Raw genomic sequence first — 1,038,694 nt, 5'->3', positions numbered from 1 at the left:
CAGGTATAAAGTCCATAAAAATGTGAGAGAGGTACATTGTGAAGCTTAGAGTCCTCTTCACGAGGCGTACTCATATAGCTCAGACGTTATAGCATTTCAGACCAAAGGTGAAGATAGTTCAGATGTCAATAAGACTCCCTGCCCCCAAGCACCCACATAATGATTGGTATCAAAGATCACTTGAAAACTAAAACAGCCGCTGGCTTGACTGAGTGGCACCACAACGCTAGGCCAGAGAATTCTATGCAGAGGACGTTCTTTGTAGTGAGAAATGAACTTACTGCAGACAAGGGCGCTGATACTCGTCCAGTTGGACATATTGCTACAGAAATTTCACCAATTTCATACTCGGTTGGATACGGAACTGAACAGTATAGATACAGTAATTACTTTTGGTAATGGTGAGAGGGAACGCAAAACATATCATTGGTATCTCAATACAGATGACTTTTGTCGTTTCTTTCTGTAATTCGTTATCAGTACAGACTTCTTTTTATGGAATTCTTCGGAATTTGTCTAAAACGGATAGCCGGGAAGCCGTCGCACACGATGTACCAACCCGACAAAGTTATTGCTGTAAGATCGGGAGACCAACCTATGACCATTTTGTAACAATATGAATGATGGCAGCCAGAGTAATATTATAAAGACAACGAATGTGTAAAAGTTCAGCCAAGTAAATCGACGTTTTCAACCTAAAACAAAGGTAAAGGTATGTTCTGACGTAGGAATCGCCTTTGAACCATGGTTTAAATGAAGAACAACAATTTAAAAAACCTTACCGGATTTTATATCCAAGTGTATATTCGTCTAGTTATACCAAGCGTTTCCGTAGAATTGCAGATAGTTAAATATAAGTGTGCTAGGCTTTGAGACTAGCTATTGGTGAAGCCTTCAGAAATATTTTTGCGTTGGATGTGCTGACCCCAAACATTGTTGGTCAGAACGAAACTTTTTCCATCAGTGATAGCTTCTGGGAACATCTATACACTTACAGCAACGTCTCTTTCAACTCAAAATGTTCTGCAGAAGGTATGCAGCGAAGAGCCAAAGAAACTGGTACAACTGCTTAATATCGTGTAGGGCTCCCACGAGCAAGCGGAAGTGCCTAAACACGACGTGGCACGGACTCGACTAATGTCTGAAGTAGTGCTGGAGGAAATTGACACCATGAATTCTACAGGGCTGTCTATAAATCCCCATGAGTAAGAGGGGGTGGAGATCTCTTCTGAACACCACGTTGCAAGGCATCCCAAATATGCTCAATAATGTTCATGTCTGGGGAGTTTGGTGGACAGCGGAAGTGTTTAAACTAAGGAAAGTGTTCCTGGAGCCACTCTGTAGTAATTGTGGACGTGTGGGGTGTCGCATTGTCCTACTGGAATTGCCCAAGTCCGTCAAAATACACAATGGAGGTGAATGGGTGCAGGTGATCAGACAGGATACTTACGTACCTATCGCTTGTCAGGGTCGTATCTAGACGTATCAGAGGCCCCATATCACTCCAACTGCACACGCCCCACACCATTACAGAGCCTCCACCAGCTTGAACAGTCCCCTGCTGACAGGCAGAGTCCATGAATTCATGAGGTTGTCTGCTTACCCATACATCCGCTCGATACAATTTGAAACGTGACTCGTCCGTCTAGGCAACACGTTTCCAGTAATCAACAGTCCAATGTCGGTGCTGAAGGGCAGGCGAGGTTTAAAGCTTTGTGTCGTGCAGTCATTAAGGGTAGACGAGTTGGCTTTCGGCTCCGAAAGGCCATATCGATGATGTTTCGTTGAATGGTTCGCACGCTGACACTTGTTGATGGCCCAGTATTGAAATTTGCAGCAATTTGCGGAAGGGTTCCAATAGTGTCACGTTGAACGATTCTCTTCAGTCGTCGTTGGTCCCGTTCTTGCAGGATCTTCTACCCACTGGAGCGATGACGGAGATTTTGTGTGTTACCGGATTCCTGATATTCACGGTACACAAGTGAAATGGTCGTACGGGAAAATCGCAACTTCATCGCTACCTCGGAGATGCTGTGACCCATCGCTCTTGCGCCGACTGTAACACTACGCTCAAACTAACGTAAATCCTGGTAACCTGCCATTGTAGCAGCAGTAACCGATATAACAAGTAAGCCAGACACTTGTTGTCTTATATAGGTGTTGCCGACCGCAGTGAAGTATTTTGCTTGTTTACATATCTCTGTATTTAAATACGCATGCTTATACCAGTTTCTTTGGCGCTTCAGTGTAATTCAGTGGTGAATGCCAAAATATGAATGCCAAAAAGTGAAAGTTATAAGAATGTTCTCTTGTCATCAACTATTTACTCAGAGAGCGCATGAGTCGTGAAATCGTGGTCCACAACACTCATTACACCTTAAAACTCATACCCAGACTTAGCTTTGTTCTCTCCAGTTTTGGTTACTTTATGGTCCTATCCACTAATAACTTTGATAATACCCCTTATTTACACTGCCAGTTGTACGGTCGATCTGTATCACTACAGTTAAATGGGAATAAGTTATTCTAAGAGACCAAAAAAGAAAAAAAAATACTAGAAGTGCGAGAAGCAAAATCACCGGCAATATATAGAAAAATTCCATTGAAATATTGTTAACCACAAAAACGTCAATACATGATAAAATGAACACAAGTCGGAAAACAAATCGTGTTTCATATATTAATGAAGTTAGTTGAACAATGTAACAACAAACATGCTCAACAATAAAGATCACAAATGATTTACGCTATAATTCATTCAAATGGCTAGAAAAAATGACACATGCAAAACGAAATACCTTTGGGGAAAATATAAAAGTACATCTAATCCGACGAGTCATAAAACACAAATAACTTAAGACATGTAGAACGTCGTATTCGACAATGTCACGTATTACGTAGATGATGGGTTACAGAGAAAAAAGTGCCAGTTTGTAGCAATCTGTCATTCAGAACGCTGGGAAAATACACATCGCAAAATGTAAATAAATTATCTGCATTAGTCATCAAACATAAAGGACACCAGTTGCGGCACAGTCGCAGCAAAATTCATATTGGTCCTTGAAAGGTTCTTTCTTATGTACTTATTATAGTTATGGATTACAATATTTTACACTAGGTAATTAATTTCGGTCTATGTGGTCAGTTTCCAGACATGAGGACAAAAAATTATCAATTACGTCGATCCGACATCTGAAAATATGGTACAGTCAGAGTGAAGGGTTATTACAGTCGAGTGTGCAGATAGGGTCCAATACATGAAGATCAGTATGGGGGAAGATTGGTGGAAATTTACTAAGACGATGAAGGATCTACGTGGAGGAGGGTAAGGAAAGACAGAGTTCGTGGTGTTGAAGGTTTTGGAGGGAGTGATATAACTTTATGGTAGAACGTGTAATGCAATCAAGCCAATGATACATTAGGAATCCTACGATACCAGCGGGTATCGAGATCTTTGTTTACATAAACTTCATATAAAAAAACTGTGTGCATAAAAATTAATTACTTCGCGCCTAAATATTTGCATTCCATGTATTTAAATTAATGTTGAAGTTTCGACATAAAATTTTGTAAATTCAATTCTATGGTTCAAATGGCTCTGAGCACTAATGGACTTAACTTCTGAGGTCATCAGTCCCCTAGAACTTAGAACTACTTAAACCAACTAACCTAAGGACATCACACACATCCATGCCCGAGGCAGGATTGGAACCTGCTACCGTAGCGGTCGCGCGGTTCCAGACTGTAGCGCCTAGAACCGCTCGGCCATCAAGGCCGGCAGTTAGATTAGGAAATAGACGTATATGCAGTATGGCAAGTATCTACACAGACTTTCATTTCATTTATTGCATATTTAAAGACCTGCTGCCTGGTATATTAAAAAGTAGGTAGTACATTACACAATTTTACATGTAATAGCACATTGTTCCACATTACCAGCAAACTTTGTTTTGAGCAATAAAAAAAAGGTAATGATAATGAGTCACAAAGAAAATTAAATTAGCTGTAGGAAATGTAATGTAAAAATAACAAATGTTAGTAATTAGGAGGGTTATAGTAAGAAGACAGGAAAGAGACGATCTGCAAATTTCTTTTACTGTGCCGCGCGGAGTGGCGTCTTGTCACGGGCTGCGCGGCCACTCCCGCCGGAGGTTATAGTCCTCCCTCGGGCATGTGTGTGTGTGTGTGTGTGTGTGTGTGTGTGTGTGTGTGTGTGTGTGTGTGTGTGTGTGTGTGATGTTAGCATAAGTTAGTTTAACTTAGTTTAAGTAGTGTGTAAGTCTAGGGACCGATGACCTATGCAGTTTGGTCCCTTACGCATTATGGTTCGTGTTGTTGCTGTTCAAGGTGGTAGGGAGGGCCTCGGTAGAATCATCGAGTCTCTACCACCTGAAGAAGCATACAGAATTATGTCTTCTTATGTTACTGAATGAAATACATCATGAGTGACTGTGTGCATTTGTTCTACTGTTTAAGAACTAGTAGTACTTATTACATCTTGTAAGTGCGGGCAGTGTGACGACGTCTAGAGCTCCGAGAACTGTCAGCACGATGATCATTGTTGCGGCTGCTCTTGACACGAAAATGGAGAGAGCCAAATCGATGTTGGTTCGTCCAGCGACAACACCGGAAGTCGCACTACATCTTTTCACAGGAGCCCCGATGCTGCATTTAGCATCACGATGCAAGTATCAGTGTATCGAGGTTCCGAGGAAAACTAGCATTGTCAAACTGGATACATCATCGTTCTACGAGCCTATTACTTGGCGTATGGTATGGGGTGCCATTGGGTACACAATCTGATCACCTCTGGTTCTCATGGCTGGCGGTTTGGAGAGCAGCCGTAACATTTATGACGTGCGAAAGCCGGTTACTTTTTCACATCCTCGAGGTCCCCGTGACGTTCTCTTTCAACAGTATCATGGAATATCGCATGTTATCCGTGCCGTCCATAACCACCTCAATAAAGAAGGTGTACGTCTCTTTCCGTTGCTTGGCACATTCTCCAGACCTCTTCCATTGAGAACATGCGGTCATGGGTTGACGAGAGACAGGCACGCCGCCACTCGTAGGCCACCTCAAGTGATTGACTCTAGCACACAGTTTAAGCGGAGAAAATTGCGCACCTGCACGTGTCATTCAAGCTCAGTTGCGCTCGACGCGCAGCTGGGTTAGAACCGTTGTTGCTGCCAGAGATGGCATTTATATGTACTGGTTTTCGCTCCATGTATAGTCCCCAAATCATGTACAAAATTAGTTTTGCATCCTTCCTTCTATACTTTACACACCAATCAATTAATATTTTGTTAATCTCTGTTACTGATGGTGTTGTAATTTTAATGACCATCAGTGTAGCTTTAGTCTGTTATGCTTTCTGTTGGATAATTAGCGTATGTGTATTCCATATTAGTCGCTTCTCCAGTGTTAGTTCCAGTTATTTTAGTGTGTTGCTCAATAGGTAGAGATCATGAGAAAGGAACCTGCGGGTGGTTCTTTCTGTAATTGTTGCCTGGGCTTTTGAAGAGTTTATCTTCAGGAGTCACTGGTTAAGAAAGGAGATAAACTCGTTTAGGTTGAGTTGGAGGGATCGCTGGGACTTCTAGACTGTTGGATAGAGGGCTTGTAAATTAGTGTTATCAACGGAATGACGGACGTGAACAAGCGGATTATTTGGCCATTTCGGAAGCATAGAGTCTATAAAGGTGAGGAGAAAGGAGAACACCGTGGAGCACTCGTGTAATAGGGTGGAAGTTTTGTGAAAGTGACATCATTAGAGGAGAAGCTGGGAAGGAAACCACGCTGATTAACAGGAAGGAGCTGGCGATCGTTTGGGTGTCGGTGGGTACGTCGCGAGAGGTGGTTTCAAAAGCCCTTGTTAAAGCGAGGTCAGGCTAATGGGTCAGTAAGTGGAAGTATGATTAGGAGGTTTGCTGGGTTCTGGCCTTTTGTTTTATTCATCCATACATTTCGACAGCGAAGCGCAGTACCTTCACCTCACTGTTGATTATTGCGTGCACCATTTGTTCCTTTGCGGCTGTTCAACATGAACTGCCACGACCAAAATGTTAAGTTAAAATTCACTTCTACATGTTGCATCTGAAGCTCTCTTTGTCTTCACTCACTTTGATTGCCTGAAAAATTCATCTTTGCCTCGTTTCCAATGAGTGTTTTATGCACATGGATGGGGAAATAGCTCGCCATTCTGCATCACGCATCAGCACGTAAAAAATTCTGCCCGAGGATCCTGAAAGTAAAAGCATTCGTCACCTTAGAGTGCCACGCATCAGCTAGATGCTATTCCTAGAATAATCTTATATCTTACGCGGTTTTCGTGCAAGTTTCATGAAGTTATGCCGCGAATTTATCATTTGCACCAACACTGAGACCTACAGCAGTTCCTCGAGGAGCTTGTGGCATTCTGCAACTTACACAGAACGAAAATATTGCTCTAGGTATCGAAAAACGCCTTCAGATTTTCATTTAGTTCCCCCTGTATTCTGACATTGTAATTTATATGTCTGTAGCGTATTATGAGTACCTGCACGCTGGAGCGTTGAGGGTGCACTTCCGACCTCACGCTGTATTTCACTGCTGCTACTTCCTTTTCAAATGGGATAACGCAGTTATCTTCCTGATCCTGTACGGCACTCACTTCTGTTAATTTCTGATCGTCTTGAATGTCGTGTTGCTATTATTTGCGCGTGCCGTATGTTCTGGTGTGTAGAATTCTCATCAGTTACACTGAGCTCTTATCATTCTTTAGAAACTTGTTAGTTGGTCCATTCTATCTACTCTGAAAGTGCTCATAGTTTTCTTGGGGGTATTTTTGGTCTGTCGTTGCAGCTACAAAAATGCGTGATTTTTCTCACCAGACGCGTTTTGCTTTATTGAGGTAAAGCATCATCAGTGGTCTGTAATTAAGTTATTTACATTTTGATTTGCTTTTTGGATCGAAAAACAGTTCGTTATGAATAGGTTGATTTGTACTTACGGTGATTTGTCGGCTGATTTCTCGTTTACATAGGGAAATGCAGTCTGCTAGCACATCGATGTTTTTCTGTTTTTGACACTGATAATTTTCGTCTAGTTTTTAGATCTTTTGCAGCACTATGCATTTCGCACACCACACTTCTATGCACACCACTGTATTCTGTTTCTTTTCTTTTATAAAAAGCCAATCAGAATGTAAATAACTTAATTACAGACCACGGAGCCTGCTGAAGTGGCCGTGCGGTTAAAGGCGCTGCAGTCTGGAACCGCAAGACCGCTGCGGTCGCAGGTTCGAATCCTGCCTCGGGCATGGATGTTTGTGATGTCCTTAGGTTAGTTAGGTTTAACTAGTTCTAAGTTCTAGGGGACTAATGACCTCAGCAGTTGAGTCCCATAGTGCTCAGAGCCATTTGAACAGACCACGGATGATGCTTTACCTCAATAAAGCAAAACGCGTCAGGTGAAAAAATAACTCATTTTTGTAGTTGCAACGACAGACCAAAAATACCCTCAAGAATTATAAAGCAACTACGGACACTATGGCCACACAAATGAAGAAATGAAGCTAAAAGTTTTGTTGTAAGTTATCTAGCGTAGCTGTATACCTTGCCGGAATACCTGCTTCTGGGAAAGCATAAGACGAGCCTGAGTTTCCTTGATATTCAGCATTTCCATCTGTAGCTGTTGCACTTTCCATTACATTCGCAGTTGAGTTCTCGGAATTTATTATGATCCCTTTACGTTACTTTAACATTACGTCAGGCAACTATGGTAATAGTTTCCGTCAGGCGGCTCAATGCAATTAGTAGCGAAAGGGAGATCACATCGCATAACATAACGTCAATCTGCAGAAAATGACCAGTAGTACCAATCTCATGTTTGTCTCGGCTTTGATACCTTGGTTTCCTCTCTCCACACTTTTGTCGAAGAGTTCATTATTGTTCTTGTGTTATTAGTTTGTAGTAATCTCTGTTTGCACCAGTTATAGAAGTTGTTACCAATATACTCTAATTCGTCCCCTGCATCGTTTTTCTCTGCAGTTGTCTTTCATAATATCAGTCAAAGAAGAGCCTTGCGGGCTTTCAAATAACTACGAACCCTCCGACTCAACGTTGCAATATTAAAAGTTTCTGCTGGTTTCGTTGTCTAGGGGGTGGGATACGTAGTTTCCGCTTTACAGGCCAAATACTGCTGAGTCTACAGTATACGATAAGAATACACACATGAATCGAATGGTTGAAGGTTTCTATCACTCGGCAATTGCGAATTATGAATGTAACATATAAATACATAGATGAAAAATTGCAATTAAATAAATCTGCAGGCATGCATTTACGCCGGAATCGATTGATTGTCCAGATACTACAAACGTCTATTCTTGCAATGAGCTCGTGAATATTGTTGATGATGCGCTGGTTCGGAAAATGTAGTGTTTGCGGACGAGTACTGCTTCGAGCTGTCCAACAGTAATGTCTGCATACGCATGGGGTGCTATCGTGATAGTCACACTCTGGAAACCTTAATTTTTCAAATGTGTAGCACAAAAACACGAAGTGTGCTGGTTTAGGTTCTAGACTTCCACTTATTTGAGGGCTATCTCAACATTAACCATTGCTTACGGAAGTTTGAGAGCCTGAGGCACACTATCCCCCGTTCGAGCAACTAAGCAGGCCTCATTTCAACAGGACAGAGATCTGTTATATGTGATGAGAAATGTAACCAGCCTGTTTCGAAGCAGCACGCGTGTCACTGCTTTCATGGCCTCCACTTCAGCTTGACATGTCGCCCACCAGATGCCTTAGGGATATTTTAGTGAGTCAGTTGTTCGTCACGGTCCTCCAGCAATCAGTACAGATTCGTATACAAACTAAGTGGGGAGGCAGCGCTAAAAACACGTCCACGCCCTCAGTTTTTCCATGCCAAAACGTCTGGAGGTTGTGATCACACAGCGTGTTCACGATTATTTCAGTATCAAATTTTGTTAACATTGATTTGCACTGCTTTGAACTTCGATTGCAATTGTTGCCGACTTACAGGTATTTACTTCCAACACTTTTTCATATATCTGATCTAGACAGTATTTAGTTATCATAATAGTCAATTATTAAGGCAGATGTTTCACTTTTACCAGTTTCTTATGAAATTTATTATTAATTTCCAATTATAATGTATAACCCCATAATGAACATGGCTTTCTGTGCGAATGGTGGGTGGAAAACGTTCTTGTGACACGCAACAGAATGTGGTATGTATTGTGGGTTCCTCCTAAGTGCAGTCAGGTGCCACTGCCAATGTTTTGGTGAAGATGTTTCTTTTTTTGTAGCTGAAGTTGGCTCATACAAAGTCGGCTCATTGCGTATTCCATCCGACGCCTAGAGTTAACGGCAGCTTTAATGATTCTTATTTTGGAACTGTTGTTCCTGTAAAGGATCTGATGCAGTATGCCGTGAAGAGATGCCGATCCAGTGATTTTATATTTACTGAATATGTATTTAACTTTTGTCATCTGTATCACAACTATTCCTAGTCAGTTACACCTAATGGTTAAGATTGATTGGTTTGTGGGATTAAAGGGACCAGTTTATTAAGAAATTGGGGGAATGTACAGAAACTAATATTTTATTTTCTCTGCAGATAAATTTCTACGTGCAAATTTAACCTCTCTAACAGTGCACTGAATGATCCTGAATTTCGACTGAATGATGCCGTTTTTACTATTTACAAATTACTTACATAATAGCGTATTGGTCCGCCTTTGGGATGCAACGCGGCAACATCGGTTCCACAAGTCCTTGGTACGATATTGCAGTGCTTGTATTATTTCGAATTATGATGTTATGTTCCATCATACATGCATGCACATCCGAAGGAACATAGCATCGTACTTATTAATAACTCCGGCACTGCAATATCGTATTTTTCGCTGACAGCGGGCAGGCGACTTTCAAGTAAAATGTCTCCCCTGTGCAGAAATATACATAATGGATGTACGAGTGCAGGTTTTAGACACATGGCTGACGACATATGAAAGTTTAGGTCTGTTCGTAAGTCGTGCTCGAATAGCTTAATGGTAAAGCGACCGCTTGCGACAAGCAGGAAATCCGGCTTCGAATCCTGGTCCGGCACAAATTTTCATTGTCGTCACCCCTTCATACAGCTGATGGTTGTCCATATTCGCAACTGCGAATACATTTCATGTAGTCCTTGGTACGTTTCCGGAAGGAAACATGTTCATTGATCCATGGTCCTGTTCCGATGATCTAACGTCGGGCCATAACACTCTGCGCTTTGTCAGAGTCGCGTATGTCGGTGGAGTTCACAACCTGCAGTCCGCTTGGTCGCTAGAATGATTTCCTGTTCGTCCCTACTCCGCTTATCTGCTTTCATTACCGGGGTACGTGACCGCAGCGCCACCAAGAAGCAATCAATCTGGAGGTAATGGTTTGGCTCATGAGTGTATATCTACCTGTACTTGTTTGGACACATTTTTAAGCACCGTATAATAATATTAATGTCGTATGTCTCTACGGCCTGGTGCAAGTTTTTCAGTTGGACTTCACTTCGGCGTCTGCAGCTCGTGGTCTAGTGTCAGCATTGCTGCTGCTGGATCACGAGGTCCCGGGTTTGATTCCCGGCAGGGTGGGGTTTTTCTCCGCTTATGGACTGCGTGCTTGTGTTGTCCCCAGCATTTCATCATCATTCCGGAAAACGGCAAGACTGAACAGTGAAAAGACGGGGAATTCGTACGGGCGCTGATAACCAAGCCTTTGAGCACCCCACTAACCAAAAAGTCATCCACTTCGGCGACGTAGACGTCTGTGAGCCAACGGTACCTTCTGTACCTTTGCGGCGACCCATCTATGTACGACTGTGATCCAACGTTGTTTAACTTTGGTGGTCGGGTGAGAACTGTGCAACACAGCATGGCTGTTGGCTCCGGCATTCTATACAAAAGTAAGCAAAAGGTTTCGTCACGTCCATGAATGCGATATTTCTAAGGATAACAGATTGATCTGAAAATAATGAAATAACTGCCACCAAATTTGTTTGAATATTAAGTTACGAGATCACGTACAGCCGTAAGTAAATAGATATTTTTATATGTTAGTCACTCTAGCCGCCAGTTTATTTGCTTAACAGGATGGTTAACTATGAGGCATTATGTTCGCTCCCCATTCGCTCAACATACAGTGCGCACATTATGGCACAAGATGTTCGCCACTACACCTGTTAGTGACACGCATGTATTCCTTCCATTTTTGAAATAATTATTCTTATTTTCCTCTGTGTCAATTAACATTAGTACTGTTTCTTTGCACGAATCCTTCATTCTGTTTTAAAGTTTTTCATATTTCTACATTATTGCTCATTGCTTGAAGTATTTGAGATGAAATAATAAACAGTTTCGTAACCCGTGTTTCTATTTTGCAGGTAAGTCTGCGGAAATGGTTTCGGCTGTATGACACTGCGTAAGTATTGAGCTTGTATTGCAAATAGAGGCGGGTAGTTCAAAAGTTGCGTCTCTTGCTGCGTCGCAGAACCACCTTTGTTCGATTCTGCTGTACTGAAATAAGGTAGATTTTTTTCTGCAGGATATGTTTCACATTTAGTTCAAATTGCGACAGAATGGTTATTGTATATTCTGTCTTTTATTAGAAATCAGTAGTATTGTGGATCATGTTTAAGAAAAGTCGTGCAGAATGTTTATGCGTAAGGATTTACTAGCAATTCAACAGCTGCACGCCAAGGTGATGTTTCTTCCTCTTTGCATTTTGTTTACTTTTTCTCTATTTAGTACACCATCCAACTATCTTCCATCTAAATCGAAACGCACATCACAGTATTTACAGCTATCCCCGGCAAGCAAAACTTCAGTAAGTTATTCCAATTACACTTGTAGCATGAGAAATTCTTTGTCTATTTTATTTCTGCGTATCTAAAAGTTTTGTACGCAAAAAGTGTGATTCTAGTTTTATTACAATGACTTAAGCCGTGTCGGAGTGTGAGGGGCAAGACTCACAACATAGGTGTATGGTGTGAATGTATTATTTACGTGCAGCAGGCGGAGTAAAATGGAGGGAGGGTCGGCCAGGCAAAAATCAATATTGCAACCACCTGCCAGTGCCGGCTCTTCGTTGCGCTGCGGGTTAAGCTCTCTAAGGAAAGCAGCCAACGTTTTCATAATGTGAACTAATTTACTGTCACTGGTAACATTCCTACTCACGTAAGGATACTTGCTACTTTTAGGTCACACAGAAAACTTTCAAATGGGATCTTTATCACCGGAGATACGGTAGCTTACTATACTGATCATGTGACTTGGCGAGGTGGCGATACTGGACTAGTATACAGGAAGCAGAAGAAGGGACTATTATTCAACCAGAAGTCCTCTTTTTTTACGTTCCGTTATTTCCGTAAATTATTTCATTGTTCCCTAATAGGACTACGGAACCTACTTTCTCCCATCCTCATCTGTGTCTGTTAGTGATTCTTCTCTAATGAACATGGTGTTGACAGGCTGTTAAACCCTAACCGTCATCTCACAGACATACCTACTGACGGTTCTGGGACTAAATACCTTTCTTCACATTAATCATTCTCAATAATAACCACATACTGCACTTCCGTCGCGGTTTACTTAGCTGCTCATTCTGATGACAAAGATGCAAATATCTTTTCAAACGTGGCATTGGCTCGAAGAATGTTTGACTGATGGAACCCAGTATATTGTCTCTCGACATTCTCGGAGGGATCGTTCTCATATTCCATAAATATTTGAAAGTAACTTTTCTAAAAGTTATACAGAAACTCTATTACAAATAAGCAGTTCGTGAATAGCTAAAGGCATTAAAATATCACGTAAGAGGAAAAGGAAAGTTTATATAAAGACCAATATAAGTCAAGATTCGGTTTACCTGCATCCCAAAAAAATGATGTAGTATTTAAAAGAAAGTCATTAAAATATTCAGTAATATGCATATTATGACAAAGTAATAATGCAGTCAATAGGATTAAAATTGTGGGATATTGTGAAATGAGAGAAAAGACAGCCAGTCAGCGCACAAAATTCTTACTGTCACAATTAAACTGAACGACAAGGTTGTGACGATAATTCGTAAATTGCGAGTATTTTTAACGAACGCTTCATAGATGTAACAGCAAAATAGTGTTAAATGCTTCGTGGAAGAAGAAAGGGAATATACACTCCTGGAAATTGAAATAAGAACACCGTGAATTCATTGTCCCAGGAAGGGGAAACTTTATTGACACATTCCTGGGGTCAGATACATCACATGATCACACTGACAGAACCACAGGCACATAGACACAGGCAACAGAGCATGCACAATGTCGGCACTAGTACAGTGTATATCCACCTTTCGCAGCAATGCAGGCTGCTATTCTCCCATGGAGACGATCGTAGAGATGCTGGATGTAGTCCTGTGGAACGGCTTGCCATGCCATTTCCACTTGGCGCCTCAGTTGGACCAGCGTTCGTGCTGGACGTGCAGACCGCGTGAGACGACGCTTCATCCAGTCCCAAACATGCTCAATGGGGGACAGATCCGGAGATCTTGCTGGCCAGGGTAGTTGACTTACACCTTCTAGAGCACGTTGGGTGGCACGGGATACATGCGGACGTGCATTGTCCTGTTGGAACAGCAAGTTCCCTTGCCGGTCTAGGAATGGTAGAACGATGGGTTCGATGACGGTTTGGATGTACCGTGCACTATTCAGTGTCCCCTCGACGATCACCAGTGGTGTACGGTCAGTGTAGGAGATCGCTCCCCACACCATGATGCCGGGTGTTGGCCCTGTGTGCCTCGGTCGTATGCAGTCCTGATTGTGGCGCTCACCTGCACGGCGCCAAACACGCATACGACCATCATTGGCACCAAGGCAGAAGCGACTCTCATCGCTGAAGACGACACGTCTCCATTCGTCCCTCCATTCACGCCTGTCGCGACACCACTGGAGGCGGGCTGCACGATGTTGGGGCGTGAGCGGAAGACGGCCTAACGGTGTGCGGGACCGTAGCCCAGCTTCATGGAGACGTTTGCGAATGGTCCTCGCCGATACCCCAGGAGCAACAGTGTCCCTAATTTGCTGGGAAGTGGCGGTGCGGTCCCCTACGGCACTGCGTAGGATCCTACAGTCTTGGCGTGCATCCGTGCGTCGCTGCGGTCCGGTCCCAGGTCGACGGGCACGTGCACCTTCCGCCGACCACTGGCGACAACATCGATGTACTGTGGAGACCTCACGCCCCACGTGTTGAGCAATTCGGCGGTACGTCCACCCGGCCTCCCGCATGCCCACTATACGCCCTCGCTCAAAGTCCGTCAACTGCACATACGGTTCACGTCCACGGTGTCGCGGCATGCTACCAGTGTTAAAGACTGCGATGGAGCTCCGTATGCCACGGCAAACTGGCTGACACTGACGGCGGCGGTGCACAAATGCTGCGCAGCTAGCGCCATTCGACGGCCAACACCGCGGTTCCTGGTGTGTCCGCTGTGCCGTGCGTGTGATCATTGCTTGTACAGCCCTCTCGCAGTGTCCGGAGCAAGTATGGTGGGTCTGACACACCGGTGTCAATGTGTTCTTTTTTCCATTTCCAGGAGTGTATTAAAATGTCATACAAAATAACTTTAAGCAAGTGGAAGTTGCACCAACACTTTTCCCTGAAATTAATAGAATTGCCGATGTTTTCAAAAACAAAATCTCGTATTACGTCTGAGGAGTTTGAAACGCAATTCTGAAAAGAGATGTTTTGACTTCAAAATGATTGTACTTAAGAACACATGCTATGCATCATTGGCACAAGCAGCTTTGCATATCGATTAAAATATTCCATTATTAAAACCTGTTTATAAGAAAAGTGACAAGAAAAACTTAAAGTAATTATCGCCCGATTTCCTTACTGACATCCTTTACGAAAATATTCGAAAAACTAATATAGAGTAGTCACACATTTAAGTAGAAACAATTTACTTAGCACAACAGTTTGCATTCCGGAATGGCTGCTCAGCTGGGAATGCTTGGCCCATATCAATCGTGACATCGAACATCTGGTGCAAGGTTGCGGCGCCTGTGCACAGAACCACGCTGCACCACTGTACCAGTTCTCTACTTGGTCGGTCCGCTAGCACCATGCGACAGGGTGCCTGTCGATTTCGCTGGGCCGGCCGCGGTGGACGAGCGGTTCTAGGAGTGAAGTCCGGAACCGCGGGACTGCTACGGTCGCAGGTTCGAATCCTGCCTCGGGCATGGATGTGTGTGATGTCCTTAGGTTGGTTAGTGGTTCTAAGTTCTAGGGGACTGATGACCTCAGATGTTAAGTCCCATAGTGCTCAGCCATTTGCACCATTTGATTTCGCTGGTCCATTTTTTGTCAGTATGTGGTTGTTGGTGGTCAAGTGTTGTCCAGTTTCTCATACATGGCCAACTCTTCTCCACATCGTCGACTGACACTGTTCGTGTGTTGTCGGTTATTTTTGCCATTGGGGTATCGCATAGGACCCTCGGTCCATATCTGTAGGAAATTTGTGTCGCGGTAGTTTGAAGACTTTTGCGTCTGCAATGGTATCAAAAAATGGTTCAAATGGCTCTGAGCACTATGGGACTCAACTGCTGAGGTCATTAGTCCCCTAGAACTTAGAACTAGTTAAACCTAACTAACCTAAGGACATCACAAACATCCATGCCCGAGGCAGGATTCGAACCCGCGACCGTAGCGGTCTTGCGGTTCCAGACTGCAGCGCCTTTAACCGCACGGCCACTTCGGCCGGCTGCAATGGTATCCAGCAACAGACTACCGCCCGTTTCAGCGAGCTGCTAGCTCAAAGGTAGAGTGCTTCTTGCGTACATGCAGGACCCAAATGAAGAAGTTCGTGTCTGCCTCTTCCCGCGACGATGCGTTGTCGAGCTTTCTGGCTACAAACTGGGCCGGTCAACAAGTGCAGGCCGGTGGGACGTGTGCATATACGACCCCTTCTGTAGGGTCTTGTGGATCAGTTGCGCCCTGAGTTGCATTCCACGGACCACCGGAGCTGCGTTTTACTCCAGCCGCTGTCGTTTGGGCCCGGTCCTTCAGCCAGTGGCGGGGGCGGGTGCCGGGTATCCTGGTGGGCCAAAAGGTCGGGACTTGTTTGTAAGGGACACTGGCCATTCATGGACATCAGTTGCACCAGCACCCTGTTGGGGCAATGTCTCTACGGCCATCCGGTTTTCTGTGCAGCAGGGTTGATCTCAACGTTGTTCCAGAGGCGAGCTCCGACTTGCAGCGGTGCGCCTACCCATTGCCGCTCCCTCCACGCCCTACGTGTCCTCCTGTCGCGTGCAGCCTCGGGGCCCAGAGAGGCTCGAGTCTCCGCCTGCCGAGATGGAGCCCACGGATTTCTACCCACCTCCCTCCCCTTCCGCCTCCTGCTACCCATCGTCGATGGAAGTGACCCAGTACCCACTCGTGCCGGTGCACCTGCTGTTGCTACAGTCTCCATGTCCTTCCACGTTGCCTTCTTTGGTGGTCGGTCTGCTGCCGGGTTCTCTGGCGCCCTCTCCGGTTCTGCGACGGAGGCCCCAGCCCCAGCCCCAGCCCCAGCCCAAGCCTGGCCATTTTCGGTCCTACGTGGCATTTTCAAGGGGTAGGAGGGGGGAGGGGAGAGATAGAGAATCCTCACCAGCAGACATCGCGATGGAGGCAGATGAGCTGGAGTGGGTAGAGCAGCAGAGTGGTTCGGAAACTTGCTACGGAGGGCACATGTGTTGTCTAGTATGGCCAGTGCCGCATTTGGGGGTGGCAGTAAGAGGAGCGGAGCAGTGCTCACTCTTGACATCAACCATCGCAAACGCTTCGTGCTGAGTGGTTTTCTCGTGCACTTAGTCGTTAGCCACCAAAGGCAGCCGCATGCTGAGTTTATTGACGTGCGTGTCTCTACGTGGCTTCGGACGCTCTGCTTCGCGTAGATTGACTCGTACGGCGAGCTTGTTCCCTCTCATGGGGTTCTGTTCCCTGGTTGCTATCGAGCTACTGTCCGCCCATGAAGTACGCTCACCGACAGTGTAGAAGAGCGGCGTTGTCACTCCTGTGTAGATACTAAAATAATCTACATCTTTGAACCTATTTCTTCTGTGACCATGTAATGCAAGTGAACTCTAACGTATTTCTAGGTTAACGCCTGGTGTCATTGTATCAATGTATACGTCGCATCTCAGACGACTTTAATTGCTGGCGTCCCTCGTAGATCCATCTTTGATATGTAGATCCCTGTGCAGCCGTAGCGTTCTCTTCCGTCTTCAAATTTAGTGCCACGGATGTCACTTGTGTGCATGCCAATGAGGAAATAATTACAGTTGATAAATGTTGACTCTCAAGTTACACAAAGAATCGTATTCGCAATTGTGTATTGGTTCAAATGGCTCTGAGCACTATGGGACTCAACTGCTGAGGTCATTAGTCCCCTAGAACTTAGAACTAGTTAAACCTAACTAACCTAAGGACATCACAAACATCCATGCCCGAGGCAGGATTCGAACCTGCGACCGTAGTGGTCTCGCGGTTCCAGACTGCAGCGCCTATAACCGCACGGCCACTTCGGCCGGCCAATTGTGTATTCTGTCACGTTAGGACTTCTCTGAACAACCGACATCTAGCCGGTACATCGCAGACTTTTACCGAACCGGAATGCCTGTATGATCTAGCGTAACCAAGAGTATCAACCACCCACAAGGTTCCGATAGCTCACGCCAGCCTAACGAGCACATTTTCCTATGGTCGTCGCAACGTTTCCCTGTGACAATCGATGCAAAACTGGGGTGCTGCAACACTGACTGCGGAGCTGGTGACATCTGTGAATACAACGCTGTTATACTTGCTTATTGCATTCAACGGTAAGGTAGTATAATAGTTACGTAAACATACTCGCAGAACCAGTCCAAAAACAATTCAGAGCACACATCGACATACAAAACACAAACACTACAATACATTCTACACACTGTAATCACAGTGATCAGTACACGAAATAGTGGCACTGAAGACAAATGATACGAAAGTTATACAAATAACGTAAACTACACTCATGACTATGCGGTAAGCGATATCAGAGTGCATGAAAGATTATGAGGAACGGCGGTTATGAGTCCAGTAGAAGATGCCCTGTGAACATTTTAATATGTGACGTATTGATAACTATACAGAGTATGTCATATATTGTATCTCTCCAATGGTGACATTTAGAACGTCACCACGCAGTGTGATGCCCCCATATGGCAAGAAATGATGCACAACGATGGCAAGAAATGATGCACAACGGTCTTCCATATCATGAATCTATCCTTCGACATCTCTTGCGGTAATAACTCCCATTGCTTGGCAAGCATCTTCTATGGGTCACCAACGGTTCATGGTGACCGTATTACGGCTACACTTCTATGGCGTAACGCATCCTGCGCAGGCGCAACAAGATTTGGGTCTACGGAATGAGCAGCGACTTTAGACATGTGGTTTACTCCCGCTGGAGTTGTTCAAGCCAGTACTGTATGGTCTGGCATTATTATTCATCAGATGAATCTTAGGTCCATGTACACCACGAAGAAAGGCACGCATACAGTACATTTTCATTTCCACTGCCGTCACAGTTTTGATAGGTGTTGGTAATGTGACTGTTAACTGGAGCCACTGTATTGATACTTTTTGAGAATACTCGCACTCTTTTAACGTCTACAGATGAACAGGACCCGAAAATCAATCTCCAGACTGAACGGTGATTCATCCGTGAACGGGACACTCTCCACTTGTTTCCGAGATCACTCACGATGTGCAAGACGGTACTTTCACCAGCCACAAGTTGCAATTGCGTGCGACCGCTACGGTCGCAGGTTCGAATCCTGCCTCGGGCATTGATGTGTGTGATGTCCTTAAGTTGATTAGGTTTAATTAGTTCTAAGCTGTAGGCGACTGATGACCTCAGAAGTTAAGTCAAATAGTGCTCAGAGCCTTTTTTTTTTTTTTTTTTTTTTTTTTTTTTTTTTTTTTTTTTTTTTTGCAATTGCGTACGGGAAATGCATCTGTCTGGTCTCCGTGCGTACAGGGCAACCTCTCTAATTCGACCACGTACATGCGTCGCGAAAGAGTATACCACAACCAGCCATTTCGAAACTTACACTATGTGTTCGAAAGTATCCGGACACCTGGCTGAAAATGTCTTACAAGTTCGTGGCGCCCTCGATCGGTAATGCTGGAATTCAACATGGTGTTGACCCACCCTTAGCCTTGACGACAGCTTCCACTCTCGCAGGCATACGTTCAACCAGGTGCTGGAAGGTTTCTTGGGGAATGGCAGGCCATTCTTCACGTGGTACTGCATTGAGGAGAGGTATCGGTGTTGGTCGGTGAGGCCTGACACGAAGTCGGCGTTCCAAAACATCTCATAGGTTTTCTATAGGATTCAGGTAAGGACTCTGTGCAGGGCAGTCCCTAACAGGGATGTTATTGTCGTATAACAGCTCCGCAACAGGCCGTGCATTATGAACAGATGCTCGATCGTGTTGAAAGATGCAATCGCCATCCTAGAATTGCTCTTCAACAGTGGGAAGCAAGAAGGTGCTTAAAACATCAATTAGGCCTGCGCTGTAATAGTGCCACGTAAAACAACAAGGGGTGCAAGTCTCCTCCATGAAAAACACGACCACACCATAACACCACCGCCTTCGAATTTTACTGTTGGTAAATGACTGACAGATGACGTTCACCGGGCATTCGCCATGCCCACACTCTTGCCATCGGATCGCCACATTGTGTACCGTGATCCGTCAATCCGCACAATGTCTTTCCACTGTCCAATCGTCCAATGTTTACGCTCCTTACACCAGGCGAGGCATCGTTTGGCATTTACCGGCGTGATGTGTGGCTTATGAGTAACCGTTTGACCAAGAAGTCAAAGTTTTCTCACCTCCCTCCTAACTTTCATAGTACTTGCAGTGGATCGTGATTCAGTTTGGAATTCCTGTATGATGGTCTGAATAGATGTCTGCATATTACACATTACGAACCTCTTCAACTGTCGGCGGTCTCTATCAGTCAACAGACGAGGTCGACCTGTACGCTTTTGTGCTGTACGTGTCACTTCAGGTTTCCACTTAACTATCACATCGGTAACAGTGGATCTAGGGATTCTGAGGAGTGTGGAAATCTCACGTACAGACGTATGACAAGTAACACCGTCATCTGACCACGTTCGAAGTCCGTGAGTTCCGCGGAGCGCCCCATTCTGGTCTCTCGCGATGTCTAATGACTACTGAGATCGCCGATGTAGAGTACCTGGCAGTAGGTGGCAGCACAATGCACCTAATATGAAAAACGTATGTTTTTGGGGTTGTCCTGATACTTTTGATCACATAGCTTATTTTGATTTACATTACTGGTAGTCAACCTTGGAACGACTTAGAGTGCAGTATTTTAGTTGCCGATATAATTAGGAAGTTACTAAAACGATAATAAGGTAGTTATTATTGATTTTTCCATCATAAGTACACTGAAATTTAATTAAGGAGAATTTTTACACCAGACGCGGTTCGCTTTTATTTATAAAGCATCTTCTGTAGTCACTTGTGTTTCTGTCTCTTGTCCACATATTCTCCAAACCACTGCTTCCTCCCTCTTTCCCTCTTTCCCTCTTTATTAACAGGGGATGGTGTCGAAACACTTCGTTTCACATATACACTTCGCAGTTTTTGCCTTTCTGCACTTTTTCTTAAACTGCACTTGTGTTATTTGCACTTCACTCTGCGCAATATTAGTGTTCATGATAAACGTTGTAATACTGTGCTGAGTGAGAACACACACAACTTCAGTTCGAATTCCGAAAGTGCGCTGAAGTGTAAATATCGCAAATGCAGAGCAAGAAAAAGTGTGGAAAGGCAAAGAGAGCCACGTGTATATTTAAAACTAAGTCTTTCGACACTAAGCTCTGCTAACAAAGACGGAAAAAGCAGTGTTTTCGAGAATATGTAAACAAGAGACAGGGAACACCAGTGACCACAGAAGATGCTTTATAAAAAAAGCGAAACGCATCTGGTGTAAAAATTCTCTTTAACTAAATTGCAGTAAGCTTAAGATGGAGAAACAAGTAACAACTGATTATAACAGCTGCTGCGGAGGAAGTCTAAGCGAACAAACATATTAGTAGTAAAGTATGTTATTTTTCTCGTGGTTCATAGGCATATAACGGTTTCATGGACAGTACTAAATTCTCGCGATCCCCGATTTCGCATTCTCTTTGACACTGTCTCGTTAGCTTACCAACCCAAATGATGACTCCGCTGACTGAAAACAGTTGAAAGGTTAAGAAATATCCTTAGACATAAATAACTTACATTTTATCTGTCGCATTCTGTTCAACTTGATAAGTTGACGTTATAAATACGAGATTTACAACACGTCGACAGTTATTCCCTGTCAGTAAGTTAACCTGTACACGTCAGATATTAATTTGTGGAACTAGTCGGTATATGGGGTGGGAAACTGTACGAGGAATGCAGACTAGTGTTTGGAGTATCTAAGTAGAATGCACACATCAGTGCCTGTCTCAGTTGCTGTGTATAAGAAGAGTTGAAATATCGGTGATACAGACTGACAAGAAACGTGGTGATAAGCCCTGGGCGTACGACATCCCATCTAGTTCAGTGTCGATATTCGCAGACTTTTACCATATGCACTGTGCAAAGAAGTATCACATTATCGAAACCCAATAGTTGTCTCCAATTGCGACGTATATGTTTGAAATTTGGCTCAAAGGTACCGAAACCTTCCTCTGTAATGGTGCAAGAGCGTGGCCCTCAGCGACTCACCCTCGGGTTCGGCGAACCTTCAGACACCAAGGTATCGATACATGCGAAAAAACGACCACAGCTCAGAAGTTCATGTGACGTGAAAGGTAGGTTAATTGTGTCACACTGGCCTCAAATTTCGCCTCAAGTCTGTGGATGTGTCACACGATGAGAACTTCGTTACACCCCCTCTTATCCACATTCCATCCCTTCTTTTGACGCTTCAGCGGTGTAGGTCAGAAGAGCCACACCTAGGTTGAATTCACGCGGTTTTCTTGTCCGTGGCCGACTAAAACATTTCAGACACACCGCCGCTCAGAATCGACACGAAAAGCTCCGAGGAGGTGGCGTAAAGGGTGTCAATGAAGCCACCCCTTCTCTCGGGGCGTTGATTCCCACACATTTCCTAGTCGGAAACGGCAGTTCGCAGCAACTACGATGAGCAAAAGGACGATGTTCCTGACAACCTTTCACACTGCTAACACCCCCAGCAGATTCAACCATTATCTGAGGACAGCGTATGCAAGCAACGCCCCTGAATGTCACCGCACCCCTTTGGAGTGTAGTGCGATTACAGTTTTTGCTCTAGTACACGTGGTGGAACCGCTTGGGACTGTTCAAAACCCTTCGACGAATTATGAATGTGATCCTCCTATGTCGTGATCACGGAGGATTGCAGCACTGATACGTGCGTGAATAAAACGGCATAGTGTCGCTGTAAGGACGTTTATTTCGGCAACATCCTCGGTGCCACCCACGAACCTTTGTTGAGCATGTTAAAAATGTATCTGCCAGAGACTTCGACACCCATTCAGCTGAGTGGTGCCTGGCGGCTGCTGTAGCGCCAGAGGGCAGGCGACCTCACGCAAGAATTATGGAAGGGGTTGTCTTCCTTTCTGTATTATGTTCTTCATCTTTGACATTCCTTACTGACGTTAGTGAGTAACCTATAATCTCGTGAGTGCAGGTTGATCTAACATGTTTCTCACTCCAAAATCTGTTCAGCTTTGGTTAGTTTCCGAATGATATCGGTGATTCGATCTGTTGTTGGCATTATTTTCTTCTTCACTTTTGACAGAACAATCTAGCCAACATGGCATGAAGCTCCTGCGACTCATTCTCTTATCTCAAACGACATGTTAAGAATTTGTATATGAATTAGAATTTGATTGACATATTGCCTGTTGGCGTCTTTCTCGGGTTCTTCGGACGTAGTTTGTTTGACGATTTTTGTGGGGTTTCGCCAGCACACGGGATATCTTTGTCAAAGTTTCATTCTCCATTACTGGTGCGAACTGAAAAATCACCATTCAAACGTCGACCGAAGATCTAGAGATGGAACACAACAGAGAATACGTCAATAACTAGCCATGAAAGCTAAACGAGTTGGTAGAATTTCATTCCTATTGCCACTGGTGGTTACAGCGTAACGGATGATTTCAGTTCTGAAGGTTTTGATGAGATGTGTTTATCCAGTACCTAAAAGACACGTCCAGCTCGTTACATACGTACAACCGGGGCAGAGAAGACGCTTGCTATGACTCCAGGTGGGGCAGGGAGAACTTCATACTAAGAATGTCTGACTGGCAGAATGACAGGCGTCAAATGTGACAGCAAAGATTCCAATTGTGAGTTATTTATTATTTCTTTAACCTTATCTGATTAGGGCCATCAGGCCTTCTCCTACATTGGACTAGGGTTTCACACCTGCAGTGTCTTTTTTACATCATAGTTAACCAAGAAATTACAATTTTAATATGACAAATAATACTGACCATGAACTATTAAAGTTAATACTAGCAGCACGTCTACTGTTGCTGCTACTGTCACTAATAATAATAATAATGATGATGATGATGATGATGATGATGATAATGACGATAGTAGCAGGGTGAACATAATGGATGTTTTCAGATACAGCGATTTCTGTGGAAAAGAAATTTGAGGAGACGATACCAGCTAAGAACACAGGGAAATGAGGAAGATCTGGTCGGGAAGAAGAATGTACAGGGATAACGAGTGCGTACAAGGTCAGTGGTAGTCAGGGCTGTTGCTTCAGTAGACATGTCATTAACTGTCTTCTGAAGCTGAAGATATTCAGTTCTCCAACAGAATGTTTCTACTACTGAGAAGAACTTCGAGAAAGTGACTGAAAGATGGAGTGGGACAGAAAGATTTTGCTTTGATGGGAACGGTTGTTTCTGCCATGTTGTTCAGACAAGAGCGCTTACGTCAAACCCACTACAACGTTTTACGTCTATTGATGTGTAAAATGGAGCATTTATCTGCTTTTAGAGCATATTCTAGTAGTAACATGTTCTACTGCTTGATCAACTACATGCCTAGAATTCGTCCATAACTTATGGAATGTTTCTAGCCAGAATTGAATGTCCCTAGATCCGTTTCAAGACATATCAGGACCACCATCTTATTACCTATATTACCATTAGTGTTGCGAACATTAATCTAATCCTCAATTGAACTCAGCGTTTCGCCATAAATCAGAATTATCGATTTGAACAGTCGGCTTACGTTTCCAAACTATGACTTCTAGTAATATTTTAGAAATAATTCAAACGAAACAATGGACGTAGTAACACCACATTAAACGGTAACAGGAAACTGATATTTGAAAGCAAATAAGAAGGCACAGATTGTAGATATAGAAAAAAAACTGTTACTTGAAGATCCCGCAGAGTTAAACGACCTTGAAAAGGAAAACAGCATAGCAACAAAAGAAAAAAGTATCATAACGTTGTAATATAATTGTAAACTGGCAAACCATGAGGATGTAAGTCTGGAACCGCGCGACCGCTACGGTCTCAGGTTCGAATCCTGCCTCGGACATGGATGTGTGTGATGTCCTTAGGTTAGTTAGGTTTAAGTAGTTCTAAGTTCTAGGGGACTGATGACCTCAGAAGTTAAGTCCCATAGTGCTCAGAGCCATTTCAACCATAAGGATGTAATGAAGTGACTGGTGAAATGATATATAGATGGAATGATGAAACAGATTTTTTAAACTAATGATAGAAATTCATGAAATGGGGGAAATTATGGAAGACATTAGAAATGTGTGTCCTCGGAGTCTTTCATGGAGCCATATCTCAACAAAACCTTCTTGGTTTTCGAGCTGCGTCCATTCGAATGCAGTTCTCGAACTCTCAATGGCTACCTCCACCATCGTCGTCAGGAGTAAAACTACTGACTGCTGGGGCTGGGTTTTTCCTTATTTATTATTATCTCATCCCCCCGCGCTCCATACGGATGGGGGTGGGGGAGGAGGGGGGGGTGGGCTGTCAGCAGTACAATACTACGCTCTTCAGACATGAGTGTTCATAAAAAGATAACAAAAGTGACAAAAAATAACATTATATGGACTGATTACATTTTAAGCTAAAAAGATTAATTTCGGACAGCTAAAAGGACAAATAATATATACAGTTGCGATGAGGTGAAGTTCTTCATTGAAAGTAGACTTGAGTACTGCACTTTCTCCTAACATCTGAAGGACCTGCACAGGGTGAAAAAGTTTTCTGGGCAGAGAGAATATGGACCATATAGGTTAAGGGGTACAGGTGGGTTTACAGAGAAAAGGAGAGAGGAGCCCTGATGTGGCGAGGGATAAGTGGGGAAGGGTTAAAGTTTGTAGAAGGGATAAATATCAAGGCATATATTGTCTGGGAGAGGAAGTTGGTTGAAGGTGCACTGGGATAGGATATGGGGAAGGTGGGGAAGGTAGACGAATGCAGAAAGCAAGACAGAGTGCACGGCATTTGAGGATTTGGAGGTATTTACAGAACTTTGGTGGGGCAGAGATCCATGCAACATTTGCATAACAAAGGATGGGTTGGATCAGGGTTTTGTAGTGTGGAGAATAGTGGAGGGGTGTAATGCCCAAGTCTGTCCTATTAGTAGTTTTAGTCTGTTGTATGCTTTCTGCTGGATGGTTAGTAGGTGGGGGTTCGCCATTAGTTGCCGGTTGAAGCTTAATCAAAGATATTTTAGGTTGTTGGTTAGCTGGGTAGGACAGTTGTAAATGGTAAGGTAGCAGTCATACAGGTGAAAGTTACAGGTGGTTCGTCCTATAATTATTGCCTGGGTTTTGGAGGGGTGGATTTCGAGGAGCCATTAGTTACACCAGGAGGTAAACTGATTGAGATGAATTTGGAGGGATCGCTGGGATTTTTGGAGTGTTGGGTAGAGGGTGAGGAAAAACCGATGGACCATAGAGGTGGCGGTAGTTCAGGCATATCAGCGGTGTAGGGGAGACAAAGGAGAGGAGAGAGTATAAAACCATGGGGCACTCCTGCAGTGGGGTGGAAGGTACAGGAATTGGTATTGTTAACCATGACAAACTGGGGACAATTAAACAGGAAGAATGGAATAAGGCGGACATAGTTAACTGGAAGTGTGTATGTCTGGGGTTTGAAAAGGAGACAGGAATGCCATGCATGGTCGTAGGCTTTTTCTATGTCAAGGGATACAAAAATAGCGGATTTATGGGAGTTGAGTTGCTGGAAGAGGAGATGGGTGAGATACAGGAGCTGGTCATCAGAGGAGAACTTGGGACAGAAGCCACAGTGATTAATGGGAAGAAAGTGGTGTTGGTGCAAGTGTTGATGGATGCACTGGGAGAGGATTAATTCGAAGACCTTGCTAAACACTGAAGTGGCGGTAGGAGGCGGCATGAGTTGGAGATTTTGGGATTTGAGTAAAAGTAGGATTTTGTATGTTTTTCATTGCTGAAGAGAGTAACCTGTGGACAGGATAATGGTGTAAACGGTTGGAAGAGTGATAAGAAAGGAAAAGGGGCATTCTTTGAGGTGTCGATAAGTAATGCAGTCATGACTGAGAAAATTGTTACATTTTTTGTGGAGTACCTGTTTTATGTCACGTGTTGTAATTGATGCATTTAATTCTGTGTGTGGTATGTTGTCCAAGTACTGGAAGCTAGGAGGCAGGGGTGGGACAGCGGTATTTGTACGATCATGGAAGGTAGAGAAAAGAGTATTCAAAATGTGGGTCATCAGACAAATATGATCCAAAGTGGTTAGCTTTGTTCAGGTTGTCAGGTAAGGGATGGTTATCATGGAGAGGTGGGTATTAGGGTACAATGGTGTAGCCAGTGAGTCAATGGAATCCCTTCCAGTACTTGGTAGAGTTAATGGGGAGTGTAGTGTTGAGTTTGGTGCATGTCTGGCGCTTGTCTGAGCGTTCTTTCTTTTTTTGCACTTAATAAATTCCTGATATACCTCTGCATTTTCTAATATGTGAGTGTATCACGGTCATTGGTCTGCAAAAAGGAACAGTACACACCACGAGATTCTCAGAGTAGTAGTAGGCCTTATGTGGGGTGGGGGAGGGGCGGTGGGGATCTATGGCCATGGTAGGAATGTGGGTGGATATAGCATTTGACAAGGTCTGCTGCAGCAAGGGCATGACACAGGGGATAACATCAAGTTTTTGGAAGGACAGGGGGTGGCTTCCAGTCTGGGTTTCTATGGATTCCCAATAGGCATTCCAGGTGGTATGATAGTGGTCTTGGATAACTCTTGGATAGAGATTCAGATGGAGTGCATAAGGATCAGGTTGTGTGGAGGAGATGGTTAGGAAAGTAGGTTGTCACTTCCATTTCAATTGAGGACCTCTGCTGCGAGGCGACCAAAGAGATTGGAAGATGCTAGGATGACATCGGGGGTGGTGTTGCGAGATGGGTGTGGTGTGGGATGGGAACAATGTCACCATGCAGGGTGCCAGTAAACTGATGGCACTGCTCGAGCTATGTGGGGATCTACTATGGATGATGAGGTCTGTGGCATTAATGTAGGTGGACATTTACGATCTATATGGGTAAGTCATACATAGTTGACATAGTGATAGACATCCCTGGGGTTGTGAAGCAGCTGAATGGGTTGAAAATAAATAAATCGCCAGGTCCTGATGGGATTCCAATTCGGTTTTACAGAGAGTACTCTACTGCATTGGCTCCTTACTTAGCTTGCATTTATCGCGAATCTCTTGCCCAACGTAAAGTCCCGAGCGACTGGAAAAAAGCGCAGGTGACGCCTGTGTATAAGAAGGGTAGAAGGGCGGATCATCAAAATTACAGACCAATATCCGTAACATCGGTTTGTTGCAGGATTCTAGAACATATTCTCAGTACGAATATAATGAACTTCCTTGAGACAGAGAAGTTGCTGTCCATACATCAGCATGGCTTTAGAAAGCATCGCTCCTGCGAAACGCAACTCGCCCTTTTTTCACATGATATCTTGCGAACCATGGATGAAGGGTATCTGACGGATGCCATATTTCTTGACTTCCGGAAAGCGTTTGACTCGGTGCCCCACTGCAGACTCCTTACTAAGGTACGAGCATATGGGATTGGTTCCCAGGTATGTGAGTGGCTCGAAGACGTCTTAAATAATAGAACACAGTACGTCGTCCTCGATGGTGAGTGTTCATCGGACGTGAGGGTATCATCTGGAGTGCCCCAGGGAAGTGTCGTAGGTCCGCTGTTGTTTTCTAGCTACATAAATGCTCTTTTGGATAGGGTGGATAGCAATGTGCGGCTGTTTGCTGATAATGCTGTGGTGTACGGGAAGGTGTCGTCGTTGAGTGACTGTAGGAGGATACAAGATGACTTGGACAGGATTTGTGATTGGTATAAAGAATGGCAGCTAACTCTAAATATAGATAAATGTAAATTAATGCCGATGAATAGGAAAAAGATTCCCGTAACGTTTGAATACTCCATTAGTAGTGTAGCGCTTGATACAGTCACGTCGATTAAATATTTGGTCGTAACATCACAGAGCGATATGAAGTGGGACAAGCATGTAATGGCAGTTGTAGGGAAGGCGGATAGTCGTCTTCGGTTCATTGGTAGAATTTTGGGAAGATGTGGTTCATCTGTAAAGGAGACCGCTTATAAAACACTAATACGACCTATTCTTCAGTACTGCTCGAGCGTTTGGGATCCCTATCAGGTCGGATTGAGGGAGGACATAGAAGCAATTCAGAGGCGGGCTGCTAGATTTATTACTGGTAGGTTTGATCATCACGCGAGTGTTACGGAAATGCTTCAGGAACTCGGGTGGGAGTCTCTAGAGGAAAGGAGGCGTTCCTTTCGTGAATCGCTACTGAGGAAATTTAGAGAACCAGCATTTGAGGCTGACTGCAATACAATTTTACTGCCGCCAACTTATATTTCGCGGAAAGACCACAGAGATTAGATAAGAGAGATTAGGGCTCATACAGAGGCATATTGGCAGTCATTTTCCCCTCGTTCTGTTTGGGAGTGGAACAGGGAGAGAAGATGCTAGTTGTGGTACGAGGTACCCTCCGCCACGCACCGTATGGTGGATTGCGGAGTATGTTTGTAGATGTAGATACGGGATGTGGTGATTAGGTTAGATGTAGATAGTGCCACAGGTTATGATTATGCTGTGGAAAAAGAGGGTAAGAATAAAGTGCCCAGTGGGAGTATTGTGTAAAGGTTTTGGCTGAACAGGGATGTTAGTGTGGCCAATTGCAACTCCACCCCTGGCCAGGGAAATTGGATTAACTGTGAGATGGAGGATATAGGGAGAGGTGCAGATGGTATGGTGGGATTGGACGAACGTTTCGTTAAGGATAAATATATGGACGTTGTGTTGGGATAGGGTATGTACTAAAAGGTATTTTTTGGTGGGGAGGGAGCGAATGTTGTGGTAGAGGATTTTGTAGTGCTGTCCGCCATTATAAGAAATAAGAGTCGTTTGTGTGGATGAGCTCTGAGATGATTTAGACAAATGTGTCAAGGTGGGTAAAAATGAAGTGGACCTTGTTGTGAGAGTGGGTAGCTTGGGTGTTGAGATGGAAGATGGAGTGGGCAGAAAGGGAGATTTGTTGGAGGGTATGTGTATGTTGGAATGGATGGATGTTTTGGAGGACGTTTATAATTTAATTTGATAATATCTTCATCTGTGGCAGTTTGGTGGGGGGAATTGTGGGTATGAGGGGGGGCTATCAATGGGACGGATTTGGACAATGAGCTCAGGTTTCGGAGGTCGTGGCTTAGCTTTGCATTTTGCTGAGTAAGTGGGGTGGGAGTCATTGGAGGTGTTGCAGGTAGGAGGGCATGCTGGGTTATGACATTAAGAAAATGGGGGATTGGCAATGTGGACAGTTAGGTGGGTTTTTACTATCTGCATTAATGTGGTCATTGTAACAGAGGCATTTTTGGCAATGGTAGGACTGATTTTGAAAGTTTGACCTTGCAGTCGTGGTGGATCAGGGTTGCCTCTTTAAGGAGGTCTATGCTGGAAGCAGATGAGGTGAATGGGACCCAGGTCATCATTGATCTGTAAGGCTTTTCACGCTTTAAATCATGGTGCTTGTTCAGATTAGATGCTACTTCCTTATCCATGATCTCAAGGTCGAATTTCGTGATCACTGGGGTGAGGGTGGGAGTACGATGGGGAGGTTGAGGTTGTCTGGCCCTAGGTGTGGTGATGAGAGGTGTTAACGAGGCTTTGGGACCAAAGTTAACATGAGGAGTTTTGGAGAGGGAAAGAGTATGGAAGCTCGGATCTAGGGAATTTAGTAAGATGGAATCTTTTCTTGGGATGGTTTGCTGTGTGTGGAGACTGGGTAGGTATTTTTTGATTTCAAGGTTGAGTTATTTGGGTTTAAGGAATTTTGGATCATGGATGAAGATGATGGTGTGGATGGTAGAGAAAAATGTTGGAGGAGGAGTTGTACCCATATGCTGGATGCCTTCTGGTTCAGTTTGTGGTATTGTAGGTGTGGGAGATGGAGAGATGTCAGTGGTTTGAGGTTTTTGCAGGTTTCTTAATGGCTGTAGGAGGGAATGATGGTTGTTGGATGGGGGATAGCGGGATATGACGTTGTTGATAGTTACCTGGGAGTTGTGCAGGTCCTTCATCATGTCTTGCATGTGTTGGTGGAATGAGGTTCGATGAGGTGATGTTTGGGAAGTCATCTGTTGCAACTGTTACACAGCAGGCTGTGAAACATGTGGCAACGGTGGAGGTGACTGATGAATTGTGGCGGAAAGAGAAAAAGTGCAGGGAGCTGTAGACAGAGACAGATGCACATGTAACTGCTGCAGTAGGCCAGGATACGGTAGGTAAGGGGGGATAGATCTAGGAGAGGAGGGTGGGTTAGAGTACATGTTCCATGTGGCGCCAGTGGGTGAAGGAGATGGAAGGGTATCGATGATTGATGTAGTAAGGTGGTCCATGATGGCAGAGAGGATGAATAGTGTTGACTGTGGTGAGCAACCGCCAATGTGGCACTGGGACAATGGTGACAAGCTTTGAATTTGGTGACTGGGCTATCCTCAGTACATATTCGCCAGTAGGAAGTTCTCAGTGGCCCTGCTCTGCACCATCCCACTACCTGCTGCTGCTGCCACTTTGGGGTCTGCTACTGCCTGTCCACTGCTGCTGCCATCCATCACTGCTGTCATGTTGGTGTCTCCATGCTGTTTCTCCAACTTTGTCTTCGTCTGCTGTGTCATCTCTGTGGTGTCACCGCCAGACACCACACTTGCTAGGTGGTAGCCTTTAAATCGGCCGCAGTCCATTAGTATACGCCGGACCCGCGTGTCGCCACTGTCAGTAATTGCAGACCGAGCGCCACCACACGGCAGGTCTAGAGAGACGTCCTGGCACTCGCCCCACTTGTACAGCCGACGTTCATAGCAATGGTTCACTGACAACTACGCTCTCATTTGCCGAGACGATAGTTAGCATAGCCTTCAGCTACATTTGCTACAACCTAGCAAGGCGCCGTATTCTATTGATAATTAATATTATGAAGCATGTACCGTAGTGAGAGATGTTCTACAATTGTGGATTAAAGTTAAGTATTACATCATCTACGTACTTTATTTACAATTCTCAAGATATTGTCCTGTTCCAGACCTCACACCAGTCAGAGTGTAATTGAACACGTGCATCTCAGCCTCCTCTAGCAACCCAGTGTTGGCGCTTCTGCCAACACTACAATCTCCCGACTCATTGTTTTCGTTTCCTACCTCAGTGACACCCGATGGTGGTAGGCTCATATCCCTTTAAACATGGACACCCCAGCCACCATCATTATCTACACGTCACCTTCGCCTGCCTCCACCATCACTTCATGGAGTTCCTCCTCTGGCACAGCCTCCACTCATTCCTTTTTCCATCTCCTCTCCCATATTATATCTCCACATATACCAGTCCACCTCCACTCCTGCCCCCACACCCCTTTTCAAGAGTTTCCCCTTCTCTACAGTCGCCCTAAAACCCCAGCTCCGTCTTCACCCACCCAGGTCATAGCTGCCAGGCCACAGTAGCCACCCCAGAAGATTCGCTGACATCACCTCATGTTGGCACTTCTGCACCCTAAGAGGGACCTGCCTCCTTCACCTTCCACTCCAGTCCATCCCTCACCCATGTTCCCAAGCTACCCTCACCAAAAGCACCCCTAATGATCTCGTGTTCATCCCACTCCTGCCCCTCCACCAACAAACCACCACCCACCCCATCCCTTCTGACCTCCCCCCAATTGATACCACCCCTATTCACGCACCCCGATCCCCCACTGTGCACATCTTCCTTCTGTACTGTCCTGACCCCAAGTTTCTTTACATCTGCACCCTCGCCATAGAAATCCATAAATACTTCCGCAATGCCCCCATTTCCCAACTCATTCCCTGCAAGGACTCCGTTCTCATCTGATCCTCCAAGTCCTCTCTCCACACCGATCTCCTCAAAAAGACCTCCCATATCACCTTTGGTCCCCATGCCACCCTTACACCCTTCCTTACCCCCTCATCTCCCTACCAGCCCGAGCCCCCTCGCTATCCTCCAACCCTCACCATGGTGATCATGAAGCTCAGCCCTGTGGTCACAGAGGTGGAGGGGTTGGCAGAACTGAATACCATCCCTGTCCTCAAAATCTGCTCTGCCCTCCACATTTTCAGTGACTCCGAACCCACTTTCCTGTTGTGTGTCTTCACTGAATCCCCCTCTTCCACCCACAACCTATGCACGGAGGGAGCCCTTATCTAAAACTGCTGCGACCCTGTTGACCCTCCCCACTCCCCCCTCCCCAGTCCCACCATTGCCAAAAGTGCCTGGTATACAATGCCTGTAAAAATCCTCCCACCTGCCCCCCTGCTGCAAAATCTCTCATTTCCTCCTCAAACAGTGTTCCAACCTAGCTCTCCTCTTTCATGTAATACACATAATGAAGCCCACCCCACCTATTCCTATAAATGTAAGGCAAAACCCCCACCCAACAAAACAGAGGTCAGCATCCCCATTTGTCCCAGTGATCAACCTCTCCACCTCAAAAATTTCCTCTGCTCTAACCCTCAGAGCCAAATACATCATCTCGTTCCTTACAACTGTCCATCAGAACATTCACTCCTTCCAATGCCCACAGACCCTCCAGCAGAACTCCGCTGTCTCCTGAACACTTATGCTACCTACTCCCACAATGAAGCCCACTTCATCCTTACTCACTTCGACACTCTTGGCCAACTCTCTCTCGCCCCCCTCCCTCCTTTCCTTTCCTCCCTCTCCATCATTGTATGAAGACAGTATCAACTATTACAACAAAACATCCGCTCCTTCCCTGCCAACAAGCTTCTATTTATGTATACCTGTCACAGCACCAGTTTGACACCTTCATCCTCAACGAAACCTTCCTCCAAACTCACTCTCCCTGTGTCATTCACCATACTGATAATCACTGCTCCTTAGTGCGAGGTGGCGTCGCTATTGGCCACCTTCAGCTTACTCTGTCTGGCTAAAACCCATGCTCAGTGACCCTACTGAACACCTTATCCTTATCATCTCCCCCCCCCACCCTAATAGTCACCTGTGCCACCATATACATTCTTCCTGCTGCTCCCATCGCCTATGACATCCCCTCTCTTACTAACCATACCTTCTCCAACCATGTGATTGCTGTGGACCTTAATATCCATAGTCATGACCCTGCCACCCTCTGGTGGTGGCCTTAGTTCCTTTCCACTCTCTGAGGGGACCTTTTCCCCCTCCCTCAGCATACCCATCCCAAAAGTAGCACCATCCCTAATGTCATCCTCCTTTCCCTCAACCTCCTTGGGCATATCACTGCAGAAGTCCTAGATCCCTTTGGCAGTGATCACCTCCCAGTCCTTCTTACCATCTCCTTTGCCCCGTCGCCCTTGTCTGGCTCCCCTCCCAAGGTTGTTCACAACTGCTACCATGGTGACTGGAATACCTACTGGGAATCCATCGACACCCAGGTTAGAAGCCACCCCCTCCGCATCCAACATTCCGATGACATTGCTCACGCCTTGTCCTTCCTCTAGAGGACCATCTCTGAGACTGTGGTGGCCCATGTTCCAACCAAACCTATCCACCCCCTCTGGTCTACCATTTGTCTCCCAGCCATACTTCTTCTTCATGAATCCCACCAACGCTACTGTTCCTTCTTCTGCACTCGTGACTGGGACAAAATGGTTCAAATGGCTCTAAGCACTATGGGACTTAACATCTGAGCTCATCAGTCCCCTAGACTTAGAAATTACTTAAACCTAACTAACCTAAGGATATCACACACATGTATGCCTGAGGCAGGATTCGAACCTGCGACTGTAGCAGCAGCGCGGTTCCGGACTGAAGCGCCTAGAACCGCTCGGCCACCGCGGCCGGCGTGACTGGGACACACTCCTCTGCCACCATCAATGACAAAGACGCGTTCGAAATCTTCTGACAGCAAAGAAACGCCAGGAATGGCGCAATACATGCACATTAATCAACACCACCCTCCCTCGCAACAACTCCTCCAAGAACTGGTCCACCTTCCACCACCTTACTAGTAGCCATCTCAACCTGCATTACCCACTGACAGCTGTCCGTTCCCTGACAACCTCAGTAAGGCTAACTATTTGACTTCACACCTCCCCGAAGTCTTCTCCATATCTAATGACCCTCATTTTGATTACACCCTCTTCCCTGATGCCCTTCATTGCACTGATGCCCTTCATTGCACTGATGCCCTTCATTGCACTGATGCCCTTCATTGCACTGATGCCCTTCATTGCACTGATGCCCTTCATTGCACTGATGCCCTTCATTGCACTGATGCCCTTCATTGCACTGATGCCCTTCATTGCACTGATGCCCTTCATTGCACTGATGCCCTTCATTGCACTGATGCCCTTCATTGCACTGATGCCCTTCATTGCACTGATGCCCTTCATTGCACTGATGCCCTTCATTGCACTGATGCCCTTCATTGCACTGATGCCCTTCATTGCACTGATGCCCTTCATTGCACTGATGCCCTTCATTGCACTGATGCCCTTCATTGCACTGATGCCCTTCATTGCACTGATGCCCTTCATTGCACTGATGCCCTTCATTGCACTGATGCCCTTCATTGCACTGATGCCCTTCATTGCACTGATGCCCTTCATTGCACTGATGCCCTTCATTGCACTGATGCCCTTCATTGCACTGATGCCCTTCATTGCACTGATGCCCTTCATTGCACTGATGCCCTTCATTGCACTGATGCCCTTCATTGCACTGATGCCCTTCATTGCACTGATGCCCTTCATTGCACTGATGCCCTTCATTGCACTGATGCCCTTCATTGCACTGATGCCCTTCATTGCACTGATGCCCTTCATTGCACTGATGCCCTTCATTGCACTGATGCCCTTCATTGCACTGATGCCCTTCATTGCACTGATGCCCTTCATTGCACTGATGCCCTTCATTGCACTGATGCCCTTCATTGCACTGATGCCCTTCATTGCACTGATGCCCTTCATTGCACTGATGCCCTTCATTGCACTGATGCCCTTCATTGCACTGATGCCCTTCATTGCACTGATGCCCTTCATTGCACTGATGCCCTTCATTGCACTGATGCCCTTCATTGCACTGATGCCCTTCATTGCACTGATGCCCTTCATTGCACTGATGCCCTTCATTGCACTGATGCCCTTCATTGCACTGATGCCCTTCATTGCACTGATGCCCTTCATTGCACTGATGCCCTTCATTGCACTGATGCCCTTCATTGCACTGATGCCCTTCATTGCACTGATGCCCTTCATTGCACTGATACCACTGCCTTGGCAATTGCTCCTAGCTTCTGATACTTGTACCAGTAACTGCCTTCAGAATTGAACACTCCTATTACAGCACACGGCATTGAACTCATTCTGTGCCCCAAACACAATACCACCCCTGGTTATAATTTCATCACCTACTGCCACCTCAAGGAATGTCCTCTCTCCTTCCAAGCCGCTCTTGCCACACTGTATGACACCACCCTCCCCACTGGCTTTTACCCTGTCTTGTGGAAGACCTCCTGCAATCTGTTGTTCCTTAAACCAAACAAACCCACTTGTGACACTTCCTCCTATCATCCCATGTGCCTCACCTCCATGTTCAGTAAGATCTTAGAGTCCATCCTCTCCCACTGTATCCATCACCACCTAACTCAACACCATTTCCTGTCCTTACACAGTGTGGTTTCCAGCCTTCCTTCTCTGCTGATGACCAGCTCTTCAACTTTTCTCGTCTCTTCTCCCTCCAACATAAATCCTGTCTCTCTGCTATTTTTGTTTCTGTCAACCTCCAGAACACCTATGACCATTTATGTCAATCTGGGCTCATTTTCAGGCTCCAGACCTACGCCCTTCCCTTCAGCTTCATTCATCTCATTGCGTCCTTTCTCTCCCACCATCCCTCCTGAAACTCCTGTCCAGCTGGATGTGGGGGTTGCATTTTTCAACCATCCTTCATACCTCCAAATCCTTGATCCCCCCCCCCCCCCAATACTTGGTACAGCAGTGTCGCCTGGATTCTGCCCCTGCCTCGCTTTCCTATCTGTCTCATATCCCCCATGAAAATCCCATATGACCTCATCCCTTTCCCACATCTCCTCCTTTTCCTTGAACACATCCGTATCCTCTACACCAGCTGCCACCTCGATCCCCCTCACTACCAGGTGTCACCTTTCCTCTCCACTCCCTGCCTGCTGTCCTTCAACCAGTGTGTTACACCCTCTCTGCATCTCCACACCCTGCACCTCCTCTACCAGAGAAACTTTCAGTGTCTCCCGATATTTATCCTTCCTTCCAATTCTGATACCCCTCTTCGTTTCCCCTCCTCCTTAGGGCTCCCTTTCCATCTCCCCCTGCTGTTTCCTCCTTCCTACTCCCCTGTCCTTCTCACGTCTCCTTTTCCAGTCCTTGTGCTCCTTCCTGGATTGTTCCCATCTCCCATCCCCACCCTCCCCATTTCCTGCCACTTCGTGTGCTACTGGCTCCCGCCCTTCCGCCCCTTTCTGCCCCCTCTGGTCTATCGACCCTCCCCTTCTCTCGATCCTCTTTACCTCCTGTCTAATCTCCCCTCCCTTGGCAGGTACTTCCAGTTTTAGTCCAGCTAATCTCTGTCATGTTTTGGTGCTCACCATATGTGTTCCATAAGTGCAGTGTGTGTTATATGTTGTCGTCCCATGTGGTTTTCATACTGTGAATGCCGTTTTTAATTGTTCTCTTCGTGTCGTCAGTGTTTCTGTACTACATGTTCGGCGAGTGTCATTTTAATTGTATATGGATTTTATGCAGGCGTGCCTCGCTACATACTTCTTTTTTGTGTATGTTAACCCCAACTGTTTCCCCTTCTCATGTGTCAACATCATCTTTTATCCCCATATTCTTTGTAGTTTTTCCTGCATTAGTTTCTACAGTCTCTTGGCTGAAGAGCGGTGTAGTGTACCGCTGCCAGCCCACCCCTGCTCACATGGCAGAGGTATGAAATAACAATAAAGAAAAAATAAACCAGCCTCGGCAGTCAGTAGTCTTACTCCTGACGATATTGCGGAGATAGCCATCGAAAGCTCGAAAATTTTGTTCGAATTGAAACGACTTGAAAAACGAAAAGATTTTATTCACGTCAGAAATAGTCTCATAATCCCAATACTAAATAAACCAGGAACTCACACTATGAATCTGTTGCTGCACATTTAGAATATGTTGACAAGAATAACATAAGCTTTCGACAAGATGAACTCGAATGTGTAAATGAAGCTTATGTCTAGTTTCGGTATAGATTTCATAGAAGACGAACAGTATGTGAATTTCCGAAAAATCAAAGAGACAAGAAATACACAAATGGTGGACTGCGCTACGGAGGCGGACACTACAGACGGAAACAAGCACACATCCACACACTCGTGATCTTTAGGCCATTTTCTGTTCCGCAACTTCCCATTTGCGATCCTGAAAAACTGAGCATACCTCCATAATGATTGAGATGTTGAGTTCAGAAAGAGGAAAAGGTGTTAGTATTGTGCTATACATAGCTTGGGGGTAACCTTTGCTAGAAAGGAAAAAATTGGGGAAAAAAATAGTGCGAAGATGTTATGTGGAATGTTGAATGTTTTGTAATCATTATTATTATTTATTTGTATAATATTTTTTATCGAACCCCTACTGAGTTTTATCTAAGTAATCCTTCAAAGTATAAAATGTATTGCATAACAGGTACTTAATAGTAGCCTTTTTAAATAAGTTTATTTTTGTAATTTCTTTAATCTCGTTTGGTAATTCATTGTACAGCTTTATTCCGTCGTAGAAAATGCTGTTTTGAGTTTTATGTTTATTTTTTCTTGGTAAATGTAAGTTGAGTCTAGCTCTTGTTCCATGGTAATGAACTGAGCTGTTTGTGCAGTATTTACCAGTGGTATGAAACTGACTAGTAAATATATTCACATGGAGCAGTTAAAATCTCCAGAGTTTTAAACAGATCTTTACAATGAGCTCGACTACTATTTTTGGTTATTATTCTTATCACCTTTTTCTGAATTTTGAAAACTGTGTTCATATTTTGCGCATTTGTTCCCCAGAAAACAATACCATAGCTAATAACTGAGTGTAAATATGAATAGTATGTAACTAAAAGACATGGCATGTTACATGCTGATCATAGGATTCTAAGAGCATAACAGATAACATTGTGTTTGCAAGTACCTTTTTGTGTTCATACCACTTCATCAGAAATTCAATAGTCATTCCTACAAATTTTGCATTTGTTACGCAGTCTCTATAGGTGCCATCTACATTTAATTTAACGTAGTCATTTTACCTCTTCAAACTGGAATTCATGGCATTAGTTTTCTTTATGTTCAATGTCACTTTATTGCTTATTGACCAATCATAAACGTCCTTGAGAGATTCATTTGCTTTCTTTGCAAGGAGTTCTCTTGTTTTCTCAGCGACTATAATATTGCCTCATCAGCGAAAAGACTTTTTTCACAATGTGTAACGCTACTGGGAATGTCATTGATGTATATCAGGAATAGTGTTGGTCCTAATATGCTACCTTGCGGAACCCCTATATTAATGTATTTTGGTTCTGATAAGTGTTTTACTGAATATTTTTATCTATTTGAAGCACGTGTTGCCTCTACTCTTTGTACGCTGTCTGCTAGGTATGATCGAAACCATTCATTAGCTACCTCTCTTATTCCTAATGCTTCCAATTTATTTAATAGACTCTTGTGGTCGACTCTATCAAAGGCCTTAGAAAGATCCAAAAATATGCCTGTAACACACTCATCTTTATCAAGAGCATCAATTACAACTTCTGTGAATTCTACTATGGCTGACTCCATATTTTTGCCAATTTGGAAACCAAACTGTGATTCGACTAAAATATTGTTTTCATTTAGGTAATTCATTAATCTGTCTTTCTTAATTGCTTCTATTGTGTTTTAGAACGGTGACAGTAGGAAATGGAACCGGCAATTTTCTATGTCCTCTGCATTACCTTTCTTAAGCAGAGGTACAACTCTTTCCTGTTTTAACTACTCTGGAAATGTCCCTGATGTGAAGGATTCATTTATTGTGCACTCATCAAAAAAAGTTTTGTATCACCTCGGTTCCGAGAGTTCCGGAACCTGTACAGAAAATTGAAATATAGATCAACATGAACATCATTTCCGCCCATTTTATTGCTTATGAATATCACACATTGCATGTTGTACCACCATACAGCGAGATCTTCAGAGGTGGTGGTCCACATTGCTGCACACACTGGCACCTCTAATACTCATAGCATGTCTTCTTGCATTGATGCACACCTGTATTCGTCGTGGCATACTATCCACACGTTCATCAAGGCACTGTTGGTCCAAATTGTCCCACTCCTCAACGGCGATTCGGTGTAGATCACTCAGAGTGGTTGATGGGTCACGTCGTCCATAAACAGCCCTTTTCAATTTACCCCAGGCATGTTCGATAGGGTTCATGTCTGGAGAACATGCCGGCCACTCCAGTCGAGCGATGTCGTTATCCTGAAGGAAGTCATTCACATGATGTGCACGATGGTGGCGCGAATTTTCGTCCATTAAGACGAATGCCTCGGCAATATGCTGCCGATACGGTTGCACTATCGGTCAGAAGATGGCATTCGCGTGTAGTACAGCCGTCACGGCGCCTTCCATGACCACCACCAGCGGCGTACGTCGGCCCCACATAATGCCACTCCAAAACAGCACGGAACCACCACCTTGCATCACTCGATGGACAGTGCATCTAAGGCATTCAGCCTGACCGGGTTGCCTCCAAACACGTCCCCGATTATTGTCTGGTTGAAGGCATATGCGACACTCATCGGTGAAGAAAAAGTGATGCCAATCCTGAACTGACCATTGGGCATGCTGTTGGGCCCATCTGTACCGCGCTGCATGGTGTCGTGATTGCAAAGATGACCTCGCCATGGACGTCGGGAGTGAAGCTGCGCATCATGCAGCCTATTGTGCATAGTTTGGGTCGTAACACGACGTCTTGTGGCTGCACGAAAAGCATTATTCAACGTGGTGGCATTGCTGTCAGGGATCCTCAGAGGCCGGCCCGGGTGGCCGAGCGGTTCTAGGCGCTGCAGTCTGGAACCGCGCGACCACTACGGTCGCAGGTTCGAATCCTGCCTCGGGCATGGGTGTGTGTGGTGTCCTTAGGTTAGTTAGGTTTAAGTAGTTCTACGTTCTAGGGGACTGATGACCTCAGAAGTTAAGTCCCATAGTGCTCAGAGCCATTTGAACCATTTTTGATCCTCCGAGCCATAAACGTAGGTAGCTGTAAGCCACTGCAGTAGTAGCCCTTAGGCGGCCTGAGCGAGGCATGGCATCGACAGTTCCTGTCTCTCTGTATCTCCTTCATGCCGAACAATATCGCTTTGATTCACTCCAAGACACCTGGACACTTCATTTGTTGAAAGGCCTTCTTGGTACAAAGTTACAATGCAGAAGCCGTTTAACCGCGGTATTAACTGTCTAAGCATGGTTGAACTACAGACGACACGAGCCGTATAACTCCTTCCTGGTGGAATAACTGGAAGTCATCGGCTGCCGGACCACCTCCTTCCAATAGGCGCTGCTCATGCACGGTTGTTTACATCTTTGGCCGGGTTTAGTGACATCTCTGAGCAGTCAAAGGGACTGTGTCTGTGATACAATATCCACAGTCAACGTCTATGTTCAGGAGTTCTGGGAACTGGGGTGATGTAAAACTTTTTTTGATGTGTGTATTTGTTAAGAGGCCTTGTATAATCGCTACGCATTGTTTCAGTACACGCATTGGTACTTCATCTAAGCCAACTGACTTTCAATTTTTTTAGATTTTGAACAGTTTTATTGACTTCATTCTCTGTGGTTGGAAGTAACGTCATCGTATTTAGTGCAACATTATTTGCAGTTGTTATATTTGTTTTGGGGAATTTCTGCTGTAAATTTTCTGCAATACTTGAAAAATGCTCGTTTACATAGTTTTCTAAGTGTTGTGGATCATTGATTGCCTCATCCCCCTCCCTTAGCAGTACGTTATTCTGCGTTCGTTGGCCTCTCCCTGTTTCCTTTTTTTATAACATCCCAGGTTGCTTTGCTTTTATTCTCTGCATTATATATTATTTTTACCGTTAAATGCCTTTTTACAGCAATCAGCACCTTCCTATAGATCTTTTTGAATGTATAATAGAAATTTAAGAATTTTGGATCATTGTGAATCTTTTTCATGGACTGGAGGTATTTAGGTGTTTGGGAGGACTTCTTAACACCTGCTGTTACCCATCTGTTTTTGTGAAATGTTAATATGGACATGCATACTTTTGGAAATGCCTTTTCAGAGTTCAGTTTAAATAACGTGGAGAATTTAGAGAATTTCATATTCGCATTGGTTCCCTTATCACTTAATCCCAGCTTTGTTTTGCTAGTTCTTTTGAAAAACCTTTTATTTTTATTTCTGATAGATGTCGTTTGCAGGCTTGAAGTTCAGGGAATGATTCGATGTTGTTAGTTGACAGAAATGGTCTGATAGAAATATTTTACAGCTACATATCATTTTCCCCTGTCGATATTTATGGCCACATAGTCAATTACTGATGCAGTAATTGTATTAACCCTTGTTCACTATTGACCAGTAGGGACATGCCAAAACTTTGAAGGAAATTTATGCGGGTGCTGCTGGATTCATTTATGGTATTACTGTTGATGTTAATGTTCCCACACAGAATTATGTTGACCTTTGTACTTGAGACATTCTGTATAACTTCTGATAATTTATTGAAAAAACTGTCGATACTACCACTGGGAGATCTATACACGCACAAAAAGTTTAATTTCTTGGTGATATCAAGCCCTGTTAATTCAATAGCTGACATTTCAAAGTGTTTGTATTCACTTACTATGCTGAGGTCATGTCTTGATTTGAACTGTGTTCCTTTTTTGATATAAATGCATGATCCTTCACCCCTTAAAGCAGTTCTGCAGTAAGAGTTTGCCCTTTCATACTATGATAATAATATATGTTGGATTTCTGTGTCTCGACACCAGTGCTCACCTGTCTTGTGAGAGATTGTTTCAGTATTTTTTTCAACTGCTGGGGACGCTCTTTAGGCAGGGTAACATGTTGTGTAGATTTATCCTAAAACAAACTTACTTTTCCTACCCATGACATCAGGCATTTGACCATGTGTGACCCTAGATCCACCCCCTATACTTTCATGAATCAGCTGTACCAATCTTCCCTTCCCAGTCTTGTTTAGGTGTGGGCCATGCCTAGTGAAACCCCTATCTGTTGAATTTAATGAAACTAAACTTCTAATTGTTGTTGCTTATAGGTCCCCTAACTCTGACGTCAGAGCATTTGTGCTAAAGCTAGAGAGGGTTCTTGATTCACTTTGTAGAAAGTACCAGAAATTAGTTATATGTGGTGATTTTAATATAAATTTTGTACATGATGGTGCAAGAAAAAGGATGTTGGTAGATCTCCTAAATTCACATCATCTGATGCAGACTGTGTTTCTTCCAGCTAGGGTTTTTTCCAACTATTTTTTTCCAATTAAAACCATATGGTCAGTTGTGAAGGAAGAGTCTGGTCAGCAGCACACAGTCGACTATATATAATCTGTTCGTATTAAAAATATTTCTGTTACTGATAAATCAAATGTATGTAAAATATTTAAGTCATTTTCTGAGCATTGCTGGTGAATTAAATAAAAATTTAGTTTCTACAAGGAATCGTATAACTTTCTTGGCAGATGCCTTTCCGAGATTTATGTCTGAAATACTCCTCTGTGATAAAGACAAGGGGGAGGTTTAGTCAATAATTAAATCACTGAAGACTAAGGACTCTCATGGATATGATGGAGTGCCTAGCAGCATATTAAAGTTATTTATTTCAAGTTTCTGTTACCAGTCACCAGTCACAGGATATTAAAGTACTTTGCTGCATATGTTAGCCCATTATAGAGCCATATTTGTAATTTTTCCTTTAGGAATGGTCAGTTTACTGAGCGATTAAAATACTCAGTAGTAAAGCTGCTTTATAAAAAGGAGAAAAGGATAATGTAGACAATTTTAGACCTATATCTATGCCATCAGTGTTTGCTAAAGTTATTGAAAAGGCTGTGTATGTAGGGATAATTGATCATTTTATATCACACGATTTGCTATCAAATGTACATTTCGGCTTTAGAAGTCGTTTAACAACTGAAAATGCTATATTCTATTTTCTCTGTGAGGTACTGGATGGATTAAACAAAAGGTTTCGAACGCAGGAAACCCCGTAAACAGATTTCCACCGACTACTATGACTTCACTTCATGTAAGTATTGACGTTTTCTCCGTCACAAATAGTCCCCGTATAGGGCACTTATAACGCGAGTTCTAAATTTGGAGAAACACTATATTCACTGATATATTCTATTTTTTCTGTGTCTTGTATTTTTCGAATATTCGTTTCCTGAAACCCCTGTACAGGACGGCACGGGTAGGATGTGGGCGGCATGAAAGAAGTGGATTCTCAGTGTCGAATGAAATATGTAGACTGAAACAGTATGTATGCTGATTCCAACTCGGATATGCCACTGGAATGGACGACATGGGCCGGAGGGCAGGTTCAAATGGCTCTGAGCACTATGGGACTCAACTGCTGTGGTCATCAGTCCCCTAGAACTTAGAACTACTTAAACCTAACTAACCTAAGGACATCACACACACATCCATGCCCGAGGCAAGATTCGAACCTGCGACCGTAGCAGTCGCACGGTTCCGGACCGCGCGCCTAGAACCGCGAGACCACCGCGGCCGGCTCGGAGGGCAGGAGTTTAGACAATTATTTGAAACAGGAATTAATGAAATTTAGCTGCTAGTAGGCATTGATATACGTCAATGCGGAAAGTTGAAAATTCGATCTGGACTGGGATTCGAACATGGGTCTACTGCTCACTAGGCAGATGCTCCGACCACTAAGCCATCCGGACACAGTGGTCATCACACTGCACGTATTACCGTAGCACGCCTCCCGTCGCACCGAAGTTCTCAACTTATGCTCATACTACTGATCTAGTGCCCCTGCCTATTATCCTCATTACTCGCGGCGTTTCGCTGGATCCCGTAAGAGTTCGAGCATGCTGTGCATTGCACTGAAGAGGTCATTGGTCAGCCTCTACTTAGTTATGTATGGAGTGTCTGTTCTTTTGGAGATGGCACATATGAATGCCATATAAACAGGCACCACATATATAATTAACGAGAGGCTGGCCAATAATCCCTTAAGTGCAGATGTACACCATGCCCGAACTCTTGCGGGAATTGGCGAAAAGTCGCGGGTAATGAGGATATTGGGCAGGTGCACTACATCAGTAGTGTGTGGATAAGTTGAGAATTTGGGTGCGGCGGGAGGCGTGCTGAGGTAGTCTAGGCAGTTGCGACAACCACTGTGTCCGGATGGCTGAGTGGTCAGAGCATCTGCATAGTGAACGAGAGGGCCGGGTTCGAATCTCAGTCCGGCACAAAATTTCTTCTTCCCCAATGATTTAAATCAATGGCTACTAGCATCTAAATATCATTAATTCCTTTGTGTCTTGATTCGTAATGGCTGCAGAATCAAAATGTAGTCTGTCCTTTCTGACATCTAGACAGATCAACCGCTCCGTATTGTCACATCGAATTATTGCACACCTGCAGACAGGCAACGCAGTGAACATATTTCCAAAGCGGGCTGCTTTCTCGCTTTGTACGAAAGAACAGACATCACATACATAATTTTGAAAGGAACAGTGATATTGCAGTGGCGAAAACTGAATAATATAGCGGAGGGCAGACCCACGTTAAAAAGAGACAGAGGTAGGGGCAGATGACATAATGCCGTTTGCCGTGTAGGACGCCACAGGTACAAGAGAGCGAGGTTCAAAAGTGTCTCTCTGCAGGCAGACTCGGGAGACGTTTCGTGGCTTGGCTCCCAAGCATCCCGATTTGTTATTCAAAGAACGCTGGACTAGGCAGCGTCTTAGTAACGGCTCTGTACTGCCCTTAGACTTTTGATCTACACTCCTGGAAATGGAAAAAAGAACACATTGACACCGGTGTGTCAGACCCACCATACTTGCTCCGGACACTGCGAGAGGGCTGTACAAGCAATGATCACACGCACGGCACAGCGGACACACCAGGAACCGCGGTGTTGGCCGTCGAATGGCGCTAGCTGCGCAGCGTTTGTGCACCGCCGCCGTCAGTGTCAGCCAGTTTGCCGTGGCATACGGAGCTCCATCGCAGTCTTTAACACTGGTAGCATGCCGCGACACCGTGGACGTGAACCGTATGTGCAGTTGACGGACTTTGAGCGAGGGCGTATAGTGGGCATGCGGGAGGCCGGGTGGACGTACCGCCGAATTGCTCAACACGTGGGGCGTGAGGTCTCCACAGTACATCGATGTTGTCGCCAGTGGTCGGCGGAAGGTGCACGTGCCCGTCGACCTGGGACCGGACCGCAGCGACGCACGGATGCACGCCAAGACCGTAGGATCCTACGCAGTGCCGTAGGGGACCGCACCGCCACTTCCCAGCAAATTAGGGACACTGTTGCTCCTGGGGTATCGGCGAGGACCATTCGCAACCGTCTCCATGAAGCTGGGCTACGGTCCCGCACACCGTTAGGCCGTCTTCCGCTCACGCCCCAACATCGTGCAGCCCGCCTCCAGTGGTGTCGCGACAGGCGTGAATGGAGGGACGAATGGAGACGTGTCGTCTTCAGCGATGAGAGTCGCTTCTGCCTTGGTGCCAATGATGGTCGTATGCGTGTTTGGCGCCGTGCAGGTGAGCGCCACAATCAGGACTGCATACGACCGAGGCACACAGGGCCAACACCCGGCATCATGGTGTGGGGAGCGATCTCCTACACTGGCCGTACACCACTGGTGATCGTCGAGGGGACACTGAATAGTGCACGGTACATCCAAACCGTCATCGAACCCATCGTTCTACCATTCCTAGACCGGCAAGGGAACTTGCTGTTCCAACAGGACAATGTACGTCCGCATGTATCCCGTGCCACCCAACGTGCTCTAGAAGGTGTAAGTCAACTACCCTGGCCAGCAAGATCTCCGGATCTGTCCCCCATTGAGCATGTTTGGGACTGGATGAAGCGTCGTCTCACGCGGTCTGCACGTCCAGCACGAACGCTGGTCCAACTGAGGCGCCAGGTGGAAATGGCATGGCAAGCCGTTCCACAGGACTACATCCAGCATCTCTACGATCGTCTCCATGGGAGAATAGCAGCCTGCATTGCTGCGAAAGGTGGATATACACTGTACTAGTGCCGACATTGTGCATGCTCTGTTGCCTGTGTCTATGTGCCTGTGGTTCTGTCAGTGTGATCATGTGATGTATCTGACCCCAGGAATGTGTCAATAAAGTTTCCTCTTCCTGGGACAATGAATTCACGGTGTTCTTATTTCAATTTCCAGGAGTGTATCTATTCAGCACGCATATAGCGGCATGTGTAGTTGGGTGAAACGACTGGGTGCTGAATGTGAAATTTTAGACAGATAGGAAGACAGTAAAAATTATTAGTTTCTTGGGGTCCATGATGCGACTGACAATGTACGATGCGACTGAGAATTGGGGTTGTACATTCAATTATTGTGGTTGTACACCATAGAGGTACTTATGAATAACCCTGTTTATACCAGAAGCTAATTTAATCTATTGGTTAAGATGCGGATTTTTTTTCTGTTGCAATTTGTTGTTCGTGAGTAAAAGGTGTGTGTCCGTGGAAAGGGGTGGGGGGGGGGGGCAGGAGAGGGGTATAAGGAGGAAGGTAAATAAATTCCCAAAACGTAACATGCTTTACAAATGATTGTGTGACAGGTGAAAGTAATTTTTTAAAACAGTTACAAACTTTCAGCATCGGCTATGGTGGATAAAATTAAGGAGAAAATAATTTGGAGAATTTTAGAAACTGGGCAAGATCTGCATTATACTTCTAATCACCGATCTCGCGAGGAATGCAACAAAATTTCTACAATGTTGTATTATATAACGAGGAATTTTTAGTAGTTTGTAAACAACGGGCTTGGTATGAGACTGCTGTTGAAGTGTAGACATATGCACCAGCACTGACAGGCAGAAGTCTTATTTCGCTGGGGTTGACAACAACAGCCGTCACAGCTGGATCCTGCAAATCGGAGGTGCGCGTTGGGGATAAACATGCGACCGTGGGCCTGTGTACTAAAAAACATCGCAGATTCGATACTGGAGTAGCAGTGGTAGCCCGTCAAGATATTTTTGTTATTCTCATTTTATCAAGATGACCAGCGGCTTTTGTGATAAAATCTAGCCCTAATTATGTACTAGATGTTTAGATGTGAATTGCTGCAACAAACTCTTAATGGGAACTGAAAAATGAGGTGGGTTTCATATAGTCATGCTTTTTCGCTGTTTCATAGATCTAAAAAAGGTGCTCCAGTGTTATCCGAACCCTATGAAATACAATCGTCTCCGGAACACAGCACGAAGAATATGAAGATTTAAATGAGCCGTCGTGTTAACGGCGTGACTGGAAACTGTGATCCTTTGGTTACAAGTAGTTTTCTTCGGTTGGTAACCGGCCAGCACGATCCGTTAATAAACAGCAAAATACAGGGCTATTACAAATGATTGAAGCGATTTCATAAATTCACTGTAGCTCCATTCATTGACATATGGTCACGACACACTACAGATTACGTAGAAAAACTCATAAAGTTTTGTTCGGCTGAAGCCACACTTCAGGTTTCTGCCGCCAGAGCGCTCGAGAGCGCAGTGAGACAAAATGGCGACAGGAGCCGAGAAAGCGTATGTCGTGCTTGAAATGCACTCACATCAGTCAGTCATAACAGTGCAACGACACTTCAGGACGAAGTTCAACAAAGATCCACCAACTGCTAACTCCATTCGGCGATGGTATGCGCAGTTTAAAGCTTCTGGATGCCTCTGTAAGAGGAAATCAACGGGTCGGCCTGCAGTGAGCGAAGAAACGGTTGAACGCGTGCGAGCAAGTTTCACGCGTAACCCTCGGAATTCGACGAATAAAGCAAGCAGGGAGCTAAACGTACCACAGCCGACGGTTTGGAAAATCTTACGGAAAAGGCTAAAGCAGAAGCATTTCTTAAACAGGAGACTGGAAAACCGATGGATCGGTCGTGGTGGAGATCATGATCAGCAATTCATGTCATGGCCTCCACGCTCTCCCGACTTAATCCCATGCGATTTCTTTCTGTGGGGTATGTGAAAGATTCAGTGCTTAAACCTCCTCTACCAAGAAACGTGCCAGAACTGCGAGCTCGCATCAACGATGCTTTCGAACTCATTGGTGGGGACATGCTGCGCCGAGTGTGGGAGGAACTTGATTATCGGCTTGATGTCTGCCGAATCACTAAGGGGGCACGTATCGAACATTTGTCAATGCCTAAAAAAACTTTTTGAGTTTTCGTATGTGTGTGCAAAGCATTGTGAACATATCTCAAATAATAAAGTTATTGTAGAGCTGTGAAATCGCTTCAATCATTTGTAATAACCCTGTATTGTAATGATACTACCTCGTTTTTGTTTGAAGGTTACCATAACGTCGCATACGTGTGTCCTCTTTATTACGTAATGAGATGCTCGTACGGCTCTCATTTAGAATGAGCGAACTTCAGTTTGGATATTCCGTGGTCTCTATAAATATACTCATAAAATGCCCAGATTCTGCCTTAAACCCGATTTTGGCCGGTGCCTTCTCTACAGTATTAATAAGCAACCAGTTTCGATAAATAAATAATTTAGAATATCGTGTGAAGGAAAACGGACACTGTGCCGTAATATGTAGGACCGTAAGAGAGCAGTTGCAGAATTTCACTACAGAGAATTCTACAAAGTGCTCAAGAATCTTAGTAGGTGGCTTAAAACGATGCGCTATGCAATGTAATCCAGAGACAGAAGAAAATAAAATTTTATCGTTCGCTGTGAAAGAATAAGCGGAAACGAAGATGGGTGCATAGTATGGTACGTCTCTTCTGTGAGAGGATGAATCTGTTGATCAAATAAGTGCAAGATGTTTGATGACAACACTCAGTCCACCGTTGGTAAGATAAGGTAAATTTTTATTGATATCGGCAACTATTCAGAACTTTTAGTACCTTACTGAGCTTGTTTGAGTTTGAAACAAGGTGCTTTATGTTTTTAAATATTTTAGCGACGACAAACGTTTATAATGTGCTGAGTTTCATCCACTTGACATATTGTGCTTGAGGTTCAGCGTAAAAGGAACATGTTTTGCTACAAAAAGATGTTCAAGACTTGAAGGTGACAGCAAAGACTGTTGAAACCAGTTGTCTTGAATAAAAAATATTTTGTGCGATCTCGGCTTTTGAATGGTATTTTTACATTGTGAAACAGTAAGTATTTAAAGTCCCGTCGACGACGAACTCTTACAGGCAAAGCACAGGCTCGGATTTGGGGAAGGCTGGTGAAACAAATCAGCTCTCTCCCCATTTCAAAGGAACCATCGCAACATTTGCGGTAAGTTATTAACGGAAACCACCGAAAACCGGCATCTGTATGGCCGCACTGGAATTCGAAAGCCGGTCGTGGTGGTGGAGCGGTTCTAGGCGCTCAGTCCGGAACCGCGCAGCTGCTACGGTCGCAGGTTCGAATCCTGCCTCGGGCATGGATGTGTGTGATGTCCCTAGGTTAGTTAGGTTTAAGTAGTTCTAAGGCTTGGGGACTGATGACCTCAGATGTTTAGTCCCATAGTGCTCAGACCCATTTGAACTTTTTTTTTGGGGGGGGGGGGGGGGGAGGGGGGAGGGGGGGGGGGTTCTAATCATCGTCCTGCAGAATGCGAGTCTAGTGTTCAGCCACTGCTCTCCCGTGTCCGGTGACATATGTATAGTAGTACAGGCCAAGGCAACATTCCTCGCCTAAGGAGACAAACACAGGAAATTCTTAAAATGTACGGCTGGAACACAGCATTGCACGGAAGTGAATGGCGGCTTGTGTGGAAACCGGAAGGGAGCAGAAGTGTTGAAACGCGATTTTATTGGAACATCTTGTCAGTTAAGTGAACTGATCAGAAATGTGGAGGTGCTCCCCAAAATAAACCGGGAATGGAATGTGTGCAAAACATTATCTATAAGGAGAAAGTAGATAATGTGTTAAGGGATCAGGGAACCGTACAAGCAAACACAGATATCTGAATATATACAAAAAGCACTGAAGATGTGTGTTACTCTTAGATTATCACAGTAGAGGAAATCGTGGCGGACCACATTAAACGAGGCAGAAGACTGACTCAAAAACGATTTGAGAGTATCAGCAGAAATGCTGTTTACGATTCGGTGTGTAGGGCTAAATGATAAGTGTGTCTTTTCTCATTTTACGAAATAAATAAATTGTGTGGACGAAGCTGTACACATGGATAAGTTGGGGCGTTATGGCATTAAGAGAAAAGCTCATCAATTGTTGAAGTTGCTGGTAGATTAAAGCTGTGTGCCGGACCGAGACACGAACTGGAGACCGTTGCCTTTCGCGGGCAAGTGCTCTACAATCTGAGCTACCCAAGCACGACTCACGCCCCGTCCTCATGGCTTTACTTCTGTCAGTACTTCGTCTCCTACCGTCCAAACTTGTTATTTTGCACCCTTAAAATAACTACGGGAAACGTCCTCAGATTTTCAACAAACATGTAACAGATATGTATCTGACTGAAGTGCTGTAAAGGAAGCGAGTGACTGACTGAGAGAAACAGAGCGTGTGTTTATGAAGTGAAAGGGGTTGTCATAGGCTTCCTTTGTAGGTCTGCGACTATTACAGCAATGATCTGTCGCTATAAATGGCCGATAGTTAATTTTTTTTTCCATTTGAAGATGACAAACGTTTGTGAAAGATAAGGAACCTACCGTAAATGATTTGATAAACAGATTAGTTTTTAAAATCTCTCACGGCTTACCAAAAGCAAATTGTCTGTTGATTGCACTAAAACACCTTGTGTCCATTTTATGTCGGAGACTTTTCGTTAAAGTGCTATTTTATTATTATAGCATACTTAGCTAATCAATGAACCCAAATATTTGAAAATTTATAAAAACTAAAGATAAAAGGTTATTCAGCATCTAGTTCTGAAAATGAATACAGCTGTCTTCACTGTATGAATTTTCACTGCCTCTGCAAGTGAAACGACTTTTTTTTTTGTTTTCTTATTGTGTACATTATATCGAGTGGTATAATATTCTGCACGACTGCACGTGCACAAAGAATATTCTTAGCTCGGAAGTGTTTGTCCGTTGATCAAGAGTTGCGGAAGCCTAAAAATGCCACCCCTATACATACATTTACTCATGTGAGTCGTTGTTGGTAGTATGAACTCATTGAAAAGGAACAACAGCGTTCACTCAGCCGAAAAAGCTGTTTGCGTTTGGGTGAAACCTCCTTTATCATTGTATAGAAATTAGTGCACTGTTCTGTTGAATTCAGTTTCACTAGGAATCCAGTAACACTGAAACATTTCAGTAATCAATCGCACACTTTCTGTGACTGAATGACCTGCTCTGGGAAAAGGTAGAGCTATGAAGGGAAGGTTGCACGTTGCGTAGAGTCGAAGAATATGGGTAGAAACAAGGGGGCCAGAGGAGTAGCCATCAAGTTTTAACTATCACCTACAAAAAATCGATTTCCCAGTTAATATTCTGTTAGTTTGTAGCTACATGTCTGCGGTCCTGACACTAACTGAAATCAACGAACCACAGTATCGTAATATACCACCAGAGAGCCAAGACATAACGGCACAACTGGAGGATAGTGCTGTAATTCGTTTTCTGAAGGGGGAAAAAAACTGCAGAGTTTGTGGAAGTGTACGGTAAGACTGCACGGTCGTATGGAGATGGTTTCTCCATTTTGTTGTATCTCCTCTAGCGGGGGGCTGCTACAGATCTCAGTATGTACCAGGGCTTCACACACGCTTATGCAAACAAACATGGAAATGCATTTCATAACTTAGTTGCTTCGAGATGATAAGAAAACATTTGACTACCTTTCGTAATGTAAGGATAGGAGAGGATGGGATGGGGGATGAGAGGTTTGGAACTGGAGTAAGGAATTGCTATATGGGTTTGGCGACAGTCAGGAGAGGAAAGGAATAGGGAAATATGGAGTGGTTGGGGAGGGAGCTGATGTGGGGAAGGACATGGAAGGAAGAGTTAAAGCTAATAGGCAGGATAAATATAAGGGGGGATTTCATTGTGTGGGATAGAAAGTCGGTTGAACTTCTGTTGGGAGAGCGTACGGAGTGTGTGTTGGTAGGATATCTCGGCATTGGAGTGGCAGCGTAGTAGGGCAGTTATGACGGCACCAATGGAGTTTTGGAGTTGGAGTTGAATTTGGAGATAGTGTACGGCGTACAGAGGTGTTAAATGTGGGCGAGGAGACGTGGGAATTTGGTTAGATGATAAAGGATTCCTGTTGGGGAAGTTACATGGATGTTGAAGTCGAGGCAGGGAGCTTGGCATTCAAGGATTTGAGAGGAAGTAATAGGAATTTGGTGTTGTGCATATCTAGGCAACATTGATGTAGGAGAGGATAGATTGGATCATCGTTTTGTAGATGTGGAGGAGTAAGATCCACGTGTTAGGCTGGTTAGCAGTTTCAGTAGTTTTAATCTGTTGTGTGCATTCAGCTGGATAATAAGTTTTGAATTCATGTTGGAACATCAGCGATCTTCGTAAGCAGTGTAAGGAAAATAGTCTATATAATAACTAATATTTATTGATTTTGATAACCGGTTTCATTCAAACACGACAATCTTTAGAACATTAACTCCTTGGTGATGTGTGGAGCCAGTACACGGAGCTGCTGTACGTACCAGTTAACAGCTGTTGATGACCGGTACCTTCTGGTAGGTACAGCAGCTCCGTGTAGCGGCTCAACACGTCTCCAAGGAGTTGGTGATCTGAAGATGTTATGGTTGACTGAAACCAGTTACCAAAATCAATAAATATTAGTTGCCGTCTAGACTGGCTGTTTTTTGTTATTTCAGTTGGATAGTTAGTAAGCCCGCTTCTTTTTCTTTTACCTGGCCTTTATTACACATATTCGAGGTATCGGCATGTTAATTATTGGATTTGAAAATTTTGTTGCAAGAGGGTGGCCGAATTCCCTTCCTGACTCCAAGTTTTAATTTAAAGTGTTTTAATGCATTAGTTAGTGGATAGGACGATCGTCAGTGACTAGATGAAAGTAATGGACACCGAAACTCGTCCTCTAATTATTGACTCTATTTTGAGGGGATGATCTTGAGAAGACAATGGCTGAATAGAGAGATCAGGTAGTTAAAATATAGATGGTGGGACCACTGGGGTTTCTAGAGTGTAGTGCAGAGGACTAGGAAAGCGGTGTCATCTGCGTAGTACAAGAGGAGGACAGGAGTTGATGGCTCAGAAATAGCAGGACTGTAAAGGAAGTATAGGAGTGGAGAGAGGACCGCGCCTTGGGCACACCTGCATTGAGATTGAAGATAAAGGAATTTTTATTGATAGTGACAAGGGATTATAAGGACGCAAAAAGGCCACATAATTGACTGAAAGTTGTTAATATGGCTTTGTTTGTCTCTCCCTGTTTTCTCTGTTGTGGCATCCTAGACTGCTTTGCTTTTATTATCTGCAGTGTGTATTATTTTTTCATTAAACGACCTTCTTGCAGCAATCAAAACCCTCCTAAAAATCTTTTTGAATCTGTGATAGAAATGCAAGAACTCTGTCTTATTATGTCTCGTTTACATGGAATTAAGGTACTTAACGATTTTGGAGTTCTTCTTAATAACTGACGTCATCCATTTGCTTTTGTAAAATGGCGATACTGATGTGGATACTTTTGAAATGTCTTTTCAAAGTTCAATTTAAATGATGTTGATCATTTACAGAACTTCACATTCACAGTGGTTTCTCCATACACTTCATCCCAGCTTTGGTTTGCTTGTTCATTTGAAACATCTCGTATTGTGATTTCTGATAAACGTCTTTGTAAGCTTTCAGTTTAGGGAGTTTTTCCACTTCCGATTTTACTGTTACTATTTCGCATGAATAGTCAGATAGTCCAAAATCTATTACAGCTACATCACACTGTTTCCTGTCCATATTTGTGGCCACATAGTGAATTACCGATGCAGTCGCTGTAGTAACCTTTGTTGCACTATTGACCAACAGGGACATGACAGAACTCTGAAGGATATTTATGAACGTGCTACTAGTTTCATTTACGTATGTGTTTTTATGTTCAAGGTGTAATAGTAGCTAATAGTAACAATTTTTAACGCATCTGGTAAAAAGCTACTTTCAGTGTGGCAGCTAGAAAGTAAATCCCTTTTTCATTCTGATGGCACTAAAAACATTCGCAGATTGTTTTAGCGTTATGTTATTAACTACCAGAACTCGAACCGTACAACAAATTATACTGTGACTCAAATCAAGTCTTCTTTCAGATTTGTAGAAATAATAAGCATTGTTCAGTTAAAGGAATTTGCAGTGTGCCATTAAAAATATTTTCCATAATTGTGGAGTTTGTGGTAGCCTGTGCTTAGTTCTTTCATGTGAAAACTATACATAGATTGTACATCTGGTTTCGCAAATATTCGTGTTGGAAGCTTTAGGGGTCACTGGTACAACGTGACAGAATGAATCACAGTCGGTCTTGGCGGAGCACTATTGCACCTACTGCTTATGACTCATGGACATACCCTTACAGCTTTGTCGCTATTATCTGCCGCTGTTCTTCAATGATTTGAGACAATCCGCCAAATGTAAATTTGCAGACCTGGTTTATACTTACCATAAACACTCACATATTAGTAAAGAAATTCTCCAGTTCGATTATTTGTTGTAGCTATAAATAAAAATATACTATCCGCTTAGTACTTTGCTTACATTCAAAGACCTCGTCAGATAATTTGTTTTCATTCCTAGTAAACACGTGACGTGTAGCAAATAAAGAGCACGACGTTTCGCTATAGAGATGAAATGTACGGCTAATTAATAGCACATGAGTATAGAAGCAGTGGACTATTCCCTTCTCTGCGTTACCCCAGAGAGCACGTTACTGTCTCCGTTTGTACTGGAGTAGCAGTACGTGTAAGGGGCGTAGGTACAAAAATCCTAAAAATTCCACCAACCTGGCGTCTTCCCAGTGCAGAAGTACTGGTAATGGGATTTTATATGGAACTGCAGTGAAACAGGCTAAAGTTTTATCTCGTCTAAAGCGTATTGGTAGCGTATAGGGATACCAGCTATTTTTGTTACAAATGTATTCCATTTTTGTTACAATTGTATCCCTTCAGCGAAAATAGCAAACATTCTTTAGTCAAAATTTAGCCCTTGGCCTCTTTTAGACTGAACAATGCATATGATTAACATATCACAAGACAAATTAGACATTACTGAATTCTTAATATCTTCTCTGCACGCAGATGACCAAGCTTAGTTGAATACATTCTAACGCCAGAGCATCACACCTAGAACTCCCTGATTGGCGCGAACCACTTCCTTGGTCATTCTGTTATTGGTCGATGACACACGAAGTGATTCGTGTCTCGTTAACTCTGATCATTCAAAATTAACTTTAAAATTACTTTTTAAGTACGTCATAATAGTACAGTATTGGGAGGATCTCTCATCTTATGCTATTGTGGTGTGTATCCGCAGATAAATTCAATTACTATTATTAAATGAAAATAAGCGAGCTGGAGGGTAGAGAAGAGGATAATAGCAACTAGAATTCACTGAAGCAGCCAATGAGAGTGCAAGTAGTTTCTGTTGGCGCAGTTTCTCAGAAGTTTCGCATCTGTTGTGGCTGCCTTATTCCACTTTGAGGCGTGATATGTCTGTCACCATTGCCTAACTAAACTCAAATGTAATCCACGCGAACAAATTAATGGGTCCAAGAGTCAGAAATGCTTCAAAGTGCTTGTAATGCCAGAAGGAAAAGAATATGAACAATTGTACTTAAAGTGGAAACGTTACAGTTAAAAGTTATAATGCTCAGGTTGGAAAGGATGCATCGCAAAAGTGGGTTGCCTCTATGCTCTGAAATATAAGCACCATCGATTATGAACCAAGGGGTGTGTGTGGGTGTGTGTGTGTGTGTGTGTGTGTGTGTGTGTGTGTGTGTGTGTGTGGGTGGGTGGCTCGTCCTACAAGGCGCTTCTGAGGTATAGCAACAAAAATGCTTTTACACTGTACAAACAACACTGTAAAAGCGCACAGTTAACATTTTGTTGGAATGGAAAGTGTCTCATAAACCCATATCGTGACTCTTCGTTGAATTAAAATAAGCCATATGTTTTATTATATTGTTTTATTTATTTTTAAGCTTGACAAACATTGTTGCAACAGATTATCAACTTAGCCGTTTCAGAAGATCATCGAGTTACAGTAGAGCACATAACCGCGCAGGTACTACGCACTTACTTGGGGACGTATAAGAGCGGCCAGAGGTGTGATTTCGATAAGTTGGTTCTCCACCATACTGTGCGCGTCCGCTGACCGAAGAGTCGGATGAACGTGTGTACTCCCACTATTGGATCACGCGATTGCCTCATGGAACTCCAATTTTTTTTTTCCTTCTGTTGGACCATCAGTAAAGTCTTAGGTCTTAGAAATGCAATTTCTGTAAAAATAGTGTGCTTGATAACACCTGTATGTTCTCTTAAGTCACCACATTCCCGTTTTGATTGATGCGAACACTCGTGAGGCATTTGTCCCCTCTATCCGTTTTCGATAAAACACTGAAGACAGAAAATCCATTTGTACAGCTCGCTACATGCGGATTGTTATCCCAGTCGATGTCAGAAAGACATAAGATTGCGTCTACCCATATTATTGTATCAGGACGTTAGTACCCACTACATCTATGAAGTACCGTGAAACGTTCTCAAATTGTAAGTGTGACCTGGGAATGCCTGTAAGAGTGACATGGTATGAGTTCTCGTGTCACATTCTTTCTCGTCGTGATATTATTTACTTTCGGTTAAGACGTGCAATGAGCGTGACTGAGCATTTAAACGGTCAGACATACAAGTGTTATGTCTTCCCTGAGCGAGAATCTAAAACCCATTTCCAGGAACAGATGACCCCTGTGCGTTTCTTTACACAACATGCATCCGTAAAAGGAAATAAACTATATCCAAGAATAGGTTTACAACTAGCGCTTGAGGAAATTGAGGCCTGATTCTTAAGTGTCCTTAGAGAAAGCCACATAAAGGCTGTGGCCTCATTCGAACGCAATCAAATGTTCACGGTTAGAGGTACTTTGAGAAGACCCACACTGGGAATCGATGAACCAGAGATAAAGGTACTTCCTACGATACAACACACAAAATACTTTCCGCTTACACATATTTAAAAATCTACGTTGTTTTTCGGCTCGTCTAGGGCCAGAACGTTGAACTTTATTGTTCGAAGAATAATTTTGCAATTTTTACTGTTTCTGCTGTAAGGAATGTGACTATCTCCGATTATCAGAAAGGGTATTTACGTACGGAAAGAAAATAGTGTATCAAAAGAATCATCCGATTTGGCACATCCATATTTCTGAAACTAATAAACACATACAGTGAATTTTGGTTTTTGATGAACGGAAAATTCAAAAAGGTTTTTTTTCATACCTTTTCACTGGTGTTCAACATGGCTCCCTTGAGACGCACGGCATATGTCAATGCGATATTCAAATTGATCCCACACTGCAGAGAGCATGTCTTGAGTTACAGCTTCCACAGCTGCTGTTATGCGATGTCTCAGTTTATTCATCGTTGTTGGTAACAGAGGCACATAGTCTTTTATAAACCCCACAAGACATAATCACGCACAATCACGTCCGGTAATCTTGGAGGCCAGTAATGTAAGGCTGAGTCATTTGGTCCAGTGCGACTGATCCATCGTTCAGTAATCCTTTGGTTTAAAGATTCCCACACTTCACGATGCCACTGTGGCGGTGCCCCATCCTGTTAGTAAAGAAGTCATTCGAATCAGTCTCCAACTGTGAGAAAAGAAAGTTCTCAGACATATCGAGATGGCTCTAAGCACTGGGGGACTTAACATCTGAGGTCATCGAGGTCATCAGTCCCCTAGACTTCGAACTGCTTAAACCTAACTAACCTAAGGACATCACACACATCCATGCCCGAGGCAGGATTCGAACCTGTGACCGTAGCAGCAGCGCGGTTCCGGACTGAAGCCATATCGAGATACATGCTTCCTGTAACAGTGTCCTCGGCAAAGAAAAATGGACCATACACCTTTATTCCGCGAAACTGGTTCTTCCGTATCCCACATTCTCATGTTTTGACGATTCACCTTTCCATTTAAATGGAATGTTGCCTCGTCACTAAACACTAAGCGTGGGAGAAAACTGTCATCCTCCATCTTGCCAAGAATGAAAACACGTTGTTGTTTGTCACCTTAAAAAAATGTTCAAATGTGTGTGTATTCCTAAGGAACGAAACTACTGAGGTCATCGGTCCCTAGACTTACACAGTACTTAAACTAACTTACGCTAATAACAAACACACACACACACACACACACACACACACACCCATCCATGCCCGAGGGAGGACTCGAACCTCCGACGGGAGTGGCCGCGCAGTCCGTGACATGGTGCCTCAAACTGCACGCCCACACCGCGCGGCTTGTCACCTTCACGAAGGGTTTGCAGTAGCTGAATTTTTTATGGTTTCGTGTGTAAACGTCGACGCAACATACGCCAGACGGACATTCGGGGCATGTTGAGTGTCGAGCTGCACGGCGAACGGATTTCTGCGGACTCCTTGTCGAACTATGGCGGATGCATTCGATGTCTGTGCCAGACAGTTGGGGACGCCCCGGCGATTTGCCATTACATAAACAACCTATTTCTCTAAATTGTTCATACCATCGTCTAATGCTCTGTGCTGGAGGAGGATCCACACCATACATAGTACAAAGTCACGCCAAACAGTATTTCTGACCCGCACTGCGCAGAATGTGGAACACAAAACGCTTTCTGTTATCCCGATACCATTTTTACTATATCTGAAGTGGACACACACTGCTGCTACCTAGCGGGAACCATGTAAAACTCGACAGTTTGCTCTTTCCAACAGTACGTTGTTCACGCACGTATGTCAGATAACGCAATAGTTATAATTTTTTTTGAATCGGATGATTCTTTTTGATACACGCAGTAAACATCTGTGCGGATCGAAACATGAACTAGTGTAAAAAGCTATGATATGGAAATGCTGCACTTAAAAGCAGTCATCCGTCGCGAGAAAAATGATCTCAAAACACAAACGAAGACGTTGCAGCAGCGGCCAGCGCGTATGCCACAGTCGCGTTGTTTGGGGCAGCGATACCAGGCACTGCATCACACAGGCGTCTAACGAAGAGCAAAGGAAGATTTCGCCGTACACTTGGTGATCCGGTGAAAGTTAAGGAGAACTAGCGCAATGAGGGATGTTACCCACAACACGATAAAACATCGTAGGAGCAGCGAATACTGTAATACAGCGTACTGACGTAGTGGTTTATAGACGTGTTCATTTTAGTTTAGAAGTTTTTTGAGTAAGTCGAAAAACGGCACGTAATGCGGAAATACCAATATTGTTGTTCATGTCAGTTCATCGTTCTTCCCAAACTTCACTATTCTTTATGTTTCATTTCATATTGTGAAACACTCACGTGAATAAGGCTGAATGGTTGTCAGCCGAAGTACCGTGGCAAGATGTCGATGTCATGTGTCTGCAATCCTGTAGCCTGATGGAAAATTCTAGGTAGTTATGAATTTACGCAACTCTTCTCCACTGCTGTAATGGGCAAAAGTGGACCAAGAATGGACGCTGACTTTCATGTTAATACATTGCCCTAGCGCTTGTTGTTAGTATATTTAGCTCTCCTCTCAATTTTCGTCAAATAACCTTCTGCATAGCTTTAAGTATTAGGCATATATAATTTTGAAGTTACTGGAAACAAGTCTTTCTCACAATACGAACCAATTTCGTAGAATCCTCATTTTCCTTACCCGACAACTTTCACATCGAAGTTGTGTTATCAAAAGTAAGCAGAATACCGTATGTGTCGCTCGAACCTCAGTGGCATTTTCCACTTCAGGACGCAGAATATTTTTTTCCTCGATAGGAATTATAACCGCGTAAACACACTTCTTGGAAACGTCCTCCAACAACTACTTCGAGGCAAACTTTTAAAAAAATGGATAAAGCTACTCGTTGCGTCTGTTTGAAGGCAACTGCTTTGTATTCCTGATTTTTCTTCAGGAACGATACTCTCCATCCCACTGAAAAATTAAAAAAATAATTTCTTAGATATTGTTAGGATTCTATGTTTTTATTTTCAAAGCCATCCACGCACAAATAACAGCTTAGATATAAGAATGACTTCTTCGGAGATATAAACAGTTTTGAGGAAATAATAACGTTCGTAAGCTAATATACACTGATATCTTTCAAGGATACCACAGCACATAATTACCTGGTGGCCTGTTGAGGACAGATGCGTATAACGCGTGGGTGTGGGAGCAAAACATGTCCCCGTCAGATACAAAATTTCTGAGACAAAAATTGCAGCTTTTAGAATGTTGTGTTGCCTTCAAAAATATCAAGGAGACACTGTGTTGTAAATACATTTAATAACAAGGCAATTCTGTGATCTTGCCAGCTGTTCGGAAAAATCTACTCACAAGAGATAGGCGGCCAGTACACAAATCAGGCACAGGCATTCGCTTAGACCGTTTGGTAGTGTGTGAAAGCTGTGATATGGAGCAAAATATATTTTTACTATATAGGAATGTGTGTTAGCCAAGTGGCAACATCTTCTTGTTTCTACTAGGTTCTAACTCGTCATCGTATTCTGAAGTAAGAACGGTAGCTTCAAGACGATGCGACGCTGCCACTGGGTTGATACCCCAAACAGATTTCAATAGTATTTTTTTATCATCCGGGCTAAGTCACACCGACTACCACCAAGTTACAAAAGGAGATGAGCACTGCATATTTAACACAGCAACTTCTTTGCGGTTTTCATATCTTGTAGTACAATTGCGTCGTAATATACCATTTCCAAATTCTGATAAAGCCTTGGTACAATCTTTAATATATCTAGCTGTAGATAAATTTATGTGATGAGGAATACCGAGTCGAAAGAGGGAAATGTTTGGTACGCAGTAATTCACTGTATAAATGGAAAAGTAAGTATAAAGCTAGAAACAACAGAAACTGCAACAATGTCGGCCATCGCGGTAGAGAGTAGTTTAATTTTTTGTTTCCATATCTATGTTTTAAAGGACGCTGCACGCGTGTGAAAAGCTATCTTTGAATTTAAAATTGAACTTTGGGAAGAATGGCAGTGGGAGTGGATCAATGCGGGGCAGCGCGTCGGGGCAGCGTCGGCGGTGCGCGCGCCGCCGCCAGAGGCGCTAGCGTCGAGCCGGGTGCCGGCTGTACCCGCTCAGTGTGCTGTGAGCGCGCGCGCGGCAATGGAATCAGCGCACCCATGTGCCGCTTTGTTCTGCTGCTTGTTGCATGAGAGGAGCGCCATCCACTCGTGCTGCCTCTTGGCGACGTAGCGTTTCGTTAACACCTCCGACTAATAAAAACCACCTTTCTCGTATAAAGGTGTTTGGTGCCATGTATGAACGCTGAAATCTTGTCCGTTGTTTGCGGAGAATATTCTACGATAAATGTGTATCGTCGTTAAAAGAGCTAACATTTTTCGAAGTGATCGACATCTGTGGTATTCCAGTACAGTTATACAACCAATCTGGTGTTTGTTTGTACGGAAATCTGTTTAGACCGTACAATTTAACACGACTGTTTAGAAAGATGTAATATTAGATTATTTTGCTGTACAACGAACACTCAGAGATACAGAGTGAATAACTAGTAATATTTGACATTAATTATTCGAATGTCGTATCAGATTGCCGGTAAAATATCTGATGAGTTTGTCTTTTCTTGCACAGAGTGATCATATGTTCAATTTCCTCTAATGGCTAATACTTCCAGAGACCAATTCCAGTCTTTCACAGAAACAGCGAAGTGCATGTACCTTTATTTTTAATAATTTCTCCAGTGAGTGTTATCCGAAATGCATGTGTGTCTATTTACAAGTAAGTCCGATGTATTCGAGCGCTCATGTGATACTATAAAAGCAAATTTTGATAAGAGACAGATTTTAAATATAGAAACAGAACTGTTTTCTGTTTCGTAATATTTATTAACTTGTTTTGTTTCTGATAAAGGAGCATTCATAGGAGTACTATGAAATGCTTGATGTTACGCTCAGAGTTCTCGAAAATCCAATTACTACTTGAACAGCACGCTATGTGGTACGTTAGTAATTAAGGTGTCAAGCCAATTTTTGTTCCTGAGCACAAACGACCAACATCTGGAAATTTCTAATTACCAGTGATTATGGTTCCTCAGTAAGTTGAAGACATAACATTAAAGTAGAATAGCTTACGAAGAAATTAGGTGGTTGATCATGATTTTATTGGACAAAGTCTTGTACGTCGAAAAGTATCAGTGTGGCATGGTTATCATTTACATGTCTACACGACCTACAGCTCATGAAGTGCGCAGAAATAGCTACTGAATTAATTCTTCTAGTCTTCATATACAGAAAACTGTGAATCACATTTTCTGTGTTTACAGCTTCGAAGAGACTTTGGCTATAAACTTTATACAGTGGCAATGTCAGAGATGTCAATGCATTATGGATAAGATGTTTTATTCAGTGGATATTGGCAAGGGCCCGGAATCTTAGTCACGTGGCGTCTTACAAATTTTTGGCAGAAGTTGGCTGACAGAGCTACAAGCAGTGTCGTAGCTTACTTCTTTTAAGTGTACACGCTCGTGGTGGAGTGTACCAGCTCGCTGATCAGATGTCTCGTGTATTGAGAAAGTAACTTTTCATGATTCTTCATGCTGTAATTTTTAGAAATAAAGTATAATTGCTAATTTAGTGCTATATTTGACTGCATAAATGTTTTCGACAGGCAGATTAAGGAGCAGCTAAGCTGTCGATATGTGTCATCGTGGCAGAAGGGGGGATGTTGACAAAGTCGTATACACAACACACCAATCCTCGTCGTACTTTCGAGAAGACTGAAGGAACAACTGAAACTCTAAAAGAATGCAGTGAACACGCACAATAAAGATTGTTCGCAAATGTAAAACATTATAAAGTTGTGCAAAAGCATAGTTGTTGACTACACAGTTAACTAAACGCTCAGTTGATTCGCGGCCGAATAGTGTGATAAATTTACTGGAGAAATCGGTGAAACTGAAGCCTGATAACTCTTTTTAAAAGTATGTGTTCCCGTCTTCGAATATTAACTTAATAGCACGATTTCACAATCGTGAAACTCGTTAATATTAGGTAAATGAGTAGAGGCTTTTGTTGGTTGGCGTTCGTAATTATCATAGTTTCGCACAGACACGTTGACGCTGAAACGCACAAATCCTTCACGTACAAGGATATATATAGTACATTGGGTAGTGTAGCTGTAAATGAGGAAGTGAGTGCTTTATGTGGGGTAGCGAGCATCAGCCGGCATGGATAAACAGCTGCTGGGCGCCTCCGGAGCTGCAGACGACTCTCAGCACAGCCGTAAGGGCGGCAGCCTTAAATACGACCTGTACGGCAAGAGAACGTCCAGATCGTCCATCGCCCGCGACTGCAAATGGTCCAGCGTGCGGCTGTCCGGCCGCAGGGGCGGCGGGGGCGGCGGCGGCGGCGGGGGCGGCGGGGGCGGCGTGGCCGAGGTGCGCGACGCCATAGTCCGCATCGAGGCCGCCGCCAACGGGGGCCCCCTGCCCTCTGGACAGCAGCCCATCAAGGCCATCGGCAAAGAGGTACACAGCACTGCATGCAGTTCTGCACTTCGGAGTAGCTCTTTGCTTATCATGACAACAAAGGGAGTTCCGAGAGGGCACGGGACAGGAGACGGATGTCTGACTCATCTGTAGCTTAATGGTGATCTCTCTCGTTTCCGAATATTGTAACCTCTTCTATAACATAATACAATTTCCCTACCAGACCATCAGTAGTTGAAGAGCGGCGAGAATGAGCACAGTTGGGGCACCTGAATCGCTGCCGCCTGAAGGGTGAACACGTGAAATTCTCTCTGAAGATGCGTTCCCCATTATTGACACCGTGTATAATGAACGATTGAGGTATCTCCATTACTTTCACGAACATGCGATTACTCGTTCTTAGTTGAAAAGGAAAGTTACGTTCCAGAAAAACTCAGCTCTTCGCCGAAGAAGTTCAGAAAGTCTTCGGGTAACGATGTAAAATATCCAATTACTGGCAGACGATTCAGCTGCGATTCCGATATTTTAGTGATTTACGAAATTTTACAGAGACATGGCTTGGATATCACTTGAAAGCCAGTCCTCTAACTGAAAAGATACATCCCTGCTGTTGTACTCGCAGAAGTACTTCTCTAATTCCTTAGTACGCTCTTAGCGAACGTATTCACATTTAGCCCACTTTCCTGCTCATTTTAGAGGGTTCATAACGAATACTATTAAAGGAAAACTGGTTTCAACTTGTTACCTACTACCGAGTTGGGATTCCAATGTTCCTGGATTCCATAAAAGTCACTGTACCTGCAGATTAATTGCGCAATTTGAAATTTAACTTTCACCCAAAGTCCTTACGGAACTCGAAGACACTGCCTTTGGTTCACGTGTATCCAATGGTACTGTTGCGGTTTTTACTGTCCTCTTTAGCGTATTTTAGTGTGCTTCGAAGCTGTGACACAACAAATTTATTCGTTTTTCCTAACCTGCGTGTAGTCATTGGCAGTGAAAACCTTAGTTCCGAGGCTCCAAGTAGCAGCTACATCTTCCACAATAATCCGGAACAGCCACTTTATAAGAGTAAGAGCACTGTCATTTAGTAAAGTCTTTCAGACTGATATTTGATTATAAATATTCTTGAGTAGTCTTTTTCTGTATTTTCTGTGGTTAGTATCATTTTCGTTTTTAGCTTCCCATTAAAGAAAATCAGCGACGTCTTTCTGAAAAATTATGAAGCAGTGCTACATTAACTGAAGCTGTATTGCTAATCACATATGTGTTTTTAATCAAAGGCACAAATCATTTAGAATGCCTGCTAAAACTAAAAAGAAATGAAATTATGCCTGAATTACCTCATGTCAATAATACATCTACACTGTCCAGTAACATTAATATGATCACCCATAAAAATCCTGAAAAACCACCTTCTTCAGCGCGATACATGCAGGAAGAGAGCCAGTGAGGAGTGAGGTTCTGAAAGTTACCGACAGGGATGTAGAGCCATGGTGACTCCAGTGCCGTGGCCAGCTGCGCTAGGTTTCTCGATAGCGCGAACAACCCGATCGAGGTTATCCCACAGATTCTCGGCTGGGTTTAAATCCGGAGAGTCTGATGGCCAAGGAAGTACGGTAAACTCATCCTGGAGCTCTTCGAACCACGCAAGTACACTGCGAGCTGTGTAACACGTAGCATTTTCCTGCTGATAGATTCCATCGTCATGAGGAAAAGCAAATTACATATTGAGGTGGACATGTTCCCCGAGGATAGATACATGCTTCTGTTGATCCACTGTGCCTTCTGGACTGACGCCAGCACCCAAGGAATGTCACTAAAACATTCCCTATACCGTAAAGCTCCCCCCTCCGGCCTGGAGCCTTCTGACGATTGTTGCAGGGTCGTACACGCCAACGGTCATCTGTCCGAGGGAGCATAAAACGCGATTCATCTGAAAAGGCCATCTGTCGCCACTCAGAGGACGCCCAGTTGCGGTACTGGTTTGCAGATTCCAGCCTTCGTCCCCGATGAACAGCAGTCAGCATGGGTGCACGAATCAGGCCCCTGCTGCGGAGGCACACACGCAGCAACGTGGCATCACTGAACAATTGGTAGCCCCCTCGTTCATCTCGGCGGAAAGTTGTTCAATAGTTGCATGCCTGTTCGCCTGTACACATCTCCACATCCGTTGTTCACCCCTCTCGTCTATGGCCCGTTGTGTGTCACAGTTGCCTCGGCGCTGGTGTTGGTTAGAGCCAGTTTACCATGCACGTCATACTCAAACCATGGCGGCAAACGAACAATTTACGGACTTACCATTTTCGGAAATTCGTCCACCCTTGCCTCCGAAGCCAATGCTCGTGCCCTTGTGGACGTCACATAAATCGCTCCGTTTCCGCATTACAACGACTTCTCTATTTTCCGAATCTCCCCGATATGCTTTACACTGAGGTGACAAAAATCGTGGGATAACTCGTAATATTGTGTTGGACATCCTTTTGCCCGGCTTAGTGCAGCAACTCGACATGTCATGGACTCAACAAGACGTTGGAAGTTCCCTGCAGAAATATTGAGCCACGCAGCCTCTTCAGCCATCCATAATTGCGAAAGTATTGACGGTGCAGGATTTTGTGCACGAACTGACCTCTCGGTTATGTCGATATGAGTGACCAAATAATTCCCTCGCACTGTCCAGAATGTTCTTCAAACCAATCGCGAACAATTGTGGATGAGTGAATCGGCGCATTGTCATCCATCAATATTCCATCGCTGTTTGGGAACATGAAGTCCATGAATTGCTGCAAATGGTCTCCAGGTAGCTGAATATAACCATTTTCAATCAACTGTGGCTTCAGTTGGGCCAGAGGACCCATTCAATTCCATGTAAACACAGCCCACACCATGAGCTTGCACAGTGCCTTGTTGACAACTTGTGTCCATGGCTTTTTGGGGTCTGCGCCACACACGAACCCTACCATAAGCTGTTAGCAACTGAAATTGGGAGCATCTAGGTCACGGATTTCCAGTCGTCTAGGGTCTAACCGATATGGTCACGAGCCCAGGAGAGACTGTGCAGACTGTCGTGCTGTTAGCAAAGGCACTCGCGTCGATCATCTGCTGCCATAGCCCATTAACGCCAAATTTCGCTGCACCTTCGTAACGGATACGTTCGTTGTACGTCACATAATAATTTCTGAGGTTACTTCATGCAATGTTGCTTGTCTGTGAGCACTGACAACTCTACGCAAACACCGCTGGTCTCGGTCGTTAAGTGTAGGCCGTCGATTACTGCTTTGTCCGTGGTGAGAGGTAATGCCTGAATTGTGGTATTCTCGACACGCTCTTGACACTGTGGATCTGGGTATATTGAATGCCCTAATTATTCCTGAAATGTAATGTCCCATGCATCTAGTTCCAACTGGCATTTCGCTTTCAAAGTCTTATAATTCCCGTTGTAGGGCCACAGTCATGTTGGAAACCTTTTCTCATGAATCACCTGAACACACCTGACAGGTCCACCAATGCACTGCCCTTTTACACCTAGTTTACGCGATACTAGCGCCGTCTGTAGATGCACATGTCGCTACCCCATGACTTTTGTCATCTCAGTGTATATATCCCTCACTGCTAATGCTGTGAGTAGTTACTGCAAGTTGACGTCGAACATGGGTGGTTGTCACATTAATTTGAATGGATCGTTATGCTCCTGCACTATGAGACGAAAAGAACACTTTCAAACCAGAAAGTGATATCTGTCGTACCTAGAAATATTTCTTTTCAAGACCTGTTGTATATTTATTTCTTTCGGTAGGTGTGTTAATTACTAGCTACCACCCTCGTTTCTAATTCTGGAACTTATACAAAAAAAAACTCAGAATTTTTTGCACCTGTATTATGACTTCTATCATTTATATACTTTATATGGAAAATTTCTTTCCCAAGACTACTTTGGCCCCAGAAAATCCACAAACACAGCGGCCTATGTAACCGAAGTAACAGCACGTTGAATCTGCCACTCGTGCTCTCCGCCCAACTACTACAGCACAACCTGTGGAGATAGATGAAATCACGAGGGAGGAGGTAGGCACTGCGTTTATTCCATATACAGGCGCACTCTCGGGGAAAATCGCCCGCATTTTGTAGAAACATCGGGTCGGAACTGTGTTTTGTCCTCCGAATAAAACTTGTGCACTGGTGGGGAGCGCCAAAGATGACCTCGGTTTGAGGAAGGCCGGCGTGTACCAGATTCCGTGTCAATGTGGCAAGTCGTGTATTGGTCAGACGATGCGTACCGTCGAGGATCGATGCTGTGAACACCAGAGGCACACACGACTGATGTATCCGAGCAGGTCGGCGGTCGCTGAACATTGTTTGTCGGAAAATCACGCTATGGAGTATGAACGCAAGAGGATTCTGGTACAGACGTCGAGATACTGGGACAGCGTTGTTAGAAAGGCCATCGAAATTCGCGCCAATGACGACCTCATAAACCGTGACTGTGGCTATTATCTTAGCAAGGCTTGGGAACCAGCGATTGGGTTAATAAAGAGTAAATCGAGCAAACGTATAGTTGTGACGACCTCGGCGGACAGGGCCATCACTCCGACGTCATCTCAGACGCCGTCGCAATCTGTTCCACCGCGCGACCGTAGCGCGGGGCGCGGACAGCGGAGGGAGCGCGCCGCTGGCGGAGGGTATTTAAATCGGCCGCCGTCGTGCCCGAACCCAGTTCCCTCTGAGCAGCCATAGCGTACGGATCTCCGTGCCGGCACGTTCACAGGAGCTCAGTCCGTCGGTTCACCTGATGATGGCGACATGTATGACCGCCGAAATATTGTGCCCGTTGGACACTGTAGACCGGCAGTACACCGGTGGATATTTTGATTATCAAATACGCGGGGAGAAACTCAAGAATCACATGTCCATAATGTTTCGTTGAATGGTTGGCACGCTGACACTTGTTGATATCCCAGCACTGAAATCTGGAGGAATTTGCGGAAGTGTTGCATTTCTGTCACGTTGAACGATTTTCTTCAGACTCGTTGGGCCTGTTCTTGCAGGATCTTTTTCTGGCTGTAACGATGTCGGAGATTTGATGTTTTACCGGATTCCTGATATTCACGGTACACTCCTGAAATGGTCATACGGAAAACCCCCACTTCATCGCTACCTGGCAGATATTGTCTCCCATCGCCCGTGCGCCGACTATAACACATTCAAACTCACTTAAATCCTGATAACCTGCTATTGTAGCAGCAGTAACCGATGTAACAAGTAAGCCAGACACATGTCTTATATAGGCGTTGCCGACCGCAGCGCCGTATTCTGCCTGTTGACTTATGTCTGTATTTGAATACACATGCCTATACCAGTTTCTTTGGCGCTTCAGTGTGATATTCCTCCCGCGGTTGAGGTAGCTCCGTCGAAACCACCCAAGAGTGGGGAAGTCGCTGAGCCTTCTGATTTTCCAGTGATTCAACAGCAGTAAATTGAGGCCCCCCTAGGGTTACCTGTTCCTTGATGTCACCCATTCAGGTGACGTCGGAACGACCAACTGTTGTTACTCCACTGGAGGAGATTGGTGGCCAGGAAATGGTAACTGTCGATCCAGATGTTGTGATGCCTGACACCTCTCTTGTGCGTCAATCTGCATTGCAGGGAGCTCATCCTGCGGGATGGATCTCCGCGGCTTCTTGTTTGTCACCTACTTTGTTTAATTTTCAAGAACTGCAGGCGTCGCCTGCCGATGCTGTATTGCGTCGTAATCGTTGTAAACAACGCGTCCAAACTGAGCACGCAGTGGCTCGTAAAAAAGAGAAATGTGAAGATTCCAGTGGCGGGGGTACAAGCCCCCACCTTACGTATCATCAGTGGACTCAGCAATGGGTCGTGATACATACTGATTACGTAGTTCATTTGGTCAGCAGATGGAATTTCGTTTCTTCTTGTTAACGTATGCAGGTTTATGTGTTTCTCTCTTTGCATGTTAATCGGGTGGAATCGGACCGCCGGCCGTTGTGGCCGAGCGCTTCTAGGCGCTTCAGTCTGGAACCGCGCGACCGCTACGGTCGCAGGTTCAAATCCTGCCTCGGGCATGGATGTGTGTGCTGTGTTTAGGTTAATTAGCTTTAAGTAGTTCTAAGTTCTGGGAGACTGATGACCTCAGATGTTGTCCCATAGTGCTCAGAGCCATTTGAACCATTTTTGAATCGGACCTGCTGCTCGCTTCGTTGTTTCGGTTTATCTATGATTCCTGTACGGATATCGTATTTTTACAAGAAGTTCAATCCACTCGCTTTTCTCTACCTCGTTTGTATGTTGTGTTTAATGTGGCTCCCGAATGTTCCTCGGAGATTACCTTGTTTTTTATGGAGAGCATTCCCATTGAAGGGATTGAAGTTCTTGATAATGGTAGAGACATTGACTCTCCTTTATGCACAGTCCGATGCCGGATGCGCTTTGGCCTGTTCCCGATTATATGAGGAAGAGTTAGTTTCTTTGTTAAGGAAAAGTCCGCAGTGTATTTCCTACCCTTGATGGTTGAAAACGCATGGGAAACATAAGATTCCCGAAGAGTGGAAAATAGTATTGATTTATGCACTACATGAAAATGAAAAAAGTCAACAATTGCAGAGAAATGTCTATTATCGAACATTATTAAAAATTACCTCGAACAGAGTTAAAGAAATTTTAGGCAAACAACAGGGAGAACCTCAGGCAGATTTTCGAAAGAAAGCTTCTGCACAAAACAGGTTTTTAACTTAAAATTAATAATTCATTGAGGAATGTTGACTTGCAGACCTGTAGTAGCATCAAAAATTATTTTCCAGAAAGCATTTGACTCGGTCGACAGAGAAACAGTAGATAAAATCATAAAAGAATTTGGTATTAAAACTAAATTAGCGAACATAAGTCGTGAAACTCTGACAAATATGATATCTAAAGTTAATGGTATTACAGCTTCACTGTCTAACTGCGTTTTAGGAAGAAATTGTAAGGTTCTGGAATTGGAAGGTTGTGTTGTTGTGGTCTTCAGTCCTGAGACTGGTTTGATGCAGCTCTCCATGCTACTCTATCCTGTGCAAGCTTTTTCATCTCCCAGTACCTACTGCAACCTACATCCTTCTGAATCTGCTTAGCGTATTCATCTCGTGGTCTCCCTCTACGATTTTTACCCTCCACGCTGCCCTCCAGTACTAAATTGGTGATCCCTTGATGCCTCAGAACATGTCCTACCAACCGATCCCTTCTTCTGGTCAAGTTGTGCCACAAACTTCTCTTCTCCCCAATCCTATTCAATACTTCCTCATTAGTTATGTGATCTACCCATCTAATCTTCAGCATTCTTCTGTAGCACCACATTTCGAAAGCTTCTATTCTCTTCTTGTCCAAACTATTTATCGTCCATGTTTCACTTCCATACATGGCTACACTCCATACGAATACTTTCAGAAATGACTTCCTGACACTTAAATCAATACTGGATGTTAACAAATTTCTCTTCTTCAGAAACGCTTTCCTTGCCATTGCCAGCCTACATTTTATATCCTCTCTACTTCGACCATCATCAGTTATTTTGCTCCCCAAATAGCAAAACTCCTTTACTACTTTAAGTGCCTCATTTCCTAATCTAATTCCCTCAGCATCACCCGACTTAATTAGACTACATTCCATTATCCTTGTTTTGCTTTTGTTGATGTTCATCTTATATCCTCCTTTCAAGACACTGTCCATTCCATTCAACTGCTCTTGCAAGTCCTTTGCTGTCTCTGACAGAATTACAATGTCATCGGCGAACCTCAAAGTTTTTATTTCTTCTCCATGAATTTTAATACCTACTCCGAATTTTTCTTTTGTTTCCTTTACTGCTTGCTCAATATACAGATTGCACAACATCGGGGAGAGGCTACAACCCTGTCTTACTCCCTTCCCAACCACTGCTTCCCTTTCATGTCCCTCGATTCTTATAACTGCCATCTGGTTTCTGTACAAATTGTAAATAGCCTTTCGCTCCCTGTATTTTACCCCTGCCACCTTTAGAATTTGAAAGAGATTATTCCAGTCAACACTGTCAAAAGCTTTCTCTAAGTCTACAAATGCTAGAAACGTAGGTTTGCCTTTCCTTAATCTTTCTTCTAAGATAAGTCGTAAGGTCAGGATTACCTCACGTGTTCCAGTGTTTCTACGGAATCCAAACTGATCTTCCCCGAGGTTGGCTTCTACTAGTTTTTCCATTCGTCTGTAAAGAATTCGTGTTAGTATTTTGCAGCTGTGACTTATTAAGCTGATAGTTCGGTAATTTTCACATCTGTCAACACCTGCTTTCTTTGGGATTGGAATTATTATATTCTTCTTGAAGTCTGAGGGTATTTCGCCTGTTTCATACATCTTGCTCACCAGATGGTAGAGTTTTGTCAGGACTGGCTCTCCCACGGCCGTCAGTAGTTCCAATGGAATATTGTCTACTCCGGGGGCCTTGTTTCGACTCAGGTCTTTCAGTGCTCTGTCAAACTCTTCACGCAGTATCGTATCTCCCATTTCATCTTCATCTACATCCTCTTCCATTTCCATAATATTGTCCTCAAGTACATCGCCCTTGTATAGACCCTCTATATACTCCTTCCACCTTTCTGCTTTCCCTTCTTTGCTTAGAACTGGGTTTCCATCTGAGCTCTTAATATTCATACAAGTCGTTCTCTTATCTCCAAAGGTCTCTTTAATTTTCCTGTAGGCGGTATCTATCTTACCCCTAGTGAGATAGGCCTCTACATCCTTACATTTGTCCTCTAGCCATCCCTGCTTAGCCATTTTGCACTTCCTGTCGATCTCATTTTTGAGACGTTTGTATTCCTTTTTGCCTGTTTCACTTACTGCATTTTATATTTTCTCCTTTCATCAATTAAATTCAATATTTCTTCTTTTACCCAAGGATTTCTACTAGCCCTCGTCTTTTTACCTACTTGATCCTCTGCTGCCTTCACTACTTCATCCCTCAAAGCTACCCATTCTTCTTCTACTGTATTTCTTTCCCCCATTCCTGTCAATTGCTCTCTTATGCTCTCCCTGAATCTCTGTACTACCTCTGGTTCTTTTAGTTTATCCAGGTCCCATCTCCTTAAATTCCCACCTTTTTGCAGTTTCTTCAGTTTTAATCTACAGGTCATAACCAATAGATTGTGGTCAGAGTCCACATCTGCCCCTGGAAATGTCTTACAGTAAGGTAAAAAATCAAAAAAATTGAACCAATAATTCTGAGATGAAAAACTAACAGCATTAAGTTAAACTTCTTGGCTTTCGCGATGATTTTCCAATACCTTCAGAAAATCTAACACAGGCGGTTGTTCAAATAAATCTTCTAGAAAAAATAGCGAAGAAAACTGGTCTCAAAATTTCGTCTGAAAGAAAGACAAATATAAAAAAGCATCAAAATAAATAGAAACACAAACAGGTAAAATAACGAATCAGTAAATTTAAATATTTTGTAGAAACTATAGCTCAGAATGGACTAGAGCATTTTTAATTCATGTGAGTTACGAAAATGGAAAGAGCATATGCTTTGTCAAAAAAAAAATCTATAACAAGAAGTGCATATGTAGAAGAAGGAAGTTAAAACACTATACTCCAATGCCAAGACAAGGATGTTTGTATGCATGTAAATGCTTAACGATGAATGAAAACTGGAGAGAATAGAGGTACTAGGAAGACGAATTATTAGAAAAATAACGGGTGTAACACAAACTACAGATGGTTGGAAAATGTGTAACGAGATGATCTAAGAAAAAATAGTGAAAGTATCAGAAGTAATGGCAAAGCTAAGGTTGATCTTGTTTGGACACTACCGAATAAATAGCAATTGAGAAATGTTTGGATTACAGGAATAAACTAACTAGAAAGGAACAACATCGAAGAATCGGAAGTAACGAAAGAAAGCTTCTTAGACACTAAATTTACTACGCGTTCGAGGCAGAAGAAGAAAGGAATCGGGAACAAAATGTACAGAAGAAAGCAAAAGATAACATGAGTAAAAGATGCAGTAAGGAAACAACAAATAAAGAAGAGGAATTAAAGTTGTTACTTGATCCTAGTTGGTCAGAATGAAAATTAAAAAAAATTAAAAAATGGACAAATACGAGTCGGACTCGTGCTCCGAGGGTCCCCCCGTACAAACTTATTTGTATACAGGATGTTTATAAGTAAAGCTAAACTTTCAAACCGCTGTAGAAATAACACCACTGGTCAGAATGACGTCAAATTGCAACGGAATATTGACGGAGAAGGGGGAAAACGTATGGCAGAACAAAAATAAATAGTTACAAAATGTAGCAATAGATGGTGCTGTAAGGATTATAATTTAATAGTGGTCGACTACAAATGACAAATGAGTCGTACAACAATGGCTAAGGTGTCCGTTTGACGTTAAACAGACTGTGCATGGGTGTGGAGGTGTGATATTGTTAGTTACAGAAGCCCATCCACCACGGCAAGGTCATACCACATCGGATGGGAAAAATCGGTTTGTAATTGTCCTGAGGCCAAAAATCGCATAGAAAATATCAGTCACATCGGTTTTTAATTGTTGTGAGGCCAAAAACCGCATAAAAAGCATCAGTCAGAATCCAGTCTGATTATTAATATGCATGTGACTGGCGCGAAACATGTTCAACATGCTTTCCACCGTTTCCTGCAACAAGTTGAAATCGCCCCCCAGGGGGTTCACAACTCTTTTGTGGACACGTGCGTAGCGAGCAAGGGACCCCGAGCTAATGTGGCCTTCCTTCCTTTCCGGGCTGCATACCTTCCCTTTCCGTATCCTTCCCCATCCCCCATCTTCGCCCCCCCCCCTCACCTCTGGCTCTTTCCTTCCCTTTCTCCCCCTCTGGGAGTATGGTTTGTGCCAACGTCCGGAGACGGACGCTTGTAAATGTACCGCACTCTTCGCCTTCCTTGCTTGTATGTCTTCATCTTTCTTCGTCCTTCTCTTTTCCTTACCACTTCTCTTTACCTCTTCTCTTTACCCTTTTCTCCGCTGCGGCGTTTGAGACCTCTCTTCTTTCCTTTCCCTGTCTGTTTCTTCCTCCCTGTGCGTGTCTGAAGGCCGACCCACGCACTTCCATGCGTAGCCGGTGACGGGGTAACGCGTAATTCCCCGCCCCGGGTAGACAGGTAGGACACGTACGTACCCCCTGGTAACGGCCAGGCCCAGGGAGGGGTGATTACCCGAGCTGATACCTTCCGAAAGTGCCGATTGGTCCCTCCGTCCGTTTGTCGGGAGGTGTGACCTGAGGTGTGAACAATCACCTAAGGCGGGTGTGCCCTCGGTGAGGGCCCCCACAAGGGAGGAGCGCGCCATCGGAGACGCCGGTAATCATGGGGGATTCTTCCGCAATGGTTTCCTCACCTTCGACTATGTCTGCTCACAAACGTAAGTTCACTGAGTCTCAGCCACAGACGGTTCTTCCATCGTTGCCACAGTTCCTTGTTGTTTCTCGGTCTGACGAAGGTCACGACTTTTCCACGGTCAACCCTTTCATTATTCAGAAAGGTGTCGACGCAATTGCGGGTCCTGTAAAGTCTTGTTCCAGATTACGGAATGGCACCCTGTTGTTGGAAACACACAGTGCTCTCCAGGCTCAAAAATTTCTGTGTACTTCTCTGCTCCACACCTTCCCTGTCCGGGTGGAACCGCACCGTACCTTAAATTCCTCGCGTGGAGTCGTTTATACACGCTCCCTCGATGGATTGTCTGACGAAGAAATTCAGCACTACCTGTCTGACCAGGGCGTCACAGCTGTTCATCGGGTTATGAACAGGGTTGACTCGAACATCATTCCAACCCGCCCTGTCTTCTTGACATTTGACAAAGTTCAACTCCCATCAAAAATCAAAGCAGGCTATGAGATAATTTCCGTTCGCCCTTATGTCCCAAACCCTACGCGTTGCTATCGATGTCAGCGGTTCAATCACACCAGCCAGTCCTGTTCCAATCCGGCCAAATGTGTTACGTGTGGCAAGGATGCCCATGAGGGTGCTTGTCCACCTCCATCTCCTCGCTGCATCAACTGTATGGGTGACCACGCTGCTTCCTCTCGAGATTGCCCCGTTTTTAAGGACGAAAAACTTATCCAAGAAATAAGAGTGAAGGAAACGGTGTCGACCTTTGCTGCTCGAAAGTTACTTACCAGTCGACAGCCCACTGTGCCTCAGAAAGGAAAATACAGCACTGTCCTTGCTTCTCCTCGGCCAACAAAGGAGGCGGCCACGCAGACTTGCGACCTCACCTTTAGTACCACGGTCGTCAGATCGGCCAGCGCAAAGATCGCCCGTTCAACCTCACCACTTTCGCCTGCCCACTCTATGGCTCACCCTTCGTCGGGTTCTGCTAAATCTCGAGCCCAAAAGTCAGACGCCAAGTCTTCGAAAAAAGAGCATTCTCGTGAAGAGTTTTTACGTACCGCAACTTCACAACCATCGGGTCCTCCTTCATCTAAACATCATACTTCCAAGAAGGCTACGAAGAAACACAGTTCCTCTCCTTCTCCGCCAAGGCGTGTCCCATCTACAGCACCACCTGGCGGAAATCGCCCTCGGCCGTCTTCTGTGTCGCCGAGGCGCACTGCTGGTGGCCGGTCAACTGGCCGATCGTTGGTGGCTGGAGCTGCTCCTGACCAACCTATGGATCAGGATCTTCTGCCTTCGACTGAATGCCATTCCATGCTGTCGGTCGCAAGCTCTGAGCAGTCGTTGAGTTGACAGCACCCTTGGTCACGTTCCTCTATTTTCTGTTCACCCTATGTCCATTCTCCACTGGAATATCCGCGGCATTCGAGCCAATCGGGATGAATTGTCGATCCTCTTACGATCCTACTCGCCGGTCATCTTCTGTCTTCAGGAAACAAAGCTGCGTCCCCATGACCGCTTTGTTCTCCCTCATTTTCAGTCCGTCCGATATGACTTCCCCTCTGTTGAAGGCACTCCAGCCCATGGACTCATGATTCTGCTCCACGATACTCTCCATTATCACCAAATCCACTTAAACACTTCCTTCCAAGCTGTCGCCGTCCGTCTTTCCCTTTCTGGATACACGTTCTCTCTTTGTACGGTATACATTCCATCGTCCACACCAATGGCACGAGCTGATCTCCTTCATCTTCTTGATCAGCTTCCACCCTCCACCCCCTATTTGCTGGTTGGGGACTTCAATGCCCACCACCCGCTTTGGGGATCTCCACATCCTTGTCCACGTGGCTCACTATTGCTAGACGTCTTCCACCAAGCGGATCTAGTCTGCCTCAACACTGGGGTCACCACATTTTTGTCTGCCTCCACGACAAATTTATCTCATTTGGACCTTGCGGTCGGTACTGTTACGCTAGCTCGGCGCTTCGAATGGTTCGCCCTTGATGATACACACTCGAGTGACCACTTTCCATGTGTCCTCAGACTGCAGCCGCAACTGCCATATATGCGCTCGCGACGCTGGAAGTTTACCCATGCCGATTGGACACTTTTTTCGTCTCTAGCGACATTCGATGACCGTCGCTTTCCCAGCGTCGACGATGAGGTCACACATATTACCGACGTTATTCTCACAGCTGCGGAACGTTCAATACCACGCACCTCCGAATTGCCCCGGCGCCCCCCAGTTCCTTGGTGGAACGAGGCATGCCGTGACGCAATACGTGAGCGGCGACGTGCTCTTCGCATTTTCCGTCACCATCCAACTTTGGCAAACTGTATCCGATATAAGCAGCTCCGTGCGCGATGCCGTCGCGTCATCCGCGATAGCAAGAAGGCAAGCTGGAAATTCTTTATTAGCTCATTTAACACCTTCACTCCCTCGTAGGAAGTTTGGAGTCGGCTTCGACGGTTCTCAGGCGCGCCTAGTTTCTCCCCGGTCTCTGGGCTCACTATCGCGCATGATACCTTAGTGGACCCCGTCGCAATTTCTAACTCATTGGGTCAGCACTTTGCTGAGATTTCGAGCTCTTCAAATTACCCGCCAGCGTTTCTCCCGAAGAAACGTGCAGCGGAAGTGCGACATTTTGCTTTCTCCTCTCAAAATCACGAAAGCTACAATACTGTTTTCTCCATGCGGGAACTCCAACATGCCCTCTCTTCTTCTCGTTCCTCCGCCCCAGGACCGGATGGTATCCATGTCCAAATGTTGCTGCATTTATCAACCCATAGCCTGCGTTACCTCCTTCGCCTTTACAATCGAATTTGGACCGACAGTACCTTTCCCAGGCGATGGCGGGAAGCTATTGTCGTTCCCGTTCCGAAACCTGGAAAGGACAAACATCTCCCCTCTAGCTATCGCCCCATTTCTCTCACGAGTAGTGTCTGTAAGGTTTTGGAGTGTATGGTGAATTACCGTTTAGCTTGGTGGCTGGAATCCCGCAGTCTTTTAACACCAGCCCAATGCGGATTCCGAAAGCATCGTTCTGCCGTTGACCATCTTGTTGCTCTCTCCACTTATATCATGAACAATTTTCTCCGGAAACGCCAAACGGTAGCAATATTTTTTGATCTGGAGAGAGCATACGATACCTGTTGGAGGACAGGCATCCTCCGCACACTGTTCTCTTGGGGCTTTCGAGGCCGGCTGCCCCTTTTTCTTCGCGAATTTATGGCAGAGCGCACGTTTAGGGTGCGGGTGAACACTACTCTCTCCCGTACTTTCTCCCAAGAAAACGGGGTACCCCAGGGCTCCGTGCTGAGTGTTGTACTGTTTGCCATCGCCATTAATCCAATTATGGATTGTCTCCTTCCTGATGTCTCGGGCTCCCTCTTTGTGGACGATTTTGCGATCTACTACAGCTCTCAACGGACCAGCCTTCTTGAAAGACGACTTCAAGGATGTCTCGATCGCCTCCACTCGTGGAGCATCGAAACCGGCTTCCGGTTCTCACCCAGTAAGACCGTTTGTGTTAATTTTTGGCGACGTAAGGAGTTTCTTCCGCCCTCCTTACATCTAGGTCCTGTCAACCTTCCGTTTTCCGACGTCGCTAAATTCTTGGGTCTTATGTTTGACAGAAAACTGTGCTGGTCCTCCCACATTTCCTATCTTTCGGCTCGCTGTCTGCGTTCCCTTAACACCCTCCGTGTCCTGAATGGTACCTCCTGGGGAGCGGACCGAGTGGTCCTTCTCCGCCTCTATCGCGCCTTAGTGCGCTCGAAATTGGATTATGGAAGCATAGTCTACTCCTCTGCTCGGCCGTCTATTCTTCGGCGTCTCGACTCTATCCACCACCGTGGATTACGTTTAGTGTCTGGAGCTTTTTACACCAGCCCTGTGGAAAGCCTTTATGCTGAGACTGCTGAACCTCCGCTGTCCAATCGGCGGGCAGTCCTTCTGAGTCGTTATGCTAGCCATCTGTCTTCCATGCCTGCTAATCCAGCCCATGACCTTTTTTTCGACACCTCCTTTGATGTCGGGTATGCAGGCCGCTCCTCCACCCTACTACCACCGGGAGTCCGCTTCCGTCAACTGCTCCATTCTCTCTCCTTCCGCTTTCCTAAAACCTTCTTGACAACTTGGGGTACAGCACCGCCTTGGCTCCGTCCCCGGATCGACTTGCTCAGAGACCTATGTCAATTTCCCAAGGATGGTACCCCTACACTTGTCTACCGTTGGGCATTTGCTGCCCTATGTGCACAAATGACGGAAGCCACATTTATTTACACCGATGGCTCGAAAACATCGTTAGGTGTAGGGAGTGCCTATATTGTTGGCGACACCCCAAATCACTTTCGGCTTCCCGACCAGTGTTCGGTTTATACTGCGGAGCTTTACGCTGTTCTCCAGGCTGTCCACTACATCCGCCGCCATCAGCGGATACAGTACGTAATCTGCTCAGATTCTCTCAGCTCTCTCCTAAGTCTCCAAGCTCTTTACCCTGTGCACCTTCTGGTCCACCGGATTCAGGACTGTCTGCGCTTGCTACACCTGGGGGGCGTCTCAGTGGCGTTCCTCTGGCTCCCGGGACACGCTGGTATCTGTGGGAATGAGGCGGCCGATATAGCGGCCAAGGCTGCAGTCTCTCTTCCTCGGCCAGCTATTCAGTCTCTTCCGTTTACCGATCTACGGAGCGGTTTATGTCGCCAAGTTGCTCATTTATGGCATGCGCATTGGTCAACACTCCCCCATAATAAATTGCGGGAAGTGAAAGCCCTTCCTTGCGCTTGGACCTCTTCCTCCCGAACGCGTCGTCGGGAGGAGGTAATTTTAGCTAGACTCCGGATAGGGCACTGTCTTTTTAGCCATCGACATCTTTTAAGCGGTGATCCTCCCCCACTCTGTCCCCACTGCTCTCAGCTGTGGACGGTCAGACACCTTTTAATTGAATGCCCCTATTTTATTCCGTTACGCTCCCGTCTACAGCTATCGCCTGATAAATCGTTAATTTTAGCAGATGACACGCGCTCAGCTGACCGCGTTCTAGAGTTTATTAGTGACAGTGAAATGACGTCAGTCATTTGATTTTTTTTTTTTTTTTTTTTTTTTTTTTTTTTTTTTTTTTTTTTTTTTTTTTTTTTTTTGGGGGACAACCAACCCCTTTCTATTGTGGATTTTTAAGCATTCCTTCTGCGTTTAGTTTCTCAAATTTTATGACTTTGTTCCCCTTGCTGCTGATTTTAAATTTCGTTTTTTTTCCTGTTTCCTACGTCACGGGCTGGGCGCTAATGACCATAGAAGTTTTGCGCCCTAAAACCACAAAAAAAAAGTTGAAATCGAGAAACAGCATGCTTCACAACTGATCGAAGTATTTCCGGAGTCACGTTCAGAATGTGTTGCGCAATGCGTGCCTTCAATGCAGCTAAGTTTGCAATCGGAACACTGAACAAATGTTTCAGATAGCTCCACAGCCAGAAGTCACACAGATTAAGATCAGGTGACCGGGGCGGCCAGGCTGTAGGGAAATGGCGGCTGATAATTCTAGCATTTCCGAAATGGCGCTTCAGCAGCTGCTTAACTGGATTTGCAATGTGCGGAGGTGCGCCATCTTGCATAAAAATGATCCCATCCACACTGTTGGAGAGCTGGAATGACGTGTTTGCGCAAAAGACACTCGTAGCGCTTACCAGTGACGGTACAGGTAACAGGACCGGAGGCACCTGTCTCTTCGGAAAAATACGGTCCTATGATAAATGATGCAGCACACAGTAGCCGCCGGCCGGAGTGGCCGAGCGGTTCTAGGCGCTTCAGTCTGGAACCGCGCGACCGCTACGGTCGCAGGTTCGAATCCTGCCTCGGGCATGGATCTGTGTGATGTGCGTAGGTTAGTTAGGTTTAAGTAGTTCTAAGTTCTAGGGGACTGATGACCTCCGATGTTAAGTCTCATAGTGCTCAGAGCCATTTGAACCATTTTTGAACACAGTAACCTTTTCAGGATGAAGTGGTACTGGTTGATTTGCGTGTGGATATTCTGTTGCCCATATCCGACAATTCTGTGTATTGACATACCATGTCAGATGGAAGTGGGCTTCGTCTGTCCACAAAATCTTCCACGGCCAATCATTGCCCATTTCCTCGTTAGCAAGAAATTTTAAAGGAAAGGTCTCTATTGCTGGCAGGCCATCAGGAAGCAACTCGTACACATGGGTAATTTTGAATGGTTCAAAGGATGATGTTTCCTAGGATTTTAGGCACCGTGCTCCCGGGTACGTGCAATGTTCGGGCAATTCTCTGTGCACTACACATTTGCACGGCACCACTCGTCTCCTCCTGCTTTGCTGTGGCCATGCGTCCACTGACGTCGAATCAGTTCGTTTCCTCTCTCTACCAGGGTGCACACCAAAAGAACCCGTCTTTTCGAATTTCCGAATCATTTTCTCCAGACCCACGGCAGTCATCGGACCAACGCCTTTTTTCAAACCCTTTAGTGTCCGGAACTTCTGCAGAGCGATATGTGCACAGTCATCATTCTTGTAGTATAGCTTTACAAGCAGCGTGCCATCCTCCATTGAGACAGCCATGGCAAACGTTACTGACACGACAGGAGGAAAACCATGTACCCGGCATGTTTATACCATCTTCAATGGGTTGTGCGCGTGACAGGTGTTTTCATTTATGAATTCTGACACATACAGCGCCATCTATTGATCAGTTTTCATACTATTTTTTTTTCTTCTGCCATATGTTTTCCCCATTCTACGATAATATTCCGTTGCAATTTGACGTCATTCTGACCAGTGGTGTTACTTCTACCGCGTTTTGAAAGTTTAATTATAATGACCCTGTATATATAGATAGTTCGTCCATCCCGATAATCGACAATCTTGACGACGTTTCCATGGTATCGATACCAATCCTGGCAGCATATCCGCCTGAGGTATTCCAACACTTTCGATAATGTATTAATATTGACTTTGAAGTAGAAATTTGTTGTGTGATTTCGTATTTGCTATTGTAATTTTTCATTTGTTTCATTTATTTTGGAATTATATGAACATGCTTTGCTAATTGGCAGTGTATGATGCTTTGACTTTGTCTGCTCTCGTCGCTTTTGCGATTACTGGTAAGATTTGCGGAAGTCTCCAGAGAAGGAAACGGTACAACCGACCATAGGGTACTGTTGTTTCGCAAATGTCGAACTGTTCCATGGATATTTTATCGAATGTTTAAACCTCGTCCAAAACAATCCTGCACCAGTTACGAGTATTACTTTGGTTCGAAACGTAACAGATGCTGTACGCGTCGCAAGCATAGACTGTCGGGGAATGTTTGTAAGGAGAACGAGCTGGCCTGGCGCCTTGCGCCTTTCATCGCTAGACGACAAAAGCATCGTTTTCACAACGGCAGCGGACTTCGCTTCGTCGTGGCTCATCCAATTAGCAAGAAATATTTGTAAATTCTACACTAAGCTTCCTCGTGAAAAGCTCTACTCATTACTGAAAACCAGATCAAAATAACTACGTTAGTTTCTGAGATTTTTGACAGATTACGAATGCAATGTAAGTTTGTAATCGCAAAAAATATGTGATATAATTACAAATTAACAATTTTCTGATTTTTTTTTTTTTCGTTTACTTGTACTGTGAAACCGTGCTTCTTGTCAAATTTCATCATTCTAGGTCAGCGGAAGGTACCCTATAAGTTTTGGTGAGAGAGTTAGCGAATATCGATAGTGGCTGTATCTTTTTATTGAATTGACGTAGAAGCTTAATTTTTTTACACCGCTGAGGGACCGTAGATATTTGACATAAATTTCAACTTGATACCCTTGATACCCTTTCCGAAGAAAAAGTGATCTTAACAATCGGACAGAAAGGCGGACAACGAAGTGATCCTATAATGGTTCCGTTTTTACCGACTGAGGTACGGAACCCAAAAACAGGAATATGAATCAACCTAGCTATCCTATTTCTGAGGAAGCGTTGAACAGAGGTCGGAAACAGTCGTTGGTAACTGCTGACAGCCTGCTATTCTTTGCCCCAATGCATCCCAGAACTGACAAGGGAACCTCCCCATCGCACCCCCCTCAGATTTAGTTATAAGTTGGCACAGTGAATAGGCCTTGAAAAACTGAACACAGATCAATCGAGAAAACAGGAAGAAGTTGTGTGGAACTATGAAAAAAATAAGCAAAATATACAAACTGAGTAGTCCATGCGCAAGATAGCCAACATCAAGGAGAGTGTGAACTCAGGAGCGCCGTGGTCCCGTGGTTAGCGTGATCAGCTGCGGAACGAGTGGTCCTTGGTTCAAGTCTTCCCTCGAGTGAAAAGTTTACTTTCTTCATTTTCGCAAAGTTATGATCGGTCCGTTCGTTCATTGACGTCTCTGTCCACTGTAATAAATTTAGTGTCTGTGTTTTGCGACCACACCGCAAAACCGTGTGATTAGTAGACGAAAGGACATGCGTCTCCAATGGGAACCGAAAACATATTGCACTGAATACGTCTCACGTATTTAATGCACTCTCGTACAAAGTGGCGAACAGTCAACTGCCAGCCAGGGAGCCTCGTTAGCAGGAATAATCTCTCTTTCGTGCGCTGTAGTCGACTGACGTAGTGTGTTTCGATGTTTGTTTAGGTGTAGCGTCCCCATACTACGGCGCAGCTATCTCGCATCGGACGGACGGACAGATAATAATTGTCTGAAAATAAAAAATTAAACTCATTCACTCGAGGGAAGACTTGAACCAAGGACGTCTCGTCCCGCAGCTGCTCACGCTAACCACGGGACCACGGCGCTCCTGCGCTCACAGTATCCTTGGTGTTGCCTATCTTGTGCATGGACTACTCAGTTTATATATTTTGCTTATTTATTTTAAAGTTCCACACAACTTCTTCCTGTTTTCTCGATTGATCTGTGTTCAGTTTTTCAAGGCCTATCCACTGTGGCAACTTATAACTAAATCTGAGGGGGGTGCGATGGGAAGGTTCCCTTGTGAGTAACCTCAATCAAGTCCAAATCCGAAAGCAGGTCCATCAGTGAAATACAACATCTATCATTGAAAGCGTGTGTATTATGCACACCAACTGAAGTGAACTGAACTTAACTGAACTGAATGGGAGAGGACTGAACTGAATTCCTATATGGAGAGTGCTGCTATTTATGCAAACATCGAATATTCCAAAATATAAAAACATTGCCAGATTAAAATATTTCGGGAACCTTCCAGGAATGATAAATACGAAATTATAGGTGGTGGTCAGGTTTGAATCGGTGATCCACATCTCGCCAGCCAACGACGCTAACCGTTGCGCCACATACCTTGAAGCACATCTCACTGCAGTATCACGGATATGGATGTGTACATGCGTAAGATATCTTCTCCTGCGGGATATAAATCTTCCAGACCGGTTCAGTGAACGGGCTTTATTGCCCATGAAGAAAAAGCTCTGTACCTCTGAACATTAACAATAATTCTTCGTCCACAAGTTAAGATGTGAAGCTCCGTACGTCCATCTAACATGGAACTTCCCCGCAGGAGGATTATGTCGAATGTCACGATATTACAGTAGTATTACCGAGTACCAGGTTCTCTACAGACGATAGTGCGCCGATAACATCACTGCAAAGTGAAACGGGAGTGATATGTGACCTGCACGTGCCTCCATTCATTCATTGTCCAATACTGGTGTTCCTGGTTACCAATAAGCGAGTTTGTTGTTGCACCACCGCTGGTAGGGCGCAGAGTGCCAAGCGTTTTTGCTGTTCTGATTTACTGATTTGAGCCTCCGACCCAAATTTGTCAGGAAACTGCAACTATTGACGAGACTGCGAGCTCTGTGTATAACTATCTGTCACACGTCTTTGGATTTCGTCGTATAGATTATAACAACAGTCTTTCCGTTTTGAAGTCATTGTTGTTGACAGACCTTGTACTGGCAGATCACAACCGTTTCCCTCATCTCAAACCCATGACGAAAACATAAACAAATATTTTTTTGGTGCATTTAACACTATTGAGAATTTAATCTTCTATGACTTACTTTAAGGAATACTAAGGTTACTCTCTGCAAAACAACATTCTGAAGATGTCTTTTGGGGCATTAAGTTGTACACTTCACAAAGCGATGTAAGTGCTAAGACTTACACGGCCGGAGTCAGTTAACGTAAAAGCTTTCCTATTGTAAAGCAGCATGGTGTTATCAAATAACTGTTATCTAGCCCAGAAGAAAGCCACCGTGGTAGAAATTCCATTTTTATTTATTTAGCGACAGTTATTTTACAACACGATGGGGCTCTGTACCCAGAGAACTTTTATTACATCGGAAACAGTAGGACTAAGCTGTCCTCACAAATATAGTGCTAACATGACTGTGACGTTTTTGGTCTAATGCAGCGGTTTTATTTCCTAGCGTGTTCGAAATAGCGGATACTAATTTCGGTTTAAGATTGCATGTTTTTTTCGGTTTGTGAGTAAATCTCGATAGTCAATTGAATCATTATTCATCTTTTCTCTTTCGATTTTGTTCATTTCCCAGGTATACTTAACTTTCGCACGCTGGTGTAGATACCTTGCAGCAAATACGTGCGATATTCCTTTCAGTTGGCTGCGGCGTTGCTGGCTTGACTACAAATGGGCTAGTTTTCCGTTACTAATGATCTCGATGGCGATGGGTCGTGGCATATTAACGTTACCTCCTTCATGCTCACGAGGTCGCTGTGCCAAAGGTTCCAGATGTGTTAACCACACTTCATCTCGTAAAACTTGATTTTCTCCCGGCGTATAAAAACTTCAAACAACTTACGGGAATGCAGTTGGTTGGCGCCTTCGCGCCTTCGACAACCGCTGTTACTTTGGGAGGTGGACACCGTGTCATTTCAAGGAACAAATGCAATGAGCACGCTGTGCAAGGAAATTTAAGACCTCGATATTCACACACACACACACACACACACACACACACACACACACACACACACACACACACACATTGTAAACTCTAGCGCCACCACACAGTCAAAGATGACCAACTTCAGAAATTATCAATAGTGAATTTTACTTACCAATGGATGAGGTAGTATTAACTCTGTCTCTCTGTTGTTTGAGCAGGGAGAGAATAGGATTCCCAGTAAAATTTAAGCAAAAACTCTCATCTCTATTTATGAGTCACTCGCTAATTTAATCTCAACTGTTTTTCAATAACGCAGTGCTAATAGCTGTAAGCGCGTGCCAGAATCTTGCGCTACATTCCATAGTGTGATCGTTGCCAAGGCATTGTTTTACAACACCAGATGTGCTCGGCTGTTGTAAACGTCTGTGACGCTTATGTTCAGTGGTCCGGTCGTCGACAGTCCCGTTGGTGTGACAAATACATAAGGTGCCTCAACTGCAAGCAATGCGATAGACACCCGCCTTACGCAAACAACATCATCCTTTATACATCCCAAAAGGGCTCCACGTTTCACATCGTGTTTCCATAGAATATGACCAGTCCTTTTGGAAATGCTACCTGTGTAAGGCAAAAAGGCCGTAGACTTTGGCGCCAACACTCAACACTCACCCGGTCCACAGTTGATCAAATGGTTCAAATGGCTCTGATCACTACGGAACTTAACATCTGAGGTCATCAGTCCCCTAGAACTTACAACTACTTGAACCTAACTAACCTAAGGACATCACACACATCCATGCCCGAGGCAAGACTCGAGCCTGCGACCGTAGCAGTCGTGCAGTTCCGGACTGAAGCGCCTAGAACCGCTCGTCCACCGCGGCCGGCCACGGTTGATCGATAGTGCATCACGCATCTTATCTATCTTTCACTTTAAACATTCTGGTGAAAAGGGATTTCCAGTTGGTTTAAGTCAGCTGACAACCTTTCAGGATCCGAGGTGACTTGGCCCTATGAACCATTGTACGAAATACCCTTACAAGCTGACCCGCATGATGACAACAATCAACCTGAAGATACAAATCAGTGTGTGGTGGCTTCCTAGAAGCGGCTCTGACGTACCATCAACCTTCCTTCTGACCATCACATCACGGAAAGGAAGACAGCCATCCTTTTCCACCTATATTTTAGTGTTTGTGATCCATTTACCACGCCTGCTACACGAAATTTAAACTTAAATGTTTATAATATTATTTCATCAGCTTTCTAACGTGTATGGTTTATGAAACCGCAGATAAATTTACAACTCCACATGCAACAGCTCTTATACAGCATGGCACAGCTTCATATTATTGAGTGGTTTGCAACATCCCGCCTTGCTTGAATTTGACTCCATGTCGAAATATCAGTCGCAATAAATGTTGTTTCAACAGCCAAAAGCAGAGTTTCCATTTGAGGACGTTTCTGCAGTGGATGTGCAACCGAGCGCGTGTGTGTAAGCACCGACATGTAGGTAGGGTGTGTGGCCTTCAGACGGTAAGCTGTCTTATGATTTCCGCAATTTCTTCGATTTGTGGTGGCGTATTAAAAACACCTTTTTGAATGGTGGAAAAGTCAGCTCTGTTGAAGGAGAGAAATACAGGTTTTTATGTTATTTGCCACTTAGAATGAAAACGAGGCAGAGAAACTAATATAAAATGTCGTTATTTGGAATAAAAGACCCTGCATACAGTTATATCGAGTATTGATGAGGAATTAGTTAGAATTACGGGGGTAAGTCAATTATTATCCGCAAAGTAGATATAAAATTTGATTTTAATCAAATAGGAAACTTACAAGAACATCATTTTTCGACACAGTCTCCTTGCGTTTCAACGCACTTGTTCCATCGTTGTACAAGATTCTTGATGTCCTCATAAAAGAAGGTTCTCGGTTGAGCTGCGAGCCAGGAATGCACCGCTTCTTTCACTACTTCGTCAGAGGCAAATCGACGGCCCCTTAAAGCCTGTTTGAGTGGACCAAACAAGTGATAGTCAGAAGGGGCAAGATCGGGACTATATGGAGGATGATCCAGTACTTCAAATTAGAGTTTCTGGAGCATTTCAGCAGTTTGGGCAGCACTATGCAGACGGGCACTGTCGTGCAACAACATAACATCTTTTTACAGCAATCCTTGGCGTTTGCTTTGAATTGCAGGCTTTAGCCTGGGAGTAATCATCTCACTGTAACGTACACTGTCTATTGTTGTGCTCCTTTCCCCATAACGTTCCAGTACTGGACCTTGTACGTCCCAAAAACCGTAAGCATCAGTTTTCCTGCGGACGGTTGGGTCTTGAACTTTCTTGCACGGCGAATTTGGATGTTACCATTCCATACTCTGCCCTTTCCTCTCCGGCTCGTAATGATGGATCCATGTTTCGTCGCCAGTAATGATCCTGTCTGAGAAGTTGTCCCCCTCGTTACCACAACGATCCAAATGTTGTTTTTTTGTAGATGTCCAAGCACGTTTGTTTATCCAACTGTGTGAGTTGTTTTAGGACCCATTTTGCACAAACTTTATGAAACCCAAGTCTGTTGTGGATGATTTCATAGGCAGAACAGTGACAAATTTGCAGACGATGTTCCACTTCGTCAATAGTTAATCGTTTGTCTAAGAGAATCATTTCACGGGAACACTTAATTTGTTTCATTTGTGGCGGTAAACGGTCGTCCGGCTCCTTCATCGTGCGTAACACTTGTGCGACCATTTCGGAATTTTTCAGTCCATTCGTAGACACTCCGTTGTAGCAAAACACTCTTCCCGTACCGTACCGAAAGTCTTCGATGAATTTCGGTCCCTGATACGCCTTCCGACCACAAAAAAACGGATCACAGAACGTTGATCTTCTTTGGTGCAAATAGACAGCGGAGTAGCCATGATTAACTGCACGGCAGCGATAACGAAACTAACCTAGCAGCTTGAAAATTGCAAAGATATAACAACAAATAAACAAAGCGTATGACTTCAACGTAAAACGACAGTACTACCAAAATAAACAAAAATATAACTAAATTGCGGATAATAATTGACTTACCCTCGTATGTAGCGAACAACACAGAGTCCTCCTTTTTCTAAATCGGGGATGTGTTATTCCTTCTCGAAACTGACCATCATAACAGTGCAGAATGAGAAAGGGATGGTATTCAGGTTAAAGCAATCTTCTTGACACTTTCCATAAAATGTAGAGAATCTTCTGATTCATGAAAGGAGTCAAACCAAGAATGAGCTATAGATTTCTCATTGTCTACTGTACTTTTTCTTAGCAACTGCATGAAGAAGACACAGAAATGCGCTATCGACTAGCCATGGACCTGAGTTCTAGGCACCTGGGAACGATTTATATCATGGTTAACGTACTAAGCGGTCTCGTAATGGCATGCCGAGTAGGTCATATTATGTTTCCGTATTGCATCGCCTCCGTTTAGCTTGCTCAGCGTCGCAAAAGGTTCTTGTTTTCTTCTTGGTTCCTTTACTTACGGAGATGGGTAGCAACACAGTGTCATTCAGATTGTTTTGAAAATTATTATGACTAATCCGTGAAGTGAAGGAATTTCACACTGTTATCAACTGAGAATTTGCACATGATACTGCCATTTAGCGTCTAGCAAATTCGTTAGAAGATGAAAACGAATCGAAAAATGATTTAGACAAGACACAAGTATGGTGGGAGAGGTGGCAGTTGACTCTAAACAATGAAAAGTGTGAGGTCATTAACATAAGTACTAATAGGAATCCATTAAATTTCGTTTACGTGACAAATTAAACAAATCTAAAGGCTGTCAGTTCAACTAAATAGCTTGGAATTACAATCATGAACAACTTAAATTGGAATAATCGCATAGGTAATGATGTGGGGAAAACCAACCAAAGTCTGCTTTTTATTGGCAAAACAGTTTTAAGATGCAACAAGTCTACTGAAGAGACTGCCTACACTACACTTGTCCGTAATTGGAAATTTGTGGTAAGGTCTTATGGGACCAAACTACTGAGGTCATTGGTCCCTAAGCTTACACACTACTTAATCTAACTTAAACTAACTTACGCTAAGGACCACACACACACACACACACACACACACACACACACACACACACACACACACACACATATGCCCGAGGGAGGACCCGAACCTCCGAGGGGGGGAGCCCCGCGGACCGTGACTAGACGCGTAAGACAGCGCGGCTACCCCGCGCGATATATTTGTCCGTCCCCTGCTGGAGTATTACTGCGCTCTATTGGATCCGTATCGGGTATCATTGACGGACAACATCGAAAAAGTTCAAAGAAAGGCAGTTCGTTTTGTATTATCGCGAAGTAAGGTAGAGTGTCTCACGGACATGATACTCGAGTTGGGGTAGTAGCAGTCATCATAACAAAGACTTTTTCGTAGCGGTGAGATCTTTTCACGAAATTTCATTCAGCAACTTGCTCCTCTGAATAAGAAAATTGTTTGTTGAAACTCACCTACATAAGGAGAAATCATCACTGTATTAAATTAATAGAAATTAGAGCTTGCACGGAAAGACTTAAATGTTCGTTTTCCCAGCGCATTGCTCGAGAGTAGAACGGCAGAGAAATAGTCCGAAGATGGTTCGTTTAACCCTCTGCCAGGTACTTAATTGTACACTGTAGAGCAGTCGTGTAGACGTAGATGTACTTCTTTCATCTGCAAGAAACCCCTGTAGCTTTGTGATACATCTGGAAATGTATTAACCATTCACTGTTGTAAACATAAGGCTGTTCACTTGATAAAGTATGTGATAACCTTCTTACGTATCTTATTACTGCACGAATATCTCTCTACACTGATCGTTGTTGACCAAAAATAAACGTGGCTCGTGAATCCGCAGAGAGAGAGAGAGAGAGAGAGAGAGAGAGAGAGAGAGAAATATATAATTATCGTTATCTGCCTGTTTCCATCTCCTAGGCGTCTTCCCGGACGTATTCGTATGAAGGCCTTATTGTTTTCAATTCTCAGAGGCACTGCCTACGTTTACTCTCCTTCACAGATCGACAGAATGCTGTTTTAGGCGTGAATTAACTCCTTTGCTAGGACATGGATTCTCGGCAGCTCACTGACGATTCTCTGTCAATGTAATGTAAACCGTGAACCAAACAGTGATGTGAAAAATGAAAATCTGAGCCATCTCCTGCAAGCTCATACTGAATATGTACATGATTTTCTGAGGAAGATATTCTTTGACCATTCTCAGGAGTTTATTTACGATATCAATGGCTTTACCTTTTTTATGAATGTCTACCCCTCTTCGTCCAGTGTGATCCTTTGAGTAAAACTCTTTGTGATCTCAAATCCCTTCCAAGCATCGCAGTCTCATTGCGCTAACTGCAAAACAACGTGATCTTCTGAGGCTAGGGAGTAGTGTACCTGAGCACGAATCCCAGCTATCAACACAGATTTTCAAATGTGAGGTTAACAATTGATGACTTTTTTGAATGAATGAATAAATAGAAAGCAGTGATATTACCAAATGAGCAACTGATGCAGTGTAAATTTTGAAGTAGTAAGTTGTACGACGTCGACATCATATCTCAATTTCAGTAGGATATTCCTCTTAACCTCTTCACAGTGAATCTTTTCTTGATTTCTCTCTCTTTCCTGTGGCCGACTTTGCTCCTTGCATCTTCTCACATCATTTCGTGAGTCTGTTCTACACGAACGTCTCTCTGGCAGTTGATGACTCCTTTCGTTAAGACTTCTGTGTGGTGGTACTGCGGATTGCAGGGGTGGAAGTAGGGGTGTGTCTCTTATTATGGTGAACTGGTTTCGGAGGTCACAGACTTCTGATGCCGTTGGTTGAGGTCACTAAAAAACTAACTTGGTATTCAAAATTTACTTGAATTTAATTACAGGTTCATTTCCGGACATGACGGTCTCTTGCAGCAGAGATAATTTTATCAGGCGGAAAAGGCTTCTCTGCTCATTTACTGAATAGATTTCAGGAAACGAGACTTGCGTCTTGTGCTTGGTCAACGTCCTCTTTCCCGTACTGACCAGTACACGCAGAAGCTGGAAGGGATTCTTTTATGAAGGTAGTTCATACGTATGATGGGCTCCCTCGGGGACAGTGTAATATGGGGAATGGGAGTGAGAGGCAGAAAAGCGCTTGTTGTAGAGAAGTAATTGCTAGAACAATTGAGAATTTGGGTTGTAGTTGTTGTTCATTTTTGCATCTACGACGTCTGTCATCTCCAGTCTGAACAATCCTCTGTTCCTTTCGCAGACTAGGAAAAAAATGAAGCCTCAGCTCAGCTGTTTATCTGCAGTATCGTATCCAGGGGGTAAGCATTCTTCGCTATGGGGTAAATGCGACTAATACACCAGCTCTCTCTGTTACGTCACAATGTCGTTTGCTGTTTTCTCGACCTGCGATATTGAAAGAAGACTGCACTAAACTTGTTACATCAGCTTACACTAATTACAGAAATGAGTCAGTAAGAAAGTCTTTGGTGAAGGTCATCTTCATGTTTTTCGGCCTCTTTTTCCATAGTCGTAGTTACGCAAGTTGTATAGGTTAGCACCGCTTTTCGTCTAGAATAAAAGTGTTACTTAAACCATACACGTCTTGCTTTATTTTAAAGCATCTTCAGTGGTCACTGTAACAAGTTTAGAGGACTGATGATCTTAGATGTTAAGTCCCATAGTGAAAACACACACACACACACACACACACACACACACACACACACACACACACACACACTCACCAACAACAACAGCACCACTACACAACAGGGACACAACACCGAAACTCAACAGACAATCTAGTACACACTAATATATAGAAATAAACTCACACACAGAATTGGTTCAAAAATGGTTGAAATGGCTCTGAGCACTATGGGACTTAACTTATGAGGTCATCAGTCCCCGAGAACTTAGAACTACTTAAACCTAACTAACCGAAGGACATCACACACATCCATGCCCGAGGCAGGATTCGAACCTGCGACCGTAGCGGTCGCGCATTTCCAGACTGTAGCGCCTAGAACCGCTCGGCCATCCTCAACAAACAAGGAATAAAACTGGCTTACCAAAACAATAACTCAATACAGATATGTTTAAAGGAGGAAGATGACACTGACATGTAAAAAATCTAGCATTTACCAATTTCGTTGTAAGAGTTCTGATGCTCTATCCCAGGCGTTGGCAACAATTGTTGACTCGCCTGCCTGATTCACATACTTAGTTGAGTTCGCGGGCCGCTTAGTCACGTGACACGACAGCAACAACCTAGCGCATAAAATCAAAATTTCAGCGTCCGTGATTAATGTTTATAGGGTAACGTACCGATATGAATGGGACACGTTTCCCTACACCCCACGCTAGCAAATTACGCCTCATAACACTCGTTTTTGAGAGGATGTTTACATTTATGTGAGCGTTGTGAACATTGTATCTTTACTGATGATGTTCACAACAAGTGTCTTTTACTTCCGTTGTAAAATTCTGCCACGCCGTTAGTAAAGAGACAATGTTTAAGACAAGTAAATAAATGTAAACATCTGAAGATGGGATGCCAGCAATCTTCAAATGTCGTCGTGGAAAAACACATGTAAAGAAACTGGTTGCAGCTAATTCATTATAAATAACCTTCAATTTCAATAGTTGCAGTGTTCTAATAGTCAGTAACTGACAAGTATTATTTCTAATGTTAATACGATGAAGAACAGAAGAACAATATACGACAATCCTAGTCGTCAAACATAGGAATAACTTGGCGAAATTCAGCCCGCGGGCCACCAGTTACCCGCCTGTGCTCTATATGAAGGGCCACTTAAAATAATGTACAGAAACATAAAAAGCTTGGAATCTAGCAACAGCCATTCAAAATTTTCAGAACATCTAAGACAAGAAAATCGCCACCCAACCACAACAGAAACAGACATGAAAGTAGTCATATTCAGTAATAAAACACTTCTCCTAACACTGCAAGAAAACTTTCAAATGTAAAAGGCAATTATAGAAATGGCTGACCTAACAAAGACTTTCATCCAAACGTTATTTAAACTAAGAAAACATAGAGTAGATAAATGACATCACCTCTGTATGCCACAAAAGTAGTAACAAAAAATCTAGGCAATGTACCCACCCGATATCACTCACCACTGTGCCATACTGGAGTTATGATAATGAAGTTGAAACATGAGAACTTTTCATGGTCCTAGAAAACAGAATTCTAAGAAAAACCATACTGTTACAGTGACCACTGAAGATGATTTAGAATTAAAAAAACGCACAAGGTCTAAACTTATTACAGTCTCAACAGATGGTATTAACGTATATCCTTCTTGAATGTAGCTGTATTTTATTTTTTTCAGGCGAAGGTGTCTACATGAATGCTCATCAGCCCATAAACAAGCTACGAAATCGTGTTGAAAGAACTGCAAACTCGCATGTTAAGATTCTTGTAGTTAACTGTCAACGATCGCTCAGTAAAGTCCCAAAATTCACATCTCGTCAAGGACAAAAGGCACCCTCAAATAAGTATTTTGCGGCACGAATAAAGGAACGCAAGAGAAAAAGTTAAAAAGTCTGTAAAGAGATATGAAAAATGCGTCTGTTTAATTTCCTAGGAGAAGTCAGGCCTAGAGGGGATGAAAGTTGGAAAAAGTTTGTGAACTTAACTGCTTTGATGTCGGTTATTTGAGTACAGATAAGTAACCTGGTAGTTTTATGGAGCACAGATTCAACTTCAACAGCGTAAAGTATACAGCAATACAATAACCGATCGCGCGGTAAAAGCCGAACTTGACCTAAACTTCACGAATATTAACTCGTACAACAACAGCATATATTCTTTACCTCAGTAAAGCCTTGTGAAATAGTACTGCAAGACTTATTCTGTAACCATACCGAATAAGTAGTACGACAAGGTCACACATGTCGAAAGTATATTAAACGTTGCTGGTACCGCTATTAAAGAGATGAGTTTTATAGGCCTCTGTCCGCTTATAGCGACGTTATCCGCTATAGGTTGCAGATCTGTTAATAAAGCTGGGAGGAAAGAACTCAAACCAACTGGCTGAAGAATATGCAAAGTGATATAAAGATGCCAAATCTTAGTAAGATGGCACCTACCAACGGAATAGATGGAGCCACATGATTAGGAAAGCCGATTCTGAGTAACGGGAAAATGCGAGAACACAGTGAATGCAGGTTAGTCTCAACCAGTTCCCAGAGAACACTGCGAAGGTAACGGTATGCAGTGGACATTTGAAGTCGGGTATCTAACAAAAGCCATTGCTCATAGCGGCGCATAAAGCTCACGATCGTAATGGCCCAGGTAACACACAAACCTGACGCTAGATGATTGGATGGGTGTAGGGTGGTCCGACGAGAGCCGATTTTGAATGTTGTTCTAGTGATGCGTTTAACCCGTCGTGTGTGGAAGTTGACGTTCAGGGCAGAGGTGATTCTTTGATGTTTTGGGAGTGTTTTCGTACCATGACTTAGGCCACCTCATCTGTACAGATTTATGAAGATTTTCCTGTGGCCAGCTGTGGACACTCGCGTCTTACAAAACGACAACAGCCATGTTGACAGCGCGGAACGCTTAAGTTCCTGGTCTGACAAACAGTCAGGCACGCTATCGCACCTCGACTGGCCCGCTAAGTCGCCTCGCCCCATCTTAATTCCATAGAAATCTGCACTCCCGCAATCTGGTAGCTCTACGGAATCCAGTCACCAATGAGTGGCTTCAACTGGAGATGACATACTTGAAGAAGCTGGGCTCTCTTCCTCGCCGAAATGAAGCGATTGTCAAGCTAGAGGCTCTGTCACACGATATTAGCGCGATGTCGCCTAAAAGTGACGAATGTTTTGTCTCTTGCGCTTACGCGATTTACATCTACATGCAAAACGCATGAGCAAGTGAATTAGAGTTAGTTGCTATAATTGATGCAGAGCGTTCCTGTCATCCGGCGAATCGAATAGCTCGGCGTGTTGCGTTGGTGGGACCTTGCACTGGTTGTTGGCGAGACAACTAGTGCAGGACGGAACGTGCACAACACTTTTATCTGCACATAAGATCGCGGTCAAATAGTGGCTGCCGGACGCCTTTCTTCAGCAAAATAATATACCATCTTATCGCCCCGTATTGTGTCAGAGTGGTTTAAAGAACTTTGCACCTACTTTTGTGCTCCTGCCCTTAAATGTGCTATTGAGCGAAATGTGCACACCTTGGACCAACTTAGAGTAGTACCTACGAATTGTAGGCGACTCAACGGTCTAGGGTAAGGACGAATCCTTAGAGCCCTCGGTGTATCGTGGAGTCAGTGCCAAGACGCACAGCCGCCACCATCAGGGCGAAAGCAAGTGCTCCATGCTACTAAGTAGTGCCTCTAATTAAACTCATGAATATTCTCCACCGACTCTAGTACAGCGAATTCCCTTCAAAGTTGTCAGGTAACTTGCAGTCGAAGCGAGGGAAAATAACTATATGCCATCCTACAAGTACTATTCTGTCTATCGCAAGTAAATGACGGAGCTAGGTAGATTGCTTAGTAATTTGACAAATTCTCTAAGCTCAATAATGGCGATTTTTCAGAATACGTTTTTATCCCATAGGTCCCCATGTTAGTTTTCTGTTGATCTCTGTAACATTCTCCTAACATCCTTAGTTGTCTTAACTGATCACCAATGAATTTTAACGTACACACTCATCCAGCAAAATTATTTTGGCGCAGTCGGTCATTGCGTACCATCTACTACGTATTTAACATCGCCTGTGAATCTCAGTCAAGTTAACACCATCTTCACATACATTTGTTTGGTCATGGAATTAAAAACTGCAGTTTTCATTGTACGATACCACGATCTGGCTGTGACAGGAGCGTGGAAGTCCATTTATCAAATCCAGTTTTAAAAGCTCATACTTCTCTTTTGATTCACTTATTTCGCACTCACTGTTATAGTACGCAGAGATGATAATAGCCCACAGGTCTAATAAACCAAAAATGCTTTCGTAGTTCTCAGTCTTTATGCACACAGCAATGTTATCACTATTAGGCTCCAGACATTATAATTTCTTAGAAATGTCAAATGCACCCAACATACAAGACATATAATGTCCTTTCAACTGTTGTATCTTCTTCGGCAATGACACGATCTCCTTAAGTTCCGAGTTGTCCTGTCCAGATTCATACTATCAATCGTTGACAAGAGCGATGTGAAACACCACTACCATCTCCTTCAATGTCTACATATACACCTCAATGACTACTTTGCAATGCACACGTAAGTTGTTGGCAGAGGGTTGATAGAACCATATTCAGACTATTTCTCGACCTTCTGTTTCTCGAACATCACGTGGTGAAAACTAGCACCTAAATATTGCATTGCGATCTCAGCTTTTATATTATTTTATTGTGTTGATCATTTTTCTCTATGTAGGTGGTAGTCAGCAAATTACTTTAGAGTTCGGAACAGAAAGTTGGTGACTGAAATTTCGTGAAAAGATCTCGCCGCAACGTACAATGCCTTTGTTTTCATGATTGCCACCCCAACTCGCTTACCATACCCGTGATACTCTCGTCCCTGTTTGAATTTCTTTGATATCCTTCGTCAATCCTGTTTGGTAAGGATCCCATACCGCGCAGAAATATTCTAGATGATGACCGAAAAGCGTCGTTTAGGCAGTTTAGTTTCTCTAGTATAGTTTGCATCTTCTAGTTGCTCTGTCAACAAAATACAGCCTTTGGTTCGCGTTTCCCAAACCTTTTCTTCATGTGATGTTTCCATTTCAAGTTGCTCGTAATTGTAGTTCGTAGGTGTTCAGCTGATTCGACAACTTTAAAGTTTTGTAATTTATCGTCTAACCGAAATTTAACAGAGCACTTCACACTCTTTTATTATTTAGCGTCAATTGTTCCTTTTTGCACGATACAGATATCTTGTCTAAGTCATTTTGCAATCCGTTTTGAACTTGTGATGACTTTCCTAGACGGTAAACGACAGCATTATCAACAAAAAATCTAAGATGGCTGATCAGTTTGTCTCCTACAGGTAAATCGTTTATTTGTATTAGGAACAGCAGAGGGTCTATATCACTTCCCTAGGGAATCCCAGATATCACTTTTGTTTTACTCGATGACTTGCCATCAGTTACTACAAACTGCGATCCTTTGACAGGAAATAACGAACCCAGTCACACCGTGGAGGCGATACTCCTTGGGAATGCGATTAGATTGGAAGCCACTTTGTGAGGAAATGTGTTAAAAGTCTCCTAGAAATATGGAATGAACTCGAGATGCCATCCTGACAGCATGCATTACTTCGTGTGAGTTAAGAAGCAGTTGTGTTTCGCAAGAGAAATAGTTTCTGAATCTTTTCTGGTTACTTGTCAATAGGTCGCTTTACTCGAGAAATTTCATAACGTTCGAGCACAGTATGTGTTCCAAAAACCTACTGCACATCTATGTCTGTGGTATGGGTCCATAATTCAGCGAATTACTTCTATCTTCTTTTGTTATTTACTGGTGCGACATGTACAATTTTCCACTCTGTCGTTGAGCGAGAGGTTGTGTCCGACTGCTAAAAATTTGGCTACTTCATCAGCGTACTCCGAAAGGAACCTAATTGGTATACAATTTAGATCGGAAGACATGTCTTTATTAAGTGGCTTTAGTAGTTTCGCTACACCGAAAGTATCTGTTTATAAATTTCTTGTGGTGGCAGCTTTTATTGATTCTAATTCTGGAATATTTACTACAACTTCTTTCCTGAAGGAGTTTCAGAAAACTGTGTTTTGTTACTCCGCTTTAGTGGCGCTGTCATCGGTGAGATTACCACTGCTAGCGCGCCTTGGAGGTATTGTGTCGCGCCGGTGGTGCACTTTACGTAAGACATAAACTTCTATCGTTCGCTTATCTGTCGGTGATGTAACTAACTTCCAAATCTCGCAGTCACTAAACAGCATTTGTAAGGAGGTATGATAGGAGAGCAAGCACTATTTGATAGCGAGACACCTCCTGTTAAACGGGATGTAAAAGATCAGATATTGTATCGTTATTGACGATTTTCATTGATATTTATTTGTAAGTCCATTGTATTTGCCTTTGTAAACATGTTTTATCAGTATTCTTGCGTTAAAGCTGTGGCGATTTCATAATTTAGAATTTTTTTTGTCTCTCATAAATCATTTCAAATTTTCTCCTTTCGGTTTTTGTTTCATATTTAATTATTGGCGTAGCCTTCCAATTGCCTAAAATTGTACTTCTGCGAAATAAACCAATATATTTCGCTAATTTCAGAAAAAAGCTTTTATTGCAGACACGATTACACCGAGGCGACAAAAGTCATAGGATGCCTTGTCGGACCTCCTTTTGTCCGGCGTAGTGCAGTAACTCGACGTGGCATGTAGTCGACAAGCCGTCGGAAGTCCCCTGAATAAATGTTGAGCCATGCTGCTCCTATAGCCGTCCATAGTTGCGAAAGTGTTACCGGTGCAGGATTTTGAGTACGAACTGGCCTCTCGATCGTGTCCCATAAATGTTCGATGAGATTCATGTCGGGCGATCTGGATGGCCAGATCATTCGCTCGAACTGTCCAGAATGTTCTTCAAACGAATCGCAAACATAGCGCGTTGTCATCCATAAAAATTCCATTCTTGTTTGATAACATGATGTAAATGGCCTCCAAGTAGCCGAACATAAGCATTTCCAATATATGATCGGTTCATTTAGACCAGAGGACCCAGACTAGTGAATGTAAACACAGCCCACACCTTTATGGAGCCACCCACAGCTTGCACAGTATCTTCATAACAACTTGAGCTCACGGCTTCACTCGAATCCTACCATCAGCTCTTACCAACAGAAATCGGGGATCATATCACCACGCCACGGTTTTCCAGTGGTCTCTGGTCCAACCGATATGGCTACAAGCCCAGGATAGGTACTGCAGGTGATGTCGTGCTGTTAGCAAAGGCACTCGCGTCGGCCGTGTGCTGCTATTATAGCCCTTTAAAGCCAGATTTCGACGCACTGTCCTAACGAATACCTTCCCCCCTGCGGGTCCGGGGTAAGAATAGGCCCGAGGTATTCCTGCCTGTCGTAAGAGGCGACTAAAAGAAGTTTCAACCGTTTCGGCCTTCTATGTGATGGTCCCCCTTGGGGTTTGACCTCCATTTTTCAAAATTCCACAGAAGTACGAGCCTTTTGGGGAAGGACACCTTACATGGTGTACCACTGGTCCTAAGTGCACTAAGACCTTGGCACTCAGCATTGCACTGGCGTTGTAACCATACCCACTATTCCTCAAATTGGGCCTCAACGCGCGATGGGTTGTCCAAGTTACGCCCATAGTGCATCTCCATCTGCACCAGCGATCATGATGGACTTTCCATGGCACCAGAATTCCAGCACGGTAGCCAGCCCGTTGTGGTGGGGTCGTCATGTACCCTCTAGGTTGTAGCCCCCCTGACAACACAGGGATCGTACTGCCGATACCTGAGCTGCACCCTCCCCACGTCGGCCAAGGAGTAGATGCCCGTCTCCTTGGGGCATCAGGACTCCCGGCAATGGTCATCCTGCCAGGTGGCCCTTGCTGCGGCTGGGTGGCGCCCGTGGGGAGAGCCCCTGATCAGAGTGGGTGGTATCGGGGCGGACGTTTCGCAGATGAAACGTCAACATGTATCAGGTCGCTCTGCGGCCGAGTCTTTCAAAAGAAAAGGTACCGTTTCTAGTTATGGTTCTCCTGCCCTTTCCCCCTTGGCCACTCCATGGGAGGAGGGACAGGCCCGCCGGCTTGGGGCGAAGTACTTCCCCCGCTATTTGGTCTGTTCTCGAACCGATGGGGGGACGTTCGCCACCTCCAAGCCCATGTTCTTTGTTCAGCACATTGAGGACGTCTTCGGGGAAATCGAGGCTCTCAGCAAGATGCGTTCAGGGTCCGTTCTTCTCAAGACCACCTCCGCCACACAGTCGGTGGCGCTCCAGGCGTGCGACCGCCTAGGGGACATCCCAGTATCCATTGTCCCACATCTGGCACTAAATAGGATGCAGGGGGTTATTTTTCATCGTGACCTCCTGCTACAATCTGATGAGGAGCTCAGGGCCAACCTGGAGCGCCGAGGCGTGCATTTCGTCCGGCGAGTCCAGCGCGGCCCCAAAGACCATCGCATCGACACCGGGGCCTTTATCCTCGCCTTCGAGGGGGACGTTCTCCCGGAGAAGGTAAAGGTGATGTGCTACCGGTGTGACGTGCGACCTTACGTCCCGCCTCCTATGCGCTGTTTTAGGTGTTTGCGCTTTGGGCACATGTCATCACGGTGTGAGGCTGAGCCCCTTTGTGGCGATTGTGGACGTCCTCTTCGTGAGGAACATACATGCACCCCACCACCTCGGTGCGTTAATTGTCCTGGCGTCCACTCGCCTAGATCCTCAGACTGCCCCGCATATCAGAAGGAGAAGAAGATACAAGAAATCAAAACTTTGGATCGGCTCTCTTATTCTGAGGCCCGGAAGAAGTACAACCGCCTCCATCCCGTGTCATTGACCACTTCGTTCGCCTCAGTTGTGTCCACTCCTTCCGCGGTATCCTCACCCCTATCCTGTCCCCCCTCCGCCTCCTCCGCCCATCAGGGGGCTCTGCCTCCGCCTCCCAAATCCCTCCCTTCCAAATCCTCTTCCCCCGTGGCCCCCACCCCCTCTGCCCCAGGGGCCACCCTTCCTCCTCCTCCTCCTCCTCCTCCTCCTCCTCCTCCTCCTCCTCCCCCACGCCACCTGAGAAGCGATCCTCTTCTCAGGCGTCCATCGGGGCAACGTTCCGGACCCCAGCTTCCGAGGTCCGGCGTTCCAAAACGGACCCCGCGCGTGAGGACCTTCTTCGGGTCCAGCCCACCATCCCTGTGCCTCCTCGGCCTTCCAAGAAGGCCTCCAAGAAGAAGTCTCTATCCCCCTCTCCACCCCGGCGCGTTTCGTCTGACGCTCCATCCGTGAGTCGCTGCTCCCGGCCGTCCTCAGTTTCGCCGGGACGCTCTGCTGCCAGGCGCTCCGCCGGCCTTTCGTCGGCAAATGATGCGGCCCCTCCTACACAACCAGGGACAGCGGCCGCGGCTGGCGACGAGTCGATGGAACCGGATCCGCCTCCCGTCGGTTGTAGCGTTGTTCCCTCGCAACCTAGCCCTCCGCGGCCGTCGAGGTGACCAGCTCTTCCCCCGTCTCGTTCCCCCAACCTTTTGACTAGCGATGGCGTTGTTTCATTGGAACATAAGAGGTATTCGATCTAATCGGGAGGAATTACAACTGCTCCTCCGCCTGCACTGTCAGCTCGTCCTTGGTCTCCAGGAAACCAAGTTGCGCCGGACTGACCGTATTGCCTTTACCCACTATAACTCGGAGCGGTATGACCTCACCCCTGTGGACGGTATCCCAGCTCATGGTGGGGTCATGTTGCTCGTTCGGGACGATGTTTATTACCATCCCATCCCATTGACCACCCCACTCCAAGCAATAGCTGTCCGCATTACTTTTGGCGATATAAAGCGTCCCTTCCGCCATCCCTACATCTCGGTCCCGTTGTTCTCCCATTCGTGGACACAACTAAGTTTCTAGGGCTCGCGTTGGACAGGAAACTTTGTTGGTCTCCACATGTCTCTTATTTGGCGGCCCGTTGTACACGTTCCCTTAATGTCCTCAGAGTCCTTAGCGGTTCATCTTGGGGAGCGGATCGCACTGTCCTGCTTCGCTTGTATCGGTCCATAGTCCGATCGAAGCTGGATTATGGGAGCTTCGTCTACTCGTCCGCTCGGCCATCCCTCTTACGCCGGCTCAACTCCATCCACCGTCGGGGGATACGTCTTGCGACCGGAGCCTTCTACACTAGTCCTGTCGAGAGTCTTTATGCTGAAGCTGCCGAGTTACCATTGACCTACCGGCGCGACGTACTGCTGTGTCGGTATGCCTGCCGGCTGTTGTCTATGCCCGACCACCCCTCTTACCAGTCCTTCGTCGCCGATTCTCTCGACCGTCAGTACGGGTTGTATGTGTCTGCCGTGCTGCCCCCCGGAGTCCGCTTCCATCGCCTGCTTCGACAATTGGGTTTTGCCCTCCCTACCACCTTCAGAGAGGGTGAGAGCCCGACACCACCTTGGCTCCAGGCTCCGGTTCATATTTATCTCGACCTCAGCTCACTCCCGAAGGAGGGTACTCCGGCTGCAGTGTATTGCTCACGGTTTGTCGAACTTCGTGCTCGCCTTGCCGGTCACACCTTTATTTACACCGATGGCTCCAAAACTGACGATGGTGTCGGCTGTGCCTTTGTCGTCGGGGCCGCCACCTTTAAATACCGGCTCCTCGACCAATGTTCGAGCTTTACGGCCGAGCTTTTTGCTCTCCATCAGGCCGTTCAGTATGCCCGCCGCCACCGCTATTCATCGTACGTACTCTGCTCTGACTCACTCAGTGCTCTTCAGAGCCTTGGAGCTCCCTATCCGGTCCATCCCTTGATTCAACGGATACAGCAGTCCCTCCATTCTTTCGCTGATAATGGTGGTTCTGTCAGCTTAATGTGGGTTCCCGGACATGTAGGAGTGTCTGGGAATGAGGCTGCGGATGCTGCAGCCAAGGCTGCAGTCCTCCTGCCTCGGCCAGCCTCCCATTGTGTCCCGTCATCTGACGTTCGTGGGGATGTATGTAAGAGGCTTGTGTCGTTGTGGTGGGATGCTTGGTCATCCCTCCAAGGAAACAAGCTCCGGGCAGTAAAACCGCTTCCAGCTGTATGGACAAATTCCTCCCGACCATCTCGGCGCGAGGAGATCCTTCTGACCAGGTTGCGGATTGGGCATTGCCGGTTTAGCCACCGCTACCTGCTCTCCTGTGACCCAGCCCCGCAGTGCCTTTGTGGTCAGGCATTAACAGTGCGCCATGTTTTATTGTCGTGTCCCCGTTTTAGTCAATTTCGTGTTGTCCTGTCCCTGCCATCTACTTTACCGGATGTTTTAGCTGATGACACTCGAGCAGCTGCTCGTATTCTGCGTTTTATAACTTTAACTGGCTTGTCCAAAGACATTTAACCTTTTTACTTATTTTATCTGCATCTTTGTCAGGTCCTTCTGGTGTCCCCCCATCCCCTTGAGTTGTAACAGGTTCCATGTGCTCTAACAACAGTGACTGGGCGCTAATGACCTCAGCAGTTGAGCGCCCTTAAACCCACATTGATTTCTGTGGTTATTTCACGCTGTGTAGTTTGTCTGTTAGCACTGACAGTTTACGCAAATTGTGCTGCTCTCGGTCGTTAAGTGAATGCCGTCGGCCATTCCGCTGTCCGTGGTCATAATTAATGCCCGACTTTCGTTGTTATCGGTACACTCTTGACAGTGTGTATCCTAACGATTTCCGAATGGAATGCCCCATGTGTCTAGCTCCAGCTACAATTCCGCGTGCAAATTCTGTTAATTCCCGTCGTGCGGCCATAATCACGTCGGAAACTTTTTCATATGAATCACCCGAGTACATATGACAGCTCCGCCAATGCACAGCGCCTTTATACCTAGTGTACGCGATACTACCGCCATCTGTATATGTGCATATCGCTATCCCATGACTTTTGTAACCGCAGTGTACACGTATTTATAACAAGAATTTTGAAGACTTTAAAGATATTTACGCAAAATTAGATCAGCTTACTGTCTTATTCATAAATTTCGGACGCTCATCAGTAATCTGCGAAAGCAATCAGAAACAAACCCTGTGTTTAGTTTCTATAGATAAAGCTATTTGCGAAGCTTACTGTTATAGCAAGTCGTTCTTACATTTTTTATGAAGAAAGTAGTAGTCAGATTCAGTGGCTGATAATATAATCGTTCTTTTGTATTGATTACAGTTTTTTATGAAGACAGTAGTGGCCGCCCGGTGTGGCCGAGCGGTTCTAGGCGGTACAGTCTGGAACCGCGCGACTGCTACGGTCGCAGGTTCCAATCCTGCCACGGGCATGGATGTGTGTGATGTCCTTAGGTCAGTTAGGTTTAAGTAGTTCTAAGTTCTAGGGGACTGATGAGCTCAGAAGTTAAGTCTCATAGTGCTCAGAGCCATTGAACTATTTGAAGACAGTAGTAGTCGGCTTAAGTGGCTCATTAAATAAAACTGTTGTGTTCAGATTCTATGTTAGTTAATGGGTGTACCAGCACATTTTGTTACCTAGTCGTGGGCAGCTACTGTAATACTGGAAAAATGCGGCCTTTAAAAAGCATCAGCAAGGAGCAGGCGCATGTAGGCTTGGGAGGCCTAGACTGGATGTGGCATTTTCTCGTGCTGCATCAACTACGTCGACCTCGTATGTTTCTCATCACCGCTCGCAACCCAAGTCTTCAGCCGTGCCTCAAGCAAATATATTCAACCACATACCTCCATCGGAAATGCCTTGGTAGAAGTTTGATGAAAGCCAAATACAAAAGCGTCTCTGTGTTCGCTTACAACTCCAGTAAATTTCGCAATCACATGTTCACATGTGTGTAAATTCCTAACGGATCAAACTGCTTAGGTCATCGGTCCCTAGACTTACACACTACTTAAACTATCCTATACTAAGAACAACACACACACCCATGCCCGAGGGAGGACTCGAACCTCCGGCGGGAGGGGCCATGCAGTCCGTACATGACGCCTCAAACCGCGCGCCCAACCCGCGCGTCATTTTGCAATCGGTGTATGTTTCATTTAACTGGCGACCGTGTGTTTATAAGTCCCGACAATCGAATGGTTTATTAAAAAAATGCGTCACGGAAGGTTCCTCCCACTTAAAGCTCATTGAAAAAAACAGTATCCTGTAAAACCAATGTGAGTGACATTTCATTGCACTAGTGTCTCTTAAGGCATGAGAGCAATTTCGCTTGATCTGTGTGTTGCGTGTTCAGAGGGTATATGACTCCTGATTTTCATTATGTCCGCAAGTTCGGTGTGACAGTTGTTCTTTGTTTCCTGGTTCCACTAGCAACAACACTTGCCCAGTTCTCTCCATCTGATACACTTGGAGCTTTCAAGAAGTACGGGCTACTGGTGCGTAGCAAAAAAAGACGTGCTCGTGGTCTGGATCTCCCAGTATAAAGATAAACTCTTAATACTCTCTAAGGGTTGATCAATCGCTAGTTAGGAAGACATTCTTTCGCGAAGTGAGAATGTTGTGCCTTAAATATGTCCATACAATGCTGATGATCGTAACGAGAGGGTGTGGTGTTGTGGTGTTTACTGTCACGTTTACGTTGCTGATGACGATGAGAAAGAAAAGGAAGAGTACGAAATCTAATCCCTGCTCCTAGCCAACCCTTTTCGAATAATATCAATGAGGAAGCTGAGCTTAATGGCCTCGTGTGATGGTCGGCTTGGTATTAAGTGTGTCAGATGCTCTTGTCACATACTCTCACCCCATGAGAGACTGCGGAGGGACCTGGGATTTAACCTACGAAGAACGTTTCTCGTTTGTCAGGAATTGGGCACCGCCTCCTCTCCCTTGCCGGCCAAATATTGACGATAAAAATTTCTTCCACCATCAGGGACCGAACCGGTTACCTTTGAGTCGGGTGTACAAGTATGTCTTAGCGTCCTGGGCTTCAAAGTATTATCCTAATCTAAGTTATCGTAGAACAGAGAAGTGATAGCGCAATACGTGGTACACACGACGAAGTTCCACATATACCTGTTACATTTTACGATCAACATACGTAGCTATGGACGTGTGAATTGTATTTTTTGACAGTAAATGAAAGCTCCACGCTTTCCAGTGGTAACCTGTTTCGCTACACGAAACGGGGAACACTTAATGGAATCTTGTATTCAGTGGACTCGTATCAGGGATTTGGACTGACCTCAAGGGTGTACTTAATGACGGTCTAGTCAGAGAGTGGGCTGTGTAGCGCCTCCCGCACTTCGAGGCGGCGACATTGTTTTGAGGTGTGGGCGGGCGCCCCGTGTCCGGGCCGCATGCCAGCTGCGGCGCTATTGATTGTGTTGCCGTGGCAACGCGTGGCCGGCTGACCTGGCGCAGCGGGCCCGGGCACCGCCTTCGCCGACCTGTACCGTGTCACCGACGCTACCGATCCGCCCTTCTGCTTTCATCTCACCGTCCACTAAAAGTCTGGACAATCTGCCTTGTATACTCAAATCCTGCCCAGCCTTTGCAAGTTTTTCTCTCCAGCATTCGTTGGAAAACAGTTTTCAACGACTACTCCTGACGTAATATTGTGTAGGTCATCCAACCAGCCTAGGGATATCTCGAATTTTTATCATCATTTCCAAATTTTTCCTCACTTAAGTTTCTATCTATGATGATCAACTCGTTTGGGCCTATGTGTGATGTAGGATCACATCTTCAGCAGAAGTTTGTTTTTTCCTGTAAAACGCGCTGACCGACAAATTCCTACACGCCCCTTTTAATAGCCAGTAAGGAGCGCGAGGGAGAAATCACATGTTGCCTAAAGACCGTTGCTTTAGCGTCAACTCAAGAATGGACACTCTCTCTGGCTTCGGCCTTTAGCTAGTAATGACGTGAACCTTCTTTTCTCTTTCCCGATCGTTTGAACTTCGTTTCGAAGACTAAACCACACCTTGCCATGACCACCTCGATTGGCTAATGGTCTGGCATTCCGAGTAGGATGCGCCCAATTGTATTCCGTACACTAGAATACAGCCACCTGTTTTCAAATGAACACTTTTATTTTTAAAAAATGTGGACTTCAGATGGCCACATTCTCGTCTAATCTGGCCCGAATCTACTGCACCTTTACAGTATATTCATAATCATTCTATTTCTTCGATGCTTAAAATTGTTTCTAGCAATATTAGATGTGACTTAAGAATACCCAGTCGCTTTTCCATTTGCCCAGCACGAATTGGAAAATGACGATGAACGTAAGTGACGGTATTAGTGGCAACTGGCGCTGCAGAAAATAATGGTACTAGGGAACTACAGCACCAGGTGCTGAGAAATAGTTCAAATGGCTCTGAGCACTATGGGACTTAACTTCTAAGGTCATCAGTCCCCTAGAACTTAGAACTACTTAAACCTAACTAACCTAAGGACATTACACACATCCATGCCCGAGGCAGGATTCGAACCTGCGACCGTAGCGGTCGCGCGGTTCCAGACTGTAGCGCCTACAACCGCTCGGCCACCCCGGCCGGCGGTGCTGAGAACAGTGCTTTCTACTGTACTGTAGTGACATCACATTCCCCTAAGAACTGTCATCTTACAGGTCTGCAGTACGAAAAAAAACGAGCTGTCTAATATGCATTGGCTAACCAAAACGTTAAGCATCCGATTTAGGCGCAGTTTGGTAGAAGTAAATAAGACTAGCGGGCACGTAAATGATTACAGTTACAGTGATCTGTTACTGGTTGAACAGCCGTTAGAGTGCGTTAGTGTTTACACTATATGACGATGTTATCAGGCCTGATAGTGTATACAGGGTGTACACAGGCCTGCTAAGACAGGCCCGCCAAGTATACATGGTGAACCAGAACTCCACCGACGAAATTACAGATGTGATATTATAGAGTAAATCAAGAAGAAATTCTAGTAAAAATGGGCTCTAAAATGCGTACCTGAAGAGCTTTGAGGACTTGTTCATTTTAGGTACTGTTACAGACAACTCTTGTACTGAAAGCTCTTTGTTGCTTTTCATGTTTTCAGAGGTGGTAGTATGAAGCAAACTTAAAAGAAAAGTCCAGTAGAAATGGGCTGAAACATGTATTTTCTGCTGAACAACTGCTCATAGCTCTTAAGGTACAGTATGCATTTAGAGCCTATGTTAACTGGAAATTGTTTGTTGTTTTGATCCATAGTACCACCTCTGAAAGTTTTTTGGTGGAGTTCTGGTTCACTCATATAGAGGAAACGTAAGGTTCCGAGTTCTGATCCTGAAGGTCCAGACGGGCCTGACCAATTACCGTGTCACTATCTGTCAATGGCGGTACGGAAAGGCATGTGGCCAGCACACCGCTCTCGTTGTTGAGTTTCTTCACATTTGAACCGCTGCTGATCGGTCGAGTAGCTCCTCAGTTGGCCTCACGTGGCTGAGATCATAGCTAACCAGTCCTCCGACCAAGGAAATGTCTCTGGCAGTACTGGGCAGCGACCTGGGTTCCCCGCATGACAATCACCCTCGCCGACCACTGAGCTACGGAGGCGGGTCTCACCCTGTATACAGAACAAGTCAATATATCGAGATACGATTTAAAGCAGGCAATGTGGCATATTTTTCGACGTGCACGTATAAATTTTGACATTGATAAAGCGAAAAGACGACAGCAACTTAATCTGGGTAATGGAACTATATACTTTTTATGTAGCATAAATTAACATGTCCGAAAACTGCTCAAATTGTAGCTAAATAACAACGCTGAAAAATCCAGTGTCCCGCCGTCAGGAAAAAAGGTTCTAAAAGTGTCTCTCCTACTGTCCAGACACGTAACTCAGGTACTGCTTGTCAAGCCAAGTGGTAGCCCGGCTGTAGCAGGAGCTAACATCACCGCCTAACTTGTCTCACACACGTCACAAATCAAAGTAGCACACGTTCTTACCTCGCATTGCTTTTTATCAAAAGCCTTGCATACAAAAAAGACAAAAGAGAAAAAGCATACTAAATATATATAATTAATATATGCAAAGAAATATAGATACAGTGTGAGGCAATTAAAGACTATAATAATAGTTATATATAAAGCGATTACAAACACTAAATATAATGAGACCAAAAATTAGCAGCCTCGGCAGCATTATCCCTGGCCCGCAATAGGCCCTCCAGCTTGCAGGAAACAGGGCACTAAGGACAGTTATACAAGTGCTCGGTGGTTTGTGCCAGAGTGAAAAGCGATCATGAAATGCGACCGCGGGAAGCCACGACATCTTACCGTTAACGTAGTTAATTTTACTGACATTGAGAACAAGAAAGGCGTAATAGTGCCGACATAGAAGGCGACACAGGGTGCAACCACATGTTAACAGGCAAAAGTTGAGTAAGTTAATTACGGAATAAGGGGCACGATGCTGAATTGAGCAGACTTGGAGTATCTGCCCAAAAGCAGAACAAGTAAAATGCATACAATAAATATTCCAGTGATAATATAGGTAACTGTATTGTTAAACAGGATTTTCTGTGATATTATGAAGAATACAAAGAGAACCGACTCTACAAAAACTTAACAACTTTTGTTACACGAAACTGGACTTCCAGGTTAGCAAAGGAATTCTTAGAAAAAAAAGCTGTTCTACCTATGGGATTTGATTTCAAAAGGCGCCTTAATAAACGAGTCATTACATATTTTTCATAAACGCTAAACTGTGAATAAAGTTGGAAAGTGACAGTGTCCGACGAGCATTGTCAAACAAGTGTTAAGCAACGTTTCATTGTTGTCACTTCAGAGTCTCGTTTCGTGGTCATTTCTACCTCATGACTAACGACATGAAAGCTTCGACTATAATGTAGAAAGTAAAAGTGATTAGAGACAAGGAAAGCCGAACTGTTTGCATTAATTAAGGAACAACAACATTCTGCTGTTTATTATAGTAACAAAATTTTGCAAGAAAATGGTACCCTGTTTACTACCGCTATACCATCTAGACCTAAGTGCTATAGGACTGGTGTTGGATCTTGCAACTAATAAGATACATGGTCGTAATACGTCAAACATCTCGCTCTCTAACCCGAATAAATAACGGCTGCTGCTTTTGCTGCTAATAAAGTAACGTCGTGTATCATCTTGCCTGGTTGAAGCCTTTCGGTGTAACGCTATTTCGGTGACTTGCGCGTCAATTTCGTTGCTTCTGTATTCAAGTAGCTTTCCCGCTGACCTCACGAGGCTGAGTGGACCTCCTTCTAGACGTTACCAGCAGAAAAAAATTAATGTGGTAGCCCAGAATTGTTTCGTATTTGCTGAACGACTGATCCTACAATGTACAGATGTTGTTTATGCAGTTAGGGGGCGGAGGACATCCGTCATGTTGGAACCACAAGGGCTGCTTTATGTCCAGTGGAATGTCTTCCAGTAACTCTCTCAATATGTATATTAAGCAATATTTGACATATGTCCTTGGAGAACAAATACGTAACAATTAGTTTTCACCCCTCAGCGGCTGAGCATTCGTTTGCTGGGTACGGGCTTAGCGATCCTGGGGTTCCTGAACTGGGGACTGGTAAGCGCCGCCAGTCCTCTGTGACCGTAAGCTCTGGGAATGCTTCAGCGACCACTGTGCGGTGCGGCGATGGAATGCTGTGTGTCTCAGGGAACGGGGATCTTGGCTTGACCGACCGGATCACGAGGATAGAATAAACCTCTGTAGAAACAACCCTCAATGTCAAGGTGTGCTACGCGCTGATGAGATGCATGGCTGTTGAGGTAGGCAACCTCTGGGGAACCTCAGTTGTATAAGGCTTACCTACGATTGCAGGGCTCTGCCTAGGTGGACTTCTATTTCCCTAGCTGCTCGTGGGACCGAGATGAATCGTTCGAATTTCCCTCTTCCACTTCCCAGCAGAATGGGTGGGCCGCTGGTAGGTACTAACACCCAATCAAATAAGAGGGCTCGTGTAGTCAAACCTCCAGACTCAGGAATTACAAGAATTTGTCCATGCATAGTAACAGAATGCATGCTACCAGTCAGAATGCGTTTTTAATTGTGAAACTGAAAAAGGGCAGTTTCGACAAAGTTTCGCCTTTTTATACTCAAAAAGGTTTGGAGTGCATCGTAGGTTCACTGGAAAACGACTGCATAAGGGTACGCTGTTGGTTGAACTACTAATTCCCAACAAGCTAAATGCCTCGGAGAATATGCCATAGAAACGAAGCTCCACAACACCATGAACTGTAGCAAAGCTGTTGTGACCTGTCGAGGTCTTGTCGACATTCCCAATAAGGAATTGAAGGATGAGTGGGCTCAGGAGGGGATCGTTGACATGCAGAATATATTGAAAAGGGCGGACAGGGATCTGGTAAAATCTGACTCCTTCATTCTTACCTTCAATAGCACGAAACTCCCAGAGCACATCAAGACAGGTTTTCTTCGTTCCAGTGTACGACCGTATGTCCCTAACCCAATGTACTGCTTTAAGTGCCAGCACCTTAGGCACACCACCTTAGGATGTAAGGGTGAAGCCACTTGTGGAAATTGTGGCAATGCTACCCATGATGGCATTGGCTGCTCCTCCCCTACAAAGTGTGTAAATTGCTCTGGGGATCACCCTGTCTGGAGTAGGGCTTGCAGTGGCTTCCTTGAGGAGCGAAAGATACAGGAGACTTCGAAACGTATCCCATATGGGAAGACCAAGAAGATCTATAAGGCCATGCAGCATCCCACATTCTCTGTCTCTTTTGCTTCCGCCCTTAAAAAGCCTATTTCGACAGCCAACGCTTTTACACAGACGGAGGTTGCTAGTGTTGGCAGTAGTGCCTGCATTCGTCAGTGTACTTGTCAAGCTTCAATTGTTTCTGAGCTCATAGTCCCTCCGAAAACATTATAGAAGGTCACAGTTACCACCATTGTGGAGCTCATAGAACCTCCATAGGCAGAGTCTTGTAAAAGGTCCAGCGCTGCCTCTGCCGCTGTTGCGGTAGTTTCCACACAGCCCTCCCAGGCGATGAAAGCAAATGGGAAACTTCCGCCACAGGCGAAAACAGACGATAGACCATCAGACCATGACGATGTCATTCGACTTGATGGCCCTGTTGCTTCTGCTTTAGAGCCAATGAACAGTGAAGTCTTCCTGGGACAACCATCTTGCCCCAAAGCTGAAACTCCAGCCGTTGTGGAAAGACAGGGTGGAAGTCCAAACACCATGATAAACGGATCCCATACTAAAGTGGTACGAGAATGGGTTCAGGACTCATGTGACGAAACTGAAATTCCTGGCACAGACCCAACCGCTGTGCTTGTATTTACAGGGAACTCACTTCAAAGCTACTAACGCCCCTGCGCTCTTCAGCCAGCTAGCTGTGTTTGAACACTGCGACAGCGTCCAAGAATAGGTGGCCCACATCATGCATGTGATCCATCATGCCATTGACGTATCCGTACCACAGCCTTTCGGTCCTCTTAGGAGGCAACCTGTACCTTGGTGGACAGAACAGTGCTGTTCAGCCATCCGGGACAGGTGTGAGGCTCTTTGGCGGTTTAAATGGCGCCCGACAGCGGACAACCTCACAGCCTTTCAAATCGCGAGAGCCAAGGCCACATGCATCATTAAGGGGAGCAAGAAACTGCCATGACAAGTGTTCCTGGACTCCATGAACGGTTCCACTTGTTCTGCACAAGTGTGGTAAGCCATCCACAGGATTTCTGGTAAACACAGTTGTTTACCGATAGCAGCGGTACTGAAGCAGGGATGTCTGCAAACGACGCCAATAGACATCGCTCAGACGCTAGCCGAACATTTTGCAAAAACAACAGCCGTTGCAAGCCACGATCCGGTATTTCCTCATTACCGTGCAACTGTAGAGAGGGGCAATTTGCAAAATGGACTTCGGATCGGACTGTTCTGAGACCTACAATTCTCCTTTCTCCATGTGGGAGCTCGTATTGCCACTGTCTGAGACTCGTGATACTGCACCCGGTCACGACCAAATCCGGTACTGCATGCTTCGACATTTGCCAGCGGCGTCAAAGGAAATCATCCTCAAATGTTTAGTCTTATGTGGCATACAGGCACCTTCCCCAACTCGTGGAGGGAGGCGGTTCTGATGCCTCTCGTGAAACAGGGAAAGGGCTGCACATCTCCCAGTAGTTACAGGACTATCGCCTTAACGAACTGCATAGAGAAGAACCTGGAGAGAATTGTTAACCGTCGTCTGGTATGGTTATTAGAGACTAGACAACTCCTTAGCCGTTCTCAGTGTGGATTCCGCAGACTTCGGTTCACTATCGACAACCTAACCCTGCTAGGGGCGGCCTGTTCAGCAGTCTTTCCTAAGCAACCATCACTGTATCGGTATATTCTTAGACATCAGTAAGGCGTATGATACTACTTGGAGACCTGTTCTCTTGCACAACTGCATCAATGGGGCTTTCGTGGCCACTTCCACATCTTTATACGGTCTTTACTATCTCAACGGACCCGAGTTGGTGCCTCGCTGTCAGATAGTTTTGAGCAGGAGAATAGTGTCCCTCAGGGCAGTGTTTTAAGTGTTACCATATTTGCCATAGCCGTAAACAATATCATGTCTACGGTAAGGAGCCCTGTATAGTGCTCCTTATTTGTGGACAATTTTGCTGTTTCCTGTTCCTCCTCCAGTGTTGCAACAGCAAGCTATCAGTTGGAACTTACTGTGCAGAGGCTAGAGGAGTGGGCTGCAAAGATGAGCTTCCAGTTTTCTGTGGATAAGTGAGTGTGTGTGTGTGTGTGTGTGTGTGTGTGTGTGTGTGTGTGTGTGTGTGTGTGTGTGTGTGTGTGTGTGTGTGCGTGCGTGCTCATTTATTCGTTCTCGTCGTACTTATAATTTGCCTTTCTTGCATATGGGGGCACCATCCAACATTTTGGAGACTGTGCTGCTTCTGGGCCTTATTTTTTACTCCAAATTGTCGTGGTTGCCACACCTGAGAGACCTGAAAGCCAGAAACCTGAAGGCACTGAATCTGTTAAAGTGCCTTACCACAGGTCTTGGGAAGCTGACAGGGCGCGTCTCCTCCAGTTTTATAGGGCTTTCGTGCGTTCACGGCTGACTAAGGGTGCACGGTGTATGGATCGGCGAGGCCTCATTATTTGAAAATCATTGACACTGTCCACCATGAGTTGCTTATAGGACCAATCCCATACTCAGCATCTGTGCTGAGGCCGGAGAACCGCCACTTACCATCCGGCGGCAGCTTCTCATCGTGTATCAGACGTGTAAGATCCTCGCAGTTCCGACTTCACCCCACACTCCATACTGTTACTCTTCTGCCTCTGGAACACCTCCTCTTCAACCGCCTACGGGCCACAATGCCGTTTGGGATCCGCGTGCAGAGTGAGATTTACTCACTCGGTGTGGAGCAAGTACGACCCCCAATCCATGGTTTTAACTGTCTGCGCCCTGATTACTGAAGAGGCCCAGCGCCATTTAGATTTAGTGCAGTACAGGGGAGAATGCACTCCATTTTATATGAGCACCACCATTATGTAGCTGTCTTTACGGATTCTAGGCTTTACTATCTTCGACGCAGAATTATATGCGATCTTGAGGGCACTGGAACAAATGAGACGTTCACCCAGTGCTAAATTTCTTGTCTTTTCAGAGCCTCCGAGCGCCCTTTATTCTCTCCAACGTTTGTATGGTTCAAATGGCTCTGAGCACTATGGGACTACATCTCTGGTCATCAGTCCCCTAGAACTTAGAACTACTTAAACCTAACTAACCTAAGGACATCACACACATCCAGCCCGAGGCAGGATTCGAACCTCCGACCGTAGCGGTCAGACGGTTCCAGACTGAAGCGCCTAGAACCGCACGGCCACACCGGCTGGCCAACGTTTGTACCCAGCAGGTGAAGTCGTCTAGAATATCCAGGATGCTCGCCTCCAACTACAACGACTGAGGAAGGAGGTGTCTTTCTGTTGGGTATCTGGGCACATAAGAATTGCGGGGAATGAAAGGGCGGATCGAGGAGCCAACGAGACGTGTCGTGATCTTCGGGTATTTCAGTGTGCCGTCCCCCTACATGCTATCACCTCGCTTTTGCGGTACAAAGTCATGCGTCGATGGAAAGACAAGTGAGTGGATGTGACCGACAACAAGCTCCGTGTCGTAAAGCCCACAACTCGGCCGCGGCGTACTTCAAAACAATGTGTGTGAATTCCTAAGGGACGAAACTGTTGAGGTCATCGGTCCCTAGACTTACACACTACGTGAACTATCTTAAACTAACTTACGCTAAGGACAACACAAAGACCCGTGCCCGCGGGAGGACTCGAACCTCCATCGGTAGGGGCTCACGATTCGTGACATGGCGCCTCTAACCGAGCGGTTGCGGCGTACTTCCTTCCAGCTATGTCGACGGGACGAGGTCCTTCTCACTCACCTTCTCTTAGGCCACAGCCCCGTGACGCATGGATTCTTTCTCCGGCGAGAGGGCCCTTCAATGTGTGGTGTTTGTGGGGCGCAGATCACTGTGCGCCACATTTTATTGGACTGCGTTTTTTTTTTTTTTTTCGCCGACCAGCGGACTGCGGCGGATTTGCCAACAGATCTGCCGTCCGTTTCAAGCAATGTTCAAACGAATGTGCTTCAAATTTTAAAGTTTTGTGATTGTCCAACATTTTTAACAAGATGTTTTTAATATGTCAACAGGGTGACTGGCTCACCCAAGTTTTTTGAACGTGGTCAACCAGTCACATTTCTCTGTGCTTTTCTTTTAGCTCTTTTGTGTTTTGTTTTCTGTGTTTTAATTTCATGTATAGGTACCTTAACTCCTATTTGGTTTTAGTGCGTGTGGGATAGTGAGTGTGCGGTCATTTCGAGTGTATGAGTGTACAACAATTTAATTTATCTCCACATTCGTTTATTTTGATAAGTGCATGGCCGCTGATAACCTCGCCGTTGGGCGCCCATAAGATACACACACACACACACACACACACACACACACACACACACACTAGTTTTCAAATAAATATTTTATCCGCCTTGACTGCATTAATCTTTTTGTATTAATACAGTCACGATGTATAACAAAACCCCTTGGATGTCTATTAGCAACTGTACATCACCACGAATAAAACAGAGACCAGTTACGCGATTGTTGAAGAACCGGCGCATAGGTGGGCTAAGGCTGTTTATACACTTTTCTCAGTCAACGTGGATTTTCAGCTGACCAGGAATGCATGTTGCGCATTCGGAGACCTGTAACCGATTCTGATTGTCATAGCGGTAATACTGATGGAGCGAAATGTGGAAAGGGTTAAATAAGTTGGTCTGCAGTGTTTGCAGAATACCCTCCTTGGCTGGTCTCGTTCGTATATTGGAGCTGCCACGTAATGGTCTGGTAATTGATTGTTAGCGCTGCTAAACTATTAGTTCCATTTTTCTCACCATTTATTGTTACTTTTCGTTGGCGTATTTTATTATTTATATTTTCTGTTTCTTGATGTTTTATAATCATTGCAACGAAAGATCGTGAGAGCTTGGTACCAGCAAGGTACCTTTCCGCCAGGCCGGTGAGCATTATGCAGCCCAGTGCCCCCAGACAGCGGCTAGCAGGCCAGCCCGCCGAGCTGTGCGTTCTGCTCACGGTACTCTCCTCTGCTCTAACGCACCTTATTAGTGTCTGAAACGCCCTTAAACTCGTGAGCAGAAAATATTAATCTTTGACGTTTTGTACAAAAGCGATTCCTACAGTGCCAGTGGATTCATACAGAGGACAATTTGCCAATGTGTTGGAGAGACATGTCGATGTCAGCCCTAGCGTCTTCGTGTAGATGGTATCCGGCTTGACTTAAGGTTGCCTCCGGAAGTCATACAGGGACCTCTAACGTAACAGAAGTGCGTCACAAACATCCTGCATCCTCATGTGTTAGCTCTTTGGGACAGTATCCCGATCAAGCTTTCTTTGATAAAATCCAGGTAAGGTACAGTGATTAAGGTATTAGAACCCAGGACAGGTGAAATGGAATACACATCCTGGAATCACTTAAGTTTTCCATCGTTTCCCTAAATCACTTAAAGTTAATTCCACAATGGTTGCTTTCAGTACACTAGGAGCGATTTCCATTCCAGTTTTTCTACTGCCGAGATAGAGCTCTAATGATCTCAACGTTGAGAGATTTTTAAACTCTAACTTTCTTCTCCCTACGAAAAGTAAGTCTTAAAGACGTAGTGCACTTACATCTCGGACAGCATGTACGTAGATGTACTCCATCTGTCTCCTTACCACGCCCCAATAGCAGAAGAAATAGGAAAAGATGAAAACAGGAAAATTGTAGTTTTTATTGTCTTTTTGAAAGACACGACAAGGTTATATAGAAACACAGTCAACTGCAACCACTAACAATTAGTGTGGCTTGGCGGTACAAACAATAAAAATCTAGAACTGGTCTTCATGGTTGGTTATAGGAACGTACTACTATGTTCTATATACACGGTCCAGCCACATTAATGTGACCCTCTGTCAAAAATCAAAATAAGTCTTTTTCAGCGCGGACGTGCAGGAAGAGAGTCAGTGACGTTCTGGAAACTACCGACAGGATTGTGGAGCCACGCCGACTCCAGTGCCGTAGACATCTGGGCTAGGTTCCTCGGCTGATGTACCATGGCACAAACATCCCGATCCCCCCTGCGGGTCCGGGGATTAGAATAGGCCCGAGGTATTCCTGCCTGTCGTAAGAGGCGACTAAAAGGAGTCCATCCCCCTCACGGGGGTAGTTAGCGCCTGCGTCCGGAGACGGACGGTTTCACGACCTATAATCGTGGTCTTTTTGGTTTTTCACTTCTCGTTTCTTCCTTCCTTTTGTTGGTTCCTTTCTTTGCTCTTCTCCACTTCACTGTCTTCCTTACTCTTTCCCTTGACTTCTCCTTGCCTTCTCATTGCCTTTTTCTCCTTGCCTTTTCATTGCCTCCTTCTCCTTGCTTTCTCATTGCCTTCTTCTCCTTGCCTTCTCTGGTCTCCGCCTCGGCGTTTGAGACAGTCTGTCCTCTTTCTCCCTCTCTCTTCTTTTTCCTCTACTTCCTTCCTCCCTGTGCGTGTCTGAAGGCCGACCCACGCGTTCGCACGCGTAGCCGGTGACGAGGTAACGCGTAAGTCCCCGCCCTGGGTAGACATGTAAGGCACGCGCGTACCCCCTGGTAAAGGCCAGGCCCGGGGAGGGGTGATTGCCTGAGCTGATACCTTCTGACCATGCCGATTGGTCCCTCCGTCTGTTTCTCGGGAGGTGTGACCTGAGGTGTAAACATTCACCTAAGGCGGGAGTGCCCTCTGAGAGGGTCCCCACAAGGAAGGAGCGCGCCATCGGAGACGCTGGCAATCATGGGGGATTCCTCCGCAATGGATTCTACTCCATCTCTTTCGACTTCGACCCAAAAACGGAAACGTGACCAGCCTACAGTGACAAAAGTACTACCGCCTGCCCCACAGTTCCTCGTAGTTTCTCGATCTGAGGACGGAAAGGATTTTTCCTCTGTCAACCCTTTCGTTATTCAGAAGGGCGTAGATGCCATAGCCGGATCTGTCAAATCTTGTACCAGGTTGCGTAACGGCACCTTATTACTAGAAACTGAGAGTGCCTTTCAGGCACAAAAACTGCTTCGGGCCACCCTCCTGTACACGTTCCCTGTCCGGGTGGAGGCCCACCGAACTTTGAATTCGTCTCGAGGTGTAGTCTATAGTAGCTCTCTCGACGGATTGACTGACGAGGAGCTTCAATCTTTCCTCGCTGAGCAGGGCGTGACGGCTGTCCATCGGGTCATGAAAAAGGTCAACAATGACCTTATACCGACCCGGACACTTTTCTTAACCTTCGATAGTGTTAAGCTGCCATCGCGCATCAAGGCGGGCTACGAGGTTATTTCTGTTCGCCCCTATGTCCCGACACCTACGCGCTGCTACCAGTGTCAGCGTTTCAATCACACTCGACAGTCTTGCTCCAATGCGGCTAAATGTGTCACTTGTGGCAGGGATGCCCATGAGGGTGACTGTCCACCTCCGTCTCCTCGTTGTGTGAACTGTCAGGGTGACCATGCCGCATCCTCCCGCGACTGTCCTGTCTATAAGGAAGAACGCTGTATTCAGGAAATTCGAGTCAAAGAGAAAGTGTCCACCTCGGCTGCTCGCAAGCTATTGGCTAGTAGGAAGCCCACGCTGCTCCCAGCGGGGAAATACAGCACTGTCCTCGCCTCTCCTCGGACTACCCGGGAGGTAGCAACCCAGACATGCGATCTGACCTTCAGCACCACGGTCGTCCGTTAGGCCAGTGCTAAGATCGCGCGGTCGACGTCTCCTCTTCCTCCCATCACCCCACAGACACCAGCCACTTCCTCAGCTTCTGCTCAGTCGAAGACCCCGAAGTCAGATGCACGGGCCTTCAAGAAGGAACCATCCCGTGCAGACTTCCTCCGTCCCTCGACCTCCCAGCCTTCGACCGGTACTTCCACCAAACGTCCTTCTAAAAAGGCGCATAGGAAGCACAGTTCTCCTTCTCCGCCGCGGCGCCTTTCTTCTCCTGCGCCACCCAGCGGTTGCCGCCCCAGGCCGTCATCCGTTTCGCCTGGCCGCACCGCTGGTAGCCGAACATCTGGCCGTTCACCGGCGGAGGCAGCTCCCCCTCCCGGCCATCCTCCCGAGATGGCCGATGACCCTATAGACCCCATGGACGATGACTGTCCGCCTCCTGCTAGCGGCGGCAGTGCTCGCTCGAAGCCAGGCCCTAAGCGGCCTTCGAGGTGACCCCTTCTCTCATCTTCCTTTTCTTACGATGGCACTTATTAACTGGAATATTCGCAGCATTCGCTCCAACCGAGAGGACTTGAAGTTGCTGCTCCGCTTGCATCGTCCGCTCGTCGTAGCCCTCCAGGAAACGAAGCTACGCCCATGCGATCAAATTGCCTTGGCACACTACACCTCTGTGCGTTTTGACCTACCCCCTGTGGTAGGTATCCCAGCTCATGGAGGGGTTATGTTGCTGGTCCGGGATGATATTTACTACGATCCCATCACGTTGCACACCGGCCTGCAGGCAGTTGCCATCCGCATTACTCTCCCCACTTTTACGTTTTCCTTTTGTACCGTTTACGCTCCATCGTCATCTGCCGTTACCAGGGCAGACATGACGCAACTTATTGCTCAGCTACCTGCACCATTTTTGTTAACAGGAGACTTCAATGCCCACCATCCTCTTTGGGGCTCTCCCGCATCCTGCCCGAGGGGCTCCTTGTTAGCAGACCTTTTCAACCAGCTCAATCTTGTCTGCCTCAATACTGGCGCCCCTACTTTTCTTTCGGACACATCTCATACCTATTCCCATTTAGACCTCTCTATATGTACTCCCCAACTTGCACGCCGGTTTGAGTGGTATGCACTTGCTGATACATATTCGAGCGACCACTTCCCATGTGTTATCCATCTCCTGCAGCATACTCCCTCTCCGTGCTCCTCTCGTTGGACCATCTCCAAGGCAGACTGGGGGCTCTTCTCTTCCAGGGCGACCTTTCTGGATCAAACCTTCACAAGCTGCGATCGTCAGGTCGCACACCTCACGGAAGTCATTCTCGCTGCTGCTGAATATTCCATCCCTCACCCTACTTCTTCTCCTCGTCGCGTACCGGTCCCCTGGTGGACCGCAGCATGTAGAGACGCTTTACGTGCTCGTCGACGTGCTTTACGCACCTTTAAACGCCACCCTACAGTGGCGAATTGTATTAATTATAAACGATTACGTGCTCAGTGTCGTCGTATTATTAAAGAAAGCAAGAAAGCCAGCTGGGCTGCTTTCACAAGCACCTTCAACAGTTCTACTCCTTCTGTTGTCTGGGGTAGCCTGCGCCGGCTATCTGGCACTAAGGTCCACTCCCCAGTTTCTGGCTTGAAGGTCGCGAATGAAGTCCTTGTGGCCCCTGAGGCTGTCTCCAATGCCTTCGGCCGCTTTTTCGCCGAGGTTTCGAGCTCCGCTCATTACCACCCTGCCTTCCTCCCCCGCAAACAGGCAGAGGAGGCTAGGCCACCTGACTTCCGCTCCTCGAATCGTGAAAGTTATAATGCCCCATTCACCATGCGGGAACTCGAAACCGCACTTGGCCGATCACGGTCCTCCGCTCCAGGGCCTGATTCTATTCATATTCAGATGCTGAAGAACCTTTCTCCTGCGGGTAAAGGTTTTCTTCTTCGTACATACAATCGCATCTGGATTGAGGGACATGTTCCCGCATGCTGGCGCGAGTCTATTGTTGTCCCGATTCCTAAGCCGGGGAAGGACAAGCACTTGCCTTCCAGTTATCGACCTATCTCGCTTACCAGCTGTGTCTGTAAAGTGATGGAGCGAATGGTTAACTCTCGATTGGTTTGGCTGCTCGAGTCTCGACGCCTACTTACCAATGTACAATGTGGATTTCGCAGGCGCCGCTCTGCTGTTGACCATCTGGTTACCTTGTCGACCTTCATTATGAATAACTTCTTGCGGAAGCGCCCGACCGCGGCTGTGTTCTTTGATTTGGAGAAAGCTTACGACACCTGTTGGAGGGCGGGCATTCTCCGCACCATGCATACATGGGGCTTTCGCGGTCGCCTCCCTCTTTTTATTTTCCTTTTTAATGGATCGACAGTTTCGGGTACGTGTGGGTTCTGTCCTGTCCGACACCTTTCGCCAGGAGAATGGGGTGCCACAGGGCTCAGTTTTGAGCGTCGCTCTCTTCGCCATCGCGATCAATCCAATAATGGATTGCCTCCCAGCTGATGTATCAGGCTCCCCTTTCGTGGACGATTTTACCATCTATTGCAGCGCGCAGTGTACACGTGTCCTGGAGCGCTGTCTTCAGCGTTCTCTTGACCGTCTTTACTCCTGGAGTGTCGCCAATGGCTTCCGTTTTTCTGCCGAGAAGACGGTCTGTATTAACTTCTGGCGCTACAAAGAGTTTCTCCCACCGTCCTTACGACTCGGTCCCGTTGCTCTCCCACTCGTGGAGACAATCAAATTTTTAGGCCTTACCTTTGACAGGAAACTTAGCTGGTCTCCACATGTGTCATATTTGGCCGCCCGTTGTACCCGTTCTTTAAATGTCCTCCGTGTTCTCAGTGGTATGTCGTGGGGAGCGGATCGAACCGTCCTACTTCGTCTATATCGGTCGATCGTCCGCTCCAAGCTGGATTATGGGAGCTTCGTATACTCCTCTGCACGGCCATCCATCTTACGCCGCCTCAACTCCATACAACATCGGAGTTTACGACTTGCGATCGGAGCATTTTATACCAGTCCCGTAGAGAGTCTTCATGCTGACGCTGGCGAATTGCCACTCACCTACAGGCGCGATATACTGCTTTGTCGGTATGCCTGTCGGCTACTGTCAATGCCCGACCATCCGTCTTATCGTTCCTTTTTTGACGACTCTCTTGACCTTCAATACGGGTTGTACGTCTCTGCCTTGCTACCCCCTGGAGTTCGCTTTCGTCGCCTCCTTCAACACCTTCATTTTTCACTCCCTGCAACCTTTCGAGTGGGCGAGAGCCGCACGCCACCTTGGCTCCAGGCTCAGGTCCGCGTTCACCTCGACCTCAGCTCGCTCCCAAAAGAGGTCACCCCCGGTTCGGTCTACCACTCCCGTTTTTTGGAACTTCGTTCGAAGTTCAACAACATGACTTTCATTTATACAGATGGCTCTAAGACCAATGACGGGGTCGGGTGTTCCTTTATTGTTGGGGCACAAAGTTTCCAATACCGGCTCCATGGCCATTGTTCGGTCTTCACAGCTGAGCTCTTTGCCCTCTACCAGGCTGTTCTTTACATCTGCCGCCACCGACATTCTGCTTATGTCATCTGCTCAGATTCCCTGAGCGCCATCCAGAGCCTCAGTGATCCGTACCCGGTTCACCCTTTCGTACACCGGATCCAACGCTCTCTTCAGCAGCTGGTGGACGTCGGTACGCCGGTTAGCTTTATGTGGGTTCCTGGCCATGTCGGTATCCCTGGGAACGAAGCTGCAGATGCCGCGGCCAAGGCTGCGGTCCTCCAGCCTCGGACAGCTTCTTGTTGTGTCCCTTCGTCCGATTTTAGCAGGGTCATTTGTCGGCGCGTTGTGTCGCTGTGGCATGCCGATTGGGCTGCACTTACCGACAACAAGCTTCGGGCCTTAAAACCTCTTCCCGTGGCTTGGACGTCCTCCTCACGCCCTTCTCGGCGGGAGGAGGTCGTTTTAGCAAGGTTAAGAATTGGACACTGCCGGTTCAGCCATCGCCATCTGCTGACGGCGGCGCCGGCGCCGTTCTGCCCATGTGGGCACTTGCTGACGGTTAGACACATTTTAATGTCCTGTCCAGATCTTAACACACTGCGCCTCGATCTTAACCTGCCTAATACTTTAGATGCCATTTTAGCGGATGACCCACGAGCAGCTGCTCGTGTTCTTTGTTTTATCAATTTGACAAACCTTGCTAAGGACATTTGATGATGTTTTTTAATCCTATGCCTGTCAGTCTGTCTTTTATTGTGTTTTCCCTTTTAGTTGTTGTTGTCAACTTGTGCCTCGCGGTGCATTCTTAGAGTAGTCAGGGCGCTAATGACCATTGAAGTTGTGCGCCCGAAAACCACAAAAAAAAAAAAAAAAAAAAAAACATCCCGATCTAGATGGTCCCAGAGATTCTCTATTGGGCTTAAATATGGAGAGTTTGTTGGCCAGGGGAGTACAGTAAGCACATCCTGGTGCTCCTCGAACCACGCACGGACACTGCGAGCTGTGTGGCATGTTTCATTGTTCTGCTGGTAGATGCCATCGTGCCGAGGAAAAACAAACTGCATATAGGGTTGGACATGCTCCCCGAGGATAGATGTATACTTGTGTTGATCCATTGTGCCTTTCATAATGACGAGATCACCCGGAGAACGCCACGATAACATTCACCATACCATAACGCTGCGTCCTCCCGCCTTGATGCTTCCGACCATTTGCTGCAGGGCCGTACACGCCAACGGCCATCCGTCCGGAGGAGCATAAAACTCGATTCATCTGAAAAGGCCATCTGTTGCCACTCAGTGGACGTCCAGTTGTGGTACTGGCGTGAAAATTCCAGCCTTCGTCGCCGGTGAATTGCAGTCAGGATGGGTATATGAACCGCGTGCCTGCTGCGGAGGCCCATACGCAGCAACGTTCAGTAAACGGTCGTCGAGGAGACACTGTTGCTAGCCCCTTGGTTCATCTGGGCAGTCAGATGCTCAACAGTTGCATGTCTTTTCGCTCGTACACATCTCCACAGGCTACGTTCACCCCTGTCATCTATGGCCCGTGGTACACAACAGTTGCCTCGGCACCGGTTTAAGAAGGCGCCATTTTGCCATGCACGGTATAATTTAACCATAGTGGCACACGAACAGTTCACAAACTTAGCCGTTTGGGAAATACTTCCACCCTTGTTCAAACAGCACAATCACTGATTTTCGGGCTGATAGATAAATCCCCCTTTGGCGTTACGAATGTTCAAATTTGTGTGAATTCCTAAGGGACCAAACTGCTGAGCCGCACGGGGTAGCCTGCGGTCTTTGACGTCTTGTCATAATTCGCGCGGCACCCTCCCTCCCCCCCCCCCCCCTCCCCGCGTCGAAGGTTCGAGGCCTCCCTTGGGCATGGGTGTGTGTGTTGTCCTTAGTGTAAGTTAGATTACGTAGTGCGTAAGCCTAGGGAGCGATGACTTCAGCAGTTTGGTCCCATAGTCGTTACCACAAAATTTTTCAAACTGCTGAGGTCATCGGTCCCTAGACTTACATACCACTCAAACTGAGTTAAACTAACTTATGCTAAGAACAACACACACACCCGTGCCCGAGGGAGGGCTCTAGCCTCCGGCGGGAGGGGCCGTTAGCGTTACGACAACTAACTGCATTGTTTTCCATGTCTCACGACACGCTTTATATACATCCACTGCTAGTGTTCCACCTACCATCTGTGAATGGTTATTGCACGTTGACGTCGAACATAGGTAGGCGGGTGGTCGCATTAATGTGACTGGCCCGTGTATGTATCATGCAGGGACCACAACTATAAAACTAGAAATAAGCTAGGATGCGAAGTGATCATCACAATCGACTTGCGTTCAGAGGTGTGGGGTTCAATACCCGCCCAGTCATCCACATTTAGGTTTCCTGTTATATTCTGAACCATAGAAGACAATCACCGAGATCGTTTTGTGAAAAATCAGTGGCCGGTATTACACCTGCGAAAGTGCAACAAACACTCGTTATTACACAATTACACAGCAAGGTTGGAGGCACAATTACCTCTTGGCTGTCCGCAAAACCAGACCACGCTGGGTCGTTGTAAAGTAGTAGATACACACCAAAGAAGAATCCATAGAGTCCGTGGTCACGAAACAGCTTAGTTTTGAGTCTTTCATTCATTTTTCCCATTGTCTCTCCATATCTGATTATTTATGTGTCGTTGGGACAGTAAATTCTCTAATTTTTTTTTATACTGACTTCTTTTTGTCGAGGTATGATGCAGCTTCAGTTACGATCTTGTTCGAGGCCGTTGTTTGTTCTCTCCGGTAGCCTTCTGTAACCTTGTCATTTGCACTTGTATCTCACTGTCGCCACAGTTACTTAAAAATTATTCAAGCGTACAATGTCACCAGTCAAACATCTGCTAAAGCCTGATGTTCAAAAGTTTGGGAAGCTGGGCTGCGCGGGGTAGCCGCGTGGTCTTGGGCGCCTTGCCACGGTTCGTGCGGCTCCCCCTGTCGGCGGTTCGAGTCCTCTCTGGGGCACATGTGTGTGTGTGTGTGTGTGTGTGTGTGTGTGTGTGTGTGTGTGTGTGTGTGTGTGTGTGTGTGTGTCTAACGTAAGTTAGTTTAAGTTACATTACGCAGAGTGTAAGCCTAGGAACCGATGACCTCAGCAGCTCGATCCCATAGGAACTTACCATAAATTTCCAATTTTTTTGGGGGGGAGCTGGAAAGTAGCTAAAAATTCCTCATTTCGAGTGTGCTCGGATTTTCAAGAAATATGTCTTTCGTCTTAGTCATATTGAAAGGTTTAGAACGAATTTTCAGTGCACTACAACCCCGTTATTAATATAAATGGTGATCTTTCTCGTATAAGGCTTCCTGTCTTTTTACTATGAGAAAGATATTAACTTACTTCATTGTTTTTATTATTACTGAAATAATATATTTCACAAAGCTTGCTGTTGTGGGAAATAGTTTATATCAGTCTGCTGTATAAATCATATTGCAGACCTTATTTTGGTAATAAAATAATTAATTTTCAACAAAACCTGATTTTCTGTATTTTGCCTCCTACCTGCGTCTGTTACGCAGACCTGTTAACTCCACTTTCTCAGGAAGCAACTCTCCTGGACCCAGAGAATTTGTCTGGCATTAACGTGTGGGGTATTTTTGGTACTTGAAACACAATATAAGTTAATAGATATAAGAAAAATAAAAATTCAGATTAAATCGTTAAGTAAATTAAAGAAAATAAAAAATATAGTAACACTGCCACTAATAAACAACTGCCACCCTCCCCATGTTTCATCGTTAAAAGAAAAACGAGAAGTCATTTCGAGTAGCTTTTTTCGCACATCCGCCCTACCGTGTAGTTCGTGTTCACCTCTGGCACACGGAAAGTGGAATTCACAAGACAGACGACCATGCGCAGATGGGCCGATGTCTGGTGTGAACTTCTCTTTCTTCACGTTCTGCACGTAGCGCTCCAGGACACAACCACGACCGTAATTGCCGTGGCCACTCGGGTGCCCTGAAACTGTGGCTCCATTAAGTTTCATGAGAGCTCCTCTTTCAGCAGTCAGAAACACCGTGTACACGGAAGTCATCACGCAGCCTCCTCATCTTGATAGTGTTCCTCTAATGTTTTTCTCAGTTCCTTTGTTGTTAATTTTCCCATGTTCATATTCGTGTGACCTGCTTCTGCGCAACGGATGCCTGTGTTTTGCTGCTGCTGCTGCTGATCTGAGGAAACCTTATTTTTTATTTAATTAACTTCGTGCCATAGCCTTTCTTCTCTCAGTATTATACGGACTGTTTTAGTCTGGACGAAATTACTATCAGTATCCGCCTTTATAGATTGCCTGTTACACTTCTGTACCACATCATCCAACGTTCCTTCACAGCCCACGCTTATATGAATTGCTAGAGCTTCAGTTTATTATTTTAAAATCAGGCAGATCTGACCGTGTCCAGTCAAGCAGAGGACCATTCCCTTTGAGAGCCGACGGATTAGAAGCCAAGGGTCTGCGACACTGAGAGGTAGAGTCGTGTGACGCCCTACACAATTATACGACGAATTACCACTTCAAAGAAAAATACTAAACCCTTGGAAGACGGCGGAGCTGATCGTATTGAAAAAGGGAAAGGATGCTACAGGATGCAACCAACTGCAGGTGGTGGCTCATGTCGGTATCAATGACGTGTGTCGCTTTGGACTGGAAGAGATTCTCTCTGGTTTCGGGTGGCTAGCGGAAATGGTAAAGACTGCCAGTCTTGCTTGCGAGATTAAGGCGGAACTCACCATCTGTAGCATCGTCGATAGAACCGACAGTGGTCCTCTGGTGTAGAGTCGAGTGGAGGGTCGGAATCAGAGGCGCAGGCGGTTCTGTCACCGAGTAGGCTGCAGATTCCTTGACTTGCGCCATTGGGTGGTGGGTTTCCAGGTACCGCTTAATTCTTAATAGGTCAGGAATCCACTACAAAAAGGAAGCGGTCCACAGGTAGAGGGGGCTGTGTGGAAGGGACTGAGTGGTTTTTTAGGTTAGAGGGTCTCAGGGAACCACAGAAAGTGCTTCCGCCTAAAAGGGGACAGGTAAAACACAGTAAGTTACTTGTAGAAACGATCGGTATAGTAGTTGTAAATTGTCGTAGCTGCGTTGGGAAAGAACCAGAGCTCCAAGCCCTAATAGAAAGCACTGAAGCTCAAGTAGTTATAGGTACAGAAAGCTGGATAAAGCCGGAAATAAGTACAGCCGAATTTTTTTCAAACGATCTAACAGTGTTCGGAAAGGATAGATCAAATGCAGTTGGTGGTGGAGTATTTATTGCTGTCAGAAGTAGTTTGACTTGTTGTGAAATTGACGTAGATAGTTCCTGCGAAATAGTATGGGTAGAGCTTATACTTGAAAATCGGACTAAACTATTAACTGGATCGTTTTATCAATCCCCCGACTCAGAAGATATAGTTGCTGAACAGTTCAAAGAAAACCTGAGTCTCATTTCAAATAGGTGCCCTACTCATACAGTTATAGTCGGTGGTGACTTCAGCCACCCTCGATATGCTGGAAAAATTATACGTTCAAAGCCGGTGGCAGGCGTAAAACGTCATCCGAAATTGTACTGAATGCTTTCTCAGAAAATTATTTTGAACAATTAGTTCATGACCCTAATCGAAGCGTAAATGGTTGCGAAAGCATACTTGATGTCTTAGCAACAAATAATCCTGGAAAAACAGTGATTATCGTGACGAATACAGGGATTAGCGACCACAAGGCGGTTGCTGCTCGGCTGAATGCCGTAACACCTACAACCATCAAAAAGAAACGCGAAGTATATCTATTTAAAAAAGCTGATAAAAATGCTCTTAACGCAGTTTTAAGAGACACTCTTCTCTCCTTTCGGTCTGGTCATGTAAGCGTAGGAAAGTTGTAGAATGATTTCAAAGAGATAGTATCGACAGCAATTGAGAGATATATACCACATAAATAAGTGATGGTACTGATCCACCATGGTACACAAAACGGGTCAGATCGCTGTTGCAGAAGCAGCTAAAAACCCATGCCAAATTTAAAAAAACGCAAAATCCCCAAAACTCGCAAAGTTTTACAAAAGTTCGAAATACAGCGCATACTTCAATTAGAGATGCTTTTAATAATTTCCATAACGAAACTCTGTCTTGAAATCTGGCAGAAAACCCAGAGAGTCTGGTCATACATAAAGCACACCAGTGGCAAGACGCAATCAATACCTTCACTACGCGATAAACAATGGTGAAGTCACTGATGACAGTGCTACTAAAGCAGAGTTATTAAACACCATTTTCCGAAACTCCTTCACCAAAGAAGACGAAGTAAGTATTCCTGAATTCCAATCAATAACAACTGCCAAGATGAGAAACATAGAAGTAGATATCCTAGGTGTCGCAAAGCAGCTTAAATCACTTAATAAAGGTAAGGCTTAGCACGGATTCAGAAAATATCGTGAAACACAACTAGCTCTTTATACCCATGAAGTAATGAGTGCTATCGACAGGGGATGTCAAATTGATTCCATATTTTTAAATTTCCAGAAGTCTTTCTACACAGTTCCTCACAAGCGTCTTCTAACCAAACTGCGTGCCTATGGAATATCGCCTCAGTTGTGCGACTGAGTTCGTGATTTCCTGTCAGAATGGCCACAGTTCGTTGTAATAGACGGAAAGTCATCGGGTGAAACAGAAGTAATATCCGACGTTCCCCAAGGAAGTGTTATAGGCCGTCTATTGTTCCTGATCTACACATCTAACTCAGAGACGCCTGGACACTTCCCTTGTTGAGAGACCTTCCTGGCACAAAGTAACAATGCGGACTCGATCGAACCGCGGTATTGACCGTCCAGGTACGGCTGGGCTACAGACAACACGTGCCGTGTACCTCCTTCCTGGTGGAATGACTGGAACTGATAGGCAGTCGGTCCCCCTCCGTCTAATGGGCACTGCTCATGCATGGTTGTTTACATCTTTGAGTGAGTTTAGTGACATCTTCGAACAGTCAAAGGAACTGTGTTTGTGATACAATATCCACAGTCAACGTTTATCTTCAGGACTTCTGGGAACTGGGGTGGTGCAAAACTTTTTTTGATGTGTGTATTTGTTTCTTCTCCAGGAACTGTAATTCCTGTTCCAATTTCTCCTTGGTTTCCTTTGCTACTTGTTTAATGCACAGATTGAATAACATAGCAGACAGGCTACAACCCTGTCTCACTCCCTTCTCAACCACTGCGTCCTTTTCATGTCCTTCGACTCCTCTAACTACTGCCTGGTTTCTGTAGAAGTTATTTATAACCTCTCACTCCCTTACATTATCAAATGTTCAAATGTGTGTGAAATCGTATAGGACTTAACTGCTAAGGTCATCAGTCCCTAAGCGTACACACTACTTAACCTAAACTATCTTGAGGACAAACACAAATACCCATGCCCGAGGGAGGACTCGAACCTCCGCCAGGCTTACTTTATCCCTGTTAGCAGACAGAGCGAGGTGGCGCAATGGTTAGCACACTACTCACATTCGGGAGGACGACGGTACAATCCCGCGTCCGGCCATCCTGATTTAGGTTTTCCGTGATTTCCCTAAATCGCTCCAGGCAAATGCCTGGATGGTTCCTTTGAAAGGGCACGGCCGACTTCCTTCACCGTCCTTCCCTAATCCGATGAGACCGATGACCTCGCTGTTTGGTCTCTTCCCCCAAACAACCCCCACCCCCCCCTGTTAGCATTCGAATTTCAAGGAATGTATTTCATTTTACATTGTCAAAAGTTTTCACTAAATCTACAAATACCATCAACGTAGGTTACCAGTTCTTGTTCTTTAATCCATCTTCTCCACTATTCAACTTCCCCTTCTTTTTAGTACAGATTCTGATATTCATACGGCCCCTTTTTTTTATTCAAAAATTTCTTTTTTTATTTTCCTATAGGGGGACTCTTTATCTTTCCAGTCATCCATTTATCCTCTAACCATTCCTGCTTCCCATTTCATCTTCTGTTGTATTCCTTGTATTACTTTCCCCTGTTTTACTAAATCTTTGCATAGCGCTGCCTTTGCAGTTATCGACAACCCGTAGTTTTTTCAGTTTATCCAGATCCCATATCCCTAATTCTCTATCTTTTTCCAGTTTCATTAGTTCCAATCGCAAGTCATCTTAAATTATGATCACCGCCTATGTAGGCCGCTGATAATAAGATCTTGTTTAGAAATTTCTGTCTTACCATTATATAATCTGCCTAAAATTTTCCTGTGTCCCCATGTCTCTTAAACGTGCAGTACCTTCTTTCATGTGTTAGCAGTGATAAAATTATTGTTTCATGCAATGTTCTACAAGGCTTCCCATTTCTTTCTTCTCCCCCCCTCCCCCTCCCCCTCCTCCCAGTCCAGGTTATACTAGTATTTTTCTTGTACATCCTTTTCCTATTATTGAATACCAGTCCTTCATCATAACTAAATTTTCCTCTCCATTAATCTGAATAGCCGGCCGGAGTGGCCGAGCGGTTCCAGGCGCTTCAGTCTGGAACCGCGCGACCGCTACGGTCGTAGTTTCGAATCCTGCTTCGGGCATGGATGTGTGTGCTGTCCTTAGGTTAGTTAGGTTTAGGTAGTTCTATGTCTAGGGGACTGATGACCTTAGAAGTTAAGTCCCATAGTGCTCAGAGCCATTTGAACCATTTTTAATCTGAATAACTTTTATATCTCATTATCCATTGTCCCCCCTGCGGGTCCGGGGATTCGAATAGGCCCGAGGTATTCCTGCCTGTCGTAAGAGGCGACTAAAAGGAGTCCATCCCCCTCACGGGGGTAGTTAGCGCCTGCGTCCGGAGACGGACGGTTTCACGACCTATAATCGTGGTCTTTTTGGTTTTTCACTTCTCGTTTCTTCCTTCCTTTTGTTGGTTCCTTTCTTTGCTCTTCTCCACTTCACTGTCTTCCTTACTCGTTCCCTTGACTTCTCCTTGCCTTCTCATTGCCTTCTTCTCCTTGCCTTCTCATTGCCTTCTTCTCCTTGCCTTCTCATTGCCTCCTTCTCCTTGCTTTCTCATTGCCTTCTTCTCCTTGCCTTCTCTGGTCTCCGCCTCGGCGTTTGAGACAGTCTGTCCTCTTTCTCCCTCTCTCTTCTTTTTCCTCTTCTTCCTTCCTCCCTGTGCGTGTCTGAAGGCCGACCCACGCGTTCGCACGCGTAGCCGGTGACGGGGTAACGCGTAAGTCCCCGCCCTGGGTAGACATGTAAGGCACGCGCGTACCCCCTGGTAAAGGCCAGGCCCGGGGAGGGGTGATTGCCTGAGCTGATACCTTCTGACCATGCCGATTGGTCCCTCCGTCTGTTTCTCGGGAGGTGTGACCTGAGGTGTAAACATTCACCTAAGGCGGGAGTGCCCTCTGAGAGGGTCCCCACAAGGAAGGAGCGCGCCATCGGAGACGCTGGCAATCATGGGGGATTCCTCCGCAATGGATTCTACTCCATCGCTTTCGACTTCGACCCAGAAACGGAAACGGGACCAGCCAACAGTGACAAAAGTACTACCGCCTGCCCCACAGTTCCTCGTAGTTTCTCGATCTGAGGACGGAAAGGATTTTTCCTCTGTCAACCCTTTCGTTATTCAGAAGGGCGTAGATGCCATAGCTGGATCTGTCAAATCTTGTACCAGGTTGCGTACCGGTACCTTATTACTAGAAACTGAGAGTGCCTTTCAGGCACAAAAACTGCTTCGGGCCACACTCTTGTACATGTTCCCTACCGAGCGAGGTGGCGCAGTGGTTAGACACTGGACTCGCATTCGGGAGGACGACGGTTCAATCCCGCGTCCGGCCATCCTGATTTAGGTTTTCCGTGATTTCCCTAAATCACTCCAGGCAAATGCCGGGATGGTTCCTTTGAAAGGGCACGGCCGACTTCCTTCCCCATCCTTCCCTAATTCGATGAGACCGATGACCACACTGTCTGGTCTCCTTCCCCAAAAACAACCAACAACCAACACGTTCCCTGTCCGGGTGGAGGCCCACCGCACTTTGAATTCGTCTCGTGGTGTAGTCTATAGTAGCTCTCTCGACGGATTGACTGACGAGGAGCTTCAATCTTTCCTCGCTGAGCAGGGCGTGACGGCTGTCCATCGGGTCATGAAAAAGGTCAATAATGACCTCGTACCGACCCGGACACTTTTCTTAACCTTCGATAGTGTTAAGCTGCCATCGCGCATCAAGGCGGGCTACGAGGTTATTTCTGTTCGCCCCTATGTCCCGACACCTACGCGCTGCTACCAGTGTCAGCGTTTCAATCACACTCGACAGTCTTGCTCCAATGCGGCTAAATGTGTCACTTGTGGCAGGGATGCCCATGAGGGTGACTGTCCACCTCCGTCTCCTCGTTGTGTGAACTGTCAGGGTGACCATGCCGCATCCTCCCGCGACTGTCTTGTCTATAAGGAAGAACGCTGTATCCAGGAAATTCGAGTCAAAGAGAAAGTGTCCACCTCGGCTGCTCGCAAGCTATTGGCTAGTAGGAAGCCCACGCTGCTCCCAGCGGGGAAATACAGCACTGTCCTCGCCTCTCCTCGGACTACCCGGGAGGTAGCAACCCAGACATGCGATCTGACCTTCAGCACCACGGTCGTCCGTTCGGCCAGTGCTAAGATCGCACGGTCGACGTCTCCTCTTCCTCCCATCACCCCACAGACACCAGCCACTTCCTCAGCTTCTGCTCAGTCGAAGACCCCGAAGTCAGATGCACGGGCCTTCAAGAAGGAACCATCCCGTGCAGACTTCCTCCGTCCCTCGACCTCCCAGCCTTCGACCGGTACTTCCACCAAACGTCCTTCTAAAAAGGCGCATAGGAAGCACAGTTCTCCTTCTCCGCCGCGGCGCCTTTCTTCTCCTGCGCCACCCAGCGGTTGCCGCCCCAGGCCGTCATCCGTTTCGCCTGGCCGCACCGCTGGTAGCCGAACATCTGGCCGTTCACCGGCGGAGGAAGCTCCCCCTCCCGGCCATCCTCCCGAGATGGCCGATGACCCTATAGACCCCATGGACGATGACTGTCCGCCTCCTGCTAGCGGCGGCAGTGCTCGCTCGAAGCCAGGCCCTAAGCGGCCTTCGAGGTGACCCCTTCTCTCATCTTCCTTTTCTTACGATGGCACTTATTAACTGGAATATTCGCAGCATTCGCTCCAACCGAGAGGACTTGAAGTTGCTGCTCCGCTTGCATCGTCCGCTCGTCGTAGCCCTCCAGGAAACGAAGCTACGCCCATGCGATCAAATTGCCTTGGCACACTACACCTCTGTGCGTTTTGACCTACCCCCTGTGGTAGGTATCCCCGCTCATGGAGGGGTTATGTTGCTGGTCCGGGATGATATTTACTACGATCCCATCACGTTGCACACCGGCCTGCAGGCAGTTGCCATCCGCATTACTCTCCCCACTTTTACGTTTTCCTTTTGTACCGTTTACGCTCCATCGTCATCTGCCGTTACCAGGGCAGACATGACGCAACTTATTGCTCAGCTACCTGCACCATTTTTGTTAACTGGAGACTTCAATGCCCACCATCCTCTTTGGGGCTCTCCAGCATCCTGCCCGAGGGGCTCCTTGTTAGCAGACCTTTTCAACCAGCTCAATCTTGTCTGCCTCAATACTGGCGCCCCTACTTTTCTTTCGGACACATCTCATACCTATTCCCATTTAGACCTCTCTATATGTACTCCCCAACTTGCACGCCGGTTTGAGTGGTATGCACTTGCTGATACATATTCGAGCGACCACTTCCCGTGTGTTATCCATCTCCTGCAGCATACTCCCTCTCCGTGCTCCTCTCGTTGGACCATCTCCAAGGCAGACTGGGGGCTCTTCTCTTCCAGGGCGACCTTTCAGGATCAAACCTTCACAAGCTGCGATCGTCAGGTCGCACACCTCACGGAAGTCATTCTCGCTGCTGCTGAATATTCCATCCCTCACCCTACTTCTTCTCCACGTCGCGTACCGGTCCCCTGGTGGACCGCAGCATGTAGAGACGCTTTACGTGCTCGTCGACGTGCTTTACGCACCTTTAAACGCCACCCGACAGTGGCGAATTGTATTAATTATAAACGATTACGTGCTCAGTGTTGTCGTATTATTAAAGAAAGCAAGAAAGCCAGCTGGGCTGCTTTCACAAGCACCTTCAACAGTTGTACTCCTTCTTCTGTTGTCTGGGGTAGCCTGCGCCGGCTATCTGGCACTAAGGTCCACTCCCCAGTTTCTGGCTTGAAGATCGCGAATGAAGTCCTTGTGGCCCCTGAGGCTGTCTCCAATGCCTTCGGCCGCTTTTTCGCCGAGGTTTCGAGCTCCGCTCATTACCACCCTGCCTTCCTCCCCCGCAAACAGGCAGAGGAGGCTAGGCCACCTGACTTCCGCTCCTCGAATTGTGAAAGTTATAATGCCCCATTCACCATGCGGGAACTCGAAACCGCACTTGGCCGATCACGGTCCTCCGCTCCAGGGCCTGATTCTAATCATATTCAGATGCTGAAGAACCTTTCTCCTGCGGGTAAAGGTTTTCTTCTTCGTACATACAATCGCATCTGGATTGAGGGACATGTTCCCGCATGCTGGCGCGAGTCTATTGTTGTCCCGATTCCTAAGCCGGGGAAGGACAAGCACTTGCCTTCCAGTTATCGACCTATCTCGCTTACCAGCTGTGTCTGTAAAGTGATGGAGCGAATGGTTAACTCTCGATTGGTTTGGCTGCTCGAGTCTCGACGCCTACTTACCAATGTACAATGTGGATTTCGAAGGCGCCGCTCTGCTGTTGACCATCTGGTTACCTTGTCGACCTTCATTATGAATAACTTCTTGCGGAAGCGCCCGACCGCGGCTGTGTTCTTTGATTTGGAGAAGGCTTACGACACCTGTTGGAGGGCGGGCATTCTCCGCACCATGCATACATAGGGCTTTCGCGGTCGCCTCCCTCTTTTTATTCGTTCCTTTCTAATGGATCGACAGTTTCGGGTACGTGTGGGTTCTGTCCTGTCCGACACCTTTCGCCAGGAGAATGGGGTGCCACAGGGCTCAGTTTTGAGCGTCGCTCTCTTCGCCATCGCGATCAAATCAATAATGGATTGCCTCCCAGCTGATGTATCAGGCTCCCTTTTCGTGGACGATTTTACCATCTATTGCAGCGCGCATTGTGCACGTGTCCTGGAGCGCTGTCTTCAGCGTTCTCTTGACCGTCTTTACTCCTGGAGTGTCTCCAATGGCTTCCGTTTTTCTGCCGAGAAGACGGTCTGTATTAACTTCTGGCGCTACAAAGAGTTTCTCCCACCGTCCTTACGACTCGGTCCCGTTGCTCTCCCACTCGTGGAGACAATCAAATTTTTAGGCCTTACCTTTGACAGGAAACTTAGCTGGTCTCCACATGTGTCATATTTGGCCGCCCGTTGTACCCGTTCTTTAAATGTCCTCCGTGTTCTCAGTGGTATGTCGTGGGGAGCGGATCGAACCGTCCTACTTCGTCTATATCGGTCGATCGTCCGCTCCAAGCTGGATTATGGGAGCTTCGTATACTCCTCTGCACGGCCATCCATCTTACGCCGCCTCAACTCCATACAACATCGGGGTTTACGACTTGCGATCGGAGCATTTTATACCAGACCCGTAGAGAGTCTTCATGCTGACGCTGGCGAATTGCCACTCACCTACCGGCGCGATATACTGCTTTGTCGGTATGCCTGTCGGCTACTGTCAATGCCCGACCATCCGTCTTATCGTTCCTTTTTTGACGACTCTCTTGACCTTCAGTACGGGTTGTATGTCTCTGCCTTGCTACCCCCTGGAGTTCGCTTTCGTCGCCTCCTTCAACACCTTCATTTTTCACTCCCTGCAACCTTTCGAGTGGGCGAGAGCCGCACGCCACCTTGGCTCCAGGCTCAGGTCCGCGTTCACCTCGACCTCAGCTCGCTCCCAAAAGAGGTCACCCCCTGTTCGGTCTACCACTCCCGTTTTTTGGAACTTCGTTCGAAGTTCAACAACATGACTTTCATTTATACAGATGGCTCTAAGACCAATGACGGGGTCGGGTGTTCCTTTATTGTCGGGGCACAAAGTTTCCAATACCGGCTCCATGGCCATTGTTCGGTCTTCACAGCTGAGCTCTTTGCCCTCTACCAGGCTGTTCTTTACATCTGCCGCCACCGACATGCTGCTTATGTCATCTGCTCAGATTCCCTGAGCGCCATCCAGAGCCTCAGTGATCCGTACCCGGTTCACCCTTTCGTACACCGGATCCAACGCTCTCTTCAGCAGCTGGTGGACGTCGGTACACCGGTTAGCTTTATGTGGGTTCCTGGCCATGTCGGTATCCCTGGGAACGAAGCTGCAGATGCCGCGGCCAAGGCTGCGGTCCTCCAGCCTCGGACAGCTTCTTGTTGTGTCCCTTCGTCCGATTTTAGCAGGGTCATTTGTCGGCGCGTTGAGTCGCTGTGGCATGCCGATTGGGCTGCAGTTACCGACAACAAGCTTCGGGCCTTAAAACCTCTTCCCGTGGCTTGGACGTCCTCCTCACGCCCTTCTCGGCGGGAGGAGGTCGTTTTAGCAAGGTTAAGAATTGGACACTGCCGGTTCAGCCATCGCCATCTGCTGACGGCTGCGCCGGCGCCGTTCTGCCCATGTGGGCACTTGCTGACGGTTAGACACATTTTAATGTCCTGTCCAGATCTTAACACACTGCGCCTCGATCTTAACCTGCCTAATACTTTAGATGCCATTTTAGCGGATGACCCACGAGCAGCTGCTCGTGTTCTTTGTTTTATCAATTTGACAAACCTCGCTAAGGACATTTGATGATGTTTTTTAATCCTATGCCTGTCAGTCTGTCTTTTATTGTGTTTTCCCTTTTAGTTGTTGTTGTCAACTTGTGCCTCGCGGTGCATTCTTAGAGTAGTCAGGGCGCTAATGACCATTGAAGTTGTGCGCCCGAAAACCACAAAAAAAAAAAAAAATTATCCATTGTTTCAACCTCCTCACCTGCGGAGCTAGTAGACATATAAACTCATATTACAGTAGAGCGTGTTGGCTTCGCCCCTATCTTAATTAGGATAATACTTTCGTTATGCTTTCCATAATAACTTCCCCGAATTCACATTTTCTTATTGTCATACCTAGTCCTGCATTACCGATTTTTTATTTTGTGTTTGCAATCCTATACTCATCTAATCAAGTGTCCTTTTCTTCTACATCTATCTACATCTACATGGTTACTCCGCAATTCACACTTAAGTGCCTGGCAGAGGGTTCATCGAGCCATTTTCGTACTAGTTCTCTTCCATTCCACTCTCGAATGGCGCGTGGGAAAAAGGAACACCTAAATCTTTCCGTTCGAGCTCTAATTTCTCTTATTTTATTATGATTATCATTTCTCCCTACGTAGGTGGGTGTGAACAAAATATTTTCGCATTCGGAAGAGGAAGTTGGTGATTGAAATTTTGTAAATAGATCTCACCGCAAAGAAAACCGCCTTTATTTCAGTGATTGCCACCCCAACCCGCGTATCATTTCAGTGACACTCTCACCCCTATTGCAAGATAAAACGAAACGAGCTGTCCTTCTTTGCACTTTTTCGATGTACTCTGTCAATCATACCTGGTAAGGATCCTACACCGCGCAGCAATATTCCAGCAGAGAACGGACAAATGTAATGTAGGCTGCCTCTTTAGTGGGTTTGTCGCATCTTCTAAGTGTTCTGCCAACATAGCGCAGTCTTTGTTTCGCCTTCTCCACAATATTATCTATGTGGTCTTTCAATTTAAGTTGCTCGTAATTGTAATTGCTATGTATTTAGCCTAATTGACAGCCCTTAGATTTGTGGGATTTATCGTATACCCAAAATTTATCGGATTTTTTTTAGCACCCATGTGGATGACCTGGCACTTTTCTTTATTTAATGCCAATTGCCACTTTTCGCACCATACAGAAATTTTCTCTAGATCATTTTGTAATTGCAACTGATCGTCTGATGATTTTACTCGACGGTAAATTACAGCGTCATCTGCAAACAATCTAAGGGGGCTGCTCAGATTATCACCTAGATCATTTATGTAAATCAGGAGCAGCAGAGGGCCTATGACACTACCTTGCGGAACGCCAGATATCACTTCTGTTCTACTCGATGATTTATCGTCCATCACTGCGAACTGTGACCTCTCTGAGAGGAAATCACGAATCCAGTCACACAACTGAGACGATACTCCATATGCACGCAATGTGATTAATAGTCGCTTGTGAGGAACGGTATCAAAAGCCTTCTGGAAATCTAGGAATATGGAATCAATCTAAGATCCCCTTGTCGACAGCACTCATTACTTCATGGGAATGAAGAGCTAGCTGTGTTGCACAAGAACGGTATTTTTTGAATGTGTGTTGGTTATGTATCAATAAGTCATTTTCTTCAAGGTGATTCATAATGTTCAAGCGCAGTATATGCTCCAAAATCCTACTGCAAATTGAGGTTAGTGATATGGGTCTTTAATTGAATGAGTTATTCCTATTTCCTTTCTTCAGTATTGGTGTGACCTGTGCTACTTTCCAGTCTTTAGGAACAGACCTTTCGTCAAGTGAGCGGTTGGTATATGATTGCTAAGAAAGGTGCTTTTGTGTCTGCATGCTCTGAAAGGAACCTGATTGTTATACCATCTGGACCGGAAGACTTGCTTTCTTAAGTGATTTGAGTTGTTTCGCAACGCCTAAGATATCTACTTTTATGTCACTCATGTTAACAGCTGTTCTGATTTCGAATTCTGGAATATTTACTTCATCTTCTTTCGTGAAGGAATTACGGAAAACTGTATTTCGTAAGTCCGCTTTAGTGGCACCATCATCGGTAGGATTTCCATCACTATCGCGCAGTGACGATATTGACTGTTTTTTGGCACTGGTGTACTTTACATACGACCAGAATCTCTTTGGGTTTTCTACCGTATTTTGAGACAGTGTTTCATTGTGGAAACTATGAACAGCATCTCGCATTGACGTCCGCCCTAAATTTCGAGCTTCCGTGAAACTTAGCCAAGTTTGGGGATTTTGCGTTCTTCTGAATTTGGCGTGCTACCTGCCCTTCACTAAGTCTATTGTATATAACTTTAACCCATCCCTTTCTCTTTTAAAATTCTGTAACCTGCCTCATCGATTTCCACGCTGTGACCCATAGATTTGTTTTTCATGACGTCAGCTCCCTTGTGACAAGGGAAACTCCCCATCGCACCCCACTCACATTTATTGGTAAGATGACCCAGTGCATTGCCCCTCGAAAACTGAATACAGATCAAGTATGAAAACAGGAAGAAGGTGTATGAACTGTGAAAAAAGAAGCATAGTAGAAACAGTGAACGATCCAAGCTCAAGTTGTGTAACATGGAGCGTATCTGAACGCCCACGACGTCGTGGTTGTGTGGACGTCGTGTTGGAGTCCGAAGGGGGAACCGTGTTCAAGTCTCCCTCGTGCCCCATTTTTTTTCACAAAATTATGAACTGTCCGTCCGGTCATTGTCGTGTCTGTTCGCTGTATTCAAATTTGTGTCTGTGTTGTGGTGTAATGTCCGTTTGCAACAGCGAGTTGTACGGAAGGGACCTGCAGGCCAACGTATCTCCTGTTCTACGCAAGTGCCGCACGTTATGACTATTGCATTCTATTTTGGAAGCTTTAACTCTTGAATTTTTTGTTGTAACGTAGCTCACACGCGTTTGTTTGTTGTTTTTATTTCTGTGAGAGGTCGAAGCGGGATCTCACCTGCTCTCACTATTCATCACATTTACATACGACGGTAATGCAGGGTTTATCAAAAAGAACCATCCGATTTAAAAAAAAATCATAACTTTTACGTTATTTGACATATGTACTTAAACAACGTACTGTTGGAAAGAGCAAACTCTCGAGTCTTGCATGGTTTCCACTAGGTAGCAGCAGTGCGCGGCCACTTCAGTTCTAATAAAAGTGGTGTCGGAACAACAGAAAGAGTTTTGTGTTTGACGTTTCACGCAGTGCGGGTCAGTAGTAACTGTTCAGCATGATTTTCCTACTAGTTTTGGTGTGGATTCTTCTACAACACAGAGCATTAGACAATATCATGAACAATTCCGAGAAACAGGTTGTCTGTGTAAAGGCAAACCGTGTCTGACACAGACATCGAACGCATCCGCCATAGTTCCACAAGGAGTCCGCAGAAATCCGTTCACCGTGCAGCTTGACACTGAACATGCCCCCAATGTCCGTCTGTCGTGTGTTGTGTCGACGTTTACACAGGAAACCATACAAGATTCAGCTACTGCAAGCTCTTCGTGAAGTTGACAATCAACAACGCGTGGAGTTCTGTAATTTCGTTCTTGGCAAGATGGAGGAAGACAATTTTCTTCCATGCATAGTGTATAGTAACTAGGCAACATTCCATGTAAATGGAAAGGTGAACCGTCATAATGTGAGAATATCGGATATGAAACAACCTCATAAAATTGTACAACATGGGAGGGACTCTCCAAAATTTAATGTGTTTTGTGCAGTTTCACGGGGAAAGGTGTATGGTCCACTTTTCTTTGCAGTGAGCACTGTTAGAGAAAGCACATATCTCGATAGGTTTGAGAACTTCCTTTTCCCACAGTTGGTGACTGATTCGCACGATTTCATCTAGTAACTGGATGGGACACCGCCACACTGTCACCGGGAAGTGCGGGAATTTTTAAACCAAAAGATTGCTGAACGATGGATCGGTCGCACTGGATCAAATGATTCAACCTTACATTACTGTATGTGATTATTTCTTGTGGGGTTTATAAAAGCCTCTGTTTATATGCCTCCGTTAACAACAACAATGAATGAACTGAGACATCGCATAACAGCAGCCGTGGGAGCCGTAACTCAAGACGTGCTCGCTGCAGTGTGGGAACAGTTTGAATACCGCATTGACATTTGCCGTGCTGTGCATATCGAACACCTATGAAAAGGTGTGAAAAAACTTTGAGTTTCTCGTTCATCAAAAGACAAAGTTCATTGTATATGTTTATTAGTTTCAGAAATATAGACGTGCTACAGCGGATGATTCTTTTCTTACCACATGACTCATTCTGTAACCAGGGTATTGTGTGACAGTTGCCAAGAATACAGGAGGAGAGCAGACACGTCAATGGATGGCGGAAAGTTCATAATTCTGTGCAATAAAGAGAAAAGTTGGGCACGTGGGAGATGAGAACACGGATCTCCCGTTTTGCAGTCTGACAACATGACCACACAACCACGACTGTGAGGTTCTTGCAACTCGCTCGATGTTGCGTATCTTGAACTTGGAACGTTCATTGTTTCTATTTTGCTTCTTTCCTCACAGTTCAGTACACCTTCTTGCTGCTTTCATGCTTGATCTATTTTCAGTTTTTGACGAGCTATCCACTAGGCCACGTTACCACAAAATCTGAGAGGCGTGCGGAAGGGAGTTCCCTTGTGAGTAGCTCCTGACAAGAGATCCGAAAGAAGAACTATTTTACTCTCGGAATATTTCACCCAAGAGGACACCATTATCGTTAAGCCATACAACAGAGCTGCATGCCCTCCGTAAAAATTGCGTCTATAGTTTCCCCTTGCTTTCAGTCTTCCGCTGTACCAACATAGCTGGTCAATATTGGCGAATGTTACGAGGCCAAATCAGTTATTCATCTAGACTGTTGCCCCTGCAGTTACTGAAGAAAGAGTGCTGCTCCTCTTGAGGGATCACAGGTATCGAAGAAGTTATAAAATGAACATAAGGAATTCAGCCAACACTGAGAACAGTTTCCACGGCATAAACAAAAGATGAGACACAGTTATAGACAAAGTATTTATATTTAAGCGTAGGATATGCTACAAATTCACAAACTCGGTGACAGTAGTACACTGGAAGGAATGAATGGTTCGAATGGCTCTGAGCACTATGGGACTTAACATCTATGGTCATCAGTCCCCTAGAACTACTTAAACCTAACTAACCTAAGGACATCACACACTGGAAGTATCTTTAACACGGAATGCAACTGCTACGAAGCGCAAAACGACACGTACAAAGCTATGTGACGCCATGAATGATGGCTGGTATACACTCCGTAATTAGTGAATGCCATGCTTGTTACAGAGCAATGCTGAGCGTGGCAGTTCGTGTACAGTGAGCGGCCATGTGCCTCCCGAGCAAATTGCTTCACGTGATCCGTACTTGTGATCAGTTGGGGTTCAATTCCTGACTGCTCACGGGTTGCGTTTATATGGATTGTCTAACCCACTGAAGGTTATGGTCATTACAAAGTGCCGACGGCCTATTTCAGACCACCTATCTGAGATGTGCAACGGTGTTCGACGTGGTACTAAAGCATAATCTTCATTATTTCTTTGCTGGAAGTATTCCAGACATGTTATATTAAATTCATGTCAGGGACATGATTACTGTATGCTCTGAAAAGCTCTCTATTGAAATTATTCGTCGCCAACGAGGTCGGATTATTCGAGCGTTGTCGTCGTAAGCATCAAGTACGTCAGGTAGAAATATCTGTTAGCATTGCCTGCCGTGGGCGCTGTTGCCGATGTTGGAAGATTTTGACTAGGAATTACATAGTCACACGAGAGTGCTAGTTCCGATAAGCGTGTGGTACTATTAATAAACATTTCTTTAGTGGTATGTAAATGGATGCGGCGATTATCCCACTCGAGCTAGAAGGGATGAAGTTATTCTAGTGTCCCACACATTGAAAAGCCTGAAATTTGAGTTCATTTATTTAACATCAACTTTTTGGCAGATTCGTAAGAGTAATCACGCCATCTTAGGGAATATAATTTGGAGCCAGTCATATTGGGCTTATATCGAAAGCAGCTGGGCTTAGCACTTGTACCAACCCATCTCGTCCAGCTTTTTTTTTTTTTTTTTTTTTTTTTTTTTTTTTTTTTAATATATCACTGCCTCAGTCGAGCCGGGTATGTGGATACTATTTTCAATAGGCTTGAAGCGTTCTTAACTGAGGCAGTGCTTCTCGATTAAGGCTGTCCATGTTGATGAAACACGAACCTTCCGTTCACGACCCATTCTCATTGGAGTTTAATTCCATGTAACACAAATTCGTTCTCTCTGCTGGACATTTCCAAAATTCTTTCCCTGATTCGTAACCACTTGAAGCATTACCTATAGCAGTGTGTAATAGTACTTGGCAATCTTCAAACGATATTGGATCTTTTCATCTATATATGTGCATAACATTACATATCTGTATGTTCAAAGTCAGGTGCGAATCTCTGTACTAGCAGCTGATGACTTGCTAATCTCGCTGCATTTGGTAACAAGTTTCTAACGAAGTCACCTCTCTGTACACAACTGCAAATAGCCTGACAAAGCAACAGGCGTTATCAACCATGTTATTTAAATACATCAGCAGCCCTACCTCACTACCTCGAGTTACGATCCTGAGAACGCCTCTCCATTAAGAACGGCATACTAATTTATACTGGCTATGAAGTTTTCAATCTAATTGCATGTATCTTCGGGTATTCAATGTGTACGTATTTTGTTACGTGACCTTCGCTATCTACTGCCTCCTAGATTTCACGAGCGAATTGGTGCTTGCGAAAACCAAGTTCACTCCTACAGAGGAGAGGTTTAATCCCTAGAAAAGTCGTCATAAACGTGCACAGTCCTTGTTCCCTAATCCTACAGGAAATTTACGTCTGTGATCTCTGCGGTTCTGCGTATTACTTTTGCGGTCTTTCTTGTAAATAGGAACGACCTACATATTTTTCGACTCACGTGCCACGCTCCTTTATTCCAGTGACATACGATAAACAGCTGATAGAAGATAGTCCAGCTTTTCTTCATATTCAACATGGAATCAATGGGCGCACCATCAGGCTCTTGCTATTTCCTCTATCGAGCTCCTTGAGCTATTCGTAAATTGCACATTTACTTGTATCTGTAATTACTTACGTGCTATTTTGGTATCCGTGCGAAGGCCGAACCTAAGAACTGATTTGTGATCTTCTTCGGTGAACTAGTTCCGGAAGACATAACGTAGAATTTCAGCCTTCGTTTTATCATCTGTCTTTTGGTGCTATCATAATCAACGAACATCTTTGCAGGAAACATTGATTGCCTTATTTCAGGTGGGACCAAAACGCTGTAAGGTTTTTGGCGACCTAACGGGTAAGGTCTTAGTTTCAGATACATTGAACACTTTTCGCACAACTCTCTTTACGGTTGTTTTGTTACGCTTGTTTTGTCTCTGCTCAGATTTTGTTTTTCAGAAAGGCTCGACTTAGTGTGAATCTGATATGTAATACTTCCTGTTTTCGTAATAGCTAAGTAGTGACTAATACTGTTATTAGACCACGGTGGGTTCTTGCCATTCTTTCTGTCTTCCGTAACACTAACTTATGTAGCACATGGGCTACAATACATTTGAATTTATGCCAGAGATTCTACATATTTTCCTCTCCAAAACTGAATGTTGCTCCTGATTGCTCAGATAATTTCGTATCAGTTTATTATTTTCTTGTCACGTTTGTTAAGCAGAAAAATGTGTATCTTCCTTAACTTTTCGTTAGACACCATTTATGAATGATGCTATAAGAGAATTGTGGTCGATGATTCAGATTCCTTCGTTCACAGAATCGAGGCTCTTAGTTGCCAGTTGATCTAATACGTTTCTGTCACGGATTTCCTGTCTTACCAGTTGCTGTAAATTATTTTCCGAAATTAAATTTAGTACAGCATCACAAGATTCTTCTTCCTGTTCTAAACGCGTGCGTCTTCCAATCTGTAGATGGAAGATTGTAATTAATCCATATCACTACGGGACGATCGAGAAAATTCTCATAATTGATGTAGTTCGGCGACAGTAAGCTGTGATTACAATTTTAGGCGCGCTTTTGACGTTTATCTTCACTCAGATAACTTCCTTATGAGTTTGCATTTATCTCATTGACATTACGAAGATCACGCCACTACCGTTAGTGTCCAGTCTGAGTTAAATATTTTACTGCTATTTATTTCTGATTTTAATAACCTTTCTGCTATAACAGTTATGTGCGCGTTGTTTTCTGTTAGTGGGAGAAAGTAGCTGTGAGACTGGGTTAAAATTTTCTATTCCTGACCTACGGTGACGATTGTTCTTCACAATCACTACAGGTGACCTGCACATGACTCTTTGTTGTACTACATCTAAATGCTCTGAGGGGTTTGTCTGACGTAAAAAGCCGTTACGCACCTTCGCCACGTAATCTACTGAGTAGCTGCTTCTGAAGTGTCGCTACAGAACAGTCAAGAAATCTACATCACAAATAGTCCCAGAACCGGTGGTGTTTCTAATTTCTGGGAACTTTGCTACAAATCATGAACTGTGCGTGCACCCCGTAAGCGAGGCTAGGCTTCATCTCGTAAGTCAGCCGCCGAAATGACCCCAGTGTGGCCTCTGGATCCAGCCGGCAGACATCAGTTGTGCCAACACTAGCCGCGACTTTCAGCCATCTACATCCAGTGCGTTCAGTAGCTCCTAGCATATAGCCTTCTCGAAGTCTCTGACGAAACTCACTGGCAAGCATATCGATTACACCACGCGTGGGGGAACGGCACGATGTGGGCCGGATCCAGCCCGCGGAAGAAACTGGTGGGAGAGAGCGCGAGGCGCTCCAATTGTACTCCGCGCAGGACACGTTTTCAAATATTTCCGCCAATTCTCGGCTGTCTTCGGGTTCGCAGCACACTACGCAATCACTGAAAGTTTTGCTTATTCCGCGCATGCGCAGTGGTATTTCGCCGCCGCTGCATTTGAACAACGAAGAGAAAGTGTGTGAGCGCATAGTTATGGCCCATGTATTCTTGTTCTTGCTGAGTGGGGGAGCCAATACTCGGAAGGGGTGCAGGGAGAAGTATTTTCGCTTTTAGATCAGTGCCGACAGCAACACACACTCGTTATTTACTGCTTACGTCTGTGCTACAAATTGATATACCGCAAACGCTGTAGTAGGCGACAATGGCACGAAGATTACCGACTACTACCGAAATAAAGTTCAGTTGTAGCTGTTTGTTAATTCCTTGCAAGTGTGCGTCTTTACCGAGCTTTGGTAAAATGTCTGTCATTAAGAAGAGAGAAGTAGGTGTTGAATGTCGTCAATTCCAGAAGAAATGGACAGGGGGTTACTTCTTTACCATGTACAAAGAAAAATCTGTCTGCTTGTTCTAAAGTGAATCACTATCTGTTGTGAAGGAATATAATATGTAACGGCACTATTCTACGAAACACATTGCTCATGGACAGCTTACAGGACTACTGCGGAATGACATAATAAAAATATTTTAGAAATTAGACAAACAACAGCAAACGTTTGTCAGGCAGAGGACAGAGTGCGACAATTCGGTTAAAGTGTAGTGAGTAGAAAAACTGACAAATCGTTTAAGCCTTTTGAGGAAGGCGAATTCGTAAAGGAAGGCCTTCTGAACATTGAGGATGTACTATGTCGCGAAAAAAAAAAGTTCAAACGAATATGATTATCAAGACGAACAGTTGTTTTTAGAATTGGTACACTGTGTGATCAGAAATATCCGGACACCTGGCTGAAATGATTTATAGTCTTGATGACAGCTTCCACTCTTTCCTTGGGGAATGGCAGCCCATTCTTCACGTAGTGCTGCGCGGAGGAGAGGTATCTATGTCCGTCGGTTAGGCCTGACACGAAGTCGGCGTTCCTAAACATCCCAAAGGTGGTCTGCAGGATTCAGATCAGGACTCTGTGCAGGCCAGTCCATTAGAGATGTTACTGTCGTGTAACCACTCCGCCACAGCCCGTGCATTATGAACAGGTGCTCGATCGTGTTGAAAGGTGCAACCGTCCTCCCCGATTTGCTCTTCAATAGCGGGAAGCAAGAAGGCTCTTAAAACATCTGTGTAGGGCAGTGCTGTAATAGTGCTACGCAACACAACAAAGGGTGCAAGCCCCTTCCATGGAAAACACGACCGCACCATAACACCACCGCGTCCAAATTTTAGTGTTGGCAGATTGACGTCCACCGGGCATTCGCCATACCCACACCCTGCTATCGGATCGTAACATTGTGTACCGTGATTCGTCACTCCACACAACGTTACCCATGTTCCATCGTCCAATGTTTACGCTCCTTAGACCATGCGAGCGTCGTTTGGCATTTAGCGGCGTGATGTGTGGAAATTTTGGAAATTTGTGGTAAGACCTTATGGGACCAAACTGCTGGACGCGTCAGACCGCGCGGCTACCCCGCATGGCCTGTGTGGCTTATGAGCAGCCGCTCGACCATGAAACCCAAGTTTTCTCACCTCCCGCCTAGCTGTCATAGTACTTGCAGTGGATCCCGATGCAGTTTGGAATCCCTGTGTGATGGTCTGAATAGATGTCTGCCTACTACACATTACGACCCTCTTCAACTGTCGGCGGTGTCTGTCAGTCAACAGACGAGGTCGGCGTGTACGCTTTTGTGCTATACCTGTCCCTTCACGTTTCGACTACACTACCACATAGGAAACAGTGGACCTAGGGGTGTTTAGGAGTGTCGAAATCTCGCGTACAGACGTATGACACAAGTGACATCCAATCACCTGACCACGTTCGAAGTCCGTGAGTTCCGCGGTACGCCCCATTCTCGTCTCTCACTATGTCTTATGACTACTGAGGTCGCTGATATGGAGTACCTGGCAGTAGGTGGCAGTACAATACACCTAATACGAGAAACGTATGCTTTTGGGAGTGTCCGGATAATTTTGATCACATAGTGTATGAGAGCTGATGACATTGAAAAAAGTTTGTGTGATCGTGCTACCAAATTCTAAGCATCTGCAGTCACTTCGGACGAGAGCACTGATTTGTGAGACACAGCTCACAAAGAGATCACGTGATAATCAAATTTTTGAAATCTGTTATTTTTATGATACGTGATGTTCAGAACTCAAATATCAAGTCTGAAAAGCATTTCGATGAAATTCTAAAAAATTATCGAGGAAAACGACTTTGAAGTTTTCTGACCATCTTTAAAATACTTAAGTATGGTCGCGTTTGCGGCACGTAACATGACCTCGTGGTAGAGTGTTCGTGTGCATTGTAGGGGGCGTGGGCTCGATTCCAGGTGCCAAGGAGTTCGTTCTACGAACGTGAAGCGCAATATACATAAAGATAAAAAGAATCGGTAGCGCTCGAGACGTAATCACTGGATTGACTCTCGTTTCGTTGTCTTGTGACAGCCAGAGCGAGAGCACCAGCAGCAGCGAGTACTGTTTGTATAAAGCGTTTATTTTGCATTTTGTTTACGACCTTCCACTAAGGAAGGGATTCTATTTGTGTTTATCTGCTCTGCATAGTAACTAACAGTTATTGATAAAACTTTACGTAGTTTTCGTGTTAGATTTCTTAGTGTTTTCTTGATCGTTTAGAACTGAAAGCGCCCTAAAACCGTCTTTTGTTTGTTTCGCGGCCGTTAGTCACTAGTCACTTGAATCAGCAGTTGTCTTGTGACAGCCAGAGCGAGAGCACCAGCAGCAGCGAGTACTGTTTGTATAAAGCGTTTTTGTACTTATTTGCTGCGCTTAGCTTTTAAATAGTTTTTCTGGGAAAACCTAGCGTAGTTTTCGCGTCTCGTATTTCAGTGAGTGTTTCTTGATTATCAGAGTAGCTCATCAGAAGATTATCTTGGGAATTTGTCACCGTATAGAGTAGGGTAAACATAGTCATGTGTAGGGACTGTGGTTGTTGTGAGCGGACGCAAGGAGAATTGGCCACTCTTCGGGGGCAGGTGGAGGCCTTGTCTGTTAGGCTCATCGAGCTCGAGGTGCAGGCGTCGGCTCGTAGTGGCGTTGGGGCAACTGTGGTGAGACCTATGCCTACTTCGGTGGCCTTGGAATCACATGGAACCCCTGATGTCGCTGCGTCTTCCGGCAGTGAGCATCTTACCGGTCAACCATCACTCCAGGGTGAATGGCGGACAGTGGTGGGCTCGCGCGTGCCTGGCCGAAAGGCGAAGGTGGGATCTGGCCGCGTGGCAGCTGCCTTACCCCTTTCCAACAGGTACGGGGTGCTTCCTAGTGGTGATGACATCGTTTCCGAGCCACCACAGGATGCCTCGCCTGTTGGGCCAGTGGCCGATTCTCCGGCAAGGTCCCGACAGTCACAGAGGGCGGGCCTATTAGTTATAGGGAGCTCCAACGTTAGGCGGGTTATGGAGCCCCTCAGGAAAATAGCGGGTAGGTCGGGGAAGAATGCCAGTGTGCACTCGGTGTGCTTGCCGGGGGGTCTCGTCCGTAATGTGGAGGAGGCCCTTCCGGCAGCTATTGAACGCACTGGGTGTGACCGGCTGCAGATAGTAGCACATGTCGGAACGAATGACGCCTGCCGCTTGGGTTCTGAGGCCATCCTTGGTTCCTTCCGGCGGCTGGCTGATTTGGTGAAGACAACCAGCATCGCACGCGGAGTGCAAGCTGAGCTTAATATCTGCAGCATAGTGCCCAGAGTCGATCGCGGTCCTCTGGTTTGGAGCCGTGTGGAGGGTCTAAACCAGAGGCTCAGACGACTCTGCGACTATAATGGTTGCAAATTCATCGACCTCCGTTATTGGGTGGAGAACTGTAGGGCCCCCCTAGACAGGTCAGGCGTGCACTACACACCGGAAGCAGCTACTAGGGTAGCAGAGTACGTGTGGCGTGCACACGGGGGTTTTTTAGGTTAGAGGGACCCCCCCCCCCCTTGGGCGAAACGATAAAATACCTGACGGCTTACCAGAGAGGACATTATCATCGTTGATAAAGAACGTCCGTCCTCAGAGACCAAAAACAGGAAAAGTTAACGTAATATTGGTAAACTGCAGGAGTATCCAGGGCAAGGTTCCTGAATTAGTATCTCTTATTGAAGGAAATAGTGCGCATATAGTATTAGGAACGGGAAGTTGGTTAAAACCGGAAGTGAACAGTAACGAAATCCTAGACACAGAATGGAATATATACCGCAAGGATAGGATAAACGCCAATGGTGGAGGAGTATTTATAGCAGTAAAGAATTCAATAATATCCAGTGAAGTTATTAGCGAATGCGAATGTGAAATAATCTGGGTTAAGTTAAGTATCAAAGGTGGGTCAGATATGATAGTCGGATGCTTCTATAGACCACCTGCATCAGCAACCGTAGTAGTTGAGCGCCTCAGAGAGAACCTGCAGAGCGTCGTGAAGAAGTTTCGTGATCATACTATTGTAATAGGGGGAGACTTCAATCTACCAGGTATAGAATGGGATAGTCACACAATCAGAACTGGAGCCAGGGACAGAGACTCTTGTGACATCATCCTGACTGCCTTGTCCGAGAATTACTTCGAGCAGATAGTTAGAGAACCAACTCGTGAAGCTAACGTTTTAGACCTCATAGCAACAAATAGACCGGAACTTTTCGACTCCGTGAAGGAGAAGAGGGTATCAGTGATCATAAGTCAGTGGTTGCATCAATGACTACAAGTGTAATAAGAAATGCCAAGAAAGGAAGGAAAATATATTTGCTTAACAAGAGTGATAGGGCACAAATCGCAGAATATCTGAGTGACCACCATCAAACGTTCATTTCTGAGGAAGAGGATGTGGAACAAAAATGGAAAAAATTCAGAAACATCGTCCAGTACGCCTTAGATAAGTTCGTGCCGACTAAGGTCCAAAGCGAGGGGAAAGATCCACCGTGGTATAACAATCATGTACGAAAGGTACTACGGAAACAAAGAAAGCTTCATCATAGGTTTAAGAGTAGTCGAATCATAGCTGATAAGGAAAAGCTGAACGAAGCGAAAAAGAGCGTAAAGAGAGCAATGAGAGAAGCATTCAACGAATTCGAACATAAAACATTGGCAAACAATCTAAACAAGAACCCTAAAAAGTTTTGATCATATGTAAAATCGGTAAGCGGATCTAAATCCCCTATTCAGTCACTCGTTGACCACGATGGCACCGAAACAGAGGACGACCGAAGAAAGGCAGAAATACTGAATTCAGTGTTCCGAAACTGTTTCACTGCGGAAAATCGTAACACGGTCCCTGACTTCAGCCGTCGCACGGACGCCAAAATGGAAAATATTGAAATAAACGATATCGGAATTGAAAAACAACTGCTATCACTTAGTAGCGGAAAAGCATCCGGACCAGACGAGATACCCTTAAGATTCTACAGTGATTATGCTAAAGAACTTGCTCCCTTTCTATCAGCAATTTATCGTAGATCGCTGGAAGAACGTAAAGTACCTAGCGACTGGAAGAAAGCGCAGGTCGTTCCCATTTTCAAGAAGGGTCATAAATCAGATGCGAATAATTATAGGCCTATTTCGCTTACGTCAATCTGTTGTAGAATAATGGAACATGTTTTGTGTTCTCGTATTATGACGTTCTTAGATAATACAAATCTCTTTCATCATAACCAACATGGATTCCGCAAACAGAGATCATGTGAAACTCAGCTCGCCCTATTTGCCCAAGAAATTCACAGTGCCGTAGACACTGGCGAGCAGATTGATGCCGTGTTCCTGGACTTCAGGAAGGCATTTGATACGGTTCCGCACTTACGTTTAGTGAAAAAAAATGCGAGCTTACGGAATATCGGACCAGGTTTGTGATTGGATTCAGGATTTCCTAGAAGAAAGAACACAACATGTCATTCTTAACGGTTCAAAATCTGCAGATGTAGAGGTAATTTCGGGAGTACCGCAGGGAAGCGTGATAGGACCTTTATTGTTTACAATATACATAAATGACTTAGTTGACAACATCGGTAGCTCCGTGAGGCTATTTGCAGATGACACGGTTGTCTACAAGAAAGTAGCAACATCAGAAGACTCGTACGTACTCCAGGAGGACCTGCAGAGGATTAATGCATGGTGCGACAGCTGGCAGCTTTCCCTAAACGTAGATAAATGTAATATAATGCGCATACATAGGGGCAGAAATCCATTCCAGTACGATTATGCCATAGGTGGTAAATCATTGGAAGCGGTAACGACCGTAAAATACTTAGGAGTTACTATCCGGAGCGATGTGAAGTGGAATGTTCACATAAAACAAATAGTGGGAAAAGCAGGCGCCAGGTTGAGATTCATAGGAAGAATTCTAAGAAAATGTGACTCATCGACGAAAGAAGTAGCTTACAAAACGCTTGTTCGTCCGATTCTCGAGTATTGCTCATCAGTATGGGACCCTTACCAGGTTGGATTAATAGAAGAGATAGACATGATCCAGCGAAAAGCAGCGCGATTCGTCATGGGGACATTTAGTCAGCGCGAGAGCGTTACGGAGATGCTGAACAAGCTCCAGTGGCGGACACTTCAAGAAAGGCGTTACGCAATACGGAGAGGTTTATTATCGAAATTACGAGAGAGCACATTCCGGGAAGAGATGGGCAACATATTACTACCGCCCACATATATCTCGCGTAATGATCACAACGAAAAGATCCGAGAAATTAGAGCAAATACGGAGACTTACAAGCAGTCGTTCTTCCCACGCACAATTCGTGAATGGAACAGGGAAGGGGGGATCAGATAGTGGTACAATAAGTACCCTCCGCCACACACCGTAAGGTGGCTCGCGGAGTATAGATGTAGATGTAGATCATTACTCCTTTCTTTTTCCATTCAATTAGAATACCTGCATCATTTAAATATAAAATTCGTCAAATATCTGCTAACTAACGCAAATTTGTCATTTTTATGAAAAATGCACGACTTCTTATTTCTAATTACATATTGCCCACAAGATTCCAGCTGTCATTGCAAACAAATATAAAGTCCTAATTATTAAAGAGAGACATTACAAATTATTTTGTTCACATCTTTATGCATTTTACGCTTCACACAGATGTCTGTAGAACATGCACCTTTGTTTAAAAATTAGAATCCGCCGTGTCTCGAACCCAAGCCCTCCACAGGGCAGGTGAGCACTGCCACAGAATCACACCGCTTTTCAATAAAACGAACTTACGTTAGCTTATTAAACATGGTCGGAAAACTGAAGTCGATTTCTCGATAATTTTTGAGAGTTGCATCGAAAGGTTTTGGCTGGCTGATAAGTTCTGAACTTCAGGTATCACAAATATTTAAAAAGAAAAAATTTAAGATTTCCATATGGTCTTCTTTGAGCTAGCAATTTTTTTATCGCTGTGTGGATGTGGAGGTCAACTAAGAGGAGAAATATTAGCATTATAGCCATTAAAAGGAAATGCTACAGGTGAAGACATTTTCGAAGAAGTAAAAAAATCATATAAACGCTCCATCTGCAGTGGAATCAACTCGCTGGAGTGTGTTCTGATTGAGGAACTCTGATGGTTGGTCCACGAAAAGATTTTATTGGCTTATTAAATGAAAAATCTGCTGAATTAAATACTGACAAAACCAATTTAGTAATTTTCACTGAATTATTTACCAACGAAGTTTGTGTGCAAAATCAACTAAAATTAAAAACTTCATAGGTGTGGCTAACACGAGCGTCAGTTTTATAAAGAACCATTCGATAAATAATCACCGTTTCAAACAGTATTTGGACGACGTATGCTACAATCACGAGGATTTAACATACCATTGCGAAGTGAGATGGCTGAGTACGCCAAAACGTTTTTCTGAAATTGGGCAAGAAATTGCAGATTTTATGGCAGTTAAAAGAGAAAACATTGGCTGATGTAAATAAGTCCCAATATATTTGTGAATTAGCGGTTCTGGTTTACATTACATGTCATTTAAATGGGATGAATTACAAACTCCAGAAATAACGCCAGTTAGTTCACGAATTATACAGCCCTCTGAAGCTATTCAGACTAAGATGCACTTTTGAGAAATGCGGATGAGAGCTGGAACCTGTTGCTCTTTTCCTACAGCGTTAGCTCAAGAAAATGTTGGTTATGTTATTTATGGTGATGAAATGAAATCATTATTAGTGCAATTTGCCACAAGATTCTGTGGTTTCAGGAATCCAACAGTGCTGTTGCTATATTTTCTAACCCAATAAAATGTGATGAAAACCTTTATATGGAACTTATCGATTTTCAGGAAGATTTTTCTTTAAAATCTAATTTGGAGAAATAAACCTGGTCGAATTTTATAAGAGTTATTTGACTGAAGAAAAATATCCACAACTGAGATCATGTGCAAGACAGGAAATTTGTCTTTTCGGAAGCACATATAAATGTGAACAATTTTTTTCTCTCGTGTTATAAGAGTACCGGTTGACAACCTAGGAAATATATCATGACTCTGTGTCAGTGATATAAATCTAGATAAGAACAATATTGTGCTAAAAATTCAAGCCCAGAGCTCACATTAACCTGCTGTTGATTTTTTAAAATGAATAAACCATTTCAAAGGCATTAACTTGTCAAATTACTTTTCATTAGGAATGTGGAATACACTCAACGACTGGGATATGATTTTCAAAATGACAGAGAACAGCAATCAGTCGTCCTTTCCTATAGGGTTTATTAAAGCAAATATACACTCCTGGAAATTGAAATAAGAACACCGTGAATTCATTGTCCCAGGAAGGGGAAACTTTATTGACACATTCCTGGGGTCAGATACATCACATGATCACACTGACAGAACCACAGGCACATAGACACAGGCAACAGAGCATGCACAATGTCGGCACTAGTACAGTGTATATCCACCTTTCGCAGCAATGCAGGCTGCTATTCTCCCATGGAGACGATCGTAGAGATGCTGGATGTGGTCCTGTGGAACGGCTTGCCATGCCATTTCCACCTGGCGCCTCAGTTGGACCAGCGTTCGTGCTGGACGTGCAGACCGCGTGAGACGACGCTTCATCCAGCCCCAAACATGCTCAACGGGGGACAGATCCGGAGACCTTGCTGTCCAGGGTAGTTGACTTACACCTTCTAGAGCACGTTGGGTGTCACGGGATACATGCGGACGTGCATTGTCTTGTTGGAACAGCAAGTTCCCTTGCCGGTCTAGGAATGGTAGAACGATGGGTTCGATGACGGTTTGGATGTACCGTGCACTATTCAGTGTCCCCTCGACGATCACCAGTGGTGTACGGCCAGTGTAGGAGATCGCTCCCCACACCATGATGCCGGGTGTTGGCCCTGTGTGCCTCGGTCGTATGCAGTCCTGATTGTGGCGCTCACCTGCACGGCGCCAAACACGCATACGACCATCATTGGCACCAAGGCAGAAGCGACTCTCATCGCTGAAGACGACACGTCTCCATTCGTCCCTCCATTCACGCCTGTCGCGACACCACTGGAGGCGGGCTGCATGATGTTGGGGCGTGAGCGGAAGACGGCCTAACGGTGTGCGGGACCGTAGCCCAGCTTCATGGAGACGGTTGCGAATGGTCCTCGCCGATACCCCAGGAGCAACAGTGTCCCTAATTTGCTGGGAAGTGGCGGTGCGGTCCCCTACGGCACTACGTAGGATCCTACGGTCTTGGCGTGCATCCGTGCGTCGCTGCGGTCCGGTCCCAGGTCGATGGACACGTGCACCTTCCGCCGACCACTGGCGACAACATCGATGTACTGTGGAGACCTCACGCCCCACGTGTTGAGCAATTCGGCGGTACGTCCACCCGGCCTCCCGCATGCCCACTATACGCCCTCGCTCAAAGTCCGTCAACTGCACATACGGTTCACGTCCACGCTGTCGCGGCATGCTACCAGTGTTAAAGACTGCGATGGAGCTCCGTATGCCACGGCAAACTGGCTGACACTGACGGCGGCGGTGCACAAATGCTGCGCAGCTAGCGCCATTCGACGGCCAACACCGCGGTTCCTGGTGTGTCCGCTGTGCCGTGCGTGTGATCATTGCTTGTACAGCCCTCTCGCAGTGTCCGGAGCAAGTATGGTGGGTCTGACACACCGGTGTCAATGTGTTCTTTTTTCCATTTCCAGGAGTGTAGATTGCGGCTAGTAACTAGCCATTATCAATGCTAAAAATACAAGTACATAGTCAAGCGATATCGCAAAATTTGTGTGTTCAGTGTACTGGATTGAGACAAGCTCACCATGTTTCACAAATGAGATTATGTGTAACATAATATTCACGTTTTTTTTGAGAAGGTGTATTTTGTGGTATAGGTTATTGCGAAGATTTGTCAGGAAGCAAGGAACCGAGGTAAAAATGTATTATGCAACCACAAACATTCAAGAACGATATAGTTTGACATTATGCTCCAGGGGCTTTGCTGTCAAGTCACGTGTGTTTCTTTTCTTTTTGGGTGTGGCTGTCATATTTCATTTCGACAAAGCCGTCGTCTTTTCACACATTTTGCTATCCTGTATTCTTGTGTGTAACATTGAGAGTTTCTGTGTATGACAGTATTCATGTTCCCTAGGAAACGCGTATCTTGAGGTAGAATCTGTTGTGATGGCATATTGAAAACTGAAGCGCATAGTTAAAATGCGGGTATATTGGCAAGAAATATTAATGTGACGGATGCTATACCTTCGAACATTTGAAAAAGGAAAGGTTCGAAATACGAAATTTGTTTGCTGTTATTAACAACCTATATCTGATTCCTTTAAATTCAAAAGATTACTCAATTTTTTGTAGAGTTTGAGAGCCCCTATCCTTCTTTCTGAACCGAAATAAAGTTTACTGACAAGGTTGTTCAACATTCATCATATGAGACCCTTTCTTGGTTATTTAGATATATTATTGGGATAATCCTGTTTATTAACATTATCGTATGTTGGGGAGAAGACGGGAGTATTGATTAAAATTGATATATTTTAGTACTTTTTCTGCGTTCTTTGATTCGTGTAATTACATAACTGCCGGTATAAAAATTTCTGTTCTGGTATATTTTTGGACCTTTTGGCCACACACCTCGGAGTACTTACCGCGATTTAAAGCTGAATCCCATATTTTCGTGTAAGAAAAGTTGCACGATAACTCTGGTAAATGTCATTCGGGTGATCTCTTACTCAAGAAGTAAAAAATGATGAAATTTAAATGTATACGAAATTTTTTTTGCGTCACAATGGAAAAAAAATTATCTTTTATTCGACAAGTGAATTTTTCTTCAACTTCACATTGTGTCTGAGTCCTTCAACCATGTATAGACTTTGTAGGGAGTCGTGGCTACGTACCGTAGGGCAGACCGCTTTTAATGTGAATGTTAGTGTGTCATACTTGAGTTTATGACAGATGAATTAGTTACAAAGCCCATATTCATTGTGCTAGTTTCAAACTGAGGTTTGTTTTTGACGAAGAAATTGACTGATTCAGAAGCGAGTGAATGATAAAAATCGCGACAACATTATCACCAAGTCAAGAAAGTAAATACCGAGCATCCAAACCGAACATAACATAAACCACGGTAAAAAATTTTCACTACACTCATATCTTGCAAACTTGTGTGTCTTTCTGATCCGAAAGCTCTATCGTCCCTAAGAAGTCACTGCGTATAGCTAACTGAGCTAACTGTGTAAGGAAGAGCTGCATTATTAGTACAGTTCAGCAGAGCGTGCTGTGTACTTTTAACAGCACGAGATTCGAACACACTGGGCGTGCTAAATCCAGCTTATGCTTTTCCAAAGAACAAAGCATGGATGTATTCAAGTGAACTGGGTGCATCTAGGCATTCAAAAATATTTCTATTCGGAAGATCACGGAAGGAAGAAAGGTAAAAGACTTAGAGTGTAAAGTTCCGTCGACTAAAAGGTCATTAGAGACGCAGCACAAGCTCGATTAGGGGAAGGATGCGAAAAGAAATCAGCCGCGCACTTTCAGCGGAACCACCCGGAATTTGCCTTAAGCGATTTAAGGATATTACGGATAACCTAAATCCTGTTGTCCAGACGGAGATTTGAACCACCGTTCTCCGTAAGACGAGTCTAATATCTTGCCACCTCGCTCCTACAACACCGAGGTCCTATAGAAAAATTCTTTCGTGTGGGATATTTGTCAAATTTGCGACCAGATCGAGAACTTTTGCTAAGAAGAGCGCAATTCTTATGTTAATAGCGCAGGGGGACTGTATCGGTTGCAACTTCATATTTTTGACAGTTGTTTTTTTATCTATGAGGAGGAAATGGAATCTCAAAAAATTACAGGAACTTCCAGTCGGAGATAGACAAATTTTCAGTATGGTGCAAGCATGGTCACTAGCTCTATGTAGTTCTCGTTGACTAAACGGTTACTTAGACACAGCTGGAGTCTGTCATGTCATAATTTTTTTCTGAGACAGACAGTGAATGGGCATACAAAGTGGAACTATCGCGTAGATTCGTTCACATGGAAAGAAAATGTCAGGCTCCGATGCGTTTGTGAGCTTCGAAGCAAATTGTTTATAAATCATTTGTACGGTCCATTCTAGGTGTTTTCTGAATCGTGTAGGGCCAGTATTAGGTCGAGCTGACAGGGAAAATTAGAAGTATACATTTAGAGGCATTGCGAGTCAGCACACTGATTATAACAGAAATGCTGAAAACCTTCAGCTAGCAGACACCGGAAGAAACATGTTTAATATATCACAATTACCTACTTTGGATGTGCCACGAACCGTTTTTAAGTGCGATATGAGCCGCGCGTGGTGGCCGCGCCGTTAGAGGCTCCATGTCACGGATGCGCGGCCCCTCCCGCCGGAGGTTCGAGTCTCTCTCGGGCATGTGTGTGTGTGTTGTTCTTAGCATAGGTTAGTTTAAGCAGTGTGTAAGTCTAGGGACCGATGACCTCAGCACTTTGGTCCCTTAGGAATTCACATACATTTGAACATAAGTGCGATACGAATCTAAATTCTTGAGCCTCGTACATTTTACTTCCGCAGAGTCCGTGAAAGGCATTCACAAGGGCACGTAAGCAATCGTGCATCCCAAGTTCTTTTGACGAATGAAATAGTTTTGTTAGTTAGTTTCTTGTTCCATAGATCATTTGCTTGATTTTTTTATTGGAATGATGCGGAATTGACAGGTATACATGACGTGATTACCGTTAATGTTAAGGAAGACATTTTTTAGTCCTACTCATGCCATTAAACTTAAAAACTAGTTGCTTTTTAATTTTTTTGTTATTGTTTATAAGCTACCAATTTTTAAATAGATATTCGTGCATGAGATAGAAGTTGCTGTCCAGGAGAAATGATTTTAGGTTAGATTTAAGACTTGCTTTGTTACGTTTCACACTGTTAATGGTAGTGAGCAGATGACCAAAAGGTTTTGTTGCTCCGTATTGAAGTCTTTCCTGAGCCACTGGCACCTTTAATAATGGGTAATAAAGGTCATTATTTCCTTTAGTTTTTGTGGGTACAACTGTCACTACTGTTCTCAAATTGTGATGGTCTATTTATGAAAAATTTCACTAGCGAATATATGTATTGCCGTGGTTCAGTTAAAATTCCCAACTCCTTTAAGAGATAACTACATGACGACCATAGGTGACCACCACATATTTTCTTACTGCTCACTTTTGTGCAATCAGTGATTTCTGAGTGGTGAGTTATCCCAGAATATTATTCTGTAAGACTTTACTGAGTGGAAATTTACAAAATATGTAAGGAAGTTCATTCGTTTCTTTCCAAGACTAGCAATAATACGAAGAGCAAAAGTAACTGAACTTAACTGTTGAGAAGCTCAGTAATATAATTCTTCCAGTTTAAGTTTTCATCAGCGTGTACTCCAAAAAATTTGGAGCATTCTACTCTATTTATTGACTCCTGTTCATGTGCTACATCAGTTGCTGGTATGACTACTTGTAGAGAACTGAAAATTGTGTGTTTTCTCAAAACTTTGGCATAGTCCATTATCAGAGAACCCTTAATAATTCTTTCTAAAACATCATTCACAATCACTTCCGTTGTAGAATTAGCTGCCTTTATAACATTGCCTGAGTTATTCAGCATAACCTTTTGCATTCTGTTTGTTACGTATGGTTAAAATCAGTTGTGGAAAGCCATCAGTTCCATAAATGTTACGTTTTTCTAAGAGTGTAACACAAGCTACACAGTGAAATGTCTTGGAAACATGAAAAAATTATAACTATTGAAACGTTATTATTTAAGGCTTGTAATACGAGGTCTATTCAAAAAATTTCGGAACATTCGTAATTTCACACCAAAGGTGGGTTGGGGCGAAATGCGGTTGCCATCCCTGCACACGCCTGTGTTTAATGTGTAACTGCAGAAAGTTTCATTCTTGCAAGTCTGTTAGTTATCGTTCCGTGCCGTATTGAGTAGAACGTTGTGTCGCATAGTTAGTGAATTTCTAGGTAGCAGAGTTAGAGGAGCAACGCGTCTGCAATAAATTTTGTGAGAAACTCAAAACTTTTACAGAGACACGCCAGATGATGCAGGAAGCCTACGGTGATCAGTGCTTAAGCCGTACTGTTTTAAGAATGGTTCACACGGTTTAAAAATGGCCGGACGGAAGTTAAAGTTGACCCTCGCTCAGGACGCCTTTCGACGTCAACCGACGACGCTCATGTCAGGAACGACAACGAAACTGTGTGTGCCAGTCGAAGACTGACTGTCCGAGAGATTGCAGAAGAATGTAACATTTCAGTTGGATCACATCATTATACCCTGACACAGCATCTTGGAATGCATCGTGTTGCCGCCAAGTTCGTCCCACGGCTCGTGAGTCAAGATCAGGAAGTCCTTCGCTCCCTAAGAGCTTTTAGGTAGCGCAAATGAGAACGAGATGTTCCTTAAGAGAATTGTAACTGGTGATGAGACCTGGGTCTACGATTATGTTGTTGAGACCAAGGTTCAATCTTCACAAAGGGTCGGTAAAGTTTCTCCAAGACCAAAAAAGCTCGTCAGGTCAGGTCAAATGTCAAAGCCATGCTGATAGTTTTCTTTGATTTTGAAGGATTAGTTCATCATGAATTCGTGCCACAAGATCAAACTGTTAATCGATTGTACTATCGGGACATGGTGCACCACCTGCGAGAAAATGTGAGAAGTAAACAGCCTGAAATGCTCTTGCATCACGATAACGTATACACACATTCCTGTTGATACGTGACTATTACACAGAAAACGAAATCGATGTGCTACCTCATCCTCTGTACTCTGCAGATCTGACCCCTGCAGACTTTTTTTATTTCCAAAGTTGAAAACCTCGTTGTAAGGACGAAGATTTGCAACGATAGACAAGACACCAGAAAATTCTCAGACGGCGCTTCGCACGATCCAGCAAGAGGCGCTCCAAGACTGCTTCCGGGAGTGAAAAAGGCGTTTGGAGCGGTGTATCAAATGTGGAGGAGAATATTTCGAAGGAGACTATGCACAATAAGTAATAGGTAAGCGCAGAAAAATTTTGTGGATAAAGTTCTGGAATTTTTTTGAACAGACATCGTATTTTGTATGTGAATGTGTAAATAACATTCTCAGTTGATCAACGTATCTGGAATCCAAATTGTAATATGCTCAGTAAGTCGCCTGTACTTAAATGTGAAACTACTCTTGGGTGCATCACCTTTTCGAATATTTTGGAAAATATGTCAGCAAGGAAACTGGACGATAACTTTTTAAGTCTTCCTCGTCATGTTTCTTATAACGAGCCTTAACGGTTGCATATTTTAACCTGTATTGAAAAATTCTCTGTGCCAGTGATCCATTACATACGTTATTGAGGACATTATTTATTAAACTGGAACAACTGTTCAGAATTCTGTTTGAAATTCCATCAACACCATATGAGCCTTTGCTTTTTAAAAAATTGTGATTCTGTTAATTTCGTTGACTAATGTTGGTGCTACTTCTTGTTGCTTGAAGTTTTGTGGAATGATATTTTTAGTATATTCCAGTGCTACTTCAACTGAAACATTTAATCCAATTTTTGCTGCTACATTTAGAAGATGTTGTTAAAAGTACTTCGAACTTGTGAATCATCAGTCACAACATTGCCATTTAGTACAATTGTTAAGGTATCTTGTTCACTGGCTGGCTGTCCTGTATCCTGTTTGACAATACCCTATATAGTTTTAATCTTAATACCTGCGTTATTAATTTGTCAGGACATGCATAGTTCTGGACATTTTAATGACTTCTTAAAATATAACAGTATTTTTTCTAGTGTGTGAGTAATGTCGGATCTTGACTTAATCTGGCCTCTACATAAATTTCCCTCTTCCTCTTATTTGAGACTTTAATTTCCCTTACTTGTCCTTTTAATGGGTTTCTGGATAACTTTTAGGAATGCTGGTTTCAAAAATTGACACAATTTGACGTTAGCATCTCTTTCTGTATATACCTCATCCCATACCGCCTCTTTTAACTTTTAAAACACTGTGTCCTGTTCTCATTAATAAGCCTCACTAATTTGTATGGTTTAAAATGTATTGTTTATTTCCATTACTTGTGCAGCGTGAGGCGATAGTTCCGTAACTACAGGGTACACATTAACTGTTTGAACCTGAGCACAGTCTATAAAAAAGTTGTTTGTCAGGGACCTACTATGTTGCTGCATATGAGCTAGAATCTAAAACTTTAATACGTGATGCAATAAACAGTGTCCATTGTCACAGAGCTTATAGTGATTTGCAGGCAACGACGTTGATGTAAGTGTAAACGTCGAATTACTGTATTGTCATTAATGTAAAAACTCGTATGTAACAGAAGCAGCAACAGTCGACTTTATGTCAAGAATTATTATTATCTGCTTTACACACTTCCAGATGGAGACCAATAAATGACTATGTTGCGGATTTTTTTAAATAATGTAAAATTTTCTTACACCTGCTACCGTTTTTGTGGTACAGTGTCATTTCAGAGGATTCAGGAGGCAGAAATGACGATTGAGATTTTAACATACAGTCGACGTCAAGAACATAAGAGAAGCAGCAAATCTCGAGTTAGGAGACACTATCCTGGCATTTTCCGTAAAAGTGTTAGGGAAACCACAAAAACGTAAATCTGGTTAGCCAGATGGCGATATGAATGGCCCCTCATCTTGACTGTCATTCCATTAGCTTAACCATTGGGCCACCCCGCTCGTTTAGTTGAGTCACTAGTTGGTATAGTGGCGTAGTGCTGCTCACAATCCAGAGACGGTTAAAATTAACGTCCAGTGTGGCGCCCATCAGTCATCAAAACAACTACTAGAAGGGATAAAAAATATTGGCTAGAAATTAACTTCTGATTCCTGACATATGTTGGGGAATAACTTCATTCACCATGAAGCGCTAACTTCCATTGCGTTGAAAGGCATCGTGGTAGGAATAACTCCGCTTACAGCGTAATAAACAACAATTTTGCCAGCTGTGAGCGGAGTTCTTCCTAACAAAGAAATAAAGCGTGCAGTTCTTTTAAAGCGTAGCATGACTCAATAATTAAAGCAGCAGTGAACCTCCTCCCTACTGTAAACACTGAACGATGTAATTTTTTTCATCACTCGGTTTTCGTTTTACGTCTCCAGGTAGAATACGTTTTCCCTGTCATTATGTGAAATGACAGCATACTTATCTGCAAGTCTATCGACCTTCAGTTCACATTATTTTCGTGTTGTGGAACAATCTAGTTACTAAACCCCAAAATGCTCGCAAAATAGTTTATCATCAGTTGCTATGCGTGTCATATTTTGTAAGAATACTTCTTTTGAGTTATTGTAAGCGAAGCTGAATGGTCAGCGTGACAGACTGTTAACCCTAAGGGCCCGGGTTCGATTCCCGGCTGGGTCGGAAATTTTCTCCGCTCAGGGACTGGGTGTTGTGTTGTCCTAATCATCATCATTTCATCACCATCGACACGCAGGTCGCCGAAGTGGCGTCAAATCAAAAGACCTGCACCAGGCGAACGGTCTACCCGATGGGAGGCCCTAGCCACACGACATTTCCATTTTTTATTGTAAGCGATTAGCACACAGGCCCATCCGAAATGCCATGAAATTCTACGTCTGATGTCGGAAGCTGCTACTTGTGATTAGAACCGTGAGTCACATCTCGTGGAAACTATTAAGTCAATAAATTTCTTCACTAATCGAAAAATTCAATCTGTATAATTGTATGAATTTTTTACGGAAACCCCATGGTGTCACTGGAAAAACTTATCAAATTCTTGCTTTTTTTCTGTTATATTTGAGTGCCTGGTACTGTGCGAACGTCATGTTTGCAGCAGTTTACATTTGAGAGTGTCAGTACATTATTTTAAAAGAAAAACATTCAAGTGTAGTGAAACAGTATGGGACAAGACGAAATACATGGTGAGTCAAAAAGGACTTTACAGCTTCGAAATAATACAGAAATTGATTGAGATAACTTACGGAATCTGTAGATGTCATCTTGTAGGAAAAATTCCGGCACCAGGAGCATCAGCGTAGTGCACAATTAAAATGGGTGCTTTAAATGGTGCGGAACGTGCTCGCTGTGTGTTCTGGTTTCATGAAACTATCTCTACAACAACTTGTCGGCGTAAATTTGGCGCTGAATACGCAGGCCTGCGATTTTCTCTTGGCACAAGTACTTTGCTGAGACGGGCTGTTCACTGCGACATGATAAATCACTAGGTTGCCCGCATGTTGATGGTTATGTCGAACATATGAAGGAGAGCTTTGACCGTGGTCCACAAAAAATCACCGCGACGTGCCTCTCCCGAGACTCGCATTCCACAAAAGACTGTTAGGCGAGTACTGCATAGACGTTTACACTTGAAACCAAACAGATTAACACTGCGACACCACATTAGTGACGCAGATAAAGTTGCTCGTGGGGAATTCTGTGCGGAAATGCTGCATCGGATAGAGGACGACGAGACATTCGTGAACACAGTAATCGTCAGCGATGAGTCACATTTCATATCAGTATCATGGCGAATACCCACAGCTCTAATATGGGGCAGCGATAATCCACATGCAACCCTGGAACTCGTTTGTGACAGCCCCAAAGTTAATTTGTTTTGTGCCCTTAGCAAATTGAAAATGTACAGCCCTTTCTTCTTCATGGAGAAAAGGCTTGCTTGAAAACTTTTTTAATTCCACAGATCGATGAAGATGACAGAGATGGGATGGTCACTACCAGCAAGACGGTGCACCATCTAGTTTCTTCACGGAAGTTCGAGGTTTCCTCGATAATCGCTTCCCAGGTCGGTAGATTGTCCGTGAAGGGCCAGTCACATAGCCATCTCGCTCCTCAGACTTGTCACCACTGGATTATTTTCTCTATGGTTTCATTAAAGACCGTTTGTATATCCCTCCTCTACCAAACAATTTAGCCAATTAGAAAAACCGAATCTATGCTGCCATTGCAGAAGTTACTCCCGATTTGCTGCAACGAGTGTGGGAAGAAATTGATTACCGATGGGATGTTTGCCGCATCACAAATGGTAGTCACATCGAACTAAAATGACACTTGACACACTTACGTGTAACTTGAGGTTGTTTGCTACAAAATGACACACCTACCGATTCTGTAAGTTATCTTAATAAATTTCTATATCATTCCAAAGTTGCAAAGTCTTTTTCGACTCACTCTGTACAATAAGGTGGACTTTTTGGGCTTTTATTTCTATTACCGTACACTAAGAATGGCGCAAACGTCAAAATAAAGACTGCCTAGGCGCTACAGTCTGGAGCCGAGCGACCGCTACGGTCGCAGGTTCGAATCCTGCCTCGGGCATGGATGTGTGTGATGTCCTTAGGTTAGTTGGGTTTAAGTAGTTCTAAGTTCTAGGGGACTGATGACCACAGCAGTTGAGTCCCATAGTGCTCAGAGCCATTTGAACCATTTGAAGTTCTAAGTTCTAGGCGACTGATGACCTCAGAAGTTAAGTCGTATAGAGCTCAGAGCCATTTGAACCCAAAGACTGCCGAGGTGACAACGCTGTATGAAATAGTAAACACTGTGCATGCGGGGAGCGTTTGCGAGTTTAGATAATAATAACTCCGTGTGGCTCAACGGCCTGGGGCAATTCTTTTAACTAGACGCCACTTCAGTGACTTGCGTGTCCTTAACCTACCCCATTTCTACTACAGGGGGAAGGGGACATACACATGTCATTCGCGCCGAATTTTCACGTTGTTGATAGGTGAAGGCTAGGTTGGGTAGTTGATTTTGGGGACGGGACCAAACAGGGAGATCATCGGACCCATCGCATTAGGGGAGGATGGGGAAGGACGTCGGCTGTGCCCTTTCAAAGGAACCATCCTGGTTTCGTCTGAAGCGATTTACGGGCTTCACGGTTAACCTAAATGAGGATGGCCGGACGCGAGTTTGAATCGTCGTCCTCGCGAATATGAGTCCAGTGTAACCACGCGCGACCTAGCTCGGTGAAAGCTAGGTTAAAGTCAGACTGAAATGTTCCTTGATTCATCGGAATTCGATCCCTCTACCTTTCGGTTTCCAGGCGCGCTTTATTACTAGACCACTAGGTCCGGCTGCAAGTTCATATGAAATGTTCTGGTAGGAGCATAGATACCGTTACAACTAGCTACAATGGAGAACAGCTGAAATGGACTCTTTGTATAACATTGGACCTATTTAGTGGAATTTCTTCCTACTCACTGTTGCTACTATGGTGTTGTGGTTAGTATATTTCACTACCATACCGAAGATCCCGTGTGTGACCCCCACTGCTTGTTAAAGTACCCAGTACAACGTATGGTGCCCAATCGTTTGCGTTACGAAAAATTAACATGTATTCCGGTAACGGTAGTGTCGAAAGGCGACTGAATAGCAGATAGAAGTCTGGAGAACTCATTTGCCCTTAGAATGGGAAACCTGACATACTGACGGCATGGACGTGTCGAAGGAAACGAACACTGGCAATTAAAAATGGTGCAGTATCCCCAAAGGTCATTTGGTCTGCTAAAATAAGGTCATTGTCAGCATTTCTTTTATGAAATATTCGTGAAATAAATAAGAGCCACACAGCCACCTTCCCAAGCCTAAAAAAAGGAAAATCATAAAAACAGATACCTGGTCGAGGTGTTATACCATAATCCTACACATGATGTGACAGATATTAGTTTTGTTACGAACAGTTTGGTGTGCAAGAGAATGTGCTACTATGAGCGACGCCTCAATGCAATTAATCCTCAAAACACTGAAGTGAAAGTAACGCTAGCTACCATTACACATTTGAAGTGCCACTAGTTGATGTTTAATCCGAGGAAATACTCTGATTTCCGTAAATTAGGGGTAAATCACAATGCCAACAATAATCCGGGTAAACATGAAGTAGTGGTTATGTTCTCATGAATATTGCTGCAGAAAATCAGCACATGGATACTTGCCACGGCGCAGTCGGCTTGTAGTATTTGTACACAGCAGGCAACTGCATGTTTGCGGTTAGGACGGCATACCGTCATTTGAGAGTGAGAGGACACAGTTGGAATAGCCAACATTGATAAATTATGTCGAGGATTATTTGATGGAAGAATTGCGATTTAGGCGCATTGACCAACTGGAGACGGATCAAACTAAAGACAGAAGTGGTTAGATGATTATATGTACGGCCTTCTGCTGCCCATCGATTGTGTCAACTACTTCCCACATAGCCGGCCACGGTGGCCGAGCGGTTCTAGGCGCTCAGTCCGGAACCGCGCGACTGCTGCGGTCGCAGGTTCGAATCCTGCCTCGGGCATGGATGTGTGTGATGTCCTTAGTTTAGTTAGGTTTAAGTAGTTCTAAGTTCTAGGGGACTGATGACCACAGATGTTAAGTCCCATAGTGCTCAGAGCCAGTTGAACATCCCAAATGGCTCTGAGCACTATGGGACTTAACATCTGAGGTCATCAGTCCCTTGAACTTAGAACTACCTAAACCGTACTAACCTAAGGACATCACACACATCCATGCCCGAGGCAGGATTCGAACCCGCGACTGTAGCGGTCGCGCGGTTCTAGATTGAAGCGCCTAGAACCGCTCGGCCATCACGGCCGGCCAAATACTTCTCACCAAAGGTTTGGCATCGAGAAGTAAAAGTGCTCTGAGTGAGCTAATGACCCCATCCCATTTAAGCGCAGAACTTGTTTCAGCCATCATAATGGCGTCATGAAAGGCTTCATGACGTAGACGTAGATGTACATATAAGGCGACAAGCTACATAGGAATCACTCACTGCTCGTCAGTGGAGGGAGCCTTTATAGTGGACTTACTAAGATATCCTAATTGCAGTCCAAGGAGAGACGTTGGAAAATGACAGCAGATGTGACATCGAAACACGCTATCATACGTGAAACATCCGTGAAACTGATAACTTCGAACTAGTTAATCTATGTGTGTTAAGCGAAAATTTGCTTTAATGTTCCATCGAGGCAGGGACCATTAGAGATGGAACACAATTTCGGAATGTAAAGGATAGATAAACATTTAAGGAACGAGGACAGGAAAAAGGAGTCTACAGTCATTGTCAACTTTACGAATAAATCCGTCTAGATCGCTTACTGATTTTTTAAAAATTTATAACGTTGTTTCACGGTACATATTTCAGCTACTACCAAGCTTATATCTTTCAAAATGGACTGCTCCTTCGCTTATTTCTTTGGCACACTGTTTATCATTAATTTTAGTTACGCTTATAATAGCAGTCGAAACATTTTACATGAAGTAGTATAATAAACAAAACAACCATTAAGCGATATAAACGGCATTATTAATAAACTTGAGAAATATTTTGACAGTGTCCTTTTCAAAACACCCATCCTGACATTAACCTTACGCAATTAAGAGAAACCGCGGATTACGTAAACCTTCATAGTCGTACCGGGGTTTGAACTCTGCTTCTGGCAAATGGGAATCCGGTGTCTTCAACGTGGCACCATCTCATGCGATATCTGTATGTGATGTGGCATACTAGTCCATGCTAAATATTTTATTACAGTGAAAGACTGTATTCTTTTATTTAAAGATACACTTATTACATGTTGTCCTTGCTTAGATGAACTAACTTCGTCGAATATTTTTCCGTTGTCTAGATTCCATTTCGGAAATGTGACTCTAAATTATTTGCAAAATACCAATCTGTGGCTTCCATAACCTGATAGTTGGACGCAGAGTATTCGAACCACATGTCCCTCTTTATCTGAGAGTAGGTGAAAGTCAGTGGGTTCCAAATTTATTGAATAATTTCGAATCGTGAAACTCTTACATACTTAATCTCCTTTGTCGATCGGTGCGTAATGCTGAGGAAAAGGGATTTTTTTCCAGTTCCATCGAGCGAGTTGGTATAGTGGATAACACACTGGTTTGCATTCTGTAGGAGCTGGTTCAAATCCGTCTGGCTCTATATGCTCGCTTGAGGCAAAAACGTGGATGGTTTCATTAGGTTTCCTCCCGCTTCCTTGCCGAATACAAACATACGTTTCAGCTCTAATGATGTCAAAGGGGCGTTAACCATAATCCTCCTGTTATTCGTTTGCAGACCAGTCGTTCCTCGCGTATATTTCAACCAAATTAGTAGAAAATGCTTGCCCAGCGTATGACGATTATTGTTTTACCCTCTCCACGGGAATCATTGGACAGCATCCTTTGTATTCCATAAAGCGCTAGCAATAACTTTTTCAACAGAGGACATAGATTCCGATTTTAATTGCTGATGTCATCCACTTCTTGCTCCAGTTGTTGTTTCCTTTCTGTAGTGAATAGTTGACCCATTTTTCATGCATATTAACATATCAATGAAAAAAGCGTTGAATTTTCTGTGGAAAATTCCAAGTATTGCTGAGGAACATGTTTGAGCTCTTTCTTTTTCTCAGCATTCATTAAATGCGATGCCCATAATAAACAAGAGTTCCTCATTGTTAATTCTTCAAGCAAGATGTACTGTACTCTTTTCTTTTGTTATGTCAGTTACTTCATGCACCTTTTATCGTCCATCATCCAGTACATTATTTTGCACTTCTCGCTCTTTTCATTTGCGAATGTAGTTTTGGAACGTTTTTCGTGCGGATCATCTTCAAGACATGTACAGGAACGTTTTAATTCACTTGCTCGTACACAAAAACTTCGTGACTATGATTTGGAGAAGGAGTCTGCAATGAGGACACACAATTTTCTTCTTTCTTCACACTTACCTGTTTCAGTGACGTTTTACAAGCACCAGTTGCTTCTCTTTATTTTGCAGGTATGCCCGGAATGTCGCTGAGAGATTCATCTTGAGGATCAAGTTCAGTTTCGTGTCCGTGTTTGCTCCTCTGTTGTGTGAGTCAAAATAAAAGAAAAAAATTAAGTTTGTTCAAGGCATAATCCTTTCCCAAGACAATATGAATATAACATAACCAATAAAAATGGTTCAAATGGCTCTGAGCACTATGGGACTTAACATCTGTGGTCATCAGTCCCCTAGAACTTAGAACTACTTAAACCTAACTAACCTAAAGACATCACACACATCCATGCCCGAGGCAGGATTCGAACCTGCGACCGCAGCAGCCGCGCGGTTCCGGACTGAGCGCCTAGAACCGCTAGACCATCGCGGCCGGCTAAGTTCTAGGGGACTGATGACCTCAGAAGTTAAGTCCCATAGTGCTCAGAGCCATTTGAACCATTTTTTTGATTGGACAAATATATTGAGACACCGCGAGAAATGCAAACTTTGAACATAAATACAGATGCTAGTCAAGCCTGTAGAGGGACGCTGTTGTATTTGACCATGAATGGCACCTTCCAGTGCCCTCAATAGCTTGCAAGTGTCAGTCGTGGTCAGAATAGTGTCCTGTGTACTTGTGAGAGCATTATGTCGGAGCTAACTGGATTCGAACGCGGAAAAATTGTATGCTGGATGTTTCTGTGACCAAGGCAGACGAACTGTTTCGTGTTTCAAGAGACACCATATCGAAAATTTATACCGCATACAGGGAAAGCGGAAAACATCATCCACAATGCGGACGAAAGTGTGTTGTGTGATCGTGATAGGAGTTTATTGAAGAGGATTGTGACGAAAAATAAGATGGCGGTAGCCGCAAAAGTCACTGAAGAACTGAATGTCGCACTCGCGAACCATGTGAGTACCAAAACAATAAGAAGGAAACCCCATAATCAGGAAACTGTAGGGCGAGCTGGTATTCCAAAAACCACACATCAGAGATACAGATGCCTGTAACAGGAAAACATTCAGTTACCATAAAATCTGGGCTATGGAGCAACGAAAGGAAGTCATTTGGTCGTATGAGTCTTGTTTCACACTATTTCAGACTTCTGGCCCAGCTTACGTTTGGTATACATCGTCTCAAGTTTACGATGCAGACTGCTTGCTAGCAAGAGTGAAACATGACGGCGGTTCGACGATGATTTGGGCAGCCATATCGCGGCATTGCATGGGCACCATGGTTACCCTGCAAGGTCGCAATACTTCCAACGATTTTGTGACCATTTTGGCTGATAAGTTCAGTGGTACAATGTTTGTTCTTCAGTGGGGATGCTGTGCTCCAAGACGATAGGGCCCCTGTTCACATAGCTCACATCCTCCAGGGCTGGTTTTCTTGACACCAGGACGCATTGTCCCATCTCCCCTGGCTACTACAGTTACCAGATCTCATTCATCGACCATCGGCCGCCGTGTCAATCTCTGCTAATGGCGTCATCCCGATGAGGTGAGGAAGAAGTGGGATCATCACAATGCTCTCCCAGCTCTCAGGTTCCCAAATCTTGGAGCCACTACTTCTCACTCAAGTAGCTGCTCGATTGGTATCAGACAGAGTGCATTCCGTTCCAGTCCTCTCGCCAAGGAAAAATCCCCTACAGCACCGGGAATTGAACCCAGGACCTCACCATGGTAATCACACATCCTAACCTATTCAGTTACGAAGGTGAACACGCGAATCAAGACATCAAGAAAATTTAATAACATCAACTCCATCTTCTTCTCAGGCCGAGGAGTTTTCACCTTGACTTCCTGTCTTTAGGTAGACGCACGAACCTCCGTCTCTTCAAGTGTACGGTACGTGTCACAACTAAAAACGAAAACTGACGCGGAAGGAAGACTACAATAATAGAAGTAAAAACGTTCCGATACACGTGACTCCGCAAACAAGCCGTTCATAAGATACTTGTGAATGTGTTGTGTCATGTCTGGGGGCCATCTCAGAAGTGACTTGAACAGCACTCTCGTTGACATGGATTAAGAACTGGAGTAGCGACTTGTACTTCCATGCAAATATTTACAAAATGATCCGGTGACATTTGAACGAATTCGTAACTCATTACAGACTCGAGTGCAGTATTGATTCAAAATGCGAAAACGACACACGCAACACTTCCTTTAGCAGGTACAAGTGGACAGTAGATTGTAACATGTATCCTATTGTAGCAGTACTGTAATTCTCGTTGAGGAAGACCACGGGTAAAATTTGAGCCCATTTAGATAAGGTCTGAATCTAAATGTTTACATTTTAGACGGAATGCCGGTTCGTACCCCATATTCGCTGTTACCTTGAAAACGATTTGTTTGTGGACATTTACTGGGACGTCTTTACTTCTATTATCCTACGTTTTTACCCGTGTCAGTTTTTGATATTAATAATTAGCTCTTATAAAAGTGCGGCTGCGCAGGTCTATCGACAAGACATTGGTTGATTTTGGGGAGGGGACCAAACAGCGATGTCATCGGTCCCATCGGATTAGGGAAGGATGGGGAAGAAAACCGGCAGTGTCTTTTTAAACGAACCATCCAGGCACTTGCCTGAATCGATTTAGGGAAGTCACGGAAAACCTAAATCAGGATGGGCGGACGCAGGTTTGAACCTTCGTCCTCCCGAATGCGACTCCAGTGTGCCAACCACTGCGCCACCTCGCTCGGTGAGAGGACATTCTAGATTCTTATGGACGTTATTATGACGTACAGTAGCCGCATATTTCTACCCCAAAGACGAGATCGTTTTATCAGAGAATGTATTCGTCACTGAAGTATTCAGCGCGTGGGGTTGCCCACTAGGTCTGACCTATGTTCTACAGAACCATTAATGACGTTTGCTGTTCTTCTCACCAACTACTTGCCGTGCTGAGGTCAGTTCTGCAAGAAGAACGTATTCACTGTCTGTAGAGCTCATTGATAGCGCAATCAACAGCATAAGGCATTCTGTAGGTAATTAACTGAATCACGTTCAAAACTGGAAACTAAATTTTAGGCACGGAACTATCTTTTCGTGATTTACTTATGGCGCATCACCTGTACTACACTCTGGCTGAGTTTCGCCACATTTCACCTATCTTCTTGAGTAATTGTCATATATTCGTTGCTTTATTGGTAGCAATGTATGATAAGTACGACGGAAATCATATATTACTGGAAAACTGGTACGCTATGCGTTGGGGGAATGGAATGAAAGGTCAAAACTATTGCGAAGTTTCATGGTTAGGTTTCAACGGCCTCCTGAGAATTACAACATGAGAAGCGAGTTTACTTCTAAAAGACTGGAAAATACGAAGGGTGTAAGTGAAATACATTACGCGCTTCACAACGAAACTAGCTATGGGAAAAAGTTCAGATCATAAACTGGGGTTGGTGAACGGTAGATACGGTATATTAACTAAACTGGAATCCATTGGATACTGGTGGTGCATGGCGACTGTTGAATATTCAAATGTGAAGAACAGCTCCAGAATCCATTGTTTATTGCAGATCTAGATTTCGACTATAACATAATCATGGGCTAAAATACAAAAACAGAAAAAATCAATAACAGGTACAAGATATGTATATCACGCAGCTATACGAATTCACATGCGTACGTGGGAACAGCGATAACATACCATTACCAGAAGAGCCATATACGCGCAACCATGTTAGTGTATAAACATGTAAACTTGACGCTAGCATTTACGTCGCAGAAACAAAGCTTAAGCCATTGCTTACAACCAACGAAGAAAACGAGAACCTGTAGTGCCCTCCATTGGAGTATACATCCGAGAAGCTGTAGCTCATAGTACCACAACAGGCATGAGGCGCCCTTTCTGAGATTACATTTGAGGGAGGCGATAAGCTAAAAACACTTCATCTTAAATAACCTAATGTTTGGATTTATTTCCATTTCCACACTTCCATATTTATATCTGTTACATAGCTGTAAAAGTAGGCCTAGTAGGTATATCAGATCACTCATTCGTAATGTAAGCAATTCACTAACCCGTACATTTTAAATTGCTTACAGTATGAATTAGGCATCTTGATATATAGCTATTAGCCATACCTTTATAGCTATGCAACAAACTATAATTCGGAAGTAGGTAAATGTAAATTCATCTAAACATTAGGTTCATTAAGGTGAATCGTTTTTAGCTACTACCTCCCTCAAATGTACTCACAGAAAGGGCGCCTCATGTCTCTTGTGGTACTATTTTATGTTATATTACTGCAGATCTTCAGGTCTCATTCACAGTGTCTGTTTATGCCTTTTGACATACATTCTGTAAATGTATTTCTGCTGCATTAATATTATTATAATATTCGACAGGGTTTGTCGCAATGTAATCGCGTTAGAAACGCCTCCCGTCTGTTATGACTTTATTTGCATTTAAATCCTATTGGTCGCTTTTTATGTGTTTATATATATTGACTATGTAATTTTCATATTCCAGATATATCTTATTTTAAGATTAATGAAGAAAGATGAGGGGTGTCTCTCTGAGATCTATGCTTTCTTCTTCTCAGTCACATCATGCACCCACAAATAGTCCCCGCCGGATAACACATTACATGCTGGAGAGACAACCACATTCCCTTGGTTTTATTCTAATCTAAGAGATTCTGCGGTATCCAACGAGGACACGTCTTCCAGTAGATCAATTTGTTCTGCACGATATCTACTACTCTGCCAATAGAGATTTTGAGTTCGTGTGAAATTTTCTCCACATGAATGCGACAATCGACTATGAATCAACCATTCTACACGGAAACACATTGTTATCTGAGGTGAACGTGTTTGACCTTTCTGTACTTTCCTGTTTAGCATATATGATCTCCATGTATCAAACTCCTGCAACCAAAACCATACTTGTTCTGGTGACACTACACACGCTCCATTAGCTTCCACGAGTTGGCGGCGAATGGTAGCTGGGGGCGTTTTCTTTAATTATATAAACTACACTCCTGGAAATGGAAAAAAGAACACATTGACACCGGTGTGTCAGACCCACCATACTTGCTCCGGACACTGCGAGAGGGCTGTACAAGCAATGATCACACGCACGGCACAGCGGACACACCAGGAACCGCGGTGTTGGCCGTCGAATGGCGCTAGCTGCGCAGCATTTGTGCACCGCCGCCGTCAGTGTCAGCCAGTTTGCCGTGGCATACGGAGCTCCATCACAGTCTTTAACACTGGTAGCATGCCGCGACAGCGTGGACGTGAACCGTATGTGCAGTTGACGGACTTTGAGCGAGGGCGTATAGTGGGCATGCGGGAGGCCGGGTGGACGTACCGCCGAATTGCTCAACACGTGGGGTGTGAGGTCTCCACAGTACATCGATGTTGTCGCCAGTGGTCGGCGGAAGGTGCACGTGCCCGTCGACCTGGGACCGGACCGCAGCGACGCACGGATGCACACCAAGACCGTAGGATCCTACGCAGTGCCGTAGGGGACCGCACCGCCACTTCCCAGCAAATTAGGGACACTGTTGCTCCTGGGGTATCGGCGAGGACCATTCGCAACCGTCTCCATGAAGCTGGGCTACGGTCCCGCACACCGTTAGGCCGTCTTCCGCTCACGCCCCAACATCGTGCAGCCCGCCTCCAGTGGTGTCGCGACAGGCGTGAATGGAGGGACGAATGGAGACGTGTCGTCTTCAGCGATGAGAGTCGCTTCTGCCTTGGTGCCAATGATGGTCGTATGCGTGTTTGGCGCCGTGCAGGTGAGCGCCACAATCAGGACTGCATACGACCGAGGCACACAGGGCCAACACCCGGCATCATGGTGTGGGGAGCGATCTCCTACACCGGCCGTACACCACTGGTGATCGTCGAGGGGACACTGAATAGTGCACGGTACATCCAAACCGTCATCGAAACCATCGTTCTACCATTCCTAGACCGGCAAGGGAACTTGCTGTTCCAACAGGACAATGCACGTCCGCATGTATCCCGTGACACCCAACGTGCTCTAGAAGGTGTAAGTCAACTACCCTGGCCAGCAAGATCTCCGGATCTGTCCCCCATTGAGCATGTTTGGGACTGGATGAAGCGTCGTCTCACGCGGTCTGCACGTCCAGCACGAACGCTGGCCCAACTGAGGCGCCAGGTGGAAATGGCATGGCAAGCCGTTCCACAGGACTACATCCAGCATCTCTACGATCGTCTCCATGGGAGAATAGCAGCCTGCATTGCTGCGAAAGGTGGATATACACTGTACTAGTGCCGACATTGTGCATGCTCTGTTGCCTGTGTCTGTGTGCCTGTGGTTCTGTCAGTGTGATCATGTGATGTATCTGACCCCAGGAATGTGTCAATAAAGTTTCCCCTTCCTGGGACAATGAATTCACGGTGTTCTTATTTCAATTTCCAGGAGTGTATATTCCTCGTCGCGCTTCAATCCAGCTCCATTTATCCGTCGATATCTCCATTTTGAAATTGTTTCCATATGCTGCGGCACATCTACTTCCATCTGCAGCGGCGTTTCGCAGTTTTTATCGCCTCTCCTGTCTAGATAAAGAATTTAATATTCACGGGGTTAGTACACTGCCTGGTAAAAAAAGTGAAGAATCCAGAAGAAGAGACGTGAGATGTAACTTCACGCTTGGCGAGGAATTGTGATGATATTTCGGTGGTTACAAAATCGAATAAATTTATAAAGAACTTGGCAGTAGTAGCTTACTTACTAGTACGACTTTGAGATCCTCTGATCTAGCTGCATGAACTGATTCGGTTAGAAAGGATGGCATAAAGCCGTTGTATCCTCCCTGAGGCAATCTAACCCACGACTGGCCTTAATATTGTGGATACTTGTACTAGGACACAGTTGACGTCAGAGATGGTCCTACAGATCTTGGCATCTTAATGGCCACAGGGGTATCTCAACATCACACAGACAGTTCATAGAAACACATGCCATGTGTGAAAGAGTATTTCCTGTTGAAATTAGCATGAGGACGCAGGATGTCCATGTCATACAGTTGTGTCGCCAGAGGTCCCTCAGTCACTACCAGTTGTGACCTAAAGTCACGTCCGATGGCTCTCCACATCATAACGCCAGAAGTAATAACGCTGTATGTCTCCAAACCATTGGAAGAATGGGACTTCTAATCAGGTCGCTGCCGAAGTTCTCAACGATGCTCATCTGGATATTGAAAACAGTGTTTCATCTCTGAACACAATGCGACGTCATCCATTAGCAGTCCATGCTTCGGTCACGACCCACTCCAAACGCAGACGTTTGTGTTGTGGTGTTAACGGCAGCCTATGATTGGGACGGTAATTCATTACGATATTGCAGTGCCTGTGTATTGTGATTATGATGCGGAGTTCCTTTGGAAGTGCATGCAGTATCGTATTTATCTGCCGATACCGGGCAAGCGACTTTAAAGTACAGCGTCTGACCTGTACGGGAATATACATCATGGATGTAAGAGTCCATGTCGTGGAAGCGTTGTTGACGACATATGGAAGTTCGGGTCTGGCCGTGAGTCGTGCACGGATAGCCAAATGCTTAGGCGACCTCTCGCGATAAGCGGGAAATCCGTGTTCGAGTTCCGGTCCGACACCAATTTTCATTGTCTTCATTTCATTCTACAGCTGATGGTTGTCATTATTCGCAATTGCGAATACATTTAAGGCAGTTCACTAGGCCGGCTGCTCCTACTTTCAGACCAGTGGTGTGGGATGGCACAGAATATTGCAGGAGTCAATTACTTGTTGATGCTGATGTGAAGGGGATACGATATGCTTGGTGCACATTACAGCGACCCTCCTGTGTACTGGTCTGAGGCAGTCGACCGGAACCTTGGCCACAAGTATGCGTGACCTCACGTTGCCATACAGTCCAACATTGGGCTATAGTCGCATCCGAATGCCCCACAAACCTGCCTAATATATGTTTTGACCAGCCTGTCAAACAGAGACCCATAATGAGGCCCCTTTGAAACTGTGATAGTTGCCGATAACGCTGTCTCACACGAGCACGTGGTATCTCCGAGTACTTTAGAGTGAACATTCGACAACTGGCCGTGTTCACGTTCCTTATATACCTCACCGGGCCTAGTAACAGCACTAAACGCGAAGAACACTAATGCGCTCTGATGGCCGTTCTATCTGTCACTAACAATTGCTACTGTAATCTTTTACATACCCGCTGACAATGTATACGTGTACACAGTTACATTGATATATGAGTATATCATCTGGGAGTTTTACATTTCATAACGAGGTGGAGTGTGTAGCACTGCCTAATGATTAGCTTGCTTGTGACAAAAGTTGATGTGTAGGTGAATTATTTGTAGGAAGGAAGGTGGTATTGGTATCAGAAGCATGTATTGGGTGATGTGTGTGAAGGAGCAATGTTTAAAGAAGTTGTTAGTGCGTGTCGTTGATATTAGATTTTATTAAGTTAGGAATGTGAGTATGAATAACAAAGCCTTGGTTTATGTTCAGAGCAGGAAAGGAAGGGACTGTTCGTGGTACGGGGTAACAAATGTATGGTTTATTTTATATTTCTGGATCAGGGAGCCGAACCTTGGTGAAAGTTACTTTGAGACAGGATGTGGAAAGTTTGGAGTAAAAGGTGTAGTGCGTTGGTTATGGAGGATTATCTGCCCACATTCATGCTAGGATTACGCTAGTAACTTTACAGAATGAACAACATTTTTCGGGAGAGTTTTGTTAATTTGAGAAAAAGTGGAAACGTAACTACCTGGTAAAGGATGCTCGTGGGAACGGATAGGCAGCTGTAAGGGTAACAGAGTACACAATTTCCACGTAATATATATCTGCGTGAATGCACGTTTTCGGGGATAATAATATGTATTCAGATTTTCAGATAGAGAAATGTACTCTGTTGTGTAGTTAAATAGTATCTTATCCCAGCATTGTAGTTCTAATCGCCATCAAGCGGTAATTACGAAATATTCCCACAGATGCCGATACCTACTATTCATACTACCTGAATGGACGCTGTCTGCAAGAGCAAGGACGTAAAGTGCCGCTTAGCGCCTTCGTAAATACCTTGGTGAACTATCCACCGTTTGAAACTGTATATGCCAGCGCCAACTGACGAAAGCGCTGCGAACTTCCTGGCTCTAAAAATCCATACGTAGCACCGTGCAGCAGCCGCTCTCGACGCTTGAAGCTTCTCACACAAACTTATAACGTCTTGCACAGCTTGCTTATTGAAAACGCGTACATAGTTGGCGCAGACTACATTATTTCGTTTTCAGTGAGCAACTAGGCTGGAATAGTACACAATATAACTCCTGCTTAGCGCTTCAGAATTTTGGAAGGTGAACTGTTAATTTTCTTCTGTATAAGCTGCTGTGATGGAACGTGTATTTTTAACATAAAATATTTTTGTGGGTAGAGTCGACCCTGGTTTTACAATATATATTGTATAGAGTCGAAGCGTTATTACTTGTAGTTTGGTATTAGTATGTAAATAAAAGCACCAGCTGCTGTGGAGAAATATTTAAAGATGCATTTTACATGTATGGCGAATCATTCCCACAGTTACCTGTTAACCTGAACAGTTAAGGAAAACTGATCAACCTCTTTCATAAGACGAGACAATCTAGAGATGAGTTTCCTTTAATGTACGTCTATGGTCACAAACTTTTATTAACAGATTACCGGTTTCGGTCTTTAATGACCATCATCAGATCTACAGCAAAAATGGGAAAAACTTACTAGAGTCATGCGTAAAACGTATGAAAACGAAGTAAATATGCATTCAGTACTAGGTAAACTTTTCAACACACTATATATAACAGAGGCGTGCAGTGGTTAGAGTTAAACATTGTCAAATAAAGCAAAGTAGGCATTGGGCACAAAGTCATTTTGTCAGTTAAGCAGTTTAGTTGGTTCTCTATTTTAAACTTTATAAATTTCAAGCTCCTCTAACAAATTAAGAGCACGGCCTTTTTCCACTCTGTGAAGAATACGCATACAACTCTCAATGCTCCCCAAGGAATGACCAGTATCAGATAAATGCTGTCCCAAAGCCGTTTTGTTTCGTGGCTGTGAGTGTTCTTTAAACCTTAATTTAAAAGAGCGGCCTGTTTGACCGATATAATATTTGTCACAGTTACTGCAGTCAATCCTGTATACTCTAGAGCTATCAAATTTATCGTAGTTCCCGTTCAGTTTGTTTTATTCGTTGTTTTAGGGTGTTATTAACCTGAAAGCCACATCTGACATCATACTTGTTAAAACATTTTTCTATTGGCACGGACATTTTGCCGTTAAATTTCATGGAAATGGTTTTCATTCTATCTTTGCCGGTTCTCTTTTGTGTGTGTGTGTGTGTGTGTGTGTGTGTGTGCGTGTGTGTGTGTGCGTGTGTGTGTGTGTGTGTGTGTGTGCGTGTGTGTGTGTGTGTGTGTGTGTGTGTGTGTGTGTGTGTGTGACTGCTGTTGGCTAAACGTTGCTTTAGCCTACTATAGGGGCGCGTGACGTCATTTATAGAAAAGCCGTTAGCTATCGCGATCTGCTTTAAAATACTAAGTTCTTTACGAATTTCGTTTTCGTCCAAAGACAGCTGGCACACTAAACTAAACTAAAATGTTGTTACCCCATCGGGCTCAAAAGCTATAGTCATATCTGAAGTCGGTAAGCGATTGGAAATCATGAACTACTTAAACCTAACTAACCTAAGGACATCACACAACACCCAGTCATCACGAGGCAGAGAAAATCTAGTGTGTGCTGCGTGACCCTATTGCCACTGTAAGGGAAAATGACAGCGGGAAGGTTGGAATATTAAATTCGGTCTTCCGGAGCTGGTTGAACACGGAAGATCGTAATACGGTTTCTCCTTTCAGTCATCACACTATCGCCGAAGTGGCAGATATTGAGATAAGTGATCACGTAATAGAAAGCAACTACAATTGCTTAATAGTGGAAAGGCATATGAACCGGATTAGGTACCTATTAGATGCTACAAGTATTACCCGAAAGAGCTTGCTCCTCTTCTCGCAGTAGTATATCGTAGGTTACTGGAGAAACGAAGGGTACCTAGCAACTGCAAAGAAGCACAGGTCTTTCAAGAAGGGTCGTCGGAGAAACGCAAATAACAAAAGGCTAGTATCACTGACATATTTGTTGGGAATCATGGAACATGTTTTATGCTAATGAATTACACGTTTTTGGAGAACGAAAATCTCATCTGTAAAAATCAACGTGGATTCCGCAAACAGTGAGCTTGAGAAACTCAATTCGCTCTGTTCGTCCATAAAGTCCAGAGCGCCGTAGATATCAGCGCCAAGGTTGATGCTGTAATTTTTGATTTCAGGAAGTCATTCAGTATAGCTCCACACTGTCGTTTAAGGAACAAAATGAGACCTTACCGACCAAATTTGTGACTGGATTCAGGACTTCCGTGCATACAGAACTTCACACGTTGCACTTCACGGAACAGAATTGTCACATGTACAGGTGATTTCAGGAATACGCCTAGGAAATGTGATAGGAACGTTACTGTTTACAGTATATATAAACGATCTAGTGGATAACTTGGGAAGCTCCATCCCCGCAGATGACGCAGTTGTTTGTAAGGAGGTAACAACGTCAGGGGGCGGTTGGGACTTGAGGAAAGACCTACAGAAGACTGATGAATGGTGCAGGGACTGGATATTGACCTTGAACATAAATAAATGAAACATATTGCTCATATATAGGCGAAGAAAGCCTTTAGTGTAAGAATACACTACTGGTGACGAATCACTGGAAACATTGTAAAACTAATGCAAAACTAATGTAAAACACGTAGGAGTAACCATCGGGAGCGACCTAAAATGGAATGGTCACATAAAATAGATCGTTGGTAAATCAGATGCCAGGCTGAGTCGTTAGGAGAATTTTAAGGACATGTAAGTAACCCACGAAACAAGTAGCTGACAAAACAATTGTTCGATCGATTTTTGAGTATTGCTCATCAGCCTGGGACCGAAGAGGTAGAGAAGATCCGAAGAAGAGCGACACAGTTCGTCATGGGATCGTTCAGTCGGCAAGACAGCATGTAGGAGATGCTCCACAAACTCCTGTAACGAACGTTAGAAGAGAGGCGTTGTGCATCACGGAGCTGTTTGCTATTGAAATCTCAAGATAGTACATTCCTGGAAGAGTTGATAAACATTTTATTTCCTCTCACATACGTCTCGCGAAATGGCCACAACGAGAAAATCCGATAAGCTAGAGCTATGCGGAATTTCACCATCACTCTTCCCACGCGACGTTCGTGATTGGTACAAACAGAAAGAGAGGGGGAAGAGGGGGAAAGATAGTGGTACTGGAAATACTCTCCTACACACATCGTAAGGCGGCTTGCGGAACATTGATGTGTAGATGTTAACTGCAATTAAAAATTAACTTGTAGAGGCAACAGCAATATTAACAGGGAGTTTGTCACTGGAAAGTGGCACCGAGCAAGATAGCGTAGTGATCAGCACACTGGACTCGCCATTCGAGAGGACGACGGTTCAAAACTGCCATCCAGATTTAGGTTTTCCGTGATTTTCCTAAATCGCTCGAGGCAAATGCCTGGATAGTTCCTTTGAAAGGACACGGCCGATTTCCTTTCCCATGCTTGACATAATCCGAGCTTGTGCTGCGTCTCTAATGACCTCAATGTAGACGGGACGTTAAGTCCAATCTTCCTTCCTTCCTTAGAAAGTGGCCAAGAAAAGTATGCAGTTATCAACCTTCACCTAGCTCCAAAGTCCCTCACCCGGTGTTTATCAGCGTCTGTGTACTGTCAGAGGAGGAAGTTGGTTGTCAGGAGAGAGACATTTGCGACGGGGTGAATGCAGAAGCAGCAGCGGGTGGTGCACGCAATCAATACTGAGCGCAGCAACAGCTGCTGCCGAGAGTGCACGCGCCTATGTCTCTGCGTCTGCCTCTGCTGCACTCTAACCTTTACGTCGCATTTACTGCTGCTGCCGAGCATCTCGCCTCAGTCAACAACCTAGTAATGCAAACGGAAGCAATTAATGAAATTAAAAGATTATCTCAGTTCGGATGCCTGCGCTGCTCAGCCTGTTTAAATTTAGTTCAGGCTTCACGGTGAGTGTGATTAACACAGCCGATACAAGTAGATCACACTTCGTTGCTGTATAGGCCATATGTAAATTATTGCTGCCTGTGTAATCCTTCACGGGCTAGGTTGTGCACACTGCAAGTGGCCCAGCGTGGTGACAGCAGTTAACTAGTTGGATTCGTGTTCGATAAGATCGCAGCTCAAATCCTCGCCCGGTCATCCAGATTTAGGTTTTCCATTGTTTCCCTAAATCAGTTGAGGCAGAAGCCAGGATGAGTCCTTCGAAATCCTCCCTCAACATTCACCAATCCAAGCCTGTCCTCCGTCTGTAATGACGTGGTCGGTGGGCCATTAGATGTAATCATCCTTCCTTCCTTCACATTGCAAGGTTATTTCGCCGGATATAAACGCCACTCGAGTAACTAAAATAAACCCTTTGTAATATCTAAATTGTTAGACATCTTTATGAAAGGATTCGGTTGATATAATCAGTGACAGGCACTATTTCAGGACATGTCACCTAAACAAGTACAGAACCGGCGAACTGTACGATGAGAAATGTGGAGCGAAATACTTTGTAAAACTCTGTAAAACTCTGTAAAAGTGTACAAAAACAGTTACAAATGAGTGCGTTCTCCCCCCTCGCAATGTTTTCTTCGGAACCCTGAGAAGTGTTCTACGCTAACCAAAGAGGCTCCTCACTTGCAAGGCTAGCGTGTCTGTGAGAAATATTATGGTGTCTAAAGCAGTGAGATCAGTCTTTGTACAATTAATCACCCGCCTTTCGTCTCAGCTGCTAGACTCCTCCATTATTAACCAGAATTCAAATGGCACCCCGAAAGACGTCCTCATTTATCAATGCATACAATTTGGAGGGCACTCTTAAGAAGCTTCAATTCATATACTTCCGTTGTTTTACACTCCACTTTTCCCAACCACTGACAGTATCTCACTTCCTTAATCGAAGATCGTTATTGGGCGTCAGTGAATTCTTGTGTAAGGTAGGGTTTTCTGTTGCTGCTTAGGTTCACTTTTTCAGCTTAATTCTTCATAATTCAGCATAATTTCTTCACTGTTTTCAAAATATCTCTTTCAAATGTGCTATACAGTAGGTTAAAATGTGGACAGTTTTTTTTCTCTTTTTTCCCTGTTTTCAGCTTTAATATGGGGTCGGTCTAATAGGCCTACCAGATGTGTCTGTAGGTTTCTCCCGATTCCATTCCATCTAGTCATTGTTACCATAGACTGAAAATATTTCTATGGAACAAGAAAATGTATGCAAAATTTTCTGGTCGGAACAATGAGTGTATCCTAAGCATATACACTGTGTAAAACATAAAAATATTTGAGACTTGTGCTGGAAATCATGGCGGTGAACTAGATGACGTGAATGTCGCAGCGGCAGAGGCTCGACGATATGTTTAGAGCATGTGAAGCATGTTGAATTTCACACCGTGAGGTAGTAGCCGTGAACAAGGGTATGAACTGAGTTCAGATACGTAGAAAAAGTAAGATTCTTTACTGGCAAAGGAATCATGTAATTTCAGAAAAGAAGGTATCTCGCTCGGTCTAGCCACTGTCAACATGAAGAGATGACGCTAGGTAATGTTTTAAACAGGCGAGTTAGTGAAGCTGCTCCTGCAGTCATCAAAAGCTAAATCCCTCTAATATGACGTCAGTTATGAAACTACAAGCCAGGAGCACGGAAAGGACGAAGCACCACGCACGTCCAGGTGTCGAATCAATACTGTGCCTCCGCGCGGTCTCTCATCTTTAATGCGATGTATTACGAGGAAGAGCCACTGCCGATCCTGCAGCTTAGCAGCTTTCATCATCAAATTTGTTACCAAATGCCATCCCTCCTTCAAACAAAAGACACTTTGCTGCGATAACGTAGACCTATATGGTAGAGTCTCTCCGTAGTTGTGCTCGATAAGCACGTCGTGCTAGGTGCATCTTCTTTGTGAATGAAAGCTCCTTTGGGGGTATGGTCACCATTGCCGTCCGTCCATGACAACTCTGATGAATATAAGCACCTACTAAGACCGTCTGACCTATTCCGTGTGTACAACGACCAAATACAGCAACCATCTTTGAATTATAATGGGCATTACTTTTTGATATCGTTTTGTGGATGCGTCGAAATTGTTTATGCTGTTGGCTACCCGATTATTAGTTCACTGCGTGGTCGTGCGGTTCTAGGCGCTGCAGTCCGGAACCGCGGGACTGCTACGGTCGCAGGTTCGAATCCTGCCTCGGGCATGGATGTGTGTGATGTCCTTACGTTAGTTAGGTTTAAGTAGTTCTAAGTTCTAGGGGACTGATGACCTCAGATGTTTGGTCCCATAGTGCTCAGAGCCATTTGAACCATTAGATGACTGCAGTGATTACCCTGCATTCAACATTAATTGGGCACCGTGCGTTAACCATGAGCACCTGAGCGAGTTGGAAGGAAGGAGCGACAGGTATAGTTTAGCGTCGACAGCGATGACATTAGAGACGTAATTTAATGGACATGGGTCAGGGAAAGAATAGTCAAAAATGGTTCAAATGGCTCTGAGCACTATGCGACTTAACTTCTGAGGTCATCAGTCGCATAGAACTTAGAACTAGTTAAACCTAACTAACCTAAGGACATCACACACATCCACGCCCGAGGCAGGATTCGAACCTGCGACTGTAGCGGTCGCCCGGTTCCAGACTGTAGCGCCTAGAACCGCGCGGCCACTCCGGCCGGCGAAAGAATAGTCCGCGCTGCTATTGTAGGAACTATCTTAGCACTCTCCTGAGGGGATCTAAGGAAATTACAAAAAACTAAAATTACGAGGGTTGAATGAAAAGTAATGCCTCCACCTTCGTTAATTGGGTTTGGATGGGAATATTTTAAAAACTCACACGCAGAAATTATCCTTAGAATGTGATCTTTAATTACCAATGTTCACTTTTCCACATAATCACCAGCCAGTTGGATACATTTCTGCCACCGATGAACAAGTTTTCTGAAGCCGTCGCAGAAGAAGTCGACACACTATTTCCGCAACCACGTCTTCATCAGAAGCATAATGATGTCCCAGCAGATCGGGAAAAGATGGAAGTCAGACCGTTCTAAATCTGGACTGTATGGAGGATGCCATACGGTGGTGAGATTCGGTCTCTGAAGTTCTGCTGTTGTGAAGTGTGTGGTTTGGCATTGTCATGTGTGCATATCCGAAAAAAAACAGGCGCTGCACCGACTACATCTGTCAAGAAATATAGGAAATGTATTCACATTTGCGAGTATGAACCACTTTGGGCTGTATAGTGGAATGGCGACAATGAAAATTTGTGCTGGACTGGGACTCGATCCCGGATAAGCCGATTTACGTGACCAGTCGCCTTAACCACTTTGGCCATTCGGGCACGAATCACAGCCAGACCCTAACTTCCATATCTGTCACAATCTGAACTCGTACGTTACATATATTCCCGTCCAGGAAGGACATATTTATTGAGAGTCGAGGAGCCGGCGAATAAATACGAAAGAGGAGTGCTTGTCTTATTATGAAGTACGATACAATGTCCTTCAGACATGCAAGCAACATTGACACATGCATGAATCAAACGGCAGAGGGTACGTCTAAGAGCCCTCAGTTCCACAATACCTTTGGTGGCACTTGCCGCTACGGTTGCAGGTTCGAATCCTGCCTTAGGTTAGTTAGGTTTAAGTAGTTGTAAGTTCTAGGGGGACTGATGCTCTTAGCAGTTAAGTCCCATAGTGCTCAGAGCCATTTGGCACCTGCCCACCTTTATTGAGGACTTTGAAAATGTACCTGTACAGAGACATCCTCTGAAGTAGTCCTGGGCGCTGCAGGCAGGCAGCCCCTTGACAACCTCCAATTGCAGATGCTTGCCTACAGCCGCCTAGAACTACTTCGCATGTTGTCTCTGTAAGGGCATATTTTTAAAATTCTCCATAAAGGTGGGTGGGTGCTACTGAGGGTGTTGCTGAACTGGAGGGTGGTGGGGGGGGGGAGTGTTACAGGGTCCATTTGCCGATTTATTGACGTATGTGTCCAGTGCTGTACCTCCCTCCCTCTCCCGCGAAAATGAAGGGCTGAAAAGGTATAAGCAACCTTTGTTGCTTTGGATCACGTTAAAATTTCTTCGAATGGTTTTGAACGGTCCCTGGTGGTTCCTAACTGTACATAACAGAAAATTTGCGGTCGTGCTGCACTTGAAAGGGGTGCGATCAGCTTCAGTGGGGATGACGCCCATAGTGGACGTTTCAAACAGTTTTCGACCGAGAAATGTGTTGGATGAGTTGGAATCAACGCCCCAGGGAAATGGTTGGTGCCACTGACGCCCTTTACGCCACCCACTGAGGCATTTTCGTATAGATTCAGTGCGGCGGTGTGTCTGAAATGTTTTCCGCGGCCACCCATAAGAAAACGGTGTGATTTCAACGCTGGAAGTCGCGGTCCTGACCTCTATCGCAGAGTCGTCAAAATAAGGGGTGAAATGTGGGTAAGGCATGTTGTGAAGAGCTTCTCGTCGCGCGGTAGATCTACGGTGACATTCGCCAGAATTATAGTGAAATTTGACGCCAGTGTGACATCATTAACTCGCCTTACACGTCGCAGTAACTGCTGAGTCCTAGCCTTTTTCTTGCATGTGTCAATACCTTGCTGTTTGCGGCGTCATCGAGCTCGAGGTAGCGTCGCAGAGCGCCACGCTTTGAACTATTACAGAGGAAGGTTTTAGGCACCTTTGAACCATTTTTAAACTTCTGCGACGCAATGTAGGAAAATTACGGGATTTCGAAAAAGTGATCTAATTGTGTTGTGTACGTACATTGCTGACACATACAGAATTTTTCTGTTTTGTGTTGAGCAAATGGATGCAACACTTCTTCTTAAACAAGTGTACGTTTTTAAATTGAAATTTCATGAGAGATTATAAAACCTGCCAACTCAGTCTAAAACTCCCGAACTTCTTCATTCAGTTTTTGTGAGATAGCACCATGTACGGCACATACGGGACGCTGTTGTGCTCGGAATATGCTTCGTGTCACAGTGGGCCACTTATTACGAGTACATGTGTTAGCACAGGAAATATTCTGATCGAAGAAACATCTACTTTTTATTTATGCAGGAAATCATGAATATGTCCTATCCATGAGAGCTCTCCCTTCTCACCTCGTGCTCTAAAATAAGACTTTATCCACTTCATTATGTATTTCTCTATTCTATTCTAAGCAAGTGGAACGTCAATCTTGACAGAATAATATTTGAGAAATCAAATTATTGAGTTGTTCTATGCTGCCCCTGTCAAATACAAATCAACATTTTATTACGTGGCTGTGTAGAGCACCTTTTTACTGTGTATGCTATAGAATAAAGTATATCGACTTGCCTTGACTCCATCGATCTTCATTTTATTTCGGAGTATGATGTTTGTTACAGGAACAAAAAATTTACTAGCTGAGACAGATACTCAAGAAATAATTCCTTGACAAAATGGTTCGAATGGCTCTGAGCACTATGGGACTTAACATCTGTGGTCATCAGTCCCCTAGAACTTAGAACTACTTAAACCTAACTAACCTAAGGACATCACACACATCCATGCCCGAGGCAGGATTCGAACCTGCGACCGTAGCAGAATTCCTTGACAGAACAATTTGTTGTTTAATACAAGAAGTAGTAATTTACCTTGTCGATTGATAACTCATTTCTAAAGACATACAACGAGTACGTTAATAACTTGTTGTTACTGATATACAGGGTATTTATAAATGAATATCGGAGTTTTAACGTTTTATAATATTTATTATATTAAACTTACAGTTATAAATGATATGTCAAATGAAAGAGAAACTCAAACAGTTTTACCAAGAACCTTATAAATGTTCAATGTGAGCACCTTTGTCACACAGCACATATCAAATCTATAGCCAAGTTCTTCCCAAACATTGATAAGTGTGTCTTCAGTGATTGTAGCAACAGCTGCTTCAATCCAGTTTCTGGTGGTAGCGGAGGCACACACACACGATCCTTGATGAAGGCCCAAAGGAAAAAGTCGCATGGCGTTACGTCGGGTGAACGTGGAGGCCATGTATAGCAAGCCCTGTCATTGGGCCCCTTGCGGTCTATCAAGCACTTGGGTACAGTGAAGTTCAACCAATTGTGTACTTCATTAGGCCAGTGAGGTGGCGCACCATCTTGCTGGAAAATGAAGTTCTCTGGCTCATCATCTTCCAACTGAGGGAAGAGACATTGCTCCAGTGTATCAAGGTAAGAAGTGCTAGTTACAGTAGGTTTATCAAAAAGAAAGGTCCATAAACTTTCTTCAGGGATACAGCACAAAAAACAGTCACTTTAGGGGAATCTCATGGCATTTGTACGACCTCGTGAGGATTTGCTGAGCCCTAGATGCACGCATTGTGAGTGTTAACATGTCCACTAAGGTAAAAGGTCCATTCATCACTGAAGACAATATGATCCAGAGAATCTCCATAGTCATAAAACAACATTTCGTGTGCGAAGTTGGCTCGTAATCCATGGTCTGCCGGCTAAGCCTGTAATAACTGTAAACGGTAAGGACGTAATTGTACACATTTTCTTAAAGCGTTCCAAACAGTCGATACGGGAACTTGTAATTCACGACGAGCCTTCCGGACTGATTTCTTTGGGCTACGAGTGAACGACTCTCTCACTCGCTCAACAGTCTCTTCAATAACTCTTAGTCGTCCTGTGCTCTTCTCTTTACAAAGGCAGCCGGTATCTTCAAATTGATGATAGCATCTACGAATGTTATTACCACTTCGAGGATCACAACCGAACTTCACCCGTAACGCACGTTGCACAGTAACTACAGATTCGGTCTTTGCAAACTGCAAAACACAAAACTCTTTCTGTTCACTAGCCGCCATCTTCGCTACTACCGTTGTCTAGCGGATTGCGGCGGAAACACTCCGTGCTGCACATGCGCACTGGTGCCAAACACAACTGTTTGAGTTGCTTTTTCATTTGACATAGCATTTGTAACTGTAAGTTTAATGTAATAAATATTATAAACCGTTAAAACCCTGATATTCATTTAGAAACAGCCTGTATACTGTACCACTAATGCCCTCAGAGACTTTCGCAGCAGTATCCACCTGTAAACCTTTCTCGATGTTAAAATCGCATCATATTTCCGTTAAAAGTCGAGCTCTCGATGACATTCACCATCTTAATGGTCAGAAGCTGACTGTGTGTCGGGACCAATATTTGTTTCCGACGCAACTAAAACAACTCTCCCAAAATACAGGGTGATTATAATTAAAGTTCAGCTTTCAAACCGCTGTAAAAATATCACCACTAGTCAGAATGACGTCAAATTGCAACGGAATATTATCGGAGAAGGGGAAAAGTGTATGGCAGAAGAAAAATAAATTGTTACAAAATGTAGCAATAGATGGCACTGTAAGCATCATAATTTAATAGTGGTCGTCTACAAATGACAAATGAATCATACAACGAAGCCTGAAGTGTACATCTGATGTTAAACAAACTGTACTACTCAGTGTGCATGGATGTATAGGTGTGATACTGTTAGTTTACGTAAGCCCATCCACTACGACAAGGTCATAACACATCGAATGGGAAAAATCGGTTTGTAATTGTCCTGAGGCCAAAACCCTCATAAAAAGCAACAATCACATCAGTTTTTAATTGTCCTGAGGCCAAAAACCGCATAAAAAGCATCAATCAAAATCAAATCGAATTATTAATTTCCATGTGACTGGCGCAAAACATGTTCAATATGCTGTCCACTGTTTTCTGAAACAAGTTGCAATCGAGAAGCAACATGTTCCACAACTTATTGAAGTGTTTCCGTGATCAGTTTCAGAATGTGTTGCGCAATGCGTGCCTTCAATGCTGCTAAGTTTGCAGACGGAACACTGAACACATCATCTTTCAGATAGCCCCACAGCCAGAAGTCACACAGATTAAGATCAGGTGACCGGGGCGGCCAGGCTGTAGGGAAATGGCGGCTGATAATTCTAGCATTTCCGAAATGGCGCTTCATCAGCTGCTTAACAGGATTTCCAATGTGGAGATGTGCGCCATCTTGCATAAAAATGATCCGATCCACACATCCACAATGTTGGAGAGCTGGAATGACGTGGTTGCGCAAAAGACACTCGTAGCGCTTACCAGTGCCGGTACAGGTAACAGGACCGGAGGCACCTGTCTCTTCGAAAAAATGTAGTCCTATGATAAATGATGAACCACACAGTAGCCCTTTCAGGATGAAGTGGTACTGGTTGATTTGCGTGTGGATTTTCCGTTGCCCATATTCGACAATTCTGTGTATTGACACACCCTGTCATATGGAAGTGGGCTTCGTCTGTCCACAAAATCTTCCACGGCCAATCATTATCCACTTCCATGCGAGCAAGAAATTTTAAAGTAAAGGTCTCTCTTGCTGGCAGGTCAGCAGGAAGCAAATCGTACAGATGGATAATTTCGAATGGATTGCAAGGAAGGATGTTTCGTAGGATTTTGCGCACCGTGCTCACGGGTATGTCCTGTGTTCGGGCAATTCTCCGTGCACTACACATTTGCACACCACCACTCGTCTCCTCCTGCATTGCTGTGTCCACTGCTTCCACTGATGTCGAATCAATTCGTTTCCTCCCTCTACCAGTTTGCACACCAAAAGAACTTGTCTTATTGAATTTCCGAATCATTTTCTCCAGACCCACGGCAGTCATCGGACCAAAACCTTTTTTTCAAATCCTTCAGTGTCCGGAACTTCTGCAGAGCGACGTGTGCACAGTCATCATTCTTGTAACACAGCTTTACAAGCAGAGCGCGATCTTGTGCATTGAGACAGTCATGGCGAACGTCGCAGACGCGAAGGGAGGAAAAGCCATGTAGCCGGTATGTTTATACCAACTTCAATGGGTTGTGTGTATGACAGGTGTTTTCATTTATGTATTCCGACACATACAGCGCGATCTATTGATCAACTTTCACATTAATTTTTTCTGCCGTACGTTTTCCCCCTACTCCGATAATATTCCGTTGCAATTTGACGTCATTCTGACCAGTGGTGTTATTTCTACAGCAGTTTGAAAGTTGAACTTTAATTACAATCACCCTGTATATCAAAAACAGAGGTGCAATATTCCCAAAGTTATTTCGAAAAATGTGGTTAATTTTTCGACGTATCGAAGTAGTTTTTAACGCTATTTTCTTTTAATTCTGGTTCTACTCATACATACATAAATCCGTATGGTCCATGGTGAAGGGTACCCTGCACCACTGCTAGTCATTCGCTTTTCTGTTCTGCTCGCAAATGGAGCGAGGAAAAAAGACTATCTGTACATCTCTATAAGAGCCCTAATTTCTCTTATCGTATCTTCGCGGTCCTTACGCGACATGTACGATGGAATCCTTCTGCAGCTAGCCACAAGTACCGGTTTTCTAAATTTTCTCATTAGTGTTCCGTGAAAAGAACGTCGTCTTCCCTCCAGGGATTCCTATTTCAGTTAACGAAGCGTCCTCGTAATAATCGCATGTTGATCGAATCTACCGGTAACATACCTAGCAGTACGCCTCTGATCTACGTGTAAGTCATCCTTTAATCGTACTTGGTGGGGATCCCAAACACTCGAGCAGTACTCAAGAATGTGTAGCAGTAATGTTGTACACGCGATCCCCTTTACAGATGAACCACACTTTCCCAAATATTCTCACACTAAACCGAAGTCGACCATCTGCCTTCCCTTCTGCCGATCGTATGTGATCGTTCCATTTCATATTGCTTTGCAGCGTTCCGCCTAGATACACTGCATGACGAAAAAGGGAAATAGCGAGAAGGGTAGGAAGGATCGAAATGAAATTTCACGGGTTGAGAGGGTGCATAATTTTATTTCACTGGTTAAAATTTCGAGCCAAGTTTGCAAAGAACTTGGAAGTATGAGCCAACTTCTCAGTATAACGTTGCACCCCACCTGGCATGGGGGCATGCACTGATTCGGTTGGGAAATATATCATAAAGCCGTTGCATCTTCCCTTGTGGCAAGCTGGACCACAACTTTTGTAACTGGTCGTTGATATCGTGGATACTTGCACTGGAACGGAACTGACAGTCGATCTGGTGCCACAAATGTTCTGTATGGGACAGATCAGGGAACCTTGCTGGCCACGTGAGTACCTACATCACATAAGCCATGTGTGAATGAGCATTGTCCTGTTGAAAAATAGCACCAAATTACTCTTACTTGAGAGGTAACACATGAGGATATACGACTGCCATGATGTACCGCTGTGCCGTCAGTGTTCCCTCAGCCACTACCAACCGCGACCTCAAGTCATATTCGATTGCTCCCTACACAGTGACGCCTGGAGTAATATCACCGTGTCTGTGTAAAACATAAGAATCGTATCCCGACCCAGGTCACCGCCATACCTGCTAAATATGGTCATTGTGGTCTTCAGTCCGAAGAATGGTTTAATGCATCTCTTCATGCTACTCTATCCTGTGCAAGCTTCTTCATCTCCGAATAACTACTGAATCTGTTTATTGTCTTCATCTCTTGGTCTCCCTCTATAATCTTTATTCCCCCCTGCCTCTTTCCCACCAGTAGCGTATTGGTGATCCCTTGATGTTTCTGAATGCGTCATATCAACCGGACCTTTGTTTCAGTCAAGTTATGCCACAAATTTCTTTTCTTCTCAGTTCTTTTCAGTACCTCCTTTTTAGTTACAAAGTCTACCCATCTAATGTTAAGCATTCTTCTGTAGCACCACGCTCCAAAAGCTTCTATTCTCCTTCTTGCGTGAACTGTGTATGTCGAATGTTGCTCTTTCATACAAGGGTAGACTCAAGACAAGAAACCTTCAGAAACAATTTCCCAAAACTTAAATTTATATTCTGTATTAACAAATTTCTCTTCTTCAGAATCTCTTTTCTTGCCGTTGCCAGTTTGCATTTTGTATCCTCTCTAATTCGGCCATCATTTATTTTACTGCCCGAATAGCAAAGCTCTTCTACTACATCTGGTCTGTCGTTTCCTAATCTAATTAACTCAAAATCGCCAGATTTAATTCGATTACATTCCATTACCCCTGTTTTGCTTTTGATAATACTCATCTTATATCTTACTTTCAAGATATTTGCATGTAATTTTGCGGGTCCGTTCTTTTACCCTTCATATATTCTGGGGTCAACTCCCCTTTTGTCAAGTCGTTCGGGACTTTGCGCTGAGCGAGATTGCTCTCTGTAAAACCGAACTGATATTCCATTCGTACCTGCCGATTTGTTGAAAACAAATTCTTTCTGTCGCTTCTCGAGCCAGGCATACCTATTTCTATGTCCTCCACATAAGAGTCTGTGGTATGGCAGCCGATGGTATGTATGTCCGATCCTCTTGGGTTAATGATTTGTTAAACGCGATATTTAAAGTTTCAGCTTTCCGTTTGCTGTCTTATATTGCCAAACCAGACTGGTGTATGAGTGACTGAACAGAAGTCTTCGAGCCGGTTAGGGTTTTTACGTAGGGCCAGATGGTGTTCTTGGAAGATCTTTCGCTATAGTGTGGCGATACAGGTTGCATACTTTCTGCATTCATCTTTTTACACTATATTTTACCAGCCAAAATTTGCACATTCGTTTTGAACCGAGAAATCAACGATCTCTGTTTCGTCAGCATTCTCCGAATTTTGTTATTAACGCTTTCACTACCGTTAGGTCGCTGTCAGAGATGCAGTGGCAAATTATTGTAAGTTGTTTGTATATATCAATGTCCCACTGGTAGAGGGACAAAATGCAAAATTCTTATAATTACAGAGTGCACATGTAGGCCGTGCTGCCTTATTAACCTTGTGCTCCATATTGTTGCATCGCATTAGTTCGAGACTGCGAGTGGACAAACCAGTAAACTGATTTGCAAAGCGGGTTACTGTCGCCCCTTCCACAACAATTCGTGTTAATGAATTACATGTACCTATTGACGTTTTCGACGTCGCAAACAGTGCCCATATTGAGTACCTGTGAGATGGGTTACAAACTGGGAGAGATACTATATCCACTGAAATGTCTTTTTTTCTATGTCTTGTAGTTTTTGCGAGGTCTTCTACTGAAACCCCAGAGTTACTATGAATAACCCTGCATGTCTGACCCCTTCCTGCGTAGGAAAAGGAAACGGCGGTAAATACACTAAAGAGCCAAAGAAACTGGCCCCCTCGAACACGCAGACGTGCCGAAACACGACGTGGCATGGACTCGAGTAATGCCTGAAGTAGTGCTAGAAGGAACTGACACCATGAATCCTGCAGGGCTGTCCATAAATCCGTAAGGGTACGAGGGGGGTGTAGATCTCTTCTGAACAGCATGTTGCAAGGTATCCCAGATATGCTCAATAATGTTCGTGTCTGAGGGGTTTGGCGGCCAACGGAAGTGTTTAAGCTCAGAAGAGCGTTTCTGGAGCCACCCTGTAGCAGTTGTGGACGTGTGGTGTGTCGCATTGTCCTGCTGGAATCGCCAAAATCCGTCGGAATGCACAATGGACACGAATGAATGCAGGTGATCAGACAGGATGCTTACATACGTGTCACCTGTCAGAGTCGTATCTAGACGTATCAGGGGTCCCATTTCATTCCAGCTGCACACGCCCCACACCATTACAGAGCCTCCATCAACTTGAAAAGTCCCCTGCTGACATGCAGTGTCCATGGATTCATGAGGTTGTCTCCATACCGTACACGTCCATTCGTTCGATACAATTTGAAACGAGACTCGTCCGACCAGGCAACATGTTTCCAGTCATCAACAGTCCAATGTCTGTGTTGACGAGCCCAGGCGAGGCGTAAAGCTTTGTGTCGTGCAGGCATCATGGATATACGAGAGGGCCTTCGGCTCAGAAAGCCCATATCGATTATGTTTCGTTGAATGGTTCGCACGCGGACACTTGTGGATGGCCCAGCATTGAAATCTGCAGCAATTTGCGAAACGGTTGCACTTCTGTCACGTTGAACGATTCTCTTCAGTCGTCTTTGGTCTCGTTCTTGCAGGATCTTTTTCCATCAGAAGCGATGTCGGAGATTTGATGTTTTAGCGGATTCCTGATATTCACGGTACTCTCGTGAAATGGTCGTACCGGAAAATCCCAAGTTCATCCCTACCTCGGACATGCTGTGTCCCATCGCTCGTGTGCCGACTATATCACCACGATCAAAGTCACTTAAATCTTGATAACCTGCCATTGTAGCAGCAGTAACAGATCTAACAACTGCGCCAGGCACTTGTCTTAGGCGTTGCCGACCGCAGCGCCGTATTCTGCCTCTTTATATATCTCTGTATTTGAATAGGCTTGTCTATGCCAGTTTCTTTGGCGCTTCAGTGTATTTTCTTTCATATTGTTACTTCTGATGTCAAAATGAATTAAAATACCTATTAATGTCTATAACTCCAAAAAATATTGGCAGTGAGCGGAATGAACCAGGATGGGTCTTTTCCGTCCTTAATCCGTTTACACGGCACATACTTCTCAAGAACGCATTTCGCAAACAGTTTAAACTTTACCTGTAATTACGTTTTTCGGCAACATTATAAAGAGCCTCGAAGAGGGTTGCTGCGACGTAACAAGCGGCACATGATCAAATAGTAACAAGATAACGTCGCCGAAAACCGCTGACCCGCCATCAGGAGAAGAGGTCCTACAACCACTATCCTGCTAGATATAAGCAAATACCTAACTCAGCTACGGTTTGTGTGTTCACCTGTGCACTTGAAGCTCTTTAGTCTCTGCTTTGCTGCTGTGATCATACAACCTACTCCCGAAGTTGTTTATACTTTTACAATGTGTACATCAGTCGAACAAATGAATGTGGTTTTCGGTTACGTTGTATGTCGCAAAACTGTTACAGCAGCGGTGCAGTTGCATGTTGACAGGTATCATGATAATGCCAAGCCCTCACGATGACCCTTTGTAGATATTATAAAAAGTTTTTTAGAAACTGAAAGTGTGAAGGCTAAAATACACCAAAGAAAATTAACAAAACTGATGATAGAAATGTAGCTAAGATTTTAACAGCGGTAACACAAAATCCACATGTCACAAAAGGCACATTGAATGTGCGAGTATTATTTTCCAAATGTTGCCTACGAAAACTGAAGAGTCACCCGGCGTTTCTGTGCAACATTATGTTTACGGACGAAGCATCGTTTACAAACCATTGAAAAATCACTCTTTACAATATTGTACTAAAGGTCAGTTGAAATTGCACGCTGACTGAGAGAAGTGGATGGACAACGACTTTGGTCTGTCCATATTTGGTGAGAGCTTCTCAAGAATCTCAGTATTATCCTTGTTTTATTGATGGCATTCTAAATAGTCGCAAGTATCTACAGCTATATTGGGAAGGTATTCCACTGGACATAAGGCAATCCATTTCGTACCAACATGACATACAGATTATTTTTTGTTCCTATGTTAGGGTTCGTGTGTATTTATTGACTTTGTCTCCAAATTTCAAATATTTTCATATCCTATATTGAAATTGTAATATTCGACATACTAGATGCACTGAAAGCATTCAGCGTTGTCTATTGGCAGTCGTAGATGGATGTTGTCTGTCTAATAGATGTACGTCAGGGAAACAGAAGTTCTACAAAGCGACCTATTCAGTGCAGTCATGCATAATGTTAGCAATACAGAAAAACAGCTAAAACACACGATTCTCCTCGTCAACATAAGTGAACAGATCTGTAAACACATGTTCAAAATTTTCAGGAAGCCTACAGCAATGTTATCTACTCTCTGCATGGAACATAGATAATAGAAAGGACAGTTGCTGAAGACGGCAATAACGTGCAGATACAGTACAGACCGAATACTAAAATTAAAGCCCAACTACAAAATAAAAACAACATGAACACAAAGGCGACCCTGTTATAATAACAACGACAAACAACGTACCAAACACACAGATTCTAATGATAGCATACAAAGTCTCAAAAAATGGTACTCAATAGTACTCAATGACTTATGCTCACAACTTGCACACAGGGTGGAAACCACATTCAATAATATCTCCACCTGACAAACAACACATTGCAGAAACAGAAAGCCATAATTAAAACAGACAAAATGGGGAATGTTAGAGCTGCGAAAGCAAAGAAGTAGACAAAAATGTGGAAACACGAAAATCACAACACATCAGCATGCCTAATACGGCGTAGAAAAACCGTTGGCATTCAAAACAGCGTCCAGTCGTCTCGAAAGACAGGTCCTGTACAGTTTTCAAGGGAATGTTATAATATTCTTCGTGCAAAATAATAGTTCAGTTAAAGGAGATAGAGGTGAAACAATAACGTGCCCTTCTTTCCAAATTAGACCACAAAGTCTCAGTAATATTGAGATCTGGTGACTTTGGAGGCCAGTGGAGGTGCGCCTATGCAGAGTAATCTCAGGGCCTATGGAATACCACGGTATGGCTGCCCGAAATTTAGCAGTGTTCCACTCGTGGCAGCAAGCAGTATGCACCGTAAACTTGGGAAACCGTACGTCAGATGTAAAATCGGCCAGAAATTGGAAGCAGTTGAAAGAAGAGTCGCCTGACGAAATTATTTTCTTCTATAGCTTCATAGTCCAGGTTATGCGGCATCGGCACAACGTTTTCCTGTTACGGACATTTGCGTTACTGATATATTGATTTGGAATTCCATATCTCTCTTTAATTTCCCGTTTACGGAGCTGGCTTCGTGTTGTTTTGTTCGTGAATGCGACATTCAGTTCTGCAGAGACTTTTGCAACTGTCGTCCTCTTATTTTTCGTCACAATCCTCTCAATTGATCGTCTGTCACCAAAATTAATAATATCAAGGATGTACGCCCGAAAGATCATGGAATATTCAGTCAGCCAGGAAAACTTCGAGAAACGCATGACACAAGTTACTCAAAATTTGCAGAAAATCTTATAAAATAAAATCACAACTGCCAACAACACACAACTAGACACAAATGTCGAAAGGAACAAATTCAACATGAACACATTGATACTGCAAGAAAACATAAGAAAAGAAAAATAAGCAAAGTAACTTCATAAATTTTTATAGTAAAAAGTGGTTAAAACGGGTTGTAAAAATATAAGTAGTTAGAAACCTGACACACTTATTCCGATACCATCCCATACCTCTTTCTTGCTGCTCCTCTCCTTCCCACAACCACCTTCCTACCATTGTATTTTGGTTCAAGTATGTGGGACTTGTATGCTCCTGTTTCCATTTCTCATTAGGTGCTGTAAATATGCTGTTAATTTCTTACGTGGATCACTATCATTATAAAATTTGAAACCACGTCCTCATATTAACGAAAAGAATTTCTGAGAGAAATGCACGTGATCGATAGTGGTTACCAAACAGTTCGGCGCGCACCTTGGCACCGGCTTTAAATCATAATCCTGTTTGCGACTTTGTACTTTTGAGGAGCTGAGCCACCAACGTCACGACGACTGCTCCAATAAGTTAACACTGGACAAGCGTGCTTCTCACAATCAGTGCTCGAAGCTGAACGCTGCTGATGCTTTAGATGCAGCTAATCTCGAAAGAAGTTCACTTACGAAATAGGCAAGCTTCCTGACTTGGCTTCTTACATTACTATTAATTTTCGAGTGTTAGTCCCCTGCCTTATAGGAGTCAGTTTAGGATACATAAAATCGACTCTAAAGGTTTGGACATCCTGCGTGACCACAGCGGCCGCGTTTGTCAAAGGTTGTGTAGCACTGTGTTCGATCCAAGCTACGAAATGTCTTACTGAAAAACGATGGTGTCAGGTTTAAAGTGTCTCAAAGCATTTTATTTTTTTAATTTACTAAACAAAGGGAAAGTAATCAGTGTTTGTGACATCCGAGTAACAGTGCCAAATAATTTTTACTTGTGTTGGTAGATGGTTGCTTTTCTAGGGAACAGCATCTATACCATACGTTGTATGGGGTCATAAAGATGTGGTCATGAAACTTGGTCGTAATTTGTTCTTGGACAGTGCAAATACTATATGACTAACGCAATACCAGGACATTGCGAGTCTCATCACTTTCACATAGCAAGTCTACAAAGCATCTCCAAACTTCTGATACCAGTAGAGCATTGACTAGAAAATATGTTCAGATCCTAGCCTAATCCGATGAATGTGAGTCTCATGTGAGATTACTGGTATGACTGTAGGGAACTAAGCCTGTATATGAATGTTTGAGCCAAGCGACAGTTTCTGCCCTGACCGGAAGGTTGAGCGCTAAAGAGTATAATACTGCATCCTAACATTGTAGACCGCCCAGGAATAATTTGATTTATGTAGGTGCAGATCCAAACTGCAGCCGCAGTTTATGTCTCTAGGCCATATACCCTGTCGACATGTGCTGATCCTATATTAGTCCCAATGTTGCCCTAACAAATAGATTTTGAATATAAGTGCATTGCAACACATATCACATATTGGCAACGGGTAACAACGTATTAAAAAGAAAAGACATGCGTTTTTCGTAAGATGAAATCCTGTAGTGATTCTGGAGATCTCCTTATCATTGGATCGTTACACCTTTACAAACAACACCGCTGTCATATTTGTGCAGTAACGCAGCCTCACTATGGATGAGTATTATTTTAACTAAAATTTAAGATATAGAAACTAACGTACTATAAGCAGTCAGTTGTATGAAGCTACAGCTAGGCAGCATCTGAAAGATGTAGCAAAGATAGGAATGGACACACACGACATATAGTAAAAACTTACGGAATAATAATTTTGGAAGATGTAGTTTCTAGATGACAAGAAAATACACTCACAGTGATCGTAAGAGAAACATTTAAAACCATACTGCTTCAGGGAGAATCTTAGAAGCTGCATCGAGCTAGGTGGCGCCGTGGTCCAGACGGTGGAGTCGCGCGAGGAGTATGAATAGCCGTCCGGCCATTCAGTATTCGGTTTTCCTCGCTTTGAGTGCCTAAGCTACTGGTCGATTGTCTTCCCCATTCTTCCCCATTCTTCTCCATTTCGAGCTTCTGCTTCTTTGTTAATGATATTGTCATCGATGAGGTGTTAGAACCATGTTCTACGTTCATAGAAGCAAGACACTGACATGAAAGAAACAAGAATCTAACACTGAACGTAAAAGAGGAGAGGAACATTAAATGTGTAGTGGTGAAATGGCAGTTATGTCACTATGTGATGTTTGTGACGGTTAGTAAGTATTAGCTGTATTGGGATATTTGTTGAGGAGATTCAGCTGCCCGTCAGATTTTTAGGATCGTTAATTCTGTTTGCCGCTAGATTGGTGGAAAATGCCTTTAAGAGAGTGAGTAGTACAAACAGAGAAAGGGAAGTGGAGGCCTACATACTTGTATATATGTTAACATAATGCCTGTAATCAAAACATCTGTTACATATAATATTGTTACTTGTTATTTCAAACATTACAGTAGATGATGTAACAAAATGCCGGTGTGTCATGTTGAGTATCTAATAGCAGCGTAATATTTTAATAAACGTGAAATGGTATTCGAGAATGAGCTCTGTTTTAAATCAGTCACCCTTGCCTTCTCTTACAAGTGATAAAGAATTAGTACGTGTTAGAAAGTTTGTATCGATCCCAAGTTATCTTGCAGTCAGTCGCAACAGTGTTCTCTTCATATCAATGACACATATATAGCGTTACGTATGGTCGTGAGCGTAGGTGTTCAGCTCGTAAGCTTAGAAGCCTACCTTGGCTGGCACGTCGAGGTTAGGCGGTCCTGCAGCAATGATGTTCGTGGCAGGCTCGGTGTCTTTGTGTCTGAAGTAGTTTACACGTCACTCGATGTGGGCAACAGGCGGCGAGGAAACCATACCACGTCGCCAGTCGCCTGCGGACTCTCGTAGCGCCCACTTGGCCACCGCAGCGGCTGCCCATAGGTACTTCTTAACACACTCCATTCGCTTGCTTCGCGTAGTGTCGCCAATCCCGATATACGACGTCTCCGTCAAAGTACTCATTGTTTCAAACAATATTTAGTTCTTAAGCAATAGAGTGTCACTAGATATGGTCTCTTTCCCTGGGGCTAGTGGCGCCAATTGTAAAAATTAAGAAACTTGAGCAGTATTATTTGTTGCTATGTCTTGGATATTTGAAACATTCTACAAGCAGTCCAAACAGGAAGCCAGGTTAGTTAGCGTTGCATAACGCGCATTTAATATTAGCTCTTGTCCTGTGTGTTGAGCGTAATTAGAGATGTAATCCCACTAACATTTATTACGGTAGAAACATTTGCTCCTTTCGCTGCTTCGCGACCCGGCTGCGTGTTTCACGACTTTAAGTCAGCAATATTTGTGAGACTGCATACTGCTGACCTGTTCCAATACATTCCATTACACAAAAGCCAGATCTTGGCACATAACATGGCAACTGTAGAATTTGGTGAGTAAGTTGTATAAATTTTTTACTACATTCACATTTTTGCAGCATGATTTTCTTGCCTGAGTTTGCTTGGGAATTCGTGTCTGTCCGAAATATTTGTTATTCTTTAACACTATCAGAGTGATTTATGATGGCTGTTGCTATAAGTTATCGCATTTACATACGAATATTACCACTATTTGATATTCCATATAGGGGGTTGTGGACTATGTTTAGTACTTGTTTTCGCTTGAGTTTGTTGGTACGTAAAAATGGTTGTTACCTGTCCGGTTATTCTGTGTAATTGCAATTCAGTGGTCATTTTGGACCGAAACGCGAATTCTTGTTGCGCCATTCACTCATAATGGTGCCTCTACGTAGTTTAAAATGAATCTTAGATACTATGCTAATGTCGGTCATAAGCTGATTCAGCCGGAAATTTGTTAATTAGCTAGTGCATAGTCGTATACTTAGTACTAACAGTTTACATGATGAGGTATTTTTAATCCTTCGTTGGTGATACTTTCGCGATTAAGAGAGAGAAAATAAGTTATTGGGAAGGTTTCCAGTCAATATTCTTAAATAAGGTAGTGCTACTGTAGTTCTTTGGTTTCTGTATTGGACAGGTTTTTGTCGCTTTTCATTCAGATGGAAATTTGTTTGTTAATTAGCTAGTGCATAGTCGTATACTTAGTACTAACACTTTACATGATGAGGTATTTTTAATCCTTCGTTGGTGATACTTTCGCGATTAAGAGAGAGAAAATAAGTTATTGGGAAGGTTTCCAGTCAATATTCTTAAATAAGGCTTCTTCTAGAACTTCCCTCTGCAGCCGGACACAACAAAATCTGGGTTTTCTGTTTTTGTTGCTCGTTTTCAAAGTTTTCTATACTGTATGGTATCTGTATTACTGTGTTTTCATACTCTTACCTTGACGAGGATATTCTTGGTTGCTGTTATGTATTAGAATATGAGAAATTTATTTTTATGATTCTAATTTCCATTTTTGCGTTCATGACCTGTCCCCACAATTGTGCTGGTTATAATCGCGAGAATATTTATTCATGTTATCAGGCGATCATTGTAAGTTTAACCGTGTCATGATACTAGCACACACAGATGAAAACTTGAGATCGCCTATCTTAGTATTTTAATTTTAAACAGTTCCATTTTGGTTTCACATTTCTCATTATAATATGTTAAATAGTGCATGAAATTAGGAAAAACTGAAACCAACACAAAAAAAATATTTTTGCTTCGAAACATTTATGTACCAGCAGTAGGCTGAAGTTTATAGGCCGTCCTTCAACAAGAACGTAGGAACGATGAGTTATTAGTCTGCAACAGTAATATCGATATGGTGTCCATTGTTCTGGAGCGTATAGTGATTTTCACGTACACGTATTTTTACTTGTCGTAATGATATGTTTTCATCCACGTACGTCGTCAGATATTAGCTAACCAACAAGACGATTAGAAAATAAACATAGCATACTTTCGTCACTGAACTCACCATACTCGACAATTTCATTTTATGACTGGCTGAGAGAAAAACAGTGAAATTTTCATATTAATTTTATCATACGGATAATGGCTCTTAACTTTCAGTTTGGGATTTTCTGTAAGATATACGCGAAAAATAAAATTAAAGAAATTACGAAATATCTTTTTACAAATACTCTTTGGCTGGCTCTGAGCACTATGGGACTCAACTGCTGAGGTCATTAGTCCCCTAGAACTTAGAACTAGTTAAACCTAACTAACCTAAGGACATCACAAACATCCATGCCCGAGGCAGGATTCGAACCTGCGACCGTAGCGGTCTTGCGGTTCCAGACTGCAGCGCCTTTAACCGCACGGCCACTTCGGCCGGCAAATACTCTTTGCAATATCTTTGTTTAACAATAAAACGAGTGCGAAAGTATCCAGAAGGGTATTAAATTTTCAAGGAAAGTGTATTATCCTTCCTCTTGTGCCGAACGAAGTGTCTGATTGCACAAAGAAGCGTATATTTTCGTACTTAATGTGCCACAAAAACAGAGCGCTTTCAATGAAGGAAGAAAGAAGAAAATCATGAAAGTTTCAAAAACGGAAACATTTCTAGGAAATGTGGCTATATTACTATCCAAATGCGACGGCGATTAGTGATTACTAATGAGCTCAGGAACTTCATATCCTTTCCACAGTAAAGGCGGTTCCCTAAATATTACTCTATTTTATGTTTGCTAAAAATGTTTAGTGAAAATGCCAGTGTTTTTATAAGCATCAAGTACAGCCTGCTTGTTATGTTGTTCCATTCTTTGCCATAACTGGAAGTTCACACAGGAAGAACAAGTTTGCATTTTGAAGGAGTCAGGCTTATAATTGCTGGCCATGTCTATTTAGACTTTCATTGGTTTCGTTAAATTATCCCAAATGGATGCTTTTACCGCCCAACCGACAGAATATTAAAACGTAACAAAAAGGGTTAATTAATTCATTAACAATAAGATGGGATACATTAAAAAAACCTTGATTGGCTTACATAAATATGAACAAAATTATTCCAACAGATTACTAAATATGAATCCCAAACAGCTTAAACGTAAAATAGCTTGTGATGCATGTCGTTAACATTCTTGTTATCGGATGTATCTAATTATAATTATGAGAAATACGTAAACTGTATGAAGTTCAAATCCTTTGAAAGCTGTGCTCTCACTGGTTTTAAATTCCATTATTTTTATTTTTGTAATTTATCTTGAAATTTAAATTATCTTAAACATATAGGAAAAGAACGCACATTTGTGCGTGTGTCGTCTGTATCAGTGCTATGATCATGGTCAGGGACTGGCATATATTGTGGTTCGGTGTCTTCTTAAGCTTGCGCGTGAAGCGCCTCTTGATCATGTTCTTTCATCGCGGCCAGTGGGCCCTCGACCTCAACCATCGATGAGGAGCTCGAGCGCTCTAAGGAACAACGTACAAAGCTGCAACTCACCCTCATCGCTAACAGGGAGGCGCGTGCACTGAGAAACAAAATCACTCAGCTTGCATTCTGCAGACAATGATCATCTGACGGTTATACCGGGTGTTTCTCGTAAGATTCGTCAGTACCATTTTCTCTGATGTTTCAGCAGATACTGGCAATTTGATTTTTGCAATGTGTTGATGGCGTTGGCCCACGTGTTTCTTACGATGCCCTGAGTCAATGGAAACCGCCGATGTGTTTCCCGTTAGAAGCAAAATTATGTTAAAGCGGAATTATGCGTGCCCATTCGATAGGCCGGTCATAAATTAGTCTATTGCGATATTTGTTTTATCGATATGTATTATCAGCGACAGTAAAACACGAAGAGTAGCCAGTACTGCAGCAGCTACAGAGCAGCGCTGCTGCGTAGAGGTAGCAATCGGCTCGGGCTGGGGCGATGACGTCGCTGCTGGAGCACTTGTTACGTTTCGTGTTTTAATGTTCCTATTAATAAAGGATCTTCCATTAAGAGTGATATTTGAAGAAAAAAAAAGTGAGACTGTCAAAGTAAACTCCGCTTTATTTTGAAGCTTACACATTGCAGTTATGTTCTGAACAAAAATTGTTTACATTTCCAGCACGGCTTTGAACACACTGACAGACACGATGGCTACAATTGTTAATCAGTCTGTCTAACGGTATTGGCGTTATATCCGCTATAGCCTGACGAACGTTCGCCTCCAAATGTTCCAAAGTCTGTGGCTTGGCAGCGTAGACCTGGACTGTGAAGTAGCTCCAAAGAGAAAAATTCGTGTGTCAAATCACACGACTGTGGCGGACAGTTCACAGATAGACATCTACAGATGATCCGGTCGCCAAACTTCTCCCTCAGCAAATCGAGCGTAGCATCAGCTATGTGGTACGTAGTGCCATGCTGCTGGAACCACATGTTTTCAATATCTGTGGTCTCAAGTGTTGGCCACAGATGTCAGCGTAACATGGATCTTTAGCGGTTTCCACTGACTTCTGCCGTCATCTCCAAAGAAATAATGTCCACGCCATAAACCGCACCACACAGTGAGTTTTTCTGAATACAGTGGCTTCATGGACCACTTGGGGGTTCTTCTCTCTCCAAATAACAATTTTGTGTTTTGGTAAAGCCACTACTAAAATCAGGATCAGCTTCCAACTGCTGTACGACCGAATCAGCGAACTCATGACGCCATCTGTGATAGCTCCAACTCTTGAATCAGTGCAACTTTGTATTGATGCAGGCCCAAATATTTTGGCAAGACTTGCCAAGTTGATGTCTCAGATAGCCGCAACTTTTGAGATCATCTTCAAAATGACAGATTCGGTTCTTCCTCAATACTGGTCGCCACTGTTGGGAAACTGTCCTCGTTTCGCGCTTTACGTTGTCTTCTTGATGGCTTCTGGCCGGGTAGAGTGAAATGCCGCTCGAACTTGGCCACAGTGCGGCGTATATCATGAATAAAGAAACGGTAATGATTTTTTATGATTTCTAAACGTTCAGGAAACTGCAAATTGTACTGGGTATTTTTAACCTGAAAGCACACGAAAAATGTATTAAAAAACTGGAAATTAAAATTTTTAAAAGTGTCACATTTAATGAAATATCCTTTACATATCGATGAAATGAATAATTCACTAGACCAGTTTTGGATCGCTCTGTCGAATGAGCACTTAAAATTAAGATTTAAAATCATTTTGTTTGTAACGGGAAACAAACCGACGCTTTCTGTTGACACATGAGAAACGTGATGAGCAGTATTTGTTCGCGTTGACTCCAGCTACAGATTGAAATAAACAAATTGCAAATATCTGCCGAGACACCCGAGAAAATGCACCTGACTACTATTATAAAGAACACGCTGTATGGTACGCAAAATACTCGAAAGTTTCAACTCAGCTGATCCAACACGAGCTGACAATTGTTAGCAAACGACGACATTTCCACCTTTATGGCGGCGGGCATCGTGATTCTAGTAGACGGCAGTGACAAGCGAACAGCTACTGTCCTACACGCAACAGCAAGGACAATTTACTGTAATCATTTTGTGGTCTGCGACTCTAAGAGACTTCCGAAGCAAGAAGCATTCTGTAATAGTGTCAGGATGAATCGTCATATTAGAAAACATGGTTGTAGAGGAAAATCTCGTCAGCTTGGTGCAGGTAAAAGAATCCTTGCGTTCAGATTCGATGGTATTAATAAAAACTTTGAACTCTGGACGGATGGACGTTTCTGTTACCAGCATAAGATGTATGTATTCATAGGTTTGATCGTGGAAGGTAGACAAGACACTGAAGGATGGTGCTCACTGCAAACGGTAGGAAGAAACTGCTCTGTTCTTTGCTTCATACCATGGTAGTGGTTCAGACACCCATGTTCCCCAAGAAACATTTCACAACAGGAGAAGTTTTGGGTTGTACAGATGAAATACGTGTGGTGCGTCCCTCTAGCTGACAAGTCGCTGTCGTATGCTGATTATCGTGGCTCAGGCCAACAGCAGTTCGGCCGGATGTTTTCCGATGAATTCCGGTTCAGTGTAACCAGCAAATTTGGACGCAATCTGAAGTTGAGAGTACGATACACACGTTGCCGCGAACGAAGTATATTCAGATGTGGCGATTACTGCAGACATACAACACCCTTCATAAGTTTGGAAACACCGAGTGATTATGGACAATGGGTAGGAAATACATTATAAAATTGCTTTTTAATGTTTCCTAAATGATGGTTAAGCTTAAACAATTCATAGATAACTGCAACTATTAAATTTTAGTTTCTTCAAAACCGCCACCTTTCGCTTTAATGCTTTAGGCATGCTACGAGTCAATTTTGCCAGGGTTTCGGTCGGAATTAGCCTCCATTCTTGCTGCAGGACCTCCCACAAGTGAGCCCCACTCATGATTCCCCGTGTTTTGACCCTCCTGCCCAATTCATCCCATAGTAACTACATTGGGTTACAATCAGGGGCTGTGGAGGCCATTCGATGTTTCTCAGAATTTTATGAACCTCTAGAGACTTCACATACTTCTAACACAGCTGGATGCATGTTTCGGGTCGTTGTCTTGCTGGAAGAGAAACTCTTTCCCATTCAGAAGCAAACCAGATGCCTTGGCACGCCGCTGGATAATGACATGATAATCCTTTTGGTTCATTTTCCATATACTTTCACCAGATCTACGGCCCATACCATCATACAACTTCCTCCATGTTCACAGTTTGAATTACGCTCTGAAGATTCAAGCAGTCATGGAGTAAACGGCGCACGAATTGATGGCGTTTACTTTCAAATTTTTCGAACATAGAATCATCAGTGAAAAAGATTCTTTCCCAGTCTTCTGCTGTCCTGTATTGGTGTGTCGTAGCCCATTGAACTTTTTCTTCTTGTTAAAAGGGCGCGACAATGGTTTCCTTTCTGCTACATAACCGTAGAAGATGTTTACTGCCAGACGCCGTCTCACAATTAACTCACTCACTGATGTATCCCTATTTGTGGTTAGTTCGGTAGTCAATTCATGGACAGTTTGAATATGTTACGTTTACTGGTCACTAGCACATAATTTTCCTGGCGTTCTGATATTTTCCTGGCTGTTCCTGATCAAGGACGTTCATCATAGGAGCCTGAATCTCGATGCCGGTGTGTGATCTTGACAATTTCGCTGATGGAAGTCTTCAGTTTCTTTGATATTTGTCGGACACTATTGCCATCGGCTGTTTGGTAGGATACTGGAAAAATTCAGTTAATCTACAAAGACTGTTGCTTACAAAAGACTGCGATTTATGGGAGTGTCGGACTCGTACTAAATCAGACTACAGGGATGGGTCACAGGATTGTTTCACTTAGAAAAAATGTCGAGGAAATACCGAAAAACCTGTATTTTTCGGAGCTTAAAGACAGGTGTCTATTGTAACAAGAAAGCCTATTTACCAAAAAATGTGACCCTTGCCATCCACCCCCCCCCTCCCCACGAACCTGGATGACAGCTGGTGGCGCAGCAGCAAGTCATGCTGTAAGGGAAGTATATAAGCGGAGCAGAGGCGAATAAGAAAGTATTCTAGTGACGGCAAGAAGAGCAAATATGGAAAACCACTGACGTAAGAGACTCTGACAAAGGTGAAGTTGTTAGGGCCCGGCGCCCGGGAACGAGCATCTGGGAAACGGCGAAGCTGGTCGGCTGTTGACGTGTTACTGTCGTGAGCATATGTGGAAAGTGGTTGAAGGGCGGTGAAACCTCGGATAGGCGACAAGGTTTGGACGTCCACGCCTCATAACGGAACGTGGTGGTCGAAGTCTTGACCGCTCTGTAAAGGAGGACAGGTGGCGATCTGTGGCAGATCTGACAACAGAGACAATTCTGTTGCAGTCACATGTGTTTCGGAGCGCATCATTCAGCGCACATTGTTGAACATGAGCTCTGCAGCACACAACCCCTAAGTGTTCCCATGTTGACCCAACATCATCATCAGTTACGGCTGCAGTCGGCACAGCACCATCCGAATTGTAACATGGATCAATGAAAGGAAATGTCACCTAGTGGGTTGAACAAAGTTTCTTGTTAAATGAGGCTCGGATGTCCATCATCCAGGCTAACGACTACCCGAAACATGCACCCCACAGCATGGACGCAGGTCGAGGAGTGCAGTATTATGCTATGGGGCCTGCGGTAATAATTAAAGGCACCATGCTAGTTGTGGAATACTTACATATTATTGCAGCCTACGCACATCCCGTTATGCTTGATGATTTCCCTGACGGCGTTTGCATCTTCCAACAAGATAACTGCCCGTGACACTTGGCCAGAATCGTGTAATCGTGGAATTAAGAGGCATGATAGTGAACTCACGTTGATGTTTCGGCCATCAAATTCACCTAATTAGAACCTGTAGGTAATGTAAGGGAATTAAGTGACACTTGCGTAGACATCTGGTGCCACATATATATAAAAACTTATAAGGGAGTTTCCGAATGTATGCCACGTAGAACTGCTTTATTGTGTTCCAATGGTGGACCAGTACGCTGTTCAGCCGGTGGTCACAATATTTTGGCTAATCAGTGTCTATCTGGCCTGTACAACTGCAGCTATATTGCACTTGACGTAGCTCAGTTGAATAAGTATGGAGAAAGGAGTGTTCTTATCGACGATTTCACCTGAACTAACCGAGGAAATCACGGACTTTATAAATCAGAATGGCTTGACGGAATTAGAACTCTGCTCCTCCCGTTATGAATCCGGTGCTTAGATGTGCAGCTAAGAAAAAAAAGAAAAAGCGACGCACAGCTATGGGATAATCCGAGTGCGACGGAAATCTGTAGATGTGATGTACATACAGGGACAAACAAATGTCCGCAATTTAAAAAAAAAACTGGGTGATTTATTTAAGAGAAAGAGCTTCAAAATTGAGAAAATCAATAACACGTTGGTCCTCTATGGCCCTTATGCAAGCAGTTATACCGTTGGCACTGATATAGTTGTGGGATATCCTGAGGGATACGGTGCCAAATTCTGTCCAACTGTCGCGATAGGTCGTCAAAATCTCGAAATGGTTGGAGGGCTCTGCCCATAATGCTTCGAATGTTCTCATTTGGGAAGAGATCCGGCGACCTTGCTGACCAAGATTTGGCAAGCACGAAGACGAACAGTAGAAACTCTTGCCATGCGCGGACTGGCATTATTTTGCCGAAAAGTAAGCCCAGGGAGGCTGCTATGTGATATAAGGACGCTGCGGATGACAATCAAAGGGGTCCTGATATGAAATGTAATGGTACCCCAGACCATCACTCCTGGTTGCCGGGCCACATGGCGAGCAACAATCACGTTGGTATCCCATCACTGTTCAGGGCGTCTCTAGACACGTCTTCGTTGGTCATCGTGTCTCGTTTCGAAGCGGAACTTATGGCAGAAGGCACTTCTAATCCAGCTAATGAGATCCCAGGCCGAATGTGCCCGAAAACACTGCAAACGGTTTTTTGATGCACAGAGGTAAATGGTAGTCTGCGGAAGCGGTGCCGTGGGTTCAGCACCATTTCTGTGAACTATCTATTAATGGTCGTTGTGGTCACTGAAGCACCATTTGCACGTCGGATCAGTGATGATGATGATGATGATGATGATGATGATGATGATGATGATGATGATGATGATGAATCCAGGGCTCGGCGTGATTCTGTGACGATTGCCGGCCCTCAAGTTCTGTGGTCTCTCTAGGTCGACAGCTTGCTTCTTGACGCTGTGCTCGGCCATGGTTCACCCACTCCTGCCAACTCCGTCGAACAGTGGCATCGCTCCTATTTAAATGTCGAGCGATTCACTGATTACTCCCACCGGCTTCTTTGAGACTAGCTACACATCTTCTCTAAAGTGCTGACATCTACGTATATTGTTCACGCACCTGCTGTAAGGCATAGCTACTGCGCGTCAGAGGGCACGAAATGAAATTCGCTAATACTTTGTCTTTGTATTGACATGTCCCCTGTTTACTATCCTTGCGAGCTGCGCGGTGAAATTACGCTTCAGCGTCACACATTCATTCATCGGCCGCCAGTGTTTACAATTTTGCATTTTACATCGATACCTGTATGAATATCAAATTGCGACCAATTTTCATAACTCTCTCGTGGTGCGTCATGTTTTGTTTATGGTTTATTTTACACATTTAACTGTTTAAATACAAGTTACTATTACGAATACACAATCTGTTGGTGAAAACAGTTGAAATCAGTAAATATTTTTAATACAGATCAATTTTTTTCATCTTTAACTTATAAGAAAATCGACATAAAACATCATAAGATTACATTCAAGCTACAATAAAAAATATGGATCATTCAGGACAACAATGTAAACGTCTCAGTGATGCTCTGTTATTACTACGAGTGTAAGTGAACTCGTTATGCTCGTATGTTTATGTTCCTTGTTACAGGAAAACACATTGTAACTTTTAGAGAGCTTGCGAATGAAAAATTACTAGACGGCTAATGAGTGGATACAAGATAAGTGAGAAACTGAAGGTGAATATACCACGTGTGCTATATGTGAACTACAGATTAACTTAGAGTTGCTACTCATTCCGCTACTCAGGACACTTCAGTAGCTTGACGCGAGATTGTTCCTTTCTCATCCTTGTCCGATCTGTCAGCTATCTCAGTCAGATATCATTCTTGCCCCATTCTCCTCTTTTCGTGAGGCACTGTTGCGGAAATTTAGAGAACCGGCGTTAATATGAGAGAAATTCGGCCTCGTACGGAGGCTTTCGGACAGTCGTTATTCCCTCGCTCTATTTGCGAGTCAAACAGGAAAGGAAATGCTAGTAGTGGTACGTGGTACCCCATCCATGCACCGTACTGTGGCTTGCCGAGTATATAAGTAGATGTAGATAGTCCTACCAAGGTCCACAGACAGTTCTATGCTTTCTGCACAAGATGCCATCCCATCTCCTTACAGTCTTCTTTCATTTATGTTTAACGGCTTTTAATGAAACCCTCTTCTTTTCCAGATGAGTGTTCCTCTCTGCCTAACTAAACTTAGGATCCGTATGCGGTCGTAAGCGAAATTCATATTATAACCACTCTACTGTAAACCATTTGTTCTGTAGGGATGAGTAATCGGCAGTCAGAGTCGCTCTCCAGTCGGTATGGGGACTCCCACACTGGCGTCAGGGAACCATAGTTGCAGATGTATACCACCAATGGAAACTAAAATCTTGACGCTGGTCTCTGCCTCCTCCTCTTAATTGTTATATAAACATATCGTTCATTAGTAGCCAGTATTGGAAACGACCGCCCCCTCTCTCCGTGTACGATCAGCGCATATTTCCTACCTCAAGATGTTAGGCGCTGTCCCCCTGAGGGCATTTGGAATATACTGGAGCCTATCAGACCAGCTCAGTTCAGAGATCGTGTGCAGAGCCTGTTGAATCACCACACTGGATTCGGCGGTGCCGCCTCCTCGCTCGACAGACTCTAAAAGCATCACCGTTCTCAAAGTCGTTGGTATTTAGTGCACCAGTCCACTCCAGCTTTGAGCGGCTGTTCAGCAATTGTCCCCACGCGACCATGCCATTTAAGCCTGATGCAGTACAAGAAAACTTGTAATCAGAATACGTTTTTAGAATGAGATTTTCACTCTGCAGCGGAGTGTGCGCTGATATGAAACTTCCTGGCAGATTAAAACTGTGTGCCCGACATCCCCCAGGCTGTGGCTAAGCCATGTCTCCGCTATATCCTTTCTTTCAGGAGTGCTAGTTCTGCAAGGTTCGCAGGACAGCTCCTGTAAAGTTTGGAAGGTAGGAGACGAGATACTGGCAGAAGTAAAGCTGTGAGTACCGGGCGTGAGTCGTGCTACGGTAGCTCAGATGGTAGAGCACTTGCCCGCGAAAGGCAAAGATCCCGAGTTCGAGTCTCGGTCGGGCACACAGTTTTAATCTGCCAGGAAGTTTCAGAATACGTTTTTCTCTGACAGGGTTTTCAGTGTGTGCCTTCCGAACAATTTACAAATTATGGTGCGGATTTATATGGCATTATGACGGCACTGGAATGGATTTTCAAGCACCACAGTAAAAGTTTGTCTGTTATGACTCGCTAAGTGCGCTACAAGCGAGTCATCAAATGTGTCGAGTAGACCAGTTGATTCAGCTCATTCGTGACTTCTTACAGCGGTTGCAACACTGTGGCAAGCAGGTGATCTTTTGCTGGGTACCTGGACACATGAGAATACAGGGTAACGACATAGCCGATAAAGCAAACAAAGAAGCATGTCGAGATGGTGTTTGCATGGATGTGTCGTCCCCTTGCACGCCGTCATCTCAGTATCTGACAGACGAATCGTGCATCAGTTGGAAACTGTATGGTTGGAGGTGTCGGGAAACAAACTGTGGTCACTCAAATCGACCACTCAAGTATGGTGGACTTCCTGCCAACCTTACCGATGAAAGGAAGTGCTGATAATGAGATTCCTCCGACAGGAGGATACACCATTCTGTGAAGTTGGTGTTGTGCCACTATAGGTTCAGCATCGTTTGGCGAAGTGTGCCTTATACACCGAGATCAGGGCAGCCCTCGATTTGACTGAAGATCTGCCCGTCATCTTTGCCAAAAATGACGCCAGTGTTCCATGGGCTGAAATTTTGTGAAGTGTCGTGACTCATCCCTAAGGTGCTGGGGACGGGAGGTGGACTTTAATGCATTATAAACTACGCTGAATGTGAGGACAGCCATTCTCCTCCCCTCCGCCCCCCCTCCCACCACCACCACCACGAGAATCACATGCTAACCTTTCGTCTGAGCAGTGATGACCATAAGGTTGAGCGCCCTGTACTCATTATCGTCATCATCATCGTCATCTATGTATAACAAGAATGATGCATTAACACTAAATATTACTACAGACTACTTAAGGATGAGCATTACTCGACCTGCAAACTCATCCTGTCTCTTTTTACTTACAGTAAGTGTGTAGGTATTATGGTTTTGGTGCATTTTGACCTTTGCTCACGGGTTTTCATCATGCGGGGGCCGGACAAGTGCCTTCCTTACATGCAGAGGCAATAACATCATCAAGATGGCACGAAGTTCGAAAAATTTAAGATGGAACTGGCATGGAACTCAAAACTGCATGACTGTGGGAAACTTAAAAAAAAAATTAAAAATCCAAGATGGCGGAACTAGCCTAATTGTCCTATGTACCCTTCCCTCTTCCCTCGGCTTGGTGGTCAATTATTAAAACAAATACGTAAAATTTCAACCAATCACATTGCATCTACACACACACACACACACACACACACACACACACACAATTGCCGGCCCTGTGAAATCCTGCTCTGGTTTACGGAATGGCCCTTTGCTTTTGGAGACTACTTCTGATTCTGAAGCACAATAACTGCTTGCGCCTCGCTTCTCCACGGCTGCTCTGTTCGTGTCGAGGTCCATAGAACTTTGAATTCTTCCATTAGTGTTATTTACACTAGGCTACTCGATTGTCAAACGCGCGCGCCTCAATTCCCCCAGGGGGCTTGCCACTCTTTGGTGGGTTCGTTCTTGGCTACCACAGGGCCCCAGCCTTTGCAGCATCTTTTCCCTTCCGTGCTGCATGTCTATCCTCTTGCTATTGTTTTTCCTTGGGGAACATGTCTGGGATGTTATTGGGAATGTTCTGCATTGTCTGTAGCTGACGTAAGAACAGTTTCACCACTGTTTTCCCACTCCTTTTTCCTTTCTTTGTTTCCCTTCTCCTCTCGTTCCTCCGCTTCAGCGTTTGAGTTTCCTCTTTTTCTTCTTCCTCCCTGTTCACTCCTGAAGGCCAGTCCACGCGTCTGACGCATAACAGGTGACTGGATAACGCATAATTCCCAGCCCCGGGTCGACATGTAGGGTTCGCACGTACCCCCTGGTACAGGCCAGGCCCAGGGATAGGTGACTGCCTGAGCTGCAACCTTCCCAAATTGCCGGTTGTCCCTCTGTCAGGTGTTTGGGAGGTGTGACCAGAGGTGTGAACAATCACCTAAGGCGGATGCACCCCCTTGTGAAGGGGGCCCCCAGGTGGAAGGAGTGCGCCCTTGGAGCCGCTGACAGTCATGGAGGATTTTCTCGCAATGAGCCAATCATCTTCACAATCAGTGTCTACGAAATGGAAACGTAATGCGGCTAGTGATTATAAAACCTTTCCCGCTGCACCACGGTTCCTCGTGGTCTCACGTACTGAAGACAGACAGTCCTTCGCCAGGGTAAATCCGTTTATTATTCAGAAAGGTGTTGATGCAATTGCCGGCCCTGTGAAATCCTGCTCTGGTTTACGGAATGGCCCTTTGCTTTTGGAGACTACTTCTGATTCTGAAGCACAATAACTGCTTGCGCCTCGCTTCTCCACGGCTGCTCTGTTCGTGTCGAGGTCCATAGACCTTTGAATTCTTCCATTGGTGTTATTTACACTAGGCTACTCGATTGTCAAACGGAGGCCGAAATGCAATCTTACCTCTACGATCAGGGTGTCATTGCCGTCCATCGGGTGAAGAAAAAGGTAGATTACTCCTAAGTGCCCACCCGCACTATTTTTCTCACCTTTGATAGAATGGTGCTTCCGTCCAAGATCAAAGCAGGCTATGAAATTATCACAGTCCGGCCGTACATTACGAACCCGACGCGCTGCCACCATCGTCATCGTTTCAGCCACACTAGAACGTCTTGTCGACACCCAGCCAAATGTGTAGCCTGTGGTAGGGATGCACATGAGGGCGTTTGTCCGCCTCCTTCTCCCCACTGTATCAACTGCAATGGTGGCCATGTCGCCTCCTCTCGGAATTGTCCCGTGTATGTTTATGAACGAGCTGTCCAAGAGATCTGGGTAAAGGAAAAAGTGCCTTACCCAGTCACTCGCAAGTTATTGGCTAGTTGTAAAACCTGCGTTCTCCTGTCTGGCACCTATAGTTCTGTTCTTGTTACCCCTCGTTCCATGAAGGGCATGGTCACGCAGACATGCGACCTCCAACTCAGCTCTGAGGTAGAGAAATCGCCCAGTGTCAAGCGTCACCATCCCCCCGTCCAGCTGTGCAACGAGCCATCAAACCCTCGCCTCAAGGGGCGAAGCTACCAGCTACACAACCGGCAGGCCAGAAAGGACAGAAGGAGCACTCCCATGATATTTTCCTACATCCCTCCAGCCAAACAACACCCGAGTCTTCCTGTAACCGGAAAGGCTCGAAGTAGTCCATCAAAGGCAAACGGTCTTCTCCTTTGCCGACTCGAAAATCCTCCTTGACGGTGTTGCTACTTGATACCTTAGCCTGGCCGGCATCCGTGTCGCCGGTGCACTCCACCAACCGTTTTTCATCGTTGGACTCCACAGACTGACAGTACAAGCAAGCCGATGCTTCTGTGGATCCCAAGGAGCAGGATCCTCCTGCGTCTGTGCCCTGTAGCAGCGACTCTTCACAGGCTGTCACTTGCCCCTGAGGTCAGCATTCCGTCTCATGGGGGCGTCAAGCTGCCCATACAGGATGACATTCATAGTCAACCCATCTCCTTGACTACCAATCTTCCAGCTGTTGAAGTTCCCCTTTTTCTTCCTCACCTGACCTTTTCCCTCTGTACCATTTATGTTCCTCCATCATTCGATGTCACCAGGGCAGACTTCCTTCAACTTATTGGACAACTACCTCCCCCATTTCTGCTACTCGGTGACTTTAATGTGCATCATTCCCTTCAGGGTTCTCCCAGAACCTGTCTGAGAGGTGCCCTCTTGGCTGATCTTCTTAACCAACTCTCTTCCTTAACACTGGAGCATCCACTTTCCTTTCAGACTCCTCACACACCTATTCGTATTTGGACCTATCCTTCGACACCGCCCATTATCTTGAGTGGTCCGTTCCTTCTGACGCCTACGCGAGCGACCATTTCCCATATGCTATCCGTATGCTGATATCTACCCCACGTGCGTGCACACCCAAATGGCAGCTTACTAAGGCGGACTGGCGGCTTTACTCCTCCCTGGAGACCTTCGAAGAACAAGATTTCCCCAGTTGTGATGACCAGGTGGAATATCTCACAAACGTTATCCTTACTGCTGCAGAACGTTCCATTCCTCATACTTCCTCTTTACCACGCTGTGTCCCAGGCCCTTGGTGGACTAAGGCGTGCCGCGACGCAATTCGCGCACATAGACGTACTATACGCGTTTTTAACCGTCTTCCTACGATGCCAAACTGCATTCATTATAAACAGGTGCGTGCTAAGTGTCGTCGCGTTATTTGGGATAGCAGAAAAGCTAGCGAGATTTCTTTCACTAGTTCTTTTAACAGTTCCACCCCTTCCTCAGTCATGTGGGCAAACGGCTCTCTGGGACCAAGATCCATGAGCCAATTTTCGGCCTGACAGTAGCAGACGATGTCACTGTGGACCCTCTTGCTATCTCAAACACCTTGTGCCACCATTTTGCGGACGTTTCGAGCTCTTCCCACTGTTACCCTGCCTTCCTCCATCGGAAACGAGTGGAAGAGGCTCGGGGGACTCTCATCTCAGAATCGGGAGTTCTAGAATGCCGCCTTTACTATGAGGGAGCTAGATCATGCTCTCAGTTCATCCCGATCCTCCGCCCCAGGACCAGACGCTGTTCACATTCAGATGTTGCAGAACCTTTCTCTTTCTGCTTAACATGTACAACCGCATTTTTGCAGAGGGCACATTTCCTGGACTTTGGCGTGAAGCCCCTATCATACCCATACCTAAGACCAGTAAGAACAAAAGCCTTCCATCTAGCTACCGCCCCATCTTTCTCACCAGCTGCGTTTGCAAGGCAATGGAATGTATGATTCATGCCGGGCTAGTATGGTGGCACGAGTCTCGCAATTTACTAACGAAAGCACAGTGTGGATTTCAAGCGCGGCGTTCTGCAGTTGACCATCTCGTTACTTTGTCCAACCATGCCATGAATGGTTTTCTGCGGAAATCCCAGACTGTCGTCGTGTTTTTCGATATGGAGAGGGCCTACGACACCTGTTGGAGATGTCCTCCGTACTCTTTACACATGGGGCTTTCATGGCCGCCTGACCTGTTTCCTTCAGGAATGTTTAAAAGACAGAGTTTTCAAGGTGCGTGTGGGTTCTGCCTTGTCGGACACCTTTATCCAGGAAAACAGTATGCCTCAGGGTTCCGTCCAGAGTTTCGTCCTCTTTGCTATCGCCATTACCCTATAATGGCGTCTCTCCTGCTGGGCATCTCTGGCTCCCTTTTTGCTGACGATTTGCCATCTATTGCAGTTCTCCGAGGACCTATCTCACTGCGCGGCGGTTTCACCGATGTCTTGATCGTCCGTCTGAATTTCTGGCGTCGCAATTGGTTTCTCCCACCATCTTTACATCTTGGGCCTGTTGCCCTTCCGTTTGTCGAAACTACATAATTCCTGGGGCTCATGCTCCATAGGAAACTCTCTTGGTCCTCCCATGTGTCTTAACTGGCAGCCCACTGTACACGGTTCCTCAATGTCCTACGTGTCCTAAATGGTACTTCCTGAGCTGCCGATCGAACCACCCCCCCCCAGGAGGTCCACAACTCTTTTGTGGATACGTGCGTGGCGAGCACGAGGCCCCGAGCCATTGCAGCCTTCTTTCTCTCCAGGGCTGCATTTCCTTTCCCTTCCACTCCTTTCCCCTCCTTGCTCCTTTCCCCTCGCCCTCTCCTCTCCCTCTCTTGGTGTCCTTGCTTATGTTGGCCCCGCTATCCTCCTGGTTCTGTTGGTTTTCCAATTCGGCTTTGTTACATAATCATCTCCTCCTTTTGGCATTCCTTGATCCCCCTCTGGGGTTTGACCTCCATTACAAAATTTCTCCTCCGTAGTGTGAGCCATTTGCGGAAGAGCACCTTACCTAGTGTCTCCGATGTGCGCCTTCCTAGTACATTCCACCTTTTCTTTCACGTCGTTGTCTGATACTAGGGTGCATAGCCAGCACGGTAGCCAGCCCGTGTGGTGGGGTCGCTATGTACCCTTTTGGTTGAGCCCCCTGAACACACAGGGATCACACTTCTGATACCTGAGCTGTGACCTCCTCATCAATGCCTTGGAGTGGTTGCTCGTCATCCTGGAGCATCGGAACTCCCAGCAATGGCCGCCGTGCCAGACGGCCCTTGCTGTGGCTGGGTGGCACCCGTGAGGAGAGCCCCTGATCGGAGTGGGTGGTATCAGGGCGGACATTATGCGAATGAAACGCATACGGGTCCAAAACTCTGGCCGTTCTTCTGCCGCCGTCTCTCTGCATGGAACTGATTCCTCAAGTGCTGCTTCTCTTGCCCCTTCGGCCTTCCCTTCCATGGCTACCCCCTGGGAAGAGGGTCAGGCCCGTCGTCTAGGGGCAAAACCTTTCCCCTGTTATCTAGTTTCCACCAGGACTGATGGAGATACTTTCACCAGTGTCAAACCTTTATTCTTTGTGGAACACATTGAAGACAAGTTAGGCGAAGTGGACTCCCTGAGCAAGATGCGGTCTGGTTCGTTGCTGATAAAAACTACTTCAGCTGCCCAATCTGCGGCCCTTCGTGCCTGTACTCATCTTGGCACAATTCCTGTGTCCATTACCCCTCACCAGTCTCTAAATATGGTACAAGGTGTGATTTTTCACAGGGACCTCATCCTTCAAACTGATGAGGAACTTCGGGACAATCTCAGACGGCGGGGTGTTCACTTTGTTCGGCGTGTTCAGAAGGGTCCTAAAGACAATCGTATTGATACTGGGGCCTTTATCCTGACCTTTGAAGGGGATACCCTCCCTGAGAAAGTTAAGATTATGGTCTATCGTTGTGATGTGAAGCCGTACATCCCACCTCCTATGAGGTGTTTTAAGTGCTTGCGTTTTGGCCACATGTCTTCTCGCTGTTCCCAGGCCCCTCTCTGTGGTGACTGCGAACGTCCACTCCATGAGGGGAGTCCCTGTGTTCCCCCTCCTGTATGTGTAAATTGTCATGGTAGTCATTCTCCACGTTCACCAGATTGCCCAGTATATAAGAAAGAAAATAAGATACAGGAGTATAAGTCCCTCGATCGTTTAACCTACATAGAGACCCATAAGAAATATGCACGACTCCACCCTGTGTCCATGACATCTAGTTACGCCTTGGTTACATCTTCACCCCTTCCTCCCCCTTCCTTACCCCCATCCCAGACCCCTCTCCTCCCCCCCTCCCCTGCGGCTCCCACACCTTCTCCTATGGGCGCTGCTCCCCCTCCCCAGCCGGAGAAGTGTCCCACTCCTTCGGCGTCTGCCGGTCAAGGGCGCCTCTCCCGGGATGCCCCTTCCCGGCACCTTCCAGGTCAAAGGTCTGCTGCAGCGCGGCGACCGCGAGAGCCGCGGTCTGTCGGCCCCCAGGTCGCCCGGTCTCTTTCTGTTCCTGATCTTGCTGCAGCTGGCTCCTTTATGCCACACAGCCCTCCTCGATCTCAGCCTGAAAAGAAGAAGAAACATAAGTCCCGGGACAAAGAGCCTCTGGTGTCACCGGAGGTCCGTTCCCCGACTTCACAACCGGATTCTGACCTGTCGTTCATGGATGTCGCCCCCTCCTTGTCGGTGACGGGTGGGGACCCGGCGGTATGACTGGATTTAGCGTGATTAGCCCCCATTCAAACCATCGTTCTGTGGTTCTCCAATGGAATTGTAATGGATACTATCGTCACCTTCCGGAATTGAAATCCCTTCTTTCGTCCTACTCTGCAGCTTGTGTGGTTCTCCAGGAACCTCACTCACCGACCCTCCGTGGGTTCCGTGTTATCTGTCGACTTGCGGACTTCTGGTGGCGTTTGTACGTTGGTCCGTACAGACATTACTAGCACGAGGATTCCTCTCCAAACTACATTGGAAGCGGTTGCTGTTAGGGTCGACTTAGATTCTGCAGTCACAGTTTGCAATCTTTATCTTCCTCCTGACAAGACTCTTACATCTGCTGCCTTAACCACACTTCTTCAGCAACTTCCTCCTCCCTTCCACCTCCTTGGGGATTTTAATGCTCATCATCCTTTGTGGGGCAGTGCCTTTCCATCTAGACGAGGTCTTCTTATAGACCAATTTATTGCAGACCACGACCTGTGCCTTCTTAATGATGGTTCCCCTACTCATTTCAGTGCTGGTCATGGTACCTTTTCTGCCATTGATCTTTCTCTTTCTTCTCCCTCTCTCCTCCCTTCATTACACTGGTCGCCACACGACGACCTTTGTGATAGTGACCATTTCCCGTTGATTATCACTCTCCCTTCCCGCTCCCCCATGGACAGGTTACCTCGTTGGTCTTTCCACCGCGCCGATTTGCCTCTATACACTGCACAGGTCGAGTTTTCTCCCTCTTTGTCGGGTTGTATTGATGACGTCCTACGTGACGTGTCTGACGCGATTGTTCGCGCTGCTAGCCTTGCTGTCCCGCGATCATCTGGACCATTTCGTCGCCGGCAAGTCCCATGGTGGAGTACGGCCATTGCCATTGCCATCCGTGATGGCCGTCGAGCTTTGCAACACTTTAAGAGGCACCCATCTGTAGCCAGCCTTACTACCTTTAAACGCCTCCGTGCTAAAGCCCGTTATTTAATCAAACAGAGTAAGCGGAAGTGTTGGGAACGATTCGTTTTTTCCCTTGGTTCTACTGTCCCTCTGTCACGGGTATGGGCTAAACTTCGTTCTCTCCAAGGTTGCCATCGGCAGTCCACCCTCCCAGGCCTTCACCTACCAGATGGTATTTGTACGGACCCATTAGTTCTTGCAGAACATCTTGCGACCCATTTTGCAGTGGCGTCAGCGTCAGCCTCCTATCCAGCTGCTTTCCTTCATCAAAAACAGCTGGCTGAATCTTCCACCTTATGTTTCACCCCTTGTGAGTCAGAATCTTACAACGAACCTTTTACTGAAAGGGAATTTCTTTCTGCTATATCTTCTTCTCATGATGCGGCCCCTTACCCAGATTCCATTCATAACCAACTGCTGCAACATCTCAGTGCTCCACAATGGCAACATCTTCTTCGGGTGTTTAACCGTATCTGGCTCCAGGGTGACTTCCCTTCTCAGTGGAGGGATAGTATTGTGGTTCCTGTCCTTAAGCCTGGTAAGAAGCCCCTATCTGTTGACAGCTAATGGCCAATTAGTTTGACCAATGTTGTTTGTAAGTTACTTGAACGGATGGTAGCCCGTCGGCTCAATTGGGTCCTCGAATCTCGGGATCTATTGTCGCCTTACCAGTGTGGCTTTCGAGAGGGACGGTCTTCAATCGATCATTTACTTCGCTTGGAATCCGCAGTTCGGCAGGCTTTTTCCCAGCGCCACCATTTGGTTGCAGTGTGTTTTGACCTTCGCAAGGCCTATGACACGGCCTGGCGCCATCACATCCTACTTACCCTTCATCAGTGGGGTCTTCGGGGCCCACTCCCGATTTTTATCCGCCAGTTCCTGATCCATCGGTCATTCAGAGTTCGAGTTGGTACTGCTTTTAGTTCTCCATGGACCCAGGAGATGGGCATCCCACAGGGTTCTGCCTTGAGTGTCCTTCTTTTCCTCATTGCTATCGATGGACTTGTGGCCTCTGTCGGTCCCTTGGTCGCCCCTGCCCTGTATGTGGATGATTTCTGCATTTGGGTTGGTTCCCCCTCGATGGCATCTGCAGAGCGGCAACTCTCACACGGGTTTCAATTCTCTCCTTTAAAATCGCGAGTGGTCCACTTCTGTCGCCGTACTACGATCCACCCTGATCCAGAGCTCTATCTCGCTGCACAACGATCGCCTGTGGTCCCACAGTTTCGTTTCCTGGGTCTTCTTTTCGACGACAAGCTCACTTGGCTGCCCCATATCAGACTCCTGAAGGTAGGATGTATCCGTAAACTCAATGTCCTTCGCTTCCTTCCCACTCCTCTTGGGGTGCGGACCGTTCCCTCCTCCTCCGTCTTTATCGTGCTCTAGTTCTGTCTCGCTTGGACTATGGTTGTCAAGTTTATGGTTCAGCTGCTCCTTCCACACTGCGTGCTGGATCCAGTCCACCATCGTGGTATCCGTTTGGCCACCGGTGCCTTCCATACTACCCCTGTTGATAGTCTCCTGGTTGAAGCTGGGATCCCCCCCCCCCCCTTTCTGTTCGGCGGTCCCAGCTTCTGGTGTCTTATGCACTCACTATCCGTTCCTCTCCCACTCATCCTTTCTATTCTATCCTGTTCCCAGACCATGGACGTCGCCCACCCGACTCCCGCCCTCGGGCGGGTTTACCGGTTGGGCTGCGCCTTGCGTCTCTTTGCCGTGATTTTCAGCTTCCTTCTTTGTCCTGTCTTCCTCGCTCCCTCCCCTCCACCCCTCCTTGGTTAGTTCCTCGGCCTCGACTTCGGATGGATCTCCGCCGCGGTCCGAAAGATTCCATCCTCCCCGGTGGTGTTCCGTTCCTTTTTCCGCCAAATTTTATGGGAGTTTCGGGATGCTGTTGTTTTTTACACTGATGGCTCTAAATCTGCTGATCGTGTTGGGTATGCCTTCACGTCCTCTGTTGGAACGGAAAGTCATCTGCTGCTACCTACATGTGGGGTGTTTACTGCGGAATTGATGGCAATTTCCCAGGCCCTTACCTTTATTAAACAGTCCCAACACAACCGCGTTTTGTTATGCACGGACTCGATGAGTGGCCTTCTTGCTATTGACCAGTGTTTTTCGCGCCATCCCTTGGTCTCTGCCATCCATGACCATCTCGCTGATATTCACCGTGCTGCTTGTTCTATTGACTTCCTTTGGGTCCCTGGCCATGTGGGTATCCCGGGTAATGAGCTCCCTGATCGTTTGGCTGGGGGAGCAGTTACTTACCCCCCGTTTTCTGTAGCCCCTCCTGCAGCGGATTTACGGCTTCACATCAAATCCCACTTCGCACAGTCATGGACCAATTCTTGGGAGGCTACTCCCCTGTCTAATAAACTTCGTGCAATTAAGATGACACCGGGCCCGTGGCGTTCTTCCTTTCGCATCTCCCAAAAGGACTCGACCACACTGTGTCGTCTCCGCATTGGCCATACTCGGTTGACCCATGGTTTTCTTTTGCGTGATGAGCCACCCCCACTATGTGGTTGTGGAGCCTTCCAGTCAGTAGCCCACATTCTGGTTGAATGCCCCCTTCTTTTGGCTCTGCGTGCTAAGTACAGGCTGCCCCACACTTTACCTTTGATGTTGGCTGACGATTCCCGGATGGTCTCTCTGGTTCTCGGTTTCCTCCGGGAAAGTGGTTTTTATTCTCAGTTTTAAGGATTTTAATCTCTCTGGTGTTGGGGCAGGGCGGTGAGTGTTTGGGTGTCTCCCACTGTAAGCAGTGTTCGGAGATTCCTGATTCACCTCCCTGACCGAATTCCTCTTTTCTTCCCCTTTTATTCTGTTTTTACCCTTTTTTTAAGGCTTGGTTAGTCTTTCTATTCCTATACGTACTTTCTACATTATAGCAGTTGTACCTTTTAAGTCACAGGTGGTCTTGCCTATTCTGCTTCGGCATAGTGTTGGGTTCGTTCTCTTGCCGACTTCCCTCATTTTGTTTTTTACCAATGACAACATGACTGCCTTTTTACGTTTTTTCCCTTTTTCCCTTTTTCCGTTTTATTGTTCTGACTTTACTGAGTTGTCCCATTAGCGGAATGGCGCATATTTGAAACAAGGGACTGATGACCTTGCTGTTTGGTCCCTTAAACCTCAAACAACCAAACCAACCAAACCGATCGAACCACCCTTCTACGTTTGTACCGGTTCCTTGTCCGTTCGAAACTCGACTACGGGTGCCTTGTTTATGCGTCTGCACGTCTGCACGTCTGTCTCCCTTACGCCGTCTCAACACCATCGACCACGATAGTATCTGTTTGGCCACTGGCGTCTTTTACGCCAGCCCTGTTGAGAGTCTGTAAGCTGAAGCTGTTGAACTACCACTGTCCTACCGCCGTGACTTTCTCCTCAGCAGGTAAGCATGCCGTGTGTCTGCCACCCTATGCCTCCTTCTTCGATGACTCCTTTGATCGACAGTATGGAACGCGTCCTCCTTCTCTGGTACCTCATGGAGTCCGCTTTCGGCACTTGCTACGGCGGCTTAACTTCTTACTAGATGGAACTTTCCCGGCTTCGTGAAGCGGCCCATGTTAACCTTGGCCTTAAGTCGTTTCCTAAGGACACTACCCCGGCCTCGCTCTGTCGCTTTCAGTCTCACGACCTTCGCATGGAACTTCGCGGTAGTACCTTTGTATATATTGATGGCTCTCGAACTGACTGTGGGGTCGGGTGTGCCTTCGTCATTGGCACCCGTGTCTCTCAATATCGGCTTCCGGCACGCTGCTCACAAGGGAACCTCCCCATCGCACCCCCACAGATTTAGTTATAAGTTGGCACAGTGGATAGGCCTTGAAAAATTGAACACAGATCAATCGAGAAAACAGGAAGAAGTTGTGTGGAACTATGAAAAAAATAAGCAAAAATACAAACTGAGTAGTCCATGTGCAAGATAGGCAACATCAAGGATAGAGAGAGCTCAGGAACGCCGTGGTCCCGTGAGCAGCTGCGCAACGAGAGGTTCTTGCTTCAAGTCTTCCCTCGAGTGAAAGGTTTATTTTTTTTTATTTTCAGACAATTATTACCTGTCCGTCCGTCCGTCCGATGCGAGGTAACTGCGCCGTAGCATGAGGATGCTACACCTAAACAAACATCGAAACACGCGACGTCAGTCGACAACAGCGCACGGAAGAGTGAGTGTTCCTGCTAACGGGGCTCCCTGGCTGGCAGTTCACTGTTCGCTACTTTGGACGGGAGTGCATTAAATACGTGAGATGTATTCCGTGGGCAATATGAATCCAGCAAATATAGCTCGCGACTTCAATAACAAGGTCAATGAATATTTTCCGAACTGTAATTTTGCGGTGCGGTCGCAAAACATAGACATTAAACTTATTACAGTGAACAGAGGCGTCAGTTAACGAACGGACAGATCATAACTTTGCGAAAATAAAGGAAAAAAAATTTCACTCGAGGGAAGACTTGAACCAAGGACCTCTCGCTCCGCAGTTGCTCATGGTAACCACGGGACCACGGCGCTCCTGAACTCACGTTATCCTTGATGTTACCTATCTCGCACATGGACTACTCAGTTTGTATATTTTGCTTATTTTTTTCATAATTCCACACAACTTCTTTCTGTTTTCTCGAATCATCTGTGTTCAGTTTTTCAAGGCATATCCACTGTGCCAACTTATAACTAAATCTGAGGGGGGTGCGATGGGGAGGTTCCCTTGTCAGTATTTACAGCCGAGCTGTTCGCCCTGTTCAAAAATGGCTCTGAGCACTACGGGACTTAACATCTGAGGTCATCAGTCCCCTAGAACTTAGAACTACTTAAACCTAACTAACCTGTGGACATCACACACATCTATGCAGGATTCGAACCTGCGACCATAGTGGTCGCGCGGCTCCGGACTAAAGCGCCTAGAACCTCTCTGCCACCACGGCCTGCTCTTCGCCCTGTATCAGGCCACGAAGTACATCCAGCGACACAGACTTTTGAATTGTGTCCTCTTCTCAGACTCACTCAGCACTCTTCAAAGTCTATGTGCGCTGTACACCGCCCATCCCTTAGTGCAGCGGGTCCAACAGCACTGTCACTTGCTCACTCTTGGTGGAGTCAGTGTGATGTTTCTGTGGGTTTCTGGTCATGTCGGTCTGCCAGGAAACGAAGCTGCTGACGCTGCTGCCAAAGCTGCAGTTCTCGTATCTCAGCCCGCGAGTTCCTTTATTCCCTCCGATGATCTCTGTGTTGTCGTCTGTCAGGAAGCGGTGTCCCTTTGACATCGCCAGTGGTCCTCCCTTCGCGGGGATAAGCTCCGACTTATTCAGCCTCACCCAGCGGCTTGGACGAACTCCTCTCGGTCCCCCGCTGGGAGGATCTCATTTTAACTAGGCTGCGGATTGGGCACTGCCTTTTTAGCCGTCGTCATTTTATAAGTGGCCCTACCCCACCACTTTGTGCACATTACGCCCAAGTTTTAACTGTCCGCCACTTCCTGACGTAATGCCCATTTTTTAACCCTTTACGTTCCCGCTTGGATTTGCCGTCTGAGTTATTGGACGTTTTAGCAAATGACGCGCAGGCTGTCAACCGCGCTTTACTTTTTAGCCGCCAAAGCAATATCGCGAAGGCCATTTAATTCTTAGCTATCGAACTCCGTTTCTGTATGGTCTTAAAGGCGCTGCAGTCTGGAACCGCAAGACCGCTACGGTCGCAGGTTCGAATCCTGCCTCGGGCATGGATGTTTGTGATGTCCTTAGGTTAGTTAGGTTTAACTAGTTCTAAGTTCTAGGGGACTAATGACCTCAGCAGTTGAGTCCCATAGTGCCCAGAGCAATTTGAACCATTTTGTATGGTCTTTTTTAGCCTTTTCTCCACGTCCCTGTTTTCATCTGTCTTCTCTTGTGTCAATTGGGACTGACGTTTAGTTGTTTTTTAACTGCTCTCTGTCTTCGTGTTCTATTGTTTTGACTTGGGCGCGTATGACCCCAGTTGTTTTTTGCGCCCTAAAGCTAAACACAACCAAACCAACACTACCCAGTGTACCACCCTTCTCATCTAAATCTACATCTACATGACTACAAGCCGGTCGCTGTGGTCGAGCGGTTCTAGGCGCTTCAGTCCGGAACCACGTAGCTGCTACGGGCGCAGGTTCGAATCCTGCCTCGGGCATGGATGTTGTGATGTCCTTGGGTTAGTTAGGTTTAAGTAGTTCTAAGTCTAGGGGACTGATGACCTTAGATGTTAAGTCCCGCAGTGCTTAGAGCCATTTGAACATCACTACCCCGCAATTCACAAATATGTGCCTGGCAGAGGGTTCATCGAACCACCTTCAGGCTATTTTTCTACCTTTCCACACTTCAACAGTGCATAGGAAAAATGAGTAACACGCAAATTTTTCCATGTGTGCCCTGATTTGATTTATTATGATGATCATTCCACCATATGTAGGTGAATTTAAATTGTATTTGAAAGAGAAAGTTGGTGATTGAAATTTCGTGAAAAGATCTCAACGAAAAATTCCAATGATTTAATGACTGTTACCCCAATTTGTCTACCATGTCTGTGACACACTCTCCGCTATTTCGCGGTAATACAAACGAGCTGCCCTTCTTTGAACTTTCTCGATGTTCTCTGTCAATCCTATGTGACGCGGAAACCGCAACGCACAGCAGTACTCCAGAAGAGGGTGGAGAAGCATAGCGCAAGCAGTTTCTTTAGTACACTTGGTGCATTTTCTGAGTGTTTTGCCAATGAAACACACTCTTTGGTTTGCTTTCCCCTCAACATTATTCATTTGATCGTTCCAGTTTATTTGTAATTGTAATTTCTAAGCATTTAGTGAAATTGACAGCCTTAAAATTTATGCACGTTGTCATGTAACCAAAATTTAACGGATTCCATTTAGTACTCATATGAATGACTTCACACATTTCATTATTTAGAATCAATTTCCACTATTCGCGTCACACAGGTATCGTGTCTGAAACATTTTGCGGTTTTTTTAATCATCTGATGACCTTACTAAAGGGTAAGTGACAGCATCATATATAAGCAAACTAAGAGGGCTGCTCAGATTGTCTCCTAAATCGTTTATTCAGAGTAGAAACAACAGAGGGCCTATAACGCTTGCTTTTGGAACGCTAGATATCATTTCTGTTTTACTCAGTGATTTTCCATCTCTGACTTGAACTGTAACCAATCTGATAGTAAGTCACGAATCCGGTCGCACGGTGGAGACGATACTACATAATCACACAGTTTGGTTAGAAGTCGTGTGTGGGGAATTGTGTCGAAAGCTGTCTGTAAATCCTGAAAAATGGAATAAATCTCGTCTCCTCCTATCAGAGCCTTGGGCTTTAGCCACCATTTAAATGAGAGAGTTAGTTACAATGTATCTCCATCTGAGTTGTAATTAAAAGTATCCGAACGACCATAATTATTTATCAAAAAATGCGTCACACACTTCAAGTATCTGAATTCTGTAAAATGACAAACATGTTGTCAACTAGGTTTTCAGTATTCACTTTAAAAACTCGTTTATAGATTTTCTCACCAATCACATCAGTAAATTTCATTGAAAGCTACGTTTCACACACTATGGAATATTAGAACAAATACAAAACAGTCTGTGTAAACAGTTAGCTGGCCGGGTTAGCCGAGCGGTTCTAGGCGCTACAGTCTGGAACCGCGCGACCATTACGGTCGCAGGTTCGAATCCTGCCTCGGGCATGGATGTGTGTGATGTACTTAAGTTAGTTAAGTTTAAGTAGTTCTAAGTTCTAAGGGACTGATGACCTTAGAAGTTAAGTCCAATAGTGCTCAGAGCCATTTGAACCATTCTGTAAACAGTTGAAAACAAACATTTCATTATCCAGTGTAATTAACGAATTTGTAATTCGTAGTTGTCGAACATGAGTTTTACTTTAAGGGGGGTAGGACGTCAAACGGGCCGACTTGAAGCAGGAGAGGCACCACAGGACATTTTATTTTCTACTGTCTATACGTTTACAAATAAAATCATAAATCTTTGTGAGCATGACCAGGAAGGATTCAGAATTCACACTCCTAGCAATGGAAGTGCAAAAACATAACAAAAGAAATTTTTTTAGATATGAAATTTCATCATTTTTTCACTTACTGTTGGCTGCATTTGTTGCTATAGGTACATTTTTCTTCACAAGTAAGAGAGATTCTTTGATGAATTTTGCACAGCATACAAATCATACTTACAGCTGTATGAAACTCTAGAATTTTCTAAATCTATTGAAAAATGTGGTAAAAATTGAGATAATTAACTACAAAATTTGATTTTTTTTCTAAACATAAAGTTTAAAACGTAACAGCTCATTCATTTTTTCATAATTTAAATAGATTCTAGAGTTTCAGACACCATTAGGTATGGTTTGTATGCTGTGCCAAATTCATCGAACAGTTTCTCTTACTTATGAAGAAAACTGTACCTATAGAAACAAATGCAGCCAATAGTAAGTGAAAAAATTATGAAATTTCACATGTAAAAAAATTATTTTGTTATGTTTTTCAACTTCCGCTGTTACGAGTGTGAATCCTGAATCCTTGCTGGTCATGCTGACAAAGTTTTATGAATTTGCTTTTAAAAGTATAGACAGTGGAAATTAAAATGTCCTGTGGTGCCTCTCCTGCTCCAAGTCGGCCCGTTTGACGTCCTACCCTCCTTAAATCTTAAATACTATTCTACAAAACCTAAAAAAAATGCGAAACATAATCAACTTCTGATTGCATGCTCCTGTCGCTTGTCATTATCAGCACTGCTAAAATGTTCAAAGTTCAATTTGAGTACCAGACATTGTTTAAGACACAACGAAGCCTGAGGTACCGGCCGGTGTGGCCGTGCGATTAAAGGCGCTTCAGTCTGGAACCGCGTGACCGCTACGGTCGCAGGTTCGAATCCTGCCTCGGGCATGGATGTGTGTGATGTCCTTAGGTTAGTTAGGTTTAAGTAGTTCTAAGTTCTAGGGGACTGATGACCACAGACGTTAAGTCCCACAGTGCTCAGAGCCATTTGAAGCCTGAGGTTATTTTCACATCTGAGGTGCTTGTGAAGTGTCAGTATTCTTTCTAAGCCTAACTGTCAGCCGGAACATTATGACCACCTATCTAACGGCTAGCATGTCCATTTTTGGCACGGATATCAGCGATGACGCGTCGTGGCATGGAAGCAGTGAGGCCTTTCTAGGTCGCTGCAGGGAATTGGCACCCATTTGCACACACAATGCACCTAATTCCCGTAATTTTCGGGGAGGGGCAGCGATAAGCCCTGACGCCACGCTCAATCACATCCCAGTTGTGTTCGATCGGGTTCAGATCTGGCGAGTTGAGGGGCCAGCACATCAATTGTAAGTCGTCACTGTGTTCCTCGAACCACTCTGTCACGCTCCTGGCCTTGTCACATGGCGCATTATCTTGCTGAAAAATGTCACTGCCATCGGGAAACATGATCACCATGTACGTGATCTGCAACCAGTGTACAGTACTCCTTGGCCGCCATGATGCCTAGCACAGGCTCCACTGAACTCATGGGTGCCCACATGAGTGTTCCCCAGAGCACAATGGAGCCGCCGCCAGCTTGTGTCCGTTTCGCAGTAACGATGTCAAGGAGCTGTTCCCCTGGAAGAGTACGGATTCGTGCCCTCCCATCGGCATGATGGAGTTACTGGGTTTCATCAGGGCATGTAGTGCTCTGTCACTGCGCCAACGTCCAGTGCCGATGGTCACGTGCCCATTTCAGTCATTAAAGTGTGATCGTTCCGCCTTAGTTCGCCGGCTGTCCTGTGTTTTACCAGTCTCCCCAGCCTACGACGTCCGACATTTGCACTGACGGTTCGTCGCCCAACTCCGCGACGTCTGGACGTGGTTTCACCTTGACTTCGCCACGTGTTGAAGACACACACCACAGCGCTCCTCGAACAACCGACAAGTCGTGTAGTTTCCGAAATGCTCATGCCGAGCCTCCGGGCCGTCACACTCTGCCCTCGGTCAAACTCAGATGGATCGAGTGCCTTTCCCAGTCTACACATGGACTGCACACTCACTGATACCACATGTACCGTGCGTGTGCCTGACTAGCAGTCATTTCTCACCAGGTGACGCTGCTATCGCCTGGACGGGTTTATATCGATAATGTTCTGGTTAATCAGTGTCAGCAAAGTAGGAATATGTAGTTCTTACTTAAAGTCGGAAATGTGCAATCGTTACTTCAAGTATGCAGCATTGCTTTCCACATACAGACATATTCATCAAATTAGTGCCTAACACACGATTGTAAACTTTAAAGTAAATACTCCAGTGCTATTTCCGTGCTTCAATAATTACAGATAAAATGATAAATTAACAGTAGACATTAGAAATCAGGTTTAAAAGAGCCATGTTGTAAAACTAACCTGACCAGGCTTGCAACACCAGAAAATACGTGTTAGTTAAAATACTACGCTAAGCTGCCAAGTACATAAAAAACTGGCTTTCTGATTTAGTGGAAGAAGGTAATTAATTATGCCTACTCCTGATGTGAGTCACAGTAAAACCTCCAGTTAACTAATTCCGCTTCTAAACTGTTTTCAAGCACGATTTTAGCGGGGGTAAACATAATGCATCGTTTTACATACTAGAAAAATGTAACCAATGATATTGACTGTCAGGTACTGCTTTTATTACAAATTATTGCTTTTATTGCAAATTATTGCTTTTATTGCAAATTATTGCTTTTATTGCAAATTATTGCTTTTATTACAAATTATTGCTTTTATTACAAATTACAGTTTAAGACGACCAAACAGCTTAAGTTCATCAGTCTCTCATTCACTACCCCCCCCCCCTCCACCCCCACAGGACAGAAGCAGTGTACCCAATGTCTGCGTATAGAGTAGATTCTGTGTTCAAATGTGCGTGAAAGTGTTCTAAAGGTTTGCGTACCGTTTTTCTGAGACGGAAATTGCGAAATAGCCCAGTATTCACCTAGTGGTATGCAAGAAATCTCCAAAAAATCACACAGTCTGCCCGGCACACCGATCCTTCGATTCGCGGTCAGCATACTTCCCTGTCCCAGAAGCGGTCAGGTTAACATGTGTGGCTACCCAAGAAGGTGCAATATTTACCAATCGGAACTGTTGTGTCAAGGCCATCTAAATGTATATTGATTGCACTTCCTAGTCAACTATGAAATAGCACCAACATTTAATGAAACGCGACGTGAAAACACACACAAACACAACATAGTCAAACGACAAACTAACTCAGCAAACGCCATATTAAGAAGGAATGAAGGAGTAGTTTCGACGATTTTATTGCGATGTAGCGCTCTAACTGCATACTTTTGTAATACACATTGAGAAATTCTACTGTGTTTAGACACACATCGAAACCAAAGACGAGGACAGAGTTGAAATCTCTCTCCAGAGAAGATAGTGCAAAAAGACGGAGATGCTATCTGGTAAACGCTTTGATAAATTTATTTATCCTTTAGCGAGTATAGGAAAACACACACACAATATAAATATTTACCCGGGGAGTTCTATGAAAATTCTGGCACAACAAAGTTGTGTTATTTCTCGACTACTAAGGATTTTACACACTTTACCAGCACAATGGACCTTCAATTTAAATACTTCCACATCTAAATTATGTGTTGCTTATTAAAATACACACAGCTTGCTAATTGGTACTACTTCAGTAAATTATATGTTAATAGAAGACTATATTTCGATATTTGTTCAATGCACTAAATTCATCCAAATTCATAAAAATTCGTTGCAAATACATCCTCATGAAGATCTACATTGATGAGTCAAACAGTATGATCACCTGCTTAATGGCTTGTTTGTCCGTCTTTGGAACTAAATACATCACTGATCGTGCCTATCAGGGATCCGACAGTTTGTTGGTAGATCTGTGGAGGAGTGTGGCATTATATGACTATGCACAGGTCATGCAATTCGCGTAAATAACGAACCGCTGATTTGCTTATGCCAGATGGGTTCCATAGGAGTTACATCAGGTGAATTTGGTCACCGGGATATCAACGTGGGTTCACTAAAATGCTCCTCAAACCACTATAGCATGGTTCTGGCTCAGAGACACGGACAGTTATACTGCTGAAGGATGACATCGCCGTCGGGGAAGACATCAAGCATGAAGTGATGCAGGTGACTGGCAGCTGTCAGCGTGTCTTCGATTAATACCACAGGTTCCATGCAAGCGTAGGAGAATGTCTCCCATAGCATAATGCTGCTTCCACCAGCCTGTGTCTGTGGTGCGCTGCACGTTTCGACTCGCCTTTCTCCTAGATGACGGCGTTGGCGAATACGACCAGCAACGTAGTGTATCAAAAATGTGATTCACCCGAGGAGCCGACACGTTTCCATTGATCGACTGTCGATCTCGAAGGTATCGGCCCACTGCATTCGTAATTCACGATGTCGTTGGGTCAGCATGTGAAAAGATAGGGGTGGTCTCCTGCGGAGCTCCGTGTTCAACAACGTACGATGAATGGTGTGCTTCGAAACACTTGTGCGTGCACCAGCATTATGCTCCTTCGACATATCACTATCTATCCTACTTTACAGAGCAGACAAGCCTCTGAACCCCATGTTCTGTGAAGACTCTTGGACGTCCAACCATTTAGCACCTAGTGGCAGTTCCCCCTGACCTATCCCTTTCCGTAGATGATCACGACTGTAGCACGTGAACATTCGACCAGCTTTGTTGTTTTCGAGATACTCGTTCACAGGCTCTGCGTAATAATAATCTGCCCTTTGTCAAAGTTGCTTATCTCAATGGATTTCCCCATTTGAAGCCCATACCTTCGCTAGGGTGATCCTCCGCCCGTGTCTTCTCCACTTATATATAGAACGTTTTTTACCGTGTCACATGCCCGCAGCGCCACGAGGCGGCATCCAACGTCGCGATGGGCAGTGGTCGTAATGTTTTGGCTTATCAGTGTAACTTACAGCTTACAAACCACAATGAATTACTGTTACTCTCACATAAAAAACTCTTGTCTACAACTGAGTTGCCAGACGGGGTGGGGACTTTCTCTGGTTGGGACAGGGTGGATGCATTGTCTTGATCATTTCATCATCATCGACACGCAAACCGCTGAAGTGGCATCAAATAAAGATACTTTCGCCGAGTGACCAAACTTCCCAGAAGGGAACTTCCAGCCAATTATGCCCTATGCAGACTATAATTTGTCATTCCTTTAAAGCGCTACTGCAGATTTCAGTTACAGCCAGAAGTGTATCGAGTGCTAGTAAAATAAATAGCGACAACATCGCAAAAAGCAAGTCGTCATACATCATGCATTGCATTTAGCGTAGCTATATGATCATAATGCATAACACTGGAATAATACAAAATATTATCATCCTCCCCTGTTACAGAGTGGAAAACTGTATTCCCTCTGTAATACGTATTACAGTGAGGCGAAACAAATCATGGCTAACTCCTAATACCCTGCCGGGCTTCCTTTTGTGCGGCGTAGTGCAGCAACTCAAAGTGGCATGAACCCAACAAGCCGTTGGAAGTCGCCTGCAGAAACGTTGAGCCATGCTGCCTCTATAGCCGTCCATAATTGCGAAAGTGTTACGGTGCAGGATTTTGTGCACGAACTGACCTCTCGATTATGTCCCATAAATGTAGTACGGGATTCAAGAAAATGGTTCAAATGGCTCTGAGCACTATGGGACTTAACATCTGCGGTCATCAGTCCCATGGAACTTAGAACTACTTAAACCTAACTAAGCTAAGGACATCACACACATCCATGCCCGAGGCAGGATTCGAACCTGCGACCGTAGTGGTCGCACGGTTCCAGACTGAAGCGCCTAGAACCGCTCGTCCACAGAAGCCGGCGATGGGATTCATGTCGGGCGATCTGGGTATCCAAATTGTTCGCTCAAATTATCTATAATGTTCTTCAAACCAATCGTGAAGAATTTTGGCCCGGTGACTAGGCGCATTGTCATCCATAAAAACTCTACAGACCGCACCATAATGGAGAAACCACCAGCTCGCACATTGCCTCGTTGACAACTTGAGTTCATGGCTTTGTGGGGTCTGCGTCTCACTCGAATCCTAGCATCAGCTCTTACCAACTGAAATTAGGACTCATCTGACCAGGCCACAGTTTTCCAGTCGTCTAGGGTTCAACCGATATGGTCACGCAGGAGAGGCGCTGTAGGCTATGCCGTGCTGTTAGCAAAGGCACTCGCGTCGGTCTTCTGCTGCCATACGCCATTAACGTCAGATTTCACCTTATTGTCCTAACGGATACGTTCGTAATACATCCCACATTGATTTATGCTGTTCTTTCACACTGTGTTGCGTGTCTGTTAGCACTAACAACTCTACACAAACGCCACTGCTCTCGGTCGTTGAGTGAAGACCGTCGGCCACAGCGTTGGCCTTGGTGAGAGGTAATGCCAGAAATTTGGTATTGTCAGCACATTCTTGACACTATAGATCTCGCAATACTGAATTCCCTAACGATTTCCGAAATGGAATGTTCCATGCGTCTAGCGCCAGCTACCATTTAGCGTTCAAATTCTGTTAATTCCCGTCGTGCGGCCATAATCAAATGGGAAATCTTTTCGCATCAATCAGCTGAGTACAAATGACAGCTCCGCCAATACACAGGCCTTCCATACCTTGTGAACACGATACTACCTCCATCTGTATGTGTGCATATCGCTCTCCCATGACTTTTGTCATCTCAGTGCATAATGTTGTTGCGCCATTAAAGTGAGCATTACAGAGAGAGGAAATACTGTCTAACCTATTAAAATCAATGTGTATCGACAGTAAGTATAAGCTGCTGGATGTCAGTTACTGAGGGTGTCATCTACTTGGTCACCTACTGAGTATGTCAGCTATTGGGAGAAATATTAGCTACTGGGCTGTTAGCTTCTTGTTTTCCAGCTGGTACATCATAAATAGGAGGCATAATTGTTACAGTATTGCTGCAACATGGTTTAACTGTTACAGTATTGCTGTAACATGATCTTAATAAGGGAGGTTGTTTGTTACAGTTGGGATATCTCAGTACCTGACACCCCAGTAGCTCATATCGCTCCCGGCAGCTGATATATTCAGTAGCGGTCCCCTTCCCCAGTAGATGGCACCCCCAGTCACTGACAAACCCAGTAGTTGAAGCCCACTGCAAATACACACTGCTTTCAATAAGTTTTCCAGTATTACCTCTCTCTGTAATGCTTACTTTAATGAGGCAACAACATTACAACATACAGGGTGTTACAAAAAGGTACGGCCAAACTTTCAGGAAACATTCCTCACACACAAGGAAAGAAAATATGTTATGTGGGCATGTGTCCGGAAACGCTTACTTTCCATGTTAGAGCTCATTTTATTACTTCTCTTCAAATCACATTAATCATGGAATGGAAACACACAGCAACAGAACGTACCAGCGTGACTTCAAACACTTTGTTACAGGAAATGTTCAAAATGTCCTCCGTTAGCGAGGATACATGCATCCACACTCCGTCGCATGGAATCCCTGATGCGCTGATGCAGCCCCGGAGAATGGCGTATTGTATCACAGCCCACAATGCGAGCGCGAAGAGTCTCTACATTTTGTACCGCGGTTGCGTAGACAAGAGCTTTCAAATGCCCCATAAATGAAAGTCAAGAGGGTTGAGGTCAGGAGAGCGTGGATGCCATGGAATTGGTCCGCCTCTACCAATCCATCGGTCACAGAATCTGTTGTTGAGAAGCGTACGAACACTTCGACTGAAATGTGCGGGAGCTCCGTCGTGCATGAACCACATGTTGTGTCGTACTTGTAAAGGCACATGTTCTAGCAGCACAGGTAGAGTATCCCGTATGGAATCATGATAACGTGCTCCATTGAGCGTAGGTGGAAGAACATGGGGCCCAATCAAGACATCACCAACAATGCCTGCCCAAACGTTCACAGAAAATCTGTGTTGATGACGTGATGGCACAATTGCGTGCGGATTCTCGTCAGCCCACGCATGTTGATTGTGAAAATTGGAATGAAGCCTCATCCGTAAAGAGAACATCTGCACTGAAATGAGGATTGACACATTGTTGGATGAACCATTCGCAGAAGTGTACCCGTGGAGGCCAATCAGCTGCTGATAGTGCCTGCACACGCTGTACATGGTACGGAAACAACTGGTTCTCCCGTAGGACTCTCCATGCAGTGACGTGGTCAACGTTACCTTGTACAGCAGCAACTTCTCTGACGCTGACATTAGGGTTATCGTCAACTGCACGAAGAATTGCCTCGTCCATTGCAGGTGTCCTCGTCGTTCTAGGTCTTCCCCAGTCGCGAGTCATAGGCTGGAATGTTCCGTGCTCCCTAAGATGCCGATCAATTTCTTCGAACGTCTTCCTTTCGGGACACCTTCGTTCTGGAAATCTGTCTCGATACAAACGTACCGCGCCACGGCTATTGCCCCGTTCTAATCCATACATCAAATGGGCGTCTGCAAACTCCGCATTTCTAAACAGTGCACTGACTGCAAAACCACGTTCGTGATGATGCTACGTACTGATGTGCTTGATGCTAGTACTGTAGAGCAATGACTCGCATGTCAACACAAGCACCGAAATCAACATTACCTTCCTTCAATTGGGTCAACTGGCGGTGAATCGAGGAAGTACAGTACATACTGACGAAACTCTGGCTCTGAGCACTATACGACTTAACTTCTGAGGTCATCAGTCGCCTAGAACTTAGAACTTCTTAAACCTAACTAACCTAAGGACATCACACACATCCATGCCCGAGGCAGGATTCGAACCTGCGACCGTAGTGGTCGCTCGGTTCCAGACTGTAGCGCCTAGAACCGCACGGCCACTCAGGCCGGCATACTGACGAAACTAAAATGAGCTCTAACATGATGGAAATCAAGCGTTTCCGGACACATGTCCACATAACATCTTTTCTTTATTTGTGTGGGAGGAATGTTTCCTGAAAGTTTGGCCGTACCTTTTTGTAACACCCTGTATATTACAGTGGAATACAGTTTTCCACTGTGTAACACCAGAAGATGACAACGTGCTGTATTACGCTGGCGATAGGTATTCGATCATAGAATTATACTAAATGCACTCCAAGATGTATGGAGAGCTGCTTCTTGCGATGTTGTCATTCTTAGTTTTCTAATTCTTGGTGTAATTTAAGCTGGAAGTAAGATGTGCATTCTACCAGTATTTTAGTAAGTTATACCAAAATTAGATATAGATATTTTGATAAACAATACCACTTTAGTTTGCTTGAATTTTTGTAGAGGTCTGTAACTATACTTGCATAGTACAGCAAGCAATCAAGCACAAGTACGCGCTCGCGCCTGTGTGTGTGTGTGTGTGTGTGTGTGTGTGTGTGTGTGTGTGTGTGTGTGTGTACACTATGTGATAGGTTGAAAAATGTATACAGTTTTTTTAAGATATCACTGATGGCGAGGGAGGGAGAAGGGGGATGAGTACAAAGCGCAACTAGCGTAGTTTTACCATCTCGGATCTAAAAAAAAACAAAACAACCTTTCCCAGCACATTGCATTTTTTAATTTTCTGTCAGTGCCATCTTGGATTTCTTGAGTTTCCTGACGTCTTGATGACGTCATTGCTCCTGCATGGGGGGAAGTGAGAGCAAGCCACTGTCCATATGTGTAGGTGACCTGACAGGAAAAGTGAAAGTGGACCGCAACCGTCATAAACATACTACTCCAGTATTCCATTTACATGTCAGTGAGCTGACTGGACAAGATACGATGCATGTCACCCATTGCAGCTGTAGCGTTTACTGTCACACAACACTACTGTTACACCAATCATCAGTAAGTTATTGTCCAAACGCCGAGAATCTATGGTAACATGTAGCTATATTTGCATTACACTGCTTTGTTGCTGGTTCGTTGGAATTATTTGAATCTTTGATCTGAGACTGATGGTATGTCAGCTAATATTGGCGAATTCTGTACTGCGACTAAAAAATTAGAACTTGTAATCGTGTGAGTTACTGAAATGAAATAACAGGCACACGAAATGGATCTTAATTCAGTTAACCGTCCCTAGAAAGAGTTACGGTTCTGGCTGCGAGTGTTATTAGACTGCACCAAAACGTCCTCGCAGATACTGTAAGAGTAGTGGTGATACCACTTGTGACGCCGCAACTTGGTGCGAAGTGTTCCGTGGCGATCAAGAGTGGGCTAGCGTCATACGGCCTCAAAAAATTCCATGTAACTTCAGTTTCGTGTGTTCGGTGTTGAATGAAAATACAGCATATTCTGAAGAGCTAAAGAATAAATTTTATTTTTAAGGCGAGCCAACGAATAGCATATATTTTGCCGATTGTTACTGATGGAATATGCGTTTTAACATTGTGTTACATTTAGTAGGCTCGTCACCAATAAATGTACGAAAGTTCCAACCAAAAATATATCCGAGTTCAAGCAACATAGAATTGTAAAATTGAATGAGACTTTGCTTTCGTGATTACCTTAAATTGTATTCTCGTATTTCTGTGACTGAATGTACTATAATTATCGTACTGTGTAGATTTAGGAGTTTTGTAACTAGGGGAAATCGCTCAAAATGCTAACCTTCTTTTCCAGTCACTTGAGAAGGACATACACTGATGAGCCAAAACATTATGAGTACTGCCTACCGCGTGGCCTATGCTGCCTGGTGGCGCTGACGGCACGTGACGCCGTAGGGGAAATACATGAGCGGAGCAGAGAGAAACGGGGCGACGATAAGTGGAGCAAATGCGGAAATCTGCCGACTTAAGCGACTTTGACAAAAGCCAGATTGTCTTTGCCCAGTGCCTTGGTGCGAGCACCTCGGAAACGGTTAAGATGGTCGGCGGTTCGCGTTCTGCTGTCGTGAGAATCTATGGAAAGTGGTTGAAGAATGCTGAAACGAAGAGTAGTAGAAGTCAGACAGCCATACCTCATTACAGAACACAGGGATCGGAGGCTTTCCTGCTCTATAAATCAGGATAGTTGGCGATCTGTGGGAGATCTGACTACAGAGTGCAGTGCTGGCACGAGCACAAGTGTTTAGAGCACAGGGATCCGCGCACAGTGTCGAATATGGCGTTTCGCAGCAGGGGACCCCTTCGCGTTCCCATGTTGATCCAACAACATCGTCAGTTATGATTACAATAGGCCCAGGATCCTCGAGACTGGGCCGCGAGTCAGTGTCACCTGGTCGGACGAATTCCATTTATTGTCAAAACAGGTCGACGGTAGTGTTCAGACACGACATTCAATTGGGCTTCAGTGGGACCTGCGGTAGTAATCTAAGGCACTATGACAGCTGTTGTCTGCGTGTAAACTATTAGGGACCACCTTATGCTCGATTTCTTCCCCAACAGCGATGGGCTCTTCCAGCAGAATAACTGTCCGTGTCACAACGCCAGAATAGTGCTGCAGTGGTTTGATGAGCGTAATAGTGAACTCGTGTTTATGTCTCTGCCATCAGATTCGGCTTACCTGAATCCCATGCCTATCGCTCGCAACTCCTCACCCACAAACCGACCGCCCGTAAATTACGGGAAGTGTGTGACCTGTGCCTAGACATCTGGTGCTACAAACCTCTGGAAACCTTCGGAGTACTTGTAGAACCCGTGGCACGCAAAATAACTGCGGAATTGCGTTCCAGAAATGGACAGACACGCTTTTAAGTAAGTGGTCACGTTTCGACTCATCAGTGTATAGATGATAAAGAATCTAGCAACTTTAATAGTTGGACGCTAAATTCCCGGATAGAAACCACGAGAAGAACACAATATGGCAGATTCGAACAGTATTTGACTTCTCGTCAGTGTAGCATTATTATCGTGTTTGTCATTATTAGAGTACCTCCGCTTGCAAGAGGGAGACAGGAAAACAGAACAGCATTTGTAGTTTACGTGGGCGACGCTGGCGATAGACGAGGGCTGAAGTGGGAGGGTGAGCGTGTGCAGATGGCGCGCCCCGGCCGGTGCGTGTCCGCGGAGCAGCTGCAGCCGTGGCGGGAGGCCGCGCCGGGCCCGCGCGACGCGGCGCTGGCGCTCGCGTCGCCGCGCTTCGTCGCCCACCCGCCGCTAGCCGCTACCGCCACCTCCCGCTCCAGGGCCCGGGCGCGCGCCAAAATCCCGCAAACGCTCAAGATCATCTCCAGGTAACACTCAGCTAACCGCGCATACTGGTACCGCCTCTCGAGCATCACTAAAATCTGACCTTCGTTCTTCGGCCTCTAACTCATCGCCGACTTTTCTCTTTTCCGTGATGGCTTCTGAATCGTATCGTATTTTCAGTTTCCACTTTCTGCTCGGACTTTTATAAAGTCTCTTAATTCTGTGCATTATAGAGTACGAGATTTATCCTCACTTCCTCTGTTATGCCTGCAGCTGTGAGTCAGCGTTTCTCGTCATACATCATCTACTCTAATTTTCGTGTTGTGAAGCTAATGCTTCTCATCTCTTTAGCTTCGTTTGCACATAAATTTCATGTATTCTGTACGTTAGATTAAGTTACGATATGTATCTCCTTCTACACAAAAAAAAGAATCTCTATCCCAAGATTTATTTTCACACCGCTCCTACCGTGAGTAGTGACCCGCACAGGTACACATGTTTTGTCGCTCCCTTCCTGGAAAATGGACCGTACATACAAATTAGTAAAATAACGAACGGCACGCCGACGGGAATCAGCAGTGTATTTCCCGAGCCGGCCGCGGTGGCCGTGCGGTTCTGGCGCTGCAGTCCGGAACCGCGGGGCTGCTACGGTCGCAGGTTCGAATCCTGCCTCGGGCATGGGTGTGTGTGATGTCCTTAGGTTAGTAAGATGTTGAGTCCCATAGTGCTCAGAGCTATTTGAACCATTTGTATTTCCCGAAGGAACCGTCCTCGCACTTTCCTCGAGTAATTTTTCTTTCCAGTACTTACAGGAACAACAATGTCGGTAACTGACTGATCTGCCTTGTAACATTATCTTATATGGTCTCGCTGTGTTGGTACTGTGAAGAACTGAAAGCAACGGGAAACTACAGCCGTTACGTTTCCGAGAACACGCAGCTTCACCGAATGCTTTAATGATGATGGCATCCTCTTTCGTAAAATATTCTGCAGGTAAAATAGTTCTCTATTCGAGTCTCTCGACTGGTACAACTGTAATCAGGAAAAATAAATCTACGGGTCTCTTAATCGGGTACTATGTACGTTACGGGTAGGTTGAACTTGGATATAGTGAGAATTAGTGATGTACGACGGCAGAAAGAACAGGATCTCTGTTGAAGTGAGTACAGGGTTATAAATAGAAAATCAAATACGGGTAATGGAAGAGTAGGCCTAACAATGAATAAGAAAAATAGGAATTCGGGTAAGCTACCCCCGCAAAATTTGAGAAATGTAGGAGATTAAAAATATTCAACCGGTATATACTGAAAGAACCACAGGTTGTTGAGAGTTTCAAAGCGAGCGTTAGGCAACGATTGACTGAAACCGGGGAAAGGAATTAGTAGATATCGAAAGGGTAATGTTGAGAGATGAAATATTGAAGGCAGCAGAGGATGAAACAGGCAAAAAGATAAAGCCTAGCAGAAATACTTAGATATCACAAGACATACTGAATTAAACTGACACAGAGAGAAAATATAAAGATGCAGCAAATAAAGAACCCAATGGAGCGAGGAGGCGTCGGAAACATGAGCTCGAGAGAGTGAAAAATGGGTGGAGGAGAAATACAGGGCTGTAGGTGCATGTACCTGGTGGTTATAGTTAAAGTGCATAATTAAAGTTCTTCATTAACACATTAGGATATGTACCAACTTTCGCTGGCAACCAATAATTACAGCCCACAATGGAACTTGGCGTTTAGCTGCACTTTAATTATAACCACCCGATGTGACTAGGGGAATGGGAGATGACACTTCCTGCAAAAGTAGAGATATCTTTAAAGAAAAGGAAAGTTTCTGAATGAACATTAATGGCTCACGTGACAAGGCAGTACGAAACGAAACAGATACCGTAACTTTGAAACTTGAAAGGCTTGCATAGAAGGTATATAGACCTTCGGACTAATGACATTGTTAAGGAAACGGAAGTTGAAGCAAATGAAGATGAGATGGAGATATGATAGTCCGAGAATAATTTGACAGACCGCTGAAACGAAGGAACTGTACTAGACGGCAATATTAAGATATTTGGAAGAGACTACGGTGGCAACACTGTTCCTCCTGGTATGCAGCGTAAGGAAACAGGCGAAATACTTCCAGACTTCCAGCAGAACGTGCTAATTCCAATTACAAAAAGACATGTGATGACAGGTGTCGACATTACCGAAATATCGGTTTAATAAGTGATGGCTGCAAAATACTGGCAAATTGTTCGTGGAAGTATGACAGAGGCCAACCTCGTGGAAGATTAGTTTGGATTTTGCAGAAATGCAGCAAAACGTAAGTTTCTAGCACTTTTATATTTTGAGAAAGTATAGACAATGTTGACTGGAGAAACATTTGAAATACTGTAGGTTGGTTGGTTGGTTGGTTGGTTGGTTGGTTGGTTGGTTGTTTTGGGGAAGGAGACCAGACAGCGTGGTCATCGGTCTCATAGGATTAGGAAAGGATGGGGAAGGAAGTCGGCCGTGCCCTTTCAGAGGAACCATCCCGGCATTTGCCTGGAGTGATTTAGGGAAATCACGGAAAACCTAAATCAGGATGGCCGGACGCGGGATTGAACCGTCGTCCTCCCGAATGCGAGTCCAGTGTCGAACCACTGCGCCACCTCACTCGGTACTGTAGGTAGTAGGGATGAAATATAGGTAATGAAAAGTTATCTAGAACTTGTACAGAAACCAGACTACATTTGTAAGACTCGAAGGACATGAAAGGGAGTGAGACAGGGTTGTAGTCTATCCCCGATGTTATTCAATCTGTGCATTGAGCAAGCCGTGGAGGAGACCGAGGAGAAATTTGGAAAGATAGTTAAAGTTCAGAGAGAAGAAATTTAAAAAAATTGAGGTTTGTCGACGACATTGTTATCCTGTAGCTACAGCGAAGTACTTAGAACAGTTGAACGAAGTAGACAGTGTCTCGAAAAAGAGATTATAAGATGAACACTAATCGAGGCATGAGTACAGTAAGCAGGTTCAAATGAATTTAGGCTGCAGTAGTTACTCAGAGATAAAGAGGCTTTCAGAAGATGGAGTAGAGTGAGAGCGGTATCATACTAGTCTTTGGACTAAATACCGGAACAGCAACAGAACTTAAAGCATATTTTATTCCGTCAGTAATGTGCTCACAACTATGAATTCGTCAGCCTGCAGTAGTAGCCTCTAGTTATTTAGTTTTGCTGGTCAATGACTTCCGTGTTTTTCCTCTAGACCATCTTCTATTCTTGAAGTTAGCTGAGGAACATTCTCAGAGCAAACTAGCTGTTCGGTATGAAGGTGCAACTAACATTTGTATTCACAGTACGTCGGAAATTAATCTTACATATGAAATAGAAAGACATTCCGTACTTAGATATGTTTCCCTGTGTGTGTGTGTGTGTGTGTGTGTGTGTGTGTGTGCGCTCGGGTGAGGGGGGGGGGGGGGGGGGTGAGGGGGAGGTTGGCGAGATGGCCAGTCCCAAGGTTTCAGTGTTTCGGAGCATCCTCCTCAGTGACGTAAATTTGTATCTTCGACATGCTTCGCGTTTTTGCGATTGTCAGTCTTCCATAAACTTATTATTGTTGTTTTTTTTTGTTATTCCTGTTTTCTTTTGAAGACTTCATCAGTATTGAACATTGGAACTAATGCAAGTTCTTCCTTGTATGTACCCTCCACCTATATCATTGTTATTTTCAATCTGTGGTTTACCTACGAGCAACATAAACACACACAAATAGAGACGGGGAGAGAGAGAGAGAGAGAGAGAGAGAGAGAGAGAGAGAGAGCGCGCTAGACACGCAATACTTCGTAATGACGTTAAGATGTTGAACGCTGAAATCTGTGGTTATGCAATCAAATTTCTTAAAATGTAATACTTCAGGTTTTGGTACTTCTCGAAAGACGATACCTGTATGTGCTTGGTTCATGCGTTATGAGCCATGACGTTGTGTGGTTATGTTTGACCTGCTTGATGCCGATCCGATATCCTGTATGCAATAAATATCGCTTACCAGTTGAAATCTATCGAAGTACTGGTAATCAACAATGTTTTCCGCTCAAAGTAGAACCCTTGTCCATATCGCTAGAAGGACGTAACGCTTTAAAAAGTAGTTCGCTGAAGAGCTCTAAGAAAACAAGAAATCTCTCAGCATTTATGTGACATTGACTATGCTCAGAAACATTTTGCATAAAAGAGTACACTTTCTGAAATTCTAGGAATATCAAAACTTGAACATGTCACAAACTAAACAAATACCTTAGTATTTACAGTGAAAAACGTGAGAGTTAAAAGAAAGTAACATTAGAACAAATTTAACGGTAGAAAATGTGAATTTATACTAAGAATATTTACACTCCTGGAAATTGAAATAAGAACACCGTGAATTCACTGTCCCAGGAAGGGGAAACTTTATTGACACATTCCTGGGGTCAGATAGATCACATGATCACACTGACAGAACCACAGGCACATAGACACAGGCAACAGAGCATGCACAATGTCGGCACTAGTACAGTGTATATCCACCTTTCGCAGCAATGCAGGCTGCTATTCTCCCATGGAGACGATCGTAGAGATGCTGGATGTAGTCCTGTGGAACGGCTTGCCATGCCAGTTCCACCTGGCGCCTCAGTTGGACCAGCGTTCGTGCTGGACGTGCAGACCGCGTGAGACGACGCTTCATCCAGTCCCAAACATGCTCAATGGGGGACAGATCCGGAGATCTTGCTGGCCAGGGTAGTTGACTTACACCTTCTAGAGCACGTTGGGTGGCACGGGATACATGCGGACGTGCATTGTCCTGTTGGAACAGCAAGTTCCCTTGCCGGTCTAGGAATGGTAGAACGATGGGTTCGATGACGGTTTGGATGTACCGTGCACTATTCAGTGTCCCCTCGACGATCACCAGTGGTGTACGGCCGGTGTAGGAGATCGCTCCCCACACCATGATGCCGGGTGTTGGCCCTGTGTGCCTCGGTCGTATGCAGTCCTGATTGTGGCGCTCACCTGCACGGCGCCAAACACGCATACGACCATCATTGGCACCAAGGCAAAAGCGACTCTCATCGCTGAAGACGACACGTCTCCATTCGTCCCTCCATTCACGCCTGTCGCGACACCACTGGAGGCGGGCTGCACGATGTTGGGGCGTGAGCGGAAGACGGCCTAACGGTGTGCGGGACCGTAGCCCAGCTTCATGGAGACGTTTGCGAATGGTCCTCGCCGATACCCCAGGAGCAACAGTGTCCCTAATTTGCTGGGAAGTGGCGGTGCGGTCCCCTACGGCACTGCGTAGGATCCTACAGTCTTGGCGTGCATCCGTGCGTCGCTGCGGTCCGGTCCCAGGTCGACGGGCACGTGCACCTTCCGCCGACCACTGGCGACAACATCGATGTACTGTGGAGACCTCACGCCCCACGTGTTGAGCAATTCGGCGGTACATCCACCCGGCCTCCCGCATGCCCACTATACGCCCTCGCTCAAAGTCCGTCAACTGCACATACGGTTCACGTCCACGCTGTCGCGGCATGCTACCAGTGTTAAAGACTGTAATGGAGCTCCGTATGCCACGGCAAACTGGCTGACACTGACGGCGGCGGTGCACAAATGCTGCGCAGCTAGCGCCATTCGACGGCCAACACCGCGGTTCCTGGTGTGTCCGCTGTGCCGTGCGTGTGATCATTGCTTGTACAGCCCTCTCGCAGTGTCCGGAGCAAGTATGGTGGGTCTGACACACCGGTGTCAATGTGTTCTTTTTTCCATTTCCAGGAGTGTATTTTGTTTGATTATTGAACACAACTATCTTCTCGAAAGCGGTAATCTGGATCGTTTTTCTAGCTGCATATCAAAGCAAGGAATAACTGTAGCCGGCGTGGTGTCCGAGCGGTTCTAGGTGCTTCAGTCCGGAACCGCGCGACTGCTACGGTCGCAAGTTCGAATCCTGCCTCGGTCATGGGTGTGTGTGATGTCCTTACGTTAGTTAGGTTGAAGTAGTTCTTAGTTGTAGGGGACTGATGACCTAAGATGTTAAGTCCCATACTGTTCAGAGCCGTTTGAACCATTTGAATAACTGTAGCAACAGTTTTAGTGCGTTGCAAGCTTTGTAACATGTTGACGGAAATCGGAGGGATCGGGGGCAGTTTTAAATTAATAATCTTCCGGAACTTCCTGGAGGCGAAAATGGCAGCATACCAGTTAGGCTGCATATTAATATTTATTTAAAATTGGTCATCGTCATACGGGTCCAGAAACTGACATGATGGTATGGGATGCCATCAGGTACCCACACAGCCATTTCTTGTTGACATAGCCTCTAATATGGGCGGTAACCGTTACATTTCTGGCTTTTTAAAGCCAGTGGTTGCGCCCTATCTTCGAGAACTTCATGACGTTATCTTTCAACAGGATAACAGAAAACCTGTTTCCCGTGCTGTCCTGACATACCACAGTAGAGAAGGCGTTAGACTGTTGTCCTGATCTGCAAGTTCTTCACATCTCCCACCCATTGAAAATATCTCGTCATATATCGGCAAGAAACCGCAGGCACTACACGTCAAACTGTGACACAGAGCTGAAGCAGCATGGAATGATATATCTGTCATCCAAGCTTACTCCGACTCGGTGCACAGCCAGGTTAGAGTCATGGCAGCTGTTAGAAGTGGCAGCTCTGTGTAGTAAATTTTGCACCCTGTATACCCCGAAATCACCTAGGGATTTAATCATATACTGACAATGCGTAAAATAGCATTATTTGATACCATTCAGGGTGCTTTTAATTTCCAGCTCTGTTCATCCCTGCGATGCAGAGAAATCGTCTGGTCGATTCAGCCTGCAGTATAGAAAAGAGAGAGATTACTAAATGTACGTGATTGTGGCAGCTGGAGATGAGTGTTCTCGGGAACTGCAAGTCTCGTCCAGTATTCTCGCATGTTTAGAAAATTAGCGAATGGGATTGAATCCGCTATTAGATGATAAATGGTTGGAATTTCGTGTCTCATCCAAAAACAGGAATGTCTGTAGGGCAGAACGGAGTGCAATCTGTGAATCAAGTGACTGTTAAGCGAAGTACCATGAGAGACAGTCCTATTTCAGAACACACCATTTATAGCATATTGTAGCAAATGGGGCCCCACAGCAGATGATAAATATGCCATCCCCTATTGACCGATATCATCTTCAGTTACGATTGCACTGGAACCGAGAATATTGCTTTCGTGCCATGTATTCATGAAATAAATTCCCTAGCCCATGAATCATGTTTCTTGTTACAACATTTCAACTTTCGTGTCATGATATACCGTCATTCATGATAATTCCTGTTCGACACATGTTCGGCGGGTTATAGAAATTTCAGAAGGAAGAAAAGAAAGATTATGGTTGAACGTCCCGTCGACGACGAGGTCATTAGAGACGGAGCAATAGCACGGGATGGTTAAGGATGGGGAAGGAAATCGGCCGTGCCCTTATCAAAGGATCCATGCCAGCGTTTGCCTTAAGTTGTTTAGGGAAATCTCAGAAAACTTAATCTGCGTGACCGGACGGGGATTTGAACTGTCATCTTCCCGAATGCCAGTCCACTGCGCCACCTCGCTCGGTAGAAAGAAATTTCGGAAGTGGCTGTACGTTGCTACAGCAGAAAGAATTGGCTTTACAGGTCACTTATTTTATATTTGTAGAACAGAAGTTTTAGATGAAACTGTGGTCAGATTGTCGGTACTAGTTTAATGCTTTACCAGCTATAGCAGTTATGCCAACTAAGAACAAGTGGTGACCTTAACTAATAGTACCCTATCTGTTTCTCATATGTATTGACAATGTCACATGACCAGAATCATGCTAGATTGGTTTCACGATTGCGATGATAAAATTCACCCTCTGTTCCGCAGCTCGTATTTGTCGATTGTTTATGTGTTGTCGTCGACTGCCAGGTAGGAACCCCAAAAGTATGTAGTGGCAGTCAACATAGGATTCCGTAGACATATGATGCCATCTATTCTAGCCATGTATCAGTGGGCTTGCACAACGTCTACCACGATAAATTCTGCTGTTTTGCTCGCAAATCCATTAGTTGGATGGCTAGTTCCCATCTGTTGCTATAGAGTTGAAGGTTTTCTGGCTTCAGTTAGATGTAAAGGATACTTGTTGTTCGTAGCTGGAGCATCTCATATATTCACACTGTGGCTACATGGGTTAAGGAACAAGCTGCGTTTCCAAAAACCAACTAACAGCTGCGACACTATTAATATTAGTTTTCTCTGGGCTCGAAAATTTTGCCGTTCGAACCTATATAATCTTCAGAAGATTCAGTTCTCTGTTTCTGTTAATACCCATCTCTGGATTAATGATGGAAATGATGTAATGTGTAAAAATAATGTTGCCACAGCAGTATACTCACATCGTCCGCCGGCCGGGGTGGCCCAGCAGTTCTAAGCGCTACAGTCTGGAACCGCGCGACCGCTACGGTCGCAGGTTCGAATCCTGCCTCGGGCATGGGTGTGTGTGATGTCCTTAGGTTAGTTAGGTTTAAGTAGTTCTATGTTCCATAGTGCTCAGAGCCAATTTTGAACCACATCGTCTTTTCCTTGCACCAGTTAAAATGAAGACCACATTGACTGTTTCATGCCAGATTTCTTAAGTACTTTGCCTGGTTTTAAATTGCCATTCATTCACGACTCCTTTTTGTGGACTTCTTCCAATAATCCCGTCAGTTCCTTGTAGTTCGTGATGGAAAATCACGCAGTTGTTGTAGACAAGCCTGTTTCCTTCTCTAGACGTTGTCTCCTCTATCATCGTCTATAAAGCCCACTCCACAGAAGCGAGTAAAGTTATTTCAGTAACCTTAAGTTTCCTGTCGTTCGCAGTGAGCTCTTCTGGCCTGTAGCAATTTTCCGACTGAGCAAAGTATGAATAGTGTATTTTTTACGGAAATTTCAGTATCTTTACTATAATATATTTAAATCGAAACAGTGTTGTTGGGTAGTTACTGAGCTAAGCAAGCATAAGGAGAAAACTTGTTCACTTAGCTTTTCTGTAGCTAGTTCTGTAACTGTGTGTGCTGCATCTGTAATTATAACAACAGTAATAAACAAATTCTTATGTGATGAATTAACTCTCTTTATATTAGGTGTGCTTAGTAACAACATTACGTTTTTCGTTTTAATAACTGAAATATTTCCAACTTAGCCAATAATTTTGACATTATTAAGGCCAAATATGTTAAATCGTTACGTCAAGTGTTGTGGAGACTACTAAAGTTTTTGTTACGGAGTTTGAGATATACTTTTGAACAAAAGATAAATCGACATTCTGATATGTATACCAAATTTTGAAAATAACTGATGTCGATAAAAGGATTTAAGAAATACAGTATCTCATATATAGAAGTACTATTCACTTCATTTCTCCCTAACTCGCTCAAGCCACTTAGTGTTTTTGGATGTTATTCCTGTTTCATATTTAATTTGGAGTAGGCATTCCTTGTAAATTGTAGATTAAATAGCCTGTCGCTCACATCAGCAAAAAAAAAAAAAAAAGTATGATATTCATATTAAGACTTTCGGGTGGAATTATTTGATTAGCTACGTGAACTTAACATCAAATGTACTTTCACTGGCAGCAACTGAAATTGCTTACGTATTTAAACATTTGAACGAGACGGATGCCTTGTAGGAATTATTTATCCATGGTGAATTGTACGAAAATGAGGCATTAGGATTCCGCGTTTCCGATTCTATATAGTTAAAAACATGCCCGCTCCATTCTATATACTTACAAACATGCCCGCAAAATTTGAGAATCGGTCGTTGTATGTAAAGGTACGTACAGATAAATGCGTGTGCCCCTTGACCATTTCTGTTTACTCGTTTCTGCTTGGATATCAATTCCCCTTTCTCTTACAGAACTGATGGACGTACTACCCTAATCACAACTTACAGAAACGTTAACTCAGTGGAAAGTTCCTAAACAGGTAATCCGTAAATACTTTGCAAGGTCTTCACACCAAGTAATGAAAGCGTTGTGGCTGTCTCCAGTTCATAGTAAACAAATGCAAACAGGCAAAACACTGGCTGTTGCGAGGAAACGATAAAAAAAGCACAGTTACGTGCGTATACTTCACCCGATTTCTAGTAGCGCACTTTGGGATCAGAGTCACTAATTCTTGGCAAAAAGATTTCATTTTTAATTTTATTCCTAAGCGACAAATTCACACGTATTGTCAAGTATTTTATCATGTTTGTGGACGATGTGAAAGTTACACCATGTATAATATTTTCGGATGCATCTGCAGCTTCTAGCATTTCATAGATTGCGTGCTGTGGTTACTACCAGTAAAGAAATATTTTGTTTCGATGTTCTTTTGTTAGGATGTAGGTATGCGTATCATATGAAATCAAAAAATGCAGGGCGTCCTCATTTGTTGTACTTAGATATCTTACGAGGAAAGATTCTATGTGATGCCTAAACTTCTTGTGAGATTCCTTCTAGAATCACAGAGTTGTTTAATCTTAATTAAAAGGTGCTGAATTATAAGTGGATTGTGGATTAATATCTTCTTTTGGAGAATAGATAAGATACCAGCTACATTTTTCTACGACACCTGTTATTTCTAGAACATAGGAGACTTACGTTTGTGTGTTTCATGGCCAGTATATAGGTCTATTGGTTGCAGCACAATTTAGTTTCATATAGTGGTGTCACTAACGCTTTTTGACACTTTGGTTTCAAAACGAAACTCTTGGGTGCGATGTTATCAGTAGTGCTTCAAAACATGGCTATTTAGTTTGTCATGTTTTAAGACCAACTCGCTTATTATTTCTTAGGCAACTATGATGTAAAATAGGTACTGTATGTGTGAAACCCTGGTGCAATGTAAGAGAGAGCTTGATGACCCTAATCAGATCAAGTTAAATAAATAAATCTGGTTTTAATAATAATTTTCATTCCTATGAACTTCCCACATTTCAGATAATAGTTAGGTCAAAGCTGATCTTTTTGAGTGTGAACCACAGGCAGTCCTAATTCCATCGTAGAGGAACCGATCGTGTTCGTTCGCAAAGCTTTTTAAGTGTTATTAACTTCCTTCAAAGCGAGGCCACAGACAACAATTCTAAATTGGAGTAACGTCAGTAAATTGCTTTATACAATTTCCCGCCCACAGCTGCAGACAGCATTGAAGGTTCATTTCATATACCGTTTTGCTCTTTGGAGATCGTAGACCTTATGTGTGGGAATGATTCGCGTAGAAAAAATTATTTTATTGCGTCAATCATATAGGTCTTTAGTTCTACTGCTTCGTATAAGACCGTCCGCCTGCTTATCTCAGTGGTGACGTCTCTGTCTACCATGCAGTGGGTCGGGTTCAATTCCCGGCCGGGTTGGATATTTTCTCTGCACGTGGAGTGGGTGTTGTGTTGTCCTCAGCATCCTTTCATCATATCCGACATGCAAGGCGCCCACTGTGGCGTCAACTGAAAGAAGGCTTGCAGCCCGGCGGCCGATCTTCCCTGGATGGGGCCAGTCGGGGTCAATGCCACACGATCATTTTTTGTAGGAGACCATCTTTGTGTATACGAACGAGGAAATAAAAACGCATGTCAGACTATGTGAGCCCCCTTGTACTATTTTGTTTTCTATGTCATTCAGTCAAATGTTTGTTTTTTAATCTGTAGGCAGATGAATCGAATTCTAGTTCTGGAAGAATTTCCCATCACCAATATTTATTGATGGTGAAGGGTGGAAGGGAAGGGATGGGAAGGGAAAGGGGGGGTCGTGTACCCTTCCTGGTCACCATACGGTGCGCCAGAGTATCTTGCATTGAATCCCAAACCTGTGCGAAGCGGCTCATGGAGCAAACGTGTATGACACTTCTGATGGTAATCACTTCGCCAGAAGGGAATGTTATGCTCATCCCCGTGTCATGTACACAACTGACTCCATATACGGAGGAAAGAAATCGGATCCTACCTCATTATTTTACTTTGTCTTACTAGAGGCCGTTTCCTTTTCATAATATCTCCCAAAAGAAGAGCACATTATGGTGAATAACGGCTTGCAGTGACATCTGTCACCGATACACTAGCTTTGAGTGGATTTTATATTTTTTGTTCGTTTTATTTTGTTAGTATGGTGTGAATCTAATTTTCTCGTTATGTGGTATTATTTTGTGTTGTTGCCTAGCAAGCTGAGCGTTACACATATACCAATATCTCTGTTCCTGTGAGGTGTACTCTTGGAGGAGCATCCATATTTTTGGAAATTTGTCGTTGTTGTGATTCTTTTAGTGCATCTGAAGAGCTCTAAATCAATTTGGCAGCGTTTTGTTTGTATGCACTACCCTCAATTTCCCTGTAGTCTGATGAAGCTTTGAAATTTACCTTCCTTAATAATTTGGAAAACTCACTTTCATTTTCTGCATGAAACCTAATGGTTTTTTTTTCTACGATCTCTTCTTCACATCATACACTCTTAACAAATGTTTCTTTATAAGCTGAGGATTAGAGTCTTCCGGACTTTTTGTTCTAGTTACAATCGTATCCGTCGACGCTGTTTATACATAAAATGCAATTCAATAGGACTCTTTCATAAATGATATATATTGTTCCAAGTACACAAAAAAATGAGACCATCAAAACTGATGTTTTCCAAGAGGGGTTATTGAGCATAAAATCTTCCAGCACCGCAATAGAGCAAAGATGATCTGCTGCAGATGGGTCACACTCATTGCACCGATAACTTTCATAGTCACAGAACATTGCATCGTCAGTCATGATCCGTAAGAAATAAATGATACCGGTTTGAAGCATCTGTCAATTATATTTATAGACAGAGTGGGAGACCCTAGTGTCAAGAAAGATAAAGTAAAAGTAAAACTTTTTGGCTCTAACGTTGCAGCACGCCAACACATACATTGAAATGACTGACTCTCTCTGAGATGCTTGGTCTTAGAGCGAATAACTTCAGCCAGTATTTGCCAGCTACCAAGTAAGTCCTTATCTGAATCCAATGAAGTTTCATAGATAAGTCGTCAGATTTCTTCACAGAAAGAAGTTCAGTTGTTCGACGTTAGGCGATCGATGAGATCAATCTACAGTGTCACCCGTACCCAGTGTTAACCAAGCAACCACCTGGTCAGGCAGAGAAACAAAAACGAGGGGAAGCATACAATAACCAGTAAAAAAATCATATAACGTATCGGTCTGTAACCTCCCCCTTCCTAATCGGCCTATAGATTGCGATATAACTGACAGTGATCGCATATGCCTAATTAAATTTTGTAGTGAGTAAGCCCATCGTTACTGAAGGAGAATAACGCCGGTTAGTTGTGAAACGGGTGGAGTATAGTGCAATCGCTCACGAACCGCACAGGGGGAAAAAGGATACCACGTAATATTTACTACAAAAATCACTGCTAAGACAGAGGAAACACTGATTAGCTGAAAAGTGAGGAAATTAAACGGCCGCCAGCCCGCTAGGGCAATGAATGTCCAGAATCTTGAGAAAGGTAGTAGGAAAGAAATTTAAGCAAATCACCGGAATGGCAACAGAAGGTCCACGTCACAACAGTTCACGAGAAAATAAATGAATCAGTAAGCACTGAGTTTGCAGTTACTTATTCTGAAGTACTAAATTTTGAAAGTAACGTTAAATGAAATTACTGGTTAAATAAGTGACTGGCTTAACTTAAACTTTGTTATGTAAAAAAATAGCTTTCAATAACCTTAGTGTAACGTAGGGCAAAATTTAGAAAAAGGCAACCAATTTACTTTTGATTATTGAAAGACTGAACTGAATTTACTTTAAGCAAATAAGTAATTGGATTTACTTCTGAAATAACAACAATAAAGTACCTACCAAGCCAGCAGAAGTCACTCGCTAAACTAAATACAGAATAAATGAAACGGCACACACTTAATTTGTGCTCTATCTTTAGTTACTAGTTTTGCCAGTGAAATTTTACCTTACTTTAAGTAGCCTCTGTCGTGCAAAACAAGAATGAACAGTTACTGAGGTAGAAAATTTACACTGAAACTGGTCAGTAGCAAACACACAAACTGGCAGTAAATAGTTAATCAGTTTTCATATTATTACGACACTCGGTGATTACTTGGAAAGGAAAAGGGAGCCTGGTTGGTAATAATGTCTGAGGACAATGACAACACAGGTGCCGTACAAGTTTTAACTATTGCAGGTTATTATTCAAGTTATTTATACTTTGTGAAAGGAATGTTGCTGGACAAAGCCTCTACATTACTATATTTGTCAGTTAAGTCTTAAGATGTTGTAGCTGTGCGGTCGACGAAGAATGTAGCCGACGACAATGCTGAGCTGTCGTTGCTGCTGCTGCTGCTGCTGCTCGATGAGAACCCCGAGTCGTCTCCAAAGCCACGAATGATTATGAGACAGGCAATAGCTGGAATTGCAGCTTCCTCCGCCTGTCTACTCCTACCGTGCCCCCAATACTCACCGGTTAACAAATCAAGCGCATTAACATTACCGCGAGCATAGCTGCACACCGCTGTGGCGGAAGCGCCCAACACACACTTCCGGACTTTTCCATGACTCAAGCTGCTCAGCTTCCTCTTTGCTTCCAACGTGACAGAGTCTCTCCACACGCAAAGACAGAAAACGGCACAGCTACTACCATTTCGTCATTGCTATCGATACGTTTCAGTAAAGTTGCCTTGGCACATTTATGCACAGCCAAAAATAAATATACTAGTACATTGATTACGTATTATGTAATACAGCATACAGCTTCAGAATCAAAAGTACAGTGCAAGTTATCAAAGGATAGTAAATGACGAAAATTTTGGATAGTGTAGAAGGTATTTTCTCTGCATTTTCGGTGTTACAGGTCCTCAAAATTATTGTGAAATTATTTATGCGCTCCCTGGTAGATGGTGTGAAGACTCCAGTTGGTTACAACCTTATCCTTACTGTTGGAACACATTTAGTAGGTGAACAAAATACGCGAAACATAATTCCGTTGCACTGCACAATATTGCAAATATTGCTACTGGACCCCACGTGTGCAGCAAAATCAAAAGGTCCCTCTTACCAAATTAAATGGATATTTCGATTTTTAATGCACTTTTCTTCAAACTGTGATATGACTACTTCAAAATCCGTGTGCCCCCTTCTTCGAATAGGCGTTGATGAAGAACGTGAGTTGTAGCGTAGTGTGGTGTGGGTAACATACGCTAAGGGGACAAAAGTCGTGGGATACCTCCTAATATCGTGTCGAACCTCATTTTGCCCTGCATTGTCCACCAGCACAACGTGGCATGGACTCAACAAGTCATTGGACGTCCCCTGAGAAATATTGAGCCATGCTACCTCTATAAGCGTACATAATTGCGGTGGTGTTGCAGTTGCAGTATTTTGTGTACGAAATGACCTCTTTATTCTATCCCATAAATCTTCCATGGGATTGATTTCGGGCGATCTGGGGGTCCTAATCATTCGTTCGAATTGTCCGGAATGTTCTTCAAACCAATACGAACAATTGTGGTCCATTGACCTGGTGCATTGTAATCCATAAAAATTCCATCGTTGTTTGGGGACATTAAGTCCATAAATCGCTGCAGATGGTCTCCAAGTAGCCGAACATAACCATTTTCAGTCAATGATCTATTCAGTTGGCCAAAGGACCCAGTCCATTCCATGTAAACACAGCCAACACCGTTATGGAGCCACCACCAGCTTGAACAGTTCCTTGTTAACAACTTTAATCCAAGGCCTTGTGGGGTCTGCGCCACACTCGAAGCCCATCATCAGCTCTTACAACTGAAATCGGGACTCATCTGACCAGGCCACGGTTTGCCAGTCGCCTAGGATCTAACCGATATGTTCACGAGACCAGGAGGGGCGGTGCAGGCGATGTCGTGCTGTTACCAAAGACACTCGCATCGGTCGTCTACTGCCGTAGCCCAATAACGCCACATTTCGCCGCACTGCCATAACGGACACGTTCGTCGTACGTCCCTCATTGATTTCTGCGGTTATTTCAAGCAATGTTTTTTGTATGTTAGCACTGAAAACTACGCGAACGCCGATGCTCTCAGTCGTTACGTGAAGGCCGTCGGCCACTTTGGTTCCCGCAGTGAGAGGTAATGCCTGAAATTTGTTATTCTCCGCGCACTATTGACACTGTAGATCACGGAATACTGAATTACGAAATCGAATGTTCCATGCGTCTAGCTCTAACTACCATCCCGAGTTCAAAGTCTGTTAATACCCGTTGTGCGGCTACAGTCACGTCGGAAACCTTTACGTGTGAATCACCTGAGTACAAATTGCAGCTCCGCCAATTCACTGTCCTTTTGTACCTCGTGTACGCGAGACTACCGTCATCTGGATATGTGGACGTCACTATCCCAGATCTTTTGTTACCTCACTGTATAATTAAATATGTTTTTCTGTAGATGTTGCACTACGCACATCGTTGAACCCAACTAACACTGTCAGGCTAACTGCTGTAAGTGGCGGTTGTTATCGTTCGGCGTGGAGTCTGACAGCAGATGCTGAGAGGGGGTCCTACGACTTGGAATTGATTCACATGTCGCTGTCCTCTGTATTAAAAAGGAAGGAAGTGAAATTTAAGTTACAAATAACCTTATAGGACGGGCAACCACAGTTAAAAAAATCTGTACATAATATGAAGGGCAATCAGGCAAATTCAAATCGGAGATCGTAAAACAGTTTATATTAAACTGAGTGAAAGTCCAAATCCGCTAGCACACTGGACTCGCATTCGGGTGGACGACGAGTCAAACCCGCGTCCGGCAATCCTGATTCAGGTTTTCCGTAATTTCCCTTAATCGCTTCAGGCAGATGCCGGGATGGTTCCTGTGAAAGGGCACGACTGAGTTCCCTTCCCATCCTTCCCTAATCCGATGGGACCGATGACCTCGCTGTTGCCGGTCAGAGTGGCCGTGCGGTTCTAGGCGCTACAGTCTGAAGCCGAGCGACCGCTACGGTCACATGTTCGAATCCTGCCTCGGGCATGGATGTGTGTGATGTCCTTAGGTTAGTTAGGTTTAATTAGTTCTAAGTTCTAGGCGACTGATGACCTCAGAAGTTAAGTCTCATAGTGCTCAGAGCCATTTGAACCATTGTTGAATCTCGCTGTTTGGCCCCCTCCCCCAAAGCAACCAACCAACCAACCAACCAGTCCAAATCCGCAACAACTGTTTGTTGTTTTTCCACACTGCATGGCGACCGGTTTCACACCATGGAGATATGTCTTCATATCTGCATATAGAATGAAACTGCGTAAGTAAAAGGGCGAAATTAAAATTTTTAGAAATGGAGCAGCTGTTCAGTTGGATAAGAAACGCGAATAAATCGCTCCCGTATGTGTTTTTGTGTCAGTCTAAAGCGATTCGAGAAAACAACGGAAACCTAAATCTGAATGGCTGGCCGGAGATTTGAAATATGTTCCTGGGGAAAAGTGTCCAATGTCATAACCGCTGCACATTCTGTTTCAGTTTGCCATCCAGTGTTGTCATCCCCAGTTACTTTCCACATTATGTTCCTCAAGGCGCAGTCGCCGGCTGCTGTGGCCGAGGGGTTCTAGGCGCTTCAGTCCGGAACCACGCTGCTGCTACGGTTGCAAGTTCGATGATAATGATGTTTGGTTTGTGGGGCGCTCAACTGGGCGGTTATCAGCGCTCGTACAAATTCCCATCCTCTGCTCAGTCCATTCTCGCTCCTTTCTTGGATGCTGATGAAATGATGACAACACAAACACCCAGTCATCTCGAGGCAGACGAAAATCCCTGACCCCGCCGGGAATCGAACCCGGGACCCCGTGCTCGGGAAACGAGAACGCGACCGCGAGACCACGAGCTGTGGAACGCAGGTTCGAATCCTGCCTCGGGCATGGATGTGTGTGATGTCCTTAGATTAGTTAGGTTTAAGTAGTTCCAAGTCTAGGGGACTGACGACCTCACATTTTAAGTGCTTAGAGCCATTTGAACGATTTTTTTCAAGACGCTGTCTGCAATAACAGAAGGTAGACGGTATCTTTTCTTCAATGTGTGTAAATTGCCCTGCGTAATTACGGAAATTTGTTTTTTTCCTAATTTTCTTCAACGTAGACCTCCAGCAGTTACTTCAGACTTGAAATTTCAAACATGATATACCCCAACGCAGAGCCGCTCGTCAGGACACAATGACAAGTCCTAGTTTGCCCGGGAGTGGTAAGTAGTCTGCAAAGATTATATACGAGAAAAGCCTAATTGGTGAACATGTATAGGTATCCAGAATGAGATTTTCACTCTGCAGCGGAGTGTGCGCTGATATGAAACTTCCTGGCAGATTAAAACTGTGTGCCCGACCGAGACTCGAACTCGGGACCTGAAGCTGTGGGGACCGGGCGTGAGTCGTGCTTCGGTAGCTCTGATGGTAGAGCACTTGCCCGCGAAAGGCAAAGGTCCCGAGTTCGAGTCTCGCTCGGGCACACAGTTTTAATCTGCCAGGAAGTTTCATATCAGCGCACACTCCGCTGCAGAGTGAAAATCTCATTCTGGAAACATCCCCCAGGCTGTGTCTAAGCCATGTCTCCGCAATATCCTTTCTTTCAGAAGTGCTAGTTCTGCAAGGCTCGCAGGAGAGCTTCTGTAAAGTTTGGAAGGTAGGAGACGAGATACTGGCAGAAGTGAAGCTGTGGGGACCGGGCGTGAGTTGTGCTTCGGTAGCTCAGATGGTAGAGCACTTGCCCGCGAAAGGCAAAGGTCCCGAGTTCGAGTCTCGGTCGGGCACACAGTTTTAATCTGCCAGGAAGTTTCATGTATAGGTATGGTTGTCTTGAGAAACAGACGTCATGCTTTAACAATTGCTTCTGCACCATTCTATTTAAGGTATGTCGTGTCGCGTGACTGTTTATCATCTATCAACATGTAATATATTTTTACTTTCGTGTAATTCCTTTTTTGCCAAGAATTAAGACAATTGGTTCCAAAGTGAACCGGTGCCACAAATGTCCACGTGAAATGAAATTAAGGTATTTACATATCTTTGTGTTGATTATCATCAGCGTTGCACAACCAGTGGTATATGTTTTTATCTACGTACAGGGAAAGGACAAAAACGTAGACTTTCTGTTGGTCATGGTTTTTTCCACATTACTGCGCTTGCAGTTAGCATTTAAAAAATGCTAGATGTTATCAATTTAATAACAGCTATAATACTTTAGGTACTAAAACAGGCTACTAAGAACGAGCTGTAGCAGTGGTTACTTCTTTTAAGTATTGCAAAATATTAAATTTTACAATAATTTGTCATCTTAAGATTCATTGATGAGTAATTACTATCATTGTTATGAAATATTTGTGTAACCTCGCTGTATCTTTATTTGGTATTTATTCTGATGCGACGCAAAAGAGCCAGAACTTTTATTTTTAGTCTATTCACTGAAGTATGTTATTGTACTACTGGCTGCTGTTTGCGGTTAATATAAACCGTTGCTATCTCCTTTCTGAGGTTGGCCTGTATATATTATCAACCTCTTGATTTACTTGATGAAATTGTGGACGAGCAGCACATTGCAGGCTCGATGCTACGGATGACGTCATATCAACGGCCTGGTTGCACCAATCAGGAGCCAGCATTCTCCACGACAGCCCGCATTCCGTCAAAGACAGCGCGCATTTAGCTCGAGCGACTAACCAGGTCCAGGTATCTGGTGTTTCAGTAGAACTTGCTCCAGTATATTCAATCGTAATAGACTAGTGTAGGCATATATTATAGCCTAGTGCTTGATACTTTAGTTACATGTGTATCATACAGGGCTGGCCACGTCACAGGACTGTCAGAAAAAATCGCGTAACTCGGTGAAAGTACACAGAAAACAACATTCGCTCTTTGTTGCTTGTTTTATCTGAGTAGCACAAGCATATGTTGTTAGTATGGAAATATAGTTATGTGGTTCCTTGTCTAGTCATTTCTCCATCTTATTTCTTGAGTAGTGTCGTTCTAGATTAGACTCGTATGAGGCAAGTGCATTACCTGTTAGCTTTGATGTTCAGTAGTTGCTCTCATATGTTAGTAGACGTAGTCTGTTATTAATGTGTATGTACAAGAAAAACGATGCGCTCTAACTTTACGATTTCTGAAGTTGTTTTAGATGTAATAATATGTGTGTTTTCGTGTGTGACCGAAAAGTTTATCGACGTACAACGTTTGAATCATACGATAACTTGAGACTAAGGGTAAAGGAATTAGTTACTCGTATGGACAATTTTATGTAATTTTTTCGAGTCAAAATTGTGAATAATTTCAGTAATTCGTGGAAATGATTTAGTTTCAAAATTTTCATGTTGAAAACTTACTGGTCACTGATGATTTGAGATAATACTATTTACAGATTATTACAAAGCAACGAGTAGCTCCAGTATGACGTGTTTAGTAGCTACAATAAACATAGTTTCAGTGCCTATCGTTCTCGCTGTATACTGTGTCGGATTCAAGGTCTTACTGACATTATTGTTTTATGTATTGGCAGTACCGTAACACTTATACAGGGTGTTTCAAAAATGACCGGTATATTTGAAACGGCAATAAAAACTAAACGAGCAGCGATAGAAATACATCGTTTGTTGCAATATGCTTGGGACAACAGTACATTTTCAGGCAGACAAACTTTCGAAATTACAGTATTTACAATTTTCAACAACAGATGGCGCTGCGGTCTGGGAAACTCTATAGTACGATTTTTTCCACATATCCACCATGCGTAGCAATAATATGGCGTAGTCTCTGAATGAAATTACCCGAAACCTGTGACAACGTGTCTGGCGGAATGGCTTCACATGCAGATGAGATGTACTCCTTCAGCTGTTCAATTGTTTCTGGATTCTGGCGGTACACCTGGTCTTTAAAGTGTCCCCACAGAAAGAAGTCACAGGGGTTCATGTCTGGCGAATAGGGAGGCCAATCCACGCCGCCTCCTGTATGTTTCGGATAGCCCAAAGCAATCACACGATCATCGAAATATTCATTCAGGAAATTAAAGACGTCGGCCGTGCGATGTGGCCGGGCACCATCTTGCATAAACCACGAGGTGTTCGCAGTGTCGTCTAAGGCAGTTTGTACCGCCACAAATTCACGAAGAATGTCCAGATAGCGTGATGCAGTAATCGTTTCGGATCTGAAAAATGGGCCAATGATTCCTTTGGAAGAAATGGCGGCACAGACCAGTACTTTTTGAGGATGCAGGGACGATGGGACTGCAACATGGGGATTTTCGGTTCCCCATATGCGCCAGTTCTGTTTATTGACGAAGCCGTCCAGGTAAAAATAAGCTTCGTCAGTAAACCAAATGCTGCCCACATGCATATCGCCGTCATCAATCCTGTGCACTATATCGTTAGCGAATGTGTCTCGTGCAGCAATGGTAGCGGCGCTGAGGGGTTGCCGCGTTTGAATTTTGTATGGATAGAGGTGTAAACTCTGGCGCATGAGACGATACGTGGACGTTGGCGTCAGTTGGACCGCAGCTGCAACACGGCGAACGGAAACCAGAGGCCGCTGTTGGATCACCTGCTGCACTAGGTGCGCGTTGCCGTCTGTGGTTGCCGTACGCGGTCGCCCTACCTTTCCAGCACGTTCATCCGTCACGTTCCCAGTCCGTTGAAATTTTTCAAACAGATCCTTTATTGTATCGCTTTTCGGTCCTTTGGTTACATTAAACCTCCGTTGAAAACTTCGTCTTGTTGCAACAACACTGTGTTCTAGGCGGTGGAATTCGAACACCAGAAAAATCCTCTGTTCTAAGGAATAAACCATGTTGTCCACAGCACACTTGCACGTTGTGAACAGCACAAGCTTACAGCAGAAAGACGACGTACAGAATGGCGCACCCACAGACTGCGTTGTCTTCTATATCTTTCACATCACTTGCAGCGCCATCTGTTGTTGAAAATTGTAACTACTGTAGTTTCGAAAGTTTGTCTGCCTGAAAATGTACTGTTGTCCCAAGCATATTGCAACAAACGGTGTATTTCTATCGCTGTTCGTTTAGTTTTTATTGCCGTTTCAAATATACCGGTCATTTTTGAAACACTCTGTATAATAATTTCACGGCTTTTTGTAAAGCAGGATATCTTTTTGCCCAGGATATTACAAACTAATGTTTGATAAACAATATTCTCAGGAATTTTCTGCCACTGTCTGATTCCTTGCTGAGCACTGAATTTCTTAATTATTATTTTGTTCTGCAGTTATTCATATATTTTCAGTATATCCTTACTGTTATGAAAACTAATCCTTACTTTAATTCTGAGTTCCACACATTGTTTGCATTATGAAACCCATGACCAACTATTTGTAGGTAATGTTTTCAGAAGCTAGCAACAGCGCCATTTCCTCAATGAAAATAATTTTAAATCCCCCATAAAATTATGCTTTCCGTATCATTCCGAATTCAGTGAGGAGGTCCATTGAAAACCTGACTACTTCTTCCTGTAGGCCCTTAAGTGTCAACTCTTAACTTTCTCTGTAACGTATTAAAATGGATACTTCAAAAGAATATTTTATGTAATTAATCTTTTCATCTGTTATCTTCAATTGTTGAATTAACTGAACCACATGAGTATTTTTGTGTCAAAACAGACATACGCCAATAAATAAATCACTCAAGATAAAAAAAAAACCGTTCATTCCGAATTATGGAAAGAAAGGAATCACGCAATGTGGGACAAAACTTTTTCTTGGAACTTACATGTATCCGCCTATTTTGTATACAGAGAGGACTATTACAAGGTGAAACATTATGAATTGTAACTGTGAAGTGTCTGGATTTTAAAATTAATAAATGATCTGTCGGATTTTGAAAACACACAAACTTGCTGAGCATGGAAATCAATTCTTTTTATCGAAAAAAGTTCCAACTTGAGTCTGTTAATTTTAGAATATAAGGTACTCTACTTTATAAGCAAGCTTACAGCGGTCTTTTTCCTTATAAGAACATACTTCATCTGTGTTGACCTTCTAACCTCAGATTTGTTTATTACTCATAAAGAGAGCTGAGAGAGCTGGGACAACGGCATATTTACTCTTACGGATCTCGCTTCGGCCTTGGTCCAGGCGACTGTCGGAGCAGACCTTGGCTCGAACACCAAAATTTCACTTGCAATGCGTGAAATGTTTACGTCGCGGACACTGGACATATACCTCCAGCACAAAACTTTCCACTTGTGCGTGGCGTGCTTGAGTCCATTAACGTATCACAAAATGGCACGTATCTCTACTGCTGGGTCCCCTCGAGACATAGATATTACTGATCTACGACTTCTTCATCCATCAGTCTCCGCCGATTTAACGCACTTGGTTCTCCTTGTGGGTAGACATTGGGCAGTACATAATGTGGCCAGAGGAAGAATAGCGGAGTGTGCCTGAGAATGCCGTGAGGAATTTGTAGATGATGATGATGGTTTATTTCGTCGTGGCGTTACACCAGCATACCGTCCGCCTCCATAGCGGAGCGATCAACACGGCTTACTGTCATATGGAGGGATTTTTCCTTGTTGGAAGGACTGGTAGTGGTGCACTCAGCCTCGTGATGCTAACTGAGAAGCTACTTGACCGAGTAATAGCTCCTCCAGGTCACGAAAACTGACTACGGCTGGGAGTACGATGTGCTGACCCAATGGCCCTCCATCTTCATACTTTATCCAATGAGGCTGGAACGGTGGGCTCGCCAGGATCCGTGAACCGATTTTATAACCAGCATTCCACGTATCCCATTGTTTGCACTTTCTGAATCTCACGCTATGGTGAATACTGACATTCAGTTATTCGTGCGAAGTGTACGCCTCGTACAGTTGACAGCGAATGGTTCGCTACTGGTACAGAACTTGACTTTCCACATCTAAAGAAATATTTTTTACATTGCTTACTTGATTCAATGGAATGATTCCTCGTCAGTGGTCTGTGCCTGTTCAGTTGATTGATGCGTCCAGTATGTCAGTCTCACTATTGATCTGCTGTTAATTCCTAAAAAGTGGAGAAATAGGTAAAATGACATTATACTGTGTCACTTGATACGTTCCTGGGCAAACGTGACGGTAAATAACTACTCGTCGAAGCGTGTGGTGAGAGCTGAAGCGAGTGCGATCCAGACGGTGTAGCGGGTGAGTTGTTGCCAGAGCAATGAGAACTAGCGTTCCAGCAGAGCGCGTAGCTGGCGGGCCGCCACGGACCACGTGGGCGCCTGCGCGCCCTCTCTAGCTATTTTTGGCAATCTGGAACGGGCTGTCTGCTTTTTGCTCCCCCTGGCTGACAGTCGCGTGGCGGCAGCCACCGCGCCGCACCGCCCGTTGCTCGAGCCGCGCCGCACGCTTCCAGGTATTGCGCCGGACCTGTGAAACTACCGTTGCCTATCAGTCAACAGCCCGGGACACATTTTATCGATAGAGAAAGCTGTGCTAAGTCGACTGACTGTAACATTCGGTTCCACGTTTTGTCAGACTTTGATCGGATCTATGAGTGAGTCACACTATTAAGTTGCTGCACGTAACGATACTTAAAGTGTTTTTATTTTTATTCCTCGTTATACGGTTAGATGTACACGTCGATTATCAACACGGATCTTTGTTGTTAAACGACGAGAGGTTGGTTAAAATACAGGGTGTTTCATGTATAACACGAGTGCCGTTTCCGGCGATAGGCGGGAACCGATAATGGGAAGGCAGTGTGCGATTGCAGTGTATGCTATGGGCCGCTGCGCGGACTTTGCGACGTGACGTATTAGTTTCTAGCTTAACTAGACGAGTTAGGAGCAGAAATCTCTACTTCATGTTCCACTTCAAACTGATGTGTTAGCAGCATGAGTTCGCGGGGCTGAAACCTTATAAAGTAATTGTAGTGCATCAGCTGACAGATTAACGTACTATTGCTTGACGTCAGTACTGTAGTTGGCTGTTGCAGTCTGCGCATAAATGAGAGGTTCATCTTGAACTGTTCTTTTGTCCGATTAAGTATAGTTACATTTATCAAGGTACGTGAACTCGCAAAACAGTCGACTTTGGATTTCTAAAAATCCTCATCCGTTACATAAAGAGCTTGTGCGTGATGTGGAAACAGAAGTATGGTATGCAGTTAGAGCAACACGAATTACTGGATCGATCATTTCCCACCAAACAGTAACTTCTGATAGGTATGTAAATAACATTTTTCCACAGAGCAAATAAATAACTAAATGACCTACGGTTACTTCATGCTGCACTGTACAAGAATATACATTGCCAGTTCATCTGTAACAGCATTACTAGGTATTTTGATGAGTACTGTTACTAGGCACGGAATTTTTCACTTGCTCTGCCGTGTAAGGTTTCAGGTGCGTTTCTGCACAGCCCTGTGAGTAGACAGTGATGACAAGAGTCTGAAGAGCTAAATGGTACTACGATTTTCTGGAATTTATTTTCAAGCTCGCCTTAAACCTGTCTAGTTCGCTTAAAGCCGATACGCTACCTGCCAAATTCCGAGCATAAATACAGCGATGGGAGATAGCATGCCCAGCACTATTTCCTGCTCAACAACGGACACGGCGCTTCGGTTGTACGTGTGACATGCTACTTATTCCTAATGAGGCATGTGGATAACAACTCGTTACCCTTTGTTTTAAACTTAGTTTCTACAGACTGCGGTACTTTTATTTGCGAAATTTATGGTATGAATTTTTGCACTTCGCTTTCGGGAGTTTTTTTACTGCGCATTTCTGGCTTTGAGTAACCCCTGGTAAAGAGACACAAACCAGACAACAATAATTCAAAGGGAGACATTTCCACCTAAGTTTTTGTTATATACAAATACTTCGTTCAGCGGTACTGGACAGTTTCGATCTTAGCGCAAAGTGAAACAAGTAGATGGATTCTCGTATTAGGTACATGTAACAAATCATATATCGTACAAATTTTACCTGACATAGGTATAAATGGACGCAACAACGAAACCAGTAACAGGTAACACACATTTATAGGCTAGTCACATGTGTCTATCACAGGTATGCGGAGAAAAGTGTACATCTATAAGCTATCTGACCAAATAGTGTTTTTTTTTTTCTGCTAGCCTTGGTACACTGTCTCCTCTTTTACAATAGGTCTTCTGTTGAAATTTTGAAGTTATCGTGGATTTGGCGCTCTATAAGAAATAATGAATCAAAATAATAATTGTTGATCGCGTCTGAGATTATGAAAGTGAAAGAATGGTAACAAGGCGGAACTCTGCAGGAGCCACGAATTTAGTCGTGTAACGATGTTCAGAAGTTTTGTCAAGCTACGAACATTCGACGAGGAAGCTTCGAATAGTATTGTACAAGTTTCAGATCGTTGTCCTAAAGAATTTGAGCTCATTTTCTTTTCTTTAAACATAACACTATAAATATTTACACCAGTTCCCAAAAATACAAAATTTTATCTTTAGAAACTGAAGACATCTACTGTTTCAGATATTTCTAGCAGATGCATTAGATGCATTCGAACAGTTGCATTCCGTAAGGAACCTGAAGAAACGAAAGGTAACGATACAAGTGAATCTCCTGGCGACTGGCCCATCTCTTCTCACGGCATCTGCTCTCGCGTTTCACATTTACTGGCGCGAAGAAGCTACTTGAGCCACAAAAAGAATACATTTGCGAAGAAGCGTTGCTTGAGATTTCTCTTACGTTCAGGCACCATTCGCGGTTTTCCTCTTTAAATGTTGGTTCACCTGATATTTATGTAACAATAATATGAGAAAATGTATTCTAATAATTTAAGAATACGATCGTTGTTCAGTTTTTTCGTATTTAGATGATCTCACAAATAATATTTGAACTTATTATCTTCAGTTTTTGACCCTATCTGAATACCTACATTCTAAAAAGATTTGTTACGCTTTCAAACTAAGGGAACGCGGCATTAATGCAAAAATAATTCACAAAGTGACGACAGTCGAGGAAATGAATTCGACTATTTTTCGTTGATCAACCCTTGTTATAGCGTTGGCGCGGCTGCGCAGCTGCGAGAGCGCCAACAATAAACCGCCCTCCCACTGCTGCTCATTTACCGGGTCATTAACAGGCGCCTGTGGGCCGGCCCAAACAAACAGCACAGCACGTCTTTGTCAAACAGTGCTGCTGCGGACTGCAAATTTCATTTCAAAATAACAAAGGACAGAAAACAGCGTTTCGTCGCATTTGAGACGTTTTCATTTTGCGTTACGGTCGAGGAATCGTACCCTGCATCATGTTATTCCTGTGCTGCGTATAAGCGTTCGCTCTTATTAGTTTCTAAGCTAGTTTAATAGGCAGATGTGAGAGATACATGTAACATATTCCAATTAAATTTCACTGTTGTTGACTGTATTTATGTTCCACGTTTCTCTCTCGTTTGATCATCGCTGTGTGTAATTCGTAATAAGGAGGCGATAGGTTAAAGAATTGTTCCATATTGGTGTAGCTAGAAATAGGTCACGGGAAAGACTTTCCGTAGTTGGATAGGAGTGATTTCTCTCTTTTTCAGTACATGCGTGATAATTACAGCACGCTCTATTTATCATTATTATTATTATTATTATTATTATTATTATTATTACGGGAGACATCCAGATAGGAAATTCCTTTCCAGATCTGCGATTCGCAACTTACTGCTTTACAGCAAATCAGTCACATTGAACGCAAAGACGAGCATTATTTTCATAAAGAAGTAACATCAATACTTAAAAAAGGGAGTGGACACAAAATTTTGACATAAATGACTTAAATAACAAATAATCTAGTGAACGGAACTAAATAATGTATTATTAAAACCATAGATCGTTTTGTGCGAGAGTTTTCTCCGTAAAATACGTATCGTGACTGGTATGTGTTGTTGTGACGTTGGTCTTCTGCCCGAATACTGGTTTGATGCAGTCTCCACGCTAGTCTATCCTGTGCAAATCTCTTCATTCTTCATGTTTGCACAACTCCTGTAACGTACACCCATCTGAACCTTCATACTGATTTCAATCCTTAGTCTCCCTCTAAAATTTTACCCCTCCCCCCCACTTCCTTCCACTCTAAAGTTGACAATTTGTCGATGTTGCAGGATGTGTCCTGTCAACCAATCCCTTCATTTTTGTGCCACAAATTTCGTTTTCCCGCAAGTCGATTCAGTACCACCTCATTTATTATTCGATCTACCCATCTAACCTTCAGCATTCCTCACTAGCATCACATTTCCACGGATTCTATTTCCATCTTGTGTAACCTGCTTATTGTCCAAATTTACATAAATTCACGGCTGCACCCCAAAAGAATACCGTCAAATGCGAACATTTTAGGCTTCGCTTTACTGTTACTGTTATTGATATCGAATCAGCAGTATACACAATGTTTCATTCGACGTCAAATACCTTCACGAAAGACTTCTTAATATTTCTTGATGTTAACACTCCTCTTTTTCAGAAATGCGTTCCTTGCTGTTGCCAGTCTCAATTTTATATCCTCTCTACTTCGGCCGTCATCAGCAAAACTCGTGTACTTTAGCGTCTCATTTCCTAGCCTAATTCCCTCAGACTCCCCTGATTTAATTCGATTACACTCCATTACCACTGTTTTGGTTTTGTTGATGTTCGTTTTATAATCCCTTTCCAATACATAAGTCGACCCGTTCAATCATTCTTCTGAATGCTACTACTTCTCGAATGCGTACAGGCGAATAAAAATTCTACCGAGTATTCCCGGAACAAAAGAAAAATTCATTTACAGAGATCTGCTATACATTCAGATCAGTAATTTAAATCAAGATAAACGTATACTACACGGTCCAGTCGCATCAATGTGACAACCCTATGTTCGACTTACCGTGCAGTAACCACTCACAGGCGGCAGGTGGCAGCACAAGCAATGGAGATTATATAAAGCGTGTCGGGTGGACTGGAAAAACAGTGCAGTTGTTGTCGTGATGCGGAAACGGAGTGATTTATCTGATGTCAAAAAGGGCATCATCGGTGGCTTTCGGGAGAAGAGTGGGAGGTTTTCCGAAATGGCTTAGTTTGTAAACTGTTTGCGTGCCGTCGTGGTTAAAGTATACCGTGCACGGCAAAATGGCGCTATCCGAAACCGAGGCCGAGGCAACTGTGGTTCACCACAGGTCATAAATGGCAGGGGTGAACGACGGCTGCGCAGATGTGTACGGGCGAATAGACGTGCAACTGTTGGGATGACCGCCCGGATGAACCAAGGGGGCACCAGCAGTGTCAGCCCAACGACAGTCTAGCTAACGTATGGGCCTTCGCAGCAGGCGCTTGGTTCATGCACCCATGCTGACCGCAGTTCATCGGCGACGAAGGCTGGAATTTGCACGCTAATACCGCAACTGGAAGTCCACTGAGTAGAGACAGGTGGACTTTTCACGTGAATCACTTTTTATGCTCCATCGGACAGATGGCCGTTGACGTCTACGGCGTGAAACGTCTGAAAGCAAGCAGGTGGGCAGCTTTGTCATCAGGGGAATGTTTTCGTGACTTTCCGTGAGTGATCTCGTCATTCTACAAGGCATAATGGATCAACACAAGTTTGCGTCTATCCTTGGGCACCATGGCCACCACTAAATGCAGTTTGATTTTTTTTTGGCTTGATGGCATCTACCAGTAGGACAATGCAACGAGTCACGCAGCTCTCAGTGTACATGAATCGTTCGAAGAGCACCAGGGTGAGTTTACCGTATTCCCGTGGGCGCTAAACACAACAGATTTAGACACAATCGAAAATGTGTGGGACCATCGTGATCGAACTCTTCGCACCATGGATCCTCAACCGAGAAATCTAGCGTAGCTGTCCACGGCACTATAGTCAGCATGGCTCCACATTCCTGTCAGTACCTTCCAGAACCTCAGTGACTCTCTTTCTTCACATCTGGCAGCGGTCGACGCTGCAAAAGATGGTTAGTCAGGGTTTCGGCTGGTTGTCATATTTATGTTACTGGGCAGTGTAGTTTCCAAAAGTGAAAGTAAGAAGTCTGGAAGACTCCAGACAAACAAAAGCCGACAAGAAATAAGTAATTGTTCTGGACGTGACTTAAATCTCTGAACGAACGGTCACAAGCCGACGCCTGCCGTTCAACATCCGCATCGGTCGTCAGGAGCAAGCGTCCTTCCTCACCACACTGCTGCTTTATCTGATCCAAAAATTAGCTCTCACCTAACTGTCGGCACTAAGTAAAACGTTACTGTAAGCAATCAGCTGCTCAGCAGTTCTCAGACTTTACTCAAGTGTTGCAGTGGGAGTACTATGCGTAAAATAGTATGTTTCTGTAACTAAAATAACAGCACGAAACTCGTGAGACGTTAGTCGGTCTAACATTTTGCAGGATCCTTCAGTGGCTTACTGACGCATTAACAACTCATATATTAAGCTACCGGTATGTACACTAGTGTCCAAAATTAAACCGAAAACCTCTATTTCCCCGTCCTGTGTCTAATTCACGATATAATCATACAAACTGTCAACAGATGTCCGTACTATCGTGTTCTGCACGGAAGACGGTATTTCGCTCGTCGCAAAACCACGCCAATGACGACGTCAGGGCACCTATCAAACGGAGTAGTGTTTGGCAGGTAGTCGCACATACGCAGTCGCTGTGTACACAGTCACAGACGGAGCAGTATGGCACAGAGAAAACGCCTACCAGACACTCTGCTAGAGAGGGCCGTAGGAAGAATGGAAGCAGGACAGTTTCAAACTCATGTGGCCCGATGGCTTAATGTGAATCGCTCTGTTGTCTCTCGGATATGTCAAAAATTTATGGAGACCGAAACTGTATCCCGAAGACCAGGGCAGGGCCGACCAAGTGTGACAGAAAGATAGGACCGTTAGTTGGTTGTGATGGCACGATTGTGTCGCCGTAGTACTGCGGAACAACTAGCATCTGACCTCGCAGCATCCACTGGACGTGTTTTATCGAGGCGAACGGTGTAGAGAAGACTTCGACAGAGAGGGTTTCACTGTCGGAGACTTGCTTGATGTGTGCCTCTAACGCGTCTTCACAGAAGGGAACGTCTAGAGTGGAGTCGTCAGTATGCCACCTGGACAGTCGAACAGTGGGCCAATGTTCTTTACGCAGAGGAGTCCCGATTCGGTCTAGAGAGTGATTCTCAACAATTTCGAATCTGAAGGGGATGTGGAACACGATTTCGAGACCTGAAAATTGTGCAGAGAGACCGATATCAAGGAGCAGCGCTAATGGTGTGGGCAGGGATTATGTCGACACTCGAAAACCTCTTCATGAAACTGTAGGGGTGAATCGGAAAGGCTTAAGTGCTGTCGGGTATCGTGAAGAGATCTTTGGACCTATTTTGTGGCTGTTGAAAGGTGCTGTGCGCCCAGACTTCGTACTGATGGACGAGAATGCTTGACCTCATAGAGCACGAGTGGTTGATGTCTTTTTGGAAACGGGAGATACTGCACGCATGGCGTGGCCTGTTCGCTCTCCCAATTTGAATCACATAGAGCATATCTGGGGTGCACTAGGGAGATGGGTTGCATAACGTCAACATCCACCAACCACTCTCAAAGACTTGCGAGCAGCTCCGCAGGAAGAATGGGCGTTATGGCCTTAACATGACGGCACTGATGACATTATTCACAGCCTTCTCCGTCGTTATCAGGCCTGTATTGCTGCCAGAGGTGGCCACGCCCCATAGTGAACACATTAATTAGCTGTCGGAATGTGGGTGCAAATATGTTAAGTTAGAAAAAAAGAACATTTGCGTCTTCTGTTATGCGTGTTGCAGTTGTTTACGTTCTGTATTCTGTACATTGTTTCTGCTCTGCTATCACCTGCTTCTACTGTTTTGTGGCAAAATAAACGCAACCTTGTAAAATTTCCGTTTGTTGCTTTAATTTCGGGCACCATTGTAGTTCTAATAGCTGGCCACATCTCTCGCGTACTTGTACACGGAAGATCTTATATTAGCAAAAACATCTTTATAGATTTCACATTGAGGGAATCCAGACACTAACGACCTCGTCGTCGACGGGGCGAAAAATCTTAAGCTTCCTTCAGTACTGAATGACCCAATGGCCAGAATTTTTTCTATTTCTTCAGAATGGGAAATACTGAACGTGTGGATATCAGCCTTTTGCCTTGACTCATGACGTCATCAAAATGGCAAACAAAAATTTCTCATCGAAATCCAATAATCGTAAAATAAGTGCTCTAATAAGAATTATAGTTAAACTCAATGACATCACATTCTTTGACTTCACCAAGTCAACAACCTCCTCCTTGCCTAGACCTCAGACTAAGATGTACACTGGTATACAAAACTTAAGGACGACAGTAACTTTCGTGTGATTTGTCACTGCTAAGTGACAGCGCTAGATGGAACGTGGACCATACATGGAAATAACTACTACAGTATGTTCCAGAAGTTAACTGAAAGAATTGCGCAATGAGACGAACACAAATGACACTTTTATTCGAAGACAGTAACTACAACTGAAGTCACCGCGATTTATGACGGCCAGTACGCCCATGCAACATTATGGCTCCCCACACCCGAATACCTGGACTACCAAAGCGACCATTGTGGCTAATGTTCCTGGGCGTATTATACATTCCCACATCTCCACATGTGAACGTACGTCCAGCATTTTCGAAGGTGGTCGGTTTGGTGGTCCAGTTGTTTCGTTGTGGCGCAACATAATATTGCACTGGCGTAATGACCTGCAGATCTTTGAACACGGTATACTCATCTGTCAACGTTATTGTGACACTGTACTCCATCCCTATGTGCGTCTTTTCATGGGTCCATTTGGTCCTCACTTCATTTTCATGGCCCCCCAGGAGGCCCACAGTCCCTTTTGTGGGTACATGTGTGGCGTGCACGGGGCCCCAAGCTATTGCAGTGTCCTTCCTTTTTCCAGACCGCATTACTGTTCCTGATCCTCTCCTTTCCTGTCCTTGCTCCTTTCTCCCTGCCTCCTCCTTTCCCTCTTGGTGGACTTCTTTATATCGACCTGGCCATCCTCCCAGCTTTGTTTTGGTATGTGCTATTGTTTAGTTTGCTGTTTCCATCTCCTTTTCGACGTTTTTGGTCCCCTTGGGGTTTGACCTCCATTTCCATCGTTTTCTGTTCATTGTGAGCCATTTGGGGATGAACTCCCTACCTAGATTCCATGGTGCAGGCTCCCCTCCCCCTCCCCTCCATTTTCCCCTTGCACCCTGGCTCCCTTCCTCCTAGGTCACCAGCATGGTACCCAGTCAGTGTGGTGGGGCTGTTAAGTATCCACTTGGCTGAGCCCCCTGACAACACAGGGATCACATTGCTAGTACCTGAGCTGTTAACGCCTCGTGTATGCCAAAGAGTTGATGCTCATCAGTTTGGGGCATCAGAACTCCCGACAATGGCTGCCGAGCCAGACGGCCCTTCTGTGGCTGGGTGGCGCCCATGGGACGAGCCCCTGGTCGGAGTAGGTGGTACTAGGGCGGACGTCTTGCACGTGAAGCGCCAAAGGATTCAACATCCTGGCCATTCTGTGGCCGTCTCTAAGAGTGATAGTAGAGATGACACTCCTTCTTCTGATCCTTTGGCGTTCCTCTCCCTGGTCACCCCCTGGGAAGAGGGTCAAGCTCGCCGGCTTGAGTTGAAACCTTTACCTCGGTACCTCGTTTGTACCAGGACAGATGGCGAGAGTTTTGCCACGACCAAGCCTTTCTTTTTCGTGGAGACGATTGAAGATAAGTATAGCGAAGTGGAATCCATGACTAAAATACGGTCCAGTTCTTTGCTCATAAAGACATCTTCTGCTGCCCAATCTGCAGACCTGCGTGCTTGTGACCATCTTGGTAACATCTCAGTCTCTGTCACGCCCCACCAATCTTTGAACTCGGTACAGGGTATCATTTTCCACTGGGATATTCTTCTCCAAACTGACGAGGAGCTCCATGCAAACCTCGAGCAGCGAGGAGTCTGATTTATCCGCTGAGTACAGCGACGCCCTAAAAACAATCGCAATGATACAGGTGCCTTTATTCTGGCCTTCGAGGTGGATACCCTCCCAGAGAAGGTAAGGGTGACGGTGTATCGGTCTGATGTAAAACCTTACATTCCACCACCGATGAGATGCTTTAAATGCTTATGGTTTGGACACATCTTCCCACTGCACCAATGATCGCCTTTGCGGTGACTGTGGGGGTCCCATCCATGGGGGAGTGCCTGTGCACCCCCACCAGTGTGCGTCAGTTGTAATGCGCAGCATCCTCCACAGTTGCCAGTAAGCCTGATGTATGTGAAAGAACGACTAATTCGAGAGTAAAAGACTTTAGATCGACTTACCTACACTGAGGCTTGTTGAAAGTTTGACTGGCTCCATCCCGTGCCTGTAACTTCTACTTTTGCTTGTTACGTCCATTCCCCCTTCTACCTCCTCCTCTTCCAAGCCCCACCCAATTCGCCCCACACCTTCCCCCTCACCCTCACCCTCACCCTCCCACTCCCACTCCCCCTCTGCCTCCTCATCAGTACCTATACCCACCCCTTTGGGTGCTGCTCGCCCTTCCCCGCCGGAGAAGCGCTCCCCTTCTTTGGCAGCCACTGGTACTGGAGCTCCCTCCCAGGACTCCTCTTCCTGGCACCCCCCTGAAAGGCGATCTGCAGCTCCACATCAGCCATGTGATCTGCAGCCGGTGGGCGCAAAGAATGCCAGGTGTAATGCCGTGTCCCACCTTGCTGCAGTCTGCCCTTCTCTTCCTTCACAAGAGAAGAAGCAGAAGCACAAGAACAAGGGCAAGGCCCCTCCAGTACCCCCTGAGGTGCCAGCTTCCCCTCCTCCAGCCAATGAACCAACAGTCTGACCCCACCTATGTGGACTTTACCCCATCCTTATCAGTGAAGGATGGTGACTCAGCAGCGTGACCTGCTCCAGTCTGTTCGCTTCCCATTTGGACTCCAGCTTGAGAATCCTGCAGTGGAATTGTAGTGGCTATTTGTGTCACCACCTGGAGTGGTAGCCCCTTCTTTCCTCCTACTCAGCTGCTTGTATTGTTCTCCAGGAGACCCATTTTGTCCATTCTTACTCACCCACCCTTCATGGATTCCACACTTTCTGTCGAAACCAAATTGGCCCCTTGCGGGCTTCTGGTGGTGTTTGCACCTTTGTCCACAAGGACATTGTTAGTAAATGGGTTTCCCTCCATACAACTCTGGAAGCAACTGCTGTCAGGGTCTATCTGGCCACGCCAATCACAATCTGTAATCTCTACCTCCCACTTGACGGGCCGCCTACATCCCTTGCCCTAACCACCCTTCTTCAACCACACTTCTTCAACAACCCATCCTTCGTCTAGGGGACTTTAATGCCCACAACCCTCTTTGGGGTAGTAACACGACTACTGCCTTTGGCAGGACAGTTGAAGCTGTTCTGGCAGGGATTGACCTCTGTCTCCTAAACACTGGCGTTCCCATACACTTTTGTGTGGCACATGGCACTTTCTCTGTCATTGACCTCTTTGTATACAGTCCTGGCCTTCTTCCCTCCATTCAGGGGGGTGTCCACGATGACTTATGTGACAGTGGTCATTACCTGATTGTTTTGACCTTCCTTCAGTATGTCTCGCTCCATCACCCTCCCAGGTGGGCCATCTCTAAAGCTGATTGGGGTGCCTTCTCCTCTGCTGCCATCCCCACTGTACTACCACACAGTAGTATTGATGAGTCTACCCAGACTTCGACTGCCGCCATTCTTGCTGCAGCTGTTTCAGCCATCCCTTCTTCCTTGGGTTCCCCCCATCAGAAGATGGTCCCATTGTGGACTCCAGAAATTGCTGTGGCCATAAAAGGCTGCAGCCATGCTCTTCAACACTTAAAGCGGCAACCTTCTACTGCTCTCCTTCTGGTCTTTAAACGATTCTGCACCCAGACTCATTATGTAATCAAATTTCAGAAACGGATTTGCTGGAAACGATAAGTGTCTGCCATAGGACCGCACACCTCCTCTTCACAAGTCTGGGCGAAACTGATGCGAATTTTTGGTCATCGTCCTCCCGCCGGCATTTGCAGGAATTTCTGTGCATGGTGTTGTTCTTACTGATCCGGACTTTGTCGCAGAGCATTTCACTCAACACTCTGCCCAAGCCTCTGTATCGACTCAGTGACCGCCCATGTTCCTCCTCCTTAAAGAGCGCTCGGAACGACCGTCTTTGCCTTTCGTTTCTCGCTGCTTGGAGCCTTATAATGCCCCATTTAGCGAGTGGAAATTCGCCAGCGCTCTCGCCCTTTGTCCCGACATGGCTCCTGGACTGGATCAGATACATAACCAAATGCTTCAACACTTGTCAGTGGCTGGCCACCATCGTATACTGGCCCTTTTCAACCGTCTGTGGAGTGAGGGGGTATTTCCTACCCAGTGGCAGGAAAGCATTGTTATTCTGGTGTTGAAGCCTGGGAAGCCACCTCTTCAGGTGGACAGCTACCATCCAGTTAGCCTTACCAACACCCTTTGCAAGCTTCTTGAACGCCTGGTGAGTCGGCGGCTGTTTTGGATCCTTGAATCCCGCGACCTCTTGTTATCGATGAGCTTCCCTCTCTTTCTCGTCGCCATTAATGGACTGGTGGCGCTTGCTGGGCCGGCAGTGTCCCTCTCTTTGTATGCTGACGATTTTTGTATCTATGTCGCTACTTCCATCATAGACGCTGCAGAACACTGTCTACAGGGGCAATCTATTGGGCGCAACCTTGGGCGCTCTGCCATGACTTTCTGTTTTCGGAGGCCTGGTCATGCGTCATGCATTTCTACCGTTGCTGTACAGTCCATCCCTGTTCTTCAATGGCCAGTTCCTCGCGGTGGTGGACACCCAACGCTTCTTGGTTCTGGTCTTCGATGCCCGGTTGACATGACTCCCTCATCTTCGCCAGCTGAAGAGGATGTGCTGCTTACATCTCAATGTTCTTAGATGTCTGTGCAATACCACCTGGGGTGCAGACCGCTCTATTCTCTTGCGACTGTACAAAGTGCTGGTCCAATCTCGTTTAGACTACGGGAGTCCTGTCCATGGTTCTGCGTCACCTTCGACATTGCAGATACTAGACCCCATCCACCATTCTGGGGTCTGACTCGCGACTTGTGCCTTCCGGACTAGCCCCATGATAAACCTTCTTCCAGAGGTGGGGATTCCACCACTGCGAGTTTTGTGCCAACAATAGCTTATATCTTATGCACTCTGCACTCTTTGCACCCCAAAGCACCCTAATTATGGTCTCCTTTGTCCAGACAAAGAGATCAACCTCCCGTGGCAGCGGCCAGGATGTGGGCTTACCATAGCTGCCCGCATTCAGTTGCTTTTTTCTGAGCTCCAGCACTTCCTTTTACCGCCGCTTTTCCTCACTCAAGCATTTACCCCTCCGTGGTGCGTCTCTGGGCCACAGCTCTGTCTTGATCTCTCCATCAATTCAAAGGATTCTATCCCTATGGAGGCCCTTCGCTACCAATTCTACTGTCTCCTCCGTTCATTCCATGGTTCAGAAGTGATTTATACTAATGGCTCCATGGTTTCTGATCACACTGGTTATGCTTACACCTATGCGAGACACGTGGAACTTTGTTCCTTGCCAGATGGCTGCAGTGTTTTTGCTGCAGAATTGGTACCATCTTGAGCGCACTGGACCATGTCCGCTTCTGCTCATGACTGTCGTTCACTATCTGTAGTGACTCCTTGAGCAGTTTGCATGCTATCGGCCAGTACTTCCCTCGCTATCCATTGGTCGTAGCTATCGAAAACTCCCTTTCTCGCCTTGATCAATGTGGATGCTCAGTGGTTTTCATTTGGATCCCAGGCCATGTTGGGATCCCTGGCAATGACCTTGCCGACCCACTGGCTAAATTGGCTACTAACGGGCCATCTCGTGCTATTGAAATTCCGGAAATAGACCTTCACTCGGCATTACGTCGTCGGGTTTTTGGACTTTGGAATGCAGAATGGCACACTCTTTCTTCGCCAAACAAGCTCAGGGCGATAAAGGATTCTAAAACTATGTGGCGGTCCTCCTTACGGTCCTCTCGTAAAGCCTCTGTAGTCCTTTGCTAGCTTCGCATCGGCCATACTTAGCTGACTCACAGTTATCTCCTCCACCGTGAGGACCCCCCTCTCTGTCGTTGTGGAGCAATGCTGACTCTGGACTGTCCCTGACTGGATTGTCCCTACTTAGTCGCCCTGTGACGGACTTTTAGCTTTCCTGATTCGCTACCCCTGGCGTTAGCTGACAATGCCTCAGCGGCTGATCTAGTTTTACGATTTCTTCGTAATGGGAGTTTTGCTTTATTTTAGGGTGGTACCTTCAATCTTATCGGTGGGTGGAGGGGATGACGGGCCGTCTTGCTCCCCCCTTCGCCCCAACTGAACTGGCTTCGACTGGGCTTGGTGGTTCACCCCCGCCCTCTGCCTTCCCACTCCTGTCTTTATGAGGTCTGTTTTATCTTGAGTGTCTATCTTATCTATCTGTGCTTCTTCCTTCATGCCCCTGTCATTAGTCACTTTCTTTCCCTCTTCTTCCACCTTCTTCCTTCCTTCTCTGTCAATAAATTGTAACTTTATGGTCATTGTAGTTACCTCTCATAGTCTGAGGTTTTATCAGTTTTTGTTATTCCAAGGTCGGAGGGACTGATGACCGCATAGTTTGGTCCCTTTCTCCAATCTAACCAACGATCGTTTTCATGGACGACATTGTGCGACCGAATCGAACAGCGGAGGAGGTGGTGGTGGAGGAGGAGGAGGAGGCGACTACTGGAACGAAAGAATATTCAGCGAATGGACTGACTTATTCGTTACCCCAACTTAAATCCCATTTAGGACGTGTGGGATGCGTTGGGGAGACCTATTGCAGCACTTCCACATGCACCAACGACCAGCAGTTGACAGTTGCGTTGGTGGAGGACTGGAGCCCCCGACCACAAGAACCCATTACCAACTTTGTGACCAGCATGGCAGTACGTTGCAGAGTATTAACTGACGTCCGTGGTGATTACACACGGATTGAGAACCATGTCCCGACTTTTGTTACGTGCAGGGCACCATCATGAATGACGGTGACTTTAGTGTAATCATTTCTTTCAATAAAAGTGCCTTTCCTGTTCTCCTCATTGTGTATTTCCTTCATTTACCTGCTGCACTGTACTGCAGCAATTCTTTCTACACAACTGGCCATTAAAATTGCTGCACCAAGAAGAAATGCAGATGATAAACGGGTATTCATTGGACAAATATATTATACTAGAACTGACATGTGATTACATTTTCATGCAGTTTGCGTGCATAGATCCTGAGAAATCAGTACCCAGAACAACCACCTCTGGCCGAAATAACGGCCTTGATACGCCTGGGCATTGAGTCAAACAGAGCTTGGATGTAGAGTACAGGTACAGCTGCCAATGCAGCTTCAACACGATACCACATTTCATGAAGAGTAGTGACTGGCGTATTGTGACGAGCCAGTTGCTCGACCACCATTGACCAGACGTATTCAATTGGTGAGAGATCTGGAGAATGTGCTGGCCATGGCAGCAGTCGAACATTTTCTGTATCCAGAAAGGCCCGTACAGGACCTGCAACATGCGGTCGTGCATTATCCTGCTGAAATGTGGGGTTTCACAGGGATCGAATGAAGGGCAGAGTCACGGGTCGTAACACATCTGAAATGTAACGTCCACTGCTCAAAGTGGCGTAAATGCGAACAAGAGGTGACTGAGACGTGTAACCAATGGCACCCCATACCATCACGCCGGGTGATACGCCAGTAGGGCGATGACGAATACTCGCTTCACCGCGATGTCGCCAAACACGGATGCGACCATCATGATGCTGTAAACAGAACCTGGATTCATCCGAAAAAACCCCCCAGGGGGTCCACAACTCTTTTGTGGATACGTGCGTGGCGAGCACGGGGCCCCGAGCCATTGCAGCCTTCTTTCTCTCCCGGGCTGCATTTCCTTTCCCTTCCCCTCCTTTCCCCTCCTTTTGGCATTCCTTGGTCCCCTCCAGGGTTTGACCTCCATACCAAAATTTCTCTTCCGTAGTGTGAGCCATTTGGGGAAGAGCACCTTACCTAGTGTCTCCGACGTGTGCCCTCCTAGTACATTCCACCTTTTCTTTTACGTCGTTGTCTGATGCTAGGGTGCATAGCCAGCACGGTAGCCAGCCCGTGTGGTGGGGTCGCTATGTACCCTTTTGGTTGAGCCCCCTGAACACACAGGGATCACACTTCTGATACCTGAGCTGTGACCTCCTCATGCATGCCTTGGAGTGGTTGCTCGTCATCCTGGAGCATCGGAACTCCCGGCAATGGCCGCCGTGCCAGACGGCCCTTGCTGTGGCTGGGTGGCGCCCGTGAGGAGAGCCCCTGATCGGAGTGGGTGGTATCAGGGCGGACGCTATGCAGATGAAACGCATACGGGTCCAAAACTCTGGCCGCTCTTCTGCGGCCGTCTCTCTGCGTGGTACTGATTCCTCAAGTGCTGCTTCTCTTGCCCCTTCGGCCTTCCCTTCCGTGGCTACCCCCTGGGAGGAGGGTCAGGCCCGTCGTCTAGGGGCAAAACCTTTCCCCCGTTATCTAGTTTGCACCAGGACTGATGGAGATACTTTCACCAGTGTCAAACCTTTATTCTTTGTGAAACACATTGAAGACAAGTTCGGCGAAGTGGACTCCCTGAGCAAGATGCGGTCAGGTTCGTTGCTGATAAAAACTGCTTCGGCTGCCCAATCTGCGGCCCTTCGTGCCTGTACCCATCTTGGCACAATATCCGTGTCCATTACCCCTCACCAGTCTCTAAATATGGTACAAGGTGTGATTTTTCACAGGGACCTCATCCTTCAAACTGATGAGGAACTTCGGGACAATCTCAGACGGCGGGGTGTTCACTTTGTTCGGCGTGTTCAGAAGGGTCCTAAAGACAATCGTATTGATACTGGGGCCTTTATCCTGACCTTTGAAGGGGATACCCTTCCTGAGAAAGTTAAGATTATGGTCTATCACTGTGATGTGAAGCCGTACATCCCACCTCCTATGCGGTGTTTTAAGTGCTTGCGTTTTGGCCACATGTCTTCTCGCTGTTCCCAGGACCCTCTCTGTGGTGACTGTGGACGTCCACTCCATGAGGGGAGTCCCTGTGTTCCCCCTCCTGTATGTGTAAATTGTCATGGTAGTCATTCTCCACGTTCAGCAGATTGCCCAGTCTATAAGAAAGAAAAAAAGATACAGGAGTATAAGTCCCTTGATCGTTTAAGCTACACAGAGGCCCGTAAGAAATATGCACGATTGCACCCTGTGTCCATGACATCTAGTTACTCCTTGGTTACATCTTCATCCCTTCCTCCCCCTTCCTTACCCCCATCCCAGACCCCTCTCCTTCCCCCCTCCCCTGCGGCTCCCGCACCTTCTCCTCTGGGCGCTGCTCCCCCTCCCCATCCGGAGAAGTGTCCCACTCCTTCAGCGTCTGCCGGTCAAGGGCGCCTCTGCCGGGATGCCCCTTCTCGGCACCTTCCAGGCCAAAGGTCTGCTGCCGCGCGACGACCGCGAGAGCCGCGGTCTGTCGGCCCCCAGGTCGCCCGGTCTCTTTCTGTTCCTGATCTTGCTGCAGCTGGCTCCTTTATGCCACACAGCCCTCCTCGATCTCAGCCTGAAAAGAAGAAGAAACATAAGTCCCGGGACAAAGAGCCTCTGGTGTCACCGGAGGTCCGTTCCCCGACTTCACAACCGGATTCTGACCTGTCGTTCATGGATGTCGCCCCCTCCTTGTCGGTGACGGGTGGGGACCCGGCGGTATGACTGGATTTAGCGTGATTAGCCCCCATTCAAACCATCGTTCTGTGGTTCTCCAATGGAATTGTAATGGATACCCATTAGTTCTTGCAGAACATCTTGCGACCGATTTTGCAGTGGCATCAGCGTCGGCCTCCTATCCAGCTGCTTTCCTTCATCAAAAACAGCAGGCTGAAGCTGTCACCTTATGTTTCACCACTTGTGAGTCAGAATCTTACAACGAACCTTTCACTGAATGGGAATTTCTTTCTGCTCTATCTTCTTCTCACGATACGGCCCCTGGCCCAGATTCCATTCATAACCAGCTGCTTCAACATCTCAGTGCTCCACAACGGCACCATCTTCTTCGGGTGTTTAACCGTATCTGGCTCCAGGGTGACTTCCCTTCTCAGTGGAGGGATAGCATTGTGGTTCCTGTCCTTAAGCCTGGTCAGAAGCCCCTATCTGTTGACAGCTATCGGCCAATTAGTTTGACCAATGTTGGTTGTAAGTTACTTGAACGGCTGGTAGCCCGTTGGCTCACTTGGGTCCTCGAATCTCGGGATCTATTGTCCCCTTACCAGTGTGGCTTTCGAGAGGGACGATTTCCAATCGATCATTTACTTCGCTTGGAATCCGCAGTTCGGCAGGCTTTTTCCCAGCGCCGCCATTTGGTTGCAGTGTTTTTTGACCTTCGCAAGGCCTATGACACGGCCTGGCGCCATCACATCTTACTAACCCTTCATCAGTGGGGTCTTCGGGGCCCACTCCCGATTTTTATCCGCCAGTTCCTGATCCATCGGTCATTCAGAGTTCGAGTTGGTACTGCTTTTAGTTCTCCACGGACCCAGGAGACGGGCATCCCACAGGGTTCTGTCTTGAGTGTCCTTCTTTTCCTCATTGCTATCGATGGACTTGTGGCCTCTGTCGGTCCCTTGGTCGCCCCTGCCCTGTATGTGGATGATTTCTGCATTTGGGTTAGTTCCTCCTCGATGCCATCTGCAGAACGGCAGCTCCAGGTGGCTATACGGCGTGCCTCTGCATGGACCCTCTCACACGGGTTTCAATTCTCTCCTTTAAAATCGCGGGTGGTCCACTTCTGTCGCCGTACTACGGTCCACCCTGATCCAGAGCTCTATCTCGCTGCACAAAGATTGCCTGTGGTTCCACAGTTTCGTTTCCTAGGTCTTCTTTTCGACGACAAGCTCACTTGGCTGCCCCATATCAGAATCCTGAAGGTAGGATGTTTCCGTAAACTCAATGTCCTTCGCTTCCTTGCCCACTCCTCTTGGGATGCGGACCGTTCCCTCCTCCTCCGTCTTTATCGTGCTCTAGTTCTGTCACGTTTGGACTATGGTTGTCAAGTTTATGGTTCAGGTGCTCCTTCCACGCTGCACGTGCTGGATCCGGTCCACCATCGTGGTATCCGTTTGGCCACCGGTGCCTTCCCTACTAGCCCTGTTATAGTCTCCTGGTTGAAGCTGGGATCCCCCCCCCCCTTTCTGTTCGGCGGTCCCAGCTTCTGGTGTCTCATGCCCTTACTATCCGTTCTTATCCCGCTCATCCTTCCTATTCTATCCTATTCCCAGACCATAGACGTCGCCCGCCTGACTCCCGCCCTCGGGCGGGTTTACCGGTTGGACTGCGCCTTGCGTCTCTTAACCGTGATTTTCGGCTTCCTTCTTTGTCCTGTCTTCCTCGCTCCCTCCCCTCCACCCCTCCTTGGTTAGTTCCTCGGCCTCGAATTCGGATGGATCTCCGCCGCGGTCCGAAAGATTCCATCCCCCCCAGTGGTGTTCCGTTCTTTTTTCCGCCAAATTTTATGGGAGTTTCGGGATGCTGTTGTTTTTTACACTGATGGCTCTAAATCTGCTGATCATGTTGGGTATGCCTTCACGTCCTTTGTTGGAACGGAAAATCATCTACTGCCACCCTCATGTGGGGTGTTTACTGCGGAATTGATGGCAATTTCCCGGGCCCTTACCTTTATTAAACAATCCCAACAAAACCGCGTTTTGTTATGTATGGACTCGATGAGTGGCCTTCTTGCTATTGACCGGTGTTCTTCGCGCCATCCCTTGGTCTCTGCCATCCATGACCATCTCGCTTATCTTCACCGTGCTGCTTGTTCCATTGACTTCCTATGGGTCCTGGGCCATGTGGGTATCCCGGGTAATGAGCTCGCTGATCGTTTGGCTGGGGGAGCAGTTACTTACCCCCCGTTTTCTGTAACCCCTCCTGCAGCGGATTTACGGCTTCACATCAAATCCCACTTTGCACAGTCATGAGCCAATTCTTGGGAGGCTACTCCACTGTCTAATAAACTTCGTGCCATTAAGGTGAATCCAGGCCCATGGCGTTCTTCCTTTCGCCTCTCCCGCTAGGACTCGACCACACTGTGTCGTCTCCGCATTGGCCATACCAGGCTGACCCATGGTTTCCTTTTGCGTGATGAGCCACCCCCACTATGTGGTTGTGGAGCCTTCCAGTCAGTGGCCCACATTTTGGTTGAATGCCCCCTTCTTTTGGCTCTGCGTGCTAAGTACAGACTCCCCCACACTTTACCTTTGATGTTGGCTGACGATTCCCGGATGGTCTCTCTGGTTCTCGGTTTCCTCCGGGAGAGTGGTTTTTATTCTCAGTTTTAAAGTTTTTAATCTCCCTCTGGTGTTGGGGCAGGGCGGTGAGTGTTTGGGTGTCTCCCACTGTAGGCAGTGTTCAGAGATTTCTGATTCACCTCCCTGACCGAATTCCTCTTTTCTTCCCCTTTTATTCTGTTTTTACCCTTTTTTTAAGGCTTGGTTAGTTTTTCTATTCCCATACGTACTTTCTGCATTATAGCAGTTGTACCTTTTAAGTCACAGGTGGTCTTGCCTATGCTGCTTCAGCATAGTGTTGGGTTCGTTCTCTTGCCAACTTCCCTCATTTGTTTTTACTATTGACAACGTGACTGCCCTTTTACGTTTCCCCTTTTTCCGTTTTATTGTTCTGACTTTTCTGAGATGTCCCGTTAGCAGAATGGAGTCTATTTGAAACAAGGGACTGATGACCTTGCTGTTTGGTCCCTTTAACCTCAAACAACCAACCAACCATCCGAAAAAATGACGTTTTGCCATTCGTGCACCCAGGTTCGTCGTTGAGTACACCATTGCAGGCGCTCCTGTCTGTGACGCAGCGTCAAGGGTAACCGCAGCCATGGTCTCCGAGCTGATAGTCCATGCTGCTGCAAACGTCGTCGAAGTGTTCGTGCAGATGGTTGTTGTCTTGTGAACGTCCCCATCTGTTGACTCAGGGATCGAGACGTGGCTGGACGATCCGTTACAGCCATGCGGATAAGATGCCTGTCATCTCGACTGCTAGTTATACGAGGCCGTTAGGATCAAGCACGGCGTTCCGTATTACCCTCCTGAACCCACCGATTCCATATTCTGCTAACAGTCATTGGATCTCGACCAACGCGAGCAGCAATGTCGCGATACGATAAACCGCAATCGCGATAGGCTACAATCCGACCTTTATCAAAGTCGGAAACGTGAAGGTACGCATTTGTCATCTTTACACGAGGCATCACAACAACATTTCACCAGGCAACGCCGGTCAACTGCTGTTCGTGTACGAGAAATCGGTTGGGGACTTTCCTCATGTCAGCACGTTGTAGGTGTTGCCACCGGCGCTAATCTTGTGTGAATGCTCTGAAAAGCTAATCATTTGCATATCACATCATCTTCTTCCTGTCGGTTAAATTTCGCGTCTGTAGCACGTCATCTTCGTGGTGTAGCAATTTTAATGGCCAGTAGTGTATGTATGGTCACATTTCATTGAGCTATGTTACTTGGTAGTGACGTATCACGAGAAAGTTACTTTCGTCGTTAAGTGTCGTCACAACCTACATTCCACAAAATATAAGCAAACCAGATGTTGTCGGTGTTCTGGTCTGTCAGTTTGAACACACAAGTCGTTACATGCCACATCATTAGGTCACGAGTGAAAGCCGACGTCCTGTATCAGTAGATCAAAGCCAACTGCACAACGCTCTATCAGCAAGCATACCCCACATATGAAACGTTTCATAATTTTTAGAATATTGAATGCCATCAACGGTTTCCAGTTCTCTACACGTCTCCGTATATAGTGGTGCCAAAATACTCAAACGGGACCACAAGGCAATCGGTTTTTTGTGTGCTTTTATATTTATCGTACACGAAGTTCTGAACTCAAATATCAATAATAGAAAGCAGATCAATGCAACTCTGAAAAACTCTGGACAAATTCGACTTTCTTCTTTTTTGAGTTTGACACCCTGATTTATGTCCCTCGTTTTGGAGTGACGTAGTGGCTGTGTGGTGGAATGGTCACCTGCCTTGTAGGCAGCCCAGGTTCGATTCCAGGCTCTGGTAAGCTTTCAAACAAAGGTCCAAGTTTCCCTGAAGCGTGAAATATATGAAGATTAAGAAATAAACTTAATTTGTAACTTTTTAAATCCAAACAATCTCTAGTAACAATCTTTTATAAAAGATCAGCAATTAAGAATTTATATTTGAAATGAAAACTTAACTGTATGTATGACGTGTAATTAGAAGTAAGAAGACGTGCGTTTCTTGTGAATATTACAAATATATATGTGTTAATCAGCATATATTTGAAGAATTTTGTATTTGACATAGATAATCGAAATGAAAAAAAAGATAGTAACTGAAACGAGACTCGAACCGGCGATTACCAGACTCGAGGGCTACCGATTTTTTTCCCATCTTTATGCATTTTACACTTCGCGGAAAGGTCCGTAAAACAAGCACCATTGTTTAAAAATCAAATCGACCAGGAATCGAACTCAGCCGCGAACACAGCAGGCGAGCATTCTGCCACAGAGCCATACAGTCTGTCAAAATATGGATCTTACTTTGGGATGTTGTAGGCGCTCAGAAAACTTCAAAGTCGATTTTCTCCAGAATTTTTGAGAGTAGTGTCTAACTGCTTTGTGATATAAATATAAAAAATGACAAAATTCCATTTGCCGTATTGTCTCATTTTCACACGAAAAAATCACACATGTTGGGAGCCACTAATCTGAAAAGTGTGATGACTAGCAGGCTCAATTATTTCGTATATAGCGCTCCACATCCGCAATTTCCTTCGAACGAAGTAACCAGTACTACGACTGAATTCTTAAATTAGAGCTGCGCAGTCTGTTGAGGGACTTAGCTACTTCATCTGTTCCCATTAGTAGCACTCGAACCTGCGCTGAACGCTGACGCACTGTTAGTCCTCGTCTGTTGCTCTAGACGTGTAGACAATTCTCAATAATCGTCGCTACCCGTGATCGTGATACAGCAACATACGAATGTCGCAAACGACTGTGACGGGTCGCGGTGTATACAGGGGATGGTGCCGCGTCACGTCATTACCCGAGGCTTTTATCCTGTTAGTGTAATGAGTTTATTTTCTCTGGCGTTACTTGTTCGCTTATTTCTGAAGACAGTCCTAGTTTTACTTAAGTAGTGTTCCAATCGATGTAGGTATCAACGTGTCACATTTCGCGCTGAATCGGTTTTCTGAGACGTGTACGAGAAAACCTGGCCGCCAGCAAAGGTTTCCATCTGTGTGTGCTGCGTACTCCGGATGCCGCCGGCTATTACTAGGAGAAAAGACGCGAGTGGAGGCGAGTTGTGGACAGCGTGTCTAGCGGAAGCGGCAAGCTGAAGCTGGCCGCATGGACGTGTGCCGTGATGTGGCAGGCGGCGCAGCACGAGGCGCCTCCGCTGCCACCGCGCAAGTTCGGCGCCCGGCCGCAGCGACGCCAGCGCCGCCGCTCGACGCAGCGCAGCCGCCGGCTGCCGGCTGCGGCCGCCGGCTCCACGGGCCTGCCCTCCTGGCAGCAGGTACGCTTTATGGCCGCTTCCATTAACACATCATCCACGAAATTGCTAACGAACTGTATTACGCCACGAGGAACGCTAAAGGATTAAGACGATAAAAATTCTGTTTCACTTTCCAGAATAGCTAAAAATTCCCCATCTGGCAGTCCTGGTTTAGCTTGCCGTGTTTTCCTTAAATTGCAACAGATGCACGTAAGGATAACGTCACGGCTGATCTCTTGCTCCAGTGTTGTCGAACGGAAATAGTGCTTCGTCTTCAGAGATCTTTACGATTACACCTCCAGCATGCCTCGGGATCACTAAATAGTTTGTTAGCCGATGGTAGAAATAGTGTGTAATGTTCTCGCGGGTTTCTGAACTCATCTGTCATTTTGACACTCAGGAGGAAAAATAATACTACAGCGTACCGACGAGACGACAATAAATCATTAGCGCCGGCAAAACATGACGCCTTAATTCAGTGGTGTTAAAATTTCTGTTTTCTTGTGGCTGCGGAAAGAAATAGTCTTCAATTATTGTGATTATGGTACTGGCGATTATTATCCAATGGTCATCATTTTAGCTCCAGAGAGCCGGTAATTCGCTGATAAACAACTGCCGGCCGCGGTGGTCTCGCGGTTCTAGGCGCGCAGTCCGGAACCGCGCGACTGCTACGGTCGCAGGTTCGAATCCTGCCTGGGGCATGGATGTGTGTGATGTCCTTAGGTTAGTTAGTTTTAAGTAGTTCTAAGTTCTAGGGGACTGATGACCACAGCTGTTAAGTCCCATAGTGCTCAGAGCCGTTTGAACCATTTTTGATAAACAACTGGGCATTTGGACATACGATACAGACATTGTTACCTCAGAAGACGACCTCAGTAAGTACACGTAAAAGACAGAAGAAATTCTACTGTATGAAGTTCCGCAAACATAACTCGCTACTTGCAACAAATGAGCTATGCTGTCACAGACAACGACCAGAAAAGCCAACATATTTCTGAAATCGACTACTTTCCATAGACAGCGCGAGGTGTCGCAGTGGGAGGGTAGTGGTTCATATCCCCTCCCCAACCCTCGACATCCATATTTAGGTCTTCCATAATTTCCCTAAATCACTTAAGTAAATACTGGGATGGTTCCTTTGAAAGGGCACGGCAATTTCCCTCCTCAGCCTTCCTCAACCAGAGATTGTGCCCCATCTCTAATGAACTCGGTGTCGACGGACTTCCTACCCTAATACTGCTTACTTTCTACCCTAATATTGCTTCTTTTCTTCGCTACGTTTGTAAGCTTATACACGTCATCTCCAAATACTCCGTCGATTTCATGAAACAACTGCGCCTCTGACTTGCACGTAAATTGTCTGCGTCTCCATATCTGGTCCTCATACAAAGAAAGCACATCTTCTTTTTGCAAACAGTCGTGTAGTAATACTTAACAATTTCGCTGAAAGTCAGGTTGCGTGTTCATACTACGTGACCACACGATAGCTTTCATATGTGTAGGTCGTTTAGCCACACAGAACTACACTCCTGGAAATGGAAAAAAGAACACATTGACACCGGTGTGTCAGACCCACCATACTTGCTCCGGACACTGCGAGAGGGCTGTACAAGCAATGATCACACGCACGGCACAGCGGACACACCAGGAACCGCGGTGTTGCCCGTCGAATGGCGCTAGCTGCGCAGCATTTGTGCACCGCCGCCGTCAGTGTCAGCCAGTTTGCCGTGGCATACGGAGCTCCATCGCAGTCTTTAACACTGGTAGCATGCCGCGACAGCGTGGACGTGAACCGTATGTGCAGTTGACGGACTTTGAGCGAGGGCGTATAGTGGGCATGCGGGAGGCCGGGTGGACGTACCGCCGAATTGCTCAACACGTGGGGCGTGAGGTCTCCACAGTACATCGATGTTGTCGCCAGTGGTCGGCGGAAGGTGCACGTGCCCGTCGACCTGGGACCGGACCGCAGCGACGCACGGATGCACGCCAAGACCGTAGGATCCTACGCAGTGCCGTAGGGGACCGCACCGCCACTTCCCAGCAAATTAGGGACACTGTTGCTCCTGGGGTATCGGCGAGGACCATTCGCAACCGTCTCCATGAAGCTGGGCTACGGTCCCGCACACCGTTAGGCCGTCTTCCGCTCACGCCCCAACATCGTGCAGCCCGCCTCCAGTGGTGTCGCGACAGGCGTGAATGGAGGGACGAATGGAGACGTGTCGTCTTCAGCGATGAGAGTCGCTTCTGCCTTGGTGCCAATGATGGTCGTATGCGTGTTTGGCGCCGTGCAGGTGAGCGCCACAATCAGGACTGCATACGACCGAGGCACACAGGGCCAACACCCGGCATCATGGTGTGGGGAGCGATCTCCTACACCGGCCGTACACCACTGGTGATCGTCGAGGGGACACTGAATAGTGCACGGTACATCCAAACCGTCATCGAACCCATCGTTCTACCATTCCTAGACCGGCAAGGGAACTTGCTGTTCCAACAGGACAATGCACGTCCGCATGTATCCCGTGCAACCCAACGTGCTCTAGAAGGTGTAAGTCAACTACCCTGGCCAGCAAGATCTCCGGATCTGTCCCCCATTGAGCATGTTTGGGACTGGATGAAGCGTCGTCTCACGCGGTCTGCACGTCCAGCACGAACGCTGGTCCAACTGAGGCGCCAGGTGGAAATGGCATGGCAAGCCGTTCCACAGGACTACATCCAGCATCTCTACGATCGTCTCCATGGGAGAATAGCAGCCTGCATTGCTGCGAAAGGTGGATATACACTGTACTAGTGCCGACATTGTGCATGCTCTGTTGCCTGTGTCTATGTGCCTGTGGTTCTGTCAGTGTGATCATGTGATGTATCTGACCCCAGGAATGTGTCAATAAAGTTTCCCCTTCCTGGGACAATGAATTCACGATGTTCTTATTTCAATTTCCAGGAGTGTATTTAGATGTGGTGTTACTAAACCTGCCCTGAATATCCTGAAGGATTGAATTTTGTTTTAACTGTACTTGAACGAGGTTAATCGTCTAAAATTATTGAATCTTGTGTTTCATCGATATAGTGGAGACCAGCTCTGACACGGCTAGAGCTTTCTGGTGAAGGCAACTGCATTTATAGATATGAAAGTTACTCTTGACAGCCCGTAAGTCATTCCACATAACATGCTTCCGTACCGGAAATCGCTAATACCTATTTATACGGTTGTGCCCGCTTCGAACGTAGCAGCGTGGAAATCTTGTGAGATAAAAGGAAAAAGATTATCGCCAATATTTGGTTGCCGATATGAAGAGAATTGTTTTTTTCAATGTCTCCACCGTGTCTCAGTGAGTCAGGGTATGTGATGCTGTTGATGGTTTCTACCGTCGCCGAGAGTCGTTAAGCACGGTTCTATTCGTGTAGGCTGTGCGCTAAAGTCTGGTTTCACCTTTCCCATTTTTCCATCGTTACTAACATCAGTAAACTTCACAATACATCGATACAGCTAAACTTAAGACACCTTACATGCAACATACCCAAGTGGGGTCAACTAGAAACGCTTTAACAAAGCCACGAGCCACTCGCGCAGATCACTAAATTACAAACGGACTAATACTAGTGACGTGCAAACGAAAATTAGTCTACCATTCCTCAGTTTAGAATTTCATTGAGGGATAACGTTCAACTCGTGATTTTTCTTGCTGACTGTTGACAGCTAGCAGATTATCTTTGACATTCCACAAGGCTTTGATAGGAATTTTTACGTTATATTCAACTTAGTATGAATTTAATGACTGCATATCAGTTATACGGTGAATTTGAATGGATCAGATGCAATTGCCCGAAAATTAATCATTCGAGTATTATGGAATACGTGTCGACGGAATTTTTAAGAAACGGCTGAAACACAAATTTCATGGAAATACTGTAGATGTCTTGAGGTTTCTGTGTCGTCGAATATGTGTGATCTTCTTTCATGTGACTTTCTTATGTTGAAACGGCCTTGGATGCTGCTTTCAGTCACTTGGTTTGTGGAACTGTCTCTAAATTCCGCTTGCCATCTTTTATTGTTAAGCCAAAATTAATCATTATTTTTACTCTACATTACATCTGGTTCTTTGATATGAAAACTCACACATTTTTAACATGAACGTATTCTAACTCGTCTGAATATAATTGAGAATATAAAATGTCTGCTACGTAAAAATCTTTTCTGTACACACACACACACACACACACACACACACACACACACACACACACACACACACAGTAATGCATATCCGTGTCATACTGACTTCACGTTAAGCTAACGCGCCCTCTTGGTTTAGTGTTGTTGGTGTTTCCGTGTCAGTGTTTATGTCGCACCCAGTCTGAGATTTTTACCTTGTAATTTAAATTAGTTGACTCCTGACGTTTAGAGTCTGGAGAGGCGATCTGCATACAATCATCCATCACAGAGCTCTGCCCTCCATCGCCATAGAAAATCACTTTGAAGTCTGGCTCCTACAAAATTAGTGTCAAATATCTGAAATTCAGGTATGATGTCAATCGCTATAATTCCCCTCAAGCATGTAAAAGATCTGTTCTTAACTTTAATTACAATTATGTTTACTCACTTTCTTCCGTACAGCGAACTGACGACACAGGTTATTTGGATCTTTCTTCGCAAAATAATTTAGAAAAATTTGATCTAAAATGTGGCCTGTAATACACTGTATTGATTATAAACAAAATTGTTTTTCAGCTTAGTCGTTCTGGAAGTTCTAAATATTTTTTAGGTTAGTCACATATCAGTGCCTTGGAAATTTTCTCATACATAGGATACATCCATACCTACTCCTCAACACACCACAAGGTCCATGGTCGAGGGTACCTTGTACCATTACTGGTCATTTCCTTTGCTGTTCCACTCGCAAGTAGAGCGATGGAAATAAGACTGCCTATATGCCTCTGTACGAGCCATAATTTCTCGTGTCTTTATCTCCCTTGTGCGAAATGTACGTTGGCGTCCATAGAATCGTTCTGCAGTCATTCACTCCAGTGATTACTATTTCAGGTCACAATGTATCTCCTCAATCCTCGCGTGTTGATCGAACCTATCGTTAACAAATCCAGCCGCTCGCCACTGAATTGCCTGGACTCCTACATGATGCGGATACCAAACACGCAAGTAGTACTCGAGAATAGGTCGCACTAGAATTCTATACGTAGTCTCCTTTATAGATAACCTACACTTTCCTAAAAGTCGGCCGTGCCCTTTCAAAGGATCCATCCCGACATTTGCCTGGAGTGATTTAGGGAAATCACGGAAAACCTAAATCAGGATGGCCGGACGCGGGATTGAACCGTCGTCCTCCCGAATGCGAGTCCGGTATGCTAAGCACTGCGCCACCTCGTTCGGTTGCTGTGTGTTTTCTGCTGTTTGTGTGTTGTGTTTCACAGGCGGAGAGAGTGAATCGGAGCGAGAAATCGCCTAAAATCCATACCCAGGTCGACCTGTGTACAGGTCGAACAGTCATTTATACGTCTTGCGGACTTAACTAGCTAGCGTTTCACTTCTATCTCTATAGGAATGCGCTCCTTAACGTTGTCAAAATATCGGTTTAATAGACAATGTGCTGCAATTTATTTCATTCTGCACAATTTCCAAACTGCATGGAGAGAGGTGGCACAGTCGTAAGATACTGGGCTCGCATTAGGGAGGACGTCAGTCAAGTCGTCCCCGTCCGACCATTCACATTTTCCTAAATCGATGAAAAGAGATATCGGGATAGGTGCTTTGAAAAAGGACACGTTGATTTCCCATCCTATTTTAAGCTTTTGCTCACTCTAGTGATTAAGTCTTCAACGGTATGTTAAATCTTTGTTTTTCTTTCTTCCTTTCTTGCTTTCCTCCTTCCATCAGTTCAACTTTGCTTGTTCTTTCTTGAGACAATTGAAATATATGGAGGTGAAGGGGTTCTCGGGTGTTACTTTCTCTTCACACGAAGGAAGCCAACATTTTTTTGTCGCTAGATGAAGGAATATTTTCTGTTCCAGTTTCATTCTTTTTCACCCGATTTTCATGGTTACTCTGATTTAAATAGTCGTTGCATTTTTTGATGCCTAGACTTAATATTTTTCTAGCAATATTTTCTATGTTTGTTGTTACTGCACGAAGAAATTCTTATTACCAATTCTTTTAAAAAATGTATATTATCGATTTCAATGGCACAAAGTAATTTGTGGAGGAAGAGACTCACTGGAAAACCGTATTTCATTTTACTAGTAAGCCAGACACACATATAATCGGTAATAGAATTTTCCGTCCTGTGCACCGCATGTGCAGTTAACTGATGTGGCTTCGGTGTTTCCCTATTGACATCATTTAGTTGACCTAACCAGTAAAGTCAACTTTAGGTAGATTAACGAATTCAATGTGCGACATCTTGCAAATCGTGAACACACACCAAGAGGCAGGTACAGTCTTACTAAAATTACGAAAGTTATTGTACAAAATACAGCAGTGTCGACTGATATGTGTGAAACAGATTACGTCGAACTATGTCACTGGGTCGAAAAGTTCTTTACGGAAAAAATGGCGCAGGAGATCGTGAGGATGGTAACGCCGCCTGTACACGATATTCTCAATAAATCTAAAAAACATCAAAAGAATATGTGGCACTCTCAGAATGTTTGTTGGTCGTACAATTTTGAACAACAGGATGTCATCGCAGAATAGTTGGAAAGAGTTCTAGAATGGTATATGATGCGTTTATTTTTGGTGTAATAAATAGCAGCTCCCTTTAAATATGATTAACTTCAAAAATAGTGCTCATAATTAGCAGTAAAATCTCGTATTATTCTAATAAAACTTAACTGATAAAAATTCTGATCCATAAACATAAATGAAATGTTTAGGGATGGTACCAATGAGTGATATAAAACGTTGTAGACATATGAACTCAATTTTAGATAGAGCAAAAGGATCATCTTTTATTCACGGCGCTATAACTGCTCCATTAAATTTCTGACGTGCAGCCCCACGAGTTCCACTTCTTCTTTTAATATTTGAGTCGTATACTGTTCGGCCATCTTCACACTGAGCTGCTACAGCACACGCTCCATCCTTTTAAATTCGCGTACCGCGTCACTGCATTCAGCCACAGATACATAAGCGTCAGAGACGTTGATCGGCGGCAAACAAGCATGGAGGTACATACTAAGTAGCTAACGATTTATGCTGTACGTTTCTTTAAAGCCGGCGCCCACATGTTAGGTGCCCCAAATCATTAACAGACTACTGGTTATGGTTGCTTATTCTTCTTCTTCTTCTTCTTAATTTCTGTCGTGTGCACGCAAAAATTGCATTAAATAGTAAATGGTACAGTGCTTTCGTGAGTAACATAGTGTCACGAAAGCATTTTCAGACGATTTTCTGGCATTAAATGAATATTTGATCCAGTAACACGACGCATTTTGCCTCGTTAACGTAACTTTCTTTTTCTTATACGTTTCAAATAACCGAGAAGTACGTGCCGCGAAAAGACTGCTTTCGTAATCCAGCATTTTCCTTTATACGGACTGACGAAACTAATGTTCAGTCCTAGTCCTCTTCCGGAAAATACAGAAAACATATTTACATGAGTTGGGTCGGTTTTAAATATTCCCTTTTCACAGCGTACATCAAGAGAGTTTTTCTAGTTGGATTGATAGGAAATCGACAGTCTAATGACAGAAATAAAATCGCTACAGTAAAAACAGAGCAACCAATTCGTGTGTTAAAAAAAAGTACCGCTTGAACAAGTCCACTCACGAATGGAACGTGACTCCTTTACAGTTGTTTAGACAGTAATAAAAACGATTAGAACATCCGTAAATGACACAAGCCGGCATTTTTGATACTTCCACCAAAAAAACTAATGTTTGGGGCACCTAACATGGCGGACGTCGGCTTAAAGTCTGTGACTTCGTGACAACGTCCTGTATTATACCTCCATACGGAGAAGTGTTCAGGAATTTAATCTGTGGCTACGCGGTCGATCCACACCGAGAAGTCATTAGGAGCTGCACTGTGCCGACGTCTTTGCAAGTTTATTAACACATTAACTGCCGCGAGGCCGCCGGCGGACACAGTATTTACGCCTGGTGGTGTGTGCCCGTCCACGGCCAAATGCTCCTCTCTGTTTAGTACAGTGTATCTCGGTCTACATCTACACTCTGAAAATCAATGTGAAATGCATGGCAGAGCGTAAGTTACGTTGATGATGATGATGATGATGATGATGATGATGATGTTTGGTTTGGGTGGTACTCAACTGCGCGGTTATCAGCACCGGTACAAATGCCCAGTCTTTACTCAGTCCAATCTCGCCATTTTCGTGAATGATTATCAAATGGTAACACAAACACCCAGTCCCCGGGCGGAGAAAATCCCCAACCCGGCCAGGAATTGAATCCGGGACCCCGTGATCCAGAGGCATAAGTTACATAGAGTCAGTTACTAACGTTTTTCCCGTTCCATTCACGTATGGAGCGTGAGAAGAATGACAGTTTGAATGCCTCTGTGCTCGCTGTAATTAATCTAAACCTGTCCACACGATCCCTACGAGAGCGATGAGTAGGGGGTTGTAATATATTGCTAGAGTCATCATGTACAGGTGGTTCTGGAAATTTTGCAAGTAGGGTTTTCGGGATAGGTTACGTCTGCCTTAAAGTGTGTGCTGGTTCAGTTCTTTCAATCTCTCTGTGACACTTTCTTGAGGGTCAAACAAACCTGTGACCATTCGTGCTGCATATATTCCATATACCTTGTTAGTCGTATTTGGCAGGGGTCACGCACACTCGAGACATAGTCTACGATGCCTTCCACGAGTGATTCGTAAGCAAACTGATCGCATGTTCCTTGTATTCAAACAATACCCCGAAGTCTGCCATCTGCTTTCTCTACTACTTAGCCTACGTGATCGTTCCATTTCAAATCCCTACGAGGTATTACACCTACGTATTTGTGACTCATTAATATTATATTCATAGGATGCTATGTTTTATCGTTGTGTGAGGTGCACAAGTTTACACTTCTGAACATTTCAAACAAGTTGCACTAGTTTGAAATCTTATCATGCTCTGACAATATTTGCACAGTTTCTTTTAGAGTGTACTTTAAGATGTCTGCATCAGTGGCGAAAAGACTAAGGTTGCTATTAATATTGTCCGCAAGGTCGTTAACATACTTTATGAACAGCAAGGTCGGCCCAGCACACTTCCCTCGGGCACTCCTGAAGTTGTTTCTACATTTGTTGATGACTCTCCATCCAAGATAACATACAGTGTCCTACCCACCAATAAATCTTGAGTCCAGTCACTAAGTTGGCATCATAGACCATACGATCGTACTTTCGATAATAAGCGTAGATTTTATGCTTTTCGGAAATCGATAAATACTGCATTTATCTGACTACTTTGATCAATGGCTTTCAGTATATGATACGCGAAAAGAGTGAGTTGGGCTTTACATGATCGATGTTTACGATATCTATGCTGGTTGGAATGGAGGATGTTGTTCTGTTTAAGGTATATCACTATGTTTCAGCTCAGAATATTTTAAGATTCTACAACAAATGGATGTCAGCGATACTGGACGGTAGTTCTGTGGGTCGCTTCCTCTGCCATTCTTGTAGTTAGGTGTGATTTGTGCTTTCCTCCAACTACTAGACGCGGTTTTTGGTTCGAGGGGTCTACGATAGCTTGTAGCTAGAAGAGTAGCAGCAAATTCGGTATAGAATCTGACAGCGATTCCATCGGGTCCTCGTGCTTTTTTAATTTTAGCTACTCCAGCTGTTTCTCAACACCACTGGCACTAATATCTATTTCACTCATCTTTTCAGTGGTACAAGAATTAAATTGGAATATTATTCCCGGTCTTTCCTTTCTGAAGGGACATTTGAAAACCGAGTTAAGCATTTCTTATTCTTCTATGCTACTCTCAATTTCATTTCCTAGTCCGTGAGTGAAGAGAGACTAATTCTGGAGCCACTAATAAAGTGACTGGTGTGAAAAGCCCCGCCCTCCCTCCCAGGGGTTCCACAACTCTTTTGTTGATACGTGCGTGGCGAGCACGGGACCCCGAGCTAGTGCAGCTCTTTCCTTTCCGGGCTACATGCCGTCCTTTTCCACATCCCTCCCCGTCCCTGATCCTTCCCCCCCGCCCCTTCCCTTTCCCCGTCTCCCCTTCTTTGAGAATACGTTTTGTGCCTACATCCAGAGACGGACACTTGTGACTGTAAGACATAGTTTCTCTTATTTGCTCTCTATGCTGGAAAGTCTCTGTCCTCCCTTCGGTCTTCTTTTCCTTGCCTCTTCTCTTTACCCTCTTCTCCGATGCGGCGTTTGAGACCCCTTTTTTCCTTTTCTTTGTTCTCCCTTTCTCTTTCTTTCCCACACGTAGCCGGTGACTGGGTAACGCGTTATTCCCCGCTCCGGGTAGACAAGTAGGACATGTACGTACCCCCTGGTAAAGGCCAGGCCCAGGGAGAGGTGATCACCCGATCAGGTACCTTCCGAACGTGCCAATTGGTCCCTCCGTCTGTTTCTCGGGAGGTGTGATCTGAGGTGTGATCTGAGGTGTGGACGATCATCTAAGGCGGGAGTGCCCTCAGAGAGGGGCCACCATGAGGAAGGAGCGCGCCATCGGAGACGCCGGTAATCATTGGGGACACTTTCGCAGTGGTTTCCTCTACTTCTACTACTTCCGCCCACAAGAGAAAGCTAGGTGAGTCTCAGCCACGGACACTTCTTCCATCAGTGCCACAGTTCATAGTTGTTTCTTGGTCTGACGAAGGTCAAGACTTCTCTATAGTCAACCCTGTGTTGACACAACTGCAGGTCCTGTAAATTCTTGTTCCCGGTTACGAAATGGCACCTTGTTGTTAGAAACAGTCAGTGCCCTCCAGGCACATAAATTGCTACGAACTACACTGCTACACGCCTTCCCTGTCCAGGTGGAAGCGCACTGTACTTTAAATACATCATGCGGGGTGGTTTATACCCGCTCAATCGACGGATTATCCAACGAGGACATTCAAAATTACCTGTCTGACCAGGACGTAACGGCCGTACATAGTCATGAAAAGGATTGACAAGGACTTGGTACTGACTCGTACTCTCTTCTTGACGTTTGACAGAGTTCAACTTCCATCGAACATTAAAGCAGGATATGAGATCAATTCAGTTCACCCTTACATCCCCAACCGTATGGGTTTGCTATCGGTGTCAGTGGTTTAATCACATCATCCAGTCGTGTTCCAATCCGGCCAAATGCGTTACATGTGGCAGGGATGCCCATGAAGGTGATCGTCCACCTCATCCCCTCGTTGCATCAACTGTATGGGCGACCACACTGCTTCCTCTAGAGATTGCCCTATTTTCAAAGATAAACGAATTATTCAGGAAATCTGAGTGAAGGAAAAGGTGTCTTCATTTGCTGCTCGGAAGTTATCTGCCAGTAGAAAACCCACTGCTCTCCCAGCGGGTAACTATAGCACTGTCCTTGCAACTCTTTGGCCTACTAAGGAGGTAGCTACACAGAGTTGCGATCTCACCTTTAGCGCCACGCTAGTCAGATCGGCCAGCCCATAGATAACCCGCTCATCCTCCTCACTGTCACCTGCTCACTGAGGCTCACCCTTCATCGGCTCCAGCTAAATCACGGGCCCCAAAATCGGACGCTCGGACTTCCAAAAAAGAGCCTACCCGCAAAGATTTTTTACGTACCCTGACCTCCCAACCATCGATTACTCCCTCCTATCAACGTCCTGCTTCCTAGAAGGCTCATACAAAAGTAAGTTCTTCTCCTTCTCTGCCACAGAGTGTCTTATCTAAAACGCCACGCAGTGGTAGGCGCCCTCAGCCATTTTCCGTGTCGCTGAGACGAACCGCTGGCAGCCAATCAAGCAGCCAATGACTGGTGGCAGGAGCAAACCCCCAAGCAATCTATGGATCAGGATCTTCTGCCTTTGGCTGAATGCTGTTCCATGCCATCGGACCCCTGTGGGTCTGGGGATTAGAATAGGCCCGAGGTATTCCTGCCTGTCATAAGAGGCGACTAAAAGGAGTCTCACACGTTTCAGCGTTACATGATGGTCCTCTGTAGGGTTTGACCTCCATCCTTCAAAATTTTCCCGAAGAGCGAGCCAACTGGGGAAGGGCGCCTTACATGTTGCATTGTGTCCATTGTGCATTGAGATCTTTAGCCCACTTTCCCGTCATCACATTGCAGTCCCGCTCATTCTCCATCTCTTGGGCGAGGACAGCTTTCTGGTTGCGTTTTCCACCAAGCCCTATGCAGTGTCGCTTTCTGCATCGACGATGACCATGGACTTCTTTGCACCTTTGCCAGTCCGTTGTGGTGGGGCCACATGTACCCTGTTGGTTGTAGCCCCCTGACCACACAGAGATCACTCTGCCAATGCCTGCACCATTAACTCCTCATGTATGCGAAGGAGTAGATGCCTGCCACCCTGGGCATTGAGAGTCCTGGCAATCTCCATCCTGCCAGGTGGCCTTTGCTGTGGCTGAGTGGCGCCCATGGGGAGTGTCCCTTGTCAGAGTGGTTGGCATCAGGGCAGATGACATGCAATGAAGTGTAGTCCATCACCTCTTGCTGGTGGTGAAACACCAGCAGTCTCTAAGCGTTCTCGAGCTCATTTCAGTGCACAGAAGTACGATCCCAAATCATTCACCTCCTTGGCCTTACCATAGGAGGAACATCACGCTAAGATTGGCAGTGGATCTTATTTGCCCCGGTACCTTGTATGTTCGAGAGGTAATGGGAATCTTTCATCACAATGAGACTCAGTTTTTTGTTGAGCATTTAGAGGACAAGTTTAGGGAGGTGGATGGCTTGCCAAAAATGAGAGCTGGGTCAGTCTTCATCAAATCAGCATCCTCTGCCCAGTCATGGGTGTTACTCGCTTGTGACAAGCTGGGGGATGTTTCAGTAACCATCACGCCCCATAAGAGTTTAAATATGGTCCAGGGTATCATATTTTACAGGGACATTCTTTTGCATTCTGACGATGGGCTGCGCGCCAATTTAGAGCGGCGAGGTGTAAATTTCGTCCGGCGTGTCCACTGGGGTCCAAGGGATAATCAGGTTGCCACTGGTGCCTTCATCTTGGCCTTCGAGGGTGATACATTGCCGAGAAGGTTAAGGTGATCGACTACCACTATGATGTAAAGCCATATATCCCTCTCCTGATGCGGTGCTAAAGTGCTGGAAGTTTGGACATATGTCTCCCCACTGTACTTCCAGTGTCACATGTCGAGATTTCAGACGCCCATCACGTCCTAATACTCCATGTGCCCCACCTCCCATCTGTGTCAACTGTGGTGAGTACCACTCACCTTGCTCGCCAGACTGCAGGATTCTCCATAAAGAAAGGAAAATCATGGAGTACAAGACCCTGGACCGACTGACCTACACTGAGGCTAAGAGAAAATTTGAACGCCTGCATCCTGTGCATATGACATCGTCTTACGCCACTGCCACAACAGTTCTGGCACCATCGGCTCCAACAACCCCAGTCACCTCTCAGAGCCAGAAGACTACACCTTCCACTTGATGGAGGGGGGTATTTCTCTCCCTGTTGCTCCTACTCCACCTACTTCAGGAGCAACACCCCCAACCAACGGGGACGTCTGTCCCCCACTTCTAAGCGAGAAAAGTGTAATTTTCCTTCCTCTTCTCTCGCTAGGAAGAGGTTCCTTCGGTCACTTCCTTCCCAGGTTTCTGCTAGTGGGAAAAATGACAGCCGCCAGTGGCTGAAGAGCCCAAAAGCAGCTGGTCATAGGGCTTCACGCTCATCCGCAGTCCTGGAGACTGAGCCAATGAAGGCCTCCCAGCCAGGGAAACCCAAGGATCAGCGAGATAAATCCAAAAAGAAAACCGCTAAGACCAAGGAAATTGCGGTGACACCCACACCACCGCTACCTACAAGCTCTGCATCTGAGGATGGGGTGGAGATTTTGACGTCCGCTGAAGACCTAGATCTCGCCAGACCCTCAGACAAAATAGATATAAACTGCTCAGGCAATAAGTCGGTGGCAACAGGTGACTCTGTGGCATAAACTACCTCATTGAATGTTCCATGCCTTCTCAGTCTCACGATGACGTCATCCTCCAGTGGAATTGCGGCGGTTTTTTCCACCACCTGGCTGAACTACGGCAACTGTTAAGCTTTACACCTGCTATCTGCGTTGCCCTCCAGGAAACCTGGTTCGTGGCAATGCAGACTCCCTGCCCTCCGGGGCTATAAGGGATATTACAGGAACCATAACAACTATAATCTAATGTCAGGTGGAGTTTGCGTTTATGTCCTAAACTCACTCTGTAGTGACGCTGTGGCTGTCGGAATAAGGACGACGCAGGAAATAACTGTCTGCAATGTGTATCTTCCTCTAGATGGTGCAGTACCCCTGAATGTATTAGCTGCACTGATTGATCAACTCCCTAAACCTTTCCTGCCGGCCGTGGTGGCCGAGCAGTTCTATGAGCTTCAGTCCGGAACCGCGCAACTGCTACGGTCGCAGGTTCGAATCCTGCCGTGGGCATGGTTCAAATGGTTCAGAGCACTATGCGACTGAACTTCTGAGGTCATCAGTCGCCTAGAACCTAGAACTAATTAAACCTAACTAACGTAAGGACATCACACACATCCATGCCCCAGGCAGGATTCGAACCTGCGACCGTAGCGGTCGCCCGGCTCCAGACTATAGCGCCTAGAACCGCACGGCCACTCCGGCCGGCCGCCGTGGGCATGGATGTGTGTGATGTCCTTAGGTTAGTTCGGTTTAAGTAGGTCTAAGTTCTAGGGGACTGATGACCTCAGATGCTAAGTCCCATAGTGCTCAGAGCCATTTGAGCCTTTCCTACTTTTGGGAGATTTTAACACCCATAACCCCTTGCAGGGTGGCACTGTGCTTACTGGTTGCGGCAGAGATGTCGATACTTTACTGTCTCAGTTCGACCTCTGCCTCTGAAATACTGGGGCCGCCACGCATTTCATTGTGGCTCATGGTAGTTACTCGGCCATTGATTTATCACTTTGCAGCCCAGGACTACTTCCGTCTATCTACTGGAGATCACATGACGACCTGTGTGGTGGTGACCACTTCCCCATCGTCCTGTCACTGCCGCAGCGTCAGGCTCACGGATGCCTATCCACATGGGCTTTAAACAAGGCGGATTGGGAAACTTTCACCTCTGTGCTGTCACTGTTGAATCTCCCCCACACGGTAACATCGATGTGACGGTTGAGCAGGTGACTACAACAGTAGTTTCTGCGGCAGAAAACGCAATCCCTCGCTCCTCAGGGTGCCTGAGGCGTAAGGCAGTCCCTTGGTGAACGCCGTAAGTCGCTGAAGCAATTGAGGAACGTCGGCGAGCTCTACAGAGGCATAAGCGACACCCTACCCTGGAGCACCTCATAGCCTTTAAACGGCTACGTGCCCGCGTTCGCCAAATTATCGAACGGCGGAAGCAGGAGCGTTGGGAGAGATACGTCTCGACCATTGGGTGCCATACGTCACCTTCCCAAGTCTGGGCAAAGATCAAACGTATTTTCGGGTACCAGGCCCCAACAGGTGTCCCCGGTGTTACCATAAATGGCGAGTTATGTACCGACGCAAACGCGATTGCCGAGCACTTTGCTCGAGCCTCTGCGTCGGAGAATCATCCCCCAGCTTTTGGCACTCTTAAACGGTGGCTGAAAGGGAACGTCCTCTCATTCACTACACGCCACAGTCAGTCCTATAACGCCCCATTTGCAGATTGGGAGTTCCTCAGTGCCCCTGCACATTGCCCTGACACAGCTTCTGGGCCTGATCGGATCCACTGCCATATGATTAAACATCTCTCATCTGACTACAAGTAACATCTCCTCGTCGTCTTCAACCAGATCTGGTGCGATGGCGTCTTTCCGTCGCAGTGAAGGGAGAGCACCATCATTCCGGTGCTCAAACCCGGTAAAAACCAGCTTGATGTGGATAGCTATCGGCCCATCAGCCTCACCAATGTTCTTTGTAAGCTGCTAGAACGTAAGGTATGTCGGCGGTTGGGCTGGGTCCTGGAGTCACGTGGCCTAATGGCTCCATGTCAGAGCGGCTTCCGCCAGGGTCGCTCTACCACTGATAATCTTGTGTGCCTCAAGTCTGCCATCCGAACAGCCTTTTCCAGGCGGCAACACCTGATTGCCGTCTTTTTTGACTTATGTAAAGCATACAACACGACTTGGCGACATCATATCCTTGCCACGTTGTAGGAGTGGGGTCTCTGGGGACCACTCCCGATTTTTATTCAAAACTTCCTGTCGCTCCGTATTTTCCGTGTCCAAGATGGTGCCTCCCATCCATATCCAGGAGAATGGAGTCCCGCGGGGCTCTGTATTGAGTGTGTGTCTATTTATAGTGGCCATAAAGGGTCTAGCCCCAGCTGTCGGACCCTCCGTCTCACCTTCTCTGTATGCAGACGACTTCTGCATTTCGTACTGCTGCTCCAATACTGGTGTTGCTGAGCGTCGCCTACAGGGAGCCATCCACAAGGCACAGTCACGGGCTCTAGTAGCCCACGGCTTCCAGTTTTCAGCCGCAAAGTCGTGTGTCATGCACTTCTGTCAGCGTCGTACTGTTCATCCGGACCCAGAACTTTGTCTTCATGACGATCCACTCACTGCAGTGGAGACATATCGATTCTTAGGACTGGTTTTCGACGCTCGATTGAGTTGGTTTCCTCATCTTCGTCAGCTTAAGCAGAAGTGCTGGCAGCACCTCAATGCCCTCTGTTGCCTGAGCAACAGCAGTTAGGGTGCAGATCGCTCTATGCTGCTGCGGCTCTACAGAGCCCTTGTCCAATCCCGAACTGACTATGGGAGTGTGGTTTATGGTTCGGCAGCGCCCTCAGCGTTGCATTTACTCCACCCTGTGCACCACTGCGGGGTTCGACTAGCTACAAGAGATGTTAGGACGAGTCCGGTGACCAACGTACTGATGGAGGCTGGGGTCTCTCCATTGCAGATCAGACGTGCACAACTGATCGCCAGTTACGTTGCACACATTCGTAGTTATCCTGAGCATCCGAATCACCGTCTCCTTTTCCCACCCGCGGCAGTTCATCTTCCGCATCGGCACCCCAGGTCAGGGCTAACGATTGCGGTTCGCGTGCGGTCCCTTCTCTCCGAACTGGAGTCCACTTTACCACCTCTACTTGCGGTCCGATCACATACGCCTCCATGGTGTACGCCTCGGCTGCAGCTTCGTCTGGACCTATCACATGGCCCTAAGGACTCTGTTAACCATGCGGCTCTCCGCTGTCACTTCCTCTCGATTCTTGATATGTTCCAGGGCCCTGAAGTGGTTTACACCGACGGCTCGATGGCTGATGGTCACGTAGGCTTTTCATATGTTCATGGAGGACATATTGAACAGAACTCCTTGCCAGATGGCTGCAGTGTTTTGACTGCAGAGCTGGCGGTCATATGCTATTGAGCACATCCGTTCATGCCCTGGCACGTCATTTCTGCTGTGTACTGACTCATTGAGAACCTACAAGCTATCGACCAGTGCTACCCTCGCCATCCTTTGGTAGCGTCCATTCAGGAGTTCATCTACCACCTGGATCGCTCCCATCGTTCAGTGGTGTTTGTGTGGACCCCTGGACACGTCTGAATCCCAGACAACGAACTTGCTGACAGGCTGGCCAAACAGGCGACGCGGAAACCGCTTCTGGAGATGGGCATCTCCGAAGCTGACCTGCGTTCTGTCTTACGCCGCAGGGTTTTCAGGATTTGGGAGACGGAATGGCATAACAGTACGCACAACAAGCTATGTATCATTAAGGAGACGACGAATGTGTGGAAGTCTTCCATGCAGTCCTCTCACAGGAAATCAGTGGTCCTCTGCCGGCTCCGCATAGGCCATACATAGCTAACGCATGGTCACCTCCGTCGCAAGGACCAACATCTGTTTCGCTGTGACTCCCAAATCACAGTAGTCCACCTCTTGCTGGACTGCCCACTTTTAGCCGCTCTTCGGCGGACTTTAACTTTCCCAGCTCCCTACCTTCGGTGTTGGGCGACAATGACTCAGCAGCAGCTTTAGTTTTAAGTTTTATCCGTGAGAGTGGGTTTTATATTTCTATGTAGGTTTTAGCTTATATCCTTTGCCCCTCTGTGTCCTCCACGCAAGTGCTTTTAGGGTGGAAGTTTTAATGAGTTGCAGAGTGGCTGGCCGGCCTCGATGGTCTAGCGGTTCTAGGCGCTCAGTCCGGAACCGCGCGACTGATACGGTCGCAGGTTAGAATCCTGCTTCGGGCATGGATGTGTGTGATGTCCTTAGGTTAGTTAGGTTTAAGTAGTTCTAAGTTCTAAGGGACTGATGACCACAGATGTTAAGTCCCACAGTGCTCAGAGCCATTTGAACCATTTTGCAGAGTGGCTGGCTTCTCCTTTTTATTCTCGTGGCCGGCCAGGCACTGTAATCTGCTTTCTTGTTTTACTCTTTTCTGTTTCTAGCGTCTGTGTTGTTTTCTTCTCCTCTTTTTCAGGGTTCGTTTCCTTTCCTTCGTTCTTGCAGTTTTTCCTTTCTTTCCGTTTTGTGTTATATGTCTCGTCCGTTTCTCACACTTGTGGCAATGTTTCATTAGGAACAAGGGACGGATGACTTCGTAGTTTGGTCACTTCCCCCCTCTTTTAAACCTACCAACCAACCAAGCCATCGGCCACTGGTCGTTGAGTTGACGGCAACCGTGGTGAGATTTTTCCCTTTTCTGTCTGCCCTATGTCAATTACCGATTGGAATATCCGCGAAATTCCCTCCAATCGGGATGAATTGTCGATCCTCTTACGATCCTACTTCTCCATCGTCTTCTGTCTTCAGGAAACAAAGCTATGTCCCCATGATCGCTTTGTCTTCCCTCATTTCCAATCGGTCTGGTTTGACCTCCCCTCTGTTGATGGCACACCGGCACACGGGGGACTTATGATTCTTCTCCATGATACAGTCAATTATCACCGAATCCCCTTAAACAGTTCCTTTCAAGTTGTCGCTGTCCGTCTTTCCCTTTCTGGATACACTTTCTCTCTTTGTACCGTATACATTCCATTGTCCACACCAATGGCAACACCCGATCTCCTTCATCTCCTTGGTCAGCTCCCGCCCCCCTGTTTGCTGGTTGGGTACTTCAATGCCCACGACCCGCTTTGGGGATCTCTGTGTCCTTGTTCGCGGGTCTCCATATAAATTGATCTCTTCCACCAAGCGGATCTTGTTTGCCTCAACATTGGGGAACCTACGTTTTTGTCTGCCTCCACGTCAAACTTCTCTTATTTTGACCTTTAGATCGGTACTGTTCAGCTAGCTCGGCGCTTTGAATTGCTCGCTCTTGCTGATACACACTCGAGTGACCATTTTCCACGTGTCCTTCGATTATAACCACAACTGCCATCTATGCGCCCAAGATGTTGGAAGTTTTCCCAAGTCGATTGGACACTTTTCTCCTCTCTAGCGACATTCGATGACCGTCAGTTTCCTAGCATCGACGATCAGGTCAGTCATGTTACGGAAGTTATTCTTACAGCCGCGGAACGTTCAATACCTCGTACCTCCCCTTTCCCTCGGCACCACCCACTTCCTTTGTGGAACAAGACGTGCCGTGACGCAATACGCGAGCGGAGACGTGTTCTTCGAGTTTTCTGCCACCATCCTACTTTGGTCATTGAATCCGCTATAAGCAATTACGTGCGCGATGCCGTCGCATCATCCGCGATAGCAAGAAGGCAGGCTGGGACATCTTTACCACCTCCTTTAACACCTTCACTCCCTCATCTGTAGTTTGGAGTCGAATTCGATGGTTATCCGGCAAGTCTAATTTCTCCCCGATCTCTGGGCTCACTGTCGCGCATGATACGTTAGTCGATCCAGTCGCCATTTCTAACTCATTGGGTCAACACTTTGCTGAGATTTCGAACTCTTCAAATTACCCGCCAGCCAATCTCCCGAAGGAACAGGCAGCGGAAGTGCGACCTTATGCTTTCTCCTGTCAAAATCGCGAAAGCTATAATACCGTTTTCTCTACATGGAAACTCCAACACGCACTCTTCCTCTATCTCTTACGCCACATGACCGGATTGAATCTACATCCAAATGTTGCTGCATTTATCATACCGTAGTCTACGTGACCTCCTTCGCCTTTATAATCGATTTTGGAGCGACAGTACCTTTCCCAGAAGGTGGCGAGAAGCTATCATCATTCCTGTTCTGAAGCCTGGAAAGGACAAACATCTTCCCTCTAGCTATCGCCACGCATCTCTCACGAGTAGTGTATATAAGGTTTTGGAGCGTATGGTGAATTGCCGTTTAGGCTGGTGACTGGTGTCCCAAAACCTTTAGCACCTGCCCAATGCGGTTTCCGAAAACATCGTTCTGCAATTCACCATCTTGTTGCTCTCTCCAGTTATATCATGAACAATTTTCTCAGGTAACGCCAAACGGTAGCAGTATTTTTTGATCTGGAGAGAGCATACGATACCTGTTGGAGGACAGACATCCTCCGCACACTGTTCTCTTGGAGCTTTCGAAGTCGGATACCCCTTTTTTATTCGTCAGTTCATGACAGTGCGCACATTTAAGGTACGGATGAACACTACTCTTTCCCGTACTTTCTCCCAAGAAAACGGGGTGTGCCAGGGCTCCATGCTCAGTGTTGTACTGTTTGCATGGCCGTCAATCCAATTAAGGATTGACTTCTTCCCGATATCTCGGGATCTTTCTTTGTCGACGATTTTACAATCTACTACAGCTCTCAACGGACCAACCTTCTTGAACGATGTCTGCAAGGATGTCTCGATTGCCTCCACTCATGGAGTATTGAAACCGGCTTCAGCTTTTCTCCCACTAAGACCGTCTGTGTAAATTCTTTGGCGTCGTACGGAGTTTCCTCCGCCTTCCCTACAAGGTCGTCAAATTCTTGTAACTTATGTTTGACAGAAAATTGTGCTGGTCTTCCCATGTTTCATATTTTTTGGTTCGCTGTCTGCGATCCCTCAACACCCTCCGTGTTCTGAGTGGGGTACCTCCTAGGGAGGGGCCGAGTGGTCCTCCACCGCCTATATCGCGCCTTACTGCGCTCGAAATTACACTATGGATGCATAGTTTACTCCTCTGCACGGCCGTCTACTGTTCGGCGTCGGGACTCTTTCCAGCACCGTGGATTGCGTTTAGCGCCTGGAGTTTTTTTACACCAGCCCCATGGAGAGCCTTTACGCTGAGACTGCTGAGCCTCCGCTGTCCAATCGGCGAGCTGTCCTACTGAATCGTTACGCTATTCATCTGTCTTCCATGCCTGCCCATCCGACTCTTGCCCTATTTTTTCGACGCCTCCTTGGATTTAGGGCATTCAGCCCACCCTTCCTCTCTACTACCACCAGGTGTCCGCTTCTGTCAACTGCTACTAAAACTTTCTTGGATAATGGGGCTACGGCGCCACCTTAGCTTCGTCCCCAGACCTGCCTTCTCCGTGACCTTTGTTAGCTTCCTAAGGATAGTACCCGCCCTATAGTTTACCGTCGGGAATTTGCTGCTCTATGCACACAAATGGAGGATGCTAGATTTATTCACACTGTCGGCTCAGACCACATTTGGTGTTGGTAGTGCCTGTATTGTTGACGAAACCCCTAATAGATTTCTGCTTCCCGACCAGTGTTCAGGTTTTACTGAGGAGCTTTACGCTGTTCTCCAGGCTGTCCAATACATCCGTCGGCATAAGCAGCTACAGTACATTATATGCTCGGATTCACTCAGCTCTCTTCTCAACCCGTGCCGGCCGGAGTGGCCGTGCGGTTCTAGGCGCTACAGTCTGGAGCCGAGCGACCGCTACGGTCGCAGGTTCGAATCCTGCCTCGGGCATGGATGTGTGTGATGTCCTTAGGTTAGCTAGGTTTAATTAGTTCTACGTTCCAGGCGACTGATGATCTCAGAAGTTAAGTCGCATAGTGCTCAGAGCCATTTGAGCCCATCTTTATCCCGTCCACCCTCTGGGCGACCGGATTCTGGACAGTCTCCACTTGCTCCACTTGGGGGGGGGGGGGCGGGGGGCGGCGGCTCTGTGTCATTTATTTGGAGCCCAGGGCACGTTGGTATCCGCGGAAACGAGGCAGCCGATATAGCTGCCAAGGCTGCAGTCTCTCTTCCTCGGCCCGTTGTTCGCATGGTCCCCTTGCTGATCTACAAAGCGTTTTATGTCGTCTTGTTGCTCTTTTATGGCACACACATTGGTCTACACTTCCCGATAATGAATTACGGAACGTAAAACCTCTTCCCTGTACTTGGACTTCTTCCTCTCGGCTTCGTCGTCGGGAGGAGGTAATTTAACTAGACTCCGGATAGGGCACTATCTTTTCAGCCAACGACATCTGTTAAGTGGAGATCCTCCCCCGCTTTTCCCCATTGCTCTCAACCGTGGACGGTGAGACACCTTTTACTTCAGTGCCCCCATTTTACTCCGCTAGGCGCCTACTATATCTTACCTTTTAGCGGATGACACGCGCTGAGCCGATTGCGTCCTTGAGTTTATCAGTGTCAGTGAGATGACATCGGTCATTTGAAGCTCCTTTTTCGGAGAATACACCCCCCCTCCCTTTCAAAAGTAATTTTGTAAGATTTCCTTCCGTTTTAGTTTCGCTCCTTCTTGAGTTTCGCTCCCATTGCTGCTGATTTACCATTCGGTGTTTTACCCTTCCCTAAGCCACAGAATGGGCGCTTATGACCGTAGCAGTTTTACGCCCTAAAACCATAACAAAAAAAATCGTCTGTCAAGAAATGCAAACTGACACACAGTACTGAACTATGTACTGCTATAAACATAGGCCTCCGGAAATAATGCAACACCCTCAAGGACTGTGTTCAGTGAAAAAATGAAACTATCGTATGGCATTGATGGCCGCCAGTCCCCACATGAGGAAGTTCGGCCGCCGAGTTGCAAGACTTTTCGGTTGATGCCACCTTGAACGACTTGCGTGTTGATGATGATAACACAACTCCCAGTCCCAGAGCGAAGAAAATCTCTGACCCAGTCGAGGATCGAACCGAGATCCGCTGCTTAGCAGTCAGACGCGTTAACCACTCAGCTAAGGGGGCGAAGACTGTGTTCTCTGGCACAAGGGTATAATAATACGTGCATATTGAAGGGTTGTAGTTTACTGATACATTTGCCACGGTCATCGGTAATCAAGTGGCGTTCAGGTGGCCTGTCTGTGCACCCTGTGTTTTGACTCTGCAGGCAGTAGCTGTCATGAGTTTAGAGATGAACAGTGTTCTCAACAATCACTCTAACAAAAGAACCATTCCCAACTGTCGAGTATGTTCTCTTGTTGAACAGCGGCGTCGCACTGTGGGCCTGCGGGAAGCTGAATGGACATACCTACGGATTGCTGCACACGATGAACGCAGTGTATCGGTGGTGTATTGCTGCTTTCAACAGTGGTCTGTGGAACATTCCCACGCTTGTAGACAGTGTTCTGGACGTCTGCGTACTACAGACGCACATCAAGATCGACGTACTGGATAAGCAATTGTGGCTGACCGAACATCATCCAGGTACGAAACCCGCGAACATGTTGCACCTGCTGTATCAGCGGGGACCATTGGGAACCTTCTGGCTGCAGCAGGATTAGGATCACGTGTTCCTCTGGCCGGTCTGTCGTCACCACGACACCGCCAAGCATGGTTACCCTGATGTCGTGAAAGAGAAGAGTGGAGAGGGGGCATTAGTTCTTTCGTGTTCAGCGGTGAGAGTAGATCTTATCTGTATGCGGGTGAGGACGTAAACGTGTATGTTGTAGACTTGCTGAGCCGCGTATTGCAGAATGTATCCGCCCGCGACACAAGTCCCGTCCCAGGCTTCGTCGTGTGGGAAGCCACCAGCTTCAGCTTCTGGTCGCATTTGGTGTTGCTGCAGGGTAAAGTAACCAGGCTCTTGGCCCAATGACACTGCTGTTTCTTCTTCAGGAAGGTGATGTGCTCTTTCAGCAGGAAAATGCACGTCCACATACTGCTGCTCTTATACAATATGCTCTTCGTTGTATACAGTAACTGCCCTGACCAGAAAGTGCACCAGATCTCTCGCCGACTGAACACGTATGAGACATGGTGGAGCGGGAATTTACTCGTTCTCCAGAGCCTGCAAGAACCGTTGCCGAAACGCAACAAACGGTGCGAGATGCATAGGACAGTGTATTGCAGGATATCATTCGGTGCCTTTATGATCGTTTGCATGCGAGAATATACGCCAGATTTGTCGCCAGGAGGGGGGGGGGGGGGGACACGGGGTATTAAGACGACTGTTTGAGCACCTTTTACAGTGCTGTTTTTGGTCTGAATTTGTTATCATATACTCCTACAATGATGAACTACGTGTCACTTCAAGTGTCAATCAAATGACCTCGTCCTTGAGGGTGTTGTATTTTTTTCCGGCTGTGTAGTGGAGCGTGTGGCCGTCGGTGGCCACACGGCGTCAGGCGTGAACTTCTGCTGTCAGCCACCGCCCGCGTGGCAGCCATCATGTTTAAGAAAGCTCTTGTATGCGATGACTTGTCCACTCTGAAAACGCTTTCTCTATTACTTTGCCAAAGTTCTTTGTCAAAGTGGGGAGTCAATGCTGACAGAAGCACTTGAAATTCGTTTAGCGAAGAATTAAGTAAGGTATAATAGAGACAACAGTTACAACTTGGTTAAGATATGGAATCCAGCACTTCTTTAATAAATTTGCAAAGACGTCATCACAGTGCAGCTTATGATGACACATAGACTTGCTAGCATAGATCGACCGCATAGCACAGATTCAGTTCATTCATACTGTAATCCTTTGCCGCTGATCGACATCTATATGGGTTGTGGATCTGAGGCTGCATGCGGACTGGCGCCGTCTGTTTAAAACGACGGAACGACTGCAGCAGCGTCAGTTTTTCGGCTTCCTCCGTAGATGGCCGAAATATTAGAAGTGGAATTTATGCGGCTGCACGGCCGAAATTTAACGGTGCAAAAGGAAGACCTGTTCGTCTGAAGAATCCTAGGAAAGTTACAGCACATCTGCAAGTGAGGAAACGTAGGATAGAACCAACTCCTGTGACTTGTTTTCGAATACGGCTCGTTTGTTTGGCATCTTCATCTAGTTGATGTTAAGGAAGAGGCTGGAGGCTTTGCGTAAGTGCCGTAAAGATAGAAGAAGAGCGTTTAGCGTGTCTACTGATGAGTACAGAGTCATATTTCCCTGTTCCATAAGCAAATGCAACCACAACCGGAATGCCACTAGTGGTACGAAGTGCTACCTGTTATACACCCTACTGTAGATTGTAGTGTATGTGCACAGAAATATCCTCAGTTTACGTGAATTTCTTGTATCAGGTAACGTACCTTCCGTTAGAATAAAAAAGGTCCGCATAAATATTTTCCGTCGACGGTGTAGTACGAAGATAATAAGATGATAATCTTGCGCGAAGAATATGCCGTTTTCTTGAAATTTTAGTATCTGTACATCACGTGCGTTCGTTCTTGCCTTTCGCTATTTAAATGCCCCTGATAGTGATTTCAATCCATTCTGTGCTCTTCCCAAGAGCAGTTTCTTAATGAGACACACTCAGAGAGAGATTGAACCAACTTATTTCAGAGTCACACTCCAGTTGTAAAACGTCATGCAGTGGAATTTCATAAGTCTTTCAACTGATTATATTTTCACGTTAATGCCGATACTTCGTACAGAAATCCTCAACCACGTGAAATCACACATGTTAAAAAAATAAACTTAGCACCTTTTTAGGTTCCGGAGGCTGTCTGGAGTATACAAAAATGTATTAGTATTGTTCGATATAAACTATAATACCAATTAATTTCGATAGTTGCTGCCTCTTGTTATATTGCATATCAGCATAAACTGCAAGAGAACGAAAATGAAAGGTAAGGAGTGTAAGAAAAATATTGAAACAAAAGTAAAATATTTCCATACCGAAATGTTAAAAATTATTGTGAAGAATAAAGGCCCATCATCTTCTGAAAAACCTACTTACATACTCTTAAGAATTATACTTCATAGAAATACACGGAAATGTTATATGTCGTTCGCTTGTGATCATTATAAGTGTTATGTACTTGGCAACGACACTCGGGAATAATTTCGAGTCCCACGCTCGTTGCCATGAAGATTGCGAAGGGCGTCGGAGCGAACATACGAGGGCCGTTCGGAAAGTAACGTCCGATCGGTTCGGGAAATGAAAACCACAGTGAAAATAAAAAATTTTTATTCGCAACAGATAGCCACACCTTCCAGCTACCTCTCTAAATAGTCGCCGCTCCGACTTGAACATTTGTCGTCACAGAAAGCAGCCGCCTGAGCTTTCCGCCAATTCTCTACGCTGGTCTGCATTTTGTTGTTTGTAACAAAATGTTGTCTTCGTAACTGACGGTTCATGTGAGCAGAGATGAATAACGGAGCGAGGCAATTAAGGGCTGTATGGTGGATGATCAATCACTTCCCATCGAAAACGCTGCAAGAGCGTCTTCATTGCCACTGCAGAATGCGGCTGAAAATTGTCTTGAAGAAAGAAACGCATGACATTTATGTTATGTGGGCTACATAGCTTCAGGCGAAATCTCTCACCAGATCCACGTACTTGGCGGGAGACACTGTTGTTTTAGGCACTTCTGCGTGATCACTTTGTGCTCTGAACTGAAAAGAGCGACGTGAAACGATCGACATGCAAACTAAAGACACTGCCCAACACATCTGTGCAAAATTCTACATTTTCACAGTGGTTTCCATTTCGCACCTAATCGGACCTTACTTTCCGCATCGCTTCGTATAATGGTCACCAAATTTAAACTCCAGCAACTTCGATATGGCGTAGTACCTTATAAGCTTTCACATGTTCATATGGCGCAACTCCGTGACCGTTAGATACGAAGTTGTGAGGAATAAGAAACACCCACAGTAGTGGAATAGTCGTCCTGCATGGTTGCTGTGAAGTAAAAAAGATCTTATTACAGGTTTGAGTCAACTCAAAGCCTTTTTAACAAAAGATCTGAACGAAGAAAATTTAACATAGGTAAAGCAATGCGAGAAGTGTGCGAGGTTACATACACCATAAGCGACAAATTTTACTGTCCAATTAATCCACCGACTCTGTTAAAATTGAAATACTAACACTAACAGAACAGCGACAATCTCGACACGACAATGTGCACACGAACAGACACGAATGTTCCCCAAACCTTAACGGTGTCAATCATTCCATAAACTCCACTACTTATTCGAAATAAAATCGACTACTTATTCGAAATAACTGTAACTCCGAAAATTTCACCAAGTTGTCCAATAGTACAAGTTAAAAATGTTTCAAAAGAAACTAAAGTCTTTTGCTGACGCAGAATGTCAGTTGGATACAACTAAATCTTAGAAATGCGTACACTTTCTCCGATCTGGCACCAAGCCTAAAACTGAACTATTGTGAAGTTTAGTGGTGGGTAAATGTAAGTACTCTGTTCAGAAACAGATTGCTGGTCGCCAGCCCCGTCCTTAATTTTTTTATCAGTATAATTTGCTTCATTTTCTAAACAATCGATAAAACTAAATCTTCGAGAAAGAATACCGTCAAACAGCTCGTGGTTGTGTGAAGATCAGACCACTTCTTACTAGTTCCACGACCAACAGTGTCCACCGGCAACGGCCACACGCCAACTGCCACCTGAAGTCAGGTGCCGCCCGACAAGATGAACGCCGCGCAGTGCACCTTGCCATGTTTCTGCTCTCGCACTGATCATCACAATAGTCTTTTCCCCTATAGTTCCATATTTCGCATGAAATATCCGTGATAAACCGAGTGAAAATCGTGTAATAACATGACGCGCGTAAGTTGCTATGAGCGATTTTTTTGTCATTTTCTTCTTTGAAGTTCTACAATCTGTCTTACGGTTACATATTGGATTTTGCACACCTGAAACTTAAGAATGTTATTTAAGCGTAATAAAATGGAGTCGCAGCAGGAGAAAGGCCAAATACATGCAATACATTGTTTCCTTTGCGTTAAATAGAGGGACGGACGCAGCGGACTCATCTCGATGCATTTGTAATGTGTGTGACGGGAATGCTATTAAGAAAATCACGTCAGAAACGTCTTTCTGGCAGGAATGATTTTCCACATTCAGGAAGTCTCGGTAATTGCCATAGCATATGAACTGCGACCATTTAACCGTCGTGCAACATTTACATTCAATAGGCGAGGTTCATAAGTCTGGCGCTGGAGTACTGCAGGCTCTAATTCAAAGTAACAAAAATCAAATACTTCATTTTTTCTTGAACGTTGTGATTTCGCTCATTCAGTATTCTTACGCAGTATTGTTACTGGTTAGGAGTTACGATGCCTCTATGGTAACTTCTTAATAAGATTAATGGCTGAGCTCCAGCGAAAGACACATACTCGAGCAATGGGCAGTGTGAACATAATATTTTGCATTTGGTGGCACAGAAAGGCTGCTGAATACTATGAACTCTTCCCCAGAGTGTACCCATCTTGGTGCAAGTAAATCCCTTTATGACGTAATAGCAATCGCCCCACACACAATAAAAAAAGCATCGCGTTGACTCCGCTATACTCACCCCTCTATTTAACGCAAAGCAAACAATAATGCCAAATGGAGAGGACTCGTCAGCACCCAGACCCGGCAGTAGCTGGAGCGTGATTTGGATATAGAGAGATAGATAGATAGAAAAGATGTGTTGGATATATTTGGCCTTTTTCTTCTTGAGATTCCATTTTATTACGCTTAAATAATGTTCATAATTTTCAGGTATGCAAAATCCAATATATAACTGTAAGACAGATAATAGAACTCCAAATAAGAAAATGACAATTGGTACGTTCACTCATAGCAACTTAAGCGTATTATGTTATTGTCACTCGGTTTATCAAAGTTATTTCATGCAGAAAATCGAACTACAATAAGGAAGACTATTCTGTTGACCATTGCGAGAGCAGAAACATGCCACGATGCACTGCGCGGCCTTCATCTTGCCGTACAGCACCTGATTTCAGTTGGCTGGTGGTACGTGGCAAATGAACACTTACCTGTTGACCACTTAGCGCGAGGAAACTCTAGAGAGTAAACTGTTACGATCTTCACATAGCCACGAATTCTTCTGAGGATGTGTTTCCGGAAGGTTTTGATGTTACGGATTGGTTAGAAAATGAAGCCAACTATGTTTATTGGTTCATCTTACAGGTACCTTTACAGACAGCCGAAGTACGGTTAAGAAGTTAAGGGACTCGCAACTGCCGGCTTTTGTGGCCGAGTGGTTCTAGGCGCTTCAGTCTGGAACCGCGCTGCTGCTACGGTCGCAGGTTCGAATCCTGCCTCGCGCATGGATGTGTGTGATGATCTTAGGTTGGTTAGGTTTAAGTAGTTCTAAGTTCTAGGGGACCGATGACTTCAGATGTTAAGTCCCATAGCGCTCAGAGCCATTTGAACCATTTGGGACTTTGCGTTGGGTGACAGATTAGCTATAAACACAAGCTATGTAAGGGGACACCGCAGCAGAGTACTCTCTGTAATACCGAACTGGGGCTCCATTCGGACCTGGTGACTTATTTGTTTTGCACTCTTTAAGTTGTTTCTGTACGTCAGATATTTCTGTGTCCTCCATGCGGTTGTCTGTGCGACAATCAAATGACAGTATGTGTGTACGATCCTCCTGTGTGAATGATTTCTTAGATGTGAAATTTAAAATTTCATCTTTCTGAGCTTTGGCTGACTGTGGGCGACAGAGCAGGTGGCGGCACGGGGAGTCCGTCGCCTCGTGTTGACATCTCGGGGCAGGGAGGTTCCTACCGGCGTGAAGCAAGTTCTCATGATAAAAGTGGAGGCAAGTACGATGAGCTGTTGTGCGGCTAGACAGCATCGAGAGGTGCTAGTGACCCAGTACATCTCCAAAGATATCAAAATGGGTGCTATCTGGGAACTCTCGTTGTTCATTTAGTGAAGTAATGTGGTTACTTTTTTGATCGGCATATATTTTAATTTCTTCCAATACGTTGGGTTGAGCACTTTTTCCTTCTCGATTTTTGAATCCGATTGAGTGCCGTTCATAGTGCGCCAAGTTGTAGTTAATTTATATGCTCGACAAATGCTGTTCTGTTATTTTGCGTATTTATAAGTGTGTTCTTTACATCACGTAAACAGAATAACACTATTGGCATGGGGGTAACATCGTGTTCAAGGGTCGTACGGATTTTCACATCTTCGTCGATAGCCGACAGAACGGACATGCTAAATGACGGACCAATATTAACGTCGGTCTGTTGCAGAATCCTTGAGCATATTCTCAACTCTGATATAGTGACTTGCAAAGCGTAGATGCATGCCAACAGACAGCATGCATATTCCTCGATACATGGAATGAATTTAACAGAGTATTATACTGTAAACTGTTAGGCTTTTAGAATGGGTTCTCATCTGTGTGGATTGTCTGGAAACTTGTTGAGTGATAGAACCAAGTACGTTGTCCTGAATGGCAACTGATCTTGCGAGACTCAGGTAAAGTAAGTATGAAAGATCTGTCTCTGTTCTCCATGTGTATAAGCAATCTGTGGGATAAGGTGGGCAGCAGTTGCGGTGTTCCCTGATGACGCTGTTGTCTACCGGAAAATGTCATTGTAAGGTTACTGTAGCGGGATTCAGTTTCCTTTGAATTTTCAGAAGTTGGTAGGAGAAACAGTTACGTGATTTTCGAATTGAGTATTAAAGGTATGCTGGGTGAGTGTCAGGTCGATGAAACGTCTAGTTGTAACGACATGAAATGGGACACCTAAGGTTAGTTGTAGGGAAGACGAATTGCCGATTACGTCATGTTAGCTGTGTCCTGGGAAAGTGTAGCGCACCTGCGAAGGAGACCGCGTGCAGATGGCGTGGCAGCCCTTTCGTAAGTATTATTCGAGAGTTGATTGGATTTGAAGGAAGACATCAAAGTAGTTCAGAGGCGTGTTGATAGATTTGTAACTGGTCGGTTCGAGTAATACAAGTGACAAGGAAATGTTCCGTAAGTTAAAAAAGGAAATCTTGGGGGGAAGACGATCGTTTCACAAAACACTATTTTTGAAGTTTAGAGTACAGTTTTGTGACAGACGAAAACGATTCTACTGCCTCAAACGTCCGTCTGTGTCAGGGCCCTAAGAACAAAATTGGGAGAGTATGGTTAGTGCAGAAGCATACAGGCAGTCATCTTTCCTCGATCCATTTACGATCAGACCTGCAAAGGACATGACTAACAGTAGTAAAAAGTACCCACAGCTACGTACTACGCAGGACACAGCGGAATATATGTGTAAACGTAGATAATCCCATAGAGAGTAACATAGGACAAGTACACAAGTCGTAAGAAGATGTGGCTGAGCGCCCACTGAGAGCATGTCGTGGTTAAGCTGTTTGTCGCCGACAATTTCGGTTGCATATTGGAACAATGGTAGAAAAGTCAACGTACGATCCAAAGTTACCCACAGAAACTTCCGTGTATGGCAGTGCCCCAGTTTTATGCCTTTTTTTTTTTTTACGTGTAATGTTCTGCTTACTTCCTGGTTCCTGAAGTGGAAGGCAGAGGGTTGGATTTTGCAGTAGTCACGTTTTAGCTGATTCTTCTTATAATACTGTTACATTAAATCCACAGCTTTTGTCACACCTATCTCAACGGGTTCAATAGTCAACCTTCGGTTTTAGTTTACAGGTAGTCGGTTGTTATTCATTAGGGAACGTATTTTAGCCCGTTGGCAGACCGTGAGGAATGGGATCGACGAGCATTAGAGTGCTTGAACCACCCCATGAAGGGAATATCACATCATTTTCAAGCATGTGTTCCGTTATTAACTGATTTCCAATTTTGCGGGACATTATCTGTCTTCGATACTTTTACAATGTGTGCATTCAGCTTCAGAACTACTCCAATAAAATTTCTCGCCGTATACGTGAAGTCTGTAGAGATTAAACTTAATGTGTTTCTGACACACTATAGATATCCTGTTCATAAAATATGCCCTTATTTCTATTTTATGTCCAGGTATCTGTTGTACAACGGCGTTATCAGTAAAGAGGATTAATCACAGGAGCTTCATTCAAAAGACATAGACACAACTTTTTTTCTGCATAGAGACGACACTACTGAATACAAGGAAGAATCAGACGAACATGCAACCATTGATGTTTTAAACGAATAAAACGAGACTTGTAGGATAGAATATATTAGCACCTTTGGCAGTAGCAAAGACAGATTTTTAAATACATTAAGTAAGTATAGAGCAACTACGGGCAGCATGGCCACACAGATGAATAATTTGTTCTACGTTAATCATTTTGTAACTGCTAACTATGTTTGCTACTCATTAGTGATTCTACATGAGTGAGTGTTCTACGTGTTTTAGATCTATTTTATTTATACTCAGTTACTATAGGCTATTATATAACATTGACAGTTTCTTTTTAATGTAGTTTTGCCTGAAGACCAGTATGTGCCGGAAGATCCGTTTTATGACAGTAGAGGAGGGGGCGAAATTTTGCTGTACTTTTAGAGGCTTTAGTGGCAAATAGTAATGTTTTGGTCGTTGCTGATGCAGGTGTGACCTTTTTTTCCAAACAGGTTTAATTTCGTCGGTTCTTGATCGCAAAATTATGTCAAGACACAGTTGGACATGGCCGAATAGGAACACGTTATAGATTACATAACTACAGTCACTTCCAACTGACATACCCTTAACTGGAATTTACGGAATAACGAGTGAGGTTCTACATTCACTGTATGGTGCAAGGGTTAGAAGTGTGTGTCTGAAGAGGGGTATTTAAGATAAACACTTAAATGTATATTTTTTTTTGCCATGCACGCAGCTTCTCTAACTCACACGTGCGCACATATCTTAAAATACTAAGTCACTTAAAATGAGACACATACTGTGTTCACTTATTCATTTTCAGAAAAAAATATGGCAGTGTAAGGCACTGAGATATATACATACAATACACAGCTTCAGATTGCAGTGAACTGTGCTGCATGAAGTGTTGCATACAGTTAGCGTTGCTGATTACCGGGCGTTGCCCTCGTATGTATTTACTCCAGTCTTCTATTAGTTCATCTCCTCCTTCCTCTCTCTCTGTCCATGTCTTCCTTCTCCCTCTCTCTGTTCATCCCCTCCTGTTCCTCTCCTTGTCCATCTCCTCTTCCCTCTCTTTGCCCATCTCTTCCATTTCCCTTTCTCTGCCCACCTCCTCCTTTCCCATCTTTGTCCTTGTCCTCGTCCCCCCTCTCCCTGTCCATCTCCCCCTTCCCGCTCTATCCATTTCATTCTCCCTTCTCCTATCTCCATGTTATCAGCACCATCCCAATAGGAGGTACATGGTTCTTACCCCATAGTATATCTTTCCAGGCGGTAACATGTTTACAAAGTTTGTATGAAACCGATTCAGTGGCTTAGGTACAGTTTTTAACCCATGGCTTTGTCCACGTATGCATATGTCACATGTATTTTACGTATATTTAACATACTTCAACATATTTGCAAAATTATTTCACATGTATTCTAGCGAATTGAGCGCTGCAGTTTGGTTTTCACACATTTCCATGTTTATGACGTCATATGTGCTCAACTATGTGTCATACATTGATGTAATTTGCTTGTATAGCCAGTGGCAAATCTTTATAATATCTGAGAAATGTTTTGCGAATAGAGTTAGTAGTAAAGAAGTAATAAATTAAAACGTCATGCCTGATGTAACTGTTGTAAACGATAAACTTTTTTCTTTCCTTTCATCATTTTGTGTGGAATATGAGCAACTAAGTCTCCCAAAGGTTTGGAATGATGTGTAAAATTCGTTGCAAGGCACCAAGTGCTCTCATTCTCAAGTAATGCATGAAAATAGACTGGCTACTTGCACGTTGTGAGCTATGCTCTTTTTTTACCCCCAACCACACCCGTTTGAGAGGTAGGTTGAAATCGACCTAGTGGTTTAGAAGGAGATGTGGAACAAATGGACATATATACGTGCCATTTTATAGTATAAGGGGCGATGAAAAATTTTCCGTTCGAAGGCCACACCACACAACACCTTGCCTACATGTCGGGGCTTATACGACCACATAGGAGTCGCGCTGGGTTGCATATACGCTGCAGAAACACCCGCAAACGGAAACTAAATTCCTTATGTTTGTAATGTTCGAATGTTGTGGAATATTCTGTGCTCGTAATAAACGTGTTTCTAGTGGCAGGGCCGGCCACGGTGGCCGAGCGATTCTAGGCGCTTCAGTCTGGAAACGCGCGACCGCTACGGTCGCAGGTTCGAATCCTGCCTCGGGCATGGATGTGTGTGATGTCCTTAGGTTAGTTAGGTTTAAGTAGTTCTAAGTTCTAGGGCACTAATGACCTTAGATGTTAAGTCCCATAGTACTCAGAGGCATCTAGTGGCAGGTGTTGTACTTCACTGACGACACTGCTTTCGGATTTGGGCTTGAATGTCGTAGCGATGTGACGGTGTGTGTCTATGCGAATTGATCATTTGTGAGACCACAGTATGGAGATTATGTACAATAAGACCAGAAGATACGCGAAGACGGAAATGGTTGGTCGCCATCGACAGTGAGGTAATACTATCACTAAGCGGCTTGTTTTGTAAGTGCAGAAGTTAAAACACTTCTTGTGCAACTGAATAGAAACAGTTAGGGTCATGAAATGGCAGTATGGTACGCTACGATACACTTGCTGACCTGCCGTGTTGTGATGCAGCAGTTCTGAGTCTATGCTGCTAGACCACAGTCGTCACAGTACGTTTCGGTAATAAATAAAGATTTTAAACTGAGCATTTAACTAACTAAAACGCCGGATTCTTCCAACGTTCATATAAAGTTGGAGATTTCAAATTACAGTGGGACCTCAAGCAATCTAACGTTTCATGTTTTTAAAATGTCGTCCAAGGCAACGCTTTCTCAGTTTTTGTTTTCTAAAAATTTCTGGAAAGAATGGCGTTACAACATAGAGATGTTTTTCTGTTTTGCCTAACTGGTTGTTATACAGCAATCATTTACGCTTGTTGGACTTCTGTCATCATACAGTATCAAAGATTGTGCGTGCCTTAACAGTACTGCTGCAAACATTGTTTCCTCAGAGAGGAAAGTTAGTCTGTTACGATTTTTTGAAAAAAAAAAATCGTACATTACATTAATACTTGTTCCACAGATCATGAATACGACATTGGAACGTGTCAGTTTAACATAAGATTTCTTTACAAGATACATTTCAATTCTTTTTTACAATTACAGCTTTGTATCTAAAAATATCTATCAGACTTTTAATGCTATTTGGTAAGTGATGAAAGACTTTTGTTACAGCATAATTCACCACTTTTGTACCAAAGTCAGATTTAGCACAGCATAGTGAAGAACGTAGTTTTATTAGTGTTCTAGTGTTGTAGTTACGCACTTTGCTATTATTTTTGAACTGGGATGGGTTATTTGTAACACATTTCGTAAGTGAATGTATGTACTGTAATGTGTGTATCTCTAGTTCCCTAAACAAATGTCTGCTAATTGATTGTGGATGATCTCCATATATTACTCTGATTACACGCTTTTGTACAATGAATACTTTTTCTCTTGATGATGAGTAACCGCAAGATATGATGCCATATGAAAACCGTGGCTGTAGTCACAGTAGACTAATTTACTGATATGTTTATCACCAAAACTTGCAGTAACCCTTATACCATAAGTAGTTGAACTCAAACGTGTCAGCAGACCATCAGCAACAGACTTCTCTTCAAAATCTATGTTTATCGATAGTTTTATGCCATTTACTGTACAGAACTATATATGATGTGCTCTCTTTTGCAGAGAACCACTTAATAATTTTCTGAAATGCATTATTTACAATTTCCTGAGCTAATTTTTGTTTGTTTGGTGTGATTACTATACTTGTTTCATCAGCAAAAAGAACTAGCTTTGCAGCTTCATGAATATAGTGTGCCAAGTAAGAACAATAAGGGACCCGAGACTGAACCCTGTGGAACAGTGTTCTTGTTACCTCTCCAGTTAGAGGACTTTGCTGAGCATGTATACTTTCAACCTTCTGTATTCTTCCAGTGAAATACAAATGAATACCAAACTGACATGTTGTTAGTACTTCATTTTTACAAATATGTGAAGCTACTCTTGAATACATAACTTTTTCAAGAATTTTGAATAAAAATGTGATAAGGGAGATTAGGCAATAGTTGTTAGCATCAGACCTATCCCCCTTTTTATGCATGGTTTAACAGTAGCATATTTCAGTTTATCTGGAAAAATGTCATGTTTCAGTGAGATACTACATATGTGGTATAGAAACCTAATTATCTGTTGGTTAACAAGCTTTTATTACTTATTTGGAAATCTCATCAATTTCATGTGAGCTTTTACCTTTGAGTGAATGTGTTATTTTCCTGGTATAAGCAGGATAGGTGGGTTAAATTTCAATTTTAAAAGATTGCATAGGCATTGTCTCTTTCGTATTGAACCTTGCATTTTCTAATGAACAGCTGGTTCCTATTTCCTCTACAACACTTAAATAATGATTATTAAAGATATTTTCTACTTGTAGCTTTTTGTCAACAAATTTTCCATTGAGTTTGATAGAAATACAGTCTTTGTGTGCTCTTCGTTGCCCTGTTTCCCTTTTAACGACAGCCAAAATTTTTTAATTTTCTTATCAGTCTCACACCTAATGCATATACTTATGGACTTTTCTTTAATACAGCGCAGCATTTTCTATAATGTTTGACTGTTTCTGGATCTTCTAGCTATAAGATACACTTCTTGTTGACAAGATTTTTATCCCTTTAGTAAACCACGTATTTTTAGATGAATCCTTAGAATTATGTTTCACTGTGTTCTTAGGGAAACTATTTTCAAATGTACTCCCAAAAGTATCACGAAATAGATTAAGTTTTAAATTAGCATCCCACTCCCTAAACACCTCATCCCAGTCCAACTGTTGCAAGCCTTACCTAAAATTTGCAATTGTCAAATCTTTAATTGAATGCACTATTTTGGAGGACTGTTTTGCATTACCATATGGAGCTACGTTATATACTGTAACTAGCGGTGTATCATGATCAGAAAGATCATTCGTAACAGGAAAAGTTTTGTTTTATTAAATTTATCTTACTGTATAAAAAGCAGTGACACAACAGTTTGATGTGTCAGTGGTGGTACCCCAACAGCGTCCATTCCATGTGTTAGTGGCAACTGATTATTATGGCTAACAACCATAGTTGTAACACGGGGTCAGGGATTTTCTCTGCCTCATGATGGCTGGGTGTTGTGTGCTGTCCTTAGGTTAGTTAGGTTTAAGTAGTTCTAAGTTCTAGGGGACTGATGACCATAGATGATAAGTCCCATAGTGCTCAGAACCATTTTGTAACACGGAGCTTGCTTCACTTGAGGTTGATAGCATCTGACAGTCAAACATGGAAAGGTCTTTCAGAGAAAAATTTCCACCGTCCAACCCAGCAGGGAAGGAGAAGACTGTATTGTATTTGGTGAGAAGCCAACTAGAAGACTCCAATGAATCAGAGCATTTGATATCGATCAACTACCGTTAAGTGCATAATGCTAAAATATAGCATAAACACGTTAACTACATTGCAACACATAACATTAATTCTTTACTGAAAACTGAAAAGCTCAAAAACCTCACAAGTGGATTGTCGACTTCAGTTTATTCATTTAACTGTGACCCACAAATTTTGATTGCTGTATCACTTTTATAAATGCATAGCTACCTATGTAAGGGTACGTATCATAACCAATTCCATGTAACTTAAAGCTCACAGTTAGTATTTATTCATATTGTAAATGCGGATGTAAGTAAGTACATATGTTTCATATTTCCTTCTAAACTCTTTAACCAAACTTGATGCACATATCACTTACTGTCTGGTAAGAACCACTATGGTCCTAGAACCGCCTGCCTCTCAAACATGAGGGGGTGAAAAAGGAGCGTAGCTCGCGATGGGCATGTAGCCAGAATTTATTCATCCAGTATTTCAGAATGAGCACACCTGGTGCCACGCAACCAACTTTACACGCGATATAAAACGTTTACGAGACTTTTTCTTGCTGATACTCCTCCTCCTACAAAATTATGAACAGAAAAAAGTTTATCGCTTACAACAGTTTCTCTGTTCATGTAGTAAAACTGCCAAATAAGGCATGACATTTCAATTTATTACTTCTTTACTACTTACCTTATTTGCAACACATTTTGCAGGTGGTATTCACATATACCACTGAACGTATCTGCAAAATTATATCGTTGTACGACTCGTGGTTCAGCAGATATGACGTGATAAACATCGAGCTGCGTGAAAACCAAACTGCAGCGAGAAATTCGCTAAAATACAGGTGAAATATGTTTGCAAATGTGTGTGAAAAATATTAAATATATTTGAAATATTTGTGACATACGCTTATGCTAGCAAAGCTGTCGGAAAAGCTCCTCCAAAACACTTGGATCGGTTTCAACCAAACTTGGTAGACATGTTACTATCTGGAAAGAAATGCTGTGAGGGTATGAAACAGCAGTCTCCTATTGGGATTAGGCCGATAACACGAAGATAGGAGGTGGGAGGGGAGATGGGCAGACATAGAGGGAGGAGGAGGAGGAGGAGGAGGAGGAGGAGGAGGAGGACATCAACAAGGAGAAGAGGAAGGAGGAGATGAACAGAGAGGAAGGGCTGGGGAAGGAAGAGATGGACAGAGGGGCAAGGCACTGGTGGACAGTGAGAGGGAGGAAGGAGATGAGGGAGGAGCGGCAGATGGACAGAGAGAGACAGAAGGTGGCTCTGACAGAGAAGGGAGGAACGGGAGGTTGGACAGAGAGAGGGGTAAGGAGGAGATGGACAGAGGGAGGTGGAAGGTGATGCTGGACAGAGAGAGGCAAAGGTGTAATCGGACAAAGAGAGGGGGAAGGTGTAGTTGGACAGAGAGAGGCCGTAGGAGGAGTTGGATATGGAGAGGAGGATGGCGGATTGGTCACAGAGAGGGGAGAGGTGTAAGGTGGTGTTGGACAGAGAGAGACGAAGTTGGAATTGGACAGTGAGGGGGGGGGGGGGGAAGGTGGTGTTGGACTTAGAGAGGAGGAAGGAAAATATAGACAGAGAGAGGGGAGAGGAGGAAATGGACAGAGAGAGGGGAGAGGAGGAGATAGGCAGAGATATGGAGAAAAGGAGGTGGATGGAGAGAGGGAGGGGGAGGAGATGAACCAAGTGAAGACTGGAATATGTACATACCTGGGAAACACCAGGTACTCATTATCTGAATAAATACATGTATCAGTATTGTGATCTTGCCTGTGATAAACTAGAATCAAAGTTATAAGGTATTCATTTCCATTGTGAGCAGGAAACAGTGCATCATTTTCAAATTTAAGTGATCTTTCTTTTTCTAAAAAAATGTTCAAATGTGTGTGAAATCTTATGGGACTTAACTGCAAAGGTCATCAGTCCCTAAGCTTACACACTACTTAACCTAAATTATCGTAAGGACAAACACACACACCCATGCCCGAGGGAGTACTCGAACCTTCGCCGGAACTGGCCGCACAGTCCATGACTGCAGCGCCTTCATTTCATTTTCTAGACCAATTTGCGACTCCTATGATAATTTACACAAATCTGCTGCAGGTAGTATCCAAAGTGATTTTTAAACTATCGGAGTGAAATCTGCCTAACATTTGAAAACCGGCCTATAATTTCAAGAAACGTAAAGATGGCCTGAGAAAATGATTCTGTTTTTAAAACGAAAGATTGAAAAATCTGTGATTTTGAAGTAATAGTTGATGAAACATACAGTTACTATATTTTCATCCAGTCAACAAATTCGATTAAGAGCTTCTGAGTGTAGATCGTGGAAGCTTTTTCTTTCAGATACTCTACGAACGTTTACAATTGTCCAGTGGTTGATAATGGTTTGGAGGAAGACATCAGTTTGATTAATCTGTACAAAAAAGTAGGAATGATCTTTTGTTGCCTTGATCTATTCAGATACGATATTTTTACTGAAGAGTTTTAAAACTAATTTTATTTTCTATTCTTGTCTCTGAGAAGGATGCAAAACTTAAGTGTGTGCGTGGCCCTACTTCATCAATGAATGTTTTCTTTCTCAAAAAGAAATTACAGATGCAGCGTCTTTTTTCACACCCTGATGTTTTCCCAGTTATTCCTTCTGCAGTAATAGATCGAATGATTTTATTTGTGCTGAAAAGTTCGCCAAACTTTTCCGTTCACACTTTTTATTTGCTACGAAAATAAAAACTTTGGCTCCATTCAGTACCTCACTGGTAATTGTACATATGTCATGTTCACAACAGGTATGAAACCACAAAGTCAACATATTTGGACTAATTACAAAATATCTAACTATACAAATACATACATACTCAGCGAGCCACCGCTATGATGCATGGTGGAGGTTCCTTGTATAAGGACTAGTCACTTCTTTCCGTGTTCCGTAGTCAAACGGAGCGAGGGAAGAATGACTGTCTTTTTGCCTCCGTACAAACTCTAATTTCTCTCGTCTTCTCAGTCCTTAAGGGAAATGTACGTTGGTGGTAGTAGCCAAACGCAAATGTCGGTTCCGTAAATTTTCTGAATAGTGTTTCGCGAACAGTTCGTCATCTTCCTTCCAGGGATTCAAATTTGAGTCCACAGATCGTCTGCAAATTACTAGCGTGTTGATCGACCTTGCGGTGACATTTCTCACAGCACGCCTATGAATTTCTTCGGTACCTTCCTTTAATCTAAACTGATGGGGATGCCAAATACTCAAGCAGTACTGAAGAATGCCGGCCAGGGTGGCCGAGCGGTTCTAGGCGCTACCGTCTGGAACCGCGCGACCGCTACGGTCGCAGGTTCGAATCCTGCCTCGGGCATGGGTGTGTGTGTGATGTCCTTAGGTTAGTTAGGTTTAAGAAGTTATAGGGGACTGATGAACTCAGAAGTTAAGTCCCACAGTGCTCAGAGCCATATTTGAGTACTGAATAATGCGTCACACTGATGTTCTATGTGCGGTCTTGCAATAAACGGAAATAGACCATTCGCCTTCCCTACTACCGACTTTACGAGTTCGTTCCATTTCATATCACTTTGCAACTTCACGCCCAGGTATTTAATCGCTGTTACTAACAAGCAACACACCACTAATAATGTATTCGAACGTTGCTTTTCCTACTCGTGTGCGCTAACTTACATGTTTCTACATTTATAGCAAGCTGTCATTCATCGCTTCAAACATAAATTCTGTCGCCGGCCGAAGTGGCCGTGCGGTTAAAGGCGCTGCAGTCTGGAACCGCAAGACCGCTACGGTCGCAGGTTCGAATCCTGCCTCGGGCATGGATGTTTGTGATGTCCTTAGGTTAGTTAAAGTTTACCTAGTTCTAAGTTCTAGGGGAGTAATGACCTCAGCAGTTGAGTCCCATAGTGCTCAGAGCCATTTTTTTTAAATTCTGTCTATGCCATCCTGTATCCTTCTACAACCACTAAACGACTATACTTTCCCGTATACTACAGCGTCATCAGAAAACAGTCGCAGATTGCTGCTCACCCCGTACTTCAGATCATTTATGTACGTAGCGAACAAAAGAGTGGTCCTGTCACACTTCCGTGGAGCACTCCGTACGATTCGCTTGTCTTTGAAAAACATTCGCCGTCGAGGACAACATACTGGGTTCTACTGCTTAAAAAGTCTTAGAGAGTAGCTGGGAACGTCATCAGTATGCTCGGACCTTCGTTAAGTCTGCAGCGGGAAACCACGTCATACTCTTTTCGGAAACATAGGAAAGTGGAATCTGCCTATTTCTCTTCATACACGGCTCGCAGGGTATCATGTGAGAAAAGGCCAAGCTGTGTTTCACACGAGCGTTTCTTCTTAAATCCGTGTTTTGTGGACAGGAGCTTTTTTGCCTCAATGAAATTTATTATCTTTTATCTTAGAATATGGTTGAGAATTCTTCATCACACGGATGTTAAGGACACTGGTCTGTAATTTTTCGGGTTCTTTCGTTTACTTTTCTTGCATGCAAGAGTTAACTACTGGTTTTTCTAACGCACTGGACTTCGCGCTTGGCGAGAGATTCGCGACAAATGTAAACTTAGTAATACCACATACAGTTGGGATGCGTTAGCATATGCCTCAGCACTAGGAAAATTACTTCCTTATATTTCACCAGACTTACCTGAAAGCTGGGCTAAACACAAATTTAAAGTGTGTCACTTTAAACATTGACATTTTTTTTTTCATAGTCAATATATATATATATATATATATATATATATATATATATATATATATATATATCTATATATCTGTGTCTGTCTCTCTGAAAATCAATGGTTCTTTGTGCTACTGCGACGAGGATGCTCTTATGAATTAGAACGATGTTAGCTGAAACCAGCTGAAGCCATCCCTGTAAGAAACTAAGAACAAAAGACCAGCGGCTTTGAAATAAAAGCCATAAGGAAAAGAGGAAAGCCTCTGTGTTCCACGGAAGCCGTTTCCCGAGGCAGGAAGCCTGTCAGCTGCGCCCGTTGCTCTGGGTTCCTCTGTTCATTATTCCACTTCGGTCACTCTCACTTACGAACTCATCTGCAACACATTAAGCACGAAATAACGACAAGTATTTATGTTACTTCACTGCAAGGAGGTTTATTAATAGATGACCTTTTCGGTCTTCAGCAGCAGAATAGTTTCTTTAGCTTTGTTACACCATCAGTGATGTAGACGTCAGGGTTAGTAAATACTCCCACGACTAAATCAGTCGCTAGCCCACCGAGATGAGGGCAACATACAGTAATATAACTTCAGAAGCGCCCTATGGCGTAAACGGGAGGCCATGTCTGTTTTAAGTAACTACCAAGAATCATTCAGAATGCGTAACTACTGCTCCTCAGAGCAAATGAAAGCGAGTGTCCTTTCTCTCTTCGGCTCCACATTTAGGAAAGAAATGGCAACATTAAAGAAAATACTGTGTTCCAATGCGGAGTCGGTGCCTAGAAAAATACAGCCGCATTAACTCCTGCCTTACTTCACACATAGTGGGTGGACTCTGCGCCAAGATCCAATACACCCCTCAGCTTTATGAATTTAAGCATGTACCTGAAATTTACAACGTTAGAAAATCAGTCATAGGGGCAGAGGAGTAAATGGCTACCCAGTCCGTGGAACTGTGTCTCCGTACAATGGCTACTAAGTCTACATCAAGTAGTTACTACAATGGCAAGAGCGGAAGTAATTGCATGAGGCTGGATGATTCGCAATGAAATGGATCAGACTTGCCGAAAGCAGTAGCTGTGTCAACATGGTCATCTCATAAGATAGAAAACAAAGTTTTAATGCAGAGAATGAAAATGCTGACCTTATCTCTTCTGAATGAGAGCCAGAAAAGAGGAAACGGACTCAGACATTTCGCGCAATGTTTGGTATGCTCCAGAACTGAAGAATGATATTTCACTTCAACGAACTCGCCCTCCTGCACCGAACATATTGAGAATAAGCTTGGCCAAGGTGTTGCAACAGAAATGATCGGAAATGCATATCTGTTGATTAAAACGATGAACACTAACCAGTCACAGGCCTCTTAGACCAGTGACATACTTGAAAATATGCTGGCCACTATAACTCTTCATAATGTGATTGAAAGTCTCATTTACCATCAAGACTTTTCATTATTAACTGACGATCTCCGAGTTAAACTTGAGCAACGTGGAAATATTATCGTCTTGATAAATGATATGGAGCACGAAAAGAAAACGTGGTGAGTACTGTCTTTTTTACTCTAACTTTGAGAGCAAAGTTTTATCAGAGAAAGGTAAGAATATGATACATAGGCGAGACCTCAAACTTTATTATTCCTCCAATGTGATTTTATAGGTGCTTGATCACACATGTAAGATCTCGCTGCGTTAATAAACCTATCTGTGAGGTCTGCGAAAGGATATGACAAGAGGTAAACACCTTGTAAACTCCTCTTGTATGCGTTTTAATGACCAAGTATGGCACCTGACAGAGCTTCGAATGAAGGCTGCCTACCCTGGTGTCAACGTGGCAGTAAAGAGAGAGGGTTTACAGAAAACCAGCACTATATAGACAGAAACTATCATGTCTGCCATGAAAAACAAAACCACGCTCATAGGTCGTGTAGAGATTTATGTAGGCTAATACGTTTCATATCTCCTCAGAGAGGAAGTTGCCCTAACCACCGTATTAGAAACTGCAGCAGTCGTTATACATATATCCGTCAGGGTAAAGGTATGTAAGATATGTCTTCCCTCAAACAAAGAAGTAACACACCACGAATTAGTGAACCGAGAAGAACGAGTGCATTTTGAATTGTTAGCAGCTTCAGTTTGTTCAGCCCTCTGTGGAGACTCCAGTAGAGGTCAATTGACAGTGCAAGTTATCTTTGAGTCGGAACTCTGTCTGCTTAACACGGGAACTTCAACGGACTTATGTAGAAGCAACTGTCGTTTCGTTAACAGCGTGAAATATTTTCGATCAACTGAGTGTACACTATGTAGTAACAACTACTTTGTAACCAGTGCTCACACAGCGTATGAGTATATGTGAGATCTTTTTTGAATCAGTCAGCACTTCGGGTAACAATCGAATTGGCGCCTAGATTAACCATCTCATTCTAGAGTCTGTTCGAAATTCAATGAAATAACAAATGCAACGCTCGTACTGGCCGCTACGACCGTTTTATTTGTGGGGCAGAAGCACTATTTATGTAGGCACCATTTATTCAACGTGCCACTTATTCGTAAGCAACAATACTTTCCTATTTCCTTTGCTGCTCCAAAAAGCAAAACACCAAAGTCCTCGTGACCGATAACCGCGCTGCTGAGTGCTTTAACATACTCTCATAGTTGAAATGTGTGTCTACCGTCATTTGCGTCTCATAGCACGTGATTTGCGAAACTTTGAGCAAGGTCCTTCTTGTGTTCGTGTTTGCCATGACAAGCGAGACAACTACTAATACGAGGAAAACAATAAAGTTTATTGGAGTCAGAGGTAAATAATCTTGGGGCTATACTGACTTTGATTTTACAGTCATTGTAAATATTTTCCTTTCCATATTATTCTTACGCAGCAGCTAAATAGTTTTTCTATCGAATTTGTCACATTTTTTGACTCTATAGGTTAAGGTTCCTCCTTGATAATTGAACACAATGAAGAATTAGACGCTGTAGTAAGAAGTTCAACGAACTATGGTCACAAATTACTTTACATCGTTTGCGGCTGAGAGCTTCGCCGGAACGACTCATTAAAATATCAACAGCGGAAGTTTGTAACCTTTCTACACTGGGTATTACGTTAGAACTCACTTAAGAAAAAGCGAAAAAAATGTGTTCGTACCTGATACACGTGACATATTGTGCATCTGAAGTGATAATGTACCAGTAAACAATTTGAAGAAGTTATTCCTCTTTAAATTCTTTTACTGGTAACATGATCCATAAATTTGACGAGAGAAACGCTTGGAAAAAAACTATAAAACAACCCGCTCTATCCGTGATCCAGTAAACCAACTGTAAAGAATGTTTATGTTCTACTGGAAGGAATATGTGCCTAAAACCAATTCATAATTTAGGTAAGATTGTAAGAACCTCTGTTGTCCCTCAGACCTTCGTATTGAGTTAAAATATATATACTGGATGTACTCTGTGAGAGTCGTTAAAACCGGGAAACTTGCAGTATAGCAGTTCTCTGCTGGGAACAGCCTATCTTCTATGGAAAAAGTTTTATTAGCACGACGTGGTAGCTCGTGGTTAGCATCTGTAGCTCAACTGCATTATAATCAAGTTTAAGGGACGCTTGTGTTGCCATTGCCACGTGACCGGGTGCTCTGCACCTGTGCCGACATCCAGTATTCGTGAGTGAAAATAGTGTGTGGCATTGTGCCGAAATTCAGCTCTCTCCAGGTAACGGAGCCTGGCCCGATTCCCTGACACTGTGGCTTCCACAGATACTCAGCCAGGTAATCGTTGTAGCCGCGTCATATTATGTCACATATATCAACGACACGAAAATGTGTGTGATTTAGTTATCTCGACCTCTTTTTTCATTTGTCACTATTTTTCAGTATCTGCCTTTCAGCTTTTGTATTCTACGCATTATCTACTAGTATGATTAATTTCGTCCACTTCGTGTGTTAGAGGTAATACGTACGGAAATTAGTGGCCTGCGCTCTCAGCTTTAGAAGCTGAAAAAATAAGATGTGTGGGATATGGAGAAAAGGCTCTACAATCAATACATAAAACACATACACGCACGTCACAGCGCAGCGCATTGCATTGCATTTCTGTCTCTAAATTGACTCAACATAAGACAGGTTGTGTGGAGGTGAAAAGTTGAGACAGCACCCAGAAAGTTAGCAGAAAAGAAGATAAAGAGGAATCATTACAGTGTAGTGACTGATTAAACCAAATATAGGAATCAGTCACGTTTTTACTTTTTTAGAAACTGTGTTTGGGGTGGTCTAGCATTACTCTCTATCTCTCTCTCTCTCTCTCTCTCTCTCTCTCTCTCTCTGTCTCTCTCTCTCTCTCTCTCTATATATATATATATATATATATATCTCTCTCTATCTCTCTATCTCTCTATCTCTCTCTATATATCTCTCTCTCTCTATATATATATAATCTCCCTTTCCCTCTCCCTCTCCTGTAACACCAGTGGATAGATTATGCCAGAGGTTCTCACTAATCTGTTAGGATTTGCCACAACATTATTTCATTTCACTTTTTTTAAAATTTAGTTCTCTGTCTTTCCCCTTCAGTTACGAAATGCTGGTAATCTGTTATTTAGTAAACACAATAGAATTATTTGTATATTATATGCAAACAAAGAAGCAGACATTAACCTGCAAGTATAGTGATGGCACTGTTATTTGAAGCTTACCTTTAGTAACTTTTTGATGTTGTTGTTTTGACCTTCAGTCCGAAAACTGTATTGAAGAACATCTCCATGTTAGTTGATCCTTTGCAAATGTCTTCATCTCTGTGGAATTGCTACAACGTACATCCATTTGAACCTGCTTATTGTTTTCAAGCGTTCGTCTCCCTCTAAAACTGACGATACCTCAGTGTCCAGTCAAGTAAACCCTTCTTCCAGTCACGTTGTGCCACAAATTTTGTTTTTTTTCTCGATTCCGTTAAGTATCTCCTATTTGGTATTCGATTTATCGATCCGATCTTCAGCATTCTTCAGTGGCATTACATTCATTTTGTGGAAGTTCAAAGCGATTCTTTTCATGTAGTTCGTAAAAGTTAAGCGTCTTAGCAAGTAGTGCATATTTACCATATTTTTACAAATCAGTAAAACTTACACCTGTGTAATAAGATCACCCACCAGACACGAAGGTAATAGTGCGCTACAGGCACCGTACGCGTCCAGCTTTCCTCGTAAATGTTCTCTGTTCTCGGATGTGTTTTAATTTCCCATTTGATCCCAGGAATAAAGATAGTGAACCTTTCCACTCCGCGATTGGACCCTGAATTAATATAGTGTCTCCTGGGAACTTTCAGAAATGAGGAAGTAAACGGCCTACCATATGTCATGTGCTCATTGTTTATCGCCTTTGCGGCTAGTTTCAACAAGGCCAATTTCATTGATTTGTAATAAGCTTTGTCAGGTCTAGCGTGCCTGTCTTTTCCCTAGTGTTGGTCTTTGGTAGTAATATCCCCTCTGCGTGTCTATCGATCGACAAAACAATGGTTATTCGCCGTTGAGAGTATCTTTGCGGAAGAGCAGAGTTGGTTGGCGATACTGTATGACTTCCGCATCTAATAATTCAAACAAATTTTCAAATGGTCGAAGCTAAGAACTGACTTGTAGAATTTATAGCAAGAATTTTGACAAGCAGCTTCCCACTTCAGAAATCGACGACGTATAATATAATTCGTCAGTTTGAAGCTCTTGAAAAAATAGTCTGTTTCTAGATAGTGAAAGGTACGATGCTTCGATATAAGTTCGACGGACAAAGTGTTGGTCACCTACTTAAAATATCACACTGGGCGTAATGGATCGCTGTTGATGGCGTAGACCAAGTACCAGGCGGTCATGTGACCATTCACAGCTGACGTAAGGCGTTACGATGTAGTGTATGCATGCCAATAGGTCTTACAGAATTAGCGCAATAAGACGGTGAGGGTACAGATGCGACAGAATGACAGGAAGGAGCAAACGAATTGAGATGTGCCCGTGACCACGATGTGGATGAAGTTACTCGAGTTGTTGGTGCCCCAGAGAAGTATGATAGAACCACTGTTACTTTTTATACACAAAAATGGTCTGGCGGACATGGTCAGCAGCAGTCTGCGGCTGTTTGCTGATGATGCTGTGGTAATAGAAAGGCGTCGTCGTTGAGTGACTGTAGGAGGCTACAAGGTAACTCAGATGAAATTTCTAATTGTTGTCATGGATGGCAGCTAGCTCTAAATGTAGAAAAATGTAAGTGAATGCAGATGAGTAGGAAAAACAAACCCATAATATTAGAGTGCTGCATTAGTAGTGTGCTGCATCACACAGCCGCGTCATATAATATCTAAGCATAACGTTGCAAAGCAATATGAAATGGAATGAGCATGTAAGTCTTGTAGTAGGGAAGGCGAAGGGTCGACATCGGTTTGTTGGGGAATTTTAGGAAAGTAAAGTACACCGTTTATAGGACACTAGTGCGACCTATTGTTGAGTACAAAAAATGGCGCTAAGCACTACGGTATGGGACTTAACATCTGAGGTCATCACTGCCCTAGAACTTAGAACTACTTAAACCTAACTAGCTTAAGGACATAACAGACATCCATGCCCGAGGCAGGATTCGAACCTGCGACCGTAGCAGCAGCGCAGTTCCGGACGGAAGCGGAAGCGCCTAGAACAGCTCTGCCACAGCGGCCGGCTGTAGAGTACTGTTCGAGTATTTGCGTTCCGCACCACATCAGATTAAAGGAAGTCATCGAAGCAAGTCAGAGGCTTACTGTTAGTTACCAGTAGATTCGGACAAAACGCAAGTATTGCGGAGATGCTTCGGGAACTCAAGTGGGAATAACTGGATGGGAGGCGACTTTCTTTTCGACGAGCAGTATTGAGAAAATTCAGAGAACCGGTATGTGAGGCTGACTGCAGAATGATTCTACTGCCGCCAACGTACATTTGGCGTAAGGACCACGAAGATAACATTAGAGAGATTAGGGCTGGTACGGAGGCTTGTGGACGGTTGTTTTTCCTTCGCTCTATTTGCAAGTGGAACAGGAAAGGAATTGACCAGTTGTGGTACAGGTTACCCTCTGCCACGCAGCCTGCGGAGTATTTATGTAGATGTAGATATCGAACGCAGGCTGCGAAACAGGTCTACAGGGAATAGTGTACACTACGCGCCTATGTAACACGGTGTGAAGACAATGGTTGTAAAGACATCCTAACCGACAGGGAACTGAAACGAGGGTTACGCCTTGTCACTTCAAACCTGACAGAAATTTCTAATGCCAATGAATTCAGGTCCATCAACCCAGTTTCTGAGCGTACATCGCGCGGAGAACAGCATGGAAAAGTTTCGAAATTTGTTGCAAGTTCTATGGGACCAATCTGCTGAGGTCATCGGTCCCTAGGCCTAGACACCACTAAATCTAACTTAAAGTAACTTACGCTAAGGACAATACACACATACACACACACACACACACACACACACACACACACACACACACACACCCAAGGCAGGACTCTAACCTTCGATGGTTGGAGCCGCGCGATCCCAAAGCGCCTAGACCGCGCCGCTAGAACAGCATGCAATCAACATTCGGACTCTGGTACCTCACGAAACGCCATTTTTCACACGGCCACATAAATCTTCACGTCTTCGGTAGCCCAAACAACGTAGAAACTAGACAACAGATGGCTGGAGGCGTATAGCGTGGTGCGACGAGTAGCGAGTTTTCCTCTTTTCAAATAATGTAAATCGTTGACTGCACCGACGGCCGATGGGACGTTTAACACGCAGTGTGTGGAGGCTGTAGTTGAGGCCACATATGGTTCTGAGGCGTTCATACCATTACTTGACTTCACTCATTCATGTTACCGTGAACATGAACAAGGAGTTCATTTCAACATTATGTTGCTGTTTCTTCTACAGCTTCACGCTTAAGCTGTGTTGACGCGCCGTCCTCAGTGATGACAACAGTCGTGTTCACGAGACTGCATGCATATGTCCCTGATTTGCCCAATACTCGAGCAACATATCCCATCTCAACTGGCCCGCTAAAGAACTCCGTCGTATGCCCACAGAAACTGTTTTAGACTATTTGGAACAGCGGATGAAACACTGCAGTCAACTTCCCCGCAGTTTGGTAGCTCCATCTAGCAGATAATTCGAATTCCAAAGAAAGCAGTTGCTGACAGGTCTGCATATTGCCGAACTACAAGTTTAATAAGTCATGGTAGCAAAATAATAACGCGAATTCTTTACACAAATATGGAGAAATTGGTAGAAGCTGACCTCGGGGAAGATCAGTTCGGATCCCGGAGAAATGATGGGAACACGCGAGACAATACTGACCCTACGACTCCTCTTAGAAGATGAGTTAAGGAAAGGAAAACCTACGTTTATGGTGTTTTTAGACTTAGAGAAAGCTTTTGACGATGTTGACTGGAATACTCTCTTTGAAATTCTGAGGGTAGCAGGGGTACAACACAGGAAGCGAAACCAGACGGCAGTTATAAGAGTCGAGGGGAATGAAAGGGAAGCAGTGGTTGAGAAACGACTGTAGACAGCGGTGTAGATTATACCCGATGTTATTCAATCTGCACATTGAGCACGCAATAAAGGAAACAAAATAAAAATTTGGAGTAGGAATTAAGTCCAGGGAGAAGAAATAAAACCTTTGTGGTGTGCCAGTTGACACCGTAATTCTGTCAGGGACAGCAAAGGACTTGGAAGAGCAACTGAATGGAATGGACAGTGTCTTAAAAGGGCGATGTAAGATGAACATTAGTAAAAGCAAGACAAGGACAATGGTATGTAGTCTAATTAAAGGAGCTTATGCTGATGGAATAAGATTGGGAAACGTGACACTTAAAGTAATAGGTGAGTTGTACTATTTGGGCAACAAAGTAACTAATGATGGCCGAAGTGGAGAGAATGCAAAATGTACTGTCAAGGGAAGAAAAGCGTTTCTGAAGAAGAGACACTTGTTAACATCGAATTAAGATTTAAGTGACAAAGTCTCTTCTGAGAGTATTTGTATGGAGTGTAGCAATGTATGGAAGTGAAAAATGGACGATAAACAGTTCATACAAGAAGAGAATAGAAGCTTTAGAAATGTGGTGCTACAGAAGAATGCTGAAAATTAGATGGGTAGAACACACGTAACTCATGAGGAGGGGGTTCTTCTTCTTCTTCTCTTCTCTCTCTCTCTCTCTCTCTCTCTCTCTCTCTCTCTCTCTCTCCTTTCTTTCTTTCTTTCTTTCCAGCGATGACAGGCCCTGTAGACCACGCACCGCATCAACGAAATAGAATTGAGGAGAAAAGAATGGCATAACCTAACTAGAAGAACGGAAAAATTGATAGGACACATCCTGTGACATCAAGGAATCACCTATTTAATACTGGAGGGAAGTGTGTGGGGGGGGGAGGGTGGGTAAAAAAACGTAGACTGAGACCAAGAGATGAATACAGTAAGAATATTCAGAGGGATGTAGGTTGCAGTAGTTATTCGGGGATGAAGAGGCTTGCACATATAGAGCTGAAGACAATAACAAAACAACAACAAAGGATTTAAATCATGAACGAGTGGTTTCATATGGATATGGCATCACTGAAGGAACTTGTGGACTCTCGTCCTTGCCTAATTGAAACCATAATCAAGTCAATAGGCGCTGTTACTCGGTGTCAGCAGGGTATGTCCTGGGAGTAATTATTTTTTTTAATTTGGTGTGGTTATGTAATATTCGAGCAACTTTCTTAATGCAACATTGCATTCTGTTGTTGAAACTGCTAACGGTTATGTAGGAAAAGATTATTTTTTGCTTACTGGAGGGTCATGGACACCTTCTATTATAGTTATTTTCGTCATCTTGATGTCCACCATTTAAAAGAATGGTATTACAAAGTGTTTGTCAAAGGATGTATCAGTAACATACGTTACAAACTTTTTTAAAAAACCACGGAATGTAATAGATCATTTACGTGAAGCCACTGTAAAGCTACTAAATTTAGTCGAGAACTACTTATTCGTAAGTACCATACATTTTTTTCTTTTTTGATATTTTGTGTTTCTTCATAATGACGACATGTGTGACCACCACAAGCATTTGTCTGCTTGAAAGGGACCTTGCTGTTCGAGGGACCAGTATAGTTCCTGAAAATCAAAAGTCGAACAATTCAGTGGTCTGAGTACATCGACGAGGAGTATTCACACATCACCGAGTAAGAGAGATGGGATAACGAGATCGTCAAATGGATCTTTAAAAAACGTAAGACAGACAGGTAGTGAGTCAGGAAGTATTAGCCGCAGTAAGGCAAGGGGGACGTTCCATAACATGTCTTCCTCTAGTACACACTGTGAAGGGACTTCATATCGCACTTCACTCGTGTAAACAACTGTTTCTGTTCAGTCAAACAATCTTGTGAAGAATGAGAATTTGAGGTAATACCAAGTTACTGGAGATTTACACCACAACATGAACTTCAGTAAAAACTTTTTCACATACATTGACTCACGAAGGTAAAGGTAACAGACAAGCAGAAAGAATTGGGGTGGGGGGGGGGGGGGGTGAAGAGGAGTGTAATATGCAAATGACTGACGGTAAAAATCAAACTCTTGCATTAACTTTATTTCCCATTCCTGGCAGAATACAGGAAGTTGAATTAATCTACCTCAAATACAACCCCACGATATATTTTTCAAGTGTCTGAACGATGGCCGTAATATACTGGCATATAAAGGAAAGTTAGTTGTAGTGAGGAAATACTACATCTGATATAAAAAAAGGGGGGGACATAATAAGAGAGGTGAAAGTAATTCAGCAAAGGAAACAGAACTGACCAAAAATACTCCCGAGGTTATATCAGAAATCAAAGTGAGAATATTATAAGAGAGAGAATCGAGAACAACCGTAGCATAAACCAAGCGAAACACGCGCTTTTACAGATGAGATTTCAGGGAGCATCAGTCAGAATGTCATGGTGCACGCCTAACAACACGAAGACCACTTCGAAGATTTATTAAAATTTTTTTTTTCATCCTGTGGGATAGAAACGCTTGTAATAGAAACATTGGTAACAGAAACGAGAAAGATTACGTTCTAGAGCAGTTGCAAGATGAATGAGCAGAATCCATTCGACACGTGTAAACAGAAGGAAAATTTAGGATCCGTTGAGAAAAGTGATGTAAAGAGGTAGACATAAAGGTGAATGTATCATTTGAACTATTATTCATAGATTGTTTACGTTAGAAGCAGGTTCATTCTTTTTTATACAAGATTGCAATGCCTTTAATGTACACGAAATGGAACGGAGCCGACATAACGAGTAACTGGACCATTACTCTTTTGTCAGTAGATTACGTAATTTTTATTCACATTGTCTCTGTCAAGGAAAGAAACACATGAGTGTTTGTCCTCTGCGGGTTAAAAAAATGGTTCAAATGGCTCTGAGCACTATGGACTTAACTTCCGAGGTCATCAGTCCCCTAGAACTAAGAACTACTTAAACCTAACTAACCTAAGGACAGCACACACATCCATGCCCGAGGCAGGATTCGAACCTGCGACCGTAGCGGTCGCGCGGTTCCAGATTGTAGCGCCTAGAACCGCTCGGTCACACCGGCCGGCTCTGCGGGTTATAAACTGGTTTTAAAGACAGCAAAGAGTGAGTTACCGCAATGTCTCGGATTGACTTTTTTCAAAGCAACTTTCCACTTTTTCCCCCTCCCAGAGTATTTGATACACAGGAAATGAAAGCCATAAATGCCAATTTATTACCCAACGTTTACGGTGAGACTACAACTTCAGTTAGACTATATCAAGAGAGAGGAAAGTTCAGGACTGAAGGAAATGAGTGAAGTATGGTGAGTCCTTTATATATTCAGCAACTTTACAGCGTTGAAAAAGTCTCTTGAAATCACTGAACTGGATTAAGGAGTGGTCGTCAATGAAGCTCACCTCAGTTAACTTTATCATACAGGGTGAATCACCTAAAACTTGGACGGGAATTACTGCGGAATCAGTAAGTGCTATTGATGTGCGGTTTTCACTGAATGGGTTGGTAGTCAGGGGTACGTGTTGTGTTAATCAATAAACAGATTGTAATAATACTTTGAAAGTGATTTTTTTTTTGTCCAAGGAAACACTTTTTAAATGGAAAAATACATATTGACATTAACAAACCAAAAGTAAGGTAAATTAGAATGTCAGTGGCATTTGTTGCAGGATTATAGTGCGAGTCGTTTACGAGATATCGTAATTTGATAAGTTTCCTCACCGACACCTGTTTCTGCGATTCAACCTGCTTAGCTGCTAGGTACGATGTTGTTATGTTTGCTTACAATTTGTTTGTGTGTTCGTTGAGTGCATTGCGACTTGCTAGTCAGTTAGTGTCCGGCAGTCCAAGCTGTAGGTCGTGAGTGGACGATGGGATTTACCAACGCAGAAAAAGCCGACATGTTCATGGTGTATGGAGGGTGTAGGAAGAATTCAGTTCGTTCTTGTACAGTGTATGCGTCAAGATTTCCCAATAGACGTAAACTGCCTCGGTACTTATTTATCAACATCTTCAACCAGTTACATGAAAGTGGTAGTGTAACACATAGACAAAGACACAGAAGGAAACAAGTGACGACAGAAAAGGGAGAAATTGATGTTCTTGCCGCTGCTGCTGCTGCTGTTGCAGTTGATCCGCACGTCATCTTTCGTGCAGTCACGCGAAGAACTGGCGTGAGTCAGGCAAGTGTCCTACGCATTCTCCACCGACATAGTTTCCAACATTATCACATCTCTCTCCAAGAGCTTCATGGAAACGATCATGAGAATCGTGTTAGTTTCTGTACATGGGCATTAAGACAGCATGCTCCAGATGCATCATGTATCTTGTTAGTGAGAAGCCACATTCACCAATCATGGCCAGGTAAACAGCCGTAGCATGCTCTGTTGGGCTGTTGACAATCCCCGCTGGCTTCGTCAGGTGGAACGACAGCGTCCGCGGAGTGTAAACGTGTGGTGTAGGATAGTGAACGTCAGCTCACAAGCTCTCTTTCATAGACGGAACACTGAACGCGCTCAAGTATCGCAGCCTTGCAACATGCCATCCTCCACGGATGCTGAAGACGTTCCTCTGCAGACTAGGAGAAACCTATGGTATGAACATAATGGCTGTCCAATCAATAGTGCACGAAGTACTATAGCATGTCGTCACGAGTTGTTCCCAAATCGTTGGATTGGACGCAGAGTACCTGTACCTTGGCCCGGTCCGTTAGAGGACTTGACGCGTGTAGACTTACTTCTGTGGGGAAAGCTGAAAGGCTCTGTCTTCAAGGGCATACTAAGTACTCGCGCTGATATCCAACGTCGTCTTACTGCAGCCTGTTCGGACATCTCTGCTGAAACGGTAGGACGTGTGCAGTAGTCGTTCCATACCGGATTGGAAGGGTGTATTGCCTCTGCCGGTGGTCATTTTGAACACAACTGTGATCGTCAGTTGTCTCGTTAATGGGCAAAATCCATATAACTAGTGTATACAGTTACACAATACCTGTGGCAGCACACATTAAAGAAAAACACAACTGTCGACGTGGGAACTTACCTACATACGACATATCGTAATGGACTCGCACTATAATCCCGCAACAAACACCACTGACATTCTAATTTACCCTACTTTTTGTTCTTTCAGTGTCAATAGGTATTGTTCCACGTAAAAAGTGTATGTTTGCATAAAAAATACGCTTTTAAGTATTATTACAGACTGTTTATTGGCTAACAATACGAACCCCTGACTACCAATCCATTCTGTGAAAAACTCACATCAATAGCACTTTCTGTTTCCACAATATTTGCCGTGCAAGCTTTAGGTGATTCACCCTGTATAGATGTCAGTGGTTTGAAAGCTTTGACTGTAGACTGACTTCAGCAAAGCATAAATGAATCCAAAACGCCTAAAAGCTACTTACAAGAGCAGGGTGATGTACAAATCAGTATGCTAGCCCGGAGGATCATGAAGACGAGCAATGACGTTGCCTTGCGGAACCAAGAAGTCTATAAGCAATGTGCACAGCTATTGCTAATCTAGACCTTGAGGCCACCCAAATATCAAGAGTTAACAACAGAATATGGAACGAAGTATGTTGTGAATCACGGGAAGGGACAAGATGATGAATAAATGGTACACTGAAGAATCATCACGGTGTTGTAGAGAATCGTGTAACATTTGAATTAAGTTGCGTTGGGCCAGAAGAATTGCTGGAAGACTAAATTATTAAATTCTTTATTGTAATCGTGGTAATGAAACTCTGTCTGACGTGTAACCTAATGGTACCATGGTGAGATTAAGTCAGACTGTGAATAAGAAAGGGTTTTAATCTATGATTTTTTAAATATTGCTATCCACATAAGCATCACAATAATTTCGAAAGAACAGTAATAACAATGCTGTCGAATAGTTCGTCTATAAGTCGTCGTGGCCTTGTTTATTCTTACCATCATCGAAATCCGTTCGTGGCTGCCCTTAGAGATGGGTTTCCAATAGGGTGATACATATTCACTTGTGGTGAAACGTTTTCTAGGGCCGCAAAACTCCAGTACTTAGTGTGCAAGTTTAGCTTACTTAACATATTGGGCCAACAGACAGAAACATCTCAACACGATAACAATAATAAACAAGCTAATCACTAATTTAGGGGGGGGGGACAATATTAAAACGAATCGAGCTTCCATACACACAAATACTGACTCACAAGCACTTGTAAATTACAGAGAATCAGTTCTTACAGTTTTATTTCATTGGTACATTTTCAGTTCCATCTAAACGAAACTCCACTCCTGTAGGCACAAAAACAGTTGCGTGAATTGCTTTAAGAACTGTTGCCCTCTACCACCATTGTTAAATGTAGGGAAATGATCTGAGGACTTACTTATATCAAGTTCGGTAACATATAACTCTTTTAGAAAATATATGTATATATGTGTGTGTATATATATATATATATGTGTGTGTGTGTGTGTGTGTGTGTGTGTGTGTGTGTGTGTGTGTGTGTGTGTGTGTGTGTAGTATTATCTATGGTCTGAGACTTCAGTCTGACATTTAGTGAAAACGGATTACTCTACGTGTATGATCAGGAGCTCACTTGTTATTCATTAATAAAGAGATTCTTTGGCAGAGTACTGACTATGACTGCTCTTCTCGCCCTGTATGTGGCAAAACAGACGTTTTCTTATCACAAGAAAACAGATAATACTAAAATTTTTATTGCTTCGTGACAACAGCTACCGTTTGTTGGTGGCTGTCACATCAAAATTTTTTTCTGCTGGCTGCATGTTAATTTGGATGGTAGTTTGTGTGCATTTAATATCTTCAGAAACTGAAGCTTTCACTGTACTAAGTTTCATTCGCATTTTGCAATAAATCAAGTATTGAATTTTTTTCTGTGTGTTAGAATAGACAGCTGGGGGACGAACCTAAAACTTTGATGCTACCCCACAACCCTTACTTTGTCCAAGCAACTCTAATAGTAACAGAGGCGGAGTGAGTAAGAAAGCCACAAATGCACTTTCAGTGGTCCGTAAAACTCGCTGCCCTGCTTCTAATCTGCTACAAGTCGGCAGAAATTAATGTCTTACATCTTCGTTATGATGAGAGTTTATGGAAGTAACGCCAACATTTCCCTGTTGGCATGTATGTATTCAAATTATTGCTGCAGGATTTATCGAGAACCTCATTTAAAAAATTGCCATGCAGTTCTGTGGCTCAGAAATTTACAGGAAAGATACTGATGCAAATTGTTGATGAAACATTAAAGATGGCAGTTGTATATATCAAATGGGAAAAATGATTACAGTCCCATTTGGCTAAACTCTTTCATAAGATTTCAAAACAATAGGAAACTATTTTACTCCAAAGTATCAAAATATTGATCAGAGTTCTGCAGACAGTATTTTGAGATACACTGTCTGACAAAAAGTGAAGGAGCTGGAGGACATAGCCGCATGTTAGTGTACAGGGTTTGTCCGGAAAATAATGGGTCGAATTTTTTTTGTTTTTTTGTATGTATTGATCTGATAGGTTCAGAAACATAAAATTATTGGAAGTATGACTCTCCCCTCTCAATACAGTTTTGTCAGTGCGATTTCCATGCGTCATAAGCTTTCTGGAACTCGTCAGCTGGGATGCTCTTCAGGGAAGCCACCGAAATAGCTTGCACGTTGTCCACTAACTCGAGATGATTTTCTTTAAGGTATCTCTTTTTCTGAGGAGACAAAGTCGGTCAGGGCCAGGTCGGGATGTAGGGTGGTTGCGGCACCGTTGCCTCGCCGATCCAGGTCACATAAGTCGTGACAACAAAGGCGATGTGAGACGGCGCGTTGTGGTGGTACACTTTCCAGGAAGCGCGAAACTCCATTCGCACACTTGTGACCCAGTGATTCGGTCTCTGGAGAACTGCCTTGTAAAAGGTCTGGCCACAGGTTTCAATCTCATGGTGCACTGTCGTCTTTGCACCAAAATAGCAATAAACATGGACTTTGCCCGGGACATGCTCATGCGAGTCTTCTGGCGCGGCGGCGACACTATATGCAATTCCTCTCTCTGCCTCTTTGACTCCGGATCGTACTGAAAGACCCTTGACTCATCCCCAGTGAATCACGTTTTCCTGAAAATTGCGATAATTTTCAAGAACTCGACGAACTCTTCAGAGTTTCACGAGTTCTTCACACTTTTCCACTCGGTGTTGCTTTTGCTCGTCGCTCAAAACGCTGCGCACAAGTTTTGCGCCAGTCTTCCGCTTGGTCAAATCTTCTGATACAATCTCGTGAACAATACTTTTCGGCAAGTGCAATAATTCGGACATGAAGCGAACACCCATTCGACGGTCTTAATTCAGTAACTGGCGCACACAGGTCACACGGCCCTCCGTCACGCTCCTGCGCAGGCCTCGTCGGCGACCTCCACCCGAATTTCTCTAAACGTCTTCTACCATCTGTTCGACTGCTACCTGGAAAGGCAGTCGTCCCCGAAGGATTCCTTAAACATTCAAAAAGATTGCAGCGGCGTCTTGTTCAGCTTCGCGCAAAAAGTTATGGCATAGCGTTGCTCTGAAGTTATCTCCATCGTAAGTTCGATGCGAACTCTACATACAGAGTCCGAAAGAAACCGTCCTATTCCTCCAAGAGAACGGAGCCAAGTGATCTACTTACGGCTGGAAAGCTAAGGGTCCTTGCCATCCTCCTCAACCTGAACACACCCTGCGATTTCGTACATGTACACACCATCGGCTGATATGTAATTATATATGAAGATAGTAAGTGTTCTCGAAAGAGCAGATACCATTGCTGACCGCGCAGCTTCTCTAGAATAAATGGCTCTGAGCACTATGGGACTTAACATCTGAGGTCATCAGTCCCCTAGACTTAGAACTACTTAAACCTGCCTAATCTAAGGACATAACACACATCCATGCGCGAGGCAGGATTCGAACCAGCGACCGTAGCAGCCGCGTGGTCTAGAATAAATGATAGTTAATTGAAACCCTCAGCTGCCGAAAGGTGTTGTTGGTATACATAGATGGGGACAGTTCAAAATGAATGCCCCGACCGGGACTCGAACCCAGGATTTCCTGCTTACATGGCAGACGCTCTATCAATCTGAGGCACCGAGGACACAGGTGAATAGCGCGACTGCATGGACTTATGCCTTGCACGCTCCCCGTGCAAATATCTATTAGGTACATTACGTATGTAGATTGTGGACAGTTGGTAATGTGGGAATCACGGGGAGCGCGCAAGGCATAAGTCCCTGCAGTCGCGCTATTCATCTGTGCCCTCGGTGGCTCAGATGGATAGAGCGTCTGCCATGTAAGCAGGAGATCCCGGGTTCGAGTCCCGGTCGAGGCACACATTGTCAACTGTCCCCATCGAGGTATGTCAACACCTGTCGGCAGTGAGGGTTTCAATTAATTATTATTTATGATATGTTATTATCTATGACAGGTAGAGCCTTCATCAGAGTGCATTCATTAGTGTTGCTCTCGAGTTTAGTACTGTTACCAGGTCTTGTTCAGTATATAAGTGGCCTAAACAGCGTTAAATGCTGAGTGTCACTGTGTTTGTAGGACAGCTTTCCTCAGACGGCCAACGTAATAAGCCTCATTTCACCTTTTGCCAGCATTGTAGGATAAACAAGTTTTTACTAACAAAAATGTAATTTTCTGTCTTTCTTTATGGCCGCGCGGGATTAGCCGAGCGGTCTCAGGCGCTGCAGTCATGGACTGTGCAAGCTGGTCCCGGCGGAGATTCGAGTCCTCCCTCGGGCGTGTGTGTGTGTGTGTGTGTGTGTGTGTGTGTGTGTGTGTGTGTGTGTGTGTGTGTGTTTGTCCATAGGATAATTTAGGTTAAGTAATTTGTAAGCTTCGGGACTGATGACCTTAGCAGTTAAGTCCCATAAGATTAACACACATTTGAACTTTTTTTTTTCTTTATGATTCAATGAAGGTTACGTTTAGCAGTTGTTCGTCGTTTCCATTGCAGTAGCGTAAGTCTCGACCCAGTATATTTTATTATGCTTATCACCATAGTAAATTCTGCTGTGATTAGGCTTCTGAGAATGCTCACTAATGAGGTCGCTTTCGGAAACGTCAGCGTCCCAATTTTCTGCGGTGAGCATCAAAAGCAATTCCGCCCGGGCGGACCCTCACTGATCCGGAATCTTTTCAATTTCTTCCTACGACTGTAGTGATACACACTTTTTCGCCATTTTGGTTAAATTCTCTTGCGAAACAAAGAAACTATTGATTATGTGTGTCATCATTTTAGCATATTCGAAAGCCTGTTAGTGACTCTTGATGAGCATTTGGCGAACTGTTACAGTATTCAAATGTAGGCTATGCAACATTTTGTGAGTGATCTATTTCATAGACGAGTTGATTTAGCCAACATATTCCTTCTGCTTGCTTTACTCTCTTGTGAAATAGTGTGAACTTTCATTTTACAAATGGAAGATGGCTGTAATACATTAAATCTATGCTAATTCATGCTACGTTTTTATATTTAATGAGTGGTGCAACATTAAATTTTTCTATGTTTGGATCTAGTTAAGAGTCTTCGTGTCAGCCTCAAATCCTATCACAATGTGATCGCATATTCCTGTATTTTCAACAGTAACAATTCGGTACTGAATGTGCTGAAGCAGACAACGTACATCAAATATCGTCGCGATAGTTTTCTGATCGGATAAGCTATAACGACCTATTGAAATGTGTGACAGGGACGAAGAACCTGAAATACTGGCAGTCCAGTTGATGTCACACAATGCCACATGCTAGTATCAGATGTTGTCCAACGCATATGAGAATTCATGTATCCCCGCGAGACTTCACTGAATCCTGGAATGTAATTTCATTGAAGAGTTCACAGATGGCAGTGTAGTAAACTCATTTCGAGTATTATTGATAAATTTAAAAAATGTAAAATTACTGCCTTGAGCTGCTGGTAAAATTCTTTAATTACACAATCAGTTTCGGGCGATTGGTCATCACCAGATTCATAAAAGGATTCACAGCTTCATGTTAGGCGAAATCTAAAATTATTGTGGTCAAATGATAACGCCATGAATTAGACATTGTCAGGAATTAGACACTGCCAACATATCTTAAAATAAATTGTATCGTCAGTCTATAAAAATGACGCTAGGTAATGTACTCATTCGTGAATGAGAACACTAACTACCACCGTTTTTATAGACTGACGACGTAATTTACAGTGAAGCGCCAAAGACACTGGTGTAGGCATACGTATTCAAATACAGAGATATGTAAGCAGGCAGAATAAGGTGCTGCAGTCGGCAACGCTTATATAAGACAACAAGTGAAACTTCGTGGCAGATTAAAACTGTGTGCCAGACCGAGACTCGAACTCGGGATCTTTACCTTTCGCGGGCAAGTGCTCTACCAACTGAGCTACCCAAGCACGACTCAAGCCCCATCCTGACAGCTTTACTTCTGCAGTACCTCGCCTCCTACCTTCCGAATTTCATAGAAGCTCTCCTGTGAGGACGGGGTGTGAGTCGTGCTTGGGTAGCTGAGTTGGTAGAGCACTTGCTTGCAAAAGATAAAGGTCCCGAGTTCGAGTCTCGGTCCGGCACACAGTTTTAGTCTGCGAGGTAGTTTCATACCAGCGCACATTCCGCTGCAGAGTGAAAATCTCATTCTAAAGACAAGTGTCTGGCGCAGTTGTTTGATCGGTTACTACCGCTACAATGGCAGGCTATCAAGATTCAAGTGAGTTTGAAGGTGGTGGTGTTGTCGGCGCACGAGCAATGGGACACAGCATCTCCGAGGTAGCGATGCAGTCGGGATTTTACCGTACGACCACTTCACGAGTGTATTGTAGATATCAGGAATCCGATATAACATCAAATTTCCAACAGCGCTGCAAGAACGGTAACGACGACGACTGAAGAGAATCGTTCGACGTGACAGAAGTGCAACCCTTCCGCGAACTGCTGCAGATTTCACTGCTTGGCCATCAACAAATGTCAGCGTGCGAACCATTCAACGTAACATCATCGATGTGGGCCGTCTGAGCCGAAGGCCCACTCGCCTACCTTTGATGACTGCACGACACAAAACTTTACGCCTCTCCTGGTCCCGTCGACAGCGATGTTGGACTGTTGATGACTGGAAACATGTTGCCTGGTCGGACGAATCTCGTCTCAAATGGTATCGAGCGGATTGACGTGTACGGGCATGGAGACAACCTCATGAATCCATGGACTGTGCATGTCAGCAGGGGACTGTTGAAGCTGATGGAGGCTCTGTAAGGGTTCGGGCGTGTGCAGTAGGAGTCATATGGGACCCATGAAACGTAAGTAATCATGCTGTCTGATCACCTGCATCTATTCGTCCATTGTGCACTTGAGAAATTCCAGCAGGATAATGGACACCCCACACGTCCAGAACTGCTACATAGTGGCTCCAGGAACACTCTTCTGAGTTTAAACACTTCCTATGGCCACTCTTACGGATTTATGAAACCAGACATGAACATTATTGAACATATCTGGGATTCCTTGTAACGTGCTGTTCAGAAGAGCTCTCCACCCCGTCGTACTCCTACGAATTTATGAACAGCCGTGCAGGATTCATAGCGTCAATTCCCTTGAGGACTACTTCAGACGTTAGTCGAGTCCATACCACATCGTGTTGCGGCACTTCTGCGTGCTCGCGGGGGCCGTACACGATATCGTGCAGGTGTACCAGTTTCTTTGGCTCTTCAGTGTATATTGCGGTATAACAACAGTGCCTAATTCTTGATTTTATTAGTTGACGATAATGATGATAAATTTCGCCTAACGTGAAGCTGTGAATACTTTAATCAACATGATGTTGGTCACTCGCCCGAAACTGTTTCTATAGTTATTTTCCCAGCAGCTCAAGGCGGTAATGTGACATTTTTGAAATGTATAAGAGCTGTGGGACACTAGCTCCTGAAAACATATCGCAAATATTGAATTTTCTACAAATACCTGATCACTTTTATCTGACAAACCTTAATATCACTAAGTCTTACTCATTATGTGCGAATGGGATCCGACGACTAGATGGTCAATGTGAAGCAACATTGTAGAAAGGGGCCTGAAAGGGAAATTATGAATTGTTTCGTCTTTGATGATTGTTACTGTAAACTGACTTAGTGCTAAGCCTGCGTGTTCAGGATATCTCGTCCTGGTTTTACATTGTTTTTTGAACGTACAAATAAATTCCACAAATGGCACGGACAGTTTTAATACCATAGTTCTTTTATTGTTTGTGATAATGTTGCTGTTAGCTGTATGACTGCTCACTTCGGCATTTCTGGCATTCTACAGTCCACTCTCAACTTTGCTACACTCGTTACAAGAGTTAAGTTTGTAAAATGTTTCGTGTTGTATTTTCGTCTAAAGTGAAACTTGTTGCAGCTACAGCGATTACAATCACAGGAACGTAGTGGGAAGGGACGAAGTTACACGAGGGCAATTTGGAAATTAGGGTACGACTGGTCGGAAATTGAAACCAGAGTGAAAATCAAAACAGTTTTATTTACAACAGTTGGCTACGTCTTGCAGCTAGTTATGTACATAGTCGTAATGTTGGTATAATGCAGCTGCCTGTGCTTTCCGCCACTTCTCTACGCTGGTGTGCAATTCACAGTCTTTGCCAAAATGTTGTCTACACAGCCAGCGGTTCATGTGAGCAGAGAGAAACGTCAGAGAGAGCCAAATCCGGGTTGTATGGTGGGTGTTCAAACACTTCCTATCGAAAACGCTGCAAGGGCGTCCTCATTGCCTCTGCTGTTTGAGGCCGAGAATTGTCACGAAGAAAGACATGCATGACAAACACGATATGTAAGGTTGCATGAAAGCAGGCGAAACCTTGCAGCAGGCACCCATACTTGGAAGGAGACACTATTGTTCTGGGAATCTTTACGTGCTCACTGTGTGCTCAGAACAGAAAAGAGCGACGCGACGCGATCGACAGGCATACTGGAGACACTGCCCAACACAACTGTGCAAAGCTTTATCAGATTTTCACTGTCGTTTGCATTTCGCGGCCTATCTGAACTTACTGTCCGAATAGCCCTCGTAGATAATGCGGATGAGGCTTGCGAAGACATCATATTCGTATTTAGTGTTCGGAGGAATACCTTTAATACTCAGAAGTAAACCTAACAAGATAAGAACTTGGCCGGAGTTGAAATTTGAGGTCCGAACCACGTTACGAAAAGGTCAGTTGCATTACAACTGTGCTGTAATGCTCACAGAAGTAAAGAGCACTTGTAAATCTGAATGTGATTCAGGCAACTACATCTTGGGACTTAAGATGAACACGCGCCCTCTGAAACCAGAGAAGAAAACCTGCACCCTTTTCTTCCCAAGATTACAGACCCGGAAAAGACAGTAGATGTGTGGAAATGTATTCAAGGGAACAAAAGAGACAAGAAGTAGCTGAATGTTAATGTGGATTCTGTAATATTTTAGTAAGTCTATGGATTAGTCGTTGGTGTGTTTAACTTGAATCGTAATTCACTTAATTTCTTTTTTTGACTGTTTAACGTGTTTCATCAGTAGGTAGGGGAGAAAATAGAGTTTAAAGTTATTATTAACATATTTTTGCTCACAAGACTACAGCATGTGGTTTCGGCTTCAGTGACCATATGCATCCTGTGAAGAAAATCGTCCACGAAGCTGGCAATAAACTGATATTATCATTTCCTGACAGGCTATTAGTGGATCGTTCTAAAGCTCATCTCGAGACTTCGTAGAAGATATGGTCACTTTGCTTTTATCGACCAGGTCTTCTCTCTCCATGGACCTTTATTTGACTCTTCGAAGTACAGTATAAGGGCAAGCTCGGTTTTTCCCTACCACATTTTGTTCGCTGCCAAAACTGTGTGTCATATACAATTCACTTATTGACAAGGTGGGAACAACAGTTCCATCCAGAAATATTTTCGGAACGTAGTTGTTGGTGGATGTTCGCCGTGATGCGGAGTCTTTTCTCGTGGCTGTTGCTGCCCCAGTGTATTTCCGTCGCACAGGCAGACTGTTGTCGCTAGCGCCGAACATGGCCATTGATGTAAAGAAACATTGGGTTTAACGTCCCGTCGACATCGAGGTCATTAGAGAGGAAGCACAAGCTCGGATTGTGTTAGGGATGGGGAAGGAAATTGGCCATGCCCTTTCAAAGGAACCATCCCACCATTTGCGATTTAGGGAAATCACGGAAAATCTAAATATGGATGGTCGGACGCGGGTTTGAACCGTCGTCCTCCCGAATGCGAGTCCTGTGCTAACCACTGCGCAACCTCCCTCGGTGCCGTTGATGTAAAACCAGCATTCGATCCATATTCAGTGAAACTGGTCTGTAATAGGTTAAGATTTTTTAAAAAAAGATTAAAAGTGCATAATAAAACATTTTTGATACTGACATTTCCTCTACACAAACTAATAAAATTTTCAAACGTTTTATGGCTTATTACTGCTCAGCGGCAGATAATCTCTTAATTGAGTTTCTTCTTACTCCGCCGCGGAGTGTGTTGTTATGGAAGCAACCCTTAGACTGTGGCTGAGTCCCCATCGCGCATGATCCTTACGGCAGCGACACAGAGGAGGCTGAAGTATATTCGTCAATTCTTCACTTATTACCTGTTCTCGAAATTTTTTAAGTAGGCCTTCGCAGGATGATTGGCGCTTATCTTCGAGCGTTTGCCAGTTCCGGTTTTCAAGCATTGTCGCAACCCTCATACAAACCTACAACCATTCGTGCTGCCCTTCTTTGACCGTATACAAAGTAGAGCAGATCAGGGAACAAGAGGCAGCCGCTTTAATGCGAAATCATCCAAGCAGCAGTTGGTGCCCATATTACCTTAAGAGATGTTCCAGAACAGCTCTGGAAGGCGAGGTGTTCAGAGGAAATTATTCACCAGGAATTCAGTTGGGAAAATATTTTTGAATGGAAGTACTATTACTGGCGTGTGAGTAAGTGAAGTAAATTATGTCCGAACTGGCGAACAGTGCCCATGCTGAATCACGTGGATGCGGTGATAGCGAAGCATCAATACAGTTAGTGTGGACCCTCTGAGTTGGACAGAGCTATCCACTGACGAGCACAGTTTCTCTCAAGATGTCAACCAGTTCTTATGAAACCCCTTGTACTCGTACCACAGTGTTTATGCTGGCGACATCAGTCTCCTAGTGTTTCGAGAGACGATCACGCGTTACCTGCACTGCGTAGTTATCCGTCTACAAGCAACTTTAGTGGTGATCGCCATTGGGTCTGCCCAGTGCCTTCGCTGTTGTCCAGAGGGGCTCTCGGATATCAATGAATCCCATACATCCCTCAAATACTACCGTAGTGGAAACTATTAGCATGCAAAAAGAATAAATGACCTATTGTTTGAAAATTTTCTTTATGGCATGAATGTCAAACTCGCAGCCTGCTGGCCGCATTCGTCTTTCTTGTCCCATTATCTTCTAAACGTACCAAAATGAACCTACATATCTATGCAAATTACAGTGCGTTGTAGCCCACAAGATTTTATACCACGTTAGCCTCAGAGTTTAACACGTCTGTTCTACACACTGCCAAAAGCCTACAGTGTTGCTCTCCAAAGCAGAGGCACTCAAGTTTATTGCCTCATTGGTGATCAGCTCTATTTCAATCATGAGGCAAGTGGATATTTTATTTTCACATCTATATCTACATAGGTACTCTGAAAATCACACTTAAGTACCTGGCAGAGGATTCGTCGAACAACCTTTACAATAATTCTCTATTATTTCATTCTCGAACAGTGCACGGAAAAAAATGAATACCTGTATCTTTCCTTGAGAGCTCTGATTTCCCTTATTTTATTATGATGAGAGTTTCTCCCTATGTAGGTTGGCATCAGTAACATATTGTCGCATTCGGATGAGAAATTTGGTGATTGAAATTTCTTGAGAACATTCCGCCGCAACGAGGAACGCCTTTGTTTTAATGGTGTCCATCTCAAATCCTGTATCATATCAGTGACTCTCTCTCCCCTATGTCTCGATAATACGAAACGTGCTGCTCTTTTTTGAACTTTCTCGATGTTCTCTGTTAATCCCATGTCGTAAGGATTCCACACCGCGCAGCAATACTGCAGAAGAGGACGAGCAAGCGTAGTGTAGGCAGTATCTTTAGTAGAACTGTTCGATTTTCTAAGTTTTCTGCCAATAAAACGCAGTCCTTGGTTTGCCTGCCCCACAACATTTTCTGTGTGTTCTTTCGAAATTAAATTGTTCGTAATTGTAATTCCTAGGTATTTAGTTGAATGTTGGGCCCTTAAATTAGACTGATTTATCGTGTAAACGAAGTTTAGCTGATTCCTTTTAGCATTCATTTGGATGACCTCTCACTTTTCATTATTTAGGGTCAATTGCCTCACCTTTACTACATCGTCGGTCCCTTATCTTAGTCCTTAATTCTCTTGCTGATATTACTGGTGCTCATTTATATCTTTGAAATATCTCCTTGTTCCATATGTTGTAATGGCCTATTCTTTATATCTGTAGTATTGTTTGTATGTAATTACATGAACAGAGTGGGTTAATTAGGGTAATTCAGCGATTGTGGTCTTAACGCACGTCACTAAAGAATATACGTAATTTTTAGGTTTCGCGTAACCCTAAAGGTAAAACAAACAAGCATGTTACTTACAGGGCAATACGTGTGCTCAGCAGAGAATATAAGAGCACGAGATATCGTAGTGCTTCCTCTGTGGAATATTTGAGAGACTCTCGTGTGTGCGCAATTCGTGAAAAAGTCGATCGTATATTTTACGTACATAACAAATAAATTTAATGGACTATATATGTAGTAAACGTTTTTCAAGCTTATATTTCGAGTCTTACGGAAATGATATGGAAGCAGATAATAGCCTGTGGAATTACTTACCATTTTACGATTTGCTTACGAAGGCATAACAAGAGAAAGAAATATTCTGTGAAATTAAGTACCATGTGTAGTTCTCGTCGCAGTTGTCAGCAGAATGACCATTTCGCAGTATTTTCAAGTATTTTCTAGGTTGTCGACTAAACTTAGTAGACGTACAGTCCAGTATTCCGATAGCCTCCTGTAGCGTGTCACACGTGGCTACTGACTGTCGCTCGTTAAAATAGGGGGCACAGTAAGCTGTAGACCTGCTATTGAATTATCAATGCCTCGTGTAGCTGCCTGTTATGTCTTATCAATGTGTGTTTGGCGATTATTACGATTACAGCATCCTAATTACCATGTAAAGTTTTTAAGTCAACAAAATTATTGATTGCTACTGTAAACGTCCTTGTCATTCGTAGGGCATATATATTTCGCACGATTTTGATTGAATTAGCTTTTATTATAATTTTTTATTCGTCGATATATTTATCGCATGCATGACTGCCTTATGTGTGTATTGAGACTGCATTTATGTCAACAGAGGAAATAAAATTTCTTGTAACGTGTATGTTTATTATATTTATGGCATCTAGAGTAACGTAGTTTACTAGTTAGAGATACTTTAAACGTCCTCTCATTGCAGCCATTGCATATACATATCGTAGTATTCATTTTAAACCGTATCATTGAAGGTTACTTTGGTGCATAAACAGAACTGTCATTACTCTGTCTGGATTAACTGCAATTGTCTCGTATTGTGGACCTTCTTCCTATATTGTTCACCTCCTCCTTGTCTGTTCACAATTGACTTCGTTCTTTCAGCTTGAAAAGCATATCGTTCGAGAATAGTAGTAAGGCAATAGCTGCTCGTGCCTGGCTGCTAATGTTGGTGGTTTGGTTGCAGGTGCTGTCGCTGGGCGCCGACGTGCTGCCCGAGTACAAGCTGCAGTCGCCGCGCATCCACAAGTGGACAATACTCCATTACAGCCCCTTTAAGGCGGTGTGGGACTGGATCATATTACTCCTCGTTATGTATACCGCCATCTTCACGCCGTACGTTGCTGCTTTCTTGCTTAACGAAGCCGATTTCAACACGAGAAAAAGCAAGAAATACGGTGAAGATCCTATCGTCGTGATCGACCTGATCGGTAAGTGAATAAGTCTAGAATTCCATAAGTAAAAAGTGTTCGTACTGTATCTGCACGGATCCTACACAGCACTGCGCAGTCGCTCACCAGTTGAGACGCATGTTCTGTCTCACCTACTTGCTTTGTCCACCCATACAGATAGATTTGTATTACATTTTCCAACATAGAATCTATTTCTTACTGGTGTATCACGTGAACATAATCTTGCAGGCGCAAGACATTAAAATGTGGCCCAAAAATAAACGAAAATATAAAAGAAACGGTACCTTTTTTAAGGAATACGTGAACAGCTTACATGTTTTTACCTTGTCAGAATATATGTCCAATAACAAATAAAGTGAGTTAACTGACGGTGTGTCTATAGATGCTCTCGATTCCAGTCAGCTCGCAATACTATAAATTGGGTAGAAAATATTGCTTCCTTTTAATTTTAAAATGCTGACACAAAAGTGAAAAATAAAAATGTTATTTAACTACAAAACATAATTTTATGGTAACTGAACTTCCTTCATCTACACTTCCTCTCCCCCTTTAATCACAGAAAAGTGATAATTGAACTTCATTTAGCATTATATTTCTGAATTTGAATTCAGCGTGCAATATTCAGTGTACAGCCCAAAATGTATTCAGTGTGTTGACACTGAAGATGTATGGTTAAATCAAATCCGATAGTGGTATAAACGAAAATCAGTGTGAACAATGAGTGTGGACCAAAACAGCTCATTAAATGTTAAAAACTTTGACTTCAGAGGCACGTACAAACACTAATCAAATAAACAGTGTCCGCAGCTCGTGATCTGGCGGTTGCGTTTTCGCTTCCCGAGCACGGGGTCCCGGGTTAGATTCCCAACGGGGTCAGGGATTTTCACCTGCCTCGAGATGACTGGGTGTTTGTGTTGTTCTCATCGTTTCATCATCATTAATGAAAGTGGCGAGACTAGACTGAGCAAAGGTTGGGCGCAGTTGAGAGCCCCACAAACCAAACATCATCATCAAATAAGCAGTGTGTAGATATGCACAGACGTAAAACAACTTTAAAATATACACTTGTGGTGTACGTTGTATCTTTACCACCATAATGTGATTTGTGATTCCATTTATTTAAACAAAGTCATATCTATTTGTGTCCGCCCCGATAGCTGAGTGGTCCGCGTGACAGATTGCCGTCCAGGGGCCCGGGTTCGATTCCCGGCTGGGCCGGGAATTTTCTCCGCTTAGGGACTGGGTGTTGTGTTGTCTTCATCATCATTTCATCCCCATCCGACGAATGTGGAATCGAATGTAATAAGACCTGCACCAGGGCGGCCGGACCTGCCCCGTAAGGGGCCTCCCGGCCAATGACGCCAAACGCTCATTTCCATATCTATCTGTGCACTGAATAATTAGTGGGCTGCTGAGGTACTCGTGCAAATGTCGATAAGTTAACTGCAATAAATCTAAGAAAACTGCAACGGAACTTAAACAATCATTTACGTTTTTCATTTCACTGGCCTCTATGCTGCCATCCCGTCTCAGGCATGGCTATGGGTTTCCAATGTACCGTTAGTGTGTGACTTACACAACCGAAGAATCAACTGACGGAGATGCGTATACATGTGTGCTCGAGGCAGACTAATCTGCAATATCCTTCAATTACATAAACACCGAGTTTCTAAAATACGTCTGATTTAAGCCTTGTGTGTTCGCATCTGGCTTTAGGGATTATACTAAAAGGCATGAGTTTAAATGAAGCAATTATTGTATCAGTCGTAAATATACTCTCTCACAAATCCATTTGTTGTTGACAACTGAGCAGGTATGTTTCAAATATGCGGTTGTGTAGTCACACTTATAACTCTGAACCGAGCGAGGTATTGCAGTGGTTGGCACACGGGACTCGCATTCGGGAGGACGACCGTTCACACCTGCGTCTGGCTATCCAGAGACGTTAAACGCTCATCTCCGTCTCTTATTATTCAGTTTCGAAATATTCAACTGGAAGACAGTTTTATGCTCGCAGCTGCTATTCTCTGCGTCTTTTATAGGAAGGTATTCATAATGGAGCTGGTGCATTCAGTTTTCGTTCTCTGCACCAGTATATGAGTTTCGTGTACAATTGCAGCTTCTGAGGGACTGTGCTCTTCCAGACCATACTGTCATAAGAGTAACACTTGCCGTTACGCTTTCTACATCACATTTCTATTAATAATGAAACAAAGAAATGAAATCAGTATTTCAATATAAATGTCACAAAGCAGCAAAGATAAAATATCTTTACAAGAAACAGATTATCATTTAAGATAATGAAATCCTGATAATCGAACATTCATCCGCAGTTGTCTGTTAATGCGTTATATTTGGAAGATTTGGATCCACTACAGAATCAGTAGCATTTCCTGATATAAGCACAGTAGACTGCCCGTCTGATCTACGGGTCTGAGCATTGCAAATGTTTTTTTAGTAGAATTGGTGAGTCACTCATGACGTTACGGTCTCGTCAGGTCACACCGATGCTGTAATGACGTACATCACTGAGTGTACGGATGCTCTACGGCGACGGTTAGTTAATTTGTGTCGCTACTTGGATGAATAATAGTCATCGAGAAGTTGTTGAACAGCATAGACGCCCATTTTTCTTCAGATTTTGTTGGATTTTCGAGCCGTTGTTAGGAATCGAAACGGGTTGCCTGCTAGACCTTCAGCGAATCATAGCTGCGCATGCCTCTGCAACTTCTTAGTGTGCTGGAGGAGATTGAGGTGACAGAAAATACTATACTCTGCCCTCCTTACAGGGCGTAATGCTGTTCAATTCGTTGCTCTCACAAGCTGCAGCCGATAAGACGAGAGTTCCTAGGGCTACGGGATCTAATTGTTCGTGCCTGGTTTATTAGACAGAAATTTCCTGAGGGTGAAAACATGTTTTCAGCGAGGTCTTCAAATTTTCGCTGGTTAATTCCTTTAATTCATTTTAGGTTATCGATCTGTGCCCATAACGTCATTGTACAGGCGTTCGTCAGCGATTCAGTAACTATACACACAGATTTGTGTTGACAGAGCCTCGTACATTCCACGAACAATTTTACAAACAGATCCCACGCTAGAGTGGTGTCCACGGGAGTCAACGAATAGAGCGTTCTCTGAAGACATTTGTTTGTCTAGTTTGGCACGGAATCCACGGTTTTGAAGTGTCGCATTTTGTTGCACGAGTTCCTACTTGAAGCAGGTAGTCGGATGTGATAATGATACAGCCTGCGTTTTAGGGAACCTAGCAGAGAGGTGCAGGGTGCGCTTGTAGTGGCGTTGGCACTCTGTCCATTGCTGCCCACTTCACGCCGTAACCGCAAACTTTTCACCTCTCCCCCTAGCTCTCAGCTCCTTGCATTTTGTATCATCAGCTGGACGGCATAAACTGGTACTGACACTGCGTAACTTTGTTCTGTAGTTCGTTGCACTCTATTTATACACTCGACCTACAATCTACTGGTTTGTGTAACCCGAAACATGAACAACTCGGGTACATACTGTTACCAGCTGAGAATGTCTATACTGCCATTTCCTGTTCCTCGGGTTCGCCTGTACACTAAGCTAGCTCGACCAATCTCCAAATTAGGACTCTCCATCCCTGTTTATGGTTGGTAGTTAGAATCAGGTGGTGTAATAAGTCTGCTGTGACTCTGGCCAGAGTCTGTCCACACTGCTGTAGCACGTTGCAGTAACTAGTGAGGAGGACAGTTGAAATAAATGTGGCAGGTTGTCATTAAATAACAGTACGCAATACATTGAAGTTCTGTCATTGTTTAGCTTATTTAATCCTAGATTACTAAACCCTCGTAAAATTTACGATTTCAGTTAGTACCCACTCGCGGTTCTCTCCAATCTAGTATTCGTGGCATACCACTGAAGATACTATAATTTACATTGATTTAGTAACAGTATAACATCCCCCCCCCCCCAATTAGTGTTTTAGGGTTAATTCCAAAGTCTATTTATGTAGTTACAAGTGTTCAGTTGTGGAGCGAATGTTAATTTTCACTAATTTCAGTGGCATGGTAACATAGCACTGATTTAAGAAATAATGTTAATGTTTCTCTCAGGGTAGACTTTAACGTCCCAGCTGTAACGAAAAACGTTAAATCTTTCGTTGCTGTACCACAAAAATGGTAATCCGCAATCCGGGGCTGTAAAATTATTCAAAGAGCTGCATTCATTCGAAAATTTCATGTGGAAGTGCCTTTCTCTCACGAATATCTTTAAATACGAGACAGAGGTTTAGACTGGACGAAATACGAAGTCCACGCATGGCCAGCTTGCATGCCAGAGTTTCAAGTTCTGTGACCCACGACAGCGACAACAATTGTTGCCCTCCTTGTTCTGTGCCCCGAAAATATACATACTCCTCCTCACGAATCATTGGAAGACTGACGATTTCTGTTCACAAACTGCCTGTTTTACGAAACTTAATACAACCGAAGTTCCATAGACACACTAAAACAATATTAATAATCGCGCTAAGTGTGCTAATTGCAACGGCACCAGACACTTAACAACTAACATATTTGCTTATAGCATAACATTTTGTTTTAATCGTCTTGCTGTATCTAAATAATTTAACAAAAACAATCTATATCAATAGCACAGAAACAGGAGGTATTTACTCCATAGGATTTTCCTCCCTTTTACAGCTAGTGCCAATTGAATCACCGTGTCTTGTATCGTTCATTCATTAATCATGCTGATTACAGTTTGCGATTTCTGGGATCATTAACCACAATAAACGCTTGTAAACACATGCATATGAACATACTATCTTCTCCCTGAATTTATCCTATGCTGATGCATTTCTGTGTGCACTGGTTTTTTCTTGATTAAATTAGCGTTAGGATTGATTGATTCATTCATTTTATTTGCCCCTTGCAGTGTCGTATCTTGCTTGTGCATAATGCACCCCGGGAAGAACAGTGACAACTAAAAAATGCACTACTTGAGAAAACGCGACTTAAGGAATTTATTCTTTAAAACTTACAGTGAAATAATATAAGCTTTCTTTAAATTTGGAGTTAGTGTTTTTGGCAGTAAATTCCAGTATACTTTCGTGCACGTTGGGGCACTTCACAAGTATTTTTCAGTGAAACTGAAGATGTCGTTTTCCGACTCCTGTCACTTTCGTTAACGGGGTGACGTATGAGTTGTTTGGCAATTTGATTAAGTAACGATGGTGGTTTGTGAATTGTTGATTAAATATAGCAGTTATTGAAACTAGGTGGTATAGTTTTTAGCTACGTTCTGATACAAAACCGTCATTTGATTTTACCAAAGTTGATAAGAAATTTCGTATTAACATAAATCTACAATAGCTGATAACTATCAATAGGATAGATTGAGCAATTATTTCATGAATTTAAACTCAGTTGTCCTTTTCGAAAGTGTTTATACATTTTGAATATTTGAGTTGGTTCAATCTCCGTATCGTCCGTCTTAAGATAGGAAATGCCTCTGACTTCTTAATAGGTGAGCGAGCTTCCTGACAGCTGTCATTCATCATGCAACCACCGGGAAATGCGCCACACCCACCCTTGTCCGACCGCAAAATGGTTCAAATGGCTCTGAGCACTATGGGACTCAACTGCTGTGGTCATCAGTCCCCTAGAACTTAGAACTACTTAAACCTAACTAACCTAAGGACATCACACACATCCATGCCCGAGGCAGGATTCGAACCTGCGACCGTAGTGGTCACGCGGGTCCAGACTGAAGCGCCTAGAACCGCACGGCCACACCGGCCGGCTATCCGACTGCAGAAGCCCTGCGTCTCACCGCCGTCACGTCACACGTAAGAGATCACGCCGGTATTTACTAGCAGCCATTTCGCCAAGCCGCCGTCTGTGAATTGAATTGAATGGAATGGAATGGAAAGACAAGAAATGTAAATATATGGTGTAATAAAATATATTCTCTGCTATGCAGTTCAGCGTAACAAATAAAAAAATATTATTTTTGTTGGTCTTTTAAGTCCAATGACTGGTTTACTGCAGATTTTTACGCTAAACTCTACTGTCCAAAATCTCTTCATATTTGCACAGCTATTTCTTCTTACATCCATTTAAAACACTTCCCTGCAGGCAAGCAGTGGTCTCCCTCTGCAACTTATACTCCGCTCCTCCCTATCACTAATTACCAAATTCGCCGTTCCTTCTTGTCATCCTATCTAGTGATTCCGTCTTTTGGATAAGCTTTGCCGTAAATCATTTTTCTTCCTAAGCAGATTCAGTACCTCCTTATCAGTTACCCGATTCACCCATCTAATATCCGGCATTCAGCTGTAATATGTCAAATGCTTCTATACTCTTTTCTGTACAGTTACCTTCAGAATAGGCTGCCTAACACTTCAATCTATATACTATGTTCACATATTTTTTCCTGTTCTTGCTGTTGCTAGTCTACATTTTAGGTTCTCTCTAGTTGGGCCATCGTCAGTTATTTTGCTGGCAAACAGAAAACTCATCTAATAATATTTTGTGTCTCATTTTCTTGTGTAATTCCTTCAGCATCGCCCGATTTAATTCGACCACACGAAACGTGATACTGATGCTACAACATATCTTAGAAGGTAGGTCAAAGAAAGGAAAACTTACGTCATCGTGGTCGACATCATCTTCCATTCAAGGATAAGGGTGTTGCCTGTTCCAAAGACTCAAACAAAATCATTCCCAACTTTTTTGATGATGATGAGTTGGGTTGAGGGGGCACTCGACATCACGGTCATCAACGCCCTGACGAAAAGTCAACATGAAGTCTCATGGGTCCCCACATGCAGAGCAGTTTATAACGTACTAAAGTCTGCCGCCCTTCCCCACTAGTTTAGGGATGGGGCCTAATAGTTCACAAAATTTCACCACTCTGTTAACACTGGTATCGGTATCTGCGAGGACGGTGGGCAGATCTCCAGCAAGACCAACGGCTACCCCGCGCGGGATTAGCCGAGCGGTCTGAGGCGGTGCAGTCGTGGACTATGCTGCTGGTCCCGGCGGAGGTTCGAGTCCTCCTTCGGGCATGGGTGTGTGTGTTTGTCCTTAGGATAATTTAGGTTAAGTAGTGTGTAAGCTTAGGGACTGATGACCTTAGCAGTTAAGTCCCATAAGATTTCACACCCACCCATCCACCAAGGGCTGCCCTAATATCAGTATACAGGACACACGTATCCACAATATGCTGAACTGAAAACGGCACGCCACAAACTTCACAGAAAGGTGGATCTTCCCCCCCTCCCTCCTCCCCCCCCCCCCCCAGGAGGAGGAAGCCATGTGTGAAAGGGCTATGCCCGTTGCGCAGTCAGCCGGCCGGAGTGGCCGTGCGGTTCTGGGCGCAGCAGTCTGGAGCCGAGCGACCGCTACGGTCGCAGGTTCGAATCCTGCCTCGGGCATGGATGTGTGTGATGTCCTTAGGTTAGTTAGGTTTAAGTAGTTCTAAGTTCTAGGGGACTGATGACCTCAGATGTTAAGTCCCATAGTGCTCAGAGCGATTTGAACCATTTTTGAGATAATGGCGTGCAACAGGATGGGACATTGATGGACAACACCATCCTAACATGCTTCCTTGGCAGCTTTGTCAGCCAAGTCGTTACCCTATATCCCAATATGGCCAGGTACCCAGCAAAAGATCACCTCCTTGCCACGGCGTTGGAGCCGCTGTAAGCAGTCATGGATGAGCTGAATCAGCGGGTCTACCAGATACATTTGGTGAAGCACTTACAGTGCACTAAGAGAGTCGGAACAGACAAGAAAACTCGTAGGGTGATGTCTGTGAACCCTCTCCAGTGCCATTAGAATGTCATGTAACTCCGCATCATAATTTGTAAATTGTTCTGGAAGACGCACTCTAAAAACCCTATCAGGGAAAACCACAGAACAACCGAGAGCATTCCCCTGCTGGGCTCCATCTGTATAAATAATGATAAAACTATGGTACATACTTAAAATAGACGAAAACAAAGTTGTAAAAACCATATCTGGAGTACAATTTTTTGGGTACTGCGTCAAGCTTAAAATCATTTTGGGCCTCCGAAGACACCAAGGCGGCAGTGCGTTTCATCCCTGGGTGTGTATATTCATGCCCGAGAGATACAGATCCCTGAGACAGTGTGTAGCACGTATACCAAATGGCTGGGTCGCTTGGGGCCGATTCCTAAGCAGTCGTTCGAAGGTGGGTTGGATCACTGAACTAAATGCCAATGACTGGGGTGATGTTGATATTTTTAGCGCCTGTCGAGCCAAAAGGATACGTCGCCGAATCCAGAGTGGTGGTTCACCAGCCTCTGCATACAGACTCTGAAGTGGGCTGGTCCGAAAGGCTCCAGTCGATATCCGAATGCCTGCATGGTGGACAGCATCTGACATCCGGAGGTGGGAAGGAAGGGCCGATCCATAGGTCACCTGCCATAGTCTAAGCGTGATCGAACAAATGCCCTATAAAACTGTAAGAGGCGGGACCTGTCAGCTCCCCATGTTTTGCCTCCAAGGCATTTCAAAATGTTCAACAACCGGAAACCCTTTGTTCGCAGGTCTTCCAAGTGTGGGAGCCATGTTAATTTCGAGTCACATTGAGAGGTGGCATGAGCCCCCTCTCATATTTCTATCTTACTCTGAGTAATTCGATTTTCCTCTCCAATTGCATGCGGTGAGAAGTTGCTATTCCTTCACACGCGGACTTCCCACACAGCGTCTCTTGTCACCCGGGTGGTCCGGTGACAGGCGAGTTCTGCTGAGCTTGAAAGGGTTAAGCGACAGGTGTGAGGGAGTCGAGTGGATGCTTTGCAGATGCCGAAATTGTCATAAGAGTGGGAGCGACACGCCCAGATGGCCCAGAAGGAGTGGCTGGGCTAGAGATTCCGTTACTTCGCAGACACTTAGTGAAAACACTTTCTGGCGGGCTATCAGCGAGTGAACATCAGGAGCGTGTCTGGATGACTTAGTAACAGTAAAATAGTGTTCAGCTAAAATATGAGCCATCTCTTCTGGCGTGTCCACCAAGACCCCATTATTTGACAAGGTCGTAAGGGGATGTGGAACGCCTTGCTTTAAATCCGTCTTGTTGATTCCCAAACGTGCGCAGCGGAAGGTGGCCGATTAATGGAAGTCGTGAATTCCCTCCAGGAAGCCCTCTTCCGTTCTTTGATCACTCGCCTTGCATGTTCTCTCGTAGACCCGAAGACATGAAGATTGTCTGTAGTTGGACAACGTTTGAAGTTCCGAAGAACTGTATGTCTGAGCCTGATTGCCAATCGAAAGTCGTCATTTCACCACGGTACACGCCGTCGTCCGAGTTGGTTACTAGACCTGGGGATGGACTCTGCGGCAGCCCTTTGGCTCTCATGAGTGATATAGGCCACCGCCTCTTGTGCACAATCATTTCGTTCAAAAATAGCCTGACGACTGTACTGTAACCAATTTGCCCTTTGTATCATCCACCTGCGTGGTCTCCTGCTGGTCACTGTCCTAATCGGCAGACGAATCCACACTGGGAAGTGGTCACTAGAATTTAAATCGGGAGCCACTTCCCACTGAACTGAATGTGCAATAGCTGAGGAACAAAAGCAAAGATCAATAGCTGAAAAAAACCCTGTAGCTGTGGAAAAGTGAGTCGTCTGACCTGCGTTCAGAAGGCAGATATCCTCAGAATGGACTGGAGCAAGTAGTAGCCGAGCCCCACAGCACATTGTGGGCATTGAAGTCCCCCACGAGAAGGAATGGGCGCGGGAGTGCCTGGAAGAGGTCTGCCAGTGCGTCCGCATCCAAAGCGTCATGGAGGGGGGGGGGGGGGCGGCAGGTACAAAGAACACACTGTGATAGTAAACGGTGAGGGGGAGCTTTCACAGCAATTGCGTGGATGGTCGTGGTAAGAGGGACAGGAGAGGAGTGGTATCTGTCATCAAGAAAAGTAGCCCCTCCACCTTTAGCCCTGCCGACAGTAGTATCTTCTTTCCTGTATATGTGGTAGCCCCGCAATGTAGGTGTGTCTGTGGCTGTAAGATGCGTTTCTTGTAAGCAGATGCAGAAAGGTTTATCCTGGACCAGCAGCTGCAACTCTTCCAAATGTGAGCGATATCCATTCAAATTCCACTGCAACACAGAAGTTCCTATGGAAGCCATTGGTTAGCGATGGTGGTTCTTTCCTTTCTCCCTCGGAGGCGGTGATTTACCGGGGAGGTCAGGGGGAACGTTAGCGGGTTCCACGTTCTCTAGTTCCTCCGATTGGAAGTCCGTATCTTCATGAGCATAGTCGCCATCAGAAAGGTAGAGCGCTCGTCGATCCTAAGGCTTACATACCGCTTTCTTGGACAGAACTACTTTTAGAAGGACGTTTTTCTTTACTGACAGGAGGAGGAGGATGCCTGGGTAGCTGGGATGACTTAGGTGGCGTCTGAAGTTGGGGAGTGGTATGTGGCTTAGGTGGTAAGTATACTTGTGACGGCTTTCGAGCGACATCAGTTGCAAGTGGAGCGTTTCCCTCACAGGTACAGTGGTGACAAGTGCATGTGCTCGTACTTGAATCTGTGGTCTGAGTTTGTGTGAAGGCATCACACTTAGCTATTGGTGTTTTAAGGGCTGATGCAAAAGGAGTTGCAAAAACCGGTGGTTGCATGGCTTTGTAAGCCTTTTTTAGCCTCACCATAGGGTATGGGTCTCTGTACTTTCAACTCTTGAATTTTCTTTTACTCGTTGTAAACCCCACACTTTCTGCTAAACACTGGGTGTTCCCCAGAGCAGTTAACACATTTCGGAGGAAGTGTACAAGAAGTCCCTGACTCGTGAGCGGAGCCTCCATAATTGCCACAAGTAGCCTTACCATTACATCCCATAGTGTATGACCAAATCGTTGACATTTATAGCATCGCATGGGATAGCAACAAACGGGCGAACCTTAAGGCGGATATAGCTGGTAAGAATATGTTCCGGTAATTCGAGAGTACTAAACGTCAGAGTAAACGTTGCCGATTTTTCCAATTTGCCATTGACTCTCCTCATATAATTCTGCATCTCCGTGACGCCCACATTCTTTCACTCTTCACACAACTCCGCGGGGTCCATCTCTATTATATCGGAGCAGGTAACCATGCCCTTAATATAGTTAAGGCTGTTATGCAATTCAGCCTCAATTGGGTAGTCGCTTAAGGCCTTACATCCCAGAAGCTTAGATATTTGGGTGGATTTATCAGTTTCAACCAAAAGCTTTCCATTACGTAGTCGTTTGACACATTTCAGAGACCCAGCAATATCTTCTAATGCCTTGTTAATATAGAAAGGGGATATCTTCTCAAAGCTTCCCCCGTTTCCCTTGATTACAATGAAAGTGTTATGGCACACTAATGCCCTGTTACTATTACTCGGAGACTTCTTTCCGGGAGGACTGACCAACCGAGCTCTCTTTGAGGAGTGGGTGTAGGTGTTGCCCGACGGTACTCCCATCCCGTCAGTAGTAGTAGTTTCATGAGACAGTTCCATAAGGATCCCACGAGACGCTGGGGAAACAACCATCGACCCAGGCAGAGCCCTGCATGCCTGAGCAAGCATGATTCAATTGGGGTGCGGCAGGTGCCCCAGAGGTTGCTCGCTAAAGACTGTTTCACCTCAACAGCCATTCACCTCCTCAGCACGTAGCACACCTTGAGGTTATATATGTGAGTACCTTCCTCGCAGTCCAGGCGGTGAAGCCAAGACCCCTGTTCTCCGAAACACATAACATTCCACCGCTGCGCCGCACAGTGCTCGTTGAAGTATGACCAGAGCTTACGGTGATAGAGGGCTGGTGGCGCTTACCAGTCCTCAGCTCAGGAACCCCGGGGTCGCCAAGCCCGCGCTCAGCAAACGAATGCTGAGCCCCTGAGGGGATCTTTTTCGAGGTCTTCAGATATCTCTTTTTCCCATCCGGCTTGCAGTTCAAGATTTTGTTGGGAATTCTGTGACGTGACATGCCATTCTCATGAGGTGTTTTCTCCAATCTTTACAATATTTTTGAAGTTTTTCCTTCATGTTGAAAGTACGAGGGCCGTTCAGAAAGTAACCGCCGGTTGATTTAAAAAAATACACCAAGTTAAATAAAAATATTTTAATATATACATCTTACAACTACATCTTTGCACTATTTTTCTACATAGTCTCCATAGCGATTGAGGCACTTATCGTATCTCTTCACAAGCTTTAAAATTTCTTCTGCATAAAAATCACCCGCTTGTGCCTGGAGCCAGCCTGTGACCGCATCTTTGAGCTCTTCGTCGTCATCAAACCGCTGTGACCCGAGCCATTTCTTCAAATGCATGAAGAGGTGATAATCACTTGGCGCCAGGTCTGAGCTGTAAGGTGGATGGTTGATAACGTCCCACTTGAAGGACTCAAGAAGGGCCGTTGTTCTGTGAGCAGAGTGCGGACGGGCGTTATCGTGCAAAAAACCGATACCGGAAGTCAGCATACCACGGCGTTTGTTCTGTATAGCCTGTCGTAACTTTTTTATTGTTTCACAGTACACGTCTTGATTAATGGTCGTACCACGTTCCATGAATTCAACCAACAACACCCCTTTGGCATCCCAAAACACCGTTGCCATCAGTTTTCTGGCAGAAAAATCTTGCGAGGCTTTTCTTGGTTTGGTAGGCGAATTTGAATGTGCCCACATCTTTGATTGTTCTTTTGTCTCAGGGTTCACGTACTTAATCCAGGTTTCGTCACCGGTCACGATTCTGTTTAACAATGGTTCTCCTTCGTCCTCATAGCGTGACAGAAAGTCTAATGCAGAGGCCATTCTTTGAGTTTTTTGGTGGTCGGTAAGAATTTTGGGCACCCATCGTGCACAGAACTTACGGTAACCCAATCTTGCTGTCACTATCTCGTACAAGAGATTCTTAGAAATCTGTGGAAAACCAGTAGACAACTCCGACATTGAGAAACGTCGATTTTCACGAACTTTTGCATCAACTGTCTGAACGAGTTCGTCAGTCACCAATGATGGTCTACCACTCCTCTCTTCATCATGAACGTTTTCTCGTCCACTTTTAAATAAACGTACCCATTCAAGGACAACTCCTTCACTCATAACTCTTGGTCTGTACACGGTACAAAGCTCACGATGAATAGCTGCTGCAGAATATCCTTTGGCTGTAAAAAACCTTATGACAGCACGCACTTCACATTTGGCGGGGTTTTCTATTGCAGCACACATTTCAAACTGCCACAAAAACTAAACTAGCGCAGGTACGACGTTCACTCGACCACGGCTTGATGCCGACTGACCTGTTGAGTGCGTGAACGCACAGATGGCGTCGCTACTCCCCCCACAACCCGCATTGTGACCAATCGGAGGTTACTTTCTGAACCGCCCTCGTATTTAATTCTGCTCTAATATCTTCATTTCTGACCAGGTCTCTTCTTGTGCAATCCTTCGTCTTACTTAGGCAAACTTGAGTTTATAGCACATACAGCTTTCGGAAAGCGTTTGACATTTTCGGCTGGACTACAGTCTTTCTAATAGTGAAGGTAGCTGGGGAAAAAAATACAGGTAGTCAGGAAATGAAACGCTAAAAGTAGTAAATGACGTTTGCTACTGGGGAACCAAAATAACTGGTCATTGTCGAAGTAAAGAGCGTACAAAATTCAGAGTGGCGTAAGCAAGGAAAACATTTCTGAGAAGAAAAATGTTACAAATAGATAATAATTTTTGGTTTAGGAAGTCTCTTCTGAAAATATTTGTCTACAGTGTAGCCTTGCGTGGAAGTGAAACGTGGACGATAAACACGAAGGGAATAGGAGCGTTTGAGGTATAGTGGTAAAGATCAACGCCAAAGGTTAGATGGGTAAATCGAATAACTAATTGAAAGGTACTAAAACGAATTGGAAAAAAAGAAATTTATGGTACAACCTGACTAAAAGATGGGATCTGTTGTCAGGACATATCCTGAGACATCTAGACGTTCTCAATTTGGCAGTAGGGGCAAGAGTGTGAGTGTGAGTAGTGTGAGTGTGTGTGTGTGTGTGTGTGTGTGTGTGTGTGTGTGGGGGGGGGGGGGGGGAGGGGGTAAAAATTGTAGAGGAAAGCCAGTGATGAATACAGTAAGCATCTGGGTCGAAGTAAGTATAGAGATGAGGAGATTTGCACAGGATGGATTCTCGTGGTGAGCTGCATCAAATTAGTTCTCGGAACCAAGACGACGACGACGACGACGACGACGACGACAACCACCACCACATACCTACCTACCTACCTACCTACCTACCTACCTGTCCTGTTAATGGATCTAACATTGCACACTCCGGCCCACATAACGCAAGTTTTGTTTTTCCTTATGACATCATTCTCTGTAGTAGTCCCCACCTGAAAATACTAATGGGGATTATCTTCGTTATGCATTATTTTACCCAAGAAGATGCCATCAGCATTAAGCCATAGTACTCCTGTAGAGCTGCATGTCTTTGAGAAATATAACTGCTGTAGTTCCTTGTTGCTTTCGGGCATAACATATGAAAAAGGATAGCGGACATAACTAGGTAGTTTACGAGTTTTCCATCTAGTGCCCGTTTGGGAATATTTCCCATCTACATTTAGATTTTATTGTTGTTGGCGCCTCAGTTCAGGTACATGCTCGTAGTATAAGCTATTTTATAGTCAGAGATTCACGACAGATCTAGCTTTCCGACCCCGTGTCTGAAATTGACCTGTTGCAGTCTGCGGCTCTGAAACAAAAGTCTAAGACTGAAATAGACTCAGTTTATAGCTAAAGGCTTCATCATATATCGATCTTTTAACTGTGATTACATTCATTTTTTGCAGAAACGGGGTACTGGAAGGAAATAAGTGGCGTGCCTGAAAGGTCTTATGGTTGCCTTGTTCAAACCATATAGAAGCTCAAGATTTTCAGGCGATAAAGTTAGAATTTGGATACAGACCGAATCTCCAGTCGTAAACATTTATGCCACGTAGATCACGCCTTCATTTCGTAATTCGAATACCTTACGCTTTATCAAGCATCTTCAGATACAAAACAGTCAAATATTATTACTATTATTTCAAGTAGATTCATCAGATCATGGAAGGCTTTCGAAATCATTATAATTTAAAGTAGTTCTTCTCGCTACATGTTAAACTTCAACTGTAAATTGAAAACTTTCGCTCTTCAACTTACTTATTTAAGTGACCCAGTTTGTTTCAAAATAGTGTCCTCTATCAATATTTAAAAATAAAACTATGTATTTACAGTTTTCTCTTTGTTGTTGTCCGTAATGAATGTAACTACTAATGATTTCAACCAGAAAAAATGTTTCATTTGTATGAGTTCTTGTGAATTTGTCTCCTTTGATTTCACCATACTCTCAATGTTAATGAAGAGTATTAGAAAAAACTGGACGAAAAGTCGAAATCAGTAATGCCATACGAGTCTGGTCAGTAATACCAGAAATACAGTAATACCTTAAGTCGAATTTCTGGGTCATTTCGCTGGTGTATCGTTGGTTCTTTCGCTTTGCTCTGGGAAGGGATGGCATCTGGCTCTGATTCGGAGCCCCTTGTCCTCGTCCCAGCAGTACAGGTAACTCTAGCTGTCATGACTGCCGCGTCGGTCGTAGCGTGATGCGGTTCCGCCGACCGCGAGCGAGCGAGTCGGTTTGCTCGTCAGCGTCAGTACGTGACAAAGGGCACCAGCTTACGGCTGATCGCCGGAGATTGCTACCTGGTGAATTTTGAAGGACATGTAGAGGAACTCAGCTTAGAGAATCCAAGTCTGTGACAGTAGGTCGCACACCTACGTCACCAGAGGCAAAAAATGATAAATCAATGTTTAGAGGGGGGAAACCGTTCACAGAAAAAGCTTCACCAGCCAGTTGTCTCTTACATCGCTTTATGACGAGAGCTAGTGCTTCAGTTATGAGGTGTATCCTCCTTGTCTGAGGTGGAGGTACAGCGAAGGAGGTACATTTTCTTAACGGATTACACAACTGCCTGTGGCAGCGAGGTAACATTGTTCCTGCAGCTGTGCAGTGCACATTAGCCATAGTCTTGTCTCTTTCCAGATATAGCGCCTTTCACTTAAGAAGTGTTGGTTAGGTTCTTTTTGGGGGAAGAGACCAAACAGCGAGGTCATCGGTCTCATCGGGTTAGGGAAGGACGGGGAAGGAAGTCGGCCGTGCCCTTTCAAAGGAACCATCCCGGCATTTGCCTGGAGCGATTTAGGGAAATCACGGAAAACCTAAATCAGGATGGCCGGACGCGGCATTGAACCGTCGTCCTCCCGAATGCGAGTCCAGTGTGCTAGCCACTGCGCCACCTCGCTCGGTTACCTTAAGGAGGAGCTGGAAAGTCAGCTACTTGAACAGCGCACAGCTGAGGAAACTGTCGCAGATACATAGGAAGCAACGCTATTCAGTTTCTCTCGTGATGTAGCATAATCACCGGTAGTGACATCTATAACCGTATACGACACTACAGAAACTGAGACAGAGAAGAATCCATTTCTCTATTTTTTCAGGAACAGTAATCTATGCGACAAATTCAGATATCACCGGAAAAAAACCACGAGCAACACCATTAACTCTAAAAACACGGAAATCAAGAACGAGCCGATAGTACGATTGCAAACGGTGTATGTTTCGGGAGCACGGACAATCGTGGAAAAGAATTTAGAGCTTAAAACCAGGAACCATATGTCGTACGAACAGACAGACAGATACTTAAAACTGTGGATTAAAGAACAAGGATGACTTTCGGACAGCGCAAAGGCTGTTAATAAGACCATCGGTACACTGACCGTGTGCTTTGGAACGCCAACGTTGAACATGCCGTGTTCATCGTGTTGGTGAACGCTCAGAAACGCTGCGCCTTGTTGCTAAGGTAAGTGTGTCTCATTGTGGTAAACGTGATCGCAGTGCGCTCCAGCGGCAGTAGTTGGAGGAGGAGGAGATGGTTAATGTTTAACGTGGTCAATAGAGACAGAGCAGAAACTCGGATTAGGAAAGGATGGGGAAGGAAATCGACCGTGCCCTTCCAGTCACGGAAACCTGAATCAAGATGGCCGTACGCGGGTTTAAACCGTTGTCCTCCCGAACGCGAGTACATAGTGCTAATCACTGCCTCACCTCCCTCGGTGCGGCTGTTGTCGGCTATATCTGGCACGCAAATCACACTGTTTACGAAACAGACGGGCGTAAAATTCTCACGTTAGCTCCTTTGTCCATATGCTAGACATTTTGTTCTATCTGTACTACACACAAATAGAAACTTCAGTATCCTTGAACATGTTATCAGGCCAAAAGAGAAGTACCATGTTCAGTCAATAAGGACATTGGCTCAGAGTTCAATTGCAAATAGTGCCATATAAATTTACAATATTTGTCCACAATAGATAAAAATAATTTAATCATTCTCACTTTTTAATTAAACCAAAAAACCATTCTTAATTGCTCACTGTTCGTATTCAGTAGCAGAATTTTTACAACACAATAAATACAAAATTTGAAACAAGAAATTGCAAAAATATCTTACTGCAAGTAGTGCAAGCTGTCTTGTCGATAAGCCAATCGAGCAAACTCACTCCTTGGAATGCGAATATTACAAAATTTACTTAAGTTACACTCATAAGAAAGTATTAGATTCTATTAGAAAACACGAAGTTTACTAAAAAAGAATTGGATTCAGCGATAGGCGAACCAACAAGAAAGATTTTATACATTACTTATGTGTGTCTACTTAGTACGCTACACTTACCATACGTGACTTACGATCATACTTTGCGTCTTACCATCTCCTGAGAGCTTTAATCATATATATGTCAATAAGTGACATTTAATTAATTTAATTATAACATATTGCACCAAGAACAACGCGTTTTTGATGGATTTTCAATATTCCTTTGCCTTCAAATGACATACTTTCACAGTACGCACGTTGCGATACTTCTTTAACCACTAATATGTCGTTCCCTATCGTTTTATTACAGAAACCGTCGAATTAACGACGGGTTTTCGAGAGCTCCGCTATTTCCTGGAGCTCAAAAACGGCGTAGAGGTGGCAGAAAATAACTTAACTGATAGGAATAACCAGTTCCTGAGAAGTAGCAGTTAGTGTTAACCACTCATCTCATACTAGCAGTCTTATAGTTACTATCAATAGTGCGAGGCGCCATCTGTTTACCGAAGTGTCATCTGAGACCCGACCGCGGATAAACGGACATAGCAGAGGGCCTGACCATTTGTAAGGTATTTTATAGATCATAGAAATAACTGTCAGACTGCACGCCATGTGTTTATAGAAGTAGTTACATTTAGTGAAATTTCGTGCGACTATTGAAGTTACCGTCAGTAGATGAGTATTCCTGGAAGTTGTTTTTCTGTGGCAGTTCTCGATCTAAGTTCTTTTGGAGAGTTACGGGCTACCGTTACAGATAACCGAGAAGTTGATAACAGTATCCCGGACTTCAGGAGGCCGTGGCAGACGATATTTCCAGAGAGGAGGGAGATTGTAGGTAAAGAAGTATTTTCTATGGAAATAACTAGCGCCGGCCGGTGTGGCCGTGCGGTTCTAGGCGCTACGGTCGCAGGTTCGAATCCTGCCTCGGGTATGGATGTGTGTGATGTCCTTAGGTTAGTTAGGTTTAATTAGTTCTAAATTCTAGGCGACTGATGACCTCAGAAGTTAAGTCGCATAGTGCTCAGAGCCATTTGAACCATTTGAAATAACTAGCGGTCGTCAGGGGATTACACGGTTGATTTCAAGTTAATTTCCCGATGAGCTACATATCTGAAACTTTCAACATAATTTAGAAGCGGATGATAATGCAATATTAATTGCCTTCTTCTCTGGTATGTGGCGGAGGGTACTTTGTTTCTCTGCGTGGGCAATTTTGGTACAAATTAGTTTAAAATCAACTTTCCAATGGGGTAGAGACTTTAAACTTTCGATATGGTTTAAAACCGGATGACAGTGCGATATTAACTCGCTTTCTTTGTCTGGTGGGTTTCGGAGGGTAGTTTGTGTACCACTGCTGTTTTCCACTTTTCCTGTTCCAGTCGCAAGTATTTTGCAATCGGATAGACTGCTGGTAAGCCTCCATGTGACCTCGAATCTCTCTAATTTTTATCTGCACGGTCTTACAGCGATACGATATATATGTAGTAGAAAGCAATATAGTGGATGGCTTAGATGAAGAGAAACTGAAATCTGGAATTTACGAACTCCATCTGCTGTAATGTCATCAGAATGTTTGAAAAATAAACACGACCAAAAAACGTAACATAATTATTTAAATAAAAAACCTGTTAATATTGCAGGTTTTTAAAACGGACTAAAAGGTCTAAAATCATTTCATCTATCTCCATAGAAATTTCTAACCTCCAACTATAGTCCTGAAAAATTAGTGCTTGTGATTTTTAATAGCTATGACAATGCTTATAAAATTTAAAACGAAAACTGTGGGGCGCTTGCAATAAGTAATAGTAAGGAGCGTAGAGAGTAGCTGTCGTTGAGAAAGGTCACAGAACAGTTGATATCACTTACAAGGCAATAAAACTGTTAGTCACTTAGATGAACTAATCATACATGAATTACCTATTACATGTGCCCAGGATGTTTTCTTTCTCTTTTCTCAGGTATTGTCATACCTATAAGAAATTCAGAATATATTTTCAGGACTATCTATATGGTGTTAGGAATCAGTATGGAGCTAGGAGGAATTATTTTATACTTTTTAGCCCGTTTGAAAAACGGGTCGTAAATAACAATAAACGTAAGAGAGACACAACATTCTGAAGGCTTGGAGAAGTGTAACTAGTCATTCTCACACTAAAAATTAACGTCGTGAAATTTTGCAGAAATCGAGCGGTTTCTCAAATCTCACATGAAACTTCATTGTGCTCTCAATTTTCTCAAGTGGAATATCTTGCACTGTAATAAACGAATCTATTATGTTATGTTTATTTTTATGTTGCATTACACGGCCCTACACTTACTGCACTAAGTGAACAACACTAGAAAGAAAACTTGAAAATTTGCCTACAGTATTCTGCTTACGTACTAGTTCATATATTGTCAAATTGGAAGACAGGCGATCTGTTATGTTAAAATGTGTAGATAAAAATCGTACGTCAAGGTCGGTAAGAGCTCGCTGACGAGCCATCTTCAGATCTCAAGTACAAGAAATTGCCAAAAACAGGTGAACATTAGCATAATACATTTCATATCTAAACATCCATTCTACGATAAATACGTACCAATAAACATTATTACTTCATTCCTTGTGTATCAGCTACCAGGCATTACACATCATCATCTGTTGAGCTGCCATTAACACACTGAAAATTTATGTATAGATAGTGACGAAAAAGACATACAACGTGCATTTGTTAAGTGGTATAAAGCTATAATCTTAGCTAAAGTAGGTCGTAATGACATGCATAATGCACAGCATTAGCTATGTATGTCTCCAGTGCTTATATTGCCACACCTGTGTTTAAAAGCAACGTGACTGACAGTGGTAACTATCATACAATCCATGTGTGGATGTAAATATTACGTATGTCTCGCAACGCTACAAGAACAAGAAAGTAGCTGTATTGCGGCTGTCGGAGAACTGGCCATATATGTCGTTGTGTCCTGCCCACTCGTCTAATATGGGGTGCCTGGGCAATCTGCTTTCTCGGATCGCTAGACAACAATTCCAGGAAATCATATTAATGGATTTTTATTACAGTGAGATAAATGAGAATACTTAACTTTGACAATTTAGAATGGTGTCGTAAGCAAGTGGTGACAGACAAATAAGAAGTCTCTTCAGTATAAACTTCAATACAGTGAAACAATACGTTCACGAAGTCGCTGCTGTAGATCTCGCAGAACGGCTAGTCTTCGACACCGCTGCGGCCATTTTTTTTTCCATTTATTGTTACTTCATGCCTCAGTTGAGGCGGGCCAGCAGCGGTCGACAGACGCCGCTCTTAGGCCAAAAGACACAACATATAGACACGGAAGACATAGGCGGGATGGGCATAGCAGAGGATGGAGCGGATGCGGGATTTATAAGTGTGGAGGATGGTGGAGGGGTCCAGATCCCATTGCGGCGAGAGAGGAGTTTGATGAGGCGGAGTCGGGAACGTGCCTTGGCTTCGATCGTCCGGAGATGGGGTGAGGGGAGAGGGGGCAGGAAAGGCGGCGGTCAAGAGTGACACCAAGGTACGTGAGGGTGGGGGTGAGGTGAATAGGACGGCCATAGATGGTGACATATAACTCAAGGAGGCGGAGGGAAGGGGTGGTTTTGCCTACAATGATTGCCTGAGTTTTAGAATGATTGACCTTGAGCAGCCACTGGTTACAGTGGTCTCCTACTGAGGTCGCTGATACGGAGTACCTGGCAGTAGGTGGCAGCACAATGCACCTAATATGAAAAACGTATGTTTTTGGGGGTGTTCGGATACTTTTGATCACATAGGGTATATGGCCAGTTCTGACAGCCGCAGTACAGCTCCTTTCTTGTTCCTGTGGCGTTGCGAGTCATACTCCGTATTTACATCCACACATGGACACTCTGACAGTTACCACTGTCAGTCACGTTACATTTAAACACAAGTGGGGCATTATACGCACTGGAGACATATGTGGTTAATGCTGTGCATTATGTATACCATGATGACTTACTTTAGGGAAGATTATAGCTTTATACCACTTACCAAATGTACTTTGTATGTCTTTCCTTGTCACTACCTAAAAAAAGTTTTCGGTGTGTTCATGACACCAAGAGCGATTCAGATCAACAGATTATGACGATGTGTAATGCTTGGTGGCTGATACAGAAGGAATTAAGTAATATTTTTTATTAGTATGTGTCATAGAATGGAAGTTTAAGTATAAAATGTATTATGCTATGGTTCACCTGTTTTACGCAATTTTCTATATTTGAGATCTGAAGATGGCCTGTCAGTGAGCTGAAACTAGTAATCAGTAAAGGAGTTTTAGCGACCTTGACGTAGGATTTTTATCGTCGCAAATTTAGTTTTTTTAGTAGTGCGTCTAGAGAGCGCACGTAATGGAGCAACTAATTTATATTTTTGAAATGAGAATAGAAACCTTGATTAATTAATATTCACAACTAAAAGTACTGACAATCGATTGCGAATCTTTACAGTCGCAGGTAACTCATCCAAAGTCGCCAGATGATAATCAGCGGATAGCATATTTTGACCGAAAACACAACACATATCATTATTTGAAACGATAACTTAAATAAACAATTATCGCTAAAAAGATAAGCTGCTCACTATGTTTTTGCCTTCACGATGAAAACTACTTGTGTAATTTGAATAGTGCCGAGGAATCTAAACACTATGAAGAATTAATTTATTGTTCAAATGGTTCAAATGGTTCTGAGCAGTATGGGACTTAACATCTGTGGTCATCAGTCCCCTAGAACTTAGAACTACTTAAACCTAACTAACCTAAGGACATCACACACATCCATGCCCGAGGCAGGATTCGAACCTGCGACCGTAGCAGCCGCGCGGTTCCGGACTGCGCGCCTATAACCGCTAGACCACCGCGGCCGGCGGTTCTTATGAAAAATTGAAAATTACTAGCATAGTTGACTGAAGATGGAAGGCGCAAACAGGGGGCACTTGGCTGCCCCCTGGAGCACAGAGTTTTTATTCATAATAGAATTCTCACGCACTTGTTACTTTCGTGATTCTGCAAAACATCTCGTTTAGCCGACTGTAGAGTTATGTGGCTGATCGCAGTGAAATAATATAAGGTGCCGCACGAGAAACCGGCCGCGAGTACAGATTGCTCGCCAGTTACGCACGGTTTTTTTGACCGCTACGAGCAGGATAGATAAACATGTAGTAAGTAGGCAGTGAAGCAATAACAAATAAGCTAATGCAAACAACTTCAAAACAACAGATGACAATTGGTAAGCGACAATCAGCAGTCTAGTACTCAGGGCAGAATTTTCGTGCGCTATCCTGTACCACTGAAATAATATTGTCGGAGTTATCATATCCTCTTGACAAAATGTGACACCATACACTCGATTACGAAGCGCGGGCTCAATTCGGTTGTAAGTGGGTCTGCCTTCCATAACGATGAACACGCTCTTTTATCCTGGATCAAAGAAAGACGGAAAATGGCCACTCGTGTGTGCCGTGCCGACGTCCTTTGCATGTGTAATAACAAAAAATGTTGCCTTTTCACAAGTATTTCTTCTGCTGTTTATCGAAATAGTGAAGTAAGCTGATACGCCGTTTCGTTACCCGAAAAGATGTATGTATTACATACCACGTATTTTTATGTAATTTACGTAATTATAAAATACAATTGAATTACCGACCGTGGAGCTGAATGGAATATGACAAGAACCAGAAGTTCAGAGTTCAAAAGAGTTTGAAAAAGATCTAGAATGGGCGTGCGAAGCGAACGAAACGAACATCGATGCTGGACCAACTATGAGCAGTCGGCAGCAGAACTGCGACGAGTGGCCACGCAAAGGAGGACGAGTCCCACAGGGGGGGAGCGGGACCTAGGCCGGAACGAGACCGGCCGACATGCCGTTCGGGAACGAGACCGACCGTTTCCCGTTCCCGGGAACTAGAAGTAGAAAGCCGCGCTGAAGTGAACTATGAAAGACCGTACCTTAGAAATGGTTCCTCGCTCGTTCCGTTCATCTTGGTGAACCATTCCTTTGGACCCGTTAGTTCGCGAACGACCCATCTCTAATTCCAATCAGATAGAGGCGGTACAAGAACTTTGCCTGGTCCAGATAATAAATGAATGTTAAGAAAAATATAAAAAATCGGCTGGTTGCATATCATTCTCGAATAAACCGCCAATTTAAATAAGAGTTGCACTTCGCTATTTATAATGGATATAGTGAATTTAAAAATCTATTTACACAGAAAAGTGTCAGTAACACGACTGGCCCAAACACCACAAATTATCAAAATATCAATAAATCCCCGATTCTTTAAAGAATCGAACTCTCAAGTACAAAATCTTTTCAAACATCTGATTACAAATGAGTTAATGTGTTAAATACTTGCCTTTAAGGAAATAAGGGAGGAAAAGTTTTCTTTATGCCTCAAGTTTCTTGGAAGTCGCTAAGTGCTCTCATTATCAAAAGCTGGATGCTTATAGTCTGGGAACTTGCACTCCATTTTAAGCAAAGCTAACTTTCATGAATCTCAATGTCTGACGCCATATCTGCTGACCTGTGTGTCGTACAATGATATGGTTTTGCGGGTACACTGTGCGGTCAAAAGTATCCGGACACGCCCAAAAACATCCGTTTTTTTGCATTAGGTGCATTGTGCTGCCAACTACTGCCACTTACTCCATAACAGCGACCTCAGTAGTCATTAGACATCGTGAGAGAGCAGAATGGGACGCTCCGCGGAACTCATGGACTTCGAACGTGGTCAGATGACTGGGTGTCACTTGTCATACGTCTGTACGTGAGATTTGCACACTCCTAAACATCCGGAGTTCCACTGTTTCCGATGTGATAGTGAAATGGAAAAGTGAAGGGTCACGCACAGCACAAAAGCGTATAGGCCGACCTCGTCTATTGACTGACAGAGACAGCCGATAGTTGAAGAGGGCCGTAATGTGTAATAGGGAGACATCTATCCAGACCATCGCACAGGAATTCCAGACTGCATCAGGATACACTGCAAGTACTATGACAGTTAGGCGGGAGGTGAGAAAACATGAATTTCATGGTCGAGCGGCTGCTCATATGCCACACATCACGCCGGCAAATGCCAAACGACGCTTCCCTTGGATTAAGAAGCGTAAACATTGGACGATTGAACGGTGGAAAAGCGTTGTGTGGAGTGGCGAATCACGGTCACGGTACACAATGTGGCGATCCGATGGCAGGGTGTGGGTATGGCGAATGCCCGGGCAACGTCATCTGCCGGCTTGTGTAGTGCCAACAGTAAAATTCGGGTTGCGGTGGTGTTACGGTGTGGTCGTGTTTTCATGGAGGGGGCTGGCACCCCTTGTTGTTTTGCGTGGCACTATCACACCACAGGCCTGCTTTGATGTTTTAAACACCTTCTTGCTTCCCACTGTTGAAGAGCTATTCGGGGATGGTGATTGCATCTTTCAACACGATCAAACACCTGTTCATAATGCACGACCTGTGGCGGAGTGGTTACACGACAATAACATTCCTGTAATGGACTGGCCTGCACAGAATCCTGACCTGAACCCTATAGAACACCTTTGGGGGATGTTTTGGAACGCCGACCTCGTGCCAGGCCTCACCGACCGACATCGATACCTCTCCTCAGTGCAGCACTCCGTGAAGAATGGGCTGCCATTCCCCAAGGAAACTTCCAGCACCAGATTGAACGTATGCCTGCGAGAGTGGAAGCTGTCATCAAGGCTAAAGGTGGGCCGACACCATATTGAATTCCATTATTAGCGATGGAGGGAGCCACGAACTTGTAAGACATTTTCAGCCAGGTGTGCGGATACTTTTGATCATATAGTGTACATTCAGCGATATATGTACATACTGGATGCACAGTGTGTTTACAATAGAGATATCAGTAAAGAAATAATAAATTAAATCGTCATGCCTTAAGCTAAGGTTTGACTGCATGAACAGCGAAAATGTAGTAAACGATAAACTGTTTTCTTCTTTCATCATTTTGCATGGAATTTCAGCGAGAAAATGTTTCGTAAAGGCTTGAAATGATGTGTTAAGTTTAATGGATGTCGTTAAGTGCTCATATTCTCAAATACTGAAAGAATGAAATCCGGGCCGTCAGTTACGCTGCCTCAAGACAAACACACTGTAATATTTGTCTTATTATGTTTAGCTTTTAACGTAAGGTTATACCTCTTAATGATTACATTATGACAACAATTTAAACTTTTAAATTCACCCAATAACTACGCGAAATACAGATAATTGAGTTTGTTGCATCTGCGCTGCACCTTTTACCAGGTTCCGGGATAGCGTCTTAGTAATACTCATGATGCCCTTCTGCAGCGAGACAGTCTGAGTGTGCGTGCAGTCCACAGTCATACTGAAGTCGCGTTGCAGGATTACTACGAAAGCATGGAAATTAGCCTGCGGGAGCAGACGTAAATGAATTATTCAGTGCCACAAATAAGTTAATAAAATTGTGTATTCGAGAAAAAGCTGAAAATTATCTCTGCAGAAACAGAAAAGTGGAGGCATTAACGAGTGTGTAGTTATGCAAGTTTTTCTCCTTTATGTCTACTGGGTACTGAATAAAGGTAGCGGGAAGACTAGTGAGGGAGAAGATTTTAAGATTTCATTACTAAGTGTAAATTTGGTTGCTTGTAGCTCTGTCACTGGAAAGGTACAAATGCGATCTCCATCGAAACTGGAGCCGACACCTACAGAATCCTGGGCTTTGAAGTGCGACCGTGTTTCCACTGAGATCGCAGACAACTACGGAAGGCAACTCTCCCTCGATGGCCTAGTTATGGCTAAGACATAATTCACAACGTAAAAGACGAGATTATTTGTGGCTTCGGCTTTAAACGAACGTCCTGACTTAAAAACACAAATTTTCTAAATCAATGAGTATTAATTATGTAATTATTATTATTATTCAGAATACTTAACATTAACGAAAAGAAAATTTCGAGTGAATATACACACATCAAAAGAAGTTATGCATCAACTCGGTTCCGAGAGTTTCGCAATCTGTACAGAAACATCATTTCCGCCCTTTTTATTGCTCATGAAAATCACACATTGCATGTTGTACCACCATAAAGCGACACCTTCAGAGGTGGTGGCCAATATTGCTGTACACACCGGTACCTCTAATACCCAGTAGCACGTCCTCTTGTATTGATGCATGCCTGTATTCGTCGTGGCACATTATCCACAAGTTCATCAAGGCACTGTTGGTTCAGCTTGTCCCATTCCTCAACGATGATTCGGCGTAGATCCCTCAGTGTGGTTGGTGGGTCACGTCGTCCATAAACAGCCCTTTCCAATCCATCCCTGGCATGTACGATAGGGTTCATGCCTGGAGAACATGCTGGCCACTCTATTCGAGCGATGTCGTTGTTCTGAAGGAAGTCATTCACAAGATGTGCACGATGGGGGCGTGAATTGCATCCATGAAGACGAATGCCTCGCCAATATGCTGCCGATATGGTTGCACTATTGGCCGCAGGATGGCACTCACTTATCGTGCAGCCGTTACGGCGCTTTCCGTGACCAACAGCGACGTACGTTGGCCCCACATAATGCCACCCCAGAACAGCAGCACTCGCTGGACAGTGTGTCTAAGGCGTTCAGCCTGACCGAGTTGCCTCCAAACACGTCTCCGATGCTTGTCTGGTTGAAGGCATATGCGACACTCATCGATGAAGAGAACGTGATGCCAATGCTGAGCGGTCCATTCGGCATGTTGTTAGGCCATCTGTACCGTGCTGCATGTTGTCGTAGTTGCAAAGATGGACCTGGCCGTGGACGTCGAGAGTGAAGTTGCGCTTCATGCAGCCTGTTGCGCACAGTTTGGGTCAAAACACGACGTCCTGTGGCTGCACGAAAAGCGTTATTCAACATGGTGGCGTTGTTCTCAGGGTGCCTTCGACCACTAATCCGTATGTAGCAGTCTTGCTTTGCAGTAGTAGCCCTTAGGCGGCCTGGGCGAGGCATGTCATCGACAGTTCCTGTCTCTCTGTATCTCCTCCATGTCCGAACAACATCGCTTTGGTTCACTCCGAGACGTCTAGACATTTCCCTTGTTGAGAGCCCTTCCTGGCACAAAGTAACAATGCGGACGCGATCGAACCGCTGTATTGACCGTATAGGAATGGTTTAACTACAGACAACACGAGCCGTGTACCTCCTTCCTGGTGGAATGAGTGGAACTGATCGGCTGTTGGACCCCCTCCGTCTAATAGGCGCTGCTCATGCATGGTTGTTTACATCTTTGGGTGGGTTTAGTGACATCTCTGAACAGTCAAAGGGACTGTGTCTCTGATGCAATATCCACAGTCAACGTCTATCTTCAGGAGTTCTGGGAACCGGGGTGATGCAAAACTTTTTCAATGTGTGTAGTAGGATAATTCTCAGGCGCTCCAGGAAGTAATTTGATGATCGCAGTGTTGACGAGCATACTATGAGACGTTGCCACATCTATTACTCTAGTGGCAGGAAAAATTTTTCCACAGCTGAGCAATTTTTAGTGTGTCTCGTAGTTGTGCTTTGAAGAGGTAATGCAGGTTGCTGCCGAGTTGACAAAACGAAGAGGCCAATGAGTTTATTTGAAGCTGAAGCGTAGCTAAGAATAATATTCAGGTTGGCCTGCTGTAGCCTGAACACCGAAAATTAAGAGTAGGGATAATTATTTGGGCCACCTTCCTCTTAAGTAACTGTCGTAATTATTTGTGTTTTTCTGCCTTCTCATTCTCCGGACACACTCCTTTTTTTTATTATTTTCCCAGCAGCACCAGTGATCTACTGTAATCATTATGAGTAGATAATACTTTTTGATCATTTGACCACTGAAATTTGAAAACAATTTTTGTTAAGAATACTTTCAGTGAGACTGTCCGATAATTACGAATAGCATTACATTTCAAATCAGAAAGTCAACTGGGCTCAGAACTTGCAAAGAAGTGAACCGAACGTATGTCTGCAGTGCAAATTTGAACCCAGACAGCGCTAATATGAATTTTCTTCAGAACATGTAACAAGCAACACAAAACTCTGATAGTACTGTCTAGAATATGTTGTCATTAATGAAACTTTCATTCATTCTACAATAATTAAAAGAATGGAAAGTGTAATCTACTCTTAATGATTAAAATACGGCCACTTCTATTTATTGTTTGTCAGTAAAAGCTAAATGCGTCTGATAAATTGGCTTGTCCACCTGCATTGCGCTTTGGACGGAGAGAAACCAAATAACAATTAGAGGTCCACCAATCTGGGCGTGAGCTGTGCCTCGTAGTGTGTAATATTTGATCTTCATTTCCCAATGGTTTCACACAAGCGAAACCTTTAGTCTGTTGGGATATTTATATGAGACTTACAAAGGTGTGACTGTTAGAACAGAAAGTTCAGTTACATGGAACTATTACTTGTGACTAAATATGACTCAGTTGGTGACGCTAATTTTAATTTTATTGCATCCGCTGACGATATGCAGAATGATTTTCGAACTGCTATGCATATTGTGTTCCCTACCTCGTGAATGTCGCCTAGACGATGTTGTGTCGGCTGACAGTCAGAACTGGTTACCAACATGGGGCAAGTTCTTTACTATTGTACTAGATTTTCTTCTTACCAACTTGTTTCTCAGCACAGTAATTGTTGCGTACTAAGTTTGGTGTGATAGGACACGAGCTACAACATCAGTAAAAAACTTTCTTGGTAACAGAGATAGCTATAGATTGAAAAAACAGTATGGGAAGGCTGTTATCTGACGGAAAAATAATCTCGACTACAGATTTATGTTGTTGTTGTTGTTGTCTTTAGTTCGAACACTGATTAGATGCAACAGTGCAATCTGATCTGCTCTGTGCATGCTCCTTATTTCTAGGTAACTACGGCAACCTACAATCATTTCAAACTGTCTACGGTTATGTAAACTGAAAGTGGAGGGGGAAGAAAGGGACTGATGATATCAGCTGTATCGGGACTTCATGCAGGACCGGCGGCGACGATTGAAAATTTATGCCAGACCGTGAGTCGAACACGGGATCTCCTGCTTACTAGGCAGTGGCTTTAACCAAATGGTTCAAATGGCTCTAAGCACTGTGGGACTTAACATCTGAGGTCATCAGTCCCCTAGACATAGAACTACTTAAACCTAACTAACATAAGGACATCACACACATCCATGCCCGATGCAGGATTAGAACCTGCGACCGAAGCAGCAGTGCAGTTCCGGACTGAAGTGCCTAGAATCACTCGGCCACAGCGGCCGGCTGGCTTTAACCACTGCGCCATCCGGACCACATTCCCATCTTGCGCCACCTATCTGCTGTCCCCATCCATGTCTTCCATGCTCTCTAATTGTAGATTCCCGCTGAAGGCCGAATGATATTGTGCATCCACAGTGAATGTTGTGGATCCATTGGCCATCGGGGCAAACCAATTATATAAGTGCGTGGTGTCTGTTCTTTCGAACTTGTCCGAAAGAACAGACATTACGTATTCACTCCTCGATCTTTCTTTATTATTTGTGTCCCCCTACCACCACACTTCTTTCTTCTATTATCGAATCGACGATTCCTTGATGCCACAGGATGTGCCCAATGAAACAACCCCATCTTTAAGTCAAATGGTGACAGATTTATGTTCTTTCTAAATCGATTCAGTTCCTTCTCATTATCTGGTCTACCCCTCTGATCTTCGGCATCCGACTGCAGCACAACATTTCGAAAGTTTCAATTCTCTTCTTGTCTGAACTGTGTATCGTCCACATTGTACTTCCATACAGGCTACAGTCCAGACAAATGCTCTCCAACTTATATTAGATTCCAAAACGTTTCTCTTCTAGAGAAGTGGCAAAACAGGAGTGGTTATAAAACCAGGCTGTAAAAGCATGTATAATTATGGGAAAGATAAATGACGCATATAGGAAAATTAGACTGACCGTTGGAGAAAAGAGAAGCTGCTCTACGAATATCAAGAGCTCAGATGGCAAGCCAGTACCAAGCAAGGAAGGGAAGATTGAAAGGTGGAATGAATATACACTGAAGAGCTAAAAAAAGTGGTACACCTGCGTAATATCGTGTAGGGTCCCGCAAGCACGCAGAAGTGCCGTAACACGACGTGGAATGTACTCGAATAATGTCTGAAGTAGTGCTGGAGGGAACTGACACCACGAATCCTGCAGGACTGTCCACAAATCCGTAAGAGTACGAGGAGGTGGAGATCCCTTCTGAACAGCACGTTGCAAGACATCCAAGATATGCTAAAAAATGTTCATGTCCGAGAGTTTGGTGGCCAGCGAAAGTGTTCAAACATAGAAGGCTCCAGCAACTTGAACAGTCCCCTGATGACATGAAGGGTCTGTGAATTCATGATGTTGTCTCCGTAACCATACACTTCCATCCACTCGATACAATTTGAAACGAGATTCGTCCGACCAGGCAATATTTACGGTCATCAACAGTCCAGTGTGATGTTGAAGGGCCCAGACGAGGAGTAAAGGTTTGTGTCAAGCAGTCATCAAGGGAACACGGGTGGGCCTTCGGCTTCGAAAGCCCATATCGATGATGCTTCATTGAATGGTTCGCACCCTGACACTTGTTGACGGCCCGGAACTGAAATCTGGAGAAGGGTTGTACTTCTGTCACGCCGAACGATTCTCTTCGGTCGTCGTTGGTCCCGTTCTTGCAAGATCTTTTTCCAGCCGTAGTGATGTCGGAGATTTGATGTTCTACCGGATTCCAGATAGCAAATATATCTCTGTATTTGAATACGCATGCCTATACCAGTTTATTGGGCGCTTCAGTGTATAATGGGGATCTACTTGGGAAATGAAACCGAAGTCAATATTATTCAAATGGAAGAGGAAGTAGATAGATATGTGATAGTAGATACAGCACTGAGAGAAGAATTTGACAGAGCGCTGAAAGAAGTAAGTCGAAACGAGGCCCCTGGAATGGACGACATTCACGATGTCCATAAGGCAGGCCTGTCACGTATAAAGATTTTTAAGGGCAAAAAGTGTAGCGATTCAGAACCAAACCGCTGTCAGGAAGCGAGCCACTAAATTGATTTTGGCTGTGAATTCACCCTCCTGTGGTTACTTAATTGACAATTAAATTCAATTTATTGATCTGGATCATAAACCATCTAGTTCACGTGTAATTGTTTGACCTCGTCAGAGATTAAAGTAGTTATGGTCTGTTAAGTTGCTCTTGCGAAATGGATGTAGGTAGCAGCATTTATTCGGAGATGAAGAGGCATGCACAGAATGTACTGAGAAGAGATGCGTCAAACCAGTCTTTGGACTGAAGACCAGAACAACAACAACAACAACAACAACAGTTTTCGCGATCTCTCAGTATTATTAAAATTGCACATGCATTTCTCTTAGTAATACAGTAAATTAGTCAGCAGTGTATCTTCTTATAAAAACTTGGTGCTTTGAGTAGTCAATTCAGTTAACGATGTGTTAGTATTAGGTCTGATAACCATTAATTATTTTTAACATAATGACGATTTTGGATCATATGGCTGCTGCTAATAAAGGTTCACATTGCGTCGGGCCGGTTATTAGCTTCTTTGTTCGCTAGCACTAAGTGAAGCAAGCTGCAAAAGTAATAACCACCTACCTCAGTATAGCGCTGGTTCACCGTCCGTTGTTCTGCATTCGTAGGTACTGTGCAGACGATGTTAAAAGCAGCGTTGAAGAAAACCATCGTCCATACTTACAATTGCATAGTCCGCGTAACTCGTGTAACAAAATAAACCTGCAAACCTCTAGTAATAACGGGCATAAGGGGATACTTCCTTCCTTCATTGAAAATGTCTGCTTATCGATACTAATGTTTTTATTGTCTTTTAGCTATTGTGTCAACAAACCCACATTTACGTCGATATCACATCCACTACTAGTTCATGCAGCTTATGTCACACACAAGAGAGCCAGAAATGTGCTAAGTCCAACCCGAAATATTACAAGATTAATACAGTCAATACTCTGCGACGAAATGGGTTTCACACTCAGTCCTTTTCAGTGGATTCTTCAAATGAAGATGCTCACCAAATATGTTCTGTAAATGCATACTGAACATACCACGGAGAATTCTTTACAAAGTCCGATAGTATCACACACGGTTTTCTCTACAACAAACACTCTAAAATCTCCCAAACTTCACAGAACTGTCCGTAACTGCATCTGCTTGCACGACGATACTTAACCGAACGCGATATAAGTCTTTTCTTCATTTTATAAATAACTTTTTCGGACACGTCTAACATGACTTTCTCGTCCGGCAGGCAGTCCACGACTGACTGAATGCCGCTGCCTTCAGGGCATATAACTCATTCCAATGCGCGGGAAAGACTTTACTCTGATTGTTTGATCAAAACGAACAGCCAGTCAGATTGATCTTTCATGATCATACTCGCGCTCAAACTGCTTTACTCCAATCAACATTTGCAGATGCATGTACGTCATTTCATGCTGCAAGTATTAACAAAATGTTCCACCGAACAAAACGAAACGAAAACTAAGAGAAAACTATGCTTGAAATGTACTTTAGAACTGATAACTTTCTTACTACTTCTCTGGCTCCCTTATTACAAAAGCAAACACTCCTAGACAATGTCATCCGCCAGTTAGGGGGATTCACATTTTCTTCATGACATCCTGGTGGCATAACACTTTCTAGTTCGAATGGTTCAAATGGCTCTGAGCACTACGCGACTTAACTTCTGAGATTATCAGTCGCCTAGAACTTTGAACTAATTAAACCTAACTAACCTAAGGACATCACACACATCTATGCCCGAGGCGGGATTCGAACCTGCGACCGTAGCGATCACGCGGTTCCAGACTGAAGCGCTTAGAGCCGCACGGCCACACCGGCCGGCACAGTTGCTAGTTACGTAAGGTGTAATACAATGTAGAATTTCTCCCACATACACTCTCACATTCACTCTCATTTACTCCCACCCTAACACAAAATATAAATATTAACTTTTAAACTGTTATTTCCATTACGAATGAAAAATTATCGAAAGTTTTGAATTGAAAATCTTTATAAAATAAATCAGCACACTAAGAGTGCTACTAATGTGTTCAAATAACAAAAGAAATATAAACTGTTATTATTACTATCTGAATTTATTTTCTTAAGTGTCGGTTAAGTACTTCTTAATAGGTTTTTTATATCTCTGAAACTATTATAGGTAGCGGTATCAAATTTCGACAAAAAGCTCGTCTGAATGACAAAAGGTCATGTATCAAATTTGGAATAAAACAGCTAATACTAATATTTAACGTAGTTATTTAGTCTCTTAGGTGAGGTGAATAAGTGATTTTAGTACGCGGCACAGTGAGCATGCTCATGGTCTGTTTTAGCGACAGGTACGGCATACGGCAGGCCACTCGCCGGCCACCACCGAACAAAACAGCTTGCCATAACGTAACAAACTTGCTGCAAAAATCTGCAGTCGCGTAATAGCTGCGACGCGACAACATGTACTGTCAATATTTTTAGTTCTGGACAGTAATGTTTGTAAATTGGGACCAAGAAGTGGCGCAAGGGTTTCTTCACATTTTAGAAATTAGAAAATTCATATGCCTATCATTAGCGTCATTCAAAAAGCAACTAGCCGGAGGCTGTAAAATGAAAATCGCTGAAGGAATCGTAATGCCACTACCCACGGAAGGAGGTGCGGTTGGTATAAGAGCGCTGAGACCCAAAACCAGCTGCTAGAGGGGCATAGGCGCACACCTACGTGACTACAGAGCGAGCACGTGCACGCGTCGGACGTCCACTGCATTCACTTGTGCTCAAAATAAAGACTTCAAAAGAAGAGTAAGGGGTTTAGTGAGTTTCCTTACATTGGAAGGAACCGGGAACGGAAAGTCATTGAAGAATGGAACAAGTGTGCGTAGAGTACAGAACGTCAGCTGCAGTTTGCAATTCCGACTCTCAGTTCGACCTCTGGGGCAATGGCTGCCGCCGTAACTCGCCTGTTTCCAATAATGAGGGCATCCACCTGCTGGATAATACTATCGATTATTGCGGTGTAGCATTCCAGATAGAGTATCATCGGCGAAAGACATCCGTTGTTCCTTAAATCTCTTGTGCCCCACTTTGAGCCTTTGCAACAGGCATCCATTGCTCTTCGTACACTTGTGCCATCTTTGCTAAATTTCCGTTCCGCTCACTCCTTACGCCGTCAGCAACTACACCCCATTGCTCTTATTTTAAAGCCTCCGTAACTCTGTTTTCAGCGCGACTGAACGCTGTGTACGGTGTACGCATGCACATGAGCGCGACTGAACGCTGTGTACGGTGTACGCATGCACATGCTCGCTCTGTCATCACTTGGGTGTGTGACCATGTCCTTTTGTCCCTTTAGTGGCGAGTTTGGGGTCTCATCGCTTTTATAGTGTCCACACCTTCTCCCGTAGACAATGGCATTACGATCTTTCACCAGATTTCATTTTACAGCCTCCGACGGTTTTTTTTTTTTACCCTAATACGTGCACTCTCTTCTCACTGTTAATAAAACTTATCGCCACTGTAGACTACAACACAGTGGTTAACTGTTCTGTGGATATCGATAGAAATATTGTTTCCTCATCGACCCACAATTCCCGGTAGCCTACTGAACTGACAAAATTTCTGTAATGTAAATTGTCATCAATCTCTCATAGTTAGCGTCAATGTGTCGTAAATTTATTTGCCACAGCTACACCAAACGTTGAAACTAGTGAATATGATACAATGAAATTTTCACCTAGGAGAAAACCACCAACGACCTACCACACCAAACGGCTGTCACTTTTCTAGTGCGTGAAAGAGCCGCTTAGTGGAAACTGTCACATGCCTGTATGGAAAAAAAGGGAGGGGGCTCTTTTGTCTCTAGTGATTCATACTAGAGCGTGTACAGCAGCATACATATTGCCTTTCCACCAACGAATAAGTGAGTATAGCAGTAGTGGGAATTCTAAGCCGAATGACGCTGATCTCAGCACTATTCGGTGTCAGCATTTCAGGAATTGGACTGATGTCAGAAATTTTTGGTATCAGCGTTCCAGGAACTCGTAATTTTAGCACATTCCAGTGTCAGCATTTGCAATGCTGAGGCAACACATCCTGTTATATTGAAAGCCACTGAAACCCGTTCCACCCAAACCATTTGGCTATCAGGCAACTATGAAACATACATGTCATCATTCTCCGAGCCAGACGCCCCACAGCTTTCTAGCAGTTTTCTGTCCATTCTATCTCTGTGAGAAGGTCAGGGTGTGATTATTTGTTACAACAAATTAATATTTTGTTCTTATTCCAACTATGCAAATCTCATCATTCACTATAGTGAGAAGACCATTAGCAGCATATTGACAACAATAGTCAACTTCAGAGCCAAAGTGTGAGCATCGACTCTGTATCGAGCGACATAGAATGGTGGTGTGTCGAGGACAAACGAATGTGCTTGTGAAGCTGCTTGGGACGTTCAGAAAAACTCCACTGCAGTCAGTATATATTGTTCTCCTAATGTACCCGATACACATCACTATCAACTAAACTGCGAATGAATATTGGCTAAACGAGGGAAAACTAGAGAATACCGAAAGGGTAACTGGTAACAGGATCACCAACGATCTCCATTAAAAAACTTGGGTGTGTAAAAGGGCTGATACCTGGAAGAGTCACTGCCACAATATAGACAAGAAGTGACGGGATTAGTCTTTCTCGTTTCGTTTTCACACGATGCATACGCGATGGTAAGACACTGATAAAAGTGGCTTATAATTAACAACATAGCGAACAAGTTCTCCAGCAGATAGTTTGTTGAATGTACCCGAAAGTTACTGCCACGAACTTCCGAAGATTCAAAAAATGAAGTAGGATCTAGTAGTGATACTGAAACCAGTGGTGTCAATTCATCGCAGTTGCATACCGCATATGAGAATTCCTGCACCATCTGACTGATCGGTGCCCTCTCCCAAAGCGGAATGACTCGTCTTACGTGGTTTTCTACGTACTGCTCGTTTCAAGGTGTAACACGGTTTGCAAGTCGAGGCGACTTTTGTACCTGTACGTGCCTCGAAACGTCATTTTTAGTGTTTATGCGTCCGCACCAGTCTCTCTGGCTTGTCGTGTGGTGAACAGAGGTACACACGTAGGGAAGTAGCTTCTATATCGTTTAGCGAGGAGCTGGTTCTTAATGAAATGGTTGCTGAGTTGTTTTTGTTATCCAGCATTGGATCGCTGCAGTGTGTCCCGCCTACGCTCTGTTAAAAACCGCTTAGTGGCGACTCCTATCATTATATTGTACACTTAGAGCTGCCGTTCCTGATTCATCTTACAAGTTAGATCCCGCTCCATTTTTTTCCAGTAGCTTTCGTAATGGATAGGTCGTGCAAAATGCTAGGAATCTTTGATGTTGAAACATGCATAATATTCTCAGTATAATCGTCGACAGTAAATTACTGTTTCGTCCTCGACGACTTTTCTGTGCTGTGATATTTTTATTTCTCGTTGGTTCCCTCGGGTAGTACGTTTGTTCTGTGATAGAAGGCACTTCGTCCACTCACCGTATTGACGCGTGGGCCTTCAAGCTATCTACCCGTACTTGCGACTGGCACCCGCAGCTTCCGCCCGTAGTCACCTTCAGGGTGGTTCGTTGTATATAGGCATCGCTCATCAGCACTGTCGATTGTCGACATCTGTTACGTGTGTTCTTTCATTGTTCCGTGAACGATTATTAACTGTGCGCTACTTGTTTGAAATTATTTAGCAAAATTTCTAACAGAGAATCCTCTTTATTTGTTGTCATCTTAATAGGCCACCAGCCACATATTTAACTTTATTCTCTTATATCTTTTCGACACTATTCTTCTGGTCGAAGCGTCCGTTTTTCCATAACACGCGTGAAAACATAACGTTGATGGCATGCCTACAGGAAAGTATTTTATCACCCATCATGTGAAAACATCCTCCGACTGATTTCTCTCGAGTACAAGGTACTTGGGTAAGTGTGCTTCACTTATCTGTGGAGTAGCCTTAAACTGGAAAAAAAAATTCCGTGCAGTTACGTATTACAGAGATCACCACTGGGGAAACGTGCACCACACGCGAATCCTATGGATCAGTGCCACGCTCAACTTAACCACTGGCTAGGTGTTACTTTATTTGTCCCAGCAGAAGATAGTAATACATTTAATGTAAGTGGAGACTGACCTGTCAAGTTCTTTCTATGAAATGATGGTACCTTTGGTAATTTAGTAAGTTCGATGAAAAACTTTTTACCGCTAATTCTAAATTCGTCCTGAATTTTTCCAAAAATTTTTTTGTCTCGATCTGGGACATAAAAAAGAACGAATACAAACTACTGTCATTATTATGCCAAATTTGTTGAACTACTCCCTGTACTTAGCAAGTTACATTCGGAGACGGCCGCGCTCTGTGTTATGAATTTGCTCACTGAAGCAAACCGGTAAGTGCCCAGAGCTAAATGAAGCTGCATCCCCGAGCACATGTTTCGTGAGTAAAACTGTAATTTATAATTCTGACAGAGTACAATAAAAATAGTTAACCATTTAGGAGCGTTCCTTCGAGTTTACAAAAGCGATCGTTTTCAAATGACGAAGAAATTTTACTACAAACGGAAGTATTCTTGACACCCAATTTCAGTAACGCACTTTATACAGCACAATCATCCCGCGGATGAAATGAACTTTAGATGGCCAACTACCAGCAGACTGTAGCTGTAACTCTGTGGGAATCCTATTAGCGATCGTTTAATAAACTCGTGCAGTACTCAAATTTATTGGAATATGGAAGAAAAAAATTCGGAAGAAATAAATGATAATCAGGGAACGTCACAAACAGAGTAGTATAGGAATAGTCACATTCGAATAGAGAATGAGGCATTGGCAAGACCCAATAACATTGTCAAAAACGTTCTCTCGTTGTCAAAAAATACCGGAAAACATCGAACTTTTTGTAACTTAAATCTCGTACATTCAGTTGCACGTTTGAAATTTTTACTCAGTCCACCGAATTTTAACACGTGTCCCCGGATATGTTTTGCACTCCACGGAATAAAATGATTTTCTTAGTGTAACAATTTCTACTGTTCTCCACTTTGCACTACTGTATCCTCGCACTGCCCAAATAAAAAGGGCACGGGATTTTTTAAAAATAAGTAGGTAAACTATCATTTTTGCAGTGTCCACAACTTATGCCTCATCTCATTCTCTCTTCCTCTTCCCCCCCCCCCCCCCCCCAGCATTGTAGTTACGTTTCCTAAGATGCGAGTACATTGGACACGTTCCTCGCGTATTTCTTACACTGTTCGGGAATAACAGATAAACATGTCTGGGGTACCTTTACCGAGCTCTTCATCTATGCTTATATGTAAAGAGGGCAGTATAACAAACACATTTATTTAGTTAAGCGTTACATCATTTTTTATAAATTTTTCTTTCGAAGTTATCAGGCACGTTGTTATACAGCTTATCTTTTAAACTTGTCACTGACGATGCAGATTAATTAGGGATCTTATCCACTATCTACCTCTGTATCTATACTCAACAATCACTGTATTTATGAGGCGGAGTGCATTTCATGAGTAACTGTCATTTTCCACCTTTTCCAAATAAATTCGTGAGTGGAAGAATTCGATACACCTCTGTGCTAGCTCAGTTTTTTTCCATTTTTGCTGTCGTAGTCTTTTGGCGACGTAAGAGGAAGGAAGTAATAATTTATTCTTTACCTCTTCTTGGAACGTTTGCTTTATGATAATTCTGCGTATTACACATTTCATTGGGATTGCTCCAATGTATCACATTCTCGTATCTGTCTTCCTGTTCTGTCCGTAAGTGAAGTTAACGAGGTGACAGAGACACTTCTACATTTATTAAATGGTTAAAACACGAGCATATTTATTTGCACCGTTTACAATATGTACAGATGAATTATACAAATACATGACTTTATTATCCTTGCGTATAACTGTTCCACGCACTGACAGTTCGAGAGTACTGTGGATCATTGGCTCTCAGTACAATGCTCAATCATTTGCTGATTATCATCAGATTGTTAGCGTCGTACTAGGTCGTATTCTTAAATGTGAGTCTTCTGAGATCTGGCAGGATCCTTTTTTTTTTTTTTTTTTTTTTTTTTTTTCAATCTTTGTGCTGAAGTGCTACCGACTGCGTTGCTGGACTGTGTGTGTGGTGAGTGCAAAAGTAACTGTTCACTTTATTTGCTCTTAATAACGGCTCCTTTAATCCTTCTATTGTGTTGGTTTTTCACGTCTAATGTTACTGGGGAACTTCTACGATGGCACACGGCACCCTGACCTGGTGCCAGTGTTCGGGTGCTACTGGTCTTGTGGACTCGAGATGTCTAGATGAAGGTCTCAGGGCATCTGTGTTGTCCAAGAGCTTCTACGTCGTCTGGGTGATAGCCTCCCGGGTCGTTAGTTGTTGTAGTTCGTGTAAATTCAGAATCCTAGTCCACCTAAGATCACTGAGGATGAGACGTAGACACCTCTGTATTTGGTCTTAATTTTTAAATACTGGTTGTCCCTCAAGCAGAACGACTATATAACGTCGCAGGAGGACCGTTGCTGTATACAATTTGAGTTTGTTGGAGCTGGCTATTAGTGAGTATAGTTGGTGAATGAGGAGGATGATCTCCAACCTCTTTTCCTAGATGTGATATTTAAACAACAATTTGCTGTCCAGGATGACCCCCAGATAATTGATGTGGTCGCTTCCTGCTGTAGCCGGTCGTGTACTGTTAGTTGATCCCGTAGGTCTGGTAGACGGCGTATGAACACGACTGCTCGAATTTTTCTTTGTTGTGAGTGATAGCTTTAATCTTCGCCCATCGTTCCGTTAACGTAAGTTGGTATTTAAGGCTACTAGTTAAGAGAGCAGTGTCATCCACAACTTGGGCGAGGACAGCTTGTGGCAGCAGCGGTAAATAATTTATGTAAATGACGAGCAGTGTGGGAGACAACACCGATCCTTGTGGGATACAGTCTGTGCGTTATTTAATGCTAGATCTTTGTCCTTTCGTCTTTACCGTTAGTTGTCTATCCCGAAGAAAGCTAGATAGGAGTCTGATGCATTAATCCTGTAGTTTCGCCAAGAGTTTGTCTTTCATACGCGGTCGTATGCCATCTCCACGTCTAAAAATGCAGCCGCTGTGTAGTTGGAGAACTTGAGATTATAATCAGTGTACTCGGAGACCCGCTGAAGTTTAAGTTCGGCTGATTATCTGGGTTGAAATGCAAACTGGTCAGATTCGATTATTTCCTGGTCCACGATCGGTTGTCTGATTCGATGTAATATAAGACGTTCGGAAATCGTAGACACTATAAATAATAGACTTACAAGCCAAAGTTCAATGACTGGCTCATGCCCTTGCCGGGCTTAGGAAGTGACACAATACTGGCGATTTTCCAAGCTGCTGGGAAGTATCCCATAATTAAATACACTGAACATCAAAACATAATTAATGTAAAGTAATCAAATTTCGGAAATACATTTGTCTAGGTAACATATTTTAGTTACTAACATTGGAAGGTCACAGGTTAATATAAGTGTCAGATAAGCCATTGCAAATGAGAAACGCTGTTACATTAAAAACCGGTGTAATGGAAATTTGTGGTAAGGTTTTATGGGACCAAACTGCTGAGGTTATCGGTCCCTAAGCTTACACACTACTTAATCTAACTTACACTAAGGACAAAACACACACACACACACACACACATATATATATATATATATATATATATATATATATATATATATATATATATATATATATCGCCGAGGGAAACTCGAACCTCCGACGGGGAAAAACCGGTGTAAGAATGTTGAATGCAAGCATGCTGACGTGCATGCATTGTGTTGTACAGCTCAGTTGGTTGCACTCTGTCGGTCAATACAGGGACGGCTGATTGTGAATGCCGCTGGAGTTGTCCTCTAACGATGTCTCAAATGTGCTCGATTGGAGACAGATTTGGTGATCGAGCAGACCAAGGCAACATGTCGACACTCTGTAGAGCATGTTGGATTACAACAACGGTGTGTGAACGACCGTCATCCTGTTGGAAAACACGCCCTGAAATACTGTTCATGAACGAGAGCACAACATGTCGAATCAGCAGATTGACGCTCAAATTTTCAGTCAGGGTGCGTAAGATAACCACGAGAGTGCTCCTGCTGTTATACGAAATCGCGCCCTAGATTTTAACTCCAGGTGTGGGTCCAGTATGTGTAGCACGCAGACAGATTGGTTGCAGGCCCTCAGCTGGCATCCCTCTAACCAACGCACAGCCATCGCTGGCCCAAGGCAGAACCAGCGTTCATCAGAAAATATAATAGGCCTCCATCCTGCCCTCCAATAAGCTCTTGCTTGGCACTACTGCGGTCGCAAATGGGGGTAGTGTGGGGTCAGTGGAATGCACGTTACTGGACATCTGGCTCTGAACTGTCCTTGAAGTAACAGATTTGTAACAATTCGTTGTGTCACTGTGGTGTGAACTGCTGCTCCAGTTGCTGCTGCATATGTAGTACGATGCGCCAGAGCCGTACGCCAAACATGATAATCTTCCACGTCTGTAGTGCCAAGAGGCCGTCCGGAGACAGGTCTTCCTACGACCGTATATTCCCGTTATCACCCTTGCCAGCAGGCAAGTACAGTGGCTACGTTCCTGCCAAGTCTATCTGTAATATTACAGATGGAAAATTCAGCTTCTCGTAATCCTATTGCACAACCTCGTTCAAACACAGTGTGGTGTTGATAATGGCGTCTTTGTCGCCTTAAAGGCATTCTTATTAGCTCACCAAGTCCAATCTCAAAGGTAACTAACGCTCACAACCGTTACAGCGTGTATTTAAAGCAATCTGATTTGCATCATCATAGTCGTCCATCTAGCGCCGCTCTTGTGCGACTGGCGCGAAATTTGAATAGATACCATCTTTCAGATGTAGAAACACGCCTACCAACTTCCGTATGTAGTTCAACTCATTCTTAGTGCTGCAATTTTTTTATACATCTGTAATGCATAAGCTTAGTCTTAATAAGCATCCCATAACTATGCAGCTACTGAATATTCTCGTTAGGAGCAAATGGTTCAAATGGCTCTAAGCGCTATGGGACTTAAAATATGAGGTCATCAGTCCCCTTGACTTAGAACTACTTAAACCTAACTAACCTAAGGACATCACACACATCCATGCCCGAGGCAGGAGTCAAACCTGCAACCGTAGCAGCCGCGTGGTTCCAGACTGAAGCGCCTAGAACCGCTGGACCACAGCGGCCGGCAGTTACGAGCACCAACGTCTTCCATGGTAGGTGTTTAAGCTGGTCATTGGTAACATTATTTGCTGAGTGGGTCTCAAGCTGCAAGATGATCTTCCGCATTACAGCTGGGGTGGTGCGTTCAGGTCTCATGATGCGAATTGTGTTGCGGATCTCCCATGCCATGCATTGAGTTCGGATTACATCGTCATTGTCATTGTCATCGTCGAGGTCCAAGGTGTTTTGTGCCTCGTACGTATTGACAAAGATCTCTGCCGCGCCCAGGAGGTCATATATGAAGCCAGCGGGACCTTGGATGGCCAATTTAGATGGCTTCAACTGTCGCAGATCCTAAGCGAGGTTCCGTTCCTTCTGTGACTGTAATATCATTATCGACGTCTTCTTTTTCCAGACTTGGGTACGATGTTCCACAGCAAAGAAATGGAGTTCTCTGGATAACTGCTTCATTTCTCTTCTAGTTTTGTAACAGAGGGGAGAAGGATTCGAGGTAGATAGGCTGGTAGATTGTTCTGACCAACGCTTTTGGGTAGGCTCGTATAATTTTTCCTGTCAGTTTGGTTCTGATAAGTGTTTTAGTAAATGTTTAGATCTATTTGAAGTATGCGTTATCTCTATTCTTTGTACCCTATCTGTTAGGTATGATCGAAACCAGGCATTAGCTACCCCTCCTATTCCTAATGCTTCTAATTTATTTAATAGAATCTTGTGGTCGACTGTATCAAACGCCTAAGAAAGATCCAAAAATGTGCCTGCGACACACTCATCTTTATCGAGAGCATCATGTACAACTTTTGTAAATTCTACTATGGCTGACTCCGTGTTTTTGCTACTTCAGAAACCAAACTGTGATTCGCTTAAAAGATTGTATTTATTCAGGTAATTCATTAATCTTTCATAATTGCTTCTACTATTTTTGAGAATGCTGACAGCAGGGAAATGGGCTGGTAATTTTCTACGTCTTCTGCATTACCTTTCTTAAGCATAGGTACAACTCTTGCCTGTTTCAACTGCTCTGGAAATGTCCCTGATGGGAAGGATTCATTTATTATATTTGTTATGGGGCCTTGTATGATCCCTATGCATTGTCTCAGTACACACATTGGTACTTCATCTGAGCCTACTGACTTTTTATTTTTTAATTTTTGGACGGTTGGAAGTAAAATCATTGTATTTAGTAAAACATTACTTACAGGTGTTCTATTTGTTTTGGGGAATTTTTTCTGTAACGTCTGTGCAATACTTGAAAAATGCTCGTTTACATAGTTTGTTAAGCGTTGTGGCTCATTTATTACCTTCTCCCCTTCCGTAGCAGTACGTTATTCTGCGTTTGTTTGCCTCTCCCTATTTCCTTTTTTATAACATCCCAGACTGCTTTGCTTTTATTCTCTGCATTATATATTATTTTTTCATTAAATGAATATTTTGCAGCATTCAGCACCTTCCTATAGATCTTTTTGTATGTGTGATAGAAATTAAAGAATTCTGTATCATTGCGAATCTTTTTCATGGAACTGGGGTGTTTAATTGTTTGGGAGGACTTCTTAATACCTGCTGTTATCCATCTGTTTTTGTGAGATGTTGATACAGACATGCATACTTTTGGAAATGCCTTTTCAAAGTTCAATTTAAACAATGTGGAGAATTCAATGATCTCATATTCACATTGGTTGCCTTATACACTTCATTCCAGATTTGTATTTCTAGTTCTTTTGAAAAATCTTTTGTTTTGATTTCTGATGTATGTCGTTTGTGAGCTTGTAGTTTAGGGAATGATTCGATGCCTGATTTTACTGCTGTTATTTGACAGAGATGGTCTGATAGTCCGAGATCTTTTACAGCTACATCACATTTTTCCCTGTCAATATTTGTGGCCACATGGTCGATTACTGATGCAGTCATTGTAGTAACCCTTGTTGTACTATTGACTAATGGGGACATGCCAAAACTTTGAAGGATATTTATGAAGGTGCTGCTGGATTCATTTATGATATTAGTGTTGATGTAAATGTACCCACACAGAATCATGTTGACCGTTGTACTTAAGACTTTATCTAGAACTTCTGTTAATTTATTGAAAAAAATAGGCCCTTTGCTGGTTATCTATATAAACGATTTAGGAGTCAATCAGAGCAGCTATCTTAGGTTGTTTGCAGATGGCTCAAATGGTTCAAATGGCTCTGAGCACTATGGGACTCAACTGCTGAGGTCATTAGTCCCCTAGAACTTAGACCTAGTTAAACCCAACTAACCTAAGGACATCACAAACATCCATGCCCGAAGCTGGATTCGAACCTGCGACCGTAGCGGTCTGGCGGTTCCAGACTGCAGCGCCTTTAACCGCACGGCCACTTCGGCCGGCGTTTGCAGATGATGCTGTCGTTTATCGTCTAGTAAAGTCATCAGAAGAGCAAAACAAATTGCAAAACTATTTAGATAAGAGATCTATAGGGTATGAAAATTGGTAATTGATCCTAAATAATGAAAAATGTGAGGTCATCCACATAAATGCTAAAAGAAATCCGTTAAACCTCGGGTACACGATAAATCAGTCAAATCTAAAGGCCGTAAATTCAACTAATACCAAGGAATTAGAATTACGAACAACTTAAACTGGAAAGGACACACAGAAAACGTTATGGGTAAGGCGAACCAAAGACAGCGTTTATTAGCAGGACACTTAGAAGATGCAACAGATTTACTAAAGAAACTGCCTGCACCACACTTGTCCGTCCTCCTGTACAGTATTGCAGCGTGGTGTGGGATCCTTACCAGATAGGATTAACGGAGTGCATCGAGAAAGTTCAAAGGAGAGCAGCACGTTTTGTATTATCGAGAAATAGGGGAGAGAGTGTCACTGATATGATAACAGGATTTGGGGTGGACGCCAGTAGAACAAAGGCATATTTTATTTCGGCGGAATGTTCTTCACGAAATTTCGACCAACTTTCTCATCAGAATGGGAAAATATTTTGTTGGCGCCGACCTACATATGGAGAAACAATCATCATCATAAAATAAGGAAAATCAGAGCGTGCACGGAAATGTGTAGGTGTTAGTTTCTTCCGCGCGCTGTACGAGATTGGAATAATAGAGAATTATTGTAAAGGTGGTTCGATGAACCCTCTGCCAGGCACTTCAGTGTGTTTTTCAGAGTGTCCATGTAGACGTAGATTAATGTGATGGCCTTGAGGCGCTCTTCTAAGCTGTGTAGTTGTCCCCCTCCCCATCCCCCTTCGAGAATTCCACCCGTAACGGTTAGCGTTGAAATCGCCGCACAAGAGTATTTTGTTTTAACGATCAAATTTATTTATGGCGTCCTCTTGGTGGAACTACTGTAGGGAACTGAAATACGCTGCAATCATTTTGATAGCTCCATGAGATGTTGATATATAGACCGCCGTTGCTTCCAAGGATGTGAGTTGCGGCAGGACAATAGACAGGCAGGTGCGTGGTAGTCTTCATGAGAAGAATAGCTGTGCCAGCCCTTCCAGCCCCCCACCGCCCCATCCCTCCCACCTCCGGCCGTTGGTTCGGTCAGTCCTATACCCAACCATATTTTTCAGCTTAGAAGGCTGAGTTGGCTGCAGATGCGTCTCTGCCAAAAATAATATGTCCAGGTTTTTTGCCGGCCGCGGTGGTCTAGCGGTTCTAGGCGCTCAGTCCGGAGCCGCGCGACTGCTACGGTCGCAGGTTCGAATCCTGCCTCGGGCATGGATGTATGTGATGTCCTTAGGTTAGTTAGGTTTAAGTAGCTCTAAGTTCTAGGGGACTGATGACTATAGATGTTCAGTCCCATAGTTCTCAGAGCCATTTGAACCTTGAAGGTTTGTGGACCATGGCTGGGGGCAAAGATCTTCATGGCGCTTTCGAACGGCGTAAGTAGTTTTGAAGAAAATCTGGTGAGATGTTGAAGTTTCGTAATGTAGCTTTGAAAATTTTAAAGATATTCTAATGTCGGAGCGCAGTAATATTCTGTGATCCTGGAAAACATCTTTGTGATTCCCGAAAAGTCAAACGTATCTTGCCCAGTGGATAATAATGGTGATATTTGACGTCCGTTGCCTCTGGTGTGGGGACGTGATGCGCTTGTGGGTGATGATGTCTTCGTAGCAATGGAGGAAAGGTCCGTTTGGCCGTCCGTCCTGGGAGGTGCTGGAGCCGCAGTGGATTGCTGTTGTTGGACTCTTGCGGCTTCGTCATTTGCGGTATATGTCCTTAGAGCATGCTGAAACCTGGGGCAATCCCTCTAGGTGGCAGGGTGTTCTGCCACTAGTTATACAATTCCATTTTTGGTTCTGCTGTTTTGGACAGCTGTTTGAAGGATGGTGACCAGTGCATTTAACACAATCTGCTGGTAGACAGTAACAGTTGGCTGTTGGGGGGAAAAAAGTTGGCGACGTTTACAGTGAGGTGGTGGATGGTCCATCTTTGGAGTAGTACGTTTCAATTTTTACTTTTGTGTCCAGCCGATGTCAGACACAATATATTGATTCGTTGGCGGTGATACGAAATCCTCTGATTGTGCCAAAAGTTTATTTTTCTCGTCCCAGGATTTGAACTGGTAGACTGACGCTTGTTGGAAACCCTGGATTCCAAGTTCTTGGAGGAGGAGGGAACGAGTCTAGTGTGCAGTGAATTAAAAATATGACTTAAAAAGACGCGTAGAGGATAACATTTGGTTGCAATGAGTCAAAATGGTGATGGCGTCCTCTGATGGCGAATGTGGCGCCATCCGTCAGAAGCCGTTTAGCTCTGGAGAGAGCGAGGCCCGGTGGCGGCGCGCTGGCGGGCTATTTGAAATCTCGTCTTTCACGGCGATGTGTACGGCGCGCGGCGCGCTGTGTGCCGTCGACAAGGACGACATCGTTATCGTATTAGCCCCCCCCCCCACAAAAAATAAATTGTGTATCTTCATTGTAATAGTGTGGGTTCATTGTAATAGTGTGGGTGTGGCGACGACGCGGGTGACGTCGATGATGAAGTGCAGCTGATGGAGTTGCCTGTATCGCGATGCCAGCTGGCGCCAACAAACTCGTGTCCCGACATTCCTAGTGTACAACGGTAACATTTGCCAAAAAATTGGAGGTGAGGCGACCATCCTGCGGCCGAAGTGGGTGCAGTACTGGCGCTGTTGAGGAAGCTGAAGGTTGAATTTTTGATGCAGGCTCGATGTCCATGACTGAAGTCACTGAGAATCGCGACTAAGGCTGCAGCATCACAATAATCACGGAAACGTAACTGGCGTTGTTGCTGTCAGCAGAGCCTGATTTTCCATGAACGACATAATGAGCTCGTCCAGTAATCTGAACGACATTGCCGTCCTGCCAATTGTGAGGCTTATTATAGACATGATAGAATAGTTCGTCCTTCGTGTGGAGCTTCGTTGCAAAGCTGGCATCTGAAGCAGGATGTCAAGGGTGAAATAGATGCAACAAACTGCGGCGGCCATTGCTACGTAATAACTCTGACGGTGAATCATTGGCTCTGAGCACTATGCGACTTAACATCTGTGGTCGTCAGTCCCCTTGAACTTAGAACTACTTAAACCTAACTAACCTAAGGACAACACACACACATCCATGCCCGATGCAGGATTCGAACCTGCGACCGTAGCGGTCACGCGGTTCCAGACTGAAGCGGCTAGAACCGCACGGCCACACCGGCCGGCTGGTGAAGCATTCTGGAAACGCCGTGCGCAGCGATAGGAAATAACAAAAAAAAAAGCCCCTCGAGTGCGAAGCATGAAGTTAGGACATTTGAGCCTTGAAAGTGGGAACAAAATGTTCAGCTTCGCGATTCGATTGAGGGGAGAATGGTTCTTTTCGGATATTTTGAATTCCATTGTGTTGGAGAAAGTGTTAAAATTCCAACCAAGAAATCTGTGGGCCATTGTTCGAAATAAGAGTTCGTGGCAAAACTTCTAAAGAAAAGCAAATGCTTTGATAGCGCTAGCTCTAGTAGTCGAGTTCATTGAAATGACAATGGATATCTACTGTATGCATCAACGATAATCAGCCACCCTGTGTTCCAGAAAGGACCAGCAAAATAGATGTGGATACATTGCCAAGGATCGTCAGTTCATGGCCATTAGTAAAATTGTTGGTGAGACGCAACCTAGTTGTCCGTGCATGTGTTGCAGTGGGCACTCATCTGTTCTGACTGGTTACAGAGCCCGAGCCACGTACAAATTTGGCGTGCTAGCAGCTTAGTTTCAAAGCTTCGCCAATGTCCCCTGCTGAAATGTTGAGCCAATCATGACCCACATTTGATCATTAGGAGAATGCAATATAATTACACCATTCTGAAGCGAGGTGCTGTTGCATTGCACATGGTATTTGTGTACAGCTGCATCTGAAATTTATTTTGGGTTACGAGGAAAACCCTTGACTGTAGTACTTGAGCAATCGTAGTGATTCATTTTGTTCAGTATTTGGGCGATCTGCCGAAAATCACTGAGAAAGTTTGCAGTGCTAGCGAATCTGGTTGATTAATTTGAAGCCTAAAAGCTTCTCCTGTATCTAATTCCGGATCTTTTCCCATAGGGACGCGGGTCAGAGTGCTTGAGTTTGCATGCTGTGGCGTAGGGCGATGAGGAATTCCACACTGGTAATTTGTAAGAAGTAATAACCAACGTTGCAGCTTCTGTGCTATATGATCAGGCACATCTTTCATACGAGGAAAGCGAGAAGTCAGTAGTTATGAACAATAATGAGAAAAATTTCTATCATGCAGATATTGACGAAATACTGTGACACCATAGATTATGGGTGAGGCTTTCTTTCCCAGCTGACGGTAATTTCCTTCGACCTTGCTCAACGTCTTAAATGCGTCTGGCTTCAGCAGTGATGAGGCGAATACGCCTTGTTAGCCTCTCACCTGTTGTGTTGCGTGTGAGGGGTCGCGCGCTTGTTTCCATCCGCGTAGCGGCTTGTCTTAGAGTGGAACTTCAACGAGCATAGGGGCCCTGCAACGAACTTGTGACGTCACACTAGTAGGCTCCTCGCAAGGCCGGCACAAAATCTATTTTAATTGACAATGTGGCCACTATAGGTCTTAATATTAAAGTCGTCAGAAATAGCTAGTGGTTCCCCGCCGGAGACGGCTGCTGGGATTCGTAAGACCTGCCGTGTCACGTGCTGTGACGTACGCGCCACAGTCTGTCTTTCCCGTGGGCCTCGTCAGCGACCATCATGACTTTTTCTTACCTCCAACCCACGACTAAATTAACTTTTCCTTTTGCTCATGAACGACCGAAGGCGTATGAAGTAGAACCATTTATGCGGTACGGTGCGTCTCCCGCTGCAAGATAAACTGTGCGACGACGTTGTGCAGCGCCACGATAATGATCTCAATTTTCGATATTCTGACGGACATATAGGGACTGTCGTGGTTGAACACGCCGCTTCTGAACGTTAAGGGTTTTCGAACACCTTTCTGAGGTGCCGTCGGACGTTGTGGTGACAGCCTTTAAACCTTGCAGCAACGTCGTCACTCACGGTGCTGAAACGTGGAAGATGTTCGAAACCTACCGTATCCTCAGTGGTGTCTGTCAGATAAAAATTTAACTGAAAAAACACGTGCCTTCCTATACCTGGTTATTTCCAGCTGCAGGACCGTCGTCGTATACGATGGACTGCCGCACACTTGTTTAGTTTGTGGCCAGGAAGGCCATGTTTATTCTGAATGTTTCCGACGTAGACTGGTTCAGACGCCGATCGGAGACGTCGCTTTCCCCACGGCGCCCACTGTGTTACCTATGTCTTACGCGTTCATGGCGGGGGCTGCTCCTGCGCCCAGTCTGAATCAGCCGGCACCGGCCTCGACTCCTCTCGACGACGCGATGGACGTTTTGCCTGTCTCTCCTACAGTGCCGTCGGGCCAGTACCAACGAATGATGGCTATCAGCAGATTCAAGCCGTGTGTCCTGACCCCAGTGTCGTGGATCATAGAGTCTTACTAAGCTCCGCTATTCTGTCCCCTGGCTGCATGTCGAACGACAGTCACCCACCGTCCGACACGGAACAAAATGTTAGGAAGCAACGGTTGTCGGGGAAAAGGAAGAGTGAACGCCGTACCCCTTCTGCTAACTGCCTCCATCGGATGTGTGCATTGGATGACGACCTTCCTACCGATGATGTGCTATCCTCTGACACTCTGACACTGGACGAAACGACGTCTCTCCCTGCCTCTATCTCCAGTCAGCATCCACCTATGGACACAGACCTTCCCTCGTCTGCGTCTGATGCGGTTGCCTCCCCTTCTGTGTCTGACGCTATTTGTGGGCGCATCTCTGATGGTGTTCCACTGAACCAGCCCATGAGACGTCTGTCTCCTGAGCAGACGATGTCGATGCTGAGGATGGATGTTCTGTAGGTGTACATTGATGTGCCCTTCCACTGGGGCCTGACAAGGAGCTCCCTCTGCTTCCCTCATGTTTGCAACGCGTCCTCCTGGCAGTGGCAACTTTTCAAACTTATCGTATAGCCACGGTCAATGTCAATACCTTTCACACACGCCATAAAATGGCTTTACTCCATGAAATACTGTCTGCGGTAGACGTTGACGTTTCCCTCTTTCAGGAGATACATGTTGCAACTTTTTGTGCGCCCCATGGCTTTACGGCACACCTGTCCCATGCTTCCCCTACTGGTAGTAGGGTGGTGATCTACCTGCGTGATCGCATCCTCCCTGATTCAGTTGCCTATCTCGCTCATGACAGAGGTATAGCTCTCACATTTAGTGGCATCAGGATCATCAATGTCTGTGCGCCACCTGATTCGGGTCGCCGCCGTGAACATTCCACTTTCTTCTCCAAGGCAGTCGCACCTCTCTTTCTGTGTCAGCACAAAGCATTGATCACGGGAGGCGACTTCATCTCCATCCAGGCACCCGAAGACCAACTACCGTGTCACTCTCAATACGCCGTGCTAGCAGCAGTTCCCCAGCACCTCTGCCTTGTGGACTCTTGGGAGTGTGTTCATGGTGATCGTCCAAGGTTTATGCATTTTACTAGCCATTCTTCCAGTCGCCTCGACCGTGTTTGTATCTCTCGCGATATGGGGTGCAGGCTGCTGACAACTGACCTGTTGCATTCTTTGACCATGATGTATATATTTGTACTATCACTCTCTGCCACCAAAGGGTGTGGCATGGCTGGAAATCATGGAAACTGAACACGATCCATCTTACTTCACCCGAATGCCGGCAGCTTATAGAGACCGCGTGAACAGCTTGTCGTCAACACCGTGATGCATATCAGTCTGCCCTGTCATGGTGGGTCTGTAATATCATAGTCAGTTTCTTCTGTCATGACGCATCAGTGTATCAGGCGTTCATGACTAAGACGTCATGACTGATTTGCTTAATCTTCAACTCTTGCAGTTGGACTCGTAATAAATAGTACGTGGAACAGAACATAAATAGGATTAATTAAGTGCTAAAAAAATTATGCCTAAGGTTTTATCTTAATAATATGAATATTTATATATGTGTTTGGAGAGAGAGAGAGATTTTTGATTGAGACTTTACTTTAAGCCGTAACTGGTACCTGAATTTTGGTTGCTGCCTCCTTAAATTATCAGCTTCTGCACCAGTTGGTGACGTATTATAATTTGGAGGAAGTTATTGTTCTTTAAGATTTAAAGTACGAGTCTGTTGGTTACTTGGCCATATTGCGGATAGCTTTGAGCCCAAGTTTTCGTAGCTTTTCATACCTAAGGGACCACTGTTGTAAGTAAAGAAGATCAAACAGCAATCTGCTTTTCGTGAGAAAAGGAGATTGCTTGGCACACAAACTTCCTTCAAACTACACATCCTGCTACATCAAAATTGGTCAGTGGAGTTCAGCACCATACTATTATACAAGAACATAATTCAATTACTGTAATTAAAAAATTATTAGAGATCGTTAGGTATTGAATGAAAACCATAGAGAATGCATTTCCTTTCCTGTATATAAGTGAACTTTGTACACTTACAATTCTGTCGATTGATAGCCGGCGACGACAATGAAGTTAACTTCATTTTCCATATAAAAGATATTTCTATTCTTCACTTCCAGAAAATTTGTATACATAAATGTTTGGCAACTCGTACACGTACTTTACTCCGTTTTATCACTGAAATAGCAATTTTCATTAAATGTAACAATACGTTCTGAGCGATGGCCTAGCAACACGTCCTCTTTCCACAAGATACAGATTAATAGTCATCTTTTTTTTAATAATTTTTTTTTAGAGTCCATGCTGAAAGATTCACAACTACTATCGTTGCGGGATTGCGCGCTAGAGAGTTTCTTGCTGTCCAGCTGCGCTTCACTTCAAGTACTTTTTGAATCAAATTTACATTTACAGTTTTACATACACTATTGGCCATTAAAATTGCTACACCACGAAGATGACGTGCTACAGACACGAAATTTAACCGACAGGATGAAGATGCTGTGATATGCAAATTATTAGCTTTTCAGAGCATTCACACAATGTTAGCGCCGGTGGCGACACCTACAACGTGCTGACGTGAGGAAAGTTTCCAACCGATTTCTCATACACAAACAGCAGTTGATCGGCGTTGCCTGGTGAAACGTTGTTGTGATGCCTCGTGTAAGGAGGAGGAATGCGTACCATCACGTTTAAGACTTTCATAAAGGTTGGATTGTAGCCTATCGCGATTGCGGTTTATCGTATCACGACATTGCTACTCGCGTTGGTAGAGATCCAATGTCTGTTAGCAGAATATGGAATCGGTGGGTTCAGGAGGGTAATACGGAACGCCGTGCTGGATCCCAACAGCCTCGTGTCACTAGCAGTCGAGATGACAGGCATCTTATCCGCATGGCTGTAAAGGATCGTGCAGCCAAGTCTCCATCCTTGAGTCAACAGATTGGGACGTTTGCAAGACGACAACAGTTCGACGACGTTTGCAGCAGCATGGACTATCAGCTCGGAGACCATGGCTGCGGTTACCCTTGACGCTGCAACACAGACAGGAGCGTCTGCGATTGTGTACTCAACGACGAACCTGGGTGCAAGAATGGCAAAACGTCATTTTTTCGGATGAATCCAGGTTCTGTTTACAGCATCATGATGGTCGCATCCGTGTTTGGCGACATCGATGTGAACGCACATTGGAAGCGTGTATTCGTCATCGCCATACTGGCGTATCACCCGGCGTGATGGTATGGGGTGCCATTGGTTGCACGTCTCGGTCACCTCTTGTTCGCTTTGACGGCACTTTGAACAGTGGATGTTACATTTCAAATGTGTTGCGACCTGTGGCTCTACCCTTGATTCGATCCCTGCGAAACCCTACATTTCAGCACGATAATACACGACCGCATGTTGCAGGTCCTGTACGGGTCTATTTGGGTGTCCATACCCTGTCAAGTACAGTGTCGACGCGTTAACCGTTTCGTATGAAAAATCGCCCAATGTCCTTGGTGAAATAATTGCAACACTTCTTTTTGCAAAGCTTTAGGGATCAGCACACGTGACTGTCCACGTCACACCTTTCTGTAAAGCGAGGTTACGCTGATGTGAAAAGTATCGGCGCACTGTAGTGTTATTTATGCTATGCAAGGAACGAGGCCAAGATGTGTGAATGTATGTTAGCAAAATGTTCAAATGTGAATCAGCTTCCGTGGCCGGTGCAATTTTTCTGTAGTTCAGTGGAAAAAATTGATGCAATTCAGAACAAAAATGGCTCTGAGCACTATGGGACTTAACATCTATGGTCATCAGTCCCCTAGAACTTAGAACTACTTAAACCTAACTAACCTAAGGACAGCACACAACACCCAGTCATCACGAGGCACTTGCAATACAAATGGTTTGTCAGGATCAAAGTGAACCAAGCATTGATCACTGAGCAATGCATCTTTAAGTTTTTGAAAAGCTACTTGGTACTCATCTATCCAAACAAAGGGGCCTTTTTTGCGCCGCAAGCGATGCAATGGAGCTGCGATTTGTGTAGCATTGGGTATGAACCGAATACAATAGTTCATTTTCCCTAAGACTGACTGCGATTCTGTGACCAAGATACTGCAACTCAGGTTTTTAAAAAATCACACTTGTCCAGTCTACACTTTACTCCTGCATCAAATAACACACATAACAAAACATGCACATTTGCAATATGTTCTTCATGTGTACGATATGCTACGACAGTATCCTCCAAATAGTTCGGACAGTTTGGCATTTGAGTGGTCAGCTGTTCCAAATACCGTTGGAAAATGGCAGGTGCGGAAGCACTGCCAAAAGGCAAACGCAGATATTTAAACAAACTCAAGTGAGTATTCACTACCCACACTTTATGAGGTTCTTGATCAAGCGGTATTTGAAGATACGCGTCGCACAAATCAATTTTTGAAAAGTAGCGACCAGCGCCTAATCTGTCCATGAGATCCCCTTTGCTTCGCAATGGCTAAGTATCAATCACACAGTTTGTGGGTTGACCGTAGATTTAAGTCAACACAGAGATGAACGCGACCTGAAGGTTCGGGATGCAGAGCCAGTGGACTTGCCCATTGACTACCTTCTATGGGCGCAATAGCTCCGCTATCTTGCAATTCTTTAAGTTCAGCAGCGACTGCATCCTATAATGCAATGGGAACAGTTATGGTCTAGCAAGGTTTTGGCTGAGCATTGTCTTTCAGAGTAATACGTGCAACAAATTTGTTAGCCTTGCCTAAACCTTCAGCAAAAGAGTTCAGGGAATTCTTTCAGCAAGCTAGCTACACTGTATTTTGCATGGAATTCAGACACTGACAACACATTTTCCTGAATGTTAAAGCCAAACAAATCAAATGAATTAAGGTCAAATATTTCTCACACTCGCGTGATTGTAGCACCGTAAAAGTCACTGTTACCGTGTGCGAGTGATACCTGGCAGGTAAAGTAAATTTTCCAAGAACCGGAATGTCTTGTCCATTATAAGCCGTTAGTTGCGTGCTAATTTTAGAAAGGCGTGGGAAACCCAACAATTCATGTGTGTGAAGATTCAGAAGTGTAACAGAGGCACCTGTGTCCAACTGCAATTTCCCACATTTCCCACAAAGAAGCAAATGAACAAAAAGTTTGATGGACTGGCGTAGCACTGAAGAAACTGTTTGCTTGCTAGTTTTGCTAATGCAGGTTGCAGATTTTGAATATACTGGATTAATGACATTGGCCTTGTGACTAGATTTTTGTGAGTGAGCCAAATTCTTATGTTTGTTCCGTTGCAAACATACGCATGGCACATGTCCTTTCATGCCACAAGCATAACACTGTGCTTGTCGAGAGGGGCAGTCTTGGCGTTTGTGCCCTGAATAACACCAAGGGCATAACTCAATTCTGTTCGCCTGTGTAACCGCATATTTAGCGAGCATCTTACGTGGCGTGGAGAGTTATGTACGCGGCGTGGCGAGCGCAAGCTGCCACTGCCCAATGGGTTACTCGCAGACAAGGGACTCAACCCGACAAATTGTTGGTTTAATAATCATCTTGGGGAGGAAGCTCTGTTTTTTCGTGTTTACTTTATCAATACGTATGTTTTTGGATAGTGTCCACCTCTAGCAAAACACAATTTTGTTTTTTTAATCCAAACATGTTTCACTGCAGTTGCAGCATCTTCAGTGGGCTTTTATTTTTCATCTGTTAAAGATAAAGAATGTTCTTTACATGTAACTATTAGTTTTTAAATCGTAATTACAGATATTTGAAAAAACACGTGAATTATGAATTCATACCTTTTTAGCCCATGGTGTGGTTTTCCTGATGTGTTGTGTTACTACAGTGACTGTTTTGTTCCACACTTTGTCATCTGCAACCACTTACACCTTAAAGTAGATAATTGTTCAAGCCAAAATGACGATTTGAAAATTGTTACTTCTATGCCTGAAATTAATTAATTCTCTCTCTCTCTCTCTCTCTCTCTCTCTCTCTCTCTCTCTCTCTCTCTCTCTCTCTCTCTCTGTGTGTGTGTGTGTGTGTGTGTGTGTGTGTGTGTGTGTGTGTGTGTGTGTGACAACGAAATGCAAATTCAAATGTGCTTGTGGTGCACACACACACACGCACAGAATTAATTAATTTCAGGCATAGAAATAACAATTTTCAGATCACAATTTTGGCTTGAACAATTGGCCGGAGCGGCCGAGCGCTTCTAGGCGCTTCAGTCTGGAACCGCGCGACCGCTACGGTCGCAGGTTCGAATCCTGATTCGAGCGTGGATGTGTTTGGTGTCCTTAGGTTATTTAGGTTTAATTAGTTCTCTAAGTTCTAGGGGACTGATGACCACAGCTGTTACGTCCCATAGTGCTCAGAGCCATTTTTGGCTTAAAAAATTTATCTACTTTAAGGTGTAAGTGCCCGCCGATGTGGCCGAACGGTTCTAGGCGCTTTAGTCCGGAACTGCTCTGCTGCTACGGTCACAGGTTCGAATCCTGCCTCGGGCATGGATGTGTTTGATGTCCTTAGGTTAGTTAGGTTTAAGTAGTTCTAAGTCTAGGGGACTGGTGACCTCAGATGTTAAGTCCCATAGTGCATGGAGCCATTTGATCCATTTTTAGGGTGTAAGTGGTTGCATATGACAAACTGTGGAACAAAACAGTCATTGTAGAAACGCAACACATCAGAAAAATCACGCCATGTGCTAAATAGGTATGAATTCATAATTTATGCGTTTTTTTCAAATATCTGTAATTACGATTTAAAAACTAATAGTTGCATGTATACAAACAGTAAAGAACATTCTTCATCTTTAACAGATGAAAAATAAAAGCCCACTGAAGATGATGCAACTGCAGTGAAACATGTTTGGGTTACAAAACAAAATTTTGTTTTGCCAAAGGTGGACCCTATCCAAAAACATACAAATTGTTTGCTGCTCAAATTTACCACTGAAGATGATGCAACTGCAGTGAAACATGTTTGGGTTACAAAACAAAATTTTGTTTTGCTAAAGGTGGACCCTATCCAAAAACATACAAATTGTTTGCTTCTCAAATTTATTGGCCGACAGGGCTCCTAAATCGTACTGAGATAGTATTTGCACTACTTGCTGAAATGATAGATCGGACTGTTTCAAAATCTGTTTTCTGAGTTTGACATCATTTACATTGTACATGATCGCATTGTGCAACATAACATCTGAATGTAAAGCACCACAACCACATTTGAATTTGCATTTCGTTGTCATACCATGCAAATCTGTTCCTGACCATTTTTAGAATTAAATATTTGATACTGAGCTGCTACCACATTCACTTCTTGATCATAATAGTTAGTTAGCGAATCTACAACCTGATCATATGAAAGTTCACTCTGAGTGGCGTTAGGAAATAACTTCTGTAGGAAACGGAACAATGCACTTCCTACTGTTGAGAGGAGATAATGGCTTTTCACAGTACTGGTACGTTGTCAGCAATTACTTGGGCTTCAAACTGTTGCAACCACTCGAGCCATTTTTCTTCGTGTTCATGAAACTGGCAAAAAAGTGGTATAGCACTTTGAGCTGCGGTAGGTGGTGTTTGTTCCATCTAATTCTGGCAGCTGTGGCGCCTGAGCAGGGGGTGGGATTGGTGGGGTGGGCATGTTGGAAGAGACAAATGCACGAAACAGACAAGGCAAGCAAGAAAAATAAGTACAAAAGCAAAGAAAATGTCTGCATTGTCCATCTGAAAACTCTGATTAGCAAAAACGCGATATTAGGCTCTTAAACAAATAAACACCCCTGCAAAGAAAAGACAAGCGAGAATTAAAGTTCCAGAAAAACACACAACATTCTGTGCCGCCAGGCACTGGGTTCTTCTTATAACTTGTCGCCAATGTAGTATCCTGCTCACTCGTCTAATATAGGGTGCCTAGGAAGCTGTTTTCTCGTATCTCTAGACAACAATTCAAGCAACTCGTATAGTTGGAGTTTATTACAGCAAGTGAAATTGACAATATCTAACTTTGCGTATTCTCAAAAGAGGTGTCACAAGCAAATAGAGACATGCAAATAATCTATGTCCTTTGGTACATGCAATTTCAATGCAAGCAAAACAATCCAGTTCGTAAGTCACTGCTGTTGTGTTATAATGACGGATCATCTTCCACTCCACCCGCGGCTAGGCTGTGCGTCGCGTGTATTCTTTTCGTATAAATGCTGCTTCAGTCATGGTGTCGTCATAGTCAGTGTACTATTGGCTGATGTCATCTTACAGCCCTCTCTACGCTCTTGCGTTCTTGATCTTCATGCCAGCACTTCTCACTTTGCTGGAACAGTGTCTTTCTTAACCCACTCCGTGGTTGGGGTGTTACTGCAGTGATGAGTTGATCCACATCTTTTCCACTCTGAGAACTGATTATTCTCTGGTCGAGTCTGGCGACCTACCTCTCCCCCCTCATTGCAACATCGATTTCCTACTATTCTCGTTGGTATTAATTATGATTAAAAAGCAGAGAAAGAAGAAGTAAATAAATAATTGATGTTCTACGTGTCTGTGCTCCACGTTCCCTAAGCTTTCCTAGGTTTCTGGGGGAGGAAGCGGGACGTGGTGGCCAGGCTTTGGGTTGCAACCCATGCCCACTTTGCCCCTCACCTTCCTTCGGGCGGCAGGAATGTTTCTTTGGAAAAAAAAGCATGCAAATGCTACAAGGCGTTTAGCGTTTCCTATCTTGTGAGATAAAATTGCCCCCATTCCCTATGATGATGCATCAACTGCCAGCACTACTGGTTTCTGCAGATCAAAATGAATTAGGCATGTATCACTAAGCAACGTATTTTTCAGCGTTTGAAGTGAGTGTTCACACTCTCCAGTCCTTAGAAACGAACATTCTTTTCGCCAGGCGATGCAAAGGGATAACAATTTTTGCTGTGTTCAGAATGAATTTCATATAGCAGTTTACTTTTCCAAGAACAGCATTTAATTCTCGCACGTCTGTAGGAGAAGGTAATCTCCGAATGGCCTGTAAATGCTTAGCCAAGGGATGCACCCCAAGGTCGTCAATGAGATGTCCCAAATATTCGATTTCTGTGTTGAAAAACGAACGTTTCTGCTTTTTCTACGTGGATTTTAGAAAAGAATCGTCCAACTGCTAGGCGACGTTCTCAGACACTTTATTATCAAACTTGTCTTTTAACCTTGTCGCTGACGATTAGGAGTGATAGGGATCTTAACCACTATTTACATTTGTATCTATCCTCAGAAACCACCATATCATGTGTGGTGGAATTCGTCTCGTATGTAACGGTCATTTTTTCTCTTCCAAATAAATTCGTGATTGTCCATACACATTCTTGCAAGCTCGACTTTTTTCTGATTTTGCTATCGTAGTCGTTTGAGGAGATATGAGGGAGGAAGTAATTAATTCCTTGACTCCTTCTGGAACGTTCACTTCTTAGTAGTTTTGCCGTATTATACATTTAATTTGGATTCACCCAACATATCGCAGTCTGGGATCTGTCTTCCGGTTATGTCCGTAGGTTAACTAGATGGCACGGACACTTCAACAATTATTAAATGATTAAATATGAGCATATTGATTAGCACCGTTTACAATGTGTACGGATGAATTACATAAATATATAACTTTGTAATCCTTGGCTGCAACTGCTCCACGCACTGACACTTCGAGAGTGCTGTGTATCACTGGCTCTCTGTTCAATGTTCAATCACTTGCTGATTATTATCAGATTAGTAGCATTGTTCTAGGACCTTTCATTCTTACTGCAAGTCTTCAGAGATCTGGGCCGAGCCAGGTGTGCGGCGACTCACGAAGTCGCGTGGAGGATTACATTTGGTTGCAGAGAGTCGAAGCGCTGACGGCGTGCTCTTCTGGCGAACGTTCCTAAACCCACCTGAAGACGGTGAGCTCTGGAGAGAGCGAGTCTCGTCAGCTGCGCGCTATTGGCCTATTTGAAATCTCGGCTTCCATGGCGATTTGAAGCTCTTGTTGCATTTCCTAAAATTTTCCGGTGTTGTGAATTCCCTTCATGTAATAGCGGTAGCTCCAAACAGAAGCACGGAGCAGATCATTTGTAAACACTGGTGAGCCAAAGTATTATCATCTCTACCCACTGCGAGACAGAGTGGCACCTGTTGGAGAGGGCACGTGACGCGATAAGGAAAGTAGATAAGCTGAGCAGACAAAAGTGAGAAATTTTCTAACGACGATATGGGGCACGAATAGGGATATCCATTGAGGTAAGGAACTTTGACAAAGGGCAGATTCTTATGGCCCAGCGCTTGGGAACGCGCGTCTCGGACACGGCAAAACTGGTCGGCTGTTCACGTGCAACTGTTGTGAGCATCTGTAGTAAGTGGTTGAAGGATAGTGAAACCACGAACAGGCGACGGTGTGTTGGACGTCCACGCCTCTTAAGATCGGAGTCTTGGTCGCTGTGTGAAGTAGGACAGACGGCGATATGTGGCAGATCTGATGATAGAGTACAGGAACAAGTGTTTCAGAGCACACCTTTCAGTGTAAATTACTGAATATGGGGGCCCGCAGCAACGAGCCATACGTGTTGCCATTCTCACACAACGAGTCGTCAGTTATGATGACAGTGGCCACGAGATCATCTAAATTGGACCGTAGATCACAGGAAATGTGTTATCTGCTTTTATGAATCTCATTTCTTGTTACATCAGGTCGATGATCGTGTTTGGATACAGCATCAACAAGACGTCTTGCTGTTCGAAACATGCACCACACCACGGACGAAGGCCAGTGGGAGAAGTGTAATGTTATAGGCTGCTGTATCTGTGTCGTTAGGCAGTCTGTGATGTACACTGAGATGACGTAAGTCCTGGCTAGTGATATACATATGTGCAGGTGGCAGTAGTACCGCATGCCCAAGGTACAAAAAGTCAGCGCATTGGCCGACCTGTCATTTGTACTCGGGTGATTCGTGTTGAAAGGTTTCCGACGTTATTATGGCAGCACGACGGAATTAAAAGACTTTGAACGCGGAATGGTAGTTAGAGCTAGACGTATGGGACGTTCGGTTTCGGAAATATTTAGGGAGTTCAGTAAAACGAGACTCACAGTGTCAATAGTGTGTCGAGAATACTAAATTTCAGGCATTACCTCTCACACGGACAACGCAGTGCTCGACGGCCTTCGCTTAACAACAGAGAGCAACAGCGTTTGCGTAGAGTTGTCAGCGCTAACAGACAAGCAACACTGCACGAAATAACCGCAGAAATCAATGTGGGACGTACGACGAACGGATCTGTTAACACAATGGGGCGAAATTTGGCGTTTATAGGCTATGACAGCAGACGACCGACGCGAGTGCCTTTACTAACAGCACATCGCCTGCAGCGCCTTTCCTGTGTTAGTGACATATCAGTTGGATCCTAGGCGACCGGAAAACCGTGGGCCTGTCGGATGGGTCCCGATTTCAGTTGGTAAGAGCTGGTGGTAGGATTCGAGTGTGGCGCAGACCCCACGAAGCCATAGACACAAGTTGTCAACAAGGTTCTGTGCAAGCTGGTGGTGACTCCATAATGGTCTGGGCTTTGTTTACATGTAATGGACTGGGTCATCAGGTCCAATTGAACCGATCGTTGACTGGAAATGGTTAGTTCGGCTACTTAGAGACCACCTGCAGTCATTCGTGGACATCACGTTCCTGAACAGCGATGGAACTTTTATGGATAACAATTCGTCACGTCACCAGGCGACAGTTGTTCGCGACTGGCGTGAAGAACATTCTGGAAAATTCAAGCAAATGATTTGGCCACCCAGATCACCCGACATGAAGCCCATCGAACAATTATGGGACATAATCGAGAGGTCAGCTAGTGCACAAAATCCTGCACCGGCAACACTTTCGCAATTATGGAAGGCTACAAGGCAGCATGGCTCAGTATTTCTGCAGGGGACTTCCAACGGCTTGTTCAGTCCATGCCACGTCGAGTTGCTGTACTACGCTGGGCAAAAGGAGATCCGACACGATATTAGCTGTCCCATCACTTCTGTCACCTCAGTGTAATCTTCACCTGCGGCCAGTAAGAGGCACCCTTGAGCAATCACGTGGGCCTTACCTCGGACATAAAACAGGCCGCCGTGCCGGAATGAAATTACTTTCGCATCGTGCTGTGCTCTAGTATCTATCTCGCTCACGCTTTGCATACGTGGCGAGACTGCTTATCGGATCTCATTCGGACAACTCTGTGGACTACAATAAACGGATGCTGACGGACTTTCGTGCCCACAGACTATCTGGATTCTTCTCTTGGGGTATGTCTACTGCTTTATAATGACCCGGCGCGGAATGATTTTGTGAACTATCAAGTGATAGTTTTGCATCCATCCTTACTATACAGTAAAGAGTGTTTCTTGAACTTTACCAAGTGTCAAAGTTGCACCGAGGACTCGAACTTAGCATGTGTTTGTTATGACAAAAGGCGAAGTTCAGTGATCATGAATCCGGGATTCATGAAAGTGTGGCACCAACTACAATTCCACCATCAAGCGAAACAATAATATCAATGAAAGTAACAACTGTAACTTCAAACTCAATAGCAGGAACAACAAGAAGAACTACAAAAGCGAATAATGGAACAAGAACAAAAACAGCAAACGGAAATTATGGAACAGCAGTAGCGTATACCGCAACAGCTCATGAAATCGAAACGACGACGACGACGACGACGACGACGACGACGACGACCACCACCACCACCACCCGTGACATTTCATCCAGAAAATGAATATCGTACGGAGACTCATAGTACATAAGTCTTTAAGAGAGTATCACGACTGACGTTGCTAAGCAGTGTGCTTTTCTGCTTTATTTGGTACAACATTTACGTCCTCTCACTAATTCTGAGTGTGTACAATTGTCAGAAATCCATAGTTTGCTCTCTCAGCATTACGAGCGACAGACGCATGTGGCAGCATTTAGGCTCGCATTTCTTGGTTGTTGCGTAAGTTACGTGCTGCATGGGCAGCTACTCTCAAAGGTCTGAGCCGAAAGGGTCGATTTTATGTGAAAATCACAGTTATAAGAAAATCCTATGTCGAATCGCCAGTGTATGATGTAGTCATTATTTACTCAGCTGATAAAAATGTTTGTGCACAGGCATTCTCTCTGCTGCACTTGTCGCCGCATCCCACATATCTGCCGCCATCGTTTTCTATCTCCCCTACTTCCTCGTCTCATTCTATTCCTTTTTTCTCCTGTTTTTGTGTGTCCCATCTAACAAGTCAACCTTCGACCTTCCTCTTCCCCGTCTTCCCTGATGATGATACATCAAAATCTTTTTTGGCCATTTGTCATTTGCGTTGTATGTCCATACGCAGGCACTCTGCCGTTCTTCTGGTCTTTCTGTGATGCTCATTTGTGTCTGGGTCATTTCCTTAATCGTTTTCTTATGTTTTCTCGCCGAGATACTCTACACTATCTTCTGAAATAGTTGTTTCTACAACTCTCAGTTTGTTTTTAATTTTTTTCCAGTAAGTTACCAGCACTCGCATCCATAGGTCGTTATAGATTCTACAATACTTCTATAGAGCACCTTCTTTACTTTTCAAAGTATCTTAGAAGATCATAAAAGAGTGTTCAGCTTCTGGATTGCTGCTTTCTCAAGAGGTACTCTTTGCTGTATCTCCTAGTTACTTGTTCCGCCTTCCGACAGGATGCTACCTAGATTTTTTACATGCCTTGATGTGCTAGCTCTCTGCTATTACATCTCCAACGTTTTCACTACAGTTTAGATATGTAGTCTTTTCAAACTTTGCCGGCCGTTGTGGCCGAGCTGTTCTAGGCCCTTCAGTCTGGAACCGGTCGACCGCTACGGTCGCAGGTTCGAATCCTGCCTCGGGCATGGTCCCGGAGGAGGCCCGAGTCCTCCCTCGGGTGTGTGTGTGTGTGTGTTTGTCCTTACGATAATTTAGGTTAAGTAGTAAGCTTAGGGACTGATGACCTTGGCAGTTAAGTCCCATAAGATTTCACACACTTTTTTTCTTTTTTCGGGAATGGATGCGTGTGATGTCCTTAGGTTAGTTAGGTTTAAGTAGTTCTAAGTCTGGAGGCTTGATGACCTCAGATGTTAAGTCCCATAGTGCTCAGAGCCATTTGAACCATTTGATTCATTGTGCACTAAATTTTCAAATCTTATTTTCACCAAGCTTAGACTGTGCAACTAATTATGTAGCTCACATTCAGTTAATATTCTGCGGCAACTCACCAATCTAAAGCTAGACCAGTGCCAGTAGCTTAGTGAGATGACCTCAGGACGCAATTAGATCATCTGGTGCAGCAAGACATCCACGCACGCGTCACATCAAGTCAGTGAGCAACGCCGGTGGTAATTATATGCAAATCAGATGGTTATCTCCATATTTTTGGTGATTTTAAAACAACCATAGAGTCACAATCAGAGACTGATATCTATCCCGTCCTAAGGACAGAAGAGCTCATGTCACACCTGTCAGGTGGCCCGTATCTTTCTGAAATTGATTTATCCCAAGTATATTTGCAATTGCCGCTTGGCGAACGGTCACGCCAGTTCACGGTTATTAACACAGAATTGTGGTTGTACAGATGTAACAGACTGCCATTCGGAATTAATAGTGCAGCAGCAATTTTCCAACGTTTTTGGAGAAATTGGTTCAAAATACTCGAAATACGGTAAAATATAAAATATTTGGGGCGCGCGCGCGCGCGCGCGCGCGCGCGCGCACACACACACACACACACACACACACACACACACACACACACACACACACACACACACGCACGCGCGCGCGCGTTTTCTATCACTCCTTTATTTACAAAGTCATGACACAGAAAACATTCAAGAGGGAACTCAAAACTTACATATTAGGGACGGTATAGCCACCATTGTTGTGCCCCTCTCATCTCTTTCTTTCTCCTCTCCATCATAGCTTCGAATTTTACCATTCTATTTCTCTTCTTCTAACCTGTCTACCTCTTCTATATCTCTTTCACCCCATCCTATCGTCTTATGTCTCTGCTCGATGAGAATAACTCACAAGCTGCAAGAACATAACGAGAAAATTCCCAACTAGCAATAGGACTGACACTCATAAAAGAAAAATATGTTTACTTTCATATACATAGTCATTACTATTATTATTATTATTATTATTGATTGTTATAATTATTTCTTTGATTGTTATAATTATCGTTGTACTACTGTTATAATCTCTATTTCTTTTTTCTTTAACATTAATACTGTATAACACGTTATATGTCCTTAATGTTCTGTAGAAACTGTAACTCATTCAATCTGAGTATGCCTGGTTAGGTGTAAGAGAGGGCCTGAAGGCCCTAATCTTGCCAGGTAAAATAAATGCACAAATAAAAATAAATAAAAACAAAAATTGTAAAGCATGTGTATACAGGATGTTACAAAATTATACCGACAAACTTCGAGGGGTTTTAGAGTACGTAGTGAGGAAAAAATTGAGGACAGGAATCCCTGTCCGGAAACGTTATCCAACGACGCTACGGAGCGTCGAAATTATTGGCACCGGCGCCTACCTCTAGACCACCCCTTCGGCAGCAAACATAACTTTGTACACTGACAGGCCACAGGTGGAGCGTCTCGCAACAGACCTCTGTTGGCTGTTATTCAATGATTGCGGCTGGTTGCCACAGTCGCCAGTGGAGAAGATGGAGATACCTCCTGCATAGAGAGACCTTGTCTCCTATGAATGCGATGCTCTGTTGCCTCGGTGGATGACAGTTTCGGACACAAGTTTGCATCCACAGCTTATTTTTCTCTTGGAACCTTTTAAAACCTTCAGTGTTTTCCGTATACAGAAGAAAAATAAACTGCGGATGGAAAAAGTGTCCGAAACAGTCATCCATCGAGGCAACAGGACTTCGCATTCCTTGGAGACAAGGCCTCTATACGCAGCAGCTAGCTCCATCTTTTCCACCAGCGATCGTGGCAATCAGTCGCGATCACGGAATAACAAACAACATTGCGACGCGTTCCTCCTACGGTCCGTCTTCGTACCGGTTTGCTGCCGAATGGGTGGCCTAGTCGCAGGCGCCGGCGCCGGCGCCTATAACTTCGACGCCGTGTATCGTTGTTGGATGACATTTCAAGACACGGGTTCGTCTCTCCAATTTGTTCCTCACGACACCCTCTACAACCCGTCGAAATATATCGGTATCGTTTTGTAATTATCTATATATTCATTTGCAATGTGTCTAGATCACCCAGTCCAAAAAAACATTTATGTAACGACAAAACCGCCTGTTTCTCGTGCGAGATTTTTCATAGCACTCTTGAGCAACCCCAATATGTGGTGGAACGTACCCTTGCTTGCGTGCAGGCTTGAATCCGTCGTGGCATACCATCGATGAGATTGTCCCACTCTTCTCTGTTGATTCGTCGTAAATCGCACAGAGTGCGCGGTCGTTGTTGACGTCCAATAATAGCTCGTCTCAGTCGGTCTCGCACGTGATCGATTGGGTTCATGTCCAGGGAACATGCAGGCAGTCCACACTGGTGATCCTAGCATGCTGAAGGAACATGTTCTCGACAACAGCACGGTGAGCACGCGAGTTATCATCAATCAAGTTGAAATTGTCACGAAAATGTTGGCGATGGTTTTCAGAATCTCACCCCTGTATCGTAGAGCAGTGTGGTTGCTCCCAACAACCGCTAGAGGTGGATTGTGGCCCCATGTAATGGCATGCAGAACATCACACTACCACCAACATGTTGCACATGTGGAACACAATGTTGGAGGCGTTCTATTTACCGGGTCGTATCCAGACACGTTGTCTGCTTCAGGATGCAAACAGATCAGAGTTTTCTTCCATAAATCACACCCGATGCCATTCCTGGGGGCGTCCGTTTTGCGTAATTTCTTGCCAGTTTGTAACTGAGTCCATGGTGGTGTGTTGTACGACGTGGTGCTCGTCATGGTCATCGGAAATGAAGGTTCATCTCATGAATTTGTCTCCTAACAGTTTGATCCGATTCATGTCCTATAGCCACTTCGCACGCCGAATTCATTTCTGGAGCACCGAGCCGACTGTTTCTTTGACTTACACGTCGTAGATATGGATCATCCTGTGCACCTGTCGAACGTGGACAGCCTGTGCGGTGTAAGTACTCAACACTACCTGTCAATTGGAACCGATTTCATGTCCACATCACATCCGGTGCACACGTCGAACAACTTCCCTTGTCTGCAAGCCTTCTGCGCATAACGTTGTGATGCGGATCCAACCATTGGTTGATACTGTCTTTCGTGGCGTGACTGATGTTCACTGTACTGTTCCACAGACGTCTCTAACGCGTCCCTAGTGATAGTTTACTTTCAGCTGAAATGTTGCAATCCATTCGAGTGAAGCGCTCTACCTATAGGTTAAATTTGTGTATGCTTACAAACGACGTCAGGGATGACCTTTCGATCGGTACAGGAACATCCACGATAGTAACACACCTGCACGACGTATCAGGGCAATGAAAATTTTTTATTGATGAGTGTAGTAAGTAGTGCTAAGAAAGAGCAACGTCTTGCAAACTTCCGTCTACTGTTCCAGACACTGCAATAAAATTGACTGAGGTACAACTTACAAAATGTGAATTCTTTCAAGAGTAAGTAGGGTACTTGGGCTACATATTGAGTCTTTGAGAACTACATCGAACTCTGAAACGTGTGGAAGCCATAGGAAAAAATAAATTTTCTGGCACCTAAAAGCTCTTGAGGCATTTCGTGATAAAATTAATTACTATGCCAAATTAATTACTATGCCAAATTAATACCAAATAGCTCCCAGATTGCCATTTTCTGCCACCTAAAAACTCTTGAGGCATTTCTTAATGAAATTAATTACTATGCCAAATTAATACCAAATAGCGCCCAGATTGCCATACCTCGTAATAATTTATTCAGAAAGGTGGAAAATGTCAATAGTCAAAGTAATGTGGGAATAATTTTCAAAAGTTAAAGCAATAGCTAAAGTTCGCTCCTTGTCTGGGGACCTATGACCCGTCCACACGCCTTACCCAGACCACCGACACTCCGAAAATAGCATAGAGGCCATCCTTTCTCACAAAGTCGCTGATGAGAAAGAAGGTATAAAACGTTAATCTCAGCCAAGATAAAATATTCTAAAATCGAAAAAGAAGTCCTTGTGATCATATTTAGAACTCAAATATTCCATACACTTCTTTACAGCGCAAAAATTACCTCGTTACTGACCATAAACTACTGATTTTCTTGTTCATCCACAAGAGCCGACCTCTTGCAAAAATGGCCCAACGCCTCCAACATTGAGCCCTCTTCAAACAATTATACAATTCATTATAGGCCTGCCACTGCATTTGCTTGTCATAAACCTCCTGCACGACGCTGACCACTGGGAGATGACACACAAGGCAGTGCACACACTGGCTCGACAGCATTCGGGAGGACGACGGTTCAATCCCGTCTCCGGCCATCCTGATTTAGGTTTTCCGTGATTTCCCTAAATCGCTTCAGGCAAATGCCGGGATGGTTCCTTTGAAAGGGCACGGCCGATTTCCTTCCCCATCCTTCCCTTACCTGAGCTTGCGCTCCGTCTCTAATGACCTCGTTGTCGACGGGACGTTCAACACTAATCTCCTACTCCTCCTCCTCCTCCTCCTCCTCCTCCTCCTCCTCCTGGCTCGACATCACAAGGACATACAGTGCCTGGCCAATGCCACAGTAACCATGGGAATGCATGCATGTGGAGTTCACCAACTTATTCGTGTGAGAGATGTGGCCCATTATTATTTATGCATACTCAAGATTCCCATATGACATTCGAATTCTCAATATCGCAACAAGAGACGAATTAACACCTTGCAGAAATATTCAATACTGAAGAGGCCCCATAAACAATCGTTTCAGACAATAGCCTTCCATCCTCATCTGGTATATTTCAGGATTTCCACTCTCGAAACAGCATAACGCACCTGATAACTGCGCCTTTCCACACAGCCTCCAGTGGTGAAGCGGAGTGGTTAGTCCACATCTTTAATGTGCAGATGCGAAAAATGGTGTCAGCCGCTCCCAAAGCCAAGGTCCTGACCCATTTCCTGGCCTCCTACAGAGTCACACCAATCCAGAGATGCACTCTGGGACCTCCCACGGCCTACAGCACACCCACGTCAGTCCAATAATTGTCCTGCTACACCAGCACCAGCTGAGGACGCCCCTACTGCAAGCAGAGGACGCAGCACGACCATAGACACCAGGCAATTCAAAGATGGTCGTTGAACCCTTTGCTGGCGTGCCCACCCACACCTCCCCCCTGCTGGTATAGCCATCTTGCTAATGATAGGGTCACTTTCGACCTATGGGGCAGTTCTGTATCTTAACGCAGTGACGTCGATAGCTTGCATTATACACTGCCAAAGACTTCAGCTGTGGCTGGGAAGAGGCAGGCATGAACAGTCACGCGGGAAATAAAACTGGCTGCCTTGCCACCGTGAACTTACTTTAAATTATGCTGTGCTCTCGTATCGCTGACGCTACGCATACGTGCTTGAACTGCTTATTGTATCTCACTTGGACAACTGTTTGTACTGCAGTACGCAATGTGTCTCTATAACTTTACATCGCCCTGCTATGGACTGGTTTTGTAAACTGTAGGGTGATAATTGTATATCCATCCTTACTGTGTAACAAAGATTGGTTGTTGCGCTTTAAATAGTATAATATAGGGGACTTTCACATGAGCTTCAATGAGACATTTGGTATTAATCGAAGACACCTAACAGCTATGGACTATCTGAACATTATTGCAGACCACCTGCATCCCTTGATGCTTGATATTCTCTGATGGCGGTGGCATCTTTCAGCAGGATAACTGTCCATGTCTCAGGGTGAGAATCGTTCTTCAGTATTTGAGGAACATGATAGTGAACCCATATTGACATTTGACCACCAACTTCGCAAGATCTGAACCCATTTGAACACATCTACGACACTACTGTGTACCAGCTGTATGTCCACAGACCAGTGGCTCATAATTTATGAGAGTTGTGTGACTTGGGAGCAGACCTCCAGAAGCCTACTCTGAGCTTGTTGAATCCATGTTACGCAGAATCACTGCTGTTAGTGTTCAAAATGTTGACTAACACATAATTAAGTAGGTAGTTATAATGTTTTTGCTCATCAGCCTATACCATTATTACAGGGCAGGTATAGTATGCATACTGTCATTCTGTATTGCATCCACGCAATTGCAGAGACTGCTTGCAAATCGGTGTCCAGGAGGGGAGGGGGTAATATTCGTCATCGATGAATATCGCCACAAGACTTTCATCCCTCTTCCCAAAGAGATCAGCTATTCTGTGGAGGCTGTAACCCCAAAATATGGGGGTGTCAGAACTGAAATAAGTTTCTTGAAGAGACTGGTGCAGGGATCTGCCCTATGGCTCTCCAGCAAGGCAACTCTTGTAGGTACAGTTTCTATAGACAAGGCGTATGATACTACTTCATGAGGTACAATATTCTCATTCAGTTAAGTCAATGGTGTTTCCTTGAAAGACCACACATACTCGTATAGTCCTTCCTATCATAACTTTTTTTTAGATACTGGGTTACTTAAATTCAGTCTGACAGATTTGGCCAGGAAAATGGTATCCCTGAAAGCAGTCTTTTAAATGTATCTCTGTTCTCAATTGCTATCAGTGATATAGTGTCCAACATAAGGACCGCAGAGCAGTGTAGCTCTGGAAGTGTGTGTGTTGGTTACAATAATTTTAGATTTTCTCCAGATTTGTGTGTGTGTGTGTGTGTGTGTGTGTGTGTGTGTGTGTGTGTGTGTGTGTGTGTGTTTTGATCTAAACTGTTCTTGTCGCATTGTGTAATGTGCCTAACCTGCAAATGAGGAATCCAGTTTTAAATTTCAAACATTTTAGATTTTGAGTGAGGTTTCTATGCCTCATGTGCGATATGTAGTAGTCATGGCTATCAGATCTAACACAGACCAAGGATTGGAACCGACTGCCACCTTGGCTACTGAAGAGGTCTAGAATAATTTTAAACTTAGCAGGGTATAGAAGAGACTTCACTCCTGCATATGTTGTTAATTTGAGTTTTTAATGAAATTTAAAATGAGCACCACAACTTTGTACCTACGTTTATAGACAGATATAAGCAGGAAGATCATTTGGGCTGTTCAGTCGCTTTTCTTGAGTGCGTCCTCAGCATTCGTTTCCAAAACAAATTAACTGTGTATGGTGCAGAGTTGGTGCAAGCTTGCGGGCACTGGAGCAAAATGAAAGTGCCTACTAGAGACATAACATTCAGAACTCCCTTCTCCATGTGCAATGGCTTTCTGATGAGTATTAGTGCACTGGTTTTAGAAGAACGGATTTAGCAGATGTGGCAGCCAAAGCTTCGTGTATTCTACTGTAGGTGGCTCAGTGTGTTGTCCTGGTGCATGCCATACCCACACGATTGTGGTACAGGGTCATAAGATGGTGGGAATGAGACTGGTTGGAAGTAACAGACAATAAGCTATGGGGTTAGCCAACTACTTGGCCATGGTGTATCTCCTTCTGGCCACTGAGACAATATGAAGTACTTATTATTCATTTTAAATGGATACATTTTATATTTGGATTAGAGGACAGAGGTTGGCCTATCAGCTGATCCATCCTGTATTTTGGTTGACATTGACACAAGTATGGTACAGCTTTAAATTGTTTATGATTGGGTCTGACTGGATAAGTGAATGTGAGTAGAAATGAGACAAACTGATTGTAATTATACGCGAAATTATATGGTAGTTTTAGTTCTTTTAATCCATTCGTCTAGTGCTACTTTAGCAAATGTATTGTACTAATAACCTTGCTGTTGAGTGCCCTAAATAAACACACAGAATGTAGGCACTGTATTTAGTCAGTTGCAGCTCTCGCCATTAGAGCTCTACTGGAAGGTACTGCTTCCTGCTACAGTTTCTGAAAAGTTGCTTTCCAGGTGGATCTGAAAAATACTTCCCGTCATGAAAAGTCCCAAACCCTTAAGCCAGCCTGATAAACCACATACAACCCAATTTGAAGGATTACAAAAAGCTCAGCCCATTACATCCACGATGGGCAAGGCCTCCTTCCCCCAGATTTAATATGTAATGTTGTTGATAATGTAAGAGGCTTGTAGTCACTGTTTCTCTCTTTACGTCAAATGAATCATAAACTTAGTGTCTGCTTGTCATAAGGAAATCCAAGATTTTACCCTTCATGTGTCGGTTATTTAAGTAACTATTCAAAATAACATTCTGGTACAACTTTTAAAGTATCGTCACACGGTTTCCTGTCGTTTCCGCCCGGCCTAATCACGTGTCTCCCATTCTATAGCTTGTGTTTTCAAATCAAGGCCAATGGTAGGTTCTTGATTGGTGGGGAAAAAAAGCTGCAATCTTTGGCGCGAGTTTGTTGAGTAAGAAACTAGACAGACGATTTGGCTTTGTTATCGTCACATATGACCAATCCTCTTTTTTGGACTATTGGTAATAGACAGTTGTGCGTGATGGATCCCTCACACACCAAGAAACTGTTTCATAAAAACCAATATCCCATTCTGAGAACTGGTCTCTGCCACATTAAGTCTGGATTTGAAGAAAAAATAAAAAAATAAAAACTTGAAAAACAAGTGATGAACATGTGATACAAGACAGCAGTTTCTGTAATAATGGGGCTATGTTTTTAGGGGGATAGATTGTGATTCGAAGAAATGTAGTATAGAATCAAACTTCACATTCACTGACAAGCAAACCTGATTAAATTAATTTGTTATCAGTGATTAGTGAGAATTTTCATAATTACATTTCTGTGAAGATGAGCGAAGTAATTAAAATGTATAAACTTTTTAAAGTAGTATAACAGTGCCAAAACACAAAGAAGCTAGATTTACATTAAAGAAAATTTAGTGTTGAAGGCATTTGTATCTGTGTCCTATACAAATAGTAATCAGAAATTTGAAGCCCCACATACAGAAAGTTCACAAATCCCATGGTGGAAACATAAAACATCTTGACACACATTGACCATGATCTCAGGAAGCTTAAGAATACAACATGCAGAAAACAATAGTTCTGGTAATCTGTGAAAATTAAAGTATCACTTTCTGAAATCACAATCCTCATAGAAAAAATTCTTAAATATCAACGGAACCTATATCTTCTATGCCACAATTAGTGACACTGTGTTTTATTACATACCTGTACTGGGGTCTCTATATATAGGCAAAGACACTTCAGTAAACTTGACTCTTGGTTACCATGACCACTTTTGATAGTTGCTAACAGTACCTACAGGTCGTATCTTACCTAAAGAGACAATTATAATCTGAAATACTAATATTTTTCTAGTAAGTGAAATGTTGAGTATTTGCAGTATCTACTTACCAACCAGTCATGAAATAGTGAACTGGTTTATATATTAGTTCTCTTTGCAATAAAAAGCTAAGTAGCGAACAGAACATTTTCATCCATTGATGTGAGACACCTTTCCCAAAAAAGTAATGTTAAAAATGGGTTACATAAAGGACTAAGGTAATTTGTAAAAGTTAATGAAGGTCTTTAATTCTTTCTCAAGCAAACAGTAGTTTTTTTTAGATACTTAGAAATACCAATAGAAAAGGCGATATTAAATCACATGATTAAAGAAAGAAAACAAGGAAAATAGGATGGTACCGTATACTATGCAATCGTCAAAGGAAATAAAATTCACATGAAAAGCCGTGAAGAGCAGACTGGTAAGAAGACAAGCTTCTACTATTGTTGCTAATGCTAAAATAGATTTAACTCATTTTAATTCATACTAATTACTGAAACAAAAACTTGAGAATGCATCAGATATAACATTCCAAGAACATATAGAGACTGTAATTTTAAAAAGACCACTGCTCATCAAACCAGTATTTATTGACGAAATTCTAATTATCGCGAAGGTTTTGAGACATAAATATTCAGTTGTTGTCATTAACGTCATAGCTTACTAGAGTCCAGATTTTTATGCAATTACATTTTTTTTCCATCGCTCCTACCCACTTGAAAATATTCACGAATTATATTTTCATTGTTGATATATTTATTTTTATCATTATGTAGATTTACATATTTCAGTGTAATTACTTTTTTTACATATTTTAGCTCTATGGTAATTAAAATCTCATAACATCACATTTTTACCCATATTCGTGTTTCCCAACACCCTGGAAAGTAGCTCCCGTAGAAAAATGCCCTAATCACATCTACCATGAAAGTAAATGATTACTAAAAATCTTGATATAGTGCAATAAAACATGGTTAACTGTGCTTTGAGTTGGATTATGAAGGATGTACTTTTGCTTAATATTCTAAGCGTTTAAATTTCAGTTCTCAAAAGCAGAACAGGTACAATAACAATGCCGTGTGTAGTATATTGTGTGTAGTGAAGGGCTTCGTGTGCTGTTCAGACTGATAGTGAGGCAACAAAAAACTAGCGACCAGACATTTTCAACTACGAGGGATATCTACCGATTCGGAAAAAGGGAGTGCTTGCACCAAAAAAACTTCTGCAAACAGTGCTTCTTACGGGTTCACGACAGTTTGTGTTCATGATTCCACCTGTTGCATTAACACTATCATCTCCATTGGAATTTTGGGTTCCTGTGAGCGACGTTTTCACTACTGATGGAGAGACTGTTTTATGGCGAGTGTGCAATAAGCAAATTGAGTGGTCTATGAAGTCTCAACTTCACCAAAATATACATAGTGATGCGCACACGATCGTCTAAGAAGCAAGTATTATTGACGCTGATGCGAAACACTCAAGACCCCACATATGAGTTCTTTCATGATACCGTACGTGCTACGTTACGGTTGCTGTGAACATTCCACAGCAATAACTTAGTGCCTGAATATCGCGTGTTTCTAAAAAAAAAAATCTGCAGGCAATAGGTTCCTGATAAATCGACAGTTGCGTTCACCAAATATGTTTGGTACGCAACATAATCACTGGGCAAAATCGTATAACAAAAGTAATCATGTTGGCAACACAATGAGTAATGATTAACAATCATTTATTAAAATCGTATACAGGGTGATTGATGATGTCATAAACTTTTTCGTCTTCGTTAGAGTGAAACACACATCTTCTACTGAACAAGTGCCCATACCTCTTACGATATACATTTTAGAGCCCTTATTTACTGGGGCTACTTTCCTTGCTTTGGTCGATACTACCTTCTCCAAAAATATGGAAGTCAAAGAGCTTACAGTAGCAGAGATCTGTTTCACAGAATCTAAGATGAACGAGTGCTCGTAGCTCTTAAGATGTGCCATTTAAAGGCCACTTTTACTTGACACTCTATAGTTTTGGTCCATGCTACCACCTATGAAAGTTACCTACTCTACATTATTGGCAACAACGGTACCTGTACATGTATTACACTGTCAGAGGCATTAGAACGATTGTGGCTTATAACTTAGGACTCTGTTGTTTCCGAACCTTGGTCCCTTACCTCAAATAATTTATACATTTATCATTTTCCATCATCCCTGAAAGTTTGTGTTACCACCAAACAGTCACCCTGTATATACAAGTAATCAGTTTTAGTGTGGTGATGATGCGATGACGTGGTACTAAGGTTAAAATTCTGAAAACTAATCTAAACCTAATTTAATGAACAACGACTAAGAAGTCTGATAGCAGCTCCAGTCTGGCTCTGCTGTTCGTGACAGTCTCTCGAGCTCTAGCTCTTAATCACTCACCCTGCGGCAAATGCTCAACAATAAGTGTGTGGCGGTAACTACTGGTTAATTGTTTGCTAATGGTGACAACTGGTAACTCTAGACAACTGACCGAGTAAAGCTGTGCGTACACTAAAATTTTTTACGGATGACTGTTCATTTGCCAACTATTTGTCTGGCGTCAGACAGAAGCAGGATGTAGTCGCTACTATCAGCACTCTTTGTGATGTCCGAGCACAACTGTGTCGTATGAATGTAACTTACGGCCGCTTAGTGAACACTTTTCCGTAGCAGTGACATAACATTTGGTGCCCCCCCTCCCACTCCCTTCTTCGTATATTTTTATATATGCAGCTGAAAACGGACAAAATAACTTGTATGTGATGTGAAAGAGAGATATTCGATTAATAAAGTCGTGTATTATTACTTCAGTGTATGAACGGACAATTTTTCCCTTCGGTAAAAACATATTAAAATTTTTATCGCCTTTATCTTAGGAAACTTTAACAGTTCACACAAGTGTTCTTGAGAAAGTGTTGACCTAAGGTAGGCTACGTCTTTATCAACGTGAACCTCGAAAGACTCCTTTCACCACTAGCTACCAATAAAGACAAAAGTCAGTAGCATTCGAAAATTACAAAAGCATTGTGGAAAATGAAAATAAAATTGCTTTTTGCTCTGTAACATCAGCTTTATGAAGAACTTCCAAAAGTAAGAATGGGCATTAAGATCGTTTAGTTCCATCCCCATAATAGTTACTTTCTTCACCATCCCTTAACACAGGCTCAACATTCACGCATGTAATTTTTAGTGTACCACTATCCCACATCTCCAGATTACGAATTTCATGCAGAAGGGTGAAGATTGTACTATGACTACATAAGTTGCAGATGTATCTTTCAATGAGCAGGTAGCTACAGCGACAATCAGGTAGAAAAACTTTACCTTCAAAGAGTGTTCTGCTCGACCTTCACCAATAGGTTCATCGTTAAACTTGGAGATAAACCACTTCTTCACTCTTCTGGGAAGCTTTCTTTTCTTTCTGAAAGCTTGAATGAGATATAGGTTTGTAAAAAATCACTTTTGCATTCGTCTTCACACCATTAAGAACCTCTTCCAAACTCATCTTCAAAAAACTGAACATTTTCAGCTCAATCCACTGCACTCTTGAAGTTTAAAGTAACAGTTTGGAGAGCTTTGGTGAACTGGTTAGTAGTGTAACAAGGGAAGTTTTGGAACAAAGGGGAACATTGTTCTAGCACACCAAAGTCACTGATGAGATAAACCGTCTTTTTCTGTTAGTATGACTCCTATATTACATCGTTGTGCAGTAAAGCAATACCGACAGCAAAAGTTCCATGTATCGACAAAGTTTTATGATGTCCGTGAGTCACCGTGTCACACGACTCCCCCACCAAATGTATAGGACACACAGTGCTGATGTCACGATCACCTCGCCCCACAGCTTGTCACTGTTTCATATATGTAGACAACCTTCCAAGATAGCTAGGAACCATCATTTTATAATAAGCACACTGTTCATTTTTTTCACGTCCTATTAGAATGTGGAATGTACATGTGTGAACTTGATTTCTGCCCAATTACTAGTAGTGCAATCTGCATTTTGAATACACTGTCTAATCAAAAATATCAGGAAGCTTCCATAGCTCTGTGTTGGCTGTGAATGCCATAATTGAGCTAGCAGTGCTGTCACCAATAGGTCCCCAAAAATACCAAACGTCTCACACCACACTGGGCTCCAGGTAAGGCATACCCCAGCGCTTAAGGTGAAAGCGAACGCATTAGGAATGATACACTGCTATTAACAAGCCATCATCCAGAAGTACTGCACTTAGTGAGGTTCTTCCATATAAAGGCATCTGTTTGATCTCTGCAGTAAGTTAGACAAAAAGGTAAGAAATGAAAATGGTGATTTCCCATACAAATAAACTGTTCATGCGTTGCACGTTATGTCACATATATTTACATTCTGACTGAACCCCCCAGACCATGTACTAATCATTGATTCTCTACAATTCGCTTCACTCTACCAGCATTTCTATAAGCAGTATACTTGTCTTTTTGTACACATACCATTACTCTGCACCCTAAAACACCTACTTAGGCAGTTAACCTAACTGTACACATGTACTAAAGTGACAGGTAAATTACACAGTTGCTAGGAAAGCTATACAGACAAACACCCAGTGTACGTGTAGCATTTAAATGGTTCTGATCAGCAGTCAGAGACCTGTTTTATTTTATGTCTAAAAATCATGAAAATGCACTTGAGAAGCATGATCATTTCCTGAAACATGTCGTTAAGATAAGTAATTCTAATTTAGATCTGTCGAGGTGGATATTCTTAGATATTCTACAGAAATTTAATGCCAATAGCTTAGTTAGGACTGTGACATATATGTTATTTGTTTTGTACCGTTAGAGTAATAAGGACTCTGATATACTGCCATGGCAAGCAGGCTGTTGACAAATTACCTTTATAATGCTTCTTTTGTGTATGCTGTGGTCCTTGCACGACTGGAGGGGTTTATTTTTTAAGCTAAGATTGTCGAGTGTGAGCAAAACAATGATACAGGCACGCAAGTGCCCAGCCCTGCAACCACACTCCACCAGCTGTGACCTACGGTAAAGTGAAGTACATGAGGTTGCTGCTCCGCCTCCGAGGAACTATCGAAGTAAATCAATCACAGCGACCCAGACTTGCCGCACAGCTCTGTGCTGAGACGAGTGCTGATTGTGCCACTTGAGATTTCTACAATGTTCTAAGACTCTGGAAGTATTATGTTAACAGGTGTTGGCGGTGAATGCTTTGTAATTCTGATATGTAGGTGCTGACTGTGCGAATTAATGGTTCCAAGGAAATGATGAACAGCACTATTCATGATGCTGCTATGCCAGAATCTGAGCTTAATTGCAAGTTCCCAACCACATTTTTTGTGTTCAAACCCTCAATCATGTTTTTTTAAAGGACAACAGAAGAGTGTTGCACCTTTGAAGCTGTCATCTTTAAAATGCAAGTTTGGTATTTACTGTCTCGATACAGACTTTCTAAGCGTGTTATAACACTTTAATGAGATTCTGGATTGAGCGGAAAAAAGAGTTTTTCCAGCTGAAATTTAGCACCTGTGTATAATATCCATGTTGTCTATGTTAACAATCAATTCTTAGTTTATAGGTATACATATATTTAAAACTGTAGGTAGACTGAAAATTTCCCTAGTACATACATCAGATGTGAAACCTAGAACTCCAGAACAGAAATATTTTGCCAACGTTACAACTCGAACTGCGTTGTATCAGTCATCGAGATGAGTGTGCTTACATCCTTATATCTTGCAGTAATTTATGCATAACCCACCATGAAAAACGCATTTTAAATTTCTGCAGCTGACTGCAGACTGTTTTCATTGTTGTCAATGACATTCTGTCAAGGTGGGATAGAAAATGTGGCTAGTATGGACAGTTGTATCTCCCTTACTTCATTTGCGAGGGGAACAGGAAAGTAAACAAATAGTAATAAAATTACCATAAGTTACGAGGCAGTACACTTCGAAAGTACAGTATTTGACTGTCAAATACACAATGGAATGTGAACTAGATAATTTTTTTAGATTTATCTAGATGTATTCCAAAGACATAGTAAACTGACATATACAGTCATGATTATCAATGCCCATTCAATCAACCTCCATGTCAAAACATGTACGCTCTTACTCTATGATACATAGAATAATACAGCTCCACTATGCCAAATTAAAGTGAGGAGAGAATTAGGCATATTAAGATGGGCCACCCTTGTAAATGAGTATGACCTGCACGTTGTGAATACCATATATAACAAAATTATAAAGAAGAGAAAGAAAATACACGAACAAATAGTGAGCACATATTCTGGAGAAAGGGAGCTAAAATTATGTTCAGGACATCAGATTGTGTAAAAACTGAATGCGTCATAACTTGCCACATAAGAATAATAAATATGGAAAATCTGGGGTCTACAAAATACTATGCCATGACTGTAGGAAAAAAAAACAGTTGGCCAGACAGGCAGGTATTTTGACACGAGATTTAAATAGCACATCTATACCAGCATCCAAACAGGGTTAGGCTTACATATGCAAAATGTGGGACATAATATTGCTAGCACTGACAATCAACTAGAAATTTTACATAAAGTTGAAAAAGTAAATGTTCGATATTTTAGAAGATCAGGAGATTTGTATTATGAAATGCAAGGAACTAGATAAACTCCACAATGAGCAGAATGAGTTTGCAACAAATCCATATTTTAACATTTACGATGATTTTTTTAGTTGTGGTAATCACTGCATCCTATGTACATGCTCCAGCTGATGATGGGGCCTCCCTGTGACCTAGTGCAGCTCTGTGCCATATCTGCACTTCCTAACATCAGCCCAGCAACCTGCAGCAGGGAACTGCCCTGGTCGTCCCTTCTAAGCTTATGCAATGTGACATAACCCTTTAGTAAACTAAATGGCAGCACCATCAGGCATTGAAATATCTATATGTTGCAATAAGCATATGAGAGGAAGTAATGTGTTGCAGCCTTACAGATGGTTTTTTTGTTTGTTTTTTTTTTTTTGTTTTAGGGCGCAAAACTGCTATGGTCATTAGCGCCCGGTCCGTGACTTAGGAAACAGTAAAAACCGAAAATGGAAACTAGCAGCAATGGGAAAGAAACTCAAAAAATTGGAGAAACTAAAAGCAGAAGGAAGGCTTAAAAATCCACTACAGAAAGGGGTTGGTTGTCCCCAAAAAAAAGCTTCAAATGACGGACGTCATTTCACTGGCACTAATAAACTCGAGAACGCGATCGGCCGAGCGTGTGTCATCTGCTAAAATTGACGATATATCAGGCGACAGCTGTAGACGGGCGCGTAACGGAGTAAAATAGGGGCACTCAATTAAAAGGCGTCTTACCGTCCACAGCTGAGAGCAGTGGGGACAGAGTGGGGGAGGATCGCCGCTTAAAAGATGTCGATGGCTAAAAAGACAGTGCCTTATCCGGACTCTAGTTAAAATTACCTCCTGCTGACGACGCGTTCGGGAGGAAGAGGTCCAAGCACAAGGAAGAGCTTTCACGTCCCGCAATTTATTATGGGGAAGTGTCGACCAATGTGCGTGCCATAAAAGAACAACACGACGACATAAAACGCTCCGTAGATCGGCGAAGGGAATAGATTGAATAGCTGGCCGAAGAAGAGAGACTGCAGCCTTGGCCGCTATATCGGCCGCCTCATTTCCACAGATACCAACGTGTCCCGGGAGCCAGAGGAACGCCACCGAGACGCCCCCCAGGTGGAACAAGCGCAGACAGTCCTGAATCCGGTGGACCAGAGGGTGCACAGGGTAAAGAGCTTGGAGACTGAGGAGAGAGCTGAGAGAATCTGAGCAGATAACATACTTTATCCGCTGATGGCGGCGGATGTAGTGGACAGCCTGGAGAACAGCGTAAAGCTCCGCAGTATAAACCGAACACTGGTCGGGAAGCCGAAATTGATTTGGGGTGTCACCAACAATATAGGCACTCCCTACACCTAACGATGTTTTCGAGTCATCAGTGTAAATAAATGTGGCTTCCTTCATTTGTGCACATAGAGCAGCAAATGCCCGACGATAAACAAGTGAAGGGGTTCCATCCTTGGGAAACTGACAAAGGTCACGGAGCAGGCAGATCCGGGGACGGAGCCAAGGCGGTGCTGTACCCCAAGTTGTCAAGAAGGTTTTAGGAAAGCGGAAGGAAAGAGGATGGAGCAGTTGACGGAAGCGGACTCCCGGTGGTAGTAGGGTGGAGGGGCGGCCTGCATACCCTACATCAAAGGAGGCGTCGAAAAAAATGTCATGGGCTGGATTAGCAGGCATGGAAGACAGATGGCTAGCATAACGACTCAGAAGGACTGTTCGCCGATTGGACAGCGGAGGTTCAGCAGTCTCAGCATAAAGGCTTTCCACAGGGCTGGTGTAAAAAGCTCCAGACACTAAACGTAATCCACCGTGGTGGATAGAGTCGAGACGACGAAGAATAGACGGCCGACCAGAGGAGTAAACTATGCTTCCATAGTCCAATTTCGAGCGCACTAAGGCGCGATAGAGGCGGAGAAGGACCACTCGGTCCGCTCCCCAGGAGGTACCATTCAGGACACGGAAGGTGTTGAGGGATCGCAGACAGCGAGCCGAAAGATAGGAAACGTGGGAGGACCAGCACAGTTTTCTGTCAAACATAAGACCCAAGAATTTAGCGACGTCCGAAAACGGAAGGTTGACAGGTCCCAGATGTAAGGAGGGTGGAAGAAACTCCTTACGTCGCCAAAAATTAACACACACGGTCTTACTGGGAGAGAAACGGAAGCCGGTTTCGGTGCTCCAAGAGTAGAGGCGATCGAGACATCCTTGAAGACGTCGTTCAAGAAGGCTGGTTCGTTGAGAGCTGTAGTAGATCGCAAAATCGTTCACAAGGAGGGAGCCCGAGACATCAGGAAGGAGACAATCCATAATAGGATTTATGGCAATAGCAAACAGTACAACACTTAGCACGGAGCCCTGGGGTATCCCGTTTTCTTGGGAGAAAGTACGGGAGAGAGAAGTGTTCACCCGCACTCTAAATGTGCGCTCTGCCATAAATTCGCGAAGAAAAAGGGGCAGCCGACCTCGAAAGCCCCAAGAGAACAGTGTGCGGAGGATGCCTGTCCTCCAACAGGTATCGTATGCTCTCTCCAGATCAAAAAATATTGCTACTGTTTGGCGTTCCCGGAGAAAATTGTTCATAATGTAAGTGGAGAGAGAAACAAGATGGTCAACTGCAGAACGATGCTTTCGGAAACAACATTGGGCAGGTGTTAAAAGACTGCGGGACTCCAGCCACCAAGCTAAACGTCAATTCACCATACGCCCCAAAACCTTACATACACTACTCGTGAGAGAAATGGGGCGATAGCTAGAGGGGAGATGTTTGTCCTTTCCAGGTTTCGGAACAGGAACGACGATAGCTTCCCGCCATCGTCTGGAAAAAGTACTGTCGGTCCAAATTCGATTATAAATGCGAAGGAGGTAACGCAGACTATGGGTTGATAAATGCAGCAACATTTGGATGTGGATACCATCCGGTCCTGGAGCGGAGGAGCGAGAAGAATAGAGTGCATGTTGGAGTTCCCGCATGGAGAAAACAGTATTATAGCTTTCGCGATTTTGAGAGGAGAAAGCAAGAGGTCACACTTCCGTTGCACGTTTCTTCGGGAGAAACGCTGGCGGGTAATTTGAAGAGCTCGAAATCTCAGCAAAGTGTTTACCCAAGGAGTTAGAAATTGCGACGGGGTCCACTAACGTATCACGCGCGACAGTGAGCTCAGAGACCGGGGAGAAAGTAGGCGCGCCTGATAACTGTCGAAGCCGACGCCAAACTTCCTAGGAGGGAGTGAAGGTGTTAAATGAGCTAATAAAGAATTTCCAGATTGCCTTCTTGCTATCGCGGATGACGCGACGGCATCGCGTACGGAACTGCTTATAACGGATACAGTTGGCCAAAGTAGGATGGTGGCGGAAAACGCGAAGAGCACGTCACCGCTCACGTATTGCGTCACGGCATGCCTCGTTCCACCAAGGAACTGGGGGCGCCGGAGCAATTCGGAGGTGCGTGGTATTGAACGTTCCGCAGCTGTAAGAATAACGTCAGTAACATGTGTGACGTCGACGCTAGAAAAGTGACGGTCATCGAATGTCGCTAGAGACGAAAAAAGTGTCCAATCGGCTTGGGCAAACTTCCAGCGTCGCGGGCGCATATAGGGCAGTTGCGGCTGCAGTCTGAGGACACATGGAAAGTGGTCACTCGAGTGTGTATCATCAAGGGCGAACCATTCGAAGCGCCGAGCTAGCGGAACAGTACTGACCGAAAGGTCCAAATGAGAGAAATTTGTCGTGGAGGCAGACAAAAATGTAGGGACCCCATTGTTGAGGCAAACTAGATCCGCTTGGTGGAAGACGTCTAGCAATAGTGAGCCACGTGGACAAGGATGTGGAGATCCCCAAAGCGGGTGGTGGGCATTGAAGTCCCCAACCAGCAAATAGGGGGTGGGGGGTGGAAGCTGACCAAGAAGATGGAGATCAGCTCGTGCCACTGGTGTGGACGATGGAATGTATACAGTACAAAGAGAAAAGGTATATCTAGAAAGGGAAAGACAGACAGCAACAGCTTGGAAGGAAGTGTTTAAGTGGATTGGGTGATAATGGAGAGTATCATGGAGAAGAATCATGAGTCCTCCATGGGCTGGAGTGCCTTCAACAGAGGGGAGATCAAATCGGACGGACTGAAAATGGAGGAGAACAAAGCGGTCATGGGAACGCAGCTTTGTTTCCTGAAGACAGAAGATGACTGGCGAGTAGGATCGTAAGAGGATCGACAATTCATCCCGATTGGCTCGAATGCCGCGGATATTCCAGTGGGTAATGGACATAGGGTGAACAGAAAATGGAGGAATGTGACCAAGGTTGCCATCAACTCAACGACTACTCAGAGCTTGCGACCGACAGCATGGAATGGCATTCAGCCGAAGGCAGAAGATTCTGATCCATAGGTTGCTCAGGAGCAGCTCCTGCCACCAGCGATCGGCCGGTTGATTGGCCGCCAGCAGTGCGCCTTGGCGGAGAAGGAGATGAACTGGGTTTCTTATTAGCCTTCTTGAAAATATGATGTTTAAATGAAGGAGGAACCGATGGTTCTGAAGTTGGGGTACGTAAAAAAACCTTCACGAGTGTGCTCTTTTTTCGAAGTCTTGGTGTCTGATTTTTGGGCTTGAGATTTAGCAGAACCCGACGAAGGGTGAGCCATAGAGTGGGCAGGCGAAAGTGGTGAGGTTGAACGGGCGATCTTTGCGCTGGCCAATCTGACGACTGTGGCACTAAAGGTGAGGTTGCAAGTCTGCGTGGCGGCCTCCTTTGTTGGCCGAGGAGAAGCAAGGACAGTGCTCTATTTTACTGTCTGAGGCACGGTGGGCTGTCGACTGGCGAATAATTTTCGAGCAGCAAAGGTCGACACCTTTTCCTTCACTCTGATTTCCTGGATGAGCTTTTCGTCTTTAAAAATGGGGCAATCTCGAGAGGAAGCAGCGTGGTCACCCATACAGTTGATGCAGCGAGGGGATGGAGGTGGACAAGCACCCTCGTGGGCATCCTTGCCACACGTAACACATTTGGCCGGATTGGAACAGGACTGGCTGCTGTGATTGAACCACTGACACCGATAGCAACGCGTAGGGTTTGGGACGTAAGGGCGAACGGAAATTATCTCATGGCCTGCTTTGATTTTGGATGGGAGTTGAACTTTGTCAAATGTCAAGAAGACAGTGTGGGTTGGAATGATGTTCGTGTCAACCCTTTTCATGCCTATTAACAGCCGTTACGCCCTGGTCAGACAGGTAGTGCTGAATTTCGTCGTCAGACAATCCACCGAGGGAGCGTGTATAAACGACTCCACGCGAGGAATTTAAAGTACGGTGTGGTTCCACCCCGACAGGGAAGGTGTGGAGAAGTGAAGTACGCAGCAATTTTTGTGCCTGGAGGGCACTGACTGTTTCTAACAACAAGGTGCCATTCCGTAATCTGGAACAAGACTTTACAGGACCTGGAATTGCGTCGACACCTTTCTGAATAATGAAAGGGTTGACCGTGGAGAAGTCGTGACCATCATCAGACCGAGAAACAACAAGGAACTGCGGCAACGATGGAAGAACTGTCTGTGGCTCACTCAGTGAACTTACGCTTGTGAGCAGACATAGTGGAAGGGGAGGAAACCATTGCGGAAGAATCCCCCATGATTACCGGCGTCTCCGATGGCGCGCTCCTCCCTTGTGGGGGCCCTCTCTGAGGGCACTCCCGCCTTAGGTGATTGTTCACACCTCAGGTCACACCTCCCGACAAATGGACGGAGGGACCAATCGGCACTTTCGGAAGGTATCAGCTCGGGTAATCACCCCTCCCTGGGCCTGGCCATTACCAGGGGGTACGTACGTGTCCTACCTGTCTACCCGGGGCGGGGAATGATGCGTTACCCCGTCACCGGCTACGTACGAAAATGCGAGGGTCAGCCTTCACACACGCACAGGGAGGAAGATAGAGAAAGGGAAAAACAAAGAAAGGGAAAGGAAAGAAGAGAGGTCTCAAACGCCGCAGCAGAGAAAAGGGTAAAGAGAAGAGGTAAGGAAAAAGAGGACAAAGGAAGGATGAAGACGTACAAGCAGAGAAGGCGAAGAATGCATTACATTCACGAGCATCCGTCTCCGGACGTAGGCACAAACCATACTCCCAGAGGGGGAGAAAGGGAAGGAAAGAGCCAGAGGTGAGGGGAGGGGGGGGCGAAGATGGGGGATAGGGAAGGATGCGGAAAAGGAAGGTATGCAGCCCGGAAAGGAAGGAGGGCCACATTAGCTCGGGGTCCTGTGCTCGCTACACACGTATCCACAAAAGAGTTGTGGACCCCCTGGGGGATTACAGATGGTTTGATTCTGTCTACAGTTCCTACTTGGCCTGTCTGGCACAGCTAAATGTATACTCCACACCTGTCAGTTGCCTTTTTCTAGCAGAATATCTTACAAGTTGCCTTATAGAGGATGGTTTAAGTCTTCTTGATAGAGTGATTCCTTTAGGTATTATCCGTTATGATATACAACTTCCGTGTGTGTTATGATGCTTTGACAAGGTCCTGGAGTGAGGAAAAGAGTTCCTTACACACACACACACACACACACACACACACACACACACACACACACACACACACACACACCTGATGATGTTAGGTAATATTTCCCACATGTATGGGAATATGGCAGTTTCATCTTGACACCATGTTTCTCAAAAGCCCTCTCCTGCCACTATTAAAGCAAGCACATACATATGGCATCATGCACACCAATATCTTGTACTTAACATTGTAAGTTCTGCCCCTTCTGCCACAAATTCCAATTACTCTCTGTATAATGCCGTTTCTGAGAACATCTGTAAATCATTGTAGACAAGGAATTATAACTGCTAGGTGACAGATTCAAATATTTTTCCATGACATACACCCCACTGCAGCATCAAGTCACTACTAGCATAGTGGAGTGTACATGGTACCTTGGGCATGCTATCTGCTCATTGCATAGCATTTATAACCAGATGATAGATACCTGACCGATCAGGTGCAGCTACCAAAGTTTCTATACAGGGTACTCAGAAACAATTTGAAAAACTTTCTAGGATGTTACAGCAAAGGTTTTGCCAAGAAATAAGTGCTAGGAAAAAAATTTGATGTGATGCGTCATTTCAGAGTTATCTAGCATTGAAATTAGCCAATCCGGTCATTGCATGTGCAAATTCAAGCACTTGAATGCACTAAAATGTGGTAATGTACAGGCATTTGTGGCTTTGTGAGTTACCACTTATTGAAATACTCATTATCGATTAAAATGTGCGTTTTGTGGAAGTGATCAGTTTGAGCTAATGGAGCAAAAGCTACATTTCTTTGGTTTGAAACAAACCAAATGAAGTACACGTTCAGCGACACTGCTTCTGGCAGGCTTCTTGAATTTACCTATGCGACAACCTACTACTGATGTAGTGCCCCTGCTTATTAGCCTAATTACTCATGGCATCTCACTGATGCATCTGCACTGAAGGGGTCATAGGCTGTCCTCACCTCAATTATGTATGTGGTGTCTGTTCTTTCAGACATGTGGTGGCTGTTCTTTTGGACATGTTTGACAGAGCAGGCACCACATATATACTCAATGGAGGAGAAGACAACACTTCAGCTGACATATCTCCAGGAATATTTCATCACCATCCTGCCGGTGTATAGAATATTTTCCTTCCAGAAAAAATTCTTTATTATCAGAAACATTCTGTTGCTACAAAGAATGTGGAGAAGTACCTGGCTGTTCATCATGATTTGACATGAAAGGTAAGATAGGGTACCTTAGCAATTTCAGTGGGGATGTAACATTCTAATGAGCATCTGTGAACGATTAAAATTTTATTTTAATGTTGCAATATAGACTTCCAAAATAAAGTCAAAGTAAAATGTACCTTCTTAATATACTTTTCATGTTTGTGGTATGTTTAAGTGCACTCTGATATTAATATAATTTCTATGGTGTAATTAAGAAATGTATTTTAGTTAAAATTTTTGTTTTAAATAGTTAAATAATTATTTTTATGATATTACATATTTTCAGACATATTGTACCCTTTTCGATTACATAAACATGTACATATTTTTCAAAAATACAACTGTAATTATTACTTACTGCATTGTAAAAATATCACAGCATATACACTCCTGGAAATTGAAATAAGAACACTGTGAATTCATTGTCCCAGGAAGGGGAAACTTTATTGACACATTCCTGGGGTCAGATACCTCACATGATCACACTGACAGAACCACAGGCACATAGACACAGGCAACAGAGCATGCACAATGTCGGCACTAGTACAGTGTATATCCACCTTTCGCAGCAATGCAGGCTGCTATTCTCCCATGGAGACGATCGTAGAGATGCTGGATGTAATCCTGTGGAACGGCTTGCCATGCCATTTCCACCTGGCGCCTCAGTTGGACCAGCGTTCGTGCTGGACGTGCAGACCGCGTGAGACGACGCTTCATCCAGTCCCAAACATGCTCAATGGGGGACAGATCCGGAGATCTTGCTGGCCAGGGTAGTTGACTTACACCTTCTAGAGCACGTTGGGTTGCACGGGATACATGCGGACGTGCATTGTCCTGTTGGAACAGCAAGTTCCCTTGCCGGTCTAGGAATGGTAGAACGATGGGTTCGATGACGGTTTGGATGTACCGTGCACTATTCAGTGTCCCCTCGACGATCACCAGTGGTGTACGGCCAGTGTAGGAGATCGCTCCCCACACCATGATGCCGGGTGTTGGCCCTGTGTGCCTCGGTCGTATGCAGTCCTGATTGTGGCGCTCACCTGCACGGCGCCAAACACGCATACGACCATCATTGGCACCAAGGCAGAAGCGACTCTCATCGCTGAAGACGACACGTCTCCATTCGTCCCTCCGTTCACGCCTGTCGCGACACCACTGGAGGCGGGCTGCACGATGTTGGGGCGTGAGCGGAAGATGGCCTAACGGTGTGCGGGACCGTAGCCCAGCTTCATGGAGACGGTTGCGAATGGTCCTCGCCGATACCCCAGGAGCAACAGTGTCCGTAATTTGCTGGGAAGTGGCGGTGCGGTCCCCTACGGCACTGCGTAGGATCCTACGGTCTTGGCGTGCATCCGTGCGTCGCTGCGGTCCGGTCGCAGGTCGACGGGCACGTGCACCTTCCGCCGACCACTGGCGACAACATCGATGTACTGTGGAGACCTCACGCCCCACGTGTTGAGCAATTCGGCGGTACGTCCACCCGGCCTCCCGCATGCCCACTATACGCTCTCGCTCAAAGTCCGTCAACTGCACATACGGTTCACGTCCACGCTGTCGCGGCATGCTACCAGTGTTAAAGACTGCGATGGAGCTCCGTATGCCACGGCAAACTGGCTGACACTGACGGCGGCGGTGCACAAATGCTGCGCAGCTAGCGCCATTCGACGGCCAACATCGCGGTTCCTGGTGTGTCCGCTGTGCCGTGCGTGTGATCATTGCTTGTACAGCCCTCTCGCAGTGTCCGGAGCAAGTATGGTGGGTCTGACACACCGGTGTCAATGTGTTCTTTTTTCCATTTCCAGGAGTGTATTTACTGTTTTGTTACCCTCTGAAACCACTGTACCAGTAGGTCTATTGTCTGTGTAAAAGAAAGGGCAATGAGCACTGGAAACTAAAGGCCTGTATCATTACTTTCACACTTTTAAAAAATTATGAAAAGTGTTTTTGTCACATTTGAGTGCCTTCCTTAACAATAAGTATTGTCATTTCTGAATGTCACCGTGACTAACATTCACAGAGATTGACTGAAAATACTACTTTCAATATCACAAACAAGGAAAACTCCTCTGTAAGCCCAAAGAGAACTACTACTTAGGAAATGAGGATGTCACACCAATTACAAAAAAGAGTATGTTCCCTTACAAACCAGAGTCTGGAAATACAGATCTAGTCATTGTTGCAGAACATCCAAAGTAAAATCCCAAAATTACTGTCAGTTATTGTCAGAAAATCTCATATTTGGAAGCTAAGTGTAGCTACAAATATGTTACTGATAAATTTCTAATTTTTTGATAGCAAGACAGACATGAGTGCACTGAAACTGGCAGTCTTTAAATTCAATGCGTTTTTGTGGCTGAAAAAATTGGAATCTACAGTAACTAGCTCCCCAGAAAACCTAAATAGCCATCTAGTCACCCATAATGTGTACCATCTAAGGCAATTTTAATGTGCTATTACAACAAAATTATAAGAATTATCAAATACATAGAAAGAAACATTTCTTTCATGTACAATGATGTATCAAGTAACATATACACAGCATACACCTGTATGTACAAGTACATGTACCACAAATGACTTAAACAAAATGGTCATTTAGTATGATTTGGGCCAAGAATGTTGTTGTGCATAATCATAATTTGCTAAGTGCTAATTAGTAAACAATGCATATTTATTGGTGCACATAACACTGTTTTACCTGATCCATACAGTGTATGTTGTCTGTGGATCCAATAAACAACATGTCATGTCCAGACATGTTCACATATTGTAATATGGATAAAAATGAAGTTTTTCTGCTAAAATGGCACATGCTGAAGTGATATCAGTTCTCACTAATTACATTCTGCATCTAAGGTAACCAGTTTAGATTTTCTCTAGATTTAGCCAACCAGTTGCAAAAAAAAAAAAAGTTTATTAGCCATTGGCCTGGGTCTTGATATTTCTAAAAATATCTTCTTAAGAACGATGATGGTACATAGTGGCTCTTGTCATATATAAAACTGACAGAACAAAAATTATCCCAAGGCATGGCTTTAGATAGCAGCCATATTATATTTAGTGTACTTCAGAATAAATGCCAACTGATAGAGGCTCTTGTCAACATAAAATTATAATAGGAGTCACAGGATAAAATATTTACGCAAGTTAAGTGTACATCATGCCAGAAACAAAGGTCAGCTCCTACAGTTTTATTTATTTTCACACACAAATATAAGGTCTATAAAATATAAAACTCTGATCTCAGAATTTTGTTAGGAGTAAGCTTACAATGTTTAACATCTAAAATGAGGGGTAACCACCCAACTCCACAATTTCTGGATCTGCTTTCACCTCTGTTTCGCTACTTGTTGGAAGACACTCACCACAGCACTCCTCAAACACCCGACAAGTCATGCAGTTTCTGAAATGCTCATGCTGAGCCTCTGGGCCATTACGATCTGCCATTATATTATTTGTACAGACTGCAGAAACATACTAGACTTTGAAGAATGGCCTAAATATAGGATTTTAATTTTTGATGACAAATATTGACATAATGCTAAGGAAACTTAATCTACTCATTATGCTAGTGTCATGTGACCTGTATGATATTAATGATAACTCAACAAGATAGTCTGCCTGCCTTGGTAATGTAATTACTAATGTTGACACAAATCAGTATGAACTAGGGCTGTTACATACACAGTACTTAATAGACCATGAAGATATCCGCTTCAAATTAAAAACTAAAAATCTTGTATCTGACTGCAGTAAAATTATGTAACTACATTAAGCTTCTGAATGAAGAGAACATTCATAATTATGGAACACAGCTAATGACGACAAACTGGAGTGACATTCCACTTGAAAGTAATCATATTGAAAATGCATTTGCATTATTCATCAGTGAACTGTCAGATACATTCAGAACTTGTTGCCCTAAAGTAGTGAGAAAAAATAAAGGAACTACCAGGAAACATGGTTTCAAATTGTGCATACCTGGTTCACATTCTATCTTCTCCATGTTAATTTCACCAAATACAAGGAATATTTTTTCTTGAACCATTAAACATATGGCTCTGAAATTTGGACGATATTTTCAATGGGTATTTTTTCTACAATGTTATAATGCCGTGTTAAGAAATATTTCACAATGTTTTTAAATGCTGCGAATTTTTCTCTAAAATTTGGCATCTTTTATTCTATAACTTCTTAATTATACAACGTTTTTTACAATTTGTTATAACAATGAAGAATATGAAATAAACAATATTGTATATAATTTTGATTCACCTACAGTTAAGAGTTTTTAAGAAAATGTTTCTTAAATATGAAAATTATGAACTTGCAGGAAATGGCTTCCAAAATTTTTAAGTACATTCGCACTCAATATGATGGATCATCAGCATCCTCTTCTTTTTCTAGTGTTAGTTTTCTTTTCACAGGTCTATTCTTCTTGCACCTCTTAGTCTTTCTTCGTCAGTTAGGCACATTGTGGAAATAGGGTTGTGCTGTTGTTGAAAAACGAAACCTTTCCGAACATCACATTTTATAATGTTTCCAGCATTGTCTGTTGCAACTGCATCATACATTCCAAAGTGCATTGTTTTTATCTGTACAAACACTCTTTTTGGAATCCTATTCCAAGTTAAATTGTTCACACTTTGATTGGGATTTTGTGTTTTCCCATGTAGACACTTTCCCAATAAATTTGTGACAGGTCTCTGAATATGAGCTTAATTACATCAATTACAGCATTTGGCAAACTGTTTTTATGATTCCTTTCCTGGTTGGTACTTACACTATGTGTCATCACCTGTGGGGCATAGTGCACGTTGTGGGCACTCATTTGTTGATGCAGTATGAAAAAATAATTCCCATACTGATTTCTTCATATACTCAGTGCTTCCTATATTTTGCCTAATTGCACAACCATAATACCTCTTCAATCTGTCAATTGTTTCATCTGTCAGTCTCTCTCTTCCTCCAAGGGTCTTACCATCACAAAGTTTCTGGGATCATAATGTCTGCTTCAGTTTGTGCAAGCAAACCCCCATGTGCTTCTGCACAAGTCCTGTTTTTTAATGTGAATTTCATTGCCATAAGGTTTGAATTCATCTACAGTTTTACATCCCTTAGAATCACATTCTTCACATAGTTAGTATATCGTACATTATAGAACTACTCTGATCTGGAAAAAATTCTTTTCACTCCCTCTACTTCCATCACTCCACTTGTTCCATGAAAATTAGCTTCACAACCTTCATTATGTTCCTCCTTGGTATTGGCCTTTCATCTACAATGTTTGGAGAGAATAGCAACATCAATAACTTTGCAACTGTCTCCACTGGTAGCTGTCAGGACTCCATTTAGAGAGTTATGACCTCTGTGTTGCCATGATCCATCTAAAGCAGGGCTTCACAACATATATGCTCGCCTTGCTGTGAGCAGCAAGGCGCGAGCACGCTACCCCCACTACCGGACCAGAGCCGCGAGTCGGGAGACTCACGTGGGGTACACAACAGCTGCCGCCAGTCAATGTAAATCCGCGGCCACCTGCAGGGATATCACTCACGAATTATTACTGCGACAATTGAAACAAATAAAGGAGAATGTACACGTGCCACATAATTTTATTAGCTTAGTGTATGCCTCTACATTCGTATTAATTTGTGAACTATTACACAATAAAAGGTGTCACTGAAGTGTGAGATTCTCGGTTATCTTGTACTTATTGCCCTTGCATCGTAGGCGCAGCGTGCAGTTTAAGTTTTGATCAGACAATGCGTTTCTCAGGCGCGTCTTGTTACATTTCAGTGCAGAGAACAGTTGTTCACAAACATACGTGGAACTGAACACTGATATTATTGTAGCCGCCAGTTTGTGCAAATGAGGAAATCTATCCCGAGGAATGTGTCTGTAGAATTCCAAAATGTTTTTCTTGTTCTGAAATTTGTCTCTGTATTCTCTGTCACACTGCAGGTCAATAATTTCTAGTTGCAGCTCAGGACGAATCTCTTCAATATTCGCTGAATATGGAGAGGAGAACAGATCAAAATCACTGGCTAGTGCGGTCAGATCTTGAAAGCGTTGATCAAATTCTTCCTTAAGGGCAACTAAGCTATGGGAATAACGTTCACAGTCTTTGTGAACATCTTGCATGGATGATAATTTAGGAAAATGAGCTAGATTTCCTGTTTCCAGCTGACTCACCCAAAGTGTCAATTTCATTTTAAAAGCTCGTATTCGATATATGAAATGAGTAATTAGCAGATCTTTACCTTGTAGTGGAATGGTAAAAGCATTCAGATGGCTAGTTAAATCTGCTAAGAATGCGAGATCACATTTCCATGAAGGCTCTTTCAATTCAGGAACACACATGTTATTTATTTCCATGAACATATTTATCTCATCTAATAGGCTAAAAAATCGATTTAATAATTCGCCACGACTAATCCAGCAGACCTCGCTGTAATAAGGCAGGCTACCATACTGGCTTTCTACATCCTCAAGAAAGCTTTTAAATTGTCTGTGTTGTAGCCCATGCTTCCTTACATAATTGGTTGTACGAACAATAACACTGATTACATTTTTTAGAGTGATACTCTTTGCACATTAGTTTTCCTGGTGGATCACACAGTAAACGCCCCATATTTCATTCGGCGCGGTCAGTTTTTGCATTTTCTCCTTCAACAGCGCAACGAAACCTGATTATTTCCCTTTCATCGCTGGTGCACCGTCTGTAGACACAAACTAATGAATTCCACGACAATCCTATATTTTCCAACACTTCCTTCAATACTACTTAAAATATCACCTCCGGTTGTAGTGTTGTTCATGGCTACTATATCGAGGAGCTCCTCCCTCACCTGAAGATCTCTTTTAACACCTCTAATAAATATGGCAAGCTGCGCTGTTCCAGTGATATCAACACTTTCGTCCAGAGCTATAGAATAAGCCATAAAATCTTTACAGATATTTGCAAGCTGGCTCTGGACGTCGTCTGCCATGTCCTGTATGCGACGCATAATGGTCATGTTAGATAATGGCACAATCCGAAACTGTTCAACTTGAGATGGACACAAATGTTCCGCTGCAACTACCAAACATTCTCTTATTAAATCGCCATCAGTGAATGGGCGCAGGGATTTTGCTAAAAGCAAAGCGATTTTGTAACTCACCCTGAGAGCTGCCTCAGTTGATTTTTCTTCGTCGTCCAGATCTTCTTCGGATAGCTTCCTTTTAAGTTTAATAACTTCCTGTGCACGATCTGGTCCATCATATTTTCCACTTCCGTAGTCTTTCGCGTTGTACGACATATAATGTCGCTGCAAATTAAATTTCCTAAAAGAATTCAGCGTTTTGTGACATACTAAACATTTTGCAAGACCATCTTTTTCTGTAAACGGATACAATTCCTCCCAACTGCGAAAGCATGGTTGGGGTTACACAACGGCGACTTGATATGATTCTTAACCAGCGAAGTGACTGTTAGAGCTGATCGTAGTACTTTAAACGTTACACAGTCGTCGCTATTTTAATAGGCAAGCTGCGGCCCTATTCAAACGTGCGCGCGCATTTCCCCTCCCTCCCCTCCCACCCTACTCCACGACCTTGCACCTGCTCGCGAGCACGTGCCTGAGCAGACGCGAGTACTCGCGCTCAAAACCGGCCAGTTGTTAAGTCCTGATCTAAAGCAACAGCTAAATTTCTACAATTTCCATTATCAGTCACAGCCTCTTAAACTACTAGTTATTTGTGCAACATTTTCAGCAGAAGATCCCAGCAGTTCATTATAAAATCCAACCTTGTTGGTGTCATAACATCAAGTTGAACACACATTTCAAAACGACACAACACACGTAAGTCACTGAGCAAGTTGACCAAGCAAGATATGTGAACACGATAACATTCAAATGAGCACGGAGTCCAAGTCTAGTGGCCGCTGGCTGGTTGGCTGCTTAGGTGGCGCGGCTGCTGCATGGGTGGCAGACAGCGCCGCATGAAGAGGACGCGCGCAATTGCGTGGCGGTACTTTGAACGATCGGCGAGTCACAACACTTTTCCCCCCCTTTGAAATTTTTGCACTGGTCTTGATGGAGGTGGCCTGTAGATTGCTAACATCCATAGGCGTTGTTTGAGTGGCCGTAAAGTCTGGAGGAGGCGGCTTCCTGTACGGACGGAAGTGTCCCCGATGATAACGGGTCGAGATGACAGGAGACGTAGGGGTCAAATCTGCTGGGGCCCCATGCACCAATCTGCCCATTGCGGCAAGTCCGGTTGATATAACAGGAGACATGGGCGATGTGTCTGCGTCCGTAGGAGAAGGAGGCGAGTAGTTGCTCCGACAGATGATGGTCATCTGGTTCCTGCATGGGCATGTCTCCTGGTGGCGTACGTTCTTGTGCTGGCACCGAGATGACAGTGAGATGACTGCGTTGTGAGTAATGAGAGATTCCAGTATCCGAGCGTCAGGTAGAGCCGAAGATGGTGTAGTGGCATCTGGAACAGGCGTTGCCGGCACACGAGGCCGAAGCTGGTCCGAATGACGCACTGCAACACCTGTGTCCGTCTGGATTTCATACAGGCGTCTGCCACAGTGCCGTAAGATGCGGCCCGGACTCCATTTTGGCCACCTGCCATATCCCCATACCCATACAAGGTCGTCGGCGGTGAACCGGCCAAGCGAAGGGACCCGCGGCCGTGAGGTGGAAGGCCGCAGAAGATGAAGTAGCGTGCAGGGCTGTCGGCCATGTAATAGCTCAGCCGGGCTGTGGTCAACCATGGGGGCGAAATGGTAAGAAGCCAGAAATTGGAGAAGCGCATCATCAGCAGCAGCAGAAGAAGTCAGGAGTTTCCTCATCTGAGCCTTAAATGTGCAGACCAGTCGTTCATTCTCACCGTTTGATTGTGGATGGAACAGAGGGGCGATGACATGCACGAAGCCGTGACGAGCACAAAAATCCGCAAATTCGGAAGAGGCAAATTGCGGACCATTATCAGTAACAAGAGTAGAGGGAAGGCCTTCCAAAGAAAAAATGCGGGCGAGAGCATTTGTGGTTGCCGCAGTTGTAGGCGATGTGCAATGGACAATGAAAGGAAAGTTAGAGTAGGCGTTGATTACGAGGAGCCAGTAAGTACCTAAAAAGGGTCCCGCAAAGTTAGCATGAATGTGCTCCCAGGGCTTCTCAGGCGAAGGCCACGGTGACAAAGATGACTTCGGGGCGGCGGACTGTGACGCACAAGGGCCGCAGGCAGTGACCATGTGTGCTATTTTAGAGTCGATGCCAGGCCAGTATACATGACAGCGCGCCAGAGATTTTGTGCGAGAGACACCCCAGTGCCCTTGGTGAAGGAGGCGGAAGACCGACGCACGCAAAGACGCAGGTACCACAACACGCTGCGAAGCATTTTCGGTGGAAAGGAGAATAACACCATCCCTAGCCGTGAGGCGGTAGCGCAAAGCGTAGTAGTTCCGCAACGGATCAGAAGTCTTAGCGGACGGATGATCTGGCCAACCCTTCTGAAAACAGCGTAAAACCCGGGAGAGGGTAGGGTCAGAACCCGTAGCAGCCGCCAGCCGGTTCCCGGTGATGGGGAATCCGTCCACAACCTGCTGCTTGGCAATATCCAGGTGGAAACACAAAAGTTCGTCCCTATCGAATGCCAGATCAGGACCCATGGGAAGGCGAGACAGTGCATCAGCATTCGCATGTTATGGTGAATTCTGAAGATTACACTTAAGACCGGCAGTCTGTAAGACATGAAAAAGTGTGCTGAGGTTCTGAAGAGTTTCTTCAGTGGTGGCGCCAGTGACAACAATGTCGTCCATGTAATTGATACACCCAGGGACAGGGAGCAATAATTGTTCCAAGAATCGCTGAAAGAGAGCCTGGGCAGTGCCAACCCCGAATGGCAATCGTTGGTATTGATAGAGGCCGAAAGGCGTGTTAAGGACCAGAAACTGCCGGGAAGCAGCGTAGAGAGGAAGGTGATAAGCTTCCGACAGGTAAAGTTTAGAAAAATACTGGCCTCCAGCAAGTTTCGTGAACAATTCTTCAGATTCTTCAGGTCGAGGCATAGGGTAAGTGTCGATAAGGCATTGAGCATTTACAGTGGCTTTGAAATAGCCACAGAGACGAATATCACCATTTGGCTTAGCAACGACAACGACAGGAGAGGACCACTCACTGGAAGTGACAGGAAGCAAGACCCCTGAAGCAGTGAAACGATCCAGCTCCCGTTTTACTCGATCACGAAGGGCCACAGGAATGGGCTATGCCCGAAAAAACTTAGGCCGAGCAGTGGGTTTGAGCGTGATATGAGCTTCAAAGTCGTTTGTACGGCCTAACCCAGGAGAAGAAAGGGACGAAAATGTCGTCGATAAGGAATCCAATTGAGCGTAAGGAATAGCGTCAGAGACGATATTGACAGTCATCTATGGAGAACGCGAAAAGCATCGAAACCAAAAAGATTTTCTGCGTTACTCTGGTCGACCACAAATATGGGAACAGTGCGAACGATGGATTTGTATGATAACTCAGTATTAAATTGTCCCAAGAGAGAAATCTTCTGTTTATTGTACGTCCGTAATTGCCGAGTGACAGGTGATAGGAGTGGAGAACCCAACTGAAGATACGTCTGAGAATTGATGATAGTGGCAGCAGAACCAGTATCCACCTGCATGCGAACATTTCGACCAAGGATTTGGACTGTGAGGAATAACTTCCCTGAAAGGGAAGAAGTGCAATTGACAGACAACACAGAAGCAGAATCAGCGTCACGGTCATGAACATCATGTATGCGGTCGGATTGGCAAACGGAAGACACATGACCCTTCTTTTTGCAATTGTGACACACGGCCCAACGTTGGGGACAATCTTCGCGTGAATGTTTCGTAAAACACCGCGGACATGAAGGAAGTTGCCGGTGGTTTTGCTGCAGTTTCTGAGAGAGTTGTTTACGGTTAGGCCGAGGCTGCGCGTGGGAGCGTACTGCGGCCACGTCGGCCGACGGGGACACGCCGCACGCATCGTCAACAGCGCACAGAGGTTGTATGTCCCCGACGTCACCCCACGCCTCTATTTGCGCTCCAGCGGCGCGAGAAATTTCAAAAGACTGCGCGATGGAGAGGACTTCATCTAGTGTCGGATTTGCCAACTGAAGGGCACGTTGCCTCACTTCTTTGTCGGGCGCCGACAGGATAATAGCATCCCGTACCATGGAATCTGCGTGGGATTCTTTGTGAACATCAGTAACAAATTGACACTTGCGACTGAGGCCGTGAAGCTCAGCAGCCCAAGCTTGATAGGATTGATTCGGTTGTTTTTGACAACGATAAAAGGCAACACGAGAGGCTAACACATGCGTTTGCTTATGAAAATAGACTGACAGAAGTGAGCACATTTCAGCAAAGGACAAAGACGCAGGATCTATCAAAGGAGCCAATTACGACAACAATCGATACATTTGAGGTGAAATCCATGAAAGGAACAGAGACTTACATGTTTGTTCATCCGCGACATGAAATGCCAAGAAGTGCTGTCGAAGATGTTTTTCGTAATCAGACCAGTCTTCCGCCGTCTCATCGTAAGGAGGAAAAGGAGGTATAGACAACGACGAGAAACGGCCCGCATTGGATGCCGCGACGAAATCGTGAATCGCGATGTGAGAAGCGTTTGCTGTTCAATGAGACCATGCAATAGTTGGTCTAAAGTAGCCATGGAAACCTGTGGGTCAACGATGAAAAGGAAAACTCCCATCCTCGTCGCCAATTGTTATAACGTCAAGTTTAACACATATGTTTCAAAACTACACAACACATGTGAGTCACTGAGCAAGTTGACCAAGCAAGACATGTGAACACGATAACATTCAAATGAGCACTGAGTGCAAGTCTAGCGGCCGCTGGCTGGCTGGCTGGCCTCTTAGGTGGCGCTGCTGCTGCATAGCTGGCAGACAGCGCCGCATGAAGAGGACGCGCGTAATTGCGCGGCGGCGCTTTGAAAGATCGGCGAGCCACAACAGTTTGGTGGTTTTGGCAAGTTCATAATTCCACATAACATTGTTCCTGCAACACTGCCCTTTCCTATGCAACACAAGCCATACACTAGCCTAAAATTTGTCATACACTTTCTTTCCACTTTTACCACTATGAGGAATACTATTAGAATTATAAAGCAAAACCTCTCCACCAGATTTGTCACACTTCAGTAACATTTTACGTGCCAAACCAATGTGTGAAATTATTTTGAATCTGGGTCCTCTTTGTTTCCAAACTTGGCATAATGCATTATGTTTTAAAATATTAGACAGCAAGGAAATGTTAATAATGTCATCACATCATTACTGTCAATTTCATAGTTTTCAAATTCTTCATCATTGTCGGAAAGTTTATTGCAGGAAGTAGTTTTCTCACACAGATTTGGAGTGGTTGGTGAAGCAGATGGAACAGCATCTCCCTTCGAAACAACAAAGGGTTTCTTCTTCCACTCATTGCGTCTTTTCTTATACACTCAAGTGCTGAAACAGGACGTATTTATATCCACAAACCAAACATGTAAAACAGATATGAGAAAAATTTGTCAAATATGCAAATTTCCTGAGCCAAACAACAAACACATAGCAAACTTCACAAGTCAACAAACACGGCATGCCATTTATGTTTACTGATATGAACATTCACTTGTCACATAGATCAAGACCTACAACATTAGTAAACAGAAGACTGGCGAATTCTGCAAAGAAACGTTGCCTAAAGACAGCGAGCGGTGCCATCAGAGATGACACACCAACTCCCTACAGCCATTTACAAGGTGTGGCACATCAGCTTTGAAATGACAAAAAACACATGTAGAATTCACTTAGAAGAGTGAAACTTAATTTGTTTTGATCAAAAATCTCAAATAATTTTATATTGGAAAAAACTAAAAAAAACTGTTAATTTTGCCATTTTCGTCATTCACTCACCTTAATGATTTCGTATGACAAAGCAGAAAATAGTGAAGCAGAAAATAGTGAAGCAGAAAGAGCAAACCACTTAAGATTAAAAACAAATATAAGGCAGAAATCAGATTAAGCAGGTGCAAGGCAAATGATGATTATATTAATATGTCCCAAGCTAAATGTAAAGCTGTGTGGACTGTTGTCAGGACTCATCTGGGTAGAAGTAAAGATGTTAACAAAATAATTCCTGTGATTCTCATATCACGTCAGAAGATAGCAGCACTTTCTTCATTAATATTGGCAATATGAATAACACTGTTGCAAGTGAATGTAGCCATAGATACAGCAACATCTATAACTCCGATCATAAAAACATCTACCTACAAAATTTCGAAGATGTAGTTTCTGTCTTTAAATGGAAAGAGGTAAAGTAACTAATATTTCAACACCAATAGCAAAATTGAGTTACTCAAAATTGAAAGATATTTATAGTCTCTCCAATGTTACAATAAAAAAAAATTGTGGATGTAATAGCACATGCACTTTGTTGACTTATAAACCCTGTATTTGTCAGTGGCTGCTTCCCTTCATCCTTAAAAATGAGTCATTACTCCTCTGCACAAAAAAGGTCACAAGTCGTCTCTTAATAATTAATGCCCAATCTCTCTTATAACTATCATTTTGAAAGCAGTGGAATATTGCATACAGCTCCAAGTCAGTCAACATCTGTCTGTGAATAATTTTCTTAGTGACTTTCAGTATGGCTATAGGACTGGCTTGTCAACAATAAAGACAGTTGAAAATATTGTTTAATTTGTACCATTGTCTTGCGAATCAAGATTATCTGCTAATGCTATCCTTGTGGATCTCGGCAAGACTTGTGTCTCTGACAGCCATAGAACACTACTAGAAAAACTCTGCTGGTATGGGTTTAGAGGATCAGAACCATCTCTGATTGTATCTGACGTGAATGACAGAAAACAAATTGAGCAGTCCATCTACAGAACCTGACAACCCCATCTTGTCAGTAACAGTTATAAAATGTTTGTTAAAAAGTTCTGCAACACTATGCACGTCTGTCACCAATGTATCATTTACTCTTAATACTATTTGTCCATCTTCGTGTCTGGTTCTACCAGTCTCCTCCTTCACTATATCCCATATAGTCTTTATTTTGTTATCTGATATGACTATCTTTTCCTTGTAATATATTTGCTTTGATGTCTGTATTACAGTCTTTAATATTTTGCAGTATTTCTTGTAATGTGCTATAGCATCAACATTGGAACTGTTTCGGATTGGCAGATACAGTTTTCTTTTTGTTTTACAAGATACCTCTATTCCTTGAGTAATCCAAAGCTTTTTTGTAGACTTTGCTCTAACCTTGGTAAGTTTTGGGGAAAACAGTTTTCGAATAAGGTAAGCACTTTATTAGCAAAGGTGCTATATTTTTCATTCATGCCATGAGCACTGTTAACATCAGTCCAGTGAATGTCTCTGAGGGGTGTCCTAAAATAATCAATTTTTGGCTTATTGATTACCCTCTTGAGCTCAGATTTAACAAATTTTATATCCTGTTCAGTATTAACATTTAACAGAAGCAACTGCATGTCATGGTCCGAGAGGCCATTGACTATTGGTTTTGTAATATAATTTTGTTGATTGGACTTTCCTATGAAGATATTATCGGTGGCTGTTTGTGAGCAATTGGCTACCCTAATGGGGAACTTTACAGTGGGAATTAAGTTGAATGATAGCGTTACTAACTCAAATAGGTTCTTATTGGGAGAGTCTTTAAGGATATCTACATTGAAATCACCAGCAACCACTATTTCTTTGTTTTTGGATGTTAAATGGGCCAGTACAGCTTCAAGGTGGTTTACGAACAGATTAAAGTTACCTGCAGGTGCTCGATATACACTTAATATTATGAAAGATTATTTTGTGAATTTCTGCGTCTGTTGCACATGCTTCCATATGCTGTTCTAAGCAAAATTTATGAATGTCTGTGTTCTTAAATTTATGACAGTTCCTGATGAATGTGGCAACTCCTCCTTTCTCCATTTCTGCTCCACAAAAGTGAGATGCTAACCTAAACCCTGTAACACTTAAAAGTTCTATACCAGTGGTCACATGATGTTCAGAGAGGCAGATTATGTCATCTGGGTTTGAAGACTCTAATTCATCTATGCAGATAATTAATTCATTAATTTTATTTCTCAGTCCTCGAATATTTTGATGCGATAAAGATAGCTGACATTTCACATTGACTGAGTTAAGATTGGGTAGAGTTAAAATATCTGCTGACAGTTGAAAATTCTTAATCAATAGCTGTTTATGCTGATGTAATAAGCTAGAATTATGTTTTTTTTGGTTTCTTTCTCAAACTGAAGGTTTGTCTCAGTCCTAACCTCTCTTAAAATTTGGTTTGTTTCTGTCCTCGCTACCCTAAACAAGGGTCTTTTCTGAACCCTATAACCATTGGTATTTTATCACATGACAGTGCCTCCCCCCTTTAACTTTCCTGCTATTTTCCCAGCCAGTTTACCCTTCCCCTTCCTGTTGAGGTGAAGGCCATGCCTATTATAATCCCACCTATTGAGAGAATCAACAGGAACCACACCAATGTGTGGCCCTGCACCCGACATAAGCAGCCGTACCAACTCCAAATTAACTTTCTTGACAGAAGAGTTCAAATGGCGTCGGTCATGGCACCCAAGAACAGATATGAACTCAACACTAGTATGCTTCGATGCTGATGCAACCTTTGCCAGGTCACACTCTATACTGTAACCAGGATCTCGGTCAATACTATTACCTGCCCCACCCACTATAACCATGGTGTCTTCCTTAGTGAAATCTTTGCAAAGTGATCCTAAATCCTCTGTCACCTGCTCCAGACCAGCACTAGGTTTAAAAAAACTGGTGACCTGGTATTCTGACCCTAGTTCATCCTTCAAAAGTTGGCCAACACCTCTTCCATGGGAACTACCTAACAACAACCCTTTCTTTCTCTTTACTGATTTCCCTACATTGTTACTTTTCAATTTGCTGCTGAAAGTTTGTTATGCCCTGTTTACACCTGCAACTGCTTGAGGCTAACCAGCTTCTAACTGAAGCAACAGGTCAAATCTATTTTCCACATCCACCACGAAGCTGTCAGACAAAGTTCTAGGCCTGTCCCTCCTGTTACCTGTTGCCACTTCCCACCTCTCTTTACCCTTCTCCCTCCTTAACCGGTCAAGGTCTCCCCTGGCCTTGTCTAACTCAGTCTGAAGGGCGGCAATTTTCCCCTCCTGTTCTAGTATCTTCCTATCTCTACTACAAATCCTAAAAAACCACTGATGAGTCTCATTTACTTCCTCTATTCCCACGACACTGCAGTCGCCCACATGGAAAAAACTACAGCACCCATCACACCACAGCCCCGACCTAACAATTCTATGGCAAGTCAAGCACTTTTCACTCATGATAAACGTAATAGATTATTAAGAATAAGTCAGTTAAATTACAGATAAATACGAAAATATGGTTCCACAAATTTTGCCTATATGTAACTGTGTGTAAACAAAAACAATTGCAAAGTTTCTGAATTAACAACTTAAACTTTACGCTACTTTCCAGGAATGCTACTAAAATAATGAAGAAGTACGCTACAGTTAAATTGCTGGAGAGAGAGCAAAGAACGACTAAACAAAATTCTATAGATTTGCTGTGGCAAAATGTAAACAGAAAATATGACTGTATAATCTTTTCACATTTTCTGCTATATTACGCAAAGAAAAATGAAACCTTTAATGGTACACTTGAAAGGCACACTAATGCACCTATTCACCAAGTAATCAGCAGTGAACTATATGTTTTATAATCTAAAACGACTTATCTTTACGAGAACACCAAAACTCGTGCTAGTCACCTGGCTGCAGAGCTGTCTTGGATATCATGCAGGGCATGCCACAATGTTCTGTGTTTCGACCTTTAATCTTCATAATACACAGGATGATTCAGCTGCCCCTACCAATATCATTTTATGCAGACCACAATGTTATATCTGGCTCTCAGAAACCATGCATGAGATTTTCATATTCTCTCACTTACTACATGGAAACTGTTAGTCCTACAGAAAAAGAGCATCACCATTTTGTAGTAAATATAATGTAGTTAAATTTTGTATGAGTATATGTTTTCACTGGAGGCCAAGGTTTTCAAGTTATTCAAGAAAACTGTACAAAAGTGACATTCAAACACATTTCCACCCCCACACTCAGCCCTCACCAGTCGGGATTTCTGGTATGTTGTTCATGGCATTGTTCGTACTACTGCACAAAAATGCCCAACTAAATGAACTGTTCCCAGTATTTGACCTTTTTTGATCCCAGTTGTTTGGGATATTATGCCAACAGCACAGTTGACTATTTTGCTAACATTATTAACTTAAAAGTGTCAGTGAGGGTCATGAAAGGGAAACAGCTTTTGTAAATGTTATGCTAAAACTACTAGGGCATGTTTAAATGTAATGCCTCTCAATTTTTTATTCTTTTCTCAGTACTGGTTGAGGTATCACATGTCATGCAGATCACTCAGTCGACTTTCCCACTTCATGATTGTGGATGGGCAGGGCAGGGAACATAACTATGCTGGTGTGTGAGAAACAGCATACTGTAATCAAGTTCCAAATGTCAAGAGTTCCTCCATGCATGGAGCACCCTGCCCTTCACTGTGATAGTGCCAGACCATGTACGAGTGTTGTGACATTTGGAACAATGTGATACCTTGGGTTCATTGTCAGCAATAAATCTACATATGGTCCCGACTTGGCCCCATCCAATTTACATCTGTTTTCAAGACTTAAAGAAGATGTTTAAGCCCTTCACTTTGATAGCTATGAAGCTGTGCAACCACAGCTGAGATTGTGGCTCTATCAACAGTGTCAAACATTTGACATTGATAGTATCAATATGATTTGTCATTGGGAGAAATGGATTCAGTTCCCAGAGTGACTATGTTGAGAAATAAATATGTAGACATGAAGAATAAAGATGCAGAATGTCAATAAAGTTTGTTTGAATTAAATAGCTTGAAGAAGTTTCACATAAAAAATTTGGAGGCATTACTTTCCAGCATGCCATCATAATTACATTGACAGTTGGATTCAAACTTAGCAATTAAAAGCACAGTAGTTTCATATTCAGAATCCCTGGCAATTATGGTGATGTAATTGTTTATTTTATGCTGCTAAAATTCACAAAATTGTTGGTTAAAGTTTATACAAACATGAGTTTTATGATCTGTAAATGCTCAACTAAGCTGGTGGTGTAATAAGGCCAGTCACTGAACACCAAACATGGTCAAATGTGGGAAATAATTCATGCAGTCACAAATTTTCGTACAATTTTAGAAGGAAGTGCCGATAGCGACATATTATAAATCATAATTGGTGTGAGCGGAGTGTGGGAGTGGAGCTGGGTTTGAAAGTCACATTATTACATTTTTCTTGAACAACTCAAAAACTATGGGCTCTAGGGAAGGGATATCCTAGTACAGAATTTAGCTACATTAAGTTCCATGCAAAAAGGTTCTGTTCATTTTTTCTGTAGAAGTAGTATTTATATGTAGTGGGTGAGAGGATAGGAAAATCTTGCGTCTGGGTTTTGAAGGCCAGCTATGACGTTGCAGGTTGCATAAAGTGACACCAGTAGGGCACCTGAATCACCTGTATGTAAATGATGCTGATGTTTGGTTTATGGGGTGCTCAACTGGGCGGTCATCAACACCTGTACAAAGTCCCAAGTTTTACACAGTCCAATTTTTAACTCAGTCCAATCTAGCAGCTGTCACAGGTGATGATGACACGACAACGATGATGACGATGACGACGATGATGACACAAACACTCAGTCCCCAGCCAGAGAAAAACCCCAACCTGGCCGGGAATCAAACCCGTGACCCCTGATCTAGAGGCAGCAATGGTAGCCACTAGAACACGAGCTGCGGACCTGTATGTAAATGACTTGCCCAGCATTATGCTGTGTAAATCTGCACTCTCCTGTCCAAATGATAGCACTTTGTTACAGTTGGGAAAATACTTAGGAACATTAAAGCAGGAAAGAGTTATCTTCTCAGAGTAGCCAGTAAGTGGTTCCAAATCAATGAATTGAGTATTAACCATAAAATAAACTGTAAAGATCCTCTTCATCTTATGTATTAAATGTTATAGCAATGATCATGCTTCAGCTAAAGCTACTTGGTATCCATCTTAAGTCAAAAATAAGGTGGAAGAGACATCCTGATTACATCTTTACTAAGTTAGCACACGTGACATTTGTGAGATAAACTACAGTGTTGTGTCAATGACAGTGTCTTGCTCAATGGAAACTGTCTTCTTCCACACCCACTTGATATGTGCAATTTTATTTAGGGGAGAATTGCCCTGGAGCAAAAAAAAAAAAGTTCTCATTTGGCAAAAGGAGGCAATCAGATGCATCTGTTGAGTCAGAAATAATGAGTCTAAAATTAACAACACTTATATCCCTTTTGGTATTACGTTCTCTAATACGTACAAAAGGAAACCACACAGTAAGAAACCATCATTGATATAACACACATCTAAAACAGCAGACTGACATCACAGTTGCTAGACTTAAGAAACCTTGAGATAGTTATGAGTACATGGGAGTGATACTGTTTAACATGTCAGTACAGTCACAAAATGTTGCACCAAGTATGTTTAAAAGTGTCACACAGAAATAGCTTCGAGAAAAAGAATTTTTTATACAATAGAAGAGTTTAAAATGTGGCCAAAAATGATCTTAAGCACTAATTTAGTTTCTTTTATATTAAACTTATATATTTGAATTTATTGAATATATCATGTGCAGTATGATGGGCAGTTTTGTATCTTGCTAGACAATAATGATTTGAAGTATCTTTTACAGTACATATTTTATTTGTGTAATTGCATATGTAAGTGTGTATGTAGACAAAATACAACATTGATTGGATTTTTAATTCTTAAAGTGGATAATACATAAATCTAAACTGCAAATTACTGAAACATATTTTAATGACTAGAAAATTATGGGAACTCCACATACAAAATTCTTACACTGCAGTCCATTAATACTGCAACACTACAAAGGTGGGCAGCACACAGCAAATGTTAAATTTTAACGAAGTGTGTTACATGCTTGGATATACAAATTATTAGTGTTTCAACACATCTGCAGTAAGTAGGCAGGAGTAACACCAGCTACAATCTGTATGTAAGGAAAGATTAGGCAGTGGGTTTCTCATGCAGAAACCACATTTGATTGTTGTTTGTTTGTGAGAAGATCATAATTTTAAGCTTTGTGTAAGGAAAATAAACATTTTTAGGACATGTCAGAATTCAACAATGGCAACATCTTGCAGTTTAGCATTCCATGATACTACTGCATGAGACACTGTTTTCAAAGGTTCCACATGAATAGTACCAAGGAGGACAGACATTGTTTGACTGGCCTTGCAGGACTTTTACAACCATGTCATGTACCTGCATATTGACCATTGTTGCAGTTTCCCCTAAGGTGGCAGCAGAGGGAGATGCACCAACAATGGTGCACCAAATGACAACACCATATTTAGGAGTGATTCCAGGTCATCTTTTGGATAAGTCCCAGTTCCACATACATCGTCACATTGGACGTAGCCATTTGTGAAGGCTATGATGACAATGAATATTGCCAGATCACATTTGTCATCATTGTATGTACCCACCACCTGATGTGATGGTATTGAATGCCACTGTGTAAACAACACAGTCAACTCAGGCTTGCTCAGCCAGTAATTAGGACAACAGCCATTACATTTCTGACTTGTTAAGACTGGTGGCTGTGCCCTGTCTTTGAGATCTCTGTGACATTATTTTTCAAGAATGTAATGGAAGACTGCAAATAGCCTGTACTGTTCTGAATTCCTTGATAAAGTGGGTGTTCAGATGTTGTCTCGCCAACAAACTTTTGAGGTCTGTAAACCTCTGAAAACATCTAGGCATGAATTGCCAAGAGATTGGCATGCCATAACTCTCCAGTCACTACCACTGATGAAATATGGCATAAAGTTGAAACAAAGCAGAGTGAAGTACCAATATCTGTCATTCGAGCTCAGTTTCACTTGATGCCTAACCAGATTAGAGCCATAATTCCTGACAGAGATGGCAACTGTGTACTAATTTTTGCACGCTACATGCCCCAGATCAGCTACAAATTTAATAGTGTTCTTCTGACTATACTTTATGCACACAATAAATAAGTTTCAATATTTTCTGCCCTTCCTGGTATTATAATTTAATGGCCAGCACTGTATATATCCAAATGTACAATCAGTTAATACAGAATGACCATATTTATTGGTTGCTCAAGAAACCTCTAAAGCAGTTTCTTAATACGTTATTTGAGAAATAATGTTGTCACTATACTTTGCTTATTTCCAATTGCAGTGTGAGATTATATTGTTATTCCTAATTTAGGGCACCATTTTATGTAGTTCTTACTAAACTTTTAGCCCTATGCTGGAATTTAATCAAGTTGTGAAAGATTTTCTAATTTATAAACAATTTAGGGACAAAGTAAGCAGCCACCTTAGATTGTTTGCAGATGATTGTCATTTACTGTTTAGTAAAGACACCATCAGACCACAGTGAATTAGAAAATGATTTATACTAGATATTGGCATGTTGTGAAAAGTGAAAGTTGACTCTAAGCAATAACAAGTGTGAGGTCTTCCACATGAGTATCGGTACAAGGCATTAAACTTCAGTAACTCAATAAATAACAAAAATTTAAAGGGTTTAAATTCAACTGAATCCCTAAGGTTTAAAATTATGGGCTACTTAAACTGGAAACATCACATAGGAAACACCGTAGGGAATGTGAACCAAAGACTGTGTTTGAGGTCCTATTCACACAGAAGTGATGTGACACAGACATTTGGTGGGGATGTGGCATTGTTTGAAGCCACCTCTGTGTTAAGAAATGAAGCAATTCACGCAGAGCTAGTCCTCACCATGTCCTTTTGTGGGCATGAGTGGTGCACTCAAGCTACATGAAGCAGAGACTTTCAGGAGGCACACTGCTGTTTTCATTAATTTGATGTGTCAAATGTGAGATGATTTCAAGCTACATCCATCTCTGTACTTAGTTTCTCAGTAAAAATTTTTTTGCGTAAAATTAAATACCAATTTTGGAATTCACACATGTTCTCCACTATGCAACATTTCTCATTTCATTTTTGGGAAACTACTGATAAAAATTGTGATTCTTTCACACTGTACCATCTGATATAGCAGATGAACTCTCTTTTAGATAGTGGTTATAGTTATTTTGATATTTGAAAATTAAGTAAGTACTGTGCATATTTCGAAAACTTTGCAGTGCAAAGTGTAGTCATTGGCCAGTTAACATTTAGTACATTTCAGGTCCCTCATTGCTGAGAACAAAAGGAGCTAACATATTGAAATTGTTTCTTGCATTGGAAGTAGTCATATCTTTTTCCAGTCCTGAGTAAATAAGTGACATATTTTGCTGTGATGTACGAAGGCGATTTGAAAAGTTCTCGGAATGGAATAGAAAAAAAGTACTTACATCACTGAAACTTTTTTATTTTTCGATGTAGTCTCCTTGTAGATTAATGCACTTGGTCCATTGATGTTCCAGTGCCTTGATCCCATCTCGCATTGTCTTGATGGAAGATGACTTTCTTCCTTGTTAAACCTGGCAATTTTTCACGTGTATTTTGTTGCAATTTATTCAGGAGGTTAGCACAACATTCTCCAGTAATTGTTTGTCCAGTGGCGAGATAGTCTACAAACAGAATCCCCTTTGCATCCCAGAATACTGATGCCATGACCTTGCCCACCAAAGGAATTGTCTTCGCTTTCTTTGGTGGTGAAAAATCAGCATGTTCCCACTGCTTTGGCTGTTGTTTTGTCTCTGGAGTATAGTAGAAACACCCATGTTTCATCTGTGGTCATAACCTGGCACAAAAAAATCTTATTCGTTTCTCTTAAAATGAGACAAACATTGTTCTGATGCATTGATTCTCATGCGGTTTTGATCCAGCATCAAGAGTTATGGCATCCATCTTGGAGATAATTTTTTCATTTCTAATTCATCAGTTAAAATGTGATATACCCTTTCAGATGGCATTTGGCAAGTTTGAGTAATTTCATGCACTTTCAATTGGTGATCCTCCATGACCATTTTGTGCACTTTTGCAATGATTTCTGGAGTAGTGACATGCCTTGGCCAACCACTGTGCGGAGCATCATCTAAGCTCTCTCGACCAAATTTAAATTCATGTGTTCACTTGGCAACAGCTGAAGCAGAGCAGAATCCCCCAGTGTATTCTGGAAATCAGCATGAATGTCCTTTGATTTCATACCTTTCTTTACAAAGTAGTTAATCACTGCTCGAATCTCAATTTTTTTCTATCTTTGCAAATCACTATGTGGGAACAACAACAGAGCCATGTCACCATCACAGCTATCTTCCAAGAGCACTGATATGGCACATGTTTACAGGCAACAGTCCAATGAATATCACGTGAACAACTCATAGTGCTAGTGCTGACTTCTCGTGGTGATTCCGAGAACTTTTCAAACTACCCTTGTATATGGGTTTATGAAGTCATTTACAATCACATTTTAAGTTAACATTGCATTAAGAGTATAATACTGGGAGAATGCAATCAGTTTCTGAAGGAGATTGCATATAAACCACTCGTGCGAGTCATTCTGGAATATTGCTCAAGTATGTGGGACCTGTATCAGACAGAACTAATAGGGGATTTTGAATGTGTACAGAGAAGGGCAGCACAAATGATCATAGGTTTGTTTGAACCATGGGTGAGTGTCACAGTGATGCCAAAGAAACTGAACTGAAAGACTCCTGAAAATAAACTATCCCAAGAAAGTCTACTTACAAAGTTCCAAGAACCTGCTTTAAGTGATGACTCTAGGAATGTACTACAACATCCTACTTATCACTCACATGGGGATTGTGAAGACAAGGTTATATTAAGTACAGAACACACAGAGGCATTTATACAATCATTCTTCCCATGTTCCATACGTGAATGGGATGGGAAGAAACCCTAACAACTGGTACATTGGGACGTACCACCTGCCACGCACTTCACAGTGGTTTGTAGTGTATTGACATAGAAGAGTTAGTTTGGTTTTAAAAAAAAATAGATAGCTTATTGCAGACCCAGTGACATAGTTAGGTATATGCTGTATATATCAACTTTTATTTCCTGCTCTAACAGTTTCATTCACAAAACATTCAATAGCTATGCTTGTTCATATATTGTTGAACAAATGGCATGCATTCCAGCAAGCAATGAATGTGAAACAGGATTTTTTATTGATATAATGAAAGAATACTGTGTTGTGGATGTTTTATGCTTACCTATTAGCTTAGCAGTGCCTGTTTTATGTCCTATTTTGCCGTTCTTGATGCAGTCAGTATATATAAGGTAAAACACCATTTTCCATAATTTTTTGACAGTTGTTACACAATTACATACATTTTTTTAATAGTATTATTTTCCTGGTTGGACAATGTTGAATCTGTACAGTTGCAACATTGTGCTGCTGAAACTCTTATTGTGCTTTTTTTCCACAGTCACCTCATGTATGCAGTGCTGAAATGGTCAGTTTCTCAGGAGTGAAAAGAATTTTTATCTGGCAAAAAAGGCCATTATGCACATTGCTAGAGTAAGAAACCATGTATCACATAGGGAATACTTTATAAAGAGGTGAGAATACTGGAAATTGCATCCCTGTTTACTCTCAGTTCCTGGTGCATATCAAGAAGAAACAAGACAGCCATGAACTGCAGAAGTCTATACATTAGTATGACACATGTCAAAAGCAGATGTCTGCTGCTCATGATCTAGTGGCTAGTGTTGTTACCTCTGGACCACAGGGTCATGGGTTCGATTCCCAGCCAGGTTGGGGATTTTCTCTACTCCAGGACTGGATGTTTGTGTTGTTCTCATCATTTCTTTGTCATCATCATTGTCGTCATCATTTGTGACAGTGGCTACATTGGACTGTGAAACAAATTGGACTGTGAAAAAATTGGAACTTTGTGCAGTTGCTGATGACCGTGCAGTTGAGCACCCCACAAACCAAACATCATCATCATCATCATCAAAAGCAGTTTACTGACATTCCAGTTATTAGGCTTACGAACCCAAAATAGTTTTACATAAGAATACAGTTATTTGACATGTTACCTACATGAATGTCTTCTCGAACATTCTGGAAAGTTGACCTGATCAAAAAGCCTTCTAGCCTATATAATAGAGGAATTTAAAATATTTAATAAAAATGAGAGGAATTTAAAATATTTAATGAAAATGATCAAAATCTCGTAAAATTGTTGTATGATCTGACCACTATATCCTATTATTTGAGCTTATCTTGAAGTGTTTATTGTCTTTATACTGTTATGCTTTCTTCTCATAAAACATTTATACTTATTTATTAACCTGTATCAAGCATACCTAAATATATGTTAAAACGTTTTTCTCAATACATAAGTGGAGTGGAAAGAAACCTTGATAACCCTAATACTGTTTCTCCTTTCTCCTTTCATCATTCTGCATGGTACATTTATATTTAATGATTATTACATGTATCTAGTATAATCCATGCATATTCCTATAACATGTTCAAAATGTATGATTTATTATGCAGCTATACATTGTATGTTAAAGGACAACATGAGTTACATGGAAAATGCTTAAAGATGGATCAATAAATCAGTCAAAAAACTCTCATTTTTCTGTGTTACTTATTGCAGACTGGTTGCAATCTTATCTTCAGGAAAGAAAACAGAAAGTAATTTTAAACAGCTCAGATGAGTCAAGGGATACCTCTGCTCAGTCTGAATGGACTTCTATTAGTTGTGGTGTGCCTAAAGGCTCAATTCTGGGGCCACTGTTGTTTTTGATGTTTATAAATGATTTACCATTGTGTGCAAGCCTGCCTTGCAAATTTACTCTTTTTGCTGACGATACCACCATCTTCATGAGTGGAAAATCATATGTTAATTTTGAGGAGTCAGTTAACAACATACCCTCTGAAGTGATTAACTGGTTCAGTGTTAATGGTCTCTCTCTAAACTCAAGTAAGTCAAATTTTATCCAGTTCCATACAAAAACAAAAAAAGTGAGAGAAATAAATGTAACATGTGGAAATCAACCAATAGAAAGAATGGATGTGTCTAAATTTCTTGGAGTACATATTGATAGCAAAATGAACTGGTCATTCCGTACAACAGACCCTAAAAAAATTGAGCTTGGCTATGTATGCTATCAGAATGATGTCTTCCATTGGAGATTTAACCACTATGAAGTCCGCATACTATGGGTATTTTCACTCCATTATGTGTTACGGAATTATCTTCTGGGGAAATTTAGCTTTGGTGAAGAAAATTTTTGTGGCCCAGAAAAGGGCTATTAGAATTATGTACAGAGTACCCCCTAGGACATCATGCCGTAACCTTTTCAAAAACTTGCAAATAATGCCCACTGTATCCCAGTACATATATTCCTTAGTTTAGTATTGATATCACACGAAATGTGTAGCCATACTCAATTATTTTGAAGGAGCCTATGTGTAACCCTTTGTCTACTGCACTAAGGTCCCTGAAATCCTCTTGGTTGCATGTTGCAGACAAGGAATATTAGCTTTGCCAGTGACTTGAGTCCACTTATCTGGGTGGAAGGAACTTTTGTTCGTCTCCACAAGGGCAATAGCTCTGTCACATGGTGGGGAAACTATGCCCTTAATGAGGACTTTCCAGTAGAGAGCAGTGAAATATGTATGAATGATCAGATTTTGGAAAAGTGCCCTAATATTTTGAACATCCCTCACAAAATCTGCAATATTTAGGCATACGTTCCAACAAAAATCATATGAAAAATAGGAATTATGATCACAACATTCCTGTTTCATTACTTTTCTGTGGATGATGTAATCCACTTTGTCTGACACAACACAGAGACGCTTTTGAGACATTATGTAAAAATTCTGGAAATGGCTAGACAGCCTACACATGACTTCTTTCATTATGTTGAATGTTCCCATGTTTCTTCCCTTTTTTCAGCCATAATGGATGTACCCAATATCTTTGCTGCTGAACATTTATAAGTTGCAAAAGGTCCAGTGAATCACTATCTTCATCAGATGAAGATGACATATTCCAATCCGTTTGTAGCATGGTCATCCTGCATCTCTCTGACAGCACCTCTTCAGTGTGCATTGCTCATGTCCCACCCATACCACATTCCTACCACACCATTTCTGTGTCAATTGATCTTAAGCATTGCATGCTGAAGTGCTGCTGTCAAGGAAATTGAGGACATTTGTGCTGTAAATAGTATCAGAGTATGGCATCTTCATCAGTCAGAGATAAGTGATGCAGTGGATCTTTTGCAATTGTAAATGTTCCGCAGCATGTAAGATATTGGGTGCATCTATTATGATTGAAAAAGGGAGGAAATATGGAATAGATATAGTCGACATAATGAAAGAACTATGCATCCTGAGCATTTCCAGAATTTTTAAAGAATGTCTCAAAAGTGTTTCTACTTTTTGTTAGACAAAGTGAAGGACAGTAGTCAAAGAAAAGCAACAAAATGGAGGCAGCCTATTTGTCCTGAAGAGAGATTACAGTATTAATAACCCTGAGGTATGTTGACTAGAAAAAAATCTGTTTGTCAAGGAAACATTTGTTAAAATGTTTTCTAACAGAAAGAATGAGGAATCATTATTCATCAGTATACAAGTGAAATAAAAAATAGAAGAAATGCAATTTCATTGCTTTGCAGGTACTATGTTACTGGACGGTAACTCAGATTGTATTCATTCCATATTCTGAAAGGCCATTCCACAGTTCAATCAATTTTATATGGAATATTACAGGTTTTATGCAAAACATACAGCCTGGAAATATGCCTACACCTTCTGTAGCCAAATTGGAAGGAATAACACATTGTGCCTATGCACTGTTGAACATGTCCAACAGTCTCTGATGTGCTGATGGCAAATGCTTAAGAATGAAGGTACCACTAAGCTTGGGCTCTGCCTTTTGTGAACTATAGTGAATTTTTTTTTAGTTGGGTTGTTAGGTATGTTTACCAGGCCCAACTCCATTACCAAGTAAAATGTACAAAGTTTCTTTTTATTTTGTGATAAATGAGGCATTCCCCTACATGCAAATGTAATGAAACATTCGTCATGGAATCAGTTGACGAACAAGCAAAGAATATTTTTAACAGCAAATTTTTCATTTGTGTGGCCATAGTAGCTTTATAATACTTGAGGGTGTTTTTGGTCTGTCATTGCAACTACAAAATCATGTAATGTTTTCACCAGAAGTATTTCACTTTATTGAGGTAAAGCATCGTCAGTGGTCTGTAATTAAGTTTTTTACATTTTGATTTGCTTTTTATATCAAAAAACAGTTCGTTAAGAATAGGCTGATTTGTACTTACAGTGATTTTTCAGCTGATTTCTTGCTTACATAGGGAAATGCGGACTGCTAGCACATTCATGTTTTTCTGTTTTTGACACTAATAATTTTTGTCTAATTTTTAGATGTTCTGAAGCCCTATGCATTTCTCACCACTAGGATTTTTAAAGTGTACCAGGCCACTATGATTTTTAAATGAAATGCAGGGATACATCAAGTGATAGAGCAGTCTGGGTCATTATGTAAGCATTTTTTCAAAAGAGGACCATGTAGTGATAGTGGGCGGGTTCGGCACTGATGGCAGACAACATTGCACGTTTCCCTGGTGTATGTCAGGAGTATGAATAGTTGGGGTTTCACTAGTTCTGGCCTACACCTAAACAGGACTGGAAAGGGAAGATTAGTACAGTTAATTCATGAAAGTGTAAGGGATGGATCTGGGCCACACATGGTCAAATACTTGTCAAGGGTAGGAGAAGTAAGTCTTTTTCTTTATAATAAATCCAGACAACAGGTTCCCCTGCCTGAAGAGTATCTCCAGCAGTTTAAAAAACTCTGGAACAATCAGTCACAAAGTAGTTCCTACCACATCAAATGATACAAATACTGCATGCCATAAAGAAAAAAGAAACAATTTGAAAGAGTAACATGGAATGTTACATAGACATAAGAATTGAAATCAATAAAAAATAAAATACAACAGTTTGAAATGAGCTCCATTCTTTGCACTCTGCAGTAGTTTGTCTCACTGAGCTCTGGTACAGACACACATAAATCCAATATATAGTATCACCATTGTATGAAAGGACAGACTCTTACTGTAAGACTACTTCATGCATTTGTTTCAGAAAAGCAACACAATTCAAAGCAATAAATGACCCTAGTATAGTGAATGAAGACAAACATTTAAAAAAATATATCAGCTGTTGAATTAACAGGGCTTAATATGACCAAGAAATTCATCATTTTCTGTGTGTATCCATCTCCCAGTCATAGTGTGGACACCTTTTTCCAATAAATTAACAGAAGTTCTAGATAAAATCTCAAGTACAAAATTCAACATAATTTTGTGTGGTGACATAAATATAAACACAAATATCATAAATGAAACTAGTAGCACCCTCATAAATATCTTTCACAGTTTTGGCAAGTCACTGTTGGTTACCAGTGCAATGAAGGTTACAACAGTGACCTCATCAGTAATTGACCATGTGGTCACAAATGTGGACAGGAAAAAGTGAGATGTAGCTGTAAAATATCTTAGACTATTAGAGTATTTGTCAAATAATTACAGAAAAATTGGGCATAGAAAAATTCCATAAACTGCAAGCTTACACAAGACATTTATCAGAAATCAAAATACAAGATTTTTCAAAAGAACTAGCTAACCAAAGCTGGTAGGAGGTGTATAGAGAAGCCAGTATAAATGTGAACTCCAAATTATCAATGTTATTTAAACTGAACTTTGAAAAGACATTTTCAAAAATTCCCCATTTAGTATCAATGTATCACAAAAGCAAATGGTTAGCAGTAGGTATAAAGAAGTCCTCCCCAACCCTTAAGTACTTTAACTCCATAAAAAAGAATTGTAATGAGGCAGAATTCTTAAATTACTATCATAGTTATGAAAGGATTGGTAGGAAGTTACTGATTGCTGCAAAAAAATTTTTTACTGACAAAGTAATTAAAAAATACAGAAAATAAAAGCAAAACAGTCTGGGATGCCATAACAAAAGAAACAGGGAGAAACAAACAAAAGCATGTTAACATACTGATAATGGAGGGTAGATAAAGCAATAAATAATCTGCACCACCTAGAAAACTATGAAAATGAGTTTTTTTCAATTATTGCAGAGAAGGTACAATAAAAATGCACAAAAACAAATATAACACATGTAAATAATCACGCAATCAGTACAATGATGTCACGAGCAACCACAGTATGTATACTGAAACAACGTATAATGTGTGTACAAGCTCCCTTAACAAACATAATAAATTAATCTTTTGCACCAGTACAATTTCCAGGGTATTTAAAACAGGGAAGAGTTGTACCTTTACTAAAGAAAGGTAATGCAGAAGACATATAGAAAATTACCAGCCAATTTCCCTGCTGTCACCATTCTCAATAATAGAATATATTATGAAATACAGATTCATGAATTACTTTTATAAATAAAATATTTTACGTGAAGCACAGTTTGAGTTCCGAAGTGATTAGAAGTGTGGAAAGTGCCAGAATAGAATTCAAAAAAGTGGTATTTGATGTCCTTGATAAAGATGAATGTGTCACAGGCATATTTTTAGATCTTTATAAGGCCTTTAATGCTGTTGACCATAAGATTCTACTAAGTAAGCTGGAAGCATTAGGAATAAAAGGTGTATCTAAGGACTGGTTCCGATCATACCTAGCAAATATACAAAGAGTAGGGGTTTGATATACCTTCAATAAGTCTAAACTTTTAGTAAAACACATATCAGAACCAAAACACATTAGTATACGATTTCATCGGGGTATCGTATTATGTCCAATGCTGATGCCGATGTACATCAATGACTTTACCAGTAGTATTACTCTTTGCTGATGACAGCATTATTATAGTTGTGGAGAAAACAAGATAACTCTTTGTAGACAAAGCAAATGGAATGCTCCAAGTAGTTTACAATTGGTCAATAAGCAATAAAATGACATTGAATAAAAAGACAACTGATGCCATAAATTTCAGACTGAACTGGAATGAACTGGAAAAATGGCACTTAAATGTAGATGACATCTCTGCAGACTTCTAACAAATGGAAAATTCCTAGGAATGAACATTGACTCACAGTCAAAGTGGTGTGTACACACAAAGATACTTGTAAACATAATGGCAGCAACATGTTATGCACTCAGTCCTGTCATCAGTACATAATAGCCAGTGTCTTTCAGTTACATACTATTCATATTTACACTCAGTTCTTAGCTATGGTATTCTTTTCTGTGGAACAAATGCACAAAATATGAACACAGTTTTCAAAATGTAGAAAAGAGTGATAAGAATAATAACTGAAAATATTAGTTGACCTCATTGTAAAGATCTGTTCAACAAACTAAGGATTTGAACAGCACAGTGTGAGTATATTTACTGATCAATTGTACACATTGAAAATAACATTGATAATTAGTGCACAAACAGCTCTGTCCATGACCATGGAACAAGATCCAGCCTGCACTTACATTCACTGAAAAAGAATAAACATAAAACTGAAAACACAATTTTCTGCCTAGGAATAAAACTGTACAATGAATTTCAAAATGAAATTAAAAAAAGTGCTGAAATAAACTTATTTAAAATGCAGTCTCTGTTAAACAACACATTCTATACACTGAAGGATTACTTAGACAACACAAACCACGGGATTCGTAAAAAATGTAACACAAACAAATAATAATAATAATGATGGTAAAACATTTGTCATTCTGCATAACACTTTCACACTATATTTTTCCCTTTTTTTTCCCTTCAGGAGAAACCTCCTACCAAAGCTATGCAATATATAATAAATACTAATACCTTATCCTCTTTATGAATGTGACATCTCACTCGTTATAGAGGGACAGTAACTCAGCTTTTCAGGATAGTGATTGGGAAGTTGCGCTACAATACACAAAATGGTCAGCAAATAGTGTGTGTAATGTTATGAAGCACTGTATGTATAGTGTATGTAATGTGTGCAGTGATTAGGAGTGAGAAATGGACGAAAATTATAGCATTGACCTTCTGCATTATTAAATAACTTCTTTGTAAAACAGTATTTAGTTTAGGGATAAACCAAATGAACCAACACTATTTTAAATAGCATTGAGGGGGTGGAAGCTCTGATCTTCATTCAGCCATTCTGATTAATGTTTTCTATAGTTTTGCTAAATTGCTTCAGGTAAATGTCAGGATGGTTCCTATTATAAGGCCATGGTTAGCTACCTTTCACATTCTTGTCATACTAGACCTTTAAGTATATAAATGTCCATATATGTGAATTACTTTAATTTTGTTGTTCTTAATCTCTAATACCAAGATATGCCCCATATCCTTGTAAAAAACTCCATGGATGAAGAAAAGTACTACTACTGTTGCTGCTGCTGCTACTACTACTACTACTACTACTACTACTACCACTACCACTACCACCACAATAGGAAACCAAATAACCACTTAAATGCAACCACATGAGACAACTCCACAGTATATGAGAGTATCTCCACACATACTTCATAGAATGCCCTCCCATTCCATTTCAGGATAGATGTTGCAATCAGAGTATGATGCTTCATTTCATTTAGTTCTCCAGCAATGTTCTCCCATGCTCTGCCTTGCATACTACAATTGCAATAGTTTGCATGATTATGATCATACAACTGAGAATACTTTTCTATATATTTCATTTTATTTTAACTCAAAATCGTCTCACATTTTGACACTTCAAATTTATGAAGACAGCAGCGTCACACTTGAAAATCTCCATCATGTCTCACTTCAACGTGCTGCTTGTGGCTACAAATTGACATAGTGCAGACCACAAAGTTGCACATTCCCACCATGCCACCTCTGTGCTCTGTTTCATTTGCTGGAATGGAGGTGGCTTGAAACAACACCACAACACTTCTGTGTGCATTGCAACTTGGAGATGCAACAGATCTATCAAAGAGGCTGCCTAACTGTGCTTGCCCATCCACTTCTGGAGTGTTGCTCCTCTATATGAAATCCTTAATAAATAGAATTGGTGGGTAGCACTGAAAAAGTTCAAAGAAGAGCAGCCAGTTTTGGATTATCATGAAATGGGGGAGTGTGTTTCACAAATTTGCCAAGTGAATTGTGATGACAATCCTTAAAACAAATACAGTTTTCATTGCAGTGGAATCATTTTCACCAAATTTCAGTCACCAACTTCCTCCTGCAAATGCTAAAATATTTTTTTGACTGCCACGTATGTAAAAGACATCAGATTTAAGCATTTAGGGAATCGTCAAAGTCAGTATTTTATACAGGTAACTGCAGATATGCAATATGTAAAAATAAAGCTATTTGTAAATTAATATAAGGTGAAAATGAAAACAGTGTACTTACTTTGCACAAACCAAACTGAAGCAAAATGAACCTCTGCTCTACAAGAGAGCAATATTATTTATGAATTTCACAGAAACTCTTAAAACTTGCAATAAGTGTGAATTGTATGTGGCTATTTACTGGAAAAAACTGAGTATTGTTTTAACACTGTGAAAGGATAGATGGCTACTCACCAAAACATGACATGTTGAGTTGCAGACAGGCATGACAAAAAGACTTGTTACATATAAGCTTTCATCCATAGTATTCCTTTGAAAGTAAAACACACATTCACACAAACTGGCACACCTCACATACACATGACTGCTCTCTATGGCTGCTCCAGATAGAATGCAACAGAAATACGTCAGACAGGAGCAGCAATCCGGAGTGGAGCAGGGAAGGGAGAGTGATGGCAGGGTATGGATGGGGGAACAGGAAACAACATTGCCTGGTGGCACATTGAGGGACTAGAGGTGGCAGGACATGGCTGCCAGGAACAACATCATGACATTGTGGAGAAGGGAGAGAGGTGGGAAAATGGCAAGCAGAAAGGAGAGGGTCAGAGGCAGAGAAAAGATCAATGGGTGTGCCAGCAAACAGCAGCACACAGTGAGGGTGAGTGGAGGCAGCGTGAAATGTGAGGGGCTGGCAGTACAGAGGGGGCAAAAACAACTGAGTGGCAGTTGGCAGTTGTGAGGACAGTAGGGTACCACAGGTTGAGGATGGGAGGATTTTAGAGCAAAGAGTGTGTTGTGAAAATTACTCCCATTTATACAACTTAGAAGAGCTGGTGGTGGAGGGGAGAATCCCTGTTGCCTGGGCTGTGAAGCAGCCATTGAAATCAGGCATGTTATGAATAGCTGCATATTGTACCACAGGGTGGTCCACTTTGCTCTTTGTCACAATTTGACATGAACATTCATTCTGATGGACAGCTGGTTGATAGTCATACCAATGTAAAAAGCTGAGCAATGGTTGCAGCAGAGCTAGTCTATGACTTGGTTGCTTTCACAGGTGGCCCAGCCTCTGATGAGGTAGGATATGCCTATGACAGGACTGGAATAGGAAACACTGGGTGGGTGGATTTGGCAGATCTTGCACCTGGGTGTTCCTCAGAGATATGATCCCTGTGGCAAGGAGTTGGGATGGGAGTGGTGCAAGGGTGGACTAAGATGTTGTGGAGGTTGTGTGGACAATGGAACACTACTTTAGGAGCGGGGGGAAGGTCTGGGATAGGAGTCCCTAATTTCAGACCATGACAATATATAATCATAGCAGTGACGAAGGTTGTGGTTCAGTTGTTCCAGCAGTCCAGGGTTGTCTTGTGTGATGAAGGGACACTCCAGATTGTTGCTCCCATTCAGTGTGTTTCTGCTGCATTCTGGCTGAAGCAATCATCATGTGTGTGTGTGTGTGTGTGTGTGTGTGTGTGGGGGGGGGGGGGGGGGGGGGGGGTGCGCCATGAGCACACTTGCTTGTGTGAATGTGTGTGCGTTTTTCTTTTCGTGAGGTTTTGGCTGTAGACTTATGTGTAACAGTCTTTTTGTCATGCCTTTCTCCGACTCAGTGTGTCATCTTCGTGGTGAGTAGCTCTCTATCCATTCATAATTGTTGATATTTCAACCTGGACTTTCCACCGTATGAATATTATTTTATTATTATATTTCACTTAACCAACATCTAATTTGAAACATGTTCACACTAAATTATTCTCATCACTTGTAAACTATCTCACTGTACCTGTTTATAGAAAAGACCAATTAACAAGTGAATAAAATCAAATCAGTGATATATTTGTTTTAATTTACTGTAGTGTTGCTGTAAAGTAAGTATTTGTAGTTGCATGAGTAGCTATTTTGTCACTGAAAATCACTATTGTATTCATGTTTTATATACTTATGCAGAACACACACTGTGTCATCTAACAGAACAATACAAATGAAAAATTACTTTTTATTAATGTAGCAACCTTGTTTTGTATATGCAGCTTACTAAAAAATGTAAAAGAAAATAAGACACTTGCCAAGCATTTCAAGTCTAGGGTAAGTTAAGCACTGATGTTAATAAGTACCACACATAATTTCTGCCCTTTTTATATATTCCTTGAGGTCAAATATTTGAGTGGATTGAAAACAAGACTCACTAGAAATTAAGCAATGTATTTTTGTCCAAATTTTCATAACAAAGCGAAGAATAGGATATGAACAAATGGGGTATTAAAGTGACCAGTGTGAGAGGTCTAGTTCTGCAAAAACATGTAATTGCTCAAAAGTAATCATGGTAATTAAGAAAAATTTAATTAATGATTTGAGGGAAAACTGAAATATTTCCACAACAGCTGCTGCTAGCTATGTAAATGAAGTGTCTAAAAATATTAAATTACTGGGTAAATTGAAATGTCTCTACTTTCTCTTAACCTATTTACTCTTCACAATAATAGAATACCAATCAATATTGAAATATATTGTATTTCATGCTTTCTGAACAGAACATGCAAAAAAAATTGGTAAAAGGAAAAATGTTTTGTGAAATGACGTATCTAAAATTAAGAAATAAGTTAGATCATGCAAACATTTGATTCACTTTTGAATTATGCTCAAAATCATGTACAGCAAATGAGGGGAGATTTAGAATTTAAAGATGAGTGTGTAAATTAGAGTCTTAGGATTTTAAAGGGTAGTAGAGGTAAATTGTCTGGTGGAATGTCACCCAGTGACCTCATACTTCACTAACATATGGGAATCTCATCTACTTACTGTAGATTATTTTGAGCATCATTTGAATGCACAGCAAATGTTTCTCTAATATATTTTTTCTTGGTTTTGGGCAAATCATTTAACCATTCTTTTTTTCAATTTTTTTTATTATAAGGGGTGATCAAAGAGTTTCCTTTTGAGGGCATTGCTGCAGCGTATATGCAATGTAGCACAACTCTGAAGTGGTTATTTAAGCACTTCAAGTAGGCAAGGGTGTAGTGTGGCATTCATGTCTTTCTGACATAGATGGTAAATGCAGAAATGTGAACTGAGCCAACATTAATACCAGTGTGTTGAAAAAGGGCCAGTATGGTGTTATTCTTTACAACACACAGTTACCAAATGGGTATCCTCAACCTGGTGCATTGGTGAGATGATTGCTTCAATGCTGATGGCAATTTTGCCTGGCTGGCATATTGATTATGGACTATATGGCTTTCTAATGGAAACTTTTTGATTACCCCTTGTATTTCCATATTCCTAAATTTTCTCCCCTATATTGAGATCCAAGGAAAATGATGGTGTTTTTGTAAGTAACTTATGTGCTAGATCTATTTTTATTCTTTTCATCTGTTTTGGAAAATTATGTAGCAGATTTATCACCTAACTGAGGAAATATGTAGCTCATCAGTTTTGTGGATGCTAAAAATGATCATTTCATTGTCTGCACAGATTCCTGAAAAAGGATTCTTTGTCCCGCTAGACTTTTGTACTCTTTACTTGTACTTTTGTGGATTACTTTATACAATTATGTTAAGAGAACAACATTTTAATCTTTTTCAGTTGATGTAACATTCATCATAGACATACTTATAAATTTCCGCACAACATATGTGAACAGCAATGAAGAGGTAGTATCTCATCCAGGGAAGATTGCAGTGCATTACCTGAAAGGCTGGTTTGTAATAGACTTGGTGGCTGCTATTCCTTTTGATCTTCTTCTTTTCAACTCAGACACTGATGAGGTAAACCCTTTTTCTGTGCTCTTTATTTGCTGCATGGTAAGATGTATGTATTAAAATAATTTCTGAATTAGTGACTCTGAGGGAGTGAGACAGTCTTGCAAACTATTCTTTCATTTCCAAGTATTTGTTACAGCTTCTCTTTGTTATTTTGTGGGCACTTTGATAAAGAATTTCATTAAAACAGTCCAAATAATTGCAGTTTAATGTCTGTAACTGATTTGGTTAAATCATAATCGTGCACGACAGGTAGTCGGTAACTAGCAATTCATATTGGTACATGTTCAGTAACCAAAACTACTTATGTATTTTACATTACAGTGATATGAACTGTTTTATTAAAAATGATCACTGTAATTTCATAAGAAATTATGTTTATAGTTGTTGCAGACATATATCAGTTTAATGAATTAAATGTTATGTGAGAAAACTGGCTACTTAAATCTGAATAACAGTGCCTTTAAGAAAAATTAATCTTACTTGAGATAGTGAACTGTGGTAGCAGAAATAAGCAGAACAATTTTTTTTAAATATATAATGAACCCTTCAGTCGTTTCACAGACCTGGAGGACATTATCTCCTACGTGTGCGCAATTGAATATCAGAGGAGTAAATAAGAGATACTACATAATGAAGCTGAATTTATATAAACATCCATTAAAATATCTTATAACTATCACTATCTTGCAATGATTTACTTATTTACTATTATTATCTGATATTTATTAACCATCTTCAGACATCATAAAGATAACAGAAGCTATTTATGCCTCATTTATTATTATTAAAGACTGATGCTCAAATCAGGAAAGTTCTCTATAACTGGTATTTATAACCACCTTAAACAAAGAGTCCACAATTATAGCCCAATGGACTGAAATTGCAAATATATTTTTCTTTTCTGTAGTAAGCTCATTACTTCCTCGTCTCTGTTATTAAGCTGCCTGAGCAAATGTTGGTTCTCTGGTCACAGTGTATGGTACTTTTACTGATGACTACACTGTCACTGTCCAATGGTTGTTACGTTGTGTAGCCTGTTGCAAGAGGTGTCATTTGTTCTGGAATCCATTGATTCCACTTTCTGTGGCTACTGTTGTTGAGACTGACGTAATAGCAAGCAGGAATACATTTTAGTGGGAGCAAATGTATTATTTCTTCCACCACAAGCAGAAAAAAACATTGTGTGTGTGTGTGTGTGTGTGTGTGTGTGTGTGTGTGTGTGTGTGTGTGTGTGTGTGTGTGTGTGGTCCCCATCATGCCTGAAAGGTATGTAGTTCTGGCAGACTTTGTTAAAGGTTCATGTTATCATGAATTGTCATATGTGCTATACATCTTTCTTTTGATTTTGATGATATAGCACTAGATTATAGTTCTTAAACATACATGTCTAAACATATGAGTTTCTTAATTCAGCGAAGAACAACTGGGATGTTAGCTATGTACTGCATCATGCACAAATGTGAGAGATTACATGGCTTTTACAACTACTCTGTTAATCTTTTTTTTTCAGCTTGCAAAAACAATATTTTTAACTCTTACATTCAAAAGTAAATTTCTTATTCTCTGGGCACCCTCTCATCCTGCAGTAAGCAGTGTGCAGTAACATACAAAAGTCATAGTACTGTTATGTCAAATTGGCATGATCAAGTGAGTAGGCTACACAATTCAATTACATGTAAATGCACCAATCTCATCTTTTTGTTTCTAACTAGTGAATGTACACAAAGAATTTTATACATTATTTTTGAAGGAGAATTTTATTTGTGGATACATGGATGAATATATTTTTCTGGAAATATCAGTTCCACAGCTACACTGTGTTGTTGGTATTTTACTCATTTATATTTCATTCTTTGTTAGGTTCCAGCTTGACAGCTTACAAGACTGAGTACTTCAGAAGGAGGCTGCAGTCCCAAAATTAATAAAATAGAAATAGTAAAGCTGGTGCAGCTGTGGAACTTAGATCAAAAAATGAACAGAGCTTCATAATGGCTTTCAGATAGAGAGATGTTCCATCAAATGTCAGGGACTGTGAAATTATCATGCATGGTTATTTTATGATCATATTCAGTCTTGTTCTACTTACATTATAGATTGCATTAAATGTGATCAATTATAAATTTGACCAACAAAGATGGCAAGCTACTTTAACTAATGCAGCATTATCTACTGTAGTAGCTATCATGTGTGAATGCAACAGAACATGAAGGTGTTCACAAACATCTATGTAGATTCAGCAGCTGATTCACAATATAACTGCATTGAATTGATTGTAAAAGACTACGTGAGACCATTACACCTGTTTGTGAAATGCACTATGCAGAGTGGTGCAGTCAAGCCATTTTGTACATGTTTGCAGTTTTATCTTAGGGGATTAATGACACTAGTTGATCTACCTTTACAGCTCAGTTCATAATGACTACTATGAATGGTTGTTTAGCTGCCATTTCTGACCTTTACTGGATTACATTCTTCCAAAATGGCTGGATGTTCCATGAGGAAACATGTATATATAAGAGTACAAATGTTCAAACTCAACTGTTTGTTCTGAATTATTTGAATCCCTAGCCTGCTCAAATCACTTGTATATTATGAACGAAACTTACAGGGCATTCTGGAAAGGTTCATTCATACTTTTGATGGTTCACTTAGAAGTGCTTGGGAGATGCTAGAAATCTATATATTTCCACATAGGTTTCTTCTAGATACAAATTTACAGTTGTTATTCAATGAAGTACAGGTATCCATATGTTCTGTCTTACAGTATTGGCCACATTTTTTAGTTCTATACTCAAAAATATACCTGTACTGCAGAATAACATTAACATAATGTTCATTGTGTCTCATTCTGCACAAGTGCTCCAGAATACTTTATTTCATTGGCTCTTAAATTTATTTGTAAGGTTGCTTGCTTCAACTGATGGACTGTTTCAATTTGTGATAGTATTATCCAAAAAATTATTTGTAGAATGCTTTGTAAGTAGCAGTCAACAATGTTTATTCCAAAACAGGAGAAAAATTAGGGGATAATATGACTATTATCTTGATGTATTTATAAGGAAAGAGAGATAGAACAACAAAAGATCGTGAACAGACAGTATCACAAAAAAATTGTGTTAAGTATTTAAATTTGAGTTATGACACAAACTAAAAACTTGAAAGTGGAAATAAAGACTTTTGTGACCATAATTAATTTTAAATAAGTTCTGTGGGCTTTTTCCCTCTGACAGTGTTCATGTCTATGCTTTTTTCTCATTTTGTGAAAACTTCCCCAAAAATAGTTAATAACGCTTCTAGAATGCATGCATTCTTCAAAGTTAATGTGGTGCCATGTGCCTGTTTGAATAGTTGTGACAGTTCCTTTTGGAGAAAGACCTTGACCATCACTTCCAGTACAACGATAGCATTTGTTGAGTTTGAAATATGATTTCTTGGCAGTTCCTGTACTGTCAGAATATATCTATGATCATCACTTTATAAAATTCAGGACAATACTTGAAAAGTATCTGGCAAATAATGAACTTTCTGCTGATGAGGATAGTCTTAGTTTCAATTTAGCTTCTGATATAGATCACTGTATATAGCATACAGTAGTGGCAGTTGTAACAGTGTTGTGAAATGGACAAGTTGGTTGTTCAAATGTATGATGGGGAAACTGCTTAATGTAGAAGCATTAAGCAATGAATGGATAATATGCATAATATCTAAACAAAGTATTTCTAATATATGTGATACACTTTTGAAACTACCATAATTAATGTGACACATCCGAGTAGTTCAAATTGATTTTCAACATACTAAAAGCACATCTAAATTAATTTTGAAACAAATTATATATGATTTAACATTAAAAAAGTAAATAACATATGGACATTAACTGCAGAAGCTGAAAGTATGTGTGAGACACTTGTGAGCTGTGGGAAAACTCAATAAAAACGCTGTTTTATGTAAGATCAGATTCACTCTGTAGGCAAATGTCACAAATTCTCATGCATCACAACTATACAATGGTTGCTAACACACACTTTCATGAAACAAGTCTTTAATTTTCATTGATTTAAACAAAATCAATCCTTGTACAATAAGAGTTATTCAGTCTAGCTTTGGCAGTTGATGAATTAAAATTCCTCTGATATTGCTAACCTCTGAAGTTTTCACCTCCTCCTACTGTGTCCCATGCTGTCCTCCCTGATTCTAGCACACCCTTCCATATCACTTCAGTGTGTGTGTGTGTGTGTGTGTGTGTGTGTACATTTTGTTGAATTTTTTCCTAATCTCACATCTTAGTTTGTATTTCATTCAGGATTTTAAAATATTGCACAAATTAAATTGTTAATGATGATGTACAGTACATTACACCTGGAAATGGATGAGGATATTTTTAAAAGCATGCAGTGAGACACTACAGTTTTAGTTTCACCAGAATTTAATGAATCGATAGTTGCTTTTATATAGAACTGGCAAATATATTGTTTTGGGAGAATAGACATCAGTTTGATGAATTTCCATTTCTCCTGTTCATTACTGCATATGTTTAAACATTCAGTTATACAGTTCTTTATTCTAAATCATGCACTGTCTCTTCTTTCTGCTTACCTTCTCTAAATTATCTTTTCTTTATTCATCTTGAGCATGGCACTTTTCTTAATTTTAGAGCAGTTACTTCTGTCTTGATATATGTGCAAAATGTTATCATTCATTAAATAGGTTTTATGTGATATCAGGATTTATTTGACTTATCTGATATTTTAATGATTTATTGCTACAAAAATTCTGATAGGCAAGTAATATCACCCTATAAATTTAAAGAGTGCTTCCAAATAAATAGTAACTTGTCCTCTTTCTCACTACTTCTAATTTCATTGTTTGTTGGTCATTTCATATTATTTTCTCTTGTTGTTCAGCGATTTAACTTAATATTTGATATTTTCATCTCATTTTTCTAGTATACCAAGTGGTCTTTCCTTATGATCGTTGATTACTCTGTATCCGAAAGTTTGTATATTGTAAAGAAGCTCAGGTGAAAAATCTAATAAAACACCTGAGTGCTTCAGCAGTATTTACTTCCTCTATTGGATAAATACCATTTTATAAACTGTACTGTTATTTGCATGATATGAATGCATTGTGTCTGTCTTTTCAGACATGTCCAAAGAAACATATACCACCGATTCATAAAATTGATATGCCTTGATGGGCTATGAATCCACAACCATCAGTGCAAATGCACATTTACGTTCAGTCTGCAGTGGGAGTCTAAAATTAGTGAACATGGAGGACATGGATGGGGACTGCAGATAAGTGGTGAGGCTAGATGGGAATGTGGGTTGATCGAAGCATGTGCTGAGGTAGTCTGTGCATTTTTGATTAACACTGTGGCTGGGTAGCCCAGTTCTTCACACAACTGCCTAGTAAGCAGGAGGTCCCAGGTTCGTGTCCTGGTCCAACACACATTTTCACTCATCGCTGCTGATTCCACATAAATTCCTGATCCAGCTGATATCATCAGTATCTTCCCTTTCCTTTCCTCCCCCCCTCCCCCCTCTCCCTCCACCATCACTTCACATAACACTGTTATTCACCTACATTTATTGATTTTTTTATTGTTTACATTCATTACATTCCTCATCCATAGCAGTGATGCTGATTTAATTTTTTGTACATTTGCTGTCTGGCCTCCAATTAATTTTTTTTTTAAGAAAACATCAATTATTTTCTAAAGTTGAATATTCACTGTCATATGTTGTATTCTACTCTGTGTTGTGCTACTATCTCTATTACTTGTGAGATGTACAAACATATCATTGCTGTTTGAGCTTATTGTACAACTTCACTATAAAATGATTTCATTGTTTGTAATAATGTCAGTACATATGGGCACAATATCTTAGGACAGTGTTATTCTAACTTTTAGAGTTTTTAATCAGCTTTTAATGTCATTAAATCTTAGTCTTTCAACAAAATCAATGCCAATGATGAATTCCCTGCTTCATCATCAGCTCTTTCAATCTTGGCCCAAGATTGGAAATTGTGATTCACATCTCTTTCTCCACACTGAGTGAGATGGTGTGGTGGTTAGCACATGGACTCTGATTTGGTAAGACAGTGGTTTAAATCCCCATATGGCCATCCAGTCATAGGTTTTCCATAATTTCCTGAAATCACTCCAGGCAAATGCCAGGACAATTCCTTTGGAAAAGGAACAGCCAATTTCCTTCCCCACCCTTTCATAAACCGAGCTTATGTGCCAGCTATAATCACTGCACTCCCATAAGAACTGAGAACTCTAATCTTCCTCTCTTTCTTCTCTTTCCTTGCATTCATGTATAATATATTTTTTGTGCTGATGACTTCCAATGCTGAGTAACCTACTTCACATAAGTAGGATGTTGCAAAATGTACTTGTAGAGACTTTTTACCTACTTGCACATATTCTTGCTTCACAAACCTTCATAACTCAAGCATTGATGAGCAAATGAAGTCAGATTTCATGTTGAGTCTGAAGAAATATCAATAAATTGCTCTTGCTCTTCAGTGGTAAGTGTTCATGCAAGTTCTGTACTGAAAATATCTTTGATCTAGTTGTGTTGTTCAACTTCTTCTGGAAAACACATAACAAAGTACTCCCTTTGTTCAGTTAAATAACATAAAAACATAGGCTTCAATTTTTTACCCAAAAACAAGTCATTAAAACTATTTGAAGAGCAGGGAAAATGTATATCTTTATTGCCTATTTTTTTTCCACAATAGTAGTTGCTTTCTGAAGGCTGCAATATTGTCTGACAGTTGCAGAATGCTGATGTCATTATCTTCAAGGGATACGTTTGTGAATTGAGTTTCTTAAAGCCAAAAAAATAAGCCAGCTTCAAAATAAAGTCACTTCTACTAACTTCTCGGAACTCAAATGTTTCTCTTGAGCAAGGTAAAAGCGAAGTTCATTCCTGAATTTGTATACACTTTTCAAGATATCTCTACATGAGAGGCAGTGAGAGTTACTGTAAAAATTTAGGGGAATGTGTACAGCTCTCATAGCAATGCCATTTGATGAAAACATATTGAGTTCAGTGCTTGAATTTCAAAGATATTAACCACTTCAGTCACTGATTGAAGAACCTCATAAAGGACAGAGGTCATGCTACTCAGTGAATAAGATAGTGTGCCCAAGTAGCATGAGATGCCTCTTTATGGATCAGAGCTTGCAATCAGGTATAACAGCAAGTGATACTATGACTTTCATCTCTACACATGCCTACATAATTTTCCCAATTAATGTTGTTTTTGTACGTAAAATAGTATATTGTTCCAAAGAGGTATGTTTCATTTGAACCAGGACTTATTTTCCTGCAGAAAATAGGATCTTCAAGAAATTTATAATAATGTATAAACCATATGTAACAAATTAGATGCACATCATTGTGGTGATCTGTAGCTTCATCCGACTCAGTATACAAATCACCATTATCTTTGAATTTTCTGAACCAACTGATCATTAATGTCATCTGCGATATTGAATATTCAATGACTGATAGTACTGTCTGACAAAGACAGATTGGGCAGCTGACTAACTTATTATAGTAGATACCATGTCCCGAGTAACTGGTAAAATAAGATTCTCCGCTACGATGTGAGGTTCCTTGCTCTTTGCTACACTGTAGGCAACTTTGTAAGATGAAAGAACTGCATGGGGGAAAAATATTTTCATGATTTGTTTACCAATTACCATGATTTGACCCCAAACATTTCACTTTATTAGGAAGTTTCCTCTCTGTAGCTAGGAGTTTGAAACAAATCACACACTTTGTTCAGTCCCCATTTACTGCAGTAGAACATGTAAAACCGAAATTCAAGTCACTACTGTCACACTTCCTGCATTTTCATCTATTCATGTCTTCAGAACTGCATGATACATTAGAAGCTGCACTTAAATTTAAAAATTTGTATACACTGATAGAGAAACACAAATTATGAAAGACAAACAACAATTAAAACTGAACTTGAAAGTTAGTAAGGTTGATGGAGCAGTTTATTACTCTGAGATTTATTCCACCTGACTACCATTGTGACTAAACTGAATGCTGGAATGTTCACATCAGCTTTCACAATCCCGTATGGTATTACTATGTTGAAATTGTTCTAGAAGGTACTAGAAACTTCTCGTTTTCTGATGCAGCTGGTACTCCCATCTACATTTGGCCGTGTCAACCAGTGAGCCTTCCTGCTCGAGATGACTCAAAGCCTTCTATAATGATGTATCTGGGATTGTAAAACAGTTAAGATCCTTAGATGCCAGGAAGGCATCTGGCCCAGACGGTATCCCCGTAAGATTATGTGTTGACTATGCCTTCTGCATATTATTATGATTATTATTATTATTATTATTGAAGCTTTAAATAAAATTTCAAAATAGAGTTGGTATATTTTTACCGTACTACATAACGTAGATGCTACGTTACGCGGCGTCTCCATTGTATTAAAAGATTCTAATCATTTAATGCAATAACCAATAAATTTTAAGATTTGGAACTATATAAGCAAACATTGTTAATTCAAAAATTATTCCACACTATTTCAGTTAAATCAATTAATTCAATTTCTCACTTTTCAATAATCACATCAGATTTTTTTATACCATCACTGACTGATATTATTTAAAATAGGTTTTATAACATATTAAAAGTATCCCTGCAATTACTTGCTCTCAATCTTACATAGAATTGTTAAACACAAAATATGAAAATATTATATGTCATTTCAAAATTCATATTTATTACTGAAGATTCAAAAAATTAAATTCTGTTACAGCTTGTGAACACACACATTTTTCGATAAATCATCATTAATTGCCTTTACCTTTGAGTAAGAAAATCATTTAAAACATATTTTACCACAAATTATAATCATCAAGGAAATTATAAATCTTGCATCCTGTGCAATAAGAAAGACCATAATTCTACTTAGTCATACTTTTCAAACCTTACATCTATTTCCAATCAATGTTTGTGATGAGCCTTAAATGATGGAGCCTCTCTTCATTTCAGAGCCTTTTTTGTCTCAGTTATCTATACTTCTCAATGTTATGTCACAGTTGAATATTCACTCAGTTTCATCACACTTGGGTACTTCTCCTAACCACCTTGAGTTTTCACATGTTTTCTACATTTGCTGTGTTTTTGATTTATTTCGTGGCAAGCAGATAGTTTTCAAAATTTATACCTCAGGACCTTATAACTAATGCACAAGTCTGTTGCACTCTCATAATTCCTTGCACTTATCAACTAACAACTTCCTACCAAGGGTGGGATTTTTACATCGGTGCAGTCCTTTTTCATCCTTATTTGCTAATAAGGGAGGAATTTGTCCATCTCCACAGTCCTTTGACCTAGGGCCTTAACACTAATTGTCTCTAAATAAGACTTTAAATAAATACCCCATCAACCTTACAGACATCATACCTTAGAAGGCTGATATTCTAAACCTAGCTTTCAAAAACTCGTTTACGGTAGAAGACTGCAGCACCATTCTCCCTTTCAGTTATCAAACAGACACAAGGATGGCTGACATGGTGTTTATTGTATCTGGGATTGTAAAACAGTTAAGATCCTTAGATGCCAGGAAGGCATCTGGCCCAGACAGTATCCTCGTAAGATTATATGTTGACTATGCAACAAATATAGCACCATCCTTATCCATCATCTATCAGAGATCATTGGAGCAGTGGAATGTTCCACAGGACTGGAAGAAGGCCCAGGTCATAGCAATCTATAAAAAGGGTAGAAAATCAGATGCACATAATTACCGGCCAATTTCACTGACATCGATTTGTTGTAGAATCATGGAAGATATTTTGTGTTCAGACATAATGACCTTTCTGGACTCTGAGAAGCTCATCTCCAGAAACCAGCATGGTCTTAGGGAACAGGGGTCATGCGAGACACAGCTGGCCGTCTTTGTGTATGATATACAATGGGCTCTAGATACCGGCTCCCAGGTTGATGCCATATTTCTCGAGTTATGAAAGGTGATTGACTCAGTTCCACACTGTCACTTGCTCCAAAAAGTGTGCACTTACGATCTATCTGATGACATATGCAGTTGGATAGAAAGTTTTCTAACAGGCAGAGAGCAGTATGTCATCCTGAATGGGGTGACTTCAACAGAAGCAAGCGTAACTTCAGGTGTGCCCTAGGGCAGTGTAATAGGTCCAATGCTTTTTATGATTTACATAAACGATCTGGTTGATGGTATTGATAGTGGCATTAGACTGTTTGCTGACGATGCTGTAATCTACAGGAAAGTAGTATCACATGAAAGTTGTGAACGAATCTATGAGAATTTGCAGAAAACAAATGTGCGGTGTAATTACTGGCAGTTATCTCTCAATATTATTAAGTGCAGCCTATTGCATATAACAAGGCAAAAATCTCCAGTAATGGAAGAGTACAAAATAAATGTCCAGTCTTTGGAAGCGGTAACATCTGTCAAGTATCTGGGTGTGATTATTCAAAATGATCTCAAATGGAATGATCAGATTACACAAGTAATGGGCAAGGTGAACCCTAGATTGCAGTTTATTGGTAGAATCCTGAAGTGATGCAGTCCTTCAACAAAGGAAATTGCTTACAATGCATTAGCTCATCCAGTATTAGAGTATTGTTCATCTGTATGGGACCCTTACCAGTTGGGTCTGATTCAAGAGATTGAGAAGGTCCAAAGAAGTGTGGCAAGATTCCTGACTGGTACATATAGCCATCGCGAGAGCGTTACAAATCTCATAGAAAGTTTGAAGTGAGACACAGTTGCAGATAGATGATGCGCTAAACGGAAGGAGCTGCTCACTAAATTCTGAAATCCGATCTTCACTGAGGATTTAGAGCATATATTATCACCACCATCTTTCAAATCATGCAGTGATCACCATTCAAAGATAAAGGAAATTAGAGCTCATACTGAGGTGTTCAGACAATCATTTTTCCCTTGCGCTATCCGTGAGTGGAACAGAGGAGGGGAAATATGACTTTGGTACAAATTGTGCTCTCCTCCACACACCGCTTGGCAGCTAGCAGAGTATATATGTAGATGTAGATGTAGACAAATATTTTCCTATTCTCAATAACTTTCACAAATACCTACTAAATCCTATTTCAACTTTACCAAATTCCAACAGATACTTCTCACCTACGTCATAACTTTCACAAATAAACCTCCATTCGGTTTTGTATAACCCTATTTTTAATTCTCTTGTGGCCTTTGTCAGGAATACCTTTGTCATGAACGCTATTGTTTCAGTTTCAGTTGTGCATGTTCCAAGCTGTGAATAATACAGTTCTGCCACAACTGTGTGATCTTCTAAAGTTAAAATTCTTTACTTTACTGTGACCAAGACATCCATTTAACATTCAGCTAAACTTGTTGGTAAAGGCTCATATTATTTCTCTCACATTGGCTTTACTATACTTGTCTTTCTTGTACAGATAGTGTCATTTAATTAAGATTGGCTCATAGTAATTTGTTCAGTGGAAACCTAATGGAAAAACTGTGCTTGCTAGCTGAACCCTACTTGTGCTTTGGCAGAGGTCCCAAATTTTCCCTAACAATTAATAGCAAGGCGCTCCCATTACGTTTGTTGCTGCAAAATTCCTAACTATATCTGGTGGTCACTGCCTGTCCCAGCCTCTTATCACTTCACATTTTGTTGACGATTTAATTCGTCTGCAGCTACTTTATTATAATAGCTCCATGAACAATGCTTTGTTATCTTTGCGTATCTGCATTTTACTTCATTTGTACTGCAACTTTATTTAACACTTCCATTTAATTTCAACTGTTGTTAACAGCCATTTCTTTTACCGTTTAGCTGTACCACCTCTTCACATCTGGTCACTTACCTTAGCTCTTATCATAACTTAATATTTTTTTCCTGCCCTTGACTCTCATTCTCAAAGAATAATCATGAAACATTCACACACATCAGAGCATCTTTTACTTGATTATTCGATGTTACTACCACTTACCTTTGCGAACACTCATTAATGTCATTCTCACTATTCATATACTATTACAAAAAAAACTCATTGTGCGTGTAGATCTTAATTCTACTTGGCTCTCCTTACAGTCTCTCAGAATCTAAGAAATTCTATGGATCATGGGGATATGGGGAAGAGTGGGGGATGAATGGTCATGTAGGACACTGAAAACTATTTGACAGCTGTCGATGCATGACTGCCAGATTGTGTACCAATCACAGGAAGACCAATCTCCTACATATTTAAATGGGGCCAACCTTATATTCCAAAACCACCATGTAACATCTAAAGATGAAAGGAATTTAACACCATGAAATTTTTGAAGCAACTGATCTACTTGCACTGCGCAGTTACTTCCTCTTTCTACTACATCACAGAGCCTTCTCACGTCCAACATCAAATGTATGCTCCTGTCACATTTTGGAACAATTCCCAGTGGGTTAATGTATTGCTCAATAACTCCCCAAGCCAACATCCTGTCTATTTTTTCACAGCTTCCCTCTTTGAAAATGGTACAGCATATTCCTTGGCACCATACTTCTCATCAGGTTTTGTATTTAATTTACACTCAAAGTCCATAACCCGCCCTGGAGCCTCCAAAAATACCTCCCGCAATTTCACTACCACCTGTTTTAAGTCTTCTTTCTGGCTACTAGACAAAACTTTGTTAGCTACCTTATCCTCTTTGTTTCCAAAGTATTCTTTTGTTGAAGTTCCTTCTGTACATTATATATGCTTACATGTTTTGCTCCATTATCATCCTGGAACTGATCGATAAAGAAACTACCTGAGTTGTTCCTTTCACATTTGAATTGGTTTTTAAATGACACTACAAAATCTCATCCTTGCACTCACTGCTTCATTGTCTTGCCTTCAAAGTCCACTGAGGGTTTAAATTCATTTAAAAAATCCGCCCCTACCAAAATTTTTATGCTCAAATTTTCAATAACTAAGAAATTATGTTCTAATATTTTCTCATTCAGCAACATGGGTAACCATACTTCATGTTCAATGGCTCTGGCAACTTTCCCTGTCACACCTACAATTTTTACACCTGCAACTGGCAAAACTGAAAAATTTTATTTCTATGGGATTGCTTCATAGAATTCTCTGGGGCTGACACTTCTGAACCACTATCTACAAGAATATCTGCTATGGCACCTAGTAATTGGGCAGTAACAATGGGATTCACATAATTCATCACATTATCATTTTCACCATCTTCCACCAAAAGATCATTAATTATCTCTCTTCTACTAAAATCAGAAAAATTCCTTGACTCTTTATTATTGGTAACAATAGGTGAACAATGACAAAAACTGGCCAGCCTATCATGAAGCAGTAAGTTGCACAGGTTTTGTGCCTGACGCCACCCTTCTTGTACGTCCAAATTTTGAAGTTCCTCATCACTAATAATCCTCTCAGAGACAAACTCAGGCTCCTCATTGGCATCTTCTTCAAAAATAAATTCCCTAACCTCTTTTTAATTATTAATAAGCCATTAAATTCAAAATTCTGTTCACAGATTATACTATTATCAAGCGCTTCCCTTCTGTAAATCTTCTTGTCATTGCTCTTCATTATCGGGAGACGACATGGCTGAAATTATGCGTACCCAAGGTGTCATCCCTTGATTCTACATTGAACATGTCTTCAGTTAATGGTTCTTTAAACAACTCAGAAAGGTGAAAAATGCTGTCTAAATTCTGTTTCTCCATCAAATTAATTCCTTTACTTACATGCAAACTTCCATCATCTTTTAAATGTTGATTGGAGGTGAGTTCCTCTGAATGAGCGGTGAGTGGATTAGGTTGAGTGACAGTCCCTCCTCTGCCTCTGTATGTGCGCCTTGGCTGCACGCGCATCATCTTTTCCTCAGCAGCTGACTGTCTCGCCTGTTGTTCTGCACCTGTAATTGCTCTACTCTACTAAGATAGTGATGATAATTCCCATAGGTATCTCACGGTGCTGGTAGCATTGCTTCCTGTACATCATATGGTAAGAGGCATTCCAGATTACAACTGAATGACTTAACATCCAGGCTGGTTTCAATTTTTGGAAATTTGTGATAAGGTCCTGTGGGACCAAACTACTGAGGTTATCGGTTCCTAGGCTTGCACACCACGTAATGTAACTTCAACTAACTTACGCTAAGGACAACACCCACATCCATGCCCGAGGGAGGACTCTAACCTCCAACTAGGGAAGTCGCACGAACCATAATAAGTTGCCTCAGATCGCAGAGCTACCCCGCGTGGCTGTTTCAGTTAATTTTAACTTGCCCCCTAGCGTTCACAGAAATCTGTTAACAAACAGTACTGTGACTGACATGGCTCTCCACATAAAAATCCGTCATCAAATCATCTTGTATTTCTTCAAAAACCTATCCTGAAATTTCTTTACCATTTTACAAGAATCTGTGACACAATTTGCCCATATTATGGTATCGTCCTTTAAAAATCCTACTATAAATGCAATTTGTTCCTCCGCTTCTCACATGGCAGACAAAACCTTCTCAAAACTTTGAATAAATACTTTTGGATGCACTTTACCATTTGGAACAAAATAATCAAACGTCCTGCACTTACACTTAATTAAAGCTGCATCTGCAGTTCCAAAGGTTGGAAAATGCACAATTTTACATAATAACTTAATGGTTTTCTCTGCAAGATTAAATATTTGTTTATCAGGTACTTTGTTATGAGCAATTTGTGTTGACTGTAATGATTGCCTATTATTACATTCCACACTAATTACGTTATTCATCTCAGAGACAGCACCTTTAACCATCTGTACATTTTCTTTATTCATTTCAGTACGCAAAGTTACTATTTGTTCGTCCACAGTTTGCTCGTATTCTACCTGTTCAGCAAAGGTCACTTGCTGAAAGTCATTGCATTCTCTCTTATGCTCTTTAGACTGAGTCAGTGCTGCAGGTGTAGATTCCACAATTAATTATTTTCAATCGTTCTGAACAAATGTTACTTCTCCCATTACTTTAGTGTCTATTTCCAAAAATTTAGTTTCCCATTCCTTTCTCATTTGCTTAGAATGCTCAATAAAATGAACATCCAATTACTTTTCCAATTTAGTCATTTTACCAGTAGGTTTAATTTCTACCTTCTGGAGCTCACTTTTTAACAAGGCATTTACCTCAAACTTTACAGATTCCATGTCAGATTTTATGGATTACACATTTGCATTTACTGTACTTATATGAACGCCCAAGGCACTTAGTACTGACAGATGTTGATTATTTCCCTCTCTAGCAAGTATCTGTTCTGAAATCTTTTGAGAATTTGAATTTTCCAGAGTTTGAGTACTCTCAGCCATAAAATTACCTGAATCATCAAGAGTCCATTCCTCTAAGTAGTTATTAATTTTAATGCTAGACTCCACTTCCTCTACACTTGGCATCATATCATTTGCCAATTCATCAATACAATCATCAAGTGGTTCTTGTTTGGTTTTAACATCTTTAAAACTATTGGAGGGTTCACCTAGCTCATCAGCAGATGAGAACATATCCTTGTCTGCTTGCTCCACCATTTTCTCACTCATAATGAAAATTGAGAATAGTTCTCTATCAATTAATGTTGCCTTGCGGCGGTCCACTAGGCTGTGATGGAATGGCCGATTTCGCAGAGTGGTTGATGCACGTTACCCGCCGTGCTGTGTGAGATCTCTTCTCTGGTGCCCTACCCTCCTGCCAGTGATGATGAGTCTTAGGCTTGCAGCACCCCAGGCATCACCTCACCTTTTGTGATGTCATGTTCTGCCACCTGCTGTTGCCTATGGCAGATCTCTCAAGACTGCTTCTGCTCATGTCCCATTATACTGTGTGCGATGTGTTCTACTCAGATCCGTCTGCTGCTCCGTGCTTTACTTCCAGTAGAAAATGATTTCAAAAAATGGCTCACACTAAAAAAAATCTGATAATGTCTTCAAATTCTTAATATTTACTAATTACCTTGTGGATAATGTACAATTTTAAAATTGCCTGATTTATTTCACTAACCATTTTTATTTAATTTATTTAATTGCCGGGTTCATTCAGTGTTACATCTGACATGTCACCACTGAAAATTTTTCCACACTTCAGCACCATAATGAAAATTTTTCCATTTGCCAGCTGATCGCACCACATTAGAAGTTAGTAGGGTCGGTGGAGCAGTTTATTACTCTGAGATTTATTCCATCTGACTACCATTATGACTAAACTGAATGCTGGAATGTGATATAAAATAAGTTACATACTATTATTAATGTATCAGTGCTAGTGGTTAGTCATTTGAAAGCCTTGCTGCCTCATAGATCATATTATATCAGGCACGCTACGGGCCAACATCCACCTAACATTTGTTATGTGTCATATGCACCACAGACCACAACCTTTATATTTCTTGAAGATGTTTGGCTCTCAGAGATAGTATTGCTCTCTCGTTCTTGATGCTACTCACTGTAAACAATCTTGGGAAGCAACAAATCACCCAAGTAATTTTGTAATGATAAAGGTTGTTGCAGCAAATCAGAACACAGATCTACCATGATAAATAAAATATAATTCAGTGGCACAGTATCCTCCAATAAAGCACATGTTACAACTGCAAGGGATTGCTGTTACAGTAATGTTTGACACCTGCAGTTAATCCGAGAGCACACAAATAAGAGAGTATCAGACTAACGTCTTCCCTTATGTGCCTTATGATGACACATCTCTTTTATGTTCATAAATTATCTTCACAATGAATCAGGCTCTGTCCTTCAGAACAAAGCAATATATGTTAGCACCTTCTAGAACAATCTGTATTCTCTTTACGTACATAGAATTTAGATACCGGTTTCACTCAGAGTCAAACAATTAATTTTGCACTGCCACACGGGACTTATAATGATGCAAGTTGAACAAACACTCACTTGCCTGAACATTACCACATTACACAATGAATTTAGGTTCATTTAACTGCACTCGACTGTGCAACCATTTTGCATACAATAAAACCTTGAAGACCTATCACACATTCACACCAGCGCCAAGCCATGCAAAAAATCACTTACACATGATGATGAGACTGCATCTTGATTGTGATAAGCTCTTCTGCCTTTGTTCTAAAGTTCATCACAGTTCCAATGAGACTTCATATCACACAATCAAAATTACTGTCTTGTGTATGCTTTCACTGCCATGCCAAATTGCGAAATAACCTGCCGCTACTCATCTGCAGTTCCAGACACTTGGAGCAGTGCCTGGAAAACCATTTTTACTGTAAAAGCACTTATTGACCGAATAATGTTAGCATTTCATCAGAGTGGTCAGATACAGGTCAGTCTATCAGAGCAAAAGTGCCAATGTCAAAAGTAACACTTCCCTCCAGTTTATTCATACTTCCACACCAATCAGTAATCACGTCATTACTCATTTTATAAACTAATGAAAGAAAATAGTAAGAGAGGAGATAATTTTCTTAATCCCTGTCCTCAATTATGTGCTTTAGTTTTCATTTAAAATATATTTTTCTTAACTTGAATGGTTAAGAATAAGTGGGACTATTTTTTTCTGTATGCCGATGTCTTGCAATATTGCCACTGAAACTCTACAGAGGAGGGGTTCCCCTCAGCATTCACAATCCCACATGCTTTCTGATACCAGAATGGTATTGCTATGCTGAAATTGTTCTAGAAGGTACTAGAAACCTATCATTTTCCCATGCAGCTGGCATTCTCATCTGCATCTGGCCACATCAACCAGTGCGCCTTCCCACTCAATATAACTCATTGCCTTCTATACCAATTGTTCAATATATGCCTGCCTACTGCCTTCTTCATACTCTCAATTACATTTTCTTTGATTAATAATGAAAATATATTAATTCACATCACCTTATCGGTGGTGCAAATTACTTTGGTTTAAATTTAGGTGAATCCCTTACATTATATTATTATTATTATTATTATTATTATTAAAATTAAAATTAAAATTACTATTGAAGCCTTTAAATAAAATTGCAAATTAGAGTGGGTATATTTATGCAGTACTACATAACATAGTTGCTACGTTAGAACCTTCATTCTACAAAATTATCGTTCATACTTACGTTACTGCATGAAAACAAATGGCTCATGTAATATTATTCAACTGGCAGCTACTATGCTGCTGTAATAAGAACACTTACCTTGCCAGCCTGCTGCATATCACTAATAGTGCACAAATTATTCCTTTACCCAGAAAACAAATAAACAAAATTATTATTTTTGTGAAACCACTGCACTGTCCATAGTGTAAGGCTGTGATGTCCCTGAGAGCCCAACATGCTCAGATTGTCTTAGGGTGGGGAAATTGGATTGAAATCAAATTTCAGCTGAAAAAATGAAGATACAAGGATGTCTAACACTTACATCTCTCATTCTCATGCCAATTCTATTCCCTGATTTTATATTCTAAATCAATTCAGTGGTTAGAGCTTCTTATCACAGTAAAAAAAAAAGGAAAGAAAGTAAATAGGTATAAAATGTTAAAGAAATACAGTGTATGTATAACATTTTTCATTATAATTATAGACCATATCAGAGATAACAGAACAAAAACAGTTAATAATTATGCAGTATTCAGAAAGAGTGTATGTAAACAATATTATAAACAGAGTGGCCAAAATTTACTGGAAATGTCCATTTTGAAGATGTTCTATGTATGTTACCATCATGTGGTGTGAGTGTAGATACAGTACCTGAGAAGTTTGTTACAGGCAGGTATGTAGCGAATATGGCAGCACATTGTGAGTTAACTGATTTTGAATGTGGGATGATTATTGCCACATTATGCATGAATCATTGTATATCAAGGATTACACAATAATTTAGGTTGAGGTCAGCAGTATTTTGGGTACATTTGTGGTATCATGTCATTTCAAAAGAACTTTAGAGGGCCATGGGCAGTCTACTGCGAGAGAAATCTGTTAATTTGAATGTGGGGCATCAGGAACCCATTTCTGTCCACATTCTGTGGAGACAAATTTACCCCATAAGCTTCAGCAGCTCAGTGTTCAGTGTGTCTGACTGCTGTGCAGGGGACCTGTGTTTAATTCTCAAACTGCTAGGGATTTTTCTTGGTGGGAGGACTGAAACAGGGTGCACTCAACTTTTTGAGGCCAAATTGAGGAGCTACCTAATTGAGAAGTAGCATCTCTGAGATAAAAAAAAAAAAAAACAACAATTGCTGGAAGAATGGTGTGCTGACCCTGTGCCCCTCCATACAATATCCAAATGATGCCTTTGGCAGAGGCTGACATGGCAGTCTGGGCCAGAATGTGACGCTATGCTTTGCTTCAGCAGCCCAATGACCAACATGTAACCTTTGCTGACACATCAGTGCAAAGCTCAATGACTGGCTTTGGCTTGTGGTCAGAATCCCTGGACATCCAACCATGGCACAATGTGGCATAGTCTGATTTCTGGTTTCAGTTGTATTGAGCTGATCAACATCTTAGAGTGTGGGATATGCTCCATGAAACTATGGGTTCTGTATGTCAACAGAGTTGTGTCTGGGCAGGAGGTCTCAGAGTTATGATGTGGGTTGTGTTCACATGACCATAATTAGATGCGGTTATCCAGTTACAGGGACCAGTGACAGGTGCGTGGTCTGTGGAGATTCATGCAGACCATCTGCATCCCTTTATGGCATTAGAATACCCTGATGGAGAGTCTATGTTTTGTCAGGACACTGCTGCATCACTACTCTTTAGTTGCATGCAGGTGTCTCAATGAACACTCCAGTGAATTCATGGCTATGGCTTGTCATTTTTAGGATGATGATTATACACATGTAAGCTCAGTTTACCAGAATGAACTATACAAGAACAATTGTGGATGCCTTTGAGAGAAACCTGGATCAGTAACTCTTCAGAACAATACCAACACTGAAATAGAGTAACCACTTAGACCTTTTACTACAGTTTTAATGGCTGTTGGAGAACCAGTTTACTATTAACAGCACATTTAATATAATACTACCTTATGAATTTTGGCCATTCATTGTAAGTGAAATTACAGTTTTTCATTTTGCTTAGTAATTTTTTAAGACAACAGAGAGTGAAATTTTCTACATTATAGTAATATATGTATGTAACAATGTGAAATATTATTTCCAAATATATTTGTGATTCAAGTTTCATATGCTATTAAGAAGTTAGCAATTTTTAAGTTTTGCTGTTTGAGGTTCTTCCAAGATCATAACAGCTTGGAAGGATCAGGGGCATTATGTTTGATGGTGTTAAGGAAACTGCATAATATTTATCATCATCTTCAGTTTACAGTTTCCACAACATCCAAGAACTTTCCAAGTAGTACTTATATTAGTAGGGGATCACTTAATGACCATTTCTGTCACTTTAAAAAGATTATAACATATTCTCATACAGCTTGTTTTATGGCTGAAACAAATTTTCTCATGATCAAATGATTATTGCCTATTTAATTCATTTACATAGCATAACATGATATTGTTGTGACAGTGAATAGACAATATTAAATCATGTAGTAAATCTGACTACTTATAAAGCAATGTTTACTTATGAAACAGAGAGAAGAAAGAAAAGGTGTGACAAATAAAGTGAATCTCTCTTACACAAACTAGATTCAACAGAAATTTGTATAAAAGGGAGAAAAAGGAAGTAAAATTTTTAGAAAACACAGGTGTAGGTGAGGCACACAAAATATTGGACTAAGACCTGTGTGGTGGATGTTTCTCACAACTATTGGTTATATATTAGTCGAAAGTATAGTTACTTTAAGTTCTTTTTTTCCTTTCTATTATTTTTACATTTGCAATGATTCTTCTCATTTTTTAGTTCAAAAATGATATTTACTTTTAATTTTTTATATCAATCATTGTTATTGCAGTGTTCCTATGCGATGAATATAGTTTCTGTTCATGTTTGACCTTTTGTATGAGAATTTCCTTAGTACATTTCAAAACTGATTGCTTATCAATATTTGAGGTAAAAGAAATTGATATGTAATGTGACAGAAAAAAATACAGCAATGAGGTCACCAGTAATTATTATCTTATCCATTATAAGTATTCCAGTAAATACACATTCATTTGTGCTATTTTTTATGTCTATCATTTGTTTCTCAATATTTCTTGCATCAGCCAACTTATGACAAGACATTTTTCTTTTTGTAATACGTTTTACATGGCTAATGTTGCAGCCTTTTTTGTTTTCTCTATTTCTTTTGAAAAATAAGACTTAGAGCTCTTCAAAATATTTACTGCAAGATTTTTACTTATTAAAGTCCCAGTGATAAGTCATGTCAAAACATAATGTACCAGTACACTATGTTGCAAAACTTTCTGTACATAATGTTAAAGGAGATGAAGAATGCATCCAATGTAGTCATTTAGTAGTACTCTTAAAAAGGCAGTTATTGGGGGTCTTGTGAAATACTAGAAATTTTTCTTTATTGACATGATCTACTTACAAACATGGTAAACAGAATCACTGCCTAGACTGCAATGTTAAAACAATGATCAAAAATACCTTAATTGAGTTAAAGTACATTAACAAAGTTTTAGTGGTAAGAGTAATTTGCAAAATTATACAATGTGTTTCATTAAATGTCTTATATATTAAATGACTGATATGTAAAATTCTATGATGTGATACATAAGTGTGTAAGACTTTCAAAAGCGGGTGACCAAGTGATAGGTTTATCCCAGTTTATCAGTTGGTTTCCAAAACTAACTGTCTGGTTATGCCTCCTGGGACTCTAAGGGTAAATCATACAGCAGCTATGGTAAGACTTATTTCAGAAAAATAATGTGAACATATGTGGTCTAGAAGTGTCATGAATGACATGTTGATTTAGAATGAATGGTTGTCAAAAACCATAAAAATACATGCATTGAATGTTCAGGTTGAAAATACAATATGTGAAAAATTTGTATTTGTGTAGAACACTTCAGCAACAGTATCAGGCTGCTTTTCAGTCTGCTATGGAAGTGGTGTGTGAAATACTTCAATAGAAATAATCAACACCCTCATACACTTTTATATACTAAAACTGAAAACAATATAACTGCACAGTGTGCAGGTGTTGCTCTGTTTAGGGTTGTATACAACTTAAATTATTGTTCTTGGACTGCTCTCATAACATCAAAGACTTTCTTCTTGTCAGAAGCATGCACTGCTAGATCCTCTTTCTCTTCACATCTTTTTCAATGCAGCCCTTTTCTCTTTAATATGAGTGCACATGCATGAGCAACTGCTGGTTTGAAACTTATCTGTTGAGAATACACTGCCATTTCACTCACAGGTGCTTATCAATTTCTGTGGGCAGTTGTGACACCAGATGCATGCCAGCTAATTAATACCTTATAAAATACTTTATTAGCACTATACATAAACTTTCTGCATGAATGCAGACAGCAAGGACTGCATCCTCTTCAGTATCTGATCATCAGTTGTGAATATGTCAAACCGACGGTTTCATACACATAGCAAAATTCCAGTGGCTATGACGATGGGTTTATGTCCCTATCCAAAATGAGCTAGCCTTGGTTTTCTGTATCTCTTGTGTAATCTTGTACAGATAGTTTTGCAACACATTGTGTATAATTTGCTACTTAATGATTTAGAATTGTTAATGAATGATGTAATTGTTTATGCATTTGAAAACTTACAAAGGCTTGTTACCTCTTCCAAAAATTGGGCAGTAGCCTTAAAATAAAACCTGTTTTGTATGAAAATAATTATATGTATACTGTTTTTCTCCAACAGATTTTAAGATTATGTTTTGCTCTCTTTTGCATCATTGCATGGCATACTGGTACATGATAGTTTGTCTTTGTTTCACTCATTGACTGTTCATGATAATAATGTCTGGAAATGATTGTGAAACTTTAGAATGTATCACAGATCTATGTTACTACTGTTTAGCACCATCTTCTTTGAATAATTAATGATGAATAATTTGAAATAAATGATACAAAACATATTAGGGGAAAAATATTAAACAGATCAAAGAAAATTATTTCAGAATATTTTTGTTCATTTCAGAGTGATTAAAATTTTTAGTACTTATTCTGAACAGTCTAGGTAGCATGGCACATATTAAATGGATGGTGTTTAGTAATATTAATCCAGGAACCATGATAAAAAATGTGAAAATTAATTTCGTGCTTCGAGAAAAGTTTGTTTCAGCATCAGCGGCTCTAGATATTTCATTTCAGTGAAACTGAATGCTTCTTCTTCCATTATTCTCAATTTATAAATATTGTCTGGTGCATAAACTACTTCCTACAGATCTTCCATTTCAAATATACACTCATGCTCATAAATTAAGGCTTATGCTGATACATGGTGAAATAACGCTCTGGTGTGCTGTTTGTGGGTTTAAATCACCTTGGGGTATGACCATGTGGTGCATTTGACCTGTGGTCTTCGCACGGTGGTGCTGGCAGCAGTCCACATATGCAGAGGTGTGTTGGTTTATGTCAGAGTACGGTGCAGCGAGTAAGAGTGCAGACATTTTCAGATGAGCTAATGGGGACTGTGTGTTGAAAATGTTGAAAATGGCTCAAAGAACACATATTGATGACATTATGAGGGGTAGAATACTAGGGCGACTGGAGGCTGGTCAAACACAGCAGGTCGCAGCACAGGCCCTCTGTGTGCCACAGAGTGTGATCTCAAGATTATGGCAACAATTCCAGCAGACAGGAAATGTGTCCAGGTGCTACAGTATGGGACACCCACATTGTACAACACCACAAGAAGACCGATATCTCACCATCAGTGCCTGCAGATGGCCACGAAGTACTGCAAGTAGCCTTGCTCAGGACCTTACCACAGCTGCTGGAACAGTTGTCTCCAGACACACAGTCTACATATGACTGAACAGACATGGTTTATTCACCTGGAGACTGCAAGGTGCAGTCCACTGACACCTGGTCGCAGGAGAGCCTGTAAAGGCTGGTGTCAAGAACACATTACGTGGTCATTGGAACAGTGGTCCCAGGTTATGTTCACAGACGAGTCCAGGTATAGTCTGAACTAGGAACCAGATACCAACCCCTTAATGTCCTTGAAAGGTACCTGTATGGAGGTGGTGGTTTGATGGTGTGGGTTGGGATTATGATTGGTGCATGTACACCCCTTCACGTCTTTGACAGAGGAACTGTAACAAGTTAGGTGTATTGGGATGTCATTTTGCACCAGTATGTCCACCTTTTCAGGGGTGCAGTGGGTCCCACCTTCCTCCTGATGGATGATAACGCATGGCCTCACCAAGCTGCCATCGTGGGGGAGTACCTTGAAACAGAAGATATCAGGTGAATGGAGTGGCCTGCCTGTTCTCCAGACCTACCCCATGAAGCACGTCTGGGATGCTCTTAGTCATGTATCTCTGCATGTCTTCAAACCCCTACCACACTTCAGGAGCTCTGACAGGCAGTGGTGCAAGAATGGGAAGCGATACCCCAGCAGCTGCTCGACCACCTGATCCAGAGTATACCAAACTATTGTGCAGCCTGTGTACATGTGCATGGTGATCATATCCCATATTGATGTCAGGGTAGATGCGAAGGAAATAGTGGCATTCTGTAGCACATGTGTTTCGGGATGGTTTTCTCAACTTATCACTAATACCGTTGACTTGCAGAACTGTGTTGTGTGTGTTCCCTAAGTGCCTATGCTATTAGCACAAGTTTTGTGCAGTGCCACATTGTGTGGCATCACATTCTGCAATTATCCTTAATTTATGAGCATGAGTGTATTTAAAAATGAAATTAACAAAAAACAAAACTTCCGGTAAATTATAAAAAAAACTGGAAATATTTTAATAGAAATACCAAATAATGTGTTATGTTGTCCCATTTGGACATGTCCAAGAATCATTGCTGAAGACATAGACTGAAGATGTAACAATTCAAAAAAAGAGGTATGTCCCACATGCACATGTAAGTTGCCTGCTCTGTTCGCAATTACATCATTGATAAGGATTCTCATTCTTGTAATTCGACAGAGATATTTGTGTGATGACAACATCAGATTCTTTTAAACTGACCATTATTACCTTTATAATTGTTCTGTTTGTTGTCTCCAGTTTTACAAACATTATAAATGAGATATAATCTGTAACTTCTTTTGATCAATTAAATGGAAATTTCTGGTTTGCAGTACTCAGTTGCTTCATGTGATTACCTTCATTTTCAAAATATAGTAGTCTTCTGAAAAGTATGAAAGTGATAACATCTGTTTTCTACAGCTCAAAACCACTATTGGGGTTCTTTCGTATAAATCTACAACTACCAAATGCAGTTCCCTTTAAATTTCATTGGCAGTTTCAAAATGTACAACATTCCATCAGTTTGAATTTCATTTGGTGAAATATCGTAGTCAAATCATTTTGAGAATAAGTACAATGGGAAATGCCAACAATGTCAGTACTTTCCAAAACATTGCTGGTTTTGAAGACAAGGTGCCTGTGATTTTTGTGTTGAAGTTCTGATCTCTCTTGGTACATATTTTCTTCTAAATGTGGCCTAAAGAAAGAAAGAAAGAGAGAGAGAGAGAGAGAGAGAGAGAGAGAGAGAGAGAGAGAGAGAGAGAGAGGGGGGGGGGGGGGGGGGGAGAGGATGGTTGTCATTAGTGTTTGTAGCAGAAAATGCACAAGAAAGATTAATATTGGTGCCAAAGAAGATGACGTACACAATATTTGTTTAACTTTGACACTGTCCTGTTTTTTTTGGCCTTAGTTAGTTTAAGCCTTTACACTGCACTGACTGCTCCATTGGTTCCAGATTTTGCCCATGAATACAGCTTTCATCACCAGTCATATTTATGAAGTGGATTATGCAGTCATGTATAAGGGCCCACAGCCATGATATATTTTTTTAAAGAAAACATTGTCCATTGTGACCATAAATTTTTCCATTTATTAGTTGCTATTGGTCAGTTTTGACTGAGAGGTAATTCTCAAGCTCATACGTAGTATCAGTATGCTACATACTGTAGGAGTTGTTGTGTGTGAATTAATCTACTTGGCCACATGTGCAACCACACATTAACACTGACATTATCTGTATCAAATATGAACAGAAAAATTGTAAAACTTGTGGAAGAACCATGTGCGATACACTTTAAGGACAGCAATAACATCCATTCACTGAAGAACCACATTTTATCATGTATGAACCTCAACTTATACACTTGTCCCATCCATAATCATATTTAATGAATTTATAAGTTGAGGTTGATGTACAATAAAATGTGATTGGATGTTAAGTTTGTCCTTAAGCTGTCATTCATGTGGTTCTTCCACATGCTTTACAGTCTTTCTGTTTGTATTTGATACAAACCATGCCACTGTTAATGTGTGGTTCTACGTGTGGACTAATTTACATGCCACAGGTCCTACAGCATGTTGCCCAGTATATGTAGTTGATTCTGACTTGTCAGTCAAAACTGGCCAATAGCTGCTAAAAAATGAAAAAAAAAAAAAATACAGCTTGAAGTGGACAATGTTTTCTTTTGAAAATCTACTCTTTGACTTAGTGGATGTTCACACATAACTTTATAAATCATTTCACATAGTTTTGTACCAGGTGTAATAAGTTTAGTACAAATCTTAATGTGTTTACTGCTGAACTAGGCACTCTATGGTTGTGAGTAGAGTTAGCCAAAAAGTTCCAGCTTCATGTTACAAAATTAGTAAATATTATTACATTCATTTCCATCTCTTCCTTGAGAAAAAATCTAATGCAGGTACTTTTATGGAAAATAGGCCTGCACCTGATGAATTTCACTCAGGAGTGTTTACTCTCAAATCTCTATTGCTAAATGCCATCCAAATAAAGTATCACTTTAGTTTCATGTTAGATAGTACTCTCCATTATTTTTTGTAGTATACTGGCATAGCCTTTGGGGTTAATTTTTAAAAAAATGGAATGTGAAAGTACATATATTACTTCTCTCTTTCTGGAGTCTATAGTCCAATGATGATGTAGAGTAGTTTTGATTATACACACAGTATGAATCACACAATTAGGAATTTCAAATATATTCTTTGAGCTCAATTCCACTGTGACTGTAGCAATACATTATCTTAAAATTCATAATTATTTTTACACTTTAACTGTTTTCCCCAATGGTATAGGAGACATCAAAATAAACTAAATACTAAAACTTTTGGACATAGTATCTTCTCAAGAAATGTAGGTCTGTACGGAGCAAGTAAAATTTTATTATTACTGATTTCATGAAGTCTATATCTGTTTAAAATGGTAGGCCCTATGCACACTGTAATTAATTCAACAACTATCACACTATATGGGGAACAAGGGTAATGTACAAACTTCATAATATTTATTCACTGATTTCCTACATACCTGATCAGGTGTTCTACTGTTGAATCCTTATAGTTTTCTTAAATCATCATTGTTAATAAATACTTCATTCAGGCCAAATCATACCATACATTACTTTTGTACTTTTTTGGCAATAAGAAAGAGAATAAATGGCGGAAAAAATAAAACAACAAAAACCACCAAGTGACATGACATAACATACTATTTTTCAAATATCCATTCATACTTCTAATAAGTTTTCAACAATGATCGAGCATAATTACACGTTGGTAATGACAGAGGGAAGTGTTACTGCAGTTGTGTGTGCTGTAAATCAGTGTAAACATCATGCATGCATTTTGCTCTGTCATTTCATTTAATGTTCATGTTATATAGGAAAAAGTAGCAGAAATATATAGTAAACAAAATATTTTTGTTTTACTAGAGTCACTACAGATAAAAACACCCAAAGTATGGGGTAGAAATTAAAATTCCATCTAAATCTTGAGAACACATTTGGTTTTGTGTACAAGTAATTCTATTAGTAACAATTATTCCAGGAAACTTTAATAAAATGCTAGGGTTGCTAAATTATGACTTCATCCTCCTCCAGTCCCACTTTTCTTGTACACAGCTGTGCTCCCTCATGATATTCCCCCCTCCCTAACCACCATCATCCCTTGTGGGTTTCCTTCCCTAAGATACATTGTAAATGGAATTTCATTAGTATTTCAGAATAAGAAAAGAGAATAAATAAAAAAATAAATAAATATTTGTACAGAATATGCAGCTACACTTTTATTCCAAAAATATAACATTATCTCAAACATTTAGTACACTGACACATCATTGATATATGTTTGTACATTCCACAACATTTGTCTTTCTCAATGGGCCTTCAGCTGCTATGTAATAGATCAGTGAATAAAGTGTTTTCCCATCTGATAACAACAGTTACCTAAACATTAATAGTGTATTAAAAAATATACATTCTTATACACTGTTAATTAATTATTAAATTTTATGATAGGGTTTAAAGGCTATACACCAGTTTATGAATAATAAACCAATGAGTACTTTCAGAAATAGGCATACAAGCTAAAACCTGAGAGATTAGATATTAATATAGTTCCACACAAATACAGGTAGAGGAAGGGTATTTTTTATATTTTTTTAATCATTTAAGAATTTACCCAAATATAAGGCAACAGAAATGGCATGTAATAATTTTTTGGCATTTGTATGTGTCTCCTTCTTCACAGTTAGTGAGCATAATGTGACATGACAGACTTAATATGGTGTTGCTGTTAAGTGTTTTGTGTGCTTGGTATGTAAATGTACTTTCTAAGCAAGAGTGTGTCTAACTCTCCTTCATCATAGTTCTATAGATATCTGTCTTTTACTTCAGTAGTTTCTTGTCTAAGTGTGTTATTTTCAGTAGAATCTTACATTTTGCAGTTGGGCTTGGATGCTGATGAGGTTAGTTTTTAATATTATTTTAGTTTCTGTTATCTGCATTTAGTGATTTATAGTCATTGTTTATTTTAACCACTTAACTCTGGGCTGTCAGATTTGCTTGCCTACCAGAAAGTTGTGTGAATAGGAAATAGATGCAGAATGTGTGTGCTTTTACTAGCATGGTGAGTCTTTCTATGCTTCACGCATTTTGTTGTAGTATATGTTTAAAGATTATAACACTAATATCAATAAACAATAAATATATATATAGATGAATAAAGTTTGGACAGTGATCATAAGAAACTGGAACCTTAAACTGGTACCAAATCACTCCAAAACCGTTTGCATATGCAGTTTATTGGCATTTAATACGTTTTAGTCTTATATCAAATGATGATTATTTGTATAAAATAATAAATATTTAGAACAGGTAAACCTCAGATGCTGAGATTAAGAGTGTTCAAGATGGGCAGGCTGAAGAGTTTTACAGAATTTATACAAACTATTAAAATTGGAAGCAGCATGTACCATAAGGGTGCATGAAGAGTTATTTTGTGAACAGCTGTTTGGTATTGCCATAAAAGTTAAAGTATGGCACACCAGTGAGCCTACCAGAGTTTTTCAGGTAGTATTTATGTGCAGTTAGGCAGCTGTTTGCGTTTTGTCTAAGTTTACCTCAAGCCTCTACAACACATACATTCAAACACAGGTATAAAACATGAAAATCAATACATAAAAAATAGAGAAAAACTATTTCCCCTACTCACACTTATGCAGACATAAGTATTGAAGTACACTCCAGGAAATGGAAAAAAGAACACATTGACACCGGTGTGTCAGACCCACCATACTTGCTCCGGACACTACGAGAGGGCTGTACAAGCAATGATCACACGCACGGCACAGCGGACACACCAGGAACCGCGGTGTTGGCCGTCGAATGGCGCTAGCTGCGCAGCATTTGTGCACCGCCGCCGTCAGTGTCAGCCTGTTTGCCGTGGCATACGGAGCTCCATCGCAGTCTTTAACACTGGTAGCATGCCGCGACAGCGTGGACGTGAACCGTATGTGCAGTTGACGGACTTTGAGCGAGGGCGTATAGTGGGCATGCGGGAGGCCGGGTGGACGTACCGCCGAATTGCTCAACACGTGGGGCGTGAGGTCTCCACAGTACATCGATGTTGTCACCAGTGGTCGGCGGAAGGTGCACGTGCCCGTCGACCTGGGACCGGACCGCAGCGATGCACGGATGCACGCGAAGACCGTAGGATCCTACGCAGTGCCGTAGGGGACCGCACCGCCACTTCCCAGCAAATTAGGGACACTGTTGCTCCTGGGGTATCAGCGAGGACCATTTGCAACCATCTCCATGAAGCTGTGCTACGGTCCCGCACACCGTTAGGCCGTCTTCCGCTCACGCCCCAACATCGTGCAGCCCGCCTCCAGTGGTGTCGCGACAGGCGTGAATGGAGGGACGAATGGAGATGTGTCGTCTTCAGCGATGAGAGTCGCTTCTGCCTTGGTGCCAATGATGGTCGTATGTGTGTTTGGCGCCGTGCAGGTGAGCGCCACAATCAGGACTGCATACGACCGAGGCACACAGGGCCAACACCTGGCATCATGGTGTGGGGAGCGATCTCGTACACTGGCCGTACACCACTGGTCATCGTCGAGGGGACACTGAATAGTGCACGGTACATCCAAACCGTCATCGAACCCATCGTTCTACCATTCCTAGACCGGCAAGGGAACTTGCTGTTCCAACAGGACAATGCACGTCCGCATGTATCCCGTGCAACCCAACGTGCTCTAGAAGGTGTAAGTCAACTACCCTGGCCAGCAAGATCTCCGGATCTGTCCCCCATTGAGCATGTTTGGGACTGGATGAAGCGTCGTCTCACGCGGTCTGCACGTCCAGCACGAACGCTGGTCCAACTGAGGCGCCAGGTGGAAATGGCATGGCAAGCCGTTCCACAGGACTACATCCAGCATCTCTACGATCGTCTCGATGGGAGAATAGCAGCCTGCATTGCTGCGAAAGGTGGATATACACTGTACTAGTGCCGACATTGTGCGTGCTCTGTTGCCTGTGTCTACGTGCCTGTGGTTCTGTCAGTGTGATCATGTGATGTATCTGACCCCAGGAATGTGTCAATAAAGTTTCCCCTTCCTGGGACAATGAATTCACGGTGTTCTTATTTCAATTTCCAGGAGTGTATATTCATAGTGTGTATGTTACAAAATACCTAGAATACTAATATCACATGGAAAAAAGAGGAGCCTATTGCCAGAAGATGCCACAGGCTTATGAATTACTGTAATTGAGAATGGTAGTAGTGTTGTACAGCTCTCCTTGCTATGTGTAATATCTTTGAAAACATCACATGCAGAAAAACTCTTGACTTTTCATTTCTTATTTATCTGGCATTTAAAGACTACTATTGTACTTGCCATTCACATGACAGTGCAGTAATCTGAAATATAATATTTCTGTTTGTGGCAGGTTTAACAACAGATGAGTATAGTTTCGGTTGGAAATATTCCTTCAGTTTCTTGTGTTATTAGATTTCATGAGCACCTACATGACAAGACTCTTTACTTTTTCCTGAACTTTCATTGCCCATTTGTAGAAAAGCTCGTATGTTCTTCAAATCAGCTGAGGATTGCCACTTCTTTTAAATTTCAAAATATTCATAGAAATGAATTATAGCAATACTCCTATTGTTTCTGAAAGGAATGTCCTGGAGTTTAACAGCAATGTTCTATTGTATGACTGGACTCTTGATAAAACAATCTGCGTAGAAATGGTGGAAGGCGAGACTGTAGAGAACAGACTTCATGTTAGCAGTGTGACTACTTGCTGATAAATATTATCAGTGGGTAACAGACATTCGATACTGATGCATATACATGTGTGTACTTTCTCTATTGCATTGTCTGCAACTCACAAAGGATACCCAGCATTCTAGATATTTTTTAAGTCTCTGACTGTGCTGAACTTATCAAGAGGCTGCAAATCAAAAATGCAACTGCTGACCACTTTTCTACATTTTCATTAGACCTGGTTTCAACATGATGCATGCTGCAAAAAATAAGTTTGAACAATCTAAAAATTATTTTATTAGTCATGTAGTCTGAAGTTTGTGATACTCTATTTCCTCCAAAATAACTAGGATTTTTCCAATTCTGATATTTTGTACATCTGCACAGATAGTGTATGAACCACTTTGAAATTTATGATGGAAGATACTTAGCATAGTACTACATATTAGGGTTCCTGCGCATTCCAGTTGTGTGTGGAGCACAAAATGAATGACTGCTCAGATGCCTCTGCTCATGCTGTAATTGGTTGAATGTGTTTTGGCACTCTCCACGGGGACAAAATATTGGAGGCCGTAGTGTGGTTCTAGAGTCTTTGCTTAATACTAGTTCTTGAAGCTCTGTAACTAACCTTTAGCAGGCTTATTGGTATTCAGGTTTTTCAGCACTTCCATTATGGTCTCTCATGAGTGAAACATACCTATAACCATTCTTGCTACCCTTCTGTGTACACATTTCTTGTTGGTTTACCTGCAGAATTGGATCTACATGAGTCTGAAGATAAATCATAAGGACCACAGAAGTCAGAATGAGTGCAGGACATCATTTTCATGTATTGATATTTTGAATTCCTGTCTCTTAAAGGACAACATGCAGTGATCCAATTTCTGTAAATGAAATTTTTTAATTGCAATTCTTCTGGTTATGTTTAGTTTCTCGAAGATAGCTGCATCTTGCATAGCCCAATATTTTCAAGAATGTTTATTTGTATGTGACATTTTAAATTTTTATCTGTTGAAGAATTTTAACCAAAAGTAATATAGCCACATGAGCTCAGATACATTGTCAAGAATGTCTCAATTTCCATTCAAGATTATCTATGTCAGTTAGAAAGAAAATCTTTGTGTTATTATTGCATCAAAGACTACTCAATATCCAGCAAGTTGTCAGTTCAGGGGAAAGTTGTTTTCATAGACCTGTGTGGGGAAGAAAATACCTTAATTAAAGGTGATAAATATTCTGAAGAAATGAGTAGCACTCATAGGTTTTGCAATCTGAAATGAAAATACAACAGTGGTTTTCTAGTTCTTATCACATAACACATCAGTCAAGAGAAAATGTGCTACAAATCATCTCTCAGATCATATTTAAACTTTAAATCCACATTTATGCTCTGCAAATCACCATAAACTATCTGATATAGAGTACTTTTTAAAGTATATTTTATATTAAATTTTATACCTGTTCTGTTCACATGTAGAGTATGGCAAGGAAGAATCATTGTATGTGTTTGCACAAGCTGTTATTAGTCTGTTTCTTTTCACCAGCTTTGTGAGAGTGACATACAGGGGATTGAAGAATACTTACAGGTTCCACCTGTAAAACCACTTCTTTGTGTTTTACATGTCTTGCCAAGTATGAGACATTTTAATTAGTGTCTGTCCATTTAGGAACACAACAGCTTCACTCAGCTGCATATAAGTCTCATGACAATTCATAATACTGGGTATATGAGGTAAGTCCCTTCTTAATCTAACAAAGTGTGGATTGCACACAACAGTATCCAGTTAATAAGAGACAAGTGTTTTATAAGCAATCTCTTTCATAGAAGATTGGCAGTTTACCATTCCCCAAACAATCAATAGAAGTCTACCAATTTGCTTTTTCCTGAAAGATTATTTATGATTTGTTGATTTAATATCCTTACACATCATCATTCCCAGGTATTTGTCTGGTTTGCCTGACTCCTATTGTGGCCCAGTACATCCTGGCCAAAGGCTTTGTATGTGTGTGGAACATGATTTTTCATTTATCGAAATTAAGAGGTAGTTAAAATTCTTTAATGAGACTTTTATTCTGTTAACACTTGACCACAATTTTTTATTGGATAACATAACCTTATATCCTTATAGTGGGCCACACCATCTGCAAAATAGTTGAGATGGCCATTAATTTCATCTGCTCATTAATCTGTATTTGTACTTTCGAATTAAAGGAAACCACTTGCCAAAAAGCAGAAGGGCCAAGCTGTGAATAGGCACACACAAAAGAAAGAAAATTTAGCACCTTCAGATGGACTGGTTCTGGTGAGGGTAGCATCAGATGGAGTGCATACAGGGAGAGGGAGATAGGAGGCTGGGAGAGGGACTTGAGGTGGGTGGCTAGTGGTTCGGAGGGAGGCTAGGAATATGGGAGGGAAGGGGTGGCAGAGTATATGGGCTTGCACAATTGTAGTGCCCACAGCAAGTGACACACACTGAAGGTGACATGGGTAGGTGAATTGAGAGGTGGTGGTAGGATGGAGAAAGGGGAAACTGTTGGGTGGAGAGTGTGAGGCAGTGGGTTACTTGAGACTGAGGCCAGAATGATTACAGGAGCAGAGGATATGTTGTAAGGGTAACTCCCACCTGCATGGTTCAGAGAAGCTAGTGGTTGAGGGAAGGCTCCAGATGGTTTGGGTTGTGAAACACCCATTGAAATTGAACATGTTGTGCTTTGCTGCATGTTGTGTGACTGAGTGGTCAATTTTGTTCTTGAAAACAGTTTAATAGTGGACATTCATCCTGGTGGGCAGCTGGTTTGTAGCCATACCAACATAACAGGCTGTGCAGTGTTTACAGCAGAGTTGGTAAATAACACAACTACTTTCATAGGTGGCCCAGCCTCTGATGGGGTGGGATAAGCCTGTGACAGGACTAGTGTAGGTGGTGCTGAAAGGGTGGATTGGCTAGGTCTTTCACCTTGGTCTGGGTCAGGGACATTATCTCCATGGCAAGGGGTTGAGAGTGGGAGTGGCATAGGGATGGACTAGGATGTTATGTAAGTTGGGTGGGCAGCAGTACACCACTTTAGGAAGGGTGGGAAAGATCTTGGGTAGGATATCCCTCATTTTATGGCAGGATGAAAGATAATCAAAGCTCTGTTGAAGGATATGATTTGGCTGCTCCAGTCCAGAGTGGTACTGGGTGATAAGGGGCGCTCCTTTGTAGCTGATTCTTGGTGGGGGGGGGATTAGGGGTGTGTGAGGATATGGAATGGTAATATGTTTATTGAGTGAATTGCCTGTCTGTGAGTGCTTCAGCATACTGAGCATGGTAGTTATCATCACTGCAGATACATCTTCCACAGGTGGCTGGACTGTGGGACAGATTTTTTGTTATGGAAGGAATAGCAGGTGTCAAAATGCAGCTACTGTTGGTGGTTAGTGGGTTTAATGTGGACACAGGTGTGAATAGAGCCATGTGAGTGGCATCAACATCTAGTGGCATATTGGTTTGGAGGAGGACAAGGTGAAGCAGATGGGGGAAAGGTTTTGAGGTTGTGAAAAAATGTGTATGGGGTGTTGTGGCCCTAAGTCCAGATAAGGAAGATGGTATCAATGAACATGAAACAGACTAGGAGTTGGAAGTTTTGGAAGGCTAGGAAGGTTTCCTCTAGGCAGCCCACAAACAGGCTGGCATAGGTGGGTGCCATGCAGGTGCTGATGGCTGTGGCACAGATTTGTTTGTAAACCTTCCCTTCAAAGGAAAAGTTTTTGTTGGTGAGGATATAGTTGGTAAGGTGTACAAGGAATGAGGTGGTTGGTTTAGAGTCTGAAGGACATTGGAAGAGGCAGTGTGCAATAGTGCCAAGGCCATGGGCGTGAGGGATGTTGGTGTATTGGGAGGTGACATCAGCAGTGACAAATAAGGATCGCAGAAACGTGTGGGGATGGTGGAAAGTTCATGAAGGGAGAGACTAGCTTTTGTGCAGTTGGTTGGAGGTGATGGTCAACAAGAGTAGAAGTTCTTTGAGTGCGAGCTCAGCAGTCAGTTACAATGGGGTGTCCAGTATTGTTGAGCTTGTGGATTTTGAGGAGCATGTAGAAGTTGGGTGTGTGAGGTGTTGTTTGGGGGAGGAGGAAGATGGGCTCAGGTGAGAGGCTCTGGGAAGGGCCTTTGGATTTCAGTAGGGATTGCACATTATATTGGTCTTCTGGAAGACAATCACTCTGGCAGAGTTTTTAAGTGGAGGGAGTCTTCATGATTCATCATGACACTGATGGAACCCATGTCTTCAGGGAGGATGATTAGGAGTGGATATGTTTTCAGGTTGTGTATGGCTGTCTTTTCTTCTGCCAAAAGGTTAGTGTTCATAGGACGGGACTTGGGGAAAGATGATGAGGCTGAGTTGCAGTTAGGGAAGTTCTGGAAGCTGATTAGGGGGTGATTAGATCGGAGTGGGGGGTCACAGAAGTGTTTCCATTGTAGGGATTAGGAGAAGTAGAGTACATCTTTGACAAGTTGAACATTGTTAAATCAGGGTGTAGGGATGAAGGTTGGGACTTTGGATAGGACTGAAACTTCTGAGGGACTGAGGTTTTTGGTAGAGAGTTTAAGAACTTTGTTTTGGGTGTGCTTGTGGGTTTTGTGGGGTGTTGGGAGGGAGTTTTAAAGGATGTGGTAAATTGAAGACATCAGCTCAGCAGAGGCTGGGTACTATAAGGAATTGAAAAGGGGGTTCAGTATGAGAAGGATGGGTGTTGATAAATAGTGGTGCTCCAAGGCATGAATAGGAGTGTAAAGGTTGAAAAATTTATGGAGGTGGTTTCTGGAATACTCCTCTAGGTTGGTAATTTTTATTTTCAATGGAGTCACAGTCATGGTAAATTTTTGAATGATGCTGTTGCCATTTAACTGTAATAATTTTTATATGATCCAGATTGTGGCCTTAAGCCATTTGCAAGTACAAAAACGTATTTGTATGTCAAAAGATATCAGAATGGCATGAAATACAAGTCATTGTCAAAAAACTATATCTGGTCATATAGGTGAGATGCTGTCATTAGTAAAAGTAAGAATGTCTCTAAACTATGTAAATGTATTACAAACAGGTTTATTGGTTAGCAGTTTTAGATTACAGCTGTGCTATAGGGTCCAGAAGTGAAAGTCTGTAATACATTCAGGTGTTTTAGAGATGTTCTCACTCTTAATAATGACAGGTCTGGCCTATATGACCAGATATGCTTTTTTGACAAGGACTTGTATTTCATGCCAGTCTGATGCCTTTTGACATACAAATAAGTTTTTTTACTTGAAAATGGCCTGAGATTGCAATCTGGATTGTCAACAATAAAATAAAAATTATTAGAGTCAAATGGTGGGAGTATCATTAAAAAAAAAACTCCTTCAAGTCTTGGAATGCAAGTGTTTCTGTTTCAGAAATGTTGTGTATGTAGTGAGGGTTGCATAGTAACAGTATCTTGCAGGGGGAATAGAGGTGATTGTGGGATGCCTGTGCCATGGAAAGGTGATTTTGCACTACCAGACTCATGAGGGATATGGACTGGCAGAACCTGAAAAGGTGCAGGTCATTGCCAAAGGAGGGATGGGATCCAGAGAAGGGAATTTTTATGGTTAGGTTGTTGGGGGTAAGGGATCTTGGTTTAGACAGCGTTTAAGGAACATAAAGTGAAACTCTTTTTTAGCCAAGGGAAGTGGTATTTTTTCTGAATTGGTGCAGAAAGATGGGCAATGGTCCAATGGGGTAGTGATGATGGTAGGAAATGGATGAGTGAAAGTTTTAGATGGTTATAAGGAGAACTGGATAATGTACCATGGGTTAGTGGAGTGAAAAGGATGGAAGTAATTGTGCTGGTAGCTATATGGTGGATTTGTGGTGTGACAACATTTAAGTTATTGTCATGCATGGGAAAGAAGAAGGAAAAATGTAAAGTTCTGGAAGGAGGAATGTGTGAGGGATGGGTGTATCCAGGGGTTAAATGTAGTGGTTGGTTGGTGGAATGGGTTATAATTGTAATCCATCAGATATGTGTTACATAGAATGGCATGCAGTGCAGTTGTAACAGCTGCAATCAGTGCTATAGGGTGTAACAAAAGTTGCCTGCATGTGCATAACAAAGACAAGTGGGAAAACATATTATAAAAAGATACAGATGTACAATACAGGAGAGACAAATAGGATGTAAATTATGTATAATAACAAAGGAGGGACATTACAAGGTTTGGAAGGAAGAGAGCCGCTAGGGGGTATTAATGTTGCTTGCCTTTGTTATCTATGAGCTTCATCTGTGCCAACCAACATAGTTATGTGCAACTTTTGTGACACCCTATAGCACCAGTTGTTGCCATTGCAACTGCGCTGCATGCTGTTCACGTAACAGCCACCCAACGGACCACAGCTACAACACAATCCAGCAACCAGCCACTACATTCATCCTCAGATTCCAACCATCCCTCCTCACACATTCTTCCTGTCTGAGTTTTTACTCCCTCCTTCTTCTTTCCCATGTGTGAGCATAACTTGAATACCATCGTTCCACAAAATGACCCTATTGCTCCCAGCACAATTACTTCTGTCCTTTTCACTCCATGAACTCATGCTCTATTATCCATTTCTTCTTATATCCACATAACACTTTCATTGACCACTTCCAGTGTCATTTCCTATTTACTAACATCATCCCAACCCCAACAGACCTCTGTCTCATCTTTCAGTGCCATTTCGGGAAAGTAAACTCCCTGGCTAAAACTCAGTTCCACATCCTGTTCCTTAAATGCTGTCTAAACCATGGAATTCCCCCAGTGGCCTGACCATAAAAATTCCCTTCTCTGCAGCCCACTCTCCCTTTCATAATGATATTCGCCTTTTCAGATTCTGCCAGTCCCTATCCCTCTTGAATATGGTACTGGAAAAACACTTCTTGATGGCACAGACATCTCAGAACCACCTCTCCTCCCTCCTCCACATACTGTTACTATGCAATCCTCAGTACATACATAACATCTCTGAACTCCAAAATGATACCCTTGCACTGCAGCACCTGGGGAAGCATTCCAGACACCACTTCCATAAACTGTAAAACCTGTTGACATTGTACTGTTGTCTTGGAGGACTGCTATCCATCAACACCCATCCTTCTCACGGTGAACCCCTTTGCCCCTCTGTCAGCCCCCCATAGCACCCAGACTCTGCTTACATGACCTCTTCAATTTACCGCATCTTCCAAAATTCCCAACCAGTACTTATCCTTACAACACATCCTCTATTCCTGTAATAATTCTGGCCTCAACCTCAGGTAATCTGCTGTCCCTGCTTCTTTTCTTTCATCCTCACTATCAGTTTTACAGAAAACAGGAAAATTTTATTTATGGCTTATTAGCTTGTGATTAGAATACTACTGTGGATTCTAAATCATTCAAAACTTTTAATTCTATACATTCCCAGATTAAAACTATGCAAAATACTGTTACTGAAACTACTATCCTTACATATCCAGCAGCTGGAGAGTCCTATTTCATACCCCATGTACCATTAATCCCAACTGATTTGCCTCTTCATTTCAGGGAACCTCAGTTCCCAAACAGGGTTGCATTTGCAATAACAATGAACAAGGCTCGAGGTCAGAGACAAGGGTAAGAGAACAGAGAGGAGGGGTGGAGGAAATGGACATGCAGAGGGTGGAGGAGGTGATGTACACAGAGAAGAGGGAGGGTGATGAGGAGATGAACAAAGAGAGTGGGGGGGCAGGAGGAGGAGAAAATGGGCAGAAAGAAGTGGGAGAAATAGTTTAGGATGCATAGCCAGTTCTGATATATATTTAGCAATTGCAAAGCATTGCCATGTTTGTAGTATTTAGTATGAACAGGTGTAGCTTGATCATACTTCTCTGACACATAGGAGCTACCCAAAATTGCTTATATGGATAATATTTCTTTTAAGATAACATACGCAGTTTGTTTTTCAAGTCGGGCAGAACCCAAATGCAAAACTGCCAAAATTTCCAATACGAATGTACCATAGTACAAAACTCAAAAGTGTATTTGAAAATATAGAGAAATAATATGAAATGCCTAAAATTGAACCTAAGTACTAGTGAAAAGACACTTTATACCTGAAATTTTAAATTAGTTCTATGGAAAATTCAGATGGCCAGTGTGCAAACCAGCTTCAGTTTTTAGCCTACTCTTTGCAGCTCATTTTGTCCATCGTGTTCACAGAGGTTTTTATTTGCTGGCACAACAATTATGAATGCACATGGTTTGCATGGAAGATGACAAATATGATGTTTTCTTTTAATTTTTGGGCAAATTATATGCTGAAATAAACATTTGTCACAAATTCAAACTGTGCTGAATCAAGAATCAAACCTGCACCGCTGCCTGTCACTGCTAGTTCAGTACCAGATGTGCTATTAAAACAGTCCTCACAGACCAATTTGCCACTTGGTTATCCCCACAAATTCCAAATTTTAGAGGCACTTTCCAGAAATGCAGCTAGATGAGCACTTCAGGGGTATAGCTAGGAGTTTGATTTATCATTAATGTCATGGGTGTAACTGAGATTATGTGGTGTATTATGCACTTTTAGAAACAGCAGTTCCTTCTTTAAACGCTATAGTGAAAACAGTATCTTTCACAATACCATTAGTACAATGAAACTACAGAAACAAACAACTATGTTATTGGATTTGTGGTGAGGTTATTTGCACAGAAATTTTTGTTACGAATGTTCACGAAATGTCTCTACTCATTTAATCAATTAAGATATAGTCCTTCACATGGCTGTAAACTGAAGTTACATAACTGTGCAACTAGGTGGATCTAATACCATATTTATATGCACTATTGGAGATTAATATTTGGGGCTATGCCGTAGTCAGTGTGCTTTTTTTTTCCCCTTAAATGATAGTAATATGAAATGTTTCTCAGTTTCAATTCCCTAGCAGGATGTTTGGGGAAGGAGGAAGGTGGGGGGGGGGGGGGGGGGGGAAATCATAGGGAGGAAGGTTACATTGCTCCAAATATGTAGTAGCTAGGTGAAATGAATTCATAAAGTGAATCACTATACAGGGTGAAGAAAAATGCCATGTTTCGAGGTCAGCATATGATTCCTCACCCAGATTTAGGACAAAAGTTTATTTAGCAAAAGCAGATAGGATGCATTTTGAGAACACATGTATGAGAATGAGGAGCTGGCAACATCATGCAATGCACTGGAATGTGCAGAGAAACACGTATAACCCTGCGCTACTGTCATACCTCACTGAGTAGACTGCTGGAACATTAAACTCTCATCTGCCATGGAGCTATTGTTCAAATCTGTGACAGGTTCCTTTTTTTATTTTTTAGATGTCCACTCCCTAGTTCTCACTGCTTATAAGCAGGACATCATTTTGTCACATGACAATAGCTTATCACATGACAGTGGGATAAAACAAGCTGCATGCATGTGTGTACTAACCACATAGTGTATGACCATAACTGGTCCTTTCCAGTCCATGTACAGTGGCTTCCCAATAGAGTACACAAGTGGTGACTACATTGATATGCTTTTGGTGCTGTGTGCTGCTCATGCATGTTGCTGCATGGTCCCCTCAAAGGCACCATCCCGATAAGAATGTTTTTCATCACCTGGAGCAATGCTTTTGGGAACCAGGTAATCTTTGTCCACAAGTAATGGACAGAGGCCATCCAAGGACTAGACACAGTCCACAAACAGAGGACATTACTCTTGAAACTGCTCACCAGTCACTTTGGTGAAATACCCTTGATATTGAAAGGCAGTTCCAGATAGCTCAAAGACTGGTTGTTGAACTGTTGCATGGTGAAGACCTGCATCCATATCATTACACATTAACTTAACACCACAAGACTGCAATTGATGAGTACACTTTTGTGAGTGGCCTTTGCACCTGGTGGAAGATATCAAAACATTTTATAAACAATGTGATATGGACTGATGAACCTAGCTTCTCCTGTGAAAGTATTTTCAACCTTCACAACAGCCATTATTGGTCAAATCACAACGCACGTGTCACCCATGAATGTGTCTTCCAGGTACACTTTGCCGTATACCTGTTGACTGGAATTGTGTGTTGCTAGACAAGTTGAATGCATCTCTGTATCATATGTTTCTTTGCAGTATTTTGCCTGAGGCATTAGAAAACATTCCACATGGTGTTCAGTGACAGCTTTGGTTTCAGCATGGTGCAATGCCACACATTGGAATGAATGTGCATAATTATTTAAATGGAGCATACCCAGGGAAATGGATTATTCATGGAGGTCCATTGTTCTGGCCTACACATCCCTTGGACGTTAAACCATTAGATTTTTATTTATGGGGACATTTAAAGGAACAAGCTCTTAGTACTCCATCTGTGAATATACATGAACTAATAGATCACATGTGTGCTGCTTAGAGAGTGGCATATATTGTGCAGGGTCCAGCAAAGTATTATGTGTAGGGTCTAGCAAAATATTATTCAGCATGTGGTGAAGTTTTTGCAAATGCAAGGTGGTCACTTTGAACATCTTCTCTAAAGTGAATGTTACTCGTACGTGTAGATAATGCCTCTGTGAAAATAGTCCCAGACATCCAACATACAACATACTGAACGGAGTTACTGTGCATAGCATAATGTGCACTCTAGTGTAGCCTACATATTTCATTTATTTATCTGCTTTTTTATGTCATTTGATATAGATGATGTTACTGTAGCCACTGTTGTTTTATATTGGCTTCATTTGTGTCGTGTAAGAAGAAGAACATGTTATGTCTGGAAGACACATTCATGGGTGACACGTGGGTTGTGATTCGACCGATAATGGCTGTTGTGGAAGTTGAAAATACTTTCACGGGAGAAGCTAGGTTCATCAGTCCATATCACATTGTTTATAAAATGTTTTGATATCTTCCACCAGGTGCAAAGGCCACTCACAAAAGTGTACTCATCAATTGCAGTCTTGTGGTGTTAAGTTAATGTGTAATGATATGGATGCAGGTTGCCAGAAACTTGTTTCTCAAATTCCATTTCCATTACACCTATTGGTGGGGCTAGGTTTTGTTTGATACATTTCAATAAAGGAAACAGTAACACAAAGAAATACACAAGAGACTGCATTGTGGAGGTGTAACTTGGACACATTTTGATGCTAGAACTGAAAAAAATATTTTGCATGAATGCAACTCGAACATTCAGTGAATCTGCATATCCATTCCCCATAGCATTGCTTCATCTCATTGAGCTAATGGGACAGCTTTGGCACTGCACAGAGTTAACACTATCTGTTCTTGGCCATACTGCACACAGTTACAATGTTGCCAGAAACTTGTTTCTTAAATTTCATTTCCATTACACCTATTGGTGGGGCTAGGTTTTGTTTGATACATTTTTGTCATGAACTGGGATGAGAAATCTTATGCAGGTGCAGCATTTTTTCTTCACCCTGTATTCTTGTTCACAGCTCATGGTGTAGTGGCTAGTGTCACTACCTTTAGAATGCATGTTCCTGTGTTTGATCCCAACTGAGTCAAATATTTTTGTTGGTTGGGGACTTTATTCTGTGTTGTCTAATCATTTTATCTAATCATCATCATAAAGACATGGAAGTTGCCAAAGTGGCATCAAACAGAAAGCCTTAAACCCGGTGCCTGACCAGTCTCAGTTGGGGTCTCCTAGATAATGGTGCTGTACTATCATTTCATTTCAATATTCTTCACATAAAATAAGGAAACTATGATGAAACTACTGTGAAAAAGGAAGTGAGGAAGATCTCAAAAACTAGACAGGCTTGTACATTTTTGGTAGTTACTTTCATGTTTTCTTTCTTTAATTTTCTCTTAAATTCATCAGAATAACAGCTTGACCACATCATTGGTGATTACAAAACAGGCTTCAGATGATCATGTCCATGATAGATCTGTAACCTGTACATGATTGTATGTATCTGACAATGTATCAGTTTGCCCTTTTGGGTGTCCAGACTGTTTTAGGAAAAGCACAGAGTGGACTGGAAGACCAAAAAACAAATCCATCAGAATACTCCAACCACAATGTGTGCAGTGAAATTGCTTAATAAATTCTCTGGCTCTTCTGAAGTGTGTAGAAGCATTTGAGAGAGAGATGATTTCTACTCGCTTCTCTTTAACCTAGTTCTTGGTGAGTTATCAGAGATGTTATGTGAACACTGAAAAATCTGAATAAAAAGTGAAGGTGACATGCTTAGACTTCACTGATAACATAGCAGTCATTAATAAGATAAAAGAGTAATTATATATCCCAAGGAGAAACTTCACAATGTTTTAATGAGAGTAGACCTCCAGTTGCGATGCAACAAAACCCATATGTGAAATATTAGACAGAATGATGATAGTAAAGATAAAGACTTGATACAGGCATCTGGTTATGGAAGTGCCCAACAGCTTAAAGAAACAGTAATAATTAGGTTTGGTGAAGAAAGTAAATTAAATGGCATTGTAACTGAAATATTTTCTGAAAAGGCTTTCTCCTGGCCATACCTTGCGCAGTATGATAATTAATGACATTTACCCAAAACATAAATTGTTATTGTGCAGGTTGTCATGAGCTGGAACTCCCAATGTCATTCTAATCTAATCTAATCTAATCTAATCTTTGTTGAAAACATGTAAACAGTCCACTGGAATACCAAAGAAGTTCTACATGTTCATTTGTTGGCATGTATTCAGTGACATTTTGTAGAAGATGTGCATATTCTTGTACATAAAATAGCACCCAGTGGACCTCATGAAGTGTATGTATAATCCTTCAGACTGTAAGGTCTCACAGTTCCTCAGTTATTAAGACAGGATTGTGTCTCCTGTATTTCTGACTATTCAATGCAAGGTTTACACACATCCTTATATTCAGCACAACAGAAAAAAAAACAGTCATTGGGAATAAGAACCCTAGTTGAGCTCCTGTACAGAACAATGTAAATGAAATGCAATGTATCTGTTTTTCACTTTGTGTTACAGGACCCATAGGAGGTAATATTATTTGTATGTTACTTGAAACTGGTGTTGTCGGTACCAACCATTTGCAAGAGGACTAAAAAACATTTCTGATAGATACTTCTTTGGACTGCATCTGACTGACTGGGGTGTCATACTTCTACTGATGATCTCTGTAGCTGCGTGCACAGCATTCAGACTGTACATGAAGAGGGTTCCAGTACTGAATTTAAATGACATTGAATTTTTATTTCTCTTCTTTAGCCATAGGTCATTTATTCTTGGGACTCAGTAATTGTATACAGTGATGCCATCACATGTATCTGCACCATCAACCAATAAAGATGTTGTTCTAGAAATCATAGAGGGTCATTTCCAGTGGGTGTTATGATAAAGCTGATATTAGTCTAAAATTTTTGTGACAGTTACACATGGGATGGCTCTGATCTGAAGCAACTGGCATTTGTGAGGCATAATAGAAATAATTACTGTTGGTGTGAGAATTCTTCATCATAGTTTCCATGACACTGTTTGACCATAGGAACAGTTATCATGCTAATGATGACAACAGTTTAATCAGAATAAAATACCATAGGAAACTGCAACAGTTGGAATAAATGCCTACTAACAATATGGGAAAATTGTTAATTGAACTTGTACATACGGTTTCCAGTTGTAGAAAAGATTCTGCACTCTTATAAAATTAGTCACATGATTAACAAACCCTTGTGGCTGACTTAAAAACTATAAAATGAAACATTCATAATATAATGTAAAGTGTGATGTTGTTGTTATTGCTGTGGTCTTCAGTCCAAAGCCTGGTTTGATGTAGCTCTCCATGCTACTTCATTCAGTACAAGGCTCTTCATCTCCAAATAAGCAATGCAATATACATTCATTTAAACATTCTTACCAAATTCATCTTTTGGCATCCCACTACAATTTTTACCTTCCACATTTCCACCCATTACCAAATTGATGATTCCTTTATGTCTTAGGGTGTGTGCTATTAATGGATCCATTCTTTTAGTCAAGTTGTTCCATAAATCTGTTTTTCCCCAATTTAATTCAGTACCTCTTCATTAGTTAATCAATCTACCAATCTAAATGTCACTTTTGTAGCACCAAATTTCTAAATCTTCTGTTCCCTTTTTGTCTGATATGTCTGTCACCCAGATTTCACTTCTATACATGGCTACACTCCAGACAAATATCTTCAGAAAATAATCCCTAACACCTTAATCTGTTCAAATGCAAAGGAGGGCAGCAGTCAGTCATAGAATCCATAGTTTATTACAGGTCTAGATTTTCACTCTCCAGTGCTAAAATACAAAATCAGAGAGAATCAAGAACAGGTTCAAATTACATATTTAATGCAGTTATACTCCATATAAATAGGGACATAGCAATAGTATGTCATTTCCAGAAGAGTCATGCAGGCATAACCATGTCAGAGCATAAATGTGTGACAATAGACGCCAGCATTTATTGACAAAAAAAAAAAAAAAGGACTGAAGCCTTTGCTTAAGCAGTGCAGACAGCAAGAATATCTATCACCAAGGACCTGTAGTGCCCTGTATCAGGGTATACATCTGAATAGCTATAACTCAATTATATTTAAGACCATACCTGTTAAGTGACTTCTAAAATACAATTTGTCTGGGATATCCAAATTACTTATCGAATCACTATAAATGCATAATAAGTGAACAATAGAATTTAAATACATATAAAGTCATAAAAGATAGGAGTGGTCCTCTATAGGGTCACATCATGACAAAACCATGTCACATTTTATGATAAGACTAAGGGATTAAAAATCCATTGTATACAACATACCATAAGGACTATAAGGTGCTTTTACCGAGTTTTTTTTAGAAAATAACATGTTTACCATTTTTATTTGTAGATTTCAAATCCAGACAGAAAAAAATTCTTAGTTTATAAGACTGAACTGCCCTTTAAAATCCCTGAAATCATCATATGAGCTTCCTTTCACTTCTTCTTCTTCTTTAATTCCTCCTCCTCCTCTTCTTCCTGTTCATCATCATTGTTATCCTCTTCATAAATAAGGTGGTCTTCATTGCCATCAAGAGCATTACTTATGCCACACTTCTTGAAAGATTTAACAATAATGTCTCCCCTCTCTCTCTCTCAACCATGCCTGTTTTGTCCACTGACACACTTGTATGATTGTAGGTTGTTTGAAAGCTCCATTTGGAATGAATTCGTGATGGGTTTCATCCCTCATCAATTTGTCCTGTTCCTCTCTCATATACACTTTAAGTGGTTATTTATCGAGACATCCAGAAGTTGCAATTGTGACCTACTGAGAGTCCTCCTGGAAAAACAGCAAGCTCTATATTTTCCTGTCTCAGTATCTGTTTTACAGAATTTTTCAAATGACTGCTAAACTGATCTAGCACAAGAGGAGAACTGTTCTTCAATAGAGCACCTTTCCTTCTCTCTCACACCTTGTTAATCCATAATTTCATAGCAGCCTTGTCCATCCAACCCTTGTCATGTACATCAACAATAGCACCTGGCATTATTTCAGAAGGTTTTGGTACTGCTTTGCACTTGAAAATGATCATTTGAGTTAAGTTTACTGCCATCAGCACAACATGAGAAGACAACACTGTAGTACATTTTTCATGTCCATTTGTTTTGATAGTTACAGTTGTAGTAGCTTTTAGAGCAACAGCTCTGTTACTTGGCACATCAAATGTCAGAGGAATTTTGTCCTTATGTGCATAGTTCCATGCTGTTTTCTTTTTCCCCTGATGTTGAATAATAAAATAATGGAAAACTAATATTTTCTCTTCATACTCTTGGTGCATTTTGTGAGACATTTTGGTTTTGGTTTGCATGCTAAGTCCATGAAGCTTCATAAACCTGTAGCACCAACCAACACCACCCTTAAGGTCTGTTAAGTCTCACTGTAGCACTAGCTTACGAGCATGTATCTGAAACATTTTTGTATCAATTCCATTGTCATTTTGATGGTGCCATTGACTCTATTTCAATATGTCATTTTCTACCTTTGGCCAGTTTGCTTTCAGTCCTCTATTTGCACATTTAGTCTTCCTCAAGTGTTTCAGTTCTTCTGTACTAGCCCTCCAATCATCAATGGTTTTTTCTGTTGGTGGAGGACCAAAATCTGCTCAGCAGCTCTGTTTCCATGTTGTTCTGCATTTGCTATTACTTTCAATTTATAGCCCACATCATATGAATACCTTTTATTTTGTTCTGTTACGAAACTAGCTACTAACAAAATATTGTACTGTTACCAATAACACAAATCACTTTCAATATAAGTTCACTGGCACCATAGATTACAATGATGCATCATAGGCTAGACAGTGTTCTAAGTTTTTGTTTGTGGAGTGGGATGGAGGCAGTGTTAGCAAGCTTGTGAATCCCCACAATTGATGTTCGTTGCATCAGTGCAGTCCTGCTGCCAGTTGAATCCAATGTTGCCAGTTAGAGACAGGTTTCCCCAGCATCAAATATATGGCCATTTTTAAGACTGGCAGGAATTTTAAATCAGGTACTGGACATTTTTATATTTATTTTGAATATGAGAGACACCTGAATTTTGGAGGCAATTTTTGGAAAAAAAAGTGCATTTCATAGTCCGTAAAATACAGTATTTACTTAGTGAAACAAATACAAATGGCACACTTGTATTGTAAATTGCTTGTCTGTTGTATAAGGGAAGGCCAACAATGTTGTTGGGCATGATCGCTTATGGATTTAAATGCCTTTTCTTTTTGAAAACGCGGTGTCAACAAAGTAAGTTTCTATTCTATGCTCGATCTTTCCCATGTAGCATGCATCACAATTGGTGCACTATCTCTTTGCACTTGGAATTCTTGCATTGAGCCAATTAGGGATGGCTTATAGACCTTTTGGAGGAAGTCAAGATAATTTGCCATCATAGATCTATCGTCCATCTGATTAAAGAACAGATGTTGGTGAAAAATACCCAGTTTTGGGAGCAGTTTGAGGATCATTGTATCAAAAATAAAAGATATCCTGACCCATAAGGGATATGTCCAACACTTTTTTTTTTCTTTATTGGGTGGAGGGGAGGGGGGGAGGGGGGGCTGGCAGCAGCTTAGGGTGCCACTCTTTAGCCTACAGAATATTTAAAAACAGAATAAGAAGAAATAAACAATAAAAAACAGGTGGTAAAAACAGTGACATTTAAAACTATAAAATGGCAGAAAGTTGTGAAGTTAAAAATATAAAAACAAAGGGTTGGCGATGCTAATTAAGACACACAGTAAGCAGACAGACAATTAAAAAACAAAGTGACAGTCTGGTTTCTGTTTGCAAGAGATAAGTCACACCTAGCAACAGTATGGTCTCTGTTCACAACACTTAAAAAAGTCGCACAACACTTAGCACGCACTAAACACTGCACTAAAGAGTAGACATGAAGATAGCACACCACAGCCAGAGGCAGATGAGGGAGGGCGGGGGGGGGGGGGGGAGTGGAGGACCCAGACAGTTGAAGGGGAAAAAAGGGGGAGGAGAGGAAAAATAAAAAAAGGGAGGGAAGCCGATGGAGGGAGAGGACAAATAAAGGGTGGGGGGGTGGGGCAGGGTGGTTGCGAGAGGGGGTGGGGAAGGCAGAGGAGGGGAATGCAAAAGGACTTGGGGGAGGGAAGGGAGTCAAAGAGAGGGTAGGTGGGGAAGAAACAGGATGGAAGGGGGGGAGGGAGCACAGGAGAAGGAGAGAGGTAGGGAAGGAGAGGTGAGGATCAGAGTTAATAGGAGGGATAAATGGAGGGTGAGAGTACATCATCCGAGAGGGAGAGTTGATGGAAGCCACCTTGGGAAAGGAAATGAAGGATGTAGAGGTGGAGTGTAGGTGGGACACAACGGTGAATGCACAACAGTGGGCGGGGGTTGGAGAGGAGAGGAGCAACCAGGGGATGTGGGGGATCAAGTCTGCAGGATGTGTAGAGGACTCAGATACATTTGAGGGAAAGGAGCAGATGGGGAAAAGGAATAAGGTCAGATGTCCAACAACAGCATTGGGCTACCATTATACAACATATTGTCAATTTCTGTGTGAGTGCACTGTTTGTACATATTTCAGTTTTGGTTATGCCTTCCAAATAACAGTCCCTTGTACTCATTACAGGTTTCAGTGTCAGTTGGCATGATAAATAGTGTAACCACATTTTTGTATTTGCTGTAATGGTTCCAATTTAACATCTTAGTAGATGACTTGATATGCTGCCTGTGAGGTGCAGCACTGTCAAAGATGAAAAAAAAAATCCTTAACTGTTATCATCATTGGTTTGTGCAGTGTCTTACCATGACAATCTATTTCTTAGAAAAGAAGTTTTTTAAAAGTTTGTAATGGCTGTTTTGTAAACTTCTCTTATATGTCATGCAAACTCAATTCATAATAAAATTTCAAATGTGGGTTTTGTGAATTGCTAAGATTATGAAGGATACACCTATTAGCAATACCTTTATAGCTATGAAACAGACATAAATATGGAAGTATGTAAATGGAAATTTATCCAAACATTAGGTTCTTTAACATGAAGTGTTTTTGGATTATTACCTCCCTCAAATGTAATCTCAGAGAGGACACATCATTTTTATTTTATACTATTTTATATTAATGCAGCTTTTTAAGTTTGCATTCACAATCTTTGTTCATGCTTATTGGACACACACTTATGAAAGATGTTGTATAAAACATCTGTATATAGATTTTTAATCTATTAGTCTTACTATAAAATCTGACACACTGTAGTCACAGTGTAATCCCACTGGCAACTCTCCTGTCTTTTATGACTTTATTTGCACTTAAATAATGTTGACCATATATATATATATATATATATATATATATATATATATATATATATATATATATATATATATATATATATATATATATATATATTCACTATGTAATTTGCATATCCCTGATATTTTGTATTTTATGATTCATTTAACAGTTATGGTATTCAATAAAACTGAGCTATGTCTTCTCAGATGCATACTCCAATTGATGGCACTATGAGTCCTCAACAACACACATTCTTTCTGTCTGCACTGGTTGTAAGCAATGGCTTGAGTTTTGTTTCTGTCCTGTAAATGCCAGTACCAGTTGTCACATGTTTATGCTTTGATATGGTTATGCCTATATGACTCCTCTGATGATGGTATGTTATCACTATGTTACCACTTATATGGAATTGTATAACTGTGTTGTATAAGTATTTTGTACCTATTCTTGTTTCGTTCTGCTTTTGTATTTTAGTACTGATGATGACTATGTTAGAGCCGAAATCTAACTTTGCAATAAATTATGGATTCTGCAACTGAATGACTGTATTTCTTTACATTTGAATGTTCAACAGTTGTTGTGCACCACCAGTATCCAACGAATTCTATTTTAGCTGAAACTTTCATTTATATTAAATGTTAAAAAAATTCTCCTTTTCAGAAATGTTGGTCATACTGTAGCCAATATGCATTTCACGTCTCTCTGCTTTAGCCATCATCAGTTACTTTGCTGCCCAAATAACAATACATATCTATAACTTTCAGTGTCTCTTTTGCTAATTTGTTTCCTTCAGCATCACCTTATTTAATTTGACTATATTCATTATCCTTGTTTTATTTTTATTGATCTCCATCTTATAACCTCTTTTCAAGACATTATCCATTCCATTCATCTGCTCTTTCAAGTCCTTTGCTGTCTTTGACAGAATTACAATGCCATTTGACAAATGTCAATTTCATATTTCTTCTCCCTGAACTTTAATTCTCTCTCCATATTTCTCCATGGTTTCATTTCCTTTACTGATTACTTAATGTACAGATTGAATAACATCTGGGACAGGTTGCAACACTGTATCATTCCCTTCTGCTTCCCTTGCATGTCCTTCGACTCTTGAAACTGGATTGTGGTTTCCGTAGAATTTGTAAATAACATTTTGCTCCCTGTAGTTTACCCCTGCTACCTTGAACATTTGAAATGCTTTCTAAGTCTGCAAATGCTATAAACTTAGGTCTGCCTTTTCTTAACATATCTTCTAAGGTAAGTCATAGCATCAATCTTGTGTGGGATGTTCCTACATTTTTCCATAACCCACACTCACCTTCTTCAAGGTCAGCTGCTGCCAGCCTTTTTATTCTTCCGTAAATAATTTGTGTCAATATTATGAAACCAAGACTGATGAAACTGATAGTTTGATAATATTCACATGTGTCATTACATACCTTCTTTGGAATTGGAATTATTGAATTATTCTTGCAGTGAGTCTCGTGCATCTTGGACACCAGGTAGAGTAGTTTTCATGTCTCTCAATAATGCTGAGGGAATGCTATCTATTCCAAGAGCCTTGTTTCACCTTAGGCCTTTCAGTATTCTGTCAGACTCTTCTCACAGTATCATATTCCCCAACTAATCTCCATGTACTTTCCATTCCTTTTCCATGATATTGCCTTCAGGTTCATCTCCTTAAGTATTTTTCTTTGTCCTTTCAGCAGTCCCTTCCATATATACTAGTTGATTGGCATGTGAGCTCTTGATATTCTTACTGCCTGCTTCTGTTTCCACCAAAGGTCTATATAATTTTCCTGTTGAGGCATTTATCTTTCACCTACATGTGCGACTTACAGCCTTGCATTTGTCATCTAGCCATTACTGCTGTGCCATTTTGAATATTCTGCCAGTCTAATTTCTTAGATTTGCCTGTATTCACTTTTTCCTATTTCATTATCTGCATTTTTTTTATTTTCTCTGTTTTTCAATTAAATTCAATATGTTCTGTGTTAACCAAGCATTTCTACTAGGGTTTGTCTTTTTGTCTAAGTGGTCCTCTATTGCCTTCACTATTTCATCTCTCAAACATACCCATACAACTTCAATTATGTTCCTTTCCCCTGTTTCTGTCAAACATTGCATACTGCTCCCTTTGAAACTCTCAACAGCCACTGGTTTCTTACATATATCATGGTCCCATCTGCTTAATTTCTAAACTTTTTGCAATTTTGTCAGTGTTACTGTGCAGTTCATAACCAATAAATTATGGTCAGAGTCCACATCTGTACCTTGGAAATGCCTTGCTGTGTAAAATCTGATTTCAAAATCTCTCTCACACCATTGTATTACCATGAGCTGTGTTGCATGTTGTGTGGTGTTGGCTTTAGTGTCACTGGCAGGTGTTCTGCGGTTGTCCAGGGCAAACCTGATCACCAGGAGCTATTTGTTTTTTACTGTCTATCATTTCTAGAAGATTCTTGTAATATGTAATGTTTATAACATTTGTATATTCTGAAATATTTCATGTTTGTGTAAATATCAGCATTCAGAATTCTTTGATGTTTGTATAACTAGCAGTGTTCTCCATCCAGAATCTCAGCTCTGTTCTGGCTACAAACTGATTTCTGTAATAAACATGCTTTCTGTAGTATGTGTTGAACTTCATTGGTGACCCTGCCTTCAGAGTTGGACTTGACTCTAGTTTCAACTTGACATAGTTTGGTTGAGACACCAGTACTTGTTCCTATAAGATCTGTATATTCAGGTGTCAGATGGATTCCAAGAGAACAGCAAGTCATCAGGCATCCATCAATGTTTTGGAGACATACTGATTAGTACTTGAAAAATGGCCATTAGGATTCAACCAAGTTACCATATACAATGGGTGAGATGACATGATTTGTTTGAATGTGCACTTTTCCTTGGATGGAAAAGCCTAGCAGTGCTTTGAGAACAATGAAGAGAAGCTCAATAGCTGCAGCAAATTCCTGAATAAACCATAGAAAATGTTTGATGACAATCAGTATTAAGTCCAATTAGCACAAAAACAATTGAAGAACAGAGCTAAATGTCATAGAGAAATGGCACAGTCATACATGCAGATTGTCCTGGTTCTATGTTACATAGCAAATCCTATCATGAGAGAACCTGAAAAAATTTGACGCTTGATGCAAGGACTCACAAAACCCGTGTACCAAGTTCTTCTGGTAAAGGATGTCACAAGAACAGAACAATGCATCAAGTGGTTGCAGCACATTGAGTAAATGCAAATCGGAAAAAAAAAGTTGGATGATTGAGGTATTACAGACTGCCAAATGTGGTCCCTGTGGCAGTTGTGGAAGAATATAATGATCTTGCCTGTCTCATATTCCACATAGTAAGAAAAAAGATGCAGAAGTGTATGGCAAATAGAAGTTTCAGGCTGAGTATACAAGAAATAGTGCCTTGTGGTATCAACCCAGTACATCAGGAAGTAATAGGGAATGTTGAGAAAGAGACGTATTGATCTTTAGCACCAGTCTCCACCACCAGCCAAAAGTGGTAGGAAAAATGTACATGGCCAACTCAGACTTATGCCACAGCCATCAAACAAGAACCCAGTGCCCAACCAATGTAAGTACAACCAACTCCTCTGCCAAGTATAACACTCCTCAGAAGAATAGACATGGAGGAGAGAGAGCAACTCCTGTGTGTTTCCATTGTGGGTGCCCTGAACATCTTGTACACTACTACTGAGAAGGAAGGTGAGTTTTCGATGACTGTGCCACAGGTGTCAACAACTACACTAGTTTTATCCATGCCAGTCAGCTGCAGGTGATTATAGCTGACTTGTGGGACGAAGCCCATCACTGTACCCTGGACGAGGCATCTCCCCAATATGCATTAGCCATTCCTCCTCATTGTATACTGGTACCAACCACTTGGCTAGCAGCTGACTTCCAGAAAACTGAGTGCAGTAATCATCTATGGAGCTGAGACTGCCACAGATGTAAATCCGCCATGGATGATAGTTACTAAAATGTCAGGAAATATCATTGACATCATCATTGATGGGCAAACTGCTGGTCAACCTGGAGGCTTTCATTTCTGTAAAGCCATATGCTTATTGTTGCCAGCTAAAGATTTTGTCTGCAAAACAAAAGCAGTTGTGTTAGAAGTTGGAAATGGAAAATACATTCAACCAGCAGGAACACATATTGCAACAATAACTATCAATGACAGAACACAGCCATTTGAATTTTTCATTTTATCAGAATTTAGTCATAATGTTATTCTCAGATGGTACTTCATCAGGCATCACAAGCAGTCAAAAACTATGGAAGATCAGAGCTCCAGATTGACAAAGCTATTTTTGCTAGCAGGCATAACTAAGATTGCTCTGGAGAGTTATTTGCAGTTAAAGATGTTGTTATCCCATCATCAACAAGATGAGTCCAGTCATCAAACTAGATACACAGTTAAACTGTAAAGCTTTTGGTAGTTGCAGAAAGCCACTCTGCCTCACAAAGGAAATCTGAATATCAGATTTAACACTATTGTAATAACCATTGTAGGTGGACAATTTGGATCAATAGTTATCGAGCAACCACAACTCATCCCTAAAGGTATTTGCATAGAACTAGCCAAACCAGTCTGGGATGGACAGCTCAGTGCCACTGATATTACCACTACAGACAGTGCAGAAGGGAAAGCTTCTACTGAATTTCCGATAAGATCTGCCCTGACAGAGGAACAACTTTGCTGAGTGATAGCCATTCTGCATCAGTTTTCACTTGCTTTTAAAGCTAGAGTGGAGAAAATCCAGACCAAAATGCCCATGGTAAAACACCATACAACACTTGGGATCACCCACCAACTAGCCAGTACCCATATAGTGTCACCAGCTGAACAATGGATAATCCCAGAGGAAATAGAGAAGGTGCTGCAAGATAACATCACTGAATCTTGAAAGATTCCTTGGCACTCTGCTGCAGTCCATGAAGAAGAATGGCAGCACATTGCATTCCTGCATCAATTACTGATGACTGAACAAAATCATGGAAAATCCAAAAAAGTCTCTCTTCATTATTCAGAAAATAAAAATTTTGGGGAACCTCAGTACAGTCATGATATGAGAAGTTTTCTCCAAATGTGCTTGTTCTACTGGTCATCCATAAAGGACTTCTGTACCAAGGCATGACCCTTGCAAGAACTACTGCAGCAAGATGACAAACATTCCTGGAACAAGGCAAAACGAAGGTTTGTCCTTGTCCTTAAGGAGAAGCTAACAACATCTCCATTTGTAACATTGTATGATGAACATGCTGAGAAAGAACTTTACACTGATGCTTGTCAGTTTTGGGTAGGGATATTTCTAGTACAAATACATGAATTGGTTAAAAGGTGGTAGCTCATGCATCCAGACTACTCTCCAAGATGAACTGCTCTGCAGCTGAGAAAGAGTGCCTTGCAGTTGTTTGCACCATCAACAAGTTCTGCGCTATTTATTTGGCAAACTATTCACCATTGTGACATTACCATTTTTTTTACTGGCTGACTAGTTTGAAGGATCCATTTGGATGATTGATGAGATGTACACTGAGGCTTCTGAAGTACATTGTCACAGTGATATATAAAAGCAGATGAAAATACAAGGATGTCAAATGCATTTCAAGGACTCTTTATATTTTGAACATGGCTGCATTTCAGCAACTGTGCATGCAAGAGCTTCAATGGATTGGAAATAAGAGCCAACCAGTTGCAAAATACAGGTTTATTAAACCTTGACCACGGTTTGGACAGTTTCAAGACTGTCTTCTTCAGAAGACAAATCTTATGACATTATGTATAGAACTGATATGGTATAGTTACATTAAACAAAATTACAGGAAATGCTTACAAATAATTGTAGTGAAGCATACTCACATAGAGTCACATTATCTATATCCAGTCTGGAAGTTACAGGCTCTGTTTAATATGTGTTTATGTCACCCACTTAATCACCATTTAAAATGCATGATTTAAGAATAATTGCTCTCTACTGTATAGCTTAGTCTTAAAATATTACATATTTGACAGTGGACTGAACAATGTGTAGTGTGCCACTTAACGGATTTCTATATGTATGACATTGAATATAAAATGCACCAACTGACTGAAGAGTAGAGGCTCTAGTTTTAGACTGCCTCTTGTAGGTGGCATATTGTACATATTCATTACTAGAATTAATATATTAACTAAAAAGTTTAAAAGAGGAGAGGGGAGGGATCATAAAAAAGTGTGCCATTAAAGTCATGCTGCAAATCAAAGAGCCTGCAGGCTCAGGAAAATGTAGCAAACTCTTTACAATATCATAAAAATGCATGAGAAGCACTTGTGCATGGATATGCAACCATAACAAGCATTAGTGTCAAAGAAAAATGTTTCAAGGAAATATTATCAATGTATGATGTATTAAGTTGACCCCTGACATTAAGAAATGCTGTAAAAGGATATACTGTTGTGGAGAAACTGCAAACATTAGAAGACAAATGCAAACTGGTAAAAGAGAAGGGAGAGGTGGAAACATTTTAGTAATGAACTACCTTAGAACCATCCTCCCCTTTTACAATTTTTGGTATGTTTTATTTTGCCTATAACATCATGATCTCTGGGCATATGTACACTGCTTAGTGACCTTCATTTATTTGTTATTTTAATGGGTATTTTAAACACCCCCCCCCCCCCCCTTTCTGTTATATTTGCTCATATAGCATGCCTTATCAGTAGGACCAGTTCCCTTAGCATGATGCTTCACAAGTGATGATCTACCCCCTGCCCCCCCTCACCCTTCCTTCACCCCTTCTCTTTCATCAATTTGCATTTGTCTTTAACATTTGCGGTTTCTTCATCACATTGTATCCTTTTGCAATATTGCTTCATGTCAGGGGTCAGCTTGATACGTCATTCATAGATAATATTTCCTCGATGCATTGTTGCTTTGACACTCAGGCCTGTTACAGATGCATATCCACACACAAGTGCTTCTTGTGCACTTTTATGACATTGATATAGTTTACATGAACCTGTGGGCTGTTAATTAGCCATATGACTTTCATGTCACACTTTTTGATACCCCCTTCCAGTCACCCCTTTAAAACTTTTTAGTTAACATATTAATTCTAGTAATGAATATGTACTTATGGCATCACACATGCTGCTGATTGTGGCTACATACATACAGGATGTGCATGAGAGCCACCTACAAGAGGCAATCTAAAACTAATGCCTCTACTCTTTGGCCAGATGACATATGTCACTAGCCCTGGAAAAGACATACGGCAATCTATAGAACCCAGTGGCACATTTTGTATTTAATGTCGTACATAAACAAATCTATCTGTCAAGTGACAAACTACACGTTGTTGGATCCATTGTCAAATGTATGATACTTTAAAAAAGTTTTAAGACTAAACTGCTTTTAAATCATGTATTTTAAATGATGATTAAGTGGATGGTATAAACATGTACTAGACAGAGTCAGTGACTTCCACATTGGATATAGATAATGTGATTCTACATGAGTACACTTCACTAAGATTATTTGTAAGGATTTCCTGTAGCTTTGTTTAATGTAATGGTATTGTATCTGTTCTACACACAATGTGGTAATATTTGTTAATAAGTACAATACCTTCTGAAGAAGACAGTTTTGAAACTGTCAAAACCATGGTCAAAGTTTAATGAACACTGGTTAACTGTTATTTCCAATCCATTGAAGCTATTTCAAGGAATCTTTTGATGGGACACAGCAATGTGGACAAAATCTCAGTCAATGCTGCAGTAGATGAAATTGCTGGTGAACAGTGGGAAGACCCAGCACAGTTGAAAAACATAGAAGACTTTAAGAAGGAGGTATTGACAAAAGGAGATTCCAGTTGATAAATCACATCATTGTGTAAGATAAACTGTGATTCATCGTAGCAGAAATGGTTGTTCTTCATCCGAGCTTCATCTAGATCCAGCTATCCTGAAGTATTATCATGACATTTCAACATCTGGTCCCTTGGGATTCAAGAAGACTCTAGAAAGAGTGAAATGCAGGTGTCACTGGTCAGGTCCCTACCAATCCGTTAGACACTATGTGAGCCATGGTAAGGAATGCAAATGATGGAAGCACATGCTGCAGCTACCTCCATGGTATCTGGTACCAATAGTGCCTGCAGCATTGTCATTCCACCAAACTGAAATCAATGTCTTGGGGAAGTTCCTGAAGTTGGCAAATGGGAATCAATGGATTCCTCCAGCTATGCTGTCATCATAGGTGTGCCAAATGTTGGAGCTGAAAAAAATGTAGAGTTCCATGATGAACACATTATTCTGGAGCACTGACATTGGCAGATACACTCTCGATATAGGTTTATGTTGAATGGAAAGGGTGGGATACAGTACTGCCTGCTGTGACATTTGCATGCAACACAGCAAAATATGACATTCTACAGACTTCACACAGCTCAACTGTCATTAGGCTGAAATGATACTGGATGCACTGTTCCTGTTTCGACTAGACACTATTCAGGATGGCTATGTGAAACACCTCATCACCAGGATTGAAGAAGAAAGGTAGCTAGCTTGTATGTAGACCCCAGGTGCACAAGAGAAAGAGAATGCTATCACACCAAGCACAGCCGATGAGATACAGCCCACCAGACTTGGTATGGATTTTTATACCTGTGCAGAAAGTGTGACTATTGGAAGAGTTACTTAAGTGCTCCTTTGAGCCACTTCGTATTCTTTGTTCCTTGTTGGACAAAGTTGTGTATTTTGACCCTCCATCTAGAAGACAATAGTGCAGATACATCATCCATAAGGGCAGCTATCGGTGATGGGGGTTTCAAGGATACTGTAGACCCACTTTAGCTTTAATGAGGTGCTCATCATTGTGTAGAGGATGTAAGAACATGACCAGAATGTGAGGATCTACCAGTGCTGTCATACAGAGGTGTGGTAACACACAAGGAAAGTATTTACAACAATTAGACAGTTTAATAATGTCACAAACTTCATGATACAGCACAGGCATTACAAATACAAGTCCAAAGAGTAAAGCTAAAAGCAGATTCCAAGAATGTAGCAAACTTCAGCTCATGAGAGCAGAGTACCAGTAATGGTAGTAACAGTGCAAATGAGAGAATGATGCAAGTGGTCTCTGCTCTGGATTATATGCTGGCAGTTGATGTCTCTGTAAGGCATGGTGGTGCTGGTCAGTGCCAGCATTCACAGGCCAAGGTAACGTCCTGCGCTCTGGATCAATGGTGCCACCATTTGGTGGTGGACCTGTACTGAGCCCAATGGGTGGGTGCCTCATATAGGTGCACTGTGGCAGTGGCAGTAGTGTTCTGTGCTGGTCTAAAGTAATCACTTCATCATTGCACATTGTTGTTTGGTTATTCAAGTTTGTTCTCATAATAGAAGCCTGTTTATGGTCATATGCTTCACTTTATGCCTTTTTTGCAGTAGGTACTGTTTTTCAAGACTACGTAATACTGAAAGAACTCTGAGGAGTACAGCCGCATCTGTGACATTTGTTGAGCTGGTATTTTGTCTGTAAACATTTCAGTTATATTGTGTGGAAGCCTGTCACCTGAATTATTTCATACTTACTTGTTTGTTGAAGATGATATTGATTCTACACACATTATACATAAATTAATTGGCAAGTTGTTGTTGAAGGCATAAAAGATGAATGGCTATTGTTTCACTCAAATGGAAAGCTGGAGTTCAACAAGTTTTAAGAGTCTGGTGGGTTAATACTGTAGCTGCTGGTAAGTGTCAGACTGTTACCTGATAACAGCAGAAAAAAAGATTCATCTAAGGATAAAGAAAAGATAGAAGAAGATTCAATATATTATACAAAAGAAAATTTGTGTGTTTCCACTACTGCATTAACCACCAAATTCTAAACAGATGTAGTTTGGTATCAGAATCTGTAGGTTTTTTTGTAATCTGTTGAATAACTATTACAGATACTGTGCTTAGTTGTTACAGGTTTATTAGACAGAAGAAGGCTGGGGTACTGCTGGTTACCATCCGTCATATACTATAAGGGCACACTGTTTCTCATGCACAGAGATAGTTACATTACACATTGCCATGTTACACACAATAATTCAGGGCCCCCGGGTGGCAGAGGGCAGCAAATATGTAAACATTTGGAATAAAGATGCAGAATGTTAATAACATTTGTTTTATTTAAAAAGCTGCATGAGCTTCCATGTAAAAAATTCGGTGGCATTACTTTTTCACATGACCTACATTGTTTTTCTTGTACTTTTTGCCTTATCCTCTTGTCCTCTGTCATGTACCATTACTTAGTGCCTGTTTTTCTTCTTCTCCTTACCTCTGCCTGCCCTCCCTCCTTACACTCTCTGTCTTATTCTATATTATCTTCTTTGTGTCATTCTAAATCTTTGTCCATATAGTTTAGCTGTTTTCATAGCTTTTTATCCAAATTATCATTTCATTCATCCTTGTTACTGATCTCTATGTCTTTGTACATAACTTCTAAATGTTGATTATCACCTGCTTTTAGCACATTATTGACAAATCTAGACTTAAAATATCAGCCATTATATGGCAGTGCTGTGCTCTGATCTCTATATCTCAGTTGTGTTTATTTATTTTTTATTTGCTACAGTTTGCAAATAAAATATGTGTTTGTATATAAATTACACTTTGGTGCTCTCCCAAAATTTTGCATATTTTACTTTTACTACTTTTTTTCTCTGCTGTTCTTTCACATTTCAGATAGGTCAACCACTGTTAATAAATGTCAATACTGTCCTTTGCATGACAAAGTCCCACCATGTCAACATGAACATGCATGAAGCACTCCATAGGCATTATTATAATGCTGAGGGGTGCTGTTATATGACTACCAATCTTGCTCTGTTGGAATCTGGCACATGCTTGAGCCCATTTTCTGCAGTCCACCTTAATGCCTGGCTGAACCACTTTTTTTGCTATCAACTTGACCATAGCACTCATTTCTGGCTGCACTAAATTGTGGAAGGCCTTAAAAACTTGTTGCCAGAATGTTGAAGGGAGAAAAGCATGCGGTAGGTTCTACTATGTTTCACACCACAATGAAACCTACAGTTCAGGCACATGTATCTGTGGAAAGTTGAGGCTGTACTGCTACTGCTCAAGAAGAAAATGTAGGTTATTGTCATTATGTTGCTGTTCCACAGTGCTGTCCTATGGAATGGCCCTCATGCTTACACAACAGCATGAGGAAAAATCAGCAACTGCATTTCTGCAGCTGCTGACATGTTTTACATCCATGGTGAACTGAAAAATGTATTCAGCTTGTCTATATTACCTTGGTGAGCTATGTGTGTAGACTTAAGAAAAGAAGACAGTAAGTGTATCATGCTTCAGGTAGACAGTTCAATGTTCAACTTCCACTGAACCACAGGAAACTTTTATTGCAGCATGTCTGTGCACACCATTTTTGCTGTACTGTCATAAGCATCAGTGAGAAAAATCCTAGGGGCTGCCAGGGTCCATGTACAAGTATCTGCAGGGCATTTCTGATGGCTACCTGGCTCACATCCACCATTAATGCCATCAGTGCATTATGCTATGGGTGTGCGAGGAGCATTGTCTGAACTGAATGTTCTTTTAATTGAGTTGAATGTTGCCATTCGTTCTTGATTCACTTTGACAATTGATTCACTTGGGCAGTCTAAATTTTGCATGATTAGGCAATGACATGGTGAAATTTTTCTGTATCACTCCTGGCACCATGCTGACTGGAAATACTTTCTGTCTGAGTGAACCATAAGTTTAGTCTCGTAGTCCAGAATGGAAGGTATTTAACATAGCTGGAGGTCCTGTCTCATGCTGGCATCACATGTAATCTGGGATGCTGATCTGTTGATTTACCTGCCTCAGAATGCTGTACCATATGTGTTTCTTGATCTGCACCCTCCTGCCTGACTCCACTGCCGCCTTTGTGGCTATTCAAGTCCTATGTTCCTTTCCAGGTTCAGCACTGTAGGATTTTTATGTTCACAAAGTAAACAGACACTATAATGATTATGTAGACATCATCTCTGAATGCACACATTTATTTTACTTGTCATTGCATGAAAACTTCTTAAAGCAAGAAAAAGTGCCTGATAAGCAAGAGGACATGAAGAAAAATACACAATTTATCATTTGTTTGTTCATTACTGATTAGTCAACTGCAGTACAAGAATTCTCTTGATGCTCTAACTTACTGACATTAACAACCATGAAAAGCATGTTGAGTAGAACATATTGTAGTCAGTAATTGAAAATACAGCGTAGAACCAGAATGATTACTGATGTAACCTGACTGCAACTCTTTAGTCATATTTCCTTGAATGTAAGGTCAATGTCACCATTATCATAATGCTTGCAGTTTCTTGTAATGCAGTTGTAATGACCTCAGGATTGACCAATCAGTCATGAAAAAACAAATGAAAAATTGTCTATTTTTACTGTATGCAATTAAAATCCACCACTGAAAAGGGCAATTCAGGCTATACATATCCACCACTGAAAAGGGCAACTGAGGCTGCACAAATCACATGCACATCCCTCCCCCCCCCCTCTCTCTCTCTCTCTCTCTCTCTCTCTCTCTCTCTCTTTCTATCTATCTATATATCTAAAAACAAAGATAATGTGACTTACCAAACGAAGCACTGGCAGGTCGATAGACACACAAACTAACACAAACAAACACACAAAATTCAAGCTTTCGCAACAGACTGTTGCCTCATCAGGAAAGAGGGAAGGAGAGGGAAAGACGAAAGGATGTGGGTTTTAAGAGAGAGGGTAAGGAGTCATTCCAATCCCGGGAGCGGAAAGACTTACCTTATGGATATGTGTGTGTGTGTGTGTGTGTGTGTGTGTGTGTGTGTGTGTGTGTGTGTGGGGGGGGGGGGGGGGGGGGGGGCGGAAATGACTGCACTAAGAGTAAAAATTGTGAAATTTGATAGTCATATACCCTGAACCCCATTTTCTTTGTTCATAATAAAAATTATTTTATTTAAAATGACAATACATAAATTAGGTGACAGATTTCATTCTATTATCAAAGAGAGAAAAAAATGTAACCAAATCCACACTATTAGAAACTGACTGTGATCTGATTGCATGTCTTAAACTACTCAGGTACTGACCTATTAGCAAGGGCTTTCCTCCTCAGGCATATCTTCAATTAATTGAAATCACTAATTCTTGGATTATTAGTAAATTATTGGATTTTGGGTCTCAAATATATGATTTCCTAATGTTTGAGTGTACTAATAAGTCACCTGAACAATGCAGATTATGTAACACCATGTTTGACCTTAATTTTTGTAGAAAGTGGAATCAGAGCGATCAGAACCTTTTTGCAGGAATTACTTTTGAGTGGTCCCTAATTAGCATGTGAAATTTTGTCAAACTTGGTGGGTTGTACATTTCAAATAAATAATATGACATCACTGATTGACAATAATGTAACTGCATAACACAAAATTCCATTGATATGATAAGTGAAAATTAGTTATAAAGATATGTATGGGAGGATTGAAGTGCCATAGTGGAGATGCTAATGATTAAATGAATGAGTAGTCTCTGTATATATGTGCATAAAATGACAGTTCAGACAAACTCTACAAGGCTGAAAATGGAAAGCAATCACCACTGCTCCCATTTCAAAAAAGAGCATCAGAAAAAAGATTCTAGTGATCATAGCAGTATCAGAAATACATATTTACTCAACCACGAAAGATTACATTGTCTGGATGGACTGATTTTTCCACTTAGTCACACAAGCAAATGAGACAAGGAACAACAGAGAACTAGTTCCTTCAAACTGCCAGTAGTATTAATGTTATGATTGGGGAAATGCTAGTATTGCCTTCTTCATGGCCACTTTGTATACAGAAAACAGTCTGAAATGAATTTTTAAAGGAATTATTCCTGTAGGTCAGGAGATGATTGTTACTGTAATAGATGGTTTTTCCAACAAAGTATTTCTCCATGTCGCCATTAGGAATGTCAGGCTGTAGTTTTAAATGTGCATTAAAACCTATATATACTTCCCTGCCCTTCTAATGTGACTCCAATGTAGCATTTTTGTGACCACTGTGATTATCTTGTTTGCTCTGTGGCTGTTATGTCAAGAGTATACCAAATACAACATGAGTCTTGATAACAGTGACAGTTTGTAAATTTGGCAAATTACAGTCATCCTGTATCAGTTTCAACCATTCCACTGGCAGTATTTAAATAATCATGAAGCAAAACAAAAGAACAGATGCCACGCAGAATCCACAGCTGTGGTACATATTACATAAATTTAATGGGGAGGAGGGAGAATGGAATGGAAAGGAAAGGAAAGGAAAGGGAAAGGAAGGAACTATTGACATCAACTGCATTGGGACTTTATGCGAATCAGCAGCAATGACTGAAAATGTGTGCCTAAGCAGGATTCGAATCCCGGATATCCTGCTTACTAGGCAGTAGCATTAACCCCTGTGCCATTCAGACCCTGTGTTTATCACAATTGCACGGACTATCTCAGCTGACACACATTTCCACCTAGTGCCACCTACCTGCAGTCCCCATCAATGTCCTCCATGCTGACTACTTTGAGACATATCGGAAAGAACAGTCACCACACAGTCATATAATTGATTCACCTCAGTGAGCAATGAATCCACCACCTTCAGTGTGGATTCACAGTTATGTTCAACCTCCTGCAGCAATCTCAAAGCAACAAACTTGGAGGATGTGGATGGGAACTGCAAATAGGTAGTGCTAGGCGGAAATGTGGGTCGGCTGGGATGCATACTGAGATAGTCCATGCAATAGCAATAAGTACTGTGTCTGGATGGTACAGTGGTTAATACAACTACCTAGTAAGCTGAAGATTCGAGGTTCAAATCCCAGTCTGGCCTACATTTCCACTCACTGCCACAGATTCCGCATGAACTCCAGATGCAACTGATATCAATAGTTCCTTCCCTTTCTTTTCCTTTATCTCCTCTCCACCTTTAATTTACATAATATGTAAGTTTTTGGTGTATTTCTCAAATTCTTGTACACCTTTAGCCTTAGGCCACTTCAATGTATCTAAATACAGTTATTGACTTCAAGATCATTCATGATGGCAAATATTGCAACTTTGTTCAAAGAAAAAAAAATGTATGTGGTAATATATTCTTGTGATTTTGTAAAATTTATCAAAAATTTATCACTGTAACATTCTTCTAGATGACTGACTGCTGTACCTTATGTATGCTTAACAGAAGTTCCAGAGTGAAAATTTCATTCTGCAGCAGAGTCTTCACTGTTTTTAAACTTCCTGGTACATACAACTGTGTCAGATCAGGACCCAGAAATGAATACTTGCTCTACACAGACAATCCTCTTACTGACTGAGCTCTCCAGGCGTGACTGATGACCTGATCTCACAGCTTTAGTTATGGCAATTGTATGTTGTATGTGAATTAAGGATAACTGGTTTGATATTCACAGAAATAACCATTGACAGAATGAGATTGTGTACAAATGACAAATGTCAGGAGTTGACAGTATTCATTTTTAATATTATTTCTCTTCATGAAACAGAAAAAAATCACTGGTATATCTTACGTTTATTGGAGGGCTAACTAAAATTTCTCCCCTATGGTATTTATGTAAAACTCAGTTATTAAGTGTTGTAATAGATTAACACACATAAATATCTCAGTAACAAGAGTACTAATCAAGAGCACTAATAAAACTACCATAAAGTGGTAGATACATATTAACAGATTCATAAACCAATATAGCACAATGTGATTTTTATTGTACTTACAAGGGAACCTCCCCATCGCACCCCCCTCAGATTCAGTTATAAGTTGGCATAGTGGATAGGCCTTGAAAAACTGAACACAGATCAATCGAGAAAACAGGAAGAAGTTGTGTGGAACTATGAAAGAAATAAGCAAAATATGCAAACTGAGTAGTCCATGGCCAAGATAAGCAACATCAAGGATAGTGCGAGCTTAGGAGGGCCGTGGTTAGCATGAGCAGGCACTCACACGTAATCAACTTCGCTCTCCAAAATTCCAGGACTTGTTCAGATTTGCTTGGACATGTGCAGGATTTGACGGTCTACACACGGAAAAATTTGAAAACGTTAAAAACATATGATTTGACAGAGCACAGGGAAAACTGTGCGACTGTGTTGGATTCATTTGTTGCAGTTTGTGTGACAAACTCTCATGTTTTCATCACTAATTTGGGAGTGATTATCACATCCACAAGAAAACCTAAATCGGGCAAGGTAGAAGAATCTTTTTACCCACTCGCCAAGTGTACAAGTTAGGTGGGTCGACAACATATTCCTGTCATGTGACGCACATGCCGTCACCAGTGTTGTATAGAATATATCAGACATGTTTTCCTGTGGAGGAATCGGTTGACCTATGACCTTGCAATCAAATGTTCTCGGTTCCCATTGGAGAGGACCGTCCTTTTGTCTACTAATCGCACGGTTTTGCAGTGCGTTCACAAAACACAGACACTAAACTTATTACAGTGAACAGAGACGTCAATGAACGAACGGACAGATCATAACTTTGCGAAAATAAAGAAAGTAAAATTTTCACTCGAGGGTAGACTTGAACCAATGACCATTTGTTCCGCAGCTGCTCACGCTAACCACGGGACCACGGTGCTCGTAAGCTCGCACGATCCTTGATGTTGAATATCTTGCACATGGACTACTCAGTTTGTAAATTTTGCTTATTTTTTTCATAGTTCCACACAACTTCTTCCTGTTTTCTCGATTGATATGTGTTCAGTTTTTCAAGGCCTACCCATTGTGCCAACTTATAACTAAATCTGAGAGGGGTGCGATGGGGAGGTTCCCTTGTTAGTACAGAAGTGAAAGGACAACCCTTACAAATAGATTTAGACCAATTAGATATTCTGACTCTTTAAAATGTCTTTTAGTATACATTCTTTTGTTTTGCTCGTATGTTTTTTTGTAATTACATGTACGCTTACTTTTCTTGTCAGTTACTGTAATGTTTTGAAATCAATAATAGACCTATGATGATTCACAAGCCAAAAAATCCATAGCAAGAATGTATCTTCTATTTTGTGAATTGGAAAGGAAAATGTAGATATATTATACATAAATGAAATTCTTTTCTTCAGAAAAAAAACACACACACACACACACACACACACACACACACACACACACACACACACACAATTTATTAATCCTAAAACACTATTTAATATTGCCAATCAGTAATCAGATAAAAATTATTCACTTCATCTTGAGATTAACTTTCTTACATTTATCTGAAGAATGAATTGATTCTCATAGTTGCTTGTGAGAAAGAAGATAATCATAAAAATTCTGTGAAAGATAGACTGAACTGAGTTTTCACAACAGTAATAGCTGCCATTGTATCAAAACTAGTATGGCCTTTTTCATTATGCCAGTACATGTTAATCAAACTGAAAACTTTTTCTGCTGCAGCATTTATACCTGGCAGACATACTACAATATTAACAATTTTCTCTACATTTCTCAAAGAAACATTAAAAATTTCACATTTTTTAAATATTGCAGCCCATATTTCTTCTAGAGGTACTTTCTCCATTACCTGATCTTTGATATGCTGTTTCATTGTGTTCATAAGATGTTCAGATTTTTCAAATAATGAATTATCACTGGAAGCAGACAGAGGAAGAACATATTGAGACAAAAATCTAAAAGGATCCTGAATATGAGTCCAGTGAGGCAGATTGTCACAATGAATACAAGGTAGAACCTCAATGTCCTAATACTGACCAGGGGTCCACTTTTTTTTATTTTATCAACACAATCATAAAAAAAAATGTTTCAGATGATCTGAAGAACTCTTTTCTATAATTCCTTCTTGCACAAGATTCTTCGACATTTCTGTATCTGCTGTTGTTATGAATCTGTTGGACTTTCTAGAAATTAACTGCTGTATAAGACTGTCAATCAAGTTAGAAGTTTCTATGGCATGGTTACAGTTAAACAGGTAGACTGAGTGGAGTGATCGTTGTGTTGGGTTGGGCAGACTGGGTAGAGGGGATGAGAGGCAGAAGGCAGGAAGATTTGTTAGGGGTTGTTAGCTAGTGGATTGGAGGGAGGCAGCCAGTTTTCTGGCTAGGAATGCATGAGGGAGGGGTGGCAGCCACACAAGCTAGGTATGTGATGCACATTTACCCGAGCTGGTGGGGTACAATGCACAAAGAAGGTGACATGGTGACATAAATCAGGAGGGGGTGATGGGGAAGGGAAGAGGAAAGTGTTGTCTGGGAGTAGTGGACTGACAGAGATTGAGGCCAGCAGGTTTACAGGAGTGAAGGATGCATTGCAAGGATAACTCTCATTTGTGTAGTTTCGAGAAGTTGGTGATGGAGGGAAGGACCTGGAGGGACCCAGTTGTGAAGCAACCATTGAAATAATTATTACCACTACCTGCACTTTGATAGCTGTCATCCCTTCCATGCCAAAATATACCTTCTATGCTTCCTTGCCACCAGTGTATAGTGAATCTTCAGTGACAAGACCTCCTTGTCTAGCGTGCTAAAGGCCTCACAAGGGCCTTCACAGATGGGCACTAATCCCAAACCTTGTCTGCAAATAGATTTCCTGGTATGTATCCTCCACACATATGGTACATATCCACCACACCCTCATCCTCCCACCATCCCCAAGAATTATCTGCAAAGGAGCACTCCCTTCATCACTCAATATCACCCTGGTCTATAATAACTCAACCATATCCTTTCCCAGGGCTTTGATTATTATCTACTATCATGGCCTCAAATGAGGAAAATCGTACCCATCCCTTGTAAAGCTGCATTACATTACCCATTCAACATACACAACATTATAGTTCATCCCTGTGCCACTTGCAACCCCCTTGCCATCTGGATCCCTGTGGAAGTCCCAGGTGCAAGATCTGCCCAATCCACACACCCAGCAGTTTCTATTCGAGTCTGGTCATATGCTTATTGTACCACATCAGAGGGGCAGAGCCACCTGTGAAAGCAGCCATGTCATATACCATCACTGCCACAATTACTGCACAGCTGTCCACAAAAATGAATGGCCACCGGTAGACTGTGGCCAAAAGTAAAGATGACTATACAGTGGTACAATATGCAGCTGAGCACAGAACACTAAATGTCAATGTCTGCTTCACAACCTGGGCTATCTGGATCCTTCCGTCCACCACCAGCACTTCTGAACCACAAAGAAGAGAATTAACCATACAACATATCCTTTGCTCCCATAACCCTCCTGCCCTACATCTCAATTAACCCATTGTCCCCACACCCTCCCCCAAACAGTTTCCTTTTTCTCTGTTCTATCACCCCCTCTTGATTCACATCTCCACATCACCTCCATCTTGCTCCCTTCTTCCCCAGTCCAGCACCCATCCATCACCTGCCTAGCTCTTGCACCTGCTACCCCTCCCTCCCCACATTTCCAGCCAGAAAACTTGCTGCCTAGCTCCAAGCTGCTAGCTATCCAGCCCCAAACCCTCTTCCTGCCTCCCACCTCTCTCTCTGTGCACCCACATCACCTGACACAGCCCAGTCCATCCAGCCCACCAACACAACCCCTACACCAACCATGTGCATGCCTTTCCCTCTCTCTCTCTCTCTCTCTCTCTCTCTCTCTCTGTGTGTGTGTGTGTGTGTGTGTGTGTGTGTGTGTGTGTGTGTGTGTGTGTGCGTTTTCGCATGCGCGCTTGGTGACTGGTTTCCTTTATTCCTACATTAATTACATTCTACCAGAAATTTCTTACTATACTTGCAAAAGCAGGAATTCCGTATTCTGAGTCCCATCATTGTTCACTTCCATTTGTGCTATTTCTATCACATCCTGAACTAAATTAGTTTCTTCTCCTCAGTGCTCCTTTTCTCATGACATCAACTATAATATTTTTCTTCTAAAGGACATTCAACATTCTTTCCTTTCATGTAATACAGTCACATTTAAAATTTTGTTTCCCATTTTCAGCTTGAATACTTCATGGAAGTCACATACATCATTGCTTTTCCTGTCTTATGGGCTCATAGGAATGTTTTTTATAGTCATACACTTTAATCACTGATATAGTAACAATTGTATTTTGCATTTTTTCTGAGCTGCTATTTGAGCTAAAATTTTTAATTAAATTACTGAAATGTTATACAGCTATGTGTTGTAAAAAGAAAGTTGGTCAACATGTTTAATGGTAATATCAGTTAACTGTGCTACCGTTATGTTAAAGCCTTATAATTACAGGAAACAGTGAACTAAGATTTAGTTTGCTATTTCTTACTTCTGAAACTTGCATAGTGTATAGTTTGGATCATAATATTTGGCCATGCATTATGTGTCAAATTCTTTTTCTTGTGCTACTTTGTTTCATACTCACTCTCTCTCAGTTGTTCTTGCTAATTTAAAATGACTCATTTGGTGTTTATTAGGTACTTTATGAGAAGTTCACAGTAATCTAGTTGGTTTAGGATAAATCACATACACCAATAATTAAGCTTCTTATAACTGTATTTTTAGAATGTTGAAACTGAGTCAGAATAAAATGATGATCATACCTTTTCTTTTACTTGATGGTGAAACATTAATTAATGAGGCCTCTGACGAGGGTAAGAGCTTGGAGGACTGGCTAAAGCCCATCAGTGAACAGAATGTCAATGATCAGAAAGAGGTGTAGTGTTTGGAGATTGTAAAGACTGAAGATGATTCACTCCAGGAAAACTAAAATTTACCTACATAAGACTTCTGAGTTGTTTGTCATACATTTGTACCACTAAATCTTTTTACATATAAATTCACTTATCCTTGTGACAGGAGCTCAAATATAATGAGGTATATCAAACAGAATGACTTCCTCCATGCCAACCAGCATCGATTTCCAAAACATAGATTATGTGAAACCCAACTTACACTTTTCACACATGTCATCCTGAAGGCCATTGGTCAGGGCACTCAGGCAGCTGCAGTGTTCTCAGTTTCTAAAAAGCATTTGACTTGGTACCACATCATACTTTTCATAGGTGATGTAGTTATCTACAGTGAAATACAGTCTGACCAAAGCTGCACAAATATTCAGTTAGACTTGATAAGATTTCAAAGTAGTGCAATGATTGGCAGCTTATTTTAAATGTTCACAAATGTAAGATTGTGCACTTCACAAAAGGAAAAAAAAAAACATAGTATCTTTTGAATATAATATAAGTGAGTCACTGTTGGAATCAGTAAACTCATAAAAATGCCTGCATGTAACTTTTAGTAAGGACATGAAATGGAATGATCACATAGGCTCAGTCATGAATAAATCAGGTAACAGACTCAGTAGAATTCTAGGGAAATGCAATCAGTTTACAAAGGAGGCTGCTTACAAATCACTCACGCAACCTATCACAGAATATAGCCCAAATGTGTGAAACCTGTATCGTGTAGGACTAGCAGGGGATATTGAATTTATACAGAGAAGGGCAGCATGAATGGTCACAGGTTTGTTTGACCCATGGGTGAGTGTAACAGAGATGTTGAAAGAACAGAACTGGCATAGTCTTGAAGGTAGACATTAACTATCCTGAGAAAGTCTACTAACAAAGTTTCAAGAACAAGCTTTAAATGATTACTCTAGGAATATATTACAACCTCCTAAATATACCTCTCATTGGGATCATGAGGAAAAGATTAGATTAATTGCAGCATGTACCGAGGCATTTAAACAATTATTCTTCCTGTGCTCCATATGTGAATGGTACTGGAAGATGCTCTAATAACTCATTCAATAGGATGTACTCTCTGCCATGCACTTCACAGTGGTTTGCAGAGTATAGATGTAGATATAGATGAAGACATGGCTAGCAATTTGTTTTACAAATTGACCACCTGAACAATAAAAGAAAGGTTTAAAGGAAGTGTGACTTCTGTAAATCTCTTCACAGTCATAATACAGAAAAACATATTGTATATTATAATGGATCTTTCAACAAGGGAACACCCAGTTCCTTTCCCCATCCTTGTTTATATAAGATACTTAATGAGGTTTTGTGGTTTTTAAGATCCTGGACTCATACTTTGATGAAACACTGTTGAAATCCCAGTATTGTAATTATGATCTGAGATTTCTGTGGTTTTTGTAAGTTACTTTAGGCAACTTCCTAATTGGTGGCCAAAATATAGCTACAGTTATTTTCTTTCCTTATCTTTACTCACCTGAGCTACTCATCTTTCTCTAAGAATCTCAATGTGATTTTATGTTTTAGTTTCCCTTCTTCTCTTTTGTATGTGCAAGAACCACTGAAATCATTAGAACTCTCTTTTTATCCACCCAGTTAAAAATTTTGACTCCATTATTGTTCTCTGCTCCACACATTTCCCTCTTTTTAAGCTTCTTCTTGACAATATCCTCAGGAAGTCCTGCTCCATCTGGACAAATTGTTCCGTAGAGAAGCAGTTCCTCAGAGAAGCGTATTTTTATGTAACGACTTATGAGCTAGAGAAATGCTTGTATATAAACTGTCAGCATAAAGAATGTGGTCTTTTCCAAAAAGACACCCATATATTTTCATAGTGATAGGTTCAACATGACCTGCATCTTGTAGTTTGTCATCTTTCCATTGACAGATACCAAAGGAAAAAGTTTAACTTTCCTCTGTACACATTTTTTACTGTTTTACACCATATGTGTGGGACTTGTTGGGGATATACTGCCTAAAAAATAAGCTTTCTCTTCAAGAAATCATAGATTCATCAATTACCACATCTCTTCCAGGGGTCAGAACAGTGTGAAAGTTGCTCTGCAGACGTTCGTCTAACAACTGTAGTTTGTAAGTCCTGTCATTTTTGTTTCTAGGGGCATCATCATCAACAAAATGCCAGAAAGGTAATAACACTAGAAACTGGTCATGATGCATAGTGGCTTTTAAACTTTATTTTCATACAGTGTTTTCTCTAACAAATAAAGAGAAATTTCTGAGACTTTGTTTAACCCTAAAATTAGCATTATGCCAACAAATGTAACTATTTCTTCCTCATAAGTAAACAACAGAACGGATGTCAAAATTTATGGAAATATTAACTTCTGAATCCCAAATAAAAATTACTCATGGTATATTTTGTGCAATTGTTTTATAAATTGGGATACCATTTTAATCAACACCATTACCATTACCAGAATTATGTGCGGTACCATGAACCTTATCAGAACAGGAGTCATCATCACTTTCATTTAGATCTGAAGAGGATCTTGAATCTTTGGGATTGTAAGCTGGGTCATTTTCAGATGCAGGAGAGAAGTCATAGTCACTGACTCACTTTTATTTACTTAATAGTTCAGATTGTAGTGTAGCCCCTCCTCATATAATGGAATGCCACATCTTTGTTTCCTTGTTACCAGCAGCCCAGAAGTAGATGTATTCCTTTCTAGCTAAATGTGCAATGAAACATGATTATAATTGGTGCCAACCATAATTATAATAGAAGATAAACAATTATATCATAACTGTAAACAATATTTTACTACATACCTTAAAGCAGCTATTCTTGGCTGCTAGTGCTATCAAATGACAGTGTGTATTTTTCAAAGCAGCTGTTCTTGCCTGTTAGCACTGACAAATGATGGTGTATGTATTTTAATGTACAACATCTAGTCAACAAAAGGTGGGGTTATGGAGTATCATACAAGCTATGTGAATGGTCTGAAGACTTCAGTATGTCATTTTCAACATGAAGTGATCACCAGACAAGAAAGTAGCTTTAGGTGTACATCACGGCAGTCTCACATCACTGTGCACATACACATTAATGACCTGTGCGATAATGTCAAAAACTCCATGAGGTTATTTACAATGATTATGCTGTATATAATGGGACCAAAATGCCAGCAATTGCAGCAAAATGCGGGAAAACTTACTGAACGCTGAGACTGAGTGCAAGGACTGGATTATACACTGAAGAGCCAAAGAAACTGGCACGCGTCCCAGATATCATGTAGGGCTCCCATGAGCACATAGAAGTGCTGCAACACAAAGTGGCGTGGACTGGACTAATATCTGAAGTAGTGCTGCAGGGCTGTTCTGCGGAGTTTGGTGGCCATCAGAAGTGTTTAAACTCAGAAGAGTGTTCCTGGAGCCACTCTGTAGCAATTCTGGATGTGTGGGGTGTCACATTGTCCTGCTGGATTTGCCAAAGTCCTTTGTAATGCACAATAGACATGAATGGATGCAGGTGATCAGACAGGATGCCTACATATGTGTCACCTGTCAGTCATATCTAGACTATGAGAGGCCCCATATCACTCCAACTGCACACGCCCCCCACCATTACAGGGCCTCCACCAGCTTGAGCAGTCCCCTGCTGACATGCAGTGTCCATGGATTCATGAGGTTGCCTCCATACCCATACACATCCATCTGTTCAATACAATTTGAAATGAGATTTGTCTGACAGGGCAACATGTTTCTAATCATCAACAGTTCAATGTCAGTGTTGACTGGCCCAGGCGATGTGTAATTCTTTGTCTCATGCAGTCATCAATGGTACAAGGGTGGGCCTTGGGCTCCAAAAGCCCATGTTGATGATGTAGCATTGAATGGTTCACACACTGACACTTTTTGATGACCTAGTATTGAAATCTGGAGCAAGTTTTGGTATGGTTGCCATCATGTTGAACGATTCTCTTCAGTCATCATTGGTCCTGTTCTTGTAGGAACTTTTTATGGCTGCAGTGATAGCAGAGATTTAATGTTTTACTGGATTGTTGATATTCAAGGGTACACTCATGAAATGGTCATACGAGGAAATCTCCACTTCACCACTACCTTGGAAATGCTGTGTCCCGTCACTCGTGCACTGACTATAACACCACATTCAAACTCACTTAAATGTTGATAACCTGCCATTGTAGCAGCAGTTACCAATCTAACAACTACACCAGACACTTGTTGTCTTACATAGGTGTTGCTGACCACGGCACTGTATTCCACCTATTTTCATATCTCTGTATTTGAATATGCTCGCCTATACCACTTTCTTTGGCACTTCAATGTATGTACTGATTTAAAGTGGAACAACCGCACAAAATTACACTTTTGACTATTAAAACAGCAGGTAACAAACATCAAAATAGTATGATGTGCACTGAGTACTTGGATATGAAAGTGATTATCATTTGAACACAATTGCTTGAAGCAAGGAGGAGTAATGCCCTCTAAATTCTGTGTATAAGGAAGGTTACACAACAGATTTCTCATTCATAAATCACATTTGAGTGGTCATTGTGCATGAGAGGATTCTATTATGCCCTATGTAAGAAGGAGAAACATTTATCAGCACAGGTTAGACTTCATCAATATGATCAGCCTATCAAGACTGTGATTTAACACATACTTTTAATCAGGAAGTGGGCTTATTTGCAGTAAGACATGTTTCCACATGGAAAGTGTGATGACATCTGGAGCACTGGAGACTATCAACATGGAAACCAAACTTCATGTGGCAGCTGGAAGAGGTGCATCAACAATGATGTGCCAAAGACACTGAACTCAAGAATGGCACCATACCATCTTTTCAGAAGAGTCCCAGTTCTGTATACACAATCACAATGGATATGTCTGTATGTGCAGGTTCCAGGAACAACTCCAGATTCTATTAATTATCATCATTCAGGCTCAGTACATGGAGTGATGGTATAGGATTCCATTGCATACACACCACCATCATCTCTGGTTAAAGCTACAAAAGCAATGAATAATTTTTGTACTATATATATATATATATATATATATATATATATATATATATATATTTTTGGTATTATCGAGACACAAACACATTACGAAGTACAGTTATGCAGTACATGACTAATAATGAATGTCATTACACATAAAGCCTGTAAAACATGCTGATAGTGCTGAGCAGTGAACACACTAGTATTTATTGACAACTGAGTGATGCAATAGAATTGCAGATAGCTGTGGAACAAAGGAGTGTTTTGAGATTTCAGATATTGTAGTTAAATCTGTTTTTTGATGTCAGACTTGAATTCATAATTCTTAAGGTAAAGTGCCATAATGGAGTGGTTTTTATACTATAGCTGTGTGCAACCAAAAAATATGCTGTTCTTAGTAGTACTGATAGTATAGAAACCTGTGGTAGATGATGCAGCTCTGTAGGAAATAATTTCAAGGGCAATTTTTTTTTCCAAATTTGTTGTGGATTCTTCTCTGACTAAGAGAGCTGGTTTTGATATATCAAACTAATAAGTTTATTTTTACAAAAAAATAGAAACAAAATACATAAACTGTTCATCTAACCTTCCCATTTCATGTATGAAAAATGTGAGGCATATGACCTCCTCTACTGTACTTTCATGTGAGAACCCTGTCCATGAAATTAACTATGACTGTATGACAAGTTTCCTCATCCATTTTCCTGACAACTCATAAAATTTCCTCCTTCAAGTCATGGATATTTTGATGGTTTTGTCATACACTGTTGACTTGAGATGACCACAAAGGAAAAAGTGACAAGGAATTAAGTCACATGACCTTGGTGGCCACTGATGGTCAGCATTGCATGGAATGAGGTGATCCAGGAACCATTCATGGAGCGACTGAATTGTTTTGCAGGAAGTATGGCAGGTGGTACTGTCCTGCTGAATCCACAGATCTTCAGTGTCCATTCCATCCAAATGAGGCCCCAAAAACTCCCTTACTGTTGTACACTATCAGCCTCCATTAACTGTCACAGCTTGTCCACCAACCAAAAGCCACACCAAACTATCACTCACTGTTAATGCATTTTCCTTTCTTGGATCATGCAAAGATTTTCTGCCACCACCCAGATATGGCAGTTCTACTTGTTCTTAAAACCATTTAAGTGCTAGTGTGGTTCATCATGATTTTGTTGGCAAAGCTGTCATTCTCCTGTCATCCTCTCAGAACCCAGTCAAGAAACTGTTGCCTCTTCAGGTGATCTGTCACTTTCAGTTGCTGCATCAACTTAATTTTATAGGCATGCTAATGGAAGTCATACTCGAGGATTTTATGTAGAGAAGAAAAACTTAAGCCCAGTTGTTGGGAATGGTGATGAATTGATTTCATTGGGCTAACAGCCACACTGCCACAAACCACTACAATGTTCTGTTCACTTTGGCCAGAATGACAACACCAAGGACTTTTAAGGTTTACAGTTGAATCTGACTCAAAGAACCTTTTTATCTGTGAACTGATGGTCCATTTAGTGCCTTATTATGCCCTATAATCACATGAAGTCACCTGACAATTAGTTTCTGCATAAGTTTCTCTATTCTGATAAAATATTTTTGCAATCAGAATTTCCCTGGAAATAGAAACAAAACAAAACAATCTAACCAACAGACAAACAAAAATTTACCAGCCATTTCAAAACCCGCACCCTTTTTAAACCAACCTTTCTGATGGGTGATAAAAGTCACACTTTGCTTTGTTTCCTGTCTCTTCTATGAAGATAGCTCACAGTTTGTTTCTTTTCTGTCTCATGATGATTGCACTACACATTAAGAAAATGCACTAAATTGCTGTTAATAAAAACTCATACAAGTAGTATAGTCATTCTGAACTGGAACTAATTCCTCCATTCACATCAAGTCAACATTTAATTTACAACTTAATTTTATTATCAATCAGAACACTTTATAAGAAACATAGATAGGTTGAACTAAGTGATGTTGGAGATAAGCAGTTCCCAGACATGTCACTCACACTACTGCATATACTGCATGTGTGAAACTGATCTTTGAGTAAGGAATTGGAAGCTTACACTTACTGATGACTCTGCCAGAGTAGATTACAAATTGCATATGGAAAGAAGACATGATAACTAATGAAATGTATTCATTGCTGTGTGTCGCCAGTGACATGCTCTGCCGAGTATAGCAAATTCGAAAGCTATGAAAACTACTGACTTTGCTTATATCTGGGAACAAACCATGTGCAGGGAAGAAAACATGCATGTAACAAAGTGTTACAGGCAATAATGAAATGGTACTTTAAATGTCATGCAATATACTTTACTAAGTAAAGAATAGATATTGTATGCAACAGCTAGTAATTTGAGCAGTAGGCATTACATTTCAGATGTGTGAAGGCAGTCTCTTTGAGGTCTCCATGATGTTCTCTTTCAACAAGATATGGCAAGACCACATGTTGCTGGTGCTGTTGGGACCTTCCTCGATAGAGAGGATGGTCAACTTGTTCTCCAAATTGATCATGAGTTGAAAACATCCCATTATGAGTTGCCAAGGTAGTTGTATACCACCACATACCAGCCACTATGGTTAGTGATCTCTTGCGTAGAGCTGAATCAGTCTGGAATGATGCATCAATATCTATCATCCAGTCCAATGTTCAGCCATGTTAACAAAATTGTTGCTGTTAGAGGTGGCAGCTCTGTGTACTAAATTTCACACCCTGTGGTCCCCCAGTTCACTTAAAATTTTAACCTATTACACTGTTTACACACAGTATGTAAAACTTCTTAATTTGTCACTCTCCCTGTTGCTGAAATTTTAATGGTCAACAGCGCAGTTGTAGGAAAGGCAGCAGCAGATAGAAAAGAAGAGTCACTCAACATATTACTTCTTCCCACATATATCTCGTGAAATATCTATGAAAATAAAATCAGAGAAATTTGTAATCTCATGGGGGCTTTCTGGAAGTTTTCTTTTCTGCTCATCATTTGTAAATGGCACAGGAAAAATAAGAAAATGATAGCGATACACAAAGCACACTCCAGCATACATCATATGATGGCATGTGGTATTACAAAATGGTATAGATGTGTTTGTGGATGTAATCTACTGAGTCAGAGGGCAGGAGTCTAGAGGAATTTGTGTTTAATGTGGAAGAAATAGCCCCATCTGCCAGTGTTTAGCCACTGAGAGGGCACGCGTGTTTTAATTTGTTAGAAGCAACTGCAGGCTGACAATAAATGAGGCAATGATAACATCACAGTGCTTTGTGCCAAGAAATCAGAGTAATATATAGTTTTAAAAAAATTAAAAAACTAAAATAACAGATTTATGTGAGAGATTAAGAGCTGTATAGTAAAAGAAATTGATCCCTATACCCAAAGTGCAAAGGTGATATACTTACTGAACAACATATTCAAACTAATGCAAATAACTGATGCCCACAGCCCTACAGAAACCATTTATGTGCCTAATTCTGCAGATTTAATATCCTTTCTTTTCTGAACTCTTTGATGAACTTTTGTGGGAATCTGAAAAGTGTTATAGGTGATTACTCTATTTCTTCATGGACATGAAGTGTCTTCTTGTCACATTTACATTGACAAAATGTGCTAGTAGGCTTGAGCTGTTTGAGTGTGTAATTAATTTGTTTACCTTACCTTCTATATCCCCCCCATGAACCATGGACCTTGCCGTTGGTGGGGAGGCTTGCGTGCCTCAGCGATACAGATGGCTGTACCGTAGGTGCAACCACAACGGAGGGGTATCTGTTGAGAGGCCAGACAAACATGTGGTTCCTGAAGAGGGGCAGCAGCCTTTTCAGTAGTTGCAGGGGCAACAGTCTGGATGATTGACTGATCTGGCCTTGTAACACTAACCAAAACGGCCTTGCTGTGCTGGTACTGCGAACGGCTGAAAGCAAGGGGAAACTACAGCCGTAATTTTTCCCGAGGGCATGCAGCTTTACTGTATGATTACATGATGATGGCGTCCTCTTGGGTAAAATATTCCGGAGGTAAAATAGTCCCCCATTCGGATCTCCGGGCGGGGACTACTCATGAGGACGTCGTTATCAGGAGAAAGAAAACTGGCATTCTACGGATCGGAGCGTGGAATGTCAGATCCCTTAATCGGGCAGGTAGGTTAGAAAATTTAAAAAGGGAAATGGATAGGTTAAAGTTAGATATAGTGGGAATTAGTGAAGTTCGGTGGCAGGAGGAGCAAGACTTTTGGTCAGGTGATTACAGGGTTATAAATACAAAATCAAATAGGGGTAATGCAGGAGTAGGTTTAATAATGAATAAAAGAATAGGAGTGCGAGTTAGCTACTACAAACAGCATAGTGAACGCATTATTGTGGCCAAGATAGACACAAAGCCCATGCTTACTACAGTAGTACAAGTTTATATGCCAACTAGCTCTGCAGATGATGAAGAAATTGATGAAATGTATGACGAAATAAAAGAAATGATTCAGCTAGTGAAGGGAGACGAAAATTTAATAGTCATGGGTGACTGGAATTCGTCAGTAGGGAAAGGGAGAGAAGGAAACATAGTAGGTGAATATGGATTGGGGCTAAGAAATGAAAGAGGAAGCCGTCTTGTAGAATTTTGCACAGAGAATAACTTAATCATAGCTAACACTTGGTTCAAGAATCATGAAAGAAGGTTGTATACCTGGAAGAATCCTGGAGATAGTAAAAGGTATCAGATAGATTATATAATGGTAAGGCAGAGATTTAGGAACCAGGTTTTAAATTGTAAGACATTTCCAGGGGCAGATGTGGATTCTGACCACAATCTATTGGTTATGAACTGCAGATTGAAACTGAAGAAACTGCAAAAAGGTGGGAATTTAAGGAGATGGGACCTGGATAAACTGAAAGAACCAGAGGTTGTAGAGAGTTTCAGGGAGAGCATAAGGGAACAATTGACAGGAATGGGGGAAAGAAATACAGTAGAAGAAGAATGGGTAGCTGTGAGGGATGAAGTAGTGAAGGCAGCAGACGATCAAGTAGGTAAAAAGATGAGGGCTAATAGAAACCCTTGGGTAACAGAAGAAATACTGAATTTAATTGATGAAAGGAGAAAATATAAAAATGCAGTAAATGAAGCAGGCAGAAAGGAATACAAACGTCTCAAAAATGAGATCGACAGGAAGTGCAAAATGGCTAAGCAGGGATGGCTAGAGGAAAAATGTAAGGATGTAGAGGCTTGTCTCACTAGGGGTAAGATAGATACTGCCTACAGGAAAATTAAAGAGACCTTCGGAGAGAAGAGAACCACTTGTATGAATATCAAGAGCTCGGATGGAAACCCAGTTCTAAGCAAAGAAGGGAAGGCAGAAAGGTGGAAGGAGTATATAGAGGGTTTATACAAGGGCGATGTACTTGAGGATAATATTATGGAAATGGAAGAGGATGTAGATGAAGATGAAATGGGAGATACGATACTGCGTGAAGAGCTTGACAGAGCACTGAAAGACCTGAGTCGAAACAAGGCCCCGGGAGTAGACAACATTCCATTAGAACTACTGATGGCCTTGGGAGAGCCAGTCATGACAAAACTCTACCATCTGGTGAGCAAGATGTATGAGACAGGCGAAATACCCACAGACTTCAAGAAGAATATAATAATTCCAATCCCAAAGAAAGCAGGTGTTGACAGATGTGAAAATTACCGAACTATCAGTTTAATAAGTCACAGGTGCAAAATACTAACGCGAATTCTTTACAGACGAATGGATAAACTGGTAGAAGCGGACCTCGGGGAAGATCAGTTTGGATTCCGCAGAAATGTTGGAACACGTGAGGCAATACTAACCTTACGACTTATCTTAGAAGAAAGAGTAAGAAAAGGCAAACCTACGTTTCTAGCTTTTGACAACGTTAACTGGAATACTCTCTTTCAAATTCTGAAGGTGGCAGGGGTGAAATACAGGGAGCGAAAGCCTATTTACAATTTGTACAGAAATCAGATGGCAGTTATAAGAGTCGAGGGGCAAGAAAGGGAAGCAGTGGTTGGGAAGGGAGTAAGACAGGGTTGTAGCCTCTCCCCGATGTTATTCAATCTGTATATTGAGCAAGCAGTAAAGGAAACAAAATAAAAGTTCGGAGTAGGTATTAAAGTCCATGGAGAAGAAATAAAAACTTTGAGGTTCGCTGATGACATTGTAATTCTGTCAGAGACAGCAAAGGACTTGGAAGAGCAGTTGAACGGAATGGACAGTGTCTTGAAAGGAGGATATAAGATGAACATCAACAAAAGCAAAACGAGGATAATGGAATGTAGTCAAATTAAATCGGGTGATGGTGAGGGGATTAGATTAGGAAATGAGACACTTAAAGTAGTAAAGGAGTTTTGCTATTTAGGGAGTAAAATAACTGATGATGGTCGAAGTAGAGAGGATATAAAATGTAGACTGACAATGGCAAGGAAATCGTTTCTGAAGAAAAGGAATTTGTTAACATCGAGTATAGATTTAAGTGTCAGGAAGTCGTTTCTGAAAGTATTTGTATGGAGTGTAGCCATGTGTGGAAGTGAAACATGGATGATAACCAGTTTGGACAAGAAGAGAATAGAAGCTTTTGAAATGTGGTGCTACAGAAGAATGCTGAAGATAAGGTGGGTAGATCACGTAACTAATGAGGAGGTATTGAATAGGATTGGGGAGAAGAGAAGTTTGTGGCACAACTTGACAAGAAGAAGGGATCGGTTGGTAGGACATGTTTTGAGGCATCAAGGGATCACAAATTTAGCATTGGAGGGCAGCGTGGAGGGTAAAAATCGTAGAGGGAGACCAAGAGATGAATACACTAAGCAGATTCAGAAGGATGTAGGTTGCAGTAGGTACTGGGAGATGAAGAAGCTTGCACAGGAAAGAGTAGCATGGAGAGCTGCATCAAACCAGTCTCAGGACTGAAGACCACAACAACAACAACCTTCTATATGCAGTGTATCATTTCAGTCTTCCAGATATTTGTATAATTCTGGTTAGTCTACATTATTATTTAGATTCTGCAGATGATGTGTGTAGTGATAAACAGATTATCATCATAAATGCAGAACACATCTCAAACATTAATGTGACTTTATTGTATCATACTGCCACATTGTAACCAGAATCAAGTCTAATTCCAAAAGCAGGGTCACCAGGGAAGTACACCACATAGCAGTGAAAGTAGGTTTATTTCAAACACCAGTTTACAGCCAGAACAGAACTCCTTGATGGAGAATGGTGCTATTTACACAAATACCAAATATTCACATGTAAGAACTTTCAAGAACCTCCCAGAAACAATAAATACTAAAGAACAAATAATTGCTGAGTGCTGGGTTTGAGCTGGGGATCTGCAGTGCCCCAGCCAGCAACATTAAATGCTACATCTCACTGCATGCAGCTGGTCCAACATTGCTCCCTCTCCTCAAGTAATGGTGAATAATTGTTTCAGAAATTCTCATTGGAGCCAACTACAGCACCCTGGATCTTAATCTTGCTCATGGTCCTCTGTAAGTCAGCACTGGCAGATCTCCACATTCTGGTCATGTTGTCACAGTCTCTTCACTATGATGAGCATGGAAGAGAGCCCCTCGCATCAAAGCTGTGATTATCTAACAGGTGTTCAGTTTCCTTGAACAAGAAGCCATCACTGTTGCTCTATTCCTCAGGACTGTAGTAAGGCTTCATAGAGAGGACATGGACAACATTTCTTCACTTCTGTGTTCTTGGTGAAAAGTCATAATCCTTGTCTTTGTATTTGATGTCCAGCAAGTGATGAAGCCCCATAATATCCAATAGTCTAACTTCCTGCACAGGCATAAAAATCTTTACTAAGTCTCACTGGCCATTGCTTAGTGCTATAGCACTCTGTCTTGCTCCTGAGCATCCAGAGTATGTATGCAGGTGAGCTGTCTTGCTTCTTTGGTCATGATGATAGATGTTTCATTAGTCATTCTGAGTCAAATGGAAACAGGAACTGATGTCCATTGTTGTTTTGGTTCACAACTGTGGAGCAGAAAGAATAGTGTAAAGCCTGTAGTGTCGTGCTCCACTGTATTGTATTTAAATATCACAACAGGCAGTATTGTATCCTAATCTCTCTATTCAGCATCAGCGTACATCTACAACACATCTACACCATATCTGCCAATGTCTTTTTAAAGCATTTTGTGAGGCAGTTAGTCTATGGGTGGTAGGTAGTTGTCCTCCTGTTGGTAATGTTGCATGTGAAATTACCTCTGATACTAGCCTCAACTGGAAAACTTTTCAGCAATCAGAGATCATCACATGGGGTGCTCCCTGCTTCAAAATGCTGTTTGCTACAAGGAACCTTGAATTTCTGGAGATTTGGCTCTCAGCACATCTTTAATGACAGCGTAGCAAGTGAGGTAATCAGTGCAGACTATTATCATTCAATTTCTGTTCATAATTTCTGGGTACCCCCAAGAGGTCAATTCCAGTTCAGTGGAATGGTGGTACTGCAGAGGGAATTGGTACTAGATGCCCTGTAGGTAATTGCAGCAATAGCTTCCTTCTCTGGCATTCCTTACAGTGGCTAACACAATGTATAACAGATTGGTAGAGACTTGACTAGTGATACCTGCATCTGATCCTGTCTAGAGTCTTCATGACTGTCAGGTGACCAGATTTTGGAGCAATTTGGAAAAACTTCACAATAGCTGGACATAGATGTACATAGATGAGAAGGATGTAGATGAGCTGGAATGTTCAGCAACCATCGCTGCCCCATCAGATCATGGGTCCTCTTATATATTATTCTGTTTATTAACTGGAATTGTCCTATGGTCAGTTCCTCATTCTTAAAGGGTTTTATGGTTTTCAGCAATGCGGGATCTTCCCTCTGTTCACCAGCAATTTCATTTATCAGCAGCGACTGAGATTTCATCCATGCTACTGCGTTCTGCCACAGGATTCCTTGAAAGACAGTTGGTCCCCTTGTGTTTGCATCTGTTTTTGTATTCCACTGTGATGTCACACTCCAGAAGTCTCAGTGCTCATCTTGCCAGTGGATGCGGTATATCCTTCATGTTAGTCATCCAGCATAGACAATGGTGGTCTGTCAAAGTGATGATTGAGGTTTGCAAAATAAATATCACCAGATCTTCTTGATGACCCAAAAATGAAAGGCACTCTTTATTGAGTTATAGAGTAGTTCCTCTCAGACTTGGAGTGTACCCTGCAAGCAAAAGCCATCTACTATTTAGCACCTACCTGAACTTCTACTAGAATAGTACTTAACCCATAACTGACAGCATCAGTCTGAAGTTCCATCTCAGCATTCTCTTCATACAATGCTATGTCTGGAGAAAATGTTATTGCCTCTTTAAGGACAAGGAAAGATCTTTCTTGCACCACTTTCCAGGAAAAGGTGGTGCTTCCCTGCAGTGGTTCTTGGGAGGGATGTTCCTTGGTACAGAACCTTTATAAAATGCCAGCAGTAGGAGTAGATTTTGAGAAAGCTTCTTATATAACAAATATGTTGAGGAAATAGAAAATCTGTGACTGTTCTTATTTTCTCTGGATTGAGATGAAGTCCACTGTCATTCACTTGGTGTCCCATGATTTTTATTTCTTGAGTGGTGAAGAGGCACTTCTTCAGATTCAAGCAGAGGCCAGCAGTCTATACACACTTTATCATGGTCTTCAGATGGCTTAGATGTTCTTCATATATCTTCAAAAATTGACAGTGTCATCCAAATAGCAAAGAGACATCATCCATTTTAGGTGTCAAAGAAGGTTTTTTGTATTACATTTGAAGATGGCTAGAGCATCATGTAGTCCAAATGTCATAACATTTAACTCATAGAGGCTGTCATTTGTCATGAAGGCAGTCTTGTTTCAGACAGCCTCAGTTTGGTAGTATCCTGTCTGCATGTTTGTAGTTGAGAAATGCTTGGGTCTTTGAAACTGCCTTCACTATCATCAAAGTGCTGAAGTGAATAGACATTTTTTGTGATTCTATTCAGTCACCTGTAGTCGATTCAGAAATGCCAATGTGCCTTCCTTCTTCTTCACATATACCTCAGGAGAGGTCAAGGACTCTCTGAAAGTTCAGTGATAGCACCTTGTACAATCTTCTCCACTTCCTTCTGGACTACCTGTCATTTAGCTGGCAATGCCCTATACAATCACTGGTTAAATGCTGAATATTTCCCAGTGTTCATACAGTATTTTACCAAGTGCTGCTTGGTATGTGTTTTCTCCACTCCAGATTAGAAATCATTTAAAACCTGTCCCAGTATGGCTAACACCTGCATATGTTGTTCCTCGGTCAGGCCATATTCTGTTGGCACTTCGATAAAAGTTGACTGATATTTGGATTTCTTTTCTGAGATGGAGTAGCTTTTTACAATTTACAAAAGCTTCAAGGTCTAACTGAGCATCTAGTTTGATGACTGGAAATCACCTTGTTAATGATGATGGGATAACATCACCTTCAGCTGCAAACAACTGCTCAGAGCAAACTTGATTGCATATGCTTGTCAAAATAGGTTTGCCAAAGTGGCACTCTGATCTTCCACAGTCTATGACTGCTTGTGATGACTGTAAGTAGTCCCATGCAAGAATAATATTATGACTGCGTTCCGATAAAATGACAAATTCAAATGGCTATGTTCTGTCATCGATTGTTATTTTTGCAATACATGTTTCTGTCAGCTGGACATATTAGTCATTTGCAACTTTCACATAATTTGTTGTTTCACAAAACACAGTATTCTTTAGTTTGTGATAATAAGCATTCAACATTACAGAAAAAGAAGCTCCTGGGTTGACTAGAGCAAAGACTGGTTGGCTGTTGATGATGACATCAGTGAGCATTCCTGACATGTTGCTGACTCTCATCTATCATGGATTTTCATCTATGGTGGTCTCACTTCAATAGGTGGTTGCCTCAATTAGTTTTCCTGAGTTTAGGAGCAAGACTAGTGGGTGGAGCCTCTGTACAATGATGGGATGATTGTGCTATGTTGGGAAGCAACCTCATCCAAGGTAAGGCAGTGGTGTTCAACCCAGAGGTCTTCTTCTGTGGGGTGCTATACTTGGTGGAAGAGTTGGTTAAACCTTCTTAGGTCATGTGCTGGCTTGCCATTTGATGGCTGTGGAAAATCAGACTTGGCAGAGTCCCTCCTTCCTGGTGCGTTCAACTGGCACCAGAGGTTGGTGCTAAAGTCTGATATACTGCTTCCCTCACACTCTATATTACTTCCTGATGTACAGGCCTAACTGTCAAAGCTGCTGTCTCTAGTTCATATGGTCCAACATTTCTGGTCATGGTATACTACTGAATCTCTCCTGTTACTATACGGCATATGGTGAACTTCCACAATTGCCATAGGAACCACATCTGGCAGGCAGTCATACCTCTTTTGTCCAACTATTTTCTGTTGCATTTCCTCAGTGTGCTAGAACTGCTTGATGATTTTTCTGTTGTTGTGACATACTTTACCAGAAGAGCTAGATACATGTCTTCTGTGACCACTTCCACGAAGTTTGACTGAGCGAGATGGCGCAGTGGTTAGCATACTGGACTCACATTCAGGAGGATGACGATTCAAACCTTCATGCAGGCGTCCTGATTTATGTTTTCTGTGATTTCCCTAGAATGCAACAGGCAAATGCTGTGATGGTTCCTTTGAAATGGCATGGCCAATTTTGGTTCCCTCTCCTGAATCAACCAACTGACCAACCAACCAACCAACCAACCAACTAGGAAGGTTGAGATTTTGTCAGCTTCTGTCATACTAAAGTTCAAAATCTGTGTTAGGACCAAATCATCCTGTATGATTTACCTAGGGTGTTGTGCTCTGTTTTCCAATTGTCCTTCTGCTAAGTGATCTTGCTATTGATTTTCACCAAAAGTTTTCTTCAGATTGGCTAGAAATTTGTCCCAGCAATTGAGCTTCACTTTTTTATTCTTGAACCACTGCTGGGATATGTCTTCCAGCTAAAGTGCACATTTGCCAAACACATCATGTTATTTTCCCTGTATCATTTAGTGACTCAATTGAATCCTTTCAACCACTTTGTTGGGTCCTCAACAGTGTTGTTGTGCAACAGACTTTCAGCTGTTTTGGAAATCATTGGTCTCCTGAATATACAGATGATGGGAGTGATGTACTGCTTGTATTCTGATTCCTGTCTGTATAGGTGATGACTTTTACATTCATTGATTGGAGCCACAATGATGTAGATGTTGTGAACTACCTGGCATCTCCACTAAACAATGTCACGTCATAACCTGAATCAAGTCCAAGTCTGAAATCAGGGTGATCAATGAAGTAGAAAACTTAGCACTGAAAGCACATTTATTATGAACACTGCTGTGAACCCATAAATGAACTGAACAGAACTGAGCTCATGGACAGAGAGAGCTGCTATGTATACAAATATAAGATATTTTTAGAAACTTCCAGAAATGTTAAATACTAAATGACAATTAATTGCTTGTGGTCAGGTTTTGACAGGTGAACTGCAGCACACTAGTCAGCAACTTTAACTACACCACACAAGATGCAGCACAGCTCATGGCAGTACTCTGTACCTTTGTTTTTGCAACATGAGTACTTAAAAGGGCTTGATAATTTCCCATTTTCCAGACGTATATCAGAATGTTGTGTGTCATTGCCATTTTATCTGAGAGAATGATTAATTTTAAATTACTGTGAAAACAATGAATAGAAGTGAATACAAAAATGAATGTAAATAATAAAACTAATGAATAAATTATAATATTTCATGACATTGTGTAAATGCTATAGATGACATAATATATACAAAGCACAAAGCACAAGCACATATACAAAACACCAGATGTAAACTTGTCATCTTCAGCCAAACAGATCTGTGGTGGATGAACACTGTATCCCTATTGACCACTCTATGATATATAACACCACTCAGTAAATAGCCACAACCACATGGTTTGAGAATGTGTAGTTGTTAAAGTGGTGAGAATATGGTCTTTAGATAACCCAATCAATAATTTAGCCAGTGCTTGAAATCTCTTCATATTTCAAATTTACACTGATAGGTATTTATATTCAGAGTTTGCATCATCTGCTGATCAGAATGAACAACAATCTGAAGTATGATCCCTGTGGATTTTTGTTTTCTGTCTAGTGTTTTTGTGTTCTGAACTATTGTGTGTGCTTTTTTGTGCAAATTTCTTGCTGTATCTTGTTGGTGTCTGAAGAAATAAACAGCTATAAGATCATGCTCAGAAGTCCACCGATATGACTCCTGGACGATGACTATTTGCTTTGTAGCTGTAATACTGGAAGATAAAAATAGTTGTTCCACACTTATTACCAAGTGAGGTGGCCCAGTGGTTAGCGCACTGGACTTGGATTTGGGAGAATGATGGTTCAATCCTGCGTCCGACCAGCCTGATTTAGGTTTTCCGTGATTGCCCTAAATCGTTCCAGGCTAATGCCGGGATGGTTCCTTTGAAAGGGCACGGCTGACTTTCTTCCTTATTCTTCCCTAATCTGATTAGACTGATGACGTCACTGGTTGGTCTCCTCCCCCAAAAACAACCCAACCCAGCCCTCCATGCTTATTCCCAAAATTTGGCGGAAGAGTCTCATGGGTTTTCCAGTAAGTTTATGCATTTCCTCTCATCTGCTTACAGTTCATCCTCCTCTTTCCTCCACATGTATTTCTTTCATGTCTTTCAGCTTACTGCCATGAATATAGTTAAAAAATTTCATGTAATCAAATCTGAACTGTCATTCACCTCCTGAATATAAGCTGTTAAAATACATTATACATAGTGAAATTACACTGAGGAGCCGACACTTTAGGACCACCTGCTTAGATGCATGTTGGTCCACATGTGGACTGCAATACAGCAGTGGTTCTACATTCCATGGATTCAGGAAGTCTATGGGAGACTTCCAAAGGTATTTGAAACCTGATGTCTATGCACTGTACAGGCAATTCTCATAAATTACAAGCTAATTGTTTGTGGACATGGAGCTGGTGTCCAGTAATGTGCTATATATGTTCCTTCAGGGTCAGATTAGGCACATTTGGTGCTCAAGACATCATCATCAGTTCACTGTTGTGCTCCTTAAACTACTGTAGCACCATGTTGGCCTTGTGACACAGTTATATTGCTGGAAGATGCCATCATCTTCGGGGAATGTTCATATTGTCCGCAGCTGTCATGGTGCTTTCAATTACTACCACATGTCCCATGGAAGACCAAGTGAACATCCCCCATAACATAGTGCTACACTCACTGGCTTTCATCTGTGGCATGGTAATGTTTTGAGGAGCCATTCACCTGGATTATGACATATTTTGTCATGACTGTTGACTTGGTGTAACAAGAGAATAATTGATCAGAGTAGGCAACATGTTTGGATTGATCCATGGCCTAGTCTTGATGATCCCATGCTCACTGCAATTGTAATTGACAATGCTGTTGGCTCAACATGAAAACACATTGATGTCATCTGCTGTGAAGCTCCATGTTCAACAAAGTGCAATATACAGTATTCTCTGAAACACTTTTGCCTGCAACTATTTGCATATCTTACATGAGAACTTCATGAAACATTCACTGAATCTCTATATATGAAGTTTTGCTTGGTATAGTTTATATAATTTATGTGTGGAGGCGTTTTCAAAATATTTGGTAGAAGAGAGTGAGTTACTTCTCACTCCATGTTTCTGTTTGGCTCCTTACTGCAGGAAGGTAGCTGACCAGTAATAGTAGCAATAATTCATGTCAACAATTTACACCATATATATGCAGGAAAAATAAAAATTGTATCAAGGCTTCGAATAGTTTCCTTGTTCCACACTTGACAAATTCTGCTAGGATTCCTTCTGTACCTGCACCTCAGCCATTTTTTAAATTTATGCACAGCAATTTCAATGTTTATCTCTGTCTCTCTAATTAATATTTGTGCCTGTGAAATAGTTTTGTAATCAGCCCCATTTTTTGTCATTAATTTCTTGCAGTGGTCTACCCACTGTTTTTGTAGATATTAATTGTATACTGGTGTGATTCTTCGCATGTGACTGAACTCTTTTAATAAATTTCCATACTTCTGAACATTTTCCCCCTCTGAATGTGTATTAATGTTGGTGCCTACTCTATCCCACATTCCTCTCTTTGTGGTTGAAATTGCTTGCCATTCCATACTCGTCAGTTCCATATAACCTAGTTTCCTTTATCTTCGTCAGTTTTACTAGTAACCATTTTTGATAATACACTCCTGGAAATTGAAATAAGAACACCATGAATTCATTGTCCCAGGAAGGGGAAACTTTATTGACACATTCCTGGGGTCAGATACATCACATGATCACACTGACAGAACCACAGGCACATAGACACAGGCAACAGAGCATGCACAATGTCGGCACTAGTACAGTGTATATCCACCTTTCGCAGCAATGCAGGCTGCTATTCTCCCAATGGAGACGATCGTAGAGATGCTGGATGTAGTCCTGTGGAACGGCTTGCCATGCCATTTCCACCTGGCGCCTCAGTTGGACCAGCATTCGTGCTGGACGTGCAGACCGCGTGAGACGACGCTTCATCCAGTCCCAAACATGCTCAATGGGGGACAGATCCAGAGATCTTGCTGGCCAGGGTAGTTGACTTACACCTTCTAGAGCACGTTGGGTGGCACGGGATACATGCGGACGTGCATTGTCCTGTTGGAACAGCAAGATCCCTTGCCGGTCTAGGAATGGTAGAACGATGGGTTCGATGACGGTTTGGATGTACCGTGCACTATTCAGTGTCCCCTTGACGATCACCAGTGGTGTACGGCCAGTGTACGAGATCGCTCCCCACACCATGATGCCGGGTGTTGGCCCTGTGTGCCTCGGTCGTATGCAGTCCTGATTGTGGTGCTCACCTGCACGGCGCCAAACATGCATACGACCATCATTGGCACCAAGGCAGAAGCGACTCTCATCGCTGAAGACAACACATCTCCATTGGTCCCTCCATTCAGGCCTGTCGCGACACCACTGGAGGTGGGCTGCACGATGTTGGGGCGTGAGCGGAAGACGGCCTAACGGTGTGCGGGACCGTAGCCCAGCTTCATGGAGATGGTTGCGAATGGTCCTCGCCGATACCCCAGGAGCAACAGTGTCCCTAATTTGCTGGGAAGTGGCGGTGTGGTCCCCTACGGCACTGCGTAGGATCCTACGGTCTTGGCGCGCATCCGTGCGTCGCTGCGGTCCAGTCGCAGGTCGACGGGCACGTGCGCCTTCCGCCGACCACTGGCGACAACATCGATGTACTGTGGAGACCTCACGCCCCACGTGTTGAGCAATTCGGCGGTACGTCCACCCGGCCTCCCGCATGCCCACTATACGCCCTCGCTCAAAGTCCGTCAACTGCACATACGGTTCATGTCCACGCTGTCGCGGCATGCTACCAGTGTTAAAGACTGCGATGGAGCTCCGTATGCCACGGCAAACTGGCTGACACTGACGGCGGCGGTGCACAAATGCTGCGCAGATAGCGCCATTCGACGGCCAACACCGCGGTTTCTGGTGTGTCCGCTGTGCCGTGCATGTGATCATTGCTTGTACAGCCCTCTCGCAGTGTCCGGAGCAAGTATGGTGGGTCTGACACACCGGTGTCAATGTGTTCTTTTTTCCATTTCCAGGAGTGTATATCAGCAGTGCTTCTGTTTCTTTATTCTATCACAGTTTCTTACTTGGACTTCTACTCTTTTGCCACCATTAGAACACCACTTCATCTACAGATTTATGTGTTTCACCAAGCTTCTGATGGAGTCTCTGTTGATAGAGTAATAGTGTGCTATCATGCACCAGACTGTATATATTCTAAAACTTACTTGTAATTTCTTCAGTTCTTCCTGTGTTTGTATACTTCTCTGCTGCTGATGCTTTTAAGGAAATGCTATTTTAGCTTTAACTAAGCCATGGTCTGAGCCACATATAACATCTCTGTATGCTCTTAAATTATTAAACTGCATACTCATGATCCATTTCATTTTCATGTGCTCAGTAATGGATTTCTGATTTCTCGTGTGTTGCACTGTGTAAACATGTGGATTTCTTTGCAAGTATAGAGAGCATTAAGTATTTTAAGATAAGTACTTTGATGTATTTCTGTTAGCCTTTCTCCATAGTCATTCAAATTTACTTCTCCATGGGGTTCCACTATTTTGCTCTTTGTTTTTCAACCCCTTCTACTGTTAGAATCATAAGGATGGTAAATTCTGTAGTCTTACCTATTTTAGCCACTTCCTTGTTAATCATTCCAAAGAACTTGTCTTTATTAGTATTTAGTTCATCATCATAGATTGCATACAAATTCAAGATTTTCACACGAGTTTGTAATAAATTCATATTAAACCTCAAATATTATACCAATCTCTAACCCTTCCATAGCTCTACTTCATCAATTCTACTACCATATAGATGTTTGGCCAGTAAAATGGTTAAAAGCAACACAACAGCAAAATTATAAATCCTTTATTGAAGGAAGGTTAAAGACAAATATATTTCAAGATTTTCATGGTCTTTCTTTTTGCAATAAACCACAAAAACTCACACCACACAGGTTCACAAACAAAAGGGCATTGATACATACTTTTCACGCAGCAGGAAAACTATGGAATAAGTACTCAAAAGAAAATCACATCAGCTGTTTGTACAATAATCTATGTGATCACATGTCAAGAGTATTGAATAGAAACAATAGTTACACAAACAACAGCACAAGAAAAATATTAGCTCAGTTTATCTAATGAATAAAAAATAACTTGGCAGAAAATGTGAGAACACTGATAGTACATATATGCAATGAAATAACCAGAATAGCCAAGATAAAAATGAATACAACATCCAAAAGTGGTACAAAAAATAAATCAAAGCGCCTTTGATTGAAGCATATGGCTATCTATCTCAAATGGCCTCTTGACTACAATTGTTGCATTGAGTAACTGTACAAAATCAACTCCAAAGGAAAAACCCTCATCCCAACAATGTGAATTTCTTCAGGATTTATGAGCTCTGCTGATGGCACATGTTGCACACAATCTTGTGATGCTCCCCACACACAGGTGCATCTCACATTAAACAGTTGCTTTTTGTCATTCCTCTCAGCTTATGATTGCAGTCTCTGCAAATGCAAAGTTTTTTAGGTTGAGAGGGCTGGGTTGGGATGTGGGTCTATGACCTCCATTGGGAATTGCTGGAGGAGGGGTGGAGTTCCTCTTCGTTTTGTTTCGGGCACTATTCAGAGATGGCTGTAACCTCAACATGTTTTCTATTCTTTGCTTCATGTACTGATGTTGTCCTACAGTATCTTTTCTTTCAGTGAGTCATTTGTGCATCAAAGCATCTGCAAGGGAGAATATGAAATTCAGCCAAGGCAGGAAATTCCAGGCCATTTCTGTTTCAGACAGTAGCTTGCATTTTGGTGGCACCAAGATCTATTGGAAGGAAGCTGTTGAAGCACTCTTCTTTCTTGAACCATTCTTGTTTCTTGTGTTCTGCACATTTTTCAGGCCAGTATTTGTGGGACAAATAGTTGACTGTTTTGTCTTCTTCTCGTTCTTCCCAACAGAGGCTTCCTTCTCAATTTGGGTCACCATGGCCTTTAGTGTTTCTTCATCCCAATCTGATGCAGAGCAGATAGTGTCATTGCAAATGATATCTTCTCCTTTGATGTTATCTTCATCAGAATCACCAGATGATAACATGTCAAGATCTGATTCCATTGCATCCATAACTCTCAGGTTTCAGTAATTCATCAGGACATAAAAAGAAAATGACAGTTATGGAACAGGTAGTCCAACCCACTTGAAACCAAAACATTCTTTTTGACAAATATCCAATCAGATAACTACTGCAAATTGTTTGCTCATTACTAAACATTTGTTAAATCGAAGAGACAATTTTGTTCTTGAATACTACACATTAGTCATTTTGATGAATCAACATTTATGTGCATACATATACTGTTGTCAATTCTGCACTTTAACTCCAGGAGGAAATATGTTTACCTGATGGAAGAGTGGCATAGGTCGATTCCACTGCTGGTATCACAGAGCCAGCTACAGACCTGCCAGGCACTGCTGCAAGGACAGCATGCCCCTCCTGTCCACAACAAGAAGGGGGATTTGAAGGGAAATGTGTTCGTCAAATCAACTAACGGTTAATTTGTACGATATTTCCATTTACAGCTTTTAAGTGTGCTACTTTATGTTTGCTTTGTACTGATTATGAGAGATACACCACTTTTTGCTCTTTGGTCTTTTGCCATCCTTGTAAAAAATTGTTAAACATTTCTAAGCCTGCTCCTCTTTTCTTTCTTCCAGCCAACTCAACAATGTCCATCATGAGGCTGCCTAATTTGTATGTAATTTCTAACACCTTCTCCTTCATTTGTTGCATATTCCACTTCTGATGTTTGTGCTCCTTTCCTGAACCTGTTTTTGCTTACCAAGTGGTCCATCTAAACTTCCAAGGGCTTTTTGTTAACACTGAAACTTTTACAAGGCACAGGGTGCTGTCCTGACACATCAACCCCCCACCTGGACTACCACATGATTTTGGTTAAAGTTGTCTTTCTCATGTTGTTTTTCTAGAATTTGGAGACCAAACTTCCTATTTTCCTTGTTCTTTCACTGCTCAGAAAGTTTCCTGAGCATTGTTGACTATTTCTTGTAGATAATTCCTTGACTTTATCCACTATTGGGACAAATGGTCCTCATTCACCTTAAAAATCACTGAATACCTTCACCTTTAACCCTGGTACCACCAGCCAGGCCAGCTGGACCAATGTTTCTTTGAGAGCTGTTACTCCTCTACCACTCATCTTTATTCTGGCTTTTGACAGGCATAGCCTGGTTTCCCAATGTAATAAAATTAAGCTGGAATGACCAATGTTACTGTGTAGAATACTGTATAAAAATCACTGTGTCTAGTGATCGCTGATGGCTGTTACCATTTTCCTTACCAGTTTCATAGAAAGTATTGAACAGATAACAGTGAATGAACTAGCACACTTCAATTTTAGATCTTACAGTTTTCAGAAAAATGTGAGATATTTACTGTAAGTTTGTTCATTTTTATATTACTGGTTACTTATAGGAAAATTGAGACATGTCAAAGTTACAGGTAGCTGATTTGTTACAATATTTTTAATAAATCATTGATTGTGCTACATCTTGAAATTTTCAGAAATATTACGTATTTGCATATCTTACATGAGAACTTCATGAAACATTCACTGAATCTCTGTGTATGAAGTTATGCTTGGTATAATTTATGTGTGGAGGAGTTTTCAAAATATTTGGTAGAAGAGAGTGAGTTGCTTCTCACTCCATGTTTCTGTTTGGCTCCTTACTGCAGGAAGGCAGTTGACCAGTAACAGTAGCAATGATTCATGTCAACAATTTATACCATATATATGCAGGAAAAATAAAAATCGTATAAAGCTAAGGAGGTGGTGCAGGCACCATTTTAATATTAACATTTGTACATATTTCTCTTTGTGTGGGTAAAAATACACTCCATGTAATCTAATTTGAAGTTCAGTGTGCTTTCATTGTGGATCTGTACATGAATATGAGAGCTAAAAACATTTTACTTTGCTCACTACATTTCATAATTGTTACACTAAAACTAATATCACAGTCATTATGTTGGTGCATGATTGAATTCTAAAAAAGGAATTTGTATTAAATTAAACTTTCTGTGTATGTAATCTTCTGACAGCTCAACAATGAATATCTCTTTAAAAATAATTAAATGATGTGGTAAAATATTTTAAGTAGACTTGTTTTAAATTGTAATAAAGTTTTGTCCACTACCTCCTCTTCTGATACAGTATTCAGTGTGTTCTCACAGTATAATATACCCTTTTAAAATAAAATTGGAAGTAATTTTGCAATGTGTTCTCATAAACTATGATTTCAGTACTATAGTTTTTAACAATGTTATTAATAGTAGTGTCATGACTTCAGCCTTCAGATAACTGATAGTAACTGAACTATAATCAGAAATAACCCCTATATGAAATGCAGAAGAGCTCATTTAAATTTCTAACATGTAATTCAACTGAAGGAACTATTGAAATGGGAAAATCTAAATTATCAGTCACCATTTAGCTAGTGCAGCAGAGTAGTCAGTATAAAAAAGAGAAGTTTTATATGCTAGACTAGATTTTTGAATTCTACATTCAGGAAAAGGACATATGAATGTAAATTCACCATAATGGCAGCCTCATCTCCAAATTCTCTATATAGTATTTTAAGTAGAAAAGTCAGCTACATTACTTATATTCATCAATGACACTTTCCTCTGTTAACTGAATGATACTGTTTCCTTTCTTCTCTCTGTAACTATTCCATTATGGATTACTTTTTATCAAGAAGAAGATGTTCTTTTAATAATATTTATTTTCATTGCAGAGTTTTAATGAGAAATTTTTGTTGTATACAGACAACAACATTGATTGGTCTCCTGAAGACAGCAAGACTCTTGCGGTTGGTGAGAGTTGCTCGGAAGATTGATCGTTACTCAGAATATGGTGCTGCCGTCCTTCTGCTGCTTATGGCTACTTTTGCTCTTATTGCTCACTGGCTTGCATGTATATGGTCAGTATCAGGATCATTAAAGAAGCTTAAAATAATGAAATTTCATGTATTGGATTATTTACAGCATGTCATGCAAATGGAGATAATGCACTAAGATCTTGCTATATAAATAAGTTACAAATAATGTTTTCTCACATCAAATGGGAATATTTAATCTGCTATCATGTAACATAACAAGGATTTAAGGTCAAAGTCTGATAGCTTTGCCAAAGGAACTGTGTTGGCACTAATAGTTACTAATATAGCAAGTGTTAACCTATTTTTTAAAATTGTATCCCAATACCTTAAATTTCATAGCTACTTCAGTCTAACATCGTGCACTATTGACTAATTTTGAACAAAATATTACATATTCATATGTGATTGTTGAAAGAATGACAGGCACACCCAACTGACCAGCAAAAAAAAAAAAAAAAAAAAAAAAAAACATTTTTAGTAGAAATGTTATAAAGAGGTGACAGTATCGCTTTGTCAGTGTGGAAGGCATGATGGCTGTATGCAATCTCTGATAGAAATACTGATTAATTTTTATGACCCTGTTGCCATCAATAACTGCTGTTAAATTGAATATCACAAGTGATTAATTTGAGGTTCCTTTAATTATAGTACACGTAAAACACCCAGTAATCAAATTCTGTTATCCCCTACATATCACATAAACAACATAGAAAATATATTTAAAATGCATAGAGAAATAGTGAGTTAGAGAGAGAGAGAGAGAGAGAGAGAGAGAGAGAGAGAGAGAGAGAGAGAGAGAGAGATATACTCTCTTGTTACCACAACAAATGTCGTAGTTCAATGTGCAACATTACTGGGATGTCAGAGGCAGAGTCATCTGTTGAGAAAGGAGTCATGTCATCTGCCAACTTTGCTGCAGTCACTGCATGGCTTTTTATGTTGGTTTGACAACCAACCAGCTGTCCATCTGAATGAATGGCCATGCCAAACTGTATCCAAGAACAAGCCTTCACTCCCATTACGCTCCAGCCTTCACTCTGCACTAACCCAGTGTCCCCACACCCTCCACCCAACAGTTTACCCTTCTACTGTCCTGTCACCCCGTCTCAATCCACACTCGGCATCACCTTCGTCATATGCTGCAGCTCGCTGTCCCTGGTACCCGTGTATCACTTGCCTAGCCCACTCACCTGTCACCATTCCCTATTGCATTCCTAGCCAGCAAACCTGCTGTCTGTCTCCAAGCTGCTAGCTACCCATCTCCAACCCCCCTTCATGCCTCACACCTCTCTCTCCCTCTCCCCACTTCTCTTGACACAACCGCCAACCCACCCTAGTCCACCTGCTGAAATGCAATCCCAAATTGCATGTGTGTTGTGTGTGCTTTCTATGAGTCAGTGCTGCTGCTATTCAATGAGTGGTTTTTATTACTCCTAAATTAATTACTGGGATTTAATTATATCTGCTACAGTCCTTCAGTGTGACACTCAAAGGCGAGACACATGATACTGTACTCTCTCAACAGTGTGAAATGTTGGGTGTCCAACACATGGATACTCCAACTGCAAGAAAATGCAAACTGTAAGATTTTAACATTTGAAGGGTGTGCTATGGATACTACAGTTCAGAGAAAACTGATGCTTATTGAAATAGAGTCAGTGGGAAATGATATGTTAACAAAAGGGGGTACTGTTAAACAACATAAGTTATAACAGGTTAGAGTAAGCAAATCATTCACAAATTCATTGTAGTATAATAACAGTCAGTCAGGAATTACAACATGCAGAACCACATCCTCACTATAAGATACAGAAGATGAAACCACACCTGTGTTCCTCTGCTCAGTGTTTTTCACTGAGCACAGAGTTTAGCATGGCTGCAGAAACTCTACCAGTAGAAACTCCAAGCACAGCAAAATGTCCCTTGTACTGATGATTTGCAATACTTGCAGATGACAGAGAACTTTTAAATCATAAGTTACATGATGTGATGTATCCAGTTCACCAATAGATTAGGCTACTGTTCAGACAGGTGCTGAATCTATTCTCATTTGGGAAATGGTTCCATGGTAGGAAATTGGGACTTTGATGTGCATGATGTTGTCTCTCACTTGTCAAAAATAAAATTAAGCCTACTGTCCAGTTATATGTAACCATTTGTTTTCCTTCAGTTCCGTGAACACAGGGCACCACACTGTGACTCACAAGTTCTGTCAGAGAGGTTTGGGGAACATTCAATGGACATGAAGGTGTTTAAGAGCACTCACCCCTCACCCCCTCCCCCAAGTCACCTGACCTGTATTATATTAGACACATCTTGAATGTCGAGTATCACAATGGCTCTTCACAATGTTTGATGACTTATGGAGTTTGTGTCATAATGCATTGTGAACATGTGTAGTACATGCTACTTGGAAGTGTCTCTAATTTAGTTACTCAAAAATATACTAGACAGATTATTCACTGTGCTTACAATCAAGTTGCTTAAGCTTTAACCAAGTATCAGCAGTGTAGTTATTATCCAAAATTATATAAAATAATCAGGATATTGTGCAATGTCACCTATAAGTACCAGTTCATTAAACTAACATATCATGTTTTGTGAGTGAATATGTGATACTTGGATTTTATCCCACTATTATATGTGAGTACTGTCTTTGTTTAAAATGGAATGGTATTACTTGGAGATTCAATATAATTTTTTATTGATTGATTTCTTCTATGAAACAAAAATTCTGTAAAATTAGTGAAACTTCAGTAAAAAAAAAAGAGTCCCTGGGTTGCAACCAAATATCTTTTTGTAGAACAACATTACCTCAAATCCATTTGATGTTTTATGTTATATAATAAATATCAGAAATACTTGATAGTCAGATCCAATTTTTTGCATGTAGGATGGGACTTTTAAAAATAAAAAAGTCAAGAATATTTCAGGATCTAGTTTAAGAAAGCTATCTCAGATGATGTGGATATTATTCATTCTGTAATTTTGAATGACTGAACAATATTTTCTGAAAGACAGCATAAAATCTGCATCTGCATAATACTTAAGCAGTGTAAAATAAGAATACCCTTCTTTAAATCATTCAAGGCAAATTATGGAATAGATGGGTTGAGTTGCTAAAGTAATGACAAGATAAATCCTCTATAATCATATTCAAAAGTAAGCTGCTGATTTGTCTATAGGGTTCACTCTGTTGGCAGTACTTTAAACCCCCAGAGAAATAATAGTTTTTAACATTAAAGGTATTATGGAGAGATAAGCTGTATTAGTTAATATTGCTATGAAAAGTGTAGCTGGTATTTTTACACAGTTGATTTCATCAATAAAAAGTGAGTGTGAAAATGTCATCCAGTTAACTGTTTGCATTTGCCTTCCTTTATGAGCATGGATTTTTAATACAAATACTAGAGGATTGCTGCTGCTGTTATAGCACAGTAACGTTTTACATTTTTCTGTAAACTGCAATTTCAGCAAGCACTCATATTTTGGTTCTCCTGAACTGTACAACAGTGCACAGATGATAATTGTGAATTAGGTTTATTGCCACATCTCCTTCAATATATTGTCTTGCTTGTATTAAATTTTTATAATAAGTCTATCATATTGAGACATAACATAAAATACTTGAAATCGCCTGTCATAAAGCATCCAAATAGTACCATGATACACCAGCAAAATTTCTTTTTACTGCTAAATCCCCTTACTTGAGGATACATGTCTGTAGGAGGCTTCCCACCTGTTGCAGCACATTTTTAATAATACTGCTCTTTGTATGTGTAATAACATCAGTCAAGTTTATATCACTGAAGTAATGGATCATTTGATGTAGGAAAACACAAGATCTTTCGATACAACAACTAAAACAAGAGTTTTAATCTTAGCTCATTACTTTTAGAATTGGTGAACTGACAAAATGAATTTATATTTTGTATTTTTGTAAATGGTTTACTGGCTGGCACCATCATATGGAATTTCAACAATAAATTACCAATTTCAGCTGTTATTTACTGCTTTTGTAACAGGAAGTAATAGTTCCACCACAAGAATGCTGAGAAAATAACACTGAATATGTAGTTTCCACTTTCCAAACATTGACTTTCTAGTTTTCACTTTCCAGTATAAAAAGCTATGCCAGTCAAAATGTTGTGTAATACACTAAAAAACATATAAATAATGGAAAGAATGAAGGTAACAACGTATCTTATAACTGAGGTACTGAATGGTTAGTAGGCACATAAATTTTGGACAATGTCTTTGTTATTAAAAAACACACACACACACCACACACACACACACACACACACACACACACACGGATGCATGCATACTACATCATCCAGATCAATTACAGGTGCACTGCAGCTTGCAGCTTGACTGGGGTGAGGGCTTGTGTCATACGGAGCAGGTGAGTGTGGGGAGGTGGTGGGGAGGGGGATGGGTTGGAATGAAGTGTGGCTGATGGCTAGCAGGGAGGTGCAGTTAGCAGATGTGTTTGGTATGTGGCACTAGTGAACTCAACATTGTACATACAGGGGAAATTGCATGTTGTACACAATGCATTGGAGAGGAGCTTGTTCTACTCGAGCCCACAGTTTTCGGAAGCCCATTCTTTTAGGTGGGCAGTTGGTTTCTGAGCATACTCACATAAACCACTGTGCAAAAGCTACAGCAAAGGTGGTATATGGTATGACTGGTTTCAGAGGCTGCCCTGCTTCTGATGTAGTAGGATATGCCTATGGTGGGACTGGAGTAGGCTATGCTGGTTAGATGCATAGGACAAGTCTTGCATGTGGGTCTTCCAGATGGATATGACCCATAAGACAAATGGTCAGGTGTAGGTGTGGCATACAGACACTCCAGAATATTTTGCGGATTGGGTGGATAGTGGAATTCGGCTTTTCAAGAAGTAGGAAGGGTAGTGAGGAAAATATTCCACATTTCCTAAAATCACAATAGATAGTAAGGGTGATACTCCTTTGCAGAACTGAGGTACTGTTGACGGTTAGTGGCTTCATACAGACAGAGGTTACTGTGGATCCAATGGAGAGATGGAGGTCAGTGTCTAGGAAAGCAGCAAACTGGACTGGATGGAGCAGGTAGGAGAGAAATCGTTGAAGTTGTGGAGGAAGGAGGATAGAGTATCTTGCCACTGGTTCCAGATCATGAAGATATCTTTAATAAACCTGAACCAAGTAAGGGTTTAGTATCTTGGGTCGCTAGGAATGTTTCACTTAGGTGCCCCATAGACTGGCATAGGAGGGCATCATGTTGTTACCCATTGTGATGCCTTGCATTTATTTATATAGTGTTCAATCAGAAGATAGGTGGTTGTTGTTATGGAAATAGTACTTGCATGACAGGTGCATAGGGAATGTGGTAATAGGTTTGGAACTGGTAGGACATTACTTCAGCCATTGTTGAACAGTGACAAGGATAGTGACATCATCAGTGATGTTTAGGTTTATGGATAGTAATAGGTGTTGGGGAGGGATGGGTTGTTGGGCTTAGGAGGGAGATGATTTTGAGGCAGAATCTTTGGGTTGGGCCTACAGATTTGAGTAGGGATGAGAGGCTATGCTGGACTTCTGGGATGGGATCACTACAACAGGGCCTGTAGATGGAAGAGTCCTACAGTTGACTGATAATATTCAGTCATGCAACCCTTGCAGTTCATCACAACAGTGGTGGAATCTCTGTCCACTAGGTAGATGATTAAAGCTAGGTTTCTCTCAAGTTTGTGGATGTTTGTTCTTTCTACAGTCAAGAGGTTTGTGTTTTCAGGCAGGGACATTCTAAAAAAAGATGAGTCCAGGTTGGAGGCAAAGAGTTCTTCAAAAGTTACCAGGAGATGGTTATGTTGAAGTGGGGAGGGTTAGTGTGTACATCTTTGGTGTAGCTTTTGCATGATCTTTTATGTAGGCATGACCAGCAACAAATGGTTCATTCAAATGAATAGTCACTGCCAAATTGTGCCCAATACAGTCCACCTGGCCTCAATGCCTGTTAGCTCCTGTCCCACCCCACTTCACTATCTATACTAACATCTGTCTCTCTACGTATAGTCTACTTTTCCATCTGTTATGTCTGACCCTCCCAATCCAATCATCAGTGTCACTGTGTGCCACACAAGACTTCCCCCTCACTTCACCAGAGCTAAATCACACTGGAGCCATATCCCTATTCTGTCCATTTGTTGCCTCTTCTCCCCACCGCCCAGCCATCAGCCATACTTCCCTCCTTCCCCCTCCCAACCTTTTCTCACCACTGTTGTGCCAATAGAAGTATATTTGGTTAAAATATACCAAGAATTTTTCATCTTTGGTGAATTGTCAGTTATACATCAGTCTCATAATCTGCACAATCTGAACCATATAAGTCAGGTACAGGTGACACGGCAAACATTTGCAGTAAAGCTTCACAGCAGTGAGATAAGAACAGATGCTAATAACAGTATCCTAACAACAACAACAACAATAATAATAATAATAATAATAATAATAATAATAATATTAATAATAATAATACAGTTTTGTAATAGAAAAATCTAATATTAAGTTAAACCTTGATCAAATTGATGCGGTTTGGTGGTTCAGTGGTAAAGCACCAGACTGCAGATTCAGAGGTTTTCAGTTTTATCATTGATAAGTCTGATTGATTTGTCTGTACTTTTCACTTTTTTCTTTTCCGGAAATGTTTGTTCACGTGAAAAGTTCTGTGTTGCAATGTGGTTCAGAACCCACGTTAAACTATAGGCTCCTCTGCACAAGACTGGGTAAGTCAATTCAAAGTTTGGAGGAATACAATCGGCTGCAACCACTAATAGGACCATACCTTTGTTTTATTTTGCTCAAACTATCAGTTCATTTTTGTGAATGCTTCTGTTGAATAGTACCATTTCTCCCACTGAATATCCTGTAGTCTTGTTTTTAGAGGATCTGACTTTATATGAAGTATGTTATTAGCAATTAATTTATTATATCTTTCATCACTATATACTGTGGAAGCTGTGCATGAAATCTTATTAATCATGTTAATCAAATAAGCATTTATATTCCCTATAGAATTTTTATTATTCAAGTTAATGTTTTTAAGAGAGCAGATTACATTTATTTTTCATAGAAAATGATTCAGTTAGGCATTTTAGAAATGATGTAGTTGTACTTCCTTTCTATATATCAATATATAAACTGTGAACATGCTGAAATTCAACACATTCATAGGAAATCCATTTCTCCGTATTTCTCAATATTTTATTGATACTGAGGGAGAAGCTCGGGTTCGTTACACCAAACAACACCCATTTAGCAGAGTTCATTTATTCACCTAAACACATGCAAGGCTCACAAAGAAATGAACATGGCGGAACAACCCAAAGACAATGCTCAGAGTACAAAGACGAAGCTCAGAGACAAAAGATGAACGCATATCAATGCTGGTGTCGACCTCGTCAGTGCCACATAGCCCCCCCCCCCCCCCCCCGCCCTCCTGCAGTACAGAATACTCTTGAGAGGTCGGGGGGTGGGAGGGTGACTAAGGCATTGGCAGGAGTGGTGTGCGGGAGCCGGACCATAGTCAGCGCGACAGCGTTGCCGGGGGGCTGTGTGGGTAGATGTCGTGAAGGAAGGTCCGGCCACCAAACCTGGAAGTCATTGAAGCGAGCCGGGCATTGTACTGGGCATGCTGGTCGTGCGGCGACTGGTAGGCTGGCGGTTTGCGGGTGGAACGGAGCAACGATGCTGATGTTTCTGATGGGTGTGGCGAACACACAAAGCATGTCCAGGTCGAAGTCAGGTGGGAGGGGAACACATTTCACCAGGTGGCAAGGAATGGAGGAGGTTGTGTCATGAGTACTGGATGAAGAGAAACACACGACGAACAGTGTACAATCGTGCAGTATTATTGAGATGTCATGGATTATTGCCAGGGGACAGGCACAAACACCTCAAATGAGGGCATGTTCAAGATGGGGGGGGGGGGGGGTGTCATGATAAACCTTGACAGGGCGAGGCAGGTGACAGTGGAGAGGTCGAGGGGACCGGTGAAGGGCCCCGCAGTGAGGGCGTGACCATAGGTAAGCTCAACGTGGGGAGCATGTGGTCACTCGATGGAGTGTGTGAGACCGGAGTAGAGGGCGACGTTGGAGGAGAGCTTGTCGATTGGAGCTGGAAGTCACTCAATTGAGTGTGTAAGACCGACGTGAAGGCAGTGGTTGGAGCGTCATGAGCCACGACAGTGAGTGGCATGGTCGTGGCCTGAAAACGGTGGGGGGGGGGGGGGGTAGAAGAAGGCTCAACATGAGCAGGCTTAAGTCTGTTGAGAGAGACTGTAACAGCTGAATCTTTCATCTGGATGTCATAGGTGTTGGCTGAGCGCCGGAGAACTCGGTACGGGCTGGTATATGGCGGTTGGATGGGAGCACGGACAGTGTCATCTCAGAGCATGACGTACTCGCAATTGTCCAGAGATTTCGGGACGTGAACCTTAGGGTAGGAATGGCTGGCTGGCAGAGGGATATGGATGTTGATGAAGTGGCGTCTGACGAGGTCCACAAAGGAAGGTAAGTCAGACTGAGGGAGAGAAGCGGAAGGGCTCACAAGTTTGCCAGGGAGAACAATGTTCTGGCCGTATACGAACTGGGTTATTGTGCCTTTGAGGTCTTCCTTCTAGATCGCACGAATGCTGAGTAGCACAAGGGGAAGGGGCTCCGTCCATAGAGAGTCTTGGCATCAAAGAGCCACCTTGAAAGTGCGGTGCCAACGCTCGACCAGCCCGTCACTTTGCAGGTGACATGTTGTGGTACAGATATGCCGGATGCCGCAAATGTTACAAATCCCGTTGAACAGGGCTGACTCAAACTGTGTGCCCTGGTCAGTCGTGATGATAGCTGGACCGAAACGTGATACCCATGACTCGACGAAAGCTTGAGCAACAGTTTCTGCCATAATATTGGGGAGGGGGACAGCCTCGACCCAGCGAGTTGTTTGGTCGATAGACGAGAGAACATAACGAAGGCCGTTAGAGGGGGAGAGAGGGCCAACAATGTCAATATGAATATGCTCGAAACGCCCAGGAAGGATCGAAAAGGCGCCGAGGGGGCAGGGGGGTGAAGTGTGCTTGTGTACTTTGCAGCATTGGCATGCGACACAGGAGCATGCCCATTGCTGGCAGTCCTTGTTGACATTTCTCCACACAAAGTGCTCCGCTACGAGGCGGGCAGACACATGAGCACTGGGGTGGGCTAAATTATGCTGCGCATTGAAGACAGCTCGACAGAGCGTGGTTGGGATGAGGGGGCGTAACGTGCCTGTACTGTCATCGCACCAGTTCTCACCAGAAATGCCATGGAAGGTGGTGCAGACAAAGTGTAGTGAAGGAGTAGAGTCTGAAATCAGGATTTGTGTTTGCTCATCGGCGGGTTGGAGGCTAGGCAGTTCAGAGAGGTCTAACAGCAAATGGACGGCGTTGACTCGTGAAAGGAAATCAGCAACTATATTGTCAGCACCCTTTATGTCTCTGACATTGGTGGTGAACTGGGGTACGAAGTCCATGTATCTGAAGCGGCGAGGAGGCAGGTCAGCTGGCGGGTTTGTAATGGCCACAGCCAGGGGTTTGTGGTCCGTTAAAACATAGAAAGTGCATCCCTGAATGTCGGTCTTAAAATGTGTAATCGCCTCGTAGATTGCGAGCAACTCCCTGTCAAACGCGGAATATTTCAGTTGTGCATTGGTGAGCTTGTGCGAGAAGAACTGCAGAGGCGAAGTTTGGCTGTCGATTGTCTGGCTAAGGACAGCGCCAAAGGCAGTTTGCTCACGTCTGTGGTGATGAAAAGCTGCGCATTGGGATGAGGATGCGCTATGGTGCAGGCCGTGGCAAGAAGATTTTTGAGGGCAGTGAAAGAGTCAGTCATAGTAGAGGTCCATGGAATGGGCCGAGATCCAGAAGTGTTGGTGCCTGCCAAGGCGTCTGTTAATGGAGCCTGAATCTCCGCAGCCTGAGGTAGATGTCGGCGATAATAATTAACCATCCCCAAAAAGTGCCAGAGCTCTTTGAATGACGGAGGTCTGGGTAGGTTTAGTATTGTTTGTACTTTCTCAGGGGGCGGTGAAATGCCTACGGCAGAGACCAGAAAACCAAGAAAAGTGACAGCAGGTTGATGTAGCTGCAATTTGTCCTGGTTGGTCTCGATGCCTGCTGCCGCGAGAGTGTTCGTAATAGTTTGCACATGTCGAATGTTGTCCTCGATGGAGGAGCTGAACACAAGAATGTCATCAAGATATGCAAAGCAGAATTTTAGGTCGAATAGCACTTCGTTGATGAAGCATCGCCAAGTCTGGGTTGCATTTTGCAGACCAAAGGGCATGAATTGAAACTGAAATAACCTGATTGGGGTGGTGATTGCTGTCTTCTCGATGTCTTCAGGTGCCATGGGGATCTGGTGGTAGGCCCGTTTGCAATCAATAACAGAGAATGTGGTCGCACCTGTGAGAGAACTGGTAAAGTCAGCAATGTTGGATATGGGGTAGGTGTCCATAATTGTTGGTGCATTTAGTCGACAGTAGTCTACCCACATGCACCAGGACCCATCTTTCTTGGGTGTCATATGTAGGGGCGTAGACCAGCTACTGGCAGAGGGTTCAATGACGCTGGAGCTTAGTAGTTCAGAAATCTGATTTTTAAGGTTGGAGAAGCACTCGGGACAAAGTCGATGTGGTTTAGTGGAGATCGGGGGACCTGGCGTGAGGCAAAGCTTGTGAACCATGCCGTTGGTGAATACGGAAATGTTGCTGGCGGCATGGGAGGCGGTTTGTTTACAACATATGGTGGGCAGGGCAGGTGAGGCGTGGTCGTGGTGTTAGGAGCCACTAGGCAGATCCAACGGGAGCTGAGGTGGCAAAGTGTCCCAGGAGTCAACGCGACAAGATGGCCGCCGGCCTGAAGCAGTGGCACCGTGGTCGGGTGAGCTCGGTAGAGCTCGTGAGCCGTTAGTGAGTCCATTGTCCGAGGGTGCGGCCTGTGGCAGCACAGTCGCTGGCGAAACACTTGGTGCGAGTGCACTGTTGGTGTTGTCAGTGGCGGTCACATGGCGGCGTGCAGGAGCCGAATTTGCGTAGTTTGAGCTGCTGTCCACGAGGGGGGGGATAGGAGCCGTCAGTTCAAGAACACGTCACACTCGTTGCGCATGCGCACTTCTGTCCACCCGAGTGTCAAATGCTGCCGTGTTAGGAGGGTGTGGCCCTGCAGAACTGTCAGTACATGTTATGGCAGTCTTGATAGCATAGTTGCGAGGGGTAGCAGGAGGTAAACACACGGAGGCTCGATTGCTGGGATTGCAAGCAGATTCGGCGCACTTACTGACCTTGCTTTGTCCTTGTTGTAGTGTCTGTAATTCCTTTGCTGCATCGGAGAGCTGTAGCTGTGTTTTGTGGAGCCAGAGGGAGAACTCGAAGTTTTCCTTGCATAGGGGAGCAATGTGTTCAAGCTCGACAAGGCACGTGTGCGTCGACAGAAACGAGCATGTACGGATGAGATGAGCCCGGACCAATGTGTCACGGTCTTGGACAGATGATGAAACACGGTGTTTTGCACTAGGTCTGGTGAAAGTTTGTGGTGTTGGAAGAAGGCAATACCTAGTATAGGTTTGTCAATTTCGCACACTAAAATAGTCCACTCGAGTTTGCAGTTTGCAGAGAGTGAGACGATGTGGGAAGTTGAACCCGAGCATTGTAGTTTAGTTGAATTCACTTCTTGCAGTGAAGTATGATGAGGGCGGATGTTCGACGATGCTAAGGACGTAGGCAGCTGCGAAACATCAGCGTCTGTTTCCACTAGGAAAAGGTATCCCAACGAAATGTCTTTAATGTAAAGTCGTCCGCAATTATCCGGTCGTTCCCAGACAGAATGGAGCACTGGGGGGGTGCCTGTTATGTTGTGTGCAGCAGGCGGCACCCAGACCTACCTACGATTGGCATTTGCGAAGTTGCAGGGTGGTCTGCAGTTCCATGCCGCCTCACCAAACTTTGTATGGAAGTAACAGTACAGGTAGTGCGGTTGCATTTCCTGTGGAAAGTTCATTGCCAGTGGCGGTGGCCGAGGTTCGGTGGCCGCAGCAGGTTCAGTTGCAGGAGGCGGCGTGGGAGCTGGTGACGCTGCAGTTGCTTGTGTACTGCTTCCCAGAGTGAGCGGAAAGGTCGGCACAGTATGGCCCCAGCCGCATCAGGCTGCAGGGCGATGAGCCTGAACCTGAGACTTGTCAGGTAGGCAGTGGCTGGCGAAATAGATCAATGATACATCGTGTAGCTTGTCAGCAATTGTCATTCTTTGCTCGACAGCTTCAGGAGACTTTTGAGCCAGAGAAAAGTGGATGTGAGGAGATAGTTTATCTGACCAGATGGCGAGGAGAGCTGTGTCAGAGAATAGATCGGTGCTGACCAGGGCACGTAGCCGTCTCCAGAGCTGGGAAGGTTTGTTGTTGCCTAGTTCCTCAATGTGGAGCACTTGCCGTATTGCTGTGTCAGTTGAGTGTGCAAGCCAATGTAGAACTGTCTTTTTGGCTAGAGTATACCGGGTAGATGAGTCCGGGGCATCGACCAGGTCAGCACTCAAGTCGTCCTGGTTGTGAAGGTGGGTAATGAGGCACAGAAAGCTGGTTGACTCATCGAGTTTGTCATGGTCGAAAACTTCGTCCACAGTTTTGAACCAGGTTGTTGCTCTGTTGGGATTAAACGGCAGCAGCATCGGTAAGCATTGTAGAATGTTCGGAAGAACAGGTTGAGTTGAGTTCGGCAAGGCACTGCGTGAATCGAGCTGTTGTTGCTGTAGTATTCCAGGAGAGTGTGCCTCCAGGGGATGTGGCAACGATGGCTGTTCGGGTAACAGCGTGAAGGTGACACGTTGTGGTTGAGTGCGATCAGTCATGAAGCGGAAGGCCAACATGGGTGAGACACTGTAATGTGTCGATTGCGGTTGCTGAAGCTCAACACATTGTGGGTATGTTCGGATTGATGCATCGTGGAAGACTGACATGGATTAGGCACCGAGATGTGCCGAGAATGGTAGCGGAAGCTCGACTGGAGCTGGCGCGGGGCCGACAGACGAGAAAAATTTCAAAGTTTGAGAATGCGTGCTAGTCCACGGAAAGCTCAACGTGTGATCAGTGTCAGGGCCACCTGTGTTTCAGGGAGGCTGCGGAGTTGCGGGCTGTCCAGAAGCACAGTGTGGGAAATGATGTCGAACGTGAGACAGAATGTGTGAATGTTCACTGTTCATAGTCACTTCACTCAAAATGGTGTGTGGATAAGGTGAATGTCGTGGCACAAAACACTGAGGCATAGCAGTGGGATGGAGGTGGAGGTCAGGCACAGATAACAATTTATTGTTCCTGTTGCAGGCCAAGGTATTGAAGTAGGAAAGCATGTGCTGATGCTGAACTGAGGCAGGCGCGGGCATGGTCGGATGCTGAGGAGGTAGACTTGTGAATGAAGCAGTTCCGGCCACATGGCAGGTATCCACATGGTACTGCATGGATTTTGGCGTGGCAAATCGTTGTCCTGGCAGTGGTAGGTTGTCCAATGAAGCATTTGCAGAAATCGGCATTGGTCCTGCACTGCACGGAGATCCGTGAGAGGTAACTGCAGAGTCGATGAGGGAGGGCACATGTGGCGGGAACAAAGGTGTTTGATAGCTGGAGTCAAGCACACTCCTAACCTCACTTTTTGTTGCAGGCTTGAAAGCGTCCTGTGAAATCGGTGGAATCATCGAGTGAGAGGCATCGTGTTGCAGTCCTGGCGGGCTTACATCCCCCGTAACAAGATGCATGTTGATCACAAAATCCGGCATTAGGCGCTGGTCCGAAGTCATTGTTTTCATTTGCTGTGTCGATGTAATACACGCGAAAAATAACTGAAGTGGAGGTCATGGACACAGTAAAACGGCGAAAACTGAAGACATTACAACTTGGGGTCACCAGTGAGGGAGAAGTTTGGTTTGGTTACACCGAACAACACCCATGTAGCAGTAGTTCATTTATTCACCCAAACACATGCAAGGTTCACAAAGAACTGAACATGACAGAACAGCCCATAGACAATGCTCAGAGTCGAAAGACGATGCTCAGAGTCGAAAGACGAACGCATATCGATACTGGTGTCGACCTCATCGGTGCCACAATACCATTGTCTAATAAGACTAAAAGGAACCATGTGGATTGGGCATGTGCATGGTTTCCATTCTACTTGACTATATAGAAATGGATACCCACACACGTGGCACACAAAATGGAGGCACATGATCACTTTGTAATTTACAGTTGCACAGACATGGCCTGTTGCTACTGGTGTAGTTATTTACAAGTTCATTCGGGATATGGAGGAAGTGAAGGCCCCATCAGAGGGGTATGGCATACTGCATGATCAGTGCTGGGGAGCTGACTTCCCTGATGTCTTCTTCTATCATAAGCTCACTCTGAGCTGCATGGGCAGTTTTTTGGGCTTGAGTTATTTGCCTTACTTGCCTTAGAGAAGGATTTGATACATACAATATGTGGTTCCTCATTTCTGCATTGGGAGTAAGACAAACTATTATGTCCCTAATTAGAGTGCCCATGCAATTCTACTCACATAAACATCTGCAATTGCAGTTCCTATTAATTTGAGCTAGGTGGAGCTCCAGTCTATGGAAGACTGACTGGAATCCTTTTTTCAATGCCTAGCTTCTGACATGGCTGCAATAGGTTTTTTTTTTTTTTTTTTTTTTTTTTTTTTTTTTTTTTTTTTTTTAACAATAAAGAACATATTCTACACAACTGACACATTGCTGGATTTGTTAATAGCTCCAATTTCTTTATTAGCTGATATTGTTTGGGATTTCCTGACAAGAACATGGCTTTTTGCCAAATCAGATTTCTGCCTATGACAAACAGAATCCCTGATGTTAAGACCTGTGTCAAAGCAGTAGTGCACTTGCCATGTACTTCACAGATTGCATCACAACTGACTCAAGACTGGGCCTTGGCAGGCTTATTTGCTAGATTCTGGCACGGTCCCATCAGAGGATACTCCTGATGACCTGCTTCCTCTGGGTAATGTTGCCACCACAGTCAACAGTAAAGCTATGCCAGCTATTCAGTTTCCAAAGTGAAGTTAGATGACACTCCTACCTGCACCCTCTGTTGTTTATTGACAGAAGGTAATTTTTCATTGTGGGAAATATTTAGGCAATGAATGGAATTTTAATGGATTTAATGGAATGATAAAAGATGGGAGAAATAAAATAAACTATGGACCAAGTGGAAAATATTTATAAAATTTATATATCATCAAGCATAATTTCTCATTGCTAGATTTTGTCCATTATGGTCATAACCTAGTAAAATGATTTATTGTAATGGCAAAGAATATTCATAACAAAGTCAGGGCAGGTGCTGAGACACAGATAGGCAACAAAAAAACTGTCACAAAATAAGCTTTTGGCCAACAAGGCCTTTGTCAAAAATAGACAACAGACACAAACATACACTCACACGAATGCAACTCACCCACTCATGATCACAGTCTCTTGCAGCTGAAGCCAAACTACAAGCAGCAGCAGCAGTGCATGATGGGAAAGGCAACTAGGAGGGGGTAAGGAGGAGGCTGGAGCAGGGAGGGGGAGGTATAGCAGGTTAAGGATGGGGGACAATGAAGTGCTGCAGGGGAACATGCAGAGATCAGGTAGCAAGAGGGTAGGGCAGCTATGTGCAGTCAGGAGGTTAGACGGTAGTGGGGAAGAGTGGAGGGTTAGCAAAAAAGGAGAGAAGTAAAAAGACTGGGTGTGTTGGTGGAATAGAGGGCTGTGTAGTGCTGGAATGTGTACAGGGAAGAGGCTAGATGGGTGATGACAATGACTAACGAAGGTTGAGGCCAGGAGGGTTACAGGAACAGAGGATATATTGCAGAGAGAGTTTCCACCTACACAGTTCTGAAAAGCTGCTGTTGGTGGGAAGCATCCATATGGTTCAGGCTGTGAGGCAGTCATTGAAATGAAGAATGTCGTATTGGGTGGCATGCTCAGCAACAGGATGGTCCAGTTGTTTATTGGCCACAGTTTCAGTGGCCAGTCATGAGACAGACAGTTTGTTGGTGGTCATGGCCATCACACAGAAACAGCACAGTGGTTTCAGCTTAGCTTGAAGATTACATGACTGGTTTCACAGGTAGCCCTGCCATTGATGGGATAGGTGATGTTTGTGATCGGACTGATGTAGGTGGTGGTGGAAGGATGTATGGGGCTGGTATTGTATCTAGGTCTATTACAGGGACATTTGCCATGAGGTAAGGGGTTGTGAACAGGGGCTGTGTAGGGATGGATGAGTATATTGTGTAGGTTCAGTGGACAGTGGGATACCACTGTGGGAGGGGTGGAAAGAATATTGGACAGGATATTTCTCATTTCAGGGCATGACAAGAGGTAGTCAAAACAATGGTGGAGAATGTAATTCAGTTGTTCCAGTCCTGGGTGGTACTGAGTTACAAGGAGAATGCTCCTCTGTGGCCAGACGTTGAGACTTTGGGAGGTGATGGGTGATGGGAAAACAAGGCATGGGAGATTTGTTTTTGTGTAAGTTTGCGATGGTAATTATGGTCTGTAAAAGCCTCACTGATACCCTCAGCATATTTTGAGAGGGACTGCTGATCACTGCAGGTGTGGCAGCTATGGGTGGCTAAGCTGTTTAGGAAGGATTCCTCTAGGATCAGGATCAAGGGTAAGGACACCCTGTCCACATTGCTCTAAAACCTGAACACTTTCTCCACCATTTGCTTCACCCCATCTACTCAGCCCAACTAGCCACCTTCCTAAATGTTGAACTCCACCTCAAAGATGGCTACATCAGTACCTCTGTCCATATCAAATCTACTAACCATCAGGAATACCTCCACTTGGAGAGCTGCCACCCATTCCATACGAAGAAGTCCTTTCTATACAGCCTAGCCACCCACGGCTGTTGCATCTGCAATGACAAGCAGTCTCTCTCAAAATATACTGAGGGTGTCACTGAGACCTTTACAGACCATAATTATTCTCCCAACCTTTTACAAAAACAAATCTCCCATGCGTTATCTTCCCAGTCACCCACCACCTCCCAAAATCTCACCGTCTGACCACAGAGGAGCATTCTGCTCACATCTCAGTACCATCCAGGACTGGAGCAACTGAATTACATTCGTGGTGGTATGCTCTGCCTTTATAACTAATTGAAGGCAGTTTATTTACTGCCATATGCATTTTGCTTCTTTTATTTGGGAAGCATCCTCAGTGACGATTTCCAGCACTGTTAACTCATGCATGTGGTCCTGGAGATGTATTTGTTAGTTTCGATGCTCCAACTGGCTGATTTCTGGAGTTCTTTTGCCCATGTTTGACACATCACATACATCACTAGCAATTTCCATTCTGTGATCAACACGTGTGTTTCAATCTTGTTACATGTCATTATCTTCACTGTGTGATACAGACACAATACAAACTTAACAGTTGAAGATAAATAAATATTGACTGACTATTGTTCTATCCTCTGTATGCAGTGTTAGGAGATGTCAGTATGGTGGGGCATGTTGTTAGTACACAGCTCTCCTGGCTGTTAATGTTAAATCTTCCTATGTGAAGCAACTACTCATCCTTCAAGAATCATCTCAGTTGTACTCATGAGGTTGTGTGTGTGTTCTGTAACACTAGTCCTGCCAATGGGAAAGCCTTTGATAGTTATGGTAATTGAACCCAGTGATTAGAAATGCTGATAGCCTGGCTTCACAGACATACATCAGAATCTGAATGTGCTCATATATAAATGCTGAGACCTGTTTTACATTTGCTGTTAGCTCCTTTATATATCTCTGCTTATGCTGTGTCATATTTATGCATTAATAAATGGTGATCATGACAACTTGAGATTTGTTGTTAAATCATTTGAATAATTATCATAATAACCCATATCAATGATACTGACTCCATACAATAGCAGCTTCTTAGATGGACCTCCCTGCACCCAGAACATCTAAACAGGTAAATAATATGTCTACAGGTTTACTAACTACTGGACTATGGTGGGAGTTAATATTGTCAGTTCAGCAATGGACTCTACTGTATGTTTTGTACTGAGCCCTTCTTTTCTCTGTCTTTATTTAAAATTAGAATTAGACATTGGAGAGACAACCACTGATCAGTTTAAATTTTATCTTAGAGGAATGCTGCATACAAAATGCAGATTTCAAATATGTTTAAAAAATATGTCTTACAATAAGTGTACTAAATGGTTCTTTTTATAGGCTTTCCTAAATACTTGCTGTGCTACAGCCAGGATTCTTTTGTTTTTCTATGAAATTGGTAACTATGTTTCTAATAGCTGTTTCTACAATTTTTGATAAGGTGGGTGTAATTTTTATGGGTCTACATTCTTCAGGATCCACCTTGTCACCACCTTTATAAATTGACATTACTTTACTCTATTTCATATATGTTGGGAACAGATCCTTCTAAATTACCAAGTTTACTAGAAATATCAGGCTCTGGTAGTAACTGTGAACACTGTTTGAAAACTTTTTCAGATATTCCATTATACTCTCTGTACCTCTGTTTTTCAGTGATCCAATTGTATTACTAACTTCTGTTTCATCTGTTGGAAACAGGGATGGGCATTTTGTCATTTCTAGTGGAACTATAGTCTTTTTACTCAATGCTTCATTTTGTTTCATTTGCTTCTGAACTGTATTTACGCATGCTTATATAAGGTGGAACACACTTCATGTGGATCAGTCATTTCTTCTCTTGTGCTGTTAGTATTATATTCCTATTTTCTGTCTTATTCATTCCTGTTTGTATTTGTGTATGATCAGACTGTCTTATAAATATTTGATGAAGTTCCAATTTGATGTTTATAATATCTAGACTTTGCTTGTCTTATTGTCCTGCTACACACTTTCTTCTGATTTCTTTACATTTCACAAGCTGCTTGACAATTTCTGTAACTTTCATATAAATATTTTAAATCTTCTCAAGCATTCGTGATTTCTCTGGTGATTGATTTCTTTCTATGTCCTACATTTATCTTTCTATGGACTTACGGCTGAAATGAAAGTTTTCCAGTTTTATTCCAAATCATTGCTTTATAGAGCCTCCTTATCTTCTGATCTGAGTGCCACTTCTAATATGTTTAAATTTCCAGCATTTTTCAGCCTACACTCTACAACTACATTTCCAATTTCAGTTTTCTTATTCTGTAATTCAGTTAATTGATCATGGTGATCTGAAATGACTGCATTAATTATGTGTAGTTTCAGTTAATTTAAAGTTACATTTGTAAAAACATTATGTATTATTTTTTCTGATGATTCAGTGCTTCTTGTTGGGCCATTTGTAATTTGTAAAAGGTACTGGGTAGTAATTAGTACTTCACATCTGTATATTACTTTTTTCTTTACATAAAAAAAGAAAATGAAGAAGAAAAATGCTTAGAAATGTTCAGCCTGTAATCATAGGTACAAAATAATTTGCAGTGCGAATGTAAAATGACTCATTTCACATCATTACAATTTATCATGTAAAATGATCCATGGAACATGAAACTAAGTAAGTAACTATTTTTACAAGCGGCTTCATATTATATGTATTTGTATCATCATGAAAACATTTTGCACAGCTACTCAATTCAGTGGATTTATATATACAGCACCAGCTAGTACTGTGCATTGGAACAGAATAAAATCTTCTTGGTTTTCAAGCCACATCCTTTTGAATAAAACACCCGAGATTTTGATGGCTATTTCTGCCATTGTTGTTGGCAATAAAAACTACTGACTACTGGGGATTGCACAGTTTTCTGCTTATACGGGCATGATTGCAGTATTTGGTACCAATCAGAAAGGGCAGAAACAGTGTACACATGGAAGGTTGGGCAACTCGTAGCATTTCCAGCCCACCATTGGTCCAAGTGATGACAAGTGTCATGAGGGGCTGGCAACAAATTTTAAACTGTCACTCCTGCCTCCCTGCAAGTGTCAAGCATCCATCTTTGCTTTCTTTTGATAACCAGTTCCTGCCCCCAAACCCTTCAAAGTGTGTACCCCTGATCTCTGTCAAAATTGTTGCCGTTTATTCTAGTCTTGAACAACTAATTTGTAACAGAATCCCAATATGTTGATGTGTGGCCAAGAATTTAATCTTTTCAAACAGTTGTTAATGTCTGTTTTCCAGGCAATGCTTAGCTATGTCTATCTTGTGAAGTTCGCTTTGTTTAATATGTCACTTGTGCTCAGTACAATGTTCTGCAACTGTATGAATTGTTTGACCTGTATAGATGCTGCTGCATTTGCAAGGGGCACCATACACATAGGGCACATGAAGAGCTGTGTTATCCTTAACAGAGCAAAGCATATCTCCTATCTTGGAGGGTGGGCTGGAACAGAATACTGATCTCAGTCCATGTCTCTGCAGCACACATCATAACTTGCTGTTCGTTGCCCGACATTATGGCAGGAAAGCAGTTGGCTTGGTCTCTTCTGCTGATTCACTAGGTGTCCTCTATCAGTGGCTCCTGGAAGAATTTTCAGTGTCTCACCTGCTGTATCGGTTTTCTCCGAACCCATGCCTGAAACATTACAATTCAGAGTATAGGTGAGCATCGTCATAAATAATCTTTGCTCTGTGTCCTAACATGTTCAGGACTGCTTTCTTGTGTTCAGGGTTGTGAAAACTATTGGTACTGAAGTAGTGAACAGTATGTGTTGGTTTCCTGTACACTGAATGACAAAGCTGGCCTTGTGCTTTCTCCTTAACCAAACCACGCTGTACACTAGAAAGTAGCCCTGAACATGTTAGTATGTAGAACAAAGATTATTTCTGATGATGACCACTTACTGTCTGAGTTGCAGCATTTGAGACATGTATTCAGAGAGAATGGTCATAACAAAGGGGACATTGCAAATGCTTTCATGTGCACTGATGAAGGATGCCTTACGAATCGGCAGAATAGGCCAAGCCAGCCGCTCTCCTGCCAGACTGTGGGGCAACAGGTATCAACTTATGATGTGTGCTGCAGAGACATAGACTGAGACCAGTGTTCTCAACCACCCCAAAGATACAAACTGCCTTGTTAAAGATGACATAGCTCTTCGTGTGCCCAGTTTATATGATGTCCCTTGTGAATAGGTTAAAAAAATATGCTCAGTTGTGGAACATTGTACTGAGCCCAAGTGACATATTAAACAAAAGGTGCAAGACAAGTTCACCATAGAAAAGTAAAGACGGATGCTCAAAGCTTGAAGGGAAGTGAGTGGCAGCTTCAACCACGGCACCAGCCCCTCGTACCTCACTCGGTCCCACAGTGGGTTGGAGCTGTTGTGAGCTGTCCAACTCCCTTCCCGAGCATGCATCATTTCAACCCTGTCTGATTGGTGTCAGTTGCAGCAATCGTGTCTATATAAGTGGAGGAAAACTGTGACAGCACTTGTAGTCAGTGATTTTTACTCCTGATGTCAATGATGGAAATAGCCATTGAAAGCTCAAGTGTTTTACTCAAAATGACTTGGTTTGAAAATGAGAAGATTTTATTCAGGCACACCACCACAAAAGTCTCCAAGGATGCTAGTTTTGTAAATCATTAATAGTTTTGTCAAGTTAAATCTTCAAGTTGTATCAGGAAATATTTTAGTCTCGAGCTTGTAGAGTGATATACACCTAACGCTAGACATTTGTCTGCAAGAAAAATTGTTTGAATGGCTGCCACTTCAGGACATATTTTTCTACTGTTTGTAACTGGCTATTGAATACACTCACTTATACTGCTATCCACTTCGAATGTATATGTACCCCCAGTGCAGGAAGGGGTGGCTATGAGCCAGGATGGTGTGAGTGGGTGATGGCGGCAAGTGGGTAGCCCGGCATGCTCCAGAGGAAGGCAGCAGCAAATGTAACAAGTTCTTTTTTGAAACATCTGCACTGTGTAGTACACTAGGTCAGTGGCTGACTGGCCATTGAATTCTGCTGAGCTGGCAGCTTGCCTGCCCCGAGATGGTGACTTGGAGTTTCCTCGGTGCACCAGAAGCTTAGTTATGTACGTCAAGTACATGCCAGTGGCATGTACTTGACCCTGATGTATCTGCTGTGGATCCAGGCAGTGCCCTGCTGTCATGGTGACTGATGCACACTGCAATGAGGCACCCACCCTGCAAGAGAGAAAGACAGTTGGTGTGACCCATTGCCCCTGGGCAGGAGTTGGCAGTGTTGCTGGACTAGACCTAGTATGGTCTGCTGTGCCATGACACTAAGTCAAGGAGGGACCTAGTGCATAGAGCTGTTGCTGTGCTATGGCCCCAAACTGGTTACCTCTGCTGGCAGGTCCGCGTGGTGACCGGTGACCTCTGGCACAGATCTGTCCTCCTGGTAGAGCTGCAAGACTGAGAATAATTTCTTTCAAAATGTCCCGCATGTATAGTAAGCAGTGGTGCACATGTTGTACGTATGCATTACTTCCAGGTGTGTAACCTGAAACACCATTGCCAGTTTAGTGTGAAAATCTATCTTGCCCTTGCTGCACAAGTTTGTGCAGCATTGCTGAGTCTGCTGTTTTAGCAAGCTAACTTGCCGCACGACACTGTGATGGCCTTGTTGAATTATTACAGTGACAACATCCTACACTCACCTGCTGTCAGCATTGTAGGGCGTATGCTAATATGCCCATAAATGGCTGGTATACTACCTAATTTACATATTTTCCCACATTCTCACTGCAAGGCTATATTCCCATTTTCTTATACTCTAGGGATCCATTCTGCTGGAATCTTAAGTACTGGCGGTTTGTGGTGACAGTTGGGTCTCTGCCTCAGAAGAATAAAAGCTATGCGCAACAGAGCTAGAGTCACTGTGGCACTTGTTATTGTGACACACAAAATCACTGTCACATGTCATCATCCTTCTCTCAACACACTACTTGCTGCATTAACTGCTCAGCTGAAATGCATCCTTCCTGCGCAGCTATCCATCGAGCCAGGGAAAGGGTTAAATCAGGTTTTAAAGTTGCATTTAGAAATATTACATTAGATGGTGGCAACAATTTCAAAGGTACACCTGGCCAATAGAACTGTTGTTGTCAGACATTCAGTGGCATGATTCTCACAATCGTGGCTGGTATATGGAAGGTTGATAGTGTCACATCACATGTAATCCCATTGATTAATAAACCACCCAGTTCCTTTAAGTTCAATCCATTTGTCCTCCATGAGTTTTCCTTGTTCATAACTACTCACCACTACTACCATGTCATCATAAGAGGAGTAAATCCTGCTTGCTGGAAATGAAGTCTTGGTTCCACTATATTTGTTAGACAATCTAGTCCTTTCTGTCTGGCTAAGAACAGCTGTACTGTGCATGTGTTCTGGATGGTTTTTATTACCCTGGTTGGACACACCTTGAGCTTCTTCATTCCAAAATGTTGTAACTCTTCCTCCATCATTATTACATACCTTCTACAATCTTCCAGAATTAATAATTTCTCATTGATCCCCACCTGCATGAACTTTTCAGGAACTCTCTGCATGAACTTTCTAGGAGCTTCCCACTTCATTGGATATGTGTGAATGGCATAACACTCAAACTGTGCATGTCTTCCTGTACTTGGAATCCAATTAGACTATACAGTCATGCTCAGTAAGTTTTTATTCAACAGTAGGTTGTCATTCTACTGATGCTATGTGGTAGTAGAATGGTAGGATTTCTCTGCTGGGTTCCATAATTAGACTTAACTCAGCTGGTAGCTTGTTCTGTGCTTTCTGTAACCCCAACAAGTATTGTTTAGGTGACAAATGATTAGGACGTAAATTTCCAAGCAACATGTGGTACATAGCTTCCTGCAGGTTTAACACTACCCCTCGTCTGTTCCGTATGTTATCTGCTAATACTTGTAACAGCCTCGTCACTACAATTTCGTTATCTATTATTTCTACTCATGCTTGCAGCACTTCCAAATTCTGATTCATCAAGTCCTCCAATGCCATGGTTTAATCCATTAGTCTACGCATTAATTTCCATAACAACTGTGTGTTGTTAAGCATTTCACTCTCGTAATTCACAATGTATGTAGTGTACTGTTCTTATGCCAGTTTAGTTTCCTCTTCTAATTTTTCTACTACTTCACAGTTTTGTTTAAACCTCTGCTATGACTCCCATCTGCCATTCCAAACACTGTTTTCAAAATTCTACCTCTGGCATCCAGCAATCCTCTCTTCCAGTGGAGATGTAGCAAAACTTCCCCTTCCTGTTTCATTTGTCCCTATAATTGCCTGTAGGATCTGTGTGGTTTATCACACAACCCTGACATTTCCTTGAGTACCCCCATGCTCATGGCACTTTGCCAACATCTGATAAATACTTCTTCCAACCTCCTTACCTTATTACATATTTCTCATGTGTTAAAAACTGTCTTCAGCATCCACTGAAGTGTGGTAACTGCCACAGCCTCTTGCCTCAAGAACAGCTCTCCTATTTCCAGGTGCAAGTTCAGTAACTCCTCCACCTCTATCCAAGTGATGAAATGCAATGCTACCATGACTAACATTCCTTCCCTTCTTACGCTTGATGTATGCAACATAAGGATGGGGACAAATATCATGTTTGCTCCCCTCTCAGAAGGTTGCTGCCAGTAACAAGCCCATTCACGTACAACAAACATAACAGAAAAAATCTATATCTTATCTACTACAATCCTTTACATACCTGAGTATATATAAAAAGAAGTTCTTGACAAAAAACCCTTATCTTCTTGATCTTAACGAATATAGTACTTTATGCACAGGCTCAACCACATCTTCTTGTCTTTCTTCTGATTCTTTCTCCTCGGGTTCTTCTCAGGTTACTGTCTCAAAGCTCCTGGAATCAACTTCTGACTACCTCAAAAAATTGTGGACACCTAACATGTACTATTTTCATTCTTGTGGGCAACTGAAGCCTCACACTGATAAGCAAAGTAGTCTCAATGACCTGATAGAGTCCTTGATTCCCTGTGATGAACTCCTTTATCATTTCTTTCTGAATGTAAAAACTGAATAACATGACACATTGCCCAACTTTATACTACAATAAACATGCCTTACATTTCACTGATTCCTCCTGCTTCTCTGCTGTCTTCGTATTCACCTTTTATACTCTTTTTGTAAACTCACATACCAAGTCTTTACCTTCCTTTGCCTTTATCAAATCAAATGGTGATAGTATTTTCTGACCATATGGGAACAACCTACTATTTGTGTGTACTTTTGAATTATACATTGACACAATGCACCTTAGATATGTATACTGTACTAGTCATCAAAATGTATGTTCTCATAGTAACTTAACATTTTACAAATTGTTCTATCCAGTTATTAACCATTGCCTGTGGAACTGTCACTGCCTGCTGATTGAGCATAGCAACCATCCCCATATTGTACTGAGAAATATGATCTATTATTGTTAATATGAACTGGTTTCCTGCTGCCATACAGTTGAAGGCCCTAATACACCAGTTCCAAGGATTTCAAATCATTTTGACGCTTTAGGTAGCCTCTTCAATGGTACTCACATAAGATTCAGAGCAGCTCCTTGCACACAGTGTATGTGGGTACTGGAGTATTGATCCACATCTGCTTTCCTTCCTCTCCACTAATATCTCTCAGCCACTCTCTAGGTTGTTGCTCCGCATCCACCGTCACCAGATGATACATGATCATGTGCTTCCTTTTGAAACTTCTCTGTAAACTTCACTCATACTACTAGCTGTGGCCCTAGCCTTGTTTCCTTTCACAACAGTACATCACATGACCTAACCTGTGGTTACATCCTGTACTGTTTACAGTCAATGTCAGTACTCTTTAGTGCCTGCCACTCTGAAAGGCCATGACCCACAAATTTCAGCACTACTATCTTCATGCTTAATGTGTCTGCATTCCCATGCTTCCTCCCTGGCTTGTGTACTATTTTTAGTCGAATTTGCTAAGTCTCAGGGTCCATTTTGTAAGCCTGCTAAATGGATCTTTCAGTTCCAATAACCACTTGAAAGCAGAGTGCCCAGTCACTATCCAAAATTTTCCCCATAAAGATAACATCTAAAATACATCTCACTGGATATTCTCCACCTCGTTCAGCTTTCTTAACATGCCAGCTATTGGATGTTCTTCACTGTTAATCTCCTGGCTCAGACACACCACAAAGCATGTTTAGATGTGTCACATGAAAGTACAAACTGCTTCTGGCATTCTGGAAATACTAGAACCTGGCATGACATAAAGACTCTCATTAATTCTTCAAATGCATCATGACACTGTTCTAACCTTGTGAATTTCACAACCTTCCTTAGCAACTGTGTGAATGGTCATTCTATGTCAGCAAACCCTTTCACAAAACGTATGTAGTAATTTGAGATCCCAAAAGAAGACTGTAACACTGGAAACTCTTGTACAGCTAGCACTAGCCTCAGGGCTGTCCTTCATTCATCTTTACTAATTATGTGGCCTAAATACTCTACCTTCTGTAATGCAAAGTGGCACTTCTCTGTGCTCAACATCAGATGGGTGTCCTCAATAATTTAAATAGTTCCTTCAGATGTTGTCTTTGCTACTCTATGCATTTTAAGAATCTGATGGTATCGTCTAAGTAAACTGGCCACTGGCATGGTTTCAAACCTCTCAACACACCATACAATAACCTCTGAAACACTGCAGATGCATTTTTCAATCCAAATAGCATTCTTTTGAACAGATAGTTCCCTCATAGTACCAAAAGTGCTCTCTTTGGCTGGTCTTATGGAACAACCTCCAATTGATAGATATACTCCTTAAATCCATGGTCAAAAAGTACTGACATCGTCCCAAGTTTTCAATGGTCTCAGTAATATTGGGGATGGGGACACATCCACTGCAGCCTTTCTGTTCAGATGAGAGTCATCACAGCAGAACCTGTATTGTCTAGAACCTCCTGTAGAGTCTTTTGGTGCAACCACAATTTCTCCGCCCTATAGGCTACCACTTATCCTGTCTGCTAACTGCTGGTTAGTACAATCTTTGATAAATTGCAAATATCTGGGTTTATTATATGGTTTCTGATACTCTGGTGCTTCAGCCCCTGTTGGTATTCAGTGTGGAGTCACTGGCATTGCAGGTAATGGACCCCATGGAAAAACAAATTCTCAAATTCGAATGGCAATCCTACCATCCACTCTCTCTCTCTCTCTCTCTCTCTCTCTCTCTCTGGCATCTGACCCATGTGCTCCTGTGTCCAACAAAAACTTGTACTCTTTATCTCTTACAGCACCCATTACTGCACATGCCACAGCTTCATGTGTATTTGTTGCATCTAACTACCTCCTTGTCCACCCCTACATCCATTGCCAAAATTCTGCTGCTTATCCGTCAATTTCCTCCATTTCTCTCTGGCTGATGATGTTGCCTCTGTAAATGTCCCTTCTGTCCACACCTGTAACACTTCATGTTCACAGAAAATGCCCCACATCTATCCAATGTGCCTGTTGATGTGTCAGTTTCTTTGCAGTCTGTTTCTAACCTAGTAGCAGAATGCAGATCATTTGGTACAATCTTCCACAGTTTCCCTGTGCCTCTTCACAATATTGCTCAACTGCTCCCAATAATACCTCACAGTCTTGTATCTTTGCAAAAGCCACTTTTCCAACTGCTCAGTTTACTGCATTTCTTAATGCCTCTGTACACCTCACATACGTTTTCACCTCTCCCAGTTGACATGGGCACATATGACACTAGTTGTTTTTGCACCCTAAAGTAAAACAAAACAAACCTCTCCCAGTAGTCACAGTTTTTCTATGTACAACTGACTATTGGCCCAACCACCCATCTCCATCAGCATGTTAAAGGTCCTCTAAGAACAACTGCTCATCCTCATTACTTTCCAGGAAAGGGAACAATTAATCCTGTAGCCGTTACATCCACCCCACGCTGTGGTACCTAAAGCAATGCTAACTGTTTGTCCCTACCTGTCAGCTGCCCATGTAATTGTGTATTATCCATTGTTATTTGCATTACCTTTTCTAACAATACCTGCACTGCTTCCAGCTCTGGCAAACGTTTTTTGCTGACTCTCAAAAATGGTTCAAATGGCTCTGACCACTATGGGACTTAACATCTGAGGCCATCAGCCCCCTGTAACTTAGAACTACTTAAACTTAACTAACCTAAAGACATCAGACACATCCATGCCCGAGGCAGGATTTGAACCTGCGACCATAGCAGTCGCGCGGTTCCAGACTGAAGCACCTAGAACCATTCGGTCGCAGTGGCCAGCCTTGCTGACTCTGCCACTGCCAAACTTCTACTCTCCTTTACATACAGCAATAGAAAAATAAATCACAACCCCAAGAAATCATCACAAACTAGTCTTTACATTGTATCATGAGCCACCTACACTCTGTACACCACATTGCAATATGACAGTACAGATAACATGTATAACAGATGGGAGGCACTGACTCCATGAATAGCACATAATCCCCAAGCAAGTTACCTGTGTACACATTACAGACACCAAATACTTCTCTCTGCAATTACCTTTAAACTTAGATAAGTAAGTTGGCTAAGGTAACCTGTAAATATCGATGAGAGTCATGCCTAACTTCCATGTCTATTAGATCCTACAAAACATAACCAAATGGTTCATCACACACCACACCATGTTGATGCCATAGATTGTGGTCCAGACACCATACTTACTGAAGACACCACAGCAAATTCTGACACTAAACTACAGTGCTGCTGAATTCTGTTGGACTAGGTGCTTGTCTGAAGGTTGTTCAACAGTTTTGTAGCTGTGTTATTTCTCAGATGGATTTGATTCATGCATAGTGGGAGTGTTCACCCAGGCTTTGTATGAGTCACTCAAGTTCATATATCACAATTGACCATGCATTCTATTACCGTACCTGAAGTACACACTTGCATTAGATAATACATGTTTTTCAATGAAGTCTGCATCATCTGATAATCTGATGCCATATAAATCTAAGACAAAAAAGACATACCACAAAGGAATTTCTGAATGGTACAGAAATTGTTAGAAGTGATGCACATACACAGATAAACAAATGATTACACTTTCAGAAAATTGGATGATTTATTCAAGAGAAAGAACTTCACAAATTGTGCAAGTCAATAATTGATTGCTTCACGTCTGGTCCTTATGCAAACACTTCTTCTGCTTGGCATTGATTGATGGAGTTGTTGGATGTCCTCCTAAGGGATATAGTGCCAAATTCTGTCCAATTGGTGGATTACATTGTAAAAATCCTAATGTGGTTGGAACACCCTGACCATAATGCTCAATACATTCCCAACTATGGAGAGATCAGGTGACTTTGCTGGTCAAGGTGGGCTTTGGCAAGCATGAAGAGCAGTAGCAGTAACTCTCAGTGATTGCGGGTGGACATTACCTTTCTGAAATGTAAGTGCAGGAAGGTTTTCCTTGAAGGTCAACAGGACAGTGCATATATATTATAAACATACCACTGTGCTGTAAGGATCCATGGATGACAACCAAAGCAGTTTTGCTATGAAATGGAATGTAACTCCAGACAGTCACTCCTGGATGTTGGACAGTATGGCTGACAATAGAGATTTTGATATCCCATTGCTCTCCGGGGTATCTCCAGAGACATTTTCTTTGGTCTTGTCTTCGGGCCTCAGTTCAAAGTGGGACTCATCACTGAAGAAAATTCTTCTCCAGTTAACAAAATTTCAGGCTGAATGTGCCCAACACCATTGCAGACAGGCTTGTTGGTCTACAGAAGTCAATGGTAGTTGGCATAAGAAGTGCTGTGAGCTCAGCCCCTTTCAGTGAACTGCATATTAATGGTCCTTGTGGTCTCTGAAGCACCATTTGCACATTGAATCAATAATAATGACAAATATAAGGCTCTGAGTGCCTCTCTGATGATTATTTGGTTCTCATATTCTGTTGTCTCTCTAGGTCAAGCACTTCCTTCTTGATGTTGTGTTTGGCCATGGTTCACCCATTCCTGCCAACATCCAAATTTTGAGGGATTTGCCAATTTCTCCACCTAAAAAGCAAAAGACATTGATTGTTAATTGTCCTCTGGCCAAAAACCACATAAAAAACAAAATATCTTTGGTTGCAAATTTTTTTGAGGCTGGTGAAATACATGTTGAGTATGCTGCCACTGTTTTATGCCACAAGTTGGAATTAAGTAACAGTATGTTCCACAACAGATTGGAGTGTCTCGGAGGTCATGTTTAGAATGTGTTGCACAATGTGTGTCTTCAGTTTAGCTACATTCCTAACTGAAGCACTGAACACATCTTTCAGATAACCCCACAGCCAGAAGTCACAGAGATTAAGATCATCTGATTTGGATGGCCAGGCTGTAGAGAAATGATAGCTAATAATTCTAGCATATCTGAAATGACTCTGCTGCAGCCACCTCTCTGGCTGTACATTGTGTGGAGGAGTGGCATCTTGCATAAAAGTGATCCTACCCAAACAGCCTCATTTTTGAAGGGTTGGAATGGCTTTGGCATGCAAAAGACTCTCATACCATTTACCAGTGATGGTACATGTAACAGGACCTGCAGGACTCATCTCCTCAAAAAAATATTGCCCAACAACAAACGATGCCATCAACCCTCACCACACAGTCACCTTTGCTGAATGAAGTTGCACCAGTTGATGTGTATGGGGATTTTCCATTGCCCATATTCTGCAGTTCTGCATTTTGGCATGTCCTTGAAGATGGAAATGAGCTTCATCTGTCCACAGAGTGTTCCATGCCCATTCATTGACCTCTTCCATATGAGCAAGAAATACCAGAGCAAATGTTTGTCCTCCTGGCAGGTCAGCAGGAAGCAACTCCTGAACATAACAGATTTTGTAGGGATAGTAATGCAGGATGTTTCATAGGGTTTTGTGCACCATGCTTACAGGCAGGTTCAACATTTGGGCAATTCCATGTGCACTGCATATTTGCACAACACTTCTCGATCTCTTCTGCAAAGTTTTGGCCACATCTTCAACAGAAGATGGATCAACTGCTTTCCTTCTTCTGAGTACATTGCAGTAGAAAAGGACCTGCAGCCTGCAAGATCCAGGCAGTCACAGAGGGTGGGATTATTGGTAGTTGGGAGCTCCAGTGTTAGGAGTATTATGGGACCCCTTAGAGACATGGGTGCCGAGGAGGGAAAGAAAGGCATTGTGCACTCTGTCTGCATACTGGGTGAAGCTATTCTGGATGTGGAACAGGTCCTTCTGGATGCCATGAAGAGCATAGGGTACAGCCAACTCTAGATGGTGACTCACCTCAGTTATAGCTGTTGTTGACTTCAATTTACCCTCACTATGTTATTGAAAATACATGTTTAAATCCAGGGGTATGCATAAAACATCATCCAAAAATGTGTTAAATGCATTAATTAAAAAGTGTCTTTAGCAATTAGTTCATGAGCCCACTCGAATAGTAAACGGTTGTGAAAACACACTTGAACTCTTAGCAGCAAATAATCCTGAGCTAATAATGATGATCAAAATGGATACTGGGATTAGTGAACACAAACTGGATGTAGCAAGACTGAATACTGTAACTCCCAAATCCACCAAAAATAAACAAAATATATATCTATTTAAGAAAGCTGATGAAGATTCACTTGATGCCTTCCTGAGAGATAATCTCTGCTCCTTCCAAATTAATACTGTGAGTGTAGACTAGATGTTGCTTGAATTCAAAGAAATAGTATTGACAGCAATTAGAGACTTATACCAAATAAATTAACAAAAAATGGAGCTGATCACCCATGGTATACAAAAGAGGTCAGACCACTTTGCAGAAAATGAAAAAAACATGTCAAATCCAAACAAACACAAAATAACCAAGACTGGCATTCTTTTACAAAAGCTCAAAATTTAGCACAGAGTTCAATGTTATGTGCTTATGATAGTTTTCACAATGAATCTTTGTCTCAAAATCTGGCAGAAAATCCAAAGAGATTCTGGTCACATGTAAAGTATGCTAGTGGCAAGATGCAATCAATGCCTTTTCTGCTTAATAGCAATGGAAATACCATTGATGATAGTGATGCTAAAGCAGAGCTATTAAACAAAGCCTTCCAAAATTCCTTCACTAAAGAGGATGAAGTAAATCTTCCAAAATTCAAGTCAAGAACTGCTGTCAAAGTGAGTAACTTAGAAATAGATATCCCCACTCGACGGAAGATCCATACCCTAAGACTGGAAAGTTGCGTGGGTCACACCAATATTCAAGAAAGGCAATAGGGGTAATACACTAAATTACAAGCTCTTATCATTAACATTGATATTCAGTAGGATTTTGGAACATATATTGTGTCTGAACATTATGAATTACCTCAAAGAGAATGGTTTATTGACACATAGTCAACACAGATTTAGAAATCATTCTTCTTATGAAATATAGCTAGTTCTTTATTCACACAAAATGTTGAGTGCTATTGACAAGGTGTTTCAGATTGATTCCATATTTCTAGATTTCCAGAAGGTTTTTTACACCATACCTCTAAAGTGGCTTGTAATCATGTTGTGTGCTTATGGAATATCATCTCAGTTATGCAACTGGATTGGTCAAAGACGTGATGTTTCATAGTAATTGATAGAAAGTCATTGAACAAAACAGAAGTAACTTTTGGTGTTTGCCAAGGTAGTGTTATAGGCTGTCTGCTGTTCCTTATCTGTATAAATGACTTACGGGAACAATCTGAGCAGCCATATTAGGTTGTTCCCAGATAATACTGTTGTTTATCATCTAGTGAAGCCATCAGAAGATGAAAACCAATCACAAATGATTTAGATAAGATATCTATATGGTACAAAAATTGGCAATTAATCCTAAATAATGAAAAGTGTTAGGTCATCCACATGAGTGCTAAAGGGAGTCTGTTAAACTTTGGTTACAAGATAAATCAATCAAATCTAAATGCCATAAACTCAACTAAATACCTAGGAAGTACAATTACAAACAGTTTAAATTGGAAAGTACAAATGCTGTGGGAAGGTGAACAAAAGATTGCATTTTATTGACAGAACACTAATTACAGGGTACAATGGATCTACTAAATCTGCTACACTTGTCTGTCCTCGTTTGGAGTACTGCTGTGTGGTGTGAGATCCTTACCAGATAAGATTAGTGGAGTACATTGAGAAAGTTCAAAGGAGGGCAGCATGTTTTTATTATCGAGAAATAAGGCAAAAGGTGTCACAGGCATGATACAGGATTTAGGGTGGAAATCATTAAAACAAAGACATTTTTCGTTGTGGTGAGATTTTCTCACAAAATTTCAATCACCATCTTTTTCCTCCAAACATGCAAATATTTTGTTGATGCTGACCTACGTAGGGAGAAATCAGCATCATAATAAAATAAGGGAAATCAGAGCTCACAGGGGAAGATATAGGTGTTCATTTTTTCTGTGCACTGTTCAAGGGTGGAATAACAGAGAATTAATGTGAGAGTGGTTTGATGAACCCTTTGCCAAGCACTTAGTGTGATTTGCAGAGTAGCCATGTAGATGTAGATGTAGAACCTGTAATCATTTTCTCCAGAGCCTTAACACACATTGAACCAATGCCATTTTTCATAGCCTTGAGTGTCCAGAACATTTGCAAGGCTATTGGTGCACAGTCATCATTTTTGTTAGAGAACTTTACCAGCAGTACATGATCGTTCATGGAGACAGTTGTATTGGACACCTCGGACATGAACTGAGGAATAGCCCTGTGCCACACGTCAGTTGGTGTGCATATTCTGATGCTTACTGTGCCATCTGTTGGTAAAATGTTAATTAAATTTTATTTTGGTACATAACATTTACCTCTGTGTTCAAATTTGACATGATTCTGGGCAGTGGTTCTTTCTATAGCATTTTGAAACTGTAACTTAAAGTATGGACATCCAGTATTTATACATGTTCTGTCAGTATTTCTACAGAAATAAACATTCTCATTATGTTCAGTAGCATATTATTACTGCTCCAAATTTTTTCATGCGGTGTAAGAAACCCAACATATCATATCATTTTGGAAAAAAAGTAGGATTGGATGCACATTAAGTGTAAGATAGCCTTAAAGAAATGACTAAAAGTTATTAAATTTGTTGAAGTGTGTGAATTCAATCCATTTTGTAAGACTAACCTATTCATGTAGTTGAATTACTAATGAAATCTCTTTCACATATTTAATATGGCCATCAATGTCAGAATATTAACTAACCTCTAAGAACCTCCAAGCTGACTTTTGGCTGTGAGTGCATTGTCTCAAACACATTCAACATCCCCTTCACTTGGATATGGTCTTTTGCATAATTTACTGGTTATACTGTGCTATTTTCATTAAACTGAAACCATATACATCTATCATTTTGCATGTTAGTCTTCTTTATTATATTTTTATACCCTAGTATGAAACTGCAATGCAAGACTTAAATTTGGTGAACTGTAAGACACATTTGGCCTTTTTTTCTTGGATCTACACTTTAATTATATTTGGCTGCACAACATCCAGCTGCAGCGCTGCCTAAGTAACTGGGCTTGCAACATAAATTTTTTAATGCAACTTGACAGTTTCACCGAGGAATGTGGGCCAGTGACAAGATCTTGGACTGATGTTCAGGATGGTTAAAACCATGATTGAGACAAGTATTTAAGTTTTGCATGCTTTCCCATAAGTTGAACGCCAGAATGTTTCCTTCAAAAGGAAACATCTGATTTCCTTCACTTCCTTCCCCAATCTGAGTTTATGATCCATCTCTGATGATCTTGTTGTCAACATAATCCTTTTTTCTTGACAATCAGAGGCACATATAATACACCAGCACAAAACAAATGAGACAGTTCACATTAAGAAACTATTTGTCGTGGTGCACAGGTAGAACTGCTCTTTTTTTTTTTTTTTTCGTCCTTATACTGACACACATTTTATCAAAATTCACCAATTCATTGGTCCTAGATGAACAATTGATTTGCTGGAAAGAAATGATGGCAAAGCTTTTGTACCATCTCACAGCAAACAACACAGAGAAATTGTTTGTGCTGTAAAGGGAATGAGTGCAGATGTGTAGATTACTTTGAGTCCCACTTTGATAGTAACCACCAATAATGAACATATTTGTCAAGTATGCAGATTTTCAGCCACAATATTCCCATTTCATTTGTGTCAGTTCTCATAGACAACACTGTTTAGTGAAGTCTGGCAACACATATGTAGTAAAATCTAGAGTGAAAAAAGAAATCTGGTTAGAGTTTAACTTCATGTCTACATAAATGTCATTAAAGGTGGATCAACATTTCTAGGGGAGAGAATCAGTCATGGTTGTCTTGAAGCAGCCGTCTCAGAAAGTGCCAGAAGTAATTTATAGGTACCACTGCAAATCTAAAGAAAGTTTTCTGGGCAAGAATTTGAACTCTGCTCTCCATAAATAAGAGCCTAATGCCTTAACAACTGTCCCAATTTGCTCATTAATTTGAGTAGAACCTATTCCCTACATTCCTCATGTTTTCATCTTATCTGCATGAATTTCATGACTAACAGTATCAAGGGCACCTGTTGTTATTGTTGTTGTTGTTGTTGTTGTGGTCTTCAGTCCAGAGACTGGTTTGAGGCAGCTCTCCATGCTACTCTATCCTATGCAAGTTTCTTCATCTCCCAGTACCTACTGCAACCTACATCCTTCTGAATCTGTTTAGTGTATTCACCTCTTGGTCTCCCTCTACGATTTTTACCCTCCATGCTGCCCTCCAATACTAGATTGGTGATCCCTTGATGCCTCAGAATATGTCCTACCAAGCAATCCCTTCTCCTAGTCAAGTTGTGCCACAAATTTCTCATCTCCCCAATTCTGTTCAATACCTCCTCATTAGTTATGTGATCTACCCATGTAATCTTCAGCATTCTTCTGTAGCACCACATTTAAAAAGTTTCTGTTCTCTTCTTGTCCAAACTATTTATCGTCAACGTATCACTTCCATACATGGCCACACTCCAAACATCTTCCTGACACTTAAATCTATACTCAATGTTAACAAATTTCTCTTCTTCAGAAATGCTTTCCTTGCCATTGCCAGTTGACATTTTATGTCCTATCTACTTTAACTAACATCAGTTATTTTGCTCCTCAAATAGCAAAACCCATTTACTACTTTAAGCGTCTCATTCCCTAATCTAATTCCCTCAGCATCACTTGATTTAATTTGGCTACATTCCATTATCCTTGTTTTGCTTTTGTTGATGTTCATCTTATATCCTCCTTTCAAGACACTGTCTGTTCCATTCAACTGCTCTTCTAGGTCCTTTGCTGTCTCTGACAGAATTACAATGTCATCGTCGAACCTCAAAGGTTTTATTTCTTCTCCATGGATTTTAATTCCTACTCCAAATTTTTCTTTTGTTTCCTTTAGTGCTTGCTCGATATACAGATTGAATAACATCAGAGATAGGCTAAATCCCTGTCTCACTCCCTTCCCAACCACTGCTTCCCTTTCATGCCCCTCAACTCTTATAAGTGGCCGTCTGGTTTCTGTACAAATTGTAAATAGCCTTTCGCTCCCTGTATTTGACCCCTGCCACCTTCAGAATTTGAAAGAAAGTATTCCAGTCAACATTTTCAACAGCTTTCTCTAAGTCTACAAATGCTAGAAATGTAGGTTTGCCTTTCCTTAATCTTTCTTCTATGATAAGTCGTAGGATCAGTATTGCCTCACGTGTTCCAACATTTCTACGGAATCCAAACTGATCTTCCCCGAGGTCAGCTTCAACCAGTTTTTCCATTCGTCTGTAAAGAATTCATGTTAGTATTTTGCAGCTGTGGCTTATTAAACTGATAGTTCAGTAATTTACACGTCTGTCAACACCTGCTTCCTTTGGGATTGGAATTATTATATTCTTCTTGAAGTCTGAGGGTATTTCGCCTGTCTCATACAACTTGCTCACCAGATGGTAGAGTATTTTCAGGGCTGGCTCCCCCAAGGCTATCAGTAGTTGTATTGGGGCCTTGTTTTGACTCAGGTCTTTCAGTGCTCTGTCAAACTCTTCACACAGTATCATATCTCCCATTTCATATTCATCTACATCCTCTTCCATTTCCATAATATTGTCCTCAAGAACATTGCCCTTGTATAGACCCTCTATATACGCCTTCCACCTTTCTGCTTTCCCTTCTTTGCTTAGAACTGGGTTTCCATCTGAGCTCTTGTTATTCATGCAAGTGGTTCTCTTTTCCCCGAAGGTCTCCTTAATTTTCCTGTAGCCAGTATCTATCTTACCCCTAGTGATACATGCCTCTAAATCCTTACATTTATCCTCTAGCCATCCCTGCTTAGCCATTTTGCACTTTCTGTTGATCTCATTTTTGAGATGTTTGTATTCCTTTTTGCCTGCTTCATTTGCTGCATTTTTGTATTTTCTCCTTTCATCTCTGTTACCCAAGGACTTCTATTAGCCCTTGTCTTTTTACCTACTTGATCCTCTGCTGCCTTCACTATTTCATCTCTCAAAGCTACCCATTCTTCTTCTACTGTATTTCTTTCCCCCATTCTTGTCAGTGGTTCCCTAATGCTCTCTCTGAAACACTCTAAAACCTCTGTTTCTGTCAGTTTATCCAGGTCCCATTTCCTTAAATTCCCACCTTTTTGCAGTTTCTTCAGTTGTAATCTTCAGTTCATAACCAATAGATTGTGGTCAGAGTCCACATCTGCCCCTGGAAATGTCTTACAATTTAAAACCTGGTTCCTAAATCTCTGTCTTATCATTATATAATCTATCTGACACCTTCTCGAGTGTCTCTAGGCTTCTCCCATGTATACAACTTTCTTTCATGATTCTTGAACCAAGTGTTAGCTACGATTAAGTTATGCTCTGTGCAAAATTCTACCAGGTGGCTCCCTCTTTCATTCCTTACCCCCATTCCATAATCACCTACTACGTTTCCTTCTCTTACTTTTCCTACTATCGAATTCCAGTCACCCATGACTATTAATTTTTCATCTCCCTTCACTATCTGAATAATTTCTTTTATCTCATCATACATTTCATCAATGTCTTCGTCATCTGTGGAGCTAGTTGGCATATAAACTTGTAATACTGTGGTAGGTGTGGGCTTCATATCTATCTTGGCCACAATAATGCGTTCACTATGCTGTTTGTAGTAGCTTGCCTGCATTCTTATTTTTTTATTCATTATTAAACCTACTCCTGCATTACCCCTATTTGATTTTGTATTTATAACCCTGTATTCACCTGACCAAAAGTCTTGTTCCTCCTGCCACTGAACTTCACTAATTCCCACTATATCTAACTTTACCCTGTCCATTTCCGTTTTTAAATTTTCTAACCTACCTGTCCAATTAAGGGATCTGACATTCTACTCTCTGACCAGTAGGACGCCAGTTTTCTTTCTCCTGATATCGGCGTCCTCCTGAGTAGTCCCCACCCAAAGATCCAAATGGGGGACTATTTTACCTCCGGAATATATTACCCAAGAGGACGCCATCATCATTTAACCATACAGTAAAGCTGCATGCCCTCGGGAAAAATTACAGCTGTAGTTTCCCCTTGCTTTCAACTGTTCGCAGTACCAGCACAGCAAGGCCGTTTTGGTTAGTGTTACAAGGCCAGATCAGTCAATCATCTAGACTGTTGCTCCTGCAACTACTGAAAAGGCTGCGGCCCCTCTTCAGGAGCCACACGTTTGTCTGGCCTCTCAACAGATACCCCTCCGTTGTGGTTGCACCTACGTTACAGCTATCTGTAATGCTGAGGCACACAAGCCTCGCCACCAACGGGAAGGTCCATTGTTCATTGAGGGGGGGTGGAGGGGGGGGGGGCAAAAGAAAAATAAATTTCCCAGCTAATAAATAGCTTTGATTGTTAGTGACAATATTCCATTTACATATTCTGCCATTTTAAATTGAAAGTTGTTATTTATGTTTAACAGTGTGTGTTCTTTTATCCCCCTGCTGATGATATTTCTTTGGAATTTCAATTTTATATGATTTTTGGAGATTAGGTTGAACTTGGAAAATACACTAAGAAGCTAACATATCATAGACTTCAAACAAAGTTTCTTTCTTCATTAATATATCCCATACTCTTGAGTGCATTTTGCCATACTGACAATTATTTCCTGTTTCACTGCTTCATAAATTCACAATGCTGTGTATAAACTTAAATAAGGTACTTTGATACATATAAGATTTTTCTTGTCATATCGTGATTGGCATATGATCTACAGGGTATTTCTGAGAAGATAACACAAAATACCAATAGTGATGAGGAAGGGCAAATTTATCAGTTTGAGATAGATAATCCTGATCCAAAAACAATTATTTCAGTAGTTATAAGCATGAGAAAATTTGAAATTTACTGTTGTTCTGCTGACAACTGTAAAAATCCAACTAGAGACATTTGTGCCATAATTTTACCATTCTGCACAACTTATACATGGTGCTACATTTGCAACAATAGTTCAGAGTGATATCCTCACATCCTTTTTGAAGACATGACATTGTTGTACAAAGTTCTGTCATAACTATTTGGGCAGTCCTGGTGCATTTATTCAATGCTTTAGGCAGCAAGAATTCTTGCCATCAGATGCACATCAGGCTTGACATGTTTCATGTGTAAGAGAATTTTCATATGATCTCAGAAGTAGAAATAAAGTGGGGCAGACCAGTGAAAGAAATGGCCAAAGACCTCATCTCCCTATCCTTTGAGAGGCATCTTCATGAGTAAGGTGTGCAAAGTCAGCTTGAACTTGGGCATTCTGGAACCATGGGATACAGAAAATCAAGTGGAACATCTTCGAACAATATGAGGAGTATGTGTGTGAGAAATATTGTACACTTGTATCATAATGTGGAAAGGAAACAGATATGGGTGTATTAATTACCATTCATTATATCTGCTTACCTGTTCACTACAAATCTGTGCTGATCGCTCTCCACGACTCTGCATGATGATCCTCAGTGGTCGATATGTGACATAGAGCATTCCTCCTCTGGTGAATCAGCCTCCACACAAGAAAATTTACATAATAAGCAAAATGAAGGTTGACCATACAAAAATGTAGCAACCATTCACACTGCAAAAATGATATTACACATGCAACTGATTCAGTGCTGATTGAAGGATCCATGTAAACAAGCACTGTTTCTTTGAAGTCCATATGGTTCATAGCATTCCTCAGCAATTGTATTGTTTTATCAATAAGCCCTGTTTTCTAATCCAGTGGAACGGTCTTGAAAACATGGTGTCTGTAAGTTGTCTCTTGCATAGGTACTTGAACAAATACAAGCTCTCAATTTTCCTGCATATACTTCTTGATTGCCTGTACATAAAAATCATATCTGCCAATTTTGTGACCAGTTATAATTGCATTTCAGTAGGCACCCCTGAGGTCATCCATAGTACAAAGAGGGTTCATGCAATAAGTTATCTCAAACTTCACCATATCTCAAGCATGCTCAGTCTCATTCATGTCAGCAGATACTGCAATCCTTTTCATTTGATTGATTGATACCTGCTGGAGGAAGGTGTTCAGAAGGTGGGCTTGGTGTGTTTTTTGCATTACCATCTTGAAAGACAAATACATTGCTGAAAAGTTGACTTTAGGACTGGACAGCAAGTTGGAGGATCATGTCCCCAAAGTCCACAGCTCTTAAATTATCTTCAATAGCAGTGGAAGGCATCCAACATATGTGCATGATATTGACTCAGAATGTGATTGACCCATCTACTTACTAATCCCATAGGACTGCACACATAAGATGTACATTTGTGTATGCTCACTTCCACACTCTTATAGGATGATGATGAGAAATCGGACAAATCTTGCACTTGTTAGTGAAGAGAAACTGATACCACTAATCACAGTTCAGTTCCAGGTGTTTCATATCCTACCTTCTATTTACACCATTTTCTAGGGGTATGTACTGTGCAGGTGCAGAGGGGACCTGGTGAGGATAGACATGGTATAGGCATCCTTAAGGGCACTTGAATTATAATGTGTAGATTTTCACAAAAAAAGGAAATTTCATTCCTTGTTTGGAATACAAATGTGTTCACCCAGGTTGGTTTGTGAGGTCACCATAAGATTATGTTAATTTTTGTGTTGGAATAGAGTTCAAGAAAAAAGACAGAGAAAAGGAATCACATCATTGCTAACTGAAAACTGTGTCCAGAGAAAGCATCAACATTACAGGTGTCAGCCAACAGTTAACACATGATTTCTCTCCCATACTTCCTGTTGTCTACTGAGAATGTGTGCGTACTGTGCATATAGTCAGTTGATCACATTCCATATGACCAAACACCCTTTGCTGAAGCAATGATCTTACTCAGAATTTGGGTCAAAATGAATTCTACTTGAAAATTATAGGAGAACATTAAAATGAGAGTCTGCATTTTAACCTAGCCCTCACCTCTCTGTGATGTGAGGAGTCACCAGGAATGACACATGGTTCAGATTCCACATTAAATTGTAGATCCTCTTTCCCCACTTGGGTAACTGGGTTAGGGTAGGGACACACAAATAGCTCAAGTAGTGTCCAATTGAAAGACCTGCACCAGACCACTGAGCCACATGAAATTATTAATAAAATGAAAAATTAAAAAAAAAAGTTAAATACTAGTCAGACCAGCTAGGTGACCTGCATATTCCTCCAACTTCTGTATGGTCCAGGTCTAATGGGGATGGGGTGGGGGGATTGTGACCCATTGGAGGCATATACCTAAGGGTAAAAAAGGCCTGACTGGCTAAGTTTGCCAGATGGACTTAAAAAAAAAAAAAAAAGAAAAAAATGGCCTTAACAGTGACACGATGGTGCTGTGATTGTAGCTGGACATGAGAGGTGATGGTATTGGCCTCATAATCCACAGCAGTTGAGTAACAGAAGCAACAGATACAGTTATTTATCTGCAACATTCATATAAATGGGTATGAATGTGATGCCATGGGGACACTAATACAATTCTAAATTTCCAAAAGTAAAATTGTCAAACTCTCACAGTCAGAGATTTCAATTCCCATTAAACCAAAAGTACTAAACATGGTGAGTTAATTAAGTTCATAAGTTACTAAAATATGGGCTCTTAAGTCCCTTAGAGGTGAGATGTGAATTCTGTAATAAGCACTCTTGTTAAGTGTAAGCGAGCAAAATATTTGAACCTCACAGCCAACTGAACCTATCAAGTACTAAGAGTTGTAACACATGGAACCTCATGTCCTTTAAAAGCAAAATGTAAATTCTCTATTAATTGCACACCATAAGCATGAATCAACAAAATTACAGACTTTAGAATAAAGGAGACCACTTGTCAAAAAACTGAAGCCTTAGTCATGGACAGGCACGGGCATGCGTGCACACGTGCTTACTGGTGTGTATGGTGTCCCCTCTGAATGAGGTAGCACTTACATAGGACAAACTATTCAGACTGTTGCTAAGCATTGTGCAGAGCACTCATGATATATTAAACACAGCAAACTTGAGAAGTAGCCCATAGCTGAATATTCCATAGAAAATTAAGTAGCCCATAGCTGAATATTCCATAGAAAATTGATTTAAAATACAAGTTTAAAAAACAAGATTTTTAGATGAAACATAAGCATATTGGGATTCTGTTATAAAAGAAGTGGCCAAAATGAGAATAAATGGTGACAATTTTATCAGAGAGCAGGGATATATACTTAGTACGGCACAGGGGCTGGCTCTGGACATAAAGTGAAAGTAAATATGGAGGCTTGACAGTTGTACGGAGGTGGGAGCAGCAGTTTTAAATGTGGTGCTGGTCCCTTGGGCCACCTGCCTATCACTTGGTCTACCAGTATCCCATCAGAGATGGAAATCACTCTCAGCTGACGTTATGACTTCAGATGCCTGAGCACTAGGTCCCATGCTTTACTGAGAGTGAAGGCACTATCTCTGTTGATTATGTCATTGGCCATTTGTATTTCTACAATCTCCTTTAGAACAAAATCCCAAAATGATAAAGTCTCTCTTAGCACTTTTGTTTGTTTCCCAGCAGCCATACACTATTCCACAACCAAACGTTTTGTGGGCTGGTTGAATTTGATGTGTCTCCTGTGCTCCTGTCACCCTTTTTTGACTGTCCACACAGTCTATCCAGTGTACTGAATGGAATGTGATAGACATGCAATTTACAGAGCCACAGGTCCCCTTTGGTCCCACCTAATAGTTCACGTGGGTTTTTCAAGTGGACGGATAACACATTTACTGTTATGACAAGTCAAGATTCTGTTGATTTTGTGCAATACTTTGCATCTGTACATCAAGTATGCCATTGTCTCATCTTCATTGTCATGTTCTGTTTGCTGGACCTGTATCTTTTGTCTGAAAGCACATCAGATTTCTCTGTCACTCTATCCATTTTTGAATGCATCCTTAATGTGAGTGAGTTCCCTTGGTAAGTTTTCTTCATCTGGTAAGGCAGAAATCAGACTACCTGTGCAGACAATCAAAGAAAGGTGTCAGGAGCTCAGGAGACACCAAAGTCAACAGACCCATTTGCATAACACTACATGGCTACAAGGGACTTAATGAACAAACGAAAGTGTTAAGATAGATGTTGCCATTTTGGGATTGTGTTCTCAATGAGACTGCTGAAATATGAGTGGCCAATGGCCTGATCAGTACAGACAGTAGCTTCACTCTCCGTAAAGTGTGGGACCAAGTGCTCAGCTACCTGAAGACACAAAGTTGACTGAGATCGTCTTTCATACCTGATGGGGAGGCACAAACATTGAGTGACAGGAGTTCATGCCCATCACTTGACAACTGTCCATCCACCACTGGGCTGGGTAGTGAGGGGAGTGATAGGGAGTGATAAGAGTAGCAAAGATGCTCATTGTACAGGCATCACCTGGATGATGGGAAGGAATGCTGTTGGAATAATGTGTTTTCTAAGTGACTGCATCTGGCTAGACAGCCTAGGGCAATACAGGCAGTTGATTAACTGAGGAAGCTTAAAATTATGTATCTGAACTTTACTGTTAGAGCACCTTAGTTGTATGTTTCTTCCAGTTCAAATTTTCATCAATATTTACTTCCAAACTTTGGTACATTCTATCCCATTTAGTTACTCCTGTCCATGTTCTATATTAATGGATGGTGGTATTCTTTTTATTGAAAATCATTTTATATCACCATCAGATGCCATCAAAACATTTATTATTCTACATCTACATCTACATCTACATTTATACTCCGCAAGCCACCCAACGGTGTGTGGCGTAGGGCACTTTATGTGCCACTGTCATTACCTCTATTTTCTGTTCCAGTCACGTATGGTTCGCGGGAAGAACGACTGTCTGAAAGCCTCCGTGCGCGCTCTAATCTCTCTAATTTTACATTCGTGATCTCCTCGGGAGGTATAAGTAGGGGGAAGCAATATATTCAATACCTCATCCAGAAACGCACACTCTCGAAGCCTGGCGAGCAAGCTACACCATGATGCAGAGCACCTCTCTTGTAGAGTGTGCCACTTGAGTTTGCTAAACATCTCCGTAACGCTATCACGGTTGCCAAATAACCCTGTGACGAAACACGCCGCTCTTCTTTGGATCTTCCCTATCTCCTCCATCAACCCAATCTGGTACGGATCCCACACTGATGAGCAATACTCAAGTATAGGTCGAACGAGTGTTTTGTAAGCCACCTCCTTTGTTGATGGACTACATTTTCTAAGGACTCTCCCAATGAATCTCAACCTGGTACCCGCCTTACCAACAATTAATTTTATATGATCATTCCACTTCAAATCGTTCCGCACGCATACTCCCAGATATTTTACAGAAGTAACTGCTACCAGTGTTTGTTCTGCTATCATATAATCATACAATAAAGGATCCTTCTTTCTATGTATTCGCAATACATTACATTTGTCTATGTTAACGGTCAGTTGCCACTCCCTGCACCAAGTACCTATCCGCTGCAGATCTTCCTGCATTTTGCTACAATTTTCTAATGCTGCAACTTCTCTGTATACTACAGCATCATCCACGAAAAGCCGCATGGAACTTCCGACACTATCTACTAGGTCATTTATATATATTGTGAAAAGCAATGGTCCCATAACACTCCCCTGTGGCACGCAAGAGGTTACGTTAACATCTGTAGATGTCTCTCCATTGATAACAACATGCTGTGTTCTGTTTGCTAAAAACTCTTCAATCCAGCCACACAGCTGGTCTGATATTCCATAGGCTCTTCCTTCGTTTATCAGGCGACAGTGTGGAACTGTATGGAACGCCTTCCGGAAGTCAAGGAAAATAGCATCTAACTGGGAGCCTGTATCTAATATTTCCTGGGTCTCATGAACAAATAAAGTGAGTTGGGTCTCACACGATCGCTGTTTCTGGAATCCATGTTGATTCCTACAGAGTAGATTCTGGGTTTCCAAAAATGACATGATACTCGAGCAAAAAACATGTTCTAAAATTCTACAACAGATCGACGTCAGAGATATAGGTCTATAGTTTTGCACATCTGCTCGATGACCCTTCTTGATGACTGGGGCTACCTGTGCTCTTTTGTAATTATTTGGAACCTTCCGTTCCTCTAGAGACTTGCGGTACACGGTTGTTAGAATGGGGGCAAATTCTTTCACGTACTCTGTGTAGAATTGAATTGGTATCCCATCAGGTCCAGTGGACTTTCCTCTGTTGAGTGATTCCAGTTGCTTTTCTATTCCTTGGACACTTATTTCAATGTCAGCCATTTTTTCGTTTGTGCGAGGATTTAGAGAAGGAACTGCAGTGCGGTCTTCCTCTGTGAAACAGCTTGGGAAAAAGGTGTTTGGTATTTCAGCTTTACATGTGTCATCCTCTGTTTCAATGCCATCATCATCCTGGAGTGTCTGGATATGCTGTTTTGAGCCACTTACTGATTTAATGTAAAACCAGAACTTCCTAGGATTTTCTGTCAAGTCGGTACATAGAATTTTACTTTCAAATTCACTGAACACTTCATGCATAGCCCTCCTTACGCTAACTTTGACATCATTTAGCTTCTGTTTGTCTGAGAGGTTTGGCTGCGTTTGAACTTGGAATGAAGCTCTCTTTCCTTTTGCAGTAGTTTCCTAACTTTGTTGTTGAACCACGGTGGGTTTTTCCTGTCCCTCACAGTTTTACTCGGCACGTACCTGTCTAAAACGGATTTTACAATTGCCTTGAACTTCTTCCATAAACACTCAACATTGTCAGTGTCGGAACAGAAATTTTTGTTTTGATCTGTTACGTAGTCTGAAATCTGCCTTCTATTACTCTTGCTAAACAGATAAACCTTCTTCCCTTTTTTTATATTCCTATTAACTTCCATATTCAGGGATGCTGCAACGGCCTTATGATCACTGATTCCCTGTTCTGCACTTACAGAGTTGAAAAGTTCGGGTCTGTTTGTTATCAGTAGGTCCAAGATGTTATCTCCACGAGTCGGTTCTCTGTTTAATTGCTCGAGTTAATTTTTGGATGGTGCACTCAGTATAATGTCACTCGATGCTCTGTCCCTACCACCCATCCTAAACATCTGAGTGTCCCAGTCTATATCTGGTAAGCTATCAGTGTAAACTGTTGCTGTTCATCATCATCATTCACAATTGATTTGAATCATACTCAACAAAAATATTACTTATTGTGCCTGACGATGATTAGCAGTTATTGAAACTGGTAGCAATAATGAAGATTTTTTGTTACATTTGGTGGCAGTAAAATATGATTTGCCACAAATATCCATAAGCTGTGCAGCATCAACTAAAGAAGGTATTCCATTCCTTGTAAATAACTCCATATACTGTTTTTATCATATTTAAGGAAGAGTCATTGTTCAGAGTACCATTTAATAGTTCTTTGAAAAACTTGGTTAACAATGTCTTCTCTTGATTCCTCTCTCTAACAGAATTAATTGCAACATTGGTGACATCTCTGAAAAGTACTAATTACATTTGAGGTATGTTTAGTGGAAGGCCAATAAAAGTCTTGCATCACACTCATAATTTTGATAATTTATATTTTTTGATTGGAAACCACTTTTGCAATATTCTTTTGCCTGTAGAAAATCAGTGTTTACAGTCAGCTCTGCAATGAAGATCAAGTAAATCTATTTCTCAGTAAAACTGAATAGAGTATGCTCTATCTCCAACCTGTGCTGTCTTTTTGGATGCAGCTGAGAAGACTATGTTGATCCAAAGGATAGATAGCTGTCTCCACACAAAGAACTTGAACTCTGGGGATTGATTACAAACAACAGCACAAATCACACAACATTAAGGTGCACAAAGAATGTTAGCAAGGGGACATATGGAATGTATCCTGGATGAGTGGTGTTGGGGTCTCTTCACCAATGACTGCAGGATTTTTGTGATGCCTGATGATCATTGAAGAAGAGTGTGTTGGTGGGTAGGCACCAGTTCAGGTCTCATGCTTGCAGTCTGTTGGGTTCAGTAAAGAGCAAAGCCATTTGTGTTTTCTGGCAACATCATGTATGGGTGTTGATGTCCTCATAGCTGTGGACCATAATTTGAGAGCTGTGCATTATAAGGATAGGATCCTTCAACCTACTGTCTTAACACTACAGTCAGCATTTCAGCTATGTCTTAGATGCATTCAAATGAAAATGAGACAGATGGAGAAAAGTAAGTAAACTTTTTATTATTTCAAAAGTAATTGCCATGATTGCTATTACATTTATCGCATTGTGAGACAAGATGGTCAATGACTTCATGGACAAATGTTTGCAGTTGCCTGTGGAACCATGATTCTACCAAGGTGTGCACCTCTTGATCTAAGCAAATTAGAGACCATGAATGTCTGCCTTCAGGGCACCAAAATCACGGAAATTACAAGGGGAGAGATTGGGATTGTATGGAGGATACGTAAGGGCTCCCCAGTGAAACTTCTGCGGCATAGTCAAAACAGCCTTGGTGACATTTGGGCCTACTCTTGACTGACTGTTGGAGGTTACAGGGTGACTTAGATAGAATTTGTAGTTGGTGTGATGAATGGCAGTTAGCTATAAATGTACAAAAATGTACATTATTGCAGATTAGTAAGAAAAACAAACCCATAATAATTTTTAAATATAGCACTAGTAGTGTGCTGCCAGACACAGTCACATCTATTATGTATGCAGGTATAACTCTGCAAAGCAATATGAAATGGAATGGACATATAGGGATGCTATAGGGAAGGTGAATGCTCAACTTCAGTTTATTGGGAGAATTTTAGGAGAGTGTGGAATTTTAGGAAAGTGTGGTTCATCTGCAAATGAAGTAGCATATAGAACATTGGTGTGACCCCTTCTTGAGTACTGCTTGAGTGTTTGGGATCCCTCCCAGGTCAGATTAAAGGAAGACAGTGAAACAATTCAGAGAGATGCTGCCAGATTTGTAACCTGTAGGTTTGATTAGTGTGAAGTTATTATGGAGATTCTGCATGAACTGAAATGGGAACCCCTGGTGGGAAGACAACCTTCTTTTAAAGAGACATTCTTCAGGAAATTTAGAGAAATATCATTTGAAGCCAACTGCAGAACAATTCTACTGCAATTGATATACATTTCATGTAATGATCACAAAGATAAGATGAGAAAAGTTAGGACTTGCATGGAGACTTATGGGCAGTTGTTTTTCCTTGCTCTATTTTTGAGTGGAACAGGAGGGAAAATGAGTGGTGGGATATGTGGCACACTCTGCCATGCGCTTCATGTTGGCTTGTGGAGCATGTTTGTTGATGTAGAATGTAATTTAAATTACAAATAGCTTATTGATGTTTCTACACAGTTATTGAGAACTAGACATCATTACTGTGAAATGATTTTTGCACTGAAGTATTTTTTCTAAAATACAAGTAACCCAAAATACAATGTTTCATGAGATATTAATGAATGTAAATACATGTACATGATTACTGTCTAATTGACATGTATATATATTAAGAATAGTAGAGGACCTATAACTCTTCCTTGGGGAACCCCAGATATCACTTTGGTTTCACTGGACGATTTACCGTCAGTTACTGTGAACTGTGATCTTTCTGACAAGATATAACATACCCAGCTGCACAACTGAGTTGATACTCCATGGGCACACAAGTTGATTAGAATCTGCTTGTGGGGAATCCTGCCAAAAGCCTTCTAGAAATCTAAAAATATGAAATGGACTTGAGATCTGCTGCCAATAATCACCAGTACATCATGCAAATGAAGAGCCAGTTGTGTTTCACAAGGACAATATTTTCTGTGTATGTGCTGTCTATGTGTCAACAGACTATTTTCTTCCAAGCATTTCACAATGTTCATTCACAGTATATGTTCCAAATACAGTGTGAGTGATATGGATCTATGGTTCAGTGGATTACTTCTGTTTCATTTCTTGTGTATTGGTGTAACCTGTGTGATGTTCCAGTCTTTAGGTATGGATCTTTTGTTGAGTGAAAGGTTGTATGGGGTTTGCTAAAAATTAACCTACTTCATTAACATACTCAAAAAGGAATCTGATTGGTATATGTTCTGGGCCAGAATACCTTTGTTAGGTGACTTTAGTTGCTTCGCTACACTGAGGGTATCTACTTCCAGATTATTCGTATTGGCTGCTGTTATTGATTTGAATTCTGGAATGTTAACTGCATCTTCTTTGGTAAAGGAATTTTGGAAAACTGTGTTTAGTAACTCCACTTTAGTGTAGCTGTCAACAGTAACATTACCATGGCCATCATGCAGTGAAGATACTGGTTGTGTCTTACCAATGGTATTCTTTACATACATCAAGATTCTCTTTGGATTTTCTGTCAGGTTTTTATACATAGTTTTGCTATGGAAACTGTTGAAAAATCTGTCACTGAAGTAGAAGCTAAGTTTTGAGCATCTGAAAGTTGTTGTTAATCTTGCAGGTTTTACATTCCTTTAAATATGGCATGCTGTTTTCATTGCTTCTGAAACAATGTCTGAACTTGTTTTGAGTACCAAGAGGTGAGGCATATCTCCATCTCTTATTGATGTAATTGGTATAAAACTCTTTCATGTGGCTGGTTGGAGTGGACAACCAGGGTGGGACTATGTGTTGGGATCTTGCCACCACTGCACAGTTGGACTTTAACAAGCACCCCCATTTCAGAAAATTTGCAGCAAACCTTGTTATTCCTGCCTCAATGCTTTCATTAGGTCTACACATCTATGACAACACACTGTTTGTACTCTCAGTCATCAAGAATTAAGTTTAGCTTTAAAAGTTAACCATGTGCAAAATTCTGCAATATCTGTCATCCATGAGCAAACTCTTTAAAATCATTGCTATGTAAAATTTGATGAATTATATAGCCTTAATCAAATTTCAATCTAGTGTAGTGCCAACATTTAAAAAAAAGGTTATATATCATATTTTAATAACATCCGTTACATTAAATAATATTGTTTAAACAAGTCACATTGTAATTAAGAGACTATGTAAAAAATTAAATTGACTTACGACTACACAGATCAGAAAACATAACTTTGGATATGGATATGAAGAAAAACTATCTCTATGAAGATAGTTGGAGTCACTGGAAAGCATTATACAACTAGTAGTCTCCTTCACACCACAACTATGATAAACCAATAAAAAAATCTTAAACTGAACAATGGAAAATACAAGATGGAATAATGACAGTGACATCATCAAAATCTTATACTGAAGTATTCTGGTGGGGTGTTTAACGTAATTTTTACTAGGTTAGCCATTCAGTCTAACACACCGCTTTCCAGGCAGGAAGACATGCCAGTCCCTGGCACGAATCCACCCAACAGGTTAGTGTCAAGGTCCAGTGTGTTGGCCAGTCTGTGGATGGTTTTTAAGGTGGTTTTCCATCTGCCTCGGCGAATCCCAGTTGGTTCCCCTTATTCTGCCTCAGTTACACTATGTTGGTGATTGCTGCAGAAACACTTTCTCCATGTACGCGTACACCATCATTACTCTACCACGCAAAAATTGGGGTTACACTCATCTGGTGTGAGACATTCCCGGGGGGGTGGGGGGGGGTGGGGGGGGTCTCATGGGGGGCTGAACCGAACAATAACCCTGGGTTCAGTGTGGGACGGTGGTCGGGTGAGTGGACTGCTGCAGCCTGTATTAGTTCATACTAAATAACAATCAGCATCTTGGCAAATGTATTCTCTTGGGTTGTGTAAAGAATTTGACATATGGTCTGCTATGTTAGAATTGTAGTAATCATTTCATTTTTAAATAAGAATATCATTTTTCATGAGCTCATAAGAAACTCGTTAAAGGTGAGAAACATTGTGTCTATGGAAATACAACAATAAAAGAAAAAAGATAAGAGGCTGTAAAATGTAGATGTAGTTCATACACGGAAATTTATAAATTACAGAAATAGCAACAACCAAGGAGAAAATGAAGTGGTAAACATGCAAATTAAGAACATTTTTATAAATTAGTCCTGCTTCAAAGTGCTGGCACTGAAATGAGTTTATGTGATCAAAGAGAGTATTTGTTAGAGCTGTTGTATAAAGCTTGGAAACCCAAATACCACAGCAGTATAAAGACAGAGAATCTAAATATTACAGTGGTTTTTACTTACAGAATCCTACAAGAGACAATAACTATAGCCTTCTGGTTAAAATTCAAATTAATGGTATCAGATAACAATGCTAGTGCTATAGCCACATACGAAATACTTGGATATGTGCCATAGCACCAGGCCACTGGCATGCTACACTATGTGATCAAAAGTATCTGGCACCCCCAGAAACCTACATTTTTCATATTAGGTGCATTGTGCTGCCACCTACTCTAGGTACTCAATATCAGTGACTCTGTAGTCATTAGACATTGCGAGAGAGCAGAATGCGGAGCTCTGCAGATCTCATGGACTACGAACATGGTCAGCCCTAAGTCCACTCTTTCTGATGTGATAATGAAGTAGAAATGTGAAGTGACATGTACAGCACAAAAGCATACAGGGTGACCTTTTCTATTGACTGACAGAGACCACTGACAGTTGAAGATGGTTGTAATGTGTAATAGGCAGACATCTATCCAAACCATCACACAGGAATTCCAAACTGCATCAGGATCCACTGCAAGTACTATGACAGTTAGGCGGGAGGTGAGAAAACTTGGATTTCATGGTCGAGTGGCTACTCATAAGCCACACATCATGCCAGTAAATGCCAAATGACACCTCACTTGGTGTAAGGAGCATAAACATTAGACAACTGAACAGTGGAAAAATGTTGTGTGGAGTGATGAATCATGGTACACAGAGTGGCGATCTGATGGCAGGGTGTGGGTATGGTGAATGCCCACTGAACGTCATCTGCCAGCGTGTGTAGTGCCAACAGTAAAATTCAGAGGTGGTGGCATTATGGTGTGGTCATGTTTTCCATGGAGGAGCTTGCACCCCTTGTTGTTTTGCATCACACTATCACAGCACAGGCCTAACTAAATTTATGTTTTAAGCGCCTTTTTGCTTCCCATTGTTGAAGAGCAATTCGGGGGTGGCGATTGCATCTTTCAAGATGATCGAGCGTCTGTTCATAATGCACAGCCTGTGGCAGAGTGGTTACATGACAATAACATCCCTGTAATGGACTGGCTTTCACACAGTCCTGACCTGAATCCTATAAAACACCTTTGGGATATTTTGGAAAACCAACTTCATGCCAGGTCTCACCGACTGACATCGATACCTCTTTGTGAAGAATGGGCTGGCATTCCCCAAGAAAACTTCCAGCACCTGACTGAACATATTTCTGTGAGAGTGAAAGCTGTCATCAAGGCTAAGGGTGGGCCAACAGCATATTGAATTCCAGCATTATCGATGGAGGGCACACAAACTCATAAGTAATTTTCAGCCAGGTGTCTGGATACTGTTGATCATATAGTGTACATTTTGAATATTCCCCCAATGGCAGCTGCATGGGTCAGTCACCAGAGGCTACTTGTAGTGGGCCACATGACTTGTGCACAAGGCATGGCATCCACCATGCCATCTACAGGAGCCCTCCTCTTTATAACCACAGTGCATTAGGCACTCACTCTCATATTGTGTTACTTATTGTCAGCAGCTGCTTGTATCAGTGCCTGGACTGTTTCTACGTTTGTGTCTATACTCTAAACTCTTGTTTGCTTGTATGCGGAAGAAGAATAAACTTTGATTTATTGTGACTGTGCTACTGTTTGTGTCTTACAGTATGATACAACTATTATCATAGGCAAACAGGCGCATACTTCAAGGTTTATTGACATATTTCAAAAAATCTGAAGCATCTTTGTCTGTGTGCAACACATATTTACAATATTTTCACAAATTATACATTTAAAAACGTTTACATTTTGGTATCTTTTACCACTAAACATTTTCTGGTTACTGAACTGTCAAAAACATGTAGGCAGTTTTCAAATATGAAAAACAATATATAAAGGAATTTTAATAAAAATAATTATATTTAATAATTAATTGAGTTCAAATGTTTTTTGATTGCTGTAGTTTTAAAAACTAGAAACTTTGACAAATTACTAGGTAGCATTCTAGATTGGTTTAGTGAGTGATCCAGTAATGCCTAGAACCATGTGTTAGAAAGCTATAAGTTAGTGAATTTCTCTTGGTATAAGTATTTCTGGTGCTAGAAAAAGCCAGCTAAGTAGTGAACTAAAATATAACAATTAGGCTTTTACTAAGTGTTTCGCATGTTGTAAAATTTTATTTCAGAATATTATAAGGTGGGAAACAATTGACAGCTTATTTTTTAGATTTAAAAACAAGACAAACGCTGTTAGCGTTATCTATTGTTAAAAAGAATGACCTGTTAGATTTTATAATAACAGAATGTCAATGCTGATATACCAAATAATCAGAGTGAAGAAAATTACTTTTGACTTGTCCCAAAATCTATGTGCCTCACAGAATCTAAAAATGTTTTGACAAGGAATGTTGAAAATACATTACAACTTAACAAATTTCTGTGTGATGCGATAAGGATGAGATGGTATAAACACTTAAGTGCATAAACCAATAGGTGTCCTTGTATGACATCTGTACTTTGAAAAATTATTGCTGTATCCTGCAAATAGTGCATGTGAGTGTGAGTGCACCGTGTTTGGTGTCACCACATGTGTGTGTTCAAATTGGCCACCAACTGTATCACTGAAGTCACTTGTTGGAGGCATGCATGCAGCAAGGTCTTCACCAATCCATCTGTTTGTGACTCACACATATATATCCACAGAGCAGCACTAGCTTATTCTCTTATGTCCATTCAGTGTACTGTTGACATCAGTGTTTCTTGTTACATGGGGATCCACAAGAGGCTGTTATCCATTATTGTTCTGAGATTCATGTATAAAATCATATATGTGTTACTTGGACCAGTCCCATATATTTCTTGGATACTACACGAATGGTGACAAGGATGGGATGGTTTCTGCATGTGCAATCTTTAAGTGCATTTTCATCGGGTTTATTCATTATGGATGCTGCACTACTGGCTCTGATTGAACTTATTTTTTATCTTATTTATGTATATACTTATTTCTTAGATCATTAATTCATCTGAGACACAGGGATATGGAATGACTTAAATATTATACAAATGTATTTACATAGAACATAGTAGTTAATTTACAAAAATAGCAATAGAACATAATATTTATTTTACAAAAACAGTTGCAGGGAAAGCACATAATATAAAACTACAACAGAAGAAGTAAGCAGAGGGATAAAGACAAGTATTAACACATGTTGTTCAAAATGTGACAAACAAGCAGTGATATCCAAATTTCATGCTCCTCTGTCAAAAAATTCATTGAATGAATAAAAAGCTTTTTGAAGTAAATGTACTTTTAAGTAATGCCTTGAATTAAAAATTTTAACATTGGAGTGCTGTACACCTTTCTGCACCTGAGATAGAGCTTTTAGTTCACAGTGGAGGTTAGCCTTCCTCCCTGTGTTGTGATCATGGAACATTTCACTGGTTGCATAGTGGGCAGGATTCTCAACCATGAAACTCATAATCAAGTAAATATATTGGGATGTTGTAGTAAGTATCCCAAGCATCTTGAACAAATTATGGCAGGAGGTTCTTGAATAAACTTTGCACATTATTTGGACTACATTTTTACTGCAAGCAGATTTTCCTTGATGAAGGTGAAGTGCCCCAGAAGTTAATTCCATAGCACATGATGGAATGTAAGTTCCCAAAATAAGTATATTTTGTGTCACAGATGTCTCCACTTTATGAGATTGTCCTAATGGTAAGAATAGCAGAGGACAATTTTTTATGGTGTATTGGATATGATGTTGCCAGCTGACCCTACTGTGTATGAGGAGTCCAAAGAATTTGGTCCAATGTACTCTTTGTATTTGATGACTGACATGTAAAATAGGAGTCTCTTGTGGGACTTCGTGATCAAAGCTGAAGTGGATGTAATTGGTTGTTCAGGTTCACTGTTAGTGAGTTAGGCTAAGAGTTCTGAAAGTAATTTGTTGGCTTCAGCTTTTATGTCAGTGGACTGTTTGTTGTTTATCATACTGCTAGTATCATCAGCAAACATAGTAAACTTGCATGTTTTGTTTGACAAAGGCTGGACATTTATGTAAATTAGAAAGAGCAGTGGATCAAGAACTGACCCCTGAGGAACTCATAGAGTGCAGTGCCCCAGTCAGATTTCACTTCATCCCCTGCTATGCTGCTCTTATCAATAGCTACCTTCTGCTTCCTACCATTTAAGTAAGATTGTAGCCAGTTTCTCACTGCCCCTCTGATGCTGTAGTGCAATGCTTTATTGACAAAGATTTTGTGATCCAGTCAGTCAAAAGCCTAAGAGCGATCACAAAAGATCCCAACTGGCTTCATTTTTATATCAAGGGATCCCAATATGTCCTATGTGAATGGAAATATTTCTCTAGTAGTGGGCATACCTTTTCAGAAACCAAACTATCACTGACATTTGAAAGTTTTCGAGGTGCCGTATAATTCTGGAATGCAGTAATTTTTTCAAAGACTTTTGCAAAGTGGTCAAAAGAAAGATGGGGCAATAGTTAGTGACATGTGTTGAGTCTCCCTTTTTGTGTAGTGGCTTCACTATAGCAAGCTTTATTCCATCTGGGAAGACCCCCTGATACATAAGGCATTATATATGTCGGATAAAACTTTAGATAATTGATCAGAGCAGGCTTTTTGTAGATTACTGGAAATATTATCTACACCTGATCGTTCTTTAATTTTTAATGATACAATAGTTTTCTTTACTTTGTTACTAGTTAGGGGAGGATACACTTATTTTACTTACTAGATTTGGAGAATTGTGTTTCAGTATCTCCATGGCACTTTCTAAGGAGCCATTGCAGCCTATTTGTGCAGCAGCACTTATGAAATGGTCATTGAATTTTTTTGCAACTATCTCTTGATTGCTTATATATTTATCATCAATATTTAAAACAAAGTCTACATGTTTATTAGCACTGTTGACACCTGACTCACTCCTGATTATATCCCAGTTTGTTTTGATTTTATTACAGGTTTGGTTGATTTTGGTGTTAAAATATGAGCTTTTTGAGTATTTAATTACATTACTTAGCATTTTACAGTACTTTTTTAAATGATATATATATAGGCAAGATTTCTGGAATGTTTTGCTGTGATTTACAATTCACATATGTGTTTGCAGGATATCCTTATCATCTTGGTGATCTGTGATTTTCTTGTGATTTATTTGAGCTTATTTCAGCCATGATCACTATGTCAGCTTCTATTAACGGACAGATCTGTTGAACTCCAGACAAGGAAGTGCACCAGAAGGCTTTACTCTGTGAAACACCCCACCACCCTCCCCATTGGCAGAAGTTTTGCAAATAGCACAGTCTTTTGAAGTTTATCAGGCAGTAGGTGACCAAATTGAAATGTGGGATGATGAAGCACTGCTGTCACAAGATGTTACCACTAACACGACAGATAGCTTGCATTAGGAAGTGGTAGTAGTGACAATAAATATATAGACCCAGCACCGAGCTGAACAAGGACAAGCAAAGCAGCCACAACCATCACAGCACACAATCAGCATTCTCTGTTTCCATCTTGTCCCTTCTTTTTTGTCCAGCATGAATGTTTGGCATGCCCTGAGCGCTGGGCTACTTTTAATACTTACCAGAATAAAGGCCTCATCGCCTCCCTCTGACATTCATTGAAGGTTGCTCAGGGTATGGACATGGATGTAAACTGTGTGACTCAAATGCTTGTGACTCCTCCCAAGTTGTTTATTGAATCAAGTGTTTTTCGCCAGATGATCCGGTTATAGCTCAATACAAGTGCTGCAGAGATGTTATTGAATTCTCAAACGTATGTGAGTTTAAGCTTGCTGCTGTTGATACTGGTCATGCAGAAGCTGGTCTGTTACAACAAACAGAACATTGCATTGTTGGTGCAATTTACAGGATCTGCCTCTTACAAGTCAGTTGTTCACTCCATTACATTTTTTGTGATTGGTGATGCCAATGTTGAAAAGAGATGGACACATTTCAGGCATTTGGATTTTCTCTCATCAATGCAGTTCACCATGTGACCCATTAGGTACCATATTATCAGTTGGAAACATCGTGTGAAGAGTTTTCAGACTTGTTCTCAGAGGCTGTAAGGTGTGCTACGAATTTTTCTGCTCATATTTCTTTGAAATGCATGGCTTGACTTCATTTTTGTCATGTGCATCCATTCCTGTCGCCCTGAAAGATCAAATGTAAGCAGAATGGGACAGACTTCAATCTCTAGCAGTGGTACAACCTGTAATGGCTAGTGACTGGTCATTTCACTGGCTGTAATTTGGAAGCGATTGGGAAAACTTTGCCCCGTGGTGACTTCAGCACTACTGTTGATGTGCAGTTGATCATGTATACATATCCTCTCTCATGCCAGGAGGAACTTTTGGTAAAAATGTGGAGTGGCTAGTACTTTTTTAAAACTGATTTGTCTGAAGCGTGGTTCCTGTGGACGAAGTGTCTTGTCGATTTTTGGTTTTGAATGCTCCTTTTGGTCTCTATTATTATTTGTGCCTTCCATTTGGTGTGCCTAGTGCCCCTGCTGTTTAACAAAGTTTTTTTAGAGCATTTGTCTATTCCTGTTCTGGGTTGCATTTATTATCTGGATGATATTGTTGTCACAGGCTCCTCCATGGCCAATCACTTGGAAAACTTAGGCACTTTGTTTCTGTCTTACAATCCGGAAGCTTATGGTTTAACCTCACAAAAAAGTCTCAGTTTTTTTTCAACCTTCAGTTATTTATTTAGGCTTCGAGGTCTTGCAGAATGGGGTTCACCCTCTGCCAGACCATATCTCTGCAGTTACATCTATGTATCACCCCTCGTTCATGATGGAACTTCAGGTCTTCCTAGGGAAGACAGCCTACTACCATAAATTCTTGCCAGGGCAGCCACATTGGCCCACCTGTTGCATGTACTGTTATGCAAGAATCTACATTTTTGCTGGGGCCTGGATTGCGAAAATGATTTCCAAATATCAAAATCCAAACTACACTCAACCCTATGTTTAGCTACATTAGACAAACACACAGTTTTGGTGACTGACATCTCACAGTAAGGCTTTGGTGTTGCCTCAGTGCACTGATATGCTGATGACTCTGAATGACCTATTGCTTTTGTCTTGAAATCTCTCACTCTGGTCCAGTAGTGTTACCCTGAGGTGGCAAAAGAAGCTCTTGGCATAGTCTATGATCTCAAGAAATTTCATATTTTTTATGTGGATCATAGTTTAACCTTATTACTGATCATAAACCCTCACTCTTCCTTGTCTGACAAAGTGGCAAACCATCTAAAACACTGGGCACTGTTCTTCTGTCACTACAACTGTGAAATCCATTTTTGACCTACATCTAAAAATGCTAATGTGGACACCTTGTCCTGCCTTCCTGTGGGTCCTGATCCCAACTTTGATTGTGAAGAATTGCTTTGCTTACATCTTCATATTGTAATGAAGGCTGAAGTCAAGGGTTTTCCAATTACAAGCTTGTAGATAGCAGCTGCCATTGCTGCCAACCCATTTCTCCACCAGGTGGTTCAATTAATTCACAGGCAAGTCACATAAACTACCGGATTGGCCTTTGAACCCCCTGTGCAAATATTTTTCCTTGTATTATCACCTCTCTGTTTTTAACAGTGTTTCACTGTAGTCCACGTAAGATCTCTCTCCCAGCTCCCAGAATAGTCATTCCCCCTGCATTATGGTGCGACATTCTATGCCTTCTCCACTGGGGCCATTGGGAAATTTTGTGCACTAAACCATTAGGTAGGAGACAAGCTTTTTGGCCAGAGATTGATGACAAAATTGTCCATTTTGTTGCTGTTTGGGGGCAGTGTGCCTGACAACTAGCAGCTCACAGGAAGTCTCTGTCCACATGGTCTGCTACAATCCAGCCAAAGTGATGCATTCATGTCAACTGTACAGGTGCATTTGTGAATTCCTTGGTCATGGATGCTTTTTCCTGGTTCCCTTAAATTCTCTGGCTTGCATTGACATTGGCTGAGGTCACAATTTGTATGCTGTAGAGGGTTTTCTCTATTGAGTTGTAGCTTTGTACCTTACTTTCCATTAATGGGCCCCATTCTTTCAGTTGTTTTGTTCCCATCATTGTATTCATCATGTTATGGCTCCACCATTCCACCCATAATCAAACGGCAAGGTGGAATGACTGTTGCGTTCATTCAAGTACTAAATGAAATAGTTTTTTGTGGATTCTTTGCTGGATGCTGCCCTTCTGCCTTTTCTGAGAACATATCGCTTAATGTCGGTGTGAGAGCAGAGTGTGGCTGAGTTGCTTCATGGCTGACAGCCACACACACTCCTCCAGCTTCTGCAGCCTGCATTGCACCTGTTGTGGTTGGCTTCATCTGACCTCTTCGCACTGGGATAACTGGTGCGGGTGCAAGGGTTTACCGACCACTGTTTTCCGCTGATGGGGACACTGTCCTTGTGACAACCATATAACTGATGGGCTGTTGTCCCACCACTTTGTTGACTGCACTCCTCCTCACTACTGGAAGCTACCAGTTTGCTGGTGAGGCCCCCATCACTGCAGCCTGCCCTGCTGCCTTCTGCCTCGAGCCCATCATTGCCTACTGTGGAGGCAATCCCCCCCCCCCCCCCTCCCCCCAACACCCTCCCAATGGCTGCCTGTCTATTTCCTGTGCTGCACTCTAGCACCATGGGGTTCCTGTTTCCCAGCGCCAGTGCCAGTGCCAATTCATCTCTAGCATCTGGCCTGTTGGTGCAGCCTGCTAGGCCAATTCTGCCAGCCCCCTTGCCATCATTGCATCAGGCATTGTCACCAGTGTGTCCAGCCACATCTCCTCCAGACTGGGATGTACCTGCTGATTATGACACAGAGATGGCGATGGCACCCTTCTCTCCAGTGCTGTCATCAGGTGCCTCAGGGGCTCACCCCCCAAGCTCATATCTACGTCCTCGTGCATACTGGCCCTATGCTCTGATGCCTGCCTGGCAGATCCCATCAGCACTGGCTAGTGCTGCTCTGGATCTGATGGATGTGACTTTTGTCGGGCCACCAGCATCTCCTCCATCACCTAAGCACCCACTTTTCATGATGGAGAGGTGTGCTGTATGCTGCAACTAGTGCATGTGACCGTGAGTGCACTGACAGATATATCACTGTGGGTGCTTGTTTGAATCAGTTGCCAACTGTATTAGATTGGGCTGGATGCTGGAGGCTGTGTGCATGTGTCAAGGTCTCTGCTGTACCATCTGCCAGCAACTCACAGAGATATATATATGCACTCAGCAGTGCTAACTGATTCTCTTTTGAGTCCACATCAGTGTACTGTGTGTCATTACGTGGAGACCCATGAGAGTCTGTTTTCCATTATTGTTCTGAGGTTCATGAATAAAACCATATTTGTGTTACTTGGACCAGTGTCATGTATCACTTGGTTACTACAATTATTTTTTTTTTTTTTACGGCTGCATTCCTGGTATGTTAATATATGCAAAAGAAAAACACCTGTTCGAGAGAGATGTTATGACAGACATGAGAAATTACAGCTATGTTTCAATTCTTTTAATCATGCTGAAAGTATGGAAAGATCTATATGCAATCCAAATTAAATATTTCATTTCAAAATATAATATAGTTGTATGTAAATGGCTGGCAGTTCAAGATGGAAGTAACACTGTCACAACCATAAATATATTTGTGCAAAGCATCAGAAATATATTTTATTAGGGTACTGATAGTGACAGTACATTAAATTTCAGTGATTTGGAAAGATTCTTTAACTCTGTAAAACTTGTCTAGCCCATTACTAAACAAAATAAATGTGAAATCGGCGCAATGCATTGTTATGGCTTACATCATATCTGCTGAACGAATGCATGAAATAGGATAATTGCTACCTCAGATCCTATAAATGATTCTAAACAGAGTACAAAAACACAAGGTTTCTGTTGTATGTGAATGATTTGCTTGTAAATATAAATTCCCTGTGCTTTCCATTTCCAGATGACACATTTCTTCTAATTAAGTATAGTGAAAAAATATGATTTTGATGTAATTTCACTCACTATCCTGGAAACCTCTTGAAGCTAAATGGATTCAGACTGAACATTTTTTAAATCCATTGTGCAGTTTACATGTAAATAATCAGAATGCTAAGAAAATCATAACCATTAATGTGTGGAGGAAGTCAATGAAGTCAAATGCCTTTGACTAATTCTAGACTAGAATTATCCTGTTATACCAACAAAGAGTGAGAATGGAAAACATTCCAAGTGCCATTCCTGTTCAAAATATAGATATTGTCATGTCTTTGACTATAAGGACATATAAACCATTGATGATTTCCTCATATATAAAATTAATGGAGTTTGCTCATTTTGAAATGCTCATCCAGATCTCCATATCTTTTCATTTGGAACTGTTAGTTTACTGCTCTAGAGATATGTCATTCAATGTGTTGATGTTTTTCATGCTGCAGATCAGTTTGTTCATTATTTTATCCTACAACAAAACAATGATAGCCAACACAGAGCTCATGTCATGATATACCTTAAGCACAAAAGGTGTAGCACATGTAGTATCTACCTCCATGGATCTATTGTGGAATTAATTGATGATTATGCTAAAGCCATAAGATGTTCAATATGAGTGCCCATTAAGTGTCTGAAGATTGTGAAATGATAATAATGTTCACATGGGTCTTTGATCATTTATTTTGAACAGTGAATTTCTCCAGATTACATTAGATTAGTACTTGTTTCATAGATCATGAATACGACGCTTTGTAATAATGTGGAAAGTGTCAGGTTAATAAAAGGTGTCTATACAAGATATTACATTAGACAAAATTTTACATGACACTCAATATTTTTAATTTTTAATTTTTTTTGAAGGGGTGGGGGTTGGGAAATTACCCACTTACTATATCCAAAAATTCATCTAACGAGTAAAAGGAGTTGCCATTAAGAAATTCTTTTAATTTCCTTTCAAATGCTATATGGCTATCTGTCAGACTTTTGATGCTATTAGGTAAGTGACCAAAGACTTTTGTGGCAGCATAATTTACCCCCTTCTGAGCCAAAGTTAGATTTAACCTTGAGAAGTGAAGATCATCCTTTCTCCTAGTGTTGTAGCCATGTACACTGCTATTACTTTTGAATTCGTTTGGATTGTTAATAACAAATTTCATAAGTGAATGTATATATTGTGAGGCTACAGTGTAGATTTCTAGCTCTTTAAATAAGTGTCTGCAGGATGATCTTGCATGAGCTCCAGCAATTATTCTGATTACACACTCTTGTGCAATGAACACTCTTTTACTCAATGATGAGTTACCCCAGAATATGATGCCATACGAAAGCAGAGAATGAAAATAGGCGTGGTAAGCTAATTTACTCAGATGTATATCGCCAAAATTTGCAATCACCCTAATAGCATAAGTAGCTGAACTCAAACGTTTCAGCAGATCCTCAGTGTGTTTTTTCCAGTTCAACCACTCATCAATGCATACACCTAGAAATTTTGAATATTCTGCCTTAGCTATCGATTTCTGATCAAAGTCTATATTTATTAATGGTGTCATTCCATTTACTGTGTGGAACTGTATATACTGTGTTTTTTCAAAGTTTAATGAGAGCCCGTTTGCAGAGAACCACTTAATGATTTTCTGAAAAACATCGTTTACAATTTCATTAGTTAATTCTTGTCTGTCGGGTGTGATAGCTATACTTGTCTCATCGGCAAAAAGTACCAGCTTTGCATCTTCGTGAATATAGAATGGAAAGTCATTAATATATATTAAGAACAGCAGAGGATCCAAGACCGAAACTTGCGGCACCCCATTCTTGATTGTTCCCCAGTTTGAGAACTCACCAGATTTTTACATGTTATGTGAACTGTTTATTTCAACTTTCTGCACTCTTCCAGTTAGGTATGATTTAAACCGTTTGAGCACTGTCCCATTCATACCACAGTACTTATCTAGAAGTATTCCATGATTTACACAATCAAAACCCTTTGATAGATCACAATAAATGCCAACGGGTGACTTCCGGTTACTCAGAGCATTTAATATTTCATTAGTGAAAGTATATATAGCATTTTCCATTGAAAAACCCTTCTGGAAACCAAACTGATATTTTGTTAAAACTTTATTTTTACAAAGGTGTGAAGCTACTCTACAATACATTACTTTTTCAAGAATTTTGGATAAGGCAGTCAGAAGAGTGATTGGGTGGTAGTTGTTAACATCAGACGTATCCACTTTTTTATGCAGTGGTTTAACAATGAAATACCATTAATTCCATGTGAGCTTTTATTCTTGAAAGAGTTCATTATCTTCCTAATTTCAGAAGGAGAGGTGGGTGGAATGTATAGTTTAAACATGCCCTGAAATAGTTGCTTTTCATTTTAATGTTTTTTTGCACAAGATAGTTGTTTTTGTAATTTTTATGTGACCCAACTTAAAATACAAACTTATCTGTATATTTTACTGCTTCTCCTAGTGTCTGCTGTATAGCAAATATGAAGTATGTGCAGTTTTTACTTAAATTGTAATGAATAATGTCAAATTTATCTGTTGGTCTCAATTTCAGGTATGCAATTGGACATGCTGAGCGAACCTTGATGAATAACAGGGTTGGTTGGCTAGATATATTAGCTAATGACACTCATCAGTTTTACAATGCCAATAACACAGGAGGTCCATCAATAAAGGTAGGTGCCATAGACTACATAAAATGAGATAAATTCTGCAGTGTTCTGCTAATCTCCTCATTTCAGCCACATTTTTGAAAGATTAATTAATTAGTTAGTTTCATGTGTCAGGGACCATATGTGTGATCAGTTGCAATGATGTGAAATTATACATTTGACATTTGCCTCTCAGATTAATTTGTAAATATGGCATCATGCACCACATATTATTTTTACAGCACGTATTTTTCTTTCTTAAAGATGAGTTACCAGCAACATTATTCAATATGACATTATTGAATGAAGATATGCAAAATAGGTCAACTTACTGATTTCTTTCTCCCCAAGATCAGTAATGGTTCTAAGTACACATGAGGCTGAATTAAATTGTTTTAAGTGTTCTAATGTATGCTTCTCACAGTTTAAATTCTCATCAATGTAGACACCTAAAAATTTTGAAGTTTCCACTCAATTTATTATTTCTTCTATGTGAGTTACACTTATTATTGGGGTAGCACTTCTAGATGTGCAGAACTGAATGTGTTGTGTAATTTTGAAATTGAAAGTATGACCACTCACAGGAAACTACCCTGTGATACAGTTAAGAACATTGTTTACAATTTCTTCTGTTGCTATATGTGTGCTTAGATTGGTTACAATACTACTGTCATCTGGGAATATAACAAATTCTGCTTGTTGTATATTAGATGGCAATTTGTCTACATATATCAATAACAATAGTGCACCTAAGACAGACCCTTGTGGAATTCCATACATGATTTCTTCCTAGTCAGAATAATGTTCCAAGGCTACACTAGTTGAATTAATAAGTACAACTTTTGGCATTCTTTTGGTTAGATATGACATTATCCATTACTTGACTATACCATCATTCAATGAAACTTCAGTTTATCTACAGACTATTGTGATTCAGACAATGAAATGCCTTTGGTAGGTGGCAGAAAATACCAACTGGTGCTATTTCATTATTTGATGGGCATAAAATTTGATTTGAGGACATGTAAATGGAATTTTCATTTGAGCAACTCTTCTAAAATCCAAACTGTTGTTTACTGAGTGTAATACTGAGTGCTTGATTCTAACCTAAAAAAGGTACTCCTCTGATGCTAGTAATCATCAAAATCTTGCTTTATGTGATGGTGGCCACCCATACATGTTTCAGCAAGATGCTCAGCTAACCTATCTTTCCCTCTCCTATTCAGGTGTAGTCTATGTCTAGCATTTCCCCATCTTTCAATTGTAGCGACAGGCACAGCACTTGTATGAGATTTCAGTCAGCAGCAGCCTTCTCAACTCAGTGTTCACATGGCTAACAGCAGTGTTAACCCAGAGCTGATCAAGACACTGCAGAACCTCCAAGAAACTCACAGTGGTGTGTGTAGTTCCTGTGGCCATCAGAGTGTGCATCATTTGAGTGTCTATGTGGTTATGTGTGTACTATTTCTATATACGTACGAGACTTTTGTGTATTTTTCCCATAGTATTGTAGTGGGTTGTAGTACTTTAGATTAACCATATTTCAAGCATGTCTCATGAAGTGTCATGGCAGAAATAACATGAATGAAACAGCAAAATCTTACATCCCAAAAATTGATAGTATTAGTAATGAAACACAAAGCAACTTGGGAAATTTTTTTTATAACCTTGCAAAGATAATATTGAAAGTAAATCTTGTAACATCATGTAAGTAACTACAATGGCAGTTCATATAAAGGTGTATTAGATACTGAAAGGAAATGTTAAGTCACTGTTTGTTTGTGAGTATAGGTTCCTTGAACCATTTTGAAAATTTACGATATGCACATCTACATCATATTAACTACATGTAATTATTACTTCAGCATTAAATCATGATCTTTTTTGGTAGATCAATGTAATTTAGTGTATTTAAGTAGGGAAGAATGACAGTATTGATAGAAGACAATATTTCCAAAAGACTGACAGGATAGGATAAGAATGGATGTAGCATAGAAACTAAAGTGATGAAGTGATACAACAGCTGGAATCCTTTGCTTGCCATGACACAGGACATACTGAGAATGTTTGTTCTCCTGAAGTATTATACAATGTATTAATATAAAAAACCAATTAAATTTCTTGTCAACATTAAACAACAGATCAATTATTACTAGCACATGGACAATATATTCAGTGAAAAGTTTTTCTTTTTATCAACAAGTAAATTTGCAGTTTCAGTTTATGTAATTAGACATTCATTAAGCTTTATGACTATATTTTTTAATTTCAGTAATGTTCCTTAGTCCAAACAACTTCCTAAGATTATGGATATATCAGTCTATTGGTGTTTGGATGTGGGTTGGCCAATACCTCAAATGGGACTATATAGGTATCAAAGAATTTTTTTAACTCAGCCATTAACAATTTGGATATCTCATGGGTATTAACTAAGTTCTTGTCTTACATCGTAATATTTTAAATTTAGAATCATGTTTTTTCATTCTTGTTCACCTTGTTTCTTCATTTCTTTTATTTTTCAACAGCTTCTTTTTCCTTGTGTTGAAGTAGGTTTACATTCTGGAAATTCAATGTGTTCATTAATGACATTAGCTGGTTTTGTGTCAAATAGTACTTCTTGTGGTGAAAAACCTGTTGATATTTTTTGCAAACTGTTCATCACATTTTCAAAATTAACTAAATTTTCAATCCAAGACAGATTTTTATGACATTTATGTTTTCACTATCATCTTCCTTTCCTTTCTCAATGAATTGTTTTTGTATTATACTCCCTTTTTGTCTGACACATATATTGTTTCCTCTCTCTTTTCAAGAACTACACAAACTCTAAGTAACCAACGAGTCCCCAAAATAAATTCTTCACTTAATTCTGAAATTATTGAGTAAACATGTTCAAATTCTACACCTTGAGTTTCAAACATCATTAAAGTGTGGTATCTCACCAACTTACTGTGTCTACCAACAGCCCCTGTAATCTTTACTCCTATCACTGGCATCTCAATATAATTCTTATTCTCTTTAACTTCATCACTTAAAGCTTCCGATGTTCCAGAAATTCTGCTGCCTGAATCTAGTTATGCTTTCCCTTTCCAATATCCTATTTTTATGTGAACATATGGATACTCTATTTCATCCGTTGTCTTTGTATTGAATTATTCATGTAATAGGTCCTTTTCAACTGCAAAGGACTTCCAATCTTTGCAATTCTGAATGCTCCTGTTTATCATTAAATCATTTACCTTCATCATCTGATTAATGCTTGTATCAGAGTCATCATTGACACAAGACATACTGAGAATATTTGTTCTCCTGAAGTATTACAAGTTCCCTAAAACTGCAATTAAACCTTAACTCATATATGCCTTCTTTTTGCATGATTCATAATTTGGATTGCAATTTATTTCCATCCTATCAGGGTAAACTCTTTGTCACAAGGCTTCTAACTTTCTTCGATAATGTATCACTAAATAAGTCTTCCCCAACATTTACCCAAAACGTGCACAGAAAACTTTCATTACTAACTTTAAGATTTAGAATTAAAGCCAGGTTAGGCATCTTGTATGTAGATTTGTTTTGAACATGTTCAGTGATTAAGTCATGAGCATCATTGTTATTTACACATGTAACAGATTCAGACACTTCATGTGCAACTTCATTTTCATTTATACTTGCCTCTATCAACTTGCATCATCAACTCCTCTTCCTCCTTTCTTTAACAAAACATCCTTAAATCCAACCAAATAATCCACATTTTCACTTTTGTTACCCATAAGTCTCCCTCATCAACAACTCATCAAGCATTAGTGGCATCGTCATCTACCATACATTTCTCACTCTTCTCATGTTTTGCAACTTCTCTTCATTCAGAAAATATCTCGCAAATATTTAAGCTATAATCACTAGTCTCTTTCAAATTTTTTCACAGGTGAACATTGTAAAAGTTTTCTAAATCACCTTCCTGTAACTCATAATTCAGATTTTTAGTTTCTTTTGTGTTTTGTTTTTTAAGCCTTTTTTGCTACAAATTGCCTCAATACTTTTGATCTACTCTTCATTTGTTAAGTTGGTACTCTTGCTTAATTGCCTCTTTATTGAATCAACTGTTTTGTGTAGCCTTTATGTTCCCTTATTGGTCCATGTATTGAAATCATTGTCCTTCACTCTCACATTGAGAACCTTTAGTTTAACTGTTCAGTAATTTTAGCAGCCTGAATGAAATGTTTAGGTGGCTGTTCATTATAATCTTAGTTTCTGTTGCTTCACTCATATTCCCTATCGTAGTGTCTCCCTTTGTTATCAAAATCTCTTGGTGGTCCTTCTTCTGGATTTCTATGATTATCATCGTTCATAACCCCTCCCGTGACAATCATTGTTTCCCCAATTTCCATTATAATTGTTTTGTGTGAAATGATTTGAACCAAAACTTTGTCTATGATTTCTTTCAAATGCTCTGTCCATCTTTTCTACATGTTTAAGGAATTGTTCAGCTGGTAACCTTATCTTGAAAGCATCAGTTTTTGTCAGTTTATTGAAAGCCTGATTTAAATGAACATGTTTCTGCAATTGATTCTTACAAAACTCTTTCATCCTCCCTTTGTGTCCTATGTAACTTGATCAGTTGAGAAATTTGCTTTTAATTGTAGCTTGTTCTGACTACCCAAAACTCTTTTTGAACTGTTGATAAAATAAATACTGTGTACAACTATGATTTACCCAAGGTAATGCATCGCCGCTTGAATTTTGTTTCACAAATTTCGTTTTAAGGTTATCTGTTATGGTTGGAATAAAAATTGTCTTTACACTGCTGTAAGAAATCAGAAGGATGCAAACCACCATCTTCAGGAAACTTTTGGCTACCATACTAGAAAAATCCATTAAAACATGTATTAAAAATGTTTTTGGTGTCATACATTCCTGCAAATGACATGACTGTTTTTGAAAACCAAGCAAATTATTATGTATGAATGACACATTGTTTTTAAGTTCTTTATCTTTTTCTGAAATGGTCTTTCTGAGACTATGGAATTTTCTTTCACAAGTTTTGTTAACAGATACAACTACATTATTAAAATTACATTCTGCTTCTAAAATTGCACCTTGCAAATTTATTTCCAGATCAGTTACTTTCTGACAAACAATTTGAAAGCTGGATTCTGTCTTTGTGACTCTGTCACTTAATTCTGTGATTTTTGAATTTGTGGTTTCAATTTGTCTTCATAGTTCATCTCTGAAAGCCTGAATCTGACTTCCTGCCTTTAATTTAACAGCGTCACAACTTTCAGTAGTCTTGTTTTCTAATTAGGTTTTCAAAGTGCCACTTTTATCAGAAATTTGTATGTTTGTTTCAGAAATTTGATTGTTCAAAGATTCACTGGTTTACATAGAGTGTTACTATTTTGTGTTCAAATCTTTATAGCTGCACTCATTTCTGACATAAATTGTCTCAGTGATGGTTTGTTTCCTAAATCTACTGAATCTTCCAAACCCTGATTCTGAAGTCCTAACTCTGAATTATCTTCCTCAAAGAGTCCTTAATGAAGCCACTTTTCTCTTTCTTTAGTGACACTTTGAAAATACAGGGTATTTATAAAATAGTTATGAAGAAGTAACCTGTAATTGTGAAAAAGGTAAATAACTTACAGAAATGTTTGATACAGATTTGAGTGCAGTATATCTTCAAGTTTTATTTGCAAATATTCAATTTGGCCTCCTTTGTAACATGACAAACATCCTGTGTAATCAATGTCGTGCTAAATCCTATGAACCAGCTCTTGATGTATGGTGGCAACTGCTTGTGTTATCCATTGCTACAACTCATCAACATTCCCTGGAAGTGGAGGAGCAAATACATTGTCTTTAATGTAACCCTATACACAGAAGTCTATTGAGGTTAAATCAGGTGATCATGCTGGTCAGGATATTGTTCCATCATGTCGAATCCAGGTCAGCACATTCCTACAGAGATATGACAACTTTATGATGATAATGTGGTGGTGCACCATCTTACTGGAAAATAACATTGTAACACGAGGCATATTCAATTCTAAGCTGGCACAGCTGTTTGATGTACTTGGACTATGACTGTAAGGCTGGTGAACTTGCTCAGTTGCTGCATCAGAGACTGCTGGCTTACCCTGACCCAACGTCCTATGTGATACATAGCCAGTTTCAGTGAAATGGTTATAGCAATTAATAACAGTTTGTATTTGATTTGGTGACTTGTGATATTTAGTCCTGAACTGTAGTGGTGGATTTGGATTGATTAAACCACAAATAACACTGTGCATGTTCTGCACCCAATGATGACAGCTGGAATAAGTCACTAGTGTGAAAATTGGGAACTAGCAGTGGTAGGCAGCAATAAAACTTGAAGATATACCACATTCAGTGCTGTATCAAACATTTCTGTAATTTATTTATCCTTTTCAGAGTTAAAGGTTACTTTTGTATAACTAATTCATAAACACCCTGTATGACTAATAAAGTATGTTAGCAACATTACTTCACACACAAAAAAGTTTTCTGTTGCTCTTTTCTCTTAAGTAAGATACTTATAGAAAAAGCAGGAATCATGCACTTAACTTCTGTCGCTTTGTGTCCATTATGTCCTGTTTGTTCTCCAGTCCTACTGTGCACAAATCTTGATTGTTCTTCCTTTCCTTTCCATTTCATTGCCTTTTGCAGTCATCATAAATTTTAGTTTTCTTTCACATTTAACTTACCTGAAAAGTAGGTACAATTAATATTTATCCATACAATGAAATTAAATTGGATGTTGCCACCAAGTGTAATGGATACTTCAATACTGCCTGTTCAATAACCTATGTTGAAACAAGACATTTACCATTATTTTGTCATTAGTTTGCATTGAGTCCTACATCTATAGTTCTAAACCAGTAATTATCTCATTTGTTCATTGTTGTTCTCATTGTCTTCAGTAGAGGATATTGCTGGTCCCAAGTTGTCATCCTTCTAATAAGAAATATTGAAGGGTCAAAGGATTATTATTCAGGTAACTTCTGATGGTTATTCTAATAAAAGCAATTTCTGAACTCTGAAATAGATATATTCTTCAGTATTTCCACACTCTACATTAGAACACATAATACTTCTGCCTTCAGCAGTGCTATAAGACAATATCAAGTCCATTTGCAGTAACCCTTCTGCCAAAAGTGTCCATTCCACAACAGATTCTCGATGAGTGTCTGTGCCTCCCTCTCAATCAACAAGAACAGTGATCTCATGTAGAGATCAGAGTTCATAACACTATTGACTGTAATCCAAATGAAAAATATTGATACCCACTGGTACCATACATTTTGTATTATATTATTAGTGTGATTGCATTACAGAATACACCAAATAAAATGTGATGCCTGTAGTCTATGATGTATAGGACATACTAAAAGAAATTTGTGTGCACAGTCTTGAGCTCATATTTTCAGAGCTACAAGTGTTCAATCTATGCCATGTTTCCATGCATCAAAGAGTAACCTCCATTTAGAAACCAGTAATGAGATCCTCACATACCTTCACTCACTGCAACAGAAGAAATGGTACCACTGTCTGAAGAACATTTTAAATGAGATAAAATGTGTAGCCTTTTACAAAAGAATCCATTTCTTAAATTAACTGAATTTTTTGTCAACAAGGGCAATTACAATATGTTCTCTGATCTATGATCAACTAATGCCTTTCAAATGCAGAAGAGCAGAAAAATAGTTAATATCAAGTCATACTTGTGTGGCCCAGAAGTGTGAATTTGTTAAAAAGATAATGAATATAACATTTTGTCACATATCAGTCACTAACTAAAACTGATTTTCAACATTCGGTGGTCATCAAACTGAAAATAACATTGAAGTGTTGCACAAAAACATTCACATGTAGACAACAAAAGACAAAATGCTGCAGTGCTCCTAAGTGAAACAAAAGCTGATTTATTATGCTTTAATGAGCATGAGTTAAATGAAACAGAACTTTGTAGTTCAATAATAAAAGGCTATTATTTGTTTAGTTATTTCTGCAAACCAAAACATAATGGTGGAAGTTTTGCTAAGTACAGGAAGACAATTTGTAGTCGATAATATACTGAATACAGTAAATGCATAAATTTTCCAATATTGCATGGAAAAAGACTATGAAATTACTTGAATAGTGTATGAGGAACTAAGAATTTTATGTGTATATAGATCTCCAAGTCCAATATTCATGAAAAAGAACTGAGTAAGTTATCACTGAGGTTTAAGATGAAAGGTATTGTAATATATAGACTACAACCTAGACATTGAGAAAGAATCAAAACCAAAACAAGAATTAAATGAAATATTGTTACCAGTATTGTGTAATATGAAACTAGTAAATATACGTACCTACTAGACTTATTACCAACACTGAAAATTGTGAAATAAGTGATTTTGAAGCAAAAGTTCTGCAAACAGCATTCTGTGATAATAATAATTTTATTATTATCACAGAATATAATACTTTATTAAATGTTGAATGTACAAAGACAGGTTACAATTCTTGATGCGTAACACAATAATAAATTCTTCTGAAAATGTCATTGATTAACAAAATGATTAGACTACAGATAAAATGGTTTACTTAATATTATTTACATATTTTTTCAAAGCACATTGTTAATTGCATGTAAGTGTGATATTCTTCTAATGTATAGAAGGGATTTTGTAACAGGAATTGTTTCAGCTGAAATTTAAGCTTCATTGTGGGAAGGATCATAACTGTATTGGGCAGTGTATTGGCTAATTTTAAACCTGCTTGTTGTGGATCCTTTGAGCAGAATGCTGTTCCTTGGCTGCTGATGCATAATTTTTCTTTGGTACTGGTACTGTACTGATGCAAATCGGAACAAATGTTGAACTACAGTCTTTTAACAAGTAATATTGCTTTTAAAATGTTCATGTTTGCTATGGCTAGTTCATCAGTTTTTGAACAGAACAGAATAGATAGAAGTTTATTGTCTCATAACATACAATTTCAAGTCATTGGCTTAATGTACAGAAGACTCGTCAAAACACAAAAACTGGTTTATAATTTTCTTTATAATGTCATTAATATAATATGCCATATCAAATAATTAATTAATTAAGCATTTAATAATTTTTCTTCAAAAGTAACAAACTTTTAAAATTCTTCTGCTGAATAGTAACATTTCTGCACTAGTTTCTCATATAAGATTTTTTTCAGTGTTTCTAAATTTGTGCCAAGCAATTGTCTTCCTTTCACTTTGTTGTAAATTTTTGTACCCATATAATGTGGAGTTTGAGCATAAAGTTTTAAATGGTGTTGGGCAGCATAACAATTATTTTGATTTCTTATGTTGTAATCATGTTGAAAATGATTTGCTGCAAAAAAATCAGGGTTATTGTGTACACAGATAGTCAGCTCATTGATGTTTAGTGAGGGAACACTTAATATACTCAGATTTTTTAGGAGTGGGTGATATGGCTTTCTTTGCCCTACATTTGGCATATTTCTAATGATGATTTTCTGAAGTTTTAATATTCGACACACATAGTATGAGTTACCCCAAAGTACAATTCCATACCTTATTACTCATTCAAAGTAGCTATGATACACTAGTTTTCTTATGCCCATACTGTTAGCACTGTACAATGTCCTCATTACAATTGCTTGGCTATTTAATTTATTCACAAGGTACTGTATATATGTGCCCCATGATAGATTTTTATCCAGTTGCATTCCAAGGAATTTCACACACAGTTTTTATGACTGACCTGCATATCAGTTAATTGTGCTTCTTTGGTTTTAAACTACATTAAATAAGGCTTTTCCATTTTTAACGTTAACCCGTTTAAATCAAATCAGCTATATAATTTTTCTAAAGAATTTAATACAGTTTGGGGAATGTGGTCAGTACTGTTACTTTCAGTGATTACAGATGTGTCATCTGAGTGACAGTCACTATTAAGTGGTAGATCATTTATGTAAAACAGAAACAGAATGGGTCCTAAGACAGAACCTTGTGGTACTCCATGTGAAATGGTTTTCTGTTTTGAAGTATAAGTTCCTCTCTCTGATGATGAAACCACTCTTTGTCTTTGGTTGGTTAGGTAGGACTTAAACCATTCTAATACCATGCCCCTAATTCCATACTTTTCCAGTTTACAGAGTAGCAAGGAGCAGAGTAGCAATATTTTTGATACTGATGGAAGAAGAGAAATTGGGTGATAGTTTCCCATGTGTTCCTTTGTGCCATTTTTAAACAGTGTCTTAACTATTGCATACTTTAGTGTGTCTGAAAAATAACTATTGTAGATAGTGGCTTTGCAATTATTTTAGAGACTGTTGTAAACACTTTTGTTGGTATCCCATCCCATTCTGCTGATGTTTTACTTTTCAGTGATAGTATCAGATTTTCTGTATCTTTCACAGTAGTTTTGGCAAATGTACTGAAAAGTTCACTTCCAAATTGCTCACTGTTGAAGAAGTTTATGGGGCTAAACAAGCTACAGTATGAATCCTTATATCTTCCTCCACAGATCATTCTTATACCCCTTTTTCGAAGTAGCAATAGCTTATTTAGATTTCATTTTGTTGTTGCTCCCCAGATTTCTATTCTGTAATTCAGCTGAGAGGGAAATGAAGTATTTAGGACAATAGTATCTTTGCAGAATTTGCTAATCGTATTAACTGTAAATATATTCCTACAATCTTATATGCTGGTGTGTCAACATGTTTGTCCAATTTTAGATTGCTTTGAATTGTTAAACTAAGGAATTTTGCACCAAAATCTTTTCTCCTCCCCCCCCCCCCCCCTTTTTTTACTACTTCATTGCCCATTTATGGTTTAATTTCATCTTTAAAACTACTTTTGTGAAACCCATTAGACATGTTTTGTTTGTGCTTACATTACTATTTTGCTTGTGCTTACATTATTCCAATTTGAAAGCCACTTAGGCGTTCATTAAAGTACTGAACAATTTTATTTGTCAGATTATTACAGTGGGTCTCTAGTTCATAAAATGATTCCTTTTCACACATGATGTACATATTATTGTATACAGAACTACTTTGGATCTTTCATTGCAATATTTTATGTCATTTACAGAAATCAAAAACAGAAGAGGACACTGGGCACTCTATATTTTATATTGATTTTGGATTTGTAAACACCACTTTCAGTTTTAAGCTGTAAAAACTGCTTTCAGTTACTCATGTAAAAGTTTATTAGGTCATGAGTAGTGCCTCTGATGCCAATGTTCCATAGCTTATCTAATAGGATAGTAATGTTCACACAGTCAAGAGCTTTCTCAAGGACGTGCAACATGTTTCTTGTTCTTGATGAAACTTATTACCTCTTCAATTAATTGAGCAGCTGCTGTTCTATTTAATTTACATTTCACAATCCATTTTGACTTTCAAATGTTAGAATGTGCTCGTTAAGAGAGTTTATAATCATGTTATGTACGACTTTTTCAACTATTTTGAAAAAAGCAGGAAGTATTGATATTGGGCTAGTTTTATATTTCTCACCTTTTTTAAAGATAAGTGTTACCTGGGCTAGTTTTAGTCCATCTGGGAAGATTTTTGATTCTATTCTATTACTTTGAGGTGGATGTTCAGGTCAGTTACATCAAACAACACCTTATTAACAGAAGTTCATTTATTCACCTCTTTACACAAGCAAGGCTTACAAAGAACTAACATGGCAGTTTTGCCCAAAGATAATCTTAGTTTAGTTCAAAGATGATACTCAGATCGATGCTGGTGTCGACCTCACTGGTGCCACACAACCGCACAACCCCCCCCCCCCCCCCCCCCCCCCCCAAGTACGGAGTACTCTTGAGAGGCCACGGCGATGACTGTGGTGTCGGCAGGTGTGGTCTGTGGGAGACACACCACAGTCAGCTTGACAGCGTCGTCGGGGAGCTGTGTCGGTAGATGTCATGAAGGAAGGTTCACCCACTGAACCTGGAAGTCATTGAAGTGCACCGGGCGTCGTACTGGGCATGCTGGTTGTGCGGCGACAGGTAGGCTGGCGGTTTGCGAGTGGAATGGAGCGATGGCGATGATGACTCCGGTGGGCATGGTGAACACACGAAGCTTGTCCAGGAAGATGTCGGGCAAGAGGGGAACACATTTCACTAGGTGGCAGGGAATGGTGGAGTTTGTGTCATGAGCACCGGATGAAGGGAAACACACAATGAACAGTGTGTCATCGCGTAGTATTATAGAGATATTGTGGATTATGTCCAGTGGGACAGGCACAGACATCTCGAACGAGGACGTGTTCAAGATGGGAGGGCGTGAGAAACCACGACAGGTCGAGGCAAGCGACGGGGGAAAGATCAAAGGGACCGGTGAAGGGCCCGGATGCGAGGGCATGATCGTAGGTAAGCTCGACGTGGGGAGCATGTGATCACTCGATGGACTGCGTGAGACCGGAGTAGAGGGCGAGGTCAGAGAAGAGCTCAACGATTGGAGCTGGAAGTCACTTGACCGAGTGTGTAAGTCCAATGTGGAGGGAGTGGTCAGAGTATGGTGAGCCACAACAGTGAGTGGCGTGGTCATGGCCTTTAAGGGGGGTAGAAGCAGGCTCGACATGAACAGGCTTCAGTCTGTTAACAGAGACTGTAACAGCTGAATATTTTATCTGGATGTCATAGGTGTTGGCTGAGCGCTGGAGAACTCGGTATGGGCCGGTATATGGAGGTTGGACGGGAGCGCGGACAGTGTCATCTCAGAGCATGAAGTATTCGCAGTTGTCCAGAGATTTCGGGGCGTGAACCTTAGGGTGGGAGTGGCTGGCAGGCAGAGGGATATGGAGATTGGTCAAGTGGCATCTGACGTGGTCCATGAAGGAAGGTAAGTCAGACTGAGGGAGAGAAGCGGAAGGGCTCACAAGTTCACCAGGGAGAAAAATGTTCTGGTCATATACGAACTTGGTTATTGTGCCATTGAGGTCTTCCTTATAGATTGCACCAATGCTGAGTAGCACAAGGGGAAGGGCCTCTGTCCATAGAGAGTCTTGGCATTGAAGAGCCGCCTTGAAAGTGAGTGTCAGAACTCAATTAGCCAGTTACTTTGTGGGTGATATGCTGTCGTATGGATGCGCCAGATGCCTCAAATGTTACAAATCTCATTGAACAGGGCCAGCTCAAATTGTCTGCCCTAGTCAGTCGTGATGATAGTTGGACATCTGAAATGTGATACCCATGACTCAACAAAAGCTCAAGCAACAGTTTCTGCCGTAATATTGGGGAGGGGGACAGCCTCGACCCAGTGAGTTGTTCGGTCGATAGACGAGAGAACGTAACGAAAGCCGTTAGAGGAGGAGAGAGGGCTGCTGATGTCAATATGAATATTCTGGAAACGCCCAGGAGGGATCAAAAAGGCGCCAAGGGGGCCGGGGGGGGGGGGGGGGGGGTTTGGGGGAGAAGTGTGCTTGCGTACTTTGCAGTGTTGGCACACGACGCAGGAGCGTGCCCATTGCTGGCAGTCCTTGTTGACATTTCTCCACACAAAGCGCTCTGCTACAAGGCGGGCAGACACATGAGCACTGGGGTGGGCTAAATTATGCTGTGCATTGAAGACAGCTCGACAGAGCGTGGTTGGGATGAGGGGGCGTAACGTGCCTGTACTGTCGTCTTACCAGATCTCACGAGAATTACAGGGAAGGTGGTGCGGACGAAGTGTAAAAAAGAGGTTGGTTGGAGATTAGGCAGTTCAGTGAGGTCTAACAGTGAATGAACAGAATCAATTCGTGAAAGAAAATCGGCAACTATATTGTCAGCACCCTTTATGTGTCTGACATCGGTGTTGAACTGAGATATGAAGTCCATGTGTCTGAAGCGGCGAGGAGGCAGGTCAGCTAGATGGTTTGTAATGGCCACAACCAGGGGTTTGAGGTCTGTTAAAACATTGAAAGGGCATCCCTAAACGTCAGTCTTAAAATGCTTGATCGCTTCATAGACCGTGAGCAACTCCCTGTCAAATGCGGAATATTTCCCTTGTGCATTGGTGAGCTTTCGTGAGAAGAACTGCAGAGGCGAAGTTTGGCCGTCGACTGTCTGGCTAAGGATAGCACTGATGGCAGTATCGCTCATGTCTGTGGTGATGAAAAACTGTGCATTGGGATGAGGATGCGCGACAGAGCAGGTCTCGGCAAGAAGATTCTTGTGGGCAGTGAAAGAGGCAGTCATAGCAGGGGTCCATGGAACGGGCCGAGATCCAGAAGTTTTTGTGCCTGCCAAGGCGTCTGTCAGTGGAGCCTGAATCTCCGCAGCCCAAGGTAGGTGTTGGCGATAATAATTAACCATCCCCAGAAAGTTCCGGAGCTCTTTGAATGACGAAGGTCTGGGTATGTTTACTTTCTCAGGGGGTGGTGAAATGCCGTCGGCAATTACCCGAAAACCAAGAAAAGTGACAGCGGGTTGATGTAGCTGCAATTTGTCCCAGTTGGTCTCAATGCCTGCTGCCGCGAGAGTGTTCATAACAGTTTGCACATGTCGAATGTTGTCCTCGATGGAGGAGCTGAACACAAGAATGTCATCAAGATATGCAAAGCAGAATTTTAGATTAAGTAGCACTTCTTAGATGAACCGTTGCCAGGTCTGGGTTGCGTTTTGCAGACCGAAGGGAATTAATTGAAACTGAAATAATGCAATTGGGGTGGTGATTGCTGTCTTCTCGATGTCTTCAGGTGACATGGGTATCTGGTGGTAGGCCCGTTTGCAGTCAATGACAGAGAACATGGTCGCACCTGCGAGGGAACTGGTAAAGTCGGCAATGTAGGGCATGGGGTAGGTGTCCATAATTGTTCATGTGTTTAGTTGACCGTCTTTCTTGGGTGTCATGTGTGTGGGCGTAGACCAGCTACTGGCAGAGGGTTCAATTACGCTGGAGCTTAGTAGTTCAGAAGTCTATTTTTTAAGGTTGGAGGGGCACTCGGGACGAAATTCGACGTGGTTTACTGGAGATCGGGGGGCCTGGCGTGAGGCAAAGCTTGTGAACCATGCAGTTGGTGATGACAGAAATGTTGCTGGCAGCACGGGATGCGGTTTGTTTACAATGTGTGCGGGCAGGGCAGGCAAGGCCTGGTTGTGGTGTTCGGAGCCACTCGGCGGATCCAACGGGAGACGAGGTGGCGAAGTGTCCCAGGAGTCAATGATACAAGATGGCCGCTGGCCCATAGCAGTGGCACCATAGTCGGGTGAGCTCGGTAGAAATCGTGAAGTGTTAGTGAGTCCATTGTCTGAGAGCATGGCCTGTGACAGAGCACGGTCGTAGGTGAAAGGCTTGGTGCGATTGCACTGTTGGTGTTGTCAGTGGTAGTCACAGGGCGGCACACAGGAGTCGAATTTGCATTGTTTGAGTTGCTGTCCATGAGGGGCGGGGTAGGAGCTGTCAGTTCAGGAACACGTGACACTCGTCGTGCATGCACAATTCTGTCCGGCCGAGTGTCAAATGCTGCCGTGTTAGGAGGGGGTGGACTTGCGGAACTGTCAGTACACATTATGGCAATCTTGGTAGCACAGTTGTGAGGGGTAGCAGGAGGCAAACACACTGAAGCTCAATTGCTGGGATTGCAAGCAAATTCGGCACACTTACTGACCTTGCTTTGTCCTTGCTGTATTGTCTGTAATTCCTTTGCTGCATCGGAGAGCTGGAGCTGTGTTTTGTGGAGCCGGAGGGAGAGCTCAAAGTTTTCTTTGCATAGGCGAGCAACATGTTCAAGCTTGACAAGGCACTTATGCGTGGTTTCTTGTAATGTCGTCGACAGAGACAAGCATGTACGGATGAGATGAGCCTGGACCGATGTGTCATGGAGGGGTTGCTCGACGGAGCACAGGGCAAGTGAGTCTTGGACGGATGGTTAAACACAGTGTTTCGCACTAGGTCCGGTGAAAGTTTGTGGTGTCACAAGAAGTCAATTTCTGTTATAGGTTCACCAATTTCGCACACTAAAAAAGTCCAATCGAGTTTGCAGTTTGCGGAGAGTGAGATGACTTGTGAGGTTGAACCCGAGCATTGTAGTTTAGTTGATTCACAATTTGCAGTGAAGTATGATGAGGGCGGATGTTGAACAATGCTAAGGATGTGGGCAGCAGTGAAACATCAGCGCCTGTGTCCACTAAGAAAAGGTATCCTGATGAAATGTCTTTAATGTAAAGTCGTCCACAATTATTCAGTTGTTCCTGGACAGAATGGAGCACTGGGGGGTGCCTGTCATGTTGTGTGCAGGAGCCGGCACTGAAATCTACCTGCGATTGGCGTTTGGGAAGTAGCAGGGTGGTCTGCAGTTCCGTGCTGCCTCACCAAACAGTGTGTGGAAGTAACACTATGGGTAGGGCGGCTGAATTTCCTGCGGAAAGTTCGTTGCCAGTGGCAGTGGCCGAGGTTCAGTGGCCACAGCAGGTTCAGTTGCAGGAGGGGGCATGACCACGGGAAGAGCTGGTGATGTCCCAGTTGCCTGTTTACTGCTTCCCGAGCCAAGCAGAACAGTTGGCACTGTTTGGCCCCGGCCGCGTCCAGCCACAGGGCGATGAGCCTGAACCTGAGACTTGTCAGGTAGGCAGTGGCTGGCAAAATGGAGTAGTGATGCATCATGTAGTTTGTCAGCAATTGTAATTCATTGCTCGACAAGTTCGAGAGACTTCGGTGAGCCAGAACAAAGCGGATGTGAGGAGAAAGTTTATCTGACCAGATGGCAAGGAGAGCTGTGTCAGAAAGTAGATCGGCACTGACCAGGGCACATAGCCATCTCCAGAGTTGGGAAGGTTTGTCATTGCCTAGTTTCTCGACGTGGAGCACTTGCCGTATTGCTGTGTCAGTTGAGCGCACAAGCCAATGTAGAACTGTCTTTTTGGCTAGAGTGTACCAGGTAGCTGAGTCCGGGGCATCAACCAGGTCAGCAGTCAAGTCCTCCTGGTCATGCAGGTGGGTGATAAGGCACAGAAATCTGGTTTATTCGTTGAGTCTGTAATGGTCGAACACTTTGTCCACAATTGTGAACCAGGTTGTTGCCCTGTCGGGATTAAATGGCAGCAGCGTCAGTCAGCATTGTAGAATGTTCGGAAGAACAGGTTGAGTTGAATTCATCGGGGCACTGCTTGACACGAGCTGTTGCTGCTGCAGTATTCCAGCAGAGTATGCCTCCAAGGGATATACCTCCAGGGGATGTGGTGATGAGGGCCGGTCGGGTGGCAGCGTGAAGATGATGTATTTTGGTTGAGCGCGATCCGTCACACCGCGGAAGGCTGACGCGCGAGAGACACTGTAATGTGTCGATTGAGGTTGCAGAAGCTCAACATGTTGTGGGTGTGTTTGGTTGACGCATCATGGAAGATCGACGTGGATGAGGCATGAAGATGTGCCGAGAACAGTGGCAGAAGCTTGACTGGAGCCGGCGCAGGGCCGACAGGTGAGAAAAAGTTCAAAGTATGAAAACGCATGCAAGTCAGCGGAAAGCTCGACTTACGATCAGAGCCAGAGCCACCTGTGTTGCAGGGAGGCTGTGGAGATGCGGGCTGTCCAGAAGTGCAGTGCAGAAAATGATTTCGAATGTCAGATGGGTTGTGTGAATGTTCACTGTTCATAGTCACTCCACTCAAAATAGAGTGCGGGTAAAGTGAATGTCTTGGCAGAAAACACTGAGGGGTAGCAGTGGGACGGAGATGGAGAGCAGGCACAGATAAGAAGCTATTGTTCCTGTTGCAGGCCGAGGTATCGAAGCAGGAAGGCATGTCCTGATGCTGAACCGAGGCAGGCGTGGGCGTGGTGGGATGATGAGGAGGTTGACCTGTGAACAAAGCGGTTCCGGCCACGTGACATGAATCCGCGTGGTACTGCATGGATTGCAGCATGGCATATCATTGTCCTGGTGGTGGTAGGTTGTCCAACGAAGCATTTGCAGAAATCGGCGCATGTCCCACACTGCACGGAAATCCATAAGAGGTAACTGCACCATTGATGAGGGAGGTCACATGTGGTGGGAACAAAGGCATCTGATAGCTGGAGTCATGCACACTCCTAACCTCATTTATTGTTGCTGCCTCGAAAACGTGTGGCGAAATCGGTGTAATCATCGAGTGAGAGGCATCGTGTTGCAGTCGTGGTGGGTGTACATCACCCGCAACACGATGCATGTCGATCACAAAATCCGGGGTTAAGCGTTGGGCTGAAGCCATTGTTCGAATGTTGTATTGATGTAATACATGCAAAAATAACCAATGCAGAGGCGGCGGACACAGTAAAATTGCGAAAATGGAAGACGTTACAACTCGGGGTCACCAGTGAGGTGGATGTTTGGGTCAGTTACACCAAACAACATCTTATTAACAGGAGTTCATTTATTCACCTCTTTACACAAGCAAGGCTTACAAAGAACTAACATGGCGGTTTCACCCAAAGATAATCTTAGTGTAGTTCAAAGATGATACTCAGATCAATGCTGGTGTCAATCTCATCGGTGCCACAACTTATTGCACAGAGACATTTTGTCTACACACCTTTAATACTTTAATAATGAGGCCATCATGCCCTGCAGAACTGGAAGATTTTAAAGAGCTAATGATGTTCGCTATTTCTTTGCAATTTGTGGGAGTTCAGATATATGGCATTCTCAGATGGATTGCCTTTAAAATTATACAGCATGTTGTTATGTTTGTCATTGATAGCTTTCCCTGCTCAAGAAAAATGTTGTTGTTGTGGTTGTTGTGACAGTGCCATGACATTTAAGAGTGCCGCCACGTCAGTATGCGCAAACGGCGATAGAGGCGCTCCGCAACTCGGCTGAGCGCGGGAGCACCACCTAGCTACGAACAGCGCCAGCCGCATGTCACGGCATGGCAGTCGAATGACCGATACGGAATTGGTAGCATGTAACCAGCTATTGTTTCTACGTTTGTATATCCACGCAATTTATTAGTGATTAAAGGTTATAACACTTTTTGGCGACGAGGTCGGATATTTTTGTTCCTGCGTTGTGGATTTGTGTGTTCGTTTCGGGGCAGACATGGAACAGCTTATGCAAGCGCTCATTGAACAACAAACACAGCTGACAGCTGCTATTCAGGCGTTGTCGACGTCACTTCTCATCGTCTGTCTTCCTCGTCTCCGCCTCCGTTCCCTCCTTACGACGAGGCCGCTGAAGAGTGGGAGGATTATGAGAAGCGTTTGCGGCAACACTTCTTGGCTTTCGGCGTTGTCGACGCTCCTATGTGTAAGTCGTTATTTCTATCTTGGATTTCCCCACGGATCTATCAGCTGCTATCTCAGTTAGCCCCGCTGCGGGAACCTGCCTCTCTGTCCTTCCAAGAAATGTGTGACTTATTGTCTAACTATTACCGAAAAAACACCCATGTCATTGCCGACCACGTGGCATTCTACCGGTGTCGTAAACAGCCCCATCAATCTTACCGGGCTTGGGCGGCGTAACTACACGGTCTGAGTAGGAAATGTCAGTTTGTCACGGACACTCATCATGAGTCTGATGCTGATTCAATGGTTAGGGATGCTATTCTACGGCTTGCTCCTGATAAAGAAGTTCGGCAACGTGCCTTACAACTGCCAAAACCGTCGTTGTCGGAAGCTCTAAGCATCGCTCAATCTTTTGAAGTGTCTCACGCTGCTGGTGCGCAAATAGACACGTGGTGTGATGTACAGACCACTTTTGACATGGACAATTTGCCTGTTTCCCAGGGGACTGACGATGTGGCGGCGGTTCACTCACGTCAACAACGTCGCGTTGGGCCGCCACGCTCGCAGCGAAAACAGCAACCACAGAAGCAGGTTCGTTCCGCACTTCCTTCTTGTCCACGTTGTTTCGTACAGCGTGACAAGGCCGCGTGTCCAAAACGTTGGGCCACGTGTAATTCATGTAGGAAAAAAGGCCACATTGATTCTGTGTGTCAGTCCCCTAAAGTTCCTGTTGACCAGGACGAGGCATCGGACATGGATGTTAACTGTGTGCTTTCTCAAACAAATAAGTTGTTTGCTACTATTCGTGTTCTGGATAAAGACATTCGCATGCAAGTGGACACTGGCTCTGCAGTAACTCTCATTAATTCTTGCACGTATTTGGAGTTGGGCTCCCCTCCCTTGTCTCCAGTTATGCGAAATCTGAGAACTTATAATAAACAGAAAATTCCTATCATTGGCCAGTTTGATGCTTCCACTGCCTACAAGTCTGTTGTTGGGCCCCTCACGTTTTATGTGGTGGATCATGCGGGCACTGAAAACCTGTTTGGTTATGATGCTTTCCAGTTGTTCGGGTTCTCCATTGATGATGATGTGCACCTCATATCTGAGGATATTCCGTATCAACAGCTGGACGGATTGTGTTCTGAATTCTCGTCCGTGTTCTCTGCTGGTCTGGGTCGTGCCAAGGATTTTGAAGCCAACATTACTCTTAAACCTACAGCTCGCCCTAAGTTTTCCGGGCATGCCCTATTCCGGTGACGTTGCGTGCACCTGTCAAGGCTGAGATAGACAGGTTGACAGCTTCAGGGATTCTCCTTCCTGTTACCTCCAGCGAATGGGCATCGCCAATCGTGGTGGCTTCTAAACCAAATGGGAGTCTGCGATTGTGTGGTGAATTTAAAGCCACTGTCAACGCTCAGAACCTCATTGACACGTATCCTCTTCCCCGTCCTGAGGAGTTATATACCAAGCTCGCTGGGGGCCAGTTCTTTTCCAAACTTAATTTATCGGAGGCGTACCATCAGTTGCCGTTGGATGCGTCTTCCAAGGAGTTTCTCGTCATCAACACTCCTTGTGGGTTGTATCAGTACCAGCGGTTACCGTTGGCATTGCTAGTGCGCCGGCCATTTTTCAGTGGTTTTTGGAACAGCTCACAGCTTCCGTTCCCAGCTGCATAAACTATCTGGATGACATTGTTGTCATGGAGGCCTCCACTGAAGAGCACCTTCGCAATTTACGTTCACTGTTTCGGGTTCTCCATTCGGCTGGGTTGAAGTGCAATCTGGCCAAGTCACAGTTCTTCCAACCCTCCATCGTGTATCTTGGTTTCCTCTTGACCCGTGAGGGTATACGTCCTCTACGTCAGCATGTTGCGGCCATTACCGCTCTACTCCGGCCATCTACCGTAAAAGAACTTCAGGCGTTTCTAGGCAAGATTGCTTATTATCAGAAATTCATTCCATCTGCGGCAGCGGTAGCTCATAATCTGCATCAGCTGTTACGCAAAAACGTTCCTTTCTGTTGGTCCGACGAGTGTGAGCAGGCTCTTGTCAGCCTGAAGGCTCATTTGCAGTCGGCGCCTTGTCTTGCCACATTCCGTCCGGGTCAGCACTTGGTTCTGGCGACTGACGCGTCCCAGTATGGCATAGGGGCTGTTCTCGCCCATCGGTATGAGGATGGGTCGGAACAATCCATCGCCTATGCTTCCAAGACCCTCAATGATTCGCAATGGCGTTATTCTCAAATCGAAAAGGAGGCGCTCGCTATCATTTATGCTCTAAAAAAGTTCGGCGTTTTTTTGTATGGTTCTAAGTATCACCTCATCACCGACCACAAGCCGCTGGTCTCTCTGTTCAGCCCATCGGCGTCACTTCCGGATAAGGCAGCTCACCGCCTGCAACGTTGGGCCTTATACTTGTCTCGTTTTCACTATGAGATTCACTATTGCCCCACGGCCCAGCACGCCAACGCTGACGCGTTGTCGCATTTGCTGATGGGCCCCGACCCGGTTTTCGATCGAGATGAACTAATCTGTTTCCACATTGATGAGGCAGAACGTCGTGCGGTCAAGGGTTTTCCGCTTACAGGTTCGCAGGTCGCGTCGGCTACTACGTGGGACCCGGTCCTGCGTGAGGTGATCGGTTTTATTCAACGGGGTTGGCCGGACGGGACCAAGGGCCACGCATCGGATTCCCTTCGCAACTACCATGCCTTGCGCCTTCATCTGTCTGTTCGTGATGGTGTTGTTCTTCTGGCCACGGATGGCGCATCTCCACGGGTCGTGGTGCCAGCCTCTCTTTGCAAAGATGTTCTCAAACTGTTGCATGAAGGCCATTGGGGGATTTGTCGGACTAAGTCCCTGGCCCGCGGGCACGTTTATTGGCCCGGTATTGATTCAGACATCGCCCAGATGGTCGCTGCATGTGGTCAGTGTGCTCAACAACTGGCTGCACCCCGTACAATGCCCTCTCCGTGGCCTGACCTGGCGCAGCCATGGGAACGTGTGCACGCTGACTTTGCCGGCCCCTTCCTCGGCACTTATTGGCTGCTGTTGATTGACGCCTTCTCGAAGTTTCCGTTTGTTGTTAGATGTCCGTCGTCCACCACTGCGGCAACGACGCTGGCTTTGTCCAAAATGTTTGTGCTAGAAGGTCTTCCATCCACAATCGTCACGGACAATGGCCCTCAGTTCTCTTCGCAGGCCTTCCGTGATTTTTGTACTGGACATAGGATTCATCATGTTACAGCACCGCCCTTCCATCCGCAATCGAATGGGGAGGTTGAGCACTTTGTCCGCACTTTCAAAAGCCAGATGAAAAAATTCCTTCGTGATTTTTCCACAGATGACGCTCTGTTGCATTTTCTGAGTTCTTATTGCTTCACGCCTCTGGGTGATCGCATCCCGGCTGAACTCTTGCATGGCCGCCAACCGCACACTCTACTGCACCTGCTTCACCCTGTCAGGCCTTGTACTGTCCCCCCTCGTGCAGGAAAATAGTCGGTGGGTGCCGACGTGTGGGCATGAGGGTATGGATCTCGCCCTAAATGGATTCCAGCGGTGGCCAAGGCTCTTTGCGGCCGCCGGCTTTGTGAAATACGTACGGACGATGGCCTGGTTGTTCGCCATTACGACCAGATGTGCCCATGAGTGGTGGCCACGCTGGGTCCACCGCCCCTTCCTTCGCCTCCACTAGCCCGAGAAGCCAGTCCTGTTGCTGCTGCCGATCTCCTGTGTGTGTTGCTGCAGCCGACGTCGCTACTGCTTCCGAGTACGCCGGAACCGGCCCCAGTTGCAATGCCGCCTTCTCCGGGACCCATCTCGCTGGAGCACACCCCCAGGTCCACGACACCTATGGATGGTGCTCAGGAGTTTTCACCCATCATCTCGTCCAGGAGGCACATTCCACGCACGGGTTTCCGTCCTGGACATTTTCAACCATACTCTCGTGTTTCTCCGCGGGATCTTCTCGGGGTCTCCCAAAAGGCCATGAATGTCTCCGCACTGTCCGTGTCTCCCAGGAAGTGAGTGTTTTTTTTCACGGGGGGAAAAGTGTTGTGACAAAGCCATGACATTTACGAGTGCCGCCACGTCAGTACGCGCAAACGGCGGAAGAGGCGCTCCGCAACTCTGCTGAGTGCGGGAGCGCCACCTAGCTACGAACGGCGCTGGCCGCATGTCACGGCAGGGCAGTCGAATGATCAATACAGAATTGGTAGCATGTAACCAGCTATTGTTTCTACGTTTGTATATCCATGCAATTTATTAGTGATTAAAGGTTATAACAGTGGTCTTCAGTCCAGAGACTGGTTTGATGCAGCTCTCCACGCTACTCTATCCTGTGCAAGAAAATTATTCATTGAAAATATTTACAGTTTCAAGTTGGTCTTTTATGACCATCTAACAGATCCACCTTTTGTTCCAATAGGTCCATTGTGTGGAAATTGTCCAAGTGATGTAGAATGGCCAGCCGGTGTGGCCGAGCGGTTCTAGGCACTTCAGTCGGGGACCACGCAACTGCTATGGTCACAGGTTCGAACCCTGCCTCAGGCATGGATATGTGTGATGTCCTTAGGTTGGTTAGGCTTAAGTAGCTCTAAGTTCTAGGGGACTGATTACCTCAGATGTTAAGTCCCATACTGCTCACAGCTATTTGAACCTTTTTTTTTATGTAGAATCATTCAGGAAAATTAGAATACCCTATAAATATTTACATTGGAAACTAACTGCTAATGTACCTTCTGCAGAGTCCAAGTTAAATGGTTCTCATCGATGTGGAATAAGTAAAAAAAAATCTAAACTTATATGCATTTGAAAGATGAAAAATAACTTGACACTAAATACGTAACTATTCAGTACACCAAGGTGCATATGATAATTCTTGGGCTGTTGTAGCCATGCGTCATCAAGCAGAAAAATCATTTTACAACACTGATTTACAGTGATCACATTACTGCACTGAAGTTGTAAAAACGTTAAATTGTTCTAATACTCACATTACTTGATATTATTGGTAATACACACATCAGTTGCCCTACTAAAGAATTCATCAGTGGAGTAGAGAAGTTGACCACCACTATAAACTTTAGGTTTTTAAACTGTACTTTATTAGTAGTTCAACTTTTTATGGACGCTGGCAAGTTATGGAAAAGATGTGTTCCTAAATGCTGAACACCTTTTTGGACCAAGGTAACCGACTTTCATTCTTTGTTAAGATTATTAGTATTTCTAGGACTTATTCCATAAACTAAGCTGTTAGTTCAAAAAAAAGAGATAATTTGTAATGATAAATATCACTAAGGAATAAATGTGTGTGTTGTAAAGAATTAGCGAGTATCCCTAGTTCCCTAAAAGGGCCTCTGCAGGCTGTTCTAGAATTCACATCACAAATAGTTCTTACTACATATTTTTAGGCCTAGGGAACTTTAGTTTGTGATCTCTCAGGTTTTTTTGGTATGATTGATTAATGGTGTACTTCTGTGTGTTTTGACCAGATATTGTTTCCATTTTATGGTTGGAGACCAGGCAGCGCACACATATAACAACAAAACTCGCAGCCCCTGAAGATAATGGCAGGGTCAACCATCTAAATATTATGCATAAAATGGAAACAGTAACTTGGCAGAACACCTGGAAGCGTGCCATTAACCTTAATTTGGTTTGATGAGGTACCCCAAAAAATAGTCTCGTGTGACTTTAGAGAATGAAATTAAGCATAGTATGCTAGCTTTTTATTTTTGTATCACCTGTGTCTGACAGTATTCACATTGCAAATAGAGATTTGTTTAGGCACTTCAGTAGTTCTGTAGTATTCTCCACCCAGCTGAAATTATTATCAAGCTGAAATCTTAAGAATTTAACACTGACAACCTCTTCTATCTGTTTGTCATCATATTTTTGGCGTATACAGTTGAGAAACTTATTACAAGTTCTAAACTGCATGTAGTGTGATTTTTGAAAGTTTAGTGACAAAGAATTTGCTAGAAATCAGTTACTAATGGCCATGAAAATGTCATCATCACATTTTCCTATGACTTGATTTGCAATTGCAATATTTTATCATTTGCTCATATGCAAACAAAACAAACTTGGCATCTGGTAATGTTACAGATGAAAGATCATTGATATACACAAGAAAAATTAAGGGCCATAAGATGGAACCTTGTGGAACACCACATGTAATTAGTGACCAAATACAAGCCTCTTTCCTAATGACACCCTTTCGTTCCTTTCGGAGATGTAGAATTTGAACCATTTCGCACCATTTCCTGTTACATCATAATCTACCAATTTACTCAAAAGCTATTGAGATTTATATAGTCAATTGCCTTTGGCAGAGCACAAAGGCCAAAGAAACTCGGTATCTGCTATGTTATTGAATTTGACAAAAGCTTTTAGCACAATGACCCATAAAGCATTAATTGAAAAACTTGGAAGCTATTAGATACATGAACATCCAGCACAATGCATATGAAAAATGTGTCACTAATACAGGGCATTTTTTGAGATTGAAATATGGCATTTTGAAACCCCTGTATGAGAAAGGTGACAGAGATTTCAATAACTACCAACCTGTTTCAATATTGACAGTTTCCAAAATTTTTAAGATGATTTATTCTCAAATACCATCCCATCTGAGCAACATGTTTCCTCAATAAATCACAGTTTGGAAGAAAAGGATACACTAAATTAATGACTTCTTATGTGGAGGGAAGGGAGTTATTAAGCATATGTTGTTTCTAAGATTATTATATGTCTCTTGACCCTTCAGGTCACCATGTTCATCATTCCTTTCTATGCTATGCCAAGGATAGAAATAAATCACTTTTTCTGTGGTATAATAGTTCTTAAAGGTGCAATTTTTTTAAATATATGATTGGTTGTTTAAAACCAGCTTAGTAAAGGAATAGGCAAACTGTAGAGATGTCATCAGAATACCCAAATTTCTTCAAGAAATATTGAACTGATGCCAAATATTACTTGTCTCAGTATCAGATACTTCCTTCCACAATGAAAATTTACCCTAGTGAATCGAACTGAAAGATACTAATTTATTAAGTTAGTATTTTGACTTTAACATTTCAGAGTTGTGCTATAAATTTTAACTCAAAAGTCTGTTTACTTAGACATTTCAAAATATATAGCACGTGATTTCCAAGACAAGTGCACATTCAGAATATGAAGACTATTTCAGTCACTAATTTTCAATCATTTGTTACTGTTATGTGTGAAGTCTGGTTTTGTGCAATATGGAATTCTATATATGGGGTTTTATCCAGGTTCAGCGACAATACAGTGACATAAAACCAGTTATCAAATTCTAATAAAATGTCATATACTTGTCCTGGAGCAGTGCTTATTATAGTTATTTCATCATGTGCAAAATTAATAGTGATGTTTCTTGAGTATGGAATGGAACCTATTCTATATTATAGCAATAATACACAGTCCATCAAAACAGTTCTGAGACTGATTTTATTCCTGGTATACAAATGACACCAGCACAGTAACTATGGTGGCAGGTTGAACTACCAACTGTAAACACCCAATGTGCACTCGACAAGTCAGTTGTGAGCAGGCAGTATTAAGTAACAGACATGGGGCTGCAATGTGTCATTGTTATGATGTCACAAATCACAGTGGTTTGGAATCTCTAAATCAAGTGTCCAAGACATTCTCCAAAATGTTTTGGGGAAGAGAAAACTGTGTGCAAAGTTTATCCTCACACCTGAACATAAATGATGGCACATTGAATCCTGCCACTGTTTGATTGAAATGCAAAATGGAGACAATTATTTTCTGGGAAAAATCATCATGGGTGATGAGACTTGGTGTTACCACTATGAACCTACAAAATGACAAAGCACAGAAATTCGTATGAAGGATGAGTTGTTTGACTACATAACTGACATTCAAGCATTATGATGTACAAGTTGAACAACATCCCAAAGAATGTCTTTTCTGGTGGTTTCACATTGTTGTATGAAAATTCTGCATTCTGTGCATTGTACTCAAGTGGTGGGGAGAGGGGGAGGCAGGGAGGAAATTATGTAAACAACTGAAGCATAAAATGACCTTTATAACATTATCAATTTTTCTATTAATCCAGACTGAAAGCTTTTTGGAGTGATGTAGTAAATAAGGATCCTGTAGTGATCACTTCAGCATACCAGTCACAATGTCTTCTCAGTCTCAGTAATGTGTCTTCTTGCTGTCTGTTAGTTAGCAGCAAAATAGCTCATGCATGTGTAATATGAGGGTGGTTTGAAAAGTTCTCAGAATTACCACGAGAGGTCAGCACTAGTGCAGCGAGTTGTTCACATTATATTCATTGGGCTGTTGCCTGTAAACACATGCCACATCAGTGCTCTTGGAAGGGAGCTGTGCTGGTGACATGGCTTTGTTGTTTCCATGTAGTAATTTGCAAAGATAAAAAAAAACTGAGCTTCAAGCAATAATAAAGTACTTCATAATGAAAGGTATGAAAGCAAAGGACATTCATCCTGATTTCCAGAATACACTGGGCACTCTGCTCCTTCATGTTCAACTATTGCCAAGTGGAAAAATGAGTTTAAATTTGGTCAGGAGAGCTTAGATGATGATCAGTGCAGTGGTTGGCAAGATGTGTCACTACTCCAGAAACCATTGCAAAAGTGCACAAAATAGTCATGGAGGATCGCCAATTGGAAGTGGGTGAAATTGCTCCCACTTCTGAGCAAATATGAAATGGTATATCACTTTTTAACTGAAGAATTAGAAATGAAAATATTATCTGCAAGATGGATGCCATGACTCTTGACACTGGATAAAAAATGCATGGAATGGACATATCAAAACAACGTTTGGCCCATTTTAGGAGAAACAAACAAGATTTTTTGTGCCCGATTGTGACCACAGATGAAACTTGGGTACATTATTATACCCCAGAAACAAAACAACAGTCAGAGACACCTACAACGTGCTGACGTGAGGAAAGTTTCCAACTGATTTCTCATACACAAATAGCAGTAGACTGGCATTGCCTGGTGAAATGTTGTTGTGATGCCTCATGTAAGGAGGAGAAATGCGTACCATCACGTTTCCGACTTTTATAAAGGTCGGATTGTAGCCTATCGCAACTGTGGTTTATCGTATCACGACACTGTTGCTCGCGTTGGTCGAGATCCAATGGCTGTTAGCAGAATATGGAATTGGTGGGTTCAGGAGGGTAATACGGAACGCCGTGCTGGATTCCAACAGCCTCGTATCACTAGCAGTCGAAATGACAGGCGTCTTATCCGCATGGCTGTAACGGATCGTGCAGCAACATCTCGATCCCTGAGTCAACAGATGGGGACATTTGCAAGACAACAACCATCTGCACGAACAGTTCTACGACATTTGCAGCAGCATGGACTATCAGCTCGGAGACCATGGCTGCGGTTACCCTTGAGGCTGCATCACAGACAGGAGCGCCTGCGATGGTGTCCTCAACGAAGAACCTGGGTGCACGAATGGCAAAACGTCATTTTTTCATATGAATCCAGGTTCTGTTTACAGCATCATGATGGTCGCATCCGTGTTTGGCTCAATCGCGATGAACGCACATTGGAAACGTGTATTTGTCATCGCCATACTGGTGTATCACCCGGCGTGATGGTATGGTGTGCCACTGGTTACACGTCTCGGTCACCTCTTGTTCGCATTGACAGCACTTTGAACAGTGGACGTTACATTTCAGCTGTGTTACATCCCGTGGCTCTACCCTTCATTAGATCCTTCCAAAATCCTACATTTCAGCAGGATAATGCACGACCGCATGTTGCAGGTCCTGTACGGGCCCTTCTGGATACAGAAAATGTTCCACTGCTGCACTGGCCAGCACATTCTCCAGATCTCTCACCAATTGAAAACGTCTGGTCAATGGTGGCTGAGCAACTGGCTCGTCACAATGTGCCAGTCACTACTCTTGATGAACTGTGGTATTGTGTTGAAGCTGCATGGGCAGTTGTACCTGTACACGCCATCCAAGCTCTGTTTGACTCAATGTCCAGGCGTATCAAAGCTGTTATTATGGCCGAGGTGGTTGTTTTGGGTACTGATTTCTCAGGATCTATGCACCCAAATTGCGTGAAAATGTAATCACATCTCAGTTGTAGTATAATATATTTGTCCAATGAATACCCGTTTATCATCTGCATTTCTTCTTGGTGTAGCAATTTTAATGGCCAGTAGTGTGTGCTGATTCTCTGCCACTAAATAAAGCAAAGACAATTCCTTCAGTGGGCAAGGTCATGGGATCAGTGTTCTGGGATGCAAAGGCGATTCTGTTCATAGATTATGTCCCCACTGCCCAAACAGCTACTGGAGAATGCTATGCTAACCTCCAGGACAAATTGCAACAAACGATACATGAAAAAAGGCCAGGTTTAGCAAGGAAGAAAGTCATCTTCCATTAAGACAATGCACGCCTGCACACATGTGCTGCTGCCACAGCAAAATTACGCAAACTAAGGTATGAATTGTTGCCACACCCACCATATTTGCCTGATATGGCTCCATCAGACTTCCATCTCTTAGTAAAACTGAAAATTTTTCTTGGTGGATGAAGATTAACTTCAAATGAAAAATTGATAGCCAGAGTTAACAACTATTTTGCAGGCCCGGAGGAAACTCATTTTCGAGACGGGATCAAGGCACTGGAATATCATTGGACAAAGTGCATTAATCTACAAGGAGATTACATTGAAAAATAAAAAAAGTTTCAGTGATGTAAATACTTTTCTTCTATTCCATTCCAAGAACTTTCCAAACCATCCTCGTACCATAATGTTTGAATTTTTGTAAATGACAATTTTTTTTGTCACAGTCTGTGTGTATATCCCACCCCTGTGGACCTTTCTTTACGATATGTTTCAGTTAATCACCTGTTTCCTATTGGTTCTTTCTGGTCATTAATTTTCTGATTTTTTTTAATTTTTATTTATTTATTTATTTTTTTAATTTTAATTTTTATTTTTTATTTATTTATTTATTTTTTTTTAATTGAGCAATTTTACATCTGTAGGTAGTCTGTTATAGGGTAAGGCTCAGATACTGTGCATTCAGAGCCCAATAAGTACCTCATGGTATGTATTTTCCAGCTTTCTTAGGAACAGAATGTGTGGGAAAATTCCATACACTATCTGACAGCCTGACTATTCCTGCTTGCAGTAATTTGTCAGTTGCAGTTTTAGCTGCTCATAGTCTGTGTGGTGCTAGTGCATGTGTTTTGTAGTAGACCAGTGGACCTGTTGTGGTGTTACTTTTGTGCATAATTTTGTGACTAATGTCTCTCTGTTTATATGCCACACATGTCAAGGAGGGGGACGTGGGGGCCAGATGTAGGGAATGCATGCACACTATTAGAAAAATTCACTGTATTGATCTGTATCAGTGGTGGGTTGTGTGGTGCAGTATGCCCCGAATGTCCATATGTGTCATCTTCCAGGATCACGTTGGATGGTGCCTCATTCATGATAGGTGTTTGCAAATGGTGCTGCAGTTCATGCTGTAACATCCATCAAGAAGATTGCATGCCATCCTGTTCCCTTCCCAAAAAAGTACTGAAGTTTTCAATCCTGACTTTTCATTGTGTAACCTGAGATTCTGATTTTTTACTTCTTCACAACTCATCACCTGAAATCTAAAATGAATTTTTCACTCTGCATTGGAGTATGTGCTCATATGAAACTTCCTGCCAGACTGAAATTATGGCTTGGCTGTTTCTCAAACCCAGGAACTTTGCCTTTCATGGGCAAGTGCTCTACTGGCTGAGCTACCCAATCATGACTCATAACACATTCTCACAGCCTTACATCTGCCAGTACCTCATCGCCTATTTTCCAAAATTCATGTAAGTTCCATGTAATTTGCAAGACTAGCACTCCTGGAAGGAAGGATATTGCATAGACGTGATGTAGCCACAGCCTGAGGGATGTTTCTGAAATGAATTTTTCTCTCTGCAGCTGTGTGTGCTGCTATGAAACTTCCCAGTAGATTAAGACTGTCAGACCAGGATGCAAACAAGGGACCTTCACCTTTTGTGGGCAAGTGTATAATTCAGATTGTAAAGCCTGATGGTCATTAAGTAGTTTCAGGTGGATGTCACATCTAGAGAATTGTATTGGAATAGTCCCCTTCAAAATTGCATGTGAGTGTGCTGGCAGATTGCCAGTGATACCAAGTAGTGACTCTCCACTGCTGATTTGTCTGATACCACCTCACATTAGATCAGGGGAGAGGTCAAACTGACAGAGAAAATCCATGCCTGAGATTGTTTTATTGACAGAGTCAGAGTCAGTGTTTATAAGAAACTATTAATTTGTTGAGTTGTCTAACATGTACAGTCTACTACCATCACTTTTAAATGCTGCAGAACTAGTTTGGCATATGTGCTTGAGCTGTAGGTGGCTTTGTTGAATGTAGCAATCCAGAATGCTTGTTGTGGATTGAGTCCTATGTTTGTGTGGTTGCATAGCATGAAGCAGTTGCATGTCCAGTCACCAAGGTGGGTGGGAAACCATCACAGCAGTGGCCATGCCCCCTCTCTTGTGTGAGAAATGTTATCATCAGCCATGGGTGTGCCATTCATGGCTGGCTGGGGTCACTGCTCTTGCAGTAGGAAGTAGTGACATCGCTCTCATTAGAGTACATAATTACTCGGATCTTGTTGCCTCCTCATTGTTACAGGTAGTATGTCATGCCAGGAATATCTTGCTGGTGGTCATTGTTGTCAATTTTATCTGAGTATTGTTGTTACTATAGGATTGCAAAAGTCTGTCAGCCAGAAATACAGGGCTATTCAAAAAGAAGGAACAGATTTCAAACATTTATTGCTTCCAAACTACAGAAGATAGAAACACAATTCCCACACCACCACCGCACCCAGTACACTCACTGTGGGCCAGGAAAGAGCATGCAGTCGAATGAGCACAATGTAGGGAGCCAGGTGTGTGTGTGTGTGTGTGTGTGTGTGTGTGTGTGTGTGTGTGTGTGTTTCTCCTACAGTCTGAGAAAGGAATTTCATTACAAAAGCTAGCAAAAGTAAAGTTCTGTACCTTTCGTGTGTGTATCTGTCGCAAAGCAGCTCTTCTGCCTTTAAGTGAATCATTTCCTTCATTCCTAAATAAAACATTATGATGTGGAATGTGTCACCTGAACAAACAACCATAAACACACATTTCTTTTAAAAAATCCATTAGAATGAAATTGCTAAGGCTTTCATGGCCACTTGTTGACAAATTGCCTGTTGGCTTGTCTCGGGTTCTTTGGCCGACATTTGTTGGATAATTTTTCTGATGTTTCACCAGCACAAATGGCTGGGATTTTCAAAGTTTTGCTCTCTATTGCTGGTGGTGGACTGCAGACAAGCTCGAAATTGTAGGTTATATGAGGGTCGTCCACAAAGTAAGATCCATATATATTTCTATCTGCGGCAGCACTATGATCACAGCTCTGAGCATGTGCAACAGATACTCTGACTCAAGGAGAAGACATGTACATGATTTTCAGATTGCTGCTGCTGACATGGGTTTTGTAGTACTTCTTTATAATGTCAGCTGTAATTGAAAAGCCACCACATGTGAAATCAAATCTGTGATTCGGTTTCTAAATGCAAAGAAAGTTAAACCAAAGGAAATTCATTGGCAAATCTGTGAGGTTTATGGACAAAATGCTATGAGTGATTCAATGGTTAGAAGATGAGTCAGACTGTTCAATGAAGGACGTGATCAAGTGCATGATGTATAACGAAGTGGACACCCGTCTGTGGTTACTGATGAACTGGTTCTCACAAATGAAGAGAAGATTAAGTACAACCATAAGTTTACACTTAGTGCCCTTGCTATGGAAGTTCCACAAATCTCGTGATCACTAATTCATGAAATTGTTACTGAAAAACTGAAATTTTGAAAACTTTGCTCACATTGGGTACCCAAAATTCTTACTGAACAAACAAAAGATAGCAGATGGGCAATGCACTTCAGTTTTTGACATGCTACAATGAAGATGGCGATGGTTTTCTTTCTCAGATAGTCATGGGGGATAAAAATTGGGTATTGTATGACATGCCTGAAACAAAACGGCAGTCAGTAGAATGGAGGCACACTTCATCCCCAATGGAGTTTAAACTTAAGTGAATCTTGACACCTCAAAAAGTCATGTGCACCATTTTTTGGGACAGAAAAGGCATTTTGCTGATTGATTTCTTACCATGAGGCCAAACAATCAATGCAATGGTTACTGGGACACCATTAAGAAATTGCACTGCACAATACAGAACAAGTGCTGAAGAATACTATCAAAAGATTGTTATTTTTTTCCATGATAATGCACGACCTCACACAGCAAATGTGACTAAACAACTTTTACGGTAATTTCACTGGGATGTGTTTCATCATCCTCCCTACACCCTGGACCTCACTCCTAGAGACTTTCATCTCTTCTTACACCTAAAATCTGTCCTTGGTGGTCAACACTTCAACGATGATGATGAGCTGAAAGAACATGTTACTGCATGGTTGAATACACAGGTGGCAACCTTCTATGAAGAAGGCATACAGAAACTTGTGCCACGCTATGACAAGTGCCTAGAAAACTTTGGAAGCTATGTAGAAAAGTAGTTTAACAGTTGTTGATTTTTGTACAATATTTTTTCTGTATCTATACAGGTTTGTTTTATATAACCAAATGTAATTTAATTTGTTGACATACCTTGTATATACCTTGTGTGCCAATGTCCCAGGGCTTTTCCACAGTCATCACCACTGAGATTCTCCCCTTGCTACCTGCAGAAGTCATTCTCTGCAGCATGGGAATCCAGGATCCCCAGCCTCAAAGTGAGTGGATCCTGCATTCCCATGCTGCAGAGAATGACCATCGCATGTAGCAAGAGGAGGACTGCAGCAATAATGACCATGGAAAAGCCCTTGGATGTTGGCACACCAGATACAGACAACCTGCAGCCATGAGCTCATCTCCAGTGCACCACCATCAATGGAGGGTGAAACTTTGCCAATGCCAGCCATTTGTGCTGGGAAAACAACAGAAAAATTATCCAACAAATATTAGCCAAAGGGCCCGAGACAGAAGCCAACAGGCTGTTTGCCACTTGAATGACTTTGGGAACTTCACACTCACATTGCAGTATATTTACTATGTAATGACATACTTCATTAATGATAATATTTAAGAAAGTTTGTAGGGACTTAAACGAAATTTTTAAAACTGATGTGACCTAATTGTCAATTGTAAAAATTAAATTGAGCTCTTGTATTATTAATTTGTAATGTAATTTTAGCTATTCTAATATACTGGATCCCCATATGATAATAATATTATAATAAAGTTAGTTACAGATAAAATCAATACTAGAAAAGTCAGCTCTACACAGTTCTAGGGTGGGAGAAGGTTGTAAGAAACTCAAGTGGAATAAGCATAAAAAAAGGTTGGGACTGCTAACAGAAAACAAAGAATACAAAAAGGTAATGGTACATAATAATTTTGTAACTGTAACAAAAATAAATAATTACACAGATGATCTAAAACATTATGGCCGTTGCCCTCCTGGTGGCATTGTGGGCACATGGTGTGGAACAGAGATAAATGTGACATCATTCTAGTGACAATATGGGCCAGAAATGGGGAAATCGAATGATATACATGGCTTTCATAAATGGCAGCTTGTTATAGCCCTGTTTCTGGGAACAAGCATCTTTGTATACTATACAGAGTGCATTCCATAAGTAATGCGGCCAATTTTTTTCTGATGCAACAGTACACAACAGTGTGTTGTAACCAGCTGGGCTAAGTGGAGAGGGGTGTTAGCTTCAAAATGCTCTTTGTCTCATTAGGCTGTGAGCTGCTGGAGAGTGAGGACATGCTTTTCCATCAACCCCGTTTTGAGTTTATGTAACACGGCACAGTGGATCATTCTGTAGAGCAACGGTACGCTATCAAATTTTGAGTTAAACGTGGGAAGTCCACCACCAAAATGTTTCCATTACTTCAGCATGCCTTTGGGACTGATTGCTTGTCCAAATCACAAGTTTTCCAATGGCAAAAGTTGTTCATGGAGGGCCGAGAGGAGATCACCGACGAACCTCGCAGTGGACGGCCATCAACTGCACGAGTCGACGAAAATGATGCATGTGCGCGATTGTTTGAGCTCTGACAGACGGCTGAGCCTTCAATTGATAGCACAAACACAAAACATGTCTAAAACAACCGTTTTCTGCATTGTGACTGAAGATTTGAACATGAGAAAGGTGTGTGCCAAACTCATCCCAAAAGTGTTGACAGACGAACACAAGCATGTGCGAGTGCTTCGGTGCCGAGAAATGTTGGAAATGTGTGAAAATGATCTTCATTTTTTTAAACTCATTTATCACTGGTGATGAGTCATGGATTTTTGAGTTTGCCCCTGAGACAAAAAGGCAGAGCTCAGCATGGCACACCCCATCGTCACCCCGTCTCAAGAAGGCACGCATGAGCAAGTCCAGGATCAAAACCATGCTCATTGTCTTCTTTGACATCAGAGGCATTGTCCGCCACAAATTTATATCTACCAGGACTACAGTGAACTCAGCTTTCTACTTGGAAGTGTTCAAAAACTGAAAAGGAGGGTCTCGCGCTGCCAAAGTGGCATCAAGGACACGTGGAAAGATCACCACGACAATGTGCTGAGTCACAGCGCCTTCATTGTCAACGAGTTCCTGGCCAGGACCAACATCCCATTGATTCCCCAGCCTCCCTACAGTCCTGACCTGTTTCCCGCTGACTTATTTTTGTTTCCTCGGTAAAAAGGTGTCATAAAAAGAAAACATTGGGACATGATTGAAAGCATCCAAGCACATGTTACATCAACTGTAAAGGACAGTCCAGAAAAGGCATTCCAGGATGCCTTCCAGGCATGGAAACACGACCTCCAGAAGTGTATCGACACAAGAGGGTGCTATTTTGAAAATTTTTGATTATTTGTACGAATATATTCAATAAATGATTTTTTGTGAATTTGGTTGCATTACTTATGGAACGCACCTTGTAGTCATGAGCATCTAGGGAAAGTGGTTGAAGAATGGTGAAATCATGAGTAGGCGACAAGGTGTAGGACTTCCCTATCTCATCATAGAATGTGGAGATCAGAGGTTTGCCCAGTCTGCAAGTGAACTGTGGCATATCTGATGTCAGTGTAAAAGCCTGGTGTACGCACATATTATTCAGAATGCACATGCTCCATCAGACAACCCATGCATGTTCCCATGTCAACTCTACAACATGGTCAGTTGCAATTGCAAGGGGCATAAGATTATCGAGACTGGACTCTATATCAGTGGAGATACATTGCCCTTGGTTTGATGAATCATGTTTCTTGTTACACAGCATCACAGGTCATGAATAAATGCGCCATAATCAAGGTGAATTTCAGCTCAAAACATTTACCATGCGACGAATTCAGGCTGCTGAGGGCAGTATCATACTATGGGTCTGGGGGCATTCACCTATGCTTCCTTGAGCCCTGTGGTAGTAATCAGAGACACCACAACAGCTATGGAAAATATGAACATTGTTGTGGATTACTTGCATCCCTTGTTGATTGATGTCCATCCTAATGTTGTTGGCATCTTCCAGCTGGATAACTGTACATGTCACAAGTCCAAAATCATGCCACACTGGCTTGGGCAGCATGGTAGTGAGCTCATGTTGATGCCTTGACCAGCTAGAAATTTTGTGTAAATCATCTTGTATCCTGCTACAGTCACTCAACAATCACAACTTCCAGTACACTGGAGCATCATCAGCAAACAACCACCGATTACTGCTCCCCCTGTCCATCAGATCATTTATGTATGTAGAGAATAAGAGTGGTTCTATCACACTGCCCTGGGCCACTGTTGATGATGCCCTTGTCTCAGATGAACACTCACCATCAAGGACAATGCACTGGGTAGTGTTACTTAAGAAACCTTCAAGCCATCCACATATCTGGGAACCTAATTCATATACTGTTACCTTCATTGACAGTCTGCAGTGGGCCACTGTGTAAAATGATTTTCAGAAATCTAGGAATATAATCAGTCTGTTGTGCTACATCTGTGTTTTGTAAGCTATTGAGTGAGAAAAGGGCAAGCTGAATTTTACACAAGTGATACTTTCTAAAACTGTATTGAGTAGTGGACAGAAGCTTTTGCTCTCAAGGAAATTAATTATATTCAAACTGAGAATATCTTCAAAAATTCTGCAGCAAACCATTGTTAAGAATATTGGTCTGTAATTTGTAAGGACACTTGCAGATTTAATCTTAACACTATTCAAATAGCTCGAAGTGCGTGCCAGGATCTCTTGTCATTATACTCCATAGGTTGACCAGTACAGAGGCAGCCTTCTGCAATAGAAGATTTGTTGGCTGCTGTAAAAGTGTGTGAAGTTTATGCTTCATACACTGATCTTCCATGGTCCAAATTGTCTGATCATGTGTGACATGTCATGACTGCATAGAATGTGGTAGACACCCACCTTACACAAACCAATATCATCACTTACTTGCTAAAAAAAGTTCTAACCTTAGTTGGTGCTTGAGACACACACTTCACATCATATCTCCATCTAATATGAGCAATCCTTTTGGAAATCTTACCTGCATGAGACAAAAGGCCATAGACTTAGATGCCACTGAGTCATGGTTGGTCAGTTGTGCAACGCACATCTGATCTGTCTTTCACTATAAGCATTCTGGTGAAAAATGGCTTCAATGTTGACTAACTTAGCTGACAAACTTTCATGGTCTGAGATGAAGTTAATAACTACCCTTTCATGGCACATACCAGACACTGAATGAACAATATTTCCAGTCACACTGTGTCCAAGATTCACCATTCAGCTGATCCTAATAAAATGCTGAAAATATCAAAGTAATTATCAAATGAAGTAAAAATAATTTCTTAGAGACAAAATACAATGGTGAGCAAATATATTGAACTTTTTCACTAATAAGTGTGATACCATCTCATTGCATGATGCAGTTAGTGGCAAGAGAAGTAATGTGATGCATAACTTTCACAAATATTGGAACATAATGGCCTTGACACTGTATCGAAAGTGAAATTGCACGTTGCAATCTAACTCTTCTTATACAAAGTTTATCAGACTTCAGCAAGCAACAATACATTTCCTCCCCATGGAGGTGAACAATGTGAAACTCAAGTTTCTTCCACCATGTAACTTATAGGAATGGAGCCAGGTAATGTCTTCGACAAGCACCAATGTTTTGACAGGTAAAAGCCCTGTATTTTTTGAGGTACAAATGCAGTGTGTGTGTGTGTGTGTGTGTGTGTGTGTGTGTGTGTGTGTGTTTTTGGTTTTGGCTGAAGACATCACCTGGCTGTATTCTCATAAGTCATTTACCCTGAAGATGTCAAACCCATAAAACAATTGAGAGCCAGTAAAAGAATTTCATGCTGGAATTTAAAATGTTCACGATATACATGCTGTGTGGTGTCAGTTGACCAGTCATTAGAAATGTAGACGTCTATAACAAACAGTGGTTGCCCTTGTAGCCAATCAGTGTTATTGCTGAGGCTGATGGTAAACTAACATCCTATCCCATCAAGTCAAATCAGACCATTCCTACCTTTGGTCCTCCTACTACCCTACCACAATATTATAAGGAGTAGGATAGATTGCTACTCACCACAAGGATAAACCATTGAGTTGCAGACAGGCACAACAGAAAGAGTGTTACTCATGCAGCTATCAGCCAAAGCCTTCCTCAGCAAAAAAAAAAAAAAAAAAAAAAAAAAAAAAAAAAAAAAAAAAAAAAAAAAAAAACATACACTTATTCAGACAAGCAAGCACATATATATATATATATATATATATATATATATATATATATATATATATAACACACACACACACTTGGCTCTGGTCAGAGCTACTGGTAGTGGTGTCCAAGTGTGCATGAGGTGTGCTTGGTTGTGCAAATGTGTGTATGTTTTCTTTGCTGTGGAAAGCTTTGGCTGAAAGCTGCATGTGTAACAGTCTTTTTGTTGTGCCTGTTCGTAACTCAGTGGGTCATCTTTACAGTGAGTAGCAATCTGTCCTATTCCTAATATTGTTGTTACCTCTTGTCACCATTATTGAAAACACATGATGATGATACAGTAAACAAAAACTGTATCTATTTCTTCAGTTGTCACATACACTGTGGAAGTTGGGATAGCTTCCCAAGCAAATCAACAAGTCTCATTAACATACTTTATTTAAGCAGTATCTTTTGTTCTGTGCTCAACATTTGCAGAATGCATTTGTTCTGATATGCATACTCCAGGGTAATACATATGGATCAAATGCTTATGTACAAATCGGATACAAATTGATGAACAATTAACCTGCAATCTGCCTAAATATCTGTCTTTTAATGCTCACTTAGTGACTTTGACTTGATCATATCAGTTGTGGATTTTTTTAAAAGTTTGAGGTGGAGAAAATGGCACCAACAGATATTAGAAGGCCAGAAGACACAAGTTTCTACATTCACCATCCTTCTGTAAATCTTGTTGTACAAGATGCTCTCTCTAGTCAGAAATTGTATCATAGATTGCAGCACATCTGTTGGATAAATGCACCACTGAAACCATGTGTTATGATGTGTCAAGTGATACCTGTGAATGTTGGAACTTGTAATAAGTTTGTTCACATTTTTTATGCTATCCTGCAGATGATGCTGCACCTGTTTGGATACAGAAGATTTTATTGTAGTGATTCTTGTAAATTCTCACTTTCCTCGCAATGCTACATATATTGTAATAAAATTGAACAACACAGTTTTATAATTTTTCATACATATTATCAAAAGTATTTGTGTTTCGCAAACATTACTAGTGAGCCTTCATGATTTATCAGGAAAGGACTAAATCAGCGTTTTAGAGGATACAGTTTCACAAACAACATTATAATCATGAGCATGAGCTGACAGTTGTGAACAACATGGAATGTATATTCACTGTGCAACAGAATTAAAGGATCACTATTTCAGAACCCTGTAACTGTCTTCCATTGCGATGCTTAAGTTTGAAATTTGGGTCAAAGGTGCCTACAACCATTCTCTATAACGGTGCAAAAGCCCTGCAACATCACCCTCGAACTTGACAGTGCTTCAAACAGCAAATTTCAGAAAATGACAAGAGCTCAGATGTTCATGTGATGTGTAAGGTGGGTTAATGATATCACATTGGCACCAGATTTCACCACAATTCTGCACAATGCCACCATGAATGTGTCATACAACAGGGAGCTTATCACAGCCACTCTTACCCACATTTCACCCCTTATTTTGATGCCTCCTGAATGGAGGATATACCCACAATGCCCAGCACTGAAATCACGCAGTTTTCTTATGAGTGGCCAATAAAAACAGTTTGGACACACCACCACTCAGAAATGACATGAAAAGGCCTCAGGGGCTGGCATGAAGAGTGTCAGTGAAACCACCCCTTCCCTTGGGATGTTGAGTCCCACACATTTCACAGTTGAAAACGACAGTGTGCAGTGTGACAAGCAACATAAAGACATTCTTGACAATCTTTGATGCTGCTGGCATGTCCCTGATGCTTCAACCCTTCTCTAAGGATATCATGGTGTAGTGGCCCCACTGAATGTGATCTCACCCCTTTTGAGTGACGTGATCTCACCACTCTGGGGTGCAGTGCAGCCACAATTTTTGCTTTGGTGTACAGGTTGGAACCAGTAGGGTCCATTCAAAAACTTTGAGAAAATTTAGATGTGGTCTGAAATAGCAAAGAGTGCTTATGTTTTTTTAGTGCCCCTGTTGCAAACTCTCCTATGGCATGACTACAGATGTGTGCAACATTGACATAAGCATGAGTCAATTAGCAGAGGGTCCCTCTAAGACCCCCCCCCCCCCCCCCCAACTCCCAGTTCCCACAACCCTTGGTGGCACCCACACATATTTGTTGAGACTTTTAAAAATGTGTATTGATGGAGAAAACTTACAAAGTAGCTGCAGGTAGATGACTAGGTGACACACCTCCAATGCCAGTTGCCTGCCTGCAGGTGCTTAGGAGTACTTCACAGGTTTTCTCTGTAAAGACATATTTTTAGAATTCTCAGTACACCATTTCACCATTACAGAGGGAGGTAGCAGGCACCTTTGGATTAAATTTTAAACTTATGCATCACAAGGGAAGACAGTTACAGGGTTCTGTGATCATGCCACAGGAGGGCATGAAACAGGCACACTGAAAATGCATAAGAACCTTTTGCTGCTTCAGATCAGACTGAAATTTTGTTGAATGGTTTTGAATGGTCCCCATTGATTCCACCCTGTACATCAGAGCACTCGTAAGAAAACCATGTGATTTAAACACTGGGTGTTGTTGATATTCATATCAGATATCCAACTGGAACATAACATCATCTTTTCACACTATTTTGACAGTCCACCTGGTCTCCAGCTTCAGGTGAGTAAGCCATCACATTAACTTGCCAGAACTCCAGTTCCAGTGAGTTAGTGTGACGGCTTATTCATCAGAAGATGGCAGCCAGGTGGACCACTGAAATATTGTGTTGAGATGACATTATGTTCTGGCTGAAGACTCAATATGTATGTCATCAATTACTATGCCAGGAAAGTTTATGGTGCCACTGGGTGTTGTAGTTCTGACCTCCATTGCAGAGGCATCAAAAGAAGGCTTAAAAGGTGGGTAAGAGGGGCTACAATGACCTTTTCATCATGTCACATGTCCATGGTGATGTTAGTCAGAACTGTGGTGAAATTTGGTGCCGATTAACACACTTTACATGTCACATGAACTTCTTAGCTCTCACCTTATTTTCGCACATTGTAACACCTTGATGTTATAGGGCAGCATGCCTTTTCACCATTACAGAGGAATGTAGCAGGCACCTTTGGGTCAAATTTCAATCTTATGCATCACAATGGAAGACAGTTACAGGGTTCTGCAAAATGATCCTTTAATTCTGTTGTGCAGTGTATATCTAGACATGATAGCTAATCACAGTTACCAAATATGTAACCGTTACGTTAAAGTTTAACATTCTTAGTGTAATATAAATTGTATGCTCAAAATATTGTATTGCTCAATAACATATGATCAAAAATATTGTATTTATTTCCTAATGAAAATGTTCTTATCATAAAATAACATTTATGTATCATGAACACTTTCTTACAACCAAAATAAGACATATCTGATCGTTATTCAATGTACATACCAATCCATTCTGCCCAGCTTCCTTTTATATTTCAATACTGTGTCAAAACTGAAAGAAAATATCAGAGAACTAGAACTATGGTGATTAGGAAGGATGTCTGGCCAATACTTACCCTCAGGATATCCAGAGATCTTTGTCTGCTCTCAACCTCACAACAGGTGTGCTCTCTGAGTGTGGTCTGAGTGATCTTTGCCCCCCCCCCCCCCCCCCCCCCCCCCGTTCCTACCTTTCCAAACAGCTGAGAATGGTACTTTTCATTTGTTAATGCGTCTATTTGCAGTACTGGATTTCACCTCTTGAAGATAACCAAATTTTCCTTTTGGTATGTAGTAAGTAAGAATTCAGTTACCTAATTGATTGTTAAAGTGAAACAACTCCACAAATACATTGTTAGTTTTAATTTTAATAATGAACAGCCTCAGTTGCACTGTTTACCTAGAATATACCTAGGTTTCAATCGGGACAACCCAACCTTCTTCAGAATAACAGTATCTATCGTTTGTCCATAGTGGACATCGTCAAGCTAAAACTACAAACCCATAAATAATTTGACGATAATTTATGGATTTGTAGTTTTAGCTTTACGATGTCCACTATGGAAGTACGGTACATACTGTTATTCTGAAGAAGTTTGGGCTATCCCGACTGAAACCTAGGTAAATTCTAGGTAAACGGTGCAACTGAGGCTGTTCATTATTAAAATTAATATTTATACAATTGCTGACAGGGCCATGAAATGTTGAAGATATTTAAATACATTGTTGTTGTAATTCACTAAAAATTTATTTATTAATTCAGAATGTATTGTAGCAATTATTCAACTGAAAATTTGTTTGCCTCTCTGTTACAGTCCCGCTACATCACTTCATTGTACTTCACATTCAGCAGTTTAACTTCTGTGGGATTTGGAAATGTAGCACCAAATACAGATTCAGAGAAGATGTTCACTATCTGTGTTATGTTAGTTGGATGTAAGTGGTGGTTTTAGTTTTTTTCATTGCTTTGCATGAATGGCAATGTAGTATAGGATTATAGAGCAGCTGCATTTTAATTAATAACAAAAATTTACTATGTGGATAATCTTAAGCATGATAATTAATTTTCTGTCCAAGTTAAATGAGCTAATGAAAAACTGTATACCATTGGAGTTATTGTATTATGGTAGAAGCAGTTTGCACTAATCTGCTTCATGCTAATTCCATGAGAATCTGTCAAATAACTAATTTCCAAGGCTTTAAAAATTTTAAATATTACATATCTTTCTGTAAATTGCACAGTGTAAATACTGAGTAGTGAAGTAGCAGGTATGAATCACAGTATGAGTGTACAAACAAGGAATGGAAGGAGTAAAAGTAACAACTCAATACGTATTTTAATCATTGAGTGGTCAATAGGCAAATAAACAAGACTGAAGGGCAATATAGAAATCTCTCTCTCTCTCTCTCTCTGCTCTCTCTGCTCTCTCTCTCTCTCTCTCTCTCTGCTCTCTCTCTCTCTCTCTCTCTCTCTCTCTCTCTCTCTCTCTCTCTCTCTCTGTGTGTGTGTGTGTGTGTGTGTGTGTGTGTGTGTGTGTGTGTGTGTGCTTTGTTCTGGGTTAGCTCTAAAGAAGAAAATGGGCTACTAAAAGCTTAGCAGTTTTGCAGTCTTATTTATATTTGTTTTGACTGCTCAACAATGCAACTACGTGGTGAGTTATTACCTTCATTCCTTTCATTATTTGTATTCTATTCAGGACTTAACAATACTGTAACATTATAATTTTTGGCGTGTGTTTCTGTCATCTGACTGATTTGTTTTCAAGCGTACATCACTGTAAGACCGCATTCAAAAGCAGATTGGTACTGTTATTGTCTTGTTAAGGAATCTTCCTTTTTCCTCTAGGAAATTTATAAGAAAATTAATATGGCCAAATCCCATTTGGGACACACTAAGACTCCATAGACATAAGATATGCATTCCAACTTCATTTCACTTCCTTCCAAACTGTAGTATGTTAACTTGCATCTATTACTTCTTGATGCTATATTTGTAGTTTTGTAGTTATTATTTTTTATTTGTAAAAGAAAATGCCATGATATTTCGTAGTTATTCCAGAACAGTGAGGGGGAGTTTGTAACCACTGGAAAATATTCCAAAAGGTACAGTGGTATGTCTTATTGTCTTCATCAGCCATTAACCTTTCACTCCTGGATGTCGGCCTTTTCCAGTCTCCTCCATACTTTACAATCTCACATCAGAGTTTATCTTACTTGTTGGCTTTTGCCATCACTCTCTCATTGTCATCCCTTAGGTCTTTCCATACTGCATGGAGTCTGACACAATATCTCTTTAGTCCATAGTTTATCATTTAACTATATGCCAAACCCATTTCCATTGCAATTTTGTAAGTCACTATTATGTTCTCAATTACTCTTTTTTTCCATTTTCATTCCCCCCTTTCCAACCCCCCCCCCCCCCCTGCCCTTGTATTATGCTCAGCATACATTTTTCCATTACTCATTAGGAAACCTCAATTTTTGAACAGTCTGAGCACGTAACAGACATGTTTCACTTCTGTAATTTATTACTGCCTACATACCTTGGTTGTAGACTTTCTGTTTAAGCTACATTGGGAATTTACTTCTGAATACTGCATTTTGTTTTCCAAATGAAATGCAAGTACATTTCATTCTCCTGCTTATTTCTTTAAGTGTCCATTTGCCTTTTGTTTTCAGCAGTAATTGGTATACAGATTTGTGAACTGTTTCTACGACATCATCATAAATCTTTACTATTTTTGCACCTGCATACCCTTTGTACATTATTTTGGTCTTATCATAATCAATCTTCTTCAGTTCCTTTGCTGAGTTCTTCTGGATCTGAAGCAGACAAGACACTGTTATCTGAAAATCATAGGAGGTTCAGATAAGAACTGTGTGTACTAACCATTTCTACATCACATTTACTGATATGAAGATATCTTCCACAGCTACAGAATTTTGATTTGGTGATATGCAGTTCCATTGTCCAACTGAACTTTTCACTCTCATAGTGTAACCAATTGGAAGCTCCGCCATATATTCTACAACAAACTGGTGTACATTGATTCTATTCCTGTTGTGACAAGCATCACTTTCCAATAGCCTAAAAACATATTATGAAGTGCCAGGTGCTATTCATTCCTTCTTTCATTAGCTTATCCTGCTACAGTATCATGTTAACAAGAGCTGAAAATACTATATACTTTTAGATTTTACTGGTAATGGTTATGATGATTTGCACTGTCTTTAACTATAAAGATTTTTTGTATGTACCAGTATGCTTGTTCAAGGCCACAAAATAAAAGTAAAAGCTGATGTTTTTCATTTGGGTGTCAGTTATTTGATTTCTGTAGCTACACAGTAGTATTACAGTGCAGTCTGGAGTTAGCACAGTTACTATGCACCTATTAGTTATCTACAAATTATAACAGGTTACATGTGATATATTATAACAGAGAAAGAAGCCTGTTACCACTGTAGACAGTGCCACAAGTTACCCCAAAAGCTGTAACACAGCACACGTCTTACTAGCACATGTGAATCCATCTGATGATGGAGGTTTAAACTATCAAAACGCATTGTGGATATACTTAAACAGAGACTGATAACACTAAACTTGTTGTTTCATTTGATTATTAGTGTAACTTAAGTTCACTATGTATGAGGCATGTATGAAAGATAAAGTGTTTGATTTTGAATTGTCTTTGCATTGAAATGGGTATTGTCATCCAGATGGTATGATATTTTGGTAAGGGGACTTGTTCCCTTCATCAGGCAGTACTGATTGCCTTTCACTGGGAGGTATCTTATATATTTCCTCCCTATTGATCCCAAACCCACAATCCCCAGGTGCAGCTACAGTGATGTGTAAATATAAGTGCACTGCTGGGGAACAAGTCCAGTCCTCAGTGGCCATGTCATCAAGCTAGGATCAAGACAGTAATAGAGTGGAAGAGGCATGTCACATGGTGTGGTCTGAGATATTCATTTGATATGGAATGAATGAACCTTCTCACTGAGTGGTATTTAGCACACTTAAGGCTGGATCCAAAGCCTTACTTAGTTGAAACCATCAGTTTTTCCCCCTTAGTTCAGTGTGTAGCTGGATCTTTACAAATTACTTGAAGACATAATTTCACAATGTCTTGGCCTGTTGCCACAACTTACATCTTTTGGAAATGTAGTGCTCTGTTACAGATAACATTGTTAGTCATCCTTTATATATGAAATGTGTACTCTCAGCCCACCTTTCCTGTACTGCCCAGATGATCTGGCCTACGTAAATTTTCCACAATGGCAGAGATGTTGTAATCTTATGGTTTCCAGAATCCTAGGACAACCTAGTGGACCCCAACAGTGCTTTCACCTTGGGTGGTGGGTAAAACAGGTGCTTTATATTATATTTCCACAGTATTCTTCCAATTTTCACACATGTATTCCCTACATATTGTATCTACAGAAAGATAGAAGGTGATTCGATCACATGTAGGAAAAGGAAGACCATCTTACTTGTTCAGACCACACTCCAAGAGCATGAAAAGATTTTGTCCAGAAGTGACTGTATCCACCACACTTCACATATTATCTAAAGTGCATAAAGGAAGGGTGTCACTCCACCCCATCATTAGCAACATTGACACACCTTTATACGAGCTAAACACTTGACAGTGACAGTCAGCACCTTCATTGTATGGAATTTGGTAAATTTCACAAAGCAGCTTCAGAGCTTTGAGATGGTTTCCCTCTAAGCGACTTTCTAAACATCATAGTAGAGAAGTTCATACCATTACTGATGAAAATATTTGAATTCGTATTTATATTGATATACTTTCTGTCTGATGGAAAATCATATGGACAGGCTGACGGAGTGGTAATGGGCTACCATTATCACCAGTAGTAGCCAATATTTTAATGGATAGATGTAGAGGAGCCACCTTAGTCAGCAGTCCACAAGCCCTCATGCTTTTTCTGATGTGTAGGTAAAATATTTGTTTTCTGGCTACACAAATTACACTAATTACAAGACTATTAGCAACATTTTGTATGATTACTTGGTTTTTGATTATTCTTCCTCAATAGCACCTTTAAACTCATAGTCTCTTACAGAAAATTGTCTGGACAATCTAAAAAGTTCCTCCCTGACAACTCCTTCTGTTCTGTAGAAGAATTTCTATTACTGTAATGTGTAAAAAGTAATATATTGGAATTACTAACTCACATCTGTATGTATTAAAACAATGCTTCATGAATGTTCCCCATGTAACCATATTTAAAAATTAAGTTGTGTTTTGTATGTTCCACATCACTATGATTTATCGCACAGATGATTCCTGGAACCTGAAGCTAACTAACTAAATATCTAACTTTGTTAATAGGCAACAGACACAACACCCTGCATTTTATGTTGAGGTGACAAAAGTCATGGGATACCTCCCAATATCATGACCTCCTTTTATGCAGCTTATTACAGCAGCTCAACAAGGCATGGACTCAACAAGTCATTGGAAGTCCCCTGCAGATATATTGAGCCCTGCCGCCTCTATAGCCATCTATAATTCTGAAAGCCCCCCCATGAACCATGGACCTTGCCGTTGGTGGGGAGGCTTGCGTGCCTCAGCGATACAGATAGCCGTACCGTAGGTGCAACCACAACGGAGGGGTATCTGTTGAGAGGCCAGACAAACATGTGGTTCCTGAAGAGGGGCAGCAGCGTTTTCAGTAGTTGCAAGAGCAACAGTCTGGATGATTGACTGATCTGGCCTTGTAACATTAACCAAAACGGCCTTGCTGTGCTGGTACTGCGAACGGCTGAAAGCAAGGGGAAACTACAGCCGTAATTTTTCCCGAGGGCATGCAGCTTTACTGTATGATTACATGATGATGGCGTCCTCTTGGGTAAAATATTCCGGAGGTAAAATAGTCCCCCATTATTGTGGCCAAGATAGATACGAAGCCCACGCCTACTACAGTAGTACAAGTTTATATGCCAACTAGCTCTGCAGATGACGAAGAAATTGAAGAAATGTATGATGAAATAAAAGAAATTATTCAGATTGTGAAGGGAGACGAAAATTTAATAGTCATGGGTGACTGGAATTCGAGTGTAGGAAAAGGGGGAGAAGGAAACATAGTAGGTGAATATGGATTGGGGGACAGAAATGAAAGAGGAAGCCACCTGGTCGAATTTTGCACAGAGCACAACATAATCATAACTAACACTTGGTTCAAGAATCATGAAAGAAGGTTGTATACATGGAAGAACCCTGGAGATGCTAAAAGGTATCAGATAGATTATATAATGGTAAGACAGAGATTTAGGAACCAGGTTTTAAATTGTAAGACATTTCCAGGGGCAGATGTGGACTCTGACCACAATCTATTGGTTATGACCTGTAGATTAAAACTGAAGAAACTGCAAAAAGGTGGGAATTTAAGGAGATGGGACCTGGATAAACTAAAAGAACCAGAGGTTGTACAGAGATTCAGGGAGAGCATAAGGGAGCAATTGACAGGAATGGGGGAAATAAATACAGTAGAAGAAGAATGGGTAGCTTTGAGGGATGAAGTAGTGAAGGCAGCAGAGGATCAAGTAGGTAAAAAGACGAGGGCTAGTAGAAATCCTTGGGTAACAGAAGAAATATTGAATTTAATTGATGAAAGGAGAAAATATAAAAATGCAGTAAGTGAAACAGGCAAAAAGGAATACAAACGTCTTAAAAATGAGATCGACAGGAAGTGCAAAATGGCTAAGCAGGGATGGCTAGAGGACAAATGTAAGGATGTAGAGGCCTATCTCACTAGGGGTAAGATAGATACTGCCTACAGGAAAATTAAAGAGACCTTTGGAGATAAGAGAACGACTTGTATGAATATCAAGAGCTCAGATGGAAACCCAGTTCTAAGCAAATAAGGGAAAGCAGAAAGGTGGAAGGAGTATATAGAGGGTCTATACAAGGGCCATGTACTTGAGGACAATATTATGGAAATGGAAGAGGATGTAGACGAAGATGAAATGGGAGATACAATACTGCGTGAAGAGTTTGACAGAGCACTGAAAGACCTGAGTCGAAACAAGGCCCCCGGAGTAGACAATATTCCATTGGAACTACTGACGGCCGTGGGAGAGCCAGTCCTGACAAAACTCTACCATCTGGTGAGCAAGATGTATGAAACAGGCGAAATACCCTCAGACTTCAAGAAGAATATAATAATTCCAATCCCAAAGAAAGCAGGTGTTGACAGATGTGAAAATTACCGAACTATCAGCTTAATAAGTCACAGCTGCAAAATACTAACACGAATTCTTTACAGACGAATGGAAAAACTAGTAGAAGCTGACCTCGGGGAAGATCAGTTTGGATTCCGTAGAAACACTGGAACACGTGAGGCAATACTGACCTTACGACTTATCTTGGAAGAAAGATTAAGGAAAGGCAAACCTACGTTTCTAGCATTTGTAGGCTTAGAGAAAGCTTTTGACAATGTTGACTGGAATACTCTCTTTCAAATTCTAAAGGTGGCAGGGGTAAAATACAGGGAGCGAAAGGCTATTTACAATTTGTACAGAAACCAGATGGCAGTTATAAGAGTCGAGGGACATGAAAGGGAAGCAGTGGTTGGGAAGGGAGTAAGACAGGGTTGTAGCCTCTCCCCGATGTTGTTCAGTCTGTATATTGAGCAAGCAGTAAAGGAAACAAAAGAAAAATTCGGAGTAGGTATTAAAATTCATGGAGAAGAAATAAAAACTTTGAGGTTCGCTGATGACATTGTAATTCTGTCAGAGACAGCAAAGGACTTGGAAGAGCAGTTGAATGGAATGGACAGTGTCTTGAAAGGAGGATATAAGATGAACATCAACAAAAGCAAAACAAGGTTAATGGAATGTAGTCTAATTAAGTCAGGTGATGCTGAAGGAATTAGATTAGGAAATGAGGCACTTAAAGTAGTAAAGGAGTTTTGCTATTTGAGGAGCAAAATAACTGATGATGGTCGAAGTAGAGAGGATATAAAATGTAGGCTGGCAATGGCAAGGAAAGCGTTTCTGAAGAAGAGAAATTTGTTAACATCCAGTATTGATTTAAGTGTCAGGAAGTCATTTCTGAAAGTATTCGTATGGAGTGTAGCCATGTATGGAAGTGAAACATGGACGATAAATAGTTTGGACAAGAAGAGAATAGAAGCTTTCGAAATGTGGTGCTACAGAAGAATGCTGAAGATTAGATGGGTAGATCACATAACTAATGAGGAAGTATTGAATAGGATTGGGGAGAAGAGAAGTTTGTGGCACAACTTGACCAGAAGAAGGGATCGGTTGGTAGGACATGTTCTGAGGCATCAAGGGATCACCAATTTAGTATTGGAGGGCAGCGTGGAGGGTAAAAATCGTAGAGGGAGACCAAGAGATGAATACACTAAGCAGATTCAGAAGGATGTAGGTTGCAGTAGGTACTGGGAGATGAAAAAGCTTGCACAGGATAGAGTAGCATGGAGAGCTGCATCAAACCAGTCTCAGGACTGAAGACCGCAACAACAACAACAACAACAATTCTGAAAGTCTTGCCAGTGCAGGATTTAGTGCATGAGCAGATCTCTCGATTATGTCCCATAAATATTTTGATGGCATTGATGTTGGGTAGTATGGGCAGCCAAATTGTTTGCTCAAACTGTCAAATATGTTCTTCAAACAAACTGTGAACAGTTGTGGCTTGGTGACTATTCCATCAGTGTTTGGGATCATGAACTCCATGAATGGCTGTAAATGGTCTCCAGGTAGCTGAACATTACCATTTCCAGTCAATTATCAGTTTAGTTGAACCAGAGAATGCAGTCCATTCCATGTAAACACAGGCCACACCACTATGCAGCCACCACCAGCTTGTACAGTGGCTTGTTGACAACTTGGGTCCATGGCTTCATGGGGCCTGTGCCACACTCAAACCCTACCATCATCTCTTACTGACTGAAAAGAGAACTCCTCTGATCAGGCCACAGTTTTCCACTCATCTAGGGTCCAACCAATATGGTCACAAGTCCAGGAGAGGCACTTCATGCAATGTCATGCTGTAAGCAAAGGCTTTCATGTCAGTCATCTGCTGCCATAGTCCGTTAATGCCAAATTTCATCATACATTCTTAATGGATATGTTCATCATACATCCCAAATTGATTTCTGTCATCATTTCAGGCAGATTTGCTTGTCTGCTATCACTGAAAACTCTACAAAAATTCTGTTGCTCTCAGTCATTAAGTGAAGGCTGTCGGGCACTGAATTTTCCATGATGAAAGGTAATGCTTGTAATTTGGTATTCTTGGCACACTCTTGAAACTGTGGGTCTCAGGATATTGAATTCCTTAATGATTTCTGAAATGAAATGTCACTTGCAGCTAGCTCCCACTACCATTCTGCATTCAAAGACTATTGATTCCCATTGTGTGGCCATAATGACATCAGAAACCAGTTCATATGAATCACATGAATACAAATGACGGTTCTGCCAATGCAGTGTACTTTTATGGCTTGTGTACATCATACAGTCATCATCCGTATATGTGCATTCATGGTCCCATGATGTTTCTCACCTCATTGTATGTTCCCTTATTGGCATATTTATTCTGATTTGAACTACCATGGAGTGATGACCAGTCATTTACACAGTCCCTCATATAATTATCAGTTCATTATTTTTCATTGCGTCAACCAAGCAAGCAATCCTACTTGTTGATATCAGACAGTATAGCAATAATCCAGTGGTAGCTTTGGAACAAGTATTTTGCTAACATCCTTTCTCATTTAACTTTTACATAACACTGATTAAATGTTCACTGCATTCACATATAACAAAGGCTACACAAATGTTCACTTGTAGTTGTTCATGAGCTAATGACTATCAATGTAATAGTTTTCTGAAGTAAACATCCACCAAAATGCTATGGTATAATCAAGGATCCTTACACATTGAGGCCATTTATTCACAATAGAGATGCTAATTGGTTACTAGCTTATTACAGACTTTGACAAGGAATTGTTGATTGTGTCTTTGCTATGTGTAAATGCTTTATGCACATTATGACCAAAACGATGACACGAACTATCGTAGAGATATTGCCTTAGTGATCATTAGCTGCAGACTCTTTACATAAGAGCAGACAGTGACACAAAGATGTTCACCAGTTTAATTCTAACGACCAAATCTTACATACACTTTAAAAAAAGAGATGTCAGTTGTGTGATTGTAGGGTGTGCAGATAATGGTGTGGAGATATTACTCAGCTGTATTCTAGCCAAGAATTTAGGACTGAAGACTGGTATATGAATATTTTGTGAATTTAGTAATTACATTATATTTTATAATAGTGCAAATTCCATATTAAGGGGTGATGTCAACCTAATAAGCCCAACAATAATTTTGTTTAATAGAGTGATAAGTGATTAGGAAAGGATTAAAGTTCAATATATTATTTGCTTAACACATTGTACACCTGTGCCATGGATACTTATTGTCATGTAAAATTTCCTGGCCCATAATTTACTAATTTAGGTAAATTCTTAATTAATAAATTATTTCAACAAACAAATGCATTTTCTAATCCAGGATAATTAAGGCAACAAACATAAAGTGTCAAACATGGGAATTAAGCAAGCTGAAGAACTTAAGTGGTGAACATTCTAATGTGGAGCAAAACTTTAAATACAGATATTTTTTTAATTAATTATTTTTCAGAAAAGTGAATGTTGTTACCATAAAGAATAAAATTATGGTTATCGAATCAGCTATGCCAGTTTCCTAAGATTTACTGCCTAGCTCATGACTATTTTCACAGCCACATGGCTTTGTAACAACTTAAATTATTGATTTATTTTCAGTAAAGAAGTTTTATGTAAAACTAGTTATGTCATGGGAAGTAGCAGTTGTTAAGATATAAATAATAAGATTAATTGCATAAATAAGAACTTGGCACTTCTGTATATGTTTTCTCTGTGCATAAGTGGAATCATCTGAATGAAAAAGAAAATTATTTAAAGGACTAGATTGGTAGCAGGTGAAGAAAAATCCTCTTTGCTACATTTCATTTTGAACTAACTGCACCTTTACATCAGATTCATGATCAAGACAGATGAAAGGAATGAACATCATATTCTGTGTGAGCTCATCAGTGGGTCGACTACATCCTACACTACAGAAGGAAAATGTAACTTGGCCAAATAGACTTATGAAGGACCTGACGATGATGAGATTAAATACAATTAGTGGTGGCGTGTTTATTGCTGTTAAAGTAGTTTGCCTTGGAAGGAGATTGAAACAGTTAATTCATGTGAGTTAGTATGTGTAGAGGCTATAGCTGACAACCAGAATAAATTAATAATTGATTCCTTTTACTGACCCCCTGACTCAGATGAGATATTTGGTGTGAAATGTTCAAAGACAACATTAGTCTCATTTCAAACAAGTACCCCACATATCAACTATGATTGATGGTGGCATCAGTTTACGCACAACGTATTGGAAAAAGTATGTGTGTAAAGTTGGTGATAGGCATAAAATGTAATCAAAAATTGTATTCTATACTTAATCTGTAAATTACTTTAAGTAGTTAGTTTAAGAGACCATTCAAATTGCAAATGTTTGTGAAAACATACTTGGCCTCTTAGCAACAAAGAATCCTGAGCAAACAGGGAGTATCATGATGGATACAGGGATTAGTGACCAGAAGGTCATTGTAGCAATACTGAACACTGTAATATGCAAACCCACTAACAATAAATGCAAAATATATCTCTTTATAGAAACTGATAAAAATCCACTTCAAACTTTCATGAGAGACAGTCTCATCTTCTTCCAAACTAACTATGTAAAGGTAGATCAGATGTGGCTTCTATTCGAAGAAATAGTGTCAAAGCCAGTTGAAAAATTTATATCAAATAAATTAATAAGCAACAGAAATAGTCCCCAATTGTACAAATCATGGTCAAAAAGTTATTGTGGAAGGAACAAATTTAAAATAATGCAAAATCTACAAGATAGGCAATGTTTCACTGAAGCTTGAAATTTAGTGTGAACTTCAATTTGAGATGCTTCTAATAGTTTCCACAATGAAATACTCCCTCAAAGTCATGCAAGACATCAGAGAGCTTCTTCTTGCATGTAAAGTAACACCAGTGGCTAGACGCAACCACTAATTTTTCTGCCAGAGTTTCTGAACATGGTTTTCTGAAGTTCCTTTACAAAACAGGTGAAGCAGATGTTCCAAAATTCAAATCAGGAACAGCTGCAAACATGAGCAAGTTAGAAGCCAATATCATTGGTGTAGGGAAGCAACTCAAGTCACTCAATAAAGGCAAGTCTTCCAGACCAGATTATATACCAGTTAGATTCGTTTTTCAATATGCTGATATAATAGCTCCATACTTAGCAATCACATAGAACTGTTTGCTTGATGGAAGATCCAAACCTAAAGGCAGGAAAGTTGCACTGTTCACACCAATACTGAGGAAACAAAACAGGAGTAATGTGCTGAATTACAGGCCCATAACACTTACATTTGTTTGCAGTAGGATTTTGGAACAGATACTGTGTTTGAACATTATGAATTAAGGCCACGGTTAGTACAAACTGATGGTAGGTCATAAAGTAAAACAGAAGTGAAATCTGGCATTCCCTAAGGAAGTATTACAGGCACTCTCCTGCTTTAATCTATACAAATGGTTTAGGGGAGAATCTAAGTAGCCCTTTTAGATTGTTTGCAGATGATGCTATTGTTTATCATCAAGTAAAGTTGTCAGAGGATCAAAACTAATTGGAAAATGAGTTGCTGATGGGCATACACAAAAGAAAGAAAACTTGATGGTTTTTGGAGTTATCCTTTAACAGAGTAAAATAACACACACACACACACACACACACACACACACACACACACACGGGGTAGTTAGAGGGAAAGGTATGGGGGAGGGAGGGAGACGGACTGAAGTGACTCAGAGGGGGTGACCGGTTTGTCAGTTAGGAATGTGGGAAGGAGGGATGGCAGGTATATGGGCTGGCACAGTTGTAGCATCTGGTGGGAATGGCCATGACTGGTGCTATACAGTGTCACAAAAGTTTCACACAACCATGTTGGCTTGCATGGGCCAAGCCATAATCTACATCCTGTTTGTCTCTCCTGTATTGTCCACACACATCCTTTCCTACATTTTCCTGCCAGTTCTTGTTATGCATGCTTTTTGCCTGTACCAATGAACATGTTGTGTGTGGCTTTTGTGACACCCTGTAGCACCAGTCATGGCCATTACCACTGGCTGCTATAATTCTGCCAGCCCATATATCTGCCACCCCTCTCTCACACATTCCTAGAGGACAAACTGGCCACCTCCCTCCAAACCACTAGCCACCCACCCTCAATTGATAAAGCAGCAGTTAACTTAATAATGTTTGCATAATGGTAGCTCTGCTTTCAGCCCTGTTTATAGGAGTGTAGGCAGTCTGTCTGTTGCTGAGTTTTGGATAACCTGTCCCAGCTAAGTGTTTGTTGTATAGCTCTGTGATCTGTTACAGACATTTGACTGTGTAAATTACAGTATCCTTTTAAAATAAATTAGAATATTATGGTCTAGCAGAAAATAATGCAAATTAGTTCAAATCATATCTCTTTGGCAGGAAACAAATGGTGTTCATCATCCAGATGGAAACTAATTACATATTATGTTCAATAAGGTTTCACCTTAGTGCCCTTACATATTTTTGTATATGTTAATGAGCTTCCATCAGTAACATTACCAGATGCCAAATCAATTTTGTTTGCAGATGACACAGTCATTAAAAAAAAAAAAGCAAATCACGTATAGTGTTAGAATCTTTGGTTAATGAAATTTTCAGTGACATTAATAAGTGAGTCCTAGACAGCTTTTTATCTCTAAACTTTCCAAAGACACACTATATGAAGTTCAGAATTTGTAAGAGAATTCATACAAGTAAATGACTAAAATATAATGGCAAGCAGGTAGATTAGGTAGAAAATGTTAAATTCTTGGGCTTAAAGGTTCATAATAAATTGAGTTGGGAGGAGCATATCACAGAATAGGTAAAGCACCTAAACAAATATTTATCTTCAATACAGAGGTCATCAGACATAGTAGATATAAAAATAAAAGTAGCCTACTTCACTTACTTTCATTCCATAATGTCATATGGGATAATTTTTTAGAGTCACTCTTAAGATGAACTGAGGTTTTTTAATTGAATTGAATTGAATTCTTTAATTCCAAAACTGTGTGGTATGAATCACCGATTGAATATAAATTTTTTATCATTAAGGTAAATGGTGTTTTTAATGTAGTTTTGGGCATGGATTTTAGATAAAGTGTTAAAAATGCATAATCACTTGCTGTTTTTATACAAATTAGAAATTCTGGGAGGTTTTTAAATTGTAGCCATTTAATCATTATTATAAAACACTGTATTGTTTTGTGATGTTTTACAATGCAATGTGCCTCAGGATGTTGTTTTATTTTAGAGTGTATAATACAGCTACCATAAACTATGGCTGCTTGAATCCTCATCCATGGTGAACAGGATGGCTGCTGCACCAAGTATCTGCTTTTCATGTGTGATGCAAAAGTCATGCAAAAAAGAAGCAGCACTTTTCTTGAAAAATCTGGCCAAGAAAAATGCCGGAAATTGGAAGGAAAACATATTATATGATTTTTTGTTATACCTTTCAAAAATTCTCCTGCCTCCACATCTTACAAAAATGGGTGCTATGAAACAGTTCAGTAAACCCCTACCAAAAGATACTGACATTTGTGACTATGGAAAAAGCAATTTCCTGGGACAGTCAGAAGCTAAGCTGAAAGTAGAGCTTCTGTTGACCCTGGCTTTCAGAAATTGATGGAAGATAAAGCATTTGAAGTTTCTCTGCAACTACTAAAACCCTGATGTAAGAGAACATGTTAAGGGACTTGCTGGATAACTGGAAATTGTGGGTGCCTCAGTCAGTTTGAAACTGCACTTCCTGGACTCATAATGCACCTATTTTCCTGAATTACTTGGTGCTATGAGTGAGGAACAGGAAGGAAAGTTCCACCAAGACATTCTGTATCAGATCTTTCCATTTATTTTGCTTTACATGATAACTTATAGCCATTGCTTTTACTTCCAAGTTTCCTAACACTCATCTCTCATAAATATATAAAAAATATTTATTACCAATATTGTTGTTCTTTCTTGATGATAACAAACCCTTTTAACAATTGATTTCAACCTTTTTCATGGGTGTATAATCAATTCCTAGAACCAACTGCACAGTGAGGTGAGGTACTACTAAAAATTCTTGTTCTCTCATCATTCCATGCAAAAAAGGTGTTTTGATTGGTTTGTTTACCGCTGATTTTTTTATACTCGATACAGGTACTTCAGCTATCTTTTCTATCTCCTGTATCCATTCATACCAACTATTGGAAACTGCCAAAATCTCATTGCCTGTGCTCAGAAAAATCATTTATTTGTCATGCAAAATTCCTATCGCTATCAGTGTTTGTCATACACATTTCTTAATTGAATTCATTTCCTCCTGTAACAAGTCCTCTTTGATACACCCTTGATTTCTTCTCATAATTTTTCTCTTGCTGGTAATCCCTCTTGTAATAATTCACTAGCAATTGGCTTTACTTTTTCTTCTCTTTAAAGCTTAACAGAGAATACACCATCACTTCCAACTGTCTTTTCCTCCACTAAACTTGTGAATATGTTTGTTTTCCCACTCTCAGTTACACCATCTTCTCTCTTTCCTTATAGTACACTATTCTCATTTTCGTCTTCATCCTCTCCTTCTTCACTATCTTCTACAGAACTCAGCTCACAGCTTTCCTTTTCCTGAACAACTGCATTTTTATTCTTCAATTCCTCACTGATTTTCCTTACTCCTTCTCACTTGTGAAAAAAATCTCTGTACCTATACTTAAAAACTCCTATCCTCTTCATTGGATCCATCAACATCCTCACAGATCTTCCCCTTCTTTACTCCTTAGTATGCATCCCATTTTACTCTCATTGTTCTCTTCTGATCATCTTCTTCTCCACATCCCCTGATTAAAAGTGATCTCTGCTGATGAATGGGTTTGGGCCAATTCCATCTTCCAGCTGCAGTGGAAATATTAGCGAGTCATTTCCCCCATACCTAATCCCCCATATTTTTGAAGTGTCCTCCATGACTTCTTCCTCTCATACTTCGAAGTCTACTCACATTTACTGATCTCATAACATACTCCTTTTGGCCTCACATTGCTTTCTTGGTTGAAATGTCATCCTTCTCTTACATATCTTTGTCAGCCTCTCTGACTCTGTTGAAAATGTATCAACATTACTTCCCCGGATACTGATATACAAAGTGGATCCAAAAAATGTAACACTGTTTAATTGTCCATAACTTCCAAAGTAATTGACAGAAACTTATAATTTTTGATAATTTAATAATTATTATTCTGGTCATCACCACATTGGTGTGTTGTTTTGTTATATGATGGTTTTTTCTTTTCAGTCATGCATAAACATGGCTGACACAAGACTGACATTTGATGAAAGGAAGGAAGTTTTGGAGTGGTACATTAAGTATGAAAACAGTGATGACATTCAATGCCTATGCCACAATGAGTTTCAAATGGAGCCATCAACATTTGTAACAACATTGCACATTCTAGGCAGATTTGAAGTCAAAGACTGTGTTAAACATGTACACAAACAGCAATCTGGTTGACCTGTAAAAGTAAGCCCAGTGAACCCCATGCTGTGTCACAACAATTTACCCTCTCACCACAGAAGTCTGTGAGACTGTGCCCATGAAACCAGGGTGAGTCATTCAGGTGTTTGGCACATTTTGAAAAGGGTGAAGTTTAAGTGCTACATCAAAAGATTGCTACATGCAATGGACGATTATAACCCACATGATAGACTGGAATGCTGCGAGTGATTTCATGGTGTGGTGGGCAACAATTAAATGTTTGCAGAGATGATAGTGTGGTCTGCTGTTGTGCTATTTAAATTCAGTGGTACAGTAAACTGCCACAACTGCATCTAATGATCTGCTGCAAATCTGCACATCAATGTGGAAAAAGCCATGAATTTACTGGAAATGAATGTATGGTGTGGGTTATCTTATAGTGGTTTGATTGGAATGTTTTTGTTTGCTGGCACAGTTACCATTGTTTATTATTTATTTGTGTCAAAGCATAATACTTCAGCATACAATGTACATACATATACATACATAATAATATTTATAAGCCAATTCCTAGTAAAAAAAAATTGAAGACACTATTACATCTGCTGGATCCTAGTCTACACTGATATATATTAAAAGAATGGTAAGCAAAAGAAATAAGTGGAAAATGAAAATCTATACAACTTTAGTCAAGTATTTAGCACTCACAGACACTTTATAGGCTGCAGACGCCAGATCATCAGTGGTACATTTGCAGGACATATTCTACATTGGCATAAGTGCTCCATGGTTTGTTGAATTCCATAGTCACAAAGGCTTTATAATGTGGGGTAACCCCATTTCTGCAAATTATCTTTTGACCTTGTGACCCCAGTTCTGGACTTGTTTGGAGTTTTGCACACAGGCCATTCTTCAATGAAACCAGCACTTATATTTTCTAATGGTGTTCAGACCACATCTTCCACATAGATAATTGGTAACAATTCTGTTGGACAGTATTGTCTGTTGTCCCCATTAAAATTTTCCTGGACATCAGTCATGATGGAGGAGGATTATGACCGTATAATGGGTATTTATTGGAGGTAGATATCTTGCTCCTTTCTCTGCATGCAGTTATCTCATGCCTGATCTCTGGTGGAGCAGTTCCAACTAAATGGTAGAGTTTGTCCCATGATATAAATTTCAGACTAATTAAGAGCAATATACACTTGTTTAGCATGGGCAGAATTACATGAGACAAGGCTAGCATATTTTCCTGCGGTGTAACACAAAGATAAAGCTGTAGTTTTAAGTGTTTTCACTGCTGCAGCACAGGGTGTGCCTGTAATTTTGCTCACTATGTTGTTTCTTGCAGATACTTCTTATTTTACATTTAGGAAGTGAAGCTTGAAAGTCAGTGTGTGGTGAAGAGTGGCCCAAAGATATCTGGGCTGGAAACTTTGTTCTCGCTGCACTCCTGTCAAAGGCACTTGAAGTTTCTTGAGGGCCTGTTTGTTCCTCAGATGGAATGTGCACACTTGTGATTTGCTGGGAGTTTGCTTAACTGGTTCTGAGAGTAGTATTCATTTGATTCCCTCAGAGCAGCATATTAATATTCAGTTCCACCTGGTCAAAGGTCTGCTTGGAACAGAAGGCAAGTTCATCAGCAGAGATGAAACTTCAGGTGTTATTAGTCAGTGATTGATTGCTGGTATGAATATTAAATAAAGGAGAAACCAAAACACTACCTATTCGTTTGGACTTCCCAATGACTGCACTGATCTTGAAATTCCACAAAAGACCTACCTTGAAAGAGATCTTGAACTACTCATGTAAGATGGTAATCTGTAGTTGTTCCATACATTTTCCACAGGAGCATTTGATGGTTTATTGTGTCATAAGCTGCTGTTAGGTCTAGAAATGCTACCTCAGGGATCTTTCATGTCTCAGAGTCATCTTCAGTGTGGTGGATTAAATTACCTATGCTGTGCAGTCCTAAACTGGCATAAATCCAGCTCACTGTAAGATTAATACAGGTCCAGCTGCTTCTAAGAGTGTATCATGAGACATTCAATCTGTAACTCCTTGCATCATCAGCTCGCTTGGCTGTGTTCAGAATGGCAACTACACTAGACTTCCTCCATAACTCTGGGATCTGACAGTTAGCGAGACAATTGTTGAAGAAGCATAGCAGCCAGTCATGCATTTTTTGATCAAATTGTTTTACCCTGCAGTGAAAGATAATGTTCCACATGAACTTCAGTTACTGGTGTGGTGTGCCTAGAGAAGCTTCAGACATACATTTTACCTGCTGTGTGTGAACTGTATGGAGATGAAAGGTTTAACTTCAACAAAATGGTGCCTCTATTCACTGCCATAATTGTGTCAGGGAATATCTCAATGAAAACGTATCTGCAAGATGGATTGACTGAAGAGGAGCTGTTGAGTGTCCACCAAATTCCCCAGACTCAATGATTCTGGAATTTTACCTATGGGAAACACTAAAGGGTGTCATTTACTGACAAAAACAATCCCTACAGGATCAACTTCAAGAATTCATTGAACATTCCTGTGCAGAAATCCAACTGGACATGTTACAGTTGATAGTTTATAGAATACTCAGGTGTCAAGCCAGGTCATGTCATAATTCCTTCATGATATTTTGGCAAACAGACATGCTGCCATCTTCAGGTGGTCCCTGATGAATCCTGGACTGCTCCTCTCAGCATCCTGTATCTGCTGGCCATTAACCCCTCCATAACCTCACTCTGCTTGCTGTCTGCATGGCCGTCATGGCAAATGGTTGTGGTGGTGGTGGGGGACGTGGCAACTTGACCTGTACTCTGGCATACAGTGCCTTTGCTACCATTGTCAGGCATGGATGCCACTATCTGGGAATGCCTCTTCCTGTTCCACCTCCATCGTAAATTGTATGTTGGGGTGCAGTGAGTTGAGATGTTGGAGAAATTTGCTTAAGCCACATAGACAGGACAGTTTAAGCAAATTTGTTGAACATCTCAATTTGCTGCACCCCAACATACAGTTTATGATTTGCATGGAATAGTATGGTGCCCTTCCATTTCTTGACATCCTGCTGAAACAGAAACCTGATGGCAAACTGAGACACAGTGTGCACAAGCCACTGAAATCAGACTGCAAGATAGAGATAGAGGGGTACAACTCAGTCAGGTATGGAACCCTGCACTGAACCCGGAATGGAAGATGTGTTCCCAGATGGTGGCAACCATGCCTGGTGGTGGTAGCGAGGACACTGCAGGCCAGAGTACGGACCGAGGTGCCATTTCCCCCACCACCACCACCACTGCTGTCCATCATGGCAGCCGCATGGACAGCAAGTGGAGAGAGATGGTTGAGGGAGTGACAGACAGCATATATAGGACACTGAGAGGAGGAGCGCAGCATTCATCAGGGACCACCTGAGGATGGCAATGTGTCTGGTTGCCGAAATATCATGGAGGAATATGACTGCCCCAGATGGACACCCAATAACTCTATAAATTACAAATACACTGGGAAAACATCAGATAGCAGTCAGTAGTTCATGCAGCAGTTTGGTGACATCTCCTGTGTGTGGATGTTAATGATCACCACTTCAAATGCTTACATCAGTTTCAAGAAATTGAACTTTAAGCTACATTTTCACCAAAAAGAGATGTTTCCATCAGTTATTTTTGTAGTTATGAGCAAATAAACAGTGTATACATTTTTTTCTGCTCTGTATTTGTGTAGTTCCCATGAAGGCTTTTTATACAAATTGTACACTATATCTTCTTTCTCTGTATGCTGATCTAGGTGCTTCTTTCCTTTAAATATCCACCATGTTTTTCCTGAGCTTATCAATCTTCTTTTTATTCTCTTCTTTCTCCATCATATATGCAACTGCTTGGCTAGTCCTGTCTCTTCCTATATACTCCATCCCTTGCTTAAATACTTACCAACTAGCTTCTGACTTTTGCTCTCTGCAGTTCCTCAGTGACTCTATCTTCTTTGTAGTCTCTTTTTCAACATTACCTGTTTTTGTCGAAGACCTGTAACTGATCTACTCAAGTCTTCTATTCATTGTGTTTTGTTTGCTTCTAAATCTATACTTAATTCTGCACTTTTCACTTCTACTGCTACTACTCTTGACTTCATTTCTGCTGTTACTGTATCAAAACTGTCCTTCCCTGATTTAATTTGTACTTCTATCTTAACATCTACTGTCACTATCTTTTCCTCTGTATCTGATCTTAAAGACTCATTATTTTATTTCATTTTGAATCTAATCCTTGTAATCTTGGATATAATGACAGATCCGTGTCAACCACTGACTTGTTGATAGCTAACATCAAATCTGCCAACTGTTACTACCATTTATTGCTACCTTTTCTGCTTTTGGCACACTAAATCACTCTCACTCTATAAGGGGCAATCAGATAAAAACAAGACACATAGACAAAAAGTAGCTGAACTATTTATTATTTCAAAAGTAATAACCATAACTGTTAATACATTTATCCGACTGTTGGGTCAGTGCCTTCATCGGAAAATGTTTGCATTTTCCTATGGAACCATGATTGTACACAGAGATGCACCTCTTCATCCAAAGCAAAGTAACAGCCAGGAATGTCTTTCATCAGGGCTCTTAAATTATGAAAATGGTATGGGGATTGATCAAGACTGTGTGGACAATGTGTAAGGGCTCCTAGTGAAATGTTTGTAGTGTACTCAGAACAACCTTGGCAATGTATAGGCAGCCCCTTACATATCCCTCATGCAGGCCCAATTCTTCCCAATGTGGTTTCAATATTTTTGGAACCTTCAAGAAAGACATTTTTGTCCATCAATATGCTTTGAACAAAGAGATGCATGCCTGGGTACAATCATGGTTCTGTAGACAACCAGAAACATTTTTCCATGACCATCTTGTCTCACAGCAGGATAAATGTATTAACAATTAAGACAGCTACTTCAGAAATAATTAACAGTTTACTAATTTTTTCCATCTGTCTCATTTTTATGTGATGCCCCATACATCTATCATTGGCTCCTAATTCCATCTTATGCATTCTGAAAGTAAAAGTAAACTCTGTCCAAACCAGCCTCGATATGTCCAACAGTACAGATCAACTGGTGTATCATCATCAGACAATAAGAATCACTGGATGTGGATATGGAGTGGCATGTGGTCAGCACTCTGCTCACCTGGCCATTGTCAGTTTTTGTGACCAGACCTTCTACTTTTCAATCAAGTAGCTCCCCAATTGGCCTCACAAGGCCTGAGTAGCACCCTGCTTGCCAACAGCGCTTGGCTCATGTGGACAGTGACTCATCCAAGTGTTAGGCAAGCTTAACAATGCTTGACTTGGATGATTTGCTGGGAACTTGTCTACAATTCAGCTTTTGTGTTTTCCTGAATTTTGCTCTCTGCTTATCTTTGCTTTGTCTTATTACTTCTGCTTCTATTTGTTCTTCTATTTTGCATGTGTTTCTATATCATTCTTTACACTGCACTCACAGACTCCCTGTACTTTTTGATGAGAGGTGATATGGTTACTTTGAAGATAACAGTGATCCGATATCTGACAATATGTCAAATCCACAGCAGTCTATGATCATAAGTATTTGTTTTATTCAATGACCGGTTTGTCATAATGATCATTTTAAGATTCATCTAAATAAAGTGCATATTTATGAGTAAGAGCATTGTTATAATTATGTACATTACAGTCCATTCCAGTAAATGTCATTGTTACCACCACAACAGCTCCACTTCCCCAGCAGAAAATTTCTCGTATCGTACCGGCTGTTAAAGGAAATAAATCTCAGTCCCAGGAGTGTCAGCATCTCAATCAGCCACCAAATATTCAAAGCCTTTTTTGTAAGTTAGAACAACTTATAATAAATATTGAGGAACCAAGAGGTGCAAATTGTGCTCACATTCTCTGCCTAACATAACACCATGACGCTGTTGGCATTGAAATTCTCAGTATTCCAAACTATGTATGAGCTACCTCATATTGTGGAAGCATATGAGCAGAGATGGTGTAGCTATTTATGTGAAAAAGAATCTGTCCTTTAATACAATAGATGTACAAAAATATTGTGTGGAGCAACATTTTGGGGTATGTGTTACTGGAATAGCAGGAGCTGACAAGAAATTGGCAATTGTAGCAGTATACAGGGCCCCATCTGGTAATTTTAAAATGTTTATAAAACAATTGGCTTCTGTGATATCGTGTCTAACAAGGAGAAATAGTGACACTATATTGACAGGAGATTTTCCTAGTAAACTCACCTACTAATGCAGAATTTGTAAATTTAATGCATACCTACAATCTTGTCTCCATTGTCAGATTTCCCACAAGAACTACTACTGCTTCCAGCACTCTAATTGACAATAACTTTGTAGATCTGAGTAGAGCTAGTCATACCACAGTAGCAAAAGTCATAAATGGTCTCTCTGACAGGCAAATACTCACCATTAACAACTTTAATACACATCAGAGTAATGCTTGTGCTCAATGGAGAACCATTAGAAACCTGAATGAGGAAAATATTCAAGAGTTTAAATTATGCCTTCAAGAGACTGATTGGAGGTATGTTTATCTTGCAGGTGATGCTAATACAAAATACAATTTATTTACTGATGACGTACAAGTATATCTGAAAGTGTCTTCCAAAAAAAGATCTGTAGGCTACCTCCCTGAAATTTCTGAAGATACAAATGTATCACCTGTAACTGTCAATGAAATAAAAAAAATAATTCACTCATTAAAAAGTAAAAGATCTTCAGGTACAGGCAACATCTACAGCAAGCTGTTAAAATACTGCAGTTGTGAAGTAAGTGTAGTATTTGCTCACATTTGCAAAACATCTCTTTTTGAAGGAGTTGTTCCAGAGTCGATGAAATATGCCATTGTAAAACCTCTTTACAAGTCTGGCAATGCTACAGATGTCACAAATTATTGTCCTGTCTCTCTGCTAACAACATTTTCAAAGGTTCCTGAAAAAGCAGTGTATATCATGATTGTGCCCCACATAGATAACCATAATATTACATACATCAAAAAAAAAGTTTTGCATCACCCCAGTTCCCAGAACTCCTGAAAATAGACATTGACTGTGGACTGTGGACATTCTATCACAGACCCAGTCCCTTTGACTGTTCAGAGATGTTTTGCATCACCCCAGTTCCCAGAACTCCTGAAAATAGACATTGACTGTGGACATTCTATCACAGACCCAGTCCCTTTGACTGTTCAGAGATGTCACTAAACCCACCCAAAGATGTAAACAACCATGCATGAGTAGTGTTTATTAGATGGAGGGGGTCCGACAGCTGATCAGTTCCAGTCATTCCACCAGGAAGGAGGTACACGGCTCATGTTGTCTGTAGCTCAACCATGCCTAGATGGTCAGTACCATGGTTTGATCATATCTGCATTGTTACTTTGTGCCAAGAAGGGCTCTCAACAAGGGAAGTGTCCAGCTGTCTCGGAGTGAAGCAAAGTAATGTTGTCAGGACATGGAGGAGATACAGAGAGACAGGAACTGTCAATGACATGTCACTCACAGGCCGCCCAAGGGCTGCTACTGCAGTGGATCACTACTACCTACAGATTATCGCTCAGAGGAACCCTGAGAACAATGCCACAATGTTGAATAATGCTTTTTGTGTAGCCATAGGATGTCGTTTTATGACTCAAACTGTGCGCAATAGGTTGCATGATCCACAACTTCACTCCTGACATCCATGGTGAGGTCCATCTTGGCAACCATGACATCATACAGTGCAGTACAGATGGGCCCAACAACATGCCAAATGGACTGCTCAGGATTGGCATCACATTCTTTTCATCGATGAGTGTCGCATATGCTTTCAACCAGACAATCGTCGGAGATGTGTTTGGAGGGAACCCAGTCAGGCTGAATGCCTTAGACACACTGTCCACCAAGTGCAGCAAGGTGGAGGCTCCCTGCTGTTTTGGGGTGGCATTATGTGGGGCCAATGTACGCAGCTGGTGGTCATGGAAGGAGCCGTAATGGCTGTGCAATACGTGAATGAATGCCATCCTCTCACTGATAGTGCAACCATATTGGCAGCATATTGGCGAGGCATTTGTCTTCATGAATGACAATTCATGTCCCCATTGTGCACATCTGCTTACGGATGATGTGACCCACCAACTACTCTCAGGAATCTATGCCAAATCGCCATTGAGGAGTGGTACAATCTGGACCAACAGTACCTTGATGAACATGTGGCTAGTATGCCACAAGAAATGCAGGCATGCATTAGTGCAAGAGGACATGCTACTTGGTATTAGAGGTACCGATGTGTACAGAAATCTGGACCACCACCTCTGAAGGTCTCACTGTATGGCAATGAGCAATAAAAAGGGTGGAAATGATGTTTATGTTGATTCTATTCCAATTTTCTGTACAGGTTCTGGAACTCTCAGAACCAAGGTGATGCAAAACTTTTTTTGGAGTGTGTATTAATGATAGACAGCTTGGTTTTCAAAAAGGGATTTCGACAGAGCGAGCCATATATTCTCTTACAAATGATGTTGTGAAGTCTATTAACAGTAAGAAGTCACCAGTTGGTGTCTTCTGTGACCTTTCTTAGTCTTTAGATTGTGTAAACGACAAGATATTTTTAGATAAGGCCTATCACTATGGAATCAAAGGGCCTATAGGTAACTGGTTCAAATCATATCTCAATGACAGGAAACAAAAGGTGGTCCTACATGGCTGCAACAATGATTCTCTTAATACAGTGGCTTCTGAATGGGGCAAAATACAGCATGGGGCTCCTCATGAATCTTTCCTTGGTCCCTTGCTGTTTTTAATATATGTTAATGATCTACCCCTGTCCATTGGTAAAAAATGTGAATTCACATGGTTTGCTGATTTATTTATTTATTTATTTATTTATTATCATCCCAATGATTACATTTGTGATATAGGATTTGTCAGGGTACATTTTAACAACTATATAATATCTTTACAAAATTTGTATATGTGCTGAATTCATATTAATTTATCTTATGTTTAATACAATCTACAACTAATAAGTGTTTTTATAACATAGTTTATTATGCACTGATGTAATTTCATTTGTCACATTAACTTAAACATATATTTTATACAGTTGCGCAGAGATATTCGCTTATGCTGTAATAGCATTTGTCAAGCATGTGGTTCTTTAGAACAGTTTTAAATTTATCCTCATTTTCCAGTTCTTTGATATGTTTTGGTAGTGCATTAAAAAGTTTGATGCCTTGATTACATACATGTTTCTGGCTTCGGGTCCTTGTTACAGCTTGTATGTGGAGATCTTTACATTGCCGTGTATCGTAATTATGGAAGTCTGTATTGGCTTTCATTTTGTCCTGATTTCTTTTGATCACCAACAGACATTTCAGAATGTATAATGATGGAATTGTTAAAATTTTCAATGCTTTAAAAATGGGCCTACAATGTGTTTGAGGTGGGCTGTGGGTCATTATCCGAATAGCACGTTTTTGTAATTTGAAAATCTCATTTAGACGACAATTTGTTTTTCCCCAGAATACTATCCCATAGGATGCAATGGACTGAAAATAGCCAAAATATACTAATCTGGTACAGTCATTACTACAAACTCTTGAGATTATTCTAAGCACAAAACATACTGAATTTAGTTTTAGTGCTAAGTTCACCACATGGTCCTTCCAATTAATCTTCTCATCAATGTGCATACCCAGGAATTTTGCACACTGTACTCTTTCAAGTTGTTTGCCCTCCATGGTGGGATTCCGGTCATCCTTTTCACTTATTTTTCCCTATTGCACATAATTAGTTTTTTTTGCATTCAGTGTTAGCTTCTTAGCACTAAACCATTTTTGTATATCTTGTAGGACATTGTTCACAGTGCTGTGCAATGACTGCTTTGTATCACTAACTATTAAACTAGTGTCATCAGCAAATAACATGATTCTAGCTTTTCTCTCTGACACCTGAATATCATTAATGTAAATGAGGAACAGCAAGGGGCCTAATACACTTCCTTGGGGTACTCCTACTGTGACCTCCCTTGGATCTGATCTTAGTTTAATTTTTTGATTAATATTTGGTGCTGAAATTTCAACCACCTGCATCCTCTTTTTCCAGATAAGACTCAAACCACTTTTTTACCGGTCCTCTGATACCTATAGCTTCAAGCTTTTTCAAAAGTATGCTGTGGTCAACAGTGTCAAAGGCTTTTGACAAATCTAGATTTATCCCAACTACACTATTTCCCTCTTCCAATTTATGATAGTAGATAGGGTGTTCACTACTGATGTTAATGACATACTCAGAAAGTTACGGCATGATTTACAAGTAATTCTCTTTGAATTAATATAAAAAACTAATTTTATTCAGTTTCACACTAAAAATAAAAATCCAGAAAATTGCACACAACAACCAGGTACTAGAACAGACGCACTCTACTAAATTCCTAGGGGTTCATGTTGACTGTAGGCTCAACTGGGAACATCATGTGTCCCTGACTCTAAAAAGGCTGTCACCAGCAACTTTGATCATCTTGGAGACATCAGCATTTTAAAATCAGCTTATTTTGTGTACTTTCACTCAGTAATGAGTTATGGCATAATCTTCTGGGATAATTCACCAGTCCCAAACAAAAATCCTAACAGCTCAGAAGAGAGCAGTCAGAATTACATGTGGGGCTTCTCCATGAACATCATGTAGAAAAGTCTTCACACAATTAGGAATACTGACAAGAAGAAGTCAGTACATATACTAATTTTGTCATTAAAAATTATGCTCAGTGTGAAACAAATTGTTTATGCTACACTATAACACTAGAGGTAAAGATGATGTCTCTTTTGAACTAAAAAATTTGTAACTTGTACAGAAGGGAGTTAAGTATGATGCTATTAAGACTTTTAAAGCACTGTCACCATCCACTGTACTCTTAGATGAATTCTTTTCCAGAAATAATTAAAAGTTTCCATATACACTTTTAATCCACTTCTTGAATAAAAAGATATATCTTGTTATTCAATTGCATGATGAAAGATACAATACTATGTTAATGTCAGACAGTGAATTACAATACTAGATAAATGTTAGCTAGCAGATAATAAAAATTGATACTATTATTTATATGATTGTACTATGTTATTCATATTCTGTAATATTAACTGTATTTGTATAATTGTATTGACACATTGCACATCCAAATAAATTACTTGCATGTACAGATCCACAGAATATGCATACTAACCAGACAAAAAAAAAAAAAAAAAATTAGCAGTGAGATTCATGTTGTCTAAGAAGGAAATAAGCAACCTATGTCCTTGAAGTTAACAAAAGAGACATATAAAATGTATAGCCATTCATGGTTATACATTTTAATTGCCTCTTTTGTTAACTCAAAAGACATAGAACAAAAGAACCATACTTCTGTCATAAAATCTCACTGAATATTGAATGAATCAGGATTACCTTTATCATTTTGGGTTGAAACCATCAGCACAGTGCAGCTCACCTGACCTGGAACCATGCCTCTGGTCTCTCATAAACTGTCTCTTTAAATCATCATCCTTTTATGAATGGACTTGATGGATATTTGTGAAAGAAGTTACTCAACACTGCAGAAAATGATTTTGAATCTCTTCATAAATATTGTTGCTTAATATTTCCTTTTTGATAATCAGCTTTATTATTTGCAAGACTCTTTATTTTTGGACCATATGAGTAACACACACTAATTAACAAACTTTCACAAAGTTCACTGGTACCAGACTAATGCATTTCTTTTTGCAACTCTAAGAAATATATTCGCTTCACATTTCAAACAGTTCAGAGCTAACTGACTGAGAAATATGTTATGTCTACTTTTGCTCTAGTAAATTTGGATTATGTAATACAAAATGAGCTGAAAGTTTACACAGTGAGGTCTCAGACATAACTACATGGTCTTTATGTAATTATTGCAAACCACAGACTGACTACATGATATTACTGTAACAATGACTGAACCTAAACAGCCCAAGACTATGTGTATGATGCCTGTTTATAGTTGCACACACTATCAGAAATTGAAGTTTGTTGAAATACAAGCTTTCTCCACATCAGACAGTAATATAAAAATTAGGAAAATTAAAAGGAACAAAGATACAATATGCAGTGATCCAAGTTTTTTTAACTAATAGATTGGTAGCAGTATAACAACAAAATGGCAAAAATAATAAGTACGCCTTTATGTGGGAAATTTTAATGTATTTGGATAGTTCCAAAGCCTGCCAAAAATTTTCATGAAATTGAAATTTTCTAATTGTAATAATTAATAAGAGAGTAAGAAGTTATTTTAGTGAAAATTTGCATTTTTGGAAGTGAGTGAGAGAGAGAGAGAGAGAGAGAGAGAGAGAGAGAGAGAGAGAGAGAGTCCATAAAACTACGGTATGTACATCCTACAATACAAATATTTTGAATATGAATAACTTTTGGAATAGAAAGCTTTTGGAAGAAACAAAGTTTTTCTTGAAGAGATGAGAATGGGAGCTTTCAAATGGGTTACACCAGTTTAGAAACAAACAACTATTTTCTCATTGAAAATTTCACCTTCATTTGGCTTACATGTATAGTAAATTATGAATATTTCTTTTGAAAAATATTTCCAGTTGGACTAACTATAATATTATTATCAGTAACTGAGAAACTGCACAGTGAATAATAAAGATTTGAAATTCACTATTTCAGTAAGAAGCTGGATATTTTGAGCAGATATGGTATGTGTACTGGTACTGTTAGTGAAACAAGATTAAACAACAGAACAAAAATAATATTGATGTCATGTGGTGTAAGGACAATTAGGATAGTCCCAGTTTGCTCTGTTACAACAACAAAATACATAAAAACATTTTTCTTAATAAGAGGGTTATGTAATGGAACTCCTTATGAGAAGTAGATGAAGATAATTTATGACATGTATCTTTCCCTTACTTGCGGTAAAAGGTCTGTCTTGCTGGATAAGTCAAAAAGTAAGGAGATATGAAGACCATAGGCTATTGTGACTGTTCTGAAGTCTGTTGAGCTTAGGTACCGAAGGATCATAAGGTCCACTTTTCAAGAGGTGTGAAGTCCTGAACCCAACCAAATTTTTGTGGATATCTGTGAAGGTAACAGGTGAGGACTAAGAAAAGTGCCTCAACCTGAACTTCAAGGAATGAGATAATAGTGTTCTTCAAAACACCATATCAGAGCCATTGTCTAATGATGAAACATTCTATTCTTTTGAAGATGATGATGTTCTGCCCAAACCTGACAATGTCAGCACCACAATAAAACATAGACAGCTCAGATAAAAGCTATTGTGATTTGGCAGAAGAATGCATCCCACCAAAATCTACAAGTTCCAAACAATGCATCTCAGAACAAGTCTCATACAACAATTTTCAATGTGGCAAGGATGTATATGAGATCAACAGTCAATGTCAAATCACCAACTCTTGAAGAAGAAACACTGATTCATGATGTAAACTTAGCTGCAAATGGAATGGAGATAAACATTAATGGCTCAGACTGTCATGAGTAGTTCAATGGTCTATACATCCATATCATGTCACTAGTCAAAAATAATATCTGGAACATTTTTGGCATATCAGCGATAATAGAACAATGGACTGCAGAACAATTCTGATAAGTAAATGCAGTAGTGATGGTTCCTTACTTTGGAGAAAAGCATGAATAGTGGCATGAGGAATCAGCTAATGTCATGAAGTTGACTTCGCAGAAACATTTGTCTCAGTTTCAAGGATTGAGGCATTTAGATGACTCATTATTCTGTCAGCCAAACATGATTGCATGTCTCACAGTTGGATATAACCACTGCATCACAAAATGGTGACAGTGACACAGAAGTGTTCATGCAATAACCAGACTTACATGTTGAAATCTTACAAAATGTCACACAAACTAAGAAAGATAACCACAAAGTTGAGAAGGTGAGTGACATGCTCCAAATGTGGGGATCTGGTGATGAAGTGTGTAAACTGAGAACTGAGTTAAGGAAAACATCCACTCCTTTCACTTCTTCTTATAGATGATGGTATAATTGATTCAGTGGATGTAGACACAGTGGAGCAAGTCAGGGATAAACTCTCTTCCACATTTGATGTGGCCATAGATGCCAATCATTCAAATGACAGAAGTACATTATATCAAAAGGACTACATCAGAAAAGCCTTCATTGATTCCAAATGATTGAATAATGGCCATTACAGTCTCCGTTGGTGACTGGGTGCAAGTTGAACAGAACAGCTGCAGGAAACCAGACTCATTGAGGGAGTTGGTTGTACATACTGTAGCCACCTGACCTGACCATCTTTATGCAGTCGCCAAGTTGAGCCAGTAAAACAACAATACTATTCATTGGAAGGGTTCTAAGCAAAGACAAAAAGCTGGCTTTCGCCAAAGACAAGGAGGGAATCTTTGGGTCTTCTTATGCACATTTCGGGAATTCTGAAACTAACAGGGCATCATACACAGATTATAACATCACCATTTCCAGAGCAGTGATCGCATGGTGTCCATGTAGACAGTCATCAGTCTTTTTCAACAGAAGTTCGACCAGAGCACCAAAGAAAATGATCCAGCTGTTAACATTCGTGAAAGAACTGTCTAACAGATTCTTCTTCAATGATAAACATTCTGATGGGAAATTAACATCTAAACCAGTTTTTCACTTAAAGACAAAAATACTGACATGAAGTTTCATTTTACGCATCAAGCTCTCCAATAGCACCCATGAAAATTTGAATATCAGCAGACAGAGGACATGGAGGTTGATGTGTTGACGAAGTTGGTTTATTTATTTATGTTTAATGTCTTGGCTTTCAGGATTTGCCCATACGGCTACTTCAGTAGTGGAATGTCAGTTATGACAATACAAATAAGAGGACAACACAACACCCAGTCCCCAATGGGAGAGAGTCTCCAACCTGACCAGGAATTGAACCCAGGCACCCTTTGTTAGCAATCTACCATGCTGACACGTAGCTACCAAGGCAAACAATGAACTTCTTCCTGCACCAATATACAGAAAGTGTACTGAAGGACAATCTTTTTAAATCTAAAAGTCTTCATGTAAGACTTTATTCTCCATTTATATCATGGCCATAATAATTGTAGGGAAGTGTTTAAATTTGAAATGGGGCTGCTAGCAAAGAGCTGGAAATAAACAGACAGCTGTTCAGCAACAAGGAGTTTAACAGGCCATGAAAATTGCTGAAGTCTCAGATTAACTTGCATCTCCCATAACAAGGGCAATGACTGGCCATTAACAGTAAGAACCTGTTTGCTCAGTGACTTCAAACTTGGAAAATTACAAATATGCTTATTCTCAGTATACCATGTGTAATTAAACAGGGAAACACTGATGCTGGAATCCAGCAATCCACTGGCTGGTTCTTGGTTAATGGTGGCAGAGTTAAACAGAATGGAGGACTTACTGATTCCTCTTAACTTATTGCATCCCACTGCTGGAAAATCTCCTCACCTCCCCAAACTCCTCTCTGACACCGTCACTTGCCACCACCTCCCCCACATCGCTCCGGATATTGGCAAGCAAAAGGCCCCAGTTTCTTACACCTAAAACAGTTCTGCCTACCCACTCAGGTCCTTCCATGATGCTGAGGGGAAGCATCACCTGGCATATTGCCTTGCTGGTTAGCAGCCCTATTTTTTGATCAGCAAAACAAATACTCTCTGTATCTGATGCCACCAGATCTATGTCACTAAAAGTAAAAACTGAATTCCATCAATTATATTGCTAACAACCTGAGACTTGCTGAACCTGACACACAGTGCTAGTTTAGTGTGTCTAATGTTGTCAATGTAATTCATGAAATTTTCTTGTTGATTTTGTGCCCTGAGATAATGCTTGTTGATTAACTCATTCCTCAATATGTCTGAGAAACTTCAGTTAACAGTCCAGTCACAGAAAACACACAAGGTGCCCCCTTCTTGTATAACCTGATCAATCATACTAACCAGCCGGCTGCTGGTTAGTGGGTAAATGAACTGAAAAATTACAAGATCGGGAATCTGAAGGGCAGTGGCCTGTTCTTGCAATTCAACTGACAAGTAAAAAAATTCTGTAGCTTGTTCACTTGTCTCCATTGGCAAATTTGTAACCCCTTGCACAATAACCATCATAGAATTAGGTAAATGTCTAAATGCTTCCAAATCTCTACACCATCACCACTCCATGAAAGATGCTCGAACCCATGAGTACTGTCTATCCATACCTCCTCGTCTGCACCTTTTACCCATAGCAGAAGATTAACTGTTCATTGAAGTTCCTTAATATTTTCTTGCATTACTCTGATCTCTCTCCTTTGCTTAGCATCTGTTCAAATCCTACACAAATTCTGGCCTCTATTACTCAGATGGTCAAGATGAGCATGCACACACAGTAACTGAGAGCATGAAGGACTACAACCCTGAAGCAAGTCAACATTGTTCAGCACACCGGTGAGTGACTCTTTACAAATAATCATGCATTGATCTACCTCGCCAAGAGTTGCGGGGCTCAGTTTCAGTGAGCACTGGTGCATGCCACAGAGATGCTGCCTTCCACTGATTGACCATGAGTCTTTAATTCATGCAGTAGCTACTTTCTGGAGATGCAGTACATCCCACATCCACAACCAGGCTCTGCTACAAATGAAATGGGACAGCTGGCAAAGAGTTTGAAGTGGTTAGGTGCTATAACATGAAGTTAATGTTTGTACCAGAAGTACATTTACTTTTTTTTAAGGTCCAAATACCTAATCTTATTATTAACAATGCCTTAAACAATTATAGGAATTTGAGTGATATCAGTTTACAGCAAACTCAAAATATACCACACATTCTGAGTTCTCTGAATTACACCTAAGAACTATAACAGAATATATAACCCCAAAAGATATATTATGCTTTGAACCCTTTGAATTATACAAGCACATAAGAACTAAAACAGAAGGAAAAGGGTCATTAACAAGTTATCGAGAACACGACTAATGTAAATGGAAAACTAACAATTGGTTCAGATCAGGCAATTATAGATCACCAGAACAGTGAGCAAAAAGTAACACATAAATTAAAATCAAGCAATGATGCCTTCTTGATTGAACAATGCATGTAATGGGTAATAATGATTTAACACCAAATAATCTGTGACTAGTGATCAATACGCTCAAAATTTCACGTGAGCATTCCTCAACAATCAGTCCTGTGCCATGTCTTAACTTTCCAGTCAATAGCCTAATAGAAAAGAGTCTTTGAACTCTGCATACCTGATTCAAACTAAACAGAATACCCCAGTGGGCTCACTTAATACAGTTAAGAGGGATCAATTCTTGTCCCAAGAAGACAATGCAAAATTGTTATCACCACGTGCTCTTCCTTTTGACATTCATGGATGTTCGGTAATTACATGCTGTGTCATATAATGTTTATAGAGTTTTATAGTGTTTTAACTTACTGTTTTAACTTTCATAGTGTTCTAACCCTTCATCTATTAACATCATTTATGATCTTGAATATTTAATTTGTCCACATAGCTTTAATTATATCACTGATTTATGTCACTCTTTAAATAGTTAACATTTTTCTAAGACACAGGACTGTAGAAGCAGTTAAATAAACAAACATTCCTCATGTGATTCCATAGATTTTGCCGGCATGTTACATGTTTATGCTCTTCACAGATATGCTGCCAGATATGATCGTCTTCACTACACGATATTTTGATGATCCATCTGGCCGCCATCTTCAGGTGCAATTTCTGAGTACACAGTCACACTGGAACTGAATACAATTATCTGATGACATTATTAATAGAGATAAAGGGTTTCCTTTAAGCAAGATATGGAACCCTATTTTATCTGCTACAAAACAACAGTGGTCTGGTTTTTGACCCGCTACATCATAATTTGCAATTTATCACTTTCACCAGTTTCCACTGCTGGTGGCATTGCAATTCTTCACTTTGCAGGGGGCAGCTTTTCCGCTTCTCGTGCAGGTGCAGTGGGCTGTACCCGAGGTATAAAGGAGCCACCATTTCTGATGTTCATTCAGTTCTGGCATGATTGTGTGCTCAGTAATTGCACCTGAAGATGGCAGCCAGATGGATCGTCGAAATATTGTGTAGTGAAGACGATCATATCCAGCAGCATACCCATGAACTGCATAAACATTCCTCTTACTAAGTTATTTCAGTTATGTGAAAAAAAATGCTGATTGGGCATATACTCTGAACTCCTTGTCAAACCATGAAATTTATACTGATTATCTGCTGCTACGTAGATCGTTGTTTGTTGTTTTGTTGTTAGAATTGAAAAGAAAGAAATATGAAGGGAGTACTTCAAGTCTATCTTGGCTGTTCACATGTATGAACAGTCACACGCCTGTGCCTAAAATGTAAATTCCGTTTGAACCTTGCATCTGCTGGGTAATAAATTCCATTCACACTCTGCCATCATGTCTTCACTTTTGCTGTGGACTGTCATAATTTTTAATTCTGAGATTGGACAATCAATTTTACTTTTGTAACACTCACTTGGGGACCATTATATTTACTGAACACAATCAGTGTTTTTAACAAAGTTGTCTGTTAGCACAGGAACCAAATTGTGAAAGTTCTTGGTGATACATTCATCATAATAGAAATTATTACAGAATAGTAGTTCCTGATTGAGCTGACTGAAGTCCAAGCGCTACTTAACTGATAAGCATGTGTTTTGTAATCGATGTTCGATTAAACATAATGCAGGTAGAAACCACAAATTCATAATTTGTAGCACCCTGCACACAGTAAACAATTGTAGTGGTCAAAGTCCACAGCTAGAGGTCAGTAGAGTAACAGGAACTGAGGAAGAGACTGCTACTAGGCACCCTTATATTTGCTCTCTATATCAATTCACGTGACTTGCAAGCAATATCTGCAGTGCTCTTGCCATAAGTACCCTTGCCAGATGTGGACAATGTTATGCATATCAGTAGATCTTTATTGCCTATTTACTAAATCCCTCCCCCCTTGAACTGGCACATAGGGGTGTATCCTACCCTACTGGTGCAGTGGAGAATGAAATGGCAGAAGCTGCTCAGAGCTGCATGTTGTCAAGATGGAAGGGACCTTGCATACGTCCAAGGCCCCTGGCAACAATGCTTCTGGTTCCAGAGCTTCTTGTGTAGGCCTGGAGACTGCTGGACATAGAGGCATCTGTGAGGGATTTGGCGGGTCCAGTGATTCAACTTTCTTTCCTTATTGTGGGACCTGCAACATATATTATGTCACAGTAGGATGTTATGCAGAGGATTGTTAGACAGTATGCTGCTTGATATTTTATTTTAGTATATAAGCTTTTTTTGTCTTTATTTAATCAGTACATGTCCTGACACTGGAGATGGGCATATGTCGATTTTGAGTAAACTATTACTGCTGTCTATAGCTGTTGGATGTGATATCCTTTCCAGTAAAATTTTAATGTTGTTTGATAATTTGATGTTACACATACATTATAATATGTTTTTTATTATTTTGACAGTTGTTGAAATTCAAGTTTGACAGCTAGTTGTTTACTTGGAGATATTTATGTTGTTGTCAATGTAAACATAAATATACATCAAACACAGACAACATAAATATCTTTGAGTAAACAACTAGCTGTCAAACTTGAATTTATACAGCTGTCAAAATAATGAAGTGTTTATTATAATATATGTACAACATCAAATTACTGAACAGTGTTAAAACCTTACAGAAAAAACACTACATTCAACAATTACAGACAGCAATAATATTTTTCTCAAAGTTGACATATGTCTATCTTCAGCATCAGTAAGTGTACTGATGAAGGCAATAAAGCCAACATAAGCTTATATACTAAAATAAAATATCAAGCAGCATGCTGTCTACCAATTCTCTGCAAGATTATATTTTTGGTGATGCCGGATTAATGTCTGTGGGTGTGTCGTGTAGCTTGTGGCAAGGAGTGACTAGGTAGCCATCTGACAGTGGACTCCATGATGAATAAAATTGCTAACTAGGGTGCCACAACTAGAGATGGTAACAGTGCTGTTGCAGGATTCAGTGGGTTGAACTGACCACCACCACCAACAACAGCAAGAACAACAACAACACCTGGCACTCCTCCTGTACTGTCATGGATCCCCAGATCGACCTGGCAGTCCATCCACATGTGCATTTCCACACTAGGACACCCACATGGAATGGTCTGGCTGCATCTACTTAGTGTTCTGTGAGTAGACATTGAAGACCCAGGAGCACCCTGTGATGGTGCCCATGAAGGTACTGCATTGTTGCAATTCAAGTTTGACAGTTAGTTGTTTACTCAATGATATTTCTGTTGTTGTCTACATGATATGCTTCTACCATCTGTGAGAAGCTAGGAAGGTGTTTAGTGCTGAAGCAGATAGCTTGTTCAAGGATGGATGAAAAGGGGTGTGTGGTAAGATGTCTAATTTCAATGTGGCTGCAAAGCCTTTTGAAATTAGTCACTGTGAATTGGGGACCTCAGTCCATCACCAGTGTGCACATGCTCGCACAAAGGTGGCTGTTGTCTGCTGAATGTGGACGACACATAGAAAGTGGAAAAAGACAACCATAATGATTAACCACATGAATCTCAAGAAAGGGCCTCTGATGTTGGCTTGAACTTGTCCTACGGCTGTGTCATTGTTGGCCACAGTGAAAGTGATTGAAGTGGTGCTGGTGTGCCAGCTGCATCATCCTGGAAATCTACCCGTTGGTTGATGTATGAGCTGCAACACCTGATGTTGCAGGTGGGGCAGCACCACCATCCAACTCTGTTTACCATCTTCTGTAAAGCACCATACCTTGCTGAACGTTAAGTTGATGCCACTGATGAAGACAGCAAAGGCCAGGTGGATCTGCCCCAGAGAGCTTGGGAGGCCAAATACACTCCTGGAAATGGAAAAAAGAACACATTGACACCGGTGTGTCAGACCCACCATACTTGCTCCGGACACTGCGAGAGGACTGTACAAGCAATGATCACACGCACGGCACAGCGGACACACCAGGAACCGCGGTGTTGGCCGTCGAATGGCGCTAGCTGCGCAGCATTTGTGCACCGCCGCCGTCAGTGTCAGCCAGTTTGCCATGGCATACGGAGCTCCATCGCAGTCTTTAACACTGGTAGCATGCCGCGACACTGTGGACGTGAACCGTATGTGCAGTTGACGGACTTCGAGCGAGGGCGTATAGTGGGCATGCGGGAGGCCGGGTGGACGTACCGCCGAATTGCTCAACACGTGGGGCGTGAGGTCTCCACAGTACATCGATGTTGTCGCCAGTGGTCGGCGGAAGGTGCACGTGCCTGTCGACCTGGGACCGGACCGCAGCGACGCACGGATGCACGCCAAGACCGTAGGATCCTACGCAGTGCCGTAGGGGACCGCACCGCCACTTCCCAGCAAATTAGGGACACTGTTGCTCCTGCGGTATCGGCGAGGACCATTCGCAACCGTCTCCTTGAAGCTGGGCTATGGTCCCGCACACCGTTAGGCCATCTTCCCCTCACACCCCAACATCATGCAGCCCGCCTCCAGTGGTGTCGCGACAGGCGTGAATGGAGGGATGAATGGAGACGTGTCGTCTTCAGCGATGAGAGTCGCTTCTGCCTTGGTGCCAATGATGGTCGTATGCGTGTTTGGCGCCGTGCAGGTGAGCGCCACAATCAGGACTGCATACGACCGAGGCACACAGGGCCAACACCCGGCATCATGGTGTGGGGAGCGATCTCCTACACTGGCCGTACACCACTGGTGATCGTCGAGGGGACACTGAATAGTGCACGGTACATCCAAACCGTCATCGAACCCATCGTTCTACCATTCCTAGACTGGCAAGGGAACTTGCTGTTCCAACAGAACAATGCACGTCCGCATGTATCCCGTGCCACCCAACGTGCTCTAGAAGGTGTAAGTCAACTACCCTGGCCAGCAAGATCTCCGGATCTGTCCCCCATTGAGCATGTTTGGGACTGGATGAAGCGTCGTCTCACGTGGTCTGCACGTCCAGCACGAACGCTGGTCCAACTGAGGCGCCAGGTGGAAATGGCATGGCAAGCCGTTCCACAGGACTACATCCAGCATCTCTACGATCGTCTCCATGGGAGAATAGCAGCCTGCATTGCTGCGAAAGGTGGATATACACTGTACTAGTGCCGACATTGTGCATGCTCTGTTGCCTGTGTCTATGTGCCTGTGGTTCTGTCAGTGTGATCATGTGATGTATCTGACCCCAGGAATGTGTCAATAAAGTTTCCCCTTCCTGGGACAATGAATTCACGGTGTTCTGATTTCAATTTCCAGGAGTGTATATTATTGACTGATGGATCTGTCACAACCAAAAATGATAAAATGTGTGACATCTGAATAAAAGCACTCATCAGTTGCACACAACATAGAAATTTTACCTCATGGTGGTCATAAACAGTTTACTGAGTGAGTAAGCACCTAGTCTAAAGTGTGAAGACTGGTTTATAACTGAGACCAATGCACCTGTGTTGAAAAGAAAAGTCACTAGAATGTCTTGCACTGTTGCTTTAATGAAATTTTACATGGTACCAGCACATGATTACTGCTTGAAACATTATTAATTTGAATCGGTTGTGGCCACTTCCATGTGCCCTCTGTGCTATGACATACTTCCACAATGGAACTTTTACATAAACACTTAAAACGCTCCTCCTCATATTGTGGGACACTTCCATCTGGGATACAAGGAACATAGAGTCCAGGTGCCTTGGAAACAAAGTTTACCAATGCAAATGATGCCTGGTACTAGCCTGGGATAGTGGGGAATGCAGCTTGGTGGCTGCCACTGAATGTAAATTGTTTATCACTTTAGAGTCTGTTATGGAAACCCACTGCACTGTATCAGTGTGGTTCTGGGCCACATCAGAAATTTAAGTCTGCCAAAAAAGTTTGTTGTGCTGTTTGCAGAATTTCAAATGCATGTTCAGTTCACTACACTTCAGCCAGGGAGGTGAGAGACTGACTTAAATCTTGTGTGGAGGCTCTTAGCGCTATGGGACTTAACTTCTGCGGTCATCAGTCTCTTGTGTGGACCTCTGTATTTGTGGTTAAGAGAATCACTACACCAGGTATTAAGCTATTCACATACGATTTACCACACGCACATGTGAATTTACATTTTTGACTCAACCCCTGAAAATCTCCTATCCAAAATGTGTAACCCAGTGTCTGACTTATGATGTTGTAAGAATTCCAGCCATACTGCTAGCATATGCATTTTTTAGGAAACATAGTCAGATATTACAGAGAAAATATTGGATAATAGTAACATTGATGGATTGGACAACAGTGTTAACATTAGAACCAAGTAATATAATGGAAGATTTGTACACAGTAAGAAGGCTCACTGGTAATCCAGTGAACTATTGAACTGTTTAATTTAGTCCTGATGCTAGTTTAGCTGTGGCTGCCAAAACTAGAGAAATCTGGTGTCCACGGCAGCATTTGGTGAACCAAAACTATGAGTTCTTTGCCACTAGTGTTATGTCTCTCACTTAGGGCCAACAATGTTTATTGAAAACAATAAACTTCAGTAAGAACAAATTAAAACTGTTTGAGTCCATGAACCAAACAATGATAGTTGTCAGTAGCACATTTATCTGAGCTATGATATAAATTATTGTGAAATGGCACCTGATTAAGCTGAATAAAGCTCAATCCCTAAGTAGCCAATAAGCATGTGTTTAGTAATCAATATTCAATTAAGGCTAGTGGCAGTTGAACTACAGGTTCATAATTCATAGCACTGTGCACACAGTAATTAGTCATGGCAGTTAAGGACCACAGGTACAGGCAAGTTGAATAACATTAAGTGAGGGAGAGACTGCTGCCAGGTGGCCTTATATTTACCCATATTGAACTTTACATGACTGGCAAGCAATATCAGCATATTCTTACTGCAAGCACCTGTGCCAATTGTGGTTGATGTTACATGTATTGATAAGTTTATATCTTTCATTTTCATGACCGATGAGATTACTGAAGTTACATATAGAGTCTTGGTATAACAGAGATTCCTTCAGTCACATGAAGTAAATATCATGTAAATATTATTGGATTTGCCAATTTAATGTACAAACTGCATTTTATTTCATGGAAATGGATGAAGAAAAATATGGTGCTATAAATAATAAGAAAATTTTCAAAATATAGATTTAATAATCATACAAGAAAATAGATGTAGACAACTTATAAACTCCGTATAAGGATGTACTCACCTATAAACAAAATTATACAGATTGTTTATGGTTCACCATTCATTAAAAAAAGTAATTCCAAATACTTTGGTTTGCTATTGATTTAGGTAATTCCAAACACATTTTACAGACATATAAGGTTATTCATAACTTATTAAATATGGGCTTAAAATATCTAGAATTAATCTGATCTATATTAAAAACCCACAATTTCCATTGCATCTGTAAGAACACTGGCTCATTGAACACTCTTGCAAAATACTCTTTAATCTTTAACAATGGAAAATCCAGAATGGAATGTAACAATATCACGAAAAAGATAGCTGCTACTCACCATATAGTAGAAATGCAGAGTTGCAGAAAAGCATAGCAAAAAGACTGTCACAAAATGAGCATCCAGCCAACAAGACCTTTGTCAAAGAAACACACACACACACACACACACACACACACACACACATACACACACACACACACAGTCAAGCAAACGCAACTCCCACACAAATGAACACAGTCTCTGGTTGCTGAAGCAGGCCACGACAAGCGACCAGCAGTGTGTGATGGGATAGACAACCAGCTGGGGATAAGGAGGAGGCTGGGACAGGGACATGAAGGGATAGCAGGTAGGGGTGGGGGACAGTGAAGTCCTGCTAGTGGGAGTGTGCAGGTGTGAGCTGGAGAGAGGGTAGAGCAGCTGGTTCAGTCAGGAGGTTGGATGGAGAGTGGAGGAGGGAGGAAAAAGGAGTGAAGTAAAGAGACTGGGAGCATTGGTGGAATAGAGGGCTATGTACTGCTGGAATGGGAACAAGGAAGGGGCTAGATGGGTGAGGACAATGACTAACGGAGGTTGAGGCCAGGAGCATCAAGGAAATGTAGGGTATATTGCAGGGAGAGTTCCCATGTGTGGAATTCAGTGAAGCTCGTATTGGTGGGTAGGAATCAGATGGTACAGGCTGTGAAGCAGTCATCAAAATGAAGAATGTCATACTGGGTGGCATGCTCAGCAACAGGGTGGTCCAGTTGTTTCTTGGCCACAGTTTGTTAGTGGCCATTCATGTGACAGACAGCTTGTTGGTTGCCATGCCCACCACATAGAATATAGCACAGGGGTTGCAGCTTAGGTTGTACATCACATGACTGGTTACACAGGTAACCCTGCCTTTGATGAGATAGGTAATGTCTGTGACTTGACTGGAGTAGGTGGTTGTGGGAGGACATATGGGACAGGTCTTGAATCTAATTTCATTACAGGGATATGAGCCATGAGACAAGAGGTTGGGAGCAGGGGTTGTGTAGAAATGGACAAGGATATTGTATAGGTTCGGTGGGTGGGTGAATACCACTGTGGGGGTGGAGGGTGGGGGGGGGGGAAGGATAGTGGGTAGGACGTTTCTCATTTCAGTGCATGAAAAGATGTAGTTGAAACCCTGGTGGAGAATGTAATTCAGTTGCTCCAATTTAGGTGCTGCTGAGTCACGAGGGGAATGCTGCTCTGTAGTCAGAATGGTGGGACTTTGGGAGATGGTGGGTTAGTGGAAAGATAAGGCATGAGAGATCTGTTTTTGTACAAGATGGGAGGGTAATTACCATCTGTAAAGGCCTCAGTGAGACACTTGTAAATTTCTAGAGAGACAGCTCATCACAGCATATGTTATGGCCATGGGTGGCTAGGCTGTATTGAAGGGACTTCTTGGTATGTACTGGGTGGAAACTGTCAAAGTGGAGGTTTTGTTGGTGGTTGGTGAGTATGATATGGACAGAGGTACTGATGTAGCCATCTTTGAGACGGAAGTCAATATCAAGGAAGATGGCATATTGAGTTGAGTAGGACCAGGTGAAGGAAATGGGGGAGAAAGTGTTGAGGTTCTGGAGGAATATGGATAGGGTGTCCTCACCCTCAATCCGGATCATGATGTCATCAGTGAATCTGAACCAGCTTGAGGGGTTTGGGATTCTGGGTGTTTATTAAGGATGCCTGTAGATGGCCCATGAATAGGTTGGCATGGTCTGATACCATGTGGGTGCCTATAGCCATACCTCAGGTTTGCTGGTAGGTAATACTTTCAAAGGAGAAGTATGTAGTTGTTCATGGCAAGTAGAAAGGAGGTTGTCAGTTTGTAATCCATCAAACATTGGGAACATTAGTGTTCAGTAGCGGTAAGGCCTTGGACATTAGGGATGTTACTGTAAAGAGATGCGGCACCAATAGTGACCAGCAGGGCACTGTGTGGTTAAGTAACAGGAACTTTGGAGAGTCTGTGGAGGAAATAGGTGGTATATTTTATATAGGAGGGTAGGTTGTCAGTAATACGTTGAAGCTGTTGGTCTAAAAGAGCAGAGCTGCACTACCCTCTCCCTACCTCATCTCTGCATGCTCCCACTAGTAGCACTTGACTGTTCCCCACCTCTAACCTGTTACCCCTCCCGCTCCCCTCCCCAGCCTCCTCGTTACCCCTACCTGGTTGCCTCTCCCATCACTCTCTGTTGCTTGTAGTCCGGCTTCAGCTGTCAGACTCTGTGGGTCGTGTGTGTGTGTGTGTGTGTGTGTGTGTGTGTGTGTGTGTGTGTGTGTGTGTGTGCGCGCGCGTGTGCACATGCGCATGCTGTCTCTTTTCAACAAAGGCCTCATTGGCTGAAAGCTCATTCTGTGACAGTCTTTTTGTTGTGCCTATCTGCGACTCAGAATCTGTGCTGTATTGTGAGTAGCAATTACCTTTTTCATAATATTGTTACTCTTTAACCAGGGAATTTCTAAAGAGTGCAAGGGATAACATAAGTCATAAGTGTAAATGGTAAGTGTAAATAAAGCTATATAAATTTTAACATGCCCATATAATAATTTGCAGTTTATATCTGTTCACAGATACAGCACATTTACTTACATTTACAAAGTTTGACAACCTCACACATAGCATGATAAAAGAAAGGATACTGACAGGCAAATAAGCTTATAGAATTGAAGGTGCATAGATTGTTCTAAATTCTATATTTCTGTTTGTGTGTCTGTGATAATTGTGTGTGGAAAATAATTCGCGTTGTAGGTGATGGTCTACAGATTTTGTGCAAAATATTGACAAGAACAATGTGTGTAGAGGATGGTCCTGTGGTATAATTTTTAAATGATGAAAAATTTCTCCTTTCTTATAATTAAACTTATAAAAGAAGCCTATGATATAGTTGTTTACTTTGATGAACTATTTTTGTACCATTTAAATCTTTTCATTATACTTTTTTTTTATTTTCAGCACTTATGTATGCCAGCATATTTGGAAATGTATCTGCAATCATACAGCGACTGTATTCAGGGACTGCAAGATATCATACACAGATGCTGAGAGTGAGAGAATTCATTCGTTTTCACCAGATACCTAATCCTTTACGCCAGAGGTTGGAAGAATACTTTCAGGTATGATATTCCTTTACAGTCATTAGTCTTTATTATTGGCTTCTGTTACATTTCATTCTTTGTCAAAACTGAGTTCAGTTTGCTTTGAATTGTGTTCCAGGTTGTCTCACTTGAGTAGTTCTAAATTTCCAAGAGCGGTTGTGCATGTTGGAAAGGACAGATTACTATGAAAGATTGAAACAATGAGGGAATGTTGATTCACAGATATGAATGTTATCATACTCTATAATTTTTTTATTTCACTGGTGTCACTTGAGAGAATTTTGTAGGGTGAAGAAGTTTGTATTGATAAACTGTTACACAAAATTTGTTCTGTGTACATACAGATCTTTCCAGAAAAACAGTATCTGTATTAACTGTCATGTAATACATGAAACTATTTTTCAGTGTCTTGTTTTACAGTGTACAATGGAGTGTCCATCACCATGTATGAAGGAACAGGCACTGTTATGATTTACAGCTGTATGAAACAGAAGAAATATATTTACAATTTTGAAAATGATTAGACTTCAGCTGTACAATTTATTGGTGACATGTGAAAATTTGTACTACATCAGAACTTGAACCTGGATTTCTCATAAAGCAGAAATCTGCGTCTGAGCTCTGGTCCAGAATACGTTTTCATGTTTCATCAATACATTGTGCAGCTGAAGTCTAACTGTATTTGCAACTGCAGATACATTTCTTCCAATACATAAAAGCAGTCAAAGATAAACCCAACTCAGTTCCAAAGTTTTGAATGAACAACACATACTAACATGAATTTTTCCAAGAGACTGCTGGGAAATATGATATGTGTATTTGGCAGTTAGTATACCTTAAAAATACACAACTCTTGTCAAACATGGCTGTGAAAAGTCTTGGGAATGTTACACACTGAGGTGACGAAAGCCATGGGATACCTCCTAATATAATGTCGGACCACATATTGCATGGTATAGTGCAGCAACTTGACGTGGCATGCACTCAGTATGTCATTGGGAACCCTGCAGAAATATTGAGTCATGCTGCCTCTATAACTATCCATAACTGGGATAGTGTTGCTGCCTAAGGATTTTGTGCATGAACTGACCTCTTGATTATGTCCATAAATGTTTGAGGGGATTCATGTCAAGCAATCTTGATGGTCAAACCGTTCTCTCAAATTCCCCAAAATGTTCTTCAGACCATTTGTGAACAGCTGTGGCTCAGTGACAGGCACATTGTCATTCATAAAATTTCTATCATTGTTTGGGAACATGAAGCCCATGACCATGAAATATTAATGTGCAAACCTGAAAGACAAAGATCTAGGTTCAAGACCAGTTTAGATACACAGTTTTTAATCTGCAGGTAGTTTCAAAACAGTGAACATTCTACTCCAGAGGGAAATATTTATTCTGGAAAGAAAACTTTATATTTAAGAGTAATTGGAAATTGTAAGAAAAACTAATAATATCATTATACAAAATATATATATATAATTCTGCATCAGATGTTTTTCCCTTGTTTTCCCTTGTATTACAAAAATTGACAGTTATCTTTATTTTTGTCCATCTACATTTCACATATTTCTATAGTTGTGACTGCTTTTTTTTACAGTCAAATTATCTTCAGAGCTGAGTGTGTCATCTACATGCTTTGTCATGGAATAATATGTTCGGTGATGTAGCATAAATATTGATTATAGGATTTGATAGGTTACTCTTGTCATGACATACTAAGCTATGAAGATGTTTTGATGGATCTGAAGCTGGTAATAACATTAGAAATACAGGGTGAAGCAAAATTCATGGACTCGGGCTTCACAGCGTGGCTTCTCACATGCCAGGAATAAAAACATGCCTCTTTCAAAATTTTGTCTGTTGAGTACATCCAGCAGGAAAAGGATGTTAAAGAGTGGCAATCTGGCAACACTGTAAGTACATGCATGGTAACTACCTCTATCAGCAAATGTTAGTTGTGCTGTACAGTTGGTGCAGTGGATAAAGTTTTGGATTAGCATGCAGGAGGTTGAGAGTTCAATCCTGAGTTGGGGTGCATTTTTTGTAGTTGCTACTTTTATTCTGACATTTCATACTGTAATATACACTGTTCATTAGATCACATGTCTCCTAAATTTACAACATTTTGTAACGCTGAATGTAGGAAATATGTGGTTAGACAAATAACAAAAAGCCAGTTGAAAGAAATGGCCTGTCATAGGACCAAATAACTACAAAAACAATATCAATTTTGAGATACTAAAGGTGATAGGGCAGTACAACAACACAACATCTACACTACTGGCCATTAAAATTGCTACACCAAGAAGAAATGCAGATGATAAACGGGTATTCATTGGTCAAATATATTATACTAGAACTGACACGTGATTACATTTTTACGTGGTTTGTGTGCATAGATCCTGAAAAATCAGTACCCAGAACAGCCACTTCTGGCCGTAATAACGGCCTTGATACACCTGGGCATTGAGTCAAACAGAGCTTGGATGGCGTGTAGAGGCACAGCTGCCCACACAGCTTCAACACGACACCATAGTTCATAAAGAGTAGTGACTGGCATATTGTGATGAGCCAGTTGCTCAGCCACCATTGACGAGACGTTTTCAATTGGTGAGAGATCTGGAGAATGTGCTGGCCAGGGCAGCAGTCGAACATTTTCTGCATCCAGAAAGGCCGTACAGGACCTGCAACATGCGGTTGTGCATTATCCTGCTGAAATGTAGTGTTTTGCAGGGATGAAGGGTAGAGCCATGGGTTGTAACACATCTGAAATGTAACGTCCACTGTTCAGAGTGCCGTCAATTCGAACAAGAAGTGACCAAGACGTGTAATCAATGGCACCCCATACCATCACGCTGGGTGATAAGCCAGTATGGCGATGATGAATACACGCTTCCAATGTGTGTTCACCGCGATGTGGCCAAACATGGATGCGACCATCATGATGCTGTAAACAGAACCTGGATTCATCTGAAAAAATGACATTTTGCCATTCGTGCATCCAGGTTCGTCGTTCAGTACACCATCGCAAGCACTCCTGTCTGTGATGCAGCATCAAGGGTAATCACAGCCATGGTCTCCAAGCTGATAGTCCATGCTGCTGCAGGCATGATTGAACTGTTCGTGCAGATGGTTGTTGTCTTGCAAATGTCCCCATCTGTTGACTCAGGGATCGAGATGTGGCTGCAACATCTGTTACGGCAGTGCAGATAAGATTCCTGTCATCTCAACTGCTAGTGACACGAGGCCATTGGGATTCAGCATGGCATTCTGTATTACCCTCCTGAACCCACCGATTCAATATTCTGCTAACAGTCATGGGATCTTGACCAACGTGAGCAGCAATGTCGCGATACGATAAACCGCAATTGTGATACGCTACAATCCGACCTTTATCAAAGTTGAAAACATGATGGTACACATTTCTCCTTCTTACACGAGGCATCACGACTACGTTTCACCAGGCAATGCCGGTCAACTGCTGTTTGTGTATGAGAAATTGGTTTGAAACTTTCGTCATGTCAGCATGTTGTAGGTGTCACCACCGGCGCCAACCTTGTGTGAATGCTCTGAAAAGCTAATCATTTGCATATCACAGCATTTTCTTCCTGTTGGTTAAATTTCGCATCTGTAGCATGTCATCTTTATAGTGTAGCAATTTTAATGGCCAGTAGTGTTTTTGTCATTTATACTACATGTAATATGAGTGCTCAGATCTCCCTCATTAGCAACCAGTGACAATAATAATGTCCCTATTAATGACTGCATGACTTTCACAGTAAAATACATTGTCCTCAGAATATTAGATGCTCAAAGCGACCTCCTTGCACATCCAAACATTGTGCAACCCACCTCATCGTGCAGCTCTGAACCCTCTGCAGCAAAGCTGCATCCACAATAACAAGAGCAGCATGAACACACGCTACCAATTCATCCACATTAGTTGGTGGAGTAGAGTACACATGTTCCTTCAGGTGTCCTCACAAGAAGAAATCCTGGGGATTTAGGTCAGGTTAACATGGTGGCCATACAACTGGACCACTATGTCCAAGCCATTTCCCTGGAAATGTTCTGTCCAAATACTGTCGCACATTGATTCGAGAATGTGGAGGTGAACCATCATGTTGGAACCATATCCTCTGTCAAACATGTAATGGAACATCTCACAGTGCATCAAGCTGATAGTCTGAGAGGAGTGCGTGATACATTCATGCAGTCAACCAGTCAGGCGACTTGTAGGGACCCAAACACCTGTCACCAATATTCCGGCCCAGATGTTGATACCAAAGCGAAATTGATATCCATAGCCATGGGTGACTTGCAGGTTAACCTCACACCAATGGTGGGCACTGCATATTGAAGACTTCTTCACGAGTGAATGCTGCATCATCTGACCATATTACGGCACTCACAAAGTCATCATTGGCTTCCTGTTGTTGTTGGAACCATTCACGGGATAGCATCCACTGATGGCAATCTGCAGGATGCGGGTGTTGCATGAAAGCACAATGATGGGGGTGCAGCTCATGCTCATGCATGATGTTAAAGACAGTGCATTGTGAGACACACAGCTGTCTTGCTATGCTACGTGCACTTCACTGAGGTTCTTGGTGTATGACCTCCAGAATAGCTTCCTCAGTAGTTGGAGTATGGCCTGTCTGTGGATGACCTCTGTAACGTGATGGTGGAAGGATAGAACCTGATTCCTGAAGGTATAGCTCCAGACGACGAAACGCATTTTCATATGGTTGGCGTTGACAATGATATCTAGCAGCATATTCATGAGTGACAACACCAGCCCAGTTATCATATGCACCAAGGATCAAAAGCATATACACATACTCATCATTTGTGTATGCTATACATATGCCACACTGGTTCAGATGTCTACAATGAGAAAATTCAATATGTGTTCTCATCTACATTGGAGTCTGTGATGGGTGTGTTACTCTGCTCACAACTAGTCCCTGTCTGGTGGACAACACATACAGTATAAACATGGCATCAGTCCTGTGTGCTGTTCTACTGAAAACACATTATCCCTTTGACAGATAGTCTCCTGCATGATGAATCCCGACAACACTAATTGTGAAATGTTTGGTTTTGAATTACACTGTTTCCGTAATGGTAACAAATGTTATGTTTCCACAATCCCATTGATAGAATAATAAGAAGAAGAATAACAATAATGCACTGAGATATGTACTAAACAGAATGTGGTTATCAGACTCATTGTTGAAAGGCATAATTAGTGGGTCCATGGAGATAACACACATAAATAGTAACCAAGTTTGAACATTATTCACAAAGCATGTTGCTAATCCTACAGGTAATGTAAGGCCCTAACGAAATGTAATGAACCTGAATGAGGCAAGAATAACAGTTGGTACTAATGTATGGGACCACTGGAGCAGTATACAAAGAAAACATCTAATAAAAGATGTAGTACAAATAAATTAATGCCCACTGTTGTGGATTGGCTGGAGAGCCAACCCACGCAGTTTGTAGGAAGCCGAAAGGCATGCGTTTTAGCTCACGCAGGCTGGCATGAGGTCTGGAACAGGACAAGGAATTTAGAAAAAAAAAGGATGTAGCTGGTGGAATACTTAACTTTAATCCATTAATGTTGAACGTAGCTCTTGTCTGTACATTCTTTACAATATCAATAGCTACTGATAATGGCGCCTTGCTAAGTTGTAGCAAATGACGTAGCTGAAGGCTACACTAACTATCGTCTCGGCAAATGAGAGCGTAATTTGTCAGTGAACCATCGCTAGCAAAGTCGGCTGTACAACTGGGGCGAGTGCTAGGAAGTCTCTCTAGACCTGCCGTGTGGCGGCGCTCGGTCTGCAATCACTGATAGTGGGGACACGCGGGTCCGACATATACTAACGGACCGCGGCCGATTTAAAGGCTACCACCTAGCAAGTGTGGTGTCTGGCGGTGACACCACATTCCTCCCCCGCAAATTGGCGGACGGTTGTGGCATAAGGCTTCCGCCCGCCGTGGAGAGGACCGGTCCGGAGCGGGCAAGAGTTCCATGTCAGAGGACAACTGGTCATGGGAAGTGATCGGCGGCGCGTGACCCAGGGAGGCACCCAGCGGTTGCAGCGATGCGTCCATTGCGGGCGTTGCCAGCGGGAGAACTGGTGGCGGCGATGGTGGCGGCGCGTCACCATGGGGCAAAATGGAAGGCAGCGTCGGTAACACCTGGGGCTGAGGCGAGCCAGTAGATGGGTCCCCAGAGCGCTGACCGGACGGCACCGTCGCTGAAAGCAGACGGGGAGCGGCAGATCCCGTGTGACGACAGAGGCGCAGCTGGTTGAGATGCCGACGCACCTCACCAGAGGCCCCCAAAACCAGATACATCATGCAGCCGAGGCAGCGAAGAATGCGCCCTTCGAGCCAACGCCGTGAACCTTGATAGTTGCAGTAGTAGACAACGTCACCTGGAGCAAAAGCAGGTGTCTGCCGCTGCACAGGAAACTGATGTGGCGGATGTAGCAAAGACATCAAGGTTCGATGAGGGCGACCGTGGAGCAACTCAGCCGGCGAGCGACCATCTCGGGGCTGAGAGCGATACGAGGACAAAAAGAGCAATAACACATCCTCCCGAGAATGCGACTCTTTCAGCTTCAACATCTGTGACTTGAAAGTCCTGACCAATCGTTCAGCGGCACTGTTTGACGGTGGCGAAAACGGTGCGGACGTCAGATGTTGAATACCAGGATGACTGAAATTCTGCGGACGTGAATTGTGGGCCATTGTCGGAAACAATAGTCTGTGGAAGACCTTCAATGCAAAAGATAGTGGATAACGCTTGGATGGTGGAAGATGACGTCATGGAAGACATCCGGACAACAAGAGGAAAATTACTGAATGAATCTACCACAACCAACCATCGAGCATTCCAGAATGGACCAGCAAAATCGATGTGTAAGCGTTGCCAAGGGGAAGTGGCTTTTGGCCATGCAAAGAATTTTCGCGGTGGTGCGGATTGTTGTTCGGCACACGCCATGCAAGAAGAGCACATATGCGTAATCGCAGCATCGATTCCGAACCAAGTACAGTGCTGACGAGCAAGTTGTTTCGTTCTCACTATACCCCAATGTCCTTGGTGGAGAAGCCGTAAGACAGAGGACTGTAACGAACGTGGGACCATGACCCTGGACTGATCATTATCAGAACGCAACAGCAAAACACCACGTCATACAAAAAGTCTCTCCTTGTGAGCAAAAAACCGGCGAACCAACGGATCCCCGATCCGTGACTTTGACAAGGGCCATTGAGTAGCAACGAAATGCAGAACGGTAGCCAGGACAGGGTCGGCAGCTGTAGCTGTAGCTACACGACGAAAATCAATCGGAAACGAGTCGACCACGTCATCGGTTTCCGAATCAATGAATATGCAAGCAAGTTCGGAGGAATCGAATGCCCTATCCTCAGCAACAGGCAAACGGGACAACGGATTGGCGTTTCCATGCTTAGCAGTGGACTGATACAAGATATCGTAGCGGTACTGTGAGAGGAAAATAGACCAGCGAATGAATTTCTGCACTGTACGTGGAGGTACAGGCTTGGTCGGATGAAAAAGCGATGTCAAACATTTGTGGTCCGTGATGATGGTAAAGTGACGACCATACAAGAAATCATGAAACTTAGTAACACCAAATACGAGAGCCAATGCTTCTTTCTCGTTCTGCGAATAATTTCTTTGCGCAGACGAGAGCAATTTGGACGCAAAGGCAATAGGGCGATCATGCGATCCATCTTTGTGCGCAAGCACAGCACCGATCCCGAAATCCGATGCATCCACCATCAACAAAAGGGGTTTCTGGGGATCGAATGGCATAAGGCAAGTATTGGAAAGCAACGCTGATTTCAACTGGCGAAAGGCGCATTTGCATTCCGTCGTCCAGACGAACGGAACACCTTCACGGTGTAAGCGATGAAGCGGAGCTGAAATGGAAGAGGCATGGGGAACATATTTGTTATAGTAATTTATTTTTCCCAGCACACTCTGTAGCTGCTTCAAATTCTGCGGTGAAGGCAAGTCTTGTATGGCACGGAGGTGCTCTGGACTGGGATGTATGCCTTGGGCATTGAGTACATGTCTCACATAGGGTAAGTCATGAGCAAAAAACACACATTTGTCCTTCCGCAAGCGAAGACCATTTTGTCGCAAGACCTGAAATAATGTTCTGAGATTGGCTAAATGTTCTTCTTCCGTCTTTCCGGAGATCACAATATCGTCCAAATAGTTTGCTGCAGTAGAGACCGATGCACAAACAGTTTGTAGATATTGCTGAAACAATGCAGGGGCGGATGTACGCCCGAATGGCAGTCGTTTGAATCGATACAAACCAAGATGCGTGTTATCCACCAAGACGCGCTGGGATTCTTCGTCCACCAGTATTTGCAAGTACGCATCTGCTAGGTCCAACTTCGAAAAATTTTTACCCGGGCACAGTTTGTCAAAAAGATCTTCTGGGTGGGGTAAAGAAAAAGTTGCAGTCACTAGTTGTGGATTCACTGTTGCCTTGAAGTCCACACAAAGCCTCACTTTTCTGTAAGATTTTTGCAAAATTACTAAGGGTGATGCCCAGAGAGAAGCCTGCACACGTTCAATTACACCTTGTGATTCCAAATCGTGTAATGTTTTTGTGACCTCATAACGCAATGCGTGGGGAACATTGTGCACTCTGAAGAATTTCAGTTGCGTGTTTACTTTTAGTTCCAAATGTGCTTTATAGTTCTTAGCGCAACCAAGGCGCGGTGCAAAAATGTCTGCAAATTCTTCACATAGACGAGAAACACTGTCCGAAGGCACAGTCTGGTTCACTGATAGGACCTGATTGACTATAGACAAGTTAAACAACTGAAACAAATTGAAACCAAACAAGTTCACTGCAGAAGAAGAACGAAGGACATACAATGACACAAGTTTTGTTTGTCCCTTGTATGTTGCAAGAAGGCTGCACTGTCCTAACACAGGGAGGCCGTGACCTGAATATGTAGTTAGTTTAACATTTGCGGCACACAACGGAGGTGTGCCCAGCTGTTTGTATGTGTCGTGATTGATCAGTGAAACTGCAGCTCTGGTATCGAGCTGGAATGTTATCACTTTGCCGTTAATGTCCAAGTCTACAAAAAGTTTATTGTCCAGCTGACGACAAGAGCGACTGTCTCGTGCAACGTGTACTGACACTGGTACAAAATCACTTGTGACATGATGGGATTTCCGTCGATGTCGACGAACACTATTTGTGGGATGAACACAGTCACTGATAGAGTGGCACTGGGCGGAGTGGAATGAACTACATGAATTTCCATGGGCGAAGTTTCATGAGCTGGAGTATCCTTGGTTCGATTCCAATTCCGGCGTGAAGCAAAGGGCCTGGAATGGTTGTGAGTGTCCGATCTGAGCTTTTTCTGGCAAACACTCTGAACATGTCCTTTTTTATTACAGGAAAAGCAAATAGCCTGGCGTGACGAGCAATTCTCACGTGAATGTCTAGTAGCACACCGCGAGCATGATTTTAGCACTGCATTTGCTTGCCTGCATGGCACATGTGGCTGAGAGCCTGGTGGCAGCTGCGCGGACGGGCGCAAGGGCTGTTTGTTCCCTGCAGCGTGCCCGGCGGGCCGGTTAATGTGACACACGGCTGGTGAAGTTTCAAATGATTCCTGAGCAAAGTCAAGTGTGTCCTGTCGATCCAATATGTCCATCACTTGTTGAAGGGAGAGATTGACTAGTTTCAAAATCTGTTCCCTTATATGAACATCAGAAATGTTCTGTGCAATTGCATCACGTACCATAGTATCTGAATAAGGGAGTCCACATTGACACTCAAAAGCACAATCCCTAGTAAGGCCTTGCAAAGTTGCAACCCACTCCCTATTAGTCTGACCTGCCGTACGTTTTGTACGAAAGAAGGTATCCCGTTTGGCAACTACATTGACTGAGTCTTTGAAATATGCATCTAATGCAGACAAAATTTCGTCGTAGGACAGAGTTGCTACATCGAGTCGGGGAAATAATTTGACTATCACACAGTAGGTGTGCACACCAACGGATGACAAAAGAAAAGGCTGCCGCTCGTTACCTTGAATTCTGTAGGCGGCGAGATGGAATCCAAATTGGCACGACCACTCCCTCCAGCTTTCCAATGCAGCATCAAAAGGACGAAAAGTTGGTGCAACTGCGTGTTGTGGCTGCGTGAGCGGTGGAGCGGCGGCTGCTGCATCGTTTTGCATTGCACGTTGACCCTGGACGAGCTGTCCAAGGGCATCCAGTAAGGCCTGCGTCTGCTGATTCTGTAAGCGATAAAATTCGGACAGTACATCTGCAGATTGTGGCAAAGCCCTTACACAAGTAAATCAGGGCAGTATAGTTACGAACGCGAATTGGCCTCGTCGCCAAAATGTTGTGGATTGGCTGGAGGAAGCTGAAAGGCACGCGTTTTAGCTCACACAGGCTGGCGTGAGGTCTGGAACAGGACAAGAAATTTACAAAAAAAAGGATGTAGCTAGTGGAATACTTAACTTTAATCCATTAATGTTGAACGTAGCTCTTGTCTGTACATTCTTAACAATATCAATAGCAACTGATAATGGTGCCTTGCTAGGTTGTAGCAAATGACGTAGCTGAAGGCTATGCTAACTATCGTCTTGGCAAATGAGAGCGTAATTTGTCAGTGAACCATCGCTAGCAAAGTCGGCTGTACAACTGGGGCGAGTGCTAGGAAGTCTCTTTAGACCTTCCGTGTGGTGGCGCTCGGTCTGCAATCACTGATAGTGGCAACAGGCAGGTCCGACATATACTAACGGACCACGGCCGATTTAAAGGCTACCACCTAGCAAGTGTGGTGTCTGGTGGTGACACCACACCCACAACATGGAAAGGGCTTCTTTCAAAGTTGATGAATCTCCCATTTCTACAATTGTAGTATGTAAGTGCAAATATTTTCTAGAGGACCCACTGCAATTGCTGTTGACAGTTAAGATGCCAGATACCATACCACCTGGACTACATTTGCCAAATAAAAAAACACATGCCTCAACCCAGGGTCGAACTCTCGACCTTCTGCATGCTAACCCAAAACTCTATCCACTACACCAACTTTACAGCATGACTAACATTTGCTGACAGAGGTAGTTACCATACATGTACTTACAGTGTTACCAGATTGCCACTCTTTAAAATCTTTTTTCTGCCGGATGTACTCACCGGCCGAAATTTTGTGAGAGGCATTTTTTTGTTGCTGACATGTGAGGAGTCGCACTGTGAAGCCCAAGTGCATGAATTTTGCCTCACCCTGTATATGTAATGTAGACAGCCAATAAAATTTGTCTTTAAATGTTAAACATGGAGACTGGAAATCTGCAGGAAACCTCCCCACAACTTGATAATTTTACCTCAGCACGCTTCCCAAACTAAGCCCTGTTGAACATGTATTGGTCATAATAAATAAATGACTATACCACTTCTGCTAGCCACTCAAAAGGAGAAACAACTGTCCCTTGCAATGCAGAAAGCATGGTTTACAAGTCCAGAGGAAGAAATGTGGGGTCCTGGTTCTCAATGCTGCACAGAATTTAACAGTACGGTGTGATCACTCGCTGGAAATGTTTTGCTGTCTCCATAATTGTGTGAATGCATCTACTCACAGGTTTGTTAAAAGCCAGGACATACAACATAAAATAGAATCACATTTGTAATACTCATGAAGTTCAGCCTAATGTTCAAAACGAGAAATGTTTTCCTTTCATATGAAGAGGTTTTAGAGCACTGATATTTTCTCCATACTTACTCTTACCTATTCATAAGTGACCATTAGGGTGGCCCCTACTTTTAAATTTTCTAGAAGTTCAGCTCCTACCTTACCTTGTTCCAGCCAATGAGAAAACAATCTGTACAAAACTTTAGGAGACCTACAAGGACCATGATGTTTTGAAATTTTTTCCTGTAAGGTGAATTTTTATTAATTTTTTATTTATTTCATTTGCAATCACTTGTACATACTTGTAATGGAAATTAATAATATTTCCTTAATTTAAGTAACATGAGTTCTCTGTTTCTAGTAGCTTTTGATGTGCTACTACTGGGCTAATATAAAAAAAACTAAAATTGTTCACTATCCAAACTATGTTCTTTTATTTTCCATGCATATTGTTAGATAAACTTATACTACTGTCACTAGATCCCTATTATTGTTGTTGTTATTATTATTATTATTATTATTATTAGTAGAAGTAGAATTATTTGATAAATTTATTTCATAGCATCATTATTTTCTAAAATGTTATTGGTTAGGTTTAATTATGACTTCTGTGACATTTTCTTCTTAAATGAATGGCATCATCTTTTTCCATTAGTTCTGTAGACAAATTAAGATTACTGTTTTACATCTCTCTAATAAGCCACATTTTGAGTCATAATATGGGGGCCAAACTACCTCAAAACCATTAAGTTTGGAACCTTTTCTTTTGTAATTTAGGAGTCACATAGCATACAGTAAAGGAAGACACAACATTGGTAATTCAAAAAGTTTCCATATTGTTGAAAAAAGCACTTCATACTAGAAGAACTGCCAAACAGTTGATTAGTTATTCAGACTCTATGACTTATGGAAAGCCTTACAAAAATGTTTGATTAGAATTGCAGACAAGAAAAAAGCAAAGAGATATATTGTGGAAATGGTGGTCAATCTCTTTGATGTAGGTCATAAGGATGTTTTGGAACAGGTGATGAACAGAAGAAAATGAGAAGTTTTAATGCCTCAGTGCCAAAATGGATGTTTTGCCTCCATGTTTGATGTAGATCAATTCGAACAATGTTTTGCCACTCATCAGTTTGATGCATCAAAAACAAATGAGGCAATATCAGCCAGTGAAAGCGGTGATGCTGGTGAGAACAGTAAAACATCATCTGTTGTTTTTCGGGCACAGCACTAACCATAGCAAGAGCAACAGATCCAGCAAGTCAAGATACACTGCACTTTTTTACTCCTGGTCTTTTTAAAGTTATTGACAGGTGCAATATCTGTGATGGTATTGGGGTTTACTTGTTAAAGATTGCTGCAGAAGCTGTTGCATATGATACTGAACACCTGTCAATGAATCATACTTCTTTCTAAAGCCTCAGAAAAAAGTTGGAGAAACAAGATATGCAGAAATAACACCCAGTTTAATGTTAATGGTTACCAAGAATTATTGTTGGGCTGGGATGGAAAGCTGCTCCCAACAATCACAGGTATTCGAAACACTGATAGATGGACAATAATAATAATAATAATAATAATGTTTCAAGACAAGAAGTGATTGGTTCAATTCCTTGAAAGGCCAACCTGCTTAGGATAGGTTGACTAAATTGGGGCCTGTAAAAAAAATAAATAAATAAATAAAATAAATGTTGTATTGCGAACTATTGTACATCCCTTGCCATCATCACATTTTAGTTAGGTTTTTGGAGCTTCTATTAGAGACCTGTTGCTTTTTGAAAGATTTAGAGATATCTGGACTAAATTTGATAAGAAGGCTTAGGTGACTGCTAGTATTGAAGTGCCTGATGATGTTTGCCGTACCACTGGATTTTGTGACTACCACCTTTCCAAACATAATCAACAACAGGTTGATTACTGAGAAAATTTTGAGTCAGTCTGTGGCATTCTGAGGACAGGATATCTCTTTGTATGCCAATAACCATCAACCATACTATGTGGATGACAAAGGCGATGTATTGATTCAAGATATACCTCTTTGAAGATAAAATTCAGTTATCTCTTAGGAAGAAAAACTATTTAAGAAGAATGTGTATTTGTCTTGGGTCGATGTAAATATGAGGTGCTACCTAAAATATCTGAGTATTTCATTGTACCAGTCAAACCAGTTGCAGTATGACATTCTGCCATTGGTGTTGCAAAGTACATGCCTGTGCTGCTGTGGCAAAAACTGCAACATCTTTGTCTCATGCAGTTGTGAGGTGTAGTAGTGTGTGTCAGGACAAGTTTCAGGCCTTCTGCGAATTGTGCACCGGATAATGTGAAGGAGCAATAGATTTGCATCAAATTCTGTTTCAACTTAAAGAGAACTGCAGCTGAAACCAACTGCATGCTGACAGAGGCATTTAGTAAGAGTGCACTGAATCAAGCAAGAATATTTGAGTGGTTCAAGCACTACTAGGAAGGCTGAGAACGTGTGGAAGATGACAAACATTTGGGTTGCCCATCAACAAGCACAAAACTGGAAATGATCATGAAATTACATGATGTGATTCATGAAGACTGAAGGGAGACAATCCACAATGTTTGTAACAGACTTGGGCTGTCATGTGGTACATGTCAACAAATTCTAGTTGATGAATTTAATTGATATAAATTGCACTGAAGATTGTCCCTCACATTCTCAGCATCAACCAGCATAACCTCAGGACACTGAAACAAAGCAGCAATCATCAAAATGGAAAATGCCATCTTCTCTGTGGCCAAAAAAAGGTTGACAAGTTCACAGCAATGTGAAGCCAATGCTGATTTATTTATTTTTCATTTGGGGAATAGTGCATATGGGTTTGTTTCACCTGGTCAGACAGTCACTGGGCAGTTTTACTGCAAGGTTTTGAGGTGACTGAGGGTAAATGTTTGGCACAAATGGTCAGAGTTGGGGAAAAAGTAATACTGGTTGGTGTACCATGACAATGCACTCATGGACATGTTGCTTGTTGTGAAGGAATTCCTGGCCAAAAACAACATGGTAATGCTTCCCCAACCTCCCTACTCACCAGACCTATCCCCGTGTAACTTCTACCTGTTCCCAGAGTTGAAAATCATGTTGAAAGGGTGACATTTTGATTCAATTGAAGACATCCAAGAGCAATCATAATGGGTCCTGAACATCCTCCACCCGGTATAGTTTTCTGATTTTTGTAATTAAATTCTCAAGTATTTTGGGTAGCACTTCATATGAGTTAGGATTCTGTCATCAGAATTTATTAAGTTATCAGTAATTTTGCAGCAAAAAATTTAAGAAATATGTCCAGTACTTAGTTCCTGAAACTGTTGCTCTGTGCTTATTTTATGATGTTTTCTGGGTAATTATGTGCAAGCTATGATGCAAGCAGACAAATATGAAGAAGAGACAAAATAAACCAGGGAGTTACAAGGATATTAAAGTGATTTTTCTTACTTTACAAACATCAAGTGCTTGCCTTTTGCAGCTATTGATACTGGAGACCTTCTGTCAGCTGTAAATCCTCAACAAAGAGAATGGATAGAAAAGTGCAACTGAAAAGTTTCCAAATACAGATATTGATTGTAGAAAGAGATACAAAAGCCATCCAAGTTCACAATAACATTTTCACAGAAGATGAAACTGAGAAACCATTTGTTTCAAAAAATGTTCCCAAAGAGCATAAAAAACACCCTATTGTTACCAAATCAATTCTCAGTGTTCGTGCGCTCACGTCATGTTTTGTTTGAATAGAGGTTGTAAATAAAAATACATTTCTCATATAAAATTTGCATGTGTTGTTAATGAAAGTATAATTTTCATTAAGTTTTCTCAGTTTTAAGAAAACTTTCAAAAATATTTTTTTTTTGTAATATTTGAGTCCAAAGGTTTTTTTAACAAGTGCTATAATGGCCTTGATGTGTCTTCACAAATTTCTTTTGGATTGAAAAAATGGTGAAGAAGGGGAAGATTATACAACTTCTCCTTTTTCTTGCCACTTTAGTAGAACATTGTAACGAAGTGGTTGGGAGGGGGGTGGGGGTGTGAGGGGGAGGCAGTAAAACTTAACCTTTCAAAAAATGACTTATATCTAAGGGTAAACCAAGTTTCAATTATACTAGTACATTATTTCGAAAGCTTGGTGGTGTATCTGTATAATTTTGTCCTTCTTTGTTTTACCTTTCATCCATATTCTATGATCAGTAGGTTGTTTATTCCATTCAGTATGTCTTGTAATTTTTCTCAGATTCAGCAGTGTTATCTGTGAATCTAATTGTTGATATCCTTTGACCCGGAATTGTAATTCCATTTGCGATAATTTCTTTTATTTGTGGCACTGTTTCTTTGATATAGTGAAGGAAAAAGACTGCATCACTGCCTTACACCCTTTTTAATACAAGCACTTCCTTCTTGGTCTTCCACTCTTATTGTTCCTTTGTTCATATACATACTGTGTATTGGCCATGTTTCTCTACAGCTTACCCCAATTTTTCTAGAATTTTGAATAATTGGCACCATTTTACTTTTTTTATCAGGTTGAGTAATTCTATGAACGTATCTTGGAATTTTCTTAACACTAGAATTGCCTGCTATATTGAACCTCATAAAACTGCAAATGGGACAAAAATGACCCCTCTCTAATTAACGCTTCTTCAACTTGTTTTTAGATTTTTATTTTAGGTGATTAATTTTATTGCAACAAAAAAACTGCTCCAATGGTCTTTTATTTTGTTTTAATTCTAAACATTAAGCACATTAGTGCTTGATACTCAGAATTATATACATATGATGGCTGCTCAGAAAGTAATGCATTGCATTTTTTAAAACAATTATTTATTGAACATAATGAGAATTACACACATGAAAGAATGGTGTTTCATCTTCACATCCTATTTTTCCACATAATCTCCATCCCATTCTGTGGCCTTCCTCCAGCATAAAACAAGGGTGTGTATGCCCTGTCAGTACCAATCCTTGTCCTGGTGATGGAGCTAGTACTTCACTCTGTGAATCACCTCCTCATTGTCCTCAAAACATCTTAATGGGTCTGTCCTCATGAATGACAGCATCAGCTCACTGCAACATGTCAGGTGTGACAGCCATGGATGGTCTCCCTGACTACTGCAAATCATGGAGCTCCGCCAAACTGCCTTCTGATGACCTCACCCCCCAATGTCCGGCAACTAACTGTACTTCTGTCAACAGCAGATGCTCCATAGACTTTGCACGAGTGTTTGTGAATATTCCCCCCAGTTTTTTCTCTGCAGTGAGAAATTCAATGATGGCATGTTGCTTGTAATGTACAGCACCTACAGACACCACTTTTAAACTGTCATGCAGCTACACTATCTGTCGGAAGTGATGTGAATCTGGTGCACTCACTCAGGAGACTTCAAATAATACATACGTTACATTTTGCATTCATAGCATTATTTTTGGCTGAGAAAAAAAATGTGGTACGTTACTTTCTGGGTAACCCTCGTATGTTAAAAAAATCATGAGAGCTGTATTTATGGCTTTTCATCTTATGATTTGAATACTACCATGCAACCTGAACTGTCTGAAACTTTGTGATACTACCCATTTGCAGTTTAAAACTACACAGAATACTGTCACTGAATCTGTTATCCTCACAGATCCAGCAATTGGATATGGTATTTCTCTTATCCCATATATTAATAATCCCAACCAATTTACTGCTTCATTTTAAGGGACTACAGTTCCCAGTCAAATTTCATTTGCACTAACATAAAAATGCTCAGAGTCAGAGAGAGCAGTAGGACAGATAGGAGGGTTGAGGAAATGGACATAGAAATGGGGGAGGAAGAAATGAACAGAGAGAGAGCAAGGAGGAAATGCTGCTTACAGAGAGAGGAGGAGGAAGAGGAGGAGGAGGAGGAGGAGATGGTGATAGAGAGTGAGGAGGAGGAGATGATCAAAGAGAGTGAGGAGGAGAAGATGAGCAGTGAGAAGATTTTCCATTGCCATATACATTTATTAATTGTAAAGCATTACTAATTTTGGTAACTGAATGTAAATGCAACCTTGCAATTCCATTGATTTTCTAATTTATTCTTCTGATATTCATGTGTCTTACTTGTAGCAGAACGTTGATGTTGACCATTGTTTGAAATATTTGTTGATGTACCTTAATTGTATCATCATAAATATTTTAAAAAAATCAATGGTTTTATATTTTCTTAGTAGTTCTTTTACTTCCTGTGTGGTGGCTTCCTTTCTGTGTCTCAAATTTTTGGAGTGTTCACCTTATTCTTACTACTCCATAATTGAATAAACACACAACAAGTTATTCATCTTTTTCCACTTATTTTCAAGTATCATTGTCATAATATAATAATCAATTGTAATTATGGATAAAGTATAGTACAATGTAATGGGTTGTTCTCTCATGTAAATGTGTTTTGGACTGTACAGTGTAAGGTACCACCTGAACAAGCTTTTAAATTGACACTGCCACTGTGTTCCACATTAATTTAATCAGTTAGGCACATTTGCAAGATGTTCCTAATCTCAAAAATGAAAAAGATCACGAAATAGGAAATTGAGAGCAATTGCATCCTTCTTTATGGTAGACTATGAAAATGTTTGTGTAGCACAATGATGATCTTTCTTTATTTCAGTGTGCTGTATAATTTAGTAACAGGCTCTTATCCAAACATAAATGAGTCAACTAATTCACAGAAATATTCGTTTACAGCATGCATGGACATATACCAATGGAATTGATATGAACAGTGTACTTAAAGGTTTTCCTGAGTGCCTGCAGGCAGATATTTGCTTGCACCTAAATCGTAACTTATTGAGTAACTGTTCAGCCTTTGAAGGAGCTTCTCCTGGATGCCTCAGGTATGATCAGTAACACATATATTACACTGCAAATAGTAAACGAGCAAGAAACTTCATGTAGTATTTTGCAACACTTTGTTTTGTCACTACCAATATTATAATTACCATATAAAATCACTGGAAGGCCATATTTTGTACATGTAAAATGATTTTTTTTATAAATACAGACAATTTATAGTTGGTGTTTCCTTTATGAAGTTGAAATTACTGCCTTTACTTTCATATTTTTATTTTCTACCATGTAAAAATCATATCCTTTTCAAATTAAGTGTTTTGTGACACATAGGCACAGTGTCTGTGCTAACAATATTGATGCTCTTTTCAAATCTTATACATCATTATGATGGTTAGATATTGTCAGTAGTCTTTTGTAGTATCTCTTCAGTCCCATATAACCTTTAATTTATCAGACGCTGATAATCATTTTTCTCCACAATCAACCTGAAATTCTCACTACCTACTGACTCTGGCTGAGGCCAGGCTGTGAGCAATAGTGTAAAATAAGAGAAGCACTCTGGGTGGTTGGTGTAAGGAGGAAACTGTGGTGGGGAGGGGGAGGAATATCAGGGTATGGGTGGGACAGGGTGAAGTATGCTTGTGGGAGCGTAGAGCAACAAGGTGGGGAGAGGGAAGAGCAGCTAGGTGCAGAGCAGAAAAGGAGAGAAGTAAAAGGCTGTGGACACATTGGTGGAGTAGAAGGCTGTGCAGTGCTGCTGTGAGAACAGGAAATGGAATAGCTGGGTGAAGGACAGTCACTAACGAAGATTGAGCCCAGGAGGTTAATGGGAATATAGGATATATTCCAGGGAGAGTTCTCATCTGTGTAATTCAGAAAAGCTGGTGTATTTAGGAAGGATCCAGATGGAACAGGCTCTGAAGCAGTCATTGAAATGAAGACTGTTGTGTTGAGTAGTGTGGTCAGCAACTGGGTGATCCGGATTTCCTGGCCACAGTTTGTTGATGGCCATTCATACGGACAGACAGCTTGTTGGTTTCCATGTCCACATAGAATGCAGCACAGTGATTGCAGCTTAGCTTGTAGATCGTATGACTGGTTTCACAGATAGCCCTGTCTTTGATGGGATAGGTGATGCTCATGCCTGAACTAGAGAAGGTTATGGAGGCAGGATGTATGGGACATGTCTTGGATCCAAATCTATTACAGGAATATGAGCCATCAGCCAGGGGCAGGGAGCAGAGGTTGAGTAGAGATGAACGAGAAAATTGTATAGGTTCAATGGGCAGTGGAATACCATTGTGTGAGGGATTGGAAGGATAGTGGGTAGGACATTCATCACTTCAGGGTATGATGGTAGGTAGCCAAAACCTGGTGGAGAATGTGATTCCATTGGTCCACTCCTGGGTGGCACTGAGTCATGAGGGGAATGCTCCTCTGTGCTTGGTTGGACATTGGTAATTAGGGAGGTGCTGCGAGACTAGAGAGATAAAGCATGGGAGATCTGTTTCTGTACAAGGTTGAAAGGGTAATTACAATCTTTGAATGACTCAGTGAGACCCTTGGTATATTTTGAGAAGGCTGCCTGTCACTGCAAATTTGACAACCACTGGTGGCTAGGCTGTGTGGAAGGGTCTTCTTGGTATTGAATGGGTGGAAGCTGTCAAAGTGGATGTATTTCTGGTGGTTTGTGGGATTGATGTGGATAATGGTACTGAAGACTGAAAACCACAACAACAACAACAACAACAACAACAACGGTACTGATGTACAATGAAGTGTCAAAGGAATTGGTGTAGGCATGCATATTCACATACAGAGACTGAAGTCAGCAATGCCTAAATAAGACAAGTGTATGATGCAGTTGTTAAACTGGTTACTGCTGCTACAATGACAGGTTATCAAGAACATGGTGTTATAATTGGTGCATGATCGATGGGACACAGCATCTCTGAGGTAGTGATGAAGTGGGGATTTTCCCATACAACTATTTCATGAGTGTACCATGAATATCAGGAATCTGGTAAAACATCAAATCTCTAACATCACTGCAACTGGGAAAAGATTCTACAAGAATGAGACCAACAATGACTTAAGAGAGTCATTCAATGTGACAGAAGTGCAACCCTTCCACAAATTGCTCCAGATTTTAGTGCTGGGCCATTACCAAGTGTCAGCATGTGAACCATTCAATGAAACATCATCACTATGGGCTTTCAGAGCCCAAGGCCTACATGTGTACACATGATGACTGCACAACACAAAGCTTTACACCTCGCCTAGGCCCATCAACACAGACACTGGACTATTGATCGCTGGAGACATGTTGCCTAGTTGGACGAGTCTCATTTCAAATTGTATCGAGCGGATGGATATGTATGGATATGGAGACAACCTCATGAAGCCATGGACCCTGTATGTCAGCAGGGGACTGTTCGAGCTGGTGGAGGCTCTGTAATGGTGTGGAGTGTGTGCAGTTGGAGTGATATGGGACCCCTGATATTTCTAGATATGACTCTGACAGGTGACATGCACGTAAGCATCCTGTCTGATCATCTACATCCATTCATGTCCGTTGTGCATTCCGACACACTTAGGAAATTCCAGCAGGACAATGTGACACCCCACACATCCAGAACTGCTATAGAGTGTCTCTAGGAACACACTTCTGAGTTTAAACACTTCTGCTGGCCACCAAACTTCCCAGACATGAACATTATTGAAAATATCTGGGATGCCTTGCAATGTGCTGTTCCAAAGAGATCTCCACCCCCTCGTACTCTTACAGATTTATGGACAGACCTGCAGGATTCATGGTGTCAATTACATCTGGCACTACTTCAGACATTAGTCAAGTCCACACCATGTTGTGTTGTGGTACTTCTACATACCCACGGGGGCCCTACATGATTATTAGGCAGGTGTACCAGTTTCCTTGGCTCTTCAGTGTAGATATCTTTGAGGTGTATCTCAAATCGAGGAAGGTGGCTTGTTGGGTTGAGGAGGACCAGGTGAACCAAATGGAGGAGAATGTGTTGACATTCTAGATAAATGTGGGTAGATTGTCCTCACTGTCAGTCCAAATCATGAAGGTGCCATCAATGAATCTGAATCAGGTGAGGGGTTTGGGATTCTGGATGTTCAGGAAAGATTCCTCTAGAAGGCACATGAATAGGTTGACATAGAATGGTGCCATGTGGGTACTCATTGCCACATCCCAGATTTGTTTGTATGTGATGCCTTCAAAGGCCTCAACCTGTGTTAGTTACTGTGCCTATACCTTCGCTGTTCCCATTCCAGCACTACACAGCCTTCTGTTCCACCAATGCACCCACAGTCTTTACACTTCTCTCCCATTCCTCAACCCCCCCCCCCCCCCCTTGCCCTCCATCTAACCTCCCACTGCACCTGGTTGCCCTACCCTGCCCCCACCTAATCTCTCTATTCTCCTACAAGCACACTTTACCGTCCCCCAGCCATACACTGCTGTCCCTCCACTCTGTGCCACTGCCTCCTCCTTAACCCCGCAAACCACACTGCTTCTCCCATCATGCACTGTTGCTCAGAATCTGGCCTTGTTAACCCGAGAGAGTGGCCATGAGTGTGTGAGTTGCATTTGTGTGAATCTGTGTATATGTTGCTTAACTCAGAAGAAGGCATTTTGGCTGAAAGCTTACTTGTCAAGCTGTGTTTTTGTTGTGCCTGTCTGCAATTCAGCACCTCCAGTATATGGTGAGTATCACTCTATTCTTTTCATAATACTGTTATTATTCCATCCTGGATTTTCCATTGTGTGATTTTACTGGCTGATTCTAAGACTCTGATAAGAAAGATATGTAAAGATTGAACAATCCCAGCAACATCATCATAACTATAACTATTACCCTGGAAAAGATTGATACTGCTAATATGTGCTATGAAGCTGTCCAGGGGTTAGGCATGTTACATGAACACAAGGTAACATTTACATATTTTGTGGTTGTTGACAATGAGTGATCATTGGGTGTCTGAATGGTCCTCTTACCTTAAGTAATTATCAAACTGTGCATCATGTATGTATAGCATTTTACATGTATTGTGTTTAGTTCTGTTATGCAAGGCATGACAGTAAGAGTAAGTATATACCATTATTTCAACTATACCATACTCTTTCATTGAAATTAGCCATAAATTTATTGCTTTACATAAACTTTTATTTCTCATTATTTTGTTATGATTTGTCTTTGATGACAGCCACTTTATGGTTTAATTATTAAACTGTTTCTAAAATTGGGTAAATTAATCATTTAGTTATAAGTTCATTCCCACAATAGTTTAATTTATTGGTATTCAATTACAAACTAAAGATATCTTAGAAAGGTTGGACCCTAAGGATAAATTGAAAGAACCAGATGTTGTTGAAACTTTAAAAGGGAGCATCAGGCAGAGATTGACAGAAAATTGGGAAAGGAATACAATAGAAGATGAATGGGTAGCTTTGAGAGATGAAATAATGAAAGCAACAGAGGATTAATTAAGCAAAAAGACAAGGTTGAGTAGAAATTCATGGACAGTGCATGAGATACTGAATTTAACTGAAGAGAGCAGAAAGTATAAGAATGCAGCCAAAGAGGTGGGCCAAAAGGAACATAAACATCTAAAAAAGTGAGTTTCACAGAAAGTCCAAAATGACAAAGTAGGGATGGCTAGATGGGAAATGCAAGACTGTAATAGCATGAATGACTAGGGAAAAGATATATTCCACATGAGGAAAGTTATAGAGGTCTTTGAAGAAAAAAGAAACGCCTCTATGAATATCAAGTGCTCACATGGCACACCAGTACTAAGTAAAGATTGGAGGGCTAAAAGGTGGAAGGAAGTTTTGGTCTCTACAAGGAAAATGAACTTGGGAACAACAATATAGAAAGAGAAGAGGATATGGACAAATTGAAGGGATAGATATGATACTGTGGAAATAATTTGACAGAGCACTGAAAGAATGAAGTTGAAACAAGGGCTCTGGAATAGATAACATTCCCTCACATTTATTGAGATCATTGGGAGAGCAAGCCATGACAAAACTGTTCCACATGGTATTCAAGATATGTGAAACAGGTGAAATAACCTCAGACTTAAAGAAGAATGTAATAATTAAACAGTGGAAAATCCAGGATGGAATAATAGCAGTATTATGAAAAGGATAGGCAGCCAATCTTCATATAGGGGACATGCTGAGTCGCAGATAGCCACAACAGACTGTTAAACAGGTAATCTTTTGGCCAGAAAGGCCTTAAGCAGTATTAGACAACTCTCTCTCTCTCTCTCTCTCTCTCTCTCTCTCTCTCTCTCTCTCTCTCAGACACAGCTCACACACATGTGATGACAGTCTCTGGCTGCTGAGGTCAGTCTGCCCTTGGCAGCCAGAGACTGTGGTAATTTATCTTTGAGCTGAGTTTGTGTGTTTGTGTGTGTGTGTGTGTGTGTGTGTGTGTGTGTGTGTGTGTGTGTTTTTTGTTTGTTTGTTTGAGTGGTCAGTCTAATCCCGATGAAGGCCTTTTTGGCCAAAAGCTTATTTGTTTGACAGTCTTTTTTGTTGTGCGCATCTGCAACTCAATGTCTCCACTATATGGTGAGTAGCAATCTATACTTTTCATAATATTGTCAGAATGTAATACTTCATACTCCCAAGAAGGCAGGTGCTGAAGGTGTGAATATTAACAGACTATCAGATTAATTAGTCACAATTCAAAATACTGGCAATTTATTTACAGAAGTATGAAGAAACTGGTACAAGCCACATCAGTTCTGTATACGGGTGATACTGCTATATTTATTAAAGATGGCAGTGGAGAAAAGATTCCAAGCTCTAATGTGAGCATACTGGATACCCAAGAAAACTGGTTCTAGTGAAACTGATTGAAACTGAACATTGTAGAAACCCATACAGTTAATTTCAAAAGTAAACATTCAGTGTATTGGAAGTAAGTCTGATTATGCTAATATCTTTGAGTTAGGAACTAAAAGCATTTGATGGGTTTTGCTATTTGGATAGCAAAGCAACTGATGATGGCCAAAGTAGAGAAAATATAAAATGCAGACAGGCAATATAAAAAAAATCCTTTCTGAAAAAGGGAAATTTATTGACTTCAGATTTAAATTTAAATGTTACAAAGTTTTTTTCTAAAGGTGTTAATATGAATTGTAGCCTTTTATGGAAGTGAAATGTTTACAATAAACAGTTCAGGCAAGAACAGTATGGAAGCTTTCCACACATGATACTATAGAAAAATACCAAAGATTAGATGGCTGGATTGAAAAACTAATGAGGAACAAATTGGGAACAGAGAAATTTGTTCCACAACTCGGCTAAAAGAAGGGGTCAGTTGATATATCACGTCCTGAGGCATCAAGGTATTGTCAATTTGGTTAACTGATGGAACAGTGGAGGGTTTCAGATTGTAGAGAGAGAGAGAGACCAAAATTTGAGTACAGTATACTGCAAATTAAAGTAGATTGTACTAGTTATAAAGAGATGAAGAGGTCTGCTCATGACAGACCAGCATGGTGAGCTGTATCAAATCAGTCTTAGGTTTCAATACAACACAATAACAGTAATACTATGTTGTTGTACATAAAGGATGATAACCTTATTAAATAGTGAGAAAATATTCTGCAACAACTGAGTTCAACATAAGCCAATTTTTAATTTCTGTCCATATTAATATACACTGATCAGGCATAACATTATGACCACCTTCCGAATAGCCAGTATGTTCACCTTTGGTACAGATAACAGCAGTGATGCATCATAGCATGAAAACATTGAGGCCTTGGTAGGTCACTGGAGGGAATCGGCACCACATCTGCACACACAACTCAACTAATTCCCGTAAATTCTGGGAAGGGGACGATGAGCTCTGCCACAACATTCAGTCGCATCCCAGATGTGTTTGATTGGGTTCAGATCTGGTGAGTTGGCAGGCCAGCACATCAATTGGAACTCTCCACTGTGTTCCTCAAACCACTCCATCACTTTCCGGCCTTGTAACATGGAGCATTATCTTACTGAAAAATGCCATTCCCGTTGGGAAACATGACTGTCACAAATGGGTCTGCGGGGTCTACAACTACTATACTATACTCCATTGGCATTATGGTGTCTTGCACAAGCTCCACTGGACCCGTGGATGTCCACATAAATGTTCCACAGAGCATAATGGACCCACTGTCAGCTTGTCTCCATCCCACAGTACAGGTGTCAAGTAGCTGTTCCTGGATTTGCGCCCTCCCATCGGCATCCTGTTACACATTCCCAATTCATGCCTCCACATCATCTTCATGCTGAATCTCACAAACTCACAGGCTCCAGTGCCAATGTGTTGCATGCTTAGCCTGTGCAGCTGCCACCCTACCCTCTTGCCTTCCTATCCTGCATACCTGCTGCCTCCCTCTGAGCTGCTGGCTATGCATCCCCAGCCCCTCCTCCTGCTTCCCACCTCCTTTGCCCTCTACCAACCCCACACAACACAACCCTCACATCAGTCTGTGTGAGTAATCTACCTCATAAAATGATTTTTTATGAAAGCTAGCATAATTTTCTTTCTTATTTGTGTGTCTGTTGATTACTATAAAACTATGTTTTATAGTTTATGAAATAGTGTGGTTAAATAGTAAGATTTTAAAATGCCATAATTGATACTGTTCATCACCATTGTATCTGAGTCAGCAATCCACGCATATTTTCTGGTGGCATGACAAGTGTGGAAACTACTGTAAATTTATTCAGAGATACATGACACTTTTGATGCAGATGCCACATTAACTGACTGTGTAATGAATGAAATCAAGAGTTCTTTAAGTTTGGTAACTTTCACCCTATTCGAGAGAATTATAGTTGCAGAGACCACCTAAATTCTCATAAAAGCCTGCAACAAATGTACTCATAGGATTTAAGATACTAAAGATAAAGTGTAAAAGTATGCACAAAAATGTTCCCCAACTGCCATCAGTATTGAAAAGCTGTTGAGCTTACATAAAACCCAGAACCAGGAGCTGTCAACCACTAGGAATTTATAATCTCAAACCATCACAAACAACCTAAGTGTTTACCAAAACAACAGGATCTATAGATCTGGAAATAGCATATGATATTGTATTTACAGTAGTAGACAAGAGTATTCAAATTTGATATTGCAGTGCCTATGTTATGTTGATTATGATGCAAAGTTCCTTTGGACATACATGCATGTCCAAAGGAACAGGCACTGCAGTGACCACAGCCATTACGAAACACATCAAATGAATTTGCAACTGCGGATAAGGACAACCATCAGCTGTAGAACTGAATGACGACAGTGAAAATTTGTGCCATACTAGGACTTGAACCTGGATTTTCCACTTATCATGAGTGGTCACCTTACCATTTAGATATCTGTGCACAACCCAGGGCCAGGCCCAAACGTCCATATGTTGTCAACCATTTGTCTATGATCTGAACTCGTACATCCATTATTTATATTCATTTGATGTGATTTGTAATGGCTGTGGTCGCTGCAGTGCCTCTTCCTTTGGACAATTATGCATGTCCAAAAGAACTTTGCATCATAATCAGAATAACACAGGCACTGTAATATCATATTTATCTACCAATACCGGGCAAGCGACTTTCAAGTACAACATCTGATCTGTACTGCAGTATACATAATGGATGTACGAGTTCAGGCCATAGACCCATGGTTGATGACATACGGAAGTTCAGGTCACACCATGGGTTGTGCAGGGGTAGCCAGGTGATAAGGTGACTGCTTGCAATAAGCAGGAAATCTGGGTTTGTGTGCCAGTCTGGCACAAATTTTCATTGTCATCATCCCATTCTATAGCTGATGGTAGCCCTTATTTGCAACTGCAAATTCATTTCATGTGTAGAATATTAAACCTCTTGTTGTGGTCCAATTCTTTCATTGGCATCCAGACCCATCTGCAGTAGTACAAGAAGAAAATTCTTAAAAAAATACTTAGTAAACATGGTATATGTACTATTTAATCCAGTGGCAATCCTTTGATGCGATACCACACTGCAGAAACAAAACAGTCAATTTATGTTGCAGGGATATGATTTTGTGAGTTTTGTTTGTATGTTACATTCCTTAATTTGTACTTCAGCTTTCTCTTTTTCTATGATACTTCTGCATTTAATAATACCTGAAATACATGTTGCAGAGCTCTGTCTTTGAAGTTCAAGACCACTCATGCACCTCCTGGGGATACCCTTGTACATAAAGGTGATGTTTTGACGTCACTATATTTCATTGCTAGAGGGTCAATAGAAATACTAAAGGATGATATTGTAATGGCTATTTTAGGTGAGTACTGTATGGCTATTTATTTCAACCTCTGTACATTCCTTGCAATTTACAAAGTATGATTTTTTTTATCTGTCCAATAGACATACATCCTTAACATAAAAGAAAAGTTCAACATTTTTTTGTTTTTTGGAAAGCAACCTAAGATATGTTACAAAGAAATCCCTGTATTGTGTGTAGCTTGTTAGGTAATTATCAGTGTATCATATTTTGACATCTTATTGAGCACATTCAGTAACGGCTGATGTTTTAAAAATTCAGTGCTTTGTAGTAGGTGCATGAGAAAAGATTAATTTAAGTTTTTTTTTTAAATTTCAGATTGCATAGTGGAAACACTGAATAATTTAGAATTAACATTGTTTCTATTTCCATCAAATACTATATAGTGACAAGGTAAAATGTAATGGAAATACAATGTAGTGGAAAGATGTAATGTTAATTGGATAAATAAAAAATCCACTCACCAAGTGCCAGCAGGCGAGTACACATATGAAATGTGTTAAAAAGTTTGCAAACTTTTGGCACCTGTGGCTACTTCTTCTGACAGAAGAGTTGAAGGGGAAGAAAGATGGATGAAGAAAAATGACTGCTGAGGTTTAGGAAAAGGGTTGGAGTTTGGAAAAGTCACACAGAACCCCAGATCAGGGCAGACTTCCTGAATTGGATGAGAAGGAAAAACTGATTGTTGGGGACTGCAACAGGTGAGATTTGAAAATGTGAGAGCTTATAGGTGGAAGACAGGATAATACACAAGTCAGAGATTACTGCCAAAACATCATTAATGAGTTAATAAGAAAGATAAGTGCATTGTATGATACAGGGGTGGGAAGGGGGGAATGGAAAATAGACAGGTCAGAAATGAAAGATGTAGAAAACTAAAAGGTGCTGAAGAGAGGAATAGTTATTGTGAAGAAATGCTAAGACTGAGGAAACTAATGTAAATTAAGGCCAGGTGGGTGTTGAGAATCAAGGAGATGTTGTAGTGCTGGTTCCCACCTGTGGAGTTCTGAGGAACTTGTATCTGGTACATGTGATTAAACAGGCATCAGGGTCAGGACTGTCATGTTGTAAAGCATGTTCTGCAACAGGATCTTGTGTGTTACCAGTATACACCCTTTTCCCATGCCCATTTATCTTAACTGATAACTTGGTGGTAGTTATTCCAATGTAAAAGGCTGGACAGTGTTTATGTAACAGCTGATACACAGCTTGTCTCATTTCACAGATGGCTCTCCCTTTGATAATATATGTTTTGCCAGTTATGGGCTGGCATAGGTGTTAGTAAGAGGGTGCATAATAGAAGTCTTACAGTGGGGATGATCACAGGGGTAGGAGCCAGAGGGTAGGGAGTTAGGTGCAGAGGGAGCATAGAAGCATAGAGTCTGATGAGGATCCAAGGAAAACATAGACTATCAAAGGGAGAGCCACCTGTGAAAAGACACATATTGCATAGCAGCTGTTACATGAATGCTGCTTGGCCTTTTACATTGGCATGACTACCACCAAATTATCAATCTTTTCATGTGTCACTTGGAGGGGACTTAACAAGGATCCATAAGCCTTCAGTCCATGGTTTGGTTTAGGTACATTGATGACATCGTTGCCTTATAGACTCATAGTGAGGCTGACCTGCTAAAATTCTTGGTATCTCTAAATACATTGTCCCAATTAAATTTCATATGGTCCTATTCTGAACCCATGCCACTTTTCTTGACATTGATCTCATCCTCACCAAAGGTTAGCTGTACACCTCTGTTCACATTAAACTTCCTAACAAACAACTGTGTCTGCAGCTCATAGTCTAGTGGCTAGCATTACAGCCTCTCGATCATGGAGTCCTGGGTTAAATTCTTGGCTGGGTTGGGGATTTTCTCCATCCAGAGACTAGGTGTTTCTATTGTCTAATCATTTCATCATCATTCCAGAAAATGGTGAGACTGGACAGTGAAAACATTGGGAATTTGTATGGGTGCTGATAACCATGCTGTTAAGCAGCCCCGTGAACCAAAAAATCATCATCAAATTAAATCAAACAATAGTACTTGCATTTTGATGGTTGCCATACTTTCCATATCAGAAGTTTCCTCCCTTGCAGCCTTGGTGTTCAAGGTAAATGTATTTGTTCAGATGCAGACTGTTTACAGAAATACACCACTATTCTCACTTCAGCCTTCACTGGATGGAGTTACCCCACCAACCTAATTCAAAAGCTGATTTCTCAGTGCATCACATTCAATCCTGGTACTGCTGACCTCTCCAAAAAGCAACTTAGGTGTACACCACATGTCACTCAGTATTCTCCTGACATTGAATGTTTTAATCAGCTACTTTGACAAGGCTATGGCTTCCTAAAATTATGCCCTGAAATGAAGTCCATTCTATCTGACAATTCGCCCACTACACTTAGAATAGCTTTCTGTCACTCTCTCAATCTCCACAATATCCTTGTCAGACTCTATGCTCCTTCTGCACCCTTCTCGATACCCTATGGCTCTTACTCCTGTGCCCCCTGCGGGTCCGGGGGCTAGAATTGGCCCGAAGTATTCCTGCCTGTCATAAGAGGTGACTAAAAGGAGACTCACACATTTTGGCCTTTGTATGATGATCCCCTGTAAGGTTTCACCTCAATTTTTAAAAAAAATTTCCGAAGAGCGAACCAACTGGGGAAGGGTGCCTTACATGGTGCATAGTGTCCATCATGTGCTGAGACCTCTTCAATCGTTCGTCAATGTGGATCTGCAGTTCTGCTTGTTCTCCAGCTGTTGGGTGAGGTCACTCTCCTGGCTGTGTTTGCCTCTATCCTCTGTGCAGTATCACTTTCTTTGCTGTTGATAATAATGGACTTCTTAGCTCATTTGCACCTGTTATCCAGCACGGTAGCCAGTCCATTGTGGTGGGGCCTCCATGTACCCTTTTGGTTGTAGCCCCCTGACCACACAGGGATTGCTCTGCCGATGCCTGTGCCATTAACTCCCCACGTATGCCAAGGAGTAGATGCCTGTCACCCTGGGCATAGGAAGTCTCGGCAATGGCCATCCTGCCAGGTGGCCTTTGCTGCAGCTGGGTGGCACCCATGAGGAGGGCCCCTAGTCGGAGTGGATGGCATCAGGGCAGATGAAGCTTAGTACGTCATCTCTTGCTGGTGGTCAAACACCAGCAGTCTCTAAGCGGTCAAGGACTAACTTCTGTGCTAAGAAATACAACTCCAAATCATAGCCTCCCCCCCTCCCTGGTCATACCATGGGAGGAATGCCAGACTAAGGATAGCAGTTAAGCTTATTCAACCCGGTACCTCATTTGTACAAGAGTTGATGGCAAATCTTTCTTGTCAGTGAAACCTCAGTTTTTGTGGAGCATTTAGAGGACAAGTTTGGGGAGGTGGAGGGCTTGTCCAAAATGTGATCAGGGTCAGTCTTGATCAAAACAGCATCTTCTGCCCAGTCACAGGCACTACTCGCCTGTGACAAGGTGGGGGATGTTTCTGTTTCCATCATACTCCATAAGAGCTTAAATATGGTCCATGGTATCATATTTCACAGGGACCTTGTTTTTCAGTCTGACAATGAGCTGCGCACCAATTTAGGGCAACGAGATGTCCATTTCATCTGGCATGTCCACTGGGGTCCAAGGGATAATCAGGTTGCCACTGGTGCCTTCATCTTGGCCTTCAAGGGTGACACATTACCCAAGAAAGTCAAGGTGATGGTCTTACTGCTGTGACATAAAGCCATATATATATCACTCCGTTGATGTGGTGCGACCATATATCATCCTGCTGTACTTCGAACATCACTTGTCAGGATTGTGGACGTCCTTCATATCCCAATATTCGCTGTGCCCCGTCTCCCATCTGTGTCAACTGTGGAGAGCACCATTTGCCTTGCTTGTCAGACTGCAGGATTCTCCAGAAAGAAAGAAAAATAATGGAACTCAAGACCCTGGACTGACCTACCTACACTGAGGCTAAGAGAAAATATGAGAGGCTACATCCTGTGCATGTGACGTCAACCTCTGCTGCCGCTACAACAATGGTTCTACCATCTTCTGTTGCGCTGCATACAGTTGGCTCTCAGGGGTGTCAGGCTCCACCTGCCTCCTTGGTAATGGGAGGGGGGGCTTCCCTCTGTGTTTCTCCTGCACAACCTACTTCAATAGCAACACACCTCCCCCTCCCCCCCCCCCCCCTCCCCAACCATCAGATCAGGGGTGCCAGTCCCCACTTCTCAGGTAGAGAAGCGTAAGTCTAATTTGGCTCCTCTCGCCAGGAAGGGATCCCTTGGGTCACTCCCTTCCTAGGTTCCTACCAGTGGCAATGCTGACACCTGCCAGTGGCTGAAGCAACCATATCAATCATAGGGCTTCATGGACCTCCACGACACTGAATCAGTGAAGCCCTCCCAGCCGAACAAACCTAAGGAGCAGTGAGAGAAACCTAAAAAGAAAAAGACCCCAAGAGCCAAGGCACTGCGGTGGCACCCACACTACTACTACCTACAAGCTCTCTGTCTGAGGATGAGGTGGAGTTTCTGGCATCCACTGAGGACATAGATCTCACCGGGCTCTGATACACAATGGATGTCAATTGCACAGGTACTCATCTGGTGGCAGCAGGGGACCCTGAGGCGTAGACTGTCTCGTTGGGTCTTTCATGCTTTCCCAGTCTTATGATCACATAATCCTCCAGTGGAATTGCGTTTTCCACCACCTGGCTGAGGTACGGCAACTGTTAAGCTTTACACTTGCTTTCTGCATCTACATCTACATCCATACTCCGCATGCCACCTGACGGTGTGTGGCAGAGGATACCTTGAGTACCTCTATCGGTTCTCCCTTCTATTCCAGTCTCGTACTGTTCGTGGAAAGAAGGATTTTCAGTATGCCTCCGTGTGGGCTCTAATCTCTCTGATTTTATCCTCATGGTCTCTTCGCGAGATATACATAGGAGGGAGCAATATATTGCTTGACTCCTCGGTGAAGGTATGTTCTCGAAACTTCAACAAAAGCCCGTACCAAGCTACTGAGTGTCTCTCCTGCAGACTCCTCCACTGGAGTTTATCTATCATCTCCATAACACTTTCGTGATTACTGAATGATCCTGTAATGAAGTGCGCTGCTCTCCATTGGATCTTGTCTATCTCTTCTATCAACCCTATCTGGTACAGATCCCACACTGGTGAGCAGTATTCAAGCAGTGGGCGAACAAGTGTACTGTAACCTACTTCCTTTGTTTTCAGATTGCATTTCCTTAGGATTCTTCCACTGAATCTCAGTCTGGCATCTGCTTTACTGATGATCAACTTTATATGATCATTCCATTTTAGATCACTCCTAATGCCTACTCCCAGATAATTTATGGAATTAACTGCTTCCAGTTGCTGACCTGCTATATGGTAGCTAAATGATAAGGGATCTTTCTTTGTATGTATTCGCAGCACATTACACTTGTCTACATTGAGGTTCAATCGCCATTCCCTGCACCATGCATCAATTTGTTGCAGATCCTCCTGCACTTCAGTACAATTTTCCATTGTTACAACCTCTCGATATACCACAGCATCATCCGCAAAAAGCCTCAGTGAACTTTTTTTCCGATATTATCCACAAGGTCATTTATGTATATTGTGAATAGCAACGGTCCTACGACATTCCCCGGCGGCACACCTGAAATCACTCTTACTTCGGAAGACTTCGCTCCATTGAGAATGAAATGCTGTGTTCTGTTATCTAGGAACTCTTCAATCCAATCACACAATTGGTCTGATAGTCCATATGCTCTTACTTTGTTCATTAAACGACTGTGGGGAACTGTATCGAACACCTTGCGGAAGTCAAGAAACATGGCATCTATCTGAGAACCCGTGTCTATGTCCCTCTGAGTCTCGTGGACGAATAGCACGAGCTGGGTTTCACACGACCGTGTTTTTCAAAATCCATGCTGATTCCTACAGAGAAGATTTCTAGTCTCCAGAAAAGTCATTATACTCGAACATAATATGTGTTCCAAAATTCTACAACTGATTGACGTTAGAGATATTGGTATATAGTTCTCCACAGCTGTTCGACTTCCTTTCTTGAAAATGGGGATGACCTATGCTCTTTTCCAATCCTTTGGAATGCTACGCTCTTCTAGAGACCAGGTTCCTGGCAATGCAGACCCCTGCCCTCCGGGGCTGTAAAGGATATTACAGGAATCATAGTGGCTATAATAGAGTGCCAGGTGGAGTTTATGTCTATGTCCTGAACTCAGAATGTAGTGAACCTGTGCCATTTCAAACCCCCTCTTGAAACTGTGCTGTCATAATAAGGATGACACAGGAAATAACTGTCTGCAATGTATATCTTTCTCCACATGGTGCAGTGCCCCTGAACATATTGGCTGCACTGATTCATCAACTCCCTAAACCTTTCCTACTCTTGGAAGATTTTAACGGGCATATAACCCCTTGTGGGTTACTGCTTACTGGCCGAGGTAGGGAGGTTGAAAATTTACTGTCGCAACTAGACCTCTGCCTCTTAAATACAGGTGCTCCCTCACATTTCAGTGTGGCACATGGCACATATTCAGCCATTGATCTTTCGGTTTGCAGTCCTGGCCTTCTCCCATCTGTCCACTGGAGAGCTCACAATAACTTGTGTGGTAGTGACCACTTCCCCATCTTTCTGTCAATCCCCTGGCGTCATGCCCATGGTTACCTACCCAGATGGGCTTTAAACAAAGCAGACTGGGAAGCCTTCACCTCTGCTGTCACCACTGAATCTCCCCCACACGGTGCCATCAATGTTGTCATTGAGCAGGTCACTACAAAAATCGTTTCTGCAGAGGGAAGCATGATCCCTCATTCTTTAGGGTGCCCCCAGCAAAAGACAGTCCCTTGGTGGCCACCAGAAGTCGCTGAGGCAAGTAAAGAGCATCGACAAGCTCTACAGCGATGTAAATGGCACCCTTCCCTAGAGCATCTAATAGCCTTTAAGCAGCTCCGTGCCTGCATTTGCCAGCTTATAAAACAACAGAAACAGAAGTGTTGGAAGAGGTACGTGTCAACCGTTGGGTGCCATACGTCACCTTCCTAAGTCTGGATGAAGATCATACGTCATTTTTGGTACCAAACCCCAACACATGTCCCTGCATTAACATCAATGACATGTTATCTACTGACGCAAACGTGATTGCCGAGCACTTTGCTGAGCACTGTGCTTGAGTCTCTGTGTCAGAGAACTACCCCCCAGCCTTTCACACCCTCAAACTGCAGATGGAAAGGAAAGTCCTCTCATTCACTACATGCCACAGTGAACCCTATAACACCCCATTTACAGAGTGGAAGCTCCTCAGCACCCTTGCACATTGGCCTGGCACACCTCCTGGTTCAGATCAGATCCACAGTCAGATGATTAAATGTCTTTTGTCTGACTACAAGCGACATCTCCTTGTCATCAATTCCCCCCCCCCCCCCCCCCTACCACCACCACCGCCATGGGTCTGGGGATTAGAATAGGTCCAAGCAAGGTATTCCTGCCTGTCATAAGAGGCAACTAAACGGTCTCTCACTTTTTGGCCCTATAAGTTCAGGTCCCATTTTCTGGTTTGACCTGCCACTTTCCAAATTCTACAGAAGTGTGGGTTATATGGGGAAGAATGCCTTACCTGGTGCATGAGTAATCCATAGTGCCCTTAGATTCAATATCCTTAACCTCTTGTCATGGCTTTGCATCTCCACCTGCTATTCAACTATTTCGGCAAGAGCACTTTCTGGGGTATGTCATCTTCTTTCGTTGTCTCCTGTCCTCTTTCGTCCCATGACAATATGGGATTCCTCGGCTCCCATTGTCCAGCATGGTAGCCAGCCTGTTGTGGTGGGGCTGTCATGTACCCATTTGGTGGTAGGCCCCTGACAACACAGGGATCACACTGCTGATGCCTGAGCTGTAAACTTCCCACGTATGCCAAGGAGTAGATGCCCATCTTCATGCGGCATCTGGACTCCCAGCAACGGCCATCATACCAGGTTGCCTTTGCTGTGACTGGGTGGTGCCCGTCAGGAGAGCCTTTGATCGAAGTGGGTGGCATCAGGGCCGATAACCCGCAATGAAATGGACCAAGTTGTCTTTTTCTGGGGATCAAATGGCCCCAGCAGTCTCTAAGAAAGGAAAGGTTGATCACAACACTGACAGGTATCACCCTAAATCGTTCCCCTCCCTAGCAACACCTTGGGAAGAACGTAGGGCTTCAGAATGACAGCATCCCTATTCGCCATGTTACTTAGCTTGCAGCAGAACTGATCACTACGCCTTTCTGGAAATGAAGCCTCTGTCTTTTGTTGAGCACCTAGAGGATACATTTGGGAAAGTGACAGCGCTGTCCAAAAGGTGCAATGCATCGATTTTGATTCAGACAGCACCCCCAACCCAGTCCTGGGTATTACACACCTGTGACAAGCTGGGTGATATTCTTCTTTCACTTACTCCCCACAAAAGCCTCAATATGGTCCAAGGAACCATTTTTCATCACGACCTCCTGTTACAGTCTGAAGACAAGCTACATGTCCTTTTCTTCTTGCACATTTACAGGGGACCCAAAGACAATAGAGTTGCCACTGGGGCCTTCATCTTCACCTTTGAGGGTGATTCATTACCTGAAAAGGTCAAGGTGATGGTGTATCAATGTGACGTCAAACACTATGTCCCTTCCCCTATGCGGTGCTTCCATTGCTGGAAATTCAGGCACATGTCCTCCCAGTGCCCTTCCAGCAACACATGTAGAAACTGTAGACGTTCTCTGCATCCAAATACTCTATGTGCACCAGACATGCTATCTTATTGTGAGGCTAAACTCAAATAGAAAAGACTAAACCCTGTTCCCATGCTATCTCCTTATGCTGCTGCTGTGATGGTGTCGCCATCGATGGCACCGTTGCACTCATCATCTAAGGTTGCTCCAGTGGGCCATCAGGGCCACCCATCTCCCTCCTCCTGTCCAGTTGGCTGTGGGCATGTCGTCTTCTGTTGCTCACAAAGCTTCTGCCTTGGGAGCATCACCCCCCAAAATGCCAGGGACATTGGTCAAAGGGATTCACGGTCTTCCTCTGTCCCTGAAGCTACTTCCGAGTACCCCTCCCAGCAAGCCCCTAGGGAGCAGCGAGAGATGAAAACTTCAAAGAAAAAGTTCACCAAGAAACTGTAGCCTCCAATGCCCCCTGCACCAGCACTCACTCCCCCATGGCTCTGCGTCCGAGGATGAGGTGGAGATTCTGGCATCCCCTGAGGATCTAGCTCTTGCTGATGCCTCAGTTGCTATGGTAATGGAGGCCAACACTCAATCAGTGGCGGCAGGTGATGCTGAGACCTCATTTGCCTTCTTGGTCATTCTATGCCACCCCAGACAACAGAAAGCATCATTCTCCAGTGGAACTGTGGCGGTTTTTTCTCCCACCTGGCTGAGTTACATCAACTTTTAAGCAGTACACATGCTCTTTGCATTGTCCTACAGGAGACCTGGTTTCCTGCAATGCAGACCCCTGCCCTTCGTAGGTACTGGGGGTACTACAAAATCCGTCCTGCCTGTGACAGAGTGTCAGGTGGAGTATGTATTTTCACCCTTGCCTCTGTCTATAGTGAACCCATGGCCCTTCAAACACCTTTAGAAGCTGGAGCTGTCAGGGTGAGGACATCACAGGAAACTACCATGTCTAACGTCTACCTCTCTCCAGATGGTGAAGCACCAGCCCACATTTTGGCTGCACTCATTTCGCAACTCCCCCCACCTTTCCTCCTCCTGGCTGATTTTAACGTCCATAACCCTTTGTGGGGTGGAGCCAAGGTTAATGGCCGTGGCAAAGATGTCAAGGACCTTCTAACTCACCTTGACCTTTGCCTCCTAAGTACAGGTGCCCCCACATATTTCAGTGTGGCACATGGCACATATTCAGCCATTGATCTCTTGGTTTGCAGTCCTGGACTTCTCCCATCTATCCATTGGAGAGTACATGACGACTTGTGTGGTAGTGACCACTTTCCACTCTTCCTGTCCCTACCGCAGCATCCCTCATCTCGACACTTGGCCAGGTGGGTTCTTCCCAAGGCTGACTGGAACACTTTCACATCAATTACCAACATTGAGTATCCGTTGCACGGCACCATCGATGATGTGATCCATGTTGTCACTAATACCATTGTTGCCACAGCCGAATCTGTAGTCCCTCGTTCCTCCAGTTGCCCCCAATGGAAGTCAGTGCCTTGGTGGTTGCTGGAAATCGCTGCGGCCATTAGAGGCCATAGGTGGTCCCTCCAATGTCATAAGCGCCACCCCTCTCTGGAGAATCTTATTGCCTTCAAACGGCTCTGAGTGCAGGTTCACCTCCTCCTCAGACGAAGGAAGCAGCAGTGTTGAGAACGCTATGTCTACACTATTGGCACACAAACCTCCCCCTCCTAGGTTCGGATCAAGCTCTACCAACTTTACGGCTATCAGAACCCAGCAGGTGTACCTGTAATTTCCAAAAATGGAGCTGTATCTGCCAATCCTGATGTAATTGCAGAGCATCTTGCTGAGCATTATGCTCACATCTCTGCATCAGAGAATTACCAGCCCACCTTTCATCTCCTGAAACAGATGGTGGAGCAACACCACCTTCCTTTTGCTCCATGCCACCCTGAGCCTTATAATGCTCCCTTCAGTGATTGGGAATTTCTCAGTGCCCTTGCCGACTGTCCTGACACATCCCCTAGCCCAGATTGCATCCATTCACAAATGCTAAGACATCTGTCAGAGGGTTCCCAACGCCACCTCCTTGCTGTCTCCAACCACATTTGGAGCAATGTCAAATTCCCATCACATTGGCAGGAAAGTATAATCATTCCAGTCCTCAAGCCTGGGAAGAACCCACTAGATGTTGACAGCTATCATCCCATCAGCCTCACCAACATTCTGTTCAAGCTGCTTGAATGTACGGTGAGCCGGCGGTTGTGTTGGATCCTTGAGTCTCAGGACCTGCTGGCTCCGTCCCAGGGCAGTTTTCACCAAGGACACTCCACCATCGACAACTTGCTGTACCTGGAGTCTGCCATTCGATCAGCCTTTTCCCGGTGACAACACCTCATTGCCGTCTTTTTCGATCTCACGAAGGCCTACGATACCACTTGGCAATACCACATCCTTGCTACTCTGCATGAGTGGGGTCTTTGGAGCCCACTCTGGATTTTTATACAGAACATTTTGTCACATTGCACTTTCAGAGTTCGCATTGGTGCTTCCCATAGTGCATCCTATATACAAGGGAATGGGGGCCTGCAGGGCTCTGTCCTGAGTGTCCCACTTTTTTTTTCAATTGCCGTCAATGGTCTCGCATTAGCAGTAGGATCATCAGTATCTCCCCTCCTATATGATGATGACTTTTTAATTTCCTTCTGCTCCTCTTCTACTATGGCAGCTGAATGCCATCTGCAGGGAGCTATACAGAAGGTGCAGTTGTGGTCCCTCACTCATGGCTTTCAGTTTTCAGCGGCCAAAACTTGCATGATGAACTTCTGTCATCATCGTACCGTCCACCCCAATCCAGAACTTTACCTTGATGACCAACTACTAGATGTAGCAGAGACTTACCACTTTCTGGGACTGGTCTTTGACACCTGCTTAAGTTGGCTTTCCAATCTTTGTCAGCTTAAGGACAAGTGCTGGTGGCACCTTAATCCCATTCAATGCCTGAGCCACACCAACTGGGGTGCTGATCATCAAACACTGCTGCAGCTGTACCAAGCCCTCATACAGTCCCTAATTGATTATGGGAGTGTGGTATATGGTTTGGCAGCCCCCTCTACACTGAGTCTACTAGACCCCATCCACCACTGTGGAGTTCGCCTTTTGACAGGTGCCTTCCGATCTAGCCCTGTGAACAGCCTACTTGGAGAAGCTGGCATTCCTCCACTGTGGCTCTGGCAGCAACTATTGCTCGCAAATTATATCACCCACATACATAGTTCACCTCGCCATCCAAATTATCACGGTGGTCCATCTCTTGCAATTGCGGCCTAGAACCGGGCTTTCCTTCATCATCCAAATCAGGTCACTTCTTCATGAACTCGGCACTTCCCCCTTACTACCTTTCCTGCAGGCCCCCTTCTGTAGTCCTCCATGGTCCATACCTCAGCCACAGCTTCAGCTGGACCTATTGCAAGGCCCCAAAGGCTCAGTTCCACCTGATGCCCTCTGTCAGCATTTTATCTCTCTTCTTGGCCAGTTTGAGGACTCAGAAGTAATCTATACTGACGAATCCCTGGTTGACAGTCTTGTTGGCTATGCTTATGCTCACATTGGCCATACTGAACAACACTCCTTGCTGGATGGCTGTAGCATTTCCACTGCAGAGTTGGTTGCCCTCTATCACGCTCTTGATGATATCCACTCCTGCCCTGGTGAGTCCTTTGTCATTTGTAGTGACTCCTTAAGCAGCCTGCAAGCTCTCGACTAGTACTTCCATAGGCATCCTTTGGTACTGTTAATCCAGGAGTCTCTGTCTACAAAGGCCGTCTGACGCCATCTTGGCAGCGCGCCAGCGGCGGACTTAGCGCACAGCGGACGGGAGCACCTAGTACAGCTAGTGCTCCCGTCCAGGATAACGCGCCGCTGGCAGTGTGAAATATTCTAAGTCCGAATCAAGGTCACGCGCTATCGCGCTTCTATAAAAGCGAGCGAGCACCGCGAAGCGAATCACTCGCGCTGCCGCTGCTGCACAGGCAACTGCATTGAATGCTGACAAGATGCCATACAGAAGATATCGTCGTCGTTCCAGACACACAATTTATAAAATAATTGAGAACATTGAATTCTCCACATCTGCCGCTGACAAGAAGAGGAATACTGTGAAGAATACTGCTGCCACTGCACTTGTCGATGGACCATGTGTATTCTGTGGATGTAGACTTAATTTTAGCATTGATATTAACGATACATTTACTCATGGTAATGGTTGGCTTACAGTTGCCATTGTACAAGGTTGTACTGGAGTACCTAATGTTCCAGGACTTGAAAGTTTTGTAGACAGAGACTCCAGTGGACACCCAGCAACCTTCATTTAGACCCCAGGCCATGTCAGGACACTGGGCAATGAACTTGCTGACCATCTGACCAAACAGGCCACCAGTAAACCACCTCTGGAGATTGGCCTACCGGAGACCAATTTGTGAGCAGTCTTTTGCCACAAAGTTTTTTCAATCTGGGATACTGAATGGCACACCCTGAGTACACCAAATAAACTCTGTGCTATCAAAGAGATGACGAATGTGTAGCGGTCACCCATGCGAGCCACTCTCAGGGAATCTGTTGTCTTTTGCCAGTTCTGCATTGGCCATACATGGCTAACGCATGGTCACCTCCTCTGTCGCAAGAACCCACCTTGGTGTTACTGTGGCTCCCTTCTAACTGTCATCCACATCTTGCTGGACTGCCAAATTTTAGCCGCTCTGAAGTGGACTTTTAACCTTCCCAGCATCCTACCTTTGGTGTTGGGCAATGACACCTCAGCAGCAGATTTAATTTTAGGTGTTATTCGTGAGGGTGTATCATACCATCTAAGGGTGGGCATATGACCTTCTCTCTGAGGTCTCCACCCTCCCTTCATTTTAACTCTGTCACCCTTTCTTTGCCTTTGTTTGTCTTTGTGTTCATCTTTTCTCTACATGTGTTCCTCTCGCCTTGTCTTTTTGGGTCGGACATTTTAATGTGTTGCAGAGTGGCTGGCTCATCCTCTTTTATTCTTGTGATCAGCCAGCTCAGATCATCTACCCTATGGTTTTAATACCTTCTTCTACTTTTCCTTGCGGTGTATGTTTTCCTTGTTTTTTGTTCATTCCATTCGTTTTCTTTTTAGGTGTGGTTCCCCATTCCTTTCCCCCTTTTTCTTTCTCAAACATACTTTGGGTGTTGTTTTATCTAGAGAATTGTTTGCAACAGGAAAAAGGGACTGATGACCCTGTAGTTTACACCCTTTATACCCCACACCAACTAACCTTGTCACCTTCAACCGTATCTGGAGTGATGGCATCTTTCCATCGCAATGGTGGGAGAGCACCATCATTCCAGTGTTCAAACCCAGTCAAAACCCACTCGATGTGGATAGCTACCAGCCCATCAGCCTCATCAACTTTCTTTGTAAGCTGCTGGAATGTATGGTGTGTCTTTGTTTGGGTTGAGTCTTGGAGTAACGTGACCTACTGGCTCCATGTCAGTGCGGCTTCTGCCAGGGTTGCTCTACCACTGATAATCTTGTGTCCCTCAAGTCTGTCATCTGAACAGCCTTTTCCAGATGCCAACGTCTGGTTGCCACCTTTTTTGACTTACGTAAAGCATACAACACTACCTGGTGAAATCATATCCATGCCACATTTTATGAGTGGGGTCTCTGGGACCCACTCCCAATTTTTATCCAAAACTTCCAGTCGCTCCATACTTTCCATGTCCAAGTCAGTGCCTCCCATAGTTCCCCCCATGTTCAGGAGAATGGCATTCCACAGGGCTCCGTATTTAGTGTATCTCTATTTTTAGTGGCCATTAACGGCCTAGCAGCAGCTGTAAGGCCATCCGTCTCACCTTCTCTGTATGCCGATAACTTCTGCTTTTCGTACTGCTCCTCCAGTACTGGTGTTGCTGAGTGGCACCTACACTTAGCCATTCACAAAGTGCAGTCATGGTCTGTAGCCCACAGCTTTCAGTTTTCAGCTGCGAAGTTGTATGTCATGCATTTCTGTCGGTGTCACACCATTCATCCAGAGCCAGAACTTTACCTTCATGATGATCCACTCGCTGTAGTGGAGACATATTGATTCTTAGGACTGGTTTTTTACACCCAATTGACTTGGCTACCTTACCTTGGTCAGCTTAAGTGGAAGTGCTGGTACCACCTCAATGCCCTCTGTTGCCTGAGCAACACCAGAGCTGGGGTGCAGAGAGCTCTACGCTGCTGAAGCTTTACAGAGCCCTTGTTCAATCCCGCCTTGGCTATGGGAGTCTGGTTTATCGTTTGGCAGTGCCCTCATCATTGCGTTTACTTGACCCAGTGCACCACTGTGGCATTTGCCTAGCATCGGGAGCTTTTTGAACAAGTCAGGTGACCATAGTCCTGGTGCAGGCCAGAGTACCTCCATTGAAGGCTAGGTGTGCACAACTGCTTGCCAGTTACATTGATCACATTCATAGTTCTCCTGCATATCCGAATTACCATCTCCTTTTCCCAACCACGGCAGTTCATTTCCTGCATCAGTGGCCCAGTGGCTTATGATTTTGGTTCACATCCAGTCACTTCTGTCTGAATTGGAGTCCTTCCCGTTACCACCTCTCCTCTAGGTTCATTCACATACAACTCAATGGTGTACACCTAGGCCGCAGAGTCTACTGGACCTTTTGCATGGCCCTAAGGACTCCAGTAACCTTGCAGTTCTCCGCTATCACTTCCTCTCAATTCTGGACACGTACCGGAACCATGAAGTGGTTTACACTGACAGCTCGATGGCTGATGTTCACATCGGCTTTGTGTATGTTCATGGACATATGGAACAGCACTCCTTGCCAGATGACTGCAGTTTTCTCACTGCAGCACTGGTGGCCATATCTTGTGCTCTTGAGCACATCTGCTCATGCCCTGGTGAGTCATTTCTCCTGTGTACTGACTCCTTGAGCAACCTACAAATTATTGACCAGTGCTATCCTCACCATCCTTTGGTAGCATCCATTCAGGTGTCCATCTACGATCTGGAATGGTCCCATCATTCAGTGGTGTTTTTGTGGACCCCAGAACACGTCAGAATCCCAGGCAATGAACTTGCCAACAGGCTCACCATCAGGCTATGCTGAAACTGCTTCTGGAGATGGCCATCTCCGAAACTGACCTGCGTTCTGTCTTATGCCACAGTTTTTTCTTTGGCTTTCGGACATGATATGGCATAACAGTATGTACAAAAAACTGCATGTCTTTAAGAAGGCTATGAATGTGTGGAAGTTTTCCATGTGGTCTTCTCGCAGGGAATCAGTTGTCCTCCGCCAGCTCTGCATTGGGCATACGTGGCTAATACATGGTTACCTCCTCTGTCACAATGACCCACCTCGGTGTCACTGTGACTCACAAATGATGGTCATCCACCTCTTGCTGGACTGCCCACTTTTAGCTGCTCTGCAGCAGACTTTTAACCTTTCCAGCACCTTACCTTCAGTGTTGGGTGACAATGCCTCAACAGGAGCTTTACTTTTACATCTTACTCATGAGGGTGGGTTTTATGATTTGATCTAAGTTTTAGTGCATGTCCTTTGTCCCTCTGTGTCCTCCACCCTAGTGCTTTTAGGGTGGAGATTTTAGTGTGTTGCTGAATGGCTGGCTTCTCCTTTTTTTTCCATTGGTCAGCCAGCCATGGTAATCTGCTGTCTTGTTTTGGTCTCTTCTACATATTTCTTGCATGTCTCTGTGGTTTTCTTGTCCAATTTTGTCCATTTTAGTGTTTTTTGCTCTTCTGTGATTCTTCCAGCTGTGTTTTGTATGTCTCAGTTATTTTACTCTTGACATTGTGGAATTATTTTAATTGGAATGAGCGACCAATGATCCATCAGTTTGGTCCCTCCTCCACTCTTTTAAACCAACCAACCAATCCTACTCTTGTGACCATCCCTTCTGTAAGACTTGCCCTATGAATCCTCTTACTACCATCTATACCAGCCCTTTAACTGGCAAAACATATACTATCTGTTATAACCTTTAATCACTAATAAATTGCGTGGATATACAAAAGTAGAAACACTAGCGGGTTACATGCTACTAACTCCATATCTGTCATTCGACTGCCGTGCCATGACATGCGGCCGGCACCGTTCATAGCCAGGTGGCGCTCCCGCGCTCGGCTGAGCTGCGGAGCGCCTCTATCGCCGTGTTCGCGTACTGACGTAGCAGCACTTTTAAATCTCGTGGCACTGTCACAACACTTTTCCCCCCTTTGAAAAAAAAACACTCACTTCCTTGGAGACACGGACAGTGCGGAGACATCCATGGCCTCTTGGGAGGCACCGAGAAGATCCCGCGGAGAAACACGAGAGTATGGTCGAAAGTGTCCAGGACGGAAGCTTGCGCGTGGAACGAGCCTCCTGGACGAGATGATGGGTGAAAACTCCGAAGCAGCATCCATAGGTGTCGAGGACCTGGGGTTGTGCTCCAGCGAGATGGGTCCCGGAGAAGGCTGCGTCGCAACTGGGGCCGGTTCCGGCGTACTTGGAAGCAGTAGCGACGTCGGCTGCAGCAACACGCATGGAAGATCAGCAGCAGCGACAGGACTGGCTTCTCGGGCTGGTGGAGGCGAAAGAAGGGGCGGTGGCACCGGCAGGGCCACCACTCGTGGGCGCATCTGGTCGTAATGGTGAACAACCATGCCGTCGTCCGTACGTATTTCACAAAGCCGGCGGCCGCGAAGAGCCTGGACCACCCCTGGAATCCATTTAGGGCGAGATCCATACCCTCGTGCCCACACGTCGGCGCCCACTGAGTATTTTCCCACACTAGGGGACACAGTACAAGGCCTGACAGGGTGAAGCAGGTGCAGTAGAGTGCGCGGTTGGCGGCCATGCAAGAGTTCAGCCGGGCTGCGATCACCCAGAGGCGTGAAGCGATAAGAACTCAGAAATTGCAACAAAGCGTCATCTGTGGAAAAATCACTAAGGAATTTTTTCATCCGGCTTTTGAAAGTGCAGACAAGGCGCTCGACCTCCCCATTCGATTGCGGATGGAAGGGCGGCACTGTAACATGATGAATCCCTTGTCCAGTACAAAAATCACGGAAGCCCTGTGAAGAGATCTGAGGGCCATTGTCCGTGACAATCGTGGATGGAAGACCTTCGAGCGCAAACATTTTGGACAAAGCCATCGTCGTCACCACAGTGGTGGGCGACGGACATCTAACAACAAACGGAAACTTCGAGAAGGCGTCAATCAACAGTAGCCAATAAGTGCCGAGGAAGGGGCCGGCAAAGTCAGCATGCACTCGTTCCCACGGCTGCGCTGGATCAGGCCACGGAGAGGGCATTGTACGGGGTGCAGCCAGTTGTTGAGTACACTGACCACACGCAGTGACCTTGTGGGCGATGTCTGAATCAATACCGGGCCAATAAACGTGCCTGCGGGCCAGGGACTTAGTCCGAGAAATCCCCCAATGGCCTTCATGCAATAGTTTGAGAACAACTTTGCGAAGAGAGGCTGGCACCACCACCCGTGGAGATGCGCCATCCGTGGCCAGAAGAACAACACCCTCACGAACAGATGGACGAAGGCGCAAGGCATGGTAGTTGCAAAGGGGACCCGATGCCCGGCCCTTGGTCCTGTCCGGCCAACCCCGTTGAACAAAACTGATCACCTGACGCAGGACCGGGTCCCGCGCAGTAGCCGACGTGACCTGCGAACCTGTAAGTGGAAAACCCTCGACCGCACAATGTTCTTCCTCATCAATGTGGAAACAGAGTAGTTCATCTCGATCGAAAACCGGGTTGGGGCCCATCGGCAAACGCGTCAACGCGTCAGTGTTGGTGTGCTGAGCCGTGGGGCGATAGTGAATCTCATAGTGAAAACGAGACAAGTATAAGGCCCAACGTTGCAGGCGGTGAGCTGCCTTATCCGCAAGTGACGCCGAGGGGCTGAACAGAGAGACCAGTGGCTTGTGGTCGGTGATGAGGTGAAACTTAGAACCATACAAAAAAACGCTGAACTTTTTTAGAGCATAAATGATAGCGAGCGCCTCCTTTTCGATTTGAAAGTAACGCCATTGGGCATCGTTGAGGGTCTTCGAAGCGTAGGCGATGGGTCGTTCCGACCCATCCTCATACCGATGGGCGAGAACAGCCCCTAGGCCATACTGTGACGCGTCAGTCGCCAGAACCAAGTGCTGACCCGGACGGAATGTGGCAAGACAAGGTGCCGACTGCAAATGAGCCTTCAGGCGGACAAAAGCCTGCTCACACTCGTCGGACCAACAGAAAGGAACGTTTTTGCGTAACAGCTGATGCAGAGGATCAGCCACCGTCGCTGCGGATGGAATGAATTTGTGATAATAAGCAACCTTGCCTAGAAACGCCTGAAGTTATTTGACCGTAGACGGCCGGGGTAGAGCGGTAATGGCCGCAACGTGCTGTCGTAGAGGACGTATACCCTCACGGGACAAGTGGAAACCAAGATACACAATGGAGGGTTGGAAGAACTGTGACTTGGCCAGATTGCACTTCAACCCAGCTGAATGCAGAACCCGAAACAGTGAACGCAAATTGCAAAGGTGCTCCTCAGTGGAGGCCTCCGTGACAACAATGTCATCCAGATAGTTTATGCAGCCGGGAACAGAAGCCATGAGCTGTTCCAAAAACTGCTGAAAAATGGCTGGCGCGCTAGCGACGCCAAATGGTAACCGCTGGTACTGATGCAACCCACAAGTAGTGTTGATGACGAGAAATTCCTTGGAAGATGCATCCAACGGCAACTGAAAGAGGATAAGTGTCAATGAGGCTCTGAGGGTTGACAGTGGCTTTAAAATCACCACACAATCGCAGACTCCCGTTTGGTTTAGAAACCACCACGATGGGCGATGCCCATTCGCTGGATGTAACAGGAAGGAGAATCCCCAAAGCTGTTAACCTGTCTATCTCAGCTTTGACAGGTGCACGCAACGCCATCGGAATAGGGCAAGCCGGGAAAAACTTAGGGCGAGCTGTAGGTTTAAGAGTAATGTGGGCTTCAAAATCCTTGGCACGACCCAGACCAGCAGAGAACACGGACGAGAATTCAGAACACAAGCCATCCAGCTGTTGATACGGAATATCCTCAGATATGAGGTGCACATCATCATCAATGGAGAACCCGAACAACTGGAAAGCATCATAACCAAACAGGTTTTCAGTGCCCACATGATCCACCACATAAAACGTGAGGGGCCTAACAACAGACTTGTAGGCAGTGGAAGCATCAAACTGCCCAACGATAGGAATTTTCTGCTTATTATAAGTTCGTAGATTTCGCGTAACTGGAGACAAGGGAGGGGAGCCCAACTCCAAATACGTGCGAGAATTAATGAGAGTTACTGCAGAGCCAGTGTCCACTTGCATGTGAATGTCTTTATCCAGAACACGAACAGTAACAAACAACTTATTTGTTTGAGAAAGCACACAGTTAACATCCATGTCCGATGCCTCGTCCTCGTCTACAGGAACTTTAGGGGACTGAGACACAGAAGCAATGTGGCCCTTTTTCCTACATGAATTACACGTGGCCCAACGTTTTGGACACACGGCCCTGTCATGCTGTACGAAGCAACATGGACAAGAAGGAAGTGCAGAACGAACCTACTTCTGTGGGTGCCGTTTTCGCTGCGAGCGTGGCGGCCCAACGCGGCATTGTTGACGCGAGTGCACTGCTGCCACATCGTCGTTTCCCTGTGAAACAGGCAAATTGCCCGCGTCGAAAGTGGTGTGTACAGCGCCTACATCACACCACGTTTCTATTTGCGCACCAGCAGCGTGAGACACTTCAAAAGATTGAGCGATGCTGAGAACTTCCGACAACGACGGGTTTGGCAATTGTAAGGCACGTTGCCGAACTTCTTTATCAGGAGCAAGCCGTAGAATAGTGTCCCTAACCATGGAATCAGCATAAGACTCATGATGAGTGTCCATGACAAACTGACATTTCCGACTCAGACCGTGTAGTTCCGCCGCCCAAGCCCGGTAAGATTGATGGGGCTGTTTATGACACCGGTAGAACGCCACGCGGGCGGCAACGACGTGGGTGTTTTTTCGGTAATAGTTAGACAATAAATCGCACATTTCTTGGAAGGACAGAGAGGCAGGTTCCCGCAGAGGGGCTAACTGAGATAGCAGCTGATAGATGCGTGGGGAAATCCAAGATAGAAATAACGACTTACACAGAGGAGCGTCAACAACACCGAAAGCCAAGAAGTGTTGCCGCCAACGCTTCTCATAATCCTCCCAGTCTTCAGCGGCCTCGTCGTAAGGAGGGAACGGAGGCGGAGAAGAGGAAGACATACGATGAGTAAGCGACGTCGACAACGCCTGAATAGCAGCCGTCAGCTGCATTTGTTGTTCAATGAGCACTTGCATAAGCTGTTCCATGTCTGCCCCGACACGAACACACAATTCCACAACGCAGGAAAAAAAATATCCGACCTTGTCGCCAAAAAGTGTTATAACCTTTAATCACTAATAAATTGCGTGGATATACAAAAGTAGAAACACTAGCGGGTTACATGCTACTAACTCCGTATCTGTCATTCGACTGCCGTGCCGTGATATGTGGCCGGCGCCGTTCATAGCCAGGTGGCGCTTCCGCGCTCGGCCGAGCTGCGGAGCGCCTCTATTGCCGTGTTCGCGTACTGACGTAGCGGCACTTTTAAATCTCGTGGCACTGTCACAACACTATCAAAGCGAGAGCCACCTTTGAAATGACACGTCATATGCCAGCTATTATGTAAACACTGTTTGATCTCTTACATTGGCGTGACCACCACCAAGTTATCAGTTAGGATGAATGGGCATAGGCAGAGGGGGTATACTGGCAACACACAAGATCGTGATGCAGAGAATGCTCTACAACATGACAGTCATGACCTCAGTGCCTGTTTCACCATGCATGCCATCTGGATTCTTCCCCCAGACACCAGTTTCTCAGACCTCCACACATGGGAATGGTGTTACAACCTGTCTTTTTTCTCACCATCCACCTGGCTTTAATTTACATTAATTTCTATAGTCTCAGCATTTCTTCACAGTAACTATTCCTTTCTTCACTCCCTTTTAGTTTCCTAAATTTTTCAGTTTCTGTCTTTTTTTTCACTGCCCTCTCTCATCTCTATCACGTACGATATACTTAACTTTTCACTATTATTAACTTGTGCATGATGTTTTGGCAGTAATCTCTGTCTTGCATATTATCCTATCTTCCAGCTTCAAGTTCTCAAGTTTTCAAATCTCATCCAGTGAGTCTCCCAGGTTCTTGGAAACTTTTCCAAACTGTACCTTTTGTAAACCTCACCAGTCCTTTTCCTTCATTCTTCTTTGTTCTCCTTCAACCCTTCTGCTAGAAGAAGGAGTCATTGGCTCATGTGTGTTCTCCTGCTGTGGCTGCTAGGTGAGTAGATTCTTTATTCTACCAGTTACATTATATTTTCAAAAAATGGTTATTTTTGTTGATTTCTTACAGTTTTTTATATCATTTGTTGATTTATTCTGTGTCTACTTCAACCTTGACCTATCTTCCATCAATCAATTAGTTCTCATGATGTATTCTGCCAGGGCATAGCATATTTTTACTGTAATAGTGACCAAAACTAACACATTCTTTAACAGTTATTGAGGTCATCTTCCAGGTTCTGTAGCTAAAATAATTACAAATTAAAATAAAACACTGCTTTCGTATGTGCATTCTTCAAATGTTGTAAATAAATATACATTCAGCTATGCACACAGAGAGTAGCTGAGATGCAGTACAAAAATTTGGAAAAACATGTTTTCATAGTTAAAAAAAAGTTTTAAATACACCATTACTAAGGGGCTGAAAGTAAATGGTGATACCTACTACTACTACTACTACTACTACTACTACTGATTATCATTTACATCATTTATCATTGAATTTTCAACAAATGGGGCAATGTATTAATTTTACTTCTGATGTTTTCCACTATGATGCTACATATCTGTACACAAGGGTCAGCATAACTGCTGATACCTCTGTGGTCTTGTGGAGTCCACAGCATAAATTTCTGCCATCACCAGTCATTGTCATTCCAGATAGATTATATACCTGAATTCCCACACTTAACTAACCTTAGCCTGTATTTTGTAAACATCTGAGAGTTTTAAAGTAACTTCACTTTATTGCTGTCATATTTGTATTGTTATTTATAAAATAATATAAACAGATTCAGATTTGCGTAAAATGGTAGCATATATGTATCAAGTGTCACAGGAAACAAATTATTATGACAATGATAGTTTTTTAGAGTTGACTTTGAAGTTTCTGAAGTTTGTTTTATGTAGCTTTCAATTCATGAGACTGCAGACATGGCCAGTCTCTCACACACATTTTTATCAGTGATTTGTTAAAAAAATTACTGTGACAGAATCATTTTATAAACAGACTGTTGTGAAATTTGAAAATTATATCATCAGTAACAATCTACTAGGATGTGATTGTTAAAACAGGAAACTGGCAAAACAACCATGAATGTGAAAATAATGTGAACCAGTAATCAATGTACTCTCAGGCACAACTGTGGAACTTCACATGTACTGCAAAAATGGGAGGCAGCCATTTGCCATGTCAGAACCACCTTAATATGTCATAGTTATGTGGAGGTTTGTCTGTTATATTTCCTTTCAATCTTCTTTGATTATTACCATTCAATCAACATGCACACTGCAGTCCACAGATATGAGAAAAGCCTCCAATAACTATGACAGTGATAAAAGACACACAGTTTTGTTAAAATTCTTAGGCTTGTTAACAATATATGTTTTATGCCATTACATTACTGAATAAACTAATTGTTGTAATTGGGACACTCAACACACCCAAGTTGTTGTTATAAATTTATTAGACTGTGGCTTGGGTGCCAATCACCATAACATACAGTGAAAATAATAAGGCAAATGTATACAAGTAGTAGCAACATGATAATTGAGCACAACTGTATCCAGCAGGGTTTAAATAGGTACTTGCCCATGGCAGGCTCTATTGGAAGTTCACAATATTGCTCTTTCATGGCACACTCTCATGGGCAACAGCACACTTCTAATGCATGTGGCTTTCAAGTATGACCTTATTACTGCATTCCTCTTCACTTGAGGAACAGCTTGAATTCGCAAGATGTCCATGGCATCTTCCTCCATGGGCGTTGAAGTCTGCCTTCTCATGTCAATCCATATAGTAGGATGGGTGACGTCAGTGTGAGGTCCATGTCCATGACAGGTCCAGGGTCTGGTTGTGCTGGTGCTCCCTCTGTTGGTGCCTGAGGTGGAGGAGACAGCTCTGGTGTGGACAACAGCTGCATCGGTTCTGGTATCGGTATTGGAGAAGCTGTGCCAAGTTTGTCCACTGGTGATGGGGGACCCCTTGTATGTTATGGGAGGGACCCAGCCACATCAGGTGATCCATCAAGCAACGGAGACTTGCGTGGCTACATCGGCGTCCCGGCGAAGGTTGTCTGTCGTCCACTTGTAGGCACAACTGGTCATAATGACTTGCACAGAGGCCTTCCTCTGTACAGATGTTGCAGAGATAGTGGCCGCAGCATCAGGAGATGATGGTGGGAATCCATTTGGCGCGGCAACCAAACCCACATCTCTAGACAGCCACCCCAGCTGAAATGGGACAATGGCTGCACAGGTTGACATCCCTGGCCAGGCTGCAGGAGATGCTGGAGCATCTGGGGTTGACACCTGTGGAGCAGTATGGTGGGGCTGTTGTTGTCAAATGGCATGAACTGATAGGGAGACAGAAATTGATCTAAGGCACCGCCGGACAGGGACCGAGTCATGTACTTTTTCATTTGCATTTTGAATGTTCTAACTTACCTCTCAGCCTCACTGTTGGACTGTGGGTGGAAGGGCAGGGCGAAAATGTGGCAAAGCCTGCAGGTGTTGCAGAAGGAGGCAAACTCCTGCAACACAAGCTGAGGGCAGTTATCAGAGAGCAATGTTGCCAGAAGTACTTCGATGTAAAAAAGTTTTTACAGAGCTGTCACAGTGGCAGGTGCCAAACTTGACAGGAAATGTACAACATATGGGAACCATCAATTACTATTAGACAGTATTCATTAAGGAAAGGACTGTCAAAATCAATGTGGAGGCAGTCCAAGACCTGTGAAGGTTGCATCCACAAAAACATCTTGCTGCATTGAGAACATGGTGTAACCAAACAAATGATGCCACTGTCCAAAGCAGGCCAAAAAACACGACAATAGGCTAATGCCTTGGAGCATCATACCCCCATCCCAGTGATCAGCATGAAGCAATTGCAGGATCTCCAAATGGAGAGTCGAGAGATCCACTAGGCCAGGAGCTGGATAGTCTGTACCTAGAAGTAGAACACCATCAACAACAGAGAAATGATGCCAAAGCACATAGTAGTTACAGAGGGGTCAGATGCTTGTGAGGGAGACCCTTCTGGCCAGCTATGTTGTATGCAATATATCACTTTCTGTAAAATCTGATTGGTAGCAGTAGCCCAAGTGATCTGAGCACTAGTGATTGGACAACAATCAACAGTTTGTTGAGCACATTCATCAATGTGGAAACAGAATAACTCCAACCAATCAAAAACTGGGTCCTGACTGGTTGTAAGATGGGAGAGCGTGTCGGCATTCACATGTTTAGCCGTAGGACAGACATGAATCTTGTAGTTGTACTGATAGGGAACAGTGCCAATCATTGAAGGCAATGCACTGCTTTGTCTGGTAGTGATGCTGAGGGGTTAAACAGCGAAACTAATGTATTGTGATCCATGATGAGATGGAATTTTACACCATACAGGAAAAGATGAAACTCCTTTAAGGCATAAACAATGGCAAGGGCTTCTTTCTCTATTTGTGAGTATCTAGTCTGAGCCAAATTGAGCATCTTAGACATGTTTTCAATAAGCCACTGGGAACCATCAGGATATTTATAAGCTAATGGCGCCTCCAGCACATGCTGGGTTGCATCTGTTTGCTAACACTAAATGTTGACCCAGTTGGAAGGTTATGAAGCAATGTGCAGATTGTAACATAAACCTGAATTTGGAAAACGCTGTTACACATGCCTGTGACCAGCAGAAAGATGTCCCCTTATGAAGCAAGACATGTAACGGTTGTGTAACTGACATTGTCCCTGGCAGAACTGATGATGATAAGCAAACTTACTTATTTTTATATATATATATTAAAAAAAAGGAGCTCCTTGGCCAACGCAGGACACAAATGAGCGACAATGACAGAGACATTCTGACAAAAGGGTTTTACACTGACACTACAGACCATGTACCCAAGATAAACAATAGATGGAGACCACAATATCATCAAGGTAGTTGGCACAGCCAGCCAAAGACCTCATGAGTTGTTGAAGAACAAGTATTGATACAGCCCAAAATGCATGTTAATGACCAAGAGCCATTGAAAGTCAGCATCTACAGGAAGCTGCAAATATGCTTCAGAGAGGTTGAGCTTAGAAAAATACTGACCACCAGCCAGCTTATCCAAATGTTTGTTATGGCAAGGCAAGGGATATGTGTCAGTGATAGAGTGATCTTTGACAGAAACTTTTAAATTGTCACAAAGGCGTAAAATTCCTAACAGCTTCTTGACGGTGGCTGAGGGAGTAGCCCATTTGCTGGAAGGGATTGGTTGGACAGCCCTGGAGGCTATGAGGTAGTTGAGCTCCTACCCTTGACTTGATCACAGAACGCCATCGGTACTGGGTGAGCCCGAAAGAAACGGGCTCTGATCGAAGGTTTGATGATGATGTACGCTTTGAAATTATTGGCACAACCCAAATCCCCAGAAAACGGGGGGTAAAGTTCAGAGAATAAAGAGTCAAGTTGTGTACAAGACACTTGATCAGAGATGAGATTAATTTCATCAGAAATAATAAACCCAAAAATGTTAATGGCATCCACACCAAACAAATTCTCGGTGCTTGTGTTGTTCACCACCAGAACAGTCAGTTGATGAACCACAGATTTATATTTGATTGGGGTCTAGAAACTACCTAGTATGAGAATGCTTTGTTTATTGTGGCTGACTAATGTACATGATACTGGCACTGAAGGAGGAGAACCCAAGTCCATGTATGTTTGCAAGTTTAGTAATAACACAGCAACACCAGTGTCGACTTGTGTATGCAAAACCTTCTGATAAACCTTGACTTCAATAAAAGGTTTATTGGATGCAATATAGATTGCCAACACATTGTTGGCATTCATGTCAGTCCCTGCAATAGGCTGCTGGAATTTTGCATTACAAACAGGAGCAATGTGGCCCATTTTGTTGCACTAGCAGCAAACGGCCCACCGCTTTGGATAATCTGGTTATCATGAGTGACAAAACATGACGGACAAGAGGGAAGCAAGGAGCACTTGCATTTTTGTTCATTGCTGGGTTTGCTGTGCTGCTGCAGCTGTGGTTGCTGCAGTGAGATGGGCTGGCTGCTGTGATATTTTGCTCATTTGCAGATCACTGCCACCTGGACCGTGAACAGTCCAAAAAATACAGGGGGAAGTGGGTTGAACTTCTGCAATGTTGCACCACAATTCAATTTGACTAACCACAGCTCTTGAAACCTCAAATGATTGTGCAATAGTCAGAACATCGGAGAGGGAGGGTTTTTCATACTGAAGGACCTGGTCATGAACGTCCAAATTGGGGGCTGACCGAATGATTGCATCATGAACTATTTTGTCGGCATATGACTCTTTATGTATATCAGTAACAAAGTGACAATGATGGCTTAAACCATGAAGTTCAGCTGCTCGAGTATTATAGGAATTTTCGGGTTTCTTAAAACATAATTAGAACTCAACTCGAATGGCAATGAGGTACATCCATATACAGTAGTATTTCAAAAGAAGGTTGCATATGTTATCAAAAAACAATGAAGATGGGTCCTACAGAGGGGCCAGTTGGCAAAGGAGTTGATACAGGTGAGGCAACAACCAAGACAAAAAGAAAGCATACCATAAGGTGACATCAGTCAAACCAAACACATGAAAATGCTGCCACAATCATTTTTTGTTGGCTTCCCATTCGTCGACAGACTCTTCGTAAGCCAGAAATAGGGGGGTAAATGACTGGGGTAGCAAGACTGAGATGGACCTGAACTGGCCAAAACAGCGGCAAACATTTGCAATACCTAGGTCTGATTGTGTTCAGCTCTAGCGAACAGCTGCTGCTGTTGATTGAAATGCTGCAACACCACAGTAAGAACCCTTTGCTGACTAACCAGCTGGCATAAAATCTCATCAGTAGCACATCAGACATTGTAGATGCAGCGGAGGACCAACCAGAGACTGAAAACTGTGCGGAGAATGATCTCACACTTGTCTTCACTTGTATTGTAATTTGGACACACAACACTACCAAGAATGTTAGTACAACTTTGTTAGACTTTGGCTTGTATGCCAATCACCATAACATACACTGAAGACAATAAGATAAGGAAAATTTATGCAAGCAATAATAAGATGATTACTGAGCACAAGTTGTAGTTCGCTGGGGTTTACCTGTGGCAGGCCCAATCAGATGTTCACAGTACTGCTCTTGTGCAGCACACTCTCACGGATGGCAACATACTGCTAATGTGTGTGGCTTTCAAGTGTGTGCACATTACTTCACAAACACATATGGAAAAACACAAATGTCCCTGTTTGAGACCCAGTCTGGCACAAAGTTGCAATGTGCCAGAAAGTTTCGTATCAGTGCACATTTCACTGCAGAGTGAAAATTCATTCTGGAAATACATAGCTGTTCAAATATATAATGTAAAACATTATGTGAAGTGACTTATAATATTGAACTTCCTCTATAAACATTTTTGCTATTATAAAATATGATTAAGATTACTGAGTAATGGCCAGATTACTTGAGATAGTGAAAAGTGTTTTTTCTTTTTACAGGAAAGGATGATATTTTTGGGGAAAATCCATGTATTCATCCAACACTGGGCAAGTCATCATGTAATGTGCGAGCCCTTACCTATTGCGATCTGCATAAAATTCACCGTGATGACCTTTTAGACGTACTAGAGTTATATCCTGAGTTTTATAACTCATTTTCTAACAATCTTGAAATTACATTTAATATGAGAGATGTAAGTAAATTTTTGTATCAGGTTTCCTATGATCTTTTAACATGCAAAAATGTTTTTATTTTGCTGCTTAACTTATAAAATATTGTAGTCACAATCTTTATGAAATATTATCTTGAATTTTATGTAGGAACTAAATACATGTGAGTACTGAACAGTCGTAGTTCCAGAACAATGATTATGCCCATCCACAGTGAAAAGTGTGAAAAGCGTTAACAGTCCAACAAAATGACTAAATAAAAGTAAGAGGGCAGGGTGAAGTGCTAGGCTTGACTTAAAGATGATATAGATATAAGTGCAACTTAGTTTTTGTAATGTAGTTACACACTGCTTAGTAATGTAAGTAAATTGTCAACTTTCTCTGCCAATATATTTTGTTTTCAAATTAGTCATGTGGATATTTTGATCAAATTAATAAAATGGACCACTGTTCAATCATAAAATTCTATGTCTACCTTAGTTTAGCATCAGTGTAAAGCTGTTGAAACTTCATAGAGGTGTATTAAGTGTTTCCTTCTTCATTTCTAATAAATAGGAAATTTTCAGCTGGATTCAAATGTTGTTGTTGTTCTTTCAAAGATACTGAATGAAAGTGTGTTTCAAATTAGCAACCGCAAATGATATATCAAGCCGTTTTTAGATTATCTTAAAAATAATCAAATGCATTTTGTAAACCGATCTGGTACCATGGATAAAATGTTCATCCACTGCTTTAGGCCAGAAAAAAAATACAGCAATCATTTCTGTGGATGAAAGCTAGTAGCCCTTTGCCAAGAAAGGTTAAGGCCATTTTATCGATTCAAAAGATTCTGACAAATGTTTCCTTGGATGGAAAAGGGCTTCTCTTTGTTCATTATTAACTTGCCTAAAATATGTCTTCATGGGAATTCATCAACTGTAACTTCAGTTAATATGGGTGATGTGTGTTACAGTTCTTTGCTACAGTTTATCTGCAGCAAAAATTCAACTTCAGGGTGCTGGAGAAATGAGTGTACCTCACCAGCATGTATAGCCACCTAGTGTTATTGTGGCTCTGTGTCTTGGTGTTCAGGTTGTGGGTGTGTTTATTTTTTGGCATTCTGCATTTCTTATAGAAGTCACCAGTTGATTACTTACACCTCCCCCAGAAGTAAAGTATTTTGCCAATCTGGTTGAGTCTTATATTGATAAATCCCAAAGTAGGTGCACAATGAGATCAGATGCTTGATTTTGCTCACTTTGTTAGTGAGCAACTGAAAAATTTTCAGAGGTTTTTCAGGAATACCTTCGGAGTATTTTAGTATAAGAGACCCATGGTCTCCAGTGGCTCATTACAGAGTTATTGAATTTTGCTTGGGTTCTTGCCCCATTTAGCTCTGTATCTGTATTGCAATGAAAAATGTGCACAACAGTGAAAATATGGACTTCATTTATCTGCATATGAAAGCTACATACTGCTTTAAAAATAGCCAGGTTGGATATAACTGTTTTGATCAACTATAAGAAACAATAGAATTTTGTAATTCTTTAGGCTTTGCCAGTGAGGCATTGTCTTGTTGAACAATCAGGTTATTGCTAGTTTTTGGCATCTTTCTTATAGGTGCAGACAGCACCTGAAGAAGACTGTGAGTTATGCAATTGAATCAATGTGCAAGAAAGGCATGAATAACCAGCAGAAGTCTGATTGTTCAACATGACAGTAGACTTTTGGATTACAGAAAATACTGCTAGTTACAAATTTATAAAAATAACATCGATATTAGTTGTCTTCTGCAATGTGAATCCCTTTGTTTACATGAGTGAGTGATATATTGCAAATTAGAGTGAATTACATGAAGTTATTATTTAGTGCAGTAATTAATAAATGAAGTATGTATTCTGCACAGAAAAATTAAAGTAACAAAATTATGTAGTCAGAGTTTGAAATCTGACAGTAATTGTAACAGAATTTACAATGAAAAGTGGCAACCTCTTGGATCTTTAAATTCAATTTCAGGAAAGATAAAATGTGTATTGTACTATTGAATGGCACAAGTCATTATACTGAAAAATGTGTATGAACTCATACAAAATATGCAGAGCCATACTGTATGAATATTTCCAATTAATGATACTCTCTAATTAATATGCTCTCCAGTCAAACTAATTATACCAGTAGCTTCAGAATAATTGACTGAATGATTGAGGTAATAGTTACATTGAACTTTGCCTGGCTATGAACTTAAAGTTTTCATATGTCTACTAAACATTAATCAAACGTCTATTTTAATAAACAAATTAATTTTAGAAACAAAGTTAATTAATGGGGGAGGGGACATAACAGATTGGTGATAGCCAACTTTCTACATCTCGGATGGTATGTGGAGTGTGTCTCGTGTGAAAACAAACAACTTGCTTTAGCTAAAGGTATTTGCTATTGACAATAGTAGTGCCCACTTTACTGTTCACACTTAAGCTTGCTTTTAGTACGACTCAGTTCTGTCTCAGGTTTGTTTTTCTGTCAGTTAATCTGTATGTTAAATGCAAAGCTGTCAGATAGGTTTGTCCATGAAAAGTTGGCTCATATGCACCTTGTGTATGGGGTCCCTGAATGCAAGGTAAGAGTGGTACAACAATGGTATTCTGAGCTGTTCCTGCAGTGACAGCAGCCACTTTTGCATCTGAGGGTTGTTACATTGCTTTGTTTTATGTGTTGTACATTGTGGTGATAGCATATTACAGGCCTTTTTTTCTGTTGTGGAGATATTTTCATAAAAACAGAGGTGATAAGGAAAACAAATTGAGTAAGTCATCATCATGTTATTACCCCGTAACAAGCTGCTGGAGACTGTAGATCACTAATACCAGATTACTCAGAAGGGATCCCTGAACAAACTCTGAAAGTTTGTCATTACAGTTCTAGTTCACTCTGTACATTGACACCATCCCCCTAATGAGTATGTGCCTTGCAAACAACGAAGCAATATCTAGTAAATACTGCACAAGTCCTCTAGGCCAACTGAATGAAAAAGAAGTGGAAACAAGTCTGAACTGCAAAAGATGGAATTCATTGGGACAATGGACAAAAGTAATTTGGTATTGGGATAACATAGGGATTTTGAATATAAATTTTTGGAACATCCACCATATTCATCAGAGATGGTATCCATTGACTTCCATTTATCCTTGTATTTAACAAAATTTCTTGTTGGAAAACATGTTAAGTCTGATGAATAGAATATGGCAGATATAGCTGGGCATTTTGCAGACTGCTTAAAAATCCCACTTCAGGATGGAATCTATCAACTGGAAAAGTGTTTATAAAGTGTACTGGCTTATAAGGGAATTAAATGTAACAAATAACTATATTTTTGACTTAAACAAACAACAATCTTTAATTGCTGTACCAGTTTCTTTTCAATTTTCTCTCATACTTTTATTACTATTCTGCATGTTGCAGTTCCAGTTTTTGAAGAGATTAATCTCAATTGTCTCAGTCTATTTGAGACTTGCCTTCCTTTAACTTTATTTTGGGCAGAACATTTTGCTCTTGATGTATGTATAAAGTGTATCTTTTCAGCTTCCAATAATGACCTATATTACCAATGTTAAAGCAATGTATTGGCTTATAAGGGAACTAAATGTAACAAATAACTATATTTTTGACTTAAACAAACAACAATGTTTAATTGCTGTACCAGTTTCTTTTCAATTTTCTCTCATACTTTTATTACTATTCTGCATGTTGCAGTTCCAGTTTTTTAAGAGATTAATCTCAATTCTCTCAATCTATTTGAGACTTGCCTTCCTTTAACATTATTTTGGGCAGAACATTTTGGTCTTGATATATGTATAAAGTGTATCTTTTCAGCTTCCAATAATGACCTATATTACCAATGTTAAAGCAATGTCAAAATAAGTCAGATGGCTATCGTTTTCAAATTTAATATTATTTGTGATTTGTTTCATTCCTTTTTTTGTGTTAGTTATCTACACTGTTATGGACATTGTAAAACAATTAAAATGGCAGAGATTCTCTACACGTCACTTTCCAAGAATTCAGAGAATCATCAGCCAATTCAATCATTAGATGATGTGGCCTCTTCGAGTCATGGATTCAGGTAGGCTTTCAGAAGTCTTCTCCAAGTGGGACGGTCTTGGGCAGTTCTCCGCCAGGTGTTACCAGCGATCTTCTTGATGTCTTTGTCCCATCTGTCTGGTGGTCTTCCTCTAGGCCTCCGGTGCTCTCTCGGACTCCACTCCAGTACTAGCTTCGTCCATCTGTTGTCTTTCCTTCTTGCAACATGGCCAGCCCACTGCCATTTCAAGGAACCTACTCTCTGTGAGATGTCAATAACCTTTGTCACAGACTGGATGTCATCTGCCCTTTTCCTGTCCTTTCTTGTATAGCCCAGCATTGATCTCTCCATGGCTCTCTGTGCTGTCCTAAGTTTCCCTTTTGTGAATGAGTTTAGTGTCCATGTCTCGCAGCAATACATCATCACAGGAAGAATGCATTGATCAAATACTGCTTTCTTCAGATTTACTGGAATTTTGATCTGAATACTTTTGAATTCTTCCCAAATGCTTGCCAGCCAAGCTTGATGCATCTATAGAATTCTGGCCTGATGTCTCCCAAGGTAGACATATTCACTGACCTCTTCTAGTAGACTGTCCTTGACTTTCACATCTCCAGCTGGGACCCATTTGTTGGATATTACTTTTTTTTTGGAAAGGTTCATGTTCAAGCCAACCAGCTGACATTCCGATGCAAGATCTGTAACTAAGTTTTGGAGCTCTGCGAAGTCTTTGGCCAGTAAGGCAATATCATCAGCAAATCTCAAGTTGGTAAGCCTTCTTCCATTAATTCTAATTCCCTTACCTTCCCAGCTCAGCTTTGACATAGCCATTTCCAATACAGCAGAGAATAGTTTTGGGGAGATGGGATCGCCTTGCTTGACACCCCTCATGATGTGGAATTCTTGAGTTGATTCGCCGATCTTAACATAAGCTGAAGAATTCTCATAAATTTTCCTGAGCACTTCAATGTATGCTGCTCCCATTCCTTGCTCACTGAAAGCTTGGAGGACAGCTACATGGCTAATGGAGTCAAATGCCTTTTCAAAGTCAACAAAGGCAATGCAGAGAGGCAGTTGTTATTCATTTGCTCTGCTTATCACTTCACTAACGGTCAGAATGTGGTCAATAGTGCTAAAATTGCTTCAGAATCCAGCTTGTTTTATAGGTCGGGCTGAGCCTAGGGTGGAACTAATTCGGTTTAACAAGATCTTTGTGAAAATTTTGTACAAAATTGAGAGCAAGCTGATAGGATGGTGGTTTTTAATATTGTGAATACTTCCTTTCTTGTGTATCAAAATAATCTCAGCCTTGTTCCACAATAGTGGGATTGAAGCATAGTGCAGGCAGGAAGTAAATACTTTTGCCAAGTGATTTATTGTTACCCCTCCTGCCAGTTTGAGGATGTCAATGTTGAGCTCATCATCACCTGGCACTTTTCCCTACTTCATGCTATCTAGAGCACACTTGACTTCCGATGGGAGTATATCTGGAACACTAGGTATATTATTTAAATTAGATACACTCAAATTTTCCCCTGGATTGCTATACAAATTGCTATAAAAGTCTCTGATGAACTTCAAAACCGCCTCCTTTTCAGTGATTCGACTGTCATTTCCATTGAGTGCGATAATCTGCTTTTTACCGATTGTGAGTTTGCATTTGGCTGACTTTAAACTTGTCTTGTTCTCCAAGCTTGCTCGTAAGGTGTCTTCAGTGAATTTCTGTATGTCAGTTTTCATTTCTCTTCACATTGCCTTACATAGTTCGGAATATGTAACCATGTCACGATCGGTTTGGATTTTCATTTCTCTCCTCTGTTGTAAAAAGGTTTCAGTTTTGGCACTGAATTTCTTTGGTTGTTTATTTTTTCGGCATAGGCCACCGGCTTCTTGTGCACTTGAAACAATCATTTCCACCAAATCACAATCTTTAGTTACGTGGAACTTGCTTTGGAGGACTTCTTGGGATTTCGAGGAATGTTTTTCCAGGTTTTTGAGGTTGATTACCCTTCTCTTCTCTTTCATAAGTTTACTCCTTTCATTTCTTACACTGAGTTCGACCCTTGCTCTCACAAGATGGTGATCACTGCCAGTGTTGAACTGATGTATCAGAGAATATTAGGAATTATATCACAAAACTCAAACTGCTGCAGTACAAATATCAAAAAATTCCAAAAATTAAGATATGCAGATATGATCAGGGCAGATTTGGCTATCAGAAGTGCACTGAGTGAAATTCCAGTTACTACTCTTGCAGAGTCATTCTGCAGGTCCTCTTCCAAAATCCTAAGAAGTTATAGTCATATGTTAAGACTCAGTGACACAAAATTTATTGTACAACCCGAAGTCAGTGACTTGGAAGATCAAAGTGACAATAATCAAAATTGAAACCAAAATGTTATTTCTATTTTCAAATTCCCTTTTCCAAAGGAAACTCTTGAAATACTGCATCTATAAAGTTACTGTACTTTTGCTAAGGATTGAATAACCCAAATTCACCTGTAAGAGAAAACCAGTCAGCAGAACAAGGAAAATTTAGCAATGGCATTTCAGTAGTGAAATATCTACATATAATGAGTCAAATGATGAGAAATATCGAAAATCCTTGTCAGTATACAAAGGCCTCTGATTCTATGTTCCATAAAACAATATTTGGTTCTTTAAAATGACAAAATATGGTTAAAATTTATATTGACATATCTATATTGCAGCTGACATTAAACTGGAGGAAAATCACACAAAACTTAAGGATGAGTGAAGCAAGGAAATCCATTTCCAGTCGAGTAACTTTAAATTTCAAAATTTTCACTTAGGAGCCTAGATTTGATGAAAAAACACCCAAAAGCAGAAAATAAATTCAATCATGTGAGATTTTTAGATGACACTGTGCTGTTTGCAGTTGACATATATCAGCTATATGAGGCATTCCAAGAACTTAGTGAAGTGAATGAGAATTCTGGGATATATGTTAACGACATTAATACAAAGCTAACAATAAATTTCTTTGATGATATGGCAGTAATGCTTATGTCTCTTGAATGCATGTCATAAAGTACATAATGTGGATAGGCTTTGTGAGTTAGTGACAGTTAAAATCTCTCTGCCTAAAGAAAAAGGTCCATAGATTATGTATGAATCCTATATTCTCATATGTCTTGCAGACTTGGACTTAAGTGAAAAATCAGGAAAACAAAGTAATGGAGATATTTAGGTCACTGGAAAGAAACTTGCTAATTGCAGATTGGGAGATATAATTAGAAATAATACATAGGAAATAGTAATGGATTGACCTAAATTAAAACACTGAAACTGCAATAGTCAGGACTTCCACTGAAAAGCCAGATCACAAAGGGTGAAAATTTACTTTTGAATGGATGTACTTGCTGGGAAAGAGAAGAAATGGAGAGAAGATGTAGACATGGTCAGAGGATTTGTGAAGGATTTCCATGGCCAACGACAGCTTGAAATGGAGACCAATGAATGCAATTAGGAGAGTCTTTCATGGCACATTAATACTTGTCAACAACAATCATGGTTATATCCATAAGTAGGTGATTCTATGAACAGTGTTGCAAAATAAATGATACTGCAAAAATGTAACAGGACACAAAAAAATAATGAAATCCCTGTCAGGTCATATACAGAATTGTTGCTGGATTAGCTTTACCCTTAACTGTTATTAACTGCAGATTAGAAGAACAGCCAATCCCAACCACTTTAATGGCAGCTGAACTTAGTCACAGAATGACAGATCTGTGTTACAGATATTCACAAGTAGCAGAATTGTTAAACACATCATGATATTAATAAAATGGCTTATATCTGTATGACAACAAGCCTGGATTCAGCACATTATGTAAATTGCAAATACATGATCTTTCCATAGTATTTCCTCAAATATACTGTGTTTTGTGTTTTTTAAGAAGTTTTTAGTTGAGTGCCTACTGATTTCTATTAAAGAAACTAGAAGTGTATGGGTTTTCCAGCTATATTTCCAACTGGAATAGGGATTTCTTAATAAGCAGAATGTAGTTCTGAGGTTAGGAAAAGGGTCTATGTGGACAAGTAATTCTGAGTATACTTTTGAAGGGAAAAGTACTAGGACAGTTAAATATTGGTGCTCAGGCTATACACCAATAACTTGACAGATATGAGTTGCTACTTCAGACTTTTTTCAAATGATAGGTTTATGTACCATGAAGTATTATTTGCAAAACAAAACAAAAGAAATCTGCAGTCAAATTGCAAGAGAATATAAATGCAGTATGATGGCTGCTAACAGGCCTACACGAGGAAAAAAAATGTTTTGTGCTTCTCAAATTGTAACAAGATAGTAGAATTATGATGGCATGATAAGAAAGTCACAGCTGAAAAGCTGAAATGATCATATTACACAAATGTCTGGCACAAAAAATTCAAAAGGAGTTACAGAAAGGAATGATTGTGTATATTCAATGATAGGTGAAGTGCATAGCAAGGTATATTTGATTGATAAGACATTGGGAGAACTATAAGACTATCAATGTATAACATACATTTAAAACCTTTATTGAAGCAGAGTTCAAGGCTGATATCAGTAACAGAATTTCCATCATTTTTGGTGAATACAATTCAAATTACAAGTCATTTCATTCAGCCATGGGAGAGAGTAAAAAATGCTCAGAAAGCTTAAACAGAAGAGTCTCAAAGAAAGGATCCTATTACATAATTATTTAGGAATAAAGGATATGACACTCTGAAAGGCAGCAACATTGCATTGTCAATAGGTACCCAAACAAAAGGTACAAAATTTTGCTAGCTTTGGCATAAATTTCCTTTTTCAAGCTTGTTCAAAAAACATGCACACAAACACACATCACTCACTCACATGCACATGACTCTCTCCCTGCATTGAGCTCAGTCGACTGCTAGCTCTTTCCTGGCCCATGGTGAGTGTACTGGGGTGAGGTGGGGGTGTGATATGGGATTGGATGAGGGATGTAGAGAGGTGGGAAGCAGTGAGGGGGTTGGGGGAATTGTCTGGTGGCTTGTGGGAGGGTGGGGAGCTGTCTATGGGCTAGCTAGGGGTGCAAGTAAAGGGGCCAGGTGGCAGATGGGATGGGCATGTGATTTCATAGACTAGGGTATGGTATTGCAGCACACAACTGGCTGACACAAATTGGATGGGGGTACTGTGGCAAGGGATGCTGTACACACACACACACACACACACACACACACACACACACACACACACACACACACACACAAAATTGGGTGGGGGGATTGGGGGGGAGGGGTGGGGGGTGTGGGGGACAGTGAGTTACCTTAGGTTTAGGCCAGGGAGGTTAAGAGAGCGAAGGGTGTGCTGTAATGATAGCTCCCATCTGCACAGCTCAAAGAATCTGGTGATTGTGGGGAGGATCCAGATGGTATGAGTGCAGCCATTGAAATCTCACATGTTGTGCTCTGCTGCATGTTGTGTCACTGGGTGGTCCAACTTGTTTTTGGCAATGTTTGGTGGTGACCATCCATTCTAGTTGACAGCTTGTTGGTTGTCATTGTTGTTGTGGTCTTCAGTCCTGAGACTGGTTTGATGCAGCTCTCCATGCTACTCTATCCTGTGCAACCTTCTTCATCTCCCAGTACTTAACTGCAACCTACATCCTTCTGAATCTGTTTAGTGTATTCATCTCTTGGTCTCCCTCTATGATTTTTACTCTCCCCGCTGCCCTCCAATGCTAAATTGATGATCCCTTGATGCCTCAGAGCATGTCCTACCAACCGATCCCTTCTTCTTGTCAAGCTGCACCACAAACTCCTCTTCTCCCCAATTCTGTTCAATACCTCCTCATTAGTTATGTGATCTACTCATCTAATCTTCAGCATTCTTCTGTAGCACCACATTTCAAAAGCTTCTATTCTCTTCTTGTCCAAACTATTTATTGTCCATGTTTCACTTCCATACATGGCTACACTCCATACAAATACTTTCAGAAACAACTTCCTGACATTTAAATCTATACTCGATGTTAACAAATTTCTCTTCTTCAGAAACGCTTTCCTTACCATTGCCAGTCTACATTTTATATGGTTGTTATACAAATGTAAAACACTGTGCAGTGGTTGCAGCAGGGCTGGTATATAACATGGCTGCTTTCACAGGTTGCCCAGCCCCTGATGGGGTAGGATAAGCCTATAACGGGGCTAGAGTAGGTGGTTCTGGGTGGGTGTATTGGGCAGGTCTTGCATGTGGTGGTTGGGTGGGTGGCAGAGCACCACTTTGGGAGGGGTTGGAAGTATCTTGGGTAAGATATCCCTCATTTGAGGGCATGATGATAGATAATCAAAGCCCTGATGAAGGATGTGGTTCGGTCATTCCAGTCCCAGGTGTTATTAGGTGACAAAGGGGGTACTTCATTGGATATGAGAATCATGTGTGTGCAAGGATATGGCACAGGAGATCTGTTTACGAATTAGATCTGGAGCATATTGCCTATCTGCGAAGGCCTTTGTGAGGCCTTCAGCATACTGGGTGAGGAAGTTCTCATCACTGCAGATGTGTCTGCCGTAGGTGGCCAGGTTATAGGCAAGGGATTTTTTGGTGTGTAAGGAGTGGCAGCTGTCAAAGTGCAAGTACTGTTGGTGATTGGTGGGTTTTATGTGGACTGAGGTGTGGATGGAGCCATCTGAGAGGAGGAGATCGACTTCTAGGAGGGTGGCATGATGGGTGGAGGAGGACCAGGCAAAATGGATTGGAGAGAAGCTGTTGAGGTTGCGGAGGAGTGAGGATAAGGTGTCCTTGGGTTCAGATTATAAAGATGTCATCAACCAGACCCAGGGTCTGGGGTTTTGGGAAGCTAGGAATGTTTCCCATGGGTAGTCCATGTAGAGGTTGGCCTCTAGGCTGCCATGCAGGTGCCCATGGCTGTGCAATGAATTTAATGATGATGTTTGGTTTGTTAGGCACTCAACTGCGAGGTCATCAGCACCCGTACAAACTCCCAATTTTGACACAGTCCAATTTTTTACACAGTTCAATCTAGCCACTGTCACAAATGATGATGAAATGATGAGGACGACACAAAAATCCAGTCCGTGAGCAGAGAAAATCCCCAACTTGCGCAGGAATCCAACGCAGAACCCCATGTGTGAAATGGATTTGTCTGTATACCTTCCCTTCAAAGGTGAAGTAATTATGGGTTAGGAAGTAGTTGGTTAGGTGTGCAAGGTAGGTTTGGGATATGCAGGGCACTGGAAGAGGTAGTGTTCAATCACAGCAAGGCCATGGGCATGAAGGATGTTTGTGTAAAAGGAGATTGCATCAACAGTGCTGAGTAGGAATCCAGGAGATGAGGGTGTGGGGATGATGGAGAGCTGGTGGATTAAGTGGTTGGTTTCTTTAATGTGGGAGGATAGGTCTTGGAAAATTGGTTGCAGATATTGGTCAACAAGGGCTGAGATTCTTCCAGTGGTGGCACTATAACCAGCAACAGTGGGGTGCCCAGGATTTTTAGGTTTGGGGATTTTGGGAAGCATGTAGAAGGTGGGTGTGAGGTCTGTTGTTAGGGTGAGTAGGGAGATGGATTCAGGGAATAGGTTCTGGAAAGGGCTTATGGATTTTGGCAGGGATTGAAGGCTCTGGTGGACCTCTGGGATGGGATCGTTTTGGCACAGCTGGTAGGTGGAGGTGTCAGACAACTGGTGGAGGCCCATTGTCTGCTGGGAGGATGATTAGGTCATGATCCATTTTTAGGTTGTGTAGGGCAGTCCTTTCTTCTGCTGGAAGTTTGTTCTTTGGGAAGGATCTCGGGAAGGATAGTGTGGCCAAGTTGGAAGTTAGGAATTCCTGGAAGGTCACCAAGGGGTGGTTAGATAGGAGTATGGCAGGGTCATGGTTGGATGGTGGTGCAAATTGGGACAAGCAGTGTTTAATGTTAAGACTGGATTGGCTTTGGTTGGAGGGGTTGATGGTGAAGAAGTGGTTCCAATGTAGGGAGCAGGAGAAGGAGAGTAGGTCTTTCATGAGCCCAACATGGTTAAGCCATGGAGTAGACCTGAATTTGAGGCTCTGGACAGGACTGAAACCTGTGTGGCACTGAGAATTTTGGTGGAGAGGTTAACAACAGTGTTCTGGGAGTGTTTTGGCAATGGATTTCATGGATTGTTGGTAGGGGGTTTCTGAGGATGCGGTAGGTTGAAAACGTCAGCTAAGCAGAGTTTAGGTGCTATGAGGGACTGACAAGGAGGAGCACTGTGGGCATTATGGGGGTTAGTTAGTGGTGCCCCAAGGTGAGAATAGGATGTCAGCAAGCTGGATAACTTGTGAAGATGCTGTTTGGAATGTTCATCTATCACATCGTCCCTATTTCAGGAATTATCTTCCCGTTCTCTGCATAATTATCTTGCAGAAATCAACAAGAAAGTTTTAGATTAATAGCAATCAATGCACAGGCATATAGCCAGTCTTTCTAAATTTACTCCATCAGTGAAGAAAATGGGAACGTCTCTCAGTATGTGAGAGAGTAGGAAGCAATCTATCATAATATGTTTGACTATTACACTGGTTTGATTTATTCCTCAGGCGACATGTTTTAGAAGATATTTTGAACCTTCTGGAATGTGTAGTATGAGAAATAAATGATTTCAGTGGTGAAGGTTAAACATTTTAATACTGCTCACCCATCTTGCCATTGTCATCATCATTCCATTTCCACAGATGGAAAAAAATATGTGACGGTAAAATGTACACTCTTCTACACATCTTGAAAGGATCAAAAGAGTAAAGACTCTTATGGAGATACATTCCCTAAGTACCTTAATGTGTAGCATTATCTGTCAGTTTCACAGTTGTAAGTCTGTCACTGCCTAATTCGTAAATGATAATAAGGACATTTTTGTAAATTGAATACTGCGTGAATTTCACCATTCTGTCTACATACGGTATAAGGAAAGCATCTAATTTGAAGAGTATATTAACTGGTATAATTTTAGGTGTCACGGGAAACAGTAGTAGTTCTGAAATAATAGATATCTTCTTTCAGAGTTTTAAACTATTATTGTCAAGTTCAAACTAAATAGAACTTTTAGGTATATTTTGGGGTTTGTCCACATTTTTCATTATTTTTAATATGAATTTGTTGGTATTGTGTTTTGTAGTAAATGTGTCTAATGTGTAACCAGATTCTGTCTTGATTTGAAAATCAATAGAATTTCTTAATCAAATGAGGAACCCCTTGAGTGCGAGGTCACAAGTTCAGCCATTAGTAAGGCTCATTTGAAATTGTTGTGTTAACTTTATGACAGACACAATATTAGCTGCTAATGACTCACCACATACATCAGTAAGGCAACAGATGATGAGTGTCTGGGAGGTGCAGAGATTAGCCTTCAATGGGAAGTATGTATTACACTTCACAAAATGAACATCGTCAACATTCAAGAAATGTATGAAAAAAACACTTAACTTGCACCATGAACATCTAATGACAAATGGTACACTACAGAAGTGCAGTAATATGTTTTATAGGCATAGAGAAACCAAACATCCAGAGGCTGAATTTGCACCATGGTTCTGGGTGGTATGCATTGTGTCTTGCACTTTTCAGAAGGGATAGTTTGTGCATACCATATTTGTAACTATCTTACACCAATTTTACCCCTCTTTCTTGCTGTAATGTAAATATTCCCTACTATCCTGGCAACAACATGCAAATGAGAAAAAATCATAATGCTCAGAGCACCTCCAGTTTCTCACAGCACAATAAATAACTTTTCACCAATTTACCGTTCAGATTAACAGTCAGCATAATTGTATATGAATGCATTAAGGCATTGATGCTAGCTGATCTCGATACAACCCTCTTGGTACCCCTAATTTCCAGCATTCCTTTCACATGCATTTCCTATTCAAATAGTTATTGGTCAGAGTTGAAAACAAATTCCTTAGTGAATGTTGGGATAAGTTTGTTTATCTCATCTACAAATTTTCAGGCTGATACTGCAGTTTGCTGTGCATTGTCAATTTTACAGTTTATTTGAAATTTCATTATCTTACGTCTTCCAGTTCTGTAGCATTGTCTGAAGTTATGCAACCATCCACTGTTGCCCTTGAAATCACTGTAATCTATGTCACATGTAATTTGATGTGTGTAATGTAGTAGGTCACTATCATGAAAATCTTGTAAATTGTATTGAGTGTCCTTGAAACGTGCAAACACCAGTTTTTCTAACAAGTGTGTCTTGTCCTCCCTTGAATATCCATAGTTTTTCTTATGCACCACATGGTCATCTTGCTATGGAGTTGTTTGAAATCTGTTCATATTTGTTTTTTTACTATGCTTGGATGATCTTTCATGTCCTTAGTTACATTTAGTACTTGCTCCTTGGACAATGATAGTCTTTTACTACATTTTGCAGGAGATAGGATTCATGACTCCCTGTCTGACAAAGATGATGAACTACATGGCTCAACAACTGTTTCAGCATCACTTTCTCTTGTTAAGTATGTATATGTATAGTCATCATTGTGCTCCTCATGTACATTGTCCACACAGTCGAGTGTATAGGACACCACACATTCGTATTGCAGAAATGCTAGTATTTCATGTGCCACTTCTTTCTCACTCTGCAAAATTTCTTGGGTTCCTTTCTGATGAAATGTCAAATTCAGCAACTATTGTTGTAGATATAATGAAGAGTTCACTTTGTTTATTGTTGCCATTGCTCTGCTTTGTCTCGATACCACCAGCCCTGTAGCCTTGTTGTGAGTTACTTATTGACTAACTATGCTCTGTAGTGTCATATTGTGCCCACCATTGGATACCTTCAGTCCTGCCCCCTGTTGTTATTAGCAGTCAATAACGTGGCTGCATGGTAAGCAACATGTGGGGTGTTGAATGCCATAAACATAATTGGCATTTTGCAACCTTGCACTCAAGGGTTTCCTTGACAGTTACATTGTACAATCAATATAAAACTATCATTTAAATCATTGTACTCATCCTGTTATTTGATAAATATGATGCCTAAGTGTTAAAATGTAGTCTGTGCATTATTAAGTAAAATGTCTTCAAGCAATGTGACAAAAGGGAGTATTTATTCAACAACTTCATTTTTGTTGGGTATTCAATATTTGAGATTACCTTACGATCACTATCACAGGAGGAGCTTGCAGGCGTAGATCCCAGAGCAGCTAGGAGGCATAGAACAGGTTTAGCTTCTCGTTCAAGCTCACAAGACAGAGATTCAGATGTAAGAAGATATGCTTACAGACCACCTCGTCGTCGAACATTTCATCACAGAGGATCAGGTGGTGGGCCATGTGGCGACGGCACTCTAGGAGGCAACAGTCAAGATTCCAGTGAAGATGGGTCTGAGTTGTAAGTTGTATCTATGTATACCATGCCTTAAATCTCATTATATTGTTAGTCAAAGCTACTAGAAGAAGTAATAGAATTTAAAAGAAATTTGTTTGCCCACTGATAATTAACATCAATTAAATTAAAGTGGAAGTTTTTTTACTATCTCTAGATGATGATTATTTTCATTATTAATACTCTTACTGACTTATGTTTGCAAAATACATGAACAGATTTCATTTAAATACTGTGTGTCCTCTTCCAAACCCTAAAAACATGTTTAAGTCATTTTGTGAAACACTTCCAAAAATTTTTGTTTTTCATTGTCTCTGCAATGTCCTTGGTGGAAAAAAAAATCATTTAAGCAGTAAAGGTAAGAACTTGCTGAATAGTGGAGGCAGTCAGTCATTGATAAGTATATAAGTACAAAAATGTTTGGTTGAATCCTGTCTCCAAGTTATAGAGTACACATACAGAGACATTTACCTACACTTACATCTACATCTACATACATGCTCCGCAAGCCACCATATGGTGCATGGTGGAGGGTACCTTGTACCACTACCAGTCATTTCCTTTCCTGCTCCACTCACAAACATAGCGAGGGAAAAATGACTGTCTATATATCACAGTAGGAGCCATAATTTCTAGTATCTTATCTTCATAGTCTCTATGCAAAATTTGTGTTGGTGGCAGCAGAATCATTCTGCTGTCAGCTTCAGTTGCTGGTTCTCTAAATTTTCTCATTAGTGTTCTCTGGAAAGAATGTTGCCTTCCCTCCAGGGAATCCCATTTGAGTTCCCAAAGCATCTCCATAATACTAGCAGCCAGCCTCTGAATTAATCAAGAATAGGTTACACTAGCATCCTATCGGTGGTCTCCTTTACAGATGAATGACACTTTTCCCAAATTCTCCCAATAAACTGAAGCCAACCATTCACTCTCCTTACCACAGTCCTCACATGATTGTTACAGTTCATATCACTTTGCAGTATTATGCCCAGATATTTAAATGATATGACTGTGTCAAGCAGGACACTACTAATGCTGTATCTGAATAATGTAGATTTGTTTTTCCTACTCATCTGCATTAACTAAATTTTTTCTACATTTAGAGCTACCTGCCATTTATCACACCAACCAGAAATTTTGTCTGTCATCTTGTAAGTTCCTACAGTCACTCAACTTTCATACCTTCCCACACACCACAGCATCATCAACAAACAACTGCAAATTGCCACCCACCCCGTCTGCCAGATGATTTACATATATAGAGAATAATAGCATTCCTATCACACTTACCCAGGGTACTCCTGATGATACCCTTGAGTCTGATGAATACTCATCATCAAGGACAGCATACTGGGTTCTGTTGCTTAGGTTGTCTTCAAGCCACTCTCTTATCTGGGAACCTATTAGATATACTCATACCTTGTTAACAGTCTGCAGTGGGGCACTATGTCAAACTCTTTTCGGAAATCTAGAAATATGAAATCTGCCTATTGCCCTTCATCCATAGTTCACAGTATATCAAGTGAGAAAAGGGCAATATGAGTTTTGCACAAGAAATGCTTTCTAAAACTGTGTTGATTCATGCACATAAGCTTCTCAGTCTCAAGGAACTTTGTTATATTCAGACTGAGAATATGTTGAAGAATTCTGTAGCAAACTAATGTTAAGGATATTGGACTGTAATTCTGCAGGTCTCTTCTTTTACCCTTCTTATAAACAAGAGTCATATGCACTTCTTTTTAATGTGCTTGGGAATTTTCACTGAGTGAGAAATTAATGATAAATACATTCAAAGTAATGGGCAAGTGCCATAGAGAACTCTTTGTAAAACTGAATTGGGATACCACCCAGACCTGGTGACTTATTTGTTTTCAACTCATTCAGTTGTTTCTCTATGCCAGGGATGCTTATTACTATGTCTACATCTACATCTACATCTATGCAGATACTCTGCAAATTACACTTAAGTGCCTGACACAGGGTTCTTCCAACTACCTTCACAATAATTCTCTATTATCACATTCTCAAACAGCACGTGGAAAAAATGAACACCTACATATTTCCGTTTTCCGTTTGAGCTCTGATTTGCCTTATTTTATTATGATGAGCATTTCTCCCTATGTAGGTCAGCATAATCTATACAGGAGTCTGTTTTGTGGTTTAATGATGGTATGTTTGTACAGCTGTATGGCTACATTCTCACTGGGAGACTGCATAGTTCCTGCACTGCAACTTGACTGGGGAGAGGGATTGCGTTCTGTAGAACGGACAAGGAGAGAAGGATGTAGGGGGTGGGGGGGATGCAGGCTTGGGTGGGATGGCTGATGGCTGTGTGGCTAGGCAGTTGATGCTTGGGGCAGGAATGTGTTACCTACGATCTCTTTCTGTCTGCAATTTGGCAGAGTTGTGTGCAGCACATAGTGACATGTAGGAATAGGTTGGAACTGGTAGATAGAACAGAGAAAGAGAAATACAGGTACAGTGGAAAAGAGGCCATGAGTGCAGGATGAGTGAAGTTAGGGGCATAGGGCAGGGGTGGAAGTGGTTGTGGAGTGGGGACTAGCAGCGACTGAACTCAGGAAAATTACAGGATTGTATGATGCAATATGAGGACAGTTCCCATCTATGTAATTCAGAGAAGCTGAAGTTGTGGAGGGGAGGGGAAGGGAAGGGAGGATCCAGATGATACAGGATGTGAAGCAGCCATTGGTGTGTTGTACTTAACAATGTGATTTGCCACTGGGAAGTCAACTCTGCCCTCAGTCACAGTTTGACAGATGCCATTCATTTGGATTGACAGGTGGTTGGCGCTCATAAGCATGTAAAATATTTTGTAGAAACTACACCAGTGTGATATATGATATGTTATGACTGTTTACATAGGTCCCCTGTCTCTGATATGATGAGGTAAGCATATGACGTGCACCTGGGTCTTCCACAGGGGTATGACACATGCAGTAGGGGTTAGGAGTTTGCACTGTGTAAGGATGGACCAGAACATTGTGTTTATTGAGTGGGTGACAGAACATAACTTGGGAGGGTGTTCCTTATTTCCAGGCACTATGATATGTGAAGTACTGGTGAAGGATGTGGTTAATTTGCCCCATTCATGATTGATATTGGGCTATGAGAAGGGTGATCTTTAGCAGCTGATTCCTGGGGATGGTTGGAGGATTAGAGATGTTTGTGCATACTGCAAGGGCATTATTTTTTTGGACTAGGTGTGGGGGTAATTCCCACTGTGAAAGTCTCAGCAAAGCTTTAAGCACACTTGGCAAGGAACTGATAATCACCCCAGATATGCTCTCCAGTGGTGACCAGAGTACATGGGGAAGACTGTGCAGAACTCTGCCTGCCTGTAACCAGAATGAGCTCACCAGTGTTACATTCCTGCCCTGTGCACACACTGCCTCTCCCTCCCAGTGTTCACCCACCCTTCTCCAGTGCTCACTTCCCTCATTTCACCAACTCCACTCAACACAACTCCATACACCAGTTGAGCTGCAGTGCGAGCATAATCCACAAATCCAGAGCAGTGCAAACATTAGATGTTTATGTGTGCGAGTATGTGTATTCTATCACTCTGAAGGAGGATTTGTTCAAAAGCTATTAATATTCTCAATCTGGTTTATGTTTCTCTCAGTAACTCGGCACCTTAACTTTTCAGTGAGTTGTTACCTTCACTCATTAAATTATGTAAACTACTTTTCTGTTATATTTGCTATAAGAATTTCTACAATTTCCAATACAGAGCTATATATTTCCTTTTAGTTTGCAAATGAGTTCTGGACCTACTCAACTTTGACTTCATTGGGACAAATGTTTGACATAGGTGGACATCAGAATTCAGGGTACACATACTTAATATGTTACTGTCTAAACAGGCAGAGAGCCTCGTGATTTAACATTGATGTGACAGTTATCAAAATCATATTTTGTGATCTTCTCTATGTTTGTGGAGAAAATTATTAGTTGTCTGTTTCTGATAATATTTTTTTAAAATAAATCTTCCACAGATACAGTTGATTTGTTCCTTTATTTGTGCTAATGATAGTATAATAATTGTTCAAATGTTCGAATGTGTGTGAAATCTTATGGCACTTAACTGCTAAGGTCATCAGTCCCTAAGCTTACAGACTACTTAACCTAAATTATCCTAAGGACAAACACACACACCGATGCCCGAGGGAGGACTCGAACCTCCAGCGGGACCAGCCGCACAGTCCATGACTGCAGCGCCTTAGACCGCTCTGCTAATTCCGCACAGCTATAATAATTGGTTGGGCATCCAGAACTGAGCAAGACCCAGAAGATTATCTAGTTGAAATGTGAAATTCAGCACCACATTTCTTACACATCTCAGTGACTTTCATATTATCAAATTTGTGGCCTTGTGGTTACTGCCTTTGATTACTAATTTAAAGGTTTTGAGATAGATATCAGCAACTGATAACAATTGAAATAAAATCTATTTTATCCAAGTCGTTGTCTTTTTACTTTTGTAATGATTCTATAGTGTCTTTTTTTGTTCAAATGAGGCTTTGTTTACTCACCAACATAAACACATGTGATTTTTCTTTCTTAACTATCATACATCTTTTTTGAATCAGTTGTTTTGTCCTCATAGTCCATTTTGCATTGTGATGTACCCAACTGGAGACGTAGACAATCGCAACATAAATAACACATGTATCTTGTCATTTGAGATTTCTTTATTTTGACACTATATACATTTCTTCTGCATATTTATAGCACTTTGTTTGGTGTCAGATGTGTCCAGCTCCCTTCTTTTTTTTATCAGTTCCTAAAATTTCAACAAATCTAAACAACATAGATAAAGGCATACCTGGATTTGAAATATTCATCCTCTGTCAGTGGTCTTAAACAACTGTTATCCTAAACCTCCAAGAAAATCTTGAAATCTCATCATATCATTTTCATTTCTGAAATACATAACTTGGTTGTTCACTAATGTGGTTTTCAGTAATTATTGGCTATTTATTCCATTTTGGGAGACACGATAACCTGAACACATCTTGACTACAATATCCAACCCAGATTTTTTTTTATTGTACAATCATTCCAAGTTTCATTTTACTTCATGTTCCTTCATCGAAAGCCCTATCAAAATGAAAGCTGGAGATCAAGCTGACATTCTTCTTCACTTTCTACATGCATGAAAACATCTTTTATATTGTAAAGCACGGTTTTTTATACTCTTTGGTACATTTGGAATTTGTTCCTTCTTTTTCTCAAGTGTCTCATTGACTGACAACCCAGAATCTTTTAGTCAGATTTCAGGAAGAGAAATATCACTGTACAAGCTATTGGTCGTAACCTTAAACCCTGTTTCTTTAAAAAGGGAAAATCATTTATTCAACAACATGAGTTCCTTTATTGTTTACTTCATGAAGTCCTTTGAACTGTTTACCGGCATAAATTTCTATATTACTGATGTAAAACATTTTGCAGTCAACTAAAGAAAATATTTTTGAACTCTACTTTGCAAGTTTTGACGGAAAATATTGTATAAAGTTGCACCAGCTACAGAACACTTCCAGTTTCTCATAATCTGTAACAATTTTACCAGGTGAGGAGCATGTTACAGATGGCTACAAAATAATCAGTGAAATCTCTTATTGCTGCAATATGATCATTTTCCTTTTTCATAGATGTTGTTTCTCTTTCATAAAATCTTAAACATTACAGAAGAAATCTAAATCTTCTGAATCCCACAGTCATCCAGGATATTTCACTTCCATAGACTTTTGATTGCCATATTTCATCAAGATTCATTTTCTCTTCTGTATGCAGTTCAGTCAGATAAAATAAGTCTGACTACAGCCTTTATCTCAGTTAAATGTTTATTATGCATCTCTTGTGAGACTGAAGTTTGCCTTTATGTTGTCAATATATTGACTTGTGCAAGACACTATTATTTCTAACAGTTTTGTGTGAGGCAGCCCCAGACATAAGAAATATTGTCCATATTTTTTGCTAGACCCTTCCTAAACAGAAATGACATAAGTAAATTTTGTTTGGTTGTTTTTTTGTGAAGAATAGAATGATTTCCTTAAATAAAGAGTTAATGGTTTTGTTAGTCTTCCTCCTCAAAGATGTACAAAATTCTTCCTTCTCATCACAATCTTGAGGACATGAACTGTATTCCACATTACTTTGTTCTGTATCTGAATTCTCCTCACTTTCCTTAATTACAGAAAAAGCAGCTTTATCACCAACTTTACTATCAGGCTCTCATCTGTGACTGAAACATCCAAAAAGTGTTTCTAAATTTCCTGACCATCCTCTTCCACAACCATGTTATACATCTTTCTGAATGCCATCATTTATAAACAAACAAATTTGTACATATTTTGTCAAAATCTAACAGTTAGCTTTAAATTCACCTTCTGAATGAATATGTGTTGTAAGCATATGAAAATAATTATATTTGGAGATCTACAAATATGTAACAAATAGTCACAAGTCTCTTAGATACATGGAGGGGTTTGATGAGAATTGATTTCTCTTTAAATACTGTAGTGTTATAAACTGAATATCTATCAAATGAAATTCTAATGGGTAGGTAGAAGAAAATTTATATTTGCTCTGCAATAATAAAACTTGTGCAGCTTGTCAGAGTCATGGATGTAATTTTTCTGTCATATCTGTAATAATGCTCCATTGACAATAATGAAAATTTTGAGAAATGTGATCGCTGACACAGGGAGATAGACAGGAGCAATGTTGTAAGACTCCTATTGCTGTCTAATTTTGTGAGAAAATTAATACATTTGCATCTGTCAGACTACCATGACTTACAGAATGTTATAAACCTTAGATAATGATTTTCATACTGAATGAAAAGGAGTGATATTTTCAGATTGTTGTTACTTTCTTGTTTTCTGAGAAAATTAATTCATTTACATCTGTCAGACCACCACAACTTATGAAATGTTATAAACCTTTTATAATTATTTCTCATGTTAGGTACTTGGGATTTATTAATCTGAACAGACTACTGAAAATCTAAGATGGAATTTTTACTGACCCATAGATAAGGGCAAAAAAATAATGGACTTGCCTTTGGCGTAATCAGATAACAAATGAACAAAGTCAAATAGTGTACCTACTCCTCAATAGTTATTGCAGTAAAAATCTTTCTTTGCTAAAAGTAAGCTGTAGATGAACACAATTAGTGTATTTGTATAGGTCTGGCTGTGACATGAGTACAAAATTCCATTATCTTGAAATTCTTTCTGAGCTTTCCACAGAAGATTGATATTGTAAGTCAGTGTCAAAGTGAGAGATTACACTAGGATGTACAAAAAATGCAAGCTAGATACCAATGGCTATTGGATGCTTAGGTAGATGGACAATTTTCCATGCAGCAGGTCACAAATAAACTACTCAAAACTAGTTTTGTACCACCATCATACCTATGAATGTGTGTGGGCTTAGATTCAAGGGAAGCCGCAATGAAAGAATAATCATCCTGGAACTAAAAACAGACTTTACTATGAAGTAGGAACAAAAAATAACAAAAAATAGTGGTAATCTTGACATAAGTAGACATCTTTCCACATTTTTGAAATCAAAGTCTACAGCAATCTACATCCAGTATCATGTTTCTCCACTACAATGAGTATTGCAACATGCTTGGATCCTACTTATCATGCTGCACACAAGCTTGTTGTAGTTCAAGCTTGTTCTACTTGCTGTATCCCGCTACTAGTGCATGTAAGTGTGAGTGTGCTGAGTACGATGTCACCATGCATGCATGCTCGAATCAGCTGCTATCTGTATCAGCATGGGTCAGCTGCTGGAGGCCACCTGTGGGAGGCACATGTGCGGTGCTGTCCACATGATGCCATCTGCTGGCTACTCGCACATACATATGCGTGGAGCAATGCTGACTGACTCCCTTTATGTGATCCTAGTTTGTATTGTGCACATCAGTGTTCTTTGCCTTGTGAAGTCCTGAGAAGCTTATTGTTCAGAGGTGATTCAAGTCATATTTGTGTGATTTGGATTAATTTTATGTAATAATTGGTTAATACACATTTGAAATCAATCCACGTCACACAAATACATCTTTAATAATAACCTCCTGTTGGGATCTCACAATTCACAGAACACTGGTGTGCATGATACAAACTAAGATCACACAGAAGTAGTCAGTGCTGCTCCGCGCAAATATATGTGCCAGCCGCTGGCAGACAACATGGCGGGAACTGCGCCATGTACCTGCCTCCTACAGGCAGCCTCCAGTGGCCAGCCCACACTGATACAGTTGGCAGCCAATTCAAACATGCATGTGCAATGACACCACACTCACAGCACTCACACTCACACACTATTAGCAGGATACAGCACTACTCTCTGAAGATGGCTCTCATGAGGTCATCCACTGTTTGAGGGCAGTTCTTCCTGCAGCATTGCTAGTTTCAACTGGTCCCAAGCAAAGTCAGTCTGGTCATATCTGCAGACACTGCATTCCATTCCATTTATTTGATTCCTGCTTTCTGGAGGGAGGTATTCATGCTGTGGGTGCATTATCAACCATAACAGGTGCTTTATCAGTCATAAAAATGAAGCTATCACCAAAATTTTGACTGTAGGCCTGGACAACAGCTTGGAGGATCCTTCCCTGATGCTGCACTGCCCTCAAATGTCCCTCAATTGTAATGAGAGGGATCCAGGATCAGTATGTGGAACCAGTCCTAAAACATCATGTTGAACATGTGGAACTGCTTGCATGAGACTTGCATAGGTATGTAACCACCTCCACATTCATCTACAATGGGGATTAGATATAATCCTACACTTGTTGATGAAGAGAACCTGATTCCATTGAGCCTGGATCCATTTCACATTATCCCTTGTCCTCCTTCTTCACATACCACACATTGCACAAAAGGAGGGGGGCGGGGGGTATGGTTATTTGTAATGGGTGCCTAGAAGACCAACTAACCATATGGAGACAGTTAGATACTGTCTGGGTCAATGCAGCCCTCTCAGTTGCCATCAGTAAGGCAGCATCCAGTTCTGTTGCATTCTCCCTGGGATACTTCGAAGCTATAATTCATTTTTGCTTGTCATCATCTGGAACTGTTGACTGCAGGCAACCAATATAAAACAGATTGTCAGTGTTTTGTGTTGCATGATAGCAGCTGAATGTTTGAATAACTTTTTTGGTGTATGCCAGTTTGATGGGCAACTTCCCATGCTTACAACTTTCCTTGTCATAAAGTGACAATGTCTATACTTTCTATGCTTGAAATGACACTTTGAGGCATGTTGACATACTGAACAGTGTATATGTCCCCTTCATGAATGGAGATGCACTACTAAACTGCACTGATGAGGAGAACATTGGAAGTACCACTACGTGATTTCCCAGAAACTTCGCTCCATGAATGATGGGTCAAAATAAATGAATAAACACGTCAACTTATCTGTAGATTCTTACCCATTTCTGAGAAAATGATGATCAAAATTTTGGAGGTAGTTTACATGCTTTACAGCACATAGTAAGTTTAACTGAAGCAGTGACACAATGTTTAGCATTGTGACTTCATAATTTTGTACCACATGTTTGAAACCCAATTATTGGTTTTATATGTGTTTCTGTTTTTCATTTGTGTACCCATTCCACAGAAGATTAGATTAGATTTACTTTCATTCCAATTAATCCGTAGTGAGGAGGTCCTCCAGGATGTAGAACATGTCAGAGAAACAATAATACATGACAAATATTTACAAATAAAACAAATAAGCTAATGTATCTTCCACAGGTCCCAAGTGGAATGATCATCATTCTTTTAATGAACACTATATTAAAGGATCATTTTACAACACTCATTTACTAAGATTGCATTAATGCACTACACAAACATTTTCCAATGTATGTTGAAGCAATGTTACCTATCTTCATGTGCTAAGTGTCTGTCTGCTGAATGAATTTAAAAATAAATAAATAAATAAATGAGAAAATTATTTAAAATTGTTTTTAGTGAAATTCCTGTAGTGTATCTTAATGCATAACCAACAGCAAGTGCCAGTTTTTGGGAAAATGATCCATTATGCATGATTGCCATGAAATTATTGCCAATGTGTGAATATCTTCAGCAATATTAACAGTGTCTTTCTCTTGGATGAGACTCATGTGAAGAAATGGCACTGTGGCAAATCTGACTTTGTGTAGTGCTCATGGGGTGTGGAATTTGTGTGTTCCCAATGTTTCTACAATTGGTGTAATCTAAGGGAATGCATGAAACATTCCTGAAGAATAGATGTAAATATTAAAAGTAAGAATTTATATAAGAATTGATTCCCTTAAAAATACCATACACCCTTATTACACACTATATTGTGTAATAAATATATTACACTTATTGTGAAACCGAGTTGTAATTTTGTAATTAATACAATGCCCTTATATGCCCTAATTTGATAAGAAGGACATGGGTAGATCAGTGGGAAAAGAAGACAAATAAGATAAAATAAAAACAGTAATTGGGTTGTTAAACCACAATGCTAACCAGTGTACCACCACTTCGGTGAACGTATTACATACTGTAAGGCATATAAACTACCTAGAAAACTTTTACCATTGTTTTCCCAGAAAGAGTTAAGTTTCTATGAATAAGCAGAGACACTTATTGGCATATTTTAACCCCTCTTCCACTGAGCATAGGTTCTCAGAAATGGGGTGATAGCACTTGCCATTTTCTCCTTGTGAGAATGCATATTTACTTTTATATAAAACATTTTCATTTATCTTTTTGTGTGACATTTTATTAAAAGCATAAGATTTTGATGATTATGTCCACCAACGTCATCCAGAACAAACATTTGATTGTCAGGAAGACATTGGGATTGTCCTTACCAACACCCCATACCACACTCTCCCCATTACTAAATATAAAATCCATGCCTCATATATGCTTCTACCTGCGGTGCACATCTCTGAAAAACAGAATGTAAACTGTCACAAGCCTTATTTTGTAATATTGTTACATCTAATACTGCCTTCCATGATGCACCACTGAATGCATAGCTCTTGTTTCTGCTGTAATTATAGTTGCATATTCTGATTTCCACAGTCTCTATAATAACCAATTTCCAGCACTAGGAAACATGGTACAGAATTTTCATTTCTTTGAAATAATCTTGCAGTTCTTTGTAGGGATGTGTTCATTGACCTCCAATTTATTTTATGGCTTTCTGAACTTCATGTGATATTGATTTTCAGTACAGTATTCTGAAACAGTTCAAAAGGGCTGTTACGAAACATTATTGCCACAATGAAAACATAGACTCCATTTTACAAGATATGGTATTTCTTTGAAAAAGTTACTCACAAACATTATTAAGCAAGTAAATATCAAAAACATGTATGCAGGCAGAGGCCAGTTTTCAGATGTTAATAGTAGAAAAAGAGTTAGGTTTAAAAAGTCATAATTGGATATAAATGTATTAATTTACTGAGAGAAAAATGACATAGTAATACAGAACTGCAGATTAAATGTATATCTATCACAATAATTTAATAATTTAAATCAGTTAATAGGATTAATATTCTTTCTGCAGATGTCTATCAAGGGAAGTACTTAAATATTTTGTTTATTTCATTACTTACATTTTGAATCAGCCAGTGTTCTCGAGTGTATTTTCTGAATCACTGGATAATGCACCAGTAGTATCATAGTGTAAGATTTCCTGTTCTTTGAAATATCTTTGAAAAAACTATTTACTGCAGAACTCAGAAACCTTTTTCAAAACAATAACTTGTTAACAGCTTCCTTGTATCAATTTTAATCAAGGCAGAAAACCATTTTTGATGTTGGAAACAATGTTCTAGGAGTGTTTTCAGGTTTATTGTGATCTTGAGAAAGATTTTTATTGCAAATATATAATACTGTTATGAAAACGTATGTTATAAAGACCCCTCATATCATCCCCTCTCACTCGTGGTTTTGTAAAGTCTTCCATAATGTACAAAAAACAGGAGTGCATGTTAACAGAATCCATTTCAAGGATAAACTTTGAGTCATAAAAATAATTATAAAATATCTCATCCCTCAATAACTATTCTTGGCCATTAATAATCATGTCAAACAGAAATTAAACAATTTATGTGTTTGAAGGGGCCCCACGTTTTCCCACTGCTCGTAATGCTGTTGAAAACAACATATTAAATGTCATCCATGGTGGTGAATATCTAAGACAAAATAGTGGAAGTTGTGAATATGACAATTTTGAGGTCTTACTAGAAGTTGTTATAGCTCTCACTATTCTAACGTGACACAATCCAAATTCCAAAGTATCAGAGATGCTTGTCCCTTGTCTTCTCCATGAAGCACAGAGATATATCAAAAAAGACTTCCATTGCCAGTTTTTAAACCACCAAATGAAAGAAAAAAAGGGGAAGTCATAATAACTGTGATCTATGAAGATTTGTAGGGTCACACAATTCACGAGAGAGTGAGAGTATGAGTATGAGTAGGGAGCAGACATTATGAAGCAACAAGGTTTTATTCAATGCTTGTAATAGAATATCAGCAGAAGAAGCACTCATGACTGCTTTTTGGAATACAAAAATATTATTGCTTGCTGACTTTCTCCATGAGAGAAGGAGATTTATTGCAGCACATTAAAGTGTACTGGTTGTAATGAAATCTGGTTATCCCAGGAAATAGCATTAATCCTCTATTTCATCTGCGATGTGTGGAAGGTACATGAGCATTTTTTTTTTCTTTCTAAATACTTATTGTGAATTCTTGTTTTTCTGGCATTCTGGATGATCTCTTCACTATGGATCCATTGGAACAAAAAGTGCATCTAATCTAATATAAAATATTCTAATTCCATATAAAAACATACATCTGCATTCACTGGCCTTTACCCTAGGCTGAATTTTGTGAAAATTAATGAACACTTTGTTTGCAATTCTAATTTATTCCCATGTAGCATTCCATATGATACAGTCCCGGAAAAAGTAGTTTGGAGGCTCAAGTCTCAACATTGATACAGTGGTTGCCTTCTGCACAGATGTATATTTATGTGGCTTATCTTCTTTTTTATCACAAAAGTGTCACTAGGCTGCAAAGAAAACTTATTTCTGCAGAAAAAATATAAAAGTATGTGAGTTTATGTGCCACAATAAATTTGAAAATAGGAAGGTAAAGAAATGTATTTTCTAACTGCCTTCCTACTATGTTGTCTCAGCAGCATGAATTTTGGTGTCTGTCAGTAATTCTTCTGTTTCTTTTTATTACTTCTTTTACAAATGTAGAATAACACAGTATTTTGTAGTTGTTTTTTTTTTGCTAATAATTTGTGAACTAAATATTTTAATTCAAGGTGAATAAACTGAAAATGATCTTATTGCTTAATAAATGTACATATAACGTGAGACACACTTCACTATTGTTACAGTGAGAAGTCTGGTCATGGCATTCTAGAATTCTCAGCAGATAAGGCTGGTCGGGATGTGACTCCAATGAATCTTGAATTTGGAGATGATGACAGACAAGTGAAACCAGGAACACTTAATTCAATTGCTGGTAAGTATTAAATGTCACCTGAAAAATAATAGTAATGAAATAGCAGCAGATTTTACTCTCAGGATGAGATAAGTCCAAGAAACATAAAACTAAAATTCTCTATAGTTATTTGAAATATGAAATTGCGGTTCATAGTTAACTGAATTAGTGGTAAAACATTGAACTTGTATACAGGAGATAACAGTTCAAATCATCATTTGCTCATCCAGAATTAGGTTTCCCTTGATTTTCGTAAATTACTTAAGTTAAAATTTGGGATGTTTCCTTTCATAGCACATGTCTAGTATCATTCCCCATCTTTCCATAATATGAACTTGCATTCCAACTGTAACAAGCTCATTGTTGATGAGATGTTAAAGTGTGATCTTGCTTTTCCAAATGGAAACATATGCAAGAAATTATTATGATATCAAGCAATCTGTGTAGGTTATTGATTTAACTGAATACATCTCTTCCAGAATTGGTTAAGGTCTTTTTTATTAATTAAAATTGGATTTGATTTATACTTTTGCTTTCAAATTTTATTTAAGTAATTTTTTTACTAGTTAAAATTAATATTCTAACATAAAATTGCTTAATAGACATCTAATTTCTCTCAGCGTCTGTTGTCATTTAACACACAGTGTAGCTTATTTGCAGTCATGTTCACCATTTAATTTTCATTCTACCATTATGTAACTTTGTGTTACTTTAATTTATGTCCTATTTTCTTTTAAATAATTACTTTATTAAGGCACAAAGCAATTAATGACATCAGCTGCCAGTGGCCATTGATTTACAGCAAAGGGGAAAGTTTAAAGAAAGTTTAAATTTGTGCCAGACTGTCATTCGAACCTGGGTCTTCTGCTTACTAGACAGATGCCCTGACAAATGTGCCATCCACATGCAGTGCTCATTGCAACTGCAGAGGCTACCCTAACATGCCTAGTACAGAATTTCATTGATTCCTGTAAGAGTTCGAGTGTGGTGTGCATCTACATTGAGTTGATCAATTGGTGGGTATACACTCGCACACACACACATATCCATCCACACATACAGACACAAGCAGACATATTTAAAGACCATAAATATGTCTGCTTGTGTCTGTATGTGTGGATGGATATGTGTGTGTGTGCGAGTGTATACCTGTCCTTTTTTCCCCCTAAGGTAAGTCTTTCCGCTCCCGGGATTGGAATGACTCCTTACCCTCTCCCTTAAAACCCACTTCCTTTCATCTTTCCCTCTCCTTCCCTCTTTCCTGATGAGGCAACAGTTTGTTGCGAAAGCTTGAATTTTGTGTGTATGTTTGTGTTTGTTTGTGTGTCTATCGATCTGCCAGCGCTTTCGTTCGGTAAGTCACCTCATCTTTGTTTTTGTCTGATTGGAGACACAGTAGAGTAGTCCATGCAGTTGTGATGACCACTGTGTTCTGATGGCACATGGTCAGCACATCTGCCTAGTAGGCAGAGGACTTGGGTTTTAATCTCAGTTCAGCAATGGAGAAAGTTGAAAATTTGTGCTGAACTGAGATTCAAACCCATGTCCTCTGCCTACTAGGCAGATGTGCTGACCATGTGCCATCAGGACACAGTGGTCATCACAACTGCATGGACTACTCTACTGTGTCTCCAATCAGACCAAAATTCTCAACTTATTGACATACTTCTGACATACTGCCCCTTTCTCATTATCCTCATTACTTGGGGCATTTCACTGATTCCTGTAGGAGTTTATAGGAGATATGATGTAATAATGGTCTAACAACTTTTAACATTGTACTTTGCAATGTCATAAAACCTGATATCTAGATAGTACAGAAGATAAATATAGTAATATACAGTCAAATGGCGATTTACTCTTTTTGAAAAGTATTGCATGACTCTGGTTAACACCATCAAAAACTTTTTAATTTTTGGTGGTTATGATGGAAAGGTAGATATTCAGAGTTGTTGAAGTGAGTAATTGTATTCAAATGTTTAAATGCAGCTGTCCCTCATTTGAATGTTGAAAAACCAGGATGTCCCAAACCTAAAATCATACTTGAAATCATTTAGAATACACACGATATGATAATGTACTATTGGCAGTTATAAGCATATGAATTAGTCAATGCCATAGATATATCAGGAGAAATACTATGGTTCATTTTATATGAAGAATGAACAGTGAGTGAGAGGTGCTGCTGTAGCTTAAATTACATTATACTGGCTTAATATGACAGGAAGTGAGCCAGATTCAGATCAAATGGAAGTTGTAATGCCAGATAATTGTAGCTATATGCATGAAGACCTCAAAAGTATAGTCAAATTGTGTGGTGACTGCCGGCCGGTGTGGCCGAGCGGTTCTGGGCGCTACAGTCTGGAACCGCGCGACCGCTACGGTCGCAGGTTCGAATCCTGCCTCGGGCATGGATGTGTGTGATGTCCTTAGGTTACTTAGGTTTAAGTAGTTCTAAGTTCTAAGGGACTGATGACCTCGGATGTTAAGTCCCATAGTGTTCAGAGCCATTTGAACCATTTGTGCGGTGACTGATATCTGACCATATCAAACCTTTTTCAAATAACAATGTTTAAATGAACTTTGCGTTTACAAGTCTTAAGATTTGACCTAGTGATGACAGTAGCCAAAACCTGGTAATAAATGAAAATATAATATATGGTGTAGATGGCTTTATTTGTAAAACTTTATACTGATGTCAGACTCATTTAGGTAATTTATTTGTCTAATTAATAAACATTGTTTAAGATTTATTGGTTCATGTGTGTTGCATTAGATAATATTGTGGAAGCTGCACAATACTTCAAGACAGCTGCTCATCATCTTCAAGTGCTTACTGATTTGTTGCTGCAGTGGCTCACCAATATATATGCTTACCTGCCAAAAAAGCACAGGCACCATGGTGTGGGGCTATAACATCATAGATAGAGCATGGTAACATCTAGCACCCCCTGCCAATAAAATGGAGTCTTCACAGGCATGATGTGGCAAATTAAAAGCTGCAAATCACAGCACAGCATGTGCACAGGCAGAGTGTTGGCATCCAGTTTAAGTGTGTGGACTCTGATTTCCCATCTCTGTTGACTCAGGTTCATTTGTTTGTGGCTGACAATGCTTTAGTAATGCCAGTGCTGGTTCACATGCCTTGCTGAGTTGATATCTTGTGTCTCTATTAATCAGGTCATTACTTACTTGTATTTCAACAGCTTCTTTAATGATGGAGTCCCAGTACAAGTAAGCAGAAGAAAGGATCCCTGTCTCTCCATAGTTCATACTATGCACTATGTTGCAACTGTGTTCAGCAACAGCAGACTTTTCTGGCTGACACAATCTGTTATGACATCTATGTTCAGTGCATCTGTCTTTAACAGTGCAACACGTCTAGCCAATGTATGATTTTGCACACTGGTACGGGATTTTATATATTGTCATTAATGGAATCCAGCATCATTTGCACTTGCACTGGAGAGCAGAAGGCACATTTTATTTGATGTCTATTGAACAGCCTGCTGATCTTGAAGAACACACTATCAACACAGGGTAGAAAAGTCATCCTTGTGGAGTTCTCCATTTCTCCTGGCTATTCTTGAAGTTTAGTGGATGCAAGTTGAAATGCATTACAAATCTGTTTATCAGAGTACCTGTTTTGTAAAAAGAGAGAGTGAAGATGGCTAAGTTCTGTTGGTAAACTCCATGGATCTGAGATAACTCTAGTCCTATGAAAGAGAGTCCACAATATGCCACTGTGTTGAGATGGGTGATGGCAGTTCATAGCTCATACATACAGATCTGTGTGATTTGGTTTATGAAACACATTGTGCCCAAGGAACCATCTCCTTTTCTCCAGACCAAGACATCTAAGAATGGGGGGGGGGGGGGAGGGGGCCTCCATTTGTCTCCACTTTCATGGTGAAGCAAATGCTCAGATGGAGAGAATTAAGGTGTTCTAGAAATGCAGAACATGTTGCTGCCCCACGTGGCCTTACTACAAAGGTGTCATCCACGTATATGCAGAAACATTTAGGTTTCATCATCACTGACTGAAGTGTTTTTCCTTGAAGTCCCTCATAAAAAGGTTAGCTACCATGGGAGACAAATGACTGCCCATAGCACACCATCAGTTTGCTCAAAATATTAAATCAAAAGTAAGTCAAGGTAAGCTCATGTTTGAATTGATGTAAGATGTCCTCCTCCAAATTAACCCCTATAAGTTGTAATGAATTCACCAGAGGTACACATGTGAACAAAGAGACCACATCAAAACTCACTAATATGTCAGCTGGTTCATGACACAAAGTCTTAATTCTCTGTATAAAAAAACTCAGAATATTTTATACAGTCACTGAAGACTTTGCGTCTTGAACCAGCTGGTATATTAGTGGGTTTCAATGTGGTCTCTTTGTTCACACAAGTATCCCTGGTGGATTCATTGCAGCTTATAGGAGATATGTTGGAGGAGGACATATTACATCTGTTCAAAGATGTGCTTACCTTGACTTAGTTTTTATTTAATGAACAATATTTTGAGCAAACTGATGGTTTTCCCTTTGTCTCCCATAGTAGCTAACCTTTTTGTGAAAGACCAAGAAAAACCACTTCAGTCGGTGGTGTGAAACCTAAATGTTTCTGGATGTATGTGGATGACACCTCTGTAATAAGGCCACATGTGGCAGTAACATGCCCTGTGTTTCTGCAACACCTTAATGGCCTTCATCCAAACATTTGCTTCACCATGAAAGTGGAGAAAAATGGAGACCTCCCATTTTTAGATGTCTTTGCCCACAGAAAAGAAGATGGTCCCTTGGGTCACAATGTGTTTTGTAAACCAACTTACACAGGCCTGTATCTATAAGCTATGGCCTGTTGTCACCCATCTCAATGCAGTGACACATTACAGACTCTTGTTCATAGGACTAGAGTTATCACAGATGCAGGGAGCTTATCAGCAGAGATTAGCAACCTTCACTCTGTCTTGTTACAAACAGATACTCCAATGAACATATTTGTAATGCATTTCAACCTGCACACACTAAACCCCAAGAACAGACAGAAGAAACAGAGAACTTTACAAGGGTTGTTTTTCTACCCTAGGTTGGTGATGTGTCCTACAAGTTTGTCAGGCTGTTCAAGAAACTTCAAATAAACTGGGTCTTACTAAGGCAGCATCAGCTGCAGGTGAATGAATTTAAGTCAACACAGATGGGGAATCATAGCCTCCACACTTAAACTGGATGCCATAACTCTGCCTGCATGCATGCATACTGTGCTGCGATTTGCAACTGCACTTTTCCCACATTGTATATGCAAAGAACATAGCCCATTTCTCTGGCAGGGGGCACTGGATGTCACTGTGCTGTATGATTCATCTACTATGATATTATAGCCCATACCTTGGTGCCAGCACTTTTCTAGTGAGCCAGCATATATATACTGGTCAGCCACTGCAGCAACATATCTAAGTATATGAAGATGATGAGCAGCTGTCTCATTGAAATATTGTGAGGCTTGCACAACATTATTGGATGCAGCGCCTATGGACCAATGAAGCTGTTACAACATTGGGAAAGTTTCAAACAGCACAACATTGTTTCAGATAGTGTCATTGATAGTAATTGAGCTAATGGATTTTTGTGATAGTTCTTGACTAGTTGTTTGCAGATCAACAGATACTGGCTACCTGAAGTAGTAGGGGATGAGCCTTATCCAGCTGTAGGTCATTATAAGGTGCAACAGATGTCTAATAAAAAAACTCAGTGTAGGTCAATAACAAGAGAGAGTAGAAAGAAAAGAGTCTTGCTGCTAGATAGTTGCTATGGGAAGAATGTAGGCCAGATGGTACAGGTCTAATCAGGTGCAGGGTACAAGGTCACAAGTATTGTGAAGTCAAATGCTAGCCTTAGCTAGGTGACAGAAGGGATAGGGAATTTGTGGAAAGGTTTTGATAAACCTTTAGTAGGTTGAGAAGGGAACAGCCTGGCTATGGATTGTAATTACAACATTAGGGAGGAGCTGCATGAAATAAGAGTAGCAACTACATGCACAAATTAGAGTTTTGTGAATGTCTTGCAGCATCATGGCCAGCCATGGGTCAACAGTGGTGTGAGCCATATAAACACAGAGTTGAGCAGATTGCTGCTGACTGAAATGAAATCTCATATTAGTACAGTGCCTGTTACTAGAATTGGGAGATGGGGATATACTGGACATGACCTACATCTGAGTGGGAGAGGGAAAAATAGATTGGCTGAGCTTCTCACAGAGAATATATGAGGGGCCACCATCACACAAAGCAAAATCACTATGGATACTGGTGTCAGACAGACCTTTTTTAGGTTAGAATCAGGATTCAGGCACCTTGTTTTGAAAGGAGTCAAAATAACAGAAGAGTCCCACAAAATGCACAGAAAAATAAGGTTAGTTTATTTCATCAAAATATTAGAGGACTAAGTAATAAGGAAGAAGAGTTCTTATCTGTTTGGAAAAGTGAGAGAGCTCTGTGCCCACATAACTACAGGAATCAATAAGCTACATATAGAACATTGCACTCTAGCAGGTTACTTATGCAGAACTAATATGGGAAAAAAAGTTGTTACATACATTAAGACAGAATGCAATTTCAAAAATATTGAGACAAATAGTGTAGTGTAGTATAGTGTAGTGTATTGATCAGAATATATAAGTGTTAAGTGTGTGCTTGTGAAATAATACTGAACAATACTTCATTTTTAATTCTAAATGGTTATTGATCTCCCCTTGGAAAGTTTGAACTGTTTATGAAGAATCTGGATTCCTTACTGTGTCATCAGTCAGACAGAAGGAAGCAGCTGATAGTCTGTAGTGACTATCACAGTCATTTACAATACACTAAAAAAGTCATCAACTTAAAGTTGGTTTGCACATCATTGCTTTTTTTTCTCTGTGTGATAACATAAAGATATTATCTCATAATTTTTTCCAACCCAAACACTGTCTCACCAAGGTAATTACTGGGCAGTCTGAACCTCAGTATAGTAACTTAGAAATTTCATTTGGAGATAATGATTTGCAGATTGTGAAAACTTATATGGGCAACAAAATAGTGCTAATCCAAATTTTCTTGGCATTGGTAGTGGAAGACTTTAGGAAATAAGTTTGCTTATTGATTGACTTTAATTTTTTCTACTTGAAGTTAATCATTGCTCTGTAGTGTTTATAAAGATCAGCAACAGCCTTTATAAGTGAACTGAAATATAGAAATAGCATACTGACAATTTTAGTCACATTTGCTCAAGTATTTCTCACTTGTATTATAAGAGGTGCTGTATTATTTCATGAAAGTGGTAGAATATGCCTGCATTGGTAACTGTTAGCACTACTTTGACCACTTCACCAACAATTACCAATGCAAAGGGCCAAAGGACCTGATTGTGTGCTCAAGCATCTTTGAATGAGATCAATAAATAAAGATAAAAACCATACTCTTAACCTGATATAATAGAAAAATAAATTTGGCAAAGGCAATTCCTCTGTGACAGAAGCAAGTGAGGACAAACTACTGTGACAAAAATAATTACCTTCATGCAACAATATACTCCACACACCCTCACACTACCTCAAACATATTTTTAGTTACAGCTCTTCACCTGCTAGTTTTTATTTGTTTGTTGGAGTTTGGTGAATACCCCACACAGCCAACATTTTCCTACATAGGTGATTCATCTAGTGATTGAAAATGATTTTGTAAAAATATGTAAAGTTCTCATAATAGTTGGCAACATATCATAATATCACATCCTGACAGCTGGACATACAGACCTTTATGTTAGATTATTGAAGGGAAAAGGAATTGTACAAATACACTAATTTGTTCTAAAGAGGAAATGATGTGCAATTTTATGTTTATATGATGGCTTTGATAACATAATGATGAAACATGTTAAGATACAGCACTATCACTTGACTAACAGTCCATGAGATGGTACACATATACTCATGTGTATGTGTGGGTAACACACTATTATAAAGTCCATGGTTATTCTATAAGTTTTTGTGTTTTTTGATGTGTGGTGCTGATACTAGTGGAAAATTGCTGCTTCACCTTGCTCAGTCTGCAGCATAAAGTGACTTGCTGGTCATGACAGCACTTGTATGAAAAGAGTAAATGATTTAGATTGCCTCTGACATTGACTCACATAAACAAGTTGGTGAGTCTCTGATCTCTATTGTGTGGATGTAGCCATAGGAACTGTGATGGAAGTAAATACTTATGATGGAAATTTAGTGCCTTCAGTTATATGTTCAATCCTTAAAATATAACCTTTGAGGGTGAATCAGTTAGTTGCAGGTTATAGTAATGTACTGTTTATCTCTCTGCCAGCATCTATATTCCCACATTTATTTCCACATGTTATATGCCTTTGCATTAAGTTTAGGAAAGTGGTCAGATGCATTTAAACCTGTTTTATGTTGCTTCATTTTTAAGGAAGTCCACATATTTATATTTGAATGCATTGCACTAGTATACAGGGTAAGTTTACCAAAGTTCCACACCACAGTAGCTCAACCACTTTCTTCACTGTGTTAATAAGATGAACATAGTTGTTTCATCTACATCTATGTACATACTCTGTAAGCCACCATATTGTGTATGATGGGGAAGATATAATGTACCACTACTAGATGTTTCCTTTACTGTTCCACTTGCATATGGAGTAAGGGAAAAATAACTGACTATAGGCCTCTGCACGCTCCCTAATTTCTCTTATCTTGTCATTACAATCCTTACACAAAATGTGTGTTGACAGCAGTAGAATCATTCTGATAATAAATACCCATTTGTTAAATTTTCTCAATGTATTCCCTCCAGGGATTCCCATTGGAGTTCACAAATCATCCCTATTCTACATGAGGTCTGCTTTGTTGATGAGCTACACTTTCCTAAAATTCTCTCAATGAACTTGTCTTTACCATTAGCCTTGCCTTTTACCATCCCTGTGTGTTCATTTTATTTCATATTGCCCTGCAATATTACACCTAGGTATTTAATTGGTGTGAATTAATCACACAGCATACCACTATTACTATATTTTAAAATTGCCGTATAGATTTTCCTACTCATGTGCATTAATACTTTTTCTTCCTTTAGGAAAAGCTGCCATTCATCACACCAAATAGAAATTCTGTATGAGTCATACTGTATCATCCTACAGTCACTCAATGACAGTACTTTCCCACAGACAAAGCATCGTCAGCAAACAGTCATAGGTTACTCCTCACCCAAATGATACCTTGTCTTTGATGAACACTCACTGTTGAGGACAGCATGCTTTACTTAGGAAGTCTTTGAACCACTCACATATATGGGTACTTGTTCCATATACTTGGACTTTGTTAACATTCTGCAGTGGGGAAAGATGTCATATGCTTTCCAGAAATATAGGAATAAGGAATCTGCCTGTGCCCTTTATCTATGGTTCACTGGATATTGTGTGAGAAAAGGGCAAGCTGAGTTTTGCGTGAGCAATATTTTCTAAATCCCTGCTGATTTGTGGACAGAAGCATTAATGTCTCAATAAAAATTATTACATTCAGCCTAAGAGTATATTCAAGAATACTGTAGCATACCATAGTTTAGCATATGGATTTGTAATTTTCAGGTCCATTCTTTCACCCTTCTTATCTACACGTGTTACCTGTACTTTTTTCCAGTTGTTTGGGACTTTGTGCTGAGTGAGAGATTCACAATAAATGCAAGCTGTGTAAGGGGCCAAAACCAAATTTGGATTCCATCTGGGCTTGGTGACTTAGTTCTTCCAACCCTTTCAGTTGCTTCTCAGTGCTAGGGATGTCTATTTTAATGTCCCCTGTGTGGGAGTCTGTGTGATGGTCAAATGCATTATATCAGTGTTATGACCCTCCTGTATGAATGCTTTCTTTAAACATGAAAATTAAAACTTCAGCTTTCATTTTACTGTCTTCTATTGCAACTTCAGACTGAGTACAAGCCTTCAACCCACTTAGTGATTGGCATAGGCCCGGAATTTCTGTGAGTTATCAGTAAGATCCTTCCCTAAGGTATAATGGAGAAAGTTCTTACATGCCCCATTGATCAATCTTCTTATAGCTGCACAAATTTCTACTATTTCCTGTTGACATTTCCAAATTCTTTTTTGATCTTAGAGTGAAACAATCTCTGCTTCCAAAGCATTTTATGAAATTAGTTATTAAACATGGTGGGTCTTTTCTGTCCTTAATTCACTCACTCAGCACATACTTTTTCAGAGCACAATTTACATTTTTTCCATAACTCCTCTGCGCCAGTCATATCAGAACTTCCTAGCCTTCTTGATGGGCTTATTAACTCAAGTAACCATCAGCACTATGATGACATCATAATCACAGATCCCTGTCTCTGTACTGGCACTGTCAATAACGTCAGGACTGTTTGTAGCTACAATGTCTAAAATATTTTGGTTTCATGTGGCTTGTCAAATTGGCTGCTCAAGACAGTTTGGAGAACATGTCAGAACTACTTCACAAGACTGTCTGTCTATACTGCTAGCAATGACTCCATAAATGTCCCAGTCAATAGTCACTAAGTTAAAGTTGATTCCAACTAAAATTACATGATCAGCAATTTCCATGCTTATGATTTTAGACAGTCTTTTACTCATTTTACAACCTTTATGTCAGAATCTGGAGGCCAGCAAAAACATCCGTTGATTAACATTTGTTCACCTTGTCTTATTACTTGTATCCAGATAACTTCACAGTTAGGCTCAATTTCACATTAATAGAGACAAAATTTTTGACTTTTTCATATGCCTTCCACGCCTTGTTAAGTATTACCCAGCTTTCTACTTCTCATGTCATCTAGCTCTCAGTTCTAAGAATAATCTGAGTGTAACAACTTTCCTGGTGGGCAATAAATTCGGGGACTTTGTTATGAATGATTCAGCAATTTACTGTCCAAAATTTTGACAGCTGAAATGCATTCACTTTTTATGCAATCTGATTTCACTCTCTATGTATCATCTGAGTAGTGTGGCTAAGTGGCTCAGATGTCACATGTCAACTGCAGATCTAATGCTCTAGGGTTAGATTCCCAATAAGTCCTGAAATATTTTTCTAGTGGTCTGCACTGCTAGATTCTTTAGTATTGAATGACAGTGGCTTAAAAATCTGTGTGACATGAATTATCAGCTTCTGAAACACATATTGGCTGTATATAATATGCAAAACAATTGAAGGGTCACTTATTTGAAAAACCCTTATTTTACCCCATGGGGGTGCATATATGTGAAATATGGCTCAAAGGTGTGTGTATAGCCTTCCTCTGTAAGGTACAGAGGCATGGTGCCTTAAAGACATCACCCTTAGGCTTGTCGGCACTTTGAACAGCAAGGTGTCGACACGTGAAGAAAAGGTCTCCATTCAGAAGTTCACGTGAAGTGTAAAGTGGGTTAATGATGTAGCAATGGTACTAAATTTTACCACAACTCCGCCCAGTGCCACTGTGGATGTGTCACACAACGGAAAGGTTGTCACAACTCTCTTTCCCACATATAAGCCATTCTCTTGGCACCTCTGTGATGGAGGTGAGAACAGTGATGCCAAGCATTGAACTCATGTGGTTTTCCTATGGGTGGTGAGGAAAACATTTCAGACACACTGCACCTCAGAATTGACAAGAAAAGACCTTAAGGCAGTGGCATGAAAGGCTTCAGTGAAACCACTGCTTCCCATGGGGTGTTCATTTACACACATTCCATGGTCAAAAATTACAATTTGCAGTGTGATGTGCAACAAAATGATGTTTTTGACAATTTAAAACACTGCTGACACTCCCCAGATGATCCAACCCTTCTCCAAGGACATCATGGGCCTGCAACCCCATTGAACATTATGTGGCCCCTTTGGACTGTAGCACAACACAATTTTGTGCTCTGGTATACATGGTGGAACCACTAGCAAGTTTTCAATATCAGTGGAAGAAATTTGAACACGATTTGAAGCAAAAATGGTTGTTTATGCTGTTTCAGCTATCGTATTTCATGCCCGCCCCCCCCCCTCCCCATGTGACGCTCTGAGGAAGGGGGATGTTTGGAGATGCAACATTGACATATGTGTGAAAAAAATGGCAGTGGATCCCTCTAAGATCCCCCTGTTTGGAAACATCTTCGGTGCTACCCGTACACTTGTATTGAGTATTTTAAAAATGTACCTGCACGGAGACAACTCATGATGGATTCTTAGGTGTGAGCAGGTAGGCAACCCCTTTGACACCCCCCAGATTCTGGATGCCCACAAGAAGGCACTAGAGCAGCAGCAGCATAGTACCACTTAGTTGAAGGATGTGAAAAGGGCTGCCTGCCTGCAGGCACTTAGGAATCCTTTAAGGGTTGCCTGTGACCAAGTACATTTTTAAAGTGGTTAATAAAGCTGTGTGGGTGGCAATAAGGGTGTTTCTGAACTGGGGGTCTTACAGGAACACATTGGACCCTTTTGCATTTTATTCATCCACATTTAAAGGATCAGGCCACAGGAGAGCTTAAAACATGATGTCTGAATAAGCATAAACACCCTTGGCTGCAATGGATCATGTTCAAATTTCATTGAATCATTTTGACCAGTCCCTAGTGGCTGCACCCTGCATACCAGTGAACAAAATTATAGTCATGCTACAATTGAAAGTGGTCAGATCATTTTCAATTGGGTTCCTGTCCCACGATGCCCTTAGAGAATGGTTGGACTGTCTGGGGGATGTTGGCAGTGTCAAAGGTTAGCAAGAAAATTGTTCTCTTGCACATCACAAACTGTCATTTTTGACCATGAAATGTGTGTAATACATGCACCAAGAGAAACGATGGTTTCATTGGTGCCCTTTATGTCACCTTCTGAGGCCCTTTCTTGTCAGTTCTGAGTGGTGGTGCATCTTAAATGGTTTTCTTGGCCAATTAAGAGAGCTGCATGATTTCAGTGCTAGGTGTTGGTGGTCTGATCTCTATTGCAGAGGTGTCAAAGGAAGGGATGAGATGTGGGTAAGAGGGAAGAGTGACAACCTTCCCATTGTGTGACACATCCATGGTGGCATTGGGCAAAATTGTGGTGAGATTTGTCGCCAGTGTGACATCATTAATCGACTATACCTGTCACATTAATTTCTGAGCTGTGGCCCCTCTCTCTCTCTCTCTCTCTCTCTCTCTCTCTCTCTCTCTCTCTCTCTCTCTCTCTTTTTCAACACCATGCTGTCTGAAGCATTGCTGAGCTTGAGGGTGATGTCTCAGGATGCCATGCTTTTACACCATAACAACGGCAGATTGTAGGCGTTTTGAGCTAAATTTCAAACTTCTGTGTCACAATGGAGGAAAATGGTGGATTTTCAAATGAGTGTTCCTTATTTGTTTTGTGCAGTTTAGTATTTGTCATGAACTAAGTTTTGAAACCATACTGCCTGAATCATCACCTGCTGCTTTCCTAGCATTCTGGCCCACTGGCCACTGTAGTGGGACATACTCTGTGTTCAAGAGCTATTGTCATCATAAACTGTATTGTTTCTTTTTGTTTATGGTACTGTCTGATGATTCCAATGATTGTTGTCAATGAGTTACAACAAGCTCCCCACGTGTTCTGTGAAAGAGCAGACCAGTTCTTGGAATTAAAAGATAAACAATATAAACTAAAGTTTCAATTAGACAAAAAACTATGCAACAATATGAATAAACACTGTGAGAATGTTTGCTAAAACCAACCAAAGAAACTTGCCACAGAGTACAGTGTGTATGCTACTATTAATACTAAGCATTTTATGCTGCAGGATACTGGCCCAAGACAAATTCCAGCAATAAATCTTTTTCAACTGTGGAGAAGTTTGAAGAATGATCCTTCCTCAGAATATTTTCCTGTATCTTTACAACATGGAACTATCAAAAACAACTAATGTGTATCTATGATGTATGATCAATATCTATAATGAAAGTATGATAATTGTGTTGGGAACTGCTTTTAGTGGTGTTACCAAGTGTATCTCATGTTAATTTTGATCAATACTGAACCTTGTTCCTTCATCCAAGATTAATGTTACATGACACAGAAAATTCATGATCTAGCTTCATTTTTTGAATTAAGGCAAAATTGATCTCCAGTCAGTGAAGTTTATAAAACTGGCCATTAATGAGTGAAATATTAAGACGCCATTATGTCCTAGAAACCTGATAAATGTAAGAAATTACATGATAGCCACTGCCTCTGTCATAAACACTAACATTTTCTGAAGTAGAGTTTTTTATTTTTTATTTTTGCTTTACATGTCTAGTTCCATAGGACCAAATTGAGGGGCATATCTCCATGATCATGGAATGTGTCAGTACATGAAATTGTAACAGAAAAGTAATTACATATATAATAAAATGTTTATGAATCCTAAAAAGTTAAGCTATAATTTCATGTAAACACATTCAACAATATAACATAGGCATCAGCTTAATTTTACAAGGAACTCCTCGGCAGTATAGATGGAGTGAGCCATGAGGAAACTCTTCAGTTTAGATTTGAAAGCACATGGATTATTAGAAGATTTTTAAATTCCTATTGTAACTTATTGAAAATGGATGCAGTAGAATACTGCATGCCTTTCTGAAAAAAAGACAAGTAAGTGTGATCCAAATGTATATTGGATTGCTGCAAAAGCTGCTAATTCTTGGGAATAAACTGACATTATTAATAAGAAATGACAGTAAAGAATATACAGGGTGGAGAAAAATTGTGTCATGAAATTTTAAACCGGAATAGCTGATGCCAGTAGGAATCAAAATTACTAATGTTTTGTAGGTCAACACTGCACCATTTTTGAACTATGGAAACTTGGCACCACACACTCCGATTGGCCATGGGCTTGCCCTGTTGCCATTCATCAATTGACAGGCAGAACTATGGTTGTTGGTTCACAAATACAAATGTCCCTTGCCCCATTACTGTCCCAATGTAATACGCCTATGTATCGAATAGGTCTTGCTGTTTGTCTCCACCTCATGTCAGTCATGTCAGAGGCATTCACACATAAGCTTCACTTCAGAGCACACACACACACATCACCTGTGATTTAGTCATACAGTAAGCATGGTGGCACAGTACTCATTTGGAGAACAACAAGGTATGGTTTTTGTCCTTGGACTAGCTAACAGTAATGCACTTTAAGCTTGGTGGTTGTATGGGGAACGGTACCCATCAAGATGCCACCACACCTGAAAACATTTACAGCAATTCACTGGTGACTTGGTGAAACAGGCTCGTTAGCAGGATATCATGGTGATGCTGGAAGACCTCGAATATGATGGCATGCTGCATTTGAAGAGACTGTTCTTGAGCGCTTCGAGGAAGCACCTACGACAAGTACTCGAGCGATTGGACATGACATTGGGGTCACTCATCAGTTAGTCTGGGAGGTTTTGAGGAATGATAGCCAGCGTTCACTTAGTTCTCACCCTGTCCAAGACCCAATTCCTGTGGCAGACTATGGACACAGGCTAGGGTTTTGCTGGTGGTTTCTACAACGTGTTGTATGAGATACTGACTACCCCGCCATTGTGTTGTTTACCGATGAGTTCGCCTTCCATCAGGATGGCCTTTACAACACTCTAAATATTCATCACTGGGCAAGGGGAAATCCTCATGTCACATATATCCACGGACACCAGGAACAATTTTTGTTCAACATTGGGGCAGGCATTGTGAGTGACCATCTGATTAGGCCACTCCACCTACCTCCTCAACTTACCAGGGCAAATTAACTTCACTTTTTGGAAGAAACTCTACTTGGCCTACTGGAAGATGTTCCCCTGGACAATTGGCTATGCATGTGGTTGCAGCATGATGGGGCAGCTGCACATAACAGTTGTGCTGCGTGCAGATATTTAAATGAACTCTTCAAAGGCCAGGTAAATTGGCAGAGGTGCTCATAGGACGTGGCCCCTGCGACCACCAGACCTCACACCACCAGACTTTTTCCTGTGAGGGTTCTTCAAGGTTCTAGTTCACCCACCCAAATGTGAAACACCTAGAAACAAAAAGTAATTAATAGATCACATTCAACATGCTGCCAATCACATCAGGGCAATGCCAGGAATCTTTGGAAGAGTTTGGCAAAACACCATTCGATGTTACCAATCTTTTGTCATGTCAGAGGGCCACCAGTTTGAGCACCTGCTTTAAGTAAACAATGTCCTAGTTACAAAAAAGGCCCTTTGTAAAAGACTTTCTGTATGCAAACTAACAGCTGTTGATGGGTTTGTTCCCAGCACGTCTTACCATGAAACTACAATGGATGTGTCAGGACAATGATGGATTTGCCTCAGGCCCCCAGAGAGGAAGTTTGGCACACTACCACCAAGTGTGTGGGATGTTTTGGATACATTGTGATCTCTGGCAGGCAAAGCATTCATGGTCATGCATTGTCCAGAGCATCCGGCAACAGAGCAATCCTGTGCCCAATTGGAGCATGTGGCGCCAAGTTCCCGTAGTTTAAAAATTGTGTGTTATGGACCTACACAACATTGGTAATTTTGATTCCTACTGACATAAGCTATTCATGGTTAAAATTTCATGACACAATTTTTCTCCACCTTGTATATATTGAGAGTCCAGTGTCAGAATAGCCAAACTAATGAACAGGGTTCGACAAGAGATGCACGAACTTACACCACTTATTGCCCAAACCATCCATATCTGAGCCAAAAGTACCCTTTGAGAATGAGAAGAGTTATACCAAAATATAATACCATATGTCATAAGTGAATGAAAATAAGCAAAGTAGACTACTTGTTGTGTCTAAACTATCACTTACTTCAGATACTGTTCTAATAGTAAAAATACCAGCATTAAGTCTTTGAACAAAATCCTGAACATAGTCTTTCAATGACAGTTTACTATGTATCTGAATGCCTAGAAATTTCAACCATTCAGTCTTTCTAATCATATTCTGACTCTGTGTAGTTAAACTATGCTTGGAGATGAGGAAAATAGAAGGCACTACCATCATAAGGTTGATCAGTTGTAACTGCCCCATCAATAGATATCTTAATATCATCTGGTCACTGCATTTCAATGTGAGCAATCAAAAGAATGTGACCATTTTGTGATGAGATGTGTGTCCCACTCATTATGTACCAACATGCGGAGAATATTTATCACTTGCTCCACCCTTGGAAGAATATATTCAATGTAGACATTTTAATCAACCATGGATTGTGTATCCAAGATTGTGCTCTATCACTGATTATTTCATTGTTGATGGGACATTAAACTCTGATATTCCTTCCTTCCATGGGTTGTGAGTTAATCCCATGAATTGTGCAGTCAAGTTAACTGATACTGTATGGTCTTTCAACTTCATCCATGGAAGATGTTGTGTACATTTGCAGGGAAATACCATTACGAAGTTGTATAAAACATCCTCAGGCTTCTTGCTATATCAGTTAATGGTAAAACCTCAAGCTTTCGATGATTACCATCATTGTCTTCATCAGAAGCAACTGAGTTGATGCGGTAAGAAGGCTGAGAATGTTTTGCACAACAGTGCCATCACAAAAGACTTCATTCTCACCACTATGAAGTATTTGGTAGGTGACATTTCTACCCAATATTTTTATGAGCCAATCATCCAGTGTTGTGACGGCACAATCTACTTTATTGAGGAAAGTGGCCATTGAGTATAGGCATAAATAGTCTGCATATTGTAGTATATTAACAGTTCAGGGCACACGTTTTGATATCAGCAATACATGTGATATGCGGTACTGAGCTAAAGACTATCCTTTGAGGCAAGCCTTATGGTATTCTGCATTGGCCCACATCTTGTGTGCAACCAAATCTGTGCCCATGAAGTTTGAAGTAGCCTATATACACCTGTCATGAACATATCCAGAATTCTAAGAGTTCGAAGCTTATCTCCTAGTCATGGAATTTGAATGCTATCATACACAGCTATGATATTAGAGAAGACTATGATAAGGAAAATTCCCTAGACAAATGTGGCTAATATTTTACTCATGAATCATTGTCATAAATCCTGATTCCCCCTCTGAAGCAATTACGAGTCCAGTATTGTAAGTTTTTTTGTTCCAGCCATCATTTCAGTCATATTTTTACAATCCTTTCTAGAGTTTTACTGATGTGGGAACTAAGAAAAACTGTCTTATAAAACACAGAATGACTAGGTTCTTTTCCCTCCTTTGATATGGATATACCCATATTTTTGGGAGAGATTCTGTAGGCCATGTTTCATTGAGGATGCATAGCAGATGTAATGCTTCTGATAGCAAATATGTGAGCATCATGTGACAAATATTGGCAAGCCTAATGGTGGTGTTAGAGATTTTCTTGCATGACAGATGAAGTACCTTCATTATAATCATAGTGGGAGGAAATGAAATTTCATGTGTGTTAACAGATGATGGGGTGATTATGTTTGTAGAGAATTGTATCCAGCTAACAACTGTATCTACAATTTCATGAGCATATTTTGTAATTATAAATCTATCTGCTTTTAGGCATTTGTTTATTATTTGAACACTGTGCTTTAGTGAGACACACATGAATTTCCAGTCATCTCTTTTGTACAGTTTCAAGAATTACTTGTCTCATATTTGCATTTTAGACAACTTTTTTTGGCAGGCAGCTTTCTAATCTTATTAAAATGATAGTCCAAGAACAATTTTTCATTTCACCATATCATTGGCTGGTTGTTACAAAAACAGTAAATAGTTTTCCTGGCAATGTTTCTAGAAGATCCTACTACAATACATCCAGGAAACAGTCATATGTAATGTCTCAAATGAGATGGGAAGAGAACTGGTCATGTCTTAATTTTTTGTAAGTCAAATAACCCTTCTTGTTAGTTCAGTCACAGTTTCATTTAACTGATCCAACCGTTTGGAGTGGAGAAGCCATGTTTTCTGCCAAAGTGATAAAAATGGGATGCTCAACCAATCTAATGTGATATTCAAGGTTGTCACAGCCACATAGATTGAGAGAGGTAAGCGGTAACAATGATATCTGTTCGATAAGAAGAAGATGCCATTGTGGTGGAAGGATATTTAATGTTACAAAGTTTTGATCTTCTATTAGTGAGTTTCTGCACAATTTTGGTTTGCTGGATTTCAGTCTCTTGTTCTAATGTAATTTATAAGATTGCTAAAAAGTTAGTAATGTGGCCACATGTGGAAGAAAATATTCTAACATCAGTAATTTTATATGACTGTTCTCAGTGAGTAGTTAAATCACACACTTGTAAGTGAATCATTTAGTAATTTTACACATGATGGTTATAGCATCATACAGGGTACCATTAATTGTAGAAATGCAATAGTTCAATGGATGTATTGGGTGATACCATCCTTCCCATTAACCCAGTCATCTTTAATTATTTTGCATCTATCTAATCTGGGAGTTAAGTTTTAATTGTGTTTCTGCAATCATAAAAAAATCAGTTCATAAATGATATGCATTTCATGGAGTAAGGTTTCACTGCTGAATTTCTTTGACCATACATTCAATTGGAGGACACTGTGGTGCATTCATTGAGTTGAAAATATTGAGTATTATTTCTTTAATGAATGGAAGCTGCTTGATATTCTGGTGCTGATCTATATTTGTATGTCATCATTTAAGCTATAATATTGTCCCTAATGTACTCTGAACTACGATAAGTTACAGTAGGCCGTGCCACCTTCTGTAGGATCAGAGAATATGTATTTTTCACAGTCATAGATAATGGAATTTATCATGGTCAATATGTTTTGTGAACAGCTGTCAAAAATACATTATCTGATCTAGTTAGCTGGACACCTATAAGTAGACATTAATGTGGGGAGTATCCACCTTTCACCTTTATGACCACTTGAACTGTGCTGGGTACAATTTCAGTGAGGTCTGAACGTCTGTGGAGGAATGGCAGCCTATTCTTCCTCAAGAATTGAAACCAGAGAACTATTATTTACATGTTGCACCTGGCATTATCTTCATGATGTTGGATGTTCGTGTCTGGAGCAAATTCAACATTCTAACTCATCCTGAAGGTGCTCTAGATTGGGACTCAGTGCAGGCCAGTCCATTTAAGGAACATAATTGTCCAAAAACTATTGCCTCACAGCTGGGTGCTTAATGACAGGGTGCTTAGTCATGTTGATATAAGCAATCATCTTCTCCAAACTCTCTCTACTCTATGCAGTACACAAACTGTAAAATGTGTTCATACGCTTCCACATTTAGAATTTTCATAATCACAATATGGGGACTAAGCCTAAACCACAAGTAACACCCCCATACCATAACAGCACCTCCTCCCTACTTCATTGTTGACATTACACATTATGGCAGGTAATGTTCTGCAGGCATATGCCACATCCAAACTCTTCTGTCAGATTGCCACAGGGTGTGGCATGATCCATCACTCCAAGTTACTCAATTACAGCCATCCATAGTTCTGTGGTGTCACTCTTTACTGCATTATTTTAAGTGTCACTTAGCACTGACTGCAGTAGAGCTGCTTGACCAACATATCTCTTTCTTTTAACATCCTGCCCACAGTCATTGTACTAGCAAGACTGCTGACAGGATTTTGGAACTCATGAGCAACTCCATCCAATAATTTAATGCAGTTTTTTGCAATGACCCTCCCCAGTGTTTGGTGGTCCCTGTCCATCAGTACTTGAGATCTGGTGGTCTTGATTTAGTTCTGGTTTTTGCTCCATGTTTCCACTTCACAACTGTGTCACAGTCAGTCACTTTGGGCGTATTAACAAGGGTTGAAGTGCCCCTGATGGATATGTTACTCAGGTGACATCAAAATACTAGTCCACATTCAAAATCACTAAGCTCTTCTGACCCATTCTGCTGTCACTGCTTCGTTACTGACAGCCCAATTCTCCATACCTTCCTTTATACTGTCCGGTCTGAATCTCATGACATGCAGTGGTCAGTTGTGTATTACATAGGTGTGTGTCCATACTTTCGGTGGATCATATATTGTGCTGTTGTGGTGTTACTTGATGCTGTTCATGCAGTTATCTATAACACTAACCAATAACACCTTCAAAGGTGCACCCCCTCCATTAGTTGAAGGCATGGGCAAATATAAACTTTGGTGGTGGTGTTGCCATGAACTATTATTCACATCTTATGTCTGGCATTGCTGTTGTGATTTTGCTGCTGGCTGTAATAGCCAGATTGGGGAAATAGTGTGAACCCCTTGTGACTGCCATGCATATGAATAAGGATCCACTATAGGTAGAGTATACCTAATGATTTTCTGTGAGTAACACTCACTTCCTCAGAAGTGCTCCTTTTTTAGATATTAAATCACTGCTACTACCTGTGAATAACAGAAATACAGTATCTTTAGAAACTGATTGCTTTTGAATAGATCATGGGAACAGACAGTGATCAGTGTTATTACTAGTAGTTACTATTATAATCAGTCTTGATCACAAATTTATTTATTCTGGTAACCAGTTTTGACCATGCCTGTGGTCATCTTCAAACCTATAAGTCAAATAAAAAGTCTGATCTGAGGGCTACATACATTAAAGAAAATTATATAAAATTACAAAGATTATAAAGTGATGAATTACCAAAATGCTGTATGAGCAGGAGCCTCCTTCTGGTGGTAAATCACTGTTAGATAGAGCAGTGCACATCTTACTTATATACTGGAGCCTCCACCCACTTCTATAATGTATGTAGCCCTCTGATCAGACTTTGTATATGACTTATAGGTCTGAAGATGACCACAGGCATGGTCAAAACCAATTACCAGAATAAATAAATTTGTGATCAAAACTGATGGTAGAAACTAAGAGTCATTAATTACTTCAGTTGGATAACTGTCAGAAGTTGAACATAACAGCACATTTTTGTGTAGTGCTTCATATCATTTATTATGTAAAAGTAACATTTCCAGACAATTCAGTCTTTCAGTAATTCTAAATACAATTTAATATTGCTATGTACATATTTATCAATCAATTTATTAAAAATGTTTTATTTATTGAAAACTCCTTGTTTAAAAGTTAGAAATTAAAATGTTTCACTTCAGGTGGAAAGCAATGCCTAATCTCTGGACTCAGTGGCCAGTGCTTTGATTCTCATGTAGTCTGAAAATGTCTCTCTGATTGACATGAGTAAAATAGCTACTTGATATTGATGTCTTTTACTTTTTCATGAGAAAAACACATGTTATGAGAGTTATTGGAATGAGAACTGTGCCTGAATGCTATGGAACATTTCTTAGTTATTACATGTTTGGAACTGAATCATAAATCAGATACTCGACCTTCATGCAAGGTTACAGTTAAATATAGATTTATACTGGTCCAAGAGATTCCATGTACTAACTGTATGAATGTCCTTCAGAAAGTAAGTCCACTTTGTATTTTCCATATAGTCTCCACCATTGCCAGCCTTATCAGTTTAATAAAGCTGGGAAAAATTTGAGAGATTAACGTCCAAACTCCAGCTGTACTCCAATCTATTAATTAGGTCTAAGCTACATTTCACTGCTGGGTGAAGACAAAGGGAGAGCTGAAGTTTTATTTTATTGCCTAATTAGTTGTGAGAAAAGAATTTTCAGTATGCTGTTCCATATCTCATGAATTCTGCTTCTACCTTGTGAAAAAAAATGACACCTCTTACTTTCAAGCATTGCCATTAAGACTAATCTCTGTTAATAATGTTACATCACATTTTCATGCTATGTAAGTAGCCAATCATCATGTGCTGGAATGGCAGTTTGGCTGAGAAATTTTAAAAGTTTGTTCATAAACAATTCACATATTCTTTTCATTACAAAGCTGCAAGTAAATGCTATAATTGCATGGAGATTTTCAGTTTTGTCACCTCAGACTTTCATTTTGCTGTGGAAAGCTTCTTAGTAATCATTAAGACAACATGTTACATCAGTTTTTGCTACAACCACAGTCTAACTGAACCTCATGTTTGACTGTGTGCAGGCATGTTCTCGCAACTGAAAAGAAGCTTCACGGATCTCCGCTTGCACAGGTCTTCCAGCCAGAGGCTCCACAACACTGACATTAAGACTGGTATGCATATAGCCAGCATGAGGCATGCAAGCATGTCTGCTTCACTCATTCACTGTGCAAGCACATTTCTTGTAGAGTACCAGATTTCAATTTCTAAATTGTTACAGCTATCTACCTTTCAAAATACTTTCTTGTGCAGCAAGAAATTTTTCATTTTAGTCTATACATATATAATTTATATAAATTTTCAGTTTATATTAAACATGCCATTGTCCTTTTTCTCCTCTGTTGACTCAGTATCATGCTTCATATCGACTTCTGTTCTTGTCTTACTTCAACATGCTATATCAGACAAATAATAAATCATTTCACGTACTAATTAATCTCTTCCAGTATCTTGTTTTACATAAACTTTTATTTTCTACATCTTATTTCCTTCTTAAGAGCATGTGGGCAACATCAGGTAGATAAGATGATTTTTATCTTTCTTTATCATAGCTTTTATGTTTGTTTTAAAGGTTTTTTTCTGCTGTCTTTATGTACAATAATATTATCATGCATATTTTAAGCATAGTGGAATAAAAAAGAGGAGTTCATTTAAAGATATAGCTTTGATATCTGACAATTATTTTTAATATTTATTTTAGATGTAATTAATAAGTTTTATGAAATGAAATTCATATACATCTATAAAATAGTGTTTGCCCTTTTTTTTTTAATAAAAAGAGGTGACTTAATTATGTGGCAAATTGTCTCATAAAAGGATGTAGTAACACATTTAGGTTTTCCTACTAGTGCTATTTACAAAGTGATGCATAGACTGGAGTAGTGAATGTGAGGTTATCACTTGAAAACTGAATGCAGTTTTAAAAAAGAAAGCAATGCTCACTAATCACATCTGTGGTTTAGATCTTAAAACAGAATGAAGTTATGGTTATGTCAAACAGAATGCCATGCATTTTAGAAAAAAGATTTGGTCATCATGCCTTTGTTATCACTTAACCATCAGATCACAGCATGGTTGAAATTCTTACTTATTAATATTGGTTAGTGATGAAATTAAATTACTTTTTTTTCATTCAGGGTTAGATTTGTGGCTATCTGCAGTAACCTGATATAATGGTGCAAAATATAAGCTAATCAGTTACATATCATACCACTTATATTTATTCATAACTGTTCTGCTGTCACTCTGTGTTCACTGTGCCACTGTTATGTATAAATATAACTGTTGTGCTGACACTCAGTATTCAGAAAACACACACTTTTGTCTTCCATAAAGTTACATATTTGAAATATAGTTTTCAAAGTGCGTAAGTATAACAAGCTAATATAATGGAGATGGTAGACTGAAGCTATTGTTTATGACCATTTAGTATATTCTCCCAACGATAATTTTTTTCGTTATCAAATGTCCCGATGAGTCTTTGCCTGACTGCTATTGGAAAGCTTTCTTTTTCACTCAGCTGTGCTGTTGCTTGAAATCAGTAGATTTCTCCATTAAAATGCTTTCATGTGTACAATAATGTCAATAAAATCCATAACATATCCCTAGATGTCTATCACTAGACCAAAATTTCTCAAACGCTGTGGCCCAAAACATTGGTGTGCCATAAAATACGTATCAAGTGTCTTGTGAGATTTTTAATGTCTTCTGATCTTCCACAGATAAAATATCTGGACATAAAAAAATTATCACCTAATTATTTCTTGAAGCAGTCCAATTTCAAAGAAATTTCTCATGATTATATGTGATTATACACATAATAATAAAAAATGTATCATATTTACTTTATGTAGTTGCTTTTTTGCATCTAGGAGAAAAATCACATGTAGGGGTGTTATAAAAGTTTGAAATGTCCTTTGGTATGCCCCAAAGAAAAAAAATGTTAAGAAACACGGCACTAGATCATGGGTGGCATTCTCATCAGTGAATCACTGCCAGATGAATCTCATCAGTCTACCTTCTGCCATCAATTTCAACCTCACCACAATGAGAGATGCACTAGTTAGTGTCCATATATTAAGCAAAACTGAAAATTTCTGGAGAAAAGCTGAGCAGTCATTGTAACTGTCCATCAAAATCTCCCAAGAAACTGGAATTGTAAGCCTCGTATGGGAAAAGTGTAGGTCACTCTGTACTGCAAATATGCATATGATTCAGACATAATTAAAGCTAGTACATTAAACCTATACTATCACGAATGTGTTAGCACTTTTGTAGTAAGCAGATTGTAGTCTCTTGGTGAAGATTTCAGTGTAATGCCACCTAACTATTGTTTGGTCAGTATGACAGATGTGTGGTAGTGTGTGATTCACTCACAGCAGTATGGAGATTGGACAATTTATTCTGGAGTCAGTAACAGCAAAATCATAGCATGAATAACTGATTGGAGGCATTTACGTATAATTTTCCCTCTTTAGTTTATGGAGAAATTCTCATTCCGCAATCAACTAGGAATCTGAAAGTTGTGGCTGCTACACTTACATGAATATAATGCAAAGAGATCAGTTTAGAGGCAGTGGGTTCCTGTGTTGTGGAGAAATTACAGTGGATTAGTGTATGTCTTCACATCTTTATTTGTGGTTTTTAGAGGTGCAGGTGATCCACCATTCTTCTTCTTGATCAGAAGGAGGTGGTTCTCACAAGTGAATATGTATATCATATGGACTCAGCAATGTCTCCAGATTGGAACACTGCTGAGCATATTTGGGATAACTTTGGGAAGACAAACTACAGTTTGGAAGTGACATTGGCAATGTTTTTGGGATTCCACATTTATCTTTGTAGGAATGGGATCATCTGTTGATTTTTAGATCCTTCTAATAGAGAGCATGCAACATTGTTTCCAAGCATGTCAGACAGCTATCAGTGTTCATATGCACTAGTCAATGCTTTCTCCTTGTGCAAGGGATTTCCCAATTTTCTCACTGTTTTTCATGTATATCTTCACTTTTAAAACTTTTCCAATTATGTTTTGGATTCTGGTGTATGTCAAAAGTCTGCTGGCTGTATCTTCTCTTGTTCCATAGCACTTCTGGTATTCTGTTGGGGCAATTTGCTCACATTTATTCATTATGATTAATTTTTTCTACATTTATTCTTCAAATAAATGAATATAGCCTAACATCAACTATTTCTCTTTGCTGATGATACTAATATCCTTACATCAAATACAGATGAATCTCTTCAGTCATCAATTAATAGGAGTACAACCCAACTAGACTCATGGCTTGCATCAAATAGACTACTCCTAAATGCAAAAAGTACACTATGCTTGACCTTCCGCACCATTCAGAACAGAACTCCCCAGGTTCCAACATTAACACTAATTGGTAGCAATGTAGAATTTGTCAATGAAACAAAATTCTTGGGGACTGACATCACTGATACATTCACATGGAAAAAAACACATTGACATGATTAGTCCAGGCTAAGCAAAGTTTGTTTTATGCTCCACTCAGTGAGGGATGAGCTAAATGCCAGCACATTGACATGCATGTATTATGATCTTTTCCATTCAGTACTGGTACTATGCTATGGAATTATTTTTTTGGGGTCACAGTTTTGAATCAAGAAAATTATTTATACTGCAAATAAGCAATAAGAATAATCCTGTACAAAAAGCAAGGAGATAAATGTAAGCTGTTCCTTTGCCTCTCACTAGCCAATACATATTTGAACGTATCTGTTTTATTAAATAAAACATTATTAGATTGCACAGGGAGCTGGACAGTCATCATCATGATGCAAGGTTAAAAAAGCTGTTAATACTTGTTCCCCATTCTACTAAACTATATAGCAATAGTATTAAATGTATGGGAATCAAACTGTACAACCATCTCCCGAAAGAAGTACAAAGTTTTCAAGAATAAACAAAATTTAAAGAAAAACCTTAAGTGCACTCCTAGCAAGGCACTGCTTTTACAGACTACAAGACTTTCTTGAATGTGATCTATCATAAATTAAATTATATATTTTTATTATGTTTAAAAAGTAAACTGTTTCATTAGAAGTAACCTAGTGTCCATTAATGAACTTTTGTTTTTTCATTATGACCAACATTATTATTTGAACTTATTCTTACTCTGGTATTATTATGATTACATATATATCTTCACTGAGATGTACACTACAAGAAACAGTGCTATTTCTATATATGTTCTCATATTATTTGTTTGACTTCTCCCATATCATGTTGTACACTTCTGTACACTGAATGATTGAGTGGATCAATAAAACTGTCACATTATATGTTTGTCAGTGAAGCATTATCACTCAGATTAAGCATCTTGGAACTCCATAAATTAATACTTACTGTGCAGTATTTACTTAGTCTCCTACCAATCTCTGATTCTTTTAATTTATTTTTTATTTATTTATTTATTTATCCTTTGACAAAGTACATTGTATGGATCAAGGTATATTTTCATTTCATGCACTGACAGGTAAATAGTTTTTACTGTCTACTGTTTAACAAAAATATAATTTATTACAAAATTATTCTAGGGCTATTTCATATTAAATTAGATTTTGCACAGTTTTTCTTTTGATACAATCAGGATAAATCTCTTGGTCATGAGTTACAAGGGACTTTCTTGACTTCTGACAGCTAATCACACTTTTCCTTTATCATTATCTCAATCTCCTAAAAGAATTAGATTTATTCTGTGGAATAGAGCTTATGTATTTACCTTTGACTGCATATGTTCCTTCATTTTGATCACGGAGTTGTGCTCACAAACAATCACTCTAGGTTTCAGTTTTTCATGTGTCTCCCTCCTATTTGTATTTAAATATAAAATGACACTTCAGAAGTGTCTCTTCTTTGTAGAAAGTAAACCCTTACACTCTGTTCTCTTTGCATTTTAACTTACTATATCTCTGCAAAGACGCAGGCCGGTGTGGCCAAATGGTTCTAGGCGCTTCAGTCTCGAACCACGCGTCCGCTACAGTCACAGGTTTGAATCCTGCCTCGGGCATGGATGTGTGTGATGTCTTTAGGTTAGTTAGGTTTAAGTAGTTCTAAGTTCTGTGGGACTGATGACCTCAGATGTTAAGTCCCATAGTGCTCAGAGCCATTTGAACCATCTGCAAAGACAATGTCAGATAACCCCCTTCTTGAAAATATAAAATTAGTTAGTGTAGTCCACAATTGAAACCCCAATTTAGTTGCTCTGCCTTTTGTTTCTTTACCAGCATCATGCCTTGGAAACCCTCTTTTCCTATAATATACCTGATTCTGTTATTAAATATAATAGTACTATAGTTATTGGTACAGAACTCAATTTCATCTGTCTGTTAGCTACTTCTGCCCTTTTTTGTATCATATAAATTTACAAATAAATCTTTTTCTTCAAATTCATGCAGTTCATTCTACCTCAGATAATATTGCTTTCTCTACACATTCCCTCAAATTTTGATCAGAAAATTCATTGGTTTCGAAACACATTTTGATTATTCAAACAAATTTTGGTCTTGCTGCCAATTATCACTGTGTACCATGATATTCCAGCTGGGCACCTGCCAGTCATTCTCAGATGAGCCATCAAAGACTGATGAAGACATCCTCCATTCTGCAGCATATAGTGCACTGTGAGTATTCTTCACATGCATGAAGTTGGCAGATGAACCACACTACCCGGTGGTAGTGCCCTTGCTTGTGGAACTGGAAAACTCAGTTGTCCTCTGCATTAGCACTCACTGTGGCCATCTGTGCATTCTGTCATCTTCAATTAAAGCAAATCATCAAGATGATAATATCCTACACACTGTCTAACTGGTAGTCCCTACCACAGATCATCAGATTTTCTGCCAGGCATATTTCCACAGATTCTTTAATAATTGCATCCCAAAAATTTGTTGCTGTGGTCAAAATCATTATTTTATCATATTTCTTTGAATTTCCAGTGGAAAGACAATTTTCAGCAACATTGGACTTCCAGTGTTGCAGTGTTGATGTTCAGTGCAACATCCTTTTGTAGTATGTAAGCCACACCTAATTGGTAGGGTATATTGTAAATTCTGGCCTTTTGCAGTAACAAATCATCCTTCACTGAGCCCAGGTCTGTAATCTTAGATGGAGGGTGAAAAATCTCTTTCACATGAAATTTACTGAAGATTCTTGCTATATAAAACAAAATGTTGGCCACAAAATGAAGGAAATCTAAAGGTTTCGCTGTTGTATTCTTCTCTTTATCCACTTACTGGTTCTTGGTTTTAACTGATAGTGCTCTCTTAATCTGCCAGTCAGAATATGCATTATCCCTGAACATTGTCTTTAGGTGGGTGAGCTCTTTAGGCAGATTATCTTTATTTGAAGCCATATGAGCTCTGAGTGCAATGGTTTAAGTATGCTCATAGTGTGCAGTGGATGATGACAACTCAACACTTGTAAATACAAATCAGTACAAGAGGGCTTATGATGAAGCAAATGCTCCAGAGAGCCATCATTCATCTGCCTAATACATACAAGAAAGGCAGACAATCATCTTCCTCTATTTCCATAGTGAAGTGGATGTTGTTAACTGCACTAATTTACCTTGTCCATGAAGGCCACACTATGAAAGTTTTGTCCACATATCTCCCAAATACAGTCGATTATCATCTTCCTCTATTTCCATAGTGAAGTGGATGTTGTTAACTGCACTAATTTATCTTGTCCATGAAGGCCACACTATGAAAGTTTTGTCCACATATCTCCCAAATACAGTCAATTTAGGGATGGCTGATTCAAGTGCTCTTTCCTCGAAATCCTAATAAAAAGGTTAGCCACCAAAGGAGACAGAGGGCTATGCATGGCAACACTGTCAGTCTGTTCAAAATATTCTTGGTTGAACATAAAATAAGCTGAGTCAAGAGCATGCTGAAATTTATTACTAATTATTGACAAAGATTTTCTTCCTTTTGTGGGCAACATTTTGTTTAAGATAGCAAGAATCCTTCATAAATTTCAGGTGAAAGTGCTTTTCCACCCATCATCTAAAAGTGCACATCTTCTGGGCTCAGAATTTACAAAATACCGTGCCAGTATGGTATGGCTTACATGGGAAAGACCACATTCACCATGAAACAGCATTACACTGAACATCAGTGCTGTAATTGCCTTTTGAAACCAAGCAAGTCTGCTATTGCTGAACTTTCTATTTCCACAGGACATTTGATGGAGTATGATAAAATAATGATTTTGACCACAGCAACATCTTTTTGGGGCTCCATTATTAAAAGATGTGTGGAAATACACCTGGTGGAAAATCTGATAATCTGTAATAGTGCCTACCAGTGGGGCAGTGTGTGGAACCCTATCATCTCCACAATTTGCTCTAAACAAATATGGCAGAGTGTGCCAATGGCCACAATGAGCAATAATGCAGAGGAGAGCTGAGTTCCATGGCTCCACCAGTGAATGTGCTACTGCCAGGTAGTATGGTCAGCCTCTCAACATGATTTTGACACATGCGTGGAATACTAACAGTGTGCTATATACTATGGAATGGAGGATGTCTTCGTAAATCTTTGCTGGCTTACCTGAGGATGACTGACAGGTGCCCAGTTGTAATGTTGTGGGATGTATTTAATGACAATTGGCTGAAAGCCTGAAATTTGTTTGAACATTCAGTCTGCAGGGAAAATTTTAAAATTCACATGTTTTGATTAATCCAAATATTGTTTATGATAATGCTCCTTAGAAGTTTTCTTCTTTCATGAGCAATGGTATAAAATTTTAAGGAAAGAAGATTAAGAGTTTAAAATCTCTTTGATGATGAGGTTACTAAAGTTGACAAAATTTTAATATGCCATGCTAGGAATTATGAGGGTCATACTGAATGTCCTGGTTTGACATAATTATTCCAAATTTAAGTTAATTCACGTGCAACACATCCATTAGCATCACAAACAGTATGGACACTGATTCCATTCAGTTTGTTTATTTCCATAATATTTCTTCTTCTCATAATAGAACTCAAACCAAGGATTTTGCTGCATACTACAATAAATGAAATATAATTTCTTTTATATCATTTACTGTAAGACTTCTGTAATTCATTTTCCATATGCCATTCCATTTGTTCCAAAAATTAGAAACATATGTTTTCATCAACACTATTTTCTATGTCTCTATTTTCAGAGTGTCTCCACATCATACTTATATTGTTCTTGTGACTCAGATCCCACAGAAGACATACTAAACACTAACTTTGAAATATTCAATTTTTTTTTTTTCTATTTGAACAAAGTGTGCTTTTAGTACAAAATCATCATAAGCATAGAACAGTAAAGGTTTTTTAGTACTTGTTACTAAAATCAAATTCTTAGGTATTAGTCACAATAAAGTTTGTTTGTATCACTAATCTTATTACTTTATAGGTGTTTTTTTTTTTCCTTCACACAATTTCTGCACTAGCAGATCCTGTAAACAGAATTTTCTTTCTGCCTATGTGCCATTTATAATAAAAGAAACTTACTGAAATATGAAAACACTGTATTTCTTCTATAAAATTTTATACAGCTGAGGTTCTTCACCACAGCACAGTCACAAAGCAGCAATTAAAAATACTGTTATTATCTCTCTAAGTTGGCTTTTACATTCATGTACACAAAAATTACATTGATCACATTGTATTACAGTGATCACATTATATTCTGCAAAAAATTAATACAAAGTCTCTTAAAATATAACATTGTAATTTGTTATGTATGTATGCTCTTTTGAGCCTTATTTGTAATCTTTTACTTCATACTTTACATATGTACTTTTTGGGTAAATTACTTGTAGATTCCTGCTCCTGTTCCATTACAGGTAGCCCATCTCCTTTAGTACAGTGTTTAGTATTTCTGTTGTTTTACTGCTATATTTATTTTGCAATTTCTTGGTCATCTGCTGACATGAACACTGAGTGTATCATTCTTTGCGAGCTTACACAGGCAAATGGTGATAAATGTCTCAAAAAGTACATTACCGAACTGATGTCACTATCAGAAGCCATCTTTATGTACTACAGTGAGCACTGGCAAACATAATTGCTTTTCTTTGAGAGTGACAGTTAACACAGCTACTTATTCTTACTTTTCCTTGTTCAGTAAATTTCATGGGCTTCATCCTGTTTACCATGAGGAGATTTATTCTGTAGATGGATAAAAGGAAACTGTGCTGTATTTCCCTCTCCATTATTGAAATCAGTTTGGAACTTGGCTAGTCCTTCCCTATATGTTCACCCATCAGTGAGACATGCTTCCCAATCTTGGGTGACATGATGAAGATACTGGTTGTAGATATTTGCACTTTGACTGTTCAGGAAAAGTTCCACTTCAAAAATCACCTCCTCCTTATTTTGAAAATTGCTGCCATGTAATGGTTTCTTCACCTGAGAAAAGAGGAAGAAGTCACAGGGCAACAAGTTGCAAGAGCATTGGAAGTAAGAAAACTTAATAGCCCAAAGAAGCAGCACATGTGGCTGTGTTCTGTACTGAATATGGTGATGTGATGTCAGAGAACAAAAACACTCCATTGGCACAGCTTTTTCAGATGCTTCTTGATGGCCTTCCTTAACCTTATCACAAGATTTTAGTAGTATGTTTCTGTAATGGTTCACCCCTAATGACTATAATCTGTGGTATTCACATTCGACATCAGCTTGCCCACTGGTGGTTGAATGTTTGCCTTTTTTGTGATACTAAATCCACATTTTTCAACTGTTTGCTTTTCTACATTGTCTATGGGTCATAGTGTCACTTCAAGCACTTTTACATGGTGATTAGGTGGCTAAAGAAATCATCTGGATTGGCTTGATATAGCTGCAACATTTCTGCTCTCGACTCACATCAGTGCACTATTTGAATGAATGTGAGCTGTCAGGAACCCAGAGTACAGCAATCTTTGTAGCTTTCAAAATGTTGTGGAAGATGTTGAAAACTAATTGATTACTGATTGTATGACACTCAATCGTGCAGCACATTGTTTATTTACATAGACAGCTAGGTTTTATAGCCAACATGACATCAGCAGCCATGTCCAAATAACAGCACACTGGTATCTCTTACTGGCTGCAAGGAGAGTCACCAATAGTGGTCATCGCAGGGTATCGACCTCCCTGTTGGATGACAGACATATAGCAGATTTTCACTTCTTCCACTATTGCCTAAAGTGTGATTCAGTAGTCTTTTAGCAGAACACCAGGGCCCCCAGTTCTATAGTGATTCCTGGTTCATCATCATTCATACAAATTCTGAAAACAAATTACCACATGGTACTCCACTTCATCAATACACTGCAACATACTATTTTAGCTCCTCATGCTGTGTGCCACTGTGGCACAGAGTTTCCAGTGTGTACCAGGAGTGCTGGCATGTCCCTGAAAAAAGAAAAAAAAAGATTTTTTTTTTATATGGTAATTAAAACTTCATGGCCACCCCTTGTATAAATATCAGGAGTGAGGGAATATGTGCATAGATAGACTAAGAAGGAAGCGTATCATGTGAGATGAATATAATATAATATTAAGTTTTTAAAAATCCATTTTCCAGAAATTGTTGTAAAATAGTGAGGGAAGTGTCTGTAATGCCAGTGGTTAAATTGTTCTTGTATCTACCAAGATTTCCAATCTCTTGTCACACACATGCAGCCATTTTCTTAAAGATTATTTTACAAAAAATTGCGACACTATCATAATTTAAAAAATGGATACCATGTCACTGTGAAGTTTTTCTCTTCCATTATAGTGTTATATTTTATAGTTTGCATAGAATTTAATGGTTAAGATGAATGCTAGTAAAGATGTAATGATATCTGCATTACCAACAATCATCAGGCTACTTTGTTTATTAAAATTATTTCACAACCATAGGAAGATACAATTTTTTTAATTACCTCACAGTGAGAGCACAACGTTACTCACAGGGTTATTGCTCCTACTCTTGTGTGTATACCTTTTGACACAAACAATTACAATACAGTAATAACAGTAGTAGGTTCCACCAGAGTCCAGGCAATCTAGGGCAATTAACTTTGAATGTGGCTTGCTGTCATCAGTAGGGGTTGGCTGTACATCACCACTCTCTACCCGAACAAACCAGCATAATAATGTTTATACCAAATCCTTATAATAACAGTGAGACACATTAGCAAATAATTTAATAAAAGTTAAACTGTGGTTGCATCTGTTATTTTAAATCCTGAAGGATCATAATGATGCTGAAAACAGATTGAACTTAAATCCCTTTTATTTTTGAAAAATGCACAATGTATGCAAATGGTGGCCACAGACAAATAATTCAATGAATAACAGTCCAGTATCTATCAGCAGTGCAAAATTTGGAATTACTTCATGCAGACATAACATTTACACCCAGCAGCGTGTGCTAAATAATAAAGTTCAACAGTGCAATAAACTCTCAAAAACTTGATCTGTGTCTCAGTGTTGACTAGTATGAGATTTATTATTCCCAGTGACTCTAAACTTTATAACCTCAATGCGAGATTTCATGACTAACTAAACTGCCTCTAGAGACTGAAATCTGACTCCTGAAATTTACAGGTTATCACACCTGCTTAAGAGTATTCTAAGTCCCACTACAAAAAAGTATCATTCATGGCACACACATTGCCCGTAACCTTACCAACTTCAGATGAAACCGAGATCAAAGTACCTCATCACAAGCTTCAGACAGAGGATGACAGACCATGAGCTTTGTCCTGCACACTTATTGAAAGGTTCACTCACATAAACACTGCTCAATTCAGTGCACATATTTTTATCCTGCCCGCCATTCATAATTTTCGTAGTAATTTCATGTAAATACTTGTGGCAAAACATTAGACAATATTTGAGGACAGTTCAACTCTCCTAATAAAATCAATTCTGAATCATTTCAACAAATATTAACAAATCATACATATTCCACATTCAGCACTCGAGTCAAAACACTGACTTGACCTACTTTATAAATCATGACTGTAATTAGACATACATCAAAAGTTATTAGAATATTAAAGAAGAAAACTTTTGGAGATAAAATCATATGTATCTCTGTGCAGTTCTGGCTCTGTTTACATAAATAAACTAAGTTGCTTATAACATTTATGTATATTTGTTTAACTAGAAAGGTAATCTGTTCATTATGTTGCTGGCATCGTCCTCTTTCATTTGGTGCATCACAAGTGTGTCTTTCATGATGGCTTGAGTTGTTACAATTTGTTATAAACATAATGGTAATAATGTTAATAATTTAACTATTAAAGCTTCTAACATAGATTTATCTTCAATGAGCCCTTTCCATTGCCACAGTTCCAAAGCCATCACTGATTTCTTTCCACCATGCTTGTAAGGCATTTTACATATTTTCATTAAAACTGTATTAGTGATGACATTCCAAATCTCAGGCCCCTCCATCTCCACTCATCCCATGACTGTGCCACTTTTAACATATCCTTCTTTCTGCCCAGGAAAACCCTGATGAGCATGAGGCCTCGTGGCTTGCTAGCTGTCTTTAACTGCACTTGGCTCACCTGTCACTCTCTGTCTGACAGCTGGCCACTCCAACAAAAGTTCACACCAACCCACCACTGACCTGTCAGATTTAGTATGCCCTGAGGCATTCGATCTGGCTGCTCATAATGTTACACACGATTCCTCTTTGAATGAGGTCATTCATTCATGTAAAAGCTCAGAGCTTTTTTAATTCTCTTTGTTATAAGCAGATCAAGTTTTATCATCCTGTGACCTAACTTTGTGTATATCTCAATAACTGCTGCCTTGATACTGTGTAAATGTGAGCACAAAGTTTCCCACATGGATATAGTTCCTATGAACTGCTGTGTTATACACACTTGCTTGCAGAGAATTTCTCTTCCACAATTATTTCCCTCGATCTAATTTCTTAATTGTTACTTCCTAGTAAATCTGAAAAAAAAATCCTAATATCAAAAAATATACAAAATAATTAACAACTTACCATAAAGAGGACATGTAAAGTTGCAGACAGGCACAATTGAAAGACAGTTATGCAAAGCTCTCTGTCACTGCTTTCAGAGGTAAAAGAGAGACACACACCATTCACACACACAAGCAAGCATACCTCATGCTCAAATGACCGCCAACTCCAGCATCTTGGGCTGGAGCATATTTAACATGTTCCTTCCTGGAGTTTTCATTATTTAATTGGAAATAATTAACATAGTAAGGAAAGTTCTGACAGGATGAAAATACTTTAGTAGTAAAGATCATTCACAGAATAGCAGAAGAATTGAGTACTTGACAGGCATGCACAAAAGAGAAAGAAAACTTGCTAGCTGTTGGAATAAATCCTTTGTCGAGCTATAGCACATGCTCGAGCGCGCGCGCTCTCTCTCTCTCTCTCTCTCTCTCTCTCTCTCTCACACACACACACACACACACACACACACACACTAACACACACATTTGTATTTGCACTTTAGTTTGACAGGAATTTATTCCCAAAGGTCATAAGTTTTCTTTCTATTTTGTGTGTGCCTGTCGATGACCCAGTACTTCCACTGCTTGGTGAGTGGTCTCCTTTACTCAAAAAATAATTAACAATTATTGTTTCTGAAATTAAGCTTATATATATTATCTTAGACATATTTAACATAAAACTGATTATTTACATGTGATCAGCGGCATTATTTATCTTATTGACAGTGTACCCACTTCAAACTATTTTAAATAAGTTGTTTTACTTTAATGTGTTTTATTTTGCTGGGGTCCTCACTAAATATGACACATCATAGTATCACACATGAGGAAAAATGTTATCCATGGTCAGTTATTCTTAAAAGAATTTCTTAATAATCTCTGTGGCTATTATGTTCAGCATTGAACATCATGGTTACACTGATATTGATCATTTTTGTACTGCATTTACCTAGGAGTATTTTTTACTTCAGACATTTGAAGCAAAGCATACTTTTACATCAATTCAAAGAATTTTGTCTTTTCTGAATTTCTGTGTCATGTTAGCAAAGTAAGATTACCCAAATAATCAGCAGAAATAATCTTTCACATATGCTGTGTAATTCTTTTTTTTAGTCAAGGAGTGGTGATGAATGTTTGTTGTTAAGAATAATTTTCTTCTATTTGAAAGGGTACTGTGTTCAAAATTTTTATTACTCTTAAGCTGCAAAAAGTGCCAGTTTCTTTTAAATAACAGTAGATACTCACAATAGCCAACATATTCTTCCTGACAGAATGAGCAGGTGTAGTGATATTTGAAATAATTCTCATGTATTTTTCAGTCTCAGTTGCACTTCTTTTTGCAAAAATGAGCAACTGAGAATGAATAATAAATGAGAATAGCTTTAAGGATAGATATTATTGTCTAACCACCTGTATAACTTATGTTTCTTATATTGAATTTTCTTTTAGATTTCATGCATTGATTTATTTTTTACATGATGTAAACATTTGACAGATGTTTCCATTACTAAGAACCTATTCATCTGAATTAATTAAAAGCTATTGGGTTTATCAAAAAGGTGTAATGTTTGAATATGATTTACTGTCTTTACATTTCCTGGCAGACTGTGGAGAAGAATCTTACCTAAATAATATTTGTATCTAGTCTTTAGCTGGAACATAATGTCATCAAGATAATGTTATGTTCCGGCTGAAGACCCGATATGAATATTATCAATTAATATTATGGAAAAGTTTATGGAGCCACATCTTACCTAAATGTTGCAAATTTTCAACAAACTTACTCAGATGTAAACAAAAGAGCTTTATGTAGCACTATGCTGTAGCAAAACATTGTAGGATCCTCATGAGATATTAGCATACTTAAACTATGAACTCTGTGGCAGTATTTGGCTTGTTATGCTTTTTCCAGCTTGCTGAAAATATCTCACCTTCATGTGATCAGTCACATCAAACAAACATTTTTGATAACTAAAGTCGCACACTAATACTAAATCACTGGATACTTATATTATATTCAAAGGGAAATGAACAATTTGTCACATAAAACTAATTTTGTAATTTAGCTTTTCTGACATGTAGTTGCTGTTTGAGCTTGGCATGCTGGTTAATTAGTAATTACAGGCCAAGCTGTAATAGTTAGCACATTGCTTGATGCTAGTTGAACATCATAGGTGGCTTGACGAACACGGTGGTAGCACTGGACTCCCTCATGAAATCCAGCAGCCATGGAAATGGCAAGCACTCACAAGGTACTCCAAACGTGGGCCCATCTCCTGCTGTATCGGTCCACTGCTGCACCAAAGAGAACCAGCCATTGCTTCACCATCAAACTCCAAGTATGTCCATTCAGGGCAGCAGATTTCTGAAGATGATACTATTTTCTTTTTCCTTTTTATAGTTTCATGTATGTGTGTAAGACTTTTTTCTTATTAATTTATAGTTTGTTATCTGTGCCAGTATTGCTGAAAAGTTTTGAAGTAAGTAATTATGAATGTAAAAAAATAAAATATAAACGACGTCAGACCAAAGCATATGGCGTACTGGTAAGAAGTGAGCAAAAGCATGTCTGTTTTAGTGAGGTACCAGATGCTATACATTACACAGTGACTATAAAATATATGCTTATGGACATTTGTAAGTAAAGAATGTGCATTGTTACTGGATTCAAAGTGCTCTGTGGCTCTGCAACTTTTTATATAACAATTTAATTCATAGGTTAAAGATACTAATCATTTCTTGGCTCATTCAGAATTGACATCATTTCTGTTCCGATCAAGTACTTTTTTGGCACATTTTCCTAATTCATTGCTCCTGTTGTCTATGACTTACACACTAATCAGCACTTTCTCAATCTTTACTGATCAGGAAAAGGAAAAAAAAAGCCTATATTACCTCTTTATCTTTGTTAACAAATTCCAAATTCACCAAGAACTGTTCCACCTTTGAGAATCAAAATTATGAAGAGTTTGGTTGCTCTAGTGTGGCAGCAATGATAGTATCTTCTTCTTCTTCTTCTTCTTCTTCTTCTTCTTCTGACAACTTCTTTACAGAATGCTTAAGAAGGGATTCTTGGAGACCAGTGATTTTCAGCTGTTCTCGTGGTTCTCATTTATTGATGATGTGTTCTTCATCTGGGCAGATGGTATAGCTGATGTGCAAAATTTCCTGACGTAACCAATCCATGTTGAAGAAATGTTTTCCTGTCAAAATTTAAGTTGATCTATGTCTGTCCCTTTCAATATCTCCCTCTTGTGGTAAAATTGCCATCTGATTGCATAAAACAGATAGCCAGCTGCTCTGTTCCCTATTATCTTCATCCATTTCCCCATCTGCTCTGAAGACAGAGCCCAAGTGCTTAAATTTACAAACTGATTCTAGTTTCTAGTGGATCACATTCATTGTAATGTTATCCAATTCTTCCCCTTTGTTTATTGTAATCATAGTTTTAGTTTTTAAAACATATATCTCAATTCAAAGGAGGTATTGAATAGAATTGGGGAGAAGAGGAGTTTGTGGCACAACTTGACAAGAAGAAGGGACCCATTGGTAGGACACGTTCTGAGGCATCAAGGGATCACAAATTTAGCATTGGAGGGCAGCGTGGAGGGTAAAAATCATAGAGGGAGACCAAGAGACGAATACACTAAGTAGATTCAGAAGGATGTAGGTTGCAGTAAGTACTGGGAGATGAAGAAGATTGCACAGGATAGATTAGCATGGAGAGCTGCATCAAATCAGTCTCAGGACTGAAGACAACAACAACAACAACAACAACAACCTCAATTCCTTTCTCCTTCAACTCTGTCTCCTGTACACTGATACTGTGTTTGAGTTTTTATTGACTAAGCAGAAGATTGAGACTACAGCCTTGCTGGTCTCTTTTCCTCATACTTCATTTAGCAGAGCTCTGATTTCCTGTTCTCACATTGATTCTGCATTTTGCATAAAGGCTCCTGTAGGATCTATATGAAGACTGATTGACCCCACATTCCTGTAAGGACTTCTGTAGTTCAGGTCTTGAAATGGTGTTAGGTGCCTTGTTTCTCTCTATAAGTTTTTGACAGGGCATTTTAAGTATATGATGAGATTTTAGGTACCTCCATTAGGATGAAAGCCCTGCATCCCATCTTATAATCTGTCTTTCACCAGCTTCCTCAATCTAGTTTCTACAGCCATTATGGGGATCTTTACAAGTACAGATAGCAGTTAAATGCCTCTGTGATCATTATGCACAAAATTATCCTCTTTCATAAAAATGGAAATTACTACTGTTGCTTGCCAGTTTCTAGAGATAGTCTTTGTCTTCCACACATGCATCATGATTATAAATATGAAGTCATCTGCCTTCTTCCTCGAGATTTTAATCATTTACAGTGCGATACAACTGTATCTTGCTGCTACTGTCCCATAGGTTAGCATCTGAATTTTGCTTCATTCCAGTCCTTGTTTGGTCCTTCTTACTTTTTCATTCTGCTTTGTCTCCTATTCTATTTGCTGTTTGTTTGCACATAATCAAATAACTCATGGATGTACATTATATGACCGAAACTATCCAGAAACCGATTAGTGGACATTAATATGGGGTCGATCCATACTTTGCCCTTACGACTGCTTGATCTCCATGGAGTAATGGCTGCTTGTTCCTCCTAAACAGCTGAAGCCAGAGAAGGTAGTGATGTTGTGCACTGGTATCTGGAAAGAAGTCAATGTTCTAACTCATCCCAAAGGGTTGAGGTCAGGACTCGGTGCAGGCCAGATCATTTTAGGAATGTTATTGTCCAAAACCTGTTGCCTCGCAGATGATGCTTTTTGACAGGGTGTATTGCCATGCTCATACAAACAATCATCATCTCTGAACTATTCCTCTATTGTATGCAGTCCACAATGCTGTAAAATGTGTTCGTAACATTCAACATTTTGCCTGTTCTTAGGTAGAATGTGGTGACCCCAACCTAACTGTGATAAACACCCTCATACTATAACACCGTATCTTCCTTACTTCACTGTTGGCACTGTGTATAACGGAAGATAACATTCTGCAGGCATTCTCCAAATCCTGACTCTTTTATTGGATTGCCGCATTGTGTAGCATGATTCCCCACTCAAAATAACTTGTTTCCAGTCTCTCACTGTGCAGTGGCATCACTCTACACACCACCTCAAGCATAGCTAAACATTGACTAAATAAATGTATGGCTTATAAGGAGCTACTCAAGCACTGTATCCCATTCATTTTAACTCCATACGCACAGTCATTGTGCTAACTGGTCTGTTGGTTGCACTTTGGAACCCAAGAGAGATTTCCTCTGCTGATTTCATGCCTGGTCATGGTTTAGCTAGGGGTTGTTTCTCTGCATTTCTACTTCACAGCCATATCACCAACAGTCAGCTTGGGCAGAAGGGTTGAAATATCCCTGACGCATTTGTTACTCAGGTGACATCCAAAGACTAGTCTACATTATATGTAGCAGAGATTTCCTGCTGATCATCTTTACTGTTTCTCAACTGACAACACAATAATCCCCACCTCCTTTTACAGTGATGGGTCTGCATCTCATGGCTTCTCTTAGTCAATTCTGCTTTAAATAGGGTTTTCCAGATACTTCTGACCAGCTAGTGTATTTATTAAATATGGGAATATTACTGTGGCTTCCCAATCTCTAGTGATTTTCTGTGTCTTCTACACATCCACTGTGATTTTTTAACAAGAGGTTTCCATTTTGTTCCTCAAGGTTTTAGTCATTTCTGGCATTATACCACTGTCTCTTTCTGCTTTCTTATTAGTTTTTTATACTCTCTGCACTTTGCTTGCTTCCAGTTCTTATTTGGCCCCTCTTATTTCTTAATTCTGTATTTTGTCCCACACTATTCACTCTTTATTTGCACATAGTCAAATAACTCATGAGTATATTCTCTCAATATCTCCATTATTTCTGCCTCTGTTGATATGATGTTTCAATTTTTGTCTTTCATGTATTTCAGAGGTCTTTATTTCTCTCTTCCTGTGGTTCTCAATACTAAATTCTCATGATATTTTCTGTTCTTTTCCATTTGCTTGTCAAATTCTTTCCATGCATATATATTTATTTATTTTACACTCACTAGTATCTTTAATTCCAGAAATGGTCCTCCATCCATCCTCCTCCTTTCTCACCTCTTTCTGGATGCAAATCCCTCATATCCTCTACACTTGAAGTATATCAGAATCAGGTTAAGTTAGTAAGTGAGTAAATAAATAAGAACAGATATACAAGTAGAAAAGTATGGTTCCCTTGATCCTTTCATGAATCTTAAGAAAACTTCCTTGATACTGACCTCTAGCTCACTTTTGGCCATATCCTAATCCTCAGCACATGTTCAGTTATCAGTTGACAACATTATCTTATGTTGACAGTTGCCAACAACTACATGTTATATACATCCTCCCCTACAGTTTTGGTATTAATGGTATGTATATTGTCTTAGTCAATGATTTGTTAAGGAAAATATCATCAGCCTCACCACTCTCTTCAGTTTTGCACTTATTTTATCACTTGTATTTGCAAGTGCTTACAAATTAATAGCATCTTTATGTTGATTTAATATAGATAAGTGAGTTGTCATATTCATATTAATATTAAATGCTCTGAATAACCGGACATCACCCACTGGTATTTTTTGTGATCTCTCAAAGGCCTTTGATTGTGTAAATCATGGAATTCTTTTAGATAAGCTAAATCACTATGGTGTGAGGGGGGCAGTGCACAAATGGTTTAATTCATACTTAACTGGAAGAATGCAGAAAGTTGAAATAAGTGGTTCATGTAATGTTAAAACAACAGCTGATTCCTCAAACTGCGGGGGCTATCAAGTACGGGGTCCCACAGGGTTTGGTCTTAGGTCCTTTACTGTTCTTAATATACATTAATGACTTACCATTCCACATTGATGAAGATGCAAAGTTAGTTCTTTTTGCTGATGATACAAGTATAGTAATAACATCCAAAAACCAAGAACTAAGTGATGTAATTGTAAATGATGTTTTTCACAAAATTATTAAGTGGTTCTCAGCAAATGGACTCTCTTTAAATTTTGATAAAACACAGTATATACAGTTCTGTACAGTAAATGGCACAACTCCAGTAATAAATATAGGCTTTGAACAGAAGTCTGTAGCTAAGGTAGAATTTTCAAAAATTTTAGGTGTGTCCATTGATGAGAGGTTAAACTGGAAGCAACACATTGATGGTCTGCTGAAAATTAGCTTACTACGCCTACTTTCATTCACTGCTTTCATATGGCATCATATTCTGGGGTAATTCATCATTGAGTAGAAATGTATTCATTGCTCAAAAACGTGTAATCAGAATAATTGCTGGAGCCCACCCACGGTCATCCTGCAGACATCTATTTAAGGATCTAGGGATCCTCACAGTAACCTCACAGTATATATATTCACTTATGAAATTTGTTGTTAATAATCCAACCCAGATCAAAAGTAATAGCAGTGTGCATAGCTATAACACCAGGAGAAAGGATGATCTTCACTATGCAGGGTTAAATCTGACTTTGGCGCAGAAAGGGGTAAATTATGCTGCCACAAAAGTCTTTGGTCACCTACCAAACAGCATCAAAAGCCTGACAGATAGCCAACCAACATTTAAAAATAAATTAAAAGAATTTCTAGATGACAATTCCTTCTACTCATTGGCTGAATTTTTAGATATAAATTAAGGGAGAAAAAAAAATAAAAAAATAAAATAAAATAAAAAAACAACTTAAACATTAGTGTCATGCAATATTTTGTGTAATGTAATATCTTGTACAGACAGCTTTTATTAACCTGACATGTTCCACATCATTACGAAGTGTCGTATTCATGATCTATGGAACAAGTATTAATCTAATCTAATCTCTAATCTAATCCTAACAAACAGCTGAAAGAAAGAGGAAACTACAGCTGTAATCTTTCCTGAGTGCCTGCAGCCCTACTGTATAGTTAAATGATAATGGCATCCTCTTGAGAAAAATATTCTGGAGGTAAAAATTATGACCCTTTAGGATCTACAGCTGGGGACTAGTCAGGAGGATGTGATCACCTGGAGAAACAAAACTGGGATTTTGCAGGTCAAAGTTCAGAATGTTAAATACCTTAATCAGGCAAGTAGGCTACAAAATGTAAATAGAGAAATGGATAGGTTGAAGTTAGACATAATGGAAATTAGTAAAGTTTGGTGGCAGGAGGAACAGGACTTGTGATCAGGTGGATATGGGGTTCTAAATACAAAATCAGAAAGGCGTAATGCCGGAGTAGGTTTAAAAATGAATAATAAAATACGAATGAGAATAAGCTGCTATAAAAAGCTTAGTGAATGGATTATCACAGCCAAGATAGATACTAAGCCCACACCCGCCACAGTGAACTGGAGGAAATGAATGAAAGAGGAAGCCGCCTGTAGAATTTTGCACAGGACATAATTTTAACATTGCTAACACTAGGTTTAAGAGTCTTGAAAGAAGGTTGTATACATAGACGAGACCTAGAGACACTGGAAGCTTTCAGATGGATTATATAATGGTAAGACACAAATTTTGAAACCAGATTTTAAATTGTAAGATATTTCTGTGGGCAGACATGGACTCTGATCATAATTTGTTGGTTATGAACTGTAGATTAATATGGATGAAATTGCAAAAAGGTAGGAAATTAAGGAGACAGGACCTGGACAAGTTGAAAGAACAAAAAGTTATTGGGAGTTTCAGGAGGAGTACTACACAATGATTGACTAGAACTGAGAAAAGGAATGCAGAAGAAGATGAATAGGTAGCCTTGAGAGATAAAATAGTGAATGTAGCAGAGCATCAAAAGGTAAATTGACAAAGCTTAGTAGAAATCCTTGGATATCACAGAAGATATTGAATTTAACTGATGAAAATAGAAAATATAAAAATACTGCAAATCAAGCAGGTGAAAGGGAATACAAATGTACACATAATGAGAAAAAGTTAAAGAGGTCATTGGAAAAAAAGAGAAGTGGCTGTATGAATATCAAGAGCTTAGGTGAAAAAACAGTTATAAGCAAAGAAGGGAAAGATGAAAGGTGGAAGGAGTATGTATAAGGTCAGTGCAAGGCAATATGAAGGCAATATAATGGAAAAGAAATATGATGTAGAAGAAGAATTTGACAGAGCACTGAAACACTTAAGTCAAAACAAGACCCCTGAAGTAGATGACATTCTATCAGAACTACTCATAGCCTTGGGAGAATCAGCTGTAACAAAACTAATCCAACTGGTGTGTAAGATGTATGATACAGGCAAAACACCTCAGGCTTTAAGAAGAACATAATAATTCCCGTTACAAAGACAGCAGGTGCTGACAGGTGTGAATATTACTAAACTATCAGTTTAATAAGTCATGGTTGCAAAATACTAACTTGAATTCTTCAAAAAAGAAAGGAAGAACTGGTAGAAACCAACCTCTGGGAAGATGTTTGGATTCTGGAGAAATGTAGGAGCACACAAGCAATACTGACACTGTGACTTCTCTTAGAAGACAGTTTAAGGAAAGGCAAGCATACATTTATAGCTTTTGTAGACTTAGAGAAAGCTTTTGACAATATTGACTGGAATACACTCTTCAAAATTCTGTAAGTAGCACTGGTAATATACAAGGAGCAAAAGGCTATTTAAAACTTGTATAGAAACCAGAGAGCAATTATAAGAATCGAGAGTCATGAAATGGAAGCACAGCTTGAAAAGGGAGTCAGACAGAGCTGTAGCCTATCCCTGATGTTATTCAATCTGTACACTGACCAAGCAATAAAGGAAAGAAAAGGAAAATTTGGAATACAAATTAAAGTTCAGTTTGAAGAAATAAAATCTTTTAAGTTTAAGTCAGGAAAGGATATGGAAGAGCAGTTTAATGGAATGAACAGTGTCTTGAAAGGAGGACATAAGATGAACATCAATAAAAGTTATACAAGGATTTGCTAATTGGACATCAAAATAATTGATGATGGCAGAAGAAGAGAGGTTATAAAATGTACACTCACAATGGCAAGTGTTTCTGAAGAAGAGGAATTTGTTAACATCCAATATACATAGGTTTCAGTGTTAGGAAATATTTTCTGAAGGGATTTATTTTGAGCGTAGCCATGTATGGAAGTGAAACAAGGATGATAAACAGCTTAAACAGAAGAGAATGGAAGCTTTTGATTTGTGGTGTTACAGAAGAATGCTGAAGACACTAAATAGAATGGAAGAGACAACAAATTTGTGACACAGCTAGACTAAAGGAAAGGATTGGTTGACAGGACATTCTGAGACATCAAGGGATCACCAATTTAGTATTGGAGGAAAGTGTGTGTGTGGTGGGGAGGGGGGGGGGGGGTAAAAATCATAGAGGGAGACCAAGAGAGAAACACAGTAAGCACACTCAGAACAATGTAGGTTGCAGTAGTTATTTGGAGATGAAGAGGACTGAACAGGACAGAGTAGTTTGGAGAGCTGCATCAAACCAATCTTTGGACTGAACACCACAACAACAACATTCATGAGGAACGGAATATAAATTCAAATGTGTATAAAAAGATAAACTCTGTATAGGTAAGTGTAATGAAAGATGTACTTGTGAGTGAATGTTGGGCATTGTAATGCCTGTTAGTGTCACAATGTGCAGGGCCCCATTGGGTAATGGCAAAATTTTCATGAAAAAGTTTTGTGTCTTACTATTCTGCCTATTAGGCAAAAAGAAAGTATTACTGATTTCTGGTGATTTTATGCTACTGGCCATTAAAATTGCTACACCTAGAAGAAATCCAGATGATAAATGGGTATTCATTGGACAAATATATTATACTAGAACTGACCTGTGATTACATTTTCATGCAATTAGGGTGCATAGATCCTGAGAAATCAGTACCCAAAACAACCACCTCTGGCCGTAATAACAGCCTTGATACGCCTGGGCATTGAGTGAAACAGAGCTTGGATGGCATGTACAGGTACAGCCAATCATGCAGCTTCAACACGATACCACAGTTCATCAAGAGTAGTGACTGGCATATTGTGACGAGCCAGTTATTTCTGAAAATATCATTCTTGTGAAACACAACTAACTATTTATTCTAATGAAGTAATGAGTGCTACCAACAGGGGATCTGAAATTGATTTCATATTTCTAGATTTCCGAAAGTCTTTTGATATATCTTCTCACAACTAGCTTGCAATCAAGCTGTGTGCCTATGTGGAGTATCATCTCAGTTGTGTGACTGGATTCATAATTTCCTGTCAGAAAGACCACAGTTCATAGTAACTGATGAGAAGTCAATGAGTAAAACACAAGTGATATCTGGTGTTCACCAGGGAAGTGTTACAGACTCTCTGCTGTTACTAATCTGTACAAACAATGTAGGAGACAATCTGAGTAGCCATCTTAAATTGTTTTCAGATGATTCTGTCATTTAACATCCAGTAAAGTCATCAGAAGATCAAAACCAATTGCAAAATGATTTAGACAAGATCTCTGTCTAGTCCAAAAAGTGGCAGTTAATGCTAAATTATGAAACATGTGATGTCATACACATGAGTACTTAAAGGAATCTGTCAAATTTCTGTTACATGATGGATAACACAAATCTAAAGGCCGCCAATTCAGCTGAATACCTAGTAATTACAATTATGAACAACTTAAACTGGAATGAAGGCAAACCAAAAACTACATTTTATTGGCAGAACTCTTAGAAGGTACAACATTTCTATTATGCTTGTCTGTCTTCTGCTAGAATACTGCTGCATGATATGGGTTAATTACCAGATAGTGTTGACTGAGGACATAAAAAAAGTTTAAAGAAGGGAACCAACTTTTGTATGTCATGAAATAATTTTTATATACTGTGAAATAGGGGAAACAATGTCACAGATATGTTATGCAAGCTGGAGTGGCCATCATTAAAACACAGGATTTTTTATGCAATGAGAATCATCCATGAAATTTAAATCTCCATCATTCCCCTCTGAATGCAAAAATATTTTGTTGATACCCACCTACATAGGGGGAAAGTTTTCATATGTTCATCCTTTTGACAGGGGGGTCTTTGGGATGATGGTCGCTTTCTATTGTGAGAAAATAAAATGCCTACAGCCATTCTTATGATTTTATTTATTTTGTTGCAACCAGTTTTGGCACTTCAGTGCACCATTTTCAGGCTGTAGTTGATGTGGAAGGGTGTTGACATGATCCCTATATATATATCACATCAGTGGCCAGCATAACTGGAAACACAACTTAGAGTGCTGACACCTAAGTTTTCAGATAAGCTGCGTTTCCAGTTATGCTCGCTGCTGATGCAATATATATATAGGGGTTGTGTCAACCCCCTTCCGCATCAATTACAGCCTGAAGATGGCACACTGAAGTGCTGAAACTGGTTGCAACAAAATAAATAAATTCATAAGAATGGGTGTAGGCATTTTATTTTCTCACAGTACATAGGGATAAGTGATAATTGTAATAAAATAAAAGGAATCAGTGCTTGCACAGAAAGATTTAAGTATTTGTTTTTCCCACTTGGTAGAGAGTGGAACGGTAGAGAAATATGTGAAAGTGGTCTGATGAAATCTCTGCCGGGCACTTAAGGGTGAATTGCAGAGTAATCATATTGATGTAGATGTAGGTGTAGACATGACTAGAATGTGGTAGTTCAGGAATCCTGTCATGATGGAAATATATTAAACCTAATGGCAACAAATAGACCTGACCCATATTAAAACAGGTGTTCATTACCATGTGGCATTTGTAGCAAGAATGAATTATAAAGTATGAAAGACAGCTAAAAGAAGTAGGAAGATTTATATCTTAATAAGTTAATGAGCCACTCGCGCACATCTCAAAGGGCAACTCGAAACATGTACCTTTGGGTGGAAAATAGAATAGCTCATGATGGAAGTGATTCTTACTACTCTTGTATGCATTCTCCTATCACTAGTTATTCCAATCCCATCACTATAAAGAATATAATCTAAAAACAAGAGTCCACTGTGGTATTTCATTATTATATATATCATATGTTGTACAACTACTACTCACTGTTTTGCACTGATATAATGAAAGATACACTGCCATTAAAATGGGAGTAAATACAAATGATAATCAGTACTGGTTACACATAGTAATCTCACAGTGTCTTCCATGTGAAAGAACAACCATGAAGTGAGTATTTGCACACTAAAGGGAAAATTTAGGACTGTAGCCTCCATTATCAGTATTTCATAACTTTGCATATGATAACGTCTCACCATTCACATTCCCAAATTATTTAAATCTTTCCTGTTGTCACCTATGCCATACATTTCTTCTCCATCCCAGTTCCTCCCAAAATCTCAATGATCCTTTTTCCCTCCCTCATTCCTGCTTCAGTTCCCTTCAGTGTCCTGTTGTTTTATTTTCCTATTGTCTTTTTCTCTACTGTACTGTTTAATTTTTCTTCTCCTCAACTATCTACTTATATATTTGTTGTTTCTTTATTTATTACTGATTTTGCTGTTGATATACCGTCGTGTATCTCCTCCATCAATCATTTCACACCTTTTAGCACTATCTTGCATTTTGGCAGTTAAAAGAACTCTTCATTACAGAAGATTGTTATTCAGTTAGATTTTTTCAAGTGCACCATTTTGGACTAGGTAAGTGGAAGCTCCTTTCTATATTTATTTCATTATATCACGCCTATAGATAATATCACTCTGACCTTGCATGTTGGTGAAAATGCTTACACTTTTTCGCACAAATGAAATTATCAAACATACATCAAAGGTAAGAAATATGACTCAAATTATGTTTGAATGTTGGGTTCCAATTGCTTTATCAGATGTAATACTGAGGGAGAGTTATAAATGTATGAAGGGATAGGCAGTGTAAGTACATTAATCCTGAGAAAGAAACAAGAAAGCAATTTCCATAGAAAATAATGTGTAATACATTGTTGTGCATGTATGAAAGGCACAGAGATAATAGCACAGCAATAGTAAATGAAACTACAAACCAAGAAACCAACAAATGAATTATAAGTGAAATTCTCAACCCAAAAATTATTTTTGCTCTCCATTAATTTTCATATGATTCCTATCCTTTTTAATTTTTTTGTTATACTTTTGCCTTATTCCTATCTGTTCAGCAGCCTCTAGCTCATGTGATTTTTTTGTATCTGTAGAACCGTTTGTCCTTCTGTGCTCTAATTTCTATCTGACTGATTTTATTTTTGGTAAACAGTGTAGGTATATGCAGATATATGCTTCTTTGTCTACTGTTTAGCATCATGGTGATTGTTCTGCACATGTCATTTGCAGTTGTCCAATGTTTTTTGCCTGATATCAGCTGATATTTTATGGAATTTTCTTCACTTATAACTGCTGTTGGCAGTGCTTGGTACTTTGCTACAGTCTCTTCCAGGCTTCTTTAACCAGTGCATGACTGTATATTTTCTCATCCACTACAGAGTTCATTGTAATACATAATCTTACTCTGTAATTATGCTGTAACTTTTCACAGTAAAAATGAAGTTATAAATGGTGCTAGAGGCTCTGATGATGGTTAGTTACCATTTGTTAATGAAACAGCTGTTTCTAATCTGCATGTATAGGTGGATGGAGTGTCCTCATTTTAAGTGACATTAAATTTGGGAAATTCTTAGTGCACTGACTACTTGAACTCAGTGGATACAGTTGCTTGTTTCAAGGTATACTGATTTGACATCCCAATCTCTATTCAGCATATTGTTGGAACTGTGATTCTGTATGGTTTCATTCCCAATAGAAAAACTTAACTGTAATTCCAGTAAATTCATTAAATTGCAAGATATTTTCACCATAGCCTAAATCTCACCAAATTTTAACTTGGTAGTGAGAGTGCCATACATACACAGTTAACAGGTCTAAAAATAAATTATGTAATATCATATGCATATTCCAACATTTCAACACCTTTGGTTTGTCTTTTCTGTGATATTAAGATAAAATATTTTCTGCTGTATTTAATTGTTCAAGAAATTAAGAAATCAGCAATTAAATCAGTTGCTCAACTAAAACAACTGTTATAATGTTTATTTGGAGTACATTTTTTTCAATAATAGGAAGAAAATAATCTCATATCTGTGATGTAGGATTTAGCTCTCATTCACCAATTTTGCTTATACATGTAGGCTTCATTATCTTCAGTAGTACTTCCTCTGAATGTGATACTCTCCTCAAGATTTTTACAATTGCGTTTTGGTAATAAACTATCGTCATTTCCCTTCTGGTTAAATTTCCTTCTAGGTCAACAGTGAATTCAGTACTACATAAATTAATGGTGCTGTGTATTGACTCATAACTCATAATCAGTTGATGGGACTAAGATCAGTTATTCAAAGATTTAGCAAAATTATTTTTGCCCTATTTAAATTTGTTTGTAATACTATACAAACCAATGACCAAAAATTCTATCAAATTGTGAAACAATAAAGAAGACAACAGAATTATGTTGTATGTTGTTGTTGCTCTATAATTCTTCCATTTTTATGACTCATTCTGGAAGAATTCTGTGATTAACTATACCTAGAGGCCACACCACATCTGTTATACTACCACATATGTTACAAATTAGGTCTAAACAATAAATAATCATCATTATGCATTCATGTGTATTCCTTCGTTACTCAGTCACAAAATATACAAAGTAATTCATTTTAAAGGATTGGTACATCCTCTACAATCAGAGATGTATGTAGTTTAAAGTATTAAGCTGCCTTATTTGGACTTAGAAATCTCTGTCATCATGTTGACTTGCGGGATGGGTGCTCTTTACATACTTTTGCTCGATAATATTGGGTGGTTACAATTAAGGTGTAGGTAGTCACAGAGGTCCAGTGTAGGAGATAGAGAAGATCCAAAGAAGAGCGGCACATTTCGTCACAGGGTTATTTGGTAACCATGATAGCATTACGGAGATGTTTAACAAACTCAAGTGGCAGACTCTGCAAGAGAGGCGCTCTGCATCGCGGTGTAGCTTACTCGCCAGGTTTCGAGAGGGTGCGTTTCTGGATGAGGTATTGAATATATTGCTTCCCCCTACTTATACCTCCTGAGGAGATCACGAATGTAAAATTAGAGAGATTAGAGCGCACATGGAGGCTTTCAGACAGTCGTTCTTCCCGCAAACCATACGTGACTGGAACAGAAAAGGGAGGTAATGACAGTGACATGTAAAGTGCCCTCTGCCACACATCGTTGGGTGGCTTGCGGAGTATAAATGTAGATGTAGATGTACTGTGTGGTAGCAGAACTTGGCACATACGCTAATATTTTAATGCAAAACCGATCAATGCTGGAAAAAATTAGTTCCAAATTTGGCCACCAGGTGCAAATCTGACGCTGTACACTGTTAGTATGATGGTATGCCATCCACACTGGCATTTGACAATTCATAACATGAGTGAACAGTGTGGCTGTCAAGAAGAGAGACTATATGATGTTAGTGAAACTGTTTTATGTGAACGGCAGCAATTACAGTGTTGCATTGAGAGTGTGTTGCTGACTGAAAGTCCTAAGGAGGGACATAATGTCATTAAATAGTTTAAAGAAGATTATAATGAAATTCGAAATCATGGGTGAGCTTGATGTAGCACCTGGAGGAACAAAGCAAGCTATCCCAGTGGAAGTTATTGATGACGTTGCTGTTACTGACCATGCAGCACATGCTCCAGGTAGTAATAGCACTCATGTAGTGTCATGAGAATTGTCTGTCCCATGGTTAACAGTACAGAAAGTCTTGCAGTCTGTTTTACACAAGTACCTGTACAAGATTCAGATGGTCCAGCAACTGAAACCTCATGATCCTCAGCAATGTTCTTAATTTGCTCTTTGGTTTCTGACACACATCATGTTGACATGTGGCCAGGCAATATTCAATGGAGTGATGAGGTTTGATTTATATACACGGTGCACTGAATACACAGAACTGCCAAGTCTGGAGTACTGTGAAACCATGCGTTGTGCATGAAGAGCCATTGCAGTCACTGTACGTTACTGTGTGGTATGGATTCGCAAGTACCTTTATTCTTGGTCCATTCTTTGTTGAATAGAATACATGCAGAGCACCTGAGCACCTGTGAGGTGTACTGTGATGTCTGCATGTTATCAAGACTTTCTTGTTCAGCATGTGATTCCTGCTTTGGAAGTGTGCAACTGTGTGGAAACCAGTGTTTTAATGCAATATGTGGTACCAGATCATGTTGCTCACCCAGTGAAAGATCTGCTTAAGGCAACCTTACACGAATGTGCTATTTTCAGAGGTTTTTGAGATGCATGACTTGCAAGATCACCTGATCAGAATCCATGAGACTTTTGGCTCTGGGGAAATCTAAATGAATGCATTTACCCATATTCAGTCTCTACCTCATCTGAAGGTCAGTATACATTAACAAGTTTCTCAGATTCCTCCAGAACTGCAGGGAGCAACTGTTGATCACATCATTTTACAGATGCACCATCTCTTCCTTATCTCTGGTGCTCATAATAACAGTTAATAATAAAATCAAAATATCTTTTCTGCGTATGTCCCATTCCTTATACATTATATATGGAAACATTTTTATACATCTTTCTTGCATTCACAGTGCCAGATTTGAACATGGTGACTGAAAATGCAGAAATTGAACTAAATTTTTTCCAGTGTAAATTGGTTCTGCATTAAAGCATTAGCATATCTACCAAGTTTCACTGCCGTATGATAATTACAGCCCACACTTGACCTTTGTGAGTAGCTGCACTTTAACTGTAACCATCTGGTGTCATGTGGCATTATCATTTGGGCAATGCATATAGGGTCAAAACAGTGTCTACCCTACAGAAGGATGCAGTACAAATAATATGTTAAGTTGATAACCAAACATTCTCCAGAAAGCTGATCACAGACATAGGGATTCTTACAGTTTCATACCAATACATATTCTTCCTAATGGTATCTGTGATCAGCAAAAAGAGTGAATGTAAGATGAACTGTACAATTCACAACAACAGAACTAGATATAAATATAATTTTCATTTAGACTATGCAACTCTATCTAAGGTTCAGAATGGAGTTTTATATTCTGATGCAAAAATCTCTTAACAAGTTGGCAGGATGCATCAGGCAGGAACTTCAAATTCCTCTTATGTTCAAAAGTGAAGTAGAAGAATACCCTATTACCCACTCTTACAACTTATCATAATATTTAGAATTTGGCATGTAAATTTCACATAACATCAATGTTGTGTTAAACAGATCTTGACTTTTCCAATATATAGAAAGAGCTGATTGTATTCTGTGTAAAGTTACAAAGATGCTTTATAGAATGTATTAGATAAAAACAGCTGCTGAGTGGCATAAAGTGAGAAGCAGTGCCTTTTTTCAGAATTTGGTTTTCCTCTTAATACGCATCAACATATCAGTATATCAAATAACCTAGAAGTAATTCCGATAATTGTCAGTGTAAGATGATTTGCAGTGGTCATAATTTGTAGTCATTATACTTCACAGAAGTGCTGAGTCTGCATATTAATGTACATCTTCCACATCCCTGAAGGCTCCCCTTCATTATGGAATTTATTGGAATGTATGGACAAGGAACCAACCTTCTGTGGAAGGATAGCATTGTCATTTGTATTGTCACTAGGCTCCCTGCTGGCCAGCCAACATTCCAAGAAGGTGATTGGACTTAGTTCATTATGTTGCCAGCAACACAAAGGCTCAAAGTAAGTAAACAGTATTGTGTGAAATGCAGAAATCAATGAACTGGCATCTAAATAATTTGTTATGTTGGTGACTGGAGACTTTGGGAAACAATGTTAGTTTTGAAGTATATTGTACAGAGCATTTTAGAAGGAAGGAAGAAAGAAAGAAAGATTAGAGTTTTAATATCCAGCATGTTACAAACAAAAAGCAAGAAGAAACTTAATAAGTATACAAGAAGGGAGAGGGAGAGATGTTCTTGGTACAATGGCGGGGGTTGATGGGCAGAGATCATGAACTCAGCAAATCATTATGATATTAACGAAAGCCCTGTCTTATGTGAGAAATGGAAGGGAACAAAAGTTTTTGCATGGACATAGAAAAGGAGATTAAAGTACATTCTACAATAAGTTGTGGACTGGAGGAATCTTTTATCTGAGAGAGGAGGAACCACCTCAGAGCAGACTAGTGTGAATCAACTGACAGGTGGGGGAGGAATTGGACATAAGACTTGTTCTCCTTGCTCATACATTATGTAACATGAAGTGACAATTAATTAATGCACAAAAATACCATTACTGCTTAAGCAATACTGTGCATCATTACTCATTTTCAGTCTTACATAGTGAATTCACAGATACATTATGCGTATACTTCTGTTGTTATTTCCATGTATAGTAACAGTAATAATTGTGTTGTACACAACATTAATTTCATGTATACATAACTATATTTGCATCCATTTCCTACAGAATTTGGACACAATACTCTTCTTTTTTCCTCTGATTTATCACAGTATTGAGAAACTTGGTTCTAGAACTGATGTTTTAAATTTTAATTATAAGTAGCTGATCATGTGTACTTTTATAAAACAATCACTGAAAACAAAATGCCAGTTAGAATTATCTCTATTAAAATAACAAATGGAGTATCTTCTAATAGTAAGTACAAAATGAAATATCTTCCAACTACTACTGTTGATATTGCTCTAGAGAAAAGTCACTTTACTGTCTGGTGGATATTTTAGTGTAATATGGAAATAGTTGAGAAATGTATGTCCATCAAGGTTCAACAGTACCTTAAAAAACTTGCCTATGACTATTATTCTAAAGCCTGTTAGTCTAAAGTATTTAACCTTCTTAGCTTTATATCTCATTTATGTACGGTAATCAGAGAAATTCAGGTGCATCTTTCAGGTATGTGATACACCAACAACATATGTACACACTAATATGTCCACATTGACTTTCAGTGAAAAATGTTAGTAAATGAGTTATCTGAAAAATATGTAGAACGAATAGTTCAGAACCCCACTCATGTTGAAAATATATTAGATCTAATGACAACAAACAGACCTGACCACTTTGAGGAAGTCCACATTGAAACTGGTATCAGTGACCATGGGGCACATAAAGTTAGTTAGTTAGTTAAAGCAGTATTGAATACCAAAGTACGAAGAGCAAATAAAATAAGCAGAAAGATTTATATTGAGCAAACTAGACAAAGGATCTATAGTGTCTTATCTCAATGAGGAAACTGAAAGTTTTAGCTTAGGACAGGAACATGTGAGGAACTATGGCTCAAGTTTAAAAGAATAGTTGACCATGCACTGGATAGATTTGTACCTAGTGGCACAGACCACGATGAGAGATATTCTCCATGGTATACAGTAACTATAAAGAAACTTCTAAAGAAACGGAGTATACTGCATAATAGGGATAAAGCAAAGCAAAGGGCTACAGATAGAGAAATGATGAACGAAACACATTTGGTCATGTAGAGAGCAATGTATGACTACCATAGCAGAATATTGCCGAAATATATTTCACAAAACCCAAAGAAATTCTTGTTGTATGTGAAGGCTGACAGCAGCATCAAAGTTAGTGGCCAATCTCTCATTGACAAGGCCGAAAATGAAATTGAGAGTAACAAAGCAAAAGTGTAGATGCTTAACTCCATTTACAAATGTTCCTTTACAAAGGAAAAACTAGAAATATTCCCTCAGTTTAATTCTTGTACCACTGAAAAGATGTGTGAAATAGATATTAGTGTCAGTGGCATTGAGAAATAGCTGAAATCTTTAGAACTGAACAAAGCCCCATGGCCTGATGGAATCCCTATCTGATTCTAAAACCAGTTTTTGACTGAGTCAGGCTCTCTGTTATAATCTAGTGTAGATCCCTTGACCAGTAGCTGAAGAAAGCACAGCTCACACATGTCTACAAGAAGGGTAGTAGAATAGATCCACAGAAATATGATCCAGTGTTCTTTACAATGATATGTTGTAGAGTCCTAGAACTTATTCTGGGCTCAAACATAATGAGGTATCTTGAACAGAATGACCTCCTTCATATCAACCAGCAAGGATTCTGAAAACATCAATGAAGCAGAACCCAACTTGCACTTTTCTCACATGACAAACTGAATGCTTTGGATCAAAGCAGTCATGTAGATACAGCATTCTTTAGTATCTGGAAAGCATTAGACTCAGTATCACACCAACACTTATTATTGAAAGTACAATCATATGTGATATGAAACAAAATGTGCGACTAGTTTGATTGTTTCTCGGTAGGGAGGATGCAGCATGTTATCTTGAATGGAGAGTCATCAACAGATGTAGAAGTAACTTTGTGTGTACCCTAGGGAAGCATGTTAATTTTGCTGTTTGTTATTAATAGTAACCCAGAACTTTTCACAGGTGATGCAGTTATCCACAATGAAGTGTAGTATGAACAAAGCTGTACAAATATTCAATCACAACTTGTTAAGATTTCAAAGTGGTGCAAAGCTTGGCAACTTGTATAAATATTCAGAAATGTAAAATTGTGCACTTCACAGAAAAAGTATCCTATGAATATAGTACCAGTGAGTCATAGTTGGAATCTGTAAACTCATACAAATATCTGGTGCAACATACAATATGAATATGAAATGGAACAATCACATACATTCTGTTGTGGGTAAAGCAGGTGGCAGACTTTGGTGTATCAGTAGCATACATGGAAAATGAAATCAGTCTACAAAGAAGATTGCTTAAAAATCACTAGTGTGACCCATCCTAGAAGTACTGATGAAGTGTGTGGACCATTACGAAATAGGACTAGCGGGGGGTATTGAACGTATACAGAGAAGGGTAGAGTGAATGGTCATAGGTTTGTTTGATAAATGGGAGAGTGTCACAGAGATGATGAAAGAATTAAACTGACAGACTCTTGAAGATAGATGAAAACTGTCCTGAGAAAATGTACTAACAAAGTTACAAGTACTGGTTTTAAATGATGACTCTAGGAACGTACTAAAACTCCCTACATATTGCTCCTATAGGGATAAAGAGGACAAGATTACATTAATTACAGTATGCACAGAGGCATCATCATTTCTGTACTCCACATACGAATGGAATGTGGAAAAGCCCTAATAACTTGCACAGTGGGATGCACCGTCTACCATGCACTTCACAGTGGTTTGCAGTATAGCTATAAATGCAGTTGGAGAATGTAGTAACATTTAGAGAACTATCTCCAGTGTAGTCACACACTCAGATATCTTTCCTATGTTCATTCCACATTTTTGTGTTGTCTTTCCTTGGACCATAGTTTTTCTGGCACATTACATCAAATTCCTTAGATTTATTACAGTTCTCAAGTGTATGAACTACCCACCTGTGAACATATCATTTCAACAGCTTCACTGTATAATTAATTTTTGTTCTTCAGATCACCCCTGTGGATGATGTCCCTTGTACAGCTTTATAAATATTAATACACTTTCTTCTTCTTTTCTTAAAGGTTTAGGCATTTGTGTCTGTTCCATTTTCACTTTTCACTGTGGCTCACAGAATATAATTCACCTGTGGGATTAAATATCAAATCATTCAAAAGTATTCAGTTGTATAACACTTCAGCATACTGTTATCTACTCTTGGCCCACATGTATATCCCAAATTATTTATGGTTTCCCATGTCTCAGTAATGCTTCTAGCAATTACTAATTTCTCACTTGGTTTTCCTATTCTCCATCTATATTAACTGTTGGCAGTTTCTCCATTACTGTATCCAACTATGCTATTCAAAATTCAGCTTGAGTGTGGAAATTTTTTGTTAGACCTCTTGTTTGTTATCTACAATGTTTCTCAACACTACCAAATCTGTATCAGTCTCCATTCCTAACTCCTGGACAACCATAACTTTTATGTCAATTTTGACCTACATTTGTGTGATTTTTTGTGAAGGCCATCAAAATATTCTCTTAAATAAATATTCAGAATTTGTGTACAGGTGTGCTGAGGACAAATTTCCCACTTTCTAAGTATCCATTGAGGCAGAAACTTCTTTTAGAAAACAACTGAGTAAAGCAACACTGTTGTGTTCATCTCCTGTGAAGATATTGAACCATCCATGGTTGAAAGCCTGTTGGAAGCACTGTACTAGTCACACATGCACATGCATTCTGTTGTAAAGAATAGATTTTAAGAATAAACACATACCGCACATAAAGTGATAACTGTATATACTGTTTACAATGGGATCCACACATTCATTAATTAGTACTGATCAGGTTATCAAACAATAAACTGCATGAGTCCTTCAGTATTAATGTGACAGAAAAAAATTTCTTTCTTTTCTTTATCCATTGGTCACTGACCCTGTAGACTAAGTGCTGCATCAGCAATAAGTATATATGTGCTGTGTGTCCTTCCATACATGTCTGAAAGAACAGACACTAATTTCATCCAACAGTGATTATAAATTAAGACATAAAGAAATTACAGAGTTTATGAGTGGGCATTGATTGAAATCAATGAGGAAAGTTGAAAATTTGTGCCAGACCACGATTCGAACCTGGGGATCCTGCTTACTAGGCAGATGCTCTGACCACTAAGCCATCTGAGCACAGTGGTCATTGAAACTGCATAATAGCTGCTGGATCAAAATGGTGTCTGTTCTTTCAGACATGTCTGGAAGGATAGACAGCACACACACACACACACACACACACACACACACACACACACACACACACACAATGATCTCTTCCATGCAGATGCACACCAGGCTCCAATTATTAGAAGAATCAGCAAAACGCCATGAGTAATGAGGATAATGTGCAAGGGCACTACATAATAAGAGTTTGGATAAGTTGGGAATGTGCACCTGACAGGAGGTGTGCTAGTGAAGTCCGTACTGTTGCAATGACCACTGTTCCACTGTTTCTGGACAGCTCAGTGGTCAGAGCATTTGCCTAGTACACAGGGAACTCGGATTCGAATCCGGGTCTTGCACAAATTTTCAACTATTCCTATTGATTTCCACCAATGCCTGCTCACAACCAACATCTGTAATTCCTTCATGTCTCAACAATAAGTTTCCACTGCTTTCTGCATGTTGTTTTCTCCAAATTGTCTACATTCAAAGCTTCCACATCTTTCTTTATATTGTCTGCCCATCTGTTTCTTGGCCTACCCAGGAGTCTTTTCGTTGTAATGTGGGAATGAGAGCTTGCTTATAAGTCATGTCTCTGGCATATGGATTATGTGACTTGTCCATTGGAGTTGTTTGCTCTTTTGATATTGTAAAACATCGGCTAGTTCATGATCTCATAAATATCATTATTCTTTCTTGCTCTCCAATTATCTCCATCTCTTATGGGGTCCCAGATTTCTCATCACATTTCCTTCAAATGCTAGAAACTTTTGTATCTCCCTTTTAATTAGTGTTCAGTTTTCTGAATTGTAGAGGACAATGGAACATATAACGGCACTGTAGATCTTCATTTTTACAGCATGTGTCATGGCTTCAGTCTTTAATGTATCTTTGAGGGCATACAGGCATCTGGAGCCAGCAGAAATTCTTTGATTTACATCAGGGGTCTCCAAACATTTCCACAAAATCCTAAGGGCTGAGGTCTAGCTACAGTCTGTCTTAAGTTTTCTTAAGGGGGGCCGGAGGTGCCTATGCTGCCCACGTTAAAATCACTAAGTTTGAGGAACATTTATGAATAAACTACCAAATAGAAAAATTTGAATTCTTTTTTTACGTATAGAGTGGTTTAGTATTGCAGTTATGACAGAGGGATTTTGGAGTATCTTTTCTAGTTTCCTTCCAATTATTTTTTTTATTAATGACCCAAATTTTTTAACAAATAATTGCTTTATAATTAAACTGAAATGAAACTACTGAACATATTGCCAAATGGCTGTGTTACAATGTAAGTTTGACCACTAGGAGTGCTGTATAAAAATTTCATCTCTCTAGCTTGAGTGGATTTTGAGAAAATGTTCCTTATATTCGAAAAATTCTAATTTACGGGAAATGGCTATCAAAGTTTCTCAATACATTCCTGCACTATAGGATGGATTATCAGGGTCTTCTTCTTCATCCTCCAAAAGCTTCCTCCTCTGTCTTCTTTTCTGGCCTGTTGTTCCATCATATGTCATATGCCTTTCTCTTCTTTCTGCTCCTCTTATCCTTTCTCTGTCAATATTTCTTAGTGCTCGTACAGTGTTCACCCCAGCTGTAAATCCTAATGCCTTCAGAACTTCACACTGTTCCTTTGGTTGTAGGCTTCTATTGTGTCATAAATGCCAAAGTGCAGTGTTTTTATGCATACAAACACCCTTTTAGGAATCACTTTCCAAATCAAATTGCTTACGCTCTCATTAGGATTCTGCGTCTTTCCGTGTAGACATTTGTGTAACAATTCTGGCTGTGCTAAGCCATGAAAAATTGGTTTTATTGTTTTATTGTATATACTGCATATTACCCGCTTTACACAAGAATTATAATACTACCAACAACAGGCGCAACACTGAACTAATTCGAAACGGTAAACAGCAAAGAGACGATGTTCCGCGCTCTTATTCATTGTAGTATCGCAACTTGGTATTAGTGTTAATTTTCTTTTCCCTATATTCTTCCTCTTCTTATATACATGGTTACTAAAATGCGGCATCATAACCAGAACAAAAGTGTACGACAATATTAAATGGAGCAAGATGTTCGAAATTCTGAGGAAAATAGGAGTAAGCTGTAAGGAAATACGGGTAATATTTGTCACAGAAAACAATGTAGCCAACCCTTGCACACTCGCTGTATGCGTAACATAAGGTGCTGTATGCATAACAGGCTGAGAAAATTCCAAGCAGTTCTCCAGGAAGTCACAAGAGGGTGTTAGATGCATTCAGCAGCCGCCCATTTCCTCTGCAGGCGTGGGGGAAAATGGTAATAACTCCACTTCTAGGGCGAGTAGAACAATAATTCAAAGTTTACATTAAAGAGGAATGTTCCAATTAATTTTCGGTAGGAAAAAAAAAAAATGTAATTTTTTGGATTTGAGCACCTCTGGCTCCCCTTAAGTCTGTGTTCGTTAGTACTGCTCAGAACTCCTCGGTACAGTTCAGAAGTGTTTTTGAAGCTTACCACTGCTGCCAATATTTACAAACTGAGGCTGCATGACCCTGCAGTAGTTGTTACAAAGTGAACTGCTTATTGTTTGACCTCAAGCTGCGGCCTTAATTTCATTTCATAAATGCTTTTACAAATAAATACCACTCGTGAAGGACATTGTAATGCACTTTTATGAAAATCTGCTTACTTCTGTTATTCATGACCATCACAGCAAGTGATCACAACATAGCATGAGATGCATATGGTATCAGCACTGTGGGTATCTTCCCACTGCAAGATTCCTCGCCACTTGGTGGTAATAGCAGTTACCTCTTCATTCCCTGAGGTCACAGCTGGCAAGGCTCAACAAGAATTGTACAGACTCAAGTTCATCATACCAACATGCTGTAGTGTTCAATTAAGCATAAATTTTTGCTTCTGATGATTCTGTGGCACACGTAGTGGGGTGGACTCCACTCTGCAATGTCTGTCATCTCTTACGGGCAAGTGTCCAGGTCATTTCATTGTCGTGGTGATAGCTGATGTGCATACTGCACTTTACATAGTGTTATGATTACTTCCAACAGTGCTAAACATATAGAAGTGATGCCTCCTGGAGTGTAGAGAAGTGCAGTAGTAGGCTACAGCACCATCTTGTGGTTAGTGGCAACATGTGCACTCTGAAAACAAAATATAGTGAGACTAATGTGTTTTGTGACTGCAGTTTCTTAGTGAAGATACTGTGTGCTTAATTTAATTTAATTAAAATTGCCTTAAAGATAAATCAAGTGCAATGTGGAGAAAATGACTTGTATTATGAAGCATTACGCTGACCTAACTGTCAGAAAGTACTGAAGCGATTTTTTGCACCCCAAATAACAACCAAATTTTCTTGAATGAAGTAATCATCCTCTGGCTGTTAAAAACAGTGAGTGGGCATGGTAGTTACCATTCTATACAGTTTTAATTAAATATACGAATGACCTTAATTTGAAGTTATTAGTAGAAAACCAGTTACTGCCTGATTTGTACACTCATATTTAATCCTTCTGATAAAAAGTTGTTTTGTTTCAGTCTCAATTCAATGAAAAGTGTTTCACAAATTTTAATACATGTAAAATATTCAGTCAGGACTTAGAGACTCCGCTTCCAGTAGACTTCTCTATTGAAATTTTTCTTCTTTACAGCCAGCAGCGTAATGTGTCTGATAACGACATGATTGTTATAGTTGATACACCAAATAGCTGCTTATAATAAGTAATCTTTATGAGGTCTGTTTTGGTACTCATACCTGTTCTCACCAAAATTGTAATTGCAGGTACTTGAAAATTGTGACTAAGCCAAAACAGACTGTCGTAAATAAAGATTACTTCATTATAAGCAGCTATGTGGTGTATCAACTATATCAATCTCTATTGAAACTTTGAGTGCTTCAAAAATAAATTATGAGTCTCATTTTTTAGATTTTGATTCATTTGAAATCACTATCAAAATTTTCAAAATTCTTTTAATGCCGATATAGAAACTTGTACCCCAGAACTTTAAACAGAAAGGGTTGAATTGCAGTGTAGCGACTTTTATAAGGATAAATATTTAAATTCATGATTGTATGAATTTTATACTATTTGACCAGTTGCATAAGTTTGCACAAGGATTTTTTTCCACTTTCAGCACTACTTATATTTGTGAAAAAACATTCTACGAAAAAAATTACAGATCAAAACATCGTAATTGCTCCTAAAAACAACTGAGTGCTGTACATATTTTGTATGATTTATTTTCATTGTAAATTTTTCACTGTAAAGTGTTACTTCACTTAATAAGCATGATTCATTCCTGAATCTTACTCGAATCCATACAGAATAAGTAAATGCATTCAGTTCTGAAAAATTGTTACTCAAACAGATTTAGAATGGAGGTTCATAATTTCTTATTTGTAGTACGGGCATCTTTAATGAATTCGTTTTCCTTAATGGTGGCAAATTAAAATCATAATTCATAAGCAGATACTGTAAGGGAAAGTGTTACCATGCACCATCAAAGAAAAGACCTTGGAACATCATTACAGAGAATTTGCAGCATCATTGTGGAAGCCCGGGCAGTGGTGCAGGTGGCAACTGTGGCGCTAGACATATTGCGATCAGTACAGCTGATTGAATACAGAATTGTTGGAGCTTTTGCTTTACAGAACAGTAGTTTATAGAGAATGTGTGATTTACTGTTCATTTTTAGTTGTCAAATAGACCGTAGTTTGGAGACCCCCATTTACATATATGGGTATTTGATTATTACAACTGTAGCAACGTTCCAGGTATTTCAATTGATTAACAGACTTGAACTTGTTTCTGTCAACTGTGAAGTGCTCTTGTGCATATTTAGTTGTTTATACATATGCATTACAGAGTATGCAAGTAGACAGGAGAATCTTACTGGATCAAATTCATCGTAATTAAATTAAACAGGCAGATAATATAAATTTGATGCAAGAATCTTAACAAAATGAAATGCATGACTGTGACTAAGAGAGGCATGTATGAACATGTTGTTGTTGTGTTGTTGTTGTGGTCTTCAGTCCTGAGACTGGTTTGATGCAGCTCTCCATGCCACTCTATCCTGTGCAAGCTTTTTCATCTCCCAGTACCTACTGCAACCTACATCCTTCTGAATCTGCTTAGTGTATTCATCTCTTGGTCTCCCTCTACGATTTTTACCCTCCACGCTGCCCTCCAATACTAAATTGGTGATCCCTTGATGCCTCAGAACATGTCCTACCAACCGATCCCTTCTTCTGGTCAAGTTGTGCCACAAACTTCTCTTCTCCCCAATCCTATTCAATACTTCCTCATTAGTTATGTGATCTACCCATCTAATCTTCAGCATTCTTCTGTAGCACCACATTTCAAAAGCTTCTATTCTCTTCTTGTCCAAACTATTTATCGTCCATGTTTCACTTCCATACATGGCTACACTCCATACGAATACTTTCAGAAATGACTTCCTGACACTTAAATCAATACTGGATGTTAACAAATTTCTCTTCTTCAGAAACGCTTTCCTTGCCATTGCCAGCCTACATTTTATATCCTCTCTACTTCGACCATCATCAGTTATTTTGCTCCCCAAATAGCAAAACTCCTTTACTACTTTAAGTGCCTCATTTCCTAATCTAATTCCCTCAGCATCACCCGACTTAATTAGACTACATTCCATTATCCTTGTTTTGCTTTTGTTGATGTTCATCTTATATCCTCCTTTCAAGACACTGTCCATTCCATTCAACTGCTCTTCCAAGTCCTTTGCTGTCTCTGACAGAATTACAATGTCATCGGCGAACCTCAAAGATTTTATTTCTTCTCCATGAATTTTAATACCTACCCCGAATTTTTCTTTTGTTTCCTTTACTGCTTGCTCAATATACAGATTGAACAACATCGGGGAGAGGCTACAACCCTGTCTTACTCCCTTCCCAACCACTGCTTCCCTTTCATGTCCCTCGACTCTTATAACTGCCATCTGGTTTCTGTACAAATTGTAAATAGCCTTTCGCTCCCTGTATTTTACCGCTGCCACCTTCAGAATTTGAAAGAGAGTATTCCAGTCAACATTGTCAAAAGCTTTCTCTAAGTCTACAAATGCTAGAAACGTAGGTTTGCCTTTCCTTAATCTTTCTTCTAAGATAAGTCGTAAGGTCAGTATTGCCTCACGTGTTCCAGTGTTTCTACGGAATCCAAACTGATCTTCCCCGAGGTTGGCTTCTACTAGTTTTTCCATTCATCTGTAAAGAATTCGTGTTAGTATTTTGCAGCTATGACTTATTAAGCTGATAGTTCGGTAATTTTCACATCTGTCAACACCTGCTTTCTTTGGGATTGGAATTATTATATTCTTCTTGAAGTCTGAGGGTATTTCGCCTGTTTCATACATCTTGCTCACCAGATGGTAGAGTTTTGTCAGGACTGGCTCTCCCACGGCCGTCAGTAGTTCCAATGGAATATTGTCTACTCCGGGGGCCTTGTTTCGACTCAGGTCTTTCAGTGCTCTGTCAAACTCTTCACGCAGTATCGTATCTCCAATTTCATCTTCATCTACATCCTCTTCCATTTCCATAATATTGTCCTCAAGTACATCGCCCTTGTATAGACCCTCTATATGCTCCTTCCACCTTTCTGCTTTCCCTTCTTTGCTTAGAACTGGGTTTCCATCTGAGCTCTTAATATTCATACAAGTCGTTCTCTTATCTCCAAAGGTCTCTTTAATTTTCCTGTAGGCGGTATCTATCTTACCCCTAGTGAGATAGGCCTCTACATCCTTACATTTGTCCTCTAGCCATCCCTGCTTAGCCATTTTGCACTTCCTGTCGATCTCATTTTTGAGATGTTTGTATTCCTTTTTGCCTGTTTCACTTACTGCATTTTTATATTTTCTCCTTTCATCAATTAAATTCAATATTTCTTCTGTTACCCAAGGATTTCTACTAGCCCTCGTCTTTTTACCTACTTGATCCTCTGCTGCCTTCACTACTTCATCCCTCAAAGCTACCCATTCTTCTTCTACTGTATTTATTTCCCCCATTCCTGTCAATTGCTCCCTTATGCTCTCCCTGAATCTCTGTACAACCTCTGGTTCTTTTAGTTTATCCAGGTCCCATCTCCTTAAATTCCCACCTTTTTGCAGTTTCTTCAGTTTTAATCTACAGGTCATAACCAATAGATTGTGGTCAGAGTCCACATCTGCCCCTGGAAATGTCTTACAATTTAAAACCTGGTTCCTAAATCTCTGTCTTACCATTATATAATCTATCTGATACCTTTTAGTATCTCCAGGGTTCTTCCATGTATACAACCTTCTTTTATGATTCTTAAACCAAGTGTTAGTTATGATTATGTTGTGCTCTGTGCAAAATTCTACCAGGCGGCTTCCTCTTTCATTTCTGTCCCCCAATCCATATTCACCTACTATGTTTCCTTCTCCCCCTTTTCCTACACTCGAATTCCAGTCACCCATGACTATTAAATTTTCGTCTCCCTTCACAATCTGAATAATTTCTTTTATTTCATCATACATTTCTTCAATTTCTTTGTCATCTGCAGAGCTAGTTGGCATATAAACTTGTACTACTGTAGTAGGTGTGGGCTTCGTATCTATCTTGGCCACAATAATGCGTTCACTATGCTGTTTGTAGTAGCTTACCCGCATTCCTATTTTCGTATTCATTATTAAACCTACTCCTGCATTACCCCTATTTGATTTTGTGTTTATAACCCTGTAGTCACCTGACCAGAAGTCTTGTTCCTCCTGCCACCGAACTTCACTAATTCCCACTATATCTAACTTCAACCTATCCATTTCCCTTTTTAAATTTTCTAACCTACCTGCCCGATTAAGGGATCTGACATTCCACGCTCCGATCCGTAGAACGCCAGTTTTCTTTCTCCTGATAACGACATCCTCTTGAGTAGTCCCCGCCCGGAGATCCGAATGGGGGACTATTTTACCTCCGGAATATTTTACCCAAGAGGACGCCATCATCATGTAATCATACAGTAAAGCTGCATGCCCTCAGGAAAAATTACGGCTGTAGTTTCCCCTTGCTTTCAGCCGTTCGCAGTACCAGCACAGCAAGGCCGTTTTGGTTATTGTTACAAGGCCAGATCAGTCAATCATCCAGACTGTTGCCCCTGCAACTACTGAAAAGGCTGCTGCCCCTCTTCAGGAACCACACATTTGTCTGGCCTCTCAACAGATACCCCTCCGTTGTGGTTGCACCTATGGTACGGCTATCTGTATCGCTGAGGCACGCATCCTCCCCACCAACGGCAAGGTCCATGGTTCATGGGGGGTGTATGAACATAATGTCAAAAAATAGAAATTTCTACATGTAACTCTGACATCCCAGGGACTTTGGTGTATCTATAGTATGATGTTAGGCTTTAATATCACTTATGCTTTCTTGAATTATAATATAGAATAATATACAAGCTGATTTCAAAAGATAACTTCACTGTCACCAGTTATGATGCAACTATTATTAAAAAGACCAAGCAGAACAAAAATGATAAATTCAGTTGTGCTTGGATGGCTCAGTCAGTAGAGCACTTGCTCTTAAAAGGCAAAGGTCTCATGTTTGAGTCCCTATCTGCCACACAGTTTTAACTTGCCAGGAACTTTCAAACATGATAAATATTCATTCAACAATAATTTTCAAGCTGTAAGACCATGTATGTCAACTTTATACTTGCTGTTTTCTTTGGATCTGAAGTGTGTTTCTCTTTGACAGCCAATATTTCACTATGAAACATATCCTGTAGATCACATATCAGAATTCCTCTCATTCTGTTATGCCATGTACCCAGAACACAATACATTTCTGTCTCACATCAGCTTGATAAATTAAAATGGATTTTGACAGTCTTCTGTGTAGTTGTGAGAGAATTGTATCAGAGCAAAGTGAATTTTAATGTGGACAAATTGTGGTGCCCATATGGTGGGTGCGTCCATAGCAAACAGGAACCATCTCAAAAATTTATACTGCTTACACAGAAAGCAGAAAACAGTGTGTGGTAAGTTACAATGTGGACAGAAGTGTGTGTAATCATGACAGAAGGTCACTGAAGAGAAATGTGATTAAAAATAAGAGAAGGACAACTGCAGAATTGAATGTCACACTCACAAACCCTGTCAGCACCAAAGCTACACAAAAGGGAGCTTTTTAAATTGGCAGCCGGCCGGTGTGGCCGAGCAGTTCTAGGCACTTCATTCTGGAACTGCAAGACCGCTACGGTCGCAGGTTCAAATCGTGCCTCAGGCATGGATGTGTGTGCTGTCCTTAGGTTAGTTAGGTTTAAGTAGTTCTAAGTTCTTGATGACCTCAGGTGTTAAGTCCCATAGTGCTCAGAGCCATTTTTAAATTGGCAATTGTAGGGCGAACTGGAATTCCATGGGCACACATCAGTGATGCAAATGTCCATAACGGGAAAACATGTTGCTGGAGCAATAAAACCTGGACTGGACATTTGGCTGGATGAGTATCACTTCACACTGTTCCCAACTTCTGGCTTAGTTTACACCCTAAGAGTGAAGTGTAGTGGGATTTCAGAGATGATTTGGGCAGCCATATCATGATTTTCCACAGACCCCATGGTTTCTCTGTAAAGTCACATTCCAGATAAGGTTTGTGTGACCATTTTGACAGATCAAGTACATTCAATGGTAGAATGTTTGTTCCCTAATGGGGATACTATTTTCCAAGATCACAGAGCCCCTGTTCACATAGCTGTGATTTTGTGAGCATGGGGATGAACTGTCACGTCTTCCCTGGCTACCATAGTCACCAAATCTCAATAATTATTGAGCCTTTGTGGTCCATTTTGGAGAGAATTGTGTGTGATCACTATCCACCTCCATCATCATTACATCTGAACTAGTCAGTACTTTGCAGGAAAAATTACATAACAGTCTCCTGAAAACCATACAGGGCCTGTATTTATCCATTCTGAGATGACTGGAAGCTGTTTTGAAAACCAACAGGTTTCCTGTGTTTTTGATGTTTTGATATTTTGATATTTTTGTTCAACCTGTGTAAAGTAAATGCCAGAGAATTTTGATAATAGTTCAGTTGTGTCTCGGTACTGCTTGAGAATGAGTTATCATACAAAACTGGTAGCAGTAGATAAAGTACAAAAGAAGCTGCTCTGGTGCATTATTATTACTTTGAAATTAATTTGATGACTGTAAATTCCTTGGCATCAACTATATTAGGTATAGATCTACTACCCAACATTGACATATGAAAACTTGTACCAGACCAGGACTCAAACCCAGATTTCCTGCTTAAAGCAAGCAGTTGCATTATCTGTGCACACTTCCTGGACCAACCCAAGCTTTCATATGTCGCACCATCTGCGTCCTTATATATTCCACTAAATTCATCACGTAATGCTTGCAATGTTACTTGAATTGCCACAACAGGGAGAATGAGCCAATGAGGAATCAAAAATAGTGTTGTCAATTCCTTGCTGTCTCATTCTCCCAAGATGTACCACATAGAAGCAACACATATACGTCAACATTTTTCATAGATTTCAAGAAATGTAGATGGAAATATCTGTGATACTGGTTCAAGTGCAGATGCTATGAATAGAAAATGTATCTAAACTGGTTCAAATACTTTTGGTATGAGAGGGATGTTGTTAAAATGTTCTTTGTTAAATTTTCGCTTTCAGCAAGCATAACGGCAGGTAACATAAAGCAATTTCAACAGAAGCTGGCACAGAATGGGGTACTGTTCTAGAGCTCAATGTTAGAGGAAATGCTGATTAACAAGGATAATGTTAATGACATCATTCGGGAAGATTTGTATAAGCAGAAGATGTATTCCTAGTTTGTGCCACAAAAAAATTATTGATCAATGATGGGCAATACAGAAAAAATAAGTGTAAGTGTCTTTGACATGTGTGACCAAGTTTCACCTTTCCTTCAAACCAGTAAGAAAGAGGAACATACTTACAGATACTAGTTCGGTCTAGGGAAGGATACCAATCAACATGGCAACAGTTTGTGGATGTCTGCTTCAAGTTTTTCAGATGTTTAAAGACATCTGACTTACGTCAGTTTCTAAAGAAGTCTTTGCTAACAGTTTCCAGCAGCTTTTGCAAGTGTTGTCAAAAGTGAATTATCAACAATGTAGATTGCTTTGAAGACAAGTCTCAGTATTTTGCTTCTATTTTCTGTCATTTTAGTTTTATTATACAATTTTTTGAACTTTTTATACACATCTTGTAGATATGTGTATGATCACTGATTTAACGGCTTTAAGATCAGAAATTTGTATTTACTTCTCCAGGGGTCCAGACATCTGTGCAATATACAAATGAGGAGTTAATACGATATGCTTTAAATTTGTCTAATAATTTCTCAGAAACCTAGACAATGACAGAAAGTTGATCCACACTTTATTTCCATATCTCTTCTGTGATTTTGTATGTCATTGTTTATCTGCAGATGTCTTTTGTGAACAGCCAGAAAATAGTATTAAAGAATAAATTTACGAATACCTAAGGGAAAAGATTTCAAGCTCCCTGGAGGAATGTTAATTTTATATGTCCTTCTGTGTGATTAAGTAGGGTAATAGACTGCCAATAAATGGATTAATCAATCAAAAATCCCAGTGCAGAGGACAGGAAGTATCATTAACAAATTGAATGCTCAGTTAGATTTTGAGCTTCTAGCTGGTCTTTTTGTTGAAAATGGTGAAGGTGGGTCAGAGGCTGCAATATATGTGTAAATTTGCACTTACCTATTCCTTGATGTGCCAGTACACCTCTTTTGTGAATTCAAGTTGTAAGTACCACAGATTACATAATGTGTAACAGCAGTTCAGTGGTCACACATAAACTTATTCAGCTTAATGGAGAATGCATTGGTGCTGATAGTGACTCCTCTTTTAGAGTTTAATAATAATATTTCATGAAAGCAGAACCCACCAACAAACATTCTGATATTCAGATTGCCTGTATTATTAACGTCAAAGCATAAATAGGCATTGTTGTGTTCAAGAAATATTTATTTGGTGCTATTAAACACCTTGCTTTTATTGTCTGAATCACTGTTGGATTAAATCTTCTAGTCCTTGTGGGTACTTCACGTCTGAGAAAACACCACATAACTGATGAAATCATCTCAGGTTATCAGCTGAGCAGCATCATCGTCTTGGAGCAATACTTCAGCAACTTCCTAAATGTCTACTTCAGGCAATGAGTTTGGCTCTGGGATGTGATATTTTATATCTACTGGCTCACAGCCTTCTCTGTTGAGGGAGCATCAGGTGGGACAGTAGTATATTTCTGGGAGAGGGTACCCCAACTGTGGTGGTGGAGGCAGGCAGGAGGGGAGGGGGCTCTCTCCATCTGCTCTTTCCCTATCTATCTCCTCCTCCTGCCTCTCTCTGTCCATCTCCTCCTCCCTGTCTCTCGGCCTATCTGCTCCTCCCCACTTTCTGTCCACCTCCTTCACTTTCCTTTCTCCGACCATCTCATCCTCCTCCCTCTCTCTGTCCATCTCGTCCTCTTTTGTTGCTTTCTCCATCTCCTCCTCTTTCTTTCTCTGTCCATCTCCCCTTCCCTTTCAGTCCTACTCCCCTTCTCTCTTCACAGTGTCACACCCACTGTAATAGGAGGTTTCTGGTTCTTACCCTCAGAGTATTTCTTTCCAAGTACTAAGTAATATTTGTATCAAGTTTAGTTGAAAATGATTCTTTACGAGGAGACTTTTACCGAGTGCATTTTCTGCATATACACATGTCACATATCTGTTTAGTATAACTCACACATATTTGTGCACCTGTATCTCTAGCAAATTTTATCTTCAATTTCACTTTATGATATCATATCTCCTGAACAATGTGTTGTACAATGATATAATTTTGCAGCTGCATTAATTGGGAAGTGTAGCCATAGTTACATGTGCAAATATGCCCTGTCTGTCAAATGTGGCTGAAGAGTGATTGTCTAAAGTAGGCTATTTTGAATGGTGTGGTCCACACTAAGTTTACAGTCCAAAACAATTTAATTGCACTTTGATATTAAATAAACTACAGTTTATGGCCAAATTGAGTCTCATCTACTATAATTTATGCACAGATAAACAGCTAGCCACATACCACAGTCAGCTTGTGGCTTATAATGTGATTGTTCGAGTGCAGTAGCCTAACACTGAAGTGAAAGAAGTTTACACATTACAGGCATTTAATTAACACAATCACTGATCAACTATCTTAAATCACTGTCCTTTCAAGCAGAAATCATATCAACAGTAAAAAGAAAGTGCACAGTAAGTATAATTCGGAAATAACACAGTGCACAGTGCAGTTCTATTGTCACAGTAAACGTTATTGAAGATTAATACAGTTCATGAAGTTAGCTGCAAGGTAACAGTCAATAATTGTAACCAGTCACTGAATTACTGAAAGGTCTCCTGGATTCACAATTTGGATAAAAATTGGCACATTGTACAAATTGTAATTTGTACAGTGTACATTTTTAGACACTGATCTTACTCACATTATACACTTGCACAGACTGACTAAAGTGGCTCCCGGCAGCCTTTATTTTATAATATTACAATAATTAGCAATCCATTCAGCTGTCATTGTCTACTGTATTTTTACAACTTACACTTAAGGATTTCTAGTTTTGAATAACTGGACAGTGGAATAAGATTTGTCTGACCGAAGACTTTTACATAAAACAGTAATTGGTACTGAAGTGTGCTCTCTAGTTTGCCAAAATTTGGTATTCCATTTCAGTAACAATATTTTAGGTAAGAGTGCTAATTACTGAAGCAAAATGGAGACAAAAGTTACTAACATATTTCGAGCATTAGCTGCATAAATGCTTCACTTACCTATGTATACTTTTGATCTACTTTATCTGAAAGTTAACAGTTGGGTGCATGTTTACATATGAACAATCATAAGAAAGTTGCAGTCATTGTTATTTGCAATTAGCACAGATTTTAGGTAAACTAATTACACCAACAGATTGTGATTAACAAAAGGAATGTACTGGATAATAAAGTCAAGTTGGCTAATCCCTGAGTTAATATTTGAAATTTTCGGTAGTGTGCACGAGCACATATAGGTGATAATCTTGAAGATATATGAAAAAAAAATTTCATCTTTCATTTCCTGGAAAAGTATAGAAAAGTATAAATCCATTGCCATAACGTAAGTGCATCTATAACATCCAACAACTAACCTTAAATGTACGAGAATTTAAGATTTTAGTTCTGTATGAGCATAAGACATTTTACTATATTAGTGAGAGTGCTAGATGATGGTTTCTTAGTGTATATAAAAAAAAAAAAAAAAAAAAAAAAAAGGAAGGCCTGAGAAACAGAAAACAATTGACAGTATTAAATAAATCTGATTCATAAAGAAACTTTGATGGAACATAGATCATTTTAGAACAACTATCACTTGCAGAACAAGAAAAATGTCCTTTCCTTTATGGGAATTACATAATATGTGTACAAGATAGGTGGCGATGCAGAAATGATGACATATGGAAGTTTGGGTCTGGAAGTGAGCCATGAAAGAATAGCCAAAGCAGTTAAGGCAAATGCTTATCTAAAGTAGGAAATCCAGGTTCGAGTCCTGGTATGGCACAAATTTTCATTGTCATCATTCCATTATATAGCTGATGGTTGTTCTATTTCATGTATATCATAACAGCTGTAGTCGCAACAGTGCCTGTTCCTTGAGACATGCATGCATGTCTGAAGGATCATTCCATTATTGTTATTAACAGTGGAGTGCAATATTGTATTGGCAATAAATCCTGGTAATTAATATTGTCCCAATATACCAGGCACCTTCTATGTATGATTCACAGTGTCTGTAGTCTTTTTGTTTTTATTTGCGTGAAATGAAGCAACAGGTGAACAGCTGCTGCTCTAGAATTTGTATTAATTGATATTTTTTGGCAGTTTAAAACTATGTGCTTGATTGGAACTCAAACTGGAAACATTGGTTTTCATGGTCAATGCTACCCAGGCACCAACCCATCCTCGCAGATTCAGTTCTGACACTACCTTTTCATTCTTTACTCGCTTCTCAAAATTCTCTAGCATAATTTGCCAAACCTTTGGAGAAGTGGCATAGCCACAGCTTAGGAATTTATTTCCACCTGGGATCTTTCATTTTGCAGCAGAATGTATACTGTGGTTTTGAAACTTCTTGGCAAATTTAACCCAACTGATCATGAGTTCTGGCCATTCAGAACAGTTTTAAACTACTTGCAAGTTTCAAAACAGCAGGCATTGTGCTGCATAGTGAAAGAGCCATTCTATGTTCAAGTTATTTACTAAAATTTGGCATTTAGAATATGAATAATATTTTGGACTGATAAATGTTTTGTGAGGTTCGTGAAAGTTCATTATTGTCTGATATATTCTCTGCAAAAATTCTGAATATTCAGTGATTTTTAATGGCAAGAAACATGGTTTAGGCTGCGAATAAAGCATTTATGTGCATACGAGTGATGTACACATTTGTGAGTCTTGTAAGCAAACGTCTGCGCCTGTATATTACAATTTGTCCAGTATGTAGGTTTGCATGAAAGCAAAACTGAATGTCAAAACATAACACCAAGTTTTAGAAGCTCAAGTGTCAGTAATGTAATATATGCCATTGTTACATAATGCTTTCTGCTACATATTATTGACACATTTGAATGCTGAGATGGAAGTTCTATATTATGGTCTTTTGCTGCAGCAAACTGTAGTTTATAAATATTCTTATTTTTATTCATAATACATTATGTTTCACCAGACAATTGAAGTAGAGGCTCATTATCTATAATGGTGAAACATATTGTATATTATAGTACTTCTCGAGAAGTGCACCTCTGATGAATACTAACTGTTCTCAGGATGGTTAGAGTTTTATAAGAAGTACTGTAAATTGCATCATATTTTTGAGATGGTGTTCTCAAATAACATTATGAGTGAAACCCATAATTTTCCTGCTACAGGGAATGCATAGCCTAGAAATTATTCCTCTTGTAGTTCGTGATCACATGAACTAGTAATAAATGTGAAATGAATTCTGTTTTGATGAGCAGAACTAAAATAATGATCTAGTGCCTCTCTTGATTATATTTGATACTCTAAAGAAGTAATATATTCTAGGGCATAATAAAATGTCATTTCAGTACATACTACAACACCTTTTCAAATAAAATTTCTTCTTTGGTCTCTTGATATAGAATTTTCATTCACACCGCCAGATAATCAATACATAAAATAGGGGAAAGACAATCACTCACCTATAGCAGATAGATGTGTGGCACATAATGAGAAAACAATATTTCTACTAGCTTGCTCAAAAGCTAGTGTGAATACTGTTTTCTGTTATGTGTGTCTACGTTCCACACATCAGTCCACTATAGGTGAGTGATTGCCTTTCCCGTATTTTACATATTTTTCCAGCAAGGAATTTCCATTATCGTTCTGTCTTCTTATTGATAATATTCTGTGAATTCTGATTACTATTTTTTGTTGCCATGTGTTTAGACACATGATACAGTAAATCAACAAATCTACCAATGTCCACTATCTAAAATATTATACAAAAAGTAGAGCATTAAAGTGTTGGGTATGGATAAATAGGCATGAAACAATCAAGTAAAGTGAATAGTTGAGAAGTTCATGACAATAGCACTGAATATGAGTAATAATAATTATGAAATTTTAAACATATCAAAAATGACACCTTTTTCCAGAACCAGGGAGCAAAATACAGAAAGTGGGCATTATCTGGAGATGACAGAATAGTGCACAGGCACCCAAAACCCAAAATTAGGAGAGATCTACAGTATCAAAATTGAGATAAAATTGAGATTTTATGATCACTGGAGTAAGTGACACCTATCAACAAATGTTGATGGCCATGATAGATGCAAGGGATATTATGAAATAAGCACAAAGAAAAATAAATGAAAGTCAGCTGAAATTAATAAGTGCACAGAATAAGTGCCGGCCGCGGTGGTCTCGCGGTTCTAGGCGCGCAGTCCGGGACCATGCGACTGCTACGGTCGCAGGTTCGAATCCTGCCTCGGGGATGGATGTGTGTGATGTCCTTAGGTTAGTTACGTTTAAGTAGTTCTAAGTTCTAGGGGACTGATGACCACAGCTGTTAAGTCCCATAGTGCTCAGAGCCATTTGAACCATTTTTTTGAACAGAATAAGTAAACAAATTAAAGTCAATGTACACATAAAAGAACAGTGGTTTAGGAATAAAATATCATAGGAAACAAGAGAAAAAAGTTTGGAACAAATTAAAATGAAAATTTAAAGAGAAAAGGAGTAGGGAAAGATGAAAGGTAAGAAGAAAATGTGTTAGTCAGTGACTGGGAAACACAGGAAGAAGGAGATTTATTATAGTGAAGATCAAGGGTGCCCATATGATATTTTCTAGGGGATCCTATCCTGCGGTATGGATTATTGTTAATATTTTGGAAGATCAAAGGTGAATTGTAAGTAGCTATATTTGTCCATCAGACCAGATAACAAAAATGATGCTATATCAAAATATACTAGGTCCACGTCCAGTGGTCTCATAATACCAGGTGCTTGAGCAATGGAGCTTATAACCAATGGCAAAGCATATGTTTGTTTACACAACCCTCCAATGAAGCTGAATAGACTATAGCTGTATATTGCCATCTCAAATAACAACTCCTGTAAAATGATTAAACAGTTGGTTTTATAATTATTTTTTATTTACATAGCAGATACATAGAAGGCATGTTGTTTAGTTAGTGGGTGAGGTGGCATTGTTGTTAGTACACTGGACTCACATTTGAGAGGACAGCAATTCAAATCCCCATACAGCCATCCAGATTTAGATTTACCATGATTTCCCTTAATCACTTGCAGGGATGGTTCCTTTGCAAGGGCATGGCTGATTTTCTTCTTCGTCCTTCCTTTATCTGAGCTTGTCATCTGTCTCTAATGATCTTGTCAGTGAAAGGATGCTAAACTCCAAACTTGATTCACATTTTTGATCTTTAATTCTGTTTTCTTTGCACAGCAGACCATGCAACAATACTTGGGGCTGAGTTGGCTGGTAAATTCAGCTATCCACTCCATCTTTTCTACTTGCTTCTTGTGCTGCCACATCTCACTCCAATTTTCCATCAGCAGAAATCAGCAAAATTGGAAGCCTTTGATCAAATATGATATTTGCTACAGCAGATGCTCATACAATACAGTAGTGAAGTGGCAGAAAAAACTGTATAGCTGAAGATTAGTGAGCTGTGAAGGTGACAGTTTTGTGAGCCTGGTGCATGTCTGTTCGGTAGCAGGCATTTCTCTATGGTGCTACTTGGACACAATGACATGCCAGAAATCACACTGTGACAAAAGAATGCATTTACAGTTGTGTGGGCTGAGGGAAAGGCAGCTTCTCTTAAGTACAAAGCAGTAACAAAAGGAGTAGGAAAAATTGCGTACCTCTTCCAGTTAATTCTTAAACTGTTGTTCTTTATAGTTTTCTTTGGTCAATTTTTGTGCCTCCTTTGTGCATACACCCTTGGCAGGAGCTAATCTTGTCATGTCCTCCATACAACCTTGACCTTCAGTGTAGTGAATCAGCTCAAATCACTTCATAAGCAAGGCTTCTGGACCAGATGGCATACCTATTAGGTTCCTTTCAGAGTGTGCTGATGTAATAACTCCCTATTTAGCAGTCATATACAACCAGTCACTCAGTGAAAGAGTCATACTTAAAGACTGGAAAGTTGCACAGGTCACATCAATACTCAAGAAAGGAAATGGAAGTAATCTACTGAATTACAGACCCAAATCACTGGCATTGATTTGCAGTAGGAGTTTGGAACATATGCTGTGTTTGAATAATATGAAGTACCTCAATGAAAATGATCTATTGACATATAGTTGGCTTGGATTCAGAAACTATCATTCTTGTTCAACATAACTGTTGCTTTATTCTCATGACATAATGAGCTTTATTGACATATGATCTCAAATTGCTTCCATATTTCTAGATTTCCAGAAGGCTTTTGATACCATTCCTTACAAGCAACTTCTAATCAAACTGTGTGCCTATGGAGTATCACCTCAGTTGTGCAACTGGATTCATGATTTTGTATCAACAAGGTCACAGTTTGTGGTAATTGACAGAGAGTCATTGAGAAACACAGAAGTGATATCTGGGGCTCCCAAAAGAAGTGTTACAGGCATTCTGATTTACCTAATCTATATAAACAATTTAGGAGACAATCTAAGTAGCTCTGTTACATTGTTTGCAGATGATGCTGTCATTTACCATCTTGTAAAGTCATCAGAAAATCAAAACCATTTGCGAAATTATCTAGACATGATACCTGTATGGTGTGAAAAGTGATAACTGACTCTTAGTAATGAAAAGTGTGAGGCCATCCACAAGAATACTAAAAAGAATCAATTAAAATTTTGTTACATGATAAATCACATAAATCTAGAGGCTGTTAATTCAAATGAATACCTAGGGATAGAAATTATGAACAACTTTCCTTGGAACAATTACATATACAGGGTGTTACAAAAAGGTACGGCCAAACTTTCAGGAAACATTCCTCACACTCAAATAAAGAAAAGATGTTATGTGGACATGTGTCTGGAAACGCTTAATTTCCATGTTAGAGCTCATTTTAGTTTCATCAGTATGTACTGTACCTCCTCGATTCACCGCCATGATTTCATACAGGATACTCTACCTGTGCTGCTAGAACATGTGCCTTTAGAAGTACGACAAAACATGTGGTTCATGCACGATGGAGCTCCTGCACATTTTAGTCGAAGTGTTCGTACGCTTCTCAACAACAGATTCGGTGACCAATGGATTGGTAGAGGCGGACCAATTCCAAGGCCTCCATGCCCTCCTGACCTCAACCCTCTTGACTTTCATTTATCGGGGCATTTGAAAGCTCTTGTCTACGCAACCCCGGTACCAAATGTAGAGACTCTTCGTGCTCGTATTGTGGACGGCTGTGATACAACACACCATTCTCCAGGGCTGCATCAGCCCATCAGGGATTCCATGCGACGGAGGGTGGATGCATGTATCCTCGCTAACGGAGGACATTTTGAACATTTCCTGTAACAAAGTGTTTGAAGTCACGCTGGTACGTTCTGTTGCTGTGTGTTTCCATTCCATGATTAATGTGATTTGAAGAGAAGTAATAAAATGAGCTCTAACATGGAAAGTAAGCGTTTCCAGACACATGTCCACATAACATATTTTCTTTCTTTGTGTGTGAGGAATGTTTCCTGAAAGTTTGGCCGTACCTTTTTGTAACACCCTGTATAGTGTGGTGGGGAAGGTGAATGAAACACATGTGTTTTATTGACAAAACACTTAGGAAATGCAGTAAATTCACTAAGGAGATTACCTACCCTACATTTGTGTCTCCTTTGCTAGTGTATTGCCTGCACAGTATGGGATCCTTACTAGATAAGATTGACAGAGAACATAAAAAAATGTTCAAAGAAGGGGAGCTCATTTTGTATTATCGCAAAAGAAGGGAGAGAGCATCATGGATGTGGTATGTGAGTTAGGTTGGCAACCATTGGGACAAAGGCTTTTTTCATTGTGGTGAGAACTTTATATAAAGCCCATAGCTCATGTTCACGTTCTTGCTTCCTGAGCACATGGTCCCAAGTTTGATTCCCAGCAGAGTCAGGGATTTTCACCTGCTTCGAGGTGACTGGGTGTTTGTGTTGTCCTCTTCACTTCATCACCATTCATGAAAGTGGCGAGATTGGACTGAGCAAAGGTTGGGAATTTGTAAGGGTGCTGATAAATGTGCAGTTGAGTGACCCACAAACCAATCATCATCATCATCATCACCTTTATATGAAATTTCGATCGTCTACTTTCTTCTCCAATGGCAAAAATATTTTGTTGGCCTCCACCTATGTTGGGAGAAATTATCATAATAATAAAATAAGACAAATCAGAGCTCGCACAGAAAGATTTAACTTTTTATTTTTCCCACATGCTGTTCAAGAGTGGAATGGTAGAGAAATAGTTTGAATGTGGTTTGATGAACCCTCTGTAGGCACTCAAGTGTGAACTTTAGAGTAGTCATGTGGATGTAGATATACTACTGTTGTCTCTCTCTCTCTCTCTCTCTCTCTCTCTCTCTCTCCCCCCCCCCCCCTCCCTCCCTCCCTGCCCCCTTCCCCCTCCACCTCCCCCTCCCTCCCTCCTTCCCTGTGCTGCTCCATCAACAGATTATAGATATTTTATGATTCATATTTATATGACTAATGTGTAATAAAAATAGTAAAAATTTTGAATTAAGGCATTATCACAATATGTCAATGGCATCATTCAAAATGTGTATAATTATGATAATAAACACATCACATTACAAAAAGATAACTTGAAAGGAGACCGAGATGAGAGACAACAACTGAATTGGACTGTAATGGTTTCTTGAAAATGTTGCCATTTGATACACTAACAGGAACAGCAGAGGAACATTTGAAGCGTGTTAAGATGTGGAACTGGAGATATCAACAGTTACAAATGTTTACATTATTATGTAAATTTCACTTCTTGGGAAAAAGCAGTTACCATGCTGAAAATATTGCCCAGGAAGCATGTTATTTTGCTACGAGGACATGTCTTGAGATAAAATGGCTATGAAGCTGTAGTTGATTATGAATACTGTATGGCAATGGAAAATTTCTGTATAAGAATTTAATTTTTGATACAATGGATGCTACACTGGCTGATAAATGTGCAAAATATACATGATTTCAAGTTCCACAAGAATTTATCACATGGATAATACTCATTTAGTTGAACTTAACATAGGAAGCCAGCAGATTAATGTAACAGCAATTCATCACATTTGAAGAATTGGTATTGAAACTGAAAGCACTGTGATAAAAAGGAAAGATACTGGTATAATATAAATTCTCTTAGATTTATTGGTATCTAATTTTTAAGTGGCCCTGATAGCATTGAAATTGTAAAGATATCTGTACAATAATACTAACAGATGAAGTTTTTTACTTCCTAAGTGATAAAATTGTTATTGAGCTGAGTTTGTATCAAATTTCATTGACATACTATGCCTGAAAACACAGTATCCCTTCTCATGCCAAGTGTTTCTCCAGTGAATATTATTCATCATTTGTTTCAAGGAAGAGTTTTGATCACAGAAGAATCCAATACAGAGTGAGAGTAATCACAATGAAACTAAATAACTTTTCGTATAATTTCAGCCTTTCCTGTAAGGTGGTGTTCAGATGAGTCATTACATTTCAGATATCACCACAAAACATTAGAATTGTTTCAAGAGTAATGTGGATTCTGATTCAGTTTCAGGAATTGGCTTATCGACTCCCCACCTTTCCCGCCGCCGCACATCTGAAACACAACAGTCATCAGTGACATCGACAACAGCAGTAGCTGTTCAGTATGACGAACGAGATGATAACCTTCACAGTATCCCCAGTGTGCCTATCCCTGCTACCCCACAACAAGCACCTCTGTCAGCTTTAAGCCAAGCGACCGAATCATCCTATTACACAACACCTTCACCCCCCATACATTCCAGTCCTCTGCAGCGAGTAGATATGTACCGACAGCATCAGCAGACTGCTGACCATTCATTGGTCTATTCCCATGTAGGTGCTCAACAAACAGTATTATCGACAGGAAGTTACCAAACTCCCGGTCACACTCGGGCCGAGTACACTGGCTCACCAGCTTGGACACAACCTGGGAGGGAACCTGATGTCTACGCAATGATAAATCAGCTGAGCAGGTGTGTAAACTGTGAAAGGATAATAATTTCTTTTTTATTTTAGTAATTTTTTATTGTTATAATTATTAACTTAAAATGTGTTTCATTTATTTTATTTGATGTGAAAAAATCTGAATATTAGCAAAAGACAAGTGCACATTCACTTTTAGCAATAAGATCCCTTGGCACTCATTTTCACCGTGACTAAAGCAATGATCTATAAATTCTGCAGCCACAGTATTACCAAGTGACTCACTTTTATTCTCTTGGTACTATTTTATTTTGTAAGTTTATTGTTTGTAGATTAACTTTCCTTAAAGTAAGCCTATCATTCTCATATTCTTTTATAATATATCACTTATTCATGACACCATTTTGATGTCACTTTTTCCAGCGTTATAACGTGTTGCATTACTCCATTTCTTTATGTAGTCAGATATGGTAATTGAATGTCCTGGTAGAATGTGAATAATTTAAGAATGAAGGTAACAGTACACTCAATAGTAGAGGCATTGAGTCATTGACAGGCACAGCAACAAGACTGAAAACTTTCCAACATTCAGACAAGTCCTTTTTAAAGCTATAGTGCATATGCATGCAAAATCACGCCAGGACTGAAGTTCTGTAGCGTGACTGGGGTCAGAGACTGTATCATGTAGAGTGAGTAAGAAGAGAATGGAGGCAGCAAGCAAGAGAGAGGGTTGCAGAAGAGTGGCAGATGGCTCAGACATAGGCAACATGTGCATGGGATATAGGAATGTGGGAGAGAGAGGCAGTAGGTGCACAGGATAAGAATGTAGCATAAGCACCAGCAGTGATGAGTTCCTGCAGGGCACAGTGATGATGGTGTGGAGAGACTACAGCTGTAAGGATTACAGGAATGAAGGATGTGTTGTGAGGACAATGCCCATCTGTGTACTCCAGAAGAGCTAGTGTCAGGAGGAAGGATCCAGAGTACACAGACTGTTAAGCAGCCATTGGAATTGGGAGTGTCATGCTCAGCATTGTGTTCTACTACTGGGTGGACAACTTTGCTGTTGGCTACAGTTTGGTCATTGCTGTCTGTTCAGGTGGACAACTTTACCTGGCCACACCCATGTAAAATGGGTAACCAGATTGGCATAGGATGTGCCAACTGGGTGTATCAGACAGATCTTGCACTGTCTCTCCCACAGTGGTATGACACATATGACAAGGGATTGGGAGTGGGTGGGGCATAAGAGTGGACTGGTATATTGCTTAGATTGTGCAGGCTGCCGAATCCACTCTTTTGCCCCACCATTGTCGTGTGCTGCATCAACTCTGTGGTCACATTACTATCCCGTGCACCTGCTACCTCTCCCTCCCACAATCCTATCATGCACTTCTGCTCCCTCTGAGCTGTCAGTCACCCTTACCCAACCCTCCCTGCCACTGCCCACCTCCTTACTCACCTCACTTACCACACACAACACAATCCCTCACCAAATCTGGCTCCAGAACGGCAGTCCTGGCATTGTGTGTTCACCCAGCACAGTGTAGTCACAGGTCTGAAAGCTAGCAAGTTTTCTGTCATGTTTATGTACCGGTCAGTGCCTCCACTATTTGGCAAGTCATTACCTATAATCTTAAATTATTTATATAGTCAATATAGACTGCATTATGTCACTTAATCTAAAATATTGTTTTCAATAATTTCATTACCTTAAAACAATTTTTATCTCTTAATTAATATTATTTAACATACGCCTGTTGCCCACAGGCAAGTGCAGGCACTAGAACACAGTGTAGCTAGTGATGTGAGAATGATACTTAGTATTCTGAAGCAACAGCAGCAACAGGGTCACAGCTCTGAATCATCTGGCTCATCAGTCATACCTGATGTGCGAGAGGTAAGTGATGCAGCTTAGCTGCAACTGACTCTGCTAAATATTTGTTTAAATTTTGTAAATGGTAACTCATTTTTATTTCTCATTAAATAGTATAGCTGTGGTATCTTCATGTGTGTAATATTCTAATTTGTAATTTTAATATCTGGTTCAAAGTCTTCTTCTGACTTTGGCCAGAGGTCAGGAAGATCCTCCCGAGATCATGCTCCTAGTGCCCAGAGAAGTTATAGTGCATCTCACGAGACTCCAGCTTCATTGCCTTCAAATAATTTCAGGTAATGTAATACCTGTTTAACAAAAAAGCACCAATTATTAGTTGTTTGCAATTTTTTGTTAATTCTCTGTGCTAATTTTCATTCACCCTATGGCTGACCTCTTGTCTTTCCCTGCACCCATTTTTACCACAATCTTGTTATGTAGTTACTTTTGGTATTGTGCTGATATTTTTGAAGGAGAAATCTTTGACTATAGTTTATCGATAATAAGAATGAGATCTTTAGATATGGTGTACAAGTTGGATTGTTTAAAGGACAGGAAAAAGGAAATTAAGTTGTCTCCTTTTCAAATGATCCATTCCATGACTGCTTTATGGAAACCACAGTGAAGTAAATCAGAATGGGTGGATGGGGATTTAAACACTGCACCTTCCAATTATGAGATCTGACACGCACACACACACACACACACACACACACACACACACACACACACACACACACACACACACACAACTACTAGACTGCAATTGGTGTATAAGTTCACAGTACGGTTCTCAAGTGAAACTGCAAACACTCTCTGAATAGGTACTTCAGAGGTAGAAACATACAGAAAGAGAGGGGGAGAGAGAGAGAGAGAGAGAGAGAGAGAGAGAGAGAGAGAGAGAGAGATAATAATTTAGCACTAATATATTGTTCCCCTGTTCATCATATATAGTCCCTAATTATAATTTTAATCCTCCGTAAACTATATATTTACCACTACAACTTACATTACTGTTTATTTAAGTTTATTTAAGATAGAAATTTGTAGATAAACTACTATTGTAGCAAATATCATTACTTAATATGCTCCTGCAACTGGGGCTAAGTGTGCTTTCCTCTAACATTGCTCTGAGCAAGATTTGGCACTTCAGCTACCTTATTACAACTTTCAATAAAGAAGGTACACTGATTACATAGTACAGATTATGACTGATTCCCAAATCCTTAGCCAATAGCTCTGTAAAACTCATATTAAATCATAACTCTAAGAGTTATTCCCAACAAATGTTTTTGTAGTGTGTTCTCTCTGACTGTCTTGATGTAATTTTCTTACTTTCTTATACTGTCTTCATGCTTTCATATTTTATTATATTAAACTGATGCAGACAATATTCTATGTAAACAACCAGTGCTGAAAACTGTCAGTCATTTCTAAACTTTGGTAATTGTTAAAAAAAGTTTATTTTCTATAGCTGTGGTCCAGCAAAAATTTTCATCTGTTACCATTGAGTTATTTCAATACCTCATTTCAGAAAAGTCAGAAAATTCTTTCTTCAAAAACATTTTAATTTGAATGAGGAATAATAAATTGTATTTGATTATGTTTACTGTGTTTAATGAAATATTAAACAGTTTACATTAAACTTTAAAAAAAAATGATTATCAACAATACAATGAAACGAATTTTACATTGGGCTTTTTATGAATAGAGTATGAAGAAGTAAGCAATTTGTATATTGGACAATACCTTCAGTGATTTCATAAAGTTCCTACTGCGATGTGAGATGGGAGACCAAGCCATATGCAATGTATGGAAAAAATCTGTTTATTCTATTTTTTAGCATAATTGATTGTTCATTCAATAAGTAAACCCAATTTTGAAGAGATTATAATGTATCATGTGAAATATACACACATCAAAAAAAGTTTTGCTTCACCCCAGTTCCCAGAACTCCTTAAGATAGACATCAACTGTGGATATTGTATCACAGACACAATCCCTTTGACTGATCAGAGATGTCACTAAACCTGCCCAAAGATGTAAACAACCATGCATAAGCAGCACCTACAGCCAATCAGTTCCAGTCATTCCATCAGGAAGGAGGTACACAGCTCGTGTTGTTTGTAGTTCAACCATGCCTAGACAGTCAGTACGGCAGTTCAATTACATCCGCATTGTTTCTTTGTGCCAGGAAGGGCTCTCAACAAGGGAAGTGTCCAGGCATCTCGGAGTGAACCAAAGCGATGTTCTTTGGACATGGAGGAGATACATAGAGACAGGAACTGTTGATGACATGTCTCGCTTAGGCTGCCCCAGGGCTACAACTGCAGTGGATGACCACTACCTATGGATTATGGCTCAAAGGAACTCTGACAGCAACACCACTATGTTGAATAATGCTTATCGTGCAGCCACAGGATGCCATGTTACGACTCAAACTATGCACAATAGGCTGCAAGACGCGCAACTTCACTCCCGAAGTCCATGGCGAAATCCATCTTTGGAACCATAACACCATGCAGCATGGTACAGATGGGCCCAACAACATGGAGAATGGACCGCTCAGGATTGGCATCATGTTCTCTTCACCGATGAGTGTTGCATATGCCTTCAACCAGACAATCACCAGAGATGTGTTTGGAGGCAACCTGGTCAGGCCGAATGCCTTAGACACACTGTCCAGTGAGTGAAACAAGGTGGAGGGAGGTTCCCTGCTGTTTTGGGGGGCACATTATGTGGGGCTGACATACACTACTGGTGGTCATGGAAGGCACCGTAATGGCTGTACAATATGTGAATGCCATCCTCCGACCGATAGTGCAACCACATTGGCAGCATATTTGTGAGGCATTCGTCTTCACAGACAACAATTCATGTCCCCATCATGCACATCTTGTAAATGACATCCTTCAGGATAATGACATCACTCGACTAGAGTGGCCAGCATTTTCTCCCAACATAAACCCTGTCAAACATGCCTGGGATAGATTGAAAAGTGATCCACCAACCACTCTGACAGATCTATGCTGAATTGCCATTGAGGAGAGGGAAAATCTGGACCAACAGTGCCTTGACGAACTTGTGGATAGTATGCCACAACAAATACAGGCATACATCAATGTAAGAGGACGTGCTACTGGGTACCAGTGTGTACAGCAATCTGGACTACCACCTATGGAGGTCTCACTGTATGGTGGTACAACATGCAATGTGTGGTTTTCATGAGCAATAAAATGGGCAGAAACGATGTTTATGTTGATCTCTATACCAATTTTCTGTACAGGTTCCGGAACTCTCAGAACCAAAGTGATGTAAAACTTTTTTTGATGTGTGTATTTCATTAAAATGTGAAGCACATAAAAGTTTCAGCACACTACAAAATATAAGATTTTACTTTGACCATCTGTAGCAGTGTAATTATTAAAGTCTATGAGTAAACAAACACACTGTTAAGTTGTTGTTAATGACCATGGTAATTCAAAGACTGTCATATGAAAGTATCACATACAGTTCAAAATGCATGTTTCAGTTTGCTTGTAAGTTCTAATTATATAATTTTTATGTTACCGGGACTATTATATATACCCATGTGAAAGAAACATTTGTCTGTAACTGATGACTGTCACTGATTGTCAGCTAGGTGTCATAGTTTCTGTGTAAATTTTATTACCATTGTTATTCATGATACACTCAACTTAATAGCAGATAAAAAGCATTTGCCACTTTGAAACCGCTGGGAACCTCAATGTTTATGATCAACAGATATCAGTCCACTGCTTTTGAGTATAAATAAGAGTGCATTATGTTGGACATCAAAAGTGTTATATTGTCCATGCTGAGGTATCTACCATGGCACTGCATCATACCTGTTCAGGTCGTACACCCCTTACTGGAAATGGCTTGTAATGGGCAGCATAGGTATGTTGCGGCCCATCGATGGTCGCACCCGGGAATTCAGTTGGCAGAGCTAAAACTGATACCTACCATGCCGTATTTTGTCATGAGGCTGAGCAAGTTCAATAGGATAGCATTAGTTTATTCACATAACTTATAGTACTTTGATGGGTGCAGTGTAGTGTCGGCATGCCACCCACAGCGCTGTTCCATGAGTCCAGCCGGCTCAGCAACTCCTGGTATGCTGACACCACTGCTCCGTCATCAAGGCCACTCAGCTGGAAGTCGGCCGTGCTCTGCCTAGTTGCTGCCCACTGATGCGTCACATCTTGCGCCACGTAGCTGCCTGCGATTCCAGAGACTGCTACAGTCCCTGGTCCTTGCCGCCCTCCATCCCATTTGGCCTGCTCTGTCCAACCATGGGACGAAGGTGGATGTACTGGTCACGCATGGCCCTCGGCCGCTGCTGCTCCCAGGACAGGACCAGACTCGAACACGTGCCCTCCTGGATGCGGTGCCGCAACTTGCCACTAGTGGTGCTTGTCGGATGGCAACACCCACCGTCGTCTCCGGTGCTGCTGCAGCAGTGCCACACCTCCCGCAGTGTATGCTTTGCACAGACCCTGGTGCGCCAGGTGGGAAGTGAACGTGGTCCGTCCTGGACCCACTGCAGACCACTGTCACTGTCCTCCTTCAGGCAGACTGTGGAATCTCCAAGTACCCAGCTGCCATTCTGTCCCACCCCAGTGTTGTGTCCCCAGATGTGGAATACAGCACGAACAAGTACATAGAAACAAAGTACAGGTTTACACAGAATGTTTACAACATCGTTGCCAGACTGGCCCCATAAGCATAGACCAGCACAGGTCCAACCTGATTCTCGACTGACCTGGCACCCCCTCCAGCTAAAAGTGCCCAACTATTTATACTGCTTTTCCCCTTGCTTCTGACGTAGCATCAGAGAGAGACAGAAACTATGGCAAGGGTAAATTTCCATATGTCAGCCACTTACATATTGTCACTCCTGGCTCTGGCCTACTGCCTTGCCTCATACATCGCAATTACTTAAAGCAATGCTGCAGTTCCCTGCCTCGCTGTTACTTTACTCCAAACAAATTGTATGTGCAATACGTCGCTGCAACTCCACATCATGTTTACCCTGTCTGGCCTACTGGCTGCCGACTATTACCACACACTGCCAGCGGCCCCAGACTTCATCAGCCAACTGTGACTTTACTGAATTTTAACAAAATTCCCCTTTCCTACAACTAATACTAGTGCAGCAGGTAGTTGGTCATGCCTATAATGAAATGCTGGAGCTTGTAACTTGGGAATTCTCCACTGTCTTCAAAACAGATAGGAGGCAATATTTTAACCCAATAAAATAAGTGACCCATCTTGAATTTCTACTTCTGTTTTGGCTCTGACTCCTCTTTTATCAACAAATGCATGCATGTGTGGAATTTGGTTTGTCAGATCATGGAAGCTCCAAAGATAATCTTATAGCTGAGTCTCTTAGAAAAAAGCACATGGGCAAAGACTGATAAAACGAGACATGTTCAGTGGATTAGGGAGAGTGAAGCTCTTATCTGAAATTTAGAAGAGACATTGCAAATCATTATTCAGTGTCTGCAATGTAGACAATAGCAAACAGTGGCAGGAAATAGCACAATGCTACAACACTGGACTTGTGACTAGGAATACCTATGCTGCCCATTACAAGCCATTTCCAGTAAGGGGTGTACAACCTGAACAGGTCTGATGCAGTGCTGTGGTAGATACCTCAGTGTAGGTGCTTATATATGGACAATATAACACTTTTGATGTCCAACATAATGCACTCTTATACTCAAAAGCAGTGGACTGATATCTGTTGATCATAAACATTGAGGTTCCCAGTGGTTTCAAAGTGGCAAATGCTATTTATCTGCTATTAAGTTGAGTGTATCATGACTAACAGTGGTAATAAAATTTACACAGAAACTATGACACCTAGCTTATAATCAGTGACAGTCATCAGTTACAGACAAATGTTTCTTTCACATGGTTATGTATATCAGTCCTGGTAACATAAAAATTATATAATTAGAATTTACAAGCAAAGAACTGTATGCACTGTATGTGATACTTTCATATGATAGTCTTTGAATTACCATGGTCAATAACAACAGCTTAACAGTGTGTTTGTTTACTCATAGACTTTAATAATTACATCACTGCCTGATTCTCATAATTTAGGTTTTCAATCATTTTCTCAAATATCTTCCAGCAAATACCATTATGCTTCCCTCGATAATGGCGTGGCAATATCCTTCTCTACTGATCTTTAGTGGAGCCAGTACCTTATCTCCAGTGACCTCATTCTTGATTAACTGTTAAATTTAACCCTTTTATCCATTCAGTTCTCCTGACACTGTTGAGTAAACACATGTTTGACTGAGCTTGGTAAGTTGGGATGCATTGTATAGAGGAGGCAGCTACTCATGCAGCAAAGAACAAGTAATGAGTATATAGTCCTCTTATTTTAAGCAACTTACCATGGAGATCCAATCTGCATTCCTTCATGGAGAGTTCATTCCATCTTGAAAACAGTAGTAAAAAATTTGGCTTATTGTTTAAGACTGAATACAAACAGTGAAAACATAACCTGTACATTATTAAAAAAATAACTAAATAAACTTCAGGGTACATTTTCAGAATTAGTCTTGGTTATCAGTAGCAATATAAGTAGTAATAATTAGGGAAGTAAATCCAGGTTGAGCCACATTTAAGTGGCGGTAAACTCATCAGCACTGAGTAGAATATTTGGTGCAAACGCTGATTGACCTGCAAGGTAAGCTGTGCAGTTGTCGAGAGGGACTTTCAGGTTATCAGTGTTTTGTTCAAGCTTGGGCAAAACAATCTGATTGAACAAGCAAAAATTTCTATATTGTTTTACTGTGCTACATGTGTCACCATTAGATTCATTGGCAGCATAATAAGATTTGGGCTTTACTACATAAAGTATTTTAAGATGGAACCAAACATTAATTTAGATCCTGGAAAAGTAAATCTTTGGCTAAAATTTGTGTGAAGTATTTTTTAGAAAATACGGTGTGAAAAAGGTGCCCTGAAAACTGCAGTGTGACTCATTTTGGAATAGTGTTGCTCTGTCTTTGGTTTGTTAGGAAGGTATTAGTTTGTTCATTGGGTCTTTCGCTTGATATATCAAAACAACAAGTACCTCAGTTCACAGGCTATTAAATTAATTATAGTGTAACGATAAGTGAAAAGTATGTATCATTGGTAAAGTGTTAGACTGCAGACCCAAAGGTCTCAGCTACAATTCTTAGTATGTCCCAGGATTGTTATGTGTCATGTTTCCCTTCTTTCACCTTTGTCAATGTTTGTTAATGGAATATTCTGAGTTTTACCATAGTTCAGAATTCATGTTAAACTGTACTTCCCCCTATAACTGGCTTGGTACATCAGTTCAAAGGCCAGAGGGTGACAATGGCATGCCAACTCTAACAGGCTCATGCATAGTAAAGCACTGTGGTGTTCAAACCAACCTTCTACATCTACATATCTACATTTATACTCCACAAACCACCCAACGGTGTGTGGCAGAGGGCACTTTACGTGCCACTGTCATTACCTCCCTTTCCTGTTCCAGTCGCGTATGGTTCGCGGAAAGAACGACTGTCTGAAAGCCTCTGTGTGCGCTCTAATCTCTCTAATTTTACATTCGTGATCTCCTCGGGAGGTATAAGTAGGGGGAAGCAATATATTCGATACCTCATCCAGAAACGCACCCTCTCGAAACCTTACCAAATAACCCTGTGACGAAACGCGCTGCTCTTCTTTGGATCTTCTCTATCTCCTCTGTCAACCCAGTCTGGTACGGATCCCACACTGATGAGCAATACTCAAGTATAGGTCGAACGAGTGTTTTGTAAGCCACCTCCTTTGTTGATGGACTACATTTTATAAGGACTCTCCCAATGAATCTCAACCTGGTACCCACCTTACCAACAATTAATTTTATATGATCATTCCACTTCAAATTGTGCTGCACACATACTCCCAGATATTTTACAGAAGTAACTGCTACCAGTGTTTGTTCTGCTATCATATAATCATACAATAAAGGATCCTTCTTTCTATGTATTTGCAATACATTACACTTGTCTATGTTAAGGGTCAGTTGCCACTCCCTGCACCAAGTGCCTATCCACTGCAGATCTTCCTGCATTTTGCTACAATTTTCTAATGCTGCAACTTCTCTATATACTACAGCATCATCCGCGAAAAGCCGCATGGAACTTCTGACACTATCTACTAGGTCATTTGTATATATTGTGAAAAGCAATGGTCCCATAACACTCCCCTGTGGCACGCCAGAGGTTACTTTAACGTCTGTAGACGTCTCTCCATTGATAACAACATGCTGTGTTCTGTTTGCTAAAAACTCTTCACTCCAGCCACACAGCTGGTCTGATATTCCGTAGGCTCTTACTTTGTTTATCAGGCGACAGTGCGGAACTGTATCAAACACCTTCCGGAAGTCAAGAAAAGTAGCATCTACCTGGGAGCCTATATCTAATATTATTTTCTGGGTCTCATGAACAAATAAAGCGAGTTGGGTCTCACACGATCGCTGTTTCCGGAATCCATGTTGATTCCTACATAGTAGATTCTGGGTTTCCAAAAACGACATGATACTCGAGCAGAAAACATGTTCTAAAATTCTACAACAGATCGACATCACAGATATAGATCTATAGTTTTGCACATCTGCTCGATGACCCTTCTTGAAGACTGGGACTACCTGTGCTCTTTTCCAATCATTTGGAACCTTCCGTTCCTCTAGAGACTTGCGGTACACGGCTGTTAGAAGGGGGGCAAGTTCTTTCGCGTACTCTGTGTAGAATCGAATTGATATCCCGTCAGGTCCAGTGGACTTTCCTCTGTTGAGTGATTCCAGTTGCTTTTCTATTCCTTGGACACTTATTTCGATGTCAGCCATTTTTTCGTTTGTGCGAGGATTTAGAGAAGGAACTGCAGTGCGGTCTTCCTTTGTGAAACAGCTTTGGAAAAATGTGTTTAGTATTTCAGCTTTACGCGTGTCATCCTCTGTTTCAATGCCATCATCATCCCGGAGTGTCTGGATACGCTGTTTCGAGCCACTTACTGATTTAACGTAAGACCAGAACTTCCTAGGATTTTCTGTCAAGTCAGTACATAGAATTTTACTTTAGAATTCACTGAACACTTCACGCATAGCCCTCCTTACACTAACTTTGGCATCGTTTAGCTTCTGTTTGTCTGAGAGGTTTTGGCTGCATTTAAACTTGGAGTGAAGCTCTCTTTGCTTTCGCAGTAGTTTCCTAACTTTGTTGTTGTACCACGGTGGGTTTTTCCCGTCCCTCACAGTTTTACTCGGCACGTACCTGTCTAAAACGCATTTTACGATTGCCTTGAACTTTTTCCATAAACACTCAACATTGTCAGTGTCGGAACAGAAATTTTTGTTTTGATCTGTTAGGTAGTCTGAAATCTGCCTTCTATTACTCTTGCTAAACAGATAAACCTTCCTCCCTTTTTTTATATTCCTATTAACTTCCATATTCATGGACGCTGCAACGGCCTTATGATCACTGATTCCCTGTTCTGCACATACAGAGTCGAAAAGTTCAGGTCTGTTTGTTATCAGTAGGTCCAAGATGTTATCTCCATGAGTTGGTTCTCTGTTTAATTGCTCGAGGTAATTTTCGGATAGTGCACTCAGTATAATGTCACTTGATGCTCTGTCCCTACCACCCGTCCTAAACATCTGAGTGTCCCAGTCTATATCTGGTAAATTGAAATCTCCACCTAAGACTATAACATGCTGATAAAATTTATGTGAAATGTATTCCAAATTTTCTCTCAGTTGTTCTGCCACTAATGCTGCTGAGTCGGGAGGTCGGTAAAAGGAGCCAATTATTAACCTAGCTTGGTTGTTGAGTGTAACCTCCACCCATAATAATTCACATGAACTATCCACTTCTACTTCACTACAGGATAAACTACTACTAACAGCGACGAACACTCCACCACTGGTTGCATGCACTCTATCCTTTCTAAACACCGTCTGTACCTTTGTAAAAATTTCGGCAGAATTTATCTCTGGCTTCAGCAAACTTTCTGTACCTATAACAATTTCAGCTTCGGTGCTTTCTATCAACGCTTGAAGTTCCGGTACTTTACCAACACAGCTTCGACAGTTTAGGATTACAATACCGATTGCTGCTTGGTCCCCGCATGTCCTGACTTTGCCCCCACACCCGTCGAGGCTGTTGCCCTTTCAGTACTTGCTCAAGGCCATCTAACATAAAAAACTGCCCAGCCCATGCCACACAACCCCTGCTACCCGTGTAGCCGCTTGTTGCATGTAGTGGACTTCTGATCTATCCAGCGGTACCTGAAACCCCACCACCCTATGGCGCAAGTCGAGGAATCTGCAGCCCACATGGTCGCAGAACCGTCTGAGCCTCTGATTCAGACCCTCCACTCGGCTCTGTACCAAAGGTCTGCAGTCAGTCCTGTCGACGATGCTGCAGATGGTGAGATCTGCTTTCATCCTGCTAGCGAGACTGGCAGTCTTCACCAAATCAGATAGCTGCTGGAAGCCAGAGAGGATTTCCTCCGATCCATAGCGACACACATCATTGGTGCCGACATGAGCGACCACCTGCAGATGGGTGCACCCTGTACCCTTCATGACATCCGGAAGGACTCTTTCCACATCTGGAATGACTCCCCCCGGTATGCACACGGAGTGCACATTGGTTTTCTTCCCCTCTCTTGCTGCCATATCCCTAAGGGGCCCCATTATGTGCCTGACGTTGGAGCTCCCAACTACCCTCTGCAACCACCCGGATCTTGCAGACTGAGGGGCAACCTCTGGAACAGGACAAGCAGCCATGTCAGGCCGAAGATCAGTATCAGCCTGAGACAGAGCCTGAAACCGGTTCGTCAGACAAACTGGAGAGGCCCTCCAGAATGTCTTTCGCCCCCTGCCACACCTTGAGACGACCTCCCACTCTACCACAGGTGAGGGATCAGCCTCAAGGTGGGCAGTATCCTAGGCAACTACAGTTGTAGTCCGACCGGGGGATGCGTGGGACGAGCTGGCCGTCCCCGACAAACCCCCATCCAGACCCCCACAGTGATGCCCATTGGCAACAGCCTCAAGCTGTGTGACCGAAGCCAACACTGCCTGAAGCTGGGAGCAAAGGGATGCCAACTCAGCCTGCATCCGAACACAGCAGTTGCAGTCCCTATCCATGCTAAAAAGTGTTGTGCAAAGAACGTCTGAACTAATCTACAGAGAGCGCAAACAAATTGACACAAAATTTAAATGGTTATTAAAATACAAGATTGCCTAGTAAATGCAGTAATGCTGCTACTTGCACACTGCTGACACACTGCTCGGCGACGGAAGGAGACTACGCGATTTTACACTATTCAGGTACTAAAACGCGATGCTACAACTCTCAAATACTATAATACGCCCGAAATTTATGAATTAAACAATGCAAGTGCCAAAAACACGCAAAGAAATTAAGAATTAAACTATGTAACAAGTGAGTGAGCTAGGAGTATACGACTTGCTGCTGCAGCTGCTTATCCAACGGCGGCAGGGAGCACACCTTCAGGTTGATTACAGCTTTACATTTTTTATGTGTGCATGTGTGCATGCTGGCCATTTACAATTAATTTTACATAGTACTGTCACTTCTACTTTTTCTTCTTCTTCCCCTTCTTCTTTTTCTAACTCATTTCCCTTATGTTTTCAATCATTGGGGTAACCTCGCTGTATGCATTTCTTTCATTCCACTCTATTATTGCAAAATCTCTTCATTTGCATCATTGCTTATCCATGCCTATGTCCAAATTTCTTGACCGTGTTCTCCCATGTGATGCGAGGTCTTCCTCATCCAGCTCCTTCCTGCACACATGTTTAAAATACATATTTAGCTTTTCTTTCCTGTCCCATTCTCTTAACAAGCCCATAACACCTCAACTGACACTTCTTGACCACCACACTCATTGCTATCTTTGAAGAAGTATGTTCTGTTACCAGATTCGTTCATTTCTAACTCAATCTATTCTAGTATTTCCCATTGCTTTCCTCGTAAACATCATTTCTGCAACAGTTATTCTACATAAGTGTTTCTCTTGTTGTGTCAAACTCTCTATACCATATGCTGTAATTGATGCCATAATTGCACTGTAAATTTCAGTGGCAGCTTCTGCAAAATGTAACCAATGTGCTACAATATTACAGATATAAACAGATTGTGTTTTATTACTTTTGTGCGTGTTCACACCAGATGTCCTTGTCTGTCTGACCCAGAGTATAGTAAATTTCCAAATTGGGATTTATGTGCAGTTAAAATTAAAAGTGGACTATTTTTCAATATTAAATCACATGCACACACTTCAGTGTGCTGATCACTACAAAATATACTTGTCTCAATGTTTGTGAACTTGTGTTCTCTCTCTTCTCATTTTAGTTCTACATAAGTGAGGTGCTAGAGTGTAATATTTTAAATTTACCGTCTCTAATGCTGTGGTTATGTGGTACTCTGATGGGCACAGGGTGATTATCTTTTCAGAGCTCTCCTAATTTTCCAAACGGACAATAAGCTCTTCTACCTTATTACCTAGTCCTCTAATATCCTAATGAAATAAACTGACCTTACTTTTCTGGGCATTCTTAAGCATTTTTGGGGCTCTTCTGTTATTTGTTTTTAACAATCTGCTTGACTCCTGATTCTAACATAAAAAAGGATTCTCTCTGACACCAGTAACTGCAGGGTTCTTGCTCTGTGTGATGTGGGGCCCCAAACATTTTATGGAAGAAGCTCAGCCAACCTATCTTCCCCTCTCTTATTCAGGTGTAGACCATGTCTAGTATATCCCCATCTCTCAATTGTGGCAACGAACACTGCATTCATATGATATTTTTCAGTCAGCAGCAGCCTGCACAACTCAGTGTTCACAAGGCTCACAGCAGTGTTAATCCAGTGCTGGTCATGGCGCTGTAGGCCCTCCACAAAACTCACACTTGTGTGCATGGTTGCTACTCCTGCTGCTGTAGAATCATGCTATATCTACATCCATACTGTGCAAACCAGTGTGAAGTCCATGGTAGAGTGTGTTACCATTGTATCAAATATTGGTGATTTCTTCTCATTTCATTCACATATTTTGAAGTTTAAATAAGTTTTTTTTTTTCAATTGATTGCCAGTTGATGCTTTTCAGTGTTTTCATGACATGATTGTAAGAGTCAAACAAGCTTGTGACCATTCATGGAGCCCTTCTTTGTTTACAATTAATATCCCCCTTTAGTTCTGCTTGGTATGAGTCCTACGTAGTTGAGCAATAGTCTAGGGTGGGCCATGAGTCTTTTAGAAACAATCTTCATAGTTGACTGACCACATTTTTCTAGCATCCCCAATGATAGCCTGCCAGCTGCTACGTATAATTGATTTTCAGATATTATTTCTTTATAGATAACTGCATCATCTGCTAAAAATCTGTCATTACTATTTGTGGTGTCACCGCCAGACACCACACTTGCTAGGTGGTAGCTTTAAATCGGCCGCGGTCCATTAGTACATGTCGGACCCGCGAGTCGCCACTGTGTGATCGCAGACCGAGCGCCACCACAAGGCAGGTCTCGAGATACGGACTAGCACTCGCCCCAATTGTACGGACTACTTTGCTAGCGACTACAATGACGAAGCCTCGCTTATTTGCCGAGCAGATAGTTAGAATAGCCTTCAGCTAAGTCCATGGCTATGACCTAGCAAGGCGCCATTTGTAACATTGCATGTATCTAAAGAGTCTCACTTGTATTGCCACAATCACCAGATGTACCAAAAGGATGGATTAAAGTTAAGTAGTCCAGAAGCTACGTACTTTTCTTTATAGCATTCATTACGTATCCTGTTACAGACCTCTCTCTTGCCTGCTAAACGCGTGCCTTTCAGCTACTTCCATGGTGTGGCTGTCTTTCTATGCCACAACACTATTAATATTGTCCATTTAGTTATTTAGAGACAACACAACAACAGAAATGGTAATGGTCTGAACATACTCCTCTGGGATACATTTGAATCTAATTCTAAATCTATCGATGTCTATCAATCCAAGACAGTGCTCTGCATGCATTTTACAAAGATATCTTTTATCCAGTCACATTTTTTGTTTCATACCCTACTTCTTACTAACATAAAACACTGTATTTTTCTTTTACAAATTACCTCAATGTCTGTAGTGATTCCAGGTCTCTTAATCCTCCCTCTAATTAGTTTACTGATAAAGTTATTTTCAAGTAGCTACTAAAGTATATAATAGATTCTGTTAAATTTAACAGTGGTTCTTTGTTAATGTTCATGCTCTATAAATTTCCTGCCGGTTTTTAAATTGTAAATAATTTTTAAAATATTTTATCTTCATTCTGTTCTCAGGTTACCAGTGTTGTGTCCCTGTACTTTAAGGCAGTAGATTGCTTATAGCACTACCAGTTATTTGCTTTCTTGTAGTTTCCATTGCCAAGACATTATCAAGATAGGGCTTACTAACTTATAGCACAGGAATTAGAAAATTAATCATTAAAAGCTCATTGTGCAGTCCAAATAATGTTTCTCTATTACTTCTCCTCTCAGAATCTATTCAAAAATCCATGTTGGAATTGCCACACATCATTAAACATTTCTTTCTTATCTGACAGAAAGCACCACAACTAATCAAGGTGACTAATAAAGAGCTCAAAGTAAGGATCTAGATTTATACTCCACAAGCTATGGTACAGTGCATACTGGAGGGTACTCATAGCAGTACTGATTTTCTGTTGTATCCCACTAATGTCTATATGCCCTTGTAAGTGCACTAATCTCTCTTCTCTTGGTCTCACAATCTTTATGAGATATATGATGGCAGTAGCATAATAGTTGCATGTTCTTTTTTGGACCAGTCTCTAACTTTATCCAACAGGGGTTTCTTCCTTGGATTTGCATTTAAATTGCCTGAGCAACTCTTCACTCCTTCATATGGATTGTAGCACCATGTTATCCTGTTGCATGTATATGAATTCCTTCAGTGTTTGTCATGTGTACTTGATAAGGCTGTAAATTAACAATACAATACTGTGGAATTGGTTGCACTAGTATCCTGTACATAATTTCTTTTACAGATGTACTTTACTTTTCCAATACCATTCTAACAGATCTGGGTCTTCCATTTACCTTTTAAAATATTGATTTTCATGGTCATCTCATTTCATTTCACTTTTTGGTATTGCCCATAAATACCTACAAAATGTGGCAGTATCAAGATGTGCACTCCTACTCTTATAATCTGCTACTACTGAGGGCTTTCTCTTTGTTATAGCTATTATATTATATATTCCAAAATTTAAAGAGAGCTACCATTCATTATATCAAGTGGAAAATTTGTTCAAGTCTTTCTGCATTTCCTTACAGTTGTCCAATGATGATACTTTCATGTAGACAAGTGTATCACCAGTGAATAATCATATAGTGCTGCTGCTGATATTATCTGGTATATCATTTATATACACGAAAAAAAAACACACACACACACACACACACACACACACACAAAGGAATTGTCTGAATGGGGCAGAAATAAGTAGATTTACTGATGTACGTGTACAGACAAATAAATGATCACAATTTCAGAAAAACTGGATGATTTATTCAAGAGAAAGAGCTTCACAAATTTTACAAGTCAATAACATGTTGGTCCACCTCTGACCCGTATGTAAGCAGTTATTTTGCTTGACATAAGTTATAGAGTTGTTGGATGTTGTCGTGAGCGATATCATGCCAAATTCTGTCCAGTTTGCTTGTTAGATCATCAAAATGCCGAGCTTGTTGGAAAGCTCTGCCCATAATGGAAAACGTGCTGGCCATAGTAGGGTTTGATAAACATGAAGACAAAGAAACTCTCACCATGTGCGGACAGACATTATCTTGCTGAAATGTATGCCCAGGATGGCTTGCCATGAAGGGCAACAAAATGGGGCGTAAAATATCGTATGTGTACTGCTGTACTGTAAGGGTGCCATAGATGACAACCAAAGGGATGCTACTTTGATCATAAATGGCACTCCAGACTGTCACTCCTGGTTGTTAGGCCATATGGTAGGCATCAGTCAGGTTGGTATCCCACTGCTGTCCGGGGCATCTCGAGACAAGTCTTTCCTGGTCATTGGGGCTCAATTCGAAGCATAACTCATCACTGAAGACAATTATACTCCAGTCAATGAGATTCCAGGCAGAAGACAAGTTTGGAGATGCCCCAGAGAGCTGTGGGATACCAAGCTGACTGTCACCCATCATATGCCCTGATAACCAGGAGTCATGGTATAGGGTGCCATTTGTTATCATGGCATTGCCTCTTTGGTTGACATCCATGGCACTCTTACAGCACAGTTGTATGTAGACAATATTCTTTGCCCCATTTTGCTGCCCTTCATGGCAAGCCATCCTGGGCTTACATTTCATGAAGATAATGCCTGCCCACACATGGGGAGAGTTACTCCTGGTTGTCTTCATACCTACCAAACCCTACCTAGGTCAGCAATGTCACCATATCTCTGCCGAATTAACAATGTTTGTAGTACCGTGGGCAGAGCCCTCCAACCAGATTGGGATTTTGAAGATCTAATGTGCCAGTTGGACAGAATTAGGCATGATATCACTCGGGAGCAAATCCAACTACTCTATTAATAAATGCTAAGAAAAATAACTGCTTTCATAAGGGCCAGAGGTGCAGAAACACTATTATCTTGCTCAGTTTGTGAACCTCTTTTTCTTTAATGAATCATCTGTTGTTTCTGAAGTTGTAATCATTTATTTGTCTATACATGTACATCACATCTATCCATTTCCATCCCATTTTGATAATTCCTCAATGAGACATAATTTTTTTTGGTCTAGAGTGTACATTGAAAACATTATGGAACATTTGATGTTATTGTCATTTTTGTATAACTTTTGCTGACCAGCAGAGCATACTGGGTTCTATTAGACAAATATTCATTGACCCATCTTGTATCTGTGAAGATATTCAATATGACAGTGTCTTGGTTATTGGTCAGTGATACGAGACAGAGTGAAATGCCTTTCAAAAATCTAGAAAGATAGAATCTGCCTGTTCACATCCGTCTGTTGTTGGCAAGATGTTACGTAAGAACAAAGCAGTCCGTGTCTAACATAAGGGCTTTTTCCTGAATCTGTGCTGAGTGTTCACCGAAAGACATCTCATTTCTCATCTTTGCTTTCCCATTTTGGACTTCCTGTAAGTCTCATTTTTTCCTGGTTCCTTTTCTTCATTTTTACATTTTGTCCTTCCCTCATTTGAATTCAGTGTTTGGTCTGTTATGCAAGGATTTCTACTAGGTCTTGTCTTATGCCTATTTTATCCTCTGTTGCCTTTTATTAGTATTTTATCTCACACAGTTGCTCAAATGTCTTCTTTCAGCCAACCATTGAATAAAGTTATGGTCCCATCTCCTTAATTTCATGCTGGCCTAAAATTTCTTCCGTTTTAATTTGCAGTTCATAACCATTAAATTATGGCTAGAGTTGGTATCTGTCCCAGGGAATATTTTGCAGTTTAAAATCTGGTTTCAAAAGTCACTGTCTTACAATTATGTAACTGATCTGAAACTTTCCAATGTCTCCAGGTCTCTTCCATCTACAAAATCTTCTATTCTGATTCTTATACATAGTGTTAGCAATAATAAAACTGTGCTCTGTGCAAAATTATATCAAGCTGCTTCTACTGACATTCATTTCTCCCAGTCTACATTGCCCTACTAGCTTTCTTTCTCTCCCTTTTCATATTATTGAACTCCAGTTTCATTACAGTTAAATTTTTTCTCCCTTAATGGACTGAAAAATTTCTTTTAACTCATCATACAATCTTTGTCTCTTCAGCATTTGCTGAGCTAGTAGGTATATATAATCTTCTACTACTTTTGTGGGTGTTGGCTTTGTGTCTAACATGGCTATGATACTGCTTCCACCTTGCTGTTCATTGTTGCTTACCTGCATTCTCCTTTTCTTATTCATTATTAGATGTATTCCTGCATTACACTTATTTGATTTTCTGTTGATAACCCTGTACGCACTTAGCTAGAAGTGCTACTAAACCGGTGAAGCCATACATTCTCAGAAAATATAATGAATGTAGTATTTTGTTGCTTTCAGCCATTTGCAGTACGATCATAGCACTCTCATATTGGTTAATGTTACAGAGTGAGAGCAGTCAGTTATCTAGACTATTGACCTGGCAAGTACTGAAAAGACCACTGTTCATCTTCAGGAACTATATGTTGGTATGGTTTCTCAACTGATATCCTTCCAGTGTGGTTACACCTAACATATAGCTATCTATATCATTTTGGAACACAAGCCGCCCTGCTGCAATAGGTTTTGCAGCTCTAATAATATAATAGTTGTATACTTTTGTGTGTCTTGCTTGTTATCAGTTATGTAATTATATTACTCATGATTATTCAAGATTTTTGTAGGATATTTCTGAACTAATAGAATAATGGTTATACCAGTTTATTTATTTATTTATGCAGTTCATCTCTGTTAATAAAAGCCTAAACATTTAGCTGCAAAATTATGTGCTTGAACTTGTCTGTCAGTCCTGCTGAATCAATTCCTGTCCCAGTGCCTGATATAAATTAATTTTTGTTTCACATAATATAATTCTGCATACTTCATGTGTACTATTGATGATAAAAGGTTTAAAACACTGTTGAAAGACTAGTTGTGATTTATGCAGAATATTTTATTCTGCAACTCATTGATTTTGGAAGTGACACTTTGGATCATAATTGCTATTCACAAGATAACTTTAGCATGTAAATAACTTGAAGAAGTATACATATAATTATTAAAATAATTTTAACAAAAGCTACAGTGTTAGTCTTCTGTATGTATATCTAGAAAAATATCTGATTGATGATGTTAGAAGACAATTTCTCACGATTTTATGAAAAGTAAAACATGATATTTCCTGTTGAATGAAGTGGAGTTTCATAAACAGAAATCTGATAAGTGCAGTTATTTTTACTTGCCATGTCATTGCACAGTAACTTAAAACACATGTTTTACAAAAATCTTGTTCTGTCTCTGCTCTGATACTGCATAATTCACTGTATGTACATTTTGGCAATGATAAGTCAACAAATTTTGCTGGTGCTGCCAGTAGCAGAGAAAATTGTCACTAATTGGAAAATATTCATTTGTCTTGAAGTGCTGGCAATATTTTCATGTGTGTCACTTCTGCTTTCATATAAGCACAATGCATGGGTAATGGTGGCAGCACTGTGCAAAGAAGTTAGTGCTGTTTCCCCTTCATCTCCCCTCTCCCCTCGGCAGTTATAATGTGAGGACAAGGCACACCTCCTACTGTTTCCAATAGGCACCATGTGAATCGTCTTATCATGGCCAAACAGTAAAGTAAAATCATTTCAGGAAATGAACTGCTGCAAAATTCTCATAATAGAAAATGAAATTATTATGCTTGGCCATTGTCCAGAGTTTGGAAATAACTCTCTCAAATATTGTGAAAATTATGTTTTCAGGCCAACACCAATGGAAGATTTCCGGCATGCTGCCACTGGCAGTAACAGTATGGATTTACAACACCAGTCACACTCTCACCACTCCGTCCCACAGCAAGTGACTCCTGAACTTACCTCCAGGCATCCACATTACAAGCATTCAGCATCACGCATTCCACAACGCAGTCAGTCACAACCAGTAGATCTTATGCAGGTCAGTTACTGTGCTTTTTACATATGACATGTGATTCAGAAAAACATATTTTGTTATTGTTATAATTCTGAGTAAAATTGTGTTGTTTTTTATATTGTTTTTAAACCTATTTAACAATGGTATGAGGAAATACCACATAAATAGTGAAATGCCTATAAACTGATAATACAAAGGGATCTAAATTACATCTGTTAACAGCTGGATAGAAACAATGTAGGTAATATATGTTTCTCTCAAAAGTCACAAATGTTCATTGGTGTATGTGAAGCACAGAGTGTAAAACTTTGCTGCTATATGACCACTGACTGCAACATGCTGTACTTACATTCATGCATCACTTTCTTTATGAGCATAGACAGAAACTACACAGGGAGTATGAACTACGATATAAAAGTAAATGATGGGTTTCACAGCAAGTATCTACTGCTACACTTTTACTGTCTGTAACTTTGCAGTGTGATGATCAGCTTTGTTCCCAAATTAAAGCAATATTTTAGTTCAAAGTACACAAACTGATACTAGAAAACACAATAATTTTTGATGTTTTGTCTCCTTTGGAATCCAGGAGTATGTAGTAAAGATACTACAATAAGTGGATCTTAACTTAAAAACATTTTGCTGTAAGTAATAATCAGCATTTATGTAACAGTTCATTGATAGTTGAGTGAATATATGGATGTACATGCTGTGTCTTTCAATAAATCTTAAGTGTCTACACCTATGTCTATACTCCATGAATCATGATAAACAGCATGACTTAAAATGATTTTTGTTATACCATACATTAGGGTTCATTTCCATCACATTTTTGTAATGACAGAGTGACTGCTCAAATGCCTCTAAGTCAGTTGTTACTACATAGTTTCTACAAGATTGTACCACATACAAGAGCAGAATCATCAATGAAAACCAACATTTAATCTAGCAATGCTAATTACATTGAGTTCTGAATGTCCCAGCAATGTCCAAATATCTAGTAAAATAAGTTTGTAAAATCACGTAGAACTTTTCTGTTGTATGATGTTGCCTGATGCAAGAATTCACAATATCATCAGGTTGAAATGGAGATACCCATCATTACTTCAGATTTGAAATGAAGTACAAATACTATCATAAAAGCTATAGTGTCTTGCTTGACATATTGTGTGAGAAAGTCATGACAGTTATTGTGCAGTCCCAGTATCTTTGTTCACTGTCAACATTCACATGTAAATCTCCCAACATCTTAAGAAAATAATGCATGAAACCATTTTGATTTTTTGTGATGTCCAACTGTCATCCTGCAGGCAATATTATATCATGAAATTGCCTGTGATACAAGCTTTTAATGAGATACAATTACATCATTATACATGGTTTTGTGTTTGTGAAATTTATGTCTTTCGCATGGAATTAGGTGATTATTCGAGCTTTGGTGGCTGCTAAAGTTTTGAGAACAGTATATGGTGATGTAGTCAGTGTACTTCCTGATCCATTGATTCTCAACTCCCATTTGATGGAATGGAACATCTGCAGCAACAATTGATACCACATCACTTGCATTATCTTCAATGGCTTATATAGTGTGTTATGTCAACTACGTGATTCTATCAAGGGTCTTTACAAATAGCTTGAAATCAGATACTGGAGTACTGGTTGGTGAGCAGTAACTAAAATAAGATAACAAGCAACTCATTTCTGTTCTTGGATTGTAGCTATTTTTATACCGGATTGTTTTAATGGCAGTCCATAGGGCGTGTGCACTTCTGGGTGTCCCTGAGCTTGCCCTCAAGTAAGTGCAGCCAGTTTAGGCTCCCCACCAGGTTATCTTATTGCAAACATTCTGCTTATGCACGGACTCCCTGGCTACCCCTGCCAGCATGCGCTAAACTTATATGGTAAGGTCATGTAGACTAAAGCCCAGCTACCTGTCTGTCCTGTCCAATAGTGCCCACTGGCAAGCACTCTGACTTGGACAGCCTGTTTTATACAGTGCTGTCTTCAGCAGTGCTGGTCCATCCATTGTGCCAAGATGTACCTCCTAGCTATTACCCAAATAGCAGTCAGCGTCTTCATGTTTGCGTGCTTGATTGCATATTACAGTAGCAATGTACTTCTCAGTTCTCAGTGTCCATCTTGCTAGTCATCCTCACAGAACTTGCATGCTTTCCAGCCAGCATAAAGATCTATGGTCATTACAATAAGTAATGAATTAGTAAAAAAAAATGGTGGCTGCTTACAAAATGCTCACACAGTTGCAAAATATTTTACCTTAACTGTAGGTAAACTCTTCTGAGGGATGTACAGTACTTCTGAGCCATAAGCAGTTACTTTTTCTGAGCCTTCCTGGATTTACACTAAAATTGTGTATGTCCTATAACCTTTAGTATCAGTGCACAATTCCATCCTTACATTCCCATTGTTCAGTGCCAGGAATGAGGGCAATGTCAGTGTTCAGCAAGAACAATTCAACATAATTTATGCTCCTAATTGTAAGGCAATTACATGTCTCCAAGTAACAGTCCTTGTACTGAGTGTGCATTGTTATATTAAAACCCTTTGTGCAGTGCCTGTACTATCAGCACATTCTGAACTTTTCACATCACAAATCTGATGGACTGAGATGGACTCCACATCCATAAATTGGTAGCCAAGATTTTTGTTTCATGGGATAAAAAGGGTAACACAGTGTGGGCACATTGCCTAAGGGAAACACAGTGTTGCAAACAAAATTCTCTTAATGTAGTTTTCAGCCTTGTGTCACAAAAATAGTACCTTAATTGGTTTCAAGTACTTGGAAAGTTACCATTGGAATATCTGTTTAAAAAGAAGGGATAGTAAATACAAGGAAACTAAATTACAAAATCAGACTATCTTGTATATGCAGCACATGAACTTGAATACATTACATAGCAATAAAGTACAGCTAAACAGGGTAGGAGGGGCATTCCCAGTTAAACATACCCCTTATCTTATTGGTGATCTGAAGGCTGCAGAAACCTCATAATAGTATGATACTGGTAACTCTTAAGTTGCAAAAAAAAAAAAAAAAGGATTAAACACATTTGAAATATAAACTTCCCTTCTCACAGTGAAAACTAATAAAAAAATTGAATTGTGAAACTGTAACTAGTATTTACATTTTTTTTGCTTGTTTTCACTATGAGAAGGATGTATCACAATTAATTTTATTTTGTGAATAATACTATTAGTAATGTAAACTCCTTCCACAGGCCATGGCTGGCCCATCAGTACCAACAAATTGCCATGTCACCATCTGTCAGTGACATCACTGGATGTAATATAGAGTGGCATGGGGCTAGTATACCACTCTATTGGCTGTTATAAGTTTTTCTTACATGGAGCTGCTACTACACAGTCAAGTAATTCCTCAGTTGGGATCCTGAGGCTGAGTGCATCCCATTTCAGTCCTCCCACTAAGGAAAAATCCCTTGCAGTCCCAGGAATTGAACTCCGGTCCTCCACATGCCGGTCAGATGTGCTAACCACTCAGATTTGGAGCCAGGCAGGTTTGAGAAGGGTACACCTCACAGTCAATTTTACATTTTGAATAAGCCCACTACTAGTGAAAACTAATTAAGAAAGTATGTAACTACTCCCAGTAATTACATAATGTTTTCCTAATGTCTGCTTTGAGAAGGATGTGTCTTACAATCAGTGTCATATTGTGAATATTTTTAAACTATTAGGATGGTGTATAATTTTGCAGCATTTTTGTTTTGCATGTTGGTATTCTGGTTGTAATGGGTTTATTTGTCAATTACCATTTTTAATTGTAGTTGACTGTTGTTACTTGAGGTTACATGTTGTCAGTTGGATATAGCGAGAGGAGCTGTGGACACTAGAAAATGAGTGTCAATTGGATAATTCAGATCATTTCTGACTTATTCTTCTGTTTGAATTCAATAGAGGGGTGACAGCAGTGGAGGCAATCAGAAACATTTGCATCATGTATGGGGATAAAGTCATGAAAATGGTTTCCTCATTTTACGGAGGATCATTTTGACGTTTCTGACTCTCCACATTCAGGAAGTTAGTTAGTTATTTTCATGTTCCATGGATCATTTTGCACAATAAATCACCATGGTGTGGAGCAAGTCATTTATATATTAGTTTCTTTTGTAATTTAGTTTCCTAGTATTTTACTATTCTTTTTTATTTCTTTTTAAACAGATCATCTGATGGTCACTTGCTGAGAACTCTAAGCCAGTTATGATATGATTTGTGTGACCTAAGATTGAAAAATACAGTAAAAGACTTTCACTGATAAATGTGTACTTTCTCAGATTCAGAGGAAGGCCAGTGGTCGGCATACATTTCACTTAAGTAGCTTAGATATTCTTCATATATCTTTGAAAAGTGACATGGCAACCAGATAGCAAAAGTAAAATGTTCCTTAGAGGTGTTTATGCAAGATGTCCACCACATGTTTTCTACCATACTTTGTGTATGTAGAACACAGTTTATGATCATTCATACTGACAGTAATGCAGAGACTTTAGAACAGACAGATGGTTCCTGAGGTCAATGACATCAGAGTTTGTGAAGTGAATGGCTAGCCCAAAACAAATCCAGATCATAGGAAAGTCATCTAAAGTACATACAACAGCCCAGGGAGCAATCCAAACCACAAACATAATAACGGCAGGGTCAAAACTCTACTGTTCATCAAAACTCTACTGGTCAATGGTGCGTAACTAAAGGCTTCAAAGACTAGTGAGACACTGGCTGGAAAGTGGCTTCTCATGTGGGAAGAAGCTGCGGCTGGAGTATGTAGCCCAAGTGTCTGTGACCTGTTCTCCACACTGATTCTCAGGATGACTGGAGAATATGAAACACTGTCAGATACTAAACACCTCCTCATTGTAACTGGCACTTAGGGCTGGAAAAAGCATGGCCCATGCTGACCTTGTTAAGGAAGGTTAGATGAAAGATGCTGGAAACCCCGATAGAGGCTGGTGCAGAAGTTTATTGGTACAGCTGACTAGGTTGGTTGCCAGCACAGGCAGTGTGATTGCCAACTGATCAGTAGGTTATGGGGGTCACATTTGTCCTGTCTGCAGAGAAGTGGGTGTCAGGCAAGTAGGAGAAGGTAATAATGATTGGATCACTGTGGGCACCTGAGTATGAAAGCAATCCATCTCCATCTATTGTGTGGTAAGGGGTCTCTGGCATTGGTGAGAGCCAAAAGTGGCCTTGGGGGTGGAAGTGGTTCCACCTCCATTAGCTCCCACTGCTGGTCATTGTCAATGCCTTGTCAATACCAAATACACAGTTGGAGGCTGTAATAGTACCAAGCAGGCTGTTGGGCATGCATGTCCCAGGAATGGTTGTGTAGATCTTGCCCTATCAGCAGTTGTAGGGGAAGGGGGTGGCACAACATGTTGCAGCTGGAACTGATTTTGATGCCTGATTAGGTGCCCCTGGCTGGGCACAACCTCAAACATTTGCAACTCCCTCTAACAGAAGATGGCACCTCGTATCCACCTGAGGTTCTGGCCAAAAGTACTAGCCCAGATGTGGGTGCCTCTGTGGTATTATGGCTGTGTGTATGGGTGGTGGGCCTGCTGAGCCATGCGCAGCAATTCAAAGAGTTTCCGAGGTCTATGCCTTTGTAAAATTTCATCTGGGCTTTGCCCATTTATGGGGGTGGAGCTGGTGAGTGTTTCCTCACAGTAGGCTCTTGTCATTACCTTGTGTACCTGCATTTTGAAGGTCCTGACAGTCTGCTTGGCTTCAGAATCATGTGCAAGATGGAAAGGGACATTGGTTAGGTGCTCAACACCAATGATGGGCTCAATTGATTGTGGGCATTTGCTTGCCAATTCTGTATGGTGTGTTCTGTGGTGGTGTCAATGCCAGGCCAATACATGACTCCATGCTATTGCCTTGATTCTGCACATTCCCCAATGTGCAGTGTGAAAGAGCTTCAATACATGTGGGCAGAGAGTGGAGAGAACTATCACCCAGCATACAGAATCATCTGTAGCTAACAGAACGGTACCCACATTGATATTCAATCTGCTCTGTATGGAAAAATAGGCGTGTCATTCCCTGTCAGTGCACTTAAGCATGTTCTCCAGCCAACCCTATCATATATCAGATAGTACCCTTCAGAATTGTGTATCACAGGCCATTTCTAGTGCTATGTATCATGCTGTAATTGGAAAACTGTCAAGGATGTGTGAATGATTTGCATTTAAGGCAAAATACACTTCATGCCTATCAAACTGCACCTGGGACATATGGCAAGGGGAAGGTGCATCATCATTTGAGTGATGTGAAGTGAGATAGTAGTGGATCACATAGTTACAGTTACTTAGGAACATTATCTACCATTGGAGCCACTGTTCTGTCTCATTGGGAATTTTTGAATGTGAACTAAACAGTGAAATGAGGGGCTTGTGGTAGGTGATAAATGTGAAACATCCTGATGCCATATATGATGGCCAACACCTCCTTCTCAGCTTGCAAATAATTTCTCTGTGCTGCATTTAATATTTTAGATGCAAATGCACTTGACTATTCCTTTCCATTGGAATGTTTATGGGCAGTATGGCAACAATTCCATAGTCTGACATATCAGTGGCAAGTGTTAAACATTCACCAGGCTGAGTTGTTGCTGAGTTAGGAGCAACATAAGGCATTTTTTAAGCTGCAAGAAAGATTTCTGGCATGCCTCTGACTACAAAAATTTAATGTCTTTTTATGCAGGTGGTTAAGTGGATGGAAATATGGGTCAATAAATTTCGCATAATAAAAGGAGACGAGATACTGGCAGAAGTAAAGCTGTGAGTACCGGGCGTGAGTCATGCTTCGGTAGCTCAGATGATAGAGCACTTGCCCGTGAAAGGCAAAGGTCCTGAGTTCGAGTCTCGGTCGGGCACACAGTTTTAATCTGCCAGGAAGTTTCATATCAGCGCACACTCCGCTGAAGAGTGAAATTCTCATTCTGGATAATTTACATTGTCTAGGTACAACTGTAGTTCTCTGAGGTTCTTAGGAACTGGATTGCATCCACATGATCCTGTGTGGGTGTGTGCCATTCTCTACTCATATATGTCCTTGGCAACTCTGCCAAAACAAATTAAATTTTTTGAGGTGAAAATGCAGACCATGGACCTGGAGCTGCTCAAACATCAACTGTAGATTGGATTCTATATGGGACATCTGTAGGATGTGCAGGTGCTGCTCCCACTTGGTCCCACTAATTAGCAAGTAATCTAATAATTAATACAGTTAGGGATACCTTGGATGAGTTGATCAAGATATCTCTGAAATATTGCAGAAGCACTTGTGACCCAAATGGCAACCTGTTATAATGATACAGGCCAAATGGCATATTAATCACTAGAAGCTGCTTCATCTAATCATCTGCAGGAAATCCAGAATAGGTGTCAGTGAGATTGATCTTTCAAAAAATAATGGCCCTTAGCCAATTTTGTCAATTCCTCCAGCCTAGGACTTGGATACAGGTCAATATTTGCTTGAGCATTGGTGGCAAACTTAAAATCATTACAAATTCTAAGTGATCCATTTGGTTTTCTAACTATGACCATGGCAATAGCCCTCTGACTACACAAACTGGGGATATAATTCCCATACTTTGTGGCTGATCTATTTCTGCTATAACTGCCCATGCATAACGAAAGGCACTGAAAAAGCTCTACAGAACTTAAGCATAGCCAATAGCTTTAAGGATATGTGGGCCTGGAACCCTGTTTTGCAAACCTAAAGTGTGTTCAAACAATTGCTTAAAGTGCACACATAACGTATCAAGTTTTGTGGAAGGTATTACAGTTGAAAAAAGATTTACTCAGTCCTGTATTTGGAAACCAAAAAGCTCAATAGTGTCCAAAGCAAAAATCTTAGTTGCTGTCAAGAGTTGACTACTAGCAGGATTAGCTGCCAAGCTACATTTTGACACTTAGCTTGGACTGTAATCTGACCCACAATGACTGGTCACTGTATGTCACTACTCTGTGCTGAGGGGACCTCAGCTGTAGAGAGAAAATCTATCAGTATGTGTCTTCATCATTTAGAGACATGGCCGCACCTGTGTTCAACTGGAAATCTGCCATCACTCCATTGCTGCATGAGCCTCTGCATCTCATTTGCTGCTGCTGTTGGCACCAACAAGATAGCATGTAGTGCACTGACAGCCTATGTTATTTATGTGTGCTGGCCAGGCAAGCACTCGCTCCAGAAAGGGCAGTGACACTTTTGATGCTGTGGGTTGCAATCTGGACATGATTTGATGTCACAATCTTTTTTGGGACTCTTTGAAAATGATGAGGAGAAAACTGTTGCATGAGCCTCTGCTCCTTTTTGACACACAAACAGTGAACAAAGTGTTTCTGTTTCTGTGTGTCTATCAGTAATGAGGGCGATGGATTGCTAATTACTGCATCCCATGTCACTGGACTGTCGGATGAATGGGTGTTCATTAAATCATATGATGATGTTGACTGGAAGTCATCAGCTGATCATAGAGCACAACTGTGACAAATACTACTAACAACAATGACACAACAGGAATTGTGAAACATAGCTTGTGCTCATGCAGTTACTTCATGAGCTTTGGCAACTTTTAGCATGTTGCTCAGGATGGAACCACATGACTCTAAAGCATTCTCACTAACTTCTCTGTCAGGAGTGAGAAACATAATATCATAGATTATGCATTCTGCATATGACGTTTAACACTATTTACAGAAAAAAATCACATTTGTGTGTAAAATTATGCAAGTCAGCAGCCTAAGCTGTGCATAATTGCTTACATTATTTATCACATTGATTAAACTTGATCTTACATGCAATGATGTGGGCTTGATGAGCATATTAGTCAGTTAGCAAACCCCAATCATTAGGAAAACTCAAACTACCAGGATCTGGGAGTGAACATAGTTTCTACACCATTTTGTGCAATTTATTACTAGAAGACTGATGTTCAGAAGACTGATGTTCAGGGTCATTTAGTTCACTTTCCTTACACTGAAGAACAGAAAGACATTAATAGACATCCCATTTCTTGTATGGAACGGTAAAGCAAGGTGAAGTGTGACAACCTCTGGTATCACTCAGAAGGGGTAGGACCACTCTAAAGTGACCCGGCTGAGCAAGGGTGGGGCTGACTGGTGGGCTGGTGGGTCCCAATTGTAGACTGATGGCGTAGAAAAAAAACACTTTATTCCTTTTCAGTTACACATTTCTCCATTTTCAGTGTGAGGCAGACGTGCACCACTCCAACACAACAGGCCAGCAGTGGTCAGCAGATGGCTAGCCTCCACTCCAGCAAGACAATACTTGTTTCAATTCAAATTGATGCATACCTCCGGCTAGGCAGCAAGCTGGTGGTCCATCAGTAGGCTTAGGCCCTGATGTCAGTGGTACTCTTTGTCTTCTTGCTGTGTCTGCCTTCTACTGTTGATTGCCTGTGTTCAGGTAACTCAAACGTGGCTTGCTTCTTCTGTGGTGATGAGGGAAGGCCGTCATGCATGGAATATGTCCCACTGCTTCCAGGCAGGATTGTGGCTGTGGCATGAGCAGATGGTAGGTCTGCTGTGCTGTGGCACCAAGGCCCACAGGGTGGACTTAGTGTGAGAGATGTCTGCCCTGACTTGGTCTTGAACCCGTGACACCATGTGGCAGCACCCAGTTGTCTCATCATCTAGGATAACCCTGGTGCATTTCCTGCAGTGTACCCTGACTCCTGATCAAGCAGCTCATAAGACGGTTCTTGCCCTGGCATAGTGACACCATCCTGCACACTCCAACTACTACCGCTACATGTTGCATGTTTCACAGAGTACAGCTAGCCTGTCTTGCAGTCCTTTTGTGTACATGTTGCTATAAACTATATGTCACCATAAAGTGCTTACCAGCCAGTGGTAGTTTCTTACAAAGTTTTACAAGTTCACCCAAATTGGGATAGTGATGCTACAAAGGACAGTGCAGAAACTGCAGCTGCCAATATTTTGTTTTGCAACAGTTGTAATAGCAATTTCTGCTGTTACTGGTGGAATCCCCACTTTTTTTGTTGATGTTGTTGCAGTTGTTGGTGCTACTGGAAGTTCCACTGTTTTTCTTGTTGTTGTTGCAGTTGCTGTTGGTGTTGCAGCTGTAACTGCTGCTGCCACAAATTTATAAACTTAGGGTCCGTGCTTCACTGGAATAGTTGCATGATGAGAAAGTTCTCGTTGCCAGTTTTCTATTCTACTCTGCATAGGTAGAATGCAGATTATGATCAGTCTTACTGGCAATAATGCAGAGACAGGTGGAACAAATACATGGTGTCTGAAGTCAATGATGGTGGAGCTTACAAATTGAATGGCTAGCCAGAATCAAAGCCCACAGCGTACCACAGTCATGTTAAGCATATATAACAGTCCAGGAGCAATCCAAATCACAAATGTGATACACAGAAAGTCAAAACTTTACGTTCAATGACACATAACAAAAAGCTTCAAGGAATAGAAAAAGACTTACTGGAAGTGTCGAAGGCTGTGGTAGCGACAGGCAGTCTCATGCCAGTGAGTGGTTCCACATGACATGCACGGTAGTAAGCTGAGTCTGGATTATGTAGCACGAGTATCTCTGACCTGTTCTCCAGATTGGTTCTTGGGCTGGGAGTGAATCTCTATCGCAGTTAGATACTAAAATGTATTCTGAGATGACTTGAGGACTGTATACAGCAGACAATATATTTTTGGATTCGTAGTAGCTATCAGGAGCTATGAAGTTAGTCTATTTGTGATCAGCCTCTTGAACCTCAAACAGCTAATAGACAGTCTGCTTATATGTGGTGGAGAAATACTACTTTGAAAACATCCTAGCTCTCAGAGTTTCATGGTAGCAGTTTTACATCCGTTTTGCTGCTTTTGTTCAGTAATGGGTAATGAAACAGAAATTTCATGTGCTATCTTATTTATTCATTAAGATCTCAAGACAGGTACAGAAGACTCTCTGACTATTGAATTTTCTTCATGAGTTACCTGTTGCTTGTCTAACCAAAACTATACCATTTCTGTGTATGGATGGCCTTAAGTGGTTAACTTTGAGTTCTCAATATAGATTCCTTGCATGAAAACATCAACTGAACTGCTATGTGTGCTCTTGTGTGTTTGTTTGTATCCTCAATGGCAACAAGTACTTTTTTTCAGATTAAAATGGTACCTCATGGTCAAACACAGCCTCAACAAACTTGAACATTTTTGAAGATATGATTCTGCCAGTGTCATTAGTTTTCTTAATTCTCTAGGGACAAGCCATGTAGCTCCTGCATTGCGTGGATTATATTCGAAAAAGACAATCAACATAGGACCTACATAGGCTGCTTCTCAGCTTTTTAAATGTATTCTGATATTTGTCTTTTGTCTGCAGTCCATGTAAAAATATTTTATAATGCTTTTACTACAACAAAAAAATGCAGATGGAAAAACTTTCACTTGTATTGGTGGAAAATGAATATAGACAACTTTTTGTGCTACTTGCTTTGTTCCCCTTTCCACCATGCACTGTACCTCACAATGTCACACACAATGCAAATAGCATCGATTGTTGTCTGCTACACACTTTGTATTTAGTTTCAAGACAGCATTACCCTGCAGTACTGAAAAACAGGAAAGTTCTAATTGCCCAGATGCTAAAAAAATGAAGTATTGTTTCACAGATGAGACCATTTGCTGTTTGTGAAATGGGAGGACAACAGGAATGTATTTCTTTTGATGAAAGAGCACAAAATGACTGCAGCCAATGTCAACATTTGAAAAAAATTATTAACGACATAGAAGATGAAACCCACCTGTATTTTGGATTATAATAAATACAAGACAGGTCTGGACTACAGCTACCATCTAACGGGCTACTACTGTTTTGAGAGGAAACAAATAACACCGGGATAAAGCTTTTTTTCATGTTTTCATGACAATGGTTGTAAATTTGTATATTTTATATAAAATGTCAGGGCCTACTAACAAACACCTTGTTGAATTTGTCACAAAATTGGCAGCTGCTTTGATGAGCATAGTAGGACTGTTTGAATCAACTTCCTCTCAAAATAATTGACCTATAAACAGACTCAAGTAAAAACATTTTCCTTAAGTGCTTCTGGCTAGACGAGAATGTCAAAATGCCCTCTGAGGAGTAGTAAGCTTTGTGCAGAACAAAGCAAGGGGAAACTGTGAAAGTGACAAGAAAGGATACGAGGTGTTATTGTGAAGGATGTGATGTAGGGCTTTGTTTTCCAAAATGCTTCAAAATTTTTTACATTAAGGCAAATGTAACCAAGTAATTTGCTATAAAAAGCTAGATTTTAAAACAGCTTTATTTTTAGTACCAATAACTTCAAATTATATATCCATTTAGGAAATGAAATATGGAGCAGTCTTTTTGTTGTTATGAAGACAACATATTTTCATTTAAGTATGAAGCAATTGTGACTGATGTAAGAATATGTATCTATGCAGCATTTCTTAGAAAAATGGCCCATTTTTCAAATGCAGCAAACTGACATAAGCTCTGTGCAGTAGAACATGCTACACAAAATTCAGAAAATCTTTGAGAAGCACAGTATCTGCTAGCTGTCCAGTTTTAAATGTTAAAAAAGTTTTCTGACACCTTGGAAACTTGTCAATGATAGATTCCAGTCTGTGTTGGTCTTGCAACACAAACAATAATTTTATGTCATTTTTTATGAAGGAATGCCAATTAAAATGAGTAGCTCAGATGCAAAAGCCACTATCTGCGTGATAAGAGAAACTGAAATAGTTGCAAAAAACTCGACCCATCCAACCTATTGAAGTTGAATGCTTCATTTCTTTTTTTTTAAATAAGTAAAAAATAATTAATTACTCAGTATTAATAGCTGAAATCTGCAACTATGTTTTATACATAAAAATCTTAAGTCAAATATTGACTTAGCAGTTTTTGCACCCAATTCATGCAGTTCATGGGTTTTGCAAACCTATCAAAACATTCAGTTGTAAAACCAGCTGTTCGGTGATACGTTAGGAATGATGGAAGGATCTATATCTACATCTACATCTACATGGATACTCTACAAATCACATTTAAGTTCCTACCAGAGGATTCATTGAACCACCTTCACAATGCTCTATTATTCCAATCTCATATAGCATGTGGAAAGAACAAACACTTATACCTTTCCGTACGAGCTCTGATTTCCCTATTCTATCATGGTGATCGTTTCTCGCTACGTAGCTCGGATGGAATTTAATTATTGTGAATATAAACAGACTATGTGGAAGTGATATTTTTTACCAGGAAAAAATGACATATTTACTGTGAAAAAGAGAACAAGAATGAATGTTCAGCATTAGGTTAAAAGTAAAAACAGCATCGTGCTTTCAACATCACAAGATATTGTATAAAATAAAATAAACTCCATATTGCATCTTAATAAAGCATCAACAAAATTTTAGAAACTGAAAAAAAATTGGCAGTAAGTTGCATCTTAATTAAAAACAGCAACAAAAAATTCTAGAAAATGAAATTGGCTGGAAATTACTTTTAATTGACATCAACACCAGTACTGTCCATCAGCTCAAAATTGCTTCTGGCTTCTTCCTTGTTCGGAGGGTTGGCAGTGGCAGGAGTGACTCTAGAAGTGCCTTCCTGCTCATCAAACACCATGGTGTAGAATTTGAGTTTGTCTTTGGCCACCCGGTCTTCACCAAAGTGGAACTGCAAAAAAATTTTTCATGCCTGCAAGTATGGCTTCTGAAAGTTCTACATTTGCTGTGGGTGGTGTTGGGCTGTTCGCTTTGCTGAAATTTTTTCCTGTCATCAGGATGCTCTTCCCATCCATGAACTAGACATATCTTATTTTTACTTTTCATGAACATGATTTTCTTGGCTTTTTGAATCTGGAAATGCCAGCTACCAGTAACTTTCACTGAGCTTTCCACATATTCTTTCCATTCCTGAACAGGACATTCATTTTGTCCTAGATGCACTACTGTTGAAAAGTTTCTCAATGAGGTGGATGTATACAGAGAGACAAGCTTTCAATTATGGTAAACTTGTGAAGTTGTCTTTCGATACCTAGCGAGGTGGCGCAGTGGCTAACACACTGGACTCGCATTCGGGAGGACGACGGTTCAATCCCGCGTCCGGCCATCCTGATTTAGGTTTTCCGTGATTTCCCTAAAACGCTCCAGGCAAATGCCGGGATGGTTCCTTTGAAAGGGCACGGCTGACTTCCTTCCCCGTCCTTCCCCAAGCCGATGAGACCGATGACCTCGCTGTCTGGTCTTCCCCAAACAACCCAACCCAACCCCTTGTCTTTCGATGTTACCAAAAACCCTGTCAAGTGGAATGAATGAGTGGCCCACTATTGGGAACCACAGTTCTATTTCTTATAGACTGATGGAAGTTTCAAGAAGAAACCAGTGACATACATCACATATTTTGAAAAGTAGGTGGAAGTCTGTAAATGCAGGTAAAATAAAAGGGATAATAAGTGTAATGAGTTAAGTTAAATAATCATGTAACATACATAAAAAGATTTGATTGAACCACATGATTGGTCAAATATTTCATTTTTTACTGCTAACACCCCCTCCCCCAGTGGTTACTTAAAATCCTCCCCAGTGGACAATTCCTGAAAAATATAAACTGGGAGTGATTTGAAACAGTGTAAGTGTAGTGCATAGCACAACTACGCATGATCGCATACACTCCTTGCTGTTACCTGCAAGAGCTACTGCATTTAAAACAAATTTTCTTTAGTTTTGCTATGCACTACACTTATACTTTGTTGCCAGATAGTTACAACTTTCAGTTTTGCAGGAATGGTCCATTAAATTGGTCAGACTGTGCCACTGTGTAAAGGAGGGCATAGATTGTACCACAAATTTGTTGAGGTTATGTTATAACAATTACTGTCAGCACAGTTTTAGTTGCATAAGATTGATTTAATAAAACTGACCAGGATGGCTCTTCCTTGTCTGGGAGGGACAATTGCCCTCAGTCTTGTTCTTGTCATTTGCAACTACTATGATGGGTTCAACTTCTTGCAAAGTACCTACTATTTCCATTACTTCCACTTTGTTTCCAGCATCTTCTGCATTTAAAAGTCCACAGAATCACTCATTTTCTTAAAAACACATATGGCAAGATGCTGATCAGCTGAGCTGTGCTTACCAGCTTATCTTTCAACAATGCATCGGCAGCAAGAGCTTCATTGTTGCCTATGTGTTCACTCCAACCTAACTCTGAATAAGAAAAATAGCCCTTCTAATCATAACAAGCTGAAAGGTACCTCTGAATGTCTAGACTGGTAAGTCAGAAATCAGTTGGCATAGTTTGCATCTGGACATGGGGCGGTGACTGTGATGCCAGTCGAACTTGGTGGGTTTTGCAAATGTTGGATATTAAGTGGGCTTTGCACCCAAGGACAACTTGCAGTTAGTGGCTTTTGCAACCATTCATGGTTTTCTATAGCCATATTCAACAGTTTCTAGTGCATTTTGCACTCTGAAAACTATTCCATCATGTAGGCACTGAAAAAATCTGTACAGCAGTGTGCCCAACTCAAAATCGACAAAAAATGCATTTATCACTTTTAGCATCTGGGCTACTCAAGTGGTACCACTTAACACTACAAAATGCAATAAATCACAGGCTTAAAAGTTAGTATAAATATTTGAACAGAAGCAAGCATCCATTCATATAGAGTAGAGAATTAATTTGATATATAACTGCTTTTGATGCTCTCTGCCCAAGCTGAACATTTATATTCAAGAAATAATAAAATTCATGTTCACAACTGCTATTAAGCCAATTATAAATTTTTATCACATCCAGATGCTTTTTACTTTGGAAAATTATTGATTACATTCATAGATACAGATAACCAATGTAGGTTTAGTACTGCATTTCTTTACTAATGGAAACAATTTTTGGTTAAGGTACAGCATCAGCACACACCATCTTGGCATCAACAACATGGTGATACTGAGAGTGAGGATGCATGGCCTGTTCAGCATACTGCAGATACTAGAAAAGATGATTTTTCATTTAGAGGAACTGCAGCTGAAGAGACACCATCATGGGATTTTAAAGATGCTCCAGTGGCGCCTATCGCTAGGCTAGAGTCATTGGATGAACTTGATCAAGGACAGGTAATATGATGTATGCTTTATGTATTTATGAGAGCACAAGTTTCTCTTTGCACAACTCAAAGTAATTAGGATTATGTGTGGCCTTGAATGCTTGCATCTATTCATATAATTAGGGATGTGAGAAGCAAGCATACAGTACATTTATTCTGTAATGAACTTTGATATCTACAATCTGGTGCTGTTGTAAAATAGTGGTGAGATTTGCAAATACAATACTAGAAGGAAAACACAATTTCACTGTTCACTACTGAACTCACCACTGCTTTAGAAAGAAGTAAAATCCACAACTGTTAAGCTACTCTTGAGTTACTTAGAAGACATTATTTGGGACAGGTATGAGAAAGCATATTTTGAAACCTTGCCAAATATCTAGCACAATGTTCTGAATTATTAAACATGACTCCATCAAGAGAAAGGGAACAGGAAGCAACAATAACAGATTAAGGTATTCTGTATTCTGAATTCTAGCAATTTAACCATACTGTAAATATATGTCTTCTTATCTCCATTTAAGTTTCTCCTGTTTTAGCTTCTCGTAACTCTACTGTTTTCCACTTTTGCTAATTTTCCTCATTGTCAGTTACACGGTCAACTCTGAGTTTGTCATCATTCTGTTTCTAAGCCTCCTGTGTCTTAACTGCTTAACTGTGAGGCCTCTGTACCTAGGATGGACTAAGAACTGCTCAAACATGCTGATTCAATTACGTGCTATGGTGAGGAAAGCAGACGATATAGGTAAGCACACTGGACAGAAAATTAGTCGTACCAGGAGACGACATATTAATACCATTTAACGTCACATCTAACTTTGACAGTGGCCTCACTTTGTTGAGGAAGAGAGTCCATTCTTCAGGTATGCCATATCTAGCTGAGGCCACTCATTGATGATTAAATCCCATAGAGCTACCAAATAGAAGGTATGTAAGTTGCTATTTTCCATCTGTGTCATAAATAATCCAAGATATTTTCTGTGGGATTAAGACCAGGTGATTTAGCAAACCAGAAAAGGCACAGTAGGGTGCTCCAGTGTTCTTTGAACTGGGAAAAAAAGGTGTGCAGACCTGTGAACACAACTGTTGTCTTCTGGCAAGATGGGAGTGTAACTTAATCATGGAGATGTAGAGAAAAGGGCCACACATTTTCACAGGGAATGTTGAAATAAACGTGCTGGTTCATTTTTATGGTATCTGAATGAGTAGGACCATGTTTTGGTATGGAAAATACCTCCAAAACACCACAGAACCATCTACACCCTGAACTACACCTTCCACTCACTGTCAGTTAAATGCCTCACTGTGCTGTTGATACAATCAGTGCCTTGTGTCATTAGAAAGGAGGAAAAATCACAATTAGTTGCATCATAATACATGCATCTAGTCAGCTGGTTGTCTGGTTTCTGTACTGCTTGGCTCATTAAAGACAGATAGCTTTATGTGCCTGTGCGAGCAATAGCCTTTTGTGAGGTACTCGACTCGAAATGTCCATTACATAGTGTTCCCTTCAGAAAGTTCATTCATAAACTGGTGGAAATGCACTTGCTTTCACTGACAGTAGTAGTTCCTGTTGAGTCTGAAACTGCTTATCATTGACAGGGTGTTACATGCATCTTTGTTCACTAACAGTTAGGAACATTCTAAGAGCACTGTTCTTACACTATGTTACATGGCTGTGAGGGGTCAACCATATGTTGTAGACACATTCAACAGTCTGCATTGATACACCAGTAAAATAGGTAATTTTATTCATGGTGTGGTCATAGGCATGTTCAAATATGGTAGCTCTTTCCTGCTATTCCGTCGTGTCTCCATCTTAGTGCATTGATTCCATAACACTGATTTGCTTGTAACACTATTTCATTGCGTGGACATATGAATGAGATGGAGGGTTAGATGACCATGGGGTACTAGTTTATGCCTTCCAAAGAACTTAAAAGTGACCAGTGTGTTCTTTTAAGGGGGTGATGAGCATTTTGTATCATGAGTTTATGATTATCATATTCATAATCATTGGTTTCCTAATGGGTACATCCTCACCACAATATCTTTGATGCATTTAAGGAACATGGGGTCTTATTCCAGAGCATATTGGTAGTGGACTAAGTAATAAAATGAGAATATGAGATTCTGAGTATGCTTTGAAAGAGAGTTTTAATAAAATACCTTCATGATATGGGCACAGGTCATACACTAGTTTAAATGGCACTGAACAGGTACACCATGTGTTTACAACTTTCTGAAAGTGCATTCATAAAGCCCACAAAATGTAAATTTTCACAGTGATTTTGTCATCATAAAGCTAATGATGCTGCCTTCCACACATGAATTCATCCAAGTGCATGCTGCAAAGTAATGACTCCAAATTTTTTATGTGAAAACTCTTAAAGCTATATAAATAAAACAAAAATTATTAACATTCTGCGTCTTTATTCTTCATATCTACAGATCTGCAGCCCTCTACCACTAACAGGCTCCAGATTGCCATGTGTGACAAGACAGTGCGTAATGTAGCTATATCACAGCATGAGAAATGGTGTGCTGTAATCAATTTTCAAATTTGAAGACTTTGTCCCTCTCCTTCAGTAAGACAATGGCAGACCACACATGAGTACTGCAACATCTGCAACAATCTGACACACTGTGTTCCCTGTGATCGATCATTCTCCGCATGGTCCCAACTTGGACTCATTTTACTCTGTTCCCAGAGTTTAAAGAACACCTCTGAGGACTTCATTTTGATAGTGATGAAGTGGATCAAGAGGTGAGGTTGTGGCCCTGGCAGCCAAGTCAAACATACTACCGTATTTGTATCGATAAAGTGGTCTCTCATTGAGAGATGTGTGGTCATCGGTAGGGTGACTGCGTTGTGAAATAAATATGTAGACATGAAGAATGAAGATGTAAAATGTTAATAACATTTGTTTTACCTTAAAAGCTTTCAGAGTTTTCATATAAAAGATTTGGAGGCATTACTTTACAGCATGTCCTCATAGATGAGAGATAGTTCATGTGTGATGGTTGTTTTAGCAGTCAGAATAGTCAGTAACTCGCAGTTACTGTTAGATGTCTCTAAAAAAGGTTTTATTTTATAGACATAGACATTTTAGCTGGAACAGTTTATAATTATCCTCCAGGATCTTGCTTCTTTCAGCACACTTAACTGGATGAAATTACTATCAGTTTCTACATATCACTCTTATGGAATACTTGTTCACAATAATTTTTGTTTCCTGCATGTAGGATCAAAGGCACATTTTAGTGTTTATTTGGGAGCTTAGCTAACTGCCAGATTGGAGGAACCTTAGGTATGTCAGTAAGGATGAATATAATCTGTTGTGTTACCAGTGCATTTGCCTGGTTTAATGGACCTTTCTGTGGTGTAATGTTAAGAGTGTATTGGATAAATAGTGCAGGAACAAATTCATTAAAGTACCTTAACATGGGAAATGGCTTCAAACTGTCATTCGTAGTGGAAAGTGGTTACTTAATTACTCAGTCAAAATCTAAAGATCTTTAAATGTAAGTAAGATTCACTAAATCACAATAACACAGTGCTACATCACATGGGAGTAAATAGCAAAAAATTTCCAACTGCATGCATTGTAGAATTCAAAGCAAGTATGAGTTTGCGCATTATGATTCTCTCAGGTGACATCTAATCTAGGAAGTTAAGGTTCTGATATCAAAAACAGGCCTGGTAATAGTTCCTGGTGGCATGACCTCAAAGCTTCAAGTAATGGATGTCGTTGTGAACAGATCTTTCAGTGATCATCTGTGACAGCTTATTCAAGGAGATCATGCTCTCACTCCAGGGGTAAATCAAAGAAACCTTGAGTATCCACAGTGTCATAGTGCATCCTTAACTGCCAGGAGCAGAATATCAAGTGAATCCAGGAGCAGAATACCAAGTGAATCCACAATGAAATGATTCAAAAAGTAATTCATATGCAATGCCATGGATGGCTCAGAAAATGACATAAGGAGCAGTCAAAAAGTTTTCCTTCAAAGGCCATACAGTCCAGAGTTGGTATCCCAATCAGGCAAAATCATTGCGGGCATAGAGGCAATCATCCCACAAACACATTAAGTTAAAGATGCCCATTTGTTAAAGCACAGTTCTGCTGTGTGAAGAAGTCAATAACTGCCTGCAGTACATTGGGGCAGGTGCTCAGATGTCTCCTAGTTCATTTGGTGTAACTTCTGCATTATGATATTTGCAATATGCAGGCATGCATAATCATGAAGAAGCAAAACAGAACTTGGCACACCATTCCACAATGGTGGTTTTTGACAGATGTACTGCCCCATACACAGTCTTCATTCTCCAGTGGATGTCTATTGGTGTTTATGCTTCACCAGCCAAGAAAAGAATAACAGTACATTGCTCCTGTTTGCACGCATTTGATAATAACATTGCCATAGTTCACATATTCACATTACCACACATGTTAGAAAGGCATGAATGCACACTAATCCCTTGCCTACATGTCTGTGCTTATATATTCACACCAGAGTGATGCTGTGTTGCATATATACTGCAGCAGATGGAAGTTTTTATCAGCCCTTAAAATATTTTATGAATTTCAGAAGTTAATTACTTCTTGTATTTAAAAGAGGGCATTTGGGTTTGTGTTTCTGTGATCAAATCTATGATTAATAGAATAAAATCGTTTTAGTATATTATATAAACCTCAAATTTGTAAAATATATATGTTTAAATAAATTTTGTAGTTGTCATATGAGACAATTGATATGTGTGGAGCTATAATTTAGAATGAGAGGTAGGTTGCATGTCAGATATACACTGATCATCCAGAACAATATGACCATTAACCTACTATTGATACAAATCTGTCCAGGTGATATCAGTATCACTTGGTGAGGAATGAATGTTACTCAGACACATGCACAGTGCATGTTGTATCAGTGAGTGTGCTGTTTGTGTGTAAAATGAGGAAGGCACATGATCTATCTGAGTTCGACCGAGGGCAGTTGCGATGGTCTGCACAAGCATTTCAGAAAATGCATGACTTGTTGGGTTTTTGAGGAGTGCTGTGGTGAGTGTCGTCAGCATGTGGCGAAACCAAGGTAAAACAATGTCCAGATGTTGTCGGTCTGGACTGCTACCCTTCATTACAGATGTTGAACGTCGTAGTCTGGGCAGAGTGGTAAAACAGGACAGCTGGCAAAATGTGGCAGAAATAACATCAGACTTTAATGCTGGGCAGAGTATAAGTGTGTCTAAACACACAGTGTGCTGAACACTCCTAACAATGGGCCTCCACAGCCAACAACTCATGCACGTGCCAATGTTTTCACCACGACATCGGCAACTATGACTGAAATGGGCAAGTGACCATCAGCACTGGATTTTGGAACACTGTGCAAAATGTTGCATGGTCTGATGAATCCCAGTACCTTCTTCATCTTGCTGATGGGAGGTGTGAATCCTTTGTCTTGACACCTGTACTGTGGGATGCAGATGAGCTGACGGCAGCTCCATTATGCTCTGGGGAACATTCACATGGGCATCCCTGAGTTCAATGGAGCTCGTGAATGGCACCATGATACCCAAAGATTATTGTACACTTGTTGCAGACCATGTACACTACTTCGTGATGATGTGATGGCTGTGGCATTTTTCAACAAGATAATGGGCCATATCACAAGGCCAGAAATGTGTTGGAGTGGTTTGAGGAAGACAGTGGCAAGTTCCAGTTGATGTACTGTCCACCAAATCACCAGATCTGAAGCCGATTGAACACATTCAGGATATGATTCATTGTGACATCAGAGCTCATGGCCCCTGTCCCCAGAATTTATGGGAGTAAGGTGACTTGTGTATGCAGACATGATGCCAACTCCCTCCAGTGAACTACCAAGGCCTCATTATATCCTTGCCATGATGCACTGCTGTTGTTATCCATGCCAAAGGTGCACATACCGACTGTTAGGTAGATGGTCACAATGTTCTAGCTGATCAGTGCATAGTGGTTAGCAACAATCATGAACTGTCAATGAGAAGCTTAAGAGAGCATCTTGTTATTTATTTAAATGTTGTGTAGATCATATCCTCAATAAATGTAAAAAGATGCAACATCCCAGATATACAAAAAGTGCTCAAATATGCATAAAATTTGTGAACGTTTATGTGCTGATATAAATTTCAATTGGTACATTTATCCAAGAACTCAATTTTATTACAGATTTAGTTGTTAAAGACAAACAACTTTTTGTACCATTAAAGATATTTTATTCCTTGCAAGACATTTATTGCTTTCATAGATTAACAATGAGTTTTTGGCAACTTATCTTTATGTCCCCAGCATCATCATTTATTCTTATGACAAAGGTATTTGACATTTTAGAATATAATTTGGTATATTTGGCTGTTGTGGAGTCACAGTAAGGGAGATCTCTCTATTTTATACTGAATTTTAAATGTATTAGAGGAAGCAAAGCAGATGAGAATGGAGGACAAGAGTGAGGAGGTATAGGAACTACCTGCTAACTACTGTTGACAGCAGATAGCATTTAAGAACATAAAAACTGAAAATCCTGTTTTTTCTTGATATCATTTAAGAATGTAAAAACTGAAAATCCTGTTTTTCTAAAGTCCTAATTCATAAAACTGCTTAATGAATGAATTGGGTGGGCAAATGGTGAAGACACCATAGCCTAGATTTGTGGCCTGAAGCGCAAGTCCAAATCCCAAATTTAACAAAACTTTCTTTTTGCTTCCTTAAAATATACTTCTCTCACAAAATTATTATTCCAATAACATGAATGATTTATTTATATGATGTGGAAGATATTCTCATTATTAACAAAATTAATGTATTTATTTTAGTGGGAACCACACTGATGTTACACTAGCATAGACATCCAAATTCACAGAAAGTAAATTGTAGCTATCACTGTGCTGTATCAAGTGATACTGATGATCAAATAAACCTGATGCTAGAGCCTAGCCTGTGCTTTTTACAGCTTGGTCACATTCTCTACCTTGTGTAAACAAAGGCTAGTCTCCATTAGAATGGTAAACTGGTGAAACATATTGAACTACTGTACTGTAGCAACATATTGAACTATTATTTGCCAACAGCGGACAAGTGCAGTGATGACACAGACCATTAATACAAAAATCAAAGAATGCACATGAAATATAATAAAGCTATTTATAACAGTGAAATACAGTTTATTTTATGAAAAAATACATTTTATGTCGGGAAAAAATCACAAAAACTGCTATGTGGATTTTTACCTAAGTCCACAGAGTCAAAGCATGGCACTTTCACCACAGTACCAGTGGACTGGCTTACCAGCCCTTTATAGACATAACATGTTCAGCAACGCAGACAATTCTATGCCAATTTCCTCAAAAGGTAATAAGTATTAAGCTAAAACCTCAAACAGCCCCCCCCCCCCTCCCCCTCCTCCCTCCAAGTAGCAACAACTGTTTTATCCAAAACCATCACCACAGTTTGATCCAAAACCATCACTGACAACTGTCAGCAGCTCTTGTCAAGTGCACTGTTTACAAACATAAATACCATTTTGTTAATTATTATGTAACTTAATTATAACATACCATCTTCCAGGACTCGCAGAGTAGCAGCCCACGTGGTGCAACATCTGGCCCATCCACAACGGAAGTGAAAACATCAGATGTCTAGTCTACTCTCCACAAGTGTTTTTCAAGACACGTTCTTGTTGTCACTGAGAAAAAGACATACATGTACAAGTGAGCAAGAAACTCTTCAGGGAATCACAGCCCAAATGAAATGGACTGTTTTATAATAGTCAAAACATTGTCACAAGACAGTAGTGTTTTCAATAATTTGTATTTTTTTTAAACACGTTACAAGAATTTATATGAAAATAGTACTTTGCATTGTAAAAAAAAAACATTGTGCAATCACACAGTTATTCACTCATCTGATGCTGCCTGAATCAAATAATATGGTATTTTAAGGAATGATTCTTTAAAATTGGGATAAGTCAGTAGCTGTTAGCTATTCACAGTGCTTGGCAACACCACTAAAATGAACTAAGAAGGTGGTGTACTGGACAGAGTTGTGTATTCATAGGCAACTGAAAGTCAGCATAAAATAGAATAATATTCTAGTGTGTGAGAGAGGTTACAGAGGACATACTGTTGTAATCAGGACATCTGACTCACTGTTAGTCATGGACAATGGCTCACAGTAACATTAATTATACGTGATAACAACTTGCGTATGCTTTGGTCTTAACAATTTATATAACTGAATAAATAAATTTTCTTGAAGACTGGGCATTCATATTCACACAAGTTGATTTTTTCGCAGAAGAATTCTGTCTGTTGTTCTGCTAAATGTTTTGGAGGTTTGACATGAAATCATAAACTTTTGTCTATTAACATCTTTCTGTAGGTGACTGCTGCAGACATGAACATGCAAGACATTGTTGCACAGTCAAGGAAGCAATGTTTTAACTTGAGCTTTCTTGTGAAAACACACAGGTTACCATTTCATAATACACGTTTCTTTCTCCTTTTGGCATTACTTACTTTGTGCTTCCTAGTTTTATATTATGAAACATTCTTTGAGACTTCTTTTTATTTAATTTCCTATCACATTTGGACATTCAAAGCATTGAATTAGTCTCCTGTTTTGATACTAGCATTTTTTAGCATACATGCATAGCTACTATATGCGTTTACAAAAGTTATTCTTGTTCTTTAAATTACATACTAATTAATTAACCACATCTATTCCAGTTTCCATTTCATGTAATAAAATGGATACTCGTTTATTTGTCCCAGTAGTATTCACAGACAGTCCATTGTTGAAACAAACTTACACTCATAATAGTGAGTTTCTAGAAATGAGCCAACGAACCACAAGTGACATAACCATGTTCTCCTACATTTAATGAGATTTTGGTTTTGGGAACAACCACTGCAATGTTTTGCAACATATTGCATCATGTGGTGCACCAAAAACCTAGTCCAAAACACCAAACAAATTTTCCTAAAGAAGATAAAATTTTCTGATGATTAATTTTCTACCTTCACTGTAAGTAATATTAACCTTCAGAATGACATGCTCAAATATATCACTATTTATCACATTTAAATATACTACTCTATATGTTCAAGAAAATATTGGCACATGTGTCTTATAATTGTCCATTTGCCTCACATTTTGCTCAGTATTCATGGTCCTTGGTTTTGTTTTATGCAGACAGAAAATGATGTAAGTTTGTCAAAATTCTGAAATGGAATTCTTCATTCTATCCAACTTCTGTGAATAATGTATTATTATATTTGTATCAATATTTCAGTATTTTTGTGAAGAGGGGAGGGGGGGAAGATATCAGTTAACAGCAATTGATAACTTACAGAGCTCTGGGACTGATTTATGAGAAGAGAATTTAGTCTCATGCAACCTTCATGTGTTATCAAACAGAAAATCAGGCAAACTATCCATAATGTCACTGTAAGCTGGTTTTTTTCCTGTAGTGCTTGTGATTACATTTATAAGAAATACTAATTTCTTTATTTCTAGTGACTTAGTACTTACACACCTGTTAGTTTCTATTCTTTATTGGCTCACAAAACCCCTGTCTGCATGTACATTTCATTTACTTTCTATGTGTTTGTGAAGGTTTACACAGTATGTTGTGTAGACATTTGACGCAGAGAATTTGGTTTCAAACTGATACATTGTTTTCAGAATTTACTTTTAGTGTTAAATATTTATACATATATGATGAAAACTGTGATTAATGCCCTATAATCTGATACAGTAATATATAAATTTATTTTATCCTGAAGATGCCCAAACCTACAAAAAGTTATTCACACACATACACACACACACACACACAAACACACACACACACACACACACACACACACACACACACACACACACACACACACACACAAAAACAAACAAACAAACAAACGAAATGAAATGGAATCTCTGTGCAAAGTATTTGTTACCAGATTTTCATGTTCTGCAAATACAATTACAAAAAGCCTGTCCATTACACATGGCATAGTTATACTTTCCAATATCAGTATGCTTGCAAGCTACAGATTCTACTGGAAACTTATTTTAGAAAAAAGTATTTTTCAAGTCAGAAGTATTTTATGAATTTCGAGTGCTGTACCCTCTAGCCATCAGATTAATATATTTTCACATTCTAGTTAATCTTTTGGTACACTAAGAATAATTCATAGCCCATAAGTATGAAGGTGAAAAATTTTGACTTGTCTTCAACTTTAGCCTTAAAAGTACTTTTTTCCTCTTCAGATGTAGTGAATGCTGTGTTTTATAACTTACATTATTGTACAGTAATTAAATTTTTCCAATATGTTCCTGCCATTAAAGAACTCTAAAATGTCCAGTTTTGTCACTCTTAGAATCATATTGTCTTTTAATTTGCGTTTGTACTTAATTTTAGAGCCTTTGCAGTTCCAGGTGTTTAGTAGTATGATGCACATTTATCAACATTCTGTTGTCAACAAACATCTTTCTTTAGTAGTTCTTGACAACATCAAAAGTCTCGTTGGTGCCTAAAGGAAGAAATCAGGGGCAAGGTTAAGGGAAAAATGGTGCTTTTTTAGTGCACATATCACTATTTCATTATTCAGAATACAAATTTAAAAAACAACTATGCTAGGTTCACCATACATAATGCCATCACAATTAATATATTACTAGTTTTCATATCCATCCATACCGCTGAATGAGAATGTGTGAGTAGAAATTATGACCCAAGTATTGTGTGTCAAACATCTGAAGTGTTTCAGCATTCAATGAGCATTACAAATTGTTTATTCGTTCTCTTCATAATTCTGTCCTTTCCTTCTCTTCGTGTTGCTGTCCTTTTTCAAATGTTATAATGTCATCACTAATTGATCCTCCATTCTGTATATAGTTACAGAACACAACACATTTGCTCAACTGTATTTCAACAGAAGTTAGTAATTCCTGCAAGCTTGTTTAATTGTATATTATTAAAAATGTGTCACTTCTTGCTTTCTACTTCATCTCACTTATTGTATTAGTTATGTCACTGATATAAGTAGCAAACTAACTGCATCCTGAAGAAGTGTGTTCTCAAATTTTGTACATTTTTAAAGTAATCGGTTATCAGATGCCCTTCTCCACATGTTCCCCAATGTATGCCACCAGTTATCAATCAGAGGGAAATTATAGCTTATACATTTCATATGAAGTTATTATGAATTACACTCTTATAAATATTTGGGAAACATAACATCAACATTTGATATCCTGTTGATAAGTGGTCATTTTATTTCTAATTGTGGAGGTCATGGGAAACAGTAGCAATTCCATGATGTGTTGGCAGTAGTCTTCCATTCTGAGAGAGGCTACTAATGATTGCTCTTCGATGTCACAAAATGTGGAGGCATTTTTCTATTAGCAGTGTGATGCAGTTACAGAATTAATTTCTCCAGGATGTAGATCTTGTGCACTTGTGTGTGTTAACCTTAGGTCAAATGGTGATACAGCTGTGCTTGTTCCATCATTTTGGTACATGTGAATGCAAATATTGAGCCTTTGTTCATGAAAACATAATCTCTGTTATTTTAGCAAAAAGCACGTGAAGTAAGTGCACATTATTTTTGTGAGATCATATGTGTGTATACCTGATTTGTTATGTAGATATCTGTTTCAAGAGATTGCTCATAAATTGTGTACATATTTCCTTAAAAAATAATGGAACTATGTTAACTACTTATATTACAGTGTGTACATAATGTGTATATTGTTAAGAATTTTTTATTTATTGAAGTTGTTATGTACTGTACATAATTTTTAGATCATGTTTCATATCTTAAACATCAGCATAAAAGGCATGCTTGGATGAAACAGACATGTATTAGGTCTGTTAATTATTGAACAATAATTGATAATTTGTTTTATATTTGTTATTGCTCCAGTGCAAATAATGATTTCATAACATCAGTATACTGGAATGAATAATTCTTAAGTTAAACTTTCTTTCCCTTTTTGTAGCTTTTGAAAATTGTTTTTCAGTTTCATGTAATAAGAAATTGTAAGTTCAAAGTGATCTGTAAATGGAACTTCTGTATAAAATATGAATTATCTCTTCAGATTGTTCATAATGTAATTCCATAAAAGACTGCTTTGTAATAGACTACACAAATTCATAAAAACACTATATAATTTCAAACATACCACATTTGGAGGAACTGTGTAGGTACTTGGGGTAGTTAAACGAAACATTTATGACATGTCAGTCTTCAGATAAGATGAGTGCAAGTGAGTCATTGTGACATGTTAAGTTGTTGTTATTGTTATTGTTATTGTTGTTATAAAAACACCAAAATAAACAAAAACCTGTGATTTTTTATGAACTGCAACTGAACTGGCTCAAAAAGGAAAATGAAACTTGATACATCATCGCAGGTGTTTGAAATACTTATGGAACATGGTTTTTGAAGAATTTGGCTGTTATATCAATAATAATTACATAAAATTTTTAAATTTTATATTCTTTTTCAATGATCTTGTGAGCTCTTATGGGGTGTCTGTATTGCACAAATATATATTAATTTATATATGTAATGCAATGCAGATCTAATGCTGCTGTTGTCATTTATTAAGTGAAGATGCTTTCACTCTAAATGTTGACACTTTGTTCAACCACAGATGTAAGGACTGGGTTCTTGCTTTGTAAGGGTGTTAAGTTTAAAATATCAATAATTTTACCACATTTTTATGACACTCTTTCTTGGCATTAACAAGATATCTAACACTGCTGTCTGCCAGTCTAGCACATGAAACAGAATGCTACTGGACAAGTGAAAAGTGCCCTTATTTTAAATGCCTTACAGACTGTTTCATTACTATCTATTGTGTTTAAATTATTATTTTAATTGTCGTATTGGCATTAGCATTTTTTACATGCAGATAAATTTTAAAGACTTAAAATAAGGTAGCTGCAGAAGAAATTTACACTTAGCTATTTGGGAACATAAAACATTTAATAATAATAATAATAATAATAATTCATCTGCTTCAATGCATAAAAATTATAAACAAGCACTAAGACACTGGTCTGATTGATAAAAGCCTTCTATTAATATATTTCTCTTTAAAATTTTATCATTTCATTGTGAGAGGAAGGTCTCATCATAAGCAGGTCCACAATTTTAAAATGAGTTTGTATTTTGTGGGAAAGAAATTGAGTTTTACTTCTACCTCTATGTTCTTAACAGCCACAAATAAAAATTGTAATGTTGTTCACTCTTTGTCTCAAGTAATCTTTATGGCATTATTTGTTTCTCTTTACTAGCTTTGTAAAGAAAAGCAGGTTAGAACAACGAATGAGAGGCTCCTTGCAGTTTACTTTATTCTTGTTGAATGATGTTTGACAAACAGACCTTCTAATAATTGGTGAGATATTATGATAAGGAAATTCTCAGAATAACATTCTTGTATAAACATTCACAGTGTCCTTGCCATATCAAATAAGAATAAAATTCTAGCTTGTGATATTAATTTCCATTGTTTTTGTCAGGTAGATGATACTGTATTCCAAACTGACACAACAAGAATAGTGAAAGTATATTATACTAATGACAACTAAGATATTTGTTTGCAGTTTCCGAAATATTGTCTGCATCCCTATTTCTCAAAGATATGCCACAAAGCCTTTACATGAAAGAAGGAACTATGACAGATAAATATATCACATCACATATTGCAAGCAATTTCTTTAGTTTGATGTAAAGTACGAACTTCTTTAATTTTAAATGAACAATAATATAAATAAATGGACATTTTCCCCGTTACCTCTGCAGCCTTTAAGATGTTCTGTTCTTTAACTGAGCAGTAGAACATCTTCCTTGGAATTTTGAAACTTTTTGTGTTTTCAGTCAATGGCTTTCCATTTTGTAAATCAAAGTTTGGTGGAGGATGCATTTTAACAGAATCCATAGGAGACAGTGTGTGACAGGTTATTGATTCAGAAATAGTGTTATGGTAGTTCTATAGGGCTGCATTGAAAATTATTTTCCTTTCTGTTCCAACCATTTTAATAACTGCATCTTTATCTAGTTCAAACTATGTTTACTCATGCATCCACATTTGTCATTCATTTGCCATCACAAACAAATTTGTCATCAATATACTGTTGTGAAATATATACTTACTTACTACCTCATAGTACAGAAATGGATAGATATATGAAGAATAAACTAGCAGTAACAACTGTATGTTACATCATGCTGTGCAGTTCATGGGCACAGGTAAATGATATTGTCCTCCACTACCAGCGTGGGACTCTTTGATATGTATTGGGAATCGTGATGAAACATTAGTAGATTATTTATAGGGCTGTCAGCTGAGGAATCCATAATTCTCTCAGAGATTTTATTATTAAATACAAGTGAAAAGTTGTGAGCATTTATTTATTTACTATATTTCTTACTGCAATGGTGATATTAATCATGCATATTAACAACCATAGCTAAATTTCTTTCTTCTCAGTGGGTCGCAGCCACATAATGTAGTAATTATAAATAGTTTGTATGGCAGTAATTTAAATAATATTCCTAAGTTTTAAAAATTAAATAAATTTTTAGTCTGGAACTGTAGTTTCCTCATAAATATTCTGCACATTTTTTATTGCTCAGAACTACTGGTTTCTTCTTATATGTTATCATTTCTTACCTTTTTTTGTAGTTGTCATTCTAGCAACCAACAAGGCAGTTATCAGACATTTTGTACCATTTGTTCATTTTTTCACATTCAGAAGTCCCACTCATTACTACAGCTGTTCTGAAGATGTTTCAATTTTTGTGTCTTCTGGCTGTATTCCCATTTCCTCTACATCTTTGATGTTCATATACCATGGTATTCTTTCTTGTTTTTGGCTTTGAGTCAATGACATTGATGATACTATGTGTTCATTTGATGTAATTCATCCTTCTTTGTGCCCATAAAATCAGACTGTACATGTTTGATTTGTGCCCATAATATTTGCAATTTTGCAGTAACTTTGTGTTTTTTTAATATCGATCACATTTTTATATTGTTTTCCTTTCTCTTTGCTTTCTAATTCCACTAGTATGCATCTTTCTGAGATGATAAGGAACTCCGCTACATAAAGACACGAAAGAGTTGTGTTGTATCGAAGAATTTTGGTATTTATGGAAAAGAACTTTTTCTTGTAAATGTTTCATGTGGTTTAGAAAGCTATTTCCATTATTTAAGTCTTACTTTGAAGGCTTGTTTATCTAGCCAATTGGGTGTAATCCATTTGCCCAGAAATTTAAAGCTGTTAACATGTTTTATTGTTCCATATCTGGTTTATAGTTAGTTTGTGTTGTCCATGAATTTGACAGTACTACTGCTCTTGTTGAAAGAGACTTGCAAGAGAGTTTTTCTGCTACTTCTTTCAGTCCATTAATTTGTTTTGTTGCTGTTTCAAAATCTTATCTCATTATGGCTATATCATCTGCAAAAGCTAAACATTTTATTTCCACATCTCTGTTCTTTGTCCCAGTTCTCAAATATTTAAACCAGTTTCAAAGTTTTAATTCCTTGTGCCATTCCTGTATTATTTTTTCCAATACACAGTTGAACAAGAGCAGTGATAGGGTATCTCCCTGTCAAATGCATATATTGATTTCAGACACTTTAGAGAAAAATCCTTGGAATATTATTTTTGACTTTGTGTTAGTTAGGATTGCTCTTATAAACCCTAGTAGTTTTTAATCGACTCAAACTTAATCACTTTGTTAAGTATCAGAATGGCCAATGCAGTTGTATGCCTTTTTAACATGTAGAAATTATGTACATGTTTTCTTGTCTCAGCATAAAATGTGTTGTTAACATTTTCAGAATCAGTATTTGTCATGTTGTTATTGATCCTTATGAATGATCCTTGATATTCTCCCAGTTTATGCTTGACTTGTTGTTTTATCAATTTTAATATGGATAGTGATGTGATCTTGAATGCTACTGAGAGTAATGGGATGCCCCAAGAACTATTCACATTATCTTGTAGTTCCTCTTTCTCCTATACCTTTACTATGCTGTTACATCAATAATCAATTGCTGCTTCAAGCACAAGCTTCTATAATTCTGTTATTATGCAGACTTCATTAGCAACTTTAGTCTGTGGATATAATGCTTGATTTTATTGCAGTTTGGAGGAGGAGATAACCCATTTTTATCTGTTTATTTGTTATAACTGGATTAATTGGTTTTGGATGATTTTGAAGTTTTTTAAAAGCAATTTTCAAGGCTTTTGCAATTTTCTTCATTTGACATAGCTAGGTACCCATATTCTGGTTGAAAACAAATGAATGGGGTTTCTATCTTTTTATCCTTTTTTAAAATTCCTATAACATTCACAGAATGTATTTTGTTGGTAGTTTTGCTCTACATTGTTCAGTACTGCCTTTTGATTTTTAGACTTCCCACTGCATATGTTTTGTGCTGTATTTTTATCATTAGGTTTCATATATACCACATTTTTCCTTACTTTGTTGGATTTGTTGTATTTTCTCCAAGCAGTTACACTATCCTTTTATACCTATTGACAGCTGTCATTCCACTATGCATGCTTACCAACTGTCATTCTGTATTTTTGAAGCCTTTTATACTACGTTCGTTTTTTTAATCAAGAGACAGCTGTTGTGTTCCGTTTACTATTATGAATCATTAGTATGAGCTTCATAATTGAACCACACTGATAACAGTCTGTATTTATCCCTATTTTGACTCTGACAGTCATTATTTAATACAGTGCTTCAAGGTATAGCGGTATGGTCTATTTAGATATTTCCAGCTGCTGCGATAAGTGAGTGTGTTGAGTGATTGCAACATTGTTTGCTTTCTGAGGATGCATCAAAAGTGTGTGGATATTAGCTGATGATTGTGGCTTTCCCAAAATTTTTTGGTCTTTTCGTTTGTGATGTAGTGCTCAACAATAGTTCTATAGATCTTTTCCCATACAAACTGAGCATTAAAATCAACCATTAAGATCTTCATATTTGGTTCTATGGTACTTGCCATTCTGGAAGCCATAGTGTTTTAAATTTGTCTGTATTTCCAAAATGCTTTCAATTTATACCATCTGTTCGGGTATGGATGTCAGTAAACATATATGTTTTGTTGTACAGCATGTGCATAGCAAACTTGTGGGTTAATAATTTAAGTGAGATCGAAGTTAGTTGTTGTAAACAGCAAAGGGTGTGCCAGCAACTGGGGTTTCTTCCACCACTCTTTTTTGGGCTTTATTCTTAAAGAAATTCATATAATTCAAAAATTTCTTCATCTTGAATGTGGATTTCTCACAGTTTATTTAATTTTTGCTAAAAATAATAAGCAGAGCTGCTACAGTCAATGAGTGCAATTACGACTGTCATGAAACTTTGTTTTGGAATTAGATTTGTTCACAAATTTGTCATTTCTAGGTGGCCCCTTTAGTCTCTGCTGCTAATTTGCTTTAAATATCTGTTTGTTTATTCAGTTTTCACCTTTCAGGTATCTATGCATCTCTTCCCTTGGTTAGCACATGGAACTCACACTCAGGACATTATTTGTGATTCCTTTCTAGTGGTTAGTTACTTAATTTGTGATGTGGCTCCCTTTCAGTCTCCAAAAGGTAGCTGTAGGACTGGGATGTTTCCTACTGTTTCACTAGTACTGCATTGTGAAGGAGGATTATTTTGTGTGTGTGTGTGTGTGTGTGTGTGTGTGTGTGTGTGTGTGTGTCAGGGGAGATGGAGGGTGGTGCAATTTTCCCGTTGCTCTTTCCTGTGAAATACATAGAGCAGTTGGAATAATCTCTGACAAACATGGGAGAGAAATAGTGAGCTGCATCCTCTGAAAGTGGTTGGTACTGTCCTTAGGTTGGGTTAAAACATTATTGGTGTTATGTTTTTTGGACTGTTATCACATAATCTGAAAAAAATTCTGTAAATTTAATTAATTCTGGCTGTGAAAGTCTGCACTGTATGACTGTAAACCAAATTTTGATATAAATGCTGCTGCCACTGTATGTTGGAGGACTTGAGAAAGTTTGTTTTATACTGGCCCACGAAAAAAAAATTCTCAAGAATGAAAATGGGTTTATTTGTCAGTTGTCAGATGTTTGCCACATATATCAGACATCAGGTGTCGTACAAATTACGTGTGTTTCTAACATAATAATCAATCCCATTTACATACTCAGCTTGGTGATAGAAATTCAGTTTTTCTATAAATAACTATGACTGTCATACATGTATGTGTCACAAAACAGTCACAGAATCCTTAGTTTTATACTGTATTATCATAATGAATTCTTGTGGCCTGTGGAGATGTTCATATTACCAAACATTTACATTATTCATTGCTACGCCATAAATCGCATTCATTGCTGTTGTGAATTATATCTGTTGGCTCTAGTGTATCTCTTCTTAAGCTCGTAAAGGAAAAATTCTGTCATATAAACTCATTTGCTTTACTCCAAACATAATTCTTAGAAACTGAAAATGGGTAATTTACAATTTCTACCTACAGTTTTGTGTTGAAAGAGCATCCAAAACTTATTTATTGCAGTAATATTGACACTAACTTACACTGTAAGCCTCTATTGATTTATGTGTCTCTTTTGTTTGAGGTGCACAATGTATCCGTATCTGCCTATGCTGAACTTTTATTTTTTGCATATTTTTAAATGACCAAATTTTTTCTACTTTCCATCTCTCATGACAATAAGAATTACAAGTTATAATGTTACCTAGTAAGTGAATGAGCCATTACAGTATGTTGTTAGGTAAAAACAATTATTTAACAAAGAGTGCAAGAGGTATTTCCATCTCTTAGCAAATATCTCACTTGTTATTAGAGTGGTCTCACATTTTAGAAAAATTTCATTTGTTTTTAACTTTAATGAACAACAGATTATTAACATGCATTTATGACAGTTTACTAGTATAAAATCAATTTAAAAATTTCAGTGAGTAGGTTTTCATCGCATACAAATAGATGTAAGTACTGAAAGACCTGCAGGTAATGTAATAAATGGTGCAATATAATGTCTGAGAAGTATGCAGTGTGTCTCATATTGTGATTTTTGCTGTCACGGTGCTTGCATTAATGCAAATGTGTTGTTTCTATAGAGGAACTGTGATTAAAGCACAAGTATCGTTATATTATGATGTCACAAAGAGCTAATTTAAATGTTACTCTTTTTAATGATATATATGTAAATATCCATATACTGTTTATACTTGCATTTGTTTGGGGAAGTAAATAGATAGTACAAGATATTCTGAGTGTTATTCTTTTTATTGTTAAGTGTATATAAACATTCCACTTATAATGTTGACTTTCATGTATAACATATGCTGTGTTCAAATGAGGTTTAGTTGTCACATTGGATTATAGATTACTTAATTCTACCATGTGTACTTTTAATGTGAAAGCTTTGAACTTACAACTGCAGGTTCAACAAACATTCAATAAAAGACATGTGATTAATGCTAATGGTAAATATAAAATACTTACACCGGAGATAAATTTTGTATATACTCTTAATGGAGCACAATCTGTTGCTAAATACAGAAAAAAGATGACTTCTGTGCAATCGACTCTTTTCATATCTATTGTTTTAATTTTATCTGTTTCCCAGTTAGGTGCATCTCTCCAAGTAAACATGTACCCTCTTCTTAGTAATGGACACACACTTTCATAGTTATCATTTTTCTTTCCTGATTTTTAAATAGTGAAGAATTATGGCCTATAACCTATTAGTTGTTTTTATGGGTCATTATTAAATAAATTGACAAAAATTACCAAATGCTGAAACAACTGTGACACAAGAAGAAGAACAGTGTGTCTACAGAAACATATGGGCTTTCCCAACATCATTGAAGGCTGAGAAGGCAAACTGTACAATAATCTTGTGTGTATGTTTAGCTGTCAGTGTTCAAAGACTGATTGTTCACATCCAATCTTCCGTAAATCAGCTGTGCCATATCTCATTTCCCTAAACAATAGAAATCCATATACATTTGTACTTATTACTTGTTTCAAACAAAGCAAGAATCAAACTGTTTTAATTGCCTATGAGATCGTGACTACATTCTGTTTTGCAAATTTCCCACATTATTTTCCAAGAGTACTTTTGCCTGCATAATGTTTCTCTCATTAATTATAGTCAACTTAGTAGTGTGAATGGTTATTGTAAGCTGTACATAGGAAACAGCATCAAGATTTTGTCTCATAATGTAGTGGTCTGATTATAATTTTAGCTTCTAAATAGACTACAATTTTTAAATTATATATAATCAGATTATGCTGATTGTATGGCATAAGACAAGATGTATGGCAGTAATACTTTCTGCTAATCATCATTTTTCAAAAGGTGCACTCCTTGAGATTCATCTACTCTACAATTCCTACATAAAGAGGTGTGTGTGATGTACTGAGTAGAACAGTGTGTACAGTGATGCCAGGACAAATATGAAAGTGACAGACAAGTTTCATACTTTTTGCTGTGTGTACAGTGATACATTACAAAATTTGTCTTGTACCTAATAATTTTTTTCACCTTTGAGGGATATTTTGCACTGTTTTAAGCATGAAGAATATTTTTGTTTACATGACATTGTTTTGTGCTTTTGCAAATGGCCATGATTAAAGAATATTTATTATGTATTATTTGTATTTGCATGACATATATCTACATGTGGAATTTTACATTGTACAGTTATCAACAAAGTTTTTCAGTTTATTTTTGAACCCCACGAGACATTAATGTTACAGTGGAACTCTGTGGCATTGGAACCAATATTGTGCATAATCACTGCCAGAAGATAACACAAGAAATCATACAGGTGAGAGACATGTATGTTATAAATGCACGCTTGTGTTTGAACTGAGGCATAAACCTGTGATCCTTTTGTTACTGTGAACATACTGTAATGAACATTGTTAGCAGGGCTGGTGGTATACTGTCAGATAGATAAAAATGAATGTAATATTCCATATAACTGTTTTTAATCTCATACGAAGAACTCCAAAACATAATTTAATTGCAAGAAAACTATACAATTTTGATGCCAAATCTGAATTTTATTGCATGAAACATTAATCCCTGAGTTCAGAATAAGAGACAAAAACATTTGTTTAAGTTCAGATGAAGCTCTCTAGAGATGGAAAAATATGGGGACATCAAAACACCATAATCACTGTCACATTGCTAATTTTCATGAGTAAAATTGATGTGACTAATAATAATATCAGGAAAACAAAATTTGATTACTGTATACCAAATGAAGAAAAAAGAAAACCAAAGATTATATCAGAGACACAGTGAAAGTCATAAACACAGGCAGTATACAATATATGGGTTGTATGTACCATCCAAAATGTTTTCAAAAGCTGTCAACAGACTAAATAAACGAGTGCTTGGATGTTCTCATGAGTAAAACTAGGCAATATTGAGGAGTAGCTGTTGAACTCGGGAATGGACTGGAGTCAGGTTAGCCTTAAGGAAGCTTGGATTGTCTTTCATTAATATTCAAAGGTCAGAAAAAAACATGTACATGGCAGTATGGCTCTCAGAAAATGTGTTAGATTGTGGATATATATTATTTCTGTGTGCAGCACTGGGTATTGCTCTCACAGTACAACAATACTATCATATATATATATATATCATATATATATATATATATATATATATATATATATATATATATATATATATATATATATATATATATATATATATATATATATATATATGAATAAAAAAATGAAATTATTCAAAACTGTTTATTTAAACTGGGAAGATGACCTACAAACTTAATACACTGCTTTTAATTATCTGTACACATGGATTCATTATTATGTGGTAATCTATTTTTGGCAGATTCCTTGGTGCAAACACATATGGAGGCATACATGCAATACATGAGCTAAAATGAGTTTCGAATGAGCTATAACATGTGAAAGAAGGGTCTCTGGAAATTTGATATTCAAGGATAAATTTTAAACAGCAAAAGCTTACTGGCAGATGTTCATAAGGAATATTACCTCTCAACATTGTGTTGTAGAGATTACACTCTTTCATGCAATAAACAGAGGTTTATGCACTGAAATTGCTTAGTACTTTTTAACCTTGGACTTGAAGCAACTTTATGTGATATGCTGTGAAGCAGATTGCTAAAAGTAATAAAAATGCAGTTTGAGTACTAATCCTCACAGTTTCTGCAGGAATCACATTTTTTAGTTGGAAAGCGGTTATGGGTGATAGGTGGCCTATACTACTGTTGTGAATGTAATGCAAATGGACATTCTGAGAGTCTGTACTGCTCAGTGTGATGGAGACACACCAACCAGCCTTCAGCGTGCCAAATATAATTTAATAATACTGCTAAATGTTGTTGAGAAATGTGAATTATAAAACCAACTCATATGCAGTGTGTCTGCATTTCAATTTAAATGTGACACATTTGCAGCTTCTTCTTCCCTCTGCTCATGATCAGACAGCATGGCATGGCAGTGGGGGAAATGTGCCAGTCAGATTAAGTGCTATGACACTCGTGCCAAATCCCAGTCTGTGAGCTGAATTCTTGGCCACCCCAGATGTACCATAACTATTTGTCCAGTGGCACATCTCTGAGTAACTGTTGCAGATTGCAGTCCAAGAAGTATCAATTGGAGAGTGCAGATAGTCATAAGGGAATGCTGTGTGGCATATTTAGTACCAAACTAATAACACCATTCCAAATACTTACAGAAGACATTTCCTGGAAGTGGCAGTACTGTACTGCATATGTGTTGATGTGTGCCCATGCATGCTTGATATGAGTGTTGAATACATATTGTCTGTTGAAGAAAGCTTCTTTTGTGAACAGTAGACTGTCGTAAAATAATGGGTCTTGCCAAATTTCACCTTGGGACTACTAATAGTACTATAGACATGTTGGTCACAGGATGAAAATCTACACTATCTGGTAGTTATATCTATCCAAACTGGAAGCTCTGGCAAGTGTGTTAGTTCCAACACTGTTTAATACATAATGCTCAATGTTTAACCATTAGTGACCAACATCAAAATAACTTGCATTTAAAATACCTTCTACATAAAAAGAAACATTTATTAAAGGTATCGGTTTACATGATTTGTTCTCTAGTTGCATATAACAGATTGTGTAAACCAATATTTATAATTATGTGGCATGACAATAATAGCTTTCAAGGTGTGCTGCTGCAGCCAATCATTGAAGGTCAATGATATTTTGGTGAAAAACCATTCTGTCTTCACCAGGTGGTGCTGATAGAATGATGTGTCCACTGCATGATGGCAGTTTATACCTGCTGGTCAAGAGTTTAGACCTTGCTGGCCCCACATCATGCTCAGTGGTGGGGAGTCGTAGGGTGGATGGGGTCTCTCAGTTGCCTGCTGCCCTCTGGCCCTATCACATCTCATGTCCAGATGTTGTGTTCTGCTTTGATGGAGTTTAGTACTGGCTCCAATACCTTGTTCAGTTGGAAGCCCATGTCCCTGTTGATTAAATTATCAGTCACAAGGATTTCAATCACTTCTTTGAAAATGGAATCCCAGTGGTAGACTTGTATTGTAGCTGGAAGACAGAAAACTGATGTTAGGGTGTTTCTGCAGTAGTCTCCCAATTTTTGATAGTACATTTCCAGCAGAAGGTATCAAAGCAGTCTTCTTATCAAATTCTTCCATGTTTTCATCCCCTGTATCATTCTTGGGGCTCTCAGGCCCACACTGAACTAGGACACCAAGAAAAGGAAGTTTGCCGTCTTTTACTATTTCCATGGTAAACTGGATATTTTCATGGATGGAGTTCAGATGTTCTAAGAATTTCTGTAGTTTCTTGTGCCCATGTGTCCAGATGACAAAAGTGTCATCGATATACCATAAGAAACAAACAGGTTTTAGTTCACAGGTTTCCAGCGCCCTGCCCTCAAAGTACTCCGTGAACAAATTTGCTACAATTTGCTAGAGGAGGCTGCCCATGGCTATGCCACCGGTCTCCTCCATTGAAAATAGAACAGGCTGATGCCAGAATATGTCTATAAAGCTGTGTCAGTTAAGTGCTGAACTTCTTGTTGATTATTTTTATGGGTTCTTCCAAGGGGACTCGAATGAAACTCTGTGGGCTACTGTTAGATGGCGGCAGCATACTGCGCATGCATAGTCTGTGCAGTTAACCTCTGTCTGCCGGGAGGCGGGTGGTGGGGAGCATGGTGGCTGTAGTTCCAACAAGCTGCCGGGAGCACTAAATGCAAGTGCCAGACCAGATGTGGTGTTCTAGATACCATGCTGGGCAGCTATATCAGTGTTGTTATTAGTAAAGACGGAGTCAGTCGTCATGCAGCCATGCATGCAGCAGCATCGAAGACCACACAGAGAGCATGCCTCACTATAGGAGCAGATTTAGGTGTTCACGCCTTCCTGTTTATAAGGCCATAGATGATGTTGAAATTACTACGACGTCAGGTCTTGGAGGTCAAGTGATCCTTCAGGGCCCATCTACATTTTGTGGAGGTGTTTTGAACTTTACTGTTACCAAAAGTAAAGCACCACAGCATGGTAACGGCTGCCAGTGTAAAGGCCCAACATATATACCAGATGCTTTGCCAGGGGATATGTTGGTGCCCCAGTGTTGCTCACTATTGGCTGAATTCGTCCTATGTGGGTCTTTGGCAGACCATACAACTAGGTGCCACAGTAGTGTGTTGGCAAAGCAATCTGGCAAGTCATCATGGCCCATTCATTAACAGAAAATATGTGCTTTGCTGCACTTTCTTAGTTTGATCTGCTGCTATTTTTTGGTATGCTGGATTGTCCAGAACCTATAGCATTTTCCACCCATATTCTTTACATTGTAAAGCATGACATTGCCTTTATTGGCTGGAAACACAATGATTTATTTGTCTTCTCTGAGTGTACAAAGTACTTTAATTTCTGATCTGGAAAAGTTGCTTCATGATGGAGCCAAGTTAGTAAGAATTCGGCAGGTTTCCTGATAAATTTCCTCTGTGGCATCACTTGTACTCTTTGGACAGCCTGCTCTATGGTGCTCATCATCTTGGCTGTTGGAAGAGATGCACATGTCAGTGCAAGGTTCAGCCCTTTCTCTTTTACTACTGTCACTGTGTCTTCCAGTGGTTTTCCTGTAAGACTATCATGCTGCATCTGTTGGCTTCATGTTCTTGTGACTCCTTAACTGAAAATCAAGAAAACTTTTGATTTGTCTCCCAGTTGGTTCCCTGACTGTTTATTTCAGTATAGCCAAGATTGTAATTATTTAAAGAGTGAATAGAATTTGACTTTATTTTTCTAATTTTTTCAGCACCTTGGATCACAGGCTGTACGATGGTAGGACCAGTATTATTGGTTAATCCATAATGAATAAAAGATAAAATATCATTACTAGTCAATACATTTTTCTCACCAAATATATCTCTCCTTGAAATTTTATTTTTCTTATAAAAAATAACTATTATGAATGGAGAGCCTAAAAGTCCATGAATTAGCAGCTAAAGCAAAACAATTAGGAATAAGAGTTTATTATAAACTTACAAAACAACTACTTATTGATCTTATTAACAACATCAATAACAACAATAATAAAATTAATAAAAACAATAATAATGAGATGAATGAACTAAAATCTAAAGAACAATAGAGTGTTCAAACAATTCATCTTATGTGTAAAAATTTAAATTTTGAGCAATTACATGAATTTTATTACCAAATGAAACTTATGGAGATATAGTTGTTGACTGCATTAAAAAGGAAAATCCATTTACTGAATTTGACTGAGTGTATGTATCAAAGGAAGAAAATTTATCTGAACTTTTATGAAAGAATTTAAAGACAAATAAGCCTGGAATAATATATCAAGATATCCAAAATTATCTGAAGATTTTGTGAGAGACTTTCACGATAAAGTAAATTGGTTATACATATCAAGGTATTAGAGATTATCTGAAGATTTTATAAGAGAGTTTCAGGATAAAGTAAATTGTGGTAGTATGTCATATCGACAAAAAATATCATATGATAAAAAAATTTCTGGAGATTTTGTGAGAGAATTTCAAGATAAAATTGACTTGATTAATGTATCATGTGACCAAAAATTAACTGAGATTTTGTCAGAGAATTTCATGAAAAAACAACTGGAGGCAAATATCAAGTGGACAAACACCATGTGAAAATTTTGTGAGAGAATTTCCAAATAGAATAAATTAGGAGAATATATAACTGCTTCATAATTTATCTGAAGATTTTATGACAGAATTTCAGGATAAAGTAAACTAGGGTGGTATATCAAGTGATCAAGTACTGCCCATGAAATGTAAAGATAAAGTTAACTAGGAAAAAGTTTTAAGCTGTCAAAATTTATCTGAATCATTCATACCAAAAATAATATAACCTTATGAAATGATAGATCAATGGATCAGTCTGAAAGTAACAATTGTTCTATATGTTTAATTGCTCAAAATCTTCAACTTTTAAAAACAGAATGTAATCACATTTTTCATAAAAAATATATTGATAATGTTGTGGGTTGGCAGGAGAGCCAACACCGTGTTACTAGAGGAAGCTGAAAGGCATGCGTTTGAGCTCATGCAGGCTGGCGTGAGGTCTGGAACAGGACAAGAAAAATTAGAATTTAGAAAAAACGATCATAGCTGGTGGAATACTTAACTTTAATCCATTAATGGTGAACGTAGCTCTTGACTGTACATGATTCAGTATCAATAGTAACTGGTAATGGCGCCTTGCTAGGTCGTAGCAAATGACATAGCTGAAGGCTATGCTAACTATCGTCTCGGCAAATGAGAGCGTATTTTGTCAGTGAACCATTGCTAGCAAAGTCGGTTGTACAACTGGGACGAGTGCTAGGAAGTCTCTCTAGACCTGCCGTGTGGCGGCGCTGGGCCTGCAATCACTGATAGTGGAGACACGCGGGTCCGACGTATACTAACGGACCGCGGCCGATTTAAAGGCTACCACCTAGCAAGTATGGTGTCTGGCAGTGACACCACAGATAAATGATTAGTAGGTCATTTGTCTTGAGCAGCCTGTAGAAGTGTTGTTAAAAATCTGTAGGATGACACAGTTTTGATGAAGACTAATTATATCATTAATCAATTGCTCTTGCATGTAATCATTGAAATAATTGTGCCAACAAACAATTCTTTAACTTTCTTTCCTTCTTTGGTATCAATTTACTGAATTAGGATTATTATTTCTTCACAATTTGGATGTCTATCTTTGGTTCTATACAATTGCCTTTGTAAGTGTTTTCATTGTGCTCTAATGATACAATAATTATACTCAAAGTTTTCATCAAATAATTTTAAAAGAACTTAAGTTAGTCTTAAATTCTAATCGAATGTTTGAGGAATAACATGAGGCAATAAAGTATATGTTTCTCTGTTTTTTGGCACTATTTCTATAGCGTTATCAATTATACCATTTAAATTTTCTATTTGACCATTCTTAATTTTCCAAACGGTTATTTGACCACGATACGTCTCTTTCACTTCATTTTTAATTTTATATTCTCAATGTTTACGAACTGAAGGTAAAAGTTCTTCATAAACCCAATACTGAAAATCTTGTACTAGTTTCTTTTTTGATTTCAGGATTAGTGAACATAGACCAGATTGATAAATAAATTTTGTGTCTGGAGTCATGAGTAACAAATCATTATCCTTCAAATTCTTACACTTTTTCCTATATTTTTCACTAACATGATCTGATATTGCCTCTGTTGTATTCGTAAATTCTAATTTAGCTTTAAACTATGGTTTATTCTTTTCATCAATAATCATAAACACTTACTTGTTATTATATGTGAGTTTGTTGTTGCCAAGGTCAATGAGTGACTCTATTTAATAAAAATAATTTTTATTAGCATATTTCATAATTAAAATGATAAATACTGGGTACATTGACGAATTTCATATTTAGGTAATGCCATTTCTATACTCTTCAACTATTTTAATCACATCTGATAACATTTTAAGTTTATATCAGTGGAGATACTTCCACTACTGTTGTAAAAATAGTAGTTGGAGGTGATAACTGTAAATCAAGAAAGGATTTAAATGATTTTGGTTATTTGAATATTCTAACAGCAATGGAAATACTCAAGTGGGTTGTGGTGTATTTAAAGAAGCATCAATGATATTTCAGAGACACACAGTCTTGAAATAAATGGTGAGTTAAGTGAAAGAACTTTAAATTTTATGGATAAACCTAGATATGATCTAAAAGATATAAATACTGTCTATAGAAGCACTATGTATAAATGAAATAACAAAAATATTAAAATGGTATTATAAAGGTGAAACTAGAAAGGCATTACAAGTAAAAAAGGCTGCATTTCATTTATGGTAAAAGTATATTGACATTCAGTTTCATCAAGAGAACAACAGTCATGATAGTTTAAGTATAAATAAAAGATCAGGACATAGTTATGAGATATAAGGCCACCATTGTCCAAAGGACCTAGATTGAAATGATAATGTGTTTGGCCATGTATTTTTCCAAATAGGAATAATGATGCAGTGGAAATATACATGGATGATGAAGAAGAGCTGTGGTACTTAGACATTGATGGGCATACACCAAAAGATAAACCAAATTTACTTGAAGCTTTGGTTAATCCAACTGGTAATGCATTAGGTTTGGAACACACAGATCTTGATGGAGCAATAATGTACCCGTACTGTAGGGATTCACATTTAGAATTATCTCAAGAGGATATTGATGCTATTCGAAGCTTGTATGTTTACAAAATTGAAAACAACACAGCCATCTATGCCAAAAAGAATTCCAGTTGTTTCACTTGAACCAATTGATTATTTATGTCACATTGAGAAGTTCGATCACTTATTAGCTGTGAATGAAATTTTATATATTTTTATCAGATTTATAAAAAATAGATGGAATATATAAAAATGACAAGCAGTGAAGTCGTTTTATTTGTTGAAAATGTGATACATATAATAAATTTGTATACATTACAATCAATACATGGGTGTCCTCTACCATTTTATAGTATGAGATTATGTAAAAAAAATATTATTAAGTGGTGTAGTCAACACATATACAGGAAGAACATTTTTAATCTTCAATGAATTTTTAAATGTGGCAATAGATGAATGCGATTTTAAATATAAAAGATGAGGCACTATAACTGTAGAATTTCCAAGAGTGCCACCTGGAATGAATTCTGCGTTTATATGCATGAATAGTTTGTTGTTTTTTTTCAAGGATGATACTTTCTATAAATATAATGAATTCACAAAAAAGTAGTTAGAGTTAGTACAGTTGATTTATTGTCATTTGGTATTGATTATGATAAATCATCAGCATTAGTTCCTGAGGTAATAAGTATGTTACAAGATATATTGCATAAACTAGAAAATTTTACTTTTTCCCAATACAAATTTTTTCTATATAAATAGAGCAGGTTCAGTCTAAAATGTGTAAATATTGCAAAACTGAGAAGTCAGTTGATAATTTTACTCACAGAAATATACAAATGATGGTTATAGGACAATGCGTACCCAATGTATAAAGAATATCATATAATAATATACAATAGTAAATGAATTGCTCGTTTGTGTGTGAAAAAATGTTTCTATATATTATTATAAAAATCTCTTACAATGAATTATGAGTGAAGAACGTTCAAAGATATTGTTGTTGATGAAAAATGATGAACAACAGGCCAAGACTGATTTTGCACAAAAAGTGATTTGATTGTCAAGAGATTAAAAAAAAAGAATTTTTTACTCAGATCCATTGTGTAAAGACAAACGTCATATATATGTAAGAAATGTACTTGAGAATACATAAAAAATGTGCAGTCTGGCTGAGCCGGTTTTAAAATTCCTTAATACAAATTTTCTATCTTAAATAAGAGCCTAAACTGGAGCACTTCATGATTTCCAACTTTGTGATTATTGTAGAAGAAATAATAAAACCAATTACAAGAGATTAAGTAAAAATGAATTAATTAATTTATTTATATTACATTATTTATCTGCTCCTACAAGGACTCTCAATAATACGACAGTAGTTGAACTCAAAACCTGAGCTAAAAATCTTGGTTTTAGAGGCTAAAATGAATTAAAGAGTGAGGATTAATTAATGTAATTATTATACAAGATTTTCCACATCATCAAGAATCATTCCAAAAGACTAAAAGAGGACCAAAATATGCACCTAGAATAAATTGTTTTTACAGATTTGACAATGTTTTTCAAAAAACTCAGCCACCGAGAGAAGAAAATATGGTGAGTATAGATCAAATTTATCCATTTGGTAGTAACCTATTTCAGCAAGAGAAAGAGAACAAACTGCTGAAAAACTATTTATTTGAGATTAAAGAAATAAAATCTAAATTTAATGAAAAAATTTAAAGCTTAGTCTGTTGTCCATAAAATTATCTTTAACGCTGCTAATAATGGTAAACTTGATACCAGTGAGAAAACAGATTATGTAAGGAAAGCACTTAATTCTGTGATACAAGTAGCAAAAAAGGGAACTAATTTTAGAAAAAGAGATGAGTTGAATATAACAGCAGCAAATTCAAAAACTTTTAATACAATTTCTATATGATATAAAGCATGAAATAATAGCAAACAAGCTGTTCGCAATAAAATAAGATATATAGTAACATGTGAGGAGTCTATTGACATAGCGAATACTACATTTAATATTCAGATGTTAACAATTCCAACAGGTAGTAACGGTAATAAAAGAATAAATTTAGCAGATGATTAAAAATCTAAAAGGTGTATTACTAGAAATAATAATAGTGATAACCTGTGTTGTTCTAGAGGAATAATAGTTGCATTAACATAGTATACAGATTTAACCTAGGCACTGAACCAATTACTGGTGAAACTAAAAAAAATTAAAGAATGAGATAAATACAAATTACAAAAAGAGTTAACCAGGATGTTATGTAAGCATGTAGGTGAATACAGTGATGGAGTATTTACTCTAGAAGATATTAAAAATGTTGAGCGACTATAGGATATTCAAATAAATGTTTTATGTGGTGAAAATTTTAAATCCGCTATCATGGTCCTGAGAAAACAATAAAAACATATCTGTATAAAAATCTCAAACATTTAATGTAATTAATAGTATGTCAGCATTCTTAGGACCATTATATTTCTGAGATAAATGTAACAAAACATATAATAATGGGACCAGACATAAATGCAAGATAGAAAAAAATATATACATTATGCAACAGTACAGAACACAATACTGTGTAAAATAAGGTATATCAATAAAACTGTAATAGATATTATTATAATGATGAATGCTTGAACAATTACCAAGAATTTTGTGATGTATGGTAGCTTATAAATAAAATGAATGTAAAAGGATTAGTTTGAAGTCTAAAGTAAATGACTTTGACTTTAAAGTGTGTAGAATCTGTGACTTAGAAGTAGAATTTAAGAAATCATAAATGTTACATGCAATAAAAAATACAAAGATGTGGCGAATGTGAAAGAAAATTTAGTGACAAATATATAGTCATAGGTTGTCAAGAGTGTATATTTTTGAATGTTCAAAACTAATACAGTTACAGGAAAACAGTTTAAGTCTTGTAAAAATGGATCCCCAAAGAGAATTCCTTCTACCTATACTTAAAAATAGATGTGGTTAGATTATGAAGATCAACCAGGAACATGAATACATATTTCAAATATATAATAGTTCATAATTTTAATGCAGATACAGTTTATAAATTTAAAACAAATGATGAGTTCTGTAGGTGGATGGTATCTAATGAACATAATGATTATACATTTATAGCTTATAATGATAAAGATTATGATTCACACTTCATTCTTAAGTATTGTGTTGCAAATATAATAAAGCCATATACTGTCTACACAGGGTCTAAATTAATGTTAGTGGAGTTAGAACAATTAGTGTAAAAATTATAGGTAGCAGCAATTTTATAGAAGTAAAACTAAGCAAATTTCCAGAAATATTTGATTTGAAAGAATTAAAGAAAGGTTCCTTCCCAGATTTATTCACTACATGGGAAAATTACATAGGACTGAGTCCTGATATAAAATATTATTATGCCAATACTATGAAACCAAAAGATAGGGAAATATTTCTCAAATGGCATAGTCAAAAAGTTAAAGAAAATTATATGTTCAGTATGAAGAAAGGGAAGTAATGAAGCCGGCCTTGGTGGCCGAGAGGTTCTAGGCGCTACAGTCTGGAACCGCGCGACCGCTACGGTCGCAGGTTCGAATCGTCCCTCGGGCATGGATGTTTGTGACGTCCTTAGTTTAGGTAGGTTTAAGTAGTTCTAAGTTCTAGGGGACTGATGACCTCAGAAGTTAAGTCCCATAGTGCTCAGAGCCATTTGAACCATTTTTTGAAGTAATGAATACTGTCATTATGATTCTTTCTGAACACTGTCGTCAGATGAGTCATCTCGGATCTGAGGTGTTCCTTGTCCTAAATAGTCCTGGCTCTGTGAATTATGGTTTTCAGCATAGGTTGTATCCCTACTAACCCCAGTCTAGGATCCAACGGAAGTTAAGATCCTTCCTTCAGTATCTCTGCTGTGGCCACCTGTCAAAGGCCCTCAAGAAAACGGTGCTGGATAGAATATCTAAACCTGTAGATGATGTCCTAAGTCCTGTTCAAGTCGGCTTTAGACCAGGACGCTCATGCACTGCGCAAATTTTATAGTTTACCAGATGACTAAGGATTTTGGATTTCCAAGTTCTGTACACTGTGTACTACAGAACAGACGCTCCTATGTTACCATACAGGAAAAAAATCGTAGGTGGAGAAACCAAAAAAATAGTCCTGCCCAAGGCAGTGTATTAGCTTTGTTGTTCAACAGATGCACTAACGACCAGTCAACACATCCCGATGGCAGGTAGTTTATATATGCAGATCACACGGCCGTTGCTGCTCAGTGGCGCACCTTCGAGGAAGTGGAGGAGAAATTAACTAGCAACCTTGAAATACTGAGGAATCACTATCACCAAAACCACGTGGAAACAAACCCAGCAAAGATGCTATAGTTAAGGAGTGGATATGTCATAAGGGGCATGAACGTGATGTCAGTATTGTATCCTTACAAGGAGCCTTCTATTTCTGTTATCAGCTCTCTCACCATTGGACAGTGAATGAGAAGACATGAATCTAGCTCCACATCAACGAGTTAATTTGAGAAAGACAGTGGTGAAATAGTCTGATAATATTGAGTGTCTCGTCTGGGAATAAGGAACTGCTGGGTCCAGCAGCGTTCATCAGACTGTCATCAACTTCTCTGACAAGGAACTTGACAAAGCCACCATCTCGGTGTTGGGTAAAGGCCTACATAAATTTCGCTTCAGCTCCACAAATGCTACCAGTTACCGAGATTATCAGTAGAGTGGAACAAGCAGTGTGGAATCTTCTTCAGGAATCAGAAGACAGTCTAGCTATTGAAGAACTCTGTTCTCTCTGACGAGTGTGTGAAACATTTGAAGCCAAGAGCACCTAGGCCACCCATTTTGTACGGTATGCCATAAATACACAAAGATGGAATACCACATAGACCAGTCATGGGTGCTATTGGCTGTCCTACAAACAGGATGACAATGTATTTATCTAAGTTGTTCATGCCCGCAGTCACCCACTACAGACACAATATTAGAAATTCTGAAATATTTGTGGATGTCATCAAGCAGATAAGGATAGGTCCAAATGAAAAGACATATCATACTCAACTTGAAAAAGGTCTCCCAGTTTATGAAAGTATCAGTAGAAGGTACATTAAGACTAGTGGCCACTCATTTCTATCCTGAAATCATAGAACTATTCCGACATGCCCTCATGAAAACATTTGTTTGTATGGTGGAAGGTACTGTGAAATGACTGATCGAGCACCCAAATATAAGATTTATAGCGGGGATGGAGAAGAATGGGAAGTTGCCTTTCTTAGATGTGTTGATTGATCGGCAAGCAGATAGACGACTTGGCCACTCTGCGTATCGAAAACCGATCTGTAACTCAACCGGTGCAGCTTTCACCATCCAGCACAGAAGAAAGCTGTTCTGAACACCCTAATTCACACAGCCAGGACTATTTCTGACAAGGAGCACCTTGGATCTGAGATGAATCATCTGATGACCGTGTTCAGAAGGAACAGGTATTCAGTACACAGTTGGAGGTTAACGTTGTTGAGAAATCAAAGACGTGATGCGGTTCGATAAAGCCAGAAGGACCAACATGTAGTGCAGCTTCCATTCTGCTGAGCAACAGCTAGTAAGACAGATAGAGGCCGAAACAGACAAGTATTCAGACCAGTGTTTCGATTACCCAAGAAAATTTAAAAAATGTTAAGAGCTGTTTAAAGATAATCTCGGTCTGAGAGTGCCAGGGATTTGTAATATTCCTTGGGAGTGTGGCAACAGTTATGTGGGTCAGCCTATACGGGAAATTACCGAACACCGAAATTTGAAAAATCGGCTGTGGCTGAGGACAGGCTTTTAAATAAACACCAGATTATATTTGTACACAATAGAGACACTGTCTATTTACTTAACTGTGCATGGAAGCGTGCACTTGATGAAGAAAGAGCATGTGATGTTGACATGATTCAGCCAGTCAGATGACGTTCCTTTGGGATAAAAGTGGAATCCTCGCCGGTTTCATACGTAGACATAGCCCCTAACGACGCGATGGAGTTAGTCATCGACCGTTTGCGGTTTTATTGAAATTTGACGTGTCACGTTTACCGAGAACGTTTTATCCAAGCATTTCAGTATGACTGCTATAAATGGGTTATTAATCAGAATATTCTTTTGTTAGCTTCTTCAATCTCTAGGACTTTTATGACCCTCAGAATTGAACCTCCGGTAACAGCAACTGTTAAGGCAGTGAAGAATAGAATATAATCCCTACTGGGATGTTCTTCTAAGTGATTCATCGAAAGTCGTTCAGTATCCAGCTGTTAGTTCCTATTCTTATGTATCACTCTGACACACCATTTGTATTGCTTTAGAACCTATCTTGCTAATTGCTCTAATACATCCTTCAGGCTTGCCACCGGCATAAAAATGGTGATCCATTACAAAAATGAGAGTTCTTTCAAGTAAATAAAGTCGGAACATACAGACTGTCCTTCACTGTTACAGAGTAGTTCTCTGACAGCAAGTATTCTGGAGGAATAGTATCGGCATCCAGAGGGCCTCAGCTCGTCCTGCATCATACCCATAATCTAAACAGCCCGTAATTAAGAAGAATTTTCAGTCACGATCAGTCACTTCATCTCTTGTAAAATCCACACACTGCCTCAACAAATAACTCAGAAATGTATCCTTGTGAATGGTAGATCTTTCCGAGTAGGAGCAGCTTTATGCATCGGACAGTACTGTGGAACATCAAGCAGAACCCGCAGCAAACATGTAGAGCAATAGCTTCGGGGTGACTGTACGGTAACGACCGAAGGACCGAACTGGCGACCCCTATTTACTGTAGAGCCCAGGTTACTGCAGCTCCTCAGCCAGTTCCCATAGAGCTCATAATCATAATACAGTTCCTCATATTGGCGAGATTAATGCCCTGGCGTTAGCAAATGTTGATACCCATAAAGACTGACTCAGCATTCACTCGCACCTCCTTCGTTGTCATGTTAACAAGAATATTTTCGCAATGTGTGACCATTCAGCACTCAGGTAAGTTAGGCATAATCACCGCAGACTTATGCTGCCAGAGCACAAATGTAACCCACATATCAAGGATTGCACAATCCATAGGTATATTTAAGGGGTAAGTCACATGTTGTCTCTGAGGAGAAATTTCTGAAACTTCATACGACTGTTACAACAGGCTTGCTGTGCTTGTGTGGGTGAGATTACTCCCACCATGTTCAACAAGTTGCTGCCCTGAATGCTTACCTCTACCACGCGTCTCTGCTTTCCATGTATATTCGTTACTCACATGTGAGGGACTGAGTGGTCCACTGATACCTTGCTGTATATCTCGCGCAGGACTTTGTCGCACTCACAAAGGGACCTTGAATAGCAAACGCTGACACTTCAAACGAATATTTCGGCATTTGCCTACACACCATTTCCAGATGTATGTCCATTGCCCTCACATGACGGGTTGGGTAGTCGAAGGGCTGTTTTGGGGGCGAACAGTATGCAGTCTGCTCCAAGCCTCTGTCGTGGCCCATAATTGCTCGTCGATATCAAGACATCCCACAACGTGTGTTCCCCAACAGTCACACGGTTGACCCAATGTGCACCTCAGGCATGTACTACGACCTCTCCAGCGCCTTCTTGAATTCGCACCAGAGCTGCACATATCCCATCATTGTAAGCGTACCCCTGAGTGGAAAAATCAACGTAGCCGCTTATTGTAAGGTATTGTAAAGGCAACGATGTTCCACCCCATTAGAAACGAAGCGAGAGGCTACACAGCAGTATACAAGTGCATGCTGCTGAATGACCATACATTTTTTTTTAATAATTAGGTTAAGAGATATACAGTCCGTAATGAATCAGATCATTTCATCTTTTTCATTTATGAAATAGAGTTTCGGGTTAAGTGTATGAAATTTTACCTCAAATGAGGTACTGTAGGCTACTGTGAATACATAGCTCGACAGAGGTGTCAGTTGTGTTTGGAATGGTGAAAGGAAAGCTTGTAAGTTGTTCCAACAATTGTCTTAAGAATCTTCGTGTTTATGTTGGAAAATAGTCACCTGATATGTACAGCATCAGTCAATAATCCCATACTTGTATTCACAGTTGCTTTAACGTTTTGCTGCCAGAAATGAAGAAATAGTTGTTTTAAATAAAAATATATGATACTAAAGTGTATTATTTACCTTGAAACTCATAAAATGAAATTAAAAATGACTAAAACTGGGAATCAAAAAATTCTGTGAGTAAATGCTTAAACCAATGGCACAGAAAGTTAATGTACCTAAAGAAAGTATAGAAGGTTTGATGTAGTGAAATTCAGTGATCGAGAACAAATTGTTAATGAACTAGAACTTTAGTTGTAAACATGTTTCACTCAACATAGAAACCTAATTCAGCAGACGGCTGCACCAAAAAGTCTGAAAGGACATTTAGATACTGTGAAACGATAGAAATGTTTACTGTCATGTCACCAGTATTTTTAGAAAGTGGCATATATTATTTTATGTAGAGGTAAAACTACAGATTAAAGTTTCAAAGCCATTTTTCTTATTCATCTTCCTCCTCCTTTTCTTCTTCTTCTTCTTCTTCTTATTCCTTATTCATTCCACTTACACAGGATTGGATTTCAGAAGATAATGAAAGTTATTGCATTTAAAAAAAAAATGAAAGACAATTGTCAACATGAGTTGCAAGTGCAGTACTGAAAAATCACGATATATAAATGTTGAGAAGTTAGGGTATAAATACCTTTAAGAAAGACTGCTAATTGGGCAGCTAAACTATTCATACCCATTTATGAGTATTTTCTTAATTTGTTTAAGTTCATGCATTGCGTACAAACTGGGGACAAAAATTCGTAAATTCCGAAACATCACTCCTGTCTACTTTATAAACAGTTATTCGTCAATTGCTTAACTGTATCGTAATATTAATACCCTCAAATAACTGATACTTTGAATAATGAATTACTTCATGTTCATTTAAGTCGTGCACATTAACAGAGTCTGGATGATAACCAATATTTGATACTCAGTCGTCAGTAATTAATTATGGAACTGTTTACAAAGAATTACTTGCTTCAACTTATAACGGGCCTACGCTTTCAGATAATTGAAGTAATTGAGGGCACATGTTCCTACTGTCCCTGTTGTCCGGGAAGAAGCATTGGTCCTGAAGCAAAAATTAAATTTAAAAAATGTAGACCCGGTTGTAACTGAATCATTATTGTATGATTACTTCTATGCAATACTGATCGAAAGAATTTTGACAAATAATAAAGACTGCAAAGTAGTTAGTGAAATTTCAGATAATGAAGTTAAAAAATTTTTAGTTTAGATTACAAGTTTTATAGAAAAGGGGCGCCAGCTCACAGGGTGAAGGAACAATTTGGAAAAGTACTTATGTACCAATTAATGTAAGACACTCAGGCAGGAATGGGCTCAATAACTCTGACTCGAGCTCAGGTTCGAAATCACATTTAGTCACATGAAGCAAATATAATCTTCAAATCAGTAAAGCAAATTGTGTGAAGCATGTGCACTTGACTGCTTATTGTTTGGCACTCAGTTTGTATATTAAATATCTTTGCCCAGCCTACCATAATGCTTCCTGTTAATATTTCTGCTATTGTAATTGTTCTTAAATAAATAATTTCTGTTAAGCAAAATATGTCTTATTAGTGCATGACTTTCGTTAAAGAACTACTGATTAACTTTTGTATAAAAATGTTACGTATTTTGGAAATGGGTGATCACGCAAAGAAATTTAACATTGTGATCTACAATAATCTTCAAAAACTCACTAAAATTACTTTTTACAATCACTGAATACTAATGCTGGTTTTTAAGTGAAGATTTCGCTGAGCAACAAAGTCCATTATCTTTAACTATCAGTCTCAATTTTTTTAAAGTTTTTATAGCTTTAACTTTTTTAAACAAATTATCAAAATTAAATTAGCTCAGGAATTTTAGTGGTTTTATCAGCAACAATGAGATTCGGTTTTAATTAATAATGAGAAGGTTGGACCCTACTTCGTAACTGTTCGGATTTAAGCACTTCTAACACGGCATTAACGTTAGGTTGGTAATTAGTCACAAAATGAAACTACTGCGCTGGCTAGTCTTCTGGTGCTGGTAAGGTAGTAATCGCCAAGAATGCGTGATAGAGCCTCTTCTAAGCGTCGCTTTGCAATAAACAATTTTGGGCCCTAAGTGCTTTTCTTTCATATTAATTCCTCTTGATGCATTTTTCACTGTTCCCAATTATCACAATAATGGTGCCTTGCCCCAACAGGTAATTTTTTCCGTTTAGTATCTTACAATGTCTCGCATTACGTGCCGTTAGTAACCACTACGCCTGAGCTCTTCTGCCACACACTGCTGCACAAGAATTTGCGCTAGATTCAACTGCATCGCGCGATCGCTCATAGCGACGGTGTTCCCTACTTTAAATATAGTCTTTGACTGTTCACAATAACAGATCGTCATGATTAGACAAACGTTTTTATTACATGTTATTACATAATTCTTTTTAGATATTGCATTTAATTTACATGATCATAGTCATTCATTAGAAAATACTTACAAAATAGTGGAAAAATGTATTACATAAAAATTACTCCAATTGTCGAAATTGCAGCTTTAATACTGTGAAAATTTCTTGTCAGACACTGTGATGTTGTGTTACAAACTTGTGATACAGCCTTTCAGTATAGTTATTACAAGAGTTGTAAAGGACAGATATATGTATCTCACTTCCTGTCTCACAGTCACTGGACTCTTCTTACGAATGACGCAATATCTTCAAGAAAAAGTAAATATTATAAGACAAACAATGATTGTATCTCTGTCCCTTCGCTTCAACTTTTCAGTACGATCATCTGGAATTAGATTTTTGTTTTGTATGTATTAAACTGTTCCATGTATTTTACTTCTTTGTACACCAGTCACACAGTTGTGTAAACAAAGTTATTTCTGTACCCAAATGTAGTGAGTTTCTACCCGTGAGTATACAGTTCAAACTGTGGTGTTGGAAAGAATTTTCTTTCCTAGTAATGGCTTGCAAAGCATCTGAAAAATTGGTAATCATCAGACTCTACGTCAGCGTCTCTCGATAATTCTCAAATCAGATCACAGGTTATCTTGGGGTGAGGAATTGTGACATTACTGGCAGTGATTGCCAGCCCATTAAGTGCTAACAGTAAGAATTGGGTCTGAGTGGTCAGCTGATTCCCTTGTCGTCGTTTCATTTTTATAATCATCCACGACAACACAAGCATAACAAGACACATTGTATGTACTCATCGCAGTCATCCATATTGCACATACCCCTGTAGCATTCTGTTCCACCCCCACCAGCGACAGCCAATGATCTTAGGGAGTGAACTGTCCTCTGAGCCCCTTCACATCTAAACAGGACACTTTTAACATTATAATTCAATGGAACCAGGTATCTGTACAATGGTTAGCACTGATGTCGTCAGTGAAAGGATTTCCCTCCATACTACACTGAAAGCAATAACAATGCTGATACAAATGACCGGGGCAATTACCGTTTATAATATTTATTTATCCCCAGGCAGGGCACCAGCTTACCATAAGATGTCCACCTTAATCCGACAACTCTCCGACAACCTGAGGATTTCAATGCGCACCACCCCTGCGGCGGAGCTCCACGTCGTCTTGTAAGGGTCTTCCAATCTTTCCGATTTCGATCTTCATCTCCTCAATGACAATAGATCTCCCATTGTAGTTCCACCCATCGCACTGGTTGGCTATCGTCTTTGCACTCTCTTCCTTCAATCTCGTGGCTTTGATAAAATGGTAGCCATACAACGAACTTTGAAAACTAACCACTTTCCGGTGATGCCGCCACTTCCTTGACACTACTCGACGGATAAATTGCCACTTTGGGCTCTCAGAACAGCCAACTGGCAGTTTTATACCCCTACCTTCACCTTCGTGTCCATCAGATTGCACTGACAAGGTTGAGGGAGCTGTATCCGACATTATCTCCCACCCAGCTGGAATTGCTGCACCCTTTTTACAGGATCCCCACACAAGCAGCTGACATCATGGAGGATGGGAAGCATTGCTACAGCTATTCAGGACCGTCGAAAGGTCCTACAATTTCTCAAGTAAAGTCCTTCACAGATGACCCACATCACTTTGAAGTGGCTCCAAGCAAAGGTGTGTTACCTGCTTAAACTAAGTAAGAATTAACACTGAGAGTGCTACGTCTCATACATGGATACATATGCCACTTCATCCCAGGTGTGAACCAAGATCCATAGCCTACTGGGCTGCCAAAGATCAACAATGGTTGTTGGTCTCCTTCTTCACAGTAGCAATTCTACCGATGTGTATGATCTTGCAGAACACCCAACAACCATCTTTGTGACTGTGTTTGCATCCTCTAATTGCCATAAAAGACAAGTGGAAGAATCCCTCTTTCTTCTACCCCTGTAACCCTGAACTGTTTAATAAATCTGTCACTGACTGGAAACTTCGTCACACCCATGACTCGTCTCATGATATAACTCCGGGCCTTAGTTTGAGTCATAATCACATGATGCTACATCTAAATGTGACTCACAGCAACGTAGTGAAACATCGATTACATCAGTTCAGGTGAGTAGAGGGACTAACTTCGTTTCAGCACAATTTGTTATTGCAGTTTGCCTACATCAGGGGCAGGTATGCACTCAGGGACAAACCTATTGTTCTCCTTTGATTGACCAGTACTTAACCTATTGTTCTCCTTTGATTGACAGGTACTTAACCTATTTTTCTGCTAAAAGGATTGTTCCTTTTGATTGTGCTGTCAGAGCATTTTGTTAGTTCGGGTTGCCTACATCAGGGGCAGGTATTCATTCAGGGGAAAACCTATTATTCTCCTTTAATTGACAGGTACTTCACCTATTGTTCTCCTTTGATTGACAGGCACTTAACCTATTGTTCTGCTAAAAGGATCCTTCCTTTTGATTGACAGGCACTTAATCAATTGTTTCCCCCCCACCTCACTCCCCACCACCTCAGGAAACCTCCCCCTCGCTGCTCGCTACTACAGCTACACCCTCAGTTCCGAGTTACTGGAATACCTCCTCTCACTCTTATCAATTTGTTTGACTACTTAATTAAATTGATCAATTAATTAACCTCTACCTCCGTCTGGTAGGTCCCCCTCCTACCCTCCCTCCCAGACATTGGCGGTAAAAATACTCAGTTGATCGGTCAATTAGATGGAAATAGATTGCTGTGTATGGAATATCGCTTAAACAATTTAGATAATGTGTGGAATATTGTTTATTTCAACAATTTAGAGGATTCAAGGCAGTGTATGGGGTATATGAAAGCGTATATTGTTTATTTATAAAACATTCAGTTTGTGGGGATTGGATTTCTCTTTCTGATCATTCTCCATTGTTTGGAAACATCTAGGTCTTACAAGAAGCAATTACATGTGGCGAACATGTTGCATAACCTAATGTTCAGCACAGGGTGTCTTAACCTAATGTTTGGGCCTTTGTTGGCACTTAACCAATTGTTCTGTTAAGTGGTTTTCCACGTCACCCCCACATCCTTGAACTATTATACCGCCTTCCATAAGAAATTAAGTAACCAGTTATGTCCTCCAACCATTTTCTGGTACACTTTTCGAGCATCACCTGCTTTTGAACGCCATTTCTGGCGCATCCTTCTCTGTCACCCACCCCCTTACACTATTGTTCTGCATTTTACGTAAAAATTATTCAAATAAACTCAGTGTTCTGCATTTAACCTGCTGTTCTGCTCCATGTCACACACTCACACACACCCTCCCCTTAACTATTGCACCGCTAACACCATGTTGATATAAAAAATTTATACACATTAATTAAATTGATATTCTTCACATGTATGGGGTAGTTACTTTTTTATTTTGCAGCATCCTATTGGTCAGTGAAATCGACGAAATATAGTTTAAACAAAAGACCATTAATAAAACACACATCCCGCCACACACTGCCTTCTGCCCCCCTGTCCACTGGACCACACAGGACCCTAACGCACATGCTCCCAGAAGTTGGGATGCACCGGCAGCCCCAACGTAGCTACGACGCGTAGGTGTCGGTTCGGGTCCCGCAAGGATGAGGCGGCAGCATCTCTTTCATACTTGACACCTGCAAAATTCCTGTCGAAACATGTGTTTACCTAGGCACCGTTGCTGGTGCAATGATGCATCATTGAGGTGCGGGTCCAGTGCCGAGAGAGATGTTACAATGCTTCCCAGAATTGCACAGGGTGCATTGTTCCTAGTGATCATGGGGCAGCCCATTCATCACTGAATTTACCTGCCACATTGTTACTGCTGCTGGTGTGGGAGCACCGTCTGCCATAGTTTTCTGCCAACAAGACTTTCAGTGGCAGAATTATTTTGTACAGATCGCTACGTTGCACTGACAGTTAAACCCTGCAAAAGTTGTCTACAGATCACCAAATACATACAAGACTCAAGAGACTATTCGGAGTCAGGAACATTTTTACCAGTGTAACTGCAATTAAATATTACGATTGCTGTGGACGTAATGCTTGGAAAGACTTCACCAACGCAGGTTGGTGAACTGTAATCAGCAATTGTTCTGTTCTGTTAAGTGGTTTTCCACGTCAGTCCCATATCCTTGAACTATGATACTGCCATTCATACCCAATTAAGTAACCAGTATGTCCTCTAACCATTTTCTGGTACACATTTTGAGTATCACCTTCTTTTGAACGCCATTTCTGGTGCATTCTTCGTTGTCACCCACCCCCTTAAACTATTGTTCTGTATTTTACGTAACAATTATTCAAATAAACTTAGTGTTCTGCACAAGGAAAATGCGAGGGTACACTTAGGGGTGCCGATAATGTTCTTACTACTATGTAGAGATTCCTTTATCCAGCACAAAGGATGTCTTGTGAATGAATGATTATGTTTGGCTCTTTTCGAATTTACCAGCCAAATTACTGATGCCACTACTGTGGAAGCACCATCAACCTTTTTATCATTCTGCAGACAAGACTTTCAGCAGCAAAAGCTATTTTACACACATCGCCATATTGCAATGACAATTAAAAACTGCAAATTGCTCTACATGTCGACAAACAGGGAAAGAAACTTACTCAGTTACACTGCTCGCCCACTGAGGAGAGGAGCTTGAATATTAGAGCTTGAAACCGATCTCCAACCCAACAATATATCACCGTGTACAATGTCGATGTAGTAAACATACAATTTGTATCCTGCACCATACAAAAATCGCCCCTTTTACATCATTCATACATATACCACGCAGACAGACAGCACTGTAGGTATACTCTTGGCACTAGATATTTCCTGTGACGTCAGGTGGTCATCCACTCCCAACACATGACCAGAGCGCCCTCAGTGGATCAATATCACTCTCAGAACTATTGTGCAAAGATGGGCTCGTTTCCCTCTCGGCACAAACAAGTTACTGTTTCTGGCCCAAACCTGCTTGCTTGCTCGCTTTTCTACACCCATCCCTAGACTCTGGGATTACAAGAACATATCTAATTTCGCATGGTTTGCTAGAATATTATACCATTTGCGCCGTACTTCTCGATATCAAGCACATAGCAATATCGATTGCATAGCAGTATTCTTGCGCAACATAATTTCAAAGATATAGACTGGAAATTATATCGCTAGAAACCCTAAACTTTAGCTAGGTGGAGCGTGCTGTAAACAATAGAGTAACTAGAAACTTATCCTGTATGCGAAGACCTTTATGTGAGAACTCGAAAAAAATAGAGGAAACTGATATTTCCACTCGTGAACACCGATGTCTGTGATGCAACAGATTCCGAATCATCCCTATAATTTAAAAGTCAACTAAGCTGTTTCTCACGTCTAGAGAACAAGTAAACGTGTCTTCCACCTGTCTTTCACCTGCTAGATGCACACACCAGAATCGATGTTCTCACAACTAAATAAAGACGCGAAATGTGAAGAAGCAGTCAACCAAACAGTTACATGGGAAGGAATAATGGTACAGCGCAAACACATGTCCATGTTGAATCTTCTCAGATTTTCACGCGATCACGAAAGCTACCCAACACATGCTAAGTATTAATTCGCTATTCGGCCGTCTAGAGGACGATACAGTTATGTCAGCTACATTCCTACACTCTTAACAGACCTTTCCAGTCAGACAGCTCCTGCCGTTAACAGGAAACGTGAATCACTACCACCACAGGACACCGGCGCTGCATGCCAAGCACCACTACACAGAATTATCCTGGGAAATCGGTCACATATATATTTGAACGCTGTACTTACAATTAAATGTTATGTTCGCGATCTCAAATGAACAACATTCGACAATGAGTGAAGTATCGGAAATACACCCTGAATATCTGTACCATTCTTGTGACTTGACATACTCTCCCCTTTGCTATCACAGTATCCCACGTCAAAAATGGCTCTGAGCACTATGGGACTTAACATCTGTGGTCATCAGTCCCCTAGAACTTAGAACTACTGAAACCTAACTAACCGAAGGACATCACACACATGCATGCCCGAGGCAGGATTCGAACCTGCGACCGTAGCAATGGCGCGGTTCCGGACTGAGCGCCTAGAACCGCTAGACCACCGTGGCTGGCATCCCACGTCAAATCCATACGTTCCTTATGACTGGACATAGCCATTTTCTTTGCACAAGTTGGAACACAAACGCATACTTTATAAACCTGATGCTCAAGCGAGGTTATCACGCACCCCCTTACTGCTAACTATAATACTTCGCCAATAAATGATTGCAGACAATACAAAATAATACTGAGAAAAAATCAGCTATGGGTTGACATGTCTCATCAATTTTTCTTGCAAGTGGTACGACTGTGTCATAGAAAGAGAGGCGTAATCGTCTTACAAATCGCCAGATGTTAGAAAACCAGATCGCAACAGCTACTGTATGTGACTGTCACAAGCGGTCTTGGTTCTACAGGTGCACACAGGAATCCATGTTAAAAGCTATATTGGCTTTGTAAATTGAGGTTTGAGATTACCTCCAAATGAATTGGTTTTTCCAGACAAATACCAAGACGGTGATCGTAGGAGTGTGTATTAACAGACCAGCAGTGCACTTACACGTAGCCCGTGATGCAACCTCGTGGTAAAATCGTTGAATTTTGAAAGTGATTCGGCTTAGGAACGTGGTATGAAGTCACTATTTGTAACTCCCTCACGCCGCTAGATATTTCTCCAGTATTTGTAACATATTCTGTCTCGATACCATGTCAGAGTTTCTGCAATATATCCACTGAGCTATAGGATATGACTGATTGAGAAGGATCACAAACAGTAGTACATGAAGCGCTGACTCAGGTCGTAAGAAATGTATACCAGCTTTTCACATCTTTAGTGTTACGCTATCCGCTAGAAATGATGTCTATGATTTGGAATCAAGTCTTTCCATTCAACCAGATACCTGTGTTGGATCCTATGGAGAACTCCTTTAATGATTACAGCCACAAATGAATCATATTTCTGTGCTGCTGGTCCCGACGGAGGTTCGAGTCTTCCCTAGAGCATGGGTGTGTGTGTTTGTCCTTAGGATAATTTAGGTTAAGTAGTACGTAAGCTTAGGGACTGATGACCTTAGTAGTTAAGTCCCATAAGGTTTCAAACACATTTGAATCATATTTCAGGCACTCTCAAATCTCGAAACGAGTCACCGTTTTGAATCTATATGCTCCAGTAAAATTCCAATGTAGATTTAGTCAGTCCCTATGCATCTTGGTATTGCTGCCATTTCTGCAACTGTGCGCATGTGATCGATCCAGTTTAAGTTGGATCTGAATAGACGTTGGAGAAAGCTATATCCACCACCTTCTGCAACCTGGCTAGAAACTCAGCGACCTGAGTTAGTGCGTCAGGTCCACGTTTTGACCAATCAGTGTAAATGGGCCCAATGTGGTGCGTCCCCAAACTACATAAAGATACTACAGTCTGAAGCAGATCCGAGTCCATCATGACCCATTCACATCTGTCACCCCAACACGCTATCATCTTTATTCTGTTCCATCCAACAGTGGAAAATTACGAACCTTAAAAGCTCCACTTCATCCAATATAGAACTCGTCCCATATATTGAAAACAAATACTATCTGCATGCCGGCACTAAGCGCATGTGATGATCCTATTAAATTCACAGGTATTTATCCACTGCAGAGGCCAGTTTAAAGCTTCATCACCTGTACTGTACCGTACCCCACAAACTATACCGTAAGTCAAAGGCCCTGTGTCGTTATTTGAAACATTGTTTTTCTTTCTGCTCTAACATGCTTTGTACACTGCCAAACATTTTGTTTTTCTGCTAGACTTTGAGGTCTGTGTCAGTCTCTAAACTGACATTAACTCTTTATAATCCATTGCTTCTCACAGAATACTAGATGTTACATGGTGTAAGTCGTGTTGTTACCATAACACACCACACACACTGGATGATTTCAAATAAAATAGAGTTACAACATAAGTAAACTGGAAAAGTTTGGCGGCATTGTGGAAAGTTTCCAAACTGCAGTCCGAAGGTGACTGACGATCTGTATATTTAAATTCATCTATCATAGTGATGGAATAGCTAGCTAATGGCTCTGCGTTCCGTTCTGGCTGATTCCTCATCCTGCAGTCATGTACGTGATCACTGTATCGGTGCTAGCTATCCCCAGAAGGTGTTGTGCCTTGACCAAAACTCTTTCTCCAACTCGACAAGTGATGCCAGTCAATCATTAGGTGGTAGCCAACAGCATGCCAGTGGATGGATGGGATGGAAAAGACACTGTGAATATACTGCAATAATAAGCGTCACAGTTGATAGCGTGAACAATTTTAGCAATTTTACAGTAATTTCAACACAGACCAATGATGCGACACCATGTTTCCCCAATTTCAGCATCACAGCTAAACCGCTCCTTCTCTACTTTGCGAGTATCATTGCGAATGATGATAGATGACTGTGCAGTACATCCATTAATTGTTAACTGTCGAACATATACATCATCAAAGTATATCAGACAACACTGTACATATTTCTAACACCTCGAGCATAGTGCTTAATTTATGATCTATCCCTATGCTGAGGGGAGTCACTGAGCATTCTCGGAGTCTTAGGGTAAAATTAGAGACTGAAAGACCCCCACTCACACAGTCATTGACCAATCCACCCTGCAACACCATTACCGATTTAATCTTCAGCTGACCAGAAGTAGACCGCTACATTCCACGTCTCGTGAATGAATGGAGCTAGCAAAGTCCTTCACCATCCAAGTATACAGGGTTTCTCCAGATGCATCCATGTTGAGGAGGTTAGCACCCCTTATCAGTGTATAGTAACAGATGTGAAAGTGTTGTGATGCAATAGCAGACGGTTAAGATAGAACAAGAAATGGGTGATTTTTATGTGTGATGTAGCTCCAGACGGATGGAGTTCGAAGCATTTTTAGGTAAATCAACCAACCTATCAATTTTAAAGTATTGTTCTAGAATCTAGAATCAGTATCTGGAAGGTATTTGTAAGAGAAAACATAAACACATGCACTCCTAAGGCTACAACGTTCCACACTCAAAACAGGCTACAATGTTAGATTGCCTGCATTCCAACCTATCAGTCATATGCAATATAGCGCTCTTAATATTCCAATGTACGAAATATATTTCAAGTGCATGACATACATACTTCTTCCCGGTTTCTCTGCGATAAACTATGTTATCGAACCGTAAAACGAAAAACACTACTTCCTTAAAACATTGGCTCTGTGTGATACAAGCACAATATAGCTTTCCAGAGATGTATAGCGTCCACTGTCCACATCCGATCATGGTTCAGAATTATACTATGCAAGCATCAGCCCTACATAAATGATCATTAGTAATGGGTAATACTTCTTACAAGGAAATAGATAAACACATAGCAGTCATCTGATGACCGACAGAATTACCGTTAACGATCGCAAGTAGACAGTGCTTTAAATCACTGTATATGAGTCGAACACAGGCTGTCACACGACTGATGCATCCTGACAAAACAGTGAAAACATTGACATGCAGCAGCTTCTCACTCTCTAGAATGCATGGCCGCATGGAGTGCCTGCACGGTTATAGGCACCATGTCACTGATTGCGCCTCGCCTCTTGCCGGAGGTTTGCGTCCTCCCTCGGGCATGGGTGTGTGTGTTGTTCTTAGCATAGTTTAGTTTAAATTACTTTAAGTAGTGTGTAAGTCTAGGGACCGATGACCTCTGCGGTTTGGTCCCTTAAGAATTCACACACATTTGAACATCTAGAATGCATCATCATTCTACCATTAACTCGTACCTCATTACAGCTCCATCTCAATCGATCACCCTGTCCACTTTCTGTTGTCCTGTAATGCAGATGCATGTAAGTTTAGAGGCAGATGGTTTACTGCTATCCTGAAAAGCGTCAAATACAGTAGTCAACTCGCATGTGTCACAGGTACCTCAAGAGACATACAGTATAATGCTTCTTCGACAGCAAGAAAAGAATGACTGCTTCCCTGATTCCCTTCACTTTCATGTCGACATTTTCTCGTATTCCTCTTGCTGCCGCATACTTGTTCCCATGTACAAATTGTTCTGCACCAACCAGAAGATACGCAAGTACTTCCTCAATTTCCCTGCATTTCGGTGTATATTCGGTCAATTTATACCTATTCCCCCATCAATTTTCGCAATTCTATCAATTCTATATCAGTTCTGTCCATGTGATCATGACATAACCTCTCGTTCTGTGTTCTAAAATTGCTTGTAAACATAGTACAGCTGACAATACCTAGCTCAAATGCACTGATCTGGAGACATAGTATAGCACTTTACTCGACTGTATCCAGTCACTTTCACATTTGGAGAGCGTTTGCTCTATATATGCATGTGTAGCGGATGGTCTCCAGGACCCACAGTAGACCCAAGTTAGCGTTCGAGGTTGGATCCACCACACGTTATATCCAGAGTGATGTTGGGGTGCGACTCCACAATGTGCTATGTCCGGGATATGGTTTGAAGGCGGAACCGCCATGCACAATTTAAGGAGCGATGTTGCGATGCAGATAAACAATACACCACATCCGAGTTAGTGTTCGAGTGTGGATCTGCTGCGCACTATACATGGGTCGAATGGCTCTGAGCACTATGGGACTTAACATCTGAGGTCATCAGTACCCTAGAACTTAGAACAACTTAAACCTAACTAACCTAAGGACGTCACACACATCTGTGCCCGAGGCAGGATTCGAACCTACGACCGTAGCGGCCTCGCGGTTACAGACTGTAGCGCCTAGAAGCGCTCGGCGACTCCGGCCGGCGCACTATATTCAGGGTGTTACAAAAAGGTACGGCCAAACTTTCAGGAAACATTCCTCACACACAAAGAAAGAAAATATGTTATGTTGACATGTGTCCGGAAATGCTTACTTTCCATGTTAGAGCTCATTTTATTACTTCTCTTCAAATCACATTGATCATGGAATGGAAACACACCGCAACAGAACGTACCAGCGTGACTTCAAACACTTTGTTACAGGAAATGTTCAAAATGTCCTCCGTTAGCGAGGATACATGCATCCACCCTCCGTCGCATGGAATCCCTGATGCGCTGATGCAGCCCTGGAGAATGGCATATTGTATCACAGCCGTCCACAATACGAGCACGAAGAGTCTCTACATTTGGTGCTGGGTCTGCGCAGGCAAGAGCTTTCAAATGCCCCCATAAATGAAAGTCAAGAGGGTTGAGGTCAGGAGAGCGTGGAGGCCATGGAATTGGTCCGCCTCTACCAATCCATCGGTCACCGCATCTGTTGTTGAGAAGCGTACGAACACTTCGACTGAAATGTGCAGGAGCTCCATCGTGCATGAACCACAAGTTTTGTCGTACTTGTAAAGGCACATGTTCTAGCAGCACAGGTAGAGTATCCCGTATGAAATCATGATAACTTGCTCCATTGAGCGTAGGCGGAAGAACATGGGGCCCAATCAAGACATCACCAACAATGCTTGCCCAAACGTTCACAGAAAATCTGTGTTGATGACGTGATTGCACAATTGTGTGCGGATTCTCGTCAGCCCACACATGTTGATTGTGAAAATTTACAATTTGATCACGTTGGAATGAAGCCTCATCCGTAAAGAGAACATTTGCACTGAAATGAGGATTGACACGTTGTTGGATGAACCATTCACAGAAGTGTACCCATGGAGGCCAATCAGCTGCTGATAGTGCCTGCACACGCTGTACATGGTACGGAAACAACTGGTTCTCCCGTAGGACTCTCCATGCAGTGACGTGGTCAACGTTAACTTGTACAGCAGCAACTTCTCTGACGCTGACATTAGGGTTATCGTCAACTGCACGAAGAATTGCCTCGTCCATTGCAGGTGCCCTCGTCGTTCTAGGTCTTCCCCAGTCGCGAGTCATATGTTGAAATGTTCCGTGCTCCCTAAGACGCCGATCAGTTGCTTCGAACGTCTTCCTGTCCGGACACCTTCGTTCTGGAAATCTATCTCGATACAAACGTACCCCGCAACGGCTATTGCCCCGTGCTAATCCATACATCAAATGGGCATCTGCCAACTCCGCATTTGTAAAAACTGCACTGACTGCAAAACCACGTTCGTGATGAACACTAACCTGTTGATGCTACGTACTGATAGTGCTTGATGCTAGTACTGTAGAGCAATGAGTCGCATGTCAACACAAAAGCACCGAAGTCAGCATTACCTTCCTTCAATTGGGCCAACTGGCGGTGAATCGAGGAAGTATAGTACATACTGACGAAACTAAAATGAGCTCTAACATGGAAATTAAGTGTTTCCGGACACATGTCCACATAACATCTTTTCTTTATTTGTGTGTCAGGAATGTTTCCTGAAAGTTTGGCCGTACCTTTTTGTAACACCCTGTATATCCAGACCGATGTTTGGAGGCGAATCCACTACACGTCACATCTGGGATAGGGCTCACATGTGGACCAATCACATGTTACATCTGAACACGTGTTCTGTGTTCGAAGTTTGGTCCACCAGTGGGGGCACTGGATCCTGGGAGCCGTCTGCGACACATACATATACACAGACATACAGAAAACAGAGCAAACGCTCTCCAAATGTGGAGGTGACTGGATATAGTCAAGTACAGTGCTATACTACACCTACCGGGCAGTGCATTTGGCTAGGTGTTAGCATTTACAAGCAATTTTAGAACACAGAACGAGAGGGTATGTCATGATCAGAACTGACATAAAAGTGAAAGAATTGCGAAAAATGATGGGGGAATAGATATAAATTGTCCGAATATACAGCGAAACGGTTCTGTCACACTGACCAGGTCGCTCTGTTTCTAGACGGGTTGCAGAAGGTGGTGGGTATGGCTTTCTCCGACTTCTGCTCAAGTCCGACTTAAATTGGATTGATCACATGTGCAAAGCTGCAAAAATCGCGGCAGTCACAAGATACATAGGGACTTACTAAAACCACGTTGGAATTTTACTGTAGGATAAAGATTCGAGAGAGGTGACTTGTTTTGAGATATGATAGTCCCTGAAATATGATTCACTTGTGGCTGTAATCGTTAAAGGAGTTCTCCCTGGGATCGAATGCAGGTATGTGGTTGAATAGAAAGACTTGATTCCAAATCATAGACATCAATTCTAGCCCATAACGTAACACTAAAGATCTGATAGCTCGTATACATTTCTTACGACCTGAATCAGCACATCATCTACTATTGTTTGTGATCCTCCTCAATCAGTTATCGCATATAGCTTAGTGGATATATTGCAGAAACTCTGACATGGTATCGAGACAGAATATGTTACAAATACTGGAGAAATATCTAGCGGCGTGAAGGAGGTTGTATCGTGGGCTACGTGTATCCACACTGCTGGTCTGTTAATATACACTCCAACAATCACCATCTTGGTATTTGTCTTGAAACACCTATTCTTTCGGGGGTAATGTCATACCTCGATTTATAAAGCCAATATAGCTTTTAACATGGATACCTGTGTGCACCTGTAGAACCAAGACCGCTTGTGACAGTCACATACAGTAGCTAATGCGATCGGGTTTTCTAACATCTGGCGATTTGTAAGACGATTACGCCTCTCTTTCTATGACCCAGTGGTACCACTTGCAAGAAAAATTGATGAGACATGTCAACCAAGCCGGCAGGAGTGGCCGAGTGGTTCTAAGCGCTACACTCTGGACCCGCACGACCGGTACGGTCGAAGGTTAGAATCCTGCCTCGGGCATGGATGTGTGTGATGTCCTTAGGTTAGTTAGGTTTAAGTAGTTCTAAGTTCCTGGGGACTGATAACCTCAGCAGTTGAGTCCCATAACGCTGAGAGCCATTTGAACCATTTTGTCAACCTATAGCTGACTTTTTTCTCAGTATTATTTTGTGTCGTCTGCAGTCAATTATTGGCGAAGTATTATGCTTAGTAGTAGGGGGTGCTTGATAGGCTCACTTGAGCGTCAGGTTTATAAAGTATGTGTCTGTGTTCCAACTTGTGCAAAGGAAATGACTATGTCCAGTCGTAAGGAAGGTATGGATCTGATGTGGGATACTGTGATAGCAAAGGGGAGAGTATGTCAAGTCACTACAATGGTACAGATATTCAGAGTGTATTTTCGATACTTCACTCATTGTCGAATGTTGTTCATTTGAGATCACGATCATAACATTTAATTGTAAGTATAGCGATCAAATATATATGTGACCGATTTCCTAGGATAATTCTGTGTAGGGATGCTTAGCATGCAGCGCCGGTGTCCTGTGGCGGTAATGATTCACGTTTCTTGTTAACGGCAGGAGCTGTCTGAATGGAAAGGTCTGTTGGGAGTGTAGGAATGTAGCTGACATAACCATATTGTCCTCTAGACGGCCGAATAGCGAATTAATACTTAGCATGTGTTGGGTAGCTTTCATGATCGTGAGAAAATCTGAGAAGATTGAACATGGACATGTGTTTGCGCTGGACCGTTATTCCTTCCCATGTAAATAGTTCAGTTGACTGCTTCTTCACATTTCGCATCTTTATTTAGTTGTGAGAACGTCGATTGTGGTGTGTGCGTCTAGCAGGTGAAAGACAGGTGGAAGACACGTTTGCTGGTTCTCTGGACACGAGAAAGACCTTAGTTGACTTTTTAAATTATAGGTATGATTCGGAATCTGTTACATCACAGACATCGGTATTCGTGAGTGGAAATATCAGTTTCCTCTATTTTTTTCGAGTTCTCACTTAAAGGTCTTCGCAGACAGGATAAGTTTCTAGTTTCTCTATGATTTACAGCATGCTCCACCTAGCTAAAGTTTAGGGATTCTAGCGATATAATTTCCAGTCTATATCTTCGGAATTATGTTGCGCAAGAATACTGCTATCCAAGCGATATTGCTATGTGCTTGATAACGAGAAGTACGGCGAAAATGGTATAATATTCCAGCAAACCATGCGAAATTAGATATGTTCTTGTAATCCCAGAGTCTAGGGATGGGTGTAGAAAAGCGAGCAAGCAAGTAGGTTCGGGCCAGAAACAGTAACGTGTTTGTGCCGAGAGGGAAACGAGCCCATCTTTGCACAATAGTTCTGAGAGTGACTTCGATACACTGAGGGTGCTGTGGTCATGCAGTGGAGTGGATGAACACCTGACCTTGCAGAATATATCAAGTGCTGCGAATATACTTACAGTGCTGTCTTCCTTCACGATATATGTATGAATGATGTAAAAGAGGCGATTTTTGGATGGCACAGGATACAAATTGTATGTTTACTACATTGATACTGTATGCGCTGATATATTGCTGGGATGGAGATCGGTTTCAGGCTCTAATATTCAAGCTCCTGCGCTCAGTGGGAGAGCAGTGTAATTGAGGAAGAGTCATTCCGTATTTGACGATATATAGGGCAATTTGAAAGGTTTAATTGTTATTGCAATATTGTGACCTGTGTAAAATAGTTTCCTTCTGCTGAAAGTCTCATCTGCAGAATGAAAAAAAAAGTGGATGGTGCTTCCACAGCAGTGGCATCAGTAATTCGACAGGTAAATTCGATAAGATTCAATCATAATCATTCATTCACAAGACATTCTTTGTGCTGGGTTATAGGAGTCTCTACATAGCGGTGAGAGCGTTATCGGCACCCTTAAGCGTATCCTCGCATTTTCCTTGTTGTTCTAACAATAGTGATGTTGATTACAATACACGGTGATGTCTTTCCAAGTATTATGTCCGGGAGTGTGGTATTCATTATTACACATAGTGCCGGACGCCTGTTCTTCATAACACTTCTTTGAGAGAATCTTGGCAGGATGCAGCACCTTCCAGAAGCGCTGATTCGAAGACTTTGTCGCATTATTTCCTAGGGCTGAAGAGAATCAAGACATATAGCCAGTGTGGGTGTAGCTGTACCATAATTTTATCGGGCGCTGTAGAGATATAAAAGATAACTGCACTGTTTGTGTCAAATGCATATATGTTTAAATGTAAAGTTACTGTGGCTTATGTTGTGGCATGATCAGAGAATATGAGTGTGTGTCCTATCATCAGGGATGTGTAGATTCAGCACATCAATAACCTCAGAGGTATGAGAGAGATTTTTATGTGGAAAATTATGTGTACTATAGATATTGAGATTCATTCCAGAACCACAGCTGTCAAGAGGAGACAACACCTGTACATCGATCAGTATCAGACTGTAGCAGCAATCGTAATATTTAATTGTAGTTCCACTGGTAAATATGTTCCTGGCTCCCAGTAGTCTTGTGAGTGTTGTATGTATTTGATAATCTGCAGAAAACTTTTGCGGAGTTTAACTGTCAGTGCAACATAGCGATCTGTACAAAATAATTCTGCCACTGAAAGCCTCGTTGGCAGAAAATGATTGCGGACGGTGCTTCCAAACTGGCAGCAGCAGCAGTTTGACAGGTAAATTCAGTGACGAATGGGCTGTCCCATATGATCACTGGGAACAATACACAAATGGCTCTGAGCACTATGGGACTCAACTGCTGTGGACATCAGTCCCCTAGAACTTAGACCTACTTAAACCTAACTAACCTAAGGACATCACACACATCCATGCCCGAGGCAGGATTCGAATCTGCGACCGTAGCAGTCGCACGGTTCCGGACTGCGCACCTAGAACCGCGAGACCACCGCGGCCAGCGAACAATACACCTTGTACTAATCTGGGAAGCATAGTCACATCTCTCTCGGCGCTGGACCCATACCACAGATATGCATCATTGCGCCAGCAACGGTGCCTAGGTGATCACGTATTTCGACAGAAATTTTGCAGGTGTCAACTATGAAAGAGATGCTGCCACCTCATCCTTGTGGGACCCGAACTGACACCTATGCATCGTTGCTTCGTGGGGGCTGCCGGTGCATTCCAGCTTCTGGGAGCATGTGCGGTAGCGTCCTGTGTGGTTCAGACGACAGGGAGGCGGTGGGTGGTGCAATGCGGGATGTGTTTTTTACTAGCGAACTTTTGTTTAAACTATATTCCATCGATTTCACCGATCAATAGGATACTGCAAATTTAAAAAACTCTAGCCCATACCTGGGAAGAATATCGATTTAATTAATTTGTATAAATTTTTTATATCAACATGGTTTAGCGGTACAATAGTTAAGGGGAGGGTGTGTGTGAGTGGGTGACATGAAGCAGAACATCAGGTTAAGTGCAGAACACTATGTTAATTTGAATAATTTTTATGTAAAACGCAGTAAAATAGTTTAAGGTGGTGGGTGACATAGAAGGATACGCCAGAAATAGCGTTCAAAAGCATGTGAAATTCGAAAAATGTACCAGAAAATGGTTGGAGGACATAACTGATTACTTAATGTGCTATGGAAGGAGGTTCAATAATTTAAGGAAGTGGGGATGACATGGAAAAACCTTTAACAGAACAACTGGTTAAGTGCCAACAAAGGTCCAAACATTAGGTTAAGACACGCAGAGTACAGTGCCGAACATCAAGTTATGCAACATGTTCGCCCCCTGCAATTGCTTCTTTAAGACCTAGATGTTTCCAAACAGCAGAGAATGATGAGCAAGAGAAATCCAACCCCCACAAACTGAATTTCTTATAAACAAACAATATATCCTTTACGTATATCCTATACATTGCCTTGAACCCTCTAAATCGTTGAAATAAACAATATTCGACACATTATCTAAATTGTTTAAAAAATATTCCTTACACAGCTATCGATTTCCCTCTAAATGACAAATCAACTGAGTCTTTTTCCTGCCAAACTCTGGGAGGGAATATGGGAGGGGAGGGGGGCTTACCAGAGGGGGGCATAGTTGTTAATTAATTGATCAATTTAATTAAGTAGTCAAACAAATTGATAAGAGTGAGAGGAGCTGTTCCAATAACTCAGACCTGAAGCTGTACCTGTAGCAGCGAGTGGGAGGTTTCCTGAGGGAGTGGGGAATGAGAGGGGGGGGGGGGGGGCAACAATAGGTTAAATACCTGTCAATCAAAGGAGAACAGTAGGTTAAGTACCTGTCAATCAAAGGAGAACAATAGGTTTTCCCTTGAATGAATACCTTCCCCTGACATATACAACCCAAACTAACAAAATGTGCTGACGTCCCAATCAAAAGGAAGCGTCCTTTTAGCAGAACAATAGGTTAAGTACCTGTCAATCAAAGGTGAACAATAGGTTAAGTACCTGTCAATCAAAAGAGAACAATAGGTTTGCCCCTGAGTCTATACCTGCCCTTGATGTAGGCAACCTGCACTAACAAAATGCGCTGGAGTGAAGGTACTGCATCTACTCATGTGTTATCAAGAACTCGGATACCACACTTCCTTAAATTAATGTCCCATTCTTTACTCGATTGACCAATATTCTTACTGTGATAGTTCTGCATTGTTGTTGTCCAAAAATTCTTCGACTACACTATACTACTAAGATTGTTGAAATCCTTCTGAGACAGCAGTTTTGTTTGCTGTGCCAGTATGTTGACCCGTGCTCAGCATGCACTGACTAGGTTGGCTGAGTGCATTGCATGTGACGCAGACGTTCCTCGTATGTGCCAGCGGGTTTTCTAGTCTGTCCAATATGCATCATGAAACACTGGCTTGAAGTATGTAAATACCCACTACTGGTAAATACCCACTACTGACATGCTTGGCTCGCATTTAACGTTGAAAAATACATAATCAGTTCTAATGATGGAGAAACACAAAATTTATATCTCGCTTCTTTATCCATATGACAACTTTTTAGGATATCCAGACCTACAGAAAATGTGTGATTTCTAGTTTGTATTCCTCCATTATGATCTCCTTACCAGGTAAAGTAGGTTTTCGCCACATCACAAGGTCTATTTGTTAGTGATCGTTAAGAGTCCTAATTTTTATGCAAAATCGTACATTGTACAAACAGAGTTGTAGCAATGTGGTTTTGAAACTGTGATGTCGATACTATTCAATTTTTTTGTGTAAACTTCTGTTAACTACACGCATTATCTTAACTGCAATTTTCTTAAGGATATGTGATGTTAATCATATCATTGGATGTACTCGTGATAACAGTGACTGTACAATATCTCCCTCTTTTAATTTTTAATGGATACTTAAGTAGAAAGAAATTGTGACAAAATACTAATCGCTCGAGTTCGATCCTTCACTTTCTGTCACTTCACGAAATTTTTTTCTTTATATCATTTCCTTACGCTAAGGGAGGATCAAGAAATGACAAACGGCAAAGCAAAACACGAAATTATTTAGAGAACTTTCGTTTGTCGCTCATTCAATTTGTCAGCACTTGAGCATACCACGTAGACGTGTAAATCAATTTCCGACTACCTACTGCTTTGTTGAGATATGCGTACGAATACTCATTACATCAGGTGTTATCTGGCAATCCTTATCGCAGTGCTACAGCCTCTGGATGAACAGTTTCATTACGACACTTAACTGACATATGATAGGACATGTCAGATTTCTTATTTGCATTGATTTCAAAGGTTAAATGGAATTACTAATCACTCTCTGACATTATAACTGAAATTGGCTTATCACATACGGTTTAACAATGCTCGGTCTTCATCTATAGGTCCTTGAACTGTGTATACATACAAGGCGATCTAAGGACAGCGACAGTTTTTATAAGTTTTTAGTAAGCAGCGAATTATTAACGCTCCAGTATTTAGATATTCTTTAAAGATAAATTGTATTTTAAAGTTGTAGAAAGTATCAAAATGGATAAGAGTGGAATTTAGTACATAGTAAAAGGACGTAATGCACGGGGATTAAAGTTTTTATAGACTAATTTGTCGTATTCCATATATCATGCGCAAGTGATCTCTAAGGTGTGGAAAGAGGTCAAAAGTGTACCTTTTTTGTGTGGAATACAATGAAATCGCTGAACACTATCAAATATTGTTTCATTACAGTGCTAATCTTATTCATAATATAACCCAAAATATTAATTATGAGAGCCTGTTTAAAGTTACTGTTCAATGGCGATGCAAGAGCTGCGCAACAGATTTGTTTTAAGACCACCTTATTTGCCAGAAAATAAGCTGTAAGACAGACAGGACGATTCTGCTAAGCTATTCGCCTAAGATATTCCCTGTATCGTATAAGATATGGTAATTCTGTTTCCAATCAAACTCACAGAGAAAAAGTCCTCACCAAATGAGGTGTAGCCTCTTTTTATGGCTATATTAATTACAGAGATACCGGTATCAACTTCGTTTTTTCAAATAGAACTATAACACACTGGTGCGCAGAAGTTGAGGACAGAAGTGCCTTCCATGATGTATCACTGTCAACTAACATAGCTCGATGAATCTTGGTCCACAGTCAGAGAGAACTGCTGCAGTATAGTACAGATGCTAGCTGAAAGATACGCTATGTGATCAAAAGTATCTGGACACCTGGCTGAAATTGACTTACAAGTTTATGGCGCCCTCCATCGTTAATGCTGGAATTCAATATGGTGTTGGCCCACCCTTAGCCTTGATGACAGCTTCCACTCCCTCCAGCGTTGAATCAGGTGCTAGAAGGTTTCTTGGGGAATACCAGCCCATTCTTCACAGAGTGCTGCACTGAGGAGAGATATCGATGTCGGTCGGTGAGGCCTGGCACGAAGCTGTCGTTCCAAAACATCCAAAAGGTGTGCTATAGGATCCAGGTCAGGACTCTGTGCAGGCCAGTCCATTACGTACAGGCGTATGACACAAGTCACACCCAATCATCTGACCACCTTCGAAGTCCGTGAGTTCCACTGAGTTCCCGTTGTGCTCTCTCAAGATGTCTAATGACTACTGATGTCGCTCGTATGGAGTACCTGGCCGTAGGTGTAGAGATGGGCAAAACTGTTCTTTTCAGAGATCGGATCAGAACTGTTCACTCCCTGAAATGAACTAGCTCTTTTTCATGACTCACCACTCATTCACAATAGAAAATAAATGGAAGGCACATTGCCCTTTAAACTTGGTTTATTCCAGTACTATACCTGTATTTTGATCTTATTTGATCCTATATTGAAGTAACACAGATAATGAGTAAGAATTTTGTATTGTTTATTGAAATTTCCACGATATGACAAAGTTTTTGATTATTGATTTATTTTGCACTATCGTGGTTTTTTGGGTGATCAGAAAATGTTGTAACTTGAGATTTACATTAACAATATATTTGGCTATAATGTATTAAAATTTCATTAACCTCGTACAAATACATCGCAAGCCATATATTTTTAAAGTGAACGTTTCCTTCCGAAGACGCCTAAAATCGCAAAATCCGTACCAGAATAAGAAAAAAATATATATAAATTTGACTGTAAGACTAAAGTGCTGCATATAGCCTTACGCAGAATAAAACAAGGAAAATATTGGTGTATCACATTTTGCTATACGTTTATCAGTTCGCTCATAATTAAAGTTTAAATTCGGGTGTCCATAATAAAAATCCTATAGTAAGAGGAGTCATCAGGAACCTAATCTGATCAGTTTAAACAAATAAAAACAAATGATGTATACATAACATAATAATGTAATATACACAGCGGTATTACTACGAAGAACAATATCCAGTAGAGACGAACTCCGATGCAGAGGCGCTGAGTCAAGCAGGTCGAGCCGCGAGCTGTATTACTGCGTGAGCTAAGACCGCAGAGACCAGAGTGACACCTGAGTTGCTTTGCTCAAGGCTCTGGCTAGAGTCGAGAACGGTAGGGTGAGCGTTAGAGGTGGGCCAAACGGTTATTCTGGAGTAACCGTTATCACAGTTCCAGTTATTCTTTGATAACCGTTATCGTTAACGGTTATTAATAACTGCCAAGTTATTTTTCGCTAGCGAATACCGATAACTCCGACAGTTAAATAACGACATGGTTGGAATCCATCAGTTTAGTTATCAGTATAACTGCGAGTAGTGTGAAATAGCAGGAATGTCGTATGAATCGTGTCATAACCTTAGCTTATTAACTCCGGGTACATTTTAGTTGATGTTAGAACGATTATTAGTGTTTCATATTATATGTTTGTAGGTTATCGGTCGCTATTAGAAATATTATCTTCGCAGCTGCGACAGAAAGTACGCGGAACTTCGCAAAGCACTGTTTAAGTAAAATGTTAACAACGTGCGTTTTTAAGTATGAAGTAATATGTAAACTGAGTACTGTAGGTTAAATTCGAAGCTTAATTTCTTGTGCTGCTCACATAATAGAATAAAGTGTACAGCCTTATAATACAACAAAAAATATACGTAATGTGACAGATTCGTTTACTCCTGTGCTGTAAAAGCTAGTCCTGTTGGGGAAAGTTTGAGTACGCTAATCCAAGTTTTACGTCAGATTTGCAAACTGCTCGATTTCTCCAGCGACAGCATGTTTATAACATATGAAGACATGCAGATCGAAAAGGTTGACAGTGTTACATTTCTGGGACTACAACTCGATAATAAATTCAGTTGGGAAGGGCATAACACATTTTTTCATTCTATTATTTCATAAGGGAGCATATTCTGTGGTAACTTATCAAACGCAGCAAAAGTTTTTTGCATGTAAAAGCGTGTAATAAAAATCGTTTGTGGTATCAATTCAAGAACATCATGTAGGAACCTGTTCAAGGAACTTTGTATTCTAACCACTGCTTCCTAGTATATTTATTCCTTTATGAAATTTGTTTCAAGTATTTCCAACCAATAGCTTAATACATAATATCAGTACTAGAAATGGGAACAGCAATCTACATAAAGACCTAAAATTAGTTACATTGGTCCAAAAGGGGTCCAATATTCAGGAACATGCATTTTCAATAAACTGCCAGCAAGTCAGCAACCATTAAAAACTTGGTTTCAGATAAGGCACGGTTTACAGTGTGTTTGAAAGACTATTTGATACAGAAGTGTCTGATTCCACCCGTCATAATATGCCGGAAATGGCTATTTTAAGTGTGTCTATGACGTCACTACATACACATGGCAACAAACACGAAGATACATATAAATAATACAATAACATTTCCCACCAAAAATACAATCAAACCAATGGGACAACTGCGGGAAGTTGGGGGTTTTAGGGTGAGGACAAGCTAGTAAAAAAAAAACACACCATGATCCCAAAACACAAAATGAAGAACAAAAAGAAAAAAAAATACAGCATTCTGCTACACCAACAAAAATCTGCAGGAATCAGACACTTCCCTTGAACAATATAGGTCAACTATAGGTGACCATACCAAAACACCAATACCCACAACTAAAAGTACGAAAATTGGAATCAGACATTTCCCTTGACCTACATAGGTCAACCTCAGATGACGATACTAAAACATCAACACACACAACTATGAAAATGGGAATCGGTCATTTCCGGTGACCTATATAGGTCCACCACAGCTACTGATGCCAAAAAACCAACACCTACAACTGCGAAAAATAAAACCACAATCCCAAAAGTCCACAAATCAATCATCCCTACATAAATTAAATCACATTCAATACTTCATAAATACACAAAACATCACAGCTAGAAAAAAAAAATATATTAATTACCACCAGCAAATTCCGGCACTGCAGCCTAGATCGACAGCCCCCCCCCCCCCCCACACACACACAGACACACAAAAACCAGCTCATAAACACCGTGCCGTAATGACATTCACACACCACAACACCTTTACGTCGAAGCAGACAGGTGGAATCAGACGCTTCCATTGACCCCTCCTTCTACTCTGTAGATGAATATCGTAACAGAGACTGATAGACCAGCTTAGGTAAAAATTCTGCTATATTTCAGTTTTGACAGCACTTGGTTGCAACAGTCAAGATCGGGTATTCTGTGTACGATAAATTTATTAAAAGTACGTAACTGTGTTTTATTCCGTCAGTGTACCAATTCTGTAAATATTAGCAGTTACTGTGATATATTCACATATTTTGACAATCTCCTGAGAAATGATGAGGATAATAATTATTATATTCCACTGTATTATGTTATACTTTCTGACATGTTATTTGTCATTCGCGATGGCCAGCGGCTATTTCCGTAGCAGTACGAAAATATTTATTCGCTCCAGTTACTATCCTCTCTGGAAATATCACCTGGAACTACGACCTTTAACTGGAGTCACCGAGTCAGGAACGTCTACACACACAGTTATTCCGTTACCAGCTTCCAGGTTATCTGTGGTGGTAGCCCGATAACTACCAGAGAACTAGAACTACGAGCCAATAAAGATAACTGCCAGAGGAGAATACCGGTCTCTGACAGTTATTTCCATAGTCGCTCGAATTCCTAAGTAACTTTCCTTGTACTACCCGTCCAAGCTGAATTAACATGTAAGGCGGTGGCTTAAGGGAACGACCGTACTTGTTAATGCCTGTACTGCAGCTCCTATCAGCCAAGGCTTGGACATTAACTTTATTTAATTGTTTATGCTAAAAGTAACGAAGGCCCACGAAATAGTACACAGTTCTTATCAACAGATGGCGCGCAGTCTCACAGTTATTCCCATGGTCTATAGAACGCCTTCCAAATGCGCAGTACGATCTTCGGTCAACAGATGGCGCGAGGCACTGTTGACACTAAACAGTTATTGAAATAACTGCCAGAATCAGAGGAACGGTTATCGCAGTAACCGTTACTTCTCAGTAACCGGTTATTTCTATCAGTTACGTTATTTTTTGCCACCTCTAGTGAGCGTTGAGCGGGCGAGTTCCGAGGGTGGGGGGAGCGGTGAATGGCCACCAGTCACCTGCTCCGAGACAAACCGTCCGTTCTCTTGCGAGCAGGTTGTTGCAAGTAGTTCTTATGTTCTCCGCTAGGCAACTCTGTGTCCTGTTGCTAGCATTAACTGCCCAAAGGGCAGGACGTGCGACTGAAACGATCGCCGACGGAGCGCGATACTTTAAGCCGCGCCAGACACTGCACGCGGCAGAGGAAGCACAGAGACGGCACGGCATATGTAAAACACAAAATCCAATGGGGCACTGCACAATGCAGGCAGCCAAGGTAGAAGCAGGGCAGAGGCCGGCGCTGGCTGTGTTGTGTGGCGTGTAGTGTGCTCTGACCAGCAGAGGCCCCACTGATATGCTCTCTCTCTCTTTCTCTCTCTTCTCTCTCTCTCTCTCTCTCTCTCTCTCTCTCTCTCTCTCTCTGCTGTGGGAAACGTTTGGAGCTACCGTTCTTTTTTTCTGAATCACTGATTGTTCACTCCTTTGAAAGATTCAGCTCTATGAATCAGGTCAGGAGCGGATCCCCCATCTCTACGTAGGTGGCAGCACAATGCACCTAATGTGAAAAACGTGTTTTTCGCGGTGTCCGGATACTTTTGATCACATAGTGTATATGCAGTGGGACGAATAGAAATGACACTATAACACTAACTACAGCCTTGATGACAGTTTCCACTCCTTCCAGCGTTCAATCAGGTGCTAGGAGGTTTCTTGGGGAATACCAGCCCATTCTTCACGGAGTGCTGCACTGAGGAGAGACATAGATGTCGGTCGGTGAGGCCTGGCACGAAGCTGTCGTTCCAAAACATCCAAAAGGTGTGCTATAGGATCCAGGTCAGGACTCTGTGCAGGCCAGTCCATTACGTACAGGCGTATGACACAAGTCACACCCAATCATTTGACCACCTTCGAAGTCCGTGAGTTCCGCTGAGTTCCCCATTGTGCTCTGTCAAGATGTCTAATGACTACTGATGTCGCTCGTGTGGAGTACCTGGCCGTAGGTGGCAGCACAATGCACCTAATGTGAAAAACGTGTTTTTCGCGGTGTCCGGATACTTTTGATCACATAGTGTATATGCAGTGGGACGAATAGAAATGACACTATAACGCTAACTACAGTGTAGACACCGCGGTACACGATAGTACTTTAGACATTACAAAACGCGGGACATGGTTCTTAATAGACAGTGATCGCCACAGACGGCAATGCGTGCTCTGCATGCGCTCCCATGCTTCAGCTACAATACGTTTTCGCAACGCAGCCTACATATGATGGGTGGAATTAAGTAAGGGGAATGGGAAGGCCAGTCCATGGTTCGAATACACTCACAGTCCGAAAACTCCTCCACCGGCGCTGTTTGAGGCTGTCACTCACTGTCATCCACAAAACCCCTGAAAAGACGCCATGGGGACGGGGTTCAGGGTCACAATCTTGTTGGCAGGTGAGTGTAGCGTGTTGAAAGGTTTGCCTCTCCACACCATACCATCTGGACCACCAAAACCACCATCTTCTACATTGTTCTCGGGTGCATTACCGGCTCCCACCTCTCATCCTCCAAACCTTTCAACATGACACACTCACCTGTAAACGTTATTTTGACACCGTACTCCTTTTGTATGTGCGTATTTTCAGGGGTGCATTAGGTCCTGACTTCAATTTTATGGATAACAATGAGTGACTGCATCGAACAGTGAAGGGATAGGAGTCTTTGAAATGGAAGAATATTAGGCGAATAAACAGGCCTCCCCATTCCCCTGACTTAATACCATGTACCACGTCTACGTACAGGTATACCAACGACCATCCAGCAGTCGTCAGCTGCACTGGTAGCGGAATGGAACGCGCTACCACAAGAACTCTTACCAACCTCGTGCCCAGCGTGGGAGCACGTTACAGAGCATGCTTCGCCGTGCCGGCCAGTGTGGCAGAGCGGTTCTAGGTGCTACAGTCTGGAACCGCGCGACCCCTACGGTCGCAGGTTCGAATCCTGCCTCGGGCATGGATGTGTGTGATGTCCTTAGGTTAGTTAGGTTTAAGTAGTTCTAAGTTCTAGGGGCTGATGACCTCACAAATTAAGTCACATAGTGCTCAGAGCCATTTGAACCATTTGAACCTTGAGTGCATTGCGACTTGCTAGTCAGTTACTGTGTGACAATCCAAGCACTAGGTCATGGTGATAGGATTTACCAATGCAGAAAAAGCCGATATGCTTATGGTGTATGCAGAGTGTAGGAAGAACGCAATTCGTTCTCGTACGGTGTAAGTCGCAAGGTATCCCAATAGACGTCAACATCTTCAAACAATTATGTGGAAGTGGTAGTGTATTATGTAGACAACGTAACAGAAAGAAGCAAGTCACGAGAGAAGAGGGGGAAATTATAACGTTCTTACTGCTGTTGCAGTTGATCCTCACTTTAGCTCCCGTGCAGTAACACGAAGAAGTGGCATAAGTCAGGCAAGTGTTCTACACATTTTCCATTGACATAGCTTCCATCTCTATCACATCTCTCATCATGAACAGTTGCAAGAAAACGATTTCGAGAATCGTGTTAACTTCTGTACAACGGCATTAAGACAGGATACTCCAGATGTATCATGTATCTTGTTTAGTGATGAGGTCACATTTACCAATCACGGCCAGGTAAACCGCCGAAACATGCAGTATTGGTCTGTTGATAACCCCCGCTCTCTTCGTCAGGTGGAATGTTAGCCTCCATAGAGTGTTGGTTCAAATGGCTCTAAGCACTATGGGACTTAACATTTGAGGTCATCAGTCCCCTAGACTTAGAACAACTTAAACCTAACTAATCTAAAGACAGAACACACTTACATGCCCGAGGCAGGATTCGAACCTGCGACCATAGCAGCAGCTCGGTTCCGGACTGAAGCGCCTAGAACCGCTCGGCCACTGCTGCTGGTCCATAGAGTGTAAACGTGTGGTGTGGGATAGTGAACCCGCAGCTCTTAGGCCTGTCTTTCACAGAGGGAACGCTGAACGCGCACTAATATCGCAGCGTCCTAAAAGACCATCTTCCACTGATGCTAGGAACGTTCCTCTGCAGACTAGGAGGAAACTGTAGTACCAACATGATACCTGTCCAACCTACAGTGAACGAAATATCACAGCATGTCTTCACGAATTATTTCCAAATCGTTGGACTGGGCGCAGAAGAGATGCTGTCAACAAGGCCATACTAACTAAACCAGATGATAGGCAATGACTTACTACTGCACCCTTTTCGGACATCTATGCTGAAGTACTAGCACGTGTGCAGCACTCGTTCCATACCAGACTGAAAGCGTGTAGTGCCGCTGTCGGTGGTCATTGTGAACACAACCTGTGATGGTCAATTGTCTCGTTATTGGTCAGAATCCATATAACTAGTGTATGAAGTTGTGTCGTTCTCTAGTGTGTGCTGCCACCGGTATTGTACAAGTGTCGGTGTGGGAACATTTCAAAATAACGATGTCTTGTAAACGACTGGCACTAGAACCTTGCAACAGTCACCAGTGACATTCTCATCTACCCTACTTTTAGTTTGTTAGTCAATAGGCATTGTTCCGTTCAAAAAAGTGTATGTTTATAAAAAATACTCATTTTAAGTATTATTACAATCTGTTTATTTCCTAACAATACGAGCCCCTAACTACCAACCCATTCAGTGAAAATCGCACATCAATAGCACTTTCCATTTCCACATTGTTTGCGGTGCAAGTTTTAGGTGATTCACCCTGTATTTACGTAACTGAAGTGGTGCTTCCTCTAGGAGAACCGGCAGCACTTCAGTAAGAACTTGTGGGTTTTCAAGGGTTAAGGTGAGTTCAATTAAGTAAGAACCAGAGTTGTAATGTGCAAATTGCTGAGAGAGCAATAACTGTAGTGTTTAAACTGCATCTTCATATTCCAGACGCATTTATAAAACTGTTGTCTGTATCAGCCGTGCTGTCTCCCATTTCTTTTGTTGCAAATTACGAGAGTTAAATTATACACTCCTGGAAATGGAAAAAAGAACACATTGACACCGGTGTGTCAGACCCACCATACTTGCTCCGGACACTGGGAGAGGGCTGTACAAGCAATGATCACACGCACGGCACAGCGGACACACCAGGAACCGCGGTGTTGGCCGTCGAATGGCGCTAGCTGCGCAGCATTTGTGCACCGCCGCCGTCAGTGTCAGCCAGTTTGCCGTGGCATACGGAGCTCCATCGCAGTCTTTAACACTGGTAGCATGCCGCGACAGCGTCGACGTGAACCGTTCGTGCAGTTGACGGACTTTGAGCGAGGGCGTATAGTGGGCATGCGGGAGGCCGGGTGGACGTACCGCCGAATTGCTCAACACGTGGGGCGTGAGGTCTCCACAGTACATCGATGTTGTCGCCAGTGGTCGGCGGAAGGTGCACGTGCCCGTTGACCTTGGACCGGACCGCAGCGACGCACGGATGCACGCCAAGACCGTAGGATCCTATGCAGTGCCGTAGGGGACCGCACCGCCACTTCCCAGCAAATTAGGGACACTGTGGCTCCTGGGGTATCGGCGAGGACCATTCGCAACCGTCTCCATGAAGCTGAGCTACGGTCCCGCACACCGTTAGGCCGTCTTGCGCTCACGCCCCAACATCGTGCAGCCCGCCTCCAGTGGTGTCGCGACAGGCGTGAATAGAGGGACGAATGGAGACGTGTCGTCTTCAGCGATGAGAGTCGCTTCTGCCTTGGTGCCAATGATGGTCGTATGCGTGTTTGGCGCCGTGCAGGTGAGCGCCACAATCAGGACTGCATACGACCAAGGCACACAGGGCCAACACCCGGCATCACGGTGTGGGGAGCGATCTCCTACACTGGCCGTACACCACTGGTGATCGTCGAGTGGACACTGAATAGTGCACGGTACATCCAAACCGTCATCGAACCCATCGTTCTACCATTCCTAGACCGGCAAGGGAACTTGCTGTTCCAACAGGACAATGCACCTCCGCATGTATCCCGTGCCACCCAACGTGCTCTAGAAGGTGTAGGTCAATTACCCTGACCAGCAATATCTCCGGATCTGTCCCCCATTGAGCATGTTTGGGACTGGATGAAGCGTCGTCTCACGCGGTCTGCACGTCCAGCACGAACGCTGGTCCAACTGAGGCGCCAGGTGGAAATGGCATGGCAAGCCGTTCCACAGGACTACATCCAGCATCTCTACGATCGTCTCCATAGGAGAATAGCAGCCTGCATTGCTGCGAAAGGTGGATATACACTGTACTAGTGCCGACATTGTGCATGCTCTGTTGCCTGTGTCTATGTGCCTGTGGTTCTGTCAGTGTGATCATGTGATGTATCTGACCCCAGGAATGTGTCAATAAAGTTTCCCCTTCCTGGGACAATGAGTTCACGGTGTTCTTATTTCAATTTCCAGGAGTGTATAATGCAAAATAGCAATAACTCAGTTAACTCTTGAATAGCTGCGCTATAAAAATTTAAATAAAAAGCTCACTCCCTATTCCGTTTCTCTGTTTAAACGTTAAAAGCTACCTTACTGTGTGACGGAGAGTACTTTCCTGATCCATTTGTGGATGGCTTGCGGGAGGAACGACTGTCTTAGGGCCTCCGTATGAGCTCCAATACGTGTCGTCTTACCATCACTATCATTTCGTTACGTATATGTGGCAGGAAGAACTACAGTGAGTGAATTTTTTGGAACATATCCTCCCGGAATTTTAACAGTAAACCTGTCTATTATGCAAAACGTGTGTACCGACGTCTGACGAGGAGCCGGATGAGTATTATGTGACTCTCGCAATAAATAAACAATCTCGTTACGAAATGCGCTGTATCTTCTGTTAATCAAACGTAGTAAAGGTCCCGATCGGATGAAAAATACTTAAGAATCGGTTGAAAGAATGTTTCCTAAGCAGCTTCAGTTGTGGACGGGTTACATTCGCGAAGGAGTCTTCCAGTGAATCTCAGTAAGGCATTTGTGTTTCTCAAGTCTAATTTTATGAAGCCGTTTCAGTTTTATTACTACAGATCCATAGTCCTTGGTAATAAACAGTTTTATACATTTACTTCTACAGAGATACTACTACGCAAACCAGCATATGGTGCGTGGCACCTTGTACCACTGCCAGACATTTTCTTTCCTGCTCCATTTGCAAATAGAGAGAGGGATGAACGACGGTCTCTACGCCCCCATATTAACTCTAAATACTCTTATCTTATCCTCGTGCTCCTTACGCGAAATGTACGCAGGTGGCAGTAGAATCTTTCAGCAGACAACTTCAAATGCCGGTTCTCTAAATTTTCTCAACAGTGTACCGCGAAAAGAACATCGCCTTCCCTCCAGGGATCCCTACTTGCGTTCATAAAGAATGTCCGTAATACTCGGGTGTTGATCGAACAAATCTAACAGCCCGCCTCTCAGATTCTTCAATGTGTCTCTTTAATCCGACCTAGTGGGGATTCCTAACACTCGAGCAGTACTCGAGAATCGGTCTCACTAGTGTTCTATACGCGATCTCCTTCACAGGTGAAGCACACGTTCTTAAATTCTCCCAGTACATCCAAGTCGACCACTCGCCTTCCCTACTACGCTAGAGGAGTACTATCGAGTGATGGATAAAGAAGGTTAAAGCGTCAGAAAGTGCAACAACTGAGCTCCATGGTCTGCACCATTCGGGACGTCCTGCCACTGCCAGGGCTCCCAGTATGATGAATCGTGCGGATGCTATTTTTCGTGCAGACCGTCACAAAACAACGCGACAATTAGCTCTACAGCGATCCGCGAGATTTGGAAGTGCATGAGCAATGCCTGAGACTTCTGGATATTCAAAAGTGTGTTGAAGCTGGGTTCCACAGATGCTCGCAACAGACTACAAGAAAAGTCGTTTCATCTGAAGTGTGGGAACAATTTGGGGTTTCTATAATAGATCGTGAAAGGTGGTGAATCCTGGGTGCTTCACTTCAGGGTGGAAGAAAAAGGCAGTCTCTGGAGTTGCACCATGCACAACCTCCAAAAAAGGAGAAATTCCATGTACCTCTCTCGCTGGTAGAGAAGTAGGGAACTGGCGGAGTGAGCGCAATTTTGGTATCAAATTGATATGCAAATTAATTGAATTGCCTCGTGGCACGCGCTGGCCGCTGTCCGACTTGAGTCGATGGTCCTTCACCGACACAAAAGCAGGTGTAGTTAACTAAACAATAGGAGACAAAGAACAGCTGTCCCAAATGCAAATTGTTCGTCTGAAGTATAGTGTCACAGCCGCCCCTAATTGTTGGGGGGCGCACCTGTGGCGACGACCCGACACAGACTAGGCAGATCCCCAGCACCTCCAATAGGCCTCTCGTTCTGCGGTGGAAAACACTTTTATTTAATGTCAACAACTCTTTCTTGCAATCTGTTAAAAGTATCTCCCAGAAAGACCCGAGCCCTTTGGAACAACAACGAAATTCTGGAGAACGGTCCAACCAGCTGCCCGCACTCGGCTTTCCACGATCTGCCTGCCGCCTTAAGGCGACGACCCTATGCCTGAACAAAACCTAAACAATAGTAGATAAAAGGACGGCCGCCTCCCCCACCAGGTAGCAGTCCCTTGCGGGCGCTGAAGGCGGTCCACTGCCGCCCGCCCCCTGACCAGCCGCATGCCTTCCGATATGAGAGGCAACCGCTCTGGGTTAGCTAACATGAGTGTCATTAAGCGGCCTAATGTCACAACAGCTGCTCGGCCACGTGTCCGGCGGTTTCTACTGATGACTACGTGTCTGCCTTCTTAAGGGGTTGGGGGGGGGGGGGGGGGGAGGGGCGGCAGACAGCAGCTGGAATATGTATACAATTCTGCTCTCAAGGCGCGCTTTGTTGGTCAATACTGGTTTCGAAGGTCAGCGTCTTCTGCCACAGCTGTGTCTTAAGGAAAATATTTTTCGAGGATTGCAGCTGATACTGGGCGAGTCAGACTGTCCATCTGTCTCAGACTGAACAAATAATGTTTTTCTAAAGCTCCTTCCAATATTCCATCCACCTGCACGCAAACACAGGATGGGCGTGTCAGATTATCCATCTGTCTCAGAATGAGCAAAGAGTATTTTCCTAAGCCTAAAAGCTGCACCCAATATTCCATCCACCTGCAGGTAAATACTGGATGTTCGTCTCAGATTTTTCTTTCCTCCCCCCCAAAGATGTGATACTTTCATCAAACAGCTGCACCAAGCTTGCTTGAAGCGAAAAAAATACAAGTTATAACTTGCTGCTATGGCACTCCGAGTTCCTATTGGAGGGTGGAGTCCGAAGCTATATAAAGCCCTACCCCCACCACAATCATATAAGTCTTTGACAGTGCATAGCGCGAGTCCTACACCGTGAAGCAAGCCCTTAGCCAGCAATGTTGCCAGCGCCAGTGGTGCTGGGAAACGGCAAACTTAGTTAATGTGTAAGTGTTTATGAGAAAAAAAGAAATTATGAGTTCAAATTGCAACAGTTATGAAATTTCGTAGTAAAGAATTCAAATTTTTTCGAGATTATGGTACATTTTCGTAACAAGTGGTTATAAAAGTTATTTTTCCTTAGTATTACAGCATTCATTCCCCAAATGCTGTTGGAATTAGAACGCCAGCTGGAGGCTGAAAGTCTTCAGCACGTGGAAGAGGTTGTGCCATTATCATGTAAGTACATATCAAAATTCTGTGTGTGATAGTTATATATTCAGAAAGCGTCTCTTAAAGTGTTCAAATCGTAACAAGTGCTTATAACATTTCTACTGTTGTTCTAGCATTAGAGCAGCAGCAACTGCAATCTGAAGGTCCCCATGAAGTGGAAGAGCTTGTGATCATGTAACAACATCTCCAAATTCTGTGTGGTAGTTTACATGTCCAGAAAACAGCTCCTGATGTAATCAGATCCTAAGAAGTGTTTATGAAACTTTTGATCTCCCTATTGCGGCATTAGAGCAGCAGCTGATGGAAATCGAGCTGCTGCTGCTGGAGTCTGAAAAGCAGCAAGAAAATAAGTACAGTTGTTATATACTGCCATTACACTTTTTTATCATATGCAGTTGTGTGAGGTATATATAAATTCATTGTTGTAGATGTTTCTATCTAAGAGGAAAATGGGATTCCTGTAGAGATATGCGTCGTGAATGATGACTTGAAGTCATCACTTCCATCTGGCACGAACTTTTTACTTGTTTATTTAATTTTTTCATAGTTATAATCAATATCTCGATGTAGTCAAATTCAGTACACATTTTTTGGTTGTTGTTTCTAATAATCAATATCTTGCTGTAGGCGACTTACGCGAGATGGATCCATGGCTCCACAAAAACAACAATTCTGGCGAGGGTGAGATGCTTGGGTGGGATGTGAGATGGTGGCTGCTGAAAGAGAGTGTGATCCCTCCTTTCTGGAGCAGGGGATGGATATATTTGACTGGATGGGAGAACTGCCAGAAAGATCGACTGAACTGCTCAGTACTGGGACCCAGAATGTAGACGGTGAGTATAATGTGGCCGTCATCGTTTAAGCATATAATTATTATTAAGGAAAGGTGATTTACTTAATTGCCATTGATTGTTTACGGCATATATTTAACAAAAATTGAGCATTGTGCTTAATTTTTCCCGTTATTCGTATGTTACAGAGGTGGCACCAACACCACCACGCCAGGAGGGGGCTGTGGCACGTGCACCTACAGCGGTGGTTGTGGGGGCGGGTGTCAAACACACACCCGAGCGGCGTGCAGCGCCGTGCAAAGCGCCGCGGGAGGCGGCCGTGGTGTACCTAGGCGCATAGCCCTCCTCCCTGAAGACGCCTCATACCCAGCACCCTCGTACACCGGCTGGGCGCAGTCATCACCTAGCTGTAGTATTAATGATAATGAACCTGTGGCTAGCGGTAGTGCTCTGTGCCATCCTGATAGTGAAGGATGCGGGCTTTCAAATAACAAAACGAAATGATGTGGCGGCCCTCAACTATGTACCCTCACACTCAGAGTTGAAATATTTAAAGTTTTGGCTAGTTTCGTTGTCTATGGGCTGGGATACGTAGTTGCCACATTACAAGCCAAATACAGCTGAGTCTACAGTATACAATATCAATATACACATGAATCGAATGGTCGAAGGTTCCTATCACTCGACAATTGCGATTTTTGAATGTTATATAGAAATTTATAAATAAAAAATTGCAGTTAAGTAAATTCTGCACGTACTGTTTTAACGACTTTAAATGATGGGTACGACAGCAGAAGTACCTTTAAGAGCGCATTTTATTACTGTAAAACACTTATTGGCGTCGATGGTCCAGCAAGTAAATAAAATATAAGTTGAATAACAGGGAAACAATAGATTACTACTGCACGTAGATACTTATGTACAACATAGTTCGTGAGATATTCGCTTCTAAACGCATACTACGTCTTCACTGCAGAAGGCACGGAAATAACATAAGAGCACCAGTCGGCACTCCGAAATATTTCTATCTCCCGCCACCACACGCAAACTGCTCTAGTCTCCTAGTCTTTCTGGCGACTGTGCGTCAGTCGCGCCTTACCGTCCAGGACTCTCTGTCCAGCACCTCCCGTGTCCTGGACCGTACTGACCAGAACTCCCCTCTCCTCTCTCGAAACGATTCTCCTCCCCCACTTCCATACAGTCTCTCCACGTGTCCTTTTTGGAACGATCGCTGTGATTGGCTAGAGCGATCCCACCATGTCTTCAAGCCAGTGCACACTCACAAACATAATGAAACACATTAGAAATACTAGATATACATTTAAATAACTTGAAATTTAGTAAATATTCCGACGGCTGGACCATAAACACGTTCTAACACACATTATTAAATACGTAAACAAATTAAATAAACATATATCAAAGGAATAGAACAGAAGTAAGCCAGTAGCCTGATGTCCCTGTGCTTTCTAAAACACAGTAAATAATTGACCAATTTCTTCATGAATAGTATATATCGGATATAAACAAAGACATAGATGAATAAAAATATTTCTAAGTATGCTGCTACCGTTTTTTCGTGTAACTGTGGAGTACTTATTGGCTGACGCGATCGATAGTAATCGGCCACTTTGACCTCCAATACCTCATGTACTATTCAAGTTACATACCTGTAATTTAAATAAGTTTAGGTTTACACTAATATCTTTCTAAAGACACGTCGATCGAGAAAATCGTTTGAACCGTTTAGATTTTGGAAATTCGTTGTTTGGTGTTACTTGTATAATTTACAGTCAGATACTAAATTTTAAACTAATAAAGATATTGAAATTCTGATTACACCATCAGAATCGTCGTGTAGATAATGGTAATGTGCATGTTCCTTTTTGAGGTATCATGATTCACCTGGCTAGTATTAATTTCTATACGAACTGTCAAATGTCTGCCATTAAGGTTTCACAAAGTCCGCCATCTTTGGCACTCTCGGCATACAAGTCCCTTTCATCGACACAGCATCACCAAGGAATTCCCAGCACGTGGCTATCCTGGACTCCGGCTAACGTTCGGCATCATACAGCCGCCGACGAACCGCGGCCTACCGAGAGGCCCCAGAGCGGTAATGCCAACTCCAAACTTAGAATACACTCCTGGAAATTGAAATAAGAACACCGTGAATTCATTGTCCCAGGAAGGGGAAACTTTATTGACACATTCCTGAGGTCAGATACATCACATGATCACACTGACAGAACCACAGGCACATAGACACAGGCAACAGAGCATGCACAATGTCGCCACTAGTACAGTGTATATCCACCTTTCGCAGCAATGCAGGCTGCTATTCTCCCATGGAGACGATCGTAGAGATGCTGGATGTAGTCCTGTGGAACGGCTTGCCACGCCATTTCCACCTGGCGCCTCAGTTGGACCAGCGTTCGTGCTGGACGTGCAGACCGCTTGAGACGACGCTTCATCCAGTCCCAAACATGCTCAAAGGGGGACAGATCCGGAGATCTTGCTGGCCAGGGTAGTTGACTTACACCTTCTAGAGCACGTTGGGTGGCACGGGATACATCCGGACGTGCATTGTCCTGTTGGAACAGCAAGTTCCCTTGCCGGTCTAGGAATGGTAGAACAATGGGTTCGATGACGGTTTGGATGTACCGTGCACTATTCAGTGTCCCCTCGACGATCACCAGTGGTGTACGGCCAGTGTAGGAGATCGCTCCCCACACCATGATGCCGGGTGTTGGCCCTGTGTGCCTCGGTCGTATGCAGTCCTGATTGTGGCGCTCACCTGCACGGCGCCAAACACGCATACGACCATCATTGGCACCAAGGCAGCAGCGACTCTCATCGCTGAAGACGACACGTCTCCATTCGTCCCTCCATTCACGCCTGTCGCGACACCACTGGAGGCGGGCTGCACGATGTTGGGGCGTGAGCGGAAGACGGCCTAACGGTGTGCGGGACCGTAGCCCAGCTTCATGGAGACGGTTGGAATGGTCCTCGCCGATACCCCAGGAGCAACAGTGTCCCTAATTTGCTGGGAAGTGGCGGTGCGGTCCCCTACGGCACTGCGTAGGATCCTACGGTCTTGGCGTGCATCCGTGCGTCGCTGCGGTCCGGTCCCAGGTCGACGGGCACGTGCACCTTCCGCCGACCACTGGCGACAACATCGATGTACTGTGGAGACCTCACGCCCTACGTGTTGAGCAATTCGGCGGTACGTCCACCCGGCCTCCCGCATGCCCACTATACGCCCTCGCTCAAAGTCCGTCAACTGCACATACGGTTCACGTCCACGCTGTCGCGGCATGCTACCAGTGTTAAAGACTGCGATGGAGCTCCGTATGCCACGGCAAACTGGCTGACACTGACGGCGGCGGTGCACAAATGCTGCGCAGCTAGCGCCATTCGACGGCCAACACAGCGGTTCCTGGTGTGTCCGCTGTGCCGTGCGTGTGATCATTGCTTGTATAGCCCTCTCGCAGTGTCCGGAGCAAGTATGGTGGGTCTGACACACCGGTGTCAATGTGTTCTTTTTTCCATTTCCAGGAGTGTATTTTCAGGGCGCCACAGCTCGCCCGTTACCTCACAAGAACATTAGATTAGCGCCGTCATGACTCCTCTAGATTACTCTGAAGTTGCTAGGATCTTTGAGATGCGTATCTCATTTAATAGAATAAAGAATCTGGCTGGGAGGGGGGGGGGGAGGGGGGGGGAGGGAGGGGGCTATAATGACCCAGCCGGGTTTGTAGAAGCGTGCCTCCCGGTGTTACAGCCAGAGCTCCTGAAAGCTTTAGACGATCCGAGATATATTTCCATGAAATGTAATCCACAGCTCTGCTCCGAGTTGACCCACCCTCCAAAACAGCATGGTGCTGCTGAGGAGAAACCCATACATTACATCTGGGGTTATTATGGCGTTATATCTGGGAGTACATCACTCGCCGAGTGGTATCGTGTATCCACCTTGGGTACTATACTGGCCCAGTTTTCCGAGATGGAAGTAAGAGGGTCAGCTAAAGCACTCAGCCAAATACCACACCTCGACATCCCTATTCATGTCTATGATCGGTTAAATGGAGGGTTCACTTATATCAAACTCCCTGAGGGTATTAAGAAGAAGCATGCTTCCATTAACGTTCAAAATGAAAAAGATTACGTTTGGTGTGCATGATCAATCCTGGTTTGTGAGAGAAATTAGACAAAAGATCCGCAACACACATCTCGATATGGAATAGGTTTTAACATTAGTTTATATCATAACTTTGGCGGTATCGAGTTTCCTGTAAAGATTCATGACATAGCAAAATTTGAGGCGCAAAATCCCAGAATATCGGCTCATTTTTGTGGCCTGAAGAAGAAGCAGAAAAGCAAGCCAGATAAGCAGGACATGCATACTATAGCTGGACCACTCTATTTTTCGAAATGTGCGGGTGAGCATGAACTTCATGTAAACATGCTGCTCTTCTTTGAAAGTGATAATCAGCATTACGTATGGATCAAAGACATGTCCCACCTCCTTTACAGCCAACTGTCGAAACATGAACATAAGAAACACATTTCCTATAAGTGTCTAAAGAACTTCTCAGAAGAAAAGTATTTTAAAAGGCATCTGGAGGACTGTTAATCCAAGGAACCGGTACGTGTTGTTACGCCTACAGAAGTAAACAAGTTCATTAAATTCAAGAATTCTCACCACCAGGAATGATGTCCGTTTGTTGTAAATGCAGACTTCGAATGTCTCCTTGCCCCTGTTACCCGATGTGAAGGGAACCCGTTAGCCTCACATACTACATTCACGCAAAAACATGTACCGTATGTGGCGTACCAAATTGCATGTTCATATGATTCAAGTCTTAACTGCTATGAATCTTATGTCGGGGATAATCCTGTGGTTTGGTTGCTCACTGAGTTTGAAAAACTCTCATGGGATGTTACAGGCTTTACAGCACCAATATCCCCATGATCGAACCGGAGGAAGATAAAAAATGATACAACGATGCAGCTAACTGTCATATATGTGGGTTGCTGTTAGATATAAAAGCTGAAACTCCGCATAGAGATCATTGTCGTCTTACTGGGGAGTTCTGCGTTGCAGCTCACAACGCATGCAATTTGAAGTATCAGTTACCAAGACACATACCCGTTTTCCTCCATAACTTAAGTGGGCATGACACTCACTTTGGGGTAGTTGAGCAACTGGCTAATTTCGGTTGGGAGAAAAATCAGGTCAGTGTCCTGCCTGAGAGTTTTGAGAAGTATATTTCATTCTCCAAACGAATTACGCCAAAAATTACGCTCCGCTTCCTTGACACGTTAAGTTTTATGCAGGCGCCACTCTGGAAACTCGCTGAAACTCTTCCTCGAGAGGATATGCATATCATCCGAACCGCCTACCCTGACGAGGAAAAGTTTCAGCTTGTGACTAGGAGAGGAGTTTTCCCTTATGAGTATCTGGATAGTAAGGCGAAACTCGATGAAACCAGGCTACCTGACATTTCTGCATGTACCTGTACTCTCAGAGGCGATGCCATAGCTAGTGCAGATTATGAGCATGCCGTGAATGTCTGGCAGGAATTCAACATTCTAAATCTGGGTGAATATGCAAGACTATACATGGACACCGACTTGAACTTGGTTGCGTATGTTTTTGAAAAGACCTGGAGTGTATGTATGGCCACGTACTCTCTGGACCCCGCCTTTTATTACACGGCACCTGGGTTGTCCTGGGATGCAATGCTCAAGAAAACGAGGCACAGCATCGAACTTTTGACTGATACCAATACGCTTCTTTATTTTTAGTGCGGAATCTGTGGAAGACTTTGTCAGTGTGTCCATAGATACGCCAAGGCAAATAATCCACGTATGGGTGCGGGGTTTAACGCATTTCACGTTACAAGTTATATTTTACACTCCTGGAAATTGAAATAAGAACACCGTGAATTCATTGTCCCAGGAAGGGGAAACTTTATTGATACATTCCTGGGGTCAGATACATCACATGATCACACTGACAGAACCACAGGCACATAGACACAGGCAACAGAGCATGCACAATGTCGGCACTAGTACAGTGTATATCCACCTTTCGCAGCAATGCAGGCTGCTGTTCTCCCATGGAGACGATCGTAGAGATACTGGATGTAGTCCTGTGGAACGGCTTGCCATGCCATTTCCACCTGGCGCCTCAGTTGGACCAGCGTTCGTGCTGGACGTGCAGACCGCGCGAGACGACGCTTCATCCAGTCCCAAACATGCTCAATGGGGGACAGATCCGGAGATCTTGCTGGCCAGGGTAGTTGACTTACACCTTCTAGAGCACGTTGGGTGGCACGGGATACATGCGGACGTGCATTGTCCTGTTGGAACGGCAAGTTCCCTTGCCGGTCTAGGAATGGTAGAACGATGGGTTCGATGACGGTTTGGATGTACCGTGCACTATTCAGTGTCCCCTCGACGATCACCAGTGGTGTACGGCCAGTGTAGGAGATCGCTCCCCACACCATGATGCCGGGTGTTGGCCCTGTGTGCCTCGGTCGTATGCAGTCCTGATTGTGGCGCTCACCTGCACGGCGCCAAACACGCATACGACCATCATTGGCACCAAGGCAGAAGCGACTCTCATCGCTGAAGACGACACGTCTCCATTCGTCCCTCCATTCACGCCTGTCGCGACACCACTGGAGGCGGGCTGCACGATGTTGGGGCGCGAGCGGAAGACGGCCTAACGGTGTGCGGGACCGTAGCCCAGCTTCATGGAGACGGTTGCGAATGGTCCTCGCCGATACCCCAGGAGCAACAGTGTCCCTAATTTGCTGGGAAATGGCGGTGCGGTCCCCTACGGCACTGCGTAGGATCCTACGGTCTTGGCGTGCATCCGTGCGTCGCTGCGGTCCGGTCCCAGGTCGACGGGCACGTGCACCTTCCGCCGACCACTGGCGACAACATCGATGTACTGTGGAGACCTCACGCCCCACGTGTTGAGCAATTCGGCGGTACGTCCACCCGGCCTCCCGCATGCCCACTATACACCCTCGCTCAAAGTCCGTCAACTGCACATACGGTTCACGTCCACGCTGTCGCGGAATGCTACCAGTGTTAAAGACTGCGATGGAGCTCCGTATGCCACGACAAACTGGCTGACACTGACGGCGGCGGTGCACAAATGCTGCGCAGCTAGCGCCATTCGACGGCCAACACCGCGGTTCCTGGTGTGTCCGCTGTGCCGTGCGTGTGATCATTGCTTGTACAGCCCTCTCGCAGTGTCCGGAGCAAGTATGGTGGGTCTGACACACCGGTGTCAATGTGTTCTTTTTTCCATTTCCAGGAGTGTATATTTTGATGTGAGTAACATATACAGGCGCGCCATGATGCAGATACTGCCGGTTAGTGGGTTTCAATTGGTGCCCGAAAACGAAGTAGAGGGATTAGGTGGAAAAATATTGGGTCTGACGGCTGATTCTGATGTAGGGTAAGTGGTGGAGGCAGACCTCATATACACTGTTAGTTTGCATGAAGTGACAAGCGACTTGCCGTTATGTCCAGAGCAACAAGTTCTGAGAGGAAGCACTATTCCTAAACATAGGACCACTGTTGGACACAAACAGAGGTATGTAATTCATTATCATAATCTCCAGCAGTGTCTCAGCTTAGGGATGGAGCGAGGTAGAATCACCTTGGCCTTCTCCTTCAATCAGTCCTCTTGGTTGAAGGAGTACATTGAATTAAATGCCGAAAAGAGGGCGGTCGCGATTAATGATTTCGAAAAAGACTTTTACAAATTAATCAATAATTCAATTTTCGGTAAAACCATCCAGAATGTAGGAAATGAACGCTATATTTTGATTGGGACTGAATGGAATGCGTGTTGGGGTGTTAGAAACTGCATCGCCAGACTAAATTTTAACTTTGTTACTCTAGAGATGTCGAAGGTTTCAATAGAGTTTACTAAACCAATCTATTTAGGTATGTGTGTACTGGACATCTCCAAACACCACATGTACCGCTTCCACTATGAGTTTGCTAAAGCTCATTTTGTCGAACCAAAGTTGCTTTATATGATTACAAATAGCTTCATCTTCTGGGCGAAGAACTGTGATCCATATGTAGTAATTAGGTGTCACGGTAATGAATTCGACACATCGGGATACGCAACCGAAAATCTTTACTGTAATGTTCCTCAGAACAAGAAGGTTATCGGCTTAATGAAAGATGAGGTGGGTGATTGCCGATTGTGGGTCTAAGATTCGAAATGTATATATATTGTACGATAGATGGAGCCACCCAGAGGCGGGCTAAGGGTGTGCGACGTGTGGCATCATGTGTCCTCACGGTCGAAGACTACTTGCAGTGCCTGTATGGTGGCGTTCATGGTGCTCCGCCGCAAATGCCGCATTTGGTACAGCAAACTAATATTCAATCGCGAGATCACGAGGTGTACACTGTGCTGCAATCTAAAGACGGATTGTCACCTCATGACGATAAAAGAGCCATTTGTGATGACAGGATCGAAACCCTCCCGTACTCACACTATTTACTTGAAGCGCGAGAGGGGGTGGGGGACTCCAGTGGTGTGAATGAGAGAGAGTGAGTCAGTAAGTGAGCTGAGTGAGAGCTTGAACCTAATAGTATGGCTCTTTTATCAGAGTTTAAATATTATATGTGTGTCGTATGGCGTGCCTGAATGTGTGTGTGCTTATGTTATTCTCTCACTATTTTTCATAAGGATTTTGTTACAATATTACCAAACTTGTGCAGGGCCCCAGAAAGTTAACAGCCTGGGCGGGCGTTGATGGACCTAAAGGCACGAGGTATTTTTATGGTTCTTAGTTCGTAGAAACGGCATGTTTGGAAGTTGAAAGCAAGTGGCGGCGAGCCATCCCCCAGTAAATCTTGTCGGACAGGCCCACGGCCGCATACGCACCGACAGAGCACCCCCTAATTGAGATGGATTTCCAGCAGGACAATGTCCGCTTTAGCTGCATCGGCGCCAGCCGAAAGCTGGTCTGGAGGCGACGCACTGAAGGAATGCGTCTACACACTGGGGTTGTAAACCGAGCATTGTGGACTGCGCCACGCCTAATAAAAATTTACAAATTTTTGTGTTCGCCGAACCTGCAAAGGGGCCAGTGACCCACTTCCATCGGCCGCATTGGTCGTAAGGAAACGCTAGCGTCTCGGAAACGTTTAGAGATAGAATCTTTATTACACTTCAAAGCTAGGACTAACTTGCTCGAAGGCACAGGCACTTACGATAAAGATCTGCAAGATTGTATCTGTTCACTTGTTGCTGTGGGAAGCGACTCGACTTCAGAGAAAAACACCTTCTCCCACCGCGAAAACTTATAAAAAGTCAGTAATTAGCGGTTTCTATTTTTCCAGAGACGCAGGTCTCTTAACTCGTGCGCTGGTAGGTCGTGAGTTTATGCTGGCGTGTAGGAGGGGAAATTTAGCGCCTCTAAAGAACTGTGGTTGGCTCAAGACGGAATGGAAGGCGTTGTCGTTCGTGTACTGTGCGGAAAAACGGGAATTTTTTTTATCTGGAGAGGTGCGAGGCACTCTGGTTCTGGACTTTTGTCTGGAAGCAACTTCTGGTCGAAGCTCTGGCATGTGTGGTTGGTACTTGGGACCTGTCCTAAGACTGACTTCACTTGCGAGTAGTTAGACTGGGGAGCCTGTGGTGAAGTTCTCACTGTGCCGACAGTGTGGCTTCAAACGTCTCGAATTAATCCTTTGCCGACGGCACACTTATTCCCTTTTGGTTTACCAGTCTTGACGTTTGGCATCATTGTGCGCTCTGTCGTATAAGTGAGCCAAATTGGTTCTTGGTACGACCAGCGAACAGGTGTGTTACACACTGAAATCTGCCGTGATTTCAGGGCTCTGGTAGAGAGTAAATTGCGATCCGTCTGCCTGACGGCTAGATAGCGAGATTTTTCATTACTTTCGTGGCCGCGGTCTATTCACAGTTACCGCCTTACTCGTCGCCACCGCCGAACACGTCTCTTCAGCTGCAAGTTGCATCGCTGCACGGAGCAAACAGGGTAAAGTATTGCTGCTCCGGCCAATCGTCACTTGCTCTCAGCTGCAGCCTGTAGATTTGAACAGCCAAAGCTGCTCAGCGTCAGATTAACACCGATAGCGTTATCCACATTTTTAGGGCCAGTGTATTTGACTCACCTTTGCCACCCAGGTTCCTTGTCCGTTGTGTTCTTAAACCGCCTGTTTGTTGTTTACAATATTCTAAAATAATTTCCTTAAGTTTAACATATTCTGTCTGTCATTGTTTATGGGAAAATAAATGTTGTCTGTAAACTAAATTTTGCTTACCTACCCAGTCGAATCATCATTTTTATATAGTCATCTCAAGTGTTAATTTTCATTCTGTACGATCGTGGAAGGGTCAGCTTTCATTTTTAATGTTTCTGAACAAGTGATATCTTTCAGTTTTGCGTCTCCTGCCAGGATCTCGGATTGATGGCACCTTCTGTAACTGTCAGATCGTAGGTAGTGTGGCATTGTGAAGTTTCTGCTCCCCACGTTTAATGTGGTGCACTGAGTAGAACAGATTAGTGTTGCTGGCGCCTAGACATAGTACAAATATTTAATTATTGTATGTGTATATTTTCTTGTTTTGGTTGTGACTTCTGTGTCACTTGGTTGTTTGTTTCTGACGGCGAACAGCGGTGTGCTGATTTATTAGGACTGATTGACATTTTTATTTGTTAGCATGGACAAGCGTCTTGTTATTTGAATTCGTTGGCAGGAACTAGGAATCAGTAGCTCACGGGAGCATAATTTAGAGTAGAATCTGTGTGACATAGGAACGTGTAGTTTTTAAATTTGTTTGGGTCAGAATTAGAGTGCATGCTTACAAGAAGCAAGGCACGTTTGCTACAGAGCAGCGGAAGCAATTGTGTTTTGTTAAACATGGATCCATGTCAGATTATTAGCGATGACCAATCAGATATTACACGGGATTCTCAGGTAAATGCAGTTGCAGACCGAACTGAAATGTCGAACGTAGAACCTGGAGAGTATGACGACTTGTCTCAGTCAGATGGCGAAAATGAACAGGAGACCGCAGCAGAACGAAATGTAGGTGCTGCTGGTACGAGACGCACTATCAGTGGACAGTGGAACTGGCAGACCAGAATCACGAACGAAACGTCATAGAATGACGTAATCTCGTTCATCTAGTCCGGAAGGTGTTGGTGGAGGATCTCAGTTTGAGGCTCTCATGCAATTCATGCAAGAGGCAGAAAGGAAGAGGCAAGATACAGAAAGGAAGAGACAAGAAGCAGAGAAAAAGAGACGGGAGGAAGAGGAGGAAAGACACAAATTAATCCTAAGAACGGGCACAGACGGTATAGGTGGAGTAAAGAAAGAGATTTCAGGAACCCGAGAAGAGCTAGAGAATGTCAAGAAAACGACAGTAGAAACGCGTGACGTCGTGGACCAGGCGATCTGCGAAGCTAAAACAGCGCGATTGGTAGCGCAAGTAGCCTCACAATTGTCCGATTTCCGCAATTGAGCGTCGTAGTCTATCACAGCATTCTCGTAGAAGAGCCTTCACAAATATCCCCATGGTCGATGAAATCGTTTATGTTCACTTTCTGTGGTTTCTTGAACACTATCCAACGGTCGGATGTACGTCACTTTATGTTTTTCGCTGTGTCTATACGGTAAATCGTGCCATAGAGCAAGTGCGTCTCGATTTTCAGATGTGTTTCGTTTGGTGTTAGTGGTCCACGCTTTAGGCGCATGTCGACGCTAAGACTCGGGGTGATATGGGCCATCGCCTGTCGTGCGATGCGCCAGCCGCTGTGGCCGAGCGGTTCTAGGCCCTCCAGTCCGGAACCGCGCGACTGCTACGGTCGCAGGTTCGAATCTTACCTCGGGCACGGATGTGTGTGATGTCCTTAGGTTAGTTAGGTTCAAGTAGTTCTTTGTTCTAGGGAACTGATGACCTCAGATGTTAAGTCCCATAGTCCTCAGAGCCATTTGAATCATTTTTATCGTGCGATGTAGACTGTGTCGTGATGGAATTTTGCCAGCGCCATGTGAGCGCTGTTGTCAAAATATTGTGTTCAAATGTTCAAATGTTTGTGAAATCTTATGGGACTTAACTGCTAAGGTCATCAGTCCCTAAGCTTACACGCTACGTAACCTAAATTATCCTAAGGACAAACACACACACCCATGCCCGAGGAAGGACTCGAACCTCCGCCAGGACCAGCCGCACAGTCCATGACTGCAGCGCCTGAGACCGCTCGGCTAATCCCGCGCGACAAATATTGTGTATGGGGAATTAGCACCAACAAGTGCAAGTCATGGAGGAGTGGCGAACCTCCTGACCCGGAAATAGGAAGCAGAAACGTAATGATGGACAATGGATGAGAGTTAAATTAGAAAAATATTTATAAACAGTTATAATAATGCAAAATACCCATGTTTCATTTCAGCCGCGGTGATCCTGACACAGGAGACTGGGGACACAATTGTACTATGTACAACTATGATTACACAATCATAAAATGCCATTTCTAAGATTTCAGGCAAATCACTGGCACCAGAGTTAGTAGACGCACTTCCTGGCTACTTCAGCATCAGCAGTCAACACCGTCGGACATCGAAAAAATAAAAGAGGAGTATAAAAGGAATTAAATGCATGAAAAATTTGCTTAGGTAGTATTAGAAAAGGCACGGGGTAGTACAATAAGTTAGTATTTAGTATTGGGAGAAGTCTGCACGTTTGGTGGAGGCATAGACGTAGCGCCAGTGTAAAATAAAAATAAAAAATAGTGTGCATGACAGGAGTAGAACTAACCAGAAACTAACAAAAACAAGTGGACTACAAACAGAGACACCTCACACTACATAATTTATGTCTATACGACATTACCAGGGCCCTGCAGTCATTAAATTTATTTTTGGATTTGCGCCCTTAGTAATAGAGTAAGTAAATAAATAAATATATTAATAAAAATATTGTATTCACCTGTATTTTCTCCTTATGTAAGAGGATTGTATCAATGTAATAACTTTTGTGAGAGGATATGGCACTCTACCACTTTTGAAGACTGTGCAGACACGGCAGACTTGTCGCCACAGGCCACGTTTGTCCTGGGTGGTTTAATCGATCTTTTTTTTCTCACTCCCTTCTGCTTCAGGGTGCTTTTAACTGCATACAACACTGTCAGGATACAGTTTTTCATGCACCCTTTGGTTTTCATCTTCTTCCTTAATGCCCTAAGTGCAGCGCACATAACTTGACTGAACTTCTTCACACCCAAACCCAACTTAACTTTATCACGCATTGTTTTTTCAACTGAAAATGCTGCAATGCGTTGACCTATACCAATATCATTTCTCGCACGTATTGCCTTAGCTTTATCAGCTAAAATTAGATCGGCGGTGTGACGATCTTTATTTGCTGCTGTAACGAAACTGTTGTTACTTGTGGAGAAAGTGAAATTTTGCTGGGGTGAAAATTTTCAACATCGAAAAGAGATTTGTTTTGAGACGCAACCACTGTGTCGCATGTCTGTGCAATAATGTAATTGTTGTAATACAGTACTGTCACTATGTAGCTTGTTATGTGGAGTGGACTCCCATGAAGAAGAAATGGTGCAGCTTGTCATAAATAAACCACTATAAAACGACTTGGTACCTGAATTATTTCATGGAATGAACCTTGTTTATGTGTGCGGACGCAAGAAAACTGAAGCTCAACTGTAAGGACCTGCAATATCGCAGATGGATAAAAGATGAGTACTCTGTTTTTCAATTATATTCAGTGTTAACTTCGGTTTTTCAAGGAAGTGCTACGTCCTTAATAGTTGCTGTACAATGTTTTATCCGTGTGACGATTCGTGGGTAGAGAATATTATTTATTGATGCTGAGCGGTGTTGCAGGTTTAATACTCCCATTATGAGCGACAATAATATATGTCATGAACCTATGACCCCTAGGTCGGGTAGGAAAATTTGTGCTTCAACTCCGAACTTAAATTATGAAACTTATAATCACAAAAATGCGTCACGCAGTTCGTGCTCTCCTTTGCACGGCTCTGAACAATCAGGCCAACCTATAAATTTAATTGATCAGTTATTCCAATTGATGGATGCCAAATTGTTAGACCATAGCAAGAATGTTAATTAGAGTATAGAAAAGGTTAATCAGAACGTAAATAGTAACTTCCAAGAAATCTATGCAACTTTAAACTCGTTCAAACAAAATTTACATAAAACCAATACGAAATTGGCCGACATTAACATTCGTGTCGACCACGTTGAAACAAAAGTTGATGGTTTATGTCAAGTCACTGACTCAGAAGTGAAAGTAATAAATGATAGGATTGACGTCGTTGAGGAACGGGTCAGAGTAACAAAAACAAATGTTATCGATGAGTTGATCCAGAACAGAAAAGCTGAAATTAAAGCTATGTAGGAATATATTACTTCGAAAGTGAATATGTAGATGATAAATTGAAATTGAACTCCATACTAGTTGCAGAAGAGGTTAAATCCGTAAACGAAAAAGTTGCGTCAGTAACCCAAAACTTTCAAACAGTCAACTTAAGAGTAAACCATTTAGAAAATAACCTTGTTGCTAATTGTTACAACAACGACAATCTGTTTGCCAATCCATGTAACAATGTATTGTTAAAAACTTTCCCTGGAGATGTCAAGTCGCATCCTGTAGATTTCTTATACAAATGCAACGACAGTTTCACACCTGGTATGCCAGAACCATTAAAAGTGAAAGTAGCTAAGCGTTTTCTGGATGGTGAAGCCTTATCCTAGGCAAATCAGAATGTAAGCCCCGAAATGACTTTTGATCAGTTTGAAACATTGTTTTAAAATAAATTCTGGTCGGAAAGCATACAAGCTAGGATAAAGGCTGAATTTTTGAATAGCAGCCAATGCAGAGAAGGGAAATTAAGCGTGCGTGAGTTTTGTGAAATACAGCTAAGAAAACTGACGCGCCTAGACAAACGTTTAGACGAGTTAATACAGATTGACGTACTGAAACGACGTCTACCAAACCAGCTTCAGTGGGACCTAGTTTATGGGCCAGCTGACTCAACTGAAGAATTTTTGAAGCAGGTGCATAAGCTATATTATGCATGGCAACATCATGACAGGTCAAACAATCAAAGTAGGGGATAGTACCAACACCAGAGTGGTGGGTTCTCTCAAAATCAATATCATCATAACAGTAACAGAGAAATTAACTATGGTAACAGGAACAGTGGTCAAAATACCAACAATTACAGACAAAGCGCTAACTCAAATCAGAAGAGATAGTATAGACAGGAAAACAATTAACCACCTCATTGGGGGCTGTCAATTCGAGGTGAGGAGAAAAACTCGTAACCAGGCTAAGGTTAGGAGAAACAGACACAGGTCACACAACCAACATCATACAGATAGCAGTAGGAACTACCAAGCTAATAATGTAAATAAGCATTATGAATTTTGGAACTATATCTTAAAAGAAATGAGTAACCATGACACAAAGACACAAAATAGTTATGAACTTAGTGATAAGGACCTGAGAAATTTATTTGACAACAAATTTGTATCCAAGGATAGTTATGATGATGATTATAGTATTGCTAGTTTGTTTGTTACTGATGATGATGATACAGTTTTGTCTGATGTAGTAGTAAGCCAAAATGATAACCTTGTACCCAAAAAGTAGCTGATTTAGATGATGATGATGTAGAAGTAGAGAGATTTGATGTTGTAGCTGAGGTCCATGCAGATGTATGTGACTCAGATGATGATGATGATGATGTTACTGTTGACAATGTTAATGATATTTTGTTTAAAGAGGATCTTGATGGGATGATTTTTGTAGAAATATTTGGAGATGAAGTTAATAATAGTCAGTTAGTAGGTATTGATGATTTGATGAGTGATGATAAGGTACATGGGAGTCAGTGGTTTTCTATTGATGTTAGGGAGATTTTGGCTAAGAGTAATGACAAGAATGAATAAACCGAGCAGATAGGTTACAATGTTTTAGAGGTTTTAAATAAGCTAGAAATCAGTGAAGTGAAATGTAGCAGTGATGATGATTATTTGGAATTTGAGAATAATGAAGTCGTGGACCACACACAAATAAACAATGAGGTAAGTGATAATTTAGGCTGTCAGAAAGGTAAAATTAGCGAGTCCTCTTACTCAGAAAGCAGTAGTTTGTCAGATACGGAAGAAATTCAGTCTAATAATAATATGTCTTTCTTTAATTTACAAACAGCTTCAGTGAAAAGCAACAATCATGCATTAATTTAGATTTTAAAGAAATAGAAAATGATTTATTGATGGAGGAAGTGAAAGTTGATGAACAAGAGGTATTTGGTAGTCCATATTTTGAAGTAACAATTGGGAATTGGATAGGCATGTGACTATTAGACACAGGTAGTCCTATTTGTTGTATATCTGGTAGCCTAAGAGAAAGGTTGAAAAACAGTGCTTCATACATAGAATTTCCTATAACAGGTATTAAGATTATGGGAGCTACAGGTAAGTGCAGCAAGCCAATTTCCAAACTGGCTTTGATTTAATTTGTAATTGGGGATTAATTTTCTGAACAAGGATATTTTGTGGTGGTAGACCTAAATGAAGATATTCTGTTGGGCATTAATTGGATAATAAACGCAAATGCAATTTTTGATTGGGATACTTAAAAATATGTTTCACAGAACCAAAATCTGGTAGTTGTGGTGAGACCAAATTACACTTGAAGTGTACAGAAAATTGCAGTAATCAGATAAGAGAAATTAATTTTCTGATGACATGTGTATTGAAGGTTAGAGGAGGAACAGGAGGACAATTTTAATAGTAATAGTTTTTCACAATTAGTCAATGATAAAGTAAATACTGCAGATGGCTTATCTAATTCTGAGAGATAGGATTAAGATCAGGTTTTGTGGAAATATTGCGACATTTTTTGTAATAAGCCAGGAAGAGTAAAAATTATGTTTGTAAATTAAAGATGAAACAGCATGATCCATTTTGCCAAAGAAAATTAGTGGAGGGAGAATGACAGAAGATGCTAAAATGGAGGATAGTGGAAAGGAGCAGCAGCCAGTACAATAATCCAGTGGTTGTTGTTTTTAAGAATGATGGAGGTGTTAGGCTTGTTTTGGATTCTCTCCATTTGAAAAAATTCCTTGAACAGGAAACTGACCATCCTTCTTTCCCTGTTTTCGCTTTCACAGGTAATGCCCAGGCATATTTAGAATAAGTATCAATGGACATTAAAATATATTCTTTGCGTGCTGGTTGGTGCATTTCTCGAAAAACAAAAAACAGTTCAAATGGCTCTGAGCACTATGGGACTTAACATCTGAGGTCATCAGTCCCCTAGAACTTAGAACTACTTAAACCTAACTAACATAAAGACATCACACACACCCATGCCCGAGGCAGGATTCGAACCTGCGTCCGTAGCAGTCACGCGGTTCCGGACTGAAGCGCCTAGAACCGCAAGGCCACCTTGGCCGGTCTCGAACAACAGTCTCCAAACTTATCCGATGATATCTCTCTCTCTAAGCTCGGAAATTATTGAAACAACTTCATTCAAATGAGCTGTATTACAAGCGACAGATGATGCCATGAGCAGTCGTAGCCGGTCAACTAGCTCATGGGGTCGTGGTAATATATATATACTGCGGGAGTAGATTGCTCACTCTTTTATGCTGAATGCCAATACCATCACCACTGCTATTTTTTTCACCATCCAAAATAGGTCTTATAATGGATTTGTATTTCACATTGCTTCGACTTTTTGGATTCTTACGCAAACCAGTTAAAAGCAATATTTCACGATACATTTCCAGATCTTTAGGCGAATAATTTACAGTTTTGTGGGCCTTAGGAAAATAAGGTTCAGTAGACCGTGTGTTCTTTCAAATTGTTTATCGCCGATCTGTATGGCATTTCCATTTAAAGTTATAGGCTGTGTGCCCAACATGTATGGGTTCTCACCACTAACACCGAATGTTTTGTCTATCCTAGCAACCCTGTGACGGTTAATGAAATCGGCAACAGCGTCATCGTCGTCGTTGAGGAATTTCGCCGAGAGTTCAACGAGAGAGCCAGTAACTGGTTTAAGGGTTTCTCGCAGTGTCTGCTTCCACTTCAAATGTCCTGACCTCAGCAACCGTAACATCTCAATAACGGCCTTCCGTGCCTCGATGACTTTATGCTTGGTCAACATCTCGATGTATACTAAGAGGACTTCTGTGCAGCGTGAGGTTTTATATATCCGCTCTTCTTCTTCTTATGCTGCTTCCAATTCTCGGTAACAGCTATTTTCCCTTCAGTTAAGTTGCCTATTTTCTTTTCAATTGCGTTAACCCGTTCGTAAAGATCCCGTTCTCAATGACAGCTATCCCCCGTTCAGTTAAACCGTTTACTTTCTTCTCGATTGCATTAACCCCATCATTCAGTGTATTGTTCTTCAGTCTCAGAAGGGTTTGGCAATACGTCTCTAGTTCCTTGCGTACACCTCCAACTTTATGTTCTGGAGTTTCAATTTTCGCGTCCACGTACAAGCGAATGTTTTGTCTATGTTCACCCATCCTATCAAATGGAGCTCCCGGCATGCGTGCGAATTTATCCATGGTGATGCGTATAATGATGTACTCACCTCTTTGCATGGCTGTGTCACACTATATACACCCTGCAGAATCTCCTGTAATGGTTCGCATATCGGCTGAAAAAGTGTTCTTGAAAATACACATACATGCTCAAAGCGAAATCCATCCGGATGTGTTAGCAGCGACATGAGAAAATTTGTGTTGCTGCTGTTTGATGGACCTGCAATTATTGCACGTATGTTGTCGGGAAGGAGTGCGCCCTTCTTCTTCTTCTTCCGGTCTTCTTGCGCACCGTCACAGCTCCCTGCCATGATACGTACTACGCCAGGTACCGGCGTGCAATGGCTTTTTATACAAAATAGTTGACGCTATGCCCTTTCCATGATACCGACCATTTCAGGAACTGGCGTGCAATGGGCTTTTGCGCAGAATGTAGTTAAATGACATAATTTTCTGCTGTTGCATGTTTCCAGTGAAAATACTGGGCAATAGCTTTAGTACTTGCAGTATAATTAGAAGTATGAAATAAAAAGCACATACATGGTTACATATATATATATATATATATATATATATATATATATATATATATATATATATATATATATATTTATTCAGTAATCATACACAGGATGCCCACATCAACTGGTTCTTTCTTTATCTTAGTGTCAGAACAGAATATGGAAAATAAAGCCTTCTTGTAAGCACCGAATTCAGCATGTATTTCTCTCAAACTTATTGGCAGTACATTAGTTTTCGCGGGCACCATACTGACCCACTGTTCGAAGTCGTCTACATTTATACTTAGATACTCTGCAATGTTTCTATACACAGCTTTAACACAAGGCAGCCATCTGTCAGTCTTTCCAACACAATGAATAGTACCATCTGTAGATCGAAAAAGTTTTGAACGGTGGAGTGCTGTAGATAAATGGATGTGTTACCTGATTTCACACTGAGTGCAGAGTCATTGTACACTGTTGTAATGGATAGAGTTAGAGCAGCACAGTAAATGTCTGGAGGAGGACGGCTCAGGTGATGCTCGGCGGTCAACTGCTGCACGACTGAGTTCATCCCATTCCATCTCCATAAACCGCACTTTAATACTTTTAGCAGCATTCTCGCTCTCTATAACAATACGCCACTCTATGTCTGTGGTTGCTTCTATACCAATATATAATCGTTTCGAACCACTAGCAGTTAAATTATACATTGAAGAGCAGAGTATTGGTGCACAGGGCTTAATCGGTATCTTCTCATCCACTACATCCTCACTATGTCCACTCAGTATCACTGGAATATTCTGCGATGGCGCGTCTGATGGAGGCCAGTACCGACCTGAGTCATGCTGATGAGGACCCCCGGTGCACTTCAGCGAGCAGGGGCTGGCTGGGTGTCTTCAGCCGACAATAACAGCTGATTGTCCTGCTCCATCAAGCTGACCAGGTGCGCGACAGGATCCCAGGGTGCTGCCGCTGCTGCGAGACCCGACGGGCTAGGACACGTCGCTGTTGGAGACCCCGACGGGCTGGAGGACGTCGCGTTCGCTGATCAGCAAAGAATAAACACCCTTATAAGCGATGATAGAAGCACAAAGACCATCAAACGGCAGTAAACACAGACATTAAGCAGGGGGTACTTACTCTTCTGCTGCTTCTTGGTGTTCTGTTGATGCTGTGGCTGGACGGCGTTGGACGATCTCGACTGGCGCTTCATTCTGGGTAACTGACTGCAACTGAGGTTTCAGAGCTGCTGTGCCCACCTTATATCCCCGTTGTGATCGGATGCTGCGTTCGTATTGGCTACCATCAATTTCAAGTGCCTCTGGTGATTTAATTGCGTTAGGGGGGGGGGTGCAATTGAGCTTTCCGCCAAGGAGGACCCGGGTTCGAGTCCCGAAAAGGATACCGCCAGTTTTAATTTCCCGCCAATTACCGGGTGGAGGGTGGGGTGGGATGTTAGCACAGCCCTGGGACAAAGAAATTCTCACCAAAATTCGAAATTCCCGCCAAAATTCTATATTCTCGTCAACAGGGTAGGTTTTGGGGAAGGGGTGGGTGTGGAGCGGGGAGGGGGAGGAGGGGGCTGGGGCACACGTGCAGCTGAGACAAACACGTGACGTCATCAGGGGCCGGGGGCGGGCGTGGTCGGGGATGAGGGTGGGCTGGGCGGGGGTGATTAATTGATCAATTTAATTAATTTGCATACCGACTTGATATAAAATTTTCGCTTGGGCCACCAGTTCCCAACTACTGATGACAGTCTTTGGGACAGTGTTGTGTTGGTGTCAGTCTCATGGATATGTTGCCAGACGTCAACCATTAACTCAGAGGCGTATGTGAAGACTGAAGAAACTCAAGAACCGTCTCCGACATGTTCAGTCTGACAAAAATCCAAAAGAAATCTTGTACCAAAACAACAATGTACGTCCATACGTAAGTCTCGGAACTCGAGAACACGTCGACAACTTGGGTTAGACATCATTGCCTCATACACCCTGTATCCCAGACCTGGCCCCATCTGTTTGGGCCACTTAACGAATCTCTACGTGGGACACACTTTGAAGATTCAGTGAAGACACGTATACGAACACAGGACAAGAGATTTTACCAACAGGGAATACCTGCTCTTACACGAAAATGGCTTAAGGCCACAGAACGTGATGTAGATTAAGTAGAGAAGTTGTACATGTAAATGTAATGTTGACTGACATTCTCGCCAAATTCTAACTCTCAGGAAAAATATGTTCTGAGAAAAAATTGCGAGGCATTATTTATTGAACGAGCCTCGTATATTGCAGGGTGATTCAGCTAAGCTGACGCCTTTAAATATTTGCAGAACCATTTAACACACCGTAATTTTCATGTAGATAAATTGTGAGAATTTCGTAACCGAACAATGTATAGCGTCTTTTCATAGTTGTATTTTTTACAGAAGTATTGGTATCAACTTTACTTCTTTAAATAAAATGGTAATAGTTTATGATGCTAGTGTGTTAGTTCGAACAGAGGCAATTGTACATCTGAGGTAGTGGGGTGCGACGTTTGGTGCAGGAGACCACGTGATCGATTCTTGCTTCATTGAAGAAACTTTAATTGCTAAAAGACACAGATAATTTCTCACTAAAATTCTACCAGTTCTTCTAGAGCAGCATTTTATCAACCTTTTTGAACACGTGACCCCTTTCCAAGTAAAAATATTCTGGCGACCCCTAGCATAATGTATGATAAAAAGTATAATAAAAGTACCAGGTCTGAACGTGAGCGAATTTGCAAGGTGCATTCACAAAATATTGTCACTTCCGTGTGACATTTATAGTATAAAAGATGATCGTCATGAAACATACGTTACGAGCCATGCTGCAACTGCTTTCTCCAGGGACCGTGACCCCCTGAGCAAGGTTTGCGACCCCACAGGGGGTCGCGAACCACAGGTTGAAAAACACTGTCCTAGAGAAAGTAACATTTCAAATATGAATATACAGTATATGTTGCACCGGCACAATAGATGCTCGGTTCACTATTCGTCTGTGGTTAGGACAACACTGACCCAGCTCTTTCCTGTTCGCTGGATAGCACGTGAAGGCGGTAGCAGCTGGCCTGCAAGTCCGTCTAATGTGACGCTACTGGACTCTTTCCTCTGGGGTAAACTC

The 1,038,694-nt window shown here is 41.6% G+C and overlaps 1 protein-coding gene and 2 non-coding genes across 3 annotated transcripts; all 3 read left to right on the top strand.

Annotated features, from left to right (window-relative positions):
* The first annotated feature begins 40,739 nt into the window (after positions 1-40,739).
* Positions 40,740-40,823, top strand: Trnas-gga. The gene is given in 2 exon segments: positions 40,740-40,779; positions 40,789-40,823. It is a non-coding gene; the product is annotated as a tRNA-Ser (tRNA).
* Positions 40,824-64,527: 23,704 nt separating this feature from the next.
* LOC124721780 (potassium voltage-gated channel subfamily H member 2) lies at positions 64,528-951,586 on the top strand. The gene is made up of 21 exons (XM_047246894.1): positions 64,528-64,576; positions 362,089-362,332; positions 488,040-488,221; positions 517,043-517,063; positions 585,899-586,053; positions 650,184-650,304; positions 693,591-693,711; positions 737,017-737,177; positions 755,607-755,755; positions 764,910-765,052; positions 793,714-793,907; positions 809,084-809,301; positions 822,736-822,863; positions 845,825-845,914; positions 860,962-861,126; positions 904,800-905,247; positions 906,968-907,097; positions 907,251-907,369; positions 926,639-926,831; positions 942,764-942,976; positions 950,574-951,586. The coding sequence occupies exons 2-21, from the start codon at positions 362,215-362,217 to the stop codon at positions 950,646-950,648; spliced, it is 3,144 nt and encodes a 1,047-aa protein (XP_047102850.1). The 5' UTR covers positions 64,528-64,576; positions 362,089-362,214; the 3' UTR covers positions 950,649-951,586.
* On the top strand, positions 352,567-352,641 carry Trnat-ugu. The gene has a single exon. It is a non-coding gene; the product is annotated as a tRNA-Thr (tRNA).
* Positions 951,587-1,038,694: the final 87,108 nt, after the last annotated feature.

Source organism: Schistocerca piceifrons, chromosome X, assembly GCF_021461385.2.
Source record: "Schistocerca piceifrons isolate TAMUIC-IGC-003096 chromosome X, iqSchPice1.1, whole genome shotgun sequence".
Lineage (NCBI taxonomy): Eukaryota > Metazoa > Arthropoda > Insecta > Orthoptera > Acrididae > Schistocerca > Schistocerca piceifrons.
The sequence above is the reverse complement of the archived record's forward strand: the minus strand, read 5'-3'. Positions and strand labels throughout refer to the sequence as shown.

What these genes read in the sequence shown, in the direction of transcription:
- LOC124721780 (XM_047246894.1), top strand. Translation starts at nt 362,215, where the DNA reads ATGTATACCGCCATCTTCACGCCGTACGTTGCTGCTTTCTTGCTTAAC. An exon ending in CAGGAGGTCCATCAATAAAG is followed by an intron (nt 650,305 to 693,590) that starts GTAGGTGCCATA and finishes TCTCTGTTACAG; the next exon opens with TCCCGCTACATCACTTCATT. An exon ending in TTACATTTAATATGAGAGAT is followed by an intron (nt 793,908 to 809,083) that starts GTAAGTAAATTT and finishes TCACTATCACAG; the next exon opens with GAGGAGCTTGCAGGCGTAGA.